The 993749-nt window shown below is 42.0% G+C and overlaps 6 protein-coding genes, 9 long non-coding RNA genes, 7 other non-coding genes and 5 pseudogenes across 38 annotated transcripts; 14 read left to right on the top strand and 13 right to left on the bottom strand.

Moving 5' to 3' along the window:
- Positions 1-2886: 2886 nt before the first annotated feature.
- LOC148647747 (uncharacterized) lies at positions 2887-15847 on the bottom strand. Its single transcript, XR_015926699.1, has 3 exons — positions 15780-15847; positions 3739-3773; positions 2887-3306 (listed from the first exon to the last, which is right to left on the bottom strand). It is a non-coding gene; the product is annotated as an uncharacterized LOC148647747 (long non-coding RNA).
- Positions 15848-22505: 6658 nt separating this feature from the next.
- LOC148647746 (uncharacterized) lies at positions 22506-35215 on the bottom strand. 2 transcript variants are annotated; one of them, XR_015926684.1, is made up of 7 exons: positions 29421-35215; positions 29091-29176; positions 28930-28995; positions 24718-28831; positions 23940-24099; positions 23581-23621; positions 22506-23261 (listed from the first exon to the last, which is right to left on the bottom strand). It is a non-coding gene; the product is annotated as an uncharacterized LOC148647746 (long non-coding RNA). The 2 variants fall into 2 exon arrangements; XR_015926685.1 differs by lacking the exon at positions 28930-28995.
- Positions 35216-35694: 479 nt separating this feature from the next.
- LOC148647745 (uncharacterized) lies at positions 35695-60019 on the bottom strand. 3 transcript variants are annotated; one of them, XR_015926693.1, is made up of 6 exons: positions 59355-60019; positions 56779-56913; positions 56466-56569; positions 45541-45659; positions 43808-43973; positions 35695-43704 (listed from the first exon to the last, which is right to left on the bottom strand). It is a non-coding gene; the product is annotated as an uncharacterized LOC148647745 (long non-coding RNA). The 3 variants fall into 3 exon arrangements; XR_015926692.1 differs by having other exon boundaries at positions 56826-56913; XR_015926691.1 differs by lacking the exon at positions 59355-60019 and having other exon boundaries at positions 56826-57369.
- Positions 60020-65034: 5015 nt separating this feature from the next.
- On the bottom strand, positions 65035-338848 carry LOC148647740 (uncharacterized). Its single transcript, XM_088607668.1, has 3 exons — positions 330045-338848; positions 66724-69991; positions 65035-65702 (listed from the first exon to the last, which is right to left on the bottom strand). The coding sequence occupies exon 1, from the start codon at positions 337964-337966 to the stop codon at positions 336182-336184; it is 1785 nt and encodes a 594-aa protein (XP_088463794.1). The 5' UTR covers positions 337967-338848; the 3' UTR covers positions 65035-65702; positions 66724-69991; positions 330045-336181.
- On the top strand, positions 103715-126866 carry LOC148647744 (polyunsaturated fatty acid lipoxygenase ALOX8-like). The gene is given in 10 exon segments (XM_088608397.1): positions 103715-103766; positions 105027-105199; positions 106398-106541; positions 114284-114484; positions 115539-115625; positions 116300-116469; positions 119182-119303; positions 121323-121423; positions 122928-123098; positions 126687-126866. Coding segments are annotated over 10 exon segments (1401 nt in total).
- Positions 150783-155917, top strand: LOC148647743 (uncharacterized). Its single transcript, XR_015926681.1, has 2 exons — positions 150783-150952; positions 155881-155917. It is a non-coding gene; the product is annotated as an uncharacterized LOC148647743 (long non-coding RNA).
- Positions 177365-214585, top strand: LOC148647742 (polyunsaturated fatty acid lipoxygenase ALOX8-like; annotated as a pseudogene). The gene is made up of 13 exons (XR_015926822.1): positions 177365-177554; positions 179469-179550; positions 181324-181446; positions 183179-183285; positions 183754-183926; positions 192055-192198; positions 193043-193149; positions 197661-197742; positions 198835-198921; positions 208892-209061; positions 209913-210034; positions 211633-211733; positions 214377-214585. The product of XR_015926822.1 is annotated as a polyunsaturated fatty acid lipoxygenase ALOX8-like (transcript).
- LOC148647728 (uncharacterized) lies at positions 255214-747698 on the bottom strand. The gene is made up of 2 exons (XR_015926700.1): positions 747599-747698; positions 255214-255587 (listed from the first exon to the last, which is right to left on the bottom strand). It is a non-coding gene; the product is annotated as an uncharacterized LOC148647728 (long non-coding RNA).
- LOC148647741 (uncharacterized) lies at positions 293330-299994 on the bottom strand. Of its 3 annotated transcripts, XM_088607671.1 has the most exons (4): positions 299859-299994; positions 298555-298653; positions 294780-294883; positions 293330-294604 (listed from the first exon to the last, which is right to left on the bottom strand). In XM_088607671.1, the coding sequence occupies exon 4, from the start codon at positions 294576-294578 to the stop codon at positions 293745-293747; it is 834 nt and encodes a 277-aa protein (XP_088463797.1). In that variant the 5' UTR covers positions 294579-294604; positions 294780-294883; positions 298555-298653; positions 299859-299994; the 3' UTR covers positions 293330-293744. The 3 variants fall into 3 exon arrangements, with proteins under 3 accessions (XP_088463797.1, XP_088463798.1, XP_088463799.1); XM_088607672.1 differs by lacking the exon at positions 294780-294883; XM_088607673.1 differs by lacking the exons at positions 294780-294883; positions 298555-298653 and having other exon boundaries at positions 299859-299979.
- On the top strand, positions 317902-505095 carry LOC148647738 (uncharacterized). Of its 6 annotated transcripts, XR_015926657.1 has the most exons (26): positions 317903-318212; positions 323827-324026; positions 324470-324709; positions 326506-326682; positions 328754-328851; positions 344403-344462; positions 346888-346992; positions 347932-348032; positions 359171-359313; positions 370831-370943; positions 371434-371550; positions 373173-373376; positions 375655-375801; positions 474306-474416; positions 475400-475483; positions 479555-479674; positions 480035-480138; positions 482242-482344; positions 485060-485182; positions 485839-485931; positions 488057-488193; positions 492770-492898; positions 493048-493186; positions 501459-501541; positions 502615-502765; positions 504905-505095. XR_015926657.1 is itself a non-coding variant. In XM_088607660.1 (25 exons), the coding sequence occupies exons 2-25, from the start codon at positions 323831-323833 to the stop codon at positions 414313-414315; spliced, it is 2994 nt and encodes a 997-aa protein (XP_088463786.1). In that variant the 5' UTR covers positions 317902-318212; positions 323827-323830; the 3' UTR covers positions 414316-415323. The 6 variants fall into 6 exon arrangements, 3 of the variants coding, with proteins under 3 accessions (XP_088463786.1, XP_088463787.1, XP_088463788.1); XM_088607660.1 differs by lacking the exons at positions 474306-474416; positions 475400-475483; positions 479555-479674; ... (8 more) ...; positions 502615-502765; positions 504905-505095 and adding exons at positions 378663-378773; positions 379756-379839; positions 383911-384030; ... (7 more) ...; positions 412027-412177; positions 414271-415323 and having other exon boundaries at positions 317902-318212; XR_015926656.1 differs by lacking the exon at positions 492770-492898.
- LOC148647739 (uncharacterized) lies at positions 432715-461926 on the top strand. Its single transcript, XM_088607670.1, has 10 exons — positions 432715-433127; positions 437238-437437; positions 437884-438123; positions 439458-439634; positions 441740-441837; positions 444782-444841; positions 447275-447382; positions 448322-448422; positions 451526-451668; positions 459085-461926. Exons 2-10 carry the CDS (start codon positions 437242-437244, stop codon positions 459096-459098), a joined length of 1137 nt encoding a protein of 378 aa, XP_088463796.1. The 5' UTR covers positions 432715-433127; positions 437238-437241; the 3' UTR covers positions 459099-461926.
- Positions 520681-532381, top strand: LOC148647737 (uncharacterized). Of its 3 annotated transcripts, XR_015926734.1 has the most exons (8): positions 520681-520896; positions 520998-521146; positions 521309-521540; positions 521648-521843; positions 522571-522901; positions 523001-523295; positions 523391-523535; positions 531742-532381. It is a non-coding gene; the product is annotated as an uncharacterized LOC148647737 (long non-coding RNA). The 3 variants fall into 3 exon arrangements; XR_015926735.1 differs by lacking the exon at positions 523391-523535; XR_015926736.1 differs by lacking the exon at positions 531742-532381 and having other exon boundaries at positions 520682-520896; positions 521416-521540; positions 523391-527339.
- LOC148647736 (uncharacterized) lies at positions 530626-538578 on the bottom strand. Its single transcript, XM_088607893.1, has 6 exons — positions 538456-538578; positions 536437-536487; positions 533648-533755; positions 533077-533375; positions 532823-532927; positions 530626-531290 (listed from the first exon to the last, which is right to left on the bottom strand). Exons 2-5 carry the CDS (start codon positions 536444-536446, stop codon positions 532838-532840), a joined length of 507 nt encoding a protein of 168 aa, XP_088464019.1. The 5' UTR covers positions 536447-536487; positions 538456-538578; the 3' UTR covers positions 530626-531290; positions 532823-532837.
- On the bottom strand, positions 573619-584222 carry LOC148647735 (uncharacterized). 4 transcript variants are annotated; one of them, XR_015926753.1, is made up of 5 exons: positions 583319-584222; positions 582080-582449; positions 577794-577841; positions 577588-577653; positions 573619-576678 (listed from the first exon to the last, which is right to left on the bottom strand). It is a non-coding gene; the product is annotated as an uncharacterized LOC148647735 (long non-coding RNA). The 4 variants fall into 4 exon arrangements; XR_015926755.1 differs by having other exon boundaries at positions 583507-584222; XR_015926752.1 differs by having other exon boundaries at positions 582080-582187; positions 583319-583698.
- Positions 598275-786940, top strand: LOC148647726 (uncharacterized). Its single transcript, XR_015926682.1, has 2 exons — positions 598275-601407; positions 786543-786940. It is a non-coding gene; the product is annotated as an uncharacterized LOC148647726 (long non-coding RNA).
- On the top strand, positions 629509-629695 carry LOC148647734 (U2 spliceosomal RNA). Its single transcript, XR_015927167.1, has one exon. It is a non-coding gene; the product is annotated as a U2 spliceosomal RNA (small nuclear RNA).
- Positions 640091-640250, top strand: LOC148647733 (U2 spliceosomal RNA; annotated as a pseudogene).
- On the top strand, positions 675035-675214 carry LOC148647732 (U2 spliceosomal RNA; annotated as a pseudogene).
- Positions 681818-682006, top strand: LOC148647731 (U2 spliceosomal RNA). The gene has a single exon (XR_015927131.1). It is a non-coding gene; the product is annotated as a U2 spliceosomal RNA (small nuclear RNA).
- Positions 686877-687061, top strand: LOC148647730 (U2 spliceosomal RNA). Its single transcript, XR_015927180.1, has one exon. It is a non-coding gene; the product is annotated as a U2 spliceosomal RNA (small nuclear RNA).
- On the top strand, positions 700015-700199 carry LOC148647729 (U2 spliceosomal RNA). Its single transcript, XR_015927178.1, has one exon. It is a non-coding gene; the product is annotated as a U2 spliceosomal RNA (small nuclear RNA).
- LOC148647727 (U2 spliceosomal RNA) lies at positions 781476-781667 on the bottom strand. Its single transcript, XR_015927176.1, has one exon. It is a non-coding gene; the product is annotated as a U2 spliceosomal RNA (small nuclear RNA).
- A 117121-nt stretch (positions 786941-904061) lies between the features above and the next one.
- Positions 904062-904248, bottom strand: LOC148647725 (U2 spliceosomal RNA). Its single transcript, XR_015927160.1, has one exon. It is a non-coding gene; the product is annotated as a U2 spliceosomal RNA (small nuclear RNA).
- Positions 904249-909994: 5746 nt separating this feature from the next.
- On the bottom strand, positions 909995-910204 carry LOC148647724 (U2 spliceosomal RNA; annotated as a pseudogene).
- Positions 910205-920539: 10335 nt separating this feature from the next.
- Positions 920540-920710, bottom strand: LOC148647723 (U2 spliceosomal RNA; annotated as a pseudogene).
- A 14060-nt stretch (positions 920711-934770) lies between these two features.
- Positions 934771-940295, bottom strand: LOC148647722 (uncharacterized). The gene is made up of 2 exons (XR_015926737.1): positions 937204-940295; positions 934771-936970 (listed from the first exon to the last, which is right to left on the bottom strand). It is a non-coding gene; the product is annotated as an uncharacterized LOC148647722 (long non-coding RNA).
- Positions 940296-973842: 33547 nt separating this feature from the next.
- On the top strand, positions 973843-974029 carry LOC148647721 (U2 spliceosomal RNA). The gene has a single exon (XR_015927162.1). It is a non-coding gene; the product is annotated as a U2 spliceosomal RNA (small nuclear RNA).
- Positions 974030-993749: the final 19720 nt, after the last annotated feature.

The raw sequence follows: 993749 nt of genomic DNA, 5'->3' as shown, positions 1-993749 counted from the left end.
AAGTTGACGTTCATCTGTTCAAGTTCACAGTTAACGTTACCAGTTACCAGTTCCCAGTTCCAGTTAAAGTTACAAGTTCACCGTAAGTTCAAGTTCACAAGTTCCCGTACCAGTTAACAGTTCACGTTCACAGTTACAGTTACACGTTACAGTTGTTACAGTTCAGAGTTAGTGTTCATCAGTTACCGTTCCAGTTACAGTTCACGTTAACGTTCAGTCCAGTTCAAGTTAAAGTTACGTTCACACAGTTAGTTACCGTTACCAGTTCACAGTTCAAGTTTACAAGTTAAAGTTAAAGTTTCACCGTTCAAGTTACCCGTTACACGTTACCTTCACGTTCCAACACGTTCACAGTTAACGTAAACGTTAACCGTTACCGTTCCCTACCAGTTAAACGTACAAGTTACACAGTAACACGTTCACAGTAACGTCCCGTTACCGTCACGTTCACAGTTCCAGTTCCCAGTTCCTCCGTTCCCGTACAACGTTCAAGTTCACAGTTAACCGTACCGTTCACGTTACCGTTCCAGTACCGTTCCGTACCCGTTCCCGTTCACTAACCCTAACCCTACCCTAACCCTAACCCTAACCCTAACCCTAACCCTACCCCTAACCCTAACCCTAACCCTAACCCTAACCCTAACCCTAACCCTAACCCTAACCCTAACCCTAACCCTAACCCTAACCCTAACCCTAACCCTAACCCTAACCCTAACCCTAACCCTAACCCTAACCCTAACCCTAACCCTAACCCCTAACCCTAACCCTAACCCTAACCCTAACCCTAACCCTAACCCTAACCCTAACCCTAACCCTAACCCTAACCCTAACCCTAACCCTAACCCTAACCCTAACCCTAACCCTAACCCTAACCCTAACCCTAACCCTAACCCTAACCCTAACCCTAACCCTAACCCTAACCCTAACCCTAACCCTAACCCTAACCCTAACCCTAACCCTAACCCTAACCCTAACCCTAACCCTAACCCTAACCCTAACCCTAACCCTAACCCTAACCCTAACCCTAACCCTAACCCTAACCCTAACCCTAACCCTAACCCTAACCCTAACCCTAACCCTAACCCTAACCCTAACCCTAACCCTAACCCTAACCCTAACCCTAACCCTAACCCTAACCCTAACCCTAACCCTAACCCTAACCCTAACCCTAACCCTAACCCTAACCCTAACCCTAACCCTAACCCTAACCCTAACCCTAACCCTAACCCTAACCCTAACCCTAACCCTAACCCTAACCCTAACCCTAACCCTAACCCTAACCCTAACCCTAACCCTAACCCTAACCCTAACCCTAACCCTAACCCTAACCCTAACCCTAACCCTAACCCTAACCCTAACCCTAACACTTGACTTAACTTGACTTAACTTGACTTAACTTGACTTAACTTGACTTAACTTGACTTAACTTGACTTAACTTGACTTGACTTGACTTAACTTGACTTAACTTGACTTAACTTGACTTGACTTGACTTGACTTGACTTGACTTGACTTGACTTGACTTGACTTGACTTGACTTGACTTGACTTGACTTGACTTGACTTGACTTGACTTGACTTGACTTGACTTGACTTGACTTGACTTGACTTGACTTGACTTGACTTGACTTGACTTGACTTGACTTGACTTGACTTGACTTGACTTGACTTGACTTGACTTGACTTGACTTGACTTGACTTGACTTGACTTGACTTGACTTGACTTGACTTAACTTAACTTGACTTAACTTGACTTGACTTAACTTGACTTAACTTGACTTAACTTGACTTAACTTGACTTAACTTGACTTGACTTGACTTGACTTGACTTGACTTGACTTGACTTAACTTGACTTAACTTAACCTTTTTTTTCTAGGGTCCAAAATAAAAAGCCAGGCTGACAATGACATGCTAACACTGCAGCTGAGCCAAACAACCATAAACTGTGTACTCACCACTTGCCTCCTCAGCCACTGAAACTTATTTTCAAAACTGTGACAAAGTATAACTTACACTCCAATTCATTTTGCAAACACAAAACTCAAATGACTGAACATACAGTCCAAAGAACATTGTACAAATATTACAAAACTTAACATTAATAAATCCTAAAAGAGCACACCCAAAACTTTATTGTGCTCTAATTACAATACTAACAACAAATACTTATAACATAAAAAACAGTGCAAATTAAACCACTTCAAATACATATCATTACAAATTAAAAAAAACTTTGCAATTCTGAATTCTCACATTAGCTCATTTGAAAAAATGAATTCTCACAAAACCATACAGTACAGCTTAAAACAATGAATGAATAACAGTCATCATTACAAATTTCAGAGCACACAAACTTTGTGCTCATTACAATACTAAACTTCATAAAAATTGGCAACATAACATTGAGCCCTAAACAATTTAAAATACCTTAAAAACAAGTTTAGTTATTCTTCATACAAAAAGATTGACAAACCTTTTCACCATCATAATCAAATTCCTTACAACCATAGAAAACACCACATCACATGCTAAATGATCCCACATTCACTTACTCAAAACAAGACAGAACATGGCCATATTGTTCTAAGGTTAGAAGCAAAGTTAACCCATAACAAACTAACAAGCCAGATCTACTGAGATAAAACCTATCCCTAACCCCCCACACACAAAAATAGGTACTTACCACCTGCCTCTTCGAACTATGAAAGTGTTAGACATTACAATTTACATCATGTTAAAAAAACAATCACACACTGTTCTTTAAAACAACTTGCATTCTAGCTCATTTGGAAAAAAAACACACACAAAGGTACCTTCCCAAATCACAAAAAATATAACACAGCTTAAAACAAGATTGTATAACAAACATATCCAAATTTTTTCAGTCATCATACAAATCCTCAAAGAGCACTCCCAGAAACTTTATTGTGCTCAAATTACAATACTAAACCACATCATGAAAGTTGACAACATGCAGTGAACATCCTTCACAATACAAAACAATCTACCATCCATTTGTTTCCATCACAATTAAGCTCTTTACAGTCCAAAAACAGACCATTCACTTACTCCAAACAATACACAGAACATATTCACTTAACATACCACAACTTTTAAAAGTCCATCACTACTTCAGACAGGCTCCTCAACTCCATCCAGAAACTTGCCTTGCTTGTAGAAACTCTCAAGTTGAAACACTTGCAACAGAAAAATATCCACTCAAACACTGCTCCTGATGAGGCCTCTTCAAAATGTACTCCATTTTCATCTTCAGTTCCAATAGTCAGGAAATAAAAATACATCACACCTGGAAAACAGACACCACCTCCCTCATCTGCACCACACTCCATGCACATATACAGGTACCCAATGAAACAAACATCTGCCCACCACCTCCAACAAAATGACCCAAGTAGAAAAACAAAAGAAACAACTTTCAGATTCATTTACATTAAACATCCAAATAAAATACAACATTTCAAAAAATCCCTCCCCCAAAACCACACAAAACTAACCCCAACTTCAAAGCATTAGAAATACACATTTCCAAAGTAACATTGCAATACAAAACCTTACCAGACTATTCACACTTAAACATAGCCAAATACATGCAAGGCTCTACTTACAATTACTCCAAACAACTACCCAAACTTACATAGTGAAACAAGAAACACACACCTACAATCTGCAAATGAATCTACACCCCAACTACAAGAACACCCACAAAAAACTTACTCACCCAATTCCTCTTCAATCCCAGAAAGGTAGATGGACCTTGAAATGGACAGTTGATCAGTTTCCAACCATGTCAGATTTCTTGTATTACAAATATATACAATGAAAAACATGGTCCATTACACTACAAAACACTTTTGGAAAAATAAACTTCTTTCCAATCCAACACATTTTAACAGCGTTTCTCACATAAACTTACTCAAAACAATAAACTTTTTTAATCTACCACAATTTACAGCTTTAGCTTCAACCAACTCAAATTAAACCTCAAGCACACAAAAAAGATCCACTCAAAGAACTACCATCACCTCATCAACATGCACACAAATAGATTCCATTCCAATTTTACAGTCCACAGCAATGACCAAAAACATCCCTCTTGGAAGACAGACACCACCTCACATCTGCACATTTTACCAGTAAAAAAAAATCTAAACTTCATATTGTATGACAGCATTAAATATTAAAGTGCTTAAAAGGTAGATAAAAACAACATTACTCCATTGGATATATAAAATAGTTAATTATTATACTGTAGCTTGTGAACAAAGTACCTCTTTCAGGTTTCCATTCAAACAAAAATGTGAATTTACAAACAGCTACTTACCACCTGCCTCTTCAATCCCTGAAAGGATGTTAAACATTGCCATTTATCAAACTTCTTCAATTTCAATTAAACAACCTTGGATAAACATCCCATACCATTTAACAACATGAAACCACATCAAACACTACAACCTCATACAATATTGTACAACAAAACATACCCACATCTTTTCAATCATTAATACCCTGAAAGAGCACACCCAGCAACTTTATTGTGCTTAAATGACAATGCTAAAACTACAACACAGTGACAATACACCAGACATTGAGCATTAAAGAACTTAAAAAAATCTTGCATTACAAAGTTTTGAAAATACAATTTACAATTGAGAACACTGTCCATCACACTACAAAACAACTTACAAACAATTTTTCAAACATATTCAAGTTCTTTAAAGTTAAAAAAAGGAGACAAAAAGTAATTTCCCACAAACTTACTCAAAACAATAAAAGATCACATTTATTTCATCTACCACAAATTGACTTGCTTTTAAACTCCAACTTTAAACACTCCTCCATTCCATCAAGACACATTCAAAAGTTGAAACACTGACACAAAAAAACTTCTAAATTTACTCGTAATGAGGCCTCTTCTACATGCACAAAATCATATGCCATTACAAATGTAGAAATCACACATAAAAACACAACAGAAACAAACAGAAAAGCATACTTTTAGAATTGAATTAATAGGGAATATAATATGGAAACACATAAAAAAATAACAATAATAAAGTTCAAGTATTGTAGCACAAACAGTACTAAAAGACTTTCTATTGATGTGTAGAACTGTTTCACCACTGTGCTGTCACCGTCTGTAGTGTGATGTCTTAAATAACTGACTTAAATAAGTGTGAGGTTGGGTGCAATTGCTATGAGTTTTTTTTAAACAAATAAACATTTCTTTTCAAAACTAAAAGAGCAAATCTTAATAGCATTATATCGACATCTTTTACATTTCTAAATATCACATGTTCACACTGTATGAACACAGCGGTACCACAGGGTGTAGGGCGCAAACCCACAGGAGTCCAAGAGCACAACATTGCGGGATGGGATAGCCCTACGCTGAGGACATTGAATTAAGTGGAGGAGACTGTAACACCTACAGCCACCATTTCAGGTTTTTTTTGTTTTTGTTTTTTAATTTTTTAAAAAAGCTACATACAGGACTCGTTCAAGTCGCCCCTCCTCATCCCCTGCATGTGCGAGTTTTTTTTTTTCATCGGAAGGAAAGACAGCTCTTTAAGACCATGCGTTGATTACCGCGGTCTTAATGCCATTACAATCAAGAATCACTACCCTCTGCCCCTTATCCCTGCAGCCATAGAAGCCATCAGGGGTGCCACCATCTTCTCTAAACTCCATCTACGTGGTGCCTACAACCTCATTCGCATCCGCAAGGGCAACAAATGGAAAACTGCTTTCGTTACCACCCACGGTCACTATGAATATCAAGTCATGCCGTTCGGCCTCGCGAATGCTCCTGCGGTCTTCCAGAATTTTATGAACTACATCTTCAGGGACATTATCAATCAGTTTGTTCTGGTCTACATCTTGATCTTCTCCAGCTCTCTTCAGGAACACATCACTCACGACAAGGAGGTACTCCATCGCCTCATCGACAACAAACTATGCCAACGCGGAGAAATGCCTTATTCACATCTCCAAGGTACAATTCCTTGGTATCAAGATGGACCCTGCCAAGACAGAAGCCATCAAGGACTGGCCCACCCCTAGGAACTTGAAGCAGATTCAACGGTTCCGGCAATTCACAAACTTTTATCATCGCTTCATCAGGGACTTCAGTTCTGTCACTGAGCCCATTATCTCCTTGATTCGCAAGGGTCCCAGTCAGGGTAAGTGGACTCCTGAAGCTGACCATGCTTTTCTCCGCTTGAAGTACCTTTTTACCTCTGCTCCACTTCTCCACCACCCTGACCCTCTCAGCCTTTTGTCTTGCAAGTGGATGCCTCGGCACACAGAGTCGGCGCCATCCTCTCCCAGTGCCATCGGGACAGGGGCATTCTGCATCCCTGTGCCTTTTTCTCTCAGAGACTGTCTCCTGCCAAAATGAATTACGACTTGGGTGACAGGGAACCACTCTCCATCAAACTCTATCTCGAAGAGTGGAGACACTGGCTGGAGGGGGCTCTGCACCCCTTCACCGTCCTTACTGACCACAAGAACCTGGCTTATCTCCAGTCAGCAAGGCGACTTAACCCCCGTCAAGCTTGATGGTCTCTATTCTTCACCCGATTCGACTTCTTCATTACCTATATACCCGGCTCTAAGAATATCGAGGCAGACGCCCTATCCTGCCTCCACGACCCACCTGATTCTGAGAATTCCCCTGAACCCATTGTTCCCTCCAATAAGATCATTTCCGCTATCCGCTGCGACATTGAGGACCTTTTTGCGCCACTCTCTCTCCAGCCAGCCTGTACCACCCCAGTGCCCCCCAGATCAACTTTTTTTTCATGACTCTCGATTCGCCAGACATCTCATCGCACCTCTCTCTCAAGACAGATGTGGCCAACTATATTAAAGCTTGTCCAACCTGCGCCATCGCCAAGACTCCTCGCCTCAAGAGAGCCAGTCTCCTTCAACCCCTCCCTAGTCCCAGGTCACACGTCTCCATGGACTTCATTACTGACCTTCCCCCAAGTCAAGGCAAGTCTGTCATTATGGTCATCGTCGATAGATTCTCCAAAGCCGCCCACTTTGTGCACCTTACCTCGTTACCTACTGCTCAGGAAATGGCTGACATCTTCATCCTTCAGGTCTTCACCTCGTATTCCGTCTTTCGCCCTTTGGATTTCTGGACACCTATTCTCTCAGCACCACATAGGGTCCTAACACCTTTTTACAGCAAGTCCCTAGTGACTTCAGTGACAGAACAGTGAGCCTTAAGATGGACCCCACGGGCTCTAATTTTCCTTCGGCGCTGCTGGCAAAGCACTCAGACACTGGACCAGCTCAGCTCTGTTCAACAATTAGTTAACTTTGTCTCCGGGTCTGCCCCCCAGCCTGTCATTTCCCACCCACCCCGGAACCCCATGCCTCCTCCCACCCTGGACCAATTCGATGGCAATCCGAACATGACAGGTTTACCCAATGCAGTGCTGGGTGGCTTATAATCTCCTTCCAAACTGCTTTCCAACGGATAAAGAAAGGATTGATTTTATGGTAGCCTACCTCTCTGGCCAGGCCCTGGAATGGGCTGCGGGTCTCCTCACCAGGAATGCTCCGGAAGCCAATATCTCACAGTTTCAAGCACTGTTGACCAGCTTCAGACAGTCCCAATCCTATTTCGCCACCTCTCGCCTTTCAGTCCTATCGCAAGATGCAAAGCCTCTCCAGAAATACATCACAGACTTTCGGGTTCTGGCCTCCCAGCTTGCTTGGAATCAGGAGGCCCTCATTCATCAATTCCGCGGGGGTCTGTCCCACGCTGGAGAGCTTTGTTTCGCTGGTCGTAGAGTTAGACGTCCACCTGCAGCAATGTAGGGCTCTAGCTAAACCCCTCCCGTTCCTACTCTGGCTACTCCCCCTTCAGTCTTATTCCTGAAGAACAGAGCCGCCGACTCTGAGGGATGCTGTCTTTATTGTGGGGCCCCGATCACCTCAGAGCCTCCTCTCTAGTCCAACCCCTTCGCACCACCCATCCCCCTGCTAAGGTCAGTATCCGTTCTCTCAGTCCTTCCACATCCGGGCTCTCCCTCTGTGCTACTCTTTCCTGGGGCAGTTCTCGGGAACCCATCTTGGCTTTTGTGGATTCAGGTGCTGTGGGCAACTTTCTAGACTCCAGTCTCGCCACCTCTAAGGATTCCCCTGCTGTCAGTCTCCCCTCTCATCCACATACAGTCCATCGACAGCTCCTCCCTCTCTCCGGGATTGGTGGAACGGCATACGATTCCCCTCTCTGCATATTGGTATTACTCACCAAGAACAGATCCAGCTCCTCCTCATCCATTCCCCATCTCTTCCACTTAATCTTGGTTTTCCCTGGTTGCAAGTACACAATCCTCGTATTTCCTGGCTTGCCATGATATCACTGCCTGGAGCCCTCGCTGCATTACCCATGTCAGGGAACCTATAGGTAGTATAGGAGGATCCTTATGCGCGACCGGAATTCCACAGAACACAGAGTAGCAAAGGGACGATCCGAAAGACGAAATCCAAAAGCTGGGTCGATAAGGGAGGCAAAGGGTTCGGTAACGAGAGATATCCAAAAACAATCCAAAAGTCAAAATCCAGAAGGCGAGGTCAAGAGGCGGAAGCAGAAGATTCTAACGGGAGATCAGTCAAAAGGCTAGGAAACGCACACTGGAGAATACTGCGAGAGGCTTCTCAGTAGTGAGCATGGGAAGGTGTGTGAGGGGAGTTTAAATATGGAAAGGAAAGGGGTGTGATTGGATGATTGCTTAGGGAGTGAGAATTTGAGGAATCTGACAAATCACCGACTATGTTAAGTTCCACTTTTGCCAGGATCAAGACACCTCGTCTCAAAAGAGCTGGTCTCCTTCAACCTCTCCCTATCCCCAAGTGTCCCTGGTCTCACGTTGCCATGGATTTCCTTACTGATCTCCCGTTAAGTAAAGGCAAGTCTGTCATTCTGGTCGTTGTTGATAGATTTTCCAAAGCCACCCAGTTTGTTCCCCTTACCTCGTTACCCACTGCCCAGGAGATGGCTGATGTTTTCGTTCATCAGGTCTTCAGACTCCACGGCATACCGACTGGTATAGTCGGACAGAGGCTCTCGGTTTACGTTCCACTTTTGGAACGCTTTCTGCAAGGCTCTAGGGACCTCCGACTCCCTCGCTACCGGCTACCATCCCGACGCTAACGGCCAGACCGAGCGTCTGAGCCAGGAGCTTTTAACCTACCTGCAAGCTTACGTTTCCCCATCCCAGGATATCTGGACCTCTCTGCTACCTTGGGCCAAATACACCCATAACTCCCTCTACTCCTCCTCCACCGGCGGCTCACCCTTCCTCTGCTCCTTGGGGTATCAACCCTCTCTCCTCCTGAATAGCAGCCCCGACTGACTCGTATATTCCCTCTGTCTGTCAATATATGTCTTCTCTCTTAAAACTCTGGAAAATGGTCCGGGCCTCACATCACTATAAGAGGGCAGCCGACAAGCACCAAAGACCCTTTCCCAGGCTCCAAAGGGGACAGTTGTCTGGTTATCAACCAAGAACATTCCATTACGCCAACCCTCTGTCAAGTTGGGACCCCATTTTGTCGGCCCTTTCTGGGTTGTTTCCAGGATCACCCCGGTTAGCTTTTGTCTTGCTCTCCCCCCTACCCTTCGAATCCACCCAACCTTCCACGTTTCTCTTCTTAAGCCTTATCACCGTTTCCCCTCTCTAGACCCCAACCGTCTCATCGATGGCACTTCCACCTTTACCGTGAATAAGATTCTGGATTCTCGCTGGCACAGGGGGCAGTGCCAGTACCTAGTAGACTGGGAAGGATAAAGTCCCAAGGACAGATTGTGGATTCCAGAACGGGACATCCTGGATAAGTCCTTCATCAGGATCTTCCGTCAGTCTACGCCATCCAGAGCCGCCCATGAGCGGGGGGTACCGTCACGAACCGCACTCCCGCGTGCACCTCTCTGCATCAACACCTGCACTGCTCACACCCTCTTTCCCCATTTAAACCCTCGCTCACTGTTGAGATGTCTTAGCCTTTCTCTTGTGCACTTACCTTACTGAACTGACTTCTGGATACCGACCCCGTTTTGTCTTCAGCAACGTCTTCATTTTTGTCTCACGGCTTTTGGATTTGGATACCTCACAGACCTGACTACTGGATACCCGACTGCTCTGTCTCCGGCTTTGTCTTTGTTTCTGTCTCGCAGCTTTTTGATTTGGACACCGTACCGACCTGACTACTGGAAACTCGACCTACCCTGCCCATTCAACCTCGTATTCTGTCTTTCGTCCTATGGATTTCTGGACACCTATTCTCTCAGCACCGCATAGGGTCTTAATACCACCCCCCCACAAGTCCCTAGTGACTTCAGTGACATTTATCCAGTTGTGGGTCAACTTCAACATCTGTCCAACTGTTTTTGATCATTTAACTTGTGCTTCTTTAAAAAAAAAAAAAGAACAGGAAAAGGTCCTCAGATTAAAATTAAGTATTACATTAGCTAGATTGAGTGAATGGCCTCCTGTTGTTCATAACCCTTTTAATGGTTTTAGATTCCAGGCACTATTGATAAGTAAACAGTTACCCAAAGCAAGGTTGTATAAGGTGAGGGGGGCTGTCTGGTGTGTAAATGCTATAGAGTCATGAAGAAGACCCCCAATTCCAGTATTACCTGTAGTGTCATCTTCAAAAAATAGTTTTACAACACAAAGAATGACTTGCAGCTGCTAATAAGCTGCCGATTAACAATTTGAATTTTCCTGCTGTCAGCAGTATTGTGTATATAGTTGACCCTTACCTGAATGAAAACAGGACATAAATAAAGGGTTTCAGAAATCAAACAAAGCTTAATTCCCGTGCTTACAGTCTTGGTAATTAGAGACTGCGCTGTTCTGCTTCCTTTGGCGATATAGGAGTTTTTCCACACAAAGCTGTATTGAGCAGTATTTTTCACGTTGTGAATGCGTGTACACAGCGGCCCCCCCAGGTTCCAGTTAGTGCATAATTAGGCATTAATGAAAAACCAGAGGTTTTTAAAAAAGAATTAGCTCACTGATAGTTTTATGTGGAGGCTGTGAACACTTTCACAAGTAGTGGTCTTTAAAATGCATTTGTTTGAAGGCTTTCTGTACTTCCCTTCCAAAGATATGGACAGAGGAATAATCGAGCGTGGTAAAATAAAAATGGCTTAAAAATGACGGTGAAGGCTGTGAAAACAGTCACAATGTACTTTGTACACAGCCAGTGTTTTCGTAACTCAAGGAGGTTTCGTGAAAAAGCTACAGGCATGCCAATGTAATCATTTTTATTTAAATAACTTTTAGAAAAGTGTCATCTATACAAAACAGTTGCATTTAATATCACTTGGTAGTTATATTAGAGATAAGTTCTCTATTAAAGCTCATATCAAAGATCAAAATGGCAATATCTCATATGGGTGTCACCATGTTGGAAGGGACAAACCATGGAATGGCAGGAGAGCAGAAAAAGACCCCATGCGAAGAGGCAGAACAGGGAGTTACCCTGGGCTCAGCAGTGCAAAGAGTTCTGGATTGCCATATAGAAACCTTTTGTCACGGATGTAGGAAAGGACGAACCATGGAATGGCAGGAGAGCAAAAAGACCTGGGCTCAGCTGTTCAGGAAATGCCGTATAGAAACCTATGCCCTCAGTTAGCGGATGTGGGGTGACCTGGTGCTAGGCAGATTTCAGGACATCCAAATGTCAATGCTGAGTGAGTAGCAGAGCAGAAGCAGGAAATAAATAGGCTACACAACAAGACAAGAATAATCACAGGGAACTAGGAACAGGAGGAAAGTAGAGCGCCCTCTAGGTGTACTGGGCGTGACACCTATGCCCTCAGGCCACGGATGGAGCAGCGACCTGGTGCTAGGCGGGTCTCAAGATATCCGAGCATCAATGCTGAGCAAAGGAGAATAAGTTACCCAGAAATATATAGCCCCTGGGAGAGAGAGACACCAGAAGGAGAGCAAAGCACAGGAAACCAGGGACAAGACAGTAGGAGCACCCTGCAGAGGGCGTGACAGTACGCCCCCCCCTTAATGGGTGGCTCCTAACGTCCATACAAATAAGTGAGCTGCATAGCACTTGGGGGAGGAAAAACCTCATTTAACAGAAAGGAAACCTCCAGGAGTCCACAGCTGAGAGCTGCCCCCTCCTCCAGGGTATTAAAACTTTATTGGGTAGAGGAAGGGGGGGGGGGGGGGGTCAGGTAGAGCTCCGGAGACTTGCCAAAAAAAAAGACAACAAGCACAAACCACAACAGAATTAAACCTGGGAGACCATAAAGAAGGGGAAACCGGGAAGTGAAAAATCAACACCAAGCAAAAAACATGTTCAACATTCCATCACTGATATCGGAATGAACAACCCAAGGAGAGCCAGGCAAGGAGCCCGCTCACAGACACGGATGTCCGGAGTGATGTCCGGCAATAAGAATAGGAAAGCCAGCTCAACATTCAATCACGGAAGCCAGGAGAGACAACCCGAGGAAAGCCAGGTATTCAGAAGTGTATGTCAGGACGGCATGACACAGACTGACCCGCTCACAGGCTCGGAAGTCAGGAGTAGCATCCCGCGAATAGAATAGAAGAACTGGAAAAAAAGGCACAGCGAAACAAAGGAAAACAACTACATTCATTATTAATTCTATTAGTAATATCTTCAGTAAAGACTGATGCAGAAAATATTTATGTTAAAGGTGGGTTGTGTGCTTTTGTCCAATTGAGCAATCTTGCTTTCATCAAATATACCCTTTTTAATGTTGGATGATTAAGATGCTGTAATACACAGTTTAAAGTCTAAAGAGTATACAACTTCAAGTCATAATTGAATAAAGATTGTCCCTCAGCAGTGATCAGGATTCAAAACTGGCAATTTCTGGTGACAGCTCAAATGCTGGACATGCAAGGTTAAGCTTTATGATCTCCACCTGGTGGTTTTACAAGGTGATTCCGGGTACTATTAACAATCTAATTTGCATACAGTCAATTGCAGTATGACACGAAATTGCGCATTTTGAAGCAACACGCCCACCATGTTGTACCACAGCGTACCCAGCTCATTTTGAATGGCTGCATCTGTACAAATCGAAACAAACCGACCCCCAAAACTAACACCCCCCTTGCTAAACTAATGTAATTGTGCACACGTCCATCAAGAAAAAACAAACTGCCTCCACAATCATAGAGCAAATAAATGCTCCAATTTCAGTTCTACATTGTATTGCACGACTCAAAATACAATACAAAACAATAGAAATTCCAAAACATGAAAATTGCAAAGTTCCAACATAACACACAACCAAAACAGGCTATTCACATTGAAAATTAAGACTTTGACTTAATTCAAAAAGAACATAAGCAGCACATTCACCTAATAAACCATAACAACCATCAACAAATTGTTAGTGTAATAAGGGTATCATTAAACACATCCAAATATATACAGGGCTTTACTTACAATGACTCAAAAAAGGTGTGAATGGTGTAATTAGCCAAAGAGCTTACCACCAGGAAAACAATAGTTCAAAACAAAGCTACTTCGAATATCATTCAGCCAAATCATAACAGAACATCTTCAATATCTACTAGAACCAATAACATTATAGCCATTGAAAATAAGTGAAGCTCCAACTCTTCTCTGAATCCAACATGGCCTCATCATTCACAACCACCCTCACTGTAAATCAGCATACCTTACTCCACAAATTCAGAGTACTAATCTAAACAATGTTACCAAAAACATTCATATTAAAAAAGCAAAATAGACTAATTTCCACATCAGCTAAAATAACAAAACAACCATAAACATCTAAGCATGTTTCAAAATACTCATATTTAAGCATAAAAATTCACAAAAAAAGGATAACTCCTAACCTTAAAAAAAAAACACCACATTCATCATTATCCAAAAAGCTCAGTGCAGCCAACCTGAAGCTCCTCCTCACTTTCACATCAATACTATTCATACTATCCTTTTAAGTTGCCCAAGTAGAGCATCGTGTGTAACGCACAAACTTCACATTGGCACCCAGGTTATTTCCATCACCATTCCAAAAGCCACAAAGTCAAAATTGACTCTCCTTCATTATTCCAAGTCACTTAAACATTAGACCCACAAAATACACCAGCAGCAACATACTGAACCTCCAGTACAACCTTCACAATTCAATAAGCTTTAAATACCACACATAACAAAACACTTGACCAAATTAGTCCCTAACCCTTTAACTCCTTCTCCCATCTAAAAAGGAAAAACCATTGTGTAATTATTCCAAATGTCAACTTCCCATCAAAACAGTTTAGGTATACAACAAAAAGGAGTTGCACACCACAAACACACATCTCAATTTCCCCAACTCAACACTTGCCTAAACATTGAACCAGATCTAAAATACTACCTATTTGCCAACTCATTTTACATTCTCTTACCTGCCACCTTTTTGAAAACAATCATCCAAGACTGTAATGTCCTATAGCCTTGACTGCTTACAAAAACCAATGAAAATTAACAAATTCAGGTCCAAACAGGTTTAAATCCTACCACCCTTTGGAAAACCCATTTACAAAGATGACCTTATAGAACACAACCCATGGCTGAAAACATTTCAATTCAAAGAACATAACCCTCACAAGCATAAACATCAGATTTCAGAACACATTAAAATAAACTAAAGTAACTTTTCTTCCATATCTTCAGAAAAAAACTCTAGTTTCAACTGATTATACTACCTTTAAACTCAACAAGTACCACAAACCTTCCCAAACCCACATTGCACAAATATTCTAAAACCCTTCAACCTACTTCAAATTACCCCCCCCAAAAGAAAAGCATAAAAAACACCCACCTTTCTCAGTCTTTGGGCTAACACAGCTGCAAGCCATGACCTCCTACCCTTACAGGAACCAGAAACAGACTGACTACTAGACCCAAGGCTGCGTTTTTAAAACCCTCATCATTAACTGTCAACGGAAGTCCAAAGGGACTAACCGTGGGGAGCAGGAGAGCGGAAAAGACCCATATGCGTAGCGGCGAGACGGGAAAAAGGCCCAGGCTCATAGTGCAAAGAATTCAGGAGTGCCGTATAGAAACCTATGCCCTCAGGGAGCGGACGTGGGGCACCCTGGTGCTAGGCGGGTCTCAGGACATCCGAATGTCAATGCTGAGCGAGGACAGAGTGCAAGACCCAGAAATATATAGCCCAAGGGAAAGAGAGGGACAGGAAGGACAGCAGACCGGAAACTAGGGACAGGACAGAGAAGGAGCGCCCTCTGGCCGCAGAGGGCGTGACATTAACTCAGAGGTGTAGCTAATTCACCAGGAACCTACCACAACATGTCCTCAAAATGGTCAATTTGCAAAGCCCTATTGTTCATAATGTGACACACACCTGTTTCCAATGACTAAACAAGTATTAGCCAGGCCATCTACAGATCCAGCCATTCAAAATGCACGGGTGATAATGTGGGGACTACTTAGAGGTTCAGGATCTGCTGGGTAACAATTTTTTTTTTTACAAACACTTACTTGTGGGACTGCACTACTTTGTGGAACATTTGGACAGTCTTTAGAAGACAGTCAAGTTTCAACTGAATATGTTACCTTTCCACCCATCACCTACAAAAACCCTTCCCAAACTCACAGTACAAAAATATTCTAAACACCTTCAAAAACTTCAACCGTCAAAAACTTAAACCTTCAACCTTCTTCAAATTACCACCCAAACCCAACAAACACATCAAAACCACTCACCTTCCATAGCAGTCTTTGGGCTAACACAGCTGCAAGCCAGGAGCTCCTACCCATCCAGGAGCCAGAAGCAGACTGACTACTAGTCTCCAAGGCTGTGTTATTAAACCCCTCATCATTAACTCAGAGGTGTAGCTAATTCATCAAGAACCTATCCCCACATGTCCTCGAAATGGTCAATTAGCAAAGCCCTATTGTTCATAATGCGACACACCTGATTCCGATGACTAAACAAGTATTAGCCAGCCCATCTACAGATCCAGCCATTCAGAAGACACAGGTGATAATGCAGGAGCACTTAAAAGGTTCAGCATCTGCTAGGTGCTGCAACTTTTTACAAACACTCAGTTGTGGGACTGCACTTCTTTGTGGAATATTTGGACAGTCACCAGAAAACGCCAGAGTTTAAATCCAAGTCAAAGGTAAGGAACAATTATTTGCCAGTTATAGAAATTGAATTGTATACTGTGTATGACAGCATGTCAAATATCAAAGTACTTAAAAGTAAGTAGATAGAATAAAAACAAGATTGCTTAGTTGGATATATACAAATAGTTTATTTTTATACTGTAGGGTGTGAACATAATGTGCCTCTTTCAGGTTTACATCGACAAAGAGAAAATCCAAATATATAATTTTATAGCAGAAAGTAAAAACAAAACATAATATATAAATAATGTACACAACAGTATTCCACCTTCTTCATAGATCTTTTTAGGCATCGAAATCTTTGGTGAACTACAGTGGGATATACAAAAGTTTAAACATGCTGCTTCTAACACTATATAGTTTATATACATGTGAAATTATTTTTATCCTTTTCAAAGAATACATAGTAAATACCACTTGCTGTTATAAATAATGGCATTGAATTAATACCACTTGATTATATTAATATGGAATCACGTAACTAAGCAGCCAAAAATATCACAAATTGATGTTTTGGAAACATCTGGACTTTTAACTTTTAAAACTTTTTGTGTCCCTCTAGAGGTAAAGGACAATAGATAATAACACTTTATTGGCCATATATATTTTTATGATATTAGGAATTTGTCTTTCCACATACCCCGTGTATGAGACACACATACAGGGAGAGAAGCTTGGGGTCAGACTGCAGGGTCAGCCATTTGTACAGCACCCCTGGAGCATTTGGGGTAAAGGGCCTCACTCAGGAGCCCAATGAAATAGGATTCCTGTGCCAGCTGTGGGATACAAACCAGCAACCTACCAGCCACTCTCAGATCCTTAGCCATAGAGCCACCACACCACCCCATGGAAAATGGGATTTCATGGCCCATGCAAGAAATGAACCCACAACCTTGAGCTCATTAATACCATACTCTAACCCATTGAGCTATCCAGCACCCAACAGCACACCTCATAATGTAGCGTGCTCTACCTGTTTTTCATTCCTAAAGATTTTTTTACTATCTAGTTATATAAAAATTTTAATATACTATACATATTTACTATTTCATGTTTTTAAAAAGTAGACTTTGTTTATTAGAAAAAAAAAATTCAGCCCTAAGCAGGAATTGAACCCAGACCTCCCAGGGGGTGAGAGGACCACTCAGCTAAACCCACTGCACCAACAGAGCACTTGGAACCTCTGCTGAAACAGACAGGTCAAACTGTTCCAAAGGTAATCAGGACTGAATGAGTCACAAAATAAACATTTACAAAGAAAACAGACTAAAGTTATACAATCAGTTACATAAATCTTTAATATTTTGATCCATTAATGTGATTACTGATTTCTTTTACTACATATTTCCATTTCATAACCCCAAGAGGAAAGTGTGGTGGCTCTGTGGCTAAGGATCTGCACCTGTGGATGGAAGGTTGCTGGTTCAAATCCCACAGCTATCAGAGGGCTTTTTCTCCATTGGGCGCCTAAGCAAGGCCAATTGCTCCAGGGGTGCTGTATAATGGCCCCAGACCTCTCTGTATCTAATGGACAGCAAGTTTGGGTTATGTGAAAAAGACAAATTCTTTTATAATTGTATATGGCTAGTAAATTAATCTTACCTCATTCGGTGAATTCTAAAAAGTACATGTATTTTACTGGAATAATGCAAGGATTCATAGAGAAGATTGATATGCTTTTTAAAAGAATCCATAATATTTTAATCTTAATAATGTTTTCAATTTAACATAGTCAGAAAGAGCACATCAAAACTTAACCACATAAAGTGAGTCTTTGATGCATAAAATGTTTGTAAAGTGCAATCCTTCTGTGTACTTTTTATTTAAGATACCTCTATCAGTCTTAGACATTAAGTATAATGTTTATATTTCTAAATCAATATAATTTATGATGATATGATGTTCAAAGATTTATGCTCCTGTTATTTTTATGCTCAGCTACCAAAATTACCCTTTGGTTTTTAAATTCGATATTAAGATTCCATATTAACCAGGTTTAAACATGCACTTGAATGCCTACATCTGTATAAATCTCTTGATCAAAAAACACAAAGAGGCTCAAAAGTGCATGATTCAATCAGTCGCACTTTATTTAGCCCCAAAAATGAGAAATTCATTATCCATCTTCAAATTAATAGATGTATTATATTGAGTTTGTTGATTTAATTCAGCCAGCCACTATAGCAGTCAGTTGTGAAGGTTTCACCCCTCACTGGACTTGGTACATTCTGAGGGGGAGGAGCCAGCCCAGCTCAGAGGATAAAAGAGCAGACTTCCTGTGCCTCTGTTTTCATTCAAGAGTCCAGGAGCTGAGGAGCATGGTGAGTGGTGAGTACTGTTTCCTTCCTTGTGTTGGGACCAATCTTTTGTTTGCTGGTTAGTCCCATGTTTCTTACAAAGTTTATTTTAGAAAAGGGGTACTTAGATTAAATACACTTGGCTCCTACTTCAAACCTTTTGTTGAGAAAAGTATGTTGTTATTTATTTTATATTTATTAACCAAATCTACTACCTTTTTTGCAATAACCTACTCACACGTTAAAGTTTCTACTGACTAAATTGGTGGAAACTTCCAAACATGTCCATATAAATTAAGAGGATTTATTTCATAATGTGCTAAATTATTAAAGGTTTTAAGAAAAAAAGTGTTTAAAACAAAACCACAAATGAAGGTGTCTCTTTAGCTAAACAATGCACTTACAATTTAAATCCTACAAAGTTGGCATTTTTATGATTAACATGGTACTTGGAAAAACTGGGATATAATTAATGAAATAGATTCTAATTTTAAAGGTCATTACATTCTGTACTGGACTGACCCAAATCACACTAACTTCTGGGATTGGAGAAAAAGACCCCTGAGCTCTAGTAGAATAAACTGAGCAGTTAAGCTACTGTACCAAAAATAGAAAAGTAATAAATCAACAAAACCTTGATATATGAATACTGGAGTGGCATTTTTTTTTAAACTCAGTATGTCATCATTGTGTTTTTAATAAATGACATTTAATTACATGTCTACAAGCAGTTGAACTTTAAGAGCCAGGATCTGGACAACCTGACCTATACACACTTTTTTGGGTTCTTTTAAAAATGAAGTGAGTTACCCACTCAAGTTTATTACATGATAACTCATGTTAAACAGTATTTTTATTCACCCTATGAATGATACATACCATTGTGTATTAAATGTGCACATTCTTGTTTCTCTCCAAGCCATCATCATGGTTCCAAAGGACGCCTTCATGCAAAGCTCATGAAAATAAACACTCCTTACACATGGTACTTGTGTCACCAGTTTATTTTTCTACACATTACACTTTATAGAACAAGTGCATCAGAATGAGCTTTGGACTACTCATGTCATTTTCTTCCAAGTTGTGTTTCCTGCACAACTTCAAGAACACAAAGGTAGGTTAATTGCATTCTGGAACAATGAGACAGGAGAAATGGACTGGCATCCCATCCCGTCTTCAGCAATGCAGTGACCTGTAAAGTTAAACCACTGAAAATCAAACCCTCTATAAAACCAATACCTCACAAACTAAATAATCTAATGACTTTAAAAGGATGAAAATTGTAAATGTGTTCTTACACTAAGCCTAAAGTAAAAATTTAATTTATTTTACTGCTAGCAGTTGGCTTCCCTAAACTGCAACCTCTCAAACTCCATCCAAGTATAACAACCCCTTTAATCTACAACTACTGCAGCTATAACCATTTGATAAGGTTAATAAAAAGGGCACATTGCAATCTCACTCCCTACACTACAAAATTGCTTAATCTGTAGCACTACATCCAATACACTTTTATTTGGGTGCAGTGGTGGCTCTGTGGCTAAGGATCTGCATCTGTGGCTGAAAGGTTGCTGATTCAAATCCTGCAGCCGGCAGAGGAATCCTCCTCCATTGGGCCCCTGAGCGAGGCCCTTAACCCCAACTGCTCCAGGGGTGCTGTACAATGGCTGACGCTGTGCTCTGACCCCATGCTCTTCTCCTTACCGGTGTCTGTGTTTCATTGAGAGCAAGCTGGGGTATGTGAAAAGACAAATTCCCAATGCAAGAAATTGTAAAGGGCTAATAAAGTGAAGTTATTACTTCACTTAAAGGCATCAACAAGTACCTCAAGCCAAAAATACTAATAGCAGCACCCAAATTCATTGCACAAACCTTGTATACTGGACAACTTAAACTGCTTCTTGGACATTTTCACCGGGAAGGGAATGGAAGACTAAAAGACAAATACATAAAGTAAAACTAAAATTAAACATGCCTTGTAAAATATGAAAGTGTCTCCAGTATGACTCATGGGAGGTGCTGTGAAGAGGACCATTAGCAACAACCAAAGACAAGAGTAAAAAGAAACCACTTTGTCAACATTACCTCCACGCTAGACTAATGCTGTTTAGCAGGGTACTACCTAGTCAACAGGGTACGTAAAATAAAGGTAAAAAACTTACTACAAAAGTGTGCCTACCCTTCTGAAATGAAATCAAACCAGACAAGCACACCCCCAGCCTGTAGGTGTAAAAACCCCCCAATCAGAGGTGGCACTGCAAGTCATAGCAGGGGGTGTCCAGTGTGCCTGTTACAACCCCAAGTGTCTCGGGGTGTAACTTTTAGGATGCTGGTTAAGGACTCGGGAAGCATGACAAGTTTTAGTCTAAAAAAAATTTAAATACAAAGACTGGTATGTAGAAAAACAGACAAGAGCAGTGCCAAAGATAACAAAAAGCTGGATAATAAAGTGAGGGAAAGTGACCATTCTACCAAAACAGAACTCAGCATCCAACACCCCAGCTATCCTTCACCATCTACCCAAACCCATACAACACAAGGCACTCACCCATACTACACTAGTCTCTCATACAACCAACTACATCTGCAAAACATACCCCACAAATGTAACTAACCCTTTACACAAATTCATAAGTAAACTAAACAAAAATAAGCAAAAAACAGCACAAAAGAACACAGAGGTGGATAACATTAGGGAAACTGCAAAATAAAGGATAAACAAAGTACAAAACATCTCCACAAAGCCAAAGCTATATGAAAAAGCACACAAAGCAAAACAAAAACAGAACCAAAGCACAATTAAATACCCCTACATTCTGAAGACCACCGAGTTAAATACTGAATAAGCTGAGATCAGATTGGTCAAGTTTCATTGATGTCAAAATGGCAAAGATGGATGAATTAATGAACCAATGGGGAGGGAGTATGGAACTTGTCAAAACACTACCTTTATAGGACCCATCCAACTGGGGCTCATGAGCTGGAAGCTAAGAGGTCACCCTTCACAAGGACTCTTCCTTCACACTGGACACCACCATATATATATTATATACATTATATTGTAACGCAACGGGGGCTCAGGCGGGCGCCCTTGCCGCATCTGTTCGGCCCCATCCCGACTGGAAGCTCGAACCCGGGACTTCCGCGTCTCTCTGCAGCGACCTAGCCCCGTGAGCTAAAGAGATCTCTCTTTAGCTCACGGGGCTAGGTCGCTGCAGAGAGACGCGGAAGTCCCGGGTTCGAGCCACCTATACTTTGGGCCGACCAGATGCGGCAAGGGCGCCCGCCTGAGCCCCCGTTGCGTTACATTGGTGTCAGAAGCGGGGCGGGATAGCCCTTCGCCGGGGACGGCGATTTAAGCGGGGGAGAGTGTAACGCTTACGGCCGACAAGCACTGTGTGTAAGAGCCGGCGTACCAGAGCGGGTGATGTCACCGCCCTTCCCTGTGATAGCAGGACTACAGCTACTGGGCTGAATAGAGATCTCTTTAGCTCACGGGGCTAGGTCGCTGCAGAGAGACGCGGAAGTCCCGGGTTCGAGCCACCTATACTTTGGGCCGACCAGATGCGGCAAGGGCGCCCGCCTGAGCCCCCGTTGCATTACAATATATATGCATATTCACACAACTAATAAAAAAAAACACCCAGTGGCAAATTTAAAACTCTTCATAAACCCAAAGCAGTATTTCAGTTCTGTGCTTTACACCATCAATGCCTAAATATATACTTTAAAACTCACCTAGATTCTCAAAAAACAGTTTATTATGTGAAAGTAAACCAATACTTGGAAGCATAAAACATCCACTACCTACACCAAATGTACGCAGAGTGTAACCTAAATCCCCGAGTAGTAAAAAACTGAAACCAAAAACTCATTTAGGGTGTAAAATGTCATGGCACAGCAATGCAGGGAAAAGCAGATCCAGTGCCAGTGTGTATTCAATATAATGAACAGCACCTTCTACAGCCACAATCAACATGCAAGAAACAAGAACAGATTTGGTACATTTAGTAAGTTTTATTATGATGCCATACAAACAAAAATACATTCAATACAGGAGAACATTGTCTAGCAAAGTACTTACAAATCCACAAAACAGAACACAATCCCCCCCATGACAAAAGTGCTTTCTGTGCAGGTATGAAAAAAGAGCAACTCTCAGCTAAACCAATGCCTTTTTTCCCCAAACGAGTGGATAGCATAACTACTCCTTTTATTCATTTCTACTTTAGGGGCTCAATTCAGTTTTACTCTAAAGCCAATGCAAGATTTATGTACATGTGTGCACCCATGCAAATAAATCATTGCTTGACCTTAGACTCTCAAACTCTGCTTTTCAAATGGCCCATAATTTACAAAAATGGTTACCAAGTAACAAAATATACTTTCTCCATTCCCACACCGGAAGTCACTTTGTCTCCTCCTTGCCAGGTGGCTCAGGTGCTAAAGTTACAATCCAAGAGCCAAACAGCCATTACAAGACCAGCATGCAGAGATTCATTTTAGGTTCATGTACCACCTGAACCTCTTTCCACCCTACAAAAGGCCTCCCCCTCATTCTTCACTTGTCATTAGGAACTTGTACAGCATTTTCAATGCTCCTCTGTGGCCGTTGTCTTCTGAAATCAAAAACGGGCCCACGAGTCTTCCGGCAAATCTTCGCAGACAGATCTCAGTCCGCTGCATCTGGGCTCCCATCCTGTTAAAAGGTCCTCTCTCAGCAGCAAAGGCCTGGTCAGCCCCCCGGACAGCAGAGAACCTAAAGAAAAAAAAAACTAGACAGTCCTCTGCACTAGTCAGAAATAGTCCAGTCTACATTCCCACCCCCAACACCCATTTTGACCTCAATGATCAATGTTCAGTGCTACACAATTCCAGAACAAACCCAACAGAAAACCACCCAGAAATGTGTAAAAGCAAAAATCCACAGTACAGGGCTCCTACCACAGGGGAAAAGTCCATCTCCAATATCTGCATTAAAGCATTTCAACATCTGCACACAAGTTCACAAATTCCATCCCAAAACAGAGTTACCAACTTATCCCTTCCCTCAACCCATTTTTTCCTTGCCTGCTTACCAAGGACATAGATCCATTTGCTTGTCCACCTAGGTCTTCAGCTTGACACAAAAGACAAGAAATTGAAGCTGTTAATATAGGTTACAAAACCAAAATCTCAATCATTAAAAATGCAAGGGTTTCATATTCTTACATTTCTCTGATAACAGTATCTTTCATGTCCATTAAAAGAGCAAAAACCGTAAGAAAAGTTTCCTAAATGTACTACACAACTCCCATGCCAACAGCTGTCTAACCAATAAACTCACTGGACTTTATATAACAATATGCAGTCTGCACAAATGTACCTCAAACCAACATACACCCAGAGTATACCCAAAATGCTCCATCACGCCTCCTAGGAGGGGGAAGAAACTCACCCGTCTCGATCCTCTGATGCTGCTTTTAACTTGCACCCCACTCCTCTGGCAGATCTTCACAAACATCCCAGAGCCCAACCCCATCTGTGCTGCAGATTTGGTCATTAAAGATCCTCCCTCTGAAGCACAATCCTGCTCATCTCGTCTGGTAGCACAGAGCCTGAAATGGAGAGAAGGATTTAGACCAAGTCCTCTGCACTTCTTAGAAACAGTCAAGCCAGCATTTCCACTCCCCACATACAGTGCAACACCTATCCAGCACTAACCAACAGCAAAACGCCCTACGGGGAAAACCCCCTAGTCCAGGGCTCTTGCCACAGGATCCACTGCAGCTCCTCCCCAGGGAGGAGAGCAGTTCCTGTGCCGACCCCCATCGAGAGAACCTCAATGCCATCTCCAGCAAGGACTCAACACTGGAGACAGCAGCTGGTGTGCCAAGTCACCATCATACTGCTGTGTATCTAAAGTGATTCGTTACATGTGCACTCGTGAAATAAAATCTCATACAAAGCACTAATTCCATCTTCCAGAGCCAGAATGACAGCCAGTCAAATGCACATGAGTATACAGATAGCTCAACCAAACAGGGAGGAAAAATAAGCCAGAAAAAAAACACCACTATGACTCAATGTTTAGCACATTAAAGCATCACATCAAGAGCTCAAAGCTAGGCCTAACCCAAAAGCAGCTTGTCAACCTTCAAAAACACTTCTTACACACAAAAGGACAAATTAAAAATGCATTTGATTTGGACATTAGAGAAACAAGTGAAACTCACCACTGCTCCAGGAACACAATCCTCCTAGATACTTGCTTCACAACTGCTCCAAGATCCATAGGCATCCAGGAATTTTAAGGATAACCTGCAAAACATCTCTTCACTCTCCATTGTTAAAAGCGCAGGACTTTAATACTTGCATCAAATCAAATGTATCCTTTTAGCCAGCCACTGAGCTCCCCATCAACAGCATGGTGTCATGTACCCATGTGTTAAAAGACAGTAACTCCTGCAAACTCTCCATCACACAGCAAACAAGTTCAGCAATTCAGGCAGTAACCAAAAAGACAACTATCAGCTTCTTTGTAGTTCTGCTCTTTCAATAGAAGATATCCAAAGAATCTCTGGATTCAGTTCAAAACTCCATCTTAATTGTCACCAACTCACATACAGTACAAAACAAAGCATTCAAGTACTTCAGATCCCAGGTGCATCCATCTGCAAACATAAGCGACCAGCTCAACTCCTCCCTCAAAATTAAGCTAAAAGCTTCTAGCTTAGATTCTACTGTCCAAAAACCCAGGTAAACAAGGATGACCAAATCCATTTATTGTTGTATTCCATGTAGACAAGACAGTCAAACAAATCCCTCTTTTTAATAAAATTACCTTGGTATTAAGTCAAATTCTCAGTCGTACATCCAATCAGGTAGAGGTTGAAATTCGGGCTTTAACGCAGACCTAGACATGCAGTAATGTGCCTTTTAAAGACCAAATTAAAATTTTGGTTTTACATAAAGAACAATTCAAGGTGCCCCAATACCCTTGAGATCCACAGTAGAACGAGAAAACACTGACCATATTCAGTACCAAAGAACTGCAGCCTGGACTGAAAAGGTTTTCAAGCTTAAACATTCAAAACTGAAACTCCAAAGCAAAAATAACTCACAACCTAGTGATGGGCCACAACCAATGGATTTAAACCTTCGAGCCACTACATGCATTCTACCTGCAGGGAGATTACAGCCTGTACACATACAGATCAAACCCTTCATAAAACCAAACCTCACATTCCCCAGTGACTAGAAACTCTTCTGAAAACAAAGGTTCAGCAACCACTTTCCCTGAGTACACACTTTTACAGCCACATCTCCTCTGTCTTGACTGCTGTACAGGATACACAGGGCAAAACTACACACCATTTTGTATATTATACATCAGTACCAAACTTGTACATGGAACAACATGCAGTTGCAATTGTTTAAAAGAAAAACGAGAGTCCTCTAACAAAAGCATTAGTTTTCAAGCAGCCCTCCTTTTTCACAAAGCACAGCACACATCCACTTCCAGACAGGTGGAAACTCATCCCTCCCCTTTCTACACTAAAACAGACAACCTTACTTTTAATGAAAACATTTTGGTTTTAGGGCAACTTAATCCTTACAATGAACCCCAGCTGCAATCCTAGTCTAGAGTGTACCACATCTGCAAGTTACTCAGGTGGAGATTTAGACTTGATCCTCTGCACGTTTTAGAAACATTCAAGACATTTCCACAGCCAACTTTGTTCATTCAAGACAAGCCAACAGGATAACTGCTAGTCCAGGGCTCAGGTGCAGTGCCTGTGCCACCACCCATCAGCAGAACCTGGCTGACATGACAAGGAGTCTGCTGGTGTGCCAAGTCTCTTATATTGCAGTGATTTACTTCGATACGCACCCATGAAATAAATCTTTCAAAGCCAGAAAGACAGCCAGTGAAGTGAAACAATGAATCACCAAGAAAGACAACTATTACCAAGAATAGACCATCAGTTACATTTATCACTTTTAGTCTGTTGAACTTAAGGAAGCTTAAATTGGCCACAAAGTCACAAACATAAGCCACATCCAAAATTGAAAAGGCATTTAAACATTTTGTATAAACTTGTTTCCTAATTATAAAAGAGCCAGTAGCTTTCCAGAGTCACAGCTGAAATTGACAACTAGTGTACTCATGTATTCACCAAAACATGACTGACAGAATTAGGCGATGCACCTAGACAGGTTTTCTGCCTTCCACATGGACAGAACTGCAGAGTCTGGTAAAACCAGAGGCGAGGACGTATGCATTTTTATTAATGTGTGGTGCAACAACGCATCTACCATCACAAAACACTGCTCAGCCACTCTAGAGTTTCAATAATCTGCTGAGAGCATTTACAGTTTATCACCATCTACATTCCCCCCCCCCAGCTCAAATGACAAGGAAGCACTAGAAGTACTATACACTGCTCACATCAGTCTCTCCTCCCCACATACAGTAAACTGTGCAGGCAAGCAAAACTAGCAGTCAGAATGGCAGCCACACAGGGATCACACACAGACGTACAGGAAAATGCATTAGTCACTAGCAACATCAAGACGTGCTGGAAGTGGAACACTCAAAAGAAGTGAACCTTTTTTAAACCGAAACCATAGAGGTTCACAACCTAATCAAAGCTAGGTATGGAACATTCAAATTAAGGAATAAATCAAAACTCAAGTCAGCCGGGATCAATCTAAAGAAAGGTATTAAACATGCAAAAAACACTTAAACAAAAATTAGAGGAACACTTCAGCACTCATGACCCAACACACGTGGGACGGTATAGACTACGAAAGAAAACATCTGTGCACCTGCCCATGATGCCTCCCTGCACAACAAGCTCAACACCTTTTACAGTCAGTTCGAATCCACTCAACAGAACTGCACCCTCCACAACCGACCAGGTGCTCTCACTCTCTGCAAATGTGGAGGAGATCTCTGCTAAAAGTGAATGTGCACAAGGCCCAATATCATTCCCAGTTCCATGCTCAGAACCTAAACCAATCAACTGCCAAGTGTATTCAGACATTTTCAGCATGTCTTGGGGCCAAGCTGTAGTCCCAACCTGCTTCAAGACAACCACCATCCCAATACCAAAGAAAACCACAGTAACAGGCCTTAATGACTACCACACGGTGGCGCTGACAACCATAATGGTAAAGTGCTTCAAGGGCTGGTCATGGGGCACATTAAGGAAACAATTCCAACACTAGACCCGTACCAACAGATCCACAGATGACAGTCTTCATTGCCATACACACTGCCCTATCCCATCTGGATTAAAAAAAAAAAAAAAAAAGAAAAACATTCACCAACTTCAGCTCCACTTTTAACATCATTCCAGAAAAAAAAACTCGGTACACTGGGTCTCAATACCATCCTCTGCAATGGGATTTGGGACTTTGACAGGCAGACCACAGGCTGTCAGGCTTGGAAACCACACCTCCAGCACACAAACTCGGAACACTGGGGTTCCCCAGGGGTGTGTGCCAAGTCCATTGTCCACTTATCTGATTAAGAAAGCACAACAGAGCCTGTATTTCCAAAGACAGTTGAAGAAGGCCAAGATGTCCCCAGAACCTCACCAACTTATACAGATGCACAACAGACAGTACACTAACAGGTTGCATCTGCAGTGTTGCCGACCACAAAGCCCTACAGCAGGTGGTGAAAACTGCCCAGTCCATCTATGACAGACTGTGCTTGAGGAAAGCTCCAAGCAAAGACTCCACACACCCAAGCAAGAAGAGCGTTTGACCTTCTACCATCCAGAAATCGGTACTGGAGCACTCAGGCCCAGATTACCAAACTCAGTTTTTACCCCCACACTATTAAACTGCCAGCCTCTCACCCATGATCTGAACCCTCACTGTACCTTCTCTTAAAGCTCAAACACACATTGAAATCTACCTCAACCTCACTCCCCATAACTTTAGATCCTTTATTTCATTGTTGATGCATGATTTTGCACATCGCTTCTTTTTTGTACTACTTACCATCCGAGGATAGTTATATAGCATTTTACACCATATACCTCTATATGAGTATAATGACCAACTTGAACATCTCTACACTTTCCCAAATCAAAGAACAACTCACCAATGCCCTGCATGACTACCTTTGCATGTGTTCCTACATCCACAGCTACCCAGCAGATTCAGCAAGGGCAGCTTCAAACCCCTCCTTGCTTTCTGGTGTTCCATCTGCAGGACTTCAATACTCACAGAAAGGAATTGGATCACACTCCTGATGCCTTTCAGACAGCCAATACTGTTCCATGTCTGCATTCAGGTGGGAAGGGACTGGGGAGCACCCATCATGGCATTCCACTATAAAAACAAAACAAGTCATTCATACCACTCAGCACCACCATGGTCTAGCCTTATTGAGAGAGGCTGTTCTGTAAACAATTGACCAAGATACTGACACTCTTCTCTTGAGACCAGGGGCTGAAAACCATCCCAACTCTGACAGCTGCCTCTCAGTGCACCAACTAAGGACAAAACAAAATGTCCATTTCCCTCCTCCACACATTAAAAGCTCTCCTCACACTGACCTGCATCTCTCCTCTACTTGCCTTCAACTCACCTTGTTCACTGAGGGAAGCCCAAGTCCACTTCCCCAAGCAGTAGCACTCCTTGCTCCCCACGGAGACAGATCTGGGAAAACAGCACCTTGTGGAAAATAAAGAAAAATCAGAACCCCCCCCATTCAATCATTTTTGACATTGATGCCAAAAAGATCAAACAAGGATAACATCTTAAACAACTATTTGAAAACCTATACTAATAATGCAAGATGAGTTAGGAGTAAACTAATCAGGCAGTGGGATAAAAAGTTTACTCATCACCAGTATTTACACTTTTCCAGTCTGCTGGAATGCGCATGTAGAGTCACAGGTTCTTGCAGAAGTATCACCTTAACTTCAGCTGACCAAATGCAGGCTCCTTGTCCCAGAGCTGGGCAATCTTGTAGGTTGGCATCACACTCACATGAGGTGAGGGACTGATACATCTGCAAACAATGAAACCAATGAAAACAAATCAAGTTCAGTAAGAAGGCAGCCTTCATCTCCCTTTATACTACCGACAGCCAACTTCCAGGGAAGCTCATGACCCTTTTGAATTACTACATCTGACAGGTGTCGCCAGGTCACTGGAATATGCATGTAGTGTAAAAAATTTATCAGCTTAATCCTTCCTTTAACTGTGATCACAACTGAACCCAACCTCAAATACTCATCTCACTGACCCAAAGATACAAAACCCAAATTGTTCTTGCTTCTCTTCCAAGATCAGTTAAAATTAAAGACTATCAAATACTCAGTTCTCCATGAAATGAACTAAAGACAACAAGGCTTTCATATTGTCCCATATTCCTCCAACCCAGATATTAGGGTCTTTCAAGTCCACTGTAAGTGCAAAACTAAGTAGGCAAAAGAAAAAGTTGAATCTACCATGTACTACACCATTGCTGCAACTCCTATGCACATGCCAAAGGTTGCCTGCCCAATATACTCTATGTAGCCAAATGAACCAACATAGCCAGAGTACCCAAATGTACCCAATGAAAAATGAAGTACCCCTTGTAACCAGTATTCTCAAGATGAACCATCTCTCTTACTGGGTAGAAAGACTCGCTACACCCACTAGATCCTCTGATGTTACCATTGACTTTCAGCCTTTGAACAAGCACCCCATTCCTCCAGCAGATATTGCTAAAGATCCCAGAGACCAGCCCCATCTGTACTCCACTCCTGGTGATGAAAGGTCATCCGTCTGGGAGCAAAGATCTGGTCAACCCTTCCGGCAGCATAAAACCTAGTAGACAGTTTTGGCATGATCCTCTGCACTTGGAAAACCACAAGAACATTTACTCCCAGTTTTGTACTAAACATGTAAAGTGTTTATGGTGCAGCATCTGTCCAGGATAAAACAGGAAAACACCCTGCAGAGAGCCAAGAGAAAACCCCCAGTCAAGGGCTCTTGCCACAGGGGAGGGATCCAGTGCAGTTCCTTCCCTGTGAGGAGAGAAGTTCCTGTGCCAACACCCATCACGAGTACCTGGTCGATATGCTGTAACCGGCAAGGAGTCTACAGTAGAGGAGGCTGTTGGTGTGCCACATCAACATTGTACTACTGTGCATCTAAACTGATTTATTTACATGTGTGCACCCATGAAATAAATCAGATGCAAAGCAGTAATTGTCTTACAGAGCCAGAATGGACAGCCAGTCAAGTGCACATTAGTATAGAAAATGCCCCAACCAAGCAGGGAGGAAAAATTACCCAGAAAAAAGCTTCACCTCTAGAAACATAGTGTAAGTATTCAGCATGTTAAAGTCTGGCATTATCCACCAGAATTGGTCCAAAAACTAAACACTAAATGGTTATATAGCATCAAGTTTGCTATGGCTAAGGTTAGACGGGAAAGTGAAACTCACCTCTGCTCCAGGGACATGTTCTCTATTACACCACCCTTGCACCTGCTCCAAGATCCATGTGTGTCCAGGAACTTCAAGGACTGCTTGCAGCACCTCTTCACTTTCTACTGTTCAAACCACAGACTTCATTACTTACCAATGGGCATCAACCGGTCACACAGCTGATATCCAGTGAGCTTCCTCTGAGCAGGGTTCTCCAAGCCTGTCACTGCACTGTGCATTCAGCTGGCCAGGAAATGCAGAGCACTGATTGAACTATAATCAAATGCACAGATCTGCATCACTGCTGACCCATCTCAGGAAAAACAGCTAAACTTCCACCTCCTCTACTTACCTTCAAACCCACCTATACCTAGGCCTCAAGAGTGCACCGATTAGAGTGAGAGCAAATAACATCCACACTGAAGATGAGGGTTACGGCCCAAGAACATCAGCCAGTACGATGATTGTTTACCCACCACTCTTTCCACCTTATTCAGAGGCTCGGGACTTCCTGTAGATGAGAACTTGAAGCAGGTGGATCACCTCACTCAGGACGAAGCTAGCCTCCTCTCTTCTGAGCTGGACCATCATGCAACATGGCGTCATGGATACAGACACCACTAACATTGACAGTTCTGGATCTTGTTGCAATACCCCAGGCCAGTTCTCACGCTGGACTTAGATGCTGTTGCCTCACTTGAGATTAGCTTGGATACTAGCTGAAACCAGAAATGAAAACTATTCAAATCCGTCAAAAGACAAAAGGTAGAAAATTTGAGAACCAAACTAAAAACCTTTAGCTTAACCAACTGACCAAGATACATGTTACCAAACCTATTTACAGTAGTTCATGTAGACATATTGCACATTCAAGCACAACCCATCCTTAAAATTCAACCACCACTACCAAAAAACAGAATTGATTATGCATACAAAGTTGCATATCCAAATAAAATACTACTTGAAATTCAGTCTTTTTAAAGAGACCCTAGAAGTGTATACCTAGTGCAGCAGAACCTTTGCCTTAAACTTCATTTGAGCCAAGCCGCTTCTGGTTTTGCAAAAAAAAAAAAAAAAAAAAAATCAGAAACACCAAGGATCCACAGCAGTATGAAATCAAAACACTCTCCATCTTCAGTACCAAACAGCTACAGCCTTAACTGAGGTGAGAAGGCTTTAGAGCTTAAACACTTTAAACTGAAACAAAAGCATGCAGTACTCAAAACTGATTGATAGGGCACCAAGTGGACTGAAGTCTTTGAGCTGCATCATGCACTCGACTATCATGGAGATAACACTTTGAACACATACCGATGAACCCATGGTCAAACTAAGACTCACGTTCCCCAGTGACTAGAAGCACCTTTAAAAAGGCTTTCTGAAAGATCAACAGAACCACTTAACCAAGCTTCACAGTCAGTTTTACACCAATAACAGTTTGTGCTCATTGGTTAAAGTACACATCCAGTATAAGAAAGTCCTCAGACAGTCTTCATGCAGCTCTCTCCCTCACAAGGCACAGTACACAACCACTTCCAAATCAGCTGGAAACTCACTCCTTTGTGCACTAAACCTCTGACAGGATTGATTGTGGTGGACATTCACAGAACACTCTCAGTGGGTAATCAGGAAGATGCCATACTCAGCTTAGTTTACTCAATTCACTTTAAAATTTCCAATGTAAGATTTAGATACATGTGTGCACCCATGAAATAAATCTTACATACTGACAATTCTCTAATTTTCCAGTCATACCATAAACAATTTTGCCAAATCCTCCCCAGTGCTTGCACAACACTTTCAGTGTTTGACTTCCTTCCCCTGATTAACCAGTACTTATGCTACAGTGACACTATCATTAAGGCTAAAAAACCAACAAAGCACCCCAGCAGCTGCAGGCTACATAATCAGAGTCTCCTCTTACCTAGACCAAAGTCAACTTTGGCTCAACCAGCCAGGTGGCTCAGGTGCTCCTGGGAACAGCCATCAAAAGGCTGGTGTGCAGAGCAGCAGTCGGAAAAGAAAGCCTCTCCTACCTTTGAAGGTGGTTCAAGCCCACAGCTGCAGTGTCTACTCTTGAGTGGTGAGGAATTCACTGATCTGACTAGGTCTCCCGACATGGTATTTCACTGTTTGAACCCATCTCCAAGGAGTCTCAAGAGGAGGAGGCTGCTGGTGCTACAATTGCTTAAGCAAGAAACATCACCAAAACAAACACCTACAGTAAAAAAGCCTACAGTTCAACAGGAAGCTCAACTTGCCCAGTGAATCCCAAAACTAAGCCTAGTATAAAACTGAAAAGGCATTGCATTTGGAATTTGCTAGATAAGACACTTAAACTCGACTCCATATAAACAAGATACTTTTAATCAAACACTATAGTTTGATATTTCCATTGTCTGTTTTGGGAAAGGGTAGAGAACCACAGTCCCAAGATGCAAAGTGCCAAAACTCAATGAGTGGACAATGTTCTCCACAACCTCCCCACGTGTTCAATATTCACAAAACATTCACGATATCCATTCAGACGGCCAATACTGTTCAATGGATTCTCATCTCCAAACAAGACGTCCATCAGCACTGTTTGCATTCAGGTGGGCAGGGACTGGGGAGCGCCAATCAGAGCATTCCACTCTAAATAAAAAAACATTCTAGAGTCACTCGTACCCCTCAGCACCACTGTGGTCTAGCCACATTGAGAGGCTGTTCTGTGAACAAATAACCAGGATACCACTCTTCTCTTGAGACCAGGAGCTAGAAACCTCAATAGCATCCTATCGTCAACCACTGTAAAAGAAGCAAGACTAACCACTCCCATCCTCCACACAGAGGGGACCAGGATGTGCTGTGCAGACTGCTCCCAACTTTAAAAGCTCTCCTCACACTGACCTGAATCTCCCCTTTTCTTACCTTCAGCTCACATTGTTCACTCGGCACAGCCCAAGTTCACCAGCAGTAATGCTCCCTACTCCCCAGTCTGACAGCTGTCACCTGCTCATTGGAATACAGTGTAAAAAGTATTTAATCACTACACAGATCCTTAAATTCCTGGTGGAGCCATCTCAAATGCAAACACTTCAACATAACCAACCTTAAATACTGGTCTCTCCCTGACCTGGTCTCTAGTTTGCTTACTCCAGAAATTCTTGTATCAAAACACTGGCTTGAATACTGAAGATGACAACTAACAGACTGCAAGTTAAAATTGGTTTCAAAATCAAAGACTCAGTTCTCCATGCAGTAAACTAAAGATAAGGCATGGCTTTCAGATTGTCCTACATCTCTAACCTGATAACCGTCTTTCAAGTCCAAAAAAATAGCCAAGAGTAATAGGAGTTTACACACTATGCTACATGTCCCATGCACATGCCAAAAGTCATCTGCCCAATATACACCATACAACAGTCTACACAATTGTACGTAAACCCAGAGTATCCGGGTGCATGTACTGCACCCAATGAAAACTTTACCCATGTAGCTAGTGTACACATTGTAGTCAAACCTGGATCATCTGATGTCAATGACATTCAGACTTGGAACAAGCTCCCTACTCCTCCAGTAGACCTTCACGGAAAGAGACCGGCCCCATCTGCGCTCCACTCCTGGAGATGAAAGGTCCTCCCTCAGGAGCACAAGCCTTCTCATCCCTACTGGCAGCAGAGAGCCTGAAATGGAGAGAAGGATTTAACCCAAGTCCTCTACCTTTCTTAGAAACAGTCAACCCTGCATTTTCACTACCAACAGGGTCCAAGTCAAACCAACAGGACAACACCCTGCAGAGAGCAAAGAAAATCCTCCAGTCCACTGTCGTGCCTGTAGCGGCGAGGCTTATTAATAAGAAAGAATTAAGTGTTTTGAGCCTTCCCAAATGAGGCCCCATTTCTCTGTTCATCTCTGTGGTGCAGCCACAGAGAAACTATTCATTCAAGCTGATTTAAGGTTCGATAAGGACAGCTCCCAAAGGGGAATGCACTTAGCTAAGCCTGGCTATCATGATCAATGGTCATCCATTGGCGCCTATTTGTCTAGGGAGTGCTAGATGGACATCTGGACTGCATTCCTAAGTGTCAGGAGTAAGTGACTCATATCTCACCTTGATCAACCAATCAGGGACTGGTAGGGCCGAGTAACCCACGTGGGACTCTGATGCCCATGGAACTTTCAGCCAATCAATGAGCTGAAGTTCCTCTAGGTAAAAACAGGCAACACAGAGAGCCTGGGAGATTCAGATTCAACAAGATTCAGTAAGATTCTGGAGAGGATTCTGTGGACTGTTCTAAAGGGAATTCAAAGGAGAATTCCAGGGCAGGACGGCCCAGGAGCAGAAGGCTCCCAAGGGCAGGACATTCTCGCAGCGCGCCTCCTGACCATCCTGAGACTCAGCCCAGACAACCACGGAACGGCCAGTGTGTCCGAGTGCCAGAACTTTCCTTTGTTCTAAGAGTCTAGAGTGGAGGTTGCCAGAGTAACCAGCAGCAGGCCTCGTGAACAGGTCAGAACTGTGGACAGCTGAATCACTATTCAGAACTAGCTCTTCATCAGGAACGAACCGGTCCTCTTCCTGACTTGCTAGGACCCACAGTCATCTTTTCTCCTGTGCACAAACTTTGCTAACTAGCCGGTCAGTGAGCATCAGCAGCGCACCGTCGCAAGCCGCACAGCACAGCCTGGCACGGAGCCAGAGAGCGCGGATTGGACAGCAACAGCCAGCAACTGTTTCTTTGTGCCCGCAGGAGATCTGAATCCCCAGAATTTTGATGAGTATTCAACTTCACTGCATTACAGCTCGAGAATTCAATTGTTATCCAAACCAGTTGATATCAATTTAATTCCTAAGAGTTATGTACTTGTTTTAAGTTGTAACCAAGTTCACTTTACAAAACAGTCTTAATGAATGATATACTGAACGTATGTCCTCTTGATATGTGTAACAGTTTGTAACTGACCGAATATACCTTTTGTATTCTGATAATCCTCTCGATAAGATCTGTTAGGTTTACATGCATATTCTATGTATTAATAAATGTATCCTCGTGTATTAGTACCTGTGTGTGCGCGTTGTTTGAGTTGTCACATGGTTGGACTCTAAAGCCATCAAAAGAATCAACTTTGTGATTTACTGCTACAATTAATAATTCTCAGTAAATGCCCAAACCCTACAGAACTGGTGCGTTCAGAGAGCCACTACATTTAATTTTGCTACGGCTATGATTACATATTTGGCGTCCCTGAGCCGGTTTTCCTACATGCCACAGGGGAGCAAGTGCAGTTCCTGTGCAAACACCCATCAAGAGAACCTGGCTGACACACTGTCTCCTCAGAGCTGTAACCAGCCAGGAGTTCAATTCATCAGGTCACAATTGAACTAAAGTATATCCAAAGTGATTCATTTACATGTGTGCACCCATGAAATAAATCACATACAAAAGCACCAATTTAGTCTTTGAGAGCCAGAATGACAGCCAGTCAAGTGCACGTCAGTGCCTCACCCAATCAAGGAGCAAACCCAAAAGAGACTAGACAAATCCAAGTTACACCTAATTTCTAAATGGATGGCATGTTAGCAATGAGGTCCAAGAGTTTAACTCTAAGCCTACAACAAAAGTACCTTTTCCTCCATTATAACATTTTTTGCAAATGATGGGGTCATTTGATCAAATTTGGACTAAGCAACATGAAAGATACCCAAATGTGAAACTCACACACCGATACCAAATGGTTAGAGAGATTTAAAATTTGGTTTGGATTAGGTTAGACAGAAGAGTTGGTACAGTGTCCTCCTAGACAATAACTGCAACTGCTCCAAGATTCATGCATCCAGGAAATTTAAGGACAGCTTGCAGCATGTCTTAGCTCTCCCATTTAAAGTGCAGAGCTTCAATACTCACAGTAAGGCATCAACAGGTCACGCAGCTGGCATCCTTTCAGCCAGTCCATGAGCTTCCTCAAACAGGATTCTCCGGGCCTGTCACTCCACACCGTGCATACAGCTGGCCAGGGACTGGGAAGCAAATCACTGCTGACCAAATGCACAAAGTTTGACTTGCACCTCCCCTCTACTTGCCTTCAAACTCACCATTACCTTGGCCACATGGATGCACTGATTGGGTTAGGATCAATAATCAAATCAGCATTGAAGTTGCAGGTTAAAGGTTAGGGTCAGGAATTTCAGGTAATGGGATGACTGGTTTACAGTCTACAGTATGCAGAGTCCTGACAATTTCAGCTGATGGGGGGGGGGGGGGGGGGAGTGAGCAGATGCATCACCTCAGCTTTATCCATCCAATTAGTTACCTCTTCTTAGACCTGGAGCACATGCAGTGATCAACACCCACACCTACAAACTGACCTTGGTAGCTCTGTGATGGACAGTCATGCAATTACTGAAGTCACCTTTCAGCTATAGTTCCTCCATTGACACAGCAGACTTCCAGGGAAGATCTTGTTGTAATACGCCATGGTTGTCACCAGCAAAGTTTAATTTACAAAGTTCAGTGCATCCATCTCAAAACAAATTGACTCAAGTCCACCTTGAACCTTGACTGATCAGAGCCTATTCTTAAAACATTGGCCTCTTACTGGCCCAAATAAAGGAAACCCAAATTCCTTGCACTGTTCATCCAAGATACAGATGCTCTTGCTACAAGCAGGTGACAGGATACCGACTGAAACAGGTTAAAACATTGATCAAAAGCAAGAACATTTGTAAAACAAAGCTAACATTCTCTAGCTTCGCTTATTCCATTCCCCTATAATCCAGAAAGAAGCTGTTGACAATTCCATTTACAGTGCTTTTTCATGTGATTGAATATACATCCTAAGTACATTTAAAAACAAAAAGTCTCATTAAAACACTAAATGTCATCCACTATATTTACTGCAGAACCAGCTATTTTTCCTTAATCTAAAAGGTTTTTCAGCTTAATGTAAAACCAGATTTACAACTTTTCCAAAAAAGTCACCTGCCACAGTAGGTGACCAAAAATTGATAGACCACTGTAAAAGGATTAAAGGCTTCCGTCAGACCAGGAAGATTACAGCTTGTATAAAATCCAAATCAAACCACTTATAAAACTAAATTCCACATTGCAAAGTGACTAGACACGCCTACAAATGTGTTCTAAAAGATCGAGATCCACAGTAGTAAGAAAGACCAAAGCACTAATCATGTTCAGCACCAAAACAGCTGCAGCCCAGACTGAAAAGGTTTCAGAGCTTAAACATTCAGAACACTTGCAACTCAAAAGCACAAATAACACTCAACCTAGTGATAGGCCACAACCAATGAAACCTTTCAGCCACTCCATGCATTCTATGAACAGAGAGATTACAGCCTGTACACATACAGATCAAACCCTTCATAAAAGCAAGTCTCACGTCCACAATGACTAGAAACACCTCTAAAAATTCAACAGCCACCTACCTGTTAACACCTTTACCACCACAGCTCCTGTGTATTGACTGTACAGGATACTTAAACTGAATGAAACAAAACCACAAAACTCCAAACCTATTAATATACCACTGTAAAAGGATTAACAGATCACTAAAACAAAACACTTGATTTTCATCTAATAAAAGCTCAGGGCTGCAGTAAATGTGATTATACTGGCTTACAAACAAACCTAGAAATATTTAGATTAAAAACTCAGAAGAAGCCAGTACACTTACCTACCACAGTACTACCAACATTTTAAAAGTCAAAAACTACCACAAATCACAGGAGCTCCTTCACCTGCTGCAGCTGGGAACACACTGGCTCCAGGGATGCCTTATACTCCTCAGGGAGATCAACAGGAGCCAATCCCCAACTTGTGATCAGGTCCCACCTCCACTGTTTCCAATGACTAAACAAGCATTTACCCACCACTCTTTCTGTTAATCAGAAGACATTACAATCAGCCATAGAGAACTATCCCACCACTACTTATCCATTAGGTATCAATTGGTTATCTCAAACAAAAGAAAAAGTAACTTTTTAAGAGTGGAGGAACAAATAACCATGTGTTCAGTTTGGGAAGACTAGAGAAAGGTATGATATCTGAAACATACTTGAAGTAAAACAGAAATATTAACCAGTACAGACAATGATTCATTTGCATATACAACTTAAATACAAAAGCACTTTCTGGTCACAAGAATTTGCATGGAAACTGGTGAGCAAGAGACTTTAGGATAGAGGTCTTATGTCTGAAAACGTCCTTATTTGGAGGGAGCACAGTACTACACACTTGATCCAAACCAGTTTTAAAATGCATATATAACCAAGAGATTCAAGCCTAAGGTATCCATTCACCTTGAGAGCTCCCATCTCCTACCACTATATGGGTACAGAACAACATACAGGTTCTGCTAACAGACTCCATCACAGATAAGTACAACAGACTACTGCATGTTGTCACACTCTCAAAAGTAAAAGTAGCCAAGAGAAAAATGTTGAGTTTCTTGATGTACCGCACAGAATGTTCCAACTCCCATGGACATGCCAAGAATTACTTGTTGTTTGTGAAAAGAAAAAGGGAAAATTCATCTCCCACAGCAGTGTAATACAACTTGAAGCCAAGCTAGAACACTCATTTTAACAAATATGTATCCAATTACCATATGCACCAGAATGAACCCAAATGTATCACAGACTCAAATATACAATGTAACAGATTAATCAAAATGTACACAATGTACCCACAGTACTCAATTGAACATAGTATGCACCAATGTACCCCAATATACTTGAAAGTAACCAAATAAACCCTTATGTATGAAGTCTCTCCTCCTGGATGGAAACTCATCTCATCCTCTCACCTGACTATCTTCACCCCCAAATATGACTTCCAGTCTTGAAACAAGCACCCCACACCTCCAGCAGATCTTCACAGAAAGATGCCAGGTACCAGCTCCACCTGTGCTACATGCCTGGTGATGAAAGGTCTTCCTTATGGACCAAAGCCCTGGTCAACCTTTCTGACAGCAGAGAGCCTGAAATGGAGAAAAGATTTAGACCATTCTCTGCACTTGTTAGAAACAGTAAGGAAGCTCAACCCCAGATCCAGGTTTGTAATGAGCTTCCAAAATATTCAATGTAGCACCAAACCAGGAAAAACCCAACAAGGAAACAGTGTAGAGAGCAGAGAAAAACCCCAGTCCAGGTCTCTTTCCACAGGGAAAGGATCCAGTGCAGTTCCTCTCCTATAAAGAGAGCAGTTCTTGTGCTTACACCCATCAAGAGAACCTGGCTGACATGCCGTCTCCTCAGAGCCTCAACCAGCAAGGAGTCTGCAGTGGAGGAGACTGCTGATGTGCAGGGTCACTGTTGTACTGCAGTGTATCAAAAGCAATTTACTTACATGTGTGCACCCATGAAATAAATCACATACAATGCAGTAATTCAGTCTGAGTCAGAATGACAGCCAGTCAAGTGCATGACAGTGTGGGAGAGCTCCAACCAAGCAGGGAACAAACCCAGAAAAAGCCAAAAAGGTTTAACACATTAAAAACCATGCCATTTGCAGACAAAGATATCCAAGAGCTTAACTTGGACTATGCCAAAAGGGACTTTTCATCCTTCAGAAGAAAGGATAACACGTATACAAAATTAAGGGGTCACAGATCTGGAGTAGGTTAAGGAAAAATTGAAGGGGGGGAGTGAAACCCACCTCAGCTCCAGGGACAGTGGACACTACCCTTCCACCTACTCCAACATCCATTGGCATCCAGGAAGCCTAAGGACAGCTTGCAACACCTCTTCACTTTCCCCACTGTTCAAAGCACAAGACTTCCATACTCACAAATGGACAACAAGTCACAAAGCTGGTATCCTTTTAGTCAGCCAGTGAGCTCCCTCTGAACAGGATTCACCAACCTTGTTTCTCCACACTGTAGATTCATCTTGCCAGGGACTGGGGAACTCAATCATTGTATTAAAACCAATTAAACAATCAGCACCAGTGTTGACCAACCTCACAAAGATCTTGACCTGCACCTCCCTTCTACTTACCTTCAAACTCCCCTTTACCTTGGCCACAAGAGTGCACTTGAGTTAAGAGCAATAATTGGATCAGCATTGAAGATACTGGGCTGGGCTGATTGGATTACTGACCAGCGTTTCCTGCAAACTGCCCATCACAGAGCAGCCAAGGTCAGAGATTCAGACAATAGCTGAAATAGGCACGGCCTTCTGCTTCCTCAACATTCTTCCTTTAACACAGCAGACATCCAGGGAAATTGGATCCTTTTGCAATATCCATTAATGGTTGTCAGCGGCTCACTGGAATTAACATGCAGAACCAAACAAAAACCATGAATCCAAAAAATCCAGTTTCAAATTCAGTGCATCCATCTCAAAACATACAGATGGACTCAGCTCCACCCCAGTCCTGATGGATCACTAATCCTAACCTTCACTGCTGGCTCCTTACTGGTTGAAAAAGGAAAAAAAACAAAACAAATCCTTGCCCTGCTCACCCAGAAAATAGATACCCTTGCTTCTCTTCCTTGACATTAGCTTGCAAGCTTCTGAGGCAAGAGACTAGAATTCTTCACCTTAGCTTCTCCCTCCCCACAAATACTCAGATCTTCAAGTCAGTTTACAGAAGTTTAACATTCCTAAAGCAATGGAAAAAAAAAAAACTCAATTCCATTGACTCTCCCCCCCAATGTGGGCATAGGGTATATAAGCACAATGTACACCTTAATGAAAAGTACCAGCACTTCTACAGAAAACCAGTACCAAGCTTACAGTACAAAGAAATTTGGCAAAGTTGCATACCCCATCAAATAGTGGTGGACAATTTTTTTTTTTAAAAAAAAGCAAGCATCAACACACACCCCAAGAGGTGTGGTAAGTTTTGTATAAAAATGTCCCCCCCCTCCAAAAAAAAAAAAGAAAAGTCCCACAGCAGTACAAGACCAAACACACTAACCATCTTCAGTACCAACAGCAGCAGCCTTGATTGGAGCTCCATAAGAGGGGAAAGGTTTGAGCTTTAACACTTAAAATTGATTTCAGCCTTCCAGCCACAGCATGCTCTCTACCATTAGGGAGATTACAGCTTGTACATATACAGAACAAGCCATTGGTAAAGCTAAGCTTCACATTCCCTAATCAAGGGAATCAAATGTTCTAAAAGGTGTAAAAATAGGAATAGTTTACTACCATAGTATCCTGTATGGTCACAGGTCAATACGCAAGAGCCAAGAGAAAAATGTGCTCCTGTTTAAACTGGCTTTCTACTGCCTAGGTTTCCATACTGCTCTCTCCCTTCTCACAAGAGAATACATACCACTTCCACTCCCTCCGCTTTCTGTACTTAACCTCACAACATTGCTTTTAGTGTAGGAAATTGGAAACATAGAGCCTCACTGGGCTAAATCATGAAGTCCACCTTACACTAAATGGAGCATAGGTTTTTGCATTTTTAACTTTAATTCAGTTCAAGATTTCAGTCAATGTAAGATTTAGTTACACGTGTGCACCCATGAAATAAATCTTACATACTGCCAAGTCTTTATTTTCCAGTGGTACCATAAGCAAAATAATTTATGGAAATCATTCAGTATTGATTTACCACTTTATCCTTTAAGCTAGAAAAGCTATGAAGCCCAGCAGCTACAACTAAACAAAGGCTTTAAAAAAAATCAGGGTCCCCTCCTGCCTGTCAGCAACAGTCAGCTATGGCTCAACCAGCAAGGTGGCTCAAGTGCTCCTAGAAATAGCCATGTCAAGGCTGGTGTGCAGAGTGGCAGTCTGAACAGAAAGCCACTCCTACCTTTGAAAGAGGCTCAAGTAATGTCAAGCCCAGAGCTGCCCCCACACAATCTCCCCTAGTCTGTACTCCTGGGTGGCAGAAAACTCAATGAGCAGCTCTGACTGGTTACCCCAACACTCCTGTTGGCCGTTTAGAAACACTTAACTCCTCCAGCAGATCTTGACAGAAGAGAAAGCACCCAGTCTATAGTTTGCCACATCTGCACATTCAAGGCAAATAAAGGTCATCCCTTTGGGAGCAAAGGCCTGGTCAACCCTTCCGACAGCAGAACCTGAAGTGGAGATTTAGATATGATCCTCTGCAATTGGAAACTAAGAATTTTTACTCTCGGTTCCATACTATACATATCAGTATATAGTGCAGTGCACAGAACTTGAGGGAAAAAAAAAACCTACACCTCAAATTAAACATGATAGAAAATCAACAGAAGGCTTCCAAAACTAACAGTAGGCCAATTCTTAAGGGGAAAAGGAATCACTTCATTAATACTCACATACTGGTTTTAAAAAGCCACATGTACACAGAAAATTAATCTTTAACCTACTCTACATAAACAGGATACAAGAGTAAAACTCACCTCCTTCTAGACATTACCTTTGCAACTGCTTAAGATTTATGGGCATCCATAATATTCAAGGACTGCTTGCAACACATCTTCACCTTCCACTGTTAAAACCACAAGACTTCAATATTTACAGGTGGGCATCAACAGGTCACAGTCAGTATCCTTTTAGCCAGCCAGTGAGCTTCCTCTGAACAATTCTCCAAGCCCTCACTCCACACTGTGCATTCAGATAGCCAGGGAATGAGAAGCTCCGAGCATTGCAGTGTAGTTTGTTTCTGTGAATTAATCAGAACCACTGCTGACCAACCTTATAAAAAGCCGTTCTGTGCAAGAAGCCTAAGGTTTACACACACACACTGTTCCAACAAAATCTCAGCTGGAAACTCCACCAGCATCCTCTCTCAAGTGAATGTGCTCATTGTCACCATCTGCCTCTCAGAATGGCACCTGAAAGAGACAAGGGTAGCAAAACAGTGATGACCACTCAACTCCCACAGAAAGAGGACCAGAGCAAGTACCATGCAAACTTCTTCCAGCCTTAAAAGCTCACCATGTTCACTGAGGGAAGCCCCAAGACCACAAGCAGCAGCACAGTTTTCTACAGTCCAGCAGAGACTGGAACACCAGCATGTTGAACAGAGTAGGGTCTTCACTGATGTTTCAGTGAAAGTGCCAAGTCAGGATATAAAGCCTCTTTCTTATTGCTGGTTTGAGCTCTAGAGAAGAGATTATAGTATTTACCAACAAGAGTTTCATACACTAAAATCAGACAAATGTTGGGAAAACTGAGAGTATGTCTAAACCAAAAGCAGATAGGGACTTCCCCCCCATACTCTCAAGCATTTACATTTCATGAAGTTCTTAAAAACACATCTATGAAAAGCATTACAAATCTACAACTCTTGATTAAAAAAACATAGCAAAATCACTTACCTTATACAGTAATAACACTAAAAACTAATAACCACCACTCTAATAACATAAAGCCTCTCTTTTACCTGCTATAGTAAGAGACAAAGAGAGCCCAGACACCCACCCTCCTGGGTTGCCTTGTTATAAGCCTCATGATGACCTCACAGCTGTAGCTAATTCACCAGGAGCCAATCCCAATGGCTCCTCAAAGGGCCACTACCAAACCCCCACCGCTCCTAATACAACACACACCTGCTTCCAACGACCAAACAAGCATTAGCCAGCTAACCTATTGATCTCTTCATCCCAAAGCCAAATTAATTTCCAAATTACTACCAAGAACACTCGTTAAATAGCACCCTGCTCCTGTTATTCAATTAGTTGCAGTTTCTTAGTGATTAAACCACCATTTTTAGCCCTGCAATTCCATTCATAAATAGTAAAAGGTGACTTGAAGCCAAACTGCAAATTATTCAAGATCCTTAAAGTGTCCTTAACATAATTCCAAATGTTCAAAGTGTATATATATATATCCATACTGTATGTCACATATATAAACACAACACAGTTCATTGTGTAACCAAACATAACTGCAACCTTGTCATTAACTTTTATTTGGTCAAAACAATCACTAATCACAAGAAAAAAAATACAAAATCACAAAAAATGACACTCCTACACTCCTGAAAAAATAAAAACAGTTAATTTATATGACAAATGAACATGGTGGAAGTACAATAAGTAATGGTTGGGCTCTTAAATGTCACATTTATATCTGCAGAAGCCTAGAAACTCATCTCTCCTACGTATGTTTGTGTTTACAAGGCTGTTTTTTATTCAAGACAGTTTATTTCTTATATACACAAGTGCAAATAAATCCTTATTCACATGTATGGTCCTATAAAAAGACATTAAGGAACACCCCTTTTAACTGTGGGTTAAACCTGTTTCACAGCCACTACGACTGTCACCTGTGGATGCTTTACCATTCTCTGTTTTTGCTACATTCCATGGGGGAGGTGCCAGTCTGGCTCAGGGTATAAAACAGAGGACTCCCTTTACTCCTGTTTCCATTCAGTGGTTCAGAACAGGGGTGAGTACAGGCTGCTCTGGGGGGTAGAATATGTTCTTGAGATTTGCTTTAAGTTTACAGGGCTGAACCAGTTGGCTTTTCACTCTCTGGGGTTAAAGGGGACGACCACTCCTGGACTGGAGCAGCAACTGTTTGTATTGTTGCTAAATATTGATTTAAATGAGTTTTTACAAGGGTGTGTCATCAAACCCTTGATTATGACCATTTAGTTTGCATTCGTATAATAGTATAATTATATTTCATAGGTAAAATATAACTAGTTTACTTTTCCTGATTACCTGGTAGAAAGCAGCTAAGCTGCATGAAGCCATTTCTGGTGGACTAATTGATATTGTAGGTGGGTACCTGCATCAGCATGTGCAGTCTGCAAAGGAACAAGTAATAGGCATATTCCATGCTGAAAAGAGAAGAAAAAAACACATTTCAGCTGTATTACTGTAGTTGACTGTGAGTGGGGGCTCTTGGATTAGTTCACTTGTAGTAACTTGTAGTTGTAGTAAACTGACTGGTGTGCAGGTCACCAAGACTTGGAACTGCTGCTCTAGAGCATAGATACCCAATCTTGACCCGACAAACTTACTCTTCAGGTTTCCCATGTTTTTAAAGAATTGGCACCTCATGAGCAGTGTTAACCAGAGCTGTTTAAAACCCTTGTCCTTCATTTCCCAGCTGCAATGAACCTGGATTTGGGAAGGAGGACCCCTGTGAAGCGTGCTCTGGAGAACAGGAGGTGCTGTACTCCTGCCATTGTGGGAGTCTCAAACAGTGCTTAGCCACGTCACGGAGGCAGACACCCTGGATTCTCTCAATAAAGGGCTGGGTAATATGCTTATGTGATTAACTACTTACAGCTCAAAAGCTATATAACCAAAATAACTTATGTTATTTTCCTTAATTAGATTGTGTAAACAACCATAAAATACAGATATAGGTGCACCTCTACCCTTGAGAAGGATGGACTATGGCTTTGAATACTAAACTTCAAATGGCCTATCAATAGTATCCATTTTCCTTACCTCATGTACAGCATCAAACCCTGGGAGGTGGTTCATCTTCAGTGCTTCTACCTGTCATTTTTGCAAAACGTGATGCAGAGCTTTCTTCCTGGTGCAAACTGTTCTTTAGTAACACTTGCATCTCGTGTAGAGCATGGAAAAGGTGAGTAAATGTACTAGTTTCCCTGAATCACAGATTGAACTGCACAGGTTATAACTGTGTAATACGGTTTACAACACATACTAGTTTGTGCCAAGTTTTGAACTATAATGGCATTTTAAGTGATTGATTCATCAATGGTGTAGTTTTTTAATCTGTTACTATTGTCTTTTTTTCCATAGGCAAGTGTACTATTCTAGGTTTATAAAAGTTATAAATCTCACCATCTTACTTGGGTGCAACATGTAACACTGCAAGTGTTAATCCATGGGCACAGTACTGCAATTAAACTGGGGGGGAAGTGGAGGTGAACGCTGGACACATTCCTACTGGAATAGTGTTCTATAGGCAATATTAAAATTATCTTCCAGTTTTAAGGCTCAGCAGTGGAAACCAATCTATTGTTCACTTTGCAATTAACTCTTTCTTGTTCCTATACAACCAACAAATGTGGACAGCTTCCTCCTAAGCACTTACTAGTTTAAAACATGAATTTTTAGCTGCTGTGGTACTAGTAATACATACCTACTATCTGCAACTACAACCAGCATGTGGTGGCGGTGCCAGATGAGATATAAAGTGTCACAAGTAGAAGTTCACACCCATGTCTTCTCAGGATATAATCTGGAGTTTAACTGTCTGCCTATGCATGCTACAAACCACCAGTCCTTTAAAATGGTAACCGTATCATTGGTTAAATGTTTGTTTTGTTTATACAGTTAACTGACTGTTTTAGAAATGAAGCTTTTCCATTGCCTTTCCAGTCTGACCTTACCAGAATCTCACTACTCTTTACAAAATCCACAAGGTGGCCAAGATCAATATTGTCTTCTGGATATGTAGCAATTTCACATGTGCACCTCAATGCAGGCTGACAACAATAAGGAGGAACTGAGACCCAGGATAAATAGAGGGGAAATAGTTTTGCTAAGAACGTTCATAACTAGACAAACCTATCAAGTTTAAGTTGTTTTCCGATAAGATTTTGCACCATTAAATTTCAAAATGTTAGATGCAAGTACAGTAGGTTATCTTTTTTTTTAGAGAGAAGTAATGTATATTATACATTTTTAAACACAATGAAAGAGTGATTTTGCATTAAAGCTTAATTAAAAATATTATGTGCGATAGCTAATGTAAAAAGCAAACAAAATATACAAAAGTGGATGACTGTAAGAATTAAAGTACAACAGAGTTCCTCACGTCTTCAAGCCTGGGCTCAATTGCAATATCACTCTACACTGAATCTCCTGTTCCACTTTGCTCTTTCTCCCGACCTTCACTCTGCAGTATGGCTCCTAGTTCCAAACTTGCACTCCAGTCTGCACTGTGGTTTCTGGCCTTTGCCCTGAGTTTCCAATCTACTTTGGGAGGCAGCCTTCATCCTCTAGGACCCCAGGGCTCTTCTAGTGCAGGCACATTTCATTCTTATGTTAATGTAAACCATCAAATACAATTAGCAGGTATTAACCGACAGACTCACAAGTAACCAGAACAAACAGGGGAAGAAGAGTATTGAGTGAGCTATCATGATCCTCACTGCCTACTCAACCATAATACAAAATCTCTTAATGAGCACTAGGACTGGCTAAAGAAATTACTGTTGTTAATAAGGTCCCAGTTATAATTGCTAGAGTTGGACTATGCAGAAAGTGATAAAAATTGAAGTGATTGTCCAAAGTTTGAGGAGCCAGAGGCTTCACTTCTGCTCAAAGTGACTGGGGAGAGAATGTACTAAGAACCCTGGGCAGTAAGTGTGGTTTTAGAGCAAAGCCATTAAAATACAACTGGATCAGTGGGAGGAAATGAAAGGGCTCTTTCACACAGCCCTCTGGATTAATTCTCCCCATCGAGCCTTTTCAGCGGCAGCCCCTCACAGCAGGGGAATACTTTTTCTGACCCCCTTGAACAACAGGGGGTACGGTTTTCATTTGCCTCAACCTGCTTCCAGTGGCCTTCAGTTCAATTCAATTTATATTTATATAGCGCCTTTCACAACAAGGTTGCCCCAAGGTGCTTAACAATGCAAGTAACCAGACATTGTGTGATTACAGAACAGAAGACAATGGAGGAGAGGAACCAAAAACTCCTTGGTAAGGAGGAAAAAAAACTCTAGGGGTCCAAGGTCAACTGGTTGACCAACCCAATTTGGGCATGCTAACATTATATCATTTTGAAAAAAAGAAATAAATTAATGAGGGTATTAATCCATCCATCAAACATGTGTTCTATGTGTCAATACTCCATGCAGATCTCTGTAAACCAGTAAATTCCTCCTACATGATAGCTATATTCACAATGTCCCTCGTGTTTCGATGGCAGTGATGCAGCATCCAACATCCGGGCACCATCTGGACATGTGGGGAGGAGAATAGGATAGTTGGGTCAGAACAAATGTATCTACCTGGTGGACCAACACAGAGACACACAGTGGCATGTACAGCAGCACCACCAGCCATGGTTGCAGCAGGCTATAATGTAAGGTGTGAGTAGGCTAAGCTGAAGTAATGGGTCTTCAGTCTAGATCTGAATACTGAGATTGACTCATCCTCCCAAACATGGGGTAGGAGGCTGATCCATAAGCTAGGGTCCCTGTAACTAAAGGCTTTACCATTCTTAAACTATTTCTTTAAGTTACTCAAGTATGCCTGTTTCTTTCTCTTTTCTGCCTACAGAACATTGTTATAAAGTGCCTTGAGCATGCTCTGGCCTGAAAGACGCTATATCAGCATAAAATGATTGAGCCTCATTAGACTGGTGTAAAAGTGAACATTCACTGGAAGCGTCACCTAATAATGTAACTGGCATTGCAGTAGCATTTTATTTTTAAAGATCTCACTCATACACAGGGATCGTCTCATGTTTTCTCATTTACATGCAAATAATTACATGAAAAAACATTACCAAAGAAAAACTTGATGTCTTTAGTACTTCAGAAATGTAAGTACTTGAAAAATAATTGGTACTTTTTCATCACCGACTTCGGCAATCGATTTCAGTACGTCTCTTATACCAGCCACACGAGACAATGTATCACTGAGTGGATGAAGCCATTAGACAATGGATGGAAATTTTCAATGGAAAGCAGTTCATCAGCTTATTAAAGTTTTATTTATCTCATATTCCTTTTTCCTTATATTTTTCCACTTTTTGCACAAATTCAAAATGATTTTTCTTGATTTTTTTTCCTGAAACTAGTTAGAGATCAGAATCTCTTGGGATCCTAAGAGGTGACCACTGTATTTAAACATGAAAGAGTTTTCTAAATTAATATAGATCAGTGGTTCACAAACTGTGGTACGCGTACCGGCAGTGGTAAGCCAAATGACCCTGGAACTGTGTAGTGTGCACTGAAATATCAGGACGGGTTTTCATATTTTGTATTTTAATACGTGTCAAATACGCAGCCTACGTACTACGATACAGTGCGCGCTAATACTTCAGTGGACACAAGAGATACTCTGTAATTCTATACCACTCTATAGGAATGCATGCTACGGATGTAAGTGACCAATTGTATTTAAAAAAAGCTACTGTATCTCCAGCAAATAGGGAGAAAGGAGAATGTGCGTGATTTTGCCAACATTGTAAAAACAGGAATGCATAGAAATACGTGCTACGAACGCAGGTAATCTTGTGAACACACGAAAGCGTGATAACAAAAAAATATTTAAGAACTGTTCTGATTTGAGAAAAATACACCGAGTGTCTCTGTTTCGCTCCCATGCGCATGAAATAAAACCTTTAAATAAATACGGAAATAAAAACGGAAACGCGGAAAAATGCAAGCTTGCGGATTGCTAAAGCAGGTAAGCTACACTATTTTTGAAGAACCTTATTTACCGTTGGCAAAAGAGCTGACACGTATTATGTGTAGAGAAAAAGCTGCTAAACAGCTCGACCTGCTGCCCCCCTCCCCCTGAAAGACACAGTCATTCATAGAATTATTGAAATGAAGGATTATATCAAAAGTACACTGATAGAGCACGTTAAGATGAGCAGATGTTTTTCACTGCAATTAGATGAGTCTGTAGTCGATTTGGCCAATTTGCTCGTTTATGTTAGATACGAGTTTGAGGGTATGTCCCATGAAGACTTTCTGTTCTGTAAACCGCTACCAACAGGAACTACAGGAGAGCACATATTTCAGCTTCTGAATAAATGTATCGAAGAGAATGGCCTTGACTTGATAAAATGCGTCTGAGTTTGTACAGACGGTGCTAGACCAATGACAAGCGACATAACGGTGTAGTTGCACGAATTAGAGAGGTTGCTCCAGAAATTAAAGTACGCATTACAACATCCACCGCGAGACCTTTGCCGTCAAGAAAATGCCTGACAATTTAATATCTGTTAGACTCTGTTGTGAATTGTATCAAGGCTCGAAAAATTAATTCACATCTCCTTTGCTCAACTAAACAGGCACACCCCTCTCACTGAAATGGCGCTTTTTTATTAGTTGTTGTTAATGTTTTTTTTTTCTGTAAAACACTTTGAGAAGCCACCTTTAAAGGCGCTATATCAAATAAAGTTTATTATTATAATATTTATTATATGTATGTGTGAGTACACTCATGTTGGTCATTGAGAATTTCTGGGGTTCCTATGAGATGATGACTTGTAGGTGGTACTTGGATGCTTTGGTTGGATTAGGGGATTAGGGGTGGTACTTGGTCCAAAAAGTTTGAGAACCACTGATATAGATGATAAATGTGACTGTAGCCCTGAAACTATTCAACATGTATTTTGGTTATGTCCCAGGGTAAAACCTGTCTGCACTGAGTTTCAAACCTATATTAAAATAGAGACCAATATTGATATTTGTTCTGAAGTAATACATCATGTTCAATTCCAGCCCCATCGAAAATGATACAAAACTATCCTTTGTAATGAACTTTATTAGGAGGTCACATTATCATGTACACAAAATGAAGTGGTCTGGGAAGAATCCTTTGTCTGAGCACTTTAAAATGGATGTAAAGGAGAATCTGCAGACTATTTCAAATTGTAAAAATATGAAACTGATGTAGATAATCTTTATTTAATTTGTAAAAACTTTTTTCAAAATGTGTATTTATTTTGTAACATGTACCCCTGACGCTGCTTTGTCATGAAATGTACTCTTGTTTGTATTGTATTCTTGATTGTTTTAAAGGCTTACATAATTTAATAAACTATTAATTAATTAATTTTTAAAAATAAAAACTATTATATGAATATTCTGTTCAAAACTTTAAAAGGTGAAATTTTGCTTTATGGCCACCAAGTGGCGCCATTGGCCCATCAATGTAAAAACCAGAATTTCTTTTTCCAGTTTAATTCCACCGATCGGCCAACAGAGGGAGCACTTCACTCGTCCTACTGCTTCTGTTGAATAAAAAATTATTTACACTTATATAGGGCTATTCTGCACAGGAAAATTGAAGCCTGTGCACTGTGGACTTGAAAAAAACTATTTTGTGAAAATATAAATGGATTATTTATGAGAAAAGGTTCAATTGCCTGGTGGTAAGTATTTGTAATATAGGATTGCCCATTTCTGTTCTAAACACGAGATGGAAGTTTAACATGATAATAATAATAATAATGATAATGTTTCTTTATTAGCCCTATACAATTTCTTGCATTAGGAATTCGTCTTTTCGCGTCTCCATGGAGACACAGACACGGAGAGAAGCTTGGGGTCAGAGCGCAGGGTCAGCCATTTATACGGCGCCCCTGGAGCAGTTGGGGTTTGGGGCCTTGCTCAGGGGCCAGTGGAGTAGGATTCCTCTGCCGGCTGCGGGATTTGAACCGGCAACCTTCCAGTCACAGGTGCAGATCCTTAGCCACAGAGCCACTGCTCCACCCCTAACATGTGTGATCCACTGAGGTGGAGGGGTGGGAAATGGCTGAAAGAAGTCTTGCCATGCTGTATTATTAATAGTAGTAGCAGTATTGTCATATTAAAAATTGTCAGACTCAACATATCCAGCATAGCGACATATTAATAATCTCACACATCAAATATTAGAGGACTATTCCTTTATACCTAAAAGCTTTCAGTTGTTGGACAATGAAAAGAGTGCTTGTAGGAATCTTATTACTGTTATAAACTCATTACAAGCTAATTGATATGTATTATGGTACTGTACTGTTGTTGCGTTTTATTATTGTCATGTACGTTTCATGTTTGAGCTTTTGATGTGCAAAACAAATTACCTTCAGGGCACTAAAGATGAATTCAATCCCTTCATTCTTACTCATCACAATTCACGGTTGCATTTTATTTTCATGCGTAGGTAAAATAAATCATAATATTGGCATCATATGTACTGGCAACCACCCTACTGTCTAATTTTGGTGCTGATCTTAATCTTGCAGTTGGGTTGCTGATTTCCTTCCAGACAGAACTCAGGGGCTAAGAGTCAACAATACTTTATCTCACAAGTTACATTCTTGCACAAGTGTTTCCCGAGGATCTGTATGGTCTTCCTTTCTCTTTGTTCAGTATACAATTTGTAACATATTACCAGTCGAGTACGACACAGATTTGCAGACAACTCTGTTAATAGTTTCTTGCAGGCAGGTGTGTGGGGTCATGGGCCAACTATAGAAGATTTTGCCACCTGGTGCAAACAAAACTACTGCAAGTAAGATCACTGTCAGCTCAGCTCGGGAAATCAGCGTGATGCACTGTGCTGTAAGAGTGCCTTCACTTTTAGGCCATACTCAGCTCAAGAGAACACAGCAGCACAGGGACACACTGACACAGCCCAGCCAGCTGCATGACCTGCACCAGGCACACAGATGGGCTCCAAACAGCCACGAATGCCAAAGAGCCCTAAAGACAAACTTCAAACAAAATAAACTACATTTCAAACCTCGAAGAAGGCTCCATAGCCAAAACATTGTTTTCTTTCATCTCTTTATAGCAGGGAATAAACCCATTACTTGATCCCTTACATTTCAAAACGCTCTGTATCAAACCAACAAGTTGGGCATAAATTTAAACCATGTTTTTGAAAAACTAGCCTTAAAATCAAAATGACTAAATTCATATGAAACACACTCAGAAACAATATCAAATGGTTTGATACAGAGTGCAGAAACAACTGAAGAGAACTACCAGAACTAAAACAACACCACACCACTCTGAACTGCGCCTCAGATACTGTGAGATGGTTAGACACACCCTAAAGAAGATAAGCACATACACAAACAGACAACTCTCAGACCATGAAAGAACTGTGGCCAAGACACAGTCAACAACGCCTGACCCAACTGCAGCTCAGACCTGCAGCAAAGCCTGCTCAAACTCCTCAACCTTGTCCTGACGGCCGGCTGTTTCCCCGAGGCCGGGAATCAAGGACTGATCACGCCCGTCTGTAAGAATGGAGACAGACTCGACCCCAACAGGTACCGGGGCTTCAGTGTGAACAGGGGAAGGAACTCTGTCGTATCTTGAATATCTGATAACCGGCCCTCCTTACTGAGCACAATGTCCTGCATTAGAGTCAGACTGGCTTCCTACCAAACCACCACACATCCCATAACATTCACACCTGGGCTCTGATGGCCCATCTGGACCCAGAACAGCAGAGCCTGGCACTACTGGAGCAGCACTGTCACACCTGGGCACTGCCAGCCCATCTGGACCCAGAACAGCAGAGCCTGGCACTGCTGGAGCAGGACTGTCACACCTGGGCACTGCCAGTCAATCTGGACCCAGAACAGCAGAGCCTGGCACTGCTGGAGCAGGACTGTCACACCTGGGCACTGCCAGCCCATCTGGACCCAGAACAGCAGAGCCTGGCACTGTTGGAGCAGGACTGTCAGACATGGACACTGATAGCCCTTCTGCGTGAGACCAGACTCATTGGTTCCCAGAACAGATCCAGATCTCAGGAAAACAGTTACAACTTCACAGTGAACAACAACACTTTGAAACACAACCTACTACACATACTTCTAACGGACAATCAGTTCATCTGGGAGTGTTCCTGGCAGTGAAGTCACTGAAGGAGAAGGCACACAGGGCTTTCCATGGCAGTAAAAAGAGGCTCTACAACATCAGTCCCCCAAATACAACTGGCTCTGAATATTCAAAAGTGCAATCGAACCCTTTACCCTATACTGCAGTGAAGTGTGGGATCCCCTCAGTGAGCAAGATTACACTAAATGGGACAAACAGCCTGTAGATACTCCATCCAAAAGAGTAAAAACATCCTCCAAACTGGAATGCTACAGAATCCTAAACAGACAATCCACACAATAAACACTAGCTGGATATTTGACCAGGCTAAGAAACAGCAAAGAGATACAGACCCTGTCAAGTACAGGTTCAGAGACACAATCAGGCCAGAGCAACTGGCTGACAAAGACCCGAATGTCCAGAGAGGACAGGCTGTGCTCCCATTGCCGAAAGAAAAAAAGGAAAGAGAGATACACTTTCTGCCGCACGGCAAGAAATATTCTGGAACAAGACGAACATTATTCGCCAATAAAACAGATCATATCGCAAACCTGTCAGAATCAGAACAATGTTGAGTCCTGCTGGGAGAGAAATAATACAGTAAGTGATCTCCTGTCCCAGCCTGAGGAACAGTGAGCCTGTCTCTCAATAATAATAATACAGTGTGTGATCTCCTGTCCCAGCCTGAGGAACAGACAGTGAGCCTGTCTCTCAATAATAATAATACAGTGTGTGATCTCCTGTCCCAGCCTGAGGAACAGTGAGCCTGTCTCTCAATAATAATAATAATCCAATGTGTGATCTCCTGTCCCAGCCTGAGGAACAGTGAGCCTGTCTCTCAATAATAATAATAATCCAATGTGTGATCTCCTGTCCCAGCCTGAGGAACAGACAGTGAGCCTGTCTCTCAATAATAATAATAAAGTGTGTGATCTCCTGTCCCAGCCTGAGGAACAGACAGTGAGCCTGTCTCTCAATAATAATAATCCAGTGTGTGATCTCCTGTCCCAGCCTGAGGAACAGACAGTGAGCCTGTCTCTCAATAATAATAATACAGTGTGTGATCTCCTGTCACAGCCTGAGGAACAGACAGTGAGCCTGTCTCTCAATAATAATAATACAGTGTGTGATCTCCTGTCCCAGCCTAAGGAACAGTGAGCCTGTCTCTCAATAATAATAATACAGTGTGTGATCTCCTGTCCCAGCCTGAGGAACAGACAGTGAGCCTGTCTCTCAATAATAATAATAATACACCTTGTGATCTCCTGTCCCAGCGTGAGGAACAGAGAGTGAGCCCGTCTCTCAATAATAATAATACAGTGTGTGATCTCCTGTCCCAGCCTAAGGAACAGTGAGCCTGTCTCTCACTAATAATAATACAGTGTGTGATCTCCTGTCCCAGCCTGAGGAACAGACAGTGAGCCTGTCTCTCACTAATAATAATACAGTGTGTGATCTCCTGTCCCAGCCTGAGGAACAGACAGTGAGCCTGTCTCTCAATAATAATAATACAGTGTGTGATCTCCTGTCCCAGCCTGAGGAACAGAGAGTGAGCCCGTCTCTCAATAATAATACAGTGTGTGATCTCCTGTCCCAGCCTGAGGAACAGTGAGTCTGTCTCTCAATAATAATAATACAGTGTGTGATCTCAACAGATGACTCTTGGGCATGTGCCTGTGTGTTGTTAGTTTGTGTGCTTTTCTATATATTGCCTGCTGCCGTGAAACACGTCCACCTCGGGGATAATGAAGACTCCCTCTCTCAAGAAAACACAACGCATCTGAAAATGACTTTTCTACAAATGTTTTCACTCCTCTGGTGTCAAAGTACTGCATCTGCAGGAAGGGGCGACTCGTCCATCCATCGTCCAGCAGGCCCACTCTACAGCACATCAGACAGATGCCTGTGAAATCAGCACCTTCAGGCTGCTTTACAAATATATTATGCAATACGATGCGTATTTTTACAGTCACGTTAACTTGCACTGTTAGTTTGTGTTGTGAGTTCTGGTGTGAATAAAACATGGCTGCTGTGATCAGATAACGTTCAGAGAAACTCCAGCTCTCAGTGTAAGAATATTAAACCTTTACTGACCACAGTGGTGTTGAAAGCGAAGCTCCACTCATGTCTGTCAGGAGCTCCTCAGAGCCTCAGCTGCAGAGACCGGCCTGGAGACGCCCATCCTTCTGACTTGAAACCTGACAGGTGATGAACAGGAAAGGTTTTTACTCGTGTGTCGGGACACCTGGAGTGACGGACTGGTTGGCATTGCAGCCCTGGCTTTCTCCTCAACTGGGATACGATCAGGTGGGGATTTTGTTTTCCTGGGGGTTTAAGTGGTGCACCTTGACTTGCAAATTCGTTTTTACTTTATGACAGTTTTTTTTAGTTGTTTTAAAGAACTTACTGTTTTGATTAGATGTATCAGAGATTGTGACTCTGCTTTTAGCTTACCATTCCTTCCAAACAAAGGGTCTTCTGTTGTAGAGAACAGCACAGCATATCCAAAGCGAAGCGGGAGGGGACTGCAGTCCAGAGAAACCTTTAATTTTACAAAGAATGGAGGCAATTTGACACCTCTGGTTGTGCCAGAGGGTCCTCAGTGGAAGAGATACCAGGGTCCCCAGCACTGCTGTCACCTCTTCTGTACTCCTCCTATGCTAACAACTGTGTATCACTGCTGTGAAAGGAATCAAGTCTGCAGATGATCCCACTGGAATAAAAAAAAAAATCTGTAGAGGAAGGAGGTCACTGTTTTAATCAGCTCCACAAAGACAGCACCCCAGGAACCAGACCCATGAGAACACAGGCAGAGCCTGCAAACTCCACACACACAGCACCCCAGGAACAGACCCATGAGAACAGGGGCAGAGCATGCAGACTCCACACAAACAGCACCCCAGGACACCAGACCCATGAGAACAGGGGCAGAGCATGCAGACTCCACACAGACAGTACCCCAAGAAAATGAACCCATGAGAACAGGGCAGAGCATGCAGACTCCACACAGACAGCACCCCAGGACACCAGAATAATAAGAACAGGGGCAGAGCATGCAGACTCCACACAGACAGCACCCCAGGACACCAGACCCATGATTACAGGGGCAGAGCATGCATACTCCACTAGGACAGCACCCCAGGAAACCAGACCCATGAGAACAGGGGCAGAGCATGCAAACTCCACACAGACAGCACCCCAGGACACCAGACCCATTATTAAAGGGGCAGAGCATGCATACTCCACTGGGACAGCACCCCAGGACACCAGACCCATGATTACAGGGGCAGAGCATGCAGACTCGACACAGACAGCACCCCAGGACACCAGACCCATGATTACAGGGGCAAAGCATGCAGACTCCACACAGACAGCACCCCAGGAACAGGACCCATGAGAACAGGGGCAGAGCATGCAGACTCCACACAGACAGCACCCCAGGACACCAGACCCATGAGAACAGGGGCAGAGCATGCAGACTCCACACAGACAGCACCCCAGGACACCAGACCCATGATTACAGGGGCAGAGCATGCAGACACCACACAGACAGAACCCCAGGAAACCAGACCCATGAGAACAGGGGCAGAGCATGCAGACTCCACACAGACAGCACCCCAGGACACCAGACCCATGATTACAGGGGCAGAGCATGCAGACTCCACACAGACAGCACCCCAGGACACCAGACCCATGAGAACAGGGGCAGAGCATGCAGACTCCACACAGACAGCACCCCAGGACACCAGAATAATAAGAACAGGGGCAGAGCATGCAGACTCCACACAGACAGCACCCCAGGACACCAGACCCATGAGAACAGGGGCAGAGCATGCAGACTCCACACAGACAGCACCCCAGGACACCAGAATAATAAGAACAGGGGCAGAGCATGCAGACTCCACACAGACAGCACCCCAGGACACCAGACCCATGAGAACAGGGGCAGAGCATGCAGACTCCACACAGACAGCACCCCAGGAAACCAGACCCATGAGAACCGGGGGAGAGCATGCAGACACCACACAGACAACACCCCAGGAAACCAGACCCATGAGAACAGGGGCAGAGCATGATAACTCCACACAGACAGCAAACCATGAACAGGACCCATGAGAACATGGGCAGAGCATGCAGACTCCACACAGACAGCACCCCATGAACAGGAACCTTGAGAACACAGGCAGAGCATGCAGACTCCACACAGACAGCACCCCATGAACAGGAACCTTGAGAACACAGGCAGAGCATGCAGACTCCACACAGACAGCAGCCCATGAACAGGACCCATGAGAACACAGGCAGAGCATGCATACTCCACACAGACAGCAGCCCAGGAAACCAGACCCATGAGAACAGAGGCAGAGCATGCAAACTCCACACAGACAGCACCCCAGGAAACCAGACCCATGACAACGGGGCAGAGCATGCAGACTCCACACAGACAGCACCCCAGGAACAGGACCCATGAGAACAGGGGCAGAGCATGCAGACTCCACACAGACACCACCCCAGGAACAGGACCCATGAGAACAGGGGCAGAGCATGCAGACTCCACACAGACAGCAGCCCAAGAAACCAGACCCATGAGAACAGGGGCAGAGCATGCAAACTCCACACAGACAGCACCCCAGGAAACTGAACCCATGAGAACAGGGGCAGAGCATGCAGACTCCACACAGACAGCACCCCAGGAAACCAGACCCATGAGAACAGGGGCAGAGCATGCAGACTCCACACAGACAGCACCCCATGAACAGGACCCATGAGAACAGGGGCAGAGCATGCAGACTCCACACAGACAGCACCCCATGAACAGGACCCATGAGAACACAGGCAGAGCATGCAGACTCCACACAGACAGCACCCCATGAACAGGAACCTTGAGAACACAGGCAGAGCATGCAGACTCCACACAGACAGCACCCCAGGAACTAAATCCAGGCTCCCAGCGCTGCCACCCACTGCGCCGCCGTCTCTCACCTTTCCACCTCCACATGCAGATCATGACGCGACCGGAGACCGGAGACTCCTCACTCTTGCAGTAACACACCCCAGCAGGAGGAGGCGCCGACGGACTCGCTCATGGTGCATTGAGCCCAGCGGTGTGAGGCTGGTGTCCAGCGCTGATGTGTCCCTGATAGTCCTGTCCCACAGCCTGCGAGTCACCGTTTTTTCCACAAAATACTCCAGCCAGCGCTTTTTAGACTAAAGTTTCTTAAGTTTCTGTTTTTCTCGCAGATTAGATTAAAAAAGCCGCCTGTTGACCTGCTGGAGGTCAGACCCGCTCCGGCAACAACTACTGCAGCTCCGTTGCACCGGCAACCACGTTTTATTTAACAAAGTAAAATAAACACAGGAGAAAAGTTTGCAAACAAGACAAGAGAGCTCAGAAACCCACAGACACGACGGCAGTGGGTTTTGTTTCTGTGTCGAGTTGATAAACCAGGCAGGACGAGCGCTGCAAACACACTAGAGTACACATAACACAATCAGGGGTACACAAGACTGCTTTTTACACAAACAGGTTCAACAGGTCAATAAAGAGCAGGTCGGCACAGCTGTCATGATGTCTCATTTGCAAAGAGTCTGAAGATTTGCTCGTCTCTTCCCAGAGCACCTTCACTCCGGAGAGCAAGAAACAGCTCCTGCCGAGTCCGTCTTGTAAGACAGACATAGAAATCCGCGACACGGTAAATACACTGACATTGTATAATTAATTCTGATGCTCAATCAAATCTGCGGAACACGTGTGGAGCGCAGTCCAGAGCACTATAAAGACTACATTTCCCACAAGCCCTGTGGCGACTTCCTTTTGACGTAATCGATTCGCGTCTTTTTATTTTTAATTATAACAACAATACATGCCATAAAAACAAGAATACATATAACACAGAATATAGTCAGGGGTACATACGATAATACATGTACATGTTATGGAAAAAGATAACAAGTAATCTTGTTTAATAGTAAACAAAAGCAGATAAGGTCCGTACATAAATTGTCTGTACAGACGCATTTACATCCGTTTTAAAGTGTTTAAACATGGGTCTCCTCTCACAGCATTTCGTTAATTATTATATCGTGGAAGTATCCTATTTTTTAAATACAAACGATATTTTCATATTACTTTCAATAGGTTTAAAATGTAGTATTATTTAACTTCTTTAAAAGTAATGTCAATATTAGTTTCCTTCTTTACGTTATCTTTCAGAGTTGCTGTCACAGACGTCACAGTTATCATCTGTATTGATTTTCAATCTCTGCACAACGAGGACCTGTACGGAGGCGCTATTGGACTCGCCGCCATAGACTCGTGTATCTCTGTCGCCGCCCAGTGGGCATTTCTCGAAAGTGCAGTTCTTTTAACTTTTTATTGTAGCAATAAAAATAGATACAATACAAACAAGAGAATATTTATAGCACATCAATAATACCATCAGGGGTACATAGTATAATATATTTACACTTCTGAAAAAAAGATTAAACCAACCAGGTTAATAAAGATAAGGGCTGATATAGTCTGTAAATACACTTTTACATCTATTTAAAATGTTCTAACGAAGCTGCCTGAGGAAAGAACTTACTGTTTTGATTACATGAATCAGAGATTGTGACTCTGCCTTTAGCTTCCCATTCCTTCCAAACAATTTCAATTTCACACCTCTGGTTGTGCCAGAGGGTCCTCAGTGGAAGAGATACCAGGGTCCCCAGCACTGCTGTCACCTCTTCTGTACTCCTCCTATGCTAACAGCTGTGTATCTACTGCTGACTCCATGAAAGGAATCAAGACTCCAGATGATCCCACCCAAATAAAAAAAAAAATTCTGGAGTGGAAGGAGGTCTCTGCTTTAGTCGGCTGGTGCCGTGAAAAAAACCTCTAACTCTATATAACTCCAACTGCCTGTGTCTCAGGAAGCCCTGGTCCATTTGTAATGGAAAACCATTGAGAGCACTAGAATGACTGATTTCCATCTTCACTCTAGGTCACTGTGCTGAACAGCACATTACTGTATTCTGCATATGATATGTCTGTTATTTACACCTTTTCTTTCTCACTTTGTCGCTCTGTCCGTTTGGATCAGGTATTTGGAGAGCACCACCACACCAGCCAAACTACCCAAACAGTTGCTTAGGCACTCAAGTGGACTTGATCAAATTAAACTTTCCAACCTAAACAGGAAAATGACAGTTTAAATGGATTCTACTGCCTTATTAATCATATTTCTCTCCTAAATTCTTTTAAAACAAAAACAAATATTTCTGACATGATGCACACAAATAGCTATTTTTATACTTTCTGGTTATATTTCAATCTTATAAATGAAGCATTTCTTTCCTGCGGTTTGAGGTTGTTAAAGAGAAAGACCCCATACTATCACAACCCCCTTTACAGGCTGGTGAAAGAGGTGAAATTGAGTCGGACAGCAAACTCTCACCTGCTGCTTGCCAGGACAGGAATCTTACAAAGGTCCCCTCCTCCCAGGAGGGTCACAGTAACAAATACTAAACACGAATGATTACAGTTCAGGGCCCCAGCACTGCCACCCACTAAAATAAACATGACACACAAGACAACCCATAAGACAGTCATAGAAATCTATGACACGACAAACACGCTGAAATGGTACAATATAATTAATTCTGATGTTCAATCAAATCACCGAAACACGTGGGCAGTGCGGGCCAGAGAACTACAGAAACTACATTACCCATACGCCCTGTGGGCGACTTCCTTCTGACGTCATCGACTCGCGCTTTTTGAACGTTATTTTAATTTTTGGTTTATTGTATTTATTTTGTATTTTGTATCCATGTACAATACATTAATTCATTACTCTTGTTTGCAATGCAATGTATTCTTTGCTGTTGAAAATGCTTAAATATTTTTAAAATTAAAATAACTTATTGATACGAACATTACTAACGGCATTTTAATTAAAAAAAACTTTCGGTGAAATTTTGCTGAATGACCACCAAGCGGCGCCATTGGCACATCATTGTAAGAATAATCATTTCTAAGAAATTTTCCAGTTTAATTCCATTGACCGGCCATCAGAGGAGCACTTTACTCGTCCTGCTGCTTCTGTTGAATTAATAATTGCTTAAATTATTGTCTGGTTAAATTGTCTGGTGGTAAGTATTTGTAATATAGGATTGCTCATGTCTGATCTGGAACACGAGATGGAAGTTTAACATGTGTGATTCACTGAGGTGGAGGGGTGGGAAAGGACTGAAAGAAGTCTTGCCATGCTGTATTAATAATAGTAGTAGCAGTATTGTCATATTAACACAAATCCTCAGACTCACTAACATCTCCAATAGAACGACAATCTCACACATCAAATATTAGAGGACCCTTCCTTTATACCTAAAAGCTTTCAGTTGTTGGACAATGAAAAGAGTGCTTGCAGGAATCTAATTACTGTTGTTATAAACTCATTACAAGCTAATTGTCTCATTTCTTTCTTCTCTTAAAATCAAAATGACTAAATTCATATGAGACACACTCAGAAACAATATCAAATGGTTTGATACAGAGTGCAGAAACAACTGAAGAGAACTACCAGAACTAAAACAACACCACACCACTCTGAACTGCGCCTCAGATACTGTGAGATGGTTAGACACTACATGCACACCCTAAAGAAGATAAGCACATACACAAACAGACAACTCTCAGACCACAAAAGGCCTGTAGCCAAGACACAGTCAACAACGCTTGACCCAACTGCAGCTCAGACCTGCAGCAAAGCCTGCTCAAACTCCTCAACCTCGTCCTGACGGCCGGCTGTTTCCCTGAGGCCTGGAATCAAGGACTGATCACGCCCGTCTGTAAGAATGGAGACAGACTCGACCCCAACAGGTACCGGGGCTTCAGTGTGAACAGTAACCTGGGGAAGGAACTCTGTCGTATCTTGAATATCTGATAACCGGCCCTCCTTACTGAGCACAATGTCCTGCATTAGAGTCAGACTGGCTTCCTACCAAACCGCCACACATCCCATCACATTCACACCTGGGCTCTGATGGCCCATCTGGACCCAGAACAGCAGAGCCTGGCACTGCTGGAGCAGCACTGTCAGACCTGGGCACTGCCAGCCCATCTGGACCCAGAACAGCAGAGCCTGGCACTACTGGAGCAGCACTGTCACACCTGGGCACTGCCAGCCCAACTAGACCCAGAAAAGCAGAGCCTGGCACTGCTGGGGCAGGACTGTCACACCTGGGCACTGCCAGCCAATCTGGACCCAGAACAGCAGAGCCTGGCACTGCTGGAGCAGGACTGTCACACCTGGGCACTGCCAGCCCATCTGGACCCAGAACAGAAGAGCCTGGCACTGCTGGAGCAGGACTGTCACACCTGGACACTGCCAGCCCATCTGGACCCAGAACAGCAGAGCCTGGCACTGCTGGAGCAGCACTGTCACACCTGGGCACTGCCAGCCCATCTGGACCCAGAACAGCAGAGCCTGGCACTGCTGGAGCAGGACTGTCAGACCTGGGCACTGCCAGCCCATCTGGACCCAGAACAGCAGAGCCTGGCACTGCTGGAGCAGGACTGTCACACCTGGGCACTGCCAGTCAATCTGGACAAGACCAGAGTTATGGTTTTCCAGGAGAAAGCCAGACCTCAGGGAAACGGGTACAAATTCACACTGAACAACAACACATTGAAGGCACTCAGGGCTTTCTACACAATAAGAAGGAGGCTCTTCAATGTCAACCCACCAACAAGAATTTGGCTCCAAATATCTGAAAGTGTAATCCAACCCATTGCCCTATATGGCAGTGAAGTGTGGGGTCCCCTCACAGACCAGGAGTACACTCTGTAGAAACTCTAATCAATCTGTAGAAACATCCTCCTTGCGCAGAGAAAAACAGCTAACAGCGAGTGCAGGGCTGAATTAGGCCAGTACCCACTATTGATAAACATACAGAACAGAGTAATCAAACACTTGTTACACCTGAGAAACAGAGGCCACAATTCATACCACCACTAGGCCCTGCTGATCCCAGAGTACAGCTGGTCTTGACACCAGTCAGTCTCAGGACAGCACAGGTTTATGTAATTGTGTGTCCAAGTAGCAACTCGTGCAAATAATTCACATCCTGGGGATGAGCTATTGTCCCCCACTCAACTGGAGTGCCACACCCACTCACACTCAATCTCTCACAGAGACTTGACGCCGTTTACAAGTCTTGAGAATGCCCTGTGAAGCAAAGAACAGGATGTGTTAAGGCTATTCAAAAAGCAAAACTGTAAAAAGGCAGCAGGACCTGACTGTGTATCTCCAGCCACACTACAGCACTGTGCTGGCCAACTCGCTCCAATCTTTACAGACGTTTTTAAGCAATCATTGTCCCAGTGCACAGTGCCAGACTGCTTCAAATCTTCTGTCATTGTTCCTGTTCCAAAAAAGGACACAAGAACCTGCCTTAATGCCTACAGACCCGTCGCACTAACGTCAGAACTGGCGCGTCTTCCCAACACGTTCGTGTCACAGTGAGGTGACCCCTCAAACAAGAATTATTTCCTGCCTCATATATGACTACGGCACCTAGCAATGCAAACAGGGTGCTAGGGCCCCTCTCCATTACCACAGGTTCTGTTGATCTCCCAGATCCACCAATGCCCACACAGACCAGCGACAACCATGAGTATCGTATAAGTGACCTTTTTATTTTCTATCCACATTCACCATCAGCCAAAGACACAACGAAAACAGCAGCAACAAAAGGTCCTTCCAAGGGTCATAATGAATCCAGAGGGACGGCAGTCTTTTCTGTCAAGTACCGAAGAGTGGCCACTCGAACGATTCTTCTTCGTACCTGTAAAGTCTTTGATGGCCCCACTGAACGAGAGGCCGGTCCCATTTCCCCAGACTCCGTTCAGGTTCCACTAGAAATCCTCCCGCGAACTGTATTCCATTCCCCTCAGTTTGGAGCGGCTAGCCGGGCCCGTTTCTCGCTCCTTGCCTTCAGGTATTAAAAGTCTCTGTACAGTACCTCTGTTCCGATGCCACTGTCTCCCGTGGTCGTCAATCGGTCCTTGCCTCCGTGAACTCGCGCTCCGCAGCTTCCCTTGTGCTGCCTGTGTCGTCTCCCGGGTCTGGTGGGAATCGGGAGCGCGCTCCGTTCCGGCTCAGATGGTTTTATTCCTCCCCTCAGCCCATCTCCCTCAGGGGGTTTTCCACTGTCCCTGTCAGAAAGGGGCTTGCCCAGTATTTTACCAGGAGGAAGCTTGTGTGGCTGAGGAATGTGAGAGTGCCGAGCTTAGGTGTTATGGGCCCTTATCACTTCTTCGTTCACTCTCCGGGTCGGAGAAACCTGAAAAGAGACAAACATTGTGAGACCATTTATAAGCTTGGTGACCTCAAATTAAACAGAACAATAGCAACACTGTTCTACAAACCTTTCATTGAAAGGGTTTTCAAACACTGTCCCACTTGCTGGTTTGGCAACATCAGTAGCTGGAATTGAATATGCAGCCATTAGTCTGCCTGGCAAAAAACAACCAGTCTCTCCAGTGGTCTGCATACAAGTGAACACACAAACCCCATAGTATTAAAACCCCCTTTAGGGCACACTCACACCACAACACAATCAACCCGACAGACTCACCAACACTGGACTGCAGAAGCGGCAGGAAACCCTTGAGAACATGAGCAGAGCATGCAAACTCCACACAGACAGCACTCCAGGAAACCAGACACGTGAGAACATGTGCAGAGCATGTGCGCCGTCTCTCAGCCTTTCACCTCCACATGCAGATCAGGACGCGACCGGAGACCAGAGACTCCTCACTCCTGCAGGAGGAGGCGCCGACGGACTCGCTCAGCCCAGCGCTTACATTTCCCCGACAGTCCTGTCACACAGCCTGCGACTCACCGCTTCTTCCTTTTCTTCTGCGAAATGTCCACAAAATACTCCAGCCAGCGCTTTTTAGACTAAAGTTTGGCTTTGCTCGCTGATTAGATTAAAAAAGCCGGCTGTTTCCCTCCTAGAGGTCAGATCGCAACAGCTTCTGCAGCACCGTTTCCCCGGCAACCACGTTTTATTTAACAAAGTAAAATAAACACAGGAGAAAAGTTTGCAAACATGCAGGCAGGATGAGCGCTGCAGACACATGCTGCTGCCCGGGTCCGTCTTGTGAAATAAACAGAATTTTGCACCCCAGGAACTAGACCCACGAGAACATAAGCAGAGCATGCAAACTCCACACACACAGCACCCCAGAAAACTGGAGCCACGAGAACATAAGCAGAGCATGGAAACTCCACACAGACAGCACCCCAGGAACTAAATCCAGGCTCCCATCGCTGCCACCCACTGCGCCGCCGTCTCTCACCTCCACATGCAGATCATGACGCGACCGGAGACCGGAGACTCCTCACTCCTGCAGTAACACACCCCAGCAGGAGGAGGCGCCGACGGACTCGCTCATGGTGCAGTGAGCCCAGCGGTGTGAGTCTGGTGTCCAGCGCTGATATTTACCGACAGCCTGCGACTCACCGTTTCTTCCTTTTCTTCTGCATAATGTCCACAAAATACTCCAGCCAGCGCTTTTAAGACTAACGTTTCTGCTTTGCTCGCTGATTAGATTACAAAAGCCGACTGTTTACCTCCTGGAGGTCAGGTCGCAACTTCAGCAGCACCGTTTCCCCGGCAACCACGTTTTATTTAACAAAGTAAAATAAACACAGGAGAAAAGAAGATTTGCTCGTCTCTTCCCAGAGCAGCTTCACTCCGGAGAGGAAGAAACAACTCCTGCCGAGTCCGTCTTGTAAGAGAGACATAGAAATCCGCGACACGATTGTATAATTAATATATATTGTATAATTAATTCTGATGCTCAATCAAATCTGCGGAGCGCGTGGGCAGCGCACGTGTTCTGTAGTGCGCTATAGAGCACTAGAGAGACTACATTTCCCACAAGCCCTGTGGGCGACTTCCTTTTGACGTAATCGATTCGCGTCTTTTTTCTTTTTAATTATAACAACAATATATGCCATAAAAACAAGAATACATATAACAGAGTATAGTCAGGGGTACATCCAATAATACATGTACATGTTATGGAAAAAGATTAAACAAGTAATCTTGTTTAATAGTAAACAAAAGCAGATAAGGTCCGTACATGTTTCAAATTGTCTGTACAAACGCATTTACATCCGTTTTAAAGTGTTCAAACATGGGTCTCCTCTCACAGCATTTCGTTACTTATTATATCGTGGAAGTATATATTTTTTTTAAATACAAACGATATTTTCATATTACTTTCAATGGGTTTAAATGTAGCATGATTTTACTTCATTAAAAGTAATGTTAATATTAGTTTTCTTCTTTACATTAGCTTTCAGAGTTGCTGTCACAAAAGTCACAGTTACCATCTGTTTTGATTTTCAATCTCTGCACAACGAGGATCTGTAAGGAGGCGCTTTAATCTAATAATACTCCCCTTTTTAGTTCTTTTGAGGTGGAGCTGAAACACTATTTAAATTCTATTAAAAATGTGAGAAATAATAAAGCACGGAAAACATATGATATATGTAAAAAATACAAGTTAATTATATAACTTACTTATTACCTCTGGCGGTTAACTGTTTATTTTTCTGTTTGTGTTTATTTTCTTGTACCTAATTTGATCCTCTGATTGTATTTGTATTTGTAAATTCTTTACAAATGTAATAAAAAATTCTTTAAAAAAAAAGGAGGCGCTTTAAGATTCACCGCCATAGACACGTGTATCTCTGTCGCCGCCCAGTGGACATTTCTCAGAAGTGCAGTTCTTTTTTAACTTTCTCGGATGTGTCACCGCCCGCCGTAATTCGGTAAAGTCCCGGGACTGTAATTGTGATTGGACGAAAGCCGTATCTGCCCCACCTCCTGCCGAAATCTCGGCGCTGATTGGTTTTGAGCCGAGTCACTCAACTTGAGGGCGGTATTTCCGTGGAAGAACAGGGATGTCCGTGGTGATTAGCTAGGAACGGTGTCACTCACCCAAACTAAAAGGAAATCCCGCCCTTTCCAGCCAACGTCGGTGATTGGACAAGCCCTGCGCCGTTCATTTGACGTCACTGAACTGAGACGAATCCGGATCTGATGCGTGATTAGCGCGACAGCCGGTCCGTTGCCCGAGGTCGGTGTGGAGCCGCGGCCCAGGATGCTGTGGTTCCGCTCTCTGCTCGTTAAGCACTGCGGACTCCTGGAAAACCGTATTGCAGGGCAGAGAGTTATTGAAATCCAGACGTCGCTAGAGAGTTTGTTTACTGGCGAGTCACCTCACGTTCCTGATTAATTCGACCTTATTGTGTTTTCTCTGCTTTAACAAATATAAGAACACATAAGAGAGACACAGAAATACAAGACACGATAAATACGCTGAAATTGTATTAATATAATTCATTCTAATGTTCAATCAAATCAGCGAAACACATGGGCAGGGCAGCCCAGTGAGCTACAGAGACTACATTACCCCTAAGCCCTGTGGGCGACAACATTTAGACGTCATCGACTCGCGTCTTTTGTATTTTTTATGAGACCAAAAACTACAAGAAAACGTAACGTAGCAGTCGTATTGTCAGGGTACATGCAATAATACATGTACATTTTATGGAAAAAAAGATTCAACAAGGTAAATGCAGATAAGGCCCGTCCATGCTTCAACGTTCTTACAACACAGAAACAGACACATATCAGAGACATTCTGAAATAAAATGTCTTTACATCCGTCTTAAACTGTTCAAACACGGTCTCCTCTCACACCATTCCCTTAATAATTATGTTGCGCAAGTATAATGTTTTAAAATACAAACGATATTTTCATCTTCCTTTCAATGGGATTAAAATGTAACAAATGTATTTCTTTCCGATTTCAAGTCTTTCCGATAGCGCTTTGAGACTCCGCTCCGTGGACTCGTGTATCTCTGTCGCCACCCAGTGGACATTTCTCGGAAGTGTCACCGCCCGCCGGAATTCGGAAAAGTCCCGGGACTGAAGCTGTGTGACTGGACAAGAGCCTGTCTCCCGCCTCCTGCTGAAATCTCAGCGCCGATTGGACAAAAGCTGCTCACAGTCCGGATCCAGTGGAAGGCTGATCCACTCCGGGTTTTCCGTGGCCGGAAGTCCGGATCCAGTGGAATCGGTCTGTCGCTGTGCTCGGTGTGGTTCCGCTCTCTGCTCGTCAAGCACTGTGGGCTCCTGGAAACCTGGCCTTCAGGGCAGAGAGTTAGTAGTGAACTCCAGACACCGCTGGAGAGTGTGTTTACCGGCGAGTCGGCTCACGCTGCTGGTCAGTTCGACCTCCTTGTGTTTTCTTCTTCCTTTATCGTGCAATAATATAAATCCTTTACGATGCACGCAAGACTACATTACAGATCACCGGAGTACATTATACAGGCAAATAAAGATAAGGTACGCACAGCTTTCATGTTGTGATACTTAGACATGGTTTGGAGACGTTCTCTCGTGTGTATTTTGAATTATTCAAATGCGTGTCGCTTCAATTTGGAAGCGCATAATTTCAGTGCATGAGCTTACCTGTTATATTGGGCGAGATTTCACACGGATAATCAAACAAGAACGAGTTTGCCCTGGAATCCATTCCACTGCCCAACCTGAAAGTCAGAGCATGAGAACGGACGGATTGTATGGCGATTGTGGTGTTGCTCGACCACATCAATCAGGCGAGAAATACAATCTGCTACTACGACATACGGTCTAATTATTCAATTTTCGATTATTTCTCATCTTTAGGCTATTTATACATCTAATAACGAGCAAGTATAATGATTAAGCCAATGATACATTATATTTTAGATTCGGTTCAGCAGTATTGAGCAGTAAAATAACATCAATTTGTCTACAGGAAATGTCAGAATTAGAAGCCTTCTTTACACCATTTTGCCGATCTGTTCAGAGTGTTTTAACAACAGAACAAAACAAAAACAAACGTAAGGTTTCTGGGCTGCTTTGAGAAAGACAATTATCATCTATATTACTTTTAAATCTATGCACACTATGTATCTTTACCGGGTCGATTCAATGTACAATTTTGTACTGACGCCTTAACCTTATTATTCATACAAAACCTGTTTGACAATAGTCATGTTTGATTCCACTCACTTTCCCCAAAGAGGTGCTCCAAAATAGTTTGACAAGATATTGTGAGATTGCGAGAGGGATCTGAAGTATTTATTAGTACAAGTATAACTAAATTGTTTTCCTTGTAGTCTAATAAAGGTTGTAATAGTTCCATAGGGCTACTGTTAGTTTCTTAAAAGCATCAATACCTCTCTAGGAGTAGCTCTGGTTACGACGGATTGTTATCAGACAATGTTATTGTTGACCCCGCTTATACTATTTTAAACCCAGTTTTCAAAGCACGGGTTTATTTTTTCTCTGTATTCTAGATGATGTATCTATGGGAGGTATGTTTATCTATAAGAGACCACGTGAGGAGAACTTCTTCATGGAAGCTGGCAAGTTTCAGGGGGGTTTCCAGCATCCAAATGACATTCAAGTAAAAAGTCTATACCCGCTAGTTCCAGAATGATTAAATTAGGGGAAACACCACCTACTTTTCTTAATTTTGTAAATAATACTCTGTCGGTATCGGTATTAGATGCTCTAAACCCTGTAGCATTTAGGCCTCCTTCTGCCTGTGTTTGACAAATAGCAACCATGAATAAAGTTTTTTTTTTTATTTTACTAAGGTAGAGAACATCAAATCACAAAATCACCTTTTTGAAAATCTTAATACCAAGATATTTAATCACATCTTTTACATGTATATTACATATGGAGCAGACACTTTCCAACAGCCACCAGTTCACTTTTCTGATATGTAAAGAAAGACCAGATACAGAGTAAATGACTTGTAAACGCATTTAATTGCTTTGTCCACCTCTGTGTGCTTTCTCAGAGAGAGAGTTGTATCCTCAGCCAATTGGGAACACCTGTAATCTCTTTATCCTGTACTTGAATACCCTGAAACTATTTGTTATAGGGGTGTAAGCAGTGGGAAGAGGAGTGGGCTCGTGTCGAATTGCCTTACCCATTCCCAATCTGCAGGAGGTCCCACGACGGCAGGTAGCTGCTCCAGTCGCTGGAGCTCAGTTCGCTGTCGAGGGAGGACGAGGGCTCTGGCTCGCGGGAATCACGGCTCCACAGCTCCTACCTGTTGCAGAGTGGACTGAGACTTGGACAACAGGACAACAGGAGGCACCAGAGTGCAGGCTGTACTTGGCCAGTAAACCCTGCTGGGGAACTAACTCACCTGCTGTGGTGCCAGTGACTGAACACCTGCAGTCTAACCCACCTTCAGACTTTTCAATTGGAATCCCCTAGTGTTATATATCAAAATTAAGAACACAAATCTGTCATTTTCAGAGAGAGAAATGTAAGTGTGACACATGACCACTTGTATAAAAAACTAACTTGACATTAGCTCGTATATGTTAGTCTTGAAAAAAACTAGGGGCATCAATTCTTGACTATTATTATACAAAGATTGCTAATTATATTTAAATCTAAAAAAAACCCAAGCATGTGAAATGTTGCTAAATGAACACCAAGCGTCAAACGCAGTTGCAAGAATGTTGTTTCCAGGTTAATTCCACTAGTCAGCCACTAGAGGGGGCGCTTCTCTGTCCTACCCATCCTATTGAACCATCCGTACACTGCGGATTTTAAAAACTATTTTGAGAAAATAACATTTTATAATGAATTTTAATGAGAAATGTTCAACATCTGGTGCTAAATATCTGTATTACTCTTTGCTATTTCTAATCAAGAACACGAGAGGGCAGTTTTACACGTGTAATTCCCCGAGGGGTGGGAAATGGCTGAAAGACGTCTTGTGATGCTGTATTATCATTCTTTTCTTTTCTTGGCAGCTGTTCTTTTTTTCTGTGAATGCGATTCAGAACATTCCAGCTGTTTGTGTTCAGTGCTGGGGAGGTGCGTTGTCCTTGCAGAACGAAAACAAGGTGATCAGGACTGACGGCAAGATTCAGGTATTCAAGTACCCAGTAAATCCAGGGCTCAAATGGGGGAACTGTTTCACGAGCTACACAATATCCTCACACATGGTGACAGAGCCTTGGAAAGCCGTGTGGAGAGTGAGGTGCTCTTACCTAACCAGAGTTAAAGGACCTCGCATTGAGCAGAGCTGCACACAGGCAATGACTGTTTAGAGTGCCTAGTGAAAAGATTTTCAGAAACATTCCTCTTTTCTAAGCTTCAAAGAAGGGCAAAAGCACACATTTATCTATCCATCCAAAAAAAACACACATCTGTGATACAGAGGATAAAGCAACATGCGAGTAAAGGATTTTGAATCAGCAATTGTGCTGATGAGTCAGTCAGCAATTTTTCAGAAACAGCAAACATGTCGTCAGCCTCCAGGAGCTGCAGAAGATTGTGAGAAATAAAGGAGTGAAACCAGGGCAGGAGAAACTGATTCCTCGTGCAGGAAGCTGAGGAAAAAGATGCACACCCTGCAGGCTGAAAGGAAGACAGCACAAACTATCGGTAATGTCATCCTAGAAGTGTATACAGTATGAGCTCTCAACACAATGTCCCTTCACATCTGCTGCCTCACAGCGCCGTGACCCTGGGTTCGATTCGTGGGGTGCTATCTGAGTGGAGTGTGTGTGTCCTCCCCTAACAGTCCGGATCCCTTGGAAGTCTGATTCGGTCCGGGTTTTACTCTAACATCCGGATCCCTTGGAAGTCTGATTCGGTCCAGGTTTTACTCTGCTGACAGTCTGGATCCCCTGGAAGTCTGATCCGGTCCGGGTTTTACTCTAACAATCTGGATCCCATGGAAGTCTGATCCAGTCCGGGTTTTACTCTGCTGACACTCTTTACTCTTCTCCTTTTGCACCTGTGTGGGTTTTGTGTTGAGCAGGTTCAAAATGTAACAAAATCAAATCCCCGTACCCGATACCTACTGGCGAATAAAAACTATTTCTGATTCTGAAATAAAAAGAAAGGATAGAAACGTCTTAGACAGTCAAAACAATCTCTAGCTCAATATTAGTCAAACAAAGGAGTTTATCCTTGATTTCAGATGTGACTGATGGCCAGACAGAGGAGAGGGTAGAGATACGTTTAAGTATCTTTAGAATTTAAAATCTCTTCTACATTGAAATGGGAGGCCAAACATCTAGGGTAGTATTCTCTTTGATGTTAAATGTTTCAAGAACAGAAAAGCACCGATTTTAAGAGAAACACACATCCCTCCAGCCTACTGTAATGAATGGTCAGACTGTAGAAGCTGTCAGTTACTACAGGTCCTTGGGACTGGTCAGAGAAACCTGAGACGAGACAAACATTGTGAGACCATTTATAAGCTTGGTGACCTCAATGTCAACAGAACAATACCAACACTTTTCTACAAATCTTTAATTGAAAGGGTTTTCAAACACTGTCCCACTTGTTGGTTTGGCAACATCAGTACTGTCAACTGAAACACGTTTCCCCCAGGGAATGATGAAGCTGGAATTGAATATGCAGCCATTAGTCCTGGCATAAAACAACCTGTATCTCCAGTGGTCTGCATACAAGTAAACACACAAACCCCATACTATTAAAACCCTCTTTACAGGCTGGTGAATGATGTGAAATGAGGTAGAGGAGGTGTAATTGAGATGGACAGCAAACTCTCAACAGCTGCTTGCCAGGACAGGAATCTTACAAAGGTCACCTCCTTCCAGGAGGATCAGAGTAACAAACACTGAACAAGAATGATTATGGTTTGAATTCACCCCTCCCTGCAGACAATCTTTGAAAAAGCCATAATCTAACAGGCAAAAAAATCATATCAGATCTTTCCCACATCCTCAATTCTGAATATCAACTTCTTCCTTCTGGAAAATGTTTTAGGGTTCCCAAATGTAAGTCAAACAGATACAAACATTCCTGTGTTCCACTATCCATTAAAGCTGCCAATGCAAATGGCAAGGATAAACAATTTTTTACTTTTACAATCCATTTGTGTGCAATATATTTTGTAATGTAATGTTTTTATGTGTAATACATGTGCAATGTTTTTTTTTTTTTGGGGGGGGGGATGCATTATATTGATATGTACAGAAGTGCTGTGTGCCCACAATAAATCTTATCTTAACTGTTAAATTTCTCATCTAATTTAGATCAACCTAAAGCTTTAGTAGATTATAACATGAGATTATTAAAACACACAAACTCCACAAAGACCCAGGAACTGAACCCAGGGCCCCAGCACTGCTAACCACTGCATGCTGTGGGTCCCAGACAGTCATGTGTAAATTTCCCAATATCTCACCCAAACATTAGCATTGTGGTACATTGGTGCCTCATAGCACTGGGGCTCTGGGTTCGATCCCTGGGGTGCTGTCTGTGTGGAGTCTGCATGTTTATTTGTTCTAGAGGGGGCACCTCTCCCAACACAGGACAAACAGACACACTCACACCACAGTCCGATTTCCCACAACACAATCAACCCACCAGTCTCACCAACACTGGACAGTTGCAGGAAACCCATGAGAACAATGGCAGAACGTGCAAACTCCACACAGACAGCACCCCAGGAAACCAGACCCATGAGAACAGGGGCAGAGCATGCAGACTCCACACAGACAGCACCCCAAATCCAGGGTCCCAGCGCTGCCACCCACTGCGCCGCCGTCTCTCACCTTTTCACCTCCACTTGCAGATCATGACGCGACCGGAGACTGGAGACTCCTCACTCCTGCAGTAACACACCCCAGCAGGAGGAGGCGCCGACGGACTCGCTCATGGTGCAGTGAGCCCAGCGGTGTGAGTCAGGTGTCCAGCGCTGATATTTCCCCACCAGCTGCGTGTGTCCCTGACAGTCCTGTCCCACAGCCTGCGACGCGACTGGCTCTGCTTCTCACCGTTTCTTCCTTTTGTTCTGCGCAATGCCCACAAAATACTCCAGCCAGCGGTCTTTAGACTAAAGTTTCCGATTAGACTAAAAAACGACTGTTTACCTGCTGGAGGTCAGTTCCCCTCCGGCAACAACTTCTACAGCTCTGTTGCCACGGCAACTCTGTTTTATTGATAAAGTAAAATAAACACAGTAGAAAAGTTTGCAAACAAGACAGGGGGGCTAAGTAACCCACAGACACGATGACAGTGGGTTTTCTTTATGTGCCGGATGAATAAACCGGGCAGGACGAGCGCTGCAGACACTTGTGAAATTAAAATAGAAAATGGGGAAAACATACACGCAATACTCACAAGAGTACGCATAGCACAAACCGGTACACAATACTACTGCTGCTGCTATTTACACAGACAGGTTCAACTTGTCAATAAAGTGCAGGTCGGCACCGCTGTCATGATGTCTCAATTAGAAAGAGTCTGAAGATTTGCTCGTCTCTTCCCAGACCAGCTTCACTCCGGAGACCAAGAAACGGAAGTCTATGACACGATATATGCTGAAACTGTATTAATATAATTCTGATATACTGTATATGTATTATTTATATATTGCAGGACATCAGTGTGGACTGCTCCTCTCACACCGAGTTACAGAAATAACATTGAAATGCACACATCCGCACACATTAAAAACTGTAAAACTCCAATCTTGTTCCGACATGATGTGCTCATATATACAGTTATCTCTGGGCACATATTAATGTAGGGTTTTATATGCCGTGTCTCCTTGTATTATTTGATGTTCAATCAAATCTGCCAAACGTGGGCAGCACGACCCAGAACACTAGAGACTACATTTCCCATAAGCCCAGTGGGCAATTTCCTGTTTATGTCATCGACTCGCGTCTTTATTTATAACAAAAATAGATACAATAAAAACAAGAATATATTATAACATAACAAGGCAAATGCAGATAAGATCCAAACGCCTTTACATTGTATTGTATTTTTTGTTATTGTTTATGCATAAATATATAGTTTTGTAAAGTACCGAGGTGATAGAAGTAATGAGACTGAATCTGTACAAAAATGAAACTAATACTGTTCTTTCCTTATGCAGCAAATAGATCAACACAGAATGTAATATTTGCCTTGCTGTGTCATTTGGGCCAGATTTTCGACTTTTGAAATCCACTGTAAAAGGAATCGCAATGTCCCGCTGACTCTTTAGAAGCATAAATCTTTACTGCTTCCCACACCACTGTGGGCAGAACTCCACTCGTGTCCGCCAGGAGCTCCTCGGAATGAGGCTGGAGAGGCAGGGTCCTCCGCAGATCGTGCTCGGCTGTCACTGCACCTGCAGGGTTTGAAGCGTAAATGGTTTTTACTCTTTTTTAAACTTTCGCAGCATGTGTATCTGTTGCATACATAGACCTCACACTTCTGAGAGTACTCATCGACCATAACAGGGATGTTATATCTGTTCATAAAGTCAGTGTAATAATGTCACCGTCAATGCCAATGAACGGTTTTACCTAGATATAATTTTTAACGCAGTTCTCAAAGAAAGTTTTATTTCTAAACTTTATATCTCTAGTATTCTAGATGCTATGTACTGTATATTCCACGTACTTTGCTTATTTTTGTAAACACCCGAGTATCAGTTTTATCGTCAAAATAGTGTTAGATGTTCTACAATCTAAAACATTAAGGCCTCTTTCTGTCCGTGTTTGACAAATACTATTTATTAAGGTCATGGGGTTTATTGCTCGAAATAAACTTAAATGTCAGTTTTCCCTAATAAGTGAAGGTGGCACAACCAAAACAAGTGAGCCGTGAACTAACCTTGAAAAACCATCAGATTGAGATGGGAGATCTTTCTTTAAAAGGTCATTAACACTTTAAACACAAATTGTTTTTTTAAATGACTATACAATGAGGGAAACGTTCAAATTGTATCTTGTTTTCAGGTTTTTGAAAATCTTAATACCCTGGTATGCCATTAATTTTTACTTTACTTCTTGTTCAAATATAAAAAATGCCACTTCAAAGACAATTAATCGGTTATCAGTTAGAACCTTATTTGGTGCCATGGGGGACATTGACAACACATTGGGTGTGACTGGCTCCCACTTTCCCTTGTCACACCCCTTTATCTTACACACACTCTCCTCAGAGAGCAGTGATCACACTGACCCCCTCACTGGGGTAACAGGATACATGACTCCACAATCCGTTACTTCTGGGCCCTTTACCTTCGGAGACTCAAGTTCACCAAGTTCATCCTGTTGTCCTCACTTCTAGGAACTTCCTGCTCCCAGACCCCCCAACACAGAGCCTCCTGCTCCTTTAAATCACTGTTTCACACTCAACCAGTGCCTCAGACTCCCAGGTCCATCTCCAGCCCTGATGTCCTCTTCCTAACGCCATCAGGTTGGGTTACATAAATACACACTACCTACATCACCGAGTCTCTTCGTCACTACACACCGTGCCGAGACCCAACACACTGTCCCTCTCTAAAACACACACAACCCTTCTGGCGCCTCACTCTCATGCCCTTAGGTTGTGAACTCACAGCTGCCAGCGCACCTCACATGTTGCAGTGGTGGTTGGGCACGATTTCCCAGAGGGTGCAGCTAGATAGACCCCACTTGCTTCCCCGACACCAATGTATTACCAGGCTGAGGGTCCCTCTATCACACAACCCACTCTGGTCCACACACACACTAAACCACACCTACAAACTGGGCATTTACTGTATCTCTTGGCCAAGCCCATTGTTTCTCATTTCACCTCTGACGGCCACGACCACTCTAATCTCTCCATCTCTGTTCTCAAAGATGGTTTTCCAAACTCATACATCAGAAAGACTACCGAAACCAAACTTATCCTGCAGCTACTGTAGGATCACACCTTCCCCCTTCTCTTAACGACAGACTACCATTCTACTAACTTTTCTCACCTCTCTGCACCCATTCTGACTTCACACCTCTTGACTGGCCTCTCTGTCTGTCCCCTGCTCCCGCCTCTCACTCCTCCTCCCTCCCAGTCTTTGTTCTCCTGCTACATTACCTTTGCCTACTGCCTTGTCTTTCTCACACCTAAAGAAGGCTCCACGGCCGAAACGTTGTGTTTTCTCTCTTCTTTTTTTTAGCATGGAATAAACCTATTATTTGTTCCTAATCAAGTCTTTGCTGACTCATACCATACACGGCCGCACGCCCTTCTATGACACGATCCTTCAGCCGGGCTCTCTCACAGCAGAGCCTCCGCACTACTCACCACTGCAGTGGTAACAAGACCAAAGCCCCGCTGGATCTCTCCCCGCTCCAGGAGCTATTCAGGCTGGTTTTAAACCACGTCTACACCTGCTGTTTACTCACTTCTTCACGTCAGGTGTGGTCTCCACGGCAACACGTCTCCCTTAATCCGGGGCTCCCCTCCGTAAATCTTTTGAGATTTTTTAAAGGATATAAGTCTCTCTCAGGCTCCAGACCTCTGCCTGTCAGAGCGCCGCCTGAAGGGAAACGAAGGAAGCAAAACACAGAGAGTCAGGACAGGTGCCGTGTAGACGGCTCCCAGCCTCACACAAACCTCACTGTGACCTGCTGATCACAGTGGACTGGGGTTCACTGATCGGGGAAAGAGCAATAGGCAGAGCAGTCGACATTGAAGATGCAAGTTATGGGCAGCTTCTATTACATCACCCCACACTCAGACAGCTGCTGGCGCACCTCGCACCCATGCCCAGCTTATGCCACACTCACCAATCCCAAAGCCCTAAAATCCTCATGAGGAATGCCCAGGCGTGTCCAGCTCAATAATGGTCACCTGCTTTCAGACCCCTGCCTGCTCAGAAGCCATCTCGGCTCTGAGAAACCCCTCAGCCTGGGCTAGAGCCAAAATGACAGGTTCCTACAGAAGCCATCTACGGACACTACGACATTGCTTTGATAACTTTTATTGAACATTAGAAGCGTATTCTTTCTAAACCTTTCAGCATACCTCAATCTATTTCAGAAATAGGTTAAGGGAGGAAGATAATGACTAGAGTATGGTTTATATATACTTTATATTGCTTTATACATACAGTATACAGCAGATTTGTCATTTTAAATCTTAAATCATTTCAGCACCACAGTTATTGCAGATTCAAGAAATGAGGTTACTAATGTGGAAGACCAAGTCAAAAGGTCAAGACAGTAACTATGCACAGGAAAAGTTTTCTGTTCGCACCTAAGACACTGTCGACCACTGTCTTAGGTGCAAACTAAAGCCTGTGATTCCTCACACCCATTCAACCAGAGAGAAATGAAACAGATTGCAGGATGCCAAATGGCATCTTCCTGTCCTGTTTGTTTGACTTCTGACACTGCCCCTTTCCCTTTATGTTCCTTTGATATGTTAAAGTTTTGCCGACTTTTAATGTATAAAAAAGAAAGTATAACTTCAGTACAGTGAGCATGTCTTGAGTGCTAGGGGAAACACTTCCTCTGTGATATGCTCCCCTTCAGCTGATTGTATTAAAGATCTCTGATAATATCCCAACCTGAGTGAAGACTGAATTTTCTTTGACACTAATGAAAAACAAATGAGCTTGATGGGTCATATGGTCTTGTCTTGCTTGCATTTTTTATCATGATCTTAAAATACAGCAATGCCCAACAGGTAGAATTGTGCTAATGTTTTCATCAATAAGAAAGATGCATCTTCTTGTTTGTAAAATCTTATATTCTTACAGGTACCTCTAATGAGTTAATGCTCTATAAAATCTGCAAGCATCCACCAAGTTACTATTTTATTTTGTATTGTTAGGAAGGTGCGGTTACCTGATAAAATAATGTTAAAAAACAAATTCCACTTATTGTGCCAAGCTTTTGAAGAAGAACAGTACGAATCTATGCATTATAGGACTCGGCCATTGTGTTAGTCATAGTTCCTGTTAAGGAAGTGTAATTTAAAGGCCAAGTAAGTGGTTGTACTTCTTAACAATTTTTGAAGTTTAACCTTTTTGATGTTTATTACGTACTTGTTGAGGTTCGTAAAATGTAAAAGATAAAAGAAAAATGTAAAGATTTGAACTGTAATAAAAAGCACTACTATGTTCAGATGTAGTAACAGTACATCTAAAACTAAGGATTTTTCATTATTTTTCTCTTCAAACTGCAAACTGTAGATTTACAGACTTTTGCAGGACTGTTGTTACTCAATTACATACTGTATGTTCCAATTGTTAGGAAAAAAGACTTTTTTCTACTTATCCATCCAGCAATACTGAATGCTTAAAGGGAAGAAGCTATTGGAATTTTTTTTAAAAAAAATAGCATTAGTACTAGAATGCCATCTGTTTATCTGACGTGGTCAAAATTTTGATTTAATCTGGATTTAATTTAAAAAAATGAGTTTCTATTTAAATTGTGTCTTCTGTTAAAGTTACTTGAATGTATGATTTTACACCAGGCATCTACCAACATTCAGTTTGGTTACTAATGAGCATTGTTAATAAATGACAATGACAATACTGTTAAGTTACACACTGTCTTCAAACTACTTTTATAACTTTCAAAATTATAACCGTGTGGTCACATATCCCTTTGGTTTCCCTTGATGGCTAGTTTAGTTCATGTTCGCAGCAGCAGTACTGTGCAATCAGGCACCTGCACGGGCACCCCGGTGGGGTCTTCGCCTATGTGTAACTTCATTGTCAGTATTGTCCACAAACCCGACACCCCTGCACGCTCCATCATCTCAGCCTGTAACTGTCCAACTACTCACATCTCGGCCTTTCTCGACTGCCTTATGAAACAGCTGGTTGAAGGGCTTCATATATCAAGGACACCAACCACACCCTCCAACTTTTCAAAGTTTCATTTTTACCACAGATATCACATCTCTTTACACCGTAATTCCCCACAATGCTGATCTTACAGCCCTCAAGCACACGCTTGACAAACGCACAGTGCTTGATCCACCCACCCACACCCTGGTATGCCTTGCAGAATTGGTTCTCACACTTAATGCATTCTCATTCAAAACCTTTTTTACCAGCAAGTTAGTGGAGTAACCATGGGCACCAGAATGGGACCCAGCTATGCCAATATTTTTGGTGGCTGGGTAGAAGGACGCTTCTTTGCTTCCTACACTGGCTTTGTCCCCGACTTCTACAAGCAATACATTGATGACTGTGTTGGTGCTGCCACATGCTCTAATGACCAGCTAGAGCATCACTCCACCAACTTCCACTCGCCCCTCAAATATACAGTTAACATATGCTCCTCTACTCTTTTGTTTCTAGACTTAAACTTATCCATTAACCATCCCCGACTCTGTACTTCGGTCTAATAAAAACCCACAGTTTCACACAGCTATCTCCTATACAGCTCATTTCACCCCCAAACACACAAAAAACTCTCCCTTATTCACAGTTCCTTCAGCTATGACGACTCTGCAGTGATGACATCAGTTTCCAAAACCAAGCCCTCAAAATGCACTCTTTTTTCATCAACAGAGGATATCCCACCTGTGTTATTGACAGGGCCCTCACCCAAGCCAAAAACATCCCTTGGACCATCAACTCGATCAGGATCTCCCGGCCTAACAACAGCATTCCTTTGGTGCTTCCCTACCACCCTAATCCCCAGGACCATTAACGACAACTTTCCTGTCCTACAGGATGATCCCTCCATTGGGGCCCTCTTTTCTGACCACCCCATCATCTCATATCGCCAACCACCTAATCTGCGTAACCTTCTTATTCACAGCTCCCTCGACCGCCCTCACCAACCATCCACACCAGGCACCTTCCCTTGCAACAGAGCTCTCTGTATCACCTGCAAGTACACATCTAACACCACACTCATTCAAGGCCCCTCAGGACAATTCTGGATCACCCAGATGGCATCCTGTACCTCCAGCAACCTCATTTGCTGTATCTCTTGCAGTAAATGCACAGTTAAGTAGGGTTTTAACTCCAATAGCAGAAAGACATCAGAAACTAAAATTATCCTGAAACCTCATTCACACCTTCCCCCTTCTCTCAACGACTAGTTTTCTTTTAAAGCCTTTGTCGCACTACAGGACTCAACATGACTTCTAATTGATCAACTGCAGTTGCTGAATCTCGCTGCCTTTTCTGTCCTAGAGGGCATCAAATGATACGACTAGGAATCGCAGAGGGTGACTAATTACACGATTCCCTCACGACTTTTCATCATGGTTCCAAATCTCGCATTGCGCTGTGAAAGTACTGTGAGGTCGCCTCATTTTTGCAGCCAATCAACGTGGAGCACACCAGAATAAGAGGAGGAGCACCGCATGAAAGTAAACGAACAAAAACAAAATGACAAACACGAAACATCGAACAGTCATCTGTGCTGGCTCCAGAGTTCGACGAGCCTCTCCTCCATTTGCACAGTCCAAAACACTCGCTTTCCTTCTGTCCTTGCAGCCAAGTTGTATGCATTGTACTTCCGGCTGAGCGCTCATTGTCTGTGACTGTCGTAGTCACAAGAGCCCCCCCTACGATTTGCAACTCACTACGAGAAAATCAAACCAGTTTGATTTTATCATAGCGAGTCGCAGAGAGTTGTAGGGGCTGTTAAGAATGCTATGACTGAGTCACTGGGGGTGTCACAGTACACAACTGAGGGTAACGGGCGCGCACTGCGACTCTAAAACTGGCTGTGATTTTTTTATGATTATGTAAATGAAGGCTACAACTGAAAATCCTAGAAAAAGTTGTGTAGTGTGACGCCGGCTTAATTCTCTCTATTCATTTGTAGGTTTCATTTCATACCTCTCCTCACTGCTATCAACCTCGCACACTTGTTTGGCCACTCTGCCTCTCCCCTGCTCCTGCCTCCTCTTCCTTCCTGGCTTTTGTTTTCCCATGCTATATTATCTTTGCTGAGTGCCCTGTCTTTCTTATACCCAAAGAACGCTCCACAGCTGAAACGTTGTGTTTACTTTCTTCTCTTTTCAGCATGGAATAAACCTGTTACTTGTTCCTTTACAGCCTATGCATGCTGACACAGCTACCCACCTGAATTTTTGTTAATAAATGATAACATGAAAACACTAAATAATGAATTAACAAGAAATGAGCATTTGGTAGTGAAGTAAGATGTGAAGACGGGGTTAATTTTAAGTCCTTTCTGCATGAAGATTAGACTTCTAAGGCTGGAGTTTATGGCAGGATGGGGGCTAACTGATAAGGATTACAGATGCGAGCTAGGAGAGCTAGGGAACCCCCTGGGGACTTAAACTGACCATTTGGCCAGGGTCTCTTAACTGGCCAAATATCATGACCCCCCTCTTTACCGTAAGACCGAGTGACGTCAGAAGCAGAAAGAAAATACTATATAAACTAAAAGTTTCTACCAGCACATGGAACAATACTTCAGTTTTGTTGTTTCTTGCGGGAAACAAGACTTCGGCTTTATTGTTCCTTGCATGCAATAAACTCATCTGTTTAACTTCATCTTGGGATCCAGAACCTTATTCTTTCTGTTACAACAGTAGTAACGCATTGAAGTGAAAAATCTGCAGACAGACTAACCTGCTGAGACATTTAAATGTGAGTATAACAGCCCACTGTTTGGTACTATACTCTCTGACTGGCTAGAGCATCCTGAAGCCATGCAAGCTTGTTGCTAATCTGAGCCTTTATGTCTGAGCAGTTGGTCTGAATCCAGCCCTCACTGAATCAGTGTCACAGCTGGGGATTCAGGTGCTCATCAGCTCCTGACAGTCCTGCCTAGACAATTAAATGTGCCAGCAGACCAACAGCATCTGCTAACAACCACCCACAGTAACAACTGGACTCAAAAGGAAAGTGGATGCCATAATCCATATGGAATCGGATATCATTTCTGGCTTCATACTCGGTGAGACAATGAAGAACAGACTGAGTTTTCTGTTATAGGGGAATTCTGGTGAGACCTGAGCTGAAGAAATAAAAAATACCGGTCCATGTAGATCACAAACACCGATTAACTCCATTTGACATTCTTATTTGATTAAAATGAAACTTAATTTAATTCATATGCTGAGTTAAGTACTGAGCATGGCAGATCTTAAGTATGAATGAACAATCTTTTTCCAGATACAGGATGGCAGAACACAGAATGTGTTGATATTTTTTAAAAAGTGCCAAAAATGCTTTGCAAGCTATGTTTTATTGACAACCTAAAATAACAGATGAGAATACACAAATTGCAATCCCACTCCTACAATATCCCTATGGAAAATAATGACAAAAATATATATTTTTAAATTTGGTACAGAACACCAGGAATATAGCAATTGTGTTACAAGCTCAAAATCTATATTGTAAAGAATAAACACTGACGTTTGTTTTATTTCAGTTTCCTGTAACAATATAGCCATGTAGCCAAAGCAGAATACAATACAAAAGCAACAGGAAATGGATTTCTTTTCTACAGTGGTTTATCTCAAAGATATCCAGTGCATTGTTGAAATATGTAGCATAACATTTCACTAAATGAGATGCAAAGCGCGTGCCTTTGACACAAGAAAGTGTGCAAACTAAAAACATTTAACTTGCATCGTGTAACACTATATGCATTTCTTTCTTACCAGAGGAAGTTTAGAAAACCTGTCACAAGTACAATCATAACTTCCATTTGAAAATATATACATGAATGATGCTCTTATAAAATGTGCTAATACACAAAAGCATGAAGGAACTTAACATACTGTAGAATTTACACAACGGGTTACTCATGAGCACATTACAGAAAATATCAATGCTTTAAAAACTTTTAACGTAACTTCGGAGATTCTTTTCCATAGTTCCAAAATTGATCTTGATGTGAAATTCCAAACCCCGGATGATCCAACCGGACTTAAGTCCAGAATCTGAGTTTCAAGTGCTCACCACTAGCCACTGTGCTAGAAGAGAGTCAACTAAACCCATTCAAAGTTGTGTGAAACACAGAATCTATTTGGTGAAACAGTGACACTGGTATCCTGCACTTTATGTCACAGTGGGGTCTCAGCCAAACCCACAGCTCACACCTGGCCCTGGTAGGGAAGTCATTTGCAGAAGCTTGCCCTGTCATCTTCACACAAAATGCATTCAGACACATTCTTCACCCCCACCATCTAAAACCCATTCACCCGCCCCAAAGCCTGTCATATCAATCAAAGCCTGAACACCTGGAGTTTTTTTACCTGCTGGTTATCTGTGATGTACAGTATACAAGCACCTCATGTGGAGCTCAGTATTACTTTATTGCTTTTTGTCATTTTTGGATGCTGGGCAAGAACACAGAAAACCAATTTAAACATGGTTATTATCAGCCCTCTCCGCAGGCGCACAACACCTACCTTCTGCTCAAACAGATAGGAGCTGTCAACTATCCTGTAGGGAAATCTCCACTTTCGCTTGCTGTCTGTCTTTCTCACACCCAAAGAAGGCTCCACAGCCGAAACGTTGCGTTTTCTTTCTTCTCTATTCAGCGGGGAATGAACCTGTTACTTGTTCCTTGGCTACCTACACATGAGGACAGCTCCCCACCTGAACTGCTTAAGAGTTTAATGCTTAGTAGGAGTCTGGGGTTTCCCGGATGACCAGAATGTTAGGCCACTGAAACACTTTGATTGTAAATACTGTGATTAAAGTAACTTGCGTGTTATATGTTGTGTGTAGTGTAGTTTAGTGTCTGGTGTCATTATGGTGGATTATTACTCCTCTCAACAAAGCTGTGCCAGAGAATAAAGACTTTGTGTACCTCTAATTATACCAGCAGCTGGGATATATTCTGGAAATGCACTTACAAGTTGAAGAATTATTTCACTTATTGACTAAACCGCTTGGCCAAATCCTGATTTTCACCATTTTCATTACCCCTCATTTGTAAAAAAATATTAAGACGTTTAAAGTAATACAGCAAGTAAAAGAGAAAGAGAAATTGTGGACATCTTCGGTTTCAAACACACTTCGAGATGCAAACACACCACAACGCTTCTCACTTCAAAGTGAGATACAACCAAATGATGGAGCACAGTGGTAAACACATTGGCTCTACACAGGCACTGTTCTCTGATCACTAAAGATACTGATTTAGCAGATTTTTGGTGACTGCACTGACAGGAAAATTTTATTTACTCACACATGTATTTTAACAGCAGTGTTATTCATTAGTATTAATATACACAGAGGGTTGGCTCTGTGCCAAGTTGATGTGTCATCAGGGGAACTATTACAAAAAGTACGGTGTAACAATGCACTCCCAAGGCAGGACCAGCAATGGATCATGCAGCACAGATACAGGGAACTGTGCAGGCAGGCGTGCTGAGCATGCAGGCAGCATGGTGCTGTAGCCAGCTCAGGACTCAGGGAAGCACAGAGACATTTCATGGAAAGACAGAAAACCAGGAAGTAAGGATAGCCCGAGATTGTGGTCAAAGAGGTGGGGGTTGAAGCCAGTGGACAGACTCCAATTCAGTCCAAAGCACAGAGGGTGACTGCAATAGACATGATTTGAGTGAAGCAAGGGTCAGATCCAGGAAAACATAATACATCACAAGCTAAAGAACAGAGGGAAATACTCCAGGGTAGTCTGTGTCTATTGAAGCGAGGGTCAAAACCACAGACATGGTAGTGAAGGACGAGGAGTGAATCCTACTCAAAATCCTAGGGAAACAAACAGGTTCCCAACTGAGTGAACAGAGAGGTAAGAAGCTAAGGATGATTCAGGAATAAGGTCAAGAACACAAGCAGGGGTCAGGGAACAAATAGCAAAGCTGAGAAATTGGCTCTAGACTCGAGGGGCTTTGAAATAAAACACTATGACAGAGACCTTGAGCTCTGTCAGATCCAAGTTTATATCTTTTGAGTCATCTGCAACAGGCTTGGTCAAAAACTCTCCAATTGATCCAAGTAATTAATTTTCACAAGAACCAACACTGGGAGACAGGCTGGAAGATGATATAACCATCTGGGCATCTTGTTAGCTTCATGATCATCCAAACCAAACCTGACTGGAGTAAGTATTTGAACCTCGCTAGAGAGAGCATGCTATTCTGTTGGATTTAGAGAATATTGTTCCTGGATTAAAGATACCTCAGTTAGAAACGTCTTTCCTGCTTAGGATGCATTTTTATGGATAGAAATAAAGGCTCCCATTTATTCCTGGATAAACATCTAGTGCAAGTGTACACATTACTCCTATCCTGGAGTCCTTGCACTGGCTTCCTGTCAAATTCCATGTAGACTTTAAAATCCTCATGCTCACCATGGCTTGGCACCTCAGTACCTGTCTGAATTATTGGCCTACTCTCCACCTCGCAACCTTCGCTCTTCTAACTCTGGTCTCCTTTCTGTCCCCCAAGCCCGTCTACATTCTATGGGTGACAGGGCCTTCTCCTGTTATGCCCCCAAGCTCTAGAACTCTCTCCCCAAGGATATCAGAGTCACCTTCTCTAAACTCCTTTAAATCCAGACTAAAAACCGTCTTCTTTAGAAGAGCCTTTACTTAACTGGTTCCATTCTCTACCCCTCTGCTCCTACTGTATTTAGGACCACCATCCATGGTCTTCTCTGTGTATTGTAATTGTGTTTTATCTTGTGTATTCTTTATTTATTGCTGTCATTCTGTTTTACCTTTTAAGGCGCTATATAAAATAACGTTTTTTAATATTATTATTAAAAGATACCTCAGTTAGAAACGTCTTTCCTGCTTCAGATGCATTTTTATGGATAGGGATATAGGCTCCCATTTATTTTGTGGCATCTGGGTTGCAGAGAGAGATTTAACCCCGGCATCCTGGCTAAACTTCCCATTGGCCCTTACCAATCACAGCCTCCTAATAATCCCCATCAACGAATTGGCTTCATTACTCTGCTCTCCTCCCCACTGATAGCTGGTGTGTGGTGAGCATTCTGGCGCACTATGGCTGCCGTCGCATCATCCAGGTGGATGCTGCACATTGGTAGTGGTGGAGGGGATCCCCATTACCTGTAAAGCGCTTTGAGTGGAGTGTCCAGAAAAAGCGCTATATAAGTTTAAGCAATTATTATTATTATATTTAACAGCAGGTTACATTGTATTAAGTTAGACAGCAGCTTATCTATTATGCAGCCTTGGTAGGCATTAAGAGATTACTGCTTAGTAGCGGTCTGGGGTTTTCTGGGTGACCAGAATGTTTGGCCTCTGAACCACCTTGTTTGTAAATACTGTACATAGACTTTGTCCTCTCAACAAAGCTGTGCCAGAGAAAAAAGAATTCACGTGCCTGAAATTATACCAGCTGCTCGGTTATATTCTGGAAAAAGCACTTACAGGTTGGGGGTTATGAAGAATTATTTCACTTATTGACTAAACCACTTGGCCAAATCCTGATTTTCACCATTTTTGTTACCCCCCATTTGTAAAAAAATATTAAGACGTTTAAAGTAATACAGCAAGTAAAAGTACTTTTAAATTTTTTTAATTGAATTATCTGTATTTTTGTGTCAATGCAGTCATCAGCTATCTGCAAAGTCAGCTAGTGTAAAAACCAGTGTGAGAGAAATGTTGCGTAGTTGAACAAGTGTGAACAAACATATTGTGAAATTTCACCATGACATTTACCTTTACTTATTCCAGTGCATGCAAGATTGTGGTTCTCTCTCATTTACATATCCAATTCTATTAGAAGAATGTATTAAATTTATATTTTAAAATCCAGCAACCATATCACTCTGCAGCCCTGGAGCAGCTGGGATGAAGGGCCTTGCTCAGGGACCCAACGGAGTAGGATTCCTCTGCTGGCTGCGGGATTTGAACCGGCAACCTTCCAGCCACAGGCGCAGATCCTGAGCCACAGAGCCACTGCCTCCGCCCGTGTGGTTTTGATCCTCGCTTTGATGGACCCCGACTCCTACCAAGTATTCCCCCCTGTGCTTTAACTTCCCTGGACCTCGCTCTTGCTTCACTTCTCTTGCAGTCACCTTCTGCACTTTGGACTGTTGGTCTCTCCCCGCTGGCTTTGACCCCTGCCTGCTCGACCACGATCTCAGACTATGCTTACTTCCTTGTTTTCCGTCTTGCACAGGATGCTGTCTGTCTGTGTGCACTGCTGCGCTTCCCTGAGGCCCGAGCTGGCTGCAGCAGCACTCCGTCCGCACAGCTCCTAGTCTCCACGCTGCCATGTGGGTTTCCCTGTCTCAGCTGCCTCTCACCCAGCACGGAGGTTCCCTCTACTCCTCAATCTTCACTGCTAGTTCTTCCTCAGGAGTGCAACTTACTTTTCAGGATTGTTCACTTGAATACATGTCAAATGTATTTAACAGTATTAAGATGTTTAAAGTAATACAGCAAGTAAAATTATTTTTAAATTTTATCTGTATTTTTGTGTCAATGCAGTCACCAGTTATCTGCAAAGTCAGTTAGCTTAAAACTTAGAGAAGAGTGTCTGCGTGCAGACAATGTGTTGACCAGTGTGGTCAGTCAGTCAGCTCACAAACTGAAGTGAGAAATGTTGTGGAGTGTTAGCGAAATCATTGTGTTTACAGTCTTTGAAGTGTGAACAAACATAACATTGTGAAATTTCACCATGACATTTACCTTTACGTATTCCAATGCATGTAAAATTGTGGTTCTCTGTCATTTACATATCCAATTCTATTAGAAGAATGTATTAAATTTATATTTTAAAATCCAGCAACCATATCACTCTGCAGCTTACAACTGGCAGCCCACTGAAGCTCAGCAGGTGTAAGCCTGGTCAGTACCTGGATGGGAGACCTCCTGGGAAAATCTAAGGTTGCTGCTGGAAGAGGTGTTAGGGGGGCCAGCAGGGAGCGCTAACCCTGCGGCTCATGTGGGTCCTAATGCCCCAGTGTAGTGATGGGGACAAAATACTCTTAACAGGTGCTGTCCTTCGCATGACACATAAAACCGAGGTAATGACTCTCTGTTGTCATTAAAAATCCCAGGGTGTTTCTCGAAAACAGTAGGGGTGTAACCCCGGTGTCCTGGCCAAATTTCCCATTGGCCCTTACCAATCATGGCCTCCTAATAATCCCCCTCTATGAATTGGCTTCATTACTCTGCTCTCCTCCCCGGTGTTAGTTGGTGTGTAGTGAGCGTTCTGGCGCACTATGACTGCCTTCGCATCATCCAGGTGGGGCTGCACATTGGTGGTGGTGGAGGGGATCCCCATTACCCGTAAAGCGCTTTGAGAGGAGTGTCCAGAAAAGCACTATATAAGTGTAAGCAATTATTATAAAAAATAATAATGCTCAAACATAATCTTCATATTTGACTTGTTCTTTGCTAAATATTTTCACAAGATGAATTTAGCTAAGTTTTAACTTCACACATGGCATCTTCCACAATTTAAGCTAATAAATATTTTATAAAAAAGACTATGATATTGTTACAAATGGGGGTTACGAATCTGATGAAAATTAGTATTTGACCGTGCAGTTTAGTCAATCAGTGAAATAATTATTAATAACCTCCAGCTTGTATGTGATTTCTAACCATATTCCCGACTGGCTGGTATAATTAGAGGCACATGAATTATTTATTCTCTGGCACAGCTTTGTTGAGAGGGGTAATAATCCAGGCACACTTGGTTAAAACAAATATTACAATAAAGTGCGCAAGACACAAAACATACAACAAAGTTACATTATATACAGTACTTACAGACAAGGCGTTTCAGAAGCCGAACATTCTGGTCACCCAGAAAACCCCAGACTGCTACTAAGCACTAAACTCTTAATATGCCTACAGAGGCCACATAAGAGATGAGCTGCCTTCTAACTGAATACAAAGCAACCTGCAGTTAACTCTCTCTCTCTGTACCCTGGATGCCATAAAATAAATGGGAGCCTATATCTCTATCCATAAAATGCACCCTAATAAGGAAAGATATTTCTAACTGAGGTATCTTTTACCCTGGAAACTCAAGTTATTTATAATAAATGCTTTCACTTATATAGTGCTGTTCTGGACACTCCATTCAAAGCGCTTTACAGGTAATGGGGATCCCCTCCACCACCACCAGTGTGCAGCCCCACCTGGATGATGCGACAGCAGCCATAGTGCGCCAGAACGCTCACCACACATCAGCTCTTAGTGGGGAGGAGAGCAGAGTAATATAGCCAATTCATAGAGTTCATAGTTCCCGAAAAACACAGAAGAGCACGCTCTAATTAGGTTCAAATATTTAGCTCCAGTAAGGTTTGGTTTGGATGATCAAGAAGTAGGGGCTCTCGCCTGGCGCAAGCTTCAAGTCCTAACTCCTCTGGACTCCCCTCTCTTCTCCTCGTTTCTTCCTTCTTCCTCACTCTTCTGTCATTTTATATAGTCTGTTTCTGTCCTGCTCCTTGCCAGTCATTAATCCACAACTTCCCTAGGTATACTAAGGTAACTTTACCATTGTTTATGCTCAAGGGACTCCAGATTAGAAGTGTTTACTCTTCCCAGTGTCACAAACTGTATCTAAAATCTAAGAGACACTTCTAAGTCACCTAAAGTTGTAATAATATATATATACAGTATATATAACTTTAAAGGAATTTTGCTGGCACTTCAAATGATGATATTGGTATAATTAAAATAATTTAATAAGTCCTTATACTTCTATAGCCCTTTTCTGGACATTCCACTCAAAGCTCTTTACAGGTAATGGGGATCCCCTCCAACACCAGTGTGCATCCCCACCTGGATGATGCACTAGTCTGCTCCCCACACCAGCTCTCAGTGGGGAGGAGAGCAGAGTGATGAAGCCAGTTCAGAGATGGGGTAACACCCCTACTCTTTTAAAAAATCTTGCTGGTATCTTTAATGATAACGGAGAGGCATGACCTAGTTTTTTACATCTCATCAGAAGGATGGTGCTTTTTTCCCAGTATAGTCTCCCTATCACCATACTGGGGCATTACGACCAACACAGACCACAGCGCGAGTGCTCCCTACTGGGCCCAGTAACACCTCTTCCAGAAGCAATCTTAGCTTTCCCATCCAGGTACTGACCAGGCTCAAACCTGCTGAGCTTCAGTGGGCTACCAATTGTGAGTTGCAGGGTGATAAAATTTATATTTTAAGGTTAAGGTTTAATTTAACTTAAATCAATCAATTTTACCGGAGCCCCTGCAATTGACAAAAAAATCTTCAAATACAAAAATTAGGATACAGTAGTTTCCTTCTTTAGGAATGTTCAAGACATTACTACATTGAAAATCTGCTAAAATTATGATGAAATGATAGTGATTGAATGGAGGCTTAATTCCATTATTTAATTCTACTCCTACTGCTTTCTGATGAGGACTTTCAAAACCCATGAGAAAAATTTCCTGAAATTTGAGATAAATAGGCACTGTAGCCTTAATACAGAAATATCCATCCTCTACACCATTCATCAATTTTCCCCACCATGAGCCTAATCTGGCAAACAGTGGGTGCAAGATGGGATACATCCTAATATATATAACAGATATATTCTAAAAATAACATTTAAAGTTTAACTGAAGGATATACAAAATTGTCCATCTAAAATGTATATACAACCATGACAATGCGAGTCAAAACCTGCTTCCTAAGATTTTGTGGGGGGGGGTTCCATAAATGGGGAGGATCCAACTGGTGCTCTATTTAAGGGCAGCTTGTCATGTGAATTAAGGCTTAAAAGAAAGCTGAAAGCTGCTGAAAAGATTTTACCCTCTATACGTTGTAAAATAATAACTATGGCAACATTTACTTACAAAGTGTCAGTGACCACAGGTAACATAGATTATGCTGGAACCAATGACTATGTTTATATCACCCTGATAGGCACTGATGACAGGAGCGAGACTTTCACACTGGACAACTGGGGCAATGATCGTGTGCGTGGAGCTGTGAGTATCTTTAAATACTATTCATCTTCTTTCAAATTTTCTCATTATTCAGCAAATGGTAGAATACGTCCATGGAACTAACCAAGAATTTGGTTTTTGCAAGCCTCACATTACTTTGAAAGTTAAACCAATATAATGTTTTATGAAAGTCTAAGTCAGTTTGTTCAGAAATTTGAATACTTATCTGTCCTAAATCTGATAAAAGTCTCTATTCTCTTTCTGTTCCATCGTCTAAACATTCAAAATTTAGCCAATATTCGAGGGATGGGTTTGTATTCCACCTATCTGTGATTTTTGTTGATGTTATGTGATATATTGTAAGATTTCAAGTGTGATTTTCAAATGTTTCCTTTGAAATAGGATTTCTCAGGTTTTAAAAGTACAATTACAAACATTTTGAGAATTAAGCTGCATCACATCTGTACAAAACTAATATTTTATCAACTACAATAAAAAAAGAACAGATAAAACAATAATCAAACAATGAAGAAACATTGTAAACAACAACTAAATTAGATGACAGATTTCAAAAACGTTTTTTAAAAGGTGGTTTTAAGGAATAAACAAAGGTTCTATTTGTGTCTTCTGGTCCTGAGGAACTTCCCAGAGATTGAACCGAGTTGAATCTGTCAATGCCTTTGAGGTCAAAATAATGTTTCTATTAAGCAAAGTCAACAAAATGTCTCAAACATTTTTTGGCATTTAAACAGGAAATACCCATTGCAAATAAGATACTATATTCTCTAAAGGAACAAGTAATAGGTTTATTCCATGCTGAAAAAAAAGAAGAAAAAAACATGTTAAGGTGTTTTTTTTTCTTCTTTTTTTCAGCATGGAATAAACATTACTTGTTCCTTTGCAGCCTACACATGCTGACGCAGCTACCCACCTGAACTACTATATTCTCTATACTGGCTTAGAGAAAGACTAAACATGAAAACAAAACAACCACATTAGAACAGTGTTTGTATTTTTTTACAGACTGATGTGTACAGCATAACTTGCAAAAAACTGGGGGACCTTGTCCTGGTCAGGCTAGAAAAGACACCTTTTCTATGTGGAGATGACTGGTTCTGTTCGATGGTGAAAGTGGAGTTTGAGGAGAAAACCTACAACTTCCCTTGTTATAGATGGCTGAAGGGGAAAGAGTGCCTTGAGCTGAGAGAGGGCAAAGGTGTTTATCACCTTTATAAATGAGATTTTATAGGTTTAAATGTTTTCTATTGTTTCCTGTACTACTTAGAGTACAGTAGTAGTACACTGCATTACTTCACAGTGAAATCAATAGGCAGATGTTTATTTGAATAGAAACAGGCCAATAGTTCATCAGGCGGTCCGCGGTATTGTGTACAGGCGTTCGAAGCTGGTGTATGCCTTAATTGCGCGTGGAGTTTTTGAACGGGTTTTGGACCCTTACCGCGAAGTTCAGGACTGGTGTGGGCCTTAATTGTGCCCGGGGTTCTGGAGCTGAGTGGTGCATTAAATGCACGTATAATCCAGGATTGGTGTGGGCCTTAATTGCGCCCGGGGTCCTGAGATTAGCTACGCCTTGATCGTGCACGGATTGGCGTGGCGTGGTTTTTTTGTTTTAAAGGAAACAGAAGTAGGAGATATATATATGTATGTTTTTGGTGTTTTCCTTGTTTGTGAAATACATATAAACATGCACGACACTAACATAAACACACCTCATAATAAAAGAGCAAGCATTAAGTAGCAGGATTTAAAGGACGCTGAGACCCGAGAATCGCCCTGATTGAGCTCAGTGTGTAAGTCCACCCCGGGGCAAAAGCAGCGATGCTGGCATTCTGGGGATGGTGAATTACTGATCAAGAAAGGGGGTTTTCGAGGTCTCGTTCCTTACCTGTGAACAGTGTGGTGTAAGTCCTCTCTAAAGTCTCTGAGAGGCATTTAGATCTGGAGGTAACAGACGCCCTTGGCTGAATGAGTGCAGGAATGCATAGGTTTTTCAAGTGAAAGCATCCCCTTACTGTATGAGCTGTTACCTCACACACGACAAAAGTAAAAGAGACCGAACATGTGTGCTAACTGATGGTTTGAGAAAGTGGTGGAAGGGTCCGTTTATATATCAGAAAAGTGTAAGTTGACGGGGAAAAAAAAAGGAGAAAAATATGCGAAAAGTTGAGTTTGTCAGAGGGAGTCTGGGGCAAAGACGCCTGTAAAGAAAGCATATGAGTATTGATTGGCAAAAGCACAAGCATGTAGCTCCCACCCTGGTGCACGGCCGGCACCAGTGGTGGCAGATACATGAGGAAAAAAAAAGAAATTGGGATGTGACTTAAGTGTGTTTACGGGGAAAACAAAAACCCGGAAGAAAAGATACTTTACTCGCTACGAGAGAGTATAAACAAAAGCGAAAAGAGGCAGTGCAGAAGAATCAGAAACTAAAAGAAGAATTAGTTCCTGGTCGCACTGCACTAGTTAATGTGTTATATCCTGCTCTCCCATAGGGGAACAGACAGGCAGGAAATGAAAATAATTGGGATCAATTCCCACAGTGACCATATGGAGACGAGGGGTGTGAGTGGGATGACACCTGGTACGAGTGTGATAGAGGCGGAACAGGAACTCCCCTAAACAGAGGGCGCCCGCAGACCTGTACTCTCACCCTAAGTGGGAGAGGGCCTGATGTAGCGGGGGCTGGAGCTGTTGATGACAGCGTCACTCTAACTGTCTCGCACCCCGTCGAGGGGGGTCCGCACTCGCACCTACCTTCCCTGATTCCCCCATACGATCAAATCCAAAACCGGAAGATATTGGCCGGTGGGCTAAAGTACCGCACCCGAAATTAGGAATGCAGTGAACCTGGAGTGCGCTTCAGGATTTAAAAGGATTCATGTAGAAGTAAAACAAGAATACAGTACATTGTAGTACGAAGAGAAAAATATATTCTCGATGTTTATGTGTGTTTTATGAATTTGTGTGCCGGCATGTATGTGTGTAACTGTGAGTTTTGGTATACTAAATGACGGTGCGAGTGTGTTTAGCCAGCGGGACTGGCTAGAGACGTAACTAAAGAGACTTGACGAAAATCAACTTAAGGAGATTGGAAAATATAAGAGCGTCTGAAACATATAAGAACAGTACAGGTGGACGTAAAAGTAGTTAAACAGTTTTTGTATTTTTATACAATTAGTTGCAATAGTGGAAACAATTTGGTTTTATTTGAATGTCTCGAAACCAGACACGCTGAAACGCTGTAGGTTTAGAATCGAGACTGGGGAGAATAACGTCTTGTGAGAAGATCTGTTTACCTAACGATTAGATCCTGTAAATCCCTTGTAGCCTCCCTAAGTCTGTCCCAGTCCAGTGGTTAAAAATGTCCTGTTAACGGAGTGTTGGTTTCTCTGTTAGGGGATACTGGAGCACTACTGTCATGCTTGTTTCACTCCTCTGTTCAACAGTGTGCTATAGATTAATGTATATGGGAAGACGGCAGGAGGCCACAGGAGTATTGGGACAGCAAGTTTTACTTGCCGAGTACCAGATTTTAATGGGTGGTTTTATCCCAGATCTATTGGGTTGGAATATTATGCATTACAAAGAATGACTATCCAGAACAGGGTATCATGTGGCTTCAACTGACTGTGATCACTCAGTATGTTGATGGTATTCTGAGTGCTTCCCCTGACGAGGAAACCCACAAGTCTGGGTTGCTTCAGCTTTAGAGTGTCTAATAGAAGCAGTTATGATAAGGCCCTTTTGTGTCTAGCATTGTGAAATTTTAACAGGGCCTGGGTGCAATGTTTTTATGGGGTGAGCACAACTCTTAACAGATCTGCTTAAGGGGGTAGTGCAGTACAAGAACAAGATTGCCTTGGTTCCTGAAGCAAAAGCCACCTGTAATAATTTGAAACAAGCTCTCTTACAGGTGCTGAGACTGGGGTTTCCTCAGATGGATCAACCATTCTTTGTATTATTGCAAGTTGCTGACAGAGGCCACCCAAGGAGCCCGCGAGCAGGTCCTGGAGGCGTGGGGACCACCACCTGAAGGAGGGCACGACCTCATCCCAGGAGAGTGGGTGTGGATCAGGACATTTCCTTCACAGGTTCTCCAGCCCAGGTGGGACGGACCCTACCAGATCCTGTTGACAACCGAGTCTGCGGTTCGAGTGGAAGGAAAAGATCGCTGGATCCACGCGTCACACTGCCGACAAACCTCATCCCCAGTTACAGACTCAGAATGAAATCATTTCCGTTAATAACGTTTATAACGTTAATGGTTGCTGTAGGACTATGTTCCACAGGGATTAATGATCATCACTCCCACAAAGGAGAACATGGAATTAATTCCTTTTTAGGCCTCTCCTATCTGACAGCTAAGAAAACCAACCAAAGTGCCTGCTGGGTGTGTGCCGCATTACCCAAATACAGTATGTACAGGGAGGACTTCCTATGGGGGCCATTCCTTGGCGTCTCGAGGAAGTCATAGGCATGATCATTTGGAGGGATAATTTAGGAGATTTTAATATGACAAACTATGGGGGTTGCCATAACACGACTTTAACCTGCACAACATTACAATATCTACAGGAGCGAGGCTTAGGAGCCCACGAGTTTCACAGGCTCTTACGCTCCTAAATATAACAGAAGCCATACACCACCATACCTAACTCTAAATAAGGAACGTGAGGGAAACATATGTTTTCAGCACACTAATGGTCTGCACTTGGTTGGATGGAGTCGTTGCAACCTTACCATCGCTGCAAACATATCCACCTCTACCTTCCAAATTCCAGGATGGGATCGGCACACCCCACAATTCGGTATAAGCTTCTTATTTTCAGAGGCATGGGGAGCGCCAAACGGAACATACTTCATTTGTGGAAAACGAGCCTACCCATGGTTGCCAGCCCAGTGATCTGGCTCATGTTATTTAGGATATGTGGTTCCTCATATCCGTGTTCAAACCCACAGCCCCTTCGGACCTAACCACAGACCACAAAGAAAACTGGCTGATTGGGAATATTATTTAGGTATAATATTTCCACAAGCCGGCATGAACTTTCTGAGTCGAGAGTTAATTCAAATGGCCTCGACTTTAGAGGAATTAGCAAATTCTACCTCATCTAGTCTGAAGGCTGTTAATGAGATGGTAGCCCTCAGAACAGTGGCCATGCAGAACCGACTAGCTTTAGATTATGTACTGGCGGCCCAAGGAGGAACTTGTGCAGTAATTGGCACTGAATGCTGCACATATATTCTTGATAATTCTGAGCACATCTCAGATCTGGCCCAACACATTTACAATGAGGGACAGAAATATCAGGACTATTATACTGAAAATTGGGGAATTGGGTCTTGGGTAAAGTCTGTTTGGAGCCTGGGGTGGAACCTTTTTACAGTGTTTATTTGTAGGAATAGTATTGTTTAAATGTGTAATTGTAATCATCACGTGCACAAAAACATGTATCACATCTTGCTATAACTGTGGAACATACAATGTCATGGCAATACATACCTGTTCGCCAAGAAAGGAAAGATCTGCCCTGACATTGTATGTATAAAAATAGGCTACACTGACGTATGCCGTATTTTATAAGGGGGGAATGAAGAAAGATGTGAAGACGGGGGTTTGAATTTAATCCTTTCTGTATGAGGTTTAGACTAAGTCACAAGCTGGGGTTTATGGCAGGAAAGGGGGTTAACTGATAAGGATTGCAGATGCAAGCTAGGAACCCCCCTGGGTGTAATCTTAAACTGACCATTTGGCCAGGACATCGTAAACTGGCCAAATACCATTAACCCCCCTCTTTACCATCAGACCGAGTGATGTCAGAAACGGAGAAGAAGACACTATATAACCCAAAAGTTTGTACCAGTACGGAGAACAATACTTCGGATTTGTTGTTTCTTGCGGGAAACAAGACTTCGGCTTTATTGTTCCTTGCATGCAATAAACTCATCTGTTTTACTTCATCTCGGGATCAAGAACCTTATTCGTTCTGTTACAACAGTACTATACGCAATTTTTTACCAATGTCACATTGAAAACACAAGCCCCTTAAAGATCAATCTCCACTATTCTACACATCCAAGATGTGCCTTTTTTTACCTTTTTGACCATTTAAAACTGATTCCACTGAACTTTTACATTGTAGGTTAATTTTAAGAAAGTTTCACTTTTTTATGTGATTTTCCAAACTGATCAAATATCAAAGTACAATTATATTTTGGATGTGTTCTCAATGTTTTAAAAAGTGGTTTGGATATAGTGGTTAGCATTGCAGCCCTGCAGCACTGGGGCCCTGGGTTCAGTTCCTGTGTGGAGTTTGTACTGTATGTTCTTCCTAATTTAATGAGTTTCCTCGCGCAGGTGAAAGACATACTGTACTGGTAAGTATCTTGGGAAACTGGCCCAGGTGTGAGTGTTAGTATCAGTGTGCACTGGCATCCTGACCAGGTGTATTCTGCCTTGCGCCTGGTGTTTGCCAGGTCCCTGCAACCCTGTACTCTATAAAGCAGAAGATGAATGGATGGTTTGGATTATTTCTAGTGCTTTTCATAGTGACAGATTTACGTTTGTCACACTTACTGTTGAAAACACACAGTGCTCTCCTTATCTATTTATACCCACAGTGAAAAATAAACGGCAGGAAAAAACATAATAAATACAAATAAATCAAGGAATTTGGAAAATGTGTGGAAAAATAAACTAATAGACAATAAAGACTTGGGGTGCACTCCAAAAGTATTGGAACAGCAAAATTAAAGTTATTCTGATTAACAGTTGTTGCAAAAATGAAAGAAATGAGTCACATTTTTTTCTAATTCAAAAACAGTGTGGCTATCATGAAATATTACACTAAAGCATGTTACTTTAAGTCTGCTATTGAAGCAACATTAGTTGTAAAGAAACAATAAGCACTGACATGTATTTCCACTGTACAGTAAAACCTCACTGTACTTAAGTACTACTACTGTAAGCAAAAACAAAAAGGGGGTTTTGCTGGGGTATAGCTGGAGCTCGTTATATCACCTGCAAGTACACAGCCACCACCACACTCATTCAAGGCCCCTCAGGACAATTCTGGATCACCCAGACAGCATCTTGTACCTCCAGCAACCTTATTTACTGTATCTCTTGCAGTAAATGCCCAGCCATCTACATTGGAGAAACAGGAAGGAGACTCGGAGACCGCTTCAGAGAACACGTCAGGGCTGTAAAGATTAAAGATCTCTACAAGCCCATTGTTTCTAATTTCACCTCTGACGGCCACGACCACTCTAATCTCTCCGTCGGTGTTCTCAAAGACGGTTTTCCAAACTCATACATCAGAAAGACCACCGAAACTAAAATTATTCTGCAGCTAGGATCACACATTCTCCCTTCCCTTAACGACAGACTACTGTTTTTAAATTTTCTCCATTCATTGGAAGTTTCATTTCACACCTCTCTGCACCCATTCTGACTTCACACACCTCTTGATTGGCCTCTTTCTGTCCCCTGCTACCGCCTCTCACTCCTCCTCCTTCCCAACCTTTGTTCTCCCGCTACTTTACCTTTGCCTACTGCCCTGTCTCTCTCACACCTGAAGAAGGCTCCACGGCTGAAACATTGTGTTCTCTTTCTTCTTTTTTCAGCATGGAATAAACCTATTACTTGTTCTTTTAATACAGTCTTTGTTGTGCTCTCGAGGATCCTTGTGATATTTTGAGCCCTGGTTGAATGATAAGTGTCGCAGTTTAAATCATTTTCGTTGTTAGAAATTATGAAATGCTCTGTTAAAAGCAAGGGAGTTTTTATGTCTGTTATAGTAAAAGAAAATCCCTGACAAAGTAGGGATTGGACAGTTTCCAAGTGCTTGTACAAATGTGCTAAGGAAATGAACAAAAAAAAGTCATTTATTCCTTTATCATATTGGCTAGTTAATGTCCTGTCCTCATTAGTCAGATCAATGAAGTGCTGTGGTGTTTGTCAATGAAAAAAATAAAGACTTTTAGTTTAAAATGATGGTTAGAAAGAATGTGGACCAGCGTAATACTATTAGTAATATCTTCGGTAAAGGCTTTGATGAATAAAATATTTCTGCACAATTAAAATATTTATGATAAAGGTAGGTTGTGTACTTTTGCCCAACTGAGCAACCTTGCTTTCATAAAATATACCAACTTTTTAATGGCTGATGATTAACATGCTGTAATACACAGTTTAAATTTAAAAGCTCAAATGCTGTACATGAGAGGTTAAGCTTTATTGGCTCCTCCTGGCGGTTTTACAAGGTGATTCCGGACACTTTCCTGTATGACGTCAAATGACGTGTTACACCGCGTGATACTGCGTTTTTATGCGACACGCCCACTGCTCTATACCCCACGCGTTTTGAATGGCTGCATCTGTACCTTGAAGTCTTTGCAAATACAGGACTTAATACCCCATGGGTATTAAAGGGACTGGACATAAACAGGGTTTGTTGGCTGCTACAGAGTGGGGGTGGTGTGTGTGAATGGAGAGACAACAGTAGCCTCATTCCCTTCCTATTCAACCAACCCACTCTTTTGCTCCTGTGGGGAACACAAAAATTGAGACTTTGATAGCTTGGTGGACCAAGGAGGTTTTTTTTTGTTATTTAACATTTCAGAGCTTAACACACACATAATTGCAACCTCATAAAGGATCAACACACAATGGACATCCAATACTCTCACGCTGTAAACCGAATAACTAAAGCATAAACATTGATGCACTTGTCAATTGTTAGTTAACCACGATATGCAGAGACCAACAGGCCAGCAGAAGTACATCCGTGAGACAAAGATGTGGAAGTGGGTGTCTGTATTTACTCCCCTACTGAGCAGCGAGCGAATATGAAATTTTGCCCCATGAAAAAATAAAAAAATGGATAAAGAGGTCACTAATGATTTCACACAAATAGGCAAAGATGGTAAATGCAGAACTTGAGAAAAATAAGGATTTACTATACTTGAATACTGATCAGATTTGAAATGGGTGCAGTGAATAATATGTTTATGAAGCTGTGATCCAATCACTGCAGCAAATGAAAGGATCTGACGTCAGTTTTTAGGTCCTGATACTGTATCCTGCCACATCTGAAGGTGATCATGTCCGTTTTCTCTCCTGGACCCCATAATTTCAGATGGATTTGAATAAGAATGAAAATTGACATGCCAGATGGTGGAAAAACAAGGGAAAATCAAGGCTGTCAATGCGAGCTCTTGTTCTGGTTCCCTTAACCAATTTTTCAGGCACGCACACACAGATGGACAACCTCAAAGGAAAATGGAGTTGAAAACCTTCCAAAGCATGTGGATTGTGAGAATCAGGAGAACCTGCCTTCAGAGATGCAATTTTCATTCACCAAAGACATTGAATACAAGTTTGCAGCTGACAAGGCGTAAAAGCTAGTTTACTTATTTCACACAGCACATTCTCCAAGTCACCTGCTTAACAGCCTGTACAAGTACGTAAGAGGACAGCATATTCAGACAAGGTATGGTTTCTAAGATCTTATCCAACTTCCCCAGAAAGCAGCTGAGGATGACCTGCCTTCCCCCTTCACTTGACAATTCAAATTCAAGAAAATTGGTTAGGTAGCATTTAAAAGGCAGGAAGCACAGAGCCTCTGGTATGGGCTCTACACAAGTGAAAAGGGAGCGACCAATGAGTCTTGGAACATTATAGTGCCTATCTACGAGTTAAAATCAGTTTAATGCTGATGTCAGTAAGTAGCTTAGAAGGGACTATACAGTAGTCTAGTTAGGTCTTCATGAGAGATCATATTTTGTGTTAAGGTGTGATAAAACATCCTGAGCCTTCTAATCTACCATGTGTGAATGGCTTATATGCCTATATTCTGTGTGCCACACTACTAGAAATAGAGACCTCTCAAAAACTCTGAACCCAGTTAATTTGAACTCAGCTGCTGGTGAAATCTGAGTCACAGTTGACTAGTATCATGGCTCAGAACTGAACCATTGACATTTGGACAGCAGGGTACAAATAGATATTGCACCATGTTTGAGTTACAGTACATTCCTTTGAAAACTGTGGACCAAATATGGGAAGACAGCTGAATGGATGGCAATTTAAAAGGCAGCTGCTGTATGGATAGGGGTGCAAATTTCTATTCTTAACTGCCCCTGACACTTAGGCAGTTGGATGGGATTGGCCCAAGCCTACAAACAACATTGGAAGACAGGGGATCTGGGGGGGATGAGAAGGAGGGGTTTCTGTTGAAATCGTGGGAACTTCGTTTATCTCCAGATTGAGATAAGATTTTTTTAATATGTTGCTCCAATCAGATAACGAAAGGTCGCAGGTTTTCCCCGAGAACTGTAATTTGGACAAGATCTGCCATTTTGTATGAATCTTCTGCTCTCTAACACTACTAGTGAGCAAAACTTTCAGTATGGCTTAAAATTGTTTCATAGTAAGATTGTTAATGATGTTTTGACTCAAAATATAATGACATTGTAAATATCAATTAGTTCTTGCCGTTTCACACTGTTTTGGAATGGTTACAAGTGTGATGGTTTGATCTATTTTTCCAGTCTAAAGGACCTTGGCCTTTGGAGCATCGTCTCTTATAAGGATCCCTGGCAAAGTATGCAGATATACGAGAAATTCTTCAACCATTCCACAAAGACAGATGTGTCAGGTACTGTGCTTCTGAATCAGAAACATGATTATAAATTAAACAGAAATAATTGGATAATAAAGGCAGGGAGAAAGTCATTATGTGCACAAACATCTAATTCTCAAAATGGAAAACCAGCTGAAGACATTTCTCTTAGATTGCATCAGTAAAATGTAAGTCACTTTGGATAAAAGCATTAGGCAAATAAATGAACAATCATAAAATCCAGTCATGTCTCAAAATGTACTTTTTACAAAGTAGTTGTAAAACCAATCAGTATATACTGCTAGATAATTTTTCTTCAGAGTATATTTATACTGCTGGCTCTTAAATCATAATGATACAGTACTCTATAGGGCAAAACTGATTTTGGCCACAGTCACAAAAAGCTCAGGAAGGAGCCCTGACTCACTAATATTTGCAATTAAATGAGACGTTTAGTTTTATTATAGGAGGTACTCCTCTTGTCTGCAACCATGTATAATTACAGTGCTCAGATATTTATCAAAATGTGATTATCACATTTCTGAAATTATAAATGTGAATCTTTGATTTAATGACCATATCTTGAGACAAAGTTAAAACATCACAAAAACAGATACACTTATATAACTGTCTTGTATAACAACTGGATCAAAGAGGGGGGGAGATGTGGTGTGCAACCTAGAATTCACAGAGTACCCCAAAAGTCAAAATTCCCCTTTTATATTGAATTACTAGAGTAGCACTGTTATAGAAAGAAATTGTCTCATGTATGAAATATCCTAAATGAATATTTATTTCTTTATTAAATGGCTTTGTATCTGCCCTTTGCATTCTGAAAACTGTATTTCATAATAATAATAATCAGCTTGAAGCTACTGAGGACAGTTACTAAACTGTTACTTAATGCGTGTATGAGCACATGCAGACCCGTTAATATAACTAATTCAACTATTGAAATTATTATTTTATACCTTAAAGTGTTATACTTTGTACTTATAATAGGTAAGGAATCATCTTGAACTGCTTTTAATTATGTGAATTTTTCTAAAGCCATGCTCTGCCTCACCAGATAGGTCCTTACTGTATGTTTTCACTCAATAGGGTCTGCTATACAGAAACTGTTTTACAGTTTTCTTAAAAATGAAAAAGGACAGTAAGCAGGAACAAATTAGTGCATTTGTGTTTCCCACAGTTTTTCAAGTACATCCGATGCTACAGCATTTGACATGAGCCAGAAAATGTCAATAAAAGCACCGACAAAGTTCTTACACTAAAAGCATGTTGTTGTCAATACAGGGAAAGTGCAACTATATCGGAAGAAAGATTGGTTTTTTGGGTCTCAGTATCTAAACGGCACCAACCCCATACTGATCAAACACTGCAAGGAGATCCCCCAAAACTTCCCAGTTACTAATGAGATGGTCCATAAATTCCTGGAAAAATCCAGCGGCCTTCAGGAAGAAATGGAGGTGAGTACGACCTGCACTTGAAACGTGTAACGTACAGGCATGAAGAAGTTCAAGCAGGTAGCGGTGTTAGCATGTGTCGGCCGCAAAGGAACAGGTAAAGTTTTATTCCGTGCTAAAAGGATAGGAAAAGAGAATGTTTCAGCTGTGGAGCCTTCTTCAGGTGTGTCATATTCAGCTCCACACCCGAAACGTTGTTGTGAAGGAATAAAACTTTACCTGTTCCGATGTACAGGCATTACTTCAATAGTTTAGATTTAGTAAACAGTTGATTTAGGAGTACATGTTTCTGAATAATGATTACCAGTAGCCTTGTAACTTTGTACTTTCGGCAAAAACACACTAAATCTGAAAATAAACATGAACATTATATGCGTGTTGTTATGCCGATGTTCACAGGACATATGAGCATAAACATATGAGGAGGGAAGACCCAATCCCAGCCTTCATTCTAGAGATTGCTTTCAGGATCAGAATAATGTTGGTCTTTATTTCTCACAGCTCATTGTCAGCTTTCCAAAGAGGTCCTAGTCTGATTGTCAGCATTCTGTCTGTGTTAAAATACCTAATGAATGTCTAAAATTTCATATCAGGTGTGAGGCTCACATCTACAGGATGGGAAATTTTTCTCAAGCCTATTACATGCTGTATTTCTCAACAATTTGAATCCATAATTATCCTTTCTGGATTGTAACCGATGTTTATAGCATTGCTTTTCCTGATGAATATCACAGTAGGCAGGAGCCTATCACAGAGGCATGGGTCACAGGGTGGGACTAAGTGCACACAACTGCTCTCCAGTGCATCACATACAGGAACAGTTCAGAATGGTCAATCAAATCAAGATATTGGATGGAAGGAAGACATTAGAGCATCTAGATAAAACCCACACAAAGTGTGAAAACATGCAAAGTTCTTACAAACACTGAAGCCAGAATCAAACCCAGAGACCTTGGTTCAATTATAACTGCCATTTCACTGTGCCCTCCCAATGCTAGACCTGTTTACCTGAAATAATAGTATTCAGTTCAATGTGAAACACTGTCTTCTGAGGTAAATACATGTATTGAGCACATTTAAAAAAAAAATTGAAATAATCAGTTTGCCTTGCATTTCCAAATATGTCTTTAATAAAGTACTGTAACTCATTTCAGTTCCCAAAGGGTGCAGATTAGCTCCTTTTATTATTTTGTTTCTACAGAAGGGCCATATCTACCTTGTGGACTATAAGCAGCTCGATGGCATCAAGACCAACACCATCAATAAACAGAAGCAATTCCTTGCTGCTCCTCTCTGCCTGCTGTATTTGGATCGTGAAGAAAACCTGAGGCCCATTGCCATCCAGGTGCCAGACGTCATGCAATTTACCATCTAAAACACCTAAAAGTGTAGATTTCAAACAATATTCTCAAGTATTTCACTAGTACTGTCAAAGTCTAATAGCGGCAAAATGAGCCAATTAATAGAGTGACAGCATACCTCCTACTTCTGCTTTTAACTCCCCTGGCAGAAGGCACTGTCATGACCCTCCCAAACTTATAACGACTAAACCAGGGAGGATGCTGCAATGGTGAAGCTGGGGTAAAGGGAGAAGTGCTAGAAAAGATGAATGCAAAGTTCTGGACTTCCTTCCAAACATTTGTTAAATTACATCATTTCAGATGTTTGGTTCAATTATAATGAAGACTAAATGAGGGGAAAAATATAAAGGGATAGAATACCCTAATTTGTGTTAACTCACCTGGCTGGACAGAGCAGGCCAAAGATCAGTGCTATCACTACACCCCCAGAAAGATCCCCTCTGAACATGGGGCTAACAACAAGTGAGGCTGGCAACAATGTTTCACTGATGAGCACTTAGTTTGGAATGAATGAGAAGTCTGAGCTCTTCTGGACAGAGCGACCACCAGTGGGAACAGAGGAATGAGAGACTGGGGACATGAGACAACAAGTATACTCTGGGGCTGCAGATGTGGTGGGCAGGACACTCAACCTGAAATGGCGAGGAAACGAGAGGGAGAGCTAGAGAGGGTGGGATTGGGAGAAGAGAAAGTGAGGGATGAGCGTTGAAGCAGCCACAGCTGTTCCGAGTTCCTGCGAGGGCTGCCAACATGAGAGCTGAAAGAAAAGAGCAGAACCAGATCCTTTCTGGAGGTTGAAGATCCGCTTGTTTCAAAAGAGCTGAGAAAGTGACTCTGGCACTGGTTTGTGAAAAGGAAACAGGATAAAGGTGAGATTTTTTGTAAAGGTGAATATAAGAGATTAGAAAAGTGCCACAAAAAAAGATGTGTGCAGTTGTGGGCAATCAGGCACTTATTAGAAGTACGTGATCATAAGTGCAACTTTAGAATACAACTTCATCCCAGACTTCTGTTAAAAAACACCACTTGGTTCAATCCCTTCTATTTTAAGGGATTTTCTGCTGAGCAATCCTACTTAAGACATTTGCAATAAATAGATGACATATTAAGACCTTTAATAAGAAAAGCTATGCCAGTTGTCAGTTTATCAGTAATGCCATTAACTAGTGTAAGAGGACACGGGGAAGGGTCATCTCTAACAGGTATTTCCGAAACGAAACGCTGAAAATGCTAGAGATTGACCTTAGCAAGATGGCGGACAAAAAGAATCAGCTGACCAGTAGATGGAAAGGGTCTACCTTAAGAAACACGAGACACAGCTGAGACGCATCAGGAACCGGAATATAAGTGGCCCGGAGGCAGTGAACAGAGCGGAAGCCGATAAGGTGAATGCGTTTTGGAGGAAAAGAGTGGAAAGAGGTGCTTGTTAAGGATCAGGACTAAGGGAACGGATTACGGACTGTATTAGGAAGACAGTTGTTGGAAGAAACGCCACGGATCTGAGGACAGTAAAGTGTGGTGTAAGTACTACCTTCGTTTACATAAACTATCCCCCGGAGACACCACAATTGGTGGAGGATGCGGGCAGCTCCCGCTCGGGTTTGAGAATCAAAGAGAGCAAGTTTTTTTTTGTATGTGTGTGCGGGTTCCGCTTTGCGCGTGTGAAGAAACGCTATGGAAGAATTAATACAGCAGTTGTCCCAGGCCACCCTCGCCCAATTCCAGGCATTAAAAGGACAACGAGAAGCTAACGAAGCGCAACTGGAGGCGAACCAAATCCAAAAAGAAACCAACGAACGAATTAGAGGAGCAAAAATTAATACGCGCAGAGTTGTGCAGGTTAAGGGAAGAAATCCGGCAGGCCCCGGTAGCGGGGAGAGGCACCGCTCAGGAAGAACAAATTACGCTAGAAAAGATGACTGAGCTTGATGATGTGGAAGCGTATTTAACCACCTTTGAAAGAACTGCAGCTCGAAATGCATGGCCCAAAGAACAATGGGCTGGGAGAGTAGCCCCTTATTTAATTGGAGAAGCCCAAAAGGCATATTATGATTTAAAAGAAGAAGATGCAGAGAATTAAGAGACTCTGAAAAACGAAATATTGGCAAGACTAGGGGTAACCATGGCGATACGAGCAGTCCGGTTCCACAATTGGAGCTACCAGATGAACAAGCCTACGAGGTCTCAGATGTTTGACCTGGTACATCTGGCAAAGAAATGGCTCCAGCCAGAAGAATTAAACCCAGGACAGGTGGTAGAAAGGGTGGTGTTGGATCATTTCGTGAGGAGTCTGCCTGTGCACCTGAAAAGGAAAGTAAGTGAAGGGGATCCCCAGACCCTAGATCAAGCCATGGACTGGGTGGACAGACACCATGCCACAGAGGCCCTGATTAGGGAGAGAAAAGGGGACTTTCGGAGGGAGGAGAGAAGAAGCCCCAAGAGTCTGGAAACCGAAATAAAGTATCGGCCAATAAAGTATAGTGATTACCGGGAACCTATACAGTTAAAAAAAAAAACTTCGGGGGAAGTCTGACTCAAGGCCCCGGCCATGGGAAGAAACCCGGCGATGTTTTAATTGTCAGGAAGAAGGGCATTTAGCCAGCTATTGCCCCGGCCTGCCCGAACCCATGCAGGTAGACCCCAGAGATGAAGCCCTATGCAACTACCTTACAGCGGGGGTCCCGACCCGCGAGGATCCCCATCTTACGAAAATCGAGATAGAGGGAGAACCCATCGAAGCCTTATTGGACTCTGGCAGTGCGGTGACCCTGGTGACCCCTACAATACTTCCGGGAGAACAAGAGATTCCAAGAACAAAGGGAATACCTATTACTTGCATTCACGGGGACACCAAAGACTATCCAACGGTCGAATTGAGCATCTCTACAGAACAGGGGACCTACCGCTCAACGGTAGGAGTGGTTGAGCAGTTGCCATACCCTGTCATACTGGGACGAGACTGTCCCCATTTCCTCCAGATTTGGAACACGATCCAATCAGCTAGGCCAAGACCAATCCCCTGGCCGGAAGACAGTGGTGACGCCCTACCAACGACCCTGATGAGACGGACCCACAAGAAAGCGGAACTGAACTTGGAGTTGAGTTTGGAAATATGGAACTACCGAACTGGGAACCCCCAGAACGTCGGGGTAAGTTTGGGACGGCCCAACTAGAAGATGGGAACTTGAGACATGCGTGGGGACATGTCAGGAAAATTGATGGGGAGTGGTGTACTGATCCTAACACAGTGAGTTACCCATATTTTATGACAAAGAATAATCTCCTTTATCAAGTGCAGCAGAAGGGACAGGAAGAAGTGGAACAACTCCTTATTCCCCGGCCTTACCAGATGAAGCTCCTCAACTTGGCCCATAGCCACCTCCTGGGTGGGCACCTGGGGGTAAAGAAGACATCCGAGAGACTCCTCTCTAGGTTCTTTTGGCCAGGGATCTATAAGGCCATCGAGAAGTACTGTCGGGAATGCCCCGAGTGTCAGAAAAGTGCGCCACAACCTTATTATAGGAACCCTTTGATTCCCCTCCCAATTATTGAAACCCCCTTCGAACGGATTGGGATGGATTTGGTGGGGCCCCTGATCAGAACCACCAAGGGGCACCAATATATTCTAGTAATAGTAGACTATGCTACCAGGTACCCCGAAGCCATTCCGTTGAGAGCTGCCACTGCCAAAAACATAGCTAGGGAGCTAGTACAACTGTTCACTCGAGTCGGAATTCCTAAAGAGATCCTAACTGATCAAGGAACACCTTTTATGTCGAAAGTCATGCGAGACTTATGTAAGCTGCTGGGTATACAGCAGATCCGAACCTCTGTTTATCACCCTCAAACCGATGGTCTAGTAGAACGTTTTAATAAGACCCTGAAAAGCATGCTTAGGAAGACTATGCAAAAGGATGGCAAAAATTGGGATCAGCTGCTCCCGTATCTCATGTTTGCGGTTCGAGAAGTACCGCAGGCTTCGATTGGATTTTCCCCCTTTGAATTATTCTACTCTCGGAAACCACGGGGCCTATTGGACGTGGTCAAAGAATCGTGGGAACATCAACCTTCCCCTTTACAAACTATCATTGAGCATGTGGAACAGATGAGAGAAAGAATAAATGTTATTGTTCCCTTAGTGAAAGAAAACCTGGAGAAAGCCCAGGCTCAACAACAACAAATTTATAATAGGGGAGCAGTTGCGAGGGAATTTCAGATTGGGGACAGAGTACTGGTGCTAGTTCCAACCCCAGAGTGTAAATTCTTGGCATCCTGGCAGGGACCTTATGAAGTGGTGGAAAAGGTGGGGCCAGTCAACTATAAGGTCAAGCAACATGACAGAAGACGGCAGCATCAAATCTACCACGTCAATTTGCTGAAAAAATGGCATGGCTCCGAAGTTCTGCTCACCCACTTTTCCCCAGACCCTCTGGAAGAAGAAACGGGTGCGGTAGCCGTGGGAGACCTGGCTCCGGCACAAAAACAGGAACTACAAGAATTCCTGTCCCAAAACAAAGATGTTTTTTCCCGGACACCTGGTCGAACCCACCTTATACAACATAAGATCGTCACGGAACCGGGGAAAAAGGTAAGGCTACCCCCGTATCGAGTACCAGAAGCCAAAAGGAAACTGATTAAAGAAGAGGTGGGTAAAATGCTGGAGATGGGAATAATCGAGGAATCCCATAGTGAGTGGGATAGCCCGATAGTTCTGATCCCCAAGCCGGATGGAACTATCCGATTTTGCAACAATTTCAAAAGGTTAAATGAGATCTCGCGGTTTGATGCATACCCCATGCCCCGTATAGATGAACTAATCGAGCGATTAGGTAACGCTCGATACATCAGCACCTTGATCTTACGAAGGGATATTGGCAAGTGCCACTGGCCAAAGAAGATAAAGCCAAAACCGTTTTTGCCACACCTGAAGGACTATATCAGTATAGGGTCCTACCCTTCGGTTTGCATGACGCTCCCGCAACATTCCAAAGATTGATGGACCGAATTCTGAGACCATATCGGGATTTTGCAGCCGCCTACTTGGATGACGTTGTAATCCACAGCATGACCTGGGAACAACATCTACAACACCTGGAAGCAGTAACTGGAACGTTGCGAGCAGCAGGATTAATGGCCAACCCAAATAAATGTTGTCTGGGGGCTAGGGAAGCCAATTACCTGGGTTATACGATTGGGAGAGGATTGATCATGCCCCAAGATCAGAAAGTACAATTAATCAAGAACTGGCCCAAACCAGCTACCAGGAAGCAAATTCGAACGTTTGTGGGACTGGCAAGTTACTATCGGCGTTTCATCCCAGGGTTTGCAGCCATGGCCGCCCCTCTACACGATCTGACGAAGATGAGCTGTCCGGAGAAAATAAAATGGACCGACTTGGAAGAGAGGGCTTTCCAAGACTTAAAAGCAGCTCTCACTTCTCAACCTGTCTTACAGGTACCAGACTTCAGTAAGCCTTTCATGGTACAAACTGATGCTTCAGACACTGGGATTGGAGCCATACTGTCGCAGGAGATTGAAGGACTGGAGCATCCTATTCTGTATATCAGCCGTAAGTTGACTCCGGCCGAAAAACACTATTCCACGATAGAGAAAGAATGTCTAGCAATCAAATGGGCCCTAGACTATTTGAAGTATTATTTATTGGGAAGACAATTTATATTATACACAGATCATGTGCCATTAACATGGATGTTACAAAATATGGATAAAAACGATAGAATTACGCGGTCGGGTCTTAGTCTGCAAAGATTTCAATTTCAGACGGTCTATAGACCCGGAAGGAAACAAGGAAATGTAGACGCCCTCTCCCGAATGCACTGTTTGTTTTTTTCTAGATCGCCCGAGGTCGGGGCTGATCTCAGGGGGAGGGAATGTAAGAGGACACGGGGAAGGGTCATCTCTAACAGGTATTTCCGAAACGAAACGCTGAAAATGCTAGAGATTGACCTTAGCAAGATGGCGGACAAAAAGAATCAGCTGACCAGTAGATGGAAAGGGTCTACCTTAAGAAACACGAGACACAGCTGAGACGCATCAGGAACCGGAATATAAGTGGCCCGGAGGCAGTGAACAGGGCGGAAGCCGGTAAGGTGAATGCGTTTTGGAGGAAAAGAGTGGAAAGAGGTGCTTGTTAAGGATCAGGACTAAGGGAACGGATTACGGACTGTATTAGGAAGACAGTTGTTGGAAGAAACGCCACGGATCTGAGGACAGTAAAGTGTGGTGTAAGTACTACCTTCGTTTACATAAACTATCCCCCGGAGACACCACATTAGTGATTTGGGAGAGGGTCATTCATCTACATTTTTTCAGTTCTGTTTTCTAGGAATAATAATCATTTTATTATTTCGCACACATATACACAACACTTTTCTGGACACTCCACTCAAATACCTTTCCAGGAAATATGGACTCCCCTCCACTACCACCACCAATGTGTAGCCCCACCTGGATGACAACGGCAGCCATAGTGCGCCAGTACGCTCACCACACACCAGCTATCAGAGAGGGGGAGAGCAGAGTGATGAAGCCAATTCATAGACACAGATTTTAGGAAACCGTGATTGGTAAAGGGCAGGGGGGGAATTTGGCTGGGGCACCAGGGTACCTAGGACACCTGCTGTTTTTGAGAAATGCCCTGGAATTTTTAAATGACTCTCATGGAGAGTCATGACCTCATTTTTACATCTCACCTGAAGGATGGTGCCTTTTTTACTGTATAGTCTCTCTATCACTATACTAGGGCATTAGGACCCACACAGACCACAGGGTGAGTGCTCCCTACTGGTCCCAGTAACACCTCTTCCAGTAGCAATCTTAGCTTTCCCAGGAAATAATAAAATGATTATTATTCCTAGAAAACAGAACTGAAAAAATGTAGAGGAATGACCCTCTCCCAAATCACTAGTTAATGGCATTACTGATAAACCGACAACTGGCATAGCTTTTCTTATTAAAGGTCTTAATATGTCATCTATTTATTGCAAATGGCTTAAGTAGGATTGCTCAGCAGAAAATAACTTAAAATAGAAGGGATAGAACTAAGTGGTGTTTTTAAACAGAAGTCTGGGATGAAGTTGTATTCTAAAGTTGCACTTATGATCATGTACTTCTAATAACTGCCTGATTGCCCACAACTGCACACATCTTTTTTGTGGCACTTTTCTAATATCTTATATTCACCTTTACAAAAACTCTCACCTTTATCCTGTTTCCTTTTCACAAACCAGTGCCAGAGTCACTTTCTCAGCTGAAGGATGGTGCCTTTTTTACTGTGTAGTCTCTTTATCACTATACTAGGGCATTAGGACCCACACAGACCACAGGGTGAGTGCTGCCTACTGGTCCCAGTAACAATCTCATTCTTCCCAGGAGGTCTCCCACCCATCTTCATCCAGGAAGACCCCACTGGTGCTCACTCTGGCCAGACGAGCTCAGACTTCTCATTCTTTCCACACTAAGTGCTCGTTCTCCTCAGCGACACATTGCTGCCAACCTCACTTGCTGTTCAAAATCTGTCAGTGTTTTGGGGATCATTCCGATGAGGCTCACACCTGCTCAGCCTCAATGGGTTGAATCCTGACAAAGGGATTATCTTGTACAATACAGTATGTGTATATACACAATCTTTCAAACATTCGTAGGATGTGCATCAAATAGTATGGATCTGGCTCTATGCTTGTTAATGTTATCTTTTTCATTATAGCTCAAGCAGAAGGCAGAACCAGAAAACCCCATATTCCTGCCCAGCGACTCTGTCAGCTGGCTCTTGGCGAAGACCTATGTGCGCAGTGCTGACTTTAACTATTTCGAGTTGGTTACTAACTTACTGCGAACCCACATGTTGGCAGAGGTATTCTGTGTTGCCACCCTCAGGCAGCTACCCTCAGTGCACCCTTTGTTCAAGGTACTGTTACTGTGTATTTTTGACAAAAGATGTCATAATCATTTTGTATTTATTTGTGTAAGTGACTTTCTTCTTGGTCTAAGCAGGTAGCCTAAGAAAGTGTTTTCTAAGGTTTTAACTGTTTTTGTTCACCTTTGAGTCAGCATATTTATGTTCAAATACAATATATACACCATAAGATCCATCAGTAGTCACAATCTTAAAACAGGGGAACGAATTTCTGCCTCCCAGCTCTAGCCAGGATGCAAACAGAATCTTTCTTCCTTACCAGAATCTTCTAGGCTGCATAATCATATAGAGACATGGCTCATTCCATGAAAGACCTGTCCTAACCTTTTTTTCTCCATTCCAATTCCAGTCCACCCAAGTACTAACACTTACTTGGCCTAGTTGTCTCTAAATCTTCATTTCCAACTAACAGGTGGCCATCTTGTTTAAAATCTACACTGTTGGGTTTTTGAGCCAAAATGGAGACTCCCCCAGGGAGGTCCCCTCTACTGCAGAATTTCTAATTTATTTAAACCTATGGAATGTGTAAATGCACAATAATAATTGACTACTTGTTAATATTACATTTGCTATGATGAGACAGATTTGATTTGTAAGTGTTTTAAGTGAACCATACAATAATTACTACAATACAAGGGACAGCCTTTAAATATTTATTTTCAGCATTTTACTTTTTGTTTTTTTAATTTGCAACATGCCCCCTCTTAAACTGCAGTTTGCTATCATGCCATAGTCACTAAATGTCAATTTAAACATCCTTATTACCCTCTTAGAACAGTTTTAATATTTGAACTGGGGAATAGAATCAGCAAAGGGAAAGACTTAAGGGGCATAAAACAGAAAATCTACTCGATAGACCAAATACTGTTATTCTGCATCAAGTGTTGTAGAAATCAAACAGGCTAGCTTACCATTCACTTCAATAAAGAAACATCCTGAATCTCATGACAATTGTCTTGAGCCAATAAAGAATGCACCATTGGCATGTTTATTGTCTTTGTTTTCCTATGTAGATAATGTATTTATTTTTTGTGTCAATATGAAGCTCCTGATTCCTCACATGAGATACACCCTTCACATCAATATTATGGCAAGAAATGTTTTGGTGTCAGGAGGTGGACTTTTTGACAAGGTAAGTCTCTATTGCTGCATAACCATTGCACCTGCAATCCTATGAATTTCTTATAGTCCTATTCCCTATTTAACATTTTTATAACACAAAATATAAAGCAAAAGACTCATTTAAAATGGTGGAACAATCAGACCAGTTCATTACTAAAATTGAAGAAGTTTAGGTGGCTGAATGCTCTCGAGTCTAAAATGGAAATGTTATTCCAGCTTTATGTAGCCCCTTTGGTATAAGGGATGCACTCTCAGCTTTCCTTTGTGATTTAAGTTTTTTCAATAATCCTTTCAAGAGGCACCTTTAATAATTCATAAAACTGTTTAGAGAAGCATATTAATTTTTAAAAACATGTAACAATACTACAGTAAACATTTTTATTTAAAACACTTACCCCTAACCACAAAGTAAGTTGCAGTATTTGTGTTCTTCAATAGTGACTTTCACCTGCTTAACTAAATTAAATTGAAGTAATAAAGTGCCTAATGCCAATTACAGATCTTTTAGATTACTATGAGAAATACATCTGTATTTGTTTTACAGCAATTTCTATTTTGCCTTTTAAAAATTTCCCAGGAGCCAAAACAACAGTTTTCCATAACTGCTAAATCCATGGCTGGAATTCAGTATAAATTGTTTGGATGAAAGTTAGACTAAAATCCCTTGTTTTCATTCTCAACTAGGCCTCCAGCACTGGAGGACTGGGGAAGTTTGAAGTGATGCAGAGAGGTTTTACTTCCCTGACTTACAGCTCCTTCTGTCTGCCGGAGGACATTGCCGCTTGTGGGGTTGAACGAATACCCAACTACCACTACCGCGATGACGGCCTTAAACTGTGGGCTGCGATCAACAGGTGGGACCTCCAGGCATTGTGTGAGCAGAGATGTAGAAAGACAACTGTAGTCATCATTAATTGGACTCTTTCTCTAAGGGAGACATGTTCCAACCTGCTTTCGTTAAGAAGAGCTAATACATTTTTTTCAGTTCTTAAGCACCAAGAGATGATTAACCACATAATTGCTTACACTTACATAGCGCTTTTCTGGACACTCCACTCAAAGCGCTTTACAGGTAATGGGGACTCCCCTCCACCACCACCAATGTGCAGCATCCACCTGGGTGATGCGACGGCAGCCATAGTGCGCCAGAACACTCACCACACATCAGCTCTCAGTGGGGAGGAGAGCAGAGTAATGAAGCCAGTTCATAGAGGGGGATTATTAGGAAGCCATGATTGGTAAGGGCCAATGGGAAATTTGGCCAGGACACTGACACATGATGAGAAATGCAATGTACTGCATTTAAAGTACAGAGCTATTAGAGTGTATATACACACAGAAAACCCACATGTATCTTGTTCTTGCAGAAGCTTAATCCAACAATGACTGCATTAGTTTGATCAAACATTAGGAGCAGTCAAGATGAATGAATTCCTAGGGCCCGACAGCTTACCAGGTGTACTCAAGGAATTGAGAGAAGTTATTCAAAAGCGATTTATGTAATTAGTCCAACAATGACAGTGGTGGTACCCTTGAAAATCACTAATCTAGTGCTTATCAATATGAAGGGTGAACAAAGTTACCTAAGTAATCACAGACCAATATCTCTAATGACTTATATTACATGTATGGTTATGAAAAGGTTTGTAGACAAGTTAGAGAATCAATACATGGAAATATCTGAGGGATAATACTCAATATGGATTTAGGGATGCCTACCCAACTGTTTTTATGACCAAGCAAGAACAGTAGTTAGCATAGAACACAGATGCAAGCATTTAAAACACACAATGTGTCAGACAACATACAGCAGCAAGTGCCATAGTATGGAGAACAATCATGTTTTGCTGCTTTAATTTAAATAACCTGATGCAGAGCTACACTATTCTGTAAGACCATCAGGTGGCACAATGAATCCTTACTATACCACAGCTGAGTGTGGCTGTCACACATCTTAATTTAATAATAAAAAATAAAAGTTTATTAATCCATAAATTTTTCTGCACTGATCATACAGTAGTGAGAATTTCATTGAAAACAATGATTACACAACTCCAAATACAATATTGTATGTCAATACTGTATAACACTTAATTATATACAGAATTAATGGAAATTGTGTATAAATTAGAATTTTTTTAGATTGACTAAAATGTATAATGCATTTATATGTACTATATATATATATTATACATTTAAATTGTATTTTAAACAAATCCATAAAAATGAAAAAAGTCAGTAGTGATTTAAATGACTCAAAGTTTGATTTGAAGGCACTTAAATTCACTACACAGCAAATAAACATTATATATTAATGCCAATAATTAAAATGACTGATGTTTTAATTGCTTGCAAGGGAAACCAAAGTATTTTGAGATAAAGCAATATGAAAAAACACTGAATAAATACACAAAATTAGTGAGAAACACTATAAAAACAATTATAAATCAAAGATTTTTTACAAGTACTTATTTAGCTTACATTTGTATCTTGTTAGTTGATTGGTGTAGTGGATTTAATATAGTACAACAGATTGAAGCTGCCATTTAACTAACATCAGATATGGGTTTTGACACTCATTCAGATTGAGTGAATCTGTATATGGTATATTTAGATTCTCAGACCTGTGATAAATTTCCTTATAAAAGATTAATTCTCAGATTGTAGTGCTTTTAATTTGAAAACTGGTTACTAAATACAAATATAATACTGTTAAGGGCTGAATGTTCAAATTGGGGTGATTTATTTAGTGAAGTACCACAAGGATCTGCATTACTTCTCCTAATTTATATCAATTATCTGATATACATAGTAAACTTGACATCTTTTTAAATTATTCCAAATTAGGAGAATTAGTGAACATTAAGTAATTTTCTAAGATTCAGAAAGACTATTATGACTGGACAAACCCAACAGACATTTAATGTAAACAAGCACAGGATTTTGAATAAAACGTTCCAAGCTACAGTACATGAGGTTATGTAGGAGTTAGGAACTTTATGTTGATGCATCATTTACAGTACATCTACTGGAAAAGGGAGGAAAATTAGAAGGGCAAACAAATTATAGCATATAAACAAGGATACATAATGTAGAATTCATATCAATGGATGTTGTAGTAAAATTGTATAAAACACTAGTACAGCATTATTTACAATGTGTAAAACCTTGGCCAACATGTTAAATAATAATAAAAAAAGATATTACTGCCCTAGATTCGGTGCAGAGAAGAAATACCAGATACATTCTGGGTTAAATATTGTACAAAACTATGTGGATAAGTATGATTTGTTCTGTATTCACATTTTAAGATCTTTACACAGCGGTTTGTAGGACTTTATAGACTTATGTAACAGTTCCCTGGGTTTCTTTAAGAACCGGCCTGACAGGATCTTTAGATCACCAAACAGACCGGATGGGCTGAGTGGATCCTCTCCTTTGTAACTATTCGTACAGTAGGTCTTCAAAACATGTGAAAACATTTTTAAACTCAGTGCTTTAAAAATAAAAAATAAAAAACTTAAACTCACATTGTTGCAAAAAAAAGTTCTGTGCTTCCTTGTCAGGTTTGTGGAGGGCATACTGAAACATTACTACCTGGAAGACAAGGATGTCCTGGAGGACACCGAGCTGCAGGCCTGAATAAAGGATATCTTCACCAATGGGTTCCTGGGAAGGGAACAGTTAGGTAGGTAACAATACAAAAGTATGCTATCCCTGACTTTTTAACCTTTGGGAATTAAAAGACATAAGGGAACATTCAAATTTAAATAAACTTTGAACAGGATATTGTATGCATGGCTTTATATTTTACAGTATAATTTAGAAGACTTTGTGCCTATACGCTAATTAGGGGCTGGAGTTATTCCTGTCCCCTGTTGCTCCTAATTTAACTCCAAACCTCACCGACTTCAATTTTTATCGTCCATGGCTCAGTTTCCTACAGTAAGTTATCTTTAGGTAATAGGAACTGTGTCTTATTTTCAATGGGAAAAATTGGTTTAGTAGTTTGGTAAAAATTAACAGACTGATGCAATTAAAGTAAAACATGAAATGAAAATGTGATAGAGTGATAGAGTATGACAATCTGTTGTACTGGACACAGACGGATGTTACTTATAGCAAATTGCATACCCTGCAACTTGCCGTTGAAAAATTGCATGACAATAGAACCACATTAAAAATCATAAAAACACAAAACTAAAGGCTAAAATGTAACTTGAAAACTTGGAACACTGGGGAGATATAATTTCCAGTTTGACAGAAGCATCAGAGATGGGGGCCCTACAGATCATACTTGGATACACTGTATACACTATTAAAAGCTCCAAACCCCAGTTTTACTATTTTGTTTAATTGTTCATATGAAGTATACAGCTTTTTGATTAATATCTGAATGTACCAATTAAAACAAGATGCTGTCAAATGTTGAGGGAGCCCCCTGGTGGCCTCGGGGACCCAGGCATAGTCCCCAGTCCTGCTCCAACATGGAATAAACCACAGTGATTCAATTCAGGCTTTATTGTCCCCTAGAGGAAATTTGTGATCCCTACAGCTCAGCCACTGGAAAAAAGCATATTGACCTCAGACCGCCAATTTGCACAAAAACAAAATCAAAACAAGAATTAGTTCAATTGTCTGACCTTGTATTTGCAGTTGATGGCACCTGGAAATGTAAAGATCACTATAATTTGCACATTTCAGTTTTTCTATTGTACATTACCAGTGAAATAGCAAATGACAGATATTATAATCATCTGGAGTCTGTAAATATATTGACACAGAGCATCACAATTTTTAGAAGCAGGAATTATCAGCGATATTTCTAGTTATGCACACAATTCTACTGCTCTCCAAAGGCTTATTTCCAAATTTAGTTAATTTGACAAGCATTGTATAGTCACCACAGCAAGTAATATCAGTCCACAAATCCTACAATAAAACTGAGGAATTAATACATGCACACTGAAGATGCACAATAAATGCTCTTTTTGAAATAGAACAGATTATTTTTTAAAAACCTTGCTGCACACATCCACCCAGATAAAATACAATGCATTTCATTCACAACCACCCAGATTTCTCCAGTCAGAATATATGACCCACAACAATTGTGCACTTTCAATTCAAAATGCTTTCTTCATCCCCAGGGGAGCACTTTGAGAAAATAAAAAACTGAGTCAGTTGTAGGGGTAGAGTTCAGTAATCTGACAGCCTGAGGAAAGAAACTGTCTGAATCTGAAAATTCATGCCTTTTTCATATAATCCTTATCACATAGAAGAGGAGAGAAAAAGTGAGAAACCAGGATTGCAGCATTATTTGGAATGCTATCAAATGTGTCAGAAGCTACATATATCTGTTAATCTACATACTCGTTACTGCAAGTCATGGTAATTAAATCACGAAGATGACTAAGGTACTGCAATTAGATGGTTTATCAATCCGTTATGTGACTGCATTATATGAATCTCTGATGCCAACATACAGGCCAGAAATATCAGTCGAGAAAAACAGTGTCTGTTGTGTTAGAGGCACTTGCCTTGGACAGGCGGACAAGGCAGAGCACATCTCCCTGTGTTATAAAGAGGTTGTAACCACAAAACACTTGATATTTCCACAGACATATCAGCACTGTTAGTAGTAGTGTACTTGTGTTATATTAAAGCAAAGTCAATGTGGTAATACAGAATATAATATTTCTTTCAGGTATTCCAGAAAGCTTCCCCACTGTTCAGAAGCTGAAAAAGTTTCTCACCATGGTTATATTCACCTGCTCAGTGCAACACAGTGCAGTCAACAGTGGACAGGTGAGATCGGCTTGACTAACCAGAAAGTAACTTTTTTTTAACATCCTTTTTTCTTCTGGTTAAATCCTACCTGGTTATCTTAACCCTGGATTATGCCAACTAAGGTCAGGCCTGTTACATACTGTACTCTGCTAAAAGGGGTCATCAAGGTAAAAAGTCACCATAGGACAGAAGAACTATACTTTATGTATAGTGAAAAGAGAAATGTAAAACACCAAGCTAAACAAAAGCCTAGGCTCCATTTTGAGCCCCTCACGAGACTTCAGTCCAATACTGAACAATAACTGTGTAGCAAGTTGCTTAGCAGCCCCCTCAAAGCTTATGTTTTTTAACACTTACAAATGCCCTCTTCTTACTCTCAATCAGTTGTCTCCTTACTGCTGCTGCCGGTTTGCATGCCAGAGAACCTGCTCTCGATTTCCAGATGTGGGCTGACATGAAAAGCCTTTGTTTTCCATCTTGTATCATCTTGCATCAGCTGGTTAAGTGACTGGTGGATCCAGCTGCTGTTGATGTTAAAGCACAGGAGTTAAAGACTCCAAACACTGTGCAATTCAGGATACAACTAAACACACTTTCCCTCCCTGAACTACAGGAACTTAGACACAGCTCTCTGCAACTGATTGCTCTTATAATGGCTGCTGCTGCTCCTGAGGAATGTTCCAATTTAGCACAGGACCAATCAAATGATCCCTTTTCTGCCTGTGGAATGGAATTCCACAGGAGTCCAATCAGTCAATCAATGTAAGTGTGTCCTATTTCCTGAAGAGAAGGAAGAGGCTTTATCAAAGCCTCAGCTCTTGCTCCAATACAGGCACAGTCATGTACAGCAAAGAGACTGTCACTATATTAAGGCATTACCTAGGACATTCAGGTTCAGAGAGAAGAGCACCACATGCTGGTCCACCAGTACCACTCACCTCTGTACTGAGACAACAGGCTGGCTGTTCAGTTTGGCTCAGTGTGCTTTGAAGAATGTCTGTTTTTGTGCCACCTCCAGTTTGATTCATGTACATTCTTCAAAAGATTTGTGACGGGAAAACAGAATAAAAATGCAGAGGTCATCTGTATTTATTGTAAGTTCCTTACATTCTACTGCATCATCAATTTCCCTACGGGATTAATAAAGTATTATCTATCTATAGCCGATAGGTTCTGACTCGTGCATGGTTGATTCCTTTTACACACACCTGATCTATATGTACTTGTGTAAACTGGTTCATGTTCATGTTCTCACTTGTATTCATGGATGCTCATGAATTTTTGATGTCATACAGTTTTTGTTCTCAGATCTTACTGAGCTTGACTACTTGGAAATTGTCGAATGCTTCTTCCAATTCAGGGTGGCAGAGGAGCTGGAGCCTATCACAGCAAGCAACTGGCACAAGGCGGGGACAGTCCATCACAGGGCATACACACACAAGTGCAGAGGTGTACACACTCACACACACCAGACACATGTAAGGACACTTTGCAATAATCGTGCAGTTGTTTTCTCTCAAAGTTTGACTATTGTTCCTGGATGCCTAATGTCCCCTTCACAATGGCCCGACCTCCACCCTCCATGAAGCAGGACCTCCTCTTTTCTGAGATCATCCGCAGCGTAGCCGATAGCAGGAGCACCTTGACCACTCTGGCCATCACTAGGATGCTCAGCCACACTTACCTTGAAAAAGTGAGTTTCACCCTCCTGCACAGTAACATGCTCTGTTTACACATTTCAAAGTTGACTGGAATATGCATTTTTGCTGTGTTTATAAAGCTTAAATCCATAAGATTATAGGATTTGTTTATTAATTCAATTTATATAGTATATATCATTATTTATTTACTTTGTATTTTTCATCACCATGCAGCTCTGTGGTTTAGGGTATTTCAGAAATATGCTTATATTAGGCGCCCTGGTGAAGCAGTTAATTGTGTGCACACTCTAGAAAAGCTAACTCTATTTCCAGCTCAGTCATTTTCGGGAAATTTATGCAGCTATAAGGCACATACATTAGAATAAATGAGGTATTTGACTTGAAATGGCAATCTTCTTTTTCTAGTCAGTTTTTCATTAAAACACTAGAGAAGGACATACAGTACCAAGAGGCACGAAATGGGATTTTACTGATGCGGAGCCAAAAGTATCTTCCCTTTGAGCAACACAGACAAAAGCATGGCAAGCATATGGGGACTTTTGGAGTATGAGTATGTCTGAACAACAGTAAATGTGATGTTTGAATGGTGTATCAAAAGCCATATACTGTATGTATGTATAACATCTAGACATACAGTCAGACATACAGTTTCTCAAAGCTATAGACACCAGATACTGGAAATTTCTCTTTTTCTCTCTGTCTATGACATACTGTATGATTCATGACAGCATTCATTAGTGCATCCTGCATAATATCTGAATAGCAACATCAATTGCATTTGTTCAAGCTGAAAAATTAGTTTTTAAATTTGCTAACATCATCTTTCAAAAATTACTTTGCGATACAACTGGAGCCCCAATTGGTTTGTTTGCTGCCAAAGATGAAGTGGCAACATACTGTAGTTGTTACACTTATTAACACATTCATGATCTACCTGTCTCTGCGAAACGTACTGTAGGTATTGTGGCAATATCTACATTCCTCCTTTGAAGCAAATCTAGATATTTAAAAGTTATAATGAGAGTATTTACAGTGTATACGTTCAGAACATTAAAAAAATAAAATCAAAGGGGAATTAATGTCTTGAATGAGCAAAGAATACATAGACATGGAATATCATGAATTGAATTTAAAATTAACATTTAATTGTCTCATTTAATTTGTTTTCAAACCTTACAAAATATTTTATGATTATTTGAGCTATAAATGAGCTAAATTAGCATGTTTTGCCCAAATGCAACTTTTTATTTAGATTTTTTTTTAAAATATGCACTTAACATATTCGAACCATCTCCTTCTCTTGCCCTGCCCCCTGGTACAATGACCATCTGCGATTCATGAAGGCAGCCTCTTGCAAACTTGAGCATAGGTGGCGTCTTCCTGGCCTAAATGTACATTATCAGGCTTGGAGAGATTACTTATATGAATATAAGGTTACTATAGAGTCTGCTAGATCCACCTACTTCTCTCACATCATTGAAAATCACCAAAACAACCCCAGACATCTTTTCTCCACCATCAGACTGCTCAAGCCAAACTGCCCCACCACATTACCTGCCTCATCACAACTTTGCAACACATTCTTAGATTTCTTTAGTTCTAAGATTGACACCATCCGGCATCACATTCTCTCCACTACGCATATCATTTCCATACCTCCTCCCTCCTCATCCTACTTCTCTGGTTCCCTTCTCTCCAGCTTCTGTCTTCTTGACTCAGCATCCCTCAATAAACTAGTTACACGCATGAAACCCACCACATCTATTTTAGATCCCATTCCCACCACGTTATTTCTGTCCTGTTTCTCTTCTCTCTGTCCCATTGTCCTCAATATTATACATGAATCCATGAGCACTGGCATTGTACCAATGGTCCTCAAAACTGCTGCCATTACCTCCGTGCCAAAAAAGCCTAACATGGCTCTCGACAGCCTTAACAATTTTCACCCCATCTCCAACTTACCCTTTCTTGCAAAAATTCTAAAACATAACCACTTCAGTTACATAACCACCTCATGACAAACAACCTTCTCGAACCCTTCCAATCTGGCTTCCGTCAACTTCACAGCACAGAAACTGCCCTGGTCAAAGTCACCAACGATCTTCTAATAGCTTCTGATTCTGGTTCTCTTTCTATACTCATCCTTCTTGATCTCAGTGCTGCTTTTGACACTGTTGACCATAACATCTTACTTCCTCATCTTGAGACTGTGTTTGGAGTTTCTGACACTGCTCTCAAATAGTTCAAATCTTACCTCACTGATCGCTGTCACTTTGTCTCTCTTAATGGGTACAGGTCTGAAATTCGCATTGTTAAGTCTGGTGTTCCTCAGGGCTCAATACTGGGCCCCTTGCTCTTCAGCATTTACATGTTCCCACTTGGTCAGCTTTTAAGATCACATGGCCTCAGCTTTCATTTCTACACTGACGATACTCAAATATACATCCATACCAAACCTGACACTGATGTTGCTGTCTCTATTCTAATTGCATCTCTGACTTAAAAATTTGGATGACTCAAAACTTCACATGGGGGAGGGAGAACAATCAAGAGTCAGCAGTGTGGAACATAAAAAAAAAAGGCACACAGACCACACACTGGGACGTAACATACTATCTGTAGATGGTTCTGTACTTGAGCTTCAATCAAAATTGAAAAACCTTGGGGTTATATTTGATTCTCGCTTAACATTCGACCCACATCTGCAGCATACTGTCAAAACATATTTTTTTCACCTCCGAAATATCGCTAGACTCCGCCCTATGCTATCATTAACTGTGGCTGAAAAGCTGATTAACACATTTGTATTCTCTCAAATTGACTACTGTAATGCTCTACTCGCTGGGGTATCTAAATCTACTCTGAACAAACTGCAGTATGTCCAAAATTCAGCAGCCAGAATCCTGACCAGGTCTAGTGCAAGTGTTCACATTACTCCTATCCTGGAGTCCTTGCACTGGCTTCCGGTCAAATTCCGTGTGGACTTTAAAATCCTCATGCTCACCTCTAAGGCTCTGCATGGCTTGGCACCTCAGTAACTGTCTGAACTATTATCGCCCTACTCCCCACCTCGCAACCTTTGCTCTTCTAATTCTGCTCTCCTTACTGTCCCCCAAGCCCCTCTTCACTCTAGGGGTGACAGGGCCTTCTCCTGCTATGCCCCCAAGGTCTGGAACTCTCTCAGCAAGGATATCAGAGAGTCACCTTCTCTAAACTCTTTTAAATCCAGACTCAAAACCCTCTTTTTCAGAAAAGCCTTTACTTAACTGGTTCCATTCTTCACCCCTCTGCTTTTCTTAGTACCACTATCCACGGTCTCCTCTATATATTATAATTGTGTTTTATCTTGTGTATTCTTTTTATTTATTGTTGTTGTCATCCTGTAAATTGCTTTGAGAAGGCACCTTTAAAGGCGCTATATAAAATAAAGTTTATTATTATTAACATTACATTTTGATCACCATTTAATGTATGCTGTATGTGTGTTTATGAACACATAAAATGTAACTTCTGCCAAGTCCAGACTAGTCTATTCTAACCTCCTGAAAATCAAGCACCCTAACCTTGGTAACATATTGTACTTTGATAACTTACACTTGCTCCCCTCCTCACTTTCACAGGTTAAACTGGGAGACTATCCAGAGAAGCTCTTCACACAGAAAAGACCTCAGGATCTGATTTTAAGATTCAGATCTGACCTGGAGAAGATTGAAGATGAAATAACGTCCCGCAATAAAAGCACAGAAGTGAAATACACTTACATGCTTCCATCTGTCGTGAGGAACAGTGTGGCTATCTGAACGTCACCATCAGGAGGCACAATCTTGCACACATTGCCTTTACTGTTGAATCTTCAATTTTAAGATGAGGAACAATATATATATGTTTTTATTTCTTTACTGCATGCTTTATGCTGATTTATAGAACTGTTGAATTATGCAAATTGAGCTTAGAAGTATGATCTTAAGCCTGTCTTAGATTTTTATCTATATTTTATCTTTTTATCTATATTGCTCAGTCTCTGGACTGAGATTTGAGATTGAAATGAAATGAGATGGACTGAAATGAGATTTCACAGCTCCTGACTGGCTCAACTACGAAAGTCCCCACTTGAATGCAGGTTGTGCTCTAGGATTTAAGTGGTGTTGGTTTGAACCTGGGTCATGTCACTCGTGACTGTGACAGGACCTTCACAATCAATGTAAAATTAGCTGAGAACTAATGAGTGTCGGATGGATTTAGTCTGGTAGGATTCTCACAGTGATCCCTATGGCCTCCCAGTTTTTAAAATGACTTGCATTGAAGACTGTGAATGTGTCTCTCTGGTATGGACTGTGCTACCTCTTACATGTTAATAGACAAATGATTCAAAGATGTGAGAGTTGGAGGAGTATGTCTCCTCATTCTCCCCTGTGTAGAGTAGTATGGGGAGATGAAGGAGAACACATATAGCTATGCAATGAGACATGAAATTATACACAATTAATTCCAAAATTGGGTAGGTATACATAAATAACTTATAAATTGAAATGATAAGGTTTTCAGTCCATATTAAATGAATGCTTGTGGATTTTCTGCTAACATTTAATTTGGGAGCTGGTACTCTTTTTCTTAGATTTACCTTTTCTGTATTATGTACTCACCAATGAAAAGAACGATTTGAAATAAAATATTCTCATGCAAATGCATGCACCTGTGTGCTGAAAATTCAGGTTTGCTTGACTTCTACTTTATTCTGCTTGGTACAACCACGACAAAGCCTCCCCACCTCCTTCACTCATCACTGGATACCCTACAGTTTGCCTACCAGCCCAGTGTTGGTGTGGAGGATGCGATCATCTACATGCTGCAAAGGGCCTACTCACACCTGGACAGGGCTGGCAACACTGTAAGGATCATGTTTTTCGACTTCTCCAGTGCCTTCAATACCATCCAGCCCTTACTTCTAAGGAGGAAGCTGGAGGAGATGCAAGTCGATGCCTCCATGACCTCGTGGATCACTGACTACCTGACGGGCAGACCACAGTCTGTGAGACTTCAGAACTGCGTGTCTGAACTGGTAGTGAGTAACACAGGGGCACCTCAAGGGACAGTTCTTTCTCCATTCCTCTTCACCCTCTATACTTCGGACTTTAAGTACAACTCAAAGTCATGCCACCTGCAAAAGTTCTCAGATGACTCTGCAATTGTGGGATGTATCAAGGGTGAGCAGGAGGAGGAGTACAGAGGACTGGTCAGCAGCTTTGTGGAGTGGTGTGGGGTGAACCACTTGGAACTGAATGTTACAAAGACAAAGGAACTGGTGGTAGATTTCAGGAGGAAAAAGGTCAAACCTACTCCTGTCTACATCCATGGGAGTGGCGTGGAGATGGTGGACTCGTACAAGTACCTGGGAGTGCACATCGACGATAGACTGGAATGGTCTAAGAACATCGAGGCCATCTATAAGAACGGACAGAGCCGACTTTACTTCTTGAGGAGGCTCAGGTCCTTCAATGTGTGTAGTAAGATGCTACACATGTTTTATCAGTCGGTGGTAGCGAGTGCCATTTTCTACGCAGTGGTGTGCTGGGGCTCTGGGATTAGAGCAGTAGATTCCAAAAGGCTGAACAAGCTCATCAGGAGAGCGAGCTCTGTCATTGGGTCTGACCTGGACCCCTTGGAGGTAGTGGCTGAGAGGAGAATGATGTCCAAACTGGAGGCCATCATGGACAACTTCTCCCATCCCCTCTATGACAGGCTTGCAGGAATGAAGAGCACGTTCAGCAATAGACTGATTCACCCACGGTGCGACAGGGAGCGCTACAGGAGGTCATTCTTGCCGTCTGCCATAAGACTGTACAACGCATCCACCTTGCGTCTTGGCAGAGGCAACAGCGACAGTGACCTGTTTCTGGACTAAACGCATATACACATATACTGCTACATCTGTTCTCTTTCTTTTTCTTTTTCTTTTTCCCGTTTACAACCACTTTTGTGCAATATATGCCAGGGACCTGTGCAATACATTTATATTTATATTTATATCTATGGTTACATCTATATTTATATTCATACGTGTGATACGATTTTCTGTGTACTGTTCTGTTCTAGTTTCCTCTTGTGTGTCCGGACTGTGAGTAACTCTTGTATTGTATTGTATGTATTGTACTATTAGTATATAATTCGTTACACTGTGGCTGTGTTGTGTGTGTTAAGCTGCTGTTGCACTGCAATTTCCCTCACGGGATCAATAAAGTATCTATCTATCTATCACATTCCTTAATAGTTGATGTATGTTGTAAGAGGATGCTGTGCTCAGTATGTTCCTCTTTAACAATTTTTGCCAACAAAATATTCTCTCATACTTTACCATTAAAAAAGCCCTTAATTGTTATCCCAGTCTGCTATTTGTTTGCTTTAAAAATATAATTTTGTAAAGAAATAGATCATTCTGTGGAAGCACAAATTGTGTGCAGGAGTTTATTATGAAGATCACGTTTCTTTATGAACCTGTATTTCTGTCTTTTGGCATCGAGAGGTCAATAAAGATACTTCCAAAACAATTAATATCAGTCTTCCTTTAGATGTGTGATATTCCCTGCGTATCCATCTATGATGCAGCTAGATACAATCTAAATTCTAGTTTTGCTGAGGAAAAAATAATGATGCAATAAAACACACCCGAACGGTAAAGCCTCTGGCCCAAATGGAATGAATTTTAGTAAAAAACCATAGCTCCTTTGTTATTATGTATGATAGAGGATTAAAATAAGAATGGCCTATTCCGCAAATATCTGTCTCCTACTTTGGCCGGGATGAGATGGATAATCCTATTGCCCACTGAGTTTGTTGAGCTCTTGAATAACACCCACCAGATTAGCAAACACACATATCATCCCTTATACAACCCGATACAACCAGATCAGAGAGGATCTGTGTCCTGGACGTTTTCTTTCTCTTATTAAAAAATGACACATGTTGAATATTTTATATGCTGATTGTAATAAGAACACCTGGACTTGCTGTCATATTATTAGATGCTAAATAGATGCATTTCATCAATTCGAATGGAAATACGTGTTTTTGGTTAAATTAACTGTTTTGGCTTTGAGGACTTCCTTGTAAAGTGGTTTCACTGTTATCTGCCTGTCTGGAAGCCACAATTTTAATTTAGGACAAGTCACAAGTCACAAGGCAAAGTTGCTCTTTATCGCTTTTGCTGTTTGACATTGATTTAGTGCGGATTCAACCCTGTTGTTTCTGAGCACACAGCACCAACTGTATAACCAGACCCTTCACACTCAATTCCATTCCAGCTGTATTGAGTGGAAGAAGGGTTTAGCTTGTTGTGTCCCATCAGCTACACCTTTTAAAGCTGCTCTCTGTCTAGTCCTGCTGTCATGGGAGTGTTACTGCTAAACTGATCATCTTGCTCTGTCATAACACTACTTTATCAGGAAAGACAATTTGCATTAAAAGACACATGGCACCACATGCTTCAGTGCTCTGGGAGTGTTTATAGCCCTGTGAGTTTAACACTTCATGACTGAGAGCTGCCCTTCATGGCAACAGAACCCACAGTATATAAATAGGACAGAAGATAAGACAATAGACAGTTACACAATAGCAATAATAGTAACATGTAATAACATAACATAAATCACATGAAATCAAGTAATCGAAAACTGCAAAATTCCGCAAACAGAGAAAATTTAACAGGACAAAAACAGTGCAAGGTAATTCTTGGAACAGTGCAAAAAAAATGTGGTTAAAAGTAGTATGGTTAATTAATATTAAATATTATTATGCCTGTTACAATTTTACTGGGCTATCGAGGGGACAGTTTTGGCTTACATGTGTGTGTGGTGGTGTAGGAGTAAAGTGGTTGTGGGTACAGGAGGATGTTAGGAGAGATCATAATAAGGTGGAAGGGAGTGGGGGTGTCACCAACTTGACAGCTCTGGGGAAGAAGCTATTTTGGAGTCTAGTTGTGTGCGACTGGAGTGACCGGAACCTTCTGCCAGATGGTAGGGGAACAAACAAGTTATGACCGGGGTGAGTGGGGTCAGACATAATTTTGGTGGCTTTTTTCAGACTCCTGGTGTTGTATATTTCCTGGATGGATGGTAAGGCACTGCCGATGATGTGTTGGGCAGTTTTGACCACCCGCTGTAGTGCCTTACGGTCGGATGCGGTGCAGTTGCCGTACCAGACTGTGATGCAGCTGGTCAGTATGCTCTCCACCGTACATCTGTAGAAGTTGGTGAGGATCAGTGGGTGTAGGTGTATTTTCTTCAGCCTTCTCAGGAAGTACAGCCGCTGTTGTGCCTTCTTGATGAGACTGGAGGTGTTCAGTGTCCATGTAAGGTCCTTAGAGATGTGAACGCCTAGGAATTTGAAGTTATTCACCATCTCCACCGCAGACCCTTCTATGTAGATGGGGGAGTGAACTTTTCCTTGTCTTCTGAAGTCAACAATCAGCTCTTTGGTTTTGCTGATGTTGAGACATAGGTTGTTGGTTCGGCACCAGTCTGCGAGTTGTTTTATCTCCTCCCTGTAGGCAGTCTCATCGTTGTCAGTGATCAGGCCCACGACCGTGGTATCGTCAGCATACTTGGTGATGGTGTTTGTGCTGAACTTAGCAGTACAGTCGTGGGTGAACAGGGAGTAAAGCAGTGGGCTGAGCATACAGCCTTGAGGGGCACCGGTGTTAAGGGTGAGTGTGTTGGAGGTGAGGTTGCCAATCCTGACAGTCTGGGGTCTGCTGGTGATTTCTGCTGGTAGAAAATTCTGCTGGTAATTTTAAGCCTCCTTCGCCGTCTCACCTGGATTTCTGTTACCCATAACTTCCATGTCAGAGCTGAACATCTCCCCAGACTATCTAAAGCTGCAGCAGACACCCTTTCTCATTAACAGAGACCTGAATTTTGCAACCTGATGCCCAATCTGGCTCCTTCTCCACTGCAAGTCCCGGACTTCCTCAATCCTCTATTTGACTAGAATATCTCCACCCAGCTTCAATCGGCATGTTCCTTCATGTCTGCTGCCCCAAAACCAATCCCCTTCGTTGTGGACATGTTTTCTGTAGGACTGTCAGTTTTAATCTCTAAGGCTGGGCTGAACCCTCGGTTTTACACTCCTCATTCCTTCAGGTTTGGGGCCACCACCTCTGCTGCCCGAGCTATCTTGGATTAAGACACTGGGTCGCTCGTTCTTCTCTGCAGTTTACCTTTGTATCCACTCCAATCCCTCAGACATTTCAGCTACTCGTTTATCCATTGCTAGTGTGCCCGGAGTGGGGGCGTCTCTTCCACCAGGGGCGCCAGAGGTTTTCCCCTGAGTTGGCATGAAGGGGTTTTTTCCTCTCTACTGTGTGGTCAGTCTCACACATAGCTTCATTACCTTCCTCCCCTGTTCTTTTCTCATTTGTTTTAATTATGCATTGGCGCACACTTTTGTTTGGCCTCACGGGTGTTCGGAGAGAAAGGGTTGGTCTGGGGTCCATCTCTGGGAGGGAAGTGAAGCTCACTTCCCCTACCTCAGGATGGCAGTGCCACCTTAACCCTTTCCGGAGAGGTTCTCAAGCGTGAGCCAGAGGGGAAACCTGGCCATCTATTCTCTTACTTACTTACTAATTCTCCTCCCCTTGGTCCCGTGAGGACCTAGCCCAGTTGCAAGGCAGAACCTCAAAGTGACTCTCACTGAGTCAGGGGACCTCTTTCACTTCCTTCTCAAGCATCTTTCTCGTCATTCTCAACCCCTCGGGCAGCACCTCTCAAAGTGATTCCTCCGGTCAGCGGTTCTTTCTCTTCACCCTTGAGGGATTCGTTCCCAGTCGTGAGGCAGCGCCTCTCATGCAACTCCCAGCGAGTCAAGGAGCTATCTCCTTCTTTCTGTCCCCTGAGGGAAGCGCCTGGTCATGAGACAGCGCCTCTCAACACAACTCTCAAGGAACCAGGGGAGTCTTCCTCTTCCTTCCCCACCCCTGAGGAACCAGCTCCCAGTCATGAGGCAGCACCTCTCAAGCAACTCTCCTTAGTCGGGGGTGTTTATGTTTTCATGCCCCGGAGGCTGCCAAGTCAGCCAACCCATTCGGCCACTTGGGTTCCCCATCTAGAAAGAAAGGTTTCTCAGTAAAGGGAACCTTGAGAAAACTTGGGTTACAAACTCTGATAGGTTTAGGTCTCATCCTCACACTCAAGGTCAGAAACACCACCTTTGCATATGTATTTTCTCAAACAAGATGACACAATCCGACCATTAATGACCATTTCTGTTCCTCTGGGGACATCAAAGTCCAGAGTTCAACACTCAAGTCAGTCTGAGCCAAACCCATTTCTCACCCCAAGTCTGCTGCTGGAATAGGTGATGTGACAATGAAAGACTGCAGATTGTAGCAGAGATGGTTTATGAGGTGGTTTATGTTTTTTTTTCTGGAACAAATAGAGATACAGATGCCTTTGGAGAGACTTCCAAAATATTCTGTCATATGTGATGTCCTCAATAGTATCCAGCACATATCTGCCTAATTTATCCCAATAATCACATTTTATATTGTTACAAAATGTGTTATACATTGTTATAAAATATTGTTATAAAATGTTATATTGTTATATCTTTAGTTCTACTAACAGTGGTAATGTAGAACCACTGAGCATTATGAAAAAAGAATAATAATAATAATGTCATTAACTCTGATCTTTGTGTAAGTGATAAACCAGTTATTAAAATTGTGTGTATGGGTGTCCTCATAAAGAGGGAGGATTCAACTGAAGCTCTATTTAAGGGCCCACATGTACTGTGAAGTTCCACAACTGAGACTTAATATCTCTTCTCTGCTGAACACAAAGGAAAAACCTTTACAATCTGTAAATCAAAAAAGAAATTTAAAACAATGGTGTCATTTACTTGCAAAGTGTCAGTGACCACTTGCAACATGGCTTTTGCTGGAAACAATGACAATGTTTATATCACCCTGATAGGTACTGATGACACAAGTGACACCTTTATTCTGCACAACTAGGGTCAAAATCCTGTCATGTCATGTTTGCTCTCTATTTGTTCCTGCAAAGTATTTAATGTTTGCCTAATTGACGTTGCTGTGCAGTTTAGGCCATTGTCCAATTTTATTAAAATCATGGTTTATTTTGAGAAAATATGCTGATACATCTTAAATATTATGCATAACATCAAATAATTCTATGCTTAAACAATTACATATATTTTATAGACAATAATTGAGGGTTAACCTGTTTGATCTAATTGTGAGTTTTGGTCATAACCAGATAGAAGATTTCATACTTAAGTCTAAAATTCATTTTGTGATTTTAATGTTTTCCTTTGAAATGGGCTTCTCTCTAAATTGAAATGCAAAGGGGTAGAGACAAATATTTTATATATTTAGATTTTTTTTTGATCAGGAGAAATTGATTTAAAAATATTATAAATTATTTGAGAAATAAGGTACAGGAAGAATTGATTAAAATAAATAAACCAATACTCAAATAAATCAAATCATATCAAATTATCAATAAAACCTTCCTAACTATTACAAAAAAGGAAAAAGGTCCTGGCACCTCAGTGGCACAGTGGTTAGCTTACTCTTTTGTAGTATGAGGGCTTTGCTCACTTTCAGACTTGGCTGTTTTTGTGGAGTTGATATATTCTCCCCTGTTGACATGGGTTCCTCTGGGTGCTCTGGTCCCCCCCCCCCCCCCCACAATCCAGACATACTGGTGGCTTAATTGGCTTCTGGGAAGAATGGCCCTGGTGTGAGTGTGTATGTTTGTGTCTGTGGGTGCCCTGCGAATGACTGAGATCCTGAGTGTGTCTTATCTCGTCTGCCTTGTGCCTGTTGCTTGCCTATACATGATCTATAAAATACATATACAGATCTAGCCATTCAGAATGAGCGAGGGATGCTGTAGTACTTTGCGGTTCATGGTCGGTGGGAGTCCGCAGCTTTTAAAAAATACTCAGTTTTGTGGTTGCACTACTTTGTAAAACCACCAGGTGGAGCAGTGAAGGTTTGAAGTGGTGTGTGGAGAATTTGGGCGGTCACCAGATAATGCCTGGTTTCAAATCCTGGTCAATGCTGAGGGACAATCTTTTTCCAATTATAGAATTTACGTTGTAAACTGTTTAAACTTTTATTAATTTTAAACTGTGTATTACAGCAGTATATTTTATGAAAGCAAGATTGCTCAATTGGATATATAAAAAAGAGTTTATTATTATACTGTAGCTTGTGAACATGATGTGCCTCTTTCAGGTTTAAATCCACAAACAGTAGTATAACGTAATATATACAGTACCTAATTTACAGAGAGTAGGTGGTAGTGGTAGCTAAATATAAAAAAGTACACAACAGTATTCCACCTTCTTCATAAATATTTTATGCATCAAATTCATTAACTTGGTGACTTACAGTGGGTTATGGTTTTAATGTGCTTGTTCTACCACTATAAATTCTATATATTGTACTTCATAAAAAGTTATGTATCCTTTTATCCTGCATCTAAGAATGCACAGTAAGAACACTACTTGCTGTTATTGTTAAAAAAAAGTTGTACTGAATTAATACCACTTGATAGTAATATTAATATGGAATCATGTAACTAAGCAGCTAAAAACAAACAGCTAATGTTGCTTAAAGACTTTACTGATTACTGATTAATGATTTATGCTAACACCTGACTTTCTTATTTAGATGTACATAAAATATTGAACTTAGTGTGACATAACATTCAGAAATACAATAAGAATAGTTTGTAGTATTTGTATAAATGAAACTTTTTAAAAATTTATAAAAACAATTAAATACAATTAAAATGTATATTTCCACATATAACGTCATTAGGAAGTACACTAAGCCCCTGCTTTGTTTAACGAGGGTTTCAAATATAAAACTAAGTGGTGAATCAGTTATGTTTAAAGAAAATTAAAAGACAAAGTTAAAAGGAATGATTTACGTTGCTTGATGAATTAAAAAAATAAGTTTTAAAGGTAAACGCGCTCAGTGCTGTACACTCCAGGCAAAATAAGCCTGATTTGTCAGCATTAAATACTTGCTGTGGTTTGGAGGCCATTTCATTAATGAGTGTTTTTAATTCATCAGGAAATTGAGCTGCAGCTTTGTGGTCAGTACAAGCTGATTCACCCGTAACCTTCAAATTGTGCGGTTGTTCAGGTCTGATGAACCTTGCCAACCAGCCTTTACTTGCCTGAAATGGATCTAGCTCTGCAGCATTTTCATCTTGACAAAGATGCTCATAAATCTTGAGAGCTTAGTTCCTAAACATTAAATTACTCAAGCACGTTTTCTTCTTTGTCTCATTCTCTACAGCGAGAGCATTTTAACCCGTGAGGTTACCTTGGCAGACAGACGGGTAGAATGTATCATGGCACTGCAATTTTTATCAGCATTCTTCTTTATGTTACGTACAGTAGACTCACCCAGGTTGAAAGTCCACCTTAGGATTGAGGATCCTTTAGCAGTGTCAGTGCAACATAATATTGCCTATTTTGTTTCCAAAGTTAAGGAGGTCCTTTTTCTTTTAGCTTGGGGTGCAGAGGTTGGAAAAGATGTTGACTCCATAATAACAGCGACAGCTATAGCAGGAACGGACGTAAATGATCGTCACAGCTCACAAGTGGCACAGACCCACACATCACAGTGGCAAGTGCGTAACTGAAAGCAGAGCGATGTGTTTGGGGGGTGGTCTGCAGTCCGTCGGGTTTTGTAGTAGACCCTATGCGATGCGGTAAGAGCTGGAGAAAACAGGAGGCGTGGTAAAAGGAAACACACAGGGGTTTAATAGTGCACAATATAACAGTGACAGTACGTGAGACAGTGAACGGGGGAGACAAAGAATGGCATCCAAATCCAAACCGGTCTGAAGGCAGGTCAGGGCACAGTCCAAGAGTCCATCAACAATTAATCCATCCTCTGATGCGACAAGGTTAAAATCCCCGGGAAGGAGGGAAAACACGAACACACGCAAAACGTGGAGGTCCTAGGATGACTGGGCGAGTTCCTCCGGGGCTCAGGAAACAGGAGGTGTCGGGGTTGAGGCCTGTGCCCTCAGGAGATGGAAGTAGGGTATTCTGTTGTTGGGAGGGCCTCACAACATCCGTACCCTAATGTTGAGCCCAGAGGAACTAGACTTTAAATAGCCGTACACATAACAGGGTACACCTGGGGAACATAGCAACAATCAACAACTAATGACAGGAGTAGTGGAGCGCCCTCTAGGGGAGGAATGTTGGGCGTGACGGGGGGCTCTGGCGGGAAGAAGTGCGGTGCGTCTTGGGAGGGGTTGGGCGTTTCACGGGAATTTGCTCTAGCACCACAGATAGCATAAAAACTAGATAGCTTTCACATAAAGCGGATACTGAGAAGAAAGAGATCAGTTGCATAAAAGCAAAATCGCATATAGTGAAGCTGCATAAAGCAGACACCTGTATATTTATATTGTTACAAATGGGGGGTTATGAAGCTGGTGAAAATCAGGAACAGATTGAGTGGTTTAGTCGAGAAGTAAAATAAGTATTCAGAAATTATTCAAACAAGGTGTTTCAGAGGCCTAACATTCTGGTCACCCAGAAAACCCCAGACCGCTACTAAGCACTAAACTCTTAATATGCCTACAGAGGCCACACAAGAGATGAGCTGCCTTCTAACTAAATAAAAAAGAAACCTGCAGTAAAAGCTCTCTCTCTGTACCCCGGATGCCACAAAATAAATGGGAGCCTATATCCCTATCCATAAAATGCACCCTAATCAGGAAACACGTTTCTAATGGAGGTATCGTTTACCCAGGTTCCCTCAAAACACAGAACAGCATGCTCTCTCTAACAAGGTTTGAATAGTAAGCTCCAGTCAGGTGTGATTTGGATGATCATGAAGTAGGGGCTCTCGCCTGGAGTAAGCTTCAAGTCCCAACTCCTTAGGACCCCTCTCTCTTCACCCTGCCCTCCTTGTTTCTTCCTTCTTTCTCTCCCTTCTTTTCTCTTCCTCTTTAGTGCTCTTAATGTAATCTTATATTGTCCCTTTCTGTGCTGCTCCTTGCCAGTCATTAATCCCCAACTTCCCTAGGTATACTAAGTTAATTTTACCATTGTTTATGCTCAAGGGCCCCCCAGACCTCAGCAAACATCCTCTCGCCTTCATTGCCCCTCAGGACAATTCCGGATCACCCAGACAGCATCTTGTACCTCCAGCAACCTTATTTACTGTATCTCTTGCAGTAAATGCCCAGCCATCTACATTGGAGAAAAAGGAAGGAGACACGGAGACCGCTTCAGAGAACATGTTAGGGCTGTGAATATTAAAGATCTCTCCAAGCCCATTGTTTCTCATTTCACCTCTGACGGCCACGATCACTCTAATCTCTCCGTCTGTATTCTCAAAGACGGTTTTCCGAACTCATACATCAGAAAAACTACAGAAACTAAAATTATCCTGCAGCTAGGATCACACCTTCCCCCTTCTCTTAACGACAGACTACTTTTCTTCTTAAATTTCTCCATTCATTGGAGGTTTCATTTCACACCTCTCTACACCTGACTCTGACTTCACTCCTCTTGATTGGCCTCTCTGTCTGTCCCTTGCTCTCGCCTCTCGCTCTTCCTCTCTTTCAGCTTTTGTTCTCCCGCTACATTACCTTTGCTGACTGCCCTGTCTTTCTCACACCTGAAGAAGCCTCCACAGATGAAACATTGTGTTTTCTTTCTTCTCTTTTCAGCATGGAATAAACCTATCACTTGTTCCTTTGTAGCCTACGCATGCTGACGCAGCTCCCCACCTGAACTACTACATCCTCTCTCCTTGGAAGTTAGGAGTGTTTATTCTTCCCAGGGTCATAAAATGTATCTACAATCTAAGAGACACTTCTCAGTCACCCTAAAGCTGTAACAATATTATTGTAATTAAATTATTATCTAATTACTAAATTAATACTGTTTATGACATTCACAGACGTTATGCTCCAGTTATTTTTATGCTCCCCTACCAAAAGTTCCCTTTAGTTGTAAAATTCCATATTAATATTCCACATTAAGCAGACTGAAACATGCACAGTAGAGAAATTAAATGAAGTCATTTCACTAACATCTAATGCACCACAAGTGCCACCTGTCGATCACTCTGGCCAGCGAATCACATGCCGCTGTAAAGTGCAGCCCCAATAACACATTGTGAGGTTTTAACGCAAATTTTGAATGGCTACGTCACTCTTAAGCCTCTGATGTACAGTATATAACTCCTATGGGATTTCTCTCTATTAATGGCACTAAAACGTCACCACAAAATAATTGTTCTCACTCTCACACTCAACAAAAAATAATTAGGCTATATATAAATTGAAAAGGGCAGGTGTTTCTTTTCACGCTTTCAAAAAAGAAACTAACTAACTTGTCAAACCTAAATTTACCAATTAGACACTCATTTTAAGTGCCAAATTTGTCTTTTTCTACTTTAGTGGCTATTGTCACAAGATGATGAGCTGAAAGAGCTGCTAAAAACAGTTTTTCACAGGGAGAAGAATTTGATCATTTTGTTGTAAACAAACTTCTGTTTAAAAAATAAATGTCATTACAGTGCTGTGACTGTGGAAATCTCTGATTCCTAACTTCCTAACAATGTGTCTTTTTCTAAAAAAAGTTCAAGTATTTAATTTGAATGAGAAGGTGTGGAAATTCCACACTTTCAAAAGTGCATGTATGTGTGCCTGAGTGAAACATGCTGGTAAAACAAAAACAAAAAAAGATATGTAGTTTAACACCAAAGACTTACTTAAGGGACAGAAAGAGAAGCAGTGATGATACTAATGTGTTTCTTCATTCCCACTTCTCTTTCTCTCTGTTAAGTAACAGACAAAGAGTTTTTATTAGCATGGGTATAATATTAAACCAGCAGTTATCAACACCATAGGTCAACCATTTTATCACACAGGCTATTACAGTCCTAAACTGCAGCATTGAAATCAAGGGTTTTCTCTTTATAGCTGAGAATTTTACATTTGAGTTTTCACACACTAACTTGTCTGTTCCTCTTAACAGATAGTACTCTAAGTTGTATTGACTTCTAAGGACTGGCAAAATAGAAAAACTGTAGCTGGCATGTTTAGGTGATGTTGTTAATAACATTCAGAAGGAAAGTATATAAAAATTATCTTAATCTTCGACGTAGGTGATAGGTGCCTAACTCTTTCGGCGAATCCAACCAGTACTGATATAAGTAGACATATTCACTTAGTATCACCGTTTAGGGAAACAAAGGTAGATTTGTATTTTTAGCACTTATGCTCACAGATGTCTGGCCTCTGTTGCTGCAGTGTCAATTTACTGGCAAGGCTCAGCATGTCTGTTCTGACTTTAGAGGAAGGGTTGGATTATAATACTGTTAAGGCAGCAGTGTAGCACACCTATTATTCACTGAGGCATACAGTCACAGGTTTCAAAATTACAAATAAAATCAGTAAATCAAAGATTTGAGTTAGCATGAGAGAAAGGGGTACATTTTGAAAAGATGAGTATTGCTTGCAAAGTAGGGGGTTTTGACAAATTTAAACAACTAATTTTGCTTGAAGGATTTCGAAACTGTCTGCCTGACCGTATTGGAACTTTTTTGAATGAGCAGAAAGTTACTGTGCTCTTACGAGTGGCTGTGTTTGAAGATGAGTCTGTGTTAAAGTGTGTGAATTTATTTACTACTTCTGTTCAGCCCTTCTCTGAGGGACATGATAAAAACTCAACAGTTCCTGCATCTACTGTGAAACCCTAACTAAACTCAAGCTCTGTTTCTTTGTGCACTAAGGAAAAAAAGAGAGTGTTTGTACTGCCACAAAACACACCATTTGATCGCTGATTGCCTTATGTTAGAGCATAAACAACAGAGTTCCTGAAGTGTTGCTTTGATTCACACATTCAGTTAATTAAAAAGGTAATTTGGTCATCCTATTGGCACCTGATGTACTAGTTATTATTAACCCCAGGTAAGAACAGAAGCAAATTGATCTTTTTAAAATTCTGAACATTAAAGACAAAGGATGACGGCATTTCTACTAACTTATTTGGAAAATATGTTACGAAGGATCTGAGACACAACAATGTGTTCAGGGAAAAAAAAGCAATTTTTTTCATATTACTTTTGTTGAATCTCTTTTTCTTTTTTGAAAGCATAAGAAGAGAGGAAACACCTGCTCTTTTGAATTTGTATATGGCAAAATCAATTTTTGTTGAACGGAGAGTGACAACAATTATTTTGTGGTGATGTTTTAGTCAAATATTGTCAGATAGACAATAAATCTCTTGCCCTCTGAATAAAACACCTGCTTATCTGTTTGCCAGTTTCTACAGCCTTGAGAAAACAGTTTTAAAAACTGACTTACCCTGAGTCTTTGTTTGCTGTCAGCCAACCTGGCCAATAGTTACCGAGTTACAGATTGTTACAGAGTGGCATGAAATATCATCTCTAGATGAATTGTTTTTAGTGAGTAGGGAGGAGGAATATGAAAGTAAGAATAAAATGTTTAAAGAGTTTCAAATCCAAATAAACAGACAGACAGATGGATTAAGGGAGCTTCAAACAGGCCTTTACAAAATTTATAGAGATTTATAGAGAGAAATTCCATAGGAATAATGTAGGTCAGAGGGTAAGTAGGTATAGATGTAGCACATTCAGAATGTTCAGTAAAACCCCATATAATTTCCTGAGAAGATAAAAGTAATACAACCATGGGTTGTAAATATTATAACTTATATGTTGTATGTTTATGTTGTGTGTTGCATTAGTAATAAATGTTTATTATGAAAAAAGAACTGTCTGCCATAGGAGAAGCCCAAGGGACTTCAGACCATGGCCTCGAGGACAGGGTGAGTCAAGGGCATGCTGGGGAGGGTGTGACTGTCTGCCGTAGGAGAAGCCCAAGGGACTTCAGACCGTGGCGTCGAGGACTCAGGGCGAGTCAAGGGCAGGCTGAGGAGGCTGTGACTGTCTGCCGTAGGAGAAGCACAAGGGACTTCAGGCCATGGTGTCGAGGACTCAGGGCGAGTCAAGGGCAGGCTGAGGAGGCTGTGACTGTCTGCAGTAGGAGAAGCCCAAGGGACTTCAGACCATGGCGTCGATGACTCAGGGCGAGTCAAGGGCAGGCTGAGGAGGCTGTGACTGTCTGCTGTTTGTGTTGTCACTAGGAGTTTTCCGGGGAGGTTGTGATGGCAGATCTCCATGTTTTGTGACTCTGTGTGTTTGTGTTTTGTAGCCGGTTGTGGCTGTGTCCACTGGAGGCTGAAAGGTGCTAGGTTTGTGGGGTTTGAAGCGCATTGTGTTTGTGGGACTTTCCGGCGTGGCTCAGCTGGATCACTGGGAGTGGGGGGGCCTGGCTGCCTGAATTGGTGTCAGAATAAAAAGAGAAAGACAAGGTTGTGTGGAACAGTAGATTGTGGTGTTTGTGGTGTTTGCTTTGTAATATAAGGATTTAAGAGATTTAAATAACTATTTTCTCGTTGTAAATCATAACATCTAACAGTAAAATAATAGCTCAGGAGGCATTAAAAGAAGCAGAGAAAGAGGTACAGAAAATGAAAAATACAGGCTTGCATCCTGAGATGACAATTAAAACTCAGAGTGGTGGGGGGTGTCAGTAAGATAATGTCAGAGGGAAATATGCTTTGGTTTTATGCGCACGCTGGATCAAAGCATTGGAAGGTATTCATGTAGATCACAAGGGATATCGGCAAAAGACACGTGATGTGATAAAGCCAGTAAAAGAGGCTAAGAAAGAATCGCAAAAATTACGGGTGTTAGTACAGGAAAAGAGACTGAGGATGGATTAGAAACTGATGACGGGGACAATGCTTGGGACTGGCGAGATGAGGGGCTAGTTCTGGCCGCAGTCAGTGAACACCAAGCCCGACTGTTGCCCTATAATAAGACAGGGAATAGAGACTGGGACGAGAGTCATAAAGGGGAGGACATTCTGGCGGTCCAGTTCCCGACCCTCCTGGTCCGAGTGTCCCATTGGCTTTGGTGAAACCGACTGATGATGGACTTTATGTGAAGTGGAGGCTGAGGAACAGTCTACCAAATGCTGTTTTCAGCACAAGAACATGGTTAAATACTTCTCAACCTCTCAGATCTGAAACTTAATGATGCAAATACAGACTTTTGGAATAGGCAGTGGAGCAAAGTGAGACATTTCAACTTAAGCATAGAGGACTGTCAGCAACTGACAGCAGTTCAATGCCCGAGTTTAACTATCAATTGTACTAACAAGGACACTCAGGCTCAGACTGTGATGAGCTGGGAAGGCTCATATTAATGGGGTGAGACACGACTTAAACGATCTTAGGTATATTGACGCATTGTTAAAGGATGGATGGATCACTTTCCCTGACTTCTCTCCTGCAGTGTGAGATTCAGTGAAGGCAGTGATCCCCCATCCAGTCCAAAATAATCTGCATGTGCAGTCAGGAAAAACAGCAGCTGTTTTGTGTGTGTTTGTTCTCTCTACAGTAGCGGCGTGGCAGAGTAAGTGTTAGCAATCAAGCATGCATCGCTTGAGAAGACATTCTTTTTGTATCAGGGCCTTTTTTAGGAATGCAGTCGTTGGGATGTCTGTTCTAAAAACTGTTCGTCGCTTTTAAAAGACTTTTTTAAACTGCATGTCACGACACGGCAGACTAGTCTGCCATTCACATCCCCTTGCTGGGCGTGTAGCGTTGAGAGATGCACATCGAGCTGCTTTGAGTTACTGACCCAGCGAATGTTACAAGCCCCACAGGCTCTGGCATTGAAGAACCACTCGGTTTCGTTGTTACTTTAATAAAAAAAAAAACAACCCGAGACTGTAAAACAGTTGCAGTGAATAAAGGGGATGATTTTATTAAAGCATTGCTTAGCTTCAGTGGGATGGCGGTTGAGAGCCGAAAGAGTGATACAGCTGCTGACTTACTGTACTCTCCGGTAGTCAGATGACCGGTTTAACTACAGCAGTTTCCTTTAATTCCCCTATGGTAGTTTTAACACGTCTGCTACACTTGAGTAGACATTGAACCAGAAAGATTTCTGTTTTGAGTGCAATTTACTCCAAACCACAAAAATGAGAAAATCGTTATTGATCATCCCAGACCCTGCCACTTAGTTACCGCTGATAACGTACTTGAGTTTGAGCCAAGCCAATACAGAAAGCAATGGAAAAACTGGAAAATGCATTAATTTCAATCTTTTTTCAGTAATCTGCCATAAATCCACATGTGCATTACGTAAGGTGTTGTTACTGATACATAACTGCACACATTTCTGAACAGGTTTTTCTTATTTAATTTATATGCTGAAAGTTTCTTCTCTTCTTAATTGATCAGGGGCCCTAGGTCCTGCACAGGACCCCAATTAACTGTCCTTAAACATCACAAAATTACAGCAGTTTTGTAAAGAGATGGGTTAAAATGAGTCAAAACTAATGCGGGAAATGCTGAACAACTCAAGGAAATGTTCAGTTTTTTACTTAGCATTATGTGCCCCATTTGTGCTGCTTTGGTTCCGGTCCACTTGAGCAGCTCTTGTTTTTTACTGTAGTGTTTGTGTTTATTCGTTCTTACATACAGTGATGATACCGTAGTTTGAAAATCCCTACAGTATATGCATGTTTTTTATGACTGATTAAATACAATTATCTGGTTACTAATTACTTTTTTACTCAAATTAGCATTGAGGCAAATATAGATTATTTCAATGCGTATGTTAACCTGGAAAAAAACATCAGCCTCACAATGGTCGATAACAATCAACTATTTTATATATCGTACTGAGTAATTTACATTACAAGCCATACATTTCTTTTTAAATACAATGTTACTACAACTCCCAATGAGATATATCACAATACTGTATAACAATATACAGAATCATGTGTAGCTGTTGCATGCAAGACAGTGGTGTGAATAATTGCATCTAGATGAAGACAATCTGAAGGAATGGGAGATATAGTGTTTTTGTCCATGTATACAATTCATGTTCTGTTTTAAATAGACCCTTTAAAAAGTATTGTAAAAATATCAAATTATTTCAGAAATGTAAAATTAATAAATGCCTCTCCCAAAATCCAAAAGTATTGTAAAATTTTGTCTTTGTCTCTTCACATCAGAGCTAGTACTTAAAATAAATAATGTGAACTGAAAGGCTTTTGCATGATTGTAAGGCAGATTAGGATTTCTGTGTGAAACACTGTTGTAAGAGTGTAATAATTTCTGAAATTGAGAAAAGAAATGTCCTTCCTACTAGCTGCTACCACAAAACAAACAAGATGTTCTGCAATTGTTGAGAGGCTGACCAGCTCGAGGAAGTGCTTCACACCACTGTGCATCACCATTTGTATTTTGGACATTTCACATTTCACAAGAAGAACATTTTTTTTAACTCAAATTCTTCGGATATCTATAATGCATTGTGTGGAATGCGCTGGGTTTAAGAAGCCCTGACGAATTTCCTGATTTGGGGGTACAGCACACATGCACACTCGTACCGAGGAGTCAAGAAGAGGAGGGGGAAGAGATGGAACATTTAAACACCACACAGACAGTCACTGACAGTCAAATGTCAGTGTTTGAAAAGAGCTTTTAGTTCGTTTCTCTATAGTTGGCCTAGTGGTAGTTCTGTTCACAATTAGATTCAGTCTTCATTACACCTCAAAGTGGCACTATAAAGACAATAAACATGGTTGCAAACTACTCTAAAGCTGTATAGCAAACATTAGAGCGTACAGAGCTTTCGGTCTGTGCTTCTTAGCGCTCAAGTAGGGCCCACCCCAGTAACCCCCACATTGTCTTTATGATGCCACTTTGAGGTGGAATAGAAAATGAACCTGTTAATATAACCATCAATATTTCGCATTTGAACAAAAAACATCCATGTTCATCACAGCAAAAACATCATAATAAATTAAAACGGAATAATTAATTATAATTTTCTAAGTATATCCCTTATGTACAGTAGAAGACCGAGGTAATTTTCATATACTGTAATTCTGCATGTTATTAACATCACCTAAACCTGCAGATCGAAAGCTGCCAACTACACTTTTACTACTTCGCCACTCCTTAGAAGTCAATACAACTTAGAGTATTATCTGCAGGGAGGAACAGAGAGGTTAGTGAGTGAAAACTCAAATGTAAAATTCTCAGCTATAAAGAGAAAACCCTTGATTTCAATCCTGCAGCTTAAGACTGGGCAACTCTGTCTGCAACTGGCCGCTGGACTTCCTTATCGAACGGATAGGTAATAAAACATCAACACCGCTCACCCAGAGCACTGGCACCCCACAAGGCTGCTGTCTGAGTCCAAGGTTGTACTCCATGTTCAATCACGACTGCACAGCAAGACACAGTAACAACCGCATCATTAGGTTTGTGGATGACACTATTATAATAGGACTGATCAGCGATGATGACGAGTCCACTTACAGGGATGAAGTCGTACAGCTGATTAGGTGGTGTCATAGCAATAATCTCGACTTGAATGTAAATAAAACGAAAGAGCTAACAGTGGACTTTCGGGGAGACAGGCCACACACTCACAGCCCACTCAGTATTGATGGAACAGAAGTGGAAACAGTCGCCAGGTTTAGGTTTTTGGGAATTCACATTTCTAAAGATCTAACCTGGTCTGTAAACACTGACTCTATCCTGAAGAAGGCTCAGCAGCGCCTTTATTTCTTGAGGTGCCTTAAGCGATGGGGGATGCCAGTACCTGTGATGGTGAACTTCTACCACTGCACCATCGAGAGCATCCTCACCAACGGGATCACCGTGTGGTACGGCAACACCTCTTCTCGAGAGAGAACAGTAAATGTGGCCCAGAAGATCATCAGCTGTGGTCTCACAGAGATTAAACAGCTCTATGAGGACCGCTGCTGTGGTAGAATTCTGGCCATCACAGAGGACAGTCACCACCCTGGGCATAAGCTCCTCACCCCACTGCACTCAGGCAAGAGATACAAGATCATACGGACACTTATCAACAGATTCTTCAATAGCATCTACCCACAAGCAGTGCGATTGGCAAACACACATTAGGCCATGCCCCTCAGACCACACCTATACCATCTACCTCATTATAATTTCTTACTTATTGCACATCAGGAGTCAATGTTTACATGTCTGCATTGTTTACATTCAAACTGTTTACTTGTTTGCTTGTACATTGTCTTCTGTCTGTTTGTATATTGTCTTGATGCACTGACTGCACTTTGTGTATTTACACTTGTTTTAACAATCGAGAGACTGTAAGTAAGAATTCCAATGTACCAGTACGTGTACAGAGTACATATGGCAATAAAGTTCAAGGAGTGTGACAGTAATAGCCTGTGTGATTAAATGGTAAACCTATGGTGTGATAACTGTCGGTTTAACATCCTGCCTGTTCTGATAAGAGCTCTAGGTCTGTTACTTAACAGAGAGAAAGAGAAGTGGGAATGAAGAAACTTAGTATCATCACTGCTTCTCTTTCTGTCCCTTAAGTAAGTCCTTGGTGTTTAACTAATTTTTTTTGTTTTGTTTTACCAGCATGTTTCACCTAGGCACACACACACATGCACTTTTGAAAGTGTAGCACATACAGTACACAACTTCTCACACAGTACACACCTTTTTTTTAAATTCCACACAACAATGTTAGATACTTAATGCATCATTATATGTGAAACACTGTACATACTGTCTACTTTCACTGCAACCCATCATATAGGAATAAAAACACAATTATTGAATATATCTGTGTTATACAAGTCTGTGGCGGTTCGTGGGATTTCTGAAAGCTTATGCACAAAGAAGGGTCATGGCACCTTAAAAACTGTTATGTGGCATAGTCAGCTACAGTATGTGCTAATGGTCACTAACTGATAATGTTGACAATAGCTAGAAACCCAGTACAAAAACCTTCAAAAACTCCCTTTATATACATCTGAGAATTCCTCATTCTAAATAACTAATCATTCTATTATAAGCCATGCAAATCCATGTACATACAAACCAGTCTTAAGGCTTTTGTGATGGCTTCTATTGACAGGCCTGTAGTTATTATATATTCCTATATAATTATATATTCCCGACCCATGCACTCTGCTAGGCAGATTTACTATAATGCACATGGTGTGATGATCCATCTGTTTTTCTCAGCAGTTTGTGCCTGTTGAAGCACAACCCAGTGGTTGTAAACTCTGCTTTGGCTTTGGCTGTGTTCAATCATTTGCTCTATAAAAAGGTTCGACACAGATCTTAATATCTAATCGGATCGTCAGGCTAACTGGAGTCTGCAGTTAAACCAGGGAAAGAATGTTTGAGTTTCTGACAGAGATGTAAGAAGAAGTAAGTGATTTGCCATAGTTTAAAAAGGAAGCAGGTAAGCTTTCTCTAAGGATAATGATAAAAGAGATTGGCAAGATAGCTTTTTCATAGGTTTTAAGTTTAAAGTGAAAAGCATAGCACTGTTCTCCCATTATTTAAATTTGGGATTACAGGGGGAAATCTGGTGGGCTGAAACAGGTATGGGCCAATTCAGGGAGGGAAGGATTTTACACTAAAGTTGGTTTAGCCTACACCATGGTTTTTATAATTTTCCAGAAATATTTTTAAACGTTACAGCAGGTGAGGTTTGATCCTGATTTGAAGGTGGTTATAGTAGAGATCCTGCCATTCAGAACATTCAAAACATAATGCACTATACTGCAAATCGAGTACTTCATTACACCTTGTGGTAATGCAAAAGACCTTTTTATTTTTTTCTAAAAATTGGGTGTGGGACTGCACTTCTTTGAAAAAACCGCCAGGTGACACAGTATATTTAACCTGGTGTGGGCTGTCACACAATATGCCTGGGTACGAATCCCAGCCAATGCCCAACCCCATAGGGAAAATCTTTGTCTGATAATAACATTTAATTTAAATACTATATTTGACATTTTTATTAATTATATCTATTTATCACAGTATGTTAAATATTACATTTGTATTAATTCAGTAAGGTAAAACAATCAGTTTTTACAGTGGCCAATTTACTGTGTTTCATTACTTTTGCTATTGCTTGTGTTGCCTGCTATTGATTTCAGTAATAATCTAATAGTAGTAATGTTACTATTAATTAATTAACTAGTAATGCTACTATTATTAATGTTGCTGTTACTACTATTATTAATTACTGTTAACCTACTGTTACATGTACTGCTAGCGTCGCTATAATACTTAGTTATTATTCCATATTTAAAAGCTATGTTCCGCTTATATATACAGATGTAGCCATCTAGAATGAGCGAGTAGGCAAAATAGGTACAATATAAAATGTTTTGATCCCATTTAAGCTTTCCTGCACTAATGATACTGTATAAATATTAGCAGCAAACAGTTGAATTAAAGGACAGCTTATTACATAAATAATAATAATATCACTTTATTGACCCTTTACAATTTCTTGCATTAGGAATCTTTTCACATACCCCAGCTTGCTCTCCATGAGACACAGAGATAGGGAGAGAGCCTGGGTTCAGAGCACAGGGTCTGTGATTGTACAGCACCCCTGGAGCAGCTGGGGTTAAGGGCCTTGCTCAGGGGCCCAACGGAGCAGGATTCCTCTGCTGGCTGCAGGATTTGAACTGGCAACCTTCCAGCAACAGGTGCAGATCCTGAGCCACAGAGCCACCACTCTGCCTCATATCATAGTATCAATGGTAGCTGACAGGAGAGTGTTATGGCTTTATGTGTTGTACGCATTTGTTTCTCCGGTTGTCTTTAGGATGATGGATAGAGCACAGAATTTGTCACGGACATCCAAAGGGACTAACCGTGGGGAGTAGTAGAGCGGAAAAAGACCCATATGCGTAGCGGCGAGACGGGAAAAAGGCCCGGGCTCGTTAGCGCAAAGAGTTCAGGAATGCCGTATAGAAACCTATGCCCTCAGGGGGCGGACGTGGGGCGCCCTGGTGCTAGGCGGGTCTCAGGACATCCGAACGTCAATGCTGAGCGAGGGCAGAGTGCAAGACCCGGAAATATATAGCCCAAGGGAAAGAGAGGGACCGGAAGTACAGCAGACCGGAAAACTAGGGACAGGACAGAGAAGGAGTGCCCTCTGGCTGCAGAGGGGGTGACAGAATTAGAATGAGAATTAGGGTTAGAACCATTGTCCCTTTGTAAAATTACTTAGAATACATTCAGAATGTATGAGTATTAAATTATTGCAATTATTACAAGCAAAGCTACGACAAAGTGGCTAGTTGGACTAGTTCTACTAGAGCACCAGCCAATAATAATTGTACCTTTGTCCCTTGTGATATGCTTTTACAAGACAGCAGTAAATAACATAACCAGAAATGTATAATAAACTAACATTCTGGCTACTCAACTTGATCATTATTAAAATAATAGCACTAACCATAACCATAAGATAAGTTCTATCCTTTAAGAATAAAAGTGTTATGAATATTAATGTAATAATAAAAAATAATTTAGAAAACATCAAGATTATGTGTTTTTGATTATTGTGTTACAAATATATAATATTCTAACAATGTGTAACATTGTAACTGTAGATTAAAATATTATTATTTATTTACTTTTAATTAAGTGATTTTTAAATACTTAAATTTAAATACTTAAGACATAAAATACAACTAAGCACTGTCAGTTCTTTATTTTCATAACGTGCTATCTTTGAAAGTCTTTTTCCTTTTTTTAATCAAAGTCGCCTCTTTTCTTTCACAATCGTTTGACGTGGAAAAGCCAGTACTTCCTCCAAAGCTCTCTATTTAACAGCTCTGCATTCTGCTCTGTGAACTCCAGACCTCTCGTCCTGTCAGAGGTGAAGAAGTACTCTGCTCTGCTGAAGTCAGACTTCAAAAACAGAAAACTGTTGATTACAGTAAGATATGCATTTTTATTTGGATACAGTGTTAGAAATTAAAATAATGCAAATATTTTAAATACTGATCCTTCTATTCTGGTATCACTTGCCAACTTGACTATTTTACTTACTATGCCAGACTACAGATGTACATATTATAATTATTGATATAAATATGAAAGTGCAGTTGTCCCAGTACAGATTCTTGTGGTACTCTACTTATTACTTTACCCAAATTGACCTGTAACTGATACAATTAAGATTATGTGTTTGTCAGTCATTATGAAAAATATCATGGACTTTAATTCCCAAATGCACTATAATTACAATATATGGAAATTATATCATAGGAACAAGTAATAGGTTTATTCCATGCTGAAAAAAAGAAGAGAAAACACGTTTCGGCCGTGGAGCCTTCTTCAGGTGTGAAGTGGATTTAGTTGACACCTGAAGAAGGCTCCACGGCCGAAACGTTGTGTTTTCTCTTCTTTTTCTCAGCATGGAATAAACCTATAACTTGTTCCTTTGCAGCCTACGCATGCTGACGCAGCTCCCCACCTGAAATTATACCATAGCCTACAAACTAATGAGGAAGAATTTTAGCATTTACCTTTTTTAAAGTGTATAATATAGTGATTAGTTGGCTTTGAAAATGCCTTTTACCCAGCAACAGTATGAAAGAACAATTGCAAACATATTATTTGACATTTTGATATTAATGCTACAACTGCAGAATGTGTAGCTCATTTCACACCTTTTATTTATATACTTCCTTTTGTCTGTATACAAGGTAAAACTGCTTCTTAAGAAGAACGTGGCCAATTACAAAGAAATGTTTGTAGAGAGAAAAACAACCCCTCATATGGAAACTGTGTGAATTTGCTGTATAAAACTCGTTGCATTTACCATCTCGGTGGAGAGGTTACTCACAGATCTGTATGACAGGCTGCTCTCAGATCTGCATGATTGTATCCTCCCCATGTGCATGAATAAACGACTCTGCTTGACCACACCTAACCTGAGTGAAGGGTTTTCTCCATCACTAACAACAACCATAGTTAATGTTTTTGCTGTGATGAACATGGAAGTATTTTTGTACAAAAAATATAAATTTCAGCACACAGATAATAACATAACAGTGACATAACCTTGTTGCTAGATCATATCGTTCCTAAGGGTTTACAGCGTCCTCTAAAAAGGAGGAGGCAGACTGGCCGGGACACAACCCAAATGATGAAGGTGGCTTTGATGAGGCTGTGCGAGTGAAAATAATTTCCTTAATGACTGACTTGATCAGTATTTGGTGCAGTTAAACAGTTAGGGATCTTTGAAGACATGACCAGTGAGCCCCATAGCTCTAGCTGAGAGTTTAAAGTGCAAGGTTTGTCTTTGCTAGGAGGCTCTCAGATGCTATCCATGTCTGACTGCTGTGAGCAGATGCTTTTTCTGCAGAAAGATATAGGATGGTTTAGATAGTGTAGACTGACTTTGAGACTCACTTCCAGCTTCCCTTCATTAACCTGTCTGCCTTTGTAGTGAGTCATGTAAAGAGACAGCCCTTGTTGAAACTGTCCTGTATCTGTTATAGGAAAACTATTGAGACCATTCATAACTCACACTAAATAATTCTGTCCTTAACGATTCACTCTTCAAAGCAGTGTCATATTTATTTAATTTAAGTTAAATTGGCTTGTGTTTTGTGTTTGTGATAAAATTCTGATGGCTCTTTGCTCTAGGGATATGCTATCTGTTCTGACAGTGAAGTTGTTAAAGCTGCTTAACTGCCTCCATCATGCTCTGCTCAACAAGCAATAACCCTTATCAAGCATACAAGTCTAATTTCAAATCTGCTGACTGCTATACTCTTACCAGCTTCTACTGCAGTTGTGAAGTGCGAGGCGCGCACAGGAAGATCAGAAAGCGTTTTGTTGGAGTGCACTCAGACTCCTTCCTTAAGTGATGTGGCTGCGCTGCAGGTGGCTGCTGATGAGAGGGAACGGCAGTCTTGGGTGGGCTCTGGTTGCTGTTATAGTACTGCTAAGGGACTGTGGGTCTCCCACGACGGCCGTGTGGTGGCACCCCGTTCTGTACTCCCATGGCTTGCCCGCCTGGCGCACGGTGTAATACAATCTAACTCTCTCATAGAATTATTTTTAAAAAAGTGTATGGAAAAAATAAAAGAAATCAAATACTTTCATAAATTGTAAAGTTCTAAGAAAATTGGTTAAAACGGGTAAGCATTGTAATGGACCTGTTTTGTGAATGATTTTACTTAGGAACACGTAATAGCTTTATTCCATGCTGAAAAGAGGAGAAAGAAAAAACACAATGTTTTGGCCATGGAGCAGTCTTCTTCAGGTGTCAGGTGTCACACCTGAAGAAGGCTCCACGGCCGAAACATTGTGTTTTCTTTCTCCTCTTTTCAGCATGGAATAAAGCTATTTCTTGTTCCTCTGCAGCCTACGCACGCTGACGTAGCTCCCCACCTGAATGGTTTTACTTATAATTCATCACTTATCATGGCTGTGATGGAACCATTTTCTGATATGCACCCTCTGTACTGTAACCTGATATTTGCTATGATATTGTACCTTTAAACCTGGGAGGTAATCTATATTTCAGGTGGGGAGCTGCATCAGCACGCGCAGGCTGCAAAGGAACAAGTAAAGGTTTATTCCGTTCCAGGTCATTTTCTTCTTGACAACCAAAGAAGCCAAAACATTGTGTTTCTTTTCTTCTATTTTCAACATGGAATAAACCTTTACTTGTACCCTGGTAATTTATACTGCTGAGACGCAAGAACTGTTCTGATTAGGGTATGATATTGGTGACAATTTTAATTTTCCTGTTCACACAAACGCACAGAAGATACTGGTATTAAAAGCAAAATAAACCGCCGCCCCCCACTCAGGCAAACAGAACAACATTTGCAGAATCGTTACTCTCGCACCAGTAACAGAGCACTTGAACTCGGCAGACAGGGTCACTGGAGGTCAAAGTCACCGTGCATGGTCATGTGATCACCCGAAAAACAAGGCGCTATATCTCAGGAACGAAAGCAGCTGGGAAGTTTAACGGCACAAACCGGCACAAACCAGCACAAACGCAGCACTAACGAATGAGACCATTTCGGTTTCCCTACGATGCTGTAGGGGGGCTGACTGACATCACACCCCCAAAAAATAAGATGCTATATCTCGGGAAAGAAAGCAGCTGTGAAGTTACTTTCAACGGCACAAACAAGCCCAAACGTAGAACTAACGAATGAGACCAGTTTGGTTTCCCTTTGACAATATGGGGGGGCTGAGTGATGTCATGACCCCGAAAAAACAAGGCGCTAAATCTCAGAAACGAAAGCAGCATAAACTCTACTTTCAATAGCACAAACGTAGCACTAACAAATGAGGTGGGTTTCACTGTTTGTGCTGTCTGTAGTGGGCGCCAACATCACGGAGCTCTGTAACATGATCTCAGCCAGGCTTTGTTTACATTAACAATAGGTTTGCTTACATAGCAACCAGGGGTCATCTATGATCAACAACTCACACCTGCTGATAAGGAATGCAAAATCGTCTAGCATTTACAGGCATTCTATTGAACTGCAATAGCTTTAAATATTTTTCATAAATTGTCTAGATATGCAAACATTATGATTCCAGGTCCTGTCTTCACAAAGAAATGATGTAGGATTTTGGCTCTGTTGCTAGGGATCTGCACCCATGGCTGGAAGGTTGCCGGTTCGTATCCCTTGGCCGGCAGAGGAATCCTACTCTGTTGGGCCCCTGAGCAAGGCCCTTAACCCCACCTGCTCCAGGGGTGCCGTATAAATGGCTGACCCTGCGCTCTGACCCCCAGCTTCTCTCCTTGTCTGTGTGTCTCATAGAGAGCAAGTTGGGGTCTGCAAAAAGACAAATTCCTAATACAAGAAATTGTATATGGCCAATAAAGTGATCTTATCTTAGATTTTTTCCAATGTCCAGTTTCTATCACATTTTTATCCAAGCTAGTAGACACATAGGGCAAGGTCTACAAGCATTTTCAGCTGTCTGACAGGGCCACAACTTGAAAAAGTGGTCTTTGAAGACAAGAAAAAAAATCTGTTTTTTGGGGAGAAAAAAGAGAGGGAGAAGAGAGAGAAGTCCACAGGAGTTGGGACTTGAAGCTTGCGCCAGGCGAGAACCCCTACTTTTTGATCATCCAAACCAAACCTGACTGGAGCTAAGTATTTGAACCTTGTTAGAGAGAGCATGCTATTCTGCGTTTTAGGGAACTTAGGTTTTCTGGTACCTGTTAGAACGTCTTTCCTGCTTAGGGTACATTTTCTGGGATGTGGATATTAGCTCTGGGGTTCAAAGAGAGAGATTTAACTGCAGGTTGCATTGTATTTAGTTAGAAGGCAGCTCATCTCTTGTGTGGCCTCGGTAGGCATTAAGAGTTTAATGCTTAGTAGCAGTCTGGGGTTTTCTGGGTGACCAGAATGTTAGGCCTCTTGTTTGTACATAGAGCAACTTGCGTGTTGTGCGTTTTGTTGTACGTTTCTGTCACCTGATTGGAAGGCAGAAGACCGCGCATTAAATTTGCAGCGAATGTCTTTGTTCATTCAGGGCTTGTGATTGGGATATATCTGCATCTTCCTGGGAGGAACACGTCTGTCCATACAGTAATTGGTGTAGGATGTGACCACCACTGTATACTCATTTACTGTAGATCAGTGGAAAAATCTTTGAATAGGCACAGTTCTTGTTCAGCAGCGTTTGACCAGTGCTGCACGGTCTTTATCGCAGGTGGCGCAGGGCCTTTATCGCAGGTGGCGCACGGTCTTTAGCTTCTGTTTGTAGGGTGGCAGCAGCACCGTGACCCTTGCTGGGGAGGTTCGTGCAGTGTGAGTCAAAGGGGACCGATGGCTAAACTGTTGTCACTAATTCTTCTCTTCTCTGTCTCCTGAGGGTCTAGGTCCTCCCAGTCACGAGGCTGCACCTCTCAGTGAGTAGTGTTTCTTTTTCCCCTCTCTCTCCTGAGGGCATAGTTCCCAGGTGGAGAGACGTCACCTCTCAAAGCAATTCTTAGTGAGGCAGGGTACTCTTTTGCTCTTTCTTTTCCTCCCCATGGCTTAGCTCCCAATCACTAGGCAATAACTCTCAAAGTGACTTGCAGCAAGTCAGAGATATTTATGTTTTCAGAACATGGAGGCTGCTGAGCTAGCCAACCCATGACACGTTTTTAGGAAAGTCCATATCTTCCGAGTACAAATCATTTACAGAATCAGCGCTGGTGTGGAATTCACTTATAATTAAACTGTGTAATACCACTGAAAAAAAACAGTATTGAAATGTCACTGAGAGTTATTTAGAGTTACAGACTTGTTATGAACCATTCTCTCTCCATTGGTTTGCAGAGAAACAGGATGACTCCCAAGATGGCCCCTTTGCTCCTCTTCCTTGTGGTCATGACTGCAGTGCCTGGGTGGGGGAGCTGTCCACCCCCAGCTGATGAGACACGCTATCAGAAGTTCTTAAGACAGCATTACCATAGGAGTGGCATGAGTGCCAAACAATGCAGTGCTGAAATGAAGAACAGGTGTCTGGGCAGTCCCTGCAAGGAGAAGAACAGCTTCATTGTCAGCGCAACAACTAACCAGGTCCAATCGGTCTGTGGCGCAGGGGGCACTCCTCTCGCTGGCAATCTGCGCCAAAGCACCAAGCCCTTCAAAGTTTTCACCTGCACACAAAAAGGGGGATCCAATCGCCCCCCGTGTGAATACAAAGGGTCCAGTCGCTCCGGAAAAATTGTCATCGGCTGTAACGGCAATCTCCCTGTGCACTTCGAGAAAGTTCTGACTCGAGAATAAGAAATCAAGTTGGCTTGGCTTTTACTTTTCTGCCAAGTCTAACCATGTCTAAACCATACCATGCCATTATCCCAATCTGCTATTTGCTGTCTTTAAATATATAACTGCGTGCAAAAATAAATCATTCTGCACAAACTGTCTGCAGGAGTTTATGATGAAGATCACTTGTCCATTTTTCTTTTTTAACCTTAATCAGCACTAATTCCTAGTCAGGATTCCTGTTCTCTTGGCCAGGGGTGAAACAGTCATGATGCTTATATTGTTCATACTACTGTTCTTCATGTGTTCATAGTATTACCTCCTAAAGCCTGAACACAGAGAGCCCCTAGGAAAAGGAAGAGAGGCTGTGGGTACAGTGTTGAAACGTAGGTCAGCTGGGGAGCATGCGTCAGCATGCGCAGGCTGCAAAGGAACAAGTAACAGGTTTATTCCATGCTGAAAAAAAGAAGAAAGAAAACACAACGTTTCGGCCATGGAGCCTTCTTCAGGTGAGCCTTTCCACACCTGAAGAAGGCTCCACGGCTGAAACATTGTGTTTTCTTTCTTCTTTTTTTCAGCATGGAATAAACCTGTTACTTGTTCCAGTGGTGAAACTGCTAGCTGCCGCAGGGAGACCGTCACTCACAGGAGGGCTGACAGGAGCATCATGTTCCCTCAGCTGGGACAAACTGACGACGCTTTCTCATCCGAAGAGAGCAGAGGCACAACCCTTTATAAACTGTTACAGAATCATGGTAGAGAGAGACTTTCTTGACATCGCGTTTGGCAAAGCTTTTACGTTTAAAAAGAGGAAAGTGCAACTTTGGAAATTAACTTGTCAGCCTGCCCAGGCAATATAGTTTTGCTCCAGTCTTAGCTAAAATCTAATTCATTTGTCTCTTCATTTTAATTTCCTTTCTACACAACAGTTGATCTTTACAATTGTGTCTCTACTTTCACAGGAACAATAAATTATAGCTGCTCATAAGTGACAATTGAGCAATATCCTTTCTCCATCACTAATCAGTGCATTTTAACAGGGAACAGATGTATAGGGTATAATAATTAGTTGTAAGGACAAATAAGCAATTTTCACGTTTTCTTATAGAACACCATAGACTACACAATACAGATGCATAGAGTTATAACAGTTAATCATTGTACACTGTGAGTGGAGAAGATGAGAAAGGAAAGCAGTGACTTCCACAGAGTCAAGACAACTTGAGCAGCAGCCAGCTCACTATTATCCTTCTTCCACATCCTGCCACCCAACCCGATCTGCATTCCTCTCAACTGTATAAGGCTGAATCTCTTATTCTGTCAAGGTGGGTCACACACTTCCCCCTCAATTAGTTTCCCCCATTTATGTTGAAGGTAATTAATATTCTTTTGATCCTTTGCAATGGGTGTTTCAAGGTGCCAGTGGTGTTTTACAAACATCTTGAACCTGTTTTTTAAGAATCAAAGGCTTTCCTTACCTGTATAATTAAGTTTCCAATATCATCTGAATTATTTCTTATGTCTCCCAAAAGTACATTTACAAGATCTACTCGAAAGGCTACACTGTATGGAGAAATCCAGTGCTCAGGTCTGAGTCCAAAATAAAGCCACTTTTGGACAACACTAAAATAGGCGAGTTTCATCTGACTCCTCTATATCTAGTATGTAGTCCATGGTAGTTCTATATATCAAGTTAAAAATGGAATGGCACATCTAACTTGTATTCCCAACTGTTTTGTATCTTTATTGGACTAGACTTCAACCCTTTACTCTCCATGAAATAAGTGTAATGTTTTTATTTCAATCATTTTCAACCATGTGATTTTTTATATATGGAATGGGGGCAGTACAAGGACCTACATTTTTGGTATTTCCTCTCTTCAAGATAATTTTCCACCTTTTAGGAATTGCTGACACACATTGATTAAACTGATGCAACTCATGTGTAAGACATGAAATTACCATTACTGTCAATAAGATCTTTTTATAAAAATAATACCTTTTTGCATCATTAGATTCCATGCAAAGGGTCTCCCAGTTATTTGAATGTTTGAGTGAAACTGAAGGACTTGTTGCTGTACATCAGTCGGAATTTCCGGGGATTTAAACTGAAACTCCGACCAGCTTCACGTCGCCTCTTCTAGGAATCCCGACATACTTGGTAACGGTTCTTTTCTTATCTTTTTTAAATGAACTGGCTGAAATTGCAAAAAGGCAAATAACCCTTTTTCAAAAACTGGATGATAAGATCTCAATAACTTACTAGAAAACCATAGTTTATTCAAATACAGGTTTGTACTCAAGGTAGCTTTAAGTACATAATAATGGCCTTTATGTTAATTCATTTTAGCAGCCCTTGATTGTACTCATTGTGTAACTGAGTTCGTTTGATCTTGTCTGGCTTATTGTTCCAGATCAAATTAAATATCTTTTGCTCATATACAGTAAGTAAAAAAAAACTCAGGTGGAGATGGGATTTTATACTTTTCCATGGTTTTAACATCTTATCAATTTTACTTCATTTACAGTCAAAAGTTACTTTGGTAAGTTCTTGCATATTTTCCTGAACAGAAATACCCAACATGTCCACCAGACCATTCGACCACTTTATCGGCAGATTGCACAGTAGTGAGAATGACGATTTTGCCAAGGGACCAAATCGCAAAATAGTACATTTCTCATAATTAGGTTTGAGACCTGACAAAACTGAGAGGGTATTTAGGTCTGCAGTTAAAGCTAATGGTGAGGACAGTTTAGGTTTAATAAGAAAATTTGTATCATCAGCATACATACAGGTAGGTACTTTTAAGTTAATGTTGTTTATTCCAGGAGCTTCTATTTGCTCATTAAGTCTAATTTTTATTGCCAATATTTCTATTGCAATTACAAACAGATAAGGGGAGAGAGGGCATTGTTGTTTGACCCCTCTCAGTAATGAAATGTTCTTAGAGATTTATCCATTATTTAAGATTCTACATGTTGGTTGATTGTACATTACCTTTATCCATTTTCTGAAGCATTCCCCCAAATTAAAATACTCTAGACATTTAAATATATAATCAAGACGTACTTTATCGAATGCCCTCTCAAAATCTGCTATAAAGATCAATCCTGGAATATTTGGATTGTTATGATAATTATTATCTCTAAAAGTTTCCAAATATTGTCCCCAATATATTGTCCCTGTAAAAATCCAGATTGATCCTGATGTATAATGTTATGCAGCACCTTTTTTATACAGTACGATTTGCGATGCATTTTGCTTAAATGTTTGCGCCACAACACTGTACGTTTAAGGGTCTCCAGTTCTTTAAGTGTAAGGTCTTTATATCGCCCTTTTGCATCCTGTCTCAGTAATAGTGATATTAATCTTTCTGATTGTGTATCTGTAAGTTTGACCTTTCTGTATGAAAAGTTAAAACGTGACAGAAGTGGCTCTTCAATTAATTCATAAAAGGTCTGATCAAATTCTATTGGAATACCAATAGGGCTGCATTTATTAAACAATGAATGGGAAGGTCAAAGGCTCAACGTAACTACTTGTGGGTAAGGTCCAAGTCCATATTAGGACCTTTTTACAGGTTTCATAATTACTGTATATTGTTACAGCTTTGGGTGACTGAGAAGTGTCTCTTAGATTGTAGATAAAGTCTGTGACACTGGGAAGAGTAAGCACTTAACTTCAAAGCAGATGTTTGCTGAGGTCTGGGGGGTCCCTTGAGCAGATACAACTGTAAAGTGTATCTTAGAATACCTGGGTATATGATGGGTTAATGACTGCAAAGGAGCAGGACAGAAAGACACAATATAAAAAATAAAATAATAATAATAATTGCTTACACTTATATAGCGCTTTTCTGGACATTTTACAGGTTATGGGGTCTCCCCTCCACCACCACCAATGTGCAGCATCCACCTGGCTGATACGACAAGAACCATAGTGCGCCAGAACGCTCACCACACATCAGCTCTCAGTGGGGAGGAGAGCAGAGTGATGAAGCCAATTCAGAGATGGGGATTATTAGGAGGCCATGATTGGCAAGGGCCAATGGGAAATTTAGCCAGGACGCCGGGGTTAACAAGGTGTTCTCTGTCTGTGTTCTCAAAACAGGTTTTCCGAACTCATACATCAGAAAGACTACAGAAACTAAAATTATCCTGCAGCTAGGATCACACCTTTCCAGTTCTCTCAACGACAGACTCATTTTCTTCTGAATTCTCTCTATTCATTGGAGGTTTCATTTCACACCTCTCTTCACCTATCCTGACTTCACTCCTCTTGATTGGCCTCTCTTTCTGTCCCCTGCTCCCGACTCTCGCTCCTCCTCTCTCCCAGCCTTTGTTCTCCCGCTACATAACCTTTGCTTACTGCCTTGTCTTTCTCACACCTGAAGAAGGCTCCACGGCCAAAACGTTGTGTTTTCTTTCTTCTCTTTTCAGCATGGAATAAACCTATTACTTGTTCCTTTGCAGCCTACGCATGCTGACGCATGCTCCCCACCTGAACTACTTCAATTTATATCTACAGTATATCAACTTAAATATAATGTACAGATATCTAAATAATATATTATATACAGTACAAACACTGATGGCATGGTTAATAAACAAATAAGACAAAAATATGTTCAAAAAGGATTTTATAGCACATTGTTATATATTAAATGCAAAATCATCTGTGGTTTAGAGTAAAGACTAAATCAGCTGACAGGAGCATCATTTTCTGAATAGCTTGTCCCACATGGTCTGTATCACAAGAGTTACTAATTGCTAATTGTCATTCCATACATAGCATGTGAGATAAGACTCGTTCATGATTGGTTCCTTTAATATTATACATATCTGATTGGTATAAACAGGTGCATATCTGTTATTATACAGTATCCATGGATGATCGGGAAATTTTGTTGAACGTAACAGTCTGTTATTTTGTCCAAATTTACATACATAATAAAAGTTTGGGCATGCAGCAGTAAAACTGGTACATGACATTTCTGGGAGTTATTAGTAAAGTTTTTAAGACAAGTTTACATTTACACAAGACCTGTCTGTGTGGCACTTATGCAATAATCATGCTTCTGTTTTTGTCCCTCAGTTTGACAATTGTTCCTGGATGCCTAACGCCCCAACCACCATAACCCAACCTCCACCCTCAACGAAGCAGAACCTCCACTTTTCTGAGACCATCCACAGCATAGCTGATAAAAATAGCACCTTACTGACTGTGGCCATCACACAGGTCCTCAGCTACTCTTATCTTGATGAAGTGAGTTTCCCTCTCCTTTATTCAACTTTATTTGTTCAGCTTTATTTCTCACTATACTTACACAGGTGCACAGTGTAGTGAAAAGTGTTTCTCATTAGTCACTCAGGTGCAGCATATAAATAGAACAGAAGTCAAGACAATAGACAGTAACACAATAACAATAACAGTGTAAACAAAACCTGTGCAAATACGCAGAGTAAAGTAAACAGGACAAAAACAATTTGGGGAACAGTGCAAAAATAATACGGTGATTAATAAAAATTACAACTAGCTTAGTTTTAAGTACAATTTCTCCTACACTGACATCGACTGTTTAGACACCATCAAGTTGACCAGCAAATGTTTTCAAAGCCTACATCAGTTAGATGATGTGAATGTATTGTTTTTGAAAACATTTTTCATCATATAGTTACCAAACAAAACCAATTCCGAAAGACATATGTAAGCATTTGTGATGCAGTTCTCTGGATTAATAGCCAAAGAATTCCCAGGCATACATCAGACATGTTTGAAGCACTAAGCATTAAATCTCTAACTGCAGCAGCACTCAGAGTCTCCCCCATTCCCCTCCATGGACCCAAGCATTACAGTATCAGTGCATGTAACTGATACTGTAAGTTAGATCAATAGTTCAGAGGTCATGTAGCAAGGCAGCCAGAAACAGAGTGTAAAACTGAGATTGAGCCACCACATGGTGATGTTGAGACACTCCTAAAATGAGAAACCTGCACCTGTAGGAAGTCAAATCTCTCTAACTGGTCTAAAGGAACAGACAGGTCTTTTTGACGGTAAGATACTAGACCTCTGGATCTACTGTGGCAATTTATAAAGTTTCAAAATATTCAGGTTGGTTTAAAACTAAAAATAAGACTTTAGTAGCAGCCTTGCAAGCCTGCCGATAAGAAAGCAGACGGACAGAGCAGACTGATCTAAACAGGACCGACCATGTGCGGTTTTTCCTACTATTACTTTCTGTGGGAGTGGGATTTAGGCCTGCTTTCAAATGTACAGGACAGTGTTTGAAAGGTATTTCAACATCGGGGGTTGATTTGATCACAAATTAAACTCCCATATAAAGGAGCAGCTTTATGTGCAGGTTCCCCTGCTACACTACCATCTAAACAGGGTCTGTTACAGGTAATGTGAAGACTGCTGTGGAAGACCAAGTGAAAAGGTCAAGACAGTGACTATGCGCAGGAAAGGTTTTCTGTTGGCACCTAAGACCACTGTCTTTTCATGTTCGTTATTCTCTGGGCTGGATAATTACTGGAAAAGTAAGGCAGGAACCCAAAGCTCCTGAGAGGCTCAACAAGTAAAAGTGCTCATCTGAGTGCAGACTCTTAATCCCATGTTCTTGGAGTTGCGGGTTTGGCTCTGGGTCAGGTCACTATTAACGGTGACTGAGATTCCCCAAGAGGGGATGTGCAAGTGCATGAGCACTGCTGAGGGTAGGGCGGAATTAGCTGGCCAGAACTATCGCATTGACCTCTGGGTCTCCCAGGCTCCTCCAGGCTTGTGGTGAAGAGTGCGCACCTGTACCTGAGGTATGGGACTGTGCTGTCTTTGACATGTCAACAAATGATCCAAAGGTAGCTGTGCACTGAGATGTGAAATTATACATAATTGGTTCCAAAACTACTACTATACAGATGCAGCCATTCAAAACAATTGGGGTACGCTGCGGTACACGCGCAGGGCGTGTCGCATCATATACCATCATACCGCACTTACTTTACCATACGCAAATTCGAATATGTTAATAGTATCCAGAATCATCTTGTAAAACCGCCAGGTGGAACTAATCAAGCTTAACCTCTCACGTACAGCATGTGAGCTGTCACCAGATAACACCCGGTTTCGACTCCCGATCACTGCTGAGGGACAATCTTTATTCAATTAAGAATTTACGTCGTATGCTCTTTAGACTTTTAAATTAAAACTGTGTATTAGAGCATGTTAGTCATTATACATTAAACAGTTTTTATATTTTATGAAAGCAAGATTGCTCAGTTGGCCAAAAGTACACAATATCTTTTATGAGCATATGAAAGGCATGGTGAATCAGAGATTCTCGAGACTTACTTTGTATGACTGGAAACAAATATGTGATCGGATCAACGAAATGCTGTGGTGTTACTTTTTGTCAATGAAAAAATAGTCTTTGTTTACAAAGATGGTTACAAAGAATGTGGAACAGGGTAATACTTTGAGTTTACAGCTTGTCCAAGGTCATTCATTATTAATACTACTAGTAATATCTTCGGTAAAGACTTCAATACATAAAATATTTCACAGGTCTTTTCTCAGCTTCTTCATTTTCAAAGGAAAACAGGGCAAGTCTTCCAATGAAAGACATTCCACCTTCCCCCCACAGACAGACTGACATGTTTTTTTTAGAAAAACAGATTCACAACGTGAAGCTGTGTCAGCCTTCTGTGTAAAAAAAAAACGGTTTGAACACCATGGGTGCTGTTTTTAATAAGCTGCTGAGTAAAGAATAGGAATGTTCCTGCTGTCAGCAGTATTGTGCATATAGTTTTATGTACAGGCTGTAGAACAGATAACCCGGTCTTTTTCCCCCAATCAGAGGCTCTGAAAACAGCGTGCCGCCCACTGCGCTCCGTCAGAGGGGGAGGCGGCACTGAGAGAGGAAGGGAGCGCGGAGCTTAGTATTGCACAATGGCTGTAAAGCACCGATTGCGTCTGTGTTCATAGCTTAGTGTTTAAAATTAAACAACATAATTAATTTTCTTTGACTTCTAAGTCCCTTGATTATCATTAAGCACAGGTTTCCTGACTTCACACCTCCTGATTGGCCTCTCTGTCTGTCCCCTGCTCCCGCCTCTCGCTCCTCCTCCCTCCCAGCCTTTGTTCTCCTGCTACATTACCTTTGCTTACTGTCTCTCTCACACCTGAAGAAGGCTCCACGGCCGAAACATTGTCTTTTCTTTCATCTTTTTTCCAGCATGGAATAAACCTATACTTGTTCCTTTGTAGCCTACGCATGCTGAGCAGCTCCCCACCTGAACTACTACAGCTTTAGGAAAAGTTTGTTTTAATATTACTTGCACACATCACCTGTTTCCAGACATAATCGATGCACCATCACAGCAAAATCCAACGCACAGAGAGGGATCCAGTCCCAGCAGCTCCAAAACCTCTAATATTGTTTCTGATATTCTGTTGGAAGTCATGTCGGCTGTCTGTAGAAATCCAATCGCACCAGTATGACAGCAGCGAATGCACATTGAAACAAGTTCACGTTTAGACTTATCTTTGTACTGGTGAGCCAAGATAGCATAAAACGTAAACGGTGCTTCATGCAATTCAGCTTTTATTTTCCTTAACAGTAGCGAAGCTGCAGACTCCACTAGCTCAGCCTGTATCTCTGGGCTCATGAGCTTAGCATTTTAAGGAGCTGTCTGAGCCTCTTTTCAATAACTGGGTCATACTTTTTTGCAATAAGCTTGAATATTTCTATAAAATTCCCTTTGTGACGTGACTCTTCAGTTTCCCTGTGCCCTCAAAGTGGAATATCCTGCTTTGCGCACAGCAGGACAATGTCCAAAACAACTTCCACATGCTGGTGGTTCCTCTCTATAAATGAAACGTTAGCATCCCCCTGCAGCTGAATTAGCACTGTCCCACGGCCGCTCGGAGCATGGCTCACCTGGTGTGCCTCTGACTTGCTAAATGCTATATGATACTGTTCACTGTTCTCATGTTTTGAACAAGCCTGTCTAAACAAATTCCAGTTTTTCAATCCTTCTCTACTGAACACTAACTCGGTATGCATCTCTGGGACGTGTCTGCAGGCTTTGCAGTACACCACATCCTTAGCTATATTGTATTCTACCCATTTAAATTGTTCATACCACTTGATGGAAAAACAGTGTACCTTTCCTGCTGCTGCCATTGCTGGGAATGACTGAAACCTGGGTTGAGTGGCTGGTTCGTCAACGGCAGACAAATCTGTTGGTGGTCCTGTCCCCGTAGACTTGCCTCGGACGAAGAAACTATGGCTGCAGTATTAGCCCCCATCGTCTCCACAGCTGCCTGTAGCATCTCATGTGTCTTATCTGTTTTGGGGCTGGGCTGGTCATCTAAACGTAGCTTTTTGAAAACATAGATATATTCATTTGTTTTGACATGTTGGCTAACGAACCAAAAGCCTAGCGCTAGATAGCTCTAAGAGTGTCTGACAATGACAATAGCCAATTAGGCTAAGGCCACGCATGCACCGCCCCACTGCAATTTTCTTATTGGTCACAAAAGATACAGCGAGCCAATAGCAAATTAAAATCAAATCACGTGACATAAAAAAGCAAATCATGTAACGCAAACAAGAATCACACAAAAAAAATCTTAAATGACTTTGAACTGATTGGGTAGGCCTAGGATCAATCAGGGTGGGCCAGGGCCCACCCATGACTACACCCCTGGGATACACTGTCTAAAAAAATTTAGTCATTTTGTTCCCTCTTTAAATGTAGCTGTTAGTCCAATACTATCCCTGCAAAACAGATTGTATTCCTGAGAAAGCACCTTCACTCACTACCTGCATTCTATACCCCACACACACCTGTTCCATAGGACAAAGGAAACCATCTGCAATCACGAATCACTGTGCCTGTCCCTCTGGGGGATCGCACTCCTCCACACTTCAACACTCACCCAGTCAGCTTCTGCCTTATCTTTCATTTTCATTTACCTTTCCCTTTCATTTTAGGAACATTTTGAGAAAACAGAAAAGACAGACAGCGAAATCAGTGGGGAGAATCCAATAACTCCTAATACACTCTAAAAAGAGAGGATTTTAAAGAAGGCTGAGAGCATTATGGATTGTGTGACTCACCCCCTCCACTGTGAATTTACACTTCTCGCATCTGGGAATCGCCTCTAGGTCCCCAAGGTATAATGGTACTAGACTCAGGAAATCTCTCGTCCCCTCTTCAACCTCTATCTCAAAAAAGAAAAAAATGCTTGTATCACCTGTAACACCTGTGGTGATGTTTGTCTGTTTCTGTTGTGTTGGACCCTACCATCATGAGCATCAATCACGCAGTGGGTCGACTACTATCATATGAAGATGTAATTGATGATTTCACCTCCGCAAAATCTAGGCAAATTGATTTATAAAATGTTTTGTAATCAATTTTCCCATCTGAATTTAAAATGGTATATTTGTAAAATGTGTACTTCTAATAAATTATTTAGTATGTATTCTTCAAAGTTGAAATACATAAAAATAATAATAATAATAATAATAATAATAACTGCTTTATAACCAAACCTGGTTAATAAAAGATGCTAGCTATATAATTCTGATATGATTCTGATATTTTTGAGAATCCCTCTTAATCTCTGCATTCTTTAATAGTTTTAGTTAATAAATCAGCCAGCAAAAATTTGTTAAAGCTGAAACATTGTATTTATATTGACTTTGCAGCATGGAATTAACATCTACTTGTTCTTTTAAAGCCTGGACATGGATGTTCATTCAAACCTCTACAAATAGGCAAAGGCACTTTGAAACAGCAGTTTGCCTTAGTTAACAAACGTTGGTGTTACTGGCATATAATTACTGCTCGCTCCTTACTGGTTCAACTGAAGCTTCAGAAACCTTTTGCCTCACTGTCTGCAACATGGCTGAATAAGGCACACAGAATTATAGTAGAAGTAAAATCTAACTTGTTCTAAATCAAGCTGCATTAAATAACTTATCATGACAAAAGATTAAGATGGATCTGAGCCGCCACACCATTTCCTGATTCGAGTTACACAGGGGAGTGAAACTACTGAAACCAACATTTGAAAAGAAGCTGAAATAGGTCCAGTACTTCACTGTGATCTAACTAGCAAATCTAGCTGTGTCGACTGCACTGGTGACAGACTGCTCTGACAGGGAGGTTTTGTGTAACTTGTCTTTCAACTGTATTGGCTACTGTCCAGGCTGACTGCATGGTTGAGACATTTTAATATGTACAGTACTGTATATCTGAACCTCATGCAGTATTTGTTTAATTCCTTCCTTAAACTGGCAAATGTAGAAAATATACTAAAGGAAGATAAATTACACTCCTGAGGAATTATTAGGGAACTGCAGGGGTGGGAAGAAAGTCTGTAGCCTTCTTCAGGCAAAGCAGGGTAGGGGTGGGGGTAGTGAGATCAGCTGAGAAAGTCCAAAACCTAAAGCACTGATACACACTCAGGCAGGCAGAAATTCACACTCTTTCTGACACAGGACAGCACAAATAGCAAGGAATGTCAGAAAGCACGCAAAGTAATATACAAGTGACAAATATATAACATTTAATTATACACACATGCTAAACATTGGTTATTAAATGTCTCTTATATACTTAGTCGTAAAATACTTTGCAGTGCTTTTTTGATTAAGGACATTATGAGCAATTTCCCTTGATCTTTTTTTGTAATCAGATTCAGAATGGCTTTGTGTGGTTCTGGGGTTTGAGTCAAGGGTTCTAGACATCTACAGTAGACATCACCTTCCCTGTTTCTTGTGTAATATTTAAGCCTATCTTTACATCAGCCAACAACAGCTTTATCACACATGCGAGAGCAATTTTAGAAAGTTTCCTTGCCCTCTTCATATGACATCTTAGAGAACTAACAACATCTGGTTTGTCACCTGGTGTCCCATTTACGTTTCATGAAAGACTTAACTGTAATACTTTAATCTTAATCAGTATCTGCAAAAAGTCACATACTCTTAACATAAGATCAAGTTCTACTTTCAATGTGTACTTAATGAAGATGTATGAAGTTTAAATAAACACACTAAAGCTTAATTATTCAAATTTGTATTAACAGGTTTTGAAAAAAAACTTGTTTTCAAATAAACATGAGAAAAAAAGGAAATTTAACTAATCACACAATCCCAGTTTGGTCTGGAGCATTGTTAGTCATTGGTGTCAAACAGCAAATTCCAGGAAAAGTTACAACATGCCCCACCAAGTACTTCACTGTAAATGTTTTGACCTTAAGGGGATGTTTAGGCAAACAAAAGTCTGATAAGAAGATAGCCTTTGTATTTGCACTTTTCTGTAGATGAACTGGCACACAGTTGTGTTGGTCTACAAAATGTTGCTTGCCCTAAACAAGTGTTTGTAACCTTTGACAAAAATATGATGTGTAAACTGCTGGCAGAATTGCTTAATGACCCACAACTGACCAGAGTGTCTGTTTAGACTCTAACCACAGGATGAGAACATGTACTGTACCACTTAGCTAAAATGAGGAAGTTGCTACAGATCTTTGGTTTTGTTTGCTACACTATGAAAAAGAACCTCATTACAAACAGATGTTGGAAAACTAGAGAAATATCAGAAAATGACCAAACAGATTAATCAATAGTTAAATAATTACAACCCCAAATTGTAAAGATCTTTGCCAAGAATATATGTGAGCCTTTGAAAAGAGTTATAATTCAGGCACACTAAACTAATTTTTATAAACAATGATAATGACAATCAACAATGATCAACAACACGCAGCCTAAAATGTACAACATACAAATTATACTATTTACAAATATGGCATATCTCCCAGAAAATCCCCAGACTACTACCAAGTATTCAAAACCACTATAATGCCTACAAATACCAAAAGAAGACAAAGCCACCGTCTAAATGCACAGAATACAACCTACAGTTAATTCTCTCTATATATAAATCTGGATGCTACAAAGTGCCTGGGAAACCTATGTCCCTGTTCTAAACATGCAACCACTAATCAGGAGAGGCTACTCTTTACCCAGGGATTCTCTGTACAGAGCTTCCTAAAAACAACAGAATGTGTTTCTGGATGACGTGGACAAGGATCACCTGGCAGATGATTCATTTTCAGTGTCCTCCTTTCTCTTCTCTCCTCTCTGTTTTTTCCCCTCTCTTCCCATGTCCTCCTCTCTCTGCATTCCCTCAGCTGTCAAAAGCAGCACTAGAGCTAAAAGAACAGCAACAGAATATTTACCACAAGCTCCATTTATAGCCAGCAGCCACATCACTCTGCAACTCACAACTGGCAACCCCCTGAAAACTCAGCAGGTGTGAGCCTGGTCAGTACCCGGATGGGAGACTCCTGGGAAAAACTAAGGTTTTTGCTGGAAGAGGTGTTAGTGGGACCAGTAGGGGGCGCTCACCCTACGGTCCACGTGGGTCCTAATGCTCTAGTATAGTGACGGGGACACTAAAACAGAGGTCCTGACTCTCTGTGGTCATTAAAAATACCAGGGCATTTCTTGAAAACAGTAGGGGTGCAACCCTGGTGTCTTCGCCAAATTACCAATCATGGCCTCCTAATAATCCCCATCTCTGAACTGGCTTCATTACTCTGCTCTCCTCCCCACTGATAGCTGGTGTGTGGTGAGCGTTCTGGCGCACTATGGCTGCCGTTGCATCATCCAGGTGGGGCTGCACACTGGTGGTGGTGGAGGGGAGTTCCCATTACCTATAAAGCGCTTTGAGTGGAGTGTCTAGAAAAGCGCTATATAAGTGCAAGCAATTATTAATCATCAACGTGTTCTCTTGTGCTGCACATTTGCCATATGTTTTGAAATTCTCAACACTGTAGAAAAAAGAGGGCAACATGAGTCACTTTTGACATCAAGTTTGTTTTGGTGCTTATTTTTGATTCTCAAAAGTGCAGAAAATCCAGCCTAACACAAATAGGAAAGTGAAAATGGAATGAGGATGCTCAGAGTTTGCTCAGCTAATTTTGGGTAGACAGAAAATGATTTCAACCAAAATGTAGCGATATCTCCAAAGTTATCGTCATTACTACAATGCAACACTGAAAGAAAGTGTATCTTGGCTCAATTCGTAGCCACTAGAATGGATATTATTTGTTGTGACTGTGAGATTCAGTGCCTGTAGAAACTCTGCTAACAGATTATGTGGCAAACAGCCCTGTTTGCTCAAATCCCACAAAAAATGACAACCAAAGTAAATGCATTCTTCTTGAAAGGTTTAATTTTTTTTTCATAAAATAACTGTGATCGGATCAAGCTGAAGACTGTATTTACTTTGGCTGCCTTTTCCTTGGATTTCGGCCCTACGCAAAACCAGGAGGAGACATTGTTGGACTACAGGAAAGCTAAATCTCATGTCAATATAGCAATCAGCCATGCAAAAGGCAAAAGCCAAATACACGAAAGGGCGAGAATTGCAGTTGTCTAATATCCACCATGTAGAGGAGGCTTTAAGCTATTACAAACTATAAATATAAGCCCTCCCCCCACCCCTGCAAAAAATGACCCATCCCTTCAGTTTTATTGCAGGTTTGATAAGCAGATTTCATAAGGTTCCTTAACAATGGCTCATCATGCAACCTGTTATCTCCTTAAATCAGTAACACCTCACCTCCCCCCTCACCCCATACCCATCATCCCTGCAGCCACCTAAAATCTCTGAATCTCCAAATTATGTCTCTCCCCTTATTATCAAAGAACAGGAGGTCCTTCAGCTCTTTGCAAGCCAAAACTGCAAGAAGGCTGCTGGTCCATATCTCGTTTCTCCAAACGCCTTGAAGCACTGTGCTGCTCAGCTCTCCCCAGTGCTCACAGACTTACTGAACCAGTCCTTGGACCAGTGCAGGTCCTTGCCTGCTTCAACTCCTGTTACAACCCCAAGTGTCTAGAGGTAAAGGGGTGTAACATTTAGGATAATTCTTTTGGAAGCAGGGGGGGGTTTGGTGAGGGACTAGGAAGCGAGTGATAACAAGGGTAAGGAACTAGAGTGGTGCCAAAGGAAAGAAAATAACAAACAAAATGGAGCTGGCTAGGACAGTGAGGGAAAGCTAATCTGACTACAAAAGAAAACCCGAAACACACGGTCTTCGGTGTCTTCAACACCCTAGCTAACCTGCACTGACTACCCAAAACCATACAAAACAAATGGCACTCACCCGTACTAAACTAGTGTACTAATACAAAATCAACTAAGTGTGTAAGTGTACCCAACAACCTAAACTAACCTTATATACAAAAGTTCACACAAAAACACAAGTGAACCAGGAACACAAATAAGGGAAAACAAGAGTAATCAACAGGAGCAGGGTACAAAAGAACACAAAAGTTGAACATGTAACACTGGGGCAAGGTAATGACAAAAAAAAGATGAACACACAAACAAACGAAAGTACAAAGAAACTAACAAAAAAAACAACAAAACAACAAAGCCGAAGCCATACGGAAATACACACACACAAAGCAAAACAAACCAACAAACGAAGCCAAAGCAATAACCAGAAGCGAAGCGAAGCGATAACCAAAACCAAATGGGACCGAAGTCAAACGAAAGGCCTCTTCTTCCTGAAAGCCTCCATGTTATATCGTGAATAAAATGAGTTCTGATTGGCTGAGGGCTGATTGATGATGACATCATATTGAAACAGTGGTGTGATGGTTGGCCAATGGGGAAGGGAGAACAATCAAGGGTCAGCAGTGTGGACATAACAGAAAAAACACACACAGAACACACACTGGGACGTAACAACTCCTCTACTATCATCCCTGTTCCAAAGTTTTATCGGCTATATACTAGTTGCACTTACTTTGAGCCTGAACCTCCAAACTATCACAGATTCAAATCTGAATGCCCTTACAATTTGCATACAGAGTCAGTCAGTGGGGAATGCAGTTTAAAATTGCCTCCACTAAATCCTGTAACATCTGGAATCTCCAGGATCATATAAGAGACTCTTTGTCGTTGATTTTAGTTCTCCATTTATCACCAACATCCCAGAACTCCTCTGCAATTAACTGTCTCATTTAAATGTTCTCTGCCACATCTGTCAGTGGATCATCAACTTCCTAACAAACCTAACAAGGCAACGTGTGAATGGGTTCCTATTTGTCAGACTACTTATCTGTGAATACCAGTGCACCTCAAGGCTGTATTCTCTCTCCATGACTCTACTCCCTGTATCCCAGTGACCACCTCCAGCATCTCCCCTGTCACACTACTCTCTACTACACTCAGGTTTGCAGATGACACTGCCTTGGTGGGTCTTATCAGCAATGGAGATCAGATCAGATACAGAAGGGCAGCAGGAGTCTGGCAGCATGGTAGCCTTCAGCTCAAAACAGTGGAAATGTTCACTGGCTTTCAGAAAAACCCTCCAAAACCCATCCCCCTAGAAACTGACAATTTGCACAGTAAGTATGGTGGAGTCCTTCAAGTTCTGAGGAATTGCCATTTCTAACACTCTCCAAAGAGATACAAACGTAATCAGCATAACAAAAAAGTGCATCAGAGATGATATTTCCATCACTGAGAGCAGTGCAAGCTGTTGTGTAAATTGTACATTCATTATTAACTTGTTTTCTATTTATGTTTTTGATTCAGACAGCAGACCAAATTCCTTGTACGTGTAATGTACTTCGCAAATAAAGTGATTCTTTGCACATGTAATATCTGTTGTACACAGAACATCAAATATAGCGTCCTGGGGCTGTTTCGCAAGTGAGATTATTCAGTTAGATGTACAGTATAAAAAAGAGTTAATTGTATAGTCTGTTGTGAATGCAATGTGTTTTGTTTTTGTTACATACACATCTAAGTGATAAGAGGAAACCAAATAAACATAAAAAGACAGTTTGTTCTTTCTTTTCGTGAAGTAATGCATACATAATGTAAAGAATATGAATCAGGGGAATGATGTGCTCCTGGAAGCATGAGACATTTAAGTCAGTATTTTAACTCACTGAGGTACCTTGTTTCCCACAGATTCAAAATCCTTTAATACTTTAAAAGTGCTGTCTCTCTCTCACTCCCTTGCCTATTCTCTCTGTCTCAAATACTTTTAGTTAAGTGTAGTTATGCTTTGAAAAAAAACATAAAAAAAGATTATTGTAGATAGCCAGAGGTGGGAATTGAACCCGAACTCCTGGAAGTAAGAAGGAATAATTTTCAACTCAAAAACCAAGTTGGTGGAAAATGACTGTGCCCTGCTCTTTTAGCTGTTACAAATGACTACAAATAAGCTTTGGTGTTAAAATAAATTAAATTTTGGTATATTTAATTACATTATTCCAACCAATAACTCAGTTAATCAATTATTTTTATTCAAATGCTATTTCCATGTATTTATCATTTAGACAGAACTTCATTTATTATTAATATTTATAAATGTTAAACCTACTGTGGTATATAAAAATGAAGGTGAAGAACACAAGTTAATTATTATATTTATTTTTATAGAGTCTTTCTTATTCTGTCAAGAATTCTACCACTGAACCAGCAATACATCGTTCTGGTAGTCTGGGTATTCGATATTGGTATTTGCGTGGCTGTGCACTGCAACTGTTTTGGCATGTAGCTGTGGTACTTTGAGGATTCACTGCACTAACTGGCAGTTTTAGAGAGAAGTGCAGTCCTGCACAAGATTATTTGAAAATATCAAATATAAAAAATGCTTTGACCCACATCAGTGTGTATGATTGTGAGAGAAGGTGATGTTTGTCATGTTGCAGCACTTGTGGTAAACTGCCTGACACTGTGCATTTTAAATGGCTACTGTTCTATGGATGTTAACAGGCTTGGACAATGGGTACACCATATCAAAAGCCCAGGTCCAGACGTCCTACAAACTGAATTTGTGCACAGCACTGTAATGTGGCAGGGGGTCTTGATAAACCTTTTTAAAAAGAAAAAATAACTATTTCTCCTTTAGATGTTTGTCTTCACCAGACTCCGAAATCCTATATCTTAAGTTTTAAGTATAGTACACAAATCTCCCCTATATTAAACATTATATACTATAATTATTGTGAAATAATGTAATATTATGTTGTAATATCACTATAATATTTTTCTCAATGGGGCTATAAGACTTCTGTAGTACCCAGTTGTAAAGTACTGAAAAAGGATTGAACTAGCATAGCCCTTCAGGAAAACAGACAAATAAACACACTGGTTAAGCAGAGCATTCCTCTGTACAACTATAGTTTTTGTTTCTTTCTGTCTGAGTGAAAGAACAACACAGCTTTGAAAGTGTTCAACCCAATCTATAAAATGATGCCAGAAACTATATGAAGCGTAACATACTTGATACAGGATGTAGCATTGTTTCAGGAACAGAAAAATATCCTTCAGTGCAAAATAAGAAAGTAAAACAGAATCAAGAGATTATGCCAACATCTGAATTCAACAAAAAAGGTGTGCAACATGCTCCATTCTCCCACAACCCCTTGTGTAAAGAATTGCCTCCTGTTATCAGTATTAAATGCTTTTCTAAGTAGTTTTGCATCTGTTTCCTCTGGTTTGTGTATCGCTGTTGACTCTGTGAGAGGTAGCAGATCTGACTTTGGCAAGGATTTGGAATACTTTGGTTAAGCAACGGAATCTAAAATGGACTTTACTGCAACACTCTGGGAGAACCCATTGGAAAGGATGCTACCATGATGTGAAAACTAGAAAACTAGATTCAGGAGTCAGATCCATTATCCACTATACATGTACCATCTTAGCAAAAGACTCCACATACAGATGCAGCCATTCAAAGTGAGCGGTACAGATACGTACCGCAGGTAAGATGACACGCGATACCGCGGTGCGTGATTGGTTGACCGACAGGGGCACTCGTGGTCCGTTGGACTGTCGTAGAAAGACTTACTGTAAACGTCTTTACTGTGCCCGTTGTAGATATTGAATTTTACCACTGAAGGGAAATCTTAGTAGCTGAGCATAAAAAGAATAGGAGCATACTGTAACGCGTGTGAAGGCCATAAACGATATTAATTTTGGAACGTAAACATTATTTGATTATTTGATTTTGTATTGTGGTTGTTATCTATGTTTTTGGTTGGTATTATGTTTATATGGTTGTTTTTGTTGGTTGGTTGTTATTATGGTTATTAATAATACGATCTATAGTTGAAATCTGAGCCTAAATAAAAAGAAAAAGCAAGTGATTAGGTTTATGAGCAATCTAATTACTTATTCGTTTAAAACGCTATATAAAATAAAGTTTATTATTAATTTGCTGGACAGAGCGGTGAACATTATTATGCATAAGACAAAGATAACGATCCTGATCAGTTTAGAAATCTGTGTACGCTGTAAGGTTTTTACTTCTTAAACTTTTAAAATACACGTTTTGAATAGAAAGAAATCCTCTTCCTGGTATAGCACACCAGCACGTCTTTTTTCTCCAATCAGAGGGGTGTCAGATGGTGTCAGCCAATCACCATTCTGCGTTGGGTAGCAACGGGTGACTGTTCTCAGGCGGAAGATGTAAGCAGCTTAATGTTCGTGTTAAATATTTTTTTTAAATTCAATTAAACGGGCACAGTTAAGACATTAAATATACATATACATACTGTATACAGTACAGTTTGCATACAGTAATATGTTTATGTTACGCGATTAAAAAATAAATAAATAAAAATGAGAAGTACAGCACCAGCTGGATTCAAACACCCAACCTGTCAGTTGGTAGTCACGCACCTAGACCAGTAGGCTACAAGAGAGCTCGCATGATCAGGCAGGCGAAACAGCCCTACATAGCTCTGCCGCAGTACAAGGATATAATCATACCATTATTAAATTATTGAGATACGCGATTCCATATTATATTCCCTTTTAATCAAATTCTAAAAGTATGCTTGTTGACGTATCCGGTATCACGTTAGTTAAAGACTTCGAAGCTTACAATGTTTAGGGAGAAATGGAATACCGGTGTGTATTTTTCCTTGTGATATTTTAAGCTCTAGTTGAATGATAGGTGTCGCATTTTAAATCATTCTCGTAGCTAGAAATTATGAAACGCCCTGTTAAAAGCAAGGAAGTTTTTATGCCCGTTGAAGTAAAACAAAATGCCTGACAAAGTATGGCTTGGACAGATTCCAAGTGCTTGTACAAATGTGCTAAAGAAATTATACTTTGAGTATACAGCTTGTCCAAAGTCATCCATTATTAATACTATTAGTAATATCTTCAGTAAAGGCTTTGATGCATAAATATTTCTGATAAAGGTAGGTTGTGTACTTTTGTCCAACTGAGCAATCTTGCTTTCATAAAATATACCAACATTTGAATGACTGATGATTAACATGCTGTAATACACAGTTCAAAATTAAAGGCTCGAATGCTGTACATGAGAGGTTAAGCTCCCCCTGGCGGTTTTACAAGGCGACGCCGGATAGCTAGTCACGTGACACGTGATACCGCGTGATACCCCGGTGGGCGTGTCGCGGTATGCCGTGAAATACCTCACCCATTTTGAATGGCTGCATCTGTAGAAACAGACGTACAAATTTAAAAACAAACATCTAGTTATGATACTGTACATGTTGTGTGTTTCCTTACAGTCTGACATGTACTATTTAACTTGCAAAAAACACCTGGGAGAGAGTGTGCTCATCAGACTGGAAAAGTCCCCCATTCTCGCTGGAGATGACTGGTTCTGTTCGATGGTGACAGTGGAGTTTGAGGAGAAAACCTACAACTTCCCCTGTTACAGATGGCTGAAGGAGAAAGAGTGCCTTGAGCTGAGAGAGGGCAAAGGTATTCATTCCTTCTTATAAATAAAAGACATTTCTGGGTTTTAAGAATACAGGTATTCAAATGTTTTCTACTGTTTAATGTTTCAATGTAAACTTAACTGAAAATAATGTTTTCAGCAGTTTATTTTCCTGTATAGACTGTGATTGTGACACTGAGCACATACAAGTAGCAGGAACTGGAAGTTGCTTTTGGGGTTATTCTGAGGGTTGGTAAATATCTCATCATCACATGACATCAGTGCAGTCACCTCGTAGCTTGATGTTGCAAAATCCCAGAACTTAAGCATATCGGGCTTTGGTTAGACATCTAAGATGTACTGTATATGGTGTTTGTGGACCAGTAGGTGGTACTTTACCCTCTGTACAACAATTTTTTAAAATCAATGCCCCAGAATCAAGAACATGGGTACAGTTTTGCTGGAGATGTCATCTTTCAGATGTGTTGAGGAACACAGTCCAGACTACTTGGTCATCAAAAATCAAATATCACTGTTTACAAAAGTAGAGGAGAACCTTTCAGAACTTTACAGAAGTTCTGATGTCATGATTCATTTCCACTCTGGGTTTGCACAATCTGGCCTCTCTAAAAATCCCCCTTACTTCACTTGGTGGGACAATATCTCTTCTACATCACAGCTTCTCTGCAGAATGGTTGCTGGGTGGTCCACTACATTTCTGTGTTGGATGGTGTGGTCTCCTCTATTATGTATCTTTAGAATTAATTGGAAATCATCCATTTACTGTATAGCTTGTCCAGAACTAATGTGAAGCAAGAAAACTACTCCCCCTTTGACAACACTAAAGAAAGGTTCAAAAGAATAAACACAAAAATACACAATAAAACCAATCACAACACACAGATCACTAACATAAATCTTAACAAAATGTCCTTATTTTTAAACAATGTACATGTCAATGCTTCTTCTTAAATGCTTGCTTCCGCACTTGCGATAATGCACGTGTGCGCCTTGACTGAGGCATGATATACCCAGCCTGAATTCAGCTTTGGTCCTTCAGCAGGGAAACACAGAAGCCTCTCCACTCTCCCAAGCCCATCCGACAAATACAGAAAGAAAAACAGATACGTCCCACACACAAACGGATCAGTGCAATAAAGGAAATAATCTGAATCCATGTGCATGTGAGGATTTTGTTTGCTAACAGGTTTCAACAGGCACGGAGCAAATATGAAGGGAAATGCATATAATATATGTAGCTTGTATGAGTGATGAAAACTAGCTTAACTGTGTTTGAACCCATAGTAAGCCAGCTAGTAAATGGAAAACTGTAGTGAAATGGATTCATTAGTGCTGCCTGAAATGTGAGCACTCTACCACTGTAGGGACTAAATGATCCATAATTTATTCTAAACAATCCAGAACATCTTATTGATTTGTGAATACTTTAGAGCCACACACCTGCTGGGTTTCATCCCAGCCGAGCTCTCCATTACACAATTTAACCCTTCATTGACTTAACAATAATTAATTGAATGTGATTAATGTGAACTGCTTGTTCCCATCTCTTAAAAGTTTCAACTTTAACCATTGTGTGTTGTAAGTATAATAAAATCCCCAAATTGTGACTTGAAACAAAATATTTAATATTTTGATATTTCATAGTTCCTTCTTAGATCAAATAAGGCTTCAAGTCTAATGAAGGTGGGATGGAATGAAAACCAGGACTAGGATTGGGAATCACTGGTTTAAAGCAAAAATGGCACCACTTGTTGCATGTAGTTATTCACCAATAATATTACTCTTTGAATGTGAATAAAGCCACAAAAAACAAAACATCCCAATCTAGCACTGTTGCAGTCTAAAATCAGTATTGGAACATGTTTAGCAATACTAAACTTTAACTTTAATACTAAGGGACGTTTACACAATAAAATGTCCTCTGCATTGTCTACCAGCTAAGAAACCCCAGGAAGATAAACTTCCCATCCTGCAGAAACACAGAGAGAGTGAGCTGGAGAACCGCAGGAGCAGTTATCGGTAGGTATGATAAAACACAGGTCTGTGTGGAGCGAACAACACAGGTACACACTCCCTATAAAGTATCCTGTGGTTGCTTATTGGGCATTAGAGAAAAATGAATTACAAATCACTGAATCAGGTCAATATGAATACATGTCATGTTATTTGCCAAACCGCTTTATACCATACAGTGCCGCAGGAAGCTGGAGCCTAGCTGGCAAGCAACGAGCGCAAGGCAGGGTACACCCTGGACAGGACGCCAGTCCATTGCAGGGCAAGTGCAAGCCAATCATACATGGGGACAGTTTGGAGGCCACGGTAAAGGCTGAGGGGGGAAATTTGGCCCGGACACCGGGATAACTCCCTACTCCACCGAGAGTCAGGACCTCAGTTTAATATCTCATCCGAAAGATGGCGCCCACAACAGAATAGTGTCCCCGGGGCATTAGGACCCACACAGATCACAGGGTAGGTGCCCTCTGCTGGTCCCACTAACACCACTTCCAGCAGCAACCAAAGCTTCCCATCCAGGTCCTGACCAGGCTCAACCCTGCTGAGCTCCAGTGGGCAGCCAGCTGAGAGCTGCAGGGTGGCTTAATATGAATACAGTAAATGTTAGTAGGTTTTGAGTTAATTAGCACTGTTCGTTTCATTCAGTTCCATGGCAAGAAATCTGGGAATACCAACATTGCACTGGTTCATCACAGTGAAAACACTAGCCTCCTCATATTAATGAGACAGGTGTGTAGATGGACATGTTTCCAGAAAAAAGGGCCAATTCAGTTTTTAAAATGGAGAACTGAAGAGGAGGGAAATGAAAGCTGAAACCTGCACCTTTCTCATAAATTAAACACGTTATATTCTTCACCACATTAATCAAATTGATTTTATAGAGCACTTCTTCCCAATTCCAAAAACTAGACAAGAACCTCACCCAAAGAGACCCTTCCACTGAAGGACAGAAGACCCACACTGGGAGCCCCTCAACTGCCCTGTGAAGGCTTGTCAATGCAGTCGCCCCTTTCCCATCATGATCAGAAACCAGAGCACCAATCTCCACCGTAACAGTCTTGTCTGTTCCTGAGAAACCAAGAACTAGACAACTGGGTCTTGTGGTGTCTCCAGGAGAATGATGCCTACATGTATAGTGCAGCTACTCCACAATCACGTTTTGCAGTCCTTAATAGAACGTCTGGTTGGTTCCAGTAGAAATTAGCTACCAGTTTCTAATGGTCAATGGTGATAACCAGTAATGTCTACTGGTAATCTAATGATGTTTTGTCCAGTTCTCCAGGGTGAGCCCTTGAGTGTCCCCCCTTATGCCCAGTATCCACATGTCATCTCATCCCGAGTGCTCATCCAGCTCCACTGTCCCGAGCTCCAGACATTTCAGCATCAGTTTCGGAATCTTTTTCCGAGCCCATTGATGGCTAGAAACAAAGTCCAGCCTAGATATCAATTACTGAATTCTGGTTTGAACATCTGCAACCCAGGAGGTCACTGCAATCATCTCCTTTTCAATGAAGAAAAGGGTCTCACCAACCTGCTGAACAGAGCAGCCATGACAGGTTCATCAGCTTCACCGGTTACGAAAAAAAGGAAGAATAAGTATGTGTACCATGATTTATCCTGGTTCCACCCATCTAGGATGGATTCAAATAACTTCAGTGTGGGATAGCGAGAAACACGACCAAGTGGGGACTGGTAATGAAAGATACAGTCTCTGGTCTCCATCACTTCATCCCAATCACATGACCCTCTACCACTTTGTTTTAAATGTTTCTCCCACAGCTGGACAACTAAACTGGAAAATGTGCCAAAACAGGTGGACTTTGGGTCACCAGAGGATTTGCCCTCAGAGGTGCAGTTTTCATTCATCACAGACAGCGGATTTCATTTTTCACGTGGCAAAATGTAAGACCCGTTTTTTTTAATTCATTTATTCTCCAAGTTACTTGGTTAAAAAGATGTACAGGTATTTTATTTGGTTTGAAACCTGGTTATGCAAAATTGGCCCTCAGTTTTATCCTTAAAGTTTGGGTTTTAGTGACCTTAAATTGCTTCTTGGCACAACCCGTTAGTGTACTTCATTACGATGACCATCTACTTAAGAACATAAAAATAATAACATAGACAGTAGGCAATTTGACTTGTCTGGCTAATTTGATAGATAACAGTTAATTGTATTTTGAAAGAAGGCATCTTGTTCCATCCTGAACACAGTGAAAATCAGAGGTTATATTTCTGAAGATGTGTTAATCAACTTATGACAAAAATGTTGCACCTACATCAACTATAATTTGGCCAGACCAAGATATAAAACAAAGATATACTGGGTGGTTAACTGGTGTCTGGGGGAACTGGGCCTGGTGTGTGCATCTGCATTTTCGTATTTCCTACAATGGACTGACATCCTGTTGGGTTTATCCCACCTGGAGCATGTTGCCTGCAGGCCACACAGCCCAGGACTGGATGAGGTGTTTAGAGAATTAAGTAGACTAACGAATGAATGGTCAAACTGAGAGCAAGTTATAGAAGCGCTTCTTTCTATAACAGAAGAACGTCTGCACGTGTTGGGGTAGAGTACTCTGTGCTAAGATCAGAAAAAATTCTCTTTGTAGAATGCCCACATTATGAAATTAAGGAAAAAAGGAATTTTGAAGAAACTAGTCCTAGAGAATTTATATCCGGTAGAATAAAACTGTGAGCTCTTCAGAAGATGGGTTAAATACTGACCACGTATCAGCCAGAACCAAAGGCAGACGTAAATCTTGGCTCACCACGAGCGTCTGAACATGTTCTGCTGTACACGTGTTCAATAAAGATAATTGTATAATCAGGGGGGTATGATAACAGTTAGGTTAGTAATGCAGATCTGGGCCAAAACCTGTTGAGGCATACATTGAAATAAAACTTAAATTGGCTAAATATTTTTACAATTTTCCTATTGCCCCCAAATCCAAAACAGAGGACAAGGGATTAACAACACAACGAAACCAAACCCCCTGTGTTTCATTGTTGGAAAATGAAATCGCACCGATATAATACTTGGCAGCAGATATAGGAGTATCCTTTTATTTGAGATTAAATTTTTGTGTCCAGGGGAGCCCCTACAGCAGGTTTTGTGGATCACTATTAAATCAATTTCCACAGACATGGAACACTTCCTTTCTTATTAGTTAAAACAGAAATTCATTAAATTAATTCACTTAAAGATCATTTAGGACTAAAATCTAAATACTCTTCGTCAATAAATTACAGCTGTTGCCAATCTTTAAACCAGATGACCTATAAGACTGCCTTTTATGTGTAAGAAGTCGTAAACACAGACACCTGTGATGCCCTCATTAGGGCTGTCAGCATGATACTAATAAAGCTGACAAATGAAATGAAAAAGGACATTCAAATGACACTTCCCACGTCCAGCTTTCTGGTTTGTGAGAGGTTTTAAAACAATGTGATTGCAATGACATTTGGGTTTGAACATCATTTAAAAAAATTCTGAGAAGGTTCCATAGTTAAAAGAAACTACCTATTCTTAATACACACATCTACCTGAAATGTTGTCCTAATAAGAGATGACTACATACTGTATGGTTACCGCAAGGCAGGTTCTGAGATTTATCTGACCATTTCATTCTCCCAGTCTAGCGGAGCTTGGCCTGGGAGGGATTGTATGTCCCGGGGGGTCCTGGGAAAGTATGCAGTTTTATGAGAAATTCTACAAGGACTGCAAACAGACAGATGTGTCAGGTACTGTATAATCTGAGTGATTGCTTTAAAAATTAAAGCATCATAATCACATCATATTATGCCGAACTACCTAATTTCCTAATGGGTAAACCATCTAAAACGTCTTTGGTGAGAATGGTTCAGTAAATTGCCAGACTGTATAAATGTACATTGCTTGTTATAAAAGCATTAATAATGCTAAAATACAAAACAATCCCATTTACAATTTAGTATTATAACACTAAATTGATCTCTCTCTGGGGGCATTTTTTTCCCTCAAGTATAGTTCAATCATCAGTTGCTCAAAGAATATCATCTTGTAAGATATAATTGGTAGTATAACTCCCATAAAACAATAACTTCTCACTCTGGCCACAGCAGCTGAGGAGAACTTGAATAAAATCAGGGAGCCCTTGCTTAGCAATGCAAACCCACTTGGAGTGCCAGTACTTTTTTCTTGAATGTAAAACATATTTCTTGTTAATACAGAGAAAGTGCAACGTAATTGGAAAGAAGACTGGTTTTTTGCATACCAGTATCTAAATGGAACCAACCCCATACTGATCAGACAGTGCAAACAGATCCCCCCAAACTTCCCAGTTACCAACGACATGGTCTGTGAATTCCTAGAAACTTCCAGCTCCCTTCAGGAAGAACTGGAGGTGAGTATGACTGTCACCTGGATTAATACATATTTTTGAATAAAGATGACCTGTACTTTATAATAATTAATTAATAATTGCTTACACTTATATAGCGCTTTTCTGGACATTCCACTCAAAGCACTTTACAGGTAATGGGGACTCCCCTCCACCACTACCAACATGCAGCATCCACCTGGATGATGCGACGGCAGCCATAGTGCACCAGAACGCTCACCACACATCAGCTATCAGTGGAGAAGAGAGCAGAGTAATGAAGCCAGTTCATAGATGGGGATTATTAGGAGGTCATGATTAGTAAGGACCAATGTGAAATTTGGCCAGGATGCCGGGGTTACACCCCTACTCTTTTCGAGAAACGCCCTAGGATTTTTAACAGTCAGGACCTCAGATTTTTACGTCTCATCCGAAGGACGGCGCCTATTTACAGTACAGTGTCCCCATCACTCATCACTATACTGGGGCATTAGGACCCACATGGACCGCAGGGTGAGCACCCCCTGCTGGCCCCACTAACACCTCTTCTAGCAGCAACCTTGGTTTTTCCCAGGAGGTCTCCCATCCAGGTACTGACCAGGCTCACACCTGCTGAGCTTCAGTGGGTTGCCAGTTGTGAGTTGCAGAGTGATATGGCTGCTTTAGTGGTTTTTAAAATCATAAAAAAGCTACAGAATAAAAAATTGTAAGAGTTGTAAGTTTCCAACCTTTTCTAAGGTTATCTTTAGTAGTAAACAGAAGTAAGTTAGTAATACCCAGTGAACCTCTTTTTCCTGGAACTGCCTCTCCGATCTCTGTGATGCCACACAGAGTGACACTATCCAGTGTCCCATAACAACAGACCAGCCTACAACAGCCCATTTGGAAAAAAAGTTTGCAGGATTTTTTTTCCCTTTTCCACATACTCTCCAACAGAAATAGTGTTGAGTTTCAGCCTCCTTTCAGGCTGTTAACCTCATTCTTTACCTTACCAGCAAGCCAACATAGCAGCGACCAAAGCTGAACCACCTGACTACATCTACCACTAGTCACGGTGTCACATAACACCATTATTCACAGTCTTCTCAACCTCACACCGCAGACACACAACTCACAACTCCCTGGCACCTCAGCCTTGTGCCCTGGGCTGTCCGCTTGTAGCTGCCACTGCACCACGGTCTTGTGGACCCGGCGAATTCTGCATTCACACATGCCCTGCATCACTAACCGGTTCCCCTGAGAGACCTCACTGTCTCACACACAGCTCAGGGCTGCTGGCTGACCTTGCACTCCACACCTCTGTGTTCTACATACCATCCTGTGAGCAGTAACACCTTTCTCATGCCCCCCACAGGGTAGCACAGCACATCCTGGAGTCTAACCAGAGGCCTGTATATAGACAGAAGCCTTCTACCACCCTGTACTTCACCTGTAGCTTGAGGGCCTCTCTATCACACACCTACACTGGTTCTCACAAGCTACCAAAGGTCAGCAGCTTCCTTCACTCTGTACTTCCCTTTTAGAGTGAAGATCTCCTTGTCTACACTAATGCACTCTGCACTTCACTCATTAACTCACTCGCACGTCTGCTCTTTTACTCATACTTATTATTCTTAATTTACACACTAATTTCCATTCAGTCAGGCCTCACACACTGCTATGCAGCCCTGCAGGTGAAATCGCCTTTTTCAGTCAATACCCGGCTGGTTAATAAAGATGCGTGGATGAATCCCTACTGGGGTCCTAGACCGTACTTGCTCCCCTTCTGGTGGACAACTGCTGCTTTCTTTGCTTGCTGGCTTTCCCTACAACAGCACTCACAAACAAAGCCGCCTGCTGAATACAGGGGCTGCAACACATCCCCAGACTGCTCGCTCACATCGCACTAAAACACTACTGCAGCTGTCAGTCTCCTACTGAAGAGGTGGTTGCTACGGAGCAGTACATCAGACTGAGAGTGTCTCCAGAGCACACAGGCCAACACAGACCTGCTATCTCTAGTTCTCTCTCAGTTTTGGCCTGGACAGTCTCACTGCAGTACCAATACATGAGTCAAGTGAATACAAATACAGCCATTCAAAATGCACGGTACAAACCCGCGGTACGGTAATCTACCCACAAGCCACCGCAGGGCGGTAAGTGATTGGCTGGCCAAAATGACCGACAGGGGCACTCGTGGTGCATTGGTTGGTAGTAAAAAGATCTAATCATTTAATCTCTTTACTGTGCACATTTTAATCCACTTAGTATTGAATATTTATATGGAATTTTACCACTAAAGGGAAATGTTAGTAGCTGAGCATAAAAAGAAGAGGAGCATAACACATCTGAAGGTCATAAACGATATTAATTTAGGAACAAACATTACTGTATGTAAACTGTACTGTGTATGGCTGGTCTTGGTAGTTTAAAGAAAAAATACACACCAGTCTTCCATTTCTCCCTAAACATTTTAAGCATGAAAGTTTTATGAAACGGTACCCAAATATGCGATTGCTGTATAGAATGAATTTTAATTTAAAAAAATTATTTAACACGAAAATTAAGCTGTTTACATCTTCCGCCTGAGAACAGTCACCCGTTGCTACCCAACGCAGAAACACAGCCACTAACTAGCAAAGAGAGGACATTAGCTAGCCAATATGATAAAGAAATAAATGATTATTTTGTTTATTTCTTTTGCACATTTATTTGAACATTTCCATCGATTGTACAAGCACTTGGAAACTGTCCAATCCCTAGCTCATCAGGCATTTTCTTTTACGCTCCGGGCATTCTCCCGGTCTGGCGCCGGTCTGTGTCTTCTAGGATATAATGCCAGCGAACTCTTGTTTTTATGTCCACCATAACAGACAATCTCCTTTGCTTTTAACCGAGCGTTTAATAATTTCCTAAAATGAAAATGATTTACTTTATTTCCCTCACAGGATCAATAAAAGTATCTATCATCTGTCTAAACTATGGGACAGAATTCTGGGGTCTCCCCATACCAGAGATTATGGTAGGGCTTCAGAATGGTGATTGGCTGACACCATCTGACACCCCTCTGATTGGAGAAAAAAGACGTGCTGGTTTGCTATACATACTGTACCAGGAAGAGGATTTCTTTCTATTCGAAACGTGTATTTTAAAAGTTTAATTAAGAAGTAAAAACCTTACAGCATACACAGATTTCTAAACTGATCAGGATCGTTATCTTTGACTTATGCATAATAATGTTCACCACTCTGTCCAGCAAATTAATAATAAACTTTATTTTATATAGCGTTTTAAACGAATAAGTAATTAGATTGCTCATAAACCTAATCACTTATTCTACATAAACAAAGCGTAATTGCTCTCTGAAAATGCCTTTTCTTTTTAGTTAGGCTCAGATTTCAACTATAGATCGTATTATTAATAACCATAATAACGACCAACCAACAAAAACAACCATATAAACATAATACCAACCAAAAACATAGATAACAACCACAATACAAAATCAAATATATCAAACCATTAAACTCTCTCAAGTTCCTCCAATTATCATAATCCCGCCCCTTATGCAAAACCAAACCCTCCTCCCATCCCAGTTTATCCTCTTTATTATAAACAAAATCCACCTCAATTTTCAACATAAAGCATTACACAAAATCAATACCTCAACACAGCCAGAACATGGAACTCCACATTCCCAAATAGACCTAATTTCAATAGCCCCGCCCCTTATGCAAAACCAACATCCCTCCCCTGTTCTCTCTCTCCGCTGGCGTTTGTAATCGTTTTTTAAAGTCATGTATTTTAAAAATCTTAAGATTTCTATATTTATGTCTTTATTTAGTGGTTTCATTAGTGACAAAGGCTAAACTTTCTTGGAAAAATGTATTTTATGTAAACCATGTTTGCTATTAATTCATTTAGGGCTAGAATACGTTCATTGTCTTCCAATGAAAGAAGGGTTCCTTTCGCCGTAGTCGGGTTGACATTAGAAGCTTGCCAGGCCCGGACTGTTACACCAACGCATTAGCATGTTAAAGCGATTTCATTGAGGAGCCTAGCTTTCTTAACTAGTAAGTACTGTACTTACTGGGTTTTTGAGGGGGGGGAGGTGTCTTTCACTGGAAATCTCGCCCCCTTCTACTTTGAAAATACCTGTGAAACCGGTTTAATTCATCACAGCCAGAACTCCCGCAGAGAGGGGGGTTGTATGCAGTGTATTGGTATACAGTAGATGGGAAAGCCAGAGCCGACGCCGCCCACGTGTTATGCTCTTCGTTAATGTCTAAGCCGTAACACATCATTATATCTCATTTTGTATTTCTTAAAAAAAAATCATTTTCCCAGCCTTACAGTATTGTTGTTATTGTTTTTAACCTGTAAAGCGCTTTGAGGAGCCACCTTTAAGGGCGCCATATACAATAAAGTTCATTATTATTACTATTGTTAATTTGCTGGACAGAGAGGTGAACATTATTACACAGAAGACAAAGATAGCGATTTAGGTTGCATTGTGCATTGTGCTGCTGTAATACAGTTTTAAATAATTAAAAGTCTAAACAGTATCAGCTTTATTTATGGGTTTTAAATAAAGGCGATTTAAACGCGATTTAAATCAATATAAATGTTTATATTGTAACGCATAGGTGACTATTCATTGTTATTAAAATGACTTAAATTAGATCATGTTGTGATATTTAGAAATATACATTTGTTTGGTGTGAGTGAAGTTTTATTTAATCTCTGAGCCATACTGATTCTTATGGAAGCCAGTTTCCGCCAGGGAGTAAAAAAAAAAACACACTATGGTATTCTCTCCGATGCAGTGCAGTTAAAAACATATCTCTGATGCTGTTCCTAAATGAATATCATTTATGACCATCAGATGCTTTATGCTCCTTTTCTTTTTCCAGTGGATTGAACAGAGAGAGGCATTTCATGATGTACTTTTCACTGATGAAACAACAGTGGCTCTGGAACAGATTTCAACCATTTCGTTTATAAAAAGGGGAGATATGTACGCGTTACTGAAGCTAAAAGTTGAACCTTTGTCACTAATGTAACCACTAAATAAAGACATATAGAAATCCCTACGTTACAGACTGTATATGGTGGTATTGGTAGTTTAAAGAAAAAATACACACCAGTATTCCACTTTCTCCCTAAACATTTTAAGCATCAGAGTCTGTAGGCACTTTTCCTGTCCGTGGGGGGGGTGGACCATCTTTCATTAGAAGGTTAGTCTGTTCTACTCTGAGAATGTAGAGGGGGTGGAAAGTGCCCGCGGTCATTTAATTAGTATTAAAATTCACACTGATTCCCTTGCGAAGATACGGACATAGGAATATTCGTGCGTGGTCAAAAAAATGGCATAAAAACGACAAAGTGAAGGCTGTGAAAACATTCACAATGTACTTTATACACAAAGCAAGTGTTCTCACAACTCTAGGAGGTTTTGTGCCAAAATAGTTTTTAAATTCAAGGTGACTTTACCGCGGTTTTCATTTGCAGATTGTGAATCAAAAAAGGCATTTAATTAAACACGCGATTGCGATTTTAATCAATTACTGTATTGATTGAAACACACATTCTGTACAGATAAAGTACAGTCACATTCTCCTGTCGTCCAGTGGTGTAAAACGAATTAGCAGGTGATTTAGATAACAATGCACCGCCCACTGAGTGGAATGTTCTCATTTGTTCTCAAGTGTAAAAAGAGGTGATAATTCTTAATAATTCCGTGTCCCATTTACTAACCTCTTCAGTTTATTCCGCCAGAAAGTACATGAATATAATTATATCGTTATTAATTTGTTTAGATACGCAATTCCATATTATATTCCCTGTTAATAAAATTCTAAAAGTATGCGTTTGTTAGATAACAAGTGAATTCACAGAAAAGGTTAAAAGACTATCACTTTTCACAAAGTATATAATCCTAATATGGTCAGAAGGAGCACGTAAAAACATTTCCCAAATAACAACATGTAATGCTTTGATGCTTAAAATGTTTAGGGAGAAATGGAATACTGGTGTGTATTTTTTCTTTAAACTACCAAGACCAGCAATATACAGTACAGTTTACATACAGTAATATGTTTATGTTCCTAAATTAATATCGTTTATGAGCATGTAAAAGGCATGGTGAATCGGAGATTCTCAAGAATTACTTTGTATGATTGGAAACAAATGCGTGATTGGACCAACTAAATGCTACGGTGTTACTTTTTGACAATGAAAAAATAAACTCTTTTCGTTTACAAAGACGGTTACAAAGAATGTGGACCAGGGTAATACTTTGAGCTTACAGCTTGTCCAAGGACATTCATTATTAATACTATTAGTAATATCTTCGGTAAAGACTTTGATGCATAAAATATTCCTGCATAATTAAAATATTTATGATAAAGGTGGTAGGTTGTGTACTTTTGTCCAACAGAACAATCTTGCTTTTATAAAATATACCGCCTTTTTATGTTTAATGATTAACATACTGTAATACACTGTTTAAAGTCTAAAGAGTATACAACTTAAATTCTTAATTGAATAAAGACTGTCCCTCAGCAGTGATCGGGATTCGAAACCGACGTTTTCTGGTGACAGCTCAAATGCTGTTCAGGAGAGGTTAACCTTTATTAGCTCCACCTGGCGGTTTTACAAGGTGATTCCGGATACTATTAACATAATCTAATTTGCATACGGTATGATGCGGTATACTGCGACATGCCCACCGTGTTATACTGCAGCATACCCCGCTTGTTTTGAATGGCTGTACATAAAAAACCTGGCCCCTTACTCTCTCTGGCTTGGCCAGGTATCCTGCTGCGCCCTGCCTGTGCCAGGTAAACTACATACTGTACTTGTATGGCACTGACTCCCCGTCTCTCCCTCTCTGACTGCAGGGAAGTATGCAGTTTTCACTTATATACAGTAAGACCGCTCACAGCTGTAGCTCATCATACCTCCTACAGCTGCCATCACTGTGATTGTATACAATGATTGCTGACAAACACTAGATACTGTGTATAATGTGTATAATGCTTTAAGGAATTGTAATGGAGAATCCTAATGTTTTCAACTGCTCTCGACAAGTCAAATTAGCAAAACAAATAAAAGTTCAGGAATTTACCATTTGTAATTTGCTTAAGAGCTGAAAGCAAAAAACAGGGAAAAGTTCTAAGTCTTAACACCCTACATTTATTACACATAATAGATAATACTGAAACATACTGTAGGGATTGCACACAAAACAAATATACATGGAAGCATACAAACCACTGAAACTTACAGTATTATGGGTGGGTGACAAATAAAATGAATCTTATCACAGTTTAAGATTCAGTCCCAGACAGCCAAATGAAACACTTAGGTAACAGGTGTAGCACCAGTCAACAAAAAAACAGCAAACCAAACTTTGCATTATACTGTAACTTGAAATCCTTAATTCAAATGAAGGAAATATAAAATTATTTTGTCTTTTCACTCTCAAAACCAAAACAAAATAAAAACAGCAGAGTCTGAACACTTGGTCTGTTTTACAGTATATGACTTTTTCTAGGAGCTAAATAACAAACAACCTAGATTTTGGTAGAAAGTCAACAAACAATACCTCTAATTTAAACCTGTTTTCCTCTACTTTTAATGAAATCTTCCTGCTGTCAACTTTCTCCTTTCTTCACATATCCTTTCCCATAATGCTCTTAGAACTGTCTTTTTAAAGGGCTTCTGATTCTCTTAAAGCGTCTGTAATACCAATAGATCTTAAATATTCATTAATCATAACATCTCTGGACAACCCTGGCCAGGACCTGGTGGTGTCAACTAGGGATAACTTGATTTATGTAATTTATCTGGCCTTAGCAATCTCTCTCCCCCTCCAGTGTATCACACAGCTTTTTATAGAGGGACAATTTAGGAGCTAGTCCTGTCAAGTCAGCTTTGGATGTTGAGAGGAAACCAGCCTCCAGCACTGGGGAAAGGATCCCAGCTCCCTGGATCGAGGAGACAGCAGCGCCAACGTCTATGTCACTGTTAGTGTATTAGCATTTCAGTTTGAGTGTGAATCATGGTCAGTGTCTTGAGTGCTAGGAGTCTTGGGTTGTCTTGTTTCCAAACAAGTACCGTAGCAACTCCAGTTTGTAAAGGCAGCAAATGAGTTATTGTGTTTCTACAGAAAGGTACTATCTACCTGGTGGACTACAAACTGCTGGATGGCATCCAAACCAACACCATCAACATGAAGAAGCAGTAACTTGCTGCTCCACTCTGCCTGCTGCATCTGAAGAGAGAAGAAATCCTGATGCCCATTGCCATTCAGGTGCCAGACTAACTGCAGTTACTCACTTGTCTAAAATGCTTGAAAATCTATATTTCCAGTATTATTCAAGGATAAAATAAAGTATTTGGTGAAATTAAGATGAATTAATTAATTAAGAGAGATTAAGAGACATCTTTTCTTTTTTAAATTAGTTCCATCCACCCATTCTCAGTTAAAATGGCCTGCTTCTGGACATATGCGGTTGAGATTAATTGATATAGGACTTTTTTTCATTAAAAGTAAAACTTCTAATTTCATTTTAAAAAGTAATGTTTTATAATGAACTCTGGTAGGAAGTGCTTCTTCCAGTTCAGGGTCACACAGGGCAGCCAGTGCCTATCCCAGCAAGCAACAGGCACAAAGACACCATGGACCAGACCCTCTCAAGGCCGACACAAACACAGAGATGCTCACGTTCAAATCAGGGCCAGTCTTCCCAGAACCCAATTAACCTACCAGTATATCTTTAGACCGTGGGAAGGAAGCACCCAGAGGAAACCGACACAAACAGAGGGAGAACATGCAAACTCCATGCAGATTCCACCCCAGTAATTGAACCCTTGCTGCAAGGCAGTGAATGCCAATCACTGCACCACTGTGCTGTACTAGACTGATTATATGTTTTGTTAATTGTAAATTCTATGCTAGTTTATCAATAATACCTTTAATAATTAATAAAAGGTCTGGGATTGGGTTTTGTAATTCTGTTACCTAGGCATCATGGTATAGTCAGGGATTATCTGTGTGTATATATGTACTATCTTCAAGAAGTGAAAAATATTAGGTACGCTGAAAAATGAGTTCTACAGTATTTATATTACTTCATTATCATTTCTTGTTATAGCTCAAGCAGAAGGCAGGACCAGAAAACCCCATATTCCTGCCCAGCGACTCTGTCAGCTGGCTCTTGGTGAAGACCTATGTGCGCAGTGCTGACTTTAACTATTTCGAGTTGGTTTCTCACTTGCTGCTGAAGAAAGATGTGAAGACGGGGGTTTGAATTTAATCCTTTCTGTAGGGGGTTTAGACTTCTAAGTCACAAGCTGGGGTTTATGGCAGGAAAGGGGGTTAACTGATAAGGATTGCAGATGCAAGCTAGGAACCCCCCTGGGTGTAATCTTAAACTGACCATTTGTCCAGAACATCGTAAACTGGCCAAATACCATGAACCCCCCTCTTTACCATCAGACCGAGTGACGTCAGAAACAGAGAAGAAAACACTATATAACCCAAAAGTTTGTACCAGTACGTTGAACAATACTTCGGTTTTGTTGTTTCTTGCGGGAAACAAGACTTCGGCTTTATTGTTCCTTGCATGCAATAAACTCATCTGTTTTACTTCATCTCGGGATCAAGAACCTTATTTCTTCTGTTACAACAAATTTGGCGTAGTCGGCGGATGCTCCAGAAGGCGCAGAACTTCCCATCGGCAGGAGAGACGGTCAGCGCTCACATTACTAAGAGGTAAGGACTCCTCTTTTTAAAAAAAAAAGTTCCGACTCTCTCTGACCGATTGGGAAATCTCTGCTCCCTGCGAGAATCGCCCGAGATGACGGAGTAAACGCGAGTTTCTGAATTCCTCTGGCCCGGGGAAGACACCGGTGTATGTAATGGGTTGTTTGCTGTAAGCCCAGAATTTGGTCTGGGAAGGGTTCCGCGGTATTGTGTACAGGCGTTCGAAGCTGGTGTATGCCTTAATTGCGCGTGGAGTTTTGAACGGGTTTTGGACCCTTACCGTGAAGTTCAGGACTGGTGTGGGCCTTAATTGCGCCCGGAGTTCTGAAGGTCAGAACTGGTTTGGGCCTTAACTGCGCCCGGAGTTCTGTGGCTCAGGATCGGTGTGGGCCTTAATTGCGCCCGTGGTTCTGGAGCTGAGTGGTGCATTAAATGCACGTAATTCAGGACTGGTGTGGGCCTTAATTGCGCCCGGAGTTCTGTGGCTCAGGATCGGTGTGGGCCTTAATTGCGCCCGGGGTTCTGGAGCTGAGTGGTACATTAAATGCACGTATAATCCAGGATTGGTGTGGGCCTTAATTGCGCCCGGGGTCCTGAGATTAGCTACGCCTTGATCGTGCACAGATTGGCGTGGCGTGGTTTTTTGTTTTAAAGGAAACAGGAGTAGAAGAGATAGATAGATATATATGTATGTATGTTTTTGGTGTTTTCCTTGTTTGTGAAATACATATACACACGCACGACACTAACATAAACACACCTCATAATAAAAGAGCAAAGCATTAAGTAGCAGAATTTAAAGGACGTTGAGACCCGAGAATCGCCCTGATTGAGCTCAGTGCGTAAGTCCACCCCGGGGCAAAAGCAGCGATGCTGGCGTTCTGGGGATGGTGAATTACTGATCAAGAAAGGGGGTTTTCGAGGTCTCGTTCCTTACCTGTGAACAGTGCGGTGTAAGTCCTCTCTAAAGTCTCTGAGAGGTATTTAGATCTGGAGGTAACAGACGCCCTTGGCTGAATGAGTGCAGGAATGCACAGGTTTTTCAAGTGAAAGCATCCCCTTACTGTATGAGCTGTTACCTCACACACGACAAAAGTAAAAGAGACCGAACATGTGTGCTAACTGATGGTTTGAGAAAGTGGTGGAAGGGTCCGTTTATATATCAGAAAAGTGTAAGTTGACGGGGAAAAAAAAAGGAGAAAAATATGCGAAAAGTTGAGTTTGTCAGAGGGAGTCTGGGGCAAAGACGCCTGTAAAGAAAGCATATGAGTATTGATTGGCAAAAGCACAAGCATGTAGCTCCCACCCTGGTGCACGGCCGGCACCAGTGGTGGCAGATACATAAAAAAAAAAGAAATTGGGATGTGACTTAAAAGTGTGTTTACAGGGAAAACAAAAACCCGGAAGAAAAGATACTTTACTCGCTACGAAAGAGTATAAACAAAAGCGAAAAGAGGCATTGCAGAAGAATCAGAAACTAAAAGAAGAATTAGTTCCTGGTCGCACTGCACTAGTTAATGTGTTATATCCTGCTCTCCCATAGGGGAACAGACAGGCAGGAAATGAAAATAATTGGGATCAATTCCCACAGTGACCATATGGAGACGGGGGGTCTGAGTGGGATGACACCTGGTACGAGTGTGTTAGAGACGGAACAGGAACTCCCTTAAACAGAGGGCGCCCGCAGACCTGTACTCTCACCCTAAGTGGGAGAGGGCCTGATGTAGCGGGGGCTGGTGCTGTTGATGACAGCGTCACTCTAAGTGTCTAGCACCCCGTCGAGGGGGTCTGCACTCGCACCTACCCTCCCTGATTCCCCCATACGATCAAATCCAAAACCGTAAGATATTGACCGGTGGGCTAAAGTACCGCACCCGAAATTAGAAATGCAGCGAACCTGGAGTGCGCTTCAGGAATTAAAAGGATTAATGTAGAAGTAAAACAAGAATACAGCACATTGTAGTACGAAGAGAAAAATATATTCTCGATGTGTATGTGTGTTTTATGAATTTGTGTGCCGGCATGTATGTGTGTAACTGTGAGTTTTGGTATACTAAATGACGGTGTGAGTGTGTTTAGCCAGCGCGACTGGCTAGAGACGTAACTAAAGAGACTTGACGAAAATCAACTTAAGGAGATTGGAAAATATAAGAGCGTCTGAAACGTATAAGTACAGTACAGGTGGACGTAAAAGTAGTTAAACAGTTTTTGTATTTTTATACAATTAGTTGCAATAGTGGAAACAATTTGGTTTTATTCGAATGTCTCGAAACCAGACATGCTTAAACGCTGTAGGTTTAGAATCGAGACTGGGGAGAATAACGTCTTGCGAGTACCAGATTTTAATGGGTGGTTATATCCCAGATCTATTGGGTTGGAATATTATGCATTACAAAGAATGACTATCCAGAACAGGGTATCACGTGGCTTCAACTGACTGTGATCACTCAGTATGTTGATGGTATTCTGAGTGCTTCCCCTGACGAGGAAACCCACAAGTCTGAGTTGCTTCAGCTTTAGAGTGTCTAATAGAAGCAGTTATGATAAGGCCCTTTTGTGTCTAGCATTGTGAAATTTTAACAGGGCCTGGGTGCAATGTTTTTTACGGGGTGAGCACAACTCTTAACAGATCTGCTTAAGGGGGGAGTGCAGTACAAACTTGCCTTGGTTCCAGCAGCAAAAGCCGCCTGTAATAATTTGAAACAAGCTCTCTTACAGGTGCTGAGACTGGGGTTTCCTCAGAGGGATCAACCATTCTTTGTATGTAAGTGTGGAAAAAGGGTTCTGGGCAGCTGTGCTGACACAGGAGCATGGAGGTAGGCACTATTATACCATTAGATGCTGTAGCAAAAAAAGTGGGGGACTGTGAAAATTTAAGGAAATGTAATACTGTTTACTGATGGGTCCTCTCTGATGCATGAGGGAGAACAGAGAACAGGCTGAGCTGTTACAACAGAATTCAAGGTGCTAACAATTGGAAAAATGCCCCTCCACTGCCTCAGCGCAGCAAGCCAGTTAAGAGCACTGATGGGAGATTGTAAAAAGAAAGATGTTAAAGGGTTACTGTATATGTATATAATGTATGTATTTGTTGCATGTAGGCCACAATTCTGGATGGCTATGGAGAAATAGGATTCTCTCACAACGGCAGGGACTCCAGTTGAGAATACTGGGCTTGTCTCTGAACTGATTTGTAGTTTTACAGCTGCCGACAGAAGCAGCTTGAGTAAGGTGTAAATAACACAATAAATAAAGAATTCCGGAAACTCAAGGTAACAACCATGCAGATGCAGATGCCAGACGAGCGGCACTGGGAAAGCGGCAGTCTGAGACCCCTGTGAAACCTCTATTGGGAAAAAGGGAGAATTCAGGTTGAGGCCTTTAATAGATGTTTAATAGTGGTTAGAACAAATGTGTAAAGAATGTGGGGTTGTATGATGATGGGATGTGGGCTGGCACATACCCAAGTGTATGACAAAGATGATCCCGTGGTACGGACTGCCCTGCCCCTTGGATACTGATCTAGGGGCATACTACACTGGGAAGGTGTGCCAGCCTCACTAGGGGTAAGTTGGAAGTCACATTGCCCCATCACCCACAGTCTGAAAGACCAACTAAGGAAATATCAACTGAAGGAACACCGTGGGTAGATGCTCTACCTGCAGTCCTGTGCTGTTTGCGGGCTGGAGCAAACGGAACTGTGAGACTGAGCCCATTTGAGATCATCATGGGCAGCCAAAGAAACTCCCTGGAGGCCAAGTTTGACTAACGCACTGATGAATTTACTAACTCTCTATTAAAGTGTTGTAGGTTTGTTAACTGAAGCAGTGCACAGGGCTCGTGAACAGGTGCCGGACGCTTGGGGACCTGCAGTAGAGGGGAGACACGACCGGATACCTGGCGAGTGGGTGTAGGTGAAGAAGAGATACCCTGCCAGACGTTGCAATCCTGCTGGGAGGGACCATATCAAGTGCCACCAACTACTGACTGTGCCATCTGAGTGACAGGACACTGCGAACCCACCTGTTGGCAGAGGTATTCTGTGTTGCCATGCTCAGGCAGTAACCCTCAGTGCACCCTTTGTTCAAAGTACTGTTACTGTGTTTTTTTGACATCCAGCATAAACATTGTGCATTTTGTATGTGTGTTTTTGATTTGCTCCTGTGTAAGGATAGTCTTGGAAAGTGTTCAAAAGATTTTTTTACAATGTTTGTTAACTACGTTTCGGTATGTAATGCAAAGACTTCCTGTAATAGCAAGGATCTGAAATAAAAAATCAGCCAATAACAGATTAAAATATTTTTTGCAGTGTCAGTCAAGGGCAGAGAACCCCATTTAAAGGTTTTATTATTTTTAGAGGAAATGGAAATGCATCTTGTATTTCTTGAAAGGGTACAAGTGATTATTTGCAGTATATCAGGGAAATTATACATTGAATTTTGTACACTGACCAATACCACTTCTGTGATAATATAAAAATTAAATTTATATCTTTCAGGTCTTATGCATTTTGTACATAAGCCTTCCAAGGACATGCTTTTGCAGTCTTTCCCTAGGCTAACATTTTTTCAAATCTATTTATTGTAACAGATGTTGAATTTAAAAAGCCAGTTAGATCATAGTGAATAATCAATGGAGCTGGAGCCCGTCATGAATTGGGTGCTAGTTGATGTGGTTCTGTCTTGAGGATCACCTAGAGCTGTGAATTACATTTCTGGGTTGAAACTAATAGATCTATCAAATGTACCCTGAGTTCAGTCTTCTGGATACAATGTTCCTGTTTAAAAGCAGAACAGTACTATGGATTTGGAGAACAGTGATTTGAGAACATCACCCCCCTATTTCCTCAGTTAGGACCTAGTTGCAGGCAGGATCTCTGTGCAGCACCCCAGTACGTTCCCCAGTACGATAAGGGTTTCCTGGAAAAGCTCACTAGATGGATTGTCAACTGCCCTGTTTGACACTAGGAAGAGTGTTATTCAATAGCAAGGTACTTTTCTGACTTTTCAAAAGATGGCAAAAGAGTAGTTAGAGGTAAAACAGCATTGCAGAAGTAGTATTAATGTGAAACTTACATGTCAGACAATAAAACATATAGTATACCATTGCCTCAGCTAACAATGTTGTTGCTCTTCCTTAATTCGTTATTGATTAAAATGTATTTTCCGTTTCAATACGAAGCTCCTGAATCCTCATACACGGTACACCCTTCACATCAATATTATAGCCAGGAATGATCTGATGGCCACTGGAGGAGTTTTTGACCAGGTCAGTCTCTACTGCTGTAAATAACTATTGCAGCTGCACTGCATTGTTTTATTAACAGTTAACAGCAATACAGCTAATGCCTGGTAAAGATTAATTTAAAATGTTAAAGAATCAAACCTATCACAAATCATAACTTGCCAATATCAAAATGTTTGGCTCAACATGAGGGTGGGCAAACTACAGTGCCTTGCAAAAGTATTCACCCCCCTTGAACATTTTATTGTTACAGCATGGAACCATGATGTATTTAACTGAGAATGTTTGCCACTAATCAACACAACGTACTCTATAATGTTAAAGTGAAAACAAATCCAGACATTTTACTAAATTTATTAAAATAATTGAATGCATAAGTATTTACCCCCTTGCTTTGACACACCTAAATGTAAAAAACTAAAAGAGCCCAAAGGGGGTGAATACGTTTGCAAGGCACTGTAAGGTCTGTGGGTCACATTATTCTGGTTTGTGTCACATTTCATAATCCTTAATATTTAATTGTGGTATTAATTATGTTAATTCAAGGGTCGTATTAAAAGTCAAATCAAATTCCTGCAGGTACTTTGATTTTGAAGGACAGAAAACATAATTTTACAACCAAGCCTGCTAATTATATTACAGATGCAGCCATTCAAAATGGGTGAGGTATTTCGCGGCATACCCCGGTGGGCGTGTCGCGGTATCACGCGGTTCACGTGTGTCACGTGGCTAACTATCCGGCGTCGCCTTGTAAAACCGCCAGGGGGAGCTTAACCTCTCATGTACAGCATTTGAGCTTTTAATTTTGAACTGTGTATTACAGCATGTTAATCATCAGTCATTAAAATGTTGGTATATTTTATGAAAGCAAGATTGCTCAGTTGGACAAAAGTACACAACCTACCTTTATCAGAAATATTTATGCATCAAAGCCTTTACTGAAGATATTACTAATAGTATTAATAATGGATGACTTTGGACAAGCTGTATACTCAAAGTATAATTTCTTTAGCACATTTGTACAAGCACTTGGAATCTGTCCAAGCCATACTTTGTCAGGCATTTTGTTTTACTTCAACGGGCATAAAAACTTCCTTGCTTTTAACAGGGCGTTTCATAATTTCTAACTACGAAAATGATTTAAAATGTGACACCTATCATTCAACTAGAGCTTAAAATATCACAAGGATCCTCAAGAGCACAGCAAAGAGTGTATTAAAAGACACTTGTATTTATCAACGCTTTCTTTTCCGTATACCAGATTTTATGGAACCACTTCAGAGGGGTGTCAGCCAGTCAGATTCCAGGAATCGGCACTTTAAAGGAAAAATACACACCGGTATTCCATTTCTCCCTAACGATTTTAAGCATCGAAGTATTTAACTAGCATGTGAAATAGCGTGTGAAAAAAGTGGTAGTTTTAAGCTTTTCTGCTAATATAATATGGAATCGCGTATCTAAAGAATTCGTGTGCTGCGACAGGGCTGTGTAGGGCTGTTTCGCCTGCCTGTTCATGCGAGCTGTCTTGTAGCCTACTGGTCTAGGTGCGTGACTACCAACTGGCAGGTTGTGTGTTCGAATCCAGCTGGTGCTGGACTTTTCATTTTTATTTATTTATTTTTTAATCGCGTAACATAAACATATTACCATATGCAAACTGTACTGTATACAGTATGTATATGTATATTTAATGTCTTAACTGTGCCCGTTTAAGTATTGAATATTCATATCTAATTTTACCACTGAAGGGAAATCTTAGTAGCTGAGCATAAAAAGAATAGGAGCATACTGCAACGCGTGTGAAGGCCATAAACGATATTAATTTTGGAACATAACCATACAGTATATGGCTGGTCTCGGTACTTTAAAGAAAACATACACAAAACATGGTTTCATTATGACCAGAATCGGTCTTGAGATATTTTTAACTTGATTTACAGTATTTGAGAGGAATGTCTTAACACCGATACTACAGTGCTTAAGTACTGCTCACGTATATGTTTCTAGGTTTATATTATGCATTTCATACGGTCAAATTACTTTTGAGCAACTAATAAGAAGCGCGAAACAGTATGCGTTTTAGTTTCGTTTTGTGCTGGGACCCGTGGATTGATTAGAGATATCAAGTACATACAAGTCATTTTTTAAATGTTGTAGTTCGTCTTGAAAAAATGTTACGAGTACATCATCTATCAACAATTACACAGGTTCTGTTTCCATATTGCGGATTTTGGTTACGTAATATTATTTTCTAGATTTCACGTTGTGAATATATGATTTGGGCAAACAGAGCCGCAAAGAAGTACATTATGGGTTGTTGTTTTTTTTTTGCAGTTTTATCTAGAACAAGCGATGCTTAAACCTTTGTCTGATTCTTGTGAAACTATCCACACGACAGTTACAGTACCTAGGAGTTGACTTCAGTGATGTCACTGATGGGATGTTTCTAAAAATCCATCCTCTGTAAAACGTCTTCTCTAGTTGTCCTGCATATGTATTCCCTAATGAAGCTGTGTGTTCTGAGCCTGGATCTCTACATTTCTGTATGAACCAGCTTAGAGGGCTAAAGACAGCTTGTGTTTAAATTGAGTGTAAGGCAATTTATGCTTCTAAAGTCATGATCAGCATTTATTATTGTACTGTGCTGTAAACTTGTTCTGTGCCAAGTCACATTATTTTATAGCGTTTTTATAGCGTTATCAAATCCGGTGGCGCTGTGTGTTAGTTTCCTGACTCCCATGTCACATGGTATGTGATTGAAACCTGTAAAACCGGTTTAATTCGTCACAGCCAGCACTCCGGTTGTAAAATAGAAGCAGGCGAGATTTCCAGCGAAAACCCCCCCCCTTCTTCAGGTGTGAGGGTCTTCTGCTCAGAATGAAACGCTAAAATGTAATGTAGGCTCTGAATGGGTTCAATTATGATTTAGGCTTGATTAAGGTCGCTGCCTTTCATCTAAAACCCTACTTGAATCCTTCTAAACTAAAAATCAGTGTTAGTGAGTTCTAAATAAAGAGGTATCCAGGTAACAGTGAAACGGACGGACAGTCTGGGGAGATCGCCCGTTTTCCATGTAAATAGTTCCCTGGTTCCGCACCCCTTGGTGTTTCTCTCGCTCTCTCTCGGGTCACCTGATCATTAGCTCGAAAGATTTGAGTGCTTTGTGTATATTCTAATGGTAGTGGGGGCAGGGTGTGTGGGAACAGGTTTGGTTGAAATTGCATTGGAGATCTATGTTCTTCACACCTGAAACATTTTCTCTGAAAGCATTTTCTTCGCAGTTTAACCGATCTTGTTACAGCATGTTACAGTTTACTATTATTAACCATATTAATTTTAAGTGCTTAATGTAAAATCTTGTAAAAATATATTTTCATTGTTCAAATATACATTAAGTCTGACTATCATAATAATAAGTTAAATACAAAACTAAAGAAAAAATAGGGTTAAATATAATTCAAAATATTTTGCTAACAATGTTAACTGTTTATGAATAATAAAATGTATTAACTAAGGAGTAGGATGGCACAGTTGTTAGTATGTTTTTTGTTTTGTTTCTTTTTCATAAATACAACAGTAGTACCTGATGTCTCAGTGGCTTTCAAAATTAAATTATGCATGCAAACCTGTGAACTAGAAAGATAACTAAGATATCCATCCATTTATAATGGTGGCAAAGTGGTTAGCGTTGCTATCTTGCAGCACTGGGGTCCTAGGTTCAATTCCTGCCATCCTGTGTGTGTGGGGTTTACATGTTCTCTCTGGGTTACATGGTTTTTCTCCATATGTGTGATATGACTCCCTCTCGCACTCCAAAACATACTGGTAAGTTAATTGGTTTATGGGAAAACTGGCCCTGGTGTGTGTGTGTTTGTGTCTGTCTGTCCTGTGATGGACTGGCGCTATGTCCAGGGTGTATTCTGCCTTGTGTCCGTTGCTTACTGGGATAGGCTCCAAATCCTCTGTACTGGATAAAGAGATTAGAAATGGAAGTAAAGGCACTGTGTGGATGGAACTATACACAGTGTTAGAAACCCACTATGAAATGGCAGCATCTCACTGAGAATAAAATATTTTATAGTGCTGGCTTAAGGAAACAGCCTTTCCACCTCTCTTGCACATCAGTATCCATACCTAGTTATTTAAACAAATTGCCTCTAATTATAAACATCTTAATATGCTGGCTCTGTGGATCCGCATCAGCTATGTTTGCCCATTCCTTCAATTCATGTGCAGAAACTAAGAACTAGAGAAATCAAGAAAGGCTTTTTTTCTAGAATTAATAAATGCACATCCTGTCCACTGGGGAAATTAAATCCACACTGAGCAATCTTCAATATGTTCAGAATATGACAGCAAGAATCCTATCAGGGATGCATTACACCTGTTTTCAAGTCCTTGCACTGGTTACCTATCAGATTTCGAGTCAACTTCAAAATCCTTATCCTCCTTATATACTGTCCCACAACTGTTATTATTGATCACCGAATTATTGTACTTGACATGACTTCATTCAGCCTTTCCTGAACGTCTATGACAGGCAGAGAGAGTGCTGTTTCTGGTGCGATCTTTTGCAGCTGACATTTCACTGTTTTAAACGAACAAGAAATTAGATTGCTCATAAATCAGTTATTCTATATAAACACAGCGTAATTGCCCTCCGAAAATCCTCTTTTTCTTGTTCGTTTTAGAGACCTTGATCGAAACTGATTTTAGATGTCAGAAAGGATTTATTTTCTCTGTATTTCCTACATTGCTTTGTCGAGATTTTAACTTTATATCTAACTTTATATGTAGGCTCAGATTTCAACTATAAATCGTACAGTAATTAATAGCAGTAAATACTGATGTTTTGCGCCCTCCTACCACAAAAATATATGTTTAAAAAAATGTCATGTTCCCATAAAAAAGTCATGCCTTGGAGTATAGACCCCCAAAGGAATGCCATAGACTCAAACTGCAAAATAAACACATACAGAAAGAAAGTATTTGTATTGTAATTGCTAATCCTGGTACTGTATGAGTGATTGGTATGACTTTCCTCATTACAAATCTCTTATTAGAATTTAAATTTCTCTGTAACTCCAGGTCAGAACAGAGAAAATGTAACTGCCTTAAGGAGTTTACGATTATGAAAAATAGAAGGATAAGCATGATACGTATGTCTTCTGTCATTTTCTAAGTCATGTTACTGAGCACCAAATCTTATTGAGAATATGAATCCATTTAAGGTTTATACCATTAAAGTAAAGGTTTATTCCATGCTGAAAATGTTTGTACCAGACTTTTTTGAGGCCTGTTTAATTGTGTCTGAAGTCTGATGTTGTAAATTTTATTGTTAAAAAGATCCATGAAAATGTCACTACTAAACTTAGCTGGTACTGTTGGTATTGTAAGTGGCAAGTAGAGCTCATATTTTAGATTTTGTGTAGTTGCTAGCGTTGAACTGTGTGTTGGATGCACATGAATTGAAGGAATGGGCAAACATAGCTGATGCGGATCCACAGAGCCAGCATATTAAGATGTTTATAATTAGAGGCAATTTGTTTAAATAACTAGGTATGGATACTGATGTGCAAGAGAGGTGGAAAGGCTGTTTCCTTAAGCCAGCACTATAAAATATTTTATTCTCAGTGAGATGCTGCCATTTCATAGTGGGTTTCTAACACTGTGTATAGTTCCATCCACACAGTGCCTTTACTTCCATCCATTTCTAATCTCTTTATCCAGTACAGAGGATTTGGAGCCTATCCCAGTAAGCGACGGACACAAGGCAGAATACACCCTGGACATAGCGCCAGTCCATCACAGGACAGACAGACACAAACACACACACACCAGGGCCAGTTTAAATCTAACCTCAGAACCTTTCTTTTCAGAAGACTTAGTGTCTGTATCTGCTTCATTTTCTAATTTTGGTAGCACCTCTAACTGCTTGTCTTTCTTATATGCATTTACTTTGTAATCTGTGGTCCTTTTATCTGTTTTTACATCTACTTTATTGCTTTGAGATGCCACCTTTAATGGTGATATATCAAATAAAGTTTTTTATTATTGTTATAGGGAAACATGATCAGATTTTCCCTGGTTCAGAAAAAAAGATCTAAAGTATACTAGTTTGTCACTCTTCTCATTCCCTTTGCTAAATGACTTTTCATACTAATCTGATCAATCTAACTGCCAGTTTTTGTGCTTTCTCTATCCTGCTAGATTTGCAATTATTCTGAAAATTTTCATCTTGAAATAACTCATTTCTAAATACCTTTTTCACTGTTAACATCTTGCAGCAACTCTGCAACAAAATATACACTCTGACAGTTCATCCTGCTACCAACATTAAATAAAACAAATCTTAAGATTTCTATATTTATGTCTTTATTTAGTGGTTTCATTAGTGACAAAGGCTAAACTTTCTTGGAAAAATGTCTTTAATGTGTTGCGGAAAAAACTGACTTGCTTTAACAAAATATGTTTACAAATCCTTTCACCTGGCATTTTCGTAGTTAGAAATTATGGAACGCTCTGTTAAAAGCAAGGGAGTTTTTATGTCCGTTGCAGTTCTTTTGCAACATGAATATAATTATATCGTTATTAATTTCTTGAGATACGCAATTCCATATTATATTCCCTTTTAATCAAATTCTAAAAGTATGCTTGTTGACTCCGGTATCGCGTTAGTTAAAGACTTCGATGCTTAAAATGTTTAGGGAGAAATGGAATACTGGTGTGTATGTTTTCTTTAAAGTACCGAGACCAGCCATATACTGTATGTTTAAGTTCCAAAATTAATATCGTTTATGGACTTCACACGCGTTGCAGTATGCTCCTATTCTTTTTATGCTCAGGCACTAAGTAAAAGGAGATGCTTCATATTGCTTGACTACTTTTAAAAACTAAGTTATAAATGCAGACGCTCCCTCGGTGCGCTGCTCTGGTGCGCCGGCTCTTACACAGTGCCTGTCTGCCGTAAGCGTTACAATATACATACCCAACACTGCTTGTACCCATCTGTCATGCAAATAAAACACCTTGAATTGAATTGAATTGAGGGGAGAGGGGGGAATACTAAAGCCAATACTGGCTCAATGGGCTTTGACGTGCTAATGCGTTGGTTTAACAGTCCGGGTGTGGCAGGCTTCCAATGTCAACTCGACTCGATTGGAAGACAATGAACATATTCTAGCCCTAAATGAATTAATAGCAAACATGGTTTACATAAAATACATTTTTCCAAGAAAGTTTATAATAATACGATCTATAGTTGAAATCTGAGCCTACTTTAAAAATAAAGGAAAAGCATTTTCAGAGAGCAATCACGCTGTGTTTATGTAGAAAAAGCGATTAGGTTTATGAGCAATCTAATGACCTATTCGCTTAAAACGCTATATAAAATAAAGCTTATTTAGAGATGAATGATCAGTGTCGCAGTTTAAATAATGGGAGTCAGGAAACTAACACACAGCGCCACCGGATTTAATAACGCAATAAAAACGCTATAAAATAATGTGACTGGCACAGAAAAAGTTTACATCACAGTACAATAATAAATGCTGACCATGACTTTAGAAGCATAAATTACCTTACACTCAATTTAAACACAAGCTGTCTTTCTGTATGAACCTCTAAGCTGGTTCATACAGAAAATGTAGAAATGCATTAGCCTGATTATGATTAAAAAACACATAATTAAACACCCGTTTGCGATTTAAATCAGAACACGATTTAAATCAATATAAATGTTTATATTGTAACGCATACTGTCCAGTCTCCATATAAAAATTTACTCTGTTGCACACACACACACAATAGAAGCAGGAACCGCTGTCAGAAGGGAAGATATGTTCAAAATATCGCAAATATCGATCATGTTGCGATATTTTGAAATATAAAAGTCAATTGATTGTCCATAATATCGCTTACCTATTTTTTCGAAGAAATGTTTGTTAAAAGAAAAGTCCAGCACCAGCTGGATTCAAACACACAACCTGCCAGTTGGTTGTCACGCACCTAGACCAGTCGGCTACAAGACAGCTCGCATGAACAGGCAGGCGAAACAGCCCTACACAGCCCTGTCGCAGTACACGGATATAATCATACCGTTATTAAATTCTTTAGATACGCGATTCCATATTATATTCCCTTTTAATCAAATTCTAAAAGTATGCTTGTTGACTCCGGTATCACGTTAGTTAAAGACTTCGAAGCTTACAATGTTTAGGGAGAAATGGAATACCAGTGTGTATTTTTCCTTTAAAGTACCAAGACCAGCTATATACTGTATGTTTATGTTCCAAAATTAATATCGTTTATGGCCTTCACACGCGTTACAGTATGCTCCTATTCTTTTTATGCTCAGCTACTAAGATTTCCCTTCAGTGGTAAAATTCCATATAAATATTCAATGCTAAAACAGGCACAGTAAAGACATTTACTGTACATTTTTCTACGACCGACCAACGGACCACGAGTGCCCCTGTTGGTCAACCAATCACGTACCGCGGTATTTTGCGTCATCGCGCGTCACGATGCGAGACGCCATAGCCAATTACCTCCGGTACGTGTCTGTACCACACACTTTGAATGGCTGCATCTGTAGTACTTGGTCTTCCCAAGAATGGTTATAGACAGCTTCAAAATTAAACACAAATTTATAGGTTCAGCAAAACACTCCAGCACTTAAAATGCTGGGGTTCATGACTTCACAACAAAATCTCCTACCCCCCAAGTATCGTACATACACAGTTACTCAGAAACAGATCATCTCGTAAACCACTGCAGTCTGGTTTACTGTAGCTGATGGTTCACAGCAAGGCTGCAAATACAAGCATGATGGAGTCTAAGCAGGGATATTAACTACAGGGCAGAAACAACACAAAGTCAACACAAGTGCGCACAGCAATACTCAGCATCCCCTCTGCTTAATTAATGTCATTTTCCTGTCTGTAATAACACCACAGCAACTAAGTATCACAATACCTTTACTATACAGTCAACAATTCTGGAATCTGCTTTTCTAAAGGAAGCCCTTTGAATAACTGTTTGAGAGAGGTAGTAGGTTTGCTTGTCCAGAGACACCAAGCATATTGAAAACATGATCTTATCACACAGGACCAGCACTCGTCATGTTAAACTAAATAGCAAAAACGTTATCTGTAGGTTAAACAATAAGGCAAAGAGATTAACGTTTTATTCATAAGCATTAACTACAAGCACCAACATAAAGGACACTGCTCACCCCTCTACATTGAGAGGCTGAATCTACCATGGTATATTTATCAGAGTTAAATATGAAACAGCAATAAAGTGAAAACAGAGGACTGTGGCTGATAAGTAATAATCCTACATTGCATTATTCATCAGAAAGTTGCAAGAATATGTTGCCACCTCATCAAGTAGTCAGGGCAGTTGCCTGTACTGTGGACCAAACAGCAAAAAATTACTCATCATTCTCTTTTAAGAACTAAACAAGCACTCAGGGATCGGTTAGGTTCCTTGACCTTTGGGCAAGGTATTTCACATTAGTAGTGTGTTTTCCTCCATCACTGTTCTTTCTTTCCATTTTAAATTACTTCTTAAGTATTTCTGAAGTATTTAAGTATTTCTGTATTTCTTTTTTTTTGCATTAGAATACCTTCTGAATCCATAAAACCAACTGGAGGTTCTCTGAGACTCTGGAGGAAGGATGTACAAATTTAACTGACATTTAGACACTAAACAGGGCCGCAACATCAGCATACATGGTTTCTCATATTGGCTAAGTCATTAGATTGTGCTCAGTCATGACATAGTTTAATACCTCACAGCTCCAGTGGTCCAATATGTCTTAAGAGCATCTTTTTGTGTAGATGTTATCACTGCATTTGCAAGGGTTTGTTGGTTTTAAGGTAATTTCAAAACTGAAGGAGTTTATTCTTAGGACACCCTGTACTGACACTGAGACTACAGAGAGAAAAAAACAGTCACACTAATGAATCTTGTTTTCCTTCTGAGCTAGGCCGCCAGTACCGGAGGATATGGAAAGTTTGAAGTGCTTCAGAGAGCCCTCACTTCCCTGACTTACAGCGCCCTCTGTCTGCCGGAGGACATTGCCGCTCGTGGGGTTGAAGGAATACCCAACTACCACTACCGCAATGACGGCCTTAAACAGTGGGCTGTGATCAACAGGTGGGACTTCCAGGAGTCTTCACAGCAAGCATGTGAGGACTCAAGTCCAGTCTTCATTCATTTGTACTCTTTGTCTAAGGTAGCCAAAGTGATCGTGTTCACACTGCCTCTCATTAATCATGACTTTCTCAGAGTCTAGACAGTAAGAAATTAACATATTGATGATGATGATGAGAAACACAGTTATGCATTTACACAACATTCCCAAACCATATGGAGTTCACGTCATGAAAGAAGTAGGGATTTTGTAATACTTGAAATTATTAAGAGGGAACACCTTGGAATTTCTCTAGCGATAGGTATGAGCTGTACTTAAAAATAACTGAAAATGTTTAATTTGAGTTTGGAAAAATACAATACTGTATAAAAAAATCTATTTTAATGACTAAAACTCATTTGCACCACTTATTCCTTAAGTAAACAAATGGTTTGATAATTTGAGACCTGTGTTGAGTGAATACTGTTCTACTGGATATGATGCTGGACATAATCTACATCTTTGCAAACACAGGCAACAACTATCCATGTCATTAAAACTTTAACTTTTTCTTAAAATGAAAAGTAACAGGAATTGGGGATAAAAGTACAAACTGACTAAATATTTTTGACTGGGTACAACAATGCATTATGACTTATCCCCCATTTCTTAAAGAAATAGTAAGTACTCACGAGCAGTAGCAAATTAGCAATTGTATTAATTAGATATCACAATATCAAAGTTCTGAAAATATGTTTAAGTTACAATTATTTTGTCTCATTGAATGTAAGACTTTACAGCACATCCTGCAAAACAGTTTCCCTTCCTCCTGCTGTGTTGAGTGAGTTTCTTAGCTGCTGTGGTTGCTTGTCAGGTTTGTGGATGGCATGGTGAAACATTACTACCCAGCAGACAAAGATGTCCTGGAGGACACTGAGCTGCAGGCCTGGATAGAGGATATCTTCACCAACGGGTTCTTAGGAAGGCAAGAGTCAGGTAGGTCACCAACACTAACAATTAAGAATTTTGCAGTGAATGTCCTGTATTTCACCTTGGGCTTCAAAGATTTAAGGGCATTATATACAAATGAATTACATTTCACTCTGAACAGAATTTTGCATGTGTGGCTGTGCTATGAACTAGGCGTTTTGCTGAAGAATACAAGGACAAAAAAATAGTTTTTACCCAAAAATAGTAAATGAAACAAGAAATGAAAATGTCAGCAACTATGATGGTGTAAACGGAACTGAAACTATTCCTGATGGATGTATTTTATGAGGTTGGAAAATTCCGTTTTCTCCAATTTATCCCCATGGAAAGAGTGTGATCGATCTGCTCTGGCATACCGATTTCAGCACTTCTCTGTTTAGGGAAGATCGATAGCTGGCTCTTGTGTTGCTTTAGATGTTAGTGAAACAGCAGCTTCAATTAAGCTCTGTTTTGGTCTAATAATCATATTTCATGAAAAGATCACATTTTATGTTATATAAAATATAAAAACTAGCAGCCTAGCTACTAGTGATGTGTGGGTCGACTCACAACCGTGAGCCAGGCAGGCTTGGGTAAAAAAAAATGAGACTTCAGATCGGGTCAGACGTGCGCGGGTTCGTTTCTCACCACCGCGGGTGGGTGCGGGTCTAAAACAAGCCGACCTGCGCGTCACTACTAGCCACCATTTTAAAATGTAATGTGGCTGTTAGTTTTTTTTTCTGAAAAGGGTTTGTGTTACAAATGAAAGCAATGTTAATGAATACTGTCTGTGGTCGTCAGACAAATCGGCACAGTATTAAATGTTTATTAACCCACGATTGCTTTCCTGCACTAATTCTCTCTCACCTGTCAGCTGCTGCTTATTTCTACCTTAAGCAGTGAGTGTAACAAATAACTGATCCTTATAAAATAAATTCTTATAAAAAAAGATTTTTTTTTCTAAAAACATGTCACAATTATTGGCACCCCTACATTTTTTTCATTCCATTTATTTTAAATACATTTTTCCCTTTTCATGGTAACAATAAATGACAAAGTAACAATAAATGACACCTGTGTTTTTGAGAAATCTTTAAAAAAAATTTATAAGGATATTGTTTTCCTTTGATTAATTTGACCTCACTGAAAGGTTAGTTTTCGGTCATATTTTCATTGTAAGATCAAACTGATAAACAACAAAGACACTTTTTCATAGCCTTTTTTGCTCATCTTTACCAAGGATGCCAATAATTCTGGAGGGCACTGCACATCACTGTTAATCCACATACCTATGCATATAAATTGTAAAAATTCAATGACAGCTTTAGAAAATGCTACGATGTTATCTTGATGCTGAAGAACTGATATACAGGTTAGAAAATTAGTGGAGAAAAAAATCATAGCCCTGCTATTATGCTATCAGTGAACACTGTTGATGCCTGTGAGAGGAGAGCATATATCTCATCATCATACACAGGTCCTAATTCTCCCATGGCTATACAGAGGCTGTAACCACCTGATAACTTAATCGTATTTTATGTTTCCACTAAGAAATATATCAGCACTACTAGTATTACATTACTGTTGTCACCGTGTTCTATTTTGTGTAACTACATTTCTGACAGGTATTCCAGGAACTTTCCTCACTGTTCAGGAACTAACGAAGTTTCTCACCATGGTCATATTCACCTGCTCGGTGCAACACAGCGCAGTCAACAGTGGACAGGTGAGCTCTGCTCTACTGACTGGAAAAGTCCATTATTCATTTAAAATACCTTTTTCTTTCCAGTTGAATCGTGCCTTATCGATCACTTCAACCCCTGGAGTGCAGCCAGGCACGTCGTTTGTTCATGCAATACAAAGCAGAACATGGCACATTTTAAAAAGGCTTAAAAATGGGGTTCTGATTCAGGCTTGTAAACTACTGGAAAATGCATTCCTGCAAATCACTGAGAGTGGTTCTTGCGATGCTACATTATCTTCTGTTTAAATATCCTGTATATGTTGTGCTTGGAACATTTTTGTTAATATCTTTATAATACAATAAGAACTGAAAATGTATCACTTAATGGAAGTAATATACTGCACTATTCCATATGTTCACATATGGATAAAAAGTAACTTTTCTGTTTGATTTATCACTGATTATGGGATAGACAGCATTATCATAAAATGAAGTACTCAAAGTTCACTCCAAACATTAATTGATTTTAAACACATGGTTCTCCCGTCTGCCTCTCCTACTGCCCACGGATCATCATAAATCACTGTTCAGTCTCCTTCAGAGACTTTCAACTTAGCAGGATATCAAATTTGGGTCTTCACATTTTTCTCCTCATGCTCGAACAAATTCATTTTTGTTAAAGAGATTCATTCTTTCATTTCACTGTAAAGTCTTGATTGAAGTAAATTCTAAACCCTTTATAATAAATTTCTTGTTCTATGCAGTTTTTGAGACCTTTGTTTAGAAAAACATCAATTTATTTAATGTGATATTTCATCTCGTCACAACCAGAAGGCCAAAACATTTGTTTTTGTCTGCTTCTGATCTTTAATATTTATCTTAAAAAACTGGATACTCCTACCTGAGAGTAATCTGCCCATTCAGATAGATTTGCAACTGTTAAGTTCAAGGCAGTATTCCTCTATGTTTCAGAATTTGAACCACTGAGGTATAGCAGGCTGGTTCTTCTACCATCTCCTAATGTGCCTCTAGCAGAAGTCACTAACTCAATCCGAGTTCTTTGTTAAAAAAAACACTCTGTATCAGTGGTTTGGGGATCCTTTGGGGTTTCTGACACACCAGATGTTTGTTTGGCCAGCAGTACCACTTCCTCAGCTAAGACAGCTTCATTAAAAGAATGAAGTACAGTATTCCTTTATGTTTGCCTGTTAATTACATCATTATTAGTATCTGACTACAGAAAACTGAATTAAGTCAGAAAATAAGGGAAAACAGAAATTGTACTACTTGTACCATCCCAAAATGTAATGTACTCAAAACACTGGGGTTAACACCTCTAGTTTTAAACAGACATTTGACCTACTACGGTACTTGGTTCAGTGTCTCAGAAATTGTGGTGTCACAAATACCACTTAGTGTCCACCAATACCACTTACAGCAGCGCCATGCTTTTCTATAGAGAAACCATCCCAGAACAGACAAGGCCTAATCTTGCTTAACGTTTGGAGATATTATTATTATTATTAATAATAATAATTGCTTACACTTATATTGCGCTTTTCTGGACACTCCACTCAAAGCACTTTACAGGTAATGGGGACTCCCCTCCACCACTACCAATGTGCAGCATCCACCTGGGTGATGTGACGGCAGCCATAGTGCGCCAGAACACTCACCACACATCAGCGATCAGTGGGGAGGAAAGCCAAGTAATTAAGCCAATTTATAGAGGGGGATTGTTAGGAGGCCATGATTGATAAAGGCCGATGGGAAATTTGGCCAGGATGCTGGGGTACAGCCCTCATCTTTTCGAGAAACACCCTGGCATTTTTAATGACCACAGAGAGTCAGGACCTCGGTTTTAAGTCTCATCTGAAGGATGGCGCCTGTTTACAGTATAGTGTCCCCATCACTATACTGGGGCATTAGGACCCACATGAGCCACAGGGTGAGCACCCGCTGCTGGCCCCACTAACCCCTCTTCCAGGGGCAACCTTAGTTTTTCCCAGGAGGTCTCCCATCCAGGTACTGACCAGGCTCACACCTGCTTAGCTTCAGTGGGTTGCCAGTTGTGAGTTGCAGAGTGATATGGTTGTTGGCGGGTGATATAGCATCTTTGATGCTATACAAAGATGAGTCTTTGTATAGCATCAGAAGAACCCTGACAGAAACTGAACGCCTGACATTCAGGACATGTGTACTGATGTCTGTAGACAAGGATGGCATTAAATGTGCTGCTATATTCTGAACAATCTCCAGTTATACTGATTGATTTTAAACACCAATAGTTACTGTACAAGTCATTAGGACATTTTGTCTGTTTTAGTTCTAAATCTTAGGATCTGTCTCTGCTGTCTAATTTATACTTTAAATAACTATAACTGTAATATTACTTTTCATTTAAAAAGTCATATCTATAAATATTACAGTTGTATAAACATTCTGATTTAGAACATTTTACACAAATATCTCTATTGCTGATGACAATTGTGAATATTTTTCTACATCTACCCATGGATGTTTATGAAATTTGGTACAACCTAATTTTCTCCAAATCTAACTGAGCACAAATTGAATGGAGAAATCTATGGGAGATATTTTTAATAAATCAAAAGACAAGTTAACATTTACGCTAGAACATGTAGAAATTGTGCAGTATTCATGCATGTGTGTTTCATCCCTCAGTTTGACTACTGTTCCTGGATGCCTAACGCCCCCCCACCATGACCCAACCTCCACCCTCCACGAAGCAGAACCTCCGCTTTTCTGAGCTCGTCCACAGTCTAGCTGACTGCAAGAGCTCCTTACTGAGCCTGATTCTGACCAGGACACTCAGCTTCTCTTACTCTCGCAATGTGAGTTTCTCCGTCGGCCACAGTGACATAAGCTGTTGAGACATTTTAATGTTGCCACATTCATTCGGGCTTTCTTTTGAAGCCTGAACCCATTAGATGTGAATATATATAGGTTTTCTATTATGAACTATCATTATATTCCATTATTATTTTTCATTTATTTTATCGTTATCAAGCAGAACAAATTCCAAAGGAAATTAAGATATTCCTGCTACAGTACCTCCCTCTCGGTTTAGACCACATTATGTCTTTACTACATGAGGAGCAGCCTCCAAGTCTGCCTTCTCCTATGGACCAGCTACAGGGTCAATGGCTGGTGGGGAGTTTGACAGGGTGCTAAATTGTAACACAGGTGTTACAGGGAAACACAAAACGCCCGTGGAGCAGAAGGGAAAAGGCTCTCTTGATACCAATATTCAGTTTGATTACAGACCATAGAAAGCCTTACGATCCTTTAGTTTTGGGGGAGTTTTTGGAGGAGTTGTCAAACAAGTTCACATAAAGATGGCTGATTTGCGGCTGCCAAGCATTCACGGTGACGTGACTTGTTGATCCTCCGATTCTGGATCTTCCGATCACAGGGAATTAACCAGACATCGCTCACCCCCTAACCGGCAACATGAACTGGGATTGGACACTCAGGAGACAGGTTATATCCTGCAGATAATGTGCTGCTGCAATAGTAATTTCACTCGGTACAAGATGAAACCATGGTTCAGACATTCTGTGCACTGGATGTGCTTGGCTGAGGAGACAGTGGCAAAGAGTGCAAAACAGCTTGACTGAATCCCCTGTGAAAGAAATGATGAGGCAGAGGGTGAGTGGGCTCCAGATTCTGGTTTCCAAAATGTTTTATAAATGATATGGGTCCACCAATGTTAGTGGAGGGAATATGGGGGATGCCAAACTAGAATGGGCATCTTCTTAGCTGCAGTCAGGGCAGCCAGCTAGAGTCATTTCTAGTTGAAGCGGATCAGCTTCAACAATCTGAAGTTCTACTGCCTGTTCGTGAGTGACCCCTACATCTGCTGACTTTCATTCCAACTGGGCCTGTAACTGATATGCTTGTGTGTTTAGTCCATGTTTGTGCGATTCGGTTTGCAGTCTTTGGTTTTAGAATTACTCTAAAGTACAGTAATCGATTTCAACAACTTCAGTCTAGAAAATATTACATGGCATTAACTTGCTAATAAAATATCTTATGCCTATTTTTTTTCTAAACAGACAGTTCTTAACAGTTCAAAATGACAAATTAGCATTCACACCCTGTTTTAATTTAGTGTACTTAAGTCCAATTCATTTGTAGGAATGATGACAATGCTGAATTAGCACAATTTCATCTATCTTCATTAAAGCTGAAAACAAGTTTAAAAATAAGATGATAGAAAACTGAAATCAGTTGGTATGTATGTACCATATTGAATTTTAAACATACTGCCATAATAATCATGTTTTCCCATATTGCATACAACCTAAACCCTCACCTATGGATCATCCCATTTCAACCAATCAAACACCTTCTTAACTTTCAGGGAAATAGCAGAGCAGAGGGAGACAATGTCTGTAGCTGGATGCATGATGTAGACTGCAAGATTATCAGAGGCCAGATACTGTAAAGACTGTCTGGTCTTGGTCAGCTAATTTGGTCCTATACATCTGCTATCCATATAGTATGTTTAGTGCCTCAGCATAAAGCTTCACTTTTCTGGACACTCCACTCAAAGACCTTTACAGGTAATGGGGACTCCCCTCCCACCACTAACAATGTATAGCCCTACCTGGATGATGTGACGGCAGCCATCGTGCTCCAGTATGCTCACCACACATCAGCCATCATTGGGTAGGAGAGCAGAGCGATGAAGCCAGTTCAGAGATGCCATGATTGGTAAAGGCCAGGGGGAAATTTGGCCAGGACACCAGCGTAACACCCCTATTCATTTCAAGAAGTGCCTTGGGATTTTTAATGACCATGGAGAGTCAGGACCTTGGTTTTATGTCATCCAAAGGATGGCACCTTTTGTATTGCATGGTGTCGCCATCACTACACTGGGGCATTAGGAGCTTCAGTGGGTTGCCAGTTGTAAGTTGCAGGGTGACATAGCTGCTGACACTACATGGGTGTTTTTTCTGTTGCGAGTGTTTTTCTAAAGAAAGAAGTCTGGTATGCGTAATGTTAATGGATTCTGGAGTATACCTATTTGAAATGTGAATTCTTTGTTTGAAAGATACCACACTCAGATCACATATACAGTATACTGTAGTTTCTCAGTACTGTGGATGCCAGATGCTGTCTCCTTTTACGTCAATCACTATTCAAGACAGAATTCATATCTGCACCCTGGATAATATCAAAATCAGTGGCAGTCAGACAAGATATTAAAAACCCATAGGGATATAAACAGAAAAAAAAAATATTTTCTAAACACTAGTTTTCAGAAGCATCAAACTCCTTTATTCATCAATAACTTACAAATTCAAATACTGTATTACTTTGCAATGCAATTAAAGCTTTTTTTTGTTTGCTGCAGAAGATGTTGTCACATACACTGTAGTTACAATACTCAGTCAAAGCCATAAACATTTTAGATGAGACATCTGTGTGCAACTAATGCCCCCTAATGCCAAACAAAAACAAGAGTTTCCACGCCGAATAACAACATTTTTATCTTTAACTAAAACATAGTTATGTTCCACGTGACATTTGTGATTTAGGTCCAGCCTTTTAACTCATTACTGAAAAAGACGTATTTCAACATTGTTAATGTAAAACGAATAACTACTTTCCTTTCTCAGGGTAAACATGGAGAGTATCCAGAGAAGTACTTCACAGAGAAAAGACCTCAGTATCTGATTTAAAGGTTCCGATCTGACCTGGAGAAGATTGAAGATGAAATACAAACCCGCAATAAAAGCACTGAACTGATGTACTCTTACATGCTTCCATCGCTTGTGGCCAATAGTGTAGATATCTAAATGTCACCATCAGAGGTACAGTACCACCCAGAGTCTGCAGTCTTTGGCCGTGTCGCAGTGCTCACACTGCACCCTGACCCATTCAAGCCCGCACTTCAGTGACGTACTCAGGTGCGGACCTCAGTTGCGGGAGTATTGCAGGACTCACCGTTATAAACAGGGGGACGGGCCCCTCGCCTGATGTCACTGGCTGGGTACACGACGCAGGCTCAAAATGCTTCCTGTTGATGTTTCTTTTCCAATATTTTAAAAAAAAGGATTTGTCATTCTCCGCTCGCCGTTTGATAAAATTGAATGTCACCTCGTCTATCCCTGCGCAATAGTAGAGACACGTCGTGTTCATTCGTGTTGAACAGTGTGGCATTACGCGGGGGCGTGTTCAGCGTGGGGGCAAGGCCCTGGATTAATGGCGTGGTCTGGCTGTAGCAACCACAGTTGTTCTGGCTCATGAAGGACGAGTCGCCCTTCATCCAGGGCTCCGCCTCCACACTGAACACGCCCCCGCGTCATGTTTCTTTAAAGACGTTTTTAAACTCCAGAAATACAAAAAAGGAGACAGAATAATGAAATATATACAGGAATAGATACTTCACAGCCAGAGGAATTCACAATTGTAAAAGCTAAAAATTGTACTTTTTTACATATTTCCATTGTATGTCTTGCCTTTTGATTCTTTAAATTTCTAATAGAATTTAAATAAAAAAGGAATTCAACTTTTAAAGCATGAATAGAGGGAGCAGTATTTACTTTTGTGGATAAAGTATTTAGCCAAAATAATTAACAGATTGCCCCCGCGTAATGCCACACCACGCTCGACTCAAAACTGCAGAAGTAAACTAAGGAAATCTTGGCTCTGTGTTTATTCAAAGCTGTGTACTACTAAATACATTTCATATCGTCTGTCCCAGTACCAAAATGACAGTGCAAGGAAAATAACGCATTCATTCGCTTTCATTCGAAGTAAACTAAATAAGGTAAACTTGGCAATACCTCAAACCTTTGGACTATTAAATATATTTTTTTATTTTTTTCTTTATTAACAGAATAACAAAAATTACAAAACAAACAAGAGTACATATAACAATTCAAGACAAAAAGATCGTCAGGGGTTCATATTACTCAGAAATTCAAGTTATGAAAAAAGATCAAACAAATTAAATAAAAATAATGTCCGCACTGCTTTCATATTTTTGCACTTCGAAATAGTCTGTAAATATCCCCTTAAATCCATTTTAAAATGCTCAGAAAAAGGGTTCTTCCCAGACCACTTCATTTTATGTATATACTGTAAGAACGTGCCATTATAATAATTAAATTTATTACAAACGAAATTTTAATATTGTTTGTACTATTAAAAATGTGTACCGTTAAATATTCCATGTACAAAATACTGTAAATCGTAGGTAAACGAATATTCATCAGTCAGAATGGGGTGACAAAATAAAAGCTTTAAACCTTTTTTAAAAGCTTTTAAAAAGTTACATTTTACGAATGCATGAATATTGTTTAGAAATGGGACACCGTGAGAAAATGCAGACTTGAGCGAGAACGGCCGTATGACGGGCGCAAGGTTGCAAGTGTTTATACTGGGACAGGGCCTTGGTAGCTGTGTTTAATCTTAAATTCTTAGAAATGAGTATGAACAAAATATAGGGTGGTCATTTACAGTAAGCTCTTTGATGAGTCCTGGATATGTAGTGCAATACAGATAATAAAGCATTTTTGAAAATAAATGTGTATATTGTCTATGGTATAGATGTCTGTGTTGATCATTCACAAGTTGCGGAACCACACAGCAACTTGACTAGTGTTAAATCAACTCTAACAGAGTTCATTTTCACGCATTTTTGGTGTTTATATGGTTTCACACTCACCTGATTTAAATTAACAATAGTTTGAGCTCAAACACTCTGTATTTAACACTCTGTGTGTCATTTTCCGACCTCTCTCAGTATTATTTCAACACTTCTTCAATGATGAGCACAGTGTACAGTGCCAATATTAGGGTTAGAGAAAATATTGTAGCGTGGTGGGTTCGGTGAGGATTAATAACAGGAATTGTGGCTCGTTTGTCTAAGAACACAAGTGCTTTATTTTCGGACCCGTGTCCAGCACAACAGCAACAGCAGGGACAAGGCCCAACAGGGGTTATAGCACAATAGGGTCATTCAGGTACAGGTACATGAATATAGGGTGGAAGGTGGGTACAGGAATAAAGGGGTATAAACCAGGAACAACTACATGCTGATTAACAGTTCTGACTGCTATGTTCTTCACTCCGGGTGGTCAGCTGCGCTGCCCAGTGACCTTTAATCCCCACCCTGGCTACTACGCCCTTCGCCACACACATTGGCTGGGCGCTCTTCGGCCACAATGCCAGACGAAGGCGCCACAATATTGACATTACCATAGGAGAGTGAAGGTACATGCATCAGTGTTGCTGTCTGTCCCTTGCTGTGTGTGCAATAGAGCTAACACCACTAAAGTAAAATGCTGTTTAGATGTATGTTCTCATCTGTATAAAAGTTAACCTGTAAATCACTCAAACACAGTATATTCCACCACACACCGTTTTTTTTTTAATTTAAAATGCTTTAAACATCTCTTTTTGGTAACATTTATGCAAGTGGAACAGAAAAAACTTTAAAACAAAAGTTAAAAGTTTGACAAACAGCTACAGCTTAATGCTAAGTAGCAGTCTGAGGTTTTCAGAATGTTAGGCCTCGGACACACCTTGCTTTGTAAATACTGTACATTGAGTAGCTTGTGTTGTATGTTTTGCTGTGTGTAGTGTAGTTTGTGTCTTGTTCTTAATAAATATGTTTAACCAAATGTCTGGATTGTTACTTCTCTCAACAAATCTGCGCCACAGAATAAAGAGTTCACGTGCCTCTAATTATACCAGCCGCTCAGGTATATTGCTAGAAATTACTTACAAGGTGGGGTTTATGAATAGTTATTTTACTTATTGACTCAAGTGCTCAGTCAATTCCGATTTTCATTAATTTCGTAACCCCCCCATTTGTGACAATATTAATATTCTATTTATTGCATAAGGGGAATCAATCTTGGGGCGATCTTGCTCCGGCTGGGAGGCAAATGAGAGATCTCTGGGGGACGACGATCCAGGCAGCAACTCAGCGGGGCAATCACAGGAACAGAGTGGGGGGCAGATCCTGTGCTTTTCCTTCTGCACTAGGAGACCTTTCCACAACAACGCCAGGCAAATCTCCACTCTCCCACCACCAGGACACTTCCAGCACAGAGTCGGATCGCAGACATGCCCAGCCCAGGTACGGATTTCCAGTGGGATGTTTAAGTCTTGTAGAGATAGGAAATAACAATCCAAAGCTGACAAGACTTCCACGATCACAACAACTCCTTGTGAGGCGAGGGTGAAAAACTAAAGTTTGTAAAAAATTTTTTTGGTGGCCCAGTGGTTGGCACATCTCTCATCGTGGGGCTGTGGGTTCAATTCCAGACACGCGGTTCTGTCTGTATGGAGTTGAACTATGCCCTCCCCATGTTTACATGGCTTTTGGTCTGCTTGCTACCTTTCACTCCCACAGTCCAACCACATACTGCTCGTGTCACCATCCGCGGTACCCAGGGCGAACGCCGGCACAGATGAACACGGCTGCCAGCAATCAGAAACGAGCACCTTCCGATCCTCCCAAACGCCTAATCAGCCAATCACACTCCTCGCTCGCCACCACACCTCCCGGTTCCCAGTATACCTCAGGGCTCCTCACCTTCATCACGGTGCTCAGTATTGGGAATCCCTTTGGAGCTCCTTCCTGCGTTTCCCTTGCTACCAGACTACTGATAGGTTCTCTGATCTCCCGGCTATTGGACCTGCGCTTTCCAACGACATTGATTTAGGATCTGACGTATTGGCTAAGTACGTCATTGGCTAAGCTTTCTCTTTTATTCATCAACTCCCTGCTTATTATCTGTGTGGTTACCGCATAGGGTCCAACTTCAGTCTGAGCTCTGTGCCATTACAGCTAGGTTAACTGCCTTCTGGGAAACCTGGTCTTAGGTGTGAGTGTGTTTTTGTCTGTGTGTCTGTCCTGTAATGGATTGCTGTCATGTCCTGTGTATATCCTGCCTTCGCCTGTTGCTTGACAGTATAGACTTCTGCTCCCCTGTGACACTTAATTGGATGAAGTGCTTAGAAAATGGATGAATGGATTTTTAGAGTACACAAATAAAATTGCCACCAGAGCTCCAAACTCCACCCCAAGTTCCACAGCATGCAGCACCAAGCCTGTGTTTCCAGCACTGACTGCCTTCAAGTGCTGCTGTATTCAGGAAAACAATTTGCATAAAAGAGACACTTTGCATCGACAGCACACGCTTCAGTGATCTGGAAGTATTTATAGCCGTGTGATTTTCATACTTCATGAGTGAGAGCTGCTGTTCAAGGCAATAATATCATCTGTGCTCAGGGCAGATATAAAATATTATTTTTATGTCTAGAGGTCAGTTTAAAAACTTAAAATATGTTTTGTAAAAGCAGGACATTAAATCAAATACACGACACGAAACTGTTTTTCTGAAGTGATTTTATAAGAGCATCCACTTACGTATTTTCAGAATCCACTGGACAGATAACTGTGACTCAGAAGTTTGTGAAATCTAGTGCACCAGGGCAGAATGTAGCTGTGAACTGTAAGACCAGAGCTGCATTCATAACACTCAGCGTGGTCCCAACAGAAGTATTAAACTCCTGACTCTGAGAGCAACAACCTGTTAGCCTGTGATCTCAGAGTGTTGTTGTAACAGAAGAAATAAGGTTCCTGATCCCGAGATGAAGTAAAACAGATGAGTTTATTGCATGCAAGGAACAATAAAGCCGAAGTCTTGTTTCCCGCAAGAAACAACAAAACCGAAGTATTGTTCGCCGTACTGTTACAAACGTTTGGGTTATATAGTGTTTTCTTCTCCGTTTCTGACGTCACTCGGTCTGATGGTAAAGAGGGGGGTTCATGGTATTTGGCCAGTTTACGATGTTCTGGACAAATGGTCAGTTTAAGATTACACCCAGGGGGATCCTAGCTTGCATCTGCAATCCTTATCAGTTAACCCCCTTTCCTGCCATAAACCCCAGCTTGTGACTTAGAAGTCTAAACCCCCTACAGAAAGGATTAAATTCAAACCCCCGTCTTCACATCTTTCTTCAGTGTTAAAGAGGCAGTGGATCTGGGAGTGATTTCACTCTGTCCATCACAGTCTGAAGATGCAGGGGACTACTGACTACTGACAGAGTTTACACTAAATTACACAAACACTGTCATTCTACTTCATCAAAACTGCAAAGCAACTGCATTGCAGCAGCTGGGACCTCCTGCAGGTGCTGAGGGTGAAGGCAAAGACACAGGACACAGCCTCTGGAGGAACTCTGCTTAAAACACAAATAGCATAAATGTCCCTAATTATTTTGTCTTTTGTTCACATTCTTAAATTGATATAGCACTACAAATTACACGTGGAACAGATCAAACTACAGTATGTAATCTGATTTATTTCAGACTTTGTATCAAACATTATTTGACACCAAGTAACTGCCATATTTACAGTGTCTAGTCTAAACTGTACAAATAATGAATCGATTACAGCAACAAAAATCAAAAACAAAAACCATGTTCTCACATATCTTGATATGTACTTGGTATAGTACAGGGCTTTACAGCAGTGTTGCTCAGTGTCTCCGGTGTCCTGTGATGATAACACATAAGTCTGTCAGGGTAGTCCTACTGTCCTGACACTTTGCAGTAAAATATAGCAGAGGATATAGCTCTACAGTGTTGCCCAGTGACTCCAGTACTCCATGTTGAGAATATTTGATAGTTTATTATTGCTAAGCAGGGAAAACCAGTGTGGGTAACTAAATTCTCTTTGATGTGAACAGGGAAGCTGAAACAGGCATTAAACCGTATGCTGTTCATGCCACAAGTCCCTTTCAGGATTTTGAATACTCAAACCCAAGTTCAAAGCAATAAGAGATTAGAGGGAAATTCCTTTAAGATGAGGAATTAACTTTATTACCCATTCTTGAAATGATTCAAAGCCATCAAAGTTGTGTTGAACAGCAGCCAGAAGTACTAAATAAGTCTGGCACAACTAATTTAGTTTCTTTTGATTATCTTCCCTGTATTGTCTTTTTAATCATTTCATTATAAATTTGATAATTTAGTGGTATAATATTAGTAGTTATTGCATTAACCCTCAGCACAGGTAGAGGGTCCCAGCTGTGACAGTGCAGTCACTGTACAGTCCTGATGAGGGAGGTTTTTGTACAGGTGTGTAACACTGTGTGAACAGCCACTTACTGTTGAGGTTGTGGGCACTCTGACAGTAATAATCTCCTGCGTCTTCAGCCTGGACTCCTGTGATGGTCAGAGTGAAGTCAGTCCTAGATCCACTGCCACTGAAACGAGTGGAAAGACTAGAGTGTCGCCTATTTGCCCAATAGATCAGGAGTTTAGGTGCTTCTCCAGGTTTCTGTTGGTACCAGGCTAGAATATCATCAGAGCCATCATTATACATTGCAGGACTGGTCTTACAGCTCACAGTGACTGCCTGTCCTGGAGCAGTAACTTGCACTGGAGTCTGAGTCACAGTAACCTGTCCACTGGCATCTGAAAACAAGAAACAAATGAATAAAATATTAGAATTCTTGGAGCTATAAGAAGTATTTTCTAGTATTTACTTTTTTCCAACATAATTATAACAACAATCAGTAATTTCTAATAAGCTGTAGTGGTTTGATGGGTTTACTGAGACAATTATTAATTGTAGCAGTAATCACGAGGTTGTTCGTTGGGGCTTTTAGAAAATCAATGGTCAGAACAACTAACAACGCACACACACGGGTTCAATACACGAGATACATTTATTAATATAAACTGTGCACCAAACATATACTAGTCTGCCTGGATACGAGCGGCAGACCTTACTGTGAGGGTTATCAATATACAAGGTATCTAATCTCGAAGAGATGCAAACACAAAGAGATACACAACAGAGAATATATGTCAATATATATCGTTCGGTTACCAAATCGCTAATCAGTGTTATTACCCACTGTTACCAGAAACTCGGAAGTAAATACATTACTCATGAATTAAATTGATAACAACTTGTGTTGAGGTACAATTGAATTCTCGAGACGCAATGTAGAACATGGGGTTTACTTATCCACTGTGTATGGATTTGGAATTTCCCGGCACGAACACCAAACCAGCTGACAGGCTCTGTTGCAGCCTCTGTTCCAGCGGTTGTCCAATGGGCGTTGTCCCGGCGTCCTCTGGCTACCGGCCAACCAGTCAAGGTGCAGCTCGGAGTAGGACGGGCGGAGGAATCTAACTGCGGCGCGCAGGGCAGTCGTTGCTCCGAGGGGATCTACCAGCAGTCCGGCTGGCTAGTAGAAAGTCTCTATGCACAGAGTGTGACCGCGAGTCCTCACAAGTCACTCTTTTGCCTGGGAAGAAGCTGGTTCGTTCCCGGTCCAGCGCTGCTTCTGAATAAGCTATTCAGGTTGTCGACGAGGGTCCAACTGTAGGCTGCCGTTGATCAAGCGGAGCACGTTGGTAGAATTCTGAGTACGTACGGGATCCTCGGCCTCGCTCTTAGAACAAAGTCCAAGTCCTTTTGCAGACAACAGCAGTTGTCACATGATTGTCTCTAAAGATGCGCCAAAATGGCCAAGGAGAGCCCAGAACTGAGCTTGCGCTCCCTTTTTGATCAAGACCCAGATGTGTGCTGATTGGTTGAGAGTTTGGCGGGCATTGGAGACCCACGTGGTATTACCACGCCCTGCCAGTCCCTGATTGGTTGGTCAAGGTGAGATATAAGTCACTTACTCTTGACACTTAGGAATGCAGTCCAGATGTCCATTCGGCACTCCCTAGACTGATAGGCGCCAATGGATGACCATTGATCATGATAGCCAGGCTTAGCTAATTGCATCCCCGTCTGGGAGCTTGTTTCTTATCAAAAGAAAACATCTTAAATCAGCCTGCATGAATTCTTTCTCTGTGGCTGCACCACAGAGATGGAGGGTGAGATGGGGCCTCCTTTAGGAGCATACCAACGCTTAATTCTATCTTATTAACAAGCATTGCCGCTACATATCCCCCCTTTTTGAAGGTCACGAGGTCCTGAGGCGTTGTTGCCTTCAAAACAAAAACAGAGTTAAGTGATGTCTGTTGTACCACGGTGGATTCTACCACCCAATATTCACATTACCTCTCGAGAATTTGTACAGGAAATAGTGTTGGAAAGAACATTGCGTATACCTGCTCTCAGTTATAAGGTACATAGAAATGAGGCATCGGGCATCATCATTAGCCCTAGACCTTAAACTTCCGGCAGTTCACTATCAGTATCGGATAGCTCTGCAGCAGGCAGACGTTTGGGAGTGGTTACCTGATTTTGGTGATACACCATTGCTCCCTTTGTCTCATTCAAACTACCCCGCAAGGCTTTGATACAAGAGAACAGCATCCAACACATTACCCCAGGCATGATCCAGCTACCCAGCAGCAATGTCAAGATGACCACGTTTACTGTTCCTAGCGCCCCAGAGGATCCACAACGACTGTGCTTGGGACCTACCAGTGTAGTTTTTAAGTTTGTGTCGTTGAGAACAAATTCAACTACCTGTACACCCTCAAGACTTACTGTCTCTTGGATTCTCTCATCCAAGTCAACGCTGTGTCCTCTGAAAGCGTCCACAATCTCAAGTTCCGTTTCATACAGTTCTGACTCCAGGTGATATAGTGCTAAATTGTTGAGATGCACTATAGCTCCTTCAGGAACTTGTAGAAAAACTGTTTGGTTGGGTAGCTGGTCTTCGGTAGCTGTATCATGCCTGTCATATGTTATTGTAACCGTTAACTGTGGTGTGCTGACCAGCCATTTCTTTCCCACCTGCTCAACCTGGGGTTCGTTCACCTCACTTTTGCTCGTCACTGTGGCTTTACACTTTTCAGTGGCAGCCCCCTTTCTGATACCACACAACCTCTGAGTTGTGTCCCTAAGGAATGGCTTACTTGGGCATACCCAGTGGATATCCTTGGTTGATATACACAGTTCCAGGTTTGGAACAAGGTACAAATTCGGATCATCCTCCTGGTAAGCTACGAGCGGTGGGGTGGTCAACTTCACATGCATGTCCCCCCTCCAGAAGCCAACGTTCGATATAGACTTGAGTCTATAGATATCCTTGCTACTCACGATGGGAAGGTTCAACAGGAAACCTATTTCCTTGGCTTCGGGGTTGACATGTATGGGAATGGCACTGCCTAGACTGTATGCAAGATGTACTTGCAATGGCTGCACCATCTCGGAAGTGGTTGTCTTCAGTACTTCTTCTACTAAGGACAGTGGAACCAAGTAGGTTGGAATCTGTCCCATGGCTAGGCTAGTTACTGTGGCACTAAGCTCCCTAAGCAGATCCTGCATCAGCATTCTGACCTGTTGCACATAAGCATAGTCCCACTGTAACACGTCGACAATCCTGCCCACGGTGTGGAGGGTGTTATTTAACACTGCTGCATGAAGGTTTACTACTAAAATTGTGCCCAGTAAGGTTTTCCCTAGGCTTTCCAGCCGCTGCTGCTGTTGATACAGCTTGTCATAAATTTCTGGCATTTCCTTACGTAACCCAGACACCTGCCTTCTCAGGGTGGTCAGGGTGACAGTGTTAGCAGCAAACAGACCCGCTGAAAATAGCGAACCCACGGCGGAGGCCGCAGCAATCAGACCCCCCCAAGAACCTTTTGGGGCGGCCGAGGCCTGTCATCTCCTCCTGGGTGACTGTTGCCTTCCTCAGCTGGTGGAGCATGTGTATAGTGTCTAGCTGGGCATGCCATACAGTATCCCCAGCCCACTGCCTACCATGATAGGACACCCTACTGTTCATGTTGATGTGCTTCCGAAACACATCATGTGGGTCCAGCCGTACATACACTCGCTGAGTATATGTTCTGCAATTTGTTAACAACAATCCGGGAGCGTCCTGCAGGACTATGCCGGTAGGAGGACCGGGTTCCACAACTTCAAGGGGCTGTGTCGAGGCGATCCACAGTACTGTCAGGACCAGCCGTGGCAGTTTTAGGATTCCCATTCTGGAACACAGATGAGGCACATGGTACAGTTCCACTATATTTTTGAATATATTTTCCTAGCAGGACCTACACTACAGTACCTAACTACCTGCAACTACAAAGGGGCACCCCCCTCTTTGATCGGGTTTAGACTTTTAACCCTATTCTGTGTCCTCCTGCGCCATTTGAGGTGGACGATACAACCGGAGGTGGTTGCGATGCACCCACTTGTAGACCAGAGATTGCCTTCCCTTCTCAATCCGAATTTGATAAGCTACCGGTGATACCTTATCGACAATCTCATGGGGTCCTGTCCAACTGGGTAAGAACTTCCGGGCCACCCCTGTGGGTTTGGCAAATTGGAAGTACAGGACCTTGTCTCCTACTTGGAGTTCCTGGTTAACTGCCTTTCAGTCATAGTATGCTTTCCTACCCTCTGCACTCCTTCCCAGATTGTTCTGGGCAAAAGCAAAGGTTGCCTGCAGATGTGCTCGCAGGTCTGACACATACTGATGGGCTGTAGCAGCCCCCATCGTGCTCAGGTCCTCCACCCCATAAAGACAGTGTAGGGGAAGAGTCATCTTCCGACCTGTCATCATCTCAAAAGGTGGGACCCCCGTAAAGCAATGGGGCGTGGCTCGGATGGCCATCAGAACCAGGGGCAGCTTAATGTCCCAGTCCCTACTGCTGGTGGAGACAAACTTTTTGAGCATACTAACCACCGTTCGGTTTGCCCTTTCTGCCTGGCTCGAGGATTGAGGGTGGTAGGAGATATGCAACTGGGCCTTGACCCCAAGCATATTCCACAGAGTTGCCATTACTGTAGCTGTGAAATGGGTTCCCCGATCCGAGTCCACAGTCAGGGGGAGTCCCCATCGACTGAACACATGGTTCACCAACAGCACTGCAGTTGTCTCTGCCGTGTCGTTTGGTGCTGGGAGGCACTCAATCCATTTTGTGAATGCACACGTAACAGTGAGGAAATATTTGTTCCCTCTGGATGACCTCACCAGCGGCCGCACCCAATCCATTTGTAGATTGGACCAGGGGAATGTCATGCCCTTTTTCTGGAGTGGTGCCCGGTGCAAGGGCCGTGATGGTTGGAACTGGCTACACGTCAGACACCCCTTTACATATGCAGCGATGTCTTGGCCCATGTGAGGCCAGAATGCCACCTGCTGGATAGTGTCGTATGTGGCCTTGATTCCCCGGTGACCCCCACAGGGTTCGTCATGAGCGTGTTGGATCATGACCCCCCGATGACAGAGGGGAACTACCCACTTTGGGACACCTTGTGCAACTGGTACACAAACCAACAACCCCTTTATAATTTTTAGGTTGTCTTTCACCTCTGCCAGCTCCTTCAGCTCCGGAGACTGGCTCAGCACCTGCTCTGAAAGAGGTTGACGCACTGGGTCAGCGATACGCTGATACATTTGCCCAATTGCTGGGTCCTGTTTCTGCATTTCCACAAGATCGGTGTTAAAACCCTGTGACCCAAGCACTACAGATTGAGGGTCAGCTCCGACATCCTGTCTAGCCCTGCTTCGGGTGACCGCCTTGACCTCAGCCGCGGTTTCTGGGGGTAGCCATTCCTGCTGGAACTGCCAGGGTTCACCCTCTAAGGCGCCAGATTTGGCCAACCGGTCAGCCTCATCATTCCCGTCTTTGTCGGGTCCCTTCACCTGGGAGTGTCCCTTCACCTTCCTCCAGTAAACCATCATTCCAGCCTCGGTCGTAAGCTTGTCACTGGCCAGGAACAACTCTTTGTTCTTTACTTCCTTGCACCGGGCATTTTTCATACCGTTACCCTTCCAATACGGAAGATGGGACACGAAGCTACGTCGGGCGTAGTTCGAGTCACTACAGATGACAAATTGTTTAAGGCCATTTGTCAGGGCCTGCTGGAGGGTGATCAGCACCCCAGCTACTTCCGCATACTGACTAGTCTTTGGTCCTAGCTTATAGCGGGTCGGCCCACAGGGAGTATTGTCTTGCCAGACTACTCCTACCCCTGCTAGCACCTGCTGTTCGTGGCGAAAAGAGCAGCCGTCAACATAGGCCATGGGTAAGCCCTGGCCCACGTTCTCATCGTAGTACCGATGATTGTTCGGTAGCTCAGCAGCGGGAATCATTTCTGGAGCTTCCATGTCAGTGTCACAGCCGTGACACACTTGGCCCAAAGCCAGGCCCTGTCCCAGGTACATTTTCTTGCTCTGTGCATAACGTACCTCTATCTCATAGCCTTGTAGGCCCATCATCCATGCCACAATCCTGCTATTTGACACTCTGCCCGCTTTCAGTCTCTGGCTATGCAGGAATGTCACAGGTTGGTGGCATGTTTCGATGATGATCTTTTGTCCCCCAACATAACTACGGAAGTGTTCTACGAGCAGACCGTAGACAACAGGGCCTTCTCGCAGTCCAATAACTTTTGCTTCACTGGGCTCAGGGCTCGACTGGCATACGCCACCACCCTTCGCTCTTGGTCATATTCCTGACTCAGAGCAGCCCCAAGGCAGTGCTCTGAGAACCCTGCTTCAAGGTAGAAGACCTTATTTTTGTCAGGGTAGGCCAAGCACGGCGCACTACCGAGTTTGCGCTTCAGCTCCATCACAGCCTGTTCTGGGGAAGGCCCCCACTCAAAGGGCACGTCTTTCTGCGACAGCTTGTGGAGGGGCCTTGCTATTTCAGCGTAATCCTCAATGAACTGCCGGGAATAATTACATACTCCCAGAAAGCTGCACAGTTCAGACAGGTTAGTGGGCGACTTCATATTCTGGATAGCTTGGACTCGGCTGGACTGTGGCTGTATGCCTTGGGCTCCAACCAACAGTCCCACGTACTCCACTTGGGTCCTACACCACTGTCCCTTAGCCAGAGACAGTTTGGCCCCTGCACGGGAGAGCTGGGTTAACACATGCCTGATCTCGGCCATGTGTTCTTCCCAGGTCTGACTCCGCATCAGAATATCATCCACATAGACCAGGTTGCCCCTGGCGGCTGCATCACTCATGGCTTTGTGCAGAAATATGTTGAACTCCGCTGGGGAGTTGGAATACCCAAAGGGGCATCGATTCCAGGTGAACTGCCTGTTTCCAAAGGAAAAGGCCAGTTTGTACTGGTCTGTTGGTTCTACCTTAAGGGTCCAGAACCCATTGGCCACATCCACTATGGTGAAATATTTCGCTGTTGTCACCTTGGCTAACTCCTGATCTAGGTAGATCATTGGCCATCGTGACAAAGGAACCTGTTTATTCAGCTGCCGGTAGTCAATGGTCAGATGCCACTTACCATTGGGTTTCAGCACCGGCCACAGTGGGGAGTTATAAGTGGAGTTACACTCCCTTATGATCTGACGCTCTAGTAGAGCATCCAACGTCTGCTTTATGGACTCGTATGCCGTGAGGGGAATGCGATACTGCCTGACATAGGTTGGGCGGGCGCCAGGGGCCGTAGGAATGCGCACTGTGTGCAAATCCATCACCCCGCAGTCATAGGCGTCCCGTGCAAACACTTCCTGGAAATCCTGGAAGATCTGACGCAGCTGCTGACACTGGCTTTCCGTTTCCAGGGCATCTGCCTTACCAACTTGTTCCTGTACCTGCTCTAGGAACCCCGCTTTTGACGGCATGGCGGTATCCCGGGTCGCACTCTCGGCTGAGTGGTCCGTCGGAACACCTGCGTGTACTGTGTACACAACCATCTCATCCTTATCACTAAGGTCTGACCTGCACACCTCCTGGTTGCAGAATCCCTCTATTGGCATAATTGCAATCATCCGCCGGGGGTAGGTGTAGTACACCTGCTCAGTTCCCCCCTCCCTGGCCAAGGGACCAGGGAGCTGCCCCAGTACTGGGATGGCCAGTTCGAAATCATAGAAACCATTGTCAATTACCAGTCCCATGTCAGTGCGAGCAGGGATTTTGACATCTTGTTTTGCTATGTTCTGCACCAACAGGCAGGTGGCTCACCCATTCCGTTCCAGTCTGGGGGTACCACAGACTGCTAGGTTCAGTCTGATAAACTGGGCTGATGGTTGGAAGAAAACCATCTCAGCGTCCATTCTCTGTCCCTTCTTCAGGACAAGGCGTACCGGAAACCCTGCTGTTGATGCAGGAACGATCAGGTCCGATTCATTTACTACCTGGCAGGCCTGAGGAATCGTCTGACCTGACCGAATGTTCTCGGGGTCGCCGCTTAGAGAGTGGGCATCTGGGTTCACCCGTGTCCACAGCACACTGTTTACTGTGTCCAGCTGGGCGCCCAGTCGAACCAACAGGTCTTCACCAATACAGACCGAATGGGTCAGCTGAGGTGCTACCTGGAAGTAGTGAGCAAACTTCCTTTTTCCGATGGAGATAGAAGCTACAAAGCTTCCTTTGCTCCAAATGGACCTATGAGGTGGGGGTGCCCACCACAGAACCTGTGACTGCGTCACCAGGGTCACCTGACGGCTTCGCGACAGGTCCTTGAACAGACCTTCACTGATTATGGACTTCTCAGAGCTGAGGCTGAGAATTACATCATCCACCTGCACTTCTGCCACCTGGACCCCTCCCACCACCATGGGGTGGTAGTCCTGGTCCCCCTGAGGTACCAGGGCGCACAGAAAGGACTCCCATTCATTACCGGACAGGGAGATCCACTCTTCTTCAGGGATGAAAAAGGGGTGTGCTTTACCTGGCGGGTCAAGCAGCTGCTCGGAGCACTGCTCCTGTAGTTGGGAGACCGTGGGAGTGCTGGCCTGGGCAGGACTTCCCTGTAGTTTTGGAAAGCAAGAAGAGACATTTATTTCTCGTCCAGAGGAACCAGGTGGAACCTCCAACTCGGCTATAGTGTTCAGTGGGCACTGTGTGATCACAGCATAACCACTGAACCCCCCTTTTTGCTGTACGACAGGCTTAGGGTTTTTGACCTGAGCCCACAATTTTCCACGCTGGCAGTCCACCAGAGGCTCCAGCCTGTCAAGCAGGTCTTGGCCAATGAGTAGTGGCTCTGTTTTAAACCTAGAGATGTAAACAGGATGCACCACATTCATTGGCCCGAACCTAAGTGCCACCCACACTCGATGTGTGATCCTGGCATGATCCTGGGTATAGCTGGAAATCTCTATCTTACACGGTTCTACCTTAAGTCTGATGCCTTTTCCTTTCGCTACTCGTTTGAGCTCGCTGAGTAGATCGGCTGACATCAAACTAATTTCAGCCCCAGTGTCAATCAGTGCTTCTCTATCTAAGACGTTTTCAAGAGAAACCTTGATATAAATACGCCTTGCTTTGCCTTTCTGGCTGAGATTCCCTAAGAATTGTTGGAAGCCTGCCTTTTCTTTGACTTCAGGGGCGGGGTCAGCGCCCAACTCAGAGTCAAAGCCTTCTTCCAGGCAGGAACCCTCCCACCCAATCAGATAGACTGAGGGAGGGGTTTGGGACGGATCCCCGCCTCCTCCAGTGAGAAGGGGCGTGGTCCCCCTAAGCTCATTCACGCTTCCGGCATTCGGTGCGGAAGGTTTACCCTGTCCTGATCTCTCAAGCAGGGCTTGTTCAAGCCGGGCCAGGCGGGCAGCAGTCGACTCTCTTCGTCCAGCCTTATGATAGGCTCTGCCTGAGCCCTTGCCTTCCCCGTAGCGCTCACGGCGGCTCTGACGCTTAGTGCGGTCCTGCCTGCCTATTTTGCGCCGGGGCTTATAGGGCTCAGGAACCTCAGCTCCCTCGAGCTGAGGCGAGTCGTCAACCCTGCTGGCTTTAGTGGCGAACACGGCCGTTTTAGCCGGTTTTCGCTCTGAGGAAGCAGAGACTTCAGCTCCCCAGGCTTTTTGAGCCAACCTTCTAATGTCAGCCATTTTCATCGCTTTAGCATCAGTGTGCATCACACTCATTTTCCTGACTGAGGGATGCAGATTAGCAATGAATAAACCTTTGAAATTCATGTTCTCTTCGCAACCCTCTTCATTCCGCCCTGCAAAATAAGTGCGCCTAAGCCTCTCATAATAGTCGCGAGGGGCTTCAGCTTTTTCGTGCTTAATATGGTGCGCAGCGGCCATGGCAGCTATGGGATCGATAAAAGCCGAAAATTCTCCGATCATTGCCTGACACAGCTCCTCAAAGCTATTACAGACCTCCGGTCCTTGTCTAGACATCCACTCGTGGACCGCTCGGCTGGTAGTTTTCCTTACTAACATAGCCTTTTCCTGTTCGGACGCTCCGGGCATAAACTGCAAAGTATATCTCAGCTCATCGATGTAGGTTTCCACATTATTCCCTGACACTGACGGGTCAAACCTTTCTACATCTTTGGCTAACTGCCTCAGGGAGTGGAGGTTAATTTTTACGGTTTCTCCGCGGGCAGGGGGACGGCCGTGATCAGGAGCAGGGGGTCTATGCCTGAATTGCATCGCCCTTGCGTCTCGCGCAGGACTCGGCGATCTCCCCCATGCCGATCCGACCACAGACCCTGGCCGGGAGAAACCTCCTCCCGGCGCGCTGGGTGAGCGCTCCGGGCTGCTAGGTGGGCTGGCATGCAAGTGGGATCTAGCCTGTTTTGCTTCCAGTACGAAAGCATCTAACTCCTTTTGCCTTTCCTGGCTGAGTTCATTTAAACTCTCAATTTCTTTTTCTTTTTCTTTCAAGCTCGCTTCCAGGTCTCTCCTAGCTACAGATGCAGCCATTCAAAGTAAGCGTTACAATATACATACCCAACACTGCAGACACTGTACTGTCTGCAGACACTCCAACACTGCAACACTGTACTGACACGTACCGCAGGTAATTGGCTGCGGTATCGCGTATCATGATGCAATATGACGCGGTGCGTGATTGGTTGACCGACGGGGGCACTCGTGGTCCGTTGGTCTGTCGTAGAAAGACTTACTGTAAACGTCTTTACTGTGCCCGTTGTAGATATTGAATTTTACCACTGAAGGGAAATCTTCTACATAAACACAGCGTGATTGCTCTCTGAAAATGCTTTTCCTTTATTTTTACAGTAGGCTCAGATTATAGATCATATTATTATAAACTTTCTTGGAAAAATGTATTTTATGTAAACCATGTTTGCTATTAATTCATTTAGGGCTAAAATACGTTCATTGTCTTCCAATCGAGTCGAGTTGACATTGGAAGCCTGCCACACCCGGACTGTTCAACGCATTAGCACGTCAAAGCCCATTGAGGGTATTGAGCCAGTATTGGCTTTAGTATTCCCCCCCTCTCCCCTCAATTCAATTCAATTCAAGGTGTTGCTCATAAACCTAATCGCTTTTTCTACATAAACACAGCGTGATTGCTCTCTGAAAATGCTTTTCCTTTATTTTTAAAGTAGGCTCAGATTTCAACTATAGATCGTATTCCAATCGAGTCGAGTTGACATTGGAAGCCTGCCACACCCGGACTGTTCAACGCATTAGCACGTCAAAGCCCATTGAGGGTTTTGAGCCAGTATTGGCTTTAGTATTCCCCCCTCTCCCCTCAATTCAATTCAATTCAAGGTGTTTTATTTGCATGACAGATGGGTACAAGCAGTGTTGGGTATGTATATTGTAACGCTTACGGCAGACAGGCACTGTGTAAGAGCCGGCGCACCAGAGCAGCACACCGAGGGAGCGTCTGCATTTATAACTTAGTTTTTAAAATTAGTCAAGCAATATGAAGCATCTCCTTTTACTTTTAAGTCCCTTAAATACATTGAGCACAGCTTTCTCACCACTTAAGATTGCTTTTGATACCATTCTTACACAAAGCAGAAGGGAGATCTTAGTGCCTGAGCATAAAAAAGAATAGGAGCATACTGCACAGACCACAGATTCACACTGCAACGCGTGTGAAGTCCATAAACGATATTAATTTTGGAACTTAAACATACAGTATATGGCTGGTCTCGGTACTTTAAAGAAAACATACACACCAGTATTCCATTTCTCCCTAAACATTTTAAGCATCGAAGTCTTTAACTAACGCGATACCGGAGTCAACAAGCATACTTTTAGAATTTGATTAAAAGGGAATATAATATGGAATCGCGTATCTCAAGAAATTAATAATGATATAATTATATTCATGTTGCAAAAGAACTGCAACGGACATAAAAACTCCCTTGCTTTTAACAGAGCGTTCCATAATTTCTAACTACGAAAATGCCAGGTGAAAGGATTTGTAAACATATTTTGTTAAAGCAAGTCAGTTTTTTCCGCAACACATAAAAGACATTTTTCCAAGAAAGTTTAGCCTTTGTCACTAATGAAACCACTAAATAAAGACATAAATATAGAAATCTTAAGATTTGTTTTATTTAATGTTGGTAGCAGGATGAACTGTCAGAGTGTATATTTTGTTGCAGAGTTGCTGCAAGATGTTAACAGTGAAAAAGGTATTTAGAAATGAGTTATTTCAAGATGAAAATTTTCAGAATAATTGCAAATCTAGCAGGATAGAGAAAGCACAAAAACTGGCAGTTAGATTGATCAGATTAGTATGAAAAGTCATTTAGCAAAGGGAATGAGAAGAGTGACAAACTAGTATACTTTAGATCTTTTTTTCTGAACCAGGGAAAATCTGATCATGTTTCCCTATAACAATAATAAAAAACTTTATTTGATATATCACCATTAAAGGTGGCATCTCAAAGCAATACAGTAGATGTAAAAACAGATAAAAGGACCACAGATTACAAAGTAAATGCATATAAGAAAGACAAGCAGTTAGAGGTGCTACCAAAATTAGAAAATGAAGCAGATACAGACACTAAGTCTTCTGAAAAGAAAGGTTCTGAGGTTAGATTTAAACTGGCCCTGGTGTGTGTGTGTTTGTGTCTGTCTGTCCTGTGATGGACTGGCGCTATGTCCAGGGTGTATTCTGCCTTGTGTCCGTCGCTTACTGGGATAGGCTCCAAATCCTCTGTACTGGATAAAGAGATTAGAAATGGATGGAAGTAAAGGCACTGTGTGGATGGAACTATACACAGTGTTAGAAACCCACTATGAAATGGTAGCATCTCACTGAGATGTATGAGCTCTACTTGCCACTTACAATACCAACAGTACCAGTTATGTTTAGTAGTGACATTTTCATGGATCTTTTTAACAATAAAATTTACAACATCAGACTTCAGACACAATTAAACAGGCCTCAAAAAAGTCTGGTACAAATATTTTCAGCATGGAATAAACCTTTACTTTAATGGTATAAACCTTAAATGGATTCATATTCTCAATAAGATTTGGTGCTCAGTAACATTACTTAGAAAATGTCAGAAGACATACGTATCATGCTTATCCTTCTATTTTTCATAATCGTAAACTCCTTAAGGCAGTTACATTTTCTCTGTTCTGACCTGGAGTTACAGAGAAATTTAAATTCTAATAAGAGATTTGTAATGAGGAAAGACATACCAATCCCTCATACCAGGATTTGCAATTACAATACAAATACTTTCTTTCTGTATGTGTTTATTTTGCAGTTTGAGTCTATGGCATTCCTTTGGGGGTCTATACTCCAAGGCATGACTTTTTTATGGGAACATGACATTTTTTTAAAGTCTTTTAATGCAAGCTTCATATAAACCCTTAGCAGTGGTTACTGTCTGGAGCAGGTACTTGAATGGCACAGATTCATTGAAATGATTCAATTTCTTTTGAAAATATTTGGGATAATACATATTCCAGAAATCACAGCCGTTGAATTATCCAGAAATTAATTTCTCTCAGGGTGTATTTAACCCCTCATGGATGGCATTGTATGAAATGAGTTTGTAGTTCCCCATTTGCCTCTATTATGAGATTGCTGTGGACACTATTTTATACATTTTAGGAGTGTCCATAGGAAGGTATGTTCTAGAAAGAGTGAACTTCTATTTTGCCATTATTTTTAATAGGGATGTTACATGTTTACACTTGGTGCTCCTACTAGAGGAGAGGATATGATTAATCTAGGCTTATCACAGAAACTGAAACACATCTGGTTGGTGAGTCTACTGTGGGTAAAATGTTACTGGTACCGCATGTTGTAAAGCTCAGTATTTTCTCTCTTGGCCTGACTTTTTTTAATGTCTGAGTGTTAGAATCCATGTTGTTACTGGTAAGGGAACGGTAGGTGCTGTGATTGACACAGTCAAAGCCTTGTACAGAGATACTATTGTAGCTGTTTGACATTATTTTAGATGCCCTTAGTTAAAAGCATGGGAGGAAGTACTGCCAAGGGGAGGGGGGGGGAGCAAGGATTTTTTCTTTGAGTTTGTGAGGTTATTTTTTGTTATATTGTGTTTCAGAAAGCAAGAAAATATAATTTACTGTATGATAAAAAGAGAAAGAGCTGGAGTAGATCCTCAGATCAGTTTGCTACCAGCAATCAAACAAAAAAAATGGAAAGAATTGTCTCCTCCTGATTGGAACCTTTCTTACTGTCTTATAATTTATCAGGCTACCTTTTAATTTCCACTGAGAGAAGGAAGTCACTTGTCATGCAGCTATTTTATTCTTCATTGCACAATATGCTCTAAGTTAGCAAATGAAACATGAACACTTATTGAAATAAATCAAGAATACGATTAACATGAATGTATAAACATCCAAACTATACTTTATCACATTTAATTATTGGGTTAGCTTTTTATTGAGCCAAAATGTTATAAATGTGTGAACGTCTGTAAAATGGAAATATTTATATTTTTCTCTTTTCTGTTACCTGCCTGACAGCATTTTGTATCCCATTCTGTATATTACTGGAAAATATTAGACCCAACCTAAAGAATTCATGGGGGTAGTGGGACAAAGTACTGCAAAGAGTCTCCTAAAGGGACAGAGCTATTAGTACTTATGTGTTTGAGTCTGGAGAATATAGTAAACTCTAAACATTAAGGGAATGCATGGAATCGGAAAATATAAATTGCATAGTACACAAGACTTAACTGGTTTTATTCTAGGAAAGCAGACAAGACTGAGTCATGGGACTCAGAGGATCCAAGGCTAGACTGAGTATAATAGGCTTCGGGCTTCTATTGTGACATCTACTGTAAATTACAGAAATGTTAAAAGTAAACAAAATAAAGTAACTAAAATGTGGTCTGAAATCACCCCTTTAGACACCCCTTTTACTTCACTGGTGTCAGATATGAAAGGCAATAGTATCCCGTTCTGTCTGCTGTGTGTTGCAGCAGAGGGACTCCCTGCAGCTGAAAGGGGCAGAGTAACTTGCATGCCCTCTAGTACAGTTTACACATGCACGACTTTAAAAGCTAGCAAGACAGGTTTCGATTCACATTAGCTGGCGAGCCTTGTTAAAAAAACTAATGATAATGTAACATGCCACTGTTTGTTCATGAACAAAGTTATACTGAGATTTCCATAGATACGCGATTAAAAAATAAATAAATAAAAATTTGAATCTCCTGCGGAACACATTCCATAAGAATCAGCGGTTTTACAGTATATATCGCCTTTAAAGGTGGCTTCTCAAAACGCTTTACGGGATAAAAACAACCAGAACAGCAGCAACAACAATATTGTATTTCATTGCACTTTGAAAACCAAGTAATAACTTAACTATACAGTACGTGCAAACGTTTCGTATGTTGCTGTCGTGAATGCCTGCGTACCCATAAGTATCTTATTTGCCTTGAGTCCTGTCTACAGTATCTGTCCCCCTACCCCCTCTCTCCCTCAATTCAATTCAATTCAAGGTGTTTTATTTGCATGACAGATGGGTACAATTCTTGTTGGGAATGTATACTTTGATATTTACACCCGGCGCGGCACCGAGGGAGCGTCTGCATTTATAACTTAGTTTTTAAAATTAGTCAAGCAATATGAAGCATCTCCTTTTACTTTTAAGTCCCTTAAATACATTGAGCACAGCTTTCTCACCATCCTTACACAAAGCAGAAACTTTCCGATGACTCACAGTACAAGTGGAAAGATTACAGATTTTAATCGTCTTTAATTTTGTCTTTAATTTTGCCTGTGAAGTGTCTTATTAAGCTCTAAATTGCATTTTGAGCGCGGTTTTTGACTTTTTTTAAATTGCATTTTGGGCGCGGACAGCACATACAAGGGTTAATGAACTGCGCCAAGAAATTTAAAATAGTATTCTTTAGGTGTGAGGGTAGGAGTGGACCGCAGCAGGCATAATCAGCAAACCAGGAAAACAAAGAACAGGACAGGTGAGATGTGTATCCAGAAAGCGAGTGATCAGAAAAAGGAAATGGAAAACGCAGAAAAAGGAAACGCTTTACAGGATAAAAACAATAACAGCAGTAGTGGCTGGGCAAACGATTTTTTTTATCGAAATACAAATTGAGATACTGTATAATGATGTGCATGAACAAAGGTATACTGCAATTTTCCTTAGATACGCGATTAATGCTTCGTAGGAGGAGGCGGTCTTTTCCTCTTGTCTAACAGTCTGTCCACAAACAAAACATTCCTGTTAGACAAGAGGAATTGAAAAAAAACAATTTTGTCAATGAAAACCGGTGTGTGTGTCTCTCTCTGCTGGATGTCCCTCTCACAAACTGCTGAATGAATAAATTAATTTTATTGAAAACGCGTTTGCGATTGTCTGGTATTTAATTTGGTCCCTTTTAACTGTTTTTCGATCTACTGTATTGCTTTGAGATGCCACTTTTAAAGGCGATATGTAAAATAAAGTTTTTTTATTATTGTTATAGAGAAACATGATCAGATTTTCCCTGGTTCAGAAAAAAGATCTAAAGTGCTACACATAACTTTCTTAATTCGATGTATTTAAAGCAGTGAACTACTGTAGGTGTCACATAACATTCAGAAATACAATCATGTATTTGACAAATAAAAACGATTATAATCTAATCCTTCCACGTTTGATCCCAAAATCCCAAGAAATATAAATCTTGACGGGTAGAAAGCTATGCTGAAAGTTTATTAAGATACTTAGAAGACAAAGATACTGTATCAATTTATGTTGCATTAGCCTGATTATGATTAAAAAACACATATAATTAAACACGCGTTTGCGATTTAAATCAGAACACGATTTAAATCAATATAAATGTTTATATTGTAACGCATACTGTCCAGCCTCCATTTCTCTATTAAAATTTACTCTGTTGCACACACACACAATAGAAGCAGGAAGCAGAAGCAGGGACCGTTGTCAAAAATGACTTAGAATCGATCATGTTGCGATATTTTGAAATATAAAAGTCAATTGATTGTCCATAATATCGCTATTCTATTTTTTCGAAGAAATGTTTGTTAAAAGAAAAGTCCAGCACCAGCTGGATTCGAACACACAACCTGCCAGTTGGTAGTTACACACGTAGACCAGTAGGCTACAAGACAGCTCGCATGAACAGGCAGGCGAAACAGCCCTACACAGCCCTGTCACAGCACACGAATACCGTTATTAAATTCTTTAGATACGCGATTCCATATTATATTAGCAGAAAAGCTTAAAACTACCACTTTTTCACACGCTATTTCACATGCTAGGTAAATACTTTGATGCTTAAAATCGTTAGGGAGAAATGGAATACCGGTGTGTATTTTTCCTTTAAAGTGCCGATTCCTGGAATCTAACTGGCTGACACCCCTCTGAAGTGGTTCCATAAAATCTGTATACGGAAAAGAAAGCGTTGATAAATACAAGTGTCTTTTAATACACTCTTTGGTGTGCTTTTGAGGATCCTTGTGATATTTTAAGCTCTAGTTGAATGATAAGTGTCGCATTTTAAATCATTTTCGTGGTTAGAAATTATGAAACGCCCTGTTAAAAGCAAGGAAGTTTTTATGCCCGTTGAAGTAAAACAAAATGCCTGACAAAGTATGGCTTGGACAGATTCCAAGTGCTTGTACAAATGTGCTAAAGAAATTATACTTTGAGTATACAGCTTGTCCAAAGTCATCCATTATTAATACTATTAGTAATATCTTCAGTAAAGGCTTTGATGCATAAATATTTCTGATAAAGGTAGGTTGTGTACTTTTGTCCAACTGAGCAATCTTGCTTTCATAAAATATACCAACATTTTAATGACTGATGATTAACATGCTGTAATACACAGTTCAAAATTAAAGGCTCAAATGCTGTACATGAGAGGTTAAGCTCCCCCTGGCGGTTTTACAAGGCGACGCCGGATAGTTAGCCACGTGACACACGTGAACTGCGTGATACCGCGACACGCCCACCGGGGTATGCCGCGAAATACCTCACCCATTTTGAATGGCTGCATCTGTACCTCAGTTTCTCTAGCAGACAAGTCATCTAATTTACCTAGAACTTCCCTGAGTCTGTCTTCACTTTCCTCATTTTTCACTCTCTTTTCTCTGATTATATCCAACAACTCAACTCGCTCCGCCTTATATCTTTCTAGCTTTCCCTGAAGCTTTTGAAACTTTGTCAGCTCGGACAAAGACAGTTCCAGCTGTTTAGCTAGATTTAAGGCGAAACTCGATAGGACCTGAACTGCGTTCACGGACCCTCCTGTGTTAAGCTGGTTCGTTACCTTAGCTACTAAATCTACTTGCAGCTTCTCAATATCATCAAAGTTCAACTTTTCGATACCGCTCCAGTAACCAGGATTGTCGTCGCTAGAAATAGTACTTATAAGCGACTCCACTTCAGACATTTTAGCAGCCATTGTCATTACGTCAGAGAAACTTTAAGAGTATTACTTTTTTTTCCTTTTACCAAAATACAGTATGGAATCTAAACACCCGAGCAGATGGATTTCCAATCAGCACGCGTTACACTAAACGCTAGAAAACAGGGGGATTTCTTTACGCAGTTATCAGCACACCCGGTATTCGCGTATAGAAGCCGCGGTGCTGTGCTGAACTTGAACTCACAGAAATATCAGTTATTCTGTGCGATTGATTCTCATTTCATTCTAAACTCGCCCGCACAGGGACGCCATTAAATGTAGTGGTTTGATGGGTTTACTGAGACAATTATTAATTGTAGCAGTAATCACGAGGTTGTTTGTTGGGGCTTTTAGAAAATCAATCGTCAGAACAACTAACAACGCACACACACGGGTTCAATACACAAGATACATTTATTAATATAAACTGTGCACCAAACATATACTAGTCTGCCTGGATACGAGCAGCAGACCTTACTGTGAGGGTTATCAATATACAAGGTATATAATCTCGAAGAGATGCAAACACAAAGAGATACACAACAGAGAATATATGTCAATATATATCATTCGGTTACCAAATCGCTAATCAGTGTTATTACCCACTGTTACTCTAAACTCGGAAGTAAATACATTACTCATGAATTAAATTGATAACAACTTGTGTTGAGGTACAATTGAATTCTCGAGACGCAATGTAGAACATGGGGTTTACTTATCCACTGTGTATGGATTTGGAATTTCCCGGCACGAACACCAAACCAGCTGACAGGCTCTGTTGCAGCCTCTGTTCCAGCGGTTGTCCAATGGGCGTTGTCCCGGCGTCCTCTGGCTACCGGCCAACCAGTCAAGGTGCAGCTCGGAGTAGGACGGGCGGAGGAATCTAACTGCGGCGCGCAGGGCAGTCGTTGCTCCGAGGGGATCTACCAGCAGTCCGGCTGGCTAGTAGAAAGTCTCTATGCACAGAGTGTGACCGCGAGTCCTCACAAGTCACTCTTTTGCCTGGGAAGAAGCTGGTTCGTTCCCGGTCCAGCGCTGCTTCTGAATAAGCTATTCAGGTTGTCGACGAGGGTCCAACTGTAGGCTGCCATTGATCAAGCGGAGCATTCACGTTGGAGAATTCTGAGTACGTACGGGATCCTCGGCCTTGCTCTTAGAACAAAGTCCAAGTCCTTTTGCAGACAACAACAGTTGTCACGTGATTGTCTCTGAGGATGCGCCAAAATGGCCAAGGAGAGCCCAGAACTGAGCTTGCGCTCCCTTTTTGATCAAGATCCAGATGTGTGCTGATTGGTTGAGAGTTTGGCGGGCATTGGAGACCCACGTGGTATTACCACGCCCTGCCAGTCCCTGATTGGTTGGTCAAGGTGAGATATAAGTCACTTACTCTTGACACTTAGGAATGCAGTCCAGATGTCCATTCGGCACTCCCTAGACTGATAGGCGCCAATGGATGACCATTGATCATGATAGCCAGGCTTAGCTAATTGCATCCCTGTCTGGGAGCTTGTTTCTTATCAAAAGAAAACATCTTAAATCAGCCTGCATGAATTCTTTCTCTGTGGCTGCACCACAGAGATGGAGGGTGAGATGGGGTCTCCTTTAGGAGCATACCAACACTTAATTCTGTCTTATTAACAAGCATTGCCGCTACAAAGCAAATACACTTAAGTAAATATGTAGCTGAATTTTACATTCCTACCCTGAGCAGTGATGAGGAGTGTCCAGATGAAGATGGTGATGAAAGTCATTGTTGCTGTGGGTTCTGTTTCTTTAATGGGCAGCTCTCAGTCATGAAGTGTTTAACTCACAGGGCTATAAACACTCCCAGAGCACTGAAGCATGTGCTGCCAATGCAAAGTGTCTTTTCTATGCAAATTAAAACAGTCAACAGCCAAAAATAACCCGGTATTGTGCAGTGATGTGTTGCAGTTATACGAGTCTGTTTTGTTCTGTGGCAGAGAGAACCAGGGAAATCTCAGCTCATGCTTCTAACCCCAGAATTGCACTAAGATGTGGCACTACTCTGTGTTTTCCATCAAAAATGAATGCAGGTTATTTGATATCAGCGTAATACAAGTGTTTGTTGAGAGACACTGGTACAACACACAGGTAAAAAAGTGACTAGTGTTTAGACATTAGATTCCATGTTTACCAGCATCACTAATAGCTCCTTCCTTGAGCCACAGAGGATATTACAGAGTTGATGTGTCAGGGCTGAGGAGTCTTGAGAAAGCAACAGGTGCAAAACTGCACCATATGCTTTGAGAATTCTGCTCTTATTATTTTAATAAGTTGTTTCAAATAACTATATCACTCAGATGAATCTATTTTAATCTATAAAGCCCAAAGCAATACCAGTTGTTGTCTTTGTCTACCTCCTGTGGACAGTATGTAACAACAGTCTGGATGGTGGATGTTGCTGATATGTACTGTATTACTGTTTTATTTAGATGTGTTACAGTATTGCCCCATGCAGACATATAGTACATTTTAATCTTTTTTAATGTAAAGTATAGAGTTCAGACCATCAGGGTGACAGGGAAAAGTGTCTCTTAATTTACCTGCCTTGTCCAACCCAGGCAACTGTACAGAGGTCTAAATATCTTAGTACTGATAGCATCCTTCCTGAATGTCCTGACTTGACATTTTTGACCCAGTTAGATCCTATTCAGTTTGGAGTGAAACATCCTAACCTTCAGAAATGTTCATTTTAGGTGTTTGTTCATATTGCTGTGATATTCCACTAAGTGGAAAAAGACAAAGTTGCTGGTTGCTGGGAAATGTGGATTCTAATCTCTAATTCATATTAATCTGTCTCTTGCTTGTGGCTGTCATTGTGCACTGAACTGGAGCACAGCTCTCAGTCTCTGCATTGACTGACAACATGCAGTAGCACCTCTCCTGGTGCAGTTCTAGGGCCAGGGGAAGGAGCTGAAATTGCTCTGGGTCTATCTGCAACAGACTGAAAGATACATGTAACTGAAAGTCATCATTTCAGACAGCTGGGATATTTTTGGCTGTTGACTGTTGACTGTTCCATTGGCATAGAAAAGACACTTTGTCAAATTTCTTATATTTCTTAATGTGTCCATTCAGCAGACAAACATATGAAAAAAAAAACAAAAACAGCTGGCGAACATGTTTTGTGGGTCTTCAGAGGTCAGATTTTTCAACTATATGTGTGTCAAGGGCCTGGGATTTGAAAACCTTGTTCTAGGTGACTACTAGCTTGGATAAAAATCTTGGATAAAAAAACAAATTGATCAATTAGAAAAAATTCTACATCATGTTTTGTGAAGACTGGACCTGGAATGAAATTTCACGCCTATGATAAACAATCATAAAAATATTGAAAATAATAAGAATAAAAACCATTGCAATTGCTATAAAAAACCTTTAGACACTGCTAGAGAGCCTTTATCTGCTGTTACGCAATGAAAAAAAACTCAGAGTTGCCTTCTGGTGTGAAAAAAAGGAGCACTGATAAGAAACTGATAAAAAAACTGATTGATTACCCCTTCTGAGTCAATGATTGACAGCAAAAAGGCAGGCGGAATGCAGCTCGAGCCTTCTAGAGGAAGTCTTACCCCTTAAGGGCTCTGAATGGCTGAAAATGACAGTTGACAATGAATGACAGACCTTTTTACCAATCAGATCGCCTTATTTCTTGCGGTCGTTCTTCAAACATTTACTACAAAGTCAATAACGTTCAAAAGTCTCCAGGTCTGGAGATAAGATAGTCTGGGTTATTTTGGATATATATCATGCTTCAGAATAAGGTAAAAACATGGGATATATATATATATTTACTGGTTTTTGCTTTTGCGGTTTTGTTGGTAAAAATGTATGATATTGACATGCTGTGCTGGCCGGGTGGCCGGGTGTTTTTATTGGGATTCTGCTTGTTCATTAATTTATTGGTTTATTGCATAATACTGTCATATCTTTATGGTTTTGCTGTGATGATATTGGAGAATACGTGCATGTGAGAAAATGTGTGGAGCGGTTTGAAAAAAACGTTGTTTATCTTGAGTTTATCTTTTAAAAAAAAGTGGCATCTGGGGAGACAGGCGTGGTCACCGGTGACCACGATCCGGGCTAACAGGATACACTCATCAATAATTATACAAACCTTCTTGGAAACACAAAGCACAGAATACATTTGAAATTTGCAGTTTAAATCCTAAATTAGTACACTTTCAGAAAATTATGTTGACAAGTCACACAGACAGTTGAATTGCCTCGGTTTGCAATAATAGTGTTCACATAACTCCAAAATACAGCACACCTCTTTCTGTAAAGTCCCTGGTTCAGGTGGAGAATTTCAATCTTAATGTCAACCAAAGAATCCATGGAGCTTTCAAACCTACCATGTCAAAAGGCATAATTCAGGACAAAGGTGCAAAAGAGTTTTGAAGACACTGAATATTCTTTTGAACACTGCAAAGGTGATCATTCAGAAGTGGAAAGTGTGACATACAGTACCTGTCCTCCAAATCTGACCAGGCAGGCAAAGAGGAAACTGGCCAATGGCTGAGATGTGACAAAATGTCTGTGAATAAACAATGTCCCAGTCACTATTAAGTCACCAACCTCTATCTTGTTAGGCATTAATACGTTTTTTTGGGCTATTTAAGGGGCTTGTGGTTTGTATTGTTGTTTAAACTAATACACGGATATGACAAATGGTATAAGGACAAAAGAGAACATGGATATCAGCTTTTGGCAAGGAAAATCCATGTTTTTTCCAGGTGTATGGGGAAAGCTAGTATTGGCGAGTCAATGCCACCTCATCCACCTGTCACTCGGCACCGGTTGCCATGGACACCAACTGACAAGAGACCTACATCACCTGGAGGCAGCTACCATCTTGTTGCTGCAGGTGATTCAGGGATATTTAAGTGCTGCTCAGACTTTGCTTTGGGCTCCAATATAGATTTGTATTCCCAACCTCTTTATTCCCTTCCTTTGTACTATACTCTCTGGGCTTTGAAAACTCTCTTGTTTTGTATTTTCCTGGCTTGATTCTGGCTTGTTCTCTTGACCACAAATCCTAGATCTCTCCCTGAATTTATTTGCATTTCCCATTTGTGACCCACATTGCCAGTATGTCCAAAGACATGCTGGTATGTTAATTGCCTTCTAGAAAAGTTGGCGTCAGTGTGAGTGTATGTGTGCGCGTGTTTGTGTCTAAGTCTACCTTTTGCTTGCTACGATTGACGGACCCATGAAGACCAAGAAGCTTTCAAAACAAGAAATTACAAGGGATAAAATTGTTAAAATGCATAGATAAGGACAAAGGTTCTAAAAAAAATTAAAGGCACTGAATATCGAGCACAGTCATGTAGTCATTAAGAAGAGGAAGATGTGACATACCAGTTCTTCCAATCTGACCAGCTGAAAAGAAGAAACTGGTTAGGGAGGCCAGTGGCTGAGAAGTGAGAAAATGTCCAGAAGTAAACAATATCACTCCACTCCACAAAGCTGGCCTGTATGGCTGAGTGTCAAACCCATGTTAAATCCCACATGGAGTTGGCATCAAAGCATTTAAGTGACACTGCAAACAAGACTTCATTTCCAACACTAATAGACTGGGATAGGGGATCTAAAGGAGAACATTTCGGTCTCTTGAATGCTTGGCTGTTAAATAGCAGTCAATAATATTAATAAGTGCTTACACTTGTAGAAACATTAAAATGTCTGAGTCCGGGTGTTGGTGAAAGAAGAGCTGTTTATTGGTATACATACAGGAGATCAGCTTGTAAAAGCTAGTCTCCCCGAAAGATGTTCCTCAGCGCTATAGAGAGTAACAGACAAACTTCCTACCTCTAACATAGATTACCTAATCCCTAAAACGAACCATTAGTTCTTAGTCAAGCTTGGATAACGGAAAACAACTCCTTATTGAGACTTTAGTTATTGCTTACATTTACAAAACAAGACATTCTACTTCCCTTTTTACTATATTTAAGACATGAGCTGTACTTTTCCACTGACCTATAGATGCCCCCTTGTATGTTCCCACTTGCCAATGTTATAAGCAGTTAGAAAACTAAAAGATAAGCAGTTTGTCAGTTTTCATAAAATTTATAACATTCCCTCACACTTATATAGCGCTTTTCTGGACACTCCACTCAAAGCGCTTTACAGGTAATGGGGACTCCCCTCCACCAGTGTAGCATCCACCAAAAAAAAGATTAATGTTATTATGTTAACAACTACTTATCGATCAAATTAAGAAAAATGAAGGACAGAAGGCCACAAGCTGGTTGTCATCTTCCCTTATTCTGAGAAGGAGCACCTCTCCCCACTTTGACTATAATTGTTCTCCTGTGGCTCCCCCTACTAGTCCCCTCCAGTACTGCAGTTCCATGGCTTTAGGCTGAACCTACTTCTCTCTTTTTAAGATGGATTCCGCACAGAACAAATGCAAAAGAGATCAAATGATGGAGAGTTTAAGTCTGTGTCACACTGTATTCATGTATTATGAGACTGTGATTGTTGCTGAGTACAAATCCATGAGTGTCTGTGATATCTAAGCATGCGGTTAAATACATTATAATACATTCAGTCTTTCAAACTCAGTCTGGTGTAAGTCTTTAATAGCTGGGATTCACCTTCAACTTTTGAGGTGATTAACTGTAATTGTAATTGCAATTAACAATGTAAGAATTTAATTGTATAGGCTCTAATTAGTTTAGACAGTAAAGTTGAATCAGTGTGCACAGGAGTAGTATAAGAGAAGATATTGTATGGATATATCTTGATATTTTTGCTTGCATTTCTTTGGATTCTCAGCCTTTGTTCATTTCATTTACAAATAGAGCACCAATGAAACAACAATAATCTCATGATACAGAAAATATATTTGTATGTATGTATGCCTTGTGGATGGTCTCTCTGCAAACTTCTGTTTGTCCCTCTTGCTGTCTGTCTCTCAGCACTCCCAGGGGTTGTTTTATCAATGAAGAAAAGGGCTTGCACACCAGGGCAACAAACACAAATTCTGTGTTTGTTGCCATAATTCTACACATACACATCATACTCGGCAGATCCCCAGAGGCAGACAGGTGTGTCTCTTTCTTCAAGTGTCCAACTCCATGGTTTGCATAGTTTGCATTCCACGTTACTTCATAATGAGAGGAATATAAACCTGCCCGTGAATCATAAAATGTGGCCTTGTAGCCTGGCTCAGCAGTTTTATAGGAATCATCAAACTCCAGTCCTCTGCAAAGTTCCTCTGAGTTCTCTGAACAGCCTCGCTTGCAGGCCATGGTTCAGAGGAACTGAGGTTTCATAGGAGCCCGATTGTCTTCCACTGATCTAGTCCAATCTAGATAGGTAGTTACTGTCAGGATGTCTGTCATTTTGGGACAGCCCCACCCACACCCAGCTGTTAAAATCTTCAGTGGACAGGTTGTCCCATCTGATCCTGGCAAACCCTCTCTCTGTGGTTTTAACTTGGAGTTCTCTTTGTTGCACTAAGTCATCACCACCAAGAGATGTGACTGTCGGACATTAAAAACCTGTAAGAAGGAGGATTGGAGAAGGTCTTTAACAGTACATCTGTTTTTCTGGTTGTATCCAATGCAACACAAAATAGCTAACAATTTCCAGCGTCCTCATGAGGTGTGAGGTGATGCAATAAGTACGTTTTGGATCATAGTGCTCAGTGATATACAGTAGACTTGATCAATGGTGTTATATGAATTGAGTCTGATGATGAGTCGGTCAATATTATGAACATCTGAATCTTGAAACTAAGTCTCTTGTGATGTATTCAGGCAAGGCATTAGCGCAGTCATGTTCCTCAGAGCTCAGGGTTTCCCTCTGTGTAGTATTTATATCTGTTCTCATCTGGCAGCTCATGGAGGAGTCTGCAGTTGCTCATAATGAGATTAAATATTTAATTTAATCTCCTGGGATAGTTAGTAAGTAATGAAGTAATGCAATCCGTAATCACCTCTCCTAGGATTAAACTTTCCAAACATATTGCCATTATTATTAAATTGAATGTCATGTGCAAATCAATGCAAGAGTTTAAATCAATTTCTGGGGCAGCTGGCATCTAATTCCACCTCTTTTATCCCTTCTGCGGTGTTCAGACTTCAAATTTCAAAAGTCTTCAAAAGACAGAGAAAGACATTAAAGTTCTATTAGTTCTATTATTTGCTCATATACTGCAGCTCTACATCACTATTTAGTGTGCTTTAGAGCAGTGGTTCTCAAAGTGTGGACCACCTGGCCCGCGCTCCTCGGACCACTGGTGGTCTGCGGGCTGACCTAAGAATTTTTCTTAAAACAAGTCTGCGCTGTTTAAGTTTGAGTGAGAAGAAATAATATTGTAGCGTCTGCTATGAAGGGGCTCCCCCTAGGAGCACTGTTAAGAACTGCAAGCTGTAAAAAGTGGGAGGAGGAACTTGTGTTGGTTCTAGGTATCGGAGTTTCACCAGGAGTTAAGAGGACTGTGTGTGTCAGTAATCGGGCGAGCACCAGTCTAGTCGTAGGCTTAGCTGGCTTGAGGGTCTGCCGAAAGGGCAGAGTTTCCATTCTTTCTCCTTGGCTGTACCCTTCTGTTGCCTTGGTGTTTGAATGAAGCATGAGTTATGGCGGACCACCTCGCCTCTACAGTCTCCCCATCCGCGCCTGTGGCTTCAGTGTTTCAGTTTTATGCCCCATGAATGAAATGTCACACGCTGAAAACGAGACAGTCAGTTTGGCGGCAGTGTCCTTGCCGCCCTGCAGCAGTCTGTTGTCGTTAGTGATGCACGGGTCGGCTTTTTTTAACCTGCACCTGCCCAACCCGATCTAAAATATATATTTTTAGATCGGGTTGGGCAGGTGCAGGTTATATATATTTTTTGGAACCCGAGTCAACCCGCGCATCACTAGTTGTCATGATTGCATGGTTACACAGTTTACGTTTTGATATGCGAGAGTGCACTTACTATTGTTCGTACCGTTTGGGTCTTACTTTTGAATAAACACTAAGCAAGAGGCTGAGGAGTTTTTTTTAGTTTTTCATGACCTGAATGTTATTTCTTTGCTTTTTTTGACTACAGAAAAATAAGGACTTAACACAAGTTGTTTAAACTTCGGTTATAATTGAAAAAAAAAAATCGTATGTAATCTGTAATCGTACCCCAATCGTATATGTATAGCACTACAAGAAAATTGATGGCAACTAAAGAGAAAAGTGAAGCAGCTGGAGGGGACGTGGAAAGAGTACTGGAGATGCACTCAGCTGCCAGAGGAAGAGCCTGAGTCCCTGCCCAGCACAACTGTGAAAACCCCGGCGGCCAAGAGAGGAAGGGGCGAGCTGACGCTGGAGGAGCTCCAGACCAACATCTTCAACATGATGGCACAGAACATGGGTGAGCTGAAGAAAATGATTTGATTTAATACAGTTGGAATTGAAGGTCTTAAAAAGTCCATGGTCTGTATGTTTAAAGAGGCTGAGGACTTAAAAAGTGAAGTAAAAGATCTTAAACGAGTGAATACTGAACAAGAAAAACAAATTAAAGAACTTGAATTGAAGGCGAACGATGCAGACAGATACCGTCGACGATGGAATTTAAAATGACTTGGAGTTAAGGAGGAACGTGATGAGGACATTGTTGTAGCAGTGAAGGGTATCTGTAAAAGGACCCTGCTGGACCAGGAGGACGTGATATCGGCCATTGACACTGTTCACAGGCTCGGGAGAGCGAACATGTCTGGGCAAGTGTGCCCCAGAATGATTATAATACAGTTCACCAAGAGGACGGCGAGGGAAATGCTGTGGCGAGCGGCGAGAGGAAATGAGTATTTGAATGAGAACAAACTGAGGTTTGCAGAGGACCTGTCCGCCACGGACAGGAGCACCAGGATCCAGCTGTGGCCCCAGGCTGAAGCTGCCAGAAGAGAGGGGAGGAGAGCCTGCTTTGTGGGAGTGAGGGCCTCTGTGGACGGGAAGATTCGCTCACAGTGACTGCTCAGTTAATGATTATGTTTGATTACATTTGCTGGAGCAGTATATACTAGTGTTTATTTAGTGTTATCTTGGAATGTTGTAGTTGTGTATTAAGGACTGTTATACAGTAGTTCTGGTTCTTGAAAAACTCAATAATTTAGACAATCTTCGAGTTAGTTTTTTTTTTTCATGAATGCCAGAGGTACTCAATATGTTGTAAAAAGAAAAGCGTTTTTTTTGTTTTGTAAAAAACTGTGTGCTGATTTTTATTTTATACAGGAAACACATACATGTTGAAACGTGTTAAATTCTATAATTTAATTCTATAATTCGCATGCATGTTAAATTCTATAAATAATTGAGAAATAATAAAGCAAGGAAAACATGATATATGTAAAAAATACAATATTATCACATAATTTACTTCATTACCTCTGGCAGTTAATTTTTTTTTCCCTCTTGTATCTGTTTCTGATCCTCTGTAGTTATATTTGTAAATTATAGACGTTTAATAAAAAAAGGCAAAAAAAACCTTTTGAATATCGTGGTGCCCTCGCCAGGCGTTGTGGGCGAAGAGCGCCCGGCAGATGTGCGCGGCGAGGGGCAGGATGGGAAGAGGAGCCCAGGGGGGGACTGAGGGCTACTGGCCAGCACGGGTTGACCATCTGGAGCGGTTGCACATTGTTGTGGGCCGTTGAGTTGTTGTGGAAATAGTTATCCCCGTTTACACCCTTTTATACCCACTTAGCAACCTTATAGTACCTGTACCCCAAGTAACCTGAGTGTGTTATAGCCAGGTGACGCTGTATTTGTGCGCCGGTGTCTTTCCTGGTGTGCTGGGAATAAAAGGCACTTTCTGCTCTAAGAATTTCTCTTATAAGGTGGATGCAAGTGGTTACATTACCTGTAAAGCGCTTTGGGTGGAGCTTGAAGAAAAGAACTATATAAGAATAAGCAATTATTAATTATGATAATGTCTTACTTTGAGTTTGAAAGTTATAAAATTTGAAAGTGTCATTTAAAGAAGCAGAAGCTTTATTATGGAGCACTGGCTCAAATCTGGGACTCTGAAACCCAAAAATAGCGATGATAGTGACAACACAAATGCGAGTAAGATGCAGAATAGAAGTGAAAATGCGAGTGAGGTAATTTGTGAACCGTACCTGCAGTGCTGGAATTCTTATTCCAACAGCTTGATAACTGTGATGTGCAAGGAAGCAGAAGGTGTGCTTGATGTGTCTTCATCTGCTTCCAGACATGAGTCTAAAGTTGTCCAGCTTGCATCCAGATATAACTTCTCCGATTGCTCAACAAAAGCAGCTCCATTCTTCACATTAACTTTTTAATAAAGACATTTGCAAAATATACAGCTTTGTTTGTAAAAATAGTAGTACTTTTCATAAAATTGAATTCAATATTGGTTATTTTTAGTACTTTTATGGGTGATGATTTTTACAGGGGAAGAAACGGACATAGACATACTGTAGGTGGTCCACCGCCTCTGTGACTTGGTGTCAGTGGTCCCTGGACCACTAGATATAAGGTGTGGACAAAATAATGGAAAAACCTCACAAAAAAGGATTCACATTTTGAAACAACTAAAGCACAATTGACAAGAGTTGTATTATATTAATCTTAATACTAAATTACCAATATCTTTCTGCTACAAAGGACATCTTAAAATCAGTACTTTATTATGTGGAATTTAAAGCAAATGAGAGCTCTTACACATGTAATCAAATAGACGGCGCCTGTATTGCAGGTACATCACAGAAACAGCATATGTGTTTAATGCATCAAATAAATGGTGGTGGATCTGGTATGGTATGACCATCTCGTGGGAGTAATTGTGTCCTATTACTCTGTAAAGTAGAATTACAATAATGTTAAATGCCTTTATGTAAAAAGGAATACAAGCCATTTATAATAATACATTCTTTACACTTATATAGCACTTTTCCGGACACTCCATTCCCAATGCTTTACAGGTAATGGGGATCCCCTCCACCACAACCAATGTGCAGCATCCACCTGAATGATGCAACTGCACCCATAGTGTGCCAGTACACTCTCCACACACCTCCTATTACTAGGAGGCCTTGATCGATAAGGACTAAATCTGGTCAGGACACCATGGTAACACCCCTACTCTTTTCGAAAATCACCATGGGATTTCTAATGACCACAGAGAGTTTTGCTCTTTTACATCTCTTCTGACAGATGGTGCCTTTTTTAATCTTAGGTAACCATCTGCACCCTATGTTGCAAAAAGTGTTTCCATAAAATATTCCCATATTCCAAGATAATGGAAGGCAAGGGGGGCTCAACTGCTTTTTAGTTAACATTAATATAATAATTATATTAATAGTAAACTAATATCCCCAAAATAAAAGAACCTAAAAAATCCTGTTGATCTGTTTTCTGCAACTATTGAGGTGCCACAGGGGACATTAATACCACATTGGGTGTTGACAGGCTCCCACTCTCCCTTGTCACATCCCTTTATCTTACACACTCTCTCCTCCGAAAGCAGTGATCACACTGACCTCCTCATCGGGGTAACAGGATACATGACTCCACAATCCGTTACTTCTGGGCCCTGTACCTTCGAAGACTCAAGTTCATCCCATTCTCCTCATTGGTAGGAACCTCTTGCTCCCAGACCCCCCCCCCCCCAACATGGAGCCTCCTGCTCCTTTAAATCACTGTTTCACACTCAACCAGTGCCTCAGACTCCCAGGTCTGCCTCCAGCCCTGACGTCCTCTTTCTAACGCCATCAGGTTGGGTTACACAAACACACACTACCTACTACACACCATGCCAAGACCCAACAAACTGTCCCTCTCTAAAACACACACAACCCCTCTGGCGCCTCACTCTCATGGCCATAGGATGTGAACTCACAGCTGCCAGCGCACCTCACATAGTGCAGCGGTGGTTGGGCACGATCTCCCAGAGGGTGCAGCTAGATAGACCTGTTGTAACAGAAGAAATAAGGTTCTTGATCCCGAGATGAAGTAAAACAGATGAGTTTATTGCATGCAAGGAACAATAAAGCCGAAGTCTTGTTTCCCGCAAGAAACAACAAAACCGAAGTATTGTTCCCCGTACTGTTACAAACTTTTCAGAAACGGAAAAGAAGTGTTTCTGACGTCACTCGGTCTGATGGTAAAGAGGGGGGTTCATGGTATTTGGCCAGTTTACGATGTTCTGGACAAATGGTCAGTTTAACATTACACCCAGGGGGGTTCCTAGCTTGCATCTGCAATCCTTATCAGTTAACCCCCCTTTCCTGCCATAAACCCCAGCTTGTGACTTAGAAGTCTAAACCCCCTACAGAAAGGATTAAATTCAAACCCCCCTCTTCACATCTTTCTTCATTCCCCCCTTATAAAATATGGCATACGTCAGTGTAGCCTATTTTTATACATACAATGTCAGGGCAGATCTTTCCTTTCTTGGCGAACAGGTATGTATTGCCATGACATTGTACGTTCCACGGTTATAGCAAGATGTGATACATGTTTTTGTGCACGTGATGATTACAATTATACATATAAACAATACTATTCCTACAAATAAACACTGTAAAAAAGTTCCACCCCAGGCCCCAAACACAGACTTTACCCAAGGTCCAATTCCCCAATTTTCAGTATAATAGTCCTGATATTTCTGTCCCTCATTGTAAATGTGTTGGGCCAGATCTGAGATGTGCTCACAATTATCAGGAATATATGTGCAGCATTCAGTGCCAATTACTGCACAAGTTCCTCCTTGGGCCGCCAGTACATAATCTAAAGCTAGTCGGTTCTGCATGGCCACTGTTCTGAGGGCTACAATCTCATCATTAACAGCCTTCAGACTAGATGAGGTAGAATTTGCTAATTCTTCTAAAGTCGAGGCCATTTGAATTAATTCTCGACTCAGAAAGTTCATGCCGGCTTGTGGAAATATTATACCTAAATAATATTCCCAATCAGCCAATTTTCTTTGTGGTCTGTGGTTAGGTCCGAAGGGGCTGTGGGTTTGAACACGGATATGAGGAACCACATATCCTAAATAACATGAGCCAGACCACTGGGCTGGCAACCATGGGTAGGCTCGTTTTCCACAAATGAAGTATGTTCCGTTTGGCGCTCCCCATGCCTCTGAAAATAAGAAGCTTATACCGAATTGTGGGGTGTGCCGATCCCATCCTGGAATTTGGGAGGTAGAGGTGGATATATTTGCAGCGCTGGTAAGGTTGCAACGACTCCATCCAACCAAGTGCAGACCAATTAGTGTGCTGAAAACATATGTTTCCCTCACGTTCCTTATTGAGAGTCAGGTATGGTGGTGTATGGCTTCTGTTATATTTAGGAGCGTAAGAGCCTGTGAAACTCGTGGGCTCTAAGCCTCGCTCCTGTAGATATTGTAATGTTGTGCAGGTTAAAGTCGTGTTATGGCAACCCCCCATAGTTTGTCATATTAAAATCTCCTAAATTATCCCTCCAAATGATCATGCCTATGACTTCCTCGCGACGCCAAGTAATGGCTCCCATAGGAAGTCCTCCCTGTACATATTTGGGTAATGCGGCACACACCCAGCAGGCACTTTGGTTGGTTTTCTTAGCTGTCAGATAGGAGAGGCCTAAAAAGGAATTAATTCCATGTTCTCCTTTGTGGGAGAGATGATCATTAATCCCTGCGGAACATAGTTCTACAGCAACAATTATCATTATTGACAGAAATGATTTCATTCTGGGTCTGTAAATGGGGATGAGGCTCGTCGGCAGTGTGGCGCGTGGATCCAGCGATCTTTTCCTTCCACTCGAACCGCAGACTCGGTTGTCAACAGGATCTGGTAGGGTCCGTCCCACCTGGGCTGGAGAACCTGTGAAGGAAATTTCCTGATCCACACCCACTCTCCTGGGATGAGGTTGTGCCCTCCTTCAGGTGGTGGTCCCCACGCCTCCAGGACCTGCTCGCGGGCTCCTTGGGTGGCCTCTGTCAGCAACTTGCAATAATACAAAGGAATGGTTGATCCATCTGAGGAAACTCCAGTCTCAGCACCTGTAAGAGAACTTGTTTCAAATTATTACAGGTGGCTTTTGCTGCGGGAACCAAGGCAATCTTGTCCTTGTACTGCACTCCCCCCTTAAGCAGATCTGTTAAGAGTTGTGCTCACCCTGTAAAAAACATTGCACCCAGGCCCTGTTAAAATTTCACAATGCTAGACACAAAAGGGCCTTATCATAACTGCTTCTATTAGACACTCTAAAGCTGAAGCAACTCAGACTTGTGGGTTTCCTCATCAGGGGAAGCACTCAGAATACCATCAACATACTGAGTGATCACAGCCAGTTGAAGCCACGTGATACCCTGTTCTGCATAGTCATTCTTTGTAATGCATAATATTCCAACCCAATTGATCTGGAATAAAACCACCCATTAAAATCTGGTACTCGGCAAGTAAAACTTGCTGTCCCAATACTCCTGTGGCCTCCTGCCATCTTCCCATATACATTGCTCTATAGTACACTGTTGAACAGAGGAGTGAAACAAGCAGGACAGTAGTGCTCCAGTATCCCCTAACAGAGAAACCAACACTCCATTAACAGTACATTTTTATTCACTGGACTGGGACAGACTTAGGGAGGCTACAAGGGATTTACAGGATCTAATCGTTAGGTAAACAGATTTTCTCACAAGACGTTATTCTCCCCAGTCTCGATTCTAAACCTACAGCGTTTCAGCATGTCTGGTTTCGAGACATTTGAATAAAACCAAATTGTTTCCACTATTGCAACTAATTGTATAAATTACAATTTATAATAATTTATAATAATACAAAAACTGTTTAACTACTTTTACGTCCACCTGTACTGTACTTATACGTTTCAGACGCTCTTATATTTTCCAATCTCCTTAAGTTGATTTTCGTCAAGTCTCTTTAGTTACGTCTCTAGCCAGTCCCGCTGGCTAAACACACTCACACCGTCATTTAGTAGACCAAAACTCACAGTTGCACACATACATGCCGGCACACAAATTCATAAGACACACATACACATCGAGAATATATTTTTCTCTTCGTAATACAATGTGCTGTATTCTTGTTTTACTTCTACATGAATCCTTTTAATTCCTGAAGCGCACTCCAGGTTCGCTGCATTTCTAATTTCGGGTGCGGTACTTTAGCCCACCGGTCAATATCTTACGGTTTTGGATTTGATCGTATGGGGGAAATCAGGGAAGGTAGGTACGAGTGCAGACCCCCTCGACGGAGTGCGAGACAGTGTTAGAGTGGCACTGTCATCAACGGCGCCAGCCCCTGCTACATCAAGTCCTTTCCCACTTCGAGTGAGAGTACAGATCTGCGGGCGCCCTCCCTCTAACAGGGGAGACCCTGATCAGTCTTTATCACACTCATACCAAGTGTTATCCCAATCAGACCCCCCTTCTCCATTCTCCATATGGCCACTGAGGGAATTGATCCCAATTATTTTCGTTTCCTGCCTGTTTGTTCCCCTGTGGGAGAGCAGGACATAACTTAGTCGCCGGCTGGAGCACATTAACCAGTGCAGCGTGACCAGGAGTTAATTCCTTCTTTAGTTTCTCATTCTCCTGTACTGCCTCTTCTAGCTTTTTTTTCCTATACTCTTTCGTAGTGAGTAAAGTATATTTTTTTTCCGGGTTTTTATTTTCCCCGTAAACACACTTTTAAGTCACATCCCAATTTCTTTCTTTTTCGTCATGTATCTGCCACCACTGGTGCCGGCCGTGCACCAGGGTGGGAGCTACATGCTTGTGCTTTTGCCAATCAATACTCATATATGCTTTCTTTACAGGCGTCTTCGCCCCAAATTCCCTCTGAAAAACTCCGCTTTTTCCATATTTTTCTCCTTCTTTTCCGTCAACTTACACTTTTCCGATATTTAAACGGACCCTTCCACCACTTTCTCAAACCATCAGTTAGCGCACATGTTCGGTCTCTTTAAGATTTACTTTTGTCGTGTGTTAGGTAACAGCTCATTCAGTAGGGGGATGTTTTCACTTGGAAAAAAGCTGTGCATTCCTGCACTCATTCAGCTAACGGCGTCTGTTACCTCCGGATCTAAATACCTCTCAGAGACTTTAGAGAGGATTTACACCGCACTGTTCACAGGTAAGAAACGAGACCTCGAAAACCCCCTTTCTTGATCAGTAATTCACCATCCCCAGAACGCCAGCATCGCTGCTTTTGCCCCGGGGTGGACTTACGCACTGAGCTCAATCAGGGCGATTCTCGGGTCTCAACGTCCTTTAAATCCTGCTACTTAATGCTTTGCTCTTTTATTATGAGGTGTGTTTATGTTAGTGTCGTGCGTGTGTATATGTATTTCACAAACAAGGAAAACACCAAAAACATACATACATATATCTCTTCTACTCCTGTTTCCTTTAAAACAAAAAAAAAAAACCACGCCACGCCAATCTGTGCACAATCAAGGCGTAGCTAATCTCAGGACCCCGGGCGTAATTAAAGCCCACACCAATCCTGGATTATACGTGCATTTAATGCACCACTCAGCTCCAGAACCCCGGGCGCAATTAAGGCCCACACCGATCCCGAGCCACAGAACTCCGGGTGCAATTAAGACCCACACCAGTTCTGACCTTCAGAACTCCGGGTGCAACTAAGACCCACACCAGTCCTGAACTACGTGCATTTAATGCACCACTTGCTCTAGAACCCCGGGCGCAATTAAGGCCCACACCGATTCAGAGCCTCAGAACTCCGGGTGCAATTAAGACCCACACCAGTCCTGACTTCACGGTAAGGGTCCAAAACCCGTTCAAAACTCCACGCGCAATTAAGGCATACACCAGCTTCGAACGCCTGTACACAATACCGCGGAACCCCTGCCAGACCAAATTCTGGGCTTACAGCAAACAACCCATTACATACACCGGTGCCTTCCCCGGGCCAGAGGAATTCAGAAACTCACGTTTACTCCGTCATCTCGGGCGATTCTCGCAGGGAGCAGAGATTTCCCAATCGGTCAGAGAGAGTCGGGACTTTTAAATAAAAGAGGAGTCCTTACCTCTTAGTTATGTGCGCGCTGACCATCTCTCCTGCCGATGGGAAGTTCTGCGCCGTCTGGAGCATCCGCCGACTACGCCAAATTCGTTGTAACAGAAGAAATAAGGTTCTTGATCCCGAGATGAAGTGAAACAGATGAGTTTATTGCATGCAAGGAACAATAAAGCCGAAGTCTTGTTTCCCGCAAGAAACAACAAAACCGAAGTATTGTTCAACGTACTGTTACAAACTTTTGGGTTATATAGTGTTTTCTTCTCCGTTTCTGACGTCACTCGGTCTGATGGTAAAGAGGGGGGTTCATGGTATTTGGCCAGTTTACGATGTTCTGGGCAAATGGTCAGTTTAACATTACACCCAGGGGGGTTCCTAGCTGGCATCTGCAATCCTTATCAGTTAACCCCCTTTCCTGCCATAAACCCCAGCTTGTGACTTGGAAGTCTAAACCCCCTACAGAAAAGATTAAATTCAAACCCCCGTCTTCACATCTTTCTTCAGTTCTAACCACTATTAAACATCTATTAAAGGCCTCAACCTGAATTCTCCCTTTTCCCCAATAGAGGTTTCACAGGGGTCTCAGACTCCCGCTCTCCCAGTGCCGCTCGTCTGGCATCTGCATCTGCATGGTTGTTACCTTGAGTTACTGGAATTCTTTATTTATTGTGTTATTTACACCTTACTCAAGCTGCTTCTGTCGGCAGCTGTAAAACTACAAATCAGTTCAGAGACAAGCCCAGTATTCTTAACTGGAGTCCCTGCCGTTGTGAGAGAATCCTATTTCTAAATAGCCATCCAGAATTGTGGCCTACATGCAACAAATACATACATTATATACATACCTGTATACAGTAACCCTTTAACATCTTTCTTTTTACAATCTCCCATCAGTGCTCTTAACTGGCTTGCTGTGCTGAGGCAGTGGAGGGGCATTTTTCCAATTGTTAGCACCTTGAATTCTGTTGTAACAGCTCAGCCTGTTCTCTGTTCTCCCTCATGCATCAGAGAGGACCCATCAGTAAACAGTATTACATTTCCTTAAATTTTCACGGTCCCCCACCTTTTGGCTACAGCATCTAATGGTATAATAGTGCCTACCTCCATTCTCCTGCATCAGCACAGCTGCCCAGAACCCTTTTTCCACACTTACATACAAAGAATGGTTGATCCATCTGAGGAAACCCCAGTCTCAGCACCTGTAAGAGAGCTTGTTTCAAATTATTACAGGCGGCTTTTGCTGCTGGAACCAAGGCAATCTTGTCCTTGTACTGCACTCCCCCCTTAAGCAGATCTGTTAAAAGTTGTGCTCACCCCGCAAAAACATTGCACCCAGGCCCTGTTAAAATTTCACAATGCTAGACACAAAAGGGCCTTATCATAACTGCTTCTATTAGACACTCTAAACCTGAAGCAGCTCAGATTTGTGGGTTTCCTGGTCAGGGGAAGCACTCAGAATACCATCAACATACTGAGTGATCACAGTCAGTTGAAGCCACGTGATACCCTGTTCTGGATATTCATTCTTTGTAATGCATAATATTCCAACCCAATAGATCTGGGATAAAACCACCCATTAAAATCTGGTACTCGGCAAGTAAAACTTGCTGCCCCAATACTCCTGTGGCTTCCTGCCGTCTCTCCATATACATTACTCTATAGCACACTGTTGAACAGAGGAGTGAAACAAGCATGACAGTAGTGCTCCAGTATCCCCTAACAGAGAAACCAACACTCCATTAACAGTACATTTTTATCCACTGGACTGGGACAGACTTAGGGAGGCTACAAGAGATTTACAGGATCTAATCGTTAGGTAAACAGATCTTCTCACAAGACGTTATTCTCCCCAGTCTCGATTCTAAACCTACAGTGTTTCAGCATGTCTGGTTTCGAGACATTCGAATAAACCCAAACTGTTTCCACTATTGCAACTAATTGTATAAAAATACAAAAACTGTTTATCTAACTACTTTTACGTCCACCTGTACTGTACTTATACGTTTCAGACGCTCTTATATTTTCCAATCTCCTTAAGTTGATTTTCGTCAAGTCTCTTTAGTTACGTCCCGCTGGCTAAACACACTCACACCGTCATTTAGTATACAAAAACTCACAGTTACACACATACATGCCGGCACACAAATTCATAAAACACACATACACATCGAGAATATATTTTTCTCTTCGTACTACAATGTACTGTATTCTTGTTTTACTTCTACATGAATCCTTTTAATTCCTGAAGCGCACTCCAGTTTCGCTGCATTCCTAATTTCGGGTGCGGTACTTTAGCCCACCGGTCAATATCTTCAGGTTTTGGATTTGATCGTATGGGGGAATCAGGGAAGTTAAGTGCGAGTGCGGACCCCCTCGACGGGGTGCGAGACAGTTAGAGTGACGCTGTCATCAACAGCGCCAGCCCCCGCTACATCAGGCCCTCTCCCACTTAGGGTGAGAGTATAGGTCTCCGAGCGCCCTCTGTTTAAGAAGGGAGTTCCTGTTCCGTCTCTATCACACTCGTACCAGGTGTCATCCCACTCAGACCCCCCGTCTCCATATGGTCACTGTGGGAATTGATCCCAATTATTTTCATTTCCTGCCTGTCCGTTCCCCTATGGGAGAGCAGGATATAACACATTAACTAGTGCAGTGCGACCAGGAACTAATTCTTCTTTTAGTTTCTGATTCTCTTGCACTGCCTCTTTTCGCTTTTGTTTATACTCTTTCGTAGCGAGTAAAGTATCTTTTCTTCCGGGTTTTTGTTTTCCCCGTAAACATACTTTTAAGTCACATCTCAATTTCTTTTTTTTCTCTCATGTATCTGCCACCACTGGTGCCGGCCGTGCACCAGGGTGGGAGCTACATGCTTGTGCTTTTGCCAATCAATACGCATATGCTTTCTTTACAGGCGTCTTCGCCCAAGACTCCCTCTGACAAACTCAACTTTTCGCATATTTTTCTCCTTTTTTTTTCCGTCAACTTACACTTTTCCGATATATAAACGGAGCCTTCCACCACTTTCTCAAACATCCAATTAGCACACATGTTTGGTTTCTTTAAGATTTACTTTTGTCGTGTGTGAGGTAACAGCTCATTCAGTAGGGGGATGTTTTCACTTGGAAAAACCTGTGCATTACTGCACTCATTCAGCTAAGGGCGTCTGTTATCTCCAGATCTAAATGCCTCTCAGAGACTTTAGAGAGGACTTACACCGCACTGTTCACAGGTAAGGAACGAGACCTCGAAAACCCCCTTTCTTGATCAGTAATTCACCATCCTCAGAACGCCAGCATCACTGCTTTTGCCCCGGGGTGGACTTACACACTGAGCTCAATCAGGGCGATTCTCGGGTCTCAACGTCCTTTAAATCCTGCTACTTAATGCTTTGCTCTTTTATTATGAGGTGTGTTTATGTTAGTGTCGTGCATGTGTATATGTATTCACAAACAAGGAAAACACCAAAAACATACATATATATCTCCTACTTCTGTTTCCTTTAAAACAAAAAACCACGCCACGCCAATCTGTGCACGATCAAGGCGTAGCTAATCTCAGGACCCCGGGCGCAATTAAGGCCCACACCAATCCTGGATTACACGTGCATTTAATGCACCACTCAGCTCCAGAACCCCGGGCACAATTAAGGCCCACACCGATCCTGAGCCTCAGAACTCCGGGCGCAATTAAGGCCCACACTAGTCCTGAATTACGTGCATTTAATGCACCACTTGCTCTAGAACCCCGGGCGCAATTAAGGCCCACACCGATCCTGAGCCTCAGAACTCCGGGCGCAATTAAGGCCCAAACCAGTCCTGAACTTCAGAACCCCGGGCGCAATTAAGGCCCACACCAGTCCTGAACTTCGCGGTAAAGGTCCAAAACCCGTTCAAAAACTCCACGCGCAATTAAGGCATACACCAGCTTCGAACGCCTGTACACAATATCGCGGACTGCCTGCCAGACCAAATTCTGGGCTTACAGCAAACAACCCATTACATACACCGGTGTCTTCCCCGGGCCAGAGGAATTCAGGAACTCACATTTACTCTGTCATCTCAGGCGATTCTCGCAGGGAGCAGAGACTTCCCAATCGGTCAGAGAGAGTCGGGACTTTTTTTTTAAAAGAGGAGTCCTTACCTCTTAGTAATGTGAGCGCTGACCGTCTCGCCTGCCGATGGGAAGGTCTGCGCCTTCTGGAGCATGCACCGACTACGCCAAATTTGTTGTAACAGAAAGAATAAGGTTCTTGATCCCGAGATGAAGTAAAACAGATGAGTTAATTGCATGCAAGGAACAATAAAGCCGAAGTCTTGTTTCCCGCAAGAAACAACAAAACCGAAGTATTGTTCGATGTGCCGGTACAAACCTTAAGGTTATATAGTCCTTGCTTGCTGCTTCAGACGTCATTCGATGTTATGGTAAGGGGGGGGGTCATGGTATTTGGCCAGTTAAGAGGCCCTGGCCAAATGGTCAGTTTAAGATTATGCCCCCAGGGGGTTCCTTGCTCGCATCTGGAATCCTTATTAGTTAACCCCTTTTCCTGCCATGAACCCTTGTTTCTTGGAAGTCTAATTTTCAGGCAGAACTGACTTAAGTTATTAACCCTTTTAACATCTTGTCTCTTACTTCACTTGACACACAAAAACACTGTCCGATATTTTGATATTTTAGATTTTTTCAATACATAAGCCATGGGTACATCTGGGGGGAGAAGAACTGTTCTCAATCAGTAGTCAACTGGGGTGTCTGCATTTAAATCCACCAGCAAGTAACCGAAAGGATTTTTAGTAGCGTCCTAGAACGCTTCCAAAACAAATTTGGCCTTACATCTGTTGGGACAGCATTGTAATCTGTAGTTTATCTCTAGGGTTTTTAAACAGCATCATGTACTTTGTATTTAATGTGATGGTTCTGCTTTTCCGGCCCTGACAAAACACATTTTGGACAATATCCAAAATTGTTAAGGTTTCTGTGGTGTACGTATTTGCTAAAAGCCTTTTGTATCTCATTATTTTCACACGCAGACTCCATTAAATCATCAACTATAATCAAATTTACTTTATGAGGCAGCAGGAACTGATCGTCCGAAAACGACACCGGTAGACCTTCTATAAATTGAATGTGTGGAGATTTCACAAGCAACTCCGAGTAAAGAGGCAGCCAGCAGCTGTAACACCAGGCGACGTCAAAACAGCATCACCGCTCTCCAAGAGCTGTTTTATAAAATAACTTTTACCACAGTTCGAAGGTCCTGACAAAATGCATGAAAAAGGGTACTTTAACCTGACATCCATCATATTAATATTCACGCTGAATATAATATAAAATCGTCTTTCTGTACAACCAGCCAAAAGTAGTATTTCTCACCGGATTAAAATCATTTTCACCATAACAAACACTACGTCTGTGAAAAAAGCACCCCTTGAACTCAAAAGCAGTCTGCACTCCATCAATTCCAGCATAACCATCCAGAAAATACGGGCAGACCTTAAACTCGCCAGGTGTGGTTAAAGCGTGTTGGATCTTAATGTGCTCTGTGTGTTCGATGTACATAAGCCACTGAATGCTGGGTTTAGAAAATCGTTTTCGCTGATGGTGGTAATTATCTGGGGGCAGTAATGCGATCATCTCTTCCTGTGAAAACACAAGTCTGAACGTGGCCATGCACACGCTAGCAATGGTCACAAACTGGAAGGGGTCAATGCACACCACGCACACATGGCCTGACTCGGTCACACATGTCTGTCTGGTCATGACCTCGTCCCTGAACCTGACACAACCTTCTCTTAGAACTGCAACCTCCTGCTGGCAGTACTGCTTCAGTTCAGCCTGCAAGTTAAACACATTCCCCTTACATTCTTCAACCCATTCTAAAAACTCGAATTTCTCCCCCGGCAGCGTATAGTTTACACCATAAACATCTGGCAGCGGCATCGGTCCTGCATATTTTGGATTTTTTTAAGTGTTCATCAAATGTGGAAAATGCCCCTTAGCCCCTGGGAAACCCATGGCTGAAGGTAATTTGCTTCATTTCATGAGGTGAAAGTTTAGAGAATCGATAAATCTCATGTTCAAAGCTTTTACGGTCATGCACATTATTGTACCACCCTGATTAATTAGTTCAACGTCCACCTTTTCTTCTAGTATTTGTCGGATTACTAGGCAATTGTCATAGCCCTTTCCATTGTGCGATATGAAAGTATAGTTTTTGAAACAACCATGAATAAATTTACGCACAAAATCCTTTAAACAAGTTTCACCATAACATTCCCAGCTTCGTTTATTGTTAATATGAAGGGCATAAAGGTCATTTGGATTGTGTGTCCCTGTTTCTTGTGTAGTGTGCTCGCACCAGGCACCAGTTCTGTAGGGGTTTGGGCATTTACTGGGACAATTATTAATTGTGGCAGTAAATCACGAAATGATTATTTTAATGGCTTTAGAATCCAACTTCGCGGTATAACTCAAACAACGCACACACACAGGTACTAATACACAAGAATACATTTATTAATACATAAAATATGCATATAAACCTAACAGATCTTATCAAGAGGGTTATCAGAATACAAAAGGTATGTATTCAATCAGTCACGAAGAGTTACATATATCGAGGACATACGTTCGGTATATCATTCATTTAGACCGTTTCGCATATGAACTTGGTTATAACTTCTACATTAGATACTCAAAACAAGTACATAACTCTTAGGAATTAAATTGATATCAACTGGTTGGGATAACAATTGAATTCTCGAGCTGTAATGCAGTGAAGTTGAATATTCATCCAATCTCTGGGGATTCAGATCTCCTGCGGGCACAGAGAAGCAGTTGCAGGCTTGTTGCTGTCCAATCCGCGCTCGCTGGCTCCATGCCAGGCTGTGCTGTGCAGCTTGGTGGAGACTCCTGCGGCGCTGGTCTCTGAAGACTGCTAGTTAGTGTTGGCTTTAACTAGCAAAGTTGTGCTCAGGAGAAAAGATGACTGTGGGTCCCAGCAGGTCAGGAAGAGGACCGGTTTGTTCCTGATGAAGCGCTAGTTCTGAATAGTGATTCAGCTGTCCACAGTTCTGACCTGTTCACGAGGCCTGCTGCTGGTGCTAACCTTGGGTGGATCCTCTGGTTACTCTCTGAAAACCTCCGCTCTAGACTCTTAGAACAGAGGAAAGTTCTGGCACTCGGACATACTGGCCGTTCCGTGGTTGCCCGGGCTGAATCTCAGGATGGTCAAGAGGCGTGCTGTGAGAATGTCCTGTTCTTGGGAGCCTTTCTGCTCCTGGGCCGTCCTGCCCTGGAATTGTCTCGGACCCCTGGAATTCTCCTTCTGGAAAAAGTCCTGCGGGCTCTCTGTGTTGCATGTTTTTACCTGGAGGAACTTCAGCTCGTTCATTGGCTGAAAGTTTTATTGGCATCAGAGACCCACGTGGGTTACTCGGCCCTACCAGTCCCTGATTGGTTGATCAAGGTGAGATATGAGTCACTTACTCCTGACACTTAGGAATGCAGTCCAGATGTCCATCTGGCACTCCCTAGACAGATAGGCGCCAATGGATGAACATTGATCATGATAGCCAGGCTTAGCTAAGTGCATCCCCATTTGGGAGCTGTCCCTTATCAAAAGTAAACATCTTTAAATCAGCTTGCATGAATAGTTTCTCTGTGGCTGCACCACAGAGATGAAAAGAGAGATGGGGCCTCATTTGGGAAAGCACAGCAACACTTAATTCTGTCTTATTAACAAGCATTGCTGCTACACTTGCATGCGTTCAAAGTCGGAAAAAAATGTACTTGTTTGAAATTTTGGGGTTGTCCAAAGGCTGTATGTAGCACAAGTGCCTGTCAGGGGTGTCGATGATGATGTTACACAGCGAGCCAAGTTTCTCTTTACATTTCTCACAGAAGGACCTGCTCTCATACTTACCGACACCTGTCGCCGCATTCTGAACGTAATGAGTCAAACCCTGAGTCTTTGAGTCTGTGAAAGACTTTACAGACAGGGCAATTCTGAATTTCTGCCTCAATTTCGCAACACTGGGGATCTAAACATGTTTTACAAGATTTAACGCATGTGTGCGCGTTTTTCTGGCTATAGGCGGCATGGCACTGACTGCAAAAATACGCTGACCCCACAAAAGCTTTAATAGTCAAAACCCCGTAAAAAATGATCTTCATGCAGTAGAACAAAACGTATTTTCGATTCTGGTGGCGTGGGCCCCGATGTAAAATATTTCCACTCGCCCTGATCATGGTACAAAATTTTAATGACCACCTTTAAATGCTTTTCAAAAGCTGCAATATCTGACAAGCTAATTTTTACGATTCTCTGAAAAACCCAACTCGTTGTGTAATCGTTTAGCCCCCAGCAACATTTCCCTATCGCTACAACCAGTATTCATCATTACCCTACTGTACAGAACGGATTTAAATCTTCTGCGGGCAGCCCCCTGCAGATTCCAAACTAATTTAACTTCTAATCTGGGGCTGCTGTCTGTGAGAACTTCCATGTGGCTCTGTAAGAGGTCTGAGATGGGGTTTAAAAAATCGGCAGCATTTAATTCTCCGGGGTGTCTTTTGAGTGAGAACAACGTTGTTCAACCCACCGGAAGACAAATGCAACTGTACAAAATAATTCGGCCCTTCGCTTGGCGAAAGTTCATCCAATATTCTCTGGACTGCACCACGCACAGTGTCTATAGCCTGTACATACGAGTCTATCCTGTCAAGATGAACAAAACGAAATTCTTCATAGTGTTGCTCTAAAATTATTATACGGTCTATCACAACTACGCACACGTTCCAGGAAAACTAAGGGGGTCCCTATTCGCATCTCCACCGCCGCCAACCTGATTTTCAGCGTTCATCACAACCAGCTCTCAGTTTTCAAAGTTACTGTTCTCAGGTTCAACTGCACCGACCCTGAGCATTACATTAGTTTCTACCCTAGCATTCTCATTGTGTGGCTCCGGTTGGCCCTGGGAAATCCTGGTGCCTCTCTCCGAATCTTTTGTGTCTCAACAAAGATGCCTTTCCAAGTTAAATTATTTTATTAACATACAAACGCTTGATGTTAGTAAGGGGTCGGTCTCTTAACCACTTCTTAGACTGCATGTTTAGTCATTTAGAGACACCGGGGGTCTGCACCATTGAACCATAAAATAGCATTGCCAGGTCGCGAAATCCCGACTTTAGAGCTATATCCTCTGTAGAAGTTGTGCCAAAAAGGAAAGTGGTAAAAGACTGGATAGGTTTGGGTAGAACAGACTGTATATCTGCAAAAACAGCTTTTAGGTGTTCTAAATCTCTCTTTTTATCCGTTTTATTAGTGCTCGCCATAGCTACTAACTGAGCTATGTTGCTCACACAATTTATCACACTTCCACTCGACAAGTCTCTAAACGCATTATTAGTTCTTTCCAAAGGTTTCGCACCTGTTGATCTGGACAGCGTTTTAACTGCAACCTTCCGAGCGGAAATGCTCTCCGCTGGAACTACTGTCGCGTGAAGATGCCGCATCTGTGTGAATAAAAAATGAAAGGCGGATTAAGGATTAGTCCGCAATACTGAATATCTCAAACACAGAAAACTGTGTTAACTAGGAACATTTAATGAATTAACATTCCACCAAAAGAAGTAACTGTTGAAAACATATGACGCAAAGTTCATATTTGTTTTTGGACAACCTTTTATTTGTAACTGCTGAAATAAAGTGGTTCACGTTACATCTTGACACCGCTTAAAATATATCAACCCTTTATCGCGGCTGTGCTACGTCTTGCTGTGTTTTGTTTACGGTATTTGAAGTTTCTGTCTGCACGTCTACTTGATTTTCTGATGGTGTGGCGTCATTACGGTTGAGAAAAAAAGGGCATTCGCGAAAAGACCGCAATGCCGAATACCACAAATGACCAAAAATAGAAAACTGTTGTAAATCGGAATTTTTTTTAATTCGTTAAATTCACCTGTAATTGTGATCGATACAAGTATGTTTTATAATACATCGCAGACAACTCTTGACTAATACCAACCCTCTCTCACAGATGATTTGGAAATGCTCCCCTTCTCCTCGGGATTTCTGTGGACAACGGCCCGAGTTTCCACATGATTTTGAGCGGGGTTTTTTAAACCTGTACCGACCCGGACCTTGACATCGCCTGAGAGTAGATAACACATGATGGTGAGGAGAAAGCTACAGCCAATGGGCTAACTTCAAGACCCGCTCAGACCGTAAAGCGTTATTCAAAACAGCATCGTGATCATTACCCACCGGCGCTGGAGTGAACCGATGAAGCCGATCTCTTGACTCCCGCCGAGCCTGCTGGCTGTGGCGGCTGGGCATCCGGAGCACCTGATGGGAGAGAGGGGGTAGATGTGCTCACTAGCAACGGTATTAAGTTCTGTGCAGCTGGCGTTTGCGACGCCGTTTATGTTCGCTTCAGTCATTAGCGCACATCCAGACTCAGAGCATAAAGCGTTATTCAAAAGAGTGTCGTAATTCTGACTCACTTGTGCTAGTGAGTTCTAACGACGTTGCCAGTTTATTCCCCGTCGAGCTTGATTGTTTTAAAAAAAAAATATTTATGATTAACAGGATAACAGAAATTACAATAGAGACAAGAGTACATATAACAATTAAAGACAAAAAGATCGTCAGGGGTAAATATTACTACATAAATTCAAGTTATGAAAAAAGGTTAAACAAATTAAATAAAAATAATGTCCGCACCGCTTTCATATTTTTGCACTTTAAAATAGTCTGCAAATACCCACTTACATCCATTTTAAAATGCTCAAACACAGGGTACTTCCCAGACCACTTCATTTTGTGTATATAATAACGTGCCAGTATAACAATTAAATTTATTACAAACAAAATTTTAATATTGTTTTCGATGGGGCTGAAACTTAACATAACATCTTTTTCATCAAAACAATTATCAACATTGGTTTCTTTTTAATATAAGTCTGCAACTTTTTTACTCTGGGGCATAACCAAAACAAATGCTGAATAGTTTCAGGGCTATTGTCACAAAAAACACATTTGTCATCTATATTTATTTTAAATTCCTGGGTAACAGGAGTCTTAACTGGGTAAATTCGATTAATTATTTTGTATGAAACCTCCTTAACCTTATTGGTTATACAATATTTATTGGGCATCATTCGAATTTTTTTCCAATCAATGCGTTTTCCAAATGAGGAATTCCAATATATTGTAACCGCAAGTAAATTATCATTTTTCAACAGGGATCTCAAAAATTGGTTATAACATCCACAACTCAGAATGTCCTTTCCTTGTAGTCTAATGTGAGCTGTAAATTCTTCCAACGTTTCTAAAGGAACCCCGTCGAGCTTGATGTCTGTGTCAGGAGTAGCGTGAAGCTAGCGACATTAAGTGACGTGAATAAAATGCGAATAAACTGAGATTTGCAGAGGACCTGTCCGCCGCGGACAGGAGCACCAGGAGCCAGCTGTGGCCCCAGGCTGAAGCTGCCAGAAGAGAGGGGAGCGAGGGTTTTTGTGGATGGGAAGGAGATTCGCTCCCAGTGACTGCTCAGTTAATGATTATGTTCCATTATATTTGTTATAGCTGTCACAGTCGCTACTCCTCCTCTTAAGAGCGCTCCAGCCCTTCCTTGTTTTACCTCATCCCCACACCTGTTCCTTATTCCAGCCCCTCTTCAGTTCCACCTTAAAAGCCAGATGCAGACGTCACTTGAGGCTCCTCATTGAATCCCGTTTCGTGAGAGCCCGGGTCCTGCTGCGTCTGGCTTAGGGCTGGGCGATATGGCCAAAAACATTATCACGATAAAAATTTTCATATCAGTCGATATCGATAATTATCACGATAAATGTCAAATCATTATTTCTTTCAAGTTTAAAGGCAGATTTTTTCTCCTGAGTGAAAGTTGAAGAAACCAGACAGTTAATTGGTAGTAGTTCAGGTGGGTAGCTGCGTCAGGGTCGTCCCCAGGACCATTAACCAGAATTTTTCCATCCTACAGGATGATCCCTCCATTGGGGCCCTCTTTTCTGATCGCCCTATCATCTCATATCGCCGACCACCTAATCTGCGTAACCTCCTTGTTCACAGCTCCCTTGACCGCCCTCAACAACCATCCACACCAGGCACTTTCCCTTGCAACAGAGCTCGCTGTATCACCTGCAAGTACACAGCCACCACCACACTCATTCAAGGCCCCTCAGGACAATTCCGGATCACCCAGACAGCATCTTGTACCTCCAGCAACCTTATTTACTGTATCTCTTGCAGTAAATGCCCAGCCATCTACATTGGAGAAACAGGAAGGAGACTCGGAGACCGCTTCAGAGAACACGTCAGGGCTGTGAAGATTAAAGATCTCTCCAAGCCCATTGTTTCTCATTTCACCTCTGACGGCCACGACCACACTAATCTCTCCGTCTGTGTTCTCAAAGACGGTTTTCCGAACTCATACATCAGAAAGACCACTGAAACTAAAATTATTCTGCAGTTAGGATCACACATTCTCCCTTCCCTTAACGACAGATTACTGTTCTTTTAAATTTTCTCCATTCATTGGAAGTTTCATTTCACACCTCTCTGCACCCATTCTGACTTCACACCTCTTGATTGGCCTCTCTTTCTGTCCCCTGCTCCCGCCTCTCACTCCTCCTCCCTCCCAACCTTTGTTCTCCCGCTACTTTACCTTTGCCTACTGCCCTGTCTCTCTCACACCTGAAGAAGGCTCCACGGCCGAAACGTTGTGTTCTCTTTCTTCTTTTTTTCAGCATGGAATAAACCTATTACTTGTTCCCAGACAGTTAATTGGTAAATTAAACAACTCTTTATTTTAAGAACACAACAAACACTTGCCAAACAGCAGAAACATTAAACAAATCTGAGGTAGAGAGTATTCAAGTCTTTTTTATGTCAAAATATGTATGAGTAAAATTTACAAAATAAAAATCTTAATAGAAAAATTAAATGCTGCAGTGTGATAAAACACACATAGAAGATGGCTCAGACAGACTGCAAAGTTTAAAGTGATTTAAAGGATCATATCAGAAGTAGTGGCGAAGAATGGCACCGTTTGCAGCTGCCACTATACCATCTCCCTACACTCTGCATACATCCGAGGAAGTGCAGTCAGTGCAAAATGTCTTTTGCAATGCAATATGCAACTGCATTTGTGATGTCTTCTTGTTTTTTCGTTTTTTTGTCGTAAGGCACGGTGCTCGAAAATGATGCTACTATGGTTTGCTGCTGTGTAGTCACACTGAATACTGGCCTGGTGCTTATAGATGGTCCCCTTCCACTAACAACACTAGTTTGTGACTGTAATTTTTTACTTTCTGTGTGTTCTAACGGGTGATGTTGTTTTAAATGGTGAAATAGGTTCTTGGTGTTGCCTGTCTTTGCTGGCACGGATCTGTGACACAGTTTGCAGTGCACGCTGCTCTGTTTTATGTCTGATCATTAAAAGCCAAAATATCTCCAAATTAACGAAGATGAATGATCTTTTCTGTCGACGATGTCATCGTCCTTCGAGCTGGTCGTTGGCAGCACTACATTTGCTTCAGTGTCGCTCTTTTCTTCACTCTAACTACAATCCTGTCAGCCACCACCGTGTGGGTAAACACCACCACGTTAGCTGCCCGGTCTGCAACACGCACACGCATATCATGCGCAAAGCATAAACATATATATCGAACATTTATCGAACTTTTGTTAAAATTAGATTGAGGACAATTATATTGCGATAATTATCTTTATCAAATTATCGCCCAGCCCTAGTCTGGCTCTGTTATGGTTTTAACCCTTCGTTCCTGATCCCCCCCGCCGGTTCCGACCCGGTTCCCGTGTTTTAACCCCTGGATGGATCGCCTGGCTATGGACTCTCGCTTCTGTTTTGGATACCCCTTTGGATACCCCTTTGGATTTTCTCATGGATTGTTCACCCCGGAATCACTACCCCTGGACACCTGCACCCCTTGGATATGCCCCACTGTCTCCATACCCTCTCCTGCATGGCTTTTCCCCCAGTGTTTCCTCACTAATCCGGATCGTGTCGCCTGCATAGGGCCCGGAAAAAACTGTTCGTGACAATAGCAGAAGATAGTAGTGTTTACTTAGTGTTGGTTTGGAATGTTGTAGTCCTGGCTCTTGAAAAGCTCAATCAGTTAGATAATCTTAGAGTTATCTGCTTTTGTATCTGCTTTTTTATTTTTTCTATTAATACCAAAGGTATTCGAAGTGTCGTAAAAAGAAAGGTGATTTTATTTGTAAAAAATGAGTGCTGTTTTTTATTTTATACAGGAGGACTGATTTCCTCTCTGGTTTTATAATTGATTTATTCTTGGATGGTGTGGAAAAGGATAAGAAAGGTAAATAACGCGCATATAAGGAATCTTTGTAAACCCCATTTTTTCTCTCCTTGTTTAGTTTTTTGGAAAGCAATGTTTGGAAAAAATAATTTGGAAGTTAGTTTGGACAACTCCTGATAGATATTGTATTACAAATAAAGTTAAAGAGATATCGTTTAAAATTGTTCACAAGTTTTATCCAGTTAAAATCGCACTTTCTAAATCTAAGCATGAGCAGGATGATCTGTGTGTTTTTTGTCGGGCTGAAAGGGAATCTTTGGTGCAATTATTTGTAAGGTGTATATCTGTGAAGTTTTATTGGACGGACTTGCAGAGTTCTGTTTGTAGGCATTTAAAGGCATTTTTTAGATTTAAATATTTTGATATTTTGTTGTATTAAGATTAAGATTTTATAGTAAATAATTCATTCTGGGTACAATGATACTACCCTTTTTATTACTTTTAAGATGGATTTGAAATACTTATTTTAATTCTAAAAAAATTGAAAAGTGCAAAAGCAGGATAACATTTGACAAATGTAAAAAATAATTTGGTTATATAATTTACTTCATTATCTGTGGCAGTTGTTTTTTTCTGATTGTGTTTTTTTGTACCGGTGTCTGCTCCTCTAGTTGTATTTGTATTTGTAAATTCTTTAGACATTTAATACAAATTAAAAAAAAACTGATGCGAATGATCAGGAAGTGTATGTAAATAGCCGAATTTCAATCAAAATAAAATCCTTCTGCTGCCACAGTAGCGTATGACGTTATTTCTTCGTGTTGAACTGTAATTCCTCAAACATTCTGCCAAATTTTAAAGGGTACTTTTTTGAATTTTTAATCGCCTCCACTAATCCCCAGGTTGAACAGATCTAAGATTATTATAAGTTTTTATTACTTTTACAGCACCTTTCTTGGTATATTTTTTTCCTTAGAAATGTTTTTTTCCTGTTCAATGAAAAAGGTTTTGAGATGCAAGCTTTTAAAGGAGCTGTATCTGATATTTGTAATTAATATTAATAATAATAATAATTAATAATTGCTTACACTTATATAGCACTTTTCTGGACACTCCACTCAAAGCGCTTTACAGGTAGTGGGGACTCCCCTTCACCACCACCAATGTGCAGCCCCACCTGGATGATGCGACGGCAGCCATAGCGCGCCAGAACGCTCCCCACACATCAGCTATCAGTGGAGAAGAGAGCAGAGTGATGAAGCCAGTTCATAGATGGGGATTATTAGGAGGCCATGATGGGAAAGGGCCAATGGGAAATTTGGCAAGGACGCCGGAGTTACACCCCTACTCTTTTCGAGAAACGCCCTGGGATTTTTAATGACCACAGAGAGTCAGGACCTCGGTTTTACGTCTCATCCGTAGATGAGGACGGCGCCTGTTTACAGTATAGTGTCCTTGTCACTATACTGGGGCATTAGGACCCACATGGACCGCAGGGTGAGCGCCCCCTGCTGGCCCCACTAACACCTCTTCCAGCAGCAACCTTAGTTTTTCCCAGGAGGTCTCAAATCCAGGTACCGACCAGGCTCACACCTGCTTAGCTTTAGTGGGTTGCCAGTTGTGAGTTGCAGAGTGATATGGCTGCTGGCCGTATTAAATCAAATAATTTATATTTTAATTCAATCATTTATTTAAATTATAACCAGTTTAAAAACTGCTGGGGTTTATAGAGCACCTCCCATTCCCAGACTGGGACCATGCAGTGATGGACAGGGAGTGAGCTTCACGCTACATACATCAGGTGTAAATCAGCTGTATCTATCGGTAACGACATGGATACATGAGACACGCTCTTGCTAGCAACGTTGAAATTTCATTTTTCAATAAGCCAAATATACATACCAAAGAAATGCTGGAAATCCTCATCGTCCACCAAATCACGTGAGGCTTGCAAAACGTGAGTCGCCTGAGGTCTGTAGCTGCTCCATGTGTGCCGGTGTTGTACGTCTCTCGTCCGAAAATCTCCCGAGACTGCCAGCCGGGGACACTGCCAGCCACGCCCTTGTGCAGGGTTATAGGTCACTTCGCCTGAGAGCGTAAATGTGTTTCTTAGATGATATGTGTTTCTTAGAGATATGACCCATACAGCAACCCTGACCCGTAGCCTGTACCCCCAGATAACGTTAGATAACGAACTAGGCGGTTTAATTTTTGTCTGTAGCCATTTTTGTGGGAGAGGGGGATGCTGCATGTGACTGTGTTGTGAAATCGGTCCAAACTTTTCAAAGTTGGTTATGTTGTTACATGTACCTGATTTAAAAACATTACGTTTAATATTTTTAATGTTTAAAAAACTACGTACACTGTGTAGAGAATTATTTTAAAGCTTTTACAACCTAGCAGCTCCATCTGCAGAGACGTTGTCGGTAAAATTTACAGATCCAGCCCCACAATGTTCTTCTCAAAAGATAAAATAACTTTTACATATTTTAATTAATTTCTGTTCTTCACCCACATCACGGGGGTCTGGGGTTGCGCGTTAATATTTTTAATATTTAAAGACATTACGTTCAGGGTGTGGAGAATTATTTTCAGACTTTTATAGCCTCCTATCCATTCTGAAATGTGATTCTGGTCATGAGGAAACGTCAACACCTGACGATGAAGAGTCGCTACAAGAGGTAAATATCTTATTTTAAGAAAAAGCAAACTAACGACTACTTTTTTTAAGCCTTCATTTTCTTTTATCCTTTAATAGAATAATGAAGAGGTCGACGCGGCAATCTTCAAACTACCATCAAGATTGAATGTTTCATGTCTGTGCATGTGTGTTAGCAATAATGTGAATAAAGACGCTGGTCAACCTAGTTTAGCTAACGAGGACCCCAATGCGACTTCTGCTATGGACCAGGTTGTAAAGTCGGTTGTTTGTTGCAGCTTCAACCACTGTTTATGGGGTGTTCTGATTGATGAATGCGAAGCCTGTTTGATTAATCATCCAGGTTAGCTGGGGCACTCATGCTTGACTGTCGGGTACGAAGATGTGTCAATTGCAGCGTTAGAAATTTATGTCTCTCAGTTTAGCCCGAATTTCAGCAACTGTTCTGTACATCGCACAAGCCCTGGGTACATTTACTATTACGCAGGATACTGACGGAGTATAAGGCAGTTGTTAAAAAACATAAATGACGACCGATCACCACGCCGCTATACGAGCTCCTTACTTGAAAATGTAGATGAAATAAAATACTAGACGATACTGTGCAAAAGAAAAACGATTTACCTTTTTTACAGAAAGAAAAAAGATCTAAGAAAAACCAGGGGGTGTGAAATATTTGCATTGTGAATAGAGAATAGAATGAGGAATATCGATTGTATACACAAGAATTCTTACAAAGAGTGCTTTATATTCGCCTTTCTACAAACCTGGAAATGAAAATCAAAGAGCCGAAGGCTAATGTCCTCAACTTTGTAAAGAGTCTGAGGTATATGTAAATAACATGAGTGAAATCACTTCAAATCTGCTGTTTTCAGATGGGAAACTAAAACCTGGTGCTAACCGCGGGGTCTATTCCAAAATACAATGTGTTTTTGCATACAATATGTGATAACACAGTACCACTGATCACCCAAGCAAATTTCTTTGCCCTGATGGACAGAGTACCGCAGATACGGTAGGTGTTCACGGCTATAGAAGTGAAGAGAGAAAGGGTGTTATGGTGCTTTTTCAGATGCAGCAGAGTTTTTGAGCCATGTTGGAATAGTAACTACAGGTACTGAACTAATTTTCCACACCAACATTTAATTGTAGATTGCAACCAGGAGTCTGTAACATCTGTAAAAAGTTTACATATGTACTGGGATGTTTTTTGTCTCTGTGTTTTTGTATTTGAAAAGCTGCTGCTGAAATAAAGTGGTTCACATTTTACATGCTGGTTGTCCTGCAAGTTCCTTCCGGGACACTTCACTCGGTCAGTGTGTGTGTTACTCGGCCATCTGATAGGCCTGCTATCAGAACAAGACAAGCGCCAGGGTCACACCCCTCCAGACTTGGTTTTCAGTGGCACAGCCCAGGCGTATTTAGACAACATGTCTATACATGTTAAGATGTAACAGAACCCGTCATTGACATCGCTGTCAGTCCATATCAGGCAGCAGCAGCCTGTTCCTCTGAAATCCCACTTGTGCAGTGTATAAACCCGCTGACCGGACAGCCAGTCTGCCACCCGGCCACGGCTGGACTCACAGCCCTCACCAGACTCCCCCCGCCGCCCTAACTCCCCCATCCCTTAGGGGTATAATAGAGCGCTCACACCCACGGCAGTCACGATCGCCTACCCATGACACTAATACGCAGTTTTATACATATATTTATAAAACGAGGGGGACCGCAGTGGCGGACATTTGGACCCAGAGGCACCGGACCATTCGGGAAGGCGGGACATCACAATTCGATTCAATTCAGTTCAAGATGCTTTATTGGCATGACCGATGGGTACAGTCAGTGTTGGCAAAGCAAATAGGAATAAAATTAACATGAAACAAAACAAAAAATAAAAATAAAATAAACTCTACAGACATATTATAGACATTTACAACAAAGACATATCATAAAATACAGTATTTACATATACTGTACACATATAGAGCATTATTGGGAGACAGATTCTGGCAGGTGTGGGAACTCTGGGAGTAGATTTCTTAATTTAGGGAAGAATGTTTCTCTAATCCCAGAGTATCTGTCACAGTGCAGTAGGAAGTGCACCTCTCTCTATTTCTCCCCGCTGGCAGTGGGAGCACAGCCTGTCCTTTCTGGGCAGCCAGGTCTGCCTGTGTCGCCCAGTTTCTATGGCCAGGCTGTGGTCACTGAGACTGTACTTCGTCAGGGTCTGTTTCTTTTTGCTGTTTCTTATCTTGGTCAAATATTCGGCTAGTGTGTATTGTCTGTTTAGGCTTCTGTAGCATTCCAGTTTATGTTGATTTTGCGTGTATGTGTCCCAGTGCGTGAGATATTGTTGTTTGATCTGTGCTATGATGTGGTTGAGTGAGAATTGTGGTGCTCTAGCAGTGCTGTCCTGATGTTAGTTGTGTGTTGTGTGTGTTGTGCTGTGGTTGAGTCTGAGTTGTGGTGCTCTAGCAGTGCTGTCCTGATGCTGGCTGGTGTCGGTGTGGCTCAGGTCAGTGATCCTCAGGACCAGCTGGCTCAGGGGGCTCTGTTTTGGGCTCAGCTCTTGGCTCAGCAGGGCTTTGTGGTGGTAGGAATTTTGGTCGCTGTTTTTTAGGTGTAGCCAATACTTTAATATTCTTTTCTGTATGTTTATCAATAGTGGGTACTGGCCTAATTCGGCCCTGCACCCATTGTTAGGTGTTTTTCTCTGCACACGGAGGATGTTTCTACAGATCTCCATGTCCAGAGTTTCTGTGGGGTGTTTGTCCCATTGAGTGTAATCCTGGTCTGTGAGGAGACTCCACACTTCACTGCCGTATAGGGCAATGGGTTGGATTACACTTTGAAATATTTGGAGCCAGATTCCCGTTGGTGGGTTGATGTTGAAGAGCCTCCTTCTTATTGCGTAGAATGCCCTGAGTGCCTTCTCCCTCAGTGCCTTCACTGCCAGGTCAAAACTCCCAGATAAGCTGATGGTGAAACCGAGATATGTGTAGCTGGATGTGTGCTCCAATGTGTTGTTGTTGAGTGTGAATTTGTACCTGTTCCCCTGAGGTCTGGCTTTCTTCTGGGAAACCATAACTCTGGTCTTGTCCAGATTGACTGTCAGCGCCCAGGTCTGACAGTGCTGCTCCAACAGTGCCAGGTTCTGCTGCAGCCCCTGTTCTGTGGGCGACAGCAGGACCAGGTCGTCTGCGTAGAGCAGGAACTTGATTTCTGTGTCGTGTAGTGTGAGACCAGGAGCTGCAGACTGCTCCAACATTCCTGCTTATTCGTTGATATAGGTATTGAACAGTGTTGGGCTCAGGCTGCAGCCCTGTCTCACCCCATGGCCTTGGGTGAAGAATTTGGTCCTTTTGTTTCCAATTTTCACTGCACATTTGTTCTCTGAATACATTGATTTAATTATGTTGTACACTTTGCCCCTATGCCACTTTGGAGTAGTTTATAAAACAATCTTTCATGCCAAATCGACTCAAATGCTTTTTTGAAATCGACAAGGCAGGCAAAAATTACGAATTATGAATTATGAACCACAACTCATAACGATACACCATTGGCTCAGGTGGAGGTGGGAAATCCTGCACATAACAGTCTCCCATTGGTTGAAAAAGGGTCAAAAAGATTGATGGAAGGTATCAGTTCTCACTTCTCCTGCGCCAGCAAGGTGTGTCCGGTGTGCAGGCGGCCCATCCAGGCCGAGGTCTTCACCTGCTGCAGCTAAGAGGACGCCTCAGTGAGCTGAAGTCCTCTCAGGTTCTGGGAGAGGCTTGAGTTCATGTAGATCTAAATAGAGTTTTTGGTTAGTGTAAAACTTTGATCGACAAAGTTATGGTTTACAAATAAACATAGTTCTGTAAGACTCCTCTCATGGCTCTGAGAAATGAAACTGGAAATGTCTTTATTTTAATAAAAAGGACACATTTTAATGATTGGTTAGTAACAGTTTGTTGTCATATACGGTACAAAATCAGACAGTTTAGACCAGAGGTGTCCAAAATATGGCCCGCGCCTGTCACTGAAACAGCCCGTGAGTTAATTTAGAACTATAATTAGATTTGGCCCGATGCTAAGTTAAAAATGCAGTTCCTATTTTGAACACCAGATGCCGCCATCACCTAAAAACAAATCTCAAAACTTATTAGCTGCTGAAGCCCTAATGGCACAAATGGCAGAGGGAGAGATGAGATGTCTTTTCTTTTTTGACGGACCTGCACAAACAATGTGCACTGATGCTCGTGAAGAACACTGCACCTGCCCCCCAGATAAGGAGACGATGGGAAGGCGGATAAATTCCTCTAAAAAAACCAACATCAGGACTGTTTGGTTGCTTTGGTCCTGCACAACTTATCTAAATCACAAAAAAGGTCACACTTTGGACATAGTCATTATAAATGACTCTTTTGCTATCTTTCTGATCACTTTTCTCCTTGTTCTAAAATTTCCTGTTTCACTCTCTTCAACTTTATGTGCTGTAAACTTTTGCAATTAGCAACCAATTGTCCCGAATACCTTTTCTGGTTTTGCTCCCTCTTAATTGCCTTGCTTTCCTATCTCTGATATTGTGGATGACAATATGCAAATGTTTAATGTTTAACTTTTATTACAAAAACATACTGTATTTAATAGTTTATGCTTGATTCCTAAAAGTACTCTTGCAATTTACTGTTGTAATTTCTGATTATTACAGTAAATTAAAACCCTCACCTCAATGCTGTAGGAATCAAACAAGAGGCCAGTACAGTCTCGCGGCACACACACCTGCACATGCACACACATCTGATTTTATCCCTCTCAAGTTTGGTGATAAACTGGCCGAGATGAGTATTCATTTGCATTATTGTTTACTGGACCTCCTCGCTGACAGGAAGCAGTGGTGAAGCTGAAGGATGCCATCTCTCAGCCTCTCACCCAGAGCACCAGTGCTGCTCAGTCCTTTCTCCATTGTATACAGGGAGAGTAAACAGAACAGCTAGAGAGGGCAGTGTATATCGCCTCTAAAACTCACCTTCCCTCTGTGGATTCCCTCTATATCTCTAGACTGAAACACAAAGCTCTAAAGATCCGTGCCAACTGCTCCTACCCTGCCCAGCCTCTGTTCACTCTCCTCCTCTCTCTCTCTCTAAACACTTAGGTCTGTTAAGATAAGGAGCTTCTGTAACAGCACCTGCCCAGAGGCTGTAAGGTGTGTGAATGCAGTTATAGAATGTAGATTAAATAAATACATTACTGGAGTGTGTTAGGGTAGTATGTGATGTGGGGATGTTATTATTGGTTTTGTGTTGTATATTGTGCTGATGTCTTTTGCTTGCATGAGCTGACCAAACCAGACTCGATGCCAATGGGTGTTACGGTAATAGAAGTGTTGAAGAAAGATGTGAAGACGGGGGTTTGAATTTAATCCTTTCTGTATGAGGTTTAGACTTCTAAGTCACAAGCTGGGGTTTATGGCAGGAAAGGGGGTTAACTGATAAGGATTGCAGATGCAAGCTAGGAACCCCCCTGGGTGTAATCTTAAACTGACCATTTGGCCAGGACATCGTAAACTGGCCAAATACCATGAACCCCCCTCTTTACCATCAGACCGAGTGACGTCAGAAACGGAGAAGAAAACACTATATAACCCAAAAGTTTGTACCAGTACGGGGAACAATACTTCGGTTTTGTTGTTTCTTGCGGGAAACAAGACTTCGGCTTTATTGTTCCTTGCATGCAATAAACTCATCTGTTTTACTTCATCTCGGGATCAAGAACCTTATTCCTTCTGTTACAACAAATTTGGCGTAGTCGGCGGATGCTCCAGAAGGCGCAGAACTTCCCATCGGCAGGAGAGACGGTCAGCGCGCACATAACTAAGAGGTAAGGACTCCTCTTTTATTAAAAGTCCCGACTCTCTCTGACCGATTGGGAAGTCTCTGCTCCCTGCAAGAATTGCCCGAGATGACTGAGTAAACGTGAGTTTCTGAATTCCTCTGGCCCGGGGAAGACACCGGTGTATGTAATGGGTTGTTTGCTGTAAGCCCAGAATTTGGTCTGGCAGGCGGTCCGCGGTATTGTGTACAGGCGTTCGAAGCTGGTGTATGCCTTAATTGCACGTGGAGTTTTTTGAACGGGTTTTGGACCTTTACCGCGAAGTTCAGGACTGGTGTGGGCCTTAATTGCGCCCGGAGTTCTGAAGGTCAGAACTGGTTTGGGCCTTAATTGCACCCGGAGTTCTGAGGCTCAGGATCGGTGTGGGCCTTAATTGCGCCCGGGGTTCTAGAGCAAGTGGTGCATTAAATGCACGTAATTCAGGACTGGTGTGGGCCTTAATTGCGCCTGGAGTTCTGAGGCTCAGGATCGGTGTGGGCCTTAATTGTGCCCGGGGTTCTGGAGCTGAGTGGTACATTAAATGCACGTATAATCCAGGATTGGTGTGGGCCTTAATTGCGCCCAGGGTCCTGAGATTAGCTACGCCTTGATCGTGGACGGATTGGCGTGGCGTGGTTTTTTGTTTTAAAGAAACAGAAGTAGAAGAGATACAGTGCCTTGCGAAAGTATTCGGCCCCCTTGAACTTTTCAACCTTTTGCCACATTTCAGGCTTCAAACATAAAGATATAAATTTTTTATTTTATGTGAAGAATCACCAACAAGTGGGACACAATTGTGAAGTGGAACGAAATCTATTGGATTTTTGAAACTTTTTTAACTAATAAAAAAATGAAAAGTGGGGCGTGCAAAATTATTCGGCCCCTTTACTTTCAGTGCAGCAAACTCACTCCAAAAGTTCAGCGAGGATCTCTGAATGATCCAATGTTGTCCTAAATGACTGATGGTGATAAATAGAATCCACCTGTGTGTAATCAAGTCTCTGTATAAATGCACCTGCTCTGTGATAGTCTCAAGGTTCTGTTGAAAGCGCAGAGAGCATCATGAAGACCAAGGAACACACCAGGCAGGTCCGTAATACTGTTGTGGAGAAGTTTAAGGCCGGATTTGGATACAAAAAGATTTCCCAAGCTTCAAACATCCCAAGGAGCACTGTGCAAGCGATCATCTTGAAATGGAAGGAGTATCAGACCACTGCAAATCTACCAAGACCTGGGAGTCCCTCTAAACTTTCAGCTCAGACAAGGAGAAGACTGATCAGAGATGCAGCCAAGAGGCCCATGATCACTCTGGATGAACTGCAGAGAACTACAGCTGAGGTGGGAGAGTCTGTCCATAGGACAACAATCAGTCTTACACTGCACAAATCTGGCCTTTATGGAAGAGTGGCAAGAAGAAAGCCATTTCTCAAAAATATCCATAAAAAGTCTCGTCTAAAGTTTGCCACAAGCCACCTGGGAGACACCCCAAACATGTGGAAGAAGGTGCTCTGGTCAGATGAAACCAAAATCGAACTTTTTGGCCACAATGCAAAACGATATGTTTGGCGTAAAAGCAACACAGCTCATCACCTTCAACACACCATCCCCACTGTCAAACATGGTGGTGGCAGCATCATGGTTTGGGCCTGCTTTTCTTCAGCAGGGACAGGGAAGATGGTTAAAATTGAGGGGAAGATGGATGCAGCCAAATACAGGACCATTCTGGATGAAAACCTGTTGGAGTCTGCAAAAGACCTGAAACTGGGACGGAGATTTATCTTCCAACAAGACAATGATCCCAAACATACAGCAAAATCTACAAAGGAATGGTTCACAAATAAACGTATCCAGGTGTTTGAATGGCCAAGTCAAAGTCCAGACCTGAATCCAATCGAGAATCTGTGGAAAGAGCTGAAAACTGCTGTTCACAAACGCTCTCCATCCAACCTCACTGAGCTCGAGCTGTTTTGCAAGGAAGAATGGGCAAGAATTTCAGTCTCTCGATGTGCAAAACTGATAGAGACATACCCCAAGCGACTTGCAGCTGTAATCGCAGCAAAAGGTGGCTCTACAAAGTATTAACGCAAGGGGGCCGAATAATTTTGCACGCCCCACTTTTCATTTTTTTATTAGTTAAAAAAGTTTCAAAAATCCAATAGATTTCGTTCCACTTCACAATTGTGTCCCACTTGTTGGTGATTCTTCACATAAAATAAAAAATTTATATCTTTATGTTTGAAGCCTGAAATGTGGCAAAAGGTTGAAAAGTTCAAGGGGGCCGAATACTTTCGCAAGGCACTGTATATATGTATGTATGATTTTTGGTAAACACACAAACATAAACACACCTCATAATAAAAGAGCAAAGCATTAAGTAGCAGGATTTAAAGGACGTTGAGACCCGAGAATCGCCCTGATTGAGCTCAGTGCGTAAGTCCACCCCGGGGCAAAAGCAGCGATGCTGGCGTTCTGGGGATGGTGAATTACTGATCAAGAAAGGGGGTTTTCGAGGTCTCGTTCCTTACCTGTGAACAGTGTGGTGTAAGTCCTCTCTAAAGTCTCGGAGAGGCATTTAGATCTGGAGGTAACAGACGCCCTTAGCTGAATGAGTGCAGTAATGCACAGGTTTTTCCAAGTGAAAACATCCCCCTACTGAATGAGCTGTTACCTCACACACGACAAAAGTAAATCTTAAAGAAACCAAACATGTGTGCTAATTGGGTGTTTGAGAAAGTGGTGGTAGTATCTGATTACATATCGGAAAAGTGTAAGTTAACTGAAAGGGAAGAAAAATATAGGAAGAAGCTGAGTCTGTCAGAAGGAGTTTGGGGCGAAGATGCCTGTAAAAAAGCGTATGAACATTGGAACAAAAACAAGGATTTAGCTGCAGCCCTGGTGATCGGCCGACACCTGAGGTGGCAGATTAGCATGAAGGAGAAATCAGAATGGGATAAAAAAGAGAAGGAGTTCACAGAAAAAATAAAAGCGTTAAATGAGAGGAAAGATAATTTATTCGCGGCAAAAGAGGAACTAGGAAAAAAGCTAAAAGAGACAGAACAGGAGAATGAGAAACTAAAGAAGGAATTAGCTCCTGGTCACGCTGCACAGGTTAATGTGCTACAGCCAGCGACTAAGTTATATCCTGCTCTCCCACAGGGGAACAAACAGGCAGGAAACGAAAATAATTGGGATCAATTCCCACAGTGCCCATATGGAGATGGGGGGTCTGATTGGGATAACACTTGGTATGAGTGTGATAAAGACGGATCAGGGTCTCCCCTGTTAGAGGGAGGGCGCCCGCAGATCTGTACTCTCACTCGAAGTGGGAAAGGACTTGATGTAGCAGGGGCTGGCGCCGTTGATGACAGCGCCACTCTAACTCCGTCTCGCACCCCATTGAGAGGGTCCGTTCTCGCACCTACCTTCCCTGAACCCCCAATACGATCAAATCCAAAACCGGAGGATATTGACCGGTGGGCTAGAGAAGTACCGCACCCAAAATTAGGGATGCAGCGAACCTGGAGTGCGCTTCAGGAATTAAAAGATACTTATGGTATCTCCCCCCTGACTGCCGCTATGATCCTCAGAAGGACAGGGGAAAAGCGTGTCGGAGAACTTAAACAATTGTGTGAGGATAACGGCAGGGGAGGGCGATGGCAATGGGTTTGGCGATGGCTTAAACAAAATTATCCACCAAAGACAGATTGGAAAAAGATATCTGCGTGTCAGCAAAAAGAAAGCGAGGATGTAGCTGACTTCACTGACCGCTTCGTCACACTCTGGCTGGAATGCTCAGGACTAAGTGACGAAGATGATGTGAATAGCGACGCCTCTGCTGTGATTAAACAAATTTATTTGGGCGGTCTTAAGCCTGATATAGCCAAAGCCCTTCAGTTAAAAGAGCCCGAAATAGGGCAAGATACGACCAAACAATTTGAGGAAATAGTTAAAATGGCACGGCAAATCGAGAGAAATATGTATGCTAAGGTGCGGGCAATACAAACAGGGTGGACACCCCCCATACTGAAGGGTGGAGCTGGCCCTGACACCCGACTAAGTCCAAAAGGCGAAATTACAACTCGGTGCCATTATTGTAAAAATTTCGGACATTGGCAAAAGAATTGCAAAAAGCGATTAGCCAGTGAAGGCAGGATTGGAAGATACCGCGATCCCCCTTTCAATCCCTCGTATCGAGAGGGGCAAAAAAGCCTGTTGTCACAATTACAGGATTTGAGCGAAGCAGACAAACGCGCTATCAGGGATCTTTTAAACTAGGACTCCCCCTAGTGGCCTCCCTACGCCTATCTTAGGAGCTGAGTGAAAAAGAGCTCAAATTACAATGCATGATTAATGGGATTCAAATGTCACTTTTATGGGACACTGGGGCTCAATTATCTTGTTTATCTGAACAGTCAGCCAAACGGTGTGGTGTCATGTTCACAGGGAGGGAGCTGGAGGCCACTGGTGTAGGGGGCAATAGAATAACACTCAGAGAAACTCAAAAACTCAAGATTAGACTAGGAGATGGGGAGGTAACATTTAACGCTGTCATGTGGGTAGGACCTACCCCAGATCTGTTGGGATGGGATGCTCTGAAATACCTACAAGGGGTTACATTAACCGTACATGAGGAGAGGGTGGAGGTAAACATCTGGTCCCTCCAAAAAGACGAACTAAAAGGGCATTCAATTTGGACTATGGATAAGGACGAATGCGGGCTTCTGGATATGGAACCCGCCACATTTACTGGGAAATCCCCGCCATACACAAAGCCATATAAAATCAACAAAGAGGCGGAGGAAGGGGTTCGACCAGTAATACAAAAACTATTGGCTCAAGGCATTGTACGAAAAACACATAGTACAAGCAACAGTCCAATACGGCCCGTAAAGAAAGCCAGCGGAGCATGGCGATTCACAGTTGATTACTCAAAAGCTAATCAACACATCAACCGTCTCACCCCCTTGGTAGCAGACCCCTCTGCTATTTTTCAACTACTGAACCCTGAGCACCAGGTGTTTTCAGTAATTGACATGGCTAATGGGTTCTGGTCTGTTCCTCTACACCCAGAGGTACAAGATTGGTTCGCTTTTGTTGTAGATGGAGAACAATATACTTGGACCAGGTTACCACAGGGGTTTCATAACAGCCCCACCGTGTATCACATGGCACTTCGGAGGCATCTCCGGGTGTTGCCTCAAGTGTCCTCCGTTGTTATCCAATATGTGGATGATATTTGAATCGCGTCTCCTGAGGAAATTATTCTCGACCATTTGGTTAAAAAAGGCCACAAGGCTAGTTATAGCAAAGCACAGTTATGCCTAGACACCGTAATTTCCTTGGGACAGAAGATTAGTCAGGGAAAAAGGGAATTGACAGAAGATCGGGCCCAGGCAATCCGAACACACCCTAGTCCCAATACGGTGAGAGAGCTCCGATCATTTCTGGGTCTGTGCAATTTCAATAGAAATTGGGTTGATGCTTTTTCTGAAAGGGCCAAACCACTTACAGACCTATTAAAGGGGGGAGGGAGGTCCCTTGATCCTATTGCTTGGAGTCCTGAAGCTGAACACGCTTTTAATGATTTAAAACAAACTCTGTTACAGGCTCCTGCATTGGGGTTTCCTCAGACAGATCAACCATTCTACCTCTACGTAAGTGAAAAGAATGGATTTTGGACAGCTGTACTAACACAGGAACATGGGGGTAGGTACCGCCCGGTAGGGTATTACTCTGGATCCTTGGACGAGGTAGCCAGGGGCTGGGGACCATGTCTACGAGCCGTTCAGGCCAGCTGTCTAGCAGTACAGGCAGTCAATAACATAGTGCTAGATCAACAACTGATTGTTCGATGCCCACATGCAGTACACACCCTCATGTCCCTGAATCGGGTCAGTCAGGTTAATGCGATACGATGGAGCAAGTGGCAGGTTTTGTTAGAGGCTCCAAATATTACCATTGAACTTGAAGAAGCTCTAAATCCAGCCACATTGTTACCTGACCCATCAGAAGCCTATATGTTAGAACACAGCTGTGATGTTTGGGCAATGGGAGAAGATGAGGGCATCAAAATAGCCGAGCAACCACTAAGGAATGAAGACCTCATCCTCTTCACTGATGGAACTTCATTCATAAATTCTAGTGGGGAGAGGAAAGCGGGTTGGGCTGTAACTACAGAACATGATATCCAATGTGGGGGAAGATTTGAGGTACCCACGTCCACACAGCGAGCTGAACTGAAAGCTTTGGTGGAAGCCTGTAAATTAGCAAAAGGCAAGACCACCACAATGTACACAGACTCACGATACGCATTTGGAGTATGCCATGACTTTGGAAGGTTATGGAGTAATAGGGATTTTTTAACCTCTGCTGGCACTCCTGTAAAGAATGCGGATCTGGTGTCTGAGCTGCTTGCGGCTCTCCAACTCCCAAAGCAGGTAGCTGTAGTCAAATGTAAGGGCCACAGCAGAGAGGACACTCCCGAGGCCAGGGGCAATAAGCTGGCAGACTGGACAGCACGTCAGATTGCCCTGGGGCAATGGGAGGAGTGGTCTATAGAAAAACCTCTTCAGATTATTTCAGTTTGCACAGTGAACATGCAGGCACTCCGGACGGAACAGCTCAGCGAGCTCCAGGCCCAGGCCCCAAGGATTGAGAAATGGACCTGGATGGAACGCAATGTGGGGCTGCAGAAGGATGGGACCTGGAGGTGCCAGCGTACAGGCAGACCCGCCTGCCCCAAGCAACTAATGCCCTACCTGGCACAGCAAATACACTCCACAGGGCACCCAGGTGTTAGCCAAATGACTCGACGCTTTGCTCAGAGCTGGGTGGGCACAGGCTTCACACCCTTCGCAGCTGATGTGGTACAATGCTGTGGAGAGTGCCAAAAAGCCTCTGGAGCACCGCCGGTTCGGACTCCTAATCTTCGACGTCCTGCACCCGAGGGGCCCTTTAGACACTGGCAAATAGACTATTGTTCACTGCCACCCTGTAAAGGGAAAACAGGCCTCCTAATGATGGTGGACCAGTTTTCTAGGGTAGAGGCTGTCCATGTCAAACGAGAGACTGCGCAGACAACTGCCAAATATCTCGTGACAGAAGTAATTCCCCGATGGGGACTCCCGTGTCGCATAGACTCAGACCAGGGCACACATTTTACTGGAAAAGTGTGTCAGGTGGTGGCAGACCTACTAGGGATCAAATGGGACCTGCATTGCCCTCATCACCCGCAGTCCTCTGGCATGGTGGAACGGGTGAACCGAACTTTGAAAGCTAAATTGACAAAGTATCACCTGGGAGGGATCCCCTGGGTGGATGCATTGCCCGCCGTACTGTGCAGCATCCGGGCTGGGACAAATCGAATAGTGGGGCTGAGCCCGTTTGAGGCGTCCCATGAGACTGAGTGACTCTCCAGGACATGACAGAGTAGGCTTGAGTATACTAACTGATTCTCTGTTACAGTATTGCAAGTTGCTGACAGAGGCCACCCAAGGAGCCCGCGAGCAGGTCCTGGAGGCATGGGGACCACCACCTGAAGGAGGGCACGACCTCATCCCAGGAGAGTGGGTGTGGATCAGGAAATTTCCCTCACAGGTTCTCCAGCCCAGGTGGGACGGACCCTACCAGATCCTGTTGACTACCGAGTCTGCGGTTCGAGTGGAAGGAAAAGATCGCTGGATCCACGCGTCACACTGCCGACGAGCCTCATCCCCAGTTACAGACTCAGAATGAAATCATTTCTGTTAATAACGATAATTGTTGCTGTAGGACTATGTTCCACAGGGATTAATGATCATCATTCCCACAAAGGAGAACATGGAATTAATTCCTTTTTAGGCCTCTCCTATCTGACAGCTAAGAAAACCAACCAAAGTGCCTGCTGGGTGTGTGCCGCATTACTCAAATATGTACAGGGAGGACTTCCTATGGGGGCCGTTCCTTGGCGTCTCGAGGAAGTCATAGGCATGATCATTTGGAGGGATAATTTAGGAGATTTTAATATGACAAACTATGGGGGTTGCCATAACACGACTTTAACCTGCACAACATCACAATATCTACAGGAGCGAGGCTTAGAGCCCACGAGTTTCACAGGCTCTTATGCTCCTAAATATAACAGAAGCCATACACCACCATACCTGACTCTAAATAAGGAACGTGAGGGAAACATATGTTTTCAGCACACTAATGGTCTGCACTTGGTTGGATGGAGTCGTTGCAACCTTACCATCGCTGCAAATATATCCACCTCTACCTTTCAAATTCCAGGATGGGATCGGCACACCCCACAATTCGGTATAAGCTTCTTATTTTCAGAGGCATGGGGAGCGCCAAACGGAACATACTTCATTTGTGGAAAATGAGCCTACCCATGGTTGCCAGCCCAGTGGTCTGGCTCATGTTATTTAGGATATGTGGTTCCTCATATCCGTGTTCAAACCCACAGCCCCTTTGGACCTAACCACAGACCACAAAGAAAACTGGCTGATTGGGAATATTATTTAGGTATAATATTCCAACAAGCCGGCATGAACTTTCTGAGTCGAGAGTTAATTCAAATGGCCTCGACTTTAGTGGAATTAGCAAATTCTACCTCATCTAGTCTGAAGGCTGTTAATGATGAGATGGTAGCCCTCAGAACAGTGGCCATGCAGAACCACTAGCTTTAGATTATGTACTGGCGGCCCAAGGAGGAACTTGTGCAGTAATTGGCACTGAATGCTGCACATATATTCCTGATAATTCTGAGCACGTCTCAGATCTGGCCCAACACATTTACAATGAGGGACAGAAATATCAGGACTATTATACTGAAAATTGGGGAATTGGGTCTTGGGTAAAGTCTGTGTTTGGGGCCTGGGGTGGAACCTTTTTACAGTGTTTATTTGTAGGAAGAGTATTGTTTATATGTGTAATTGTAACCATCACGTGCACAAAAACATGTATCACATCTTGCTATAACCGTGGAACGTACAATGTCATGGCAATACATACCTGTTCACCTAGAAAGGAAAGATCTGCCCTGACATTGTATGTATAAAAATAGGCAACACTGACGTATGCCGTATTTTATAAGGGGAGAATGAAGAAAGATGTGAAGACGGGGGTTTGAATTTAATCCTTTCTGTATGAGGTTTAGACTTCTAAATCACAAGCTGGGGTTTATGGCAGGAAAGGGGGTTAACTGATAAGGATTGCAGATGCAAGCTAGGAACCCCCCTGGGTGTAATCTTAAACTGACCATTTGGCCAGGACATCGTAAACTGGCCAAATACCATGAACTCCCCTCTTTACCATCAGCCCGAGTGACGTCAGAAACGGAGAAGAAGACACTATATAACCCAAAAGTTTGTACCAGTACGGGGAACAATACTTCGGTTTTGTTGTTTCTTGCATGCAATAAACTCATCTGTTTTACTTCATCTCGGGATCAAGAACCTTATTCCTTCTGTTACAACAGTGTTGAACTTGAAAAACTGTAGAGCAAGCAACAACACAGAGCTTTGCATAAAATTCCATGAGACAATATTAAAACAAAAGCCAGGTTCAGTCTATTTTATTTTCCTGGGGAATAAAGCCAGTTTCTGGTTATGTTTTCAACCAGGCCCAGGCTCCATCCAAAAATGGTATCTTCAATAAAGCCCAAATCCCCATGGAGGCCCAGTTTTCCGCAATAATGATGGGTTACTGGGAACAGGCCAGTTCGGCCCAAATCAGTGCCCAGTGTCTCCTGTCAATACCATAGTGGGATCCCTCTGGTGTGCAACATATGAATGGGGACTTTTGACCAGTATGAATGAAACGAGCCACAACAGAGGAGCTGAGGATGGCCTCTCGCCAGGCCAGGAAGGACATGTCGAATCGCCTGAGGAAGGGGCAGATCATGGATTACATTGAGCTCGTGTTCAGAGCAGGTGAGAAAGAGTGTCCTGGGGAAAAGGTGTGAAAAGATGTAATTGGTAAATAAATGTAGAGGCTCCATAAAGAAATAAGTCTATCACTGAGAGATGATGGAAGATGAGATCCAATGTCGAGGGTGATCTTGGGTCTTGATACATCTCCTGAAATTCCAAGGATGCAGCCTAAGAGGTTAGAGCATCTGGCCATGACTACATTGACACTTCTTCTATGCTTCTATGCTTAACAGACCAGCGGCAAAGAGCTAATTCATGCTTAATGCTTTCTTTTTCAGTATGATCACCACAATCACGAATCAAGAATGCACAATAAAGTGAAGTGACAAAGATGAATGCAACAGCTGTCTTTAATCTTTAATTGCAAAAACAACACCTATAAAATGGCTCTAACAAACACAAAGTACATACAGAAGGAATGGTCAATTTTGTATGAACACCACTGTTTCAGAATAAAAGATTATTTTCTTCAGATGCAACCTTGCTATTTTTAGGTAATGCCAACACTAAGAACACTTATTAAGAACCATTATTAAGTAGTTATTGGGTGCGTTTTTACTTTATGTATGTTAACATAGCCAGAACTAAATCAGACAGCTGTTAAGAGTTCAACTCAGATTTTCAAGCCTTTACTTCAGTATTGCAGCATTTTAAACTGTATTGTCTATAAATCTAGAGCAAAGCATAAAACCAAACAGGGGTATCAGACAGCAGTGATCCCTTTATTATGCATTTCTTGGTTCCAGTAGTTATTTATTGCTTTGAATTATCTTGTGGACAAGTATTGAAGCTGGGAAGTCCATTACTATGATTCCCCAACGAATCGTTTGGTCTCCAAATCCATTCAAGTAGTAGTAGAGCTCAGGATTGACTCTATCAGCAACTGCGTTAGGGTATGCCCCACCACTCGACCCTGAAGCAAAGGTCAGAAAGATCTGGGAGTAATCGCCATACATTGCCTTTTCTAGGTGGTCCTTCACTCCTGACCACTTCTGTGGGGTGTGAAAAATTGTTGGAACATGGTAATCATCTGCAATATCTAATGACCAATAGTTAATGCCAACAGAAGCACAGGGATAGTTTTTTATAATAACTATCTTTCCCCGTGCTTCACCAAGGGTTGGGACTTGGTTTTCCACCCAGAAATTTGATTGGCCATACGCCTCAATTTTGTTTTTCAGAGTTTCGTCAAAAGAGTTAGTGCAGCCTGTTTCATAGTATTCTTCTTTTATACGCATGAGAATCGCTTCTCCTGTGTTTTCTTTCAGGAACGCAATGGTGTCTCGAAACACATCCCCCAGAACCGCTTGCTGATAAACTAGATCATGGTGGATGGTGAGATTGTTTTCAATATGTCGACATCGAATGTCAACGAAACGTATGCCAGCCTTATATTGCTGAGAGAGAGGCCATCTCTGACATTCAACCAAGGCGCCTCCATAGAAAGCCATGGTGTTATGTGTCCCAGGAATTGAGAGCTCAGCCACAGACTTGCCGTCAGAGATGTCAGCCATCCAATTGGGCCACAGGGCATCAGGAGCACTATCCCAGTCACATACGGGTGTTCCCTGTTCATTTCCCATCTTTACAAGCTCAATAGGTGCATGAACTGAAAGTAGAAAGAAAACATGGACATAATTATACACCTGAAGAAGGCTCCACGGCCGAAACGTTGTGTTTTCTCTCTTCTCTTTTCAGCCTGGAATAAACCTATTACTTGTTCCTTTGCATTATTATACAATGACCAAATTGTTGTTGTCATTTTTTTGTTAATCATGGCTGACCTGATTGGCAGACAGATAGAAGTCTCTTCTTCTCCTCAGAAAGATGTCTCCAATTTCTGGAACTTTGGTCTGTAGGGAATTGGATCTCACTCACAGGGCTTCACCTGCAGTGGATGAGAAAGTTATTACCAGCCCTACTGATAGGCTACTTTCATAGGTAGGTAGGTCCCCTTTTCAGGCCATAAAGGCCCATGGGGAATGGAGGGCAAGGGCCACCATTTTTCTTGACCATCTGACACTGGAGGTAGAGGCGATGTGGTCAGCATCACGCTCTGGCCGGCCTATTACCCCCAGAAGGATTAACCCCTCATTTGAGTGGACCTGGGAGCCGTCTGGAAGGAATTAAAGCCGAATTAAATCTGAATTAAAGTCAGAACTACCACGGCTCCAGACTTAGTCTGTAGGCACATAAAAAAGAGGCTAGAAGAAACCTGAATGACTTTCAAAGACTGACTTGCATTTGTGTGCTGTGAGTTGCACTGGAGCCGATACGACTGAACTAAACTGGTCTGAACTAACATGAAAGGGTTTTCTTCAAGGAAAACCTCCAGTGTTTCTCAGTAAATTTGTGTAAGTTTCCATTCAGTCATATCAAGGAACTTCAGGTACATTTGCTTCTTTGGTAAATGAAATGTAGTGGTTTTTAGTTTAGCCCCTCCCAACAGAGTGATGCCTTGAGGGTTCAGTGGTGGAATTCTCACCTGCCATGTAGGAGGTCTGAGTTCAATTCACAGCCAATGTGCAAGATGTATTTTTAACAAATAGCCCCTTAGGGCTAATAAAGACTATTTTCTTAATAATAAAATACATTAATATGTATACTATATTGACATCTTATTCATTATATATATCACAGTATATTAAATATGAAATTAATAATAATATACATTATATAATATACAGTAATTACCTACATAGAGTTACTGTAGAAAATCTGACACCATGGGGCATTTTCACAAAGCGTGTTTCCTCAGCCAGATATCTAAAAAATTGTTTTTTTTACAGTCTGTTGTGAATGTGATGTGTTTTCTTCAGGTTTACATACGCATTAAATAATTGATGTTTTCTTTTAATGCTTAAGTAACAATGTAACTTAAAAGTATGTGAGACATATTTTGCCATGAATATATAAAAAAGCAATTTATTACAAAACCGTGAATCTTAGCATATCCCTACCTCCCATCAATATGTTGCTAAGGTGTCTTTATCCTGTAAATCCACACAGAAACCTGTTATTCTAATTGCCCATTTCAGCAGCTGTCAGCAGTGGCCCAGCCAGGATTTTATATTTGGGGTAGCAGGGAAACCAGCATAAAACTGTAACCCCAGGGCTGTTGCAGGCAAAAAAAAATGAAGCTGGGAGTGTCTGTATTTGACAAAGCAACTTGGCCGCCAGCCAAGAATTGGCATATCGCTCTTTGACACACGTGTCCCTTTTAAATGAATTTCTGAAAAGTAGGGCAATCAATAACATCCTGTACAGTGAACACATAGTCTGTTGTTGAGATATACCACCTTTTGGAGTTAACTAAAGATGATAAAATGCAGCGGGTCGCACTATACTAAGCTAAATGCATGACATATTTCATTGAAAATGTCTGCAACTACAACTGTTTGTATGCAAAATAGTTTTGGAAAGTAACCTCTTTCTAAACAGCAAAGGTTTATGCTGCTTACTGGGCTGGACACATATGTATTTGATGAAGCCTGCTGTCTACAAGGGGAGTATGTGAAGTGCAGTGTAGGAGAAGAAAAGTCACCTGTAGGAGATGAAATGTCATATTTGGGAGAAAAAAAGTCCTTCACATGTTTTACCCAGGCTATGTTAATTTAGTCACCAGTTTAAGATTTAGTCATAGTCTTAGTCAGGTCGCCTAAAACATCTAAACACTACTTTTAATTTAGTCTAGTTGACTAAATATGGAATATAATTAGTCTTCCCTTAGTAAGTAATTAGAAATTACTAATTCATAAAGTGTAGTAATTAGTCTTTTGCTCTTATTTTGACTTTAAAATAATAGGAGTCTATTAAGAATACTATAGTATAAACGATAGTATAAAGTCTAACAATGTAACTTTAAACATGTAAGACAGATTATGTCATGAATAATTAAAAATGATTGGATTTATTACAAAATCCTGAACATTAATGATCTTATCATTATTATTTATATTTATTTTATATTTAGCCCCTCCCCCAAACATTAACTGGATTTCTTTACTCACTACTGCAGTATTTACATTTGGTAAACAAGCATTGCTGTTTCCATTTGCTACAGTCTTTTGCAACAGCAACAGCAAGTGTTTAATTTTCCTTTGGAATCACAATGAGAGCAAGTGTTCGTGTTAGAACCAGCATGTCAAAACATTTTGCTAAATACCTACTGCACGTGACTAAATTAAAGAATTTGATGCAGAAAATGTATATGAGGGAGGTGGAATACTATTGTGTACCTTATTTTAAGGTGCCACAACCAACTATATAATATATTTATATTATTAAAATTAATATTAATAATGTTCAGAATCTTTATCATACTTTTGATTTTTCTTTTTTAGCTACCCAAATGTTCCCTTAGTTATATCATTCTATATTAATATCCCACATTAAATAAATGTAAAGAAGTAGCACAACAGATTAAACTAAGCTACTGTTTTACTAACATTTGACTCACCACAGATGATCAATCCCTTTGATCGACTCTCTGGGCAGTATAGCGCACTTATAGCTAACTGAAGCAATACGTTTTGACACACATTTGGAACAGCTGCATCTGTTCATAGTTGGCATTTAATTGAACTGCATAATTGGAATATTTCTAACCAGGATCCAAGTTACCTGGTGTCTGCCTACTGTTAATAAAATATTAACAGTTTAATTCATTACTCAAAAAAGAACAAAAAAGGCTAGGCCTTCAAGGAACCGACTTTGAGATCTCTGGTCCACACAGCTGGCATAATGATTATATATCGACTACAGCTGGAGCTAAACATTGTATAGGATTCAACATACATCCTTTCAACATCATAGTGTTGGACTTCCAAAGTGTTTTTAATCACCTAATCACCATGTTTTCTCTGGCTTCTACAACTCTAGTACTGAGGTAGGATGTTGTACTGTATGTAGCCCATACACATTTTATTCTGTGATTATTTATCTCAGTATCATGTTAGACACACCATCAGCAGTAGACAAGCTGCCAGTCCTTTGTGTAATCCTCACAACCATTATTTTCTTCACCAAGCTTAAACCATGCCTCTATTTTGGGAATTGTTATTATCATTTTATTAAAAGTGAAGCCAGTTTTAAGAACCATATAAGCTACAGTACTTGTGATTTTCCCTTCAAAATGTGTTGTAATACTTTTCCCATGGACACCTGCTATTGGCAAAACATGATGTTTTACACAGACTACTCCTGTCAAAGGACTGTTTTAGCCCATTATCTCCAAATGTGGTACAGTAGGTGATTCTAAATACACTGATGTTTAGATGTAACAAAATGCAGTTCCTATATATCATTTTAGCCACCTAAGTGCCTGTATTGTTTGATCAATTCAATCTACTTGAATTTTTCAGGTTTTATTAACAGCTGGACCCTGAGATGCACCAGGTTGAAATAGTCCATTAATGCAACTAAGCATGCTATAATTTATTCTTCTTCATTACATGATTAACAAGTTCAGTCTTTTTATTGTTTTCCCACAACTGTCTAGAACTGGATGGTTCCCCCTAACTAGTGAATTGTAAAAAGGGATTGTGAGATACAACAGACCTCTCTTCAGCTGTACTGTTACGCTGCAGCTGCTGAGGTCCAAGCGCAGATCTCAGATCAGGGTGCTGCTTCGGGTTTTTCCAGAGTGGCAGAGAGTTTCTGTGAGGGTGTTAAAGCAGAGAGATGGTGCAGCCAGATATTGAGACTAAGATTGCTCCAGTGGCAGAAAGTCTGCCTGTAAACTGCAGTGAGAGTGCTGGAGCAAAAATAGCCTGATTGGAAAAGGCATGTGAAAGCTGTGGGATTAAAGTAAGTAAGCCGAAGCCCCAGATGAGACAGCTGCTGGGAAAAAATAGAGGATGACAGCTGAACTGGTGGAGACTGTGAAAGAGAAAACTCTGCCGATATTTTAGGTGAGATAGACAGGAGATATATTAGGTGAGAAAGACAGGAGATATATTACAGTAGGTGAGAATATATTCAACTTCAGCGCATCTGACAGTAAATCGAGAACTACCGTATCCAAAATCTTCAAAGACATTGCCAAAGTCAACAGGGTGGCCTTCAGAATAAACAGTGAAGCAGGGGACACCAGCGGAGACAGAGTGGAAATGCATTTAAACCTGAAAACAAAAGGCACTTTTTCAGCTAGGTGACCCTGTCACAGTTGTCACATTTGTACCATGTTTCATTGTCCAAAAAAATAAATCATTATTCTAGATAAGTATTTTAGGATTTTAAAGAAAAGCTCTGCATTATGAATGGCAGACGTTTGATAATAAGGAAAAGAGTTGCTACTGTTGCATAATCACGAATTGCACCCACAGCCTTATCTATACCCCAGCTGGGATCACAGGGTTTGCAGACTTTCCCTTGAAGCAAACTGCTTGCTGACATTGACACAGAAACCATGACAGGTTTACCAGAACTTATTGCAAGCAATGTTTGTTTCTTAACTGTGGTTTAAAAGATCCAAAGATCTGTTTACAGAGCCTTGTAAAAATATTCTCCCTTGTGAAGTTCCCACATTTTTTTTCATGACAGTTTTCAATAGGACATAATCTATACAAGATGGCTGACAGCTGCTGAAAGTATTTAAAACTTAAGGAAGATTAGAGGCCTGTAAATTGTATTGTTTTGGCACAAGCCAGAAAAACAACCAGCACGATTAAACCAGCCAAGAAAAGTGCTGGCTACATTATATTATCACATTGCAGTCCATCAGTTAAGCCCAAATAACTTTATAGAGCTTCGCCCAGGAAGAATGGACAAAATTATACATCTATTGTACAAAGCTAGAAGCCGTGCTCCCAAAAGTACAGATCCATGCCATCAGTAAATTTTAATTAATAATAATTACTTACACTTATATAGCGCTTTTCTGAACACTCCACTCAAAGCGCTTTACAGGTAATGGGGATCCCCTCCACCACCACCAGTGTGCAGCCCCACCTGGATGATGCGATGGCAGATAGTGCGCCAGAATGCTCCCATACAGCAGCTCCCAGTGGGGAGGAGACTAGAGTGATGAAGCCAATTCAGAGATGATTATTGGTAAAGGCCAGGGGGCAATTTGGCCAGGACCCAGGGTTTTACTTTGGATTACTATATGGCTATATGTTTTCCTCCTTTGTCAGACATATGAAAAATGAATGCATTTAAAAACATCTTGATCCCTCTGATATTTAATCTCATTTGATTTGTATAATTGGTCTGAATATTGTTTTTGAAATAACCCAGCAGTGTGTGCAGTCCGTTTCTTTCTGCATACCATCTAAATTAATTTGTATTTTTTAAGTTTTGAAATTTAATTCTAAAATTAGACTTTGCGTTTTTACTGACCCTCAGTAGTGAAGGACCACTTGTGTGTGTAAGGAAACAGAGTAAGGAATCCTTTAGCAAGAACATTGCAAACAAGATATAGCAAAAAGAATTAAACCTGCTTCAGACAGGGGGTGCATATTATTGTTAGCACCCTGCTCACTAGCAGTACCAGTACTCAAGACTTATGTGTATTGAAATTGTTTATTAGTCATGGCGACTTTGCTTAACCTGCTTGTGTGAAGCCCGTCTCCTTGCCACAGTGTGAAGAGAATGGGCAGAATGGAGGAAGAATGTAGAAGACCTGTGCAGGACAGGGAAGAGGCTGAGTTTCTAGCCCTGTTGCAAGCACAGCCTTCACTTGAAGCAGTCCTTCCCTGTGTTCTCTGCGGACTGCCTTCACACCATCCGGCACCTGGGGCTCATCTTAGGCTGCCTCGGCCTCACTCCTAACCCACTTCCAGTGCAGCACACACCCTTTCTCCTCTTCTTTTCTAGGGCTGCCTTCCAGGTCCCAGCAGAGCCTCCAGGAGTCTGTTCCTCGGGCTCTGTCTAGGAGCTCTGTGCTGTCCCCTCCGGATCTTGCGAGAGGAACGGAGGTCTCAGTGCTTGACGCTGCCGGCAGAGCCTCTACAGCACGCGCTGGCCTGCTCTCGGGAGGAGCCCCTCCTCAGAGCACGCAGATCCTCTCTCAGTGGCGTTGGCCTGCCTCTCTTGGGCTCCACCTGAATTGCCCCCTGCTGAGCCCTTCTCGTTCCCTTCTCAGGCTACAGGTACGTCTTGGAGCTGAGACAAGACCAGAGGACGGGTCATAAGCGGGACCCGTTCTCAAGAGATGTCTCCGTCAGCCTGTCCAAATGGCACCTGGGCCTCTGGTTCCGTCCGCATCCGTAAGCTTCCTTGGAGTGATGTCTACTGGGAAACTGTGCCGACAGCGCATGCCTGACCTGCCCCATGAGGTCGAATCGTTGAAGCATCTTGAGTCGGCCTGGAGCCCTCTGACTGGAGTTTCCTGTCAGACCCCTCTGCCCAGAGAAGCCTACTGGACAGACCACAGATGGGGTCTTTGGTGGCTCATCCCTGTGTTGCACCTGGTTTTTCCTGCAGATCCCTTTCCTGTGCTTCAGTCTGCCTGCACTGTGTACAACACCAGCAGGCTGGCCGTAGTGATCCGCTCCACAGCCATGAGAGCGACACCGCAGTGGCCGACACTCCAGGTGGACAGTTTCACCGCTGCGCTAGGCCAGTTCTTCTTTCCACACGAGGCGCAGTGTTCAACAGAGTCCTGTCCTTGGTCTCTCATGCCTTAGCCTTTGTGTTTTCTTGCTGACCGGACGGGGCTAGCCGAGCTCCACCAGCCAGTATTTAATAATAATAATAAACTTTATTTTATATAGCGCCTTTAAAGGTGGCTTCTCAAAGTGCTTTACAGAATGACAACAACAATAAATAAAAATAATACACAAGATAAAACACAATTACAATATATAGAGGAGACCGTGGATGGTGGTACTAAGAAGAGCAGAGGGGTGAAGAATGGAACAGTTAAGTAAAGGCTTTTCTAAAGAATGTGGTTTTGAGTCTGGATTTGAAGGAGTTTAGAGAAGGTGACTCTCTGATATCCTTGGGCAGAGAGTTCCAGAGCTTGGGGGCATGACATGAGAAGGCCCCGTCACCCATACAATGTAGACGGGCTTGGGGGACAGTAAGGAGAGCAGAATTAGAAGAGCGAAGGTTATGAGGTGGGGAGTAGAGTGATAATAGTTCAGACAGGTACTGAAGTGCCAAGCCATGCAGAGCCTTGTAGGTGAGCATGAGGATTTTAAAGTCCACACGGAATTTGACAGGAAGCCAGTTTAAGGACTCCAGGATAGGAGTAATGTGATCATTTGCACTAAACCTGGTCAGGATTCTGGCTGCCGAATTTTGGACATACTGCAGTTTGTTCAAAGTAGATTTAGATACCCCAGCGAGTAGAGCATTACAGTAGTCAATTCGAGAGAACACAAATGTGTTGATCAGCTTTTCAGCCACAGTTAGTGATAGCATAGGGTGTAGTCTAGCAATATTTCTGAGGTGAAAAAAAGATGTTTTGACAATATGCTGCACATGTGGGTCAAATGTTAAGCCAGAATTGAATATCACTCCCAGGTTTTTCAATTTTGATTGAAGCTCAAGTACAGAACCATCTACAGATAGGGTTACAGGACTGGCTTTACGGAGTTGATGGGGGGTGCCAGTAAGCATGACTTCAGTCTTGTCGCAGTTAAGATGAAGGAAGTTTTGAGTCATCCAAATTTTTATGTCAGAGATGCAATTAGATAGAATAGAGACAGCCACATCAGTGTCAGGTTGGGTATGGATGTATATTTGAGTATTGTCAGAGCAAAAATGATAGCTGAGGCCATGTGATCTTAAAAGCTGACCAAGTGGGAACATGTAAATGCTGAAGAGCAAAGGGCCCAGTATTGAGCCTTGAGGAACACCAGACTTAACAAGACCAATTTAAGACCTGTACCCATTAAGAGAGACAAAGTGACAGCGATCAGTGAGGTAAGATTTGAACCATTTGAGAGCAGTGTCAGAAACTCCAAACACAGTCTCAAGACGAGAAAGTAAGATGTCATTGTCTACACTGTCAAAAGCAGCACTGAGATCAAGAAGGATGAGTATAGAAAGAGAACCAGAATCAGAAGTTATTAGAAGATCATTAGTGACTTTGACCAGGGCAGTTTCTGCGCTGTGAAGTTGACGGAAGCCAGATTGGAGGGGTTCGAAAAGGTTGTTTGTCATGAGGTGGTTATGTAACTGAAGTGTGACAGTACGTTCTAGAATATTTGCAAGAAAGGGTAAGTTGGAGATGGGGCGAAAATTTTTAAGCCTGTCGAGAGCCATTTAGATTTTTTTGACATGGGGGTAATGGCAGCAGTTTTGGGACCTTTGGTACAACACTATTGCTCAAGGATCCATTTATAGTATTGAGGACAATAGGACAGAGAAAAGAGAAACAGGACTGAAATAAAGTGGTGGGAATGGGATCTAAAATAGAAGTGGTGGGTTTCATATGTGTAACTAGTTTATTGAGGGATGCTGAGTCAAGAAGAGAGAAGCTGGAGAGAAGGGAACCAGAGAAGTTGGATGAGGAGGGAGGAGGTGTGGGAATGATGTGCGTAGTGGAGAGAATGTGATGCTGTATATTGTCGATCTTAGAACTAAAGAAATCTAAGAATGTGTTGCAAACTTGCGATGAGGCAGGTAATGTGGTGGGGCAGTTTGGCTTGAGCAGTCTGTTGATGGTGGAGAAAAGATGTCTGGGGTTGTTATGGTGATTTTCAATGTTGTGAGAGAAGAAGGTTGAGCTAGCAGACTCTATCGTATCCTTATATTCAGACAAGTAATCTCTTCAAGCCTGATAATGTACTCTGGATAATTCTGGATAATTTAGTCCAGAAAGACGCCACCTATGCTCAAGTTTGCGGGAGGCTGCCTTCACAGATCGCAGATGGTCGGTGTACCAGGGAGCAGAGCGAGAAAAAGAGGTGTTTTGAGTTTTTAGAGGAGCAAAGGTGTCAAGGTAGATAAAAAAGTGCTATTGAGCAAATGTATTTTGTCCTCTAGAGGGTCAGAGGAAGAGAAACAAGATAAGGAGGACAGAACAGAACACGTGAATCTAGGCTGATCAAACGATCGCCAGTTGTGAAAACTTGTGGAGCATGAGGGGGAAGTATTAGAAACAGAATAGCTATGTGGTCAGAGAGGGAATAGAAATGAGAAACAAAAGAGTCATTTGTAATGAATAAATCAAGTTTTGTCCTTTGTTTATGTGTTGGGCTATGAACAAGCTTGGTTAGATGAAAGCATCCCAACAGATCAAGAAACTCCTTACCTAAACTGGAAGACCTTGAGTCAATGTGTATATTAAAGTCCCCAAGAATAAGGATCCTCTTAAATCGGAGGCATAAAAATGAAAGTAAATCAGTAAACTCACCTAAAAAGGCTTTATTAGGTCTGGGTTGTCTTTAAACCGTGGCAATGATGGGAGAGTGGGGAACAGAGACATTTAAAACAAGACACTCAAAAGAAGAGAGAAGAGGTGCAGTAACAGGACTTAAACTGTAAGGAAGATTATAAATAACAATGACGCCCCCGCCTCTGCCTGAGAGACGAGGGAGGTCAAACAATCCATACCCTGGAGGGGCTAGCTGGTTGAACAGGAGACCATCATTTTGTCTGTGTCAGGTTTCGGTTAAGCACAGAAATTCAACATGTTCTTTCAGTAATAAAGTCACATAAGAGGAGCCTTATGTTTCACAGAGCAGGTGTTTAGTAGTGCTGATCTGACCAGTCTCGGGGATCTGGGGGGAAGCGGAGTGGGTTCTAGGCAGGGTAGAGGGAGTATATTTTTGAGGTCGGCGCCGATGCGGGATGATCTTGCAGCCTTGCGCCGAGAGGCAGGGATAGAGACTTGGCAAGTGGACGAAGGAAAGAAACAGAAAGAAATAATCATACATGGATTTTTTTTCAAGGAAATAATTCAGTTTCAGTTGCAGCAAGGCGTACTTCAGAAGCATGTTCGCGGAATCTGTGACGATGCGACAAAAAAACGAGAAGGAAATTCGGAATAAAGGCAGTAGCAGGTGGTTGAAAGTCTGCAGTTGAACATTTTCATTGGTGAGTAGGCGGCAGTAGAAGCAGCAGTCACAGTTTGAAGCCTATATCATGTAAACATAATGGCAAACTTTGGTGAATTCAATGTATATGCACTATGTACATTTTTACAGTTCAGAGGCATGGCATTTGAATTACTTTGGATGAATGCACGAGATCATATACAATAATTTGAAATATGCAATACCCAAAATCTACAATAATTTAAACAAATCAAGGCTTGTTTCTTGTTTCAGTTTGGAATATGTTTACTGTTTGCACTTTCATTGACTACATGTTGCTTCACACACCTCTTCTTTCCTCTGTTCCCATCTCGAACCCTTTTCAATGTTTGTGGGTTTCATGGAACACACAGTCTAGGTTTGTTGGACTTTCCTCATGTTCCTGCAGCTAACTGCCCATCCACAGGAAGAGTACTTGGGTGCTCTCAGTCCTGCCTTGTTTCCTGTGCTTTTGAGCTGCAGTCTCAAGCCTCACTGGGACAGGTGCGTTTCTTACAAAGGATGGATCCTCAGAATCGCTAAATATCACGAAAGAAACTGCAGGGATTTCTGGCCCACCCTGACATGTCAGGTTTTAAGACCTGATGTGCCACTTCAATATCATGCCAATAGTAAAACATGAACAAACATGTCCCAGTGCACACAGTCATCCCTGCTTTATTAGTTCACCACAAATACAATATTTTCAATTCACTTTATTCATGATGAGTAAGATTCCAGGAATTCAAAGTTATTAAAAGTTGGTGCCTAAATTTGACTGAGCTGCATTCATTTTTTCTATGATGTCACCTTCATCTCCATCTTCAGCTCGGGTTTTGCATTTGCACCAACACTCACAGCAACAAACACTGCTAGCATGCAGTATACAGTATATACAGTATATGGACTAATATATATATGGACTAAGTTCTCTAACCACTAAGGCACAACAGACTGAAAGACATAGTGGTTGAGACTGTAATAGAATTTTAGTGGTTTTGTTCACTTTTCTTCATTTTCTTTGTTCAGGTGTTCACATACACTGCAAACATATCCAACCTCTGCTAATAATCTCATGTTAATACATTCCATGTAAATTATATTTTATTTTTTCAAACAGGAATGATTGGTCTGGACACTGCTTTAGGTGATGGAAGTGGAGTTTTTAGCAATAAACAGTCATTGTATACAGTAAGTTAGATATCCTGAAAACAAGTGCAGGGATTTCTGGTGCAGTGACATGTCTCTGATGGGCCATTTCAATACGATACCAAAGGGAAACGCAAAAATACGTTTTCCCCCAACCCTCACCTAATCTTCCTTTATCAGTTCATCCATCCATTTTCTAATGGCTTTATCCAATACAGGGTTGTGGGGGAGCAAACACACAGATATACACTCACACCAGGGCCAATTTTCCCTAAAGCCTATTATCCTAGCAGTATAAATGTAGGACTGTGGGAGGAAACCCTCACAAACACAAGGAGAACAGACCGTATGTTGACAGCACCCCAGGTAAGGACCTGACCCCAGGGATTCAGCACAGCGAGGCAGCAATTCACACCTTTGCACCACTGTACCAGCCTGATCATTTAGCAGAATTCTTTTGGTTTTATTTATTTTTTTCTTTTTTTGGGGGAGTCCGCAGTTGGGTCCATATAATGTCACATTCATGAATTACAAGTAAATTCTATTTTCATGAGTTTTTGTCCAGACTGGAATGATAAGGTTGTAGACTGTTATGTGTGATGGATATTGACTCTTCTGCCAAAAAGTTACAGTAAATGTAGCTATTGTATGTAGTCAGTGTTCACCACACTAAGTCATTACTTCTTTGAAACCCCTTTGGGAACAATTACTATTGTCAGCTTTGCATGATAGGAGTTTTTTATTCATCACCTGACAAACCTGCTCCTCTGACAGGTTTCTGGCCATAACTAATGGGCTGCAATATTCAATCAAGTCAGGCTCATTCACTCTGTTCTTGTCAGATTACTGTGGCTTTTGCCTTTGTTCTCCTGAAGAGTGAATTTTCAACGGTTTTTGATTCTTGGGAAACATGTTTTCTTTTAGTTTTTTTCCTTTTTTCCCCTCCATGCCAACACGTGTAGCACTCTTAATAATAATAATAGCTTACACTTATATAGTGCTTTTCTGGATACTCCACTCAAAGTGCTTTACAGGTAATGGGGACTCCCCTCCACACCATGTCAGAGACCAGTAGGTGGCAGATTCAGACCCTGTGTGGGGCTGGAGTAAAGGGTAGAGAGAGAGGGTGTCTGATAACCGAAGTCCAAATCGTTAGGCAGTTCCGTGGTCAGAAGGAGGGCAGGGATCCGAAAACCAGAAAGTCGAGTCCGATAACCGAAGTCCAAATCGTTAGGGAGTTCCGTAGTCGATGGGAAGACAAAATCCGTAATCCGAGGTAGTGAGACAATCAGGTGGTTTAGCTCAGGCGAGTAGAACTTAATAGTTAGCATGGAGAGCTGCGGTAGAAAGGTTTAAGTAGAGAAAAAAGAGGAAGAGTGGTTGGATAAGAGGTTAATTGCGGTGAGTGTGTGGTTGTGTGGAGACTCTGACAAGGGTGTCTGAGGACAAGTCGAGACACTTCCTGTGAATGGAGAATTTGTGAATTTAAAGACAACGTTAAAGTATTAGTAATATTACTTCTGTTTCCAGGGAATCCATCCTTATTTAACCCTGACAAAACTGCATTTTTTGTGTGGAGCCACCTGGATGATGCGACGGCAGCCATAGTGCACCAGAACGCTCCACACACACCAGCTCTCAGTGGGGAGGAGAGCAGAGTAATGAAGCCAGTTCACAGATAGGGAATTATTAGGAGGCTAATAACGGGGTACACGGGGTAACACCCCTTACTCTTTTCGAGAAACACCCTGGGATTTTAAATGACCACAGTCAGGGCCTCGGTTTTACGTTTCACCCGAAGGACGGCGCCTGCTTACAGTATAGTGTCCCTGTCACTTCCTTGTCCTTGTTTTTTGTTCCCTGCTCCTGGTGTTTCATTTTTCCCAGCTTACCAGGTTTTTAGACTTTGGCCTGTTCCAAGACTTTGACTGTAGATGCTTATTGTCATCTTCCTGGATTACCTACCTGGCTCTGGACTCGGGTCAGATTCAGACTTCAGGGGCGGACTGTGTTTTCCTGGTGTCTTTATCAGCTGGAATTCGCACAGGGCCCACGGCCTCTCTACAGCGTGCAGATCTCTGGCCCATTTAATTAAAATAAAATATACATGAAAGGAAGCAAAAGAAGGTTGAATAACACAGTTATGGGGTAAGAGCTTATACTTAATTCAATAATAATTCCATTAAAATGGTCATGCATGCATTTTACAACTTCACTAACTGCGGGAAGAACCACACAGAAGATGGCCATAACCTCTATGTCATGTGCCCTGATTCTCACTACGGATCTGTGAAACATCCCAGCACCAAATGTAAGATCCACGTACTGACTGATCTGGTGAGTAGTCTAGAAACTGGAAGCATAATTCACTAGGGAGCACTCAGCTGAGCAAGCTGCAACAGGCAAGAGAAAAATGAAACCGAATGATTGATTGGAGGCCTGTCTGTTATCAGTGGTCTTTTGATTATATGGACCAATATTTCTGCGAGAGCAAGTAAAAAGGGTGCATATATCAAACCTCCTGGATGGTCCAAAACCTGTCTGCCTCTTTAGCACCTTCCCTTGGCCTCTAGATGTCACTCTTATGCCCTGGAAAACCAAAAATAGAGGCAGCCAGGTTTCACAGATGTCAGCTCTTTATTGTGTAACTCACAGAAAATGGCAAAAACACAAAACAATAACCCAGCCCTCCAGAAAATGAAAAGAACACAACTCTTCCAGACAAGGGAAGAGTGGCTTTTTATTTGCAAAGAAAGGACTGCCGGAAGTAGAACAAACACAACAAAATACATCAAACGTGATAAAGTCCTTAAATCGGACAGGTCTGGACCTGGCTCTGGCATCAGAGCTGAGAGGATCAAAGACCAAAGATCTCTCCAAACCGATAGCTCCCCATTTCACCTCTAGCAGCCATGATCATACTGATCTCTCTGTCTGCATCGTCACAGAGGGTTTTCAGTACTTCTATTGCAGAAAGACATCCAAAACCAGAATTATCCTGGAACTAGGATCCGGTTCAGGCTGCAGAAAAGAGCAGAAGAACACATGTGAGTCTGTAAAACACAAAAATCTCTGAGACCAAGGATGAAGCATTTAATTTTACCCTTAAAGATAAGGAAGAGGAAGTGAATTATCTACAGTCGCCATCATGACTTTAGGTCCTCTTACACATAAAAAAATAGGATTTTCATATTAAAACTTGCAATAACAGTTGTAGGTGTTAATAGAAAGTATACCGAAACAACTGGTATACTATGATATTCAAATCTAATAAAACTGTACTGAGGGAAACTCAAAAAGTTTCTGTTTCATGTTCTCCAGCCACTTGCTCATAGTACAAGCTTTGTTCTTGAAAAACCAGCCAAAACAAAACCACAAAGGAAGGAGAGAAGACTTCAACACAGTTGGTGTGCTGTGGCCTGCTGTTATCACAGCCACAAAGAGATTTGCTCTTTCACAGCACTGCCTCAATCATATTTCACACCCTCTACAACAGCAAAGAACAGGAAATCATTGTTAAGAAATGACATTTCAATGTCTTATACGAGACAGTGAAGGTATGGTGTCGAAATCCTGAATTAGAAACAGTCTGCTGTCTTCTGGAAGCCGAGGCACCAAACACTACTATTTCATACCGGGCAGAAGCTGGAGAGACATCCAGAGCTGGTTGCACATATAGCATCTCATAGCCAGGCAGCCCACTACATTGTTATTGTGTCTTCACCTGCCTTTGCACCTGCAAGACTCTGTGCTCCTCGAGGTGACCATCTGAAATCCATGTCACAAGTGTTATTTTTTATTCTGGGGTAGAAAAATTACGATGACGTGCATATACTGTGAGATATCAAGATGGCAATAAAACACGTGTGAGAATCAGAAAAGGAGCCAGAGGTATTTGCAAGTGTCCAAAGCCAACCAATTATTTATACCCAAAACATTTCTCTAGCAGTCATCTAGATTCTCTCTGTTGTTCAGTGTTTTATTTACTTTTGTTATTCTCTTTATTGACTTTGTGTGAATCCTCAAGGCACACTTCAGTTTGATAGCTGGCAGAGAAAGAGAACAGTGATCAGCAGTCACTGGGGAAGACTCGTTGTCCCACACAGAGCAGGGGGAAACACACGGATTAATCTCTTTTGGGGTTTTTTCTGCTCCATTCAAGGAAGACTTCAAAAACGTATACAACAACCACCATCTTTTCCAAACCTTTTTTAGCTATAGTTGATAGTTCCATTCTAACTGCAGATAAAGGCACTTGCAATAAAATATTCCAGTGCAGAAGATCATTTGGCATCTCAACAATAAGTCAAGACGCTCCACCCAGGAATTTTAAAAGATTCCAATTTACGTTTCTGCACTTTATTGCAATCTGGAGCCACGATAGCTTTAAATTTCAACAACACCAGAGAATGTCATACTAAAACTTAAATTCCTTTCTGAGCGTCTCCCATTTGGATTCACTCGTTCAGTAAATTTAACGTCAGCGTGTGCCCGTCTCCCTGACGGATTTCGGAAGCGTGTCAACAAGGGGAAGAGAGAACTTGAGAACTGGGGCTCAGCGAACTCGCAGGAGTGGACTGCTCGCTGAACGGTGACGTCTCACAGTCAAGCCCATCAAAGCGAGGAGAAGGAGAATAAAACATTCAGGCGTTGGTCAAAATATTTTATGCAAAAACCAAACTTCATTAGCCTCCTACAGATTCATACTGCAGTGCAGTTGTTTTGGCTCTGTACTCCAGCAGGTTGGATTTGAAAGGGAACAAGCACTACGAAGAATGTCAGCTTTAATCGGAGGGTGTTTACATCTGTATGTGCCGGAGTATAGAGCCACAACAACAAAAACCGTGTCACTGTCCGCATACTTACGGACTGCAGTGTATGTGTATTCTAGGCTTGACAAAAAGCTCTTATTTCGGCACCTCCATTTGCTTTTAGGTTTACCTTATTTAGCTTACTTTGAATGAACGTGTTATGTTCCTCGTACTGTCACTTTCGTACGGGGGAAATACATTCAGTAGTACAGAGCTGTGAATAAACGGTGGTATTGTCAAGTTTTCCCTAGTTTACTTCGCCCGTTTGGATTCGAGACTGCTCACTATGCATGAACACGATGCGTCACTACTTTTGTGAAGGCATAGACAAGATGAAATTCAATCTCCTCGAACTGCGAGCGGAGAATGAAAAACAAAGTCGTTTAAAAACGACCTGCCGACATGCCCTGGAAGACAAGCACAGACAGCAGGCAGCGCTGTGACGTCACGCGAGGTGTCCCATCCCCCCGTTTGCAACAGCGCACCCGAATCCTCTTTATTTTAAATAACTTTTTATTTAAACACCAGAAATATAAAACAGGAGACAGAATATTAAAATAGAAACTTCACAGCCAGAGGAATTCCCAATTGTAAAAGCTAAAAATTGTACTTTTTACATATTTCCATTGTATGTCTTGCCTTTTGATTCTGTAAATTTCTAATAGAATTTAAATAAAAAAGGAATTCAACTTTAAAAACATGAATAGAGGGAGCGGTATTGGACCATTTCCATTTGTGGATGAAGTATTTAGCCCAAATAATTAACGGATAATAATAAAAACATATCCTTTATCCAAATCAGATCTAACAAAATATGAAATAATATCAAAATCTTTCAATTCAACAGTTACCTTTGAATTTGTAACAATAACATTTAGCAAATCTATCCAAAACAGTTTTGTATACAGTATATATACAGTTAAACAAATGTAACCAAGATGCCTTCTCATTATTACAAAATATGCATGTCATCTTGTTCATGTTTAACTCTAGAAAGTGTCAATTTAACAGGATAAAATCTATGAACAATCTGAATGTTCATAGTTAATGAAATTTCTTTAACTTTATTTGTAGACCGTATCTATCAGCAATTGTCCAAACTAATTTCCAATTTATATTCCTAAACATAGTATTCCAAAAGGAGATACAAGTAGGTATAAAATATGAATTGCACAAGTTCCTAATATAATGATTATTGCATTTTGTATCTTGACTTTGTGTGAATTGATATCTACTCCATCCAAAAATAAATTATCAGAGAAATCAGAAGATACTCTATTAGCATGGCCGAAACTATCTCTAAACAGCCTCACCACTTTCTCAGAAATAGCATCAAAGACTATTGCATATTCACAGAGAGTGATGGGAATCTTAAATCTTTCCAAAAATTCTGTATATGTGAACGATCTGCCCTCTTCATTTAACAATTGGGCCACTAGCCAGATTTTGTTATCATACCAAGTCAGAAAAAATATACCTTATACCTTATATCTTTATTATTCCAAATATGCTATGTACAGTATGTGGTGAAAAGTTATGCTTATATATTAAATTCCAACAGAATAAAACTTGTTTATGAAAGTTCGACAATTTAAGAGGAATTATATTAATATCAAAATTACATTTTAACAAAAATTCGAGATCACCTATATATTGAAAAACCAAATCAAATTCCATATAATATTTGTGTTTATAGTATCATTTCTAATCCAATTGCTTTTAAAGATAATATTAGCAGTATACAAATCTAAGACATTCAATCCACTGTGAATCCTAGGCTTTCTTATATAATGGGGTTTGTTTTTCCAAATGAACTTATAAAGTATTTGTCTTGGGTTCAAAATTATAATCCCCAGGTAAGTCACCACCTTTTTTACAGGTATAGTGTCAGCAACAATTAACTCCGAGTCCTTAAGGGAGAATAATTCACATTTATTAAAATTTAGATATAATCCTGACACCAAAGAAAATGTACCTACTGTATGTCTTCTATTGTCTTAGCCAACTTTCTACTATCATTAAGAAATATATTAGTATCATCAGGTGGGTAGCTGCATCAGCATGCGCATACTGCAAAGGAACAAGTAATAGGTTTATTCCATGCTGAAAAAAAGAAGAAAGAAAACACAACGTTTTGGTCATGGAGCCTTCTTCAGGTGTGAGGCTCATAAGAGGCTATTTCTCTAGGATTATCTGAAATAGCACCATTAATATTTATTTTGTTAATCGAATTAAACTCAGATTTCTTTTTTTCTAAATTATAAAAGTATTTAGAATTTTTTTTCTCCTTCTTCCAGCCATTTTCGTTTCAATCTTACAAACACATCTCTTGCTTTCTCTTCATAAATCTGGTCTAACTGCAACTGAAGCAAAATTAGTTTATCCTTAACTTTCTGATTATAATTTGTAGTTAAAGTGAGATCAACTATATCTTTAATAATAGTATCTTCTTTAATTATTTTAGAGTTAGCTAAACCTTTACTTCTTTTAATTGGAAGTTGTCTTATTTTGAATTTAATAAATTCCCAATTCTTAGAAAATGATTTATCCCGTGAAGCTTCGTCATAACTCTTTCTAATAATTGAAGTAGCATCCTTAACAGATTGTTCATCATCCAAGAGATTCTTATGAAACTTCCAATAATTTGAGTTTTTAGGTTTCAAAGGGCCAGACATACAAACCGATAAAAAGATCCCCTTGTGATCAGTCAATACATCAATAGGTAGACTTTCTAATTATTTCTAAATCAACCACAGATCAATTCTGGATTGTTGTGAAAAATCACGATTACACCACTTACTCCTGGGTTCAGACATCTCCAAATATCAATTACCCCAAAACCCACACACAAGATTTCCAATTCCACTGACTCCAAACTACTATTAACCCTTAGGGGCCATCTATCGAAGGACTCATTAGGTACAGTATTAAAATCTCCACCCAACATTATCCTTGCTTCAGAAAATCTAAGACCTGTTTTATTTTCATCTCTAACTCTTGAAAAAAAAACTTTATTTTGTGATTTTCTAGTGGTAGCATATACATTAACAATTACATATTGCTTTTTCTCAACTACTAATAATATCCACCACCCAGAGTGATGTCCGTTATAATAAAGAATTTTCCCCTTTACATTCCCTTTAAGATGGCAACACCAGTTGAGTGATTAGTACCACTAGAAATCCAGATGTCATCTCCACATTGACTCTTCCAAAACTGAAAATCAGACTGACTTGAGTTTCGTGAAAAAAATGAAAGTCTGAAATGAAATGAAAAGAAAATGAAAGTCTCTTCTTTTTAGGAAACAGAAAAATCGCCTTTCTTTTAACTCTATTCCGAATACCTTTGGCATTAATAGAGAAAAAGACATAAACAGCACAGAAAAAACTCTTGAAAAAAAAACTCCCAAACTAACTGCGAGTTTTCAAACCCGGATAATAACAACCCTTAAATGTGACTACAAAGCTACAGTGAGATCTCCTGTGCTGGACAGTCACTGGCCGCGGATCTCCTTCCTCTCTCCTGCCTTCCCTTCGCGCGGCTTCAATCTGGGGCCACAGCTGCTTCCTGGTGTCCCTGTCGGCGGCGGACAGATGCTCTGCAAACCTCAGGTTTGTGGCTTTCAGAAACTCGTTCCCTCTGGCTGCTCACCACAACATGTCCCTCATCGTCGTTCTGATGAATCGTATAATGGTTGCTCTGGGCTTTGCAAGTCCAGACATGTTGGCTCTCCGGACGCGTTAAACACTGTCAATAGATGAAATCCTCCTCCTGGACCGGCAGCACTGCTTTACAAATGTCCTTAACTTTAGCATTTCATTTTGTTGCTCTGGAACTCCATACAGCTTTAAGTTACCTCTATGTCAGTGTCTTTCAGCTTCACTGACTCTTTGTTCAAGAGCATTAATTTTTGTTTCTTGCTCTGCATTTATTTGTCTAAGAGCCTTTACTTTGTCTTTTAAGTCACTGGCCTCTTTAAACCCAAAAAATCCGCAGATTTCTTTAAAAAGTCTCAATTCTCACAGCATTGTCCCTTATCATTTCTTTCTAGTCCTTGTAATCGTGCCAAAAAACGTCTGCCTGCTCGTCTTCCAGCGCCAGGTCGCGTTTCCCTCTCTTGGCCGCTGGAGTCCTCACAGGTGTGACGGGCGGAGACTCCAGTTGCACCCGCAGCACCGGCACTCGCATCTCCCTTCTCACCTGCACTTCCGCCGCAGTAATTCCAGTCTGTTCTCTAGTTGCACTCGAAGTTCGTGTAGCACTGTACATGAGCGCCTGAGGAATCTGACTCTTCTCTTTTGCTGATAGAGCACTTTCTTTTCTTTTCACAGAACTGCACCTATTTTAAAACTTGCAGTTGCATACTTAGAACGTACTGTACCTATGGAAGTCCGTTTCCCCCAGGGAGTAAAAAAAAACGTGCTATGGTATCTCGCAAATGCGACTTAGTATCTCACATTTGCGACTTCGAAATAGCCCATATTTCATTGTCTGTCCTTTTGTTATTGTAACGGATTCGGGTTCTAGGGCTTGTGCCCTCACCGCTCCCACCCTACTTCGTGCCTCACTGCCTTGGCTCGAACCTGGGTCTTGCCAGCTGAGCTAAAGAAGACTTTCTTTAGCCCCAGCGGCCAGCATCCCTGTTATGCACAGGGGAGGGCGGTGCCGTCACCACACTGCAACCAGATCGTACAACCTGTATGTCTGCCGTTCTGTTACACTATATTCATAAATCGTACAGGATCATAGGATCTATAGGCCTGAAGACTTGTCTTGTACAGTGCCCTGATAAAAATAAAATTAATTACACTAGTTTTTATGGAATCCCATTTCCGCCAGTGAGGCTTACATAGTACCCGGATGGAATAGTGGACAGAAGGCTTTTTAAAAAAGTTTTTATTTAAACACCAGAAATACAAAAACGGAGACAGAATATGAAAAAAAGATACAGAAATAGACACTTCACATCCAGAGGAATTCACAGTTATAAAAGCTGAAACTTATACTTTTTACATCTTTTTACTAAAAAGAAGGTCTTCTTTAGCTCAGCTGGCTAGACCCAGGCTCGAGCCAAGGCAGTGAGGCACGAACTAGGGTGGGAACAGTGAGGGCACAAGCCAAATCTGTTACAATAACAAAAGGACAGACAATGAAATGTGGGCTATTTCGAAGTCGCAATTGCGAGATATAAAGTAGTAATTCTGAGTTTTTATGTCGGAATTCTGAGATACCAAGTCGGAATTCTGAGATACTAAGTCGCAATTGCGAGTTACCATAGCAAGTTTTTTTTACTTCCTGGCGGAAACGGGCTTCCATACGTAACTGATAACGTATATTGCAATAAAAGCAAACTAGAATCACACATGTAGCTTTTGTAGTTTACAAAAGTGATGAAAAAGACATTCGAGGCATGAAATACTCATGTTTTTTTCCACAGCCACTAAATCCTACCACCTGCTGGACCGCCATCTTGAGCCAGACCCCGAATGCTCGCACTCCTGAGATCACACTGGCGCTGCGTCACAGAGGGGTGGACCTGGAGCAGGGGCTCAGGCGCAGTGTGACACCTGGGACACGGCCATGCGAGGGGGGGTGGGAGTGTTGGTCTGTGGAAACTAGAATATGCTGGCTTTTGGGTTTGGAAAAATCTGTGTCGGATCCTGGTTGTCTAGAAAGGAATCTGATGAAACACTGGGAGAGATCAAAAGAAGAGATGCTATTTTCTATGCTTTTTAAAATATTTTCCATTTAGTATAAACAAAGAGCACTTATTTTTAACTTACAGCTACAATATGTGGGTCTGTCCATTTCGCCAGGATCCATCTAAAAACAATTCCTTGAACCTCCTCAGGTCTGCTACGCTATATCCTCAATGTGGCTGTAGCCAGCCTGTTTTCTAGCTGCTGTGTTCCCTTTCCCCTTTTTTGAAATCAACACCCCAGCACAAAAAAATAGCAGTCCACGAGCTTGTTCTTCAAAAAAGTATGCAGTCAATTCCTCTTAGCTTTTTACAGTTAATAGTCACAAGACTGAGGAAAACATGATTTCTAGGACGTAGAGTCCAAAACTACAGCATCTTGGCTTTACACCTCTCTCAATGAATTGCTTCTGCCTCGATTTCATGTTTAGGTCTAGAGCTGGAAGAAGTATGCTTGGGACCTTGTCACATCTGCAAATGGGAATCTGCAAAAGTGTTTTGCATCTGTTTTTAGTAAAGATATTTACAATCATATTGCCTGCAGTAGTGTATGTTTGCACTCAATTCACTGTTCTATTCCATTATATCTCACTAGGCTACAAAGCTTGCCAGCCAGCCTAGTTTCCCAGTTCAGTTAGAACTCCTGAATTGAACGACTGTTTCAGAGGCAAGCAGTCAGGATAGAATCAAAGATGAATCAAACTGAAGACAGCAGTGAAGAGAATTTCTTCCTTCATTTTCTGATTTTCAGTGCACACATCAGGATTTCCAGAAACAACAGGAATCTCAAAGAATTGGAGCACGCACCCGGTATGAAATACACTTTCAGGTAGGGGGTTTATTCAGTCCCTTTTAGCCCCAAATACTTTTATTTTCATGTGCTGTTTGATGAAACTGTTTTTTTGCTTCTAAATCATTTCCTCTTTTCAGTGTTAGATGGTCTTCTCCAAACTCGATCTGATACAGGGGCTTCTTACCTGGACCACTGTACAGGGCTGGTGTTTTAGCTGATGTGGACCTGAACTGTCTGTAACAAACCAGTGTTTATGTGACAAAAGTCTAGATAAAAGTATAGTATTTTTTTAATAAAGATGAAAACCATCCCATATCAGTGGAGCAACGGATAGACTTTATTAAACAATGATCTAGGAAAGATGCAAATAGCGCAAATAGTGCCAACTGCATTTAAAAGGAGGTGGACTATTGTAATAGAAACTGAAACACAGGAAATTAAACACACAACACACAGATAAACCTAAATTTCCTGTTCTAGAAACTTCATAGTTCATAGTTTTGCATAGATTTGCAGTGCAGGCTGTTGTCTTTCTCTGTAGTTAAAATCAGTAACTTGGCCACGAACAGCCATTTTACTTAATAAATATTAGTCTGAAGTAAGTTACAGTTGTACCCATAAGTTATAAAGCTGCATATTGTTTTTTTACTGGGAGTAGAGTGAAGAGCCTTTTGAAAGCATAATAACAGGCATCACAGTGTGAATTTAAAACTACCAACTTCCGGGCGTTGTTGGACTTTTACTAACATTTCTAAAGACTTTCTGTTTGTGAAAAGCCTCCAAGAACACTCAAGATCGTAAGTTACAATTTATGTACAGTATATTAGAACAAAAATTGAGTTTAACTTTTTTAAGACTACAATACACTGCAGGTACATGTAAAGTGTAGATGGGATCTTAATGATTTGAAAGATTTGTTGGATTACTTGCTTACTTCTTATTGGTTTCTTAGTTTTGCTTGAGATCCAAACTTAATTAAAGTAAAATTGAAACAAGCTTTTGAACTTGTTAAAGGATTCTATGATTATCAGGATTTTTCCCAACTGTTTCTATATCAAAAATAAATATATTTTATATTATGTTGCAAGTAAAAAAAAATAAGATTAATAATAAAGTAATAATGAATTAACCTCCAGAACAGCAGTCTCTAAGAAGAGGAATCTTGGAAAGAGCAAGGGGATTTAAAGATGCCCTTAAACAGAAATCACAATTTAGTTTTTTATGTGTATACAAAATTTAGTTTTAAATACACATTTTAATGCCACCATGTATATTTTTAAATGATAAAATGTCAATTTTATTTTTTTAGATATGTTTTTTACTGGCCTTTCTTCTTAGTAGTTGCTATAATTACAGCATATATATATCTTAGTAGTTTTTTATCATTATTTTATAATGTAATTATTTTTATAATTATGTAAACAATTATTTATAATTATTTGGATTCAGTGCCTGTTGAAAAAGGAAAGAAAAACACAAATAGAAGTCTTTTTTTACATTAGTAGATTGAAAGATTGAAAGATCAGTTACTGGCAGCACAAACACTGCAGTCAACAATTCATTGTTTGGGCGATTAAGGGCAGTCAAACTCCATTTTTACTGTGAGATGGTATGGGCTGTTTCCTTCACAGTGTGTACTGAAATTTTAAAAACTACTCTTCGAGCACGTGAACCAAATATGTAAACATTCCTCAATGTGCCACACATGCAAATCCCATGAAGTCATGTCCACAGATACTGTATTCTGGAACAACAGCGAACAATGAATGGCATACTGTATAAATATCCTGTATATATACTATGAAACCATCTCATTTTAAAGCCACAGTTTTAAAGTACAGTATGTGTGAAATATTTTTCCATAAATCAAAATCTAAAGTGAAATCGATTCCTAATTATGTGTTGCTGGAATACCAGTTGTTTTAATACAGATGAAAACCTGAAAAAAACATATCACGTTCGCAACAAGCTACAATAATAAAACATTTTTTTAGATATATTTCTGGTCGGACTGAACATGACAATGATCTTAAACACACTTCAAAATCAATAAAGAAATGGTTGATTGAAAAAACAATGAGCATTTTGCCATGGCTGTCTCAGTCTCCTGACTTGAGCGCTATTGAAAGCCTGTGGTCTGGGCTGAAGAGGGTTGTCCACAAGCGCACACCTACACACCTCCGGGATCTGGGAAGGGTCTGCATGGAGGAATAGTCTAGGATCTCCCAGTGTGTTCACCAGCCTGATGAAGCATTACAAGAAAAGACTAACTGTCGTTATCCTTGCCAAGGGAGGCTCCACCAAGTACTAAAAACAGGGGGAGTCAATAATCGTTAATCATTATAATTATTTCGTTTTTTTTTTTGTCTTGGTTGATTCCATTGAATCATTCATTCAGGATAAATAATTCCTTATGTTGGAAATATATTTCAGTGCTTAATGAACTCATGATTTGTTTTATACTTCTTTTCTTCATATCTATCAAGAGGTGCCCAATAATTATGGAGTCCACTGTATATGACGCCCAAATATTCAAATATGACTTTGGATATTTTGAGAGTCCACATTGCGAACTGAGCAATGTGTTAAGCAAAAGAAATCATTGATTTAAAGTACAATCTGTTGTGTAGCAATTATATTTTGTTTCATTCACCTGTGGTTTAGGTCAGTTTAACAACTGTGTGGGTTGTTCTTCTTGGCGATGGAAGTTGCTCCTGCAGATCCTGAAGCCCAGGCCTCCTTTAATCAGGCTCTTGTGATCACAAGGCTTTTACAAGACATTTGGGATCCTGAAGTAAAGATTTTGTTACCTTAAGACAGTGGTTCTCAAACTTTTTGGACCAAGTACCACCCCTAATCCAACCAAAGCATCCAAGTACCACCTACAAGTCATCATCTCATAGGAACCCCAGAAATTATCAATGACCAACATGAACGCATGTGCACACACACTCACACATACATATAATAAATATTATAATAATAAACTTTGTTTGATATATTAAAATGTGGTTTCTCAAAGTATTTTACAGAAAAAAAACAACATAAAAATAAAAAAGCACCATTTCAGTGAGAGGGGTGAGCCTGTTTATCCGAGCAAAGCAGATGTGAATTAATTTTTCGAGCCTTGATACAATTCACAACAGTCTAACAGATTTTAAATCGTCAGGCATTTTCTTGACGGCAAAGGTCTCGCGGTGGATGTTGCAATGAAACCATTAATTTCTGGAGCAACCTCTCTAATTCGTGCAACTACACCGCTGTGTCGGCTTGTCATTGCTCTAGCACCGTCTGTACAAACTCCGACACATTTTATCAAGTCGATGCCATTCTCTTCGATAAATTCATTCAGAAGCTGAAATACGTGCTCTCCTGTAGTTCCTGTTGGTAGCGGCTTACAGAACAGAAAGTCCTCACGGGATGTACCCTCAAACTCGTATCTAACGTAAACGAGCAAATTGGCCAAATCGACTACAGACTCATCTAATTGCAGTAAAAAACATCTGCTCATCTTAACGCGCGCTGTCAGCGTACTTTTGATATAATCCTTCATTTCAATAATTCTATGAATGACTGTGTCTTTCGGGGGGGGGGAGGGCAGCAGCTTTTTCTCCACACATAATAGCGTGGGGCTTATTTGCTTTAGCCATCTGCAAGCACGCATTTTTCCACATTTCCGTTTTTATTTCAGTGTTTATTTTAAGTATTTATTTCATGTGCATGGGAGAGAAACACAGAGACGCTCGGTGCATTTTTCTCAAATTAACTTAGAACAGTTCTTAAATATTTTTCTGTTATTTTTCACGCTTTCCTGTGCTCACAAGATTACCAGCGTTCGTAGCACGCATTTCTATGCATTCCTGTGTTTACAATGTTGGCATTGTTCCAAAATCACGCACATTCTCCTTTCTCCCTATTTGCTGGAGATACAGTAGCTTTTTTAAATACAATTGGTCACTTGCGTCCGTAGCACGCATTCCTATAGAGTGGTATAGAATTACACAGTATCTCTTGTGTCTACTGAAGTATTAGCGTGCACTGTATCGTAGTACGTAGGCTGCGTATTCGACACGTATAAAAATACAAAATATGAAAACCCGTCCCAATTTTTTCAGCACACACAACACAGTTCCAGGGTCAATTGGCGTACCACCTGGCGGCACGCCACGTTTCACTGCCCGTACGCGTACCACAGTTTGAGAACCACTGCCTTAAGATATCTGAGAACAGCCCTAGACAGGGCATGTAAAACCACTGTGACTAAATATCGCTACTGATATTGCCCATAAGCACATCTTTTTATAGAGGTACAGTGAAGCCTCGTAATTTGCAGAAAGTAATTTAAGTAGATTCAGTTCCTTCCCTCTCAACCACCTCACTCCCACTTCTGCAATTTGTATAATTCTCTTTCTTAAAAAACTTTTAAGAAAAAAAAATTTCCACAAGAACTGAGACTTTGATAACATAGGGGACACTTAGGTTTTTTGTTAACAGCTCTTGTTTGTTTACAACAGTAAGTTATATACAAGCATTATTTTGATAACAGGTCTCCATACAACACACATCTAATGCTTCCTGATGGAAACTGAATAAAGCAAAACCGACGATGCGCTCCATCAGAACCCCTTTGTTAACCAGCCTTTACTACTGAGACTGATGCAGGTCGGGTGAAGTAGATCGATGAAATGCATACGCCCAAATTTACTTTACTACTGTGAAGCCAACCAATAGGCAATTGTGGTCCACAAGTGTTAAAAAATGTGGCCTGTTGCGTGAACTACAAATAGAAATAGAAAAAGAAAATATAGTGAATATTGAGGCTTTACTGTAACTGGGCTACAGCCAAACATAACATTCCAATAACTATTCCACATAAACAGTGTCATTACTGTTGTGTTATACAAATGACAAAGTTCAGGTGTCTGTGTAGTAGAAGTCTCTTTGTTTCATATGCAAATGGAAGAACAGCTTGCAACCACTAAAGATGGTCTTTTATACCACGAAACAAACAAGTTACCACGACACATTCTAAACGAATGATAAGACAACAACACATGCCAACATTGTTATTAATCATATCTAAGTTGCAGACTAGACAAAAGTTAGTTTCTTTCATACAGTATGTTCTGGGCACGCAGCCAGCTTGCCTCATACATGCCCTTTATCTTACCGACCAAGGATAGGCAACACATTTATATATTTTGGGCGCAAAGCCAACTCCAAGCCACTAGACTGCATAGTTTGCAAAAATACAAAAATTATATCTCACTTCCCAGGTGTCTCTCTTATCTCTTCATTAAAATCAGGAATCTGCAGGATTTAGTCTTTGTTTAGTGCACTTAAAAATATATTTTTAAAAAAAGCTTTAAAATATTTTTTTTTTTAAAAAAGCTTGGTCAGTTTTAGAAAAAAAATAACTTCAAAACTTCACCCTTCCATAAACATATTTCACTAGAACCCAAGTGTAAAAAAGGTTTAAAATTGAAAAAAATAGATTGGATGTCAGAAAATGCAAAATGTGAGATAGATATTTGTATCCTGTTTCTTGATCAATACTTTGAATTGTTATTCATTAAGTATAATAATGTATTTCTCCACAGGTTGTTTATATTTAATAACAGGCACTACACAAAAAAATTAAACACATAATAATCCCAACAAATTGACCTAACGCCTGTATTTAGTTTCCTGATAATTAATAGTATAAAAGGCAAAATAAAACAAGAAAGCTCAGTGAAGAATATTGTGTCTTTCAGTTACATATTAAGTCCAAAAAACATCAGGATATCCCCTGCATAGTTGTTTTTTTATTTTTGGATAATGCCTTTTATTTTCTCATTATACCAAAGTGAACCATTTTTCTAATGTCTGCATTCATTCACCAGTGCTGAAAACACAGTCGAACACAGAAATAAGAAGCAGATATATTTTACATTAGGGCCATTTTGAATACATCAATTATGAAATACAGAACTGTAACAGATCAGTGTGTTTGGGACTCTGTGTGTTGTAGTGTCAGTGGATATGCCTAAAAACTAAGGGGATGTCCACCTCCAACTGACATTAGAACATATGTTTTACCATGAATGTGTTGTTAGAAGATTAGTTCATATTAATAATAGTCACAATCTTCAGTCCAGTAGCTGAAACTATACTGTAACTTACCTGTACCTCAACAATCCACAAACATGTTTTTATTCCCTATCAATTGCTTTGAATCTTTTAAAAGATTTCATGATACATTTTTCAGAAAAGGATTTGACTGGACTGGAATTTAAGACGGCTGAGCCTTAGAGGAGTTATTTTAAAAGTGCTTTGTAAAAAATTATCTTCCCTTGGGTGCCTCCTTTTGAGGAAGCATAAAGATTTTGTTAGGTTAATGTCTTAATTTAAACATGTATCTCTTTTAAGGGAAATGTCTGAAGATTTATCTGCACCACCTTCAAAAAAGACTAAAACCAAAAGCAATGATGATAAAGGAGAAGGATCGGAAATGCATTACAGAGATTTCAGTTTAAGAATATCTGATGGTTTTATGCGTACCATTGGAGACATTGTTAAGGTGGTGGTGTGTTCTGGTGCAAGCATTATAATGCTTAGAGAGTTAAAAGGTAAGGAATCATGTGTCTACTGTGGTATAAAATACAGGATTATTTTCCTTTTCAAATATTTTTATTTTTTTGTGTGTGTGTCGAAATATCAAATATACTAGGTTGTTTCATTCACAAATGTATGACTATATATAACCATGTCACATCTGCTGGACAATTAATTGCATTGCATTAAATCCCATTCTTTCTCTAAAATTAAATAATAAACTTCATTTTATATATAGTGCTTGCAGAATGAGTAACCATTGTCCAGGTTTGTCCATTTTGTTGAATTACAAATTGTGTATGCACATTTTATAAATATTTTAATCTTTTTAAACTGAACACTTTTATGTGCAAAAGACAAATAATGAAATCATGAAATTGCTCACTGATACTATCGTAGCTGTTTAGAACTTAAATTCTTCAATGTGTTTGATGTAACTTTTTTTTATTTTTGTTAGTTTCAAAATTTATGAATGTGATTAATGAGCTTGCAAAAGGTGCTGGACTCAAAACCAAGTGTATACCAGGAAGTACAATTGTGGAAGTGAATGCAGATCCACCTCTCACATCTGACCAATTGGAAGAATTTAGGACATCCCTCAAATCCAGACTCCAAGATTTACTACCAGTAAAAGCAAATCTTGTGGTCAAAGTGCTAGATGAGAAAATAAAAAATGCACCGGAACCACTTCTCCAAGGTACAGTATTTTTCACTGTACCCCTTTTATTAATACCTGCTCAAATTGTATGTAAGAAAATGGGAGGTCTTTACAAAGTTGTTATGAAGAAATGTAGATCAAGATACACAGATTACAATATGGAGAAGAGTTCAGTAAGTTTGCAATAGTAGATGCTGCTATATTATGACATTTTTTATAGCATTGACTACATTAAAAATTATATTGTCTTTATCACTCTCAAAAGATTCAGTGCAGCATAAGGGAAAGTGGAACTTTCTTAACAAAAGTTGATTTTTGTTACTCTGATAACAATCAGAGGTTAAGGGAGCAGGCTTCAGCACTAAGGAGCTGTCTGAAGTCTGAAACATGTGAAGAACTTTTCTTCTCCTTAAAGCATTTTGTATTTGAGATCTTTTCACCACTCGAACTTTGGCTAGGAAGTGATGGTTTGAAACTAGCAATACTGTAGGCTTCCAATATGTTTTTAGCACGGGGGTACAGTAATTGCAGCATATTTGAAGGAAGATAGCACAGAAACCAAACACAATGATCCAGTGATTACTGTTGGGACATGGGATCCAACAGCTGAAAAACTTCTACATCCCAGTGGGGTAGGAACTGGATCAAGGCCTTAGGCTGTAGAGTGCATTTTATGCACCATGTCTGTCACAGTGGAGTGACAAACAAGAGTTCACCATTTTCTCTGGGAGTGTACAGTGGGAGAGATTGCTGTCCATTTACACTATGGTTTGCAGTAATAGTAAATACATGACATTGCTCCTTGAAGGCAGAGGGTGGATTTGTTGTTTGGATCTAACATCCTACTGTTTAATAGATATTGTGTAGGATTACCTTGCCCATTATTGATGACATTGACAGAGAAATACTATGATTCTTTTGATGCCAGGACCATATGTATTTTATAATAATAATACACTTATTATAGCGCTTTTCTGGACACTCCAATCAAAACGCTTAATGAGGATCCCCTCCACCACCACCAGTGTGCAGCCCCACCTGGATAATGCGACAGCAGCCATAGTGCGCCAGTACACTCCCCACACACAAGCTCTCAGTGGGGAGGAGAGCAGAGTAATGAAGCCAATTCATAGATGGGGATTATTAGGAGACCATGATTGGTAAGGGCCAATGGGAAATTTGGCCAGGACACCAGGGTAACACCCCTACTCCTTTCAAGACGAGCCCTGGGATTTTTAATGACAGCAGAGAGTCAGGACCTCAGTTTTACGTCTCATCCGAAGGATGGCGCCTGTTTACAGCATAGTCTCCCCGTCACTAAACTGGGGCATTAGGACCCACACAGACCGCAGGGTGAGCGCCCCCTGCTGGCCCCACCAACACCTCTTCCAGCAGCAACCTTAGATTTTCTCCGGAGGTCTCCCATCCATTTTGATGCACGTTCCAGTCCTGCTGATAAACAGTGAAGCCAGAGTCTTTATACCTGCTTTCTAGTTTGAGACTGCTGCTTTAACAAATAATTGTATACCAATTTGTATACCAAGCAGAGTGTTTTGATTTGTTTTGTGTCCTGTGAAGTAACACATTGGGCCGTATTTTTAGTATTTAGTTTGTATGCAATTATAAAAATACCTTATTTTTAATAAGAAAATAAAAAGTGGTTTACATTCTATTTATTACTTGGTATTTAAGAAATCAAATTGCTCCCAACTTTTATTTTTAAACGTTATATTGTGTTTGTGTAGCAATGGAACCTGTTATCAGTGGGCAAATAAAAGGAAGAATTTCAATGATTGTAGTTTACTTCTTGAATGTATGATGTTTTTGTGTTTTAGATTCAGAATTTGCAAAGTTTGTTCTATGCTGGCTGCAGGAAGAACTAAGGAAAAAAGCTTTAAAGCTGACACCAGACCTTGAGGATTTTATGAACTTAAGAGATGCTGCAGAGAAAATGGAAGAACTCAGTATGGAGTCGGAGTCGAGAACAAAAGTGTCAATTTTATCGCAAAATGGTAAAAAAACATTCAATTGCAAGATTAACGGTTCCTTTTACATTAAAGTGGTGCCTCCACCTTAAATAGAGATCCAGCAATAAAATAACTGGGGCTGTGTGGTGGCTCTGTGGCTCAGGATCTGTGCCTGTGGCTGGAAAGTTGCTGGTTCAAGTCCAGCAGCTGGCAGAGGAATCCTACTCTGTTGGGCCCCTGAGCAAGGCCCTTAACCCCAACTGCTCCAGGGGCACTGTACAATGGCTGTGCTCTGACCCCAGGCTCTCTCTCTATGTCTGTGTGTGTCTCATGGAGAGCAAGTTTGGGGTACAGTATGTGAAAAGACAGGTTCCAAATACAATAAATTGTATATGGCCAGTAAATCTTATAATTGAAAACATTGTTTATTAGGACCAGAAGATGATCCAGTTTGGGCAGATACAATGGTTTCTTGGAGCAACTGCTGGCCGAGAGATGCCACAGGACACCGGTCACAACAGTGTTCTTATATTGTTGTTGTTGTTGTTGTTCTTCTTCTTCTTCTTCTTTCTTCTAAATGAATTGATATTTTGTGTTCTATGCTAAAACTTAAAGAGACATTTGATATCTTATTATGTATAGTAATGCACTATACAGTACATATTGTGCATGAAATAACAAATATTACCTATAACTAAAACTAAATAACTAAAACTACCTATGGGTACCTAACGACCTATAACTAAAAGAAACCAAAAGAAAACTTTTTTTTTACCTGGATGCACATTTTTCATAGTTCTTTTGGGAAATCTGTCCCATTGCTGTCAGATGAAGGGAAAGAAGTGAGGACTTGCAGTATTAGGTGGTCAGTTTGCTATCTGTCATGGAAATGGAGTTTTTGACTGTACACTACCCAGATCATAACACTTGGAACTACTTCTCAGCTCCTGAGCCACAAGCATGTTCATCTGGTTGTTCTACACAAAACCTTGACTAAAGCTTTAGAGTCTACCTCAGATGTTGCTTCATGAGCCTAAAGTTTTTTAATGGGCATATTAATTCTTTTCTGTTTTGTTGTTCATTTTCACAACTCATCCTCTGTGTTATCATTAGACTCACTGTATCACTGTGTGCTCATGCTTGATTAATTTCAAAAGGAAAATATTATTTTCTAACTCTGAAAGTTTGTGATGTGCCAGGTGAGGCAATGAAGTCAAATTTTGCTTTGTCTCTTCTTTTTCAGAAGTCTGTCAAATATTCCTAATTCTCTTCCACAACTAATATTTACCTTTGAAACCAATTGCAGTTAACTGAAATCCTCCCCTGACAAATCAATGTACCTGGTATTTTCCGTAAATGCCAACTTTTTTCAGTATGGTTATCAAATAAAATCTGACCCAATCCGTTATCACATTATCTAGTGTTCTTCACTGTAGCGACGCATTGCTCAGGACCCTGTGCAGACGGTAGAATCCGGAAGTAAGTGGAAAGGGACATGGGGAGGAGACGATGAGGAACTGGGCTGGTTGACAAACAGGGGGGCGTGGCGACCATGCGCTGGTGCTTGGGAGGGCGTGGCCAGGGTGAACAAGTCCAGAGGAGTCCAGGGGGTAATCCAGGAGAGGTCCAAAAGCCCAGAGCCGGTTTAAAAACCCGGATCCAGTGAAGAGACGGGGAATAAAAGTGGGTTAACGAGGCCACGCTCTCCAAGCCCCGGAACCAGAAGGCCAGGACGCTGTGGTGAACCCGATGCCGTCGGGTCTATCCAGGACCCTCTGGTAGGCGGGCATCCGGACGTCCATCTCCTAATGCTGAGCCCAGAATAGTGAGCGTCTGGCTTAAATAAGGAGGGGCTGGATAGAAGGCAGGTGCACAAAATCAACTAAAATGTGAAAGAGCCGGAGTGCCCTAAGGAGGAGGGCTTACACTGCAATCATGCGTTTGCCATTGTTTTATGCTGGTGGTATTTTCTAACACTTGCATGTCTGCATTATGGTTATATTTTAATTTCATACTCATTGCCCACTTGTCCATAATTATACTCTTGAAAAAATATTTTAGTTCTCATATTGTTATGGCGTGGTTAGGGTTTTAATGTCTGTTTTCTGTTTTTCAGGAAAAGGTAAAAGTTTTTTTCTGAATCGTATGCTTTCGCTGACTAGCGACAGTTTCGATGAATATGCAGTAAATAACAAAGAAGTGTACCTACCACAGGTAAGTAATTAAGGCTGAGTTAATTAGGAAACAAGGAAAGGCCATTCAACCCATCTTGTATAGATAAATGTATTGTCTTTCTTCTGAATATATTCCTCACATAGTGCTCACGTTACCTTGACAGAATGAGGTTTCTTACTGTGTATGAGGAAGGTATCTCTCTCATGATCTACTCCTGTCTCCAGTCTTCTTTCCTCCCTCCTGTGAGATCATCTACCATCTCCCTGTTTACTGTGTGTCCTATTTATCCTGAATTGAGATCTACAGTACTTAATCCTATGTCCCATCCCTATGAAAGCTAGATTAATGATCTCTCTCATTATGATGATCCGGTCACTGCTAAATATTGAAGTTCTAAGACAGCTGACCTAATGATTTAAACATGTTGATGTTTAGTAGTACTTGCTTCATCACAATGGCTTTTTAGCCATTGCAACTTGCTTCAAGTGAGCTAATCAGGTAAAGACAGCAAACTAAGATAAACAAATTTGTATTAACAATAACACTAACACAAACAAAACAACACACAACACAGCAAAAAACATTCAAGTTATCATATTTAGAAACACAGCATCTTAGAGGCCTACATCCTGATCAACCAGAAGAAAAAAGGCTAACCCAGGAATCAGAAATCCTCTGTTGTGCCTCATTGGCCAGCAAGAGAGTTACAGATGCAGCCATTCAAAATGGGTGGGGTATTTCGCGGTATACCCCGGTGGGCGTGTCGTGGTATCTCGCAATATCACGGGGTTAATCGCGTCATTTGATGTCATGCCGGAAAGTATCCGGCATCACCTTGTAAAACCGCCAGGGGAAGCCAATAAAGCTTAACCTCTCATGTACAGCATTTGAGCTTTTAAATTTGAACTGTGTATTACAGTTTGTTAATCATCAGTCATTAAAATGAAAAGCAAGATTGCTCAGTTGGACAAAAGTACACAACCTACCTTTATCAGAAATATTTGTGCATCAAAGCCTTTACCGAAGATATTACTAATAGTATTAATAATGAATGACTTTGGACAAGCTGTATACTCAAAGTATAATTTCTTTAGCACATTTGTACAAGCACTTGGAATCTGTCCAAGCCCTACTTTGTCAGGCATTTTCTTTTACTTCAATGGACATAAAAACTCCCTTGCTTTTGTCGTGGAAATTTAACTATCAAGGAAGCCACAAGAGAGAGTTCTCACCTGAGTAAGGTCTTTATTTCAATATTGCAATATTGGGAGCCCTGCTGCCACTTCGCAAAGTGCATCAGAGACTCAGTTAGTTACAAGCAGTACAGGGTTTTATAAGACGTTGCGCTGTAAAAAAAAGTTCAGCACTTGGTCCCTTCTAAAACTTCCCCTTTCTCTAAAAGAAAACAAATTACCTCATAGAGCGAGAGAAAAACACTAGATTTGTTATTCAAAGTTTATCTGTTACTTTCAGCTAATTCTAATGACCCAGACAGCATATATTGTTTTGGTACATTGTCTTCTAAACTAACCCAAACAGTGTACCTTGTTGACGAACTGTTTTCTAAAATTCTGCACATACTGTAGCATAGCAGTTATATCCTTGAAATATTATCTAAAAGCACCAATATATTTTTTTGCAAAGCTCTCTACATTTTTAAGAATCAATTAACTCATTAGATTTCCACTACAATTCCCTCCTTTTATTCTTGAAAATGATTAAAAATTAGATTCTTCATATGGACTCCCAGGAGGCTCCCATACTTCAGATTCTTCCGTTTTTATCAGAACATACTGATGCGCAAACATATTCATTATCATATTGCGAAGCATTGGAATAATACAAGTCGAACAGCAACACAAAAACAGGAAGACAAGTATCACAGCTACTATAATTGGTGTTAGTAACTTGAAAAAAAACATTCCCCCCGGCCCAAACAGTGATTCTAACCAAGAGAGAAAAGCAGGTATATCTTTAATGCCTCTTTCTTTGTCCACCTTGTCTCTCAGTTCTTTCAAATGTTGAATAGCAAGTGTAAGATTTCCGTAATCATTGTCATTTGCTGGAATAAATGTGCAACAGGAGTCTCCTATTAAAGCACAGACTCCTCCAGATGCTGCATTTTGTAGATCCAGCACGAACCTGTTCTGAAGTGCCATTAATCTAACTCCCCTTAATTCTTGTTTGATAGCGTCTAAGCCTTCTAACGTGATGTTAATAAACGAGTACATTTCATAGCGAGTAATTTGTAACCAGCGGGCATTAGCTACTGCCTGAATACTCAGTCCTGAGGAAAAAATCATTTCAGCTGCAGTAAATAGTCTATGGTCTTCTGGTACTTTAGAAATATCTGGACCATATCTGTCAGCCCAACTGAGAGCGCGTTTAACCCTTGACTCCCTCTGAAGGGGCTTCATTGAATTTAACAAGTAAGAGTTTACTGGGACAATGAGAATGGAGTGGTGGAGCGTTACTAGAGCACACACTCCTCTCCACTGGGGAGGAAGGCTATCATAAACTTTTGCACCACATTGCCAATACCAATCCATCAAAACCATAGTTCCATTAGATAAAGTATGGTTAGTAACCGTGGCGCTACAGCCTCCTGTTATTCCTACTGAGGGGCCACGACCTTTATTCTCATAGCAATAAGAGTGATTAACCTTAGAAGGCAGGTAAACTGCTACTTTAACAGGAGAATCAGTCCAGGTAATGTGATTCTTTAGGTAATCCCACAAAGGAGGACATTCTGCTTTTTTACTGGTAACATTGAAGTGAATAGCAAAATGCACTGCTGGATCACTGGGAGAAACAAAGCCTAATGCTACTGTAGTAGACTTATTTATCTTCAGGCCGGCTGCATAAGGATGCCCCTTTGAGTAGGTCAAATACGTTATGGTGAAGGTGGGAAAAGATCTAGGATCTGGCTTTGGAAATCCTGCCACTAGACTTATGCATTCAGAAATGTGACTATCAACTGGTCGGGGGAAAAGTTGCATGGGTGAGGCTGTAGAATGAGGCATCAAAGCACATACATAACAAGATGCATTAAATTTCTTTAACTGTACAGTATGATTTATAAATTTGTACCACAAATTACTCATATCCCCCTCATTATCAGTTTCATTCAGCCAGTTTGTATACAAAGAGGCTTCGCGTTTAGATTCCTCTTCTTTCTTGGTGGTGACAGGCCACATAAGAAGAAAAAAAACTGTGCACATCAGTCCCAAGCAGGTCCCCATCTGTCCTTGTGGAGACATCACTCCTGCACTTTGCTCAGTTCGTTTGTGACCTTTTTGCAGTGGGAAGCATGAATCCAGGGAACCCTTTCCGCGACTTTCACAGCAGTGGCAGTGGTCAGCAGCACCTGGTACGGTCCCCTCCACCTGAGTGAACACCACTTCTTTCTCCTGAAGTCTTTCACCAGAATCCAGTCTCCTGGCTGGAGGGTGTGGCAGAGGTCCTGGTCCGGTGCAGGCAGCGCGGCTTTAACCTGTTTATGAATATCACTAACAAGTTTAGACATTTTCCGGCAATATGCTACCAAACACTCGTCTAAGTATGTGAGGTCTGTGGCCTCCCCCTTTACCACTGGAAGCCCTATTCTCATGTGGCGTCCAGTAAGAATCTCGTGTGGCGAGAGTCCTATGGTGGAATGTGGCCTGGCCCTTAAATACATCAAGACCAATGGGAGGCACGTTAACCAATTCATTCCTGTCTCAGCCATCATTTTTGTTAGTTTATTCTTTATGGTCCCATTTATACGTTCCACTGCTCCACTACTCTGAGGGTGGTACGAACAATGTTGTTTTAAATCAATGCCTAGGCGATTGGCGAGAAAGGCAATGACATTGTTCACAAAGTGGGTACCGTTATCTGAACTAAGTTTTCCTGGAATTCCCCATCTGGGAATGACATCTTGGAGTAAGTGCTTAGCCACACTTTTAGCATCAGCGTGTTTACAGGGAAAAACTTCTACCCATCTAGAAAACATGTCTACGATTACCAGGCAGTACTTATATCCGTTACATGGTGTTAATTCAATAAAATCCATCATAAGGTGATCAAACGGATCATCTGGGACGAGGTGCGCTGAGGCCTGAGTTTTAGTGCCTCGTCCTACATTGTTTTGGGCACAAATGAGACATTTATTACAAAATTTCTCTGCAAAAGTTGTGAATCCCCTCGTGTCCCATTGCATACTTACCATACTTACCATCCCTCCTTTCGACACATGGTCTCGCCCATGTGCCATTTTAGCAATGTAGGGGAAGAAATGACGGGGAAGACATGGTTTCCCCGTTGGGCCTAGCCAGACCCCATCAGAAAACAAGCCTGACTTTTTCCAGACTGCCTTTTCAGCCGGAGTGGCCAGGGCCTGCATGTCAGATAGTGAAGCCATTGCGGGCTCAGGGCTGAGTAGGGGAAGTAAAAGTGCAGAAGAAAAAGGGGATACTGCAGCTGCCTTTGCTGCAGCATCGGCCCTGGAGTTGCCTCTTGAAATCTCATCCGGCAAGTGGGTGTGTGCTGCACACTTGCACACAGCAATAGAGCTAGGTAACAAAATAGCTTCGAGCAAATTGCTTACCAGGAGGGAGTGTTGGATCGGCGTGCCCTGTGATGTGAGAATCCCCCTATTCTTCCAGAGAGTACCGAAGTCATGCACAACCCCAAAAGCGTATCTACTATCAGTGTAAATAGTAACTGACTTTCCGGTTGCCAGGACACAGGCCCTTGTTAAAGCCAAAAGTTCGGCTGCCTGGGCAGATAGATGCGAAGGGAGGCGAGCAGCTTCGACAGTGGAGTGGTCGGAGACCACTGCATACCCCACATGACTCAATCCAGTAGTCGGGTCCTTACGAGCTGACCCATCAACATAGAAAAGCAACTCAGAGTTAGGAAGGGGAGAAGAAGAGAGATCCTGCCTGGGCGTTACCTGAGAGGTGATGGCCGCCAGGCAATCATGTGGCTCCCCCTCGTCCTGAGTGGGCAACAAGGTTGCAGGGTTTAACACTGTGCATCGCTCGATAGTAACATGTGGCAGAGATAAAAGGACATGATGGTAGTGAAGAGTAGACGCGGAAGAGAAATGTGAAGTTTTACTCTGAAGGAGGATAGAAGCCACAGCATGTGGAACCAAAAGCTTCAGTGGACGATAACAAACCAAAGAGGCCGAAGCCATGACAGCTGCAGCTGCTGCCGCTACAGCACGTAGGCAGGCTGGGAGGCCTCTGGTTACAGAGGTCAGTCGCTGAGAATAATAAGCAACTGGTTTAAGACGGTCTCCGTGCTCCTGTAAAAGGACAGCACTGTAGAAACCAGCCTTCTCGTCAACACATAAAGTGAACCCCTTAGTCATATCAGGAATGCCCAAAGCAGGGGCAGACATCAGTGCAGTCTTGAGTTCAACAAAAGCGTTTTCCGCTTCTTCAGTCCAAGTCAGTCTGTCAGTCATATTCAGGCCTGAGATGTGTGCCATGTCAGACAATGGCTGTGCTAGTTTTGCATACCCGGGTATCCACGCCCTACAGTAACCTGTGCAGCCTAAGAAGGACATCATCTCCTTCTTGGTGCGGGGTTTTGGAATTTTTTGGATCGCAGTTATTCGCTCTGTGCCAATGGAGCGTGAATTTTCAGAAATGTCATGACCTAAATATCGTACATTCTTTTTTACAAGCTGCAGCTTTGATAGTGAAACTTTATTTCCAGTACTGGCAAGATAATTTAAAAGATCTTTAGTATCCTGAACGCAAGCGCTTTCACTCGGAGAGCAAATCAACAAATCATCAACATATTGCACTAGTGTACTACCGTTTTTAAACCCAAACCCTGAGAGACAGTCCTGCAATGCAGAGGAAAATATAGTAGGAGCCTCGGCATACCCCTGAGGCATACGAGTCCAAGTATACTTTTTTCCTTGAAACGTGAAAGCAAACCAGAACTGGGACTCAGAGTGTACTGGGATACTAAAAAATGCATTTGCCAAATCTATTACAGAAAAAACCTTTGAGTCCCCGGGGATAGATGACAAAATAGTGGTTGGATTTGGAACAACAGGAGCTCGAGCATATATGGCATCATTTACTGCTCTTAAATCTTGTACAGGGCGCCAGGATTCCCCATCAGCCTTTTTCACGGGGAACAGCGGAGTGTTACAGGGAGATGTTGGGCAGGGAATCAAAATTCCTGTGGCGACCAGCTGTTCGATCACAGGTTTAAGCCCAACCTCAGCGTCTGGCCTGAGCGGATACTGGGGCTTACTCGGCCTATAGGTGGACTTGGGTTTTACTTCGAGCGGGGAAGCCCCCTCCATTAATCCCACATCATATTTGTGAGCCGCCCAGAGGGAGCTGGGCACCCCCTCTAGTGCGGGATGGGAAGTGTCAACAGAGGTGGACACAAACAATGCACCCATCTGATCATCTGGAGCCGTGAGATGCACCGTCCTCCAGGTCTGAAGGATTGCTGAGCATGGGCACCAACTGGCCTGGAGGGTGGCATTATATTTAACTCCCCTCGAGTCTGGAGCTGACCACGAACAGCTCTCAACACACCGTTGGACAAAACTGCCCACGTCCTGCCAGCGAAAACCTGATGCTTTAGCAAGGGAAACATGAGGGTGCGTTCCCGCTCGATAAAGTGTCTTCTGCTCCTCTGTTAAGGTAATAGCTAACGCTGCAAAGTCTGTCGAAATTAAATACCCATTGCTTTTTATCCTGTCACTACACTGTCCATTCCCGGACCATGCTGCCTCAAATTCTTCATCTGGACCTGCAAAACTAACCCTTGCTGTACAATGCAAATTGTTCACGTCTTGAAAATCACCTTGGCCTGACCACAGTCTTTTTATTTCTTGTAAAAGAAGCTGTGGTGTTTGTTCCTCATCCTGCACTAAGTCCCAGCTGTAGTAGTAATCAGGGACCGTGGGTGAGTGTTGCATTAACATGGTGCGTGGCAAGCAATTTTCATTGCGGGTTAGCTCAAGCCCTTTTTCTGAACAGACAATGGTGAGGCCCATTTTGCAGAGCAAATCTCTGCCACACAGATTAACAGGGCACTCTTTGGAAAGGAGGAAGGAGTGGTTACCAGGCCCAAACCCATGCTGCTGGCATTCCACTGTCAGGGGTGCAGTAAAATAAGACTTTGTGGGATTACCCGTTACCCCTATTGTTAAAATGGATTTTGAGGAGGGGTCGAATCTATAGATATTGTCTCTGAGTAACGAATGCGTGGCTCCAGTATCCACTAGAAACTCATAAGGATCTCCATTTATGTATAAAGTGATCTTGGGTAGCTGGGAAGGGGAAGAGAGGGCAGGTAGGATAAAAGTCTCGGTGCCCTCAGGCCCTACCTCAGCTTGCGATGAACGTCAATCCCTTTTTTCCTCCTGCCAGGGTGAGCTCACGGTTACCTCAGGTGGAGGTGGTGGTGGTAGGTCCCAGTTGTCGCCGCCGCTTCTCCGTTTCGCTGTGTTGTGTTCAGGGCAGTCACGAGCCCAGTGTCCCGTCTGTCCACACTTGAAGCAAGTCTGGAAGTCCCCTCTCGGGCTTTTGCTTCTTCCTCTTCGGCCACGCCGGGCGCGCTGTCCTCTCCCTCTGTTCTGGTCACCCTGGTAAAATTGTAACTGAGCCATTTGCAGCTGGTGAAGCTGATAATAATCCTTTCGGGCTTTTCGCTCTCTCTTGTCTGTGAGCTGTCTTTCAGCATGATAAGCATGGCGACATACTTCTGCTAATCGGGCAGTGTCCCAGCCTATACAGGTAGCTTTTACCATGCCACTTATTTCTGGAAGCAGTCCCTCTACAAAAAGGTTAGTGAGTTGGGTTTCATAAACTGATCCTGCCTCTCCTGCTGAGGGTTCAGACAGGCCACTTAGATTACTGAAGAGAGGAGTCAATCTCTCCAAGTAGTCATTACAGGTTTCCTCAGGTTTCTGGGTACATTGTCTTAGCACTACCCAATCCACTTTCCCCGTATATTTAGCCTCTATTCTGCGACATATGGCATTAAGCTGGGTCTGATAGATACTGCCAGCGTCGCTGCTGTATGGGTGGTCAGGGCTAAACTCATCTTGACCCTCTCCTCTTACGTCATTATACTCAAGCTTCAAAGTTTTTATAAAAACAGTCTCTAGCTCTCCACTCGTGGGTCTGCTTTGTGCTACTAGCCGTCTCAGGGCTGTTGTGTACTTACGCCCATTGGTTTTGGGGTTTGGCAGCTCCCCTATAACTGCCGCCAACTCACTTAATTTCCATGGGCGATAAACGAGGACAGTAGGTTCCTCATTTTCACCGGTGCGGGGATTAGGACATTCAATCATTGGCATGTGGAGCACCCCCTCTCCCTCCTCCATAGACTGGGGACGCGGAACGGCAGAAGTATCTGCAGAGCGACCCCCTCCATACCGCACTCCTCTCCTTGTGCGGGAAGGCGAGAGCATCCCCTCCGCGTCACCCTTTTTCTCATCCCGTCGCCTATTATACGGAGAAGCCGGCCGGCCCTCCCCATATGGTGGAGGCGACGGAGGGGTAGTCTCAGGAGCAATAGCTACTGCAAGACAATCCAATTCGGGATACACTTTAGTAGTGCTCAACATCATCTGTTCAGGTTTTTTACCCCATCCTGATCCATGCTTCCTAGCACACTCCTCCCATACACATACACATCTGCACATATATTTAAAATCCCACCCGGGATCTCCCTCTGGGTTAGGTGAATCTGTCATTTCGTGTAATAATTGTATGGCCCATGGCTGAAAACTACCTACACGGGGCCATCTCTCATTTGTCCATACTGACATATTGTCGGAAAAAGGTTGACAGTATATTAACCCATATTCTCTTCCCACTATATTCATGGGCGTTTCAGTTTTCTTTCCACTATTGTCTGACGTACTTTGTCTTTCTCTAACTTGCGCCTCAATTTTCCACAACTCAAAACACTTCCAATCGACTTTCTTATTTCCCTTCTTCTCTTTTTCTTTTAACTGTTCTTCTAGTTGTTGTATCTGCTTGGTACTAAAACTACCATTTTCTGGAAAACCTAACTTACTCCACAACGGAAGACACTTTATTCCCCTTTCTCCAAATTCCCTGTACATGTACTTCGCTGGACCGCTCGGTCCTGTTTTCGTCTTCGAATTTTCATTTCCCATTTTTACCGATCGGTGCCTTACTTTAGAACCTTATCACATTAAGTACTCCGCAGAGCAAAAACCACACGTCTGTGTTAAGATAAGTTCTTTATATAAGTCCCAGACTCATCAAACCGCCCGCGTGAGAACACCCTCACCGGCCTCCTCTTTCTCTGCTATAAAACCGCAGAAATTAATCTTATAAATCGTTTCAAAACAAAAATTCGTTAAAAGGATCACTTACTGACGTCAGACAGCCGTGAATTCTCCAGACGCGTCTCAGGAAGGACAAACAGTTTATCCTCCGAGGTTCGTCCAATTTTCTAAAATTGTCCGGGCCCGGATGGAGTTTCAGCAGCCGTCCGCGTTCAGGTTTGTGATCCCGGACGAGCCCCCAAACTGTCGTGGAAATTTAACTATCAAGGAAGCCACAAGAGAGAGTTCTCACCTGAGTAAGGTCTTTATTTCAATATTGCAATATTGGGAGCCCTGCTGCCACTTCGCAAAGTGCATCAGAGACTCAGTTAGTTACAAGCAGTACAGGGTTTTATAAGACGTTGCGCTGTAAAAAAAAGTTCAGCACTTGGTCCCTTCTAAAACTTCCCCTTTCTCTAAAAGAAAACAAATTACCTCATAGAGCGAGAGAAAAACACTAGATTTGTTATTCAAAGTTTATCTGTTACTTTCAGCTAATTCTAATGACCCAGACAGCATATATTGTTTTGGTACATTGTCTTCTAAACTAACCCAAACAGTGTACCTTGTTGACGAACTGTTTTCTAAAATTCTGCACATACTGTAGCATAGCAGTTATATCCTTGAAATATTATCTAAAAGCACCAATATATTTTTTTGCAAAGCTCTCTACATTTTTAAGAATCAATTAACTCATTAGATTTCCACTACAATTTTAACAGGGCGTTTAATAAATTCTAACTACGAAAATTATTTAAAATGCGACACTTATCATTCAACTAGAGCTCAAAATATCACAAGGATCCTCAAGAGCACAGCAAAGACTGTATTAAAAGATACTTGTATCAGATACACGAGAATTCAGGCCTTTTTTATCAACGCTTTCTTTTCCGTATACCAGATATTATGGAACCACTTCAGAAGGGTGTCAGCCAGTCAGATTCCAGGAATCGGCACTTTAAAGAAAAAATACACACCGGTATTCCATTTCTCCCTAAACATTTTAAGCATCGAAGTACTTAACTAACTTGTGAAATAGAGTGTGAAAAAGTGGTAGTTTTAAGCTTTTCTGCTAATATAATATGGAATCGCGTATCTAAAGAAATTAATAACGATATGATTATATTCGTGTACTGCGGCAGGGCTGTGTAGGGCTGTTTCGCCTCTCTCTTCATGTGACTTCCCTTGTAGCCCACTGGTCTACATGCCTGATTATCAACTCACAGGTTGTGTGTTCAAATCCAGCTGGCGCTGTGAATTTTCTTTTAACAAACATTTCTCCAAAAAAATAGAATAGCAATATTATGGACAATCGACTTTTATATTTCAAAATATCACAACATGATCGAATCTAAGTCATTTTTGATAACAATGAATAGTCACCGTCTTCCCTTCTGACAACGGTCTCTGCTTCTGCTTCCTGCTTCTATTGTGTGTCCCCGGGCTTAGCAGTTTTCCTAACGTAGTCTTTCAACGAATGCCAAACCATCTCTATCGGATTTAGATCTGGGGATTCGGCTGGAGTTTTCACCCAGTTCACTCCTTCTGCTACAAGCCTCGCCCTTGCTGCTGTGTGTTTCGGATCGTTGTCTTGAAAGAGACGGTGCCTTGATCCAAACTGCTCCCTGATATGGGGCGGCATGCTGTGTGACCACGACTTCCTCGAAGAATTCACGGTCCATAATTCCTTCGAAAATAAGAAGTGGTCCCAGGCCTCTTCTAGATATACCCCCCCAGACGTGAACCTTGAGTGGATATTTGGGCTTTGGCTTGTCCACATATCTCCCCTTTTTGCAAAATGCCATTGTTGAAAACTGTTCCAGAGCCACTGTTGTTTCGTCGGTGAAATGTACATCCTGAAATGCCTCCCCCTATTCAATCCATTGGAGCGCTTGTTTGAGTCTTTTTCTGTATCTCCATCCAAGCCTCCTGCGTACTCTTCTTATCGATGTCGGGCTAACGACGCACCGAGGTCAGCCCATAGCCGTCTTTGGACTTGCATCGCCGGTAGCTCATCATTTTCAACAGTCAGTTTGTCGAAAGCTCTCACAATAGGACTTGAAAAAAAAGAGATCAACAGTTAGTTTTAAAAATAATGTGCGTAGTTGTATTTACATGCAAGAAAGGTATTTTTAGAAATTTATTTACCTTTGAATCGTCCTCGGTTTAGATTCTCTTTGCCTCCTCTCCCCTTTATAATGTCGTCTCACTGTGCTTTCAGAAACGAAGATGTCCATCGAAGCCAAATGCTGTACAATGTCCTGTGTTGACTTCCCGTTTCTTTTCATCTTCATTATTTGGTGTGAAAGAGTCTTCGTGATTTTGGCCATTGTCCGTCTCCTTACCAAAGCGATACAGTGGTGCAGCTTGAATTCTGTACCTATATACTGTATGGTATGGTACAGATAAAACTTACACCATACCGATGAGCTAATACCAGGGAAAGACACTCCTATTTTATTTAAAACACAATATGCCAGGAAATGTGTCTGATGCATTAGCAAGTTAAAACAATTGCGTCGAAAACCTGGGCATAACACCATTTCCTTTTTCTGATCACTCGCTTTCTGGATACACGTCTCACCTGTCCTGTTCTTTGTTTTCCTGTTTTGCTGATTATGCCTGCTGCGATCCACTCCCACCCTCACACCTAAAGAAGACTATTTTAAATTTCTTGGAGTGGTTCATTGTGCAATTAACCCTTGTATGTGCTGTCCTTAAGGTAATATCACATAAAGTGATATGTAAAATAATGTTTTTTATTATTGTTAAAAAGAAACATGATCAGATTTTCCCCTGTTCAGAAAAAAAGATCTAAAGTATACTAGTTTGTCACTAGTATACTTTTAATACAGTCTTTGCTGTGCTCTTGGGGATCCTTGTGATATTTCGAGCTCTGGTTGGATGATAAGTGTCGCAGTTTAAATAATATTCGGTGTTGGAAATTATGAAATGCTCTGTTAAGGATTTCAAAAGATGCATGTTGCGTTTAGGTAACCAAGCTTGGACATGTTTGTACTACAAGCTTTTGTAATAATTTTTTTGAATCCCCGGCGGAACACATTCCATAAGTATCAGAGCTTTTATATATCGCCTTTAAACACATATATTTAAACACGCGTTTACGATCTAAATCAAAACGCGATTCAAATCAATATAAAGGTTTATTTTGTAACGCATAGTTGACTATTCATTGTTATTAAAATGACTTAAATTCGATCATGTTGTGATATTTAGAAATATACATTTGTTTGGTGCGAGTGAGGTTTTATTTAATCTCTGACCAAGGGAAACGTTTCATTTTTTCAAAGAAATGTTTGTTAAAAAAAAAGTCATAGTTCCAGTGGGATTTGATCACAGACCACATGACATGGGAGTCAGGAACCTAACCCACAGCGCCACCGGCAAGGTCGCATGCAGAGTGCTGAAAAAGCACTACAGAAACATTATCAACAGACAATGTACAGCGTGTACTATTCTTGTGTTGCGGTACATGAATATAATTATATCGTTATTAATTTCTTCAGATATGCGATTCCATATTATATTCCTTTTAATCAAATTCTAAAAGTATGCTTGTTGACTCTGGTATCTCGTTAGTTAAAGACTTTGATGCTTAAAATGTTTAGGGAGAAATGGAATACTGGTGTGTATTTTTTCTTTAAAGTACCAAGACCAGCCATATACTGTAGGTTTATGTTCCAAAATTAATATCGTTTATGGCCTTCACACGCATTACAGTATGCTCCTATTCTTTTTATGCTCAGCTGTAGTATTCAATACTATAACGGGCACAGTAAAGACGTTTACTGTAAATCTTTCTACGACAGACCAACGGACAACGAGTGCCCCTGTCGGTCAACCAATCACGTACCGTGGTACCGCGCGTCATCGGGCGTCACAATGCGCGACGCCGTAGCCAATTACCTCCGGTACATGTCTGTACCGCGCACTTTGAATGGCTGCATCTGTAAAACTGCATCCTAAATAAAACAGAATACACCTTAGTGCTAAAATCCTCTTCCTAAATATGTGGATTCTCTATAGCGAATGGGAATCTCCCTAGTATAAAAATGAATCATAACCTGGAAAGAACCTCTTTTGCCTGAGGTACCTTATAAAGAAAATGTTCTAATATACAGTGCCCTTCATAAGTATTGGGACAGTGGAATGTAAATTGTAATTTTGCTGTATACTCAAGCAATTTAGATTTGAGATGAATAGATTAATATGAGGAAAAGTACAGAACATCACCTTTCATTTCTGGGTATTTCTGTACATATATACTTTAATGTCTTAAAAAAATTCAGGTGGGGAGCTGCGTCAGTATGCGTAGGCTGCAAAGGAACAAGTAATAGGTTTATTCCATGCAGAAAAGAGAAGAAAGAAAACACAATGTTTTGGCCGTGGAGCCTTCCTCAGGAAAGGATCATCTGTTTCTTGAGGGAGAAAATGGTAGAAAGCATTAGTTTCTCTGAGTGTTACTCTGGGTGGTATCAGGGTCAAAAGAAAAAGTATAAGATTTCAGGCGAAATCTTTTAGGAATGATATTATGTCGACAACATCTGTAAAGGAATAGGAGGTGGTTAGAAAGCCTGGGCTTGGAACACATCGATGTGAAGAGACAGAATGCTGGTTTAGTAAGAGAGAGGGGAAAGTTGCCCAGGGAGGAAGAGAAGGAATGACAAAGAGATCTAGAAAAAGATTTGAAGGAAGGCATAGTGGGTCACAGCAGATGTAGGTTGAGGTAGTTCAGGTAGGTAGCTGCATCAGCATGCGCAGGCTGCTTCTTCACACCTGAAGAAGGCTCCACGGCCGAAAAGGTGTGTTTTCTTTCTTCTCTTTTCAGCATGGAATAAACCTATTGTGTCTTAGAATAATACCACTTTTTGTGTTCCTTCCCCCAATTTTAGGTGAGCATAATATTGGGACAAATTAACAAAGTAAATTAAAGAAATGTAAAACTCTTGTTTTGGTCATATGAGATGCTTTCCCAAGCCTTTTCTACAGCTGTTTTCAGTTACCGTTTGATTTGGGAGGTTTCGGACTTCACTCTCCTCTTCGGCAAGTGAAATACTGCTCGACTGGATGTAGATCAGGAGATTAGCCTGGCCAGGCTAAGACCTTCCACCTTTTTCCCCTAATAAACTGCTTGATTCTGTTGGGTCATTGTCTTGCTGCATGATGAACAGCCAACCAATGAGTCTGGAGGCATTTTCTTTTACATAGGTAGACAAGATGCTTCTGTACAATTCTGAAGTCATTTTGTTGCTACAACCATCAATAAAGGGGAGTGGACCAGTTCTAGAGTTAACCATGCATGCCCAAGCCCTGACACTACCTCCACCATGGATCATAGATGAAGTGGTGCTTTGGATCATCTGCAGTTCATTCCTTTCTGCACACTTTCACCTTGGTTGAGGTTTATCTATGTCTCATCTGTCTATAACACACTGGCAGCAGTGAGTGCTGAGAGGTGGGCATATGATTAAAATACCCCACCATGTTGTAAATCTGCAACTAAAATAGAGTACTTTGTGTTTTATATAATCTGCTAATTTATGCTACTTAACCTTCTTGGTATAGACAGGACTGAATCTTGTCAATATCTGGGCTAACTCCTTCTCTCCAGAGTTTTATTGTGTTTCATAGATGAGAAATAGTTCATGGAAGGGGCATTAAAACCATGTTTAACTGTCCCAGCAGTGATCATTCATTACGTCATTGTCTTAATGATGAATGGTAGAATTTATGCGTATCATGACATTCCTGCCATCTAACTCCTTAATCCTGTGCAGTCAGGATACACCCTGGATGGGACAACAGTGCAGTGCAATCAGCACATTTCTATTGATGTGTATTCAGTACCCATTTGCAAAACACAAAACATTATTTTTTAATTTCTTGAAAGATATTCCTTAAGAAGATTTAATTGAAGGTTTATTGCCTCTGATTTTCTTGTCACAGTACTGTATACCATTTAAAGATTTCAGGCAATGTCTTCTAAAGATTCAATGAAAATTCTATGGAATGTCTGAAATTTGAATATTGTTGAAGAGGATTATTTTGATTAGAGGATTGTTACAGTTACAAGTATAAATAGTTCCTTGCAGCTATCACAAATCATATCAGCTCATGTAATGTGATTTATTTTCTACACTGAAAAAAAAATTCTACACTATTGTCTTTAGAACAAATGTATAATTTGTAGACACAGAGAATGTTTCCAAAACTGATTGCATACTTTTTTTGTTGTTTTCAGTGTGCCTTGGATTGCTCCCAGTCTTTGAAAGACAAAGAATGGAGGAAACTGCCAGAAGTTGTAAGTGACCAGTATTCCACTTTATCTAAAGGTCTTCACAGTTCAGGGCCTGCAGAGCAAGGCCGTGGCGAGCTGTCAGGTCAAAACAGGTCAAAGTGCAGAACTTCAGGAGGCTCAGAAAGTCGAGTTAGCAGCGCGACAGAAAAGCCAGACTGGAGAGGTGATGGCAGACGGGCTGGAGTATCTGAGGGAAGATGAGAAGAAGCAGAAGAGTGACACTGAAGGGTAGCAGGGAAGAGGCTGCTCAGAGTAGCAGGCAGCAGAGTCAGTTGAATAAAGGCATCCCAGAGTAGCCTGAAGAGGAAACTTTTTCCTTTGTGCTTTGAGGATGAAATTACTAAGCAGACGTAAGGCAAACACAGTGCTCAGGGACGCTCAATGTCGAAGCGCTGGTCCACTGGACACTTGAGCTTTAAATAGGTTGATTAATCAGGGCGGTTGATTGCTGGATCAGCCGCCTGATTGAGCACTTTGGGAATGTCCTGGTCTCCTGTAGCAGAGGGCTGCGAGCTGCTCCCTCTCTGGGTGCAACAGAGAGGCCAAACGTCTGTGAATCCGAATGCTCATGCAGTTCCTGCATGTCCTCATTACATTCTGTATGCTTGAACCTGAAAGCTGAAAACATTTCTCTTCATTCAGCCGGTTACAAATGCAGCTGTTTTAAGAATGAAAGCGTGAAAGTGTCACAGATAAACTTGGGATATTTGGCTGTGATTCATACAGTTCATAATTCATATAGTTGGTGTTTCCTTTTCTGTACAGCTACTCCAAGAAATCTGGGGGTTGATTGTCTTTTGCTCCCAGTATGTTGGAAACACCAGACACAACTTGTCAACATAGGCACCAGCCATGTAGGTGCTGTGTATGCCTCCAGTTAATGTAATTTTAAAATACATGCTACAGCTGTTATTTCTATTATGTCTATCTGGAAATCACAGACTAACCTGGAAATCATCGCTTTAAAATTACACAATTTGTAGTTACCTTCTTTTAGAATAACATCCATTCACCAGATTCCTGCCCCCAAACCCCTGAAGAAATGTATCTTTAAAATATTGTGGTGTAAAAGACATAGAGTACATGAACTTAACAATGGCACACTGTACATAAATAATGTCTATTTGCAGTCTGTGGCCTGGTTTTGTTTTAGCATGTCATACCCTTAATGGAGGAATATATAATGTCCCCCATATTTCATCGTACCATTGATGAAATAGGGACAAATTTAAAAAAATATTTATTTTACTGCAAAAACAAGCGTTGTACAGAGTAGTCAGTACTATACAGTATACAGTTTACAGGACTCCAAAGGTGTTTCCTGAGGTAAGAAATGCTGCTGTAAATACATAGAGGGCATTCAGTAGCTTCACAAGGACTGAGATCTCATGAAGACTGGAGGTAAATGGACATTGAATCCCACAATTTGGAGTATGGCTGAAGATTTTGATTTGCTGAAAAAAAAAACATTCTAATGTATTATGAACTTATTTGTGTTAACAACATGCCCAAACAAAATATATGACAATATTATCCGACCATTCAATAGAATCACTTTATAAAAGTAATTTATGAAAGCAGTGGATATATTACCATTGTCAAGAGCAAATGATATCAAAGTTTAGCTACGTTTGCAGTTCACACTTTGATTCTTTAATTCCACCTTTCAAGCCCTTAGTCAGAAAGATTAAAACTATGGGTATCATTGGAGTTGTTCACTTAGCTGCAGGTGGGTTAAGAGGCACGTACACCTACAGTAAATGATCAAAGGGAGTTCCTAGTGGTTAACTCTGGTTCATTAACTTCATAATTAATTATTAAAACCCATAATAAAGGATTCAACAGCCACAGTAACAGTATGCAGGGAGAGAGGAGAAAGGAGAAATAGGAGGAGGAAAACGGGGAGAAAGGTATGGAGGAGAAGGCACAGAAAATATTATGTTTTGACATAGCGCTGTTAAATACTTGTTTTATTGTTATATTTTCATCATGTTGAACCTTTATGTGACATTCACACACAGATAACCTAACTTTTTTATTTATCTACTGTGTGTCTAGATAATGTAGACTCTAATCTAGACTGTATGTCTCAATAATGCTCCTTCTGTCTACAATATATGTCAGTATTTTATAATATGTCTTTGTTGTAAATGTCTGTAATATGTCTGTAGATTTTATATTACTTTTATTTTTGTTTTGTTTCATGTGAATTTCATTATTTTATTTGCTTTGGCAACACTGATTGTACCCATCGGTCATGCTAATAAAGCACCTTGAATTGAATTGAATTGAATAGTAAAAATTATTTAAAGCTTATGACTTATTTTAAGGCAACTTATTTTCGGAGGCATCCACTCCTAAATCGTGTATCACAGAAATAATAGACTGCTTCTGAATAATTTGAGAGAGATCTCTTTTTTTTCTCTAGTTCAAGGAAGAACTTGAAAACCAGGAACAAGAACAAAACAAGAAAGAAACACTGGAGAAAATGACTAGAAATACCTCCCACAAATCATCTTTTCCTCAGGAAGAGGTATGATTTTGATTTGTTTTTAAAAGTTGTCTGCAGAATAGGAAAATCCATCCATTCATTTTCTAACCAAGCCAATCCAGGTTATAATTCAGAAAATATAGTTTAATATTGTGGAAAATGAACCTATGAACTGAAAGCATTCTCCAGTATAACTTTCGTATTTTACTTGCTAATTTGCTTTCAGAAGCAACTTCACATTCATAATAAAACTACAAAGTACTCCATGCAGGGAGCAAAATCATTGCTTTCAAACTAGGTGTTTAAAAATAGGCTTTTGTAACTTTGGCATCACACAAATCATATACATTAACAGACCACTTGGCATATCATAACATGCTTTTTATCTTAGGTGGGTCCTGGACAACAGACCCACACATTCACAGCCATAAGGTTCAAAACACCCATGTGCAGGTAACAAAAAAACACTCCACTACAAACCAAACAAACACCAAACAAAGATCTTAGCTCCTCTTTGAGCTCTGGACTTAACTTCTCCACTGCTTCCCTACCTGTCATACTGGGCAGCTGAGCTGCTTACTGGCTTAACAACAGCACCTCAGTCTCGCACCAAGACTCTCCTCAAAACGTTTAAAGATCTCTCTACCCCCAAGTACCTTTATTCCGCAAAAGGTACAAGTTTGCTCCTTTTGAATTGGCAGGAGAACGAGGTTCTGCTTTCTGTTCTGCACATGGCAGATGAATTCACTGACACAGGTAGCCTTTGCTTCCTGCTTTTCTAACATCCAGCAACTTCCTGCAATGAGTGAAGTTACAGACAGCAGCAGCTCCTTCCTCAGGTCTTTCTGGGGAATGTGGTCTAGAAAGGCCTGTGCTCTCATAACACCAATACTTCAATAAAGTCTGATTCATCAGATATAGGAGGTGTAATACATTACTGAGTAATTCCAGGATTTTAATACAAACTGCTTTGCCCCATAGATGATAAGACTGAAAAAAGCTGAGGAAGACTCATTTGAAGTGCTGAAGAAGTACTGCAAAGGAGGCAATCTTCGGAAGGTCCAGCCCTTTCTGCTTCCAGAGTAAGTAAACTCCAGGTCAATTTAAAAAAGTTTAAATTATGCCGACCCCAGATGTCATACTGTAATCTGCTGCTGATGCATGGAAAAGTGAATAATAAGCAGCTTTCATATTTTAGCAGGGAATTCTGGGTCTAGGTGAGCTGTAGTGCCGGCTATGAAAATGGGTAGAAAGAAAATTTGCTTTTCTTTCAGCAGACACCATGAAATGCACGGATACAAAGATATCCGTATCTAACAGCATAGATTTCAAAATGATCTCAACTTGCTCATTTAGTTATTCGTTGATATGAAAATCTCATCCATCCATTTCTTTAATGAATGATTTGAGACCCTTTACATATATACTGTTCTTCTCCCCACTCATACTCACCCTGTTTGCATCCTTTAATTGATTTCTAGAACGTGCTGTCACACTTCAGTTACATAACCACCTCATGACAAACAACCTTTTCGAACCCCTCCAATCTGGCTTCCGTCAACTTCACAGCACAGAAACCGCCCTAGTCAAAGTCACCAACGATCTCCTAATAGCTTCTGATTCTGGTTCTCTTTCCATACTCATCCTTCTTGATCTCAGTGCTGCCTTTGACACTGTTGACCATAACATCTTGCTTTCTCGTCTCGAGACTGTGTTTGGAGTCTCTGACACTGCCCTCAAATGGTTTAAGTCTTACCTCACTGATCGCTGTCACTTTGTCTCTCTCAATGGGTACAGGTCTGAAATTGGTCTTGTCAAGTCTGGTGTCCCTCAGGGCTCAATACTGGGCCCCTTGCTCTTCAGCATTTACATGTTCCCACTTGGTCAGCTTTTAAGATCACATGGCCTCAGCTTTCATTTCTACGCTGACGATACTCAAATATACATCCATACCAAACCTGACACTGATGTGGCTGTCTCTATTCTATCTAATTGCATCTCTGACATAAAAATTTGGATGACTCAAAACTTCCTTCATCTTAACTGTGACAAGACTGAAGTCATGCTTATTGGTACCCCCCATCAACTTCGTAAAGCCAGTCCTGTAACCCTGTCTGTAGATGGCTCTGTACTTGAGCTCCAATCAAAATTGAAAAACCTTGGGGTTATATTCGATTCTGGCTTAACATTCGACCCACATGTACAGCATACTGTCAAAACATCTTTCTTTCACCTTAGAAATATCGCAAGACTACGCCCTATGCTATCATTAACTGTGGCTGAAAAGCTGATCAACATATTTGTATTCTCTCGAATTGACTACTGCAATGCTCTGCTCCCTGGGGTATCTAAATCTACTCTGAACAAGCTGCAGTATGTCCAAAATTCAGCAGCCAGAATCCTGACCGGATCTAGTGCAAGTGTTCACATTACTCCTATCCTGGAGTCCTTGCACTGGCTTCCGGTCAAATTCCGCGTAGACTTTAAAATCCTCATGCTCACCTACAAGGCTTTACATGGCTTGGCACCTCAATACCTGTCTGAACTTTTATCGCCCTACTCCCCACCTCGCAACCTCCGCTCTTCAAATTCTGCCCTCCTTACTGTCCCCCAAGCCCGTCTACATTGTATGGGCGACAGGGCCTTCTCCTGCTATGCCCCCAAGCTCTGGAACTCCTTGCCCAAGGATATTAGAGAGTCACCTTCTCTAAACTCCTTCAAATCCAGACTCAAAACCCTCCTTTTCAGAAAAGCCTTTACTTAACTGGTTCCATTCTTCACCCCTCTGCTCTTCTTAATACCATCTTCCACGGTCTCCTCTATTGTTATTGTTGTATTGTTGTAATTATAATTGTGTCCTGTCTTGTGAAATTTTCTTATTTATTGTTGTAGTCTTCTTACTTATTGTTATTGTCATCCTGTAAAGCGCTTTGAGAAGCCACCTTTAAAGGCGCTATATAAAATAAAGTTTATTATTATTATTATATTATTATTATTTAATCCCTTCACAGGGAATATTCAGATCCCCTCTAATTTATATACCCAGACGATGATATTAACTGTGCCACTATCCTATCCTATCTTTCATCAGCAGATCAGCAGTGTAAGATGTTGCTTTTAGGTGCAGTTTGGTCAGGGTCTCTGGTCATAACTGCATACCTAATGACTCTGATATGACAAAATAACAAAATATCAAGATCGGCTACTATTTTAATTCTGTCTCTTAATCTTTAAATGAACCTAGCACTTTAACCAACAGTGCTATGACAGCTTTCCTCAGAGAGCTGCATTCTCTTTTATTACTATGACAGACAGGAGCTCTAAACCTGTCTGTAAGAAGGCTAACCCTTGCCTAACGTTTTTCTACTTCAAGTCTGTCTGCTAATCTGAGTTGACTCTCTGAGTGTTGCCTGAAGTAACCCTGTTTCTTCTTATAACAGAGACACAAGCGTGCAGGGACATTGGAGGTTGAGTGACTTGACGAAATTAATGTCCCAAGCACCAATCATGGATGTTATTTATTAATTGTTCACTTAGACTCCATATTATGTGTCACTAGGACATGAAGCTCTGATTATGACCAGTGGAGTCAATACGCAAAAACTCACTTTCTTCACTGAATTGTACATTGGAGTGATGAACAAATTATCTTAGTCTTTTATCATGATGGTCTTTACGAGTTCCAGGACTTACAATCACTCTACAAATTTTGGGGCTCCTCCACTGTACTTATATGTCTATTCTGCAATGTGTGCCTGCTGCATCCCCTGAAGAGTAAATCCATTATGTAATAATAATAATACTAATACTAATAATAATAATAATAATAATAATAATAAATAGTAATGTAATATTATAAAAAAGGGCAACTAGCTAGTCCTCTGTGTACTCTCTGAAGGTGCCTTAGGGACTCTCCAAATGCATGTGAAAGTATGTTTCCTAAGAGTGTGAACAAATCGCTAGGTTCTAGAAACTGGCCTCTTTCTGTTTTCATTATTGTAAAAAGTGATATTCCCTGTTTTCAATGAAACCTTCTGCAGACTGTTGACTCTGATCTTGGTCTTTCTCAGAATTTGGCGCTGATTGAAGCTGAAAAGTTGTTGCTGCCTTTTGTAGTGTCTTCATCTTCAGCTTGGAGAGCTGTTGTTGATGCAGTCCAAAGCTTAATTGTAGCTGTTGGACTGGATTTTAGATGTCTGTAATGCGCAGCCTTTTCTCGGAGCATCTCAGAATGTATTGTGGGTGTGCAGCTCAGAATCCAGTCAGAAATAAGTGCAGACATCTACTGTACATGAGTTGATGTCCATGAGTTGATGTTGAAATAGAATACACTTCTCTTTAAACTTGGAAAGACCAGAGGAGAAGTTGTCTAATCATATAGTCATGAAGTTTGACAAGTTACAGGATTATGGTTAGACCAAGAAAAACAGGTCTGATTTAAGGTTAAGGGGAAATGTGAGTTTGCTGTCTTGAAGGTTAAAGAGGTAAAGGGTTAAGGGTTACAAGGGAGTAGCGTACAGTAGTTCACTCTTTCTGTCATCAGATTCAGAACAAAGCAGAAACCTAGTGGGTCAAGTTCGGTTCGGAATGTTTATTGCACCAGCTTCAGCCCTGGTTTCTTTGATCCCCGTTGTTTAATGTTCAGATTACAACAAGTAGGGTGTTAGTTAATATGCGTAGGTCCTTGTAGCAGATTCTCCTAATTGGTAGTGTGGTCTGGGGGACCTACATACATGAACCCGTATTTTTCCTTGAATGGGGAAAGTAGTTAATAGGCTGAGGAAGGACCAGCTCTGTCCCTCCCTTCAGCCATGTTACTTTCCCTGTTAGGGTGAGTAACAGTTATAGTAAAAATAGTTACTATTTTAGTTTTCAAAGAAATGTTTACTTGTTAAAAGAAGACTCATGGCAAGAGCTGGGTTCGAACCCCCAACCTTCACCTTGTGAATCACACACCAAAGCCATTACTCCAACGCACTGCTTGACAACTTAAGCTCTAACTGAGCAAGGCAGGCAAAACGTTTCCAAGTAATCGCGGGTGAATGAGTCAGATTGATTTGATAATTTGAGCTATATGAATATAATTATATCGTTCTTAATTTCTTTTGATACATGATTCCATATTATATTCCCTAATTTTATTATATTATATTTTATTATATTATATAATTATATTCCCTATATTAATCAAATTCTGAAAAGTATGTGTTTTTTTTACTGTGATAATGAGCACAAACATTCATTGAAAAGGTTAAAACATTATAACTTTTTATGAAGTATATAAACTTAATACAGTCAGAAGGGGGACGTAAAAACTTTTCCAAAATAACCACAGTATGTAACTAAATGAAAGACTTTGATGCTTAGAATGTTAAGGAAGAAAGTGGAATACTGGTGTGTATTTTTTATTTAAACCACCAATACCACCCATATACAGTTTACATGTTTATCTTCCTAAATTAATATTTTTTAAGACTGCGTTATGCTCCTTTTTTTTTTGCTCAGCTACTAAAATTTCCCTTTAGCTATAAAATATTAAATACCATATTAATACCAACACCAATATCAATATAAAGCGGATTTAAACGTGCACAGTAAAGAGATTAAATAAGGCAACCACGAGTGCCGCCTGTGGGTTATGTTGGCCAGCCAATCACGTAGTGCGTTGTAACGTGGTGAACTGTAGATAATTTTGCATGGTATGGGATTGTACTAGACCTGGCTAGTCCTGTTTCGCCAGGGACTGGTATTAAACCTGCAATACTACTGCCCCTGACATAACAGCAGTCGGGAAAGAAAGCTGTTACAGTAGTTGACTTGGAGAAAACATAATATTTTGGTCATATCCACCTGGTGTCAGGGAAGAGTTCACGCTGAGGCACATGGACTCACTCTACCTTGAAGGTCAAGATTAGGGGGTTTGTGCTGGGAAGCCTCTGTTGCAGCTCAACTACCAAAGCGCAGGAGTTACCTGGTGAAAAATACTGAGGAGGATGCTTCCCTGGCACTATTGAGTCTCCTACCCCTGCGGGGCACAAACCCTAAAACCTCTGGGCAGAGCTGGCATAGTCCCCCCAGTACTCCTGCAAGGCTCTAAAGGTGACCCTTAACAGCTAGTTGATAGATTTCCAGATAAGGTCATATCTGAGAGGCAAGCTTCTGAAACAACAAACTCTTTATTTCGAAGCCTTATGGGGATCACAGATTTAAGCAGTACAGGATTCATATGGCGATTCTAAGGAGGGCTAAGCGAGCATCCGGAAAGGGAAAGCAATAATCTTACTGATTACAGATGTCTTCTCAATATGAAGAAAAATAACAAAAGTATGATACTAAAAACGTATTCCCTGTCCCACTAGTCCCCGGTCTAATTCTAAACAAAACCCCAAACTAAAACTACTACTTCTACTACTTTTCCTTTTTTCTCTCTCTTACTCCTAACCTCTTCACAACATCACCACCTAGACAGACAGAGCAAATGTTCCTTTTTATACTGCTTCACAAGTCCATTTTTTCACACACAACATAGAGCTCTTTCTTCTGTTGCACCAGCGCTGGGGCCTGCTGGCTCTCTCTTACCCATTTAAGAAAATTTCTTCCTGGTTCCCTGTTCTAGCTTTCCTCTCAGTGCTTAGCGCAGTAGCAGGTGGCACAGGGGGGCTGACTGGTCCCTCTGAGTCTGGCACTCCTGTGTTACTGGTAGTGGTAGTTTATTCCACTTTCTTCATAAACAACTGCATCAAATTCTTTGGTGACTGGCTGTGGTTATTTTGGAAGCAGTCTGAAGTGCTTGTTTTAGTTACAGTTTGTTATAATGGGAAATTCAATGCTTATAGTGTCTTGGAAACGCTTGTAGAAAATGGAAAAAGTAACTCTTACGGTTTTTATTTTAAATTGTCCAAACTGAGTGAGGCTTTGGTTCAGGGATAGAATGTTCTCCTCCCAGCTAAAAGGTCTGAAGTTTGATTCCTGGCCAATGCACAAGTTGTGTTTTCAACAAATAAAGACTCTTTCTCTAAAAGTAAAATGTAATAAAACATATGTGTCACGCCCTCTGCAGCCAGAGGGCGCTCCTTCTCTGTCCTATCCCTAGTTTCCAGTCTGCTGTCCTTCCTGTCCCTCTCTTTCCCTTGGGCTATATATTTCCGGGTCTTGCACTCTGTCCTGGCTCAGCATTGATGTTCGGATGTCCTGAGACCCGCCTAGCACCAGGGCGCCCCACGTCCGCTCCCTGAGGGCATAGGTTTCTATACGGCATTCCTGAACTCTTTGCACTAATGAGCCAGGGCCTTTTTCCCGTCTCGCCGCTACGCAAAAGTTAGTCCCTTTTGACGTGCGTGACAATATGTTTGCTATATTGACATTTTTCTTATTTTATATATTACAATATGTTAAAATATTAAAATAATATTAATAATGAAGCAAAACTTAAATACTGTAAACGGTGGAAGTAAAAAACAGTTAAATTAATATTGAAAATAAAAATAGCAATAACATGGATGAACCTGTGCAGTGAGTGGGAACCCTGAGACATGGTCACTCAGCCTGTTGTATAAAAAATAATTTATTTTTGGTAGCCTGTTTTTTTCTAGTCTCTTACTCAAATTCAATACAATGCTCTACAATGTCTCTTGCTGACTTTCATTTTCATTATCTGGCATGAAAGTGATTGTTAATTGTGGACATAGTCCATCTCTTAAGAAAAGCCATGTGGTCTGTTTTGACAAACAGTATAGATGAATGTTTACATACGTGCGAATATCTGAAGAGTGCTTTGAATACAGTAACTTGCCTTACTTAGTAACTGGAGACATGCCAGGAGGCCCTGTGGGGCTCATGAGAACTGGAGTTCCTAAGCTACAGCTACATCAGTGAATGTGTGTTGACGGAGAGTAAAAATAAAAACCCACACCCAGTTTCCCTCCCTCTAGTGCTACAAAACACTCCCTCTAGTGCGACATCAGAAAGGTTAAGATTAAATACATGCCACGCACCACAAGTGCAATTTATACAACTTTTTCTAACAACTCAGATGAAACCAAATACTTTTAAACACTACTAATAATATATTAACTGATATAACAAAGGGCAGCAAAACAAATATTACTTAAAAATATACATAGTGTCATTAAAATGTGTGTTTAAAAGTAAGTGCTGTATGAACTTGAAAAAAACTCAATTGCGATTTCTGTTTAAGGGCATCTTTAAATTTCTTTGGTTATGCAATTCCATACTAATATTCCCTTTTAAGTGGATCTTAAAATGTACTTCAACATTTTTTATAGTAATAATGACAGCAAGTATTCATACAAATGGTTAAAACATTATAGCTTTTTAGAAAACATATAAACTTGAAATAGTTGGAATGAACATTTCAAAATATTTCCAAAATAACCTCAGCAAGTGTCCGAGTTAAAGACTTTGATGAAGAAAATGTTTATGAATGCTTCACTGTGGGACAGCTGCACTGGTCAGCGGCCTTCCTAAACCCCGTGAAATGTTTATGTTGCTGGAGGGGTGCCCTTGAGCGCCCGGGCGGACCCTTCTGGGCCACGCAAACCGCGCACGTCCGGCAGAACCACTCCATGTCCCGGTGACAAAGACCCCAATAGAAGTGGCCTCGGAGTCGCCGCAGGGTTTTCGCGGAGCTGAAGTGCCCCACGCCCGGCTGGCCGTGCACTGCTTGGAGAACCGCCCAGCGGAGTGACCGCGGCACCACAAACTGCCACCTTACCTCGCCGCTGGAGGGCACCCGCCACCCCCAGCACAGCACCCCGTCCCTCACCTCCAAGGCCTCCCACAGTGCGCAAAGCGCCTTCACGGACTTGGGGTGAGGGGCGAGCTCCTCCCGCACAGGCCGGGTCCCCGCCGCCTTCCAGCGGAGCACCGGCCCAATGTCGGGGTCTGCCTCCTGCTGCTGCACCAGGTGTGCCAGGCCCACACCAAACGGCCCGCTCAGGGACGTGGCTGTGGCGCTCACTCCCCACTCGCCATGGGCAGCCTCCTCACGCTGCTCCCGCTGGCCGCAATAGCGGCAGTCCGCGAGAGAGAGCGTCTGCATTTTGGTGGTGATCATGAAGTCATACTCCTGCAGAATCTCAATCCACCGCGTCATTTGACCCTCTGGCTCTTTGAAATTGAGCAGCCAGGTGAGGGACGCATGGTCCATCCGCAGTTTGAACCGGGTCCCGAACAGATAGGGCTTGAAGTGGCGGACCGCCGAGACTACAGCCAGCAACTCCCTCCGGGTGACACAATCATTTCTCTCTGCCTTATTGAGCGCCCGGCTAAAGTACGCGACAACCCTCTCTCCGTCTGGCCCCTTCTGTGCTAGCATGGTGCCCACCCCCATATCACTGGCATCTGTATCCAGCACATAGGGCAGCGTCGGATCTGGGAAGGCCAGGACAGGGGCCCCACCAGTGCCTCCCGCAGCACCTGGAAGGTCGCCTCACAGTCCGTGTTCCACACAAAACTCAGTGAGGCGGTGCAGCGGGGTAGCGAGGCTGGCGAAGTCCCGGACAAGCCCCTCGCGGCCCGACCACATGCCCCAGGAAAGTGACCTCCCGCTGCAGGAGCCCGCATTTTCCAGGGTTGAGCCTCAACCTGGCCCGTCGGATGCAAGCCAACACTAACCGGAGGTTTGCCAGGCCCTGCTCGAAACCCCGGGCATGCACGAGCAAATCGTTCAAGTACACCACGCACTTGCTCCGGGGAACTGATGCCAGCACTTGCTCCATCAACCGCTCAAATGTCGCCAGGGCATTACACAGTCCGAAAGGCATGACCGTGAATTGCCAGAGCCCCTGGCCGATGGAGAAGGCTGTCTTCCTGCTGCTGCTATCTCCCGAACCTTCTCCTCCGCGGCCGTCCCCTTGACGTAGGCCATCCGCCGGGGTGGAACGGGAATGGGCCGCTCATCCCTGGTGTCGATCCTGTGCTGCGTGAGAGCGTTGCGGGTGCAGTCCTCATCCCTCGCCGCAAACAGATCCTCGTTCTCGGCAAGGAGAGACCGCAGCTGCCGGCGCTGGCCTCGAGTGAGGCCCTCGCTGCTACGCCACAACAGTTCCCCCACATCACGCCCTATCTCACCGTTGCACTTGGTCCCCGCATTCCCCCCAGCGGCCGCCCAGTCAACTGCCCTGCCACCTCCACTTCCCGCTCCAGTCAGCCCGCGCGCCCTGGACACCTCCCGCCCTGCCCGCCGCGAGACGGATTCATTCCCCATGCCCCACCAACTCTCCCAGTCCCAAGCAACCACCCACCTGCTGCAACCAGTCCAACCCCAGGATACAGTTCTCACGGATTGGGGCGAGGTAGAAGGGGTGTTTCACCCTCGCAGCCCCAACCTGCATAGTGAGCGCCCGCTTGCCGAGGACCTCGGCACACTGCCCCGTCACCGTCCTCACTGGTGGTCTCCCATCCACTGGTGGTCAACCCTTCCCACATCAGCAGAAGGTGTGAAGCGCTCCCTCTGGCTTTCCGGAGCGGGGGTAGCGTTTGTCAAGGACAGCCTTCCCCCCTTTAGGCCATCCCACTCCCGTTTCCCGATGGTCTCCGGAGTCCCCGGGGCTGCAGGGCCCAACATTCCCGGGCGATGTGCCCCCTCTCCCCACAACAGTGGCAGATGACCCGCCGTCGTCGCTCCCCCTGCGTCGCCGTGCTGGCCGTCTCCTCCTCCCCATCTGATTCAGCCAGAGCCAGGGCCTGCTCCAAGGAAACCGGCGCAGCCAGCATCACATGGCGCTGCACCTCAGTTGGCGCCAGGGCCCAGAGAAACGCCTGGAGCGCTATCTCCCGGTGGGCCTCCTCCGGGAGAGTAGGGTAACCCTGGCGGGATAAGTAGATTACGTCTGTGGCGACAGGACCCAGTGGCTCTCCCACTAGGCGGCAGTGTTGGGCCAGCCTTGCCCGCAGCAATCCCGGCGCCTCCTCTCCCCCTCCGAAATGCCTCCGGAGGGCAGACGCCAACGCCGCGTATTTGTACCGCTGGTCCCCGGGTACATACAACAACACCTGGCAGGGCTTCCCCTCCAGGACTGCGGCAAGGTGGCTCGCCATCTCCGCCGTTTGCCCAGGCAAATCTGCAACTGGGCCTCAAACATCTGCCATGGGACCTCCCCATTATAACGGCTCAGTCTCACCGGCGCAGGCTGGAGCAGGGGTGGTGGGCTGGACCCTGCTGGTCTGGCAAATCCTTCCTGCCACATGGCCTGAGGCGACCCGGGAAAGGGCCCCCCTTCCACTTAGTGGGTCGTCGTTGGGTAGCCCTGATAAGGGCTGTGGCAACTGGCGGCGCTGAGGGGTCGTCCTGGCCCCTGGCGGCTGCTGCTCACCCCCAAAAGGCGCTTTAGGGGGTCACTCGGCTGCTGGGGGATCCGGCGCTTCTCCGAGTCTCACAAGATCGGCCATTCACTGTCCATCCTCCTGCTTCTGACACCAATGTAACGATTTTGGGTTCGGATAGGACGGACACAAGAACTCAGACTTGCGGAGTTAAAAGCTGCCTTTATTTTTCTTCTCCGTCACCACCTGCCAGCCGGCTCTCCCGCGCCCCCAACCAGAGAGAGACAGACACCCCGCCCCCAACAGCGCGAGCTACCACACCGCCCGCGCGCCCGAGAGAGAGAGAGAAAAGAGAGAGAGAAAAGAAAGAGAGAGAGTTACACCCAGGGGTGCAGAAGCAGGGAACTATTTACAATGAAAACGGACACCTCCCCAGACTGTATGCCCGCTTCACTGTAGGACAGCCACACTGGTCAGCAGCCTTCCTAAACCCCGCCGTGACCACTTCCACTCCTGTCCTGCCCCTCACCGCGTACCATAGCCGGGCGCTCTTCTGCCTCTGCCCGGGGCGAATGCGCTACATTATGTTCCTAGAAATTATAGTTCGGTTGTTTTTATATTCAGCTACCAAAATTAGCATAATTCAAGGTTAATATTGCATTTTAAGTGGATGTAAAGATGCACAGTAGAGTAACAATAATAGTATCACTAACATCGAAAGCACCACAAGTGCCACCTATCGATTGTCTTTGGCCAGTGAATCACACCCTGTTACATGCCACTGTGCCACATACACGGTATTAAGAAACGATGCATGCTCTGAGGGGCTGCATCAGTATACAGTAGCTGCTCTATCTACCATGACCTCTCAACACAGACAATAAAAAGTTACATATTTGTCAAAAATATTTTTATCTGTATTCTTATTTTCTAGAAAAGGCCCAGAGAACTCATGCATATCGACAACTAAGTGTGTAGTGCAACTGCGGTATAGCAAACTGTACCAGATGAAAGTGGATTATATGACTATGGAGAGTCTCCAGAATCAGCTTTATGAGCTGGTCTTAATGATGAAAGGTACGTTTTTAATCTATTTCCTTCATGCTCATCTATTAACTACTGATGTGTTTTTAATCTCATAACTGAATTTATGAATTTGTACTGAATTATAATTTGTTTAAACATGTTTACACATCTCCACTCTGTAGCTGTATTTGTTTACTAAAGCTGTACTCATAGTTTTCATTCACATGCTAATCAGTTTTAAACTAATGTTTTAAGTATAATGAATGGCTTAAAAGTCACATAATTCACTCACACATGTTTCATTTTTGCAGTTGTTTATTTGAGAGTTTATTTCTAAATTCACTAGGAATAACAAAACCCAAGAATTACAGATATAGAAAATGTTAATTGAATGTTTTAGGAGACCAATCTCCTGTAGAGGGAGAAGTGAACTTTCATACTGTCGGATTAGAAGCTTATTGGTTGCTGTGACACAGTGGCATAATCTCACGGTGTTTGCTGCTGGCAGACCTGTGACCTTGGGAAACATTGTATTAGTGAAAAGAAGATGAAAAAATGATGTGATAGAGTGTGAAAGTGCAGTCCTTTCAAGTCTCAGCTCCCTTACTGTCAGGTATGGCCGGGCTTCAGTAGATAGGGATCCTATGTGAGGCGCTTCCAATGGCGAAGGTTAGGAGTTGAGTCGGTATGCGAAGGCGTGGTCGAGTACAAGAGCAGGGGTCCAAAATCCGGGAAGGAGTCAAGAGTTCGTAAGTACCAAATCGGGAGGCGAAGACATAGTCGAAGGGAGGCATTTGAGTCGGAATACCGGTGGCCTAACAACAAGAAAAGTAGGAAACATACGAATACACAGCTCAGGGAGGAGATCTCAATCATGAGCGAAGAAGGGAAGACTAGTGAGGGTTTAAATAGTGCTGAGAAGATCGGTGCATGAACATTTAGGGAGAGAAGAGCTCGTGGGAATGTGGGAGCGCTTACATGCCCGTGTGCGATTCGTGACACTTACTGTGTGGGTTTCTATTGGTTTTCTGTAGCACAACACCTTGACTTATTCTTCTGTGCCATTTTTTGTGAAGTTTGTTTCAGCTGATATTCTGGCAGAATTCTACAGATGGATGTTAAGTGTTAAGACTCAAACGTATATATTTTAGGGAAACAAATGTATTGATTTAAAATGGCATTGGAAACATCCCCCACCTGTGCCTGAAAGACAAGGCAGGTCAAACAACCCATACCCCGGAGAGAGTTAATAATGAAAAGTAGATGATAAAAAATGAACACTGGTGAGGGGAGTGGCAGCCAGAACACTCCGGAACCAGAATTTATGAGACAGAAACAGCTTCTGGATGCGTGTTTTCATGCTTGCTGATGACACTGTACAACTCGCTGAGTACTGCTTCGGCATTAGCATGTTGCATTAGCACAGTGTTCATAATAACAGCCCTAAATTCCCACAGTAGGCAAAGAGGGTGACATTTAATAGTGAGGTACTCCAGATTAGATGCACACGATCTGTACACAGTTTCTGTGTCAGTGCACCGAAGGTTATTTTATACTACAGGTGCTCTGTTGGGGTAATTGGTGGTGTGTCTGTCATGGCATTCAGGTTACAGGATTTTACTCTGTGCATGACTTTGGAGCAGTTTAAGAAATGGTACAAGGCAGATATTTTATCGACAGTGGGTTTTCTTTAGTCGCTCAGTTTACCTAAGGATTTCAGAGAGCCATCATCTCGGATCTCTATCAAATCTAGATTCCAAACCTTCTTTTTTAGATGGGATTTTATTGAAAAAGACCAGACTTCTTGTGGTTTCAGTGCACAGAGATTTACAGTCTCATTTAATTACTGGCTTTGTTAAGGTAGGGGTGCGATCTACAGATACTTCTGGCACCGCCAAGATGATGACTGTGTACAGAAAGCTCTCTCGCTGTGTGTCTGTTTTAACGTTTATTTACACGTTAATACTCTTGTTTTGTGTTGGGCACTCAATGGCTGTCATTACTTATGGCAGAAAAACACTTTTAAACCTGGGGCCAGACTCCTGAGGGTCATCAAACAACTGTTTTCACATACCTGACCCCACCTGCCAGACCGGACAGAGATGCTGTGAACAGACGCCGGGGGAGACGAGGCGGCATACTAGCGCAACTATGGAGGTGTCCGCACAGACCACCACTGCTGTCTATTTTGTTACCTAATGTTCAGTCACTGGACAATAAGATAGACGAGCTACACTGTCGGATCAACGTGGAAAGGGACCTGAGGGAATGCTGCGTGTACACCTTCACTGAAACCTGGCTGAATACGTACAGTACAGATGCAGCCATTCAAAATGCGCGGGCGATACCGCATTATTTTGTGATGCGCTTTACGCGGTCTACCGCGAGTTACCGTAAATTCTCCTATAATACCGCAATTAAAATAATAGTATCCGGAATTTCCCCAAGGTGGAGCTAGTAAAGCTCAACCTCTCATGTTTGAGCTGTCGCCATCAAAGTCGTTAACGAAGATATTACTAATAGTATTAATAATGAATGACCTTGGACAAGCTGTAAACAAAATATTGCCTTTGTCCACGTTCTTTTTTTCATTGACCGTCTTTGTAAAAGTAACACCACAGCATTTCGCAATCACGGATTTGTTTCCAATCATGCAAAGTACAGTAATTTTTGACAACTGATTCACCATGCCTTTCACATGCTCATAAAAGAGATTGATTTAGGAACATAAACATATTACCGTATGCAAACTGTACTGTATACAGTATGTATATGTATATTTAATGTCTTAACTGTGCCCGTTTAAGTATTGAATATTTATATGGAATTTTACCACTGAAGGGAAATCTTAGTAGCTGAGCATAAAAAGAATAGGAGCATACTGCAACGCGTGTGAAGGCCATAAACGATATTAATTTTGGAACTTAAACATACAGTATATGGCTGGTCTCGGTACTTTAGAGAAAACATACACACCAGTATTCCATTTCTCCCTAAACATTAAGCATCGAAGCATACTGGTTTTTTTTAACAAACATTTCTTTGAAAAAATGAAACGTTTCCTTAGTCAGAGATTAATTAAAACCTCACTCGCACCAAACAAATTTATATTTCTAAATATCACAACATGATCGAATTTAAGTCATTTTAATAACAATGAATAGTCACCTAGGCGTTACAATATTAACATTTATATTGATTTAAATCGCGTTTAAATCGCCTTTATTTGAAACCCATAAATAAAGCTGATACTGTTTAGACTTTTAATTATTTAAAACTGTATTACAGCAGCACAATGCACAATGCAACGTAAATCGCTTTCTTTGTCTTCTGTGTAATAATACAAAATTAGATATAATGATGTGTTCCGGCTTAGACATTAACGAAGAGCATAACATGTGGGCGGCGTAGAGGTCGGCTCTGGCTTTCCCATCTACTGTATACACTGCAAGTACAACCCCCTCTCTGCAGGAGTGCTGGCTGTGACGAATTAAACTGGTTTCACAGGTATTTTCAAAGTATAAGGAGGCGAGATTTCCAGCGAAAGACACCTCCCCCCCTCAAAAACCCAGTAAGTACAGTACTTACTAGTTAAAGGCTAGGCTCCTCAATGAAATCGCTTTAACATGCTAATGCGTTGGTGTAACAGTCCGGGCGTGGCAAGCTTCTAATGTCAACCCGACTACGGCGAAAGGAACCCTTCTTTCATTAGAAGACAATGAACATATTTTAGCCCTGAATGAATTAATAGCAAACATGGTTTACATAAAAGACATTTTTCCAAGAAAGCTTAGCCTTTGTCACTAATGAAACCACTAAATAAAGACATAAATATTACAATCTTAAGAATTTTAAAATACATGACTTTACTAAAATTTATTTGAAAATAAAAACGATTACAAACGCCAGGGGAGAGAGAGAACAGGGGAGGGATGTTGGTTTTGCATAAGGGGCGGGGCTATGGAAATTAGGTCTGTTTGGGAATGTGGAGTTACATGTTCTGGCTGTTTGTGAATTAGCGTTGTTGAGTACGGAGTGTTGAGGTATTGATTTTGTGTAATGCTTTATGTTGAAAATTGAGGTGGATTTTGTTTATGATAAAGAGGATAAACTGGGATAGGAGGAGGGTTTGGTTTTGCATAAGGGGCGGGATTATGATAATTGGAGGACTTTGCGAGAGTATAATGGTTTGATATATTTGATTTTGTATTGTGGTTGTTATCTATGTTTTTGGTTGGTATTATGTTTAAATGGTTGTTTTTGTTGGATGGTTGTTATTATGGTTATTAATAATACGATCTATAGTTGAAATCTGAGCCTAAATAAAAAGAAAAAGCAAGTGATTAGGTTTATGAGCAATCTAATTACTTATTCGTTTAAAACGCTATATAAAATAAAGTTTATTATTAATTTGCTGGACAGAGCGGTGAACATTATTATGCATAAGACATAGATAACGATCCTGATCAGTTTAGAAATCTGTGTATGCTGTAAGGTTTTTACTTCTTAAACTTTTAAAATACACGTTTCGAACAGAAAGAAATCCTCTTCCTGGTACAGTACTGTATGTATAGCAAACCAGCACGTCTTTTTTTCCAATCAGAGGGGTGTCAGATGGTGTCAGCCAATCACCATTCTGAAGCCCTACCATAATCTCTGGAATGGGGAGACCCCAGAATTCTGTCCCATAGTTTAGACAGATGATAGATACTTTTATTGATCCCGTGAGGGAAATAAAGTAAATCATTTTCATTTAAGGAAATTATTAAACGCTCGGTTAAAAGCAAAGGAGATTGTCTGTTATAGTGGACATAAAAACAAGAGTTCGCTGGCATTATATCCTAGAAGACACAGACCGGCGCCATGCCTGATGAACTAGGGATTGGACAGTTTCCAAGTGCTTGTACAATCAATGGAAATGTTAAAATAAATGTGCAAAAGAAATAAACAAAATAATCATTCCTTCCCTTAATGACAGACTACTGTTCTTTTAAATTTTCTCCATTCATTGGAAGTTTCATTTCACACCTCTCTGCACCCATTCTGACTTCACACCTCTTGATTGGCCTCTCTTTCTGTCCCCTGCTCCCGCCTCTCACTCCTCCTCCCTCCCAACCTTTGTTCTCCCGCTACTTTACCTTTGCCTACTGCCCTGTCTCTCTCACACCTGAAGAAGGCTCCACGGCAGAAACGTTGTGTTCTCTTTCTTCTTTTTTTCAGCATGGAATAAACCTATTACTTGTTCCTTTGCAGCCTACGCATGCTGACGCAGCCACCCACCTAAAATAATCATTTATTTCTTTATCATATTGGCTAGCTAATGTCCTCTCTTTGCTAGTTAGTGGCTGTGTTTCTGCGTTGGGTAGCAACGGGTGACTGTTCTCAGGCGGAAGATGTAAACAGCTTAATGTTCGTGTTAAATAATTTTTAAAAATTAAAATTCATTCTATACAGCAATTGCATATTTGGGTACCGTTTCATAAAACTTTCATGCTTAAAATGTTTAGGGAGAAATGGAAGACTGGTGTGTATTTTTTCTTTAAACTATCAAGACCAGCCATACACAGTACAGTTTATGTACATACAGTAATGTTTATGTTCCTAAATTAATATCGTTTATGACCTTCAGATACGTTATGCTCCTCTTCTTTTTATGCTCAGCTACTAAAATTTCCCTTTAGTGGTAAAATTCCATATAAATATTCAAAACTAAGCGGATTAAAATGTGCACAGTAAAGACATTAAATGATTAAATCTTTTCACTACCAACCAATGCACCATGAGTGCCCCTGTTGGTCATTTTGGCCAGCCAATCACTTACCGCGGTGCCCTGCGGTGGCTTGTGGGTAGGTTACTGTACCGCGGGTTTTTACCGCGCATTTTGAATGGCTGTATCTGTACATCCTGGGCACCACCATCCAGCCAAAGGGGTTCACCGTTTATATTATGTCACACCCCTGGAAAACTCATCGCCTAAATCAACTCTTGCACATTCCAGTGCAGTTTCCATAGAACTAATCAGACACACCTTCTCCCACCTGCCTACTTAAACCAACCTGACCCACCACTCCTTGCTGGGATTTACCTAGCTAGAACTGCATTGTTCCCTGTTTGCAAGATTTCTAGGTTTTTGGCTCTGACCACTGGCTTTGTCTCTGACTTCATCTCTTGGATCTCTACTGGGTTATTGTGGATTTACTGGTTTTCAACCCTGACTTCCTGACCCACGTTTTTGGATAAACTCCTGCTGGTACATTTGAGTTCAGAGGATTCTGCTTAGGGTCCTTCTTCCGCACCGTAAAGTTTACCGCATGGACAGAAACCACCAAGCAACCAGCAAACACAAAGGAGGAGGCATTGGCTTCCTGGTCAACAGTAAATGGTGCACCGACGTGGAGGTACAGTAATCTCTAAATCCTGCTCACCGAATCTAGGACACCTGACCATAAAATGTCAACCCTTTTACTTGCTGAGGGAGTTTTCCACCACCGTTATTACGTCCCTTTACATTCAATCTCAAGCTTGCGCGAAAACAGCACACAGCGAACTCCACGACATTATCAGCAAGCACGAAAACTCTCACCCGGCAGCCGTCTCAGTTGTAGTCGTGGACATCAACCACTGCAATCTGAGAAAAGTACTGCAAAAATACATTTAGCATGTCACTTTACCGACAAAAGGAGGCAATATTTTGGACCACTGCTACACAACAATAAAAGGAGCATACAAAACGCTTCCCAAACCGAGTTTCGGTAAGTCGGACCACATCGCTCTCCTGTTGCTTCCTGGGTACAAACAGAAGCTAAAAACCTCTCCCATTGCGAACAGGTCAGTGCGTTGTTGGTCTGAGGAGGTGGAAAGCAGGTTAATAGACTGCTTTGATAGTACAGACTGGAATGCATTCAGAGCTCCTGACAGATTTAAATGAGTATACGGGTGCGGTCACCAGCTATATTAAATACTGCGCCAAGATTTGTGTACCAGAAAAGAAAATTAGGACATTCAATCACAGGCTAGAAGGGCTGGAGCCAGGAGATCGACACGAACAACATCCCTGCCTGATGAGCTGAACCATTTCTATGCCCGCTTTGATGCTCTGAACACGGGCACTGCTGAGAAGACCACAAGTGTGCAGGGTGAGTTTGTTCTGAAACTCTTAGAGGAGGATGTACAGAAGACTCTGAGCAGGGTGAAAACCCATAAGGCTGCAGCGCCTGATGGGATACCACCTCGTGTCCTGAGGACATGTGCAGCCCAGCTGGCCACAGTGTTTACGGACATCTTTAATTCCTCCCTGTCGCAGTCCATTGTCTCCACCTGCTTAAAAAAAACACTGCTGTTCCACTCCCCAAAAAGGCAAAAGTGACGTGCCTGAAAGATTACCACCCAGTAGCATTAACATCTGTGGTGATGAAATTCCTTGAGAATGGTATTGTCACACATGAACACCTCCATCACAGAGTCCCTGGACCCCTTGCAGTTTGCCTACCAGAACAACACACCAGTGAATGATGCTGTCTCCCTGGCTCTACATACAGTACAGGAATACCTGGACACTGAGAACTCATATGTGAGAATGCTGTCTATGGACTACAGTTCAGCATTCAATTTAGTCATATCCAGCCAACTGGTGACAAAGCTCAGAGGACTAGGACTGTGCAACTCTGTCTGCAACTGGCTGCTGGACTTTCTAATCGAGAGACCACAGGTGGTGCGGATAGGTAATAAAACGTCAACACCGCTCACCCTGAGCACTGGCACCCCACAAGGCTGCTTTCTGTGTCCAAGATTGTACTTCCTAATAACCTGGATTGTGAACATGGACATTATCTTGAAGAAGGCTCAGCAGTGCCTCTATTTCCTGAGGTCAAGCAATGGGGGATGCCAGTATCTGTGTTGGTGAACTTCTATCGCTGCACCATCAAGATCGTCCTCACCAACGGGATCACTGTGTGGTATAGCAACACCTCTTCTCTAGAGAGAAAGGCATTGCAGAGAACGGCGAATATGGCCCAGAAGATCATTGGCTGTGGTCTCACTGAGATTAACCAGCTCTATGAGGACCGCTGTCGTGGTAGAATTCTGTCCATCACAGAGGACAGTCACCACCCCGGGCATGAGCTCTTCACCCCACTGCCCTCAGGCAAGAGACACAAGAGCATACGTACACTTGCCACCATATTCTTTAATAGCTTCTACCCACAAGCAGTCTGATTGGTGAATGTATTTGGGCATGCCCCTTGGACCACACCTATCTGCAGTCATTGTTTACATTCAAACTGTTTACTTGTTTGCTTGTACAATGTCTACTGTTTGTTTGTATAATGTTTTGATGCACTGTCTGCACTTTGTGTTTTAGAACTTTTTTAACAATCGAGAGACTTTCTGTAAGTAAGAATTCCATTGTACCAGTACATGTACCAGGTACATACAGTATGGCAATAAAGTTCAAGTTCATGTACAGTAGCATTGGTGTGCTTTTGAACATTCAAATCCTAAAAATCCAGCCAGGTGTAATTGCAAATAAGCAAAGAAAGGGTTCTAAAACCAGATACTAGATGTTTTTCAACTAAAATCTGTGGAAATTTTCACAAATAGAGGTTGTTAAAGTGCCTGTGGTTTGAAGGCTCTGTGTGTTTTTCTCGCAGTTCTTGACAAGTAAAACATCATGCCTCAGAAATGGGCATTTTAAAAAGAGGGTTGTGAAAACAGTGAAAAATCACTCTGAACAAAAAACAAGCAGTTTGAAATTATTTATTATTCATAAATTAATACTATAAATATTAAGAAAGTTCAAAGCATTTAAAAACGTTATTATATTTTGGTACTTTTTATTTTTAGCTACCACTCTTCTCCACTTTTTTGTTGTTTTTCATTCTCAGAGAGATTCAGCCTTGTCTCATTTTATTTTTCATTTTTCTTGCAGTGGTCTTTTTAATACCACTTTGTTATGCTACTTTACAATTACAATCATGAAATACATGTGTACCGTTTCCTTTTAAGGTTTGTTGTAAACCAGTTTTTACTCCCTGCTATTGACAGTATTCACGTTTGGTAACTCATTAATGACATAATATTATTTTTAATATTTAGCATGTTGTGATATATATCATATCATTTACTAGTTTATTTTTAGAGGTGTCTTTATTGTGTTAAAAATAACACTTGTGCCCTGACTGGGAATCAGACTTGTTGACAGGCGAGTACTTTACCACTGTACCAAAGCGTCACTTGGTAATGAAGTTAAAATAACCACAAGCGAACAAGTCAAAGAAATTGATGCAGATTTGTATGAAGAAAATATGGTCCTATTACCAACTGTATAAACATATTATATTTACAGTAGGTCCATAAATTAATAGCATTAATGACATTCAGAAACTATTTTTATTGTCAGCTGCCAAAATTTCTTTAGTTACATGATTCCATATTAAGTACATTTTAAAACGTACTTCAAAGTTTTTTTACTACAATAACGACAGCAACTATTCATAGAAAAGTTTAAAGAATTCTTACTTTTTATAAAGTACATAAACTTCAAGTGGAGAAGCAGGAGTTGGTGTAGTAGAGACAAGTAGCACCCGGACTGCATGGAGAACCACTGGGAACGAATCCCTCAACGGGAAAGAGAAAGAACCCCTGACTAGAGCAATCACTTTGAGAGGCATTGAGAAGGAAGAGAAAGCTGCTTGAGAAGGAAGTGAAAGAGTCGCTTTGAAAGCGCTGCCTCACGACTGGGAGCTGGAGAGGAGGGGAATCAGTAAGTTATACCTGCTGAGTGAGGGTCAGCATTCATATCACCCTGCAACTCACAACTAGCAACCCACTGAAGCTCAGCAGGTGTGAGCCTGGTCAGTACCTGCATGGGAGACCTCCTGGGAAAAACTAAGGTTGCTGCTGGAAGAGGTGTTAGTGGGGCCAGCAGGGGGAGCTCACCCTGCGGTCCATGTGGGTCCTCATGCCCCAGAATAGTGATAGGGACACTATACTGTAAATATGCGCCGTCCTTCGGATGAGACATAAAACTGAGGTCCTGACACTCTGTGGTCATTAAAAATCCCAGGGTGTTTCTCGAAAAGAGTAGGGGTGTAACCCTGGCGTCCTGGCTAAATTTCCCATGCCTCCTAATAATCCCCCTCTATGAATTGGCTACATTACTTTGTTCTCCTCCCCCCCCTCCCACTCCGATGACAGGTGGAGCGACGCGCTGGTTGGAGTATTTCTCGGTCGCAGTTAATGGCAACGTCAGCTCAAAGATTTGGTTCAAACCCCCAAATGGAGACTGGTGTGCTGACAAGCAGACCCTGCTGATGTGGGATTAACGCTAGGAAAGAGAGAGCTGCTGAGTGAGGCCAGTGAGGCTGGGGGTCCCCTTTGACTTACGCTGACAGAACCTCCCCAGGAGGGGTTAAGCTGGTGCTGCCAGCCTGAGGTAGGGGCAGTGAGCTTCACTGACCGCCCAGAGGGTACCTGTGTGCAGAGGCAACATGACAGAAAGAGGAGGATGCATGTCAGCGGGGTTAGGGCTTAAATGGGAAAGAGAAAACTGAACGATAGAGGAAGGGGCGGAGTGCTCCCAGCATCTCCCCTCGAACCTTCACCTGTCCCATTTAAAATTTAACCGGTTTCCATTTAAAATAGTTAGAACGAGCACGTCAAAACTTTTCCAAAATAACCAAGTGACTTAAAGATTTTGATGCAGAAAATGTTTATGAAGAAGGTGGAATACTGTTGTGTACTTTATTTTTTTAAATTTATTTTTTGCTACCACTACCAGCTACTGGTAGCTGGCATGTACATTAGGTATAATATGTTTATATTCACGACACACCTGAAGAAGGCTCCACGGCCGAAACGTTGTGTTCTCTTTCTTTTTTTCAGCATGGAATAAATCTATTACTTGTTCCTTTGCAGCCTACGCATCCTGACGCAGCTACCCACCTGAACTACTAATATTATTAACATCGCCTATGACATTCAGAGACATTATACTTCTGTTGCTTTTATCTTCAACTACCAAAATTATATTACATAATTTCATATTCATTTTCCATATTAATGTAGGGAAACATTTAATGAGGCAATCTTTTCAGTAACATCTAACACACGACAGGTGCCACCTATCGATCGTCTTTGGCCTGTGAAACATTCTGCCATGCTGCAATGCCATGCGGTACAGCTAATGCAGTAATCAGGATTAACACACGTTCTGACTGTATGTTTGTCAATGTGTTTATCAAGCTGCTGTGAATGCTTTGTTAGCCCAAATATCCCTGTCTTTTAATGAATAGTGATGCTTACCTGTTTTTTTTTTCTCAGTCATCTTCTATTTCTTGAGTATAGTCCTGCCTGGTGGGCTGTACTCCAGGCTGAGATGATTTACCAGGAATCCATGGCTGTCAGATTAGTGGATTGATGGGTGGTCAATTGTTGTTCCTATGATTTCATTCCTTGTAAACCGTAGATTTGTCATGTTACTTGATCTTTCCTTTTTGTACATTTCTGCTCCCTGAACATTGAACCGGAAAGAATCTGTTCTAACCTTTTCTTTTCATTTGGTAATTGTAGGATCAGAAATAGCTGGGATGAAGGATACAAAGGCAGAAAGAGAAAAACAGTCTGAATTGGAGGAAAGATTCTTGATTCTTACCAAACATTCTCACAATGGTATCATTGATATGGTATGATGGAGCCTGCTAGCAGAATCTGTATGTTACTCTGTACCCATATAGTAGTAGGAGCTGTGAACTCCTGCTGAATTCACAAACCTTCACGCTTGCTTGAGCACAGATGCTTCTCCCCTCCTGTACTGAACTCCCATCTTCTGTACTAAACTCCCTGATGGGGACAGAATGTTTACACTAAACTCCTGATAATGTTTTAAGTGCTTTCTGAGTCCTGGAGTTTCTTGAGAAAGCTACCTCAAAGACAGGAGGGGGAGGGTGTAGAGAAAAGTATATATAAGCTGTGTAGAGCCATATACCCTTTGAACTTCTATAGATACTATTATACTATTATGGTTCCTTGCATGCATACAATAAAGCTTGTCTTGACGAACGGACACTTCAGGCTTGAATCTCTTGGTTTCTACAGTTAAGAAAGTTTTGATATAGTGTCTGGCTAAAGAGTCCAGATATATTTCTAAAACAACTTTTTATATCATTTTTTCAGGAGTCAATTGACAAACCAGAAGCCATCATATTTAAAGATGAGCTTACCTTCACTGGCACAACTAAATACTACATTGGAGATGGAAAGGATGTGGATGAAGACCGTATTTTTATCCGGGTAAATAAAATTGATATTTTTAATGTTAACCATACAAATGATGATGCAATAATAATAATAGCTTACACTTATATAGTGCTTTTCTGGACACTCCACTCAAAGTGCTTTACAGGTAATGGGGACTCCCCTCCACCACCACCAATGTGCAGCATCCACCTGGATGATGCAACAGCAGCCAAAGTGCACCAGAACACTCACCACACCTCAGATATCAGTGGGGAGGAGAGCAGAGTAATGTAGCCAATTCATAGATGGAGATGATAAGGAGGCCACGATTGGTAAGGGCCAATGGGAAATTTGGCCAGGATGTCGGGGTTACACCCCTACTGTTTTTGAGAAATGCCCTTGGATTTTTAATGACCACAGAGAGTCAGGACCTCGGTTTTACGTCTCATCCGAAGGACAGAGCCTGTTTACAGTATAGTGTCCCCGTCCCCATACTGGGGCATGAGGACCCACATGGACCACAGGGTGAGTGCCCCCTGCTGACCCCTCTAACACCTCTTCCAGCAGCAACCTTAGTTTTTTCCAGGAGGTCTCCCTTCCAGGTACTAAGCAGGCTCACACCTGCTTAGTTTCAGTGGGTTGCCAGTTGTGAGTTGCAGAGTGATATGGCTGCTGGCAATGATACATTTAATTCTTTAGGGACAAAAATGATGCTCCACTTTTTGCTAAACATATTCAAATAAACAATACCGAAGGCTGAATCAGAATGAGACCTCAAGTTGTTTCTCTCCATGCCACTTAATCAAGGTCTCATTTGGCAAGAGATTTATGGAACCTGACTTTTGTAAGAGAAGTCACAGTCACAGATGTCATACACAGGCGTTTTCCATCTCCAGCACATTCTCCAGGTCCTTCTGTGACCAACTAATAGCAGCAGAAGCAAGAAAGCAATGTCTAAGATTTCCCACTCAAGACTTGGAAGGGAGGCAGCTGTTACTGACGGTCAACAACCCTTTGCGTTTCAGTAGTTTTTCAGGATCCACTCTGCTTACTTCCGAGTGATAGGAAAGATGGACTAAACATGATCTGCCACTACACAATAGCCAAATGCAGTGGGATCACCTTCGGTCAAACAAAACACAACGGATTGAAATTTGGGGTTTGGATCATCAGAACGCTTATGCATTCTGAATGCAACACTGCTTTGCGGGCTGATAACTCCCAAGATATGACCCTGACAAGATATGATAACTCCCAAGATATGACCGTGACATGGCTGCCCAGAGTGAAATACAATGAGCTGGAGAAAGGCAATGCAAGGAACATGGAAATAGTTATACTTCCTTCTGAAAAAGAAAACAGGAGTAAGGATGTCAGACTCATGGATCTGGATATGCCATCAAAAATGAAATTATCAACTGCCTTAATTGCACACACGGAGGTCTGGCCTGGGTAAATGGTTGTAAATCTAATGTTCAATAGATTAAGTTCTAACTGCATAATTTGTGCATATTTAATGTTTAACACAAGGATCCTTTTGGGGGTAATGATAAGGCTGCCAGGTGAGTTACATGAAATACGCTATCCCTTTAGATTTGCCAACCAGTGTGTTTATTAAAAATTGACTTCATTCATTCTGGGATAGAAGAATCATCACTCAATTGATTTAATTCCAGGAGAAGTTGGCTGAACATGTAACAATGACATGCAAAGATGAATCCAGGCAGGAGCTTCAGAAAATGAAAATTGCCGCTGTTAAAACGATCTTGGTGTATGCGCCGTGCAGATTTCTGGATGGGGGAAAGGAATTATTAGAAATGCCTGGATCCGATGAGTCAGACCCTTTAGCTCGCAAAAACATTCAAGATGCACTTGCAGAGGTAAGAATTCAATTTCCAAACCCTTGATTTTTGTTCTTCATTATTGTATCCTAATTCCTATTGCATTGTACTTCAGGTCTACTCTAAGCTTGTTACTCTTTTTCCTGTCCAACTCCCACACAGTTCTGTTGCCTCTCTGGGACACTTTCTGCCATCTCATATAGGACACCTGTTTGATTGCATCTGGCATAAGATCCTTAATTTGATCTATAGCTGTCCTCGTCAAGCATAGCTTGTTTTTGTTTTGGGACCTCTTTGCAGAAAAGGCAAATTCTCTATATCTGGGAATTTATCTGGCTTTTCTGTGCCACGGTGTGATTCATCACACTGCTCAAAGAATCTTCACTGGCACTTGTGGTGCCATAGATGTTAGTGAAAACATTGGCTTCTTTTAATCTGTTGTTGAACCTCTTTTAAATCTACTTAATATGAAATATTAATATGGAAACATAAAACGTAAGGTAAAGTTTGGTAGCAATGGTAGCAGACAATGAAAATTATTTCTGAACATCATTAATTATATTTATTTTTGAATATCAATATATTTATATAGCTGATAGTAGTAGCATATTACACTTTCTGCATAAACATCTGCATCTAATTCTTTTACTTAGTCCCTTGTGGCTATTTTGGTTTTGACAACATTTAACTACATTTTGCTATCCTAATTGTTGTAATGAAATATGAAACACTTGTGGTTTCATTAAAAGTCTTGTGGAAAATGAAAAAGGTAACCCTACTGTTTTTAATTTGTTTTTAATCCAACCAGAGTGACGCTTTGCTTTAGAATTTTCAACTCCTGGTAACAGTTGTACTTTGAATAAATAAAGACCCTTTCTCCTAAAGTAGAATATAATAAAATATGATAATATTATTTACATTTTATTATTGTTATACATCACAGTATGTTAGATATTAAAGCAATATAAACAACAAACGTGAATAAAACAATGATTGACCTGACCTACCCATGGCCCTGACCCCTTCTTTAGTTACTTCTAAGTTAGTCAAGCTTTGACCAAGCCACTATAGAAAGCATGAGAAAATCTAAAAGAAGCATCAATCTCGACGTTTTTTCAATTTTTCAGTAATCTGTCATAAATCAACGCTTGGGTTGGGTTAAGTGTTGTGACTAGACTAATACTTATTTGCCCAAATTAATCAACAGATTTTTATTATTTCTTATTTATGTATTGTTTCTGGGAGACCCTTACAAAAATGAGTTAATTATAATTCCACACTAATACAAAATAGTGAAGGCACATATTAGATGTTGCTTCATGCTAAATTGGAAGGATTTCTTGATTCCAGAAATGTAATCATGCAGTTGAAGGCTTCATTATGAAAGGCTTTACAGTTTGGACATCAGTTGTGTGAGGCATCAGTGAGTTCTGACACAGGGTGTTTCTTCTGATTATTTATTATGGTTAATTAACTTCATGGTAAATCATTTAGTCTTCATCAGCTCTAGAACACAGCATAAAGAAACACAGAGAAGGAAAAGAAAGAAAAGGAGAAGAGAGAAACCAAGAGCAGACAGAGTTAAGGAATACCAGCATCCTCCTCTTCCTCCAGGCTTGTGCCATGCAAGATGACCTTATTCGGATTAGTGTTAGAAACCAAATTCTGGTAAATGAATCATAACTTTTTTTTTAGAGAACTTGCTATCCTGTTTATTTGAGGATATTGGGAAATTCTAATTTCCTTAAATTGTGAATCCTCAGGCTACAGTCAATCTCTCCGAGTTGCATTTTTAGAATAGGGTGTCTGCCTCCCATTCACTATTGGATATCCATGCAGGAAGGGAGATTTGTGTTCTTGTATTTAGGACCCAGATTTGGTCTCTTTTTGCCTTATTTAGGTTCTATTGTGTTGCAGGTCACAGAGCTAACATTCAGAGTTTCTGGGTCTATAGGATGTAGGTTTCTGGAAAACAGATCTATATACGCATTTTTGTTTAGTATTATGTGTTATTATATTGTAAATAATTTGGATGTCAAGTTTGGCTTTGATTTGATTATTTTTCTGCCAGAAGTGTGCCGGAAAATATACAAACTTGCATGCCTCAAACTGTTACCTACGGCTTGGATATATTTTCTTAAATTGCTCTGTTATCCTGTCCCCGATATTTTGTAACTATATAAAATGAAAGAATGTGTAAATACATACAGTATGGTGTGACTCTCCATTCTCAGTAAACATTTTTGCAATGTGTCTTTTAAACACAGTGATTTTGTTGTTAAAATTAACCTTGTTGAGTTTTTACACTGTTTTTCAGGCCAACACAGTTCTGTTTATGTCACAGTCATCCTTTATTATTGCTGAAGCTGAAGTCAAAGACATCCTTTGCAACAGTCAATTCTTAAGGAACCTGGAAAAAAATCCTGATGACTACAGTCTGATTTTCATGACTTACCCAGAGAAGGTACTAACTTTGTATTTACTACAGAAGTTAAATGAGGCCCTATATTATATTTTAATCGTACCTTGGGGTTGTACTATTCCATTCATCTATTGTCTAACCACCTCCTCCAATTCAGGCTCGCGGGGGGACTGGATCTTATCTCGGCATGCAACAGATGCAAGGCAGGGTACACCCTGGATAGGAATCCAGTAAATCACAGACACACACACACACTCACACCTAAGACCAATTTTCCCAAAGGCCAATTAACCCACCAGCATGTCTTTGGACTGTGGGAGGAAACCAGAGTACCTGGAGGAAACCTACTTGAACACAAGGAGAACATGCAAACTCCATCCAGGTCAGGAATGAACATAGGGCCTCTGCAATAATGTTGCGTTTAGCAATACTAAACACTGCACAACTGTGCCACCCGTGGTTATAGTAATATTGTTAAAGAAATGTATGGTTCCCTTGTGCTGGTGTTCAAAACAAAATATTGGGGAAACAAAAATCCCATCTCAACTCTGCAGAGTATAAAGGCTCTAGAACATTCCGTCACTCTAATTCAACATGAGTCAGTTTTCTTTCATCCACTGCTGTGAAGTTTGGAGATGATATACAAACGTTTACAGCCTCCTAATGTCCATCAACGTACATACAAAGTTCAGAAATCTTGCATCACTTGGTAAAAATTGAATAATCTGGAAGCTGAGAATTTCGTTGGGGAACAGTGTTTTTATTATGAAGTGAAGGGACAGAAAAAACCACCACAAACCATCACATGTCAAAAAAGTCTACAGTAGCTCCTTTTTGAGCACCTTACAAGCTTCTTCAGGTAAGGGGCTAACATGCCGGGCAGCTAAGCCGTTTACTTGTATCAAATAAACCAAAATTCAGTGTCACACAGATTACATTTCACACTGGATACTTGGTCCACACAGAGCCCCTTCCCTCTGTCTACAGACTGCAGCTCTCACTCGCAGACTGACTGGCTTATTTTGGGGGTCTGCCTCTTGAATGGGAAGGCATAAACCAAGATGTATTGAAGATGAGAGGCAAAAAATCCAATTAGAGCTGTTGCAGAGAGAGTTAGATATTGAGATTCCTTGAAAAAGAAACTACGTACTTGAGGAGTAAACAATTCACATAGACCAGGTCATCCAGCAAAGATGACAGCAGCTGATCACAGATAAAATCATTTTAGAGCGCCGAAGAAAACCCTAAAATAAGAGCCGAAGAGATTATAGGCATTCTATAGAGTGCAGTGGTGAAAGTGTCTTAGTGCAGAAAAAACATCAACAGGACAATTACAGTGCAGGATGAAAAACTCATTTTTTAAAGCACAACAGGTCTGGCAGAAACATTTATTTACAGGACAAAGATAAACCTTATAACAAAGTAAAGGAAAGATGGAAAGGAATAGAGAAACGCATGACTGCCTCTCTGATCCTTATTTACGGAGCAACTGGTGATGGTCCAAAATCATTGGTCGGCAATTCACCCTGCAGCAACGCAATGAACCAAAATGTGCATCACACTTAACCAAGGAGTTCATCAAGAGGAATTGCTTTTGAGCTGGTCAAGTCAATCTCCTGATGTGTCTCTTATTCAGCATGCATTTTAATTGTTGAAGAGGAAACTAAGGTCACAACTTTAAAAACATCTCAACAACTAATAACTGAAAGTAGCTGCAGTTAAGACACTTTTTACCATATATATATATATCAGTATATGGTTGCGACACAAATTTCACTCAAGCATTACAAGAGTTACATTGACTGGGATTAGTGTACTGAGCCTCATAAATACTCCATAAATACTCAACAGACAAGTAAATGTTCATGTTTATCATTTACTTTTTGTATTATAAGCTTATTTCTTGAATCCAAAAATGACAAAACTGAATGGAAACATTGAAATTGAAAATACCTGGCCAGGCGCATATCTGATCGGGTTTCAAACATCCCATGGAGAAACGACTAGACTTTGCATACTTGCTGGATGGTAGCAATATAAAATCGTAGGTATACTGTGTGTGTAGTATAGGGACTGTGGAAAACAAACAAAAAAAGGCATAAAACAAAAACAAAACCTGATAGTTATATAATAGCAAAAACACACCACAGAAGAAGTAAGAAAACCCAGTAAGATTTATTCCCTATCACCTACCATCTTATGGACAACCATAAACAGTCTCAGGAGCAAAGATGATTTATTTTTACTTATCGTTGATAAAACTCTAAATACGTGACAGAATAAACAATGTCCAACAAGGAAATCTTCTCCAATCCATATTTTTAGGTCTGGTTTGAATATAGCAGGGTAGTGATGCAATGTATTTTCTGTTGCTGCTTTTTGAAAACAAAGAAATGATATCAGAAATAAGATCAAAGGAGCACCCCACAGCCAAAGTTAAAAACAATTCACATCAGCCCACAGACTTACTTAACTGTATACTGAATACTGTATGCTACCCAAAGATCTTGAGTCAGCAAGGAAAAGCTGTAAAACAAATTTTATTTCAAAGCAATAACCTATTTTCCAGAAAATAAAAAAATTATAGGTGTTATTGATTGTTACAACTGACATATCACTGCTCTGTATCTTCACAAAACCAAGAAAGGATAACTGATGAAGCTGTACTTAAAAAGGTGAATACATGTATTTTCAGTTTATGTGGTAAATTAAATTGCAATAATATAATGTATTGTGAAGATAATTACATACACCGAGATAGAACATGGGCTGCTGACAAGTACAATACGAGTTGTAAAAGTAATCTTTTATTGCAGTTATTTCAACATGTTTCAGCCTCTCCCTCAATACATTTACCTACCATTCTGGTCCTTGAGTAATTTTTCAATCTATTTTTTTTTCAGGACAGTTACATGCAGTTTAATGAAGAGGATGACATTGAGAATTATCCATTTTTGAAAACACAAGCGCAGAAATTAAAGATGGAGGTTGAGAAACTTGATAAGTGTCTTGAGGTTTGTTTACCTGATTTTTTTTCTGCAACTTACTTCAAAATTTGAAGAATTTTAATAGTGCTGATGTGTCAGTACAGTTTAATGCCAGCATGAATAGTACATTTTGCATTTTCTTTCAAGAAAAGATTGTCATAAAATCCTAGAGGGCCAGTTTTACTAGAAATCAATCCAAATTGAGAGATGTGGTCTATCAGAGATGGCAAGAATGGCAAGAGAATGGCAAGAGATGTGGTCTATCAGAATAACAGAGGAACGTGGAAGTTAATACAGCTGTCTAATATACAGGAAGGAAAAAAAACATTAATTCTGTTGATGTGCTGCATGACAGGACATTTTTGTTAAGCAATCATCTTTTTTTGAGAGTTTCCTGTCAGACTGTAGTCAATGGATGAGCTCATGAAAAACTGCCAACAGCTGTAGGGAGATACTGTATCCCAACAGAAACACACAGGACAAAATTAGGGCATCACAATCACACCAACCAAACCATATAGGAGAGTATAATGATAAAAGCATGCCCATATTTTAAATTAGTCAAGATTAACAAACCATTACAGATTGTAGTGATATGTATAATAAAATGTAAGGGAAATATATAAACTGTTCAAGTAACACCATGTGGTGTGCAAGTCTCCTCTGGTAAAAGAGTTATTATTCCCTTTCAGATCTTGTGGAATGCTGTTGAATCGAATCCAGAATAAAAACAGACCACTAAGCATTTATTGAACTTCATAGAATATATTGAATACATTATACATATATTGAACATTTATAGAACATTGAGTGCTTATTAAAATAGAAAAATATTTTCCCCAATTCAATTGAAGTAAAACAGATTAATCAGTTTTATCAGTCTCTTTTTCAGGACTGATATTGCCACAAGAGAAAAAGATCAATTGCAACAGAATGTTTAGTATTGTGTCTGCTGTTCAAATCATTAACTGTAATAAAGGAAAAGCAAAACTATGGTTTTCTTTTTCAGACACAATTATCAGAAGCAGCCAAAAAGAGAATTTCTTCATGTGTTGTTTTGCCAGTGTTTCATTCTTCTCTTCTGATGCAAGAGGTAATGATTTATTTGGATTGTATTCTCTAGAGGCCTTGCGACAGGCCTACCTCTCCTCAGGTGACTTGTTAGTCCTGAGCATATGGACAAACCACTGGGAAAAGATACATATACTGCTCAAAGTTTTCTAGGTACAAATGAATGAAATACAGTACCTAGTAAGATAACAACCGGAACACCAACTATTACAGTGAAGCATTTTGTTTCTGAAACTTAGGCTAAATTAAACCATGTGAGAGAGTGACTCACCCCTTCACAAATGATCAAATTAGTTATCTCAGCACACTACAAGAAATGAGCTTTAGTGGCAAGTAAGATGAAACTGATATGCTCACTTCCGTGCTCTGCCACAGACATACAGTATATCATCTATCCATTTAACCCATCCATTCATTTTCTAATTCAGTGCTTCAGGGGAGCTGGAGCCTATCTTGGCAAGCAAGTGTCTTTAAATAGGTGAATTCGGGCTCATGGTTAGACTTGTCCCTGTTATGAACACTCTCTTGGTTAGAGGTCCTGGGGATCACTGGAAGAACAAAATTACAACCAGCCTGTCCATTGTGGAAAATAGACAAGGTCTTTACACCCACATGTTGAGAGCCATGCGAGACATGTTGGGGGATAGGAACCCTGTCAAGGTAGTTAAAAGGAAAGTAATAGCAAACACAACTGCTGCTGTGACACTGGCTACCTGTTTAACCAGCTGATAGGTTAGGTTAAACAGGTTTCACTACCAGTAAAGGTTAGGTAATTTGTTAATTAGGTCAAGGAGAGAAGAAAAAAGGTTAGCCGTTTTCGCGGTTATGTGGTTCACAATCCCAGAGGGGGTTTGGGTATCAGGGCTTCAGGTCCCTGCGGCTGGGTTTGGGAGGGGCAGTGATACGTCTGGGCTGCTGTTGCCATGGAGACAGCAACATTTGCAGGAGCAGTCAGCCTCCGGCCTGCTCTGCGGAAACGAGGTCTGGCCACCAGTCTGTGTGTCGATCATCTGATCTTTCCCATCTTTAATCAGCCTATTCAAGGTATTATTCTCCACTAGATCGATACTGCGACATTGAGCTCCTAAGAGCCAGCAGGTATGCAGAATCGCCGGCAGGTCCGAGCGTCTTCAATATTTACTGAAGATAAACACCAGCAGCAAAGTTTAACAACTTACAAGTGTTCTCTAATATCCTTTGGATCTAACTATGTGAGCAGAACCCAGAAAAGGCTTTTTTTCACCATTACAAACCTTCGTCATAATAAACCGGTGATAAACAATAAGTACCACAGAGCACATTTCATAATATTTCACCAAAAAAAAAAAATCTTTCCAGAAAACCTTATATATTATATCAAACGAAAATAGAAAACTGGGGCTTCACAAAACCTTGTTCAGGACCAAAATACACCAAGGCAATCGATCACAATAACACTTTTTTTTGAGGTGGCGCAGTTCAGCAAACTTTCAAAGTGGGTCGATAAGTAATACTGTAGATATCCCAGCAAACCAAGACCGCAAAAGCAAAAACAAAAATAATATCCCATGTTTTTACCTTGTTAGGGACATCTGTAGGAGCAGAACTATACTGCATCCACCAAGTCTAAATTTACTCATCCCCAGGCTTGGAGGAAACTGAAAGGTCCTGAATTTTCAAATGACCACTTCAAAAAAGCTGGTCTGATTAGTTGAAAACACTGTCATTCATTGTATTTTCAGCCATTTGGAGGCCTTGGGGATGGGACTTCCTCTGAGTAGAGTAGTTTAAGGACAAAGCTACACAGGATAACGGCGCCATTGTGGCCAGATGGGAGCTTCTGGCTGTATTCTGGCTGTAATCCAACTATCAATTATTGACACTGCAGGTTGTAATCAATCAGATTCTTATCAGTTGTCATCCTTTCACACCTGGAGGGTATTCTAGAGGGTTTTTGTCACTGCCTAACAGCAGAAAAAGTCTCCAGCAGTGCCTAGAGGCTTTCTATAGCAACTGCAATAGCTTTTACAGATTTTTATTGAATTTCAATCATTTTTATACATTTTCTGGTGATATGAGAAATTTCATTCCATTTTTTTCTAATTGATTAATTTGTCCTAAATTTCTATCCATGCTAGTAGACACTTAGGGCAAGGTCTACAGGCATCTTCAGCTTTCTGGCAGGCCCCAAAATTGAAAAAAAAAAAAACGATCTTTCAAGACAGAAAAAAAATGTTTGCTGTTTTTTTCTGTATATTTTTGTCTTGTGAGTGGACACAGTGAGAGAGAAAAGAAATTTCAATTCAAAACCTGAACCAGGCCTCTGCTGTGTTCTGCTGCAGAAATAAAATATTTAAGGACAGAAAATTCCAGGTGGAAATTGGCTCTGGAAGACAGGACCAATAAGAGGGTACAGTGAAAAAATTATTACAAAAGCCCCATCCTTTAAAATATTTTAAAATCCTTTAAAATGTTCCTACTAAGCACCATGTCTGCGATATCCCCTTATTTTTCATCACTACTACATTTTACTAATGTGAAAATAGCTGTCACTAAAAATATCATTGTGAAAGTAAAACCAAAACTATATGAACCTTAAGCCTTACCTTAATACTGTGTTCAATAACAATTAAAAGAAAGCTGATAGTTATTGTAGTAGTTGTACAGAAAGGGGTAAGGAGTGTTTGGTACAGACTCAATTTAGCTTTGCTGTGAATTTGGCTGCCCTGGGGCAAAGCAAGCTGTGATTCAGTGAATTCTGACGATTCAGACTCAGGAGAGGTTTATAGGTGGCTAAAGAGAACGCCTAAGGAAAAACAAAAGTTTTATTGTCTATTTTATTGACTGTCAATCAATCTTTGTTGATCTCTTTGCCTCCTACAGGCTAGAAAAGTTGTTTTTAAAGCCTAAACACCATAAATCTGCTGCTCTATTATTGCCTAAAGCTTAATATCAATAAAGCTTATGGAACTTTTGTGCTTTTTATAATGTTATCATCATTTTATGATTTTATTTTGGAAGGTGACCATGTCATGCCCTGACTTTACACAAAAAAAGTCAAAACAACTGATCAACTCAGATTTAGTATAGTATTTGAAAAAAAAATACTTCTGGAGATAGAAAGTGAAGAGCTTGTGTTGCTTCTTTTTCGGTTTAAAATATTTATTTCTAGTGTGTTTACCAAGTAAGAGATAACAAAATCTGTTATCTGAGACTTGGCCCAAAGGTTAGCTTCACATGCAGCAGTGAATCAGGCCTGTCTGTACTTCTCAGGAGATTCCGGAATGTTTGTATTCCAGAAAGGAATGGCTCCTGGATGCCCAGAGTACAAAATATGGTGGTCTGCAGTAAAGTGAATTTTAGTAAATTATTCTTGCTCCATTTGCTCATCTTCCTCCATATTTAGTTGCTTCCTGGACCAAAGACAGCTACATAAATGCTGTCAAACATTGCTCCTAACAATCTGGGTGGGGCAATTAAGAGAGCAAGTGATCCCTCCCACCCCTCCCAGTGACAATAATAAAAACGAGTAAGATACATATGAACAGTCACATTGGGGCAGACAGAAGGGAGATGACTTGTGTTGTATTTCATTCTGAAAGATCAAAATGTTTACTGTATCTTTATATTACTTAACTGTTTTCAAAAACAGCTGTCAAAGTAGAAATCTTTAACAATACCACGAGTTCCCTTTTTTTGTTTGCTTTTATTCCCTGTACTTAATTTCCAGCGGAAAAAAATGTGAGTTCATTGTTATTTGTAGGGTAAGGGTTAAAGGAACGTGTAATTAAACCTCCACAATGAATAGAGCAACAACGCATACTGTGTGATAAGAAAAATGAAGTGAAATAAGAGACAAATTAGCACTTGCCAAGTACAAACATGGTTGTCCTTAGAAGGCCCTATGTTATTCTTGGTGTAAAATGTGTGCATATCTAGGTATTGTATTTCACTCGGGATATTATTTCCAACTTCATTTATAATATTTCAAACCAGTACAGTGATATACAGTTTCTAAAATGCATGAGTTATTAGTGATACTGTACGAATATGATCATTATACAATTGATGGCATCCTGTGTGTGCTTTAGTGTGTTTTGCCTTTTTTTTATAGGGTGACCCAGATAACATTGTAGAACATTTCAACACAAAACTTCAACAAACAGGCATATGTAAGATAATGGAGGAACTTGACAGCCCTGCATTTCACAATATGAAGACTTATTTGAAAGATGTAAGTCTTGGTGTGCTCTTAGCACACATATATTTAATATGTGTAATACATTATAATATAATATAATAATATATTATTTGTGGTGTTTATATGTTCAAATGGATTGTACTTAGGATTAACATCTACCAGTATTAAAAAATGTGGAAAACATTAAAAACAAACTAAAGGGAAAAAAAATTCTGAAATGTTTAAATCTTAAATCAGCATCAGTACAATTTTATGCAACAAAAATTAAAACATGTCAACGAAACTCTCTTTGTACTTTTGACTATTATTAAATTGTATTGATTGCACAATTACAGTGCATCATTTAATTGATTCATTATGTTAAATTTGAATGTTTTATTTATTGATTTCTAGGCAAGGCACACTTTGGTCGAATTACTGAACAAAACTGAAGAATACTCCTACAAAAAGAAATCTGATGCTGTGCAGTTGTTAGTGAATCAGCTAAAAAGAAGAAGGTGGCTTTTTTTTTACTTCTTTTGTTTTTAGGATTACAGTATTGTTTAAAATGGTTATCATTTCATAATCATTTTTAATCCTCATCCATTTGAGAACATGCTTCAGCGGCTCTTGTGAATAAATATGACAAGCCTCCCTGTGCAGCTTTTTGACCAAATCAGAGAACCTTCAGTTTAATTTTTAGTAGCTGAATTACAAATCTGATGAGAAAATACAGCTACATAGCATCATATGCAATTTCTATTAATATATTGTCCTTGAAAAGCCCCCTATTATATCAGGCATCTATTTAGGATCAGAAAGATGCTCAATCCTGGTTCTGGTGAAGAGAAGCCTGTCCCAGAAACACAAGGTACAAGGGAGAACCTCACCTCAGGTGTCAATGAACAGTTTAGAGAGCATTGAGTTTACCAACTAGCACATCTTTGAAAGGTGAAAGAGAATCGAAACACTTGGAGACCTTGCGGAGAACATGACACCTCTAATAAGAAGGACACTATAGAGTGGAAGGGAATTTGGGATCAGGAATGTCTAGTATCCCATACTGTACAGTATGTTGTTGCAGAAAGTTGGAAATACGGCTCTGCAGCTGGAGATATAGGCAAAGGTGAGGTTATCTAAATGGTCAGGGAATAAAAACAGATCGATTGCAGGCTTTTGAATAAAGGTCGTGCCGGTTTAAAAGACGAGAGGAAAGAAAAGGAACAAAGTAATAATAATAATAATAATTAATTATAATAATTCCTTATACTTATATAGCTCTTTTCTGGACACTCCACTCAAAGCGCTTTACAGGTAATGGGGACTCCCCTCCACCACCACCAATGTGCAGCCCCACCTGGATGATACGACGGCAGCCATAGTGCGCCAGAACGCTCACCACACATCAGTTATCAGTGGGGAGGAGACCAGAGTAATGTAGCCAATTCATAGAGGGGGATTATTAGGAGGCCATGATTGGTAAGGGCCAATTGGAAATTTGGCCAGGACGCCGGGGTTACACCCCTACTCTTTTCGAGAAACGCCCTGGGATTTTTAATGACCACAGAGAGTCAGGACCTCGGTTTTACAGCTCATCCGAAGGACGGCGCCTGTTTACAGTACTTGGCATGAGGACCCACATGGACCGCAGGGTGAGCGCCCCCTGCTGGCCTCACTAACACCTCTTCCAGCAGCAACCTTAGTTTTTCCCAGGAGGTCTCCCATCCAGGTACTGACCAGGCTCACACCTGCTTAGCTTCAGTGGGCTGCCAGTTGTGAGTTGCAGGGTGATATGGCTGCTGTAAAAGGGACAGTAAAAGGGACACCTGGCTCCCAGCCGGTATGAAGAAAAAAGAGGCTGGCGAGTCGGTGCAAAAAAAAGGGAAAAATTAAAACGGAGAAAATGTTTTAGAAATGAAGAATAGGAGTAGAAAGATTAGAAAAAAGGGATGAACTAGACTATAAGGGGAATGTGAAGGCTAGGTATGCAACGGTTAGCTCTAATGACGGCACAAAGATTTGGGTTCTGAACAGATTTAAGTGTGCTTGGGAACTGGATCAGGAGTCTGATTGAAAGACTGAAAGATGTCCCAGCCTAGTCTGAATGACAGGTTAAGCGCTCGTGGGAACAGCAGGACACGAGTCGGTCCCGGCCCGGTCATTCCAGTTGTCACTTTGAAATCATGGGAAGAGTGTTCTCTTTGTTATACAACATACTTCAGGAACGTCACCGGCCACCTGCTTGTCACACACTTGGCAGAAACAGATCTGTTTGTCGGTGTGCTCCAAAGTACTTTCCCAGTCCTGTATGCAAGAAATTCAGGCCATTGGCCTCCTTGTTGTTTGCACAACTAAAACAATCAGCTGTTTACGGAACCATATTGTGTTCAGTAAATAGACGATTAAAACAATAGGTGAATATAGACATTGATAAAGCATAAAGAGTATAGTGACAGTGTAGGATTTTGAGAAAGAGTGATTTAGAACACAGGGAATTACAGACTGGACTTTTTTTGCATATTATTTTTATGATGTCATAACAAAGCTCAAAATGTGGTGTATGATGTAAAATCTAATTTGCTATCCCATTTTCCGGTTCATTTCCCTTTGTTTAGTTTCAAACAGGTTTGGGAGGACAACTTTACATACCAGCATGAACAAATAATGATACAAACTATACGTAGTCTGAAAGAAACAAGAGAGAAATTCATTGAAGAGGTAAAAAAAAAGTTAAAATCAGATTTTTTTGCACTGTTATGCAGTATTTTCCATGCAAAATGCATTTATCTAATGTGTTCCTTGTTGTAATAAGTTTTATTGTTAGCTAATTGACGCTTGTTTTGTATTTGTTATAAATTCTAAAACAAACCTAAAATCTCTGGTTTAAAAGGTGGTCTTCATCTCTGCAATCTTCAGCGATGGCATTAGGAAGTTAGAGACATTTCAGTAGCAATACATATAATAAAAGTCCCACAGACAAAACCTATTTACGTGCATGTTTAAGCCTGATGTTTCAGGACAGGATGTGTTGTTTAATCACTATTGCTTGTTGATTAGAACACCGTCTTTCCCCATCTGGATTTGGACATTTGGAGAGCACAATTAGCTCTTAGCGAGTCAGTGTTGACCCATGGCGACCCTATGGACAGCTCCCCCGTCACTACCCATAGAGTTTTCATGGCAGGATACGGAAGAAGATCGCCAGGCATTTCTTCGGTGCAGATAGTGTGAGTGTTGTTGCTGTTGTCACAGAAATGTGCCGTCAGCACTGCCCCATACTGCTGCTGCCCAATATGGGTAATTGGAGGACCTGGCACCCGGTGTGGGACACAAGCCCACTACCCTGAGATGATGAGTCTCATGCTCTACCAACAGAGCGAGTCGGGGCTCAAGGGCTGATGGAGGTGGACTTAAATTGGTTATGCTCAGATCTTAAGTTAAGTTTACATTAGAGAAGAGGTGGAAAGATTGAAAACTTTTTTTCAAGGAGGAACTGAGGGTGCAAGGTGTAAATCCAGATAGTGTAGTATTTCAAGTTAGCTGGAGGCAGTGATATAAAGGGGAATTCAGGGGAAAAGCAGAATAAAGAGCAACTGGACAGAGATCCTGGTAGAATTAAGGACTAAGAAGGGTTTTTACTTCAAATTGCAAGTAGGAGAAGTGTAAGGACCACACTACCGAAGCTAGTTTGAGAAGACATGAAATAAAAGATCACCTGTGGGGTATAACCTGCATGGCATAGTTGAGGTGACTCAGCAGAGACAGAAGTTCATTGTGTGCAGAACGTACAGTGGTGCTAAAAAGTTTGAGAATTTTCTGAATTTCTGCATAAATTTGACTGCAAAAATGTGATCAGATCTTCATTTCAGTCATAAAAACAGATAACGAGAACCCAATAAAACAAAGAACACACAAAGGGATACACTTTTTCATTCATTTAATGATCAAAATGATCCAACATTAAATGTCTTTGTCGGAAAAAGTATGTAAACCTATGCTTTCAGTAACCAGTGTGACCCCCTTGAGCAGCAATGACTTCAAACAAACGTTTACGGTAACGGTTGATCAGTCCTCCACGTCAGCTTGGAGGAATTGTGGTCCATTCCTCTTTACAGAACTGCTTCAACTCAGTAATGTTGGGGGGCTTTCTAGCATGAACTCCCCGCTTTCGGTCCTGCCACAACATCTCTATTGGATTAAGGTCTGGACTTTGACTCGGCCATTGACAGACTTGTGTGTTTAGGGTTGTTGTCTTTCTGCAAGCCCCATCTTCTGTTGAGCTTCAGTTCACGGACGGATCTCCTGACAGTCTCCATAAGAATTTGCTGGTACAATCCAGAATTCAAAGTTCCATCAGTGATGGCAAGCCGTCCTGATCCCATGGCAGCAAAACAGCCCCACACCATGATACTGCCCCCACCGTGTTTCACGGTTGGGATGTGGTTCTTATGTTGGAATGCAGTGTTTGGTTTTTGATCAAACATACCGTTTCTAATTTAAGCCAAAAAGTTCTATTTTCAACTCATCCATTCACAGAACATTCTTCCCGTAGACTTCTGGCTCAGCCAGCTGGTCTTGAGCAAACTTTAAACTGGCAGCAGTGTTCTTCTTGGAGAGTAGAGGCTTCCTTCTTGCTATCCTCCCATGCAACTATTCTTGTTCAGTGTTTGCCTGATGGTGGGCTCATGAACACTGATATTAGCCAGTGCTAGAGAGCCTGCAGATCCTTAGACATTACCTGGGCTTCTTTGTGATCTCTTGGAATATTATAAGCCTTGCTCTTGGAGTGATTTTTGTTGGACGACCACTCCTGGGGAGAGCAACAATGGTGTTGAATTTCCTCCATTTGTACACTATCTGCCTGACAGCGGACTGGTGAAGCCCAGAGTCTTTAGAAATTGTTTTGTAACCTTTTCCAACCTGCTGAGCATTGACAACTCTTTTTCAGGGGTCCTCAGAAATCTCCTCTGATCGAGGCATGGCATGCGTTCACAAACCTGTGTGGTGAAGACCAGACTTTGGTAGTGAAGACTCAGGTTGATGTTTTTTAAATAGGGCAGGGCCACCCAAACTCACACCTGATTGTCATCCCATTGATTGACACTGCTGACTCTAATTATGCCCTTAATTGACTTGTTAATCCTAGAGGTTCACATACTTTTTTCCGACAAAGACATTTAATGTTGGATCATTTTGATCAATAAATGAATGAAAACGTATAACCCTTTGTGTGATCTTTGTTTTATTGGGTTCTCTTTATCTATTTTTATGACTTAGGTGAAGATCTGATCATATTTTAGGTCACATTTATGCAGAAATCCAGAAAATTCTAAAGGGTTCACAAACTTTCTAGCACCACTGTGAGTGACAGACGGTGGAAAGACACAATGGGATGCAGTCATGGGGCAGAGAGTGTAGGGTCAGTGGAAATGAGAATGTTATGAGGGAGCGGAACAGCTGGCATGATAATGGAGACTACTGTTGTGGGTTGGGCTGGGGTTTAAACGGGTATCGAAGTGCAAAAAAAGGGAGCTACTGTATAGTGAAGGAATGGAGCGGCCAGCTCAAAGGAGATGCTGAGCTATATTAACCTGTTGACTTTGCAAACTCCTGGTGTGAGTTAAGTGTGGGGGACTAACTGCTGGGTAGAGAGAGAAAAACACAAACTCCCATTGGGAGAAAAACTCTGGGGGTCTTGGCCCAATGGATGCCCCTCCTCGGGGCAGCTAGTCATTTTATCAGGTATGGGCACCGGCTCTGGACTCAAGCTGTAATGCTGTAACTGAGAAGACACCACACTGCCCCAGAAGCAGAGGTGGCTTGGCACTGCCTGCCTGAAATTCGGTTAAGCCACAGTGGAACAGGGTCTGAGGAGGTGGCATCAGGAGCAACAGAGGACAAGAGGAATGAACTTGAGGACGCTGAGGATAGAAACACAAACAAAACAGGATTCCAAGTCATTGGGCAGCTGCTGACTGAGCCAGAGGTAGGACACCGTACAGACCCTGGGCCGAGGAGGTGGTGACAGGAGCTACGGAGGACAAGAGGGAGGAACCTGGGGCCCAATCGGACGCCGGAGAATAAAAGCAGGAGAAGAGGCAAGATTAAATTAAAGAACATGGAGGAAAGACGTTCAAGCAGGGAGCTGTGTCAGCATGTGTAGCCTGCAAAGGAACAAATAAAGGCTTATTCCATGCTGAAAAGAGAAGAAAACAAACATTTTGCCCGTGGAGCCTTCTTCGGGCGTGAGGAAAGAAGGAAAGGATGCAGCATGAGGCTTAAGATTCAGAAGAGTGAGTTTAGACAGGACAATAAGGAAAATAAGAGAAAGCAAAAACAAAACAGATACGCCTGAGAAAGAATGACAAACGGAAGAATGGGCTGTCCTGGGGTTTGCAGTGACTCAAGGGCTCAGGGGTCCTTTGGTCTTGCTGCGTGCTGAGTGACCACCATGCTGAATAACCACAGTTTATTTATCAACTTCGGAGTTAAGAAAAAACAGCATTTCGATTAAATAGGTTTGTGAGAAGCCAGAAAAATGGCCTTTTCTTTTCCTGTATTCTGTACTTTTCTCTTCCTTCCTCCACACCAAAATCATTGATCACTTAACATAATATATGGTATATTTTTTAGACTTGGCTACTACGCTGCACTTTCATTTAGTTGACATGAGGATTTTTGTTTTACCTTGGAATAAATATTTTGCTTTCAGCTATATTTTTGATGTTTGCCTTATAATTATTTTATAGGTTGTCAGTTTGCTGGGTCAGTGTGCCCAGGACGCAAAATCACAGTGGGATGAAAACAAAGCAAGTGTGCATAATCTGAGGATATTTAATCCCTACTACAGTGGAAGACATCCCTGTTATAAGGTAGTATATTTTGTATTTCCTAAATATTTTAATGTCCTAATCATGTTCACTTCTTAGCCCAACATTTTAATTATTGTTGTTTCACCAAAAGTGCACACAAGTGGAAAATATCTTAGGTCGGAGACAAGCAATTTACATAAATATGTCAGAATTGCACTTACTGTACAAAGTGACAGAAATAAAATATTTCATGGTATTTAACAACATTATTTGCTGATTCTTTCATCAGTTAACATCTCGGCATAAACATAAAAGTAAATAACAAGAACGGATCTCACAGTGCTGCTCACTGTCCTGAAAACTATGGTCAAAAGAGCAAAAAGCATCAAAAAGCATCATCACTACTGTGATTTAATTTTAAATTAGCTTTTAACGTTTCCATCCATATTCCACTGAACTCGTAGGAGAAAGTTTTAGGTTGTACAATTATTTAACACTTAAGCTGCTTTTCTCTTTATTAATGTTAGTTTCTCTTAAGCGTTTTCAAATCAGGGTACAAACGACAAAAAAAGAGGAGAAAGTTTCATTAATTTTCCAGGCTCAAAAGACATATTTTAGAAAATATCAAATTGTTTTAGCATGCTTTATAAGTCACTTGAAGAGTGTTGATTACAGGAATTTTACAGATTGTTTCTTATTGTGTGTTCCCCTACAGCTGAAGTTGTTTAACATGGCTTTTGGAAAAATTGAAGACCTGGACTTCTGTAATTTTCTGGCTGATACTAGGAAAGTCGTGGAGAACTACAAGGTACTGTATTGCCATGCCAATGCAAAGATACACCACTCAAAGCTTTGCTTTTGCTTCTGAAATAAGACCTGCATAACATTAACTTGACAGAATTTTGCCCTAAACTTATGGACACAAAGCAAAAAGTCATTATTATGATTATGATATTGTGATTTTTTTATGGGCTTTATGGACATCTGTTGCATATCTAGGATATAAAGGGGTGTAAAATGGCTTAAGGAAATTAAAATAAAAACAGTAATTATTCAATTTAATAAACTAAACAGAATTTTTTTAACTTCTTTTCTTTTTCTTCTTTTTACACAGAGAGACAGCTCATTCATATTTCAACTAATTAGTCAATATACATACACATATAGCAATTAGTTTAATTCAACAGATAAACACCGTATAACGTGAAAAATTAATGAGGTGAACCATTCAGTGATCATGAATTTTTACTGAAAATAATATACTGTTTGCTTTTTCTGTAATCATAAAATGTTCTGAAACTTTCTGAAAAATTATCATTGAACTCAGGATTTGCAAGGTGACTGTAACAGACAGGCCCCACCACTCTGTGAGCCTGTTGTATACATGACTGCACATACTGTATATTTTTACTCACTATCACTCTTTTTTATTTACACATCTAGTCACACACAGTCCTCAGACACACTAACTTTCCCTTCTTTCACACCCTGTCTTCACACCACACTTCCTGATCTCCAATCAGCTGATCCCTGATTTCAGCAGGAAACACCATTGCCCGAAGTTCATCACCATCTCCCCCACACTTGCATCGCCCATTTTCACAAACTCAACGACCACTTCCTCCCTTGCCAGCCCAGCGCACTGGCTGTTGTGCACATACTGTATTTCTGTCACTTGGACATGACAGGATAGAAGAGAATACCTTCTTCAGTTCAAAAGCTCTTTTCCGTCCGAGCTCTTTTGGGTTCTTAGATATCACACACTGGTCTTCTCCTCCTGCTGTATTTCTGCTCACCTTCATACTGCACACCATTCATGGTCACATTCAAACATGTTGCTAATACCAACCAGCCAACACCAACCCTTCCACTACACTACCTGATAAACTGCTCTACTGCATCAGTGAGTCCCTAGTCAACTGCAGAACCACACCACTTGTGTGCACAACTTTCCCGGCACTTCAGCACAGTTGAACAGCCTGCAGATTCTCTGTCCACACCTCTTTGCACTCAGCCCAGGCTCTGGGCAGACGCACCACTGCTCAGCTTTCCCGGACAGTGCACTGCTGCACAAGTTCCCTGCTGCTGTACTGATAGATGTAGGATGAACCCACACGCTGGGTGAGACAGGTGACAGTACCAGGTGCCCTATCATGACTAATGCTGGCTCACTCCACAGCTTTGCCATGACAGTAAACCTGACAGTGAATCTTTTAATTTATAGCACGCTTATCTCACTTCGTAGTCTTAAATAAAATTAAGCAAAACTAGAATAAAAAGATCAAGAACATACAAAGTATGGGTATACCAAGTAGGGTAGGTGACTGATTTTATTGGGGTCCAAATTAAATAAATATTGAGTTGGCTTGTAAATCCCTTGTTCCTCTCACTGTCCTTGCTTTACTGACCAACTGTTCACTTATTCTTTCCAGCTGGTTTCAACTGCTGCTTCTTCTGAAATACGCTTCTGGTTCTTATTAGCACCATCAGCACACTGCCTTTCTGCAATGACATAGTGCTGTCTCAGACACCATGTGATAACAGTAATAACACTACAATTGCAAAATGATTATAAATGATCAACATTTCGTCAACAGGTGATCAGTCCAGATTAAAAATATATAGGGTTCCCTGAAGCTACTGAAAATAAACTGCAAATGAAAGTTCAGGAGATTAGAATTCATATTGCTCTGATTTCTCTGTCTTCCCCATCATTGTCCGTCATCTCATCGAATGTGTTTCCTTGGTCCGGGACCTCAAGCAGTGCTGGAAATATTAAAACAAGCTCAACTGGGAATCACACAGTACCGAATTGTGTGGCTTTCAGAAGCTGGAAACAGCACATCAATGGATAAACCATCATGGTGAAAATGTGCAGTGTTGACAGTTCTCAAAACTGACACAATGCGGTTTCTTTTTTTATGCAGGACAACGCTTTGAAACTCCTGGATACAAAAGTACAAGAACTGGTAGATGCACATGAGATTGATCCTGAAGTGAAAAATGAGATTAAAGCCTACGTCCTGAAGTCAGCTCAGTATGAATTAAATGATGCTATAGAATGGTAATTATTTTTAAAATTATGATAGCAGATCAGTTTTTATACCTACCTGATTTGTGCTACAGTAGGTGTTGGAATGCCTTATTTGTATGTTTTCATGCTGTGGATCACAGATACAAACCCTACAACCATGTGCAGAGAGAATGAGGCAGTGTTGGGCAGACTATTCATGACCGAGGCTCCAGGAGAGAAGGTTTTAAGTCAGAGGTCTAGTAATCAGACGTTCCTAAAATAAATTTGACAGCCACTCTCTATAATATTGCTCCGATTGCATAACCAGAATCTGGTGTCCAAGACCAAGAACAAGGTTCTCTTGCATGGCATAATTTTGAAGAAGAACAGCTTCTGTGTTATCATAAAAGTCATGTTAGTAGAAGGATATATTTGGGAAGAATGTGTATTTAAGCAGGGCAATATGGTGGTGCAGTGATTAGCATTGCAGCCTTGCAGTGCTGGGACCTGGGGCACTATATGTGTGGAATTTGTATGTTCTTCTTTTGTTCATGTGGGTTTTATCTAGGTGCTCTGTTTCACTCCCACAGTCCATTGATGGTCGGTTATTTGGTTTCTGTAAAATTGGCCCATGTATGAGTCTTTGCGAGTGTGTGTGAGAGTGTGCGAGTGTGTGTGTGTGTGTGTGGTGATGGACAGGTGTCCTGTGCAGGGTGTATCCTGCCAAATGCTTCCTGGGACAGGCAGCAGGCCACTGAGACCCTGAATTGGCTGAAAGTGATATGATAAACATACAGTAAATGCTGCTTTGGAAAGAATATATGTGACCACCAGAAGTATACAGTTATCATATAATTCCTTCCTCTCATGTTCTCAGTCAGTTTAAACACAGACTCCTTTGGTACTGAGCTACATGACAGGTGTCCTGCTTTTAAACATGTCAAAATACAGTCTCTGCAAATTCTAGAAGTATTTATGGAAAAAAATGATCAAATGAAAACTTAATTAGAAGTCTGATTGAACAATATTTGATAAATTTTATTTCATATAGTTCCTCTCATGAATCTCAAGGCATTGTATAATAAAACAGTCGGCCAAAAGACACGGGCATATGCAAATTAAAACTGTCAACTGAATTAAAAGCCTGAGTATAAAAGTGAGTTTTAAGACAGAATTTGAATGTGACTTTATATGGGCTGGGTAATCATTCCATTGCCTTGGAGCCCCAGAACAGAAAGCATAGTGTCTGGAGTCACATATTGGGATCTGAAAGAAGACCAGAGTCCTCAAAGTGCAAAAGACTTAAAGGGAGCTAAACCATTCAACTTAAAGGTAGGAATCAGTTATTCTAAAATCTACAGCTTCCTAGTGCATGCAAGGAAACTCAAGCAGCTGATATATGCTCATCCTTTTAAGTTGAGTTAAAGTCTGAGTAGTTGAGGTCTGCACATGCTGTAACCTTTTTGCTTAATATGTTTGGATACAGCAGCAAGTGCTAAATTACAATAACAAAACAAAACACAATAAGCATGCATTAACTTTTCTAAAGATAACTGTTACTGATAAGTGGAATGTTACAAAGATAAAAAAAACCTTCAAAACTGTATTAGCATGAGCTTTATATTCATGATCTGGATCAAAACGCACCGTCAATAACCAAACTGAGGTTGATAAGAAGAGCTATGAGTCTGGTTCAGTTTCATCTGATTTTTTTACATCTAAGCAGAATGATAAGGCAGATAGTTCTTAAGTAATGTTACACTTTGTGCAAATGAACTTGGGTGTAATCAGAGCAGCAATGAAAGATGATGTTATAACTATGAAGAATCTGACCCAAAATGGAACATAAACATAGTAAAAACATGTAACCTAGCTGTGTTGAGAAAGAACAACAACCCCTTTAAAACAATTTGTTTTCTATTACATAAATAGAAGAATAGTTTTTAAAATAATCCAGACAGTGACAGCAATGACAGTAATTACAACATCCATATCTAATTTATTTACCAGTCTATCTTGGGTTAAAAACTACAGCGCAAACAGATAATGAACCAGAGGCAGCAGGCATCAACAGATTAATAATAATAATAATAATAATAATAATAATAATAATAATAATAATAATAATAATAATAATTGCTTACACTTATATAGCACTTTTCTGGACACTCCACTCAAAGTGCTTTACAGGTAATGGGGATCCCCTCCACCTCCACCAGTGTGCAGCCCCACCTGGATGATGCGACGGCAGCCATAGTGCACCAGAACGCTCACCACACATCAGCTATCAGTGGGGAGGAGAGCAGAGTAATGAAGCCAATTTATAGATGAGGATTATTAGGAGGCCATGATTGGTAAGGGCCAATGGGAAATTTTGCCAGGACGCCGGGGTTACGGATCATTAGAATCCCTAAACAGAAAGACATGGTTCACACAACTGTTGCCAAAACTGCTGGCTGATAATTACTGAGCAGGCTAGAGTATATGTTTTATGTTTTGTAATTGGGGGATGAAGAGCAGAAGTAAAACTTCAGACCTTGATGGAAATGATTCATTGAAAACATGGGTGATAATGGGACAGAGAATTTCAAAATGTGAATGCAGAAGGACCTTGTGAATAGGATGTAGGTAAATATTATTATATTATATAAAGAGCTACAGTATATGATTATAGCTATAATATTGACCCCTCTTGGATGTCTACCACATTTTGCTGTTACAAGATCAGATTGTAACACATTTAAACAGGATTTTTTGTGTGATTTATAAAACATATGTAACATTTTAATGGGGCATTATCATTTTTATTGTGACAGAACATTTTAAGGCAAAATAAAAAAACTGAAAAATCCAGCTTTGACAAGTAGTCACCCCCTGAGACCTTAAGCATTTAACATGTACAGTAGTTGCTCTTTTGAGGCAGCAGTTAGAGGCTCATGTCTTTTGCAGTGTGTTGTACCCAGCTTTTCACATCTTGTGAGGTTAATTTTTGCCCACTCTTCCTTGCGGAATTGCCCCATGTTGCTCCCTGGGGGAGTGGTGGAGTACAGCGATCTTCAGGTCCTTCCACAGATGTTCTATGGGACTTAAATCTGGACACACTGGGCCACTCAATGACTTCTACCTTCTTCTTTTAAAGCCACTCAAGGGTTGCTTTGCCTTTGGGTTTGGGATCATTGCTGGATTGGGTGCTGGATAATTGATTCATTGTGATGAACAGTGCATGTTGGAATGCGGCGGCAAGGGCCTGGTGACTCTGACAGCAGTTCTGCCTGATGGCAGCTGCAACTTAACTTAACTTAACCAATGTAGAGACTTACTGTAACTGTTCTTACTGTAGGAGTGATACGCTGCCAGGGTCTGGTGTGAGTTAGAAGGCTTGCTGCAGAGTTTTGGATATATTGTAACGTGTTGACAGCAGAGTTAGGGAGCCCACAGAGCAGAAATCGAACCTTGATGTTATAAATGCATGAATCAAGCACTGAGCATTGGACATTGATAGAAATTGCCTAACACGGGCAAGATTTCTGTTGTGAAAAAAGACACCTTAATCGATTTTTTCACGGGGGGCTCAGAAGACAGGAGAGGATCAAGTGTGACACTCAAATTCCTGACTGCGCATGAATGGGGAAGCCATCCACCATTACTGTGAAACCCTTAAGTTTATCCCGCTGAGATGCTGCCCACCAGTAGAATTTCTGTTTCGTCACTGTTTCGCTTCAGAGAATTTGATGTCATGCAAACGGGATAAGTGATGGAGCAGAGAGATCAGAGGAGGAAGAGGTTGTAATGTAAATCTGAGTATCACCTGCAAACAGTAAACTTGAGGACCATGTTTGCATATAATCTGGCTGAGAGGAAGTATATAAACAATAAAAAGCAAGTGGACCAGGACTGAATTCAGCAGCACACCAGGATTGGTAAAACAATGGGGGAACATGAGGAATGGGGGAGAAAAAATGCAAAATGCTGCCTGCCAGTCAGATCAGAGCAGAACCAAAGACAGAACCATTGATAAACAACAATGTCTGCAAGCGATAAAGCAATACTGTATCAAAAGATGCACTGAGATCAAGCAGCATAAGGATACTTATATCTCATATACTGTATATGATCAGACACAATAAGTTAATCATTCACAACCCTAACCAGAACAGTCTCAGTGCTATGATTACAGTGACATCTGGATTGGAATGGTTCAAACAAATCAGTGGCTATCACACGAGCCTGTAATTCATGTGCAACATATTCTAAAACCTTAGAAATACTTGGTCTGCAGTTCATCGTTATATCAGAATCCAAGCCAGGTTTTTTTCAATATAGGAGTGATAGATGCCACCTTTAAGGCAGTAGGGAAAGGGAACTGTTGCTGATGGGCAGATGTCTGACAGATGGGCTTTCAATAGAGAGGTAGTGATAGGATCTAGGCAACAGGAAGTTGTTTTGCAACTGTTAAAAATTTGTGTAAAACAATGTGCAAGTTGAACTGAATTGACCGAGATAAATCCAGAAAACAATTTCAGTTAAATATAAAAGGTCCAGACTATTCTCAGAATTTATTTGTTCACTACAAATCAAGAGCAAGTGTTAAATAAAGCTCCTTTTGCATCTTTACCAGAGTTGGAATTACTGTGTGATGCTACAAAAAGAAGGACACACAAAATACCTAAATAAACCAGAATACCAAGCTGTCCGGAAGGGACTGATTTTACAATCTGCTACTGGAGGACCAATAACAGCATCTAGTCTAGTGGAACTAGTATTCAGTTAACAATAGAAACATAACAGTTATGACACCCGAAGAAGGCTCCACAGCTGAAACATTGTGTTTCTTCTCTATTCTCTTTTCAGCAGGGAATAAACCTTCACTTGTTCCTTTGCTTCCTGCGCATGCTGCCGCAGCTCCCTGCTTGTACTACTGAACAATTATGACGTTGAGTAAGACAGAGACATAGCAAAGTCAGAAGAATGACTCAGCATATCTCTGCTATACAGTATTTTTGGGCATCTGCCAAACACAATGACAGATACAGTCTGACGTACAGACAGTACAGTACAGCTTGAAATGACACAAAATGAAACATGAAACCCTAGCAAGTAATGCAGAGCAAGTCCAGTGTTCAGCAGAAGGAGAAACGGGTTTAATCACTCTGGAGCAGCATTTTGTGTAAATCAATGATTGGTTTCCCATTCTACACTGTCCCAGTGAACAGCAGTCTTTCACAGTCATTATTTAGGGACAGAACCTTGCAGGACCACTTACAGTCCATCAGGCTCACAGTACAACTTAACAACTTAACAGGAGACATGAAGAGAACCCATCAGCTTGGAAATGTGAAGAAGGTAACAGTAGACAAGTGGTCCTTTCAATAGGTACTGATGAAGAAAAGAAAAAAAGAACAAGGTTAAGAATATTAAAAAATTAAAAAATAAATACCCAAAAAGAGAAGTGGGAAGTGTGTCATCAAATCCGATGTTCTTTAGATACCACTTCTCTTTATTGTATAAAGTATAGTCTCTTTTGTCTCAATTCTTTCTTGGATATTCAGGACTCTCGTCCTTTTCTTAGAATGATAAAGGTTTCATGTTAATTTTATGAATCTTGCATGTGCTTGTACGGAGTCAGCATCAATTAAAAGATGTGTCGTTTATTTCCATTGTAAATTTAAGATGTTTTTTTCCATAGCTCGGAAAAATAAATCCATCTCTTTTTAGGTACATGGGTAAAATCCGAATGCCATTTGCTGAGAAGAAATTGACAGAAATTGTGAATCGATGCTTCAAGGACTGCTTCAGAACAAAGCTGCTGAAGAATGCCTTTGCCTGCACCACAGTTGAAGAAGCGAAGAAGCTGGTAAACATTTGATAGAATATTTTAAAGCTAACAAACTCTCGATATTGAATGTTAAATAGCAATTACCTACAGCCGTTTCTTTTTTTAAAAAGTGATTTTGTCTATATATTGTTTGAAAGTGTGTCAAGAAATATGGAACAAGAAATTATTTACTAACTGTATCATTACAAAATATAATCCAGAATTATGTCCTCATAATCCATAAAATGCAGAATCCATCAAATTCTTTTGAATAAGGATATTACTTAGAACCAAAGCATTTGTTTGGTATGTTTGGTATCATATTGTTAAATGTGATGAGTGGTATATAGAAATTAAGTTAGTTTTAAGTTAATTCAATGGGTATTGTTTGGAGTTTTGTCAGTACAATATTCATTGATTATAATTGACTCAGCCCACAATGGCTTGAATCTAAGTGACCAGGCAACATTACTAATATTGAAAAATGACTGTGCCATTCTAAGTCAGTCAGTCTTAGTCACCAAGACAGACTTTTTATGAATGATACCATGCAAACGTGGGGCTCAATCCAGTTTAAACGCAGGAATACAGAGATTGAAAAAATAATATAAGTACCGAAGAGACCAATTTAGGTTTTGTAAAGGGACTGTTGCCTTATACAGATGCAGCCATTCAAAGTGTGCGGTACAGACACGTACCGCAGGTAAGATGACACGGGGTACCGCGGTGCGTGATTGGTTGACCGACAGGGGCACTCGTGATCCGTTGGTCTGTCGTAGAAAAACTTACTGTAAACGTCTTTACTGTGCCCGTTGTAGATATTGAATTTTACCACTGAAGGGAAATCTTAGTAGCTGAGCATAAAAAGAATAGGAGCATACTGTAACGCGTGTGAAGGCCATAAACGATATTAATTTTGGAACGTAAACATACAGTATATGGCTGGTCTCGGTACTTTAAAGAAAAAAATACACACCAGTATTCCATTTCTCCCTAAACATTGTAAGCTTCGAAGTCTTTAACTAACGTGATACCGGAGTCAACAAGCATACTTTTAGAATTTGATTAAAAGGGAATATAATATGGAATCGCGTATCTCAAGAATTTAATAACGGTATGATTATATCCGTGTACTGCGGCAGGGCTGTGTAGGGCTGTTTCGCCTGCCTGATCATGCGAGCTGTCTTGTAGCCTACTGGTCTAGGTGCGTGACTACCAACTGGCAGGTTGTGTGTTCAAATCCAGCTGGTGCTGGACTTTTCATTTTTATGTATTTATTTTTTAATCGCGTAACATAAACATATTACCGTATGCAAACTGTACTGTATACAGTATGTATATGTATATTTAATGTCTTAACTGTGCCCGTTTAATTGAATTAAAAAAAATTATTTAACACGAACATTAAGCTGTTTACATCTTCCGCCTGAGAACAGTCACCCGTTGCTACCCAACGCAGAATGGTGATTGGCTGACACCATCTGACACCCCTCTGATTGGAGAAAAAAGACGTGCTGGTTTGCTATACATACTGTACCAGGAAGAGGATTTCTTTCTATTCAAAACATGTATTTTAAAAGTTTAAGAAGTAAAAACCTTACAGCGTACACAGATTTCTAAACTGATCAGGATCGTTATCTTTGTCTTATGCATAATAATGTTCACCGCTCTGTCCAGAAAATTAATAATAATAATAATAATAAACTTTATTTTATATAGCGTTTTAAACGAATAAGTAATTAGATTGCTCATAAACCTAATCACTTGCTTTTTCTTTTTATTTAGGCTCAGATTTCAACTATAGATCGTATTATTAATAACCATAATAACAACCAACCAACAAAAACAACCATATAAACATAATACCAACCAAAAATATAGATAACAACCACAATACAAAATCAAATATATCAAACCATTTTACTCTCGCAAAGTCCTCCAATTATCATATTCCCGCCCCTTATGCAAAACCAAACCTTCCTCCCATCCCAGTTTATCCTGTTTATCATAAACAAAATCCACCTCAATTTTCAACATAAAGCATTACACAAAATCAATACCCCAACACTCCATACTCAACAACGATAATTCACAAACAGCCAGAATATGTAACTACACATTCCCAAACAGACCTAATTTCCATAGCCCCGCCCCTTATGCAAAACCAACATCCCTCCCCTGTTCTCTCTCTCCCCTGGCGGGGGATAAATAAATAAACATAAACGTTATATTAAATTTATTATATTTATTATATTTATAATAAAATAAATTTATTATTTATTAATAAATAAACAACGGGTTTAGAAATGAGTTATTTCAAGATGAAAAAGAAAACATACACGAAACATGGTTTCATTACGACCAGAATCGGTCTTGAGATATTTTTAACTTGATTTACTGTATTTGAGAGGTATGTCTTAACACCGATACTACAGTGCTTAAGTACTGCTCACGTATATGTTTCTAGGTTTATATTATGCATTTCATACGGTCAAATTACTTTTGAGCAACTAATAAGAAGCGCGAAACGGTATGCGTTTTAGTTTCGTTTTGTGCTGGAACCCGTGGATTGATTAGACATATCAAGTACATACAAGTCATTTTTTAAATGTTGTAGTTCGTCTTGAAAAAATGTTACGAGTACATCATCTATCAACAATTACACAGGTTCTGTTTCCATATTGCGGATTTTGGTTAGGTATTATCAAATCCAGTGGCGCTGTGTTTTAGTTTACTGAGTCCCATGTCACATGGTCTGTGATTGAAACCTGTAAAACCGGTTTAATTCGTCACAGCCAGCACTCTTCAGGTGTGAGGGTCTTCTGCTCAGAATGAAACGCTAAAATGTTTGTGTATATTCTAATGGTAGTGGGGGCAGGGTGTGTGGGAACAGGTTTGGTTGAAATTGCATTGGAGATCTATGTTCTTCACACCTGAAACATTTTCTCTGAAAGCATTTTCTTCCCAGTTTAACCGATCTTGTTACAGCATGTTACAGTTTACTATTATTAACCATATTAATTTTAAGTGCTTAATGTAAAATCTTGTAAAAATATATTTTCATTGTTCAAATATACATTAAGTCTGACTATCATATAATAAGTTAAATACAAAACTAAAGAAAAAATGGGGTTAAATATAATTCAAAATATTTTGCTAACAATGTTAACTGTTTATGAATAATAAAATGTATTAACTGAGGAGTAGGATGGCACAGTTGTTAGTATGTTTTTTGTTTTGTTTCTTTTTCATAAATACAACAGTAGTACCTGATGTCTCAGTGGCTTTCAAAATTAAATTATGCATGCAAACCTGTGAACTAGAAAGATAACTAAGATATCCATCCATTATATTCCATAATATCCATGAAATATATGGCGCTGAAATACAGTATGTGTGACGCATAAAAGACACCAAGGGATTGGGTGAGCTCCCATCACAAAAAAAAAAACTGCGAACCTGCTCTACAGGGACCATAGTACAGTATGGAGACCAAGGCGTTTTACGGGAAGAGACCGGGTGCTTCTGCCGCCCCAGCTTCCAAAGAGCGAAGGGTAAGCAAATACAGCAGACTTCGTCTGAAATACGCGATTACAGCGCATATTACAAGGTATTATTGCCATTTTGAATTTTAAATTCAATTATAATTATTTCTTCATAGCCTGTTCTTCAAGAAAACACCGCACGGGCGAAACGATCTACCACCAGGACAGTAAAAAAGAAAGCGGTAAGACGGAAAAAAAGAAAAGTTTATTTTGACTTCTGTTCCGCGACTTATGAATACTACTGTGTGACTTTATTTCTTACATGAATTATGTTATTTTGCCAAAGGCCGTGGGTCTCTGCTCTCGGCCACTGGCCAGGGTGCCAACCTGTAGAAGCAGCACCTGTATGGAGACATTTCCGCAGCAGCGGGAGCATTACGATGCATTACTGGGGAGGATTGGGAGGCTAGAGTTCCAGCAGTCAGACAGTTGAGCAGCTGTCTCCCGAAAAGTGCCTATCCCCGCCGCGCAGGCTGCAATGCCTGGCGGAAGCTCTGCCCCCCGCAGAGCACACACCGCCTCAGGACACTCCATCCCGGCCTCTCAGTTCACCACCGCGCAGGAATCTGTTGATGCTGTCCCCGCCGCCTATCTCCCCCCAAGAAGCACAACGGAATTCACAGATGCCAGTGGGACGAATAATTCTCCCAGATGTCCAACTGCTACCCATCACCCAGGAGATGGAGGGGGGGTTGTACTTGCAGTGCATCGGCATAGACGGGAAAGCAAGAGCCGACCGCTACGCCGCCCTCGTGTTTCGAAATCTTTTGACTTTTGAAATTTACTGGGGGTGGACCACGTCTGTAAATTTCGATGGGTCCAGAGGCAAAAGTGCCTTGCCTTGCAATCTCCGGGAAACCATTAGTACGATGGTGAATCGGAGATTCTCAACTCTTGCTGCGTACGACTGGAAAAGAATTCGTGATCGGATCAACGAAATGCTTCGTAGGAGGAGGCGGTCTTTTCCTCTTGTCTAACAGTCTGTCCACAAACAAAACATTCCAGTTAGACAAGAGGAATTGAAAAAAAACAATTTTGTCAATGAAAACCGGTGTGTGTGTCTCTCCCTGCTGGATGTCCCTCTCACAAACTGCTGAATGAATAAAATAATTTTATTGAAAACGAGTTTGCGATTGTTTGGTCTTTAAATTCTTGAGATACGTGATTCCATATTATATTCCCTTTTAATCAAATTCTAAAAGTATGCTTGTTGACTCCGGTATCGCGTTAGTTAAAGACTTCGATGCTTAAAATGTTCAGGGAGAAATGGAATACTGGTGTGTATGTTTTCTTTAAAGTACCAAGACCAGCCATATACTGTATGTTTAAGTTCCAAAATTAATATCGTTTATGGACTTCACACGCGTTGCAGTATGCTCAGGCACTAAGTAAAAGGAGATGCTTCGTATTGCTTGACTAATTTTAAAAACTAAGTTATAAATGCAGACACTCCCTCGGTGCGCTGCTCTGGTGCGTCGGCTCCTACACAGTGCCTGTCTGCCGTAAGCGTTACAATATACATACCAAACACTGCTTGTACCCATCTGTCATGCAAATAAAACACCTTGAATTGAATTGAATTGAGGGGAGAAGGGGGTAATACTAAAGCCAATACTGGCTCAATGGGCTTTGACGTGCTAATGCGTTGGTTTAACAGTCCGGGTGTGGCAGGCTTCCAATGTCAGCTCGACTCGATTGGAAGACAATGAACGTATTTTAGCCCTAAATGAATTAATAGCAAACATGGTTTACATAAAATACATTTTTCCAAGAAAGTTTATAATAATACGATCTAGAGTTGAAATCTGAGCCTACTTTAAAAATAAAGGAAAAGCATTTTCAGAGAGCAATCACGCTGTGTTTATGTAGAAAAAGCGATTAGGTTTATGAGCAATCTAATTACCTATTCGCTTAAAACGCTATATAAAATAAAGTTTATTTAGAGATGAATGATCAGTGTCGCAGTTTAAATAATGTGAGTCAGGAAACTAACACAGCGCCACCGGATTTAATAACGCAATAAAAACGCTATAAAATAATGTGACACAGTACAGCACAGTACAATAATACTGACCATGACTTTAGAAGCATAAATTACCTTACACTCAATTTAAACACAAGCTGCCTTTCTGTATGAACCTCTAAGCTGGTTCATACAGAAAATGTAGAAATGCATTAGCCTGATTATGATTAAAAAACACATAATTAAACACGCGTTTGCGATTTAAATCAGAACACGATTTAAATCAATATAAATGTTTATATTGTAACGCATACTGTCCAGCCTCCATTTCTCTATAAAAATTTACTGTTGCACACATACACACAATAGAAGCAGGAACCGCTGTCAGAAGGGAAGATATGTTCAAAATATCGCAAATATCGATCATGTTGAAATATAAAAGTCAATTGATTGTCCATAATATCGCTTACCTATTTTTTCGAAGAAATGTTTGTTAAAATAAAAGTCCAGCACCAGCTGGATTCAAACACACAACCTGCCAGTTGGTAGTCACGCACCTAGACCAGTAGGCTACAAGACAGCTCACATGATCAGGCAGGCGAAACAGCCCTACACAGCCCTGTCGCAGTACACGGATATAATCATACCGTTATTAAATTCTTTAGATACGCGATTCCATATTATATTCCCTTTTAATCAAATTCTAAAAGTATGCTTGTTGACTCCGGTATCACGTTAGTTAAAGACTTCGAAGCTTACAATGTTTAGGGAGAAATGGAATACCGGTGTGTATTTTTCCTTGTGATATTTTAAGCTCTAGTTGAATGATAGGTGTCGCATTTTAAATCATTTTCGTAGCTAGAAATTATGAAATGCCCTGTTAAAAGCAAGGAAGTTTTTATGCCCGTTGAAGTAAAACAAAATGCCTGACAAAGTATGGCTTGGACAGATTCCAAGTGCTTGTACAAATGTGCTAAAGAAATTATACTTTGAGTATACAGCTTGTCCAAAGTCATCCATTATTAATACTATTAGTAATATCTTCAGTAAAGGCTTTGATGCATAAATATTTCTGATAAAGGTAGGTTGTGTACTTTTGTCCAACTGAGCAATCTTGCTTTCTTAAAATATACCAACATTTTAATGACTGATGATTAACATGCTGTAATACACAGTTCAAAATTAAAGGCTCGAATGCTGTACATGAGAGGTTAAGCTCCCCCTGGCGGTTTTATAAGGCGACGCCGGATAGTTAGTCACGTGACACACGTGAACTGCGTGATACCGCGTGATACCGCGACACGCCCACCGGGGTATGCCGCGAAATACCTCACCCATTTTGAATGGCTGCATCTGTAGTTGTAGTGGAAGATTTATATTCCTTATATAAAGAAAATGTTTGCTGCTTTAACATTTTGCAGTTTGAAGCAAGGAGAAAAGTTATCTTTTGTATAGCGTCTGCTTAAAGAGTAACCTTGTCCTTTGAAGGGGAATAAGAAACAGGTCATTTTCTTTTTAAATGTTATTCAAGCCTCATTTCAGAGTTACAGCAAAGCCTTAAAAAAAGATCAAAGAAACAGAGATTAACAGAGATATTTTTTTTTCAGTCTAGAATAAAAGAGATTAAATTGGATATGGATATTTGATTCAAGTATATAAGATTCAAAGGGGTAGAGGTAGGATTAACCTTGGGGACTATTTCACACTTAGTAACAACAAAGAACAGAGCGTCACAGTTGGAAAACAAAAGGGAATTCATTTATAAACAAGGTTGATCTCAGGGGACTGTCAATGAGGGAGATAAATCTCTGTAATCTTGAAGATTTGATCCATGTTTCGAGCTCAGCCGGTACCAACTGACCCTCATTATTCAATCTCCTCGTCCCTCACTATTTAAACCCTCCGTTCACTCCTAGTCCTCACTTGGTATTAGGAATCCATCCTCCTCCTGAGCTTGCCACGTCCTCGGACCTCTGTCCACCGACACACAGACCTTTCTAGCGATGGACCTCTCCACAACCCTTTCGTCTCGCCTCTTTTTGGGATTGTTTGCCTCGAGACCTTCTCTCACCGGACTCTGACCTCTAGCCTGGAACTACTGACCACTCTGCTGCCTCGCTCCTCTCGGACTCGTAGCCATCGGACTCTCTCAGCAACCTGCACAGGGTTCAGAACTGCTCGTTCGTAATCTTCCAGGTATACAAGATCCTAAAGGCTAATAGTGTCACCCAGTGAAAAAAGAACATCTCACAATTGAAAGCTTCATGAGACATTACCTAACTCAGTCAGGTGATTGAAATCCAGACACTTAGAATCAGCTTCATGAAGTTCTACTTGGCTACTAAACTGCCAAAGGTCTGAGAATGGTTTCTATGCATTTGCAACTTTTCTTATGTTCTGAAATTGTGGGAGTTCAAGTACAGATCTCTGCTTATTGAACATAAGGCTTCCTATATAATCAGGACGGTTTTCAACAATAGTACTATATTTACTTATTTGTAGTAGCTATTCCTCAGAGATACCATGAGTAATAAAAATTAAAACCTCTTCTTTTTTTAAAATAGCTACAGCATTCTGTATTCTATATATTTTAATATCTGTGGTTATCAATATGTTTGCATCTAAACAATCATTTGTAATATTTATTGATTTTTAGACAGACCTATTGGTGCCTCTTTCTCTACAGATACCACATCCATCAGGTTGAGAGTGAGCCAGTACATACAGTAAAACAAATCTGGCCAGGGTGCTCTTTACAGTGAGATTGTGTGACTTACTAGCTGTCTGTCATTCCGCTTGATCACCTGAGTCGATATAGTTTGATTTTCGTTGACTCATGAATATACTATACTTATAGCCCCAAGCCTTGCCCGGCCCCAAGTCCAACTTTGTTCACAAACTGTTAAAAAGCCCAGTTCAGGGTGTCTAATTAATTTAGAAGCAAGAACCTGCCTGATGTTACAAGACATACACTCCTCTGAGACTAATGTTGTTATAGTTTACCTTCCCAACCTGAGCATTAGTAGAATAACATCTCTGAATCCTTCATCCTTGGATTCCCAGTGATCTATGAAGTTTCACTGCCCCCTAGCAGAGCTAATCTCCCCATCCCCCCCTCGGCTCCAAAGCTCTAGCTATGGTAACCTCATCCGAGGACAGTCAGGTATTATACAGGTCTCACAAGAAGACCACTCATCCATCTGCTGAAAAAACAGGGCTTAACTATTCAGTAACCAAATCACAAGTGCTCCCTCTCCACTGATCCTTGCCTTACTACAGCGTCCCTAGCTCTTCACTCATGGACTCACAGCTGCTTCCAACTTCTAGAAGAATTGTGACTGATGAACATGCTCCCTCACTCTATCCAAGAGCAAAACATGATTCAAACTCCATCTGGAGTTTGGATCCCTGTTGAACTTTTTTCCCAACCCTTGTGGGGTATGGAGAATCTTTTATTCCAGATAGCCTTTTTATTCACAATATAGTTTCCAGAGACAATGTAGCACCTAACCAATGGCTAAGATAGACTCTCCTTTGCCTTGAGCTGCAAACCAAGTTCTAGAGAGCTAACAATTATTCTTCCCCCTTCTTCAAAGACACCCAGCTTTAATAAATCTGTCATCTTTTGTTCTAGATAACCTAACTAGTTCTTCTGTCCCTTATACTGAGTTGATTTTACTGTCCTCAGCTTGAACATGCCTGAGATCTAGCTTTTGCTTTTCACACCTTGTTTTTTTTCCTGCTGGGAAACCTTGATCTTACTATTCCTCTACAATCCCCTGCAGGTTTTAGAACCACATTATTTTCAATCTAGTAACCATCCAGGTTATTTTGCCCTCTTTGGGGGTAGATAAATCCCCTCCACGATTTACAACCAGATGGTGTTACAGTTCTCCTTGCTGGGTAAGAGAGAGAAAAGGAACCTAGACTGTTTTCAGTTTCTCCAGTCGTAGCAGTGTAAGCCCACTCTCAACTGATCCCACTCTCAACTGATCCCATCTTGCCAGGTCCGCTGTATAATAGTAATAAACTTTATTTTATATAGCGCCTTGAAAGGTGACTTGGACACAGCAACAATCGAGTCTGTGACTATTTTGCATCTTAACATCTCAGACTTCAATAAATTCTAGTACCTAACCCAACATTGCTAAGACAGCTTTCCTCTGCTCTGAGAAGGCTGCTGTCTCTGAACCCCATTAGTGCTTTCCTGTGCTAGTCATACTGGATGCATACTAGCAACACTGAGTACATTGAGTACAATGATTACTGTGTTGAGACAGGATGTTGTTACCACATGGTCACCACAAATCCAAATGTCATAATATCATATAACACAGATTTATTTTTTTTAATTACAGTATATTAATTATTGTGCTTTGCTGCAGCGACTTCCCAATTTTGACCCTTCTGTGTTCTGGATTTCAGCTCTGGACAATGCTTGCCTGCTCCACTATTTTCCTCAAATTGACACTCGCTTTCTTTTGAGAGTGGTGTTTTCATCAGAATTACTACATGAGGCATAATTTCACTTATATGTCCTTCTCACTTTGCTGTATCTTATCTTCTCCCTGCTCTCTCTGAGTTCTTATTCGCACTTCTGATATCACTTTCCATGTCATTGTATCTCTTACTCGTGTTCTCACAGTCTTTCTCTAACTCATCCCATGGCCGCCTCTATGATCTCCTCCGAGATTGTGTACTTAAAGTTGACTCATGTCCCTGAGTCCTTGGCTTGTGGACGATTAGACCCACCAACTCACACAACTCCAGTTCTCACTTCCTCTAGATCGTCCCTTTCAGGGAGTTAGAGTGGATGATCCTTGAGTCGATCTCTTTTGGCTGGACTCACCTACATTACCTTACTGAAACAGCAACGTTTCATTTGCATGCTAATTGGTTTCTGTTTAAGGGCGTCTTTAAATTCTTTTACTCTCCTCGAGCTTCCTTGATTGTTGGTCTTGTGTTCTTTCACATGCATTCGAAGGCTATATGCATGTCTATATTGTTCTTTACGTATACATAATTAAAAATACATATGTAATCCTAAAAAAAAGGCAACATGTTTACAAGAGACAAGACAGTTCCTGTGCACAGGCAGACAGACAAATCATGTACCATTGAGAGTGGAAGAATGAAAGATTTCCACTGAGCATGGGCATTTTGAAAGGGGATAACAATATTTCCAATGAGCACTGAATTGGATATGACACCCATATTTTCCTAAAAACATTAGGAAACAATTGCATTCACTTACAAAAAGATTTACAGTAACTACTAGGACACGAGGAAGTATGTCATAATACTTCATATCTGTGTCAATATTTTTTTTAGAACTGAAGAACCTGACCTGTGAAGTAGTGAGTCCACAGTGAGTCAGTGAGTCCTGTTTGTGAGGACAAGGGTAACTGCTGCAGCTACTCAGATTGCATGTCAGACTCGGATTCAATGGCCAAAAAAGAACGATGGGTGACACTGGTGGTGCATTAGCTGTTACTGAAAACATGAAGCTCATTTAATAGGCTGTCCTACTTCTAAGATATAAGATTTACTGTCCACTAGACACACGGATTCACATGGACACAGGCATTCAGAGTGGCTGCATCTGTATAAAGGCAAGAAAAGGAAAAGCAGAGAATAAAAAAGACATATCATTTGTATTGATTGAATACCTGGATGTTTAGACAGTTTCTAGCCAGGTGTAACTTACTGTATTTTATTTTTCATATGTAATGACCAGGTAACAGAAAAACTGGAAAGTACTATCATGGCAGCTAGCGACTACCTAAGGACTGACCTGGAAAGAGATCTTCACAAAAAAAGGTATATGAGTGCAACCAGTCACAGATGTTATATACTGTGGATGTGTTTTGTATGAATCAAATTATTGTGGGCACAGGACACCTTGTTCCAGGCAGGCACTGGATGAATTTATTCAACTGCAGGTGGGAACAGGTGGTTAGATAATGGAACTTCTATACTATCTATGTTAGTACTGAGAACACACTCTTCATTTGGAAAGGATGTGCTGATCACACACAACTAGGAAACAACTTCCTCAATCGATGATTAACAGGCCATAAACTTCTACTGTGACACAAGCCTTTTTCAGTATGGTGAGAATGTGCAAGGCAGAATCCAGCACAGAAGACTTCATGAATTGTATTCATTTCCTCTACAAGGCACAGTCAGTGACACCGTTTGTATTCTTGGTAACTTGAAGTAAACTAATTGAAAAATGTGCTTTTGTTACAACTAAGCAGCTGCTTGGTGAAGTTCAGACTGAAATATAGCCGTTTTTCACATTGCTGTTCTGTAAAGGTTGTAGACATTCAAACAGCCATATCATATTGTTTGAAAATAAATTCCTGTACTTTACAGAAGCTTTCTATTTTTGCCTCTATGCAGACATTGTTAGGAGTTTTATTTTTAAACATTAAGATTGGGCTTGCTTGCAAATAACTGATGAAATAGAAAAAAAATATCTCCCTGTCTAGTTTATTATACAGTAGTTTAAAATGATTAAGACATACAGTTCTGTCCTTACTTCCAGAGCTGTCTGAACATTCAGTGTATAAGTTTTCCCTTCAGAGGATGAAGCAGGTTGACCGTACGTTAACCCTTTGTTGTAAACTCCAAGGCTGAAGCAGTTTAACCAGTGGGCCGAACTGCAGCCCACTGTTTCCTTTCATTCCTTTCATTCGCTTCTGCTGAAGGATCTTTCTTAGTTGCAGGGACACAGCAGGTAAAGCAATACTGTAAGTGGGTGCATCACCTGAGAGTGAGTTTGTTGACCACTAAAATGTTAGTAGTATTTAAAGGTGTTTCCCAGAATTATTGTTCCATCTAACTTTGTTGAATAATAATATTGACTTATTAAAATATGAATGTGATTTTTTTCTCAGGTGGGTTAGCTTTAAGAGAAGAGTTGTCAATGACAAGTCGGTTCCGATATTGGTGCGATTTACTGCGGCAACCTTAAAGCTCCGAGCGGTAGATGAACAGAAAAAGGAAACCAAGCAGCTGAAAGACCTGTTTCAGCACATGATAGAAGTGGTAAATACTATTTTTTGAGAAATTATTATTACTGAAAATCTCCTTTTTTAACACTTCCAGAATGCTTCCTCCTATATTGTTCACACACAGATTGTGTGATGTTTAAAATATTAAATAGTGATTCTGTCCTTTAGCCACTAAATGGTTCCCTTGTACCTCAGTAGATGCCAATCTCCAGCTAACCAGTGGCATCTCTGGCTGTAGCTGCTGTTGATTTCTCTGCTGTTGATACAGCACTCCTGCTGGGTCAGCCTGCCAGCATCCACACACACAGAGCTATCCAAAGACACGCATTGCTGTTTTATAAGAGAAGCTGTTTTCTTTTTCTCTCACTCCAAGAGTGTGCCACGTGCCAACTATATCCCGGTCACTGCACAAAAAGGGACTTCATAGTGGCAAACCCATCTCCTATTCTGAATGGGGTTTACATAAAAGTAATCTGTGATACAGCAGTGTGATGCTCAACACCATCAAATCTCAAGCGTTGTGTTGGCAGCATGTTAAGAGATGCTTTTCCACAGCAGTGACCAGGATAATTGTCAGTATTGAGAGACAAATGGATGATGCAAAGTATAGGCAAATCCCAGTGGAAAACTTACACAAATCTCCTAAGATCCTAAACCCAGGCAAAAAAAATCACCATTCAGCAGGACAAAGACATAGAATCTCAAAGCAAAATCTATACTGAAGTGATCTGTCAAGAAGAAAGTGAATGTCCTTGAGGAGCCTTGAATTCAGGAAAGAATTTAAAAAATATATCACCAGGTTTGCTCATTGTAATTTATCCCCAATATACCCCCAAAACTTGTCAGAACTAGAGCAATTTTGTCAGGATGAATGGCACATTACCATGATGCTCACTGTACACGTTTATTTGCTGGTGCTCCCAATAAGCATTGGCTTTAAGGAACTGAAAAACTTTGTTTTCTTTGCAGCTTTTGCTGACATTCAGACTCGTTTAACCCATTTAAGAATTTTCAGTTGATTCATTACAGTTTTGTAAAACAAAGAACTGTCTATTTACAGTATGATAACTATAGACATATTTATTTGATATATTTTATTCTAATTTATATTTAAAATACATACTGATGGAAAAAAGTACGCAACACCCCCACCTCCACACTCCCATCAGTGTGGAACAGGCTGAAGACTCATCCGTGAAGAGGACCTGATGCCTCTGCTGACGAGTCCATCACAGCCTCTGTCTGGCCCAAGCCAGTCTGGTGTGACATCTAGGAGGTGTGAGCAGAGGGCCTCTGACAGGTCTCCTTGCTCTAAGGCTAGCAGCATGGAGTCTCACTGTCCTGTCACTGATGAGGGCATTGTGTCTGCCGACACTTTCAGCAGCAGTACAGGTGGCAGATCTAAAACGATCTCTCAAAAGGACCAGTCTGATGTGTCGGTCCTGCTCTGTTGTGATCACTCGAGGGCAACTGGATCTTGGATGGTCATCTGTCCTGCCGGTCTGCCGAAACCCTCTCTGCAGTTGGTATACAGTGGAGCGGCTTACTCCATAGTGTCTGGCAACGTTGGCACATGACATGCCTGCCTACAGCATGCCAGTGGCCCTTGCTTCTGGTGTCATTCAAGGCATTACGGAATGCACAGAAAAGTGACTAAGTGTGGCCTTTTTCTTGCAGTGACCTAAGCTTTGAATTAAGCCTATTTAAAGGTGACCTCATCAGGCATAATTCCACCTGGACCTACAGTAGTTGGTTAAAAATGCACCTAACGAGCTTTCGTGTAATTGGCAAGTTGCAATGCCTCACTGCACAAGCTATATTGCTGGCCAGAGGGCTTAAAACAAACTGACAACCTTTTGTGAAAGTACATAAGCTATAACTATAGTATTTTCATTTCAGAAAATGTTGTGTTTCTTTTTTCCATTAGTATATATATTTAAAACCGCTAAGAAAAACTGTTTATCAAGTCAAAAAATGACCAATTTTCCTTCAGTATATTGTGATATGTAAAGCAAGTGCAAGAAAACTTTCACAAGATTTGTTTTCCATAACATTTGGATTCCCTTTTTGAACTCGTATTGGTGGGTCAGGATGGAGTAGATTTTAATCCCTTCTTTTTATTTGCAGGTTGACAAAGCTCATGAAGGAGTGAAGAAAAGGACACTGCTGTAGGTTGACAAGAAGCATTTTTATGCACTGTGGCTTTTAGACACAAATATGTTACACTTGTTTTTATGACAAATGTGACCCTTGTGAATTGTAAGCCATACAATCAGTTCTTTATTTACTTTACTAAATGCAATGCTAACAGTGGGATTCTTCTTTTTGTGACCTTTCTAAAAATGAGGAATCCAGATGCTTTTTTAATGCAGTTGATAATCATTTAAATAATAACATACAAGACATTATTTCCATATCTACTGTATGTATACTGTGGGCAGCACGGTACGTTTATTATAGGCTTTGTAGAACAAGTTTCAGATTTGCTGCAATTGCCCACCATCTTTACATTTTTAAAGAATGAGATTAGCATAATAGAGAAAAGGGTGGCTTCTACCAAAATCGATTTTTGTCAAAACATAATCATGTTAGTAGCAGCCTTAATGGCCTAGCAGTGTTAAACAGTGTGTCAGTTCCTAGATGTTGTGCAGGGGTGGTTGTTACCAAGTGGTGGGGAAAGCTTTATGGTTAATGTTACCAGCCAGTAGTATAACTTTGCCATCTAGTAGTTTTTTGTATTTTACTCTTTGCACATTTTCACAGATAGTTTAGTAACAGTATTACAGACAAGAATAAACATTTTTGCAAAGAGTTAATGCCTTGTTTTACATTAATGTCAGTAATTTACAGAAATACAAATTAAGTAATTTGCCATAGGTACAGAGCAGCAAGTTTAATGTTTATAAATGTGAAATTAATTGGACCACATACTTAATTTTTCACAGTGTTTAATGGTATTTGTTTAAACTGTGAGAATTATGTGTTAATCAGGAAAGGCATATGCACATTTACATGGTTCATATATAAAAAATATATCTCATAGTTGAAACTCATGATAGGCAGATTTCATTATAGCAAAGTGAAATTCTTATATGTAAATACTGATACAGTAAGTAATCTTTTTCTGTTTTGTGCATATATGACTTGATTTTTAAAATAAACCATAAATTCATTTAAAAATGATGTCATTTTTTTAAAAAATATTCATTTACAGGGAATTTAAAAGTTCACCCTCACTATGGAACCTGGTAATATACAGATGCAGCCACTCAGGACGTGCATTAATCCTTTTTACCCACTGGTGGAACTGTGATTATGGTGTGTGATTCATTGTCCAAAAACATTGATAGGTGGTACATGTGGTGCATTAGATGTTAGTGAAATAATTAAATCATCTAATCTGTTTTCTTACTGTTTATCATCTTTAAATCCACTGTGAAATATAGTTATATGAAATTATGTAACTAAAGGGACATTTTGGTAGCTGACAACAGAAAATAACAGGAGTATAACGTCTGTGAATGTCATAAACAATATAAATTTATTAATATAAATATACATACTGTTTATAGCTGGTAGTAGTAGTTATAAAAAATAAAGTACACTACCGTATTACACCTTCTTCCAAAACATTTTCTGCATCAAAGTCTTTATCTCAGACACTTACTGTGGTTATTTTGGAAACATTTTGACATGCTCCTTCTTATTATTACTAAGTTTATACTTTATAAAAACCTATGTTTTAACCTTTTCTATGAATGCTTGCTGTAATTATTGTTGCAAAAATACGTAATACGTTTTTAAGTCCACTTAATAGGGAATGCTAATATGGAATATTATATGGAAGTAACTTAAGGAAAATTTTGGTAGCTAAAAATAACAGAAGTACAATTATAATCAAGTCACTGAAAGTCATTAATATTAATTTAAGAATGCGGCTAAAAAATAAAAAAAATAAGGTACACAACAGTATTTCACCTTCTTCATAAACATTTTCTGCATCAACATCTTTTAAGTTGGTCACTTGTTGTGGTTATTTTGGGAAGATGTTGACTTGCTCCTTTCACTAGGTCTGTTGTAGTGGAAAATCAAACACCGTTTAGAGAGACATATGGGTGGCTTAGTGGTAGAATTCTGCACTATCATGTGATGGAGTTTGAGTTTGACTCCAGTCAAAACCAAAAAAGGTTTCGTTTTAATAAAATGTCCCTTGGGCATAAAAAAGACTTTTTCTCACAATAAAATAATATGTACATTATATTCACATTTCTGATTATTTTACCTATCACAATATCCCAAGTATTAAAATAAAACTAATAATAAAGTAATGATATAAATTAACCTCCAGACCAACAATCTCCAGAAGGCTCAGAAAGAGCAAGGGAATTTAAAGATGCCCAGAAATCACAATAATTGTATTTTTACATGTATACAGCATTTAGTTTCAAGTACAATTTTGTAATGGCAAAAAAATGTATATTTTTAAATTATAAAATTTTAAATCTAAATTTTAGTTTTTTATACATTTTGATGCTATTTTTGTCTTCTTAATAGTTGCTATAATTATATTATAGTTCAGGTGGGTAGCTGCGTCAGCATGCGTAGGCTGCAAAGGAACAAGTAATAGGTTTATTCCATGCTGAAAAAAAGAAGAAAGAGAACATAACGTTTTGGCCATGGAGCCTTCTTCAGGTGTGAGAGAGACAGGGCAGTAGGCAAAGGTAATGTAGCGGGAGAACAAAGGTTGGGAGGGTGGAGGAGTGAGAGACGGGAGCAGGGGACAGAAAGAGAGGCCAATCAAGAGGTGTAAAGTCAGAATGGGTGCAGAGAGGTGTGAAATGAAACTTCCAATGAATGGAGAAAATTTAAAAGAACAGTAGTCTGTTGTTAAGGGAAGGGAGAATGTGTGTTCCTAATGTGTGATCCTCCTCCCCAAAATCCACAAACCGGACACCCCTGGACGCCCCATCGTATCAGCATGTAACTGTCCAACTACTTACATCTCAGCCTTTCTCGACAGCCTCATGAGACCGCTGGTTGAAGATCTTCCCTCATACATCAAAGACACCAACCACGCGCTCCAACTTTTTAATGATTTCCAATTTCAGGGTACCGAATGCTACATATTACCATGGACATCACATCACTGTACACTGTCATTCCCTATAATGACGGCCTTACAGCCCTCAAGTGTACGCTGGACAAACGCACAGTGCTTGATCCACCCACCCACACCCTGGTATGCCTTGCAGAATTGGTCCTCACACTGAACGCATTCTATTTCAATAATCTTTTTTACCAACAGGTCAGTGGAGTTGCCATGGGCACCAGAATGGGACCCAGCTATGCCAACATTTTTGTCGGCTGGGTAGAAGAATGCTTCTTCGCTTCCTACACTGGCTATGTCCCTGACTTCTACAAACGATATATTGATGACTGTGTCGGTGCCGCCACATGCTCCAACGATCAGCTTGAGTTCTTCCTGCACCATTTCACCAACTTCCACCCGTCCCTCAAATATACGGTTAACATATCTTCCACTACTCTTCCGTTTCTAGACATCAACGTCTCTATCACCTACCTCCGACTGTCCACTTCAGTTTATTACAAACCCACAGATTCACACAGCTACCACCTGTACAGCTCATTTCACCCCAACCACACTAAAAACTCTCTTACTTTTTTACAGTTCCCTAGGTTACGACGACTATGCAGCAACGACATCGACTTCGAGAACCAAGCCCTCGAAATGTACTCATCTTTCATCAACAGAGGATACCCCAGCAGTGTGATTGACAGGGCCCTTGCCCGAGCCAAAAACAGCACCCAGACCATCAACCCGATCAGGAACTCCCGCCATAACAACCGCATTCCTTTGGTGCTTCCTTACCACCCTAACACACTTCCTATCCCCAGGACCATTAACCACAACTTTTCCATCCTACAGGATGATCCCTCCATTGGGGCCCTCTTTTCTGATCGCCCTATCATCTCATATCGCCGACCACCTAATCTGCGTAACCTTCTTGTTCACAGCTCCCTTGACCGCCCTCAACAACCATCCACACCAGGCACTATCCCTTGCAACAGAGCTCGCTCTATCACCTGCAAGTACACATCCACAACCACACTCATTCAAGGCCCCTCAGGACAATTCCGGATAACCCAGACAGCATCTTGTACCTCCAGCAATGTTATTTACTGTATCTCTTGCAGTAAATGCCCAGCCATCTACATTGGAGAAACAGGAAGGAGACTCGGAGACCGCTTCAGAGAACATGTCAGGGCTGTGAAGATTAAAGATCTCTCCAAGCCCATTGTTACTCATTTCACCTCTGACGGCCATGACCACTCTAATCTCTCTGTCTGTGTTCTCAAAGACGGTTTTCCGAACTCATACATCAGAAAGACCACCGAAACTAAAATTATTCTGCAGCTAGGATCACACATTCTCCCTTCCCTTAACAACAGACTACTGTTCTTTTAAATTTTCTCCATTCATTGGAAGTTTCATTTCACACCTCTCTGCACCCATTCTGACTTCACACCTCTTGACTGGCCTCTCTTTCTGTCCCCTGCTCCCGCCTCTCACTCCTCCTCCCTCCCAACCTTTGTTCTCCCGCTACATTACCTTTGCCTACTGCCCTGTCTCTCTCACACCTGAAGAAGGCTCCACGGTCGAAACGTTGTGATCTCTCTCTTCTTTTTTTCAGCATGGAATAAACCTATTACTTGTTCATAATTATATTATATCACATATATATCATATTATGATGTTAGTAGTTTTTACAATTATATGGCTTCATTAGAGGTGTTAAAAAACTGTTTTGAAATTGTTACGATCGTGTCCTGCAAGCCATCTCTCACCTAGTGGTTGCCCTGAGAAACTGTTTCCAGGACTCATCAAGTAATTCCAATTTTCTACAGGTGATCTGCATTTTTTTCTGAAAATAACCACTCTCTAAAGATAGAGCCAATTGGACTCCGTCATTGTATTTTCACCCCCATCCTAGTTTCCAATCTGTACTTATTTTTCCCTTATCCCGGTTTTATTTTATCCCTGTCCCGTGTGATCTCGTCTGCACTCTGATTCCCCAGTAGTAGCCTCAGACCCCTCTCCTGGTGGTCGTGTCACCCTGGATCCCGAAGCCTGTCTGCATTCCTGCCTGTGGTTCTTGACGCCAGGATACTGCTCCAAAGTCGAATGTCCTGTTCTGCCCTGGAGTCTGGCTTAGATCCCACTCTGTAGCCGAAGCTGCTCAAATCTGTGATGGTCTGTCTTGCCAGGGTAGAGATCCCCAGACGCTGACCACCAGCTTCTCACTGCTGAGGCAGTCTGATCAGAATACCGCAGTCTGCTCCCACCCTGCTCCAGAGTATACCAGTCTGATCACGGTCTGATCAGATTGCTGCAGTCTGTTTGCACCCCGCTCCAGAGTATACCGGTCTGATCGCGGTCTGATCAGATTACTGCAGTCTGTTTGTACCCTGCTCCAGGGGCGCCGTATAAATGGCTGACCCTTTGCTCAGACCCCAAGCCTCTTTCCCTGTCTGTGTGTCTCATGGAGAACAAGTTGGGGTATGCAAAAAAGACATATTCCTAATACAAGAAATTGTTTATGGGCAATAAAGTGATCTTAGTTTATATACCGGTCTGATCGCAGTCTGCTCAGATTACTGCAGTCTGCTCTCACCCTGCTCCAAAATATACCAGTCTGATCGCAGTCTTGGAGAAGGATAGTTAAAAAACACCATCATTGACCATCCATTCAGACCAATTCCTCAAAGTGTATACCATTCATAAGGAGACTTTGTGGGTGGTCTGTTACTAAGGAACTCTTTCATCCAATATGTGAGCCCTCCATTCACCCCCAGGAAAATATTATAATGAAATATGGGTCTTCATTGTGTTTAAAAACAAGCTGAGCTATCCATGGATACAACTTTAGCTAAGATATTTTGTTGCTGCAGGTGTTTAGTTAAGATGTTGCACAGGTAGCAGCGCAGTAGCAGCATCTTCTATCTGCCTGTAACAGGGCAGCTAGATCTGGAGTGTCATCTTAATCCACCAGAGGAGACACCCCAGATACACAGGGAAATTCGTTAATACGTACGTACAAGGTTATCAGACAACTGGACTCACCGGTGAGAAACCTACTTAAGAGATTACCTACTTAGGGTGTTAGACTCCTAGAAATATCAATGAATTTGCTTCGATGAGTTGGAAAAATGTATTATAATAAACAGCAGCAGTGATAATCCCCCCGGTTGTCAAAGATTATATTCTGAATTACCCACTGAGTCTCTTCAGGAGGGTGATCTGGTGGAGGGAGTTAAAACCTAATTTCTTATTAGGGCTGTTTGGTCACAATGGAACGTGAAACAGGAGGAACCTACAGGGTGTACTGTATGTTAGGGGCAGACAAGGATGGAAAAACGGTCAGGATGAAAAAGGAGAAAGCTAGCCCTAAGATGCTTGAGGAAGGAGACTGGGCAGAAGAGATGAAAATAGTTACTAGAACTAAGCGCTGAGTGAGATGTAAGGTCTGATAAAAGACTTGCCTAATATGTATAAAAATCCAGTGGAATTTTGGGCACAAGTAAGCGAAATTCATCAGATAGACATGCAGTCTATATTGAGGGCTAAAATGATACCTGAGGGTTAGGAAAAAATGTCAAGAGATGTCCAGACTAGGAAGGGTCTCATTGCAAATAGTGACACAGTTGATAAGTATGAAATAATGGTCTGAGACATGATGGAAGTAGGCTGACTAAATCAAAGTATTTGAGTTGAGAGAAAACAACAGCATGTTCACAAAAGAAAGATGAATCTGTGTGGGAGTTTATGGACAGGTGGGTGTGTTGAGAGGTGCATTTATGTAAGGCAGGATCTGTAGAGTGTGATACTCCTGGAATACTGTCACAGGGTAAATGGTGTTTGTGGCTATAAAGCTGGAATTGCAGAAGATTCTGTTAAGGCAAGTAAGTTGACCGAACTTGGGAAGTCACAAGAAGAGAGCTGATTAAGCAGAACAAAATGTGGAAAATAGTAAGGTGAGTAAGATAATGGTGGATCAGTCAGGAGGCCTTGGTTGAGGCTGTCAAATTTCTAATGGGAAGAACTGGCGACCTCAAGCCCAGAAGCCAGGAGGTCTCCAATATGTTATAACTGTGGGCATCTAAAACACGATTGTTGGTTTAAGAATAAACAACCGAAGGGATTATCTTGGGATAGTTTCATGGAGAAACAGAAGAGAGAGTCCCTTTCCACAACATACTGTAGGATCGCCATAGTGTTTTAGAGTTTTCCAAATTAAACTAATTGAATTAAACAAATCACCTGGTGAGAGGGGAGTATGGAATGGAGAATGTGAATTTTTCAGACACTGTGCAGTGCACCAGAATTAGGTGTGCCACAGCCAGAGAAACCATTTAAGCTTTTTGTACATGAACATCAAGGTCATATGAGTGCAGTTCAACACAAAAGCATGGAGACAGAAACAGACCAGTTGGGTTTTACAGGCAGAAGTTAGATCCAGTAGCTGTGGGCTTCCCTACATGTCTCAGAGCTGTGAAAGCTGCAAGCTCAGCTGTGCAGCTCACTTCAGGGATTGTTGTTGATGATCCCTTAACTGTTTGCGTGCCACATGTTGTACATAAAAGTTTTAGCACAAGGAAGATCTCGAAAGATTACAGCAGCTCATTGGACAGGTTGGGCTGTGCATTTGATAGCACCTGGTACTGAAATTCAAAAATCACCCCCTCAAAATCTGGTTGCTTTAATGCTATTACCAGATGAAGGTGAGGAGCATGTGCCCAAGCATTTTTATTGGGAACCTTTGAGAACCGAGTTGCCAGAAGAACCGCTAGAGAATCCTGCCTGAACTAATGGTTCTAGCTTCATGGTAGGTGGAAAAGGGTTTCTGGATATGCAGTGGTCTCACTTCATGAGATTATAGATGCAAGAGCTTTATGAGCCGTCTCAGTCAGCACAGGCAAGAGAAAGAAGAAATATTTAATATTTACACTGATTTTAGGTATGTGTGGAGAGTGGTTTATGACTTTGCTAGTGTCAGAAAATGGAGACAATTCATTACTGCTACTGTACTGACTGATCTGGTGAGCAGCAGTCTAGAAATTGGAAGCAGAATTCACTAATGAGCACTCAGCTGAGCAAGCTGCAACAGGCAGGAGAAAAATGAAACCAAATGATTGATTGAAGGCCTGTCTGTTATCAGTGGTCTTTTGATTATATGGACCAATATTTCTGCGACAGCAAGTAAAAAGGGTGCATATATCAAACCTCCTGGATGGTCCAAAACCTGTCTGCCTCTTTAGCACCTGCCCTTGGCCTCTAGATGTCACTCTTATGCCCTGGAAAACAAAAAACTGAGGCAGCCAGGTTTCACAGATGTCAGCTCTTTATTGTGTAACTCACAGAAAATGGCAAAAACACAAAAAATAACACCCCAGCCCTCCAGAAAATGAAAAGAACACAACTCTTCCAGACAAGGGAAGAGTGGCTTCTTATTTGCAAAAAAAGGATTGCCGGAAGTAGAATGGACAAACACAACAAAAGACATCAAACGTGATAAAGTCCTTGAATCGGACAGGTCTGGACCAGGCTCTGGCATCAGAGCTGAGAGGATCAAAGACCAAAGATCTCTCCAAACCGATAGCTCCCCATTTCACCTCTAGCAGCCATGATCATACTGATCTCTCTGTTTGCATCCTATTGCAGAAAGACATCCAAAACCAGAATTATCCTGAAACTAGGATCCGTTTCAGGCTGCGGAAAAGAACACAAGTACAAGTGAGTCTATAAAACACAAAAATCTCTGAGACCAAGGATGAAGCATTTAATTTTACCCTTAATGATAAGGAAGAGGAGGTGAATTATCTACAGTCGCCATCATGACTTTATGTCCTCTTACACATCAAAAAATAGGATTTTCATATTAAAAAATGCAATCACAGTTGTAGGTGTTAATAGAAAGTATACCGAAACAACTGGTATACTATGATATTCAAATCTAATAAAACTGTAGTGAGGGAAACTCAAAAAAGTTTTCTGTTTCATGTTCTCCAGCCACTTGCTTATAGTACAAGCTTTGTTCTTGAAAAAACAGCCAAAACAAAACCACAAAGGAAGGAGAGAACACTTGAACACAGTTGGTGTGCTGTGGCCTGCTGTTATCACAACCACAAAGAGATTTGCTCTTTCACAGCACTGCCTCAATCATATTTCACAACCTCTTTTCTCCACGACAGCAAAGAACAGGAAATAATTGTTAAGAAATGGCTTATACGAGACATTGAAAGTATGGTGTCGAAATCCTGAATTAGAAACAGTCTGCTGTCTTCTGGAAGCCGAGGCACCAAACACTACTATTTCTCACCTGAAGAAGGCTCCACGGCCGAAACGTTGTGTTCTCTTTCTTCTTTTTTTCAGCATGGAATAAACTTATTACTTGTTCCTTTGCAGCCTACGCATGCTGAAGCAGCTACCCACCTGAACTACTACTATTTCATACCGGGCAGAAGCTGGAGAGACATCCAGAGCTGGTTGCACATATAGCATCTCATAGCCAGGCAGCCCACTACATTGTTATTGTGTCTTCACCTGCCTTTGCACCTGCAAGACTCTGTGCTCCTCGAGGTGACCATCTGAAATCCATGTCACAAGTGTTATTTTTTATTCTGGGGTAGAGGAATTACGATGACGTGCATATACTGTGAGATATCAAGATGGCAATAAAACACGTGTGAGAATCAGAAAAGGAGCCAGAGGTATTTGCAAGTGTAGTGTTATCAGGTCCATTCCAAACAGACACTAGGAGTTAACATAAGTCAAAGGCAAAGATAAACATGAGTCATGAAATCCCAGATGTGAAGAAAAAATACAGGCAAAAATTCAAAACACATGTGGTTGACTTATGTTTTAAAGTAACATAAGAGGAATGTAATCCTCTGCACAAGGAAAACAAGAGACAGGCTTATGGAGGGTAAAGGCTTCACAAGGCCAAAGTATAAACTCTCTGTAACCCCGTCTCACATGCTGTCACAAAAACATCCACTGTTAAAATGCAAAAGATAAATCAGTATAGGAAAGGGCAACAGAGACTCCAAAGCCAACCAATTAACATAACATCACTTTATTAGACCTATACAATGTCTTGTATTTGGAATTTGTCTTTTTGCATACCCCAGCTTGCTCTCCATGAAACACACAGACAGGGAGAGAGCCTGGGGTCAGAGCACAGGGTCTGCCATTGTACAGCGCCCCTGGAGCAGCTAGGATTAAGGGCCTTGCTCAGGGGCCCAACAGAGTAGGATTCCTCTGCCATCCATGAGATTTGAACCGGCAACCTTCCAGCCACAAGCACAGATTCTGAGCCACAGAGCCACCGCTCTGTGGCCCATTGATTTATACCCCACACATTTCTCTAGCAGCCATCTTGATTCTCTCTGTTGTTTAGTGTTTTATTTACATTTGTTATTCTTTTTATCAACTTTGTGTGAATCCTCAAGGCACATTTCAGTTTGACAGCTGGCAGAGAAAGAGAACAGTGATCAGCAGTCACTGGGGAAGACTCGCTGTCCCACACAGAGCAGGGGGAAACACACTGATTAATCTCTTTTGGGGTTTTTTCTGCTCCATTCAAGGAAGACTTCAAAAATGTATACAACAACTATCATCTTTTCCAAACCTTTTTTAGCTTTAGTTGATAGTTCCATTCTAACTGCAGATAAATGCACTTGCAATAAAATATTCCAGTGCAGAAGATCATCTGGCATCTCAACAATAAGTCAAGACCCTCCACCCAGGAATTTCAAAATATTCCAATTTACATTTCTGCACTTTATTCCAATCTGGAGCCACGAAAGCTTTAAATCCCAACAGCACCAGAGAATGTCATACTAAAACTTAAATTCCTTTCTGAACGTCTTTCATTTGGATTCACTCGTTCAGTAAATTTAACGTCAGCGTGTGCCCGTCTCCCTGACGGATTTCGGAAGCGTGTCAACAAGGGGAAGAGAGAACTTGAGAACTGGGGCTCAGCGAGCTCGCAGCAGTGGACTGCTCGCTGAACGGTGACGTCTCACGGTCCAGCCCATCAAAGCGAGGAGAAGGAGAATAAAACATTCAGGCGTTGGTCAAAATAACTTCATTAGCCTCCTACAGATTCATACTACAGTGCAGTTGTTTTGGCTCTGTACTCCAGCAGGTTGGATTTGAAAGGGAACAAGCACTATGAAGAATGTCAGCTTTAATCGGAGGGTGGTTACATCTGTATGTGCCGGAGTATAGAGCCACAGCAACACAAACCGTGTCACTGTCCGCATACTTACGGACTGCAGTGTATGTGTATTCCAGTCTTGACAAAAAGCTCTTATTTCGGCTCCCCATTTTGACTGGTGAATATTCTTTACCTCCGGGGTATTTTGTACACGGAATATTTAATAGTACACGTATTTAATATTACAAAGCTTTTAGGTTTACCTTATTTAGCTTACTTTGAATGAACGTGTTATGTTCTTCGTACTGTCACTTTCGTACGGGGGAAATACATTCAGTAGTACAGAGCTGTGAATAAACGGTGGTATTGTCAAGTTTTCCCTAGTTTACTTCGCCCGTTTGGATTCGAGACTGCTCACTATGCATGAACACGATGCGTCACTACTTTTGTGAAGGCATAGACAAGATGAAATTCAATCCCCTCGAACTGCGAGCGGAGAATGAAAAACAAAGTCGTTTAAAAACGACCTGCCGACATGCCCTGGAAGACAAGCACGAACAGCAGGCAGCGCTGTGACGTCACGCGAGGTGTCCATCGCCCCCGTTTGCAACAGCGCACCCGAATCCTCTTTATTTTAAATAACTTTTTATTTAAACACCAGAAATATAAAACAGGAGACAGAATATTAAAATAGACACTTCACAGCCAGAGGAATTCCCAATTGTAAAAGCTAAAAATTATACTTTTTACATATTTCCATTGTGTCTTGCTTTTTGATTCTGTAAATATCTAATAGAATTTAAATAAAAAAGGAATTCAACTTTAAAAACATGAATAGAGGGAGTGGTATTGGACCATTTACATTTGTGGATGAAGTATTTAGCCCAAATAATTAACGGATAATAATAAAAACATATCCTTTATCCAAATCAGATCTAACAAAATATGAAATAATATCAAAATCTTTCAATTCAACAGTTACCTTTGAATTTGTAACAATAACATTTAGCAAATCTATCCAAAACAGTTTTGTATACAGTATATATACAGTTAAACAAATGTAACCAAGATTCCTTCTCATTATTACAAAATATGCATGTCATCTTGTTCATGTTTAACTCTAGAAAGTGTCAATTTAACAGGATAAAATCTATGAACAATCTGAATGTTCATAGTTAATGAAATTTCTTTAACTTTATTTGTAGACAGTATCTATCAGCAATTGTCCAAACTAATTTCCAATTTATTTTCCTAAACATAGTATTCCAAAAGGAGATACAAGAAGGTATAAAATATGAATTGCACAAGTTCCTAATATAATGATTATTGCATTTTGTATCTTTTATATCTACTGCATTCAAAAATAAATTATCAGAGAAATCAGAAGATACTCTATTAGCATGGCCGAAACTAGCTCTAAACAGCCTCACCACTTTCTCAGGAATAGCATCAAAGACTATTGCATATTCATAGAGAGTGATGGGAATCTTTAACTTTTTCCAAAAATTCTGTATATGCGAACGATCTTCCCTCTTCATTTAACAATTGGGCCACTAGCCAGATTTTGTTATCATACCAAGTCAGAAAAAATATACCTTGTATCTTTATTATTACAAATATAATATGTACAGTATGTGGTGAAAAGTTATGCTTATATATTAAATTCCAACATAATAAAACTTGTTTATGAAAATTCGACAATTTAAGAGGAATTATATTAATATCAAAATTACATTTTAACAAAAATTCGAGATCACCTATATATTGAAAAACCAAATCAAATTCCATATAATATGTGTTTATAGTATCATTTCTAATCCAATTGCTTTTAAAGATAATATTAGCAGTATACAAATCCAAGACATTCAATCCACTGTGATTCCTAGGTTGAGTTTGAAGAGACTTTCTTATATAATGGGGTTTGTTTTTCCAAATTAAGTTATAAAGTATTTGTCTTAGGTTCAAAATTATAATCCTCAAGTAAGTCACCACTTTTTTACAGGTATAGTGTCAGCAACAATTAACTCCGAGTCCTTAAGGGAGAATAATTCACATTTATTAAAATTTAGATATAATCCTGACACCAAAGAAAATGTACCTACTGTATGTCTTCTATTGTCTTAGCTAACTTTCTACTATCATTAAGAAATATATTAGTATCATCAGGTGGATAGCTTTATCAGCATGCGTAGGCTGCAAAGGAACAAGTAATAGGTTTATTCCATGCTGAAAAAAAGAAGAAAGAAAACACAACGTTTTGGCCGTGGAGCCTTCTTCAGGTGTGAGGGTCATAAGAGGCTATTTCTCTAGGATTATCTGAAATAGCACCATTAATATTTATTTTGTTAATCGAATTAAACTCAGATTTCTTTTTTTCTACATTATAAAAGTATTTAGAATTTTTTTTCTCCTTCTTCCAGCCATTTTCGTTTCAATCTTACAAACACATCTCTTGCTTTCTCTTCATAAATCTGGTCTAACTGCAACTGAAGCAAAATTAATTTATCCTTTAATTCCTGATTATAATTTGTAGTTAAAGTGAGATCAACTATATCTTAAATAATAGTATCTTCTTTAATTCTTTTAGAATTAGCTAAACCTTTACTTCTTTTAATTGCAAGTTGTCTTATTTTGAACTTAATAAATTCCCAATTCTTAGAAAATGATTTATACCGTGAAGCTTCGTCATAACTCTTTCTAATAATTGAAGTAGCATCCTTAACAAATTGTTCATCATCCAAGAGATTCTTATGAAACTTCCAATAATTTGAGTTTTTAGGTTTCAAAGGGCCAGACATACAAACCGATAAAAAGATCCCCTTGTGATCAGTCAATACATCAATAGGTAGACTTTCTAATTATTTCTAAATCAACCACAGATCAATTCTGGATTGTTGTGAAAAATCACGATTACACCACTTACTCCTGGGTTCAGACATCTCCAAATATCAATTACCCCCAAAACCCACACATAAGATTTCCAATTCCACTGACTCCAAACTACTATTAACCCTTAGGGGCCATCTATCGAAGGACTCATTAGGCACAGTATTAAAATCTCCTCCCAACATTATCCTTGCTTCAGAAAATCTAAGACCTGTTTTATTTTCATCTCTAACTCTTGAAAAAAAAAGTTCATTTTGTGATTTGCTAGTGGTAGCATATACATTAACAATTACATATTGCTTTTTCTCAACTACTAATAATATCCACCACCCAGAGTGATGTCCGTTATAATAAAGAATTTTCCCCTTTACATTCCCTTTAAGATGGCAACACCAGTTGAGTGATTAGTACCACTAAAAATCCAGATGTCATCTCCACATTGACTCTTCCAAAACTGAAAATTAGATTGACTTGACTTTCTTGAAAAAAATGAAAGTCTGAAATGAAATGAAATGAAAATGAAAGTCTCTTCTTTTTACGAAACAGAAAAATCACCTTTCTTTTAACTCTATTCCGAATACCTTTGGCATTAATAGAGAAAAAGACATAAACAGCACAGAAAAAACTCTTGAAAAAAAAACTCCCAAACTAACTGCGAGTTTTCAAACCCGGATAATAACAACCCTTAAAAGTGACTACAAAGCTACAGTGAGATCTCCTGTGCTGGACAGTCACTGGCCACGGATCTCCTTCCTCGCTCCTGCCTTCCCTTCGCGCGGCTTCAATCTGGGGCCACAGCTGCTTCCTGGTGTCCCTGTCGGCGGCGGACAGATGCTCTGCAAACCTCAGGTTTGTGGCTTTCAGAAACTCGTTCCCTCTGGCTGCTCACCACAGCATGTCCCTCATCGTCGTTCTGATGAATCGTATAATGGTTGCTCTGGGCTTTGCAAGTCCAGACATGTTGGCTCTCCGGACGCGTTAAACACTGTCAATAGATGAAATCCTCCTCCTGGACCGGCAGCACTGCTTTACAAATGTCCTTAACTTTAGCATTTCATTTTGTTGCTCTGGAACTCCATACAGCTTTAAGTTACCTTTATGTCAGTGTCTTTCAGCTTCACTGACTCTTTGTTCAAGAGCATTAATTTTTGTTTCTTGCTCTGCATTTATCTGTCTAAGAGCCTTTACTTTGTCTTTTAAGTCACCGGCCTCTTTAAACCCCAAAAATCCACAGATTTCTTTAAAAAGTCTCAATTCTCACAGCATTGTCCCTTATCATTTCTTTCTAGTCCTTGTTATCGTGCCAAAAAACGTCTGCCTGCTCGTCTTCCAGCGCCAGGTCGCGTTTCCCTCTCTTGGCCGCTGGAGTCCTCACAGGTGTGACGGGCGGAGACTCCAGTTGCACCCGCAGCACCGGCACTCGCATCTCCCTTCTCACCTGCACTTCCGCCGCAGTAATTCCAGTCTGTTCTCTAGTTGCACTCGAAGTTCGTGTAGCACTGTACATGAGCGCCTGAGGAATCTGACTCTTCTCTTTTGCTGATGCAGCACTTTCTTTTCTTTTCACAGAACTGCACCTATTTTAAAACTTGCAGTTGCAAACTTAGAACGTACTGTACCTATGGAAGTCCGTTTCCCCCAGGGAGTAAAAAAAAACGTGCTATGGTATCTCACATTTGCGACTTCGAAATAGCCCATATTTCATTGTCTGCCCTTTTGTTATTATAACGGATTCGGGTTCTAGGGCTTGTGCCCTCGCCACTCCCACCCTACTTCGTGCCTCACTGCCTTGGCTCGAACCTGGGTTTGCCAGCTGAGCTAAAGAAGACTTTCTTTAGCCCCAGCGGCCAGCATCCCTGTTATGCACAGGGGAGGGGGGTGCCGTCACCACACTGCAACCAGATCGTACAACCTGTATGTCTGCCGTTCTGTTACACTATATTCATAAATCGTACAGGATCATAGGATCTATAGGCCTGAAGACTTGTCTTGTACAGTGCCCTGATAAAAATCTAATTAATTACACTAGTTTTTATGGAATCCCATTTCCGCCAGTGAGGCTTACATAGTACCCGGATGGAATAGTGGACAGAAGGCTTTTTAAAAAAGTTTTTATTTAAACACCAGAAATACAAAAACGGAGACAGAATATGAAAAAAAGATACAGAAATAGACACTTCACATCCAGAGGAATTCACAGTTATAAAAGCTGAAACTTATACTTTTTACATCTTTTTACTAAAAAGAAGGTCTTCTTTAGCTCAGCTGGCTAGACCCAGGCTCGAGCCAAGGCAGTGAGGCACGAACTAGGGTGGGAACAGCAAGGGCACAAGCCGAATCTGTTACAATAACAAAAGGACAGACAATGAAATGTGGGCTATTTCGAAGTCGCAATTGCGAGATATAAAGTCGTAATTCTGAGTTTTTAAGTCGCAATTCTGAGATACCAAGTCGGAATTCTGAGATACTAAGTCACAATTGCGAGATACCATAGCGCGTTTTTTATACCTAACTGATAACGTATATTGCAATAAAAGCAAACTAGAATCACACATGTAGCTTTTGTAGTTTACAAAAGTGATGAAAAAGACATTCGAGGCATGAAATACTCATGTTTTTCTCCACAGCCACTAAACCCTACCACCTGCTGGACCGCCATCTTGAGCCGGACCCCGAATGCTCGCACTCCTGAGATCACACTGGCGCTGCGTCACAGAGGGGTGGACCTGGAGCAGGGGCTCAGGCGCAGTGTGACACCTGGGACACGGCTGTGCGAGGGGGAGTGGGAGTGTTGGTCTGAGCAAACTAGAATATGCTGGCTTTTCGGTTTGGAAAAATCTGTGTCGGATCCTGGTTGTCTAGAAAGGAATCTGATGAAACACTGGGAGAGATTAAAAGAAGAGATGCTATTTTCTATGCTTTTTAAAATATTTTCCATTTAGTGTAAACAAAGAGCACTTATTTTTAACTTACAGCTACAATATGTGGGTCTGCCCATTTCGCCAGGATCCATCTAAAAACAATTCCTTGAACCTCCTCAGGTCTGCTACACTATATACTCAATGTGGCTGTAGCCAGCCTGTTTTCTTGCTGCTGTGTTCCCTTTCCCCTTTTTTGAAATCAACACCCCAGCACAAAAAAATAGCAGTCCATGAGCTTGTTCTTCAAAAAAGTATGCAGTCAATTCCTCTTTGCTTTTTACAGTTAATAGTCACAAGACTGAGGAAAACATGATTTCTAGGACGTTGAGTCCAGAACCACAGCATCTTGGCTTTACACCTCTCTCAATGAATTGCTTCTGCCTCGATTTCATGTTTAGGTCTAGAGCTGGAAGAAGTATGCTTGGGACCTTGTCACATCTGCAAATGGGAATCTGCAAAAGTGTTTTGCATCTGTTTTTAGTAAAGAAATTTACAATCATATTGCCTGCAGTACTCTATTTATTCTATAGATATATATATATTCTATATATCTAAGTCACTGGTCTATTCCATTATACTGTAGCTCACTAGGCTACAAAGCTTGCCAGCCAGCCTAGTTTCCCAGTTCAGTTAGAACTCCTGAATTGAACGACTGTTTCGGAGGCAAGCGGTCAGGATAGAATCAAAGATGAATCAAACTGAAGACAGCAGTGAGGAGAATTTCTTCCTTCATTTTCTGATTCTCAGTGCACACAACAGGAATCTCAAAGAATTGGAGCACGCACCCGGTATGAAATATACTTTCAGGTAGGGGGTTTATTCAGTCCCTTTTAGCCCCAAATACTTTTATTTTCATGTGCTGTTTAATGAAACTGTTTTTTTGCTTCTAAATCATTTCCTCTTTTCAGTGTTAGATGGTCTTCTCCAAACTCGATCTGATACAGGGGCTTCTTACCTGGACCACTGTACAGGGCTGGTGTTTTAGCTGATGTGGACCTGAACTGTCTGTAACAAACCAGTGTTCCAGCCACTGATAGGGATTTCTCTCTACTGGAGGAGCTCAAAGCCTATTACACTTGGTTTGAGAAGGAAATCACAGAACCACAGGCAGGAGTGCTCCCAGCCTGTACAAGCCAGTACCCGTCTTTTAAAGTACTGGCTGTTCCTTTTGTTCCATCTCTTATTGTACCTATATTGATAATGTGAAACACATGCACAACTATTCACTCGTTACCATCTAGTTAGCAATGCGGCTATTGTGTGTAGAATTTTGAGAGAAACAAGATGTGATCATTCTTATCAGTTCTGGGAGAGCATTTTACTGTTATTTGTTAGCAAATCTACTCAGAAATGACTGTTCTGTGCCAGTTATACATTTTATATCACATTTTACGTCATAAAAGTCTAGTACTTTATGTGACAAAAGTCTAGATAAAAGTATAGTATTTTTTTAATAATGATGAAAACCATCCCATATCAGTGGAGCAACGGATAGACTTTATTAAACAATGATCTAGGAAAGATGCAAATAGTGCAAATAGTGCCAACTGCATTTAAAAGGAGGTGGACTATTGTAATATAGAAACTGAAACACACAACACACAGATAAACCTGAATTTCCTGTTCTAGAAACTTCTGCTGCATAGATTTGCAGTGCAGGCTGTGTTGTCTTTCTCTGTAGTTAAAATCAGTAACTTGGCCACGAACAGCCATTTTACTAAATAAATATTAGTCTGAAGTAAGTTACAGTTGTACCCACAAGTATAAAGCTGCGTATTGTTTTTTTACTGGGAGTAGAGTGAAGAGCCTTTTGAAAAAATAACAGCAGGCATCACAGTGTGAATTTAAAATCACCAACTTCCAGGTGTTGTTGGACTTTTACTAACATTTCTAAAGACTTTCTGTTTGTGAAAAGCCTCCAAGAACACTCAAGACCGTAAGTAACAATTTATGTACAGTATATTAGAACAAAAATTGAGTTTGACTTTTTTAGGACTACAATACACTGCAGCTACATGTAAAGTGTAGATGGGATCTAAATGATTTGAAAGATTTGTTGGATTACTGGATTACTTCTTATTGGTTTCTTAGTTTTGCTTGAGATCCAAACTTAATTAAAGCAATTATGTAGAATTGAAACAAGCTTTTGAACTTGTTAAAGGATTCTATGATTATCAGGATTTTTTCCTTTATTTTTAATAATAAAGTAATAATAAATTAACCTCCAGAACATCAATCTCTAAGAAGATCAATCTTTAGAAGATTTAAAGATGCCCTTAACAGAAATCACAATTTAGTTTTTATGTGTATACAAAATTTAGTTTTAAATACACATTTTAATGCCACCATGTACATTTTTAAATGATAAAATTTCAATTCTATTTTTTTAGATGTTTTTTACTGGCCTTTCTTCTTAGTAGTTGCTATAATTATATCATATAAATATGTTAGTATTTTTGTTATCATTATTTTATAATGTAATTATTTTTATAATTATGTAAACAATTATTTATAATTATTTGGCTTCAGTGCCTGTTGAAAAATAGAATAATAGAAGAAAAATAGAAGTCTTTTTTTACATTAGTAGATTGAAAGATTGAAAGATCAGTTACTGGCAGCACAAACACTGCAGACAACAGTTCATTGTTTGGTCGATTAAGGGCAGCCCAACTCCATTTTTACTGTGAGATGGTATGGGCTGTTTCCTTCACAGTGTGTACTGAAGTTTTAAAAACTACTCTTCGAGCATGTGAACCGAATATGTAAACATTCCTCAATGTGCCACACATGCAAATCCCATGAAGTCATGTCCACAGATACTGTATTCTGGAACAACAGCGAACAATGAATGGCATACTGTATAAATATCCTGTATATATACTATGACACCATCTCATTTTAAAGCCACAGTTTGGTTTTAAAGTACAGTATGTGTGAAATATATTTTCCCATAAATCAAAATCTAAAGTGAAATCGATTCCTAATTATGTGTTGCTGGAATACCGGTTGTTTTAATACAGATGAAAACCTGAAAAAAAACATATCACGTTCACAACAAGCTACAATAATAAAACATCTTTTTAGATATATTTCTGGTGGGACTGAACATGACAATGATCTTAAACACACTTCAAAATCAACAAAGAAAACATGAGCATTTTGCCATGGCTGTCTCAGTCTCCTGACTTGAGCGCTATTGAAAGCCTGTGGTCTGGGCTGAAGAGGGTTGTCCACAAGCGCACACCTACACATCTCCGGGATCTGGGAAGGGTCTGCATGGAGGAATAGTCTAGGATCTCCCAGTGTGTTCACCAGCCTGATGAAGCATTACAAGAAAAGACTAACTGCCGTTATCCTTGCCAAGGGAGGCTCCATCAAGTACTAAAAACAGGGGGAGTCAATAATCGTTAATCGTTATAATTATTTTGGGTTTTTTTGTCTTGGTTGATTCCATTGAATCATTCATTCAGGATAAATAATTCCTTATGTTGGAAATATATTTCAGTGCTTAATGAACTTATGATTTGTTTTATACTTCTTTTCTTCATATCTATCAAGAGGTGCCCAATAATTATGGAGTCCACTGTATATGACGCTCAAATATTCAAATATGACTTTGGATATTTCGAGAGTCCACATTGCGAACTGAGCAATGTGTTAAGCAAAATAAATCATTGATTTAAAGTACAATCTGTTGTGTAGCAATTATATTTTGTTTCATTTACCTGTGGTTTAGGTCAGTTTAACAACTGTGTGGGTTGTTCTTCTTGGCGATGGAAGTTGCTCCTGCAGATCCTGAAGCCCCGGCCTCCTTTAATCAGGCTCTTGTGATCACAAGGCTTTTACAAGACATTTGGGATCCTGAAGTAAAGATTTTGTTACCTTAAGATATCTGAGAACAGCCCTAGACAGGGCATGTAAAACCACTGTGACTAAACATCGCTACTGATATTGCCCATAAGCACATCTTTTTATAGAGGTACAGTGAAGCCTCGTAATTTGCAGAAAGTAATTTAAGTAGATTCAGTTCCTTCCCTCTCAACCACCTCACTCCCACTTCTGCAATTTGTCTAATTCTCTTTCTTAAAAAACTTTTAAGAAAAAAAATGTTCCACAAGAACAGAGACTTTGATAACATAGGGGACACTTAGGTTTTTTGTTAACAGCTCTTGTTTTTTTACAACGGTAAGTTATATACAAGCATTATTTGATAAAGGTCTCCATACAACACACATCTAATGCTTCCTGATGGAAACTGAATAAAGCAAAACCAACGATGCGCTCCATCAGAACCCCTTTGTTAACCAGCCTTTACTACTGAGACTGATGCAGGTCGGGTGAAGTAGATCGATGAAATACATACGCCCAAATTTACTTTACTACTGTGAAGCCAACCAATAGGCAATTGTGGTCCACAAGTGTTAAAAAATGTGGCCTGTTGCGAGAACTACAAATAGAAGTAGAAAAAGAAAATATAGTGAATATTGAGGCTTTACTGTAACTGGGCTACAGCCAAACATAACATTTCAATAACTATTCCACATAAACAGTATCATTACTGTTGTGTTATACAAATGACAAAGTTCAGGTGTCTGTGTGGTAGAAGTCTCTTTGTTTCATATGCAAATGGAAGAACGGCTTGCAACCACTAAAGATGGTCTTTTATACCGCGAAACAAACAAGTTACCACGACACATTCTAAACGAATGATAAGACAACAACACATGCCAACATTGTTATTAATCATATCTAAGTTGCAGACTAGACAAAAGTTAGTTTCTTTCATACAGTATTTTCTGGGCACGCAGCCAGCTTGCCTCATACATGCCCTTTATCTTACCGACCAAGGATAGGCAACACATTTATATATTTTGGGCGCAAAGCCAACTCCAAGCCACTAGACTGCATAGTTTGCAAAAATACAAAAATTATATCTCACTTCCCAGGTGTCTCTCTTATCTCTTCATTAAAATCAGGAATCTGCAGGATTTAGTCTTTGTTTAGTGCACTTAAAAAATATTTTTTTAAAAAAAGCTTTAAAATATCTTTTTTTTTAAAAGCTTGGTCAGTTTTAGAAAAAAATAACTTAAAAAATTCACCCTTTCATAAACATATTTCACTAGAACCCAAGTGTAAAAAAAGGTTTAAAATTGAAAAAAATAGATTGGATGTCAGAAAATGCAAAATGTGACAGAATACAAGATATTTGTATCCTGTTTCTTGATCAATACTTTGAATTGTTATTCGTTAAGTATAATAATGTATTTCTCCACAGGTTGTTTATATTTAATAACAGGCACTACACAAAAAAATTAAACACATAATAATCCCAACAAATTGACCTAACGCCTGTATTTAGTTTCCTGATAATTAATAGTATAAAAGGCAAAATAAAACAAGAAAGCTAAGTGAAGAATATTGTGTCTTTCAGTTACATATTAAGTCCAAAAAACATCAGGATATCCCCTCCATAGTTGTTTTTTATTTTTGGATAATGCCTTTTATTTTCTCATTATACCAAAGTGAACCATTTTTCTAATGTCTGCATTCATTCACCAGTGCTGAAAACACAGCCAAACACAGAAATAAGATGCAGATATATTTTACATTAGGGCCATTTTGAATACATCAATTATGAAATACAGAACTGTAACAGATCAGTGTGTTTGGGACTCTGTGTGTTGTAGTGTCAGTGGATATTCCTAAAAACTAAGGGGATGTCCACCTCCAACTGACATTAGAACATATGTTTTACCATGAATGTGTTGTTAGAAGATTAGTTCATATTAATAATAGTCACAATCTTCAGTCCAGTAGCTGAAACTATACTGTAACTTACCTGTACCTCAACAATCCACAAGCATATTTTTAATCCCTATCAATTGCTTTGAATCTTTTAAAAGATTTCATGATACATTTTTCAGAAAAGGATTTGACGTTTAAAAGTGCTTCGTAAAAAATTATCTTCCCTTGGGTGCCTCCTTTTGAGGAAGCATAAAGATTTTGTTAGGTTAATGTCTTAATTTAAACATGTATCTCTTTTAAGGGAAATGTCTGAAGATTTATCTGCACCACCTTCAAAAAAGACTAAAACCAAAAGCAATGATGATAAAGGAGAAGGATCGGAAATGCATTACAGAGATTTCAGTTTAAGAATATCTGATGGTTTTATGCGTACCATTGGAGACATTGTTAAGGTGGTGGTGTGTTCTGGTGCAAGCATTATGATGCTTAGAGAGTTAAAAGGTAAGGAATAATGTGTCTACTGTGGTATAAAATACAGGATTATTTTCCTTTTCAAATATTTTTAGTTTTTTGTGTGTGTGTCGAAATATCAAATATACTAGGTTGTTTCATTCACAAATGTATGACTATATATAACCATGTCACATCTGCTGGACAATTAATTGCATTGCATTAAATCCCATTCTTCCTAAAATTAAATAATAAACTTCATTTTATATATAGTGCTTGCAGAATGAGTAACCATTGTCCAGATTTGTCCATTTTGTTGAATTACAAATTGTGTATGCACATTTTATAAATATTTTATTATTTTTAAACTGCAAACTTTTATGTGCAAAAGACATTAAAAAAATAATGAAATCATGAAATTGCTCACTGATACTATCGTAGCTGTTTAGAACTTAAATTCTTCATGTGTTTGATGTAACTTTTTTTATTTTTGTTAGTTTCAAAATTTATGAATGTGATTAATGAGCTTGCAAAAGGTGTTGGACTCAAAACCAAGTGTATACCAGGAAGTACAATTGTGGAAGTGAATGCAGATCCACCTCTCACATCTGACCAATTGGAAGAATTTAGGACATCCCTCAAATCCAGACTCCAAGATTTACTACCAGTAAAAGCAAATCTTGTGGTCAAAGTGCTAGATGAGAAAATAAAAAATGCACCGGAACCACTTCTCCAAGGTACAGTATTTTTCACTATACCCTTTTTATTAATACCTGCTCAAATTGTATGTAAGAAAATGGGAGGTCTTTACAATGATCCAGTGATTACTGTTGGGACATGGGATCCAACAGCTGAAAAACTTCTACACCCCAGTGGGGTAGGAACTGGATCAAGGCCTTAGGCTGTAGAGTGCATTTTATGCACCATGTCTGTCACAGTGGAGTGACAAACAAGAGTTCACCATTTTCTCTGGGAGTGTACAGTGGGAGAGATTGCTGTCCATTTACACTATGGTTTGCAGTAATAGTAAATACATGACATTGCTCCTTGAAGGCAGAGGGTGGATTTGTCGTTTGGATCTAACATCCTACTGTTTGTTAATAAATATTGTGTAGGATTACCTTGCCCATCATTGATGACATTGACAGAGAAAAACTATGATTCTTTTGATGCCAGGACCATATGTATTTTATAATAATAATACACTTATTATAGCGCTTTTCTGGACACTCCACTCAAAACGCTTAATGGGGATCCCCTCCACCACCACCAGTGTGCAGCCCCACCTGGATAATTTGACAGCAGCCATAGTGCGCCAGTACACTCCCCACACACAAGCTCTCAGTGGGGAGGAGAGCAGAGTAATGAAGCCAATTCATAAATGGGGATTATTAGGAGACCATGATTGGTAAGGGCCAATGGGAAATTTGGCCAGGACACCAGGGTAACACCCCTACTCCTTTCAAGACGAGCCCTGGGATTTTTAATGACAGCAGAGAGTCAGGACCTCAGTTTTACGTCTCATCCGAAGGACGGCGCCTGTTTACAGCATAGTCTCCCCGTCACTAAACTGGGGCATTAGGACCCACACAGACCGCAGGGTGAGCGCCCCCTGCTGGCCCCACTAACACCTCTTCCAGCAACAACCTTAGTTTTTCTCTGGAGGTCTCCCATCCATTTTGATGCAAGTTCCAGTCCTGCTGATAAACAGTGAAGCCAGAGTCTTTATACCTGCGTTCTACTTTGAGACTGCTGCTTTAACAAATAATTGTATACCAAGCAGAGTGTTTTGATTTGTTTTGTGTCCTGTGAAGTAACACATTGGGCCATATTTTTAGTATTTAGTTTGTATGCGATTATAAAAATACCTTATTTTTAATAAGAAAATAAAAAGTGGTTTACATTCTATTTATTACGTGGTATTTAAGAAATCAAATTGCTCCCAACTTTTATTTTTAAACATTATATTGTGTTTGTGTAGCAATGAAACCTGTTATCAGTGGGCAAATAAAAGGAAGAATTTCAATGATTGTAGTTTACTTCTTGAATGTATGATGTTTTTGTGTTTTAGATTCAGAATTTGCAAAGTTTGTTCTATGCTGGCTGCAGGAAGAACTAAGAAAAAAAGCTTCAAAGCTGACACCAGACCTTGAGGATTTTATGAACTTAAGAGATGCTGCAGAGAAAATGGAAGAACTCATTATGGAGTCGGAGTCGAGAACAAAAGTGTCAATTTTATCGCAAAATGGTAAAAAAACATTCAATTGCAAGATTAACGGTTCCTTTTACATTAAAGTGGTGCCTCCGCCTTAAATAGAGATCCAGCAATAAAATAGCTGATGCTGTGTGGTGGCTCTGTGGCTCAGGATCTGTGCCTGTGGCTGGAAGGTTGCCGGTTCAAGTCCAGCAGCTGGGAGAGGAATCCTAGTCTGTTGGGCCCCTGAGCAAGGCCCTTAACCCCAATTGCTCCAGGGGCGCTGTACAATGGCTGACCCTGTGCTCTGACCCCAGGCTCACTCTCCATGTTTGTGTGTGTCTCATGGAGAGCAAGTTTGGGGTACAGTATGTGAAAAGACAGGTTCCAAATACAATAAATTGTATATGGCCAGTAAATCTTATAATTGAAAACATTGTTTATTAGGACCAGAAGACGATCCAGTCTGGGCAGATACAATGGTTTCTTGGAGCAACTGCTGGCCGAGAGATGCCACAGGACACCGGTCACAACAGTGTTCTTATATTGTTGTTGTTGTTCTTCTTCTTCTTTCTTCTAAATGAATTGATATTTTGTGTTCTATGCTAAAACTTAAAGAGACATTTGATATCTTATTATTTATAGTAATGCACTATACAGTACATATTGTGCATGAAATAACAAATATTACCTATAACTATAACTAAATAACTAAAACTACCTATAGGTACCCTACGACCTATAACTAAAAGAAACCAAAAGAAAACTTTTTTTTTTTTTTTACCTGGATGCACATTTTTCATAGTTCTTTTGGGATTCTGTCCCATTGCTGTCAGATGAAGGGAAAGAAGTGAGGACTTGCAGTATTAGGTGGTCAGTTTGCTATCTGTCATGGAAATGGAGTTTTTGACTGTACACTACCCAGATCATAACACTTGGAACTACTTCTCAGCTCCTGAGCCACAAGCATGGTCATCTGGTTGTTCTACACAAAACCTTGACTAAAGCTTTAGAGTCTACCTCAGGTGTTGCTTCATGAGCCTAAAGTTATATTATGGGCATATTAATTCCTTTCTGTTGTGTTGTTCATTTTCACAACTCATCCTCTGTGTTATCATCAGACTCACTGTATCACTGTGTGCTCATGCTTGATTAATTTCAAAAGGAAAATATTATTTTCTAACTCTGAAAGTTTGTGATGTGCCAGGTGAGGCACTGAAGTCAAATTTTGCTTTGTCTCTTCTTTTTCAGAAGTACAAATTTTTCCAAATTCTCTTCCACAACTAATATTTACCTTTGAAACCAATTGCAGTTAACTGAAATCATCCCCTGACAAATCAATGTACCTGGTATTTTCCGTAAATGCCAACTTTTTTCAGTATGGTTATCAAATAAAATCTGACCCAATTCGTTATCACATTATCTAGTGTTCTTCACTGTAGCGAAGAAGGGCATTGGTCAGGACCCTGTGCAGACGGTAGAATCCGGAAGTAAGTGGAAAGGGACATGGGGAGGAGACGATGAGGAACTGGGCTGGTTGACAAACAGGGGGGCATAGTGACCATGCGCTGGTGCTTGGGGGGGCATGGCCAGGGTGAACAAGTCCAGAGGAGTCCAGGGGGTAATCCAGGGAGAGGTCCAAAAGCCCAGAGCCGGGTGATCCATCCAAGACAGACACAAGACAAGGTTTAAAAACCCGGATCCAGTGAAGAGACGGGGAATAAAAGTGGGTTAACGAGGCCACGCTCTCCAAGCCCCGGACCCAGAAGGCCAGGACGCTGTGGTAAACCCGATGCCGTCGGGTCTATCCAGGACCCTCTGGTAGGCGGGCATCCGGACGTCCATCTACTAATGCTGAGCCCAGAATAGTGAGCGTCTGGCTTAAATAAGGAGGGGCTGGATAGGAGGCAGGTTCACAAAATCAACTAAAATGTGAAAGAGCCGGAGCGCCCTTAAGAGGAGGGATTACACTGCAATCATGCGTTTGCCATTGTTTTATGCTGGTGGTATTTTCTAACACTTGCATGTCTGCATTATGGTTATATTTTAATTTCATACTCATTGCCCACTTGTCCATAATTATACTCTTGAAAAAATATTTTAGTTCTCATATTGTTATGGCGTGGTTAGGGTTTTAAAGTCTGTTTTCTGTTTTTCAGGAAAAGGTAAAAGTTTTTTTCTGAATCGTATGCTTTCGCTGACTAGCGACAGTTTTGATGAATATGCAGTAAATAACAAAGAAGTGTACCTACCACAGGTAAGTAATTAAGGCTGAGTTAATTAGGAAACAAGGAAAGGTCATTCAACCCATCTTGTATAGATAAATGTGTTGTCTTTCTTCTGAATATATTCCTCACATAGTGCTCACGTTACCTTGACAGAATGAGGTTTCTTAGTGTGTATGAGGAAGGTATCTCTCTCATGATCTACTCCTGTCTCCAGTCTTATTTCCTCTCTCCTGTGAGATCATCTACCATCTCCCTGTTTACTGTGTGTCCTATTTATCCTGAATTGAGATCTACAGTACTTAATCCTATGTCCCATCCCCATGAAAGCTAGATTAATGATCTCTCTCATTATGATGATCCGGTCACTGCTAAATATTGAGGTTCTAATGATTTAAACATGTTGATGTTTAGTAGTACTTGCTTCATCACAATGGCTTTTTAGCCATTGCAACTTGCTTCAAGTGAGCTAATCAGGTAAAGACAGCAAACTAGGACAAACAAATTTGTATTAACAATAACACTAACACAAACTAAACAACACACAACACAGCAAAAAACATTCAAGTTATCCTATTTAGAAACACAGCATCTTAGAGGCCTACATCCTGATCAACCAGTAGAAAACAGGCTAACCCAGGAATCAGAAATCCTCTGAGAATCCTCATTGGCCAGCAAGAGAGTTACAGGTAAAACTGCATCCTAAATAAAACAGAATACACCTTAGTGCTAAAATCCTCTTCCTATATATGTGGATTCTCTATAGAGAATGGGAATCCCCCTAGTCTAAAAATGAATCATAACCTGGAAAGAACCTCTTTTGCCTGAGGTACCTTATAAAGAAAATGTTCTAATATAAAGTATTGGGACAGTGGAATGTAAATTGTAATTTTGCTGTATACTCAAGCAATTTAAATTTGAGATGAATAGATTGATATGAGGAAAAGTACAGAACATCACCTTTCATTTCTGGGTATTTCTGTACATATATACTTTAATGTCTTAAAAAAATTCAGGTGGGGAGCTGCGTCAGTATGAGTAGGCTGCAAAGGAACAACTAATAGGTTTATTCCATGCAGAAAAGAGAAGAAAGAAAACAACGTTTTGGCCGTGGAGCCTTCCTCAGGAAAGGATCATCTGTTTCTTGAGGGAGAAAATGGTAGAAAGCTTTAGTTTCTATGAGTGTTACTCTGGGAGGTATCAGGGTCAAAAGAAAAAGTATAAGATTTCAGGCTAAATCTTTTAGGAATTATATTATGTCGACAACATCTGTAAAGGAATAGGAGGTGGTTAGAAAGCCTGGTCTTGGAACAGATCGATGTGAAGAGACAGAATGCTGGTTTAGTAACAGAGAGGGGCAAGTGACCCAGGGAGGAAGAGAAGGAATGACAAAGAGATCTAGAAAAAGATTTGGAGGAAGAAATAGTGGGTCACAACAGATGTAGGTTGAGGTAGTTCAGGTGGGTAGCTGCGTCAGCATGCGTAGGCTGCTTCTTCACACCTGAAGAAGGCTCCACGGCCGAAAATGTGTGTTTTCTTTCTTCTCTTTTCAGCATGGAATAAACCTATTGTGTCTTAGAATAATACCACTTTTTGTGTTCCTTCCCCCAATTTTAGGTGAGCATAATATTGGGACAAATTAACAAAGTAAATTAAAGAAATGTAAAACTCTTGTTTTGGTCATATGAGATGCTTTCCCAAGCCTTTTCTACAGCTGTTTTCAGTTACTGTTTGATTTGGGAGGTTTCGGACTTCACTCTCCTCTTCGGCAAGTGAAATACTGCTCGACTGGATGTAGATCAGGAGATTGGCCTGGCCATGCTAAGACCTTCCACCTTTTTCCCCTAATAAACTGCTTGATTCTGTTGGGTCATTGTCTTGCTGCATGATGAACAGCCAGCCAATGAGTCTGGAGGCATTTTCTTTTACATAGGTAGACAAGATGCTTCTGTACAATTCTGAAGTCATTTTGTTGCTACAACCATCAATAAAGAGAAGTGGACCAGTTCTAGAGTTAACCATGCATGCCCAAGCCCTGACACTACCTCCACCATGGATCATAGATGAGGTGGTGCTTTGGATCATCTGCAGTTCATTCCTTTCTGCACACTTTCACCTCGCCATCACTTTGGTTGAGGTTTATCTATGTCTCATCTGTCTATAACACACTGGCAGCAGTGAGTGCTGAGAGGTGGGCATATGATTAAAATACCCCACCATGTTGTAAATCTGCAACTAAAATAGAGTACTTTGTGTTTTATATAATCTGCCAATTTATGCTACTTAACCTTCTTGGTATAGACAGGACTGAATCTTGTCAATATCTGGGCTAACTCCCTCTCTCCAGAGTTTTATTGTGTTTCATAGATGAGAAATAGTTCATGGAAGGGGCATTAAAACCATGTTTAACTGTCCCAGCAGTGATCATTCATTACGTCATTGTCTTAATGATGAATGGTAGAATTTATGCATATCATGACATTCCTGCCATCTAACTCCTTAATCCTGTGCAGTCAGGATACACCCTGGATGGGACAACAGTGCAGTGCAATCAGCACATCTCTATTGATGTGTATTCAGTACACTAAATATTTTGCAAAACATTATTTTTTTAATTTCTTGAAAGATATTCCTTAAGAAGATTTAATTGAAGGTTTATTGCCTCCGATTTTCTTGTTACAGTACTGTATACCATTTAAAGATTTCAGACAATGTCTTCTAAAAATTCAATGAGAATTCTATGGAATGTCTGAAATTTGAATATTGTTGAAGAGGATTATTTTGATTAGAGGATTGTTACAGTTACAATTATAAATAGTTCCTTGCAGCTATCACAAATCATATCAGCTCATGTAATGTGATTTATTTTCTACACTGAAAAAAAATTCTACACTATTGTCTTTAGAACAAATGTATAATTTGTAGACACAGAGAATGTTTCCAAAACTGATTGCATACTTTTTTTGTTGTTTTCAGTGTGCCTTGGATTGCTCCCAGTATTTGAAAGACAAAGAATGGAGGAAACTAGCAGAAGTTGTAAGTGACCAGTATTCCACTTTATCTAAAGGTCTTCACAGTTCAGGGCCTGCAGAGCAAGGCCGTGGCGAGTTGTCAGGTCAAAACAGGTCAAAGTGCAGAACTTCAGGAGGCTCAGAAAGTCAAGTTAGCAGCGCGACAGAAAAGCCAGACTGGAGAGGTGATGGCAGACGGGCTGGAGTATCTGTGGGAAGATGAGAAGAAGCAGAAGAGTGACACTGAAGGGTAGCAGGGAAGAGGCTGCTCAGAGTAGCAGGCAGCAGAGTCAGTTGAATAAAGGCATCCCAGAGTAGCCTGAAGAGGAAACTTTTTCCTTTGTGCTTTGAGGATGAAATTACTAAGCAAACGTAAAGCGAATGCAGTGCTCAGGGAAGCTCAATGTCGAAGTGCTGGTCCACTGGACACTTGAGCTTTAAATAGGTTGATTAATCAGGGCGGTTGATTGCTGGATCAGCCGCCTGATTGAGCACTTTGGGAATGTCCTGGTCTCCTGTAGTAGAGGGGTGCGAGCTGCTCCCTGTCTGGGTGTAACAGAGAGGCCAAACGTCTGTGAATCCGAATGCTCGTGCAGTTCCTGCATGTCCTCATTACATTCTGTATGCTTGAACCTGGAAGCTGAAAACATTTCTCTTCATTCAGCCGGTTACAAATGCAGCTGTTTTAAGAATGAAAGCGTGGAAGTGTCACAGATAAACTTGGGATATGTGGCTGTGATTCATACAGTTCATAATTCATATAGTTGGTGTTTCCTTTTCTGTACAGCTACTCCAAGAAATCTGGGGGTTGATTGTCTTTTGCTCCCAGTATGTTGGAAACACCAGAGATGTTGACACAACTTGTCAACATAGGCACCAGCCATGTAGGTGCTGCGTATGCCTCCAGTTAATGTAATTTTAAAATACATGCTACAGCTGTTATTTCTATTATGTGTATCTGGAAATCACAGACTAACCTGGAAATCATCGCTTTAAAATTACACAATTTGTAGTTACCTTCTTTTAGAATAACATCCATTCACCAGATTCTTGCCCCAAAACCCCTGAAGAAATGTATCTTTAAAATATTGTGGTGTAAAAGACGTAGAGTACATGAACTTAACAATGGCACACTGTACATAAATAATGTCTATTTGCAGTCTGTGGCCTGGTTTTGTTTTAGCATGTCATACCCTTAATGGAGGAATATATAATGACCCCCATATTTCATCATACCATTGATGAAATAGGGACAAATTTTAAAAAATATATATTTTACTGCAAAAACAAGCGTTGTACAGAGTAGTCAGTACTATACAGTATACAGTTTACAGGACTCCAAAGGTGTTTCCTGAGGTAAGAAATGCTGCTGTAAATACATAGAGGGCATTCAGTAGCTTCACAAGGACTGAGATCTCATGAAGACTGGAGGTAAATGGACATTGAATCCCACAATTTGGAGTATGGCTGTAGAAGATTTTGATTTGCTGAAAAAAAAACATTCTAATGTATTATGAACATATTTGTGTTAACAACATGCCCAAACAAAATATATGACAATATTATCCGACCATTCAATAGAATCACTTTATAAACGTAATTTATGAAAGCAGTGGATATATTACCATTGTCAAGAGCAAATGATATCAAAGTTTAGCAACATTTGCAGTTCACACTTTGATTCTTTAATTCCACCTTTCAAGCCCTTAGTCAGAAAGATTAAAACTATGGGTATCATTGGAGTTGTTCACTTAGCTGCAGGTGGGTTAAGAGGCACGTACACCTACAGTAAATGATCAAAAGGAGTTCCTAGTGGTTAACTCTGGTTAATTAACTTCATAATTAATGATTAAAACCTATAATAAAGGATTCAACAGCCACAGTAACAGTATGCAGGGAGAGAGGAGAAAGGAGAAATAGGAGGAGGAAAACAGGGGGAGAAAGGTATGGAGGAGAAGGCACAGAAAATATTATATTTTGACATAGTGCTGTTAAATACTTGTTTTATTGTTATATTTTCATCATGTTGAACCTTTATGTGACATTCACACACAGATTACCTACCTTTTTTATTTATCTACTGTGTGTCTAGATAACGTAGACTCTAATCTAGACTGTACGTCTCAATAATGTTCCTTCTGTCTACAATATATGTCAGTATTTTATAATATGTCTTTGTTGTAAATGTCTGTAATATGTCTGTAGATTTTATATTACTTTTATTTTTGTTTTGTTTCATGTGAATTTCATTATTTTATTTGCTTTGGCAACACTGATTGTACCCATCGGTCATGCTAATAAAGCACCTTGAATTGAATTGAATAGTAAAAATTATTTAAAGCTTATGACTTATTTTTAAGGCAACTTATTTTCTGAGGCATCCACTCCTAAATCGTGTATCACAGAAATAATAGACTGCTTCTGAATAATTTGAGAGAGATCTCTTTTTTTTCTCTAGTTCAAGGAAGAACTTCTTGAAAACCAAGAACAAGAAAAAAACAATAAAGAAACACTGGAGAAAATGACTAGAAATACCTCCCACAAATCATCTTTTCCTCAGGAAGACGTATGATTTTGATTTGTTTTTAAAACTTGTCTGCAGAATAGGAAAATCCATCCATTCATTTTCTAACCAAGCCATTCCAGGTTATAATTCAGAAAATATAGTTTAATATTGTGGAAAATGAACCTATGAACTGAAAGCATTTTCCAGTATAACTTTCGTATTTTACTTGCTGATTTGCTTTCAGAAGCAACTTCACATTCATAATAAAACTACAAAGTACTCCATGCAGGGAGCAAAATCATTGCTTTCAAACTAGGTGTTTAAAAATACGCTTTTGTAACTTTGGCATCACACAAATCATATACATTAACAGACCACTTGGCATATCATAACATGCTTTTTATCTTAGGTGGGTCCTGGACAACAGACCCACGCATTCACAGCTGTAAGGTTCAAAACACCCATGTGCAGGTAACAAAAAAACACTCCACTACAAACCAAACAAACACCAAACAAAGATCTTAGCTCCTCTTTGAGCTCCAGACTTAACTTCTCCACTGCTTCCCTACCTGCCATACTAGGCAGCTGAGCTGCTTACTGGCTTCAAAACAGCACCTCAGTCTCGCACCGAGACTCTCCTCAAAACGTTTAAAGATCTCTCTACCCCCAAGTACCTTTATTCCGCAAAAGGAACAAGTTTGCTCCTTTTATTTTGGCAGGAGAACGAGGTTCTGCTTTCTGTTCTGCACATGGCAGATGAATTCACTGACACAGGTAGCCTTTGCTTCCTGCTTTTCTAACATCCAGCAACTTCCTGCAATGAGTGAAGTTACAGACAGCAGCAGCTCCTTCCTCAGGTCTTTCTGGGGAATGTGGTCTAGAAAGGCCTGTGCTCTCATAACACCAATACTTCAATAAAGTCTGATTCATCAGATATAGGAGGTGTAATACATTACTGAGTAATTCCAGGATTTTAATACAAACTGCTTTGCCCCATAGATGATAAGACTGAAAAAAGCTGAGGAAGACTCATTTGAAGTGCTGAAGAAGTACTGCAAAGGAGGCAATCTTCGGAAGGTCCAGCCCTTTCTGCTTCCAGAGTAAGTAAACTCCAGGTCAATTTAAAAAAGTTTAAATTATGCCGACCCCAGATGTCATACTGTAATCTGCTGCTGATGCATGGAAAAGTGAATAATAAGCAGCTTTCATATTTTAGCAGGGAATTCTGGGTCTAGGTGAGCTGTAGTGCCGGCTATGAAAACGGGTAGAAAGAAAATTTGCTTTTCATTCAGCTGACACCATGAATTGCATGGATACAAAGATATTCGTATCTAACAGCATAGATTTCAAAATGATCTCAACTTGCTCATTTAGTTATTAGTAGTTGATATGAAAATCTCATTCATCCATTTCTTTAATGAATGATTTGAGGCCCTTTACAAATATGCTGTTCGTCTCCCCACTCATACTCACCCTGTTTGCATCCTTTAATTGATTTAATCCCTTCACAGGGAATATTCAGATCCCCTCTAATTTATATACCCAGATGATGATATTAACTGTGCCACTATCCTATCCTATCTTTCATCAGCAGATCAGCAGTGTAAGATGCTGCTTTTAGGTGCAGTTTGGTCAGGGTCTCTGGTCATAACTGCATACCTGATGACTCTTATATGACAAAATAACAAAATAACAATATCGGCTACTATTTTAATTCTGTCTCTTAATCTTTAAATGAACCTAGCACTTTAACCAACAGTGCTATGACAGCTTTCCTCAGAGAGCTGCATTCTCTTTTATTACTATGACAGACAGGAGCTCTAAACCTGTCTGTAAGAAGGCTAACCCTTGCCTAACATTTTTCTACTTCAAGTCTGTCTGCTAATCTGAGTTGACTCTCTGAGTGTTGCCTGAAGTAACCCTGTTTCTTCTTATAACAGAGACACAAGCGTGCAGGGACATTGGAGGTTGAGTGACTTGACGAAATTAATGTCCCAAGCACCAATCATGGATGTTATTTGTTAATTGTTCACTTAGACTCCATATTATGTGTCACTAGGACATGAAGCTGTGATTATGACCAGTGGAGTCAATACGCAAAAACTCACTTTCTTCACTGAATTGTACATTGGAGTGATGAACAAATTATCTTAGTCTTTTATCATGATGGTCTTTACGAGTTCCAGGACTTACAATCACTCTACAAATTTTGGGGCTCCTCCACTGTACTTATATGTCTATTCTGCAATGTGTGCCTGCTGCATCCCCTGAAGAGTAAATCCATTATGTAATAATAATAATACTAATACTAATACTAATACTAATAATAATAATAATAATAATAATAATAATAATAATAAATAGTAATGTAATATTATAAAAAAGGGCAACAAGCTAGTCCTCTGTGTACTCTCTGAAGGTGCCTTAGGGACTCTCCATATGCATGTGAAAGTATGTTTCCTAAGAGTGTGAACAAATCGCTAGGTTCTAGAAACTGGCTCTCTAGAAACTCTTTCTGTTTTCATTATTATAAACAGTGATATTCTCTGTTTTCAATGAAACCTTCTGCAGACTGTTGACTCTGATCTTGGTCTTTCTCAGAAGTTGGCGCTGACTGAAGCTGAAAGTTGTTGCTGCCTTTTGTAGTGTCTTCATCTTCAGCTTGGAGAGCTGTTGTTGATGCAGTCCAAAGCTTAATTGTAGCTGTTGGACTGGATTTTAGATGTCTGTAATGCGCAGCCTTTTCTTGGAGCATGTATTGTGGGTGTGCAGCTCAGAATCCAGTCAAAAATAAGTGCAGACATCTACTGTACATGAGTTGATGTACATGAGTTGATGTTGAATAGAATACACTTCTCTTTAAACTGGAAAAGACAAGAGAAGTTGTCTAATCATATAGTCATGAAGTTTGACAAGTTACAGGATTAAGTTACGAAACGCCTCCGGAGGGCCGACGCCAACGCCACGTAGTTGTACCGCTGGTCTCCGGGTACATCCAGCAGCGCCTGGCAGGCCTTTCCCTCCAGGACTGCGGCGAGGTGGCCCGCCATCTCCACCTGAGACCAGCCCTTTGCCCAGGCAAATCTGGAACTGGGCCTCAAACATCTGCCATGGGACCTCCCCATTATAACGGCTCAGTCTCACCGGCGCAGGCTGGAGCAGGGATGGTGGGCTGGACCCTGCTGGTCTGGCATCTCCTTCCTGAGGCGACCCGGAAAAGGGCCCCCTTTCCACTGAGTGGGTCATCGTTGGGTAGCCCTGAAAAGGGCTGTGGCCACTGGCGGCGCTGAGGGGTCATCCTGGCCCCTGGCGGCTGCTGCTCACCCCCAAAAGGCGCTTTAGGGGGTCACTCGGCTGCTGGGGGATCCGGCGCTTCTCTGAGTCTCACAACATCAGCCATTCACTGTCCATCCTCCTGCTTCTGACACCAATGTAACGATTTCGGGTTCGGATAGGACAGACACAAGAACTCAGACTTGCTGAGTTAAAAGCTGCCTTTATTTTTCTTCTCCATCACCACCTGCCAGCTGGCTCTCCCGCGCCCCCAACCAGAGAGAGACAGACACCCCGCCCCCAACAGCGAGAGCTACCACACCGCCCGCGCGCCCGAGAGAGAGAGAGAAAAGAGAGAGAGAAAAGAGAGAGAGAGAGAGTAACACCCAGGGGTGCAGAAGCAGGGAACTATTTACAAGGAAAACGGACACCTCCCCAGACTGTATGCCCGCTTCACTGTAGGACAGCCGCACTGGTCAGCGGCCTTCCTAAACCCCGCCCTGACCACTTCCACTCCTGTCCTGCCCCTCACCACGTACCATAGCTGGGGGCTCTTCTGCCTCTGCCCGGGGCGAATGCGCTACACTATGAAATTATAGTTCGGTTGTTTTTATATTCAGCTACCAAAATTAGCATAATTCAAGGTTAATATCGCATTTTAAGTGGATTTAAAGATGCACAGTAGAGTAACAATAATAGTATCACTAACATCGAAAGCACCACAAGTGCCACCTATTGATTGTCTTTGGCCAGTGAATCACACCCTGTTACATGCCACTGTGCCACAAACACGGTATTAAGAAACGATGCATGCTCTGAGGGGCTGCATAAGTATACAGTAGCTGCTCTATCTACCATGACCCATCAACACAGACAATAAAAAGTTACATATTTGTCAAAAATATTTGTATCTGTATTCTTATTTTCTAGAAAAGGCCCAGAGAACTCATGCATATCGACAACTAAGTGTGTAGTGCAACTGCGGTATAGCAAACTTTACCAGATGAAAGTGGATTATATGACTATGGAGAGTCTCCAGAATCAGCTTTATGAGCTGGTCCTAATGATGAAAGGTAAGTTTTTAATCTATTTCCTTCATGTTTTTCCTTCATGCTCATCTATTAACTACTGATGTGTTCTTAATCTCATAACTGAATTTATGAATTTGTACTGAATTATAATTTGTTTAAACATGTTTACACATCTCCACTCTGTAGCTGTATTTGTTTACTAAAGCTGTACTCATAGTTTTCATTCACATGCTAATTAGTTTTAAACTAATGTTTTAAGTATAATGAATGGCTTAAAACTCACATAATTCACTCACACATGTTTCATTTTTGCAGTTGTTTATTTGATAGTTTATTTCTAAATTCACTAGGAATAACAAAACCCAAGAATTACAGGTATAGAAAATGTTAATTGAATGTTTTGGGAGACCAATCTCCTGTAGAGGGAGAAGTGAACTTTCATACTGTCGGATTAGAAGTTTATTGGTTGCTGTGACAGTGGCATAATCTCACGGTGTTTGCTGCTGGCAGACCTGTGACCTTGGGAAACATTGTATTAGTGAAAAGAAGATGAAAAAATGATGTGATAGAGTGTGAAAGTGCAGTCCTTTCAAGTCTCAGCTCCCTTACTGTCAGGTATGGCCGGGCTTCAGTAGATAGGGATCCTATGTGAGGCGCTTCCAATGGCGAAGGTTAGGAGTTGAGTCGGTATGCGAAGGCGTGGTCGAGTACAAGAGCAGGTGTCCAAAATCCGGGAAGGAGTCGAGAGTTCGTAAGTACCAAATCGGGAGGCGAAGACATAGTCGAAGGGAGTCGTTTGAGTTGGAATACCGGTGGCCTAACAACAAGAAAAGTAGGAAACATACGAATACACAGCTCAAGGAGGAGATCTCAGTCATGAGCGAAGAAGGGAAGACTAGTGACTAGACTAGTTTAAATAGTGCTGAGAAGATCGGTGCATGAACATTTAGGGAGAGAAGAGCTCGTGGGAATGTGTGAGTGCTTACATGCCCGTGTGCGATTCGTGACACTTACTGTGTGGGTTTCTATTGGTTTTCTGTAGCACAACACCTTGACTACTTATTCTTCTGTGCCATTTTTTGTGAAGTTTGTTTCAGCTGATATTCTGGCAGAATTCTACAGATGGATGTTTGTCAACTGTGTTAAGACTCAAACGTATATATTTTAGGGAAACAAATGTATTGATTTAAAATGGCATTGGAAACATCCCCCACCTGTGCCTGAAAGACAAGGGAGGTCAAACAACCCATACCCCGGAGAGAGTTAATAATGAAAAGTAGATGATAAAAAATGAACACTGGTGAGGGGAGTGGCAGCCAGAACACTCCGGAACCAGACTTTCACGAGAAATGACAGCAGCTGAAAGCTTGGGAGAAATTAGAATCATTTATTGTGATGTGGAGATTTGGCGTAACCCGCTTGGCTGAGGGCCAACCTCCCGGCCGTTGGACGGGGAGGATAGGACCCCCATGCGACCAATGGGGTAGCTGCAAAGGTGGAGAGGGGGTGGAGGAGGGATGCAGAAAACGAACGAGGAAGAGGAGAGGGTGACGTTTGATATTTATGGAGACCGGTTGCTTACGTCAGGATTAGTGAGAATTGCAGCAGCTGTGTCGATTGAGCGCGGCTGCCTTCATTCCTCCCGAACTTTCATTAAAAACTCCATTTCACGAGAAATGACAGCAGCTGAAAGCTTGGGAGAAATTAGAATCATTTATTGTGATGTGGAGATTTGGCGTAACCCGCTTGGCTGAGGGCCAACCTCCCGGCCGTTGGACGGGGAGGATAGGACCCCCAAAAGAACCAAGCGGGACCCCCAGTCACCAGTGCAGAAAAAACAAAAACAAAAGATTATTGGACCAATTCGGCTGAGGGGAGAAAGTGCCTGCTTGAGGATACCGGGGTTAGTTTTAATGTATGCATGGTAAGCCTCGGAGGATCAACGGCCGAGTTGCTTGATGAGATACTCGGGTATGCCTTGGTGAGTGGCGGAGGATGCGGCCCCTGATCTAAAGGAGTGCCCGGAGAATTGTATAGGAGAGTATCATGATACGGCCCTTCTCATTTGCGAACAGAGGGGCAGTAGGCAAAGCTCCGGCAGAGGTGCGAAGATGTGCGTAATGGGATAGAGGCTCGTAAGGGCTTATGTAGGAACAGAGTGTGAAATAATAGATGAGAGTGGCAGATCTGAGTTGGTTGGTTTTGCTTTTCTTGAGATAGAAGGTCAGTGTCTCGGAAGATGAGATGGAGATGTTGGATAAGCAGGGTTGAGGAGAAGGATCGAAGGATGTGGAATTAGCGGTAATTTCAGAGCACCTTAGGAAGATAAAGAAGGCTAACAAGAATAAAGATTCAAGAGGGCGGTCGACCCAGGGTGAGTGGTAACCAGACGACGTTGATGCAGGATTCGAGGATGTCTGAGGTAAGTGGTGCGCGTAGGTTCGGAAGTGATTTTCAAGCCACTGAAAAGCCTTTAAGGAGAGTGATTCGAGGGTGGATAAGGGATAGACGGATCGTGCCGAAAAGGAGTGGATGCCGCACAGGTATACTTTGGTGGTGGATGCTCGTACCTTGAGTGAGTTTCTACGATAGCGAACGAAGGATGATGCGGTGAGAATGTCGAAAGAACAGAATTTTATGTTCGCAGAGAGGTGGAAGGATTGGAAGCCCTTTCAGGCAGTGCAGTAAGAATCGAGAGTTCAAGGGGCGATAGTTTGCTGGGCCGGCTGGAGATAGCAATGGAAAGGATAATTTGGAGGAACGTGAGTTCCGAATAGGGAGATACTGTGCACGGGTTCGGTCTTGCATCTGGTGCCAAGTTCCTGAAGCGAGAGAGAGAGTCAGCTATCTCATTAAGGTGACCTGGAATGTGAGCAGCTACGCGAATGAATTGATGTGTGAGAGAAATCCATTTAAGGCGGCAGAGGAATTTCATGATGGATTGGGATGAAGACCTTCCTTTGTTGATTATATGAACTACTGCATGGATGGCCGAATGGATGAGGATGGTTTATGTTTCCAATTGTGGCCCCAAAGAGAAGCAGCAACGACAATTGGAAATATTTCTAACAAGGCTGATGACTGGTTGGCGAGAGGGATTGGAGAGAAATCGGGAGGCCAAGGGGCCGCAAACCATTGGCCTTTGTAATAGCCTCCGAAACCGACTGAGGGGGCTGCGTCTGTGAAAAGCTGGATATCTTCAGTGTCAGAGAGGAGGTCATCGTAGAAAAGAGATATGCCATTCGAGTTGGCCAAGAAAAGCTGCCAAAGCCTGGGCTCGGATTTGCAGTTGGCTGAAGGGCTTACGTGGTGGTAAAGAGAGGGCACGGAAGAGGCGAGGTCGAGAAGGTAGACCGTCCTTGAGGGATGATACGCATGGCGTAATTGAGGTGGCCGAGCGGAGAGAGAAGTTCCCTCTTTGTGCGAAATTTGGCAGAAGAATAGATAGAAATATACATCTGGATCCTGTCGATTTTGTCGCGAGGCAGGGAAGTGGAGAAATTGATGGAATTGAGGGTGATCCCGAGGAATTGGATTATATGAGAGGGGCCAGTTGTTTTGTCCATGGCAAGGGGTACCCCTAGTTTCCTAAAAACGGAAAGAAGTGTGGTGGAGGCTCTTGCGAGTGGGGTGTGAGGAAAGTCTATGGTAAGGAAATCGTTGAGAAGGTGGACGAGAAAAGGAAGCTTATAGTTATTCGAGGGGATCCAACCGAGAGCTTCGGCTAAGGTACCGAAAATGTTTTTTGGGCTACTCCTACGTCCGAAGGTAAGGTGGACTGCGAAGAACTTGTTCCGCCAATGAACTCCGAAGAGGTGCCAGAGGTCTGGGTCAGGAGGCATAATTTTAACGGCACTGGAGATGTTGGCCTTAGCGAGCCAGGCGCCCAGACGAACCGCTATACCAATGGGATTGATGTGGTATGCAGGGAATGGGGAAGAGTCAAGTGGGCAAATCGTGAAACCATTCTCGACTTTGGATGCTAGCAAGGAATCAACGGACTGGGGATCGGCGGTGGCAGATTGCAAAATTTTTTTTTTTTTTTTTTTTTTTTTTTGCAAAAGACAAAGGAAGAAGGAAGTGTGCACGGGCCTGGTGAAAATCTGAAGGAAAGGCCGTCGAGTAAGATGTGGGTGGAAGAGGGGTCGGGGTGATGGAGCAGGCCGAAAAACAAGAGCGGGGATGTCAATTGGGGTAGACAGAAAAGCCAGTAGTCTTTTGGGAACGCTGAAGGTGGAGCGAGCATGAGCTTTGCCGCAGAAGCTGCGAATGTGAAGGAAGCGACGAAGGGGAGAGGTACGTGTAGAGGAATTGAAGATGTTGGGAATTTGTTGGCCTCTGATCATCACGATGGGGCGACTGCGAACATCTTTGGACCGGGAAGGTTTGAAGAAGACCTGGCGGGAGAATAGATGCTGTGGGGGAGAAGGGGCGGAGTCGAGGTTGGGCTTGCGGACGGTACCTGGGCAAAGATTTGATGAATGTGTCCAAGAGGAACAGAAGTCGCAGGAAAGAGCTTGGACACCAGTGAAAGTGCGACAGTAAAGCTCAATGTCCAGGGCTCCCCAGTAGGTGCGCTGGTTCCGTTGGAGTAGGCGGGCAGCGGCCTCGGCCAAGAACTGCTTATGGTAATCGTAGGACAGGGAGCCCTCGAAAAGGACGGATAGATCGGGGATGCTGTGCATGTAATCGTCGAGTTCCTGACGACGTTGGGGAAAGGCGGAGCACGTGATGTCGTGGAAAATGCTGAAAGCCGAGCAGAAGTCGGAAATTCGAAGGACTGAAGCAGAGTGAGGGTCAGAAGATTTGAGTAATGGAAATCGAGCCGCAGTCGACTGTTCTAGAATCGGAGTTGTAAGTGGAGGAAGAGAGAAAGTGAGCTAGATTGACTTCCGCACCTCAGAATTTGCTGCCGGAGTGGAAAGGGAATGGGAGGAGGACTAAACTTTAGTGTGTTAGGAGGAGCTGGGAGAGGAACGGCTGTTCAGACAAAAAGTCCTTAGTAAAGGGGAGATTGGAATCCAGGGCCGAAGGCATGGGATGACGGATGCCGTGTTGGACACCGGGGAAGGGAGAAGATGAGGAGAGAAGAAGAGCGGAAAGCAGATTGTGGTAGGAGGGGTTTGACGGATCTGGGGCCTGAAGCTCGGTGGCTTGGGATATGGAAGCCGAAGACTGCTGGGAATTGAAGCAGGAGCGAAGGCTGCGTTAAGGACTGAGGAGGCTGCCGAGTCGTCTTGGACGCCAGGGGGTGGGGGAGGGTAAGGGGCCGCCTGCTAGCTGAGCTGGGGGTCGTTTACTAGCTGGCCTTCGGGCCGTGGAGACAGCAGCATGGGCCAAAAGAAAAGAAACCGGGGCCGAAGGCACCAAGCTGGCGGAGCTTGAGCCGTGTTGGACGCCGGAGGTAGAGACAGGAGAGTGCAGAAATTAGATTAAGCGGAGAAGGGGGGAGGGGCGTGAGCCTGGGGCCTTAGACTCGGCAGCAAGGAGTTTAGGGCAGGAGGCTGGGTGGGAGAGGCTAGGTGCAGTTGTTCAGCAGAGGAATGGATTGCTTGGGGGAAGAGACAGACACGGATATATCAGGACAAGACAAGACAGAAGATGCGACAGGCAGAGGCGCGGGCGGCCTCGGGGTCCTCACGTTGGGATGAGTGGCGGCGGCGCGGGTGATGTCATCAGAGAGCGCCGGGGGAAGCTGGGGAGTTGATGTTTCCTTGTGTAGACTGCGGTTAAGTTTTTTTTTTTTTTTTTTTGGAAGCGTTTCTTTTAAAATGGACGCCATGTTTTCGAAGTATCCTCTGGAGGCTTGCTACGGTCCGGTTGGAAATCGCGAGAGATGATCCAGGAGAAGGGGGAGCCGATGTGTATGAAGCGCGGCGGCAGGGACATCCTCGAGAGAAGCGGGGGTTATTTGGAGATTTCGCCGTGGAGGAACGGGAAGGCTGGGTTTGTAATGAGAGAGGGACTACGACGGCGGAACGCAGTCTTCGACGAGGAGCTGGATCTTGTGAGGACTGGCTGGGAGATGAGCGGCGCTGATGTGGCACGGCGGCTGAAGGAGGCGATGAGACGGAGGTGAGGGGAGCTGTGGGGGGTGGACTGGACGAGAAGAGGAGGAGAGTCTCCTGCGCTGCAGAAAAGGTCTTCATCGGAGCGGCGGATTTGTAGATCCATGAGAAGGGAGCACGGATTCGAACTAGGCAAAAACAAACCATGCAGAAAACGAACGAGGAAGAGGAGAGGGTGACGTTTGATATTTATGGAGACCGGTTGCTTACGTCAGGATTAGTGAGAATTGCAGCAGCTGTGTCGATTGAGCGCGGCTGCCTTCATTCCTCCCGAACTTTCATTAAAAACTCCATTTATGAGACAGAAACAGCTTCTGGATGCGTGTTTTCATGCTTGCTGATGACACTGTACATCTCGCTGAGTACTGCTTCGGCATTAGCTTTGTTGTAACAGAAAGAATAAGGTTCTGGATCCTGAGATGAAGTAAAACAGATGAGTTTATTGCATGCAAGGAACAATAAAGCCGAAGTCTTGTTTCCCGCAAGAAACAACAAAACTGAAGTATTGTTCGATGTGCCGGTACAAACTTTTAGGTTATATAGTCCTTGCTTGCTGCTTCAGACGTCATTCGGTGTTATGGTAAGGGGAGGGGGTCATGGTATTTGGCCAGTTAAAAGACCCTGGCCAAATGGTCAGTTTAAGATTACGCCCCCAGGGGGTTCCTAGCTCGCATCTGGAATCCTTATCAGTTAACCCCCTTTCCTGCCATAAACCCCTGTTGCTTAGAAGTCTAATTTTCAGGCAGAACTGACTTAAGTTAACCCTTTTTACATCTTGTCTCTTACTTCAGCATGATGCATTAGCACAGTGTTCATAATAACAGCCCTAAATTCCCACAGTAGGCAAAGAGGGTGACATTTAATAGTGAGGTACTCCAGATTAGATGCACACGATCTGTACACAGTTTCTTTGTCAGTGCACCGAAGGTTATTTTATACTACAGGTGCTCTGTTGGGGTAATTGGTGGTGTGTCTGTCATGGCATTCAGGTTACAGGATTTTACTCTATGCATGACTTTGGAGCAGTTTAAGAAATGGTACAAGGCAGATATTTTACAGTGGGTTTCTTTAGTCGCTCGGTTTACCTAAGGATATCAGAGAGCCATCATCTCGGATCTCTATCAAATCTAGATTCCAAACCTTCTTTTTTAGATGGGATTTTATTGAAAAAGACCAGACTTCTTGTGGTTTCAGTGCACAGAGATTTACAGTCTCATTTAATTACTGGCTTTGTTAATGTAGGGGTGCGACCTATAGATATTTCTGGCACCGCCAAGATGATGACTGTGTACAGAAAGCTCTCTCGCTGTGTGTCTGTTTAAACGTTTATTTACACGTTAATACTCTTGTTTTGTGTTGGGCACTCAATGGCTGTCATTACTTATGGCAGAAAAACACTTTTAAACCTGGGGCCAGACTCCTGAGGGTCATCAAACAACTGTTTTCACATACCTGACCCCACCTGCCGGACCGGACAGAGATGCGGTAAACAGACGCCGGGGGAGACGAGGCGGCGTACTAGCGCAACTACGGAGGTGTCCGCACAGACCACCACTGCCGTCTATTTTGTTACCTAATGTTCAGTCACTGGACAATAAGATAGACGAGCTACACTGTTGGATCAATGCGGAAAGGGACCTGAGGGAATGCTGCGTGTACACCTTCACTGAAATCTGGCTGAATGCGTACAGTACATCCTGGGCACCACCATCCAGCCAAAGGGGTTCACCGTTTATATTATGTCACACCCCTGGAGGACTCATCGCCTAAATCAACTCCTGCACATTCCAGTGCAGTTTCCATAGAACTAATCAGACACACCTTCTCCCACCTGCCTACTTAAACCAACCTGACCCACCACTCCTTGCTGGGTTTCACCTAGCTAGAACTGCATTGTTCCCTGTTTGCAAGATTTCTAGGTTTTTGGCTCTGACCACTGGCTTTGTCTCTGACTTCGTCTCCTGGATCTTGACTGGGTTATTGTGGATTTATTGGTTTTTGACCCTGACTTCCTGACCCACGTGTTTGGATAAACTCCTGCTGGTACATTTGAGTTCAGGGGATTCTGCTTAGGGTCCTTCTTCCGCACCGTAACAGTTAACCACATGGACAGAAACCACCAAGCAACCAGCAAACACAAAGGAGGAGGCGTTTGCTTCCTGGTCAACAGTAAATGGTGCACTGACGTGGAGGTAATCTCTAAATCCTGCTCACCGAATCTAGAACACCTGACCATAAAATGTCAACCCTTTTATTTGCAGAGGGAGTTTTCCACTACCATTATTACGTCCCTTTACATTCAATCTCAAGCCTGCGTGGAAGCAGCACACAGCGAACTCCACGACATTATCAGCAAGCACGAAAACTCCCACCCGGCAGCCGTCTCAGTTGTAGTCGGGGACATCAACCACTGCAATCTGAGGAAAGTACTGCAAAAATACTTTCAGCATGTCACTGTACCGACAAGAGGAGGCAATATTTTGGACCACTGCTACACAACAATAAAAGGAGCATACAAAGCGCTTCCCAAACCAAATTTCGGTAAGTCGGACTACATCGCTCTCCTGTTGCTTCCTGGGTACAAACAGAAGCTAAAAACCTCTCCCATTGCGAACAGGTCAGTGCGTTGTTGGTCTGAGGAGGTGGAAAGCAGGTTAATAGACTGCTTTGATAGTACAGACTGGGATGCATTCAGAGCTCCCAACACAGATTTAAATGAGTATACGGATGCGGTCACCAGCTATATTAAATACTGCACCAAGATTTGTGTACCAGAAAAGAAAAATAGGACATTCAATCACAGGCTAGAAGGGCTGCAGCCAGGAGATTGACACGAACAACATCCCTGCCTGACGAGCTGAACCATTTCTATGCTCTGAACACGGGCACTGCTGAGAAGACCCCAAGTGTGCAGGGTGAGTTTGTTCTGAAACTCTCAGAGCAGGATGTACGGAAGACTCTGAGCAGGGTGAAAACCCATAAGGCTGCAGGGCCTGATGAGATACCAACTCGTGTCCTGAGGACATGTGCAGCCCAGCTGGCCACAGTGTTTATGGACATATTTAATTCCTCCCTGTCGCAGTCCATTGTCTCCACCTGCTTAAAAAGAACACTGTTGTTCCACTCTCCAAAAAGGCAAAAGTGACGTGCCTGAAAGATTACCACCCAGTAGCATTAACATCTGTTGTGATGAAATTCCTGGAGAATGGTATTGTCACACATGAACACCTCCATCACAGAGTCCCTGGACCCCTTGCAGTTTGCCTACCAGAACAACACATCAGTGGATGATGCTGTCTCCCTGGCTCTACATACAGTACAGGAATACCTGGACACTGAGAACTCATATGTGAGAATGCTGTCTGTGGACTACAGTTCAGCATTCAATTTAGTCATACCCAGCCAACTGGTGACAAAGCTCAGGGGACTAGGACTGTGCAACTCTGTCTGCAACTGGCTGCTGGACTTTCTAATCGATAGACCACAGGTGGTACGGATAGGTAATAAAACGTCAACACCGCTCACCCTGAGCACTGGCACCCCACAAGGCTGCTTTTTGTGTCCAAGGTTGTACTTCCTAATAACCTGGACTGTGAACATGGACATTATCTTGAAGAAGGCTCAGCAGTGCCTCTATTTCCTGAGGTCAAGCAATGGGGGATGCCAGTATATGCGTTGGTGAACTTTTATTGCTGCACCATCAAGATCGTCCTCACCAACTGGATCACTGTGTGGTATAGAAACACCTCTTCTCGAGAGAGAAAGGAATTGCAGAGAACGGTGAATATGGCCCAGAAGATCATCAGCTGTGGTCTCACTGAGATTAACCAGCTCTATGAGGATCGCTGCCGTGGTAGAATTCTGTCCATCACAGAGGACAGTCACCACCCCGGGCATGAACTCTTCACCCCACTGCCCTCAGGCAAGAGACACAAGAGCATACGTACACTTGCCACCATATTCTTTAATAGCTTCTACCCACAGCAGTGTGATTGGTGAATGCATTTGGCCATGCCCCTCGGACCACACCTATCTGCAGTCATTGTTTACATTCAAACTGTTTACTTGTTAGCTTGTACATTGTCTACTGTTTGTTTGTATAATGTCTTGATGCACTGTCTGCACTTTGTGTTTTAGAACTTTTTTAACAATCGAGAGACTTTCTGTAAGAATTCCATTGTACCAGTACATGTACCAGGTACATATGGCAATAAAGTTCAAGTTCAGGTACAGTAGCATTGGTGTGCTTTTGAACATTAAAATCCTAAAAATCCAACCAGGTGTAGTTGCGAATAAGCAAAGAAAGGGTTCTAAAACCAGATACTAGATGTTTTCCAACTAAAATCTGTGGAAATTTTCACAAATAGAGGTTGTTAAAGTGCCCGTGGCTTGAAGGCTCTGTGTGTTTTGCTCGCAGTTCTTGACAAGTAAAACATCATGCCTCAGAAATGGGCATTTTAAAAAGAGGGTTGTGAAAACAGTGAAAAATCACTCTGAACAAAAAACAAGCAGTTTGAAATTATTTATTATTCATAAATTAATACTATAAATAAGAAAGTTCAAAGCATTAAGAAACATTATTATATTTTGGTTCTTTTTATTTTTAGCTACCACTCTTCTCCACTTTTTTGTAGTTTTTCATTCTCAAAGAGATTCAGCCTTGTCTAATTTTTTTTTTCATTTTTCTTTCAGTGGTCTTTTTAATACCACTTTGTTATGCTACTTTACAATTACAATCATGAAATACATGTGTACCGTTTCCTTTTAAGGTTTGTTGTAAACCAGTTTTTACTCCCTGCTATTGACAGTATTCACTTTTGGTAACTCATTAATGACATAATATTATTTTTAATATTTAGCATGTTGTGATATATAAAAGTAATAAAATGTCAATATAGTGTACATATAATTTACTAGTTTATTTTTAGAGGTGTCTTTATTGTGTTAAAAATAACACTTGTGCCCTGACTGGGAATCAGACTTGTTGACAGGCAAGTACTTTACCACTGTACCAAAGCGTCACTTGGTAATGAAGTTAAAATAACCACAAGCGAACAAGTCAAAGAAATTGATGCAGATTTGTATGAAGAAAATATGGTCCTAATACCAACTGAATAAACATATTATATTTACAGTAGGTCCATAAATTAATAGCATTAATGACATTCAGAAACTATTTTTATTGTCAGCTGCCAAAATTTCTTTAGTTACATGATTCCACATTAAGTACATTTTAAAACGTACTTCAAAGTTTTTTTACTACAATAACGACAGCAACTATTCATAGAAAAGTTTAAAGAATTCTTGCTTTTTGTAAAGTACATAAACTTCAAGTGGAGAAGCAGGGGTTGGTGTAGTAGAGACAAGTAGCACACGGACTGCATGGAGAACCCAAGCCTCCGGGGCATGAAAACATAAACATGCCCCCTTGATTCACCGAGAGGCGCTGCCTCGCGACTGGGAACAAATCCCTCAACAAGACAGAGAAAGAACCCCTGACTGGAGCAATCACTTTGAGAGGCATTGAGAAGGAAGAGAAAGCTGCTTGAGAAGGAAGTGAAAGAGTCGCTTTGGAGGTGCTGCCTCACAACTGGGAGCTGGAGAGGAGGGGTATCAGTAGGTTAGACCTGCTGAGTGAGGGCCAGCAGTCATATCACCCTGCAACTCACAACTGGCAGCCCACTGAAGCTCAGCAGGTGTGAGCCTGGTCAGTACCTGGATGGGAGACCTCCTGGGAAAAACTAAGGTTGCTGCTGGAAGAGGTGTTAGTGGGGCCAGCAGGGGGCGCTCACCCTGCGGTCCATGTGGGTCCTAATGCCCCAGAATAGTGATGGGGACACTATACTGTAAAGAATCGCCGTCCTTCGGATGAGACGTAAAACGGAGGCCCTGACTCTCTGTGGTCATTAAAAATCCCAGGCTGTTTCTCGAAAAGAGTAGGGGTGTAACCCTGGCGACCTGGCCAACTTTCCATGCCTCCTAATAATCCCCCTCTATGAATTGGCTACATTACTTTGTTCTCCCCCCCCGGTGGAGCGACGCGCCGTTTGGAGTATTTCTCGGTTGCAGTTAATGGCAACGTCAGCTCAAAGATTTGGTTCAAACCCCCAAATGGAGACTGGTGTGCCGACAAGCAGACCCTGCTGATGTGGGATTAACGCTAGGAAAGAGAGAGCTGCTGAGTGAGTCCAGTGAGGCCGGGGGTCCCCTTTGACTTACGCTGATAGAACCTCCCCAGGAGGGGTCAAGCTGGCGCTGCCAGCCTGAGGTCGGGGCAGTAAGCTTCACTGACCGCCCAGAGGGAACCTGTGTGCAGAGGCAACACGACAGAAAGAGGAGGAAGAGGGAATTCAAAACTCTAGATGTGCATGTTAGCGGGGTTAGGGCTTAAATGGGAAAGAGAAAATTGAATGATAGAGGAAGGGGCGGAGTGCTCCCAGCTTCTCCCCTCGAACTTTCACCTGTCGGTTTCCATTTAAAATAGTTAGAACGAGCACGTCAAAACTTTTCCAAAATAACCACAGTAAGTGACTTAAAGATTTTGATGCAGAAAATGTTTATGAAGAAGGTGGAATACTGTTGTGTACTTTATTTTTTTAAATTTATTTTTAGCTACCACTACCAGCTACTGCTAGCTGGCATGTACATTAGGTATAATATGTTTATATTCACGACACACCTGAAGAAGGCTCCATGGCCGAAACGTTGTGTTCTTTCTTTTTTTCAGCATAAATCTATTACTTGTTCCTTTGCAGCCTACGCATGCTGACGCAGCTACCCACCTGAACTACTAATATTATTAACATCGTCTATGACATTCAGAGACATTATACTTCTGTTGCTTTTATCTTCAACTACCAAAATTATATTACATCATTTCATATTCATTTTCCATATTAATGTAGGGAAACATTAAATGAAGGAATCTTTTCAGTAACATCTAACACACGACAGGTGCCACCTATTGATCGTCTTTGGCCTGTGAAACATCCTGCCATGCTGCAATGCCATGCGGTACAGCTAATGCAGTAATCAGGATTAACACATGTTCTGAGCGGCTGCAACTGTAAATCACATTTATATTCTCAGGCACAAGTGAATATGTATTTATTAACATGAACTTAATGTCAAACGTGTTTGGGGTAATATGTCAGTTCTGCAGAATTCTAATATGAATAATGAAATTTAATACCCAAAGATCCATTGTACAAACATCTTTGATGAGTTTAAACATCACACTGGTAAATAACTGGGTTTGTCAGTAGCTGCAGAAAAGAGAGAAAGCTTTTCCTTGCGTTGTCATCCTGGTGTCTTGGAGAAAAATTTAAGGCCTGACTTGGACTGCTTGCAGTCACATGGTTGTAGAAGTCAGTTTTCCAATTTAGATATTTCAATTCCGTGGTTAGCCAGCAACTAGTGAAAAGCAGGACTCACAAACTGTTTTGCAGGGATGAATCTCCATTATTTATGTACTTTCATGTGAAACCTCACAGTCTAAAAAAATGTCCTCGCACCTTTTTATTCCTCCTTTGTAATAAGTGTTAGAAATAAAACCCCTTTTATTCCTGATGCTTATTTACAGTATATGAATACAGTATAACTACAAGAGTTGCCGTTTTAGCCTTTTAAAAGGGAACATTAGGAAACAATTGCATTTTCTTTAAAAAGATTTAAGCATCATGTCATCATGCTTTGTAGTGGAGTCAGTATTTTCTTTTAAACTGAAGAAGTAATCTAAAGAGTTTTTCATAATATGGAATTCAAAAGACTTCTATAAGCTACAATGCAAATTACAGTACATGACAAAGTCATTCAAATCACTACTCAAAGCCTTAATCTTAAACAACTGTAATCATTGTATTTAATTAACTTGTCTCTAGTACTGTATTCATACAGCATGATTAATACAGGAAAGCACTAATAAGTTAATAAACATTTAATACTGTACCAATTAGTCTGCAGCTGTGGTACATTAAGGATTTACTGCGCATCCTGGCAGTTTTACAGAGCAGTGTAGTCCTGTATTGGATTATTTGAAAACGGAAAAAAAAGTCTGTGTCTGTGACACCTCAATATCTACTGCAGCATACCTACTGAGTAAAGGTAGTCCCAGGTTCACGCTAATGGTGTTGGGAATGTTTTTGCTCACGGTATTACATTTTGTGGGGGTTTTAGTGTCATCTATACATTTTAAACCCTAGAAATTTTGGTATTTAAGAGATTTTAAATAAAATGCTAATCCTCATAAATGAGGATTGTTTTGATTAGTTTTATTTTATAGTGGTCTGACATGCCATACCAAATGTTTGAACTGTCACCATAGTGTTCAAACAAATGCAAGTGATACCAGCCCTTAATTTCAGTTTCCAATCCTTGAGTCAATTACTCTCTTATTCAAAAACACAGAATAAACCATTGATTCAGCCAAAAAAACACTGTTTTTAGGTAGTAATTTCATTTGTGTTGATCATATACTGTATGTTTGTCAATGTGTCTATCAAGCTGCTGTGAAAGCTTTGTTAGCCCAAATATCCCTGTCTTTTAATGAATAGTGATGCTTACCTGTTTTTATTTCTCAGTCATCTTCTATTTCTCGAGTATAGTCCTGCCTGGCGGGCTGTGCTCCAGGCTGAGATGATTTACCAGGAATCCATGGCTGTCAGATTAGTGGATTGATGGGTCAATTCTTGTTCCTACTGTATGATTTCATCAAACCGTAGATTTGTCATGTTACTGGATCTTTCCTTTTTGTACATTTCTGCTCCCTGGACATTGAACCGGAAAGAATCTGTTCTAACCTTTTCTTTTCATTTGGTAATTGTAGGATCAGAAATAGCTGGGATGAAGGATACAAAGGCAGAAAGAGAAAAACAGTCTGAATTGGAGGAAAGATTCTTGATTCTTACCAAACATTCTCACAATGGTATCATTGATATGGTATGATGGAGCCTGCTAGCAGAATCTGTATGTTACTCTGTACCCATATAGTGGTAGGAGCTGTGAACTCCTGCTGAATTCACAAACCTTCACGCTTGCTTGAGCACAGATGCTTCTCCCCTCCTGTACTGAACTCCCATCTTCTGTACTAAACTCCCTGATGGGGATGGAATGTTTATACTAAACTCCTGATAATGTTTTAAGTATTTTCTGAGTCCTGGAGTTTCTTGAAAAAGCTACCTCAAAGACAGGAGGTGGAGGGTGTAAAGAAAAGTATATATAAGCTGTGTAGAGCCATATACCCTTTGAACTACTATAGATACTATTATACTATTATGGTTCCTTGCATGCAAACAATAAAGCTTGTCTTGACGAACGGACACTTCAGGCTCGAGTCTCTTGGTTTCTACAGTTAAGAAAGTTTTGATATAGTGTTTGGGTAAAGAGTCCAGATATATTTCTAAAACAACTTTTTATATCATTTTTTCAGGAGTCAATTAGGAACATTGACAAACCAGAAGCCATCATATTTAAAGATGAGCTTACCTTCACTGGCACAACTAAATACTACATTGGAGATGGAAAGGATGTGGATGAAGACCGTATTTTTATCCGGGTAAATAAAGTGATATTTTTAATGTTAAACATACAAATGATGATGCAATAATAATAATAATAGCTTACACTTATATAGTGCTTTTCCGGACCCTCCACCCAAAGTGCTTTAGAGGTAATGGGGACTCCCCTCCACCACCACCAATGTGCAGCATCCACCTGGATGATGCGACGGCAGCCAAAGTGCACCAGAACACTCACCACACACCAGCTATCAGTGGGGAGGAGAGCAGAGTGATGAAGCCAGTTCATAGGTGGGGATTATTAGGAGGCCATGATTGGTAAGGGCCAATGGGAAATTTGGCCAGGATGTCGGGGTTACACCCCCTACTGTTTTCGAGAAACACCCTGGGATTTTTAATGACCACAGAGAGTCAGGACCTCCGTTTTACGTCTCATCCAAAGGAAAGAGCCTGTTTACAGTATAGTGTCCCCGTCCCCATACTGGGGCATGAGGACCCACATGGACCACAGGCTGAGTGCCCCCTGCTGGTCCCACTAACACCTCTTCCAGCAGCAACCTTAGTTTTTCCCAGGAGGTCTCCCTTCCAGGTACTGACCAGGCTCACACCTGCTTAGCTTCAGTGGGTTGCCAGTTGTGAGTTGCAGAGTGATATGGCTACTTGCAATGATACATTTAATTCTTTAGGGACAAACATGATGCTCCACTTTTTGCAAAACTTATTCAAATAAACAATACCAAAGGCAGAATGAGACCTCAAGTTGTCTCTCTCCATGCCATTTAATCAAGGTCTCATTTGGCAAGAGATTTATGGAACCTGACTTTTGTAAGAGAGGTCACAGTCACAGATGTCATACTCAGGCGTTTTCCATCTCCAGCACATTCTCCAGGTCCTTCTGTGACCAACTAATAGCAGCAGAAGCAGGAAAGTAATGTCTAAGATTTCCCACTCATGACTTGGAATGGAGGCAGCTGTTACTGACGGTCAACAAGCCTTTGCGTTTCAGCACTTTTTCCGGATCCACTCTGCTTACCTCCGAGTGATAGGAAAGATGGACTAAACATGATCTGCCACTACACAATACCCAAATGCAGTGGGATCAGCTTTGGTCAAACAAAACACAACAGATTGAAATTGGGGGTTTGAATCATCAGAACGCTTATGCATTCTGAATGCAACACTGCTTTGTGGCCTGATAACTCCCAAGATATGACCCTGACAAGATATGATAACTCCCAAAATATGACCCTGACATGGCTGTCCAGAGTGAAATACAATGAGCTGGAGAAAGGCAATGCAAGGAACATGGAAATAGTTATACTTCCTTCTGAAAAGGAAAACAGGAGTAAGGATGTCAGACTCACTGATCTGGATATGCCATCAAAAATGAAATTATCAATCGCCTTAATTGCACACACGGAGGTCTGGCCTGGGTAAATGGTTGTAAATCTAATGTTCAATAGATTAAGTTCTAACTGCATAATTTGTGCATATTTAATGTTTAACACAAGGATCCTTTTGGGGGTAATGATAAGGCTGCCAGGTGAGTTAAATGAAATATGCTATCCCTTTAGATTTGCCGACCAGTGTGTTTATTAAAAATTGACATTCATTCTGGGATAGAAGAATCATCACTCAATTGATTTAATTCCAGGAGAAGTTGGCTGAACATGTAACAATGACATGCAAAGATGAATCCAGGCAGGAGCTTCAGAAAATGAAAATTGCCGCTGTTAAAACAATCTTGGTGTATGCGCCATGCAGATTTCTGGATGGGGGAAAGGAATTATTAGAAATGCCTGGATCCGATGAGTCAGACCCTTTAGCTCGCAAAAACATTCAAGATGTACTTGCAGAGGTAAGACTTCAATTTCCAAACCCTTGATTTTTGTTCTTCATTATTGTGTCCTAATTCCTATTGCATTGTACTTCAGGTCTACTCTAAGCTTGTTACTCTTTTTCCTGTCCAACTCCCACGCAGTTCTGTGGGACACTTTCTGCCATCTCTCATATAGGATACCTGTCTGCTTGCATCTGGCATAAGATCCTTAATCTGATCTATAGCTGTCCTCATCAAGCATAGTTTGTTTTTGTTTGGGACCTCTTTGCAGACAAGGCAAATTCTCTATATATGGGAATTTATCTGGCTTTTCTGTGCCACGGTGTGATTCATCACACTGCTCAAAGAATCTTCACTGGCACTTGTGGTGCCATAGATGTTAGTGAAAACATTGGCTTCTTTTAATCTGTTGTTGAACCTCTTTTAAATCTACTTAATATGAAATTTTAATATGGAAACATAGAACTTAAGGTAAAGTTTGGTAGCAATAGTAGCAGACAATTAAAATTATTTCTGAACATCATTAATTATATTAATTTATGAATATCAATATATTTATATAGCTGATAGTGGTAGCATATTATGCTTTCTGCATAAACATCTGCATCTACTTCTTTTACTTAGTCCCTTGTGGCTATTTTGGTTTTGACAACATTTAACTACATTTTGCTATCCTAATTGTTGTAATGAAATATGAAACACTTGTGGTTTCATTAAAAGTCTTGTGGAAAATGAAAAAGGTAACCCTGCTGTTTTTAATTTGTTTTTAATCCAACCAGAGTGACGCTTTGCTTTAGCATTTTTAACTCCTGGTACCAGTTGTACTTTGATTAAATAAAGACCCTTTCTCCTAAAGTAGAATATAATAAAATATGATAATAGCATTTACATTTGTATTATTGTTATACATCACAGTATGTTAGATATTAAAGCAATATAAACAACAAAAGTGAATAAAACAATGATTGACCTGACCTACCCATGTCCCTGACCCCTTCTTTAGTTACTTCTAAGTTAGTCAAGCTTTGACCAAGCCACTGTAGAAAGCATGAGAAAATCTAAAAGAAGCATCAATCTCAAGGTTTTTTCAATTTTTCAGTAATCTGTCATAAATCAACGCTTGGGTTGGGTTAAGTGTTGTGACTAGACATACTTATTTGCCCAAATTAATCGACAGATTTTTCTTATTTCTTATTTATGTATTGTTTCTGGGAGACCCTTACAAAAATGAGTTAATTATAATTCCACACTAATACAAAATAGTGAAGGCACATATTAGATGTTGCTTCATGCTAAATTGGAAGGATTTCTTGATTCCAGAAATGTAATCTTGCGGTTGAAGGCTTCATTAAGAAAGGCTTTACAGTTTGTACATCAGTTGTGTGAGGCATCAGTGAGTTCTGACACAGGGTGTTTCTTCTGATTATTTATTATGGTTAATTAACTTCATGGTAAATCATTTAGTCTTCATCAGCTCTAGAACACAGCATAAAGAAACACAGAGAAGGAAAAGAAAGAAAAGGAGAAGAGAGAAACCAAGAGCAGACAGAGTTAAGGCATACCAGCATCCTCCTCTTCCTCCAGGCTTGTGCCATGCAAGATGACCTTATTCTGATTAGTGTTAGAAACCAAATTCTGTTAAATGAATCGTGACTTTGTTTTTAGAGCGCTTGCTATCCTGTTTATTTGAGGATATTGGGAAATTCTAATTTCCTTAAATTGTGAATCCTCAGGCTACAGTCAATCTCTCCGAGTTGCATTTTTAGAATATGGTGTTTGCCTCCCATTCACTATTGGATATCCATGCAGGAAGGGAGATTTGTGTTCTTGTATTTAGGACCCAGGTTTGGTCTCTTTTTGGCATATTTAGGTTCTATTGTGTTGCAGGTCACAGGGCTGACATTCAGAGTTTCTGGGTCTATAGGATGTAGGTTTCTGGAAAACAGATCTATATACGCATTTTTGTTTAGTCTTATGTGTTATTATATTGTAAATAATTTGGATGTCAAGTTTGGCTTTGATTTGATTATTTTTCTGCCAGAAGTGTGCCAGAAAATATACAAACTTGCATGCCTCAAACTGTTACCTACGGCTTGGATATATTTTCTTAAATTGCTCTGTTATCCTGTCCCCCATATTTTGTAACTATATAAAATGAAAGAATGTTTAAAAAAATACAGTATGGTGTGACTCTCCATTCTCAGTAAACATTTTTGCAATGTGTCTTTTAAACACAGTGATTTAGTTGTTAAAATTAACCTTGTTGAGTTTTTACACTGTTTTTCAGGCCAACACAGTTCTGTTTATGACACAGTCATCCTTTATTATTGCTGAAGCTGAAGTCAAAGACATCTTTTGCAACAGTCAATTCTTAAGGAACCTGGAAAAAAATCCTAATGACTACAGTCTGATTTTCATGACTCGCGGGGGGACTGGATCTTATCTCGGCATGCAACAGATGCAAGGCAGGGTACACCCCGGATAGGAATCCAGTAAATCACAGACACACACACACCTAAGACCAATTTTCCCAAAGGCCAATTAACCCACCAGCATGTCTTTGAACTGTGGGAGGAAACCAGAGTACCTGGAGGAAACCTACTTGAACACAAGGAGAACATGCAAACTCCATCCAGGTCAGGAATGAACATAGGGCCTCTGCAATAATGTTGCATTTAGCAATACTAAACACTGCACAACTGTGCCACCCGTGGTTATACTAATATTGTTAAAGAAATGTATGGTTCCCTTGTGCTGGAGTTCAAAACAAAATATTGGGGCAAACAAAAATCCCATCTCAACTCTGCAGAGTATAAAGGCTCTAGAACATTCCGTCACTCTAATTCAACATGAGTCAGTTTTCTTTCATTACTGCTGTGAAGTTTGGAGATGATATACAAACGTTTACAGCCTCCTAATGTCCATCAATGTACATACAAAGTTCAGAAATCTTGCATCACTTGGTAAAAATTGAATAATCTGGAAGCTGAGAATTTCGTTGGGGAACAGTGTTTTTATTATGAAGTGAAGGGACAGAAAAAACTACCACAAACCATCACATGTCAAAAAAGTCTACAGTAGCTCCTTTTTCAGCACCTTACAAACTTCTTCAGGTAAGGGGCTAACATGCCGGGCAGCTAAGCCGTTTACTTGTATCAAATAAACCAAAATTCAGTGTCACACAGATTACATTTCACACTGGATACTTGGTCCACACAGAGCCCCTTCCCTCTGTCTACAGACTGCAGCTCTCACTCTCAGACTGACTGGCTTATTTTGGGGGTCTGCCTCTTGAATGGGAAGGCATAAACCAAGATGTATTGAAGATGAGAGGCAAAAAATCCAATTAGAGCTGTTGCAGAGAGAGTTAGATATTGAGATTCCTTGAAAAAGAAACGACGTACTTGAGGAGTAAACAATTCACATAGACCAGGTCATCCAGCAAAGATGACAGCAGCTGATAACAGATAAAAACATTTTAGAGCACCGAAGAAAACCCTAAAATTAGAGCCGTAGAGATTTTAGGCATTCTATAGAGTGCAGTGGTGAAAGTTTCTCAGTGCAGAAAAAACATCAACAGGACAATTACAGTGCAGGATGAAAAACTCATTTTTTAAAGCACAACAGGTCTGGCAGAAACACTTCTTTACAGGACAAAGATAAACCTTATAACAAAGTAAAGGAAAGATGGAAAGGAATAGAGAAAATGCAATGTTCCTCTGCAGAGGACGTCATGTGTGAAACATAGAGGAGGAACAGTAGTGTCACGGTTTTGACATGCATGACTGCCTCTCTGATCCTTATTTACGGAGCAACTGATGATGGTCCAAAATCATTGGTCTGCAATTCACCCTGCAGCAACGCAATGACCCAAAATGTGCATCACACTTAACCAAGGAGTTCATCAAGAGGAATTGCTTTTGAGCTGGTCAAGTCAGTCTCCTGATGTGTCTCTTATTCAGCATGCATTTTAATTGTTGAAGAGGAAGCTAAGGTCACAACTTTAAAAACATCTCGACAACTAATAACTGAAAGTAGCTGCAGTTAAGACACTTTTTACCATATATATATATATCAGTCTGTTGCGACACAAATTTCACTCAAGCATTACAAGAGTTACATTGACTGGGATTAGTGTACTGAGCCTCATAAATACTCCATAAATACTCAACAGACAAGTAAATGTTTATGTTTATCATTTACTTTTTGTATTATAAGCTTATTTCTTGAATCCAAAAACGACAAAACTGAATGGAAACATTAAAATTGAAAATACCTGGCCAGGCGCATATCTGATCGGGTTTCAAACATCCCATGGAGAAACGACTAGACTTTGCATACTTGCTGGATGGTAGCGATATAAAATTGTAGGTATACTGTGTGTGTAGTATAGGGACTGTGGAAAACAAACAAAAAAGGCATAAAACAAAAGCAAAACCTGATAGTTATATAATAGCAAAAACACACCACAGAAGAAGTAAGAAAACCCAGTAAGATTTATTCCCTATCCCCTACCATCTTATGGACAACCATAAACAGTCTCAGGAGCAAAGATGATTTATTTTTACTTATCGTTGATAAAACTCTAAATACTTGACAGAATAAACAATGTCCAACAAGGAAACCTTCTCCAATCCATATTTTTAGGTCTGGTTTGAATATAGCAGGGTAGTGATGCAATGTATTTTCTGTTGCTGCTTTTTGAAAACAAACAAAGAAATGATATCAGAAATAAGATCAAAGGAGCACCCCACAGCCAAAGTTAAAAGCAATTCACATCAGCCCACAGACTTACTTAACTGTATACTGAATACTGTATGCTACCCAAAGATCTTGAGTCAGCAAGGAAAATCTGTAAAACAAATTTTATTTCAAAGCAATAACCCATTTTCCAGAAAATAAAAACATTATAGGCGTTATTGATTGTTACAACTGACATATCCCAGAAGATTACTTTTAGTATTTAGTCACTGCTCTGTATCTTCACAAAACCAATAAAGGATAACTGATGAAGCTGCACTTAAAAAGGTGAATACATGTATTTTCAGTTTATGTGGTAAATTAAATTGCAAATATATGATTTATTGTGAAGATAATTACATACACCGAGATAGAACGTGGACTGCTGACAAGTACAATACGAGTGGTAAAAGTAATCTTTTATTGCAGTTATTTCAACATGTTTCAGCCTCTCCCTCAATACATTTACCTACCATTCTGGTCCTTGAGTAATTTTTCAATCTATTTTTTTTTCAGGACAGTTACATGCAGTTTAATGAAAAGGATGACATTGAGAATTATCCATTTTTGAAAACACAAACGCAGAAATTTAAGATGGAGCTTAAGAGACTTGATAAGTGTCATGAGGTTTGTTTACCTGATTTTTTTTCTGCAACTTACTTCAAAATTTGAAGAATTTTAATAGTGCTGATGTGTCAGTACAGTTCAATGCCAGCATGAATAGTATATTTAGCATTTTCGTTCAAGAAAAGATTGTCATAAAATCCTAGAGGGCCAGTTTTACTAGAAATCAATCCAAATTGAGAGATGTGGTCTATCAGAGATGGCAAGAATGGCAAGAGAATGGCAAGAGATGTGGTCTATCAGAATAACAGAGAAACGTGGAAGTTAATACAGCTGTCTAATATACAGGAAGGAAAAAAAAACATTAATTCTGTTGATGTGCTGCATGATAGGACATTTTTGTTAAGCAATCATCTTTTTTTGAGAGTTTCCTGTCAGACTGTAGTCAATGGATGAGCTCATGAAAAACTGCCAACAGCTGTAGGGAGATACTGTATCCCAACAGAAACACACAGGACAAAATTAGGGCATCACAATCACACCAACCAAACCATATAGGAGAGTATAATGATAAAAGCATGCCCATATTTTAAATTAGTCAAGATTAACAAACCATTACAGATTGTAGTGATATGTATAATGAAATGTAAAGGAAATATATAAACTGTTCAAGTAACACCATGTGGTGTGCAAGTCTCCTCTGGTAAAAGAGTTAATATTCTCTTTCAGATCTTGTGGAATGCTGTTGAATCGAATCCAGAATAAAAACAGACCACTAAGCATTTATTGAACTTCATAGAATATATTGAATACATTATACATATATTGAACATTTATAGAACATTGAGTGCTTATTAAAATAGAAAAATATTTTCCCCAATTCAATTGAAGTAAAACAGATTAATCAGTTTTATCAGTCTCTTTTTCAGGACTGATATTGCCACAAGAGAAAAAGATCAATTGCAACAGAATGTTTAGTATTGTGTCTGCTGTTCAAATCATTAACTGTAATAAAGGAAAAGCAAAACTATGGTTTTCTTTTTCAGACACAATTATCAGAAGCAGCCAAAAAGAGAATTTCTTCATGTGTTGTTTTGCCAGTGTTTCATTCTTCTCTTCTGATGCAAGAGGTAATGATTTATTTGGATTGTATTCTCTAGAGGCCTTGCAACAGGCCTACCTCTCCTCAGGTGACTTGTTAGTCCTGAGCATATGGACAAACCACTGGGAAAAGATACATATACTGCTCAAAGTTTTCTAGGTACAAACGAATGAAATACAGTACCTAGTAAGATAACAACCGGAACACCAACTATTACAGTGAAGCATTTTTTTTCTGAAACTTAGGCTAAATTAAACCATGTGAGAGAGTGACTCACCCCTTCACAAATGATCAAATTAGTTATCTCAGCACACTACAAGAAATGAGCTTTAGTGGCAAGTAAGATGAAACTGATATGCTCACTTCCGTGCTCTGCCACAGACATACAGTATATCATCTATCCATTTAACCCATCCATTCATTTTCTAATTCAGTGCTTCAGGGGAGCTGGAGCCTATCTTGGCAAGCAAGTGTCTTTAAATAGGTGAATTCGGGCTCATGGTTAGACTTGTCCCTGTTATGAACACTCTCTTGGTTAGAGGTCCTGGGGATCACTGGAAGAACAAAATTACAACCAGCCTGTCCATTGTGGAAAATAGACAAGGTCTTTACACCCACATGTTGAGAGCCATGCGAGACATGTTGGGGGATAGGAACCCTGTCAAGGTAGTTAAAAGGAAAGTAATAGCAAACACAACTGCTGCTGTGACACTGGCTACCTGTTTAACCAGCTGATAGGTTAGGTTAAACAGGTTTCACTACCAGTAAAGGTTAGGTAATTTGTTAATTAGGTCAAGGAGAGAAGAAAAAAGGTTAGCCGTTTTCGCGGTTATGTGGTTCACAATCCCAGAGGGGGTTTGGGTATCAGGGCTTCAGGTCCCTGCGGCTGGGTTTGGGAGGGGCAGTGATACGTCTGGGCTGCTGTTGCCATGGAGACAGCAACATTTGCAGGAGCAGTCAGCCTCCGGCCTGCTCTGCGGAAACGAGGTCTGGCCACCAGTCTGTGTGTCGATCATCCGATCTTTCCCATCTTTAATCAGCCTATTCAAGGTATTATTCTCCACTAGATCGATACTGCGACATTGAGCTCCTAAGAGCCAGCAGGTATGCAGAATCGCCAGCAGGTCCGAGCGTCTTCAATATTTACTGAAGATAAACACCAGCAGCAAAGTTTAACAACTTACAAGTGTTCTCTAATATCCTTTGGATCTAACTATGTGAGCAGAACCCAGAAAAGGCTTTTTTTCACCATTACAAACCTTCGTCATAATAAACCGGTGATAAACAATAAGTACCACAGAGCACATTTCATAATATTTCACCAAAAAAAAAAAATCTTTCCAGAAAACCTTATATATTATATCAAACGAAAATAGAAAACCGGGGCTTCACAAAACCTTGTTCAGGACCAAAATACACCAAGGCAATCGATCACAATAACACTTTTTTTTGAGGTGGCGCAGTTCAGCAAACTTTCAAAGTGGGTCGATAAGTAATACTGTAGATATCCCAGCAAACCAAGACCGCAAAAGCAAAAACAAAAATAATATCCCATGTTTTTACCTTGTTAGGGACATCTGTAGGAGCAGAACTATACTGCATCCACCAAGTCTAAATTTACTCATCCCCAGGCTTGGAGGAAACTGAAAGGTCCTGAATTTTCAAATGACCACTTCAAAAAAGCTGGTCTGATTAGTTGAAAACACTGTCATTCATTGTATTTTCAGCCATTTGGAGGCCTTGGGGATGGGACTTCCTCTGAGTAGAGTAGTTTAAGGACAAAGCTACACAGGATAACGGCGCCATTGTGGCCAGATGGGAGCTTCTGGCTGTATTCTGGCTGTAATCCAACTATCAATTATTGACACTGCAGGTTGTAATCAATCAGATTCTTATCAGTTGTCTTCCTTTCACACCTGGAGGGTATTCTAGAGGGTTTTTGTCACTGCCTAACAGCAGAAAAAGTCTCCAGCAGTGCCTAGAGGCTTTCTATAGCAACTGCAATAGCTTTTACAGATTTTTATTGAATTTCAATCATTTTTATACATTTTCTGGTGATATGAGAAATTTCATTCCATTTTTTTCTAATTGATTAATTTGTCCTAAATTTCTATCCATGCTAGTAGACACTTAGGGCAAGGTCTACAGGCATCTTCAGCTTTCTGGCAGGCCCCAAAATTGAAAAAAAAAAAAAAGATCTTTCAAGACAGAAAAAAAATGTTTGCTGTTTTTTTCTGTATATTTTTGTCTTGTGAGTGGACACAGTGAGAGAGAAAAGAAATTTCAATTCAAAACCTGAACCAGGCCTCTGCTGTGTTCTGCTGCAGAAATAAAATATTTAAGGACAGAAAATTCCAGGTGGAAATTGGCTCTGGAAGACAGGACCAATAAGAGGGTACAGTGAAAAAATAATTACAAAAGCCCCATCCTTTAAAATATTTTAAAATCCTTTAAAATGTTCCTACTAAGCACCATGTCTGCGATATCCCCTTATTTTTCATCACTACTACATTTTACTAATGTGAAAATAGCTGTCACTAAAAATATCATTGTGAAAGTAAAACCAAAACTATATGAACCTTAAGCCTTACCTTAATACTGTGTTCAATAACAATTAAAAGAAAGCTGATAGTTATTGTAGTAGTTGTACAGAAAAGGGGTAAGGAGTGTTTGGTACAGACTCAATTTAGCTTTGCTGTGAATTTGGCTGCCCTGGGGCAAAGCAAGCTGTGATTCAGTGAATTCTGACGATTCAGACTCAGGAGAGGTTTATAGGTGGCTAAAGAGAACGCCTAAGGAAAAACAAAAGTTTTATTGTCTATTTTATTGACTGTCAATCAATCTTTGTTGATCTCTTTGCCTCCTACAGGCTAGAAAAGTTGTTTTTAAAGCCTAAACACCATAAATCTGCTGCTCTATTATTGCCTAAAGCTTAATATCAATAAAGCTTATGGAACTTTTGTGCTTTTTATAATGTTATCATCATTTTATGATTTTATTTTGGAAGGTGACCATGTCATGCCCTGACTTTACACAAAAAAAGTCAAAACAACTGATCAACTCAGATTTAGTATAGTATTTGAAAAAAAAATACTTCTGGAGATAGAAAGTGAAGAGCTTGTGTTGCTTCTTTTTCGGTTTAAAATATTTATTTCTAGTGTGTTTACCAAGTAAGAGATAACAAAATCTGTTATCTGAGACTTGGCCCAAAGGTTAGCTTCACATGCAGCTGTGAATCAGGCCTGTCTGTACTTCTCAGGAGATTCCGGAATGTTTGTATTCCAGAAAGGAATGGCTCCTGGATGCCCAGAGTACAAAATATGGTGGTCTGCAGTAAAGTGAATTTTAGTAAATTATTCTTGCTCCATTTGCTCATCTTCCTCCATATTTAGTTGCTTCCTGGACCAAAGACAGCTACATAAATGCTGTCAAACATTGCTCCTAACAATCTGGGTGGGGCAATTAAGAGAGCAAGTGATCCCTCCCACCCCTCCCAGTGACAATAATAAAAACGAGTAAGATACATATGAACAGTCACATTGGGGCAGACAGAAGGGAGATGACTTGTGTTGTATTTCATTCTGAAAGATCAAAATGTTTACTGTATCTTTATATTACTTAACTGTTTTCAAAAACAGCTGTCAAAGTAGAAATCTTTAACAATAACACGAGTTCCCTTTTTTTGTTTGCTTTTATTCCCTGTACTTAATTTCCAGCGGAAAAAAATGTGAGTTCATTGTTATTTGTAGGGTAAGGGTTAAAGGAACGTGTAATTAAACCTCCACAATGAATAGAGCAACAACGCATACTGTGTGATAAGAAAAATGAAGTGAAATAAGAGACAAATTAGCACTTGCCAAGTACAAACATGGTTGTCCTTAGAAGGCCCTATGTTATTCTTGGTGTAAAATGTGTGCATATCTAGGTATTGTATTTCACTCGGGATATTATTTCCAACTTCATTTATAATATTTTAAACCAGTACAGTGATATACAGTTTCTAAAATGCATGAGTTATTAGTGATACTGTACGAATATGATCATTATACAATTGATGGCATCCTGTGTGTGCTTTAGTGTGTTTTGCCTTTTTTTATAGGGTGACCCAGATAACATTGTAGAACATTTCAACACAAAACTTCAACAAACAGGCATATGTAAGATAATGGAGGAACTTGACAGCCCTGCATTTCACAATATGAAGACTTATTTGAAAGATGTAAGTCTTGGTGTGCTCTTAGCACACATATATTTAATATGTGTAATACATTATAATATAATATAATAATATATTATTTGTGGTGTTTATATGTTCAAATGGATTGTACTTAGGATTAACATCTACCAGTATTAAAAAATGTGGAAAACATTAAAAACAAACTAAAGGGAAAAAAAATTCTGAAATGTTTAAATCTTAAATCAGCATCAGTACAATTTTATGCAACAAAAATTAAAACATGTCAACGAAACTCTCTTTGTACTTTTGACTATTATTAAATTGTATTGATTGCACAATTACAGTGCATCATTTAATTGATTCATTATGTTAAATTTGAATGTTTTATTTATTGATTTCTAGGCAAGGCACACTTTGGTCGAATTACTGAACAAAACTGAAGAATACTCCTACAAAAAGAAATCTGATGCTGTGCAGTTGTTAGTGAATCAGCTAAAAAGAAGAAGGTGGCTTTTTTTTTACTTCCTTTGTTTTTAGGATTACAGTATTGTTTAAAATGGTTATCATTTCATAATCATTTTTAATCCTCATCCATTTGAGAACATGCTTCAGCAGCTCTTGTGAATAAATATGACAAGCCTCCCTGTGCAGCTTTTTGACCAAATCAGAGCACCTTCAGTTTAATTTTTAGTAGCTGAATTACAAATCTGATGAGAAAATACAGCTACATAACATCATATGCAATTTGTATTAATGTATATTGTCCTTGAAAAGCCCCCTATTATATCAGGCATCTATTTAGGATCAGAAAGATGCTCAATCCTGGTTCTGGTGAAGAGAAGCCTGTCCCAGAAACACAAGGTACAAGGGAGAACCTCACCTCAGGTGTCAATGAACAGTTTAGAGAGCATTGAGTTTACCAACTAGCACATCTTTGAAAGGTGAAAGAGAATCGAAACACTTGGAGACCTTGCGGAGAACATGACACCTCTAATAAGAAGGACACTATAGAGTGGAAGGGAATTTGGGATCAGGAATGTCTAGTATCCCATACTGTACAGTATGTTGTTGCAGAAAGTTGGAAATACGGCTCTGCAGCTGGAGATATAGGCAAAGGTGAGGTTATCTAAATGGTCAGGGAATAAAAACAGATCGATTGCAGGCTTTTGAATAAAGGTCGTGCTGGTTTAAAAGACGAGAGGAAAGAAAAGGAACAAAGTAATAATAATAATAATTAATTATAATAATTCCTTATACTTATATAGCTCTTTTCTGGACACTCCACTCAAAGCGCTTTACAGGTAATGGGGACTCCCCTCCACCACCACCAATGTGCAGCCCCACCTGGATGATACGACGGCAGCCATAGTGCGCCAGAACGCTCACCACACATCAGTTATCAGTGGGGAGGAGAGCAGAGTAATGTAGCCAATTCATAGAGGGGGATTATTAGGAGGCCATGATTGGTAAGGGCCAATTGGAAATTTGGGTTACACCCTCTACTCTTTTCAAGAAACGCCCTGGGATTTTTAATGACCACAAATAGTCAGTCCCTCGGTTTTACATCTCATCCGAAGGACGGCGCCCGTTTACAGTATAGTGTCCCCATCACTATACCGGGGCATTAGGACCCACATAGACTGCAGGGTGAGCACCCCCTGCTGGCCCCGATAACACCTCTTCCAGCAGCAACCTTAGTTTTTCCCAGGAGGTCTCCCATCCAGGTACTGACCAGGCTCACACCTGCTTAGCTTCAGTGGGTTGCCAGTTGTGAGTTGCTGGGTGATATGGCTGCTGTAAAAGGGACAGTAAAAATGACACCTGGCTCCCAGCCGGTATGAAGAAAAAAGAGGCTGGCGAGTCGGTGCAAAAAAAAGGGAAAAATTAAAACGGAGAAAATGTTTTAGAAATGAAGAATAGGAGTAGAAAGATTAGAAAAAAGGGATAAACTAGACTATAAGAGGAATGTGAAGGCTAGGTATGCAACGGTTAGCTCTAATGACGGCACAAAGATTTGGGTTCTGAACAGATTTAAGTGTGCTTGGGAACTGGATCAGGAGTCTGATTGAAAGACTGAAAGATGTCCCAGCCTAGTCTGAATGACAGGTTGAGCGCTCGTGGGAACAGCAGGACACGAGTCGGTCCCGGCCCGGTCATTCCAGTTGTCACTTTGAAATCATGGGAAGAGTGTTCTCTTTGTTATACAACATACTTCAGGAACATGTCACCGGCCACCTGCTTGTGACACACTTGGCAGAAACAGATCTGTTTGTCGTGTGCTCCAAAGTACTTTCCCAGTCCTGTATGCAAGAAATTCAGGCCATTGGCCTCCTTGTTATTTGTACGACTAAAACAATCAGCTGTTTACGGAACCATATTGTGTTCAGTAAATAGATTAAAACAATAGGTGAATATAGACATTGATAAAGCATAAAGAGTATAGTGACAGTGTAGGATTTTAAGAAAGAGTGATTTAGAACACGGGGAATTACAGACTGGACTTTTTTTCGCATATTATTTTTATGATGTTATAACAAAGCTCAAAATGTGGTGTATGATGTAAAATCTAATTTGCTATCCCATTTTCTGGTTCATTTCCCTTTGTTTAGTTTCAAACAGGTTTGGGAGGACAACTTTACATACCAGCATGAACAAATAATGATAGAAACTAAACATAGTCTGAAAGAAACAAGAGAGAAATTCATTGAAGAGGTAATTTTTTGGCACTGTTATGCAATATTTTCCATGCAAAATGCATTTATCTAATGTGTTCCTTGTTGTAATAAGTTTTATTGTTAGCAAATTGATGTTTGTTTTGTATTTGCTATAAATTCTAAAAGAAACCTAAAATCTCTGGTTTAAAAGCTGGTCTTCATCTCTGCAATCATCAGCGATGGCATTAGGAAGTTTAAGACATTTCAGCAGCAATACATACAATAAAAGTCCCACAGAAAACCTCCTTTACGTGCATGTTTCAGCCTGATGTTTCAGGACAGGATGTGTTGTTTAATCAATATTGCTTGTTGATTATAACACCGTCTTTCCCCATCTGGATTTGGAGAGCACAGTTAGCTCTTAGCGAGTCGGTGTTGACTCATGGTGACCCTATGGACAGCTCCCCTGTCACTATCCGTAGAGTTTTCATGGCAAGATACGGAAGTAGATCGCCAGGCATTTCTTCGGTGCAGATAGTGTGAGTATTGTTGCCGTTGTCACAGAAATGTGCCGTCAGCACTGCCCCATACTGCTGCTGCCCAATATGGGTTATTGGAGAACCTGGCACCCGGCGTGGGACACAAGCCCACTACCCTGAGATGATGAGTCTCATGCTCTACCAACAGAGCGAGTCGGGGCTCAAGGGCTGATGGAGGTGGACTTAAATTGGTTATGCTCAGATCTTAAGTTAAGTTTACATTAGAGAAGAGGTGGAAAGATAGAAAACTTTTTTTCAAGGAGGAACTGAGGGAGCAAGGTGTAAACCCAGATAGTGTAGTATTTCAAGTTAGCTGGAGGCAGTGATATAAAGGGGAATTCAGGGGGAAAATCAGAATAAAGAGCAACTGGACAGAGATCCTGGTAGAATTAAGGACTAAGAAGGGTTTTTACTTCAAATTGCAAGTAGGAGAGGTGTAAGGACCACACTACCAAAGCTAGTTTGAGAAGACATGAAATAACAGATCACCTGTGGGGTATAACCTGCATGGCATAGTTGAGGTGACTCAACAGAGACAGAAGTTCATTGTGTGCAGAACGTACAGTGGTGCTAGAAAGTTTGAGAATTTTCTGAATTTCTGCATAAATTTGACTGCAAAAATGTGATCAGATCTTCATTTCAGTCATGAAATAGGATAACGAGAACCCAATAAAACAAAGAACACACAAAGGGATATACTTTTTCATTCATTTAATGATCAAAATGATCCAACATTAAATGTCTTTGTTGGAAAAAGTATGTGAACCTATGCTTTCAGTAGCCAGTGTGACCCCCTTGAGCAGCAATGACTTTGCTGACTTTGCACGTCAGCTTGGAGGAATTGTGGTCCATTCATCTTTACAGAACTGCTTCAATTCAGTAATGTTGGGGGGCTTTCTAGCATGAACTCCCCGCTTTCAGTCCTGCCACAACACCTCTATTGAATTAAGGTCTGGACTACTGTTGTGGGTTGGGCTGTGGTTTAAACGGGTATTGAAGAGCAAAAGAAGGGAGCTACTGTATAGTGAAGGAATGGAGTGGCCAGTTCAAAGGAGATGCTGAGCTATATTAACCAGTTGACTTTGCAAACTCCTGGTGTGAGTTAAGTGTGGGGGACTAACTGCTGGGTAGAGAGAGAAAAACACAAACTCCCATTGGGAGAAAAACTCTGGGGGTCCTGGCCCAATGGATGCCCCTCCTCGGGGCAGCTAGACATTTTATTGGGTTTGGCCACCGGCTCTGGACTCAAGCTGTAATGCTGTAACTGAGAAGACACCACACTGCCCCAGAAGCAGAGGTGGCTTGGCACTGCCTGCCTGAAATTCGGTAAAGCCACAGTGGAACAGGGGCCAAGGAGGTGGCATCAGGAGCAACAGAGGAATGAACTTGAGGACGCTGAGGATAGAAACACAAACAAGACAGGATTCCAAGTCATTGGGCAGCTGCTGACTGAGCCAGAGGTAGGACACCGTACAGACCCTGGGCCGAGGAGGTGGTGACAGGAGCTATGGAGGACAATAGGGAGGAACCTTTGGCCAAATCGGACGCCGGAGAATAAAAGCAGGAGAAGAGGCAAGATTACATTAAAGAACATGGAGGAAAGACGTTCAAGCAGGGAGCTGTGTCACCATGCGTAGGCTGCAAAGGAACAAGTAAAGGCTTATTCCATGCTGAAAAGAGAAGAAAAGAAACATTTTGCCTGTGGAGCCTTCTTCGGGCGTGAAGAAAGAAGGAAAGGATGCAGCATGAGGCTTGAGATTCAGAAGAGTGAGTTTAGACGTGACAATAAGGAAAATAAGAGAAAGCAGAAACAAAACAGATACGCCTGAGAAAGAATGACAAACATAGGAAGAAGGAAGAATGGGCTGTCCTGGGGTTTGCAGTGATTCAAGGGCTCAGAGGTCCTTTGGTCTTGCTGCGTGTTGAGTGACCACCATGCTGAATAACCACAGTTTATTTATCAACTTCAGAGTTAAGACAAAACAGCATTTCAATTAAATAGGTTTGGGAGAAGCCAGAAAAATTGCCTTTTTCTTTTCCTGTATTCTGTACTTTTCTCTTCCTTCCACCACACCAAAATAATTGATCACTTAACATAATATATGGTATATTTTTTAGACTTGGCTACTACGCTGCACTTTCATTTAGTTGACATGAGGATTTTTGTTTTACCTTGGAATAAATATATTGCTTTCAGCTATATTTTTGATGTTTGCCTTATAATTATTTTATAGGTTGTCAGTTTGCTGGGTCAGTGTGCCCAGGAGGCAAAATCACAGTGGGATGAAAACAAAGCAAGTGTGCATAATCTGGGGATATTTAATCCCTACTACAGTGGAAGACATCCTTGTTATAAGGTAGTATATTTTGTATTTCTTAAATATTTAAATGTCGTAATCATGTTCACTTCTTAGCCCAACATTTTAATTATTGTTGTTTCACCAAAAGTGCAGACAAGTGGAAAATATCTTAGGTCGGAGCCAAGCAATTTACATAAATATGTCAGAATTGCACTTACCGTACAAAGTAACAGAAATAAAATATTTCATGGTATTTATCAACATTATTTGCTGATTCTTTCATCAGTTAACATCTCAGCATAAACATAAAAGTAAATAACAAGAACGGATCTCACAGTGCTGCTCACTGTCCTGAAGACTATGGTCAAAAGAGCAAAAAGCATCAAAAAGCATCATCACTACTGTGATTTACTTTGAAATTAGCTTTTAACATGTTTCCATCCGTATTCCACTGAACTCATAGGAGAAAGTTTTAGGTTGTACAATTATTTAACACTTAAGCTGCTATTCTCTTTATTAATGTTAGTTTCTCTTAAGCGTTTTCAAATCAGGGTACAAACGACAAAAAAGAGGAGAAAGTTTCATGAATTTTCCAGGCTCAAAAGACATATTTTAGAAAATATCAAATTGTTTTAGCATGCTTTATAAGTCACTTGCAGAGTGTTGATTACAGGAATTTTACAGATTGTTTCTTATTGTGTGTTCCCCTACAGCTGAAGTTGTTTAACATGGCTTTTGGAAAAATTGAAGACCTGGACTTCTGTAATTTTCTGGCTGATACTAGGAAAGTCGTGGAGAACTACAAGGTACTGTATTGCCATGCCAATGCAGATACACCACTCAAAGCTTTGCTTTTGCTTCTGAATTAAGACCTGCATAACATTAACTTGACAGAATTTCACCCTAAACTTATGGACACTAAGCAAAAAATCATTATTAGGATTATGATATTGTGTTTTTTTATGGGCTTTATGGACATCTGTTGCATATCTAGGATATAAAGGGGTGTAAAATGGCTTAAGGAAATTAAAATAAAAACAGTAAGTTATTCAATTTCATAAACTAAACAGAATTTTTTTAACTTCTTTTCTTTTTCTTCTTTTCACACAGAGAGACAGCTCATTCATATTTCAACTAATTAGTCAATATACATACACATATAGCAATTAGTTTAATTCAACAGATAAACACCATATAACGTGAAACATTAATGAGGTGACCCATTCAGTGATCATGAATTTTTACTGAAAATAATATACTGTTTGCTTTTTCTGTCATCATAAAATGTTCTGAAACTTTCTGAAAAATTATCATTGAACTCAGGATTTGCAAGGTGACTGTAACAGACAGGCCCCACCACTCTGTGAGCCTGTTGTAGACATGACTGCACATACTGTATATTTTTACTCACTATCACTCTTTTTTATTTACACACCTAGTCACTCACAGTCCTCAAACACACTAACTATCCCTTCTTTCACACCCTGTCTTCACACCACACTTCCTGATCTCCAATCAACTGATCCCTGATTTCAGCAGGAAACACCATTGCCCGAAGTTCATCACCATCTCCCCCACACTTGCATCACCCATTTTCACAAACTCAACGACCACTTCCTCCCTTGCCAGCCCAGTCCACTGGCTGTTGTGCACATACTGTATTTCTGTCACTTGGACATGACAGGATAGAAGAGAATACCTTCTTCAGTTCAAAAGCTCTTTTCCGTCCGAGCTCTTTTGGGTTCTTAGATATCACACACTGGTCTTCTCCTCCTGCTGTATTTCTGCTCACCTTCATACTGCACACCATTCATGGTCACATTCAAACATGCTGCTAATACCAACCAGCCAACACCAACCCTTCCACTACACTACCTGAGAAACTACTCACTGCATCTACTGCATCAGTGAGTCCCTAGTCACCTGCATAACCACACCACTTGTGTGCACAACTTTCCCGGCACTTCAGCACAGTTGAACAGCCTGCAGATTCTCTGTCCACACCTCTTTGCACTCAGCCCAGGCTCTGGGCAGATGCACCACTGCTCAGCTTTCCCGGACAGGGCACTGCTGCACAGGTTCCCTGCTGCTGTACTGATAGATGTAGGATGAACCCACATGCTGGGTGAGACAGCTGACAGTACCAGGTGCCCTATCATGACTAATGCTGGCTCACTCCACAGCTTTGCCATGACAGTAAACCTGACAGTGAATCTTTTAATTTATAGCACGCTTATCTCACTTCTTAGTCTTAAATAAAATTAAGCAAAACTAGAATAAAAAGATCAAGAACATACAAAGTATGGGTATACCAAGTAGGGTAGGTGACTGATTTTATTGGGGTCCAAATTAAATAAATATTGAGTTGGCTTGTAAATCCCTTGTTCCTCTCACTGTCCTTGCTTTACTGACCAACTGTTCACTTATTCTTTCCAGCTGGTTTCAACTGCTGCTTCTTCTGAAATACGCCTCTGGTTCTTATTAGCACAATCAGCACACTGCCTTTCTGCAATGACATTGTGCTGTCTCAGGCACCATGTGATAACAGTAATAACACTACAATTGCAAAATGATTATAAATGATCAACATTTCGTCAACAGGTGATCAGTCCAGATTAAAAATATATAGGGTTCCCTGAAGCTACTGAAAATAAACTGCAAATGAAAGTTCAGGGGATTAGAATTCATATTGCTCTGATTTCTCTGTCTTCCCCATCATTGTCCGTCATCTCATCGAATGTGTTTCCTTGGTCCGGGACCTCAAGCAGTGCTGGAAATATTAAAACAAGCTCAACTGGGAATCGCACAGTACCGAATTGTGTGGCTTTCAGAAGCTGGAAACAGCACATCAATGGATAACCCATCATGGTGAAAATGTGCAGCGTTGACAGTTCTCAAAACTGACACAATGCGGTTTCTTTTTTTATGCAGGACAACGCTTTGAAACTCCTGGATACAAAAGTACAAGAACTGGTAGATCCACATGAGATTGATCCTGAAGTGAAAAATGAGATTAAAGCCTGCGTCCTGAAGTCAGCTCAGTATGAATTAAATGATGCTATAGAATGGTAATTATTTTTATAATTATGATAGCAGATCAGTTTTTATACCTACCTGATTTGTGCTAGGTGTTGGAATGCCTTATTTGTATGTTTTCATGCTGTGGATCACAGCTACAAACCCTACAACTATGTGCAGAGAGAATGAGGCAGTGTTGGGCAGACTATTCATGACCGAGGCTCCAGGAGAGAAGGTTTTAAGTCAGACGTCTAGTAATCAGATGTTCCTAAAATAAATTTGACAGCCACTCTCTATAATATTGCTCCGATTGCATAACCAGAATCTGGTGTCCAAGACCAAGAACAAGGTTCTCTTGCATGGCATAACTTTGAAGAAGAACAGCTTCTGTGTTACCATAAAAGTCATGTTAGGAGAAAGATATATTTGGGAAGAATGTGTATTTAAGCAGGGCAATATGGTGGTGCAGTGATTAGCATTGCAACCTTGCAGTGCTGGGACCTGGGGCACTATATGTGTGGAATTTGTATGTTCTTCTTTTGTTCATGTGGGTTTTGTCTAGGTGCTCCATTTCACTCCCACAGTCCATTGATGGTCGGTTATTTGGTTTCTGTAAAATTGGCCCATGTATGAGTCTTTGCGAGTGTGTGTGAGAGTGTGCGAGTGTGTGTGTGTGTTTGTGTGTGTATGTGTGTGTGTGGTGATGGACAGGTGTCCTGTGCAGGGTGTATCCTGCCAAATGCTTCCTGGGACAGGCAGCAGGCCACTGAGACCCTGAATTGGCTAAGCGATTATCGAAAGTGATATGATAAACATACAGTATATGCTGCTTTGGAAAGAAGATATCTGACCACCAGAAGTATACAGTTATCATATAATTCCTTCCTCTCATCTTCTCAGTCAGTTTAAACACAGACTCCTTTGGTACTGAGATACATGACAGGTGTCCTGCTTTTAAACATGTCAAAATACAGTCTCTGCAAATTCTAGAAGTATTTATGGAAAAAAATTATCAAATGAAAACTTAATTAGAAGTCTGATTGAACAATATTTGATAAATTTTATTTCATATAGTTCCTCTCATGAATCTCAAGGCATTGTATAATAAAACAGACAACCAAAAGACATGGGCATATGCAAATTAAAACTGTCAACTGAATTAAAAACCTGAGTATAAAAGTGAGTTTTAAGACAGAATTTGAATGTGACCTTATATGGGCTGGGTAGTCATTCCATTGCCTTGGAGCCCCAGAACAGAAAGCATAGTGTCTGGAGTCACATATTGGGATCTGAAAGAAGACCAGAGTCCTAAAAGTGCAAAAGACTTATAGGGAGCTAAACCATTCAACTTAAAGGTAGGAATCAGTTATTTAAAATCTACAGCTTCCTAGTGCATGCAAGGAAACTCAAGCAGCTGATATATGCTCATCCTTTTAAGTTGAGTTAAAGTCTGAGTAGTTGAGGTCTGCACATGCTGTAACCTTTTTGCTGAATTTGTTTGGATACAGCAGCAAGTGCTAAATTACAATAACAAAACAAAACACAATAAGCATGCATTAACTTTTCTAAAGATAACTGTTACTGATAAGTGGAAAGTTACAAAGATAAAAAAACCCTTCAAAACAGTATTAACATGAGCTTTATATTCATGATCTGGATCAAAACGCACCGTCAATAACCAAACTGAGGTTGATAAGGAGAGCTATGAGTCTGGTTCAGATTCATCTGATTTTTTTACATCTAAGCAGAATGATAAGGCAGATAGTTCTTAAGTAATGTTACACTTTGTGCAAGTGAACTTGGGTGTAATCAGAGCAGCAATGAAAGATGATGTTATAACTATGAAGAATCTGACCCAAAATGGAACATAAACATAGTAAAAACATGTAACCTAGCTGTGTTGAGAAAGAACAACAACCCAACAACCCAACAAATTGTTTTCTATTACATAAATAGAAGAATAGTTTTAAAAATAATCCTAAAAAAGCAATGACAGTAATTACAACATCCATATCTAATTTATTTATCAGTCTATCTTGGGTTAAAAATTATAGCGCAAACAGATAATGAACCAGAGGCAGCAGTCATCAACAGATTAATAATAATAATAATAATAATAATAATAATAATAATAATAATAATAATAATAATAATTGCTTACACTTATATAGCACTTTTCTGGACACTCCACTCAAAGTGCTTTACAGGTAATGGGGATCCCCTCCACCACCACCAGTGTGCAGCATCCACCTGGATGATGCAACGGCAGCCATAGTGCGCCAGAACGCTCCCCACACATCAGCTATCAGTGGGGAGGAGAGCAGAGTAATGAAGCCAATTCATAGATGGGGATTATTAGGAGGCCATGATTGGTAAGGGCCAATGGGAAATTTTGCCAGGACGCCGGGGTTACGGATCATTAGAATCCCTAAACAGAAAGACATGGTTCACACAACTGTTGCCAAAAATGCTGGCTGATAATTACTGAGCAGGCTAGAGTATATGTTTTATGTTTTGTAATTGGGGGATGAAGAGCAGAAGTAAAACTTCAGACCTTGATGGAAATGATTCATTGAAAACATGGGTGATAATGGGACAGAGAATTTCAAAATGTGAATGCAGAAGGACCTTGTGAATAGGATGTAGGTAAATATTATTATATTATATAAAGAGCTACAGTATATGATTATACCTATAATATTGACCCCTCTTGGACGTCTACCACATTTTGCTGTTACAAGATCAGATTGTAACACATTTAAACAGGATTTGTTGTGTGATTAATAAAACATATGTAACATTTTAATGGGGCATTATCATTTTTATTGTGACAGAACATTTTAAGGCAAAATAAAAAAACTGAAACTGAAAACTTGTCCAGCTTTGACAAGTAGTCACCCCCTGAGACCTTAAGCATTTAACATGTACAGTAGTTGCTCTTTTGAGGCAGCAGTTAGAGGCTCATGTCTTTTGCAGTGTGTTGTACCCAGCTTTTCACATCTTGTGAGGTTAATTTTTGCCCACTCTTCCTTACGGAATTGCTCCATGTTGCTTCCTGGGGGAGTGGTGGAGTACAGCGATCTTCAGGTCCTTCCACAGATGTTCTATGGGACTTAAATCTGGACTTTAACTGGGCCGCTCAATGACTTCCACCTTCTTCTTTTAAAGCCACTCAAGGGTTGCTTTGCCTTTGGGTTTGTGAACATTGCTGGGTTGGGTGCTGGATAATTGATACATTGTGGTGAACAGTGCACGTTGGAATGCGGCGGCGAGGGCCTGGTGACTCTGACAGCAGTTCTGCCTGACGGCAGCTGCAACTTAACTTAACTTAACCAATGTAGAGACTTACTGTAACTGTTCCTACTGTAGGAGTGATACACTGCCAGGGTCTGGTGTGAGTTAGAAGGCTTGCTGCAGAGTTTTGGATATATTGTAACGTGTTGACAGCAGAGTTAGGGAGCCCACAGAGCAGAAATCGAACCTTGATGTTATAAATGAATGAATGAAGCACTGAGCATCGGACATTGATAGAAATTGCCTAACACGGGCAAGATTTCTGTTGTGAAAAAAGACACCTTAATCGTTTTTTTCACGGGGGGCTCAGAAGACATGAGAGGATCAAGTGTGACACTCAAATTCCTGACTGCGCATGAATGGGGAAGCCATCCACCATTACTGTGAAACCCTTAAGTTTATCCCGCTGAGATGCTGCCCACCAGTAGAATTTCTGTTTCGTCACTGTTTCTCTTCAGAGAATTTGATGTCATGCAAACGGGATAAGTGATGGAGCAGAGAGATCAGAGGAGGTAGAGGTAGTAATGTAAATCTGAGTATCACCTGCAAACAGTAAACTTGAGGACCATGTTTGCATATAATCTGGCCGAGAGGAAGTATATAAATCATAAAAAGAAAGTGGACCAGGACTGAATTCAGCAGCACACCAGGATTGGTAAAACAATGGGGGAACATGAGGAATGGGGGAGACAAAATGCAAAATGCTGCCTGCCAGTCAGATGAGAGCAGAACCAAAGACAGAGCCTTTGATAAACAAAAATGTCTGCAAGTGATTGAGCAATACTGTATCAAAAGATGCACTGAGATCAAGCAGCATAAGAATACTTGTATCTCATCAAGTACTTGTATCTCATCACTGTATATGATCTGACACAATAAGTTAATCATTCACAACCCTAACCAGAACAGTCTCAGTGCTATGATTACAGTGACATCTGGATTGGAATGGTTCAAACAAATCTGTGGCTATCACACGAGCCTGTAATTGATGTGCAACATATTCTAAAACCTTAGAAATAATTGGTCTGTAGTTCATTGTTATATCAGAATCCAAGCCAGGTGTTTTTCAATATAGGAGTGATAGATGTCACCTTTAAGGCAGTAGGGAAAGGGAACTGTTGCTGATGGGCAGGATCTAGGCAACAGGAAGTTGTTTTGCAACTGTTAAAAATTTGTGTAAAACAATGTGCAAGTTGAACTGAATTGACTGAGATAAATCCAGAAAACAATTTCAGTTAAACATGAAAGGTCCAGACCATTCTCAGTAATGAATTCGTTCACTACAAATCAAGGAGCAAGTGTTAAATAAAGCTCCTTTTGCATCTTTTCCAGAGTTGGAATTACTGTGTGATGCTACAAAAAGAAGGACACACAAAATACCTAAAGAAACCAGAATACCAAGCTGTCCGGAAGGGACTGATTTTACAATCTGCTACTGGAGGACCAATAACAGCATCTAGTGTAGTGGAACTAGTATTCAGTTAACAATAGAAACATAACAGTGCTTGTACGGTGTCAGCATCAATTAATAGATGTTTTGTTTATTTCCATTGTAAATCTAAGATGTTTTTTTTTTCATAGCTCTGAAAAATAAATCCATCTCTTTTTAGGTACATGGGTAAAATCCGAATGCCATTTGCTGAGAAGAAATTGACAGAAATTGTGAATTGATGCTTCAAGGACTGCTTCAAAACAAAGCTGCTGAAGAATGCCTATGCCTGCACTTCAGTTGAAGAAGCAAAGAAGCTCGTAAACATTTGATAGAATATTTTAAAGCTAACAAACTCTCGATATTGAATGTTAAATAGCAATTACCTAAAGCCATTTTCTTTTTTAAAAAGTGATTTTGTCTATATATTGTTTGAAAGTGTGTCAAGAAATACGTAACAAGAAAATATTTACTAACTGTATCATTAAAAATACAGATGCAGCCATTCAAAATGGGTGAGGTATTTCACGGCATACCGCGACACGCCCACCGGGGTATCACGCGGTATCACGTGTGTCACGTGACTAGCTATCCGGCGTCGCCTTGTAAAACCGCCAGGGGGAGCTTAACCTCTCATGTACAGCATTCGAGCCTTTAATTTTGAACTGTGTATTACAGCATGTTAATCATCAGTCATTCAAATGTTGGTATGTTTTATGAAAGCAAGATTGCTCTGTTGGACAAAAGTACACAACCTACCTTTATCAGAAATATTTATGCATCAAAGCCTTTACTGAAGATATTACTAATAGTATTAATAATGGATGACTTTGGACAAGCTGTATACTCAAAGTATAATTTCTTTAGCACATTTGTACAAGCACTTGGAATCTGTCCAAGCCATACTTTGTCAGGCATTTTGTTTTACTTCAACGGGGCATAAAAACTTCCTTGCTTTTAACAGGGCGTTTCATAATTTCTAGCTACGAGAATGATTTAAAATGCGACACCTATCATTCAACTAGAGCTTAAAATATCACAAGGAAAAATACACACCGGTATTCCATTTCTCCCTAAACATTGTAAGCTTCGAAGTCTTTAACTAACGTGATACCGGATACGTCAACAAGCATACTTTTAGAATTTGATTAAAAGGGAATATAATATGGAATCGCGTATCTCAAGAATTTAATAACGGTATGATTATATCCGTGTACTGCGGCAGAGCTATGTAGGGCTGTTTCGCCTGCCTGCTCATGCGAGCTGTCTTGTAGCCTACTGGTCTAGGTGCGTGACTACCAACTGGCAGGTTGTGTGTTTGAATCCAGCTGGTGCTGGACTTTTCATTTTTATTTATTTATTTTTTAATCGCGTAACATAAACATATTACCGTATGCAAACTGTACTGTATACAGTATGTATATGTATATTTAATGTCTTAACTGTGCCCGTTTAATTGACTTAAAAAAAAATATTTAACACGAACATTAAGCTGTTTACATCTTCCGCCTGAGAACAGTCACCCGTTGCTACCCAACGCAGAATGGTGATTGGCTGACACCATCTGACACCCCTTTGATTGGAGAAAAAAGACGTGCTGGTGTGCTATACCAGGAAGAGGATTTCTTTCTATTCAAAACGTGTATTTTAAAAGTTTAAGAAGTAAAAACCTTACAGCGTACACAGATTTCTAAACTGATCAGGATCGTTATCTTTGTCTTATGCATAATAATGTTCACGGCTCTGTCCAGCAAATTAATAATAAACTTTATTTTATATAGCTTTTTAAACAAATAAGTAATTAGATTGCTCATAAACCTAATCACTTGCTTTTTCTTTTTATTTAGGCTCAGATTTCAACTATAGATCGTATTATTAATAACCATAATAACAACCAACCAACAAAAACAACCATATAAACATAATGGTGGTGCTGGACCTTCCAGTTTTATTTATTAATTTTTTAATCGCGTAACATAAAAATATTACCGTATGCAAACTGTACTGTATACAATATGTATATGTATATTTAATGTCTTAACTGTGCCCGTTTAAGTATTGAATATTCATATCTAATTTTACCACTGAAGGGAAATCTTAACATAAACATACAGTATATGGCTGGTCTCGGTACTTTAAAGAAAAAAATACACACCAGTATTCCATTTCTCCCTAAACATTGTAAGCTTCGAATGAAACCACTAAATAAAGACATAAATATAGAAATCTTAAGATTTGTTTTATTTAATGTTGGTAGCAGGATGAACTGTCAGAGTGTATATTTTGTCGCAAAGTTGCTACAAGATGTTAACAGTGAAAAAGGTATTTAGAAATGAGTTATTTCAAGATGAAAAAGAAAACATACACGAAACATGGTTTCATTACGACCAGAATCGGTCTTGAGATATTTTTAACTTGATTTACAGTATTTGAGAGGTATGTCTTAACACCGATACTACAGTGCTTAAGTACTGCTCACGTATATGTTTCTAGGTTTATATTATGCATTTCATACGGTCAAATTACTTTTGAGCAACTAATAAGAAGCGCTAAACGGTATGCGTTTTAGTTTCGTTTTGTGCTGGAACCCGTGGATTGATTAGAGATATCAAGTACATACAAGTCATTTTTTAAATGTTGTAGGTCGTCTTGAAAAAAATGTTACGAGTACATCATCTATCAACAATTACACAGGTTCTGTTTCCATATTGCGGATTTTGGTTAGGTACAGTATTATCAAATCCAGTGGCGCTGTGTGTTACTTTACTGAGTCCCAATCTGTGATTGAAACCTGTAAAACCGGTTTAATTCGTCACAGCCAGCACTCTTCAGGTGTGAGGGTCCTCTGCTCAGAATGAAACGCTAAAATGTTTGTGTATATTCTAATGGTAGTGGGGGCAGGGTGTGTGGGAACAGGTTTGTTCTTCACACCTGAAACATTTTCTCTGAAAGGATTTTCTTCGAAGTTTAACCGATCTTGTTACAGCATGTTACAGTTTACTATTATTAACCATATTAATTTTAAGTGCTTAATGTAAAATCTTGTAAAAATATATTTTCATTGTTCAAATATACATTAATATACATTAAGTCTGACTATCATATAATAAGTTAAATACAAAACTAAAGAAAAAATAGGGTTAAATATAATTCAAAATATTTTGCTAACAATGTTAAATGTTAATAAAATGTATTAACTAAGGAGTAGGATGGCACAGTTGTTAGTATGTTTTTTGTTTTGTTTCTTTTTCATAAATACAACAGTAGTACCTGATGTCTCAGTGGCTTTAAAAATTAAATTATGCATGCAAACCTGTGAACTAGAAAGATAACTAAGATTTTAATACTAATTAAATGACCGCGGGCACTTCCCACCCCCCCTACATTCTCAGAGTAGAACAGACTAACCTTCTAATGAAAGACGGTCCACCCCCCATGGACAGGAAAAGTGCCCACAGGCACTTAAACTTAATATGGTCAGTAACGGTAAACAGTAACATGGTAAGAAGGAGCACGTACAAACGTTTTCGAAATAACCACATGTAAGACTCTGATCCTAAAAATGTTTAGGGAGAAAGTGGAATACTGGTGTGTATTTTTTCTTTAAACTACCAATACCAGCCATATACAGTCTGTAACGTAGGGATTTCTATATGTCTTTATTTAGTGTTTACATCAGTGACAAAGGCTAAACTTTTAGCTTCAGTAACGTGTACATATCTCCCCTTTTACTTCTTAAACTTTTAAAATACACGTTTTGAATAGAAAGAAATCCTCTTCCTGGTATAGCACACCAGCACGTCTTTTTTCTCCAATCAAAGGGGTGTCAGATGGTGTCAGCCAATCACCATTCTGCGTTGGGTAGCAACGGGTGACTGTTCTCAGGCGGAAGATGTAAACAGCTTAATGTTCGTGTTAAATATTTTTTTTTAAGTCAATTAAACGGGCACAGTTAAGACATTAAATATACATATACATACTGTATACAGTACAGTTTGCATATGGTAATATGTTTATGTTACGCGATTAAAAAATAAATAAATAAAAATGAAAAGTCCAGCACCAGCTGGATTCAAACACACAACCTGCCAGTTGGTAGTCACGCACCTAGACCAGTAGGCTACAAGACAGCTCGCATGATCAGGCAGGCGAAACAGCCCTACATAGCTCTGCTGCAGTACATGGATATAATCATACCGTTATTAAATTCTTTAGATACGCGATTCCATATTATATTCCCTTTTAATCAAATTCTAAAAGTATGCTTGTTGACTCCGGTATCACGTTAGTTAAAGACTTCGAAGCTTACAATGTTTAGGGAGAAATGGAATACTGGTGTGTATTTTTTTCTTTATAGTACCAAGACCAGCTATATACTGTATGTTTACGTTCCAAAATTAATATCGTTTATGGCCTTCACACGCGTTACAGTATGCTCCTATTCTTTTTATGCTCAGCTACTAAGATTTCCCTTCAGTGGTAAAATTCAATATCTACAACGGGCACAGTAAAGACGTTTACAGTAAGTCTTTCTACGACAGACCAACGGACCACGAGTGCCCCTGTCGGTCAACCAATCACGCACCGCGGTATCGCGTGTCATCTTACCTGCGGTGTCTGTACCGCTCACTTTGAATGGCTGCATCTGTATAATCCAGAATTATGTCCCCATATTCCATAGAATGCAGAATCCATCAAATTCTTTTGACCAGAAATAAGGATATTACTTAGAACCAAACCATTTGTTTGGTATGCTTGGTATCATATTGTTAAATGTGATGAGTGGTATATAGAAATTAAGTTAGTTTTAAGTTAATTCAATGGGTGTTGTTTGGAGTTTTGTCAGTACAATATTCATTGATTATAATTGACTCAGCCCACAATGGCTTGAATCTAAGTGACCAGGCAACATTACTAATATTGAACAATGACTGCGCCAATCTAAGTCAGTCAGTCTTAGTCACCAAGCCAGTCTTTTTATGAATGATACAGTGCAAACATGGGGCTCAATCCAGTTTAAATGCATGAATACAAAGATTGAAAAAATAATATAAGTACCGAAGAGACCAATTTATGTTTTGTAAAGGGACTGTTGCCTTATAGTTGTGGTGGAAGATATATATTCCTTATATAAAGAAAATGTTTGCTGCTTTAACATTTTGCAGTTTGAAGCAAGGAGAAAAGTTCTCTTTTGTATAGCATCTGCTTAAAGAGTAACCTTGTCCTTTGAAGAGGAATAAGAAACAGTAAATGTTATTCAAGCCTCATTTCAGAGTTACAGCAAAGCCTTAAAAAAAAGATCAAAGAAACAGAGGTCAACAGAGATTAAGATGCATTTGTAACTTTTCTTATGTTCTGAAATTGTGGGAGTTCAAGTACAGATCAATGCTTATTGAACATAAGGCTTCCTATATAATCAGGACGGTTTTCAACAATAGTACTACAGTATATTTACTTATTTGTAGTAGCTATTCCTCAGAGATACCATGAGTAATAAAAATTAACACCTCTTCTTTTTTAAAATGGCTACAGCATTATGTATTCTATATATTTTAATATCTGTGGTTATCAATATGTTTGCATCTAAACAATCATTTTTAATATTTATTGATTTTTAGACAGACCTATTGGTGCCTCTTTCTCTACAGATACCACATCCATCAGGTTGAGAGTGAGCCAGTACATACAGTAAAACAAATCTGGCCAGGGTGCTCTTTACTGTGAGATCGTGTGACTTACTAGCTGTCCGTCATTCCGCTTGATCACCTGAGTCGATATAGTTTGATTTTCGTTGACTCATGAATATACTATACTTATAGCCCCAAACTTTGCCCGGCCCCAAGTCCAACTTTGTTCACAAACTGTTAAAAAGCCCAGTTCAGGGTGTCTAATTAATTTAGAAGTAAGAACCTGCCTGATGTTACAAGACATACACTCCTCTGAGACTAATGTTGTTATAGTTTACCTTCCCAACCTGAGCATTAGTAGAATAACATCTCTGAATCCTTCATCCTTGGATTCCCAGTGATCTATGAAGTTTCACTGCCCCCTAGCAGAGCTAATCTCCCCATCCCCCCCTCGGCTGCACAGCTCTAGCTATGGGAACCTCATCCGAGGACAGTCAGGTATTATACAGGTCTCACAAGAAGACCACTCATCCATCTGCTGAAAAAACAGGGCTTAACCTTTCAGTAACCAAATCACAAGTGCTCCCTCTCCACCGATTCTTGCCTTACTACAGCATCCCTAGCTCCTCACTCATGGACTCACAGCTGCTTCCAACTTCTAGAAGAATTGTGACTGATGAACATGCTCCCTCACTCTATTCAAGAGCAAAACATGATGCAAACTCCATCTGGAGTTTGGATCCCTGTTAAACGTTTTTCCCAACCCTTGTGGGGTATGGAGAATCTTTTACTCCTGATAGCCTTTTTATTCACAATATAGTTTCCAGAGACAATGTAGCATTTAATAAATCTGTCATCTTTTGTTCTAGATAACCTAAACAGTTCTTCTGTCCCTTATACTGAGTTGATTTTACTGTGCTCAGCTTGAACATGCCTGAGATCTAGCTTTTGCTTTTCACACCTTGTTTTTTTTCCTGCTGGGAAACCTTGATCTCACTATTCCTCTACAATCCCCTGCAGGTTTTTGAACCACATTATTTTCAATTTAGTAACCATCCAGGTTATTTTGCCCCCTTTGGGGGTAGATAAATCCCCTCAACGATTTACAACCAGATTATGTTACTGTTCTCCTTGCGGGGTAAGAGAGAGAAAAGGAGCCTAGACTGTTTTCAGTTTCTCCAGTCGTAGCAGTGTAAGCCCACTCTCAACTGATCCCATCTGGCCAGGTCCGCTGTATAATAGTAATAAACTTTATTTTATATAGCGCCTTGAAAGGTGACTTAGACACAGCAACAATCGAGTCTGTGACTATTTTGCATCTTAACATCTCAGACTTCAATAAATTCTAGTACCTAACCTGACATTGCTAAGACAGCTTTCCTCTGCTCTGAGAAGGCTGCTGTCTCTGAACCCCATTAGTGCTTTCCTGTGCTAGTCATACTGCACGCATACTAGCAAAAAAACAATCTCATTGAGTACAATGATTACTGTGTTGAGACAGGATGTTGTTACCACATGGCCACCACAAATCCAAATGTCATAATATCATATAACACAGCTTATTATTTTTAATTACAGTATATTCATTCTTGTGCTTTGCTGCAGCGACTCCCCAATTTTGACCCTTCTGTGTTCTGGATTTCAGCTCTGGACAATGCTTGCCTGCTCCACTATTTTCCCCAATTTGACACTCGCTTTCTTTTGAGAGTGGTGTTGTCACTTGGCCTTCTCATCAGAACTACTACATGAGGCATAATTTCACTTACATGTCCTTCTCACTTTGCTGTATCTTATCTTCTCCCTGCTCTCTCTGAGTTCTTCCTCGCACTGATATCACCCTCCATGTCATTGTATCTCTTACTCGTGTTCTCACAGTCTTTCTCTAACTCTTCCCATGGCCGCCTCTATGATCTCCTCCGAGATTGTGTATTAAAGTTGACTCATGTCCCTGAGTCCTTGGCTTGTGGACGATTAGACCCACCAACTCACACAACTCCGGTTCTCACTTCCTCTAGATCGTCCCTTTCAGGGAGTAAGAGTGGATGACCCTTGACTCAGTCGATCTCTTTTGGGTGGACTCACCTACATTACCTTACTGAAACAGCAACGTTTCATTTGCATGCTAATTGGTTTCTGTTTAAGGGCGTCTTTAAATTCTTTTACTCTCCTCGAGCCTCCTTGATTGTTGGTCTTGTGTTCTTTCACATGCATTCGAAGGCTATATGCATGTCTATATTGTTCGTTACGTATACATAATTGAAAATATATATGTAATCCTAAAAGAAAGGCAACATGTTTACAACAGACAGGACAGTTCCTGTGCACAGGCAGACAGACAAATCATGTACCATTGAGAGTGGAACAAAGAAAGATTTCCACTGAGCATGGGCATTTTGAAAGGGGATCACAGATTTCCAGGAGCACTGAATTGGATATGACACCCATATTATCCTAAAAACATTAGGGAACAATTGCATTCACTTACAAAAAGATTTACAGTAACTACTAGGACACGAGGAAGTATGTCATAATACTTCATATCTGTGTCAATATTTTTTTAGAACTGAAGAACCTGACCTGTGAAGTAGTGAGTCCACAGTGAGTCAGTGAGTCCTTTTTGTGAGGACAAGGGTAACTGCTGCAGCTACTCAGATTGCATGTCAGACTCGGATTCACTGGCCAAAAAAGAACGATGGGTGATACTGGTGGTGCATTAGCTGTTACTGAAAACATGAAGTTCATTTAATAGGCTGTCCTACTTCTAAGATATAAGATTTACTGTACACTAGACACAGATTCACATGGACACGAGCATTCAGAGTGGCTGCATCTGTATAAAGGCAAGAAAAGGAAAAGTAGAGAATAAAAAAGACATATCATTTGTATTGATTGAATACCTGGATGTTAAGACAGTTTCTAGCCAGGTGTAACTTACTGTATTTTATTTTTCATATGTAATGACCAGGTAACAGAAAAACTGGAAAGTACTGTCATGGCAGCTAGCGACTACCTAAGGACTGACCTGGAAAGAGATCTTCACAAAAAAAGGTATATGAGTGCAACCAGTCACAGATGTTATATACTGTGGATCTAATGTGTTTTGTATGAATCAAATTATTGTGGGCACAGGACACCTTGTTGCAGGCAGGCACTGGATGAATTTATTCAACTGCAGGTGGGAACAGGTGGTTAGATAATGGAACTTCTATACTATCTATGTTAGTACTGAGAACACACTCTTCATTTGGAAAGGACGTACTGATCACACAAAACTAGGAAACAACTTCCTCAATCGATGATTAACAGACCATAAACTTCTACTGTGACACAAGCCTTTTTTAGTATGGTGAGAATGTGCAAGGCAGAATCCAGCACAGAAGACTTCATGAATAGTATTCATTTCCTCTACAAGGCACAGTCAGTGACAACGTTTGTATTCTTGGTAACCTGAATAAACTAATTGAAAAATGTGCTTTTGTTACAACTAAGCAGCTGCTTGGTGAAGTTCAGACTGAAATATAGCCGTTTTTCACATTGCTGTTCTGTAAAGGTTGTAGACATTCAAACAGCCATATCATGTTGTTTGAAAATAAATTCCTGTACTTTATAGAAGCTTTCTATTTTTGCCTCTTTGCAGACATTATTAAGAGTTTTATTTTTTAACATTAAGATTGGGCTTGCTTGCAAATAACTGATGAAATAGAAAAAAAGATCTCCCTGTCTAGTTTATTATACAGTAGTTTAAAATGATTAGGACATACAGTTCTGTCCTTACTTCCAGAGCTGTTGGAACATTCAGTGTATAAGTTTTCCCTTCAGATGATGAAGCAGGTTGACCGTACGTTAACCCTTTGTTGTAAACTCCAAGGCTGAAGCAGTTTAACCAGTGGGCCGAGCTGCAGCCCACTGTTTCCTTTCATTCACCTTCTGCTGAAGGATCTTTCTTAGTTGCAGGGACACAGCAGGTAAAGCAATACTGTAAGTGGGTGCATCACCTGAGAGTGAGCTCGTTGACCACTAAAATGCTAGTAGTATTTAAAGGTGTTTCCCAGAATTATTGTTCCATCTAACTTTGTTGAATAATAATATTGACTTATTAAAATATGTGATTTTTTTCTCAGGTGGGTTAGCTTTAAGAGAAGAGTTGTCAATGACAAGTCGGTTCCGATATTGGTGCGATTAACAGCGGCAACATTAAATCTCCGAGTGGTAGATGAACAGAAAAAGGAAACCAAGCAGCTGAAAGACCTGTTTCAGCACATGATAGAAGTGGTAAATACTATTTTTTGAGAAATTATTATTACTGAAAATCTCCTTTTTTAACACTTCCAGAATTCTTCCTCTTATATTGTTCACACACAGATTGTGTGATGTTTAAAATATTAAATAGTAATTCTGTCAGATGTGGAAAAATTTATTTACCTGTAAAAAGAAATCCTTTAGCCACTAAATGGTTCCCTTGTACCTCAGTAGATGCCAATCTCCAGCTAACCAGTGGCATCTCTGGCTGTAGCTGCTGTTGATTTCTCTGCTGTTGATACAGCACTCCTGCTGGGCCAGCCTGCCAGCATCCACACACACAGAGCTATCAAAAGACACGCATTGCTGTTTTATAAGAGAAGCTGTTTTCTTTTTCTCTCACTCCAAGAGTGTGCCACGTGCCAACTATATCCCGATCACTGCACAAAAAGGGACTTTATAGTGGCAAACCCATCTCCTATTCTGAATGGGGTTTACATAAAAGCAATCTGTGATACAGCAGTGTGATGCTCAACGCCATCAAATCTCAAGCGTTGTGTTGGCAGCATCATGTTAAGAGATGCTATTCCACAGCAGTGACCAGGATAATTGTCAGTATTGGGAGACAAATGGATGATGCAAAGTATAGGCAAATCCCAGTGGAAAACTTACACAAATCTCCTAAGATACTAAACCTAGGTAAAAAAATTCACCATTCAGCAGGACAAAGACATAGTATCTCAAAGCAAAATCTATACTGAAGTGATCTGTCAAGAAGAAAGTGAATGTCCTTGAGGAGCCTTGAATTCAGGAAAGAATTTAAAAAATATATCACCAGGTTTGCTCATTGTAATTTATCCCCAATATACCCCCAAAACTTGTCAGAACTAGAGCAATTTTGTCAGGAAGAATGGCACATTACCATGATGCTCACTGTTCACGTTTATTTGCTGGTGCTCCCAATAAGCATTGGCTTTAAGGAACTGAATAACTTTGTTTTCTTTGCAGCTTTTTCTGTCATTCAGACTCGTTTAACCCATTTAAGAATTTTCAGTTGATTCATTACAGTTTTGTAAAACAAAGAACTGTCTATTTACAGTATGATAAATATATAGACATATTTATTTGATATGTTTTATTCTAATTTATATTTAAAATACATACTGATGGAAAAAAGTACGCAACACCCCCACCTCCACACTCCCATCAGTGTGGAACAGGCTGAAGACTCATCTGTGAAGAGGACCTGATGCCTCTGCTGATGAGTCCATCACAGCCTCTGTCTGGCCCAAGCCAGTCTGGTGTGACATCTAGGAGGTGTGAGCAGAGGGCTTCTGACAGGTCTCCTTGCTCTAAGGCTAGCAGCATGGAGTCTCACTGTCCTGTCACTGATGCGGGCATTGTGTCTGCCGACACTTTCAGCAGCAGTACAGGTGGCAGATCTAAAACGATCTCTCAAATGGACCAGTCTGATGTGTCGGTCCTGCTCTGTTGTGATCACTCGAGGGCGACTGGATCTTGGACGGTCATCTGTCCTGCCGGTCTGCTGAAACCCTCTCTGCAGTTGGGATACAGTGGAGTGGCTTACTCCATAGTGTCTGGCAACGTTGGCACATGACATGCCTGCCTGCAGCATGCCAGTGGCCCTTGCTTCTGGTGTCATTCAAGGCATTACGGAATGCACAGAAAAGTGACTAAGTGTGGCCTTTTTCTTGCAGTGACCTAAGCTTTGAATTAAGGCCTATTTAAAGGTGACCTCATCAGGCATAATTCCACCTGGACCTACAGTAGTTGGTTAAAAATGCACCTAACGAGCTTTTGTGTAATTGGCAAGTTGCAATGCCTCACTGCACAAGCTGTATTGCTGGCCAGAGGGCTTAAAACAAACTGACAACCTTTTGTGAAAGAACATAAGCTATAACTCTAGTATTTTCATTCCAGAAAATGTTGTGTTTCATTTTTCCATCAGTATATATATATTTAAAACCGTTAAAAAAAAACTGTTTATCAATGCAAAAAATGACACATTTTCCTTCAGTATATTGTGATATGTAAAGCAAGTGCAAGAAAACTTTCACAGGATTTGTTTTCCATAACATTTGGATTCCCTTTTTGAACTCGTATTGGTGGGTCAGGATGGAGTAGATTTTAATCCCTTCTTTTTATTTGCAGGTTGACAAAGCTCATGAAGGAGTGAAGAAAAGGACACTGCTGTAGGTTATTGACAAAGAAGCATTTTTATGCGCTGTGGCTTTTAGACAAATATGTTACACTTGTTTTTATGACAAATGTGACCCTTGTGAATTGTAAGCCATACAATCAGTTCTTTATTTAATTTACTAAATGCATTGCTAACAGTGGGATTCTTCTTTTTGTGACCTTTCTAAAAATGAGGAATCCAGATGCCTTTTTAATGCAGTTGATAATCATTTAAATAATAACATACAAGACATTAAATATTTTCCATATCTATGTATACTGTGGGCAGCACAGTACGTTTATTATAGGCTTTGTAGAACAATTTTCAGATTTGCTGCAATTGCCCACCATCTTTACATTTTTAATAATAATAATAATAATAATTGCTTACACTTATATAGCGCTTTTCTGGACACTCCACTCAAAGCGCTTTACAAAGCGTCCACCTGGATGATGCGACGGCAGCCATAGTGCGCCAGAACGCTCACCACACATCAGCTATCAGTGGGGAGGAGAGCAGAGTAATGTAGCCCATTCATAGAGGGGGATTATTAGGAGGCCATGATTAGTAAGGGCCAATTGGAAATTTGGCCAGGACACCGGGGTTACACCCCTACTCTTTTCGAGAAGCGCCCTGGGATTTTTAATGACCACAGAGAGTCAGGACCTCGGTTTTACGTCTCATCCGAAGGACGGCGCCTGTTTACAGTATAGTGTCCCCGTCACTATACTGGGGCATTAGGACCCACATGGACCGCAGGGTGAGCGCCCCCCACTGGCCCCACTAACACCTCTTCCAGCAGCAACCTTAGTTTTTCCCAGGAGGTCTCCCATCCAGGTACTGACCAGGCTCACACCTGCTTAGCTTCAGTGGATTGCCAGTTGTGAGTTGCAGGGTGATATGGCTGCTAATTCATTTTTTAAAGAATGAGATTAGCATAATAGAGAAAAGGGTGGCTTCTACCAAAATCGATTTTTGCCAAAACATACTCATGTAAGTAGCAGCCTTAATAGCCCAGCAGTGTTAAGCAGTGTGTCAGTTCCTAGATGTTGTGCAGGGGTGGTTGTTACCAAGTGGTGGGGAAAGCTTTATGGTTAATGTTACCAGCCAGTAGTATAACTTTGCCATCTAGTAGGTTTTCGTATTTTACTCTTTGCACATTTTCACAGATAGTTTAGTAACAGTATTACAGACAAGAATAAACATTTTTGCAAAGAGTTAATGCCTTGTTTTACATTAATGTCAGTAATTTACAGAAATACAATTTTAGTAATTTGCCATAGGTACAGAGCAGCAAGTTTGATGTTTATAAATGTGAAATTTATTGGACCACATACTTAATTTTAAACGTTTTTCACAGTGCAACTTCTTTTTCACAGTGTTTAATGGTATTTGTTTAAACTGTGAGAATTATGTGTTAATCAGGAAAGGCACATGCAAATTTATATGGTTCATATATAAAAAATGTATCTCATAGTTAAAACTCATGATAGCCAGATTTCATTATAACAAAGTGAAATTCTTATATGAAAATACTGATACAGTAAGTAATCTTTTTCTGTTTTGTGCATATATGACTTGATTTTTAAAATAAACCATAAATTCATTTAAAAATGATGTCATTTTTTAAAAAATATTCATTTACAAGGAATTTAAAAGTTCACCCTCACTATGGAACCTGGTAATATACAGATGCAGCCACTCAGAACGTGCATTAATCCTTTTTACCCACTGGTGGAACTGTGATTATGGTGTGTGATTCATTGTCCAAAAACATTGATAGGTGGTACATGTGGTGCATTAGATGTTAGTGAAATAATTAAATCATCTAATCTGTTTTCTTACTGTTTATCATCTTTAAATCCACTGTGGAATATAGTTATATGAAATTATGTAACTAAAGGGACATTCTGGTAGCTGACAACAGAAAATAACAGGAGTATAACGTCTGTGAATGTCATAAACAATATTAATTTATTAATATAAATATACATACTGTTTATAGCTGGTAGTAGTAGTTATAAAAAATTAAGTACACTGCCGTATTACACCTTCTTCAAAAACATTTTCTGCATCAAAGTCTTTATCTCAGACACTTACTGTGGTTATTTTGGAAACATTTTGACATGCCCCTTCTTATTATTATTAAGTTTATACTTTATAAAAACCTATGTTTTAGCCTTTTCTATGAATGCTTGCTGTAATTATTGTTGCAAAAAAAAGTTGTAAGACGTTTTTAAATCCACTTAATAGGGAATACTAATATGGAATATTATATGGAAGCAACTTAAGGACAATTATGGTAGCTAAAAATAACAGAAGTACAATTATAATCAAGTCACTGAAAGTCATTAATATTAATTTAAGAATATGAGTAAAAAATAAAAAAAATAAGGTACACAACAGTATTTCACCTTCTTCATAAACATTTTCTGCATCAACGTCTTTTACGTTGGTCACTTGCTGTGGTTATTTTGGGAAGATGTTGACTTGCTCCTTTCACTAGGTCTGTTGTAGTGGAAAATCAAACACCATTTAGAGAGACATATGGGTGGCTTAGTGGTAGAATTCTGCACTATCATGTGATGGAGTTTGAGTTTGATTCCAGTCAAAACCAAAAAAGGTTTGGTTTTAATAAATTGTCCCTTGGGCATAATAACGACTTTTTCTCACAATAAAATAATATGTACATTACATTCACATTTCTGATTATTTTACCTATCACAATATGCCAAGTATTAAAATAAAACTAATAATAAAGTAATGATATAAATTAACCTCCAGACCAACAATCTCCAGAATGCTCAGAAAGAGCAAGGGAATTTAAAGATGACCAGAAATCACAAATGTATTTTTTACATGTACTGTATACAACATTTAGTTTCAAGTACAATTTTTAACGGCAAAAAAATGTATATTTTTAAATTATAAAATTTTAAATCTAAATATTAGTTTTTTATACATTTTGATGCTATTTTTGTCTTCTTAATAGTTGCTATAATTATATTATATCACATATATATCCTATTATGATGTTAGTAGTTTTTACAACTATATGGCTTCATTAGAGGTGTTAAAAAACTGTTTTGAAATTGTTACGATCGTGTCCTGCAAGCCATCTCTCACCTAGTGGTTGCCCTGAGAAACTGTTTCCAGGACTCATTGATTAATTCCAATTTTTTACTGGTGATCTGCATTTTTTTCTGTAATTAACCACTCTCTATTTAAAGATAGAGCCAATGGGGCTCCGTCATTGTATTTTCACCCCCATCCTAGTTTCCCGTCTGCACTTATTTTTCCCTTGTCCTGGTTTTATTTAATCCCTGTCCCGTGTGATCTCGTCTGCACTCTGATTCCCCAGTAGTAGCCTCAGACCCCTCTCCTGGTGGTCGTGTCACCCTGGATCCCGAAGCCTGTCTGCATTCCTGCCTGTGGTTCTTGACGCCAGGATACTGCTCCAAAGTCGAATGTCCTGTTCTGCCCTGGAAGCCTGGCTTAGATCCCACTCTGTAGCCGAAGCTGCTCAAATCTGTGATGGTCTGTCTTGCCAGGGTAGAGATCCCCAGATGCTGACCACCAGCTTCTCGCTGCTGAGGCAGTCTGATCACAGTCCACTCAGAATACCACAATCTGCTCCCACCCCGCTCCAGAGTATACCGGTCTGATCGCGGTCTGGTCAGATTACCGCAATCTGCTCACACCCCGCTCCAGAGTATACCGGTCTGATCGCGGTCTGATCAGATTACTGCAGTCTGCTCCCACCCCGCTCCAGAGTATACCAGTCTGATCGCAGTCTGAACAGAATACCGCAGTCTGCTCCCACCCCTCTCCAGAATATACCGGTCTGATCGCGGTCTGATCAGATTGCTGCAGTCTGTTTGTACCCTGCTCCAGGGGCGCCGTATAAATGGCTGACCCTGTGCTCTGACCCCAAGCCTCTTTCCCTGTCTGTGTGTCTCATGGAGAACAAGTTGGGGTATGCAAAAAAGACATATTCCTAATACAAGAAATTGTATGTGGGCAATAAAGTGATCTTAGTTTATTTACCAGTCTGATCACAGTCTTGCAGAAGGATAGTTAGAAACACCATCATTGACCATCCATTCAATCCATTTACTCAAAGTGTATACCATTCATAAGGAGACTTTATGGTCTGTTTCTAAGGAACTCTTTCATCCAATATGTGAGCCCACCATTCACCCCCAGGAAAATATTATAATGAAATATGGGTCTTCATTGTGTTAAAAGCCAAGCTAAGCTATCCATGGATACAACTTTAGCTAAGATATTTTGTTGCTGCAGGTGTTTAGTTAAGATGTTGCACAGGTAGTAGCGCAGTAGCAGCATCTTCCATCTGCCTGTAACAGGGCAGCTGGATCTGGAGTGTCAGATTAATCCACCAGAGGAGACACCCCAGATACACAGGGAAATTCGTTAATACGTACGTACAAGGTTATCAGACAACTGGACTCACCGGTGAGAAACCTACTTAAGAGATTACCTACTTAGGGTGTTAGACTCCTAGAAATATCAATGAATTTGCTTCGATGAGTTGGAAAAATGTATTATAATAAACAGCAGCAGTGATAATCCCCCCGGTTGTCAAAGATTATATCCTGAATTACCCACTGAGTCTCTTCAGGAGGGTGATCTGGTGGAGGGAGTTAAAACCTTATTTCTTATTAGGGCTGTTTGGTCACAATGGAACGTGAAACAGGAGGAACCTACAGGGTGTACTGTATGTTAGGGGCAGACAAGGATGGAAAAATGGTCAGGATAAAAAAGGAGAAAGCTAGCCCTAAGATGCTTGATGAAGGAGACTTTGAAGAGATGAAAACAGTTACTAGAACTAAGCGCCGAGTGAGGTGTAAAGTCTGGTAAAAGACTTGCCTAAAATGTATAAAAATCCAGTGGAATTTTGGGCACAAGTAAGTGAAATTCATCAGATAGACATGCAGTCTATATTGAGGGCTAAAATGATACCTGAGGGTTAGGAAAAATGTCAAGGAATGTCCAGACTAGGAAGGCTCTCATTGCAAATAGTGACACAGTTGATAAGTGTGAAATAATGGTCTGAGACATGATGGAAGTAGGCTGACTAAATCAAAGTGTCTGAGTTTGGAGAAAATGACAGCATGCTCACGAAAGAAAGATTAATCTGTGTGGGAGTTTATGGACAGGTGGGTCTGTTGAGAGGTTCATTTATGTAAGGCAGGATCTGTAGAGTGTGATGCTCCTGGAATACTGTCACAGGGTAAAAGTTGTTTGTGGCTATAAAGCTGTAATTGCAGAAGATTCTGTTAAGGCAAGTAAGTTGACCGAACTTGGGAAGTCACAAGAAGAGAGCTGATTAAGCAGAACAAAATGTGGAAAATAGTAAGGTGAGTAAGATAATGGTGGATCAGTCAGGAGGCCTTGGTTGAGGCTATCAAATTTCTAATGGGAAGAACTGGAGACCTCAAGCCCAGAAGCCAGGAGGTCTCCAATATGTTATAACTGTGGGCATCTAAAACACGATTGTTGGTTTAAGAATAAACAACTGAAGGGATTATCTTGGGATAGTTTCATGGAGAAACAGAAGAGAGAGTCCCTTTCCACAACATACTGTAGGATCGCAATAGTGTGTTAGAGTTTTCCAAATTAAACTAATTGAAATAAACAAATCACCTGGTGAGAGGGGAGTATGGGATGGAGAATGTGAATTTTTCAGACACTGTGCAATGCACCAGAATTAGGTCTGTCACAGCCAGAGAAACCATTTAAGCTTTTTGTACATGAACATCAAGGTCATATTAGTGCAGTTCAACACAAAAGCATGGAGACAGAAACAGACCAGTTGGGTTTTACATGCAGAAGTTAGATCCAGTAGCTGCGGGCTTCCCTACATGTCTCAGAGCTGTGAAAGCTGCAAGCTCAGCTGTGCAGCTCACTTCAGGGATTGTAGCTGATGATCCTTTAACTGTTTGCATGCCACATGCTGTACATAAAAGTTTTAGCACAAGGAAGATCTCGAAAGATTACAGCAGCTCATTGGACAGGTTGGGATGTGCACTTGATAGCACCTGGTACTGAAATTCAAAAATCACCCCCTCAAAATCTGGTTGCTTTAATGCTATAACCAGATGAAGGTGAGGAGCATGTGCCTGAGCATTTTTATTGGGAACCTTTGAGACCCGAGTTGACAGAAGAACCGCTAGAGAATCCTGCCTGAACTAGTGGTTCTAGCTTCATGGTAGGTGGAAAAGGGTTTCTGGATATGCAGTGGTCTCACTACATGAGATTATAGAGTTAAGAGCTTTATGAGCCGTCTCAGTCAGCACAGGCAAGAGAAAGAAGAAATATTTAATATTTACACTGATTTTAGGTATGTGTGGGGAGTGGTTTACAGTATGACTTTGCTAGTGTCAGAAAATGGAGACAATTCATTACTGCTATTGGCAGTCATAAAGTTTGTGTCACGGATGTCAGAAGGGCAAGACGTGGAATGACAAGGAGAGCAGTAGAGACCCTATGCGTAGCGGTAAAAGGGGCAACACAGGGGTTAGCCCAGGCTCAGGGGGTCAGACGATAACGGGGTAGAAACCTTTGCCCTCAGGCCATGGACGTGGGGTGACCTGGTGCTAGGCAGGTCTGAGGACATCCGTACCCTCAATGCTGAGCCAGGAGCAGAGCAGGCACAGGAATTAAATAGGCTACACAACAAGTCACAGGGAAAGGGAACAGTCCCGCTAATGTAGCCAAAACAGCTGTTGTGTCACAAATCAATGCAGGAAAACCACAAGCGAATGCGAACAGTCTTCAGCGATCATTCCTGTACAGATGATTAAAGAATGACAAAGCTCAGCTTCAAGGGAGGGGATTTGGTCTTGGATGGAGGGGGAGGGGGCTAAACTGAATACAGGGCATCTGGATTTACACTCCTACTGCGGGGGTAGTAGCACCAATAGCTATTAAAGGGTTTTTCCCTGATCACTGTTTAAAGCCTGACAGTAGTTTGATGTCCAGTCTTTGAGCTTGAGTTGAATGATACTGTGCAATGTAGTTACAGCTGTCCATGGGCTTGGCCACAGCCTTGGGCTACACAGGTGTTGGAGGACACGTGGTGCTTCCCAGAGCCTGTGTTCCTGACCTATATACATATACACGTCTCGCTCTGACCATAATACATTATCATTACACTAAGCCCATAGCTGCACACAGGAAACAGTAACTTAGCTGAATTCGATGTACCGATTGCACAGGGAACCACAGATTTCTTGTCTGCATCTTTCTTAGCCACAGACATTCTAAAACGCCTCCCTGACGGTACAGGAGCAGTTGAAAATGGGAATGAAGACAGTGGGAGGGGTCATAAATGATAAGATCAGCCTTCCTTTGAACTGGAATATAATACAGCTCTTTAAGCCGCTTATGTGTTTGGCCAATTATTTTACTAGCAATATTAACAATTCTGGCCAATTTCACCTTACTCTTAATGCTCAGACTACCACAGCACACAGGATATCACACTGTGATGTTCTGAAGACCAGAGCCTTCTGCATCAGCCTGGACTGTAGAGGACACCCCCCTGAACCCCTTGTCTCTGGTCCTCATGTCTTGTCCTGTCTGATGACAGCTAGGCACCCTGTAATTTTAGCTGGCCTTCTGGCTGCAGTTCAGGAATGAAAAGGTTTGAATGTTACTACTGCAGAACAGATGTCTGCTGTCATGGCCCGTACCTGCCTGGTGGTTTATCATGCCAATGTTGCCCACGCTCGAGCAGGCCGAGCTCAAATAACTCTTAGTGGTGTAGAACAAGCTTTAGCCCGAGAAAGTTTTGCATAGGATATAATAGATCACGGCTGGATGTTTTACTGGGTCGTTCTTGCACAAATAGTCCGGCTGCTAACCATACCTACCTTTCTTTATAATGCAACGCTATGTACCCGAGTGTCTCATATTGTATGAGTGAGATCCTCTGGTTTTTGAAGGCCACAGCAGGAGGGACAGAAAGATGCTGTAATAAATCAATTAATTAATAAATCAATGTAATAAATTGTATGTGTCACGGAGAACCGGACTTCGTACGAATACAGAGCTCAGGGAGGAAACCTCAATCGTGAGCGAGGAAGGGAAGACTAGTGAGGGTTTAAATAGTGCTGAGTAGATTGGTGCATGGACGTTTAGGGAGAGAAGAGCTCGTGGGAATGTGGGAGCGCTTACATGCGCGTGTGCGATTCGTGACAGTATGATGCATTGAAAGGTTAAGAAGTAAAGTTTGCTGGCTGCTATGTTGTTATGTCTGTTATGTTATGTGTAGTAATCTCTAGTCTACATGATTGACTGTGCTACGGATATTTCTGATCAAATAATTTAAGATCATTAATCCTATTTTTCCATAGAAGCTTGCAAAACTAAATGATCTTGGCAAGATACCAAGGACATCTCAGTCTAAAATTGTTTGAGTTACTCACATGTAAAAGTGATGACGTGTGAATAAATGTGCTATAAAAGACTGTGGTTTCTGGTTTGTAAGTTGAAGATTGGGTTTTGTACTTTGAGGCCTGTGTTCCTTTCTAACAAGGGTCTAACAAGGGTTAGTGAATGAGCAGTCCAGGTTAACACAGGGGAGCTGGACCCTCATTCTCAGGTGTGGCAGAGAGTGGCAGAGAGGCTCAGGGGCAGAGGCTCCGTGACTGCCCTCACTGTCACAAGGGCCCTCACTGTCACAAGGGCTGCAAGATGCCAGCTCCAGGAGAAACATCTTGCCCAGGAAGGGGTAGGTTCCAGCTACAGTCTCAGAGAGGGATTAAGCAACAGAGAGCTTGTTCTACAGGAGAGAACAGGGTTGTTTGAATGAAAGGCGATAGCCTCCTAGACCAAACGGAAGAAGTCTAGGAGTAGGAGACTTGGTTAAACAAATGTTTATTAACATTGACAGTGACTAATAGGCACACCTGCCTAGCTAGTATGGGATGCAAATACGCTCACATGTGGTGCACTAATTGGCTAATTGGCTAATTGGTGAAGAGGCTCAGAGTCACATTCTCACATGGGGTCCACTGAGAGGTTGAAGGTGGTATGTAAGGGATGATAGTGGGTGTTGAATAAGTTTAATGCAAGCTTTTGTTTGGTAAATGTGGGGTTGGTGTGTGGTAGAATAATTTTCCCTACACAGGCTGTCTACTGTCTATTGTTTCCTAGATGCTCATGTCTCATGAAGCAACTGCTGTGAGGTAGGACTGGCATTATCATGTTTTCATCAGATCAATAGGAGGTTTGAAATAGCTGTTTGCTGTTTAAGGCTGTCAAATCTTATTTGATCCCAGTCATGGAAGTTCCAGCAGAAGCCATTTCAGAGCTTGCATGACATTTCAAGGACCTGCCTTCAGGTGTAAAGGATGGGTAGTTAGAACAAAAACTTCTAAAAGAAATTAGTCCATAAGTACAGTATGTTTTTTTTCTGGGAAGTCCATACCGATCAGTGTCCCCCTCACTTAAAGCTTTCAAATACACACAGCTTTTGAGCATTGTTAAAATATTGCAAACACAATTCGCATGTTGTAACTTCATTAACATTTAGGACTTGCTCTCGGTATGTAACCAGGTGATAAGATGGTGCAGGAGGTGGGAGAAGTGTCCTCATGTAGACTGGGAGTTCCTGTTCAGGACAGGATTACACATACAAAACTAGCTGAATCTGTAATACCCATGTGAATGTGGGCTAGAACATTCTACTTGGGCTGCAAGAACATGATACCAATGTTTATTTGTACCACCCTCCCCTAATGTGTTAATTTTGTTAACATCAAGTATCTGAGTCCTACCTCAGTCCCAGCCCTGTGCTCGGACATTGGGTTTCTTCCCCTCCCTTATTTAAAGCTGCTCTCCATTGTAAACAAACCTTTGCTTGCACTCATGGCCTTGCTCCTGGCTTCCCCTCAGCTTGCTGACTTCCTGTGCCTGCTTGTGGTTTCCCTTTGCCATGAAGAGCATCAGCTTGCCTGGGCTCCCAGTGCACTGCTTTCAGCTCCACTTGCTGATTTCCCAGAGCCTAATGAGTGGGTTCCCTCCTGTTCTGTGACTGCTGCTCTCTTCAGGGGAGTGCAGCATCATTACAGACTCATTTAAAGAGATAAAATTGCATTTCAAATAAGACAAGGGGGTTTTTCCTGGCTGTTCTGTAAGTATAAGTATATTGTTTCCATGGATATTCCGAACAATTATGCTCTTTTTAATCAATTGGAATGTTTTAATATTTAAAGTCTGAGAAAATGTCTGGAAGATGTCTTTGTATTTTTTTCTTTTCTACATGATGGACATTCTGGTGACTAATCTCATTTCTTACTGTTTGTGATTCTTGTCTTCAACTCCAACTACCTCTAGTAAAACGGTAGAAAATAAAGCTTGAAAAACAAGAAGCAGTTAAATTGTAACAATTTTAATATTCTCTCTGTACCTCCTCTAGTTAACAAGAGGGCAGAGCTCTATTGGCCTGAAGGTTCAACAGGTGTGTCTTTGTCTATCCCCTCTGTAAACACAACTCCCTTGCTGACCAGTTTCTGTATTTCCTGTCTCTTTTCTTAAATGCAAAATCATGTTTTAAATTGATTTCTTGTAAGTGGTGTTTATTGTAGCAGCTGAAGTTGGATATTAAACATGGAAAATTCTGGTCTTTTAAATACTGAAGTAGAAATGCTGAAGTGCAAATCCCGCGTCTTCTGTTTCAAGTGAACTGGTAGTTATGGGAGAGGATGTCTAGACAAGTCACAACTCTCGCCATCAGGCATGTGCACCCTCCTCAAAGTACAGTCATGGATTCCCATTAAACTAACCATTCATCCATTTTCACTCCGCTTTTCCTGGTAAGGGTCGCCATGTAGATCGGCCCAGACTTCCCTGTCCCCAGCAACAGATTCCAGCTCCTCCTGGGGAATCCCAAGGCACTCCCAAGCCAGCCTTGAGAGAGAATCCCTCCAGCGTGTCCTGGGTCTGCCACGGGGTCTCCACCCAGTGGGACATCCTAACGAGAAGCCCAAACCACCTCAACAGGCTCTTCTCGATCTGGAGGAGCAGCGACTCTGCTCTGAGGCTCTCCCGGATTGCGGAGAGTCAGCCCAGCAGCCCTGCGGAGAAACTTCCCGATCTCGTTCTTTCGGTCGTTACCCACAGCTCGGGACCGGGAAGTAGATTGACCAGTAAACCAAGAGGTTTGTCTTCAAACTTGGCTCCCGCTTCACCACTACGGACCGGTACAGTGCCCGCAGAACTAACCAGTCAATATCATGGAAAATAGTTTCTAGTAGCATGCGTAACAGCGAAATCCTTCTTGACATTTTTAAATCTTTTCAAACTTAACTCTTTACAGATGGAGTTTAATAACTCAAGATATCTCTTTCACTACACTGTAGATATAGCATTATATAGAGCAAATAGATATTCAGCTTTTCACAAATGTATGATTACTTATACTTATTAAATAGCTCATGTTTTCTACTTGAAAAATAAATCCACCTACACTTCTGGCTATATACATGTAGGACTTGACTTGAAGTGGAAATCTGCAGGAGGTCCTAGAGTGGAAGTCTGGGGGAGAAGAGTAAGTGCAGTGGGAGAGAACGGCAGTCTCCACCAGGTCTCCGTTTCCCACTTCAGTCTCCCTGTGTCTGTGCCCTGTGAGGCAGCTTCTTTAACTCTGGCTTGTTCAGTGAAAATGGGGAGCCATCCATATTTCTATCGTGTCAGTGAAACACCTAAGTGCTTAAAAAGCGGTTATAGTTTATGTACAGTGCACCCACACATAGTGTGGAACTTGAGCCCTTGTATACAAGTTTTTTTTATATAACCTGAGTTTTCCATAAAGAGGAAGTGCCCTTTTCTTAGCTTTTGTGTGAACGTGTGAGAGAATCCTTATTCATGATAAAGCAGGGGTCCTCCTTTAGCTGCCCTGGCTGTCTGAAGGTGTTGGGGGGAAATTACACTTATATAGTGCCTTTCTGGAAACTCCACTCAAGGTGCTTTACAGGTAACGGGTTACCCCTCCACCACAACCAATGTGTAGCCCCACCTGTCTAACGTGAGGGCAGCCAGAGTGCTCCACTAGGCTCACCACACCAGCTATCAGTCCAGAGAAGAGCACAGTGATGAAGCCAATAAATTAATAATGCTTTTTGCAGCCTATTACACTTAACTACTGATGTTGCCAAATCAACAAGTCGAAAAAGTAAGACACTTTCAATAAGTAACTTGAACTATTTTTGCATTTTTCTATATCTTGAAGTAGCTGAGTTTCCCAAGAATAGTCTGTGTTGGCCTTTTTTTATAAACAGTCTCTGTGTTTGCCACATCTTAGGTTTGTGTCTACGAATCCTGTCCCAATTATTTGACAGTTTCTACAGTCTGACTGTGAACTGTGGTAGGTTGGAGGGGTGTTGCATTTTTCCAAAAATGTTCCTTTCTTTTCAAGATGGTTAACTTCAAAGAGAACTCCTCACACCATTAAGCAAAACCATTTGGAATGGGCCCATGATTTCTTGGTATTTTAATAAGCCAAGCAGGGATGTGTCATCACCAAACGTATTGATTGCTCTTCTACTCATTAGTGTACAAAATGTGCAGCATGGGGACAAGACTCCATGTAAATTGAGTTTCTCAATTCTGTGAGATGGTGGTTGTTAGTCTGGTAGTTTTTCCCCACAGGAAGGGGATTTGCAAAGTTAATAACATTCGCGAAAGCAAGTTAAAAATTTGACATATCTGCAGGAAGTCTTCCACACTCATTGGCTGGACCTACGCTTTGCCTTACTCTAATTATCCTAACCTGTCTACACAGCTGTAGGTTTTAATACAAATGGGTACAAAACACATTTAAATTAATTGCATCTATTGAAATACAGCTAGCTGTTTAAATTATACCAGTTAGCTAAAGAACAAATTGCACATACCTCCACACTTCTTTCAATTTGTTGAAGTCTCATCCTTTATCATTTGTTGGTGATGGGAGGGTGTTGCATACTACTCAGATCAGAAAAGATGCGAAAGGGTTCCAACCTCCAAATGTCTCCAAACCTCTTCCATGCTCTGTGCACTCCCAACTCCACTTATCTGGAGCTCCGGCTCTCCTCCTCCCGATTCCTCACTTCTTCCTGTACCATCACTCTCCTCTGCTTTAAGCTGGCTTTTCCCTACTGCTGGAACTGCTGTATTGGCAGGCAAAGCCTGGGAACATGGGTTCCCAATGGTTTCCCGAAAGCTTTAACACTCTCTGCTTGGGCCACAGAGTCTGCAGCTGCCCACTTCTTTTCTGATCTAGTGACGTTTCCTGCCCCTCTGACCAGGTCGTCTCTGGAGTTTCTAAAGGACATCTCCACCCTGCACTTTGCCACCTTGCATTCTTCCACGACTAAAGACAGTTGCAGCTGTCCTGATCTTGGGTAAAGCTCCACTGATGTGAAGCTTGGAGGGTACTTGTTGATCTTTCTCTCCACTCCTTCCACTATGGTCATGGGCACCTCCTAAACTGTTAGCAGCCACAGGAGTCTAGACAGCAGCCCATGTTGATAAAGCCATGCATTAAATTTCCCTGATCCATCCTGATGAGTCCTGATCCATTGACCCATCAATCTTCCTCAGCCCCTCACTTACCTGCAATTCCATGTTGCTGACATTTCCGTTGTCCAATAGTCCTGTCAACCCACTTGCCCAGGCATTTTGATTCAATCCACCCCCATTAATGGAATGGCTTCACCTTGAATCTGGCATTTGGATCTATTGCTCACTCGACCTTTCCTGATCACAATGCATCTTGACTTCATTGGTTTGAACTTCATTCTTGTCCAGCTTGCCATGTCCTCTAGTGCTTTCAGAACCCACTTCTCTTGCACATGGGATGTAGTTGTTACTGTAAGATCATCCATGAACCCCTAAGGGTTGGTTGGCGGATAGCTGATTGCATCTGAAAACCCTGGGCTTGTTCTCCTGCTGTTGCTGTTATACAAGAACTGGGTGGTTCTTGTATACCTTATAGGGGATCGCACTTGGGCCAGGAAATGTTTTTATATTTGCTTCACCACTTCTTTCCAAAACAGTTCACTGATGTTCACTATCTCTTTAGTTGGTGTTTTAGTAATCCTTGGAATCTTTCCCCAAACTTTCTTCCTTTGGATGTTCTCATAAGTTTCTTTAAGATATTCCTCAATTTCTTCTTTAGAGTGCTCAAATTGTCATGGCCTGGCTTCTCCTAGAAGGGATTTAGCAAACTGAACAGGTTCTTGATGAACTGTGCTCTTCTGCTTTCACACATTCATAGCCATTGTCACTCTGCAAAGCTGCTGCCTCAGGCTGGTCTTTCTTCTGCCTTAGACCAAAATCTTGAACAGAATTAAAGAGAGCTCTAGTCTCAAGCATCCTATCTCTCTCTCTCCCTTGTAGTTGTTTGCTTTTCTGCTCCAATCTTACCTTTTCATACCAAAGTATTGACTTTCCATTCAACTGTCCTGGCTAGAGTTGCATCTAGTATCCTACTTATCTTCATCTAGTTATTGCCGTTCTGCTGTTGATTGCCTTGGGCCAGTTTATTCTCTCTGTAACACTGCAACCCTCAGTAAAGTTAGCGTTCCCACCCTTCACCTGTACCCTGTGATGGCCTTCCTCCTATTCATCAGATCAACAGGGTGGTAGAGCTGAGAGATGTCATAGCTAAACATCAACTTAGTGAAAGAGGATATACCCCCCCAGTTATAATTAAGGTAAAAGTGGCTTAAGACTTTCTGCAACTGGGGAGAAAGTTGAGAGGGGAAAAACCTCACCTACTGTATACTACCTGATTCACACAAAAAATGTAGGGATAAAGTCAATAACTCAAAGGGAAACATTTTTGTTTGTAATTCCTATTCCTCCAGCTTTAACCTCACTTATTTTTTGTTGGCTAAAATTAGGGAACACTTTCATTCAGAGGATTGCACTACAGTGTATTGTACAGGACCACTGTGGATGATATTCTTGTACTGTGTCCTAACCTGTTGTGGTGCCACTAATGTAAATGCATAAATTACTGCTGCATAACATTGTACAGTCAGTGATGTGGAGGAGCTCCCCTTCGATGCCAGAATAAAGTAAGACCACTACATGCTCATGTGCTTTTTATAGTTTTCTTTTATTTCATTGGTTTTCATAATTAACTTCCCCATTGCCAGGCGTCGACTTTGGCTTTTGCAGCAGCTCCTGCATAGCAAATTTTATCCACCGTTTTTCCATAAACATTCATGGTCACTGGGTTAAGAAGCACGTTCTTTTACAGTGTTTTTTGTTGGCTCGAATGTAGGATTCGGTGCCCGATCCTCCTTGTCTACTGAAGTATAAACACTGTGTTCACACTATACCTATTCCTTTAACCAGAACTTTGGTTTCAGTTATCTTTGTAAAGCTGGAGTAATACCCATAATTATCAGATCAATTCAATTCTGGCTAACTTGATTTAACTAATTCAGAACTTTTAATCTGCTTTGCAGAACAGCCCCTGTTTTCATAGAAAATCCATGTGGGTTCCCCTAATCTGCAAGAATTCTAACCAGCTTCCTGTTGGCTTGAAGAGGCTGTGTATAAAGCCACAGCAGAGAACAGCGTGGCCTCTCGCCAGGCCAGGAAGAACTTGAATCACCTGAGAACAGGCAGGTTGTGGATTACAAGAGCATAGAGCTCATGTTCGATGAGGCAAACAGGAAACGGGGTGTGAGACTGGTGGAGTCTGGTGGAAATCTGCAGGGTAAGATTTTTTTTTCCAGTTGCTTCCTGCTCATTTGAAGAGTATGTATTGTATGAGATTTATAAGAGTTTTTCAAAACATTTATTGCAACATTTTATATAAAGCCATGTTAAAAGAGTATACCAGTGTTCCAGATGAGGAGCAAGAGGCTGCTGTCCAGGAGGAAGAGATGCCAGAGGCTGCTTCAGAGACTGAAGCAGAGGAGCAAGAACTCTCTCAGCAGTAAGACTTTATTTTTCAAATGTATCCATTTGTTCAATACTTTTATTCTAGTTTCTTCTCCTGTGGTATAAAATGTTTAAATGTCTCTTATATTCTTCCAGGCCACCAGTAGTTAAAAGCCAACAGCAGGCTCCCTGGAAGAGTGGCCCAGGATGGACTGTATTGAAAGCACTCCCTGAAAGCTCCTCTCCTGGCTGGGTTTAAACAGTACCTTACCAATGTGCTGGGAGTGGCAAACTGCTCTCTGGAGGTACAGTAGTTGTTTTTTAAAGGCATTTAAAATAGAACAGTGATGTTTCCATAGCACGTTTTTATGCCACAGTGTAAAATTGACCCATGTGAAATCTCGCCCATAAACATAGTGACTCTACATTTTTCAGGTAGAAAATGATTCCAGGTTCCTGTTTTTTAGGGATTAATCGGCAGCTTCCTTAAACTTTGTAAAGGACATAACCAAAACAAGCAGTTTTTTTTTAACTAACTGAAGAAGACTGGAATGTCTCACCAAACTATTGCCAGTTCCATCAAGAACATCATCCGGTTCCTGTGCTACATCCTGACCTCCGCCAACCTGAGACTGGAGGATCCCACCCTGGCTAACGTCATCTTCCAGAGCATCCTAAAGGATTTTCAGAAGAAAAACAGTAAGGATGTCACATAAGAGATTAACAGAAAGAGATACTTTTCAGTTGTACTGTTTTTTTTAAATTCTAATACAAAAAGATTTTGAGTACTACTCCTTCTGCCACAGATACAGACAGCTGCAGAGTCCTGGGCCGAGCGCCAGTGACTGCTGGAAGATGCTGAGGGCTGCAAAGAGATGTGGAGTGAATACTGGAGAAGACGCACACCTCTGAAGACGCCACCTTGCCTGAGCAGCTTCCTGTGCTGTATTATTTGCAGGCCATTCTCCAGCTGAAACACACCCAGCACACTGCAGCACCCAGGTAAAGAATGACTGTAAGAAATCTATACTGTACATACAACAAAGAATGATTATTTTAAGAATTTTTATTCATTTAATACAAATTTTTAAAAAATCAGGAATTCCATTTTAGGAATGTATTCACTAAATGTAGGTGGAAAAACGGCAATAATCTCAGTCCAAGAAACATCACAGCGGCTGGCTTGCTTTGCCCTTAATGATGAAGAGAAAAAGGGCGGGGATCGCATCACTTACAGTGTACTAGCTCTAGTTCATTGCCAACAACTCGCTTGAGCATTTGAAAAATAGTATTTTTTCATTTCATCAGGGGGGAACCCTGTTCACAATTCTTCATATGATCTGAAAACACTTCATGAGAAGTAAACTGAATTATTTCTTTTTGTTGTTTTTTTTTATTTTCAGTACCTAATAAAACCCCGATTTTATACATGCTTGTGTGTTTTGTAGTTACCACCTGCCTGCTAGTGATTACTTGCTAGGTTGAAAGAAGAGCATTTGAAATAGCAATAGAGAAGCTACCTATTGATCAGAAGACTGTCGTGGCTGATTATCTACAGTAGCCGTTTCAAATGGAAGTGTTGGAAAAACTCGAGAGGAGGCTGACACATGAAGACATCTGCTCAGACACTGAACTAATTCAAGGCCTTGTAGAATGTTACAATGATCTCAGAATTCTGCATTTAAAAGTCCGTATTCAAGATAAAATTTCTCATTTTTTTAAACTACAGGTTTTCAGGAGAACCATCTTCAGCCTCTGGACAAGTGTATATATAGCTGCCAAGATGGAGTGAGTCTGAATACAACACCTCTTTCAGTTACTTTTTTTGTAGCCATTCTGTCTTAGAGATCTGTTATGTAAAAATTAAAACAACAGTTCCACTGTGGCAGCTGCTGTATATAGATGCCCAAAGATGGATGATGCTGCAGCCTTCTAGAAGCTGATAGAGATGTTTCCCGTGACGTTAGATGGGCAGCCTCCCAGAAAGAAAGAGCGCCTGAGCGTGACCAGCATTCACGACCACCACTGTTACAATAGATGGAGGCAACAGAACATATTGGGTAAGAAGAGGATTTCTTCCTTTTTCAAGGACTAGTATTTCAAGTGTCTATTATTGGATCAATTCTAAGGGTGGATTTCTGATCTGTTTCTCACTACAGACCAATACAATATATATTGGGGGAATGGCCTGGTCAACCAGTACACCGGCTGTGTCTGACCTACTTCAGAACTGGAAGCTTCACGTTGAAGTACGACCCAATGGCAAGGAAAGTGGAAATCGAATGAACAGTCAGACTTGGAGAAACCTGCACATCTTGACAATCCTGTGAAGGGGGAGAAGATTGTGACTTCCAGATGTTTCCAGAAGGGAGAGGTTGTATATGATTACCATGGCGATGTCATTACAAAGACAGGTGCTGAAGCCAGAATGGCATCCTCATTGAGGACATACTGGTAAGTGCATCCTTACCCAGGACAAACTTTTGGAGACAAAGCATTTCAGTTGACAGTTATGAATATGTTAGGGTTTTTTATGTTTATCATTCCAGACTATCAAAAGACGGTTAACAACAGAAGCACAGGTTAACAGGTCTACTGAAAAGAATTCTCCAGTAGTGACTGAAGTCCTGGACAACTGGCAGCCACACATGCAAAAAAGAATCACAACACCTGTAAAGACTTCAATATTGGAAGGTAATCCACATTACCCATGATCCTTTAACACGGGCAGTTATCACTTCCAGTCATTTCCAGTAGGGCAATGGTTTTGTGAGCGCCATCACAAGAACAAGTGAAGCCATAATGGCACAGATAGATCAGCTCAGAAGTTGTGCATTTTGTGATTACATCACAAAGACCGCTTCACCAGCTTTTATCTGGCAGATGTGGCACCTCTTCTACAGACTGAGGTTACAGTTGCTTTAATGCTTGTAAGGATCACTGCATCTGACCTCCAGAAGATGACATTTGATAGAAAAGTCAAATCAAGAAAGCCTGATAAATGAGGAAGAGATCCTTTTGTGATCCAAGGACAGACTGTCATTACAATTCTGTTCCTGGCCAAAAGATACATTGGTGCATGAGAGGACCACTTTAATGATTATACTATCTCCACGTAGTCAGTTCTGGAGTGGTTGGAAGTCTATGTAATGTATAAACCAGAGTTATTTAGATAGAGAAGACTTTATTGATCCCGAAGGGAAATTGAGGTGTTACAACAGCCCAGCCCAAGACAAGCAAAAACAGACATCAGAACAGACTAAAAAATTAAGTAAAGCAATACAAAATAAAGAGTTAGGTGTGTGTAAAATCTGCTAATACTCACTGTAAAACAATAAAACAAGTGCAAAATGTGCATAGGTATATACAGATTGAAAATACCTCAGTATACCGTAAATAGTATAGTAATGCAGTGCCCAAAAAGTACACGAGTGCAACATGCTGTCCATAGATGAGCAGATAGAAAGCTAGCAGTCCTAGCCTAGGGCAGTGTTATACACCCTGACAGCCGCGGGGAGGAAGGACCTGCGGAAACGTTCCCTTCAACACCGTAGCTGGAGCAGCCTGTTACTAAAAGTGCTCCGCTGTCCCATGTAACAGATGAGAGGCATTGTTCATGATGGCTGTGAACTTGGTCAGCAATCTTCTCTCTGCCAGCTCCTCCAGGGGAGTCAAGGGCTCAGCCCCAAAACTGAACCAGCCTTGAGTTTGAGTCTATTTACAATGCATCTCTTGTCATGATGCTGCTGCCACAGCACACAACAGCATAGAAGATGGCCGCTGCCACCACTGATTCATAAATGTGTAGCAGTGTTCCAGGACCTGAGCCTCCTATGCAAATAGTCAGCTCTGACCTTTCTTGTACAGGGCATCAGTGTTAACAGTCCACTCCATCTTATCCAGGTGTACTTGTAGGACTGCACCACCTCTATGTCCTCACCCTGGATGGAAATAGGGTTCGGTGGAGACTTATTCCTCTGAAAGTCCATGATAATTTCTCTAGTCTTGCTGGAGATGGTTAAGATGACACCATTTCACAAAGCTGGTAATCAAGCTCCTATATTCCTCCTCCCTCCCCACACTAATACACCCCACGATTGCAGAGTCATCCAAAAATGTCTGCAGATGACATGCCTCAGAGTTGTAGTTGAAGTCAGAGGTGTAAAACGTGAAGAGGAATGGAGCAAGGGTAGTCCCCTGTGGGGCCCCAGTACTGCTAACAACCTGTTCGGACAAACAGCTCTGTAGCCGTACATACTGTGGCCTGCAGGTCAGATAGTCTATAATCCAGGACAGCAGGGGAGTGTCCACCTGCGCTACCCTTACCTTATCTCTCAGTAATGGGGGATGGATGGTGTTAAAGGCACTAGAGAAATCAAAGAACATAACTCTCACAATGCTCCATGTCTTCTCCAGGTAAGAGTTAGCTCTGTGTAGCAGATAAATGACTGCGTCCTCCACTCCCAAGTGTGACTGGTAGGTGAACTGCAGGGGGTCCAGTGCTGTACTCACCAGGGTTCTGAGGTGGTCCAGTACAAGCCTTTCCAGAGTTTATTAGGTGTGATGTCAGTGCCACTGGTCTGTAGTCATTCAAGACTTTAAGGTGCCCCTCTCTAGGTACTGGCAGCAGGCAAGATGTCTTCCAGAGCACCGGAACCCTTTCTAATCTCAGGCTGAGGTTGAAGATGTACTGCAGCACTGACCCCAGTTGGTCAGCGCAGATCTTCAGCACCCTAGAGCCGACACTGTCAGGACCTGCTGCTTTTCCTGCATGGAGCCTCCTCAACTCCCTTCAGACCTGGTCAGCTGTGATGGATAGGCTGAGGAGGGCAGGGGAAGATGGAGTAGGAGTAGGAGGGATCTCATGATGTGGTGACTGAGGATATGAAGAGGGTGTCTGAGGTTAAGGCCTGTGAGGTGAATGGTCAGTAGACCTTGTATCGTATCTGTTAAAGAAAAGATTCAGCTCATTTGCCCTCTCTCACTCTGTTGGCCTCCGGACAGCTTGTATTCAGAGATCTTCCTCATGTCATTCCACAGTTCTCTCACATTGCTTTCCCTCAGCCTGTCCTCCATTTTCCTCCCATAAGCCACCTTGCTCTCCCTAACTCTCACCTTCAGGAACAAAGGAGACCGTAGTGACTGTAATAACTACAGAGGAATCTCCCTCCTGAGCATCGTTGGCAAGGTATTTGCCCGGGTAGTTCTAAATAGACTGCAGCTACTTGCTGCCCATGTGTACCCAGAATCTCAGTGCGGCTTCAGGGCGAGGAGATCAACCATCGTCATGATCTTCTCACTGCGTCAACTCCAGGAGAAGTGTAGGGAGAAGAGAAGACCACTGTTCCTTGCCCATTGACCTGACGAAGGCCTTTGACCTCGTCAGCAGAAAAGGCCTCTTCATGCTCCTCCATAAGATCGGATGCCCATCTAAACTTCTTAGGATGATTACATCATTCCACAAAAACATGCAGGGCAATGTGCAGCACAACGGCTCAACCTTAGATACCTTCCCGATCAACAGTGGGGATAGAACAGGGCTGCGTGCTTGCCCCAACACTCTTCTGCATTTCCTTCTCCTTGTTGTTTTCGTACACCTTCAGTCCCTCTGAGGATGGTGTCTATATTCGCACTAGAAATGATAGGAAGCTTTTCAACCTGGCGCAACTCTGGACAAAGACGAAGGTTCGCCAGGTTTTGATCAGGGAAATGCTGTTTGCCAACAACGCTGTGCTGGTCACGCTCCAAGGAAGGTCTCCAGAGACTCATCAGCAGCTTTGCATGTGCCTGCAGTGAGTTTGGCCTCGTCACTTGCCTGAAGAAGACCAACATCATGGGTCAGGACGTCAATAGTGCTTCAAGCATATTCATCGGGGGACATACCCTTGAAGTCGTGGAGGAGTTCACCTAACTCGGTTCCACCATCAGCCTGTCCTTGGATGCCGAGGTCAACAAATGCATTGGTAAAGCAGCACCCACGATGGCACGCCTTTCCAGGAAGGTCTGGGAGAACCAGATGCTGACCATCAACACTACAATAAAGGTGTACCAGGCCTGCGTGCTGGGCAGGCTACTGTATGGCAGCGAGACCTGGACCCTGTACAAACGGCAGGAGTGTTGCTTCAACTCCTTCCACATTCGCTGTCTAAGGAGAATCTTGGGAATCGCATGGAAAGATTGTGTGCCCAACAAAGACGTTTTCACTCAAGCGCACATCCCCAGGATGTTCGCACTCCTGTCACAGTGACGCCTGTGCTGGCTCGGCCATGTCATCTGAATAGAAGACAGCCTAAAACCAAAGGACTTGCTATACGGTGAACTGGCACCAGACCCGCTGGCAGACCTACTCTGCAATATAAAGATGTCTGCAAATGCGACATGACTTCACCTGCGGAAACTGCAACAAGACCTGCCACTCCAGACTTGGACTGTACAGTCACAGTAGGTGATGCCAATCTAAAAACTGACTAACCACGGCGCAAAACTCCCTTGTCTTTCGAGACAAAGAGAGAGTCTTTGTTTTAGATGGTAAAGCTGTGATTTTTCCTATGTGCTGTCAGCCCATTCAGCTTGCAGAAGGATTCTAGGATTATTATATCTAGCAATATTTCTGAGCATTTAATGACCATCCCAAGTTTCTTGAATTTCAATAGTTATACTGGGTTAGATTTCTCCTGCATAACAGCACAGAGGTAATCACTTCACTTAGGCCCATAACTCCCAGTGGACCATAAGCAATCAACAACCTTTCTCCATTGTGGTTCTCTGCAGTCTTTTCCTTTTCAACCCATTCTGATATTCTTTACCTCTTACTTGATGCCCGGGTGCCAGCTCTCTTTTGCCATGTTGACGTGGGGTTGTGGAGGCCAATCCTGGTCCTGCTTTGTTACGGTTCCACTATCTCACCATCAGAGGGCACCCCAACCTCTGATGTCTAATCCAACTGTGCAGCAGAGGCACAGACCAAGCAGACATCTTTAGCCAATCCCTGGTTGCTTAGTGTTCCTAGATAATAATAATAATTGCTTACACTTATATAGCGCTTATCTGGACACCCCACTCAAAGCGCTTTACAGGTAATGGGGACTCCCCTCTACCACCACCAATGTGCAGCTGCACCTGGATGATGCGACAGCAGCCATAGTGCGCCAGAACGTTCACCACACATCAGCTCTCAGTGGGGAGGAGAGCAGAGTAATGTAGCCAATTCACAGATGGGAATTATTAGGAAGCCATGATTGGTAAGGGCCAATGGGAAATGTGGCCAGGACACCAGGGTTACACCCCTACTCTTTTCGAGAAACACCCTGGGATTTTTAATGACCACAGAGAGTCAGAACCTCGGTTTTACATCTCATACGAAGGATGGCGCCTGTTTACAGTATAGTGTCCCCGTCACTAAACTGGGGCATTAGGACCCATGTGGACCGCAGGGTGAGTGCCTCCTGCTGACCCCACTAACACCTCTTCCAGCAGCAACCTTAGATTTTCCCAGGAGGTTTCCCATCCAGGTACCAACCACACCATAGATCACCATGCCTCCCCTCCTCAGGCCTGATTAACCCCTGATGGTCAGTAATGTTTATCTCTGCATTGAGCTCCATATTCCAACAATCTTTTTCTAGTATTTTTCCTTCTTGCCGAGATTCCTTCTTTTGTTTGCTACTCCTTGATTTCTGGCCTTGTGTTTTGTTCCCTTAGTGCTTCTTGGATTTTTTCCAAGCTGTTTTTCCTGCTCCTGTTGTGTCAGTTTTTCCTGGATAACTCACCTTGGACTTTAGCCTTGGATTCTGTTTTTGTTGTTTTTCTGGCTCTGGACTTCAGGTTGTTACTAGACCTTGTCTATGAATTGTTTTGCTTAGCGGTTTTTAACAGTTGAAACCCACACAGGGCCCATTCCTCGTACTTGTGAGCTGTCAGCCAACCCTTTCAATCTTCTTTTCCAGATCTTGTCTTAGATGGGGTCTGTCTGATATGTTCCCATAACCTGGTTGCAGAGAATTCATCGGCAGTAAATGATCAGTCATGGGTGAATGATCAGTCATTTGTATCATGGTGGAATGAGTAACTCATGACTTAGTTCATGGGTGATACTAAATACAAATCCCTCTTAATTTAAGAGCTGAAATAATTTTAAAACAAACAAATGATGGAATACTTTTTTTAAATAAAACCCAAGGTCCATTAATACTGTGCATAGAACATTTTGAGTTTTTCAGACAAAACATGTCCCAAATTCAGAATTGCTTACTGTAGATACTACAAGAAAAACCCAGAAATATGTTGTTGGCATATTTGTTAAACTCATGCATGCATCCTTTCAGTTTTTTGAAGCTCAGAACATGAAGCTAAAAGTTACTTTAGATTTTTATGAATATGCTGTTCATCGCTTTGTCTGGGAGGAAAAAAAAACAAAACAAATGTTGTTCCTCTGCCAGTTATATACTGTAACGAACAGTTCTTTCCGGACACTATGCGGACGACACAATCCAGAATAGTGAGGAAGGAAGACACTACGGAAAAGTCATGCAGGAACAGGGATGAAAACAGGGGGGCGTGTCCATACGGTGCTGGTGATCCGAGGAGGTGTGGCCGAGGCGAACAGTCCATAATAAATCCAAAGGGGAGAATCCAAAAACGAAAGCAAAAGGTCCAAGGCTGTTAAATCCATCCAAACAGAAGATTAAAATCAGGTGCCGGGTCGGGACCGGTGGGGGGAGCAAGGACAGGAGCAGGAAGCTAAAAACATAACGGAGCCAGGCGCAACCAAGTCCCAGGCTCGCACGATGCGGAGATCAGTTGCAGAGCGCTGGGTAAAGTGAGCGCCTGGCTTTTAAAGGCGAACAGAAACAGGGAAGAAACAAGGAAGAGGTGGCAGGAATGATACAAACGAGGAAGGGCTGGAGCGCCCTTAAGAGGAGGGGTTGCGATCGTGACATATACTGTAATTCGCCTACCATGTGAAGGCTCCAGTGATTAATCAGCAGTCAATAGTGAGCTTCGGGGAATGTCAGACTAACATTCTTGGGCCTGTAGCTGGGATGTGATGAAACAGGAAATGTTTTTCAGATCAGTACGGTCACTGTCCTGCTAAGTCTGAGGTTTCTGTGTTTGTTAGGGCAAGCATACAGTGAATAAAAAGTTAGCACAGAAAGCTCTTTTTCAGTGGTTAAAATGTCTTAAATAACCTGTTTGAATGCCTGATTGATTTTGAGATTCACTGCCTGATTGGATCTTTCATGTGATAACAATTGCCTAAGCCCACCAAAAATAATGCAGCAACTTTCATTGGGTTGCGTGTTGTAGAGAATAACAGAAAAGTCAAGTTTTTATATTTATAGTAATCATTTTTAAGTTGTTTTTTTTTGTGTGGCTTATGAGTCTTTTATTTCATGTGCCACTTTCATTGCATGTCGTTAAAAATCCATCTGCATGCCAGATCTTGCCACGTGTTCTGTAGGGTGACAGTCCCTGAGTTAGAGGCTGCAGACAGGGCTTGTTTCGATGTAATGTAAGAAATACAGCATTGCCTGATTAGCTGCAGTATTTTCATTGTCCTGTTTATTGAAGATTGCAGCTATGTTTTGTGCGATGTGTTTTGGAGTTGTTTTAAAATGCCCTCCTTCATGACGTTCTGAATACTGCAGATACTGCATTTTCCCTAGAGCTATACAGATTCTACTTATCAATTGTTTTTTTGGCCTGTTGAACACTGAGTTATATCAAGGGATGGATAAACATTTAACTGCTACTCATTTTGGACAGACGAACAAGGATGCTGCAATAATTATCATACGTTTATTCATTTTTCTTACAGAGGCGCACAGCTGCAATCACTCAGTTGACCCTTCTGTTACAATGCTAGATAGGATTATCTTTTTGATATGTTCATACATTAGTTACCCTCTATGTTGATTTATATTATTGAAGTGTAAAAAAGTTGATGTTACAAACAAATGTTTTTTTTCTATTTTTAACAATTGCTATCAATATTGGATGCATTACAAACATATCTATGTATCTATATATATCTATACATATATATCTATATATGTAATATATGTGTAAAACACATTTCTAATACTGCTCAAATTTCTTCATTATCTAACAATAACTCGTGTCTCTTCCTTTTAGATTTAGTAACTGAGTAGGTACTTCTTGTATGTGTGTAATACATTCCAATACAAAAAGAAAAGGTAAGAAAAAATCAAATTTCCCTGAAGCACTAAATCAGTCCAAGAATTCTAAAACAAAACAAGAGAATATTCGATGAATCTGCATCCTGACACCACATATGCCTTCTATAACTATCGACTCCTCCTCTCCCTCCCTAGAAAGCAAATGTCGTGATGTATTCCATATCAGCCGTCTCCCATTCCCCAGGTCTGTTCAGGAGCAGTGTCACACACAGTGAAGAAGAAGCAGAAGTGGGGCTCCAACCAGAATGATCTCCAAAAAGAAAAAGAAATACCTTCTAGAAACTGCTGCAGGCGTTTAACACTGCAGCCCTCACAGCAACACAAACACAAACACTCATACAACTTAAGCATCAGAATGCAAGTTCTGCATGATGTGGCAAGACTTCCCAAAGCCCAGGTTATTGACTCTGGTTCATACCTTAACCCTCCTGGCACTTAGACAGGTACACATACTCATCCACATGTAATATTAGCACATTTAACATTTCCTGAATGAATGGGTGTGTGGGCACCAGGTGTGGAGGGTTTTAGGAATGTGATTGCCTTGATGGGTCAGTGACACCTTAGTGTTGATTCAGTTCTGTGCCCTGAACAAAGACCATTAAGATGCTCACGCCTGAAGAAGGCTTCACAGCCGGAACGTTGTGTTTTCTCTCTTCTCTTTTCAGCCTGAAATAAACCTATTACTTTTTCCTTTGCAGACTGACGCAGCTACCCACCGGAACTACTTTAAGATTCATGCTGGACAACTACCACACCCTCCCGGGGTCATGTGTGGGTTTGCAAACAAAGTTGACAGGACCTGTGACTGAGGGGCCTGCGATGGATCACTTGGACGTGTCTGGATAGCCAGTTCCTGAAAGAGCCCTGGGCAGCCCTGGGCCCAGCCCACTCAAAGCCTCCTCTTTCCCCAGTGGAATAGTCTGGAGGTTTTGTCTAGAGGCAGTTCCTTAGCCCCAGTCAGCACAGAACGTCAACCCCTTTTGGGAGAAGCAAGGTTTGAGGAACAGACTGCAGCAGTTGGACCTAGGAGGACTTGGCTTGGACACAAGGGACTGGGAGCAGTGGAGGAAGACCCCAGGACCCTCATACTCCACCTACCCAAAACTGGGTAGAGGGGGGGACACCAGCAACACTGAGACTGCAGAGGGCTCAGCTGCTGGACTTATTTTTGGGAGGTCTGCTTGAGGAACTGGGGGTCCATTAGTTGTCTTTGTACTGTTAGTCACAGCCTCTGGTGAATGAGTTGTACGCGTTGTGTGTGTTGGGTGGGCAGTAATGGAAATTGGTGTGTTATAGGTTCAACGAAAGAGAAATAAAATGGGATATTATGTAGAATAAGTGTCTTGTCTGGTCTGTGGGTGCACTGATGGTTCTTGGAGACTAAAGAACCTGTTACAGAGGAAAGGAGGGGCACCCTTTATATATAAGAGGCAGGAATAATTTATTGTTTGAGGGGTCACTTACCTGTGACATATCCTCAAAACACAGTAAGACTCTGTAGCAATCTGAGACTAAGATGAGCTCACATACTGATCTCCAGGATACTTTGAGCATATTGCCACTGACAGAGACTCACACTCTATTTGTCAGGACTCTTTGAAAATCCTGACACTGAGACAGTCTCACACACTCTTCAGGATACTTGGAGAATATTAACACTGACACAGACTCACACAGTGAACTTCAGAATACTACTGCTTGCCCATTCACCAGGGCCTGGCTCCTAGAGGGACAACACACCGCAGGAGCGGACTGTTAATACTATGATGACCACCTTACCTTGGCCTCTGTGTTTTATATACAGGAAAAGAACAGCTTCTGCACTGTCTGATTGGCGTAGCCATTAAATACCTTCTCAGGAACATTGGAGAATGCTGCATTGATCTTGATAAAAACAGGCACAACACAGAATCGTTAATTCAGAACATGGTTAGGACTTGGGTGCTCTTAAAACAAAGCAAAAAAAAACAATCAATAAACATGTAAATCGCCAAGTGGGATTGTCGGGGAAGGTGCCCAGCACCATGACTCACCTGCTCTGAGGAGGCTGTGTCTGAACACACGTACATGGCCAGGTGCTCTCCATTAGCGAACGCATCAAAGTCAACAGAAGTGCCAGCCATTTGGGCGAGTAACTTGGTGAGGCTCTGGAAATTTGCTGTATCCCGGTGTTTTTCCAGAGGAATTCTCTGGGCATGAGTGAAATCTATAGTATCCAGTGCCACAAAGATTTTATGGCTGTTTTCTTCACTCTTCTGGACAAGTTTTCTCCAGAAGTCATTCTGGGCAGTTGATTCCTTCTCTGTGTCTTCAATCATTATTTTGAGTTCACCTTGAGCATAGAAGAGGACAGTTCAACAGGATCATCAGAGGCCCTCAAAAACAATTTAGGATTTTGAGATCAGCTTTTACTACATGACTTCTGTTCTATAGTAGTTGTGGTGCTTGGTATTGTACTGCTTAGGATGTTGGGCTTATATTAATTAGTATACAGTAATTAACAGGTTTTAGCAAGTGCAGTCTTCTTAAGTATAGGATATAAAATTGTTACGTGTTGTCTCTGAAAATAATTTGCTAATACAATGAGGAAAACATTTCACTTACTTGAAGGCTTCAAATAGATGCCAGAATGATCATTCAGACAGATGATAAAGTCTTTGTAGTACTTGCTGGTAGTTGTGATACTCATCCTTACCAGATCTCCAGGTTTGACTGGTTAATGTGTCAGATAAAAAGAGCAATTAGTTACGGTATTCTTCACTACACTTTTTTTTAATGAACCACTTAGACATTGTGGGTCAATTAACTGGCAAATTTAGCCCAGTGCTGCACTAAGTTGCATGAAGTGCTAGCTAGTATGGTACTCTTTCAGGATCATGCCAGCTGTACACTCCATTGTAAAGAAATGAACTACAGAACAAAGCTGGAGGCTAGCTGATCCTCTTCTTAGTCTGGCACTAAGATTAAGGATTAAGGATTAAGATGGAACTGGAAACTGAAGGGGTCTCTGATTTGGAATATTTGAGTTATTTGTATTTGTAAGCTAATACTGTATGTGTATATCGCAGTGACTTTCATTTTCATTGATCCATGTTATGGAGACATACTGAGATAATTGAGTTGCTTAAGAGAACACATTGGTAATTCATTTTCTATGATAGGCTTAGACAACAATGTGTATGAAACACTGTAAAGGCAAACTTCATGCACTTTCATGTGGTACATTTGTTGCTCTAGATTGTTGTGTAATTTTGTCTGTGGATGTTGACCATTGGGAATAGCTGGTTTCTATAGTTTTGATAATGACCCTGATTTTCCAAAGACTACTGGAACCTCAACTGCAATCCAAGAGATCTTTCTTTTATATACCTTTACATTTACCCACATACTCAAGTGACACCCAGGTGTGACTGATCACTTTATTAGTAAGAGTTACATCCCATTCAGGTGTCTGCATTTAACAAGACTTAATTTCCCTCTCCAGAATATTTATCTCAGCTACTGCATATCTCAGAACTGTCACATTCCACAGGCTCTAGGTTTATTAATACAAAAAACACCTTTCTTTATGATTTGAACATGAGATATAGGTCTAGTGTATTGTGGTTGGAATTCAATTTTAGTATTTCCTGTTTCCCCAATGTAGCCATCTCTAGGAAGGAGACTCTGAGGGTTCGGGGAACATGTTAGGGCTGCGAAGATTAAAGATCTCTCCAAGCCTATTGTTTCGCATTTCACCTCTGACAGCCATGATCACACTAATCTCTCCCTCTGTGTTCTCAAAGATGGTTTCCTAACTCCAACATCAGAAAGACTACAGAAACAAAAATTATCCTGCAGCTAGGATCCCACCTTCCCCCTTCTCTCAACGACAGACTAATTTTCTTCTGAATTCTCTCTATTCAGTGTAAATTCAATCTCACACCTCTCTTTACCTATCCTGACTTCACACCTCCTGATTGGCCTCTCTGTCTGCTCCCGCCTCTCACTCCTCCTCTCTCCCAGCTTTTGTCCTCCTGCTACATTAACTTTGCTTACTGCCCTGTCTTTCTCACACCTGAAGAAGGCTCCATGGCTGAAGCGTTGTGTTCTTCACTCTTCAGCATGGAATAAACCTATTACTCATTCCTTTGCAGCCTACGCATTCTGACGCAGCTACCCACCTGAACTATAATTTTAGTGGATTATTACAATAAATTTCACAGTGACTGATGCTTAAAATCATTACATATTAATTATACTATTTCTGTAGTAAATTGCTACTTTATTCAGAACGTTCTCATATGATCCAGTACCCTCCTTAGTATTGTACAAAATTGCGTAGTCTTAACAAATGTTCTAACTTAGTTCTGTACTTTAGTGTCCTCTAAAGGGCAGCAGTTATTACTTCAGGTGTGTTGCAATTGGGAACATTTTAATACAGAGCTGAGAATTAACCTAAAGGACAGAGTTGCACACTAACCATGGGATCATCCCCAGTGAGTACGCTGCTTGTCGCAGGTTGCAATTGACCCTATATGACGTGCGATGAGACATAACATCTGGCAGCTTGCCCTGTAATAACCACAGGCCTGCCGCTGGAGGCACCAGACCCGCTCAACTGGTTTAAAAAATAATTAGGAAAAAAACACAGCAGAGATTGAGTGTCTGTTTGTGTCTGGATGTGCGGCGATTGAAAGTGATGTGAATAACAATAACACCAATAACAGCGATTTTTCATGACCAAGGAAAAGGTATGCAGCAGAACATTTTTCTATTGGTTTGTGTAGGGACATAGTCATAGTTTAGTCTGGTAAATGTCATTAATAATAATAATAATAATAAAGAGTGTTTTAGAATTGGAAAAGTTTATATTATAACTATTATAAGGAAAATTGTTTTTAATCTCTTTGACATTGTGGCTACTAGTTAAGAGATACTGCCTGGCACAAATGTAACGTTTTTTCTTTTCTTCAGGTGGGTAGCTGCGTCAGCATGCGTAGGCTGCAAAGGAACAAGCAATAAGTTTATTCCAAGCTGAAAAGAGAAGAAAGAAAACACGGTGTTTCGGCCGTGGAGCCTTCTTCAGGTGTCTACTAAATCCACTTCACATCTGAAGAAGGCTCCACGACCGAAACGCTGTGTTTTCTTTTTTCTCTTTTCAGCATGGAATAAACCTATTACTTTTGTGCACAATTCTCTGTAGAAGAACGTTTGCTGTTGAGAATAAACCTAGTGGTTTGAATGATGTGACCTTTGACACCATGGTTTCTTATCCAATAAAAAGAACCTGGTACTTTGGGAACCCTATAAATATAAATAATATAAACTTTCCTCTTTTTAATATTTAAAGATAAACCTTAGCTACTACATCACGATCGATGTACTGCTACTACTTTGTGCACAAGACTTACCTTTGGACATATTGGCTGTAAATTTGCTTAGTGAGCTCAGCGAGAATCCCTCTATGGGACAAAACATAAAGGTTAGATTTGATTTACCTACTGCAACCTGCTAATGCCATGTTTATATAATGTATAGTTTGCGTATTACTGTTTGTAAATTATGTTTCTTCATTCATCGAGTATTTGTGTAAAATCTCTTCTTATGACAGTGTATTCTGTGAATGAGAACAGTTACAATGACTGAAGAAAAGCTGTACTATTTTAACCTAGATTATTTTTCCAGTTGAATATTCATAATAGCCTTTTTAGAACATCAATAAAGGACAGCATAAAAGAAAGCTCTCATTGTTTAGTGAGGCACTGACTGTATCTTAAGTGGTTCCCAGTTGACTGAATCCATTTTAGAGAGAAATTCAGTCCTTAATAGGACCTTTTACATGACTGGACACTCTTCCCTATTTCTTCCTGAGGGTACTTTTATTCCTGTTTCTGTGTGTTTTCTTTGTCTGTACAAGGCAGGACTGTGAGTCACAGATCTGTAAATATCTGTAAATAATATTGCCGTGTGTTGTGTGGTGAAATTCATTTTCATTTCATTTCATTTCATTCATTGCCAGCAGCCATATCACCCTGCAACTCACAACTGGCAACCCACTGAAGCTAAGCAGGTGTGAGCCTGGTCAGTACCTGGATGGGAGACCTCTGGGGAAAAACTAAAGGTTGCTGCTGGAAGAGGCGTTAGGGGGGCCAGCAGGGGGCGCTCACCCTGCGGCTCATGTGGGTCCTAATGCCCCAGTGTAGTGACGGGGACACTATACTGTAAACAGGCGCCGTCCTTCGGATGAGATGTAAAACCGAGGTCTTGACTCTCTGTGGTCATTAAAAATCCCAGGGTGTTTCTCGAAAAGGGTAGAGTGTTCTGGCGCACTATGGCTGCCGTCGCATCATCCAGGTGGATGCTGCACATTGGTGGTGGTGGAGGGGAGTCCCCATTACCTGTAAAGCGCTTTGAGTGGAGTGTCCAGAAAAAGCGCTATATAAGTGTAAGCAATTATTATTATTGTGTGGTGAAATTCATTTTAAATAAATATGTGTTTTTCCTAATAATGTTTGCTGCTGGTTATTACCAAGCTGGGCCAGAGAAACAAGAAAACCATGTGAAGTGGGACTTCATGATATTCCATTTATATTTCTTATTTGTAACAACAACCTAATTATATAATTATATGATAATGTATCTATATCAAGTAAACACACACGCAGCAACTGAACTTGTCATTAGTGTTTTTTACAAACACATTTTGAAAAATGTCAGTTTATGATTTTTTGTTGATGCTGATAAATAGGTTTTAATCCACCCAGTCATCTTTCCATTTTATAAACTGTTTTTTCCAGCTTATAGTCATGGTGGAGACACAACCTGCAGCAAGGTATAATACACCCTGGATGGCACACCAGTTTTTCTGTATCAAATTTTATAGTCAGTTTCGAAATATCATTATTATTTTAATAACTTATTTTCAGACATTAAAGTCACTCTCCGCTTCTATTAGTATCAATGTTTTTGTTTTCCTCTGACACATACCAGGTATGTCTCAGCAAAAAGCTGTTTTGTAATTAATGGAAATGGAGGTTTACACACAGCAGCTTTCTATGAATGCTCCACAATTACAAGTTCAGTATTACACCTGGCGGCGTCAGATCCTAGAATGTATGACATTACTCGTTTACATTTCCGAGTAGTAAAGTACAGGACGTCCGAGTGCATTAAACAGTTCATGCAGTATAGACAGTCATTGTAATCACAGACACATAGTATACACTAGAGTGCAGACCTAAACAGTACAAAACAGTGCAGATTCACACAGTACAGTATAAAGTATGTATTGCAAATGATGTGGTAAAGGACAGCAACACAATAAAGAGCAGGAGAAAAACACATAATACAGTGTTGTGTGTTGCAGTGTCTTATGTGGTATCACACATAAAAGACTTACAATTGTAGTACAAAGGAAAAGTGCAACTTACAGGATGCAAAGACTTCACCTCCTGCGGCAGTGTGGAAGCCAGTGTCAGACATTATCCACATGGCAAATTTATACCCTGCTGGAAACATGTGAGACACAGCTACAGGGGGGGTAGTTAGTTCTGCAGCCAGCGAAGTTTTTGTGATGGGAAACCAAAACAGCCTGATTAAGCCTGAAAAATTAGGAAGTACACAGCCATGCCATTTGAATCAGCATAATAATCTTGAATTGAGTGAACTTGCAATGCTACATGCTCTATATCAGTTCAAAAGGTATTTAAAAAGCACCCCATCCAAGGAGCACAATTTACTGCATGCACAGGCAAAGACAAATGAGCAAGGCCAGCAGAAGGTCAGAGAAGACAACAAAATACAATGGAGACTAAAATACAGCTCACAATGAAGGATTAAGTGTTTCGGAGATACATGATGGGAAATTGCAGCATGCACAGGCTGGAAGGAAAGGTGGGGCCAATGCTGAAACGTCAAGGGGAGAAACTGTTTCGGCTGGGGTGCCCTCTTCAGGTGTGAAGGGAAAGAAAGAACCGTAAGAGAACAAAAGATAGAGGAGGTACTGTAGCAGGCTCCGGGAGCAGGAGGCCAGTGGGTGTAATGCAGGTGAGAACGAGGGAGGTATGGAAAGTCAAAGGATATGAGTCTGTCATTGAGGGAAGGGGGCAGCGTTGATCCAAGTCCAAGAATCATTTTGGTTTCTGCAGTAGGAGTCCCGAAACCCCTTTGTAAGGACGCAGACAGAGAGAACAGAAAGATCCCGACTGTTAAGAGAAATGCGAAATGGGGAACTACTGGTTTGGAGAGATCTTTGATGCTCAGGGCCCTGAAACGGTCTGCCAGTCTTCTTCCTATGTCACACACGTAAAGGCTGAACATCTCCTGCAAGAGAGGTTGTTTACTAAAACCTCCCCCTACCGTCCTCTTCTTCAGAATCCTACCACTAACTACCAAAAAGAACTGGTATCCATCTCTCAACTTGCCCTCCCTCACACCCGAAGAAGGCTCCACAGCTGAAAAGTAGTTTTTTTACCTTTCAGCATGAAATCAACCAATTTTACCAATTTCTCACTTTCGTCAACAGTTACACTGGCTATTGCTGCTAGCCAGGAATTGATGTCTTCAAATGGACCCCAGCTTTCATCAGGCGTTTTGACCCTTATCCCCATCTCCTGCTTGCGGTTCAGCAGTGACAGAGATGTCAGCCTTCTTTCAGGAAGATTCCAATTTGTCCATATTCCCTGTGATCCCACCTCCTACTCTGAATCCCGGCCCTCTTCCTCCAGATTTCTCACTTCGTCTGTGGGGATCAGAGGCAGGCAGTCAGGAGAGCCCCAGAGATGAATCAGACCAAAGTGAGGAGAATCTTATTACATCACAATGCGCACAACGGAAGTCCCATAAACCAAAGGAATCTCAAAGGAGCAAATAGGAGCAAACACCTGGGATTAAACACACTTTCAGGTGGGTTTCAGGTGCCCACCTCTATTGCAACTTTCTAACTCCAACTGGTTAATATGTTGCTCAATGCAAGTAATTGATTATCATTTAGCCACGCCTCCTACCACCCTAGATTACATCAAACACTCCAGTCTCCGCTCCAGTCTTCCTCAGCTCCATCTCCGGATCTTATGGACAGGCATATTGCCAGAAAAACAAAAGAACAAAAATAATTGAAAGAGAACAAAAATGATCAAAAATGATAATCAGTAATCAATTAACAAATCAATATTAGTATCAATCAATATCTATCAATCAAGTATCTATGATTTTTCACTCCATTACTTCCAGCATTGTCATGGATACCTCATGAGGTCAGCCAATGAGGTCTCCGCAGGAGCCTATGTTGTTAAAGTCACACTTTAAATTTCCAGGGAGTCTTGACCTGTCAATCTTCCTCAGCCACTTTCTCTCCTGCTGTTATACTGTATGTTGCTGATATTTTCTCTGTCTGATAATGTCTTGTCGAACCACTTACCCAGACATTTGATTGGATCTGCCTCTATTGATGGGACGGCTTTGCCTTGGATCATGAGTTTGAATCTACTGGTCACCCTACCTTTCCTGATCACCATACATCTTGACTTCCTGGGTTTGAACTTCATTCTCGTCCAGGTCTCCATGTTCTCCAGTGCTTTCAGAACCCACCTCGCTTGCACATGGGATGTAGCTGTTACCCGGGCTTGTTCTCCTGCTATTGTCATTATGAGATTCATTCCCATGATGACCAAGAGAAATGTAATTGTGCAGTGCGTTAAAATTCCTTTCTCTAACTCTTGCCAGCTTGTTGTAAATTGTGCTAACTTAAATTATAGTTTAATTCCACTGAAGTACAGCACCTAGTTATCATTCCCTTGATGTGGTGGGGGATATTCTAGCCCTCCAGTGCAATCGAAATTAAACTATATTTACAACCCTTACATAAGCTGATACTGTTTAGACTTTTAATAAGTTTAAACTGTATTACAGCAGCACAATGTGCTTTTTCACAAAACCTAGAGAAACGAAATGTCTAAATATATTTATCGCTTACACCTGACACTTGAGGTGCCCGATAAAAAACAGTTGAACGGCTCTGTTGGAGGTTTGCAGATCAGATCAGATTCCCTTCCCCCCACAGAAAGACAGACTTATTAGTCGCTATTCACCGCGCGGCGAGCAGCTCCAATTTCAGGCGTAAGTGATAGATCCCAGTTTAGCCGATCTTGTTACAGCATGTTACAGTTTACTATTATTAACCATATTAATTTTAAGTGCTTAATGCCATTTTTTGACCATGCACGAATATTCTTATGTCCATATCTTCTCAAGGGAATCAGTGCGAATTGTAATACTAATGAAATGACAGCGGGCACTTTCCACCCCCTCTGACAGAAGAAACATAACCCATTCTCAGCTCAGCTTCCTGTTAGACAAGAGGAATGTAAAAAAAACAATTACTTTTTGTCAATGAAAACCGGTGTATGTGCCTCTTTCTCTCTGCTGAATGAATAAAAGCATTTTATTATGCGTTTGCGTTTGTCTGGGTATTTACTTTGTAATCTGTGGTCCTTTTAACCGTTTTTTACATCTACTGTATTGCTTTGAGACGCCACTTTTAAAGGTGATATATAAAATTAAGTTTGTTATAGAGAAACATGATCAGATTTTCCCTGGTTTAGAAAAAAAGATCTAAAGTATACTAGTATAAAGTATACTTTGTCACTCTTCTCATTCCCTCTTTGATAAATGGCTTTTCATACTAATCTGATCAATCTAACTGTCTGTTTTCTGTGCTTTCTCTATCCTTTAAAATAAACTATTATTCCACAATGCAGAGTATTACATGGCCAGTATCACAGGCCAGTTCACAGGTTTGCATGCATAATTTAATTTTGAAAGCCACTGAGACATCAGTTACTACTGTTGTATTTATGAAAAAGAAACAAAACAAAAAGCATACTAACAACTGTGCCATCCTACTCCTTAGTTAATACATTTTATTATTTATAAACAGTTAACATTTTAGCGAAATATTTAGAATTATATTTTACTCTGTTTTTTCTTTGGTTTTGTATTTAACTTATTATATGATAGTCAGATTTAATGTATATTTGAACAATGAAAATATATTTTTACAAGATGTGGGGGAAAGTGCAACAACTTATTACAGTGCTAAATTCAATATTATTGATTACTAATAGTTTATGCTAACACCTAACTTTCTTAATTAGATGTATTTAAAACAGTGAACTAAGTGTAACATAACATTCAGAAATACAATCAAGAATAGTTTTGTGGTGTTTGTATAGATGAAACGTATCTAAAATGTATAACATAACAAAATTAAAGACGATTAAAATCTGTAATCTTTCCACTTGAATGTCATTAGAAAATACAAGAAGTTTCTGCTTTGTCTAAGGATGGTATCAAAAAGTAGTCTAAGTGGTGAGAAAGCTGTGCTTAATGGTAATTAAGGAACTTAAAAGTAAAAAGAGATGCTTCATATTGTTTGACTAATTTTAAAAACTAAGTTATAAATGCAGATGCTCTCTCGGTACCACGCCGGGTCTAAATATCTAAATATCTAAACATATTGCAGCGCATTCGCCCAGGGCCGGAGGGTGACCGGCTGGGGTACGCGGTGAGGGGCAAGACAGGAGTGGAAGTGGTCACGGCGGGGTTTAGGAAGGCCGCTGACCAGTGCGGCTGTCCCACAGTGAAGCGGGTGTACAGTCTGGGGAGGTATCCATTTTTCTTGTAAATAGTTTCCTGCTTCTGCACCCCTGGGTGTTACTCTCTCTCTCTTTTCTCTCTCTCAGGCCCGCGGGCGGTGTGTTGGCTCGCGCTGTTGGCGGGCGGTGACTGTATGTCTCTGGTTGGGGGCGCGGGAGAGCCGGGCAGGCAGGTGATGACAGAGAAGAAAAATAAAGGCAGCTTTAACTCCGCAAGTCTGAGTTCTTGTGTCCGTCCTATCCAAACCCGAAAGTACTACAATATGTATCTATATAGCAGGCGGTGTACAGCTTTTTAGTATAGATTACACTTTTCTAAAATGTATTTAAAAAATAAAAAAATTACAATCTAATCTTTCCTCGTTTGATCCCAAAATCCCAAGAAAAATAAATCTAAACGGGGAGAAAGCTATGCTGAAAGTTTATTAAGATACTTAGAAGACAAAGATATCAATTTATGTTGCATTTGTCTGATTGTGAATCAAAAAACACATATGATTAAACATGCGTTTGCGATTTAAATCAAAACGCTGTAGCGGCAATGCTTGTTAATAAGACAGAATTAAGCGTTGGTATGCTCCTAAAGGAGGCCCCATCTCACCCTCCATCTCTGTGGTGCAGCCACAGAGAAAGAATTCATGCAGGCTGATTTAAGATGTTTTCTTTTGATAAGAAACAAGCTCCCAGACGGGGATGCAATTAGCTAAGCCTGGCTATCATGATCAATGGTCATCCATTGGCGCCTATCAGTCTAGGGAGTGCCGAATGGACATCTGGACTGCATTCCTAAGTGTCAAGAGTAAGTGACTTATATCTTACCTTGACCAACCAATCAGGGACTGGCAGGGCGTGGTAATACCACGTGGGTCTCCAATGCCCGCCAAACTCTCAACCAATCAGCACACATCTGGGTCTTGATCAAAAAGGGAGCGCAAGCTCAGTTCTGGGCTCTCCTTGGCCATTTTGGCGCATCCTCAGAGACAATCACGTGACAACTGCTGTTGTCTGCAAAAGGACTTGGACTTTGTTCTAAGAGCAAGGCCGAGGATCCCGTACGTACTCAGAATTCTACCAATGTGAATGCTCCGCTTGATCAACGGCAGCCTACAGTTGGACCCTCGTCGACAACCTGAATAGCTTATTCAGAAGCAGCGCTGGACCGGGAACGAACCAGCTTCTTCCCAGGCAAAAGAGTGACTTGTGAGGACTCGCGGTCACACTCTGTGCATAGAGACTTTCTACTAGCCAGCCGGACTGCTGGTAGATCCCCTCGGAGCAACGACTGCCCTGCGCGCCGCAGTCAGATTCTGCCGCCCGTCCTACTCCGAGCTGCACCTCGACTGGTTGGCCGTGTTGTAACAGAAGGAATAAGGTTCTTGATCCCGAGATGAAGTAAAACAGATGAGTTTATTGCATGCAAGGAACAATAAAGCCGAAGTCTTGTTTCCCGCAAGAAACAACAAAACCGAAGTATTGTTCCCCGTACTGTTACAAACTTTTGGGTTATATACAGTTTTCTTCTCCGTTTCTGACGTCACTCGGTCTGATGGTAAAGAGGGGGGTTCATGGTATTTGGCCAGTTTACGATGTTCTGGGCAAATGGTCAGTTTAACATTACACCCAGGGGGGTTCCTAGCTGGCATCTGCAATCCTTATCAGTTAACCCCCTTTCCTGCCATAAACCCCAGCTTGTGACTTGGAAGTCTAAACCCCCTACAGAAAAGATTAAATTCAAACCCCCGTCTTCACATCTTTCTTCAGCCGGTAGCCAGAGGATGCCGACACAATGCCCATTGGACAACCGCTGGAACAGAGGCTGCAACAGAGCCTGTCAGCTGGTTTGGTGTTCGTGCCGGGAAATTCCAAATCCAAACACAGTGGATAAGTAAACCCCATGTTCTACATTGCGTCTCGAGAATTCAATTGTACCTCAACACAAGTTGTTATTAATTTAATTCATGAGTAATGTATTTACTTCCGAGTTTAGAGTAACAGTGGGTAATAACACTGATTAGCGATTTGGTAACCGAACGATATATATTGACATATATTCTCTGTTGTGTATCTCTTTGTGTTTGCATCTCTTCAAGATTATATACCTTGTATATTGATAACCCTCACAGTAAGGTCTGCCACTCGTATCCAGGCAGACTAGTATATGTTTGGTGCACAGTTTATATTAATAAATGTATCCCGTGTATTGAACCCGTGTGTGTGCGTTGTTAGTTGTTCTGACGATTGATTTTCTAAAAGCCCCAACGAACAACCTCGTGATTACTGCTACAATTAATAATTGTCTCAGTAAACCCATCAAACCACTACAACGCGATTTAAATCAATATAAATGTACAGCCTTCATTTCTCTATAAAAATGTAAAAGATCATTTGCGCAGCCTAAGAGGGGAGGGGTCTACACTCAGTGACAGCTGACAATCCTCCATACACCCAAGTGAAAAACTAATAATGCCAATGTAAACATCGTATTTACAATTTGTTGATTATAGAAATGTTAAGTTCTCTAAAGCTTTGTGATAGTTTACCCAGGCAGCAAAAGATCAGCTACACTGGGAAGATGAGACACCGAAGATATGATTAATAACCTTTTAAATCCCTTCAGATTTAAAATCCCCCCCCCACACACACACACGATAGAAGCAGGGACAGGTGTCAGAAGGAAAATAGGTGACTATTCATTGTTATTAAAAATGACTTAAATTCGATCATGTTGTGATATTTAGAAATATAAAAAGTCAATTAATTGTCCATAATATTGCTATTCTATTTTTTCAAAGAACTGTTTTTTAAAAGAAAAGTCGCAGCACCAGCTGGATATTAACACACAACCTGTGGGTTGCTAATCAGGCACATAGACCAGCAGGCTACTGAGGAAGTCACATGAGGAGAGGTGAAACAGCCCTGTCACAGTACACGAATATAATTATATCGTTATTAATTTCCGTTACACGTTTCCATATTATATTAGCAGAAAAGCTTAAAACTACCACTTTTTTACATGCTATTTCACATGTTAGTTAAAGACTTCGATGCTTAAAATGTATAGGGAGAAATGGAATACTGTTGTGTATTTTTTCTTTAAAGTGCCGATTCCTGGAATCTGACTGGCTGACACCCTTCTGAAGTGGTACCATAATCTCTGGTATACGGAAAAGAAAGCGTAGATAAAAAAAGCTTGGATTCTCATGTATCTGATACAAGTATCTTTTAATACAGTCTTTGCTGTGCTCTTGAGGATTCTTGTGATATTTTGAGCTCTGGTTGAATGATGTGTCGCAGTTTAAATAATTTTCGTAGTTAGAAATTATGAAACGCTCTGTTAAAAGCAAGGGAGTTTTTATGTCCGTTACAGTTAAAGAAAATGCCTGGCAAAGTAGGGCTTGGACAGATTCCAAGTGCTTGTACAAATGTGCTAAAGAATTAGAAAAAAAAGTAATTCCTTTATCGTATTGGCTAGCTAATGTCCTGTCCTCATTTCTGAAATGTTCATTATAAGGTCTTAAGGAAGAGAAAAAGATTCTTCAGCGTAATAGTACAACCGTATGCACATCTACAGAAGAATGAAATGGAAATATGATATCATTAATTATTTTACCACTATAGTTGGCTTATTGAGCATTGTTCACTAAGCTTGATATAATGGTCTGTATGGTATTATATGTTTAGGGTGGTTCGGATACATGGGTATGAGTGTAGTTCATTTAGATCCTGAAGATAGGACTAGAGGTACTGAAATGAGTGTTCTAATGCCCCAGTATAGTGACAGAAACACTATAAAGTAAAAAGGCTCCATCCTTCAGATGAGACATAACACAGAGGTCCTGACTCTCTGTGGTCATAAAAAATGCCATGGCGTTTCTTTAAAAGAGTAGGGGTGTTACCCTGGTGTAGCGGCGAGGCTTATTAATAAGGCAGAATTAAGTGTTTCTGAGCTTTCCCAAATTAGGCCTCATCTCTCTGTTCATCTCTGTGGTGCAGCCACAGAGAAACTATTCATGCAGGCTGATTTAAGGTTTCCTTTGATAAGGTTTCCTAGGACAGCTCCCAAAGGGGGATGCACTTAGCTAAGCCTGGATATCATGATCAATGGTCATCCATTGGCGCCTATCTGTCTAGGGAGTGCCATATGGACATCTGGACTGCATTCCTAAGTGTCAGGAGTAAGTGACTCATATCTCACCTTGATCAACCAATCAGGGACTGGTAGGGCCGAGTAACCCACGTGGGACTCTGATGCCCATGGAACTTTCAGCCAATCAACGAGCTGAAGTTCCTCCAGGTAAAAACAGGCAACACAGAGAGCCTGGGAGATTCAGTAAGATTTTGTGGAGAATTCTGTGGACTTTGCTAAAGGGAATTCAAAGGAGAATTCCAGGGCAGGACGGCCCAGGAGCAGAAGGCTCCCAAGGGCAGGACATTCTCGCAGCGCGCCTCCTGACCATCCTGAGACTCAGCCCGGACAACCACGGAACGGCCAGTGGGTCCGAGTGCCAGAACTTTCCTTTGTTCTAAGAGTCGAGAGCGGAGGTTGCCAGAGAGTAACCAGAGGATCCACCCGAGGTTAGCATCAGCAGCAAGCCTCGTGAACAGGTCGGAACTGTGGACAGCTGAATCACTATTCAGAACTAGCTCTTCATCAGGAATGAACCGGTCCTCTTCCTGACTTCCTGGGACACACAGTCATCTTTTCTCCTGTGCACAAACTTTGCTAGTTAAAGCCAACACTAACTAGCCGGTCAGTGAGCATCTTCAGCGCACTGTCGCAAGCCGCACAGCACAGCCTGGCACCGAGCCAGAGAGCGCGGATTGGACAGCAACAGCCTGCAACTGTTTGTTTGTGCCCGCAGGAGATCTGAATCCCCAGAGATTGGATGAGTATTCAACTTCACTGCATTACACCTCGAGAATTCAATTGTTATCCCAACCAGTTGATATCAGTTTAATTCCTAAGAGTTATGTACTTGTTTTGAGTATCTAATGTAGAAGTTATAACCAAGTTCATTTACGAAACGGTCTAAATGAATGATATACTGAACGTATGTCCTCTTGATATGTGTAACACTTCGTAACTGATTGAATATATATCTTTTGTATTCTGATAACCCTCTCGATAAGATCTGTTAGTTTTATATGCATATTCTATGTATTAATAAATGTATCCTCGTGTTTTAGTACCTGTGTGTGTGCGTTGTTTGAGTTATGTCGCATGGTTGGATTCTAAAGCCATCAAAAGAATCAACTTTGTGATTTACTGCTACGATTAATAATTGTCCCAGTAAATGCCCAAACCCTACAGAACTGGTGCCTTCAGAGAGTGCACTACATTTAATTTTGGCTATGTCAACGTTACACTGGTGTCCTGGCCAAATTTTCCATTGGCCTTTACCAGTCATGGCCTCCTAATAATCCCCATCTATGAATTGGCTTCATTACTCTGCTCTCCTCCCCACTGAGAGCTGGTGTGTGGTGAGCGTTCTGGCGCACTATGGCTGCCGTCGCATCATCCAGGTGGGGCTGCACACTGGGGGTGGTGGAGGGGATCCCTATTACCTGTAAAGCGCTTTGACTGCTCAGAAAGTGCTCTATAAGTGTAAGGGTACTTACACTACACATGGACAATTTTTTTATAGGCTTGCTGTGTATTGCTGTGTGTTGAGTTGATGTCACTACATTGCGTGTCCTTCTGTTTTTGTTCCCCTTTCTGCTAACATCCCTTCTCCTCCTCACCCGCAATGGTTTCAGTAAAGAGATCCTTCCTGTATCTGTTCCTTTCAACCACACACTTGTTTTCCCAGTACATTTGTCTCTTTCTCTTTTCTCATACTTCTCTCTCTGTCCCATACTGGCCTCTCTTCACCTGTCCCCTAGCGTCCAACATGATTATTGGTGACCTGTAATTGCCCCAAAATGCGTGTTTTCTTTTTATCCACTATCTTTATGCTGAGCCAAAACTCTTACTCATTGCGCTTCAGAACTCAGGTATTCATCTATCTCAGTTATAAAAACAATTCCAAGTCCCCTTCAGCAGCAAACCCCACAATCTGAGGACGACACCTCGGTCATCTCCTTAGTCCTCCACCCAGTCTCTTGGCTCCTTCCGAACTAGAACTGTTGACTGCAGCTCTCTTTCCATCCTGCTCACGTATCCACCCCGGCTCGATTTCCAAACCTGCTGCTACTGAATATTTTACTGTTGGCCTATAACTTCCTTCTTTCTCAACTTCACGTAGTAGAATATCTTAAGGTCTTACATATTACTAATACCTGTAACCCTTTGCCTCTTCCTTGGTATTGTTATTTAACATACCCCTTCAGCCTGATGTATATTGTTGCTATGTTTCTTGTTGAGTGAATATTTCACGTATCAATGTTCTTTGCTCTCTGCCCTATCTTTCTCACACCTGAAGAAGGCTCCACAGACGAAATGTTGTGTTTCCTTTCTTCTCTTTTCAGCATGGAATAAACCTGTTACTTGTTCCTTTGTAGCCTACGCATGCTGACGCAGCTCCCCACCTGAACTATTTAATGTATTAGTCATATATCATCCAGAATAATCTTTTTATATCTCAGACTCTTTCCTTTGTCCTTTCCTGCATTTCTCCTGTGAAAAGTTTTTATATCTCTCATCTTTTTAATCTGTTCTTTCATTCTTTAGACTTAAATTCCTTAACAGCGGCCACAAAAAAAACAACAGCTTTCATTCAATACAACAGACAATGTTATTAATACAGTTATAATGTTTTTAAAATAAACCAAATCAAGAGAGAATATATATAGAGTGAATATATACAGTATATATATATGGATCTGTGTTTACACATTAAATAATTGTAACGATACTCTGGAGAGGAGATAGGGATCCTGTCCAGATGCAGGAGTAGGTGGGAGTCACGGCAACTAACAATCCGAAACAAGGAGCCAGATTGTAGTCAGAGGGAGAAAGGTAGGTCGAAATCCGGTAAAGACACTGGTGGCAAACTATCCGAGGAGCAAGACGAAATCCGAAGACCGAAGGCAAAAAGGGTAGTCGATAATCCAGGAAGACAAAAGATATAGTAAACGCTAGGTAGAGCTCTCGAGGAGTTACTCAATACCGAGCAGCAATACGCGGGTTGGAGAGGCTTAAATAGCGCCGCCCGCCGCCCGGTAGGGCATCTGATGTTGAATTAACACGTGTGGGGGCATTTGTAATTATCACCCTGCTACTTGTACTGATTAGTCCTCCTGGGGACTGGTCTGGGCAGGTTGGTGGTCGTGACAATAATAATAGGGTTAATCAATATTGATTAAACTCAATCAATCTTGTATATAATAATTCTCACACAAATAAATTCATCAAATTCATCAACATCAAAAATCAGTCTCACAGCAATGGTTTGTAGAAATCTGACTCTGGTCTGGGGTCATTACTCATGATCTGACCTGAGAGAATTTTGATCAGACACTTACTGTTGTATGTGACACCTCAAACACATCAGGAAGAGCCACTGGGCCATTACCTATTCCTGGTAATAACATAGGGTGACCATGTCTGGACTATAAAACCCTTTGTAATACTGTTGTAATTAAAGAAGTGCAAGTAGTGTAGGCTGCAAAGGAACAGGTAAAGGTTCATTCCTGCTAAAATGAGAAAAAAGACACAACATTTTGGCTGTTCACCCTCTTCAGGTGTGTAAGACAAGGTGAAAGCTTGGGTAATAAGGGGGTATCTGTCTAGATGCTATGGGGTCAATGATATTGAATACTTTGTATTGTATAACCTGCAGGCGCATGGGTGAGGGAGGGAGAAGAGGAATTCTGGGATCTGAGAAAGAGAGACAGAAGAGTGAGAGTCGTACTGTAAATATAGAATAAGAAATCGAGATAGTGAGAGTGCGTGTTTAATGAGAGCTAGGCTCTATGGAGTGAGTCAGGTTGAAAATCTTGTGCAAGAGAAAGACTGTGAAGAGTTAACAACAACGTGCCACAGAATGAATCATGACTAAAATTCGCATTCATTCTTAGGCCTCTGTCCTGTCTTTCTAACCAAGAGAAGAGAAATGGACCTTTTGTCTTAAAAAAGGGTGGAGTATACTAAAGATTTACTTTTAATTTCACCCCAATAATTTCTCTTCCATTAATATGATATTTTATGCTTTTTGAGAAATCTAACACACTTGGGTGAAAGACACTATTAAAGAGCTGTGAGAACTGGACTACAGAGGAAACTTTGGGAAGGCAAGAGAAGTTTAGAGGAATAAGACCAGCCTGTAGGGATGTAAGGGGTCATAGTGAAGTTTAAAGAAGGTTTGAGATGAGTTTAATTGTGACCAGTGTGACAACGTTTCGGCTGGTGCCTTCTTCAGGTGTGTCTCTCTCAGCTCACTCTGGTTCTCGGGGTCATCAGGAACTCTCAGATCCTTCCCTCCCAGAATTCCTTCTCCCTCCCTCACCCACGTGCCTGAATACTCAATGTCATTGACTCTATAGCATCTAGGCAGACACCCCCTTGTTCCCAAGCCTCTACCTTGTTTTATAGATGCTAACACCTCATGTCAGCTCTTGCACAGCAAACCACGCCTGTTTCTTAGCAGTGTACTTCACCATTTCTTCTTTTCAACTTCAAATTTACAGCTTTGCTGGCAAATTTCTAAAGTCACTGTGGCTGCAGTCTTACATAAACACCATCCCACTTCATGGTCCTCATTTCACTTCTTGAAAACACTTTTTTGCTGAATGGCCAAGGCAACACTAATCAAAACCGCCTGTTCTGTAAAACAAAAGAGTAACATCAGCAAATTAAAGGCAACATCAAATACGATCTGAAAAATCAAGGCATCTAGAGCAGCTGATATATTCTTGGAAGGAAACAGCAGCTGAAGGCATTTGGGAATCTGTCTCAGTTTGTCAGTGTCACATGGGAAGACAGAATTATTTGTATCGTCAATTGCATTGTTAAGCGCCTTGAGGCAACCTTAGGCGCTATATAAAAATAAATTGAATTTAATTGAAAGGTGATATGTTTTTTAAACATTTGTTATATTCGTTTCTTATTGCCATTAAATATTTTCCATAATTATCATATGAACAATAACATTATAAAGCAAAAGATACAAACTGTAAGTCATGCTATTTTATATTATTCTGCAGCTAGGATCACACATTCTCCCTTCCCTTAACGACAGATTACTGTTCTTTTAAATTTTCTCAATTCATTGGAAGTTTCATTTCACACCTCTCTGCACCCATTCTGACTTCACACCTCTTGATTGGCCTCTCTTTCTGTCCCCTGCTCCCGCCTCTCACTCCTCCTCCCTCTCAACCTTTGTTCTCCCGCTACTTTACCTTTGCCTACTGCCCTGTCTCTCTCACACATGAAGAAGGCTCCACGGCCGAAACGTTGTGTTCTCTTTCTTCTTTTTTTCAGCATGGAATAAACCTATTACTTGTTCCTTTGCAGCCTACGCATGCTGACGCAGCTACCCACCTGAACTACTATTTTATATTAGGGTGTATACTCAGTTCTTGCTAACAAGTAAGTCTGCACGCACTCCCCATTGGGAACATGCCTGAATAATGGAGCACTTCAATTCTTTGTGGTGCCACAAAGGCTACAAGAACTTTGACCCTTTCTCTCAAGGACAGATAAGAGTTGTACAGACACAGCCATAAAACCATTTGGCCATGAACAAAACAAGCCAGGTGATTCCCAAGTCAAGAGAAGAGATTCCCCAACACCAGAGCTAAGCTCATAACCTTGAAAGACACCTAAGACAATATAGAAGCCTACAATACTAACTTCCAAGATGACTTGACGGCTCCCCATGTCCTAACTTCATCAAAGGAACCTGAGACACCCTGGAGCTCGACAAGTCATTCAAAGAACCAGCCTTCCTGAGTGGGCAAGGTGGCCAAACCATTACCATCCTCCTTCCAGATGACAACCTCTCACATGTGAAATCTGCTAGGAAAGCCCAGGAGGGCATTGAACCTCCATACTCTCAAACACAACGACTCACAAAACAGGCTATAACCTTCATTCCATCCAATGCCATCTCCCCAAGTGCAAAGGAAGGTCAATCGTAAAGAATAGTGAGGGAGAATGGAAATAACATAACATCACTTTATTAGCCCTGTACAATTTCTTTTATCAGGAATTCATCTTTTTGCACACCCCAGTTTGCTCTCCATGAGACACAGACACACAGATAGGGAGAGCAGCCTGGGGTCAGAGCACAGGGTCAGCCATTGTACAGCACCCCTGGAGCAGCTGGGGTGAAGGGCCTTGTTCAGGGGCCCAACAGAGTAGGATTCCTCTGCTGGCTGCAGGATTTGAACTGGCAACCTTCCAGCCACAAGCACAGCTACTTAGCCATAGAGCCACTGCAATGCGATGCGTGCAGATTGCACTTCCAAACCCAGACAGGCTGTCACAACACAGACGCCATGCTCATCCTGACATTTGAAAGGAAGAATGAATCCAAGAAGCCAATGACAACATTGAAGATTTGGTATGAAGATGAATGTTGAAATTTAAAACCAAAAACACCAACCTGCTCAACGCCAATAAGTTCAGCACCAAAACCAACAAACACATAGGCGAAACAAAACAATAGCTGCCAAATGCAGAGAAGTACAAAGTAACACACCAACTATAAAAAGCAAGAAAAATCAACAAATCTCTCACCACCAAAATGGCTGAATAGGTTAACCCACGGACCAAAGCCATCCAGATGAAGAGTAAAGCCCCAAACACCATTGCATAACGGAATGGAACTGCACCTGAAATATCATTACAAGCATCAATACAGAAAAACCCACAAGAGGAACAAAACAGGAATATAATCACCACAAAGATGGCAAACAGAATGGCATACTGATATTAAATATGCAGATTTCTTGGATATATTCTAGTATGTTTTTATTTATTTATATTTATATTGTGCGATATGACTTTTTGTGTACTGTTCTGTTCTGTTCTTTGTGTGTTCTGGACTGTGAGAAACTCTTCTTAGTGCACTTCTCACTGTACTGATTGTATTATATTATTATTGTATCATTCGTTACACTGTGCTGTGTTGTCTGTGTTAAGCTGATGTTGCACTGCAATTTCCCTCACGGGATCAATAAAGTATCTATCTACATTCTATGACTACAATTCACTATTTTTATATTTTATCTTTTTTTAAAGATTGACAATGAATTGACAATGAAGCAGTTAGGCACATGAATGACGTTAGTTTAGTAATGTATATTTCCCATGCTCTGTGACAGACGTGCTCTGAAGAAGTTTTGCAGGGTGAAGGGACTGCACAGAAACACACTCTGCTGGATAAGCTCCAAAAATAGATGAGGGTAGCAAGTGGGGGGGGGGGGGGGTGATCAGTATACAGATAAAGAAGTTTCTGTAGGAACACAAAACTTAAAATGTGATTATGGAGGAAGTACATTTGCTGACAACTACTCTAAAAATTGAATTAGGCTGGATTCAAGATAAGATCACTTTATTGGCAATATACAAGTTCTTGCATCAGGAATTTGTCTTTTCACATACCCCAGCTTGCTCTCTAAGAGAAGCACAGACAAAGAGTTTGGGGTCAGAGCGCAGGGTCAGGCACTTATACCGCGCCCCTGGAGCAGCTGGGGTGAAGGGCCTTCCTCAGGGGCCCAACGGAGTAGGATTCCTCTTCTGGCCACGGGATTCAAACTGGCAACCTTCCAGCCACAGGCACAGATGCTGAGCCACAGAGCCACCGCTCTGCATGGAAGGAAGCAAAACAGGACACCCTCTGGTGGTGGAACAAGAGTAGTGGATGTGCTGAAACAGGACAGTTTAAATCATCATGGAAAACCTAAAAAAGGGAAAAGTGGAGGAGCTTTCACACGACATTTTAGGTTTTTGGGTAACAGTCCTGAAGGTGTACCGGTGGAGAAACCTAGGAGATAGTAGAAATGGGAACTGTGGAATTGTAAAGTTATGTATGAGGAGCCCAAAGAAAGTTTTAGATTGAATTTATCAACAGATTTCTCCTATTGAGTTTATCAAGCCGAACTCCTGCTTATATCAGGAGTTTAGTAAGATGGGTTTATCAGGGATAAGGCCACAGCCAGTGCAGTAGCAGCCGTCCAGTCCTGGACCCTCATTCACAGTCCTTAAACGTCACCAGGTTAAAGCAGTTCTGTAAAGAACAATGGGCTAAGAAATAGCAACAGGAAACGTTCAGTTGAAGTCATATTTTTTCACGGAGTGTAATGATTCAGACACTTCAAAGACATATTGTAAAAAATGCCCCCACCCCTTAATTTTCAATCCATTTGAGCTATAGGTGTGCAATTAGATATCACTACTGTCCCATAGGTTTTACAATTGGAATTGAAATCGGCCACAACTCTGTTGGCTGCTTCCACTTTTAAGTAATTATTACTTCCTTCCAATTTATCCTCTCTGCAGACCTACTAGTGATGAGCACAGATGTGTCACTGTGGACCATCTAAGTGTCAGACTGGTTGACCTCAATCATCAAGAATTTGTAACAGCATTTCAAGGTTTGACTCACCAAATTGCACACTCTGCTGCATACAGACTTTCTCACGAACTAAGCTCATTCGACACCGAGCTTTATCACCAAAATAATCCTAACTGTGAATTCACGTGTATTGAATCTTTGTGGTGAAATAAATCTGCTCTCACCTCTGAGTGGTAGTGAAGGAGCTTGTGATGTTGAGCTTGATAGCTCACAAGAGGAGGCTGATGACAAGAGAAGCTTCCTATCATCGATGATACAGACTGTCCAGCAGTTAACAACAGAGAGCTCAGAACAGAAGATCACTACCCGAAGATGATGAAATTTCATCCTCAAAATCCACATTCTGATAATAATGATGACCTTCGTAAACTTCTTAATCAGTGAACATTTTTGATGGGTGCCTCAGACTTATCAGCAGGGAGTGGACGTCTGAGTGTTACTGCGAAGATGAGCTGGAATTCACTGCACCAGAGTTGCAGTTGCAACAATCAGAAGAAGATGGTGCACATTTCCAGTATATGGCTGAGCACAGTGGAAGAGTTCTGTACACATGAGCGAGTCCTTGACAACATGGACAATCAAAACCTGCTGGTATGATATTATATTCTCTGTGGTGTAGAAAATATTCACTACTAGTATCTAGGTTACAAATAGGTCATAACCTGACAGCCTAGATCTGATAAATATGATCCATCTCTGGCATAATTCCTTATTTTTAGTTTATAATGTATAATCTTGCTTATCCTTTAACCCTCTGTGGTATGGTGTATGTTTAAACATACAAATAAAAAATATGCATTTAAATTTGTTTCGAGGCATAGTAAGTCATTAATGTACAGTGTAGGATCTAAAACACCTGTTGTAGTTTCAAGTCTACACCAGCAGATGGCATTGCTCATTTCTATGGCAACCTTGTTTTGTTTATAATAATAATAATAATTGCTTACACTTATATAGCACTTTTCTGGACACTCCACTCAAAGCGCTTTTACAGGTAATGGGGACTCCCCTCTACCACCACCAATGTGCAGCATCCACCTGGATGATGCGACAGCAGACATAGTGCGCCAGAACGCTCACCACACACCAGCTCTCGGTGGGGAGAAGAGCAGAGTAATGAAGCCAATTCATAGTTGGGGATTATTAGGAGGCCATGATTGGTAAGGGCCAATGGGAAATTTGGCCAGGATGCCAGGGTTACACCCCTACTCTTTTCGAGAAATGCACTGGGCTTTTTAATGACCACAGAGAGTCAGGACCTCGGTTTTACGTCTCATCTGAAGGACAGTGCCTGTTTACAGTATAGTGTCCCCATCACTATACTGGGGCATTAGGACCCACACAGACCACAGGGTGAGTGCCCCCTGCTGGCCCCACTAACACCTCTTCCAGCAACAACCTTAGTTTTTCCCAGGAAGTCTCTTATCCAGGTATTGACCAGGCTAACACCTGCTGAGCTTCAGTGGGCTGCCAGTTGTGAGTTGCAGGGTGATATGGCTGTTGACGTTTACACACCCACTTCATGTTGGGCACAGTAGGAAGAAAATCTTATTGGTAGATTTATGAGTTTTTGAAAAAGTATTGTACTTACAGCGTTATGGTTTTTTTCACAATGTGTTGATGCTTTAGGTGACATTAGTTATTTTATCGGTAATTACGTAATTTGAGTAAATATTGCTCAAGCCAAACTGCCCCACCACATTACCTGCCTCATCGCAACTTTGCAACACATTCTTAGATTTCTTTAGCTCCAAGATTGACAATATCCGACATCACATTCTCTCCACTACACATATCATTTCCACACCTCCTCCCTCCTCATCCAACTTTTCTGGTTCCCTTCTCTCCAGCTTCTGTCTTCTTGACTCAGCATCCCTCAATAAACTAGTTACGCGCATGAAACCCACCACATCTATTTTAGATCCGATTCCCACCACTTTGGATCAGTCCTGTTTCTCTTCTCTCTGCCCCATTGTCTTCAATATTATAAATGTATCCATGAGCACTGGCATTGTACCAACGGTCCTCAAAACTGCTGCTATTACCCCCATTCCAAAAAAGCCTAACATGGCTCTTAACAATTTTCGCCCCATCTCCAACTTACCCTTTCTTGGAAAAATTCTAGAATGTGCTGCACACTTCAGTTACATAACCACCTCATGACAACCTTTTCAAACCCCTCCAATCTGGCTTCCGTCAACTTCACAGCACAGAAACTGCCCTGATCAAAGTCACTACAGATCTAATAGCTTCTGATTCTGGTTCTCTTTCTATACTCACCCTTCTTGATTTCAGTGCTGCTTCTGACACTGTTGACCATGACATCTTACTTTCTCGTCTCGAGACTGTGTTTGGAGTTTCTGACACTGCTCTCAAATGTTTCAAGTCTTACCTCACTGATCACTGTTACTTTGTCTCTCTTAATGGGTACAGGTCTGAAATTGGTCTTGTTAAGTCTGGTGTTCCTCAGGGCTCAAAACTGGACCCCTTGCTCTTCAGCATTTACATGTATCCACTTGATTAGCTTTTAAGATCACATGGCCTCAGCTACGATACTCAAATATACATCCATACCAAACCTGACACTGATGTGGCTGTCTCTATTCTATCTAATTGCAACACTGACATAAAAACTTGGATGACTCCTAATTTCCTTCATTTTAATCGTGAAAAGACTGAAGTCATGCTTATTGGCACCCCCCATCAACTTCGTAAAGCCAATCCTGTAACCCTATCTGTAGATGGTTCTGTACTTTTGCTTCAGTCTAAATGGAAAAACCTTGGGGTGATATTCAATTCTGGCTTAACATTTGACCCAGATGTCCAGCATATTGTCAAAACATCTTTTTTTCACCTCAGAAATATCGCTAGACTATGCCCTATGCTATCACTAACTGTGGCCGAAAAACTGATCAACACATTTGTGTTCTCTCGAATTGACTACTGTAATGCTCTACTCACTGGGTATCTAAATCTACACTGAACAAACTCTACTATGTCCAAAATTCAGCAGCCAGAATCCTGACCAAGTCTAGTGCAAGTGATCACATTACTCCTATCCTGGAGTCCCTGCACTGGCTTCCTGTCAAATTCCATGTGGACTTTAAAATCCTCATGCTCACCTATAAGGCTCTGTACGGCTTGGCACCTCACTACCGGTCTGAACTATTATCGCCCTACTCCCCACCTTGCAACCTTCGCTTCGATCTCCTAACTGTCCCCCAAGCCCGTCTACATTGTATGGGTGACAGAGCCTTCTCCTGTTATGCCCCCAAGCTCTGGAACTCTCTGCCCAGGGACATCAGAGAGTCACCTTCTCTAAACTCCTTCAAATCCAGACTCAAAACCCTCTTCTTCAGAAAAGTCTTTACTTAACTGATTCCATTCTTCACCCCTCTGCTTTTCTTAGTACCACCATCCACTGTCTCCTCTGTAAAGTGTATTTCACATCTCTAGTTGATGATAACACGCCAGAATGACATTAGCTCTCTGCTTCAGCTGGATGTCAAGGCATTGGAGCAGCTCTTAGGCACATGTCCCTCTATTTCCCTCAGTGCAATGCCTGACCCACGGCAATACTGGGCCACAGGTTGCAGATGTGATGTCACTTCACCGCTGGGAGGTCATAAAAAAACACCTCCACTTCACAGACAACTCCAAAATACCAGATGACAACACCCACCTCTTCATCAAAATAAGGAAATTATTTGGCCTACTTAGAGGAAATACCGAAGGAACTGTCTGTGTGTGGATGAGCAAGTGATTCCATTTAAAGGAAGAAGCAGTTTGAAACAGTGTAAGTTAGGTAAAAGAAATTTTACCATGGTATACCATGGTACATACCGTGGTACACTTTATTACTCTGGGGTACGATACGGTATGTATCATGGTACATTATGATATATACTATGGTACATCTGTGAGTACTGTGGTTCATTCATTGTACCATAGTGTACTATGGTATGTACAGTTCCATAATAGTACCACGGTACATTTAAGTGTACACTGTGGTACATTCGTTGTACCATAGTGTACCATGGTTTGTTTTACCACAGTGCAAATGGAGGGATAATCCTGCAGGATGGAAAAGTTCTCGTTAATAGTCCTGGGGATAGGAAGTGTCTTGGGGTGGGGTGTACTGCATACATACAATATACTGTAGCCGAGTGTGGTAGATAAAACACATACAAGTGAATGACCTGTAAAAGTTGTCATGAACCTCTCTAAAAAGATACTGATGTTTTACTGTCGCCATATTGCAGACACACAGAGCCTGAGCACTGGTTCACATGTACCTCACAGGTTGGAACTGGGCTACAGAAACGGGTCTCAAAGATAATTATTGTAAGGTTTTCACTTAATAAATCATTTACAAACAAATGAACATGGAAATATAAATAAGCTGCGTGATACAGCTTTGTAGTTCTCTGTCATATGATAGATACTGTTTAATTTTTTTTTAATTTCAGCATGTGTGGCTATATTTTTGTAACTTGTTCCTGGTATAAACGAGAGAGCTGCGCGTATAGAACTCCCGCGCTGGCGTCAGTATTTTAGATGTTCTCTCGCGAACAAGTAGCAACTGACGTAACGGACATTTACTGTGTCAGCCGGCATCGCTGTAGCTAGCATAACAATATGTACGCACCTTTAGTTTTTCACAATGGTGCCACAGATGTGGGCAAGCTAAAGGTGATAGAGGGAGAATACACTCCGGATGAGCATGACAGAGAATCCCTGGTATGCTGGATAAACCCTCAACTCGTCAGGAGGACGGCCTGGCTCACCCTGCCACTGTGCCTGAGACAGGAGGGAAGTGCTCTTAAGCGCCAGTGATTACTAGCTAACAGCTAACGTTACTTTGTGTCCTCAGCTCTAGGTTAACGCTACTTAGTCCCAACATACTTTTTAGTGAACTTTCGGGTTATTCAAACATTGCTAACTTAGAGGAAATGGGCCCACGTTAGTAAGGTTAAGCAGTAGTTATCGATAATTATTGTAACTATTTGAATCAATTGCTAGCTTAATTAGAGTTCGCTACTGATCATTCCCTGTAAGGTTAGCTAACTCTTTAGACTGCGACCCCTTAGTAGTAGTCTAAGGTTCGTTGTACAGGGTTAAGTGAGTTACAGAGTGTCGTCTCCTACAGAGGACAAGGCTGAACTCATTGAAATAAGGAACAGGCTGATAAGCACAGAGGAGACATCAGAGGAATTCGGAAAATGACACTGTATTAAGAAGAGAAAAGTGTTGAACAATGAGTCCACCGAGGTATGCCAAGTAAAAAAAAAACACTTAATTTTAACTTAACATCATCTACCACTTTATTAGAAACACGTACACTCACTGGCCACTTCATTAGGTAGGCAGATGAGCTAGAGTCTCTAACTGTGTACCTACAAGGTGTTTTTAATAGGTAGGTGTTTCTAATAAAGAGGTCAGTGAGCGTAAATCTAATGGCCTAATTCCAGTTTTGTTCTAGGAGTGCACCATCAACAAAGAAACAAATAAAGCCCACATCGAACTCTTTTCAGAACCATCCTGCAGAAGTACAGATGCAGCCATACCAACCCGTACCGCGGGCAAATCCCTACATCATAGCGCGTCACAACGCGTCATACAGCGGTACGTGATTGGCTGGCCAAAATGACTGACAGGGGCACTTGTGGTGCGTTGTTCGGTCGTGGAAAGATTAAATCATTTAATCTCTTTACTGTGCACGTTTTAATCCGCTTAATATTGAATATTTATATGGAATTTTACCACTAAAAGGACATTTTAGTAGCTTAGCATAAAAAGAAAAGGAGCATAACGCATCTAAAGGTCATAAACGATATTAATTTAGGAACATAAACATATTCTGTAAACTGTATATTGCTGGTCTTGGTATTTTAAAGAAAAAATACACACCAGTATTCCATTTCTCCCTAAACATTTTAAGCATCAGTCTTACATGTGGTTATTTCGGAAACGTTTTTACGTGCTCCTTGCTTCTTTTGGGGTGGCCTAATGGATAAGGCATCAGCCTCCGGCGCTGGGGATTGTGGGTTCGAGTCCCATCTGGGTTGTGTGGGATCACATTTTTATGGCCAGCAGCCATATCACTCTGCAACTCACAACTAGCGAGCCTGGTCAGTACCTGGATGGGAGACCTCCCGGGAAAAACTAAGGTTACTGCTGGAAGAGGTTTTAGTGGGGCCAGCAGGGGGCGCTCACCCTGCGGTCCATGTGGGTCCTAATGCCCCAGTATAAAGATGGGGACACTATACTGTAAACAGGTGCCGTTCTTCGGATGAGATCTAAAACTGAGGCCCTGAGTCTCTGTGGTCATTAAAAATCCCAGGGCGTTTCTCGAAAAGAGTAGGGGTGTAACCCCGGCGTCTTGGCCCCATTTCCCATTGGCCCTTACCAATCATGGCTTTCTAATAATCCCCATCTATGAATTGGATTCATTACTCTGCTCTCCTCCCCACTGTTAGCTGATGTTTGGTGAGTGTTCTGGCGCACTATGGCTGCCGTCGCATCATCCAGGTGGGGCTGCACACTGGTGGTGGTGGAGGGGAGTCCCCATTACCTGTAAAGCGTTTTGAGTGGAGTGTCCAGAAAAGCGCTATATATAAGTGTAAGCAATTATTATTATTCCGACCATGTTACTATACGTTTATACAGTATTCAGTACTTTGTGAGAAAAGTGATAGTTTTAAGCTTTTCTGCGAATACGCTCGATATCGGAGTAAACAGAAGCATACTTTTAGAATTTTATTAATAGGGTACCAGCTACCAGCGCACCGCACCGCACCGTGCCCAGCCACCACTGCATCACACAGCTACCAGCGCACCGCACCGTGCCCAGCCACCACTGTGTCACACCACACAGCTGCCAGCGCACCGCACCGTGGCTGGCCACCACTGCGTCACACAGCTGCCAGCACACTGTACCGTGCCCGCACCATACACTGCGTCACACCACACAGCTGCCAGCGCACCTCACCGTGCCTAGCCACCACTGCGTCACACCACACAGCTGCTAACACACCTCACCGTGCCCGCACCGTACACTGCGTCACACCACATAGCTGCCAGCACACTGCACCGTGCCCGCACGGTACACTGTACACTGTGTCACACCACACAGCTGCCAGCGCACCTATATCTGTTTTCTCCAAGAGGTACACTTGGCAGGGAATAGGGATGTGGACCTATTTCAGAAAGAATGGAAAAAAGGAAGATCATGGTGGAGTGTAGGAGGGGTCCATTCATCAGGGATAGGTGTCCTTTGTGGCTCCCCTGAGTTTGTTGTGAGTGATACCAGAATAATTGTCCCTGGCAGACTTTTGGTGGTGGATGGCACATGGAGAGACATGGCTTTGAGACTGGTGAGTGTGTATGTGCCTGCAGATAGAAGGCTGCAGAGCAACTTTTTGAAAGATCTAGAGCCTGTTCTTTATACGAACAGAGGTTTGATAGTGGGAGGCGATTTTAATATGGATTTGGTGGACGCACAGGGTGGTGGGGTCAGTTCACTTTTACAAATCACTAGGGGGTTTAAATTAAAAGATGGGTTTCATGGATTTAAACACTACACATGGGATAAATCGAGGATGCAGAGGCGTCTGGATTACATTTTTCATGGATTAAGGTTGGAGATTCGGAATAGAACTGTAACATCTACATGGTTTTCGGACCATGCGTTGCTGGTACTGACCTTCAAAGTTAAAGAAAATGGCTTTAAAGCTGGTTTTTGGAAACTTAACAAAACGGTTTTAGATGACAGAGAGTACAGGGTCAGGATTGTGCGCCTTTTAGGTCATCTTTAAGAAATGCGGGAGAAGTTCAAGACGGAAGTTGGGTGGTGGAAGAACTGCAAGAGGGTCATTGCTAAGGTCACCATGGATTTCTGTGCGGCCGGAAGACGAGCAGAGAGGGAGGAACTAACCAGGCTTCAGCAGGAGCTAGATCAGATTTATATGGAGGCTAACCGGAGCGGGGATTTCGATCTGAGGGCCTCTACTAGAGTACGTGCACTGTTGAGGGAGAAATGGTTGCGGCGGGCTAAAGATTATTTGTTCCGTCTGAGGGGCACCCAGTTGGAGAAAGACGAGCAGTGCTCAGCCCAGTTTTTCAGCCGTGTTAAAGAACAACAGGAAAAAAGTTATATAGAGAAACTGGTCAGGAGGGATGGTGTGGTGACTGAAGATATTACCAGCCTGATAGAGTGTGCGTCAGATTACTACAAGATTACTACAAGGCTCTCTTCACCGAGAAGAAGGTGGATGAGCAGGTGCGTGGAGGACTGATGGCACAGGTGCGTATTAGGAACTGGGAGGACAAAGATCTGGACTGTCCTTTATCATCTGAAGAAATAAAGGCGGCCATGTTGGGTTTGCGGAAGGGCACCGTTCCAGGTGTTGACGGCCTGCCCGTTGAGTTTTATATTGTTTTTTGGGAGCAGTTGGAGCCTGTTTTGCTGAGGGTTTTTAAGGAGATTTTAGAACTGGGCGAGCTGAGCCCCTCAATGAAGACGGGCATATTGACCCTGATTTATAAGAAGAAGGACGATAAGGCCCATCTTGATAATTGGAGACCCCTACAGTTATCGTGCACAGATTACAAGATCCTTGCTAGAGTTTTGAGCAGGAGACTGAGGAACATCATGGCGTACCTGGTGCGGGAAGACCAAACGTATGAAGTGGCTGGAAGGCGGATGGACTGGAATCTGTAGTTGGTAAGAGACATCACCGAATGGGTGAGTGACAGAAGACTACCTTTGATGCTCGTGAATTTGAATCAAAACACGGCTTTCGATAGAGTCCACCACGGGGCTCTGTGGGAGATCCTGGCGAGAATGGGGGTGAGTGTGGTGTACGGTAAGGGTGCCCTCTGTCTCCCTTGCTCTATGTCCGGTATATAGAGCCATTCCTGGATCGTATACGGACAGACCGACAAGTAGAAGGTGTTATAGTTCCAGGAAGCAAAGGGAGGCAGGTTAAGGTGATTGCCTATGCCGACGATATCACCCTGTTTTTGAGCTCAGAAAACAGCTTGGCCAGGGTGCTCAGTATAGCTCAAGAATTCGAAGACTGTCTGGGAGCTACTTTAAACAGGAATAAGAGCTCTATAAGGTACTGGGGCACTTGGAGAGACAGGAGTGATACGTTTGGTGGTTTGATGGTGGTGCAGGAACCCATTAAGATCCTGGGAGTACTGTTTCACCCTGAAGATGCTGCTCGCCTTAACTTACCTCGTTGGATCACAGACTGATGTACCGGATGCTGAGACAAGATACAGATGCAGCCATTCAAAATGGGTGAGGTATTTCGCGGCATACCCCGGTGGGCGTATCACAGTATCACGCAGTATCACGCGTGTCACGTGTGTCACGTGACTAACTATCCGGCGTCGCCTTGTAAAACCGCCAGGGGGGGCTTAACCTCTCATGTACAGCATTTGAGCCTTTAATTTTGAACTGTGTATTACAGCATGTTAATCATCAGTCATTAAAATGTTGGTATATATTATGAAAGCAAGATTGCTCAGTTGGACAGAAGTACACAACCTACCTTTATCAGAAATATTTATGCATCAAAGCCTTTACTGAAGATATTACTAATAGTATTAATAATGGATGACTTTGGACAAGCTGTATACTCAAAGTATAATTTCTTTAGCACATTTGTACAAGCACTTGGAATCTGTCCAAGCCATACTTTGTCAGGCATTTTGTTTTACTTCAACGGGGCATAAAAACTTCCTTGCTTTTAACAGGGCGTTTCATAATTTCTAGCTACGAAAATGATTTAAAATGCGACACCTATCATTCAACTAGAGCTTAAAATATCACAAGGAAAAATACACACCGGTATTCCATTTCTCCCTAAACATTGTAAGCTTCGAAGTCTTTAACTAACGTGAAACCGGAGTCAACAAGCATACTTTTAGAATTTGATTAAAAGGGAATATAATATGGAATCGCGTATCTCAATAATTTAATAACGGTATGATTATATCCGTGTACTGCGGCAGAGCTATGTAGGGCTGTTTCGCCTGCCTGATCATGCGAGCTGTCTTGTAGCCTACTGGTCTAGGTGCGTGACTACCAGCTGGTAGGTTGTGTGTTCGAATCCAGCTGGTGCTGGACTCTTCATTTTTATTTATTTATTTTTTAATCGCGTAACATAAATATATTACCGTATGCAAACTGTACTGTATACAATATGTATATGTATATTTAATGTCTTAACTGTGCCCGTTTAAGTATTGAATATTCATATCTAATTTTACCACTGAAGGGAAATCTTAACATAAACATACAGTATATGGCTGGTCTCGGTACTTTAAAGAAAAAAATACGCACCAGTATTCCATTTCTCCCTAAACATTGTAAGCTTCGAATGAAACCACTAAATAAAGACATAAATATAGAAATCTTAAGATTTGTTTTATTTAATGTTGGTAGCAGGATGAACTGTCAGAGTGTATATTTTGTCGCAAAGTTGCTACAAGATGTTAACAGTGAAAAAGGTATTTAGAAATGAGTTATTTCAAGATGAAAAAGAAAACATACACGAAACATGGTTTCATTATGACCAGAATCGGTCTTGAGATATTTTTAACTTGATTTACAGTATTTGAGAGGTATGTCTTAACACCGATACTACAGTGCTTAAGTACTGCTCACGTATATGTTTCTAGGTTTATATTATGCATTTCATACGGTCAAATTACTTTTGAGCAACTAATAAGAAGCGCTAAACGGTATGCGTTTTAGTTTCGTTTTGTGCTGGAACCCGTGGATTGATTAGAGATATCAAGTACATACAAGTCATTTTTTAAATGTTGTAGTTCGTCTTGAAAAAATGTTACGAGTACATCATCTATCAACAATTACACAGGTTCTGTTTCCATATTGCGGATTTTGGTTAGGTACAGTATTATCAAATCCAGTGGCGCTGTGTGTTACTTTACTGAGTCCCAATCTGTGATTGAAACCTGTAAAACCGGTTTAATTCGTCACAGCCAGCACTCTTCAGGTGTGAGGGTCTTCTGCTCAGAATGAAACGCTAAAATGTTTGTGTATATTCTAATGGTAGTGGGGGCAGGGTGTGTGGGAACAGGTTTGTTCTTCACACCTGAAACATTTTCTCTGAAAGGATTTTCTTCGAAGTTTAACCAATCTTGTTACAGCATGTTACAGTTTACTATTATTAACCATATTAATTTTAAGTGCTTAATGTAAAATCTTGTAAAAATATATTTTCATTGTTCAAATATACATTAATATACATTAAGTCTATCATATAATAAGTTAAATACAAAACTAAAGAAAAAATAGGGTTAAATATAATTCAAAATATTTTGCTAACAATGTTAACTGTTTATGAATAATAAAATGTATTAACTAAGGAGTAGGATGGCACAGTTGTTAGTATGTTTTTTGTTTTGTTTCTTTTTCATAAATACAACAGTAGTACCTGATGTCTCAGTGGCTTTCAAAATTAAATTATGCATGCAAACCTGTGAACTAGAAAGATAACTAAGATTTTAATACTAATTAAATGACCGCGGGCACTTCCCACCCCCCCTACATTCTCAGAGTAGAACAGACTAACCTTCTAATGAAAGACGGTCCACCCCCCACGGACAGGAAAAGTGCCCACAGGCACTTAAACTTAATATGGTCAGTAACGGTAAACAGTAACATGGTAAGAAGGAGCACGTACAAACGTTTTCGAAATAACCACATGTAAGACTCTGATCCTAAAAATGTTTAGGGAGAAAGTGGAATACTGGTGTGCTTCCAGAAGAATCAGTATGGCTCAGAGATTAAATAAAACTTCACAGACATTAACGAAGAGCATAACGCGTGTACTGTATACACTGCAAGTACAACCCCCCTCTCTGCAGGAGTGCTGGCTGTGACGAATTGAACCGGTTTCACGGGTATTTTCAAAGTAGGAGGCGAGATTTCCAGTGAAAGACACCCCCCCTCCCTCAAAAACCCAGTAAATACAGTACTTACTAGTTAAAGGCTAGGCTCTCGACTACGGCGAAAGGAACCCTTCTTTCATTAGAAGACAATGAACATATTTTAGCCCTGAATGAATTAATAGCAAACATGGTTTACATAAAAGACATTTTTCCAAGAAAGTTTAGCCTTTGTCACTAATGAAACCACTAAATAAAGACATAAATAGAAAAATCTTAAGATTTTTAAAATACATGACTTTGCTAAAATTTATTTGAAAATAAAAACAATTACAACCGCCAGGGGAGAGAGAGAACAGGGGAGGGATGTTGGTTTTGCATAAGGGGCGGGGCTATGGAAAGTAGGTATGTTTGGGAATGTGTAGTTACATGTTCTGGCTGTTTGTGAATTATCGTTGTTGAGTATGGAGTGTTGAGGTATTGATTTTGTGTAATGCTTTATGTTGAAAATTGAGGTGGATTTTGTTTATGATAAACAGGATAAACTGGGATGGGAGGAAGGTTTGGTTTTGCATAAGGGGCGGGATTATGATAATTGGAGGACTTTGCGAGTGTAAAATGGTTTGATTATTTGATTTTGTATTGTGGTTGTTATCCATGTTTTTGGTTGGTATTATGTTTATATGGTTGTTTTTGTTGGTTGGTTGTTATTATGGTTATTAATAATACGATCTATAGTTGAAATCTGAGCCTAAATAAAAAGAAAAAGCAAGTGATTAGGTTTATGAGCAATCTAATTACTTATTCGTTTAAAAAGCTATATAAAATAAAGTTTATTATTAATTTGCTGGACAGAGCGGTGAACATTATTATGCATGAGACAAAGATAACGATCCTGATCAGTTTAGAAATCTGTGTACGCTGTAAGGTTTTTACTTCTTAAACTTTTAAAATACACGTTTAGAATTGAAAGAAATCCTCTTCCTGGTATAGCACACCAGCACGTCTTTTTTCTCCAATCAGAGGGGTGTCAGATGGTGTCAGCCAATCACCATTCTGCGTTGGGTAGCAACGGGTGACTGTTCTCAGGCGGAAGATGTAAGCAGCTTAATGTTCGTGTTAAATATTTTTTTTAATTCAATTAAACGGGCACAGTTAAGACATTAAATATACATATACATACTGTATACAGTACAGTTTGCATACGGTAATATGTTTATGTTACGCGATTAAAAAATAAATAAATAAAAATGAAGAGTCCAGCACCAGCTGGATTCAAACACACAACCTGCCAGTTGGTAGTCACGCACTTAGACCAGTAGGCTACAAGACAGCTCACATGATCAGGTAGGCGAAACAGCCCTACACAGTCCTGCCGCAGTACACGGATATAATCATACCGTTATTAAATTCTTTAGATACGCGATTCCATATTATATTCCCTTTTAATCAAATTCTAAAAGTATGCTTGTTGACTCCGGTATCACGTTAGTTAAAGACTTCGAAGCTTACAATGTTTAGGGAGAAATGGAATACTGGTGCGTATTTTTTTCTTTAAAGTACCAAGACCAGCCATATACTGTATGTTTACGTTCCAAAATTAATATCGTTTATGGCCTTCACACGCGTTACAGTATGCTCCTATTCTTTAAATGCTCAGCTACTAAGATTTCCCTTCAGTGGTAAAATTCAATATCTACAACAGGCACAGTAAAGACGTTTACAGTACAGTAAGTCTTTCTACGACAGACCAACGGACCACGAGTGCCCCTGTCGGTCAACCAATCACGCACCGCGGTATCGCGTGTCATCTTACCTGCGGTATCTGTACTGCGGTGTCTGTACCGCGCACTTTGAATGGCTGCATCTGTAGCAGTCCTGCGGTACCGGGGCCCGGCCACCACTGCATCACAGCACACAGCTGCCAGCGCACCACACCGTGCCCGGCCACCACTGCGTCTCACCACACAGACAGTGTGACATGAAAGATGGCGACATCACCGTGCAGGCGAACAGACACACTCTCTAATGTCAGGCGTATGCGTTAAATATATTTAGATCTTTGAATTAATATCGTTATCCTCACAGCATTGTCCAATAATACTCTTCTTGTGTCTAATTTTTAGTTAAGCAGGATTTGAGCTACAGACCATAAAAAACAGGATTCACTTTTTTCACATATTGATGATAATGATATCAGTAACAGTTTGAAACTATCCGTTGTTAATAAATGACTTAGATTCGAACATGTTGTGATATTTAGAAATATAAAAAAGTCAATAGAGTGTCCATAATATTGCTTTTTTAGTTTTTCAAGGAAATGGTTTTTAAAAGAAAACTCGCTGTGATAGCTGGATTTGAACACCCAACCTATCACTTACAAGTTGGGCACTTAAACCATCACGCTTCTGATACTGTCATATGACAAGTGGTGAAACAGCCATACACATATCAATAGATATGTGTATGTACAACTGTGCTACAGTACATGAATATAATTATATCGTTATTAATTTCTTTAGATATGCGATTCCATATTATATTCCCTATTAATCAAATTCTAAAAGTATGCTTCTGTTTACTCCAGTATCGAGTGTATTCACAGAAAAGCTTAAAACTATCACTTTTCTCACAAAGTACTGAATACTGTATAAACGTACAGTAACATGGTCAGAAGGAGCAAGGAGCACGTAAAAACGTTTCCGAAATAACCACATGTAAGACTTTGATGCTTAAAATGTTTAGGGAGAAATGGAATACTGTTGTGTATTTTTCTTTAAAATAGCAAGACCAGTCATATACAGTACAGTTTACATATAGTAATATGTTTATGTTCCTAAATTAATATCTTTTATGAGCATGTGAAAGGCATGGTGAATCGGAGATTCTCAAGAATTACTTTGCATGATTGGAAACGAATACGTGATTGGATCAACGAAATGCTGTGGTGTTACTTTTTGTCAATGAAAAAAAGTATTTTCGTTTACGAAGACAGTTACAAAGAATGTGGACCAGGGTAATACTTTGAGTTTACAGCTTGTCCAAGGTCATACATTAATAATACTATTAGTAATATCTTCGGTAAAGACTTTGATGGTGACAGCTCAAACATGAGAGGTTGAGCCTTATTAGCTCCACCTGGCGCTAATTCCGGATACTATTTTCTTTCTTGCAGTATTATGAGGTATTATATGGTATTATACAGTAACCCGTGTTATACCGGGACATGCCCACCGCGTTTTACCGCGGTATAACCCGCTCGTTTTGAATGGCTGCATCTGTATAAAGAAAGTCAACATCAGGTGATTGCCTTGACCATAGGCTACATAATTGGCGAGAAATATTATGTTATTGTGATAGTCATTTGTCACAGGCCACTGAGTAAAGGCATATATTTTACCTAACAGGCCTGTGAACAAAAGAAGGATGAAGAGGAAGAAAACGTGATGGTGCAAAGTCTTAAAGTCAAAATAAAACAGCTTGAGAAGGAAAATATGAACCTCAGACAGGCATTAAGTATGTTTAGAAGTATGTTATTTTTTTGTTTGTTTACGGTCGTATCAGCTGATAAAAACAAGCTGTTATGATTGTTTCTGTAGCCTGCCATGCCAGCAATTGTTTGGGACTTACTTGGCCAGTGTGACATTAATTTACTGTAATTATCTTCCAAGTGTCATTCCAGATTTGCCTGAGATGGTTGCTTCATTGAAGAATTTAATTGTATCCCTCCCAGCTTCCCTAACCAGACCTATTCCAGGAACAACATCCTCGAACTCCTTCTACCACCAAACACCAAACACATTTGCAGTTCTAATGCTTTATAATTGAGCAGAAGGTGCACACATGTACTGTATCACAAGCAAGCACACAGGTAGCTCAATTGTTTCCTCACACGTGTTTCTCCAAATGTTGTCTTCCTCTGTAAGATGTCCAGCTCATCACATTGAGGAATCACTGTTCCCGGGCAACTGCAGCAAAATACACAAATGATCTGATGCGTGGCTTGTACACTACGGCATAATGGCACCTCACTGTGTCCTGGGCTCTTTGTCTAACGGTGAAACAAGGCCACCCCTGTCCTGAGAGGAGGCTGAAGCTATAAGTGGTGAGTGTTGATGGCTTAGGTTATATTCTGAAATCATCGTTTAGTCTATTTTGTTCAGGTAAATACAATTTTTCTGCTCTCTCTCATTAGCTGAAGTAAAGGTTGTGTTCCCCGAGAAGACCCATGCAGAAATCAGAGCCTGTATGAGACAGAAGCTACCTAATGCAGCAAAGATTCTGAAAGGTCAGTGTGGTGTGGGCCAGCAGAACCAGCATCATGAACACGAGCCAGTCTCCATTTAAATGCCCTGCTCCCTTTAACTTCGGCTGTGAAATCATTATTATTGTTGTTGTTCTTGTTGTATTTGTACTGTTATGATCATATTCTGTATTGATGCACGTATTAATACATTTGGAGTTAACCGGTTAGTGAATCGTGTTTCATTCCAAAACCTAAAATGTTTTAAATAGCCTGTACTTTTTATGTTGGCTTTCTATTTTCTCTGCAATCTTCTTCAGGATGAATAAAGTGTGCCTATTTATCTATCAATAATATTTTAATAACCAGTGTTATGTACCATGGTAACCCTAAAAGTACCACACTTGTACCATACTACTGTCAAAACATCATAGGTTAAAATAGGTTTCAACGTACCAAACTGCACCTTAAAAGTACCATGGTATACAGTATAAGTACCCTGGTATATGTACTATGGTACTGTGAAAAATACCATAGTACTGGTACCCTAAATGTACCATGGTACAATTTCTTATGGGAAGTTTTGTTCCAATTCTTAAATCTTAAAAAATATATATTAAAAAAATATTTTAAGAAATAATATAAAAGCATTTTTATTTTATAATGTGTATTTTTTTAATGTAATACAAATTAATATTGAACTTGAACGTTTTTACTTTCATTTTGTCAGATCAAATGCACTTTTTCACCAAGGTCTTGTAATTTTGAAAGAATAAGGTTTTGCAAGAATGCAAATTAAACGTTATCATTCGCTATCGAGGTTTTTATGCAGGTCTCATAGTACATTCACTGTGATACAACACTTCCAAAACCCACAGAGAATATTTTACGGTTCTGTACACGTGTCATCCTTGCACCTATACTGTATCAGTACAGCTGTACAGCACATTCCTGGTTTGTTTTGCGGGGGTATCAGGAGACGATTCCAATTAATGGAGACTCTATAGTAATGATGTTAAAGAACGCAAGTGAAAGGCTCGTTTTAAAAACACTGCCGTGTTGGCAGAAAGGTTCAGTTCAGAGATCAACTAGACGCCTTTCCGAGCCGGACTAGGGGTGCTCGTCTGTCCCCGGACCTCGTAAAACTCAAGTACATCACGTGGTGATTAGGAGAAAGGATAGGCGCTGCCGTGCTTTTTTGACCACGGTGTTGGTGTGGTGGGTCCAGGTTAAGTCCTCTGTGATGTGTACTTGGGTAAAAGACAAAGTAAAATAATTCAGTTCTGTACAGATCTCAGAGAAGCATACCCAAGTGCTGAAGCGAAGCAGCTCTACTGGTTACTTCACACCCATGGGTGGTGGTGTGGGTTTTGTATCCAGTGTCTGACTTACAGGGACTGTGGCTGACTGCCCAGAAATGAGTCTAAACTGTCTCATTGTGTATTGTATATGACAACAAACTTATTAACCACTCATGAAAATGTGTCCTTTTTATTAAAATTAAGACATTTCTAGCTTCATTACTTAAGAGCCATGTGGTTTTTGTTTTGTCTTACAGAGTGGTTTTTGTTTGTAAGCCATAGCTTTGGTGATCAAGGTTTTACACTGACCACAAACTCCAACAATGTGTAGCCTGGCAAAGAATAACCAGCACAGGACACAGATATATTTTGGGGGTTCTTTATTTCCAGGTAAGTATGGTGTCTGATCTGTTTTGTTAGTCTGGGAAATTATAAAAAAACAAAAAGAAATGGAAAAAAAAACATGAAAAAAACACATTTTAGTTTGACGGTTTCAACATTCTTGGTTCTCCATCTAACCGTTACAAAATCGCATCTACACTGAACAAAAAAATGAATTACATTGCAGTTTAAATTGAAATAACTCAACCTGCTATGCGAGTAAAAATAGGCAACTCACAGGCTGCGCAGGTCACCTCTCGGCTCGACCCTCACTGAGAACTACATTACAACGATAATTTGAATAATACTCTTACAATGGCATACACTTGGCAAACTGTGCTACATGTATACCCATTCACAGCTTAACATAAGTCTCGGTAAAGAATAAAGGAACATAAAATACAAGGAACGTGGGAAACATTACTTACAAATGAGTAAACAGATGTCTAGAAATTCAGGCTACGGCCTCAGTCCACTTGGTTAAAATCTAACATCCATTTTACTAATCTTGTCTATAAAATACACCTTTATATATATGTGGCAGAACAGACAACTATTCACTACCAGGTCACACATAAATGCTTTATTGATCCCGTGAGAGAAATTGCAGTGCAACAGCAGCTTAACACAGCACAGTGTAACGAATCATACAATAATAATACAATACAATCAGTACAGTGAGAAGTGCACTAAGAACAGTTACTCACAATCCAGAACACACAAAGAACAATCCAGAACACTACAGTACACAAAAAAGTTGTATTGCACAATATGAATATAAATATAGATGTATTGCACAGGTCCCTGGCATATATTGCCCAAAAGCGGTTGTAAACGGGAAAAAGAAAAAGAACAGCTGTATCAGTTTATTGTTCAGTCCAGAAACAAGTCACTGTCAGTGTTGCCTCTGCCAATTGTACATCTACATGAACTCAAGCCTCTCCCAGACCCTGAGAGGACTTCAGCCCGGTGAAGCTTACTGAGGCGTCCTCTCAGCTGCAGCAGGTGAAGACCACGGCCTGGATGGGCCGCCTGCACACCAGACACACCTTGCTGACGCAGGAGTAGCAGGTCATGAGGTGGCCAGAGCAGCTGTGGGCGAAGAGGCCGTCCTTGGGGCAGATCTAGCAGATGACGCAGAGCTCAGGGGCGCTCGGGGTGAGACGCGTGGCCAGGCGGCTCTCAGGAAGCTGCTCCTGACCGAAAGTCTAGTTTCCCCTCCCACTCATCACTGCGCCACGCTGCCCCAGCCCTGAGCAGAGCTCCTGCTCTCCTGCCCTCCCTCTCCTCACTGTCTCCTCACTGCATGGCCCTGAGCAGAGCTCCTGCTCTTCCACCCTCCCTCTCCTCACTGTCTCTTCACTGCACGGCCCTGAGCAGAGCTCCTGCTCTCCTGCCCTCCCTCTCCTCACTGTCTCCTCACTGCACAGCCCTGAGCAGAGCTCCTGCTCTCCCACCCTCCCTCTCCTCACTGTCTCCTCACTGCACAGCCCTGAGCAGAGCTCCTGCTCTCCTGCCCTCCCTCTCCTCACTGTAGGTTTCCCGGTGGGGTTGGGAAGGATATATAATTCATATTAATTAGTGTACCATAAGTTAACCTTGGGGTTGGGGGTTTCCGTGCGGGAAAGTTGTTATAAGAGCCAGTTTCCCACTGATCACTCTCTGTCCCGCCTGGGAGTGCACTCCTGGTAAGATCGCTGTCTCTGCTGTGTGCTGATCTTTGTTGTATATATCCACTATCATTTAGTATTTGTGTTTAAAATAAGATTGTGGAGTGGGAGCTGTAATCATATAATTAAAATAAGTTTGGTTATCTGTGATGTTTTTTTTGTGGCTCTTTAGGTCGACCCTTGTCAGATGAACAAGGAGGAGCCTGTCTCATCTGGGCTTTACTTTTTTACTGTGCTCTCCTGGTCTGAGTCATTTATCTGATTCCACAACACAACGCAGAGGAAGGGCAGTGATGGTGGTGAATCTGCACAATTGAGATGAATATAAAACAGGATTCAGATAGATTCTCTGAAGCAAAGATAATGTTGGGAGGAGATTTTAATACTGTACCTAATGAGTCTTTAGATAAAAGGGTTAATAGTAGTTTGGAGTCAGTGGAATTGGAAATCTTGTATGTGGGCTTGGGGGTAATTGATATTTGGAGATGTCTGAACCCGTGAGTAAGACAAGAATTGATCTGTAGTTGATTTTGAAAGAATGAGAAAGTCCAACTATTGATGTTAACACAAGTCCAGCAGTTTTAACTGATCACAAGGGAATCTTTTTGTACATCTGGTCCTTTGAAACTAAAAACTAAATTTACTGGAAGTTTAACAAGAATCTCTTGGATGATGAACAATTTGTTAAGGATGCTACTTCAATTCTTAGAGTTATGAAGAAGCTTTACGGGATAAATCATTTTCTAGGAATTGGGAATTTATTCAGTTTAAAATAAGAAAACATGCAATTAAAAGTAGTAAAGATTTAGTTAATTCTAAAAGAATTAAAGAAGATACTATTATTAAATAAATAGTTGACCTCACTCTACCCATAAGAACTTTTACCATGGTATACTGTAGTACTCTGTGGTACAATACGGTATGTACCATGGTACACTGTGATGTGTACTATGGTACTGTCATAGCGTACCATGGTACATCTTTGGGTACACTATGGTACATTCATTGTACCATAGTGTACTATGGTGTGTACCATAATAGTTCCATGGTACATTTAAGGGTACACTGTGGTACACTTATTGTACCATAGTCTACCATGGTTTGTTTTACCACTCTTTGACAAATGAATGTACTGTAACTGAGTGTGGTAGACAAAACGCATACAAATCAATGACCCGTTAAAAATGTCATGAACCTCTCTAAAAAGATAATGATGTTTGACTGTCGCCATATTGCAGACACATAGAGCCTGAGCATTGGTTCATATGTCCCTCACAGCTAGGAATTAGGCTACAGAAACAAAAACAATTTGGATAAGGATCTCAAGGATGTTTATTGTGAAGTTTTCACTTAATTTACAAATGAATATGGAAATATAAGTAACAGAAAAATAAATAAGTATACACTTACATAAATAACATAAATACGAATTATGTTCTTAAAATAAAATATTTTAAATCTTTTTAAAAAATAAGACCTACTTCCAAAAAACACCTAACATCCTCATTTGCAGTTTGTAGGACTGACTCTCCAAATCTAAGCACTTTTTGGAAAGCAAACAAAATACTTAAAAATTTGTGATGCTACAGCTTGGGTTCCACTGAAAAGATTTAAGTTTCCCATCTACATCCTCGTAAGCAAATGCTGAATTGGCCCACAGGAGGCCCCAGTCCCTGACACTTTGTGTGAGATGTGTTAATAAGCGACAGTTATATGAGCAGTGTCCAATGATGTAGTGGTCTTGGTGTAAAGAAGCGTCTTTCAGGACCCTATTTAGACGGCACAATCTGGGAAGAGTGAGGAATACACAGGGAAAAAAGCATGCAGGGGTCAGGAATGAAAACGGGTGCGTCCATGGTGTGTAGGTGTTCTGGGTGGTGAGTCCAAGGCACACTGACCTAAAGGGAGTCCAAAGGGAAATCCAAGATGAGGCAAATGTCCAGAGCCGGGCGATCCATCTGAGACGAAGACAAACGGGATTAAAAACCGGAGCGGGATCCTGTGGAGGGTCGGGGGGAACAAGGGGGGAATGGGACCAGACGCTCCAGGTCCCGGACTCGCCTGGTACAGGAACCAACGCAGAGCCAGGAACAGAGTGAGCGTCTGGCTGTTAAGATGGGCTGGAACAGGGGGCAGGTGCACAAAATCAACTCAGAAGTGAAAGAGCCAGAGCAACCTTAATGGGGAGGGACTACAATCATGACACTTGGGCTTTGTCGTTCCAATAAAAAACTGCTTGTCTAGAAAAGCGTTTTGTTTTTGGAACACATCCTGGCACAATATACTTTAACAGCTCAAGTAGATCTTTTGTAGCTGCTGTTGACAATTTGTCTCAAGATAAATGCCATCATACTGTAAGTATTAGGAGTGCACCCATGGTCAGATATGACACAGTGTAGATCTTTTTGTCCGGATTGAAAGAGGCATCAAACAAGTTTTCCTGTTGGGACATGGCGGACTTTTATATCCTTGCATGCAGAGAACAGTCTATAGACCAAACTAAAAAGACAAGTATTAAAGAATTTTCCAGATGGAGCCACACAAAACACCTAACAAGGTGTACTGCATTACTGGTAGCTGGCAGCACAAACTGAACTATGATGGCGGTTGAGATGACGATGATATTATTGTCCCACGTGAGATCTTGTGTTATTTCAGGATTGGAATATACACACCTGTATGTCGTCATTATGAAAATCATCCTCATCAGTTGGGGTGTCATCAGATTCTTCTCCAATTAGCTGCAATGTTCAACACATTAATCAATCATGACAGCATTTTTTCTAATAATAGCATGACTTGCATTTTGACTCGGGGTGTCTAGTTAGAGAAACATTTTTGTTATTTTAGGATTGTAATTTACACACCTGTAAGTCGTTATTATGAAAATCATCCTCCTCATTTGGGGTCTCATCAGATTCCTCACCACTTAGCTGCAATATTAAACAAATTTGTTAGTCACATCAAAATCTTCTCCACTAAAACACAACTTATATTGTGATCGGGCTACTGTATGTAGTTAGTGAAACTCAATTCAAAGCTTTTTCTTTTTTTAGGATTGAAATATACACACCTGCATGTTGTCATTTTCAATCACATTGTCTGATTCCTCTTCACTGTGCTGCAGTTAGAGACAAATGTCTAATTATTAACAAATCAGCAAGCTACATATGCCAGCAACATAATTAACACTAGGTAAGTTAATAACTTCAGGAATGTACAGTGTATCCATACAGTAGATTTTAGTACTAAGGTATGTTAACAAAGTTATATCTTTCTTCTAACTTTAGACTGCGACCCCTTAGTAGTAGTCTAAGGTTCATTGTATAGGGTTAAGTGAGTTACAGCATGTCAGCTTCTACAGATGAACAAGTAATAGATTTATTCCATGCTGAAAAAAAGAAGAAAGAAAACACAACGTTTCGTCCGTGGAGCCTTCTTCAGGTGTGAACACCTGAAGAAGGCTCCACGGCCGAAACAATGTGGTCTCTTTCTTCTTTTTTCAGCATAGAATAAACCTACTACTTGTTCCTTTGCAGCCTACGCATGCTGACGCAGCTACCCACCTGAACTACTATCTCCTACAGATGACAAGGCTGAACTCACTGAAATAAGAAACAGGCTGACAAGTACAGTGGAGACGCAAAGAAATTCGGAAAAGGACATTGTATTAAGAAGAGAAAAGTGTTGAACAATGAGTCCACTGAGGTATGCCAAGTAAAAAAAAAAACAATTAACATTAACTTAAACCAACCACTTTATTAGAAAAACCTACCTTGAACCTTCACTCACTGGCCACTTAATTAGGCAGGCCTACATCTACAGTACCTTATAGGTGTATAGCTTTTATTTATTTGAGATGTAATCATTTTCTTGTATTTGGTTGTCAATGCGTGACCTGAACAACTGTAGTTAAACAAGGAAGAACAACTATGTTAAACAACAATAGCCTCTATTAGTTCAGGTGGGTAGCTGCGTCAGCATGCGTAGGCTGCAAAGGAACAAGTTATAGGTTTATTCCATGCTGAAAAAAAGAAGAAAGAGAACACAACGTTTCGGCCGTGGAGCCTTCTTCAGGTGTGAGAGAGACAGGGCAGTAGGCAAAGGTAAAGTTTTGACCCTGGGGCACAGCTATGTCACAATGTCACTTTCATCCCCAAAAAGCCTAGTGACCCATTTAAAAGCATAGCATCATAAACAGTCATATCATCATTTAGTCTATTTTGTTCAGATAAATAATATTTTTCTGCTCTCTTTCTCTCGTTAGCTGAAGTAAAAGTTGTGTTCACCGAGAAGACCCAAGCAGAAATCAGAGCCTGTATGAGACAGAAGCTACTTAATCCAGCAAAGATTCTGAAAGGTCAGTGTGGTGTAGGCCAGCAGAACCAGCATCATGAACTCGAGCCAGTCTCCATTTAAATGCCCTGTTCCCTTTAACTTCAGCTGTGAAATTATTATTATTGTTGTTGTACGTTTACTGTTATGATCATATTCTGTATTGATGCACATATTAACACATTTGGAGTTAACCGGTTAATGAATCGTGTGTTTCATTCCAAACCCTAAAATGTTTTAAATAGCCTGTACATTTTATGTTGGCTTTCTATTTTCTCTGCTATCTTTTTCAGGATAAATAAAGTGGGCCTATTTATCTATCAATCACATTTTAATAAAAATGTTGTTATGTACCATGGTACCCCTAAAAGTACCACACTTGTACCATACAGCTGTCAAAACATCAATGTACCACAACACCTTAAAAGTACCATGGTATACAGTATATGTACCATGGTACTCCTACTATGGTACTGTCAAAAATACCAGGGTACCATACCATAGTACTGGTGCCATAAATGTACAATTTCTTATGGGAAGTTTTGTTCCAATTTAAAAATATTAAAAAAATATATTTAATATAATATAATCCTTGCACCTATACTATCAGTACAGCTGTAGAGCACATTCCCGGTTTGTTTTGCGGGGGTATTGGGAGATGATTCAAATTAATGGAGACTCAAAAAGGGTGATTTAAGAACGCAAGTGAAAGGCTAGTTTTAAAAACACTGCCGTGTTGGCAGAAAGGTTCAGTTCAGAGATCAACTAGACGCCTTTCCGAGCCGGACTCAAAGTGCTCGTCTGTCCCCGGACCTCCCTATCGGGTGTGAGGGACACCGGGCAGCAGCCTTGTCTGTGTGGAGAGTCCGGTGTCCTCACACCGGGCTGTCTCCGCCGTACCCGAGTGTCTAAAAGTATTGATTTCAGACCAGAGCTTGTAAAACTCAAGTATATCGTGGGATGATTAGGAGAAAGGACACAAACACGTTTATCGTATTATTTTTTCCCCACGATTTAAAGTTTGTTTATATATGATTGGGTTACTTGGAGACAGATCTGCATTTTTATTCTGGATTCTGTTTGAATCCAAAACTTTTTTTAAATTCGTCCACTAAAGTCACTCTAACGGCACATCCAGTTATTTGTTTTAAAAAATATATTTTTTCAATATGGCAAATTTTACCGTTCATTTAGAGAATTTCTGTAGGTTTTTTTTTCTGAAGTGATCCCAGTTTATTTGTGGAAGGTTTTTCCTCGCCTCAGAAATGAAGCGTCTCTAAATATGTGACGGTTGTGTTTTTTCAGTTCTATAAAAAGCGCGACCTACAGTTAAACGAGATTTAACTGATTAAAATAAGTTTTTAAAAGCATTAACATCCAAAGCGAACATACTGAACAAAAAGCTGCAGTAATCTGCATTTTGTAGACATTTTGTAATCTACTTCGGGGTGCTTAACTGATACTAAAAATAAAGTATATTTTAACTTAAAGATTTAAAATTTAAAGTGAACTAAAGGACTTTTTCAGAGCTGCTTATTCTTTGTCTAAATAAATACAGTTTTGAACTGTATTATTGCTACTAGTGGTAGGAATTAAGGGAAACATTTTCCTTCAATATATCGTTAATGAGTAAAACACTTTATAGAGACGTGGTTAATTTGATTAAACTATTACGTTTTTAATTTCTTAATTATACACTGTTGGAATGTCTCTGTTTTAGTAAATATACAAATAGTAAATAATATATTGTTAAATATTTGTTTTATATCGGGTACTGATTCAAATATTTCACTCTGGAATAATACATCAACGTATTAAAATGTAATTGAAAATATTTTGAGTTCTGTGGAAAAATGTTTTGTTTTTGTATTTGTTAAATCACAATTTCTATCAACTGCATTTAATAGAATATTGCTGTAAAAATCATTATTTCTTTAAAGAAATGCAATAAAAAGATTATTTTCCTTTATATTGAGAAGTGATGGCTCCCAAGTGCAGAGAGGACTTGAAACACTGATAGCTGATGTGTGGTGAGCGTTCTGGCCCACTATGGCTGCCGTCGCATCATCCAGGTGGGGCTGCACATTGGTGGTGGTGGAGGGGAGTCCCCATTACTTGTAAAGCGCTTTGAGTGGAGTGTCCAGAAAAGCACTATATAAGTGTAAGCAATTATTAATTATTATTGTTATTATTTTGTACAAAAGAATATTAAAAATGCTTTTTCATATCTCTTTCAGACTAACATCAGATTTGCAGTATTTCTGCCTGCATAGACATCAGACCTTGCTGCACAGAAAGCTTTAGTTTTATATAATTATTTTCTCCTTCTTGCTTTCAGCAACAGGGAAAGCAGAACTGGGCATTTGTTGACAACATACTGAAAGTTAACTACCCAGGTAGACATTTGTTTTGATGGGGGGAGTAAAGAAAAAATATTTAAGAGATCTGTAAAAAAGATTTGCTATCCAAGGTCTTGGCTGTAAATTGTATTTAAAACTTAAAATCCAAGATTTGATTAAAAAAACTTCACTTTGTTATAGGATTGGATTATATTAGCAGTGTTTACTTTTCAGTGCCCAGTCAGGGGGTGGTGTGGGTTGGCAGTGGGACAGCCTTTCCCCTGCAGGCTTCTGTCAATCAATCAATCAATCAAGGTTTATTTATCAAATGCACAAAAATACAGCATGCAGCAGTAGTTGCGGGTGTAACGAATACGCCCCTGCGTATACCAGGGATCTCAGCCTCCCGGGCTGAGGGAGGTGTACTTTAGCTCAGATGGCAAGTTCGCTGTTGTGTGACGCCGGAGACCCAGGTTCGAGTCCAGGCAGTGAGGGACGAACGGGCAGGGCAGGAGCAGCGAGGGTGGAAACCCCAAGAACCGTTACAATGCAATACACCAGAGTAACAGAGTCACATAATGCTTACAGTACTCAATTGAACACATACCCCTGCACAGTGGAATGTTAATAAGATCCTATTGGTTATAAATCCATTTCTTTTCAGGGCAACTAAAATATCGCTCACCTCTACAGTTCAGAAGGTATGGACTGAGGTTTGTGATGACATCACCAACTACTGTACTGAAGTCTCTTAAAGTGACAGAACAGCCATCAGCAAAAGTCTCCAGCCCGGCTGCAGAACCAACATAACAAACATGAACAGTGCAACACAAATAGAACTGTTTACACAGAGCGAGTCAGGATGTGGTGAAGGTTCATATTTTTTCTACATGTCCACATCTTCGTGTTTATTTTTGCTATTATACAGACGACTCCAGTAAAGAACTGCCAGACCCAGACTGCTGTCCGGCTGTTCAGTTTTCAGCGGCGCTGCCATGCTCTTTTGACCACAGTGTTGGTGTGGTGGGTCCAGGTTAAGTCCTCTGTGATGTGTACTTGGGTAAAAGACAAAGTAAAATAATTCAGTTCTGTACAGATCTCAGAGAAGCATACCCAAGTGCTGAAGCGAAGCAGCTCTACTGGTTACTTCACACCCATGGGTGGTGGTGTGGGTTTTGTATCCAGTGTCTGACTTACAGGGACTGTGGCTGACTGCCCAGAAATGAGTCTAAACTGTCTCATTGTGTTCTGTATATGACAACAAACTTATGAACCACTCATGAAAATGTGTCCTTTTCATTAAAATAAAGACATTTCCAGCTTCATTACTTAAGAGCCATGTGGTTTTTGTTTTGTCTTACAGAGTGGTTTTTGTTTGTAAGCCATAGCTTTGGTGATCAAGGTTTTACACTGACCAAAAACTCCAACATATGTGTAGCCTGGCAAAGCATAACCAGCACAGGACACAGATATATCTTTGGAGTTCTTTATTTCCAGGTAAGTATGGTGCCTGATCTGTTTTGTTAGTTTGGGAACTGATAAAAAAACAAAAAGAAATGGAAAAAAAACACATTTTAGTTTGACGGTAAAAAACACATTTTAGTTTGACGGTTTCAAGATTCTTGGTTTTCCATCTAACCGTTAGAAAATCACATCTACACTGAACAAAAAATGAATTACATTGCAGTTTAAATTGAAATAACTCGCCACGCAACGCGAGTAAAAATAGGCAACTCACAGGCTGCGCAGGTCACCTCTCGGCTCTACCCTCACTGAGAACTACATTACAACGGAAAATTGAATAATACTCTTACAATGGCATACACTTGGCAAACGGTGCTATACCCATTTCACAACTAAACATAAGTCTCGGTAAAGTATAAGGAACATAAAATACAGGGAACGTAGAAAAAACATTACTTACAAATGAGTAAACAGATTTTCCTAGCCCGAGTAGATGTCTAGAAATTCAGGCTACGGCTTCAGTCCACTCGGTTAAAATATAACATCCATTTTACTAATCTTGTCTATGAAATACACTTTTATACTCGTTAATACTTTTGATTTGAGATCTCATTTAGAGTGTAAATAGGAAAACAACACAGTATTTACCATTACAACTCTCTGCAGCAGTTTGTTGTTTTTGAAATTCACTGGCAGAAACTAAGAGACACCGCTATCTAAGAGGCAGCGCCATCTACCGGATGTGGCATAACAGACAGCTATTCACCACCAGGTCACACATAGATACTGTACTTTATTGATCCTGTGAGGGAAATTGCAGTGCAACAGCAGCTTAACACAGACAACACTGTAATGAATGATACAATAATAATACAATACAATCAGTACAGTGAGAAGTGCACTAAGAAGAGTTACTGACAGTCCAGAACACACAAAGAACAATCTAGAACACTACAGTACACAAAAAAGTTGTATTGCACAATATGAATATAAATATAGATGTATTGCACAGGTCCCTGGCATATATTGCCCAAAAGCGGTTGTAAACGGGAAAAAGAAAAAGAACAGCTGTATCAGTTTATTGTTCAGTCCAGAAACAGGTCACTGTCAGTGTTGCCTCTGCCAATTGTACATCTACATGAACTCAAGCCTCTCCCAGACCCTGAGAGGACTTCAGCCCGGTGAAGCTTACTGAGGCGTCCTCTCAGCTGCAGCAGGTGAAGACCACGGCCTGGATGGGCCGCCTGCACACCAGACACACCTTGCTGACGCAGGAGTAGCAGGCCATGAGGTGGCCAGAGCAGCTGTGGGCGAAGAGGCTGTCCTTGGGGCAGAACTGGCAGAAGACGCAGAGCTCAGGGGCACTCGGGGTGAGAAGTGTGGCCAGGCGGCTCTCAGGAGGCTGCTCCTGACCGAAAGTCTGGTTTCCCCTCCCAGTCATCACTGCGCCACGCTGCCCCAGCCCTGAGAAGAGATCCCGCTCTCCTGCTCTCCCTCTCCTCACTGCATGGCCCTGAGCGGAGCTTCTGCTCTCCCGCCCCTTCCTCTCCTCACTGTAGGTTTCCCAGTGGGGTTGGGAAGGATATATAATTCATATTAATTAGTGTACCATAAGTTAATCATATAATTAAAATAAGTTTGGTTATCTGTGATGTTTTTTTTTGTGGCTCTTTAGGTCGACCCTCGTCAGATGAACCAGGAGGAGCCTGTCTCATATGGGCTTTACTTTTTTACTGTGGTCTCCTGGTCTGAGTCATTTATCTGATTCCACAACACAACGCAGAGGAAGGGCAGTGATGGTGGTGAATCTGCATAATTGAAGTGAATATAAAAACAGGATTCAGATAGATTCTCTGAAGCAAAGATAATGTTGGGAGGAGATTTTAATACTGTACCTAATGAGTCCTTAGATAGATGGCCCCAGAGGGTCCTGATGGTGTCAGCTCCAGGGTGCTAAAGATCTGTGCGGACCAACTGGGTTCAGTGCTGCAGTACATCTTCAACCTCAGCCTGAGATGAGAAAAGGTTCAGATGCTCTGGAAGACATCTTGTCTGGTGCCAGTACCCAAAAAGGGGCACCCTAAAGTCTTGAATGACTACAGACCATTGGCACTTACATCACACCTAATGAAAACTCTGGAAAGGATTGTACTGGACCACCGCAGAACCCTGGTGAGTACAGCACTGGACCCCTGCAGTTCGCCTACCGGTCACACCTGGGAGTGGAGGATGCAGTCATCTATCTGCTACACAAAGCTAACTCTCACCTGGAGAAGACGGGGAGCATTGTGAGAGTTATGTTCTTTGACTTCTCCAGTGCCTTTAACACCATCAATCCACCTTTACTGAGAGATAAGCTAAGGGCGGCGCAGGTGGACACTCCCCTGCTGTCCTGGATTATAGACTATCTGACCTGCAGGCCACAGTATGTACGGCTACAGAGCTGTGTGCCCAAACAGATTGTTAGCAGTACTGGGGCTCCACAGGGTACTGTCCTTGCTCCACTCCTGTTCACCTTTTACACCTCTGACTTCAGGTACAACTCTGAGACATGTCATCTGCAGAAGTTTTCGGATGACTCTGCAATCTGGGGGTGTATTAGAGAGGGGAGAGAGGAGGAATATAGGTCCTTGAATACCAATTTTGTGGAGTGGTGTCATCTTAACCATCTCCAGCTTAACACCAGCAAGACCAAAGAAATTATCTTTGACTTTCGAAGGAATAAGTCTCTGCTGAACCCTGTTTCCATCCAGGGTGAGGACATAGAGGGCGTACATTCCTTCAAGTACTTAGGGGTACACCTGGATGATAAGCTGGAGTGGTCTGGTAACACTGACGCCCTGTACAAGAAAGGTCAGAGCCAACTCTATTTTCTTAGGAGACTCAGGTCCTTTGGTGTGTGTGGAACACTGCTACACATTTTTTATGAATCAGTGGTGGCGGCGGCCATCTTCTACGCTGTGGTGTGCTGGAGCAGCAGCATCATGACAAAAGATGCAAATAGGCTCAATAAACTTATCAAGAAGGCTGGCACTGTGTTGGGGATGAGCCTTGACCCCCTGGAGGTGGTGGCTGAGAGGAGAATGCTGACCAAGCTCACAGCCATCATGAACAACACCTCTCATCCGCTTCATGGGACTGTTACTGGGCAGCAGAGCACTTTTAGCAATAGACTGCTCCAGCTACGGAGTTCAAGGGAACATTTCCGCAGGTCTTTCCTCCCGGCGGCTGTCAGGGTGTATAACGCTGACCTAGGCTAGGACTGTTTTTAGGACCTAGGCTAGCCCTTCATTTGCTCCTCTATGGACAGCATGCTTACTCCATTGTACTTTTTGGACAATCAGTCTGTATAAACCTCTGCACATTTTGCACATATTTTATTGTTTTTACAGTGACTATGATCAGCACATTTTGCACACACCTATGTATTTATTTATTTTTATTTATTTTGTTGTCTTGTGTTTTATAACTATTCTGATGTCTGTTTTGCTTGTCTTGGGCTGGACTGCTGTAACACATCAATTTCCCTACGGGATTAATAAAGTATTATCTATCTATCTAATAGTAGTTTGGAGTCAGTGGAATTGGAAATCTTGCGTGTGGGTTTGGGGGTAATTGATATTTGGAGATGTCTGAACCCAGGAGTAAGACAAAAATTGATCTGTGATTGATTATGAAAGAATTAGAAAGTTTAACTGTTGGTGTTAATATGAGTCCCGCAGTATTGACTGATCACAAGGGGATCTTTTTATCGTTTTTTTGTACATCTAGTCCTTTGAAACCTAAAAACTCAATTTACTGGAAGTTTAACAAGAATCTCTTGGATGCTGAACAATTTGTTAAGGATGCTACTTCCATTCTTAGAAAGAGTTATGAAAAAGCTTTACTGGATAAATCATTTTCTAGGAATTAGGAATTTATTAAGTTTAAAATAAGACAACATGCAACTAAAAGTAGTAAAGACTTTAATAAGATACTATTATTAAAGAAAAAGTTGACCTTACTCAACCCATAAGAACTTTTACCATGGTATACTATAGTACTCTGTGGTACAATACGGTATGTACCATAGTACACTGATGTGTACTATGGTACTGTCGTAGTGTACCATGGTACATCTAAGGGTACACTATGGTACATTCATTGTACCATAGTGTACTATGGTTTGTGCCATAAGAGTTCCATTGTACATTTAAGTGTACACTGTGATACACTTATTGTACCATAGTTTGTTTTACCACTGACAAATGAATGTACTGTAACTGAGTGTGGTAGACAAAACACATACAAATGAATGACCTGTAAAAATTGTCATGAACCTCTCTTAAAAGATACTGCTGTTTGACTGTCGCCATATTGCAGACACATAGAGCCTGAGCATTGGTTCATATGTACCTCACAGCTAGGAATTAGGCTACAGAAACACAAACAATCTGGATAAGGATCATAAGGATGTTTATTGTGAAGTTTTCACTTAATAAATAATTTAAAAAAGATCATGTGAAAGAGCATTTAACACCCTCAAGAACCACCTTAGCTCTGCCCCAGTGCTTCGTAGTCCAAAAGGCATCACAGTAAAATGGTATAATCCCAATGGTGTACGGAATGCGGTGTAAGGTCTAGATGCTTCATCCAGGGACACCTGCCAATACCCCTTACAGCTGTGCTCCCTGCAACGCTGGAGGACGTCTTTATCGAAGCCCCTGGATGTCGGCCTGCAGGTGCCGCTGCAGCGCCGGTGTTTGAGACGAGGAAAGTCCCGGGGAGGCAACTTCCTCCGCTCTCTCCCCCCGGCGCAGTGCCTTCTTCTCCTGGGCCTCTCTTGGGAAACCGAGGGCTCTGCCTGGGGTCAGGTGCTCGAGTCTCTTGGGTTCGCAGCAGGAACCTCGACTCCTGGAAGCTGCCCGCCAGCTCCTGACTCTGCTCCTCTTGCTCGAGGACACGATCGGTCCTCATCCATGGCACTGTAAGCCTCCAAGGCCTTGCCTGTAAGCATGTCCTCACCTTGCTGGTAGGGGGGCATCTTAGGCTCTTTATGGAACATGCCCTCTGGTGAAGCACGTGTAGCAGACATGGGTGTTGAACTTGGTGGACCCTGGTCCCGACCCGATGTCACTGTAGTGCGTTGTCGTGGTGCTGGTGTAGGAAGAGCAAGCCTTGGACTTTCTGCTGTGGAGCTGATGGAGCCACACAAAACACCTAACAAGGTGTACTGCATTACTGGTAGCTGGCAGCACAAACTGAACTATGATGGAGGTTTAGATGACAATGATATAATTGTCCCACTTGAGATCTTGTGTTATTTCAGGATACACCTGTATGTCGTCATTATGAAAATCATCCCCATCAGTTGGGGTCTCATCAGATTCTTCTCCAATTAGCTGCAATGTTCAACACATTTATCCATCATGACAGCATTTTTTCTAATAATAGCATGACTTGCATTTTGACTCGGGGTGTCTAGTTAGAGAAACATTTTTGTTATTTTGGGATTGTAATTTACACACCTGTAAGTCATCATTACGAAAATCATCCTCATTTGGGTCTCATCAGATTCCTCACCACTTAGCTGCAATATTAAACAAATTTTTTAGTTATATCAAAATCTTCTCCACTAAAACACGACTTATATTGTGATTGGGCTATGTAGTTAGTGAAACTCAGTTCAAAGCTTTTTCTTTTTTTAGGATTGAAATATACACACCTGCATGTTGTCATTTTCAATCACATTGTCTGAGTCCTCTTCACTGTGCTGCAGTTTGAGACAAATGTCTAATTATTAACAAATCAGCAAGCTACATATGCCAGCAACATAATTAACACTAGGTAAGTTAAAAACCTCAGGAATGTACAGTGTATCCATACAGTAGATTTTAGTACTAAGGTATGTTAACAAAGTTATATCTTTCTTCTAACTTTAGACTGCGACCCCTTAGTAGTAGTCTAAGGTTCATTGTATAGGGTTAAGTGAGTTACAGAGTGTCATCTCCTACAGATGACAAGGCTGAACTCATTGAAATAAGGAACAGGCTGACAAGTACAGAGGAGACGTCAAAGAAATTCGGAAAAGGACATCATATTAAGAAAAGTGTTTAACGATAAGTCCACTGAGGTATGCCAAGTTAAAAAAACACTTAACATTAACTTAACCGACCACTTTATTAGAAACACCTACTGTACCTTGTACCTACACTCATTGGCCACTTAATTAGGCAGGCCTACACCTACAGTACCTTATAGGTATATAGCTTTTATTTATTTGAGATGCAATCATTTTCTTGCATTTGGTTGTCAATGCGTGACCTGAACAACTGTAGTTAAACAAGGAAGAACAACTATGTTAAACAACAATAGCCTATATTGTCATTTTGACCCTGGTGCACAGCTATGTCACAATGTCACTTTCATCCCCAAAAAGCCAAGTGACCCATTTAAAGGCATAGCTCAGCATCATATATGGTCATATCAGCTGATTAAAAATGAGCTATTATGAATATTTCTGTAGCCTGCCATGCCAGCAATTGTTTGGGACTTACTTGGCCAGTATGACATTAATTGACTGTAATTATCCCTCAAATGTAATTTCACATTTGCCTGAGATGGTGTATTTCAATTTAATTTCATCCCTCCTGGCTCCCCTAACTTCAGATCTTTTCCAGGAACAACATCCCCGAACTCCTTCTACCACCAAACACCAAACACATTTGCAGTTGTAATGCTTTATAATTGAGCAGAAGGTGCACACATGTACTGTATTACAAGCAAGCACACAGGTAGCGCAATTGTTTCCTCACACGTGTTTCTCCAAATGTTGTCTTTCTCTATAAGATGTCCAGCTCATCACATTGAGGGATCGCTGTTCCCGGGCAACTGCAGCAAAATACACAAATGATCTGATGCGTGGCTTGTACACTACGGCATAATGGCACCTCACTGTGTCCTGGGCTCTTTGTCTAACGGTGAAACAAGGCCACCCCTGTCCCGAGAGGAGGCTGAAGCTATAATTGGTGAGTGTTGATGGCTTAGGTTATATTCTGAAATCATCGTTTAGTCTGTTTTGTTCAGGTAAATAATATTTTTCTGCTCTTTTTCTCTCGTTAGCTGATGTAAAAGCTATGTTCCCCGAGAAGACCCAAGCAGAAATCAGAGCCTGTATGAGACAGAAGCTACTTAATGCAGCAAAGATCCTGAAGGGTCAGTGTGGTGTGGGCCAGCAGAACCAGCATCATGAACACGAGCCAGTCTCCATTTAAATGTCCTGCTCCCTTTAACTTCAGCTGTAAATTTTTATTATTATTGTTTTTGTACATTTACTGTTATGATCATATTCTGTATTGATGTATGTATTAATACATTTTGAGTTAACCGGTTAATGAATTGTGCATTTCATTACAAAACCTATAATGTTTTAAATAGCCTGTACATTTATGTTGGCTTTCTATTTTCTCTGCAATCTTCTTCAGGATGAATACAGTGTGCCTATGTACTGTATCTATTTATCTATCAATTATATTTTAATAACTAGTGTTATGTACCATGGTACCCCTAAAAGTACCAAACTTGTACCATACTACTGTCAAAATATCATAGGATAAAATAGGTTTCAATGTACTACACTGCACTTTAAGAATACCATGGTATACAGTATAAGTACCATGGTACATGTACTATGGTACTGTCAAAAATACCAGGGTACCATACCATTGTACTGGTAGCATAAATGTACCATGGTACAATTTCTTACGGGAAGTTTTGTTCCAATTTCAAAATATTAAAATATATATTAAAAAATAATTAAAAAAATATTTTGTAATGTGTATTTTTTAACGTAATAAAAATTAATATTTAACGTGAACGTTTTTTTTTACTTTTATTTTGTCAGATCAAATGCACTTTTTCACCAAGATCGTTTAATTTTGAAAGACGGGGAAAATGTACTGTAGGTTTTGCAAGAATGCAAATTAAACGCTATCATTAGCTACTTCAGAGGTTTTTTTGCAGGTCTCATAGTACATTCACTGTGATACAATATGGGATGATTAGGAGAAAGGACACAAACACGTTTAGCGTGTTATTTTTTTCCGATTTAAAGTATGTTTATATACGATTGGGTTACGGTGAGACAGATCGATATTTTTATTCTGGATTCTGTTTATATAACTTTTTTTTAATTCGTCCACTAAATTCACTCTAACGGCACATCCAGTTGTTTAAAAAATATATTTTTCAATGTGGCAAATTTTGCCGTTCATTTAGAGAATTTCCGTACGGTTTTTTTTCCTGCATTGATCCCAGTTTATTTGTGGAAGGTTTTTCTTCGCCTCAGAAATGAAGCATCCCTCTCTAAATATGACGGTTGTCTTTTTTCCAGTTATTTTACAAAACCACATTTTTAAAAAAACGCGACCTACAGTTAAACGGGATTTTAAAAAATTTAAAAGCATTAACATCCAAAGCGAATATTTTTCTTTAAACACTGCAGCTTTCAAACACAAAGAAATGTGTAGTCTACTTCTGGTTTATTTTTTGTCGAAATACTGGGTTGAACTGTATTATTGCTACTAGTGGTAGGAATTGCGTGTTCAATGTGATTAAACTATTACGGTTTGTAATTGTACACTTTTGGTATGTTCCTGTTTTAATAAATATATAACGATGGCACTTTGTTAATTTTTAACAAATTAAACACTTTGTTATTGGCTTTAATTTGATATTTTTTGTTTTAAATGTGTTTTATATCCGGTACTGATTCAAATATTTCACTCGGTAATAATACATAAACATGTATTATAATGTAATTGAAAATATTTTGAATTCTGTGGAAAGATGTGAAATTTGTTAAATCATAATTTCTATCAACTGCATTTAAAAAAAATAAAATATCGCTGTTAAAATTTTGTAGAAATGCAATTAAAAAGATTGTTTTGGTTTATATTGAATAGTGATGGCTCCCAAGTGCAGAGAAGACTAGAAACGGGATTTTGTTCAAAAGAATATTGCAAATGCTTTTCATATCTTTTTCAGACTATCATCAGATTTTCAGTATTTCTGCCTGCATAGACTATCAAGCTTTGCTGCACAGAAAGCTTTAGTTTTATATCGTTATTTTCTGCTTCTTTCTTTATAGCTTAAATATATCTTATGGGAACAAACAAAGGTTTTTTTTGTAAGCGCCTATCTAAGGGAATGGATCATTTGCATTTGCTTTGTGCTTTAGTTCTATGCTGGATAATGGCATAATATACTGTATTTTATTGTGGGGGTTGTAATTGCAGTAATTCAATGTTGTAAGCCTCTAATTAAAACAATTATTTTTTATAATATTTAGTCATCCTGTATCTTGCTTTGTACCATTTGGTTTTCTAATCTTACAGTACATTCTTTCAGTTTTCACAAAACATTCTCTTTAGTTTTTGTTTGTAATATGTTTTCGTCACAGTAAGCTCAACTTGCGTTCATTAAAAAAGATGCAGCCCTAAATGAATGCAGCCACTGTCTTGAATTCAAAAGGTTACTCATCACCTTAATAACCCTTTTCTGCTTGATAGCAATGTTAAAAATGGTAACTTCTAGGATTTGAGGAAGAATTTTAGCATTTACCTTTTTTAAGTGTATAAGATAGTGACTAGTTGGCTTTAAAAAATGCTTTTTACCCAGCAACAGTATGAAAGAACAATTGCAATCATATTATTTGACATTTTGATATTAATGGTACAACTGCAGGATGTCTAGCTCATTTCACACCTTTTGTTTATATTCTTCCTTTTGTCTGTATGCAAGGTAGAACTGCTTCTTAAGAAGAATGTGGTCAATTACAAAGAAATGTTTGTAGAGAGAAAAAACAACTCCTAATATGGAAACTTAGAAAGAGCTTCCTGTGTGAATTTGCTGTATAAAACTCATTGCATTTATCATCTCGGTGGAGAGGTTACTCAAGGCTCTGTATGAGAGGCTGCTCTCAGATCTGCATGATTATATCCTCCCCATGCGCATGTATAAAGGGACTCTGCTTGACCGCACCTAACCTGAGTGAAGACTTTTCTTCGACAATTTCTTGGCGCTGCGGGCAGGGTCACAAACCCCTGTGGAGAGGGAATTTTTTCCTAACGAGTGAGCAACAACAGACCACAGTGCACACCATAAGAGGTAAGGGAGCCTTTTGAAATTCCCTGAGTGGTTGCTGTTGTCGCTTGATCGTAGAAGGGATTTTCCCAATTCAACAGGGTATGTGATCCGAGTTTTATTGTGTGGTCGGGTGGACTCTTAAGAAATCGGTGGGTTCAAGTCCCACTAAGTCCGGGTTTGAGTCCCGGCAGAAATCGGTGGGTTAGAGTCCCACCAAGTCTGGGTTCGAGTCCTGGCAGAAATCGGTGGGTAAGAGTCCCACTAAGTCCGGGTTCGAGTCCTGGCGAGAAGGAAAATAAAAAGTTATAGTCCGGGTTAGATTTTTAAAGTTCATGAACTGTGAAGCTAGAGTAATAGGTGTAAGGGAAAATATTTATCAACCGAAAGAGGCGCCAGGGATAATAATAGATTTTTGCATATAGTAGAATATAAGTGTAAGTATATATATATTAAAAAAAATATAGAGAAGAAAACTGCAGAATTATATTTTGAACTATGTGTATTACTTATAAGGAACTTATTAACATTTGTGTTGGAGACAAATGTATTTGGATCACTAAACCTCTGCTGTTTAAATAATATAGGTAGTTTCTTAGTAAATATGGGAAATAATCTGAGCTCTCAAAATGTGCCAGTGCCTCAAAAGGGAACTTGCACATGATTTATATATGATAATTAGGGGCCCATAACTATGAAGGATCTTTGTAAGTGATCAGAATGGACAGGGGAAAGTGGAATTAGGAAAAAGAGGTTTCCTGAAGATGGGATATATGACAGGGAGAAAATAGAAAGTTTAAGGGGAAAGTTGGAAGAGAAGGAGAAGAAAGGAAAGAAAGTGAATTGGAAAGCTTATATGTCATAGAAAGAGGAATCACAGAAATGATGGGAAGCTTCAAAAAAGGGTAGTCTTGAAAATAAAGAACAGCAAGCTGCAGCTAAAGTCATGGCCATGCGTACTAGAAAGAAAGTCTCCACCGAGATTAGAAAGCGGTCCGGAGCCAGAGCCTTTTTTCCTCTGAGCACGATCATGGTGACTGGAACCCTCACTATTATAAACCATATCGTCCACCTCCACAGGCTTCTCCCAGTGCACCAACACCAACCTATTCTGTTGGCAAATGGGGAGTTGTAATTGATCCTCCATCTGCAGACATGCGCTCACAAATGGGGCACTGTCAAATTCAACAATTGCGGCAACTTCCACCTGCACAATCAGACAGAGGACCGGTACCTGGTGCAGTGGGAGAACACCCACTGGGTTCAGGGTTTTCAGGGGCAAGTGGCTTTGTTCGTGAAATGCCAATGTGTGCTTTTCCAGGTCCAGAAGGAACTCCAGCATATGTACATTGACCTTGGTCTCTAGTGAATTATTTGCATTACTCAAGTCTTTTCCTAAATTGCCTGATGATCGTAAAGAATTTAAAAGAAAGTTAAGCCTCATTATTGATTGTTATAAGCCTAATTACAGTGACATAACCTTGTTGCTAGATCATATTGGTCCTAAAGGTTTACAACATCCTCAAAAAACAAAAAAAACGAGGAGACAGATTGGCCGACACATGACCCAAATGATGCGGCGGTGTGAATAAAAATCATTTCCCTAATGACTGACTTGATCAGTATTTGGTTCAGTTAAACAGTTAGAGCTCTTTGAGGACATGATCATCAAGCCCCATAGCTCTAGATGAGATTTTAAAGTGCTAGGCTTCTCTTTGCTAGGATGCTCTCAGATGCTCTCTGTGTCTGACTGCTGTGAGCAGATGTTTTTTTTCTGCAGCAACATATAGGATGGCTGTTTAGACAGTGTAGACTGACTTTGAGACTCACTGCCAACTTCCCTTCATTAACCTGTCTGCCTTTGTTGCGAGTCATGTAAAGAGACAACCTTTGTTGAAATTGTCCTGTATCTGTTATAGGAAAAGTATTGAGACCATTGATAGCTCACAATAATAACTACTGTATGTCCTTAACGATTCGCTCTTCAAGGCAGTGTCAAATTTATCATGTTAAATTAGCTTGTGTTTTGTTTTTGTAATAAACTTCTGATGGCTCTTTGATCTGTTGTTAAAGCTGCTAAGATGCCACCCTCGTGCTTTGCTCAACAAGCTGAATTGTTTGTTTCTACCCATGCATATTGCTTAGAAAAAGAAAAATATTTTAATATCTTTACAGACTCATTATATGCTTATGACGTAGTACACGATTTTGGCACTCTGTGGAAAGAACAAGGGTTTCTTACTTCAAATGACACCCTTATCTAGCATACAAGTCTAATTTCAAATCTGCTGACTGCTATACTCTCACCAGCTTCTGCTGCAGTTGTGAAGTGCGAGGTGCGCACAGGAAGATCAGAAAGTATTTTGTTGGAGCGCACTCAGACTCCTTCCTTAAGTGGCATGACTGCTCTGCAGGCAGCTACTGATGAGAGGGAACAGGAGTCTTGGGTGGGCTCTGGTTTCTGTTATAATACTGCTAAGGGACTGTGGGTCTCCCACGACGGCCGCGTGGTGGCACCCCGTTTCCTATTCCCATGGTTTGCCCGCCTGGCGCACGGTGAGGGCCATACGGGCAAAGGGGGGATGTGTCAGATGGTGCAAACTCAATGTTTGCCCCTGGATTCACCAGTGTAGCGGAACAGCTGAGAAAACAATGTGTAATTTATCAGCAGCATAACCCTGGAAAGGTACCAAAAGTTGCTACCTCTGCACATTCTCCACCATGGTGACCTTTTGTACATACTGTATACATATTGATTTTGTACAGATGCCAAAGTGTTGTGGGTACGAAAATGTGTTAGTGATTGTGGATATGTTTTTTTTAAATGGGCTGAGGCCTACCCTTGCAGAAAAGCTGATACCACTAGTGTTGTAAAAATTTTAATGAGAGATTTGGTGTGTTGATTTGGGAACCCAGAGATGATTTCTAGAGACCGAGGAACTCATCTCACTGGATAAATCATGAAAGAAATGTGTAAGGCCTTACAAATAACACAGCACCTACACTGCCCATATCACCCTCAGTCTGCAGGAGCAATGGAGAGACAAAATGGAATCCTGAAAAACAAATTAGCTAAAATTTGCAAACAAACTGGCTTTAAATGGCCTGATGTGCTGCCCATTGCATTGATGGACATGTGGTCATCCACGAACAGAAGAACTGGACTCTCGCCATATGAGGTCCTGATAGATAGATAGATACTTTATTGATCCCGTGAGGGAAATTGCAGTGCAACAGCAGCTTAACACACACAACACAGCCACAGTGTAACGAATTATATAATAATAGTACAATACATACAATACAATACAAGAGTTAATCACAGTCCAGACACACAAGAGGAAACTAGAACAGAACAGTACACTACACAGAAAATCGTATCACACGTATGAATATAAATATAGATGTAACCATAGATATAAATATAAATATAAATGTATTGCACAGGTCCCTGGCATATATTGCACAAAAGTGGTTGTAAACGGGAAAAAGAAAAAGAAAAAGAAAGAGAACAGATGTAGCAGTAGATGTGTATATGCGTTTAGTCCAGAAACAGGTCACTGTCGCTGTTGCCTCTGCCAAGACGCAAGGTGGATGCGTTGTACAGTCTTATGGCAGACGGCAAGAATGACCTCCTGTAGCGCTCCCTGTCGCACCGTGGATGAATCAGTCTATTGCTGAACGTGCTCTTCATTCCTGCAAGCCTGTCATAGAGGGGATGGGAGAAGTTGTCCATGATGGCCTCTAGTTTGGACATCATTCTCCTCTCAGCCACTACCTCCAAGGGGTCCAGGTCAGACCCAATGACAGAGCTTGGTCTCCTGATGAGCTTGTTCAGCCTTTTGGAATCTACTGCTCTAATCCCAGAGCCCCAGCACACCACTGCATAGAAAATGGCACTCGCTACCACCAACTGATAAAACATGTGTAGCATCTTACTACACACATTGAAGGACCTGAGCCTCCTCAAGAAGTAAAGTCGGCTCTGTCCGTTCTTATAGATGGCCTCGATGTTCTTAGACCATTCCAGTCTATCGTCGATGTGCACTCCCAGGTACTTGTACGAGTCCACCATCTCCACGCCACTCCCATGGATGTAGACAGGAGTAGGTTTGACCTTTTTCCTCCTGAAATCTACCACCAGTTCCTTTGTCTTTGTAACATTCAGTTCCAAGTGGTTCACCCCACACCACTCCACAAAGCTGCTGACCAGTCCTCTGTACTCCTCCTCCTGCTCACCCTTGATACATCCCACAATTGCAGAGTCATCTGAGAACTTTTGCAGGTGGCATGACTTTGAGTTGTACTTAAAGTCCGAAGTATAGAGGGTGAAGAGGAATGGAGAAAGAACTGTCCCTTGAGGTGCCCCTGTGTTACTCACTACCAGTTCAGACACACAGTTCTGAAGTCTCACAGACTGTGGTCTGCCCGTCAGGTAGTCAGTGATCCACGAGGTCATGGAGGCATCGACTTGCATCTCCTCCAGCTTCCTCCTTAGCAGTAAGGGCTGGATGGTATTGAAGGCACTGGAGAAGTCGAAAAACATGATGGGCAGGCCTGTGAGGTTGCTGGTATCTCCTCCCTTAACATTGAAGGAAATGGATATTCATCAAATGGATGATGCAATATTGTCCCTTTGCATTGGTCTAACTCGAGCTGTCAAGGCTTTTCATTCGCAGGTGCAAGCAGCGCAAGCTGAACCAGCAACTGAAGACTGTCACTCCTTTCAGCCGGGTGACTTAATCTATATCAAGGACCACTGACTAAAGAACACACTGCAACCTAGGAGGGAAGGCCCTTTCCAGGTACTACTCACCACCCACACCGCAGTAAAATGTCAGGGCAAGACCACTTTGATCCACTCATCGCACTGCAAGAAGGCCCACCTATCTCCAGAGGGAGAGAACAGCGCGGACTCCAATCAGAACCCTATCACCCCAAATTCCAGTGCTTAGTTTTCATCTGTGTTCTGGCCTTCGTAATTTGTTTTCCCCTCCTGTGGGAAGGGGTAGATGAAACTGCAAATAATAACACCGGAAACTGTTCCCTGACTTGGGAACCACCACTGGCCAAATCAGGAGGCCCTGAAGCAGATGACACCAGTCATCGATGTGCCACCAGGAACATCGCAGGCCCGGAGTAGAGGCCCAGAAGAAGATGATGGGCAGAACGTGAATTAAGTACAGACTGAAAAGAAACTGTGAAGTGATGAGCACACCCATGATAAGGGAGTGAACGGCATAAATACATTTTTAGCTGTCACATTTGTATGCGAGCAGAGAGAATTAGAGTTCGTGTTGGGTTTGCACAGCGGTGTCGAAAAAAAAAAAAACTGCTGTCGGGGGGTTACCCTTGGGAGTGATTCCCCTAGATGCAAATGATTATTGTGGTTTGTTTGTTCATAAGATGTTTGGCAGGTATGGAACAAAGAGAAATTTTACAACTTCAGTTAGAATTGTTCTGGAAAATGGCACAGCTGAGGCAGGGGGACAATGTGTAGATTTTTCTAAGAGTTATTACACAGCTGTTGACCTATCTTGTAAGCTCCCTAAGATTATGCTGGGCTCCAGTCTACCTGTGCTGTAAGAACTAAAGGCACAAGATTTTTAGGAAATTCCATCTGTCGATTTAATTTCACGAAGAATGTAATGAGTGAGAAAGAGGATGCCTCAATAACAAGTAGAGAAGTCACATTTTGATATGGTCCTGGTGACAATAAGACCTTTATGCTAACTAGCTTTAAAGAATCCACACCTCGGCCATCCCTACACGGTACTTTTTGGATTTGCGGGGAGCACTGGCTGCCTGAGGGATGGTCAAGATCATGTTATTTAGGATGTGGTGCCCCATATCAGGTTACAGAAAAAGCCCCTTCCAGTCTAAGCCTGTTTGCCAGAAGAGGAAGATCATGGAAACTGAAAGGTTCTTTGCTATTGCCTTTTCGCCATATGGAGGGGCAAAGCTGGTCTTTGAAGCTGCAGTAGAAAGAAGGTTGATTCATTGGAGAGATTGGCAAGTGAGACAACCAAAGGTCTTCAATCAATAAATGTGGAATTGGTGGCACTGGGGACTGTTGCAATGCAGAATCATATGGCACTGGACTACCTTTTGGCTGCCCAGGGCGGTATGTGTGCTGTGATAGGCTCTGAGTGTTGCACCTATATTCCAGATGATTCTGAACATATCAACAACCTGGCTGAGAAGAAATATCTTAACTATAATCCTGATGATTTGGGAATTTGTAGTTGGATGAAGAATTTATTTGGACCCTGGGGTGCTACCCTAGTGCAGTATATTTTCTATGGGTTTGTGATTTTGGTTATCATTATTGTTAGTTCTGTGCTTAGAGAAACTATGCTCACTATGTCTTATCAAAGTAACTAATCTTAAGCCTGTCCGAATATCTCCAACTCTGCTGCAACCTTATGAAAGTGAAGATGAAGATAAAGCATTTTTGGAAATGTGTGTTATAGAAGTGTAAAATAGTGTAGTTGTCCCTAAAAGGACAAAAGGGGGGAATGAGGAAGAATTTTAGCATTTACCTTTTTTAAGTGTATAAGATAGTGACTAGTTGGCTTTAAAAAATGCTTTTTACCCAGCAACAGTATGAAAGAACAATTGCAAGCATATTATTTGACATTTTGATATTAATGGTACAACTGCAGGATGTCTAGCTCATTTCACACCTTTTATTTATATACTTCCTTTTGTCTGTATGCAAGGTAGAACTGCTTCTTATGAAGAATGTGGTCAATTACAAAGAAATGTTTGTAGAGAGAAAAAACAACTCCTAATATGGAAACTTAGAAAGAGCTTCCTGTGTGAATTTGCTGTATAAAACTCATTGCATTTATCATCTCAGTGGAGAGGTTACTCACGGATCTGTATGAGAGGCTGCTCTCAGATCTGCATGATTATATCCTCCCCATGCGCATGTATAAAAGGACTCTGCTTGACCACACCTAACCTGAGTGAAGACTTTTCTTCGACAGATTTGAGGCCAGGTTCTACTGTAATTATTTACTCGTTTTCAATAGTCACTAGAGATAAAATGAAGCTAAAAACGTCACTACTAAATGTGTTGAAGTCCTTAGCATATGGTAGATGACTGTGAAGTCATACTCCTGCAGGATCTCAATCCACCTCACCATTTGCCGAGACTACAGCCAGCAGCTCCCTCCAGGTGATGCAATAATGTGCACGACGACCCTCTCCCCGTCTGGCCCCTCCTGTGCTAGCACTGTGCCTACCCCCGTCTCACTGTCGTCTGTATCCAGCACATAGGGCAGCGTCGGAGCCAGGAAGGCCAGGACGGGGGCCCACACCAGTGCTCCCACCCTCTCCCGCCAAAACGCCTCCGGAGGGCCGACGCCAACGCTGCGTAGTTGTAACGCTGGTCCCTGGGTACATCCAGCAGCGCCTGGCAGGCCTTCCCCTCCAGAACCGCAGCGAACTGGCCCGCCATCACCAGTCGTTTGCCCAGGCTGCCATCTGAAACTGTGCCTCAGAGAGTTGCCATGGAACCTCCCCGTTATATCAGCTCGGTCGCATCGGTGCTGGCTGGACCCTGCTGGTCTGGCATCTCCTTCCCGACACATGGCCTGAGGCGAAACAGGAAAGGGTCCCTCCTCCGCCGAGTGAGCCACCGTTGGGTAGCCCTGATGAGGGCTGTGGCCACCGGTGGCACTGAGGAACCGTTCCGGCCCCTGGCGGCTGCTGCTCGCCCCCAAAAGGTGCTTTAGGGGGTTGCTCGGCTGCTGGGGGAACCGGCGCTTCTCCGAGTCCGACATCAACGGCTGCTCATTGTCCATTCTCCCACTCTAACACCAATGTAGTATTTTTGGGTTCGGCGAGGATGGACACAGTGACTCAGACCCTTGTTGGCTGAAAAACGGCGCTTTATTTTTTGGCAGAGCCAGCACAGCACCCCCACGCTCATGCGCCAGCAGAGAGAGAGAGAGAATGAGTGAGTGCCAGAGAGAGCAAGAGAAAGAGAGAAACACACTGGGCTCTGTTCGGGTCATTACAGAGGGATAGGGTGGCAGTCGAGTACAAGTATAACAGGGGTGCGAAACCAGGGAACTATTTATAAGAATCCGGACAATCTCCCCAGACTGGTCAGCAGCCTTACTCGCCCCCCCCCCCATTGCCCACTGCCCACTGCCCCCAAATGCGCTACAATATTAAAAATATTTAAGAAGTTGCTGTTCATAAATTAATAAATGAGTATGAAAGGAAAATGTTCTTGTTCTTGTTCTTCTTATTTACTGATTTAAATAAGAGTAAATGTTTTTGATAATTTCTTCCAGAAATGTTGGGTAAAAACTTTCAACCTCTAATAATGTGGGTTTTTTTTAATTCAACAAAACAGGTCCATACGTGTTGATGTAAAAAATGTTTTGGTCTTGGGGAGCTGATTCCTGACAGGTATGGCAAACCTTCCCACCCTGGCCAGTGAGCACTGGTGGGTCATGGGCTCCAGGTCTGGCTAGATTAAGGTCTGGACTCACTTTGGTTGAAATTAGTTCAGTAGCCTGTTGTCTCTCCAGATGAGTGTGAAGCTCCAGGAAGTGCTAATCAAAAAGAAAGGATGGTACATATTTCCTTTTTTCTTCATACTAATTGAGATAGATATGCTTTCATCAAAGTTAAACCCATATATTTGAGCGTTAAAGTGTCCCCATATTTCAGTATGGTTGACATTCAAAATCCTAATGACAGCATTCCTTAATGAGCTTGATAACAACAAGCGTATGTATAGAACACATTGCTAATACTCTTTCTTGTGTACACAAACAGAAAATAACAAAGGAGAACAAACATAAAAGTGCCGTGAGCATGTACAGATGCAGCCATTCAAAATGGGTGAGGTATTTCGCGGCATACCGCGACACGCCCACCGGGGTATCACGCGGTTCACGTGTGTCACGTGACTAACTATCCGGCGTCGCCTTGTAAAACCGCCAGGGGGAGCTTAACCTCTCATGTACAGCATTTGAGCCTTTAATTTTGAACTGTGTATTACAGCATGTTAATCATCAGTCATTAAAATGTTGGTATATTTTATGAAAGCAAGATTGCTCAGTTGGACAAAAGTACACAACCTACCTTTATCAGAAATATTTATGCATCAAAGCCTTTACTGAAGATATTACTAATAGTATTAATAATGGATGACTTTGGACAAGCTGTATACTCAAAGTATAATTTCTTTAGCACATTTGTACAAGCACTTGGAATCTGTCCAAGCCATACTTTTTCAGGCATTTTGTTTTACTTCAACGGGCATAAAAACTTCCTTGCTTTTAACAGGGCGTTTCATAATTTCTAACTACGAAAATGATTTAAAATGCGACACCTATCATAAAAAAAGAAAAAAATACACACCAGTATTCCATTGCTCCCTAAACAATGTAAGCTTCGAAGTCTTTAACTAACGTGATACCGGAGTCAACAAGCATACTTTTAGAATTTGATTAAAAGGGAATATAATATGGAATCGCGTATCTCAAGAATTTAATAACGGTATGATTATACCCGTGTACTGCGGCAGGGCTGTGTAGGGCTGTTTCGCCTGCCTGTTCATGCGAGCTGTCTTGTAGCCTACTGGTCTAGGTGCGTGACTACCAACTGGCAGGTTGTGTGTTCGAATCCAGCTGGTGCTGGACCTTTCAGTTTTATTTATTTATTTTTTAATCGAGTAACATAAACATATTACCGTATGCAAACTGTACTGTATACAATATGTATATGTATATTTAATGTCTTAACTGTGCCCGTTTAAGTATTGAATACTCATATCTAATTTTACCACTGAAGGGAAATCTTAACATAAACATACAGTATATGGCTGGTCTCGGTACTTTAAAGAAAAAAATACACACCAGTATTCCATTTCTCCCTAAACATTGTAAGCTTCGAAGTCTTTAACTAACGTGATACCGGAGTCAACAAGCATACTTTTAGAATTTGATTAAAAGGGAATATAATATGGAATCGCGTATCTCAAGAAATTAATAACGATATACAGATGCAGCCATTCAAAATGCGCGGTAAAAACCCGCGGTACAGTAACCTACCCACAAGCCACCGCGGGGCACCGGAGGGTACCGCAGGGCAAGTGATTGGCTGGCCAAAATGACCGACAGGGGCACTCGTGGTGCATTGGTTGGTAGTGCAAAGATTTAATCATTTAATGTCTTTACTGTGCACATTTTAATCCGCTTAGTTTTGAATATTTATATGGATTTTACCACTAAAGGGAAATTTTAGTAGCTGAGCATAAAAAGAAGAGGAGCATAACGCATCTGAAGGTCATAAACGATATTAATTTAAAACATTACTGTATGTATGTAAACTGTACTGTGTATGGCTGGTCTTGGTAGTTTAAAGAAAAAATACACACCAGTCTTCCATTTCTCCCTAAACATTTTAAGCATGAAAGTTTTATGAAACGGTACCCAAATATGCGATTGCTGTATAGAATGAATTTTAATTAAAAAAAAATATTTAACACGAACATTAAGCTGTTTACATCTTCCGCCTGAGAACAGTCACCCATTGCTACCCAACGCAGAATGGTGATTGGCTGACACCATCTGACACCCCTCTGATTGGAGAAAAAAGACGTGCTGGTTTGCTATACCAGGAAGAGGATTTCTTTCTATTCAAAACGTGTATTTTAAAAGTTTAAGAAGTAAAAACCTTACAGCGTACACAGATTTCTAAACTGATCAGGATCGTTATCTTTGTCTTATGCATAATAATGTTCACCGCTCTGTCCAGCAAATTAATAATAAACTTTATTTTATATAGCTTTTTAAACGAATAAGTAATTAGATTGCTCATAAACCTAATCACTTGCTTTTTCTTTTTATTTAGGCTCAGATTTCAACTATAGATCGTATTATTAATAACCATAATAACAACCAACCAACAAAAACAACCATATAAACATAATACCAACCAAAAACATAGATAACAACCACAATACAAAATCAAATAATCAAACCATTTTACACTCGCAAAGTCCTCCAATTATCATAATCCCGCCCCTTATGCAAAACCAAACCTTCCTCCCATCCCAGTTTATCCTGTTTATCATAAACAAAATCCACCTCAATTTTCAACATAAAGCATTACACAAAATCAATACCTCAACACTCCATACTCAACAACGATAATTCACAAACAGCCAGAACATGTAACTACACATTCCCAAACATACCTACTTTCCATAGCCCCGCCCCTTATGCAAAACCAACATCCCTCCCCTGTTCTCTCTCTCCCCTGGCGGTTGTAATTGTTTTTAGTTTCAAATAAATTTTAGCAAAGTCATGTATTTTAAAAATCTTAAGATTTTTCTATATATGTCTTTATTTAGTGGTTTCATTAGTGACAAAGGCTAAACTTTCTTGGAAAAATGTCTTTTATGTAAACCATGTTTGCTATTAATTCATTCAGGGCTAAAATATGTTCATTGTCTTCTAATGAAAGAAGGGTTCCTTTCGCCGTAGTCGGGAGCCTAGCCTTTAACTAGTAAGTACTGTATTTACTGGGTTTTTGAGGGGGGGGGGGGGGGGGGGTGTCTTTCGCTGGAAATCTCGCCTCCTACTTTGAAAATACCCGTGAAACCGGTTCAATTCGTCACAGCCAGCACTCCTGCAGAGAGTTGGGTTGTACTTGCAGTGTATACAGTACACGCGTTATGCTCTTCGTTAATGTCTGTGAAGTTTTATTTAATCTCTGAGCCATACTGATTCTTCTGGAAGCCAGTTTCCGCCAGGGAGTAAAAAAAAAACACACTAAGGTATTCTCTCCAATGCAGTGCAGTTAAAAACATACCTCTGATGCTGCTCCTAAATGAATATCGTTTATGACCATCAGAAGCTTTATGCTCCTTTTCTTTTTTCCAGTGGATTGAACAGGGAGAGGCATTTCATGATGTACTTTTCACTGATGAAACAACAGTGGCTCTGGAACAGTTTTCAACCAAGTCGTTTTATAAAAAGGGGAGATATGTAGACGTTACTGAAGCTAAAAGTTTAGCCTTTGTCACTAATGTAAACACTAAATAAAGACATAGAAATCCCTACGTTACAGACTGTATATGGCTGGTATTGGTAGTTTAAAGAAAAAATACACACCAGTATTCCACTTTCTCCCTAAACATTTTTAGGATCAGAGTCTTACATGTGGTTATTTCGAAAACGTTTGTACGTGCTCCTTCTTACCATGTTACTGTTTACCGTTACTGACCATATTAAGTTTAAGTGCCTGTGGGCACTTTTCCTGTCCGTGGGGGGTGGACCGTCTTTCATTAGAAGGTTAGTCTGTTCTACTCTGAGAATGTAGAGGGGATGGGAAGTGCCCGCGGTTATTTAATTAGTATTAAAATCTTAGTTATCTTTCTAGTTCACAGGTTTGCATGCATAATTTAATTTTGAAAGCCACTGAGACATCAGGTACTACTGTTGTATTTATGAAAAAGAAACAAAACAAAAAACATACTAACAACTGTGCCATCCTACTCCTTAGTTAATACATTTTATTATTAATAAACAGTTAACATTGTTAGCAAAATATTTTGAATTATATTTAACCCTATTTTTTCTTTAGTTTTGTATTTAACTTATTATATGATAGTCAGACTTAATGTATATTTGAACAATGAAAATATATTTTTACAAGATTTTACATTAAGCACTTAAAATTAATATGGTTAATAATAGTAAACTGTAACATGCTGTAACAAGATCGGTTAAACTCCGAAGAAAATCCTTTCAGAGAAAATGTTTCAGGTGTGAAGAACATTGATCTCCAATGCAATTTCAACCAAACCTGTTCCCACACACCCTGCCCCCACTACCATTAGAATATACACAAACATTTTAGCGTTTCATTCTGAGCAGAAGACCCTCACACCTGAAGAGTGCTGGCTGTGACGAATTAAACCGGTTTTACAGGTTTCAATCACAGACCATGTGACATGGGACTCAGTAAACTAACACACAGCGCCACTGGATTTGATAATACCTAACCAAAATCCGCAATATGGAAACAGAATCTGTGTAATTGTTGATAGATGATGTACTCGTAACATTTTTTCAAGACGAACTACAACATTTAAAAAATGACTTGTATGTACTTGATATCTCTAATCAATCCACGGGTTCCAGCACAAAACGAAACTAAAACGCATACTGTTTCGCGCTTCTTATTAGTTGCTCAAAAGTAATTTGACCGTATGAAATGCATAATATAAACCTAGAAACATATACGTGAGCAGTACTTAAGCACTGTAGTATCGGTGTTAAGACATACCTCTCAAATACTGTAAATCAAGTTAAAAATATCTCAAGACCGATTCTGGTCGTAATGAAACCATGTTTCGTGTATGTTTTCTTTTTCATCTTGAAATAACTCATTTCTAAATACCTTTTTCACTGTTAACATCTTGCAGCAACTTTGCGACAAAATATACACTCTGACAGTTCATCCTGCTACCAACATTAAATAAAACAAATCTTAAGATTTCTATATTTATGTCTTTATTTAGTGGTTTCATTAGTGACAAAGGCTAAACTTTCTTGGAAAAATGTATTTTATGTGTTGCGGAAAAAACTGACTTGCTTTAACAAAATATGTTTACAAATCCTTTCACCTGGCATTTTCGTAGTTAGAAATTATGGAACGCTCTGTTAAAAGCAAGGGAGTTTTTATGTCCGTTGCAGTTCTTTTGCAACATGAATATAATTATATTGTTATTAATTTCTTGAGATACGCGATTCCATATTATATTCCCTTTTAATCAAATTCTAAAAGTATGCTTGTTGACTCCGGTATCACGTTAGTTAAAGACTTCGAAGCTTACAATGTTTAGGGAGAAATGGAATACTGGTGTGTATTTTTTTCTTTAAAGTACCGAGACCAGCCATATACTGTATGTTTATGTTAAGATTTCCCTTCAGTGGTAAAATTAGATATGAATATTCAATACTTAAACGGGCACAGTTAAGACATTAAATATACATATACATATTGTATACAGTACAATTTGCATACGGTAATATGTTTATGTTACGCGATTAAAAAATAAATAAATAAAACTGAAAGGTCCAGCACCAGCTGGATTGAAACACACAACCTGCCAGTTGGTAGTCACGCACCTAGACCAGTAGGCTACAAGACAGCTCGCATGAACAGGCAGGCGAAACAGCCCTACACAGCCCTGCCGCAGTACACGGATATAATCATACCGTTATTAAATTCTTGAGATACGCGATTCCATATTATATTCCCTTTAAATCAAATTCTAAAAGTATGCTTGTTGACTCCGGTATCACGTTAGTTAAAGACTTCGAAGCTTACAATGTTTAGGGAGAAATGGAATACTGGTGTGTATTTTTTTCTTTAAAGTACCAAGACCAGCTATATACTGTATGTTTACGTTCCAAAATTAATATCGTTTATGGCCTTCACACGCGTTACAGTATGCTCCTATTCTTTTTATGCTCAGCTACTAAGATTTCCCTTCAGTGGTAAAATTCAATATCTACAACGGGCACAGTAAAGACGTTTACAGTAAGTCTTTCTACGACAGACCAACGGACCACGAGTGCCCCTGTCGGTCAACCAATCACGCACCGCGGTACCCCGTGTCATCTTACCTGCGGTACGTGTCTGTACCGCACACTTTGAATGGCTGCATCTGTATAGTAACAGTAAAGAACAGAGTTTTGGCCATTTTGTGAGCACATCCAGCCAAGCCACAGGACAGAAACCTGTGTTGGAGAAAGCAAGGCTGCCTGGTGATGGTTTGGGAGGTCTTGGGTAGAAAAACACGCCAGGGGCTTTCCACTCCGACGCATCGTTAGAAGCCCTGACTGTGTCACGCTCTGCACATCTAGAGGGCGCTGCTGCTCGGGCCTGTTCCTAGTTTCCCTGTGCTTTCCTTGTTCTTCCAGTTTGTCTAGTTGTTGACAGTCACCACCCCGGGCATGAGCTCTTCACCCCACTGCCCTCAGGCAAGAGATATAAGAGCATACGGACACTTACCACTAGAGTCTTCAATAGCTTCCATCCACAAGCAGTGAGACTGGCAAACACATTTAGCCATCCCCCTCGGACCACACCTACACCATCACCATCTACCTCTTTATGATTTCTTATCTATTGCACATCTCCAGTCATTGTTTACACGTCTGTATTGTTTACATTCAAACTGTCTGCATGTTTACTTGCACATTGTCTATTGTTTGTTTGTACATTGTCTTGATGCACTGTTTGCACTTTGTTTTGTTTTTTACACTTGTTTTACAATCGAGAGACTTTCTGTAAGTAAGAATTCCATTGTACCAGTACCAGTAGTGTTACATATGGCAATAAAGTTCACGTTCAAGTTCAAGTTCTGGGGCTTTATATTTCCGTGTCTCCCTCTCCTCCTCGCTCGGCATTGGGATCGGTTGTCGAGAGGCTCGCCTCACCAGGTCGCCCCACGTCTGCTACCTGAGGGCTCATGTCTCACTCTGACTCCGCCCGATACCATCAGCCCAGACCGAAACCCTCTCGTTTGCTCCATTCCTACCGCTACCCACAGGGTCCTCCCGTCTTGCCAGTCCCTCTCCGCGGCTACCCCCCGGCCACTGTGACAGAGTGCTCTCAAACAGAACCACAAAGACAAATTCCTAGTAGAATATCATAACAAAATATGATCGTACATTTACAGCTGGGTTTCAGTTTTGATAGTAGACATTCCTGTAGCTCAATGTGAAGCTCTTTGTATTTGGATAAAATCTTTATATCGCCTCCATGATCTTCAGCTTGTCCAGAGCTTGTTGATAGTTTTAGAAAAAAATTTTTTCAAGCTTTCAATTAAGAAGACCTATTGCACCATTTCACTGTCTGCACTCTTTTCTGGACTTTAATTATGGTGATAATGTTTACCTGGTTTCCTCAGCAGCACAAGACTTCTGGGAGGCCTATAGTCAAAGATGACTATAGGACTTTTAAGAAGGGCGAGACGGAAGAATGGTCAGTAGGTACCAGTTGGACAGGGGTCCGATAGGCGAGCAAGATGTTGAAGGTCATAAACACTGAGAGCACAGGAGTCTGGAAAGATTCCTCATACCGAGCGTCGGTTTGGAGTGAGCAGAGGGTTCAAATATTGAAGGACAGGGTATGGAACGCAGATTGAATAATTAGGGACAATTGGTGCTGTCTATACTCATAACAGCCTCAGACTCAATACACATCTGCACCACACACGTTCTACATGGTCTACAATGTGTTTTCTTTCACTACTACATATTGTTCTGGTTGTCTGATTTATCACAGTTTGTCACCATGCACTGCCTACACTGTGTGGTGTCGTCTGCTGTACTGTTTACATCCTGAGAGATCACATGAATACGAGGTCCAATGTTCTGGTCCATATGGCCATAAACTCCTCTACTCCTCAACTCTACTTGATTACCTCAAACATCCCCTCACTCCTCCTGACAGATCTGACCGCCGTGCCCCCTCGGCATCTCCCTGCCAAACGCAGGATGTGGAAACGGCGACCACTACAACAGATAGATAAGACTCTATTGATCCCAAAGGGCAGGGTGTGAATTATATCTTGGCATTAGGGGGAGCTCACCCCTGGTTGGGGGGGGGGGGCATAACACATGAAGGGCCAGTCAACTAACACATACAAAGTGAGCATTGGATTATATAGTGTGGTGCTTCCAGGGAAAAGGTTTATGTAACTGAGACAAAAGTACTCTCGCCACACTTCACATTTCCGTGGAGATTTTCTCTGTTTCTCCAGTTTGATTGTCTTCCAAGCCAGTCCGCAATCCGTTCTCTCAATCCTGATTCAGGCCGAATAATAATAAGCCTTTTGGGCTTCCCCAATTTAGGTGCTACTCTCCCTGCCCATTGCTCTCTGGGCCATGCATTCCTGGCAGCTGTTCTTTCAAAAGTTGTTAAATATGCTTTCACATCATCTAACTCTGTCATCTTTTGAAGCTCAATTTCTTCTTACTGGGATCTCTCCCTGTTACCGAGGACCATCTAATTTCCTCTCCTAATCATTGGAATTCCTCTCTCACCAAATTCTGTTCTTCTGTAATTCTTTGATTAGCCTCCTGCTGTGCCTGTATAGTGTCTCTCTTGTCCTTTTAAAGCCTGGTACTGGGTGAGGGTGGCTTGGGATAGTTGTTGTATCAGTTGTTCCATTTTTTTTAGTGAGAGCTCACACACAAACCGAGAGAGGGAAAAGAAAGTCAACTTTTTATTCCCACAATTCTCGATCCCAATCAGTGGCTGCCCACATCCTCCACCAAATGTGGCGCCTCCGGGAGAAAGGTTTATGTAACTGAGACAAAAGTACTCACACCACACTTCTCTTTAATTTCTGTGGAGTTTTTCTCAGTTTCTCCAGTTCGTTCGTCTTCCAAGCCAATCCGCAATCTGTTCTCTCAATCCTTATACAGTCTGAGTTCTAAAGTCCGTAAAGTACCACAAATCCACGTCGTATCCAAATCACAAAACCGTAAACCGTAATCCTTTATTTCTTCCGTTAATCCGTTATTCTCTAATCCTTACCAACACCAACCTGATTCCACTGTCTCCTCCAAAACGCATTCACCTGCTGGCTTTCGCGCTGGTTCACTGTTTCCGGGGCATATATATTTTGTTTCCTGATGAGAGACACCTGTGTCTCCTTGTTTCGGAATAAGGTCAGCTGGTTTTTCTTGGTGGCCATCTTGCTGAGGTCTAAGTCGAGTACATTGACCTCAGCAAGATGGTCGTTCCTGAAATGCCTGTCCTGGATAACCCTTCCCCTGGTCATCTTACAACTGTTAAGAAAAAAAGACCTCTGAATCGACCCAGATACCACAGAATAGGGTAATGGTGTAACGATTGCTTACAATCCAGCTAGACTCCCTGGCTACACTTTCCAGGCCAAGTCAGTGAAATCATCCACCGTGGAGACCAGAGTAAAACTCTGACCTTTACAATAGAAGTGACCACAGAGGTCCGTCCTGTTGCCCATGAAGTGGGGGAACCGGCGCTTCTCTGAGTTCTTCAACTGGTTCTACAAAGGGCTATTTACATCTCCATGAATCCACTCCTCAGATAAATGCATGGAAAGTGCTTTTTCTGACAGCAGAAGACTCTTTGCATCTCTGCATACTGTGCATCCCAAGTTTCCATTCTTAATGAAAGGCCACAGGTTATGTTTTGAACGCACGGTTTTATTGTTGAACCCAAAATTAGCTAGTGAAGTTCCCTGTTTTCTCTTGGGCATTATTGTCGCTTTTCAATAACATATAGAAAACCAAATGTCACTGGAAATTTTCTCTGCAGATTCACTACACGCCTTTTGTTTGAAAAAACTTAAACAAGAGTGTCTTGTTAGCTTGTATTCTTGTCAGGTGCAAATCTGAAGATGAAACATTGCCTACTTTTGTAACAGCACCACCAATGCCTTGATAAGTAATAGTATTAAGTTGCTTAGCTATTTCTATAGCAAGAGCAAGCTAAAAAAAACATAAATGTCGTCTGTACCGGAAAGAAAGTGTCACAGATAAATAGGACATTTTATAAATTGACAGTTTTCATATTTTAGAGAGTTTTCATTTGGTGTGATGTCAGTGCCACTGGTCTGTAGTCATTCAAGACTTTAGGGTGCCCCTTTCTGGGTACTGGCACCAGGCAAGATGTCTTCCAGAGCACCAGAACCCTTTCTAATCTCAGGCTGAGGTTGAAGATGTACTGCAGCACTGACCCCAGTTGGTCTGCGCAGATCTTTAGCACCCTGGAGCTGACACCGTCAGGACCCGCTGCCTTCCCTGCATGGAGTCTCTTCAACTCCCTTCTGACCTGGTCAGCTGTGAAGGATAGGCCGAGGAGGGCAGGGGAAGATGGAGTAGGAGTAGGAGGGATCTCATGATGGGGTGACTGAGGATATGAAGAGGGTGTCTGGGGTGAAGGCCTGTGAGGTGAATGGACATTAGACCCTGTATCAAATCTGTTTAAGAAAAGATTCAGCTCATTGGCCCTCTCCAGGCCTCCCTCACTCTGTTGGCCGCCAGACAGCTTGTATCCGCAGATCTTCCTCATGGCATTCCACATTTCTCTCACATTGCTCTCCCTCAGCCTGTCCTCCATTTTCCTCCCGTAAGCCACCTTGCTCTCCCTAACTCTCACCTTCAGCTCTTTCTGCACTCACTTCTGCTCCTCCTTGTCACCTGCCCGGAAAGCCCTCTTTTTCCTATTTAGGACGGCCTTCAGATCACTGGTGACCCAGGGTTTATTATTGGAGAAGCACTGCACTGTTAACACAGACGTTTATGTAGTCAGTGATGCACTGGGTAAGACCATCAATGTAATCTCCATAAGGCTAACAGAGTATCTCCTAGTCCAAATTGTGTAATGGTGTAACGATTGCTTACAGTCCAGCTAGACTCCCTGGCTACACTTTCCAGGCCAAGGCTGCAACACCGCTGAGAGAGCTGTGATGCCAAGGGTTCACACAAAGTCAGTGAAATCATCCACCATGGAGACCAGAGTAAAACTCTGACCTTTACAGTAGAAGTGACCACAGAGGTCTGGGCTCAGCTGTCTTCGGTGTCCATCCTGTTGCCCATGAAGTGGACAGGCGGTGCCCTGCTTTAATCCCAGATGATACAAAAGGTATAGGATCAAATCTCTCCAGAGGAGGTCCATTCAGATCAACACAAAAAGTGAGGTGAGTGAGGAATGAACTTTTTATAAGCTAGTCTTTTCTTGGCTACCATATAGGCAGATCTGAATGAAACTGCGGTTTCTTGAATTAGCATTAATTTCAAGTACCTTCTTTTTGCTTCGTCTCTCCAATATCAACAGCACTTTTATGTGATAAGCTATCACGGTGTTTTGCATACGGCCACCATTGAGTGTGAGAGCTGGCTTACCAGAGCGGTGACATTATCACCCTTCCCTGTAATAGCAGGGACCGCAGCCGCTGGGCTGAGGGGAGATCTCTCTTTAGCTCAACAGGCTGGGTCCCTGTTGAGTGATGCCGGAGGCCCGGGTTCAAGTCCCTGGGTGGGGGGCCGACCTGATGCGGCAGCAGGTGAGCCCCCTAGCGTTACAATACTTTTTTTTCCCGTAACTGGTTCTGCAAAGGGCTACTTACATCTCCTTTGATCCACTCCTCAGATAAATGCATCTCAAGTACTTTTTCTGACAGCAGATCTCTGCATACTGTGCATCCCAAGTTTCCATTCTTAATGAAAGGCCACGGGTTGGCCAAACAAATGAAACAAATTGGCCAAATGGTCAGTGTTAGGTTTCTTTCCTTGGGAAGGGAGGTTTCTAGCTGGCATCTGGAATCCTTATCAGTTATCCCCCTTTCCTGCCATAACTCTAAGCCTGGAATGTCTTGTCACAAGAAGTCCAGTCCTTGTAAAGAAAGGAATCAGTTAACCCCTTCTTCACATCTTATATCTTTCTTCATTCCTCCCTTATAAAATATGGCATACGTCAGTGCTGCCTATTTTTATACACAATGTCAGGGCAGATCTTTCCTTTCTAGGTGTACAGGCATGCATTACCATGACATTCTGAGTTCCACTGTTACAACAAGATGTGATTAATGTCTTTGTAAGTGATAGTTACAATTATACAGATAAACAATACTAATCCTACAAATAAATATTGTAATAAAGTTCCACCCCAGGACCCATACACAGACCTCAGGCATGTGGAGATTTATCGTCAGGATCTTGGAATAGCAATATAGACCCAACTCTGATTATTATCTGTGGCTGAAAGATATGACAACTCCAGCAATGTACTGATACCATATTCCCCAGTAATGCTCCTCAGGCCTAACAAGCACACTGCTGGCCCACCTTAGGAAGCATCGGACACAGAAACGGTAACAACAATTTTTTCTGTTCACTCAGTCTCTGGTGCAGTGGCTCGGTGACAGTGCGATGCATGGATCCAGCGATCTCCTGTCACTCAGATGGCAGAGTCTGTAGTCAGTAGCACTTGATATGGTCCCTCCCAGCAGGGTATCTCTTCTTCACTCACACCCACTCGCCAGGTATCCGGTCGTGTCTTCCCTCTACTGGAGGTCCCCAAGCGTCCAGCACCTGTTCATGAGCCCTGTGCACCGCTTCAGTTAACAAACCTACAATACTGTAATAGAGAGCAAATTCAACAGTCTGTTAGCCAATCTTGGCCCTCCAGGGAGTTTCTTTGGCTGCCCATGATGATCTCAAATGGGCTCTGTCTCACAGTTCCGTTTGCTCCAACCCAAAGGCAGGACTGCAGGTAGAGCATCTACCCACGGTGTTCCTTTGGTTGATATTTCAGAGTTCCATTCATTCCACCATCCCTACAGACTGTGGGTGATGGGGGCAATGTAACTTCCACCTCACCCCTAGTGAGGCGATTACAGCCTTACAGAGGTAGTGGCCTCAGCCCCCCAGGAGAACAGATTCACCATCATTGAGAGTCCATTGTCCCCTTTACATCTCGGCAAGCTACAAAAGTCAATTCACCAGTGCATGACAGGTCCCTCGGGGGCTGGCCTTCTGAGCCATCGCATCCGCACTTGAGCTTCCTTTGCCAAGCATCACATTGAAAAACATCAGTGGCTACTGCTTTAAAACCAGTCCCCACCCAGTTTCGGGACACCCGGCACATCATTTGATTCACACTTGGAAATCTGACGGCATGCATTTGTCGGGCTACAAAGGGCATTAGGCTGTGAGGGCATGCAGGGTGTCCGGTGTGCTGGCGGCCCCACACCCCATCATCATGCAGCACCACATTCTTTTCACATCCTTTTCTAACCATGTCTATTAGAGACCTCAACCTGAATTCTCCCTTTTTCACTGTGACAGGGTGCTTGTTATTTTTCTTTCTTTTGTAATGTGAAATACTCCAGTATTTCCCTCTACCCTTCTGGTATGTTTGAGAGTGTGTTTGTGATACGAATAAAGTGTGAATGATACTTACCCTTTTTGTTGTTTCCCTAAAATCACTGCAGTGTTCCCTGTTGGAGTATTGTGTTGTGTTGGACAACATGGCCACCAGTCACCTTTCTGTTTGTAGTTCCCCACACTGCCACATCAGCAGTACTAGCAGTGCTGATCTTAAAGGGAAAGGTTACTAGTAGGCCATCTATAAATAACTAATGTACGATTATTTGTTTGGTTTAAAGGTATAAAAGCTGTTGCATGACTTTGTTAAACTTTACAGGTTACTCTGGATTTGTATTAAGGACTTCGTTTGTTTAAAAATTGTCCACCAGATATGAGCAAGTCCCTTTAAGAGAGAAGGGCCCTGGGATAGGAAGGTCTATTAAAGGGACTGGGAGAGCTCAATATGGAGGATGGTGCCTTGGAGGAAAGGTGTGGAGTGTACTCCTATGAAGGTTTTTTTTTTGTTATCCCTATTTTGATGGCAATAAATCCTTTCTTTTCTTTTGAGCCAAACCTGGTCACTTGGCCTGTGACATTCCCCAACAGAGGTTTCACAGGGGTCTTAGACTGCTGCTCTCCCAGTGCCGCTCGCCTGGCATCTGCACCTGCACAGTTGTTCCCTTGAGTTACTGGAATTATTTCTTTATTGAGTTATTTACACTTATACCTACTTCAGTCAGTAGCTGCAAAGCTTCTAACTGTTGAGAGACAAACCCAGTATTCTAAACTGGAGTCCCTGCCGTAGTGAGAGAATCCTATTTCTCCACAGCCATCCAGAATTGTGGCCTACATACCCCCAAAAAATACAGTATATACTGTACATATAACCTTTTAACGTCTTTCCTTTAATAATCTCCAATCAGTGCTCTAAACTGGCTTGCTACGCTGAGGCAGTGGAGGGGCATTTTTCCGGTTGTTAGCACGAATTCTGTCATAACAGATCAGTCTGTTCTCTGTTCTACCTCATGCACCAGAGAGGACTCATCAGTAAACAGTATTACAGTACATCTTCTTAAATCTTCACGGTCCCCCACCCTTTGGTTACAGCATTTAATGAATTGTATCCCACTGGGTGGTACCTACCTCCATGCCCCTGCGTCAGCACAGCTGCCCAGAACCCATTTCCACACTTACATACAAAGGAATGGTTGATCCATCTGAGGAAACCCCAGTCTCAGCACCTGTAAGAGAGCTTGTTTCAAATTATTACAGGTGGCTTTTGCTGCTGGAACCAAAGCAATCTTGTCCTTGTACTGCACTCCCCCCTTAAGCAGATCTCTTAAAAGTTTGTGCTCACCCCGTAAAAACATTGCAGCCAGGACCTGTTAAAATTACACAATCCTAGATACAAAAGGGCCTTATCATAACTGCTTAATATTAGAAACTCTAAAACCAGAAACAGCTCAGAGTTGTGGGTTTCCTCGTCAGGGGAAGCACTCAGAATATCATCAACATACTGAGTGATCACAGTCAGTTGAAGCCACATGATACCCTGTTCTGGATAGTCATTCCTTGTAATGCTGCATAACATCCCAGCCCAATAGATCTGGGATGTAACCACCCACATTAGCGTGATAAGTGCACGTAAATGTTAGAATCAATGTTAAAATCTGGTACTCAGCAAATAAAACTTGCTGCCTCAATACTCCTGTGGCTTCCTCCCATCTCCCCCTATATAGTACTCTATAGCACACTGTTGAACAGAGGAGTGAAACAAGCATGACAGTAGTGCTCCAGTATCCCATAACAGAGAAACTGACACCGTTAACAGTACATTTTACTTTTAACTCCTTTTATGCACTGTACTGGGACAGACTTGGGCAGGCTACAAGGGACTTACCGGATCTAATTTTTAGGTAAACGGATCTCTCAAAAGACTGTTTTATTCTCCCCAGACAGAACTCTTAGCTGGGTGATACATTTTTCACTGTTCTTCCCTGTCAGTTGAACCACAGGGCAGGTCCCTGCTTACTTTATCCTGCATGCGTTTTCTGCAGTTTCTCTTAAGAAGACGTGTATATTCTTGTTTACACTAATTGTAAACCGGAGATTTCCCCCGGTCAGCCTGTCTATTTTGTTTCTAAGATTTATCCAATTTCTGTGGAATACACCCCATTTGAATCGCTCGCACCTTCATGTACATATTTCTCCCAATTTTTCATCAGTTTTGCGATTCTACTCCAAGCTACGCTCCTTTAGTCAGTCTTATATAGCTCAGGTTCTGTGTTCCAGGTGTTAATTAAGTGATCAGCTGTCCAATGGAAACAGAGCATTTGCCGGCATTCTCATGCACAAAAAATGTTTAAAATCCAATATCTACAGTTTCATACTTTGAACAAAATTTTGAAAAACTGTTAGTTGTTTAGAAAAACTATTGTAAAAATGTAAATTGTAAAAAATTATTGTAAAAACACAAAGTGGAGAATGTCTCAGAGTACTGAAATATGTAAATTAAAAAAACAAAAAGAAAAGCAATGAAAACAAAAAAAATGAAGGGGTTGGCAACATGAATGGCAATTTACATAAATTTTAAAAAATAAAATTTAAAAAATAAATTTAAAAAAATAATAAAATGCAATACGATTGAAACAAGTGTGTTATATATATATATTACATGATTTTCTAATTACATAAATAAATGAGACGGGAAGTAGTATTTCAAAATTGTACTACTAATGTTTTAGAATATTTTGTAAGAGAAAACTACATATGCCTTCCTACTTCCTTAAAGCTCAAAATAAAACTTTACAGATGAGGCCCAATTAAAAAAAAGAAAAAAACGTTTTTAAGATCTACATAGTTAATGGAGAAAGGGTACTTTCCAAAACTAGTTTATCATAAGTTTAAAAAACAGCATTTTGCAAACAACCATTTAAATCTCTGGATAGAAATTGTGAATGTTAAATTGTAAAGCACAACTGCTTTGCACATTTAAATATTAAGTTTTGGTAAAAAAAAGTATTTAAAATGACTATATTACTATGAATATATATTACCAAAGACCTGAAACAATCTTTAAAAATGTGGGAAAGAAATTGATTCTCACCTTAAGGTTTACTGTATTATGCAGTTGACAATAATTTGGTAGGATATCTTAAATCCCAAGATTTTTTTAATTCTGAATACATTTTATTAATGGGTAAAGAGAATTTAGTCCTCCTTGTCCTTTCATTGCGTTAACATTTGACCTTCTTTACATAATTTTACTTTGTTCCCAACAGCTTTATGGCTGTTATGGTCTTGAAATATCATTTAAACATTGTTATTTGTCTGTCATTTTTAATGTCATTAGACAGTTTAGTTGAGATGAGACTTTGAACACATAAAATAAAAAAATAGTAGTTCAGGTGACTTCAGCTGCGTCAGCATGCGTAGGCTGCAAAGGAACAAGTAACAGGTTTATTCCATGCTGAAAAAGATGAAAACATTTTGGCCGTGGAGCCTTCTTCAGGTGTGAAAAAAAGTCATAAGTTGATTTCTTAGATCACAGAAATTTTATAATATGATCACATCACTTTGCTATTTATCTATTCTGCGGCACACATAATTGTATTCCTCCTAAAAACCTGATTTAGGAGAATTTTAAAACTCTTCCCTATATTTTAAAACTGTCTACACTTGAACTAAATAATTTATTGAATTGGATGTTATATTTTAAAATGTATTTCAATTAGATTAAATGTTGAATTCCTTGTAATAATTTGAATCAATTGAATCTGCAGAATTAATTTCATTTACTGAAATGCTGCACAGCGAATCCCACAATGTTACTGTTTTCAAAAAGGGCATGTTCTTGTGATTTCTGTTCAGATTCAAACATTCTTGTCACAATATTCAATTCAACTTTGTCATTATACTTACATGGGTGCATAGTATAGTGAAAAGTGTTTCTCATTGGTCTTTAAAACTAAAACTGTTTAATGGCGGCTCGACTGCCTTGACCACAGACTGGAATATGTTCAGGGAAGCCTCTACCATCTAGGTGAGTGAGCAGCTACAGATGCAGCCATTCAAAATGGGTGGGGTATTTCGCGGTATACCCCGATGGGTGTGTCGCATCCAAACGCAGTATCACGCAGTTTCACGAGATATATCGCGTCATTTTATGTCATACCAGAAAGTATCATACATCACGTTGTGAGGAGCCAATAAAGCTTAACCTCTCATGTTCAGCATTTGAGCTTTTAAATTTAAACTGTGTATTACAGAATGTTAATCATCAGTCATTAAAAAGTTGGTATATTTTATGAAAGCAAGATTGCTCAGTTGGACAAAAGTACACAACCTACCTTTATCAGAAATATTAATGCATCAAAGCCTTTACCGAAGATATTACTAATAGTATTAATAATGAATGACTTTGGACAAGCTGTAAACTCAAAGTATAATTTCTTTAGCACATTTGTACAAGCACTTGGAATCTGTCCAAGCCCTACTTTGTCAGGCATTTTCTTTTACTGCAACGGACATAAAAACTCCCTTGCTTTTAACAGAGCATTTCATAATTTCTAACTACGAAAATTATTTAAACTGCGACACATCATTCAACCAGAGCTCAAAATATCACAAGGATCCTCAAGAACACAGCAAAGACTGAATTAAAAGATACTTGTATCAGATACATGAGAATCCAGGCTTTTTTATCAACGCTTTCTTTTCCGTATACCAGATATTATGGAACCACTTCAGAAGGGTGTCAGCCAGTCAGATTCCAGGAATCGGTACTTTAAAGAAAAAATACACACCATTATTCCATTTCTCCCTAAACATTTTAAGCATCGAAGTCTTTAACTAACATGTGAAATAGCGTGTAAAAAAGTGGTAGTTTTAAGCTTTTCTGCTAATATAATATGGAATCGCGTATCTAAAGAAATTAATAACGATATGATTATATTTGTGTACTGCAACATTTCTTTGAAAAAATAGAATAGCAATATTATGGACAATTAATTGACTTTTATATTTCTAAATATCACAACATGATCGAATTTAAGTCATTTTAATAACAATGAATAGTCACCTATGCGTTACAATATAAACATTTATATTGATTTAAATCACATTTTGATTTAAATCGCAAATGCGTGTTTTTTGATTCACAATCAGACAAATGCAACATAAATTGATATCTTTATCTTCTAAGTATCTTAAACTTTCAGCATAGCTTTCTCCCCGTTTAGATTTATTTTTCTTGGGATCAAACGTGGAAAGATTAGATTGTAATCATTTTTATTTTTTAAATACATTTTAGAAAAGTGTCATCTATACTAAAAAGCTGTACACCACCTGCTATAAAGATACATATTGTTATACTTTCGGGCTCGGATAGGATGGACACAAGAACTCAGTCTTGCGGAGTTAGATCTCAACAAAACAACAACAAATCTCAATATCTTGTATGAATTATTCGTAATACAAACCAAAAATAGCCCGCAAACTCTCTCAAATTCCTCCAATTATCATAATCCCACCCAGTATGCAAAACCAAACCCTCCTCCCATCCCAGTTTATCCTCTTTATCATAAACAAAATCCAGCTCAATTTTCAACATAAAGCATTACACAAAATCAATACCTCAACACTCTATACTCAACAACGATAATTCACAAACAGCCAGAACATGTAACTCCACATTCCCAAACAGACCTCATTTCCATAGCCCCACCCCTTATGCAAAACCAACACCCCTCCCCTGTTCTCTCTCTCCGCTGGCGTTTGTAATCGTTTTTATTGTTAAATAAATTTAAGCAAAGTCATGTATTTTAAAAATCTTAAGATTTCTATATTTATGTCTTTATTTAGTGGTTTCATTAGTGACAAAGGCTAAACTTTCTTGGAAAAATGTCTTATGTAAACCATGTTTGCTATTAATTCATTTAGAATAGAATTCTATATCTATTAGATATCTAGAATATGTTCATTGTCTTCCAATGAAAGAAAGGTTCCTTTCGCCGTAGTCGGGAGACATTAGAAGCTTGCCACGCCAGGACTTTTACACCAACGCATTAGCATGTTAAAGCAATTTCATTGAGGAGCCTAGCTTTCTTAGTAAGTACTGTACTTACTGGATTTTGGAGGGGGGGAGGTGTCTTTCGCTGGTAATCTCGTCCCCTTCTATTTTGAAAATACCTGTGAAACCGGTTTAATTCGTCACAGCCAGCACTCCCGCAGAGAGGGGGGTTGTACTTGCAGTGCATCGGTGCTTCGTTAATGGAACACATCATTATATCTCATTTTGTATTTCTATTTCAAAAAAATCGTTTGCCCAGCCTAACACTATTGTTGTTATTGTTTTTATCCTGTAAAGCGCTTTGAGGAGCCACCTTTAAAGGCACCATATACAATAAAGTTTATTATTATTATTATTGTTAATTTGCTGGACAGAGAGGTGAACATTATTACGCAGAAGACAAAGATAGCGATTTACATTGCATTGTGCATTGTGCTGCTGTAATACAGTTTTAAATAATTAAAAGTCTAAACAGTATCAGCTTTATTTATGGGTTTCAAATAAAGGCAATTTAAACGTGATTTAAATCAATATAAATGTTTATATTGTAACACATAGGTGACTATTCATTGTTATTAAAATGACTTCAATTCGATCATGTTGTGATATTTAGAAATATAAATTTGTTTGGTGCGAGTGAGGTTTTATTTAATCTCTGACCCAGGGAAAAGTTTTATTTTTTCAAAGAAATGTTTGTTAAAAAAAAAAAGTCATGGCTTCAGCTGGATTCGAACACTCACCATGTGACATGGGAGTCAGGAACCTAACCCACAGCGCAACCAGCAAGGTCACATGCAGACTGCTGAAAAAGCACTACAGAAACATTATCAACAGACAATGTACAGCGTGTACTATTCTTGTGTTCCGGTACATGAATATAATTATATTGTTATTAATTTCTTTAGATACGTGATTACATATTATATTCCCTTTCAATCAAATTCAAAGGCAACGATTCGGCTGTTCAGGTCTTCTTCTCAGAATGAAACGCTAAGATGTAACGTAGGCCCTGAACGGGTTCAACTATGATTTGGGCTTACTTGCCCTCACACCTGAAGAAGGATTCACAGCTGAAGCGCTGCAGTATTGTATTGCAGTTTATATTGTTTATAGTTATACAGTGCCTTGCGAAAGTATTCGGCCCCCTTGAACTTTTCAACCTTTTGCCACATTTCAGGCTTCAAACATAAAGATATAAATTTTTTATTTTATGTGAAGAATCACCAACAAGTGGGACACAATTGTGAAGTGGAACGAAATCTATTGGATTTTTGAAACTTTTGTAACTAATAAAAAAATGAAAAGTGGGGCGTGTAACGCATTCGGCCTGGTTCTAGCAGGGACCGCAGCCACCGGGCTGATGGGAGATTCCCCTTTGGCTCAAGAGGCTGGGTCCCTGTTGAGTGATGCCGGAGGCCTGGTTTTGAGTCCCTGACAGTGGGGGGCTGACCTGATGCAGCAGTGGTGAGCGCGCCCACATGATCCCCGTAGTGTTACAATATCATTGTATCTAATTTTTTATTTCTTTGTAAAAATTTAAAAATCGTTTGCCCAGCCTAAGGGGGGACAGCTGACACCCCTCCATACACTCGTGAAAAATTAATAACGCCAACGTAAACATCGTATTTACAATTTGCTGATAATAAAAATGTTAAGTTCTCTAAAGCTTTCTCAGTCAAGTATGATGGCTTACCCAGGGAGTAGTGTAAGCATGCATAGGCAGCAAAAGATCAGCTAAACTGGGAAGATGCTACACCGAAGATATTAATAACCTTTTAAATCTGAAGGGAGATCTAAAAGGATCCACACAGTACAGGTTCCTGCTACTGGAGCGATTCAGAGGGAAAGCAGGTGACTATTCGTCGTTATTAAAACATGACTTAGATTTGAACATGTTGTTATATTTAGAAATATAAAAAGTCAATTAATTGTCCATAAGATTGCTTTAGTTTTTCAAAGAAATGTTTGTTAAAAGAACATTCGTGGCACAATCTGGACTTGAACAGTCGACCGCTCGCTTAGTCAGGCACTTAAACCATCATGCCACTAGCACGGTCACATGAGGAGTGGTGAAACAGCCGTACACATATCAATAGATACTGTATGTGTACAGTATATACTTCTGTTTGTGTTACAGTACATGAATATAATTATATCGTTATTAATTTCTTTAGATATGTGATTCCATATTATATTCCCTATTAATCAAATTCTAAAAGTATTCTTGTTTATTCCAGTTTCGAGCGTATTCACAGAAAAGCTTAAAACTATCACTTTTCTCACAGAGTACTGTATAAACGTACAGTAACATGGTCAGAGGGAGCAAGGAGCACATAAAATAGTTTCCGAAATAAACACATGTAAGACTCTGATGCTTAAAATGTTTAGGGAGAAATGAATTACTGATATGTATTTTTTCTTTAAAGTACCAATACCAGCCATATATAGTTTACATAATATGTTTATGTTCCTAAATTAATATCATTTATGACCTTCAGATGCGTTATGCTCCTATTCTTTTTGTGACCAGCTACTAAAATGTCCCTTTAGTTGTAAAATTCCATATAAATATTCAATACTAAGCGGATTAAAACGTGCACAGTAAAGACATTAAATGATTAAATCTTTCCACGACCGGCCAACGTACCACGAATGCCCCTGTTGGTCATTTTGGCCAGCCAATCACATACCGCGGTATGTATGTCCTACACACAAGTTACGATTCAAAAGCACCACAGGGCACATGAATCATTTCTTTTACTACAACAAACAGAACTTGGTTATCATGAGGATCTGGAGTTTCAGCTGAAATAATTCTGTCAAAATCTTTGGGGTGAATCTTGTTGACCAACCAGAGCAAGATGTGAGTGTGAGGTAGACCTCTCTTTTGCCATTTTATGGTATACATGTGGCATCTTGATTCAAAGATTTTGCTCCGTTAGAAGGCTGATGAGGGACATCACCTTTCTCCGAAAACCACTTGTAATAAGATCATGTCTGTGGATTGCCTTTTGGCTAGGTAAAAAAACTCTCTGTATATCCTCCCATGTAGGGTTGCATGTGAAAGTAATGAAAAAGTCAGGTCTCACATGAGTCATGGCATCTTGAGTCTTTTCGTCAATGTACCTTGGTCCTCCTGTGAACGAGGAAGGTAATATCATCCTTTCCCCCCCACCAACGTTGTTGACGTCTCCATCACTGGTGATTAGATCTCTCAGACCCTGGTGTGTCTCAGGTTGAAATTGTGCCTGATTTTCGCAAATGAACAAAAGATACAATTTCTTGCATTAGGAATTTGTCTCTTCGCAAACTCCAGCTTGCTCTCCAGGAGACACATAAGCACACAGACAGGGAGAGAGAAGCTTGGGGACAAGGTGCAGGGTCATCCATTTATACGGCACTCCTGAAGCAGCTGGGGTTGCTCAGGGACACAGCAGAGTAGGATTCCTCTGCCAGCTGTGGGATTTGAACCAACAAAACTTCCAGTCATATGTGCATATCCTTAGCCACAGTGTCACTGCTCTGCCGAAGACACTCACGTAATCTGGTAAGCATAGTAATCACTTGTGGTAACTTTCTTGCCTGGTGAGAGAGACAGGAATGTCGAAGAAGTAGCCATCTTGTCCTTTCCAAAATATTATTGGGTACTGGGGGCACATCATAAGGATGACATTTCCAAAATTCTCTGTAGGGTATCATCTCTCTGACGAAGGATAATGTCACATTTTTCTGGATTTTGAAGGTGGGCATAAATCCTGGCTCATTTACTTCTTTTAAAGGATTTGGAAACATGAATTGTACTTTCTGATGTTTGAAAGGAAGTGCCTAGAACTTTCTGCATCACTTTCCATCAGTGAGAGAAGAGGCTCTGGTGGTTGTTCTATTGGCAAAAGACTCAAATTTCTATTATTGCAGCAAAGACCTGGTGGTTCATTTTTTCCTCACTTTTTTGCACTGCAGTGACTCCACACCACACTCATAGTTCCAATTTCAAAAGCTTTGTGTTGTGAGACGTCAAAGTTGTTAATGTAATCAAAAGCTGCTTTGTGAAAGTCAAACCCTCTTTGCCTTTGAGCTGCTTTTCTTGCTTGGTCTACCTGCTGCCTTGCTTCTCTTTGCTCATCTGTTTCAGCTTGGCGAGCTGCGAGTGTTCGATCTCTGACTTTTGAAACCGTTTTGGTGGATCTACCCTAATGATCAAAAAATAATTGAGGATGGGGATTCCCATCAGTTTGATACAAAACATACCAGGCTCAAAATTAAATGGCCTATTGACCTTGAAAGTGAAAGGTTTTAGGTTAAAAACCTAACCCAAGATAAGATGTACTTCAGGTCTGTAGGATGAAAAATAAGAGCTTGTATGAAGAACAGACAAACAGATAATAGATAATAACAGATCAATTTAATTTCACTTAATCATAAAAAGTACTCATTATAAACATTTGTATTCACTTTCAAAACACTTGTAACAGAATAGAACAGCTTGATAAACCATACTTTTATTTAAAGCTATTTAACTAAAACCTCTTCTGTATACCACAAATCAAAAACTCTATTCCCCTAATCATATACTCTTGGAAAAACTCCACTTTTTACTTCTAAGCTTTACTCTTTTTAAACCATCCACTCCAAAAGAACATCAGTTTTTGATTCTACTCCAAGCTATGCTCCTTTAGTCAGTCTTATATAGCTCAGGTTCTGAGGTCCAGGTGTTAATTAATTGATCACCTGTACAATGGAAACAGAGCATTTGCCTGCATTCTCATGCACAAACCTAATAATGTTTAAAACCGAATATCTTCAGTTTTATACTCCGAACAAAATTTTAAAGAAACTGACATTTGTTTAGAAAAACTTTACTATTGTAAAAAAACAAAGTGAAGAACGACTTAAAAGTACTGAAATGTTTAAATTTGGTATTTAAAAAAACTTAAAATTAAAAGCAATGAAAACAAAGAAAAGTTAAGTGGTTGGCAACATGAATGGCAATTTATATATTTTTTTCAAATAAAATGCAATACGATTGAAACAAGTGCGTTATACATTACATGATTTTCTAATTACATAAACAGATAAGATGGAAAGTAGTATTTCAAAATTGTACAACTAATGTTTTTGAATATTTTGTAAGAGAAAACTACATATGCCTTCCTACTTCCTTCAAGCTCAAAATAAAACTTTAAAGATGAGGCCCAATTAAAAAAAGAAAAAATGTATTTTTAAATATAGTTAATGGAGAAAGGGTACTTCCCAAAACCAGTCTAAAAATTAGCATTTTGCAAACAACCATTAAAATCTCTGGATAGAAATTGTGAATGTTAAATTGTAAAGCAAAACTGCTCTGAACATCTAAATATTAAGTGTTTGGTAAAAAAAAGGTTTTTACATTTACTATATTAATATGAATCCATATTACAACATGTGAAGACCTGAAACATTGGTTAAAAATGTTGGGAAAAAATATTCTCGCCTTCATGTTTACTGTATGCAGTTGACAACAATGTAGTAGGATATCGTTTTTTTTATTCCGAATTTATTTTAATAATGTGTAAAATAATTTTGTCCTCCTTTCCCTTTCAAATGTTTCAACATTTTCAACATAGACTTTCTTTACATAATTTTCCTTTATTTTTAATTTTATGGCTGTTATAGTATTGTATTAGCATTTTAACATTTTTATTTGTGTGTCATTTTTAATGTCAATAAGACAGTTTAGTTGAGATGAGATTTGAACACACAAAATAAAAACATTATCAGTTGGGTTCTTAGTGCAATGATCACAGAAATTGTATAAGATTATCGTATCACTTTGCTATTTATCTATTCTGTGGCGCATATAATTGTTTAATTGTATTCCTACTAAAAACCTGATATGGGACTACAATTTTACAACTAAATAATTTATTGATTTGGATGTGATATTTTTATATTTTGAATTATTTAAAGTTAATTTTAATTAGATTAAATGTTGAATTCCTTGGGGAGTGTTGAATGTTGAATACTAGGGGAGTTGGAAGGAGACAGGATTATGTTTTCGTGTCTTCATGTATCCCTGTGTGAAATGTTACTGTGACTCCAGTCTGGTTCACAGACCATGTACTCATCCAGGTCGAAGTAGGTGACTTGAGTACTAATTACAGGAAAGGTGTGTGGAGATCAAACACAGCTGTTCTGAAGGAACATGATTATTCCCTGTTAATTAGAGAAAGGTTGCGGCTATGGCTGGCCCAGAAGAGTACCCGGCCGGCTTTGATTGATTGGTGGGAAGGCCTAAAGTGTAGGCTTAAAATAATTTCCAGCAGTATTGTTCTTTGCGAGCACATAGAGAAAATAGAGAGGTGTGGCGGTTGCAGAGTGTGCTACAAGAGATCTATGAGCGTGGAAATAAAGGTTTGGCTTTCGACTTTCAGGCAGCTCAGGGGTTGAAAGTGAAACTGAAGGACATCTACGTCAAAAAGGCAAGGGATTTTCTGTTCTGTATAAGAGATTGGGTTATGGAACCATATGAAGAGGTGTCTGGCCAGTTTTTCAGGTCAGTGAGGGCAAAGCAAGGGCGGAGGAATTTTGAAGGCATTCGTGTGAGTCCAGATAGGGTGGTTAAGTCCTCGGAAGGAATGGTGGTGGCTGCCTCGCGGCACTATGAGGTTTGCTTTCAAGAGGAAATTAAAAACAGAGGCTGTATGGAGGAGATGGCAAACTTGGTACCAAATAGATCAGATGGGCAAGAGATGGAGGGGCTGGACTCAAGAATAGGTTTAATGGAGGTGGAAAGTGCTGCACGCAGTTTGGGTAAAGGTAAAGTTCCTGGTATTGATGGGCTGCCTGTGGAGTTTTATTTGTCTTTTTGGGACCTGTTGGGTCCAGTCCTGGTAGAAGTTTTTGAGGAAATTCTAAGCAGGCGGGGCTTAAGTGATTGGATGAGGCAGGGAGTTTTGGCTTTGCTTTATAAAAAGGGTGACTCCTTGGACTTGGGGAAATTGGAGGCCGATACAGTTACTTTGTGTGGATTATAAGATTCTTGCCAAAGTTCTGTGTACTAGACTACGACGTGTTTTACCCATTTTGATCCACCCCAATCAGGCATGCAGGGTGGAAAAAAGATCAATATTTTGGAACCTGAGACTCATCAGAGATTCAATTGCCTGGGCAGAGGATAGAAATTTGCCTCTGCTGGTGGTGAGTTTAGATCAGGAAAAGGCATTTGATAGGGTCCACCTTCCCTTTCTGTGAATGGTGTGACAAAGAGCTGGCTTGAGATCAAGGTTTGTGGATTGGTTAAAGTTGCTTTATCTCAACATTGGGTTTAGGGTGTGCATTTATGGACACTTGGGTGAAAAGGTCAGGATAGGGAGAGGGGTAAGACTTGGATGCCCTTTGTCGCCCCATTAATTTGGGACCCAGAGTGTTAGGGTTACAGAACTGGGATGCACAGATGAACCGAGTGAGTTGAAGCTAGGCATGTAGAAGAATAGGAAGTTATCATACATTGGGAAGGTGATGGTGATAAAATTGGACATTCTCCCAATGTTGGTCTTTTTAGCAAACGTTTTTCCGATGCCAGTATGTTATCACAAGAAGCTCACGAAGTTGGTGTTTCAATTTATCTGGTGTGGAAAATATGAGTACATAAAGCGGGTGGATATAAGGTGTTCACCAGGGCGGGAGGGATGTGCCAGACCTCCCCTGAAATTGACTGCAATATTTGTAGCAGGTGTGTTGAGCTGTGTATGGGGAAGTGCAGCACAAGCATCAGTACTTTGCTAGACTTTAGTTCTCCTGGGCAGTGCAACCCCTGTGCAGGTGGACAAATGTCACTCCCAAGGCGGAGCAGCCGTGGTTTTATAAGCAAGCGACTGCTTGGTTGAGAAAGTACTCCGGGGCACAGTTGGATGAGGGCTGTATGCGGCACAGGGTTTTATATGAGAGAGCAAGGGAGGTGTGCATACTAAAAGAGTATCCTGGAATAGAGATACCAGAGCATCGCTGGAGGTTTCTTCACCTTAAGGGGTTACCCAATCGGATGAAGGATCTGAATGGGTTGTGTGGGGGGAAGAGGTTGTTTGTGCGAGAAGTCATGTGTAAACACAAGTTGACGAAGTCTCCTTTGTGCCCAAGGACTGAGTGTGCCGCGGTCTAATCTATTGCTCATGTGTTTTGGGGTTGCGGAGTAGCACAATCTGTTTGGGATAAGCATCGTGCCCTATTCACGAGTCTGTGGCCGAGTTTTAAACTAACTGAGCACGTGGTGTTATGGGGATGGAAATTGGTCAAGGGGGATGAGAGGACAAACTTTTTGTTGTGGTTGATGGTGTCTGATTAAATTGGTCCAATGGGACTGCAGAAATCATTTGGTGAAGTATGGGGCTGATGTGAGTGTGCGGGGGATAAGTGGGAATGTTAAGTATGAGTTATGCCAATTGCAAAGATATGATTACGGGAGATGGGGTTATCATGCGGCTAAAGAGCGGTGGAAAACCCTTTTGGATTTAGAATGAGGTTATAATGGTTTCAGTGATCTGATTTTGTAAGTTTTGTGATGTTTCTGTGATAACTTGTTTATTTTGTACTTTAATATAAAAAAATCTGTTCTTTTCAGTTTCATATCTGATACGTCCCCCATCAGGGGACCACATATTAAACAGATTTTTAGAACAGGGAGCTGGATCAGGAGCTTGCTCCGTCCTCTCCACGCATCGGCCCGGTATTGCAGAGTCTCGGGAACAGTGCACTACCTTCTCTCAGCGGTGAAAAAACAGACGTAGCAAGCAAGCGAGGTGGACTGGAGCTCCTTCTTCTCCGGTCTTGTCTCTCATCCGTCTGTGTGTCTCCTTGTCTCTCTCTCCCCTTCCCTGTCTCCGTCTCTGTTCCCGTCTTCCCTCTGTTCACTTTCCCGCGTCTCGACTTTCTCGGCAAGCAGGCCGGCCCCCTTTTCGGCTCCCGTGCATTTTCCCTGAAAAAAACTTTGTTTTTTAATCTCTTAGGCAGGCAGGCAGGCAGGCAGGCGTGGCGTGGCGTGGCGTGGCGTGGTGTGTGTGTGTGTGTGTGTGTGTGTGTGTCCATCCTTGCAGGCGGGCCCCTTTTGACAGCCGGGCGTTTTCCCTTCAAAAAACTTAGTAAATACACCTTTTCTTTCTTTTTTTGTTGGCAGGCAGGCAGGAGTGTGCGTGTCCGCTTTCGCTTGCAGCTGGTTGGGCACAGCTGCTGCCGGTGGGAGGGGCCTAAGCTAAGGAGGCTGGCCGGCTGGCGCCCCCCGCAGCTGCAGTCGTTGTCAGGCCGTTGACAGAAGATCAAAGAGCAGGGCCCCTGCCCGGGACTGGCAGGAAGGCAGGCAGGCAAGAGAGAGGGGGAGCAGAGTCCGACAGCAGGCCTCTGGCTGCAGGGAGGCTGGCAGCTGCACGGGTCCTGGGCTCCAGAGGAGTCGGCCTGCGCCACTGTGCGCCAGCGGAACGCCGGCGCGTCGGTCCACGCCTTTAGGGGCATCGTTTCTCGGCCTTTTGGCCTAAGATCTACAACTCTTTTGTCTGAGGACGAGAAGGGCGACGGAGGAGCGGCTGGAGAGCAGAGAGGAGTGCGGCTATACCCACTTTTTTTTGAAGATTGGAGAACATCAGCCAGGAGAGGATTTGGAGCGGATTTGGTGGCGGAGCGGATTATTGTGGCTGGAGCGGAGGGAGCGGAAGGAGTGGAGAGCGGCGGCGGCGGCCTCTGGCCCGGGTCGTCTTCAGGATGGCAGGGGCGCCGGCCTCCTCCAGGAGGCCGAGAAAAGAGCCAAGCCTCAAGTGGACGATCTGCTTTTACTGGAAGGCTGACTTCGACATGACTGGTCAGGATTTGTTTGTGGAACAGATTCTGATGTTGGTTTTGAAGGTAGAAAACTATGAAGTTCAGTGTGTGCAAGGAAATTGGATGGAGAAGTATTTCGATGTTTCGTTTGTAGATGAGAAGACATATAAGAAAGTGTCGTAAGAATGCGTGGAAAAACATGATAATGAATGGATGAATGCTTTTGAATGTATCGGATTGGCTTCAGACAATACTCGCTGTATAATTGTGTATATATATATACGATCCGTATGTCACTGATGATGATGTCACGGCTTTCTTGGAAATGCACACGAGTCGGTAGAGAGACTCAAAATGATAAATGATAAACACGGTTATTGGACAGGGAAGAGGCAGTACCAGGTGACCCTGAAAGCTAATGGGAATTATGAAGGGGGCTACTCACACCCCCCGGCATTGTTTGCTCTTGGGGCAAGTCGGGGCCATATGTATTATCGCAATCAGCCACCTTTTTGCCGGAAATGTCATGAGGTAGGTCATCTGGAAACGGATTATAACACTACTCGGTGCACAAGATGTGGTGAGGAGGGACATACTAAGAGGAGCTGATGGAAAAAGGTCTGTTCGTTGTGCGGGGAGGATGATCATCTATATAAGGCTTGCCTGAATAGGGATCTGACCTATGTGGCTGCAAAGAAGGGCCCGGCTTCGGGGATAGTGGTAGATGGGGAGTCAGAGGTGGAAGAGGAAAACGTTTCTGGATGGGAGCTGGGGTGTGGCGAGGCACGAAAGCTTAGAAGAAAGAACTGTAGAAAGGGCACGGTGACCCAGGATGCGAGAGGAGGTGAAGGACAGTCTAAGAATATGGAGGATAAGGATAAAGAGACATCTCAAGGTGTACCTTCAGCAGGATTGGTGGAGGAGCTGCAGGAAGAGCATGTGGAGGTGCAGGTAGAGGGGCAACTGGAGGTGATTGAGGAGGGACCTGGTAGAATGGAACAGGCTGGTAAAATTGAGGGGCGTCTGGATGACGAGGATGTAGATATGAACAGAGAGAAAGCTCACCCCAAAAGACAGCGGGTGGAAAGTGAGAAACTTGCCATCACGGAAGGCAAGAAGCTTAAAATAAAAGAAGGGGCACCATCAGGAGAGGACAGTGGAGGCAGCGATCCTAACGAGACTGACCCCTCTGAAGATCCGAAGCTAGATCCGGAAGATCTAGCAGACTTCGAAGGGACAGAAGGTTCCTTGTCACCGGGTTGAAGGATGGCAGGTGAAGCCATCACAGTCATATGGCATATGTTCAGTATTAAATAGGCCTGGGGAAGATGAGAGCCCTATTGCTATGTGTCTACCAGTCACGCCGGGAATGTCGGAAGAGGAGATGGAGCAGGAGGATGGTGTTGGGGCCGCCTACCAAGGGCTGGAGACGGCTGGTAGTCCTGGGTGTGGCTTCGGATCCATCAGCCCCTCGTCATCTGCTTAGGATGAAATGGACAGTGAGAGCTCTGTTGGCCTGCCATGACACTTACTATTGCAACTATAAATGTGTGGGGGTTGGAAAGACTGATTTTTGTTTTCTTCAAGAGGTGCACTTGGCAGGGCACAGGGATGTTGATTTATTTCAGAAAGAATGGAAAAAAGGAAGATCGTGGTGGAGTGTAGGAGGGGTCCATTCATCAGGGGCAGGTGTAGATGTGCCTCCCTTGATTTTGTCGTGCATGAAACCAGAATCGTCCCTGGCAGACTTTTGGTGGTTGACGGCAGATGGAGAGACATGGCTCTAAGACTGGTGGGTGTGTATGTGCCTACAGATAGAAGGCTGCAGAGCGAATTTTTGAAAGATCTAGAGCCTGTTCTTTATACGAACAGAGGATTGGTGGTGGGAGGTGATTTTAATATCGATTTGGCGGACACACAGGGTGATGGGGTAAGTTCACTCTTAGAGATCATTAGGGGGTTTAAACTTAAAGATGGGTTTCACCGATTTAAACATTACACGTGGGACAATCAACGAGGTATGCAAAGGCGTCTGGATTACATCCTTCACGGTTTGAGGTTGGAGATCCTGGATAGAACAGTAACACCTACATGGTTTTCTGACCATGCTTTGCTGGTACTGACCTTTAAAGTTAAGGAAAATGGCCTTCAAGCAGGGTATTGGAAACTAAACAAAACGGTTTTAGACGACAGAGAGTACCAAGTCAGGATTGCACACTTACTAGGACATCTTTTAGGAATACGAGGGAGGTTTAAGTCGGCAGTTGGGTGGTGGGAGAACTGCAAGAGGGTCATCGCTAAGGTGACTATTGATTATTGTGTGGCCCAAAGACAAGCAGAGTGGGAGGAACTAACCAGACTTCAGAATGAGCTAGACCGGATTTATATGGAGGCTAATCGGAGTGGGGATTTTGATCTGAGGGCCTCTACTAGGGTACGTGCACTGTTGAGGGAGAAATGGTTGCGGCGGGCTAAAGATTACTTGTTCCGTCTGAGGGGCACCCAGCTAGAGAAAGACGAGCAGTGCTCAGTACAGTTTTTTAGCCGAGTAAAAGAACAACAGGATAAAATCTATATAGAGAAACTCGTTAGGAGGGACGGGGAGGTAACTGAAGATACTCCTGGTATGATAGAATGTGCGTCAGACTATTACAAGGCTCTCTTCACTGAGAAGAAGGTGGATGAGCAGGTGCGTGGAAGACTGATGGCCCAGGTGTGTATCAGTAACTGGGAAGACAAAGATCTGGACTGTCCTTTATCATCTAAGGAAATAAAGGAGGCTATGTTAGGATTGTGGAAGGGTACCGTTCGTGGTGTTGACAGCTTGCCCGTTGAGTTTTATATTGTTTTCTGGGAGCAGTTGGAGCATATTTAGTTGAGGGTTTTTTTGGAGATTTTCCAGCTTGGTGAGCTGGGCCCCTCGATGAAGACAGGCATATTGACCCCAATCTATAAGTAGGCTGGGCAAACGATTTTTAAAATTTTTAAAAAATAAATAAAAAATGAGATATAATGATGTGTTCCTGCTTAACTTAGACATGGCACGACTTTAAAACCTATAAAAACAGGTTTCAAGAGTTAAAAACCACTTTTTATGCACGAAAAATGGGTGATTTTTCTTCCTCGTGATCAGCTCAGAATCTTTGTGTATGCTGTAAGGTTTTTACTTCTTAATTAAACGTTTAAAATACACGAATTTCATAAAGACAACACACGTTTCGAAGAGAAAAAATCCCATTCTTTTCTCTTCCTGTTGTGTGAAACTGATCAGCAGGTCTTTTTTCTCCAATCAGAGGCTCTGAAAATAGCATACCGCCCACTGCGCTCTGTCAGAGAGGGGCGCGGCACCGAGAGAGGGAGGAGGCACGGAGCTCAGCAGTACAGAACGAACCTTCTGCTGCCTGGAGCGCTTATGGCAGCAATCGCATCTGCATTTATTTACTTAATTTTTTAAATTAATCAAGCAATATGAAGAATCTCTTTTTACTTTTAAGTCACTTAATTATCATTAAGCACAGCTTTCTCACCACTTAGACTACTTTTTGATACCATCCTTAGACAAAGCAGAAACTTCTTGTTCTGTCTAATGACATTACAATTGGAAAGATTACAGATTTTCATTGTCTTTAATTTTGTTACGTTATACATTTTAGAAACGTTTCATCCATACAAACACCACAAAACTATTCTCGATTGTATTTCTGAATGGTATGTTACACTTAGTTCACTGTTTTAAATACATCTAATTAAGAAAGTTAGGTGTTAGCATAAACTATTAGCAATCAATAATATTAAATTTAGCACTGTAATAAGTTTTTGCACTTTCCCCCGCATCTTGTAAAAATATATTTTCATTGTTCAAATATACATTAAATCTGACTATCATATAATAAGTTAAATACAAAACTAAAGAAGAAATAGGGTTAAATATAATTCAAAATATTTTGCTAACAATGTTAACTGTTTATGAATAATAAAATGTATTAACTAAGGAGTAGGATGGCACAGTTGTTAGTATGCTTTTTGTTTTGTTTCTTTTCATAAATACAACAGTAGTACCTGATGTCTCAGTGGCTTTCAAAATTAAATTATGCATGCAAACCTGTGAACTAGAAAGATAACTAAGATATCCATCCATTTATAATGGTGGTGAAGTGGTTAGCATTGCTATCTTGCAGCACTGGGGTCCTAGGTTCAATTCCTGCCATCCTGTGTGTGTGGGGTTTGTATGTTCTCTCTGGGTTACATGGTTTTTCCCCATATGTGTGATATGACTCCCTCTCGCACTCCAAAACATACTGGTAAGTTAATTGGTTTATGGGAAAACTGGCTCTGGTGTGTGTGTGTTTGTGTCTGTCTGTCCTGTGATGGACTGGCGCTATGTCCAGGGTGTATTCTGCCTTGTGTCCGTTGCTTACTGGGATAGGCTCCAAATCCTCTGTACTGGATAAAGAGATTAGAAATGGATAGAAGTAAAGGCACTGTGTGGATGGAACTATACACAGTGTTAGAAACCCACTATGAAATGGCAGCATCTCACTGAGAATAAAATATTTTATAGTGCTGGCTTAGGGAAACAGCCTTTCCACCTCTCTTGCACATCAGTATCCATACCTAGTTATTTAAACAAATTGCCTCTAATTATAAACATCTTAATATTCTGGCTCTGTGGATCTGCATCAGCTATGTTTTGGAGGCCATTCCTTCAATTCATGTGCATCCAACACACAGTTCAATGCTAGCAACTACACAAAATCTAAAATACAATCCTCATTTCAGTATCTATGTAAACATACAGTCTCTTAACTTCATCATCTTCATCAAAAGTATGCCTAACCCCATTAGGAAGTGTTCTTGTTATCAGTGTATTCCTCAGCTTTCCCAAAATATCTTCTTCTTGCCAACATCTCTAGTCTTTTATCCTGCAATAACTCAGCCAACACTTAAATCTCAAAAGCTGCTTGTGTTAATTTCTTTAAATCACAAATATCATGTGTAAATACTGGCCATGTAATACTCTGCATTGTGGAATAATAGTTTATTTTAAAGGGAACTAGAGAAACTAAGAACCAGAGAAATCAAGAAAGGCTTTTTTTTCTAGAATTAATAAATGCACATCCTGTTCACTGGGGAAATTAAATCCACACAGCAATCTTCAATATGTTCAGAATATGACAGCAAGAATCCTATCAGGGATGCATTACACCTGTTTTCAAGTCCTTGCACTGGTTACCTATCAGGTTTCGAGTCAACATCAAAATCCTCATCCTCATTCAGTACCTACAGTATATGGCTTATTATCTGTCAACTCCCCACCTTTGTCTGTCTGACTCTGGTCTTCTAGCTGTCATCAAGAACATTTACATTCTGTGGGTGACAGGGTCTTCTCTAGCTGCACCCCAGAGCTCTCAATTTGTATTCCCAGTGATATCAGTCACGTACCCTGAGTGCATTTAAATCTAACCTCAGAACCTTTCTTTTCAGAAGACTTAGTGTCTGTATCTGCTTCATTTTCTAATTTTGGTAGCACCTCTAACTGCTTGTCTTATATGTATTTACTTTGTAATCTGTGGTCCTTTTATCTGTTTTTACATCTACTGTATTGCTTTGAGATGCCACTTTTAAAGGTGATATATATAAAGTTTTTTATTATTGTTATAGAGAAACATGATCAGATTTTCCATGGTTCAGAAAAAAAGATCGAAAGTATACTAGTCTGTCACTCTTCTCATTCCCTTTGCTAAATGACTTTTCATAATAATCTGATCAATATAACTGCCCGTTTTCTGTGCTTTCTCTATCCTGCAAGATTTGCAATTATTCTGAAAATTTTCTTCTTGAAATAACTCATTTCTAAATACCTTGTTTCACTGTTAACATCTTGCAGCAACTCTGCGACAAAATATACACTTAGCTCAACCTGCTACCAACATTGAATAAAAAAAATCTTAAGATTTCTATATTTATGTCTTTATTTAGTGGTTTCATTAGTGACAAAGGCTAAACTTTCTTGGAAAAATGTATTTTATGTGTTGCGGAAAAAACTGACTTGCTTTAACAAAATATATTTACAAATCCTTTCACCTGGCAATCTACCTGAATGCCCAACTATCTGAGAAGCCCTCCATGAAACCATGGTTGCTATTAATTCATTTGGGCTCACTGACAGAATTGGTGTTTTTTATGCATGCTAATTTTCTGATTCCTCACTCTGTTTCATGTTTATAGATAAGACTTTATTGATCGCGAAGGGAAATTGATGTACATGATGAACATGTTTGCATGTTCTTTTGTAATATACACCTTTTTGTGATTTTTTTTGTATATCTAAGCAAGTGTTCCTGCATCCCTCTTCTGCACTATAGTCATGGCTTTTTTTTCTGTTTGTTTATTTCAAAGCAACACCTGCTCCATTTCGAAAACTTTTTGCTCATGTGCATTTTTGTATTTTTTACACCTTTAGCACTTTAACGTCCTGAATTTTCATTTGCCTTAATTTGTAGAATGAATTTGAGTTTTAGCCTTAAAAATCTTAAGTTTTCACTATCTTTTGTTTCTTGTCCTACAACTGTTATTATTGATCACCATGACTTCATTCAGCCTTTCCTGAACGTCTATGACAGGCAGAGAGAGTGCTGTTTCTGGTGCTATCTTTTGCAGCTGACATTTCACTGTTTTAAACGAACAAGAAATTAGATTGCTCATAAATCACTTATTCTATATAAACACAGCGTAATTGCCCTCCGAAAATCCTCTTTTTCTTGTTCGTTTTAGAGACCTTGATCGAAACGGATTTTAGATGTCAGAAATGATTTATTTTCTCTGTATGTCCTACATTGCTTTGTTGAGATTTTAACTTTATATTTAGGCTCAGATTTCAACTATAAATCGTACAGTAATTAATAGCAGTAAATACTGATGTTTTGCTCCCTCTTACCACAAAAAATATATATGTTTTGTAGCTGGGATGAACTTTATTTCGTACGCGTAGCTACTGCGATTCGGAAACGGAACAGTTAAAGATGGCGTCAAATCAGGCACCCAGAGAGGGGGGGGTGGGGGGGTGTCTTCTCGCCTCCATAACTAAAATGCCAAATAGGAGTGGCTTAAGCGACATACACAGTTGTGTAACTGACAGTTTGAGGTAGCCTATAGTGTTAATTTCGCTTTGTTGCTGATAGGCTAAGCTTTCGAAACTGCCCCAAAGTCATGTGACTGATTTTTCGCAAGCTGACTGACTGATCACAAGCACCACCATGGTAACTGGGATGTGTAGTTTTTAATTCAGTTTGAATTATAACTGTACGTACTGTCTTCATATTTGGCCAGGGCTTTAAAGAGAAGGTGCGCCAAAAAATTTCGGTGCCGTCGTCTCTGCTTTAAAGGTACCCCCGTGCTGGAAGAATTTGACCTCGGAACATTTTCCCAGCGTACTATAAGAAGAAGGGCGACAACGCCAATCTCGATAATTGGAGACCCCTACAGTTATTGTGCACGGATTACAAGATTCTTGCCAGAGTTTTGAGCAGGAGACTGAGGAACATCATGATGTACCTGGTGCGGGAAGACCAAACGTGTGCAGTGGCTGGAAGGAGGATGGACTGGAATTTGCAGCTGGTACGAGACATCACCGAATGGGTGAGTGATAGAAGACTGCCTTTGATGCTTGTGAACTTGGACCAAAACAAGGCTTTTGATAGAGTCCATCACGAGGCTTTGTGGGAGATCCTGGCGAGAATGGGGGTGAGCGCTAGGTTTATTGAGTGGATCCGCACCTTGTATAGGTCAGTGGAAACGAGGGTTAGCATCAATGGATGGGTAGGGGTTGGAATCTCCGTTACGTGTGGTGTATGGCAAGGGTGCCCTCTGTCTCCCTTGCTCTATGTCCTGTACATAGAGCCTTTCCTGGACTGGATACGGGAAGATTGGCAAGTAGATGGTGTTATAGTTCCAGGAAGTAAGGGAAGGCAGGTTAAGGTGATAGCCTATGCTGACGATATTACTCTGATTTTGAGCTCTGAAGACAGCTTGACCAGGGTGCTCAGTATAGCTCAAGAATTTGAAGATGGATTAGGAGCTACTTTAAATAAGAACAAGAGTTCTATTAAATACTGGGGCACTTGGCGAGACAGGAGCAATACCTTTGGTGGTTTGACAGTGGTGCAGGAGCCTATCAAGATCTTGGGAGTTCTGTTTCACCCTGAAGATGCTGCTCGCCTTAACTGGATGGAGAAGATGAGGAAGGTGACACAAAAGTTGGGGCTGTGGCGACATAGATCTCTATCCTTTCTCGGAAAGGTTGTAGTGCTAAAGGCGGAGGTCATGCCTTTGTTGATTCATCTGGTGGTGGTTTACCCCCTGCCGGCGAGAATGCGAAAAGAGCTGGTTCGTGCTGTGTTCACCTTTGTGTGGTGCGGAAAGTATGAATATACAAGACGAACAGACATGTACAGGCCGATTGAAGAAGGGGGAAGAGGGGTTCCGGATCTTCCCCTGAAGCTGGACTGTGTTTTTGTTGCTAGTCTCTGTTTGATGTTGCACGGAGACCCGGTTTGTTTTTTCTTTGTTCGGCTGTGGTTCTCTCACGCTATGAGGCATTTGGTGAAATAGATTAACTCAACACCTAAGGCCGAGAAGTTACCATTGCACTACAGACATGCAGTGCACTGGCTGAAAGTGCACCCGACGGGGAAGGCGGATCTCACCTCTTTGGATCAAAGACTGATGTATCGGATGCTGAGAAAAGACAGTAGCCCTGTGGTAACGGGGGTGCCTCGAGAGGTTTGGGCATGTACACAGGCAAAGCCTTTGGAGAATAGATTGTGTGATCTAAATTGGTTGTGTGTGTGGGACAGATTGGCTGTGAGGGAGAAGTTGTACAGACACGGCTTAACAAAGCAGAAGAATTGTCCTCGGCAACAGTGCCACAAGGAGGAGACGGTGAGGCACGCATTTTGGGAGTGTGCATTTGTGCAACAGGTGTGGGGGCAGTGTACACGATGGATGTTTTCGTTTTTCACTACAGAAAGGTTAACTTATGCAATGGTATTAAAGGGGGTGGCAGGAGTTAGGAAACAGAATGAGAGGTTTTTGGTGTGGCTGCTGATTAATTTAGTTAAAGCGTATGTGTGGCAAGACAGGAATGAACTGGTGAAGCATGGTGTGCATGGATCAGTGGGTGCTGTGGTGTGGAGGGTGAGGAATGACATAGGGAACAGAGTGAAGTGGGAAGTGCGGAAGTAGGGATTTGCGGCGGCGAAAGAACGATGGAAGGATCTGTTTGTGTTAGGGATCTGAGTTAGGTGTAGGGTTGTGAGAGTGTGGTGTGATTGAGATGTGATTATTGATTCGTTTTATATTAAAATAAAAAAAAATCTATTCTTATCCCCATAGGGGGACCACATATTTAACGGATTTTTGGAACAGGGAGCTGGATCAGAAGCTTGCTCCGTCCTCTCCACACATCAGCCCGGTATTGCAGCGCCCCCGGGAACGGTGCACTACCTTCTCTCAGCGTCGAAAAGAGACGTAGCCAGCAAGCAAGCAAGCGAGGTGGACTGGACATCCTTTTTCTGCGGTCTCGTCTCTCTCTCTCTCTCTCTCTCTCCCTCCATGTCTCCCTCCATGTCTCTGTCTCCGTTCCCGTCCTTCCTCTGTGCACTCTCCCGCGTCTCGACTTTCTGGCCAAGCAGGCAGGCCTCTTTTCGGCTCCCATGCGTTTTTCATCTTTTCCCTAGGGAGGCAGGCGTGGCTTGTGTGTGTGTGTCCCCGTCCGTCCTGAGAGAGCGCTGCCCCTTGCCTCTGTCCGCAGGTGCCGACAGTCCGCTTTCGGTTGCGCCTGGCTCGGCACAGCTGCTGCTGGTGGGAGGGGCCTAAGCTAAGGAGGCTGGGTGGCTGGCTAGAGGGTTAAAGAAGGGATGGAATGAACTGGTGGGACTGCCAAAAGAAAATTAGAGATGAGAGGGAGTAGTGAGGAGGTCTCAACCTCTGAGGTGGTTGCTAACATGGCCCCTCAGACAAGTGTGGAGCCTATAAAACAGGCAGAAAGTTTTTCGGGCCATAGTAAACGACCCTGTGGTTTAGTAGGGCTTGAAGTTGCAGCGACTGAAGACTTTCTGTCCGAGCAGAAAATAAATGAGGAGGCTCAGATTGACTTTTCACCTTTCCCTAATTGGGCTAAATTAGTACAAGAGGGTGTGGTCTTCGAAATAGAAGGCAGGAACCTAATTAGAATCGCAAGTAGCGAACAAGTAGGGTGTGTAGAAGACTGGATTACATTTTTGTTTCCTGCACAATCAAGGTGGAGACTGTTCAAGTCACCCCAGTGTGGTTTTCTGACCATTGTAGTGTGAACATTAAAATAGCGGATTTTGGAATTAAGTTTGGCAGAGGGGTATGGAGACTAAATTGTGTGGTCCTGGAGGAAAGAGAGTATATAAAGAAGATGGAAAGGTTTTTATTAAGATTTCTGAACAAAAGAACGAAGGACAGATCTTTGGTGGAGTTTTGGGAAGAAGCCAAGATCCTGATAGGGAAGATCTCTAGGAAATACTGCAGGGAGAGGAGGCGAGAGGAAAGGGAGGAATTAGAGAACCTTGGGAGGGATTTGGAGAAGAGCTATAACAGCAGAGATGGTACAGCGCCCTCTAGTGAGGAAAAGGTAACAACTCTAGTTCAACAAATTAAGGAATATTATGAGAAAAGAGCAAGAGATTTTATGTTCTAAGCGAGAGTAGAGTTCTTGGAAAAATATGAAATGTGCTCTACGTTTTTTTTTAATAAAATCAGAAAGAAACAGGAAAAGAGTGCTGCATGCAGTCTCTGACTCTGGTGGTGGACAAGTTAAAGATAAGGAGGAAATGCTTTGAGAAGTGTCAAACTTTTATGGAAACCTTTTCTCAGAAAAAGGTATGTGAGAGGGAAGCAGCGGGACTGATACTTCAGACCCTGCAGGCAACTCTGTCAGCAGAAGAGAAGCTGGTCTGGAAAAGCCCTTTGAGTTGCAAGAGCTGGAAGCAGCAATGAAGTCTCTGAAAAGAGGGAAGGTGCCGGGAGTTGACAGAATTCCAGTAGAATTCTACAGCACCTTCTGGAGGATTTAAGGCCCTTTTCTCTTGGAACTAACGAAAGAGATTTTTAGCAAAGAATGTATGGGACAGTCTATGAGGGAGGGCATTTTAACCTTGATTTTTAAGAAAGGAGACCTCACACTCTTGAAAAATTGGAGACCATTAACACTTTTATGTGTGGACTATAAGATAATGGCAAAACTACTTGTCCACCGTGTATCACAGGTGATGCCGAGCATAATACAAATGCAGCCATTCAAAGTGTGCGGTACAGACACGTACCGCAGGTAATTGGCTGCGGTGTCGCGTATCATGACGCAAGATGACGCTGAGTACCGCGGTACGTGATTGGATGACCGACAGGGGCACTCGTGGTCCGTTGGTCTGTCGTAGAAATACTTACTGTAAACGTCTTTACTGTGCCCGTTGTAGATATTGAATTTTACCACTGAAGGGAAATTTTAGTAGCTGAGCATAAAAAGAATAGGAGCATACAGTAACGCGTGTGAAGGCCATAAACGATATTAATTTTGGAACATAAACATACAGTATATAGCTGGTCTTGGTACTTTAAAGAAAAAAATACGCACCAGTATTCCATTTCTCCCTAAACATTTTAAGATTCGAAGTCTTTAACTAACGTGATACCGGAGTCAACAAGCATACTTTTAGAATTTGATTAATAGAGAATATAATATGGAATCGCGTATCTAAAGAATTTAATAACGGTATGATTATAGTCGTGTACTGCGACAGGGCTGTGTAGGGCTGTTTCGCCTCCCTGTTCATGCGAGTTGTCTAGTAGCCTACTGGTCTACGTGCGTGACTAACAACGCACAGGTTGTGTGTTCGAATCCATCTGGTGCTGGACTTTTCTTTTAACAAACATTCCTTCGAAAAAATAGAATAGCGATATTATGGACAATCAATTGACTTTTATATTTCAAAATATCGCAACATGATCGATTCTAAGTCATTTTTGATAACAATGAATAGTCACCTTCTTCCCTTCTGACAGCGGTTCCTGCTTCCATTGTGTGTGTGTGCAATAGAGTAAATTTTTATAGAGAAATGGAGGCTGAACAGTATGCGTTACAATATAAACATTTATATTGATTTAAATCGTGTTCTGATTTAAATCGCAAACACGTGTTTAATTATGTGTTTTTTAATCATAATCAGATTAATGCATTTCTATATTTCTGTATGAACCAGCTTAGAGGTTCATACAGAAAGACAGCTTGTGTTTAAATTGAGTGTAAGGTAATTTATGCTTCTAAAGTCATGGTCAGTATTTATTATTGTACTGTGCTGTAAACTTTTTCTGTGCCTAGTCACATTATTTTATAACGTTTTTATTGCGTTATTAAATCTGGTGGCGCTGTGTGTTAGTTTCCTGACTCCCATGTCACATGGTCTGTGATTGAATCCCATGGAACTATGAATTTATTTTTTAACAAACATTTCTTTGAAAAAATGAAACGTTTCCCTTGGTCAGAGATTAAATAAAACCTCACTCGCACCAAACAAATGTATATTTCTAAATATCACAACATGATCGAATTTAAGTCTTTTTAATAACAATGAATAGTCACCTATGCGTTACAAAATGTACATTTATATTGATTTGAATCGCGTTTTGATTTAAATCGTAAACGCGTGTTTAAATATATGTGTTTAAAGGCGATATACTGTATAAAAGCACTGATTCCTATGGAGTGTGTTCCGCCGGGGATTCAAAAAATGTATTTTAAATAAGCTGATAAAGCTTAGACTAACTGTATTCTAGCCTGTATTACAACAGAACATTGGACAATGCAATGTAAATTGCAATAATGCACTTGGAATCTGTCCAAGCCCTCCTATAAAAATTATTTAAACTGCGACACTGATCATTCATCTCTAAATAAACTTTATTTTATATAGCGTTTTAAGCAAATAGGTAATTAGATTGCTCATAAACCTAATCGCTTTTTCTACATAAACACAGCGTGACTGCTCTCTGAAAATGCTTTTCCTTTATATTTAGGCTCAGATTTCAACTATAGATCGTATTATTATAAACTTTCTTGGAAAAATGTATTTTATGTAAACCATGTTTGCTATTAATTCATTTAGGGCTAAAATACGTTCATTGTCTTCCAATCAAGTTGAGTTGACATTGGAAGCTTGCCACTCCCGGACTGTTAAACCAACACATTAGCACGTCAAAGCCCATTGAGGGTATTGAGCCAGTATTGGCTTTAGTATTCCCCCCCTCTCCCCTCAATTCAATTCAATTCAAGGTGTTTTATTTGCATGACAGATGGGTACAAGCAGTGTTGGGTATGTATATTGTAACGCTTATGGCCGACAGGCACTGTGTAAGAGCCGGCGTACTAGAGCAGCGCACCGAGGGAGCGTCTGCATTTATAACTTAGTTTTTAAAATTAGTCAAGCAATATGAAGCATCTCCTTTTACTTTTAAGTCCCTTAAATACATTGAGCACAGCTTTCTCACCACTTAAGATTGCTTTTGATATCATCCTTACACAAAGCAGAAGGGAAATCTTAGTGCCTGAGCATAAAAAGAATAGGAGCATACTGCAACGTGTGTGAAGTCCATAAACGATATTAATTTTGGAACTTAAACATACAGTATATGGCTGGTCTCGGTACTTTAAAGAAAACATACACACCAGTATTCCATTTCTCCCTAAACATTTTAAGCATCAAAGTCTTTAACTAATGTGATACCGGAGTCAACAAGCATACTTTTAGAATTTGATTAAAAGGGAATATAATATGGAATCGCGTATCTCAAGAAATTAATAACGATATAATTATATTCATGTTGCAAAAGAACTGCAACGGAGATAAAAACTCCCTTGCTTTTAACAGAGCGTTCCATAATTTCTAACTACGAAAATGATTTAAACTGCGACACTTATCATTCAACCAGAGCTCGAAATATCACAAGGATCCTCTAGAGCACAGCAAAGACTGTATTAAAAGAATCGCGTATCACAAGAAATTAATAAGATATAATTATATTCGTGTAATTCGTATAATTATATAATGCCAGCGAACTCTTGTTTTTATGTCCACTATAACTACGCTAGGCAAACGCCCAGTTCATCTGGCATTTTCTTTTACGCTGCGGGCATTCTCCCGGTCTGTGTCTTCTAGGATATAATGCCAGCGAACTCTTGTTTTTATGTCCACTATAACAGACAACCTCCTTTGCTTTTAACCGAGCGTTTAATAATGTCCTAAAATGAAAATGATTTACTTTATTTCCCTCACGGGATCAATAAAAGTATCTATCATCTGTCTAAACTATGGGACAGAATTCTGGGGTCTCCCCATACCAGAGATTATGGTAGGGCTTCAGAATGGTGATTGGCTGACACCATCTGACACCCCTCTGATTGGAGAAAAAAGACGTGCTGGTTTGCTATACATACAGTACTGTACCAGTAAGAGAATTTCTTTCTGTTTGAAATGTGTATTTTAAAAGTTTAAGAAGTAAAAACCTTACAGCGTACACAGATTTCCTTATCTTTGTCTTATGCATAATAATGTCCACCGCTCTGTCTAGCAAATTAATAATAAACTTTATTTTATATAGTGTTTTAAACGAATAAGTAATTAGATTGCTCATAAACCTAATCACTTGCTTTTTCTTTTTATTTAGGCTCAGATTTCAACTATAGATCGTATTATTAATAACCATAATAACAACCAACCAACAAAAACAACCATATAAACATAATACCAACCAAAAACATAGATAACAACCACAATACAAAATCAAATATATCAAACCATTAGTTCAGGTGGGTAGCTGCGTCAGCATGCGTAGGCTGCAAAGGAACAAGTAATAGGTTTATTCCATGCTGAAAAAAAGAAGAAAGAGAACACAACGTTTCGGCCGTGGAGCCTTCTTCAGGTGTGAGAGAGACAGGGCAGTAGGCAAAGGTAAAGTAGCGGGAGAACAAAGGTTGGGAGGGTGAAGGAGTGAGAGGCCAATCAAGAGATGAATTGATTGGCCTCTCTACACCTCTTGATTGGCCTCTCTTTCTGTCCCCTGCTCCCGCCTCTCACTCCTCCTCCCTCCCAACCTTTGTTCTCCCGCTACTTTACCTTTGCCTACTGCCCTGTCTCTCTCACACCTGAAGAAGGCTCCACGGCCGAAACGTTGTGTTCTCTTTCTTCTTTTTTTCAGCATCGAATAAACCTATTCCATATCAAACCATTATACTCTCGCAAATTCCTCCAATTATCATAATCCCGCCCCTTATGCAAAACCAAACCCTCCTCCCATCCCAGTTTATCCTCTTTATCATCCTCAAAATCTACCTCGATTTTCAACTTAAAGCATTACTGCTTACTGGGTTTTTGAGGGGGGGAGGTGTCTTTCACTGGAAATCTCGCCTGCTTCCACTTTACTCAACCCCCTCTCTGCCGGAGTGCTGGCTGTGACGAATTAAACCGGTTTCACAGGTATTTTCAAAGTAGGAAGTACAGTGTTAAGTGGTAGCTGGGCTCCTTCCTCAATAGAATCGCTTTAACATGCTAATGCGTTGGTTTAACAGTCCGGGAGTGGCAAGCTTCCAATGTCAACTCGACTCGATTGGAAGACAATGAACGTATTTTAGCCCTAAATGAATTAATAGCAAACATGGTTTACATAAAATACATTTTTCCAAGAAAGTTTATAATAATACGATCTATAGTTGAAATCTGAGCCTAAATATAAAGGAAAAGCATTTTCAGAGAGCAGTCACGCTGTGTTTATGTAGAAAAAGCGATTAGGTTTATGAGCAATCTAATTACCTATTCGCTTAAAACGCTATATAAAATAAAGTTTATTTAGAGATGAATGATCAGTGTCGCAGTTTAAATAATTTTTATAGGAGGGCTTGGACAGATTCCAAGTGCATTATTGCAATTTACGTTGCATTGTCCAATGTTCTGTTGTAATACAGGCTAGAATACAGTTAGTCTAAGCTTTATCAGCTTATTTAAAATAAATTTTTTGAATCCCCGGCGGAACACACTCCATAGGAATCAGTGCTTTTATACAGTATATCGCCTTTAAACACATATATTTAAACACGCGTTTACGATTTAAATCAAAACGCGATTCAAATCAATATAAATGTACATTTTGTAACGCATAGGTGACTATTCATTGTTATTAAAAAGACTTAAATTCGATCATGTTGTGATATTTAGAAATATAAATTTGTTTGGTGCGAGTGAGGTTTTATTTAATCTCTGACCAAGGGAAACGTTTCATTTTTTCAAAGAAATGTTTGTTAAAAAATAGTCATAGTTCCATGGGATTCAATCACAGACCATGTGACATGGGAGTCAGGAAACTAACACACAGCGCCACCGGATTTAATAACGCATTAAAAACGCTATAAAATAATGTGACTAGGCACAGAAAAAGTTTACAGCACAGTACAATAATAAATGCTGACCATGACTTTAGAAGCATAAATTACCTTACACTCAATTTAAACACAAGCTGTCTTTCTGTATGAACCTCTAAGCTGGTTCATACAGAAATGTAGAAATGCATTAGCCTGATTATGATTAAAAAACACATAATTAAACACGTGTTTGCGATTTAAATCAATATAAATGTTTATATTGTAACGCATACTGTTCAGCCTCCATTTCTCTATAAAAATTTACTCTATTGCACACACACACAATAGAAGCAGGAACCGCTGTCAGAAGGGAAGAAGGTGACTATTCATTGTTATCAAAAATGACTTAGAATCGATCATGTTGCGATATTTTGAAATATAAAAGTCAATTGATTGTCCATAATATCGCTATTCTATTTTTTCGAAGAAATGTTTGTTAAAAGAAAAGTCCAACACCAGCTGGATTCAAAACACACAACCTGTGCGTTGTTAGTCACGCACGTAGACCAGTAGGCTACAAGACAACTCGCATGAACAGGGAGGCGAAACAGCCCTACACAGCCCTTTCGCAGTACACGAATATAATCATACCGTTATTAAATTCTTTAGATATGCGATTCCATATTATATTGGCAGAAAAGCTTAAAACTACCACTTTTTCACACGCTATTTCACATGCTAGTTTAATACTTTGATGCTTAATATCGTTAGGGAGAAATGGAATACCGGTGTGTATTTTTCCTTTAAAGTACCGATTCCTGGAATCTGACTGGCTGACACCCTTCTGAAGTGGTTCCATAAAATGTGGTATACGGAAAAGAAAGCGTTGATAAATACAAGTGTCTTTTAATACACTCTTTGCTGTGCTCTTGAGGATCCTTGTGATATTTTGAGCTCTAGTTGAATGATAAGTTTCGCATTTTAAATCATTTTTGTAGTTAGAAATTATGAAACGCCCTGTTAAAAGCAAGGAAATATTTATGCCCGTTGAAGTAAAACAAAATGCCTGTCAAAGTATGGCTTGGACAGATTCCAAGTGCTTGTACAAATGTGCTAAAGAAATTATACTTTGAGTATACAGCTTGTCCAAAGCCATCCATTATTAATACTATTAGTACGCTGGGCAAACGTTCCAAGGTCAAATTCTACCAGCACGGGGGTACCTTTAAAGCGGAGACGACGGCACCGAAATTTTTTGGCGCGCCTTCTCTTTAAAGCCCTGGCCAAATATGAAGACAGTACGTACAGTTGTAATTCAAACGGAATTAAAAACTACACATCCCAGTAACCATGGTGGTGCTTGTGATCATTGCGTTAACCAACGAAACAGGGCGAAAAATCAGTCACATGACTTTGGGGCAGAGTTTCGAAAGCTTAACCTATCAGCAACAAAGCGAAATTTACACGATAGGCTACCTCAAACTGTCAGTTACACGACTGTGTATGTCGCTTAAGCCACTCCTATTTGGCATTTTAGTTATGGAGGCGAGAAGACGCCCCCCCCCCCTCTCTGGGTGCCTGATTTGCCGCCATCTTTAACCGCTTCGTGTCCAAATCGCAGTAGCTACGCGTACGAAATAAAGTTCATCCCAGCTACAAAACATATATATTTTTGTGGTAAGAGGGAGCAAAACATCAGTATTTACTGCTATTAATTAGTGTACGATTTATAGTTGAAATCTGAGCCTAAATATAAAGTTAAAATCTCGACAAAGCAATGTAGGAAATACAGAGAAAATAAATCCTTTCTGACATCTAAAATCAGTTTCGATCAAGGTCTCTAAAACGAACAAGAAAAAGAGGCAATTACGCTGTATTTATATAGAATAAGTGATTTATGAGCAATCTAATTTCTTGTTCGTTTAAAACAGTGAAATGTCAGCTGCAAAAGATAGCACCAGAAACAGCACTCTCTCTGCCTGTCATAGACGTTCAGGAAAGGCTGAATGAAGTCATGGTGATCAATAATAACAGTTGTAGGACAAGAAACAAAAGATCGTGAAAACTTAAGATTTTTAAGGCTAAAACTCAAATTCATTCTACAAATTAAGGCAAATGAAAATTCAGGACGTTAAAGTGCTAGAGGTGTAAAAAAATACAAAAATGCACATGAGCAAAAAGTTTTAGAAATGGAGCAAACAGAATAAAAGCCATGCCTATAGTGCAGAAGAGGGATGCAGGAACACTTGCTTAGATATACCAAAAAATCACAAAAAGGTGTATGTTACAAAAGAACATGTAAACATGTACATCAATTTCCCTTCGCGATCAATAGTCTTATCTATAAACATGAAACAGAGTGAGGAATCAGAAATTAGCATGCATAAAAAACAGCAATTCTGTCAGTGAGCCCTAAATGAATTAATAGCAACTATGGTTTCATGGAGGGCTTCTCAGATAGTTGGGCATTTAGGTAAACTGCCAGGTGAAAGGACTTGTAAACATATTTTGTTAAAGCAAGTCAGTTTTTTCCGCAACACATAAAATACATTTTTCCAAGAAAGTTTAGCCTTTGTCACTAATGAAACCACTAAATAAAGACATAAATATAGAAATCTTAAGATTTGCTTTAATTTAATGCTGGTAGCAGGATGAACTGTCAGGTTGAGCTAAGTGTATATTTTGTCGCAGAGTTGCTATAAGATGTTAACAGTGAAAAGGGTATTTAGAAATGAGTTATTTCAAGATGAAAATTTTCAGAATAATTGCAAATCTAGCAGGATAGAGAAAGCACAGAAAACTGGCAGTTAGATTGATCAGATTAGTATGAAAAGTCATTTAGCAAAGGGAATGAGAAGAGTGACAAACTAGTATACTTTAGATCTTTTTTTCTGAACCAGGGAAAATCTGATCATGTTTCCCTATAACAATAATAAAAAACTTTATTTTATATATCACCAATAAAGGTGGCATCTCAAAGCAATACAGTAGATGTAAAAACAGATAAAAGGACCACAGATTACAAAGTAAATACATATAAGAAAGACAAGCAGTTAGAGGTGCTACCAAAATTAGAAAATGAAGCAGATACAGACACTAAGTCTTCTGAAAAGAAAGGTTCTGAGGTTAGATTTAAATGCACTCAGGGTACGTGACTGATATCACTGGGAATACAAATTGAGAGCTCTGGGGTGCAGCTAGAGAAGACCCTGTCACCCACAGAATGTAGATGTTCTTGAGGACAGCTAGAAGACCAGAGTCAGACGGACAAAGGTGGGGGAATAGAAAGATAATAAGCCATATACTGTAGGTACAGAATGAGGATGAGGAATTTGAAGTTGACTCGAAACCTGAGAGGTAACCAGTGCAAGGACTTGAACACAGGTGTAATGCATCCCTGATAGGATTCTCGCTGTCATATTCTGAACATATTGAAGATTGCTCAGTGTGGATTTAATTTCCCCAGTGAACAGGATGTGCATTTATTAATTCTAGGAAAAAAAAGCCTTTCTTAATTTCTCTAGTTCTTAGTTTCTCTAGTTCCCTTTAAAATAAACTATTATCCCACAATGCAGAGTATTAAATGGCCAGTATTTACACATGATATTTGTGATTTAAAGAAATTAACACAAGCAGCTTTTGGGGATTTAAGTGTTGGCTGAGTTATTGCAGGATAAAAGACTAGAGATGTTGGCAAGAAGAAGATATTTTGGGAAAGCTGAGGAATACACTGATAACAAGAACACTTCCTAATGGGGTTAGGCATACTTTTGATGAAGATGATGAAGTTAACAGACTGTATGTTTACATAGATACTGAAATGAGGATTGTATTTTAGATTTTGTGCAGTTACTAGTATTGAACTGTGTGTTGGATGCACATGAATTGAAGGAAGGGGCAAACATAGCTGATGCGGATCTACAGAGCCAGCATATTAAGATGTTTATAATTAGAGGTAATTTGTTTAAATAACTAGGTATGGATACTGATGTGCAAGAGAGGTGAAAAGGCCAGCACTATAAAATATTTTATTCTCAGTGAGATGCTGCCATTTCATAGTGGGTTTCTAACACTGTGTATAGTTCCATCCACACAGTGCCTTTACTTCCATCCATTTCTAATCTCTTTATCCAGTACAGAGGATTTGGAGCCTATCCCAGTAAGCAACAGACACAAAGCAGAATACACCCTGGACATAGCGCCAGTCCATCACAGGACAGACAGACACAAACACACACACACCAGGGCCAGTTTTCCCATAAACCAATTAACTTACCAGTATGTTTTGGAGTGCTAGAGGGAGTCATATCACACATATGGAGAAAACCATGTAACCCAGAGAGAACATGCAACCCCCACACACACAGGATGGCAGGAATTGAATCTAGGACCCCAGTGCTGCAAGATAGCAATGCTAACCACTTTGCCACCATTATAAATGGATGGATATCTTAGTTATCTTTCGAGTTCACAGGTTTGCATGCATAATTTAATTTTGAAAGGCGCTGAGACATCAGGTACTACTGTTGTATTTATGTAAAAGAAACAAAACAAAAAGCATACAAACAACTGTGCCATCCTACTCCTTAGTTAATACATTATTTAGTTATTATTTATAAACAGTTAACATTGTTAGCAAAATATTTTGAATTATATTTAACCCTATTTCTTCTTTAGTTTTGTATTTAACTTATTATATGATAGTCAGATTTAATGTATATTTGAACAATGAAAATATATTTTTACAAGATGGGGGGGAAAGTGCAACAACTTATGCTAAATTTAATACTGATTGCTAATAGTTTCTGCTAACACCTAACTTTCTTAATTAGGTGTAATTAAAACAGTGAACTAAGTGTAACATACCATTCAGAAATACAATCGAGAATAGTTTTGTGGTGTTTGTATGGATGAAACGTTTCTAAAATGTATAACGTAACAAAATTAAAGACGATTAAATTCTGTAATCTTTCCAATTGTAATGTCATTAGACAGAACAAGAAGTTTCTGCTTTGTCTAAGGATGGTATCAAAAAGTAGTCTAGGTGGTGAGAAAGCTGTGCTTAATGATAATTAAGTGACTTAAAAGTAAAAAGAGATGCTTCATATTGCTTGATTAATTTTAAAAACTAAGTTATAAATGCAGACGCGATCGTTGGCCATAAGCGCTCCAGGCAGTAGAACGTTCGTTCTGTACTGCTGAGCTCCGCGCCTCCTCCCTCTCTCGGTGCCGCGCCCCTCTCTGACGGAGCGCAGTGGGCGGTACGCTATTTTCAGAGCCTCTGATTGGGAAAAAAAGACCTGCTGATGAGTTTCACACAACAGGAAGAGAAAAGAATGAGATTTTTTCTCTTCGAAACGTGTGTTGTCTTTATGAAATTCGTGTATTTTAAACGTTTAATTAAGAAGTAAAAACCTTACAGCGTACACAGAGATTCTGAGCTGATCACGAGGAAGAAAAATCACCAATTTTTCGCGCATAAAAAGTGGTTTTTAACTCTCGAAACCCATTTTTATAGGTTTTAAAGTCGTGCAATGTCTAAGTTAAGCAGGAACACATCATTATATCTCATTTTTTATTTCTTTTAAAAAAAATTTAAAAATCGTTTGCCCAGCCTACTATTTGTCCTTACAAGGTCGTAAACCTGAATTTAAGAATAAAATATCCTTTGCGGGATGATATTTCCCAAAGGCAGATGACCCCACCTGTTGCTTTAAACGAAAAAGGTTTTGTAGAGTAACAACTTCTTTCAACATCAGGTTTGCCCTCGCTAACAGCAGGCTTTCCAGCTATCGTTTGTTTGGTAAATATGGATTTACAAACTGCATTATTAACCAAACCATAAAAAAAATCTCGACACCGACACGTTAATCGTTTAAACCTTTATGCAAAAACAACAAAGGAATCATATCTCGCCACTTGGCAGGGTGTTATGATGAAATCATGTCTTTGTTGTTGGCGCGACTTTTTTGGTAATGTAGTGTGCTCTCTGAAGGCACTGGTTCTGTAGGGTTTGGGCATTTACTGGGACAATTATTAATTGTAGCAGTAAATCACAAAATTGATTCTTTTGATGAATCCAACCATGCGATATGACTCAAACAACGCACATACACAGGTACTAATACACGAGGATACATTTATTAATACATAGAATATGCATATAAACCTAATAGATCTTATCGAGAGGGTTATCAGAATACAAAAGGTATATATTCAGTCAGTTACAAAGAGTTACATATAGCAAGAGGACATACGTTCAGTATATCATTCATTAAGACCATTTCATAAATGAACTTGGTTATAACTTCTACATTAGATACTCAAAACAAGTACATAACTCTTAGGAATTAAATTGATATCAACTGGTTGGGATAACAATTGAATTCTCGAGCTGTAATGCATTGAAGTTGAATACTCATCCAATCTCTGGGGATTCAGATCTCCTGGGGGCACAAAGAAACAGTTGCAGGCTGTTGCTGTCCAATCCGTGCTCTCTGGCTCGGTGCCAGGCTGTGATGTGCGGCTTGCGATGGTGCGCTGCAGATGCTCACTGGCCTGCTAGTTAGTGTTGGCGTTAACTAGCACAGTTTGTGCACAGGAGAAAAGATGACTGTGGGTCCCAGCAAGTCAGGAAGAGGACCAATTCGTTCCTGATGAAGAGGTAGTTTTGAATAGTGATTCAGCTGTCCACTGTTCTGACCTGTTCACGAGGCCTGCTGCTGGTGCTAACCTCGGGTGGATCCTCTGGTTACTCTCTGGCAACCTCCGCTCTAGACTCTTAGAACAAAGGAAAGTTCTGGCACTCGGACACACTGGCCGTTCCGTGGTTGTCCGGGCTGAGTCTCAGGATGGTCAGGAGGCGCGCTGCGAGAATGTCCTGCCCTTGGGAGCCTTCTGCTCCTGGGCCGTCCTGCCCTGGTATTCTCCTTTGAATTCCCTTTAGAAAAGTCCACAGAATCCTCTCCAGAATTCTCTCAGGACCTCTGTGTTGCCTGTTTTTACCTGGAGGAACTTCAGCTCGTTCATTGGCTGAAAGTTCCATGGGCATCAGAGTCCCACGTGGGTTACTCGGCCCTACCAGTCCCTGATTGGTTGATCAAGGTGAGATATGAGTCACTTACTCCTGACACTTAGGAATGCAGTCCAGATGTCCATCTGGCACTCCCTAGACAGATAGGCGCCAATGGATGACCATTGATCATGATAGCCAGGCTTAGCTAAGTGCATCCCCCTTTGGGAGCTGTCCCTTATCAAAGGAAACCTTAAATCAGCCTGCATGAATAGTTTCTCTGTGGCTGCACCACAGAGATGAACAGAGATGGGGCGTCATTTGGGAAAACTCAGAACACTTAATTCTTTCTTATTAATAAGCCTCGCCGCTATAGTAGTAATATGATGATTAATATTACTAAGTATTATTCTTTAGTATAAAAGTTTTTTTATTATTGTTATAGAGAAACATGATCAGATTTTCCCTGGTTCAGAAAAAAGACGATTAAAATCTGTAATCTTTCCACTTGTATGTCATCGGACATTAACGAGTACAACCCCCCTCTCTGCCGGAGTGCTGGCTGTGACGAATTAAACCGGTTTCACAGGTATTTTCAAAGTAGGAAGTACAGTGTTAACTAGTAGCTAGGCTCCTCAATGAAATCGCTTTAACATGCTAATGTGTTGGTGTAACAGTCCGGGCGTAGCAAGCTTCCAATGTCAACCCGACTCGATTGGAAGACAATGAACGTATTTTAGCCCTAAATGAATAAATAGCAAACATGGTTTACATAAAATACATTTTTCCAAGAAAGTTTATAATAATACGATCTATAGTTAAAATCTGAGTCAAAATATAAAGAAAAAGCATTTTCAGAGAGCAATCACGCTGTGTTTATGTAGAAAAAGCGATTAGGTTTATGAGCAATCTAATTACCTATTCGCTTAAAACGCTATATAAAATAAAGTTTATTTAAAGATGAATGATAAGTGTCGCGGTTTAAATAATTTTCATAGTTAGAAATTATGAAATGCTCTGTTAAAAGCAAGAGAGTTTTAATGTCCGTTGCAGTAAAAGAAGATGCCTGACAAAGTAAGGCTTGGACAGATTCCAAGTGCATTTTTGCAATTTACGTTGCATTGTCCAATGTCCAAAAGCACTACAGAAACATTATCGACAGACAATGTACAGCGTGTACTATTCTTGTGTTGCGGTACATTAATATAATTATATCGTTATTAATTTCTTTAGATACGCGATTCCATATGGGGTGGGGTGGAAGGGCAATCCGTCAGCTGGAACTTCCAGCTGACCAGAGATGCCATCGTCTGAGCCGAGGACCGGAACATGCCCATGATGGTGGTCAGCCTGGACCAGGAGAAAGCCTTCGACAGTGTGAACCACAGCTATCTGTTCAGGGTGCTAGAACGCTTTGGTTTCGGAGAGAGTTTCAGCCGCTGGATTAAAATACTGTACTCTGACGTAGGCAGCAGAGTCAATGTGAACGGAAACCAGAATACGACAGGGCTGCCCCCTTTCACCCCTTCGCTATGTTCTCTTCACAGAGCCCTTAGCAGAGGCGATGAGACGGGACCCTATCATTGACGCCATGGAGATACTGGGAGGCGCGGGAGAAACCCTGAAGATCTCCCAGTACGCAGACGACACGAGGTCGGACAGGGGGTTGAAAAGGGCCCTGCAGGTCATGGAGCAATACTCCAGAGCCTCGGGGTCGAAGCTCAACCACCAAAAGAGCAAACTGAAGTTCTTCAGGCCCTGGAAGCACAGGACAACGGCGCCGGAGGGTCTTGAGCTCTGCACGGAGCCCCTCAAAATACTGGGGGTTTCCTTCCAGAGCCAGGACAACGAGACCATCAACTGGACCGAGAGGATCGCCAAAGTGAACGCGAAGCTGGGTCTGTGGAAAACGCGGTCGCTGTCCTACACAGGGAAAGTGATGCGTGTTGAAAGCAGACATCCTGCCGGCTTTGGTTTACCTGCCGGTGGTGTACCTGCTGCCGGCCAGACTCAGACGAGCACTGCAAGGGATGATCTTCGGCTTCGTCTGGGGCAGCAAGTGCGAGTACATCACGAGGAACCGGATGTGTCAGCCGGTCGAGGAAGGGGGTCGAGATGTCCCACATTTCCCCCTGGAACTCGACTGCATCTTCTACTGCAACCTCTGTTGGGTGCTGCGGGAGCTCATCGGCCACAAGTACCAGTACTTTGTCAGGCTGTGGCTCTCTGTCCCGATGAGGCACTTGGTCCAGTGGTCAAACACTGGGCCCAAGGCACAGAGGTGACCGGAGTTCTACACCCACGCTGTCAAGTGGAGCAGGAGGTACGAGGCCACGAGACAGCCAGTGCTCTGCACCAACCACAGAGCCCTGTACAAAGAGGTGAGAGGGCATCTGGTCGCCGACGAAAGGCTGCAAGTTCCCAGACAAGTCTGGGAAAGGACGCAGCCTAAAGAACTTGACAACCAACTGAAGGACCTCAACTGGATGGCCGTACACAAGAGACTGGCTACCAGAGAGGTCCTCTACAGACACTCGCTTACCAGGAACCCGCATTGCCCCCGGGACACGTGCTTCGTCGAGGAGACTCAGGAGCACATGTTCTGGAGCTGCCCCTTCGCCAAGGCGGTGTGGGGCAGAATGGACAACATCATGCAACTCCTGGGAACAGGTACAGTGCTCAGTTACCAGTAAATTTTGCTGGGGCTGGCAGGTACCGGATTGGATAAGGGGACGCAGTTCCTGATGTGGCGGCTGCTGTCCCTCACAAAAAAAAGGCCTGTGGGACGTGAGGAACAATCTCATCCGCCACAACATCAAGTGGGGAGCGAGGGAGCTGGAGGAGATGATCCTATTGGACCTATCATTAACAGGTGCCCTGGAACAACAGAATTGATCGCCTGACAAACAAAATCAAACCCGTGACATAGTATTTCAACCCCCAAAGAGTTAACTCCTCTGGTGAGTGGAAGGTGAGTAGAAGGGATTGGGCAGAGCGAGCAGAAGAAGGGGAGGATGATGCCGGAGAAGGGCCATCTACAAGACTGGAGGAGATGGAGGTGCCAGATGATGGCGGGTTTTGAAAGGAAGAAACATTCCAAACGACATCGGGGAGATGAGGGGAAAAAAGGCCCAACTGAGGAGAAGACGAAAAGGAAGAAGGGGCGGACCCACCAGGAGGCGGGACCAGATATGGAAATCGCAGAGATGACGGCAGACACTGATGTGACGGAGGATGGAGGCTGTTGCCAGCCCAGGTGGAAGAATGGGGACAGAGCCCGATAGGTATGAATGAAGGCCAGAGTTTTTATGGCGGTGGAGGTCCTGAAAGCCTTATAGGGCCTTTGAGTGCGTTAGATTCCAACCCAGATGAGGACATGACAGCCCCCCAGAGCCGCCATGACCTTCTCTGTTGTCACGGTAGACATGAGAGGGTTACCGAATCCAGAAAAGAGAGTTGCAGTGTGGAAAAACTTGGCAAGACGGAGTTTTGATATATGTTTCCTCCAAGAGGTCCACCTGAAAGATTCTGTCGATGTGGGAACTTTTAGTAAAAAATGGACCTATGGACACTCATGGTGGAGTGTAGGAGGAGTTAACTCTTTGGGGGTTGGAATACTATGTCACGGGTTTGATTTTGTTTGTCAGGCGATCAATTCTGTTGTTCCCGGGCACCTGTTAATGATAGATGGGATACGAAGAGGAGTCAGACTGAGAATCTATGCTCCAGCAGACAGGCAGTTACAGGGTGCCTTTTTGAGACCTAGAACCTCTTCTGTATACAAACGGAGAGTTAATAATTGGAGGAGATTTTAAAATTGATTTGGGAGACACTTCGGGCGAGGGGGTGCACACACTAGCAGCGTTAATAAATAATTTCAAGATGATAGACGGGTTTCACCAATTTCAACACCACACGTGAAGTAATGGGAGAGGTATTTTTAGGAGATCAGATTATGTTCTCTTTTCAACTAGGATGAAAGTGCTTAGTAGAGAAGTCATCCTTATGTGGTTCTCGGACCACTTGTTATTGTCAGTCACCTTTGATACTGAAGACCCTCGATTTTCAGTTAATTATTGGAAATTGAACATTAAGATATTATGTGAGCAGAAATATCGAAGGCGAATCGAAGGTGTGCTTCGGATTATATGAAGAGGAGAAGATCTTTTACATCTGCCATTTGCTGGTGGGAGTCTTGTAGGCGGACAACTGCAGTGGTTTCGCGTAACTACTGCAGGGTTAAAAGACAGCTGGAACATAAAGAGTGCAAGAGACTACAGAAGGAGGTGGATGCCTTGTATATAATATCTAACCAAGGAGGCCCCTTTAATGGTGATAAAGCAGGCAAAAGCAAGGCAACACTTAGGGACAAGTGGTTGAGTTGGCTGAAAAATTACCTCTTTAAGTTGAAAGGTTTCCGTTTTGAAAATGATGAATGTTGTACACCTCAATGTTTTAGCACTTTAAGGAGCCAACAGGAAAGGAGCCTTTTTAACGGTATTAGAAGGGAGGATGGAAGCATAGTCACGGACCCTTCCGGGATGGTGAAGAGGGCTACAGAGTTTTATACCTCTTTATTTTCAGAGAAAGATACTAACCCTGACACACAGGACAGGCTGTTGTCCAACATACAAAAGACATCTGTTAAGACTACAGAATTGGAGGGTGCAGTGACAGTGGAGGAAATGAGGTCAGCAATGGTTAGCCTAAGGCGAGGTAAGGCCCCTGGTATTGACGGCTTACCAGCAGAATTTTACCGGACTTTTTGGGTGCAATTGGAGCCGATTTTGTTGCAGGTATACTCGGAGATATTGGAATAAGGGGATCTCGGCCCTACTATGAAGATTGGCGTCACAACCCTAATATTTAAAAAGGGTGACAAGGTGCATCTCAGCAATTGGAGGCCTATCCAGCTCCTGTGCACAAACTATAAGATCTTGGCCAGGGTGCTGGGTAGGCGACTGAGAGGAGTGGTGCCACTTCTTGTGAAGGAGGATCAGACGTGTGGAGTGGCGGGCCACAATATCGTTTGGAACCTGCAACTGACCTGGGACATCATCTCCTGGGTGGAGGACCGGAGTCTACCACTTAAGCTGGTCAGCTTAGACCAGAGTAAGGCATTCGACCGGGTGAGTCATGATGTCCTGTGGCTATTATTGGAACTGAAGGGCCTGGGCAGGACATTTGTGGGCTGGATCCATACCCTGTACAGGGAAGTGGAGACATGAGTGTGTGTGAATGGGTGGATGGGTGAGGGGATTCCTGTATGATGTGGAGTCTGGCAGGGCTGTCCTCTGTCTCCGCTCCTGTACAGATGTAGCCATTCAAAATGCGCGGGCGATACCGCATTATTTTCCGGTACGCTGTACGCAGTCTACCGCAAGCTACCAGTAAATACCGCGAGTTACCGGTAAATACCACTAGTTACCGTAAATTCTCCTATAATACGACAAGCAAAATAATAGTATCTGGAATTTCCGCAAGGTGGAGCTAATAAAGCTCAACCTCTCATGTTTGAGCTGTGGCCATCAGTCTTTAACGAAGATATTACTAATAGTATTAATAATGAATGACCTTGGACAAGCTGTAAGTGTAAACTCAAAGTATTGCCCTGGTCAACATTCTTGTTTTCATTGACCGTCTTTGTAAAAGTAACACCACAGCATTTCACAATCACGCATTTGTTTCCAATCATGCAAAGTACAGTGATTCACCATGCCTTTCACATGCTCATAAAAGAGATTGATTTAGGAATATAAACATATTACCGTATGCAAACTGTACTGTATACAGTATGTATATGTATATTTAATGTCTTAACTGTGCCCATTTAAGTATTGAATATTCATATCTAATTTTACCACTGAAGGGAAATCTTAGTAGCTGAGCATAAAAAGAATAGGAGCATACTGCAATGCGTGTGAAGGCCATAAACGATATTAATTTTGGAACATAAACATACAGTATATAGCTGGTCTTGGTACTTTAAAGAAAAAAATACACACCAGTATTTCATTTCTCCCTAAACATTTTAAGCTTCGAAGTCTTTAACTAACGTGATACCGGAGTCAACAAGCATACTTTTAGAATTTGATTAATAGAGAATATAATATGGAATCGCGTATCTAAAGAATTTAATAATGGTATGATTATATTCGTGTACTGCGACAGGGCTGTGTAGGGCTGTTTCGCCTCCCTGCTCATGCGAGTTGTCTTGTAGCCTACTGGTCTTCGTGCGTGACTAACAACGCACAGATTGTGTGTTCGAATCCAGCTGGTGCTGGACTTTTCTTTTAACAAACATTTCTTCGAAAAAATAGAATAGCGATATTATGGACAATCAATTGACTTTTATATTTCAAAATATCACAACACGATCGATTCTAAGTCATTTTTGTAACAATGAATAGTCACCTTCTTCCCTTCTGACAGCGGTTCCTGCTTCTATTGTGTGTGTGTGTGTGTGCAATAGAGTAAATTTTTATAGAGAAATGGAGGCTGGACAGTATGCGTTACAATATAAACATTTATATTGATTTAAATCGTGTTCTGATTTAAATCGCAAACGCGTGTTTAATTATGTGTTTTTTAATCATAATCAGGCTAATGCATTTCTACATTTCTGTATGAACCAGCTTAGAGGTTCATACAGAAAGACAGCTTGTGCTTAAATTGAGTGTAAGGTAATTTATGCTTCTAAAGTCATGGTCAGCATTTTATGGAAGCCCGTTTCCGCCAGGGAGTAAAAAAAAAACGCGCTATGGTATCTCAGAATTGCGACTTAGCAAGTCAGAATTGCGACTTAGCAACTCAGAATTCCGACTTCATATCTCACATTTGCGACTTCGAAATAGCCATATTTCATTGTCTGTCATTTTGTTATAGTAATGGATTCGGGTTCTAGGGCTTGTGCCCTTGCCGCTCCCACCCTAGTTCGTGCCTCGCTGCACTGGCTCACTTTCTTTAAGAACACTTTCTTTAACCCCGGCGGCCAGCATCCCTGTTATGCGCAGGGGAGGGTGCTGTACTGCAACCAGATCATACAACCTGTATGTCGGCCGTTCCGTTACACTATTTTCATGAATCATACAGGATCATAGGATCTATAAACCTGAAGACTTGTCCTGTACAGTGCCCTGATAAAAATCAAATTAATTACACTAATTTTTATAGAATCCCATTTCCGCCAGTGAGGCTTCCATAGTACCCGGATGGAATAGTGCACAGTGGGCTTTCTAAAAATAGTTTTTATTTACGTAGACAGAATCTGAAATAAGATAAAGAAATAGGCACTTCACATCCAGAAGAATTCACAATAAAAGCTGAAACATACTTTTTACGTATTTCCATTGTATGTCCTTTTTTACTTAAAAAAGAAGGTCTTCTTTAGCTCAGCTGGCAAGACTCAGGTTCGAGCCAGTGCAGCGAGGCACGAACTAGGGTGGGAGCGGCGAGGGCACAAGCCCTAGAACCCGAATCCGTTACAATAACAAAAGGACAGACAATGAAATATGGCTATTTCGAAGTCGCAAATGTGAGATATTAAGTCGCAATTCTGAGTTGCTAAGTCGCAATTCTGAGTTGCTAAGTCGCAATTCTGAGTTGCTAAGTCGGAATTCTGAGATACCATAGCGCGTTTTTTTTTACTCCCTGGCGGAAACGGGCTTCCATAGCATTTATTATTGTACTGTGCTGTAAACTTTTTCTGTGCCTAGTCACATTATTTTATAGCGTTTTTATTGCGTTATTAAATCCGGTGGCGCTGTGTGTTAGTTTCCGGACTCCCATGTCACATGGTCTGTGATTGAAACCTGTGAAACCGGTTTAATTCGTCACAGCCAGCACTCCAGCAGAGAGGGGGTTGTACTCGTAAATTAGAAGCAGGCGAGATTTCCAGTGAAAGACACCTCCCCCTTCTTCAGGTGTGAGGGTCTTCAGCTCAGAATGAAACGCTAAAATGTAATGTAGGCTCTGAATGGGTTCAATTATGATTTGGGCTTGATTAAGGTTTTCTTAATCAAGCCTTTCATCTAAAGTCCTACTTGAATCCTTCTAAACTAAAAATCAGTGTTAGTGAGTTCTAAATAAAGAGGTATCCAGGTAACAGTGAAACGGGCGGACAGTCTGGGGAGATCGCCCGTTTTCCATGTAAATAGTTCCCTGGTTCCGCACCCCTTGGTGTTTCTCTCGCTCTCTCTTGGGTCACCTGATCATTAGCTCGAAAGATTTCAGTGCTTTGTGTATATTCTAATGGTAGTGGGGGCAGGGTGTGTGGGAACAGGTTTGGTTGAAATTGCATTGGAGATCTATGTTCTTCACACCTGAAACATTTTCTCTGAAAGCATTTTCTTCGCAGTTTAACCGGTCTTGTTACAGCATGTTACAGTTTACTATTATTAACCATATTAATTTTAAGTGCTTAATGTAAAATCTTGTAAAAATATATTTTCATTGTTCAAATATACATTAAGTCTGACTATCATATAATAAGTTAAATACAAAACTAAAGAAAAAATAGGGTTAAATATAATTCAAAATATTTTGCTAACAATGTTAACTGTTTATGAATAATAAAATGTATTAACTAAGGAGTAGGATGGCACAGTTGTTAGTATGTTTTTTGTTTTGTTTCTTTTTCATAAATACAACAGTAGTACCTGATGTCTCAGTGGCTTTCAAAATTAAATTATGCATGCAAACCTGTGAACTAGAAAGATAACTAAGATATCCATCCATTTATAATGGTGGCGAAGTGGTTAGCATTGCTATCTTGCAGCACTGGGGTCCTAGGTTCAATTCCTGCCATCCTGTGGCACACTGTGTGTGTGGGGTTTACATGTTCTCTCTGGGTTACATGGTTTTTCTCCATATGTGTGATATGACTCCCTCTCGCACTCCAAAACATACTGGTAAGTTAATTGGTTTATGGGAAAACTGGCCCTGGTGTGTGTGTGTTTGTGTCTGTCTGTCCTGTGATGGACTGGCGCTATGTCCAGGGTGTATTCTGCCTTGTGTCCGTTGCTTACTGGGATAGGCTCCAAATCCTCTGTACTGGATAAAGAGATTAGAAATGGAAGTAAAGGCACTGTGTGGATGGAACTATACACAGTGTTAGAAACCCACTATGAAATGGCAGCATCTCACTGAGAATAAAATATTTTATTGTGCTGGCCTTTTCACCTCTCTTGCACATCAGTATCCATACCTAGTTATTTAAACAAATTACCTCTAATTATAAACATCTTAATATGCTGGCTCTGTGGATCCGCATCAGCTATGTTTGCCCATTCCTTCAATTCATGTGCATCCAACACACAGTTCAATGCCAGCAACTACACATAATCTAAAATACAATCCTCATTTCAGTATCTATGTAAACATATAGTCTGTTAACTTCATCATCTTCATCAAAAGTATGCCTAACCCCATTAGGAAGTGTTCTTGTTATAAGTGTATTCCTCAGCTTTCCCCAAATTATCTTCTTCTTGCCAACATCTCTAGTCTTTTATCCTGCAATAACTCAGCCAACACTTAAATCTCCAAAAGCTGCTTGTGTTAATTTCTTTAAATCACAAATATCATGTGTAAATACTGGCCATGTAATACTCTGCATTGTGGAATAATAGTTTATTTTAAAGGGAACTAGAGAAACTAAGAACTAGAGAAATCAAGAAAGGCTTTTTTTCTAGAATTAATAAATGCACATCCTGTTCACTGGGGAAATTAAATCCACACTGAGCAATCTTCAATATGTTCAGAATATGACAGCAAGAATCCTATCAGGGATGCATTACACCTGTTTTCAAGTCCTTGCACTGGTTACCTATCAGATTTCGAGTCAACTTCAAAATCCTTTATCCTCCTTATATACTGTCCTACAACTGTTATTATTGATCACCGAATTATTGTACTTGACATGACTTCATTCAGCCTTTCCTGAACGTCTATGACAGGCAGAGAGAGTGCTGTTTCTGGTGCGATCTTTTGCAGCTGACATTTCACTGTTTTAAACGAACAAGAATTAGATTGCTCATAAATCACTTATTCTATATAAACACAGCGTAATTGCCCTCCGAAAATCCTCTTTTTCTTGTTCGTTTTAGAGACCTTGGTCGAAACTGATTTTAGATGTCAGAAAGGATTTATTTTCTCTGTATTTCCTACATTGCTTTGTCGAGATTTTAACTTTATATCTAACTTTATATCTAGGCTCAGATTTCAACTATAAATCGTACAGTAATTAATAGCAGTAAATACTGATGTTTTGCGCCCTCTTTCCACAAAAATATATGTTTTGTAGTTGGGATTAACTTTATTTCGTACGCGTAGCTACTCCGATTCGGACACCGAACAGTTAAAGATGGCGGCAAATCAGACACCCAGAGAGGGGGGGGGCGTCTTCTCGCCTCCATAACTAAAATGCCAAATAGGAGTGGCTTAAGCGACATACACAGTCGTGTAACTGACAGTTTGAGGTAGCCTATCGTGTAAATTTCGCTTTGTTGCTGATAGGTTAAGCTTTCGAAACTCTGCCCCAAAGTCATGTGACTGATTTTTCGCCCTGTTTCGTTGGTTAAACGCAATGATCACAAGCACCACCATGGTTACTGGGATGTGTAGTTTTTAATTCCGTTTGATTTATAACTGTACGTACTGTCTTCATATTTGGCCAGGGCTTTAAAGAGAAGGCGCACCAAAAAATGTCGGTGCCGTCGTCTCCGCTTTAAAGGTACCCCCGTGCTGGAAGAATTTGACCTCAGAACATTTGCCCAGCGTAGTTATAGTGGACATAAAAACAAGAGTTCGCTGGCATTATATCCTAGAAGACACAGACCGGCGCCAGACCGGTAAATGCTTGATGAACTAGGGATTGGACAGTTTCCAAGTGCTTGTACAATCGATGGAAATGTTCAAATAAATGTGCAAAAGAAATAAACAAAATAATTATTTATTTCTTTATCATATTGGCTAGCTAATGTCCTCTCTTTGCTAGTTAGTGGCTGTGTTTCTGCGTTGGGTACCAACGGGTGATGTAAACAATAATTAAATGTGATAAAGTATAGTTTGGATGTTTATACATTCATGTTAATCGTATTCTTGATTTATTTCAATAAGTGTTCATGTTTCATTTGCTAACTTAGAGCATATTGTGCAATGAAGAATAAAATAGCAGCATGACAAGTGACTTCCTTCTCTCAGTGGAAATTAAAAGGTAGCCTGATAAATTATAAGACAGTAAGAAAGGTTCCAATCAGGAGCAGACAATTCATTCCATTTTTTTTGTTTGATTGCTGGTAGCAAACTGATCTGAGGATCTACTCCAGCTCTTTCTCTTTTTATCATACAGTAAATTTTATTTTCTTGCTTTCTGAAACACAATATAACAAAAAATAACCTCACAAACTCAAAGAAAAAATCCTTGCTCCCCCCCCTCCCCTTGGCAGTACTTCCTCCCATGCTTTTAACTAAGGGCATCTAAAATACTGTCAAACAGCTACAATGGTATCTCCGTACAAGGCTTTGACTGTGTCAATCACAGCACCTACTGTTCCCTTACCAGCAACAACATGGATTCTAACACTCAGACATTAAAAAAAGTCAGGCCAAGAGAGAAAATACCGAGCTTTACAACATGCGGTACCAGTAACATTTTACCCACAGTAGACTCACGAACCAGATGTGTTTCAGTTTCTGTGATAAGCCTAGATTAATCATATCCTCTCCTCTAGTAGGAGCACCAAGTGTAAACATGTAACGTCCCTATTAAAAATAATGGCAAAACAGAAGTACACTCTTTCTAGAACATACCTTCCTATGGACACTCCTAAAATGTATAAAATAGTGTCCACAGCATCTCATAATAGAGGCAAATGGGGAACTACAAACTCATTTCAAACAATGCCATCCATGAGGGGTTAGATACACCCTGAGAGAAATTAATTTCTGGATAATTCAACGGCTGTGATTTCTGGAATATGTATTATCCCAAATATTTTCAAAAGAAATTGAATCATTTCAATGAATCTGTGCCATTCAAGTACCTGCTCCAGACAGTAACCACTGCTAAGGGTTTATATGAAGCTTGCATTAAAAGACTTTAAAAAAATGTCATGTTCCCATAAAAAAGTCATGCTTTGGAGTATAGACCCCCAAAGGAATGCCATAGACTCAAACTGCAAAATAAACACATACAGAAAGAAAGTATTTGTATTGTAATTGCAAATCCTGGTACTGTATGAGTGATTGGTGTGACTTTCCTCATTACAAATCTCTTATTAGAATTTAAATTTCTCTGTAACTCCAGGTCAGAACAGAGAAAATGTAACTGCCTTAAGGAGTTTACGATTATGAAAAATAGAAGGATAAGCATGATACGTATGTCTTCTGTCATTTTTTAAGTCATGTTACTGAGCACCAAATCTTATTGAGAACATGAATCCATATAAGGTTTATACCATTAAGGTAAAGGTTTATTCCATGCTGAAAATGTTTGTACCAGACTTTTTTGAGGCCTGTTTAATTGTGTCTGAAGTCTGATGTTGTAAATTTTATTGTTAAAAAGATCCATGAAAATGTCACTACTAAAGTTAGCTGGTACTGTTGGTATTGTAAGTGGCAAGTAGAGCTCATATTTTAGATTTTGTGTAGTTGCTAGCGTTGAACTGTGTGTTGGATGCACATGAATTGAAGGAATGGGCAAACATAGCTGATGCGGATCCACAGAGCCAGCATATTAAGATGTTTATAATTAGAGGCAATTTGTTTAAATAACTAGGTATGGATACTGATGTGCAAGAGAGGTGGAAAGGCTGTTTCCTTAAGCCAGCACTATAAAATGTTTTATTCTCAGTGAGATGCTGCCATTTCATAGTGGGTTTCTAACACTGTGTATAGTTCCATCCACACAGTGCCTTTACTTCCATCCATTTCTAATCTCTTTATCCAGTACAGAGGATTTGGAGCCTATCCCAGTAAGCGACGGACACAAGGCAGAATACACCCTGGACATAGTGCCAGTCCATCACAGGACAGACAGACACAAACACACACACACCAGGGCCAGTTTAAATCTAACCTCAGAACCTTTCTTTTCAGAAGACTTAGTGTCTGTATCTGCTTCATTTTCTAATTTTGGTAGCACCTCTAATTGCTTGTCTTTCTTATATGCATTTACTTTGTAATCTGTGGTCCTTTTATCTGTTTTTACATCTACTGTATTGCTTTGAGATGCCACCTTTTGATATAATGGTGATATAATGGTGATATATCAAATAAAGTTTTTTATTATTGTTATAGGGAAACATGATCAGATTTTCCCTGGTTCAGAAAAAAAGATCTGAAGTATACTAGTTTGTCACTCTTCTCATTCCCTTTGCTAAATGACTTTTCATACTAATCTGATCAATCTAACTGCCAGTTTTCTGTGCTTTCTCTATCCTGCTAGATTTGCAATTATTCTGAAAATTTTCATCTTGAAATAACTCATTTCTAAATACCCTTTTCACTGTTAACATCTTATAGCAACTCTGCGACAAAATATACACTTAGCTCAACCTGACAGTTCATCCTGCTACCAACATTAAATAAAACAAATCTTAAGATTTCTATATTTATGTCTTTTTTTAGTGGTTTCATTAGTGACAAAGGCTAAACTTTCTTGGGAAAATGTATTTTATGTTTTGCGGAAAGTTATAAATGCAGACGCTCCCTCGGTGCGCTGCTCTGGTACACCGGCTCTTACACAGTGCCTGTCAGCCGTAAGCGTTACAATATACATACCCAACACTGCTTGTACCCATCTGTCATGCAAATAAAACACCTTGAATTTAATTGAATTGAGGGGAGAGCGGGGGGAATACTAAAGCCAATACTGGCTCAATACCCTCAATGGGCTTTGACGTGCTAATGCGTTGGTTTAACAGTCCGGGTGTGGCAAGCTTCCAATGTCAACTCGACTCGATTGGAAGACAATGAACATATTTTAGCCCTAAATGAATTAATAGCAAACATGGTTTACATAAAATACATTTTTCCAAGAAAGTTTATAATAATACGATCTATAGTTGATATCTGAGCCTACTGGAAATATAAAGGAAAAGCATTTTCAGAGAGCAATCACGCTGTGTTTATGTAGAAAAAGCGATTAGGTTTATGAGCAATCTAATTACCTATTCGCTTAAAACGCTATATAAAATAAAGTTTATTTAGAGATGAATGATCAGTGTCGCAGTTTAAATAATTTTTGTAGGAGGGCTTGGACAGATTCCAAGTGCATTTTTGCAATTTACGTTGCATTGTCCAATGTTCTGTTGTAAAACAGGCTAGAATACAGTTAGTCTAAGCTTTATCAGCTTATTTAAAATAAATTTTTTGAATCCCCGGCGGAACACACTCCATAGGAATCAGTGCTTTTATACAGTATATCGCCTTTAAACACATATATTTAAACACGCGTTTACGATTTAAATCAAAACGCGATTCAAATCAATATAAATTTATATTTTGTAACGCATAGATGACTATTCATTGTTATTAAAAAGACTTAAATTCGATCATGTCGTGATATTTAGAAATATAAATTTGTTTGGTGCGAGTGAGGATTTATTTAATCTCTGACCAAGGGAAACGTTTCATTTTTTCAAAGAAATGTTTGTTAAAAAAAGTCATAGTTCCATGGGATTCAATCACAGACCATGTGACATGGGAGTCAGAAAACTAACACACAGCGCCACCAGATTTAATAACGCAATAAAAATGCTATAAAATAATGTGACTAGGCACAGAAAAAGTTTACAGCACAGTACAATAATAAATGCTGACCATGACTTTAGAAGCATAAATTACCTTACACTCAATTTAAACACAAGCTGTCTTTCTGTATGAACCTCTAAGCTGGTTCATACAGAAAATGTAGAAATGCATTAGCCTGATTAAGATTAAAAAACACATAATTAAACACGCGTTTGCGATTTAAATCAGAACACGATTTAAATCATTATAAATGTTTATATTGTAACGCATACTGTCCAGCCTCCATTTCTCTATAAAAATTTACTCTGTTGCACACACACACAATAGAAGCAGGAACCGCTGTCAGAAGGGAAGAAGGTGACTATTCATTGTTATCAAAAATGACTTAGAATCGATCATGTTGCGATATTTTGAAATATAAAAGTCAATTGATTGTCCATAATATCGCTATTCTATTTTTTCGAAGAAATGTTTGTTAAAAGAAAACTCCAGCATCAGCTGGATTTGAACACACAACCTGTGCGTTGTTAGTCACGCACCTAGACCAGTAGGCTACAAGACAACTCATATGAACAGGGAGGCGAAACAGCCCTACACAGCCCTGTCGCAGTACACGAATATAATCATACCGTTATTAAATTCTTTAGATACGCGATTCCATATTATATTCCCTATTAATCAAATTCATCTTGCGTCATGATACGCGATACCGCAGCCAATTACCTGCGGTACGTGTCTGTACCGCGCACTTTGAATGGCTGCATCTGTATGTTGTCTATTTAGAGCTCCTCCTCGATCATCTGAGGGAGGATCCGGCAGTGAAGGCGATAATGGTCCCTGGCAGCAGCGGGAAGGAGGCAAAAGGTAGCAGCGTATGCTGATGATGTCACTCTGTTCCTTGGCACAGAAGAAAGCTTGGAAAGGGTGTTGGGTATTATCAGGGATTTCTCTGTGGGGACTGGAGCTCAATTAAATGAAGCAAAGAGCACGGTAAACTTTTTCGGAGTATGGAGGTACAGGCCAGAATGGACAGGGGGTCTTGCAGTGGTGTCTGGCCTGGTGAAGATTTTGAGAATCCTCTTTCACACCACGGATTCTGCAAAATTGAACTGGGAAGACAGATTGCTGAAAGTTAACCACAAGATGGGGATGTGGCATAGTTGAGCACTTACCTACATAGGTAAGGTTCTGGTTTTGAAGGTTGACGTTCTGCCATTGTTCTTGTATCTGGCGGCCGTTTTTCCTCTGCCTGTGAGGAAAAGAAGAGAAGTAACTAGGATGATCTTCCACTTCATAAAAGAATAAAGAGAGTGAACATGTCCTGGCCAGAGGGAGGCAGAGGAGTCCCGAATGTCCCTGTATTTCTTCAGCTGGATTGTGTTTTTGTGTCACATCTGTGTATAGTTTTGTCCAGTAATCCACCGCACCTACAGATGCAGCCATTCCAAACAAGCGGGCGATACCACATTATTTTCCAGTGCGCTTGACGCAGTATACCGCAAGTTACGGTGTTAATACCGTATATTCTCGCATAGCGCCCCATGAAACCGCATTTTACCGCAAATAAAATAATAGTATCCTGAATTTCCACAAGGTGGAGCTAATAAAGCTCAACCTCTCATGTTTGAGCTGTCGCCATCAAAGTCTTTACCGTAGATATTACTAATAGTATTTACAGTATAATGAATGACCTTGGACAAGCTGTAAACTCAAAGTATTGCCCTGGTCCACATTCTTTTTTTCATTCACCTTTGTAGAACACCACAGCATTCCGTTGATCCAATCATGCATTTGTTTCCAATCATGCAAATTACAGTAATTTTTGAGAATCTCCAATTCACAATGCCTTTCACATGCTCATAGAAGAGATTGATTTAGGAACATGTATACTGTACTGTATACAGTATGTATATGTATATTTAATGTCTTTACTGTGTCCATTTAAGTATTGAATATTTATATGGAATTTTACTATAACGTGTGAAATCCATAAACGATATTAGTTTTGGAACATAAACATACAGTATGTAAACTGTATATGGCTGGTCTTGGTACTTTAAAGAAAAAATACACACCAGTATTCCATTTCTCCCTAAACATTTTAAGCATCGAAGTCTTTAACCAACGTGAAATAACGTGTATAAAAAGTGGTAGTTTTAAGCTTTTCTGCAAATACGCTCGATACTGGAGTCAACAAGCATACTTTTAGAATTTGATTAATAGGGAATATAATGTGGAATCGCGTATCTAAAGAAATTAAAAACGATATAATTTGGTTTCTGTCAAAGCGCAATGAAACCTATAACTTGATTCTTATGGACGCCCAGTCCCGCCAGGGATTGAAAAACATGGAATCGCGTATCTAAAGAAATAACAGTATACAGTAACTATGTTCATGCACAAACAGTAGCATGTTACATTATTAATTTGGGTGTCTACTCTTGCCAGAAAGCACTAAATTGCATTTTGAGTGCGGTTTTGGACTTTTTTTAAATGACAACCCATACATAAGATGATACTGTTTAGACTTTTAATTATTTTAAACTGTATTACAGCAGCACAATGTGCTTTTTTACGAAACCTCCTAGAGTAATGAAATGTCTTGTGTTGTACAGCTTTTCAGCTAAATACTGTATATTTATCACTTACACCTGACATAAGAGGTGCCAGATAAAAACCGGTTGAACAGCTCTGTTGGAAGTTTCGTGAAAAAGGAGGTTTCGTGAAAAAGCTGCAGGAGTGCCAATCGTAATCGTTTTTATTTTTAATCGTTCAATGCAGATGGCTGGTGGCATGTTCCATAAGAGTACGGTAATTAAAAACCATTAATACTTTCAGTAGAGTTTAAATAAAGTTGATGTTTTATCTAGGGGCTGCTCGCCTGCGTCTGAATAGTGACTTCTAAACTGTGAAAACATGTGTCTGTCTTTCCGTAGGGGGAAGGGAATCTGATCTGCAAGGCCCTTTGGCTACAAAAGTAAAAAGAAGGCGCTCACTCTCTCTCTCTTTTGATTACTACATCCAAGAATCAAAAATGACAGAATAAACATAATAACGACCAACCAACAAAAACAACCATATAAACATAATACCAACCAAAAACATAGATAACAACCACAATACAAAATCAAATATATCAAACCATTAAAGCAAAACCGTCCTCCAAATATCAAAAAATCTCAATATCTTCGAATTATTCGAAATACAAACCAAAAACAGCCCACAAACTCTCTCAAATTCTTCCAATTATCATAACCCTGCCCTTTATGCAAAACCAAACCCTCCTCCCATCCCAGTTTATCCTCTTTATCATAAACAAAATCCACCTCAATTTTCAACATAAAGCATTACACAAAATCAATACATCAACACTCCATACTCAACGATAATTCACAAAGAGCCAGAACATGTAACTCCACATTCCCAAATAGATCTCATTTCCATAGCCCCGCCCCTTATGCAAAACCAACATCCTTCCCCTGTTCTATTCAATTAAGCTTCCCCCTCTTTCACTTCTTTTTCCTCACCTTCAACCTTATCGCTCCCCTTTCACTCTCACCATCTGATTAAGAATGAATAAAAGCACTGTATTTTTGTCTGTGTGCTGACAAAGTAAGCACTCTCTCTCTCCGCTGGCATTTGTAATTGTTTTTATTTTAAAATAAATTTTAGCAAAGTCATGTATTTTAAAATTCTTAAGATTTCTATATTTATGTCTTTATTTAGTGGTTTCATTAGTGACAAAGCCTAAACTTTCTTGGAAAAATGTATTTTATGTAAACCATGTTTGCTATTAATTCATTTAGGGCTAGAATATGTTCATTGTCTTCCAATGAAAGAAGGGTTCCTTTTGCCATAGTCGGGAGACATTAGAAGCTTGCCACGCCAGGACTGTTACACCAATGCATTAGCAAGTTAAAGCGATTTCATTGAGGAGCCTAGCTTTCTTAACTAGTAAGTACTGTACTTACTGGGTTTTGGAGGGGAGGAGGTGTCTTTACTGGAAAACTTGCCCCCTACTACTTTGAAAATACCTGTGAAACCGGTTTAATTAGTCACAGCCAGCACTCCTGCAGAGAGTGGGGTTGTACTTGCAGTGCATCGGTATAGATGGGAAAGCCAGAGCCGACCGCTACGCCGCCCGTGTGTTATGCTCTTCGTTAATGTCTAAGCTGGAACACATTATATCTCATTTTGTATTTCTTAAAAAAAAAAAATGTTTGCCCAGTCTAACAGTATTGTTATTGTTTTTTATCCTGTAAAGCGTTTTGAGGAGCCACCTTTAAAGGCACCATATACAATAAAGTTCATTATTATTACTATTGTTAATTTGCTGGACAGAGAGGTAAACATTACGCAGAAGACAAAGATAGCGATTTACGTTGCATTGTGCATTGTGCTGCTGTAATACAGTTTTAAATAATTAAAAGTCTAAACGGTATCAGCTTTATTAATGGGTTTTAAATAAAGGTGATTTAAACGTGATTTAAATCAATATAAATGTTTATATTGTAACACATAGGTGACTATTCATTGTTAAATTCGATCATGTTGTGATATTTAGAAATATAAATTTGTTTGGTGCGAGTGAAGTTTTATTTAATCTCTGAACCAGGGCAACGTTTTATTTTTTCAAAGAAATGTTTGTTAAAAAAAAAGTCATGGCTCCAGCTGGATTCAAACACGCAATGTGTGATGTGGGAGTCAGGAACCTAACCCACAGCGCCACCGGCAAGGTCACATGAGGAGTGTTGGAAAAAGCCCTACAAACATTATCAACAGACATCATACAGCGTGTACAATTCTTGTGTTGCGGTACATGAATATAATTATATCGTTATTAATTCCTTTAGATATGCGATTCCATATTATATTCCCTTTTAATCAAATTCTAAAAGTATGCTTGTTGACTTCGGTATCACGTTAGTTAAAGGCTTCGATGCTTAAAATGTTTAGGGAGAAATGGAATACTGGTGTGTATGTTTTCTTTAAAGTACTGAGACCAGCCATATACTGTATGTTTATGTTCCAAAATTAATATCGTTTATGGCCTTCACACACATTACAGTATGCTCCTATTCTTTTTATGCTCAGCTACTAAGATTTCCCCTCAGTGGTAAAATTCCCTATAAATATTCAATACTTAAACGGGCACAGTAAAGATTTAAATCTTTCTACGACCGACCAACACACCACGAGTGCCCCTGTCGGTCAACCAATAACATACCTCGGTATTTTGCAAGGCCGTAGCCAATTACCTCCGGTACGTGTCTGTGCCGCGCACTTTGAATGGCTGCATCTGTATGTTATTTTTTTGTTCAACTATGGTTTCTGACAGTAATGCGACATCTGGCAACATGGACTAACACTACTCCAAAAGTGGAACGGCTACCCCTGCATTATCGTCACGCGGAACAGTGGCTCAAGTCACACCTGGAAGCCCGCCGAGGTACGATGTCTTTAAACCATAGGTTGCTGTACAAAACGGTGATGAAGACGGAGAGTGCAGCAATTGGTTTCTCTAATAAGATCTGGTCGCAGAACCAGCCCGGCAGGCTGGACAATATGTTGAAGGACTTAAATTGGTTGTGTGTGTGGGATTGACTTTTCGTGAGATCGGTTATGTATGCTAGGGGGCTGTCAAAGCAGTACCAGTGTCCGAGAACGGGTTGCAGCCAGGAGGAAACAATTCGCCACGTGTTCTGGGAGTGCAGGTTTGCTCAGGCAGTGTGGGCACAGTGCAAAAGTACAATTGCATGAGCAGGCCTGGATGTTGCTCTTTCTTTTAATCTAATTATGCGGGGTATATCGATGGTTGGGAAAAGGGATCAGAAGTTTATTACCTGGCTCATAGTGAGCCTAGTGAAATTGTATGTGTGGGAGGCTCGTGATGACCTAATTAAGCGTGGTCTGGAGGTTCCGGCCTCGTGCGTGGTTGCCAAGGTGAAAGCAGATATAGCGAGACGAGTTAGGTGGGTGGTGCTTAGGTTGGGCTTTGCAGCAGCAAAAGAGAGGTGGAAGAGTTTGGTTTGTTGGTGTTAATGTGTTGGTGTTAATGGGTTAGTTAGAATGGCTGAGTGAGTGTGTTTTTTTTGGTTGCGTTTTTATTTTTACAAAAAAAATCTGTTCTTATCAGTTTAATATCTGATACGTCCCCCATCGGGGGACTACATATTAAACAGATTTTTGGAACAGGGAGCTGGATCAGGAGCTTGCTCCGTCCTCTCCACGCATTGGCCCGGTATTGCAGCGCCTCTGGGAATGGTGCACTACCTTCTCTCAGCGGTAAAAAGACAGACTTAGCCAGGCAGCCAGCAAGCAAGCGAGGTGGACTGGAGCTCCTTCTTCTCCGGTCTCGTCTCATGTCCATCTGTATGTCTCTGTGTCTCTCTCTCCCCCTCCCTGTCTCCGTCGCCATCGCCGTACTCCCTCTGCGCACTTTCCTGCGTCTCGACTTTCTCGGCAAGCAGGCCGGCCCCCTTTTCGGCTCCCGTGCGTTTTCCCTCCCAAAAACTTTTTTCATCTTTTTTCCAGGGAGGTGGGCGGACGGTTGTGTGCCTGTGTGCCTGTGTCCGTCCTTGCAGGTGGGCCCCTTTCGACAGCCAGGCATTTTCCCTCAAAATAAGGAGGCCGGCCGGCTGGCGCCCCCTGCGGCTGTAGTCGTTGTCGGGCCGTTGACAGAAGATCAAAGGGCAGGGCCCCCGCCTGGGACTGGCAGGAAGGCAGGCAGCCAAGCAGGAGAGAGGGGGAGCAAGCGGAGCCCGGCTGTCCGGCAGTCGTGTGTGTACCGGGCTCCAGAGGCGTCGGCCTGCGCCGCTGTGCGCCAGCCGGACGCCCGCACGCCAGCCTAAGGCCGGTGTTGGGCATCGCTTCTCTGCCTTTTGGCAAAGATCCTGATTTCGTGGCCTGACCACGGCTTGGGCTCTGAGCTGAAAGAGGGAAGGGGTGGATGGCGCGGCTTTTTCAAAGCAACGGCGATTTTTTCTTCGTGGCGGAAAGGATTCTGGCCATACTACACAGAATGGAGACAACTTCAATCAAGACCGCACAGCCAAGGCACACCGTGCAATTTGTGCTGTGAGAGGAGGCTTCAGGAAAAGAATTTGCTAAGAGAGACGCTTTTGAGGATGACGTCATTTTCAAGCATCTGCCTTTACAACCAGAAGATGCCTACTGCCTCCAGGATTTCCCAGGTAAAAAGATTTTTGACTTGTCAATTTCATCTTCGGATCAGTGCGTGAAAGTGTGGTCCATATTGACCACTCGCAGGCAAGAAGAACCCTTTGTTAACTTCCTTCTCGAGCCTCTGTTTGCACGTGAGTTGAGACCCATATGGGTACATGTGCTCAACCCATTTACACCAGAAGAAGATATTGTTAACTTTCTTAAAAGATTTGTTGACGTGCAAGATTCGAGAATAAAAGTGACGGATAGGAAGCAAGTCCGAAACAGGAAAAGAAAGTTTCTGGTACGCTTCAGAGCAGACTCCAATGCAGAGGATGGGCTCCTACACCCCCCTGCATCCTTTCCAATCGGAGGTTACCTGTACTACCCAGATCAACCCTTTGCATGTAGACGGTGTGGGCAGAAAGGCTACTATGCTTCGGACTGCGAAGCGGAGGTTTGCCGAACATGCGACAAAGTGGGTCACAGTACCTTGATGTGTAGAGCCAAGCCAAAATGTAATCTGTGCGGGGTCTCTGGGCACATCTACAAGGCGTGCCTGAAAAGAGCAAAGAGCTTCACTGCCGTTACGGGCGGCACGTCTGCAGCACATACGAACTTAGCTCGCCATGCAGAAGATACTGTAGCTGTGCCAGTAGAGAGACTGACACCGGTGTCGCTGGCCCCGGACACCATCGGGGAGGAGATGGGAGATGGAATCTGTGGAGGAGGAACAGGGGCACAAGGAGACGAACCACAGACAGACTACAACAGTACTTACCTTCACAGAAGTTCACCATGGCCAAGCAGAAACTTCGGATCCGGTGGGTGCAGAAGGGGAAGACGGAGGAGCCACGCTTAACCCGCTGGAACACTTGTGGACGTTAGTGGAGGAATCAAATCTGCCCCCTGCGGAGAAAGAAGTGATAAACTGGGGAGAAAGCATGGAAGAAGCGATGGCCATGGATACCACCCTCGCCAAGAAAGGTGGGAAAAGGAAGGCGGCAAGCCAAACACCCACCTTGGTGAAGAAACCGGGCAAAGACCCCCTGGAATTTTTTGAGGTGATGGCCATAGAACCGCTGTCCTAGACTGAGTTTTCACCACTAGGACCAGAGAGCGAGGTAGGTGTTGCGGGAGACCCCCCCCATGTCAGAACTGGAAATGTCCCCCAGATCCTGTATTCCAGAAACAGAGACGACCCCAATTTCGGCAGAAGCCCAGAAGAACGCATGCAACCACGTATTGCCCTGCGGAGAGTCCACATATTCGCAGAGGTACCCCTGAAATTTAAGATGTTCTGCAAATGGGACGAAAAGGCTAACAAAATAGTCTGGCCTAAGACCTGTAACGAACAAATGCTATCTTGGGTAGGGATTGTGGTGCAGTGCAGACATTCTGGTGAGGAAATTACAAGGGATGCAATCAGACAGATGCTGCTTATAAGAAGATATTATTGGGTGATTTGGTTAAAGAATGGATAGCAGATAATGGCGAATTCAAAGAGATGTATGAGACTGGGGTACAAAGACACCCAAACATGGTGGTGAAGACTCTGGAAAGTCCTGTGCAGTTTCTAGAGCTCTGCACCTGGAAGAACGGAAACGTGCAGTATCCAATCCGGGCATCAAGCTTTCAGCGTGGGGTGAAGGCACTGGTGGGAGTGACAGTTGGCTGCAAACGGGTGGGAGGTAGAATAGAAAGCCTATCCTTACAGGGACAAAGAGAGGCGTCAGTGCGTCAAGCCAAATGTTCTAATGCCAAATGTTGCGCCAGTACTCTGAGTCTTTGTAATATCCCCAATGTTGAAAATACTAACGTTAAACATTCGGGGATTAAGGAATATAGTAAAGAGGACGGCCTTTTTTTCCTACCTGAAAACCATGGTTTTCGACATCTGTATGGTGCAGGAAGTCCACCTAAAAGATGAAAGAGATGTTACACAGTTTACTCATGAGTGGGACAGAGGAGATTCTAGATGGAATATTGGAGGCATTCATTCCTCTGGAGTTGGAATTCTATTAGGTAACCACGATTTTATAGTGGAAAGATGCGTGAATGTAGTACCCGGGAGAGTATTGTATCTAGATATTTGTTTGGGTGAGAATAGTTTTCGGTGTGTGTGTGTGTATGCCCCGGCATTGACGTCTTTACGGGCAGACTTTTTTAAAGATCTATACCCTGTTTGCCTGACCAATAAGTGGATTATCATAGGAGGGGGACATTAATGTGGACCTTCAAGATAAGAAGGATCCAGGAGCAAGACAACTTAACCTTCTCCTAGCACAGTTTGGCCTTTTCGACTGCGCTTATCGGATCCAAAAGGAGAAAGCAGAGGCCACGTGGAGGAACGCCCAAGGTACTGTAAAACGTCTCGACTACATATTCGCCTCACTGGATGTACCCGTTGAGAAGGTGGTGGTAAAGCTGGTGGGTTTCTCAGACCATGCCCTAGTGGAGGCCCATTTCCCACATCTAAGGAGTCAGTTCAGGCGTGGGGTGTGGAAACTAAATACGGAGAACTTAAGAGAAGATGAATACGTTAGGTTAATGAGGTTTAAATTGCAAAAATGGTGGAAGGAGAGGAATCAGGCACCCCCCCTGATTGACTGGTGGGAACAGCTAAAGAAGAAAATCAGGAAAGAGTCTAGAGCTTATTGTCAAGCAAGACTCAAACGCGAACGGCAGAAAAGCAGGGTGTTACTGGAAAAACTAAATAACTTATTTTCCTCAATGTAATAAGGACATTCCAGTGAGCCCAGAAGTTATTGCAGCAGCTAAAGCCGAGCTGCGTGCTTATCATGAACAGAAAGCAAAGAGCTATCTGTTCAGAGCCCACGTGCAGTTTATACAAACCCATGAAACATGTTCCAGTTTCTTCCGTCGAATACGGCAAAGACAGAAACGCAGAGTGATGACTGGTGTACAGACCTCGGAAGGAAAAATTGTAGCCGGTAGAGAAGAGATGCTGGAAACTGTGAGGAACCATTACCAGCTTCTCTTCTCCCTAAAGCCAGTGGACAAAGCCATGGGGGCAAAGCTGCTTAGTAACATTACAGCAAAGATTCCCGTTAAATCTGGAGCCCCAGTTAGTTTTCAGGAACTTGGTGATGCCTTGATTGGCATGAAGGCTGGCAAGGTTCCAGGTAAAGATGGATTACCAGCCGAATTTTAGCGTACGTTTTGGGACATCATAGGGCCAATCTTACTACAGGTGACGGAGGAAATCTTTCGCAGAAAGATTATGTGTGATTCAATGAGGGAGGGATTCCTCACGCTGTTGTATAAAAAAGGGTCTGCAACAGACCTTAAAAACTGGAGGCCGTTACAAATGTTGTGTGTTGATTACAAACTGATTGCTAAGGTGTTACTGAACCGCTTGAAAGGGGTTCTATCCCATGTGATCGGTTGGGACCAAATGTGCAGGGTTCAAGGTAGGTGTGCCAGCTGGACCCTCCAACTAGTGCAGGACGTGATCTCGTGGTCCGAAAGCAGGAACGTCCCGTTACTAATAGCCAGCTTGGACCTAGAAAATGCCTTCGATAATGTTTCACATACTTTCGGTTGGCGGATAATGGTGAAGATGGGGTTCAGCCCCGTTATGCTGGGCTGGTTAAAGATATTATATACACAAGTAGGCAGGAGGGTACTAGTAAATGGGCACCTGGGAGGGCTGATCCACCAAGATTCCGGAGTGCGTCAGGGCTGCCCCCTGTCCCAATTACTATTCGCACTGTACATGGAGCCTTACTCTCGGGCAGTCCAGAAGGAACCAATCATCGACGGGATCCTGGTACCTTGGAGTGGAGGAGAAAGAGTTAAGGTGGCGTTATATGCTGACGACGTCACCTTATTCCTCAGTTCTGACCTTAGCTTGCAGACAGCTCTAGACGTTTTTGAGAACTTCTCCCTCGCGTCAGGCGCAAAACTAAACAAAAGGAAAAGCCAGATCAAACTTTTAGGGTCAAGGAAAGAATAATTAGGACTAGCACATGTACTAGACATCTGCGAAGGGCCTCTTAGGATCCTGGGGGTGTTATTTACGGGGCAAGATGCCGCTCGGTACAATTGGTCCCAGAGACTTGAAAAAGCTCGGCTGCAGCTGACATACTGGAAAAACAAGCAGCTGTCCTTTGTAGGTAAAGTTTTGATTCTGAAGGTAGTGTTTTTGCCTGTGCTGGTCTACCTGGCTTCTGTGTACCTCATGCCCATGCGGTTTAATATATAAGGGAAGTCTTTAAGTTTATGTGGGGGGTTATACGAGTATGTGCGCATGACATGTATCGCCCGGTGGAAGAAGGCAGACGGGGAGTTCCCAACTTCCCCGTCGAACTAAATTGCATATATGCGTCTGGCCTGTGTATAGCCCTGCATTCCCCAATCTCACACCCTTTTCAGTATTTTGTCAGATTCTGGCTATCAAGCCACATGCGCGCCCTGGCCCGTTGGTCCAACATGATGCCCCATGGAAACGACCTGCCATGAGATTACCGACACGCGACACACTGGCTGAAGCAACACCCTGAACTCAAAGACCATCAGATCCTGCTGAACCACAGACGGCTCTACAGTGCAACAACCCAAGTTGAAGAGGCCGGCCTCGTAGGAGGTGTCCCCAACTAGGTCTGGCAGCGAGTCCAGCCCAGAGGGCTACGGCACCACCTAATGGACTTGAACTGCCTATCCGCCTGGGGTCATCTGGCAGTCCGAGAGGTCTTGTTCAAACACAAACTAACAAAGCAGCAGGAGTGTCTAAGAGCTGGGTGTCAGGCAGTGGAGTCGATCAGCCATGTGTTTTGGGACTGTAATTTTCCACAGCTAACCTGGAGCAAATGTGAAACCTTGTTTGCTAGTTTATCCCCTACTTTTCGTGTGCTTCCGGCGGTTGTATTGTATGGGATGAAGGTAGGAGGCAGGGCAAACACCAAGAGTTTTGTGTTGTGGCTGTTAATCAGTTTAATTAAATTTGAATTCTGGAATGTAAGGAATTTGTTGGTTAAAAGAGGAACGGTTTGTACTGTAGATGGGTTACATAAACAACTTTTACGGAATTTAAAAGGGTTGGTAGAGAGATATAAGAAGGTGGGGTTTCCATGCCGTGAAGGAAAAGTGGAAATCTATAGTGGACATTTGGGATTGGAGGTTAATTCCTTTGTAGTTCTTTGTGTTTCCACGACATGTAAATAGAGACCTGTTGTGAGATTTTGGGGGTGGGTACTTAATTTGCATAGGGGGGCATATGATAAATAGGGCCTGTGTTGTAAAATGTGTTATGTGTTTTTTAAATATGTTGCTTATTTTATGTTTGCATATTTGAATTTGATTGCTGGATTGTTTTGAGTGAGGGGAGAAGTTGTGATGGGGCGGGTTGTGTTTGTATAATGTGTGGGATTATGTTAATAAGGTGAGAAATTGTTGATTTAGCTGTGTAGTACTTTTGTTTTTGTGTTTGTTAGTTTGTGTATTCGAAGTTTTGGTGTTTTTGCATTTTGTAATAATAAAAAAAAAATGAAAATACATTTTGCGTTCTTGATATTAGTACCCTTTATCTTTCTGTAAATAGTTATTTGATTTGTGACTTTGCTGTTTATGACCTGAGTTGCATTTTTTTGTATTAGTTACCCTTTCTTTCTGTAAATAGTTCCTGAATTTGTGAATTTGCCGTGTCTGACCTGAGTTGCTTTTTTGATATTAGTTATTCTTTCTTTCTGTAAATAGTTGATTTGTTACTTTGTAATAAAAAAAAAAAATCTGTTCTTATCAGTTTAATATCTGATACGTCCCCCATCGGGGGACCACATATTAAATGGATTTTTGGAACAGGGAGCTGGATCAGGAGCTTGCTCTGTCCTCTCCACTCATCGGCCTGGTATTGCAGCGCCTCCGGGAACGGTGCACTACCTTCTCTCAGCGGTGAAAAGAGACGTAGGAAGCAAGCGAGGTGGACTGGAGCTCCTTCTTCTCCGGTCTCGTCTCTCATCCGTCTGTGTGTCTCCGTGTCTCTCTCTCCGTCTCCGTTCCCGTCCTCCCTCTGCGCACTTTCCCGCGTCTCGCCTTTCTCGGCAAGCAGGCCGGCCCCCTTTTCGGCTCCCGTGCGTTTTCCCACCAAAAAACGTAGTCTATACACCTTTTTCTTTTCTTTTGGGGAAGCAGGCAGGTAGGTGTGTGTCCTTGTGTCCCTCCCAATTGGGAGAGCTGCCCCTTGCCTCTGCCCGTAGGTGCTGATGGTCCACTCTCACTTGCAGCTCGCTCGGCATGGCTACTGCTAAGGAGGCCGGCCTGCTGGCGCCCCCTGTGGCTGCGGTTGTTGACGGGCCGTTGACAGAAGATCAAAGAGCAGGGCCCCTGACCGGGACTGGCAGGAAGGCAGGCAGGAGAGAGGGGGAGCGAGCGGAGCCCGGCTGTCCGGCAGCCGCATGTGTACCGGGCTCCAGAGGCGTCGGCCTGCACTGCTGTGTGGCAGCCGGACGCCCGCGCACCAGCCCAAGGCCGGCGTCGGGCATCACTTCTCGGCCTTTTGGCTGCGATCAACAGGGGGAGTATTGCCAGAAGGACTGGTCGTGGACCCAAATTTTTCCTTTGGAGTGCTGCTGCATCTTTGACTGTTTGGATTGCCTGGACTACCATCAGAAGTTTCTACGCTTGCTGAGATTGGAGCGGACCCTCCGTGAGGCCGGCTTGGAGGCTTCCTCCAGGATGGCGGAGGGTTTCGGCACCTTCGAACGGCCTGGGGAGGCTCCCAGGGTGAAATGGACGCTGAGGTTCCGTTGGATGCAAGAGGGAGAGCCTCCATCTAGACGTGAGTTTGAGGATAGAATTTTGTTTGGGATTTTGGGCCTTGAGTCAAATGAGGTGAAGTGTTTGCAAGGGAACAGGCAGCTGAAGTATGCAGATGTTACATTTTCTGATGAAGAGATTTACAAGTTTGTAACAGCTAGATATACTGATAAGAAAAGTGAGCCTTTTTTGAAAGATTGAGGTGCTGGGTTGTTACAACGATAACCTTCGAGTGGTGATTGTGCACATGTACAACCCATTCATTGAAGATGATGATGTGACAGCTTTCCTCTACCGACATGTTTCAGTGTTGGGGCAGCCTGAGAAAATTATGGACAGTCGCAACGTTTGAGCCGGGAAGCAAAATATAAAGTCTTGCTTCGGTCTGATGCACGTGGGGCAGGAGGGTTTCATCATCCTCCGGCATCTTTCTCTTTGGGTGCTAGTAGGGGTTATTTGTTTTACTACAATCAGCCCCAGTTTTGTAGAAAGTGTCGTAAATTTGGACACCAAGCAAATGCATGCAAGGAGAACGTGTGTACTGTGTGTGACAAGAGTGGGCACATGGTGAGGGAGTGTCGTCAGAAAGTTTGCAGTTTATGTGGTGTGGAAGGTCATTTGTTTAAAGACTGTGCATGGAGAAACATACAAAGAGCGAGAAACAATGATAGAGGTATGCTAAGAGTGGATGGTGAGGGGGAGGAGGTTCCTGAAGAAATGGAAGAGGTCTCTGGTGTGGAAACGGGTGTGGTTTCAGTACGTGCGGAAGTACAGGGGGCCGAACTTCCGCAGGAAGAAGGCGACTCGGGAGCAGAGGAGGAAAAGAAGGTGAGAGAGGGTCCGCTGGCAGAGAACCAGGACGAGGAGATGGAGGTACAGCAGCTGGGAGGCATGGAGCTTGGGGCGGAAGGGTCGGAGAACCCCACCGCGGAGGAAACTACAGTCACTGTCAGGAAGATGGACAAAACTTATTTGAAGTCTTTGTCTATCGCTCCGGATATTATTGATACTACGTCTGGTAGTGTGCGGTGCGCGGAGGGGCTCTTTTCAGATCTAGCGCCCTGGTGCACAACAAACAAGAAGGTGTTTTTTAGGTGGAGATTTCAATGAAGATATCCTGTTATGAACTACTGGGGCAATTGAAATTAATCGATTATTACGGGATTTTGATGTGTGACGGACAGCTTTAAAGGCATTTTCACAAAATTTCCAGTAACGTGGCGGAATACCAGGGGTGTGGGAAAAAGGCTAGATTACGTCTTTGTGCCCTCTGACATTCCCATCAGGAGAGCTGCAGTAATTCCTGCTTGGTTTTCAGATCATGTGACCATTCGGGTAGAGATTGGTACTTTGGATTTTTGCTTTGGAAATGGTGTGTGGAAACTGAATACGGCGGTATTGAAAGAACATGATTATATTCAGTTAATAAGAGATCAGCTTCAGCTGTCGTTAGCCTAGAAGAGTAGTCGGGTTGCTCTGATTGAGTGGTGGGAAGGTTTGAAGCGTCGGCTTAAAAAGGTTTCTCAACAGTATTGTACATTGCGTGCACGCAGAAAGAATGTGGAAGTGAATATGTTGCAGAATTAGCTTCAAGAGATCTACGAGAAGGGGCACAAGGGCTTACCCTTTGACTCCCAGAGGGCGCAAGAACTAAAGGTACAGCTGAAAGGAATCCATGTCAGCGGAGCACGTGATTTCTTGTTCAGTTTGGGAAACCTTTTCACAGAACAATCTGAAGAAGTAACAGGTCAATTTTTTAGGTCTGTTAGGGCGAAACAGGTGAAGAGGAATTTTGAAGGTATCAGAGTCGGGGTGGATACAGTAGTTAGGTCGCCAACAGCAATGGTGGAGGCTGTCTCACGGTATTACGAAACCTGTTTTTAAGAGGAGTTTACTGAGACAAAGCATATGGAGGAGATTATTGGTCGTGTGACAGGAAGAGTGGGAGAGCAGGGAATGGATGGTCTGGATGATGGCATCGGATTGTTGGAGGTAGAAGAGGCCATGCATAGTTTGAAGAAGGTTCTGGGTATCGACGGGCTGCCCGTTGAATTTTACTGGTCTTTTTGGGATCTGCTTGGGCCTACTATGGTAGAGGTGTTCGATGAGGTCTTAAACGGTCGGGGGATGTTCGAAACTATGAGACAGGGGGTTTTGGCCCTATTGTATAAAAAGGAAGACCCTTTAGATTTGGGTAACTGGAGGCCAATTCAACTTTTATGTACAGACTATAAGATTCTTGCTAAAGTTTTGTGCAACAGATTAAAGCGTGTCTTGCCAATTTTGATCCATCCCAACCAGACGTGTGGGGTGATAGGGAGGTCCATGTTTTGGAACCTGAAATTAACTCGGGATTCCATAGCTTGGGCAGAAGACAGGAATTTGCCTTTGATGGTAATAAGTTTGGACCAAGAAAAAGCCTTTGATAAGGTTAACCTGAATTTTTTATGGGGATTATTGCTGAAGTTTCATTTTAGTTCTCGGTTTGTTGATTGGTTGAGATCTCTTTATGTTAATGTGGGTTTTAGAGTGTGTATTAATGGGCATTTGGGAGAGAAAGTTAAAATTGGGAGAGGGGTAAGGCAGGGGTGTCCGCTGTCTCGTTTGCTATACATCCTGTATGTGGAACCTTTATTATCCATGGTAAGATCTGATAGCAGGATAGAAGGTCTGGTGGTACCAGGGAGTGCAGGCTGCCAAGTCAAGTTAGCGGCCTATGCAGATGATATAATGCTATTGTTGAATTCTGAGGAGAGTTTGCTGTTCGCTATGGAGACTGTGGGCAATTTCAGTCAGGCGACGGGCTCTAAAATAAATCAAAACAAGAGTGTGGTCAATCTTTTTGGGAAATGGAGGAACAAGCCTTAGGTGATAGGACAAATGAGGGTAGAACCTGGATCGATAAAGATCCTTGGGGTTGAATTTGGACGTGGTAGACTGGGAGTTCAAAATTAGGAAACACATTTAAACTGTGTCAGCCATAAATTAGGATTATGGAGAAACAGATGCCTATCGTACATTGGGAAGGTTTTAGTTATTAAAATAGACATACTCCTAATGTTAGTTTCCCTGGTGAACGTTTTCCCAGTGCCCACAGGTTGTGGCAAAAAACTTACGAGTGTTCCAGTTCATTTGGAGTGGAAGGTACAAATATATCAAACGGGTTGATATGTACAAAGGGATCCATCAGGGTGGTTTAGACGTGCCAGACCTTCCATTAAAACTGAATGCTATATTTGTGGCTGGTGTATGCGAGGCGATTTACAAGGATGTGCAGCAAGAAACATCAACACTTTACAAGGCTGTGGTTTGCATGGTCAGCTAGGCCTTGGTACTATGAGCGGGCGGCAGGCTGGTTAACGAAATATTCCGGCGATAGGGTGGATGAGAGCTGTGTGCGACCGAGTGCTGTATGAAAGAGCGAGAGAATGGTGCGTGCAGAAGGAGTACCCCAGCACAACAATTCCAGAGTATCGGTGGAGGTTTTTACATGCCAGGGGACAATACACGATAGGATGAAAGACCTGAATTGGTTGCGCGGGTGGGGGAGACTTTCTGTGCGGGAGTTCCTATATAAGCATAAATTGACAAGATCCCCAGTGTTTGAGTCAATCGCTTTGGGGTGTTTTGGGGTTGCTGGGTGGCTCAATTTGTCTGGAGTACACATCGTGCCCTGTTTACTGACTTGTGGCCAGGGTTTCAGGTGGTTCTGTGGGGGGTGGAAATCCATGAAAGGTGATGTAAGGATTAATTTTCTATTGTGGTTTGTCGTTTGTTTAATTAAACTAGTAATATGGAATAATGAAAATCTTTTGGTGAAATTTAGGGGTGATGAGGTGATGGTGGGGTGCAGGGGATTAGTGGGAGAGTTCAATATGAACTTTGTGGGTTACAGAGATACGAGTGTAATAAGTGGGGCTAAAGAGCGGTGGAAGACCTTATAGAAGTTGGGGTGATGATGGTATGCGGATTGCTACATGAGTTGTGTATGATTTGTTAATTTTTGTACTTTAATAAAAAAAACAAAAAATGTTCTTATCAGTTTAATATCCGATACATCCCCCATCGGGGGACCACATATCAAACCGATTTTTGGAACAGGGAGCTGGATCAGGAGCTTGATGCGTCCTCTCCACATATCAGCCCGGTATTGCAGCGCCTCCGGGAACCGTGCACTACCTTCTCTCAGCGGTGAAAAGACAGACGTAGCCAGCCAGCCAGCAAGCAAGCGAGGTAGACTGGAGCTCCTTCTTCTCTGGTCTCATCTCTCGTCCATCTGTGTGTCTCTGTGTCTCTCTCCCCCCCTCCCCGTCTCCGTCACCGTCCTCCCTCTGCGCACTTTCCCGCGCCTCGACTTTCTCGTGAAGCAGGCCGGCCCCCTTTTCAGCTCCCGTGCGTTTTCCCTTGTGTGTGTGTGTGTCCGTCCTTGCAGGCGGGCCCCTTTCAACAGCCGGGCATTTTCCCTCAGAAAAAGTGTATATACTACGTTTTTTGTTCTTTTCGGCAGGCAGGCGTGTGTGTGTGCACGTGTCCCCGTCCCTCCCGAGAGAGAGAGCTGCCCCTTGCCTCTGCCCGCAGGTGCTGGCGGTCCACTTTCGCTTGCAGCTCGCTCGGCGCAGCTGCTTCAGGTGGGAGGGGCCTAAGCTAAGGAGGCTGAGCGGCTGAGAAAGGCTGAGGAAGAGGAGGGCGGAAAACCTTACTAGAAGGAACAACCCTTTCAGAAGAAGGCAACGAGAAGAGGAATCCCGGAGAAGACAGCAGCGCCCAAGAAGACCTGAGGTTCCACCGGAGCCGCTCTGGGTTGAGCTCAGGGGGTGAAGGTGGGGCTCCTGGATGGCGACGTCACCGACTCCGGGTGAGTTGCCTTCTTATTCGGCAGCCGGGCGGCCTCTGTCCCGTGAAGCTTTGTGTTGAAGAATGCTGAGGATCACATTGAGTGGATGAATTGAGGGCACTTCGAAAGGAAGATTTTGTTCCAGGCACTAAATGCTGAGTGGAAAAACAGCCTAGGAGTCCAAGATTTTCAGTCCAAGTATACTTTCAATGTGACGCTTACCTCCGATGCAGAATGTTCCAGGATATGGTATGAGGCTGAAAGGAAGAAAGATGAAGAACCACTGGTTAAGTTTTACATCGAACCCCTATTCGTCCGGGAATTATGTTCCATGATTGTCCACATGTTTAACCCCCACGTGCCGGAGCCCAATATTGCTACCTTTCTCCACAGATTTGTTGATGTCCAGGGGGGCAGCCAGAAGGTGGAGTATGAAGAAAGGATCTGGACCTTCAAGAGGAGGAGGTAGCTCGTGAGGTTGTGGCAAAGCCAAACGACACCTGGGGGTATGCTGCACCCCCCAGCCAACTTCACCATTGGACCCAACAGGGGTTACCTTATATATCCCGGACGTGTCAGAAGTGTGGGCTGGAGGGTCATCTTGCAGCGGAGTGTAGCACTGAGGTCTGCAGACGGTGCGGTCGCACTGGACATGTGGCTACAGGCTGCAGCTACCAACAGCTGTGCAACTTGTGTGGGGAGCCGGGACACTTGTATAGAGTATGCCCCCAACAAAACCCATAGTTTTGCGTCTGTGGTATCCAGGAAACCCGAGCAGCCTAGAGCATCGAAGGAACAACGAGGACCAGGTGAACAAGATGCTTACCGGGACGACAGACAGGGCACTCAGGTCCAAGAGGCTACAGCATCACTGCGGGGGTCAATCTTCAGGCCAGCTCCCGGGGCACAGGATCTGGCAGAGGTGGTGAAGACGGGACACCAGGACCTGTTGTCCAACCTCCCGCTGGAGGCGGCAGTATCCGGGGCTCCGGCAGAAGATTCCCTGGACAGTGACTGGATTCCTGTGGGAAAAAAAAGAAGAAGAAAAGGCACCTGGAGGTTTCGGATGAGGATGGTGCAGGGGGAGATGAGAAATGGTCCAGGGAAGCTTCCCGATCCTCTGAGGAGGAAAGAAACATACCTTCTGATGACGATTTAGAGCTATCGGAGGCGTATGGCGTACCCATGGAGGAAGAAGAGGAGTTCCAGACAAACAGGGAACCCGAGGGAGAAGAAGCCCTAGGAGAGAATGGAGAAACGGAGGAGAGGTCAGAAAGCGAAGAGTTAAACGAGGACACCGGAGAGTCATGTAATGAAGGAGAGGAGGAAGAAAAGGAGAAGGAAAAGTTTCCAATGGAGGAAGAAGCAGGCAGGGAAGAAGGTGGGGCTGTTGAAGGCCACGTTTCTGTTGCGCAACCCCAAGACCCAGCGGTCGGGGTGGTGGCGATTGGTGAGGACGGAAGACCCAAACATGACGAGTCAAGCAGTCCAGAAGGAAGTGGGTCCCTGCCACTCAGCGGGGTAACCCGCCCTGAAGAGGACTACTTCCTCGATGCAGTCTCCCCAATAACACCCCTGCACTTCCAGTTGTCGGTTGGGGAGAGCTTTTTGGGAAGCCCAGATCTGATAGGCCTTATTGAATGGCAGCTCGATCTGAGACACTAAAATTTTCAGGGTCACCTGGCATGCCCGGAGTAAGTAGAAACACTCTCCCCGTCTCCCATGGAGTGCACACTCTGCACCGTAAACGGGTGTGCGTGTGCTGAATGGTTTAACCAAGGATTTCAAGTTGCAGGACTGTTTTGGAGGAGGGGGGCTGGCATCCAAGACATACACTTGGAGCAATGGGCGGGACTCCTTCAGATGACTCGATTATGTAGTCACCACCCTAAAGGGGGTGACCCAGTCGAGGCAGGCGATTCCTGTTTGGTACTCAGACCATCTGGTGTTATCGGCTACCGTGTCTCTTGGCAGTTCCCGCTATAGATCACGCCATTAGAAACTTAATACCCAAATCCTATCCGAGGCCAAATATCGAGATCAGACAGAGAGCGTTCTGGAGCGTTTCCAAAGGAACAGGTGGAGTTTCCCGTCAGCCGTGCACTGGTGGGAGGCCTGTAAAAAGGCCAAAGCTCGGGACTCCATGAGCTATAGCCGACAGAAGAAGTCTAGGGGCAGAGAGGGCTGCAAAAATTTAAACACCGCCTCAAAGAGATCTGGGATGCACGGGCCAAGGACTTTCTGTTCAGACTGAAGGGCAAACTAATTGAGACTGATGAAAAACACTCATCCCGCTTCTTCTTCTCGGTTCACGCGCAACAGTCCAAGACCTGTTTCGAAGCGTTGCGCCGGGATGGTGACCTCAGAGGTACAAGAAATGGTGGAGTGCGCTTCCGATTTCTACAGGTCTCTGTTCGCGGAAACACCAGTGGACACGAGCCGGTGGAAGGCCTGGTTGACGGGCATTGAAGGAAGAGCTAAGTTTGCCCAAGGTCTGGACAGGGTTCTGACGGCCCAAGAACTGAAGGAGGCCATGGCCCGTTTACGAAGGGGAAATGCCCCCAGCATCGATGGTCTGCCCATAGACTTCTTTGTAGTATTTTGGGATCAGTTATGGCCCATGCTCACGGTTGTCTATGAGGAAATTTTGCAGGTCAGAGAATTAAGGATAACAATGAAGACCGGGGTGTTGTCCCTAATCCACAAGAAAGGTGACAAGACAGATCTGGAAAACTGGAGGCCGATCCAGTTGATCTGTACCGATTATAAGATCCTCGCCAGAGCACTGGGCATGAGGCTGAGGAAGGTTATGCCAGATCGGGTCTGTAGAGACCAAACGTCCAGTGCTGTCGGCCAAAGAATATCGTGGAACCACCACCTCCTCAGGGACACGATAGCCTGGGTAGAGGACCGAGGGCTGGAATTCATGCCGGTAAGCTTCGACCAAAGCAAGGCCTTCGACAGGGTCCACCACGCCTTCCTATGGGAAGTGCTGAGGAGCCTGGGAGTGAGTGAGGGGTTTGTGAGGTGGATTAAGATCCTGTATAATGGTGTTGTAACGAGGGTGCGCATGAATGGGAATCTGGGCCCTGGAGTGCCGGTTGGCCGCGGAGTGAGGCAGGGGTGTCTCCTGTCCCCCCTGCTGTACGTTCTGTACACCGAGCCCTTCTTACACAACATTCGCATAGATCCCCTCATTGAGGGAGTGACAGTCCCAGGCAGCAAGGGCGAACAGGTGAAGGTCGCAGCTTATGCTGACGACATCTCCCTGTTCTTGACGTCGGACAGAAGTCTGTACAGAGTATTACAGATCCTGGAAGATCTGGCCGCCAGTCACGGGGTCTTATTTAAATAGGACCAAGTGTGCGGTGAAATACATTGGGAACTGGAAGGACAGGAGAGATGTAGTCGCCGACCTCCCCCTAGAAGCCGGACCCTTGAAGATCCTGGGGATTAATTTCCACACGGGCGACTCGGCCACCGCTAACTGGGAAAACAAACTGTCGAAGGTGAATCAGAAATTAGGACTGTGGCAGGCTAGATCCCTTTCCTACATGGGAAAGGTCCTGGTCATTAAGGTAGACGGGTTACCCGTTACTTCATCTGGCAGGGGTATTTCCACTACCAGTTCGCCTTCGGCAGGATTTGGTGCGGGCCGTCTTCCGCTTCATCTGGGGTGGAAGATATGAATATGTTGCCCGTGTGGATATGTATAGGCCCATAGCAGAAAGGGCAGTTCCCAACCGCCAGCTAAGCTGGATGCCCTTTTCATGGTGGGGCTATGCAGAACATTGTGCAGTGCACCCAACCACCCCTGTGTAAACTTCACGAGGTTCTGGCTTGCGGCGTCAATTAAGACACCTGGTACCTTGGCCGAACACAATGCCTAAGGCCGAGAGACTGCCTGCACACTACGTGCACACAGCCAAATGGATCAGGAAACACCCAGAGGCCAGGGAGGGACAAATGCTACTTGACCATAGGACCCTACATAGGTTGGCGACGGAGAAAGGGAACTCAGCTGTGGTCGGGGTTACTGAGGAAGTGTGGAGAAAAATCCAGCCCGCAGGCCTCGACAATAGATTTAAAGATCTAAACTGGATGGTCGTCTAGAATCGCCTGCCAGTGAGGGAGATCCTACAAGACTGTTTTGTCCAGACAAGACTAGTGCCCCCGCTCCAACTGTACAGAAACAGAAACAGTCCCGCATGCCTTCTGGGGGTGCAGGTTTGCACAGGAGGTGTGGGGACGGTGTGAATGGTTGGTGGGCCCAGGTTTTAGACACCTTCAAACTAACCAGCAAGACGGTCATGAAGGGGGTGTCAAAGCCAAGAAAGGGGAACCACAATTTTTTACTTTTGTTATTGATCAGTTTGGTAAAGTTTCAAATCTGGGCATCTCGTAAAGAACTTGTTGAGCACGGGAGGGAGGTCACAGTAAATTCTATTGTTTGGAAAGTTGAATATGACATTACAAGACGGGTTAAATGGGATATCACAAGGTGGGGTTTTGCTGCAGCCAAGCGGTGGAAAGGTTTATTTTTGTTGGGGTGTTGATTTCTGTACTGTACATTTGGTTGTTCTGTTGATCTGTTGTACTTTTGTAATAAAAGAATTCAAGAGCGTTTGAACTATGTCCTTTCGTCCAGAGTCCTTGTGATAGAGAATGCAACGGTTCTACCCTTTTGGCACTCTGACCATGACCTGGTAATGGTTGGGGTCTCTGGGTCTGGTGTCAGTTTTGGAAGAGGTGTTTGGAGATTAAACAGAAGCTTTTTAGAAGACGCAGCTTATAGGGACTTGATAAGGGGAAAACTGAAAGGGGGGTCTAAAGAGCCAAGTAAGCAGTCTTCCATCCTAAAGTGGTGGGACTCTGTGAAAAGACAAATACAGTAGGTATCAAAGAGATACTGCATGGAAAAACAGAAGCAGGAAAAAAAGGAAGGTAGGCTACTGCAAGAGCACCTGAATCTTTTATACGAGAACTGTAACAGTGGGGTGTCTGTGGACCTAGAAGAGATTAGTAAGCAGAAAGAAAAGCTGAAACATTTCTATGAAACTAGGGCTCGCAGATACCTGTTTAAAACATATGGATAAGCTGCAGTTTGCTGAAACCTGCGCCACCTTCCAGTTTCACTATATGCAGAAAAGGAGATGCAGGAGAGTAGTTGAAGGGTTTCAGGACAGGTCTGGCAAAATAAATAAAGACAGGGATGGTTTATTGTTGACTGCATCTTAATTTTATCATGAACTTTTTTCTAGGGGCGAAATCAAAGAAACAGCCGGCGATCACGTTAAGGGTCCCTTCACAGTTAAGGAATTGACTGCGGTTATGAGGGAGATGAAAAGAGGCAAAGTGCCAGGCGTAGACGGCCTACCAGTGGAATTTTATGCCACCTTTTGGGATGAATTGAAGAATTTACTGCTTTTAATATTGAACAAGGCTTTTGAAAGAGGCCGCCTGGGAGCCTCTAAGAGGATGGGTATTTTAATACTTTTGCACAAAAAAGGGAAGACCGTAGACCTGGGGAATTGGAGACCTTTGACACTGTTGTGTACTGACTATAAGATGTTAGCGAAGGCTCTTAACAGACTGAAAAAAGTGCTACCCACGGTTATTGGTAAAGAACAGACATGTGGAGTTCAAGGGCAGAAGATCTGTTGGTCTTTGCAACTGACAAGGGACGTAATTGCCTGGGCTGGGCAGAGAAAGGTGCCCTTTATGTTAGTTAATCTAGATCTGGAAGAGGCCTTTGACAGGGTATCGCAATTTTTTTATGAAAAGTAATGGAGCGTATGGGGTTTGGTCCTCTTTTCGTCGGCTGGGTTCAGATCTTGTACAGAGAGGCGGGGAGTAAAATTTTAAATGGAGTAAATGGACATATTGGAGGTATGGTATGGCAGGACTCGGAGAGAGAGGACACCCCGTCTCACTTCCATTGCTTTTTGTCATCTACATAGAAGCCTATGCTCACCTTGTATGTACAGATCCAAAGGTGGAAGGTGTTTTGGTGCCTGGGAGTGGAGGGAAGAGGGCCAAAATAGCCCTGTATGCAGACGACATATCCTTGTTTATGGCTTCTGACGTGGACCTGCAGGGGGTGCTGGACCATATGGCAGTTTTCGGCAAGGGATCTGGAGCCAGACTTTATAAGGAAAAAAGTAAGATCAAGTATTTTGGCAGATGGAGAAATAGGACAGTGTCGACGGACTGCACGTTTGCAGTGACCCTTTGAAAATACTTGGAATCTATTATAAAGAAGAGGAGGCAGCAAATTATAATTGGCTTGGAAAGCTGGAAAAGGTGAGGACATGTCTGAGTCAATGGAAGAGCAAAGAATTGACTCACGTAGGGAAAGTCCTTATTATTAAAATCGAAGTTCTGTCATTAGGTTACTTGGCTGCAGTATATCCTATGCCATTAAGATTAAATAGATATCTAACGAGAGAGGTCTTTTGGTTCCTTTGGGAAAAGAAATATGAATATATTGGGCGCATGTACATGAACAGACCTATCGAGGAAGGAGGAAGAGGGGTACCGGCCTTGCCTATAAAGTTGAACTGTATCTTTGTATCTTCCAAGCAAGGTGGACTGGAGCTCCTTCTCTGGTCTGGTCTCTTGTCCACTTGTGTGTCTCTGTGTGTCTCTCTCTCTCCCCCCGTCTCCGTGCTCCCTCTGTGCACTTTCCCGCGTCTCGACTCTCTCGGCAAGCAGGCCGGCCCCCTTTTGACCTCCCGTGCATTTTCATCCTTTTTCCAGGCAGGCAGGCAGACGAGGCTGTGTGTGTCCGTCCTTGCAGGCCCCTTTTGACAGCTTGGCGTTTTTCCTCCAGAAAACTTAGTGTATACACCTTTCTTTCTCTTTTTTTCGGCAGGCAGGCAGGAGTGTGTCCCCGTCCCTCCCGAGAGAGAGAGAGAGCTGCCCCTTGCCTCTGCCCGCAAGTGCTGACGGTCCTGCGGTTGTCGGGCCGCTGACAGAAGATCAAAGAGCAGGGCCCCCGCCCGGGACTGGCAGGCAGACAGGCAGGCAGGCAAGAAAGAGGGGGAGCAGAGTCCAGCGGCAGGCTGCTGGCTGCAGGGCGGCCGGCAGCTGCGCGGGTCCCGGGCTCCAGAGGAGTCGGCCTGCGCCGCTGTGCGCCAGCGGAACGCCTGCGCGTCGGTCCGCCCCTTTAGGGGCATCGCTTCTCGGCCTTCGCGGAGAGGAGGAAGGAGAGAATCAGCAGCGGAGACTTTTTTCAACACACCAATCTGAAGGAGCGGCGGAGCCAGGAGGACTGAGGGATGGAGCCGGCTCCTGGAGATGACCCCATTAGGGCAGGAAGAAGACCTGCGGAAAGACCATTAGAGGGCACCAGCAATAGAGAAGGTCAGTTGAGTCACTCTATTCGTTTTGTACAAAAGGAAGAAGCTGGTGAGAGGGTGTTAAGAGATGGGGAGGTATTTGGTTATAAGATAGTCCTTGGTGTTTTTGGACTAGGCCCAGAGGAAGTATACTGCCTACAAGATTTTCTGGGGAAAAAGACCTACCTATCTTTGTCGAATAGAGCAGTATGTGTGGGAAATGGCTAAGGCTAACCAAGACAAGAAACGGCTGTGTGACTATGTAGTGAAGCCTCTGTTTGTAAGAGAGAACAGGTCTCTGACAGTACACATGTTCAATCCCTATGTGCCAGAGGAAGACATAGAAGTCTTTCTGAGAAGATTTGTGGACATTACTGCAAAAGGCACAAAAGTGATTGACAGGAACAAGTACTGGACAGGGAAAAGGAGGTATTTAGTCAGCTTGAGGACTATTAGCGCCCAGGAAGATGGATTTTTGCACCCTCCAGCAACGTTTTAAATAGGAGTCAATTGCAGATACCTTCATTATCCGGGACAACACCTGACGTGTATGAGATATGGGAAAGGACATTTTGCTGCAAACTTCAGGGAAGTTGTTTGCAAGCAGTGTGGAAAAGCAGGACACACAGGAGTGAGCTGCAAGACGGAACAGACCTACAACCTGTGTGGGGAAGAAGGTCATTTGTATAAGGACTGCCCTCTGAGCCATAATTTGGTAAGCAGGGAGGCGGCAGGGGGCGTGTCTGGGGTTGCTGGGTCTTCTTCCTCCCTCTCTCTTGCAGGTACAAAGGAGGGGGAGGAGGCAACTGGAGACCTAGAAGAAGCAGAGGAGGATACAGCCAGAGAAGCGGCAGACGGAGAGAGACGGAAATCAGCGGACGCCCAGGATCAAGAGAATAGAAGTCGCACCCAGGACCCAGAGGTAGACCTGGAAGAGAGTTCAACGACAGTTGAGGACACTGCAGTTTGGACTACCAAAAACTTGGAAGCCATGCAGGATATCATTAGAACTATCCAGCAAACCATAGGAGGAAAAGAAGGGGGAATGGAATGGACTGGAGGGACTGCCAAAAGAAAATTAGAGGGGGGAGAGAGTAGTGAGGAGTCTCAACCCCTGAGGTGGTAGCCGAGACGGCCCCTCAAACAAGTGTCGAGTCGGACAAACACGCAGGAGTGATTCGGGCCATAGTAAAAGACCTTGTGGGTTAAATTCTTTTCCTAGTTTGCACAAGATTAGCACAAGAGGGTGTGGTTTTTTAAATAGAGGACAGGAACTTAATTAGAATTACAAGCCGAGATCAGAAGACAGCTATGGCTGTACAGCAGGTCCTGGTTGACCTAATTAAGGACAGGGAAGCTCAAAAGACTGCCAGCGGAAATATGAGGATCTTCGCCGGAAGATGCAGCAGGCAGGAAGCCTCTGGAGGCTTGAACTTAAGACCACCAGCGCTTTCCTTAAACAAACCACCTGGTATAGGAAGGGGGTGAGATACCCTAAAGGCTTGGAGAAGATTAAGGACATCTTAAAACAGTTTAGTAGTGTCAGACCAATTTTCAATCATAGTGGAAGGGAAGTACTAGGGATGAGTCTTGAAAGGAAGAAAAGAAGATGTAATTAGATGTGGGTCTGATTTACAGGCCTACATCAAGGAGGGTGAGGGGAAAGCCCAGAAGGCCTGGACTTAACCCCTCTTTATGATTGATGAGTAACATCTTGACTATTAATGTGCGAGGGTTGCGGGACAAAGCCAAAAGATTTGCTGTCTTTGAGTGTATTAAAAAATTGAATCCAACTGTGTGTTTCTTACAGGAGGTGCACATTAAGGATGGAAAGGATATGGAGGCTTTGACTGCCTTGTGGGACTGTGGCCCCTCAAGGTGGAGCATCAGGAGCGTGAACTCCACTGGGATAGGGATCCTATTTTGGAACCCTCAAGTGGAGTGTGGAGAGGTGAGGGTGAGTGAGTCAAGAAGGCTGCTATATGTGGATGCGAAAGTCAACGATCAGGATTTTAGGTTTGTGTGCGTTTGTGCCGGCGGCGATCAGGGAGAGGAGGGACTTTTTAGCCGGTTTGATTTTGCTGTGTGTCTCTAATAGGTTGGTGGTAATAGGTGGAGATTTTAATACAGACATTGACAACGAGAAAGATGGGGATGCCAGGGTGGTGAAGGATATGCTACATATGTATAATTTGAAAGACTGTCATAAAGAGGGCAATCCATCCCGGGTGGGGTGCACTTGGAGTAACACTAGGGGTGTAAGAAGGCTTGATTATGTCTTTGTCTCTAGTAAGGTTAGAGTGGAGGAGGCAAGAGCAACTCCAGTATGGTTCTCAGACCATTGCATACTGAATATTAAGGTGGGGGATTTTGGACCCAGTTTCAGCAGGGGAGTGTGGAGGCTAAATTGTGCAGTCCTAGAGGAAAGAGGCTACATAAGGATGATGGAGAAAATATTAGTAAGGGTTTTGAGTGTAAGGACGGAGGGTAGGCCTTTGGTGGAAATTTGGGAGGAGACCAAAATTGTGATAGGGAAAGTCTCTAGGAAGTACTGCAGTGAGAGGAGACGGAGGGAGAGGAAGGATTTGGAGGCATTGGAGAGAGACTTAGAAAGGATCTATGATAATAGAGATGGTATGGCGCCACCCGGGTGGGGTGCAAGTACATCAGGTAAAGAATAATCATGAGAGAAGAGCAAGAGAATTTATTTTCCGGACAAGAATAGAATTCCTGGAACACTATGAGAAGTGCTCTACATTTTTCTTTAACAAGATTAGGAAAAGACAGGAGAAGAGAGTCTTGTATGCAAGCTCGAGCGGCGAAAAGATCACAGATCGAGAGGGGATGCTCCAAGAAACATCCAAGTTTTATGAAGATCTTTTCTCTGAGAAGGTATGTGAGAGGGAGGCAGCTGGAACAGTGCTTCAAACATTGCAGGTGACTGTCAGAAGAAGAAAGGGTGGGGCTGGAAAGACCTTTTGAGCTGTCTGAGCTGGAGATGGCGATGAGGCCATTAAAAAAAGGGGAAGGTACCAGGCATAGATGGAATCCCGGTGGAGTTTTATGGCTAAGCTGCTTGTCCACCGTACGTTGTATGTGATGCCCACTATAATAGAGAGAGACCAGACGTGGTGTGAAAGGGAGGTCGAGCAGATGGACTCTACAGTTGTTAAGGGATACCATAACTTGGGCAGAACAGAGGAGCGTGCCTTTAATACTAGCTAATCTGGATCTCGAGAAGGCCTTTGATAGGGTCTCATGATTTTTTTATGGCTGGTGTTGGGGAGACTGGGTTTGGACTTGGACGTGGACTGGGCCCAACCGTGGTCGGCTGGCTTAAGACCCTGTATAATGACATAGGCAGCAGAGCAGTGATTAATGGCTGGCTGGGAGGTTTAATTAATCAGAAAGCTGGAGTGAGGCAGGGCTGCCGTCTCTTAACTCTTTTATTCGCAATATACATGGAGCCCTTTGCGTCTGCCATTCGAGATGGCAGCAGGATAGATGGTTTGGTGTTACCAGGGAGTGGAGGTGAAAGAATTAAACTAACGATGTACACTGATGATGTGACGTTAGTGGCAGGAACAACAGCTAGTTTAACTTTTGCTCTAGAAATCTTTAAGAGTCTTTTCAAGAGCGTCCGGTGCACGTTTAAATGCAGGGAAGAGTACGTTTAAATCTTTCGGACCCTGTGAATTATTGCAGCAGTGGGATGGTGGTTTTGTGTACAGGTCCTGTTAAGATTCTGGGACAGGATTTCCTGCGGAGGGGCTCGGGATACTGCAACTGGGTCTCGAGAATTGGAATAGTCAGGAAGAAATTGGGCCTCTGGACGAAGCTAAGGCTGACTTTAGTCGGGAAAGTTTTAATACTGAAAGTGGATATCTTACAGCTCCTTGTATATCTGACATACGTGTACCCTCTACCGGCAAAGCTCAGACACACTTTGGTTGGTTGGTGAAGTTTTCTGTTTCATCTGGGGCGGTAAATACGAGTATGTAAAACGAGTTGACATGGTTTGGCGAACAGAGTAGGGTGGAAGAGGCGTCCCGGACTTCCCACTGAAGTTAGACTGCATTTATGTGTCGAACCTGTGTCTAGCTGTGTCTGCCGCATGGGAATGACCTCCCTTGGCACTATAAACATGCCAAAGTGTGCCTAAGGAAACATTGGGACAGAGGGGACGCATCGAGAATTCTGAATCACAGGCTGTTGTACCAATGTTTAATAGATGCGATCAAGATTCCTGTAGAGTGGAAGGGGAAGAAAGCTGTGTGGTCTAGGATCCAGCCACGGGGTTTAGATCACAGGTTTGTCGACCTCAATTGGAAGATTGTGTGGGGGCGGCTGTCAGTGTGTGAAGTGCTCTACAAGCACAAACTGACGAACTCGGCATGCCCACGAGAAGGGTATAAGAGCACGGAGACGATAAAACACGCTTTTATAGAGTGTGCTTTCGTACAAAAAGGTGTAGAAGAAGTGTAACCGATTCTTCAGATTACTGGACGCATCTTTTCAAGCGTCAACGTCGGTGGTGCTGTATGGAATCAAGGGGGGCGTTAAGGTTGGGGGTATCAATTTCCTACTATGGCTCCTGATTAATATGATCAAGGTTGAGTTGTGGGACGCAAGAGAAGCTCTAATCCGAAAGGGGTAAGTAAGAACAGTTAATGGTATCTACCAGAGAGTATTACACAAAGTCAAATTAAAAAAAAAAAAAGATGTACAGAAATGGGGATACCACGCAGCCCGGGAGAGGTGGAAGGGCTTAGTTTTGTTGTAATATTGTTTGAGTTTTTTTGCGTTAAGTTTTTGTGATGAAACTCATGTATGATGATAATGGATGACACCTTGAATTCTGTTATGGATACTTTGTTTTGAGTTTTCTAATTTTGTAATAAACAAAATCTGTTCCATTGATGATGGTATGCGGATTGCTACATGAGTTGTGTATGATTTGTTAATTTTTGTACTTTAATAAAAAAAACAAAAAATGTTCTTATCAGTTTAATATCCGATACATCCCCCATCGGGGGACCACATATCAAACCGATTTTTGGAACAGGGAGCTGGATCAGGAGCTTGCTGCGTCCTCTCCACATATCAGCCCAGTATTACAGTGCCTCCGGGAACGGTGCACTACCTTCTCTCGGCGGTGAAAAGACAGACGTAGCCAGCCAGCCAGCAAGCAAGCGAGGTGGACTGGAGTTCTTTCTTCTGCGGTCTCGTCTCTCGTCCGTCTCTGTCTCCGTTCCCATCCTTCCTCTGTGCACTCTCCCACGTCCCGACTTTCTGGCCAAGCAGGCAGGCCCCTTTTCGGCTCTCGGGCGTTTTCGCTCCAAAAAACTAGGAGTTTTTCCATCTTTTTTCTATGGAGGCAGGCTTGGCTTGTGTGCTCTCTCATCAGGCAGGCCGGACCTTTTCAGCTCTCAGGCGTTTACCCGCAGGTGCCGACGGTCCGCTTTCGCTTGCAGCTGGCTCGGCACAGCTGTTGCTGGTGGGAGGGGCCTAAGCTAAGGAGGCCGACCGCTTGTCATGCCCCGCGGCTGCAGTCGTTGTCGGGCCATTGACAGAAGATCAAAGAGAAGGGCCCCCGCCCGGGACTGGCGGGCAGGCAGGCGAACAAACAGGCAGGCAAGAGGGGGGGAGCAGAGTCCGGGCGGCCAGCAGCCGAGCATGGACTGGGCACCAGAGGAGTCGGCCTGCGCCGGTGTGCGCCAACCCGACGCCCGCTCGCACAACCAAGGCCGGCACGGCATCCCTTCTCGGCCTTTTGGCTAAGATCAAGTTCAAGTGGCATGCCCGCAGTACTTGTGGTTCTAAAAGCAATCGAAGATCATGAAGAGTGCTTGAGCTGGAATCGCTCTAGGTTGAGCCTAGGGAGTTAAGGCCAAACAGCAGCTGAGCTGGGTGGGAACCAGTGCTTTCCTCCCCTCTCTCTCTGCCTCTCGGCTGGGACCGAGTGCGTGTGGCTCACCACAATGTAGCGGCAATGCTTGTTAATAAGACAGAATTAAGTGTTGCTGTGCTTTCCTAAATGAGGCCCCATCTCTCTCCATCTCTGTGGTGCAGCCACAGAGAAGCTATTCATGCAGGTTGATTTAGAGATGTTTTCTTTTGATAAGGGACAGCTCCCAAATGGGGATGCACTTAGCTAAGCCTGGCTATCATAATCAATGGTCATTCATCAGTGCCCATCTGTCTAGGGAGTGCCAGATGGACATCTGGACTGCATTCCTAAGTGTCAGGAGTAAGTGACTCATATCTCACCTTGATCAACCAATCAAGGACTGGTAGGGCAGAGTAACCCACGTGGGTCTCTGCTGCCAATGAACGAGCTGAAGTTCCTCATGGTAAAAACAGGCAACACAGAGAGCCTGGAGTAGGAGAAATACTAAGGACTTTTCTAAGGAGAATTCAAGGGGCGAAAGACAATTCCAGGGCAGGACAGCCCAGGAGCAGAAAGGCTCCCAAGTGCAGGACATTCTCGCACCGCGCCTCCTGACCATCCTGAGACTCAGGCCGGACAACCACAGAACGGCCAGTGTGTCCGAGTGCCAGAACTTTGCTTTGTTCTAAGAGTCGAGAGCGGAGGTTGCCGGAGTAACCAGAGGATCCACCCAAGGTTAGCATGAGCAGCAAGCCTCGTGAACAGGTCTAAACTGTGGACAGCTGAATCACTATTCAGAACTAGCGCTTCATCAGGAACGAACCGGTCCTCTTCCTGACCCACAGTCATCTTTTCTCCCGTGCGCAAACTCTTGCTAGTTTCAGCCAACACTAACTAGCCGGTCTTCAGAGAGCATCAGCAGCGCACCGTCACAAGCCGCACAGCACAGCCTGGCACGGAGCCAGAGAGCGCGGATTGGACAGCAACAGCCTGCAACTGCTTCTTTGTGCCTGCAGGAGATCTGAATCCCCAGAGATTGGATGAGTATTCAACTTCACTGCATTACTGCTCGAGAATTCAATTGTTATCCCAACCATAATTTAAGAGTTATGTACTTGTTTTGAGTATCTAGTGAAGAAGTTGTGACCAAGTTCATTTACGAAACGGTCTAAATGAATGATATACCGAACATATGTCCTCTTGATATGTGTGTAGCGGTGAGGCTTATTAATAAGGCAGAATTAAGTGTTTCTGAGCTTTCCCAAATTAGGCCTAATTTCTCTGTTCATCTCTGTGGTGCAGCCACAGAGAAAGAATTCATGCAAGCTGATTTAAGATGTTTTCTTGTGATAAGAAACCAGCTCCCAAAGGGGGATGCACTTAGCTAAGCCTGGCTATCATGATCAATGGTCATCCATTGGTGCCTATCTGTCTAGGGAGTGCGAGTTGGACATCTGGATTGGATTCCTAAGTGTCAGGAGTAAGTGACTCATATCTCACCTTGATCAACCAATCAGGGACTGGTAGGGCCGAGTAACCCACGTGGGACTCTGATGCCCATGGAACTTTCAGCCAATCAATGAGCTGAAGTTCCTCCAGGTAAAAACAGGCAACACAGAGATTCAACAAGATTCAGATTCAACAAGATTCAGAAGGGATTCTGGAGAGGATTCTGTGGACTGTTCTAAAGGGAATTCAAAGGAGAATTCCAGGGCAGGACGGCCCAGGAGCAGAAGGCTCCCAAGGGCAGGACATCCTCGCAGCGCGCCTCCTGACCATCCTGAGACTCAGCCCGGACAACCACGGAACGGCCAGTGTGTCCGAGTGCCAGAACTTTCCTTTGTTCTAAGAGTCTAGAGTGGAGGTTGCCAGAGAGTAACCAGCAGCAGGCCTCGTGAACAGGTCGGAATTGTGGACAGCTGAATCACTATTCAGAACTAGCTCTTCATTAGGAACGAACCGGTCCTCTTTCTGACTTGCTGGGACTTACAGTCATCTTTTCTCCTGTGCACAAACTTTGCTAGTTAAAGCCAACACTAACTAGCCGGTCAGTGAGCATCAACAGCGTACCGTCGCAAGCCGCACAGCACAGCCTGGCACCGAGCCAGAGAGCGCGGATTGGACAGCAACAGCCTGCAACTGTTTCTTTGTGCCCGCAGGAGATCTGAATCCCCAGAGATTGGATGAGTATTCAACTTCAATGCATTACAGCTCAAGAATTCAATTGTTATCCCAACCAGTTGATATCAATTTAATTCCTAAGGGTTATGTACTTGTTTCGAGTATCTAATGTAGAAGTTGTAACCAAGTTCATTTACGAAACGGTCTAAATGAATGATATACTGAACGTATGTCCTCTTGATATGTGTAACTCTTTGTAACTGACTGAATATATACCTTTTGTATTCTGATAACCCTCTCGATAAGATCTGTTAGGTTTAATGCATATTCTATGTATTAATAAATGTATCCTCGTGTATTAGTACCTGTGTGTGCGCGTTGTTTGAGTTATGTCGCATGGTTGGATTCTAAAGCCATCAAAAGAATCAACTTTGTGATTTACTGCTACAATTAATAATTGTCTCAGTAAATGCCCAAACCCTACAGAACTGGTGCCTTCAGAGAGCCAGTTTTCTTACATATTTGGCGTCCCTGAACGGCTATGAATCACTACATTATTTGGCGTCCCTGGCACGGGCGTGGCAAGACTGAAATGAGTCAACCAAGCGAATAATTCATATAAAACGCCGCGGGTTTCATACACGACAATACAGTGTGCTGAAAGCCGAAAGGAAAAAAAGTTCCCCTTGCTCTTTAAGCAGTGCTTGATTGTTTTGTGATCTTTTGCGATCTACCGGGTTGATTGCATACTTGATCTTGTGGTTTTCTGTGGTAAAACTGTAATTTCGTACTTAAAAGTAATACTCTTTAAGTTTAACGATGGTTGCTAAAAGGTCTGAATTCGAGTCGCTATTAAGCACTCTCTCTAGCAGCGACAGGTCTGACCACGATCTCTTCCATATCTCCGTCAGCGGAGAAGCTAGAAGGATAAATCTCCATTCTCTGAGAGAGCTAGCGAAGGACATAGAGAGATTTGACCCCGCAGTGTCAGAGAATAATATCGAGAGTTATATTCAAGACCTCAGGTATACCCTGCAGTACCTGCCAAACGCCACAGAACAGGAGAAAGTGTTTCTGGTCAGGAAAACTGCCAGCAGAGCTGTACATGAGTGGATGGCTAGGCAGATGAAAGAAGTCTGTAATGACTTTGAGCAGCTATGTCAAGCACTTATCGAAGAATACAGTGCGTTTATTGACCCGACTGCCGCGATAGCCGCCGCACTTAACATTAAGCACGAGAGAGCAGAGTCCCCTCGCGAATATTACGAGAGACTTAGACGAACTTATTTTGCAGGGCGAAATGATGAGGGTTGCGAAGAGAACACACATTTCAAGGGTTTATTCATTGCGAATCTCCACCTGTCAGTCAGAAAGATGATCTTAATGCATACAGATGCACAGACCATGAAAATGACTGATGTCCAAAGTCGCTCTGAGCAAAAAGCTGCTAAAGCGACTGTGTTCGCAGTCAGAGCCAGCAGGGTTAATTCCCCCCTGCTCGAAGGAGCACAGGTTCCTGAGCTGGCTAAGCCCCGTTCCAAAGCACTCACACAGGACCGCACCCAGCGTCCTAAGTGCCATGAGAACACCGGGGGAGGGAAAGGGCTAGATAAAGCTGAACAAAAGGATTCAGTAGCCGCCCGCCTGGCCAGGCTTGAACAAGCTTTATTAAGACAGGGACAACCGCTCCCCAAGGCTGCCGGAAACGTGAATGAGCTGATACTCTCCACTGGAGGAGGCGGAGACCCGCCCCCTCTCCCTCCCTCAGTCTATCTGATTGAGCGGAAGAGTTCCTGCCTGGATAAATTCAGCCACTCCCAGGTGAGTGCTGACTCCACCCCTGAAGTCACAGAGCAGGCAGTAAAACACAGAGGAAAAGCAAGAAGCTTTTACCTCAAGGCTGCCATGGGAGATGTCTTACCTAGTGAGACACTGAGGTTGAGAGGTGTTTGATGTCACACGGCAAGCTCAAACGGGTAGAAAAAGAAAAGGGCATGCGACTCAGAGAGGAACCTTTGGTGGATCACCAGAAAGGCAAAGTGTGGAAACAGGTCAAGGCTCCTAAGTCTTCTGTACAGAAGGAAAGGGGGGCCAAGAGGCAGACTGTGCTCACACAGTGCCCACCGAACACAGAAGCCCATGCGGAGATTCCTTCTGTTCCCTCTGGACAAGAAATAAAAATATTTTCTTGTTCCCCGAATATACAGGGAAGTCGTGTCCCGGCCGAGGTCTCAACAGCCTCCCTGCCACAGGAGCGGTGCTCCAAGCAGCCGCCTGATCCACCAGGTAAAGCACACACCTTTTACATCCCTAAAGAGGAGCAGATCTCCCCACCTGGCGATGAAAAGGAGCTTTCCCTGTGCACCCTGGCACCCAAGAGGGGTCAGGACCACCACCCCGCAGTGGTGGAAAGGATCCAGATGGCAGGAGAGCAGGTTGGTGATGTAGCCCTCGCCCTTAGCCCTGAGAGGTCCTCTATTAGTGAGGATCTGCTTGAGCAGCTGTCACGGGGCCACCGCCAGGTGCCCCTGGTGCAACATTCACAGGTTAGACAGGAGGTCCAGCTCGACGCTGAGACTACTGCGCTGTGGACACACCTGATCCCAGATGCCGATTCCCTCTGCTTTGACCCAGGGAACCTGCAGTCAGGTAACATTATTTCTCACAACTACCAGGTAGTGAGTGAGACTGACCTGATTGTTCCTGCCTCAACGGCAGGGTTGCCAACACACCCAGTCCCCCAGAAGGGACAGGGAATGAAAGCCGAGCCGGTTTTCTTACAGCCACCAGCTCAGTCTGTCAGTCTGAGTCTGACCAACAGTGGTTCAGCCAGACTGGAGCTGGATGGTAAAGTCACCCGCCTGCCAGTGCAGGACATCGCAAAGAGAGGTGTCAGAATCCCCGCCTGCACTGACATGGGCCTGGTGAGTGATAGTGAGTTCAAAGACAGTGAACTAGCTATCCCAGTGCTGGGGCAGCTCCCTGAACCCCTAGCGAGGGAAGGGGGGAGCGAGCAGGTGTCCTACACCTACCCCCAGCGAAAGATTGTAAACATGCCGATAGAGGGATTCCTCAATCAGGAAGTGTGCAGGGTGGACCTGAACAGTGAGAATGGGGTAACAATCCCAGATCACTCAGGTGCTCCAGATGACCACTCAGCCGAGGGTCAGGCATGCTCCACCGCTGCACCGCCCCCTGCAGGGTTCCTAGAGCACAGGCATGAACAAATCGAAAAAGCAGATGCCCTGGAAAAGGAGGAGCAGCATCAGCAGCTGCGTCAGATTTCCCCAGATTTCCAGGATGTAGGTGCCCAAGATGCCACATGGCATACTGAGGAAGACACCATGTACACGCTGCGCCAGCTTAGAAAGGCAACAGTCACTCAGAAGGAGATGACTGGGATCAGCCACCCGAAAAGACTTTTGGGAGGACTGATTGCTGCCGCCACTGTTGCACGTTTGCTTTTTCTGGTAGGTTTGTGTGCTACTGGCACTCTCACCCTGACTGCCCCAAGTGACAGACTGTATCAACAGCAGCAAAAGTTGGAAAGCTTAGGGAAAACCCTAAAGGCAACTTCCTATGCAACAGGGTTAAATCTTATTCCCCAACCAGTGGACATGATTGTTGGTGTTATACAGTGGGTTTATGCTTGTGTGCAACAGGCCAGAATGTTGACACAAGACCTGTTAAGGGAGTTTAGTGCCACTGTGGCCAGTCTAGCCATGGCACAATTCCCAACCCACTTGATTCCACTCTTCTCAGTAGAGGAGTATGTGACATTAACCCCATCGCTCATAGCTCACCCAGAAGGCAATCCAAGATTGAATTCGGTTCCAAGTCTTGAGATGGGTATGGCTACCAAAGCTATCCATTGGCTGTGTCTAAACGATTCACCAATGAAGGGTGTAAAGCTACTAACGAGCAGAGGGAGGTTAATGGACCCCATGAAGAGCAGGTGGGAAGTAAATGGCTGGTCAGCACACCACATTTAACTGACACTATGGCTTGTGAGGGGCATGATACAGCTACCGCAATGCAGCTACCTAATCAAACAGTTTTCCTGTAAGTTCCCGAGGAGGCCATAGTACAGCATGGTGACTTAACACTGTACGGTCTGGAACCAGACGATATAAGACCAAACTTGAGGTCTTGGATGCCTTCAGGTGCCACACTATTGAATTGGATAGAAATCCAAGAAACAGTAAGCCCTGAAGAGGTACAGGTAGTTAGTTTGCTTTAATGGAACAAACCTCCAAACCACCCTAGCAGATACCCAACACAGGTGTTGTGGTTTATCGGAGGGCTGGGAACAGGAACCGTTGTTATTGTAACACTACTGCCGGGTAGTTGGATCATGACTGACAGTGTACTCTGAATGCTGTACTCTCGCATCAAGATGTACTCTGGGTAGCATGAATGAGTCAAAGGTAGCATGTCAAAAGAAAGGAAGTGACTTCTCCCCAAATATCTACTACAGAGGTATCAGATATTGACAGTGAACTTCCTGATGTGTAATTCCTAGACTTAGATAATGTCTCCTACCGTGTTTATACATACTCCAGATGTTATTCATCCTGTTTGTATCCAATGCTGGTTCCGGTATGAATTCTCGAGGAGTAATGTAGACATTTAAGATTAATGTTCTAATGGCAAGGGACATCACTTAACTCTGTTTTGTTTTGAAGGCAACAATGCCTCGGGACCTCGTGGCCTTCAAAAAGGGGGGATATGTAGCGGTGAGGCTTATTAATAAGGCAGAATTAAGTGTTTCTGAGCTTTCCCAAATTAGGCCTAATTTCTCTGTTCATCTCTGTGGTGCAGCCACAGAGAAAGAATTCATGCAAGCTGATTTAAGATGTTTTCTTGTGATAAGAAACCAGCTCCCAAAGGGGGATGCACTTAGCTAAGCCTGGCTATCATGATCAATGGTCATCCATTGGCGCCTATCTGTCTAGGGAGTGCGAGTTGGACATCTGGATTGCATTCCTAAGTGTCAGGAGTAAGTGACTCATATCTCACCTTGATCAACCAATCAGGGACTGGTAGGGCCGAGTAACCCACGTGGGACTCTGATGCCCATGGAACTTTCAGCCAATCAATGAGCTGAAGTTCCTCCAGGTAAAAACAGGCAACACAGAGATTCAACAAGATTCAGATTCAACAAGATTCAGAAGGGATTCTGGAGAGGATTCTGTGGACTGTTCTAAAGGGAATTCAAAGGAGAATTCCAGGGCAGGACGGCCCAGGAGCAGAAGGCTCCCAAGGGCAGGACATCCTCGCAGCGCGCCTCCTGACCATCCTGAGACTCAGCCCGGACAACCACGGAACGGCCAGTGTGTCCGAGTGCCAGAACTTTCCTTTGTTCTAAGAGTCTAGAGTGGAGGTTGCCAGAGAGTAACCAGCAGCAGGCCTCGTGAACAGGTCGGAATTGTGGACAGCTGAATCACTATTCAGAACTAGCTCTTCATTAGGAACAAACCGGTCCTCTTCCTGACTTGCTGGGACCCACAGTCATCTTTTCTCCTGTGCACAAACTTTGCTAGTTAAAGCCAACACTAACTAGCCGGTCAGTGAGCATCAACAGCGCACCGTCGCAAGCCGCACAGCACAGCCTGGCACCGAGCCAGAGAGCGCGGATTGGACAGCAACAGCCTGCAACTGTTTCTTTGTGCCCGCAGGAGATCTGAATCCCCAGAGATTGGATGAGTATTCAACTTCAATGCATTACAGCTCAAGAATTCAATTGTTATCCCAACCAGTTGATATCAATTTAATTCCTAAGGGTTATGTACTTGTTTCGAGTATCTAATGTAGAAGTTATAACCAAGTTCATTTACGAAACGGTCTAAATGAATGATATACTGAACGTATGTCCTCTTGATATGTGTAACTCTTTGTAACTGACTGAATATATACCTTTTGTATTCTGATAACCCTCTCGATAAGATCTGTTAGGTTTAATGCATATTCTATGTATTAATAAATGTATCCTCGTGTATTAGTACCTGTGTGCGCGCGTTGTTTGAGTTATGTCGCATGGTTGGATTCTAAAGCCATCAAAAGAATCAACTTTGTGATTTACTGCTACAATTAATAATTGTCTCAGTAAATGCCCAAACCCTACAGAACTGGTGCCTTCAGAGAGCCAGTTTTCTTACATATTTGGCGTCCCTGAAAGGCTATGAATCACTACATGTGTAACACTTCGTGACTGATTGAATATATAACTTTTGTATTCTGATAACCCTCACGATAAGATCTTTTAGGTTTACATGCATATTCTATGTATTAATAAATGTATCCTCCTGTATTAGTACATCTCTGTGTGCGTTGTTTGAGTTATATTGCATGGTTGGATTCTAAAGCCATTAAAATAATTATTTTTTGATTTACTGCTACAATTAATAATTGTCCCAGTAAATGCCCAAACCCCTACAGAACTGGTGCCTCGTGAGAGCACACTACAACAAGCACCCGTCTCCCTCCTGGAGACCAGCGAAGGCCTCCTCCTGTGCTTACACCTAGCTGGGCTCTGCCCACAAGGGCAAAGGCCAGGGCTCTCTTGCTGATCCTTTAGCAGCTAAACCCTCCTCCCCACAGGGCTTTTGCTTTCTCAACCCTTTTCCCTTCTTTGTTACAGGAAAAAGAGAAGATGGCAGATGAGAGGAAACTGATCTGGTTCCACTGGACCAAAAAAGGAGAGACGATACCAGCTGCAAAGACCTTCTTCATGACTTTCCTGAGAGGGATCCTGCAGTTGGTGGCTGGAGATCTCTACTGCCTTCAAGACAACAAGGTAGAGAAATACATGAAGGCCTACATGGCCACGGACTCCTCATACGAGAAGGCAACAAAACTGATCGGAGAGAAAGGTAAGCACCCCGGTTTCTCTGCTTTCAGGCCGGAGCCTATGAGGGAGATGAGCCAGAGGACCATCACAGTCCTCACATACAATCCCTATGTGCCAACGGAACTGATAACAGCGTTCCTTGGGAGGTATGTAAATGTGGTGGGCCAACCGACGGAGATAAGGGACAGTTTAGGCGTCTGGTACAGCAATGCTAGTACTGAGTCCTCCTGAGAGAGGACCCAGAGGGCATCGATGGTTTCCAGCACCCCCTGGCCCATTTCAACATCGGAGCCGACAGGGGGTACCTTTATTACCCCAGGATGCCAGATTTTCGCAAGAAGTGCAGACAGTCCGGCCACAAGGATAACACGTGTGACATTGTCAGATGTTACAACTGCAACAAAGAGGGGAACCTGGCAAAAAACTGCCGGGCTGCCAAGACATGCGACGGATGTGGCGCTGAGGGACACCTCCTTTGCCAATGTAAGGTAAGCAAACCTTTGTCTGCGCAGGTGGTGGAAGCCGGTCGGCAGAAACCAGTCTCGAGACAAAGGGAGGGAGGTGAGAACAAAGAACACGCACCTCCCCCGCAGAGAACCGAAACTGCCGAGGCCACACCTCCAGCCGCAGTGGAGCCACAAGATGGCCGCCAAGACGACAGACAAAATTGCCGACGGGAGGAAGGGCCCTGGATAACTCCCACCAAGAAGGGAAAGAGAAAGCGGGAGAAGAGAAGCAGGGCAGATCCACCATCGGAAGGACAAAAAAAAACATCCTAGAGGAAACGGAATATTCCTCCCGAGGCCCAGGAACAACCGGAGGAGGCAGCCCAAGAAGTGGGGACCCTCTCCCCCGAGATCCAGGAGCAACTGGTAGTCCCCGAAACATTTGGAGAAAGGGAAGAAAAGAGCCCTCCCAAAGCGGAGGCAGAGAGTATCCTCAAGGAAAACTAGGACTATTTTGAAGCATGAAAGCGACAAGCAGACATTCAACAGGGAATAGAAGAAGGGAGAATCATGCTGGAGCATTGGAGGAGTCCACTCTTCCGGAGTGGGAATCCTCCTCAGAAACACAGATGACGCTGGTGCAGAACTTGAGAACAATAAACATCTATGCTCCAAAGGAACCCTCTATCTGGAAGGAAGTGTTTGCTGACCTGGCCAGCTGCTGCTACACCAACAGACAGGTGGTACTCGGCGGGGACTTCAACGTCGACCGGGAGAAGGGGAGTGACGCCAGCTCTGCAGAGCTGGAGTTGCTACTCAAGATGTTTTCCCTGGTGGACGGCTTCAGACGGTGTCACCCAAGTGACGCCAGAACGACGTGTTGAAACTCCCGGGGAGTGTGCAGCCGCCTGGACTACATCTTTCTGCACATGTTCCCAGCTGGAACCTCTAGCTGACCAGAGACGCCATCGCCTGGGCCGAGGACCGGAACATGCCGATGATGGTGGTCAGCCTGGACCAGGAGAAAGCTGTGGTTCACTCTGTAGAAGGCTATCTGTTCAGGGTGCTGGAATGCTTTGGTTTCGGAGAGAGTTTCAGCCGCTGGATTAAGATACTGTACTCTAATGTAGGCAGCAGAGTCAGTGTCAATGGAAACCTGGGGGGATTTCATTCCCCAGGAATCCAGAGTACGACAAGGCTGTCCCCTTTCACCCCTTCTCTGTTCTTTTCACAGAGCCCTTAGCAGAGGTGGTGAGACAGGATTCTGTCATCAACGGCCTGGAGATACCTGGAAGCGGGGGGAAAACCCTGAAGATCTCCCAGTACACAGACAACACAATGCTATTCCTGAGGTCGGACAGGGGGTTGAGGAGGCCCTGCAGGTCATGGAGCAATACTGCAGAGCCTCGGGTTCGAAGCTCTACTGCTGAAAGAGCAAACTGAAGTTCTTCGGGCCCTGGAAGCACAGGATGATGGCACCGGAGGGTCTCGAGCTCTGCACAGAGCCCCTCAAAATACTTGGGGGTTCTTTTAAGAACCAGGACAAAGAGACCATCAACTGGACTCAGAGGATCCCCAGGTTGAACGCAAAGCTGGGTCTGTGGAAAAAGCGGTCGCTGTCCTACACAGGGAAAGTGATGGGGTTGAAAGCAGACATCCTGCCGGCTTTGGTTTACCTGGCAGTGGTGTACCCACTGCCGGCCAGACTCAGATGAGCGCTGCAAAGGATGATCTTCGGCTTCGTCTGGGGCGGCAGGTATGAGTACGTCACGAGGAACCCGATGTGTCAGCTGGTCGAGATGTCCCACATTTTCCCCTGAAACTCAACTGCATCTTTTACTGCAACCTGTCAGGCGCTGTGGGAGCCCATCAGCCACAAGTACCAGTACTTTGTCTGGCTGTGGCTCTCCATCCTGATGAGTCACTTGGTCCAGTGGTCGAACACTGGGCCCAAGGCAGAGAGGCGACCGGAGTTCTACACCCATGCTGTCAAGTGGAGCAGGAGGTATGAGGCCACGAGACAGCCAGAGCTCTGCACCAACCACAGAGCCCTGTACAAAGAGGTGCAACTGGTTGCCGACCAAAAGCTGCAGGTTCACAGACAAGTTTGGGGAAAGAACGCAGCCCAAAGAACTTAACGACCAACTGAAGGACCTCAACTGGATGGCCGTACACAAGAGACTGGCTACCAGAGAGGTCCTCTACAGACACTCGATATCCAGGAATCCGCATTGCCCCCGGGACATGTATTTTGTCGAGGAGACTCAGGAGCACGTGTTCTGGAGCTGCCCCTTTGCCAAGGCTGTGTGGGGCAGAATGGACAACATTATGCAACTCCTGGGAACGGGTGCAGTGCTCAGTTACCAGTACATTCTGCTGGGGCTGGCACCACCTGGAATGGACAAGGGGACGCAGTTCCTACTGTGGCTACTGCTGCCCCCCACGAAAAAAGGCCTGTGGGATGCAAGGAACACTCATCCGGCACAACAAAGCGGGGAGCGAGGGAGCTGGAGGAGAGGATCCTGGCGGACCTCAGAAGAAGGATTGAGGATGAAGTGCGACGTCGCCAAATGGGGTTTCCACACACTGGGGGAGCACTGGTAAGGACTTTGGACCCTGTACAGTGACTAATGGACAATAGCAAGTAGTAGAGCTTGGAGGGTCTTTTAATTGCACAAATCTGCCCCCCCTTGCACGGATTGATAACTGACAATCACTGCCGTACCGACTATTTATTGCATGCAGTGTTTTATTTTGAGTGAGATTGTTTCCTTTTGAGACGTTATTTTGGAATAAAGTATATTTTGTAGAAAAAAATTGTGCCAGTTATTGGAAATTGAACCAGCAAGTTTTACAGGAGGCGAAATACCAGAGGTGGATTCAGGCAGTGTTTAGAGATTATGAAGGGAGGAGGAAACTCTTTGGGTCAGCCATGCACTGGTGGGAATCGTGCAAGCGCACAATTCCAACAAGGAGATACTGCAAGATCCGGCGAAGCCTGGAGGAACGCCATTGCGTGAGGCTCCAGAGTGAGCTTGAAGCACTGCATGCAAGGTTTAACCAGGGGGGCACCTTTGATGGTGAAAGAGCATCCCAGATTAGAGGCCTGCTCAGGGATAAGTGGCTACAGTGGGCAAAGGTTCTCTTTCGGCTGAAGGGAGTTTGGAGGGAGGGAGGGAACACTGCTCACCTCAGTACTTTGGCCCAGTCAGGCGCCAACAGGTGAAGAGCGTGGAAGAGCTTTGATGGCATCACGAAGGGGGACAGCATTGTAGCTACTTACACACCCAGAATGGTAAAGTGCACCACAGGATTTTACGCATCACTGTTCTCAGAGAAGACTGTTGACATCGGGATCAAGAACAAGCTCCTGTCCATGGTAGGAAAGGTGGTGGATAACCCTGCCGCACTGGAGAGGGCAGTGTTTGGAAGGGCACTGTCCCTGCTATTGATCGCCTGCTGACTGATTTCTACAGGACCTTTTGGGGACAGGTAAAGCCCATCCTTGTGCAAGTCCTCAATGAGGTCCTGGGGAGCAGAGAGATGGGATACACCATGAAGATCAGCGTGGTTCTTCAAGAAGGGGGAGGAAGCCTTTGAGAGGGTACATCATGGCATCCTGTGGGCACTCCTACAGCAGAAAGGCCTTCCTGACATGTTTGTGAACTGGGTCAGGATGCTGTGTAAGGACGTAGAGTCCCGGGTGTGTGTCAATGGAATGGTGGGAGAAGGTGTGGTGTGTGAGAGGGTTGCCTATATCCCCGCTCCTGTACGTCATATACTTAAAACTCCTGTTGGACCAGAGGTGGCAGGGATAAAAGTGCCAGGTGGAGGGGGACAGGAAGCAAAAATCACCGCATATGCGGATGGCATTATGCTCTTCCCGAGCACAGAAAGAAGTTTGGGAAGAGTGTTGAGCATTGTGGAAGATTTATCCAATGGCACCGGTGCTCTTCTGAACAGGAGCATGGTGAAGCTTTTTGGGACCTGGTCACGGGGCGTGGGATCAACAGGAGGCCTGACGCAGACATCTGACCCAGTGAAAGTTTTGGGGGTCCAGTTACATACCATAGACCCCTTAGGGCTGAACTGGGAGGCCAGGTTTCAGAAAGTCAGCCAGACGTTGGGCCTCTGGCAGAAGAGGTCCTTTATCTGGGTAGGGAAGGTGCTGGTGTTGAAGATCAAGAGCTCACCCCTGTTACTCCTCCTGGTGGTAATAAACCTCCTGCCTGTACGAAAGAGGAAGGAGCTTGTCAGGATGACCTTTGTGTGGGGGAATGCCTACGAGCACGTGAAGAGAACAGACAATGTACAGGCCAATCTGCAAGGGAGGAAGAGGAATCCCCCAACCTCCTGGTCAAGCTGGACTGCTCTTGTCTCTAATCTCTGTGTGACCCTGTATAATAACCCGCCTCATCTGTGCAGCTGTTTTGTGGGCCTCTGGTTTGCAGCAAGTATGTGGCACTTGACTGAGTGGACGAATATGACCCCGAAAGCTGAGTGTCTTCCACTGCACTACTGTTACGCAGTGCAGTGGCTGCGGACAGACCAGGAAGCACGACAGGGAACATTGAAATTGAATCAATTGCTATATAAGCTGGTGAAGACTGCAGAAAGACCGGCACTTCCAGGTGTCCAACAATCTGGCAGGAGGTCCAGCCCAGGGAACTGGATAATGGGCTGAAGGACCCAAATTGGCTCGGTGTGTGGGGTTGGTTGCCAGTTAGGGCTGTCATGCACACCCGCGGATTGTCTAGGAAGAGCCAGTGCCCAAGGCAGGGCTGTTCAGATGAGGAGACAGTACAACATGTTTTCTGGGAATGTGGGTTTGCACAGAGAGTTTGGGATCAATGCAGGACGGTTAAACATGGAGTGGAGGTATCGGTCACCAGCACGTTCCAGAAGGCCAAGGCTGACATCGTGAGGAGAATGGGGTGGGATGTATATAGATGGGGTTTTTCCAGCAGCAAAGGAGAGGTGGAAGAATTTTATCACATGGTGTTGAGGGTTGTTTTGTAGGATTGCAATAGGTAAGGTGTTTGTTTTTCATCCCATTTTATAATGGAAAAAATCCATTCTTATCCTTTTGGCCAAGATCTTCCAGTGCATGGCATGAGCGTCTTTGCTGGGGGACGAAAAGGGTGTCTGAGGAGAGTAGGCAGAAGACTCTGGAGAAGAGACCCTTTTCTTCAAGAAGGCAACACCGGTAAAGGAGGAGGATACCTGAAGAGGACAGCGGTGACCAGAAAATGAGCCACCACTTGAATCACTCTGGGTTGAGCTCAGGGGTTGAAGGTGGTTTTAATAAAACTGGAGGGGCCACAAAAAGAGGGAAAGGAAGAAGGGGAGGGTGTGGAGAGTTTGGTCCCAGATACTGAGGAAGTTCAGAATCCTTTAGATCAGCTATTTGACCCTATGCAAAGCCCAGAATCCTCAGTGCCTAGTCCTGGGTTTGGTTTGCCTATTAGTGGTGTGAGTGATCTGATAAGCCCAAAATCTTGCTGCAGAATGAAGGAATGATTTTAATAAGTACCATGTTGAAGTTGATAACATTTAATGTGAGAGGCTTGAGAGATGCTGTAAGGAGGGCTGTTTTTGATTTGGAAAATGGTGATTTCGAAGTTTGTTTACAGGAAGATCATTTAAAGAACAGTAAGGACATAACATTTTACTAAAGAGTGGAAAGATGGAGAATCTAGTTGGAGTATTGGAGGGATTCTTCTGGAGCTGGTATTTGATATCATTGTACCAGAATGAATATTAAGTGTGGATGCGGATATAAGGAAAGTAAAATACTGACTTATATGCATCTTATCAGAAATGTTCAGGAAAAGTATTTAGATACAAAATAAAAAAATAGGGATGCTAGAGAATATTAAAATAAAGTAATGGAAAAGATTACACTGCAAATAGAGAAACCCTTTAATTTAGAAGAACTGGAAAAAGCTGTACATCACACGGAATCAGGAAGAGTGCCAGGTATAGATGGCATTCCAAAGAAATTATGTAACATTTTGGGACCCATTTTGAAAGAGGTTATGAAGGACATTTCAGAACAAAAAGAAAAGGTGCTTTAATATATAAAAAGGGAAGAACTGAGGATCTGAGGAACTGGAGACCATTAACGATGCTCTGCACTGACTAAAACTTTTTGCCACGGTAATAGCAAATCTAAAGGACGTTTTGGGTAGTGTCATCAGAAGCGATCAGACGTGTGGGGTAAAGGGGAGGAAAATGTATTGGACATTGCAGCTTGTTAGAGATATCACTGCGGGGGGTAGAGCAGAGATGCTTGTTAATTTGGGTTTGGAAAAGGCTTTTGCACGATTTCTTATGTAGTGTTGGAGAGAATGGGTTTTTTGTAAAAAGGTGATTGGGTGGCTAAAGGGGATGTATTTGGATGTCGGTAGTAAAGTGAATATTAATGTTTCTTTAGGGGATTTGATATGGCAAGAATCAGGAGTTAGGCAGGAATGTCCTTTATCACCTCTGCTACATGTTTTGTACATGGAACCCTTTGCTGCTATGGTAAGAGCAGAGGACAAGGTAGAGGGAGTAATGTCTGGGTAAAACTGGCCCTATATGCAGATCCAGATTTTCCAGTGAAGCTGGAATGTACATTTCTCCTTTACGTGTAGCTTTGAATTCACTTATTGAACACGTGCAACAGATTTTTGTGAGGTTTTGGTTTGCTGCAAAAATTAGACATTGTACTTCTTGGGATAATAGATGTCCACATGGGGAGGAACTACCCTGGCACTACAAGTTTGCTCTTAAATGGATTTAAAACATCCAGAATTAAAGAGTACTTTAGTTAAGTGGAGGCTTATATGATACAGATATAAAGGAAAATGAGACTAAACTACCTTCAGAAGTTGAATGTGTGGGCACAAATACAAGCTAAGGGGCTACCGAACAACCTGAAAGATCTGAATTGATTAATGGTCTGGAATAAACTATCTGCAAGAGAAGTCATGTCTGATCATAAATTAACAAAACAAAGACTACCCAAGACAAGGATGCAAAACAATCCATTGTGCATGTTTTTTGGGAATGTGGATATGCAAAGGAGGTATGGAAGAGTTGTGAAAACTTGTTTGGAATGATTGAATTGACCAAATTCTGTTGTGACCTGGGCTGTGGTATTGAATGGGATTAATAAGGGGAAGAGGTCAGTAAGAAATAGGTATTTTATGTTTATTGACAAGTGTTTGTGTTTAAGAAGGGAGTGGAATGAATGGTCAAAAGGGGTATATGAGAAAGTGGGAGAATTAAAATGGAAGTTGCTATGGACATTAAGAAGTGGGATTACCATGCTGCCAAGGGGAGATGAAAGAGCTTGACTGATCTTGTGAAAATCTGACTGGGTATAATATGAAAGACTGGAAAGTACAAATGGACTGATAAATGTGTATTTTGTTTTTATATAGCAAAAAAATCCTCAAAAGTCCCTTCTAGGCCTTTTGGTTGGAAGAGGTTATGTGTCTGCAGTAATTCTGAAAAGCTAAGAGGTAAAGAAAGCATCAGGAGACAATGGAGATAGCAAGGAATTAAAAGGTGGAGGAGAAACGGAGTAGAGGGTGATCCTGAGGAAGGTACCTTTGGACAGTTGAGAAGTGAGGGCGTTTTGGTTTGGGACTTTGAAAGACTGATATGGATGTTCACAGTGAGTTTTTGAAATTGGTTTAAGGAATATTTAGGGTTAAACCTGGTTTTTCTTCAGTGATATGGTGGGATGTTATGAAAAACAAAGTAACAATCTTAGGAGGAAGAAATGGCTAGAGGGACAGGGGTTTTAATCAGACAGCTAGAACATCTGAAGAGGGGAACAGTAAACCGGTTGTAGATTTAAAGGCAATTATTGGATTGAAGATGCAATTGAGGAGACTTGGAGAGAAAGGCACAGTTTGACAAAGAAAATGTGAATTTATGGAGAGTAATGAGAAATGCAACATTTCTTCAAAAGGGTAAGGGTTAGACAAAAAGCAACGTTTACAGCATTGTGGAGACAGGATAGTATATTGGTAGAAAAGGGGGATGAAATGGTGGAATGTGCTACAGAAGTTTATGAAGATCTTTTGAGAGAAGGAAGTAGATGAAACTTTTCACATTTTTAAATAGTTCTTTAGATGAAGATGGAGTAAATATGGGAGGACATTTACCCTGGATGAGTCAGTGCTATGAAATCTCTTAAGCGAGGGAAAGTACCAGGTGTGGATGGACTTCCGGTTGAATTTTGTTACTTTTGGGATTTGTTAGGCCCAGTATTTCTAGAGGTAGTAAATGAGATTTTTATTAAACAATACCTTCTCTCAGTGAATCACATGTTCATAAAAGGAGAAGTAATGGCTCTAAGGAATTGGAGGCCAATCACTTAAAATCTTTAGACGATCTCTTAAAGCTCCTGTTTTTCCTGTCAGTCTCCTCACAGACTGACGTGTTCACTCTTTTCCACATAGAATATTCCTCTCACAATCCCTCTTTGGGACTGTCGACCTCCTCCAGCCCCTCACAAGGTTACTACAGCGGCTAATCAAGTCTTTGCTCACACATACTGTACACAGCTGCACGCCCTTCTAACATCGCCCCCACCAGTAGCTTCTCACAACTACTGTCCTGTTTCAGCCTGCTCTCTCAACAAAGCCTCCACAGTTGTCCTCTCACCACTGCAGCCACAGCAAGGCTGTTATGCTGGATCTTTCCCCCTTAAAACCACTTCTATACCTGCCATTCATTTACCTAAATCACATCAGGTGTGGTTTCCAATGCAGCACATCTTTCTTAATCTGGGGCTCCACCCCCCACACCAGACACTCCCAGCATTGTACCACAGCATGTAATGTCATACATTTAACCCTGGTCGAATGGGTTGTAAAAGTCTCTTCCCTGAAAGCAGGATGACACTGAAAAAAGGCTACAGGAGCACTGTAAATAAAGTGTTGCTTCCCAAGAACATTCTCTTGGTTATTGTCACACGAACTCCACATTTGTTGTAGTGCTTGAGCAAAAATGAAGCAAAGAGACTGAAAAATACTGTGTTTACCGATACTGTTACTACAAGGAATGGAAGCATAATTATTTTTTTATAGTTTTACATTCAAGTCTGCAATGCTAGCGTCTGTGAAAAAGGGATATATAGAACATTTCAAAACTGCAAGATGTGAATTTATGGAAAAGTGGGAAAAATTAAAATCAAGTAGCAGCAGTTGGATTTCATGAGGCCTAATACAAGAGGGAAAGCGGCAATGATTGCATCGTTCTATGTGACCCACGTCCTGGCTAAATACAAAGTCATTCAGGGTTAGTCATCGAGAAGTAATTAATAAAAGCGTTTGCTGAGACCACCAAACTTGCTGTTTGGAGATTTCAAAAACAGACATTTTTGGCAAGTTTCAGACAGCTGTTGCCCAAAATCAAGGAGTTTAAAGAGTTGTCTAAACATCATCATCCTCTAACTGGCCATATTCTTCGATGGTTTCTGGAATCAGCATTCCTCAGAGACTTGACTGAACTGCTGAATGTTGAGCTGCAGGGACAAGATAAGCGTCAGACATGATCAGCAGTGTCAACATGTTCAAGTAAGCTTCTCGATGCCAATGCTCACATTAAGGTAGGATATACGGAAATCAAGATGTCTGACTTTGTTGGGAAAAGTTGGCAGCAACTCCAATTTCAAACCACTACTGTTTTAAGCAGTAATACAGATCCAACCATTAAACCAACAGTAAACCACAATAACAAGTAAATCTTACATTAAAAAGGCTGAGCACCCCTGTTCTGGGGACACTTTTCAGAATAAAGGAGATGTATACAATTGGGTTCAAGTTTTAGAGAAGGTTAAAGTTATGATTGGATTATGGAAAAAGAGATGTCGTACTTTGTTGGGAAAAGTTGTTGGCAGCACCTCCGATTTCAAAACACTACCGTTTTTAGCAACACAGATCCGGCCATTCAAAATGTAAGGGATGCTGCGGTAAACCATGCTACATGTACTGCATGATACTGCATTTTTTTTAACAGGGTGAAATACTCTGCAAAATCGCCAGGTGGAGATGGGAAAGCTTAATGTCTCATGTGCAGCATCTGGGCTGTAGACCGAAAATGCTGAGGGATATTTGTTCCCCCCCCAGTTACAGAATTCACAGTTTACACTGCTTAGATTTTTAATTAAATGTATTACAGCATGTTAAACATTATGAAAGCAAGATTGCTCAGTTGGACAAAAGTACACAAACCTCCAAATTCTTCATACATATTTTAGATATAAATAAATACTTTATGCATCAAAGACTAACTTGGCAACTTACAGTCAATTAAAAAACTTATATCCTGTACTCCATAAAAAAGTTCCATATTATCCTTTTGTCACAGCCCTAGGTTGGCAGAGTTTATTTTTTCTGGTTGTTTATTGGATTAATCTGGGTAGAAGACATTTCCCATTTTATTGGATGTTGAGCTGCTGACCAACTCTTCCCAAAATAAATTTCAGTTTCCTCCAACTTGACAGAACTTGTCTCTCACTTTTACAACCATTCAGAAGTTGAGTCTCTTTGACTTGTGTGGAGTTTGAGTTCTTTTGCTCACTTATCTAAAGTGTGCATTAATTGTGTATGCGAGTGTGCACTTTCATTAGGCAACTTAGGCTTACTTGTTTCCAAGTCTGTCCTTCTTCTAATCAGTTTGATGTCCCTGTATCGTAATTTATGTCAGATAGTTTAGGGTAGAATAGTGAGTTTAGGTTGCAAAAAACCTTTTTTTTGGGCTGGAGTAAGTTAGGTTTGCCTTTTCCATTATAACAAGAGTTTTGCTCATTTTCTTTTCAGGGACTCACTATTATACTGTTTTGGTAAATGACAGAAACGAACCAATACCTGCTTCACCCCCAGTTCTCCTGTCACCCTATATCTGCCCCCTGGGAACGGGCCCATGTGTTTAAATCAACTACTGTTATTCTTTAATGTTTTATGTTCACGGCTCCTTCATCTCCTAGTGACGGAGTGAGAAAAAAATAAGGTGGGGTCTGGATGAATGATAAGTGAGGGTTTCAGGATTAAGGATTTTTTCACAGAAAACTAAGTTAAACAAATGAGAGAAGAGGGGTTATGTTTACAATTGCCAGTAATCAGAGAACAGTTTATCAATGTTGAAATCAAACCCTAACTTTTGCAGTGCCACAGGGGAAGTTGATGCCGCATTGGGTGTGGTCAGGCTCCCATTCTCCTCTGCCACCCCCTTTATAAGCCTTTAGGTGCCTTTTCTTTAATCTTACACACTCTCCTCTGACAGTGGTGATCACACTGACCCCCTCATTGGGGTCACAGGATACATGACTCCACATTCCGTTACCTGTGGGCCCTTTACCTTCAGAGTCTCAGGTTCACCAAGTTCATCCTGTTGTCATCACTGCTAGGAACCTCCTGCTCCCAGACCCCCAAAATGGAGCCTCCTGCTCCTACTCCATTAGGTCACCATATCACACTCAACCAGTGCCTCAGACTCCCAGGTCTGCCTCCAGCGCTGACGCCTTCTCCTGATGCCACCAGGTTGGGTTACACAAATACACGCTACCTACATCACTGAGTCTCTCTCACACACACACACACACTCTCTGGCGCCTCACTCTCATACCCTTAGGTTGTGAACTCACAGCTGCTAGTGCACCTCACTGTGCCCAGCCATCATTGCACAATCTCCCAGAGGGTGCAGCTAGATAGACCCCACTTGCTTTCCCAATACCAATGTATTGCCAGGGGGAGGTTCCCTCTACCACACAACCCACTCTGGTCCACACACACACACTAACTCAATTAACTCACAACTCACTCATACAGTGGATACAACAGCCCTACTTGTACTCTAACAGGATGCTGTCCCTTTAAATCTTGCAATGATCTCATAAATAAGACCAGCAGCCATTCACTCTGCAACTCACTGAAGCTCAGCAGGTGTAAGCCTGGTCAGTACCTGAATAGGAGACCTCCTGGGAAAAACTAAGGTTGCTGCTAGAAGAGGTGTTACTGTGGCCTGCAGGGGCCATTCACTCTGCGGTGCATGTGGGTCCAAATGCCCCAGTATAGTGATGGGTACACTATACTGTAAACAGGTGCCATCCTTCGGATGAGATGTAAAACGGAGATCCTGACTCTGTGGTAATTCATTAACAAGAAAGCTAACGGACTGGAAGCTGGAAACCCACAAACGCTGGCTCTTCGTAGGGGACTCAAATTTATCAAGAATACCACACAATGAAAATCCAGATCTACAGATAGAAAGCTACCCAGGAGCATCATTTTGCAATGCAGAAAACCTCCGACAACACACCCCCCGGAACGTAGGAGTGGAGAAAATCATTCTATCCTTTAGAATCAATAACAAGGCACAAAAAGCAAAGGAAACAGCTATCAAACTACAACAGATGCAAAGGGAAGCTAAGGGAACCTTCCCATCTGCAGAAATATACATCCCACTGATTAATTACTCCAGAGACCTGGAACCAGAATTCAGAAAAAATCTGGACAATCTGATAAACAATCACATACAGCAAAACATCCAATACCTCCCCAAACTGGAAGAAGCCCTTTTCAAGACAGAAAGATGGAATTTACTGGACCACCGCAACAGCTCAAACAATGCTAGACCACTGGTCACATTTAAACTGGTAAGCCCCAAAACCACAGAACAACAAACATATTGTAAATCTAAGCAACAACTTCCACCCCACAGCTGAACAAAGAAACCTCCTCAATAAGGGCTTATCATTTGTCCCCACAGTAGGGAGAAAGGTCAGAAAACCAGACTGAAAAGCGAAATCCGACAATACCACCATAGCCTTAAACTGACCACCTTCTTTGAGGATAAAGACACCGACACAGAAGGGGTTCCAGCCTAAATCCAGTTGGGAACCAGGGGAAATCCAACTGCCACCAGACGTCCAGGAAATAATTCAAGAGGACAACAGAATTCTACGAAAACTCCGACCATACAGGGACTCACACAATAACAAAGGAGGAAACCATAGCCTTAAAACATTTAAAAGGAAAACAAATGGTCATAAAACCAGCAGACAAAGGGAGTGCAATAGTTATCATGGATAGAGAACAATACATTGCAGAGCACAAAGACAATTAATCAGGAACACTATACTACTTTGGAAGAACTGCTGTACAAACAGCACTAGAAATAGGGCAAATCCTACAAACTCTGGTTGAACTAAAACGCCTAACAAAAAAACAGGCATTCTACCTAAGAGGAAAGGAGTCACCTCGACCGAGGATATTCTACCTCCTCCCAAAAATTCATAAAGCCCCAGAAACATGGCCACTCCCCTACGAAATTCCACCTGGGAGGCCCATAGTGTCCGACTGCAACAGTGAATCCTACAGAATAGCAGAATATCTAGACCATTTCCTCAACCCCATTTCTAAACACCACCCAAGTTACATTAAAGACACCTATGACTTTTTAGCCAAAGTCAAAAATACTACAATACAACAGGAAGCCTTCCTGTTCACCATTGACATTGGCAGTTTATACACCAACATTGAAACTACAGAGGGACTGAAAGCAGTCCGGGAGTGGTTTCTTGGATACCCTGACCGCAAGAGACCAGAAACACAAATCCTGAAGCTATTGGAAATAAGCCTCAACAAAAATGATTTTGAATTCGAAGAGCAATATTTCTTACAAATAAAAGGAACTATGGGGAAATGCTTTGCTCCGGCCTATGCCGACATCTATATGGCCCATTGGGAAGCCACAGTATTCCCAAAATATACACACAAACCTACACACTACTTCAGGTAACTTGACGACATCTGGGGAACCTGGACACACGGCCCAGAGGTCTTTCAAGAATTCATTAACACCCTCAACACACACCATAGGTCCATTAAACTCAAATACACCAAGCATGAAAACCACAGACTTCCTAGACACCACCACATACAAGGGTTCCTCCTTCAACAACACAGGCAAACTGGACATCAAGGTATATTTCAAAGACACGGACACACACGGCTTACTGCACAAAGACAGCTTCCACCCAAAACATACTTTCAAAGGACTAATAAAATCACAACTACGCTTCCACAAAATCTGCACACAACAAGACTTTGAGGAAGCCAAACACACACTCTTCCAAGCTCTATGCCCGAGAGGATACACACCGTTTCCTCAAAAATGTAGCACAAACATTTCTAAACAGAAAAACACCTGATGACGGCAAAATAATACCCCTCATCACAACGTACTCCCAACTCAGCATAATAACCAACCAAAAACTAAAGTCTACATACACCACGATATTAGAAAACACAAACCTACTGAGGGAACACAAAATCATATCTGCATATAGAAAAAACAAAAACCTACAGGATTATTTAGTCCAAATAAAACTAAAACCAGTACAAAACAGATTAAATACACCAAAAGCCAAACACTTCAAACAAAAAACAATGATCCAAAACAAAACCAAAGAAATCTTCCAGTTGCAAAGGGCGCTTTCAGAAAACACCAATAACGCTGTCTATGGCATCCAGTGCAAAACGTGCGGGGTGACCTATGTGGGGGAAACGGGTAACTCCATCCGAACCCGACTGGCACAACACAGGTACAACATCCAAACCAGCGGGAAAGGAGGACTCACGTTGTAGCACAGTTCCTACAGCATGGGCTGGAAGCGCTGGAAGCCACAGGACTGGATAGCAACCCCAACTGGACAGAGATGGAAAGAAAGGAAACTGAGTGGATCAAAAGACTTCATACTACCTTTCCACAAGGCCTGAACACCAGAAAATAAACTGGGAGGGTTTCAGTCATTGGAAGGAGAGTGCAACACTCCTTGTCCCAGATGGTCCCTTCTTAGAGAAAATCTGGGAGATAGAGCTTTGTTCCCCTATCCCAACTAGTAACGTCTCGCACCCACATCTCCCATCAGGCATGGTTTCCACGGCATGTGTCTTACAGCATCTTATCTGAGGCTCCACATAGGGAGCTGCATCAGCATACATAGGCTTCAAAAGGTCAACTAAAGAGGGAAGAAAAACATTTCAGAGAAAATGTTTCAGGTGTGAAGAATAGAGAGCCCCAATTCAATTGCAGACTGAACATGTCCCCACACTCCCCTCCCCCACTGAGATTGGAATATACACAAAGTACTGAAAGCTTTACAGTATATGGTCAGTTTCGCAGACAGATGGAAATTCTGGCTTTATGAACTTGTTCACACCTGGGATTATGTTTAAAATAATGTTTTTGAAAATGGAACCAGGTACTTGATGTTTATATAAAAACTGCAACATTTTTCACAAATCGCAATCTTTAAAATGTCTGTGGATTGAAGGTTCTGTGTCATCTGTTGGCGGAGTTATTGACACGTAAAGCATCCAGTCTCAAAAATAGACAGCTTACCGACACTTCTGCCTATCTCCCTCTCCAACTGGACCCTACCACAGACTACTAAAAGGAAGTCATTTCACCCATCTCCCTTCTTATCAACAGTATGGAACTCCCCCAGGGGGCAAACCGATCATCATTGAACACCTCCCATGTATCGCAATTTTCCGTCCTCCCCAAAATGCACAAACCTGACACCCCAACATGTCAGCATGCAACTTTCCGACTAGATACATCTCAGCCTCTCAGCAGCCTTATGAGGCCGCTATTGAAAGTCTTCCCTCATACAATTAAGGACACCAACCACATGCTCCAACTTCCCCCCCCACCAATTTCAGGGCCCCGAATGTTACATTTTTACCATGGACATCTCTTTACACCGTCATTTCCCATAATGAGTCTTACAGCCCTCAAGCACACCCTAGACAAACGCACAGTGCTTGATCCACCTGCCCACGCCCTGGTACACCTTGCAGAATTGGTTCTCGCACTGAATGCATTCTCATTCATAACCTTTAGTTAGTGGAGTTGCTATGGGCACCAGAATGCCAATATTTTTGTTGGCTGGGTAGAAAAATGCTCCTTTGCCTCCTATACTGGCTTTGTCCCTGATCTTTACAAACGATACATCGATGACTGCATCGGTGCCGCCACATGTTCTAATAACCAGCCATCAATTTACCAATTCACCCCTCCCTCAAATATACAGTTAACACCTGTCGCAGGATGTAGGCCATTGAGGCAGTCAAAGGGCGGGGATTGATTGGGCTATGTTGATTAGTGTTGCAGGATGTGGGCCACTGAGGCAGTAAAAGGCTAGGTGATTAGAATATGTTGATTTCCAGGGTGGTGTCAATGTTGCCTCTCACTCAGGGGGGCAACTGCAGTTGTCCCAATGAATACTAGCAGGAACAGTTAGGTATCGAGACTTGGAGGTGTGAGGAGTCACAGAGCCAGTTTAGCCAAACAAAGGGAGGAGGAGAGAGAGCCAGAGAGTGAACAATGAACTGTTAAGGTCCCATGACACCTAGCGCGGCACCCCCACAGTCCTCAAACAACACAAGCTTCCTCCTGGAAAAATCTGATTCTGCCAGGGACTGTGGAAAATCCCCTGAAAGGGATTGGCTAAGCAGAGGGATAAAAACCACCTGAGACGGGACAAAGGTGGCTCAGAACTCCCACTGGACCCTGGAGACGACACAGGCAGCGTCGGGGAAGCTGCAGAATGCGAGACCATGGAGGCAAGGACCTATTAATCCAGGAATTTACAACTATGGGAGACATTGGCATTGTAACAGAGGTACTGTACAGAGACTTTTTAATACCTGAAGGCAAAGGACAAGGAACCTGGCCCAGCTAATGGATACAAATTGAGCAGAAATTGAGTACAGCTTGGGAGGAGGATTTCTAGTACAACCTGAACGGTGATCGGGGAAATTGTACTGGGCGATACCCCTCTCCTTAAAGTGGTTGTTCATCTCCAGGCCACCAATGACTTTCAGTCAGTGAAGGCCTCCCTTCAGTACTTTACAGAAGAAAAGACCACTGTCCTTCTGGATTGCATTGTGCCCCTTTTAACTATTTTCTTCTTGTTGTGGATGTTCCTTGGTTTTTTTATGCTTCTTAGAATGGTAGATTGTGTTGATGTATGTAGAAAATAAAAAGGGCACTTATATATTACAAATGCTTGTCGCTGGTCTGTGTGTGCATTGGTGATTCTGGGAGAATAACAGAACCTGTGGTAATGTAGAGGGGCCCTAGCACCCCGTTTGTATTGCTAGGTAGCGTAGTCATACACAAGGTAGGGACATTCCTCGCCCATAGGGTTCATCTTACTGTGACATCTTCCACCACTCTTCCGTTTCTAGACAAATTTATCTATTAACCGTCCACAACTCTGATCCTCGGTCTATTACAAACCCACAGATATCCCCTGTACAGCTCTGTCAACCAAAAAATCTCCCTTTTTCACATCGACTCTGCAATGACAACATGGATTTCCAGAGCCAAGCACTCAAAATGTAGTTTTTCAACAGGGGATACCCCACATGTTATCAATGGGGCCCTCACCCGGGCCAAAAACAGCCCTCAGCTCATCCACCAGGAACTGCCGGTCTCACAACCGCATTCCTTTGGTGCATCCCTACCACTAACACACTTTCTATCCCCAGGACCAATAGTAACAACCACTCCATTTTACAGGGCAATCCCTCCATCTGTACCATTTTTTCTAACCACTCAATTTCGTACCACAACCACCCAAATCTACATAAACTTCTGGTTCACAGCTCCCTTGACCGCTCAGCAACCATCCACACCAGGCACTTTCCCTTGCAGCAGAGCTCTCACTATCACCTGCAAGTACACATCTAACACCACACTCATTCAAGGCCCCTCAGGATGATTCTGGATCACTCAGATGACACCTTGTACCTCCAGCAACACTTATTACTTGTTCCTTTTCAGCCTACGTATGCTGACACAGCTAGCCACCTGAACCGTCTCAAAAATAGTTTATATAAGAAAGCTTTCTTTAAATGAGCAGAAAGTCACCTTGTTCTTACATGCGTCTCTGTTAAGGAGAGTTTGTGTTAACACATCACACCCTTTTGAATGGGCGGGTTGGGCAGAGTGAAGGAGACTGAAATAAATGACGAATACCAATCAGCTTTTTCCCTTCCCCTGGTGTAAGATAATGCACTGACTGGCACAAAACATTCCTTCCCATTTTTAATCATTCTGTGCCCGAATCAAAGCCGGTGAGAGAGAATAGGAAGAGACAGAAAAGTGAATTCTGCCTTAGTTTCAAATTATATTTTACCTTCATTTTTTTTTTACTTTGTAAGTTTGTATTTACTTATTTTCTGATAGTCAAAATGAATGTATATTTGAACAAAGTCCTGTAAATTAATGTTTTTACAAAAGTGGGATAAGTGCAACAAATTACTACATTGAAAATTGTATTTATTACTATTACTAATAGTTTATGCTAACACCTGACTATTTCAAAATAAAATATTGAATTAAGTGGGACATGTAGAAAAAAAAATCAAGAATAGTCTGTGGTATTTGTATAAATGAAACTTTTCTATTTTTTAAATGAGAAGCCGCAGAGCGGTCTTTATGGTTGTGGGCGGTATTTTGTCAGCAACCTGCTGATCTGCTTAACGCCTGTAGAAAATGATTTTTCTGTATGTGTGTTGCATTTACAAAATTAACTTAACTTACACAAAGACTAAGCTGATTGCACGGAAGAAAAATCACCCATTTTTTGTGCATAAAAAGTGTTTTTAAAAACCTGTTTATGGATTTTAAAGTCATGCAATGCCTGATTTAGGCAGGCACAAGTTATTGTTTCAGATTTTTGATTTTCTGTAAAATTGAAAGACTCCATTGCCCACCGTGCCATAGAATGTTGTTACATTTTTATGTTTGAGACTGCTGAACGTTTTAACCGATGCAGAAAAATGTAGCCTACTGCCTTCTCAAGTTATGAGCTCTCATACACATGGGACCTGCTTTATGCAAGCTAAGGTTTCTATAAATGCAACTTATGTCACACACAGCGTCTGTTTGGGGTTTACGACACTGTTGTGCTTTGGGGTTTGGGGGTTACCACTTTACAGCACTTGGGTGCCTTGGTGGGTTTTTGCCCTGCTGTGTCAGTTACGAGTTATGCACAATAAAGAGCCAACATCTGTGAAATCTGTCCACCTCAGTCCCTGGTTTTACACAGTGTAACTGTGGCAACAAAGATGAAGCTTTCACTCCCACCACCTCCCCCCTTCCTCGCCAGTGCCCTGGACTCGCTGGCTGGACTCTTGAGACTTACTGCGTTGCACTTGACCTCAGAAACATGCTGGTCTCCCGGAAAAAAGCGATCCTCGTACACTGCTTAGGGACAGCACATTTTCCACACTCAGCTCTGCTGTAACATACACGGAGGCTGTGGAACTTCTGAAAGCAAAGCTCACCATTCTCTTCAGACAGCGCAAACAGCAGGTGGGTGAGTCTGTGCATCAGTTTGTTGCAGACTTTCCAGCCCTGACCTCCTCTTGCAAATTCGGCACGATGCAGGGCTAGTTCATACGAGACCAGCTAGCGGAGCACATGAATAACACGTAAGTCAGAGAAAGATTGCTCACAGCACTAGATGACCTAGCGCTGAACAAGGCTATTCAAATAGCATTTCAAACGGAGGCTGCCGCTGCCTTGTCCTCTCCACTAGCATTCATCCCTTCTCCTTCTCCCACACTCACTGCCTGCCATATGGAGCAGCTGCAGTGGCAAGGCAGTCCAGACTCACAAGACACAGACGTGCTGCCCATGCGGCAGCTGCGCAAGTCTCCTCCCAGGCGCTGCAAAAAACACAGTTCACCCATTAATGCCACTAGGGCATCCGTGTTAACCCTGCAGCAGGTTGAATCACTTTGCTAAAGTCTGCCATTCAGCACCGGCCCGCCTGCGGCACTCAGCTTCAGCTTCACCATCCTCTGCTCCTACCACAGTTCATACAGTGAACAGAGTGCCCAGGGCTTCCAAAACAGGCACTGTTGAGCTGGACAGTGTGTATTCCCCTGATGCTGGACACCAGGGCCGTGGTCTCCATCCTCAATATCTTTACAGTGGAGCAGTTCTTCTCTCACCTGCTTCTCAGCACCATCCACCACCCTGTGCGTTTATGGCAGTTCTAAGATTGATATAGTGAGCTCACTCAGCTTACCAGTGCGCTATGGCTCCAGGTCTATCTCTGCCTTCAATTTTCACATGTCTTGCAATGGCACCAATTTCCTGGGACTGGACCTTTCACCTCAGGTTTTCTCTGCTTGACAACAGCGGCTCAGCCATTTTCACCGTCGGCTCTCATTGGCAGTCCTAGTGGCCTGCAGTATTCCATGGCCTTAGCTGCAATACTGCGTTTAACCATAAGCCCCCGATTCACACCACCATGTGCCCAGTCATCCAGCCACTGCACCCCATCCTGCTGGTCCTCCACAATTAGGTCACTGCCGAACTCCAGAGACTTTAGGAAGCAGGTTTCATTGAAGCGGTCGACACCTCCCCATGGGTGTCCAATCTGGTGGTTGCGAAGAGGTCTGAAGGCACTGAACAAAGCTGTCATACCAGACAAGTACCTCCTCCCCACAGTTCTCTGGTTCCACTGTATTTATGAAATTCAATCTTCATCAGGGATACCTCCAGATTCCTCTCCACCCTGACATCTAGAACTTCACAGTTGTCGTCACACAATTGGCATCTTCCGCTATACAAGGGTGCACTTCAGATTGAGCTCTGCCCCCAGCTGTTTCCAGAAAGTGGACATCGCTTACTTCACCGGAATCCCTGGAATAGTCCATTGCAATGACATTGTGCCCAACCCGTGCCAGCCATGATGAGTGCCTCCACAGGGTGGTCAAGGTGCATCATCATAACCACCTCACGCTCAACGGAGAGAAAATGTTTTCCGCTGAACACCGAGTTTGTGGGGTTTCATCTTACAGGAGCCGGCCTCAACCCACTGCAGTCCAACATTGAGGGTCACGGGTCACCTCCTTCCTTGCATTCTCTTCAGACAGCGCAAGCAGCAGCCTGCCATCTCCAGTTTCTGCAACACTACCCAGCTACTACAGCCCCGCTGCGTCAGCTGCTGCAGGATTCCCCTTGTGTTTGGGCTCATGCTTGCTCTGAAGCCGTCCGTCTCCTGAAGGCTCAGCTCACCTCACTGCCTGTCCTGACACTTCAACCTTTCCAGCCCCACCTTCGTCACTTGCGACACCTCCAGCAACACTTTGGGAGCTGTACTGTCCCAGCTTCACAATGGGGTGCAGGGATCTATCACCTTCGCCTCCCAGGCTCTCAGTCCAGCTGAACAGTACTCTTTGGGGGAGCGAGAGGTCTGGGCATGTGAAAAGTGGCACATGTATTTGTCTATCCCTAACATGAATCTACGACCGTACAACTAGTCCCTCACCGTGCTGCTCACCACTTCAGGAACAAGGCATCCACCACTGGTCTGAGAGGCTCCAGCAATTGTTTTGCACTGAAGTTCACTACAGGACACAAGAATGTAGAGCTGCAACCTTTCCTAACCTGCCTGGAGATCTTGAATCAGACGCACTCGAGCCTGACCTCATCCTAATGCTCTATACTCCACTTCAGGCCATAGTCTCTCTCCAGGAACTACAGAAAGCCTCAGAACAGGACCCAGTGCTCTCCCAGCTCCGCACCTTTATATGTTCAGGCCGGCCCTCCAAAGTCTCTGCCGAACTGGGCCCCTTCTCAAAGATGAGCTTTTGCTGGAACGACTCTTGTGTTGCCCAGGGTCCTGCACGGTAGTTCCAGCTAGTCTCCAAGCATGTTCTCCAGACGGCACATGCAGGCCACCTGGGCATTGTTATGGTCAAGCAACGGTACTGGGATCTGATGTGATGGCCAGGAATAAACTGCGATATAGAGGCACTTGTCAGAAACTGTAAGGCCTGCCTGCTTAGAAGAGAAACAGGAGGGCCTCCTCTTCAGCCCCTAGACTGGCTAGCCAAGCCCTGGGATCACCTCTAGCTGGACATCTGTGGGGAGCTGCGTGGTGTCCTGTCCCCATACAGATGCAGCCATTCAAAGTGAGCGGTACAGACACCGCGGTACAGATACCGCAGGTATGATGACATGGGGTACCGCGGTGCGTGATTGGTTGACCGACAGGGGCACTCGTGGTCCGTTGGTCTGTCGTAGAAAGACTTACTGTAAACGTCTTTACTGTGCCCGTTGTAGATATTGAATTTTACCACTGAAGGGAAATCTTAGTAGCTGAGCATAAAAAGAATAGGAGCATACTGTAACGCGTGTGAAGGCCATAAACGATATTAATTTTGGAACGTAAACATACAGTATATAGCTGGTCTTGGTACTTTAAAGAAAAAAATACACACCGGTATCCCATTTCTCCCTAAACATTGTAAGCTTCGAAGTCTTTAACTAACGTGATACCAGAGTCAACAAGCATACTTTTAGAATTTGATTAAAAGGGAATATAATATGGAATCGCGTATCTAAAGAATTTAATAACGGTATGATTATATCCGTGTACTGCGGCAGGGCTGTGTAGGGCTGTTTCGCCTGCCTGATCATGCGAGCTGTCTTGTAGCCTACTGGTCTAGGTGCGTGACTACTAGCTGGCAGGTTGTGTGTTCGAATCCAGCTGGAAATGACTTTTCATTTTTATTTATTTTTTAATCGCGTAACAAACATATTACCGTATGCAAACTGTACTGTATACAGTATGTATATGTATATTTAATGGCTTAACTGTGCCCGTTTAATTGAATTTAAAAAAATTATTTAACACGAACATTAAGCTGTTTACATCTTCCGCCTAAGAACAGTCACCCGTTGCTACCCAACGCAGAATGGTGATTGGCTGACACTATCTGACACCCCTCTGATTGGAGAAAAAAGACGTGCTGGTTTGCTATACATACTGTGCCAGGAAGAGGATTTCTTTCTATTCAAAACGTGTATTTTAAAAGTTTAAGAAGTAAAAACCTTACAGCGTACACAGATTTCTAAACTGATCAGGATCGTTATCTTTGTCTTATGCATAATAATGTTCACCGCTCTGTCCAGCAAATTAATAATAAACTTTATTTTATATAGCGTTTTAAACGAATAAGTAATTAGATTGCTCATAAACCTAATCACTTGCTTTTTCTTTTTATTTAGGCTCAGATTTCAACTATAGATCGTATTATTAATAACCATAATAACAACCAACCAACAAAAACAACCATATAAACATAATGGTGGTGCTGGACCTTCCAGTTTTATTTATTTATTTTTTAATCGCGTAACATAAACATATTACCGTATGCAAACTGTACTGTATACAATACGTATATGTATATTTAATGTCTTAACTGTGCCCGTTTAAGTATTGAATATTCATATCTAATTTTACCACTGAAGGGAAATCTTAACATAAACATATAGTATATGGCTGGTCTCGGTACTTTAAAGAAAAAAATACACACCGGTATTCCATTTCTCCCTAAACATTGTAAGCTTTGAAGTCTTAAACTAACGTGATACCGGAGTCAACAAGCATACTTTTAGAATTTGATTAAAAGGGAATATAATATGGAATCGCGTATCTCAAGAAATTAATAACGATATAATTATATTCATGTTGCAAAAGAACTGCAACGGACATAAAAACTCCCTTGCATGGTTTCATTCCGACCAGAATCAGTCTTGAGATATTTTTAACTTGATTTACAGTATTTGAGAGGTACGTCTTAACACCGATACTACAGTGCTTAAGTACTGCTCACGTATATGTTTCTAGGTTTATATTATGCATTTCATACGGTCAAATTACTTTTGAGCAACTAATAAGAAGCGCGAAACGGTATGCGTTTTACTTTCGTTTTGTGCTGGGACCCGTGGATTGATTAGAGATATCAAGTACATACAAGTCATTTTTTAAATGTTGTAGTTCGTCTTGAAAAAATGTTACAAATACATCATCTATCAACAATCACACAGGTTCTGTTTCCATATTGCGGATTTTGGTTAGGTATTATCAAATTCAGTGGCGCTGTTACTTTACTGAGTCCCATGCGACATGGTCTGTGATTGAAACCTGTAAAACCGGTTTAATTCGTCACAGCCAGCACTCTTCAGGTGTGAGGGTCTTCTGCTCAGAATGAAACGCTAAAATGTTTGTGTGTATTCTAATGGTAGTGATGGCGGGGTGTGTGGGAACAGGTTTGGTTGAAATTGCATTGATCTATGTTCTTCACACCTGAAACATTTTCTCTGAAAGCATTTTCTTCGCAGTTTAACCGATCTTGTTACAGCATGTTACAGTTTACTATTATTAACCATATTAATTTTAAGTGCTTAATGTAAAATCTTGTAAAAATATATTTTCATTGTTCAAATATACATTAAGTCTGACTATCATATAATAAGTTAAATACAAAACTAAAGAAAAATAGGGTTAAATATAATTCAAAATATTTTGCTAACAATGTTAACTGTTTATGAATAATAAAATGTATTAACTAAGGAGTAGGATGGCACAGTTGTTAGTATGTTTTTTGTTTTGTTTCTTTTTCATAAATACAACAGTAGTACCTGATGTCTCAGTGGCTTTCAAAATTAAATTATGCATGCAAACCTGTGAACTAGAAAGATAACTAAGATATCCATAATATATATATAATATATATTCCATAATATCCATGAAATATATGGCGCTGAAATACAGTATGTGTGACGCATAGAAGACACCAAGGGATTGGGTGAGCTCCCATCACAAAAAAAAAACTGCGAACCTGCACTACAGCGACCATAGTACAGTATGGAGACCAAGGCGTTTTACGGGAAGAGACGGGGTGCTTCTGCCGCCCCAGCTTCCAAAGAGCGAAGGGTAAGCAAATACAGCAGACTTCATCTGAAATACGCGATTACAGTGCATATTACAAGGTATTATTGCCGTTTTGAATTTTAAATTCAATTATAATTATTTCTTCGTAGCCTGTTCTTCAAGAAAACACCACACGGGCGAAACGATCTACCACCAGGACAGTAAAAAAGAAAGCGGTAAGACGGAAAAAAAGAAAAGTTTATTTTGACTTCTGTTCCGCGACTGATGAATACTACTGTTTGACTATTTCTTACATGAATTATGTTATTTTGCCACAGGCCGTGGGTCTCTGCTCTCGGCCACTGGCCAGGGTGCCAACCTGTAGAAGCAGCACCTGTATGGAGACATTTCGGCAGCAGCGGGAGCATTACGATGCATTACTGGGGAGGATTGGGAGGCTAGAGTTCCAGCAGTCAAACAGTTGAGCAGCTGTCTCCCGAAAAGTGCCTCTCCCCGCCGCGCAGGCTGCAATGCCTGGCGGAAGCTCTGCCCCCCGCAGAGCACACACCGCCTCAGGACACTCCATCCCGGCCTCTCAGTTCACCACCGCGCAGGAATCTGTTGATGCTGTCCCCGCCGGCTATCTCCCCCCAGGAAGCACAGCGGAATTCACAGATGCCAGTGGGACGAATAATTCTCCCAGATGTCCAACTGCTACCCATCACCCAGGAGATGGAGGGGGGTTGTACTTGCAGTGCATCAGCATAGACGGGAAAGCAAGAGCCGACCATTACGCCGCCCTCGTGTTTCGAAATCTTGTGACTTTTGAAATTTACTGGGGGTGGACCACGTCTGTAAATTTCGATGGGTCAAGAGGCAAAAGTGCCTTGCCTTGCAATCTCCGGGAAACCATTAGTACGATGGTGAATCGGAGATTCTCAACCCTTGCTGCGTATGACTGGAAAAGAATTCGTGATCGGATCAACGAAATGCTTCGTAGGAGGAGGCGGTCATTTCCTCTTGTCTAACAGTCTGTCCACAAACAAAACATTCCTGTTAGACAAGAGGAATTGAAAAAAAAACAATGTTGTCAATGAAAACCGGTGTGTGTGTCTCTCCCTGCTGGATGTCCCTCTCACAAACTGCTGAATGAATAAAATAATTTTATTGAAAACGAGTTTGCGATTGTCTGGTCTTTAAATTCTTGAGATACGCGATTCCATATTATATTCCCTTTTAATCAAATTCTAAAAGTATGCTTGTTGACTCCGGTATCGCGTTAGTTAAAGACTTCGATGCTTAAAATGTTTAGGGAGAAATGGAATACTGGTGTGTATGTTTTCTTTAAAGTACCGAGACCAGCCATATACTGTATGTTTAAGTTCCAAAATTAATATTGTTTATGGGCTTCACACGCGTTGCAGTATGCTCAGGCACTAAGTAAAAGGAGATGCTTCGTATTGCTTGACTAATTTTAAAAACTAAGTTATAAATGCAGACGCTCCCTCGATGCGCTGCTCTGGTGCGTCGGCTCCTACACAGTGCCTGTCTGCCGTAAGCGTTACAATATACTAAATACTAAATACTAAAGCCAATACTGGCTCAATGGGCTTTGACGTGCTAATGCGCTGGTTTAACAGTCCGGGTGTGGCAGGCTTCCAATGTCAACTCGACTCGATTGGAAGACAATGAACGTATTTTAGCCCTAAATGAATTAATAGCAAACATGGTTTACATAAAATACATTTTTCCAAGAAAGTTTATAATAATATGATCTATAGTTGAAATCTGAGCCTACTTTAAAAATAAAGGAAAAGCATTTTCAGAGAGCAATCACGCTGTGTTTATGTAGAAAAAGTGATTAGGTTTATGAGCAATCTAATTACCTATTCGCTTAAAACGCTATATAAAATAGTTTATTTAGAGATGAATGATCAGTGTCACAGTTTAAATAATGTGAGACAGGAAACTAACACAGCGCCACCGGATTTAATAACGCAATAAAAACGCTATAAAATAATGTGACACAGTACAATAATACTGACTATGACTTTAGAAGCATAAATTACCTTACACTCAATTTAAACACAAGCTGTCTTTCTGTATGAACCTCTAAGCTGGTTCATACAGAAAATGTAGAAATGCATTAGCCTGATTATGATTAAAAAACACAATTAAACACGCGTTTGCGATTTAAATCAGAACACGATTTAAATCAATATAAATGTTTATATTGTAACGCATACTGTCCAGCCTCCATTTCTCTATAACAATTTACTGTTGCACACACACACAATAGAAGCAGGAACCGCTGTCAGAAGGGAAGATATGTTCAAAATATCGCAAATATCGATCATGCTGCGATATTTTGAAATATAAAAGTCAATTGATTGCCCATAATATCGCTTACCTATTTTTTCGAAGAAATGTTTGTTAAAATAGAAGTCCAGCACCAGCTGGATTCGAACACACAACCTGCCAGTTGGTAGTCACGCACCTAGACCAGTAGGCTACAAGACAGCTCGCATGATCAGGCAGGCGAAACAGCCCTACACAGCCCTGCCGCAGTACACGGATATAATCATACCGTTATTAATTTCTTGAGATATGCGATTCCATATTACATTCCCTTTTAATCAAATTCTAAAAGTATGCTTGTTGACTCCGGTATCACGTTAGTTAAAGACTTCGAAGCTTACAATGTTTAGGGAGAAATGGAATACCGGTGTGTATTTTTCCTTGTGATATTTTAAGCTCTAGTTGAATGATAGGTGTCGCATTTTAAATCATTTTCGTAGCTAGAAATTATGAAACGCCCTGTTAAAAGCAAGGAAGTTTTTATGCCCGTTGAAGTAAAACAAAATGCCTGACAAAGTATGGCTTGGACAGATTCCAAGTGCTTGTACAAATGTGCTAAAGAAATTATACTTTGAGTATACAGCTTGTCCAAAGTCATCCATTATTAATACTATTAGTAATATCTTCAGTAAAGGCTTTGATGCATAAATATTTCTGATAAAGGTAGGTTGTGTACTTTTGTCCAACTGAGCAAGCTTGCTTTCATAAAATATACCAACATTTTAATGACTGATGATTAACATGCTGTAATACACAGTTCAAAATTAAAGGCTCAAATGCTGTACATGAGAGGTTAAGCTCCCCCTGGCGGTTTTACAAGGCGACGCCGGATAGTTAGTCACGTGACACACGTGAAATGCGTGATACCGCGTGATACCGTGACACGCCCACCGGGGTATGCCGCGAAATACCTCACCCATTTTGAATGGCTGCATCTGTAGCGCTTCCTCAGTGGCCTATGACTTCCATTCAAAATGGCCAAAAGTAGCCTCCACAGGATCAGTCACTACTCAAGCTGTCACGGTGTTCCTGGAATCCCTCTTTGCCCGCTGGGGACTGCCAACCATCATTGCAATGGGCCACAGTTTGTGTCTAGAGAGTGAGTTTCTTGGCTGACAAAGGCATTCTTCACCTTTGGGTTGTAGAAAGCAGTGCGAACAGGGGTGTGGAATACCTGAACCACACTCTCAAAAACCCACATCAGAGCCCACCTGTCCAAGGGCTGTTCCTTCTCAGCCACGCTGCTCAGCACTCTCCTTCCCTACAGGGCCACACAGCACGCCACGACTTGCAGCTCACCAGCCTTCGTCATGCTCAGCCATGAGTCATACGCTCTGGATGTACCCAGCTCCAATCCCTCCAGTGCGCACCCACAGCAGGGAGGCCAGATGTCAGCATCACATGAGAAGGCGGTATGACAGGTCACACACGTGGGATCACAGTCCAGAATTGGGTCCAGATCCTAAGGCCCAATAGGCAACACAAGCTCTAGTCTTTTTGGTCTTCTTCACAGGTCACAGAGCTGCTGGGTCCCACCCCCTTCCATAGCCATGAGCTACAAATACCCTTGGACCCCCCAGGAGAGATCGACGTCCTGGTGGTGCCATCGGTTCCTGTGGGAGAGCAGCCCATAGCCCCTCCTCCACAGCCAGCCAGGGTCCAGGCCAGACCAGCCTGGCTTAAAGACTTAATTAGTTTTTTATTGCTTTTATTTTGCTTGCCAGAACTACTTTCAGCAATGCTTTCACAGTCTGTGAGAACTGCAATTTTTTCATTTGAAGGGGGTGGGAGGGATGTTATGCTGCACACAGTGTCCATTTGGGGTTTATGACACTGTTTTGGGGTTTTGGGGGTCACCGCTTTACTGCATGTGGGTGCCTTGGAGGGTTTTTACTAGCATTGTGCATAACTCGTAACTGACACAAGAGCAGAGTACAGATAGATCAGCTAAACAGGGAAGAAAATTATCTGCTGTCTGCTGCCGAGGCTGGCAGAGAAAATCACACCCGGCTTTTCAACGAAATTGCATGAACTCGCTAATGCGCCTATCACATTTCCTGGTGTATTGTTTTAAATTTGAGTATTTTATATTGTGTTCGAGTGGAGGAAAAACGTTGCCCAGATATTAGCTAGTCAGTATAGTACATGTTTATCTGTACCATTTGTCGGGACAGACAACATACTGCACTATAGCTTTGGTAAGGAGACAGACTATGGACAAAATCAAGAAGACTCACACCAAATAATGAAGACAAAAAGAAACGGGAAGTCAATAAGAGACATTGTACAGCATTTGGCTTCCATGGACATTTTTGTTTGTGAAAGCACAGTGAGACGACATTATAAAGGGGAGAGGAGGCAAAGAGAATCTAAATTGAGGATGATTCAAAGGTAAATAACTTTCTGAAAATACTTTTCTTGCATGTAAATACAACTACACACATTATTTTTATAACTGTTGATCTCTTTCCCCCCCCCCCCCAAGCCCTATTGTGTGAGCCATTGACAGACTGATGGAGGAAAATGATGAGCTATTAGCGGTGCAAGTTCAAAGACGGCTGTGAGCTGACCTCGGTGCGAGCGCGAGTCCGACATCAATAAGAAGAGTGTGCAGAGGACTGAGGACAAAGGTCTCGAGTTTCTCAAGTCAGTTGTCTGTCCTTTTTTAAGAGGCAAGGTTAATAAACCTTCACACAGGGTCCCCCATTTGTCTTTTACGAAGAATATGCCCCCATATTTTGCAACAATCAGTCTCGATACATCCCAGAAAACCTGAAAATTCTGTAGGCAGCCCATCAATACCCAGCACTTTACCCGAATTCATTCCTCCACAACACCATCCTTATTCTGAACTTCCTCCATCATCCTCCTTTGTTTTTGCATTATTTGACTGAAAAAGGTGTAGAAAGTTCCATTCTGCTGCAAGAATGCCAAGCAGGCTTGAAAAAAAATATTCCTTGTCCCTCCCCCCCATAAAAGAACCTTAATTTTGTATTTAAAGCTGAAACTATTTCCGTATCTGTATGAAAACCTTCATTACATGCGATATACCTTATTCAGTTCATCCTGCAAAATTCTTCCCTCTTTCCAGACATTCCTCTTTTGTCACTTTAATTCTTCTTTTCATGTTTGCCCACCATTCTGTGACAGTAATGTTCTGCCTTGTTATGTTCTGTAAGTTACCAGAGAGTTAGTAATGCAAACCAACTGTAAGTATTTGTAGAAGTCTGCTCTCAACAGCCAGAGTATACACTATCATTAATCCGAAACATCCGTTTCCATAGCAAACGTCAGTGTTAAACACCCTTCCAGGTACCTCTAACTGGCAACTTTTATCAGGTCAAAATTCCCCAAATAAAATCCCCACTCCAGAGGTGCAAACCCCTCCTGTACTCCATCTTGATCCTGCCTTTCCCCTTCACGTGTAAAAACCTCAACATCCCCTGCAAAGAATAAACAGCAAAATCAGAAGTCCTCAGGTAGTTAAACTGAGGTTCTCTTTACTTTGTCTCCCAATCTCCTTACATTTAATGTTAAAATCCTCACCTTTCTGTTATTTACTACTTTCCTTCTTTATTCTCCATCATGTTATGCAAGTCATCCAATATAAACATCTCTTACCTCCACTTTTCACTCACAAACAAACCTAAAACCTTTCTTCCATTTCTCTTATACTCCATTATAATTCCTCAACACTCAATTCTTCCTGGTGTGGAAGACCGAGTCAAAAGGTCAGGACAGTGTCTATGCGCGGGAAAGGTTTTCTGTTCGCACCTAAGACCACTGTCTTAGGTGCAAACTAAAGCCTGCGATTCCTCACACCCATTCAACCAGAGAGAAATGAAACAGATTGCACAAAAATTCTATCATACAGTTCCTTGTACATCAACTAATCTTTTAAAAATATCTTCTTCCAACACATATGGGTTGAACAGATGGACTATCAGAGGCCTAAGCTCTCTTGCAAACAAAAGCTCAATGAAAAAAGTATTTTAGAAGCTCATGTTTTTCTTTTTTTTTTTTTTTGCTGTCCCTGTTCTTGAATACTGAGGAGCAGACACAAAGTCAAACATCTTTTTACCTGGAAAATCTTGAAGGCAGTAGATGTCCTCCAGCTCCAAACCAAGCATCCTGAGAAGCACTTCATCCACAAAGGTTCTCCTTTTAGCAGGCCCGTTCGTGGTTGATCTCCATCCTGTCTCTCCACATCTATCCTTCACCACCTCCTTTCTTATGGCCAAAAAGTACATCCACCTAGCCTGAAAGACTCAGACTTGCAGAAAACCCTCTAAAAAAAGACAAAGCAATAAAACCTACGTGATCCCTGGAATGAGGAACAAGCATCCCGCTAGTGGACTGCAGTATAGGCCGTTTCCTCTGGAGCCCTGCAAAGGCACAGCTGGTGGCTTCCCTACAGCAGGTGGCCACCTGGCCTCCACTCCTGCTGTCACCTGCTGCCAGCCAAATGCACTGGCGGGGGCCCTGATCTTCTGTCAATGGCCTGACAATGACCACAGCTATGGGGGTTAACTCATTAGCATAGACCCCACCCACAAGCAGCAGCAACACCTACCAACCTGGAAACAAAAAGGGACCGATACCTCCTGACCTGAAGGAGAAGGGAAGACACAGGGGAAGGAAGAAAACTCTGACAAAGCTGGTCTAACAGCGTCAAATTGATGTCATTCATTTTGTTTCCGACCAGAAGGGAAGGTAGGAACTTAGGCCTAGGTAGGAATTTTTACTACTGCCTGAAAACAATTAATTGTAGTTCATCCTCTCTAGCAGTTCAAATCAAATCAGATCAAAGTTTATTTATCAAATGCACAACAATATGGTGTGCAGCAGTAGTTGCTGGAAATGAAATGTCTTTTTCTGCGAGCACACAAAAATCACAAGGATCACAAAGATCACAAAAATCACAAAAACACAAAAATCACAAAATTGAGGTTACATTTTTTAAATGGAATAAAACTCAATGTGAGTAGAGCTCTTACGTGTCCATGGTGTATGCAATATGTACATGTAGTGCAGTTATGCTGAATACAGTGAAAACTGTGTGTCCATGTAGCCATTACAGGTGATTTGCTGAAGGAGCTTCAGGTTGGCTATTTAGCAATCTTATTGCCTGGAGATAGAAGCTGTTCCATAGTCTGTTGGACTTGGACCAAATGCTTTGGTGCTGTTTACCGGACGGTAGGAGGGAAAACATTTTGTGACTGGGATGACTGGGGTCCTTGAGAATGAACCTGGCCTTCTTCAGACATCTAGCTGAGTAGATCTCCTGGATGCTTGGTAGCTCACAGCTGGTGATAAGCTGCGCTGACTTCACCAACCTCTGCAATACTTTGCGATCCCGGGCAGAGCAGTTCCCATATCAGGGAGTGATGCTCTCAATAGTGCACCTGTAGAAGTTGGCCTGGATATGTGATGGCATGCCAAATGTCTTTAGCCTGTGGAGAAAGAACAGGCGCTGGCGTGCTGTCTTGACCACGATGTTGGTGTGGTGGGTCCAGGTTAAGTCCTCTGAGATATTAACTCCCAGGAACTTAAAGCTGCTGACCCTCTCCACTGCAGTCCCATTGATGTAAATAGGTGTGTGGTCTCCTCCCTGATGTTTCCTATAGTCCACAATCATCTCCTTTGTCTTACTGATGTTAAGAGAGAGGCTGTTCTCCTGGCACCATACCTCCTCCCTGTATGCAGACTCCTCACCATCTGTGATCAGGCCAATGACTGTTGTACCGTCTGCAAACTTAATGATGGAGTTTGAGTTATGCCAGGTGACACAGTCATGGGTAAATAAGGAGTAAAGGACAGGACTAAGCACGTAGCCTTGGGGGCTCCAGTGTTTAGAGTCAGGGTAGAGGATATGTTGGTGCCCACCTTCACCACCTGCAGACGTTCCCCACAAGGCTGCTGTCTGAGTCCAAGGTTGTACTCCCTATTTACTCACGACTGCACAGCAAGACACCGCATCATTAAGTTTGCCAATGACACCACTATAATAGGACTGATCAGTGATGATGACGAGTCCACTTACAGGGATGAAGTTGTACAGCTGCTTAGGTGGTGTCATAGCAATAACCTGGACTTGAACATAAAGAAAACGAAAGAGCTAATAGTGGACTTTCGGAGACACAGGCCACACACTCACAGCCCACTCAGTATTGATGGAACGGAAGTGGAAACAGTCACCAGCTTTAGGTTTTTGGGAATTCACATCTCTAAAGATCTAACCTGGACTGTGAACACTGACTCTATCATGAAGAAGGCTCAGCAGCGCCTTTATTTCTTGAGGTGCCTCAAGCGATGGGGGATGCCAACACATGTGTTGGTGAACTTCTACCGCTGCACTATCGAGAGCGTCCTCACCAACGGGATCACCGTGTGGTATGGCAACACCTCTTCGCGAGAAAGAAAGGCACTGCAGAGAATGGTCAATATGGCCCAGAGATTAAACAGCTCTATGAGGACCGCTGCCGTGGTAGAATTCTGGCCATCACAGAGGACAGTCACCACCCAGGGCATGAGCTCTTCACCCCACTGCCCTCAGGCAAGAGATATAAGAGCATACGGACACTTACCACTAGATTCTTCAATAGCTTCTATCCACAAGCAGTGAGACTGGCGAACACATTTAGCCATCCCCCTCGGACCACACTTACACCATCACCATCTACCTCATTGTAATTTATTAATTGTACGTCTCCAGTCATTGTTTACACGTCTGTATTGTTTACATTCAAACTGTCTGCATGTTTACTTGCACATTGTCTATTGTTTGTTTGTACATTGTCTTGATGCACTGTTTGCACTTTGTTTTGTTTTTTACACTTGTTTTATAATCGAGAGACTTTCTGTAAGTAAGAATTCCATTGTACCAGTACCGGTTACATATGGCAATAAAGTTCAAGTTCAAGTTCAAGTTCAAGGTTATGAAATGTTTCAAAATGTACCCAAAAAGTTGAAACATGAAACACAGCCTTACTCTGTGTGTAGGAAAGGACATCAGTGGTTCACCAATCTCTGCTCACACAGAGCTTCCCTTACACAACCAATTTAGATATTTGGTAACACTTTATAATAACTTTCATTAATAAGTCATTAACAAACATGATATAATGCTTAACAGATCATTAGTTCTACCCAACAACTCCGTAGGACCCATTGCTCTCTTCACTGCGGTACAGACTTTGTCAGCTCAAAGCCCAATGCCCATAAATGTACTAATAGATTGTAAACATTAACAAACCTTTACAGTGGATGAATAGTTTCAACTTTAGATTAGGTACTGCAAAAAGATCTACCACTCATGAATAAATTATGTCTGTAAAGATGTAAAGTGTACAGGCTTTTGAGTTACAGGTCTGTAGAATGTAGGCCTCTGAGATTTTTTTGTATGCAGTGTAACATTGTATGATGTATAAATGTATGCATTGTTTAGTTGCAATATTTTTTAATAAATCTGTTTGCCCTAGTTTTACACGATGCCTATACTGTTTTCCTCTACAGTATGCTGATCTAATGTAGTGCATTCACCCCGGGCAGCGGCTGAAAAGCGCCCAGCTGGGGTACTCGGTGAGGGGCAGGACAGGAGTGGAAGTGGTCAGGACGGGCTTTAGGAAGGCCGCTGACCAGTGCAGCTGTCCCACAGTGAAACGGGTGTACAGTCTGGGGAGATCGCCCTTGGGTGTTTCTCTCTCTCTCTCTCCCTCTCTCTCTCTCAATTCAATTCAATTTTTCAATTCAAGGTGTTTTATTAGCATGACTGATGGGTACAATCAGTGTTACCAGAGCAAATAATGAAATTCACATGAAACAAAAAATAAACGTAATATAAAATCTACAGGCATATTACAGACATTTACAACAAAGACATTATAAAATATTGACATATTCTGTAGGCGGCTGGAGCATTATTGGGAGACAGACTCACTGTTCCTCAGGCTGTGAGAGGAGATCACATACTGGGCTGCCAGTCTCTCTCTCTCTCGGGCTCGCGGGCTGGTTGTGTGTCTCTCTCTGGTCGGGCCGCGGGAGAACTGGCTGGTAGGTGGTGACGGAGAAGAAAATAAAGGCAGCTTTTAACTCCACAAGTCTGAGTTTTTGTGTCCGTCCTATCTGAACCCGAAATCATTACACTATCATTCTGTCCACCAAAATCCTGTTTATATGTGACCTTTCAGAACACCTATCTGTTTTCTTCCTAGCACAATTTATGAGCACTCTGTGATTAAATTAATTCTCATTACATTAACATTCTCACTGTGCATAACAAGGAAGATGAATAAACATAAAGTTAATGACAATCTATTGTATATCTCATGGCTAAATAGTCAAGTCTCGCCAAAAGAGAAAACATTGACTTTATTTAAAATCCAGCAAAAGTATGAATGGTTTTTAATTACCATACTTTTATGGTACATGACTTTGCTTAAATGTATTTAAAAATAAAAACGATTACAAATGGCACGCCTGTAGCTTTTTCATGAAACCTCCTAGAGTAACGAAATTCTTGCGTTGTACAGCTTTTCAGCTAAAAAAGCTGCACGGTGACGTCACCGCATTTCCCTCTGAATAGCGACTAATAAACAGTGAAAACATCTGTCTGCCTTTCCGTGGGGGGAAGGGAATCTGAACTGAGCTGCAAGGCCCTTTGGTTACAAAACTAAAAACAAGATACACTCTACAGAGATTCTCAACAGCGACATATCATAAAACTTTTACATATATTGTTAAATTATGACTTGTTTTTCAGGAAGTTAAAAAACACTTGAATTACTTATCCAGTCCCTCGAAATAAAATTATTTTTCAAGAAATGTAATGCAAGATGCTTTCTAACGTCGGGCAATGTGTTTTTTTTTTTAATCTAACATTGATAGATTAAAAAGTCATTCCTAATAGCAATTATTTACCTGCATAAACTTATAAAGGTTGTATTTTCACACAGTGAAGAGGTCTTTTTTAGTTATACAGTAGTTGTGCAAGCTCTGGTGAGTGTGTCTTTTTTGATAAGTTTCAAAGGGAAATAGGTTTGTATTCATCTTCCCTGATGCAAAACAGGGTCAGGGGGCAGGGTGTGTGGGTAAACTTTCATACTTGACTGAGAAAGCTTTAGGGAACTTAACAGGTTTTTAGGCTTTCTGTGTTTCCCTTCCAAAGTTCAAAAAGGACATTGAGTGTTTCCTGGATTTCACTGGTTATTAAAGATTTATTAATTACATCACCACCACTGGCCGTGGGGCCGTGGGGTGAGTCAGGGCTGCAGCCTGAGCCCAACACAGTTTAATATCTACAGTATATCAACGAATTAGCAGGAATGTTGGAACAGTCTGCGGCTCCTGGTCTCACACTACACTACACGACACAGAAATCAAGTTCCTGCTATATGCAGATGACCTGGTCCTGCTGTCACCCACAGAACAGGGGCTGTGGCAGATACTGGCAGTGCTGGAGTAGCACTGTCAGACCTGGGCGCTGACAGTCAATCTGGACAAGACCAGAGTTATGGTTTTCCAGAAAAAAAGCCAGACCTCAGGGAAACAGGTACAAATTCACACTTAACAACAACACATTGGAGCACTCATCCAGCTACACATATCTCGGCATTACACATACTGTATCACATATACCATCAGCTCATCTGGAAGTTTTGACCTGGCAGTGAAGGTACTCAGGGCTTTCTACGCAATAAGAAGGAGGCTCTTCAACATCAATCCACCAACAACAATCTGGCTCCAAATATTTGAAAGTGTAATCCAACCCATTGTTCTATATGGCAGTGAAGTGTGGGGTCCCCTCACAGACCAGGAGTACACTCTGTAGAAACTCTAATCAATCTGTAGAAACATCCTCTGTGCGCAGAGAAAAACAGCTAACAGCGCGTGCAGGGCTGAATTAGGCCAGTATCCACTATTGATAAACATACAGAACAGAGTAATCAAACACTGATTCCACCTGAGAAACAGAGGCCACAATTCATACCACCACTAGGCCCTGCTGATCCCAGAGTACAGCTGGTCTTGACACCAGCCAGTCTCAGGGCAGCACAGCTACAGCAACACCAATCACAATCAATCCAAATCACAACACTACCTTGCCCACTGGGATACACACACAAACATAACAACACTACTGACAGACTCAGTCACCACAGCCTGGCCAGAGAAACTGGACACAGGCAGACCTGACTGTCCAGAGAGGACAGGCTCAGTGACCCTCACAGATCAGGATTACACTCAATGGGACAAACACCCCACAGAAACCCACAGAAAAACACCTAACAATGGGTGCAGGGCCGAATTAGGCCAGTACCCACTATTGATAAACATACAGAAAAGAATATTAAAGTATTGGCTTAAGTATTAGCCGTGAATGTCTGTAGAGTGTATCTTATTTTTAGTACTATATTTTTAAATTATATTCCCTATTAATCAAACTCTAAGAGTATGTATCGGCTTGTTCCCCCTCCCACCCCTCTCTGTGTACAGTAGAGCCTCCTGTCCTGACTGGTGGAGCTCATATATCTTATACTAAAAATAAGATACACTCTTATTTTAACAGCGACTGTCAGAAGATAGGACACAGTGACTTAGACACCCGTTGAATGGAAAGGGGCACTTTAATTTTCTGTACGGCTGGTACAGCACCCCACCGCACTGGCGAACCAGCACAGAGAGAGAGACACACACACACAGTTTTTCAATGTCAAAAAGTAAATGTTTTTTTTACTTTATCAGCATCCAGACAAACGCAAACACAGTTAGAACACAGCCACATTTTAATTTTTGTCAGTCAGCTCTATTTTTTTTTATTTGTGGGGATTTAAATAACTTCGGATAATAAGTGGTCTCAAAGTCACTGAGCTCACAGAGCTTCAACAACAGATGACAACTTCCTTAGTCTTCCTAAAATTGTTAAACGGGGTGGGGGGCATTCGGTAATGTGAGTTATGTGAGTTAGATTATGAATGAATAAAATTATTTTATTAAAAACACATTTGCGTTTGTCTGGGTGCTATATTCTGTATTTTTTGTTTGGGTGCTATATTATGTATTTTTCATACATAAGATATAATGATGTGTTCCTGCTTAGACATTGCACGACTTTAAAAGCTATAAAAACAGGTTTCGATTCAGGCTTGATGAACTCAATTAATAACCCTAATTAATCAAATCCCAGATGTGAGTTCATAAAGCCTGAATTACGTACTATGCCTACGTCTGCGAAACACCTGATCATCTGCTCGAAAGATTTCAGTGCTTTGTGTACAGTATATTCTAGTCACAGTGGGGGCAGGACATTTGAGGTGCCCACCTACGCGGCTTGAGGTTTCGTGAAAAAGCTACAGGCATGCCATTTGTAATCATTTTTATTTTTAAATAGATTTTAGCAAAGTCATGTACCATAAAAGTATGGTAATTAAAAACCATTTATACTTTCGCTGGAGTTTAAATAAAGTCCATGTTTTCTCTTTTGGCTAGACTTGACTATTTAGCCATGAGATATACAATAGATTGTCATTAAACAACCTTATGTTTATTCATCTTCCTTGTTATGCACAGTGAGAATGATAATGTAATGAGAATTAATTTAATCACAGAGTGCTCATAAATTGTGCTAGGAAGAAAACAGATACAGATGCAGCCATTCGAAATGCGCGGGCGATACCACATTATTTTGCGGTGCGCTTTACGCAGTCTACCGCGAGTTACCGTAAATTCTCCTATAATACCGCAATTAAAATAATAGTATCCAGAATTTCCGCAAGGTGGAGCTAATAAAGCTCAACCTCTCATGTTTGAGCTGTCGCCATCAAAGTCTTTAACGAAGATATTACTAATAGTATTAATAATGAATGACCTTTGACAAGCTGTAAACAAAGTATTGCCTTTGTCCACGTTCTTTTTTTCATTGACCGTCTTTGTAAAAGTAACACCATAGCATTTCGCAATCACGCATTTGTTTCCAATCATGCAAAGTACAGTAATTTTTGAGAATTGATTCACCATGCCTTTCACATGCTCATAAAAGAGATTGATTTAGGAACATAAACATATTACCGTATGCAAACTGTACTGTATACAGTATGTATATGTATATTTAATGTCTTAACTGTGCCCGTTTAAGTATTGAATATTTATATGGAATTTTACCACTGAAGGGAAATCTTAGTACCTGAGCATAAAACGAATAGGAGCATACTGTAACGCGTGTGAAGGCCATAAACGATATTATTTTTGGAACTTAAACATACAGTATATGGCTGGTCTCGGTACTTTAAAGAAAACATACACACCAGTATTCTATTTCTCCCTAAACATTAAGCATCGAAGTCTTTAACTAATGTGATACCGGAGTCAACAAGCATACTTTTAGAATTTGATTAAAAGGGAATATAATATGGAATCACGTATCTAAAGAAATTAATAATGATATAATTATATTCATGTACCGCAACACAAGAATAGTACACGCTGTACATTGTCTGTTGATAATGTTTCTGTAGTGCTTTTTCAGCACTCTGCATGTGACCTTGCCGGTGGCGCTGTGGGTTAGGTTCCTGACTCCCATGATGCATGGTCTGTGATCAAATCCCACTGTTTTCTTTTTAACAAACATTTCTTTGAAAAAATGAAACGTTTCCTGAGTCAGAGATTAATTAAAACCTCGCTTGCACCAAACAAATTTATATTTCTAAATATCACAACATGATCGAATTTAAGTCATTTTAATAACAATGAATAGTCACCTAGGCATTACAATATAAACATTTTTATTGATTTAAATCGCGTTTAAATCGCCTTTATTTAAAACCCATAAATAAAGCTGATACTGTTTAGACTTTTAATTATTTAAAACTGTATTACAGCAGCACAATGCACAATGCAACGTAAATCGCTATCTTTGTCTTCTGCGTAATAATGTTCACCTCTCTGTCCAGCAAATTAACAATAGTAATAATAATGAACTTCATTGTATATGGCGCCTTTAAAGGTGGCTCCTCAAAGCGCTTTACAGGTTAAAAACAATAACAACAATACTGTTAGGCTGGGCAAACGATTTTTTTTAAGAAATACAAAATGAGATATAATGATGTGTTCCGGCTTAGACATTAACGAAGAGCATAACATGTGGGCGGCGTAGAGGGCGGCTCTGGCTTTCCCATCTACTGTATACACTGCAAGTACAACCACCCTCTCTGCAGGAGTGCTGGCTGTGACGAATTAAACCGGTTTCACAGGTATTTTCAAAGTAGAAGGAGGCGAGATTTCCAGCGAAAGACACCTCCCCCCCTCAAAAACCCAGTAAGTACAGTACTTACTAGTTAAGAAAGCTAGGCTCCTCAATGAAATCACTTTAACATGCTAATGCGTTGGTGTAACAGTCCGGGCGTGGCAAGCTTCTAATGTCAACCCGACTATGGCGAAAGGAACCCTTCTTTCATTGGAAGACAATGAACATATTTTAGCCCTGAATGAATTAATAGCAAACATGGTTTACATAAAAGACATTTTTCCAAGAAAGTTTAGCCTTTGTCATTAATGAAACCACTATATAAAGACATAAATATAAAAATCTTAAGATTTTTAAAATACATGACTTTGCTAAAATTTATTTGAAAATAAAAACGATTACAAACGCCAGGGGAGAGAGAGAACAGGGGAGGGGTGTTGGTTTTGCATAAGGGGCGGGGCTATGGAAATGAGGTATGTTTGGGAATGTGGAGTTACATATTCTGGCTGTTTGTGAATTATCGTTGTTGAGTATGGAGTGTTGAGATATTGATTTTGTGTAATGCTTTATGTTGAAAATTGAGGTGGATTGTTTATGATAAAGAGGATAAACTGGGATGGGAGGAGGGTTTGGTTTTGCATAAGGGGAGGGATTATGATAATTGGAGGAATTTGCGAGAGTATAATGGTTTGATATATTTGATTTTGTATTGTGGTTGTTATCTATGTTTTTGGTTGGTATTATGTTTATATGGTTGTCTTTGTTGGTTGGTTGTTATTATGGTTATTAATAATACGATCTATAGTTGAAATCTGAGCCTAAATAAAAAGAAAAAGCAAGTGATTAGGTTTATGAGCAATCTAATTACTTATTCGTTTAAAACGCTATATAAAATAAAGTTTATTATTAATTTGCTGGACAGAGCGGTGAACATTATTATGCATAAGACAAAGATAACGATCCTGATCAGTTTAGAAATCTGTGTACGCTGTAAGGTTTTTACTTCTTAAACTTTTAAAATACACGTTTCGAATAGAAAGAAATCCTCTTCCTGGTACAGTACTGTATGTATAGCAAACCAGCACGTCTTTTTTCTCCAATCAGAGGGGTGTCAGATGATGTCAGCCAATCACCATTCTGAAGCCCTACCATAATCTCTGGTATGGGGAGACCCCAGAATTCTGTCCCATAGTTTAGACAGATGATAGATACTTTTATTGATCCCGTGAGGGAAATAAAGTAAATCATTTTCATTTTAGGAAATTATTAAACGCACGGTTAAAAGCAAAGGAGATTGTCTGTTATAGTGGACATAAAAACAAGAGTTCGCTGGCATTCTATCCTAGAAGACACAGACCGGCGCCAGACCGGGAAAATGCCTGATGAACTAGGGATTGGACAGTTTCCAAGTGCTTGAACAATCGATGGAAATGTTCAAATAAATGTGCAAAAGAAATAAACAAAATAATCATTTATTTCTTTATCATATTGGCTAGCTAATGTTCTCTCTTTGCTAGTTAGTGGCTGTGTTTCTGCGTTGGGTAGCAACGGGTGACTGTTCTCAGGCGGAAGATGTAAACAGCTTAATTTTCGTGTTAAATAATTTTTTAAAATTAAAATTCATTCTATACAGCAATCGCATATTTGGGTACCGTTTCATAAAACTTTCATGCTTAAAATGTTTAGGGAGAAATGGAAGACTGGTGTGTATTTTTTCTTTAAACTATCAAGACCAACCATACACAGTACAGTTTATGTACATACAGTAATGTTTATGTTCCTAAATTAATATCGTTTATGCCCTTCAGATGCGTTATGCTCCTCTTCTTTTTATGCTCAGCTACTAAAATTTCCCTTTAGTGGTAAAATTCCATATAAATATTCAAAACTTAGCGGATTAAAATGTGCACAGTAAAGACATTAAATGATTAAATCTTTTCACTACCAACAAATGCACCACGAGTGCCCCTGTCGGTCATTTTGGCCAGCCAATCACTTACCGCGGTGCCCTGCGGTGGCTTGTGGGTAGGTTACTGTACCACGGGTTTTTACTGTGCATTTTGAATGGCTGCATCTGTAGGTCTTCTGAAAGGTCACATATAAACAGGATTTCGATGGACAGAATGATGGTGTAACGATTTCGGGTACGGACAGGACGGACACAAAAACTCAGACTTGTGGAGTTAAAAGCTGCCTTTATTTTCTTCTCCGTCACCACCTGCCAGCCAGTTCTTCCGCGGCCCGACCAGAGAGAGACACACAACCAGCCCGCGAGCCCGAGAGAGAGAGACACTGGCAGCCCAGTATGTGATCTCCTGTCACAGCCTGAGGAACAGTGAGCCTGTCTCCCAATAATGCTCCTTCTATCTACAGAATATGTCAATATTTTATAATATGTCCTTGTTGTAAATGTCTGTAATATGTCTGTAGATTTTATATTACGTTTATTTTTTGTTTCATGTGAATTTCATTATTTGCTCTGGCAACACTGATTGTACCCATCAGTCATGCTAATAAAGCACCTTGAATTGAAAAATTGAATTGAATTGAGAGAGAGAGAGGGCGAGAGAGAGAGAGAGAGAAACACCCAAGGGCGATCTCCCCAGACTGTACACCCATTTCACTGTGGGACAGCTACACTGGTAAGCAGCCTTCCTATACCCCACCCTGACCACTTCCACTCCTGTCCAGCCCCTCACCGAGTACCCCAGCTGGGCGCTCTTCAGCTGCTGCCCGGGGTGAATGCACTACAATAGATCAGCATACTGTAGAGGAAAACAGTATAGGCATCGTTTATATATTTAGCTGAAAAGCTGTACAACGCAAGACATTTCGTTACTCTAGGAGGTTTAGTGAAAAAGCACATTGTGCTGCTGTAATACAGTTTAAAATAAATAAAAGTCTAAACAGTACCAGCTTTATTTACGGGTTGTAATTTAAAAAACAACCCATAACAATGACATTTAGAAATAAAAAAAAGTCAATTAATTGTCCATAATATTGCTATTTTATTTTTTCAAAGAAATGTTTGTTAAGAGAAAAGTCACTACACTGGCTGGATTTGAACACCCAACAAGTCATGTACAAACCCAGTACTTAGACCACAGCACCACTCGCAAGGTGACATGAGAAGCGGTGAAGCAGCCCTACACATACAGTATCAACAGACATTGTACAGCGTATACTATTCTTGTGTTGCAGTACATGAATATAATTATATCGTTATTAATTTCTTTAGAATCTGTCATTGCACTTTGACAGATTGTCTTTAAATCGATTGATGTCAGAATATCCCCACCTCCAAAGAACAAAATTGCAATGATTTTATTAACTGGCTGTTTCAGCAAGTTAAAGTATATATTTAAAGTAATAATTTAACAATATATGTAAATGTTTTAAGATATGTCTATGTTGTGAATGTCTGTAGATTGTATCTTATTTTTAGTTTTTGTTTTGTTAATTTTATATGGGAGAGTGTCATAGAGACGACTCCCTTACCCCCCATCTTGATTTAAATATTTTTATTTTTTCACAATCTGGCAATGCCAGACAGAATTCACATTCACTGCAGCCAAATGGCCGGATCAGATCAATGAAATGCTTTGAAGAAGGAGGTGCTCTTTTCCCCTAGTTTAAGAGTCTGTCCAGGAACAAAATATTCCTGTTAAACAAGAGGAATGTAAAAAACAAAACAATTACTTTTTGACAATGAAAACTGGTGTGTGTGTGTCTCTCTCTCTCTCTGCTGGCGCGCGGGCACCGTGGGGTGCTGGACCAGCCGTACAGAAAATTAAAGTGTCCCTTTCATTCAACGGGTGTCTGAATCGCTGTGTCCTATCTTCTGACAGTTGCTATTGTGAATGTCTGCAGAGTGCATCTTATTTTTAGTATTGTAGAGCATTCGCCCCCGGGGGCGCCTGAAGAGCGCCTGGCTGGGGTGCGCGGTGAGGGGCAGGACAGGAGTGGTCAGGGCGGGGTTTTGGAAGGCCGCTGACTATTGCAGCTGTCACACAGTGAAAGGGGCGTACAGGCTGGGGAGATCACCCATTTTCCATGTAAATAGTACCCTGGTTCCGCACCCCTCTCCCTCTCTCTCCAGACACAGCTGCATGAGCTCTACCAGTCAGGACAGGAGGCTCTACTGTACATAGAGAGGGGTGGGAGGGGGGAACAAGCTGATACCCTGGCTTCTCACACAAACCATAAGAATCAAGTAATAGGTTTATTCCATGCTGAAAAAAAAGAAGAAAGAAAAACACATTCCATAGGATTTATAGCGCCTTTAAAGGTGGCTTCTCAAAGTGCTTTACAGGATAAAAACAACAATAACAGCAACATCAATATTGTATTCCATTGCACTTTGACAGATCATATTTAAATCAATTGTTGATTTAAGGTTTGACTGTAAATTTATTTTGTAACGCATACAGCCGTCATTTCTTTATAAACATTTTAAAAATCATTTGCTCAGCCTAAGAGGGGGTGTCTGCTCTCAGTGACAGCTGGCAATCCTCCATACACTCAAGTGAAGAATTAATAACGCCAATGTAAACGTCGTATTTACAATTTGTTGATAAAAATGTTAAGTTCTCTAAAGCTTTGTGATAGTTTACCCAGGGAGCTGTGTAAGCATGCGTGGTGACTATTCATTGTTATTAAAAAATGACTTAGATTCTAATATGTTGTGATATTTAGAAATATAAAAAGTCAATTAATTGTCCATAATAGTGCTATTTTATTTTTTCAAAGAAATGTTTTTTTAAAAGAAAAGTCATGGCAGCGGTCGGATTTGAACAGCCAACCTCTCACTTAAAAACCTAGCATTTAGACCATAGCACTACACACAAGATCGCATGATGAGTGGTGAAACAGCCCTACACATATAGTATCAACAGACATTATACAATGTGTAGTATTGTGTTGTAGTACATTAATATAATTCTATCGTTATTCATTTCTTTAGATACGCGATTCCATATTATATTCCCTATTAATCAACTTCTAAAAGTATGCTTGTTTGCTCCGGTATCGAGGGTATTCGCAGAAAAGCTTAAAACTACCACTTTTTATACACATGGTATTTCACATGTTAGTTAAAGACTTCAATGCTTAAAATGTTTAGGGAGAAATGGAATACTGGTGTGTATTTTTTCTTTATAGTACCGAGACCAGCAACATACAGTTTACATACCGTAATACTGTATGTTTAAGTTCCAAAATTAATATAGTTTATGGCCTTCTCACGCGTTACAGTATGCTCCTATTCTTTTTATGCTCAGCTACTAAACTTTCCCTTCAGCAGTAAAATTCCATATAAATATTCAATACTAAAACGGGCACAGTAAAGACATTTAAATCTTTCTATGACCGACCAACGCACCACGAGTGCCCCTGTTGGTCAACCAATCACGTACCGCAGTATGATGTGTCATGACACCTGATGACATAACCAAATGCCTGCGGTATGTTTGTGCCACGCACTTTGAATGGCTGCATCTGTATATAACTTAACCCCCATCCCACCCCCATGCTGACATACTGTAGTTCTCAAGATTTTGTTTTTTCAATTGATTCTTATTTTAGTTTAAACCAATCCTCACACGGGATGCCCAAATATGTAAGGGTTTTGTGAGTTTACTGGCAGTGTTTAGTTGTAACAGTAAATTGATTCAAGGATCCACAAGGATTCATTACACAGAAAACATTTGATGCATAAAAGCATTCAAAATATCAAGCTTATAGCAAGTGCACAGAAGAGATGCATAAAAATAAAGACAATATATTGAGTAAACTGTTGGTTTTTCTAACTTGATCACTTTCATTATCACAATCAAGTCAGGTGCTCACGAGTAACTACTTCTACTATAAAGAAATTGATATTAACGTCTCTGTAGTTAATCAAAAGTGTATGAATTTTGATCATTTTAATTAGATTAATGCGGAGATTAATGTAACCAATGGTGTACTAACATAATATCTCTTTTTTTATGTATCACATCTGTATCAGTTTGATATTTGTTTTTGCTGTGACGTAAATCCTTGTGAAGATTCCATGTTGCTCTAACAATTGATTCCTAATAGCCAAGGTAAACTCACCAAATTAACTATAACAGGTACCTGTAAATACAGTGCCAGTAAGTTGACAAAACCCCTACAAGAGCTTGATAGGGATAGTGTAAAGGCTTGATCTTGATAAGAATTTAATGTCACTTTATGCCTTTTGCCTCAAATTAGAACTTGAAATTACTAATTGTACAATACAGTAGTTAGGCAACGCTTTCTAATTTGCTATTTTCTAACCATTCCCTGAACTATTTCTACAAGCCTTTTGTTTGTATTAGTTTTATTCCTGCTAAACTCATATATTTGAATGAAACTCAAGTCCTAATTTGAATTCACGCAGATCAACCTCACCGCTCTCTTGAATTTGGGCTGGTAAGAATCGTGTTATCACATTAACCCGATTTTGTTTTCAGAAATCAGTCATTTAGAGCAGTCAGTGATTTTGAGCAAGTGTCTCCAGCTTACGGCCCGAGAACAGAGAACAGCGCCACCACTGCATGCAAACACGCAAGTGTGACGTCAAGTAACCTTGACCTAATGTTCACATGCTTGTTGTTCTCGAGTTTTCTTGCATTTTTTAATTTATTTTACATCGAAATGTCAGGACAAAAGTTGACGAAGAGTGCCGTGTTTTTAATGAGAAGTGGAGTAAAAAAATATTTCATGTTTGAAAGCAATAACAAAGCGTTGTGCTTAATATGCAGAGAAACCGTCGCTGTTGTCAGAGTTTAATATTCGAAGGTATTCCGATACGAAGCACACAAGTACTCAGACTAAATGCAAAATGCGTTAAGATAAAGTGGAAACCCCGAAGAAAAATTGTTTATCAGCGTGAAATATTCACAAAGCGATCCTAACATTCAGAATCCTTTGTAAGTGTGAGTTGCAAAATAGCCCATGTCGTAGCTAAGGTGCCAAAGGGATTTTTTTAATTACGCTCAGAAATCAATATTTTCATGACTCAGAGGAAACGACCTTTTAACGCTCTCTAACCGTTTAGTTATGGAAGCTCGCCTTTCTTGTGCATTGATTTGACTGCACATATAAGTGAACTGAATGTGAAAGTTCAGCGCGAAAATTATAATTTTGTGTAAATTTCGTAATCCTTAAGACAAAAATTAATTTGTTCTGAAAAAAAACAGGTGGAATGTGGAAAAAAATAATAGATTCTCAAGATCGTTTACTATATTATGCAGTTTACATTTTAGTAGGATATCTTAAATCCCATGAGTTTTTTAATCTGAATATTTCTGCTATTTGTGTTTTAATAAAGTATAAAGAATTTTGTTCTCTCTCTTTCATTGTGTAAACGTATAACCTTCTTGTCCTACATCATTTTGCTTTATTCTTAACAGTTCTATTATTGAAATACATTTTTAACATCCTTATTTGTGTGTCATTTTTAACGTCATTAGACAGTTTAGTTGAGGTGTGACTTTGAATACATAAATTCTTCCCTTTAATTCAAATAAAGACAGTTTGGAAATAAATCATTTCTTAACTTGGATGTCATATTTAAATCTATTTAAAGTGATGTGAATTACATAATTTTTTAGGTCTTCACATTTTGTAATATCTATTTATAGTAATTTAAAATACCCCCTTTTCTACCAAACACTTGATATTTAAATGTTCAAAGCAGTTCTGCTTTAAAATGTTAAAGTTAAAAATGTTTAACATTCACAATTTATATCCAGACATATAAATGGTTGTTTGCAGAATGATATTTTTTGAATTTGTGATTAACTATTTTTGGAAAGTACCCTTTCTCCATTAACTATCAGCATTTAAAAAACATTGTTTGTTTTTTTTAAGTCTTTTTTTAATTGGGCCTTATCTGTAATGTTTTTTTTTAAAGTAAGGAAGTAAGAAGGCATTTGCCGTTTTCCTTTACAAAATATAAAATATAAAAAATAAAAATATGTTTTACAATTTTGAAATACTACTTTCCATCTAATTTATTTATATAATTATAAAACCATGTAATGTAGAACACACTTGTTTGAATTGTGTTGCTTTTTAAAAAATTATATAAATTGCCATTAATGTTGCAAACACTTTTTTCTTTTACTTGCTTTTTATTTTTAGTTTTTTTAAACACCAGTTTAATTTCTGTACTTTCACTCTGTCTTCACTTTTTTTCTAAACAAATGACTTACATTTCTTCAAAATTTTCTTAGATTTATAAATATGTAGATATTGGTTTTCAACATTATTAGTTTTATGCATGAGACTGCAGACAAATGCTCTGTTTCCATTGGGCAGGTGAACAATTAACACCTGGAACACAGAACCTGAGCTGTGTAAGACTGACCAGCTGTATAAGATTGATTAGAGGAGTTTAGCTTTGGTGGGAGTAGGTTTACAAAGTTGCTGTGGCTTTAGAGCAGATGGTTTATAAAAGTGCTCTGTTTTGGTAAATTACAGTTGCTTTTAGCATTTTTAAAGTGAACAGTATTTTGGGGGAAAAAGTGTTTATGGTGATTACTTTTATTTAGTAAAACTAAATATGCACAAGCTATGAAGACAAATGAAAGTTAAATAAAAGATTACCTATATTACTACTTAAAGCTTTCAGGGTTGTCAATATTTGGAAGATGTATATTGTTTATAATCCAGCAACGTATAAGGGGTGAAACTGCAAAAACAAAAAGAAAGCTGTGTATTAACAAAAGAATCATTCTTAGTTAATATGTAGCTTGATTCTTTCTACACTAGTACAGAAGATAAAGGCCAGTTGCCTTTTCCAGCTTGGTGCTGAAATTAGTTTTCAGCTCTGTAATGGGGAAAATATACCAGTATAAATATACCAATATACAATATATCTCCATTGTAACTCACCAGAAGAAATAGATTCTGCTTTTCTGGTGATACTAAAGTGCAAGACTAGGGTATTACACTTCTTGATGTAGACTAAGAAACTAACCCATAATGCACAGAATATTGTGTAGGGGTTATGTGAATTTACAGGCACAGTGATTAGATCTGAGGAAAGACTTCTGACTAAGTATAAAGGAGTTCCTGGCAGCCACTGATATTAATCAGGTAACATTTTTTTTTTAGAATATTGGACACCTTGCTGCAGTTATGATAGTTCTACAATTCTACAGTATTGTTTATATGACTTAAAAAGAGGAGCACATTGAACTGTGTATTTAAAGAGCAGGGGGCAGCTGTTGTTGCTTTTCATAAGCAGAACTGTACTCTGCGCAGAATCCGGAAAAGCCTAGTTTTTTGTCAAACCAGTTATATTGTTCATTTAATTTATTTTAGTCTTAACCAGTTCTCGCATGTGATGCCAAAATATGTAAGGGTTTTGTGAATTTACTGGCACAGTGTTTAGTTGTAACAGTAAATTGTGTCAGTTTACTTTGGCTATTAGGAATCAATCTGTAGAACAACAAAACAACAAGGAGTCTTCACAAAGTTTCACCACACAGAATATATTTATTGATGCATAAAACTGTATATAAAAGCATACAAAATATAAAGCTCACAGCAAGTGTACAGAAGAGATGCATAAAATCAAGGAGAATGGTTTAGTATACCATTGGTTTCTCTTACTTCCTCTTCACTCTTTAACAATCAGCATTCAGGTGCTCATGAGTAACTGTCTAATTTATTTAAACTGATATTAACATGTTAATTAAAACCTCTTAGCCATTGGCTCTACAGGGTAAATTTTGCCCTGGAAGCAGGTACCCCTATATATCTTGTATTTTATTGGTAAACGTACAGAGCAAGCCTTGTTCAAGGTAACCCATTGGGTATCAAGTCTGAACCATTAAAACCTTTATATCCCTGACCCAGTACACACCCTAGAGTTTTAAATGCAGAAAAAAAACAATAAAACACTTTTGTTTTTTCTATTTCCCATAGTCAAAATGTGAAGTTATTGCATTGATAGATAACTATACCTTTGTTCAGCCCTTCTCCAATATGTCTACAACTTTGCGTAAAAATCTGGGACTTTTAAACCAAACTGAATTTGAGCCATTATTGGTGGCCATGAGTTTTATGAGTTTTATGAGCAAAATTTAGTAATGATGTCATTTTCTGTTGTTTTAGATATTGTACTTTGCATAAACATTACAATTCTCAATCCCCTTATTTTCCTTTACAATCCAATATTCTATCCAAAAGGTGGCCTTTTTGGAGAGGTTTGGGTCTCCCAAGGGTTTCCATAATGCATATGCATGAACAATACTCTAATATTTAATTTCTAATGCCACACCTGTCAAGACTCTTACCTCCGCTCAATTCTGTAAACTAGCAGACATTTTATTTAATTTTTAGTATAAGTTCTTATGTACCTGACCTGACCAAGTTTTGTTTTGTTTTACCCTTTCAAATTTTTTCTTAGCCTTTCAAGGTAAGCTGTTTTTCCCTGTGAAGGTAAATTCTATTGATCATTTGAAGTTGAACTGGCTACCATATTCTCTCTCCACAGCCATTTACAGTTCTTTTGTTCTTTTTCTCACTCCATTGAAAACACCAGGCAGACAGGAAGGCAAGCACAGCCCACTAAATAGATCATTCGAACCCACAAGTAGCCAACAGCAAATTTATCCTCATTTGCTTGAAAGTGAAAACATAAAAAAGAAAGACATGGAGACCTTTTTATATATGGTTTTTACTAGGTTTTCAAAACAAAAAGTGTAAAAAAACAAGAAATGTAAAAAGTGTAAAAACAAACAGTTATATACAAATACAGCAAGGAAATACAAAAGGTGTCCTATCTACTTTTTCTAGTGCCACTCCCTGAAGTAATTCCTGTCAACAATCAGCCACATCACACCTTTCATATTTCCATGGCGTTTTGATCTTGTTGCCTTGTTTGAAGAGTCCAATACCTGCCTGTGGGATAATGCGATAGGCACACAGGTTGCTGCTGTTTTTCTTCAGCACCCACACTGCACAGCTCCTCTCTGAAAGCTTTATGAGTCAGAGCCCGAAAGCTCTGACTCTCTGCCAATTCTTTATGGAGCAAAATATCCACTGCAAAATGCACCACTGCAATATCAATGAAATAGAAGAACAGTTTTTTGTACCACTTTCTTGTTTTGTGGGCCAAATTGTAGCACTTTATAAAAGCATCCGACAAATCCCCCCCCCCCCATGTGCCGACTGTAGTCCTTGACGGTGTCGGGGATAGGAATGGCCTGAACCCGCCAAGACCCATCGGGTTTTTTTACCTTGTGCTGGACTGTCTCTCCACTGTACACCTTGTGGATGGTACTACACATGGTCAACTCACGTGTGTCCATCCACCTGGTGACCAGTAGTTCGCCAGACAAGGAGCCCCTTTCAGCCTATTTAGGGAGGGTGTTTAGTGCAGGGGCACTCTTATAGTGCCACAAGTGCCAAATTTTATTTTGAACATGTCTCGGAAAAAGGCTGAGCTGGTGAAGAAATTATCAACATAAACATTATAACCTGTGCCCAAGTATGAAACTCTCAAGAGGTTCATAACTGAGTCATAGCTCAGCCCTTTTCCTGTGGCAGAGGGTGATTTTCCTGTGTAAATTGAGAAATCACAGGTGTAACCTGTTGAGGCATCATCAAGCACAAACAGCTTGAAGCCCTACTTAGTGGGCTTCCTCTTCATGTATGTGCCTAAAGCCTATTCTCGTCTTTGAGGCCACCATCCTTTCATCGACAGACAGGTTTTGCCGTGGCAGATAAAACGATTTACATGCTGTTAGGATGGAGTCTAACAGGGGTCTAAGGCGGCAAAGGGGATCATATTCTGGGGTCCCCCTTTTTAGATTGTTTTCCCTTTCCTCCTCTGGATCACTAAGGTGAACCGTCCAGGATATGGCCTCAAATTTTGATCGGGTCATAATCGACTGGCAGAAAGGTATATCACAGGGCTCCCGAGGAGTCCAATAGTCTCTCATATTATGAGAAGTGAGGAGCCCCATAAAAATAAAAATTCCTATATTATACAGGTCCACTACGGACACCGGCTGCCACTCTGACTTTATGTCCTGAGCCTTTCGCTTGTTTGCATTTTTGTTTGTTATTGCACAGCTGGAATAAATTTAGCGGGGAGTATGTTTTGGAAGTGTCCAGCTGGACACCTGGTGTCCGTGCTGGACTGAACCTGAACTTTTTTGGTGTTACATCCTCTTCTGTTTTGGTCTTCTACCTGCCCTCTGGCTCTTCAGCTGGGGCGGGGGGGCTTCTTCTCTTCCTGCCCCGGGCGGGTCTTGTGGGCTGGGGTGGAGTGCTTCTTGGAGTGGGAATCTTCCGCCCTCTCTTTGGCCGAGGAACCTCAGCACTTGTTGAGGGGGCGGGGGGGGTGGGTGGTTCTTCGATGTCCTCACTGAAATTCAAAGGAAATTAGAAATAAATACTGAAACTAGGAATGAGTTTCATTATTTTATTACTGACCAACAGCCTTTGTTGCTAGGTGACAAAGTTAGGGCAATAGGATAGCACTCCACATGTGTAATGATTGAGCAGAAGACCAAGGCCTTGGAGAATGAGCAAACTCTGCCTGGCTGTAATTGCAGACAAGTCTGTTTATTCAAACTTTAGTGCCAGGTGACCAAGGACACCTCTGATCTTATAAAAAACCCAAATAAATATGCATAGAAATATAAAAACTCACAGACAATAGTGATTTCTAAAATCATATGTCTAAGAACTTTACGAAGACTGTAAGACGCAAAAAGCAGCAGTTTTGGATGTTTGTGAATAGCAAACAAGGAAACATAACAGCTTTCTACTCAAAACTATAATAGTCAAACTTTTGTCTTGTCTGCGTTGTCCAAGAGACTCAGAAGGATCACCTTTCAGTGATTTTCAGTAAAAAAAAACATGCAAAGACTTTGTTTTCCAGAAAACAATATTTACAAATCTTATTTCTTTGTTTCCAATGAGACTCAAAAAGCCCATTTTCTCATATTCGCAGCATATACGCAATATGTGTTTCTTATTCTCATATATACAGATAACGTTTGATATAAACATCAATAACAATTTTAGAACTAATAATAGCAAAGGTCTCGATTGTATAAATAAAACAAAAATACTCACAAATCCAGCAGTGGATCCATTCCTTCATCAAAGACGTCTTCAGTAAATGAATCCGGGCTGTCCAGACGCGAGCGTGCATCTGACTCTTCCCCTGAATTGCTCTGATGTATTTCTTCAATAACCTGAGCAGCCGTAATCTTTTTAGGCTCTTTAGGTGCTTTGCTTGCCATTTTTAATATTTCTTGCAAAAATATTTTTGCAGAAGGCAGTTTAGGTGCGTAAAAGGTGCGCTCTCAAGCAGTGCCTCTGGGAAGATGCGCTCCTTTTGCTTTGGTTTCAGACCGCTCCAACTTATCATTGGGCAGCTTTAGGCCCACCCTAAATTTCTAGTGGTCAAAAATTCACAGATTGACAACCTTTTCCACAAATCAAAACAGCAAAAAGACACAGACAAACTGTCGCGTTATTTTGAAGAAGCTACAAGATTTAGCGGCACTTGAGGGATGTATCTTTTACAAAAACTTTATGGCTGGATGGTCAAGGTCGTGGATTCCTTTGCTTTTGAACAGTAAGAATAATGGTTTTTGATATTTTGGCAAGATTCAGCTTTCTACTTATGTTTTCATTGTAAAAAAGTCGAATGCGCAACAAGTTTATTTGTTTGAGTGCCTTTTGTATGGTGCGTCACTGGGGGAATAGATTTTTTATGTAAATCACATTTGGATTTGAAATGCACTGTTTGAATTCTAGATTGTCCTTTTTCATATGTTATAAGGTTTGTAGAGTTTTGTTTTGATTTTGCTGGTAAAAATGTACGATATTGACATGCTTTGCTGGCTGGGTGTTTTTATTGGGGTTCGTGCTAGTTAATTAATTTATTGGTTTATTGCACAGTATTGTCACAGCTGTGGAAACAAACGTTATGGTTTTTTTGTGATGATATTGGAGAATACTTGCATGTGAGAAAATTTGTGGAGTGGTTTGAAGAAAATGTTGTTTATCTTGCTTAAACATTAACTTGAGGCTGGTAGGGGCAGTGTGGTTGTTTACGGCCACGATCCACATGACATAAATTGCGCATATACAACATACAAGAGTCTGCCTGGATAAAGATGACAGATCTTACTGTGAAGGTTCTCAAAGTGCAAGGTATATAGTCACGAAGAGCTGCAAATAAAGAATATACTTCAGTATACCGTTCGGCTATACTGTCGTTAATCATTCTCATTAATATAAATTCTACATTAGCTATTATCTATTCAAAAGTAAATACCTGACTCATGTGATTTGAATTGATATCAACCTGTGTTGAGGTAACAATTGAATTCTAGAGATGCAATGTAGAACATTGGGGTTACTTATCCAAATATGGATTCGTATTTCCCAGCACAGACACCATGACCAGCTAGCGGCTGCGTTCAATCGCTGCAGCATTCGATAGGCGTCGCCCCGGCGTCCTCTGGCTCCCGGCCAACCTGTCGGGGTGCAGCTTGGAGTCGGACGAATTAGGAGGAGAGATTTCTGCTGTGGCGACGTGTTCGACAGTGTCTCTCTCAGGGACCTACTAGTAGTCCGGCTGACTAGTAGAAAGTCTCAATGCACACAGGGTGACCGCGGGTCTGAACAAGTCAATCTTTAGGGGGAAGAAATGTGATTTGCTTCTGGTGTAGCGCTGCTGCTGAGTAAAAACTTATTCAGATTGTCGGTGGTCTCTGGTGGACTCTGGTGATCAAGTAAAGCATCCATGTTGGCTTTGGCTAGCAATTTACTTACAGATGCAGCCATTCAAAGTGCGCGGTACAGACACGTACCGCAGGTAATTGGCTGCGGTATCGCGTATCATGACGCAAGATGACGCGGTTTATGATTGGTTGACCGACAGGGGCACTCGTGGTCCGTTGGTCTGTCGTAGAAAGACTTACTGTAAACGTCTTTACTGTGCCCGTTGTAGATATTGAATTTTACAACTGAAGGGAAATCTTAGTAGCTGAGCATAAAAAGAATAGGAGCATACTGTAACGCGTGTGAAGGCCATAAACGATATTAATTTTGGAACATAAACATACAGTATATAGCTGGTCTTGGTACTTTAAAGAAAAAAATACACACCAGTATTCCATTTCTCCCTAAACATTTTAAGCTTCGAAGTCTTTAACTAACGTGATACCGGAGTCAACAAGCATACTTTTAGAATTTGATTAAAAGGGAATATAATATGGAATCGCGTATCTAAAGAATTTAATAACGGTATGATTATATTCGTGTGCTGCGACAGGGCTGTGTAGGGCTGTTTCGCCTGCCTGTTCATGCGAGCTGTCTTGTAACCTACTGGTCTAGGTGCATGACTTACAATGCACAGGTTGTGTGTTCGAATCCAGCTGGTGCTGGACTTTTCTTTTAACAAACATTTCTTCGAAAAAATAGAATAGCGATATTATGGACAATCAATTGACTTTTATATTTCAAAATATCGCAACATGATCGATTCTAAGTCATTTTTGATAACAATGAATAGTCACCTTCTTCCCTTCTGGCAGCGGTTCCTGCTTCTATTGTGTGTGTGTGTGTGCAACAGAGTCAATTTTTATAGAGAAATGGAGGCTGGACAGAGAGCAATCACGCTGTGTTTATGTAGAAAAAGCGATTAGGTTTATGAGCAATCTAATTACCTATTCGCTTAAAACGCTATATAAAATAAAGTTTATTTAGAGATGAATGATCAGTGTCGCAGTTTAAATAATTTTTGTAGGAGGGCTTGGACAGATTCCAAGTGCATTTTTGCAATTTACGTTGCATTGTCCAATGTTCTGTTGTAATACAGGCTAGAATACAGTTACAGTAGTCTAAGCTTTATCAGCCTATTTAAAATAATTTTTTTGAATCCCCGGCGGAACACACTCCATAGGAATCAGCGCTTTTATACAGTATATCGCCTTTAAACACATATATTTAAACACGCGTTTACGATTTAAATCAAAACGCGATTCAAATCAATATAAATGTATATTTTATAACGCATAGGTGACTATTCATTGTTATTAAAAAGACTAAAAATTCGATCATGTCGTGATATTTAGAAATATAAATTTGTTTGGTGCGAGTGAGGTTTTATTTAATCTCTGACAAAGAAATGTTTGTTAAAAAATAAAGTCATAGTTCCATGGGATTCAATCACAGACCATGTGACATGGGAGTCAGGAAACTAACACACAGCGCCACCGGATTTAATAACGCAATAAAAACGCTATAAAATAATGTGACTAGGCACAGAAAAAGTTTACAGCACAGTACAATAATAAACGCTGACCATGACTTTAGAAGCATAAATTACCTTACACTCAATTTAAACACAAGCTGTCTTTCTGTATGAACCTCTAAGCTGGTTCATACAGAAGATGTAGAAATGCATTAGCCTGATTATGATTTCCCAGGAGGTCTCCCATCCAGGTACTCACACCTGCTTAGCTTCAGTGGGTTGCCAGTTGTGAGTTGCAGGGTGATATGGCTGCTGGCTGGTCTACTAGTAACTCATAGCCATTCACAACAGCTGTTCACAAAGCACTTCAGTGTTCTGCCAGGCTTTTGTGGTGAAATAGAATAGAATGAATATGAGTCATACCCCTGTACTTCCAAAGCAATTAATTTATCCAAAGTTTATGGATACGGTTGAACATTACACATAACAATTCACACAGCTTGCTGAGTAGGGATTTTGCCTATTAGCAGAATTTCTTGACACTTCAGCAAGAAGATTAGGTCACAAGCAAGGATGTGCCTGTGTCTTTTTTCAGGCCACAACATGTAACATTGAACAAAAGTCTTCAATCTTCAATTTCTCTAGTATATGTCCAGAAATTAAATTTTGGAGGAACTTTTATTGAAATAAAATAATCTCAATTCTCTACATTAGAAAGCTAATTTCTCCAAATGCAGAAGACTGATGTGTCTTTTAATGTGAAAACATTTGTTTTGTACTGTACCCATCTTCAAAATAAAATCTCATACTTCTGACAAAAATGATAAGCAGTTACAGTAGCTTTATACTGTACCTTGTATTGTCTGCAGCAGCAATTTCAGTGAACCATCTGCCGCCATATCATATCTTGTGCTTCATGCATGAAACACACATTTGCATGTTACCTCAAACTCACATGCTCAACCATTTAAATCTCTCATAAATTCATCCAGGCTTTCTCCTGCTCAAAGGAAAAAAAAAGTTGTGACAGATAACTAAAAGCAACAAACCCTTGCAAGGTTATTAAACACTTTATAATTTTAAAGTGCACAATCTCTGAAGTTCCCTTTAACTTCACAATAACCTAGTCATTACAGAGTGTGGAACGGTCCTGGTACTGCCCTGACATAATACTGAGCATACCTATCAAACAGAATTACCAACTGTCTGCCTGGTTTTTGTGCACTTGCTAGTTTCCAATAAATAAGTATATAAAACTATTGTTTATAGATTTGAGAGAACAAGTGTAGGTTTTAATATGCAGTATGTGTATGTGAGAATTTTTATATGCTGTACACAATCCTTTGCCAGTAATTAATAATAAATTATTTTTATAGTTCTGTCACTTGCAAAAGTGAAAGTTGAAAAAGATGTCTGGCACTTGTGTGAAGTACTTACAGTATGAGTGTAGTACAATGTCTGAGGTAGGCATGAATGACTCAGCCATGGTGTTACCAAATTATGGAATTTGTTTTGTTCTTAAAGGGTCGCTTTCATAAAGATATGTTGCAGATAAAGAGCTCTTCCTTGCTCAGAAAGACAGGAGCGGTAAACTATGAGCTCTACTTGCCACTTACAATACCAACAGTACCAGCTAACTTTAGTAGTGACATTTTCATGGATCTTTTTAACAATAAAATTTACAACATCAGACTTCAGACACAATTAAACAGGCCTCAAAAAAGTCTGGTACAAACATTTTCAGCATGGAATAAACCTTTACTTTAATGGTATAAACCTTAAATGGATTCATATTCTCAATAAGATTTGGTGCTCAGTATCATGACTTAGAAAATGACAGAAGACATACGTATCATGCTTATCCTTCTATTTTTCATAATCGTAAACTCCTTAAGGCAGTTATATTTTCTCTGTTCTGACCTGGAGTTACAGAGAAATTTAAATTCTAATAAGAGATTTGTAATGAGGAAAGTCATACCAATCACTCATACCAGGATTTGCAATTACAATACAAATACTTTCTTTCTGTATGTGTTTATTTTGCAGTTTGAGTCTATGGCATTCCTTTGGGGGTCTATACTCCAAGGCATGACTTTTTTATGGGAACATGACATTTTTTTTAAAGTCTTTTAATGCAAGCTTCATATAAACCCTTAGCAGTGGTTACTGTCTGGAGTAGGTACTTGAATGGCACAGATTCATTGAAATGATTCAATTTCTTTTGAAAATATTTGGGATAATACATATTCCAGAAATCATAGCCGTTGAATTATCCAGAAATTAATTTCTCTCAGGGTGTATTTAACCCCTCATGGATGGCATTGTATGAAATGAGTTTGTAGTTCCCCATTAGCCTCTATTATGAGATGCTGTGGACACTATTTTATACATTTTAGGAGTGTCCATAGGAAGGTATGTTCTAGAAAGAGTGAACTTCTGTTTTGCCATTATTTTTAATAGGGACGTTACATGTTTACACTTGGTGCTCCTTGTTGCTGGTAAGGGAACGGTAGGTGCTGTGATTGACACAGTCAAAGCCTTGTACAGAGATACCATTGTAGCTGTTTGACAGTATTTTAGATGTCCTTAATTAAAAGCATGGGAGGAAGTACTGCCAAGGGGAGGGGGGGGAGCAAGGATTTTTTCTTTGAGTTTGTGAGGTTATTTTTTGTTATATTGTGTTTCAGAAAGCAAGAAAATAAAATTTACTGTATGATAAAAAGAGAAAGAGCTGGAGTAGATCCTCAGATCAGTTTGCTACCAGCAATCAAACAAAAAAAATGGAAAGAATTGTCTCCTCCTGATTGGAACCTTTCTTACTGTCTTATAATTTATCAGGCTACCTTTTAATTTCCACTGAGAGAAGGAAGTCACTTGTCATGCAGCTATTTTAATCTTCATTGCACAATATGCTCTAAGTTAGCAAATGAAACATGAACACTTATTGAAATAAATCAAGAATACGATTAACATGAATGTATAAACATCCAAACTATACTTTATCACATTTAATTATTGGGTTAGCTTTTTATTGAGCCAAAATGTTATAAATGTGTGAACGTCTGTAAAATGGAAATATTTATATTTTTCTCTTTTCTGTTACCTGTCTGACAGCATTTTGTATGCTATTCTGTATATTACTGGAAAATATTAGACCCAACCTAAAGAATTCATGGGGGTAGTGGGACAGAGTACTGCAAAGAGTCTCCTAAAGGGACAGAGCTATTAGTACTTATGTGTTTGAGTCTGGAGAATATAGTAAACTCTAAACATTAAGGGAATGTATGGAATCGGAAAATATAAATTGCATAGTACACAAGACTTAACTGGTTTTATTCTAGGAAAGCAGACAAGACTGAGTCATGGGACTCAGAGGATCCAAGCCTAGACTGAGTATAATAGGCTTCGGGCTTCTATTGTGACATCTACTGTAAATTACAGAAATGTTAAAAGTAAACAAAATAAAGTAACTAAAATATGGTCTGAAATCACCCCTTTAGACACCCCTTTTACTTCACTGGTGTCAGATATGAAAGGCAATAGTATCCCGTTCTGTCTGCTGTGTGTTGCAGCAGAGGGACTCCCTGCAGCTGAAAGGGGCAGAGTAACTTGCATGCCCTCTAGTACAGTTTACACATGCACGACTTTAAAAGCTAGCAAGACAGGTTTCGATTCACATTAGCTGGCGAGCCTTGTTAAAAAAACTAATGATAATGTAACATGCCACCGTTCATGAACAAAGTTATACTGAGATTTCCTAAGATACGCGATTAAAAAATAAATAAATAAAAATTTGAATCTCCTGCGGAACACATTCTATAAGAATCAGCGGTTTTACAGTATATATCGCCTTTAAAGGTGGGTTCTCAAAACGCTTTATGGGATAAAAACAACCAGAACAGCAGCAACAACAATATTGTATTTCATTGCACTTTGAAAACCAAGTAGTAACTTAACTATACAGTACGTGCAAACGTTTCGTATGTTGCTGTCGTGAATGCCTGCGTACCCATAAGTATCTTATTTGCCTTGAGTCTGTCTACAGTATCTCTGTCCCACTACCCCCCTCTCTCCCTCAATTCAATTCAATTCAATTCAAGGTGTTTTATTTGCATGACAGATGGGTACAATTCTTGTTGGGAATGTATACTTTGATATTTACACCCGGCGCGACACCGAGGTAGCATCTGCATTTATAACTTGGTTTTTAAAATTAGTCAGGCAATATGAAGCATCTCCTTTTACTTTTAAGTCCCTTAAATACATTGAGCACAGCTTTCTCACCATCCTTACACAAAGCAGAAACTTTCCGATGACTCACAGTACAAGTGGAAAGATTACAGATTTTAATCGTCTTTAATTTTGTCTTTAATTTTGCCTGTGGAGTGTATCTTATTAAGCTCTAAATTGCATTTTGAGCGCGGTTTTTTACTTTTTTTTTAATTGCATTTTGGGCGCGGACAGCACATACAAGGGTTAATGAACTGCGCCAAGAAATTTAAAATAGCATTCTTTAGGTGTGAGGGTAGGAGTGGACCGCAGCAGGCATAATCAGCAAACCAGGAAAACAAAGAACAGGACAGGTGAGATGTGTATCCAGAAAGCGAGTGATCAGAAAAAGGAAATGGAAAACACAGAAAAAGGAAACGCTTTACAGGATAAAAACAATAACAACAGTAGTGGCTGGGCAAACGATTTTTTTTATCGAAATACAAAATGAGATACTGTATAATGATGTGCATGAACAAAGGTATACTGCAATTTTCCTTAGATACGCGATTAATGCTTCGTAGGAGGAGGCGCTCTTTTCCTCTAGTCTAACAGTCTGTCCACAAACAAAACATTCCTGTTAGACAAGAGGAATTGAAAAAAAACGATTTTGTCAATGAAAACCGGTGTGTGTGTCTCTCTCTGCTGGATGTCCCTCTCACAAACTGCTGAATGAATAAAATAATTTTATTGAAAACGCGTTTGCGATTGTCTGGTATTTAATTTGGTCCCTTTTAACTGTTTTCCGATCTACTGTATTGCTTTGAGATGGCACTTTTAAAGGCGATATGTAAAATAAAGTTTTTTATTATTGTTATAGAGAAACATGATCAGATTTTCCCTGGTTCAGAAAAAAGATCTAAAGTGCTACACATAACTTTCTTAATTCAATGTATTTAAAGCAGTGAACTACTGTAGGTGTCACATAACATTCAGAAATACAATCACGTATTTGACAAATAAAAACGATTATAATCTAATCCTTCCACGTTTGATCCCAAAATCCCAAGAAATATAAATCTTGACGGGTAGAAAGCTATGCTGAAAGTTTATTAAGATACTTAGAAGACAAAGATACTGTATCAATTTATATTGCATTAGTCTGATTATGATTAAAAAACACATATAATTAAACACGCGTTTGCGATTTAAATCAGAACACGATTTAAATCAATATAAATGTTTGTATTGTAACGCATACTGTCCAGCCTCCATTTCTCTATAAAAATTGACTCTGTTGCACACACACACAATAGAAGCAGGAACCGCTGCCAGAAGGGAAGAAGGTGACTATTCATTGTTATCAAAAATGACTTAGAATCGATCATGTTGCGATATTTTGAAATGTAAAAGTCAATTGATTGTCCATAATATCGCTATTCTATTTTTTCGAAGAAATGTTTGTTAAAAGAAAAGTCCAGCACCAGCTGGATTCGAACACACAACCTGTGCATTGTAAGTCACGCACCTAGACCAGTAGGCTACAAGACAGCTCACATGAACAGGCAGGCGAAACAGCCCTACACAGCCCTGTCGCAGCACACGAATATAATCATACCATTATTAAATTCTTTAGATACGCGATTCCATATTATATTCCCTTTTAATCAAATTCTAAAAGTATGCTTGTTGACACTGGTATCACGTTAGTTAAAGACTTCGAAGCTTAAAATGTTTAGGGAGAAATGGAATACTAGTGTGTATTTTTTTCTTTAAAGTACCAAGACCAGCTATATACTGTATGTTTATGTTCCAAAATTAATATCGCTTATGGCCTTCACACGCGTTGCAGTATGCTCCTATTCTTTTTATGCTCAGCTACTAAGATTTCCCTTCAGTGGTAAAATTAGATATGAATATTCAATACTTAAACGGGCACAGTTAAGACATTAAATATACATATACATACTGTATACAGTACAGTTTGCATACGGTAATATGTTTATGTTCCTAAATCAATCTCTTTTATGAGCATGTGAAAGGCATGGTGAATCACTGTACTTTGCATGATTGGAAACAAATGCGTGATTGCGAAATGCTGTGGTGTTACTTTTACAAAGACGGTCAATGAAAAAAAGAATGTTGACCAGGGCAATACTTTGAGTTTACACTTACAGCTTGTCCAAGGTCATTCATTATTAATACTATTAGTAATATCTTCGTTAAAGACTGATGGCCACAGCTCAAACATGAGAGGTTGAGCTTTATTAGCTCCACCTTGCGGAAATTCCGGATACTATTATTTTGCTTGTCGTATTATAGGAGAATTTACGGTAACTCGCGGTATTTACCGGTAGCTTGCGGTAGACTGCGTACAGCGTACCGGAAAATAATGCGGTATCGCCCGCGCATTTGCTGTGTGTTGCAGCAGAGGGACTCCCTGCAGCTGAAAGGGGCAGAGTAACTTGCATGCCCTCTAGTACAGTTTACACATGCACGACTTTAAAAGCTAGCAAGACAGGTTTCGATTCACATTAGCTGGCGAGCCTTGTTAAAAAAACTAATGATAATGTAACATGCCACTGTTCATGAACAAAGTTATACTGAGATTTCCTAAGATACGCGATTAAAAAATAAATAAATAAAAATTTGAATCTCCTGCGGAACACATTCTATAAGAATCAGTGGTTTTACAGTATATATCGCCTTTAAAGGTGGCTTCTCAAAACGCTTTACGGGATAAAAACAACCAGAACAGCAGCAACAACAATATTGTATTTCATTGCACTTTGAAAACCAAGTAATAACTTAACTACAGATGCAGCCATTCAAAATGGGTGAGGTATTTCGCGGCATACCGCGACACTCCCACCGGGGTATCACGCGGTATCACGTGTGTCACATGACTAACTATCCGGCATCGCCTTGTAAAACCGCCAGGGGGAGCTTAACCTCTCATGTACAGCATTCGAGCCTTTAATTTTGAACTGTGTATTACAGCATGTTAATCATCAGTCATTCAAATGTTGGTATATTTTATGAAAGCAAGATTGCTCAGTTGGACAAAAGTACACAACCTACCTTTATCAGAAATATTTATGCATCAAAGCCTTTACTGAAGATATTACTAATAGTATTAATAATGGATGACTTTGGACAAGCTGTATACTCAAAGTATAATTTCTTTAGCACATTTGTACAAGCACTTGGAATCTGTCCAAGCCATACTTTGTCAGGCATTTTGTTTTACTTCAACGGGCATAAAAACGTCCTTGCTTTTAACAGGGCGTTTAATAATTTCTAACTACGAAAATGATTTAAAATGCGACACCTATTATGAAAAGAAAAAAATACACACCAGTATTCCATTTCTCGCTAAACATTGTAAGCTTCGAAGTCTTTAACTAACGTGATACCGGAGTCAACAAGCATACTTTTAGAATATGATTAAAAGGGAATATAATATGGAATCACGTATCTCAAGAATTTAATAACGGTATGATTATATCCGTGTACTGCGGCAGGGCTGTGTAGGGCTGTTTCGCCTGCCTGCTTATGTGAGCTGTCTTGTAGCCTACTGGTCTAGGTGCGTGACTACCAACTGGCAGGTTGTGTGTGTGAATCCAGCTGGTGCTGGACCTTTCAGTTTTATTTATTTATTTTTTAATCGCGTAACATAAACATATTACCGTATGCAAACTGTACTGTATACAATATGTATATGTATATTTAATGTCTTAACTGTACCCATTTAAGTATTGAATATTCATATCTAATTTTACCACTGAAGGGAAATCTTAACATAAACATACAGTATATGGCTGGTCTCGGTACTTTAAAGAAAAAAATACACACCAGTATTCCATTTCTCCCTAAACATTGTAAGCTTCGAATGAAACCACTAAATAAAGACATAAATATAGAAATCTTAAGATTTGTTTTATTTAATGTTGGTAGCAGGATGAACTGTCAGAGTGTATATTTTGTCGCAAAGTTGCTACAAGATGTTAACAGTGAAAAAGGTATTTAGAAATGAGTTATTTCAAGATGAAAAAGAAAACATACACGAAACATAGTTTCATTACGACCAGAATCGGTCTTGAGATATTTTTAACTTGATTTACAGTATTTGAGAGGTATGTCTTAACACCGATACTACAGTGCTTAAGTACTGCTCACGTATATGTTTCTAGGTTTATATTATGCATTTCATACGGTCAAATTACTTTTGAGCAACTAATAAGAAGCGCGAAACGGTATGCGTTTTAGTTTCGTTTTGTGCTGGAACCCATGGATTGATTAGAGATATCAAGTACATACAAGTCATTTTTTAAATGTTGTAGTTCGTCTTGAAAAAATGTTACGAGTACATCATCTATCAACAATTACACAGGTTCTGTTTCCATATTGCGGATTTTGGTTAGGTACAGTATTATCAAATCCAGTGGCGCTGTGTGTTACTTTACTGAGTCCCAATCTGTGATTGAAACCTGTAAAACCGGTTTAATTCGTCACAGCCAGCACTCTTCAGGTGTGAGGGTCTTCTGCTCAGAATGAAACGCTAAAATGTTTGTGTATATTCTAATGGTAGTGGGGGCAGGGTGTGTGGGAACAGGTTTGTTCTTCACACCTGAAACATTTTCTCTGAAAGGATTTTCTTCGCAGTTTAACCAATCTTGTTACAGCATGTTACAGTTTACTATTATTAACCATATTCATTTTAAGTGCTTAATGTAAAATCTTGTAAAAATATATTTTCATTGTTCAAATATACATTAATATACATTAAGTCTGACTATCATATAATAAGTTAAATACAAAACTAAAGAAAAAATAGGGTTAAATATAATTCAAAATATTTTGCTAACAATGTTAACTGTTTATGAATAATAAAATGTATTAACTAAGGAGTAGGATGGCACAGTTGTTAGTATGTTTTTTGTTTTGTTTCTTTTTCATAAATACAACATTAGTACCTGATGTCTCAGTGGCTTTCAAAATTAAATTATGCATGCAAACCTGTGAACTAGAAAGATAACTAAGATTTTAATACTAATTAAATGACCGCGGGCACTTTCCACCCCCTCTACATTCTCAGAGTAGAACAGACTAACCTTCTAATGAAAGACGGTCCACCCCCCACGGACAGGAAAAGTGCCCACAGGCACTTAAACTTAATATGGTCAGTAACAGTAAACAGTAACATGTTAAGAAGGAGCACGTACAAACATTTTCGAAATAACCACATGTAAGACTCTGATGCTTAAAATGTTTAGGGAGAAAGTGGAATACTGGTGTGTATTTTTTCTTTAAACTACCAATACCAGCCATATACAGTCTGTAACGTAGGGATTTCTATATGTCTTTATTTAGTGTTTACATTAGTGGCAAAGGCTAAACTTTTAGCTTCAGTAACGTGTACATATCTCCCCTTTTTATAAAACGACTTGGTTGAAAACTGTTCCAGAGCCACTGTTGTTTCATCAGTGAAAAGTACATCATGAAATGCCTCTCCCTGTTCAATCCACTGGAAAAAAGAAAAGGAGCATAAAGCTTCTGATGGTCATAAACGATATTCATTTAGGAGCAGCATCAGAGGTATGTTTTTAACTGCACTGCATTGGAGAGAATACCATAGTGTGTTTTTTTTTTTACTCCCTGGCGGAAACTGGCTTCCAGAAGAATCAGTATGGCTCAGAGATTAAATAAAACTTCACAGACATTAACGAAGAGCATAACGCGTGTACTGTATACACTGCAAGTACAACCCAACTCTCAGGAGTGCTGGCTGTGACGAATTGAACCGGTTTCACAGGTATTTTCAAAGTAGGAGGCGAGATTTCCAGCGAAAGACACCCCCCCCCCCTCAAAAACCCAGTAAATACAGTACTTACTAGTTAAAGGCTAGGCTCCCGACTACGGCGAAAGGAACCCTTCTTTCATTAGAAGACAATGAACATATTTTAGCCCTGAATGAATTAATAGCAAACATGGTTTACATAAAAGACATTTTTCCAAGAAAGTTTAGCCTTTGTCACTAATGAAGCCACTAAATAAAGACATAAATATAAAAATATTAAAAAATATTAAAATTTTTAAAATACATGACTTTGCTAAAATTTATTTGAAAATAAAAACAATTACAACCGCCAGGGGAGAGAGAGAACAGGGGAGGGATGTTGGTTTTGCAAGGGGCTAAGGGGCGGGGCTATGGAAATTAGGTATGTTTGGGAATGTGTAGTTACATGTTCTGGCTGTTTGTGAATTATCGTTGTTGAGTATGGAGTGTTGAGGTATTGATTTTGTGTAATGCTTTATGTTGAAAATTGACTCCGGTATCACGTTAGTTAAAGACTTCGAAGCTTACAATGTTTAGCGAGAAATGGAATACTGGTGTGTATTTTTTTCTTTTCATAATAGGTGTCGCATTTTAAATCATTTTCGTAGTTAGAAATTATTAAACGCCCTGTTAAAAGCAAGGACGTTTTTATGCCCGTTGAAGTAAAACAAAATGCCTGACAAAGTATGGCTTGGACAGATTCCAAGTGCTTGTACAAATGTGCTAAAGAAATTATACTTTGAGTATACAGCTTGTCCAAAGTCATCCATTATTAATACTATTAGTAATATCTTCAGTAAAGGCTTTGATGCATAAATATTTCTGATAAAGGTAGGTTGTGTACTTTTGTCCAACTGAGCAATCTTGCTTTCATAAAATATACCAACATTTGAATGACTGATGATTAACATGCTGTAATACACAGTTCAAAATTAAAGGCTCGAATGCTGTACATGAGAGGTTAAGCTCCCCCTGGCGGTTTTACAAGGCGATGCCGGATAGTTAGTCATGTGACACACGTGATACCGCGTGATACCCCGGTGGGAGTGTCGCGGTATGCCGCGAAATACCTCACCCATTTTGAATGGCTGCATCTGTAGTTAAGTTATTACTTGGTTTTCAAAGTGCAATGAAATACAATATTGTTGTTGCTGCTGTTCTGGTTGTTTTTATCCCGTAAAGCGTTTTGAGAAGCCACCTTTAAAGGCGATATATACTGTAAAACCACTGATTCTTATAGAATGTGTTCCGCAGGAGATTCAAATTTTTATTTATTTATTTTTTAATCGCGTATCTTAGGAAATCTCAGTATAACTTTGTTCATGAACAGTGGCATGTTACATTATCATTAGTTTTTTTAACAAGGCTCGCCAGCTAATGTGAATCGAAACCTGTCTTGCTAGCTTTTAAAGTCGTGCATGTGTAAACTGTACTAGAGGGCATGCAAGTTACTCTGCCCCTTTCAGCTGCAGGGAGTCCCTCTGCTGCAACACACAGCAAATGCGCGGGCGATACCGCATTATTTTCCGGTACGCTGTACGCAGTCTACCGCAAGCTACCGGTAAATACCGTGAGTTACCGGTAAATACCGCTAGTTACCGTAAATTCTCCTATACATTTGATACAAAAATATAATCAAAGGAACAAGTAAGTTTATATCATGCTGAAAAAAAGAAGAAAGAAAACAATGTTTCGGCTGTGGAGCCTTCTTCAGCCTTCTTCTTCCACACCTGAAGAAGGCTCCACGGCTGAAACGTTGTGTTATACAGGGTTCTGTGGTGTTGACTGACTCATCTTTCCCTTCTGGATGTTGTTTAAACCATTTCCTAGCATGTTCGTAATGCCACGGCAGTGCTTCCGCTTTTGGGTCTAGGTTCGATACAATATTCAAGCTTTACACAAAACAGAAACGAAAATTATGTCCAGTTTCAGGGGGATGTTGGGAACACTCCTCCCTCCCTCTTCTATTGTCCTGTCTGCCCTTTGTATGTATTCATATTTGTTGTTCCAGATAAAATTAAAAACTATTCTGACAACCTCTTTCCTGAATGTCAGAGGCAGAGGGAAAATGTACGCTAAAAAGATGAGTGGACAAGATGTCTGTTTTAACTACTGCTATCTTTCCTGTATATGACAGTTGTATACTTTTCCAGCGACCCAGTTTTATTTTCAGAAATCTTAGTTTTACTGTCCAATTTAACCGTGCTGACCCATGCATTTCAAAACTTACCCCCAAAGCTTTAATAGGTCCAGATACTAACTTTAATCCACCCAGTGTCTCTTTCCTGTTTCTCCATGTGCCAAAATATTTTATTTTGCTTTTCCCGATGTTGAGCCTCGAACCCGATGCTTCTCCGAAATGTTCATTGATCTCAAGTGTCCTCATCACTCCCCTGTCTGAGTCTAATAGCAAGACTGTCGCCTGCGTAAGCCGCAAGTTAAGCTTACTGGTCCCTACTGCCAGGAATCAATATATATATAATCAATATATATTTGGGCATTTACTGGGACAATTATTAATTGTAGCAGTAAATCACAAAATTGATTCTTTTGATGGCTTTAGAATCCAACCATGCGATATAACTCAAACAACGCACACACACAGTACTAATACACGAGGATACATTTATTAATACATAGAATATGCAAATAAACCTAACAGATCTTATCGAGAGCGTTATCAGAATACAAAAGATATATATTCAGTCAGTTACAAAGTGTTACACATATCAAGAGGACATACGTTCAGTATATCATTCATTAAGACCGTTTCATAAACTTAGTTATAACTTCTACATTAGATACTCAAAACAAGTACATAACTCTTAGGAATTAAATTGATATCAACTGGTTGGGATAACAATTGAATTCTCGAGCAGTAATGCAGTGAAGTTGAATACTCATCCAATCTCTGGTGATTCAGATCTCCTGCGGACTCAAAGAAACAGTTGCAGGCTGTTGCTGTCCAATCCGCGCTCTCTGGCTCGGTGCCAGGCTGTGCTGTGCGGCTTGCGACGGTGCGCTGCAGATGCTCACTGACCGGCTAGTTAGTGTTGGCTTTAACTAGCAAAGTTTGCGCACAGGAGAAAAGATGACTGTGGGTCCCAGCAAGTCAGGAAGAGGACCGGTTCGTTCCTGATGAAGAGCTAGTTCTGAATAGTGATTCAGCTGTCCACAGTTCTGACCTGTTCACGAGGCTTGCTGCTGGTGCTAACCTCGGGTGGATCCTCTGGTTACTCTCTGGCAACCTCCGCTCTAGACTCTTAGAACAAAGGAAAGTTCTGGCACTCGGACACACTGGCCATTCCGTGGTTGTCAGGGCTGAGTCTCTGAGGATGGTCTCTGAGGATGGTCAGGAGGCGCGCTGCGAGAATGTCCTGCCCTTGGGAGCCTTCTGCTCCTGGGCCGTCCTGCCCTGGAATTCTCCTTTGAATTCCCTTTAGAAAAGTCCACAGAATTCTCCACTGAATCTACTGAATCTCTCAGGCTCTCTGTGTTGCCTGTTTTTACCTGGAGGAACTTCAGCTCGTTGATTGGCTGAAAGTTCCATGGGCATCAGAGTCCCACGTGGGTTACTCGGCCCTACCAGTCCCTGATTGGTTGATCAAGGTGAGATATGAGTCACTTACTCCTGACACTTAGGAATGCAGTCCAGATGTCCATCTGGCACTCCCTAGACAGATAGGCGCCAATGGATGACCATTGTTCATGATAGCCAGGCTTAGCTAAGTGCATCCCCCTTTGGGAGCTGTCCTACGAAACCTTATCAAAGGAAACCTTAAATCAGCCTTCATGAATAGTTTCTCTGTGGCTGCACCACAGAGATGAACAGAGAAATGGGGCCTCATTTGGGAAAGCCCAGAACACTTAATTCTTTCTTATTATTAAGCCTCGCCGCTACACCTGTTATTTCTTTATGTGACCTTATTATTTTTACATTGGTTCTAGGCAGATTATGTATAGTAAGGATGACAGAGGGCACTCTTGCCTTACTCCCTTCTTGATAGCAATCGTCTCTCCTAAAAACCCATCGATGTTGACTCCAGTTCCATCATTGATATACAATTGCCACAGCCAACCAATAAATTTTCCCCCGAAACCAAATCTTTCTAAAACTTGCCATAAAAAACTGTGATTGACACGATCAAAAGCTTTCTCCTGGTCTAAATTATTAAAATTAGTGGTAAGTGCCTATCTTTGACCCAACTTATAGTATCTCTGATCAGGTGTAAATTCCAAAGTAGCATATACTCTTTTACTCCACAAGTTTGATCATGGGAGCTGAAAAGGGGGCCTGCCTGCTTGCCAAGAAAGTCCAGAGTGAGAAACTGCACAGAGGGAGGATGGGAAAGGAGACAGAGACAGGGACAGAGAGACACAGATGGACAAGAGATGAGACTCGAGAAGAAGGAGCTCCAGTTCACCTCGCTTGCTTGCTGGCTATGTCTGTCTTTTCACCGCTGAGAGAAGGTAGTGCACCGTTCCCGGAGGTGCTGCAATACCGGGCCGATGTGTGGAGAGGATGGAGCAAGCTCCTGATCCAGTTCCCTGTTCCAAAAACAGTTTAATATGTAGTCCTCCGATGGGGGACGTATCAAGATATTAAACTGATAAGAACAAAATATAGCTTATTTCCATACTTCAACTCAAAAAAAGGAAATATTCTCACAAATAATAAACATACCATGCAGTAAAAAAACTTTTTGAACAGCGGTGATTGTCCGTTATCAATCTATGCAAGTGGATGACGGGGAGGGATTTGTGCAATTAAAGAGTCCCTCCAAGCCCTATCACTTGCTTGTACAGGGCCCAATGTCCTTTCCAGGACTTCATCCTCCTTCTGAGGTTCGCCAGGATCCTCTCCTCCAGCTCCCTTGCTCCCCACTCTGTTGTGCCAGATGAGAGTGTTCCTTGCATCCCACAGGCCTTTTTTGTAAGGGACAGTAGTAGCCAGAGTAGGAACTGTGTCCCCTTGTCCAATCCGGTAGGTGCCAGCCCCAGCAGAATGTACTGGTAACTGAGCACCGCACCCGTTCCCAGGAGTTGCATAATGTTGTCCATTCTGCCCCACACCGCTTTGGCGAAAGGTCAGCTCCAGAATGCGTGCTCTTGAGTCTCCTTGACGAAACACGTGTCCCGGGGGCAATGCGGATTCCTGGTGATCGAGTGTTGGTAGAGGACCTGTCGGGTTGCCAGTCTCTTGTGTACGGCCATCCAGTTGAGGTCCTTCAGTTGGTTGTCCAGTTCTTTTGGCTGCATCCTTTCCCAGACTTGTGTGGGAACCTGCAGCCTTTCATCTGCGACCAGATGCCCCCTCACCTCTTTGTACAGGGCTCTGTGGTTGGTGCAGAGCTCTGGCTGTCTCGTGGCCTCGTACCTCCTGCTCCACTTGACAGCGTGGGTGTAGAATTCCGGTTGCCTCTCTGTCTTGGGCCCAGTGTTTGACCACTGGACCAAGTGCCTCATCGGGATGGAGAGCCACAGTGACAAAGTACTGGTACTTGTGGCCAATGGGCTCTTGCAGTGCTCGACAGAGGTTGCAGAAAAAGATGCAGTTGAGTTTCAGGGGGAAATGTGGAACATCTCTACCCCCTTCCTCAACTAGCTGGCACATCCGGTTCCTTGTGATGTACTCGTACCTGCCGCCCCAGACGAAGCCGAAGATCATCCCTTGCAGCGCTCATCTGAGTCTGGCCGGCAGCGGGTACACCACCACCAGGTGAACCAAAGCCGGCAGGATGTCTGCTTTCAACACCATCACTTTCCCTGTGTAGGACAGCGACCGCGTTTTCCACAGACCCAGCTTCGCGTTCACCTTGGCGATCCTCTCGGTCCAGTTGCTGGTCTCATTGTTCTGGTTCTACAAGGAAACGCCCAGTATTTTGAGGAGCTCTGAGCAGAGCTCGACACCCTCCGGCGCCGTCATTCTGTCCTTCCAGGGCCCGAAGAAGATAAGAACATATTTTTTTTTTTACAAAAGTTTTATTCAAAACACAGCAAAATCATCACGTCGGTCACACCTCACCATACAGTCTCAAGGGCAAATAACATTTTCACAATTCAACAATCAATAAATGAAATCACAAATCAAAAGATTCTTCCATTTTTCCTTTGCAGCAAAGTAACCCCACCTCCAAACATCCCTTAGAACCCTCCCTCGCACCATCCCCTTAACCTTCTCCACCACCTGTTTCACAGACCGCACAACATTCAGCTTGGCTAGCTCGTCTCTTGAATCCCACACCACCTGTTTTATTAGACTTACAAACAACCAACCCAAAAACCCACTGTACATGGAACAACAGACCTCATACATGCCTCAAACCACAAACACACAAAACTCTTAAACCGCCCCTCAACCCCACCACCAAGGACTTTACACAGCCCTGAAAAGAAACTACAATCTAGTTCAGGAGCAAATTTGGAACCCCCTCCCTCCCTCACTAACATCCATGTACATAATATCCCTCTGAATGTATTCATACTTCCCTCTCCACATAAACTCAAAAACCATCCGGGTCAGCAGTCTCCTGAATGTCTTAGGCAGTGGATACACATAAGCCAGATACAAGGCCGGCAGTACATCAGCCTTCAACACAACCACCTTCCCCACAAAGGATAACCACCGTGTCTTCCACAACCCAAACTTGACTCTTACTCGCACAAAAATCAAATTCCAATTATGCAGCTCATTCCCTTCTCTCCGGAAAACAACCCCTAAAATCTTCACCCCATCCTCGGCTACCTGCAGCCCCCCAGGCACTGTCCACACTGTGTGCCACCCGCCACACTCCATCGCCACAGACTTCTGCACATTGAGTTTGGACCCTGAAGCCCCTGCAAACTGCTCAAACCTGTATAAAGCCTACCTCACACCACCCTCAGATGTCAAGAACAAGGTGGCATCATCCGCATATTGTGAAATTTTGACCACCTCCCCTCCACTCCCTGGCAAACACAGCCCGTGCACCGCTGGATGCCAGGGGTTCCAGATCCTTAGGAAGCCCATCCACCCCAGGACTTTCCCATCCTTGAAGAATATAACAGCACCTTCCAATTCCTCCAGAGTGAAAGGACGCTCCAGATCCTCCTTCCCACTACTGGTCAGTCGTTTATCCAAGAAACTCAGGACAAAATCCCCCATCCCTCCATCAACCTTCTTTTCCTCTAACAAATCGGGATAAAAATCTGTTGCACACCATCTCTGCACTCTTCTTCACAACAATGCCGTACACAGTGCCCAGATCACCGTCCCCCTCTGTCTCACCCTTACCTGCTGTAAGAAAATGGTGCAGCACTTCTCATTTTGCTCAATAAACTCTTGGCACCTTCGTACCAGGAACCGTCGAGCTCTTCCTTCGAAGGGAGATCTCTGGCGAGCCCTGCACTCTCTTTGGCATACAAAATCTCAACCCTTCTCATGACCTCCACCACCTCTTTCATATCCCTCTTCATAACACCCTTACAAAAATCCCTAACACCCTTGTCTTCCTTTTTTTCCAATTTTGTTTATTAAATATCACAGTAGAGACATAAATACTTAAACTTTTACTTTTTAAGAGAATAAGAATGAATGTAAGAAAAAGAAATGGAGAATGGAGTTAAGGGAAAAAAATAAGAGCGAAAGGGGAAAGCAGGAAAAAAGACAAAAAAACCAAAATAAAAACAAAAACAGGTACAGTCACAGTTATATCAGAGTTTACCATTTAAAGGCATAAAGATTATAGCGTAGTTATATATAATGGCTTAGGAATATATACTGAGCTCCTCTTTTAAATCTAATGCTCTCAAAGGCTTATCCCACAGGTCTTTAAAATGGTTCAGCTCACCTTTTAGGATGAATCTTAACTTTTCCAAAGAGATCAAGTCTCTTATTAGTAATTCCCAGAGAGCTAGAGAGGGAGGCTCGTCACCCACCCACCTGGTCATGATTGCCTTTCTTGCAAGCATCAGGGCAGGCTGGACTACTTCTCTATGGTTCAGCAGCAGAACAGACAAGACTCCCAAAATGCATGTGAGAGGATGAGGATCTAACTGTATTACACAGATCAAAGATATTTTTTTACATACCTCCCACCAGAACCTCTGGACATATGTACATTCCCATAGACAGTACAACAGTGTTCCAACCTGGGTTTTACATTTAGGGCAGTTAGGTGATGTGCCTGTGCTAAATTCGCTATAGCTCTGTGGAGATATATATGCTCTATGTAACAACCTGTACTGCATTTCTTTATACTGGTTACAGACGGAGATTGTTGAAGGCAATGAAAGAATAGTTTTACAAGTGTTATCATCTATACAGCACCTCAGTTCCTGGCTCCAGATTGTCTGTTAAGATTTTTGGAAGTCTACCTCATGCCTAGACAAGAAAGTGTAAAACGTGGAGAGAAATTTCTTTGAGTTCCTGTTCTTTAGAAAGATTTTTTCTAGTGTGTGCGAGCTGCTGAATAAGTCAAGACCACCATTCTTGGTATTCACATAATGCCTGATCTGAAGATATTTAAAGAAGTCTCTTGTTGGTATATTATATTTTCTTGAAGACACTCAAAAGATTTAAATGCCCCCCCCTTCAAATAACTAAAAAATTATATGTTTACCTGCTGTTTGCCAATGTAGCGGTGAGGCTTATAAAAATACAGGAATTAAGTTTTCTGCTCCCTTGCCAGTGAGGCCCCATCTCTTTCTTCATCTCTGTGGTGCAGCCACAGAGAAGCTATTCATGCAGGCTGATTTAAAGATGTATACTTTTCATAAGGGACAGCTCCCAAATGGGGATGCACTTAGCTAAGCCTGGCTATCATGATCAATGGTCATCCATTGGTGCCTGAAAGTCTGCAAGATTCCAAGGGAGAGCCTCATCCAAGTGGTTTACAACCCCAAGGTCAGAGGGCATGGTTACTCATCATCAGCCAATCAGGAACTGGTAGGGCCGAGTAACCCACGTGGGTCTCTGATGTCCATGAAACTTTCAGCCAATGAATGAGCTGAAGTTCCTCCAGGTAAAAACAGGCAACACAGAGAGGCTGTGAGGAGAATTCCAGGGGTGCTAGAGAATTCCAGGGCAGGACGGCCCAGAAGCAGAAAGGCTCCCAAGGGCAGGACATTCTCGCAGTGTGCCTCCTGACCATCCTGAGACTCAGCCTGGACAACCACATAACGGCCAGCGTGTCCGAGTGCCAGAACTTTCCTTTGTTCTAAGAGTCGAGAGCGGAGGTTACCACGAGTAACCAAAGGATCCACCCGAGGAAAGCATCAGCAGCAAGCCATCGTGAACAGGTAGGAACTGTGGACAGCTGAATCAGTATTCAGAACTAGCGCATCATCAGGAACGAACCGATCTTCTTCCTGACCTGCTGGGACCCACAGTCATCTTTTCTCCTGTGCACAAACTTTGCTAGTTAAAGCCAACACTAACTAGTGAGTCTTCAAGAGAGCAGCGCACCGTCGCAAGCCGCACAGCACAGCCTGGCACGGAGCCAGAGAGCGCGGATTGGACAGCAACAAGCCTGCGACTGTTTCTTTGTGCCTGCAGGAGATCTGGATCCCCAGAGATTGGATGAGTATTCAACTTCACTGCATTACAGCTCGATAATTCAATTGTTATCCCAACCAGATGATATCAATTTAATTCCTAAGAATTAAGTACTTGTTTTCATTATCTAATGTAGAAGTTGTAACCAAGTTCAATTACGAAACGGTCTAAATTAATGATATACCGAACGTATGTCTTGATATGTGTAACTCTTTGAGACTGACTGAATATATATCTCTTGTATTCTGATGACCCTCATGATAAGATCTGTTAGGTTTACATGCATATTTTATGTATTAATAAATGTGTTCTTGTGTATCAGTACCTGTGTGTGTGTGCGTTGTTTGAGTTATACCGCATGGTTGGATTCTAAGGCCATTAAAAGAATCATTTTGTGATTTACTGCCACAATTAATAATTCTCCCAGTAAATGCCCAAACCCCTACAGAACTGGTGCCTCGTGAGAGCACACTACATAATTTGGCATCCCTGGGTGGGCCTGGTAAGACTGAAATGAGTCAACCAAGCAGAATAACTCAAAGAAAATGCACCGGGTTTCATCACGACAATACAGTGTGCTGAAAGCCGAAAGAAAGAAAAGTTTCCCTTGCCTCTTTAAGCAGTGCTTGATTGTTTTGTGATCTTTTGCGATCTACCGGGTTGATTGCATATTTGATCTTGTGGTTTTCTGTGGTAGAACTGTGATTTCATACTTCAAAGTAATAATATTTAAGTTTACCGATGGGTGCTAAAAGGTCTGAATTCGAGTCGCTATTAAGCACGCTCTCTAGCAGCGACAGGTCTGACTACGGGAGTTTATACGAATGTAACCATAAAATGAGCAAGGACTTGTTGTGTGCAGCACAGCGGCCACAACATAGGCGTTCCTCACTGCCAAGCAGTCAGGAGCGCTCGGTTAGCCAGGAGAAAAAGGTTCCGCCTGCGCGAGAGCTCTCCCGGACGGGATCTGTAACTGGGTCAGTGCAGGGTAGAGAGCCGAATCAATTAAGGCGTGAGCCCCCAGACCACGATCTTTGCCATATCTCTGTCAGTGGAGAAGCTAGAAGAATTAACCTCCATTCTCTGAGAGAGCTAGCGAAGGACATAGAGAGATTTGACCCTGCAGTGTCAGAGAATAATATCAAGAGTTATATTCAAGATCTCAGATATACCCTACAGTTCATGCCAAACGCCACAGAACAGGAGAAAGTGTCAGGAAAACTACCAGCAGAGCTGTACATGAGTGGATGGCTAGGCAGATGAAGAAAGTCTGTAATAACTTTGAGGAGCTGTGTCAAGCACTTATCCAAGAATACAGTGCGTTTATAGACCTGGCTGCTGCCGTAGCTGCCTCCCTTAACATTAAGCATGAGAGAGCAGAGTCCCCTCGCGAATATTACGAGAGACTTAGACAAACTTATTTTGCAAGGCGAAATGATGAGGGTTGCAAAGAGAACACACTTTTCAAGGGTTTATTCATTGCAAATCTCCACCCGTCAGTCAGAAAGATGATCTTAATGCTTACAGATGCACAGACCACGAAAATGACTGATATTAACAGATTCGTACAAAAAGCCTGGGAATATTATGTCCAAAGTCGCTCTGAGCAAAAAGCTGTTAAAGCGACTGTGTTCGCCACCAGAGCCAGCAGGGTTAATTCCCTCCTGCTCGAAGGAGCACAAGCTCCTGAGCCGGCTAAGGCCTGTTCCAAAGCAGGCACACAGGACCGCACCCAGCGTCCTAAGAGCCAAGAGAACACCGGGGGAGGGAAAGGGCTAGAGAAGGCTGAACAAAAGGGCTCAATAGCTGCCCGCCTGCCCAGGCTTGAACAAGCTTTATTAGGACAGAGACAACCGCTCCCCAAGGCTGCCGGAAGCGTGAATGAGCTGATACTCTCCACTGGAGGAGGCGGAGACCTGCCCCCTCTCCCTCCCTCAGTCTATCTGATTGAGCGGAAGGGTTCCTGCCTGGATGAGGTCAGCCACTCCCAAGCGAGTGCTGACTCCACCCCTGAAGTCGCAGAGCAGGCAGTAAAACACAGAGGAAAAGCAAGAAGCTTTTACCTCAAGACTGCCATGGTAGATGTCTTACCCTAGTGCTGGGGCAGCTCCCTGAACCCCTTGCGAGGGAAGGGGGGAGCGAGCAGGTGTGCTACACCCACGCCCAGCAAACGATTGTAAACATGCCGTTAGAGGGATTCCTCAATCAGGAAGTGTGCAGAGTGGACCTGAACAGTGAGAATGGGGTAACAGTCCCAGATCACTCAGGTGCTCCAGATGACCACTCAGCCAAAGGTCAGGCATGCTCCAACGCTGCACCACCCCCAGCGGGGTTCCTAGAGCACAGGCATGAACAAATCTTAAAAGCAGATGCCCTGGAAAAGGAGGAGCAGCATCAGCAGCTGCATCAGATCTCTCAAGAGTTCCAGGATGTTGGTGCCCAAGATGCCACATGGCATACTGAGAAAGACACCATGTACATGCTGCGCCAGCTTAGAAAGGCAACAGTCACTCAGAAGGAGATGACTGGGATCAGCCGCCCTTTTGGGAGGACTGATTGTTGCCGCCACTGTTATGCATTTGCTATTCTTGGTAGGTTTGTTTGCTACTGGCACTCTCACCCTGAATGCCCCAAGAAGGCAGGTGTCAGAGATGCCAGAGGGTAGTGACAGACTGTATCAACAGCAGCAAAAGTTGGAAAGCTTAGGGAAAACCCTATAGGCAACTTCCTATGTAACAGGGTTAAACCTTATTCCCCAACCAGTGGACATGATTGTCGGTGTTATACAGTGGGTTAACGCTTGTGTGGAACAGGCCAGAATGTTGAGACAAGACCTGTTAAGGGAGCTTAGTGCCACTGTAGCCGGTCTAGCCATGGCACAATTCCCAACCCACTTGATTCCACTCTTCTCAGTAGAGGAGTATGTGACATTAACCCCATCGTTCATAGCTCACCCAGAAGGCAATCCAAGATTGAATTCGGTTCCAAATCTTGAGATGGGTATGGCTACCAAAGCTATCCATTGGCTGTGTCTAAACGATTCACCAATGAAGGGTGTAAAGCTACTAACGAGCAGAGGGAGGTTAATGAACCCCGTGAAGAGCAGGTGGGAAGTAAATGGTTGGTCAGCATGCCTGTCACTGACTTGTGACAGGCATGATACAGCTACCACAATGCAGCTACCTAATCAATTGGTTTCCCAAGGAGGCCATAGTACAGCTTGGTGACTTAACACTGTACGGTCTGGAACCAGACAATATAAGACCAAACTTGAGGTCGTGGATGCCTTCAGGTGCCACACTAATGAATTGGATAGAAATCCAAGAAACAGTAAGCCCTGAAGGGGTACAGGTAGTTAGTTTGCTTTAATGGAATAAACCTCCAAACCACCCTGGCAGGTGCCCAACACAGGTGTTGTGGTTCATCAGGGGGGCTGGGAACAGGAACCGGTGTTAGTGTAACACTGCTGCTGGATAGCTGGATCATGACTGGCGATGTACTCTTATATCAAGATGTACTCCGGGTAACACAAATGAGTCAAAGTTAGCATGTCAAAAGAAAGGAAGTTACTTCTTCCCAAATGTCTGCCTACAGAGGTATCAGATATTGACAGTGAACTTCCTGATGTGTAATTACTAGACTGAGATAATGTCTCCTACCTTGTTTATACATACTCCAGATGTTGTTCATAATGTTTGCATCCAATGCTGGTTCCTGTATGAATTATCGAGGAGTAATGTGGACATTTAAGGTTAATGTTCTAATGACAAGGGACATCACTTAACTCTGTTTTGTTTTGAAGACAACAACATCTCAGGACCTCATGACCTTCAGAAAGGGGGGATATGTAGCCGCGAGGCTTATTAAAATACAGGAATTAAGTTTTCTGCTCCCTTGCCAGTGAGGCCCCATCTCTCTCTTCATCTGAAGCTGCACCACAGAGAAGCTATTCATGCAGGCTGATTTAAAGATGTTTTCTTTTGATAAGGGACAGCTCCCAAACGGGGATGCACTTAGCTAAGCCTGGCTATCATGATCAATGGTCATCCATTGGTGCCTGAAAGTCTGCAAGATTCCAAGGGAGAGCCTCATCCAAGTGGTTTACAACCCCAAGGTCAGAGGGCATGGTTACTCATCATCAGCCAATCAGGAACTGGTAGGGCCGAGTAACCCACGTGGGTCTCTGATGCCCATGAAACTTTCAGCCAATGAACGAGCTGAAGTTCCTCCAGGTGAAAACAGGCAACACAGAGAGGCTGTGAGGAGAATTCCAGGGCAGGACGGCCCAGGAGCAGAAAGGCTCCCAAGGGCAGGACATTCTCGCAGTGCACCTTCTGACCATCCTGAGACTCAGCCTGGACAACCACGTAACGGCCAGGGTTAGGGTTAGGGCCGAGAGCCAGAACTTTGCTTTGTTCTAAGAGTCGAGAGCGGAGGTTACCACGAGTAACCAAAGGATCCACCCGAGGTAAGCATCAGCAGCAAGCCTCGTGAACAGGTAGGAACTGTGGACAGCTGAATCAGTATTCAGAACTAGCGCATCATCAGGAACGAACCGATCTTCTTCCTGACCTGCTGGGACCCACAGTCATCTTTTCTCCTGTGCACAAACTTTGCTAGTTAAAGCCAACACTAACTAGTGAGTCTTCAAGAGAGCAGCGCACCGTCGCAAGCCGCACAGCACAGCCTGGCACGGAGCCAGAGAGCGGATTGGACAGCAACAAGCCTGCGACTGTTTCTTTGTGCCTGCAGGAGATCTGGATCCCCAGAGATTGGATGAGTATTCAACTTCACTGCATTACAGCTCGAGAATTCAATTGTTATCCCAACCAGATGATATCAATTTAATTCCTAAGAATTATGTACTTGTTTTCATTATCTAATGTAGAAGTTGTAACCAAGTTCAATTACGAAACGGTCTAAATTAATGATATACCGAACGTATGTCTTGATATGTGTAACTCTTTGTGACTGACTGAATATATATCTCTTGTATTCTGATGACCCTCATGATAAGATCTGTTAGGTTTACATGCATATTTTATATATTAATAAATGTATTCTTGTGTATCAGTACCTGTGTGTGTGTGCGTTGTTTGAGTTATACCGCATGGTTGGATTCTAAGGCCATTAAAAGAATCATTTTGTGATTTACTGCCACAATTAATAATTATCCCAGTAAATGCCCAAACCCCTACAGAACTGGTGCCTCGTGAGAGCACACTACACCAATTAGTAATGTGGGAGCCTCTTTTCAGGAGGTAGGTCCGGGTTACCCACAAGTGAAGATAGCATATAAAGAGAGGGATAATAACTAAAGAATTTAGTTATCTTCCTCCATGTTCTCAGTACATTTATTATTAAAGGGTTCTTTTTAGCCAGTGGGGGTACATTAGTCATTTTCCTGCCTAAGAGGTTTACAAGAGAGGCTGGTTTACCGTGTTCAGCCTCCATATCCACCCAGGTGGAGTCTAGCGGTGCACGAATCCACTGCTGGAGGATTCTTGCTTGTATTGCCCAGGTATAGTATTTCAGATTTGGCAATGCACATCCACCGTAATCCCTGGGTAACTGCAAAGTATTATATTTGATTTTTTTTTTTATTGTCCATACAAATGTTGATATTGCTTTATTCAGATCCTTAATGTTAGCTTTTCATGGGAGTGAATATCATAGATAGAGGATAGAGAAGTTTAGGTAATATTATCATTTTTACCAGGTTAATTCTGCCCAGGAAAGATATTGGTAAATTTGTCCACCGGCTCATGTTGTCCTTTAAGTGTATCAGTAGAGGTCTTATATTTACAGAATACAGATGTGAGATTTTGGGGGTCACCTGAATCCCAAGGTATGTGATACCCTTAGGATTCCAGTGAAATGGTTTAATATAGGTGGGTTCTCCTTTTCCCATGTTCCCTAAAGGCATAATCTCAGATTTACTGAAATTGACCTTATAGCCTGATACGGTTGAGAACATTTTTATACCAGTAATAATTTCAGGATTACATTTTATATATATAGCCATTGGCTCAATTGCTATAGCGAATAGCAAGGGTGACAAAGGGCACCCTTGCCGTGTGCCCCTGTGCAGCCTGAATGGGGGGGAGATGAAACCGTTAGTTTGTATTGTGGCTTTAGGTGTATAATAACTTAGTCAATTTGATAAAGTCTTCACCTAGATTAAATCTCCACGTAACATCAAACATATATTCCCACTCCACTCTATCAAAGGCTTTCTCCGCATCCATCAACACAAGGAGGCTTGAAACCTGTAGCTGGTCAAGATGGTGCATTATGTTAAACAATCTCCTGGTATTATTAAATAAGTTTCTTCCTTTAATAAACCCTGTCTGGTCTGGGTCAATAATGCTAGTCATTATTCTCTCTAAGCGTGTTGCCAGTATTTTAGCTATCACTTTTATATCAAAATTCAGTAAACTTATGGGTCTATGTGAGCTACATAGTTCAGGATCTTTTCCTTTTTTGTGAATAACTGTTATGTTGGCAATATTCATAGATTCTGGTAGGGAAGATTCTTTAATAGATTTATTGATGGCCTTGAGATAAATGTCACAGATCTGATCCTTCATTATTTTAAAAAACTCTACAGGGTAGCCATCCGGTCCTGGTGTCTTTCCTGACTGTAGTGATATGATAGCTGTTTTAATCTCTTTACTGGAGATAGGTTTATTCAGAAGTTCCTTCTGTGTATCACTGACTTGAGGAATGTCTATGCCTTTGAAAAAAGTGCTCACCTGAAGCAGTTTTTTATCTGTTTCTGAGCTATACAATTTCTCAAAAAACATCTTAAAGATGCCATTTATTTTCTTATTTTCCAGTGTTCGCTGGCCATTCTCATCTTTAATGGCAGAAATAAAATTTTTGGATGGTGCCATCCTTGCCAATCTTGCAAGGAGGTGGTTTGCTTTATTGCCCTTTTCAAATAGACGCTGTCTTGTATATAGAACATCTCTCTTTTGTCACTAGGTTATTAAGTTTTGACCAAGCTTCTTTAATTTCAATTAAAATTTTCTCAGATTTAGCAGTGTAAAACTCTGCTTCCAATTTTGATTTTTTTTCTCAAGTGCTAATTGCGAAGAGATTTGTTCCTTTTTCTTTTTACTGGTATAAGAAATTATAATAACTCTCATGTAAGCTTTATAAGCCTCCCATACTGCCCTAGGATCGGTTTCTTCAATGTCATTGCAGTGTAAATACAGCTTTGTTTGTTCATTAAGGAACTTTCTGAATTCATCATCCAGCAGATTAAATGGATTTAGTCTCCATACAAGAGAGCGCTCCACTGGTCGTGGAGAGGACATATTCATTGTCACAGCAGCATGATCTGATATAGTAATTGGATCAATACCTATATCTGTTACTAGATGGGCCATATGGCTGGATAGGAGGATGTGGTCAATAAAAGAAGCTGTTTGATGCGGTGAAGAGTAAAATGTGAAGCCCCTAACAGTTGGGTTGAAGAATCTCCATATATCAATAACATCTATTTCGTTGCATAAATTTGTCCCTACTTTGGAGATTTTAGATGATGGTACATTAGCAGATGGCATCTTATCTAACCTAGGAAATTAAAATCTCCTGCAAGGATAATGTTACAATCCATAATAGTGAGTTGTCCAAACACATCAATAAAGAATTGTTCGTCTTGTTCATTAGGGGCATATATACATCCTATCACCACTTCTTCCCCATATAGTAATCCTTTAACTATTACCACTCTACCTTCATTATCATTATTCATTATCCAAGTTGAGTTGACTGTAAATGGAAGATTCTTATGAATGAGAATAACCACGCCTCGTTTTGTGGTGGAGAATGATGAGTAATAAACTTGACCTACCCATTCACTTTTAATTTTTTAATGTTCCAAGTCATTCAAGCGAGTTTCCTGTAAAAATGCAATTTGAATCTTATCTCGTTTCAGGACGTTCAGAATCTTTTTCCTTTTAACTACGCTATTCACCCCTTTTACATTCCAAGTGCGTATCTCAACATTATTCATGATGGTTTTTTTAGTTAACGCAGTGGCTGAATTGTAGTATAATGCAACATAACAGTGAATAGCAAATAGAGCAGCTGCACGTACCCGTTCCATACATTTTAAAGAGAAAAGAGAAGAAGAAAAAATTAAACGATGTCTTGGAGAGAGAAAACAAAAATTCTGTTTGTGACCACACACAGTACATGAGGTAACAGCCCTTGTCAGGTATTTAAAAAAGAAACAAAGGAACTTTGTTAATCTTCTGATTAACAGTGATAAAGACAGAAAGAGCAGTCTTAGAACAAGATTGCTAGACTCAGTCTGCAAACTAAACTAAGAAAAGGTCCAACAAAATTGTTTAGCTTCTCTGCGTAGTTAACAGAGAAGTGAAACTAAAGGTTGCCGCTAGTCACGCAGCTGCGGCAGTCAGCAATAAAGTACGCTCAGTTATTGGGGGTTCAACTATTATACCAAAAACTGTCTACTCCTCGCCAAAATAATTTGTCACAGTCTCAAATTTCTATACAAAACAGTATCATCTATATCTCAACATTAACATTAATAACAGAATCTTAAAAATAGAGAACATTTAAAACGTCAGAAAAAGTTCTAAGCGCAGGCATAACTGCTCAGTTCTCTGCTCGATCAGTTCTACAAACAGAAGCCAAGGCTGCTCGTTTAGCAGCGGACCTCTCACATTCTATTCAGACGTGGAGGATTGCTGTTTAATATTTTTAAGGACGTTCTCTGCTTCTTTTAAGCTGGAAAGAGTAGTGGATCCCCCCGAGGCATCAAACACTTAAATGATCCCGGGATACAGGAACGAATACCTCAGTCCAGCATCACGCAGGCTCCTTCTCACTTCGGCTGTTTCCGCCCTCTTTTTCTGCACCTCGACCAAGAAGTCTTGAAAGATGGAGACTCTTTTCCCCTCCACAATGATTTCTTTCTTGGCCCTGGCCGCCTCCATTACCTTCTGCTTATCCCGGTAGTTGTGCAGCCTCACCAGCACGGCCCGGGGTACAGGTATTCCGCCCTCCCCCGACCTGCGCCAGAGTCCCGTGCGATGGCAACGTTCCAGCTTGATTTTGTCCCCCTTCATTTCCATGCCAAGGGTTTCAGGGATCCATCTCTCAAAAAACCAAACTGGGTTGCTTCCTTCGATGTTTTCTCTTAGGCCGAGGATTCTCACATTTTTCCTCCGGCTTCTATTTTCGAAGTCTTCAAGTCGATCCAATGCCTTGCACAGGTCTGTCTCAAGCGCCTGTATCCTGTTGCCTGCCGTTATACTGCCATCTTCCAGGTCTGAAACTTGCTGTTCCACTTCATCTATTCTTTTAATCACTATGTCCATTTTAGTGGATATAGCAGCAACAGGTTCTCGAATCATTGCGAGTTTTGAATCTAATATTTCGGCGATGTTTGATGTTACTTTTTCTATGATTAGGTTGGTCTCAACTGTACTGTCTCTCCCAGTGAATTCGCCATCTTGCTCACCTTCTTTCTTGACACTTTTGTTTGGTTTTGGGCGAGAGGGGTTTGTCCAAAATAGTCGGCAAGTGACATTATTACACTGTAAGAGTGTTATGTTGCTATTTTGTGTTAAAAGACTGTATTTTTATGCCTATTTTGCTAAATTCGGCAAGGAGCTCAACAAATACACGTCCTTCTTAGCGCATAGCCACGCCCCCCCTAGTCTTCTTTTTAACGCACTCCCACCAGTCCACCAAAGACGAAAAACACCCCTGCAGCTTAACCACTCTGTAAACCATGCCGGAAACTGTGCCCTAAACTTCTCATTCTGCAAAAACATCACATCCATCCTCCACACATCCCTCCCAAAACTCAGCACCCCAAGCTCCAACTCACACAGCAACCCATCATGATCAGAAAACCAAGATGGACTCAGACTTACATCCACCACTTGCACCCCCTGAGGCACAAACCAGTAATCCAATCGACTCCTGGCCCCACGGGAATTCCTCCAGGTATATCTCTGCTGGTCAGGGAAGAGACATCTTTCTCTGCTACTTACACCAAAACAAATATCGAAAACCAACATTCTCCCAGGCACTACATTCTCACATCTTTCTACCATACAATCGTTATTACCTAGTAAGATTCCTACGCCAGAGGAATGGACTCCACCAATATTCCACCGTGAGTCTCCTCTATCCCACTCCCGTGTAAACTATACAACATCACTCTCATCTTTTAAGTGGACCTCCTGCAGCAGACAGATGTCAAAGCACATAGTTTTCAGGTAAGTGAACACCGCCATCCTCTTAACCGTGTTCCTTAACCCACGTACATTTAATGTTAGGATCTTCAGCATTAGGGTTATAACAAGGACTCTGAGTACTGGCGTAGGAACGGCATCAGCTCCATATAAGCCTGACGCACAGCCACCCCTCTTTGCCTCCGTAAAAACAGACTTTCTATCCTCCCACCCATTCACAACCTACTGTCACCCCCATGAGCGCCTTCATTCCACAGTGAAAACTTGACGCCCGGGTTAGGTACTGCATGTTCCCATTCTTCCATGCACAGTGTTCTAGGAACTGCACAGGAGATTCCAAAGTCTTCACCACCATGTTAGCATGTCTTTGGACCCCGTTCTCAAACATTTCCTTAAATTCACTTTTATCCTCTAGCTAGTCTTTAACTAGATCCACCAGTAACACCTTCTTATCGATTGCCTCCATCCGATTGGTCCATCCCCTCTAGTGTTGTAATTTCCCCACCAAAATGCCCACACTGCGCCGCAATCCCTGCCCGAGATATAGTTACTCATCAAAGTGCAACCACTAAATTCAGTCTTAGGCCAAACTAATTTATTGGCCTTTTAGTCCCATTTACAGTAAGCCTTGAACCTCAAGGGTACCTCTGCAAATATACAGACCTCAGACTATTCTCCCTGCCGGATAACCTGTGGCTGCATGCATTCTTCCAGGGCCTCTGCCGAACCAGTGTCTCTTCGGTTTCTGGAATGCAAGATCTAGAAGATCCAGCCCTGATATGGGTTCCTGCTACACTCTCAGACCCCTGTGATGAGCCATCGGTCTGGGCCAGCGAATCTTCAGCCATCTCCTCCAAAAATTCCAAAGGCCCTTTGCTCGGTTTCTTCACTAAAGAAGACGTGTGACATGTCTCCTTCCTTTTCCCAGTCTTCTTGATGATGGTGGTGTCCATGTCCTCCTCGTTTTCCATATTATCTGCCCAATTACACTCTTTTCTCCACAGGGTCAAGACTTGGTTTTTCCACCATCACCCGCAAGCACTCCAGTGGGTCATGCGTGACTCCCATGTCTTCCCTCTCTGCACCAGCCGGATCTGAAGCTTCTGTTTGGCCATGGTGATCTTCCTCAAAGGTGAGTTCTGCCATCGTCTGCCTGCAGCTCGTCTCATTACGCACCTGTCACTCTCTCCTGGTTCCATCTCCTCCACGATGGTGTCACCGGCACCAACACCGGCTTCTCGATTGGCACAGCTGCAGGGTCCTTCACATGACGAGCCGAGGACGTGCTTGCTGTAGGTATGTCGCCGGTGACAGCAGCAACTTGTAAACATGCCCAGAGCCCCCACACAAATTGCATTTGGGCTCAGATCTGCACGTCAATGCACTGTGACCTACTTTACTTCATCGCATTTCCTGCACACCTGGACCTTGCAGTCTGAAGCATAATGACCTCTCTGCCCATAACACCTACATTCAAAATGTTGCTCTGGGTAATACAGGTAATACAGGTAGCCTCTTTTAACCCCAATTGTAAAGGACACAGGGTGGTGTAAAAGCCTGTCCTCTGCTTTGGGATCAGCTCTGAAGCGAACCATGTACTTTCTCTTCCTGTTCCATATTTTCTTCCTGTCAAGTATCTTTACCCCAGTATCCTGCACATCCAAAAACCTTTTTAGGAAGTTCACAATGTCATCTTTGAACATGAACATGTCATAGGGGCTAAACATATGGACCCATAAGGGCCTCAGCTCACGAGCAAACAGTGGCTCGAGTAAAAAATTTACAAAAGGCTCTTCTTGTCTACGTGCAGTCAGTATGGACCAGGAGATGACAGTGAAAGATCGAAAATGTTCTTACCCAGGAAGCTCTGGAGGCAATAAACATCTTCCGGTTGCAAGGGCAGGTACTTGAAGATAATGTTGTCCTCAAAGGCATCCTTCTCAAAGTCCTTTTCGAAAGCTTCTTTCATACCATGTACCTTGCTTTGCATTCTTGGTGGCCGAAGTCTTCTCCATTTTCAGCATTATGGCCAGAGTCCTCTCCCCCACAAAAAAGTCTAGAAACTCAAGCTTCTGGATCGTGGCATTGGCTGCCACCTCTGGATCCCAGAGAAGGCACAGCTGGCTGGTGGCATTCCTGCATCAGGCAGCCGCCTGGACTCCACTCCCAATGTTGCCCAGCTTCCAGCCCGACATGCGGGCCTTGATCTTCTGTCAATGACCTGACAATAACCGCAGCACCAGGGGGTGACTACTTCATTAGCTAAGGCTCCTCCCACAAGCAGCAGCATCTACTGACCTGCAGGCAGAAACAGAACAGCAGGTAAGGAAATGACAAACTGGCTTTCAGGTCACACATATTTACCTCCCTACTAGACAAAGGACAGAGAAAGGAAAAAGGAAGAGCATCAGTCCCCTTTGCTTACGTGGTCTGTCACTGGACCTTAGGTAGTGCACCATTCATGAAAACATAATACCATGTCTATGCATAGCAAGCTCCTGATCATGTTTTATATGTGGTTACCCATATGGGGGACATTTTGGATATTAAACTGAAAAGAAAAGATAAAAAAAAAGTTTATTCCAAACAGTCAATTAACAGAACAAAAATACAACCATCCAACTGCAGACCCTACAACCTAATCCCCATCCATCTTTCCCTTGCAGCAAAATGACCCCATCAATATACATCCTGTTACACCCTAAACTGTACCTCCCCCCACCCCCAACTCACTGCTTCACCAAGTAACCTAGCTCCACAACTCTTGAATAAATTATATGTAAAGACGTAAAGTGTAAAATCCTGCGTACATTCTTTCAATGTTACAAAGCAGACAGAAACATGAAATAGACAGTTTAACAGACTACAAATCATGAACAACAAACTTTATTATTTGAAAACACATCACCTAAAATATGAATTATCACTTAATGGCATTTATAACTATGTGAATGTATATGAACTAATGATCTGTTAATCATTATATAATGTTTGTTAATGACTCATTAATGAAAGTTATTACAAAGTGTTGCTGATATTTTTAACTGCCAAAATTCTTTAGTTGTGTGGTTCAATGTTAATATTACTTATCATTTGACATGAAATCGGCATTACACATTTTTTTTACAAAAATAACAGTTTTTAGTATGTATGCTTAAAAAAGGATACAACATTATAGTTTTTTATGAAGTTTATAGACTGCGTATAGTTAGAACAAGCACAAACATTTCCAAAATATCTACCGTAAGTTACAGAGGTGAAGACTTTGATGCAGAAAATGTTTATGGAGGTGGTGGAATATTGTGTGTGCTTAGTTTTTATATTTAGCCATCACTACCATCTACTGTATGTACATTAGGTTAGGGTTAGGGTTAGGGTTATGTTATGCATGAGACTATATGAGACCAAATGGCTTTAAAGCCACTACAGTACAGCATGTGTGAAATATATTTTTTATTATCAATATTTAGTTGGATTGTTTCAGATTATGTCACGATATTAGTTCCCCCTCCTTAAGGGTGCTCCAGCCCTATCACTCAAGACTTTATTCCATGCACCTGCGCCCTATTCCCTGCCCACCTTAAAAGCCAGGCGCTGACGCTCTTCCGGGCTCTGCATCTGGTTTCCGCACCGTGTGAGTCCGGGACCTGGAAGCGCCTGGTCCCGTTAAGGTTTTAATCTCCGTTCCCGTTCCCGTTCCCTGTCCGCCGGTTCTGACCCGGTTCATGTTTTTAATTCTTGTTCTGATGGATCTCCTGGTTTTGGACTTACTCGTGTGTTTTGGATTTTCCCTAAGGATTACTCTTGGATTGTTCGCCTCGGCCACACCTCCCCCGTGCACCAGCGCACCTTGGACACGCCCCCTTGTCTTCAGCCCCGTTTTCCTGCATGACGTTTCCCCAGTGTTTCCCCACTCCGTCGGACTGTGTCGTCCGCATAGGGTCCGGAAAGAACTGTTCGTTACAGATTACTTGTTGCTACAATTTGCATTACTTTAGGTATATATTATGCTATACTTCCGTTTTTATTTTCAGCATAAAAAAAATTCCCTTTAGTTGTAAAATTTCACATTAATATTCCAAGGGGATTTAAACATGCACAGTAGAGAAAAAGACTAAATGAAGTAAACTAACACCTAACGTACCACAAGTGACATCTATCGATCGTCTTTGGCCAGTGAACCACACTTCCCTGCCGTACTGCAGTGCTGTGTGGTACCACTAATGCAGTAATAAGGAGTGGCTGCATCTGTACAAGCTTTTGAGTTACAGCTCTGTAGAATGTAGGCCTCTGAGAGAATGTAGGCCTTTTTTGTATGCAGTGTAACTTTGTATGATGTGTAAATGTATGCGTTGTTAAGTTGCGTTATTTTAAAATAAATCTGTTTGTTTGCCCTAGTTTGTCTCCAGTTTTATTGCACATCTGACCTGCACTAAAGAACATAATGAGCTCGCATGACAGACGGAGCCTTAGGCTGGAATCAAACCCCAGAGCAAAAGAGCTGAGCGACATGGTTCCAGAGGGTCTTCATGAATATTAAATATTCGGTACAAGCAGCAAAGGAAATTAAGAAGATGTAGATGGAATTCAAGACTGGACAAGCGAATTAATATTGCATAAGTCTGCATACAGGAAGCAGAATCACACCATACAGAAACATACTTCTATATACTTCTCATACCCTTAAGTAACAAAAAAAAAACAGTGGTGCAACCACTAAATTCAGTTTGTTAACCGTTCGTGCTGACACTTTGAGAATCAGAGAGACTTGTGATGTCAGACACATTCAGATACACTTTAATAAGTCATCTTTTGTGTGAATAACTGTGCAGTCTGCTGCAGGGCAACACCTAACCCTGCCGTACACTGTGCAGATCTGAAAAGGAAAAGAGACCTATAAACTGGATAAAGTGATCATACTGGTCTGAACGCCACTGTGTGCTGTGCTGATAAAAATATAAAGCTATTCTAGAACCGTTTGAGGACTTTTTAAAACAATTAGCTCACTTTAATCACTGACACCTTCTCTGTCCATCATAGTAATTGGCTGCCTACACTTCTTTTACATAGTGCTGTAACAGAGAGAACTTGAAATGTTCAAGAGACTGATTTTGCTTTGGCACCTACTTGCAAAGATTGAGCTTGAAAGTCTTTTATTATACAAGATGTGCAAAAGGCCAAGATCTCTGAGCTGTATTGAAGTGTGTTCAGGTCCTGAGCCACACTTAGCTCTGCAGCAAGACCAGAAGTGACAACCAGGCTTAATGTCCACAAAGGGAAGTGCTCAGCCTGCTCTTAAAGCCCTCCCACAGCTGAAGCTCTTTAACACATACACTTTGTTCAGCTGTGATCTCCTAGTAACACCTACAGATGCAGCCATTCAAAATGGGTGGGGGTATTTCGCGGTATACCCCGGTGGGCGTGTCGCGGTATCACGCAGTATCACGGGGTTAATTGCGTTATTTGACGTCATGCTGGAAAGTATCTGGCATCACCTTGTAAAACCACCAGGAGGAGCCAATAAAGCTTAACCTCTCATGTACAGCATTTGAGCTTTTAAATTAAACTGTGTATTACAGCATGTTAATCATCAGTCATTAAAATGTTGGTATGTTTTATGAAAGCAAGATTGCTCAGTTGGACAAAAGTACACAACCTACCTTTATCAGAAATATTTATGCATCAAAGCCTTTACCGAAGATATTACTAATAGTATTAATAATGAATGACTTTGGACAAGCTGTCAAAGTATAATTTCTTTAGCACATTTGTACAAGCACTTGGAATCTGTCCAAGCCCTACTTTGTCAGGCATTTTCTTTTACTGCAACGGACATAAAAACTCCCTTGCTTTTAACAGAGCGTTTCATAATTTCTAACTACGAAAATTATTTAAACTGCGACACTTATCATTCAACCAGAGCTCGAAATATCACAAGGATCCCCAAGAGCACAGCAAAGACTGTATTAAAAGAATCGCGTATTGTTACGCATTCCACTCGTGCCGCTCTCCCTTCTCGCATTCCCGCGCACACACCCGGTAAGACAAGCTCATGCCGCAAGTAACGCCAATCACCTTCTCTTCCGTCTCTATTTTAGTTCTCCTTTTCCTCACTTCCCCGCTCACTATTGCGGATTCTCCTAGAGCTCCCTAGTGCGCGGTTTACTTCTGGTTTGTCTCAGGTTTTCGAATTCCTAGTCTGTCTTTCGTTTACTCTTTCGTCTTGTGATTTGGATTGCTGCTTCCCCGTTTACGCCTCCGTGTTCGATCGTCTCACCTGCTTCCCGGATTGGATTTTTGCCTAGTGATTTGGATTGTTGCCTCCTGTTCGCCACCCTGTGTACCGACTTACTCACCTGCCTCCTGGTTTTCGTTTTTTGCCTTGCGATTCTGCTCAGTGTTTTCTCCACTCTAGAGTCCTGCATAGGATCCTATTGCTCTAGCAGCCCACTCTAACACGTATCTAAAGAAATTAATAAGATATAATTATATTCGTGTACTGCGACAGGGCTGTGTAGGGCTGTTTCACCTCTCTCTTCATGTGACTCTATTCAAAAGCCATTTAGCAAAGAGGGGATGAGAAGAGTGACAAACTAGTATACTTTAGATATTTTTTTCTGAACCTGGGAAAATCTGATCATTTCTCTATAACAACATATCACCTCTAAAAGTGGCATCTCAAAGCAATACAGTAGATGGAAAAACAGTTAAAAGGACCAAAGTAAATACCAGACAAACGCAAACGCATTTTTAATAAAATGCTTTTATTCATTCAGCAGAGAGTGAGAGGGACATCCAGCAGAGAGAGACACACACACCGGTTTTCATTGACAAAAAGTAATTGTTTTTTACATTCCTCTTGTCTAACAGGAATGTTTTGTTTGTGGACAGACTGTTAGACTAGAGTAAAAGAGCGCCTCCTTCTACGAAGCATTCCGTTGATCCGATCACAAATTATTTTCCAGTCGCACGAAGTAAGGGTTGAGAATCTCCGATTCACCATGCTACTAATGGTTTCCCGGAGATTGCAAGGCAAGGCACTTTTGCCTCTGGACCCATCGAAATTTACAGATGTGGTCCACCCCCAGTTAATTTCAAAAGTCCCAAGATTTTGAAACACAAGGGAGGCGTAGCGGTCGGCTCTTGCTTTCCCGTCCAATGAAAGGCAGGTTCCTTTTGCCGAAGTCGGGAGACATTAGAGGCTTGCCACACCCGGACTGTTAAACCAACGCATTAGCACGTCAAAGCCCATTGAGGAGCCGGGCACAATTGTTTTGTCCCTTGATTTACTGATCTGCATTAATTACAGAAATTGAGTTCCTGCTCTTTGCAGACGACCCGGTCCTGCTGTCACCCACAGAACAGAGGCTGCGGCAGAACCTGTCGCTGCTGGAGCAGCACTGTCAGACCTGGGCGCTGACAGTCAATCTGGATAAGACCAGAGTTATGGTTTTCCAGAAAAAAAGCCAGACCTCAGGGAAACAGGTACAAATTCACACTTAACAACAACACATTAACACCTAACAACGGGAGCAGGGCCGAATTAGGCCAGTACCCACTATTGTTAAACATACAGAAAAGAATATTAAAGTATTGGCTTTAGTATTAGCCATCCAGAACATTAAAGTGTCCCTTTCCATTCAGCGGGTGTCTGAGCCGCTGTGTCCTATCTTCTGACAGTCGCTGTTGTGAATGTCTGCAGAGTGTATCTTAGTTTTAGTACTATATTTTTATATTATATTCCCTATTAATCAAACTCTAAGAGTATGTATCGGCTTGTCCCCCCCTCCCGCCCCTCTCTGTGTACAGTAGAGCCTCCTGTCCAGCCAGCACATGTCCACAGACGTTCACAACAACGACATATCATAAAACGTTTGCACATATAGTTAAATTATTAGTTGTTTTTCAGGAAGTTAAAAAAAACACTTGAATTACTTATCCAGTCTCTCAAAATATTTTTTTTTTAAGCAATGTAACTAACGTCGGGCAATGTGTTTTTTTTTTTAATCCATCATTGACAGCCACATCTTAAATCTTGTCAGTCAGCTCTTTTTTCTCTATCACCTTAAGGACAGCACATACAAGGGTTAATTGCACAATGGACCGCGCAAAGAAATTTAAATAAATCTTCTTTAGGTGTGAGGGCAGGAGTGGATCGCAGAAGGCATAATCAGCAAATTAGGAAAACAAAGAACAGGACAGGTGAGACTTTTATCCAGAGAGCGAGTGATCAGAAAAAGGAACAGCTGTTACGCCCAGGTTTTACGCTCTCTCTCTGCTGAATGAATAAAAGCATTTTATTAAAAACGTGTTTGCGTTTGTCTGGGTATTTACTTTGTAATCTGTGGTTTACATCTACTGTATTGCTTTGAGATGCCACTTTTAAAGGTGATATGTAAAATATTTTTTTTTATTATTGTTATAGAGAAACATGATCAGATTTTCCCTGGTTCAGAAAAAAGACGATTAAAATCTGTAATCTTTCCACTTGTATGTCATCGGAAAATACAAGAAGTTTCTGCTTTATGTAAGGATGGTATCAAAAAGTAAGTGGTGAGAAAGCTGTGCTCCTCAAAGCGCTTTACAGGATAAAAACAATAACAACAATAGTGTTAGGCTGGGCAAACGTTTTTTTTAGTATAATTAGAGGCTTACTAATTATACTAATTATACTAATACAATCTATAGTTGAAATCTGAGCCTAAATAAAAAGAAAAAGCATTTTCAGAGAGCAATTACACTGTGTTTATGTAGAAAAAGTGATTAGGTTTATGAGCAATCTAATTACTTATTCGTTTAAAACGCTATATAAAATAAAGTTTATTATTAATTTGCTGGACAGAGCGGTGAACATTATTATGGATAAGACAAAGATAACGATCCTGATCAGTTTAGAAATCTGTGTACGCCATACGGTTTTTACTTCTTAAACTTTTAAAATACATGTTTTGAATAGAAAGAAATCATCTTCCTGGTACAGTATGTATAGCAAACCAGCACATCTTTTTTCTCCAATCAGAGGGGTTAGACGCTCGGTCAAAAGCAAAGGAGATTGTCTGTTATAGTGGACATAAAAACAAGAATTCGCTGGCATTATATCCTAGAAGACACAGACCGGCGCCAGACCGGGAGAATGCCCGCAGCGTAAAAGAAAATGCCTGATGAACTAGGGATTGGACAGTTTCCAAGTGCTTGTACAATTGTCGGTTTTAATTAATTTAAGACATTAAATATACATACTGTATACAGTACAGTTTTCATACAGTAATATGTTTATGTTCCTAAATCAATCTCTTTTATGAGCATGTGAAAGGCATGGTGAATCGGAGATTCTCAAATATTACTGTACTTTGCATGATTGGAAACAAATGTGTGATTGTGAAATGCTGTGGTGTTACTTTTACAAAGACGGTCAATGAAAAAAAGAATGTGGACCAGGGCAATACTTTGAGTTTACAGCTTGTTCAAGGTCATTCATTATTAATACTATTAGTAATATCTTCGTTAAAGACTTTGATGGCGACAGCTCAAACATGAGAGGTTGAGCTTTATTAGCTCCACCTTGCGGAAATTCCGGATACTATTATTTTACTTGCGGTACTATCGGGGAATTTACGGTAACTCACGGTAGACTCAGCATCCCGAATATGGGGTGGGAGACTGTTCCATAAGCTAGGGGCCCTGTAACTAAAGGCTTTACCGCCAACTGTTTTTTTTTATTAATGCATGGAATATGAAGAAGACCTGCATTCTGTGATCTAAGCAGGAGACTTGGATGGTATACATTAATAAGTTCCATAAGATAGACAGGTGCCTGACTTCTGAGAGCCTTGTAACTAAGTAGAAAGATTTTGAAGTCCGCCCTGTACCTGACAGGAAGCCAACGAAGAGAGCTAAGTATAGGGGTTATATGGTCATACGTTCTGCTCCTAGTAACAATTCTAGCTGCTGCATTCTGAATTCGCTGTAAGGTGTTGAAAGAGTGGTGGGTGCAAATGTCCCAACGTGTTCCATAGTGTTGCCAAAAGGATTCCCTAATGGACTGAAATGCCTCTAAATGTTCCAGACTTCCACAAATGTATCCAAGGTGTACCCAAATGTTCCAAAACCTTCCCCAACTGATTTGAAATTGACTCAAATGTCTAAGAAATGTATACAAGTTCCATAATTATACCAATCATTCTCAATCATTCTATAACATTCCAAAATATTCCCAAAGAACTGTAATGTACTCAGATGAGCCCTAGAATTTCCCAAATGTTGCAAAATGTAACCAAATGTTCCATAACATTCTTACCTCCCCCAGAGGTTTCCAAATATCTTGAAATGTACCCCTATGTCCCCAAGAATCCCCAAACGGCCTTTAACATTCTCCAAAGGTTATGAAATGTTTCAAAATGTACCCATAAAGTTGAAACATGAAACACAGCCTTACTCTGTGTGTAGGAAAGGACATCAGTGGTTCACCAATCTCTGTTCATACAGAGCTTCCCTTACACAACCAATTTAGATATTTGGTAACACTTTATAATAACTTTCATTAATAAGTCATTTACAAACATTATATAATGCTTAACAGATCATTAGTTCTACCCAACAACTCCGTAGGACCCATTGCTCTCTTCACTGCGGTACAGACTTTGTCAGCTCAAAGCCCAATGCCCATAAATGTACTAATAGATAGTAAACATTAACAAACCTTTATAGTGGATGAATAGTTTCAACTTTAGATTAGGTACTGCAAAAAGATCTACCACTCATGAATAAATTATGTCTGTAAAGATGTAAAGTGTACAGACTTTTGAGTTACAGGTCTGTAGAATGTAGGCCTCTGAGATTTTTTTGTATGCAGTGTAACATTGTATGATGTATAAATTTACGCATTGTTTAGTTGCAATATTTTTTAATAAATCTGTTTGCCCTAGTTTTCCTCCTATTTTATTGGACATCTGCCTGACCCGCGTTAGAGAACATGAACTCACAGCAGAACATGAACATGACAGCAGGAGCCTCAGGCTGGAATCAAACCCCAGAGCAACAGAGCTGAGCGACATGGTTCCAGAGGGTCTTTATGAATATTAAATATTCGGTACAAGCAGCAAAGGAAATTAAGAAGATGTAGATGGAATTCAAGACTGGACAAACACCTGGCAGATAACTTTTAATATTGCAAAATTCTGCATACAGGAAGCAGAATCACAAAGTACAGAAGCATAATTCTATATACTTCTCATACCCTTAAGAAACAACAAAAATAAAAACCTTCAGGTGCAACCATGAAATTCAGTTTGACAGCCATTCGTGTGGACACTGACAATAAGAGAGACTGCACATTCAGATACACATTAACAAGTCATCTTTTGTGTGAATAACTGTGCAGTCTGCTGCACGGCAACACCTAACCCTGACATACACCGTGCTGATCTGAAAAGGAATAGAGACCTATAAATTGGATAAAGTGATCATACTGGTCTGAATGCCACTGTGTGCTGTGCTGGTAAACATATAAAACTATTCTTGAACCATTTGAGGACTTTTTAAAACAATTAGCTCACTTTAATCACTGACCCCTCTCTGTTCATCATAGTAATTGGCTGCTTTCACTTCTTTTACATACTGCTGTAACTGAGAGAACGTGTAATGTTCAAGAGACTGATTTTGCTCTGGCACCTACTGACAAAGATTCAGCCTGAAAGTCCTTTATTATACAAGATGTGCAAGAAGCTAAGATCTCTGAGCTGTATTGAAGTGTGTTCAGATCCTGAGCCACACTCAGCTCCAAAGCAAGACCAGAACTGACATCCAGGCTTAATCATCATCACAAAGGGAAGTGCTCAGCCTACTCTTAAAGCCCTCCCACAGCTGAAGCTCTTTAACACATAAACTTTGTTCAGCTGTGATCTCCTAGTAACCCCTACCTCTCAAAGAGGGATTCCACACCCTGAGCGATATTACAATATGTTATTTATTATTGTTGTTATTGACTTGATAAAAATTGACCATTTAAAGCTCTAATTATGGAGGAAGCAGCTCAGAAGCTTTGTTTATTCTTAAAAAAAGAAATGGGATAAAATCTCTGGCAGTGTTTCTGGCCTGTAGTGTCTCAGTCTTGCTCACAGTCTCACATTGGTCACTGATCTCTGATGAGGACCAGCTGATGGCCTGTCACAATTATCTTTTAATCTCTTGCTGGAAGTAGAGCTTAAAACCCTTTACAAACCCTTTTTGTCAAACCCATGTTTTTGTTTCATTTTAGCCTCTGTTGGTGGATTTTGAAAAAGACCTGTTCATTCTGGATTGCAAAATAATTCTAATACTTTAATGAACAGTTTGTACAATCAAAAACCTTGATTAGTAATGATTTAACACAAGAAGTCTAATGGGTCTCTGTAGGTTTTTTTAACTGCCACACATTCTTCATCCCATCCACCCTCCTCTGTGCATCTTTTCTTTTATCATCACTGACTATTTCTTCAAGCAATTCAATGTACCTGCACATCACCTGAATTTCTCTTTTTTTTTTTACTCTTGACTACAGTGACCAGCTGACCACAGTGTTTACGGACATCTTTAACTCCTCCATGTCACAGTCCATGGTCCCCACCTGCTTTAAAAAAACACTATTGTTCCAACCCCCAAAAAGGCAAAAGTGACATGCCTGAATGATTACCACCCAGTAGCATTAACATCTGTGGTGATGAAATGCCTGGAGAAGCTGATGTTGTCACACATCAACTCCTCCATCACAGAGTCCCTGGACCCCTTGCAGTTCGCCTACCAGAACAACAGATCAGTGGATGATGCTGACTCCCTGGCTTTGCATACAGCCTTGGAACACCTGGACACTTAGAACTCGTATGTGAGAATGCTGTTTGTAGACTACAGTTCAGCATTCAATTCCATCATACCCAGTCAACTGGTGACAAAGCTCAGGGGATTAGGTCTGTGCAACTCTGTCTGCAACTGGCTGCTGGACTTTCTTATCGAGAGACCACAGGTGGTGTGGATAGGCAATAAAACATCAACACCACTCACCCTGAGCACTGGAACCCCACAAGGCTGCTGTCTGAGTCCAAGTGGACTTTCGGAGACACAGGCCATACACTCACAGCCCACTCAGTATTGATGGAACGGAAGTGGAAACAGTCACCAGCTTTAGGTTTTTGGGAATTCACATCTCTAAAGATCTAACCTGGACTGTGAACACTGACTCTATCATGAAGAAGGCTCAGCAGCGCCTTTATTTCTTGAGGTGCCTCAAGGGATGGGGGATGCCAATACATGTGTTGGTGAACTTCTACTGCTGCACCATCGAGAGCGTCCTCACCAACGGGATCACCGTGTGGTATGGCAACACCTCTTCGCGAGAAAACAAGGCACTGCAGAGAATGGTCAATATGGCCCAGAAGATCATCGGCTGCGGTCTCACCGAGATTAAACAGCTCAAGGTTTTGAGTCTGGATTTGAAGTTTAGAGAAGGTGACTCTCTGATATTCTTGGGCAAAGAGTTCCAGAGCTTGGGGGCATAACAGGAGAAGGCCCTGTCACCCATACAATTAATAATTAATATACAATGTAGACGGGCTTGGGGGACAGTAAGGAGGGCAGAATTTAAAGAGCGGAGGTTGCGAGGTGGGGAGTAGGGCGATAATAGTTCAGACAGGTATTGAGGTGCCAAGCCATGTAGAGCCTTATAGGTGAGCATGAGAAAGTCTACGTGGAATTTGACCGGAAGCCAGTGCAAGGACTCCAGGATTTTTCTTCTTTAAAGATCCATTTTTTGCGTTGTGTCCTGAGAAAAAAGATGAAAATGCCTGTAGATCTTGCCCTGTGTGTCTCCCACCCTGGATACAAAATTGAGACAAATTTAACAAATATATACAATTCAACATATTTTTTGTAAAGACAGGACCTGGAATGGTATTGTTCACATACCAGAAGATTTTGTAAAAAGTACCGAAAAATAATAAAAAGCTCGAATAGCTATTTTAATTACTTTAGAAAGCCTCCAGAAACTACTGGAGAGGATGAACTGCAATTCATTGTTTTCAGGGAGTAGCACAAATTCCTACCTAGGCCTAAGTTCCTACCTTCCCTTCTGGTCAAAACAAAATGAATGACATAAATTTCATGCTATTAGACCAGCTTTGTCAGAGTTTTCTTCCTTCCCCTGTGTCTTCCCTTCTCCTTCAGGTCAGGAGGTGTCGGTCCCTTTTTGTTTTCAGGTTGGTAAGTGTTGCTGCTGCTTGTGGGCGGGGCATATGCTAATGAGTTAACCTCCCCCATAGCTGTGGTCATTGTCAGGCCGTTGACAGAAGATCAGTGCCCCCGCCAGTGCATAATGCTGGCAGCAGGTGACAGCAGGAGTGGAAGCCAGGTGGCCATCTGCTGTAGGGAAGCCACTAGCTGTGCCTTTACAGGGCTCCAGAGGTAACGGCCTACACTGCAGTCCACCAACGGGATGCCTGCACCTTGTTCCAGTCCAAACATAGTTTTAGTGCTTTGTCTTTTGAATTGGATCTGGATTCCTTGGCTTTTGCTTAGCCAGGGGCTTGGATGGAGAGAACCTTTTGGGCTTGTTTTTTTTTTTCCTGAGTGTCTGAGTCTTTCAGGCTAGGTGGTTGTACTTTTTGCCTATAAGAAAGGAGGTGGTGAAGGACAAATGTGGAGATACGGGATGGAGAACAACCATGAATGGGCCTGCTAAAAAGAGAACCTTTGTGGATGAAGTGCTTCTCAGGACATTTGGTTTGGAGCTGGAGGATGTCTACTATGTTCAAGATTTTCCAGGTAAAAAGATCTTTGACTTTGTCTGCTGCTCAGTGTTCAAGAATAGGGACAGCACAAAAAAAACATGAGCTTCTAAATGACTTTTTCATTGAGCCTTTATTTGCAAAAGAGCTTAGGCCTCTGACAGTACATCTGTTCAACCCGTATGTTTGGAAGAAGATATTTTTAAAAGATTAGTTGATGTACAAAGAACTGTATGATAGGATTTTTGTATTATCGGGGCAGCCACTTGCGTGCGGACATTGTGGAGCAGTGGGACATTTTGTTATAGATTGCACTGCAGAAGCGTGTAGTAGATGTGGCCCAGTAGGTCACTTGGTGTCTGCCTGTGCAGAGGAAATCAAATGTAATTTGTGTGTAAAGACTGTTTGCAGAGGGCAAAAGGTTTTGCAGCTGTAAGCAGTAGGGACATTGGCAGACCACAGTCATGTGAAACCATCTTGTCTGCACATGTTTCTGCAACGGAGTAAAAAAAGATGGAGGCACCTGAAAGTTTTTTGAGGGAGTGTGAATGGGTGAAGGACAATTTCTTATCCAGGAAGAATTAAGAGTGTTGAGGAAATATAATGGAGTATAAGAGAAATGGAAGAAAGATTTCAGGTTTGTTGACAAGAGGGTCCTCTGGAAAGAGGGAAGAATTTTGCAGGATGACCTGAATAAGTTATATCACGTGTAATGAAGGTCTTCATATAGATATGGAAATAGTTTCAGCTTTAAATACAAAATTAAGATTCTTTTATGGGGGGGAGGGACAAGGAATATTTTTTTTTCAAGCCTGCTTGGCATTCTTGCAGCAGAATGGAACTTTCTACACCTTCTTTTTCAGTCAAATAAAGCAAAAACAAAGGAGGATGATGGAGGGAGTTCAGAATAAGAATGGTGTTGTAGTCACGGAGAAGGGAATGTTGGAAGCAGCAACTGTTTTCTACCAGGACCTTTTTTTCTAGCAAAAAAGTAGATGAGGAACTGAGGGAGTTTTCTGGAAAACATGACGCAGATCCCAGAGGAGCACAAGAGACTTGAGAAACCTTTTCATTTAGAGGAGCTGAGAGCGGCTCTATTAGGAATAAATTCAGGTAAAGTGCTGGGTATTGATGGGCTGCCTACAGAGTTTTCCGGTTTTCTGGGATATACTGGGACTGATTGTTGCAAAACATTGGGGCATATTCTTCGTAAAAGACAACTTACTTGAGAAACTGGAGACCTTTGACAATGCTTTGTACAGATTATAAGATAATAGTTAAAGTGTTGGGTAACTGTTTGAAAGAAGTAAGACTTGTGGGGTTAAAGGAAGGAAGATCAGTTGAACTTCACATTTGGTGAGGGATATGATGCGTGGGCAGAGCAAAGGAATATTCCTTTAATGTTGGTAAAACATTTGATGAGGTCTTGCAAGGTTTTTTGTGGTGAGTGATGGAGCGAATGGGGAATGTAACGTTTTATGCGGGCGTTGGTAGAGGAGTGAATGTGTTTGCCTTGGAAGTTCACAAGCATTGACGGTGTACTGGTACCAGGGAGTGGAGGGAGTGTGTAGAGAAGGCATTGCAAGCTGATGTAGCGGCGAGGCTTATTAATAAGAAAGAATTAAGTGTTCTGAGCTTTCCCAAATGAGGCCCCAGATCTGTTCATCTCTGTGGTGCAGCCACAGAGAAACTATTCATGCAGGCTGATTTAAAGATGTTTTCCTTTGATAAGGGACAGCTCCCAAAGGGGGATGCACTTCGCTAAGCTTGGCTGTCATGATCAATGGTCATCCATTGGCGCCTATCTGTCTAGGGAGTGCCAGATGGACATCTGGACTGCATTCCTAAGTGTCAGGAGTAAGTGACTCATATCTCATTATGGTTTCCTGGGGATTGCAAGAAAAGGCCCTTTTCCCTCTGGACCCATTGAAATTTATGGATTTGGTCCACTCCCAGTAAATTTCATAAGTACAAGATTACGAAACACAAGAGTGCTGTAGCAGTAGGCTCTGACTTTCCCATCTATGCCGATGCACTGCACGAACATTCTCCTCCTTCTCTTGACTGATGGGCAACAGTTGGATATCTGGGAGAACTGTACGTCGGATTGGCATCTGTGAATTCTGCTGTGTAGATGGTGCTTCCTGAGGGGAGATGGACAGCGGTGACGGCATCAGCCAATTTCTGGGCGGTGGTGAGCAGAGAGGCCTGGAATGCAGTGTCCTAAGGCGGTGTGTGCTCTGCTGGGGGCAGAGGGCTGTGTAGATGTGCGTTCCGCCAGGTACAGCAGGGAGAGGCACTTATCAGGAGATAAAGAGCTGACCTAGCATTTGACTGCCTGAACATGTTCTCCGACTTCTGCATCTTTAACCTCCCAACTATTCCCAGTAATGAGTCATACTGCTCCCACTGCTGCAGAAGAGTCTTCGCACAGGTGCTGCTTTTACAGGTTGGCACCCTGACCAGTGGCCAAGAGCAGAGACCCACCTCCTGTGGCAAAATAACAGAATACATATAAGAAGATAGATAGATAGATAGATAGATAGATAGATAGATAGATAGATAGATAGATAGATAGATACTTTATTGATCCCGTGAGGGAAATTGCAGTGCAACAGCAGCTTAACACAGACAACACAGCCACAGTGTAACGAATTATATAATAATAGTACAATACATGCAATACAATACAAGTTACTCACAGTCTGGACACACAAAGAACAAACTAGAACAGAACAGTACACAGAAAAATTGTATCGCACATATTAATGTAAATATAGATATAAATGTATTGCATAGGTCCCTGGCATATATTGCACAAAAAACGGTTGTAAACGGGGGAAAAAGAAAGAGAACAGATGTAGCAGTAGATGCGTTCAGTCCAGAAACAGGTCACTGTCGATGTTGCCTCTGCCCAGACGCAAGGTGGATGCGTTGTACAGTCTTATGGCAGAAGGCGAGAATGACCTCCTGTAGCGCTCCCTGTCGCACCGTGGATGAATCAGTCTATTGCTGAACGTGCTCTTAATTTCGGCAAGCCTGTCATAGAGGGGATGGGAGAAGTTGTCCATGATGGCCTCTAGTTTGGACACATTCTCCTCTCAGCCACTACCTCCAAGGGGTCCAGGTCAGACCCAATGACAGAGCTTGCTCTCCTGATGAGCTTGTTCAGCCTTTTAGAATCCACTGCTCTAATCCCAGAGCCCCAGCAAACCACTGCATAGAAAATGGCACTCGCTACCACCGACTGATAGAACATATGTAGCATCTTACTACACACATTAAAGGACCTGAGCCTCATCAAGAATTAAAGTAGGCTCTGTCCCTTCTTATAGATGGCCTCGATGTTCTTAGACCATTCCAGTCTATCGTCGATGTGCACTCCCAGGTACTTGTACGAGTCCACCATCTCCACACCACTCCCATGGATGTAGACAGGAGTAGGTTTGACCTTTTTCCTCCTGAAATCTACCACCAGTTCCTTTGTCTTTGTTACATTCAGTTCCAAGTGGTTCACCCCACACCACTCCACAAAGCTGCTGACCAGTCCTCTGTACTCCTCCTCCTGCTCACCCTTGATACATCCCACAATTGCAGAGTCATCTGAGAACTTCTGCAGGTGGCATGACTTCGAGTTGTACTTAAAGTCCGAAGTATACAGGGTGAAGAGGAATGGAGAAAGAACTGTCCCTTGAGGTGCCCCTGTGTTACTCACTACCTGTTCAGACACAGTTCTGAAGTCTCACAGACTGTGGTCTGCCTGTCAGGTAGTCAGTGATCCACGAGGTCGTGGAAGCATCGACTTGCATTTCCTCCAGCTTCCTCCTTAAGTAAGGGCTGGATGGTATTGAAGGCACTGGAGAAGTCGAAAAACATGATCCTTACACTGTTGCCAGCCCTGTCCAGGTGTGAGTAGGCCCTTTGCAGCATGTAGATGATCGCACCCTCCACACCAACACTGGGCTGGTAGGCAAACTATAGGGTGTCCAGTGATGAGCTGACCAGGGGTCTCAGGTGGGATAAGACCAGCCTCTCCAGTGTCTTCATGACATGAGAAGTCAGTGCAACTGGTCTGTAGTCATTGAGAACAGAGGGGCACACTTTTTTTGGTACCGGGACCAGGCATGATGTCTTCCAGAGCACCGGGACTCTCTCCAAGCGCAGGCTCAGGTTGAACAGTCGCTGGAGCACTCAGCTCAGCTGATCAGCACAGGCCCTCAGAACTCTGGGACAAATATTATCTGATCCTGTGGCCTTACCCTCGTGCAGCCTCTTCAGCTCCTTCTTCACCTGGTCAGCTGTGATGGTCAGCCTGGCCTGGGGGATGGTGCTCATAGTGCTTACAGTGCTGCAGATGTTAATGGCGGAGGTGTTGGAGAGTGGCAGCTGTGGGGGATGGGTGGGTGCATAGCTGTCGGGGGTTGTTGAGAAATAACATTTCCGTCCACTAATTTGCATGCATGCAAAAATTCCCTAGGGACTACTAGTTTCGCTTTTAACGTTCTAGCTGTAGGCGGCCATGTTTGTGGGGGGATGGAGGAGGTGTTGGGCAGTCGCAGCTGTGAAGGGTTAGGGAGCGTGTGGCTGTGGGGGGATGGGTGTTGAGCCACAGAGGACCCAGAATCAAACCTGTTAAAGAACCGGTTCAACTCGTTGGCCATCTCCAGGTTCCCCTCTGTTGCACCCCCAGCCTGTTTGAAGCCAAAGATCTCTCTCATGCAGCTCCATACATCCCTCACCCTATTCCTTTGCAGCTTGTCTTCTACCTTCCTCCTGTAGGCATCCTTGCTCTCTCTTAACTTCTGCTTTAGCTCCCTCTGTACACGCTTGACCTCTTCCTTATCTCCCCTCCTAAAGGCTCTCTTCTTGTCATTCAGAAGAGCCTTCAGGTCGCTGGTGATCCAGGGTTTGTTATTGGAAAAGCAGTGTATGTCTTTGGTGGGGATGGTGTTGTCTACGCAGAAGTTAATGTAGTCAGTCACACAGTCCACCATGCTGTCTGTCGTCCCCTTGTGGTTCGCACAGCACATCCCAGTCGGTGGCCTCCAAAGCACCACGTAGATCCTCCATAGCCTCCTGAGACCATCTCCTCACAGTCCTCATGGTCACAGGTTGGCGCTGGACAATAGGCGCGTTTAGTGGTGTAAGCAAGACAAGGTTGTGATCTGATCTGCCAAGGTGGGGGAAGAGCTGTGGAACTATATGCATCCTTAGCATTGGCATATAATAAGTCCAGTGTTTTGTTTTCTCTGGTCGGGCACTTAACAAACTGGTGGAAAGAAGGCAGAGTGGTGGAAATAGATACGTGGTTAAAGTCCCCTGAAATAGCTATAAAAGCGCTAGGGTGCTTTGTTTGTAGCCTGGCAGTGACTGTTTATGACGTCGCACGCTACCTCTGCATTTGCCGTAGGTGGAATGTAAACAACAACAACAAAGATGGCGCATGTAAACTCCCGCGGCAGATAGTACGGACGCAGTCCTATGGCTACCAGTTCGATGTCCGGGTTACAGATGCGCTCCTTAAAATGAGTATGTCCAGGATTACACCATCTGTTGTTGACAAGCACCGCAAGCCCCCCTCCTTTCCTCTTACCGCTCTCGGTGTTTCTGTCCGCCCGCATCGTCTGAAAGCCGCCGATGGTAACGTTAGAGTCCGGAATAAGTTCCTGCAGCCACGTCTCGGTGAAACACATGATACTGCATTCACGATACTCCCTCTGGCTCCTCACCAATGCTCCCAGTTCGTCCATCTTGTTCGCTAAGGACCTCACATTTCCCATGATCGAAGGAAGGTAGGGTTTAAATCTCCTTCTCTTCGCCTTTCGCGTCGCACCAGCCCTACAGCCTCGGCTTCTCCTCCTCAGCTCCTCCGGCACCAATGGCTTCTCTCCAGTGAGTAGAGCCGGACGCGCTAGCACGATCAGCTGGTCCCGTGTTTAGACAATGCCTCTGTGGCTATCGGCATTGCAACCCGATAGCCACAGAGGTCCGAGTGTCAGAAAAAACAAGAAAAAGTTTCTCAGCTTCCTAGTATCCATCATGTTGTGATCGCAAATCTAGTTGCCGGCAAAGGTATGAAGAACAAACACTAACGCTAGCATTAACTAACTGAAATAAACAAAAAGACAACAAAGAGACACCGAGCTGCTGTAGCAGGCTGCCACTAACACGGCGCCATCTTGAAAATTCTTTTTTTGTAGTCTTACAAACAAAGCAAGAATAACGTCATCCAGTAGTATTCAGCAGTTGTGGACCAGATGTCAAAATAAACCAGTAAGACGGATGAAAACAAGTTTTTTACTGTCCTGGTAGTCTTCGAAGCTCGTTTTGCGTGTGGCGTTTTCCTGAAGAACAGGCTGCAAAGAAATATTTCTAATAGAATGTATAAATCAATACAGCAATAATACCTTGTAATATGCACTATAATCGGCTATTTCAGAAGAATCCCGCTGTATTTGCCTACCCCTCACACTTTGCAATACGAGTCAGCTGAAGCTCCACGTCTCTTCCCGTGAAGTCTGTCTCCATACTATGGCTGTTCTAGTGCAGGCTTGCAGATTGTTTTTGTTTTTTTGTAATGGGAACTCAACTTACTGGAATCCCTTGGTGTATTTATATTATATTCTCATGTACGAGTAGAATAGGCAAACCTTCCAATAAAAGACGGGTTACTTTCGCCCAAGACTGGCAGGAAACAGTGGAAACTTGCCACACCCGGACTGTTAACTCGATCAACCTTTTTTAGTAGCCTTGCAAATGAGCTCACACTGTAGGATATGCACTTGATGCTCCAGAAGTGTCACATTTTACTGTACATGTCAAACCAGTTGCTTTCTGTTGCAGATGCGCTTCCGTAGCGATTTATTTCCTCCATAGCCTCTGCTTTATCATTTATACAGCCTATTCCAGAGACCTTTTCATTGTCTAACTATGAGCATGTAGATTCCAAGATGTTCTACTGCAGCAGAAGTGAGCAATTACCTGCTTGAAAACAAATGTGTTCCCAAAACAAATACTGCATAATTATCGCAACATTTGCAAACATTCCCGATGCATAACCACATTGTGTACTCTGCATTGCTCCATTGTATACCTTGACAGGAGAATACACTGTATTAATTGTTGCTGCTGGGCTTGGAGCTTTGATTCGCCTGCTTTTTCGACTAGCTTGCAGAGAAAGTCATTGCCCTGTGTTTTGTCGATCACTTAATAAAAAGGTCAAGGTAGAACACATTTAATACTATGTATTAATTTTTGGGCTTTTATAATACAGTCCCTGTTGCCCCCATTTGGATTAAAATAGCAAATGCGTGTTTTAATTAAATGCTTGTATTGATTCACAATCTGCCAATGCAAGACGGAACAAAAGCATCTGTGAAATCTTTCCCGAATGTCCCCCACTACGCTCAACAATTTTAGGAAGAACATGGAACGGCCCGTTAATAAAATTGTTGCAACTTTGGTCTGTCAGTTCTTCCTCCCAGAACTTGTAAATCGCATTGATCAGTTCTTGCTTTGTGCTGGGTTTTTCTGAATAGTCTTTTAAGGAATACCATACTATCTCTTGGATTTAAATCTGGAGATTCAGCTGGAGTTTTCACCCAGTTCACTCCCTCTGCTTTAAGCCTCGCCTTTACAGCTGTGAGTTTTGGGTCATTGTCCTGAAAGAAACGGTGCCTTGATCCAAGGTGCTCCCTGATGTATGGGACAGCATGCTGCTTGATCACAACTTCCTCAAAGAATTCACGATCCATTATTCCTTCGAAAATAAGAAGTGGTCCCAGGCCTCTACTAGCAATAGCCCCCCAAACGTGAGCCTTCAGTGGATATTTTTGCTTTGGCTTATTCATATCTACCTTTTTTTATTAAATCGACACCATTGGGAAAACCGTTCCAGAGCCACTGTTTCATCAGTGAAAAGTCAATCATGAAATGCTTCTCCCCGTTCTATCCATTGAAGCACTTGCTTGAGCCTTTTATTTTATTTTTTTCATATGGCATGTTGGTTTTTTTTTTACGGTATATCTACATCCAAGCCCTCTGCACACTCTTCTTATTGATGTCGGACTCGCGTTCACACTGAGGTCAGCCCACAGCCGTCTTTGAACTTGAGCTGTTAGCTCATTTTCCTCCATCACTTTGTCAGTGGCTCACACAATAGAACTTGGGGTGGAGAGAGACAGTTGAAGAAGGTCATTTCTGTACAGCTGGTACATTCTGACAACAGTTGATTTATAAGACTATCTGTCAAAGTGCAGTGAAATAAAATATTATGCAGACGACCAAGATAATGATTTACGTTGCATTGTCAGATTTGTGAATCAAAGACAGTTAAACGTGTTTGCAATCGAAATGGGGGGGGGGGGGTGGGGGGTAACGAGGAGTCTTATTTCTCTCTTCTGTCTCTTATCAACAATCGTTAATAAAATGCTTATATTCATTCATAATCTGACTAGCATAACACACAATCCCGATTGCTCAACCGCTCAACAATCTTAGGAAGAACATGAAACAGCCTGTTAATAAAATTGTTGCAATTTTGTTCTGTCAGTTCTTCGTCCAAGAACTATATATATGGGGCGGCATGCTGTTTTACTATGACTTCCTCGAAGAATTCACAGATGCAGCCATTCAAAGTGTGCGGCACAGACACGTACCGGGGGTAATTGGCTACGGCCTTGCGCATCGTGACCCGCGATGACGCAAAATACCGCGGTACATGATTGGTTGACCAACAGGGGCACTTGTGGTGTGTTGGTCGGTCATAGAAAGATTTACAGTAAATGTCTTTACTTGTCCTGTTTTAGCATTGAAAATTTATATGGAATTTTACCACTGAAGGGAAATCTTAGTAGCTAAGCATACTGTAACACGTGTGAAGGCCATAAACGATATTAATTTTGGAACATAAACATACAGTATATAGCTGGTCTTGGTACTTTAAAGGAAAATACACACCGGTATTCCATTTCTCCCTAAACATTGTAAGCTTCGAAGTCTTTAACTAACGTGATACCGGAGTCAACAAGCATACTTTTAGAATTTGATTAAAAGGGAATATAATATGGAATCGCGTATCTCAAGAATTTAATAACGGTATGATTATATCCGTGTACTGCGGCAGGGCTGTGTAGAGCTGTTTCGCCTGCCTGTTCATGCGAGCTGTCTTGTAGCCTACTGGTCTAGGTGCGTGACTACCAACTGGCAGGCTGTGTGATCGAATCCAGCTGGTGCTGGACTTTTCTTTTAACAAACATTTCTTCGAAAAAATAGGTAAGCGATATTATGGACAATCAATTGACTTTTATATTTCAAAATATCGCAACATGATCGATATTTGCGATATTTTGAACATGTCTTCCCTTCTGACAGCGGTTCCTGCTTCTATTGTGTGTGTGTGCAACAGAGTAAATGTTTATAGAGAAATGGAGGCTGGACAGTATGCGTTACAATATAAACATTTATATTGATTTAAATCGTGTTCTGATTTAAATCGCAAACGCGTGTTTAATTATGTGTTTTTTAATCATAATCAGGCTCATGCATTTCTACATTTTCTGTATGAACCAGCTTAGAGGTTCATACAGAAAGACAGCTTGTGTTTAAATTGAGTGTAAGGTAATTTATGCTTCTAAAGTCATGGTCAGCATTTATTATTGTACTGTGCTGTAAACTTTTTCTGTGCCTAGTCACATTATTTTATAGCGTTTTTACTGCGTTATTAAATCCGGTGGCGCTGTGTGTTAGTTTCCTGACTCCCATTATTTAAACTGCGACACTGATCATTCATCTCTAAATAAACTTTATTTTATATAGCATTTTAAGCGAATAGGTAATTAGATTGCTCATAAACCTAATCGCTTTTTCTGCATAAACACAGCGTGATTGCTCTCTGAAAATGCTTTTCCTTTATTTTTAAAGTAGGCTCAGATTTCAACTATAGATCGTATTATTATAAACTTTCTTGGAAAAATGTATTTTATGTAAACCATGTTTGCTATTAATTCATTTAGGGCTAAAATACGTTCATTGTCTTCCAATCGAGTCGAGTTGACATTGGAAGCCTGCCACACCCGGACTGTTAAACCAACGCATTAGCATGTCAAAGCCCCTTGAGCCAGTATTGGCTTTAGTATTCCCCCCTCTCCCCTCAATTCAATTCAATTCAATTCAAGGTGTTTTATTTGCATGACAGATGGGTACAAGCAGTGTTGGGTATGTATATTGTAACGCTTACGGCAGACAGGCACTGTGTAAGAGCATGAATTGAAGGAATGGGCAAACATAGCTGATGCAGATCCACAGAGCCAGCATATTAAGATGTTTATAATTAGAGGCAATTTGTTTAAATAACTAGGTATGGATACTGATGTGCAAGAGAGGTGGAAAGGCTGTTTCCTTAAGCCAGCACTATAAAATATTTTATTCTCAGTGAGATACTGCCATTTCATAGTGGGTTTCTAACACTGTGTATAGTTCCATCCACACAGTGCCTTTACTTCCATTTCTAATCTCTTTATCCAGTACAGAGGATTTGGAGCCTATCCCAGTAAGCAACGGACTCAAGGCAGAAGACACCCTGGACATAGCGCCAGTCCATCACAGGACAGACAGACAAACACACACACACCAGGGCCAGTTTTCCCATAAACCAATTAACTTACCAGTATGTTCTGGAGTGCGAGAGGGAGTCATATCACACATATGGAGAAAAACCATGTAACCCAGAGAGAACATGTAAACCCCACACACACAGGATGGCAGGAATTGAACCTAGGACCCCAGTGCTGCAAGATAGCAATGCTAACCACTTTGCCACCATTATAAATGGATGGATATTTTAGTTATCTTTCGAGTTCACAGGTTTGCATGCATAATTTAATTTTGAAAGCCACTGAGACATCAGGTACTACTGTTGTATTTATGAAAAAGAAACAAAACAAAAAAACATACTAACAACTGTGCCATCCTACTCCTTAGTTAATATATTTTATTATTCATAAACAGTTAACATTGTTAGCAAAATATTTTGAATTATATTTAACCCTATTTTTTCTTTAGTTTTGTATTTAACTTATTATATGATAGTCAGACTTAATGTATATTTGAACAATGAAAATATATTTTTACAAGATTTTACATTAAGCACTTAAAATGAATATGGTTAATAATAGTAAACTGTAACATGCTGTAACAAGATCGGTTAAACTGCGAAGAAAATGCTTTCAGAGAAAATGTTTCAGGTGTGAAGAACATAGATCTCCAATGCAATTTCAACCAAACCTGTTCCCACACACCCTGCCCCCACTACCATTAGAATACACACAAACATTTTAGCGTTTCATTCCGAGCAGAAGCCCCTCACACCTGAAGAGTGCTGGCTGTGACGAATTAAACCGGTTTTACAGGTTTCAATCACAGACCATGTGACATGGGAGTCAGGAAACTAACACACAGCGCCACCGGATTTGATAACGCTATAAAAATGCTATAAAATAATGTGACTTGGCACAGAACAAGTTTACAGCACAGTACAAAAATAAATGCTGACCATGACTTTAGAAGCATAAATTGCCTTACACTCAATTTAAACACAAGCTGTCTTTAGCCCTCTAAGCTGGTTCATACAGAAATGTAGAGATCCAGGCTCAGAACACACAGCTTCATTAGCGAATCCATATGCAGGACAACTAGGGAAGACGTTTTACAGAGGATGGATTTTTAGAAACATCCCATCAGTGACATCACTGAAGTCAACTCCTAGGTACTGTAACTGTTGTGTGGATAGTTTCACAAGAATCAGACAAAGGTTTAAGCATCGCTTGTTCTAGATAAAACTGCAAAAAAAAAACAACAACCCATAATGTACTTCTTTGCGGCTCCGTTTGCCCAAATCATATATTCACAACGTGAAATCTAGAAAATATTACGTAACCAAAATCCGCAATATGGAAACAGAACCTGTGTAATTGTTGATAGATGATGTACTCGTAACATTTTTTCAAGACGAACTACAACATTTAAAAAATTACTTGTATGTACTTGATATCTCTAATCAATCCACGGGTCCCAGCACAAAACGAAAGTAAAATGCATACCGTTTCGCGCTTCTTATTAGTTGCTCAAAAGTAATTTGACCGTATGAAATGCATAATATAAACCTAGAAACATATACGTGAGCAGTATTTACGCACTGTGATATCGGTGTTAAGACATACCTCTCAAATACTGTAAATCAAGTTAAAAATATCTCAAGACCGATTCTTGTCATAATGAAACCATGTTTCATGAATGTTTTCTTTAGAGTACCGAGACCAGCTATATACTGTATGTTTATGTTCCAAAATTAATATCGTTTATGGCCTTCACACGCGTTGCAGTATGCTCCTATTCTTTTTATGCTCAGCTACTAAGATTTCCCTTCAGTGGTAAAATTAGATATGAATATTCAATACTTAAACGGGCACAGTTAAGACATTAAATATACATACTGTATACAGTACAGTTTTCATACGGTAATATGTTTATGTTCCTAAATCAATCTCTTTTATGAGCATGTGAAAGGCATGGTGAATCACTGTACTTTGCATGATTGGAAACAAATGCGTGATTGTGAAATGCTGTGGTGTTACTTTTATTATTTAAATAAAAATAATAAGTTATTTAAATCAGAACACGATTTAAATCAATATAAATGTTTTATATTGTAACGCATACTGTCCAGCCTCCATTTCTCTATAAAAATTTACTCTGTTGCACACACACACAATAGAAGCAGGAACCGCTGTCAGAAGGGAAGATATGTTCAAAATATCGCAAATATCGATCATGCTGCGATATTTTGAAATACAAAAGTCAATTGATTGTCCATAATATCGCTTACCTATTTTTTCGAAGAAATGTTTGTTAAAAGAAAAGTCCAGCACCAGCTGGATTCGATCACACAGCCTGCCAGTTGGTAGTCACGCACCTAGACCAGTAGGCTACAAGACAGCTCGCATGAACAGGCAGGTGAAACAGCCCTACACAGCCCTGTCGCAGTACACGGATATAATCATACCGTTATTAAATTCTTTAGATACGCGATTCCATATTATATTCCCTTTTAATCAAATTCTAAAAGTATGCTTGTTGACTCCAGTATCACGTTAGTTAAAGACTTCGAAGCTTACAATGTTTAGGGAGAAATGGAATACCGGTGTGTATTTTTCCTTTAAAGTGCAGATTCCTGGAATCTGACTGGCTGACACCCCTCTGAAGTGGTTCCATAAAATCTGGTATACGGAAAAGAAAGCGTTGATAAATACAAGTGTCTTTTAATACACTCTTTGCTGTGCTCTTGAGGATCCTTGTGATATTTTAAGCTCTAGTTGAATGATAGGTGTCGCATTTTAAATCATTTTCGTAGTTAGAAATTATGAAACGCCCTGTTAAAAGCAAGGAAGTTTTTATGCCCGTTGAAGTAAAACAAAATGCCTGACAAAGTATGGCTTGGACAGATTCCAAGTGCTTGTACAAATGTGCTAAAGAAATTATACTTTGAGTATACAGCTTGTCCAAAGTCATCCATTATTAATACTATTAGTAATATCTTCAGTAAAGGCTTTGATGCATAAATATTTCTGATAAAGGTAGGTTGTGTATTTCTGTCCATCTGAGCAATCTTGCTTTCATAAAATATACCAACATTTTAATGACTGATGATTAACATGCTGTAATACAGTTCAAAATTAAAGGCTCAAATGCTGTACATGAGAGGTTAAGCTCCCCCTGGCGGTTTTACAAGGCGACGCCGGATAGTTAGCCACGTGACACACGTGAACTGCGTGATACCGCGACACGCCCACCGGGGTATGCCGCGAAATACCTCACCCATTTTGAATGGCTGCATCTGTAGAACAGTAGTACCTGATGTCTCAGTGGCTTTCAAAATTAAATTATGCATACTGGCCTGTGATACTGGCCATGTAATACTCTGCATTGTGGAATAGTTTATTTTAAAGGATAGAGAAAGCACAGAAAACAGGCAGTTAGATTGATCAGATTAGTATGAAAAGCCATTTAGCAAAGAGGGAATGAGAAGAGTGACAAACTATACTTTAGATCTTTTTTTCTGAACCAGGGAAAATCTGATCATGTTTCTCTATAACAATAAGAAAAAACTTTATTTTACATATCACCTTTTAAAAGTGGCATCTCAAAGCAATACAGTAGATGTAAAAATGGTTAAAAGGACCACAGATTACAAAGTAAATACCCAGACAAACACAAACGTGTTGTTAATAAAATGCTTTTATTCATCCAGCAGAGAGAGAGAGAGAGAGACACATCCAGCAAAGAGATGGACACACACTGGTTTTCATTGACAAAGTAATTGTTTTTTTACATTCCTCTTGTCTGACAGGAATGTTTTGTTTGTGGACAGACTGTTAAACTAGAGGAAAAGAGCGCCTCCTTCTATGAAGCATTTCGTTGATCTGATCACAAATTCTTTTCCAGTCGCACAAAGTAAGGGTTGAGAATCTCCGATTCACCATGCTACTAATGTAATTGTTTTTTTTTTTACATTCTTCGTCTAACAGGAATGTTCACAAACGTGAGACTCTTAAACAGACTCATATTCCCGAATGTCCCCCGCCCTCATCAACAATCCTAGGAAGAACACGAAACAGCCTGTTAATAAAATTGTTGCAATTTTGTTTGGTCAGTTCTTCCTCCCAGAATTTATAGATCGCATTGATCGGTTCCTGCTTTGTGATGGGCTTAGCAGTTTTCCGAACATAGTCTTTCAGCGAATGCCAAACCATTACTACCGGATTTAGATCTGGGGGTTCGGCTGTAGTTCTCACCCAGTTCACTCCTTCTGCTATAAGCCTTGTCCTTGCTGCTGTGTGTTTCAGATCGTTGTCTTGAAAGAGACGGTGCCTTGATCCAAAGTGCTCCCTGATATATGGGGCAGTATGCTGTTTCAGCACGACTTCCTCGAAGAATTCACAATCCATAATTCCTTTGAAAATAAGAAGTGGTCCTGGGCCTCTTCTAGATATACCCCCCCCCCCCCCCCCCAGATGTGAACCTGGGATGTTTGGGCTTTGGCTTGTCCACATATATCCCCTTTTTACAAAATGACATTGTTGAAAACTGTTCCAGAGCCACTGTTTCATCGTTGAAAAATACATCATGAAATGCCTCCCCCGTTCAATCCATCGGAGCACTTGTTTGAGTCTTTCCTTTTTTTTACCCTAATCATGGGGCATGTGTTGTTTTTTCTGTATCTCCATCCAAGCCTTCTGCGCACTCTTCTTATCGATGTCGGACTAATGCTCACACCGAGGTCAGCCCATAGCCATCTTTGAACTTGCATCGCCGGTAGCTCATTTTCATCCATCAGTCTGTCGATGGCTCACACAATAGGACTTTGGGGGGGGGGGGAGAGAGATCAACAGTTTGTTTTAAAAACAATGTGCGTAGTTGTATTTACATGCAAGAAAAATATTTTTGGGAAGTTATTTACCTTTGAATTGTCCTCGGTTTAGGTTCTTTTTGGCTCCTCTCCCCTTTATAATGTCGACTCACTGTACTTTCACAAACAAAGATGTCCATCAAAGCCAAATGCTGTACAATGTCCCGTGATGAATTCCCGTTTCTTTTCATCTTCATTATTTGGTGTGAGAGAGTCTTCGTGATTTTGGATGTCAATTCCACTTTTCAGGAAAGTGGCTATATCCGATTCAGGCACATGGGCATTAAATAGGTGGACTGTGACGGGTCATAATTTGCAGGCAAACAGCGGCTCGATTGTAAACTTAGACAGAGGCTCCATATCCTGCTTCAGCTCTGCTTTGTGCCAAACTCTAGAGCATTCTAGATCTGATGTTAGGGTGAGGTCAAAAATATTCTTACCCTGAAATGCTTGTAAGCCTAAGATATCCGTCTTCTTGATTTCTAGAACTTCAAACAATATCTTCCGTTTAAATGTTCCCCTCATCATCCATTCATCCTGATCTTCCTGCCTCTTCAGAACAAAGCGCACTGTGCGCCTCATCTGTCCCTCAAGGGATAGAGGGCGCCCGGCTGCCAAAAAGGAATGTGACTCACCAGGAACTGACGACGCCATCTGGGAGCCCCACCTTCACCCCCTGGGCTCAACCCAGAGCAATTCCAGTGGTGGCTGTTTCTTTTCCGGTTGCCACGGTTCTCCTCCGGTAACGTCGTCTGGTGGTGCCTTCTTGAAGAGAGTCTCCTCCATGGGATCTTCCGCTTTTTCTCCTCCTTTGCTCTTCCCGCCTCTTGGAAAAGTCCTCTGACCGCAGTCAGGCCACGCACCAGAAGATCTTGGCCAAAATGGGGGGACATTTGTTTTGTTTTTTATTACAAAAGTATAAAACTTAAATCAATAATCCATAAACAGAATCCAAGAAATCAAACATAACCATCATACATCACTTTGAACACAAAGATTCAGCACAAAAATAAACTAAAAATTCTTACAATAAAACCTCTCCCGGGCAGCATGATATCCCCACCTCTGTTTGTCTCTTTTTATACAAGATTTAATTTAATGTAGCACTCTGGTAAATATTATGTACCGTTCTTACCTTTCCCTTTTTAATTAAAACGTCCCGAGCAGTCCACACCTCTGCGTTAATCATACTTATCAATAACCATAATAGAAAGTTGACACTGCCCACTTTGCCACCCCCCATTTATGCCATACATCACTACTGCCACTGACACACTAAAAGATGCATTCAATAGCCTGAAAAAACTGAAAAAACAGTGACATTTCTTCCATACTTGTTGTGCAAATGCACATTCCATGAAAACGTGTTTAATTGTCTCTGTATTTTTACATCCCTCTCTCGAGCATGTAGGAGACCTCGTCAGCTTGTGCTTACAAAGCACCTCCCTTACTTCCACCCGTCCTCACACGATTCTCCAGTTGAGGTCAATGAACTTGTGGTCCAAGCCACGTGTGAAGGTGTATTAACCTTGCCTTTTAAAAAAAGACAGGCAACTGACTTGAAACTGGAGACCTTTGACAATGCTTTGTACAGATTATAAGATAATAGCTAAGGTGTTGGTAAACCGTTTGAAAGAAATCAGGCTTGTGGGGTCAAAGGAAGAAAGATCAGTTGGACTTTTCAATAGTGAGGGATGTGATGGTGTGGGCGGAGCAAAGGAATATTCCTTTTCAATGTTAGTAAATGTAGATCTGGAGGAAGAATTTGATAAGGTCTCAAGGTTTTTTGTGGTGAATGATGGAGTGAATGGGGTTTGGATGTAAAATTTTATGTGAGAGTTGTTAGAGAGAACGTGAATGAGTTTTTAGGGGCCAGGAGTGTGAAAATGCTGAACTGTAGTCCACAAACAGAATTCTCACATACGAGTTCTTAGTGTCCAGGTGTTCCAAGGCTGCATGTAGAGCCAGGGAGACCGCATAATCCACTGATCTATTGTTCTGATTGGCGAACTGCAAGGGGTCCAGGGACTCCTTGATTGAGGAGTTGATGTGCGACAACACCAGCTTCTCCGGGCATTTCATCACCACAGATGTTAATGCTACTGGGCGGTAATCATTCAGGCACATAACTTTCCCCTTTTTGGGGAGTTGAACAACAGTGTTGTTTTTTTTTAAGCAGGTGGGGACAATGGTCTGTGACGGGGAGGAGTTAAAGATGTCCATAAACACTGGTCAGCTGGGCTGCACATGTCCTCAGGACGCGAGGTGGTATCCCATCAGACCCTGCAGCCTTACGGGTTTTCACCCTGCTCAGTCTTCTGCACATCCTGCTCTGAGAGTTTCAGTACAAACTCACCCTGCATACTTGGTCTTCTCAGCAGTGTCTGTTCAGAGCATCAAAGCGGGTATAGAAATGGTTCAGCTTGTCCGGAAGGGATGTGTTTGTGTCAATCTCCTGGGTGCAGCCCTTGTAGCCTTTGATTGAATTTCCTAATTTTCTTTTCTGGTACAAGTCGGTGCAGTATTAAATATAGCTGGTGACCACGTCCGTATACTCATTTAAATCTGTCGGGAGCTCTGAATGTATCCCAGTCTGTACTATCAAAACAGTCTAACCTGATTTCCACCTCCTCAGACCAACAGCACACTGACCTGTTTGCAATTGTACAGGTTTTTAACTTCTGTTTGTACCCAGGAAGCAACAGGAGAGCAATTGTGGTCTGACTTGCTAAAACTCGGTATGGGAAGCACTTTGTATGCTCCTTTTATTGTTGTGTAGCAGTGGTCCACAATATTGCCTCCTCTTGTTGGTACAGTGACATGCTGAATGGATTTTTGTAGTACCTTCCTCAGATTGCAGTGGTTGAAGTCCCCAACTACAATTGAGACAACTTCCGGGTGGGAGTTTTCGTGCTTGTTGATAATGTCGTGGAGTTCGCTGTGTGCTGCTTCCACGTAGGTCCGTAAACACTGTGGTCAAGGTTGTCCTTTGTCACCATTGTGAACTGGAAGGGCAAAGGTTCCCAGTATTGACAGTGTACTGGTACCAGAGAGTAGAGGGAATGTGTAAAAACGGCATTATATGCGCATGATGTTACTTTGTTTTTGTCTGGATGTCAGCTTGCAAAAAACATTGGAGGTTTTTGAAAATGTCTTGCGCATCTGGAACCAAATTGAGTAGAAATAAGTATGGTGAAGTTCTTTGGGTTATGGAAAGGATGGACAGATGCACTATTGAGACTGGAGATCTGTGAAGGTTCAGTATGAGTTCTGGGTGTTTTCTATGGGAGCAGCTTAACATAATTGGTGACGGAGATTAGAAAAGATGTGGATTAGTTTGGGGTTATGGGAGAATAAGCATTTGTCCTTTGCTTGGAAGGTTCAAATATTAAAGGTGGATATCCTACTGGTATTGGTTTATTTGGTTGCTGTGTATCCAAGCTTGCAAGATACCGTAGGTATTTGACAAGAGATTTCCCAACAAATATTAAATATGAATACAGGTCCAGCCATTCAAAATGCACGGAGTGTGCTGCGGTCAAATGCCATAGACATGGCGCATCACTACGCGTGTTATGATAATAGTATCCAGAATTGCTTTGTAAAACTGGCAGGTGAAGCTAATAAAGCTTAACCTTTCATGAACAGCATTTGAGCTGTCACCAGAAGACATCCGGTTTCGAATCCCCGATCACTGCGGAAAAAGAGGGACAGTCTTTTTCCAATTAAGAATTTAAGTTGTGTACTCTTTAGACAGTTCAACCGTTACGACAACTAAAATACTTTTTGACAAAATAACACCACACCCTTGTTTAAACTGATTGTTTTATTGCTGCACAGACTGTTGAACCAGAGGAAAAGAGCACCTTTTGCACCTAGCATTTTGTTAATCCGAGCACGTATTTGTTTCCAATCATACAAAGTAACTTTTGAGAATCTCCGATCACCATGCTGATAATGGTTTCCTGAAGATTGCAAGACAAGGCCCTTTCACCTCTGGATCTATTGAAAATTAGGTTGTCCACTCCCAGTAAATTTCAGAATTCACAAGATGATGAAACACAAGAGTGGTGTAGCCGTTGGCTCTGGCTTTCTCATCTATGCCGATGCACTGCACGAACATTCTCCTTCTCTAGACTGATGGGCAACAGTTGGATATCTGGGAGAACTGTATGATGCATTGGCATGCGTGAATTCTGCTGTGTCGATAGTACTTCCTGAGGGGAGATGGACAACAGGGACAGCATCAACCAATTTCTGGGCAGTGGTGAGCAGAGAGGTCGGGATGGAGTGTCCTGAGGTGGTGTGTGCTCTGCTGGGGGCAGAGGGCTGTGTAGATGTGCATTCCGCCAGGTACAGCAACTTGCGCAGCAAGGAGAGGCACTTATCAGGAGATGAAGGTCTGTTTGGAGACGGCTGACCAAGCGTTTGACTGCCTGAACATACGGTCTCCGACTTCTTCATCTTCAGGAGTGTTTCTAACCTCCCAACCCTTCCCAGTAATGGGTTGTACTACTCCCACTGCTGCAGAAAAGTCTTCACACAGGTGCTGTTTTTACAGGTTGGCACCCTGGCCAGTGGCCAAGAGCAGAGACCCACAGCCTGTGGCAAAAGAACAGAACCCATGTAAGAAATAACGTCATTCAGCAGTTGTGGACCAGACATCAAAATAAAGAAAGCAGTAAGACCGATAAACAAGTTTTTTACTGTCCTGGTAGTCTTCGACGATCGGTTTGCGTGTGTGGCGTTTTCCTGAAGAACAGGCTGCGAAGAAATTTCTAATAGAATGTATAAATCAATACAGCAATAAGACCTTGTAATATGCACTATAATTGGCTATTTCAGATGAATCCCGCTGTATTTGCTTACCCCTCACACTTTGCAATCCGAGGCAGCTGAAGCTCCATGTCTCTTCCTGTGAAGTCTGTCTCCATACTATGGCTGTTCTAGTCCAGGCTTGCAGATTGTTTTTTTTGGTAATGGGAACTCAACTTAATCAAATCCCTTGGTGAATTTATTATATTCTCATGTGCGAGTAGAATAGGCGAACCTTCCAATAAGACAGGTTACCTTTACCCAAGACTGGCAGGAGGCAGTCGAAACTCACCACACCCAGACTGATATCTCGATCAACTTTTTAATAGCCTTGCAAATGAGCTCACACATTAAGATTTGCATTCGAAGCTGCAGAAGTGTCACATTTTACTGTACATGTCAAACCAGTTGCTTTCTGTTGCACATGCGCTTCTTTACTGATTTCTTTTCCTCCATAGCCTCTGCTTTATCATTTATACGGTCTGCCTATTCCAGAGACATTTTCATTGTCTAACTATGAGCATTTAGGTTCCAAAACGCTCTACGGCAGCAGCAGTGAGCAATTACCTGCTTGAAACTAATGTATTCCCAAAAGCATATACTGCACAATTCTCACACAATGTTTGTAAACATTCCCAATGCATAACCACATTGTGTACTCTGCATTGTTTAATACCATGACGGGAGAATACACTGTATTAATTGTTGCTGCTGGGCTTGGGGCTTTGCCTACTTTTTTCGACTAGCTTGTAGAGCAAGTCAATGTAGAACGTTATTACTGTGTATTTATTTTTGGGCATTTCTAATAGTCCCTGTTGCCCCCATTTGGATTAAACACAAACGTGTGTTTTAATTAAATGCTTGTATTGATTCACAATCTGACAATGCAAGAAGGAACAAAAGCATCTGTGAAATCTCATTCCCAAATGTCCCCCACTGCTCTCCACAGTCTTGGGAAGAACACAGAATGGCCTGTTAATAAAATTGTTGCAACTTTGTTCTGTCAGTTCTTCTTCCCAGAACTTGTAAATTGCAGTTATCAGCTCTTGCTTTGTGCTGGGTTTTGCCGTTTTCTGAATATAATCTTTTGGGGAATGCCATACCATCTCTATAGGATTTTAATCTGGGGATTCAGCTGGAGTTCTCACCTAGTTCACTCCTTCTGCTTTAAGCCTCGCCTTTGCAGCTGTGAGTTTTGGGTCATTGTCCTGAAAGATCAAATCCCGCAGCCAGACGAGGAATCCTACTCCGTTGGGCCCCTGAGCAAGGCCCTTAACCCCAACTGCTCCAGGGGTGCTGTACAATGGCTGACCCTGCACTCTGCCCCCATGCTCTCTCCCTGTCTGTGTCTCATGAAGAGCAAGCTGGGGTATGCGAGAATACCTATTGCAAGAAATTATAAAGGGTTAATAAAATGATATCTTTTGGCTTTGGCTTATTCATATCGTCGTTTTTAAAAAAAAAATGAAATCGACACCATTGAAAACTGTTCCAGAGCCACCATTTCATCAGTGAAAAGTCCATCATGAAATGCCTCTCCCTGTTCAATCCATTGAAGCGTTTGTTTGAGCCTTTCCTCTTTGTTTTTTACCCTTATCATGGGGCATGTGTTGGGGTATTTTATATCTCCGTCCAAGCCCTCTGCGCACTCTTATTGATGTTGGACTCACACTTGCACCAGGGTCAGCCCACAGCTGTCTTTGAACTTGCACCGCTGATAGCTCATTTTCATCTGTCAGTCTGTCAATGGCTCGCACAATAGGACTTGGAGGGGGGGGGGGGGGAAAGAGATTGACAGTTATAAAAATGTGTGTAGTTCTATTCACATATAGAATATTGTTGCAAAGTTATTTAGCTTTGCATTATCCTTGGTTTAGTTTCTCTTTGCCTTCTCTCCCCTTTATGATGTCGTCTCACTGTGCTTTCACAAAGATGTCCATGGAAGCCAAATGCTGTACAATGTCTCTTGACTTCCCGTTTCTTTTCCATCTTCATTATTTGGTGCGAGAGTCTTCTTGATTTTGGCCATAGTCAGTCTCCTTACCAAAGCTATAGTGCAGTATGTTGTCTGTCCCAACAAATGGTACAGATAAACATGTACTATACCGACTAGGTAATATCTGGGCAACGTTTCTTTCCTTGACTCAAGCACAATATAAACTACTCAAATTTAAAACAACACGCCAGGAAATACGATAGATGCATTTGCAAGTTAATGCAATTGCATTTAAAAGCCCGGTGTTGTCGTTTGTTTTTTAAGTGGCAGACGGATCAGGCAAAAACTATGCCCATCATAGTTAACATGGCTTAGCCACTTGCAAGACCTTTTAAAGTCATGTCTGCTCTTGTCAGTTGAGTTATGCATAATACTAGTAAAAACCCACTAAGGCACCCACATGCAGTTAAGTGCTAACCCCCAAAACCTAAAGCATAACAGCATCATAAATCCCAAATGGACACTGTGTGCAGCATAACATTCCCCCCCACCCCCTTCAGAAAATGAAACAATCACCGTTCTCAGAGACTGTGAAAAGCATTGCTGGAAGTAGTGCTGGCAAGCAAAATAAAAGCAATAAAGAACTAATTAAGTCTTTAAGCCAGGCTGGTCTGGACTGTACCCTGGCTGGCCGTGGAGGAGGGGCTATGGGCTGCTCTCCCACAGGAACCGATGGCTCCACCGGGACATCGATCTCACCTGGGGGGTCCAGGGGCATTTGTAGCTCATGGCCATCGTGACCCATCAGAGAGGAAGAAGGTGCAAGGATCCAGCAGCTGTGACCTGTGAAGGAGAAGACCAGAAAGACTGGACCTTGTGCTGCCGATTGGGCCTTCGGATCTGGACCCAATCCTGGACAGTGATCCCACGCAGCTTCACGCTGTGTGACCTGTCGTACCGCCTTTTCAAGTGATGCTGGTGTCTGGCCTCCCTGCTGTGGGTGTGCACTGGAGGGGTTGGAGCTGGATACACCCAGAGCCTGTCCAGGGGCATTTGTAGCTCATGGCCGAGAATGCCGATGGCTGGTGTGCTGCCAGTTGTGGCGTGCTGTGTGGCCCTGTAGTGGAGGTGATGATGGTTGGCAGCCCCCAGCGGGCAAAGAATGATTCCAGGAAGACTGTGACAGCTTGAGTAGTGACTGATCCTGTAGAGGCGACTTCTGGCCATTTTGAATGGAAGGCATAGGCCACTGAGGAAGCGCTGATGGGGCAGGACACCATGTAACTCTCCACAGATGTCCAGCTGGAGGTGATCCCAAGGCTTGGCTGGCCAGTCGAGGGGCTGAAGAGGAGTTTTTCCTGCTAAGGAGGCAGGCCTTGCAGTTTCTGACCAGTGCCTCTGTCCCGGGTCAATTACTGGCCACCACACCAGATCCTGGCACCGTTGCTTGACCTTAATGCCCAGGTGGCCTGTATGTGCCATCTGGAAAACATGTGCTTGGAGACTAGCTGGAACAACCGTGCAGATCCCCCCCGTGCAACACGAGTCGTTCCAGCAAGAGCTCATCTTTGAGAAGGAAGGGGCCTAGTTAAGCAGAGACTTTGGAGGGCCAGCCTGAGCATACGAAGGTGCGGAGTTAGGAAAAGGAGCAGGACAATAGATCTGCAACTACATTCTCATGTCCTGGAGTGAACTTCAGTGCAAAATTGTATTCCTGGAGCCTCTCAGAGCTGTGGTGGGGTCTGAGTGGTCAATACCCCATTCCTGAAGTAGTGAGCAGTGGGGTGAGGGCCTAGTTGTCTGTCCCCAATGTGAATCTAGGACTGAACAAATACATGTGCCACTTCTCACATGCCCAGACCTCTTCCCAGGTCCACTTGCTCCCCCCCCACAGTACTTCTGTTCAGCTGGACTGAGCCTTGGAGGCGAAGGTGATTGATTGCTGCACCCAGTTGTACTGTCCCAGCTTCACAACTCCCACAGTGGTGCTGGAGAGGTCAATGTGCCAGGACAGGTGGTGAGGTGAGCTGAGCCTTCAGGAGATGGACGGCTTCAGAGCAAGCATGAGTCCAAACCCAAGGGGCATCCTTCTGCAGGGCTGTAGTGGCTGAGTAGTGTGGCAGAAACCAGAGATAGTAGGATGCTGTTTGAGATAGTAGGCTGCTGCTTGCGCTGTCTAAAGAGAATGCAAGGAAGGAGGTGACCTGTGCTGGTGTGGTAGGCTCTGGGATGCGCTAAACGCCCTCAATGTTGTACTGCAGCAGGGTCAGGCCGGCAGCTGCAAGATGAAAACCCACAAACCTGGGGTTCAGCGGAAAATATTTTCTCTGTTGAGGGTGAGGTGGTTGTGGTGATGCACTTTGAGCACCCTGTGGAGGCGTTTATCATGGCTGGCACAGGTTGGGCTATGAACCACAATGTCATCGCAATGGACTACTCCAGGGATTCTGGTGAAGAAAGTGATGTCCACTTTCTGGAAATATCTGGAGGCAGAGCTTAATCTGAATGGCACCCTTGTGTAGCGCAAGATGCCGAAGTGTGTGATGACAGTTGTGAAGTTCTGGCTGTCAGGGTGGAGAGAAATCTGGAGGTAGCCCTGATGAAGATTGAATTTGATTGAACAGTAGAACCAGAGAACTGTGGGGAGGAGGTACTTGTCTGGTGTGACAGCTTTGTTCACTGCCTTCAGGTCCACACAGAGTCGCAAGCCCCAGACGTCTTTGCAACCACCAGATTGGACACCCACGGGGAGGCGTTGACCGGTTCAATGACGCCTGCCTTCTCGAGTCTCTGGACTTCAGCAGTGACCTCATCATGGAGGGCCAGCAGGATGTGGTGCAGTGGCTGGATGACTGGGCACACGGTGGTGTGAATTAGGGGCTTGTGGTTAAATGCAGTATTACAGCCAAGGCCATGGAATACTGCAGACCACTGGGACTGCCACGGAGAACTGATGGTGAAAATGGCTGAGCCGCTGTTGTTAAGCAGAAAGAACCCGAGGTGAGTGAAAGGTCCAGTCCCAGGAAGTTGGTGCCATTGTGAGACACATGTAAATTGAAGGCAGAGATAGACCTGGATCCATAGCGCACTGGTAAGCTGAGTGAGCTCACTATATCTTAGAACTGCCATAACTGCACGGGGTGGTGGATGGTGCTGAAAAGCAGGCGAGAGAAGAACTGCTCCACTGAGAGTTTGAGGATAGAGATGGCGGCCCTGGTGTCCAGCAGCAGGGGAATACACACCATTCAGCTCAACAGTGCATGTTTTGGTAGCTCTGGGCACTCTGTTCACTGTATGACCTGTGGTAGGAACAGAGGATGGTGAAGCTGAAGCTGAGTGCCGCAGGCGGGCCAGTGCTGAATGGCAGACCTTGGCAAAGTGATTATACTTGCTGCATGGTTGACACGGATACCCTCGGGCAATCTTTCTCCGACTTTTGTGTTATTCATGTGCGATGCTAGCTGGTCTTTGAGCTCACCCTGCATCGCACTGAATTGGTAAGAGGAGGCCGGGGTCCGCAAGTCTGCAACAAACTGATGCACAGACTCATCTGGCTGCTGTTTGCACTGTCTGAAGAGAATGGTGCTGAGGATGACACTCTGGGGGGTGGCGAGCTGCTCTTTCAGAAGTTCCACAGCTTCAGTGTATGTTACAGCAGAGCTGAGCGTGTGGAAAATGCACTGTCCCTCTGTCCCTAGGCAGTGTACGAGGATCACTTTTTTTTTTCTGGGCGACCAGCATGTTTTTGAGGTCAAGTGAGTCTCAAGAGTCCAGCCAGTGAGTCCAGGGCACTGGCGCAGAATGGGGGAGGTGGTGGGAGTGAAAGCTCTATCCTTGTCGCCAATGTTACACCACAGATAACCAGGGACTGAGGTGGACAGATTTCACAGATGTTGGCTCTTTATTGTGCATAACTCGTAACTGACACAGCAGGGCAAAAACCTGCCAAGGCAACGAAGTGGCGTAAAACGGTAACCCCCAAAACCCAAAGAGCAACAGTGTTGTGTGCAACAAGCTGTATTTTTAGAAACCTTAGCTTGAATAAAGCCAGTCCCATGTGTAAGTGAGCTCAAAATGCGAGAAGGGCATTAGGCTACATTTTTATGCATCAGTTGAAACATTCATAAAAATGAAAGATAATATGGAACGATGGGCAACTGATTGTTTCAATTTTAAAGAATCAAAAATAAGAAACAATAACTCATGCTTGACTTTAAACCTGTTTTTAATGTGTTTTAGTTAAACACCGCTTATGCACAAAAAACGTTTGACTTTTCTTCCGTGCAATCAGCTTAGTCTTTGTATACGTTTTTTTATTTTTTTAATTAAACATTTTAGTTTTGTAAATGCAACACGCATACAGAAAAATCACCTTTTTCTACAGGCATTAAGTAGATCAGCAGGTTGCTGACAAAATAGCGCATGTCACACTTTATTCAATATTTTATTTATTTCTGAATAAGAAAGCCAGGTGTTCAACTTAATCAATAATAAAGCTCGCAATATTTTGTTGCACTTCTTCCACATCTTGTAAAAACATTTACAGACTTTTATCAAATACATTAAATCCAACTATCAGAAAATTAGTAAAATACAAACTTACAAAGTAAAATGAATTCTGTCTTAATTTCAAATTATATTTTATTTTCAATTTTGTCTGTCTCTTCCTACTCTGTCACTGGCTTAGATTTGGACAAAGAATGATAAAAAATGGGAGGGAATGGTTCGTGCCTTATTTTGTGCTACGGGGAGGGGCAAAAAGCTGGTAGTGGTTGTCATTTATTTCAGTCTCCTTCACTCTGCCCAATCCACCCATTCAAAAGGGTGCAGTGTGTTAACACTCTCCTTAACAGAGCTGCTCATTTAAATAAAGCTTTCTTACATAAGCTCTTTTTTTTTTTTTTAGACAATTCAGGTGGGTAGCTGCATCAGCTTGCATAGGCTGCAAAGGGACTAGTAATAAAAAACACAACTAGTCTTAAACTTCAGCTACACATTCTGGTAACATCAATATACAGTATAGTAATGACAAACAATTTTTTTTATTCAAATATACATTTTAAAATGTACAACTTCTATATTTCCAAGAAAAAAAATTACAATGGAAGTTAAGACTATTTTTGTCCACCATTTGCAAACCCTGTCTAATTGTCCTAACAGAACCAGAAACCTATTATTTTCAGTGTCCAGATCCCCTGGCCCCCTGCCTTGCATATGCATTCTTCAAGTAAAGCATTGCGTGCTCCTTTATTTCTTTTTCTGTCAATGTAGGGTGGGACTTCAGCACTACAGCTAGGAGAAATTTATATAATATTACTACTCAAATGATTAATATCTTCTTGAGTATAATCTCAAAAATGAACCATTTACTTTCTGTTATATAATTGTAGTTGATGATGCGACGGCAGCCATAGTGCGCCAGAATGCTCACCACACATCCGCTATCAGTGGGGAGGAGAGCAGAGTAATGTAGCCAATTCATAGAGGGGGATTATTAGGAGGCCATGATTGGTAAGGGCCAATGGGAAATTTGGCCAGGATGCCGGGGTTACACCCTGGGATTTTTAATGACCACTGAGTCAGGACCTCGGTTTTACGTCTCAGCCGAAGGACGGCGCCCGTTTACACTATAGTGTCCCTGTCACTATACTGGGGCATTAGGACCCACGTGGACCGCAGGGTGAGCGCCCCCTGCTGGCCCCACTAACACCTCTTCCAGCAGCAACCTTAGTTTTTCCCTAGAGGTCTCCCATCCAGGTACTGACCAGGCTCACACTCACTTAGCTTCAGTGGGTTGCCAGTTGTGAGTTGCAGGGTGATATGGCTGCTGGCATATACACAATACACGATGCCTCAGACGCACCGTGTTAGATATGTTTTCAACATTATATATGCGTTTATTAATGTTGATATTACTGTTGCAATTCAATGTTGATTATACATTGCAGCAATGTGTGTGTATATATACGTATAGCCATATTTTCACTGTGATATGTACATATATTTGACGAACCACTGCCCACTGGGATGGGTGAGAAGGTCGGTGCTACTTGGAGAAATGCAAAGGATGCTGCAAAGCATCTGGATTATGTGTTTGTATCCAAAGAGGTGAAGGTGGGAGGAGCCTCTTTTCTGCTGGTCTGTTTCTCCAATCATGACAAGGTGAAGGTCAATGTGCATCCACTTGGGAGAAAATATGGAAGAGGTTATTGGAAGGTGAACCCTGAGATTTTGAAGGAGACCAACTACATAGACCTCAAAGTCCGAGTTGAATAGCTGGTGGGCTAAGAGGAGGCAGCACATTACTGTCACAGAATGGTGGGCAAACATGAAAAGGAGAATTAAGAGTAAAAGAAGGAAGGGAAGAGTTTTGCAGGATGAACTGAATAAGTTTTGTATCCATTGTAATGAAGGCCTTCATATAGATATGAATAGACAGTATTTCTAGCATTAAAAGCAAAATTGAGATCCTTTAATTGGGGAGGGAGGACAAGGAATATTTAAAGCCTGCTTAGATTTCTTACAGCAGAATGGAACTTGCTCCACTTTTTTTCAATCAAATAAAGGAAAAACAAAGGAGAAGGATGATGGAGGGAGTTCTGAATAAGGACTGTTTTGTCACAGAGAACAAGGGAATGTTGGAAGCAGCAACTATATTCTACTAGGACCTTTTTTCTAGCAAAAAAGTAGAGGAGGGAGTTTTCTGGAAAACATTACAACACAAATCCCAGGGGAACACAAAAGAGACTTGAGAAACCTTTTTCATTTAGAGGAGCTGAGAGCAGCTCTGGCAGGAATAGTCGGGTAAAGTGCCAGGTATTGATGGGCTGCCTACGGAGTTTTTCAAGTAGTTCTGGGACATATTGGGACATATTGGGACCGATACTGTTGCAGGTTATGGGGGCATATTCTTCGTAAAAGTGCAGGACAGACAACTGACTTGAGAAATTGGAGCTCTTTGACAATGCTTTGTGCAGATAAGAATAGCTAAGGTGTTGGTAAATGGTTTGAAATAAGTTATGGGGCTTGTGGGGTCAAAGGAAGAAAGATCAGTTGGACTTTGCAATAGTGAGGGATGTGATGGTGTGGGCAGAGCAAAGGAATATTCCTTTTTAATGTTGGTAAATGTAGATCTGGTGGAAACATTTGATAAGGTCTCAAGGTTTTCTGTGGCAGGTGATGGAGTGAATGGGGTTTGGATGCAACATTTTATGCGAGAGTTGGTAGCAGAGTTATTGTGAATGGGTTTTTAGGGGTCAGGAGTGCGACAAGGTTGTCCTTTGTCACCATTGGAACCCTTTGCCCTGGCAGTTCACAAATATTGATGGTGTACTGGTACCAGGGAGTGGAGGGAATGTGTAAAGAAGGCATTGTATGTGGATGATGTTACTTTGTCTGGATGTCAGCTTGCAAAAAACATTGGAGGTTTTTGAGAATGTCTTGTGCATCTGGAGCCAAACTGAGAAGAAATAAGTATGTTGAAGTTCTTTGGGTTATGGAAAGGATGGACCGATCCACTATTGAGACTGGAAAACTATGAAGGTTCAATACGAGTTCTGGGTGTTTTCTATGGGAGCAGCTTAATGTAATTGGTGATGGAGATTAGGAAAGATGTGGATTAGTTTGGGGTTATGGGAGAATAAGCATTTGTTCTTTGCTGGGAAGGTTTGAATATTAAAGGTGGATATCCTACTGGTATTGGTTTATTTGGTTGCTGTGTATCCAAGCTTGCAAGATACTGTAGGTATTTGACAAGAGATTTCCCAACAAATATTAAATATGAATACGGATCCAGCCATTCAAAATGCACACAGTGTGCCGCATTAAAATGCAGTAGGCGTGGTGCATCACAATGCGTGTTATGGTAATAGTATCTGGAATCACTTTGTAAAACCGGCAGGTGGAGCTGATGAAGCTTAATCTTTCATGTATAACATTTGAGCTGTTGCCAGAAAATGCCAGGTTTCCAATCCCAGTCACTGCTGAAGGACAATCTTTTTCCAATTTAAGTTGTGTACTCTTTAGACTTTTAATTTTAAACTGTATTATTGCATGTTAATCATTAAACATTAACAAGTTGGTATTTTATAAAAGCAAGATTGCTCAGTTGAAGCAAAAGTATTGCTTCATCAAATATTTGTTATGCAGAATTATTTTATGCATCAGTCTTTACAGAAGATATTACTAATGGTATTAATGAATGACCTTGGACAAGCTGTAAGCTCGAAGTATTACAGTGTAACCATCTTCATCAGTTCAACTGTTGCGACACTAAAATACTTTTTTGCAAAATAACAACACACTCTTGTTTAAACAGATTTGTTTTGTTGCTGCACAGACTCTTAAACCGGAGGAAAAGAGTGCCTCCTCGAAGCATTTTGTTGATCCGATCACGTATTCGTTTCCAATCGTACAAAGTAAGGTTTGATAATCTCCAATTCACCATGCTGATAATGGTTTCCCAGAGATTGCAAGACAAGGCACTTTTCCCTCTTGACCCATTTAAATTTATGGATGTGGTCCACTCCCATTAAACTTCAAGAGACACAAGATGACAAAACGCAAGTGGCGTAGCGGTTGGCTCTGGCTTTTCCATCTATGCCGATGCACTGCACAAACACTCTCCTCCTTCTCTTGACTGATGGGCAACAGTTGGATATCTGGGAGAACTGTATGTTGCATTGGCATCTGTGAATTCTGCTGTGTAGATGGTGCTTCCTGAGGGGTGATGGACAGCACCAGCCAATTCCTGGGCAGAGGTGAGAAGAGAGGCCAGGATGAAGTGTCCTGAGGCGGTGTGTGCTCTTCTGGGGGCAGAGGGCTGTGTAGATGTGTATTCTGCCAGGTACAGCAACCTGCGTGACGGGGAGAGGCACTTATTGGGAGGTGAAGGTCTGTTCGGAGACAGCTGACCTAGCGTTTGACTGCCTGAACATACGGTCTCTGACTTCTGCATCTTTAGGAGTGTCTTCAACTTCCCAACCCTTCCCAGTAATGAGTCGTATTGCTCCCACTGCTACAGAAAAGTCTTCACACAGGTGCTGCTTTTACAGGTTGGCACCCTGGCCAGTGGCCAACAGCAGAGACCCACAGCCTGTGGCAAAAGAACAGAATACATGTAAGAAATAACATCATCCAGTATTATTCAGCAGTTGTGGAACAGATGTCAAAATAAACTTTTCATCTGTCTTACTGCTTTCATTTTTACTGTCCTGATAGTCTTCGAAGATCGGTTCGCATGTGCTGTGTTTTCCTGAAGAACAGGGTGCGAAGATATTTCTAATAGAATGTATAAATCAATACAGCAATAATACCTTATAATATGCACTTTAATCAGCTATTTCAGATGAATCCCGCTGTATTTGCTTACCCCTCACACTTTGCAATCTGAGGCAGCTGAAGCTCCATGTCTCTTCCCATGAAGTCTGTCTCCATACCATGGCTGTTGTAGTGCAGATTGTTTTTTGTAATGGGATATCAACTTAATCAAATCCCTTGATGTATTTATATTATTTTCTCGTGTATGAGTAGAATAGGTGACACTGCCAATGAAAGATGGGTTACTTTTGCCGAAGACTGGCAGGAAAGAGTGGAAACTCACCACACCCAGACTGTTAACTCAATGAACCTTTTTTTTAATAGCCTTGCAAATGAGCTCACACTGTAGGATATGCACTTGATGCTCCAGAGGTGTCACATTTTAATGTACATGTCAAACCAGTTGCTTTCCACTGCAGATGCGCTTCCGTAGTGATTTTTTTCTTCCATAGCCTCAGCTTTATCATTTTATACAGCCTATTCCAGTGACCTTTTCATTGTCTATGAACATGTAGATTCCAAAACACTCTAGGGCAGCAGAAGTGAGCAATTACCTGCTCGAAGACGAATGTGTTCCCAAAAGCATATGCTGCACAATTCTCACAATGTTTGCAAACACTCCCAGTGCATAACCACATTGTGGGCTTCAAGTTTTGAATCCCTTACTTTTTTGACTATCATGCAGAGAAAGTCATTGCCCTGTTTTTTGTCTATCACTTAATAAAAAGGTCAATGTAAAACACATTACTGTGTATTTTGGGACATTTATAATAGTCCCTGCTGCCCCCATTTGGATTAAAATCGCAAATGCGTGTTTTAATTAAATGCTTGTATTGATTCACAATCTGACAATGCAAGACAGAACAAAAGCATCTGTGAAATCTCATACCTGAATGTCCCCCACTGCGCTCAACAATCTTAGGAAGAACACAGAATGGCCTGTTAATAAAATTGTTGCAACTTTGTTCTGTCAGTTCTTCCTCCCAGAACTTGTAAATCACATTGATCAGCTCTTGCTTTGTGCTGGGTTTTGCCATTTTCCGAATACAGTCTTATATAGGTAGTGTCATACCATCTCTATTGGATTTAAATCTGGGGATTCAGCTGGAGTTTTCACGCAGTTCACTCCCTCTGCTTTAAGTCTTTACAGCTGTGAGTTTTGGGTCATTGTCCTGAAAGAAACGGTGCCTTGATCCAAAGTGCTCCCTGATGTATGGGACAGCATGCTGTTTGACCACGACTTCCTCAAAGATCCATTATTCCTTTGAAAATAAGAAGTGGTCCCAGGCCTCTTCTAGAAATAGCCCCTCAAACCTTCAGTGGATATTTTGGCTTTGGCTTATTCATATATCTGCCCCTTTTTTTATTAAATCGACACCATTGAAAACTGTTCCAGAGCCACTGTTTCATCAGTGAAAAGTCAATCATGAAATGCTTCCCCCTGTTCTACCCATTGAAGTGCTTACTTGAGCCTTTTTTTTTACCCTTATCATATGGCATGTTGGTTTTTTGTATCTCCATCCAAGCCCTCTGCACACTCTTCTTATCGATGTTGTTCACACCGAGGTCAGCCCACAGCCATCTTTGAAGATGAGCTACTGATAGCTCATTTTCCTCCATCACTTTGTCAGTGGCTCACAGATTAGAACTTGGGGGGTGGAGAGAGACAGTTGACGCAAATAATTTCTGTACAGCTGGTACATTCTGACAACAATTGATTAAGACGATCTGTCAAAGTGCAATGAAATAATATGCTGGACAGAGAGGCAGACATTATTATGCAGAAGACAAAGATAACGATTTACAGTGCCTTGCGAAAGTATTCGGCCCCCTTGAACTTTTCAACCTTTTGCCACATTTCAGGCTTCAAACATAAAGATATAAATTTATTTTATGTGAAGAATCACCAACAAGTGGGACACAATTGTGAAGTGGAACGAAATCTATTGGATTTTTGAAACTTTTTTAACTAATAAAAAAATGAAAAGTGGGGCGTGCAAAATTATTCGGCCCCTTTACTTTCAGTGCAGCAAACTCACTCCAGAAGTTCAGCGAGGATCTCTGAATGATCCAATGTTGTCCTAAATGACTGATGGTGATAAATAGAATCCACCTGTGTGTAATCAAGTCTCTGTATAAATGCACCTGCTCTGTGATAGTCTCAAGGTTCTGTTGAAAGCGCAGAGAGCATCATGAAGACCAAGGAACACACCAGGCAGGTCCGTAATACTGTTGTGGAGAAGTTTAAAGCCGGATTTGGATACAAAAAGATTTCCCAAGCTTCAAACATCCCAAGGAGCACTGTGCAAGCGATCATCTTGAAATGGAAGGAGTATCAGACCACTGCAAATCTACCAAGACCTGGCCGTCCCTCTAAACTTTCAGCTCAGACAAGGAGAAGACTGATCAGAGATGCAGCCAAGAGGCCCATGATCACTCTGGATGAGCTGCAGAGAACTACAGCTGAGGTGGGAGAGTCTGTCCATAGGACAACAATCAGTCTTACACTGCACAAATCTGGCCTTTATGGAAGAGTGGCAAGAAGAAAGCCATTTCTCAAAGATATCCATAAAAAGTCTCGTCTAAAGTTTGCCACAAGCCACCTGGGAGACACCCCAAACATGTGGAAGAAGGTGCTCTGGTCAGATGAAACCAAAATCGAACTTTTTGTCCACAATGCAAAACGATATGTTTGGCATAAAAGCAACACAGCTCATCACCCTCAACACACCATCCCCACTGTCAAACATGGTGGTGGCAGCATCATGGTTTGGGCCTGCTTTTCTTCAGCAGGGACAGGGAAGATGGTTAAAATTGAGGGGAAGATGGATGCAGCCAAATACAGGACCATTCTGGATGAAAACCTGTTGGAGTCTGCAAAAGACCTGAAACTGGGACGGAGATTTATCTTCCAACAAGACAATGATCCCAAACATACAGCAAAATCTACAAAGGAATGGTTCACAAATAAACGTATCCAGGTGTTTGAATGGCCAAGTCAAAGTCCAGACCTGAATCCAATCAAGAATCTGTGGAAAGAGCTGAATACTGCTGTTCACAAACGCTCTCCATCCAACCTCGCTGAGCTCGAGCTGTTTTGCAAGGAAGAATGGGCAAGATTTCAGTCTCTCGATGTGCAAAACTGATAGAGACATACCCCAAGCGACTTGCAGCTGTAATCGCAGCAAAAGGTGGCTCTACAAAGTATTAACGCAAGGGGGCCGAATAATTTTGCACGCCCCACTTTTCATTTTTTTATTAGTTAAAAAAGTTTCAAAAATCCAATAGATTTCGTTCCACTTCACAATTGTGTCCCACTTGTTGGTGATTCTTCACATAAAATAAAAAAATTATATCTTTGTTTGAAGCCTGAAATGTGGCAAAAGGTTGAAAAGTTCAAGGGGGCCGAATACTTTCGCATGGCACTGTATGTTGCATTGTCAGATTATGAATCAAAGACACTTAATTTAACACACGTTTGCAATTTAAATTGGAATGGGTGTAATGGGGACCCTTATTATTTCTCTCTTAACATTCATTTATAAAATGCTTTTATTCATTCATATTCTGACTTGCATAACTCACATGCCCCCCACCCCCCTCAACAATCCTAGGTAGAACATGAAACAGCCCATTAATAAAATTGTTGCAACTTTGTTCTGTCAGTTCTTCCTCCCAGAACTTGTAAATCGCATTGATCAGCTCTTGCTTTGTGCTGGGTTTTGCTGTTTTCCGAATATAGTCTTATATAGGTAATGCTATACCATCTCTATTGGATTTAAATCTGGGGATTCAGCTGGACTTTTCACCCAGTTCACTCCTTCTGCTATAAGCCTCGCCTCTGCTGCTGTGTTTCAGATCATTGTCTTGAAAGAAACGGTGCCTTGATCCAAAGTGCTCCCTGATATACGGGGCGGTGTGCTGTTTGACCACGACTTCCTCGAAGAATTCACGATCCATAATTCCTTTGAAAATAAGAAGTGGTCCTGGGCCTCTTCTAGATACACCCCCCCCCCCCCCCCCCCAGATGTGAACCTTCAGTGGATATTTAGGCTTTGGCTTGTTCACATATCTCCCCTTTTTATAAAATGACATGGTTGAAAACTGTTCCAGAGCCACTGTTTCATCAGTGAAAAGTACATCATGAAATGCCTCTCCCTGTTCAACCCATTGAAGCACTTGTTTGAGCCTTTCCTCTTTATTTTTTACCCTTATCATGGAGCATGTGTTGGTTTTTTATATCTCCGTCCAAGCCCTCTGCCCACTCTTCTTATTGATGTCGGACTCGCGGTTGCACCAAGGTCAGCCCACAGCTGTCTTTGAACTTGCACCGCTGATAGCTCATTTTCATCTGTCAGTCTGGCAATGGCTCGCACAATAGTACTTGGGGGGGGGGGGGAAAGATCAACAGTTAATTATAAAAGTGTGTAGTTGTATTCACATGTAATTGTAATAATATTCTAAGTTATTTACCTTTGCATCGTCCTTGGTTTAGATTCTTTGCCTTCTCTCTCCTTTATGTCGTCTCACTGTGCTTTCACAAACAAAGGAAGATGGAAGATGTCCATGGAAGACAAATGTTGTACAATGTCTCTTGTTGACTTACCATTTCTTTTCATCTTCATTATTTGGTGCAAGAGTCTTCTTGATTTTGCCCATAGTTAGTCTCCTTACCAAAGCTATAGTGCAGTATGTTGTCTGCCCCAACAAATGGTACAGATAAACATGTACTATACTGACTAGCTAATATCTGGGCAATGTTTCTTTCCTCAACTCGAACACAGTATAAAATACTCAAATTTAAAACAATACACCAGGCAGTGTGATAGACAAATTAGCAAGTTAATGTAATTCCATTGAAAAGCTGGGTGTGATTTTCTCTCCCTGCCTCAGCAGCAGACAGCAGATAACTTTCTTCCCTGTTTAGCTGGGTACACTCCTGTCCAGGGGCATTTGTAGCTCACAGCCGAGCATGATGAAGGCTGGTGAGCTGCCAGTCGTGGCATGCTGTGTGGCCCTGTAGGGAAGGAGAGTGCTGAGCAGCGTGGCTGAGAAGGAACAGCCCTTGGACAGGTGGGCTCCGAAGCCGTTTTTGAGAGTGTGGTTCAGGCGTTCCACAGTCCTGTTCCCCTTTGGGTTGTAGAAAGCAGTGCGAAGATGTCGAATGCCTGTCAGCCAAGAAACTCACTCTAGACAAACGGTGGCCTATTGTCAGTTGTGATGGTTGGCAGCCCCCAGTGGGCACAGACGGATTTCAAGAAGTCTGTGACAGCTTGAGTAGTGACCAATCCTGTGGAGGTGATTTCTGGCCATTTTGAATGGAAGTCATAGGCCACTATGAGGAAGCGCTGATGGGGCAGGACACCACGCAGCTCCCCACAGATGTCCAGCTGGAGGTGATCCCAGGGCTTGGCCGGCCAGTCTAGGAGCTGAAGAGGAGGCCCTCCTGTTTTCCTGCTAAGGAGGCAGGCCTTGCAGTTTCTGACCAGTGCCTCTGTCCCGGTTGATTCCTGGCCACCACACCAGATCCCGGCACCGTTGCTTGACCTTAACAAAGCCAAGGTGGCCTGCATGTGCCATCTGGAGATCATGCTTTGAGACTAGCTGGAACAGCCTGCAGGACCCTGGGCAACATGGGATTCATTCCAGCAAGAGCTCATCTTTGAGAAGGAAGGGGCCGAGTTTGGCAGAGACTTTGGAGGGCCAGCCCGAGCATATAAAGGTGCAGAGCTGGGAGAGCACTGGGTCCCATTCTGAGGCCTTCTGTAGTTCCTGAAGAGAGACAATGCCTTGAAGTGGAGTGTAGAGCATTTGGATGAGGTCAGGCTTGAGTGCGTCTGATTCAGGACCTCCAGGCAGGTTAGGAAAGGTTGCAGCTCTACTGTCCTGCTCTACATTCTTGTGTCCTGGAGTGAACTTCAGTGCAACTTTCACATGCCCAGACCTCTCTCCAGGGCCTCTCGCTCCCCCCAAAGAGTACTGTTCAGCTGGACTGAGAGCCTAGGAGGCAAAGGTGATAGATCACTGCACCCCGTTGTGAAGCTGGGACAGTACAGCTCCCAAAGTGTTGCTGGAGGCTTTGCAAGTGACGAAGGTGGGGCTGGAGAGGTTGAAGTGTCAGGACAGGCAGTGAGGTGAGCTGAGCCTTCAGGAGACGGATGGCTTCAGACCAAGCATGAGTCCAAACCCAAGGGGCATCCTTCTGCAGCAGCTGACACAGTGGGGCTGTAGTGGCTGAGTAGTGTGGCCGAAATTGGAGATAGGTTGCTGTTTGAGATAGTAGGCTGCTGCTTGTGCTGTCTGAAGAGAATGCAAGGAAGGAGGTGACCTGTGTTGCTCTGGAATGCACTGAATGGCCTCAATGTTGGACTGTAGCGGGGTGAGGCTGGCACCTGTAAGATGAAAACCCACAAACTCGGCGTTCAGCGGAATACACTTTCTCTCCATTGAGGGTGAGGTGGTTGTGGCGATGCACTTTGAACACCCTGTGGAGGTGCTCATCATGGCTGGCACGGGTTGGGCCACGAACCATAATGTTATCATGATGGACTACTCCAGGGATTCCGGTGAAGAAAGTGATGTCAACTTTCTGGAAACAGCTGGGGGCAGAGCTCAATTTGGAGGGCGCCCTTGTGTAACGGAAGATGCCAATTGTGTGTGAAGACATCTGTGAAGTTCTAGATATCAGGGTGGAGAGGAATCTGGAGGTATTCCTGATGAAGACTGAATTTCATAAATACAGTGGAACCATAGAATTGTGGGGAGGAGGTACTTGTCTGGTATGACGGCTTTGTTCACTGCCTTCAGGTCCATACAGACTCGCAAGCCCCAGACATCTTTGCAACCACCAGATTGGACACCCACAGGGAGGCGTCAACCGGTTCAATGACGCCTGCCTTCTCGAGTCTCTGGAGTTTGGCAGTGACCTCATCGCGGAGGGCCAGCAGGCTGCGGCGTAGTGCCTGAATGACTGGGCACATGGTGGTGTGAATCATGGGCTTGTGGTTAAACACGGTATTGCAGCCAAGGCCATGGAACACTGCAGGCCACTGGGGCTGCCACGGAGAACTGACGGTGAAAATGGCTGAGCCTCTGTTGTCAAGTGGAGAGAACCTGAGGTGAAAGGTCCAGTCCCAGGAAGTTGGTGCCATTGCAAGACACGTGGACATTGAAGGCAGAGAGAGACTTGGATCCATAGCGCACTGGTAAGCTGAGTGAGCCCACTCTATCAATTTTAGAACTGCCATAACCGCACAGGGTGGTGGATGGTGCTGAGAAGCAGGTGAGAGAACTGCTCCATTGAGAGATTGAGGATGGAGACCACGGCCCTGGTGTCCAGCAGCAGGGGAATACACACCATTCAGTTCAACAGTGCATGTTTTGGAAGCCTTGGGCACTCTGTTCACTGTATGAACTGTGGTAGGAGCAGAGGACGGTGAAGCTGAAGCTGAGTGCCGCAGGCGGGCCGGTGCTGAATGGCAGACTTTAGCAAAGTGATTCAACCTGCCGCATGGTGAACACGGATGCCCTAGTGGCATTAGTGGGTGAACTGTGTTTTTTGCAGCACCTGGGAGGAGACTCGCGCAGCTGCCGCATGTGCAGCACGTCTGTGTCTTGTGAGTCTGGACTGCCTTGCCACTGCAGCTGCTCCACATGGCAGGCAGTGAGTGTGGGAGAAGAAGGGATGAACGCTAGTGAAGAGGACAAGGCAGCGGCAGCCTCCGTTTTAAATGCTATTTGAATAGCCTTGTTCAGCGCTAGGTCATCTAGTGCTGTGAGCAACCTTTCTCTGACTTATGTGTTATTCATGTGCGCCACTAGCTGGTCTCGTATGAACTAGCCCTGCATCGTGCCGAATTGGTAAGAGGAGGCCAGGGCCTGCAAGTCTGCAACAAACTGATGCACAGACTCACCCACCCGCTGTTTGCGCTGTCTGAAGAGAATGGCGAGCTTTGCTTTCAGAAGCTCCACAGCCTCCGTGTATGTTACAGCAGAGCTGAGTGTGGAAAATATGCTGTTCCTCTGTCACAAGGCAGTGTACGAGGATCGCTTTTTTCCGGGAGACCAGCATGTTTCTGAGGTCAAGTGCAACCCAGTAAGTCTCAAGAGTCCAGCCAGCGAGTCCAGGGCACTGGCGAGGAACGGGTGATGTGGAGGGATTGAAAGCTTTATCTTTGTTGCCACTGTTACACTGTGTAAAACCAGGGACTGAGGTGGACAGATTTCACAGATGTTGGCTCTTTGTGCATAACTCGTAACTGACACAGCAGGGCAAAAACCCGCCAAGGCACCCAAGTGCTGTAAAGTGGTAACCCCCAAACCCCAAAGCACAACAGTGTCTTAAACCCCAAACAGACGCTGTGTGTGACATAAGTTGCATTTATAGAAACCTTAGTTTGCATAAAGCAGGTCCCATGTGTATGAGAGCTCATAACGTGAGAAGGCATTAGGCTACATTTTTCTGCATCGGTTAAAACGTTCAGCAGTCTCAAACATAAAAATGTAACAACATTCTGTGGCACGGTGGGCAACGGAGTCTTTCAATTTTACAGAAAATCAAAAATCTGAAACAATAACTTGTGCCTGCCTAAATTAGACATTGCATGAATTTAAAATCCATAAACAGGTTTTTAAAAAACATTTTATGCGCAAAAAATGGGTGATTTTTCTTCCGTGCAATCAGCTTAGTCTGTGTAAGTAAATTAATTTTGTAAATGCAACACACATACAGAAAAATCATTTTCTACAGGCGTTAAGCAGATCAGCAGGTTGCTGACAAAATACCGCCCACAACCATAAAGACTGCTCTGCGGCTTCTCATTTAAAAAAAATAGAAGTTTCAAGAAAAATGTGGTATTTGTATAAATGATTTTTTTTTCTGCATGTCCCACTGAATTCAATATTTTATTTTGAAATAGTCATGTGTTGGCATAAGCTACTAGTAATAAATACAATTTGCAATGTAGTAATTTGTTGTACTTCTCCCACTCTTGTAAATTAATGTTTTTACAAGACTTTTTTTCAAATATACATTTATTTTGACTATCAGAAAATAAGTAAATGCAAACTTACAAAGTAAAAAAAAAATGAAGGTAAAATATAATTTGAGACTAAGGCAGAATTCACTCTTCTGTCTCTTCCTATTCTCTCACCAGCTTTGATTCGGACACAGAATGATTAAAAATGGGAAGGAATGTTTTGTGCCAGTCAGTGCATTATCTCGCACCAGGGGAAGGGGAAAAAAGCTGATGGTGTTAGTCATTTATTTCAGTCTCCTTCACTCTGCTCAACCTGCCCATTCAAAAGGGTGTGATGTGTTAACACAAACTCTCTTCAACAGAGCTGTATGTAAGAACAAGGTGACTTTCTGCTCATTTGAAGAAAGCTTTCTTATATAAACTATTTTTGAGACCGTTCAGGTGGATAGCTGTGTCAGCATATGTAGGCTGAAAAGGAACAAGTAATAGGTGTAAAAGAGAATGAAAATGCAACATTGTGGCTGTGGAAACTTCTTCAGATGTGAGAGACAGGGCAGTAAGGTAATGTAACATGGGAGAGGAGGAGCGAGAGGCAGGAGCAGGGGACAGACCAAGTGGCCAATCAGACATAGTGATGTCAGGATAGGTGAAGAGATGTGAAATGAAACCTACAATGAATAGAGAGAATTTAAAAGAAAATGAGTGTTGAGAGAAGAGGAAAGGTGTGATCCTAACTGCAGGATAATTTTGGTTTTGTAGTCTTTCTGATGTGGGAGTTGGGGAAAACCTCTCGACTAGAGATGGAGAGAGTAGTGTGATCATGGCCTTCACAAGTGAAATAAACAAAAGGCTTGGAGAAATCTTTCATCTTCACAGCCCTAACATGTTTTCTGAAGCGGTCTCCGAGTCTCCTTAATGTTTCTCCAATGTAAATGGTTGGGCATTTACTGCAAGAGATACAGTAAATAAGGTTGCTGGAGGTACAAGGTGTCAGTGATCCGGAATCGTCCTGAGGGGCCTTGAATGAGTGTGGTGTTAGATGTGTACTTGCAGGTGATAGAGAGCTCTGTTGCAAGGGAAAGTGCCTGGTGTGGATGGTCGGTGATATAAAATTGGGCAGTTGGGGGAAAAAAAGGATACCAGTTGTGGGATTGCCCTGTAAAATGGAGTAGTTGTTAATGGTCCTGAGGATAGAAGGTGGTCCTGAGACCGGGAGTTCCTGGTTGATGAGCCGAGGGCTGTTTTTGGCCCGGGTGAGGGCCCTATCGATAACGTGTGGGGTATCCCCTGTTAAAAAAACAAATTGAGTGCTTGGTTCTGGATATCCATGTTGTCACTGCAGAGTTGATGTAGCCTGAGGAACTGTAAAAAAGGGAGGGTTTTTGGTGTGAGTGGGATGAACAGAACTGTACAGGAGATAGCTGTGTGAATCTGTGGGTTTGTAATAACTGTGGACGGTTAAAAGGTAAATTTGTCTAGAAACGGAAGAGTGGTGGAAGATGTGAACTGTATATTTGAGGGAGGGGTGAGTTGATAAATTGATGCAGGAAGTGCTCTAGCTGGTTATTAGAGCATGTGGCGGCACCGACGCAGTCTTCGATGTATCACTTGTAAAGATCAGGGACAAAGACAGTACAGGAGGCAAAGAAGCATTCTTCTACCCAGCCGATAAAAATCTTGGCATAGCCATGGGCACCAGAATGGGACCCAGCAACTCCACACATAAAGGTTATTGAATGAGAATGCATTCAGTGCGAGAACCAATTCTGCAAGGCGTACCAGGGTGTGGGCAGGTGGATCAAGCACTGTGCGTTTGTCTAGGGTGTACTTGAGGGCTGTAAGACTGTCATTATGGGAAATGACGGTGTAAAGAGATGCCCATGGTAAAAATGTAACATTCGGGGCCCTGAAATTGGTGGGGGGGAAGTTGGAGCATGTGGTTGGTGTCCTTGATTGTATGAGGGAAGACTTTCAACTAGCGGCCTCATAAGGCTGCTGAGAGGCCAAGATGTATGTAGTCGGAAAGTTGCATGCTGACACGTTGGGGTGTCAGGTTTGTGCATTTTGGGGAGGACGGAAAATTGCGATACATGGGAGGTGTTCAATGATGATCGGTTTGCCCCATGGGGGAGTTCCATACTGTTGATAAGGAGGGAGATGGGTGAAAGGACTTCCTTTTAGTAGTCGGTGGTATGGTCCATTTGGAGAGGGAGATAGGCAGAAGTGTCAGTAAGTTGTCTATTTTTGAGACTGGATGCTACATGTGTCAATAACTCTGCCAACAGATGACGCAGAACCTTCAATCCACAGACATTTTAAAGATTGTGATTTGTAAAAAATGTTGCAGTTTTTATATAAACATCAAGTACCTGGTTCCATTTTCAAAAACATTATTTTGAAACATAATCCCAGGTGTGAACAAGTTCATAAAGCCAGAATTTCCATCTGTCTGCGAAACTGACCATATACTGTAAAGCTTTCAGTACTTTGTGTATATTCCAATCTCAGTGGGGGAGGGGAGTGTGGGGACATGTTCAGTCTGCAATTGAATTGGGGCTCTCTATTCTTCACATCTGAAACATTTTCTCTGAAATGTTTTTCTTCCCTCTTTAGTTGATCTTTTGAAGCCTATGCATGCTGATGCAGCTCCCTTTGTGAATTCTTGGTTCTTGACTGAAGGCTTTGGAGAACTTTACAGCCATTTTTATTTTCTTTGAGTCAAGTTTGAAGTGTGATGACAAATTCAACCAATAATAAATGACGTTTTTAGTTTTTCACTTAAGCATATGGGGGAGTGTCAAATGTTAAGGACATCACTCACGTCTATATCTCTGTACACCACAGGTTTGAGTGTCCATTAATAAAACGGAGTTCCCTCCATTAAATTCAAGTACTGTATGATTTTTTTCTGTTTCAGTGAAATGAGGGGAGTACAAAACGAAATCAGTCAGTATCTGTTTCATTAGCGAGCGCTTTAGTCTAAAATTTGGTGTCAGCATCTAGACAGTGAACATTTACAGAGTCACAGGCTCAGATAAAGGTGTAGCACTTCAATGTGTGGTAGAATGCAGGGAGTGTCTGGTGTGGGGGGTGGAGCCTCAGATAAGGAAGATGTGTTGCTGAGGAAACCACACCTGACGGGAGACGTGGGTGTGAGACGTTACTAGTTGGGGTGATGTTATGGTTCCGCTGGGTATGAGTGAAAGACTTGATGAGCCACTGTAGAAACCCTGTGAGGGGGTGTAGGAGAACAACAATTCTGGAGGGATTGTGCAGAGGAATAGTCTGTGAGGAAAAGAGTGAAAACATCAGTCTGCCAGGAGACTGATGGAAGAAATGGTGCTTTATAATTATAATTGCTTACACTTATATAGTGCTCTTTCTGGGCACTGCAGTGCTTTACAGGTAATGGGGACTCCCCACCTCCAACAATGTTCAGCATCCACCTGATGATGCGACGGCAGCCATAGTGCGCCACACCACACATCAGCTATCAGTGGGGAGGAGAGCAGAGTGATGAAGCCAGTTCAGAGATGGGGATTGTTAGGAGGCCATGATTGGTAAGGGCCAATGGGGAATGTGGCCAGGACGCCGGGGTTACACCCCTACTCTTTTCGAGAAATGCCCTTGGAATTTTAAATACCACAGAGTCAGGATCTCAGTTTTACATCTTATCCGAAGGATGGCACCTGTTTACAGTACAGTGTCCTCATCACTATACTGGGGCATTAGGACCCACATGGACTTCAAAGTGAATGCCCCCCGCAGGCCACAGTAACACCTCTTCCAGTAGCAACCTTGGTTTTTCCCAGGAGGTCTCCTATCGAGGTACTGACCAGGTTTACACCTGCTGAGCTTCAGTGAGTTGCAGAGTGATATGCCTGCTAGTCTTGTATTTATGAGATCATTGAAAGATTTAAAGGGACAGCATCCTGTTAGAGTGCAAGTAGGGCTGTTGTGTCCACTGTATGAGTGAGTTGTGAGTTAATTGAGTTGGTGTGTGTGTGTGTGTGTGTGGATCAGAGTGGGTTGTGTGGTAGATGGACCCTCCCCTTGGCAATACATTGGTATCAGTCTGAGGCACTGGTTGAGTGTGAAATGGTGACCTAATGGAGTAGGAGCAGGAGGCTCCATTTTGGGGGTCTGGGAGCAGGAGGTTCCTAACAGTGATGACAACAGGATGAACTTGGTGAACCTGAGACTCTGAAGGTAAAGGGCCCACAGGTAACGGATTGTGGAGTCATGTATCCTGTGACCCAATGAGGGGGTCAGTGTGATCACCATTGTCAGTGGAGAGTGTGTAAGATAAAGAAAAGGAACCTAAAGGCTTATAAAGAGGGTTACGGAGGAGAATGGGAGCCTGACCACACCCAATGCGGCGTCAACTTCCCCTGTGGCACCGCAAATGTTGGGGTACAATTTCAACATTGATAAACTGATCTCAGATTACTGGCAATTGTAAACATAACTCTTCTTCCCTCCTTTGTTTAACTTAAAAAATTCTGTGAAAAAATCCTTAATCATGAAACCTTCACTTATCATTCATCCAGACCCCACCTTATTTTTTCCCTCACTCTGTCACTAGGAGATAAAGTATAAAGCCGTGAACATAAAACATTTAAGAATAACAGTAGTTGATTTAAACGCTGGGACCCGTTCCCAGGGGGCTGATATAGGGCGACAGGACAACTGGGGGTGACGCAGGTATTGGTTCGTTTCTGTAATTTTCCAAAACCGTATAATAGTGAGTCCCTGAAAAGAAAATTAGAAAAACTATCTTGTTATAATGGAAAAAGCAAACCTAACTTACTCCAGCCCAAAAAAAAGGTTTTTCGCAACCTAAACTCACTATTCTACCCTAAACTATCTAACATAAATTACAATACAGGGACATCACTAAACTGATTAAAAGAAGGACAGACTTGGAAACAAGTAAGCCTTAGTTGCCTAACAAAAGTGCATACTCACATACACAATTAATGCACACTTTAGATAAGTGAGCAAAAGAACTCAAACTCCACACAAGTCAAAGAAAGACTCCACTTCTAAATGGTTGTAAAAGAGAGAGACAAGTACTGTCAAAATGGAGGAAACTGAAATTGAGTTGGAAAGCAGCTCAACATCCAATAAAATGGGAAATGTCTTCTACCCAGATTAATCCAATAAACCAACCAGAAAACATTCTGCCAACCTAGGGCCATGACAAAAGGATATGTAACTTTTTATGGAGTACAGGATACAAGTTTTTTAATTGACTGTAAGTTGCCAAGTTAGTCTTTGATGCATAAAGTATTTATTTACATCTAAAATATGTATGAAGAATTTGGAGGTTTGTGTACTTTTGTCCAACTGAGCGATCTTGCTTTCTTAATGTTTAACACACTGTGATACACGAAGCAGTGTAAACTGTAAATTCTGTAACGGGGGGGGAACAAATATCCCTCAGCGTTTTCTAGCTACAGCCCAGATGCTACACGTGAGACTAAGCTTTCCCATCTCCACCTGGAGGTTTTGCAGAATTTTTCACCCTATTAAAAAAAAATGCGGTATCATGCGGTACATGTAGCATCCCTCACATTTTGAATGGCTGGATCTGCGTTGTTAAAAACGGTAGTGTTTTGAAATCGGAGGTGCTGCCAACAACTTTTCCCATCAAAGTCCGATATCTCTATTTCCATAATCCAAACTAACTTTAACCTTCTATAAAATTTGAACCCAATTGTATACATTTCCTTTATTCTGATAAGTATCCCTAGAACTGGGGTGCTCAGCCTTTTTAATGTAAGATTTATTTTTTATCGTGGTTTACTGCAGCATCCCTCGCATTTTGAATGGCTGGATCTGTATTACTGCTTAAAACAGTAGTGGTTTGAAGTTGCTGCCAACTTTTCCCAACAAAGTCAGACGTCTTGATTTCCGTAATTCAAACTTTAACTATCTCTAAAATTCAAACCCAAGAAATGTTCCCCATTTTAGAGAAATATCCTACCTTAATGTGAGCATTGGCACAGAGAAGTTTACTTGAACACTTTATTTCTGAACGTGTTGACACTGCTGATCATGTCTGACACTTATTTTGTCCCTGCAGCTCAACATTCAGCAGTTCAGTCAAGTCTCTGAGGAATGTTGAATCCAGAAGCCATTGGGGAATATGGCCAGTTAGAGGATGACCATGTTTAGATGACTCTTTAAACTTTGATTTCAGGCAACAGCTGTCTGAACCGTGCCAAAAATGTCTGTTTTTGAAATCTCCAAACAGCAAGTTTGGCGGTCTCGGCAAACACTTTTTAATTACTTCTCGATGACTGCGTTGACTTTGTATTTAGCCAGGATGTGGATCACATGGAACGATGCGATGATTGACGCTTTCCCTCTTGTATAGGCCTCATGAAATCCGACTGCTGCTACTTGACTTTAATTTTTTTTAAATGTTCTATAAATCCCTTTTTCACGGATGCTAGCATTGCAGATTTGAATGTAAAACTATCAAAAAATAATTGTGGTAACAGTAATTTTTCAGTCTCTTTGCTTCATTTTCACTCAAGCACTACAACCAATGTAGAGTTCGTGTAGCAATAACCAACAGAATGTTCTTGGGAAGCAACATTTTATTTACAGAGCTGCTGTAGCCTTTTTTCAGTGTCATCCCGCATTCAGGGAAGAGACTTTTACAACCCGTTCAACCAGGATTAAATGTATGACATTACACGCTGTGGTACAATACTGGGAGTGTCTGGTGTGGGGGGTAGAGCCCCAGATTAAGAAAGATGCGTTGCAGTGGAAACCACACCTGATGTGATTTAGGTAAAAGAATGGCAGGTGTAGAAGTGGTTTTAAGGGGGAAAGATCCAGCAGAACAGCCTTGCTGTGGCTGCAGTGGTGAGAGGACAACTGTGGAGGCTTTGTTGAGAGAGCAGGGCTGAAACAGGACAGTAGTTGTGAGAAGCTACTGGTGGGGACGATGTTAGAAGGGCGTGCAGCTGTGTATAGTATGTGTGAGCAAAGACTTGATTAGCCGCTGTAGTAACCTCGTGAGGGGCTGGAGAAGATCGACAGTCCCAAAGGGGGATTGTGAGAGGAATATTCTATGTGGAAAAGAGTGAACACGTCAGTCCGTGAGGAGACTGACAGATAAACCGTAGCTTTAAGAGATTGTCTAAAGATTTAAAGGGACAGCATCCTACTAGGGTGTGAGAGCAGGGCTGCTGTGTCCGATGTATGAGTGAGTTGTGATTTGATTAGTGAGTTGGTGTTTGTGGACCAGAGTGGGATGTGGTAGAGGGAACATCCCCCTGGCAATACATTGGTATTGGGAAAGCGAGTGGGGTCTATCTAGCTGCACCCTCTGGGAGATTGTGCCCAACCACCACTGCACTATGTGAGGTGTGCTGGCAGCTGTGAGTTCACATCCTAAGGGCATGAGAGTGATGGTCCAGAGAGGTTGAGTGTTTTAGAGAGGGACAGTGTGTTGGGTCTTGGCACGGTGTGCAGTGCCAAAGAGACTCCGTGATGTAGGTAGTGCATATTTGTGTAACGCAACCTGGTGGCATTAGGAAGAGGACGTCGGAGCTGGAGGAGGACCTGGGAGTTCGAGGCACTGGTTGATTATGAAATGGTGACCAAATGGAGTAGGAGCAGGAAGCTCAGTGTTGGGGTCTGGGAGCAGGAGGTTCCTAGCAGTGAGGACAATGGGATGAACGTGGTGAACTTGAGACTCTGAAGGTAAAGGGGCCCAGAAGTAACAGAATATGGAGTCATGTATCCTGTTACCCTGATGAGGGGGTCAGTGTAATCACCACTCTTGAAGGAGAGTGCGTGTAAGAAAGGAACGTATAAGAGCTTATAAAGAGGGGCGTGACGGGGGAGATTGAGAGCCTGACCACACCTAATGTGGTGCCATCCACCCCCACGGCACCCCAATGCATAGATCTGAATTAAGTTTTAGGCTATAAAAAAGTAAATAGTCAGATATCCCAATTATTTTTTGCCAAACATTCTTGTGATCGATCGACTGGCAGGCACCCCTGTCCTAGAACCTTCAATCCTTCAACAACTGACCAATCCTCTGGTATCTTCCATTCCTTATTCCAAGTTCCACAATGCATGGCAATAGACTTTCCTAAGTTTAACTGAGAACCACAAGCTTTTAAGAACTGTTCCAGCCGAAACGAGGCCTGTTCTACTTCATTTTCAGTTGTTAAAGTGTGGCATCATCTGAATTTTGAGAGATCTTAACTACTGCTACCAGGTATCCACAAGCCTTCTGCCTTGTTGGCTCACAAACACTAAAGGTTCTATATAATGGTGAGAATGGGCAGACTTGCCAAATCCCCAAAAGTTGCCCTTTCCATCCGCTTTATGACCGTTGGCTATCACCCTACTTCCCACATCCGAATTTAGAATCTTAAGCCACTTAATCATAAAATCAACATAAACCCAGTCAAGAACATTGAAAACAAATACACGATCAAAAGCTTTCTCCTGATCAATATTTATCACCAACAATGGAATCTTCCGATCCTTAGACCATGATTTTGCATCACATATTAAAGCCAAACGCCAAGAGATTTTTTGGGAATGCCACATGTATAATCAGGATGTACACAACTGATGTACAAAACATCACTAATTCTATTAACCGAAATTTTGGCTATGATCTTAATCCACTGTCAATAAGGTGATTGGCCTCCAATTTCTTAGATCCATTGCTTCTCCTTTTTTAAACAGTGTAACAAAGATTGTCTGAATCTTCTGTAGCAAATTCCACCATTTCATCCCCCTTTTCTACCAGTATACCATCTTGTCTCTGTAGTGCCTTGAACATTGCTTTTTGTCTAGCCCTTACATTTTTGAAGAAATACGTGTTGGATTTCTCATTACTCTCCATAAATTCACATTTTCTTTGTCAAACTTTGTGCCTTTCTCAAATCTCCTCAATTGCATCTTCAATCCTATAATTGCCTTAAAATCTACAACCTGTTTACTGTTCCCCTCTTCATACAGATGTTCTAGCTGTCTCATTAAAACTCTAACTTTCTGTCCCCCTAGCCATTTCTTCCTCATGAGTTTTTTTTGTTTTTTGTAACATCTGTAGCAGCGAGGCTTATTAATAAGAAAGAATTAAGTGTTCTGAGCTTTCCCAAATGGTCCCATCTCTGTTCATCTCTGTGGTGCAGCCACAGAGAAACTATTCATGCAGGCTGATTTAAGGTTTCCTAGGACAGCTCCCAAAGGGGGATGCACTTAGCTAAGCCTGGCTATCATGATCAATGGTCATCCATTGGCGCCTATCTGTCTAGGGAGTGCCAGATGGACATCTGGACTGCATTCCTAGGTGTCAGGAGTAAGTGACTCATATCTCACATTGATCAACCAATCAGGGACTGGTAGGGCCGAGTAACCCACGTGGGACTCTGATGCCCATGGAACTTTCAGCCAATCAACGAGCTGAAGTTCCTCCAGGTAAAAACAGGCAACACAGAGAGCATGTAGTGAGATTCAGTAGGGAATTCTGTGGACTTTTCTAAAGGGAATTCAAAGGAGAATTCCAGGGCAGGACGGCCCAGGAGCAGAAGGCTCCCAAGGGCAGGACATTCTCGCAGCGCGCCTCCTGACCATCCTGAGACTCAGCCCGGACAATCACGGAGGTTGCCAGAGAGTAACCAGAGGATCCACCCGAGGTTAACACCAGCAGCAGGCCTCGTGAACAGGTCAGAACTGTGGACAGCTGAATCACTATTCAGAACTAGCTCTTCATCAGGAACGAACCGGTCCTCTTCCTGACTTGCTGGGACCCACAGTCATCTTCTCTCTTGTGCACAAACTGTGCTAGTTAAAGCCAACACTAACTAGCCGGTCAGTGAGCATCAGCAGCGCACCGTCGCAAGCCGCACAGCACAGCCTGGCACTGAGCCAGAGAGCGCGGATTGGACAGCAACAGCCTGCAACTGTTTCTTTGAGTCCGCAGGAGATCTGAATCCCCAAAGATTGGATGAGTATTCAACTTCACTGCATTACTGCTCAAGAATTCAATTGTTATCCCAACCAGTTGATATCAATTTAATTCCTAAGAGTTATGTACTTGTTTTGAGTATCTAATGTAGAAGTTATAACCAAGTTCATTTACGAAACGGTCTTAATGAATGATATACTGAACATATGTCCTCTTGATATGTGTAACACTTTGTAACTGACTGAATATATACCTTTTGTATACTGATAACCCTCTCGATAAGATCTGTTAGTTTTATATGCATATTTTATGTATTAATAAATGTATCCTCGTGTATTAGTACCTGTGTGTGCGTTGTTTGAGTTATATCACATGGTTGGATTCTAAAAAGAATCAATTTTGTGATTTACTGCTCCAATTAATAATTGTCCCAGTAAATACCCAAACCCTACAGAACTGGTGCCTTCAGAGAGCACACTACATTTAATTTGGCGTCCCTGGACGGGCGTGGCAAGACTGAAATGAGTCGACCAAGCGGAATAATTCAATATAAAACGCTGCGGGTTTCATACACGACAATACAGTGCAGAAAGCCGAAAGGAAAAAAGTTCCCCTTGCTCTTTAAGCAGTGCTCTTAGGAATTAAATTGATATCAACTGGTTGGGATAACAATTGAATTCTTGAGCTGTAATGCATTGAAGTTGAATACTCATCCAGTCTTTGGGGATTCAGATCTCCTGCGGGCACAAAGAAACAGTTGCAGGCTGTTGCTGTCCAATCCGCTCTCTCTGGCTCAGTGCCAGGCGGTGCTGTGCGGCTTGCGACGGTGCGCTGCTGATGCTCACTGGCCGGCTAGTTAGTGTTGGCTTTAACTAGCAAAGTTTGTGCACAGGAGAAAAGATGACTGTGGGTCCCAGCAAGTCAGGAAGAGGACCGGTTCATTCCTGATGAAGAGCTAGTTCTGAATAGTGATTCAGCTGTCCACAGTTCCGACCTGTTCATGAGGCTTGCTGCTGATGCTAACCTCTGGTGGATCCTCTGGTTACTCTCTGGCAACCTCCGCTCTCGACTCTTAGAACAAAGGAAAGTTCTGGGACTCGGACACACTGGCCGTTCCGTGGTTGTCCGGGCTGAGTCTCAGGATGGTCAGGAGGCGCGCTGCGAGAATGTCCTGCCCTTGGGAGCCTTCTGCCCCTGGGCCGTCCTGCCCTGGAATTCTCCTTTGAATTCCCTTTAGAAAAGTCCACAGAATTCCCTACTGAATCTCAATACAGGCTCTCTGTGTTGCCTGTTTTTACCTGGAGGAACTTCAGCTCGTTGATTGGCTGAAAGTTCCATGGGCATCAGAGTCCCACGTGGGTTACTCGGCCCTACCAGTCCCTGATTGGTTGATCAAGGTGAGATATGAGTCACTTACTCCTGACACCTAGGAATGCAGTCCAGATGTCCATCTGGCACTCCCTAGACAGATAGGCGCCAATGGATGACCATTGATCATGATAGCCAGGCTTAGCTAAGTGCATCCCCCTTTGGGAGCTGTCCTAGGAAACCTTAAATCAGCCTGCATGAATAGTTTCTCTGTGGCTGCACCACAGAGATGAACAGAGATGGGACCATTTGGGAAAGCTCAGAACACTTAATTCTTTCTTATTAATAAGCCTCGCCGCTACATATCCCACCATATCGCTGAAGAAAAACAAGATTTAACCCTAAAAATTCCTTAAACCAATTGCAAAAACTCACCGTAAACATCTCGTCTTGAAGAATGTCCATATCTGTCCTCCAAAAACGTCTTCCAAAGTCCCAAACCAAAACGTCCTCACTTCTCAACTGTCCAAAAGTACTTTCCTCAGGATCACCCTCTACTCAGTTTCTACTCCACCTTTTAATTCCTTGCCATCTCCGTTGTCTCCTCTGATGCTTTCTAAACCTCTTAGCTTTTCAGAATTACTGCAGACACAACCTCTTCCAACCAAAAGGCCTAGAAGCGACTTCTGAGATTTTTTTTTGCTAGATAAAAACAAAACCATACACCTATCAGTTCATTTGTCTTTTCCAATCTTTCATATTATACAGTCAGATTTTCATAACATCCATCAAGCTCTTCCATCTCCCTTTGACAGCATGGTAACTCCACTTCTTAATGTCTGTAGCAACTTCCATTTTAATTCTCCCAACCACTTTCTCATACCCCTTTTGACCATCCATTCCACTCCCTTCTTAAAAACACTTCTTGAATTCCACAAACACTCATCAATAGATTTCTTACTGACCTCTTGCCCTTATTAATCCCATTCAATACCACAGCCTACGTCAAAACATAATTGGGGTCAATCATTCCAAACAAGTTTTCACAACTCTTCCATACCTCCTTTGCATATCCACGTTCCCAAAAAACATGCACGACGGATTGTTTTGCATCCTTGTCTTGGGCAGTCCTTTTGTTTTGTTAATTTATGATAATGCATGACTTCTTACAGATAGTTAATTCCAGACCATTAACCATTTCAGATCTTTTAGGTCTCTCGGTAGCCCCTTAGCTTGTACTTGCGCCCACACATTCTTACCAACTCCTGCAGGTAGTTTAGTCTAATTTTCCTTTAAATCTGTATCATAAGTTTCTGTTTCAAAACTAAGGTACTCTTTAATTCTGGATGTTTTAAATCCATTTAACAGCAAACTTGTAGTGCCAGGGTAGTTTCTCCCCATGCGGACATCTATTATCCAAAGCAGTACAATGTCTAATTTTTGCAGCAAACCAAAACCTCACAAAAATCTGTTGCACGTGTTCAATAAGTGAATTCAAAGCTACACGTAAAGGAGAAATGTACATTCCAGCTTCACTGGAAAATCTGGAACTCCTCTTCAACCTGTACATAGTCACTCTTTTGACATTCATAATGACCACCCCATAAAAACTTAAATATCCTGTGTTAAATTCCTTCTAAACATGGCAGGTGTAGGGTAAACAAACCAAGAAACAAAATTGGCAATATATCCACTTCTAAGACCAACACCTTCCCAATGTAAGAAACTTTTGTACTTTTCCACATTCCTATTCTTTGTCTTACCTTTACTAATCTGATCTCCTAATTGCATTGAATTGTTTCTTCTGCAAAAAGCAAACCTAAAACTTATTGGGCCCCTCCCAGTAACCCAAACCCCCCTTGCACATCTCTTCTGTTCCATGTTCCAAAATATTTAACTACACATTCCGTGGTTTAAATTAGCCCCTAACACAAAAGCAGACCTCTGAAAATTTTCTAAAACTTGCAGCAATTTTAATTCTGAATTTAAAAACAAGGTTACATCAGCATAAAGAGCCAGTTTTATCCAGGCATAATTACTCCTTCTACCTTGTCCTCTGCTCTTACCATAGCAGCAAAGGGTTCCATGTACAAAACAAGTAGCAGAGGTGATAAAGGACATTCCTGCCTAACTCCTGATTCTTGCCATATCAAATCCCCTAAAGAATCGTTAATATTCACTTTACTACCGACATCCAAATACATCACCTTCAGCCAGCCAATCACCTTTTTACCAAAACCCATTCTCTCCAACACACTCCATAAGAAATCATGCAAAACCCGATCAGAAGCCTTTTCCAAATCCAAATTAACAAGCATCAATGGCAGCTTTCTCTGCTCTACCCCCCCCAGTGATGTCTCTAACAAGCTGCAGTGTCCAATAAATTTTCCTCCCCTTTACCCCACACGTCTGATCGCTTCTGATGACATTACCCAATACTTCCTTTAGATTTGCTATTACCGTGGCAAAATAGTCAGTTTATAGTCAGTACAGAGCACTGTTAATGGTCTCCAGTTCCTCAGATTCTCAGTTATTCCCTTTTTATATATTAAAGCACCTTTTTTTGTTCTGAAATGTCCTCCATAACCTCTTTCAAAATGGGTCCCAAAATGTTACATAATTTCTTTGGAATGCCATCTATACCTGGCACTCTTCCTGATTTCATTCGATGTACAGCTTTTTCCAGTTCTTCTAAATTAAAGGGTTTGTCTATTTGCAGTCGAATCTTTTCCATTACCTTATCTTTAATGTTCTCTACAATCCCTGTTTTTTTTCTTTTTTATCTAAATAAGTTTCTGATAAGCTGTTGCCTCCTTTATCATTTTTTCTGAAATGCAATAGGTAGGGTGTTTTTGTTTTTCGCCCCATTTTTATAACAAAGAATTCCTTCTTGTCCTTTTGGCCAAGATCTAATCTCTGAAATTAGGTTGCCCTTCTCATTTTGGATACCCAACATTTTTTGTTTTTGCTTTTTCCTAATTTGACTAAAGAAAAACAACATAGAACAAGTTTAATTCTTCTGCCTAATTTCAGCACACATTTTGAATAAATCCTTTGCTCTCTTCATTAATTTACCCTTCAGAGAAGTTATATCCCCTATATTAACTTTATTACACTGAGTACAGGTTATTCAATTCATTTTGTATTGAATTTCTATCCTTCCTTTCCTTTTCCTTTCCTTATGGTATTTTTGTGATTCTCTATCCTGTCCTTGATGCTTTCCCATTTCTTAGTAAAAGTAATATTCCTCTTCTTAATCCACATTTGATTAACCTCTTATTAAATCCTTATTCAGCTTCCTGTAGGATTTCACAATCTATTGGAAATGAACTTTTCTCAAATTGTCTTTCTGATTCCTTCAACTTTACAATCATGATCTGAGAAACCAGACGGCTCTATTATAGCATCTTTTACCTTAACCTCTTTGTTACATAAATGTAGCAAAAAAGATTGTATTACACCTAGAGTTTCTCCATGTAGTACCTACCTTCCTTCTCAAAATCTAGCCGCGCTATCCACAAGGCAGAGCTAAGCTAATGAATCTTTAATTCTGTGTTTCCCTGTTCTTCTTATCACTTAAATCCACATTAAAATTTTCTCCTAGTATCACCATTCTATTTGTAAGACAAACAGAAAATAATTGCTTATAAAAGTCTCTCCTTAAAGACAGTTGTATGTGCATGGATGAACTGAACTTGAACTTGAACTTGAACTTTATTGCCATATGTAACCGGTACTGGTACAATGGAATTCTTACTTACAGAAAGTCTCTCGATTATAAAACAAGTGTAAAAAACAAAACAAAGTGCAAACAGTGCATCAAGACAATGTACAAACAAACAATAGACAATGTGCAAGTAAACATGCAGACAGTTTGACTGTAAACAATACAGACGTGTAAACAATGACTGGAGACGTACAATTAATAAATTACAATGAGGTAGATGGTGATGGTGTAGGTGTGGTCCGAGGGGGATGGCTAAATGTGTTCGCCAGTCTCACTGCTTGTGGATAGAAGCTATTGAAGAATCTAGTGGTAAGTGTCCGTATGCTCTTATATCTCTTGCCTGAGGGCAGTGGGGTGAAGAGCTCATGCCCGGGGTGGTGACTGTCCTCTGTGATGGCCAGAATTCTACCACGGCAGCGGTCCTCATAGAGCTGTTTAATCTCGGTGAGACCGCAGCCGATGATCTTCTGGGCCATATTGACCATTCTCTGCAGTGCCTTTCTTTCTCGCGAAGAGGTGTTGCCATACCACACGGTGATCCCGTTGGTGAGGACGCTCTCGATAGTGCAGCGGTAGAAGTTCACCAACACATGTGTTGGCATCCCCCATCGCTTGAGGCACCTCAAGAAATAAAGGCGCTGCTGAGCCTTCTTCATGATAGAGTCAGTGTTCACAGTCCAGGTTAGATCTTTAGAGATGTGAATTCCCAAAAACCTAAAGCTGGTGACTGTTTCCACTTCCGTTCCATCAATACTGAGTGGGCTGTGAGTGTGTGGCCTGTGTCTCCGAAAGTCCACTATTAGCTCTTTCGTTTTCTTTATGTTCAAGTCCAGGTTATTGCTATGACACCACCTAAGCAGCTGTACAACTTCATCCCTGTAAGTGGACTCGTCATCATCACTGATCAGTCCTATTATAGTGGTGTCATCGGCAAACTTAATGATGCGGTTATTGCTGTGTCTTGCTGTGCAGTCGTGAGTAAATAGGGAGTACAACCTTGGACTCAGACAGCAGCCTTGTGGGGTTCCAGTGCTCAGGGTGAGTGGTGTTGATGTTTTATTGCCTATCCGCACCACCTGTGGTCTCTCGATAAGAAAGTCCAGCAGCCAGTTGCAGACAGAGTTGCACAGACCTAATCCCCTGAGCTTTGTCACCAGTTGACAGGGTATGATGGAATTAAATGCTGAACTGTAGTCCACAAACAGCACTCTCACATACGAGTTCTTAGTGTCCAGGTGTTCCAAGGCTGTATGCAGAGCCAGGGAGACAGCATCATCCACTGATCTGTTGTTCTGGTAGGCGAACTGCAGGGGGTCCAGGGACTCTGTGATGGAGGAGTTGATGTGTGACAACACCAGCTTCTCCAGGCATTTCATCACCACAGATGTTAATGCTACTGGGCGGTAATCATTCAGGCATGTCACTTTTGTCTTGCATATAAGTCAGTATTTTCCTTTATCCTCTTCCACAGCTCCCTCCCGACAACCCACCATTATCCCGAGTAGGAGATACCCATTCAGCCCATCGTCTCCCCAGGTTTTATTAGACTCATTCAAGTCCTTTCCTAGATCCAAATCGGATTCCTCTTCCTTCCTCAGAATCTGTTTGTTCAACAGCCATCTCTACCTGGGGTTTAGTTACAGCTTCTCTGGCCACATCCGCTAAAGGTACATACTTTCCTCATGCAATTTCTATAAATGACCAGTCTCTCCACAAAGATTGCAAACTTATAAAAGTCTACAGACTGTAATGTACATCACTCCACATCTATTACAATATATAGCCTGGCATTCAGGAGCAATGTGTCCAAGACCATAATACTTTCTGCATATAACAGGTTGCCGCTGATAGAAGAGAAACCCTCTGTTTGGCCCTATATTAAAATAAGCAGGAGGGTGCACAACTCTTCCTCCTACAGATGCATCAGTCCTCAGCCATAGCAAATACCTCCTTTTTCCTGTCCATATTCCTTCTCTGTCTAACTTTCTTTCATTACCTTGAACATCTACAAAGCATTTTAAGGAAGCTACAATATTTGATTTGGGTACATATGGGTTAAAAAACCTGAATCAAGGGCCTTAACTCACAAACACATGTTTCAATTAGGACACTGTTGTAACAGAACGAATAAGGTTCTTGATCCCGAGATGAAGTAAAACAGATGAGTTTATTGCATGCAAGGAACAATAAAGCCGAAGTCTTGTTTCCTGCAAGAAACAACAAAACCGAAGTATTGTTACCCGTACTGGTACAAACTTTTGGGTTATATAGTGTTTTCTTCTCCGTTTCTGATGTCACTCGGTCTGATGGTAAAGAAGGGGGTTCATGGTATTTGGCCAGTTTACGATGTTCTGGACAAATGGTCAGTTTAAGATAACACCCAGTGGGGTTCCTGGCTTGTATCTGCAATCCTTATCAGTTAACCCCCTTTCCTGCCATAAACCCCAGCTTGTGACTTAGAAGTCTAAACCCCCTACAGAAAGGATTAAATTCAAACCCCCGTCTTCATCTTTCTTCAACACTCAATGGTCTTTTCCAACCTGTGGTTTCCTCCAAATCGTATTGCATACTGCATCAGATAATAAAGACAGATCATAAATTCCTTTAGAAGAAAAGTCCTGAAGACAAATCTCTTCCTTTCTCAGTCCAAAAACTCCTGTACAATACTGACTTTTCAAACCTTTCCCGCCCCTTTCCCAAACCTTTCTGTCTCATCCTCACGAGACAGAGGGTGCTGGGCCACTGTTCCCCAGCTTCTCGCCATCCATTCTTAATGTATTCAGGAAACCCCACTTCACCCCCTGGGTTCAACCCAGGCCGATTAGTGGCGGTTTTTGTTTTCGTTCTTTTCAGCAATCCAGCAGTCATTGTCCTCTCCTTCACCCTCTTAGGTCAGCAGGTCAGGCCACCCAACACTTGATCTTAGCCGAAAGGCAAAGAAGCCACTTTTGAGGATTTTGCTTTTTTTATTAGAAAAATATAAAACCAGCTAATGTCAATGTTCAATCTATCCATCCATCAACAAATCAGACAACCCCTTCCACCTCTCCTTTGCCACATGAAATCCCCACCTGTTCACAGCTCGTCTAAACCGTCCCTTCAGCTCTGCAAGCGCCCTCTCATACACCCCATGAAGTCCCATAAAGCAAATTTAACAATACTAATTGCCAAACATATAAAAAAATCTAGCACGAAGCTCACCGTGCGCCTCATCTGCCCCTCAAGGGACAGAGGGTGCCTGGCTACCGAGACGGAAGGCAACACCGGGAGTCGTCAACGCCATCTGGGAGCCCCACCTTCAACCCCTGGGCTCAACCCAGAGTGATTCAAGTGGTGGCTCGTTGTTTTCTGGTCGCCGCTGTCCTCTTCAGGTATCCTCCTCCTTGACCGGTGTTGCCTTCTTGAAGAAAAGGGTCTCTTCTCCAGAGTCTTCTGCCTACTCTCCTCCGACACCCTTTTCGTCCCCAGCAAAGATGCACAGCAGCGGTCATGCCATGCACTGAAAGATCTTGGCCAAAAGGACGAGAAGAAATTTTGTTATAAAAATGGGGCGAAAAACAAAAACACCCTACCTATTGCAATCCCACAAAACAAACAAAAACCCTCAACACCATGTGATAAAATTCTTCCAACTCTCCTTTGCTGCTTAAAACCCCATCTATATACATCCCACCCCATTCTCCTCACGATGTCAGCCTTGGCCTTCTGTAGCGTGCTGGTGACCGATACCTCCACTCCATGTTTAACAAGATCACCTCTGGTTTCCCAGACATAAAGCTTGACAAGGCTGAGCATTAACCAAATTTAAAAATCCCTTGTTCCACGCTCGGGCACCATTCATGCCTTTCAGGATATGCCAGGTCAGGGTGGTGTCCAGGCCAACTTGCACAAGAACCGTCCTGCATTGATCCCAAACTCTGTGCAAACCCGCATTCCCAGAAAACATGTCGCACTGTCTCCTCACCTGAACAGCCCTGCCTTGGGAACTGGTTCTGCCTAGACAATCCGTGGGCATGCATGACGGTCCTAACTGACAACCGACCCCACACAGCGAACCAATTCAGGTCCTTCAGCCCATTGTCCAGCCCAGGAACTTGATCTGCTGCCAGATTACGTTGGACATAACAGGAATTGCTGGTCTTTTTACAGTCTTCGCCAGCTTATATAGCAGCTTATATAGCATGATTCAATGCTGAAGTTCCCTGTCGTGCTTCCTGGTCTATCCGCAGCCACTGCACTGCGTGACAGTAGTGCAGTGGAAGACACTCGGCTTTTAGGGTCGTATTCGTCCACTCAGTCAAGTGCCACATACTTGCTGCAAACCAGAGGCCCGCAAAACTGCTACACAGATGGTGAGTTATTATACAGGGTAACGTGGAGATTAGAGACAAAGGACCAGTCCAGTTTGACCGGGAGGTCGGGGATTCCTCTTCCTCCCTAGCAGATTGGCCTGTACATGTCCATCCGCTTAACACGCTTGTAGGCATTCTCCCACAGGAAGGTCATCCTGACAAGCTCCTTCCTCTTCTATACAGGCAGGAGGTATATTACTGCCAGGTGGAGTAACAGGGGGAAGTTCTCGATCTTCAACACCAGCGCTTTCCCTACCCACGTAAGTGACCTCTTCTGCCAGAGGCCCAACTTCTGGCTGACTTTCCGAAACCTGGCCTCCCAGTTCAGCCCTGAGGGGTCTACGGTATGAAACTGGACTCCCAAGACTTCCACTGGGTCAGATGTCTGCATCAGTCCTCCTGTTGATCCCACTCCGCATGACCAGGTCCCAAAAAGCTTCACCATGCTCTTAGTCCTGTTCAGAAGAGCACCGGTGTCGTTAGAGAGATCGTCCACAATGCTCAACGCTCTTCCCAAACTTCCCTCCGTGCTCAGGAAGAGCATAATGTCGGCTGCATATGCGGCGATTTTTCGCTTCCTGTCCCCCTCCGTCTGGCACTTTTATCCCAACCACCTCTGGATCTGTCCACAATTGGTCCAACAGGAGTTTTAAGTATATGACATACAGGAGTGGGGATAGAGGGCAGCCCTGTCTCACACCACACCTTACTGGAACATCTTCTCCCACCATTCCATTAACACACACCCGGGGCTCCACGTCCTTATACAGCGTCCTGACCCAGTTCACAAACATGTCAGGAAGGCCTTTCTGCTGTAGGAGTGCCCACAGGATGCCATGAGGTACCTTCTCAAAGGCTTCCTTGTCTCCCTTCTTGAAGAACCACGCCGATCTTCATGGTGTATCCATGGACCTCATTGAGGACTTGCACAAGGATGGGCTATACCTGTCCCCAAAATGTCCTATAGAAATCTGTTGGCAGACCGTCGATACTAGGGACAGTGCCCTTGTTTAGGCCAACCACTGCAGCTTTGAGTTCCGCCCCAGACACTGCCCCCTCCAGGGCAGCAGGTTGTCCACCACCTTTCTCATGCTGGACAGGAGCTTGTTCTTGATCCCGATGTCAATAGTCTTCTCTGAGAACAGTGATGAGTAAAATCACTATGGCGCACTTCCCATCCCGGGTGTGTCAGTAGTGTTGTAACAGAACGAATAAGGTTCTTGATCCCGAGATGAAGTAAAACAGATGAGTTTATTGCATGCAAGGAACAATAAAGCTGAAGTCTTGTTTCCCGCAAGAAACAACAAAACCGAAGTATTGTTCCCCGTACTGTTACAAACTTTTGGGTTATATAGTGTCTTCTTCTCCGTTTCTGACGTCACTCGGTCTGATGGTAAAGAGGGGGGTTCATGGTATTTGGCCAGTTTACGATGTTCTGGACAAATGGTCAGTTTAAGATTACACCCAGGGGGATTCCTAGCTTGCATCTGCAATCCTTATCAGTTAACCCCCTTTCCTGCCACAAACCCCAGCTTGTGACTTAGAAGTCTAAACCTCATACAGAAAGGATTAAATTCAAACCCCCGTCTTCACATCTTTCTTCATTCCCCCCTTATAAAATATGGCATACGTCAGTGTAGCCTATTTTTATACATACAATGTCAGGGCAGATCTTTCCTTTCTTGGCGAACAGGTATGTATTGCCATGACATTGTACGTTCCACGGTTATAGCAAGATGTGATACATGTTTTTGTGCACGTGATGATTACAATTATACATATAAACAATACTATTCCTACAAATAAACACTGTAAAAAGGTAGTAGTTCAGGTGGGTAGCTGCGTCAGCATGCGTAGGCTGCAAAGGAACAAGTAATAGGTTTATTCCATGCTGAAAAAAAGAAGAAAGAGAACACAACGTTTCGGCCGTGGAGCCTTCTTCAGGTGTGAGAGACAGGGCAGTAGGCAAAGGTAAAGTAGCGGGAGAACAAAGGTTGAGAGGGAGGAGGAGTGAGAGGCGGGAGCAGGGGACAGAAAGAGAGGCCAATCAAGAGGTGTGAAGTCAGAATGGGTGCAGAGAGGTGTGAAATGAAACTTCCAATGAATGGAGAAAATTTAAAAGAACAGTAATCTGTCGTTAAGGGAAGGGAGAATGTGTGATCCTAGCTGCAGAATAATTTTAGTTTCGGTGGTCTTTCTAATGTATGAGTTCGGAAAACCGTCTTTGAGAACACAGACGGAGAGATTAGAGTGGTCGTGGCCGTCAGAGGTGAAATGAGAAACAATGGGCTTGGAGAGATCTTTAATCTTCACAGCCCTGACGTGTTCTCTGAAGCGGTCTCCGAGTCTCCTTCCTGTTTCCCCAATGTAGATGGCTGGGCATTTACTGCAAGAGATACAGTAAATAAGGTTGCTGGAGGTACAAGATGCTGTCTGGCTGATCCGGAATTGTCCTGAGGGGCCTTGAATGAGTGTGGTGGTGGCTGTGTACTTGCAGGTGATACAGCGAGCTCTTTTGCAAGGGAAGGTGCCTGGTGTGGATGGTTGCTGAGGGCGGTCAAGGGAGCTGTGAACAAGGAGGTTACGCAGATTAGGTGGTCGGCGATATGAGATGATAGGGCGATCAGAAAAGAGGGCCCCAATGGAGGGATCATCCTGTAGGATGGAAAAGTTCTGGTTAATGGTCCTGGGGATAGGAAGTGTGTTAGGGTGGTAAGGAAGCACCAAAGGAATGCGGTTGTTACGGCGGGAGTTCCTGATCGGGTTGATGGTCCGGGGGGTGTTTTTGGCTCGGGCAAGGGCCCTGTCAATCACACTGCTGGGGTATCCTCTGTTGATAAAAAATGAGTACATTTCGAGGGCTTGGTTTTCGAAGTCGATGTCGTCGCTGCATAATCGTCGTAACCTAAGGAACTGTGAAAAAGGAAGAGAGTTTTTAGTGTGGTTGGGGTGAAATGAGCTGTACAGGAGGTAGCTGTGTGAATCCGTGGGTTTGTAATAAACTGAAGTGGACAGTCGGGGGTAGTTGATAGACAAGTGGATGTCTAGAAACGGAAGAGTGGTGGAAGAAATGTTAACCGTATATTTGAGGGACGGGTGGAAGTTGGTGAAATGGTGCAGGAAGGATTCAAGCTGATCGTTGGAGCATGTGGCGGCACCGACGCAGTCATCAATATATCGTTTGTAGAGGTCAGGGACATAGCCAGTGTAGGAAGCGAAGAAGCGTTCTTCTACCCAGCCGACAAAAATGTTGGCATAGCTGGGTCCCATTCTGGTGCCCATGGCAACTCCACTGACCTGTTGGTAAAAAAGATTATTGAAAGAGAATGCGTTCAGTGTGAGGACCAATTCCGCAAGGCGTACCAGGGTGTGGGTGGGTGGATCAAGCACTGTGCGTTTGTCCAGCGTGTGCTTGAGGGCTGTAAGGCCGTCATTATGGGGAATGACGGTGTACAGAGATGTGATGTCCATGGTAAAAATGTGGCATTCGGTACCCTGAAATCGGAAATCATTGAAAAGTTGGAGCGCGTGGTTGGTGTCTTTGATATATGAGGGAAGATCTTCAACCAGCGGTCTCATGAGGCTGTCGAGAAAGGCTGAGATGTAAGTAGTTGGACAGTTACATGCTGATACGATGGGGCGTCCAGGGGTGTCCGGTTTGTGGATTTTGGGGAGGAGGTAAAATTGAGATACCTGTGGGTGTTCCATGATGAGCCGGTTCGCCTCCTGGGGGAGCTCGTTGCTGCTGATAAGAAGGGAAATGGTGGATACCACTTCCTTTTGGTAGTCAGTGGTAGGGTCCTGTTGGAGAGGGAGGTAGGCAGAAGTGTCAGTTAGTTGTCTAGAGGCTTCAAAGATATATAGATCTTTACGCCACACCACAACAGCACCTCCTTTGTCCGCTGGTTTGATGACGATATCATCCCTGTTGCGGAGAGACTGGAGCGCCTGATTTTCTCCTTGGGTGAGGTTAGACCTATGTTTACTGGGTATAGAGAGTGCCTTGGGAGCTTGATTAGTGCATTGGTTGATGAAATAATCAACTGGTGGAAAACGGCCAGAGGAGGGAGTCCAACAGCTCTGTTTGGGATTAATGTTGTTAATGACATCAATAACCGGGTTGTTATCAGCTGCCTGTGAAGAGGAAAAAATAATTTCCCTCATACATCAAAGACACCAACCACGTGCTCCAACTTTTCAATGATTTCCGATTTCAGGGTACCGAATGCCACATTTTTACCATGGACATCACATCTCTGTACACCGTCATTCCCCATAATGACAGCCTTACAGCCCTCAAGCACACGCTGGACAAACGCACAGTGCTTGATCCACCCACCCACACCCTGGTACGCCTTGCGGAATTGGTCCTCACACTGAACGCATTCTCTTTCAATAATCTTTTTTACCAACAGGTCAGTGGAGTTGCCATGGGCACCAGAATGGGACCCAGCTATGCCAACATTTTTGTCGGCTGGGTAGAAGAACGCTTCTTCGCTTCCTACACTGGCTATGTCCCTGACCTCTACAAACGATATATTGATGACTGCGTCGGTGCCGCCACATGCTCCAACGATCAGCTTGAATCCTTCCTGCACCATTTCACCAACTTCCACCCGTCCCTCAAATATACGGTTAACATTTCTTCCACCACTCTTCCGTTTCTAGACATCCACTTGTCTATCAACTACCCCCGACTGTCCACTTCAGTTTATTACAAACCCACGGATTCACACAGCTACCTCCTGTACAGCTCATTTCACCCCAACCACACTAAAAACTCTCTTCCTTTTTCACAGTTCCTTAGGTTACGACGATTATGCAGCGATGACATCGACTTCGAAAACCAAGCCCTCGAAATGTACTCATTTTTTATCAACAGAGGATACCCCAGCAGTGTGATTGACAGGGCCCTTGCCCGAGCCAAAAACACCCCCCGGACCATCAACCCGATCAGGAACTCCCGCCGTAACAACCGCATTCCTTTGGTGCTTCCTTACCACCCTAACACACTTCCTATCCCCAGGACCATTAACCAGAACTTTTCCATCCTACAGGATGATCCCTCCATTGGGGCCCTCTTTTCTGATCGCCCTATCATCTCATATCGCCGACCACCTAATCTGCGTAACCTCCTTGTTCACAGCTCCCTTGACCGCCCTCAGCAACCATCCACACCAGGCACCTTCCCTTGCAAAAGAGCTCGCTGTATCACCTGCAAGTACACAGCCACCACCACACTCATTCAAGGCCCCTCAGGACAATTCCGGATCACCCAGACAGCATCTTGTACCTCCAGCAACCTTATTTACTGTATCTCTTGCAGTAAATGCCCAGCCATCTACATTGGGGAAACAGGAAGGAGACTCGGAGACCGCTTCAGAGAACACGTCAGGGCTGTGAAGATTAAAGATCTCTCCAAGCCCATTGTTTCTCATTTCACCTCTGACGGCCACGACCACTCTAATCTCTCCGTCTGTGTTCTCAAAGACGGTTTTCCGAACTCATACATTAGAAAGACCACCGAAACTAAAATTATTCTGCAGCTAGGATCACACATTCTCCCTTCCCTTAACGACAGATTACTGTTCTTTTAAATTTTCTCCATTCATTGGAAGTTTCATTTCACACCTCTCTGCACCCATTCTGACTTCACACCTCTTGATTGGCCTCTCTTTCTGTCCCCTGCTCCCGCCTCTCACTCCTCCTCCCTCTCAACCTTTGTTCTCCCGCTACTTTACCTTTGCCTACTGCCCTGTCTCTCTCACACCTGAAGAAGGCTCCACGGCCGAAACGTTGTGTTCTCTTTCTTCTTTTTTTTCAGCATGGAATAAACCTATTACTTGTTCCTTTACTGTAAAAAGGTTCCACCCCAGGCCCCAAACACAGACTTTACCCAAGACCCAATTCCCCAATTTTCAGTATAATAGTCCTGATATTTCTGTCCCTCATTGTAAATGTGCGGGCCAGATCTGAGATGTGCTCAGAATTATCAGGAATATATGTGCAGCATTCAGTGCCAATTACTGCACAAGTTCCTCCTTGGGCCGCCAGTACATAATCTAAAGCTAGTTGGTTCTGCATGGCCACTGTTCTGAGGGCTACCATCTCATCATTAACAGCCTTCAGACTAGATGAGGTAGAATTTGCTAATTCTTCTAAAGTCGAGGCCATTTGAATTAACTCTCGACTCAGAAAGTTCATGCCGGCTTGTGGAAATATTATACCTAAATAATATTCCCAATCAGCCAATTTTCTTTGTGGTCTGTGGTTAGGTCCGAAGGGGCTGTGGGTTTGAACACGGATATGAGGAACATATCCGAACATAACCACATATCCTAAATAACATGAGCCAGACCACTGGGCTGGCAACCATGGGTAGGCTCGTTTTCCACAAATGAAAGATGTTCCGTTTGGCGCTCCCCATGTCTCTGAAAATAAGAAGCTTATACCGAATTGTGGGGTGTGCCGATCCCATCCTGGAATTTGGAAAGTAGAGGTGGATATATTTGCAGCGATGGTAAGGTTGCAACGACTCCATCCAACCAAGTGCAGACCATTAGCGTGCTGAAAACATATGTTTCCCTCACGTTCCTTATTTAGAGTCAGGTATGGTGGTGTATGGCTTCTGTTATATTTAGGAGTGTAAGAGCCTGTGAAACTCGTGGGCTCTAAGCCTCGCTCCTGTAGATATTGTAATGTTGTGCAGGTTAAAGTCGTGTTATGGCAACCCCCATAGTTTGTCATATTAAAATCTCCTAAATTATCTCTCCAAATGATCATGCCTATGACTTCCTCGAGACGCCAAGGAATGGCCCCCATAGGAAGTCCTCCCTGTACATATTTGGGTAATGCGGCACACACCCAGCAGGCACTTTGGTTGGTTTTCTTAGCTGTCAGATAGGAGAGGCCTAAAAAGGAATTAATTCCATGTTCTCCTTTGTGGGAGAGATGATCATTTATCCCTGCGGAACATAGTCCTACAGCAACAATTATCGTTATTAACAGAAATGATTTCATTCTGAGTCTGTAACTGGGGATGAGGCTCGTCGGCAGTGGGACACGGGGATCCAGCGATCTTTTCCTTCCACTTGAGCCGCAGACTCGGTTCTCAACAGGATCTGGTAGGGTCCGTCCCACCTGGGCTGGAGAACCTGTGAAGGAAATTTCCTGATCCACACCCACTCTCCTGGGATGAGGTCGTGCCCTCCTTCAGGTGGTGGTCCCCACGCCTCCAGGACCTGCTCGCGGGCTCCTTGGGTGGCCTCTGTCAGCAACTTGCAATAATACAAAGGAATGGTTGATCCATCTGAGGAAACCCCAGTCTCAGCACCTGTAAGAGAGCTTGTTTCAAATTATTACGGGCGGCTTTTGCTGCTGGAACCAAGGCAATCTTGTCCTTGTACTGCACTCCCCCCTTAAGCAGATCTGTTAAGAGTTGTGCTCACCCTGTAAAAACATTGCACCCAGGCCCTGTTAAAATTTCACAATGCTAGACACAAAAGGGCCTTATCATAACTGCTTCTATTAGACACTCTAAAGCTGAAGCAACGCAGACTTGTGGGTTTCCTCGTCAGGGGAAGCACTCAGAATACCATCAACATACTGAGTGATCACAGTCAGTTGAAACCACGTGATACCCTTTTCTGGATAGTCATTCTTTGTAATGCATAATATTCCAGCCCAATAGATCTGGGATAAAACCACCCATTAAAATCTGGTACTCGGCAAGTAAAACTTGCTGTCCCAATACTCCTGTGGCCTCCTGCCGTCTTCCCATTTACATTAATCTATAGCACACTGTTAAACAGAGGAGTGAAACAAGCATGACAGTAGTGCTCCAGTATCCCCTAACAGAGAAACCAACACTCCATTAACAGTACATTTTTAACCACTGGACTGGGACAGACTTAGGGAGGCTACAAGGGATTTACAGGATCTAATCGTTAGGTAAACAGATCTTCTCACAAGATGTTATTCTCCCCAGTCTCGATTCTAAACCTACAGCGTTTCAGCATGTCTGGTTTCGAGACATTCGAATAAAACCAAATTGTTTCCACTATTGCAACTAATTGTATAAAAATACAAAAACTGTTTAACTACTTTTACGTCCACCTGTACTGTACTTATACGTTTCAGACGCTCTTATATTCTCCTTAAGTTGATTTTCTTCAAGTCTCTTTAGTTACGTCTCTAGCCAGTCCCGCTGGCTAAACACACTCACACCGTCATTTAGTATACCAAAACTCACAGTTACACACATACATGCCGGCACACAAATTCATAAAACACACATACACATCGAGAATATATTTTTCTCTTCGTACTACAATGTGCTGTATTCTTGTTTTACTTCTACATTAATCCTTTTAATTCCTGAAGCGCACTCCAGGTTCGCTGCATTTCTAATTTCGGGTGCGGTGCTTTAACCCACCGGTCAATATCTTCCGGTTTTGATCTTATGGGGAAATCAGGGAAGGTAGGTGCGAGTGTGGACCCCCTCGACGGGGTGCGAGACAGTTAGAGTGACGCTGTCATCAACAGCGCCAGTCCCCGCTACATCAGGCCCTCTCCCCCTTAGGGTGAGAGTACAGGTCTGCGGGCGCCCTCTGTTTAAGAAGGGAGTTCCTGTTCCGTCTCTATCACACTCGTACCAGGTGTCATCCCACTCAGACCCCCCGTCTCCATATGGTCACTCTGGGAATTGATCCCAATTATTTTCATTTCCTGCCTGTCTGTTCCCCTATGGGAGAGCAGGATATAACACATTAACTAGTGCAGTGCTACCAGGAACTAATTCTTCTTTTAGTTTCTGATTCTCCTGCACTGCCTCTTTTCGCTTTTGTTTATACTCTTTCGTAGTGAGTAATGGATCTTTTCTTCCGGGTTTTTGTTTTCCCCGTAAACACACTTTTAAGTCACATCCCAATTTCTTTTTTTTTTCTCACGTATCTGCCACCAAAAAAATCCTGGAAAAAATTCTGGACAAGAGACTCAGGAAGATAATCAGGATCCACAACTCACAATTTGGATTCTCAGCGGGGAAAAGCACAACAGATGCCATTTTTGTGATGAGACAGTTACAGGAGAAGACACTAGAGAAAGGGAAAAAGCTGTATGTGGCCTTTCTGGACTTGGAGAAGGCATATGACCGTGTGCCCAGAGAGGTGGTGTATTGGTGCTTGAGGAAGAAAGGAGTACCAGAAAGCATGGTGAAGTTAGTTCAAGCAACCTATAGAGATGCAACTACGAAGATGATAACACAACAGGGAGAGACAAAAGAGTTTGAAATCACAGTTGGAGTACACCAAGGATCAGCACTAAGTCCTTTCCTTTTCATAAACATTATTGACACACTGACAGAGGAGGTAAGAACAGAAGTGCCTTGGGAACTCATCTTTGCTGATGATGTGGCACTGATGGCAGACTCAGAAGTAGAACTACAGGAGAAAGTGTTCAAATGGCAGAGGAGTCTGGAAAAGGGTGGACTGAAAATGAATGCAGAAAAATCTGAAATAATGGTAATGGAGAGAAGAAGAGATACTATGACCAATGTTGAGGAGACAAACGGAGGAAAACTGAAACAAGTTGATGACTTTAAATACCTTGGATCAAAACTGGTAAAGGGAGGAGAAACACTGGAGGCAGTAAAACAAAGAGTGAAAGCTGGATGGAACAAGTGGAGAGAAATAACTGGAATAATCTGTGACAGGAAAATTCCCAGAAAGTTAAAGTGCAAAATGTACAAGACTGTGATTAGACCTGTACTACTATATGGAGCTGAATGCTTGGCAGTTGGAAAGAGGGAAGAGAACTTGATGAGAAGAACTGAAATGAGGATGTTGAGATGGATTCTGCAGATTTCAATGAAGGATAAGATCAGAAATGAAGAAATCCGTAGACGATGTAGGGTGGTGGATGTGGTTGAGAAGATGCGAGAGGCGAGGTTACGGTGGTATGGACATATCATGAGGAGGGACGTTGAGGAAGTAACAAAGAGGGTAATGGAATTTGAGGTGGAAGGTAACAGAGGAAGAGGCAGGCCTAGAAAGAGATGGATAGATTGTGTGAGAAAAGATATGGAGGTATGTGAAGTGAGTGAGGAAGATGTGCTCGACAGAGACAAATGGAGAAGAGCAACCAAAGCAGCTGACCCCAGGACAGTCTGGGACTAAGGCTGTGAAAAAGAAGAAGAAGATGTATCTGCCACCACTGGTGCCGGTCCCCGCAAGGATCCTCTCCTCCAGCTCCCTCTCTCTCCACTTTGTTGTGCCGGATGAGAGTGTTCGTGTCCCACAGGCCTTTTTTCGGGAGGGACAGCAGTAGCCACAGTAGGAACTGCGTCCCCTTGTCCATTCCAGTTGGTGCCAGTCCCACCAGAATGTACTGGTTACTGAGCACCTCACCCGTTCCCAGGAGTTGCATAATGTTGTCCATTCTGCCCCACACCACTTTGGCGAAGGGACAGCTCCAGAACTCATGCTCTTGAGTCTCCTAGACAAAACGCATGTCCCGAGGACAATGTGGGTTCCTGGTAAGCGAGTGTCTGTAGAGGACCTCTCTGGTAGCTGGTCTCTTGTGTACAGCCACCCAGTTGAGGTCCTTTAGTTGGTTGTCAAGTTCTTTAGGCTGCGTCCTTTCCCAGACTTGTCTGGGAACCTGCAGCTTTTAGCCAGCAACCAGATGCCTCTTCACCTTTTTGTACAACTTCGGTCGCCTCTCTGCCTTGGGCCCAGTGTTTGACCACTGGACCAAGTGCTTCAGCGGGATGGAGAGCCACAGCCTGACAGAGGTTGCAGCAAAAGATGCAGTCGAGATTCAGGGGGAAATGTGAAACATCTCAACCCCCTTCCTCGACTGGCTGTCACATCTGGTTCCTTGTGATGTACTTGTACCTGCCCCCCCAGATGAGGCCGAAGATCATCCCTTGCAGCGCTAGTTTGAGTCTGGGCAGCAGTGGGTACACCACCAACAGGTAAACCAAAGCCGGCAGGACGTCTGCTTTCAACACCATCACTTTCCCTGTGTAGGACAGCAACCGTGTTTTCCACAGACCCAGCTTTGCATTCACCCTGGCGATCCTCTCGGTCCAGTTGATGGTCTCGTCCTGGCTCTGAAAGGACACCCCCAGTATTTTGAGGGGCTCCCTGCAGAGCTTGAGACCCTCCAGCGCCGTCGTCCTGTGATTCCAGGGCCCGAAGAACTTCAGTTTGCTCTTTCGGGGGTTGAGCTTCGACCCCGGGGCTCTGGATTATTGCTTCATGACCTGCAGGGCCCTCCTCAACCCCCTGTCCGACCTCAGGAACCGCGTTGTCTGCATACTGGGAGATCTTCAGGGTTTCCCCTGTGCCTCCCGGTATCTCCAGGCCGTTGATGACAGGATCCTGTCTCACCGCCTCTCCTAGGGGCTCTGTTAATAGAACATAAAGAAGGGGAGAAAGGGGTGAGCCTTGTCGTACTCCGAATTTCCGTTAACGTTGACTCTGGTGCCTACGTCAGAGTACAGTATTTTAATCCAGCGGCCGAAACTCTCTCCTAAACCGAAGCGTTCCAGCACCCTGAACAGATAGCTATGGTTCACTCTGTCGAAGGCTTTCTCAGGAAAGCATTGCCTGCCTCCACCTCCATCTGCTTTTCTGAAAAGAGCTCCTTGTAGAAAGCGGTGGCCACTTCTACCTTGTCGCTCTCGTCCAGCACTTCCTCTCCATCTTCCCGTCTCAGGCTGTGGATCACTCTTTTTCTGGGCTCCTCAGACCTGATCGAAGAAATAAGAGGAACAGGTTTCATTATTTTAATAATTCTCCCTTTGTGCCTTTACCAGGAAACACTTGGCTTTCTCGGTGTGCAGGTTGCGGAGCCTCTCCTTCAGGTCCCTAGCCTGGGCTGAATTGAAGGCTCCTCCCCCGTTAGCCAAGCTGTACTCCTCCTCTAGTTGTTTCTGGAGTCACGCAGCTTCCTTCCTCTCCCTGGCCGCCTTCCGTCTGCAGTACGTCTGCACCAGGGTTTGGGTCCTGTCCTTCATGGACTCCCACCATTCCACCACAGAGCTGTAGCCATCCTTCATGTCGATCCAGCTCGCGTAGTCTTTACGAAACAGTGCCCTGAAGTCGTCTTCCTCCAGTATCTCCCGGTTCAGCTTCCAGTACCCACGACCGTATGCTGCCAGGTTGATGCTAACCACCACCGTCACGCGCTCGTGGTCGGAATACCACGCTGGGGACACTGTCGCCGACTCCAGGGAGCAGGTCGTGTGCAGAAAGATGTAGTACAGGTGGCTGCACACTCCCCGGGAGTTTTTCCACGTCATTCCGGCATCGTTTGGGTGGCACCGTCTGAAGCCATCCACCTGGGAGAACTGCTTGAGTAGTGACTCCAGCTCTGACAAGCTCCCCTTCTCCTGGTCAACGTTGAAGTCCCCGGCGAGTACCACCTGTCTGTTGGTGGTGCAGCAGCTGGCCAGGTCAGCAAACACTTCCTTCTGGATAGAGGGTTCCGTCAGAGCATAGACGTTAATTGCTCTCAACTTCTGCCCCCTCCAGTCGATGTCTGCGACCAGGATCCGGCCCTGCACCACCAAGAAGGAGGAAACCAGCGTCATCTCTGGGTTTCCGAGGAGGATTCCCACTCCGGAAGAGTGGACCCCTCCTACGCTCCAGCATGATTCTCCCTTCGTCCATTCCCTGGTGAATGTCCGCTTATCGCTTTCATCCTTCAGGAGGACCTTCTGTAAGAAACAAACTGAGAAAGACTTTGAGGCCAGATCATGAAAGACTCCCTGTCTTTTCACTGGGTGTCTCAGCCCTCTCACTTTTGATGTTAGGAAGGTAAGTTTCACTGTCATGATTAAACAAGTGAAAGTTAAACTTCCTCTCTTTGTACTTACAGTGGAACTGGGGAATCTACATCTGGGCACTGTTTAGCCTAGATGTAACTCCTCTCGTTCGGGTCCTTGGGGGAATATGCTGGGTTCCCTCCTGGTCTCGCCGGGGAGTGAAAATTAAAAATGCTGGACAGGTCCAGCCCTACCATCAGTCTCTGCTTCAAAGTAGTCCTCGTCTTCCTCAAGGATACTCTCTGCCACCGCTTCCGGAAGGCTCTTTTCTTCCCTTTCTCCAGTTGTTTCGGGGACCTCCTGTTGTCCTTGGGCCTCGGGGGAGGGGGTCCCCACTTCCTGGGCTGCCTCCTCCTCTTGTCCTTGGGCCTCGGGGTGGAGGGTTTCCATTTCCTGGGCGGCTGGCTTCCACAACGTGCGTAAACAAAGGTTTGCTTACCTTAAATTGGCGAAGGAGGTGTCCCTTGTCGCCACATCCATCGCACTTCTTGGCAGCCCGGCAGTTTTTTGGCAGGTGCCCTTCTTTGTTGCAGTTGTGACATCTGACGATGTCACACGTGTTCTCCTTGTGGCTGGACTGTCTGCACTTCTTGCAGAAGTCCGGCATCCTGGGGTAATAAAGGTACCCCCTGTCGGCTCCGATGTTGAAACGGGCCGGGGGGTGCTGGAAACCGGCGACACCCTCTGGGTCCTCTCTCAGGAGGACTCGGTACTGGCATTTGCCATACCAGATGCCGAGACTGTCCCTTATCTCCGTCGGTTGGCCCACCACATTTACATACCTCCCTAGGAACGCTGTTATCAGTTCCGTTGGCACATAGGGATGGTATGTGTGGACTGTAATGGTCTTCTGGTTCATCTTCCTTATAGGCTCCGGCCTGAAATCAGAGAAGCCGGGGTGCTTACCTTTCTCTCTGATCAGCTTTGTTGCCTTCTCGTATGAGGAGTCCGTGGCCATGTAGGCCTCCATGTATTTCTCTGCCTTGTTGTCTTGAAGGCAGTAGAGATCTCCAGCCACCAATTGCAAGATCTCTCTCAGGAAGGTCATGAAAAAGGTCTTCGCGGTTGGCATAGTCTCCTTTTTTGGTCCAGTGGAACCGGATCAGTTTCCTCGTCTGCCATCTTCTTTTTCCTGGAAAAAATAAGTAAAAAAGGGAGAGAAGGAGAAAGCAAAAGCCCTGGGGGGAGGAGGGTTTAGGCCTTTGTCCTTGTGGGCAGAACCCAGCTGGATGCAGGCGCAGGAGGAGGCCTTCGCTGGTCTCGAGGTGGGTGACGGGTGCTTGTGGTGAGCCTCCTTAGCTTAGGCCCCTCCCACCAGTAGCAGCCGTGCTGAGCGAGCTGCAAGTGAGAGCGGACCGTCAGCACCTGCGGGGACGGACGCACGCACGCACGCACACCTCCCTGGGAAACACTTTTTGGAGGGAAAACGCACGGGAGCCGAAAAGGGGCCTGCCCACTTGGCCAGAAAGTCGAGACGCGGGAGAGTGCACAGAGAGAGATTGGGAACGGAGACAGACGGACGAGAGCTGAGACCGCAGAAGAAGGAGCTCCAGTCCATCTCGCTGGCTGGCTACGTCTGTTTCTTCACCGCTGAGAGAAGGTAGTGCACCGTTCCCAGAGGCGCCGCAATACCGGGCCGATGTGTGGAGAGGACGGAGCAAGCTCCTGATCCAGCTTTGTGTAATACTCTCTGGTAGATACCATTAACTGTTCTTACTTACCCCTTTCGGATTAGAGCTTCTCTTGCGTCCCACAACTCAACCTTGATCATATTAATCAGGAGCCATAGTAGGAAATTGATACCGCCAACCTTAACGCCCCCCTTGATTCCATATAGCACCACCGACGTTGACGCTTGAAAAGATGCGTCCAGTAATCTGAAGAATCGGTTACACTTATTCCACACCTTTTGTACGAAAGCACACTCTATAAAAGCGTGTTTTATCGTCTCCGTGCTCTTATACCCTTCTCGTGGGCATGCCGAGTTCGTCAGTTTGTGCTTGTAGAGCACTTCACACACTGACAGCCGCCCCCACACAATCTTCCAATTGAGGTCGACAAACCTGTGATCCAAACCCCGTGGCTGGGTCCTAGACCACAGCCTTCTTCCCCTTCCACTCTACCCGGAATCTTGATCGCATCCGTTGAACATTGGTACAACAGCCTGTGATTCAGAATTCTCGATGCGTCCCCTCTGTCCCAATGTTTCTTAAGCCACACTTTGGCATCTTTATAGTGCCGAGGGAGGTCATTCCCATGCGGCCCTGCATTAGACCACGATACTAGAAATCTCACATATTGCGCAAACCAGAGTCGCACAAAATATTGGTGCGCGTGGCTCATTGGTGAACTTAAAGCTCGACACAGGTTTGACATAAATACAGTCTAACTTCAGTGGGAAGTCCGGGACGCCTCTTCCACCCTGCTCTGTTCGCCGAACCATGTCAACTCGTTTTACATACTCGTATTTACCGCCCCAGATGAAACAGAAAACTTCACCAACCAAAGCGCGTCTGAGCTTTGCTGGTAGAGGGTACACATATGTCAGATATACAAGGAGCGGTAAGATATCCACTTTCAGTATTAACTTTCCCGACTAAAGTCAGCCTTAGCTTCGTCCAGAGGCCCACTTTCTTCCTGACTATTCCAATTCTCGAGACCCAGTTACAGTATTCCGAGCCCCTCCGCAGGAAATCGAGCCCCAGAATCTTAACAGGACCTGAACACAAAATAAAACCACCATCTCACTGCTGCGATAATTCACAGGGTCCGAAAGATTTAAACATACTTTTCGTTTAAGCATTTAAACATGCACTGGACGCTCTCAAAGACTTTAAAGATTTCTAGAGCAAAAGTTAAACTAGGTGTTGTTCCTGCCACTAACGTCACATCAGCATACATTGTTAGTTTAATTCTTTTGCCTACACTCCCTTGTAACACCAAACCATCTATCCTGCCGTCATCTCGAATGGGAGACGCAAAGGGCTCCATGTACAGTATATTACGAATAAAAGAGTTGAGAGAGGGCAGCCCTGCCTCACTCCAGCTTTCTGATTAACTAAACCTCCAGCCAGCTGTTAATCACTGCTCTGCTGCTTACGTCATTATACAGGATCTTAAGCCAGCGGATCACGGTTGGGCCGAAACCCAGTCTCCCCAACACCAGCCATAAAAAATCATGAGAGACCCTATCAAAAGCCTTTTCGAGATCCAGATTAGCTAGTATTAAAGGCACGCTCTTCTGTTCTGCCCAAGCTATGGTATCCCTTAACAACTGTAGAATCCATCTGCTCGACCTCCCTTTCACTCCATATGTCTGGTCTCTGCTTATTGCCTATTATGGTGGGCATCACATACGACATTCAGTGGACAAGCAGCTTAACCATTATTAATGGTTTGGCCGGCATCCTGGCCAAAATTTCCCATTGGCCCTTACCAGTCATGGCCTCCTAATAATCCCCATCTATGAATTGGCTACATTACTCTGCTCTCCTCCCTACTGTTAGCTGATGTGTGGTGGGCGTTCTGGCGCACTATGGCTGCCATCGCATCATCCAGGTGAATGCTGCACATTGGTGGTGGTAGACAGGAGTTCCCATTACCTGTAAAGCGCTTTGAGTGGAGTGTCCAGAAAAGCGCTATATAAGTGTAAGCAATTATTATTATTATTATTATTATTATTATTATTATTATTATTATTATCTTGTAATCTACACACAGCAGTGTTAAAGGTCTCAAATTTTTCAAAAGTGTACAGTCTCCTTTCTTATAGACCAAGGTTAAAATTCCTTCCCTCATCGACTGTCCCATATACTTTTTGTTAAAAATCTTTAATCAATTTCAAGAGGAAAGGACCTAAAATCCCCCAAAAGGTGCCATAAAACTCCACCGGGATTCCATTTATGTCTGGTACCTTCCCCTTTTTTAATGACCTCATCGCCATCTCCAGCTCAGACAGCTCAAAAGGGCCTTCCAGCCCCACCCTTTCTTCTTCTGACAGAGTCACCTGCAATGTTTGAAGTACTGTTCCAGCTGCTTCCCTCTTGCATACCTTCTCCGAGAAAAGATCTTCATAAAACTTGGATGTTTCTCGGAGCATCCCCTCTCGATCTGTGATCTTTTCGCCGCTAGAGCTCGAGCTTGCATACAAGACTCTCTTCTCCTGTCTTTTCCTGATCTTGTTAAAGAAAAACGTAGAGCACTTCTCATAGTGTTTCTGGAATTCTATTCTTGCCCAGAAAAGAAATTCTCTCGCTCTTCTCTCATGATGTTCCTTTATCTGCTGTACTTGCTCCCCACCTGGGGGCACCATACCATCTCCTTTATCATGGATCCTCTCTAAGTCTCTCTCCAATGCCTCCAAATCTTTCCTGTCCCTGCAGTACTTCCTAAAGACTTTTCCTATTACAATTTTGGTCTCCTCCCAAATTTCCACCAAAGGCCTACCCTCTGTCCTTCCGTTCAAAAGCCTTACTAATATTCTTTCCATCATCCTTATGTAGCCTCTTTCCTCTAGGACTGCACAATTTAGCCTCCACACTCCCCTGCTGAAATTGGGTCCAAAATCCCCCACCTTAATATTCAGTATGCAATGGTCTGAGAACCATACTGGAGTCACTCTTGCCTCCTCCACTTTAACCTTACTAGAGACAAAGACATAATCAAGCCTTCTTACACCCCTAGTGTTACTCCAAGTGCACCCCACCCGGGATGGATTGCCCTCTTTATGACAGTCTTTCAAATTATACATATGTAGCATATCCTTCACCACCCTGGCATCCCCATCTTTCTCGTTGTCAATGTCTGTATTAAAATCTCCACCTATTACCACCAACCTATTAGAGACACACAGCAAAATCAAACCGGCTAAAAAGTCCCTCCTCTCCCTGATCGCCGCCGGCACAAACACACACAAACCTAAAATCCTGATCGTTGACTTTCGCATCCACATATAGCAGCCTTCCTGGCTCACTCACCCTCATCTCTCCACACTCCACTTAAGGGTTCCCAAAAAGGATCCCTATCCCAGTGGAGTTCACACTCCCGATGCTCCACCTTGAGGGGCCACGGTCCCACAAGGCAGTCAAAGCCTCCATGTCCTTTCCATCCTTAATGTGCACCTCCTGTAAGAAACACACAGTTGGATTCAATTTCTTAATACACTCAAAGACAGAAAATCTTTTGGCTTTGTCCCGCAACCCTCACACATTAATGGTCAAGATGTTACTCATCAATCATAAGAGGGGTTAAGTCCAGGCCTTCTGGGCTTTCCCCTCATTCTCCTTGATGTAGGCCTGTAAATCAGACCCAAATCTAATTACATCTTCTCTTTTCTTCCCTTTGAGACTCATCCCTAGTACTTCCCTTCCACTATGATTTGAAAATTGGTCTGACACTACTAAACTGTTTTAAGATGTCCTTAATCTTCTCAAAGCCTTTAGGGTATCTCACCCCCTTCCTATACCAGGCGCTTTGTTTCAGGAAAGCGCTGTTGGTCTCAAGTTCGAGCCTCCAGAGGCTTCCTGCCTGCCACACCTTACGGCGAAGATCATAATTCTGCTGGCAGTCTCTTTTAGCTAGGTCCCCAGCCTTTTGAGCTTCCCTGTCCTTAATTAAGTCAACCAGGACCTGCTGTGCAGCCATAGGTGTCTTCTGATCTCTTCTTGTAATTCTAAGTAAGTTCTTGCCCTCTGTTTCGAAAACCACAACCTCTTGTGCTAATTTGGCCAAACTAGGAAAAGATGAGAATCGATCTGACATTCCTCATTTATTTTCTGTTCAGACAGAAAATCCTCCGTCACAGCGACTTCAAGTCCCACTAACACACAAGGTCTTTTACTGTGGTCCGAATTGCCCTCTGCCTGTTTGTCCAACTCGACACTTGTTTGAGGGGCCGTCTCGGCTACCACCTCAGGGGGTTGAGACCTCCTCGCTACTCTCTTCCTCCCTCTAATTTTCTTTTGGCAGTCCCTCCAGTCCATTCCAGTCCCCCTTCTTCTCCTCTTATGGTTTGCTGGATAGTGCTCATGATATCCTGCATGGCTTCCAAGTTTTTGGCAGTCTGAACTGCAATGTCCTCAACTGTCGTTGAACTCTCTTCCAGGTCTACCTCTGGGTCCTGGGTGGGACTTCTATTCTCTTGATCCTGGGCATCTGCCGATTTCCGTCTCCCTCCGTCTGCCACTTCTCTGGGTGTATCCTCCTCTGCTTCTTCTAGCTCTCCAGTCACCTCCTCCCCCTCCTTTGTACCTGCAACAGAGAGGGACGAAGAAGACCCACACCCCCTGCCTCCTCCCTGCTTACTGAATTATGGCTCAGAGGGCAAGTCCTCATACAAATGTCCCTCTTTCCCACACAGGTTGCCGGTCTGCTCCGTCTTGCAGCTCACTCCTGTGTGTCCCGCTTTTCCACACTGCGTGCAAACTGCTTCCCTGCAGTTTGCAGCAAAATGGCCCTCTTTCCCACATCTCCTACACATCAGGGGTTGTCCCGGATAATGAAGGTATCCACGATTGACTCAGATGTAAAACATTGCTGGAGGGTGCAAAAATCCATCTTCATGGGCGCTAATAGTTCTCAGGTGGACTAAATACCTCCTCTTCCCTGTCCAGAACTTGTTCTTGTCAAACACTTTTTTGCCCTTTGCGGTAATGTCCACAAATCTTCTCAGAAAGACTTCCATGTCCTCCTCTGGCACGTAGGGATTGAACATGTGTACTGTCAGAGGCCTGTTCTCTCTTACAAACAGGCTTCACGACAGTCACACAGCCGTTTCTTGTCTCGGTTAGCCTTAGCCATTTCCCACACATACTGCTCTATTCGACAAAGACAGGTCATATGTCTTTTTCCCCAGAAAATCTTGTAGGCAGTATACTTCTTCTGGGCTTAGTCCAAAAACTCCAAGGACTATCTTATAACCAAATACCTCCCCATCTCTTAACACCCTCTCACCAGCTTCTTACTTTTGTACAAAATGAATAGAGTGCCTCAACTGACCTTTTCTATTGCTGGCACCCTCTAATGGTCTTCCCGCAGGTCTTCTTCCATGCTGCTGCATAATATCTTCGCTCTTCTCTTGCTGGTCTTGTTCCAGCTTCTTGTCCGGCCAGGGTCCTCCCTGCCATAATTGGGTCATCTCCAGGAGCCGGCTCCATCCCTCCATCCTCCTTGCTCCCTTGCTTCTTCAGATTGGTGTGTTGAAAAAAGTCTCCGCCGACGATTCTCTCCTTCCTCCTCTCCGTCCGTCACTGCTATCCCTTTCTTAAGGCCAAGACCAAGCTGCGGACACTTGATCTTAGCCAAAAGGCAGAGAAGCGATGCCCTCTGGAGCCCGGTACACATGTGGCTGCTGGACGGCCGGGCTCCACTCGCTCCCTCTCTCTACTGCCTGCTTTCCTGCCAGTCCTGGGTGGGGGCGCTGCTCTTTGATCTTCTGTCAGCGGCCCGACAATGACCGCAGCTGCGGGGGGCGCCAGCTGGCCGGCCGGCCTCCTTAGCTTAGGTGCCTCCCACCAGCAGCAGCCGTGTTGAGTGAGCTGCAAGAGAGCGAACCGTCAGTACTTGCGGGTAGAGGCAAGGAGCAGCTCTCCCTCTCAGGAGGGACACACCGACGGACATCTACACACACCTACCTGCCTGCCTCCCGAAAAGAAAAGGTGGATATACTACATTTTTTGGAGGGAAAACGCCAGGCTGTCGAAAGGGGCCCGCCTGCAAGGACGGACACACGGACACACACACACAACTGCCCGCCCGCCTCCCTGAAAAAACATGCCGATGGGAGTGGGGTGGAGAGTCCAGCTTTTCGGAAGTTTCTAGGTTCCAGTCTTGACTTATGAATTTTACAGTCATGAACATCCGCAAGATTGTCTCCAGCAACAAACGGGGACTGAGAAACAACGTGAAAAGACTGGATGTTTTTATGTTTTTATCGGATCTTAACCCAAGCTTTTGTTTCATACAGGAAGCACACTTGGAAGGTCCCACTGATGTTCGTAAATTTTCCCAGGAGTGGAAGAAAGGCCTGTCCTGGTGGAGTGTGGGTAAGGTACACTCATCAGGGTTAGGCATTTTATGTGGGGATCCTAGTTTTCAGGTGACCGAAGTAACTTATGTCGTGCCCGTTCGCCTTTTGATTGATGGGCGTTGGGGGAAGGTCAGGGTGCGGGTAGTTGGGGTTTACGCACCGTCTAAGAGGGCCTTACAGACCGCCGCCTTGAAAGAACTCGAGCCGTGGCTGTATACCAATAGGAGGATTTTGTTGGGAGGGGATTTTAATATGGATATTTCTGATTCACAAGGTGGAGGAGCGCGTGGTTTGAGGGAATGTGTACAGCTTTTTAATTTAAAAGATTGTTTAAAAGATTTTAAACAGGGTAGTAAAAACTTTACATGGGAAAATAGCAGAGGTCATAGATGTCGTTTAGACTATTTTTACTTCTTTGAATTACAGAATTCGAGATTGTCAAGCTATACCGGTATGGTTTTCAGACCATATGGTTTTAACTGTTTCGTTTGAACCCGTAAGTCTCAGTTGTCGTGCTAGCTACTGGAAGTTGAATGTGTCAGTTTTAGACTATGTTGCTTATCAGGTTTTAATTTCCGATTTTATCGATAGTTTTAAGAAAAACGTTTTAGACTACACATCTAAAATTGACTGGTGGGAGATGTGTAAAAAGAGTGTTGCGCTACTCACTATAGATTATTGCAGAAAGAAGAGATACAAGGAACGGAAGGTTCTTGTCAAATTACAGAAAGAATTAGAGGCTCTGTATGTTGAATATAATTCTGGAGGCATTTTCCAGGCAGATAAAGCTGCCGTTTTGAAGGCCAGGTTAAGAGAAGCTTGGTCTAGAAAAGCCAAAGATTTTCTTTTTAGAATGAAGAACAATTTTTGAAAAGGACGAGACGTGCTCTGCGCAGTTTTTTGGCTCTGTAACGGCCAGGCAGGAGAAGGTCCTTTTCAGTGAGATCAGAACTGAGGGAGGGAGTCTTACAGATGATATAATGGAGACAGAGGTGTCCGTTACCAATTATTATAAAAAGCTTTTTGAGGAGGAAACAGTGAATCGAGACATTTGGGAAATATTGTTGGATGGAGTGGAGTTCTTGTTGGATGTCTCCAGCCAAGAAGAGAGCCTAACAATGATTGAATTGAAGAATGCAATGCTCGGTTTAAAAAGAGGTAGCGTCCCTGGGGTTGACTGTTTACTTATTGAGTTTTATCGGGTCTTTTCGGAGCACTTGGAATCTGTTTTATTAGGGGTATTTAATGAGATTTTAGCCGGAAATGGGTTGGGAAGTACCATGAAGAAAGGTATTATTACCCTGATTTACAAAAAAGGGGATAGGAACGATCTAGATAACTGGAGACCCGTTCAGCTACTTTGTTGCGACTATAAGATCTTAGCCAGAATAATAGGATGAAATCCTTCATCAAAGGAGCAGGACACAGTCTTTGTGGATTCAGTTGTTTTATTGAGCTCAATAATGACATCAATGCGCGTTGGGTCTACCCCGCAGAACAGACAACACTGCAAGGGTTTCCCAGCTCTTATATACATTATGATCTCAGGAAGATGTTTCACTGCTTCATGTGTATTCGTCTTGCCCTTTTGATATGTAGCATGAGTTGACCAGTTTGTCCTGTCCCAATTCCTGTCCTTTGATATGTAGGTGTCTTTGTTGGAGCTGCTTAAGATATGCTAAGACAGCCGACACATTACACAATGTGCTTGATTTAATACAGTAGTGTCGAATACAGATAAATTATATATATATTTATTTATTTTCCATCAATAATATATATATATAAGTGTTTTATGTTCCACTTCAGTCCCTCCTGTTAACCACCCAGTGAAAGCCTGGGTAGGTTATAAGGCATAGCTTGTTTGAGATATTGATTGGTTGGCAGTGTTAGGTAGGAAGACTGAGGTACGAGCAGAGGCGAAGGTAAAATGTAACTTCTTGTTAACCTTTCGCATATGTAGCGGCGAGGCTTATTAATAAAAAAGAATTAAGTGTTCTGAGCCTTCCCAAATTAGGCCTCATCTCTCTGTTCATCTCTGTGGTGCAGCCACAGAGAAACTATTCATGCAGGCTGATTTAAGGTTTCCTTTGATAAGGTTTCCTAGGACAGCTCCCAAAGGGGGATGCACTTAGCTAAGCCTGGCTATCATGATCAATGGTCATCCATTGGCGCCTATCTGTCTAGGGAGTGCCAGATGGACATCTGGACTGCATTCCTAAGTGTTAGGAGTAAGTGACTCATATCTCACCTTGATCAACCAATCAGGGACTGGTAGGGCCGAGTAACCCACGTGGGACTCTGATGCCCATGGGACTTTCAGCCAATCAACGAGCTGAAGTTCCTCCAGGTAAAAACAGGCAACACGGAGAGCCTGAGAGATTCAGTGTAAAATTCAGGAGAATTCTGTGGACTTTTCTAAAGGGAATTCAAAGGAGAATTCCAGGGCAGGACGGCCCAGGAGCAGAAGGCTCCCAAGGGCAGGACATTCTCGCAGCGCGCCTCCTGACCATCCTGAGACTCAGCCCGGACAACCACGGAACGGCCATTGTGTCCGAGTGCCAGAACTTTCCTTTGTTCTAAGAGTCTAGAGCGGAGGTTGCCAGAGAGTAACCAGAGGATCCACCCGAGGTTAGCACCAGCAGCAGGCCTCGTGAACAGGTCGGAACTGTGGACAGCTGAATCACTATTCAGAACTAGCTCTTCATCAGGAACGAACCGGTCCTCTTCCTGACTTGCTGGGACCCACAGTCATCTTTTCTCCTGTGCACAAACTTTGCTAGTTAAAGCCAACACTAAATAGCCAGTCAGGGAGCATCAGCACCGCACCGTCGCAAGCCGCACAGCACAGCCTGGCACCGAGCCAGAGAGCGCGGATTGGACAGCAACAAGCCTGCAATTGTTTCTTTGATTTTGTATTGTGGTTGTTATCTATGTTTTTGGTTGGTATTATGTTTATATGGTTGTTTTTGTTGGTTGGTTGTTATTATGGTTATTAATAATACGATCTATAGTTGAAATCTGAGCCTAAATAAAAAGAAAAAGCAAGTGATTAGGTTTATGAGCAATCTAATTACTTATTCGTTTAAAACGCTATATAAAATAAAGTTTATTATTAATTTGCTGGACAGAGCGGTGAACATTATTATGCATAAGACAAAGATAACGATCCTGATCAGTTTAGAAATCTGTGTACGCTGTAAGGTTTTTACTTCTTAAACTTTTAAAATACACGTTTTGAATAGAAAGAAATCCTCTTCCTGGTACAGTATGTATAACAAACCAGCACGTCTTTTTTCTCCAATCAGAGGGGTGTCAGATGGTGTCAGCCAATCACCATTCTGCGTTGGGTAGCAACGGGTGACTGTTCTCAGGCGGAAGATGTAAATAGCTTAATGTTCGTGTTTTAAATAATTTTTTTAAATTCAATTAAACGGGCACAGTTAAGACATTAAATATACATATACATACTGTATACAGTACAGTTTGCATACGGTAATATGTTTATGTTACGCGATTAAAAAATAAATAAATAAAAATGAAAAATCCAGCACCAGCTGGATTTGAACACACAACCTGCCAGTTGGTAGTCACGCACCTAGACCAGTAGGCTACAAGACGGCTCGCATGAACAGGCAGGCGAAACAGCCCTACACAGCCCTGTCGCAGCACACGGATGTAATCATACCGTTATTAAATTCTTGAGATACGCGATTCCATATTATATTCCCTTTTAATCAAATTCTAAAAGTATGCTTGTTGACTCCGGTATCACGTTAGTTAAAGACTTCGAAGCTTACAATGTTTAGGGAGAAATGGAATACTGGTGTGTATTTTTTTCTTTAAAGTACCGAGACCAGCTATATACTGTATGTTTACGTTCCAAAATTAATATCGTTTATGGCCTTCACACGCGTTACAGTATGCTCCTATTCTTTTTATGCTCAGCTACTACGATTTCCCTTCAGTGGTAAAATTCAATATCTACAACGGGCACAGTAAAGACGTTTACAGTAAGTCTTTCTACGACAGACCAACGAATCACGAGTGCCCCTGTCGGTCAACCAATCACGCACCGCGATACCCCGTGTCATCTTACCTGCGGTACGTGTCTGTACCGCACACTTTGAATGGCTGCATCTGTACGGCTAAACTGGAATGTTGAACACATTTTGGAAAACTATAACTTCTCAATATACAATTTAAAAAGGTAATGACGAGCTTTCCTCTCATAATACCTTCTAAGCTTTTCTTTTTGCGCGTTCATCTCTTCCAGATCAACTGGCAGCCCATCATTACAGTTCACAGTCTATGCAATCTTTCTTGCAAAATCCTTCCCTCTTTCCTCTCCATTCTCTGCCTGTCTCTGCAATACTGGTTTCTTCCTGGATCCACTTCTTAGCTAGATCCCACCACTTCAAGATGGGAGTCTGCTCCCGTCTTGCATTCATTCAATACACCAGCTTCTTTCTAATTAAATCCCAATATGCAGCCTCATTCAAAATCGGTTTTAAGTCTCCACACACCCTTTCGAAAATCAATTCCCCTACCTGTGACAACAACCTCCAGCACATCATGGTCAGAGTGCCAGAAAGGTGTTGTTAGCACTCTCCCTATCCCCAAATCCCTGGAAGTAAAAACAGTCTAGTCTTTTTAACACCCCTGTTGCATTCCACCACGTAGGTCCTGCTTTTCCCACTGTAGCTCTTAACGCACTATCCAACAACCCACACTGCACAAACAGGTTGTGGACGCTCCTGACATCTGGGTTGTCCTTGTCTTTAAAATCAATGTTAAAATCTCCTCCCATAATAATCCTCCTATTTGTCAAACAAAAGGGTGCAAAGTTTACATAAAAGGTGTGGCGCTGAGAAGCCACTGCCGGGGCATACACACATACAAACTACACTCACTCACCATCACATCCACACCCATCAGTCTTCCAGGCACAACAATTTCGCTCTGCCCCACCACAATGTCGTGGGATCCAAAAAGGATCCCGACGCCAGAGGAATGCACCCCACCCACACTCCATCTGGAAGCTCCCCTATCCCACTCTTTTGTAAAATCCGCCACATCTGTCATTTTTCAGATGGACCTCCTGCAAAAAACATACAGTGAAATCCGGTGTTCTTAACATCTTTACACTCTTCTAGCATTTTCACAATGCCCCCTGTATCATGGGGGAAAACCACCGCTTCACTAACTAGTTTACATAAACTCAAAAATTCTCTGGGGGCACTCAATTTCACTCTTAACATTTCTTTTTTCCTACTTTTTCTTTGTTCGTAGGTTGATTCATCTTTCTCTATGTCCTGCACCCATACCCTTGTGAGGTCTTCAATCTGATACTTCATCCTCTGCACATCTCTACTATCCCTTGCGTACATTCTGAATGCAGACAGCACATCCCAAGTCACCACCGGTTTTAACTGAATTCCTTTCCGTTCAAAAATGCACCTGTCAAAGTACGCAAGCCATTCAACCTTTGTGTCCTTTTTGTTCCATTTACAAAGTTTTATAAACTTAGAAGAAATACCGGTATCAAACCAGAACTGTTCCTCCGTCACCTCACCAGGCTGACTAACCTCCTCCTCTTGTCTCTGCAGGGATATTTCACCCAGAGGTGAAGCTGTAGTAGACACGCAGATTGTGTCTCAATTATGAGATCTTTCCCTTCTAACTCGGTGTGTGCTAAAACACTCTTTACCGGCCCTAACCCCAATTCTTCAGTGTTTTTCCCTGCTTTTTTGCTCATACCTTCCTCCAGATCCACATGCTTCCTCTTCCCCTTATGTTTCAATCGGATTGACTCCGCCTCTGTCTCCTCCATAGCATCTGCCCAATTTATGTTGCCAAACACCTGCTCCATGAGACTCAGTCCCGTCTCTGCCTTCTTCTCCTCTCCTTTCTGGCCTTCTTCAGTATGGCTAGGGATCGGAGACCCCTCTTGGACATCATCCCTCTGGGCTCCCTCTCTGCTGGCTCCACTGCTGTCAGCCATATCCATGTGGTCCGGCTCGTCTCCTGCTTCTTCTTGATGTCCTTCCTCACGGACACCTGAAACAGATCCTACATCCCGTGTACTGTGCACAACCCCTGCAAAGCTCTTGCGCCTCTTGTCGCAGTCTTTAAAGGTGTGCCCCCCACCCCCACAGAGGTTGCACTTGTTTTTTTTCTGTGCAGTCAGCCATAGCATGTCCCACTCCTTCACAGTTCCTGCAAACCAGTTCATGGCAGTCCACTGCGTTGTGGCCTGCTTTCCTGCAGCATCTGCACACTGCTGGCTGACCATAATAAAACAAATAGCCCCTATTTGGGCCTATGACAATGGATGCTGGGGGGTTCAGCAAACCGTCAGGGGCTTTCGCATCAGGGCGAAGGCGAACCCTGTACTTCCTCTTTCCTGTCCATATCTTCTTTCTGTCTAATTCTTTCATTCCCAATCCCTGTATGTCCACAAACCTCTTCAAAAAGCAAACAATTTCCTCTTCGGGAACATAAGGGTTAAATATAGCCACAGTCAAAGTCCTTAGCTCCCAAGCAAACAAAGGTTCCGTGATATAGTCCACAAAGGGCTTTTCACTCCGCTTAGCGCTAACAGTAGCCCAAACCCTCGCACAAACTTCTTCTGAAAACAAAGAAAGATCAAAAGTTTTTTTTTACCCGGGAAGTCCTGGAGGCAGTAGATGTCTTCAGGCTTCAATTGTACAGCACCACGTGCTTGAACTCGTCCCTGGAACAAAGCTCCGTTTTCTCTCCACCAATCCACAAAATAAAGCACAGCGTGCCTCACTCGTCCTTCTCCGGAAGTAGGTCTTCTCTCCATCACAGCAGCAAAAAAATGTCTGGAAACGTCTGCCATGCCAGAAAAATTTGCAGGAAGCCCCGAAAAAGCGATCCCTCCTCTCTTTCTCCTGACAAAAACCAGGCCGCAGTCAAGCCGCACACCTGATCTTAGCCAAAAGGCCGAGAAGCAATGCCCCTAAAGGTGTGGACCGACTCCTCTGGAGCCCGGGTCCCGCGCAGCTGCCGGCCCCCCTGCAGCCAGAGGCCTGCCGCCGGACTCTGCTCCCCCTCTCTCTTGCCTGCCTGCCTGCCTTCCTGCCAGTCCCGGGCGGGGGCCCTGCTCTTTGATCTTCTGTCAACGGCCCGACAACGACCGCAGCCGCGGGGGCCGCCAGCCGGCCAGCCTACTAAGCTTAGGCCCCTCCCACCAGCAGCAGCTGTGCCGAGCCAGCTGCAAGCAAAACTGGACCGTCAGCACCTGTGGGCAGAGGCAAGGGGCAGCTCTCTCTCGGGTTGGACACACACGCACACGCCTGCCTGCCTGCGGCCGGCAGCTGCGCGGGACCCGGGCTCCAGAGGAGTCGGCCTGCTCCACTGTGCGCCAGCAGAACACCCGCACGTCGGCCTGCCTGCCTGCCGAAAAAAAAGAAAAGGGTGTATGTATTAAGTTTTTTGGAGGGAAAATGCCCGGCTGTCGAAAGGGGCCTGCAAGGACGGACACACCTGGAAAAAAGATGAAAAACCTACGGTTTTTGGAGGGAAAACGCACGGGAGCCGAAAAGTGGGCTGGCCTGCTTGCCGAGAAAGTCCAGACGTGGGAAAGCACGCAGAGGGAGGACGGGAACAGAGACGGAGACAGGGGAGAGAGGGGAAGAGAGACGGACGGATGAGAGATGAGACCGGAGAAGAAGGAGCTCCAGTCCACCTCAATTCAACTTTGTCATTAAACTTACACAGGTGCATACTATAATGAAAAGTTTCTCATTAGTCACTCAGGTGCAGTATATAAATATGACAGAAGATAAGACAATAGACAGTAACACAATAGCAATAACAGTAACATGTAATAACATTACATAAGTAACATGTAGTCAAAACTGTGCATAATTCTGCAAACAGAAAATATAACAGGACAAAAACAGTGCAAGGTAATTCTTGGAACAGTGCAAAAATAGTATGGTTAATTAATAAATAAATATTATTAGGACCGGTACAGTTTTACTGGGCTATTGAGGGGACAGTACAATTTCGGCTTACGTGTGTGCAGTGGTGTAGGAGTACAGTCATTGTGGGTACAGGAAGATTTTAGGAGAGATCATAATATGGTGGGAGGGAGTGGGGGCATCACCAACTTGACAGCTCTGGGGAAGAAGCTATTTTGGAGTCTAGTTGTGTGCGACTGGAGTGACCAGAACCTTCTGCCAGATGGTAGGGGAACAAACAAGTTATGACTGGGGTGAGTGGGGTCACATAATTTTGGTGGCTTTTTTCAGACTCCTGGTTTTGTATATTTCCTGGATGGATGGTAAGGCACTGCCGATGATGTGTTGGGCAGTTTTGACCACCCGCTGTAGTGCCTTATGGTCGGATGCAGTGCAGCTGCCGAACCAGACTGTGATGCAGCTGGTCAATATGCTCTCCACCGTACATCTGTAGAAGTTGGTGAGGATCTGTGGATGTAGGTGTATTTTCTTCAGCCTTCTCAGGAAGTACAACTGCTGTTGTGCCTTCTTGATGAGACTGGAGGTGTTCAGTGTCCATGTAAGGTCCTTAGAGATGTGAACACCTAGGAGTTTGAAGTTATTCACCATCTCCACCGCAGACCCTTCTATGTAGATGGGGGAGTGAACTTTTCCTTGTCTTCTGAAGTCAACAATCAGCTCTTTGGTTTTGCTGATGTTGAGACATAGTTTGTTGGTTCGGCACCAGTCTGCAAGTTGTTTTATCTCCTCCCTGTAGGCAGTCTCATCATTGTCAGTGATCAGGCCTACAACTGTGGTATCGTCAGCATACTTGATGGTGTTTGTGCTGAACTTGGCAGTACAGTCATGGGTGAACAGGGAGTAAAGCAGTGGGCTGAGCACACAGCCTTGAGGGGCACCGGTGTTAAGGGTGAGCGTGTTGGAGGTGAGGTTGCCAATCTGAACAGTCTGGGGTCTGCTGGGGAGGAAGTCTAGGATCCAGCTGTAGAGGGTTGTATCTAAACCTAGAGCCCTGAGTTTGGTAGAAAGTTTTATGGGTATGATGGTGTTAAATGCTGAGCTAAAGTCAATGAACAGCATTCTTGTATAGGTGTTCCTTTTATCCAGGTGGGTTAGTGTGGTGTGTAAAGCTATGGAGATTGCATCCTCTGTGGAGCGGTTTGTGCGATAGGCAAACTGGAGAGGATCCAGTGTTTTTGGAATGCTGGCTTTAATGTGTGGAATAAGTAGTTTTTCAAAGCACTTCATTATGATGGGGGTGAGTGCAATAGGGCGGTAGTCGTTTAGGCATGTGGGGGCTGATTTTTTTCGGTACTGGCACGATGGTGGTCATCTTGAAGCAGCTAGGTACAGTGGCCTGGGCCGAGGACAGGTTGAAGATGTCGGTACAGACATCAGCTATCTGCCGGGCACATGTTCTAAGTACCAGGCCAGGGATACCATCAGGTCCAGCAGCTTTATGTGTGTTCACTCTACTTAGCGATTTCCACTCATCTTGCTTGGATAGTGTGGGGGGTGGGGTGGTAGGGGAGTTCTCAGTGTTCGTCTAAGGTTTTTGATTCAGGAGTTTGCGTATCTTTTTAACGCTCACCACATCAGCACATTTGCTGATGTAGCTAGTGACTGCTGATGCATACAGTGCCTTGCGAAAGTATTCGGCCCCCTTGAACTTTTCAACCTTTTGCCACATTTCAGGCTTCAAACATAAAGATATAAATTTTTTATTTTATGTGAAGAATCACCAACAAGTGGGACACAATTGTGAAGTGGAACGAAATCTATTGGATTTTTGAAACTTTTTTAACTAATAAAAAAATGAAAAGTGGGGCGTGCAAAATTATTCGGCCCCTTTACTTTCAGTGCAGCAAACTCACTCCAGAAGTTCAGCGAGGATCTCTGAATGATCCAATGTTGTCCTAAATGACTGATGGTGATAAATAGAATCCACCTGTGTGTAATCAAGTCTCTGTATAAATGCACCTGCTCTGTGATAGTCTCAAGGTTCTGTTGAAAGCGCAGAGAGCATCATGAAGACCAAGGAACACACCAGGCAGGTCCGTAATACTGTTGTGGAGAAGTTTAAAGCCGGATTTGGATACAAAAAGATTTCCCAAGCTTCAAACATCCCAAGGAGCACTGTGCAAGCGATCATCTTGAAATGGAAGGAGTATCAGACCACTGCAAATCTACCAAGACCTGGCCGTCCCTCTAAACTTTCAGCTCAGACAAGGAGAAGACTGATCAGAGATGCAGCCAAGAGGCCCATGATCACTCTGGATGAACTGCAGAGAACTACAGCTGAGGTGGGAGAGTCTGTCCATAAGACAACAATCAGTCTTACACTGCACAAATCTGGCCTTTATGGAAGAGTGGCAAGAAGAAAGCCATTTCTCAAAGATATCCATAAAAAGTCTCGTCTAAAGTTTGCCACAAGCCACCTGGGAGACACCCCAAACATGTGGAAGAAGGTGCTCTGGTCAGATGAAACCAAAATCGAACTTTTTGTCCACAATGCAAAACGATATGTTTGGCGTAAAAGCAACACAGCTCATCACCCTCAACACACCATCCCCACTGTCAAACATGGTGGTGGCAGCATCATGGTTTGGGCCTGCTTTTCTTCAGCAGGGACAGGGAAGATGGTTAAAATTGAGGGGAAGATGGATGCAGCCAAATACAGGACCATTCTGGATGAAAACCTGTTGGAGTCTGCAAAAGACCTGAAACTGGGACGGAGATTTATCTTCCAACAAGACAATGATCCCAAACATACAGCAAAATCTACAAAGGAATGGTTCACAAATAAACGTATCCAGGTGTTTGAATGGCCAAGTCAAAGTCCAGACCTGAATCCAATCAAGAATCTGTGGAAAGAGCTGAATACTGCTGTTCACAAACGCTCTCCATCCAACCTCACTGAGCTCGAGCTGTTTTGCAAGGAAGAATGGGCAAGAATTTCAGTCTCTCGATGTGCAAAACTGATAGAGACATACCCCAAGCGACTTGCAGCTGTAATCGCAGCAAAAGGTGGCTCTACAAAGTATTAACGCAAGGGGGCCGAATAATTTTGCACGCCCCACTTTTCATTTTTTTATTAGTTAAAAAAGTTTCAAAAATCCAATAGATTTCGTTCCACTTCACAATTGTGTCCCACTTGTTGGTGATTCTTCACATAAAATAAAAAATTTATATCTTTATGTTTGAAGCCTGAAATGTGGCAAAAGGTTGAAAAGTTCAAGGGGGCCGAATACTTTCGCAAGGCACTGTACATGTCAATATCAGTGTGGGATCCATGGGAGGCTGCATCTTTGAACACACTCCAGTCTGTGCACTCAAAACAGTCCTGAAGCATTGATTCTGCCTCTTTGGTCTATGTTTTTACAGTTATAACTGGAGCCTTGGTGCATTTGAGAAGTAGGCTGTAGGCTGGGAGTAGGAACAGGGAGATGTGGTCAGATTGTCCAAGAGGGGGGTGAGGTACTGCTTTGTAAGCACCGGGTACATTAGTATAAACAAGGTCAAGTGTGTTGTTTCCCCTGGTGGGGCAGTCAACATGTTGGTTGTAGCTAGGCAGAAGTGATTTCAGATTTCCCTGATTAAAATCGCCTGCAATAATAAAAACACCATCAAGGTGTGCTGATTCTTGTTTACTAATAGCTTTGGATAGCGTTTTGACTGCTTCCTTAGCATTAGCGTTAGGAGGTATGTATACAGCGGTAATAACGACCGATTTGAATTCCCTAGGTAGGTAGAAGGGTTCGCATTTTACCATTAAATACTCTAAGTCCTCACTTGCTTGCTATGTCTGTCATTTCACGACTGAGAGAAGGTAGTGCACCGTTCCCGGAGGCGCTGCAATACCGGGCCGATGCGTGGAGAGGATGGAGCAAGCTCCTGATCCAGCTCCCTGTTCCAAAAATCTGTTTTATATGTGGTCCCCCGATGGGGGACATATCAGATATTAACTGACTGATAAGAACAGTTTTTTTTTTGCAAAAATAGAAAACCAGGGGTCAATTAAACATAAGAAAACCAAAAGAGCCATCCGTATACATCATTAAGGACATCAAAATCAACACAAGGAACCCATGAGAAATGTTAAAGCAAAACCACGCCCTTCCACCTTTCCCGAGCAGCATGGTATCCCCATCTTTGTACATCTCTCTGTATACGCCATTTAATTTCATAAAGCACCTTTTGATACATACCATGCAATCTGACTTTCCCTTTTTTTATTAAAACTTCCCTTGCCTCCCACACTTCTGATTTAATGAGGCTTATCAAAAGCCACACCACAAAATAAAACACTCCCAGCTCTGACGTCCCCTTTAATTCCATACATCACGACAGATCCCGTAACTCGGAAGGACTCATCTAATAAATCGAGAAAACATTGACATCTTTTCCAAACCTTTTGTGTAAAACCACAGTCCATGAAAACATGTCTTATTGTCTCTGTGTCCTTACAATCTTCCCGCGGACATGTATAGGCATGTATACCTTAACATGTATACCTCCCTCACTGGCAGTCTTCCCCATACAATCTTCCAGTTAAGATCGATAAATTTGTGGTCCTGGCCCACACGACTGCTTTCCTTTTCTCCTCAGGAGGGGGTTTAATTGCCTCTATCTGGTGTTGGTATAGTAGTCTGTGGCTCAATACTATTGTTGTCCTGTCTGTCCCAGTACTTCGCCATCCAGAGTTTGGCATGTCTACTATAATAATTGCTTACACTTATATAACGCTTTTCTGGACATTCCACTCAAAGCGCTTTACAGGTAATGGGGTTACCTCAACCACCACCAATGTGCAGCATCCACCTGGATGATGCGACGGCAGCCATAGTGCGCCAGAACGCTCACCACACATCAGCTATCAGTGGGGAGGAGAGCAGAGTAATGTAGCCAATTCATAGATGGGGATTATTAGGAGGCCATGATTGGTGAGGGCCAATGGGAAGTTTGGGACAATTGGACGCCGGGGTTACACTCCTACTCTTTTCGAGAAACGCCCTGGGATTTTTAATGACCACAGAGAGTCAGGACCTCGGTTTTACGTCTCATCCGAAGGACAGCGCCTGTTTACAGTATAGTGTCCCCGTCAATATACTGGGGCATTAGGACCCACATGGACCGCAGGGTGAGCGCCCCCTGCTGGCCCCACTAACACCTATAATACCAGGGTAAGTTACTCCCATGCGGCACTATGTTGGACCATGTTGTGAAAGCTGTCATGTACTGTGCAAACTGTAGGGGTCCCTAATGCTAAGCACAGGTTGGAAACATAGATACAATCCAGCTTTAACGGAAAGTCCAGAACTTCCCTACCCCCCTGTTCTATTTGCCGGACCATATCTATGTGCTTAATATATTCGTACCTGCCACCCCATACAAAACGAAAGACTTCACCAACCAGTAGCCGTCTATACATTGGCGGCAAGGGGTACACATACACCAGGTAGACAAAAAGCGGTAGTATATCTACTTTTAATACTAAGATTTTACCATCCAAAGTCAATTTCAACTTGGTCCACAGTCCCACCTTCCTCCTAGCCTTCTCTATCCTGGAGTTCCAATTATGATGTCCTGAGCCCCTCTGCAAAAAATCAACTCCCAGGATTTTAAAAGGTCCTGTGCACAGTTTAAAATCACCAACCCATTGTTGTGACACATACCAGGGGCCAAAAGCTTTGACTGAGCTTTTTCCTGTATTAAGAACAGCACCAGATGCCCTCGCAAAAGTTTTAAAAATTTCCAGGGCAGCATTCAGACCAAATGTCGAGTCTACTACGAGGGTCACATCATCTGCATACATTGTTAGTTTAACCCTCTCTCCTCCACTGCCTGGCAGTATCAAACCATCTACCCTCTTGTCACCTCGAATAGCTGACGCGAAGGGCTCCATGTAAACTGCAAACAACAAAGGGGAGAGAGACCAACCCTGTCTCACCCCCGCCTTCTGATTCACTAGATCTCCCAGCCAGCCATTTATGACAGCCTTACTGCCTACCTCACTATATAAGGTCTTGAGCCAGCCAATCACGGTTGGGCCAAAACCCATCCTCTCCAACACCAACCACAATAAGTCACGGGACACTCTATCAAAAGCTTTTTCTAAATCTAGATTAACTAGCATTAAGCGTACCTTTCTCTGTTCAGCCCATGCAATGACATCTCTCAATAGTTGCAGTGTCCACCTTCCTGATCTTCCTTTGACTCCGCAGGTCTGGTCTCTACCTATTACAGTATATTGGCCATCACACGCGAGAGTCTGTGGACAAGCAGCTTGGCTATAATTTTATAGTCAACGGAGAGCAAAGTTAGGGGTCTCCAATTTTTTAGCTGGGTACGATCCCCTTTTTTAAAAACCAAAGTTCAAATATCCTCCCTCATTGATTGCCCCATGCACTTTTTGCTAAAAATCTCCCCCATCAGCTCCAAGAGAAAGGGTCCTAAAATCTGCCAAAAGGTTCTATAAAACGCCACAGGGATCCCGTCCACCCCTGGTACTTTCCCTTTTTTTTAAAGATTTCATCGCTGCCTCTAATTCTGGCAGCTCGAAGGGTTTTCCCAAGTCGTTCCTTTCTTCCTCTGTCAGGGTTGCCTGTAGGGTCTGAAGGACTGCTTCTGCAGCTCTCCTCTCACACATCTTCAGAGAAAAGGTCCTCATAAAAACTAGTTGTTTCCCTGAGCATCCCGTCCCGTTGGCAGCTAAAATTGAATGTAAAACCCTTTTCTCTTGCCTTCTCCTGATCTTGTTAAAAAAGTATGTCTCATTGTGTTCTAAAAAATCCACTCGCGCCCACAAAAGATGTAATCAAGCCTTTTACATACACCTCTGATGTTGCTCCATGTGTATCCCCCTCGGTGCGGATTACCCTCTTTATGGCAGTCTTTTAGGTTGTACATCTTCAGCATATCTCTGACCATTCTTGCATCCCCATCTTTCTCATTGTCAATATCTACATTAAAGTCTACGATCACTACTACCCTGTTAGTGACACACAATGTGCCCAGATGAGCTAGGAAATCTCTCCTTTCTCTTATCGCCGCAGGTGCATACATGCACAAAAATCTAAAATCGACCCCATTCATTCTAGCGTCAACACACATCAGTCTTCCCGGCACACTCCCTCTCACCTTTCCACACACTATTTGGGGATTCCGAAAAAGGATCCCTACTCTGGAGGAATGCACATTCCCAATACTCCACCTTGAGGGGCCACGGTCCCACAAGGCGGTCAGCTCCTCCACATCCTTCTCATCTTTAATGTGCACCTCCTGCAGAAAGCACACACTCGACCTCAAATCCTTAATAGCCTCAAAAACCGCAACTCTCTTGATCTTGTCCTGCAGCCCTCGCACATTAAAAGTCGAGAAGCTGCTTGTCATTCAGTTAGAATTGAGTCCAAGCTCTCTGGAGTTTCCCTTCTCCCTCCTTAATATAGGTCTGGAGTTTGTACCCACACCTTACCATGTCCTCCTTCCCTTCCACTGTGGTCAAAAGTTGGTTTGACACCACTAAATTGTCTCAAGATATCTTTAATTCTTTCAAATCCCTTGGGGTTATCTCACCCCCTCCCTATACCATGTGGAGTGCTTCAGGAAAGCGCTGGAGGCTCCCTGACTGCCGCACTCTACGACGTAAGTCATCATACCGTCCTTGGCGGTCTCTATTGGCTGCATCCCCCGCCTTTTGGCCTTCCCTATCCTTAAGTATTTCAAAAAGGATCTGTTGTGCAGCTGTAGCTTTTTTAACCAGATTTCTACCTTCCAATTCAAAGGTAACCCCCTCCTGTATTAAGTTTGACAGTCTAGGGCAAGAGGATAGGTCAATCTGCCCCTCTTCATTTATTTTCTGATCTGACAGAAATTCCTCTGTCACAGCAGCTACAACCACTACGGCTCCACAGGGCCGCTTACTATGACCCAAATCTCCCTCTCCCTGTTTATCAGGCTCAACACTAGTTTGAGGGACTGTCTCGGCTACTACCTCGGGGGTTGAGTCCTCCTCACTGCTCTCCCCCTCCTTCCAATTTCCTCTTTGCTGTCCCACTAGACCATTCCATTTCCCCCCTCCTTTTCCCCCATAGTTTGCTGAAGAGGGGGCAGTCCTTATACAAATGGCCTTCCTCCCCATACAGGTTCCAGGTCCTTGCCATCTTGCAGTCTGCGCCCAGGTGTCCTGCTTTGCTGCAACGTTTGCAGACCAGCTCCCTGCAATTTGCTGCGAAATGTCCTTCCCCTCCGCATCTCCTGCATGTTAGCAGCTGTCCCGGGTAGTTGAGGTATCCCCTGTTAACCCCAATAAAAAACATCGCAGGGGGATGCAGAAAACCATCCTCTTGCATGCTGACAGTCCTCAAGCGGACAAAATATCTAATCTTCCCCGTCCAATATCCATTTCTATCAATTATTTTTGTACCTTTAGCTGTAATGTCCACAAATCTTCTCAAAAACACCTCAATGTCCTCTTCAGGCACGTAAGGGTTAAACATGTGGACAACTAAAGGCCTATTTTCCCTTACAAACAATGGTTCAACAATGTAGTTGCATAGGGGCTTCTCGTTCCTTTTAGCTTTGGCCATTTCCCACACTCTCTGGCAGACCGCTCTGCCCGACAGAAACAGGTCATAGGTATCTTTCCCAGAAAATCTTGCAAACAAACAGCTAAGCTATTAGCTTATATCGGACTATATCGTCACCAAAAATTCCCGTCTCTCAAAGCCCTTTCACCGACTTCTTTCTGCACAAACTGGATCGTGTGCCTTAACTGACCTTCTCTGCTGCTAGCGCCCTCTAATGGTCTTCACGTTGTACTTCTAGCCGAAGCCGCAGCTGCCGCATAACTTCTCCCTTCTTCCTTCTCAGGTCCTCTTCCAGGTCTTCTGATGTCTTCTCCGGCCAGGGTCCTCCCTGCCGTAGCAAAAGCACCTTCAGGAGCCGGCTCCATCCCTCCGTCCTCCTCGCTCCGCCGCTCCTTCTGGTAAGTTGTGAAAAAAATCTGCCGCCGACTCTCTCCTCTCTCCTCTCCGTCCGTCGCTGCTTACTCTTACTTAAGGCTAAGACCAAGCTGCGGTCATGCCACACACTTGATCTTAGCCAAAAGGCCGAGAAGCGATGCCCCTAAAGGCGCGGACCAAGGCGCGGGCGTTCCGCTGGCGCACAGTGGCACAGGCCGACTCCTCTGGAGCCCGGGACCCGCGCAGCTGCCGGCCTCCCTGCAGCCAGAGGTCTGCCGCCGGACTGGGCGGGGGCCCTGCTCTTTGATCTTCTGTCAACGGCCCGACAACGACCGAAGCCACGGGGGGTGCCAGCCGGCCAGCCTCCTTAGCTTAGACCCCTCCGACCAGCAGCAGCTGTGCCGAGGCAGCTGCAAGCAAAAGCTGACTGTCAGCACCTGTGGGTAGAGGCAAGGGGCAGCTCTCTCTCGGGAGGGACGCACACGCACACGCACACGCCTGCCTGCAGGAAAAAAAAGTTTTTTGGAGGGAAAATCGCCCGGCTTTTGAAAGGGGCCTGCCTGCAAGGACGGACACAAACAGACGGACCTGCCTCCCTGGAAAAAAGATGAAAAACCTACGTTTTTTGGAGGGAAAACGCTTTTTGGAGGGGAGCCGAAAAGAGGGCCGGCCTGCTTGCCGAGAAAGTCCAGCCGTGGGAAACTGCGCAGAGGGAGGACGGGAATGAAGACAGACACAGGGGAGAGAGGGGGAGAGAGAGACTTGCTTGCTACGTCTGTCTTTTTACCGCTGAGAGAAGGTAGTGCACCGTTCCTGGAGGCGCTGCAATACCGGGCCGATGTGTGGAGAGGACGGAGCAAGCTCCTGATCCAGCTCCCTGTTCCAAAAATCCATTTAATATGTGATCCATTATATATGTGATATATAATATCTGATACGATGGGGGACGTATCAGATATTAAACTGATAAGAACAGATTTTTTGTGTTTTTTTAAGATATAAACTATACAAATTTAAAGGTTCCTACCTATACATGCCAAAAAACCATCAAACTGAAACTCCTAAATTAACCCAAACATCGATAAACAACACAAACCATTCTCAATAACCCCACCCCTTATTCAAATCATGATCCTGCCCCATCCAACTCATTCCCTTACCACCACCCGCTAGAATATTTCCCCAATCCTTATATAAAGTACTGTACATATCTACAAATTCACCTACTTCTTTTCCCTGTCTCCCTAAATCGTTATCTTAACAAAATCAGGCTTTCCACCTCTCTTTAACCGCAGCAAACCCCCATCTCAGTATATCCCATTTCACCCGTCGTGAAACATCACTTTTCACCTTCCATATCACATCCCCCACCGTGCTTAACCAGATTGTTCCTTGCCTGCCATACATACGACTTAACCATGCTCACTAACTGCCATAGCAAAAACCTTTCATTCCATGTCTTCAATCCAATCACCCCTCTTAAAACCATTTTATATGTAAGTTTTTCCTGTGCGAATAAACCTGGAAACAAACACTCTTTCCAAACAGGCTGAGCGAAACTGCATCCCAGAACACATTGAATAGTCTCTTCTTCAGAACACTGAGGTTGCAGGCACAGCTTCTAGCGGGACAAGCCCCCATACACAAAGCCAATTTAGGTCTTTAAATCGATTATCTAAACTTCCTGGTTGGATACGAAGACATACCTCTCTTGAAATTCCAGGGATGGCGCTGTTACTTTCCATCTTAATTTCCCTATACATCTGCCTGTGGCTCAAAGTGGTCAACCCATCTTTCACTTCTGGATGAGATTTTATCCAGTGTGCTGCGTGCCTATAATGCCACGGAAGCCGTTCAGCCTTAGGTACAGTATTGTCCAAGTTACCAGGTAACTGAGGTGTCTCATAACCAGCGAAAACCATATGTGAGCAAAGGCACAACAGTGATGTGACGGGTTTTTATGCAGTAAGGTACAAACATTAAAGACAAAACAATCCAATTTTAACGGTATGTCTGGTACTTCCCTTCCTCCATCCTCAAAGAGTCAGTACACATCCCTTCGCTTTATGTACTCGTATTTCCACCCCCACACAAAGGTGAAGAGGGTCTTAATTACATCTCTCCGGAGGCTAGCTGGCATGGGATATCCATATGCAGCCATTCAAAACAAGCGGGCGATACCGCATTATTTTGCGGTGCACTTTACGCAGTCTACCACGAGTTACCGTAAATTCTCCTATAGTACCGCAAGTAAAAGAATTGTATCCAGAATTTCCGCAAGGTGGAGCTAATAAAGCTCAACCTCTCATGTTTGAGCTGTCACCATCAAAGTCTTTAACGAAGATATTACTAATAGAATTAATAATGAATGACCTTGGACAAGCAGTAAACTCAAAGTATTGCCCTGGTCCACATTCTTTTTTTCATTGACAGTATATGTAAAAGTAACACCACAGCATTTCGCAATCAGGCATTTGTTTCCAATCATGCAAAGTACAGTAATTTTTTAGAATCTCTGATTCACCATGCCTTTCACATGCTCATAAAAGAGATTGATTTAGGAACATAAACATATTACTGTATGCAAACTGTATTGTATACAGTATGTATATGTATATTTAATGTCTTTACTCCGTTAGTCATTAGACGTTTACTGTAAATCTTTCTATGACAGACCAACAGACCACGAGTGCCCCTGTCGGTCAACCAATCACGTACCCTTATTCAAGAATGCACTGGTGCTGACCACTAGATTATCCGTAAGACTCAGGACTCGATCTAGACTTCTATCAGTGGTGAGGAACAGGGTTACGTCGTCAGCATAAGCTGCGACTTTCACCTGCAGCCCAACGCTGCCTGGAACCACCACTCCTTCCACTAGGGGATCATTGCGGATCCGATGCGAAAAGGGCTCCACATAAAGGACATATAATAGAGGAGACAGGGGACACCCCTGTCTCACACCACAAGCAACTGGTATTCTAATATCCAGCCTTCCATTGATGCAGATCCTTGTGATAACACCGTTATACAAAACCCTGATCCACCTTATAAAGATCTCACTTAGGCCCATTCTCCCCAAGACCGCCCAAAGGAAAGAGTGGTGAACCCTGTTGAAGGCCTTATTCTGGTCAAGGCTCACGAGCATCAGATCTAAGCCCCTATCCTCCACCCACTCAATAACGTCCCTGATGAGCTGGAGGTTCCAAGTGATCTTCCTTCCCTCCACACTACACATTTGATCACGACCTACCAGATCCAGCATCACCTTCCTCAGCCGTCTACCCAACACTCTGGCCAAGATCTTATCATCTGTACAGAGCAGTTGGATCGGCCTCCAGTTATCCAGATCCTCCTTCTCACCCTTCTTGTAAATCAGGGACAAAACACCTGTCCTCATTGTCCTACCAAGGTCACCCACCCTCAGGATTTCCTCGTAGACCTCAATCAGTATTGGCTGCAAAAGGTCCCAAAAAGCTACAAAAAACTCTATCGGTAATCAATTCCTGGAGCTGTGCCTTTTCGCAGTCCTGCCGTCGCCTCTCTTATCTCTACAGCTGTCAAACGTTCCTCCAGGCTGCCTTCGTCCACGTTCTTCCTTTCTAAACCAGCTAGCCATTCTTCCCACAGTCCCCTGTCCACTGGTTTCTCTGAAAACAGGGTTCTGTAGAACTCCAACTTCTACATACCTTCAATGTCTCTAGTTACCGACCCATCCTTTTGCCTTAGACCCTCGAAGTGGGTCTTTGTTTGCCTCACACAAACAGAACCAAAGAACTGAGCTTTTTTTTTTCTTCGCCCTCCAACAGGGTGCCCTTCAACCGGAAGAGGAAATTCTTTGCGCGCTCAGACCAGAAGTTTTTCTGTCTGAGCTTAATCTCGGCAGCCCGCTCAGCGTCAAAGGACCCCCCCCGGTTGAAGGTCATATATAGGTCTTCTAGCTCCCGTTGCCATTCGTTCAGTTCCTTTCTTTCAGCCACCCTTCTACATCTGCAATAATAAATCAAGTCCCTGGTAACAGCCTTCTTGCAGGCTTCCCACCAACTCACTGCAGTCGGGAACCTCCACCTTTTTGTTTGGAAACTCTCAAGCAGCGCGACTATCAAACTTCGATAGTCCGCCTCCAACAACACTTTTGTTTAGTTTCCAATAATTTGCTCTAGAACCCATAACATCTGATATCAACCTACGTATACCAACAAGTGGTCAGAAAACCACACCGGAGTTATCTTCTCAGTGTGTGTCGACCCCTGTAGGGTGGTAAAAATATAATCTAAACGTCTAAAAATCTCTCCCGTTGCTCCAAGTATAGAGCCTGGGAGCCTGACTTGAGCCTTTGTGGCAGTCCTGCAATTGAAAACGACTAACCATCTCTTTCAAAACACGCAGTCCAGCCACACTCGCATCTCTCAAGTCCATATTCAAATCACCACCCATCACCACTACCCTATTGGTGAGTAAGTGTGGTTCCAGATCTTTTAGGAAAGCTGCCTGCAGCCGCCTCCTTGCGGGTGTGCAGACAGCTATCAGCCGTACCTTTAGGCCTTCCCACACACCATCCACTACTAAAAACCGCCTGGGAACTATGGAGTTGACTTCACTCGCCGTAAAATTTGGGGTCCCACATAGGATCCCCACACCCGACGAGTGCACACTGCCCACACTTAACCAAGACTCACCCTTCACCCATTCATTCTTGAACACAGTCACATCGTCATTCCAGCCTAGGTGAACCTCCTGCAAAAAACAAAAGCCAAATTGGCGCTCGGCAAGGTTTAAAGACACCAATTCGCTTATTTTTCCTTTAGCCCTCTGGCATTAACAGTACACACAGTGCGGCTCATGTTGGGTCAAAGGGGGCCTGCAGCGGTGATTCCTCGCCCAATCTAAAGTCCGACCTTTCGGTACCTCCCGAATCTGGAGCGCTCTCCGCCTCCCCCAGAGAACTGCAGGGACCCCTCCCCCGGAGGATAACGGACTTACCTCGGGATCATCGGAGTCAGAGAGGTGAGAGTCCTTTTCCTCCCCGGTCTGCTCTAAAACTCTGGTTTTGCCTTCCTCTAGTTCGCCCTCCACCACACCTTGACCTGGAGGGATGGGGTCATCAGAGACCGTATCTCCTATGGATTCCTCCATCGGATCAGACTCCATCTGCTGGCCTTCTCTCTCCTCGACCCCACTCTCCTCCACTACTCCGCCCTCGTCCACCTCCTCCACCTCCCCCCACACATTCTCTACAACCACAGGTTCTTTCACAACACCCTTTTTCTTTTTCTTTTTTTTCCTTTTTACAACACCTTTCACACCACCATCACTTTCTACCTCATCAGAGTCCACCAAACTGTTGTCATCCTCCATTACTTCTTCTGTGGCCAACAGCTTGAAGAGTTTTGCCATGTGTCATGTGTTTTGCCAGAGGCGAGTCTGTTCTTCGTCACAGGTGTAGGCTTCCTCTTCGTCGCTCTGCTGGGTTGCTTAGACCAGCCGAGGGAGTCCGAGCTCTCCTTCGCCACCTCCACCGTTCAGGACAAGGCGCTTGGTCGCTCCTCTACTGGTCTCAACGTCGCCTCTGCTGCCTTCTCAGGTTCGCCGCCTCTCTCCTTCCCAATCCATGCTCAGGATCCCCGGTAGATTCTTGGGTCTCTAGACGGTCCAGGTAAGGCGTCTCTGGAACCAGCCGTTGGGGCTTTGACTGCTTCCGCGAAGCTGCAAAATTTCTTAGGGCAGGATCTATACATGTGACCAATTGCTCCGCACAGGTTACAGTTTAACAATTTTCTACAATTGGCTGTCTCATGTTCTGACGCTTTACATTTCTTACAAAAGCCCCTAGTGCAGTTCATAGCCGTATGTCCTCTCTTACAGGACTGAGGCTGCCTAGGGTAAAACAAGTATCCCTTGTTTGGACCGATAGAGAAGTAAGCTGGGGGGTGTGCTACTCCATCTTCTTCCAATGAGTTAGGCCGTAGCCTAACTGAGTACCGCCTTCAAAGTCCATATATTCAAACAGTCAGTAACTTTTTGCCCCATACCCTGTACATCCACGAACCTTGAAAGGAACGTAAGGATATCCTGTTCCGGGACACGCGGGTTGAACAAATGCACAGTCAACGGCCTCAATTCTCTAGCGAATAAGGGCTCCAACAGAAAAGCATTAAGTGGTGACTGATCTTTCTTAGAATGGCCTTCTGCCAGACTGTTTCACACAATTTATCTGATTCCATTGTCAGATCAAAAATCCCTTTTGATATGAAGTCCTGCACACAGGTGATGTCCTCCTTCCTTATTTCTAACGCTTTAAGCAAAACTTCCATCTCAAACCGTTCTCTATTCACCCATTGTTCTTTCCGTGTAGCATCTCTGACTACAAAGCGCACTGAGCACCGCATCTGTCCCTCACGGGATAGAGGGGGCCCAGCCGCCGCATCGCGGGTCCACTTACCGGCCGGCGTTGCTGCCATCTGGAAGCCCCACTTCGCCCCATGGGCTCAACCCAGAGCGACTACCGTTACTCCGCTCCCCCCCTCTCTTGCCTGCCTGCTTGCTTGCCTGCCTGACCACCAGTCCCGGGCGGCGGTCCTGCTCTTTGATCTCCTGTCAATGGCCCGACAACCGCAGCCGCAGGGGGCGCAAGCCAGCCGGCCTTCCTTAGCTTAGGCCCCTCCCACCAACAGCAGCTGTGCCGAGCGAGCTGCAAGTGAAAGCGGACCGTCAACACCTGCAGGCAGAGGCAAGGGGCAGCACTCTCTCAGGAGGGGGACATGGACACCTACCTGCCTGCCTCCCGAAAAGAAAAGAAAAAAGAGTATACACGGTTTTTGGAGGGAAAATGCCTGGGAGCCGAAAAGGTCCGGCCTGCCTGCTGAGAAAGCACGCACACACACGTACACACGCAAGCACACAAGCCACGCTTGCCTCCCAAGAAAAAAGATGAAAAACCTAAGTCTTTTGGAGGCAAAACACCCGGGAGCCAAAAAGGGGCCTGCCTGCTTCGCCAGAAAGTCGAGACGCGGGAGAGTGCACAGTGGGAGGATGAGAACCAAGACAGAGATGGGGAGGGAGGGAGAAAGAGACAGAGACGAGACCGCAGAAGAAGGAGCTCCAGTCCACCTCGCTTGCTTGCTGGCTGGCTGGCTACGTCGGTCTTTTCACCGCTGAGAGAAGGTAGTGCACCGTTCCCAGAGGAATATGTGGTCCCCTGATGGGGGACGTATCAGATATTAAACTAATAAGAACAGATTTTTTTATACCAAAAATACAAACAAAAACAAATACTTTTTACTCAGACTATTACAGAAATCACCCTAATGAAACTAATCCCTTCCAGTGTTCTTTCCCTGCTGAAAAACCCCACTGTGAAATATCCCATCTGACCCTCCTAGCGATGTCATGCTGGACCTTCCATACAATGTCAGGTGGATCACCCTTCCCGTGCTCAACAAAATCTCGCCGTGAAACCCACAAAAAACATTTAACTAGGGTTATCACTAGCAACAGGAGGAACTCACAATTCCACTTACGTGGTCCCGGAAGTCCTTTCAATATTACCTGGCTAGTTATACAGAAGCCCACAGACACTCTTACCAACAACCACTCACTCCGCTCCCATACCCTTTGTGCGAAAGTGCACCCCCAGAAAACGTGCATGACTGTTTCGACCTCCGAGCAATCCAGGCAGGGACACCGGTTTTGCCGCGACAGGCCATGACTATGCAATGTGTCCCGGTTCGACAGCCGGTTCCACTTGGTCAGCCAATTGAGGTCTTTCAGCCTGTTGTCAAGGCTGGCAGACTGTATTTGCCGCCAGCCTTCCTCTGAGACCCCAACCACAGCTGGCCCGGCTCCAGGGTGTTTCTTCAGCCACTTGACTGCGTGCCCGTAATGCAAGAGCAGCTTTTCGGCTTTGGGCGTCCTGTTGGACCAGACCACAAGGTGCCTCAGCATTGCGGCTAGCCACAGCTTCACGTAACATACGCACAGAAGGTCAGGGTCCTCATGGAGGATCTTGCACAAACCTGACACAAAAAGGGTGTCCAGTTTGGCTGGCAAGTCTGGAACGGCCCTTCCCCCTTCCTCTACCGGTCTGGACACGTGCACTCGAGCGATATATTCGTAGCCCGCGCCCCAGATGAACCGGAAGACAGCACGAACGAGGTCCTTCCTCAAACAGGCAGGCAAAGGGAACACCCCGGCCAGGTGCACCAGGAAAGGCATGATGTCCACCTTGATTAAAGGGACCTTCCCTGTGTAGGAAAGTGTCCTGTCCTGCCACATGCCCAACCTGATTTACTTGTCACAACTTATCTTCCCAATTCAATCTGGCGGAGTCACCCAAGTGAAATCGGATGCCCAAGATCTTTAATGGGCCCGGCTCCAGGAGAAGTCCCGCGACCTCGTCTCTCCTGTCCTTCCACTTGCCAAAGTACTTGATGGCACACTTGTCCCTGTTTAGACAGGACCCGGTGCCAGCTGAGAGGTCCTCCATCAGCTGAAGTACTCGGTACATGCTCCTTTTGGAAGTGAGGAACAGGGAGATGTCGTCGGCGTACGCTGCGACTTTTACCTGCTCACCCCCACTGCCAGGGACTACCACACCCTCAATCGGAGGATCCTTACGAAATTGCGTGGAGGAGGGGCTCAGTGTACAGGAGGGGAGACAGAGGGTAGCCCTGCCTCACCCCACAACCGGCCAGCACACCCGCTCCCAACCTCCCATTGATGCACACTCGAGACACTGCCCCGTTGTACAATGCTCTGATCCACCTGATAAAGACATGGCTCACGCCCAGCCGCGCCAGCACCTCCCAGAGAAAGCCGTGATGGACTCTATCAAAGGTCTTACTCTGGTCGAGGCTGACCAGCATAAGCTCTAGGCCCCAGTCTTCCACCCAGGCTACTGTGTCCCTGATAAGGTGGAGGTTCCAAACCATTTTCCATCCCTCTACATTACAGGTCTGATCTTTGGAGACCAGATCTAGCATAACCTTTCTCAGCCTCCTACCCAGTACTCTTGCTAAGATCTTGTAATCGGTGCAGAGTAACTGGATCTGCCTCCACTTTTCCAGATCCGTCTTATCACCCTTTTTGAAGATTAGGGACATCACTCCTACCTTCATAGATGACCCCATCTCTCCAGCCTGCAGTATTTCGCCAAAGACCTCCATGAGCATGGACTGTAAAATATCCCAAAAAGCAACATAGAAGTCTATGTGCAGGCCGTCGACCCCGGGGGCAGTTCCCCTGCGCAAGCCGGCCATAGCCTCCTTCAGTTCCACGGCCATTAGATCTCCGTCCAGGCTCAGGGCGACCTTAGCTCGCCCTTCTAGGCCCGTCAACCACTTCTCCCACCAGCCAGCGTCCACAGATTTTTCTGCAAACAAGGACCTGTAATACTCCAAAGCGCACTCCTCCATTTCCAGCCCATCCTGCATTACTGAGCCATCTGCTTGACATAGCGCCTCGAAGTTGGTCCTTGCCTGGCGAGCACGGACCGCACCGAAGAAATGGGATGAGCACTTCTCCTCATTTTCAAATAATTAGCCCTTAAGCCTTAACAAGAAATCCCTGGCTCGCGAAAACCAGATCTCGCTAAGAGCATGCCGAATTTCTGCGGCTCTTGCAGTGTCAAAGGAACCACCCCGGTTAAAGGCTGCCTATAAGGCTTCCAGCTCTTTTTGCAGGTTGGCTAGAGCCACCCTGCCCACAGACCTCCTGTGCCTACAGGAGCTCACGGAGGCCCTGGCGATGGCCTTTTTACAGGCCTTCCACCAGAGGACCGCCGTTAGGAACCTCCAACGTTTCCTCTGGTCCGCTATCAGGGTTAGATATTTCTCCTCACCTGAAGAAGGCTCCAGGGACGAAACGTTGTGTTCTCTTTCTTCTTTTTTTCAGCGTGGAATGAACCTATTACTTGTTCCTTTGCAATAATAATAATAATTGCTTACACTTATATAGCGCTTTTTCTGGACACTCCACTCAAAGCACTTTACAGGTAATGGGGACTCCCCTCCACCACCACCAATGTGCAACATCCACCTGGATGATGTGACGGCAGGCATAGTGCGCCAGAACGCTCACCACACAGCATCTATCAGTGGGGAGGAGAGCAAAGTGATGAAGCCAATTCATAGATGGGGATTATTAAGAGGCCATAATTGGTTAGGGCCAATGGGACATTTGGCCAGGATGCCAGGGTTACACCCCTACTCTTTACGAGAAACTCCCTGGGATTTTTAATGACCACAGAGAGTCAGGACCTCGGTTTTACGTCTCATCCGAAGGACGGTGCCCGTTTACTGTATAGTGTCCCCATCACCATACTGGGGCATTAGGACCCACATGGACTGCAGGGTGAGCGCCCCCTGCTGGCCCCACTAACACATATCACTTCTGTCACCAGGTGGGGAAAGCCCTGTGGGGAGTATGGCCATGGAGGGCTTGCTGGACCAGTGAATCTGAGGGCAGTAATGAACGGGCACTATTGAGTGAGAGAGGTGAGAGATCTCCCCCTCACACCAGTGGACGTACCCTCTGTACCATCAATGCGTAACAGCATCTACAGACCTGTTCTTTGCAATCCAAGGCCAGGTGGCCTTCCTGCCCACACTTTCTGCAAGTTTTTGGCTGTCCTGGGTATACCAATTAACCCTTGTTCGGCCCTATGAAAATATTAGCCGGGGGGTGGAGCACACCCCCAGATGAAACCTGGCTGGGCCGGAACCTTACCATGTATCGTCACTTAAAGGTCCATATGTCCTCCTCGTCCCGGATCTTTGTTCCTTCACTTTGGACATCCATGAATCTTCTCAAGAAGGTGACTATGTCTGAATCTGGCACGTGAGGGTTGAACATATGGACCGTAACTGGTCGCAGTTCCCGCAAAAAGGGGTTCAATAACAAATTTGGCAAGGGGGTCGGTGTCCCTCATTTCATTGGCCTTACTCCAGACCCTAGAGCATTTGCGTTCCGTAGTCAAGGTTAGGTCGTAAATATTCTGGAAGTCTTGGACGCCTAAGATGTCAGTCTCTCTTGATATTCAACATTTCGAAGAAAATCTTCCTTTCCAATTGTCTTCTAACCCTCCAAACCCCTTCATCTTCTTTCTTCTTTAAGACAAAGCGCACTGTGCACCTCATCTGCCCCTCACGGGACAGAGGGTGCACGGCCGCCGAAGCAGAAGGCAACTCACCAGGAGTCGTCGCCATCTGGAAGCCCCACCTTCACCCCCTGGGCTCAACCCAGAGTGATTCCAGTGGTGGCTTGGTGGTCTTGGTTGCCACGGTCCTCTTGCCTGATGTTGCCTCCAATGAAAGGGTCTCCTGCGTGGAGTCTCCTGTCTCCTCTTCTCCTTTGCCCTTCTCGTCCTTGTGGTCAGGCCAGAGGGAGAGGGAGAGGGAAAGCTCCCTGTTCCAAAAATCCCTTTAATATGTTGTCCCCTGATGGGGGACGTATCAGATATTAAACTGATAAGAACAGATTTTTTTTTATTTTTATTACAAAATTAGAAAACCCAAAACAAAGTATCCATAACAGAATTCAAGATGTCATCCAGTATCATCATACATCAGTTTCAACACAAAAACTTAACACAAAAAAACTCAAATAATCTTACAACAAGACTAATCCCTTCCACCTCTCCCAGGCTGCATGGTATTCTGCAATTTCCCTCACGGGATCAATAAAGTATCTATCTATCTATCCCCATTTCTGCACATCTCTTTTAATTCGAAATTTGATCTCATTTAATATTCCTTGATAAATACCATTGACCGTTCTTACTTTCCTTTTCCAGATTAAAACTTCCCTTGCGTCCCACAACTCAGCCTTGATCATACTAATCAGGAGCCATAGTAAGAAATTGATACTGCCCCTTGTAACGCCGCCCTTGATTCCATACAACACCAGCAACGTTGACACTTGAAAAGATGCATCCAGTAATCTGAAGAATCGATTACACTTCTTCCACACCTTTTGTGCGAAAGCACACTCCAGAAAAGCATGTTTTATTGTTTCCGTGCTCTTATACCCTTCTCGTGGGCATGCAGAGTTCCTTGTCAGTTTGTGTTTGTAGAGCACTTCATGCACTGACAGCCGCCCCCACACAATCTTCCAATTGAGGTTGACAAGCTGATTTAGACCCTGTGGCTGGACTCTGGACCACACAGCCTTCTTCCCCTTCCACTCTATCGGGATCGTAATCACTTCTATCAGATGTTGATATAACAGCCTATGGTTCAATATTATTGATACCTCCTCCCTGTCCCAGTATTTCTTTAGTCACACTTTAGCATGTTTATAGTGCCAAGGGAAGTCACTCCCATGGGGAACTACATTGGACCATGATACCAGAAATCTCAGACATTGTGCAAACCAGAAATGCACAAAGTATTGCATGACTCATAGGAGACCTTAAAGCTATACACAGATTCGACACAAAGATACAGTCCAACTTCAATGGGAAGTCCGGGACACCTCTTCAACCCTGCTCTATTGGTTGAACCATATCCACTCTCTTAACATACTCGTACTTTCCACCCCAAATGGAACGGAAAACTTCACTAACCAAAGTGCGTCTGAGCTTTGCAGGTAGAGGGTAAACATATGTCAAATATACGAGGAGTGGTAGAATATCCACTTTCAATATTAACACCTTCCCAACTAGAATCAGACTTAGCTTTGTCCAAAGACCCAATTTCTTCCTCACTATTCCAATTCTCGAAGCCCAGTTACAGTATCCCAAGCCCCTTCTCAGGAAATCAAGTCCCGGAATCCTAATAGGACCTGTGCACAAAATAAAACCACCACCACACTGCGGTGCATCGCTGAAATCAGATCGAATAAGTTTATTTGTCAAATGCACAACAATACGGCATGCAGCAGTAGTTGATGGCAATGAAATGTCTTGTTCTGCAAGCTCACAAAAATTACAAGAATAAAAAAAATCACAAAAACACAAAAATCACAAAATTGAGGTTACATTTTTTAAATGGAATAAAACTCAATGTGAGTAGAGCTCTTATGTGTCCATGGTGTATGCAATATATACATTTAGTGCAGTTATGCTGAATATAGTGAGAATTGTGTGTCCATGTAGCCATAACAGGTGATTTGCTAAAGGAGCTGCAGGTTGGCTATTTAGCAGTCTTATTGCCTGGAGGTAGAAGCTGGTCCGTAGTCTGTCGGACTTGGACCGAATGCTTTGGTACCGTTTACCAGACAGAAGGAGGGAAAACAGTTTGTGACTGGGATGACTGGGGTCCTTCAGAATGGACCTGGCCTTCTTCAGACATCTAGCTGAGTAGATCTCCTGGATGCTTGGTAGCTCACAGCTGGTGATAAGCTGCGCTGACTTCACCACCCTCTGCAATACGTTGCGATCCAGGGCAGAGCAGTTCCAATACAGTGAGAGCAGTGATGCTCTCAATAGTTCACCTGTAGAAGTTGGCCTGGATATGTGATGGCATGCCGAACTTCTTTAGCCTGCGGAGAAAGAACAGGCGCTGCCATGCTGTGTTGACCACGATGTTGGTGTTCTGGGTCCAGGTTAAATCCTCTGAGATGTTAACTCCCAGGAACTTAAAGCTGCTGACCCTCTCCACTGCAGTCCCACTGATGTAAATAGGTGTGTGGTCTCCTCCCCGATGTTTCCTATAGTCCACAATCATCTCCTTAGTCTTACTGATGTTCAGAGAGAGGTTGTTCTCCTGGCACCATACTGCCAGGGTTTCATGCCCCCTTAGGATGTGTATTCTTGGGTCTGTTAAGGTGAGAGTGTAGTTCATCCAGTGCCTTTGTGTAATTTGCCTGCGGCAGAATATACACCACTGTGAGAACTACTGATGTGAACTCCCTCGGGAGTCAGAAAGGGTGACCTTTTTTTTGTCAAATGTTCAAGATGTGTAGAGCAAGATGTTGAAATAATCTCCACGTCTGTAAACCAGGAATTGTTTACCATGAAGCATACCCCACCGCCTTTGCTCTTACCCGAATCCGTTGTTCTGTCTTGACGGTGAATAGAAAATCCTCTCGGGAGAATAGCATAGTCCGGAACAGATGGGTCAAGCCAGGTTTCAGTGAATGCCAGCACATTGCAGTTCTTGATGTCCCGTTGGAAAGCAAGCCTTGCTCTCAGTTCATCCAGTTTATTGTCCAGTGACTGAACATTAGCAAGAAGTATACTCGGGAGTGGGGCGCGATTGCTGCGTTGCCTCCATTTTACCAGAACGCCTGCCCGTTTACCCCTCTTCCTATCACGTCGTCTTCTTCCCAGTACAGGTACAGGTACAGGTGAGACACCACAGTCCATATAGTCGGCAGTAATTATTGGTGTAGATTTAACTGTGCCAATATTTGATCGTATGTTCATAAGTGTTTGTCGGTCATAACCAATCACCGAGCAAGCAGTATGTGCAGTTAACAGTACGAAAAACAACCAAAAATAAAGAAATAGACAAGGACGAATGGGAGCTCGCAGGACGGCAGCCTTCCTTGTCGGCGCCATCTTACCACCTGACAACCAGGCACCCCGGAGTTTCTGAAAAAACATTTTCAGCTAGGATCACGAAACCACTTTTCTTCAACTTAACTTGGGCTAAAAATCCATCCTGAAAATAAATATTCTCTAAGTAGTGTGTAAATGCTGATCCTTACCCTACCTGGGGTGTCCACTGAGTGTTTACGCAAACTCTATCTGAAGTTCTCTTTGCACAGGATTTTGACATGTTCCCCAAACCAAAAGGAATGAGTGGGAAACAATCAAGACCACGAATAGAAGCACTTGCATTTGAATGAGTTTCAATAATGCTTGGGTTCTTGTGTGATCCGACCGACTCAGTTTTGGAATAAAACTGCTGCGCGGTGCACCACGACATCAAGGCACCCCGGAGTTTCTGAATAAACATTTTCAGCTAGGATCACAAAACCACTTTTCTTCAACTTGACTTGGGCTAAAAATCCATCCTGAAAATTACAATTCTCTAAGTAGTGTGTAAATGCTGTCGTAACAGAAAGAATAAGGTTCTGGATCCCGAGATGAAGTTAAACAGATGAGTTTATTTCATGCAAGGAAAATTAAAGCTGAAGTCTTGTTTCCCGCAACAACAAAACCGAAGTATTGTTCAATGTGCTGGTACAAACTTTTAGTTTATATGGTATTTTCTTTTCCGCTTCTGACTTCACTCGGTCTTATGGTAAAGAGGGGGGTCATGGTATTTGGCCAGTTAAGAGAACGTGGCCAAATGGTCAGTTTAAGATTACACCCCCAGGGGGTTCCTAGCTTGCATCTGGGATCCTTATCAGTTAACCCCCTTTCCTGCCAAGTCTAAACCTCATACAGAAAGGATTTAATTTAAACCCCCGTCTTCAGATCTTTCTGCATCCCCCCCTTATAATGGCACAAGTCAGTGCAACCTATTTTTTACACATACAATGTCAGGGCAGATCGTTCCTTTCTAGGTGAACAGGTATGCATTGACATGACATTGTGCGTTCCACGGTTATAGCAAGATGTGATGCATGTTTTTGTGCACGTGATGGTTACAATTATACATATGAGCAATACTATTCCTACAAATAAACACTGTGATAAAGTTCCACCCCAGGCCCCAAACACAGACTTTAACCAAGACCCAATTCCCCAAATTTCAGTGTAATGGTCCTGATATTTCTGTCCCTCATTGTAAATGTGTTGGGCCAGATCTGAGATGTGCTCAGAATTATCAGGAATATATGTGCAGCATTCAGTGCCAATTATTGCACAAGTTCCTCCTTGGGCTTCCAATACATAATCTAAGGCTAGTCAGTTCTGCATGGCCACTGTTCTGAGGGCTACAATCTCATCATTAACAGCCTTCAGACTAGATGAGGTAGAATTTGCTAATTCCTCTAAAGTCGAAGCCATGTGAATTAATTCTCGACCTAGAAAGTTTATGCTGGCCTGTGGAAATATTATACCTAAATACTCCCAATCAGCCAGTTTCTTTTGTGGTCTGTGGTTAGGTCCGAAGGGGCTGTGGGATTGAACACGGATATGAGGAACCACATATCCTAAATAACATGAGCCAGACCACTGGGCTGGCAACCATGGGTAGGCTCGTTTTCCACAAACGAAGTATGTTCCATTTGGCACTCCCCATCCCTCTGAAAATTAGAAGCTTATACCGAACTGTGGGGTGTGTCGATCCCATCCTGGAATTTGAAAGGTAGAGGTTGATATATCTACAGCGATGGTAAGGTTGCAATGACTCCATCCCACCAAGTGCAGGCAATTAGTGTGCTGAAAACATATGTTTCCCTTACGTTCCTTTTTTAGAGTCGGGTATGGTGGTGTATGGCTTCTGTTATATTTAGGAGTGTAAGAGCCTTTGAAACTCATGGGCTCTGAGCCTTGCTCCTGTAGATATTGCAATGTTGTGCAGATTAAAGTTGTGTTATGGCAACCCCCATAGTTTGTCATATTAAAGTCACCTATATCATCTCTCCAAATGATCATGCCTATGACCTCCTCGAGATGCCAAGGAATGGCCCCCATAGGAAGTCCTCCCTGTACATATTTCGGTAATGCGGCATACACCCAGGGGCCACTTTGGCCGCTACTTTGGGTGCTCCAGAGGCTTTTTGGCACTCTCCACAGCGTTGTACCACATCAGCTGCGAAGGGTGCGAAACCTGTCCCCACCCAGCTCTGAGCAAAGCGTCTGGTCATTTGGCTTATTCCTGGGTGCCCTGTGGGGTGTATTTGCTGTGCCAGGTCCCATACTTCTGCAGCCCCACATTGCGTTCCATCCATTTCTCAGTCCTTGGGGCCTGGGCCTGGAGCTCGCTGAGCTGTTCTGTACGGAGTGCCTGTATGTTCACTGTGCAAACTGAAACAATCTGAAGAGGTCTTTCTATAGACCACTCCTCCCATTGCCCTAGGGCAGCTTGAGGTGCTGTCCAGTCTGCCGGCTTATTGCCCCTGGCTTCGGGAGTGTTCTCTCTGCTGTGGCTCTTACATTTTACCACAACTACCTGCTTTGGGAGTTGGAGAGCCGCAAGCAGCACAGACACCAAATCAGCATTCTTTACCGGAGTGCCAGCAGAGGTTAAAAAATCCCTATTACTCCATAACCTTCCAAAGTCATGGCATACTCCAAATGCATATTGTGCGTCTGTGTATATTGTGGTGGTCTTGCCTTTGCTAATTTACAGGCTTCCACCAAAGCTTTCAGTTCAGCTCGCTGTGCTGACACGCTGTGCTGACGTGGGTAATCTTCCCCTCCTTTCCCCACTAGACTTTATGAATGAGGTTCCATCAGTGAAGAGGATGAGGTCTTCATTCCCTAGTGGTTGATCAGCTATTTTGATGCCCTCATATACTCCCATTGCCCAAACATTACAGCTGTGTTCTAACAGATAGACTTCTGAGGGGTCAGGTAACAATGTGGCTGGATTTAGAGCTCCTTCACGTTCAATAGCAATATTTGGAGCCTCTAACAAGACCTGCCACTTGTGCCATCATATTGCATTAACCTGACTGACCCGATTCAGGGACATGAGGGTGTGTACTGCATGTGGGCATTGAACAACCAGTTGCTGATCTAGCACTATGTTATTAACTGCCTACACTGCTAGACAGTTGGCCTGAACGGCACGTAGACATGGTCCCCAGCCCCTTGCTATCTCGTCCAAGGATCTAGAGTAATACCCTACCGGGCAGGACCTACCCCCATGTTCCTGTGTTAGTACAGCTGTCCAAAATCCATTCTTTTCACTTACGTAGAGGTAGAACGGTTGATCCGTCTAAGGAAACCCCAATGCAGGAGCCTGTAACAGAGCTTGTTTTAAATCATGAAAAGCCTGTTCAGCTTCAGGACTCCAAGCAATAGGATCAAGGATCTCCCTCCCCCCTTTAATAGGTCTGTAAGTGGTTTGGCCCTTTCAGAAAAAGCATCAACCCAATTTCTATTGAAATTGCACAGACCCAGAAATGATCGGAGCTCTCTCACCATATTGGGACTAGGGTGTGTTCGGATGGCCTGGGCCCGATCTTCTGTCAGTTCCCTCTTTCCCTGACTAATCTTCTGTTCCAAGTAAATTACGGTGTCTAGGCATAACTGCTTTGCCATAACTAGCTTTGTGCTCTTTTTTGACCAAATGGTTCAAAATAATTTGGAGGTCCTTCTTGTGGGTTTCCTCGTCGGGAGATGCGATTAAAATATCATCCACATATTGGATAACAATGGAGGACACCGGAGGCAACTCCCGGAGATGCCTCCGAAGTGCCATGTGATACACGGTGGGGCTGTTATGAAATCCCTGTGGTAACCTGGTCCAAGTACATTGATCTTCATCTACAACAAAAGCGAACCAATCTTGTACCTCTGGATGTAGAGGAATGGACCAGAACCCATTAGCCATGTCAAATACTGAAATCACCTGGTGCTCAGGGGTCAGCAGTTGAAAAATAGCAGAGGGATCTGCTACCAAGGGGGTGAGACGGTTGATGTGTTGATTAGCTTTTGAGTAATCAACTGTGAATCGCCATGCTCCGCTGGCTTTCTTTATGGGCCATATTGCACTGTTGCTTGTACTATGAGTTTTTCATACAATGCCTTGAGCCAATAGTTTTTGTATTACTGGTCGAACCCCTTCCTCCGCCTCTTTGTTGATTTTATATGGCTTTGTGTATGGCGGGGAATTCCCAGTAAATGTGGGGGTTCCATATCCAGAAGCCCGCATTCGTCCTTATCCATAGTCCAAATTGAATGCCCTTTTAGTTCGTCTTTTTGGAGGGACCAGATGTTTACCTCCACCCTCTCCTCATGTACGGTTAATGTAATCCCTTGTAGGTATTTCAGAGCATCCCATCCCAAAAGATCTGGGGCAGGTCCTTCCCACATGACGTGTCTAATCTCGAGTTTTTGAGTTTCTCTGAGTGTTATTCGATTTTCCCCTATACCAGTGGCCTCCAGCTTCCTCCCTGTGAATATGACACCACACCATTTGCCTGACTGTTCAACTAAACAAGATAATTGAGCCCCAGTGTCCCATAAAAGTGACATTTGAGTCCCATTACTTGTACATCGTAATTTGAGTTATTTTTCACCCAACTCCTGAAATAGGCGTAAGGAGGCCACTAGGAAGAGTCCTAGTTTAAAAGATCCCTGATAGCGCGTTTGTCTGCTTCGCTCAAATCCTGTAATTGTGAAAACAGGTTTTTTTGTCCCTCTCGATTCGAGGGATTGAATGGGGAATCACGATATTTTCTGATCCTGCCTTCACTGACTAGTTGCTTTTAGCAATTCTTTTGCAAATGTCCAAAATTTTTACAATAATGGCACCGATTTGTAATTTCCCCTTTTGGGCTAAGTCGGGTGTCAACCCTTCAGTATGGGCGGTGTCCATCCTGTTTGTATTGCCCGCACCTTAGCGTACATATTTCTTTCGAATTGTCGTGCCATTTTAACTATTTCCTCGAACTGCTTGTTCATATCTTGCCCTATTTCGGGCTCTTTTAACTGAAGGGCTTTGGCTATATCAGGCTTAAGACCACTCAAATAAATTTGTTTAATCACAGCAGAGGCGTCACTATTCACATCATCTTCGTCACTAAGTCCTGAGCATTCCAGCCAGAGTGTGACGAAGCGGTCAGTGAAGTCAGCCACATCCTCGCTTTCTTTCTGCTGACATGCAGATATCTTTTTCCAATCTGTCTTTGGTGGATAATTTTGTTTAAGCCATCGCCAAACCCATTCCCATCGCCCTCCCCTGCCGTTATCCTCACACAATTGTTTAAAGTTCTGCGACACGCTTTCCCCCTGTCCTTCTGAGGATCATGGCGACAGTCAGGGGGGTGATACCATAAGTATCTTTTAATTCCTGAAGCGCACTCCAGGTTCGCTGCATCCCTAATTTTGGGTGTGGTACTTCTCTAGCCCACCGGTCAATATCCTCTGGTTTTGGATTTGATCGTATTGGGGGTTCAGGGAAGGTAGGTGCGAGAACGGACCCTCTCAATGGGGTGCGAGACGGAGTTAGAGTAGCGCTGTCATCAGCGGCGCCGGCCCCTGCTACATCAAGTCCTTTCCCACTTTGGGTGAGAGTACAGATCTGTGGGCGCCTTCCCTCTAAAAGGGAAATGATTTAGAAGTCTAAAACCTCATACAGAAAGGATTTAATTTAAACCCCTGTCTTCACATCTTTCTTCGATGGTAACATTATATGTTTTAACGTAGTATAACCTGCTCGTTTTGAATGGCTGCATCTGTAGGTTGTGTATTTTTGTCCAACTGAGCAATCTTGCTTTCATAAAATATACCAATTTTAATGTATAATGATTAACATGCTGTAATACAGTTGAATTTTTAGAAGTCTAAAAAGAATTTTTGAATTTTTTAGAACTCTAAAGAGTATTCAACTTAAATTCTTAATTGAATAAAGATTGTTCCTCAGTAGTGATTGGGATTCGAAACCGGATGTTTTCTGGCGACAGCTCAAATGCTGTACAGGAGAGGTTAAGCTTTATTAGCTCCATCTGCCGGTTTTACAAGGTGACTCCGGATACTATTAACATAATCTAATTTGCATACAGTACAGCGCGGTAACTGCAACATGCCCACTGCGTTCTACCGCAGCATACTCCGCTTGTTTTGAATGGCTGCATCTGTAGAAGTTATTCAGCGCATCCAGAAGGGAGGATTCTCCATCACTGCCGCATGGAGTAGTCCTGTAGTCAGTAATGGCCTGGAAACATGTGCCGCGTGTCTCTGGTGTCCAGGAAGTGACCGTGAATCTTCCGTGCGTAGTTGCGCTTTGCCTCCCTGGTGGAACGAGACAAGTTGGCTCCCTGAACCAATAGGTAGCGGTCTCCCTGAACATATTCCAGTCTGTGCTCGAAGCAGTTGTGCCGCCATTAAACAGTTTTAGTTTTAGAGACTAATGAGAAACACTTTTCACTATACTATGCACCCATGTAAGTATAATGACAAAGTTGAATTGAATATTGTGACAAGAATGTTTTAATCTGAACAGAAATCAAAAGAACATACCCTTTTTGAAAACAGTAACATTGTGGTTTTCGCTGTGCAGCATTTCAGTAAATGAAATGAGTTCTGCAGATTCAATTGATTCAAATTATTACAAGGAATTCAACATTTAATCTAATTTAAATAAATGATTTAGTTCAAGTGTAGAAATATATAGGGAAGAGTTTTAAAATTCTCCCAAATCAGGTTTTTAGGAGGAATACAACTTGTGTGCCACAGAATAGATAAATAGCAAAGTGATGTGATCGTTTTTATAAACTTTCTGTGATCACTGCACTAAGAACTCAACTTAGAACATTTTTTTTTCACACCTGAAGAAGGCTCCACGGCCAAAACGTTGTTGTTTTTTTCTTTTTTTCAGCATGGAATAAACCCATTACTTGTTCCTTTGCAGCCTACGCATGCTGACACAGCTGATGTCACCTGAACTATTTTTTTATTTTATGTGTTCAAAATCTCATCTCAACTAAACTGTCTAATGACAAAATGACACACAAATAAGAATGTTAAAATTATATTTCAAGACCAAAACAGCCATAAGGCTGTTGAACAAAGTAAAATTATGTAAAGTTGGTCAAATGTTAACGCAATGAAAAGAAAAGGAGGACTAAATTCTCTTTACACATTAATAAAATGTATTCAGAATTAAAAAAAAAACTTGGGATTTAAGATATCCTACCAAATTGTTGTCAACTGCAAAATACAGTAAACATGAAGGTGAGAATCCCACATTTTTAAAGATTGTTTCAGGTCTTTTGTAATATATACTCATAGTAATAGTCATTTTAAATACTTTTTTTTAACCAAATCTTAATATTTAAATGTGCAAAGCAGTTGGGCTTTACAATTTAACATTCACAGTTTCTATCCAGAGATTTAAATGGTTGTTTGCAAAATGCTTTTTAAACTTGTGATAAGCTAGTTTTGGAAAGTGCCCTTTCTCCATTAACTATGTAGATCGAAAAAACTTTTTTCCCTTTTTTTTAATTGGGCCTGATCTGTGAAGTTTTATTTTGAGCTCTAAGGAAGTAGGAAGGCATATGTAGTTTTCGCTTACAAAATATTCTAAAACATTAGTAGTACAATTTTGAAATACTACTTTCCGTCTGTAATATACATGTACTGTATGTAATATATACAAAACACTTGTTTTAATCGTATTGAAATTTATTATTTTTTTAAATTTATATAAATTGCCATTCATTTTGCCAACCCTTTCATTTTTCTTTTTCATTGCTTTTCATTTTTATTTTTTTAAATACCAAATTTACATATTTCAGTACTTTGAGACATTCTCCACTTTTTGTTTTTACAATAATTATTTACAATTTACATTTTTACAATAGGTTTTCTAAACAAATAACGGTTTCTTCAAAATTTTGTTCAAAGTATAAAATTGTAGATATTGGATTTTAAACAATATTAGTTTTGTGCATGAGAATGCAGACAAATGCTCTGTTTCCATTGGACAGCTGATCAATTAATTAACACCTGGAACACAGAACCTGAGCTATACAAGACTGACTAATGGAGGGTAGTTAGGAGTACAAAATACATGTGGGCTAACTGGTTGTTTGAGAAAGTGATTGAAGTGGCTGATTATGTATAGGACAAGTGTAAGTTGACGGAAAAGGACGGAAAATATAGAAATAAGTTTATCAGAGGGAGTTTGGGGCGAAGATGCCTATAAGAAAGCATATGAGTATTGGCAAAAGCACAAGGATGTAGCTGCAGCCCTGGTGTGCGACCGACACCAGTGGTGGCAGATACATGAGAGATAAACGCAAAAGAGAAATCGGAATGTGATGGGGAAAAAAGTGTTTATGAAAACAAAACCAAGCATTAAATGAAAGAAAAGATACTTTACTTGCTACAAAGAAGAATTTGAACAAAAGCGAAAAGAGGCTGTGCAGGAAGATCGAAAGCTGAATAGGGGTACAGACCATCAGACAGTGTTTGGACACTGTCAGAATGTGTCTGAGCAGTGGTGGAAAAAATAAACAGACGGAATAAGTGATGTCGAGTTTGAGAAGTTATGCTGTTAAAAAAAAAAGATACACATAGAAGTGAAACAAAATACAGCGCATTGTAGTATGAAAAGAAAAAATATATTCTTGATGTGTATGAGTGTTTTATGAATTTGTGTGGCAGCACGTACGTGTGTGTGTGTAAAAGAGAAGTGCGTAACTGAGTTTTGGTGTAGTAAATGATGGTGCGAGTGCGTTTTGCCAGCCGGACTGGCTAGAGACTTAACTAAAGAGACATGATGAAAAGCAACTTAAAGAGACTTGAAAATATAAGAGCATCTGAAATGTATAAGTACAGTACAGGTGGACTTAAATGAGTTAGATAAACAGTTTTTGTATTTACTGTACATACAAGAAGATGAAATAGTTGAAACAAACGTTGGATTTATTTGAATGGCTTGAAACCAGATATCGCTGAAATGCTGTAGATTTAGAATCATGACTGGTGGATTATACTGTGATATTTGTAGAACTAAATATCTCTATCGAAAAATTGGGAGAAATGTGAACACGAAGGTGCGAGCGATTCACATGGGGTGTATTCCACAGAAATTGGATAAATCTTAGAAACAAAATAGACAGGCTGACCGGGGGAAATCTCCGGTTTACAATTATTGTGAACAAGAATATACACGTCGTCTTAAGAGAAACTGCAGAAAGCGCATGCAGGATGAAGTAAGCAGGGACCTACCCTGTGGGTCAACTGACAGAGAAGAACAGTGAAAAATGTATCACCCAGCTAAGAGCTTTGTCTGGGGAGAATAAACAGTCTTTTGAGAGATCTGTTTTCCTACAAATTAGATCCGGTAAATCCCTTGTAGCCTCCCTAAGTCTGTTCCAGTCCAGTGCGTAAAAGGAGTTAAACCTAAAATGTACTGTTAATGGTGTGTCAGTTTCTCTGTTATGGGATACTGGAGCACTACTGTCATGCTTGTTTCACTTCTCTGTTCAACAGTGTGCTATAGAGTAATATATATGGCGTGTCGGCAGAAGGCCACAGGAGTATTGGGGCAGCGAGGTTTACTTGCAGAGTACCAGATTTCTAACATTTACACGCACTTATCACCTGAATGTGGGTGGTTCCATCCCAGATCTATTGGGCTGGGATGTTATGCAGCATTACAAGAAATGACTATACAGAACAGGGTATCACGTGGCTTCAATCGACTGTGATCACTCAGTATGTTGATGATATTTTGAGTGCTTCCCCTGATGAGGAAACCCACAAGTCTGAGCTGCTTCAGGTTTAAGAGTTTCTAGTATTAAGCAGTTATGATAAGGCCCTTGTGTGTCTAGGACTGTCTAACTTTAACAGGGCCCAAGTGGAATGTTTTACAGGATGAGCACAACTTTTAAGAGATCTGCTTAAGGGGGGAGTGCAGTCCAAGGACAAGATTGTTTTGGTTCCAGCAGCAAAAGCTGCCTGTAATTTGAAACAAGCTCTCTTACAGGTGCTGAGACTGGGTTTCCTCAGATGGATCCACCATTCCTTTGTATGTAAGTGTGGGAAATGGGTTCTGGGCAGCTGTGCTGACGCAGGGGCATGAAGGTAGGCACCGCCAAGTGGGATATCATTCGGGACCATTAGCTGCTGTAACCAAAGGGTGGGGGACCGTGAAGATTTAAGATGATGTAATACTATTTACTGATGGGTCCTCTCTGGTGCATGAGGGAGAACGGAGAACAGACTGATCTGTTACGACAGAATTCAATGTGCTAACAACCGGAAAAATGGCCTTCCACTGCTTCAGCGCAGCAAGCCAGTTTAGAGCAATGATTGGAGTTGTAAAAGGAAAGACGTTAAAAGTTTATGTATATACTGTATGTATTTGGTGTATGTACATTTAGCAATAGACTGTGTTCTAGATTTAGCAATAGCTACTGTGTTCAAGGAAATGTTTCCGCAGGTCTTTCCTCCCGGCGGCTGTCAGGGTGTATAACGCTGCCCTAGGCTAGGACTGTTAGCCCTTCATTTGCTCCTCTATGGACAGCATGTTTACTCCATTGTACTTTTTGGACAATCAGTCTGTATAAACCTATGCACATTTTGCACATATTTTATTGTTTTTACAGTGACTATGATCAGCACATTTTGCACACACCTATGTATTTATTTTTATTTATTTTGTTGTCTTTTGTTTTATAACTATTCTGATGTCTGTTTTGCTTGTCTTGGGCTGGACTGCTGTTACACATCAATTTCCCTATGAGATTAATAAAGTATTATCTATCAATGTAGGCCACAATTCTGGTGGGCTGTGGAAAAATAGGATCACCACGGCAGGGACTCCAGTTAAGAATACTGGGTTTGTCTCTGAACAGTTAGAAGCTTTGTAGCGCAGACTCAATAAAGAAATAATTCCAGTAACTCAAGGGAACAGCTGTGCAGGTGCAGATGCAGATGCCAGACGAGCGGCACTGGGAAAGCAGGAGTCTAAGACCCCTGTGAAACCTCTTTTGGTGAATGTCACCGGCCAAGTGACCAGGTTTGGCTCAAAAGAAAAGAAACTCCCACAAAGCAGTCTTCAAATGCAAACAAAACTGGATTTATTGCCATCAAAATAGGGATAACAAAACAAAACTTTCACAGGAGTGCTCTCCACACCTTTCCTCTAAGGCACCCTCCTCCATACTGAGCCCTCCCAGTCCCTTTAATAGACCTTCCTATCCCAGGGCCCTTCTCTCTTAAAGGGACTTGCTCATAGTTGGTGGACAACTTTTTAAACAAATGAAGTAACCTGTAACCTGTAAAGTTTAACAATGTCATGCAACAGCTTTTATACTTTTAAACCAAACAAATAACCATACATTAGTTATTTATAGATGGCCTACTAGTAACCTTTTCCTTTTAGATCAGCACTGCTAGTACTGCTGATGTGGCAGTGTGGGGAACTACAAACTGAAAGGTGACTGGTGGCCATGTTGTCCAACACAACACAATACTCCAACAGGGAACACTGCAGTGATTTTAGGGAAATAACAAAAAGGGTAAGTATCATTCATCCTTCATTCATATCACATACACACTCTCAAACATACCAGATGGGTAGAGGGAAATATTGGAGTATTTCACATTGTAAAAGAAAAATAACAATCACTCTGTCACAGTGAAAACAGGAGAATTCAGGTTGAGGCCTCTAATAGACATGGTTAGAAAAGGATGTGAAAAGAATGTGGGGCCGCCAGCAAACCAGACACCCTGCATGCCCTCACAGCCTAATGCCCTTTGTAGCCCGACAAATGCATGTCGTCGGATATCCAGGTGTGAATCAAATGGTGTGCTGGTTGTCCTGAAACTGGGTGGAACTGGGTTTAAAGCAGCAGCCACTGATGTTTTTCGATGTGATGCTTGGCAAAGGAAAGGGGGATAACTGATAAGGATTCCAGGTTCCCCCCTTCCCAAGGAAGGAAACCTACCATTGACCATTTGGCCAAAATCTGTGAACTGTACGAACACCGTGACCTCCCCCCATTACCATAATAGTGAGCTACATCAGAAGTGGCAGGAAAGGGCTATATAAACTGGAAGTTTTGTACCAGTACTTTGAACAATACTTCAGTTTTATTGTTCCTTGCATGCAATAAAACTCATCTGTTTAAACTTGATCTCAGGATCCAGAACTTATTTGTCTGTTACAACGAGGGTAACAGCAGAAAAGACAGCTGCTTTTTACTTTCGATTACTGCAGTACTGCTAAGACATGATACTTCTGTACTTTTACTTGAGTAGCAAAACTGGAAAGGTGCTTTTACTAAGTTACTTGTTTTTGGAAGTAGCAGTACATTTACTCAAGTAACATTATTTGAATACTTTCACACCCCTGGTCTAAAGTGTTAGTGTGTTATTGTTTAAAAAGGAGGGGTACTTGAGGGAGTAGAGACTTATCCCGTCTGACCTTCACCTGAGGGCTATCCTTGAATCGAAGAAGCTACACCGAAACACAAGACTGTATATGTGTAGTCAAGCATGCCTGTGCTTGAGGCTTTCAAACTTACACCGTCTTCTCCAACAACATCAATAAGATTATAGTAGGAGAACAACTCATTGAGGAATGAAACCCACTGAGGAGAAAACCCAAGAAAATACAGATGGTTATGGAATTCAAGGGTGCAAAGAAACATGCCCTACACCAAATACGTTAGAAAACCAGAACTATTCATATAGGCAAATGTTTCTGCCTTTTGGAGAAAGCAGAGATCTTAGAGTGGTACTAAACAATGAGGAAACAATGCATTTAATAATGAGTTGGTCTGAAACATCAATCAAAGCAAGATGCAGTTTTGAGAGACGGCTGTCAGGAACAGAGAAAAGGTGATGAGAATAATCATGAACTGGCACACGCCCAAACTGGGGGATAAGCGTGAATTGTTCATCAACTCTCTTCACTTTTTCACCATTGTTAGCTTGAGTCAGGGCTTGTACAGTTTTGTTTCTAGGTTTATATAGAACCTGTAGCCATGATCCCCCAAGAACATTTCTATTTATTTACAGTGTAATGCCAGTATCAGTACTTTAAAAGCAGCATTAGAGATTAAAATGAAGATGAATGTGTTTAGCAGGCAGTTAGACAGCAGAGCACTTTTACTAACAGGATGCTCCAGCTATGGTGTTGAAGGGAACGTTTCCACAGATCCTTCCTCTCGACGGCTGTCAGGGTGTATAACACTGCCCTGGGCTATGACTGCTAGGCCTTCATCTGCTTGTCTATGGACAGCATGTTGTACTCGTGTACTTTTTGGACACTGCATTACTGTACTGTTTATACTGTGGTACTTTCAATCTGTATATACCTATGTGCATTTTGCACATATTTCATTGTTTTACAGTGACTATTAGTATATTTTGCACACACCTATTTTTTCCTAACTCTATTTTCTTATTGTATTACTGTAACTCTTTTAATTTTAGTGTACTCTGATGTCTGTCTTGCTTTCTTGGGCTGGGCTGCTGTAACACCTCAATTTCCCTTTGGCATGGTGCGAATTACAGTGGAGCCAGGGGGGGGTTTAGCTTTTCACTCAACGGTGGCTATTTATGTTTTGGGCTTGCTCTTGCTTTAGAAATAGCTAAGCAAATTAATACTATTACTTATCAAGGCCACGGTGGCGCTGTTACAAAAGTAGGCAACATTTGGTCTTTAGATTTGAACCTGACAAGCTAACAAATCACTCTTGGTTAAGTTTTCTCCCAAAAAAGGCACATAGTGAATCTGAAGAGAAAATTTCCGGTAACATTTCTGTATGTATTATCAAAAAGTGACGATAATGCCCAAGAGAAAACAGGGAACTTCACTTGCTAATTTTGGGTTCAACCATAAAACCGTGGGTTCAAAACGTAACCTGTGCCCTTTCGTTAAGAATGAAAACTTGGGATGCACCATATGCAGAGATGCAAAGAGTCTTGCATGTATTTATCTGAGGAGTGGATTCATGGAGATGTAAATAGCCCTTTGCAGAACCAGTTGCGGAAAAAAAAATATTGTAATGCTACCAGCTGCACGTGGGCGCCCTCGCCTGCTGCCGCATCAGGTCGGCCCCCCACCGTCAGGGACTCGAACCCAGGCCTCCGGCATCACTCAACAGGGACCCAGCCTGTTGAGCTAAAGAGAGATCTCCACTCAGCCCAGCAGCTGCGGTCCCTGCTAATACAGGGAAGGGCGGTGATGTCACCGCTCTGGTAAGCCAGCTCTCACACTCAATGGTGGCCGTATGCGAAACACCGTGATAGCTTATCACATAAAAGTGCCGTTGATATTGGAGAGACGAAGCAAAAAGAAGGTACTTGAAATGAATGCTAATTCAAGAAACCGTTTCATTCAGATCTGCCTATATGGTAGCCAAGGAAAGACTAGCTTATAAAAAGTTCACTCCTCACTCGCCTCACTTTGATCTGAATGGACCTCCTCTGGAGGGATTCGATCCTATGCTTTTCGTATCATCTGGGATTAAAGCAGGCCACCGCCTGTCCACTTCATGGGCAACAGGATGGACACCGAAGACAGCTGAGCCCAGACCTCTGTGGTCACTTCTGCTGTTAAGATCAGAGTTTTACTCTGGTCTCCACCGTGGATGATTTCACTGACTTTGTGTGAACTCTCTCAGGGGTGTTGCAGTGTAGCCAGGGAGTCTAGCTGGACTGTAAGCAATCATTACATCATTACACAATTTGGACTATGAGATGCTGTTAGCCTCATGGAGAAGACATTGGTGGTCTTACCCCCTGCATCACTGATTACATAAACTTCTGTGTTGACAGTGCAGTGCTTCTCCAATAATAAACCCTGGGTCACCAGTGATCTGAAGGCCATCCTAAATAGGAAAAAGAGGGCTTTCTGGGCAGATGACAAGAAGGAGCTGAAGCAAGTGCAGAAAGAGCTGAAGGTGAGAGTTAGGGAGAGCAAGTAGGCTTATGGGAGAAAAATCGAGGACAGGCTGAGGGAGAGCAATGTGAGAGAAGTGTGGAATGGCATGAGGAAGATCTCCGGATACAAGCTGGCTGGTGGCCAACAGAGTGAGGTCTGTTTTCTTTAACAGATTCGATACAGGGTCTAATGACAATTCACCTCACAGGCCTTCACCCCAGACACCCTCTTCATATCCTCAGTCACCCCATCATGAGATCCCTCCTACTCCTACTCCATCTTCCCCTGCCCTCCTCGGCCTATCCATCACAGCTGACCAGGTCAGAAGGGAGTTGAAGAGACTCCATGCAAGGAAGGCAGCGGGTCCTGACGGTGTCAGCTCCAGGGTGCTAAAGATCTGCACAGACCAACTGGGGTCAGTGCTGCAGTACATCTTCAACCTCAGCCTGAGATTAGAAAGGGTTCCGGTGCTCTGGAAGACATCTTGCCTGATGCCAGTACCCAGAAAGGGGAACCCTAAAGTCTTGAATGACTACAGACCAGTGGCACTTACATCACACCTAATGAAAACTCTCTAAAATATGGAAACTGTCATTTTATAAAATGTCCTATTTATCAGTGTCACTTTCTTTCCGGTACAGACGACATTTATATTTATGTTTTGAGCTTGCTATTTCTATAGAAATAGCTAAGCAATTTAATAATATTACTTATCAAGGCATTGGTGGTGCTGTTACAAAAGTAGGCAACGTTTCATCTTTAGATTTGCACCTGACAAGAAGACAAGCTAACAAGTCACTCTTGTTTAAGTTTTTTCCAACAAAAGGCGCATAGTGAATCTGCAGAGAAAATTTCCAGTGACATTTGGTTTTCTATATGTGTTATTGAAAAGCGAAGATAATGCCCAAGAGAAAACAGGGAACTTCACTTGCTACTTTTGGGTTCAACCATAAAACCGTGGGTTCAAAACATAACCCGTGGCCTTTCGTTAAGAATGGAAACTTGGGATGTACTATATGCAGAGATGCAAAGAGTCTTCTGCTGTCAGAAAAAGCACTTGGCATGCATTTATCTGAGGAGTGGATTAATGGAGATGTAAATAGCCCTTTACGGAACCAGTTCCAGAACACAGAGAAGCGCCGATTCCCCCACTTCACGGGCAACAGGACGGACTCCGAAGATAGCTGAGCCCAGACCTCTGTGGTCACTTCTATTGTAAAGGTCAGAGTTTTACTCTGGTCTCCACGGTGGATGATTTCATGGACTTTGTTTGAATTCTCTCATTGGTGTTGCAGCCTTGGCCTGGAAAGTGTAGCCAGGGAGTCTAGCTGGATTGTAAGCAATCATTACACCATTACACTATTCTGTGGTATCTGGGTCTGATTCAGAACTCTTTTTTTCTTAACTATTGTAAGATGACCAGAGGAAGGGTCATCCAGGACAGGTATTTCAGGAACAACCTGCTCAATATACTTGAGTTGACTCCACGGTGGATGATTTCACTGACTTTGTTTGAATTCTCTCATTAGTGTTGCAGCCTTGGCCTGGAAAGTGTAGCCAGGGAGTCTAGCTGGATTGTAAGCAATCGTTACACCATTACACTATTCTGTGGTATCTGGGTCCGATTCAGAAGTATTTTTTTCTTAACTATTGTAAGATGACCAGGGGAAGGGTCATCCAGGACAGGTATTTCAGGAACAACCTGCTCAATGTACTTGACTTGACTCCACGGTGGATGATTTCACGGACTTTGTTTGAATTCTCTCATTGGTGTTGCAGCCTTGGCCTGGAAAGTGTAGCCAGGGAGTCTAGCTGGATTTTAAGCAATCGTTACACCATTACACTATTCTGTGGTATCTGGGTCCGATTCGGAACTATTTTTTTCTTAACTATTGTAAGATGACCAGGGGAAGGGTCATCCAGGACAGGTATTTCAGGAACAACCTGCTCAATATACTTGACTTGACTCCACGGTGGATGATTTTACGGACTTTGTTTGAATTCTCTCATTGGTGTTGCAGCCTTGGCCTGGAAAGTGTAGCCAGGGAGTCTAGCTGGATTGTAAGCAATCGTTACACCATTACACTATTCTGTGGTATCTGGGTCCGATTCAGAACTCTTTTTTTCTTAACTACTGTAAGATGACCAGGGGAAGGGTCACCCAGGACAGGTATTTCAGGAACAACCTGCTCAATATACTTGACTTGACTCCACGGTGGATGATTTCAAGGACTTTGTTTGAATTCTCTCATTGGTGTTGCAGCCTTGGCCTGGAAAGTGTAGCCAGGGAGTCTAGCTGGATTGTAAGCAATCGTTACACCATTACACTATTCTGTGGTATCTGGGTCCGATTCAGAAGTATTTTTTTCTTAACTATTGTAAGATGACGAGGGGAAGGGTCATCCAGGACAGGTATTTCAGAAACAACCTGCTCAATATACTTGACTTGACTCCACGGTGAATGATTTCAAGGACTTTGTTTGAATTCTCTCATTGGTGTTGCAGCCTTGGCCTGGAAAGTGTAGCCAGGGAGTCTAGCTGGATTGTAAGCAATCGTTACACCATTACACTATTCTGTGGTATCTGGGTCCGATTCAGAAGTATTTTTTTTCTTAACTATTGTAAGATGACCAGGGGAAGGGTCACCCAGGACAGGTATTTCAGGAACAACCTCCTCAATATACTTGAGTTGACTCCACGGTGGATGATTTCACGGACTTTATTTGAATTCTCTCATTGGTGTTGCAGCCTTGGCCTGGAAAGTGTAGCCAGGGAGTCTATTCAGAACTCTTTTTTTCTTAACTATTGTAAGATGACCAGGGGAAGGGTCATCCAGGACAGGTATTTCAGGAACAACCTGCTCAATATACTTGACTTGACTCCACTGTGGATGATTTCACTGACTTTGAATTCTCTCATTGGTGTTGCAGCCTTGGCCTGGAAAGTGTAGCCAGGGAGTCTAGCTGGATTGTAAGCAATCGTTACACCATTACACTATTCTGTGGTATCTGGGTCCGATTCAGAAGTATTTTTTTCTTAACTATTGTAAGATGACCAGGGGAAGGGTCATCCAGGACAGGTATTTCAGGAACAACCTGCTCAATATACTTGACTTGACTCCACTGTGGATGATTTCACTGACTTTGAATTCTCTCATTGGTGTTGCAGCCTTGGCCTGGAAAGTGTAGCCAGGGAGTCTAGCTGGATTGTAAGCAATCGTTACACCATTACACTATTCTGTGGTATCTGGGTCCGATTCAGAAGTATTTTTTTCTTAACTATTGTAAGATGACCAGGGGAAGGGTCATCCAGGACAGGTATTTCAGGAACAACCTGCTCAATATACTTGACTTGACTCCACGGTGGATGATTTCACGGACTTTGTTTGAATTCTCTCATTGGTGTTGCAGCCTTGGCCTGGAAAGTGTAGCCAGGGAGTCTAGCTGGATTGTAAGCAATCGTTACACCATTACACTATTCTGTGGTATCTGGGTCCGATTCAGAACTCTTTTTTTCTTAACTACTGTAAGATGACCAGGGGAAGGGTCATCCAGGACAGGTATTTCAGGAACAACCTGCTCAATATACTTGACTTGACTCCACTGTGGATGATTTCACGGACTTTGTTTGAATTCTCTCATTGGTGTTGCAGCCTTGGCCTGGAAAGTGTAGCCAGGGAGTCTAGCTGTATTGTAAGCAATCGTTACACCATTACACTATTCTGTGGTATCTGGGTCCGATTCGGAACTCTTTTTTTCTTAACTATTGTAAGATGACCAGGGGAAGGGTCACCCAGGACAGGTATTTCAGGAACAACCTGCTCAATATACTTGAGTTGACTCCACGGTGAATGATTTCAAGGACTTTGTTTGAATTCTCTCATTGGTGTTGCAGCCTTGGCCTGGAAAGTGTAGCCAGGGAGTCTAGCTGGATTGTAAGCAATCGTTACACCATTACACTATTCTGTGGTATCTGGGTCCGATTCAGAAGTATTTTTTTCTTAACTATTGTAAGATGACCAGGGGAAGGGTCATCCAGGACAGGTATTTCAGGAACAACCTGCTCAATGTACTTGACTTGACTCCACGGTGGATGATTTCACGGACTTTGTTTGAATTCTCTCATTGGTGTTGCAGCCTTGGCCTGGAAAGTGTAGCCAGGGAGTCTAGCTGGATTTTAAGCAATCGTTACACCATTACACTATTCTGTGGTATCTGGGTCCGATTCGGAACTCTTTTTTTCTTAACTATTGTAAGATGACCAGGGGAAGGGTCATCCAGGACAGGTATTTCAGGAACAACCTGCTCAATATACTTGAGTTGACTCCACAGTGGATGATTTCACGGACTTTGTTTGAATTCTCTCATTGGTGTTGCAGCCTTGGCCTGGAAAGTGTAGCCAGGGAGTCTAGCTGGATTGTAAGCAATCGTTACACCATTACACTATTCTGTGGTATCTGGGTCCGATTCGGAACTCTTTTTTTCTTAACTATTGTAAGATGACCAGGGGAAGGGTCACCCAGGACAGGTATTTCAGGAACAACCTGCTCAATATACTTGAGTTGACTCCACGGTGGATGATTTCACGGACTTTGTTTGAATTCTCTCATTGGTGTTGCAGCCTTGGCCTGGAAAGTGTAGCCAGGGAGTCTAGCTGGATTGTAAGCAATCGTTACACCATTACACTATTCTGTGGTATCTGGGTCCGATTCGGAACTCTTTTTTTCTTAACTATTGTAAGATGACCAGGGGAAGGGTCATCCAGGACAGGTATTTCAGGAACAACCTGCTCAATATACTTGACTTGACTCCACGGTGGATGATTTTACGGACTTTGTTTGAATTCTCTCATTGGTGTTGCAGCCTTGGCCTGGAAAGTGTAGCCAGGGAGTCTAGCTGGATTGTAAGCAATCGTTACGCCGTTACACTATTCTGTGGTATCTGGGTCCGATTCAGAACTCTTTTTTTCTTAACTACTGTAAGATGACCAGGGGAAGGGTCACCCAGGACAGGTATTTCAGGAACAACCTGCTCAATATACTTGACTTGACTCCACGGTGGATGATTTCAAGGACTTTGTTTGAATTCTCTCATTGGTGTTGCAGCCTTGGCCTGGAAAGTGTAGCCAGGGAGTCTAGCTGGATTGTAAGCAATCGTTACACCATTACACTATTCTGTGGTATCTGGGTCCGATTCAGAAGTATTTTTTTCTTAACTATTGTAAGATGACCAGGGGAAGGGTCATCCAGGACAGGTATTTCAGGAACAACCTGCTCAATATACTTGACTTGACTCCACGGTGGATGATTTCACGGACTTTGTTTGAATTCTCTCATTGGTGTTGCAGCCTTGGCCTGGAAAGTGTAGCCTGAGAGTCTAGCTGGATTGTAAGCAATCGTTACACCACTACACTATTCTGTGCTATCTGGGTCTGATTCAGAACTCTTTTTTTCTTAACTATTGTAAGATGACCAGGGGAAGGGTCATCCAGGACAGGTATTTCAGGAACAACCTGCTCAATATACTTGACTTGACTCCACTGTGGATGATTTCACTGACTTTGAATTCTCTCATTGGTGTTGCAGCCTTGGCCTGGAAAGTGTAGCCAGGGAGTCTAGCTGGATTGTAAGCAATCGTTACACCATTACACTATTCTGTGGTATCTGGGTCCGATTCAGAAGTATTTTTTTCTTAACTATTGTAAGATGACCAGGGGAAGGGTCATCCAGGACAGGTATTTCAGGAACAACCTGCTCAATATACTTGACTTGACTCCACTGTGGATGATTTCACTGACTTTGTTTGAATTCTCTCATTGGTGTTGCAGCCTTGGCCTGGAAAGTGTAGCCAGGGAGTCTAGCTGGATTGTAAGCAATCGTTACACCATTACACTATTCTGTGGTATCTGGGTCCGATTCAGAACTCTTTTTTTCTTAACTACTGTAAGATGACCAGGGGAAGGGTCATCCAGGACAGGTATTTCAGGAACAACCTGCTCAATATACTTGAGTTGACTCCACAGTGGATGATTTCACGGACTTTGTTTGAATTCTCTCATTGGTGTTGCAGCCTTGGCCTGGAAAGTGTAGCCAGGGAGTCTAGCTGGATTGTAAGCAATCGTTACACCATTACACTATTCTGTGGTATCTGGGTCCGATTCGGAACTCTTTTTTTCTTAACTATTGTAAGATGACCAGGGGAAGGGTCACCCAGGACAGGTATTTCAGGAACAACCTGCTCAATATACTTGAGTTGACTCCACGGTGGATGATTTCACGGACTTTGTTTGAATTCTCTCATTGGTGTTGCAGCCTTGCCCTGGAAAGTGTAGCCAGGGAGTCTAGCTGGATTGTAAGCAATCGTTACACCATTACACTATTCTGTGGTATCTGGGTCCGATTCAGAACTCTTTTTTTCTTAACTACTGTAAGATGACCAGGGGAAGGGTCACCCAGGACAGGTATTTCAGGAACAACCTGCTCAATATACTTGAGTTGACTCCACGGTGGATGATTTCACGGACTTTGTTTGAATTCTCTCATTGGTGTTGCAGCCTTGGCCTGGAAAGTGTAGCCAGGGAGTCTAGCTGGATTGTAAGCAATCGTTACACCATTACACTATTCTGTGGTATCTGGGTCCGATTCAGAAGTATTTTTTTTCTTAACTATTGTAAGATGACCAGGGGAAGGGTCACCCAGGACAGGTATTTCAGGAACAACCTGCTCAATATACTTGAGTTGACTCCACGGTGGATGATTTCACGGACTTTATTTGAATTCTCTCATTGGTGTTGCAGCCTTGGCCTGGAAAGTGTAGCCAGGGAGTCTAGCTGGATTGTAAGCAATCGTTACACCATTACACTATTCTGTGGTATCTGGGTCCGATTCAGAAGTATTTTTTTCTTAACTATTGTAAGATGACCAGGGGAAGGGTCATCCAGGACAGGTATTTCAGGAACAACCTGCTCAATATACTTGACTTGACTCCACTGTGGATGATTTCACTGACTTACTTTGTTTGAATTCTCTCATTGGTGTTGCAGCCTTGGCCTGGAAAGTGTAGCCAGGGAGTCTAGCTGGATTGTAAGCAATCGTTACACCATTACACTATTCTGTGGTATCTGGGTCCGATTCGGAACTCTTTTTTTCTTAACTATTGTAAGATGACCAGGGGAAGGGTCACCCAGGACAGGTATTTCAGGAACAACCTGCTCAATATACTTGAGTTGACTCCACGGTGGATGATTTCACGGACTTTGTTTGAATTCTCTCATTGGTGTTGCAGCCTTGGCCTGGAAAGTGTAGCCAGGGAGTCTAGCTGGATTGTAAGCAATCGTTACACCATTACACTATTCTGTGGTATCTGGGTCCGATTCGGAACTCTTTTTTTCTTAACTATTGTAAGATGACCAGGGGAAGGGTCATCCAGGACAGGTATTTCAGGAACAACCTGCTCAATATACTTGACTTGACTCCACGGTGGATGATTTTACGGACTTTGTTTGAATTCTCTCATTGGTGTTGCAGCCTTGGCCTGGAAAGTGTAGCCAGGGAGTCTAGCTGGATTGTAAGCAATCGTTACGCCGTTACACTATTCTGTGGTATCTGGGTCCGATTCAGAACTCTTTTTTTCTTAACTACTGTAAGATGACCAGGGGAAGGGTCATCCAGGACAGGTATTTCAGGAACAACCTGCTCAATATACTTGACTTGACTCCACGGTGGATGATTTCACGGACTTTGTTTGAATTCTCTCATTGGTGTTGCAGCCTTGGCCTGGAAAGTGTAGCCAGGGAGTCTAGCTGGATTGTAAGCAATCGTTACACCATTACACTATTCTGTGGTATCTGGGTCCGATTCAGAACTCTTTTTTTCTTAACTACTGTAAGATGACCAGGGGAAGGGTCATCCAGGACAGGTATTTCAGGAACAACCTGCTCAATATACTTGACTTGACTCCACTGTGGATGATTTCACGGACTTTGTTTGAATTCTCTCATTGGTGTTGCAGCCTTGGCCTGGAAAGTGTAGCCAGGGAGTCTAGCTGTATTGTAAGCAATCGTTACACCATTACACTATTCTGTGGTATCTGGGTCCGATTCAGAAGTATTTTTTTCTTAACTATTGTAAGATGACCAGGGGAAGGGTCATCCAGGACAGGTATTTCAGGAACAACCTGCTCAATATACTTGACTTGACTCCACGGTGGATGATTTCACGGACTTTGTTTGAATTCTCTCATTGGTGTTGCAGCCTTGGCCTGGAAAGTGTAGCCAGGGAGTCTAGCTGGATTGTAAGCAATCGTTACACCATTACACTATTCTGTGGTATCTGGGTCCGATTCAGAAGTATTTTTTTCTTAACTATTTTAAGATGACCAGGGGAAGGGTCATCCAGGACAGGTATTTCAGGAACAACCTGCTCAATATACTTGAGTTGACTCCACGGTGGATGATTTCACGGACTTTGTTTGAATTCTCTCATTGGTGTTGCAGCCTTGGCCTGGAAAGTGTAGCCAGGGAGTCTAGCTGTATTGTAAGCAATCGTTACACCATTACACTATTCTGTGGTATCTGGGTCCGATTCAGAAGTATTTTTTTCTTAACTATTGTAAGATGACCAGGGGAAGGGTCATCCAGGACAGGTATTTCAGGAACAATCTGCTCAATATACTCGACTTAGACCCGAGCAAGATGGCCACCAAAAAAACCCAGTTGACCTTATTCCGAAAAACAAGGAGGCACAGGTGTGTCTCGTCAGGAAACAAAATATGTGCCCCAGAAACAGTGAACCAGCGCGGAAGCCAGTAGGTGAATGCGTTTTGGGGATTTTGGAATCAGGTTGGTGTTGGTAAGGATTAGAGAATAATGGATTAACAAAAGAAATAAAGGATTACGGTTTACGGTTTTGATTTGGATACTACGCGGATTTGTGGTACTTTACGGACTTTGGATCTCGGACTGAATAAGGATTGAGAGAACGGATTGCGAACTGTCTTGGAAGACGAACGAACTGGAGAAACGGAGAAAAACTCCACGGAAATTAAAGAAGAGAAGTGTAGTGTGAGTACTTTTGTCTCGGTTACATAAACCTTTCTCCCGGATGCGCCACATTTGGTGGAGGACGTGGGCAGCCGCTGATCGGGATTGAGAATTGTGGGAATAAAAAGTTGACTTTTTTTTCCCCCTCTCGGTTTGTGTGTGAGCTCTCACTAAAAAAAATGTAACAACTGATACAACAACTATCCCAAGCCACCTTCACCCAGTTCCAGGCTTTAAAAGGACAACAAGACGCTATACAGGCACAGCAGGAGGCTAATAAAATTCAAACCGAGACTAATCAACGAATTACAGAAGAACAGAATTTGGTGAGAGAGGAATTCCGAAGATTAGGAGAGGAAATTAGATGGTCCTCAGTAATAGGGAGAGATCCCAGTAAGAAGAAATTGAGCTTCAAAAGATGAGTTAGATGATGTGGAAGCATATTTAACAACTTTTGAAGAACAGCTGCCAGGAATGCATGGCCCAGAGAGCAATGGGCAGGGACAGTAGCACCTTATTTAATTGGGTTAGCCCAAAAGGCTTATTATTATTCGGCCTGAATAAGGATTGAGTGAACGGATTGCGGACTGGCTTGGAAGACAAACGGACTTGAGAAACAGAGAAAATCTCCATGGAAATTAAAGAAGAGAAATGTGGTGTGATTACTTTTGTCTCAGTTACATAAACCTTTCCCCGGAGGCACCACACTATGTAATCCAATGGTCACTTTGTTAGTGTTAGTTGACTGGCCCTTCATGTGTGATGCCCCTCCCCCCCCCACAACCAGGGGTGAGCTCCTCCTAATGCAAGATATAATTCACACCCTGCCCTTTGGGATCAATAAAGTCTTATCTATCTGTTGTAGTGGTTGCCGTTTCCGCATCCTGCGTTTGGCAGGGAGATGCCGAGGGGGCAGGGCGGTCATATCTGTCACGAGGAGTGAGGGGATGTTTGAGGATATCAAGCAGAGTTGAGGAGTAGAGGAGTTTATGGCCATATGGACAAGAAGATTGGACCTTGTATTCATGTGATCTCTCAGGACGTAAACAGGACAGCAGGCGACACCACACAGTGTAGGCAGTGCATGGTGACAAACTGTAATAAATCAGACAACCAGAACAATATGTAGTAGTGAAAGAAAACACATTGTAGACCATGTAGAAAGTGTGTGGTGCAGATGTGTATTGAGTCTGAGGCTGTTACGAGCACAGACAGCACCAATTGTCCCCAATTATTGAATCTGCGTTCCACACCCTGTCCTTCACCATTCGAACCCTCTGCTCACTCCAAACCGAAGCTCGGTATTAGAATCTTTCCGCCTCCTGAGCTCTCAGTACTTATGACATTCAACATCTTGCTCGCCTATTGGTCCCCTGTCCAACTGGTACCTATTGACCATTTTTCCGTCTTGCCCTTCTCAGAGTGGTAGCCTAGCTCTCCTCTCTGGAGTCCACTATGCCTGTAGCGAGCGCAGACAGTGAAACGGTGCAATAGGTCTTCTTAACTGAAAGCTTGAAAAAAAAAATCTTTCTAAAACTATCAAGAAGCTCTGGACAAGCTGAAGATCACGGAGGAGATATAAAGATTTGATCCAAATATAAAGAGCTTCACATTGAGCTACAGGAATGTCTACTATCAAAACTGAAACCCAGCTGTAAATGTACGATCATATTTTGTTATGAAATTCTACTAGGAATTTGTCTTTGAGAGCAGTCTGTCACAGTAGCCGGGGGCTGTAGAGAGGGACTGGTGAGACGGAGGACCCTGTGGGTAGCGGTAGGAATGGAGCAAACAAGAGGGTTCGGTCCGGGCTGATGGTATCGGGTGGAGTCGGAGCGAGACATGAGCCCTCAGGTAGCAGACATGGGGCGACCTGGTGAGGCGAGCCTCTCGACAACCGATCCCAATGCCGAGCGAGGAGGAGAGGGAGACCCAGAAATATAAAGCCCCAGACACCAAGACACCGGAAGAACAAGGAAAGCACAGGGAAACTAGGAACAGGCCCGAGCAGTAGTGCCCTCTAGATGTGGAGGGCGTGACACAGTCAGGGCTTCTAACGATGCGTCGGAGTGGAAAGCCCCTGGCGTGTTTTTCTATCCAAGACCTCCCAAACCATCACCAGGCAGCCTTGCTTTCTCAAACACAGGTTTCTGTCCTGTGGCTTGGCTGGATGTGTTCACAAAACGGCCAAAACTCTGTTCTTTACTGTTACTATACATGCTTACGGCACCTTTATGTTTGTTCTCCTTTGTTATTTTCTGTTTGTGTACACAAGAAAGTGTATTAGCAATGTGTTCTATACATACGCTTGTTGTTATCAAGCTCATTAACGAATGCTGTCGTTAGGATTTTGAATATCAAACATACTGAAGTAGGGGGACACTTTAACGCTCATATTTATGGGTTTAACTTTGATGAAACCTTAAATATCTTCATAAAAATATAAGTACACAGAAAAAAGGAAACATGTACTATCCTTTCTTTTTGGTTAGCACTTCCTGGAGCTTCTCGCTCATCTGGAGAGACAACAGGCTACTGAACTAATTTCAACCAAAGTGAGCCCAAACCCTAACCAGACCTGGAGCCCATGACCCACCAGTGCTCACTGGCCAGGGTTAGAAGGTTTGCCATACCTGTCAGGAATCGGCTGCCCAAGACCGAAACAATTTTTTACATCTTCATGTACAGACCTGTTTTGTTGAATTAAAAAAAAAAAAACATTATTACAGGTTGAAAGTTTTTACCCAACATTTCTGGATAAAATTATCAAAAACATCTACTCTTATTTAAATCAGTAAATAAGAAGAACATTAACATTTTTCCTTAATTCGTACTCATATATTCATTTACGAACAGCCACTTTTAACATTGTAGCATATTCGCCTGGCACTGCGGCCGAAGAGCGCCCGGCTGGGGCGAGGGGCAGGACGGGAGGAGCAGTGGGCAGTGGGCAGTGGGCAGGGACGGCGTACAGTCTGGGGAAATCGCCTGGATTCTTGTAAATAGTTCCCTGGTTTCGCACCCCTGTTATACTTATACTCAACTACCACCCTATCCCTGTGTAACGACCCAACAGAGCCCAGTGTATTGCTCTCTCTGGTGCTCGCTCATTCTCTCTCTCTCACTCTGCTGGCGCATGAGCACAGGGGTGCTGTGCTGGCTGTGCCGAAAAATAAAGTGCCATTTTTCAGCCAACAACTGTCTGAGTCACTGTGTCCATCCTCGCTGAACCCAAAAATACTACAATGGTGTCAGAAGCGGGAGAATGGACAATCAGCAGCCATTGATGTCGGACTCAGAGAAGCGCCAGTTCCCCCAGCAGCCGAGCGACCCCCTAAATCACCTTTTGGGGGTGAGCAGAAACCGCCAGGGGCCGGAACGGTTCCTCAGCGCCACCGGTGGCCGCAGCCCATATCAGGGCTTACCAACCTTGGCCCAGTCGGCGGAGGAGGGACCCTTTCCTGTGTCGCCTCAGTCCATGTGGCGGGAAGGAGATGCCAGACCAGCAGGGTCCAGCCGGCGCCAGTGCGACCGAGCTGATATAACGGGGAGGTTCCATGGAAACTCTTTGAGACCCAGTTCCCGATGGCAGCCTGGGCAAACAGCTGGTCTCAGGTGGAGATGGCGGGCCAGTTCGCCGCAGTCCTGGAGCGAAAGCAACAAGGTAATGTTGATGCCCTCTCCCGAATGCATTGTTTCTTTTTTTCTAGAAAACCCGAGGACGGGGTTGGTGTCGGGGAGGGTCATCCAGGACAGGTATTTCAGGAACGACCTGCTCAATATACTTGACTAGACTACACGGGGGATGATTTCACTGACTTTGTTTTAATTCTCTCATTGGTGTTGCAGCCTTGGCCTGGAAGTGTAGCCAGGGAGTCTAGCTGGATTGTAAGCAATCGTTACACCATTACACTATTCTGTGTTATCTGGGTCCGATTCAGAAGTCGTTTTTTCTTACCTATTGTAAGATGATCAGGGGAAGGGTCATCCAGGACAGGTATTTCAGGAACAACCTGCTCAATATACTCGACTTAGACCCGAGCAAGATGGCCACCAAAAAAACCCAGCTGACCTTATTCCGAAAAACAAGGAGACACAGGTGTGTCTCGTCAGGAAATAAAATATATGTGCCCCAGAAACAGTGAACCAGCATGGAAGCCAGTAGGCGAATGCGTTTTTGGGAGATAGTGGAATCAGGTTGGTGTTGGTAAGGATTAGAGAATAACGGATTAACGGAAGAAACAAAGGATTATGGTTTACGGTTTGTGACTTGGATATGACACGGATTTGTGGTACTTTATGGACTTTGGAATACAGTATATTATGCCATTATCCAGCATAGAACTGAAGCACAAAGCAAGTGCAAATGATCTATTCCCTTAGATAGGCGCGTACAAAAAAAGCTTTCATTTGTTCACATAAGTTATATTTAAGCTATAAAGAAAGAAGCAGAAAATAATTAGATAAAACTAAAGCTTTCTGTGCAGCAAGGTTTGATAGTCTATGCAGGCAGAAATATTGAAAATCTGATGATAGTCTGAAAAAGATATGAAAAGCATTTGTAATATTCTTTTGAAGAAAACCCGTTTCATGTCTTGTCTGCACTTGGGAGCCATCACTATTCAATATAAACCAAAATAATCATTTTAATTGCATTTCTACAAACACAAACTGATTTTGACAGCGATATTTTCATATCTTTTAAATATAGTTGACAGAAATTATGATTTAACAAATTTCACATCTTTCCACAGAACTCAAAATATTTTCAATTACATTTTAATATGTGTTTATGTATTATTCCCGAAATATTAAAATATTTGAATCAGTACAGGATACAAAACAAAAATATTAAATTAAAGCCAATAACGATGTGTTTAAATTGTTTTGAAGTGCTATATATTATATATCTATATCGTTATATATTTACTGAAACAGGAACATTCCAACAGTGTACAATTAAAAACCGTAATAGTTTAATCACATTGACCACACAATGCAATAATACAGTTCAAGCCAGTATTTCAACAAAAAATAAACTTTAGTTTATTTCACTTAAAAATATACTTTACTTTTAGTTAAGAAACCGAAAGTAGATTACAAAATTTGTTCATGTTGTTCGAAAGCTGCAGTATTTAAAGAAAAATATGTTTTTATATATAAATTTATATATATTTATGTTTTTAAAACTAGCCTTTCACTTGCATTCTTAAATCACCCTTTAACATCAGTATTATAGAGTCTCCATTAATTTGAGTCATCTCCTGATACCCCCGCAAAACAAACCGGGAATGTGCTGTACAGCTGTACTGATAGTATAGGTGCAAGGATTATATTATATTAAATATATATTTTTTAATATTTTAAAATTGGAACAAAACTTCCAATAAGAAATTGTACATTTATGGTACCAGTACTATGGTATGGTACCCTGGTATTTTTGACAGTACCATAGTACATGTACCATAGTAGGAGTACCATGGTACATATACTGTATACCATGGTACTTTTAAGGTGGTGTGGTACATTGAAACCTACAGATGCAGCCATTCAAAATGCGCGGGCGATACCGCATTATTTTCCGGTACGCTGTACGCAGTCTACCGCAAGCTACCGGTAAATACCACGAGTTACCGGTAAATACCGCTAGTTACTGTAAATTCTCCTATAATACGACAAGCAAAATAATAGTATCCGGAATTTCCGCAAGGTGGAGCTAATAAAGCTCAACCTCTCATGTTTGAGCTGTGGCCATCAGTCTTTAACGAAGATATTACTAATAGTATTAATAATGAATGACCTTGGACAAGCTGTAAGTGTAAACTCAAAGTATTGCCCTGGTCAACATTCTTTTTTTCATTGACCGTCTTTGTAAAAGTAACACCACAGCATTTCGCAATCACGCATTTGTTTCCAATCATGCAAAGTACAGTGATTCACCATGCCTTTCACATGCTCATAAAAGAGATTGATTTAGGAACATAAACATATTACCGTATGCAAACTGTACTGTATACAGTACGTATATGTATATTTAATGTCTTAACTGTGCCCGTTTAAGTATTGAATATTCATATCTAATTTTACCACTGAAGGCACTGTTCATGCGAGTTGTCTTGTAGCCTACTGGTCTAGGTGCGTGACTAACAACGCACAGGTTGTGTGTTCGAATCCAGCTGGTGCTGGACTTTTTTCGAAGAAATGTTTGTTAAAAGAAAAGTCCAGCACCAGCTGGATTCGAACACACAACCTGTGCGTTGTTAGTCACGCACCTAGACCAGTAGGCTACAAGACAGCTCGCATGAACAGGGAGGCGAAACAGCCTTACACAGCCCTGTCGCAGTACACAAATATAATCATACCCTTATTAAATTCTTTAGATACGCGATTCCATATTATATTCCCTTTTAATCAAATTCTAAAAGTATGCTTGTTGACTCCGGTATCACGTTAGTTAAAGACTTCGAAGCTTAAAATGTTTAGGGAGAAATGGAATACTGGTGTGTATTTTTTTCTTTAAAGTACCAAGACCAGCTATATACTGTATGTTTATGTTCCAAAATTAATATCGTTTATGGCCTTCACACGCGTTACAGTATGCTCCTATTCTTTTTATGCTCAGCTACTAAGATTTCCCTTCAGTGGTAAAATTCAATATCTACAACGGGCACAGTAAAGACGTTTACAGTAAGTCTTTCTACGACAGACCAACGGACCACGAGTGCCCCTGTCGGTCAACCAATCACGTACCGCGTCATCTTGCGTCATGATACGCGATACCGCAGCCAATTACCTGCGGTACGTGTCTGTACCGCGCACTTTGAATGGCTGCATCTGTACTTTATTCTATGATGTTTTGACAGCAGTATGGTACAAGTGTGGTTCTTTTAGGGGTACCATGGTACATAACACTAGTTATTAAAATATGATTGATAGATAAATAGGCCCACTTTATTCATCCTGAAGAAGATAGCAGAGAAAATAGAAAGCCAACATAAAATGTACAAGCTATTAAAAACATTGTGTTCATGATGCTGGTTCTGCTGGCCCACACCACACTGACCTTTAAGAATCTTTGCTGCATTAGGTAGCTTCTGTCTCATAAAGGCTCTGATTTCTGCTTGGGTCTTCTCGGGGAACACAGCCTTTACTTCAGCTAAAGAGAGAAAGAGTGCAGAAAAATATTATTTACCTGAACAAAATAGACTAAATAAGGATATGACGGTTTATGTTGCTATTCTTTTAAATGGGTCACTAGGCTTTTTGGGGATGAAAGTGACATTGTGACATAGCTGTGCCCCAGGGTCAAAATGACAATAGAGGCTACTGTTGTTTAACACAGTTGTTCTTCCTTGTTTAACTACAGTTGTTCAGGTCACACACTGACAACCAAATACAAGAAAATGATTACATCTCAAATAAATAAAAGCTATACACCTATAAGGTACTGTAGATGTAGGCCTACCTAATTAAGTGGCCAGTGAGTGTTGGTTCAAGGTAGGTGTTTCTAATAAAGAAAGTTAATGTTAAGTGTTTTTTGTGTAGCCCGGGAAAGAACACACCGTACTACAATAAACTTAAATGGGGATTATTTTTATTCTGGATCTGCATGAAATCATAAAAATGAGTGGTTGTATTATTTTCTGTTACAGAACTTAGACTGGATGCAGTATAACCTTTAACCCGAAAGATTCACATAGATATAGATGGAGATATACACACACCAGGATGCACAAAGTGCTACTAAAATAACAAAAACAAAGAAAAAATACGGTAGTGGCAATTTCCCTAAGGAAAGAAATACTCCACATTAGTCTGAATGCCACATTCCTCATTGGTCCCATTACATCACAGAAATATAAAAAAACAAAACTACTAACTCTTTAATCTCGTCTAATCCAAGACGCACAGAATATCACAGTCTTCTTTTAACACGCTCTGAACAAGTTAAACAGAATAAGGTCATTTTCAAAGAACAAAACAAATAATTTCCTACACAAACAATGGTTAAAGAAATGCAAACTAACAAAAATGTATGGTTACATTTGGAACTTGCCAAACCTCAGTGGACTCATTGTTAAATGACTCATTGTCATTGTCAAACACTTTTCTTTTCTTAATGTGATGTCCTTTTCCGAATTTCTATGATGTTTCCTCTGTACTTGTCAGCCTGTTCCTTATTTCAATGAGTTCAGCCTTGTCATCTGTATGAGATGACACTCTGTAACTCACTTAACCTTATACAATGAACCTTAGACTACTACTAAGGGGTCGCAGTCTAAAGAGTTAGAAGACTGAACTTTGTTAATATACCTTAGTACTAAAATCTACTGTATGGATACACTGTACATTCCTGAAGTTTTAACCTAGTGTTAATTATGTTGCTGGCATATGTAGTTTGCTGATTTGTTAATAATTAGACATTTGTCTCAAACTGCAGCACAGTGAAGAGGACTCAGACAACGTGATTGAAAATGACAACATGCAGGTGTGTATATTTCATTCCTAAAAAAAGAAAAAGCTGAGTTTCACTAACTACATAGCCCGATCAAAATATAAGTCGTGTTTTAGTAGAGAAGATTTTGATGTGACTAACAAATTTGTTTAACATTGCAGCTAAGTGGTAAGGAATCTGATGAGACCCCAAATGATGAGGATAATTTTCATAATGACAATTTACAGGTGTGTAAATTACAATCCCAAAATAACAAAAAAAAGTTTCTCTAACTACATACCCCAAGTCACAATGCAAGTCATGCTATTGTTAGAAAAAATGCTGTCATGATTGATAAATGTGTTGAACACTGCAGCTTACTGGAGAAGAATCTAATGAGACCCCAACTGATGAGGATGATTTTCATAATGACGACATACAGGTGTGTTTATTCCAATCCTGAAATAACACAAGATCTTACGTGGGACAATAATATCATTGTCATCTAAATCTCCATCATAGTTCAGTTTGTGCTGCCAGCTACCAGTAATGCAGTATACCTTGTTAGGTGTTTTGTGTGGCTCCATCTGGACATTTCTATTATACTTGTCTTTTTAGTTTGGTCTATAAACTGTTCTCTGCATGCAAGGATATAAACGTCCGTCATGTCCAAACAGGAAAACTTGTTTGATGCCTCTTTCAATCCGGACAAAAAGATCTACAATGGGTCATATCTGACCATGGGTGCACTCTTAATACGGTATGATGGCATTTATCTTGAGACAAATTGTCAACAGCAGCTACAAAAGATCTACTTGAGCTGTTAAAGTATATTGTGTCAGGATGTGTTCCAAAAACAAAATGGTTTCTAGACAAGCAGTTTTTTTTATTTGAGTGACAAAGCCCAAGTGTCACGATTGTAGTCCCTCCCTCTTAAGGGTGCTCCAGCTCTTTCGCTTCTGAGTTGATTTTGTGCACCTGCCCTCTGTTCCAGCCCACCTTAACAGCCAGACGCTCACTCTGTTCCTGGCTCTGCATTGGTTCCCGTACCAGGCGAGTCCGGGACCTGGAGCGCCTCCACCTGATCCCGCTCCAGTTTTTAATCCCGTTTGTCTCGGATGGACCGCCCGGCTCTGGACATTTGCCTCGTCTTGGATTTCCCTTTGGACTCCCTTTAGGTCAGTGTGCCTTGGACTCACCCCCCAGAACACCTGCACACCGTGGACGTACCCCTGTTTTCATTCCTGACCCCTGCATGCTTTTTTCCCTGTTTTCCTCACTCTTCCCGGATTGTGTCGTCTGCATAGGGTCCTGAAAGACGCTTCGTTACACCAAGACCATTACATCATTGGACACTGCTCATATAACTGTCAATTAACACATCTCACACAAAGTGTCGGAGACTGGAGCCTGCTGTGAGCCAATTCAGCACTTGCATACGAGGATGTAAATGGGAAACTGTTATATATTTTCAGTGGAACCCAAGCTGTACCATCACAAATTTTTAAGTATTTTTTTGCTTTCCATAAAGTGCTTAGATTAGGAGAGTCTGTCCTACAAACTGCAAATGAGGATGTTAGGTGTTTTTTCAAAGCTTTGACATGCCATGATTGTAATATTTGTGTGCGTCAGCATTGAAACTCCATGTTGATTTGTGGAGGGCTGAGCAGGAATAAGGGTCACAGGTCAAAGTGAATATAGAAGCTAACGGGTTCAGAGTTACAGGTTAAATAATAAAGAGTTTGTTTGAGTGTCACATTGTCGTCCTGGGTTGTTAATTTCTACACTATACATGTACGAGAAACAAGACATGGTGTCAGAATAGATTCCCGCACCACAAATGGATTGGGAGGAGAACAACCTGCCCGAGGCTTGGCGCAAATTCAAGCAGCATGTGCAGCTGATGTTTTCGGGTCCACTCAAGAAGACAGGACAGGAAGAGCAATGCAGTTATCTTCTCCTGTGGGTCGGAGAAAAGGGCAGAGACGTATACAACACATGGACACTCGACGAGGAGGAGGCAAAGGTACTCAAAACCTATTATGACCATTTTGAAGCGCACGTTAAGCCTAAAACAAACGTTATATTTGCTCGATATAAATTTCACGAGAGAGTACAGGGAGCTAACGAACCGTTCGAACGATTTGTAACAGCTGCGGCTCCTTGTGAAAGACTGTAATTGCTCTGATAGCGAGGAGATGGTAAGGGATCGCATTGTTTTTGGAATACATTCACCGAGAGTGAGAGAAAAGCTGTTGAATGTTGGTTCTGAATTGACGCTAGACAGAGCCATAGACATCGTTAGGTCTCACGATTTAGGGCAAACCCAACTCAGAACAATGGGCAGCAGTGAGAGCGCAGTACTCGCAATTAATCGAGAGGAGCCAAAACAGGCAGCTCGCGGCGTGCACCGTGTCAGGGCTGAGAAAGAGCATGATACGCTAGACTGGAGTGGGGAGCAAAGTGCCAAAGAGAGTGTGGCTACTGCGGAAATAAGGCTCACGGCGATCAGGACGTTTGCCCGGCAAAAGGCAAGCAGTGCCTAAAATGTGGAAAATTTAACCACTTTGCAAAAGCGTGCCACTCCAGACGAGGGAAAGAGGTGCACTCCGTGGAATAAAACAAGCGGTGAATCCGAAAACGTTGAGCTGTACGTCGATTCAGTGTCACACAAAAAACAGACCAGGTGCTCAAGTTAACATCATTCCTCTGCATGAATATGACAAGTTTAAAAGTGATGTTGTTCTACAGCCCACATCTCGCTGACTGTCAGGCGGTGAGCAACTGGCTGTAAAAGGCGCACGCACCCTGAAATGCAAGTACAAGGACAGAGAAATGTGTCTGGACTTTTATATTGTAGACACTCATGCACCTCCAGTACTCGGACTAAAAGCATTTTAGACATGGACCTTATTTTCTGTAACCACCCCTCCCACTGAGACAAAGCCAATCTTTACAGGATGTCTTTACAGGAATTGGGCTTTTTGCAGGTGAATGCACTATCCACCTCAAACCAAATGCAGTTCCTGTAGTACACCCACCGCGACGCATACCTCTTGCACTGCGGAGCCATCTTAAGGAGGAGTTGCACAACATGGAGAAGTCCGGCATCATTGCCAGAGTCACAGAGCCAACAGAATGGGTTAATGAACTTGTGGTGGTGGAGAAACCTCGCACGGGTAAACTCCGAGTATGCCTTGATCCAAGGGATCTGAACAAGGCTATCAAACGTCCACACTACCCCTTGCCAACGTTTGAGGACATTACACCAAAGTTGGCTGGAGCACGCTATTTCAGTGTCCTGGATGCTAGGTCAGGTTATTGGGCTGTCAAGCTCACAGAAGAGTCATCAAAACTAACCACGTTCAACGCGTTGTTTGGGCGCTACAGATTCCTACGCTTTGGTAATTTCAGCTCAAGACGAGTTTCAGAGGAAAATCAATGAGACATATGAAGGCCTTGAAGGCGTTACAGCAATTGTTGATGACATCGTGGTCTATGGGAGAACCAAGGAGGAACACGACAGGAACCTTCGCACTATGCTACAACGGTCCCGAGAGCAAGGACTCCGACTCAACCCAGAGAAAAGCACGATCCGCGCCACTGAATTCAGCTAGAAAATCAAGGAACAAAACAATGATTGCGCCCGGCTCGTCAATGGAATTGCTTTAACTTGCTAATGCGTTGGTATAACAGTCCGGGTGTGGCAAGCTTCTTATGTCTCCCGACTTCGGCGAAAGGAACCCGTCTTTCATTGGAAGACAATGAACACATTCTACCTGCACATGAGAATATAATGCTGGCGCGCGGGTGCGGTGGGGTGCTGTACCAGCTGTCAAAAAAGTTTTTTTTTTTTAAAAAAGTCAATTGAGTGTCCATACTATTGCTATTTTGCTATTGCTAATTGCTATTGCTACTGAGTCTCTGTCTACATTGTTTGTGAACAAACCGGTTTCACAGGTATTTTCAACCCCCAGCCACTGTTGTTTCATCAGTTGTTATCCTGTAAAGCGCTTTGAGAAGCCACCTTTTAAGGTGCTATATAAAATAAAGTTTATTATTATTATTATTATTATTATTAATATTGATCATATTTTTCTTCCCAGAACTTATAAATTGTTGTTGTTATCCTTTAAAGTGCTTTGAGAAGCATACTGTCAAGCTTGTCAGGTGCATTCTCTTGTAAAATAATAAGTAGAGCTTTGGGCTTACTAGTGCTCCACTTACAGCAACCCAATGTAAATACATTTTGTCTCCAAATCCACCACCACTTGTATGAATCATAGCCCTGCCAAATGATGCATATTCTGCTGCAATGGTTGTGTCCAAAACCCGTTTTTTTTGCTCACAGTAGTACTGCTTACAGTAGTACTTAAGTACAGTCCAGTAAGTACAGATACAGCCATTCAAAATCCGTGGGGTATTTCGCGGTAGACCGCATGAAAACGCAGTATCACATGGTGTAACGCGTCATTTGACGTCATGCCGGAAAGTATCCGGAATCACCTTGTAAAACCGTCAGGAGGAGCCAATAAAGCTTAACCTCTCACGTACAACATTTGAGATTTAAAATTTAAACTGTGTATTACAGCATGTTAATCATCAGTCATTAAAAAGTTGGTATATTTTATGAAAGCAAGATTGCTCAGTTGGGCAAAAGTACACAACCTACCTTTATCATAAATATTTTAATTATGCAGAAATATTTTATGCATCAAAGCCTTTACCGAAGATATTACTAATAGTATTAATAATGAATGACTTTGGACAAGCTGTAAACTCAAAGTATTACGCTGGTCCACATTCTTTCTAACCGTCATTTTAAATGAAAATACTTTTATTTTTTTCTTTGACAAACACCACAGCATTTCGTTGATCTAACTAACAAGGACAGGACACTAGCTAGCCAATACGATAAAGGAATAAATGACTTTTTTTGCTCATTTCTTTAGCACATTTGTACAAGCACTTGGAATCTGTCCAAGCCCTACTTTGTCAGGCATTTTCTTTCACTGTAACGGACATAAAAACTCCCTTGCTTTTAAAAGAGCATTTCATAATTTCTAACTACGAAAATTATTTAAACACTTATCATTCAACCAGAGCTCAAAATATCACAAGGATCCTCAAGAACACAGCAAAGACTGTATTAAAAGATACTTGTATCAGATACATGAGAATCCAAGCTTTTTTATCTACGCTTTCTTTTCCGTATACCAGACATTATGGTACCACTTCAGAAGGGTGTCAGCCAGTCAGATTCCAGGAATTGGTACTTTAAAGAAAAAAATACACACCAGTATTCCATTTCTTCCTAAACATTTTAAGCATCGAAGTCTTTAACTAACATGTGAAATAGTATGTATAAAAAGTGGTACTTTTTAAAAGTAATTTTTAAAGAAATTAATAACAATATAATTATATTCATATACTGCAACACAGTAATACACGCTGTACAATGTCTGTTGATTCTGTATGTGTAGGGCTGTTTCACCTCTGCTTGCTGGTGGTACTGTGGTCTACATTCCCGACTTATAAACCACAGGTTGTGTGTTCAAATCCAGCTGGCGCTGCAACTTTTCTTTTAACAAACATTTCTTTGAAAAAATAGAATAGCAATATTATGGACAATTAATTAACAATAAATATAGAAAAGCACATATTAAATTTGGGAAATAGTTTTAATATGTAAATAGTTCCCTGGTTCTGCACCCCTGGGTGTTTCTCTCTCTGTCTCTCGCTCGTTTGCCCTCCCCCTCAATTCAATTCAAGGTGCTTTATTAGCATGACCGATGGGTACAATCAGTGTTGCCAAAGCAAATAAAATAATGAAATTCACATGAAACAAAACAAAAAATAACATTAATATAAAATCTACAGACATATTTCAGACATTTACATCAAAGACATATTATAAAATATTGACATATACCACATACTGGGCTGCCAGATCAACTGAGTTCCCTCCTCCCTCTCCCAGTAGGATTGGGACCTGTTGTGGTTTCTCTCTCAATTCAATTCAAGGTGCTTTATTAGCAGGGCTCGTCGTGTGTCTCTCTCTGGTCGGGCGCAGGAGAGCTCCCTGGCAGGTGGTGACGGAAAGAAAGAAAATAAAGGCAGCTTTTAACTCCGCAAGTTACACACCAATACTCAATTTCTCACTAAACATTTTAAGCACCAAAGTCTTTCATGTGGTTTTCATCACTCTCTGCGGGAGTGCTGGCTGTGACGAATTAAACCGGTTTCACAGGTATTTCCAAGTGGCCGAGTCTTCAGCGGGAGGGGGGAACAAGCTGCCCAGCCGTGTGGAATGCTACAGAACCCTAAACAGACAATACACACTAGCCGAATATTTGACCAAGATATCCAGACACAGCTGTATGAGCTCCACCAGTAAAACACAAAGTATTACGCTGCTCCACACTATTTGCAACCGTCATTTTAAATGAAAATAATTTATTTTTTCGTCGACAAAAAGTAACACCCACCACAGCATTTTGTTGATCTAACAAGGATGAGACATTAGCTAGCCAATATGATAAAGGAATAACTTACTTTTTTATTTCTTTAGCACATTTATTTGAACATTTCCATCGATTATACAAGCACTGAAAAACTGTTCAATCCCTAGTTCGTCGGGCATTTTCTTTTACTATAACAGATAGAAAAACTCCCTTGCTTCTAACAGAGCGTTTCATAAATTCGAACAACGAAAAGTATTTAAACTGCGCCACTTTTATCATTCAACGAGAGCTCAAAATATCACAAAGATCCTCAAGAGATCAACAAAGACAACAGAAAAATATGTGTATAAGATACTGTCCATGAGAATCCAAGCTTTTTTATCTACGCTAAGAAGTAGTCTTTAAAATGTCTTCATTACACAGTGAAGTCAAAATTGCGGGATGTGCCTATATTAGTACGCTGGGAAAACGTTCCGAGGTCAAACTCTTCCAGCACGGGGGTACCTTTAAAGTGGAGACAACGGCACGGACATTTTTTGGCATGCATAAAAAACGCTAAAACCACTAAATAAAGACATAAATATAGAAATCTCAAGATTTTTAAAATAAACTTTCAGCATAGCTTTCTCCCCGTTTAGATTGATTTTTCTTGGGATTTGGGGAACAAATGTGGAAAGATTAGATTGTAATCGTTTTTATTTTTTAAATACATTTTAGAAAAGTGTAATCTATAATAAAAAGCTGTATTTATTTAATACCACTCGATACTTATATGAATGGAGGAATATAAGGAATAAGGAACACGAATATTCTTATGTCCATATCTTCGCAAGGGAATCAGTCCGAATTGTAATATACTAATTAAAACCTGTTGCCTGTCCCCCTAAAGACACTTTTTATTTTTAAGATTAACGATAAAAGATAAACAAAGTTTTTTTTAAACCGCTCCACAGATTTTCTCACATGCACGTATTCTCCAATATCATCACAACAAAACCATAAAGTGTGTTTCCACAGACATAACACTATTATGCAATAAACCAATAAATTAATGAACTAGCAGAATCCCAATAAAAACACCCGGCCACCTGGCCAGCACAGCATGTCAATATCATACATTTTTACCAACAAAACCGCAAAACCAAAAACCAGCAAATATATATATATATCCCATGTTTTTACCTTATTCTGAAGCATGATATATATCCCAAATAACCCAGACTAGTTTATCTCCAGAGCTGGAGACTAGTGAACGTTATTGATTACGTAATAAATGTTTGAAGAACGACCTCTAGAAATAAGGCGATCTGATTGGTAAAAACCGCTGTCATTCATTGTATTTTCAGCCAGTCAGAGGCCTTAGGGGGTAAGACTTCCTCTAGAAGCTTCAGGCTGCATTCCGCCTGCATTTTACCTGTCAATTATTGACTCAGAAGGGGTAATCAATCAGTTTTTTTATCAGTTTCTTATCAGTGCTCCTTTTTTCCCACACCAGAAGGCAACTCTGAGTTTTTTTTTCATTGCATAACAGCAGATAAAGGCTCTCTAGCAGTGTCTTAAGGTTTTTATAGCAATTGCAATGGTATTCTTATTTTCAATATTTGTATGATTTTGTTATTAATTTATTTATTTCATTCCAGGTCCAGTCTTCAAAACACATGATGTAGAATTTTTTCTAATTGATCGATTTGTCCCAGATTTTTATCCAAGCTAGTAGTCACCTAGAACAAGGTTTTCAAATCATTCCCAGGCCCTTGACATGCATATAGTTGAAAAATCTGACCTCTGAAGACCAAACAAAACATGTTCGTCAGCTGTTTTTTTGGGGAGTTTTTTCATATGTTTGTCTGCTGAGTGGACACATTAAGAAATATAAGAAATTTGACTGTTCACACTCAAAGCCAAGGGGGTTAGCTTCAATTTAAGACCTGAACCTCCTGCTATGTTCTGCTGCAGAGATATAACAAATGTTTAAGGGGGAGGAAATTCCAGGCGGAAATTGGCTAACTGCTTCGAAGAAGGAGGCGCTCTTTCCACCCCCTCTGACAGCAGGAACTGCTGTTCTTAGCTCAGCAGCTCATTACAATATAGGGTGTTCAAAACGTTGTTTTTTTTACACAGTGAAACAGCGTCACGTTGTGAATCTGTTTTTCCGTGTTTACAAAGAAAGTGGAATACAGTGATACTACAGTCATACCATGTAATACTCTGCATTGTGGAATAATAGTTTAAAGGATAGAGAAACCACATAAAATAGGCAGTTAGATTGATCAGAGTAGTATGAAAAGCCATTTAGCAAAGAGGGAATGAGAAGAGTGACAAACTAGTATACTTTAGATATTTTTTTCTGAACCAGGGAAAATCTGATCATGTTTCTCTATAACAATAATAAAAAACTTTATTTTATATATCACCTTTAAAAGTGGCATCTCAAAGCAATACAGTAGATGTAAAAACAGTTTAGGACCACAGATTACAAAGTAAATACCCAGACAAACACAAACACGTTTTTAATAAAATGCTTTTATTCATTCAGCAGAGAGAGAGAGACACATCCAGCAGAGAGAGACACACACACCGGTTTTCATTGTCAAAAAGTAATTGTTTTTTTTTTACATTCCTCTTGTTTAACAGGAATGTTTTGTTTGTGGACAGACTGTTAGACCAGAGGAAAAGTGCGCCTCCTTCTTCTAAGCATTTTGTTGATCTGATCACAAATTCTTTTCCAGTCGCACGAAGTAAGTGTTGAGAATCTCCGATTCACCATGCTACTAATGGTTTCTCGGAGATTGCAAGGCAAGGCACTTTTGCCCCTGGACCCATTGAAATTTACCGATGTGGTCCACCCCCAGTAAAGGGCAGCGTAGCGGTCGGCTCTCACTTTCCCATCTATACCGATGCACCGCAAGTACAACCCCCCTCTTTCTCTTGAGTGATGGGTGACAGTTGGATATCTGGGAGAATTGTTCGTCCCACTGGCGTCTGTGAATTCCGCTCTGTAAATGGTGCTTCCTGAGGGGAGATAGATGGCGGGGACAGCATCAGCCAATTCCTGCGCGGTGGTGAGCAGAGAGGCCGAGATGGAATGTCCTGAGGCGGTGTGTGCTATGTGGGGGGCAGAGTTTCCACCAGGCATTGCAACCTGCGCGATGGGGAGAGGCACCTATCAGGAGATGAAGGTCTGTTCAGAGACAGCTGCCCTAGAATTTGACTACCAGAACATACTATATCTGCATCTTCAGGAGTGTCTCTTACCTCCCTATCCTCCCCACTAATGAGTTGTACTGCTCCCGCTGCTGCCGAAAAGTCTACATACAGGTGCTGCTTCTACAGGTTGGCACCCTGGCCAGTGGCCGAGAGCAGAGACCCACAGCCTGTGGCAAAATAACATAATTCATGTAAGAAATAAAGTCACACAGTGGTATTCATCAGTTGCGGAATAGAGGTCAAAATAAACTTTTCTTTTCATCAATCTGTAGTGTGCTCTCATGAGGCACCAGTTCTGTAGGGTTTGGGCATTTACGGGGACAATTATTAATTGTATCCGTAAATCACAAAATGATTCTTTTGATGGCCTTAGAATTCAACCATGCGATATAACTCAAACAACGCACACAAGGGTACTAATACACGAGGATACATTTATGAATACATAAATACATATCTATATTTATATCTATATCTATATTTACATCTATATTTATATTCATATGTGTGATACGATTTTTCTGTGTACTGTTCTGTTCTAGTTTGTTCTTTGTGTGTCCGGACTGTGAGTAACTTGTATTGTATTGTATGTATTGTACTATTATTATATAATTCGTTACACTGTGGCTGTGTTGTCTGTGTTAAGCTGCTGTTGCACTGCAATTTCCCTCACGGGATCAATAAAGTATCTATCTATAAAATATGCATATAAACCTAACAGATCTTATCGTGAGGGTTATCAGAATACAAAAGGTATATATTCATTCAGTTACAAAGAGTTACACATGTCAAGAGGACATACGTTCAGTATATCATTCATTTAGACCGTTTCATAAATGAACTTGGTTATAACTTCTACATTGGATACTCAAAACAAGTACATAACTCTTAGGAATTAAATTGATATCAACTGGTTGGGATAACAATTGAATTCTCGAGCTGTAATGCATTGAAGTTGAATACTCATCCAATCTCTGGGGATTCAGATCTCCTGCAGGCTCTCTGGCTCCGTGCCAGGCTGTGCTGTGCGGCTTGCGACAGTGCGCTGCTGATGCTCACTGACCGGCTAGTTAGTGTTGGCTTTCACTAGCAAAGTATGTGCACAGGAGAAAAGATGACTGTGGGTCCCAGCAGGTCAGGAAGAGGACCGGTTCGTTCCTGATGAAGCGCTGGTTCTGAATACTGATTCAGATGTCCACACTTCTGACCTGTTCACGAGGCCTGCTGCTGATGCTAACCTCGGGTGGATCCTCTGGTTACTCTCTGGCAACCTCCGCTCTCGACTCTTAGAACAAAGGAAAGTTCTGGCAATCAGACACACTGGCCGTTCCGTGGTTGTCCGGGTTGAGTCTCAGGATGGTCAGGAGGCGCGCTGCAAGAATGTCCTGCCCTTGGGAGCCTTTCTGCTCCTGGGCCGTCCTGCCCTGGAATTCTCCTTTGAATTCCCTTTAGAATAGTCTCTAGAATAGTTCTCCTGCGTTGCCTGTTTTTACCTGGAGGAACTTCAGCTCATTCATTGGCTGAAAGTTTCCTGGGCATCAGAGTCCCACGTGGGTTACTCGGCCCTACCAGTCCCTGATTGGTTGATCAAGGTGAGATATGAGTCACTTACTCCTGACACCTAGGAATGCAGTCCAGATGTCCATCTGGCACTCCCTAGACAGATAGGCGCCAATGGATGACCATTGATCATAATAGCCAGGCTTAGCTAAGTGCATCACCATTTGGGAGCTGTCCTTTATCAAAAGAAATCAGCCTGCATGAATAGCTTCTCTGTGGCTGCACCACAGAGATGAAGAGAGAGATGGGGCCTCATTTGGGAAAGCACAGCAACACTTAATGCTGTCTTATTAACAAGCATTGCCGCTACACGTCTTACCGCTTCCTTTTTTACTGTCCTGGTGGTAGATTTCGAAGATCGTTTCGCCCGTGCGGTGTTTTCCTGAAGAACAGGCTGCGAAGAAATATTTATAATTTAATGTTTAATTCAAAACGGCAATAATACCTTGTAATATGCGCTATAATCCCGTATTTCATATGAAGCCTGCTGTATACTTCGCTCTTTGCAAGCTGGGGCAGCAGAAGCACCTCGTCTCTTCCTGTAAAAGGTCTTGGTCTCCATACTGTACTGTGGTCGCTGTAGTGCAGGCTCGCAGTTTTTTTTTTGTGATGGGAACTCACCCAATCCCTTGGTGTATTTATGCTATATTCTCATGTACGGCTAGAATGTGTTCGTTGTCTTCCAATGAAAGGCAGATGCCTTTTGCCGAAGTCAGGAGACATAAGAAGCTTGCCACACCGGGACTGTTAAACCAACGCATTAGCATGTCAAAGCTATCCCATTGAGGAGCCGGGTGCAATAATTGTTTTGTTCCTTGATTTTCTGATCTGCATTAATTACATCACCACCACTGGCCGTGGAGCCGTGGGTTGAGACAGGGCTGCAGCCTGAGCCCAACACAGTTTAATATCTACCGTATATCAACGAATTAGCAGGAATGTTGGAACAGTCTGGAGCTCCTGGTCTCACACTACACGACACAGAAATCAAGTTCCTGCTCTATGCAGATGACCTGGTCCTGCTGTTGCCCACAGAACAGGGGCTGCAGCAGAACCTGGAACTGCTGGAGCAGCACTGTCAGACCTGGGCGCTGACAGTCAATCTGGACAAGACCAGAGTTATGGTTTTCCAGAATAAAAGCCAGACCTCAGGGAAACAGGTACAAATTCACACTTAACAACAACACATTAACACCTAACAACGGGTGCAGAGCCGAATTAGGCCAGTACCCACTATTGTTAAACATACAGAAAATAATATTAAAGTATTGGCTTTAATATTAGCCGTACAGAAAATTAAAGTGCCCCTTTCCATTCAGTGGGTGTCTGAGCCGCTGTGTCCTATCTTCTGACAGTCGCTGTTGTGAATGTCTGTAGAGTGCATCTTATTTTTAGTACTATATTTTTATATTCCCTATTAATCAAACTCTAAGAGTATGTATCGGCTTGTCCCCCCCTCCTGCCCCTCTCTGTGTACAGTAGAGCCTCCTGTCCTGGATGGTGGAACCCATACAGCTGTATCTGGAGAGAATCCAGGGTATCAGCTTCACCCAAACGGGTGGGCAGCTTGTTCCCCCCTCCTGCCCCTCTCTGTGTACAGTAGAGCCTCCTGTCCAGCCAGTACAGGAGGCTCTACTGTACACAGAGAGGGGTGGGAGGGGGGAACAAGCTGTCCAGCCGTGTGGAATGCTACAGAACCCTAAACAGACAATACGCACTAGCCGAATATTTGACCGAGATATCCAGACAGCTGGATGAGCTCCACCAGTGAGGACAGGCAAATAAGATACACTCCACAGACATTCACAACAGCGACATATCATAAAACATTTGCACATATTGTTAAATTATTACTTGTTTTTCAGGAAGTTAAAAAACACTTGAATTACCTATCTAGTCTCTCGAAATATTTTTTTTTCAAGCAATGTAACTAACTTCGGGCAATGTGTTTTTTTTTTATCTAACATTGACAGCCACATCTTAAATCTTGTCAGTCAGCTCTTTTTTCTCTATTTGAATTGTGGTGATTCAAACAACTTGGGATAACAAGTGGTCTCAAAGTCACCGAGCTCACAGAGCTTCAACAACAGATGACAACTTCCTTAGTCCTTCCTTAGTCTTCCTGAAATTATCAGATTACGAGTGAATAAAAGCATTTTATTAAAAACATGTTTGCGTTTGTTTGGGAGCTATATTATGTATTTTTCATATGTAAGATATAATGATGTGTTCCTGCTTACACATCGCACGACTTTAAAAGCTAGAAAAACAGGTTTCGATTTGTGTCTTTTTCACATTATCTGGCGAGCCTTGTTTTGTCAAAGAACCATCTCGCCTTCAAAGGACAGTACATACTTTGAAAAGACCACAAATGTATTAGCAAGGGTTAATTGCACTATGGACCCCACAAAGAAATGTAAAATATTCTTCTTTAGGTGTGAGGACAGGAGTGGATCGCAACAGGCATACTCAGCAAATAACATACTGTATACAGGTACAGACTTCAAGCTGCACCATTGTATAGCATTGGTAAGGAGACGGACTATGGCCAAAATCACGAAGACTCTCTCACACCAAATAATGAAGATGAAAAGAAACAGGAAGTCAACAAGAGACATTGTACAGCATTTGGCTTCGATGGACATCTTCATTTGTGAAAGCACAGTGAGACGACATTATAAAGGGGAGAGCAGGCAAAGAGGATCTAAACTGAGGACGATTCAAAGGTAAATAACTTTCTAAAAATACTTTTCTTGCATGTAAATACAACTACGCACATTCTTTGTATAACTAACTGTTGATCTCTTTTTTTTTCCAAGTCCTATTGTGCGAGCCATTGACAGACTCACGGATTAAAATGATGAGCTACCGGCGATGCAAGTCCAGAGACGGCTATGGGCTGACCTAGGTGCGAATATTAGTCCGACATCGATAAGAAGAGCGCGCAGAAGGCTTGAATGGAGATACAAAAAAAAACAACACATGCCCCATGATAAGGGTAAAAAACAAAGAGGAAAGACTCAAACAAGTGCTCCAATGGATTGAACAGGGGGAGGCATTTCATGATGTACTTTTCAACGACGAAACAACAGTGTCTCTGGAACAGTTTTCAATAATGTCATTTTGTAAAAAGGGGATATATGTGGACAAGCCAAAGCCCAAACATCCACTGAAGGTTCACATCTGGGGGGTATATCTAGAAGAGGCCCGGGACCACTTCTTATTTTTGAAGGAATTATGGATCGTGAATTCTTTGAGAAAGTCGTGGTGAAACAGCATGTCGCCCCATATATCAGGGAGCACTTTGGATCAAGGCACCGTCTCTTTCAAGACAATGATCCGAAACACACAGCAGCAAGGGGGAGGCTTGTAGCAGAAGGAGTGAACTGGGTGAAAACTCCAGCTGAATCCCCAGATCTAAATCCGTTAGAGAAGGTTTGGCATTCGCTGAAAGACTATGTTCGGAAAACTGCTAAACCCAGCACAAAGCAGGAACTGATCGATGCGATCTATAAATTCTGGGAGGAAGAACTGACCAAACAAAATTGTAACAATTTTATTAACAGGCTGTTTCGTGTTCTTCATAGGATTGTTGACCGGGGTGGGGGACATTCGGAAATGTGAGTCTGATAAAGACAGTCTCCCGTTTGTGGACAGTCAGTCCACAAACAAAACATTCCTGTTAAACAAGAGGAATGTAAAAAAACAATTACTTTTTGTCAATGAAAACCGGTGTGTGTGTGTCTCTCTCTCTGCTGGATGAATAAAAGCATTTTTTTAAAAACACGTTTGCGTTTGTCTTGGTATTTACCTTGTAATCTGTGGTCCTTTTAACCCTTTTTATATCTACTGTATTGCTTTGAGATGCCACATTTAAAGGTGATATATAAAATAAAGATTTTTATTATTGTTTTAGGGAAACATGATCAGATTTTCCCTGGTTCAGAAAAAAAAGATCTAAAGTATACTAGTTTGTCACTCTTCTCATTCCCTCTTTGCTAAATGGCTTTAAATACTAATCTGATCAATCTAACTGCCTATTTTCTGTGCTTTCTCTATCCTTTAAAATAAACTTTTATTCCACAATGCAGAGTATGACATGGCCAGTGCCACAGGCCATTTCACAGGTTTGCATGCATAATTTAATTTTGAAAGCCACTGAGACATCAGGTACTACTGTTGTATTTATGAAAAAGAAACAAAACAAAAAGCATACTAACAACTGTGCCATCCTACTCCTTAGTTAATAAATTGTATTATTTATAAACAGTTAACATTGTTAGCAAAATATGTTCCAAAATTAATATCATTTATGGCCTTCACACGCGTTATGCTCCTATTCTTTTTATGCTCAGCTACTAAGATTTCCCCTCAGTGGTAAAATTCCATATAAATATTCAATACTAAAATGGACACAGTAAAGACATTTAAATCTTTCTACGACCGACCAATGCACCACGAGTGCCCCTGTCAGTCAACCAATCATGTACCGCGGTGATGCGCGATGACGTAGCCAATTCCCCGCGGTACGTGTCTGTGCCGCGGACTTTGAATGGCTGCATCTGTAAAAGCTGTTGCATGACTTTGTTAAACTTTACAGGTTACTCTGGATTTGTACTTTATTTGTTTAAAAATTGTCCACCAGATATGAGCAAGTCCCTTTAAGAGAGAAGGGCCCTGGGATAGGAGGGGCTATAAAAGGGAGAGAGCTCAGTATGGAGGAGGGTGCCTTGGAGGAAAGGTGTGGAGAGTACTCCTGTGAAGGGTTTTTTTTGTTATCCCTATTTTGATGGCATTAAATCCATAAATTTTGTTTGCATTTGAAGACTGCTTTGTGGGAGTTTCTTTTCTTTTGAGCCAAACCTGGTCACTTGGCCGGTGACATTCCCCAACAGAGGTTTCACAGGGGTCTTAGACTGCTGCTTTCCCAGTGCCGCTTGCCTGGCATCTGCATCTGCACGTTTGTTCCCTTGAGAGTTACTGGAATTATTTCTTTATTGTGTTATTTATACTTATAGCTACTTCAGTCGGCAGCTGCAAAGCTTCTAACTACTGTTCAGAGACAAACCCAGTATTCTTAACTGGAGTCCCTGCCATAGTGGGAGAATCCTATTTCACCATAGCCACCCAGAATTGTGGCCTACATACGCCAAATACATACAGTATATACATATAACATTTTAACGTCTTTCCTTTTACAATCTCCAATCAGTGCTCTAAACTGGCTTGCTTTGCTGAGGCAGTGCAGGGGCATTTTTCCGGCCGTTAGCACATTGAATTCTGTCGTAACAGATCAGTCTGTTCTCCGTTCTCCCTCATGCACCAGAGAGGACCCATCAGTAAACAGTATTACATCATCTTAAATCTTCACGGTCCCCCACCCTTTGGTTACAGCATCTAATGGTCCCGCATCATGTACCACTGGGCGGTGCCTACCTTCATGCCCCTGCGTCAGCGCAGCTGCCCAGAACCCATTTCCCACACTTACATACAAAGGAATGGTTGATCCATCTGAGGAAACCCCAGTCTCCACACCGATAAGAGAGCTTGTTTCAAATTATTACAGGCGGCTTTTGCTGCGGGAACCAAGGCAATCTTGTCCTTGTACTGCACTCCCCCCTTAAGCAGATCTGTTAAGAGTTGTGCTCACCCCGTAAAAACATTGCACCCAGGCCCTGTTAAAGTAACACAATGCTAAACACAAAAGGGCCTTATCATAACTGCTTAATATTAGACTTCTAAAACCTGAAGCAGCTCAGACCTGTGGGTTTCCTCGTCAGGGGAAGCACAGAGAATATCATCAACATACTGAGTGATCACAGTAAGTTAAAGCCACGTGATACCCTGTTTTGTATAGTCATTCCTTGTAATGCTGCATAACATCCCAGCCCAATAGATCTGGGATGAAACCACCCACATTCAGGTGATAAGTGCACATGAATGTTCGAATCAACGTTAAAATCTGGTACTCAGCAAGTAAAAGATTTCTCTTTTGCGTTTATCTCTCATGTATCTGCCACTGGTGTCGGCCACACACCAGGGCTACAGCTACATCCTTGTGCTTTTGCCAATACTCATATGCTTTCTTATAGGCATCTTCGCCCCAAACTCCCTCTGATAAACTCAGCTTATTTCTATAATTTCCCTCCTTTTTTGTCAACTTAAACTTGTCCGATACATAATCAACACATAAACATAATCATAATTTAAACTAACTGAGCACATGGTGTTATGGGGATGGAAATTGGTCAAGGGGGATGAGAGGACAAACTTTTTGTTGTGGTTGATGGTGTGTCTGATTAAATTGGTCCCATGGGACTGCAGAAATCATTTGGTGAAGTATGGGGCTGATGTGAGTGTGCAGGGGATAAGTGGGAATGTTAAGTATGAGTTATGCCAATTGCAAAGATATGATTACGGGAGATGGGGTTATCATGCGGCTAAAGAGCGGTGGAAAACCCTTTTGGATTTAGAATGAGGTTATAATGGTTTCGGTGATCTGATTTTGTAAGTTTTGTGATGTTTCTGTGATAACTTGTTTATTTTGTACTTTAATAAAAATAAATCTGTTCTCATCAGTTTAATATCTGATACGTCCCCCATCGGGGGACCACATATTAAACAGATTTTTAGAACAGGGAGCCGGATCAGGAGTTTGCTCCGTCCTCTCCACGCATCGGCCCGGTATTGCAGAGCCTCGGGAACGGTGCACCACCTTCTCTCGGCAGTGAAAAGACAGACGTAGCTAGCAAGCGAGGTGGACTGGAGCTCCTTCTTCTCCGGCCTCATCTCTCGTCCATCTGTGTGTCTCTGTGTCTCTCTCTCTCTCCCCCTCCCTGTCTCCGTCTCCGTTCCCGTCCTCCCTCTGTGCACTTTCCTGCGTCTCGACTCTCTTGGCAAGCAGGCCAACCCCCTTTTCAGCTCCCGTGCGTTTTCCCTCCAAAAAACTTTTTTTCCAGGCAGGCAGGCGTGGCTTGTGTGTGTCCGTGTGTGTGTCCGTCCTTGCAGGCGGGCTGTTTTTCCTCAAAAAAACTTAGTATATACACCTTTCTTTCTTTTTTTTTAGCAGGCAGGCAGGCAGGTGTGTGTGTGTGTACGCGCGTGTGTCCCCGTCCCTCCCGAGAGAGAGAGCTGCCCCTTGCCCCTGCCCGCAGGTGCTGACGGTCTGTTTTCTTTTGCAGCTGGCTCGGCACAGCTGCTGCCGGTGGGAGGGGCCTAAGCTAAGGAGGCTGGCTGGCTGGCGCCCCCTGCGGCTGCGGTCGTTGTCGGGTCGTTGACAGAAGATTAAAGAGCAGGGCCCCCGCCCGGGACTGGCAGGAAGGCAGGAAGGCAGGCAGGCAGGCAAGAGAGAGGGGGAGCAGAGTCCGGTGGCAGGCCTCTGGGTGCAGGGAGGCCAGCAGCTGCGCAGGTCCCGGGCTCCAGAGGAGTCGGCCTATGCCACTGTGCGACAGCGGAACACCTGCACGTCGGTCCATACCTTTAGGGGCATCGCTTCTCAGCCTTTTGGCCAATATAACTAGTACGTGGCTTGACCGCGGCTGGGAGTCTTAGAGGACGAGATAGGCAGCGGTGGAGAGAAGGCGGACGGCTTGCGAGTGGAGCATTCAGCGGCAGAGGAGTCAGCACCTTTGGAGGAGGGAACCAGTCATCTGAGGACAGCGCCAGAAGATTTTACGAGCCACCACTGGAATCGCTCTGAATTGAGCCCAGGGGTTGAAGGTGGGGCTCCCAGATGACGACTGGAGGTGGTAAGAAGACGTCAGGGATGGCAGCTGGACCTTCATTGTCCCGTGAGGGACAAATGAGGGATATGGTGCGTTTTTTTCTGAAAACGGAAGCAGATAGAGAAGGATGGATGAATAGGAATATCTTCAAGAAAGCCATTTTGTACAAGATCTTGGGCGTCAAAAAGGAAAATGTTTTATGCCTGCAAGACTTTTATTGGAAGGGCACATTTGACATCACCTTGCAGCCTTTGTGACAAATTCTGGTCCAAGGCTCAAAGTTTAAAATAGCAGGCGCCGTTTGTTGACATGCAAGGGGCAGGCAGGAAGATCATTGATGCCGAAGGGTTCTGGACGGTAAAGAGATCCTATACAGTCCGTTTGAGGCCAAGCCCCGGGGTAGAAGGGGGGCTGTTGCACTCGCCAGCCTTCTCCAGCCTTCTTTTCCATCGGGGCAAACCGGGGTTATGTGTATTATCCTGATCAGCCGATAACATATCGGAATTGTGGGGGGTTTGGACACATTCAATCAGAATGCACAAAAATAGCTTGCAGACGGTGTGGTCAACTTGGCCATTTGGCCAAAGACTGTAACAGCCCTTTGGCGTGTAGCCTTTGCGGAGCTTCAGGACATGTCTACAAAGACTGTGGAAAAAGAGTAGAGTTTTGCAGATATAGTTAAGAACAAGAACTTACCTGGAAAGAGCACAGATGGCACGTCGGCAGTCTGCCAACAACCCGAGGCATCCCGTAACGCAGAAGGACCTGTAGAAGAAGGGATAATTAGAGCTACTGGAAGGTCAACGACTGATGAGGAACCATCTACATCGTATGCAGCTTTAGAACCGCGTTTCCAGGAAGAGGAAAATGAAGAAACTGAGGAAAGACAAACTGAACAGGGGAACTGGCAGATAATGCAGACCCGAAGAAAACGGGGGGGTTTTCTTGGGTGTTCGGTTGTGTCAAAGAAACCGGTATAGTGTATTAGAGGATTTTGTGAGAAAGGGGAAGAAAACGAGGGTGATTGTGAATTGGAAAATGTGACTGGAGGAATGAGTGATCAAGACAATCAGGAGGGGATCAAGCAGGGGAAAGAAAGGAGAAAACTCATGGACCATGCAGTATCAATATTGTAGGGGACCCTCAAAAGCGAGGGAGACCTGTGCCTAGTGATGACAGTGATTCCTACGAGGGGAAAAGAAGTACAGATGAGAAGGCTGAGCCGTTGAATTTAATTTCATCTTGTCTGAATGTTGAACACCAGGAGAAGGATGTAGGAGTTTCAGTAGAAAAGGTGGAGGAGAAGATTTTAGAATGGGGTGAGGAAATCAGAGAGGAGGGAGTGGCAGAAGGAGAAGAGGGGGAGAAGTTATTCAAATCAATGGTAGAGGAAACCAGTTTGGAGTCTCATTCTCTTGGGGGTCTGAGCATTCCTTCTTTTATTGGTTCAAATCCAGTAAGTTCTGTTGAAGATTTGTCCCCTGCACCTTTTTTAGAATTAGAAGGTAATAGTGAGATTGACAATTTAAGTAGCCCCAATGGATAGCCTAACCCTATGCACTATCACGTAAAAGGTAAAGGAGATTATAATCTGTTCTCAAAAGAATGGGGTGATGGGTTTTCAAAATGAAGCGCAGGTAGTGTGCACTCCTCAGGGATAGGAATCCTTATTAGGAACAAAAGTTTTAAGACAGATTCGGTGGTAGCTACCCCTGGTAGAATTTTAGTTATAGACGGACAGATGGGAAATGATAGATATAGGCTAATAAATGTATATGCCCCAGCAAACGAGATTAAGGAGAGAAATTTTTGTTAACAAACAAAGATTATTTTGGGGGAAGACCTCAATTAAGATCTAGAGCCGGCCACGACGGAAGTATCTCGCAGAATCCGTGCGCTCTTTCAAAATTTCGACTTGCAGGATAGCGTACGGTCTGGTGGCGGGGGGAAAGGGCATACCAATGGAGTAATAGTCAGGGTAGTGAAAAAAGATTGGATTATGTTTGGTTTTCTCAGAGTGTTAAAGTAGGCTCAACATCTGTCATCCCAGCATGTACCACGATGTAGTTAAAGTCACTTTTGAGGGGGATAATGTTATTTTTGGTCCAGGTTTCTGGAAATTAAATGTAAACATTTTAGAGGAAGAAGAATTCAGGAGCCTATTAGAAACCTATTGGAAAAGATGGCTGGCTCGAAGATTTCTTTTTCGATCAATGATCGAGTGGTGGGAGAATGTTAAAAAGGTAATAAAAGGGGCGGCAATCAGATATTGTAAAAGTAGGAGAAAGAAATTGTTCGAGTACAGGATAGGTTGAATGGTTTGTATGAGAGGAAAAATAGTGGAGAGAGAGGAAATTTTCAAGTCAAGAATGAATTAGGATGTCTGTATAAAGAAAAGGCCAAGGATTTCCTTTTTAAGTCCCGGAATCGCGTCCTGGAAGCTGGTGAAGGCAACCCAGCTAGTCTGTTTAAAATGGTCAGAAAAGATCAGAAAAAAATGATTTTTGACGGTGTTCAGAAGGCGGGGGGGTTACGCAAAGGAGATGTTAGAGGAAGCCACAAAATTTAACAAGGAGTTTTTTAAAGAAACTTTGATTTTGGATGAGAGTACTGAGGAGATTCTTGATTTTCTACAATGAAGGCTCTCAGATGAGAGCAAAAAGAGTCTGGAAAAAGAATTAATGCTGGAAGAGGTGGAGAAGGCCTTACTTAGTCTAGGCAAAATAAAGTACCAGGAATTGATTACCTTCCATTGGAGTTTTATACAACTTTCTGGACTCTAATTAAAGATACTATGCTATGTATTTACAATGAATTTTAGAGTGGGGAACAATTGGGCTCAACAATGAAAACGGGTGTACTTTCTCTTCTGTATAAGAAAGACGATAGGACTTGTTTAAAAAATTGGAGGCCTATCCAGTTATTAACAACAGACTACAAGATCTTAGCAAAAGTTTTGTGCTTAAGGCTACGTGAAGTTCTATCAGAGGTGATTAGAAATGATTAAACATGTGGGATCAAGGGACGCTCTCTGCTCTGGAATCTTCATTTAATCAGAGACACAATTAGTTGGGTTGAGGAGAAACGTTTACCTCTTATCTTGGCAAGCTTAGATCAAGAAAAAGCTTTCGATTGAGTGAATCATAAGTTTTCATTGTTACTTTTAGAAAGATTTGGATTTGGTGGTGAATTTATTGGCTGGCTACAACAATTATATGCAAATGTGGGGACCCGAGTTAATATCAATGGATTTTTGGGAGAAATGATAAGTAGTGAGAAAGGGGTAAGGCAAGGGTGCCCATTGTCTCCTTTATTGTATGTTATCTGTTTGGAACCTAGAGAAGGTTCCTATACTAGAGAAGATAAGGACACACAGGGAGATCATAGGAATTAAGATTCCTGCTAGCAAAGGTCAACAGGTAAAACTCGCTGCCTATGCAGACGATTTAGTTCTTTCATTGAATTCTGACAGAGGTTTGTTGAGAGTACTCGAAATTTGTGAGCATTTCAGAAAAGCAATAGGCTCCAGACTAAACATTGGTAAAAGCAGGATGAAATATTTTGGGATCTGGAAAGACCGGAAAGAAGCAATTGCTGGCCTTACCCTTATTTCAGGACCTATCAAGGTTTTGGGAGTGATTTTTGCGGGACAAGGGTCGTCTCGCATTAACTGGGAAGCAAAATTGAAGGTTACGGAAACAAAGTAAGGGCTGTGGAAGAGTGTGCAATTGTCATACACTGCCAAAGTCCAAGTTGTAAAATCTGACATTCTGTCATCTTTCATTTTTCTGGCATACGTTTTTCCATTGCCTCCAGCATTTCGGAAGGCAGAGTTGAGGAAAATATTTGTTTTCATCTGGAACAAAAAGTATGAATACATTATTAGAAAAGACATGTATAGAGCAACAGAAGAGGGAGGGAGGGGTGTTCCAAACATTCCCCTCAAACTTGATATTATTTTTGTGTCCTGTCTATGTAATGCTTTACATCCTGAGGTCTCTCACAAGTACTAATATTTTGTAAGGCTATGGTTCACCTGGGCAATGCCACACCTCAGAGCATTTGACAATTTGGAACCTAAGGCTGAAGTGCTCCCGTGGCACTATGCACACGCCAAGAAATGGTTCAAAGCTCATTCTGAAGGGAAGGAGGAAGCTGTTTGTTTGAACCACAAGATCTTGTATAAATTAACTAATGAAAGATCCAGCAGTGCAATTGTTGGGAAAAAGAAAGAACATTGGGTCAGGATCCAACCTAAGACTTTGGATAGTCAATTTAAAGACCTTAATTGGTTGGGATTATGGAAGAGACTCCCTGTTAGGGAAATAATGTACTCTCACAAACTTACAAAGTCTAAGCAGTGTTCTTATGAGGGTTGCGAAAGAGTTGAAACATTGAGACGTTTTTTGGGAGTGCAAAACAGCCAAGTGTGTGTAGGTCAATTGTAATGCAATGTTTTAAAAAAAGTGTGTCCAAGTTTTATTTTGACTTACGAGAAAGTAATGACAGCATGGAGAGGAACGGAAAAAAGATTATCAGTTTTATGGTTATTGATAAGCATTGTAAAACACTGTTTATGGTCGACTAGATGTGATCAAATTAAAGACTGTACAAAAAGAAGAGACAAACACATCTACTGGAAAGTGCATTCCGAACTAAGAAGAAGAATCTGAACGGACATTCAAAAATGGACTTTCCATGCTGCAAAAGAAAAATGGAGAGATTTAATTATGATAGGAGTGGATTCTGATTAGTTTGGCCTGGTTCGAATAGTTTATTGATTATTGAAATTCCCTGATTATGTTTTGTATTTTCATTTTTTTTAAAAATCCTTCTCGGCCTTTTGGCCAAGATCCAAAAGTGTGTGGCGTGACCGCGGCTGGAGGGCTTGCTAAAGGACGAGAATGGTGAAGGAAGGGAAGAGGCGGCGGACCCTACAAGAGGGGACTTCTATACAAGAAAGGCAACAAGACTGTAACTAGGCGGAAGACACCCAGTGAAGACCGCGGAAGTCCCTGCAGCCACCACTGGAATTGCTCTGGATTGAGCCCAGGGGGTGAAGGTGGGGCTCCCAGATGGCAGCAGGTGGTGAGTGGCCTTCCTCTTCAGCGGCCGTGCACACTCTGTCCTGTGAGGGACAGATGAGGTGCACGGTGCGCTTTCTCCTAAAGAGAAAAGAAGATGCAGGTGAATGGATGATAAGGAGACAGTTCAAAAGAAAGATTCTGTTAGACATTTTGAACATTAAGAAAACCAATATTCTTGGATTCCAGGATTTCCAAGTAAAGAATATTTACGATATCACTCTGACCACAGATCATGAATGCCAAAGGGTTTGGAATAAGGCCAATGACATGAAGGAGACCGACCCCCTTGCAAAGTTTGTCATTGAACCTCTGTTCGCCCGGTAACTGAGACCAGTGACAGTTCACATGTTTAACCACCATGTGCCAGAAGCAGACATAGACATAATCCAAGGCGATGGGAAGAAAGTTTTGGATGAGGAGGATATATGGAACTTCAAACGAAGATTCATGGCAAGGTTCCGGCCCAGAAAGACCTCACCTGGGGGTGTGCTGCACCCTCCAGCCACCTTTTACATAGGGCCGAACTGGGGATACCTGGTATACCCTGGACAGCCAAAAACATGCAGAAAATGCGGACAGGAAGGACACTTGGTGGTGGACTGCACAGAACAACTTTGGAGACGCTGTGGTCAGGTCGGGCATGCGGGGGTGTCCTGCCATCACACCCTGGTGTGCAACCTGTGTGGGGAGCAAGGCCACCTGTACAGGGCATGCCCTAAGAAAACCAAGAGCTTTGCGTCCATCGTCGCAGGTGGGGGAGAGGATCAGGTCAGAACACAGGCAAGAACAAAGAGGCGAGACGACGACGACACTCACATGAATGATGGTCCTGCACACCAGGAGGCCAAAACCAGCGCATCGCTGCAAGATCCGGGCCCGGAGCCTCAGGTGTCTGCAGAGGATCTTCAGAGCCTCTTCTCCAAAGGTCTGCTGAAGGTGAGGGCTCCTGAGGAATCCGGGGAGGAGGAATCCACGGGACCCGGCTGGATGACATCTAAAAGGAGGAGAAAGAAGAAGAGGGAGAGAAACATCACCGACGAGGACAGCCCTGGGGTGGCGGAGAAAAAGGCCAAAGAAATTGTTACCTCCTCGGAGGACGAGGTGAGAACGACGGGAGATTCCATCGACTCCGAGGGGCAGTACCAGCAGGAGGGTGACCCAGGCTCAGGTGGAAGCCAGGGAGAGAAGGAAAACCAAAGATCTGGGGAAGAGATGGAGGAAAATACAGCAGACGAGGAGGTATGTGGCCCCGCGGAAGAACCAAGCCCGGCTGAAGGAGAGGAAGAGGAGATGATAGAGCCCCCCTAGCCTCCTGACGAAGACAGCGGTAACAGCCCCTGAATCTGTCTCATGTCCCCGGAACACAGTGCCCAGGGATGTGGCGATTGGCCTTGTTTCTAGCTTGGGGCTGGGGAGACCAGCCGACTCTGATGCGGACGCGTCTCTGCCCCTCAGTGGTGTACCGGTTTCGGAGGAGGACTCCCCCCTGGCTTTTTCCCCCCATTACACCTGTAGCGGCGAGGCTTATTAATAAGACAGAATTAAGTGTTGCTGTGCTTTCCCAAATGCAAACTTCCCTGAACCAGGGAAAACCTGATCATGTTTCTCTATAACAATAATAAAAAACTTTATTTTACATATCACCTTTAAAAGTGGCATCTCAAAACAATACAGTAGATGTAAACCACAGATTACAAAGTAAATACCCAGACAAACGCAAACGCGTTTTTAATAAGATGCTTTTATTCGTTCATAATCCGATGATCTCAGGAAGAATAATGGGGGTCTGGCTTTTTTTCTGGAAAACCATAACTCTGTTCTTGTCCAGATTGACTGTCAGCGCTCAGGTCTGACAGTGCTGCTCCAGCAGCGCCAGGTTCTGCGGCAGCCTCTGATCTGTGGGCGACAGCAGGACCAGGTCGTCTGCAAAGAGCAGGAACTCGATTTCTGTAATTAATGTAGATCAGTAAATCAAGGGACAAAACAGTTATTGCGCCCGGCTCCTCAATGGGCTTTGACGTGCTAATGCGTTGGTTTAACAGTCCGGGTGTGGCAATGTTTTTTATTATTGTCATAGAGAAACATGATCAGATTTTCCCCTGTTCAGAAAAAAAGATCGAAAGTACTATACTGTATACTAGTTTGTCACTCTTCTCATCCCCTCTTTGCTAAATGGCTTTTGAATAGAGTCACATGAAGACAGAGGTGAAACAGCCCTACACAGCCCTGTCGCAGTACACGAATATAATTATATCTTATTAATTTCTTTAGATACGCGATTCTTTTAATACAGTCTTTGCTGTGCTCAAGAGGATCCTTGTGATATTTCGAGCTCTGGTTGAATGATAAGTGTCGCAGTTTAAATAATTTTCGTAGTTAGAAATTATGGAACGCTCTGTTAAAAGCAAGGGAGTTTTTATGTCCGATGCAGTTTTTTTGCAACATGAATATAATTATATCGTTATTAATTTCTTTAGATACGCGATTCCATATTATATTCCCTTTTAATCAAATTCTAAAAGTATGCTTGTTGACTCCGGTATCACGTTAGTTAAAGACTTCGATGCTTAATGTTTAGGGAGAAATGTAATACTGGTGTGTATGTTTTCTTTAAAGTACCGAGACCAGCCATATACTGTATGTTTAAGTTCCAAAATTAATATCGTTTATGGCCTTCACACGCGTTGCAGTATGCTCCTATTCTTTTTATGCTTAGGCACTAAGATTTCCCTTCAGTGGTAAAATTCCATATAAATATTCAATACTTAAACGGGCACAGTTAAGACATTAAATATACATATATATACTGTATGCAGTACAGTTTGCATACAGTAATATGTTTATGTTCCTAAATCAATCTCTTTTATGAGCATGTGAAAGGCATGGTGAATCGATTCTCAAAAATTACTGTACTTTGCATGATTGGAAACAAATGTGTGATTGTGAAATGCTGTGGTGTTACTTTTACAAAGACGGTCAATGAAAAAAAGAATGTGGACCAGGGCAATACTTTGAGTTTACACTTACAGCTTGTCCAAGGTCATTCATTATTAATACTATTGGTAATATCTTTGTTAAAGACTTTGATGGCGACAGCCCAAACATGAGAAGTTGAGCTTAATTAGCTCCACCTTGCGGAAATTCCGGATACTATTATTTTGCTTGCGGTATTATAGGAGAATTTACGGTAACTAGCGGTATTTACCGGTAACTCGCGGTAGACTGCGTACAGCGCACCGGAAAATAATGCGGTATCGCCCGCGCATTTTGAATGGCTGCATCTGTATGTAACTGTGGTGGGCCAGCCGACGGAGATTAGGGACAGTTCCGGCATCTGGTACGGCACACGCCAGTACCGAGTCCTCCTGAAAGAAGACCCAGAGGGCGTCGACGGTTTCCAGCACCCCCCGGCCCGTTTCAACATCGGAGCCGACAGGGGGTACCTTTATTACCCCAGGATGCCGGATTTCTGCAAGAAAAGCAGACGGTCCGGCCACAAGGAGAACACGTGTGACATCATCAGATGTCACAACTGTAACAAAGAGGGGCACCTGGCAAAAAACTGCCGGGCTGCAAAACGTGTGACGGTTGCGGCGCCAAGGGACACCTCCTTCGCCAATGTAAGGTAAGCAAACCTTCGTTTGCGCAGGTGGTGGAAGCCGGCCAGCAGAAACCAGTCTCAAGACAAAGGGAGAGAGGTGAGAACGAAGAACCCGCACCTCCCCCGCAGAGAACCAAAACTGTCGAGGCCACACCTCCAGCCACACCAGAGCCACAAGATGGCCGCCAAGACGACAGACAAAATGGCCGACCGGAGGAAGGGCCCTGGAAAACTCCCACCAAGAAGGGAAAGAGAAAGCAGGAGAAGAGATGCAGGGCGGATCCACCATCGGGAGGACAGAAGAAAAGAGTGGTGAGGGAGAACCGTTTCCTCGTCCTAGAGGAAATGGAACATTCCTCCTCTGAGGCCCAGGAACAACCGGAGGAGGCAGCCCAGGAAATGGAAACCCTCCCCCCCGAGGCCCAAAGACAACAGGAGGAGACAGCCCAGGAAGCGGAACCCCCCTCCCCCGAGTCCCACGGACAACAGGAGGAGGCAGCCCAGGAAGAGGTAACCCCCTCCCCCGAGTCCCAGGGACAACAGGAACAGGCAGCCCAGGAAGTAGGAACCCCCTCCCCCGAGGCCCAGGAACAACAGGAAGAGGCAGGCCAGGAAGTGGAGACCCCCTCCCCCGAGGCCCAGCAGCAACTGGAGGTCCTCGAAACTACTGGAGAAAGGGAAGAAAAGAGCCTTCTCAAAGTGGTGGTGGAGAGTATCCTCGAGGAAGATGAGGACTACTTTGAAGCCGCCCTGGAGCCGGTACTGATGGTAGGGCTGGACCTGTCCAGCATTTTTACTTTTCAGTCCCCAGCGAGACCTGGAGGGAGCCCAGCATATTCCCCCCAGGACCCGAATGAGAGGAGTTACATCTAGGCTAAACAGTGCCCAGATGTAGACTCCCAAGTTTTCCACTGTAAGTACAAAGAGAGGAGGTTTAACTTTCACTTGTTTAATCATGACAGTAAAACTTACCTTTCTAACAACCAAACGTGAGAGGGCTGAGAGACCCGGTGAAAAGACGGGGAGTCTTTCATGATCTGGCCTCAAAGTCTTTCTCAGTTTGTTTCTTACAGGAGGTCCACCTGAAGGATGAAAGCGACAAGCTGACATTCACCAGGGAATGGACGAAGGGAGAATCATGATGGAGCATAGGAGGGGTCCACTCTTCCGGAATGGGAATCCTCCTCGGAAACACAGAGATGACTCTGGTTTCCTCCTTCTCGGTGGTGCAGGGCCGGATCCTGGTCGCAGACATCGACTGGAGGGGGCAGAAGTTGAGAGCAATTAACGTCTATGCTCCGACGGAGCCCTCTATCCGGAAGGAAGTGTTTGCTGACCTGGCCAACTTCTGCACCACCAACAGACAGGTGGTACTTGGCGGGGACTTTAATGTCGACCGGGAGAAGGGGAACGACACCAGCTCGGCAGAGCTGGAGTAGCTACTCAAGCAGTTCTCCCTGGTAGACGGCTTCAGACGGTGCCGCCCAAATGACTTCTATGTTGCTTTTTGGGACATCTTACAACCCTTGCTCATGGAGGTCTTTGGAGAGATACTACAGGTCGGAGAGATGGGGACATCAATGAAGGTCCCTAATCTTTAAAAAGGGCGACAGGACAGAGCTGGAAAACTGGAGGCCGATCCAGTTGCTCTGTACAGATTACAAGATCTTGGCAAGGGTACTGAGCAGATGGCTGAGGAAGGTTATGCCAGATCTGGTCTGTAGAGATCAGACCTGTAGTGTGGAGGGCCGGAAAATGGAGCGGAACCTTCACCTTATCAGGGATACGGTAGCTTGGGTGGAAGAACGGGGACTGGAGTTCATGCTGGTCAGCCTCGACCAGAGCCACGCCTTCATCAGGTGGATCAAAATCTTGTATAATGGGGCTGTATCCCACGTATATATCAAGGGAGGTTGGGAGTAGGGGTGCCAGTCGGTCAAGGGACGAGGCAGGGTTGCCCCCTGTCGCCGCTCCTCTACGTCCTGTACTCTGAGCCCCTCCTCCACACAATCTGCAAGGATCCCCTGATCGAGGGCGTGGTAGTCCTGGGCAGTGGAGGTGAGCAGGTAAAAATCGCGGCTTATGCCAACGATATCTCCCTGTTTCTCACCTCCGAAAGGAGCATGCATCGAGTACTTGAGCTGATGGATGACCTCTCAGCCGGCACTGGGTCCTGTTTAAACAGGGCCAAGTGTGCCATCAAGTACTTTGGCAAATGGAAGGACAGGAGAGATGAGGTCGCGGGACTTCCACTGGAGCTGGGCCCATTAAAGGTCTTGGGCATCCGATTTCACTCGGGCGATCCTGTCAGACTGAACTGGGAGGATAAGCTGCGAAGGGTAAATCAGAGGTTGGGCATGTGGCAGGACAGGGCACTTTCCTACACTGGGAAGGTCCTTGTAATTAAGGTGGACATCCTGCCTTTGCTATTGCATCTGGTCAGGGTGTTCCCTTTGCCTACCTGCTTGAGGAGAGACCTCGTGCGAGCTATCTTCCGTTTCATCTGGGGCGCGGGTTATGAGTACATTGCCCGTGTGCACATGTGTAGACCGGTAGAGGAAGGGGGAAGGGCCGTCCCAGATTTGCCCGCCAAACTGGTCACCCTTTTCGTGTCCGGCCTGTGCAAGATTCTGTCTGATGACCCCGACCACCTGTGTGCCTGTTTTACTAAGCTGTGGATGGCTGCTACGATGAGGCACCTAGTGGTCTGGTCCAACAGGACGCCCAAAGCCGAAAGGTTGCCCCCGCATTATGGGCATGCTGTGCAGTGGTTATAAAAGCACCCAGAAGCCAAGGAGGGGCAGGCGTCCTTAGACCACAGGGCCTTATATTGAGCAGCAGTAGCGAAGGCGGCCCCGGCGGTGGTGGGAGTCTTGGAAGAGGGCTGGTGGCAAATACAGCCTGCTGGTCTCGACAACAGGCTTAAAGACCTCAATTGGCTGACCGTATGGATTCACCTGCCCGTTCGGGAGGTACTGCATAGGCACAGCCTGTCGAGACAGAACTGCTCTGAGGTTGGGACAGTCATGCATGTGTTTTGGGAGTGCACTTTTGCGCAAACAGTTTGGAGTCAGTGTGAATGGTTGTTGGCATGTGTGTCTGTTGATTTCATTTTATCAAGCCGGGTGGTAGTGAGGAGAATCCCGAGACCACGTAAGTGGAATCGCGGGTTCCTCCTATGGCTGGTGATCAGCCTGGTAAAGTGGTATGTGTGGGTTGCACGGAGAGAGTGGGTGGATCATGGGAGAGGGGACACGTGTGAAAGCCTCGTATGGAAGGTCCGGCACGACATCACGAGGAGAGTAACATGGGACACAGCAAGGTGGGGCTTTGAAGCGGTGAAAGACCGCTGGAAGGGGTTAATTTCTTTAGGGTGACTCTCTGATGGTGTTGTTATATAGGTAAATGTGAGTGTATGTAATTTCTTCGTTTTTGCATTTTTATAATAAAAACAAATCCTTCTCTGAATTTTGGCTAAGATCAAAGTTCAAGCGGCATGACCGTAGTTCTGAGGTCTTAGTGCAGGAGGTCGGGAAGGTGACGGGAGGAATGGACTGATTGGAAAGAGTGGAGTCTGGAAGCTGGAGGCTGGAGGCTGGAGATTCGGTGTGGCGGTGACGACGACGAGGAGGATAGCTGGGCGACGACGAGGAGGATTTCTGTGCGGTGGGCGGAGAGGATTTGCAGTGCTGGAACGGAGCTGGGCGGTGTTGCCGTTTTGATTACCTGGAGGACGACGGCAGGAATGATGGAGCGGAGCGGAAGGACAACAGCGTGGTTCCCTTGGCTGAAGGAGGAGCTGAGGAAGGACTCTCTCCGCTTTACACTGAGGAGCCGAGATGGACTGGAGGCTTGGGATCGAGCTAAGTTCAAGAAATTTGTTTTGATTGACTGTCTGGGGATACTTTTGGCAGATATATTGTGTCTGCAGGATTTTTGTGCTCGGGGGATTTTTGAGTTGACTTTAGTATCGGCTTTGTTATGTTTTGATGTATGGAGGAAGGTACAGGAGAAGAAAGACAATGTGCCGGTTCAGCTCATCCGAGTCGAGCCGATGTTTGCTGGGGAACTTAGAGTCTTGACTGTTCACATGGGCGTTCCATTTGTTCCGGAGGGGGATATAGTCTCCTTCCTGCAACAATTTGTGGATCTGCAAGGAGCAGGGAGGAAAGACTTGGAATCCGATGGAGTATGGACTGGGAAGTGGATATATCGGATGAGGTTGCATCTGGGGAAGACAGCGGCGGAGGGGGTGATACACCTCCTGCCTTTTTCGAGATCAGGACTCACAGAGGGTACCTGGAGTATTCTGGGCAGCCCCTTGAGTGTTGGAAATGTGGAGAACAGGGACACTTTGCAAGGCAGTGTACGTTGGTGTGATGCAGGCGGTGTGGGATAATGGGACATATGGCAAAGGGATGTGTTCAGGGGAAGAGGTGCTATTTGTGTAAAGAATTAGGACATGTGTCTCGGGATTGTTTGGGTGGTGTGATGGGGGGTGCTGGTGAGCGGGAGGTGTTTGAAGTGATTGAGGGGGATATAGGAATAGATGGTGAAAGTGTGGTGGACGAAGTAGGGAGTGGACCGGGTGAGTTAGAAGGTAATATAGGTGATGATAGTGGTGCTGGAATGTGTGGTAGTGGTAGTACGGTGGGGGTGGTTGGGCAAACGGTGGTTTATGAATCTGAAAGTAGTGAGGAGTTGGATGTGGATAATGTGTTAGAGGGTAATGAGCATGAGGTGACTGGAGTGGCGGTGACTGAGGTGGACGGGCAGTTTTTAGTACCTGTTCCGCCGGAAATCACCAAGTACGGGTGGTTTACACCAGATAAGGAGTTTTGGTTTCCGAAGGACCTTTTCTTGAAGGAGACTTCTGTGTCATGTTGGAAAGATTTTGTTCAGTATATATGGAACGATGGGTATTTAGATCATTTGTTGATTAAGCAGGAATTGGGAGATAGAGCGCGAGTGTTTTCAGAGCGTGTATGTTGTAGGATGCAAGAATATGCGTGGCAGAAACTGAAAGAGTGCGAGAAGAATGGAACGGAAAAGAAAAAAGGGTATGGGTGAACTGATTGAAAATTGGGAAGGGACGCTGGTTTTACATAAAGGGCGGGGTTATGGAAATGAATTGCATTGTGAGTTGGGGAAGGGGATTTTGGTTTAATTTGGGTGGGACTATGGAGATGAGTGGGGTTCGTGGAGGTTAGGGGTTATGTGGTGGGATTTGAATAGAGTTGTGCTGTGATTTGATTTTGCTGTGTCATAATTTTGTTGATAGTTGAGTGTTTATTTTATGAACTGTTTTTCAATTAAAAAAAAATTCTTCTCAGCCTTTTGGCTAAGATCAAAATTCAAGCGGCATGACTGCAGTTCTGAGGTCTTAGTCAGGGGGTCAGTAAGGCGGCGCTGAGGACCCGTGCCGGAATTGCTGCTGAAGGACCTGAAGTAGCTAGGAGACGCCGAGGACGGAAGCAGAAGGAGAAGGAAGGCGCCGAGGACTACAGGCTGGCGATTCCTTTTGTGGAGACTGCAGGAGTGTGAGGTGGCGGAATGGCGACCGGGGGCCCTCTGCCGAGAGGGATAGATGCGGAACTCGGTGTGCTTCGTGCTGGAGCTGGAGGTGGGAAAAGATTTTCTGGACAGAGCAATTTTTGAGTAACGGATTATGAATGTGTTTTTTCGAGTAACAGTTAAAGATGTGTTGTGTTTCCAAGATTTTGTTGGCTCGGGAACTATGGACTTGACTTTGATCTCGGAATCTGTTTGCCGTAAAGTGTGGGAGAAAATGCTGGCCTGTAAGGATTCTGAACCTTTGAATGTTTTTCATGTAGAACCTTTGTTCAAGAGAGAACTGAAACCTCTGTATGTGCACATGTATAATCCCTTTGTTCCGGAGGAGGAAATTGCTTTTCTTTTAAAACGTTTTATAGATATACAAGGTGCTGGACAAAAGGTTTTGGATGCAGGTGGATACTGGACCTGTAAACGGAGGTACTTGGTTCGTTTCCGGGCCAGTGTGGCTTTGGAAGGGGGTGTCTTTCATCCACCCTCTACCTTTTACATTGGTGCGAACCGAGGGTATTTGTATTATTCTGGTCAGCCGACTGGTTGCCGCAAATGCGGCATGCAAGGTCATATGGTAGCTAAGTGTACAAGTGTTATATGTAGAAGGTGTGGGGTTGAGGGATATACTGCTACTGAGTGTAAAGTGAGCATTTCTTGAAATCTGTGTGGGGGACCTGATCATTTGTACAATAGGTGTCCAAAGCACGTGAGATCATGCGGCTGCTTCAAGGACAGCGACAAGTTTGGCAGCTCATCTGTCTGACATCGAGAAGGCACTGGAAACAGTTGTGGTGAGTGGGAATGAAGGGCCCTCAGAGGTCCGGAGAGTTACTGCACCAAGGGAATCTGCCGAGAAGGTGCTGGTTCCAGAAGACAGCGAGGAATCGACGAGCACGGTCACGGAACTTTCGGCTGCTTCGAAAGGTGGACAGTCTGATGACTTTCTTTTGGGGGGTCAGTCTGATTTTTCTGGGGAGATGAAGCGCAAGACGGAAGAGGGGTGGGATATACGGGCCCGGAGGAAGGTTAAGGGTCGGCGGAAGTCTGTTGGGGGGGGGGGTATCAGGTAGGAGAGGGGTGGTTCAAGGTGGGGGGGGGATCGTGTAGGATGGGAATTTGGAGGTTTAACTACCAAACAATGGGCCAAGATTAACGCATGGAAAATGGAAAGGAAATTGCGGGTATTTGCTGAAAATGAGGTCCCTGACTGGAATAATAGTTTTGATAAATCTAAGTTTAAGTTTATGAAGAATTTTGACTTCCCTCCGGGGGAGTATTTAGATCTTCAGTATGAGGGTGAGTCCTTTTTGTGGGAGTTGCAAAGGTTGGAGGACAAGTATAAGAACTTGCAAATTGAGTATGTATTGAAAGATAGATTTGTTATTGGTATTTGTATGTTAGGGCAGTCTATTAGAGAGCGTGAACGGTGTGGGAAAGATTTAGATAAAGTATTGGGGTATGAATTGGATGTTTAATTTTCTTTAATTTTGAATTGGATGGTTATTGATTGATGGATTATGTTTCTTTGAGAAAGTGGGAGGCTTGATTTGCATAAGGGATGGGTTTATGGAAATATGAGGAGGCGGGCGGCCAGTGAGCAGAGCAAGCAGCGGTGAAGGAGACATCACCGGGAGAGGAGGAGATCAGTCTACTAGGAGATGGCGAGAGAACAACTACAGATGCAGCCATTCAAAGTGCGCGGCACAGACACGTACCGGAGGTAATTGGCTACGGCCTCACGCATCGTGACGCGCGTTGACGCAAAATACCGCGGTACGTGATTGGTTGACCGACAGGGGCACTCGTGTTGCGTTCGGTCGTAGAAAGATTTAAATGTCTTTACTGTGCCTGTTTTAGTATTGAATATTTATATGGAATTTTACCACTGAAGGGAAATCTTAGTAGCTGAGCATAAAAAGAATAGGAGCATACTGTAACACGTGTGAAGGCCATAAACGATATTAATTTTGAAAAAATAAAACGTTTCCCTGGGTCAGAGATTAAATAAAACTTCACTCGCACCAAACAAATTTATATTTCTAAATATCACAACATGATCGAATTTAAGTCATTTTAATAACAATGAATAGTCACCTAGGCATTACAATATAAACATTTATATTGATTTAAATCGCGTTTTGATTTAAATCGCAAACGCGTGTTTAAATATATGTGTGTTTTGATTCACAATCAGACAAATGCAACATAAATTGATATCTATGTCTTCTAAGTATCTATGTCTTCTAAGTATTTTTCATATGTAAGATATAATGATGTGTTCCCGCTTACACATCGCATGACTTTAAAAGCTAGAAAAAGAGGTTTCGATTCACATTATCTGGCGAGCCTTGTTTTGTCAAAGGACAGCACACTCTCTCTCGCTTGCCCTAAACAGACAATACACAGGGGGGAGGGCAAGTGAGAGAGGGAGAGAAGGGGGGGTGGGGGTGAAATGTGAATATGATAATATGAATTCCATCAAGTCAGGCACCTGTGAATTTGCAGTATTCCCAGAAAGAGCCGCATCCCATCTACTGTTTCTCCAGAGAGCTTATACAGAAGTGAAGGAATTAAATATGGAATTAATATGGAATTAAACCGGTTTCACAGGTATTTTCAAAGTAGAAGGGGGCGAGATTTCCAGCGAAAGACACCCCCCCCTCCAAAACCCAGTAAGTACAGTACTTACTAGTTAATAAAGCTAGGTGTTAGCATAAATTATTAGTAATCGATAATATTACATTTAGCACTGTAATAAATTGTGCTAATAATAAATTCTATTCTACTCTGAGAATGTAGGGGGAGGAAGAATTCCCGTGGTCTTTTCACTTACTGCAATATTATGGACACTCAATTGACTTAAAAAAAACAACAACTTTTTTTTGACAGCTGGTACAGCACCCCACCGCGCCCACGCACCAGCATTATATCCTCATGTACGGGTAGAATATGTTTATTGTCTTCCAATGAAAGAAGGGTTCCTTTCGATGTAGCTGGGAGACATTTGAAGCTTTCCCACGCCCAGACTGTTACACCATCGCATTATCATGTTAAAGCAATTTCATTGAGGAGCCTAGCTTTCTTAGCTAGTAAGTACTGTACTTACTGGGTTTTGGAGGGGGGGAGGTGTCTTTCGCTGGGAATCTCGCCCCCTTCTACTTTGAAAATACCTGTGAAACCGGTTTAATTCGTCACAGCCAGCACACCCACAGAGAGGGGGGTTGTACTAGCAGTGCATCGGCATAGATGGGAAAGCCAGAGCCGACAGCTACGCCGCCCACGTGTTATGCTCTTCATTAATGTCTAAGCCGGAACACATCATTATATCTCATTTTGTATTTCTTTTTTTTTTAAAATCATTTGGCCAGCCTAACAGTATTGTTGTTATTGTTTTTATCCTGTAAAGCGCTTTGAGGAGCCATCTTTAAAGGCGCCATATACAATAAAGTTCATTATTATTACTATTGTTAATTTGCTGGAAGAGAGGTGAACATTATTACGCAGAAGACAAAGATAGCGATTTACGTTGCATTGTGCCGCTGTAATACAGTTTTAAATAATCAAAAGTCTAAACAGTATCAGCTTTATTTATGGGTTTTAAATAAAGGCGATTTAAATGCGATTTAAACGCGATTTAAATCAATATAAATGTTTATATTGTAATGCCTAGGTGACTATTCATTGTTATTAAAATGACTTAAATTCGATCATGTTGTGATATTTAGAAATATAAATTTGTTTGGTGCGAGTGAAGTTTTATTTAATCTCTGACCCAGGGAAACGTTTTATTTTTTCAAAGAAATGTTTGTTAAAAAAAAAGTCATGGCTCCAGCTGGATTCGAACACGCAACGTGTGATGTGGGAGTCAAGAACTTAACCCACAGCGCCACCGGCAAGGTCACATGAAGATTGTTGAAAAAGCCCTACAAAACATTATCAACAGACATCGTACAGCGTGTACAATTCTTGTGTTGCGGTACATGAATATAATTATATCATTATTAATTTCTTTAGATACGCGATTCCATCTTATATTCCCTTTTAATCAAATTCTAAAAGTATGCTTGTTGACTCCAGTATCACGTTAGTTAAAGACTTCGATGCTTAAAATGTTTAGGGAGAAATGGAATACTGGTGTGTATGTTTTCTTTAAGGTACCGAGACCAGCCATATACTGTATGTTTATGTTCCAAAAATAATATTGTTTATGGCCTTCACAAGTGTTACAGTATGCTCCTATTCTTTTTATGCTCAGCTACTAAGATTTCCCTTCAGTGGTAAAATTCCATATACAGTATGAGTAGGGAAATAGATTTTACCCTCCTAGATTGTATAACTACAAAGTTATCGGAGGAGAATAGAGCTCCTCTAGAAAGACCTTTCAGTTTAGAAGAGATCAGGGTAGTCCTGGCAGGAATTAAAAGTGGGAAAATGTATTTCGCGGTATACCCAGGTGG

The sequence above is a fragment of the Lepisosteus platostomus genome, chromosome 15 (genome assembly GCF_059453375.1).
Source record: "Lepisosteus platostomus isolate fLepPlt1 chromosome 15, fLepPlt1.hap1, whole genome shotgun sequence".
Lineage (NCBI taxonomy): Eukaryota > Metazoa > Chordata > Actinopteri > Semionotiformes > Lepisosteidae > Lepisosteus > Lepisosteus platostomus.
This window is presented reverse-complemented; position numbering and strand designations above follow the sequence as displayed.

Excerpts from the sequence above, each read along its gene's own strand:
- LOC148647741 (XM_088607671.1), bottom strand. The coding sequence starts at position 294,578 with ATGGGAAATGAACAGGGAACACCCGTATGTGACTGGGATAGTGCTCCT.
- LOC148647738 (XM_088607660.1), top strand. The coding sequence starts at position 323,831 with ATGTCTGAAGATTTATCTGCACCACCTTCAAAAAAGACTAAAACCAAA. Across the intron at positions 324,027-324,469 it reads AATGCTTAGAGAGTTAAAAG|TTTCAAAATTTATGAATGTG; the intron begins GTAAGGAATCAT and ends TATTTTTGTTAG. Across the intron at positions 412,178-414,270 it reads TTCAGCACATGATAGAAGTG|GTTGACAAAGCTCATGAAGG; the intron begins GTAAATACTATT and ends TTTTATTTGCAG.
- LOC148647740 (XM_088607668.1), bottom strand. The coding sequence starts at position 337,966 with ATGGGAAATGAAAATTCGAAGACGAAAACAGGACCGAGCGGTCCAGCG.
- LOC148647739 (XM_088607670.1), top strand. The coding sequence starts at position 437,242 with ATGTCTGAAGATTTATCTGCACCACCTTCAAAAAAGACTAAAACCAAA. Across the intron at positions 439,635-441,739 it reads GTCAATTTTATCGCAAAATG|GAAAAGGTAAAAGTTTTTTT; the intron begins GTAAAAAAACAT and ends TCTGTTTTTCAG. Across the intron at positions 447,383-448,321 it reads CATCTTTTCCTCAGGAAGAC|ATGATAAGACTGAAAAAAGC; the intron begins GTATGATTTTGA and ends TTTGCCCCATAG.
- LOC148647736 (XM_088607893.1), bottom strand. Across the intron at positions 533,376-533,647 it reads CATCTATTTGAAGCCTTCAA|GTGAACTCAAAATAATGATT; the intron begins GTAAGTGAAATG and ends TCTATGCTCAAG. Across the intron at positions 532,928-533,076 it reads ACACAGCCTCCTCAGAGCAG|ATCAATGCAGCATTCTCCAA; the intron begins GTGAGTCATGGT and ends GTTTTTATCAAG.